The 1,143,927-nt window shown below is 41.8% G+C and overlaps 9 protein-coding genes, 3 long non-coding RNA genes and 2 other non-coding genes across 38 annotated transcripts in view; 7 read left to right on the top strand and 7 right to left on the bottom strand.

Annotated features, from left to right (window-relative positions):
- Positions 1-78,533: 78,533 nt before the first annotated feature.
- On the bottom strand, positions 78,534-78,638 carry LOC112428801 (U6 spliceosomal RNA). The gene has a single exon (XR_003020851.1). It is a non-coding gene; the product is annotated as a U6 spliceosomal RNA (small nuclear RNA).
- An 8,321-nt stretch (positions 78,639-86,959) lies between these two features.
- Positions 86,960-100,733, bottom strand: MGAR (mitochondria localized glutamic acid rich protein). Its single transcript, XM_011760786.3, has 4 exons — positions 100,331-100,733; positions 95,527-95,630; positions 89,874-89,967; positions 86,960-87,837 (listed from the first exon to the last, which is right to left on the bottom strand). The coding sequence occupies exons 1-4, from the start codon at positions 100,410-100,412 to the stop codon at positions 87,395-87,397; spliced, it is 723 nt and encodes a 240-aa protein (XP_011759088.1). The 5' UTR covers positions 100,413-100,733; the 3' UTR covers positions 86,960-87,394.
- Positions 100,734-112,300: 11,567 nt separating this feature from the next.
- Positions 112,301-125,333, bottom strand: LOC105493267 (NADH:ubiquinone oxidoreductase subunit C1). The gene is made up of 5 exons (XM_011760791.2): positions 125,196-125,333; positions 118,139-118,367; positions 117,436-117,539; positions 114,827-114,906; positions 112,301-112,456 (listed from the first exon to the last, which is right to left on the bottom strand). Exons 2-4 carry the CDS (start codon positions 118,203-118,205, stop codon positions 114,847-114,849), a joined length of 231 nt encoding a protein of 76 aa, XP_011759093.1. The 5' UTR covers positions 118,206-118,367; positions 125,196-125,333; the 3' UTR covers positions 112,301-112,456; positions 114,827-114,846.
- Positions 124,265-216,178, top strand: LOC105493266 (N-alpha-acetyltransferase 15, NatA auxiliary subunit). 3 transcript variants are annotated; one of them, XM_071093016.1, is made up of 21 exons: positions 124,266-124,615; positions 149,821-149,964; positions 159,634-159,718; positions 162,342-162,446; positions 166,415-166,572; positions 168,328-168,462; positions 169,686-169,839; positions 174,996-175,115; positions 176,740-176,835; positions 177,054-177,160; positions 179,430-179,502; positions 182,544-182,713; positions 185,224-185,376; positions 185,919-186,047; positions 187,181-187,394; positions 195,625-195,818; positions 201,350-201,458; positions 204,351-204,449; positions 210,390-210,536; positions 211,692-211,789; positions 213,428-216,178. In XM_071093016.1, exons 4-21 carry the CDS (start codon positions 162,353-162,355, stop codon positions 213,626-213,628), a joined length of 2,451 nt encoding a protein of 816 aa, XP_070949117.1. In that variant the 5' UTR covers positions 124,266-124,615; positions 149,821-149,964; positions 159,634-159,718; positions 162,342-162,352; the 3' UTR covers positions 213,629-216,178. The 3 variants fall into 3 exon arrangements, with proteins under 3 accessions (XP_011759091.1, XP_011759090.1, XP_070949117.1); XM_011760789.2 differs by lacking the exon at positions 149,821-149,964 and having other exon boundaries at positions 124,265-124,615; positions 210,393-210,536; XM_011760788.3 differs by lacking the exon at positions 149,821-149,964 and having other exon boundaries at positions 124,265-124,615.
- LOC112428799 (U6 spliceosomal RNA) lies at positions 142,204-142,312 on the top strand. Its single transcript, XR_003020850.1, has one exon. It is a non-coding gene; the product is annotated as a U6 spliceosomal RNA (small nuclear RNA).
- Positions 216,179-242,215: 26,037 nt separating the features above from the next.
- LOC139362322 (uncharacterized) lies at positions 242,216-281,279 on the bottom strand. The gene is made up of 2 exons (XR_011620961.1): positions 281,150-281,279; positions 242,216-244,287 (listed from the first exon to the last, which is right to left on the bottom strand). It is a non-coding gene; the product is annotated as an uncharacterized lncRNA (long non-coding RNA).
- A 1-nt stretch (position 281,280) lies between these two features.
- Positions 281,281-305,657, top strand: LOC105493263 (RAB33B, member RAS oncogene family). 2 transcript variants are annotated; one of them, XM_071093017.1, is made up of 3 exons: positions 281,281-281,413; positions 281,656-281,923; positions 302,405-305,657. In XM_071093017.1, exons 2-3 carry the CDS (start codon positions 281,675-281,677, stop codon positions 302,843-302,845), a joined length of 690 nt encoding a protein of 229 aa, XP_070949118.1. In that variant the 5' UTR covers positions 281,281-281,413; positions 281,656-281,674; the 3' UTR covers positions 302,846-305,657. The 2 variants fall into 2 exon arrangements, with proteins under 2 accessions (XP_070949118.1, XP_011759089.1); XM_011760787.3 differs by lacking the exon at positions 281,281-281,413 and having other exon boundaries at positions 281,545-281,923.
- A 31,008-nt stretch (positions 305,658-336,665) lies between these two features.
- LOC105493270 (SET domain containing 7, histone lysine methyltransferase) lies at positions 336,666-389,061 on the bottom strand. Of its 3 annotated transcripts, XR_011620959.1 has the most exons (10): positions 388,635-389,061; positions 379,040-379,169; positions 365,467-365,668; positions 360,998-361,187; positions 354,748-354,829; positions 351,684-351,801; positions 348,398-348,555; positions 344,754-345,081; positions 342,880-342,976; positions 342,330-342,464 (listed from the first exon to the last, which is right to left on the bottom strand). XR_011620959.1 is itself a non-coding variant. In XM_011760792.3 (8 exons), the coding sequence occupies exons 1-8, from the start codon at positions 388,672-388,674 to the stop codon at positions 342,284-342,286; spliced, it is 1,101 nt and encodes a 366-aa protein (XP_011759094.1). In that variant the 5' UTR covers positions 388,675-389,061; the 3' UTR covers positions 336,666-342,283. The 3 variants fall into 3 exon arrangements, 1 of the variants encoding a protein (XP_011759094.1); XR_011620960.1 differs by lacking the exon at positions 342,880-342,976 and having other exon boundaries at positions 342,329-342,464; XM_011760792.3 differs by lacking the exons at positions 342,880-342,976; positions 344,754-345,081 and having other exon boundaries at positions 336,666-342,464.
- A 102,116-nt stretch (positions 389,062-491,177) lies between these two features.
- Positions 491,178-545,674, top strand: LOC105493275 (microsomal glutathione S-transferase 2). 7 transcript variants are annotated; one of them, XR_011620956.1, is made up of 7 exons: positions 491,203-491,484; positions 499,405-499,504; positions 517,989-518,059; positions 524,609-524,690; positions 525,169-525,349; positions 526,786-526,876; positions 545,533-545,674. XR_011620956.1 is itself a non-coding variant. In XM_011760801.3 (6 exons), the coding sequence occupies exons 1-5, from the start codon at positions 491,427-491,429 to the stop codon at positions 525,299-525,301; spliced, it is 444 nt and encodes a 147-aa protein (XP_011759103.1). In that variant the 5' UTR covers positions 491,203-491,426; the 3' UTR covers positions 525,302-525,349; positions 526,786-531,478. The 7 variants fall into 7 exon arrangements, 5 of the variants coding, with proteins under 5 accessions (XP_011759107.1, XP_011759103.1, XP_011759102.1 ...); XR_011620955.1 differs by having other exon boundaries at positions 526,780-526,876; XM_011760801.3 differs by lacking the exon at positions 545,533-545,674 and having other exon boundaries at positions 526,786-531,478.
- Positions 532,442-968,769, bottom strand: LOC105493274 (mastermind like transcriptional coactivator 3). 4 transcript variants are annotated; one of them, XM_011760794.2, is made up of 5 exons: positions 967,160-968,769; positions 706,591-708,192; positions 545,670-545,918; positions 541,004-541,088; positions 532,442-535,388 (listed from the first exon to the last, which is right to left on the bottom strand). In XM_011760794.2, the coding sequence occupies exons 1-5, from the start codon at positions 967,625-967,627 to the stop codon at positions 534,388-534,390; spliced, it is 3,405 nt and encodes a 1,134-aa protein (XP_011759096.2). In that variant the 5' UTR covers positions 967,628-968,769; the 3' UTR covers positions 532,442-534,387. The 4 variants fall into 4 exon arrangements, with proteins under 4 accessions (XP_011759096.2, XP_011759099.2, XP_070949114.1 ...); XM_011760797.3 differs by lacking the exon at positions 967,160-968,769 and adding an exon at positions 885,990-886,986; XM_071093013.1 differs by lacking the exon at positions 967,160-968,769 and adding an exon at positions 834,948-858,714.
- On the top strand, positions 550,140-556,205 carry LOC105493273 (uncharacterized). Its single transcript, XR_011620958.1, has 3 exons — positions 550,140-550,638; positions 552,343-552,489; positions 555,616-556,205. It is a non-coding gene; the product is annotated as an uncharacterized lncRNA (long non-coding RNA).
- Positions 746,496-748,162, top strand: LOC105493272 (uncharacterized). Its single transcript, XR_011620957.1, has 3 exons — positions 746,496-746,609; positions 746,776-746,997; positions 748,025-748,162. It is a non-coding gene; the product is annotated as an uncharacterized lncRNA (long non-coding RNA).
- A 112,374-nt stretch (positions 968,770-1,081,143) lies between the features above and the next one.
- LOC105493279 (uncharacterized) overlaps positions 1,081,144-1,143,927 on the bottom strand; it is a 96,032-nt gene continuing 33,248 nt past the window's right edge. The window contains exons 3-6 of one of the 11 annotated variants that reach the window (XR_011620948.1): positions 1,120,242-1,120,489; positions 1,110,080-1,110,142; positions 1,106,620-1,106,867; positions 1,098,649-1,099,354 (exon numbers count right to left, since the gene is read on the bottom strand). Coding sequence is in view for 1 of the 11 variants with exons in the window: in XM_071093011.1 (XP_070949112.1) it covers positions 1,089,112-1,089,215; positions 1,090,939-1,091,101 (267 nt within the window). In the remaining 10 variants the exon portion in view is untranslated. Of the gene's footprint in view, positions 1,082,698-1,089,075; positions 1,089,216-1,090,938; positions 1,091,102-1,098,648; positions 1,099,355-1,106,379; positions 1,106,545-1,106,619; positions 1,106,868-1,110,079; positions 1,110,143-1,112,335; positions 1,115,439-1,116,002; positions 1,116,203-1,120,241; positions 1,120,490-1,123,137; positions 1,123,327-1,128,140; positions 1,128,515-1,143,927 lie in introns of those variants that run through there. The other 10 variants (XR_011620949.1, XM_071093011.1, XR_011620946.1 and 7 more) reach the window with 10 other exon arrangements.
- LOC105493277 (short coiled-coil protein) overlaps positions 1,141,804-1,143,927 on the top strand; it is a 44,729-nt gene continuing 42,605 nt past the window's right edge. The window contains exon 1 of the mRNA XM_011760806.3: positions 1,141,804-1,142,051. Coding sequence (XP_011759108.1) covers positions 1,141,982-1,142,051 — 70 coding nt within the window. The 5' untranslated portion in view covers positions 1,141,804-1,141,981. The remainder of the gene's footprint in view (positions 1,142,052-1,143,927) is intronic.

The raw sequence follows: 1,143,927 nt of genomic DNA, 5'->3' as shown, positions 1-1,143,927 counted from the left end.
AAGGCTTTCCCATTATTTATTTGCTTTCTTTTCTGGCAGTTTTTCCTGTTTGTCAGCTAACTACTGTAGGTAGCATTATTTTAATAATAGTAAATAATAATGACAACAACAACAATATTGACCTCTATTCATATACTGCTAGGTTTTCTGTGTTTATTCATCTTATGAGTATTATCACCATTTCATAGTTGATGCTGAAACTAAGAGAGGTTAAGTCACTTGTTCAGAGTTATACAGTAGGTGGCAGGGTTGGATATTGAATCCATCTCCAGAGCCTGTACTCTTAAGCACTAGTACAGCATATTATTAAAATGCTGTTTTCATTTTATTTTCTTTTTGTTTTGTTTTGTTTTTGTTTTTGTTTTTGTTTTGAGATAGGGCCTCTCTCTGTTGCCCATGCTGGAGTGCACTGGCTTCACTCTCCAGAGTGGCTGAGACTACAGGTCATCATGCCCAGCTAATTTTTATTTATTTATTTATTTATTTTAGAAAGAGGATCTTGCCACATTGCCCAGGCTGGTAGTCAAACTCATGGCTTCAAAACATCTTCCTGCCTCATCCTCCCAAAGTGCTGGGATTACAGGTGTGAAGCATGGCACCCAGACTAAAATGTTTTTTTGACATGTAAGGCAGTCCTACTCCAACTGTTCATGTCCAAATGTAGAGAATGAAAAGCATTGCTCTCTATTTCACCTCTTGTCCTATTCCTCCAAATTCACAGGGGGCTGCTGTCGCCTTGTATTCTGACTCACCTGTTTGGCTTTTTTTTGTTTGTTTTTTCTTGAGACAGGGTCTGTCTGTCACCCAGGCTACAGTGCAGTGGTGCAATCACAGCTCACTGCACCCTCGGCTTCCCGGCTTCAGGTGATCCTCTCATTTCAACCTCCCAAGTAGCTGGGACCACAGGTGTCTGCCACCATACCCAGCTAATTTTTGTATTTTTTGTAGAGACAGGGTTTTGTCATGTTGCCCAGGCTGGTCCTGAACTCCTGGGCCCAAGTGATCTTCCCACTTTGGCCTCCCAAAGTACAGGCATGAGCCACCATGCCAGGTGTGTTTGGCCTTTATGTTCTGCCTAACATGCCAGGCATTGCCAAAGTGCTTGGGTGCTTCTGACCATGTTCCTTATATCCTACTCTCCAGACATTCCCTTCAGAATTAGATGCCAACTAATTCTCTCTACTCCAGCCTGTGGCTTCTGTATCCTGCTCTCCCTGTTTCCCTTCTTGTCTGCCACATTAAGTTTGAGCAGACTTTCCATATCTGCTGGTGACACTGACTACTAAGCAGAAGAGATAGAGAGAGAAATTTAAAGCCAGGACAAGAAGCCAATCAATATGGAAGGTAAAAGGGTCATAGAAGGACCATGATTAAAATGTGAATACCAGCCAGGCGGTGGAGGCCCACCTGTAGTCTTAGCTACTCAGGAGACTGAGGCAGTGGGATCCCTTATGCCCAGGAGTTCTGGGCTGTAATGTGCTATGCCCATCAGGTGTCTGCACTAAATTCAGCATCAATATGGTGACCTCCCAGGAGCAGGGGACCACCAGGTTACCTAAAGAGGAGTGAACCAATCTAGGTCAGAAACAGAGCAGGTCAAAACTTCCATGCTGATCAGTAGTGAGATCACACCCGTGAATGACCAGTGTTAAAGTGCTCTGCAGTCTGGGCAACATAGTGAGACAACCCCCCATAAATAATTTTTTGTTTGTTTTTTTCAGACAGAGTCTCGCTTTGTCGCCCAGGCTACCTCTTGAGTAGCTGGGATTACAGGCTCATGCCACCACACCCAACTTTTTTTTTTTTTTTTTTTAAGTAGAAGCGGGGTTTTGCTATATTGGCCAGGTTGGTCTCAAACTCCTGACCTCAAGTGATCTGCCCACCTCTGCCTCCCAAAGTGCTGGAATTACAGAAGTAAGCCACATCACCTGGCCTCCCATAAACAAATATTTTAAAATGTGAACACCAGAAAGTAGAGGATGGAAGGCTGGGCATGGTGGTTCACACCTATAATCCCAGTACTTTGGGAGGTTGAGGTGGGCAGATTGCTTGACTCGAAAGTTCGAGACCAGCCTGGGCAACATGGCGAAACCCCTCTCTACAAAAAATACAAAAATTAGCCAGTGTGGTGGCATGCACCTGTAGTCACAGCTACTCGGAAGGCTGAGAAGAGAGAATCACCTGAGCCAAGAAGTAGAGGCTGCAGTGAGCCGTGATCATGCCACTGCATTCCAGTGTGGGCAACAGAGCAAGACCCTGTATCCAAAAAAAATTTCTAATCAAAATGGAAAAGGAGGCCGGGTGCAGTGGCTCACACCTGTAATCTCAACACTTTGGGAGGCTGAGGTGGATGAATCATTTGATGTCAGGAGTTCAAGACCAGCCTGGTCAACATGGTGAAACCCTGTCTCTACTAAAAATACAAAAATTAGGCCAGGCACAGTGGCTCACGCCTATAATCCCAGCACTTTGGGAGGCCAAGGCAAGTGGATCACGAGGTCAGGAGATGGAGATCATCCTGGCCAACATGGTGAAACCCCATCTCTACTAAAAATACAAAAATTTGCTGGGTGTGGTGCAGGCGCCTGTAATTCCAGCTACTTGGGAGGCTGAGGCAGCAGAATCACTTGAACCCAGGAGGCAGAGGTTCCAGTGAGCCAAAATCGCACCACTGCACTCCAGCCTGGAGACAGAGTGAGACTCCATCTCAAAAAAAAAAAAAAAAAAAAAAAAAATATATATATATATACACACACACACACACACACACAGTATATATATCTACAAAAATTAGCCAGGCAGTAGTGGCACGCACCTGTAATCCCAGCTACTCGGGAGGCTGAGGCAGGAGAATTGTTTGAGCCTGGGAGGTGGAGGTTACCCTGAGCCAAGATCACGCCACTGCACTTCAGTCTAGGTGACAGAGTGAGACCCTGTCTCAAAAAGAAAAAAAAGAAAGAAAGGAAAGGGGCCAGGCACAGTGGTTCATGCCTGTAATTCCGGCACTTTGGAAGGCCGAGGAAGGTAGATCACCTGAGGTCAGGAGTCCGAGATCAGCCTGGCCAACGTGGTGAAACCTCCTCTCTACTAAAAATAAAAAATTAGCCAGGCACGGTGGCGGACGCCTATAATCCTAGCTACTCGGGAGGCTGAGGCAGGGGAATTGCTCAAACTGGGAGGTGGAGGCTGCAGTGAGCGGAGCTTGCATCATGCACTCCAGCCTGGGTGACAAGAGCAAAACTCCATCTCAAAAAAAGAAAAAAAGAAAGAAAAGGATGGCATAAATGGGAAGAGGAGAGGAGATGAGAGTTTAAAAATGCTGTGAAGCCACATAAAAGACTGAAAACTCCCATAATAGAAAGGAACATGGGAAATGAAAATAGGTTTATGGTTAAATTTATTTATTTATTTATTTATTTATTTTTTTTTTTTTTTGAGGCTGAGTCTTGCTCTATAGCCCAGGCTGGAGGGCAGTGACGCAGTCTCTGCTCACTGCAAGCTCCGCCTCCCGGGTTCACGCAGTCTCTACTAAAAATTCTCCTGCCTCAGCCTCCTGAGTAGCTAGGACTACAGGCACCCACCACCGCGCCTGGCTAATTTTTTGTATTTTTAGTAGAGACGGGGTTTCACCGTGGTCTCGATATCCTGACCTTGTGATCTGCCCGCCTCGGCCTCCCAAAATGCTGGGATTACAGGCGTGAGCCACCGCGCCCGGCCCCTATGGTTAAATTTAATATCCAAGAGCTCATGAGTAGGTATAGGTCGGGTGCGGTGGCTCACACCTGAAATCCCAGCACTTTGGGAGGCCGAGTCAGGTGGATCACCTGAGGTCAGGAGTTTGAGACCAGCCTGACTAACATGGTGAAACCCCATCTCTACTAAAAGTACAAAAATTAGCTGGGCATGATATCTCTTACCCGTAATCCCAGCTACTCGGGAGGGCGAGGCAGGAGAATCGCTTGAACCCAGGAGGCGGAGGTTGCAGTGAGACCAGAGATCAAGCTATAGCACTACAGCCTGGGCAACAAATAACAAAAGTCTGTCTCAAAAAAATAAATAAAATAAAAATAAAAAATGGGCCGGGCGCGGTGGCTCACGCCTGTAATCCCAACACTTTGGGAGGCCAAGGTGGGCAGGTGACGAGGTCAGGAGATCAAGACCATCCTGGCTAACATGGTGAAACCCCGTCTCTACTAAAAATACAAAAAATTAGCCAGGTGTGGTGGCGGGCGCCTGTAGTCCCAACCACTCGGGAGGCTGAGGCAGGAGAATGGCGTGAACGTGGGAAGTGGAGTTTGCGGTGAGCCAAGATTGCGCCACTGCACTCCAGCCTGGGCGACAGAGCAAAAACTCCGTCTCGGAAAAATAAAATAAAATAAAATAAGATGAGATAAAATCAAATAAAATAGTATAGTAATTGATAATATCTGTACTTATATGTGGTCAGAGACCTAAATATCAATGAAATACTTTTGAAATGTAACATCTCCTTAATAGGTGCACTTTCTTTCTTTTTTTTTTTTGAGACAGAGTTTTGCTCTTGTTGCCCAGGCTGGAGTGCAGTGGTGTGATCTCGGCTCACTGCAACTTCCGCCTCCCGGGTTGAAGCAATGCTCCTGTCTCAGCCTCCTGAGTCGCTGGGATTACAGGCATGCGGCACCATGCCCGGCTAATTTTGTATTTTTTAGTAGAGACGGGGTTTCTCCATGTTGGTCAGGCTGGTCTTGAACTGCCAACGTCAGGTGATCCTCCTGCTTCGGCCTCCCAAAGTGCTGGGATTACAGGCATGAGCCACTGAGCCCAGTGGTGCACTTTCTTTTAATCCTCACAATCACCCAATTAGGAAGATATTATAGTATTATCATATTTTAGATTATGAAACTGACCTGGCTGGGCACGGTGGCTCTTGCCTGTAATCCTAGCACTTTGGGAGGCTGAGGTAGGCAGATCACTTGAGGTCAGGAGTTCAAGACCAGCCTGGCCAGCATGTTGAAACCTTGTCTTAACTAAAAATAGAAAAATTTGCCAGGTGTGGTGGCACAGGCCTGTAATTCCAGCTGTTCATGATGCTGAGGCAGGAGGATCGCTTGAACCTGTGAGAAGGAGGTTGTAGTGAGCCGAGATCGCACCACTACACTCCAGCCTGGGCAAAAGAGCGAGACTCCATCTCAAAAAAAAAGAAAAAAAGAAAAAAAGAAAAAAGAAAAAAGAAACTGACGTTTCCCAGAACCACCAGTAAATGAGCAGGGGAAACTAGCTGACTCCAGGCTCCAAGTTCTTAACACTCTGCTCAGCCTCCTTGTCCTCTTCCTCATCATCATCCCCAGCGTGTCAGGCCAGCCTCTCCCTGTAGTGTGCTCTCCTATGGATAGATAATACCTCTGTCTAATACAACTGAGCAGAAATGGAATTTGAATCTAGTTTTTCTTATTTTCACAAGCTCCCTTTTTGAGGTCACTGAAGTGACCTCAAAAGTGGGAAAGAGGAAGGTCTTAGGTGATGCCCTTGAGCCTAGAGGAAGGGATTTAGCAATAACAGGCTCTCTTTAATTAACTTGCTGAGTCAGGGCAGGAGGCAAGCTAACTGGTGAAGCTGAGGGGAAGGGAGGAAGTCAAGTATAGATTGACAGAGGCAGGCTTGGATCTAGTGAGGCAGGGAGATATTAGGGAAATTAGGAAGCTAAGGAAAATAGGAAAGAGCTAAAATTCATTAGCCAACAGTGGACTTGAATGTGGACAGTTATCTACTTTATAACTTGGGGGTTTTTTGGTTTGGTTTGGTGTGGTTTGGTGTGGTTTTGTTGATAGAGTCTCACTCTGCCACCCAGGCTGGAGTTCAGTGGTACGATCATGGCTCACTGCAGCCTGGATCTCCTGTGCTCAAGCAATCCTCCCACCTCAGCCTTCCAAGTAGCTGGAACTGCAGGTGCATGCCACCATCCCTGGCTAATTTTTTATTTTTTGTAGAGATAGGGGTCTCACTATGTTGCCCAGACTGGTCTTGAACTCGGAGACTCAAGCGATCCTCCTGCCTTGGATTCCCAAAGTGCTGGGATTACAGGCATGAGACACCACGCCCAGCCTACTTTATAATTTTTACTATAGCTAGCTGTGTTTGTATGTTCAAAATTATTTTGCTTTTCAGGTTTTCCTCAGGATGTCTTGTGTATTTTTATATGGTAGTTGACACTTACTATTAACCAATTTTGGTATTTTTCCAATATTTATGTGATAGAAAATTTAATTATTTTTATATTGTTTATTAAAAATTTCAGTCTTTAATATTTTTTATTTATCATTAGCCCAAAGAGCCCTTAAATCATTAATGTAATACTTGTTAAATTAGGCAAGAACTAAATATTAGGTTGTGCCTATAACATCAGTCCCAAGTATCCAGATTAGATAAACTATTTAGTGCCTCTCAGGCCCTAATATACTGAACTCCCAAATGCCAGCATGCTGAGAACAGCAACGGAAAAAGTTTTACAGAAGATGTACATGTGGTTATCAGCACCAAGTGAATAGCACTGAGCTTTTTTTTTTTTTTTTTTTTTTTGAGACAGAGTCTCGCTCTATCCCCAGGCTGGAGTGCAGTGGCACTAAGGGAAACCACCCCTCATATTGTCTTATGCCCAATTTCTGCCTCCAAAGAAAGAAAAAGTAAAAACTCAAAGGCAGAAATGAAATCCACAAGCAGACAGCCCGGCCCCACACCCTGGGCCTGGTAGTTAAAGATGGACCCCTGACATAATTGGTTATGTTATCTATAGATTACAGACATTGTATAGAAAAGCACTGTGAAAATCCCTATCCTGTTTTGTTCCGATCTAATTACTGGTGCATGCAGCCCCCAGTCACATACCCTCTGCTTGCTCAATTGATCACAACCCTCTCGCGCTCACCCCCTTAGAGTTGTGAGCCCTTAAAAGGGCAGGAATTGCTCACTCGGGGAGCTCGGCTCTTGAGACAGGAGTCTTGCCAATGCCCCTAGCCAAATAAACCCCTTCTTTCTTTAACTCGGTGTCTGAGGAGTTTTGTCTGCTTCTCGTCCTGCTACAGCATAATCTCTGCTCACTGCAACCTCTGCCTCCCAGGTTCAAGCGATTCTCGTGCCTCAGCCTCCCAAGTAGCTGGGACTACAGGCATGCACCACCACGCCCAGCTAATTTTTGTATTTAGTAGAGACAGGTTTCACCATGTTGGCCAGGATGGTCTCCATCTCTTGACCTCGTGCTCCGCCCGCCTCGGCCTCCCAAAGTGCTGGGGTTAGAGGCATGAGCCACCGCGCCCAGCCAGGACTGAGCTTTTTGAGTGTAGAGTTTTCAGACGACACAGAAGGTTTTGGTCTAAATGGTCTAGATACCTTGAAATGAGATTAAGAAGTAGTATCACGGACTGTGATATAAGTGACTGACTTTGTGGAATTCTCTTCCCACCGCAACATCTTTACAGGGATCCTGTTTTCTAGAATCAGATTTTTGGGATGAAATTAATGGAGTGAAAGGATGAAAAAGTAAGACAAAAAAGCAAGATTTTTTATATATTCCAGGTATTCTACCTGTTTTTATTTTTGTAGGATAAACATTGCAAAGATGTGATTAGAGGAAAAAAAGAAAAGACAGATTACAATAAACATACATATGTTTACCAGGGCTTAAGGCCATTTGGTCTACCAGGTAACAAACATTTTTTTTTAAGCTTTAGAATTTACAAAGTTAACATCAGTCTGAAACAAACATTTTATTTCTTTTAAGCTTTAGAAATTACAAAGTTAACATCAGTCTGAAATGATAGCATTATAAGGGTAGCATATGAAAAATCTCCTTGATAAAATTGTATTTATTTTTTATAGAGATGTTGAGATCTCACTAAGTTACCCATGGTGGTCTCAAACTTGTGAGCTCAAGCCATTCTCCCTTCTCAGCCTCCCAAAGTGCTGGGATTACAGACATAAGCCACTATGCCAGGTCTGAAAAATCTTCTTAACCAGCTATAAAGAGGTAAAACATCTCTTTAAAAACATCTTAAAAGACAACAAATGAGCTTGAAATGCTATAAGAGAATATAGCCTCACTTAATAAATATAACTCAAAGCCTCCAAGGATTAACCCAAGAAAGCAAATTTCAAGTAACTGATATACCTACTACCACTGTGACCCTCACTTTGATTATCACTTCTACCCCCATACTGGGCCATAAAAGGGTTCTCCTCCTGTATAACATTCTTGCTTTACTCCCTAGTCTAATCTCATGAGTTGTGAGGCTCCCTACCAATTCCTTCGGTTCTCACACGCTTTCATTTCAGCCTCTTTCTCTGACCACCAGGCCCTGGTTCTGCCCCAGCAGCCATACTTCTGCCATGTGACATTGCTCTCTTTGGCTATAGCTGAATGATTGAATCAACAAGGTGTACCTCATCTAAACTGGGTCTATCATACCTCTTCTTTCCAGAATTTAGAACTGGGACTAACAGGCCATCTACAATCTCTTAATGTGTCTGGAATTTTGTATGCTGGTAGTCGTGAGAGAATCACAGTCTGCCATATGGAAACTGAGAAGCAGGAAAAGCCCTTCTGCTGTGGCTTTGCCCCAAGGAGACTCAGACATTAGAGAGCAGAGAGAAGTGTGTAGGTTCCTGGAAGCTTTCTGGATCCAGATCATTCTAATGGCTGGGGCAGTTCACCTCTTATAAGGCCTGAAACTTAATACAATTTGAGGGAGGCCCTCTTTTTTAAATAAATAGAAAATTATGAATACAAAATTAGGTACAAGTAGAATATTTATTTAGAATGGGAAATAAATCACCAAAAATAACAGTTTTTTGTGTGGTTTTTTTTTTTGAGATAGAGTCACGCTGTGTCACCCAGACTGGAGTGCAGTAGTGCCATGGTTCACTTCAGCCTCAACTTCCTGGGCTCAAGTGATCCTCCCACCTCAGCCTCCCAAGAAGCTAGGACTACAAGCGCCCACCACCACACCCAGCTAAGTTTCATATTTTTTGCAGAGACAGGGTTTCGCCATATTGCCCAGAGTGGTCTCGAACTCATGAACTCAAGCAGTCCTCCTGCCTTTGCCTTCCAAAGTGCTGAGATTACGGGCATGAGCCACTGTATCCAGCCCATCATTTCTCTTTCTTTTTGTTTTTTTTGAGATGGGGTCTCACTCTGTTGACCAGACTGGAGTGCAGTGGTGTGATCTCAGCTCACTGCAACCTCTGCCTCCTGCGTTCAAGAGATTCTCCTGCCTCAGCCTCCCAAGAAGCTGGGACTACAGGTGTGTACCTGTAATCTCACCACTGCACTGAAGCCTGGGCAACAGAGCGAGATCCTATCTCTAAATACATATATAAATAAAAAATTTATATATAATAAAATATATTCAAAACAATGAATAAATTTAGTAAATAAATTTTAAAATTACAAAAAGGTACCTTTCACATCCATCCAAATCAGGAGTCTTTAGTTCTTATTTGTTTTCTTGAAATGTCCCCAACTATCTTTTCAATTTGCAGTTAAAATGCACATTCAGGCCGGGCACAGTGGCTCACGCCTGTAATCTCAGCACTTTGGGATGCCAACGTGGGAGGACTGTTTGAGGTCAGGAGTTCGAGACCAGTCTGGGCAACAAAGCGAGACCTCATCTCTATTTCTGTACAGTTTTTTTTTTTTTTTAATGCACATTCAAGTTTAATTGTGATGTTTAATGGACATGTTTGAGGTTTAAGATGACATTTTTAAAATAAATTCTCAGGCCAGGTGTGGGATCACGCCTGTAATCCCAGCACTTTGGGAGGCCAAGGCAGGCAGATTGCCTAAGGTCAGGAGTTTGAGACCAGCCTGACCAACATGGAGAAACCCCGTCTCTACTAAAAATACAAAATTAGCCAGGCATGGTGGCACATGCCTGTAATCCCAGCTACTCAGGAGACTGAGGCGGGAGAATCTCTTGAACCCAGGAGGCAGAGGTTGCAGTGAGCTGAGATTGTGCCATTGCACTCCAGCCTGGGCAACAAGAGCGAAACTCCGTCTCAAAACAAATAACTAAATAAATTAAATTAAATTAATTCTCTCCTAATGATAACTTGAGCCCTGCCACTCAATGTGAGAATCACCAGAACCTATCAGATCTTATTTGGAATTGTCATTCTCTATTGTAATTTTGTTCCTGTTTATTTTAAATTTTATTTTTGTTTCACTGCAAAGGAAAGATAATGCTCAGTTTTAAACTTTAAAAATGCACTAGTTGCTTTGTTACAATAAAACTAAATGTGTACTGTATTAAGCTGTTTTGCATTGCTATAAAGAAATACCTGAGACCAGGCGCAGTGGCTCACGCCTGTAATCCCAGCACTTTGGGAGGCTGAGGTGGGTGGATCACCTGAGGTCGGGAGTTCGAGATCAGCCTGACCAACATGGAGAAACCCTATCTCTAGTAAAAATACAAAAAATTAGCTGGGCATGGTGGTGCATGACTGTAATTCCAGCTACTCAGGAGGCTGAGGCAGAAGAATCATTTGAACCTGGGAGGCAGAGGTTGCGGTAAACAGAGATTGTGCCTTTGCAGTCCAGCCTGGGCAACAAGAGCACAACAAGAAAGAAAGAAAGAAAAGAAAGAAAGAAAGAAAGAAAGAAAGAAAGAAAGAAAGAAAGAAAGAAAGAAAGAAAGAAAGAGAGAGAGAGAGAGAGAGAGAGAGAGAGAGAGAGAGAGAGAGAGAGAGGAGGGAGGGAGGGAAAGAAAAGAAAGAAAGAAAGAGAAAGCAGGGAAGGAGGGAGGAAAGGAAGGAAGGAGAAGGAAGGAAGGAAGGAAGGAGAAAGAAGGAAGGAAGGAGAGAGAGAGACAGAAAGAAAAAGAAAGAGAAAAAAGAAAGAAAGAAAGACAGAAAGAAAGAAAGAAAGAAAGAAAGAGACCTGAGACTCAGTAATTTATAAGAAAAAGGGACTTAATTGGCTCACAGTTCTGCAGGCTGTATAGGAAGCATAATGCAGGCATCTGCTTCTGGGAAGATCTCAGGAAGCTTACAATCATGGCAGAAGGCAAACGGGGAGCTGGCATCTCATATAGTGGGAGCAGGATCAAGAGAGAGGGAGAGTTGGGGGGAGGCGTGCAGTGCCACACACTTTTAAATGACCAGATCTTGTGTGAACTCAGAGTGAGATCTCATGTATCACCAAGAGGATGGCCCATGCCATTCATGCGGGATCCACCCCCATGATCCAGCTCCCACCAGTCCCCACCTCCACCACTGGGGATTACAATTCAACATGAAATTTGGGTGGGGACAACCATTCAAACTGTATCACGTACATACCCACAAAAAATGCACATTCAAGCTTTATCAACTTTTTGAATAAATGTTTCACATCTCGTTTGTATATAAATTTCTCTTCTGAATCTTCAAAAATATGTATCTTAGAATCCTCAAATTGTTATTGCACCATTGATGCAAGGCTTGAACAGTTTTACAATGGACAGACCATCTTGTATGTGTAACCCCAAAGAAAAATCCAAGTTGACATGTATGTTTAAATGCTCCACCTAAGGATTAGAAATTGTTCATCTAAAACGTCAGAAAAGAAAATATGTGGCTAGACGTGGTGGCTCACGCCTGTAATCCCAACACTTTGGGAAGCTGAGGTGGGCAGATCAAGAGGTCAGGAGATTGAGACCATCCTAGCTAATACGGTGAAACCCCATCTGTACTAAAAAAAATCCCAAAATTAGCTGGGCGTGGTGGTGGGCGCCTGTACTCCCACTACTCGGGAAGCTGAGGCAGGAGAATGGTGTGAATCGGGGAGGTGGAGCTTGCAGTGAGCCGAGATCGTGCCAATGCACTCCAGGCTGGGCAACAGAGCAAGGCTCCATCTCAAAAAAAAAAAAAAGAAAATATGTAGTTGTTTGTTGCAAAATTACTCCCAACCTCAAGTGTTGTAGAGGCAGTTTTCCTAACCTCCAACCCTCTGCCAAAAGAAAAAAGAGCCAGGGGTAGCTAGTACAAATTCTAGGAATGAGTGACTAAACAGACATCTTAACCAATTGTAGTTAAATGTCTTACTTTAACAATTTTACAGCAACACTTGACCATGTGAGCATGTTGCTAGGGCCAGTCCTAGGTCGTCTAATGTAGTTAGTTTAAGTAAGAGGCCCTGGCTGGGCACAGTGGCTCACACCTGTAATCCCAGCACTTTGGGAGGATCACCTCAGGTGAGTGGACCACCTGAGCACAGGAGCTTGAGACCTGCCTGGCCAACATGGTGAAACTCCATCTCTACTAAAAATACAAAATTAGCTGGGCATGATGGCGGGCACCTGTAACCCAGCTACTCGGGAGGCTGAGACAGGAGAATCGCTTGAACCTGGGAGATGGAGGTTGCAGTGAGCCAAGATCACGCCGCTGCACTCTAGCCTGGGTAACAAAAGCAAAACTCTGTCTCAAAAAAAAAAAAGAAAAGAAAAAAAAGTAAGAGACCCTGATGCTTATGGTTTTGTTTTTGTTTTTGTTTTTGTTTTGAGACGTAGTCTCACTCTGTCACCAGGCTGGAATGCAGTGGCATGATCTCCGCTCACTGCAACCTCCACCTTCCAGGTTCAAGCGATTCTCCTGCCTCAGACTCCTGAGTAGGTGGGACTACAGGCATACGCCACCATGCCCAGCTAATTTTTTTTGTATTTTTAGTAGAGACAGGGTTTCACAGGTTGGCCAGGACGGTCTCGATCTCTTGAACTCGTGCTCCTCCCATCTTGGCCTCCCAAAGTGCTGGGATTACAGGCGTGAGCCACTGTGTCCGGCCTACTCTCCCTTTTTAGCATAGGCTACATCAAGTTGGTTTCCATTTTTTGCAAACTAAAGTGTCTCAAACAAGGCTCTCTTATATTTTTCATAGATTACTGCATTAGCCCTGAAACTGGTAGGCTTAATTCTGTGTCCAATTCCAATGAGCTTTATACATCCTTTCCAGATTAATCTTCCTAAAGCATAGCAGTGATGATGTTATACTCAGAATCTCTGAGTACAGACTCCTCATCCTGTCATTGAAGGCCTCTGTACGACAGCCCCATGTCTATCTTTCCAGGCTTACTTCCCACCACTTTTCCTGGTGGAGTCTGGACACCAGTCACAAATGGCTACTCACAGATCATGCCTGAACTTTCCCACCCATATGCCTTTGCTCAGGATACTCCTTCTACACAAAAGTCCCTCTTTTGTTCTGTCAGAGCTGCATATTCTTCAGGGTTCATTTCAAATATTATCTCCACCATGAAGCTTTCATACATCCAAATGTATCTCCACCAGGAAGCTTTTCCTGATTTTCCAACACACCTTCCACCCTCCAAACTAAGTTTGATTTTTGCCCTCCTTTGATTCACCATAGCTTTTGGTTCTTACTTCACCCATGACACTGTAGTTTCTTTTTTTAAAGAGGGTCTCCTTCAAATTGTATTAGATTTCGAGCCTTTTAAAAGTTGCATAACCTGCCAGGCACGGTGGCTCACGCCTGTAATCCCAGCACTTTGGGAGGCCGAGGCAGGCAAATCACAAGGTCAGGAGATGGAGACCATCCTAGCTAACACGGTGAAAACCCATCTCTACTAAAATACAAAAAAATTAGCCCAGCGTGGTGGCGGGCACCTGTAGTCCCAGCTACTCAGGAGGCTGAGGCAGGAGAATGGCGTGAACCCAGGAGGCAGAGCTTGCAGTGAGTGAGATCGCGCCACTGCACCCCAGCTGAGCAACAGAGTGAGACTCCGTCTCAAAAAAAAAAAAAAAGAAAGTTGCATAACCTTGGCCAAGTTATTTAATCACATATTTTTTCTTTATCTCCATTTATGCTTACAAAAAGGAACAATAATAAGGCCAGACTAATAAGCTTGTAAAGATTAAATTAATCTGTAAAATAATATTCTTACCTTCTAGGTTTTTAATGAAAACTAAATAAGTTAATATTTATTTAATTTTATATATTTATTTATTTATTTGAGATGGATTTTCATTCTTGTTGCCCAGGCTGGAGTGCCTCAGCCTCCCGAGTAGCTGGGATTACAGGTGCCCATCACCACGACCGGCTAATTTTTTTATATTTTCACCATGTTGGCCAGGCTGGTCTCCAACTCCTGATCTTAGGTGATCCACCCACCTCAGCCTCCCAAAGTGCTGGGATTACAGGCGTGAGCCACTGTGCCTGGCCAAGTTAATATTTAAGAAGCACTAGAATAGTGTCCTGGCTTATATCGGTGCTCTATAAATATTAGCTATTATTACTTGTCCTATATCCTCATCTGTAAAATGGGGATAATAATAGTTCCTTTTTCATATACTTGTAAAGGATTGACTGAGAAGCACTTAGATCAGTTCCTATCACAAAGTAAAATGCTCTGTAAGGGTTGGTTATTATCATTAGGAAGGCCTCTATTGTGTCCTCTCTATCGCAACTTTCCTGGGGACAGCAGCATTACTTTTTACAACTTTGTGTCCAGCAGTGACTCAGATAATGTCTGGTACATAGGAGGAACTCAAAAATTTGTTGTAGGCCACATGGATAGCCTGACTCTGGGCTGGTGGTGACAGTGGAGGCTGGAAGAGCTGCAGGTCCCTAGGGACACGAAACAGGCATGCAGGAGATTAGAAGCCAGTAGGCACCAGCATGGCTGCCACCTAGTGAACACCTGTGCCCTGGCATCCTGGGGCTCAGAGGACCAGGAGCTTCCCCTTCCATCCTGCCCTTTACACTGAGGCCAGAGAGTGGCAAGGGGAGGACAAGTGCAGGGGTTCCTCGGAAAGGTGGAAAGAACTTGGCCCAGCCTTGTCCAAGATGTTTTTCAGGGGAATCTGGGCATTTTAACTATACTGAGACTCATTAGAAGATGCAAGCTGGAAAAACGAAGATTCCAATTTGTGTTTTGAACTCTCGGTGGTACAGCAAATGTAAATCTCTTACAGATGGATCTGGGCACCCACTTGTCCAAATAGCTGTCCACTGTTCCCTGCTAGAGGTTTGTGTGTCCTCTCATTCAGGTAATCCCACGATCTTCTGCGAGAAAGCCAGGAGAATCCACCTCACTTCAAAAGAGCCTCCAAATTATTGCTACTCACTACAGCCTCCTTTCAAATGTATCTTGCTTGAGAGAGGATCAACTGCATTATTTAAAAGTTAAAAAAATTTTGTAGCCGGGTGTGGTCATTCATACTTGTAGTCCCAGCTACTCAGGAGGCTGAGGTGGGAGGATAGCTTGAGCCCTGAAATTCGAGGCTGCAGTGAGCAATGATCACACCACTGCACTCTAGCCTGGTAACAGAGCAAGACCCTGTCTAAAAAAGAAAAAAAAAAAATTAGTAGCCAACCTATGAGGCTTGGGAACCTGTGGCTTATAGAATTATATCCAAATGCAGTCCCACTATTATACTTTTCTATTGTTTTGTGGATGTCTCCAGGGCTGCTTACTTATGCTTTTTTGTTTTTGTTTTTGTTTTTGAGACAGTGTCTCACTCTGTCACCCAGGCTGGAGTGCAGTGGCACGATCTGGGCTCTCTGCAACCTCCCCATCCCAGGTTCCAACAATTCTCCTGCCTCAGCCTCCCGAGTAGCTGGGATTACAGATGCATGCCACAATGCCCGGCTAATTTTTGTATTTTTAGTAGGGACAGTGTTTCACCATGTTCACCAGGCTGGTCTCAAACTCCTGATCTCAAGTGATTCACATGCCTTGGCCCCCCAAAGTGCTAGGATTACAGGGTGAGCCACCGCTCACCCAGCCCATACTCTTTTAAATTAAAAGACTTCTTTTTGGCCGGGCGCGGTGGCTCACACCTGTAATCCCAGCACTTTTGGGGGCTGAGGCGGGCAAATTATGAGGTCAGGAGATGGAGAACATCCTGGCTAACACGGTGAAACCCCGTATCTACCAAAAATACAAAAAATTAGCTGGGCATGGTGGCGGGCGCCTGTAGTCCTAGCTACTCAGAAGGCTGAGGTAGGAGAATGACGTGAACCCAGGAGGTAGAGCATGCAGCGAGCCAAGATTGCGCCACTGCACTCCAGCCTGGGCAACAGAGCAAGACTCTGTCTCAAAAAAAAAAAGACTTCTTTTCATATTAAAAAAAAAAAATTATTGTAAAATCACCTTTCTCCACCCAAATATTGAATTGCGTTGATTTTAACTTTTACAAGTTCATAGAGAAATAAAATGTATATTCATGAATACCTGAGTGACTTTTCTATCAATTTTTTTTTGGACACAGAATCTCCTTCTCTTCTCCAGGCTGGAGTATAGTGGTCCAATCATGGCTAACTGCAGCCTTGACCTCCCGGCCCCAAGTGATCCTCCCACTTCAGCCTCCTGAGTAGCTGGGACTATGGGTGAATGCTGTCACACCTGGCTAATTTTTGTAGTTTTTTTAGAAACAAGGTCTCACTATGTTGCCCAGGCTGGTCTCAGACTCCTGGGCTCTAGCAATCATCTTACCTCAGCATCCCAAAGTGCTGAGATTTTAGGCATGAGCCACCATGACAGGCCCCTTGTATCCTAATGTAAACCAAAAAGTGTCTGAGACAGATCTTAATTGATTTAGAGGTTTATTTTGCCAAGGTGGAGGATGTTCCTGGGAAGAAGAAACACAAGTTCAGTAGTATTTGTGGCCTGTGCTTTTTCCAAAGAGGGTTTTGAGAACTTCAGTATTTAATACGGAAAAAGTGAGCAGGAGGGGAAGAAGGGAAAAAAAGTGGAAAGGGCAGACAATGAGGTGACTCTTCATATTCTTGTAAGGCTTTGAATAGCGCTCACTGAATTCATGTTTTACATGTGAAAGGAAGGAGTAGAGGAACAGTCAATTATGCATTTGTCTCTCCTCAGTAAATATACATTTTACATAACATAAAGTAAACAGAGTAGAGGAAGAAGCCAAATATGCATTTGTCTCAGGGTAGGCAGTCTTGTCTTTGTCCTGTACCTGTGAAGATAAGCTGTTAATTTACATTGTCAGGGTGAGACTCAACAGAGCTCTGTTTTAGGGTTAGCTTGTAGGGGGATATGTATTCTGAAAGATTTGGGGGCCCACAAGGAATTTCCTTGTAAGCAGTTGGTGAGGGAGTCCACCTGGGGACATATGTGACCTTCTATCTGTGGTGGGAACCAAAAGGAAGGCAAGATTTTTGTTGTTGTTGTTGTTGTATTTGCTGTTGTTGTTTTGCATAACTAAGTTCTCAAGCTTAACATTCCTTTTGGCATAGTGAATTTGGGAGAACCAAGATTTTATTTCCCTTTCATACTATCTAAAATTTAAGGCTGTCAAACAAAAATACAAATTTTTTCCTCTCTTATCTGAAGATTTTTTTTTTTTTTAAATAAAGTTAGTCTTTTTTCTCATTATAAAAGTAACACATGGCGATATGGTCTGGCTGTGTCCTCACCCAAACCTCATCCTGAATTCCCACGTGTTGTGAGAGAGACCCAGTGGGAGGTAACTGAATCATGGGGGCAAGTCTTTCCCATGCTGTTCTCATGATAGTGAATAAGTTTCACGAGATCTGATGGTTTTAAAAAGAGGAATTCCCCTACACAAACTCTCTCTCTTTGCCTGCTGCCATCCATGTAAGATGTGACTTGCTCTTCCTTGCCTTCCACCATGATTGTGAGGCTTCCCCAGCAACGTGGAACTGTAAGTCCAATTAAACCTCTTTCTTTTGTAAATTGCCCAGTCTCAGGTATGTCTTTATCAGCAACATGAAAAAGAACTAATACCCATGTCCATTTTGAAAAAGTTTTTAAATGCAAAAGAATGAACTATGTCTTTTTTTTTTTTTTTTGAGACAGAGTTTTGCTCTTGTTGCCCAGGCTGGAGTGCAATAGTGTGATCTTGGCTCACTGCATCCTCCACTTCCCAGGTTCAAGTGATTCTCCTGCCTCAGCCTCCCAAGTAGCTGGGATTACAGGGGTGCACCACCACACCCAGCTAATTTTGTATTTTTAGTAGAGATGGGGTTTCTCCATGTTGGTCAGGCTGGTCTTGAACTCCTAACCTCAGGTAATCCATCTGCCTCGGCCTCCCAAAGTGCTGGGATTACAGGTGTGAGCCACTGCACCCGGTCAAACTATGTCTCTTAATATCATAAAGTAGACCAGCTTGGGCAACATGGAGAGACCCGTTTCTAATAAAAAAGAAACAATGAAAAATAAAATTATAAAGAAAATTAATCCCTAGCCTCTCTAATGCAGAGCTTACTCACCATAGTATCCCAGTGTGAATAGTGTATATTGAAAATTAGTGATGAAGGTAATAGAAGTGTGATTGTACCTTTGAAATCACCTTTGCAAAAATTATAACGGTGAAAAAGTGATGACAGTGAAAGAGATCTGACCTAACCAACTCCGTCTTGCCTTTAACAACTCCAGACTGCCCTTGTTCATTCCTGAGCATAGACTGAGCTAACTACAGGAGGAATTTACTTTATAGTCTAACTTTGAAACAAAATGATAATAACCCTTTCCCGTTCCAAACCCCCGTCTTGTCTGGGGACCAGAACACCTTTGTAAGACTAACAAGATTAGAAATTATGGTTTAGGAGTCACGCAGCCAGAAGCTACAAGATTCCTAACCTCCCCAGTTGCTTCTACGGATTGCCTAACTGTTGAAAGAACTAAGATTTGTGTTTGAGATATTTTTCAAACTCTGCATCATCTAATGCACCAGCTGGTGCCACCCAGACCAGTAATCTGACTCAACCAGTTCTGTGATCCCACCCAGGAACGGAAGACAGCAAGAACGCACTTTGACCCCCTATGATTTCATACCCAACCCACCCAATCAGCACTTCCCACTCCCTAACCCCCTACCCACCAAATTATTCTTTAAAAACCCAGTCTCCAAAGTTTTCAGGAGACTGATCGGAGTAATAAAACTCTGGTTTCCAGTTTAGTGGGTGCTGCATACGTGAAACTCTTTCTCTATTAAAATTTCCCTGTCTTAATAAATTGGCTCAGCCAGGAGCAGTGGCTCACACCTATAATCCCAGCATTTTGGGAAGCCAAGGTGGGCGGATCACGAGGTTAGGAGTTTGAGACTAGCCTGGTCAATATGGTGAAACCCCGTCTCTACTAAAAATACAAAAAAAAAAAAAAATTAGCTGGGCATGGTGGCAGGCACCTGTAATCCCAGCTACTCAGGAGGCTGAGGCAGGAGAATTGTTTGAACCTGGGAGGCAGAGATTGCAGTGAGCCGAGATCATGCCATTGAACTCCAACTTGGGTGACAAGGCAAGACTCCGTCTCAAAATAAATAAATAAATAAATAAATAGGCTCTATCTGGGCAGCAGGCAAGGAGAACCTGTTGAGCAGTTATACTTTTAGGGGGAAAAAGAAAAAAGGAGGAAGAATTTTTCACTTTACCCATTGAATTATCAGGATTCTTACGGGCATGTGACAAAAATTAGCTTGAGCCAGCTTAGTCAAAGATGTAAATTTGTTGACTCACATAACCTGACAAAGATTATTTACTTGACCAGTCCTCAAACTCCTGGACCTTCTCCTAGGCTCATCTGTGTACTTCCTTATGAAATCCAGTTTTAGCTGGAACTGTGCTAAGTCTGTTTAGCAAGAACCCCCCCACCCTGGGTATCTGATACTTCTATATCATATTGGGTTTCTCATCTTTCAGCATCCTACAGGGGATGTCTGATCACCCTGGTCTGTCTTCAGCAAGAATCCTGTTAGGTCAGTTTAGTCAAAATCTCCCTTGCCCTTGATGTTTCCTCTTAGTAATTTTCAACCCACCGACCCCCACCCTTCTCCTTGGCTATAAATTTCTACTTGCCCATGCTGTTCTGGGAGTTGAATTCAATCTCTGTACCCTACTGAAAAATCGCATTGCAGTAGTCCCTACACCTAGGGTGATGGTCTGAATAAAGTCTGCCTGACCATCTTCAACAAGTATCACTGAATTTTTTTACTTTAAAGAACCAAACGGGCCAGGCACGGTGGCTCATGCCTGTAATCCCAACACTGGGAGGCCAAGGCGGGCAGATCACGAGGTCAGGAGATCGAGACCATCCTGGCTAACATGGTGAAACCCCATGTCTACTAAAAATACAAAAAATTAGCCAGGCGTGGTGGCACCTGCCTGTAGTCCCAGCTACTCAGGAGGCTGAGGCATGAGAATCACTTGAACTCAGGAGGTAGAGGTTGCAGTGAGCCGAGATTGCGCCACTGCACTCCAGCCTAGGCAACAAACTGAGACTCCATCTCAAAAAAAAAAAAAAAGAAAAAAGAACCAAACTTACAGTAAGCTGTTATTATGTCACTGTAATCCAGCCTGAGTGACAGAGTTGAAACCTAGTCTCTAAAAAGAAAAAAAAAAAACCAAACCATGGGACAGGCAAGGACAACTGTAAGAATTGTCCTTCCCCATTGTTCTCTGTTTCTCCTGGTAGCTTTGGTTTCTTCTCTCAACCTAGCTTGCTACATAAGAGATGTTAAGCCTTGGCTGGTCCAAAGGTAGTGAGTTATTAATATCTCAACTGATTGTTCAGAGGCAGTTATAGATCTAACTTCTTGTTCTACTCTCTCCCTCCTTCTCACTACTACACTTGACTAGTATTGAAGTTTAAAAAGAGATGTTACAGTTCTCAGACCCACATCCTCACAGTGTCCATGGACCTTGTGGATAGAGTGAGAGTGGATCAATTCTCACCAAAAACAGGAGTGCTATTTCTAGAAGAAAATAAAAATGTTGAGAGGGAAAAAAAAAGTTCAATAAAGTTTATTACTTGGCTGCATGCCCCCCTCTGCCATCACCCACACTCATAGACATACGTTTTATCCCATACATACAGTTTCAAAACTTCCTTGTCTAGCCACTATGTGGCCACCCATATTCTTGTCCCAGCTCCAGAATCTTTATGTCATGTCAATTCATGGTCAGGATGGATGAATTTCCTTACTTCCTTACAACCTACAAATAAACAGTAAATCTGAATATTCTCAATGCACCAACATATACAATGGTGAAGAAAAAATAAGCATTACTTCAAAAGAAATGTCCAAAAGGGGAAAATGGAAAGCTACACTGAGAGCATAGACCACTTCTTTCTGGAGAGGGATAGCATGTATTTTGTAGACTCACTTAGACCATTCAGCCTTGGAGAGAGTTTTGTAGAGGGTATGATTAAGGTTCTAAATGTCTACAAATATCCTAGTTCAATGGGAAGAATCACAAATTTATTATTAAGTTACAGCTGCCGCAGTTTCCGTGTGGTGACTTTTTGAGCCCCAAATTTTTCAGAGGCTGCTTGGACATTACTGAAACCAGTGGCATTTAAATTAAATGGAGATTAGAAAAGCAAAGGAAAAAAGTGAAGGAAAGAAAGAAGAAAGGAAGAAGAGACAGACCCAAAAACGGAAACAATGACTTGTTATCTTTTACAATGGGCATCTTAACTTGACTTTTTTAACAACACATTATTTTATTATATGCAAGATTTTAGGCAGATTTAAGTGCAGGGCAAAGAAACTTCTATTTTATTTATTTATTTATTTATTGGCTTTGTTAAAATGGAGTCTCAATCTGTTGCCCAGGCTGCTCTGGAACTCCTAGGCCCAAACAATCCTCCCACCTCAGCCTGGCAAAGTGCTGGGATTACAAGCATGAGCCACTGCACCCGGCCTAAAGAAACTTCTAAAAGAAAAATAGAAAATCCTTCTTTTTATCAAGGAAATTCCTTCGTGTTCTTTCTTTGTTTTTATGAAGTAACAAATATAGAAAATTGTTGGTCAGTATGAATATTGACCAAAAAAAAGCGAATCCTTGAAATGGCCATTATCAGAAGAGCATCTTGAAAAAAAGGAGACATGTTCAGGTGGCAGCAAAGGCAAGCAGATGTACAGTACAGTCAATTATTTCTTTCTAGACTGACCCCTTTGGCTTTCAGATGTAAGTTCAGTGAGTTCATTTCAAGCCAGAGCAACCAGCTGAAGGGGTGCTGGACCATAGTTAACCCAGAGATTCCTGCTGTTAGAGAAGTATCTGTCCAAACTAAAGGATTAAGGTGGAGGGAGGGGACTGGAAACAAGCATGCTGAGTAATTTCTTATTTAGAATTCTAGGGTCAATGGATTAATAAATCATAGTAACCTGCACAGAGCATCATGAGATGGCAAAACTTATTACATAAAATGCAAAAATATTAAAATTTTATGAAGGTTACTTTATATGACTCAGAAGATATGTTGTTTTTCAAGTAAAGTTGAATACTACATTATTCACATATAATTCATTCAATTTGGCCAGGCACGTTGGCTCACACCTGTAATCCTACCACTGTGAGAAGCTGAGGTGGGCAGATCACCTGAGGTCAGGGGTTCGAGACCAGCCTGGCCAACGTGGCAAAACCCCGTCTCTACTAAAAACACAAATATTAGCTGGATGTGGTGGTGGGCACCTGTAGTCCCAGCTACTTGGGAGGCTGAGGCAGGAGAATGGCATGAACCCAGGAGGCGGAGCTTGTGGTGAGCCGAGATTGTGCCACTGCACTCCAGCCTGGGTGACAGAGCGAGACTCTGTCTCAAAAAAAAAATAAGAAGAAGAATAATTCATTCAATTCTAAGCATAAAATTGTAGTTAAAATTAAAAACAGGCCGGGCGCGGTGGCTCAAGCCTGTAATCCCAGCACTTTGGGAGGCCGAGACGGGCGGATCACGAGGTCAGGAGATCGAGACCATCCTGGCTAACACGGTGAAACCCCGTCTCTATTAAGAAATACAAAAAACTAGCCGGGCGAGGTGGCGGGCGCCTGTAGTCCCAGCTACTCGGGAGGCTGAGGCCGGAGAAGGGCGTAAACCCGGGAGGCGGAGCTTGCAGTGAGCTGAGATCCGGCCACTGCACTCCAGCCTGGGTGACAGAGCGAGACTCCGTCTCAAAAAAAAAAAAAAAAAAAAAAAAAAAAAAAAAAAAATTAAAAACAGAATTGGATTTATAAAAAAAAGTTTAACCATATTATTGGTACCAAATTTTAAAACTCTGACTATTGTAGCCTCATTTGTATTTATTTATTTAAGAAGAGAAGAATGTAACCAAATGCAAGTTGGTTGCTCACCACTTGTAAGTTAATACATGAGAAGTAAGATGTAGTGAAAGGAAAGCAGCTTTATTATCCAAATGCTAGCAGATGAGAAATGGTCGGGCTAATGCCTCCAAATGACCATTTCAAGTGTTAGGCTGAGGGAAGGGATTAAAAAGGCAAGTCTTTATATGGGAAACATTCGAGAGTAACACAGGATCCAGGTCTGCATATCTTGTTCTAATGGCTATCCTGAGTTGTGGTCTACCTGGAGCATGGGCTAGTGCCATCTCCACGTGGCCAGGATGCAGATTACCCATCTTGAGGCAGTCTTTAAGTGGGAGCAAATTCTGCAGCTGGGCCTCCACGCTGGGTTCATTTTAAAAGTAGCCCCTGGAATTTCTTAACAAGCATACAGTTAGAGAAGTGTACACAGTGCAAGGGAGTGTATGCTGGCAAAGGGAGAGACATGGAACGTCAAAGTACACTTAAAGTCTATACATATTTTATTTATTTATTTTTTGAGACAGAGTCTTGTTCTGTCGCCCAGGCTGGAATGCAGTGTTGTGATCTCCACTCAATACAACCTCTCCCTCCCGGGTTCAAATGATTCCCTTATCTCAGCTTCCTGAGTGGCTGGGACAGTGACACCATGAGTGTGACACCATGAGTGTGACACCATGCCTGGCTAATTTTTGTATTTTTAGTAGAGACAGGGTTTCATGTTGGCCAGGCTGGTCTTGAACTCCTGACCTCAAATGATGCTCCTGCCTTGACCTCCCAAAATGCTGGGATTACAGGCATGAGCCACTGCGCCTGGCTTTTTTCTTTCGTCTTTTTTGATATAGAGTCTTGCTCTGTCACCCAGGCTGGAGTGCAGTGGCATGATCTCAGCTTACTGCAACCTCAGCCTCCTAGGCTCAAGCAATTCTCATGCCTCAGCCTCCGGAGTAGCTGGGATTACAGGCGTGCACCACCACACCTGGCTAATTTTTGTATTTTTAGCAGAGATGGGGTTTCATCATATTGGCCAGGCTGGTCTCCAAGTCCTGGTGTCAAGTGATCCACCCACCTTGGCCTCCCAAAGTGCTGGGATTGCAGGCATGAGCCACTGTGCCCAGCCTTCATGGCTATATTTTAAGACTAAGGTAAAAAATTTCCATAGTTTGCTTCAAGGTTACATCTTGAGACTAGAGAGACAGGAAAAAGCAATTTTAAATGCATTTTGAAGCTATGCTACTAGGTTACTAGAATAGAGAAACTGTAGCAGTTAAAAGAAAAATTGCAACATTATGTTGATCTTTATGGAGAAATGTGCATAATAGCATTGTCACTATAAAATATAATTTCAATATTTACTAAAGTAATGTAAATCACTTAAAATTTTTTTCCTATACTTCTGTTTTTAGGCTATAAAACAACTGCTATTCCTCAGACACCAGCCTCTCAGATTTTTACCCTTACTGCTTTTGAATATTGTCTTTGCAATTATTAAAGACAGTGTGCAAATGACTTCCCTGATCCCCAAATACATATATCAAAAGTAGTTTAATGATTTTGTTGAAAATGAAAATAAAATTACTTTCACATTGAAACTTTCCTTTCTTATTCTTATATCCAAAGGCGGGTGGTGGGGGAAGGAATCTGTAAACATTCAGAGTGAAAAGGATACTCAGTAATTTTAGCAACTTTTTTTTTTTTGATTATTTAAAATTTTTTAATTTTAGTAACAATTATTTTAAAAGTTAACACAAAACTGGGCTTATTTAGATTAGATGACTGTGCATCTTAGACACATTGTTAAATTTGTCACTTAACTGATTGGTCGCATATTTTTCCATGACCAAAAAATTTGTTCTGGACCTGTGATGTCCACTAGCAACTTAGCCATATGTGGTTTTTGAGCACTTTTAATGTAGCATGTCCAAATTGAGATGTGCTATAAGAGTCAAATACTCCATATTTCAAAGAATTAGTACTAAAAAAAAAAGGTAAAATAGCTTATTAATAACTATTCATTGATGACTTGATATCAGGTAATATTTTGAATTACTGAGTAAAGTAAAATTTATTTTAAAAATTAATTTCATCTCTTTCCTTCTACTTTTTAAAAAATGTAGGCCGGGTGCGGTGACTCACAGCTGTAATCCCAGCACTTTGGGAGGCCAAGGTGGGCGGATCACGAGGTCAGGAGATCGAGACCAGCGTGGCCAACATAGTGAAACCCCCTCTCTACTAAAAATACAAAAAAGTTAGCTGGGCATGGTGGCACACACCTGTAATCGCAGCTATTTGGGAGGCTGAGGCAGAAGAATCACTTGAACCCAGGAGGCGGAGGTTGCAGTGAGCCGAGATCATGCCATTGCACTCCAGCCTGGGTGACTATGCAAGACTCTATCTCAAAAAATAATAATAATAATTTTTAAAAATAATTAATTAAAAATGTTACTACTAAAACATTAAAAATTACCCACAGAGTTGGCACTCTGTTTCTGCTGTACAGTGCTGCTTTGAACAGGCTTTCTTACAGCAGGAAGAGCTTAGCCCTTGTTCAAATGTCCTGCAGTGGGGAACAGTGTGGGCAGTTCTCTCAGAAAAGGAAAATCTCAGATGTAAAAATCAAGAAATTCTTACAATGGGATATTGAAATATTTGCTTTGAACAGTATGACCCTAAAATTTGTTCCATCATGTTATGAAGTTTTATTTTATAGATTTAACCAGAAAAACTAAATTCCCTGACCCTCCTCCCAATAATTTACCTACAATATTTGAAAAGTGATTTTCCAATGTAGAAAAAAAGCATAAGCTATCATATTTTTCCTTCTAGAATAGAATTTTATAAAATTTATTGAAAGACTTTCATGTTAAAAAAATTAAAGTGGAAGGAAATGTCAGTAAGACCAAAATTATTTGCTTCCTCATAGTCCAGCCTTTTTGTCCGTTTATTTAGAAAATGAAACACAGGGCTAGGTGCAGTGGCTCATGCCTGTAATCCGAGGCAGGTGGATCACTTGAGATCAGGAGTTCCAGACCAGCCTGGCCAACATGGTGAAACCCTGTCTCTACTAAAAACACAAAAATTAGCCGGAGGTGGTAGTGCACGCCTGTAATCCCAGCTACTGAGGAGGCTGAGGCAGGAGAATCGCTTGAACCCGGGAGGCAGAGGTTGTATTAAGCGGAGATCGCACCACTGCATTCCAACCTGGGCGACAGAGCAAGACTCTGTCTTAAAAAAAAAAAAAAAAGAAAGAAAAGGAACACCGAAAGGACCTTTTCTTTTTTTTTGAGACGGAGTCTCGCTCTGTCGCCCGGGCTGGAGTGCAGTGGCCGGATCTCAGCTCACTGCAAGCTCCGCCTCCCGGGTTCCCGCCATTCTCCTGCCTCAGCCTCCCGAGTAGCTGGGACTACAGGCGCCCGCCACCTGGCCCGGCTGGTTTTTTTGTATTTTTTTTTTTAGTAGAGACGGGGTTTCACCGTGTTAGCCAGGATGGTCTGGATCTCCTGACCTCGTGATCCGCCCGTCTCGGCCTCCCAAAGTGCTGGGATTACAGGCTTGAGCCACCGCGCCCGGCCAGGGCCTTTTCAATTACTTGTTTCCTTTGTTTACATTTGGCACGTATATTTAGTGCAGTCTACCTCTTTCAGTCCTCTCAAGTCGACATCTCCTTTGCAACATCATTCACAAATTCTACCTTATATACCAAATCCCAGTTGCTTTCCAGCATGGAAAGAGAAATCACACAAATATTAACTTCCTTCCTGACTTGGAGTTTTCCTTTACAAATTGCAATTGGGTTTAATTATAAATCCCCATCCACCAATCGTCCTTCCATCCTTCTGCTTCAGTTTTCTCCCTCTCCCTCCCCTTCATGCCATCTTCTCTCTCCCTCTTCCCTACCTCTGGTGAGCATGGTGTTTGAAGCTGTCTGACTTGGTGCTCTCTTCTGTTTAAATCTTTCAGCACACACCTAGGCAAGTTATTCTCAAGCAGCCTGAAAGAGCTTTAAACTGTTGGGAACAAACCTAGTAGAATTCAAAAGGACTTCATTTTTATTACCCTGACAACAGCATGTCTGAAAATTAGATTTGTCTCAGCCGGGCGTGGTGGCTCACGCCCGTAATCCTAGCACTTTGGGAGGCCAAGACGGGCAGATTACCTGAGCTCAGGAATTCAAGACCAGCCTGGGCAACACAGTGAAACCCTGTCTCTACTAAAATACAAATAATTAGCTGGGCATGGCAGTGTGCACCTGTAGTCCCAGCTACACGAGAGGCTGAGGCAGGAGAATTGCTTGAACCCAGGAGGCGGAGGTTGCAGTGAGCTAAGATCGCGCCACTGCACTCCAGCCTGAGTGACAGAATGAGACTCCATTTCAAAAAAAAAAAAAAAGATTTGTCTCATTTTCCTTTCCCTTTCCAATACCTTTTAAATCCCTAATATTTCTGATTTAGTGACCGTCAATACTCTTTTATAGGTCAACAAAACCAAGTTTGCTTGCTTTCTCATGAGACAGTGTATACTACCTATCTTGTTACGCCAACGTTGAAATTTTTTAAAGTTGTTCTGACAAGAAAGTGCTTGTTTAAATTTGTACCATGTCTTTTTGATGACAATCCAATTGCCTCCTCTCTTTATCTGCTGCAGTGGTGGAGGGGAACAGAGGAAAACATATTTCCTTCTAATCGGACTATAACTGGGTGGGAAGGGGTAAAAACGGTAGTTCAGAAGCATGTGGGGCAGAGAGACTCATAAAATAGAGAACGGAACTGCTGTCAAGGACACACTGTGAATGGCCACTTAGAGTTCCTTCCTCAGTGTGCCCTTGACTTCACTTCTGTCCTCCGTGACCCAAACTCAAATGGACAAAGCGGACTCCTAGAACTGACAATCTGCACTGTGAGAAGTGAAGGTAAATTAACCATCACTTCACAGGTTTCAGTTTGTAAAGTGTCCTTGACACTTGACCAAATTTAACTATGTTGTCAACAGTGGAACCAAGGTGTCTTGGTTATGTCTTATACCCAAAAAGTGGTAATTCTGATAGACAATGTCAACCTAAATAAACAGAGAGAGGCTCTCTAAAAGGAAATGATGTTTATTCAGGAATAGGACATTGCAGTGGGAATATGCATGCCATAGTAAACAATATGCATATTCATGGAAGTAAAGTGTATTAGGGTTCTCCAGAGGGGCAGAGCCAATAGAATATATGTATGTAAATCAGGAGTTTATTAGGGAGAATTGGCTCCCACAATTAAAAGGCAAAGTCCCACAATAGGCCACAATAGGCCCTCTGTAAGCTGGGGAAAGAGAAAAGCTCGTAGTGTGGCTCAGTCCAAGTCTGAAAGCCTCAAAACCAGGGAAGCCAAGAGTGCAGCTCTCAGTCTGAGGCCAAAGGCCCAAGAGCCCCTGCAACGCCACTGGTGCAAGTCCCAGAGTCTAAAGGCAAAGAACCTGGAGTCTGATATCCAAGGGCAGGAGGAAAGGAAGCAAGTATCTGGCATGCAAAAGGAGAACGAGAGAGAGAGAGAGAGAGAGAGAGAGAGAGAGAGAGAGAGAGAGAGCCCTGAGCAAGCAGAATATCCCTTCTCCCGCCTGCTTTGCTCTAGCCGCGCTGGCAGCGGATTGGATAGTGCCCACCCACACTGAGGGTGGGTGGGTGGGTGTGCACCACCCTCTCCCAGTCCACTGACTCACATGTCAATCTCCTTTGAAAACACCCTTACAGAAATAATGCTTCACCAGCCATCTAGGCATCTCTCAATCCAGTCAAGTTGACACCTAATATTAACCATCACATAAAGAAAGACAAAGGTTTTTAAAGAAAACATGAGAAGGATTACATAATTGTTTTGAGATAATTATCCTTGGCTAGAAAGATCAATAACAAGGGTGACGTCAATCCAAAGTTGGACAGGCAGTTGCTGAGCAGATGTCCTCACAGAACATCTGCATGATGGCCTTTGTGCAAGATTGTGGTTTTTGCAGAGTCTTTTGTAATAGTTTCTGTCATCCAGCATTTATTCATGAGAAAATAATGAATTTTTTAATGAATTCATGAATTCATAATTTACCTACAATATTTGAAAAGTAATTTTCCAATGTAGAAAAAAAGCATAAACTATGATATTTTTCCTTCATGGCCTTTCCCAGCCCTATTTGTCAGGGTTTGGTTTTTGGGTTTTGTTTTTTTTTTTTGGTTGTTGTTGTTTTCTTTCTTTCTTTTTTTTAACAAAAGTGACGCTGACTCCATTTTGATTCTGACAGTTTTCACAATAGGATTCTCATAAGTTTGCTTTCTTTTTTTTTTTGAAACAGAGTCTCACCTTGTCACCCAGTAGCATGATCAGGGCTCACTGCAGCTTGGCTTCCACTTTCGGGGCTCAAGCAATCCTCCATCCTCAGCCTCCCAAGTAGCTGGGACTACAGGGGTGCACCACCATACTTGGCTAATTTTTTTTTTTTTTTTTTTTTTGAGACAGAGTTTCGCTCTTTTTGCCCAGGCTGGAATGCAATGGCGCGATCTCGGCTCACCACAACCTCCGCCTCCCGGGTCCAAGCGATTCTCCTGCCTCAGCCTCCCGAGTAGCTGGGATTACAGGCATGTGCCACCATCCCAGCTAATTTTGTATTTTTAGTAGAGACGGGGTTTCTCCATGTTGGTCAGGCTGGTCTCGAACTCCCGACCTCAGGTGATCCACCTGCTTCGGCCTCCCAAAGTGCTGGGATTACAAGCATGAGCCACCGCGCCCAGCAGCTAATTTTTTTTTTTTTTTTTTTTTTTTGGTAGGGATGAGGTCCCACTATGTTGCCCAGGCTTGTCTTGAATTCCTGTCTTCAAGCAATCTTCCTGCTTCATCCTCCCAAAGTGTCGAGAGCTTTACCACTGTGAAAGTAATAAATATAGTACATCCTGGTTAACATCATTTTAGCAATCTTAAAGTGCATATTTTGGTAAAAGCCACAATTTCATAAGAAAGCAGTTAGGCATAGAGGCTCACACCTGTAAATCCCAACTTTTGGGAGGCTGAGGCAGGAAAATCACTTGAGCCCAGTAATTCAAGACCAGCCTGGGCAACACAGTGAGACTCTGTCTCTACAAACAAAATTTTTTTAATTAGCCAGGCAAGCCGGGAGTGGTGGCTCACGCCTGTAATCCCAGCACTTTGGGAGGCCGAGGCGGGCGGATCACCTGAGGTCGGGAGTTCGAGACCACCCTGACCAACATGGAGAAACCCTGTCTCTACTAAAAATACAAAACTAGCTGGGTGTGGTGGCACATAGCTGTAATCCTAGCTGCTCGGGAGGCTGAGGCAGGAGAATTGCTTGAACCCAGGAGGCAGAGGTTGCGGTGAGCTTGAGATCGCGCCATTGCACTCCAGCCTGGGCAACAAGAGCAAAACTCCGTCTTGAAAAAAAAAAAAAAAAATTAGCCTGGCACAGTGGCTTAAACTTGTGGTCCCAGCTACTTGGGAGGCTGAGGTGGAAGAATTGCTTGAGCTCAAGAGATCAAGGTTGCAGTGAGCCGTGATCATACCACTGCACTCCAGCCTGGGGAACAGAGCAAGACCCAGTCTCAAAAAATAAAAATAATTAAAAAAAAATAACAAATAATTTAAATGTTTTAAATTGTGGTTAAAAAAAAAGATAATGTAAAATTTACCATCCTAACCACTTTTAAGTGTTAATCAGTTCAGTAGGGCTAAGTAGATTCACACTGTCATACAACAGATATTCAGAACTTATTTAACTTACAAAACTGAAGCTCTGTACCCATTAAACAGTAACTCCCCATTCCCTCCTCCCCCTAGCCTCTGACAGCCACCCTCTACTTTCTACCTGTATGAATTTTACTACTCTAGATACCTCATATAAGTGCAATCATACAGCAATTGTCTTTTTGTGACTGGCTTATTTTACCTAGCACAGTGTCCTCAAGACTTATCCATGTTGTAACATGTGACATAATTTTCTTCCTTTCTAAGGCTGAATAATATTCCATTGTATGTATATACTACATTTTATTTATCCATTCATCCATTTATGCACATTTGCGTTGCTTTCACCTGGTCTATGTAAGATTTGTTTTTTGTTGTTTTGTTTTTTTTGTTGTTGTTGGTTTTTGAGACAGTGTCTTGCTCTGTCACCCAGGCTCAAGTGCAGTGGCATGATCATGGGTCACTGCAGCCTCAACCTCCCAGGCTCAAGTGATCCCTCTGCCTCAGCCCCTCAAGTAGCTGGGACTATAGGCTTGCGCCACCACACCCGGCTAGTTTTTGTATTTTTGCAAAGATGGGGTTTTACCATGTTTCCCAGATTGTCTCGAACTCATGAGCTCAAGCAATCTGCCCACCTCTGGCTTTCCAAAGTGCTGGGATTACAGGCATGAGGTACCACGCCTGCCTGGCTGTAAAATTTTTTGTTATAGCAATATTATTAGTATGCTCTGAATTAGCTAGCTTAAGATTGAAGGAACACAAATATGGGTTATTATCAATGACAGAGTGTATTGCAAGGATATAGAAGAATTTGGGGTTTCAAGAAAGGCAGGCAGCTCTGGAAATCGCCTCATCCAGCTGCATTATATTTCATGAGATTGTGCAAAAGTTACTACAGGAACCAAGATCTTTAATCATAACAGCAATCTTATCTAAAACTATTCATCTTCTTTTTGGTATATCTAGTATTTATATTTCCCAAAAGAGATGTTTTATTTGAGTGGACTCCTCATCATTTATTGCAGAGTATCATCCTTGGACAAGAGTGCTAGCCAGAGTGCTGCAAAGTCAGCTCGCCCTCATCATGCTTTATGCTACTGCCTTCAGCCTGTGCTTCAGTCCTTAATCCCATTTGCTATGACTAGCAGAGTGGGGATGGTTTTTCTTTTTTTCTTTTTCTTTTTTATTTTTATTTTTATTTTTATTTTTTTTTTTTTTTTGAGACGGAGTCTGGCTTTGTCGCCCAGGCTGGAGCGCAGTGGTGCGATCTCGGCTCACTGCAAGCTCCGCCTCCCGGGTTCAAGCGATTCTCCTGCCTCAGCCTCCCGAGTAGCTGGGACTATAGGCGCTGCCACCTCGCCCGGCTAGTTTTTTGTATTTTTAGTAGAGACGGGGTTTCACTGTGTTAGCCAGGATGGTCTCGATCTCCTGACCTCGTGATCCGCCCGTCTCGGCCTCCCAAAGTGCTGGGATTACAGGCGTGAGCCACCGCGCCCGGCCCTCTTTTTTTTTTTTTTTTTTTTTTTTTTTTTTTTTTTGAGACGGAGTCTCGCTCTGTCGCCCAGGCTGGAGTGCAGTGGCCGGGTCTCAGCTCACTGCAAGCTCCGCCTCCCGGGTTCACGCCATTCTCCTGCCTCAGCCTCCGGAGTAGCTGGGACTACAGGCGCCCGCCACCTCGCCCGGCTAGTTTTTTGTATTTTTAGTAGAGACGGGGTTTCACCATGTTAGCCAGGATGGTCTCGATCTCCTGACCTTGTGATCCGCCCGTCTCGGCCTCCCAAAGTGCTGGGATTACAGGCTTGAGCCACCGCGCCCGGCTCGGCCTTCTTTTTATTTTTTTTGAGACAGAATTTCACTCTGCTGCCCAGGCTGGAGTGCAATGGTGTGATCTCACTCACCACAACCTCTGTCTCCCGGGTTCAAGCAATTCTCCTGCCTCAGCCTCCCAAGTAGCTGGAATTATAGGCATGTGCCACCACGCCCAGCTAATTTTTTTTTTGTTGTTGTTGTTTTTGAGAGGGAGTCTCACTCTTGCCCAGGCTGGAGTGCAGTGGTGGGATCTTGGCTCACTGCAAGCTCCGCCTCCCGGGTTCAAGCCATTCTCCTGCCTCAGCCTCCTGAGTAGCTGGGGCTGCAGACGCCCGCCACCACGCCCAGCTAAGTTTTAATATTTTTAGTAGAGATGGGGTTTCACCGTGTTAGCCAGAATGGTCTCGATCTCCTGACCTCATGATCCGCCCGCCTCGGCCTCCCAAAGTGCTGGGATTACAAGCGTGAGCCATCGCGCATAGCCTAGGCCATGGCTTTTCTTAAAGTGCATACCATAAGCCAAAGTAGCTCAGATAGGAAGCAACCATTTAGTCTCTACTTTAGGATGGAGCACTAAATTTATATGCCTATACCTTATAGAACATATATATATACACACACACATATATAAATTTGAGTCTTATGTTTCCTCCATTTCTCCTTAGCATCTAACATTTATTTATTCATTTATTCACCCATTTTATTTGTACTGACATTGAACAAAAATATGTCAAGTCCTCTGGTGTTCAGTGCACTTCATTTACCTGCTCCCACCCATGCTCTCAGAGACCCTGGGAGACAGGTAGTATTGTTGTGAACCTAGTCAGGATGTTTTTCCACATCAAAAATCAGAGGTTTGGCCAGGCACGGTGGCTCACACCTGTAATCCCAGCACTTTGGGAGGCCAAGGTGGACGGATCACCTGAGGTCAGGAGTTCCAGACCAACCTGGCCACCACGGCGAAACCCTGTCTCTACCAAAAATACAAAAATTAGCCGGGCATGGTGGCACGTGCCTGTAATCCCAACTGCTCGGGAGGCTGAGGCAGGAGAATCGCTTAAACCCCGGGGGCGGAGGTTGCAGTGAGCCAGAAATGTACTCCAGCCTGGGAGGCATAAGACTCCATCTCACAGCACTTTGGGAGGCCGAGACGGGTGGATCACGAGGTCAGGAGATCGAGACCATCCTGGCTAACACAGTGAAACCTCCTCTCTACTAAAAAATACAAAAAACTAGCCGGACGAGGTGGTGGGCGCCTGTAGTCCCAACTACTTGGGAGGCCGAGGCAGGAGAATGGCGTGAACCCGGGAGGTGGAGCTTGCAGTGAGCTGAGATCTGGCCACTGCACTCCAGCCTGGGCGACAGAGCAAGACTCTGTCTCAAAAAAAAAAAAAAAAAAGACTCTATCTCAAAAAAAAAAAAAATCAAAAAAAAAAATCAGAGGTTCTATGCTTCAATCCTTCAGAGTGCTGATTTCTTAATTAACTAATTAACACATTAATTAATGTGATAAAATGCGAATGTGTTAATTGGTATATTATTAATACGGTATGTTTCCCAGGTAAATTATTTGCTTTTAAAGTAAGGCCCTTCTGGGCCGGGCGCGGTGGCTCAGGCCTGTAATCTCGGCACTTTGGGAGGCCAAGGCGGGTGGATCACCTGAGGTCAGGAGTTTCAGACCAGCCCGGCCAACATGGTGAAACTCCGTTTCTACTAAAAATACAAAAACATTGGCCAGATGTGGTGGCTCACGCCTGTAATCCCAGCTGCTCGGGAGGCTGAGGCAGGAGAATTGCTTGAACCCGGGAGGCGGAGGTTGTGGTGAGCCGAGATTGCACCATTACACTCCAGCCTGGGTAACAAGTTGAGGCTCTTTCTCAAAAAAAAAAAAAAAAAAAAAAAAAAAAGTCCCTTCTGAAGACAATGCTTTCACCCAAAAGACTGGCTACATAATTTATAGTGCCTAAGGCACAATGAAATACAGGGCCCCTTGTGTACTAACTCAAAAATTATTAAGAATTTTAAGATGGAGGCCGGGCGCAGTGGCTCAGGCCTGTAATCCCAGCACTTTGGGAAGCCGAGGCCGGCGGATCACGAGGTCAGGAGACCGAGACCATCCTGGGTAACACAGTGAAACTCCATGTCTACTAAAAATACAAAAAAAAAAAAAAAAAAAAAAAAAAAAATTCCCCGGGCGTGGTGGCACGCACCTGTAGTCCCAAATACTCGGGAGGCAGAGGCAGGAGAATGGCTTGAACCCGGGAGGCGGAGGTTGCAGTGAGCCGAGATCATGCCACTGTACTCCAGCCTGGGCAACAAAGCGAGACTCTGTCTCGAAACAAAAAACAAAAAACTTTAAGATGGCAACAGCAGAACACTAAACCAAGAACAGGGCCCTTCTAAGCATGGGGACATGTACAACCACACAGGTTGCACACCCAAGAGGCCAGTTCTGCAGAGGAGTGATGTCAAGTTGGAATGCCATGCAATAGAGCAGCTCATTACAAAAGTTGATTTGCATGGGTAGTTCTTTTGCCCTCTGTTAAATTGTATCACATAGGCAAGTCTCTGTTTAAACAACTTATAAAACTGTTTACCAGGGTAAAGAGTAAAGCTCTCTGGAGATCACTACAATGTAGGATGAAGGAAGAATCAAGCAATAATAGAACACAGAGAGGTTAACTTGCCCAAATTTACATATTCAATATGTATTTGAGCTAAGACTACAGAAACTCTGTTTACTTCTCTCCACCTCCTGACTGCCTCGAGCACTACAGTGTCCACAAGGCTTGGAAATACAAGGAAAATCGTATATTTATTTTAGTTTGTTCAGATTAACATTTGGACCCATTGCTTTAAATGTAGAGGTTCTTTACCTGAAATGGTATGGAGGTTGAAAAAATACATTGAGAATATTATTTGAAAATGTAAATTACCTGCTGTCTAAAAATAAGTTTATCTTAGTGGTGATGGTTGCACAACATTATGAATGTACTTAATGAACGGTTTACCCAAAAATGACTAAAATGGCAAACTTTAGGTTATGAATATTTTACCACAATTTTTAAAATAAAATAAATTTATCCCAGATTTCCCAACTTTTTAGACACCCAGTACACGTTTGACATTGAAAGACATCCAATATATGTTATATGTTCTCTTTTTTTTGAGACGGAGTTTCACTGTGTTGCCCAGGCTGGAGTGCAGTGGTGCGATCTCGGCTCACTGCAACCACCATGCCCCGGGTTCAAGCAATTCTCCTGCCACAGCCTCCTGAGTAGCTGGGATTATAGGCACCCACCACCATGCCTGGCTAATTTTTGCATTTTTAGTAGAGACGGTTTTTCACCATGTTGGCTGAACTGATCTCAAAGTGATCCAGACCTCAAGTGATCCATCCGCCTCGGCCTCCGAAAGTGCTGGGATTACAGGCGTGAGCCACTGCACCCAGCCAGGATGTATCATTTTTATGTAAGAATACTAAAACAGAGAGTAGACAGGAGCAGACAGTCTCTTTAGTTCACATACTTTTGGATTATTTTAATTGTTTATAGGGTGCATATATACTACTTTAAAAATCATTTTTGACAAGATATTTTCTATTTTGGGGGTGGAAAAAATGAAGAAACAAATACATTAGAAATAGTCCTCACAGTTACGAGTTAGAGAGAGCCTGGATCTGTGGGTGTCAGGCTGCCTCAAGGGCCGCTGTTGGCCACTCTGAGATCCGCTTCATTACTGTGAACACAGACCAAGGTCCTGCATTCAGAGCACGCTCTAACCAAAAAGCCGGGTTCTGGTGAAGGCTCTCTTACTGGCTTTTAGATGTCTGCCTGCTTGGTGTGTCCTCATATGGCCTTGCCTCTGGGTGCATGGGAAGAAGCAGAGCTCAGGTTTCTCTTCCTCTTCTCACAAGGACACCAGTCCCATCAGATTAGGGCCCCACCTTCTGACCTCATCTAGCCTTATTTACCTCTTTAAAGGCGGTGTCTCCAAATATAGTCACACTGGGGATTAGGGCTTCAACATATGAATTTGTGAGGGGTGGTAGGGGGACACAATTCATTTCATAGCAATACCTTTTATCAAACTGTCTTTCAGAAAGATTAGACAAATTTATACTCCCTTTAACAGTGTTTGAGAGTGGCTATCCTGCACTTTCAAGATTTTAACATTTTAAAAATCTAGATTATTTTGAAAATGGATTTTGAGGACCTCCAAGGACAAATGTTCATAACTGTACAAATAGGAGACTTAGCTAAGTGACCTGGGTCAGGATAAACATTTCAATATTAAATACCTCAGAGACTCTCAGATTCATTTCCCTGCCTGTGGGTTACATAACATTAAGAACCTTGGTTCGTCTTTGAGCCTGGGAGGTACCCATGCTTCATAACTCGGAAAAAGCTTACCCGTGCACGTACATACTTTGCTAAAACCTAATGGAAGCAGTGCCCTAGTGCAAGGTTTAGAAAAAGTGAAAATGAGTTGCTGAGAAAGAAACTAAAAAGTATTCTGGTAGACGAATTGAGTAGAATGTTGAAAAAACGTGAAGGGAGAAGTCATCTTGAGTACTGAGATTGAGAAGAATTCTTTGATATTGAGTTCCATAGCCTTTGGGTACTTATTTGATCACAGCTGCTTTTCTAATCCTTAGTGGTAGCTGAGCCCTAGGGAACCTTTTTTTTTTTTTACTCAAATCAACCAGGGAAATGATGACCCCATTCTGTGTATCTCCTTGTCAGGCGGGAATAGACCACATCTTCCAAACTACCAGACAAGAAGAAAACAATTCAATTTTTTGCGTGTATACTAAAGTCCTACTACAGACTGCAGAAGCTCAACTGCTTACGAAAGAGGAAAAAGTACAACCATACTCTCTGCTCTTTCCTTGCTTGCCCTTTGCTTCCAGGTGCAATGATTTCACAGACTTCTTTGCTAATGGATACAGCCCAGGGTGAAATAGAACAAAAAAAACTTGAACTTGTTTTTAGCATTTATATTTAAGCATAGCTTTAGTTTTTTTTTTTTTAAATGAAACATGCCCATTTAAACAATCTAAATACAGAAAAGTATAAAGTACAAAGTAAAAATCTCCTGGAATATTATTACCCGGAGACAACCATGGTCATAATCACAGATATAGTAAAATGATTTTATATAAAGAGCTCATATATGCATTCTATAACTATTTTAGTTAATCACAAGCATGAAATTTTTCTAAGTCAATAAATATGAAGGAATATCATTATTCAGGATTTCATAGAATAACTCTAAATATATATATCATAATTCACTTAGTCCTCAATTAGGTCATTTACAATTTGTGAAGCTACTATAAGCAATGCTGAGATAAACGTCTTTCTGAATATGTCTTTTACCACTTTTAGAAATATTTGTATAAGCATGTCTAACGTCTTTGGGACTAACAAGATATTAAAAATTATGAAGTCCGGCCGGGCACGGTGGCTCATGCCTGTAATCCCAGCACTTTGGGAGGCCGAGGCGGGCGGATCAAAAGGTAAGGAGATCAAGACGGTTCTGGCCAACATGGTGAAACCCCGTCTCTACTAAAAATACAAAAATTAGTGGGGTGTGGTTGCGCGCCTGTAGGCCCAACTACTCCAGAGCCTGAGGCGGGAGAATCGCTTTAACCTGGGAGGCGGAGCTTGCAGTGAGCCGAGATCGCACCACTGCACTCCAGCCTGGCCACAGAGTGAGACTCTGTCTCAAAAAAAAAAAAAAAAAGAAAAGAAAAGAAAAGTAAAAATTATGAAGTTGCACTTAGAAATTGAAAATATCTCAGACGAAAGCATGAAATTTAAAAAGAAAATATGTATAGCTTCTCTATTTCTGTCTATAAAAAATAGTTATCACTACCCCTTTTGCAGAATATAAGGCCTTGAAATTCATTAACTTGACCACCCCTTCATCCTGTCTCCTGTCTTATGTGATATTGTGTTCAGAATTTGAGGTTTATATTGTTGTCATTTTTGTTGCTGTTTTACTTTGATTTTTTTATTTGAAAATTTTCAAGCAAAGTAAAAGAATAGTTTAAAGAACACCTGTATACACGCCATTTAATTTTTCAATTGTTATTATTATTATTTTGAGACAGAGTCTCTCTCTGTTGCCCAGGCTGGAGTGCAGTGGCGTGATCTTAGCTCACTGCAAGCTCCGCCTCCCGGGTTCACACCACTCTCCTGCCTCAGCCTCCCGAGTAGCTGGGACCACAGGCACCCGCCACCATGCCTGGCTAAGTTTTTTGTATTTTTAGTAGAGACGGGGTTTCCCATGTTAGCCATGATGGTTTCAATCTCCTGACCTCGTGATCTGCCCACCTCAGCCTCCCAAAGCGCTGGTATTACAGGCGTGAGCCACCGCACCCAGCAATTTTTCAGTTATTATTAACAACTCAATTTGTTATTAATAACAATTTTCTTTTTCTTTTTTTGAGACAGAGTTTCACTCTTGTGGCCCAGGCTGGAGTGCAATGGCGCCATCTCGGCTCACCACAACCTCCACCTCCCGGGTTCAAGCGGTTCTCCTGCCTTAGCCTCCCCAGTAGCTAGGATTACAGGCAAGCACCACCACACCCGGCTAATTTTGTATTTCTTTCTTTCTTTTTTTTTTTTTTTGAGACGGAGTCTTGCTGTGTCACCAGGCTGGAGTGCAGTGGCACGATCTCAGCTCACTGCAACCTCCACCTCCTGTGTTCAAGGGATTCCCTGCTTCAGCCTCCCAAGTAGCTGGGATTACAGGCATGCGCCACCACACCCAGCTAATTTTTTGTGTTTTTTTAGTAGAGGTGGGGTTTCACCATGTTGGCCAAGATGTTCTCGATCTCCTGACCTCGTGATCCTCCCACCTGGGCCTCCCAAAGTGCTAGGATTACAGGCATGAGCCACTGTGCCCAGCCTAATTTTGTATGTCTAAGTAGAGACAGAGTTTCTTCATGTTGGTCAGGCTAGTGTTGAACTCACAACCTCAGGCAATCCACCTGCCTCGGCCTCCCAAAGTGTTGGGATTACAGGCATGAGCCACCACACCTGGCCAATAATAACAATTTTCAATTGTTACTATTCTCACTCTTCTTTCTCTTGCCACCTCCTTTCCCTTACAGATATTTCTTTCTTTTGCAAAAGTTCAGCTATACATTTAAAAGAACATTTGGCTGAATGCAGTGGTGCAAGCTTCTGTAATCCCAACACTTTGGGAGGCCAAGGAGGGAGGACTGCTTGATTCCAGGAGTTCAGGACCAACCTGGGCAACATGGCAAAACCCCATCTCTACAAAAAATTTAAAAACGTTAGTCAGATGTGGTGGCACATGTCTGGTCCCAGCTACTCAGGAGGCTGAGGAAAGAGGATCAGTTGAGCCTACTAGATTGAGGCTGCAGTCAGCCATGTTCATGCCACTGCACTCCAGCCTAGATGACAGAGCAAGACCTTCTCTCAAAAAACAAACAAGCAAGCAAACAAACCCAAAAAACTCCACCACATTTATTATATTTTCTAGATGTTTTATAGTAAAAAGTTTTTCAGGATATCCAGTTAGTTGTACTGCCAGATGAGAGTCCAATTTTATCAATTTGTGTTCTACTTTTTTTCACAGAATATTATGTATTAATGATTTTTTCATGGTTCCTGCTATGAACTGACTTGTGTCTCCTCCCAAATTCATATGTAGAAGCCTTAATCCTCATGGAACTGTATCTGGAAATAGCATTTTTGGGAGATAATTAAGGGTAAATGAGGTCATAACGGTAGGTTCCTAATCTGAAAAGAATGGCCTTCTAAGACGAAGAGATCTCTCTCTCTCTTTCTTGCTCTGTGCCATGTGAAGACATAGTGAAAAGGCAACCAACTGGAAGCCAGGAAGAAGTGCTTGCCAGAGCCTGACCATCATGCTGGCATCCTGGTCTCAGACTTCCAGGCTCTAGAACTGTGAGGAAAGATTTTTTTAACTTTTTCACTAAACAAGCTCACAAGGCAAATTTCTATTTTTATTTTTAATTTTTTTTTCGAGACAGAATCTTGCTCTGTCAACCAAGCTGGAGTGCAGTGGCGTGATCTTGGCTCACTGAAACTTCCACCTCCCAGGTTCAAGCAATTCTCCTGCCTCAGCTTCCCGAGCAGCTGGGATTACAGGCGCCCACCACCACATCCAGCTAATTTTTGTATTTTTAGTAGAGACGGGGTTTCACCATGTTGGCCAGGCTGGTCTTGAAACCCTGACCTCAAGTGATCCACCCACCTCGGCCTCCCAAAGTATTGGGATTACAGGAGTGAGCCACCGCACCCAGCCTCCAACTTTTTCTTTTCTTTTTTTTTTTTTTTGAGACGGAGTCTCGCTCTGTCGCCCAGGCTGGAGTGCAGTGGCCAGATCTCGGCTTACTGCAAGCTCCGCCTCCCGGGTTCACGCAGTCTCTACTAAAAATTCTCCTGCCTCAGCCTCCCGAGTAGCTGGGACTACAGGCGCCCGCCACCTCGCCCGGCTAGTTTTTTGTATTTTTTAGTAGAGATGGGGTTTCACCGTGTTAGCCAGGATGGTCTCGATCTCTTGACCTCATGATCCACCCGTCTCAGCCTCCCAAAGTGCTAGGATTACAGGCTTGAGCCACCGTGCCCGGCCTCCAACTTTTTCTACATGTGACTTGTATGATAATATTTTCCTTCAGTATTTTAGATGCCTATTTATACTCTGTATATGTTTTAAAAATTTTTTTTTTTTTTTTTTTTTTGAGACGGAGTCTCACGCTGTTGCCCAGGCTGGAGTGCAGTGGCGCGATCTCGGCTCACTGCAAGCTCCGCCTCCCGGGTTCCCGCCATTCTCCTGCCTCAGCCTCCTGAGTAGCTGGGACTACAGGCGCCTGCCACCGCGCCCGGCTAATTTTTTGTATTTTTAGTAGAGACGGGGTTTCACTGTGGTCTCGATCTCCTGACCTTGTGATCCGCCCGCCTCGGCCTCCCAAAGTGCTGGGATTACAGGCTTGAGCCACCGTGCCGGGCCTTAAATTTTTATTTTTTTATTTTTTATTTTTTTGAGACAGGGTCTCTCTCTGTCGCCAGGCTGGAGTGCAGTGGTGCGATCTCGACTTACTGCAACCTCCACCTTCCAGCTTCAAGCGATTCTCCTGACTCAGCCTCCCGAGTAGCTGGGATTACAGGTGCATGCCACACACCTGGCTAATTTTTTGTATTTTAGTAGAGACAGGGTTCCACCATGTTGGCCAGGATGGTCTAGATCTCCTGACCTCATGATCTGCCCGCCTCAGCCTCCCAAAGTGGTGGGATTACAGGCGTGAGCCACTGCACCCAGCCTAAAATTTTATTTTAATGAAAGGTCTGCTCTCTGATCTATATTTTGCCTAATTTTTTTTTTTTGAGACGGAGTCTCGCACTGTCACCTGGGCTGGAGTGCAGTGGTGCAATCTCAGCTCACTTTAACCTCTGCCTCCCAGGTTCAAGCAATTCTCCTTGCCTCCGCCTCCCAAATAGCTGGGATTACAGGTGCCTGCCACCACGCCTTGCTAATTTGTTTGTATTTTTAGTAAAGACGGGGTTTCACTATGTTGGCCAGGCTGGTCTCGAACTCCTGACCTTGTGATCTGCCTGCCTTGGTCTCCTAAAGTGCTGGGATTACAGGCATGAACCACTGCACTTGGCTATTTTGCTTAATTTTTAGAAAGAAGAATTGCATTAATTGATGGAAATTTAGACTATGTTAAATAAGGAAAAACAAGCAAAAACACACCAACTTGGGTCATGCAGAACTTCTCAGACATAGAATGGATTTGAGAAAGCCCCCAGTCCGGAGCAAATGCATGTACAAAACCCTGTGAACGGGAGAAACAAGTAACGTTTTCTAGGAAGACCACTGTGTTTGATCACAGTTGAGTGAAGGGAATGAACTTAGGCTGAAGAGGGAGATGGGAGTGATCCTCAGGATCTTCAGGACCTTGAAGATGATGTCAACAGCTTAGATGTGTATCTTTTTTTTGTTCTGAGTTGGAGTTTCATTCTGTCACTCAGGCTGTATCTGGACTCACTGCCATCTCTGCTTTCTGCATTCAAGTGATTTTTGTGCCTCAACCTCCTGAGTAGCTGGGTCTATAGGAACCCACTACCATGCCTGGCTAATTTTTGTGTTTTTAGTAGAGACAGGGTTTCTCCATGTTGGCCAGGCTGGTCTCAAACTCCTGAGCTCAGGTGATCTGCCTGCCTTGGCCTCTCAAAGTGCTGGGATTACAGATGTAAGCCACTGCACTTGGCCTCGGTGTGTATTTTAAGAGCGATGCTGGGTTCGGCGCAGTAGCTCGTGCCACTTAGGAGGCCTTGGGAGGCCGAGGCGGGAAGATCACTTGAAGTCAGGAGTTCAAGACCAGCCTCGGCAACATGGAGAAACCCTGTCACTACTAAAAATACAAAAATTATCCGGAAATAGTGGCACGTGCCTGTAATCTCAGCTATTCGGGAGGCTGAGGCAGCAGAATCGCTTGAACCTGGGGGGTGGGGATGGCAGTGGACCAAGATTGTGCCATTGCACTCCAGCCTGTGCAACAGAGGGAAACTCTGTGTCAAGGAAGGAAGGAAAGAAGGAAGGAAGGAAGGAGAGAGAGACAAAGAAGGAAGGAAGGAAGGAAGAAAGGAAGGAAGGAGAGAGAAGGAAGGAAGGGAGGGAGGAAGGAGAGAAAGAAAGAGATAGAGGAAAGAAAGAAAGAGAGAGAGAGAGAAGGAAGGAAGGAAGGAAAGAAAGAAAGAAAAGGGAGGGAGAGAGGAAGGAAGGAAGGAGAGAAGGAAGGAAGGAAGGGAGGGAGGGGAGAGAGGGAGGAAGGAAAGAAAAGAAAAGAAAAAAGAAAAGTGGCTGGTAAATAGGCACCTCTCTGTTCTGGAAGCCTTCGAAGCTCAATGCTTGGCTTTTCCTTTCAAGGAAAAATTGGTTGTTCAGCTGCAAGAAGCTTATTGACTGCAGCTTTCAATCTGAGGTCATGCTCTTCACGGGCAGCCCCAGACAATAATCGTGCATGGCAAGGGTAAGTAGAACTGGTCGTTTCTGCCCAAAACTGGCCTCTTCTAACAATCTTTGCTCTGGAGCTCCCTGCTGAACTGACTGAAACTTTGTCAAATCTACAATGGCCCAAGGCTCTCTCTGCCACATCCTGCTTACTACCTCTTTTATCTCTCACAGGCTAAATTTACCAATAAACCTCTTTCATTCCCATCTCATTTTCTGATTTCCATAGGCCTGTTTACACACCTGGTAAATAATGAGGTTAGAAATATCTGATCAAGGATATCTGATTGCTAATGACTGAAAGTTTGTGTCTCCCCAAAACTTATATGTTAAAACCCTAATCCCTCATGTGATGGCATTTGGAGATGGAAACTTCGGGAAGTAATTAGGTCACAAGGACGGGACCCTAATGAGTGGGATTAATCCCCTTATAGGAAGACACATGAAAGCATCCTCTTTCTCTGCTTTCCACCATGTGAGTATACAATAAGATAGCCATCTATGGCTAGGTGCTGGCTCACACCTGTAATCTCAGCATTTTGGGAGGCTGAGGTGGGAGGATCACTTGAGGTCAGGAGCTTGAGACCAGCCTGGGCAATATAGTGAGACCCCGTTTAAAAAAAAAATTGTTTATTTATTTATTTATTTTCTGAGATGGAGTCTCGCTCTGTTGCCTAGGCTGGAGTACAGTGGCACGATCTCGGCTCACTGCAGCCTCCGCCTCCCAGGTTCAAGCAATTCTTGTGCCTCAGCCTCCCAAGTAGCTGGCAGTACAGGTGCATGCCACCACACCAGGCTAATTTTTTGTATTTTTAGTAGAGATGGGGTTTCATCATGTTAGCCAGAATGGTGTCAATCTCCTGACCTCTTGATCCGCCTGCCTTGACTGGGATTTTGTGCTGGGATTACAGGCGTGAGCCACCGTGCCCAGCAAAAAAAAAAAAAAAAACACACTTTTTAAGAAAAATTAGCCAGGTGTGGTGGCATGTGCCTGTGGTCTCAGCTACTCAGGAGGCTGAGGCAGGAGGTTGAGGCTGCTATGAGCCATGATTGCACCACTGCACTCCAGCCCCGCTGAGAGAATAAGATCCTGTCTTTGGGCCGGGCACAGTGGCTCACGCCTGTAATCCCAACACTTTGGGAGGCCGAGGTGGGCAGATCACAAGGTCAGGAGATCGAGACCACGGTGAAACCCCGTCTCTACTAAAAATACAAAAAATTAGCCGGGCGCAGTAGTGGGTGCCTGTAGTCCCAGCTACTCAGGAGGCTGAGGCAGGAGAATGGCGTGAACCCGGGAGGTGAAGCTTGCAGTGAGCTGAGATTGTGCTGGGGGACACAGCAAGACTCCCTCTCAAAAAAAAAAAAAAGATCCTGTCTTTGAAAAAAAAAAAAAAAAAGGCCGGGTGTGGTGGCTCATGCCTGTAATCCCAGTACTTTGGGAGGCCAAGGCAGGCAGATCACCTGAGGTCAGGAGTTCAAGACCAGCCTGACCAATATGGTGAAACCCTGCCGCTACTAAAAATACAAAAATTATCCGGGTGTGGTGGCGGGCTCCTGTAATCCCAGCTGCTAGGGAGGCTGAGGCAGGAGAATTGCTTGAACCCAGGTGGTGGAGGTTGCAGTGAGCCGAGATCATGCTACTGCATTCCAGCCTGGGTGACAGAGTGAGACTCCGTCTTGGAAAAAAAAAAAAAACAAAACACACACACACACACACACACACACACTCTTAGGCCTAAAGTCTTCAAGCAGAAAGAAAGAAAAAGAAAGGAACTGGACGAGGCTTGATATAGTTCCCTGTGGATTGTTTATCAATTGGTTTTTCATACATGATGTTATTTAACATTACATAGCCCAGACTTTTGAAAAATGTACTTTCGCACTGCGTTGTAAGCTGAACCATAGGGCTGGGTGCAGTGGCTCATGCCTGTAATCTCGACAATTTAGGAGGCCGAGACAGGTAGATCACCTGAGGCCAGGAGGTCGAGACCAGCCTGGCCAACATGGTGAAACCCTGCCTCTACTAAAAATACAAAAACTAGCCAGGTGTGGTGGTGGGTGCCTGTAATCCCAGCTGCTTGGGAAGCTGAGACAGGAGAATCACTTGAACCTGAGAGGCGGAGGTTGCAGTGAGCCAAGATTGTGCTCCTGCCCTCCAGCCTGGGCAGGAGTTTTCACTCTTTTTTACTCATGTTTCAAAGAGTAAAATGTTTCAATGTGTGGCTCTGGAGCTATTCATGAATAGGTGTTTTATTTGCAGTGGTCGCAATGGCAGCTGAGAAACATTTTGCAATGAAAAAAACTCATTTTACTCTTATATATGAATATGTGTGAGTTATGTTCATTATCTAATGCTGCATGACAAAATCATCCTGTAACCTAGTGTCTTAAAACATCAATAATCATTTATCATCTCTCATCATTTCTGACCATCAGAAATTCAGGAGTCGTTTGGCTGCACTATTCTGGTTTTAGATGTCTCATGAGGTTGTATTCAGATGTCAACTAAGTCTATAGTTATCCGAAAGTTTGACTGAGGCTGGAAAATCTACTTCCAAAATGACTCACTGACATATCTGGCAAGTTGGTGCTGGCTGTTGGCAGGAAGCCTTAGTCTTCTCCATGTGTGCCTCTCTTCCTGAGCTGCTTGAATGTTCTCATTTCATGCTTGCCAGCTTCCCCCAAAGCAGGCAATCCCATATTAAGAGAGAAGCGTCAATGAATTCTATTGTCTTGATTTGGAAGTCATGCAGCATCTTTTCCACCACATTCTATTGGTCATACAGAACAGCCCTGATTCAGTGTGGCAGTAGACCACACAATGGTATGAATACCAGGAGGCAAGGACAATTGGAAGCCATCTTAGAAGCTGGTGTATTAGTCAGGGTTCTCTAGAGGCACAGAACTAATAGGATAGATGTATATATGAAGGGGAGTTTATTAAGGAGTTACTATTGACTCACGATCACAAGATGAAGTCTTACAATAGGCTGCCTGCAAACTGAGCAGCAAGGAAGTCAGTCAGAGTCCCGAAACCTCAAAAGTAAGGAAGCCAACAATGCAGCCTTCAGTCTGCGGCTAAAGGCCCAAGAGACCCTGGAAAACCACTGGTGTAAGTCCAAGAGTCCAAAAGCTGAAGAACTTGGAGTCTGATGTTCAAGGGCAGGAAGCATCCAGCATGGGAGAAAGATGAAGGCCAGAAGACTCAGCAAGTCAAGTCCTTCCAACTTTTGCCTGCTTTATCCTAGCTGCGTTGGCAGCTGATTAGATGGTGCCCACCCAGACTGGGGCGGGGGGTCCGCCTCTCCCAGTCCACTGACTCAATGTTAATCTCCTTTGGCAACACCCTTACAGACACACCCAGAAACAATACTCTGCATCCTTCCATCCAATCAAGTTGACACTCAGTATTAACCATCATAGCTGGCTACCGTGTAGGTTTAGATACAACATTAACTATGACAACAATTAAAAAAAAATCTTTTTAGAGATGAGGTCTTACTATATTGCCCAGCCTGGAATGCAGTTGTTATTCACAAGTGTAATCATGCTGAACGCGGTGGCTCACGCCTGTAATCCCTGTCTCTAAATAAAATAATAAAAAATAATTGGCGATTTGCTGAAATAAACCTCATGAAATAAATATATAAAAATTTGTGAATTATTATTGTTTTATTATATCACTCATCAATAGAACACCCAGGCAATAACAATTAAATGGCAAATGTGCAATAGTAACTAAATTCAGTCATCTTTAGTAATTTGCCAATTTGGCCAGGTGCAGTGGCTCACACCTATAATCCCAGCACTTTGGGAGGCCGAGGCAGGCAGATCACCTGAGGTCAGGGGTTCAACACCAGCCTGGAGAAACCCCACCTCTACTAAACATGGACCCCACCTCTACTAAAAATACAAAATTAGCCTGACATGGTGGCATATGCCTGTAATCCCAACTACTCGGGAGGCTGAGGCAGGAGCATTGCTTGAACCCTGTAGGCAGAGGTTGCGGTGAGATGAGATCGTGCCATTGCACTCCAGCCTGGGCAACAAGAGCAAAACTCTGTCTCAAAAAAAAAAAATTGCCAATTTGTGCTCACATGAAAAACCACAGCTTTACATACATTTCAATTTTATTGCTCTGAAGGTATATTTTTCATGGAAAGAGGATAGAATAGATTTTATTAAACAGTCTGTTAGCTTGGTTTATAATTTACACATAGGTAGATAAATAGTATGTGGGCATATGTTTGAATTCTGTTTTTTTTTTTTTTGAGACAGAGTCTTGTTCTCTAACCCAGGCTGGAGTGCAGTGGCATGATCTCGGCTCGCTGCAACCTCCAGCTCCTGGGTTCAAGCGATTCTCCTGCCTCACCCTCCTGAGTAACTGGGACTACAGGCCCCCTCCACCACGTCTGGCTAATTTTTTTGTATTTTTAGTAGAGACGAGGTTTCACCATGTTGGTCAGGCTGGTCTCGAACTCCTGACCTCATTATCCACCTGCCTCAGCCTCCCAAAGTGCTGGGATTACAGGCGTGAGCCACCACGCCCGGCATGTTTGAATTATTGAGCTGCTTACCTGACTTGTAACCCTCTTGGGGTAAGGGATGGAGGATTAGAGCCTTTCCTGGTCAGTTTACCATGTATGAACACTTATGGAGGGGCAGGGCTAGGAGAGGAAATAGACCTATTACCTGTTTTTGTGGCAAAATAAAATCTGCACCATGGCATTTGCCCAATCGCATATGTCTAAATTGAGGGGGCATGAGCCCCGACAATACCCAAGGAATTCTAGTCTGGCAGGCAGGGTATATCAGCAGGCATCTCCTGGCAGGAAGATGTCATCCAGAGTTAGGAAAATGGCAGTATTGGATGGTCTGTCTAGCTCCAACAGGACCCAGATCAATTATACAGGATGAAGACTCAGTCCAACCCCAGGGAAAGAAAAGTGGCAAAGCTTAAGCACATAGTGAATATCCACATCCAATAAGTTTGTAGTCAGGAAAGATTCTACTTCCTGTAGAGGAACCTGGTGCCCAAAAGTAGACACTGCAGTGAAAGTCAAGGGACATACAACCTGTGCAAGCACAGAAGGTTATGAGAAGGATGAAACTTAGAGGGTGGGTACTAGGGTCCCAAAGCTAGCACAGGAATGTGGAAGTAGTGGAAGTACAGGGCTCCTAGTCGAATTAATCTCAGACACTACCTGTGGGTAAAAATAGGTTCTTGCTGAGGGCTGTCTCCAAAATTGGGGAGGCAGTGGTTACAGGGTTGGCTCTGGAAAAGCAGACTGTCAAGCTTCAATAGTTGCCTAGGAAGGAGCTATTTTTGAGTAGAAAGTCTTTCAGCACCCATCACACACAGCATCTGAATAACCCACTCACACAAAACATTAGTTTTTGTTTTTGTTTTTTGAGACAGGGTCTTGCTCTGTTGCCCAGGCTAGAGTGCAGTGGTGCCATCATGGCTCATTGCAGCCTCAAACTCCCAGGCTCAAGAAATCCTTCCACCTTAGCCTCCCATGTAGCTGAGACTAAAGGTATGTGCCACCATGTCAGGTTAATTTTTTTATTTTTTGTAGTGTGGTGATCTCACTACATGTCCAGGCTGGTCTTGAATTCCTGAGTTCAAGAGATTCTCCTACCTCAGCTACCCAAAGTGCTGGGATTACAGGCGTCAGCCACCACACCTGACAAAAACATTAGTTTTAAGCAGAAACAAATTCTGGTTCGTGTTTTTTTAATTTTTTTTTTTTTTTTTAAATACTCAGGTTGCTGAATGGACAGTATGCTATAGGGGTAGCAGTGGTACTGTTCTAGGAGTTCCATGTATCTTAAAGTATTTAAGGCTCACAACAACCCCATAAAACAGATATTATTATCATCCTCATCTTACAAAAGAAGAAGACACTTAAGGCTGGGCGCAGTGGTTCATGCGTATAATCCCAGCACTTTGGGACGCTGAGGCGGGAGGATCACAAGGTTAGGAGTTCGAGACCAGCCTGGCCAATATGGTGAAACACATCTCTACTAAAAATACAAAAATTAGCTGGACGTGGTGGTGGGCACCTGTAGTCCCAGCTACTTGGGAGGCTGAGGCAGGAGAATTGCTTGAACCCAGGAGGCAGAGCTTGCAGTGAGCCGAGATCGTGCCACTGCACTCCAGCCCTGGCAACAGAGCAAGACTCTGTCTCGGAAAAAAAAAAAAAAAAAGAAAAAAAAAGAGCAAGAAGAAAAAGACACTTACCTGCTGAGTAAGGTCCCATACTAGCAAGTAATATAATTAAGATTTGAATGTAGGCAATTTGGTACCATACCTTGAGCTCTTAACCACTATTCTAAATCCCTCTATATGGAGAGGCTGGTGGATACAGCAGTGGGAAGAATCACAGCGAATGAGTAATTGTGCCTCCCAAGAAATCTGCTTTATAAAAGGCCTCCAATAAACAGAAAGGAAATATCTTTCATATAGAAACACCAAGTGTAATGCCTCTCACTTAGCAGCACTTGAAGAATCTGGGATGTTTTCTAACAAACACAATATACAGTCCTCTTTTTGTCCTGGCCACTAGGGGGAAGAGTGGAATGTCAAAGAATTTAAATCTCTTCCACAGATTCACAATAGTTGATAACTGGTTTTAGTTTTTTCCCTATACCAGAATATAAAAGTTCTTTTGTATTTTTTACTTGTGAGAGATCATTTCAGATAAATTTATTAAGCATCCAGAAACATTTTTCTCTAGTTTCCTTTTAGAAATAAATGGATTATGCTGAGGGTAAGAAGGAGACAAGAAATCTATACTATATGATTCCATTTATATGAAATGTCCAGAAAAGACAAATCTATGAAGATAAAAAAAGATTAGTAATTGTCTAGGGTAGGGGCTCAAGAGAACAGGGGTTCACAGTAAATGTGTATGAGGGATCTTACTGAGTGACGAAAATATTCTAAACTGACATGGTGATGGCTGCACATGTAAAATAGAATAAATGTACTAAAAATTATTGAATTGTACACTTGAAACAGTGCATTATAAAATATGTAAAATAAGCCTCAACAAAGTTGTTAAAAAACAAGAAACATGGCCGGGCGTGGTGGCTCAAGCCTGTAATCCCAGCACTTTGGGAGACCGAGACGGGTGGATCACGAGGTCAGGAGATCGAGACCATCCTGGCTAACACAGTGAAACCCCGTATCTACTAAAAATTACAAAAAACTAGCTGGGTGAGGTGGCGGGCGCCTGTAGTCCCAGCTATTCGGGAGGCTGAGGCAGGAGAATGGCGTAAACGTGGGAGGCGGAGCTTGCAGTAAACTGAGATCTGGCCACTGCGCTCCAGCCTGGGCGACAGAGCGAGACTCCGTCTCAAAAAAAAAAAAAAAAAAGAAAAAGAAAATATGTTTAATAGATACATAAAACTGTCTAGAGGGATAACAGTGTTTCACTCAGAAATGCTGTTGTGGGGGAAATTGGGAAACTTTTTATACTATATACCTTTCCATATGATTATTTTGGTGATAATGAAAAATTAAAATGTAATAAAAAACTAATTTTTCATAGATGGGAAGTTAAGATGTGTAAAATGCAATGAGATTTATAAGTATTACCTTTGGATAGGTTTCTTTCTTTTCCAATTTTATGGGTTTTTTTTACTCTTAAAATTTTTAAATTGACACATAATATTTAACATACTTATGGGATACATAGTGATGTTGTGACACATATATGTGATCAGATCAGCAAGCATATCCATCATCTCAAACACTTATCATTTCTTTGTGTTGGAACATTCAATACCCTCCAGCTAGCTACTTGAAACTATAATATACAACTGTTAACTATAGTCATCCTACAGTGCTACAGCAAAATACGGAAGGCTTCACGAATTTGCATGCCATTCATGATAATCTTCTCTGCATCATTCCAATTTTAGTGTTTGTGCTGCTGAAGTGGATACATTTGCCAATTTAAAAATGATTATATATTACTTTTCCAACAAAAACTGAATGGGTTTAATTTAAAATAAAAGGCCAGGAAACATCTGAAAAGGTTTTTGTTTTGTTTTTTGATTGAAACATTCTCGCTCTGTCGCCCAAGCTGGAGTGCAGTGGCGCAATCATGTCTCACTCCAGCCTCGACTTTCCAGGCTCAAGCAATCCTCCCACCTTAGCCTCCCCAGTAGCTGGGATTACAGGTGCCCACCAAAAAGCCTAGTTAATTTTTGTATTTTTTGTAAAGACGGGTTTTCATCATGTTGCCCAGGCTGGTCTCGAACTCTTAGGCTTAAATGATCTGCCTACCTTGACCTCCCAAAGTATTGGGATTACAGGCACCCGACCTTGAATCTTTTTTTGTTTCGTTTTTTGAGACAGAGTCTTGCCTTGTATCATTTTTATTTATTTTTTATTCTTGAGATGGAGTCTCTCTCTGTTGCCAGGCTGGAGAGAAGTCGCATGATCTTGGCTCACTACAACCTCCGACTCCCTGGTTCAAGTGATTCTCCTGCCTCAGCCTCCTGAGTAGCTGGGATTACAGGCACGTGCCACCACACCCAGCTAATTTTTTTGTATTTTTACAAAATACAAAAACAGGATGAAACAGGGTTTCGCCATGTTGGCCAGGATGGTCTAGATCTCCTGACCTCGTGATCTGCCCACCTCGGCCTCCCAAAGTGCTAGGATTACAGGCGTGAGCCACCGCGCCCAGCATTGTATCATTTTTAAAAAGTCAACTTTAGCACAATATTTATGGTATTTCATAGATAACAGAATTTTTTTGTTTTTGTTTTTGAGGGAAAGTCTCAATCTGTCACCCAGGCTGGAGTGCAGTGGTACGATCTCGGCTCACTGCAACCTCCACCTCCGGGGTTCAAGCGATTCTTGTGCCTCAGCCTCCAGAGTAGCTGGGACTACAGGCATGCACCACCACACATGGCTAATTTTTGTATTTTCAGTAGAAACTGGGTTTCACCATGTTGCCCAGGCTGGTCTCGAATTCTTGAGCTCAAAGGGATCCCCCTGCCTCGGCCTCACAGGTGTGAGCCACCTCCCCAGCCAACAACAGGACCTTTTTTTTTTTTTTTTTTTTTTTTAATGAAGAAAAATCCGTGACTTAGACACTTAAACAAAAAGAAGTAACATCTACTGGCCGTTATTTATTTATTTTTTTCTTTTTTTCTTTTTTTGAGACGGAATCTTGCTCTTTTGCCCAGGCAGGAGTGCAGTGGCGTGATCTCGGCTCACTGCAAGCTCCGCCTCCTGGGTTCACGCCATTCTCCTGTCTCAGCCTCCCAAGTAGCTGGGACTACAGGTGCCCACCACCACGCCCAGCTAATTTTTTGCATTTTTTTTTTTTAGTAGAGACGGGGTTTCACCGTGTTAGCCAGGATGGTCTCGATCTCCTGACCTCATGATCCGCCCACCTCAGCCTCCCAAAGTGCTGGGATTACAGGCGTGAGCCACCGCGCCCAGCCTACTGGCCTTTAATCTTGAATGCTGTCTAGTGAAGTTGTAGGGTATTTCTTTCTTTCTTTTTCTGAGACAGGATCTCACTCTGTTGCCCAAGCTGGAGTGCAGTGGTCTGATCACAGCTCACTGTAGCCTCAACCTCCCGAGTGCAGTGCTCAAGCGATCCTCCCACCTCAGCTTCTGGAGTAGCTGAGACTACAGGTGAGTGCCAAAACGCCCGGTTAAGTTTTTGCATTTCTTGTAGAGATGGGGTTCCGCTATATTGCTCAGGCTGGTCTCGGACTCCTGGGCTCAAGTGATTCACCCACCTGGGCCTCTCAAAGTGCTGGGATTGCAGGTGTGAGCCACTGCACCCGACCAGGTATTTCTTTTCTCATTTTCATTTGCATCTACAAATTTATATAGGATGGGAGGGAAAAATCATAAGATTACAAATTGGGATCTTTCTTTTAAGATTCAAATTCATTAGCACATATCTGATGACAAATGTGACCATAAAGAGCCTGGTAAGAACAAGACAGTTAAAATGATAATGGGGGTGGAGTAGGGGTGAAATACCCAACAGGAAATTTACTATAAGGGAGGAGCTATCTGAATGGATGATCCAGACCTTTCTGCAGGACCTGAATCATTGAAGGCAGATGTTACCTTGAGGTGCAATGTGCAGCTGAACTAGAAATTTCTCCCTACTTAGATACTGTACAATGTCTTAAAGGAAATGTCTGTATTTGATGAGTTTGAAGTGCTTACTGAAAAAGCCACTTCTAAGAGTGACATTGGAGCAAGTACCTGGAGGAAACGCTGAGCCCCAGCTGCACTGGCAGAGACCTGTTTCAGTTGCCTTTGGAACAAAGAGCAGGGCACCAGTGTTAAGGAAGGAGAGTGTCCAGGTTCTTGGCATCTTGAACAAAGAAGTGGGCAAAATGCACAAAACAAGGAAGAAATGAAGGATTTATTGAAAATGAAAGTACACTACACAGTGTGGGAGGGCCCCATTACAGAATTTTTGGGAGTTGAAATATCCTCTACTTGGGGAACACCCTATGTAAATGGAGATGATGAAGTAAAGTTACAAAGTCATTTACTTGGCCTACGCCCTATGGAGAGGCTATTTCCTGTAATAGCTGAAGTTAGAATAGGCCTTATGTTCCCTGCCTCCAGACTCTGTTTTCCTGCCTCATCTCCCCACCAAGAGACGTGATCCTCATAAATCTTTATGTGAAGCAGAGGGACAGGGGTTCTTTTTTCTGTACATGCTTCATGCTGACTCAGGGCATAGTCCTTACCTATTGGGGATCACCGAACTCTCGCCCTGTTCTGTCTAGTGAAGGCAGGGTAGCTTCTTGATGACCAGGGGTGGTGTCTTCACCTGGAACTAGCTGGAACCTTTGTTGCATGATCATCTGGAGCTTGATGGTCTCTAGGCAAGAGGACATGAATTTGGTTAAAAGAGTTAGTGGGAACCTCAAAGGGTAGATACCCAAGCTGTCAAGAATGTTTGTTATAGAGATTTGCGGAAGAAAAAACAAAACGTGATCTGTTCTAGGATTCATGTGTTTCCTTAAAGTCTTAGCACAACCAACTTTATTTTGGTTTGGTTTGGTTTGGTCTGTTGGGGCCTAGTGCATGAGCTTAGTCCAAAACGATGGGCTCCCAGAATTTTGTTTACAAAAATTCCCCCTTCTCACCTAAGTGAAGAACGCAACCAAAAGTTAAGGCCTTAGTGCCACTCTCAGTTACCATCATTTTGTGTATCCGGTCGCAGCACATCATTTGTAGGTTACAGTGTCCTCATGGTTGCACATTTCTTTCAGCTCCAGTTATTCCAGTTGAAGAGAGACCATATGACATTCTAGAGACAGCTTCATGCAAGCATTAAAACCTTTGAGAGAAAACAGCACACCAGGGAGACTATGATTATGACTATTGGGAGGATAATAGCAAGAGTTTGGAGTATGCTCCTGACCCAAGGTCCCCCAAAAACCAAACCTCCTAAAATCAAATAGATCAAAGAATGAGCTAAAGAGTTTACTCATTTAACTAGGCAGTCTCTTTGTTAATCCCCTACCACTGAATTTTTATAGTCTTCATGTGATGTATTTCTCCATAGGCCAAAAGTGCCAGCAGCTGCAGATACTTCCTTGTTCAGCCAATTCTATCATAATTTTCACAAAAAAATTTAAAGTTGGTTGTATAACTGTAGCCTTTACAGTAGAGTTTGCTGCATAGCCTATCATGAGGGATACATTTCTTTTCTTTTCTTTTCTTTTCTTTTAAAGACAGAGTCTCACTCAGGCTGGAGTGCAGTGGCACAATAGTCTTGGCTCACTGCAACCTCTGCCTCCCCGGTTCAAGTGATTCTCCTGCCTCAGCCTCCTGAGTAGCTGGGATTACAGGCACCCACCACCACGCTCGGCTAATTTTTGTATTTTCAGTAGAGACAGGATTTCACCATATTGGCCAGACTGGTCTTTAACTCTGGACCTCAGGTGATTGGCCTTGCAAAGTGCTGGGATTACAGGCATGAGCCACCCCACCCGGCCTGAGGGATATATTTCTAATCGTTGCTTCTTTTACTTTAAACCACGGAAAAAGAACCTAACAAATGATGCCCTTTTAGAAGAGTGAAGGCCTCCTGGCAGTGTTTTCTTTAACCCATGATGTGGGTTAAGAGGAATGAACAAATGTTTTGTTTTTGACTGATTATGAGGCAACGTATGTACCACAAAATTTCTTACCTACATTGGGCCTTCATCTTTTATCTATCAAAGTACAAGGGTATCCATGTATAAGGCTGGCTGCAAACTCCTTCACAATAAAAATACACCACATTAATGCACACAACAGACCCCTTTTCCACTTCTATTGTTCCTAGGGGCATAAGAAAAAATATTCAAAGATAAGAGTTTCATGACAGTAGAAGTCTTAATCTGTGAATTAGGGAAAAACTGTTCTTATCAAGGATGCCATCTGCTTCTTGGGAGACATTTCCCTGATCGGCTTTACCTCAAGGGTTCCAATGGATGCACAGTTCCAATAGTGTGGAGGGACCCGGGACCCTTCTCAGTTGTGAAATCATAAACCCAAAGCCCAAGGTTCTGAAGTTTTGTTGTAGTTTGGATGACAAGGACAGTCTTTCTCTGATGTTTTCAGAAGATCCAAACCATAAAAAAGCTTTTTTTTTTTCACCTGGTGAAAATACACTGTAGCATAATAGTCTACTGTTATAACATCAGCCCTCTTGCATGGGAAAGCTTTTATACAACCAGAAAACATACATTGAAAATAACAATTGAATGAAATCCCTTTATAAAATGTTTAAATGGTCCACCAGGTGAACAAATGTATGTGAAACTTTGTCTTCTCAGGAATATAGAACCAAGCTTTGGTTGTAATGTTTTAAACAATTTCTTTTTTTTTTTTTTTTTTTTTTGAGACGGAGTCTTGCTCTGTTGCCCAGGCTGGACTGCAGTGGCCGGATCTCAGCTCACTGCAAGCTCCGCCTCCCGGGTTTACGCCATTCTCCTGCCTCAGCCTCCCGAGCAGCTGGGACTACAGGCGCCCGCCACCTCGCCCGGCTAGATTTTTGTATTTTTTAGTAGAGACGGGGTTTCACCGTGTTAGCCAGGATGGTCTCGATCTCCTGACCTCGTGATCCGCCCGTCTCGGCCTCCCAAAGTGCTGGGATTACAGGCTTGAGCCACCGCGCCCGGCCAACAATTTCAGTATCAGCTCTTTTTTGTTTTTTTCTTTTTTGAGATGGGCGCTGTGTCGCCCAGGCTGGAGTGCAATGACACAATCTTGCCTCATTTCAACCTCCACCTCCCAGGTTCAAGCAATTCTCCTGCCTCAGCCTCCCAAGTAGCTGGCACTATAGGCATGTGCCACCATGCCTGGCTAGTTTTTGTATTTTTAGTAGAGATGAGGTTTCACCATGTTGGTCAGGCTGGTCTCGAACTCCTGACCTTGTGATCCACCTGCCTCGGCCTCCCAAAGTGCTGGGATTATAGGCATGAGCCACCGTGCCCAGCCTATCAGCTGGTTTAATATGAAAATCTGGCAGTATTTTCTTGGTATTTAATTAATTTTTGTTCTACTCGGATTAGTAGCTTTATACAAGGAAATCTGGTTATTTCTGTGGTTTACAATAACAATTTAATAACTGTAATTATAATTGATAGCACATACTACTTTAGAAATCCCATACAATTTTGGGACATATATTAGTACTATTCACAAAAATATAACCTAAAGAAGACTGAACATCATTTGGCAATCCCATGTACCTAACATGTCAGAAAATCCTGTTTACCTCTTTTCTGAATGTTTTCAGGGCTCTCTCTTTTTTTTTTTTTTTTTGAGACAGAGTCTCGCTCTGTCACCCAGGCTGGAGTGCAGTGGCGCGATCTTAGCTCACTGCAAGCTCTGCCTCCCGGATTCACGCCATTCTCCTGCCTCAGCCTCCTGAGTAGCCTCCCGAGTAGCCTCCCGAGTAGGGACTACAGGCGCCCGCCACCATGCCCGGCTAATTTTTTTTTTGTATTTTTAGTAGAGACGGGGTTTCACCGTGTTAGCCAGGAAGGTCTCAATCTCCTGACCTTGTGATCCGCCCTCCTCGGCCTCCCAAAGTGCTGGGATTACAGGTGTGAGCCACCATGCCCGGCCTCAGGGCTCTCTTATCCATCCAAAACGTCAGGGATTAGGAAAGACAACTTTGAAACCAAAGTTTGATTTTAGAATTCCGGATTACCATAAATTATTTATTTTGCCAAAATGACTCAGAAATTTTAAACTAGTAAAAACTTTTTATCACCTTTTACAAAAAAATAAAAATAAAAAACACATTCAACTGTTCTTACACACCTTGCATGTAAAACTGTTTCTAGTAGGCCGGGCGCGGTGGCTCAAGCCTGTAATCCCAGCACTTTGGGAGGCCGAGACGGATGGATCACGAGGTCAGGAGATCGAGACCATCCTGGCTAACATGGTGAAACCCCGTCTCTACTAAAAATACAAAAAACTAGCTGGGCGAAGTGGCGGGCGCCTGTAGTCCCAGCTACTCAGGAGGCTGAGGCAGGAGAATGGCGTAAACCCGGGAGGCGGAGCTTGCAGGGAGCTGAGATCCGGCCACTGTGCTCCAGCCTGGGCGACAGAGCGAGACTCCGTCTCAAAAAAAAAAAAAAACAAACTGTTTCTAGTAGTCTTAATTGCATGTTACATTGGCAACTCTTAGCAATTTTAACTTTAATGTAAAACCTGGTAAGTTCTGTCCTGATAAGGTTTGACTATTTCCAGCAGAGCTAGGAGCATGGCCAACTCCACACATCCCCAGGCCTTACCTAGCTGGAAAGCAGGCAAATTAAACAATTTTCAAAAGCCAAAGAAGCAGTTTATGACCTTAAAGCATTTAGCAAACCTAATATTTGAACATAACTTAGACCACATGTTTACATTTTGAAGATACGGTATTTTACCAATCTTTAAAACCATCTTTATTTCCCAAAGATTGCTAAAGTCATGTGAACTAAAAGGCATTACACTTTCTAGTTTTCTGACAAAATATTTGATTTAAGCTCTTATTATTATTAAACCAATTAATTTAAAACTTTACACAGGAGATAAACAGTGACTTTCACTTTATATTTAACCAGTTTGCACAGAGAGAAAGAGACCAGAGACTGGTAAGAAATTCTTACCTTTTTGCCAGCATGCCAGGTTTCTGGGTTCTCTCGCCCTGAGCAGCCCTCACGACCCTGCTTCACCATATGCAAAGAGATGCATTGCTATGAATTAAGAATATTCATAGATAGTTTACAAATTTTGGAGAAACTAGGAAGAAAGAGAAATAAGACTCAAATTCTATTTGAAGAGTATACTCAACAACTTAAAGTATCAGGAAGCCTAAAATCCAAAAAGTTCGTTTAAGGATAGAAAGCTGGTGTGCTCGGCAGGGCGCGGTGGCTCACGCCTGTAATCCCAGCACTTTGGGAGGCCGAGGCGGGCGGATCACAAGGTCAGGAGATCGAGACCACGGTGAAACCCCGTCTCTACTAAAAATACAAAAAATTAGCCGGGCGTGGTGGCGGGCGCCTGTAGTCCCAGCTACTCAGGAGGCTGAGGCAGGAGAATGGCGTAAACCCAGGAGGCGGAGCTTGCAGTGAGCCGAGATCGCGCCACTGCACTCCAGCCTGGGTGACAGAGCGAGACTCCGTCTCAAAAAAAAAAAAAAAAAAAAAAAAAAAAAAAGAAAGCTGGTGTGCTCCATTAATTCCTGCAGGCCCGACAGAGGTAGCTTGGGAATTCCAGATGAATGCAACTAATGATGACTTGCTAGAAATGCATGGGAAACAAAATAACTCTTCACAGAACCAAATGAAAGCCTTCCACTGTAAACTAAAAAACATCACAGTTTTGTATATATTGATACACAATCAGTCAGAGGCAAATAAACAGCAAACAAATGAAAACTAGAAATAAGGCTGGGTGTGGTGACTCATGCCTGTAATCCCAGCACTTTGGGAGGCTGAGATGGGTGGATCACGAGGTCGGGAGTTTGGGACCAGCCTGGCCAACATGGTGAAACCCCATCTCTACTAAAAATACAAAAAATTAGGTGGGCACAGTGGCATGCAACTGTAATCCCAGCTACTCAGGAGGCTGAGGCAGGAGAATCACTTGAACCTGGGAGGCAGAGGTTGCAGTGAGCCGAGATAGCGCCACTGCATTCCAGCCTGGGTGACAGAGTGAAACTCGGTCTCAAAAAAAAAAAAAAAAAAAACTAGAAGTAAAAACAAACAGGCTGGGCACGGTGGCTCACGCCTGTAATCCTAGTACTTTGGGAGACTGAGGCGGGCAGATCATGAGGTCCGGAGTTTGAGACGAGCCTGGCCAACATAATGAAACCCCATCTTTACTGAAAATACAAAAAAAAAATTAACTGGGCATGGTGGCAGGCACCTGTAATCCCAGCTACTTGGGAGGCTGAGGCAGGAGAATCACTTGAACCTGGGAAGCAGAGTTTGCAATGAGCCAAGATCGTGCCACTGTACTCCAGCCCAGGCGACAGTGCAAGACTCCATCTCAAAAAAAAAAAAAAAAAAAAAAGAGGTAAAAACAAACAGGAAACCAACCCTAAATTCTCCTACTCAATTTACCTTAGAGGTTACAGTTACCCTAGGGCCCAAAAAAACCCACATAATCAATATTTTGTTCCTGATACACAAATCAATCTCCCTACGTTCACCAATATCATTATACATTCTGTGCAATCAAGAAATCCACTTTAGGCACATGACCAGTAAGTACTCTAGGCACTATCCACACAAAACAGTAAACATAGTGTGAAGCAATGCAAGCATGTATGTGAAATTTGGCTTTACACTAAATCCAGCTTCATGCTTAACTATGTTAAAAAAAGAATTGCCGGCTGGGCATGGTGGCTCACGCCTGTAATCCCAGCACTTTGAGAGGCAGAGACGGGCGAATCACCTTAGGTCAGGAGTTCGAGACCAGCCTGGCTAACATGGTGAAACCCTGTTTCTACTAAAAATACAAAAAATTAGCTGGGTGTGGTAGTGAGCACCTGTAATCCTAGCTCCTCGGGAGGCAGAGGCTGAGCCAGGGGAATCGCTTGAACCTGGGAGGCAGAGATTGCAGTGAGCTGAGATCGCGCCATTGCACTCCAGCTTGGGCAACGAGAACAGAACTCTGTCTCAAACAAAAGAAAAAAAAAACAAGAATTGCCAAACTGCCAATGCCAATGCATTTTTTACAATACTTCTTATTTTGCTTTAATAAAGACTAAGAGCTTTAACTATGAAAATGTTAATTAGCCAAATATCTCCAGTTCTTTATCAGGTTTTAAAGAATATTTTATTATTTGAACTTTTTCCACATCTTTCTCCCCTACTTAATGGCTCCTTACTACATTGTTGCATAAATAACCTTTGCAAATCTGTAATTTGAACTAACTTTTACATAACTTCTGAATTAGACAAAATTATTCTTTTTTCCACTAATAACCGATTCTGGCACATTTTGTATACAGAATTACATGTTAACGGTAATTTTTATCCTTATTAATCTAAAACTTTGGTGAAACCCTAAAAAGCAAGAAATCCTGAACTATCAGATATGGACATTTATAGATAAGAACAATTCCACAATTTCAGAAACATATTCCTATATTACAATCCGTTCTTAATTGGAAATGACTCAGATATTAAATGAGCATTGTTAGAAATACCAAATTTGTTAGAAATAGATAATCAGTGCCACAAAGAAAAGTCAGCATGGAGACAAAAGATCTCTCAGCAAGGCAATCTTTACTTTCTGCAGAAAGGGTGAGAACACACATGAACAAAGGAAAAGCAGACATATTTATCCCTTACGCATTTGGGTCAGCCTTACTGCTGTGCCCTGCATCCACTGGCTGGAGCGGGACCTCACACTCTTAAACTGATACCCGATTTGCTAATAGCTAAAACTTTTCTAAATAGGTAAGTGTAGGGAAGAACAAAGAAGTTGCTTATGAAAGGTTTAAGGAAGAAATAACATTTCCAAATAAGGAAGGGGCATAGGCTGTGAGCTGGAACGTGACTGTGAGCATGTCCAACAGTTACATAGGATAGAGCTTAACAAAGAGTTATTAGCACAAAGCAAGGAGGCTTGAAGAAAGTCTTTAAAAGAAACTATTATTTCTAACACTTAACGACTTATTACTTAACAAGAGGGGGAACTTTGAAGAGGAAACTTTTTACTTTCTACAAGCATTAAAAATAACTTTAAGATTTTAATTTATGGGCTGGGTGCAGTGGCTCACTCCTGTAATCCCAGCACCGTGGGAGGCCGAGGTGGGCCGATCACGAGGTCGGGAGATCGTGACCATCCTGGCCAACATGGTGAAATCCTGTCTCTACTAAAAATACAAAAATTAACCAGGCATAGGGGTGTGTGCCTGTAATCCCAGTTACTCGGGAGGCTGAGACAGGAGAATCGCTTGAACCAGGGAGTTGGAGTTTTCAGTGAGCGGAGATCATGACACTGCACTCCAGCCTGGCGACAGAGTGGGACTCCATCTCAAAAAAAAAGATTTTAATTTACACAAAAAGTCTACCTGAAACATTTATCCCATTCACTGTATGTTATTTTTTACTTTTAACAGGGGATACACGAGACATCAATCAACATACTTAAAATGAACCTTGGTTTGGAGGTGAGGAGGGAGCTTGGGGGCTTTCAGATCACAGGCAGGTGGGAGGCAAACAGTTGCATTCTTTTGATTTCCTGATTAGCCATTCCCAAGGAAGCAATCAGATATGCATTTATCTCAGTGAGACTTTGAATAGAATGGGAGGCAGGTTCGCCCCAAGCAGCTCCCAGCTTGAATTAACAATGACATTTAAAAATATCTAGCAAAGACAAACCAACGTAAAATTCAGACAAAATGTATGCTGACAATTCTGAAGGCATTTCTATCTTTACTCCACCAATAATTTTAAAGCTAGCTTGTTTATTAAAGTTATACTTTAAATAATGTGAACTTGAGAATTGCTTAGACCTATTTACTTAATTTATAAGTGCTTTTTTACTTATAAACTAATTTTGGTAGACACAACATATAACAATAAATGTACGTACAAATAAACACATCTAGACATGCATACACACACATAAATGAAGATCCGGTAGCTTGGAACCTTAGCTATGAGATAGCAATACAAGCTTGCCCCAATAGATACTCCAGTGAAGGCTGTGAACCAAAATTTCCGTTAAAGAAGTTTCCATGGCAGTTTGATTTTTAAAGACCAAATCTCCCCAGACTCCAAAGAGTACTGGGGCCAAACCGTACCAAAGGAGGGTGTCACACATTAACCAGGCTCCCTGCTTAGAACAGCAGCACAAAAGCCTAGATACATGCAATGCCATTCCACTTTCCCTTTAGACAGTAAACTCCAGATTCCAAACAATGTTGGGGCCAAGCAGCATTGCAATTGCAACAGAAAATTCTAAGGAGGGGGCCTGGGCGCGGTGGCTCACGCCTGTAATCCCAGCACTTTGGGAGGCTGAGGCAGGAGACTCGCTTGAAACCGGAAGGCGGAGGTTGCAGTGAGCCGAGATTGCGCCACTGCACTCTAGCCTGGGCATTAAGAGCAAAAACTCCGTCTCAAAAGAAAAGAAAAGAAAATTCTAAGGAGGATTTAGCACTAGACCTCAGAGCCTCTGCCAAGAGCGTCCCCTTTGGACAGGTTGAGGTCTACAGGACCCAGGGAGCATCCTCCTGTGGGGTCCAATCTTAGAGTGTTAGATGTCTTAGACCTTAGGTGGGCACCAGTACCACGTGCAGGTTTTCCCCTCCAAGGCCTACCTCCTCCTATGAGCCTTGTAAGAATAGCCATGAACTCTAATGAGACTAGGATTCCAGGTGGTCTTTCTGTACTTAGCCTGTAGAGTACCTAAGGGAAGAACTTAGCATAGGAAAAGAAAGTTTAAGTCTCCTGAAACACGTGGGAGTTTGCTCTGAGCTGCAGGGATCAGGGACCGCCTGAATCCCCTTCCCCCTTCTGGGCAGGGCAATTATAAACAGCTGCTGAAAGACTGAAAAGAAAGGAAAAAAGAAAGAAAAGTGAGAAAGAAACAGAGAAAGAGAGAGAGAGAGAGAGAGAGAGAGAGAGAGAAAGAGAGAAAAGAAAAGAAAGAAAGAGAAAGAAAGAAAGAAAGAAAGAAAGAAAGAAAGAAAGAAAGAAAGAAAGAAAGAAAGAAAGAAAGAAAGAAAGAAAGAAAGAAAGAAAGAAAGGAAAGACCCAGAATTCCTTAAGCAGCTGTGAAAAGACCCAGTTCCCTTAAGCCAATCATGCGATGGGCAGTTAGGCGCCTCAACATGGCAACCCCTCAGTTTCACCGACCACCGGAAACCTGCAGCTGTCTCCATGCTTAGGCGTGGCCCACCAAGCGTCCCCTAGTTGGAAAGGAAAAGAGAGAGCGCCCCTGTATGGAGCGGAAACGAAAGGGAGTAAAATGAATCCCAAGCTTTCGGCTTACCTCTTCCTCCTGCCTGATTCGCCAAAATGTTAATTGTGGAGGGTGTCCCAGTCCTTGGCTTCTTGAACAAAGAATTGGACAAAACGCACCAAGAAAGGAAGGAATGAAGGGTTTTATTGAAAATGAAAGTACACTCCATGGTGCCGGAGCGGGCCTGAGCATAGGGTCTCAAAGCCTGTTGCAGAATTTTTGAGAGTTGAAATACCCTCTACTTGGGGTACGCGCTATGTAAATGGAGAGGATGAAGTACAGTTACAAAGTCATTTACTTGGCCTAGGCCCTATGGAGAGGATATTTCCTGTCATAGGTGAAGTGAGAATGGGCTTTACATTCCCTGCCTCTAGACCCTATTTTCCTGCCTTACCAGGGCCAATGGAAATGTACCCTAGAATAGAAGAAGACTGTTGAAAACTAAGATTTTAGTCTATTTTGGTGTCTGCTTAGAATAGTGCCTGACATGTAGAAGGCACTCAATAAATACTTGTGGAATGATGAATGAGTGAGAGGATGAGCGTATGAGTGGGAACCCAGCCAAGCCCTTGACCTGTGGTTTTCTCTGGGTTTCAGCACCCCAGCAGCTCTCCTGGCAGGGAGGCAGAGACCCTGGGGGCCACAGGGCAGGGCAGGCAAGATCTGGAAGTCAGTGATCAATGAGACTAGAATGAGTTACCCATAAAAGGAAAACTTTTCACTAACTCATCTGGAAACTCAAGAGTGAGGGTGTTCTGTCACCCCACTGAACACCAGGAGTGACTTCACTGATCCTTCTGCTCCATGTGTGTCAATCTAGAGCCGTGACTCCTGTCCAAGAGAGCGACCTTTCCACATACAAATAGAGAGTGTTCTAGACGGACCACATGCTGAGTTTCAGAAACAGAAATAATCACTTTGTGTGGTCTAGAAACACAGCTGTAATCCTGCTTAGAGTTGCTTTTTTTCTTTGTTTGCTTGTTTTGTTTTTTGGGGAGACAGGTGTCAGGAAATAGCCTTTATAATAATGACATTAAAAATTTTCTTCTCTTAGGGCCAGGCTTGGTGGCTCATGCCTGTAATCTCAGCGCTTTGGGAGGCCAAGGTGGGCGGATCACAAAGTCAGACATTCAAGACATACTTTTCACATAGTGAAACCCCATCTCTACTAAAAGTAACAAAAATTAGCCAGGCATGGTGGTGTGTGCCTGTAATCCCAGCTACTCGGGAGGCTGAGGCAGGAGAATCACTTGAACCCGGGAGGCGGAGGTTGCAATGAGCCGAGATCGCACCACTGCATTCCAGCCTGGCGACAGAGAGAGAGTCCATCTCAAAAAAAAAAAAAAAAAGGGAACTTTCCATGATCAAAAAGTAGTACAATGCAATCCAGATGGGCTAGCTGAGGCTAAGAGTAGTCAATAAAATACTTGATTAATGGCATAAGAGTTGCCTCCAGGTACTGGTGTTCTGATTATATAATATCTACATTAAAAAAAAAAATCTAGTTCATGTGAAAGCGTGGACATGCTTTAGGCATTAGGCGACAGTAACTGTAATAGGACCAGTAAGGCAATGGCCCAGTCCAAACATGTCCATACGCTGTTATTCATTACAGTTATGTTCGAAAGGGCTAGAGCTCTAGGTAGCACTGAAACTTAACCAGCAGAAACTCTCCAGTAACCAGAAACTCTAATTTTTTATTTGTTTTTTTAGATATGGGTCTCACTCTCACCCAGGCTAGAACGCAGTGACTCACTGCAGCCTCAAATTCCAGGCAGTCCTCCAGGCTCTGGGCAATCCTCCTGCCTCAGCTTCTCAAACTGCTGGGATTACAGGTCTGAGCCACTGTCCTCAGCCATGCAACTCCGATTAAAATAGTAGGCCGGGCACAGTGGCTCATGGTTTTAATCCTAACACCTTGGGAGGTGAAGGCAGGAGGATTATTTGGGCCCAGGAGTTCAAGACCAGCCTGGGAAACATCACAAGACCCTGTCTCTACAAAAAGTAAAATTAGCTGGGTGAGGTGGCACTCACCTTCAGTCTTGTGAGGCTAAGGGTAGGAGGATCGCTTGAGCACAGGAGAGCAAGGCTGCGGTGAGCTGTGATTACGCCACTGCACTCCAGCCTGGGTGACAGAGTGAGGCTTTGTCTCAAATAAAATAAAATAAATAATTTTAGTAGTGTCCACAAGAATCACCTGCAGACCCCAAAGATCTTAGACTTTGAATGTTCACCCTGACTGATCCCTTTACCTAGAATGCCCACTGATCTTAGACCAGTCTAAGTACCCGCCTCTCCATTTGGCTACCCCTCCTCAGCCTTCAAAACTCAGGTAAGATTTTCTCCTTAGCAAGGAGCCCTCTTTGAGCATAATTCACTTCCCCACTTCTCCTATAAGCCCCCACAGCATCTTTCACATTTCTGTGTAGTTAACACGTTACATAGCATATTTTGTTTGTCTTTCCCTCTGCCCAGAAGGTAAGCTTCTCAGTCTATTCATGCACCTAGTAAAAGCAATTACCACAGTAGGCAGCTCAACAAATGCACACTAAGAAATGTTATTCAGCCTTGAAAAGTAGTGAATTGGCCAGGCACAGTGGCTCATGCCTGTAATCCCAGCCCTTTGGGAGGCTGAGGCAGGCAGATCACCTGAGGTCAGGAGTTTGAAATCAGCCTAACAAACACGGTGAAACCCCATCTCTACTAAAAATACAAGATTAGCTCGGTGTGGTGGCAGGCACCTGTAATCCCAGCTACTCGAGAGGCTGAGGCAGGAGAATCGCTTGAACCCAGGAAGCAGAGTTTGCAGTGAGCCTAGATCGCGCCATTGCACTCCAGCCTGGGCAACAAGAGTGAAACTCTGTCTCAAAAAGAAAAGAAAAATAGTGAATTAATTTGATCAAATAAAAGGTGCTTAGAGAGCTCTATCTACAATAAACTTTGATGCTACAAAATTTTCCAGTGATCTTTAAGAGGAAAAAACTGAGAAGCAGTGTTCCCTTTTCTTTCAGTTTCTTCTTTCCAGGAGGATACTAAGAAGTAATGATGCCTCTCTTTTTATGCTCAGAAAAATCTCAGATGAGGACAATCACCTTTATTTCTATTTTCAGCATGAGTTCTTGCTGTGAAAACGACTGAGAGAAATTATATCCAGGTACCTACTGCTCTGTACTTTTTCTTTCTCTTCCAGGTTCAGGATGGCACATTCCTAATTCCCTCTTGACCACAAAATGTGAGGATCTAGCCTCAAATCTGCAACGCTTGCATCTAAGAACCAAATTGTTTTTAAATTTCCATTTAACAGAAATACAGATGCAGAGCCATGTAATCATCAGTCTTTGATCGCTCCGCAAATCACAGAACAAGGAACAAATCCTAGAGGGGATGACAGGGAAGTTTTTGATCCTATAGTCCAGCAACCTCAACATGGAGCTGGAACTCTTTCCCACATTAATAGCAAGGCAAGCAAGTGACAGACTTTTGCTTTTTAGTCCAATCTTTTTTAATCAATTATGAAAGATGACAAACATACACCTCTCTTGGGATACTTTAGATAGGGCCTTATATAAGTATTATGTGTCCTAAAGTCAGGAAGATCTTTCTTTATCCCCATCACATATTTTACATTTCTGAAAGTAAAACAGGAAATTACTTGAAGAAAATGCCTGGAAGAAAATCAAATATTTTCAAACTATTCAGAAGAATGGAATTTTTCAAAAATTAAAACTTGCCAAAGGGAACCAGGATGGTGGGTCACACCTGGAACCTCAGTACTTTGAGAGGCTGAGACAGGAGGATCACTTGAGGCCAGCAGTTTGAGACCAGCCTGGGCAACACAGTGAGACCCTGTCTCTATAAAAAAAAAAAAAAATTAGCTAGGCCTGGTGGTACATGCCTGCCGTCACAGCCACTCCAAAGACTCAGGTGGGAGGATCACTTGAGCCCAGCAGTTTGAGGCTAAAGTGAGCTATAATCACACCACTGCACTCCAACCTGGGCAAGAGAGCAAGATCATCTCTTAAAAAAAGGGAAAATAAAATAAAATAAAATAACTTGCCAAAGGGGAAAAAAAGCAAGTAATGTCTAATTATTTAAAGACCAAAAAGAGAAAAAAAAAGCTGTTATCCCACTATTATGCTATCATATTTGGATGCGCCTTTCATTGGGTTATTATTATTGGTATCTGGGAACATACTCGGACCTTCTCTGATCTCCTGTGTCCCAACAGTCCAAAGGAGGGGGATAGCCAGCTGCTTCTCCTTGTCTCATTGTCTGGCCATGGGGAATGCTTTGGCTGTCACTTGCAGCTTGGCTTCTGAGTCTGTAGTGACGGGGGAAGTGCCTAGCTGGTTTTATCTTTTCTGGATGCAGAGGATGCAACAGGGAACCAGAAACGCCTTCCTGAAAATGTCATTTGTTTGTATTTTCTGAGTCTCTTACAGAATCTCTGGGACTCATGCAGAGGCAGAAAAGGATACTCTCTATCTTCCATGACTTTTATTAAATCCTGAGATTTTAAAATGTAGTAACTGGGACTCATTCTGATCTTAGTTGAATGAATTCTCATTACTGTGTTTCTTTTCCATGTTAAAGAAATATAATATTTGTGCTCCCTTAAAACTAAAATTACAACTGAAATCAGGGTAGTGAATGGTTCACTTAGAGTGGAAGGTTTAAAGCACCAGAAGAGTTTATATTTAATAAAATTACTCACTTGGCCCGGTGCAGTGGCTCATGCCTGTAATCCCAGCACTTTGGGAAGCCAAGGCAGGTGGATCACCTAAGGTCAGGAGTTCGAGACCAGCCTGGGCAACGTGGTGAAACCCTGTCTCTACCAAAAATACAAAAAAATTAGCCGGGCCTGGTGGCAGGTGCCTGTAATCCTAGCTACTCAGGAGGCTGAGGCAGGAGAATCACTTGAACCCAGGAGACAGAGGCTGCAGTGAGCTGAGATTGCACCATTGTACTTCAGCCTGGGTGACAGAGCAAGACTCCTTCTCCAGGAAAAAAAAAAAAAAAATTACTCACAAATCTGTAATTACCTCCTCCTTCTACTTGGTTTTACATTTTTCTATATCCATTTTCACAGAGTGTGAATGTGATTTATTGCAAGTTACTGCCAATACCTTTTGAAGTCCATATGGGTAAATATTACAAGTAAATAACTAATATAGAATTTTTTTTTTTTTAGAGATGGGGTTTCTCTCTGTTACCCAGGCTGGAGTACGTGTGATTACAGCTTATGGCAGCTTCAACCTCCTGGGCTCAAGCAATCTTCCTTCTTTAGGCTCCCAAGTAGCTGAGACCACAGGCACATTCCACCATGCCAGGCTAATTTTTTGTTTTCTTTTTTTTTTTTTAGAAACAGGGTCTCAGTATGTTGCCCAGGCTGGTCTCAAGCTCATGGGCTAAGTGATCTTCTTGCTTCAGCCTCCCAAAGTGCTGGGATTACATGCATGAGCCACAATGCCTGGCTTAAAACATTTTCTTAATCATCACTATGTGCTTATGTGTTCTGGCACTGTTCTGTATGCTATGGAGAAGGCCTAATAAGATATTTTGGGTCCTTTATTTATTTATTTTTTATGCGGAAGCCAGTTGTTCGGAATATTTTGGATCCTTACGTAGACTGTAACCCAGAGACTCAGATAAGGACTGATACCTTATTTGTACTATTTATCCACAAGTCAGGCATTACCTTTGAAATGTTTTTCTAGTAGTGCTAATGAGCTTGTGCTGCACCAACCGCTTACTCCTTAGTGGCCTCTTCTTTGACTCGTGCATACATTTTCTAGAAGTCTTATAGTAGGGACTGTAGGTTTTGTTCTTGAAACAAAACAGAGATAACTAGAACACACAGGTTTCTAATTCCCAAGCCTGGCCTGATTTCTATCATCCTCTAGCCTGCTAATCACATCTCCACAAAGAAAGGAGCCAAGTGCAGAGAAGAACATGTTTCCCAGTTTTAATTGCAACAATTATGTAACAGCATGTGACACCAAGCTCTAATAAACTGGCAAAGATCAAATCAACAAATACATAGCATGATATACGGTGATAAATGAGAAATATATAATGTAAGTTTATTTTATTTATCTTGGGATAATGCTGAAAGGAAGAACAGAGATAATTAAAGGGAGAAAGTAATTTGTTTGCAAATATTAGGAACATCTTCTGAAAAGGCCAAGAGGCAGAAAGGAAACGGAGACTGTGGAAATGATTTATGAAAAATAAGGAAACAAAAGTAACTGATGGACTTACAGACTGTATATCAGCAAACACATGATGGGTAATGAAGGCCATTGAGACAGAACTAACTGGTGGAAAATGCTGGAGCCTGCAGTCAATATCTTTAACTTTATTTAGAAGGGTGCTATAGAATTTTTGAGGCCTAATAGACCATAGAAGTGGCATTTGAGAGAAGGATTTTAAGATTCTTAAGAAAATAAACCATTTAGAATCAGCCAGATTGACAAGGAAGGGTAATGTTCTGTTTATAGCAGAAGAGCTATGAGAAGTTCAGAGAAAAAAAACAACAGTATAATTTAGTTATTAACTATAGGGGCAGGGGGCAGAAAATAAGACTCAGCATTCCTAAAAGATGAAGTTCATGATCTGCCTTACTCTTTGGTAGGATTTATAGGCATTGCAGGGTTACAGTTTTTACATCATAGGCAGTGTCTGCCTTCACGGCGAACATGGGTTTCCAAGTCTCCTGGCAGCCGTTTAGCCTCAGAATATGTCTGATAATGACAGCACAGATTCTTTCTTCCATCCATTCTCACAGGTACAGTGGTAATCTCAACTTTTTAGAGTCGGAAGGAAACTCAGCAGACATTCTAGTTCAACTTTCTCAGTTTACAGGTTAGAGAGGATATATGATTTGTTCAAGGTCACACAGTTAGTTTAGTGCTGAAGGAGAGTAAAACCCAGGCTTACAGGTTCTCAGTAGTGTTCCCAAATGTATTTGTTTCTATTTCAAATATGCCAAATGTATGTTTATTCTATTTTAAAAGGACCAGTTAGCCAATTATTCTTCTAGGTTTTGAAAAAATGATAAAGTACCATGATAAACATAAAACAGTGAAGTTATACCACTTTTTAAAAACAATTTTAAAAAATAGAGGTCAGGCATGGTGACTTATGCCTATAATCCCAGCACTTAGGGAGCACCAGGTGGGTGAATCATTTGAAGTCAGGAGTTTGCCACCAGCCAGGCCAACATGGTGAAACGCCATCTCTACTAAAAAATACAACATTTTTGTATTTTTTAGTAGAGATGGCATTTCACCATGTTGGGCGTGGTGGCAGGCACCTGTGATCCCAGCTACTTGGGAGGCTAAGGCAGGAGAATCACTTGAACCTGGGGAACAGAGGTTGCAGTGAGCCAAGATCACACCACTGCACTCCAGCCTGGGCAAGACAGTGGGACTAGGCTCAAAAAAAAAAAAAAAAAAAAAAATGGTGAGATGGGGCTCACTCTGTTGTCCAGGCTGGTCTTGAACTCCTGGGCTCAGGCTGTCCACCTGCCTCAGCCTCCCAAAATGCTGGGATTATAGGCGTGAGCCACTGCACTCCTGCCTTTTTCTTTTCTTTTCTTTTTTCTTTCTCTTTGTTTTTTTCTGAGACAGAGTCTCACTCCCTTGCCTAGGATGGAGTGTGGTGGCATGATTACAGGTGTGAACCATCATACCCAGCTTTATCTCACTTTTTTTTCTTTTTGAGACAAAGTTTCACTCTTGTCACCCAGGCTGGAGTGCAGTGGCGCATTCTCGACTCACTGCAACCTCCGCCTCTCGGGTTCAAGCAATTCTCCTGCCTCAGCCTCCTGAGTAGCTGGGATTACAGGCACCTGCCACCATGCCTGGTTAATTTTCTATTTTTAGTAGAGATAAAGTTTCCCCATGTTGGCCAGGCTGGTCTCAAACTCCTGACCTCAGGTGATCCACTTGCCTCGGCCTCCCAAAGTGCTGGGATTACAGGCATGAGCCATCACGCCCCTATCTTACTTTTATCTAACATTTTTATTACAAATATTTCAGACATACAGAAAAAGATATAGTATAATAAATACACATGTACATACCACCTTGCTTGAAAATATCCTAACATTTTGCCATTTTTTTGCTTCACGTCCTTCAAAATAAATAATACAATAAAAATACAGGTAAAGTTTCTCTGTATTCCTCCCCATCTCATTCCCCTCTCTCCCTTCCTCCTCAGAGGTAACCACTATCCTAAAATACATATCATCTCCCTTCATATTTTTACGCTTTTATAATACACGTAGGTATCTACAAACAACAGATAACATTTTTCTTATTTTTAAGTATATGGCATCATACTCTACATATCCTTTTACAATTTGCTTTTTCCATTCAACATTATATTTTTGAGATTTATCCATGTTGATACATGTAGTTCTATTTCTTCTGTTTTCACTGATATATAGTATTCCCATTCTTTCTTTTTTTCTATTGATTTTCTGCTTACAAAAATAAAAATATATAAACCTCCAATTTTTTGATTCATTATTATTATAATCAGTAAGTAGCAAACTAAGTCACTCTGACATGAAGAGTCAGGTTTAAATGCTTGGGAAATAAGGAGGTGGAGGTTGCAGTGAGCCGAGATCACGCCACTGTACTCCAGCCTGGGTCACAGAGGGAGACACCATCTCAAAAAAAAAAAAAAAGAAGAGATAAAAAAATAAATACCTGGGAAATAATTTTTCAGAAACAGTGAAGCTAAAGCAAAACTGAAATTGTAGGTCCTACATTTCAATGACACCATGAAAAATGTTAAGAAGCCATTGAAATGAAATTTTTAGAGAGTCAAACACAAGATTAACATTATCTTTTGTTTACAGAAAAGACAAGGCTGAATATTATATTTGCATAACAGTTACCACAAAATTTAAGTGAAATCTATATGGTTATTCTATCTCAGCAATAGAAAATGGCTTTTCTAAGCCTATTTATTAAAAACGGCAAAAAACAAATTTTCTATAACCTCAAAAATTTTATTTTAGTAGCTTCAACAAGAATATTTTTTTATTACAGGTAATTACATTGGTTATAATGATTGTTATAGAAAGTTTGTTGACTCTAAGTTTAAATTATAAACTATGTGTCAGCACTGTCATGGGTACAAGAAGGAAAAAAGGAAAAAAAAAATGTAGAAAAAAATTATAGACTATGTTTGATCTAGGAGGTTGATTTCTCTTAGTAATGTTAAAATTAAACCAAAAGTTTAGGGTAAAACATTAAACTTTTTCTTGTTAATTTATATGTATAACTAATATATAACACTTATATAATATATAAGGGTATTCTTTTTCAGTAAGTTGCCTTCCTAGAAAAATAAATAAATGATTTAAACAGATTAAAATCCATGTAGAATCTGACTTTTCCAGGACACAGTTGTAGCAACAAACCATAAGTTATTTCTCCATTTTCTATTAATATTAATTTAGGTCTTTTTTTTTTATTTTTTATTTTTTTGAGATGGAGTTTCACTCTTGTTGCCCAGGTTGGAGTGCAACGGTACGATATCGGCTCACCACAACCTCCGCCTCCTGGGTTCAAGCAGTTCTCCTGCCTCAGTCTCCCTAGTAGCTAGGATTACATGCGCCTGCCATCACGCCCAGCTAATTTTGTATTTTTAGTGGAGACGGGGTTTCTCCATGTTGGTCAGGCTGGTCTCGAACTCCCGATCTCAGGTGATCCGCTTGCCTCGGCCTCCCAAAGTGCTGAGATTACAGGCGTGAGCCACCGCGCCCGGTCTAATTTACGTCATTTCTAACTTTTTGCTATTACAATGTTTTTGGTACTGTTCTGGTACTCACCGTCTTGAGCACATGTCAGAGTTTCTATAGGGTACATACCTAAAAATGAAATGCTAGGTCATAGAGTATGTATGAGCATCTTCATCTTTACTAGATATTGTCAAATTCCTTTTCAAATCAGCTCTACCAATAAGCACTATATATACAAATGCATTGCTTGGCATTGTTAGATTTTTGAAATTTTTGTAAAGATGATGGGTATAAAATGTTTACATATTAATTGTTTTTTGTTTGCATTGCCCTGGTTACCAGTAAAGTTGAAGATCTTGTCTTATATATGTATTAGTTATTCAGCATTCTTCTTCTATGAATTCTTATTCTTTGTGAATTTCTATTTAGAGTGTTTCTCTTTTTCTTGTCCATTGGTAGAAATTGTTCAAATATTCTGAATCTTAGTCCTAGTCCTTCCTAGTTTTATGTCTTGCATATATCTTCTACCTATGGCTTATTTTTTCACTTTCATTATGGTGACTTTTGTTGTATAAAAATTGTTTACCTGTAATCCCAGCACTTTGGGAGGCCAAGGCAAGGGGATCACCTGAGATCGGGAGTTCGAGACCAGCCTGACCAACGTGGAGAAACCCTGTCTCTACTAAAAATACAAAATTAGCTGGGTGTGGTGGCATGTGCCTGTAATCTCAGCTACCCGGGAGACTGAGGCAGGAGAATCACTTGAACCCTGGAGGCGGAGGTTGCGGTGAGCCGAGATCACACCATTGCACTCCAGCCTGGGCAACAAGAGCGAAACTCAGTCTCAAAAAAAAAAAAAAAAATTGTTCATATTAGTATACTCCAATTTATCAATTGGTTCCTTCTGTTTTGTAATTTTATGCTTTGAGATATCCCTCCTTATCTGAAGTCACAAAAGTATTTTCTTTAAAAAATTTTGGAATTTTTCTTTTCATTTTTTGCTAATTCATTTGCAATTTTTTCTGCTTATATTATGAGGTAAGAGGCTAACTTTATTATATTTTTCCATATGGGTACCCAGTAGTTTCCACATCACTTACTGAGGAGCCCATCATTTCCTCTCTGGTTTGTAACCAGTCATATACTAATTTACATATATGTATGAGCATTTATCTCAGTTCCATATTCTTTTCTATTAGCTATTTGTCCTCTACCAACTATCTTAATTCTTAATAGCTTTGTAAGTCTTTATATTCAGTAGAGTAAGTCACCCCCTACACACACACCCTTTCCTTCAGTTTTTGTTGTTGTTGTTGTTGTTTGTTTGTTTTGAGAAGGAGTTTCGCTCTTGTGGCCCAGGCTGGAGTGCAATGGCACGACCTCAGCTCACCGCAACCTCCGCCTCCTGGGTTCAAGTGATTCTCCTGCCTCAGCCTCCCGAGTAACCGGGATTACAGGTACCTGCCACCACGCCCGGCTAATTTTGTATTTTTAGTAGAGACAGGGCTTCTCCATGTTGGTCAGGCTGGTCTTGAACTCCTGACCTCAGGTGATCCGCCCACCTCAGCCTCCCAAAGTTCTGGATTACGGGCATGAGCCATCATCCCCGGCTCCTTCATTTTTTAATGGTATATTTTTTAGCCCTGTATTTATATTAGACTTCAAACTATGGGAACTTGACTAGACAAAAAATTCATTCATGCGAAGAAATTTCAGACAGTCCAGATGATGGCCAACTGTGTGTGCTGACAAAAATATGAGAAACTCTGCCTCCAATTAGTACTGAGTTGTGAGGAAACAGGAAATTGAACTGTAGGGAGAAGCAGGAAATGTTACTGCAACCAAATAGCCAACAGGTAAAAGGGAGTTAAGATGGTCCTGGGACCCTGCTTCATTACTGTTGTTTTCCTGAATAAGTCTTTTGAAATGAGATATGATTGGATAAGAAAAGCCTTTGCAAGAACTTGTATTAGCTCTCGTATCAACTTTATTCATTTATTTTATTTTATTTTTATTATTTTAGAGAGAAAAATTTATTGCAAGATGGCTGAGCAAGGAGACAGAAGATGGGCTCAAATCTGCCTCCTCTCCTCAGCTCACAAGCAGTATATTTAAGGACAGTGGTTTTAGGAGCTCTCATATCAACTTTATTATACTGACTTGATTCCTGAGCAGGTTTAAAGGAATAATATGAGGATATTGAGTATTTGTCAACTTTCAGCTTAGGAGAAAGTTAGTCACTCTTACATGAAGAGTCAGGTTTGAATACTTGGGAAACAATCTCTTCAGGAACAATGAAGCTAAAATAATGTGAGGTGGCACATGTAATTGCACTGGAATCTGCCTGCAGCTACAGTTCTCATGTAAACTGATTAATGTGATGATGCTTGTTCCAAAGCTCAAAAGGCTCCCCAGAGCGCTGCTGAACCCCAGTCCTACATTTGGCCTCTTTAGTTTGTTAACAAAGATTTGAAGGACAACAGTCTAGATGGAAACATGAACAAGATATCAATAAATAGAATGCTCCTTCCTCACCTCCCTGCCAACATCCCCCAGCAAAAAAAAAAAAAAAGTACAAATGGAATGAGCATTCCATTCAGCATAACAACTGGGCTTTGTACTGAGAAAAGAAACAATAGGCATATATATGTGTATATATGTATATATATGCCTATTGTATGTATACATATATATGTATATATATGCCTATTGTGTGTATATATAGTATATGTATATATACATATATATGCCTATTTTGTGTGTGTATATGTGTGTGTGTGTATATATACACACACACATATATATACATACACATAATAGGCATATATATGTATATATACACACACACACACACACATACACTTGCTCTCTCACCCAGGCTGGAGTGCAGTGGTGTGATCTCAGCTTACTGCAACCTCTGCCTACCCAATTCAAGCAATTCTCCTGCCTCAGCCTCCCCAGTAGCCGGGATCACAGGCTCCCACCACCTTATATTTTTAGTAGAGACGTGGCTTCACCATGTTGGCCAGGCTGGTCTCAAACTCCTGACCTCAGGTAATCCACCCACCTTGGCTTCCCAAAGTGCTGGGATTACAGGCGTGAGCCGCCGCACCTGGCCAAGATTTACCTTTTGGAATATAGTTAGGTTGAACCCTATGAAATGGCTGTTTTGGTAGGTCAGAAATGGCCAAATACCAGCAGATTCACAGGGTTCAGCTCTATAAAACAGGCCACAGTTCCACAAGCCTCACGATTTCATTCAGCAAACATTTATTGAGGCCCTAATGTAGTCTTTGTTTTCAGGCAACTTTCATTCTAGTGAGGGATTCTAAAATATAAACAAATAATTGCAAATCAGAATCATGAATGCACTAGTAAAGGCACAGGGTAGCACAAAGGAAGGTGTCATCGGGTCAGCTCAGTCAGGCAAGGAAAGACTTTACAAAGCAGGTAATGTTTAGTTGAGTAGTTAGAAAGGAGTTGGGTTGGTTGAGGGATGGATAGTGTCTTTTTAGATGGAGTGAACTACCTGTGTAAGATCTTTGGGGCACAACACGGGATGGCAAGTTCAAGGAATAATGCAGTTAAATCATTTAGGATGTCTGGATCTATAGGGGAGGGAAGGTAGCTGAAGGCTGCAGGAAAATAGGAGTAAGGACAGAAAATAAGTGTGGAGAGAGACTAAACAGGTGTGGATTGTCGAATGAACAAGTATAGGTTGCCTTCAATGTCATAATATAAGAAGTTTGACTGTAAAGACACAACAAAATTTTTTTTTTTTAGACAGAGATTTGCTCTTGTTGCCCAGGCTAGAGTGCAATGGCACAAACTCGGCTCACTGCAACCTCCACCTCCCAGGTTCAAGCGATTCTCCTGCCTCAGCCTCCTGAGTAGCTGGGATTACAAGCATGAACCACCATGTCCGGCTAATTTTTGTATTTTTAGTAGAGACGGGATTTCACCACGTTGGGGCCAGGCTGGTCTCAAATTCCTGACCTCAGGTGATCTGCCTGCCTCGGCCTCCCAAAGTGCTGGAATGACAGGTGTGAGCCACCGTGCCCGGCAGAATATAACAAATTAAATGTCTGCAATCAGATTATGGTAGGCTAGTGAAGTTTTAGCTGGGAGTTAACACAATTGACTTACCATTTTAGAAGGTAAGTAATTCTGTGAACTTAACAGTAGGGATATTTGCTTAGAGTTTACAGGTATGAAGAAGTGAACTAAGGTAACAATCTGGAGATGCAGAGAATGGGAAGGAGTGAGAGATATGGTAGAAGTAAAATTGAAAGGGCTCAGAATACTTTGCTAGTCCTTGAGTTCTCTTGAAATATGTGACATATTTTCTTTATTGAAAGTTCTATATGACTAAAATATCTGCACTGTGACTTTATAACAACTGTTATTCTGGACATCTTAATAAAATCACTGCATAGTGAATTTAATTAATTACCATCTAATCTTAAAATGAATTTTAAAACTCGGGTTAATTTTTCATTCTATTTGTTTTCTATTTGAGACATTATAGATATAACCACAATCTTCATAGAATCTTCTACTGCAAAGGAACGTTCCTTTTCCTAGTTCTGAATGAAAGTATTTCTGATATGTGAGGAATTCTCATTCCTAAAGGGGAAGCAGTAATGCCCACAATCTTCTCATCATCATGCCACTTGATAAAGGAAAAAGCTAATTTAATTCTTTTTAAATTTATTTCAAAAAACAGAACTCTTCACGAATTTGTATGTCAGCCTCCTGCAGGGACCATGCTAATCTTCTTTTTATCATTCCAATATTAGTATATGTGCTGCTGAAGTGAGCTGCTGATATGCTCTTAATCCATTTTTTTCCCCTGGAAATCACTATCCATAAGAAATAATGTCAGAACATGAGTTTTTTATTAGTTTAATTATTAAATTGAGCAACAATTATTTGAAATTATATGTCCATGTGTGAAAATCAAATAACAATATCTAACTTTCATAATTCTTCCAACTTGTTCACTAAAATCTTACCCTAAAAGCTAAATAAAATAATTTTTTTCTAGAAATTTTTTTAGTGATTCTATTCAATGGGGAAAAACATTATATAATGTGTTTTATTATACTGGACAGTGTTGTTTCTAGTCAATGAATGCTATCTGACAGGACAAATAGTTGGCACCAAAACCACTAACACATTCAGAATCTAATCTCCCCTGAATCCAGCTTGAATTCTCAAAAACTGGCTGTGGCATATACTGTACTTTGTAATAGAAAATTCACACTTTAAAAAGTGGACAAAAATGGTTACCTCAGCTCTATTGTTAAAGACTGCTCAATACATTTTTTTCACAATTAAGATAATATTTATTTATTTATCTATGTATTTGAGACAGGGTCTTGCTCCATTGCCCAGGCCAGAGTAAAGTGGTGTGATCGACTCTCTGTAGACTTGAATCTCCAGGTTCAAGTGATCCTCCTAACTCAGACTCCTGAGTAGCTGGGACTACAGGCATGTGCCACCACACTTGGCAATTTTTTTTTTTTTTTTTTTTTTTGGTAAAGACAGGATTTTTCTTCGTTGCCCAAGCTGGTCTTGAACTTCTGGCCTCAAGCAATCCTCTCACCTCAGCCTTCCAAAGCACTGGTATTACAGGCACTAGCCATCATGCCCAGCCATTAATACATTAATATTTAAATTTTATGGTCATGTCAATGTTTGGAAAATGTGTTAGATTTTCTTTTTTTTTTTTTTTTTGAGACGGAGTCTTGCTCTGTCACCCAGGCTGGAGTGCTGTGGCCGGATCTCAGCTCACTGCAAGCTCTGCCTCCCGGGTTCCCACCATTCTCCTGCCTCAGCCTCCCGAGTAGCTGGGACTACAGGCGCCCGCCACCTCGCCCGGCTAGTTTTTTTTTTTTTTTTTGTATTTTTTAGTAGAGACGGGGTTTCACCGTGTTAGCCAGGATGGTCTCGATCTCCTGACCTTGTGATCCGCCCGTCTCGGCCTCCGAAAGTGCTGAGATTACAGGCTTGAGCCACCGCGCCCGGCCGGAAAATGTGTTAGATTTTCTAATTTAGGCTTCCTTTATATCTCTTGTCTACATCAAAGAGAAGTAACTGAACTATTTGATTCTGTGCCTATTTTTTAATCAATTAATTAATTTTTCATTTTTTAATTTTTTTGAGATGGAGTCTCACTCTGTTGCCTAGGCTGGAGTGCAGTGGCATAATCCTGGCTCACTGCAACCTCTGCCTCCTGGGTTCAAGCAATTCTCCTGTCTCAGCCTCCTGAGTAGCTGGGATTAGAGGCGTGCACCACCACACTGGGCTAATTTCTGAATTTTTAGTAGAGATGGGGTTTCACCGTGTTGGCCAGGCTGGTCTCTAACTCCTGACCTTAAGTGATTCACTCACCTCGGCTTCCCAAAATGCTGGGATTACAGGGGTGAGCCACTGCACCCAGCCTTCTGTGCCAATTTTTAGCTTTTGCAATCATTTCATATTCTATACCTCACACTCTATCTCACTTTGACTTCTTCAATATATAGTACATTTTTATTGTATTACGATCAGTCAGGCCGGGCACTGTGGCTCATGCCCGTAATCCCAGCACTTTGGGAGGCTTAGGCAAAAGAAATTACATTTTTACTGTTATACCATTGACTGATCTTTTTTTTTTTGAGATGGAGTCTGGTTCTGTCGCTCAGATTAGAGTGCAGCAGCATGATCTTGGCTCACTGCAACCTCCGCCTCTTTGGTTCAAGTGATTCTCCTACTTTAGCCTCCTGAGTAGCTGGGATTACAGGTGCCCACCACCACGCCCAGCTAATTTTTGTATTTTTAGTAGAGACAGGGTTTTGCCGTGTTGGCCAGGCTGGTCTCGAACTCTTGACCTCAGGTGATCCATCTGCCTCGGCCTCCTAAAGTGCTGGGATTACAGGTGTGAGCCACTGAGTCTGGCCTATTTCCTAAGTATTTTAACTACATATTGCTACTTAACAAACTACCCCAACTTCATGGCTTAGAACACAACCATCTTATTTGCTCACAATTTAGCGGGTCATCAATTTGGTCTGTGTTCAGCTGGGTTGTTCTTTTCTGGTCTCTCCTGGGGTCGTTCATATAACTGAAGTCATGCGGCATCGTGGCTGGAGCTGGATGATCTGGGATGGCCTCCTTTACACATCTGAGGTTACTGTTAGCTGTAGATGGAGCACCTCTCTCCCTGTGATCTCTCATTCTCATGGAGGGTAGCTCAGGCTTCTTTGCGTGGTAGTCTCAGGATTTCAAGAGGGTGAGAGCTCAGAAAGTCACTTCCATAGCATTCTGTTGGTCAAAACAAAGTACAAGTCCCGCCCAAATTCAAGGGAATGAAGAAACATTCTCTATCTTTTGATGGGAAAATACGTAAAACCACATTTCTTTTTTATTTAAAAAATTTTTTTAAGTAAAAAAAAAAAAAAAAAATTTAAGTAGAGACAGGGTCTTACTATATTGCCCAGCCTGGTCTCAGGTTCCTGGACTCAAGTGATTCTCCTGCCTTGGCCTCCCAAAGTGCAGTAACTACAGGTGTGAGCCACCATGCCTGGCCTAAAGTCACACTTAACAGGAGTGTATACAAAAAGGTGGGAAGAATTTGTGACTATATTTTTTCAATCTACTGTGTTAACATTGGCTCAAAATTCAGAAACAATACATAAAAATATTGAATTTGATTACACTGAAATAAAAAAATCTTATACTACAAAAATACCATAAGTAAAATAAAAAGTTAAATCACAAACTTGGAAGAATATTTGTAATTTATAGCACAGACTAAAGTTTAATGTCCCTAGCATATAAAGAGCTTCTAAAAAACAGAAGGAAGGACTGACACACTACAGGAAAATGCACTAGAGATATAAACAGACAGATTGCAGATAAAGAAATGCATAGAGTCCTTAACCATTAAAAAAAAAAATGTTTTTATGGTCCTTAACCATAAAAAAAAGTCCAGGTGTGGTAGTTCATGCCTGTAATCCCAGCACTTTGCAGGGCTGAGGCGAGAGAATCTCTTGAGGCCAGGAGTTTGAGACCAGTCTAGGGAACATAGTCACACCCTGTAGCTACAAAAAAAGTATATTAAAAAAATTTTTTTGGCGGGGTGCGGTGGCTCACACTTGTAATCCCAGCACTTTGGGGGGCCGAGGCAGGCGCATCACAAGGTCAGGAGATCAAGACCATTCTGGGTAACATGGTGAAACCCTGTCTCTACTAAAAATACAAAAAATTAGCTGAGTGTGGTGGCACACACCTGTAGTCCCAGCCGCTTGGGAGGCTGAGGCAGGAGAATCACTTGAACCTGGGGTTGCAGTGAGCCAAGATCACACCACTGCACTCTAGCCTGGGTGACAGAGCAAGACTCCGTCTCAAAAAAAAAAAATGTTTAATGTCCAACCTCACTCTTTTTTTTTTTTTTTTTTTTTTTTGAGACAAGGACTCACTCTGTCACTAAGGCTGGACTGCAGTGGTGTAATCATGACTCACTGAAGCCTTGACCTCCCAGGCTTAAGCAATCCTCCCACCTCAGCCTCCTGAGTAGCTGGGACTACAGGCGCACACCATCATACCCTGCTAATGTTTTGTAATTTTTGTAGAGACAGGGTTTCACCCATGTTGCCCAGGCTGGTCTCCAACTTCTGTGCTCAAGTGATCTGCAGCCTCAGCCTCCCAGAGTTCTGGGATTACAGGCGTGAGCCACTGGGCCCAGCCCGACCTCACTCTTAATAAGGGAAATGCAAATTTAAACTGCACTGAGATATTTTTCATCTGTCACGTGAGCAAAAACCCAAATGTTAGGGCACTCACATACATTGCTGTTTCTGCATGTAAAACAGGAAACAGGCGCTCACATACATTGTTGTTTTGGGGATGTAAAATGGTAGCCCTACTATGAAAGGACTTTTGTAATAGCAGCAAAATTACGTATGTATTTGACTTAGTAATCCCTCTTTCAGAAATCTATCCCAATGATACAGTGGCAAAAATACGTAGGCATGAAGTTTTACATTGCGGCACTATTTCTAATAGCAAATTCTAGAAATAAGCCAAATGTCCATCAGAAGGAGATTGGTTGAATAAACAATCCATGGTGCCCATACAACGTAGTTCTATGTAACCACGAAAAGCAATGAGAAATATTACTATCTACAATTTAGAGTAATCTCCAGGCATATAGTTGAATGCAAAAAGCAAGGTAGAAAAATGTATGTGTATAGTAAACTACCTCTTATCTAAGAAAAAATAATATATGTAATATATATAGGTTATGTATATTATATATATAAAGGATGGGAATAATTTGTGACTAAATTCTTACATATATAATTTCTTAAGCTCTCTCTATATAATTATATATATAATTATACATATATATGTATATTTATATATATAATTTCTTAAGCTCTCTGTGTATATATATATATAGCTAAGAAAGAAGGATTTTGGCTTATCCTTTCCATTTTTTCTTTGTATAAGCTATATATAACATATTTTATATGTTATATATATGCTATATGGTATATAGATACATATATATATAGCTTATATAAAAAAATGAGAAGAACGATAAGCCAAAATGATTCTACATTGGGAAGTGGAAGGAACAGATGGAAAGAATATAGAGAAAGGGTATCACTATTTAACAACTCCTAATAAAATAATGAATCAATGGCTTCTAACATCACGAAGAGAAAAGCACCAAATATGCACCTCCTTATGGATGTATGAACATGACCTACAGATAATTCCTGCCAAAGCCAGGCACAGTGGCTCACCTCTGTAATCTCAGTACTTTGAGAGGCTGAGGTGGGAGGATCACTTGAGACCAGGAGTTCAAGACCAGCCTGGGCAACATAGAGAGACCTTGTCTCTATAAAAAAAATATAAAAATTAGCATGTGCTTGTAGTCCCAACCACTTGGGAGGCTGAGGTTGGAGGATTGCTTGAGCCCAGGAGTAGGAGGCTGCAGTGAGCTATGATAGCACCACTGCACTCTGGCCTGGGCAACAGAGGGAGACCTTGTCCCTAAAATAAATAAATAAATAGGAATGATCGAACCTCTAAATCTAAATACCAATTTATAAGCAATATGGGGGAGAGGAACATGTTAAAACAAGACAAACACATATGGTTGCAATAAGCAAAATCCAGAGTGAAAAATTCTACAGATCAAATGAGTCACTTTATTGAAACCATAAATTGCAAAGAAAAGTAGAAGAGAGATGGAGGAGCAATCTATAGAAAAAGAGACTTAAAGATGTATTTACCATTTGTGGACTTTTTTTTCTTTTTTGAGATGGAGTCTCGCTCTGTCGCCCAGGCTGGAGTGCCATGGCGTGATTTTGGCTCACTGCAACCTCCGCCTCCCAGGTTCAAGCAATTCTCCCGCCTCAGCCTCCCAAGCACCTGGGATTACAGGCACCCGCCATCATATCTGGCTAATTTTTGTATTTTTGTAGAGATGGGGTTTCTCCATGTTGGCCAGGCTGGTTTTGAACTCCTGACCTCAGGTGATCTGCCTGCTTCAGCTTCCCAAAGTGTTGAGATTACAAATGTGAGCCGCCGCACCCGGCCACCCATTTGTGGACTTTAATTGGATTCTGACTTAAGAAACAAACTGAAGGGAGAGAGAAATCCTTTATGAAATAGTTGAGGAAAATTTGATCATTGATCATTGACTAGATAATTAACAATAGTAAACAATTATTATTATTTTACAGACATATATCCAGTATCATAGATTTGACTTTATAACCTTATTCACATGTCTCAAATTAGTGTTAGCTGTAGGTGGGCCCTCCATTGTGGTGGTCAAAGGCAATGGATAGGAATATGAATACAAGATTTGCCATGAGTTGATAATTGGTAAATCCGGGTGGAGTGCACATAAGGATTCATTATACTATTCTCTTTACTTGTGTTTGAAATTTTATACAATAAAACATTAGAATAAAAAAAGTATGAAGTTTTTTTAAGATGAGAAAACTCTTTTTTTTTGTTTTTGCTTTTTTGAGACGAGTCTCACTCTGTCGCCAGGCTGGAGTGCAGTGGTGCAATCTTGGCTCACTGCAATCTCTGCTTCCCAGGTTCAAGCGATTCCCCTGCCTCCGTCCCTTCCCGAGTAGCCGGGACTACAGGTGCGCATAACCACACGCAGTTAATTTTTTGTATTTTACTAGAGACGGGGTTTCACCATGTTGGTCAGATGGTCTTGATCTCCTGACCTCAGGTGATCTGCCCACCTTGGCCTCCCAAAGTGCTGGGATTACAGGTATGAGCCACCTTGCCTGGCCTGTTTTTTTTTTTTTTTTGAAACACTCCTGGTAGACTCTGTAAAATACCTAGAATTGTGGCGATTCATCCTATGATTACCAGAAGGATGAAGCCAAAACATTCTTTTTTTATTGACACAGAATCTTGCTCTGTCGCCTAGGCTGGAGTACAGTGGCATGAACATGACTCACTGCAACCTTGACTTCCTGGGATCAAGTGATCCTCCTGCCTCAGCTTCCTATGTAGCTGGGACCACAGGCATTCACCACCACACTTGGCTAATTTTTTGTTTTTTTTGTAGAGACAAGGCTGCTCAGGCTGGTCTCAAAGTCCTGGGTTCAAGTGATCCTCCCGCCTTGGCCTCTCAAAGTGCTGGGAATACAGGTGTGAGCCACTGTGCCTTGCCCAAAACATTCTTGATAGAGCAGGACAACAGATACAACCAGGGTCTTGATGACTGAGCCATGAAATAAGCCAACCCTGGATATCTAGTTATATAATAACAATCTATCTAGTTATGTAATAACAATCTCTGTCATTTAATCCCTCTTGAGTATGTTTCTGTTATTTTTAGTAGAAAATGGAGGAAAATGCATTTGTATGTGTGTGCAAGGTCTCATTGCCCTCTAGCTGAAGAGTGATACAACTCCAGAATCCTATTCTTAGAGCCTGCTTCCTAGGATCACTTCCAGTACCAATGATCTAAAGTGACGTTCCCTAGAAACAGGAATTCTTTGGCCGGTCTTTTATGAGAGGAGTATTCCCCAGAGAATGGAGGGACGAAAGCAGAAAAGGGCAGGGGGAAGAGCTAAGCAGGGAAGTCATCTCGCCGGAGATCAACTTCAATCTGCTCCTTGGGGTGGGCTGGAGCATGAACTATTCAATTGTACTGCAGAGTCGGTGTCACCTTTTGTAATACTATGGCAGTCAGTCATTGGTTGTGAACTGCCTATGGTGATGGTGGTGCGTGGGGTATAACACCCATAGCAGCTGGGGATAAATGTACCCAGTTAAGGAGCCCAATTAAGGGGATCTAGGCAGAGCGTCGGCAGTGTCCACTACAATTTCCCAACTTACTCCATAGCCAAAACCTTACATGACCCTGCATGATCTAGCCCACCTCACCTCCCCACTCCCTTTCTCTCTGAGACCATCTCTGGCTACTCTCCCTCTTTTTCACTCCACTTTAGCCACACTGGCCACCTCACAATTTCTCAAATTCCCAGCATGATCCTGTTTTAGATCCTTTGCCCTTTTCTGTTCCCTTACCTGGCAGATCCCCCTAACTCCTACCATTGGATGGTCCCTTATATATCTTGCAGGTTTCTACGCAAAAGATACCTTCCTAGTAAGGCCTCTTTTAGCCATCCTACCTAAAATTACAACTTCCACCTCGAACTAACACAATCCTTTTATTTTCATTACTTTTATCCTTAGCACTTATCAGTATCTAATATACTATATAATTTTCTCATTTGTCTTGTTACCTGGTTCCACTCTAGAATATAAACTGGGAACACTTAAAACAATGCCTATTATGTTGTAAGTGCTCAGCTAATATTTGTTGATCACGTGAATGAATGAATGATTCCTGGCACAAAGTGTTAATCCTCAATAAATATTGTTTGAACTGAACTGAAACAGAAAATATCTACATAGTTCCCTTTGTAAGTACTATAGATGGGAGAGGGCATACATATTGTTATATGCAGGGTTCTCCATAGACTATATGCTGTTTCTTCAATAATATTACGAAAGCTTGCATTTCTCATGTGATGTTATGTATGTGTATGTTAATATGTATTATTTGTACATGCAAATATTAGTGAAAAAAGTAGAAGCACCAAAGCTTTTCTAATTTTATTTGACTCAAACTATATTTTAGACCTACATACCATACAATAAAGTAAGCTAAAAGCATAGCAAAATTAAAGTAAATACAGGTTGTATGGATAGCTCAATTTCTCTCATATAAAATGTCAATTCAGAGATAGAGTGATAAAAGAAAAATGTTTAGGAAAAAAAAAGCCAAAGATGAAACTATTTAAGCTCTTTACTGCAATGTCATATTCTGATCTCAGACAGTAGAAGAGTAATAAGAAATGTACAATCTCAAGTCTCTCAGTCCTAAAATCTATCAGTGGATGCCAAAAATCTTCAAGACACATTAACATTTTCTAGAAAATGTCTTTTTTTTTTTGTAAACTAAGTGTACTAAAAACACAAAAGCACTTATCAGACACTCTATGGCATTTGTTGCTGAAATGTCTACCAGCTGGAGATTAGCCTTGAGCGGAAGCAGCCTCAGAGCCAACACTGGCTTCCTCCTGTAAATCATCTCCAGCAGAGGACTCTGACTCAGCTGGAGAATTTTCTTCTTCTAGTTCAGCATATTCATCAGAGCTTTCGTTCTCTGTTGTATCTTTATCATTATCGATGGTGACAGCTTCATCCAGGGCAGCATTTGTAACCTCTGGGGTTGTTTCAGGGTTTACTTCTGCGGTTTCCCTTGCTGCTGCATCTGTCACCTCTGGCCCAGTTTCAGCACTGACTGCTGTGGTCTCCGGAGCAGCCTCCACGTGACCTGGACAGGCAGATGCCTCTTTTATGACCACAACTGTAGCACCGGGACTTTCTTCAGCATCTACCACCTCGGCTTCCACTGCAAGTACTTCTGGGGCTTCTGAACTTGCTTTCTCAGTTTCCGCAACATTCTCCTTTTCACCTTTAAGAATGAGTCATTAAGCAAGGTATTAATTTAAAGATCGCGGGAAGGCAATGAAACACTGTGGTCATTTAAACACGTAAGACAGAGCTACATGCACCGATGTGTAACCGTCTTCAAGGTAGACTCTCAAGTGAAACAGCAAAAAAAGAACAACGTATACAGTCTGCTAGTATTGTTAGGGCAAAATGGGAGGGGAGCAGGAGGCGGGTAAGTTGTATGCCTACGTAATTGTATTTGCAAAAACTCTCCAGGAGGATTCAAATAAACTGGTTTTATTGGTTGCCTCTTGGAGGGAAAATGGGGGTTCTGCTTTTCTGTAAACTCTTTGAACTTAAAAAAATACACTTGAATATGTTACTTAGGCAAAGATGAAGAATACAAAAATAAGCAGCTACCCTATTCACCTTTCATGAGATAGCATGGAAGAGTAGCCAAGTTCCTAGCTGGTGACTCAGAAATCACTAATCCTCTCTCAACCTCATTTTTGTCATCTGTAAAATAGGGTATTCATAATATCTACTGCACAGGGCTATTGTAAAGATTAATTACAGGCCGGGCGCGGTGGCTCAAGCCTGTAATCCCAGCACTTTGGGAGGCCGAGACGGGCGGATCACGAGGTCAGGAGTTCGAGACCATCCTGGCTAACACGGTGAAACCCCGTCTCTACTAAAAAATACAAAAAACTAGCTGGGCGAGGTGGCGGGCGCCTGTAGTCCTGGCTACTCGGGAGGCTGAGGCAGGAGAATGGCGTAAAAACCCGGGAGGCAGAGCTTGCAGTGAGCTGAGATCCGGCCACTGCACTCCAGCCTGGGCGACACAGCGAGACTCCGTCTCAAAAAAAAAAAAAAAAAAAAAAAAAAGATTAATTACAATACTGTATATGAAAAGGGGATTAAAATAAAAAGTTCTATGCAAATGCTTATTTTATTAGTATTATAAATAACCACGTGATTATATTCAATAATATGTATTGATGATATTCTGTTTCTTCTTATTGTCATGACAGGTGAAAACTGGTTCATAAGCCCCTAATATCTCTATCCCTAAATAGTGATCATAGTAATTGATAATAATAGCTTGCAAAAAAGTATGGATTAAAGCAAGAAGGTGCTAGGCATAGTGGCTCATGCCTGTAATCCCAGCACTTTGGGAGGCTGAGGCAGGAGGGGATCATAGGAGTCCAGGAGATCAAGACGACCAGCCTGGGCAACATAGTGACACCCTGTCTCTGCAAAACATAAAAAATAAACTTGCTGGGCATAGCGGTGCATGCTTGTAGTTCTAGTTGCTTGAGAGGCTGTGATAGGAGGATTGCTGGAGCTCAGGAGTTCAAGGCTGCAGTAGGCTATGATTGCACCACTGCACTCTAGCCTGGTTGACAGAGGGAGAACCCATGGAGGGAAGTGGGAAGGGAAGGGGGAAGGGAAGGCAGGAAAGGAAGGAAAGGAGGGAGGGAGGGAGGAAAGGAAGGAAAGGAGGGAGGGAAGGAGGGAAGGAATGCAGGGAGGGAGGGAGGGAGAAAGAAGTGTAGGAAGCAAGGAACGAAAGAGTGAAAATATAAAGTTTCTGTTCCCATGGTCACCATTTTATCAAATGAAGGACTCAATATACACGACTGATCCTGTTGTGTCAAATGGACCTTGTTTGCACAAAGGCACACAGGTGATCTTAGCCCAAACTGAAAGATAATTAGTTATATTATTATTTTAAATAATGAGGAAAATGAAAGCTCATGCCTGCATGGGTGGATGCCTGAGCAGCGGAAAGTAATATTATCACAAGAAGTCAAAAGTCACTGGTCAGCAATATAACTGTAAAACGTTCATTTGTCAAATGCATGCATCCAAAAGGTGTAACAGTGTTCTTCAGGTTTCAGTTGAGCTTTTTCTTTCTAAATGAACTTATACCCAGAGTCATTCTGGATTAAGCTAGGAAAGAAGCCAAAAGCAAATAGTGTTCATTGCTAGACTAAACGGATGGAAATTAGTGCCTCAAAAAATAATTAAAAATAAAAAATTAAGAAATTCATTTACCTTGAAATGGATGTATCTCTGCTTTTGTTTTTTCTTTCAAATCTGTTATATGTTCTGTGTGTTTGGCTTGGTCTGATGTGACTGTCTTGTAAGCCTGAAAGTAAATGTATGCTTAGGTTTATATCTTGAACTTTAAGATTTGTCATGCCACATTACACATTACAAGGTACACTCAAGTCTCCTTGTAATCACCATTAGACGTTTAAACCATAATCCCAATGTAGCAAAGAAGAGAAACCAGTGCACACCACTTACTCTTTTACTTCCCTTTTGGAAACCTTTGTTATTAAATTGAATGCTTTAAAAAGGAAGAAAGGTGAGACAGGGGGTGAGGAGAGAAAAACTACCTATTGAGTATCATACTTACTACCTGGGTGATAAAACAATCTGTACATCAAACCCCCATGGCACACAATTTACCTATTAACAAACCTGCACATGTACCCCATAACCTAAAATAAAAATTTTTTTAAAAGGGAAGGAAATAAATGCACTATCTTAGCCAAAGATAACTAAAAAGGAAAAAAAGGAAATTATGCTACAACCAGAATATCCTGACAGGCATATACAAATATTCTCTAACATTTATCCTTGAGAAATGGAAATCTAGGTTCACATGAAAACCTGTACACAAATGTTCATGGTACCTTTATTTGTAATAGTCAAAAACTGGAATCAGGCCAGGCGCGGTGGCTCATGCCTGTAATCCCAGCACTTTGGGAGGCCAAGGCAGGTGGATCACCTGAGGTCAGGAGTTTGAGACCAGTCTGACCAAGATGGTGAAACCCCATCTCTACTAAAAATACAAAAACACCCAGGTGCGGTGGCACACACCTGTAGCCCTAGCTATTCAGAAGGCCGAGGTGAGAGAATCGCTTGAACCCAGGAGGTGGAGGTTGCAGTGAGCCGAGATAGCGCCATTGCACTCCAGCCTGGGCAACAGAGTAAGACTCCATCTAAGAAAGAAAGAAAGAGAGAAAGGAGAGAAAGGAGAGAAAAGAGAGAAAAGGGAGAAAGAAGGAAAAAAGGAAAGAAAGAGAGAGTATTCGGAAGCTATTTTAATCATAGACGAAATGTGCAGGCTTCCTTTCATTTTATATTTAAGTAGTCTTCTTTGGCCTGTGTTCATATTGGAAAATGATATTAAAAAATGAAAATCTCATTATTCAGTTACTATTGTTTATATTAATTTAGCTTTTTAAAAAATGTTGGTAGTGGTTTAACTTTTAATGGTAAGATGATAGATTTCTAAAATTTATTTATATATAGTGTCTTCTAAATTTTTAATAATCAGAAACCAAATACCTTATTTAAAAATTGTACTACTTAATTACAAACAATTTTACAGTATAAAAATTATGCTGTACATGTTCTCACTCATAGGTGGGAATTGAACAATGAGAACACTTGGACACAGGATGTGGAACATCACACACTGGGGCCTGTCGTGGGGTAGGGGGAGGGGGGAGGGATAGCTTTAGGAGATATACCTAATGTAAATGACGAGTTAATGGGTGCAGCACACCAACATGGCACATGTATACATATGTAACAAACCTGCACGTTGTGCATATGTACCCTAGAACTTAAAGTATAATAATAATAAATAAAAAATATGCTGTGAAAATAGTAAGTCTGTAATGTCGGGGCTAGGCACACTGGCCCACACCTATAATCCCAGCACTTTGGGAGGTTGCTGGCAGATCACCTGAGGTCCGGAGTTTGAGACCAGCCTGACCAACATGGAGAAATTCCGTCTCTACTAGAAATACAAAATTAGCCAGGTGTGGTGGTGCATGCCTGTAATCCCGGCTGTTTGGGAGGCTGAGGCAGGAGAATCACTTGAACCCTAGAGGCAGAGGTTGCGATGAGCCAAGATCGTGCCATTGCACTCCAGTCTGGGCAACAAGAGTGAAACTCCGTTTCAAAAGAAAAAAAAAAAGAAAAAGAAAAAGAAAAGAAAAGAAAAGAAAAAAGAAAAAAAAAATCTGGGTTGGGCACGATGGCTCAAGCCTGTAATCCCAGCACTTTAGGAGACCAAGGTGGGCGGATCACGAGGTCAGGAGATCGAGACCACGGTGAAACCCCGTCTCTACTAAAAGTACAAAAAATCAGCCGGGTGTGGTGGCGGGCGCCTGTAGTCTCAGCTACTCGGGAGGCTGAGGCCGGAGAATGGCGTGAACCCGGGAGGTGGAGCTTGCAGTGAGCTGAGAACGCGCCACTGCACTCCAGCCTGGGCGAGAGGGAGACTCCGTCTCAAAAATAAATAAATAAATAAATAAATTAAATAAATAAATAAATAAAATAAAATAAAAATAAGTTTCTGAGGATTAGAATATGTATTTTGGTTTGGTTTGGCCGTCTTACATAGTCTATGAAACTGCTTCTAGTTATGACTAAACATCCCTTTATTCATATTTCTTTTTTTTTTTTTTTTTTGAGACAGAGTCTCACTCTGTCACCCAGGCTGGAGTGCAGTGGTGCAGTCTTGGCTCGCTGCAACCTCCATCTCCCAGTTTGAAGCAAACCTCTGCCTCAGCCTCCAGAGTAGCTGGGATTACAGATGCCCGCCACCAAGCCCGGCTAATTTTTGTATTTTTAGTAAAAATGGGGTTTCACGGCCGGGCGCGGTGGCTCAAGCCTGTAATCCCAGCACTTTGGGAGGCCGAGACGGGCGGATCACGAGGTCAGGAGATCCAGACCATCCTGGCTAACACAATGAAACCCCGTCTCCACTAAAAATACAAAAAAATTAGCCGGGCGTGGTGGCAGTGCCTGTAGTCCCAGCTACTCGGGAGGCTGAGGCAGGAGAATGGCGGGAACCCGGGAGGCGGAGCTTGCAGTGAGCCGAGATCGCGCCACTGCACTCCAGCCTGGGCGACAGATCGAGACTCCGCCTCAAAAAAAAAAAAAAAAAAAAAAAAAAAAGGGGATTTCACCATTTCTTGGCCAGGCTGGTCTTGAACTCCTGACCTCGTGATCCTGCCTTGGCCTCCCAAAGTTCTAGGTTTACAGGTGTGAGCCACTGCGCCCGGCCTGCCTTTATTCATATTGTTGTAGGACCAAACCAAAATATAGTGACTGTGTACTCATAGTTTACAAAGAATTTCTGCTTATTCTACTTTTTTTTTTTTTTTTTTTGAGACGGAGTCTCGCTGTGTCGACCAGGCTGGAGTGCAGTGGCCGGATCTCAGCTCACTGCAAGCTCTGCCTCCCGGGTTTTTACGCCATTCTCCTGCCTCAGCCTCCCGAGTAGCCGGGACTACAGGCGCCCGCCACCTCGCCCGGCTAGTTTTTTGTATTTTTTAGTAGAGACGGGGTTTCACCGTGTTAGCCAGGATGGTCTCGAACTCCTGACCTCGTGATCCGCCCGTCTCGGCCTCCCAAAGTGCTGGGATTACAGGCTTGAGCCACCGCACCTGGCCTCTACTTTTATTCTTTCTTAACATTTTTTGTAGAGATGGGGTCTCGCTATGTTGGCCGGGCTGGTCTGAAACTCCTGACCTCAAGCAATTCTCCTGCCTTGGCCTCCAAAGTGCTGGAATTACAGGCATGAGCCACCACTCCAGGCTCTACTTTTATTCTTTTTCTTTTTTTCTTTTTTAAGACAGGGTCTTGTTCTGTTGCCCAGGCTTGAGTGCAGTAGTGCAATCTCGGCTCACTGCAACCTTAACTTCCCTTAACTTCCTAAGCGATCCTCCCATCACAGCCTCCTAAGTACCTAGGACCACAGGTGCACACCACCACGCTGGGCTAAGTTTTAAATTTTTTTGTAGAAATGAGGTCTCACTATGTTGCCCAGGCTAGACTCAAACTCCTGGACTCAAGCCTCCCAAAGTGCTGGGATTACAGGCATGAGCGACTGCACTACTTTTATTCTTTTTTTTTTTTTTTTTTTTTTGAGACAGAGTCTGGCTGTCTCGCCCAGGCTGGAGTGCAGTGGCACGATCTCAGCTCACTGCAAACTCTACCTACTGGGTTCAAGTGATCTCCTGCCTCAGCCTCCGGAGTAGCTGGGATTACAGGCACCTGCCACCACGCCTGGCTAATTTTTGTGTTTTAGTAGAGATGAGGTTTCACCATGTTGGCCAGGCTGGTCTTGAACTCCTGACCTCAGGTGATCCACCAACCTTGACCTCCCAAAGTGCTGAGATTACAGGTGTGAGCCACCATGCCTGGCCTACTTTTATTCTTAATAAAGATTATATTTTGATTTAGAAAGTTTATGACAAAATGGTGAATGACTCAACAGGCTTATCTTACTTACCTAAAAAATGTCTGTTATTTTAGTCCCAAAATCTCACTATTAAAACCTTTGTCTTACAGTGGTTACCTGGAGGGAATTAACATGGGGACTGGGAAGGAAAATATACTTTTTATTTTATATATATCTATGTTACATTTTTTAAAAACTTATGAACAAATATGAATTTTTCAAATAATAAAACTGTGTGAAAATTTAAAACTAACAAAATTATGGAGACAGTAAAAAGATTGGGAGGAGAGGGGGAGAAATGAGTAGGTGGAGTAGAGGGATTTTTAGGGTGATGAAACTACTCTGTATGATACTATAATTTATTCTGTATGATATTGTAATATATTTGTAAAAACAGAATATACAACGCAAAGAGTGGATCCTCATGTAAACCCTGGACTTTAGTTAACAATAATATATCAATATTGGCTTGTCAGTTTTAACAAATATTCCACATCAATGCAAGATTTTAATATGGGAAAGGAGGAGGGGGTGTGAGGGGGTATATGGACGTTTCTGTACTTTCTGCTCATTATTTTGTAAACCTAAAACTGCTCTAAAAAAGACTATTAATTTTTTAAATAGTTATATTAATTTTTTTTTTTTTTCTTTGGAAACAGAGTCTCACTCTGTCATCCAGGCTGGAATGCCATGGTGTGATCTCGGCTTACTGCAAACTCAGTCTCCTAAATTCAAGAGATTCTCCTGTCTCAGCCTCCTGAGTAGCTGGGATTACAGGATGCACCACCACACTGGCTAATTTTTGTATTTTTAGTAGAGATAGGGTTTCACCATGTTGGCCAGGCTGGCCTCAAACTCCTGATCTCAGGTAATCCACCTGCCTCAGCCTCCCAAAGTGCTGGGATTACAGGTGTGAGCCACTGCGCCCAGCTCCTATATTAATTTTTAAGTTAATCTTTCAAAATAGTTATTTTAAAATGTTAATAATAGTGCCTACCTTATAGAATTGTTCTAATCATTAAATGATCCAGGAGTCTGGCATATGATAAACACTCAAGTATCAGCTATCATTATTAGCATTTGTAATAACATTATTTTTACTGAAAATCATCCATATTAATGGTATTAAGAAATGCTGACTTTACACATACAAAAATCTTCATAATTTAGAAAGCTGAGGTTCAAATGAAATAAAATTTAAAAATAAACAAAAATGAAGAACCTTCATAATAGTCTAGTTAATACATTCTTAGGAAAACCCTGTATTTCTAATGATTGCAAGGTATTTTTCAGATGTATATGCTTAATGACACTTAAATCTATTGCTATGTTGTATATTTAATTAATCCCATGTCCTGATCTCGACATTGCTTTGAGCTTTACCATGAGTTGTAAAATACATGAATTCTTGAGCACTGTGGTTGTATAATCACTTACATAATATCCACCAGCACTGACTGTGACGCCTACAACCAGATAATAAATCATATTTGATCCAGATGATCCAGGGAATCTGTTAGATGAAATCCGGCGCAGAGATGCTAGGAAAACAACGTTTAAACACAGTTAGCTTTACTACTTGAGCAAAACTATTTTAAATAATTACATCTTTTAAAATTTTTCTCCTCAGTGAACCTAGAATCATTAACATCAAGTGATTTTAGCTTAAGGGAATACGGTATTACAAGGCTGGGTAATAATTCCACTTGACATTCTCCCAATCTAATTTGATAAACACTCATGAAACCTGTCATCTTGATGCTGACCATCATGCCTTCTTGGAAGGGGTGCAGGTGTGGGTAAGGAGAAATGACAAAAGCTCTAAACAATTTTAACAGCCAAATGAAGTGTACATTAGCAAAAGAAAGCCATGTACTATATGTACTCCACTACAGGATTCAATGAAAATGATAATTTTATAATGAATTCAGTATGTTTATACCTAAAATGTAATACAATTTGTATTTATATGTTAAATCAAGCATTTATGTTGAAATCATCATATTTCTATAAATCTGTAATACAAATGTAGATATAGAAAGAAATCTCAATTTTTCTCTTATAAAGCAAAGATGGGCATATAAAGGTTTTTAAGCCAAATGTTGCCACAAGGTTGTATCTGAAATAGAAGTATAATTCTGTATAAACTAACAGAAACAGATAAAAGTACTATATTATTATATTTAAACATATTTATTTTGTAGTACTAACATTTGCATATCCTATAATGCCCTGGAATTGAAATTTTTACAATAAACTCAAAGTTGGAAGGAGCTTAAAGTATATACAACTCAAATTCTTTATTTTAAAGATAAAGACATAAAGACATTTATGTATTCTTTCAACTAACACAACTGAGCATCTACTATGTATTTGGAACTGTTAGAAGCATTAAGAATACAACCGTGAACAAGACAGACAAGGTCCCTTGTCTCAAGTCATTCATAGTCTAGAAGGAGGATATGAACATACAGACAAATAATTGTGATGTTGTATGGCAAATGTAATAAGTGCTAAGTCAAGCTACATGCAGAGAAAAAATTCAGTTAGTTGGCCAAGGTAACTGTCATAATAGAAGAGACCTGAGTTTTGAAGGAAAATAAGAGTTTGTCAGATAAATAAGGGAAAGAAGAATGGCACTGGAGGCAGAAGGTGTAACGTGTATGAGCGTTTTGTGACCCAGAAGGTACAAAGTACAGGATGAATATCCTTCATCTAAAATGCTAGTGGTGGGTGGAGTGGCTCATGCCTGTAATCCCAACATTTTGGGAGGCAGGGGTGGGAGGATCACTTGAGCCCAGGATTTCAAGACCAGCCTGGGCAATGTGGTGAACCCCATCTCTACAAAAAAAATTTTATAATATTAGCTGAGAGTGGTGGTATGCGTCTGTAGTCCCAGCCCCTTCGGGAGGCTGAGGCAGGAAGATCGCTTGAGTCCTGCAGTGAGCTGTGATTGTACCACTGCACTCCAGCCTGGGCAACAGAGTAAGATTCTGTCCCAAAAAAATAATTAAAATAAAATAAAATGCTTGGGATCAGAATTGTTTTGGGTTTTGGATATTTTTTATTTTGAGATATATGCATACACATAATGAGATATCTTGGGGATGGGACTTAAGTCTAAACACAAAATTCATTTATGTTTCATATATACCTTACACACGTAGCCTGAAGGTAATTTTATACAATATTTTGAATAATTTTGTGCATGAAACAAAGTTTGTGTTAAGTACTTATATGTAAAATTTTCTACTTGTGGCATCATGTCAGTGCTCAGAAAGTTTCTAATTTTGGAGCATTTTGGGTTTTAGATTTTCAGATTAAGCATGTCCAACCTGCAATTTGATGTGGCCTAACATAAAGTATAGGGGTACAGGGACTAGTGGAAGACTATGATTTGCACAGGGCAAATCTTAAGACATTTGCACTGCTTACAAACCTTCATAGTAGCAAAATCACAATGATTTCCTGTTTATGTTCTTAGTTTGGATATAAATGGCCATTTCTTGGAAAAAAATTTTTTTCCTTCTAATGTGCCCCAAAGGCTATGAGAAGAGGTTATGGCTTTGACTTGTGGTGGGACTTCTGATGGCTTAAAAGTACATCTGTGATCAAACAGGGAATATACAGCCTTCATATTTCTCAAACAGACAAAAATATCAGAAATATTTTTTAAATAGAACTAAAATTATCAGAGATTTAAATAGACTTAAATACAAATATAATGATGGACAAGTTACTTAAAAAGACAATGAAATGAGAAATTTTCAATAAGGATTAATTAGACAAATTTAAGCACATTCATACAATGTGAAACAAATAGACATAACTTGCAGAACAATATTTACTTATGTGAGAAAATATTTACAATGTATTAGGTGAAAAGTCATAGCAAAATACTCTGTATGGGACTATCCCAGATTTGTGGAAATAATGTGCATAAGGAAGGAATGAGGCAAAAAAACGGTTTGGAAAACTAAATATACTAAAATGTAACTAGTTGTGTTCACTGAGTGGTGGGATTACAGGTGAATTCCATTTCCTATTTTACCTGTTTTTCCCCCAATTATCTATTATAAACTTATTTATTCATTAAAAATTACCCTTTTAAGGCTGGGCTCAGTAGCTCACACCTGTAATCCCAGAATTTTGGGAGGCCGAGGCAGGAGGATCACCTGAGGTCGGGAGTTCAAGACCAGCCTGACCAACATGGAGAAACCCCGTCTCTACTAAAAATACAAAATTAACTGGGCGTGGTGGTGCATGCCTGTAATCCCAGGTACTTGGGAGGCTGAGGCAGGAGAACCACTTGGACTTGGGAGGCGGAGGTTGTGGTGAGCGGAGGTTGTGGTGAGCCGAGATCAGGCCATTGCACTCCAGCCTGGGCAAAAAGAGTGAAACTCCGTCTCAAAAAAAAAAAAAAAAAAAATTACCCTTTTAAAAGCAAAAAGGAGAGAACAAAATGTGATGAGACACAGTTAAAAATTTTTCCTTCAATGAAACTGAAAAAAATTTATTTTTCATCAAAGTAGAAAGTATCAACAAAAGATTAATGTCCACGACAGAAGACAAATTTGTTTCCAGTCAATAATAGTTCTTACATTTTAAGTGCTGCAAAAATAGTATTTAGTTGAAAATTAGAGAAAGACCAGTACCTTTGCAAGCAGCATTGCTAGATACGTATTTAAAATTTTTAAACTACTTCTATTTTGCCGCAAATTGGGAAGAAAATTATTTGGAATTTCTGCAGCTACAAAAAATAGTGCGTGTGTGTGTGTTTGTGTGTGCGTGCAGGCGCGCACGTTGTCGGTGGGGAACGCAGACAGATAAAACGAAAGGCCACGGTCAGAGGACTAATCTTTCTCCCCATTCCCTACAGAGCAGTCCCGTTATATTACGAAGTTTAAAATCTCCCTACTTCATCAGGAGAGAGATATATATATATTTAAAAGCTCTATATTATTTGGTATAAAGGTCTAGAAAAATAAAGACAATAAAGATCTAGGAAAACGAAGACGTCTTGTTTCTGATACTTGAGGGGTAACTTCCTCCCACCAGCATTTTAAAAGAAAAATAAAGCGAGTTGGTTAGACCTCGTCCTTCTCTCCCACCACCACCAACAGAGGCCCAATCAACGTGAAAAAAATCGGCCCATGGAATTCTCCGCGCACGTCTTTTTCTCCGGCCGGATACTCTGGGCTAAAATTACCTCGGAAGCCTCAGAAAGCGAGGGGAAGCGAAGACAGCATTAAAAACGCTTCACGATGTTGTCTAAGAACCGTTCCCCAATCGGGAGTGGAAGAGAGAGGGGTGACGGATGGGGACTAGGGAAAGGCGGCTGGGGCTGAACCGCCCCGGAGCGCAAGCCTGGTCCCAGAGCCGCAGGCTGCTGGGAAGAAAAACAATCTTCCTTGCTCACACCTGCTAAGCACCTACTATGTTCCAGGCACTATACGAGGCGCTTTTCTATACGTCCATTTTTATTTAATAAGCTTCCAGTTCACACTGAAACTCCCCCTTTAGTTAATTTCTGAGTACCCTGCTTTTTCTCGCGCATCCCCAGATCCAAAGGTGTCGATATTTGGACAGAGCCAAGCAGCTGCAGGACGACCTGCAACCTCAAAGGAAAGTGCCCCGAAGGCCGCTTCCTTTTTGGGGGTTGTGGATCTCAGAGCCAGGCGCTCGCGGGGTTCAGGCTGCTGAGACCCTGCCGAGGGTTAGATTTATTTACCCCACGAACATTCGCCCAGTGTCCACTGAGCGGGCCCTGCTTCTCTGCCTCCCAATGCTTACAGGGCCGGCTCATTCCCACCCTTCCTCTGCTTCCTCAGGAGGTTGGAGAGCGAATAGTGCCTCTAACAATAAAAGTGGTATGCTACAACTTTGTCAGCCAGGCACGTTTCTAAGTGCTTTTAACCAAACATTAACTCATTAAAAAGCAAAACTATTATCGCCCTCATTTTATAGATGAGGAAACAGGTTAAGCCATTTGTCCAAGATCAGGATGCGAACCCAGCTAATCTGGACTCAGAGGCACACCGGAAAGTTCCCTACTTCCAAAGCCTGCAGAAGCTTCGGGACGTCTTCCCGGGAGTCTCCTCCGTTCTCCTCGACCTCCAATCCAGGCTTCTGCTGCTCTGGGTCGGGTTTGGCCAACTGGGTGCCGGCCGGTACCCGGGCGCGGGCGAAATCTGCACCCTAGGCGCCCGTCCTCCTCTCCGGGCTAGATCTCCTTACTCACCGTCCTTCCCGAGCGGTGCGGGGTTGGGGGGCGCCCTCAGCGGCAGCGCCAGGGTCTTGGAGACCGCCCTGCGGAGATACATCGCGCCCGCTGTCCGCCGCGCAGCAGGCTCCGTACCCAGGCGCAGGCTGCCCTTCCACAGTGAGGCTGAGAGCCTGGCAGCGCCCCGCCCGGAGAAGGCACGTCGACCTTCATCCAGCCCCGCCTCCGCGGCCCCCGGGAGGTGGGGAGACCTTTGTAGTCCTCACCATCCTCCCCTAACCCATCTCCAGCTCTGTTGCTTTCCCTGAAGTCTCGAGAGCTGACCGCGGCATCTCAGAAAAGGGATGGGGAACCTATAAGTCGCCGTCGCCTGCCTGACTCGTTCTGTACCACTGAATGTATCTCCTCACAGCACGCTGGAAATGTTTTGAGAATTGGACGAGATTAAGATAAGGACACAGTTTATCACGCTGGATGTAATCTGAACCCACTTTATCTCACGCATTCCATTAGCTTTCCTAGGAGAGGGGAGGATAGCGGGAAGTTTCTTACAAATGCAAGGAGCGCAGGGGTAGCCTCAGCCTTCCATTAGCGCACTGCGTGATGCTCAGAATCGTAAGAAAATCTCCAGACAATGATTGAATTTCTAGACAGTTCACCGTTACAATGACTTTAAAATATAAACTCCAAAAACACTGTATATTCCTCTATGGGATGTGAAATTAATATTTCCACATCAGCGGCCTGGCGCAGTGGCTCACGTCTATAATCCCAGCACTTTGGGAGGCCGAGGCAGGCGGATCACTTGAGGTGAGGAGTTGGAGACCAGCCTGGGCAACATGGCGAAACCCCGTTTCTACTAAAAATACAAAAAGTTAGCCAGGCGTGGTGGCGCGCGCCTGTAATCCCAGCTACGCGGAGACAGGAGAATCGCTTGAACCCAGGAGACGGAGGTTGCAGTGAGCCAGAGATCATGCCACTACATTCAAGCCTGGGTGACAGAGCAAGACCCTGTCTCAAAACCAAAACAAAACAAAACACCCCAAAACTAAAAAACAAAACAAAACACATCAACTAAAAATACTAAATTATTAGTTTCTTCCGTCTCACTGTGGCTACAGGAACTTGTCATGGTTTGAATATGGAAACCAATAATTTATTAAGTTTATAACATTGTCTAAATGATTACTCTTTGGAAGACACCATTTCCTACTACAATAATCCCTTATGTGTGTTTGCCACTTGAAACATTATAAAGCACTTTCACATCTATTATCTCTTTTAATTTTCACTGCAACCCTCTGAGGGAGGTGGCAATTATTCCCTTTAGCAAAGGTGGTGGGTGGGAATGTCCAAGGATTTACTGGTGGTCATGAATTAAAAAAACAAAAAGGACGTGAACATAATACTTCTAGCTTAAAGTTCTGTTGACATGTAACAGGCACAATATTTGTTCATTTGCTATGTAAATAAACATTTCTCAGAAGTTATAGTCTTGAACCCAATTATAATTATATTTAACATATTCTCATATGAAGAGTACAAGCCAGTGATCAGATTGGTTTTTTGATACTCAAAAAGACAGTTAACTAGTTTAATCACTAGGGTGACAGAGTGAGACTCCGTTTAAAAAAAAAAAGTTTACAACATAGATGAGTGTGGTGGTGCATGCCTGTAGTCCCAGCTACTCCGGAGGCTGAGGTGGGAGAACTGCTTGAGCCCAGGAGGTCAAGACTGCAGTGAGCTGAGATCTTGCCAGTGCACTCCAGCCTGGGTGACAGAGTGAGACCCTGTCTGAAAAACAAAAAACAAAACAAAACAAAAGCCACCCACAGTGGCTCACACCTGTAATCCCAGCACTTTGGGAGGCGGAGGCAGAAGGATTGCCTTGAGCTCAGGAGTTCAGGACCAGCCTGGCAAACATGGCAAAATCTTGTGTTTCTTTTTTAGAAAGAAAGAAAGAAAGAAAAAAAAAAGCACATTAGATATGAAATGTAAAAAATAAAGTAAAAAAAAAAGAAAAAGGATATAAAATGTGCTCAGCTAGTTGGAGGAAGCAGTGCTAGATTCTGACTTCCAGCCCAAGGTGAAGCTCAAGGCTCTCCTGCTGCCCTCTGCTGCCTTTCAGTGTGGCACATGGTGGGATTCATTGTATCCTACCATCTCTTATTAGATGGTAAGGTCCAGGGGGAGCTTATCACGCTCTCTAGGTTGAATGTGGCCATACCAGCTGGGATATAAAAGAACTGTGAGATAAATAGTGCCATTTCTCCAGATTATTTTCCTTAGTTAAAAGCTCATGCCTTTCAAGTTGAAGGGAATTTCTATCTACGCAACTGCTCCTGTGGCTTTCCATTTTGATGGCAAAATCTTTTCAAATCTTGATGAAATATTTTCCAAGAGAGGACATGCCCTCGAGTTGTCAAATTCACTCCATAGCAGACTATTTCTTCCAAACCCCAGATAAATTTAACATATTTTTGCTATGGAAGACTCTGTAAGGCTCAGCCAATAGTTTCCTAACATTAATCATACTGCTCATAATGCTGCCCTTGAGCACATCCTTGAAATTTTTCTTCGTTTGGTTGGAAAAACAAGAATTTAGGGTCAGAGATAACTCGGCTTACCTTAGATGACTTCCATCTAACTGTGATTATTGACAAAGATTATATTAGTCTTAAAAACATTATTATAAAGGTCCTCTACTGGCAACATTAATTATACTTTCAAGGCTTAAGTGCTATATAAATAAAATAAATTTTCAAAGATTGAGTGGTTTCCTGCATTTCACAGAAAAATCAGCTAAGTTTTTCTGAGCACTCAATTCTTAGGCTATTGCCTATACGTTTTAGGAGATAAATACTGACACACACTTAAACAATTTAGAGGAGCAACTAGGAGGACAAATTGGCAAGCAGTTAAGAAAGTCCTGATAAGCGTATGTTTCATGGTTTAAACTACTTAAAGTGAGGGAGAAAAGATAATCAAGGTGATCAATTCTCAGGCTATTCTTTTTTTGTTTTTTTGAGATGGAGTCTTGCTCTGTCTCCCAGGCTGGTGTGCAGTGGTACAATCTCGGCTCACTGCAACCTCCACCTCCCAGTTCAAGCAATTCTCCTGCCTCAGCCTCCCTAGTACTGGGACTACAGGTGTGTGCCACCACACCTGGATAATTTTTGTATTTTTAGTAGAGACGGGGTTTCACCATCGCCAGACTGGTCTCATACTCCTGACCTTGTGATCCGCCTGTCTCAGCCTCTTAAAGTGCTGGGATTACAGGCATGAGCCACTGTGCCCGGCCTGACTATTCTTGAATGTCACTCAGTACTATCCCCATCTATTAACTATCTCTTCTGTAACAAAATAAACATCAGATTTCCTAACACTTCTGTATTATTTTCCTAAGGATACAAACTTGGATAGTTTAAAACAATTTATTCTCTAATAGTTTTCTGGAGGATAGAAGTCCAAAATGAAGATGTTGGCAGGGCCATTCCCTCTCTGAAACCTATAGGGGATGTAAATTAAAATTAAATCCTGAGCTCCCTGCCAACTGAATAGACCTCCTCTTGGCCAAGGGGACCCCAGAAAAATCTTAAAAACCAAGTTTCTGGCCCTGAGGGGATGGGAGGTCAGACAACTCTCGTTATACCCGCTCCCTTTTGCACTTTAGATACAATAACTGGCCAGCATAAATGTTAAAATAGAGATCCTAAAACTGATGGATTAGAGTGGCAATAAGATACCAAATTATAAATGGGAGTTAAGGCCATGCTAGGCAAGGGTTAAGTCACTCACTCCTACACTTAAAGAATAAACGATTCCTAACTGCCACAGGTTTTTCTTTCTCTCTAGCAGCTAAACAAGCACTGGCATCCAGATAAGGAATATTAAAACAATTGTAGCTCATCAACAGACACTAACTGGCCCCGTTCCACAAGCTATAGCTAGAGCTTTGGATGAGAGACTGATTTCAGTAACTTTCTCCTGATAAGACCACCAGGCTGGTGTGGTGGCTCATGCTTGTAATCACAGCACTTTGGGAGGCCAAGGAAGGAGGATCACTTGAGCCCAAGAGTTCAAGCCCAGCCTGGGCAAGATGTTGAGACTCCGTTTCTATTAAAACAAAAAGAAAAGAAAAGAAAATTGGCTGGGCGTGGTAGCACCCACCTGTAGTGGGATACCTTGAATCCAGGAGTTCAAGGATGCAATGACCTGATTGTGCCACTGAACTGCAAGGCCATGTTTCTTTGGAGGAAAAAAAAAAAGGACCACCTACCAGGGACTGGCTCTGGCCTGTTTACAGATGCTGAGCACTTGAGTCCTTCATATCCTAAAAAGATCTTTTGATATACAGGGCCTAATTATAATACATTGAAATGTTAAGTCTCCACTCCAAAGCGAACACAAGTTGTATATTACCTGCATGTTTGGCCAATATGCATGCATCAGGACTACTGATATCATTTGGCTCTGTGTTCCCACCCAAATCTCATGTTGAATTGTAACTTCCAGCGTTGGGGAAGGGACCTGGTGGGAGGTGATCGGATCATGGGGGTGGGTTCCCCCCTCACTGTTCTCATGATAGTGAGTTCTCACAAGATCTGGATGTTTGAAAGTGTGTAGAATTTTTCCCTTCGCTCATCTTCTCTCTCTCTCCTGCTGGCCATGTGAATAAGTGCTTGCTTCCCCTTTGCCTTCCACCATAATTAAATTTTCTGAGGCCTCTCTGAAGTAGAAGCCTGTACAGCCTGCAAAACCATGAGCAGATTAAACCTCTTTCCTTTATAAATCACCGTCACAGGTAGCTCTTTCTTTTTTAAGATGGAATTTCACTCTTGTTGCCCAGGCTGAAGTGCAATGACATGATCTTGGCTCACTGCAACCTCTGCTTCCTGGGTTCAAGTGATTCTCCTGCCTTAGCCTCCCAAGTAGTTGGGATTACAGGCATGCTTCGCCACGACTGGCTGATTCTGTATTGTTAGCGGAGAAACTTGGTCTTGAACTCCCAACCTCAGGTGATCCACCCGCCTCGGCCTCCCAAAGTGCTGGGATTGTAGGTGTGAGCCACCATGCTTGACCAACAGGTAGCTCTTTACAGCAATGTGAGAACAGACTAAAACAAGTACCTCTGTGAATATTCATAGCTCCTCCTGTAACCTTTTGAATATGAATGCTTACCCAACCGTTCAGCATAAAGCTCCTACCCCAATCCCTTCTCCTCCAAAGTGCCTGTCTCTGGGCTCTGCTGGAGGTTATACTTTCCAGTCTGCAGGATGGCCACCTTGTAGGCTGTAACCCTTTACAAGAAATAAAGTTTCCATTTCCAAACTTGTAGATCTTGTGATTTTTAAGTTAATGGAGAATCCTTCTTTGACTTTTCTAGCTTCTGTTGTTTGCCGGCAATCCCTGGCTGTAGATTCATCCAATCTCTGCCTCTGTCATCACATGGCCATTTTCTCCTATGTGTCTCTTTTCTTAAATATACTAGTCATACTGGATTAGGGCCCACTCTACTCCAGTATGAACTCGTCTTTAATTACATCTGCAATGAGCCTGTTTTCAATTAAGTCCACTTTTTGACGTACTAGGGGTTGGGATCTTAACATACTTTTTTTGGGGAAACAATTCAACCCACAACGTCTTATATCAGAAACTTAGTTTACACAGCCTGTTTTTTCCAAGGCAGCTTAATAATTTCAAGTGTGACTACCTAAATCTTGAAGAAAGGTCTACCCGATTTTGATCTATTAAACTCCTTGACTATACTCGACATATGATTTTGTCTGCATCTTTCTTTATATGGAAACCTTTTTTTTTTTTTTTTTTGAGATGGAGTCTTGCTATGTCGCCCAGGCTGGAGTGCAATGGTGTGATCTTGGCTAACTGCAATCTCTGCCTCCGGGGTCAAGCGATTCTTCTGCCTCAGCCTCTTGAATAGCTGGGGTTACAGGTTGAGTATCACCATGCTTGGCTAACTTTTTGTATTTTTATTATAGATGGAGTTTCACCATGTTAGCCAGGATGGTCTTGATCTCCTGACCTCATGATCCACCCACATCGGCCTCCCAAAGTGCTGGGATTAGAGGTGTGAGCCATTGCGCCTGGCCAAGAGCAAGAATCTTAATGACATTTGGGTTCCAGGCTTCAATTATTCCTGGGCTCAGGTACACTCCTATTCTTGGGGTCTGTGAGTCACTCTATCCTCACAATTTTTTTTCTTTTTTTTTGAGATGGAGTCTCGCTCTGTCCCCCAGGGTGGAGTGTAATGGCTCGATCTCAGCTCACTGCCACCTCCACCTCCTGGGTTCAAGCTATTTTCATGTCTCAGCCTCCTGAGTAGCTGGCATTACAGGCGCCGGCCGGCACACCTGGCTAATTTTTGTATTTTCAGTAGAGATGGGGTTTTGTCATGTTGGTAAGGTTGGCCTCAAACTCCTGACCTCAGGTGATCCACCCGCTTCAGCTTCCCAAAGTGCTAGGATTACAGGTGTGAGCCACTGCACCTGGCCTATCTTCACAATTTTTTTTTTTAAAGCATAGTTTGAGTTAGGTTCCAATTATTTAATTTAGGAAGCATTTTTACCAGCGCCGCTATGTGGCACAACTCTAAATGGTGAGGTTCAGTACAGCAGCCACCAGCCCCATCTAGCTAAATTAATTAAAGTTAGGCTGGAGCGGCGGCTCAGGTCTGTTCATCCCAGCACTTTGGGAGGCCGAGGCGGGAGGACTGCTTGAGCCCAGGAGTGTGAGAACCAGCCTGGGCAAAACAATGAGACCTTGTCTCTACAAAACATTTTTTCTTAAATGTATTAACAAATATATATTGAAAATTAATTAAGGCCAGGCACAGTGGCTCACGCCTATAATCCCAGCACTTTCGGAGGCTGAGGCAGGCGGATTACCTGAGGTCAGGAGTTTGAGACTAGCCTGGCCAACGTGGTGAAACCCCATCTCTATTAAAAACGCAAAAATTGGCTGGGCATGGTGGTGGGTGCCTGTAATCCTAGCTACTCCGGAGGCTGAGGTAGAATTGCTTGAACCCAGGAGACGGAGGTTGCAGTGGGCTGAGATCGCACCACTACACTCTAGCCTGGGTGATAGAGCGAGACTCCATCTCCAGAAAAAAAAAAAAGAATTAGTTAAAATTAAATAATACTAAACATTCAGTCACACTAATCACATTCCAAATGCTTAACAGCCACAAGGGGCTAGTGGCTATTGTACTGGACAGCACAAACAGAACATTCCATCATTGGAAAGTTCTTTTGGACAGCCCTGGTTTTCCATGAATGGCTCCCTGGACTCAAAGGGGCATAATCAAGAGGTAGGTCCATCATCAGTTGTGCGAAGACAAGGAAAATTAAAAAAAAAAAAAAAGGGGGGAAAGTCCACACAACACAAGGTAGCTATATTCTCAAAGCCCAATGTACACTAAGTTCTGTTCATTAAAGGTGTACTTTATTTCCAAGGCTGTAAATTTCCAAAATTTCAAGGGTTTTAAAATTTTAACATTTATGCTGGCCAGTTATTGTATCCAAAGTGCAAAAGGGAGCGGGTATAATGAGAGTTGTCTGATCTCCCATTCCCTCATGGCCAGGAACTTGGTTTTCTTTTTTTTTGAGATGGAATCTCGCTTTGTCACCCAGGTTGGAGTGCAGTGGCACGATCTTGGCTCACTGCAAGCTCCGCCTCCCGGGTTCACGCCATTCTCCTGCCTCAGCCTCCCGAGTAGCTGGGACTACAGGCGCCGCCATCATGCCCGGCTAATTTTTTGTATTTTTAGTAGAGATGGGGTTTCACCGTGTTAGCTAGGATGGTCTCGATCTCCTGACCTCGTGATCCACCCACCTCAGCCTCCCAAAGTGCTGGGATTACAGGCTTGAGCCACTGCGCCCGACCAGGAACTTGGTTTTCTATTCCCTTTAGAGATGTGAAATTTTAAGTGTTTTAGTGAAAAGTGCCCTGAATTGGTAGTTGATACTTGAACTCTTACTCTGTTACTATGTGACAAATCATATTAGCTTCATATTGTTGCTCTAACACAACTATTGTAACAACACAAATGTATTATCTTACTGTTTTGTAGGTGAGAAATCTGACGCAGGTGGGCTAAAATCAAGGTGTTAGCAGGGCTGTGTTCCTTTTTGTAGGCTCTAGGGGGGAATTTGTTTTCTTGACATACCTTGGCTGTTAGCTTCATCTTCAAAGAAGCAATGGCAAAGAAGACTCTTTCTCACATCACATCACTCTGACACATTCTTGTGCCTCCCTCTCCCACTTATAGAGATCTTGAGATTACATTGGGCCCAACTACATAATTCAAGATAAATGTTTAAATTACAAATTAACGAAGTGACAACTGAAACAAATTTTAAGTGATTCACAATAAAGGGTTTTGCTGGTGGCTCACACCTATAACCCCAGAACTTTGGAAGGCAGAGGCAGGCAGATCGCTTGAGCCCAGGCATTTGAGACCTGCCTGGGCATCAAAGCAAGACCCCATATCTACAAAAACTTTTACAAATTGCTGGGCACAGTGGCTCACACCTGTAATCCCCACACTCTGGGAGGCCAAGGCGGGCAGATCAAGAGGTCAGGAGTTTGAAACCAGCCTGACCAACATGGTAAAACCCCGTTTCCACTAAAAATAAAAAAATTAGATGGGTGTGGTGGCATACGCCTGTAATCCCAGCTACTCAGGAGGCCAAAGCAGGAGAATCACTTGAACCCGGGAGGGGGAGATGGTAGTGAGCTGAGATTGCACCACTGCACTCCAGCTTGGGCAACAGGGTGAGACTCCATCTAAGAAAAAAAAAGGCTGGGCACGGTGGCTCACGCCTGTAATCCCAGCACTTTGGGAGGCCGATGTGGGCCGATCACGAGGTCAGGAGATCGAGACCATTCTGACTAACACGGTGAAACCCCATCTCTACTAAAAATACAAAAAATTGGCCAGGCACGATGGCGGGCGCCTATAGTCCCAGCTACTCAGGAGAGTGAGGCAGGAGAATGGCGTGAACCCAGGAGGCGGAGTTTGCAGTGAGCCGAGATCGAGCCACTGCACTCCAGCCTGGGTGACAGAACGAGACTCCGTCTCAAAAAAACAACAACTAGCCAGATCTGGATGGGCCTTGTAGTCCCAGCTACTTGGGAGGCTGAGATGAGAGGATCACTTGAGCCCAGGAGATCGAGGCAGCAGTGAGCTGGGATCGCATTACCACACTCAGCCTGGGCAAGAGGAGATCCAGTCTCAAAAAAAAGGAAATGGGCTTTCCTGAGGGTCAAATGAAGTACAGTTCACCCTTGAACAACATGACTTTGAACTACACAGGTTCTTATGCATAGATCCACTTATACAGAATTTTCTTCTCCCTCTTCCACCCAAGACAGAAAGACCAACTCTTCCTCTTCCTCCTCAGCCAACTCAGTGTGAAGACAATGAGGATGAAGACCTTTATGATGATCCACTTCCACTTAATAAATTACATGTTCTCTTCCTTAAGGAGTGCAGTGGTTTCCTGGCTCAATGCAACCTCTGCTTCCCAGGCTTAAGAGACTCTCTTGTCTCAGCCCCACAAGTAGCTGGGACTACAGGCATCATCCACCATGCCTGGCTAATTTTTGTATTTATTTTTTTGTAAAGACGGGATTTTGCCATGTTGCCCAGGCTGGTCTCGAACTGAGCAAGTGATCTGCCTGCCTCGGTGTCCCAAAGTGCTGTGATTACAGGATTCAGTCACCATGCCTGGCCCCTTCAAGTTGTTTTAAAAAACATTTTGTTTCCTCGAACTCACTTTATTGTAAGAATACAGTATATAGGCTGGGCGTGGTGGCTCACGCCTGTAATTCCAACACTTTGGGAGGCCAAGGTGGGCGGATCACAAGGTCAGGAGTTCGAGACCAGCCTGGTGAACATGGTGAAACCCCATCTCTACTGAAAATACAAAAATTAACTGGGCCTGCTGGTGCATGCCTGTAATCCCAGCTACTGGGGAGGCTGAGGCGGGAGAATGGCTTCAACCCAGGAGGCAGAGGTTGCAGTGAGCCGAGATTGTGCTGCTGTACTCCAGCCTGGGTGACAAAGCAAGACTCTGTCTCAAAAAAACAAAACAAAACAAAACAGTATATAATACATATAGCATACAAAATGTGTTAACTGTTATTGATAAGACTTCCAGTCAACAAAAGGCTATTAATAGTTTTTTTTTTTTTTTTTTTTTAAAGAGATGAGGTCTTGCTATGTTGCTAAGGCTGGAGTGCAGTGACTATTTATAGGCATGATCCCTCTACTGATTAGCATGGGAGTTTTGACCTGCTCCGTTTCTGACCTGGGCCGGTTCACCCCTCTTTAGGCAACCTGGTGGTCCCCCGTTCCTGGGAGGTCACCATATGGATGTCAAAATTAGTGAGGACATCCTATCAGCATAGTGCACTATATCCTGAGCTCAAGAGATCCTCCTGCCTCAGGTTCCTGAGTAGCTGGGATTATAGGCTCATACTACTGTACCTGGTAATAGTTAAGGTTTTGGGGAGTTGAAAGTTATGGTGCTCCTACTGTGGAAGTCAAATGTACATTTAAAATTGTCGGCCAGGCGCGCTGGCTCAAGCCTGTAATCCCAGCACTTTGGGAGGCCGAGACGGGAGGATCACGAGGTCAGGAGATCGAGACCATCCTGGCTAACACGATGAAACCCCGTCTCTACTAAAAAATACAAAAAACTAGCCGGGTGAGGTGGCAGGTGCCTATAGTCTCAGCTACTCGGGAGGCTGAGGCAGGAGAATGGTGTAAACCCGGGAGGTGGAGCTTGCAGTGAGCTGAGATCCGGCCACTGCACTCCAGCCTGGGCGACAGAGCGAGACTCCGTCTCAAAAAAAATAATAAAATAAAATTGTCTATTAACCCTTCATCCTTTTAAAAAAAAATCAATAGTTGCTGGGCGCGGCAGTTCACGCCTGTAATCCCAGCACTTTGGGAGGCTGAGGTGGGAAGATCACTCGAGTTTGAGAGTTGGAGACCAGCCTGGACAATATAGACAGACCTCCTCTCTACTAAAAATTAAAAAAAATTAGCTGGGCATGGTGGCACACACCTGTAGTCCCAGTTACTCAGGAGGCTGAGGTGAGAGAATCACTTGATCCTGGGAGTAAGCCTGTCTCAAAAATCTCCAAACAAAACCCTCCAAAACAAACAAACAAACAAACAGAAAACCAAGAGTCAGAGTTTGCAAAATCATAGGCTTAAAGTTGTATTAGCAACTTTAAGACAACAAATTTTGTGTTGCTATAACAGTGAGTACAAGTAGTCACCCAAATAAAAATCATTCAAATTCAAGGAGAGAGTCAGAAAAACTCTGGTAACAGGATTCATCCTTCCTTTCTAACCTACCAAAATGACTCCTCTAGAGAAAACAATCTTTGTGACCCTACGTTTTTTGAGTAACAAGGTAGTTCTGCTTTCCTGATATACTAAATAAATGTTCTGATCAGAAATTAAAAGGTGACAACAAGAGTAAATCCTTCAGCCCTGACTTTTTTTTTTTTAAGATGGAATTTCACTCTTGTTGTCCAAGCTGGAGTGCAATGGCACGATCTCAGCTCACCACAACCTCTGCCTCCCAGGTTCAAGCGATTCTCCTGCCTCAGCCTCCCGAGTAGCTGGGATTATAGGCATGTGCCACGATGCCCAGCTAATTTTTTTATTTTTAGTAGAGACGGGGTTTCTCTATGTTGATCAGGCTGATCTCAAACTCCCAACCTCAGGTGATCCGCCTGCCTCGGCCTCCCAAAGTGCTGGAATTACAGGCGTTGAGCCACCGTGCCCAGCTAGTCCTGACTTTTGAATCTATGTTCACAACAACTTTTCTTACCAATGTGTCCTTAATTACCACTGACCTTCTTATCAGGTGGTACCTTCCATATTGAAATACTTCTATTAATATACCTTAGAATTAACATTTTCTACAAGTTGTCACAATATGCTTCATCTGAAGAATACAGAAGTATTTTTATTTCTTTTTATTTAATGATGCAAAATACAAATGCTGACTTGATATATATTCACATATAACTTTTTCTCTCACATTTACAACTCAACAGATGGTGAATCCAGAGGAACAGCTAAAATCACTATACGGAGCATACCTATAATGAAGAAAAAAAAAAAACTGTAGCATTAACCAGCAGAAATAATATTAAAATTAAACTACTTTGAATAATTCACCTTAGAACATCAGAAAAGAAACCCACAAAGAGTACCAATACCTGATTTTATTTAATTTTAACAAAAAATATTTTGCCTTAACTATGAAAGAATAGCAAAAGCCATCTGGTTTGTATTTAAATGCCTATTTCATTTTTACCTCTTTTTTTTTTTTTTTGGTAAAGACGAAGTTGCTATGTTGCCCAAACTCCTGGGCATATGCTATCCCACTACCTTGACCTCCCAAAGTGCTGAGATTACAGGCATGAGCCACCAAGTCCAGCTCATTTTTATCTCTTGATTGGCTGATTAGAGTAGTGAAATGGGCAGGGTGCTAATAGAAAAAAGGCAAAATATTTCGATTATCAACTGTAAAGAGCTCAGTTTCAGAGTTATAAAATATGGAAAACAAAGGATAGTCTGTGATCACTACGTTTATTATACAGCAGATGTAAGTTACTTACTTTAATCAACCCAATCATGAAAGTTGAGATTTTTAAGTGACTTTTCACTTATAAAAGGATTAATATAGGATTTTTTAAAAAGGGTTTTCAGAAGTACACCATATATATATACACACACCGTATATGGTATACTTACATATATTTGATACATATCTATTAGATGTATATATTATTTATTTATTCATTCATTTATTTTTGAGACAGAGTCTCGTTCTGTTGCCCAGGCTGGCTGGAGTGCAGTAGCCCAATATTAGCTCACTGCAACCTCCCAGCCTCTACCTCCTGGGTTAAAGCATTCTTGTGCCTCAGCCTCCCAAGTAGCTGGGACTACAGGCACGCACCACCATACCTAGCTAGTTTTTGTGTATTTTTAGTATTGATGGGGTTTCGCCATGTTGGCCAGGCTGATCTGTAACTCCTTGCCTCAAGCGATCCACTCCCCTTGGCCTCTCAAAGCGTTAGGATTACAGGCGTGAGCCACTGCGCCCAGCCAGGTGTATATATTTTATATATAAAATAAACTTTCTCTTTTAAATCACGGACCATGCAGAATACGCTATCTTGTTCACAACTAGGTTTTTACCAGGAACTGTCCAATTGGATATTAGCTGAGTTGACAATCATAATGAAATAGTCACGCAGAAAAAAATTTAAAAATTGATTGCCCTGGCCAAACGCAGTGGCTCACACCTGTAATCCCAGCACTTTGGGAGGCCGAGGTGGGCAGATCATGAGGTCAAGAGATCGAGATCATCCTGGCCAACATGGCAAAATCCCGTCTCTACTGAAAATACAAAAATTAGCTGGGCATGTATCATGTTCACAACTAGGTTTTTACCACGAACTGTCCAATTGGATATTAGTTGACAATCATAACGAAATAGTCATACAGACAAAAATGTAAAAATTGATTGCCCTGGCCAGGTGCAGTGGCTTACGCCTATAATTCCAGCACTTTGGGAGGCCGAGGCGGGCAGATCACGAGGTCAAGAGATCGAGATCATCCTGGCCAACATGGTAAAACCCTGTCTCTACTAAAAATACAAAAATTAGCTGGGCGCGGTAGCGCGTGCCTGTAGTCCCGGCTACTCGAGAGGCTGAGGCAGGAGAATCGCTTGAACCCGGGAGGCGGAGGTTGCAGTGAGCCAAAATTGTGCCACTGCACTCCAGCCTGGTGACTCCGTCTCAAAAATAAAAAATAAAATAAATTGATTGCCCTTATACATTCATCATTTCTACAAATATTAAACTCCTAAATGGACCAGATGAGCAAGTTGCTGAATAAATGACAATAAAATAGGTTTCTGTTCTCATGGAATTCACACTCAAGTGTACAAGATACTGAACAGATATTAAGAAATACACACACAAAGAATAATAATTTGTCATAAGTGCTATGAAAGCAAAGTATAAAGCACTATTAGATTTAAGAAAATAATATGATTTTGGTTTCATTCTTAAACATACCTTTCTTTAAACAGAGTCAAAGAGTAGTGATTAAACATGATTATGCTAAAAGATTCTTGAGCCTAGCAAAGTGGCTCACCCCTACAATTCCAACACTTTGAGAAGCTGAAGCAAGAGTATCACCTGAGGCTAGAAGTTTGAGACCAGCCTGGCCAACAGGTCTACAAACAAACAACAGACCAAAAAACCCAAAACCCCCCAAAACAAAACCAGCTGCTTGAGGTAAGGTATTACAAATTTATAAATTTGTCTCAGACAGAAATGCGGGTGCTAAAATGTAAAAATCTAATACAAAACAAACAACAACTTGTTTTTCAGTATTTAAAAAAGAGGTCAAGTTAATTTGCATAATCCATTCATCCAATAAACTTGTATACTTACTGTGTTAGTATTTCAAAAGTTTATTCCAGCCCATTTCTTCTTTTGTACTCTAAAATATCTTCATTGTGTTGTTTGATGAGCTATAAAGAGTTAAACAGTTAAAATTAGAAATGTAATCTTCCTGGATACTTATATTTTGTAAGAGGAATAAGAATAGAAAAAATAAACAACTATTCTAGTTAGAAATAAAAGGCTAAGCAATCCAAAAGTTCAAAAATCAGGAAAGGTATACACTTGCTCACCACAATCTGACATACTAAATTTGAGAAGGGAGACCTTAAATATTTATTTATTTATTTATTTATTTTGAGATGGAATTTTGCTCGCCTCCCAGGCTGGAGTGCAATGGCACGATCTTGGCTCACTGCAACCTCCTTCTCCCGGGTTCAAGTGATTCTCTTGCCTCAATCTCCTGAATAGCTGGGATTACAGGCGCCTGCTACCACGCATGTCTAATTTTTGTATTTTTAGCAGAGATAGGGTTTCACCATGTTGGCCAGGCTGGTCTTGAACTCCCGAGCTCAGGTGATCCACCCACCCTGGCCTCCCAAAGTGTTGGGATTACAGGTGTGAGCCACTGTGCCCAGCCAAAAATTTGAATTCAACTACTGCCAAAAAATTTTACCTTATTTGGTGGGTAATAAATGTAATGAAATGGCTTATCACAAAGGGGTAAATCAATATGATATAGTAGAACTTGGTTATTAAATGGGATCCAGGCTGGTTGGTGGGTGCGTGTTATACTTCTAATCTTAGAAGTGTGATACCTTGAATTACCAACCCCACCACAAAACTGTATGTGTATTAATTAGATGTTATGGAGGACAGTCACATTTTTAGAACCACTGTCTGACAGAATATGCAACTGGAAAAACGGTTTATATACAATGACATTCATGGCAATCAAAGATCCAAGTTCAATCACTAGTGCTCTCAGCAGTAATCAAGCTTTTTGTTAGAGAAAACCTTAAATTAAGAATGTATAAAATTCATTATAAGCAACATCATTCAAAAAGATGAGTTACTATTAAGTTGTGAGTGACTCAATATCTCACCCCTTTCCAAGTCAACAATCTGAACCACTTTAACAAGAAAATTTAAAAAATCTAAGAGCTGGGGGACAGTGGAGGAAGCCCCAAACCCATCAGATAAAAAACAAAATTTTAAATATGAATATAGCAGATACTTTAACTTTAAAAACAAATTTTAGTCCTACAGAGGCAGTGTTTCACAGTGGTTTATAGGATAGTGTGGCCTCTGAAGTCAGGAGAACTGGGTTCAGCAAACTAGTTTCTCCAAGTGTGTTTCCTATCTGTAACGGGTCAACAGTATTAGGTACCACATAGTGTTGTTGAAATGATTAAACGCAAGTTTATGTGTAAAGCATACGGCGTGAATTTTTTTTTTTTTTTTGAGACAGTCTGGCTCTGTCGCCCAGGCTGGAGTGCAGTGGCGATATCTCCGCTCACTGCAAGCTCAGTCCCCCGGGTTCAAGCCATTCTCCCGCCTCCGCCTCCCGAGTAGCTGGGACTACAGGCGCTCGCCACTACACCAGCCTAATTTTTTTTTGTATTTTTGGTAGAGACGGGGTTTCACTGTATTAGCCAGGATGGTCTCGATCACTTGACCTCGTGATCTGCCCACCTCGGCCTCTCGCCACTACACCCGCCTAATTTTTTTGTATTTTTGGTAGAGACGGGGTTTCACTGTGTTAGCCAGAGTGGTCTGGATCTCCTGACCTCGTGATCCGCCCACCTCGGCCTCCCAAAGTGCGGGGATTACAGGCGTGAGCCACTGCGCCTGGCCTGAAAATTTTTTTTTTTTGAGACGGAGTCATGCTCTGTCGCCCAGGCTGGAGTGCAGTGGCCGGATCTCAGCTCACTGCAAGCTCCGCCTCCCGGGTTCACGCCATTCTCCTGCCTCAGCCTCCCAAGTAGCTGGGACTACAGGCGCCCGCCACTTCGCCCGGCTAGTTTTTTGTATTTTTTAGTAGAGACGGGGTTTCACCGTGTTAGCCAGGATGGTCTCGATTTCCTGACCTCGTGATCCGCCCGTCTCGGCCTCCCAAAGTGCTGGGATTACAGGCTTGAGCCACCGCGCCCGGCCTGGCCTGAAAATTTTTTTAAAAAGGTAGCTACACACTATATATAATTTCCAGCAATGTATTTATACAAACATTGATTAAAACCTAATGTTTTGAAAGTCTACTGGGATTCAATTTGTACAACTTGTACACTGCTGGTTTGACCCTACAGCATCTGAAAAAGGTACCTTTATAAAACTCCAATTAGCCTCAATTCTCATTAAGAAATAAAGTATAATTACTATTTAGTAAAACTGCCATTCCTTACAAAACCATGTTAAGGAACAATAACAGAAATTTCAGTCCCATCATACTTTCTCAATGTTGCTGAAATCTTAATTTCTTTTTAGTCCTGGAGATTTCCCTTTTGGAGAAATATGTATCAGCAATTATATAAATATCCTACTGTTGTGAGACTTTCACTGCCATACAACGTACACGTAACAGCACCATTCAATCTCGCAATGTTATCTCATTCCCCACCACGCTGGCGTAGTCTCACGACATCCGGGAGTAAAGTACTTACATAGACCCACAAGACGACGGTGGTGCCCAAGGTCAACCCAACTTTCAGCCAGTTAGGTTTGGCATTCAGCGGCTCTCGCACGTAGAACTTTGACCGCGCTGAAGCTGAAAGGGGCAGAGGGTCTGTAAATCTGTAACTTACTGCCTGGTAGGGAAAAAACCCTAACATTTACGTGCGTATTATCGCATTTAATTCTCCCTTTAACTCCCCCATCTCCCACTTAAACAGCCAAGGAAATAGCGGTTCAGAGAGGTCAAGTACTTCGCCCAGGGCCACTGGGAGAGTTAGACAGGTAGCACCTGTCCTGCCCGAGGCCTTCAAGGCCTCATTTAAGGGCTTGCGGACCCTCAGACGACTTGGGAGTGGTCATGTAGGAGGCGCCCGGGAAGGGTGTCTCCTCTCCCAGTCTACGGGACCGAACGTACAGAGGTGGGGAAGGCAGAGACCCAAAGCCCATTTACAAAGGCCAAGAGTGCTCAGGTTGCACTTGGATAAGTGCTGAAGGCGGGTGATGGGGAGCGGAGAGTCTTGCGTAGGGGACAGGCGCGGGCTGGGCCTTGAGTCGATGGCCGGCGAAGGTCACTACAGGACGAACCCGGGCCGCTGCCGCCTCCTGCACCCGTGGGCTGGGTCCGTGGGCTGGGTCCGCCTTAGGAGGGGTAATCTGAGGGTAGAGTCGGCCTGCAGGAGGATGGACACTCACAGCCGCTCGGGAGCCTGGCAGGGGCCAGCAGCCGAGAGAGGGGACGCAGCAACGCGGACGGCGCCATCTTGCGTGGCCAGGCTCAGTCTCTCCGAGTCGGCAACACAACCAGCGCCACCTGGCGGGCGGAAGTGCGGGACTCCAGGGCTCTGCAGCCGAGCTCCGTGGGGGCGTCAACGTGAGTTCCAGCACCGCAAGGTTCTCTACCACCCCGGCCTCAGCCTTCTGTCTATACAGTGGAATTAGGAAGAAAGTAATTAAAAGAAAAAAGAATTTCTATTCTCTGTCCTCTGGGGGTTTTTCACCCCATCTCTACGGCTATTCATCAAGAGGTTTATTAAAATTTTCCTACATGAGCCAGAAAAAAGAAAAGTGTCGTGCTCAATAATAACTAGCGCTTGGATTGAATTCTGTGGTCCAGGCACGGTGCATTAATGTATCATATGGTTTACATTCACTGCCTTATTTCATCTTCACAATGAGCACATATCATGCCGTGATTATAAGCCTCAATTTACAGATGAAGCTTAAAGACAGCTACTCACCCAAGGTGACATATTTTATAGTTGAAAAGATTTCTTAACACCATTTACACTCACGATCATACTGAAGCCTCACAAACCTGTGAAGTAGAATTAGTGCCTTGGATAGGCTCAAGGGCTCAAGATCACATAGATGGCAGAGGTGGGATACAGTTTGAGGTCTTCTGACCCCAGATCTAGTGATCCTCCTTAGCTCACCTAACAGACTTGGACCACCCTAGACCATAAGCTGTAGAATCAGCGTTCAAAGCCATTCTGCTCACCACTTTTTAGCTCTATGATTTCTTAACCTAGTAAGAGGCAAATTACCTAACCTCTCTATACCTAAGTTTTACATCTGTAACATACAACCTATAGGGTTGTTGAGAAGCTTAAACAACTCTCTGGTGGTAGTAAACAATTTATTTGGTTTTGCCTATTAAAGACATTGTTCTGAGGAATAGGTTTTATCTTGCACAATTGAGCCAGATCTTTGTACATTCAATTCAGTTCAATCTGATGTCTAAAGACTAGTAAAAATATTTATAGGTAACAGACAATACATTTTGACCCTTTAAAAGTAATCCGTTAAACCTTATGTCATTAATTTTAAAACCAAAATAAATGTTAGCAAATCTCCTATATTCTCTTTAGCAATGTTATTTTAACATCTTTTTTTAACCAAAAATTATTGACCAGAAAGTCAATTAATTGTACTATATTTTCTGGCTCATTTTAACATGCAAATGGTGGCTAAATGGATTGCTAAATTGTGAGTCACTTTAGTTTGTAATCTAGTTTGAGCCTCCTGGACTCATGCTCAAGTAAGTAAATTACCCAACGAATGTGCTGAGCCAGTTGTTGGTTCTCAACTTATTGGCTTCTTGTCCACTCAGCAGCCTGTCAGTTGTATATCCTTTCTACACCATCCTTTGGAAGCTTGTCCTGACGAAGCTTTTGCTAGTATCCAACAAGTTGAAACAGATGCTACCTTTAGTCAGAGTATACAGAACCAGTAAGCAAATTACTAATTTCGGTACTGCTGTTGGGAAAGACTGCTTTGTTCTTTTTCAGAGCTTTGGCCCTTGTAGCCTTTTACTAGTGTGTATTTTGGGAAAGTGATGAAGTATAAGCACATTTTTCTCAGCATATTAGAGCTTATGGGAACTGTACACTTGGAGTATGGAGTATGCAGCTGTATGTGAAACTCCATCTTGAAAAGAATCCTGATTAAGTAATTCCAGCTAGGAACTAATATCTATAATATTTTGTTAGAAGTTGCTTCATAACATTCATGTAAGCATCTTCAGAATTTGAACACTAAAATCTTATTTATGATCCAGGTGAAAAGATAGAGGATTTGAGTTAGCAGCCAGAAATGCAAAGTTTTAGTCCAAGATTTTTCCACTGGGAAAAAAAAATCACATCTCCGAAGGAAGGTTAAGAAAGAGCAAGAATTGAAAAACTGTATAAAATGCAAAACAACAACAACAACAACAAAAACAAACCAAACCAAACCGAAACAACAAAACCCCCCAAAAAACCACATATGTTTATTGATATAGCATGCATGAGAATACTATGAATCAAACTTAGGACTTGAGCCAGTCACAGTGGCTCAGGCCTCTAATCGTAGCACTTTGTGAGAACAAGGCAAATGGATTGCTTGAGTCCAGGAGGTCAAGACTGGCCTGTGCAACCTAGGTAGATAAACATCTCTACAAAATATATATTTTTTAAATTACCTGGGTGTGATGGTGCACGTCTGTGGTTCCAGCTACTCGGGAGGCTGAGGGAGGAAGATCGCTTGGACCTGGGAGGTTGAGGCTACAGTAGGCCAAGATTGTGTCACTGCACTCCAGCCTGGGTGACACGGTGAGACCCTGTCATAAAAACAAAAGAAAACAAAAGAAAAGAAAAAAACCAACAACCTCCCACCTCCCCACACACCAAGATGTATCTATAAGTTTTTATTTTTTAAGACTCAGCAGCAGGCCAGGTTTTGAGGCTCACACCTATAATCCCAGCACTTTGGGAGGCTGAGGTGGGTTGATTGCCTAAGCCCAGGAGTTCAAGAGTAGCTTGGGCAACATTGAGAAACCCTGTCTATACACACACAAAAACACCCAGAAGCAAAGGCAAATTGTTAACATTTGTTAAATCTAGGTGACAAATACATGAATTTCTTTTATGTTGTTTATTTTTTTTGGAACAAGGTCTCAACTCTGTTGCCCAGGCTGGAGAGCAAAGGTGTCATCACAGCTCACTGCAGTCTTGACCTCTGGGGCCGAAGGAATCTTCCCACCTAAGCCCACCAAGTAGCTGGGACTACAGGCTCACAGCACCACACCTGGCAAACTTTAAAATTGTTTTGCAGAGATGGGGTCTCAATATGTTGCCCAGGTTGGTCTCAAACTATCTTCCTGCCTCAGCCTCCCAAAGTGTCGGGATTATAGGCATGAGGCACTATGCCTGGCCTATTTTTTTTTTTTTTTTTTTTTGAGAGGGAGTCTTGCTCTGGAGTGCAGTGGTACGATCTTGGCTCACTGCAACCTCTGCCTCCCAGGTTCAAGCGATTCTCCTGCCTCATCCTCCTGAGTAGCTGGGATTACAGGCGCGCACCACCATACCTGGCTAATTTTTGTATTTTTAGTAGAGACGGGGTTTTACCATGGTGGTCAGGCTGGTCTTGAACTCCTGACCTTGTGATCCGCCCGCCTTAGCCTCCCAAAGTGCTGGGATTACAGGCGTGAGCCACCACTCCCAGCCTTTTTTTTTTTCTTTTAAAGTAAGACCCAAATACTTTTTTTTTTCTTTCCTTTTTTTTTTTTCGAGACGGAGTCTCGCTCTGTTGCCCAGGCTGGAGTGCAGTGGCCGGATCTCAGCTCACTGCAAGCTCCGCCTCCCGGGTTTACGCCATTCTCCTGCCTCAGCCTCCCAAGTAGCTGGGACTACAGGCGCCTGCCATCTCGCCTGGCTAGTTTTTTGTATTTTTTTAGTAGAGACAGGTTTCACTGGGTTAGCCAGGATGGTCTCGATCTCCTGACCTCGTGATCCGCCCGTCTCGGCCTCCCAAAGTGCTGGGATTACAGGCTTGAGCCACCGCGCCCGGCCCCAAATACTTAATAAGATGTAACAGTCTCAATAGAGAACATCTTACGTATATGGAGAAATTTCACCCTACATATCCCTTTTGTAGAATTAAAGTTTGCAAGGTAAATGATTTTATTTCTTTCTTTTTGGTTAATAGTTTTCAGAGTTGGCATTTTGAACATAGTGACATGCAAGCACATGGGGTAAGATGAATTAACTAGCAGCAGCAGCAGCAGCCACAGCATATAGCCTTGGATATGTTAACGTTCTGAAAGCATGGCTGTCAAAGTATAACTCAAATGGGATCTCTATTTGTGAAATTGTGGTAATCAGAGTAAATATATTTTTTTAATTCAGTTCAGGTTACTATGTGGTCAGACTGTTACCTGTAGGTGCATTTTAACTAGGAAATGAATCAGTTAAATGTTGAATCAGACTAGTATTTGCCGAGCCTTTAAAATTGCCATTTGTTTGTCATCACCCAAAAAGAATGTAACATTTGCCAAACTCTATTTCTGGCTCATCTAATCAGGTACTAAGGTTCTGGTGGAAACTACTGATTGTTTCAAAGACCAGACATTTTCTTCCTCTGAAGGAAAATAGAATATTCTTTACAGGAGAAATTTAGAGAACTATAGCAAATAGTATTGCTGTGGGGATTTTTGGATATGAAGCCAGAGTTGGAAATCCAAGCTAAAATTATCAACTACATTTAGACTATTTTTCTGTCTTTCAATAGTTCAGACAGTTGAAAGACCTCTTGGGGCAGTGACTTTTTGCAGGTTATTATTAAATAACAGCTTAAAAATGAATTATAAGCTTGCCCTTAGTTTTATAAAGTTAAGGTTAAAAGACTGGCCATATTTCAAACTGAAGCATAGTTTCCTGTACATATGATTTTCTCAAAATTTTGAAGAGAGATCACAGATTTTAAGGAAACTCCAGGATTTGACTGTTAAAAACCTTATTTATGACCCCGGTGAAGGGAGAGGACAATCAATATAGCAGCTAGAAAACCCAAGTTTATATTGGGAAACATATTTCTCAACTCACACCTTTCAGGGACAGTTAAGAGAAGTTTGAAAATTAAAATGTCTTTGTAAATAAATTTAAAAGAGTAAAAAACATGTACATAACATATTGTTTAATAATTCGTAATGCAAAGAATGCTACAGAGTGAAATCAGGATTTGGAAAGAGGTAATCAAAAACCAAAGGTTAAAAGTGGCTCATATAACTTGAAAATTTTTAGATCGGCCGGGCGCGGTGGCTCAAGCCTGTAATCCCAGCACTTTGGGAGGCCGAGACGGGTGGATCACGAGGTCAGGAGATCGAGACCATCCTGGCTAACACAGTGAAACCCCGTCTCTACTAAAAAATACAAAAAAACTAGCCGGGCGAGGTGGCGGGCGCCTGTAGTCCCAGCTACTCGGGAGGCTGAGGCAGGAGAATGGCCTGAACCCGGGAGGCGGAGCTTGCAGTGAGCTGAGATCCGGCCACTGCACTCCAGCAAGGGGGACAGAGTGAGACTCCGTCTCAAAAAAAAAAAAAAAAAAAAAAGAAAATTTTTAGATCAATGGAATGCCACTTTGAAAAAGTTTTATTGTCACCTGTTAATGAAATGACTTACATTTTTGGAAGGGGTCCTATTCAGTATCTAGTCTGACCTCGCCTACTCGAGTAGTTCTCTCTAGTATCCTTGCCAGTCTTTGGCTTCTAAGATCTGAGAATTTCTGGGGATGGGGAGTTCGAGTCACAATATTAAGCACTAGTTTGAAGTCAGCTCCAGGGTAAAGTCAGTGTCTTTAACTCTCCACCACTCCACTGCAAGGTGCCTCGTAAGGTTGGTCCGTCAACTCTGCATTATATGGCCTCAACAACGAAATTAAAACACATACTTTAACCTCCAGAGGCTCCCCTGGCAGTGCAAATATGTCACTTCGGATCTGGCTAACTACCTTTCCAGGCTGATCTTAAGCAACATTCACCAAATTACCGATACGACAGCCAGGCCCAGTTCATTGGTCAAGCTCTTTCACGCTTTTCAGACTCTATTAAGCCCCTTCCTCTCCAGGGCTGTTAATAAGTCTCCACTGCGGGGAAGCTTTTTTCATTTTCCACTCCGCCTCTGCTCCTTAAATTAGGCATTTCGTCCATAATCAACTACAGCGCTTCTCAAACACCTACACCTGTATTTTAGCGCTTTGGACTCAAACGATTATCACACAGTGTGCGAGACTCTTTCCGATGAATGAAAGGTCAATCTGGCAGGAAGGCGCCAGAGAGGCTATTTTTGATGAGGAGGCGGTCTGAATCGTATTTGCCTAGCCTCCCGTAGCTCAGCGGGCGCTTCGAGGGCACCACGCACTGAAAGGATGGGCGGGGCCTGCCCGGACCCTCCCGGCCTCCACAGGCGGGCCAGCCTCCAGGTTTCCCGGCAAGCTCCGAAACCCAGAGGAGGTGGGGAAAGGAGGTCACCGCGCCTGCGTGTTAGGAGGTGTGACCCGGGTGGGAAAGCCCTCTGCGTCCGCCATTTTGGCTGCCTCTGTCGGTCTGTTCAGTTACCACGTGAACCGCCGACGGAGACCCGTAGTGGGGGAGGCGGCGGCAGCGTTAAGTGAGAAAGGAAAAAAGACAACGAGGAAAAAGGAGGTGTCCGCGTAGGGCAACGCGGCGACACCCGAGGCCTGGTGGTGGCGGCGGATCGGTATATTCAAGGCTGAAGCAGCTAGGGAACGGCAGCGGCGACGGTCGGACAAACTGACTGACCGAGCCGGGTGGTGGCGGGAGCAGCAGGAGCAGCCGGAACGATGCCGGCCGTGAGCCTCCCGCCCAAGGAGAATGCGCTCTTCAAGCGGATCTTGGTAAGTGTGAGGCTCCGGGCAAGCAGTGGGGAGGATTTAGCCGGTAACCGGGCCTGTCACCCCTAACCTCGGCCCGGCGGGCACTGAGCCACTCCCGCCCGGGACCCCGCCTTCATAGTCCTCGTCAGGCCGAATGCATTGCTTTGCCCCCTCTCTGTGGTTCCTACTATGGCCCGCGCTCCAGGGACCACAGCCTTCTTCCTTCCATCCCCACGCTTGAGGCCCTGGTTCCGGACTAGGCCCCGATCTCCTGGGTCTAGACTGCCGGTTCTCGTTCTCCCCGATCTGGGGGAGGAGAGGCCCGGCCTTTGGCGGGCAAGTGGGCAACACCGGCAGGAGTCGCGGCCCGGTTGGTGTGGGAACCCTGCCGGCAGGCCGGGGTGGCACCCTTGGAAGGAACAGGTGGTGCGGATGCAGCAGGCTCATTCATTGCCTAAACGCGGTTCTCCCTCCATCATCTGTCCCTCCCTCTTCCTCCTCTCTTGGGATTCACCTGTCTCCGCCCGGCCCGGGGTCAAATGACCTGAGAGGAGGGAAAGAAAGAGTTCAGAGAAGGAAAGAAAGCTTTTCAAACGACTACCTCCTTGTAGTCAGTTGCATACTGGAGTCTTCGGTGCCTCTGCCTCCCTTGTTCTCTCGTTTCTGGAGTAGGGATGAGGCATTTATTTCTTAGTTTCCGAGCGGGAAACAGCCCCACCCCGTCACTCTTCTCGGGAGGTGGGGCCCATTGGCGAGGGGGCGGTTCGGTAGGAAGTAAAAAGTTGAGTCTTTAGTTGAAACGTTCCAGACCTAGACTTTTCTTATACACTAAAGTGTATTAACACATGCAAAAACTCACCAGAGAAAAGAGAATATAAGAACTTTTGAGAAGGATTTTGTTGACGCTAACTCAGACTTATTCCCTACATTTCAAATGTGTGCAGTTTGCATTTTTTAAAACTATAAATGCATTGATGTTTGTTGGGACTGTTTACATTTTAAAATATGTCCTGTAGCCTGGGAACTATAATTAACACATTGTAGTACATTTTTTGTTTGGCATTTAGTATGTGGGTTGCCCCTTTCACGCAAACTTTTCCTTATGATAGAATTAACTGTGTTTGCCAAATTTCAGACTTTTAAAATTTAGGATGTGTGTGTGAAAGTGTTAACCTTTTCCCCTGCAGTTATAATTTATTTCACCTGTTTGAAAAGTAGAACAACTCTAGGGATTCAGTTTTTCTTGAAATAAATAATCATCCATTTGAACTAACTTTGATTTTACAAAAGTGTCCATATGCCTTACAGATTTAGTGAATTCATGTTGAAAAATATTAGAACGTCACATCCAGTGTCGGAAAACTGTTGCCCTGAAATTCTTATTGGCATTTTGTTTTGTTTTCTTTTAAGACTAAGAGTGTAGGTGGAGCTGTAAAATAGTTTTAGGAAAAAAGTTACTTTTAAACCGTTAAAAAGACTAATTGGTGTGCAGGTAGAACTATAACATAAGTTTATAATAACAATGTATCTTTAATCTCTTCTTCACAATTCTTTATTTTGAAAAAAAAAAAAAGTTGAGAGAACAAGGAACACTCCTAAACCTTTACTTAAATTTAACACTTGATATTTTGCCATATATGTTTTCTCACTATGTATATGTTTATATACATTTGTATAAAAGTAAGTTGTAGACATAAAACTTATCTCTAGGCTGGGCACAGTGGCTCATACCTGTAATACCAGCACTTTGGGAGGCTCAGGCGGATGGATCACTTGAGGTCAGGAGTTCGAGACCAGGCTGGCCAACGTAGTGAAATCCTGTCTCTACTAAAAATACGAAAATTAGTCAGCCGTGGTGGTGTGCGCCTGTAGTCCCAGCTGCTAGAGAGGCTGAGGCACAAGAATCGCTTGAATCTGAGAGGTGGAGGTTGCAGTTCCAGCCTGGGCAACAGAGCGAGACTGTCTCAAAAACAAAAAATTTCATCTCTAAATACTTCAACAAGCATCTCCTAAGAATAAGGACATCGTCTTGTATACTTTTAACAGTCATTCTCTAATATTGTCTATTATCTGGTTCATATTAAGGTTTTCTCAAGTGTTAGCACTTTTTAAATAAATCAAACTTTTAATTTTGAGAAGATTGTATAATCACATAGTTTAAGGAATAATACAGTGCACTTTACTCAGTTTTCCCAACACTAACACCTTGCAGAACCATGGTTCATTATTAAACATTGATACAATCCACCAATCTTATTCACATATCCCCAGTTTACTTGTACATGCGTGTGAGTGCTCGCGCATGCGGGTGCAGTCATCGCTTGGTATCTGTCGGGGGTTGATTTCAGGATCCCGCGAGATTCCAAAATTTGCAGGTGTTTGAGTCCGTTATATAAAGTGGTGTAGTATTTGCGTATAACCTATGCATATCACCTGTACACTTTAAATATCTCTAGATTACTTATAATACCTAATGCAATATTAATGTTATATAGTTATGCTGTATTTTAAAAATTTGTATTTTTTATTGTGCTTTTTTAAAATAGTTTTTACCTATGGATGCAGATACCAAGGATAATGAGAGCTGACTGTATTTACTTCTGTGCAGTGTTATCCCATGTATAGATTGCACCACTACAATTAGGCTACAGAACAGTTCCCTCAGTCCAAAGTACCCCTCTGTTGCCCTTTTAGAACCACATCCAACATCTGTCCCACCCCACTCCCATCCCCTCTTGTTGCAGGCTCCAGCAATCAGTACATGTCCTGCATTTGTATAGTTTTGCCATTCCCAGTGTGTTTACTAAAAATAATCATACAGTATACAACTTTTTGGGTTTAGAGATAGAGTCTTCCTCTGTTGCCCAGGCTGGAGTGTAGTGACTGTTTATAGGCTCTATCAATAGGGCACTGTAACCTCAAACTACTGGGCTCAAGCACTTCTCCTTCTTCAGCCTCTGGAGTAGCTGGGATCACTACAGGGCTACCACATCCAGCTAATAGTTTATTCCTTTTTATTGCCGAGTAGTATTCCATGATATGGATGTACCACAGTGTGTTTAACCATCCATAGAATAGCAATTTTTGATTAAACATCTTAAATATTTTTTTGTGGTAGTGTTAGTGGGGCAAAAACCTGTAAGTTCATTGCTAAAATCACAGTGCTGTAGATCTGTTAATAAGTTACATGTGAGAGAAATGTGAAAATCACTAAATGAAAGAAAAGTAAAGGAGCTAAAATGTCCTTATTGTTCTCATACATTAGGAGTGAAGAAAGTATTACTGACCAAAAGGATAGTATTGATTTTTTGAAATTGCTTCAGTTTCTTGAGATTCAATAGTAAGTTAGTGCTTTTGATTTTAAGATTTTTTTTTTTGCCCTGATAAAGGAAACGTTGGACTTTTAATGTGATGTGTGTGCTGTATGTAATCAAGTGTTGCTAGGTTGGTAACTTCTTTTTTTTTTTTGAGACGGAGTTTCGCTCTTGTTGCCCAGGCTGGAGGGCAGTGGCATGATCTCGGCTCACCGAAGCCTCTGCCTCCCGGGTTCAAGCAATTCTGCCTCAGCCTCCCGAGTAGCTGGGATTGCAGGCATGTGCCACCACGCCTGGCTAATTTTGTATTTTTAGTAGAGATGGGGTTTCTCCATGTTGGTCAGGCTCGTCTCAAACTCCCAACCTCAAGTGATCCACCTGCCTCGGCCTCCCAAAATGCTGGGATTACAGGCCTGAGCCACTGTTCCTGGCCACTTGGTAACTTGTTAAATCATTCCTGCAGCATTCAACTTTTGAGCTGCTACTTTGTTAGTTGTACTGTACTTGTTATGATAAACTTATGTAGGAAATGCAGTTAGTTTGTATTTCAAAATAAACTTTTTTTTTCCTTAATTTTTTAATGGAAACCTGGTTTACACATAAGTTTGCAAAAATTTTAGAGTTTCTGCAGCAGATTTGCCTGGCTTGATCTAGTCTAGTTGATCTCTAAAATTCAGTTTTTTTGGTATATTTTTCCCTTCTTTTTTTTTTCCACTATTACTCTACTGTTTTCTGACTAAAGCATTGTCATAAGTTAGTCAAAATGCTTACATAGTGTTTCTTGCTGATAATTTGTCTAGAAAAAGGACAGAGTGAATTTAATGTGATATATACTATGTAAGGGTTTATTTTATTTTATTTGTTTGTTTTTTTGAGACAGAGTTTTGCTCTGTTGCCCAGGTTGGAGTGCAGTAGTGTGATTTTGGCTCACTGCAGCCTCTACCTCCTGGGTTCATGCCTCAGCCTCCCAAGTAGCTGGGATTACAGGCGTCTGCCACCACACTCGGCTAATATTTTTTTGTATTTTTAGTAGAGATGGGGTTTCACCATCTTGGCCAGGCTGGTCTTGAGCTAGTGACCTCAAGTGTTCTGCCCGTTTCGGCCTCCCAAAGTTCTGGAATTACAAGTATGAGCCACTGCGCCCGGCCCTATATAAGAGTTTAAGGAAGACTTGTGTTTGCCAGAAGCTGGGTTTTTTTTTTTTGTATTTACAAACTGTTTTAACTTATTTGGAAAATTAAGTCATTAGAAAATTGTGGCCTTTGCCTACTGTTGATGCTATTTGTTTATTTAAAAGTTTGAGGATGTTACCAGATTTTTACACCACTTTGTTAGGATCTAGGTTAAGGGTAGGAAAAATGAGGTTGCCAGGGTAGAACGAAATCCACACCTTATATTTTAACCCACTTGGAAAAAGTGGACATACCCTAATGCCTTTCAATCAAGTGTTAGTAGGTTGGTTGCTGTTGCTGCTGCTTCCTTCTCTCTTTTTTGCTCTCCAAATGTTAATGTCAGTTATAAGAAAAATTTAAATTGGGAATAGTTAAAATATTGTACATCAATAAATGTAGTTTTGGACCTTAGCCTGAATGATTTATATTGTTATAAGTGTTAAAGGATAGAATTTTATTTTAATTTTTTTATTATACTTTAAGTTCTAGGGTATGTGTGCACAACGTGCATGTTTGTTACATATGTGTATACATGTGCCATATTGGTGTTCTGCACCCATTAACTCGTCATTTAAATTAGGTATATCTCTTAATGCTATCCCTCCCTGCTCCCCGCATCCCAGGACAGGCCCCGGTGTGTGATGTTCCCCACCCTGTATCCAAGTGTTCTCAGTGTTCAGTTCCCACCTATGAGTGAGAACATGCAGTGTTTGGTTTTTAATGGACAGAATTTTTCTTTCCTAGAAAAGTGGTGAGAGAAGTTAAAATAGCATTATGATTATGTTTGTGATTTGTCACTATTTGCCAGGTAAAATGAGAAATCTACCATTTGCCAGGCTCTGCTCTAGGTGCTTTAGAATAGCATTGCACAGTAGAATTTTCTATGATGATGGAAATATTTGTTATCTGCTTTAATAGATAGCCATTGGCCATGTGTAGGTTTGTTTTTTGCTGTACTTGTTAAGACGGGGTCTAACTCTATCACACAGGCTGGAGTGCAGTGGTTTGATCATGGCTCACTGCAGCCTCCACCTCCTGGGTTCAAGCTATCTTCCCAGCTCAGTCTCCCAAGTAGCTGTGACTACAGGCGTGCCACCATGCCTGGCTAATTTTCGTATTTTTGGTAGAGACGGGGTTTCGCCATGTTGGCCAGGCTAGTCTTGAACTCCTGGGATCAAGCGGTCCTCCTGCCTCGGCCTCCCAAAGTGCTGAGATTACAAGTGTGAGCTACCGTGCCTGGCCTGGCCACATGTAATTATTGCACACTTGAAATATGGCTAGTGCAACTGAGGAAATGAATTTTTAATTAACCTTAATTTAAATTCAAATAGTCACATGTGGTGAATGGTTACCATTTTGGACACAGCATGCTTTATTTAGAGTCCTTTCTTAATTCTCAAAACTTTTCAAGGTGGGGACATTTTTATTAAGCAAACAGACTGAGATTAAGCTAGTGTGAGTTACAGTCTGGAATAAAACTTTTTTTTCTTTTCAGGGCACTTAACATCACACACCTGCCTAGTGTTTAACTATTTAGGGGAGGGGTATAGGAGAAGGGTGAGGGAATTCTTTGTTAGGCAAAAGAGTAGTAATACTTATTAGGTGGCTGCATATGTTGTATAAAAGGTAAATTATTATTATTTTTTTTTTGGGACAGAGGCTCCCTCTGTCACCCAGGCTGGAGTGCAATGGCGCGATCTTGGCTCACTGCAAGCTCCGCCTCTGCCTCATGCCATTCTCCTGCCTCAGCCTCCCAAGTAGGTGGGACTACAGGCGCCCGCCACCACGCCGGGCTAATTTTTTGTATTTTTAGTACAGTCGGGGTTTCACCATGTTAGCCAGGATGGTCTCAATCTCCTGACCGTGTGATCCCCCCGCCTTAGCCTCCCAAAGTGCTGGGATTATAGTCTTGAGCCACTGCACCCAGCCCATTGTATAATAGGTAAATTATTTTATGTGATTTATTTTCTTTGGGAAAGTTGCTGTTTCTGCTAGTTAATGATACTTAGTTTAGCTTTAGTTGCTGATGAAATTTAGATTAGGAATTGTTAGCAAGTAGGTGTCCATATGCACATGAAAGGTTAACTGATTAAATTTCTTTGTGACAGAATTCCAGTTTTGCAACTAAGAGTGGACAGTAACTTTGAAATTGGTTTTAATATACTTTTGCTTGTACTTTGTATATTTAGAATATAACAAAAAATCAAAAAATGGAAACAAAGTTTGGTCTGTTCTGAAATCCCCTTCTGAACATAGTAGTTAATCATAAGTTTATTTATTTTTTTGAGATGGAATCTCGCTCTTGTTGTCCAGGCTGGAGTACAGTGGTTCGATCTCGGCTCACTGCAGCCTCCGGCTCACTGCAACGTCTGGCTCCCAGGTTCAAGTGATTCTCCTGCCTCAGCTTCCCCAGTAGCTGGGATTACAGGTGTCTACCACCACGCCCGGCTAAGTTTTGTATTTTTAGTAGAGACGGGGTTTCTCCACGTTGGCCAGGCTGGTCTCAAACTGCTCACCTCGGGTGATCCACCCACCTCAGCCTCCCAAGTGCTGGGATTACAGGCATGAGCCACCACGCCCTGCTGCTAATCATAAGTTTAAACTAGGATAAATTATTCCTTAAAAGTATACCAGAAAACAAAATGCAGTTTTGCTGTTTTATATATGTATATATAATGTGTATATAATTATTATAAAAATTACAAAATAATTTTTCTGTAAAAATCTAGTGAGGGTCGGGCGTGGTAGCTCATGCTTGTAATCCCAGCACTTTGGGAGGCTGAGGCAGGTGGATGACCTGAGGTCAGGAGTTCGAGACCAGCCTGGCCAACATGGTGAAACGCTGACTCTACTAAAAGTACAAAAATTAGCCAGGCGTGGTGGCAGGCGCCTGTAATCCCAGCTACTTGGGAGACTGAGGCAGGAGAATCGCTTGAACCCAGGATGTGGAGGTTACAGTGAGCCAAGATCGCACCATTGCACTCCAGCCTGGGGAACGAGAGTGAAACTTTGTCTCAAAAAAAAAACAAAACAACTAGTGAGAAGTGAAAATCTTTTAATAATGTGGTAAATTTATTCTTTGCTTGCTTTTTAAATTTGTGTGTGTGTGTGCGCGCATGCGTGTGTGCGCATATGCGCGTGGGACCAGGATTTCACTATGTTGCCCAGGCTAGTCCTGAGCTCAAGTGATCCTCCTGCTTCAGCCTCCCAAGTAGCTGAGATTATGACATGCTACTGCGCCTGGCCTGTTTGCTTACTTTTTAATTTTTGTTTTTCTAGAATGAGATGTAGTATGAATGAAGAAATAAATACATGTTTTTGTTTTAAATTGACAGCATATAGTTTCAAAATTCTGTATTGTGTTAGAAACCTGAAATATTTTAAAAAATGATTCTTTTGTGGCCGGGTGCGGTGGCTCAAGCCTGTAATCCCAGCACTTTGGGAGGCCGAGACGGGCGGATCACGAGGTCAGGAGATCGAGACCATCCTGGCTAACACAGTGAAACCCCGTCTCTACTAAAAATACAAAAACTTAGCCGGGCGAGGTGGCAGGCGCCTGTAGTCCCAGCTACTCGGGAGGCTGAGGCAGGAGAATGGCGGGAACCCGGGAGGCGGAGCTTGCAGTGAGCTGAGATCCGGCCACTGCACTCCAGCCTGGGTGACAGAGCGAGACTCCGTCTCAAAAAAAAAAAAAAAATGATTCTTTTGCGTCAAGAGAGTGGGTTAAAAATACTTGCTTGTGCAGAGTGACCACAGTTCAGTTTTCAATAGTAGTAGATAGACAACACTATATTTTCGGAAAAACAGACTAAAGCTTAAAAGGGAACTGAATTTAATATTCCATTCTTTAGATGTGTCAAAGTGTTGAAGTCCTGGGTCATTACTGGGGCTCAAACTAGTTATTTGATGATAATAGAATTGCCATCAAAACTATTGAAGCACTGGTTAAAGAAGAGTTTCCAGAGAGGCAGGAATGGTGCTCTGTGTGATTAGGGGACTGGAGAGATACTGTCCAGCTGGCCTCAACTGAAGGGATCTCTCTCCTTAGTGTGCAGTCTTATATCTTTTAATATTTCTGCTTCTGACAATGCAGTTCTGACAGCATTGATTCAGTATATCTTCTTTCTTCATAAAGGCATTTTTGGACATAAAAAGCTAGGTCATATAAAGGGTCATATATGTGCAAAGGACTGTTTAGAATTTTCTCCCCCAGATACCTGCGTGACTCATTTTTCTTAGTTGTTTTAGGACTTCTGCTTACATGTCCTTTATTTATTCTTGATTTTAAATTTTATTTTTATTATTTTTTGAGACAGGGTTTCGCTCTGTCACCCAGCGTGGCATGCAGTGGCACAATTTTAGTTTACTGCAGCCTCCGCCTCCTGAGTTCAAGCGATTCTCCTGCCTCAGCTTCCCGAGTAGCTGGGATTCCAGGTGCTTGCCACCAGGCCTGGCTAATTTTTGTAGTTTTAGTACAGACTGGGTTTCACCATGTTGGCCAGGCTGATCTCAAACTCGAGACCTCAGGTGATCCACCTGCCTCGGCCTCTCAAAATGCTGGGATTACAGGTGTGAGCCACCGTGCCTGGCCTAATTTTTTTTTTTTAATTTTTTGAGACAGGGTCTCACTCTGTTGCCCAGGCTGGAGGTCTGGAGTGCAGTAGTGTGATCTCCGCCCACTGCAACCTCCGCCTCCTAGGTTGAAGCAATTCTCCCACCTTAACCTTCCGGGCAGCTGGGACTACAGGCACATGCCACCATGCCCAGCTAAACAGGTGTCCTTTTTTTTTTTTTTTTTTTTTTTTTTTTTTTTTGAGACGGAGTCTCACGCTGTTGCCCAGGCTGGAGTGCAGTGGCGCGATCTCGGCTCACTGCAAGCTCCGCCTCCCGGGTTCCCGCCATTCTCCTGCCTCAGCCTCCTGAGTAGCTGGGACTACAGGCGCCCGCCACCGCGCCCGGCTAATTTTTTGTATTTTTAGTAGAGACGGGGTTTCACTGTGGTCTCGATCTCCTGACCTTGTGATCCGCCCGCCTCGGCCTCCCAAAGTGCTGGGATTACAGGCTTGAGCCACCGCGCCCGGCCTAAACAGGTGTCCTTTAAATGTTATTTAGAGGCCTTCCTTGGCTAGCAGTCAGTCCTTCTCACCTTATTTTCTTATTTCTTACTTTATCTCATTTATCAGCTTCTTACATTTACTTGTATATTTATCACATATTTTCCACAATTAAAATGTAGGTTTTATGAAGATAAGGATGTCTGCTAATGGCTCTATTCATATTGGTTAAAATGATGTACCATAGTAGATGTTTAATAAATATTTGTTATGTGAAGTGAGTGTGAAAACAGTGATTACAGGGCAAGAGAGAAAGATCTTTGGACTGTGTGCTTGCATAAATATTTGGAAAACGGAGTTAAGCTGGGCTTTGGCATTACAGAGTACATTATTATATGGAGTAATTGTAGGATATTGGGCAGAGCCTGTATTATGTGGTAAGACTTTGAAGTTTAATTTATGAATGAATTATAGTATTTGTTTACATAGTCTTTCTTTCATCATAAAAGCATAATAAGAGGAAAATTTTATTAATGTTTCTTTGGTTTTGGCATTGGAGGATAAATGCTATCAGGATTAAATGAGTTGGTTGTGAGAAGCCTGCTGCTGTATTAGAATCTTCAGATAGTAGGACTCAGTCATACGTCATTTCATAGAGCTTTACAACCGATTCTGACACGAAGTCAGGGTTGACGACCGCTATATATGATATTAAGAAATGGACCTGTTATAAAATTTAAAATATAAAATGTTGAAGAGCTGGGCACAGGGGTGCATGCCAGTTACTCAGGAGTCTGAGGCAGCAAGATTTGGTTGAGCCCAGGAGTTCAAGGCTATAGTTTGTGATTATTGCCCCTGTGAATTGCTACTGCACTCCAGCCTGGGCACCATAGTGAAACTCCATCTCTTTAAAAAAAATTAGAAGGAAAATAATTGTAGTGTAGAGTTGCTTTGTGTTTTTCAGGAAATTTAAAAATCAACTTTAATTCTTGGTATGCTGAGAAGCTGGTGTGGAAGAGAGAACAAGTCACTTAACAGTGAGCTTAGCCAGCAATCAGCATTCATATCTAAATACAAGTTTGCTCTCTATTTACAGGCAATATACTGTTGAGGAGACAAACTTAAGATTCTTAGTGAAAAATGATTGTGAAAAGGATGTCCGTTGCTAATTCTGATAGTAAGAAGGATGAGTGAAGAGGCTTAAATTCAGTGATAGTTATCAGTGTAAATGTTAGGGCATGGAAGGAATTTTATGCTGTGGTTGTATTCTTTTCGAAATTTCCCTGAAATGTCAGCTGTAGGCTTAAACATCTAAGTTGTTTTATGATATGTGCTGTACAAACTTGTATTAAAGTTGTAACTTTAAGAACACTAGTCTAACTTGTTGCATGTGGTTTTTTTCCTCCTAGGTAAGATAGGAAATTATGTTGTTCACTACTTAATGTGGCATTAAAATAATCCCTTACACTTTTAATTTAATTAAAGCAATCTTTCCTTTCCTGGTTATTTAGAAGTAAAATAGCTTGTAATCCCAGTGCTTTGGGAGGCCAGTATGGAAGAGCTCTTGAAGCCAGGAGTTCGAGACCAGCCTGGGCAACATAGCAAGGCTCTGTCTCTGTAAAAAATAAAAAAGTTACCTGGGTGTGGTGGTGGTGCAAACCTGTAGTCCCAGCTACTTGGGAGGCTGAGGTGGAGGACTGCTTGAGCTCATTGCAGTTTGAGACTGCAATGAGCTATCATCATGCCAATGCACTCCAGCCTGGGTGACAGAATGAGACTTTGTCTAGGGGGGAAAAAAAGTAAAAGTTGCAGTGTAAGAATTAAATGATGGACAGGTTGATGTTTTTGTTATCTCATGGGCTCTACTGCATTTTCTTTGGTTAGTATAATATGAGCAAATCTTCAGTTGAAATAATATGAAATTTCTACTAAAACACCTTGGGGAAATAGTATTATTTGAAGCCAGTAATATTTTTAATCTTAAATATTCCATTTGATTTTATTACTGAGGAGATTGTGTAAACATTCCTGAATGGCATCTATAAGAGTTGTTTTATCTGATTACATAAAAGGAGAAGTGAAAGTTTGCTTTTAAAAACAATAGACCTAGGGAAAAAAAGCCTGACCTTGGTTGGTTGTCTGCTTTTACACATGGTTGCTGTTCAAATTCAAATACTTTTTTTTCCTCTCACAATAAAATGGCTTACACTTAAAATGGGACTCTATTTTTCAGAGAGAAGTCGTTGGGTAGTACAAGATTACCTTTAATTATCAATGCTTGAGGACCAAGTCAGAATTTTTAAGAAGGGGTACATTAAGCAAAGCAGTATTTATTTAGTATCTATTTTGAGCCAGATTTTATGCTAGACTTTTTACTTGTTAGCTGATACAAAGTTTGTGACACTCCTTTAAGGAAATTGTAGGTATAGCCAATACTTAATGACTACATTGTTACAGTATATTTCTTTCTTTCTTTTTTTTTTTTTTTTGAGATGGAGTTTCACTCTTGTCCAGGCTGGAGTGCAATGGTGGCGCTATCTTGGTTCACCGCAACCTCCGCCTCCCTGGTTCAAGTGATTCTCCTGCCTCAGCCTCCAGAATAGCTGGGATTACAGGCATGTGCCACCATGCCCGGCTAATTTTGTATTTTTAGTAGAGACAGGGTTTCTCCATGGGCTGGCCTCTAACTCCTGACCTCAGGTGATCTGCCCGCCTCGGCCTCCCAAAGTGCTGGCATTATAGGCATGAGCCACCGCGCCCGGCCTTTTACAGTATATTTCTAAATGCTTTATATACAGGTAATTCCACTGTATCGGAATATAGAGATTCCTAAAAGTCTCTGCGCTTTGCAAAGTCATGCAATAAAAACCACAGGGCTTATGGGAAAAATGAGGTTGGCCACAACATTAAAAAACGTTATTAGTGACAGATTAAAAACAAAGACAAGAACTTAAAATGGTAGTACTGTTTTACATATGTTAAATGGTTAACAAATACATAATACTATGATGTAAATATTGCACTTTACTTTGGATAAGACAGTGCTTGCTTGCAGAAGTGGGCATCTGAAGGATTACAGTTTGTGAATCATTGTGAGGTGGAGAAAGGCAGGTTGTCTGAAATCTGATGGAAAGTTGTAATATCACATGTGGATGGGTGTGGTTCATTGTGGCTCACAGCATACAAGGGGAACTGAGGTAGTTGAGGTGTGTGTCTGGGTGCTGCTGTGTATGCCTATGAGACTTGTTTTGGCTAGGTGCTGTTTTCTGTGTTCATCTAGATTTTCTAACAGATGAAAGTCACAGAAGCAAACATGAAATTTAAAATGCTCAAAATGCTCCCCATCAATTGTGTTGGAGCCAATGTGTGTTTTCAAGACAAGCATTATAACAGAATTTAACTGTACATGATTTCACTTAGAGTTGTAGAGATCATATATCCTGTGTTTGAGTAGTTCTTAACTCTGAAGTATGGCTGTTTACCAAGAGCCCTGGTCTTACGTCCAGTACCTGAGATAGTGCCACATTCTTTGCCATCTTAGGTTGCCACTGCCACTAAATGAAAACCAAGGAGACTTAAGCATCTTCCAACTTTTTGTTCGTTAGGGAAACTTTTTTGTTGAGATGGAGTCTCGCTCTGTTGCCAGACTGGAGTGCAGTCGCATGATCTTGGCTCACCTCAATCTCCGCCTTCCAGGTTCAAACAATTCTTGTGCCTCAGCCTCCCGAATAGCTGGGATTACAGGTGTGTGCCACCACGCCCAGCAGATTTTTGTATTTTTAGTAGAAACGGGGTTTCCCCATGTTAGCCACGATGGTCTCAATCTCTTGACCTTGTGACACTCCCTTAAGGAAATCATAAGTTAAGCCAATACTATAGAATCATCTAGTAGATTCCTCAGAAATGCTTGTGGAACAATTTCTTAAATTTTTACATGTTTAAGTTGTTTCCTATATCCTTGATATTTGAAGGACAGCTTGGCTGGATATAAAATATTTGATTCACATCCATCACCTGTCCTCTCTCTTCTATATGTATGACTTTTCTTTGATTCTTTGAAATATTTCTTGTGCTTCAGCCTCCCAAAGTGCTGGGAATACAGGCATGACCCCCCACACCCAGCCTAGGGAAGTTTTATTTTATTTTATTTCATTTTATTTTATTTTATTTTTTGAGACGGAGTCTTGCTCTGTCTCCCAGGCTGGAGTGCAGTGGTGCGATCTCGACTCACTGCAAGCTCTGCCTCAGCCTAGGGAAGCTTTTGATAGAGGCTAATTCATTTTAAAGATTTCTGTGGGGAGTCTAAGTGACATTTTAGAACCCAGGAAATAGGCCAGGGATGATGGCTCACGCCTGTAATCTCAGTGCTTTGAGAGGCAGAGGTGGGAGGATCACTTGAGCCCAGGAGTTCTAGGCCAGCCTGGGCAGCATGGCGAAACCCTGTCTGTACAAAAATTCAAAAATTAGCCAGGTGTGGTGGTGCGCGCGTGTAATCCCAGCTACTTGGCAGGCTGAGGTAGGGGATTGCTTGAGCCTGGCAGGTCCAGGCTTCAGTGAGCAGTGTTCATGCCACTGTACTCCAGCCAGAGTGACAGAGTGAGACTACGTCTCCTCAACAACACAGCAACAACAAAGGCTCGGCAAATCTGAGTAAAAGAGAAAAGCAGTACTTTTCTTAAACTACCTCACAGAGTAGGTAGTGAGATATGTATACAAGTACATGGCAAATGGTAAAGCATGTGTATTATTAGTACTTGCTCTTTTGTAGATGTAGTCTATTTTAAACCTTAGCTTTTTCACTGAATTGATCTCGTCTTTGGTTTATGTTATATTTACTGGGTCTTGTATTCTGTTTGATGTTTTTATTTGCTTTATTTTTTATTTTTATTTTTTACTTAAGAGAGTTTATATTTTTGTTATGTATACTTTTATGTATACCTTTAAAACTCCTTTTGTCTCCCCCCCTTTTTTTTAAATTTAGGTTTCTTCCATTTGGTTTATCAGCTTTAAATTAGAGCCATTTAGTTTCATTTTCTTATGTGTGAGGTCTTATTCCAGTTTTTTTTTTCTGTCTCTTTTCCTGTGATTTTTTGAAGTTATATTTACTTTGTGATAGTATGTCATTTTCCATACTGTTCTTCCTCATCAATACCTTTGTTTTAAATTTAGTACTACAATATTGTTAAAGATTTACAGATCTTTTCTTGAAGTTCTCAATCACTTCTTGGTTGGATAAAGCTCATCATCTAGTAGATTCCTCAGGAATGCTTGTGGAACAATTTCTTAAATTTTTACATGTTTAAATTGTTTCCTATATCCTTGATATTTGAAGGACAGCTTGGCTGGATGTAAAATATTTGATTCACATCCATCACCTGTCCTCTCTCTTCTATATGTATGACTTTTCTTTGATTCTTGAAATATTCCTTGAAAATATTATCCTGCTTGTATCTTGCTTGTGTTGCTAACGCCAGCCTGATTTTATTTCTTAATGTATGACTTGGTTTTTTTCCTTAGACATCCAATAAATTTTCTTGAGTTACAGTTTTGAGTATTGGTAGTTCTGTTCTATTTCATTCTTCAGTAATCTTTGACTATTGAATCTTATTTGCCTCTCTTCTTCCCCCCCCCCCCCCCAAGATGGAGTCTGGCTCTGTTGCCCAGGTTAGAGGGGAGTGGTGCCATCTCAGCTCCACCTCCCAGGTTCAAGCGATTATCCTGCCTCAGCTTCCCAAGTAGCTGGGGTTACAAGCATGCACCACCATGCCTGGCCAACTTTTGTATTTTTAGTAGAGACAGGGTTTCACCATGTTGGTCAGACTGGTCTCGAACTACTGACCTCAAGTGATCCACCTGCCTTGGCCTCCCAGAGTGCTGGGATTACAGGTGGGAGCTACCGCACCTGTCCTCTCTCTTCTATATGTATGACTTTTCTTTGATTGTCTTCACTTCTATTTCTTTTTCATTTATGTGAAAGCATTCCTGTCTCTTTCATTTCTGTCTCTTTAGATCATATCTGTTCTATCTGTTCCCTGTAGGGCATCTTTTGTAATTTAGTCTTCATTTAAGTTCAGTTTGTTCATGTTTTACAAGTTCCTGTTATTTGTCTACTCTTTAAAATTTTGAGTTTCTCATTTGAGGTGTTCTTTTATGTCTGCATTTGTTATTTAATTACTTTAAATTTGCGATGGATATAGTGTTGTTAATCTTTCCTCTGTAAGGGTTTTTGGTGTATTTTCATCTGCCCAAGTATTTTACTTTTTATTTCTTATAAGTAATTTGGTATGAATGCTGAGTTCTTTTTTCTGTTCAGGTTGTTTGTGCTGGATTTTACTGTACCAACAATATTGTTATCTTATTTTGTCTTATTTTGGTGATGGGGTTAGGGTGGCCTTCTCAGTCTCTTAGTTCAAGAGCACTCTGATTTGTTGCCACAGTGAAGTGTAGTTTTAAAAATAAATTAACACCTACCCCCCCAACAACCCCCGCCATAGTTCTGTCTTGTTTTAGTAGGCCATTTATGCTCTGGTCACTTCCTTTTTTCCCTTTATCATCAACCCTCCAAATGATACCTCCTTCTCTCCCAGAAACTGTGCCTTGCTAAAACTGTTGCCTTTGATCTTACATACTTTCTAAGTGTATTATTTTTGACTTCCCAGTAGCCATTGCTCTCACTGTCATGTCTCAGATGAGCCGTCAGTACTTTCTCTCAGATGGGGCCCTCTCCTGATGGTAAATCCTCGGTCATATTACATGTAATTCAGTTACCACTAGGACCCTGCTATACTGCTCTTCTGGACAGTTCCCATTGAAGCTTCTGGTCTTCGATGTTTATGCTCTTACATGTAAATTGGAGTTTTTAGTCATTTCATCCTTACAATGCTGTGGGGTCAGCTAAGGATGATTTTATTTGCTCTTATTCTTGGCCTATATGGTTTTTATGAGGATTTGTGGAGCGTGTGGAAATTGGAGGATAGTGGACCGGGCACAGTGGCTCACACCTGTAATCCCAGCACGTTGGGAGGCCGAGGCAGGCGGATCACGAGGTCAAGAGTTCGAGACCAGCCTGGCCAATATAGTGAAACCCGTCTCTACTAAGAATACAAAAATTAGCTGGGTGTGGTGGCACGTGCCTGCAATCCCAGCTACTCAGAAGGCTGAGGCAGGAGAATCGCTTGAACCCAGGAGGCGGAGGTTGGAGTGAGCCGAGATCATGCCACTGCACTCCAGCCTGGGTGACAGAGCAAGACACTGTCTCGGGAAAAAAAAAAAAAAAAAAAAGCAAACCCAAATTAGAGGATAGCCATTAACCTATAGGGGACTTAATCCGTGTTTTTTATGTGCTATACTGGAAAATATTTGTGTTTGCTTTAAAATAATTTGCAGTTTAGGTTTTATATAATTGGATAATTGGTTATACTTCTGTTTCTGTGTCCCACCGCATTGTTCTCTCTTCAAACTCTCTTGGAAGTATTTGTCGTGGAAATAACTATGAGGTTATATTTTATAGCTGTCTGTCAATCATGTGTATAATCCTTGTTTTGCAGATTTCTGCTCTTATGAAGCAGGAGTCCGAAATGCCCCTTTAATGTTCTTTCTTCAAGTAACATAATTTCATGCTACAAAACAAATGAAATATAAAATCTGGCACATTTTATGATACATTAACAAGAGTATAGTGTTCAGAAAGCGGATGGTGATTGTTACACTCAATTTTGCTTGCCATATATGTAATTTTCACTTCTGGGTTCCATATATGTAATTTTGGTAAGACCATATATGTAATTTTCACTTCTGGGTTCAAAACTTCCAAAGATACAGACCAGTGACACCCTAATGCTTGTACTCCACAAAAATATTGGTGTAAAGTTCCTACAGATCTTTCTTGTCTTTTTAATTCTGAGAGTACATATTTATTACCTTTATAATATTGAGATGCTTTTTTTGTGTGAAATACGCCAAAATTTTTTAATGGCTTATTTGGAAAAATAAAAATTTAGCAATTCCATTTCAGTTTCCCAGTTTGTTTTTTTTTTGGAACACTATTATACTATTTTTTAAAATATAGAGTGCTTCTTTGGCAGCACATATACTAAAACTGGAACAGTACAGAGAAGATTATTAACATGGCCCTTGCACAAGGATGGCATGCAAATTCATGAAACCTTCCATATTTTTAAAAATATACAAAAATTAAGTAAAATATAGAAACATGGTAACAATATTATATCAACTTCAAAGAGTGGTCTAAAATGTCAGTGGAGGCTGGGCACGGTGGCTCATGCCTGTAATCCCAGCACTTCTGGAGTCTGAGATGTGCTGATCACTTGAGGTCAGGAGTTCAAGACCAGCCTGGCCAACATAGCGAAACCCCGTCTCTATGAAAAATGCAAAAATTAGCCTGGTGTGGTGGCATGTGCCTGCAGTCCCAGCTACCTGGGAGGCCGAGGCAGCAGAATCGCTTAAACCCGGGAGGTGGAGGTTGCAGTGAGCCGAGATCGCACCAGTGTACTCCAGTCTAGGCAACAGACCGAGACTCCATCTCAAAAAACAAACAAACAAAAAACAACAACAACAAAAAAAACCTAAAACTTTCATATATGGAACAGCTAAAAGAACAAAGCTGTTTAGCTTGAATAAAAGAAAACAGAATTCTTACGGAGTTATAATCCTTTATCTAGTTACAGGGCAATAGTTTGGATCAGTATATCTAAAAACATTTTTGTAGGCTGGGTGCTGTGGTTTACGCCTGTCATCCCAGCACTTTGGGAGGCCGAGGCAGGTGGATCAGCTGAGGTCAGGAGTTTGAGACCAGGCTGGCCAACATGGTGAAACCCCATCTCTACTGAAAATACAAAAATTAACTGGGCATGGTGGTGCACGCCTGTAATCCCAGCTATTCAGGAGGCTGAGGCAGGAGAATCATTTAAACCCGAGAGGTGGGGGTTGCAGTGAGCTGAAATCACACCACTGCACTCTAGCGTGGCGAAATTTTGTATTTCTAGTAGAGATGGGGTTTCAGCACGTTGGCCAGGCTGGTCTCGAACTCCTGACCTTGTGATCCACCCACCTTGGCCTCCCAAAGTGCTGGGATTACAGGCGTGAGCCACCGTGCCTGGCCAAAAGTTGTATTTCTTTTATTTTTGCTTTATTTATTTATTTATTTATTTAGAGACAGGCGCTCACTGTTGCCCACACTGCACTGTAGTGACATGGTCATGGCTCACTGTAACTTCAATGTCCCAGGCCCAAGCAAACCTCCCACCTCAGTCTCGTGGGCGGCTGGGATTACAGGTGTGCACCACCATGCCTGGAGAATTCTGTATTTTTAGTAGAGATGGGGTTTTGCCGTGTTGCCAGGCTGGTCTTGAACTCCGGGGCTCAAGCAATCTGCCCATCGTGGCCTCCCAAAGTGCTGAGATTGCAGCTGTGAGCCACCACACCCAGCCAAGTTCTATTTCTTAATATTGTGGGTTTCAGTTGCCATGATCTCATGATATGGTGTTTCAGCTCAGCCGTGGTGCTGATGCACTGTGCCTAACCACTGAGAATGTCTCTTTCTGTAATTCCTGTTACAACAGGTTCCTAAAGCACTGTTTGTTTCTTTAAACATCTTTCTCTGTGTTTTTCAGATTGGATAAATTTTATTGCACACTGATACTTTCCTGTTACCTTCTTTCTGTTTTTGAGTCCATACAGTGAGATATTTTCTCCTTAAAAAAATTGCTTCAAAGTGTTCACTGTTGCTTCTTTGAGCATTTTTATGGCACTGAATAGAAAGTCTTAGATATCTCTTTCATCTTTGCCTTGGTATCTGTTTCTTTTCCCAGGCAAGTTGAGACTTTCCTCTTTGCGTACTGTTTTATTAGACCCTGGATCTTACTTCAATCCCGTGGAAAATGTTGATAACTTTGTTTTAGCGATTTGGTTAGGTTCAAGCTTCAAGTACCAACTCCTCTTTGGGATGTTGTTCTAATATCAGTTTATTTTTCAACATCTTTGCAGTCCTGGCCGGGCGCGGTGGTTCACACCTGTAATCTCAGCACTTTGGGAGGCTGAGGCGGGCGGATCACGAGTTCAGGAGATCGAGACCATCCTGGCTAACATGGTGAAACCCTGTCTCTACTAAAAAAATACAAAAAAATTAGCTTGGCGTGGTGGCGGGCGCCTGTAGTCCCAGCTACTCGGGAGGCTGAGGGAGAATGGCATGAACCTGGGAGGCGGAGCTTGCAGTGAGCCGAGATCGCGTCACTGCAGTCCAGCCTGGGCAACAGAGCGAGACTCCATCTCAAAAACAAAAAACAAAAAAACCAAAAAACAAAACCAACATCTTTGCATCCTTATTTGGGTCTGTTCCATATATGTGCCGCCTCATAGCCAGTCTGGTGCCTGGACAGAGTATATGTTAGTTCAGTTTTCAAAGTCTTTAATATTGTGAGTAGGGTCATATTCTTGCATGTATAGGTTAGCGGGCAAACCTAGGGATTCATAAACAACTTTGTGGTGTTGCTTTTCCCAGTTCTTTCTCTGATCTTTCTGAATGTTTCCCCAGGTTATTTATTTACTTGTTTTTTGTTTTGAGACAGAGTCTCACTCTGTCGCCCAGGCTGGAGTGCAGTGGTGCAATCTCGGCTCACTACAACCTCTGCCTCCTGGGTTCAAGCGATTCTCCTGCCTCAGTCTCCTGAGTAGCTGGGACTACAGGCGCACACCACCACACCTGGCTAATTTTTGTATTTTTAATAGAGATGGGATTTTACCATGTTGGGCAGGCTGGTCTCGAACTCCTCAGGTGATCCACCTGCCTTGACCACCCAAAGCGTTGGGATTATACGTGTGAGCCACCGCGCCGGGCCTCGCTGGTGTTTTTTGAGACTGGGTCTCATCGTGTTGCCCAGGCTGATCTTGAACTCCTAGCTTCAAGCAGTCCTCCTGCCTGGGCCTCCCAAAGTGTTGAGGTTACTGGTGGGAGCCACCTCACCCAGCCACCTCTTTTTATTCTCTGGCTAGAAAGCTGGGCCTTTAATAAGCTATTCTGTGACTGTGTCTGTCTAGAGATTTATTCATTGTTTTAATCTTCTCAAAGAACCAACTTTTGATTTCACAAATTTCTTCTGTTTGTCTTTTTTTTTTGTATTTTTTTTTTGCCAAAGCCAAGTATTTCTGAATTTTTTCTGTTTAATTGATTCTGTTTTTATCTTTATTATTTGCTTCCGCTTATGTTAGGTTTAATTTGCTCTTGTTTTTTCTAATTTCTTAAGGTGACGTCTATTAAAAATTTCCATTTTAAAAATAGTTTCCATTTCTTCATTGAGATTTTCTGTTTCTTCTTAAAAAAAAAATTCATAGCCTTTTACTTATTTTTTTGTAGAGATGGGTCTCACTGTGTTTCCCACACTAGTCTCAAACTCCTGGCCTCAAGTGATCCTCCTGCCTCAGCCTCCAGAAGTACTGGGATTACAAACTTGAGCCATAGTTCCTGGCCCTTATTTGTTTTTTTTTTTATGAGACGGAGTCTCACTTTGTTGCCCAGGCTGGAGTGCAGTGGCACAATCTCTGTTCACTGCAAGCTCTGCCTCTCGAGTTCATGCCATTCTCCTGCCTCACCCTCCTAAGTAGCTGGGACTACAGGCGCCCCCCACCACGCCCAGCTAATTTTTGTTTTTTGTATTTTTAGTAGAGATGGGGTTTCACCATGTTTACCAGGTTGGTCTCAATCTCCTGAGCTGGTGATGCGCCCGCCTCAACCTCCCAAAGTGCTGGGATTACAGGTGGGAGCCACCGCGCCCTGCCCCATTATTTGTTTTTTGTTGCATTTTTGTTTTACTTTAAATCCTTTAGTGTTAGATAATAGTAATTTGTTTTAAAGTCTCAGCTACTTCCGTCATTGTTATTAATATTTCTGACTTTTTTTAAAATTTCTTTCTCCTGTAGGTCATGGGTTAGTTTCCTGCTTGGAATTTATAGTAATTTTCCTCCCATAATTTTGCGTAGTATGGATCCTAGGATATTTAGTGTCTGGATCCTCTTGCCTTTCTTAATAGAGTTTTGTTTTGGCAGACAGTTAATTTGCTTGTTTATCAGCTTCTTCTTTTTGAGACTTGTTTTTAAGTTTTAATAAAGATGGGTTGATATGGTTTGTCTGTGTCCCCACCCAGATCTTATCTTTAATTCCCATGTGTTGTGGGAGGGACCTGGTAGGAGAGAATCGAATCATGGGGGCAGGTCTTTCCTGTGCTCTTCTCATGATAGTGAATGAGTCTCATGAGACCTGATGATTTTAAAAAGGGGAGTTTTCCTGCCCAAGTTCTCTTCTCTGGTCTGCTGCCATGTAAGACATGGCTTTCATCTTCTGCCATGATTGCGAGGCTTCTCCAGCCTCATGGAACTGTAAGTCCAGTAAACCTCTTTGTTTTGTAAATTGCCCAGTCTCATGTATGTCTTTATTAGCAGCACAAAAATGGACTAATACATGGGTCTGGATTAATCTTATCCTAAGGTGTGAGCTTTCTGGATCTCTGCTGAATTCTGCAGTCTTTAACGTAGTCTCTTAACTTGATACTTGGAATTCAAATGTCTGCCAGCCATGCATGAGCACCAATAGTTGTTACACTCATGCTACTTGGTAATTGTTCTTTGCCCAGCTTTCATAGACCTTTGCTGTGTACCTGTTCAGCTTACAGTGTGTGTGTATTTTATTTTATTTTTGAGATGGGGTCTTGCTCTGTTGCCCAGCCTGGAGTACAGTGGGGCAATTTTGGCTCACTGCAACCTCCATCTCCTGGGTTCAAGGGATTCTTGTGCCTTAGCCTCCTGAGTAGCTGGGATTACAGGCATGCACCACCACGCCTGGCTAATTTTCACATTTTTAGTAGAGATGGGTTTCACCGTGTTGGCCTGGTTATCTTGAACTCCTGACCTCAAGTGACCCGCCCACCTTGTCCTCCCAAAGCACTGGGATTGCCAGCATGAGCCACGGCTCCCAGCATGAGCCACGGCTCCCAGCCTCAGCTTAGTATTTGACGGAAGATTCCTGTGGCAGATTTGTTTTTCTTTTTTTCTTTTTAGATGAAATTTTGCTCTTTTTACCCAGGCTAGAGTACAGTGGTGTGATCTTGGCTCACTGTCACCTCCACCTCCTGGGTTCAAGCGGTTCTCCTGCCTTAGCCTCCTGAGGAGCTGGAATTATAGGTGCCCGCCACCACGCCTGACTAATTGTTGTATTTTTAGTAGAGATGTGGTTTCACCATGTTGGCCAGGCTGGTCTCGAACTCCCAAACTCAGGTGATCCACCTTGGCCTTGGCCTCGGCCTCCCAAAGTTCTTGGATTACAGGCACGTGCCACTACACCTGGCTAAGTTTTGTATTTTTAGTAGAGACGGGGTTTTGCCATGTTGGCCAGACTGGTTTTGAACTCCTGACCTCAAGTGATTTGCCTGCCTTAGCCTCCCTAAGTGCTGGGATTACAGGCATGAGCCACCGCGTCCAACTCCTGTGGCAGACTTCTGAAGCCTCTTCTGTATATAGTTCTCTCTAGCACCCTACCCCATAAATTCCAGGCGTCCCAGCAGTTTCTAATTCTCATATCTACTCAGGTCAGTGAGACTGCTAAGCTCTGTTTAGGTCCCCCACCCACACACCCACACCTCTTACACCTATTCTGTAGTCTGGAAGATGCTTCTAGACAGAAATAGGGATTTTCTTGGAATTTACCCTGCTTATCTTCTGAAACCATAGTCCTGTATTGGCTTTTGTCCAACAGCGGAAAACCAACTATTTTATGTTACTTTCCGGTTTTATAGTTGCCAGGAACTTCATCTAGTGTCAGTTATTCTTATACATTTGGGAGCAGAAGTCTCAGAGGGTATGGTGCCAGAATTTAGCACATGCGACTTGATTATCTGTTAGAACCATTCAGTCGCTTTTATTTTTTTGAGGAAGGTCTTACTGTGTTGCCCAGGCTATGGTGCAGCAGCCTTGTCCTCCCAGATTCGAGCAATCCTCCCACCTCAGCCTCCCCAGTAGCTGAGACTACAGGGGTGTGCCACCAGGCCCAGCTAAGTTTTGTATTTTTTGTAGAGACAGGGTTTCACTATGTTTCCCAGGTTTGTCTGGAACTCCTGCTCAAGCAATCTGCCCACCTTCACCTCCCAAAGTGCTGCAATTACAGGCATCAGCCCAGCCCAGTCTGTTTTAATTATATCCTGGTTTGCTTCTTTGCTTCATTGTTTCTATAGCACAGTGTTAATATTTTAAATGTTAATTCCTGGTGAAAAACAATAGCCTGTATTATTATTCTAGTATTTTTGAAACTATTACGTTAGATTTTGAACTAAAATATGCAGGTGTTATAGGTAGGAGGACAGATAGATAATCTGGCATTCCTTCCATAGCAAGGGAAATCCTTATTCACAGTTTTGAAATTTCAAGAACTCCCCAAACACAAGAGTTTCAGATGAGGGAATGTAGACCTGTATTCTGTTCAATGCAATGATTCTTCTGTGGAGAGCTGAAAATGTCTGTCTACTGTCATTTTATAAAACCTGTTTTAAGTGAATTGAATGTAAAACATATGTTGAAAGTATACCGTATGTAGTATTTTGCATTTCACTTTCCCTAAATAAAAGTAAAGTAAGTTCCCTAAAAAGTTAGTTTAGGGCTGGGCACAGTGGCTCACGCCTGTCATCCCAGCACTTTGGGAGGCCGAGGTAGGGGAGTTCAATATCACCAGAGGTTGGGAGTTCAAGACCAGCCTGGCCAACATCCAAATTGGATATTTTTTGTTACTTCTTCCTTTCTATATTCTCATTTGTATTAAGTGACCTATTATAGAATTAGTGCATTTGGTGAAAAAAATTGAGATCTATTTACTTAAATGCATGTTGGTTATTGTTGAGGAGAAATGAATTATTAGTTATTTGGAGGGGCATGCCATTCTGAATTATTTTTTTTTTTTTTGTAATTTTTTTAGTGGAGATGGGGTTTCACCGGGTTAGCCAGGATGGTCTCGATCTCCTGACCTCGTGACCCGCCCGTCTCGGCCTCCCAAAGTGCTGGGATTACAGGCTTGAGTCACCGCGCCCAGCCATTATTCTGAATTATTTTTACAGCTCACGTTGACAGGAGATAATTGAAATACAGCTCACGTTGACAGTAGATAATTGAAATAATGGCATTGAATATAATTTCAATAAGGACATAGCTGAATTTCATTAATTGAGAACATAATCGTTAGGGTCTAAAATTTAGCTACTATTCTAAGTATGATAAAGTAAAAAGCTAAGTGCTATAATATAAACATATCTCATTCAAAGAGAGGATCTTTAGTTTTTCATTTTCATATCAGTTATTTGGAGGGGATTATCTAGTTTAATTTTGTGTGTTCACTTCTCACTTTATTTTTGACATTTTTATTGTCCATTTGATTATAAGACTGAGTAAACAATGTAACAGTTGAATTTGTTGATTAGAAGATCTTTTAAAAGATAAAAATTTAGGCATTAATTACCTTTATGTTAACATTTAATGTAATTTCTGTATGTGATGGAAAGAGCTTTTAACCAGGAGTCAGAGAGCCTAAATTATAGTCTTAAATTTTGCCACTAGCTAGGTATGTAATGTGGGGTAAGTTACTTGTTTTCTAAATTTTACCTCTACAATAAGGATTAAACCTTTTGTGCTTATAGGATGATCATGCTGATTAAATGTTATCGAGAAGTCTCTGAAAAACATACCATAAACAAATAAAGATATTTCCAGTCACACCACCAAAAATACCAACTGGAATCCTGAATATTTAAAAAATCGGCTATGCAAAATAAAGTTACATTGTGCGTGTCAAGTAAGAATATCAATTTTATTTATTTTTTAAGAGACAGTGTATTGTTCTGTGGCTCAGGTTGGAGTGCAGTGTTGCCATCACGGCTCACTGCAGCCTTAGACTCCTGGGCTCAAACCGTCCTCCCACCTCAGCTTCACGAGTAGCGGGGACTACAGGCATGCCACCATGCCCAGTTAATTTTTTAATTTTTTTGTAGAGACAGTGGGTCTCAAACTCCCGCCTCAAATGATCCTCTCACCTCAGCCTCCCAAAGTATTGAGATTACAGGTGTGAGCCACCATGCCCAGCCATTGTCTGTTTTTATATGCTAGTTTGAATTATATTTGTATAGGTTCACATTTGTATTGTAGAATAGTAAACTATTCCATAAGTTTTGGGTGAAAACTTTCTTGTTAAAATCAGAATGTTTAATAGCAGTTGCAAGGAGATTATGGGTTGATTTTCTTTTTTCTTTTTTTTAAAGCTTTCTATAATGGCTGTTACTTGTGTTAGCAGTTTTACTTTTTTTGTAAAATGTTCTAGGCACTAGATTAGGGAAGTAGTTATAATGGTTAGGTGTTATGGTTGTATATCTATATTGTCTGGTTTCAGATTCTCTTTCTATCACTTAATAGCAGTGTGACCTTGGCCAAATTATATAACCTCCTGGACCTCAGTTATCTCATGTAAAATGAAGATAGTAAGACTACCCGCTTCATATCATTATTAAGATTAAATAAATTTTCCCTGTGAAACACTTAGCACAGTGCCTGGGACTCAGTAAATGCTCATTAAGTATTAGCTGTTATTATTGCTAAGTGTTTTACATGTCTTTTTCTCATGATTGCTCTCCATGATTTAAGGATTCTTTTTGATACTCAGCAAAGTACCAAATAAGATTATAGAATTAAAGTCTAGAGTCACTGTTTAAAACCAGAGCTATTTGATTCCAAAAGCAGCCCTTTTCACTACTTCGTTAATTCCTCAAAGTAAATTTTTCAGTTCATAATGTTTCTGTTATATAAACATTACCTTGGAATGTAATGCTAGGATTATGACACAGTGATGATACTTTATCAATTGTATACTTTTAATGGATGAGACCTAGATTTCCTTTTATATCATATTTACTGTATTAGTTTTGGTAATTTAAGCCTTTGGCATAAAGGCGATTAATACAAAGTCAATTAAAAGAGATTTTTACTTAGTCTCTTTTAGTTAAAAGAGACTATAAGTTAGTACTTTTAGTTTAGGTATGTCATTGATTTTGGGTGTCCTTTTTGTCGTTTTAATTTTTTTTATCAGTTACTAATAAATCTTTTTTCCTTTCTTTGAGACAGTGTCTCTCTCTGTCTTGCCCAGGCTGGGGTGCAGTGGTGTGACCATAGTTCACTGCAGCCTCAACCTCCTAGGCTCAAGGAATCCTCCTCCTGCCTCAGCCTCCTGAGTAGTTGGGCCTAAAGGCACACACCACCATGCCTAGCTAATTTTTTCATTTTTTTGTAGAGACAGGGTCTCACTATGTTATGCAGGCTGGTCTTGAACTCCTGGGCTCAAGCAATCCCCCGGCCTTGGCCTTCCAAAGTGTTGGGATGACAGATATGAGCCACTGTGCCAGGCCAGTAAATATTTATTTGTTTGTTTGTTTGTTTGAGACAGAGTCTTGCTCTGTCACCCAGGCTGAAGTACAGTGGTGCAGTTTCAGCTCACCATAACCTCTGCCTCCTGGGTTCAAGTGATTCTCATGCCTCAGCCTCCCAAATAGCTGGTAGTACAGGTGTGCGTCACCACGCCTAGCTAATTTAAAATATTTTTAGTAGAGACAGGGTTTCGCCATGTTGGCCAGGTTGGTCTTGAACTCTTGACCTCAGATGATCTGCCCACCTTGGCCTCCCAAAGTGCTGGAATTACAGACGTGAGCCACTGCACCCGGCCTGACCTGTAAATCTTATTCTCATTCTTTTTCATATCTTATGGCAAATATTTGTTTCTGTTTCTGTTGGATGTACACCTAGGTTGGAAGGATTGGATCAGATAATATGTGTATTTGTTTTTGTTTTGTTTTGTTTTGTTTGAGACAGAGTCTTGCTCTGTTGCTCAGGCTGGAGTACAGTGGTGTGAACACGGCTCACTGCAGCTTTACCTCCCTGGCTCAAGCAGTCCTCCTGCCCCACCCTCCTGAGTAGCTGGGACTATATACAGGTGCTTACTACCATGCCTGGCTGTTTTATTTTTTGTAGAGATGAGATCTCACTCTGTTGCCTGAGCTGGTCTGAAACTCCTCTGCTCAAGTGATCTACTACCTTGGCCTCCCAAAGTGCTAGGATTATAGGCATGGGAGAATAAACACCTGGCTGTTTACTAGTTTTGTTAGAAAACTGCTAAACAGTATTTTTTAAAATTTGGGCTTATTGAGTTAATACTGTTTATGCCATAAAAGTCCGTCTGCCATACTGTTTTGCAAAGTGGTCATACCAATTTTTTTAACCCTACCAGCGATGTATGAGTTCACAGTTGCTTTGCTATTTCTCCAACTGTTGATATTGTCTAATTTAATGACATAGCATTTTTTAAATGTAATTAAAACCTTTTAATGTGTTTATTGCCTATTAAGACATCCTTTCTTGGGTGTGTTTGTTTAAGACTCTTGCTAGTTGGGTTTTCTGCCTTACTGTAACTGATATTTATGAATTTTAAAGATATTTTCTGGATATAAGATGTTTGTTGGACATATATATTCATTGTAAATACATATTTCCTGACTTCTCTTTTTTCAGACTCTTTATGTTGGATGTTTAGAACTTTCCGTTTAAGGGATCTTACCTACTTCAACTAATGGAAGATATATTTCTGTGTTTTCTTCTAGAAGCTTTTTTTTTTTTTTTGAAACAGAATCTTGCTCTGTTGCCCAGACTAGAGTGCAGTGGCACAATCTCAGCTCACTGTAACCTCTGCCTCCCGGGTTTAAGAAATTCTCCTGCCTCAGCCTCCCTAGTAGCTAGAATTACAGGCGTGCACCACCACACCTCGCTAATTTTGTATTTTTAGTAGAGACACAGTTTCGCCATGTTGGCCAGGCTGGTCTTGAACTCCTGACCTCAGGTGATCCACCTGTCTCAGCTTCCCAAAGTTCTAGGATTACAGGTGTTCTAGAAGCTTTTTCATTTTAACCTACACATTTAGATCTGCAGTGTTTTTAGATTTTTTTTATTGTGAAGAAAGGTCACTGTAGTTCCACTAATTATCTTTTTCTACATTTTCTCTCTCTTTAATCGAGGTGGTTTCTGTTGCTATGTCTGTCTTCTACTGATTTTTTTTTCTTCCAAAGTGTCATAAACTCTGCTTTACTCTTATCTGGGAAAGGTTTCATTTTTAAAAAATTAAATTTAAAATTTTATTTTATTAGTTTTTTCAGGTAGTCTCGCTGTGTTGCCCATGCTGAGTACAGTGGCACAATCTTGGCTCACTGCAATCTCCACCTCCCGGGTTCAAGCAGTTCTCCTGCCTCAGCCTCCCAAGTAGCTGAGATTACAGGTGTTTGCCGCCACGCCTGGCTAACTTTTGTATTTTTAGTAGAGACGGAGGTTTCACCATGTTGGCCAGACTGTTCTCGAACTCCTCACCTCAAGTGATCTGCCTGCCATGGCCTCCCAAAGTGCTGGGATTATAGGCGTGAGCTACCACACCCGGCTGGTTTCATGTTAAATTCTGTATTTTCTTTTTTCCTTTTTTTTTTTTTTCTTTTTCTGTTTTTTGAGATGGAGTCTCGCTCTGTCGCCAGGCTGGAGTACAGTGGTGTGATCTCAGCTCACTGCAACCTCTGCCCCCTGGGTTCAAACAATTCTCCTGCCTCAGCCTCCCAAGTAGCTGGGACTACAGGCGTGTGCCACCAAGCCCAGCTAATTTTTGTATTTTTAGTAGAGATGGGGTTTCACCAGGTTGGCCAGGATGGTCTCGATCTCTTGACCTTGTGATCCACCTGCCTTAGCCTCCCAAAGTGAGCCACCGCGCCCAGCCTTCAACTTTTTTTTTTTTCCCCCCCTCAGACAGAGTCTTACACTGTTGCCCAGGCTGGGGTGTAGTGGTACAATCTTGACTCACTGAAACCTCCACCTCCCAGGTTCAAGCAATTATCCTGCCTCAGCCTCCCAAGTAGCTGGGATTATAGGTGCGTACCGCCCTGCCTGGCTAATTTTTTTTTTTTTTTTTGTATTTTTAGTAGAGAAGGGGTTTTGCCAATGTTGGCCAGGCTGGTCTCGAACTCCTGGTCTCAAGTGATCTGCCCGTCTTGGCCTTCTAAAGTGCTAGGATTACAGGCATGAGCCACTGTGCACAGCCTTAATACTGTATTTTCATCTTTTTAAATTCTATTTGTTTTTTAAAATATATTTTCCTCGCCGGGCGCGGTGGCTCACGCCTGTAATCCCAGCACTTTGGGAGGCCGAGGCGGGCGGATCACAAGGTCAGGAGATCGAGACCACGGTGAAACCCCGTCTCTACTAAAACTACAAAAAATTAGCCGGGCGCGGTTGTGGGCGCCTGTAGTCCCAGCTACTCGGGAGGCTGAGGCAGGAGAATGGCCTGAACCCGGGAGGCGGAGCTTGCAGTGAGCCGAGATCGTGCCACTGCACTCCAGCCTGGGCGACAGAGCGAGACTCCATCTCCAAAAAAAAAAAAAAAAAAAAAAAAAAAAAAAAAAAATAAATAAATAAATAAATAAAATATATTTTCCTCTTCATTTGTTTATCCATTGCTTAAATTTTGAGCACATTTATAATAGTTGTTTTAACTTCTTTATCATAATTCCATCACATTTTAATTTCTCCTGATTATGGATCATGTTTTCCTGCTCTTAGCTGTCTAGATATTTTCTATTAGATGTTATACATTATAGGTTTTATATTATTTTACTAAATTTAACTGTCTTTGAAGAGTGGTGTTGGACTTTGTTGTGGTGCACAGTAAAGATGCTTGTCTGTCAACCTGATTTTTTTGAGGGTTTGTTAGGGTGGGTCTAGAGTAATACTCTAGGGCTAGTGTTTGTCTACTCTTAAGGAATGACATTTTTGCAGTATTTGCTGAATTCTACAGCTGTTCGTTGACACTCCATTCTGGCAAGTTGGAACTCTCACTACCTTGTGGGCCATGAGAATTGTTAAACTTAATGAGTCCTGATCATTCTTTGTCTGGCCTTGTTATATTTCACCCTCCATATGCAAAACTTAGTGTACTCAACAGTTTTCAACAACAGACACATGGGGACCTTCTATGGATTTTTGGATCTCTTTCTCAGGTTAGTTCCATCTCTTGCAGAGTACCTCAGCCTCATTGAACATCAGTCTTTGTTTCTTAACTCTGTGGGCTCCTGTAGTTTGCTTAGGATCCTTCCTCCTGTGCTGTGATATAGAAAGTGCCTCCAGGTATAAAGTGATGGCATTTCTAGAGCTCATCATGTTTGTTTCCCTTTCTCTTGGTTCACAGTCTTCCGCCACCTGTTAGCACCACCTGTTGAACCTGTTATTTCATATATTTTGTCCCGTTTTGTTTATGATGAAAGAACAAGTTGAGCTTCACTTACTTCATCATGCCAAAAGTGAAAGTCACCTAACTACATTTTTATAAATGTAAAATTTCAGAAAGCTGATGGTTTTATGAGCAGTGACACTTAACCCTCTTCTTTATAGGTATATAGTTTTCATAAACAGCAAGAAGTTAATAACATTCCTTTTAATTATGTTAGTCTTTACATCATAGCTTCCTTTAGTGCTTTCTAATTGTAAGAAAAACAAGTTACTTTTAGGCTTTCTGCTAAGTAAATGGGAACACTAAATTTAGCTACTTAGTCTTACTATGTTTCTTTGGCTACATATGGTGAATGACAGCTCTCAAGTAACTGCTTCTGCTTTCTCCTCCTCTTGTCCCTAAAATCACTGTGCCTGCTGAATGCATAGTTGATTGTGGGAGACAAAGAAAAATATTCAACCAGTTAGGAAGCTATTGCTGAGAAACTGGGTCTGATGGGACCTACTAGAGGACAGAAGTATAAGGGAAGGAGAAGTACCAAAGATGATTAGTTTTTTTTTTGTTTTTTTTTTTTTGCATAATCATCTAGTTGATTGAGTTGAAGCGGGGGCATCAACTCTATCTTCAGTATGGTGAAGACTTGGTGCAGAATACATTTTGGGCAAGAAAATCAGTTGTATTTGGATATATTAGGTTTCAGATGCAAAACAACAGCATTGGAAGGCTGAGGCAGGAGGATTGCTTGAGCCTGTGATTGACCCACTGCACTCCAGTCTGGGCCAGAGTGAGATCCTGTCTCAAAGCAACAACAAAGTGGAGATGATGGGTATATAGGTGGTTGTAAAACAACTCTAGTTTGCCTTAGTATGAACTCAATTAATTGATTTCTTGATACTAAAATGTAAATTTTTACATTTTTATTTTTCTGTTTCTACACATTTTCTGCCATGATTTTTGCCATCACTTGCATTAATTTCCTTCCCAGATTTTAAATATATTGCCTCAAAAATTATGAGCAAAATTTTAAAAATTTACATCAATGTGTTCTGGCACGAATTGTATGTTTTAGATGCACATTTTTTTTCTGTAACAAATACAATGCTTTAAAAATAAATTTTCATGTGAAAGCATATGTTGATGTCTAAAAGTCAACTAGCACTAAAAGATATATGATGAAACAAATAATGTTCTCTATTTTCTCCCTTCCACTTGGTTTCCTACTCCAGAATCAAGCAACTTCAGTTCTTTATTTTGTCTGGTATTTGCCTTCTTGTTGCTTAGTAATACATCACTATTTCTTCTTGATACATAGCTTTTAAATATTTGTTGACCTCTAGTTTTTGAAAATGAGGACTCAGAACTTACTCATTCACACATTTGCCCACTTCCATTTTCCTCGTTCCTCAACATAATTATATCATGAGTTTTTTTTTTTTTCTTCTTCTTTTTTTTGTTTTGAGACAGAATCTGGCCCTGTTGCCCAGGCTGGAATGTGGTGGCATGATCTTGGCTCACCACCTGCAACCTCCGCCTCCCAGGTTCCAGTGATTCTCCTGCCTCAGCCTCCTGAGCAGCTGGGATTACAGGCGCCTGCATGCCATCATGCCTGGCTAATTTTTTTTTTTTTTTTTTTTGTATTTTTAGTAGAGATGGAGTTTCACCATGTTGGCCAGGCTGGTCTCGAACTCTTGACCTTAAGTGATCTGCTCGCCTCGGCCTCCCAAAGTGCTGGGATTACAAGCATGATCTTCTGCGCCCAGCCATATCACAAGTTTTTTATAAACTAGTTTGCATTTTTATAACTATGCATGTATTGTTCAGTATTGAGCCAAATTTATACTAAATCCAAGTCTTATACAAGCTTTTGTTTTTTGTGGAGTTAATACCTATTATTTAGGCAGTTGCCTGGTTTTCTGTAGACCTGTTGCTCATGTTCTGCAAGTGTGCCTGTATTTCTGTCATGAGCTTATGATTAACATTTTCCATATTAGCAAGCACACTAGTTCAATTTTTGCTCTTGCTGGAAACCTATTCCATAGCAGCTTTTGACTTCTGCTCCAGTCTGGAGTGGCTACTCTCTAGTTCTTTTTTCTGTATTAGATTCCCTACTTAATTACTAAGTCCTATAGTGCTTTTTTTTTTTGAAATATGGTCTCACACTATCATCTAGCCTGGAATGCAATAGCGTGATCTTAGCTCACTTACAACCTCTGCCTCCCGGGTTCAAATGATTCTCCTGCCTCAGCCTCCCGAGTAGCGAGGATTACAGGCACCCGCCACCATGCCCAGCTAATTTTTGTATTTTTAGTAGAGATGGGGTTTCTCCATATTGGCCTGGCTGGTCTCGAACTCCTGACCTCGTGATCTGCCCGCCTCGGCCTCTCAAAGTGCTGGGATTACATATGTGAGCCACCACGCCCGGCCCTCCGTAGTGCCTTTTTAAAAATTTATCTTCTTTTAATGGCTTCTAAAAGTTTAGCTTTTTGCAAAGCTTTGAAATGTCATTTTGCTCTTATACAGTCTTGGTATTTTGGTTTGTTTGGGTTTTTTTTTCTTTTTTTTTTTTTTTGAGACGGAGTCTCACTCTGTTGCCCAGGCTGGAGTGTGGTGGCACAATCTCCGCTCACTGCAACCTCTGCCTCCTGGGTTTAAATGATTTTCCTGCCTCAGTCTCCTGAGTAGCTGGGATTACAGGTAGCGCCACCAGGCCTGGCTAGTTTTTGTATTTTTAGTAGAGACAGGGTTTCACCATGTTGACCAGCCTGGTCTCGAACTCCTGACCTCATATGATCTGCCCCCCTCGGCCTCCCAAAGTGCTGGGATTACAGGTATGAGCCACCATGCCTAGCCTCTTATATAGTCTTCATGTATGGGAGCAAAATGACATTTTGCGAGGTTGGTTCCAGGATCTCCCTTGGGTACCAAAATCCAGGGATGCTCAAGTCCTTGATACACAGTGGGACAGTATTTGCATATAACCTATGCACATCCTCTTGTATACTGTAAATTATCTCTAGGTTATTCATAATACCTAATACAATGTAAATACTGTGTAAATAGTTGTTATACTGTATTGCTTAGACATTAATTACAAGAAAAAAGTGTACTTTTGTATAGACGCAGTTTTTTTTTGTTTTGTTTTGTTTTTTTCCCTGAATACTTTCTATCTGTAGTTAGCAGACTCCACAGATGTAGAACCCATGGATATGGGGACTGACTGTACTTGACTGATGACTTGGCTGGGTATAGAATTATAAGTTGAAACTTAATTTTCACTCTGAATTTTGAAGGCTGTATATTTGTCTTCTAGATTTCAACAGTATTTCATTTTTACTTTGGAATAAGAGTGCACTGCCATTCTGATTATAGATCTTTTTTATGTGACTTGTTTTTTTTCCCTCTCTGGAAGTTTTTAAGGCCCTTTTATTTTATTTTCAGGCTTTGAGATTTCACTGTGATATGTTACAGTCTGGGTATTTTTTCCATGTATTTTGCATGGACATTTTTGGCCCTTTCAGCTTGAAAGCTTCAGTAAAAAGAAAATATTCTTCAGTAAAAATAAAATGTTCTTTAGAAAACTAGCTGGGCATAGTGGCTCATGCCTATTATTCCAGCCCCTGGGGAGGCCGAGGCAGGAGGATTGCTTGAGTGAGTCCCAAAATCGCTTGAGAATCTTGGAGTTTGAGACCAGCCTAGGCAACATAGTGAGTCCCTGTCTCTACAAAAAATAAAAATATTAGCCAGGTGTGGTGGCGTGTGCCTGTAGTCCTAGCTACTTGGAAGGCTGAGATAGAAGTATTCCTTGAGCCCAGGTGGATAAGGCTGCTGTGAGCTATGATCACGCCACTGTGCCCTGCCTGGGTGACAGAGTGAGTCTTAGTCTTTAAAAAAAAAAAATTCTATACCATTTATTTTTCTGTTCTCTTTCTGAATTACTCAGTTGTTGGACTTTACTAATCTGTATTCTGTTCGTTTGTCTGTATTTTACTTCCTGTATTTGAACCTTTTGTATTTTTTATTGGCATTTTTCCGGGATTTAGAAGCATATGGAAATAACATTCTGTTTTTTTTAAACAGAGTAGAGAAATTTAGTGTTTAATTTAATGTTGTTTGCATTCCTTGCTAAACTTGAATTTTTTTTTGTTTGTTTTGACAGAGGTGTTATGAACACAAACAGTATAGAAATGGATTGAAATTCTGTAAACAAATACTTTCTAATCCCAAATTTGCAGAGCATGGAGGTAAGTGCAAGTAGATAAAGCTTTACTACATACCTGTCTGGCTTCTCTTAGTGGATTGTATTCTTCCCAGCTGCCTTAACTGTTTTCCAGAGAGAACAGACCCTCTCATCTTTGACTTCTGTGAGAAGGTGAAATTTAATACTGAATTTTGAATTTAATATCAAGAAAATGATAACACATTTTACTTGAGTTCTGATTTATTCTTAGTTTGAATATTAGCTCTGTAGGAAAAGAGAAATAACTTAATAGGATAGAATGCCAAAATTTACTTTAGAACTTTGGTTGAGCTGGATAAATTTTATGCTTTATAATAAGCTTATTCAGAAAGTGACCATTTGGTCCTTTGCTCATGAACTATCATATTTTTAATTTATGTTTTTCAGTTTTTCAAGACCTAGTTATGTTTAAGACATGATTTGTATATTGTAATGTTCTGAAAGTGTACAGGCTTTTGTTTGTGTGAAGGTAGATTGTTGGATGGTGAGATATTTGTAGAGCAAGGGGAGAGTGTGTGGCTAAACTTGAGAGGAGGCAAAGGAAAAATAAGGTTTCGCAGGTCTCATTTGTACAGTTAAGAAACATGGCTTTTCAGTAACTATTGATAATATACTCTTAGTATTGAAGATGAGGAGAGTAATAATTCTCCATTAGACTCCTTGCTTTTTTTTTGGCCTGTGTTTATAATAATTCTCACTTTCTTTCACTGCATTTCACTTGATACTTTCTTTTACTGTAGTTGTTTGGAGACGGAAAACAATGGAGATAAAAGTATCTAAATTTATCTCTCCGCTGGGTGCTGTGGCTCCCTCCTATGATCCCAACACTTTGGGAGACTGAGGCAAGAGGATTACTTGAGTCCAGAAGTTCAAGATCAGCCTGGGCAACATAGTGGGACCCTGTCTTTATTATGACAAAACATATATTTAAAAAAACACAAATAAATAGAAATAAATTTCTCTCTCTCTTTTTCCATATTAAAAATTATTTATTTTTGCTGACCAGCTGAGCATCACGTTGTTTGATATCATTTCTAAAGTAGGCATACTGATAATGTGTCAATATAGAAAAGTATCAGATTTCATTATTTCTGAAATGCAGTTTTCCCTACATTATTTCACTGTTTTTTTCTTCTTTTTTTTTTTTGAGATGGAGTTTCATTCTGCTGTCCGGGCTGGAGGGCAGTAGTGCAATCTCAGCTCACTGTAACCTCCACCTCCTGGGTTCAAGCAATTCCCCTACCTCAGCCTCTCAAGTCGCTGGGATTATAGGCGTGTGCCACCATGCCGGGCTGATTTTTGTATTTTTAGTAGAGATGAGATCTCACCATGTTGGCCAGGCTGGTCTCAAACTCCTGACCTCAGGTGATCCACCCACCTCGGCCTCCCAAAGTGCTGGAATTACAATGAGCCACTGCGCCCAGCCTGTTTTTCCGTTTCTGAAATGTGATTCTCCAACTCCCTACCCTGCCACTGTAACATATCTGAAATCAGGTTGCATATAAATTGTCATAATTTCATTGAAAGTTTTGTTGTTTGTTTTTGAGACGGAATCTCACTCTGTTGCCCAGGCTGGAGTGCAATGGGGCAATTTTGGCTCACTGCAACCTCTGCCTCCTGGGTTCAAGCAATTCTTGTGCCTCAGCCTCCCAACTAGCCGGGATAACAGGTGCCCGCCACCACACTTGGCTAATTTTTGTATTTTTAGTAGAGGTGGGGTTTCACCATGTTGGCCGGGCTGGTCTGGAACTCCTGACCTCAAGTGATCTGCCCACCTTGGCCTCCCAAAGTCTTGAGATTACAGGTGTGAGGCACTACGCCTGGCCGAAAGTATTTTTAAACAGTACATATTGATTCTTCCTCAGGATTATATCTTTAATCCTTATCCTTTATACCTAATGAATTTCTCTCTAAAGTCTAAATTTTAGTCTAAAAGTTAAGCAAATCAATCAAATAAATTAAAAAGTTAGGCAAATAATATTTTCACTCGCTTTAGGCTTCATAGGATACATATAGAATTAGAATTTATTTTTCCTCTTTTCTGAAAACTTAATATTTCTTTTAACTCTTTTAATCTTTTGGTTGCTAATGACAGATTTCTGACATCTTTTTCTTGTATATTTAATAGTAATCTCAATCATTTTAAAATAAATTTAGGAAAATAAAAAATGTAGGAAATTTATGTGTATTTTTTTAATCACTGAAGAATGAATTTAACCGGTATATAACCTAGGTTCACAGAAATAAAGTATGTTTTCAAGATAAAGTTTTTATATTTTAATGAAGTGGATATATAAGGTTATCCCATGGAATTCCCCTGAAGAATGAATTACTAGATCTTTCTAGTCAAATAGCATGTATTTTGTATCTTTTATCTAAAAAAAAAAAAAAAAAAAAAAAAAAAAAGGAGAGTCTCTTTCCGATTAGAGTCTGGAAATCGGTGTTTACTTGGATTGCCAATTTTTAAAAATGTTTTAAATCTGCAAGAAAGTGGAAAGTATCTTAGTAATCTTGAAATTTTTAGTTCTTAAGGCAATGTAGCATTTGTTTTTGAGATTATGTTTTGTTGTTATTTTAATATTTAATTTTTTTTAATGTTCCTTTTCTTTTTTGTTTTTAAAAAATAGAAACCCTGGCTATGAAAGGATTAACATTGAACTGTTTGGGGAAAAAGGAAGAAGCTTATGAATTGGTTCGTAGAGGTTTGAGAAATGACTTGAAGAGTCATGTGTGTATCCTTTTTGAGATATATTTAAGGTTTGAGTGGGGTGTTTTGAGCTAAGGCAGCAATTTGAGAGTCAAAGTTTTAGATCTCTCTTATTGTGCAATTACAGAGGAAATTATTCTTTTTTAAATAGGGTAACAGCAAGCAACTGCCTTCATTCAGGGAACATTTTTTATATACCTAACCATGTTTTAACATTCTGTTTTCTCACAGATAAATGGTATTTGCCTTAAAAATATCTATGAAAGCTTTTCTCTTAAAAAGGGGGCATTGCTAAGGTCTGAATATTTGTGTGGCACTCCCCTACCCCATTTGTTGAAAGCTCATCACCAATGTGATAGTGGTAAGTGGTGGGTCTCAAAAGGAAAAAGGATATAAAATAAGGAATATTAGAGTGGCATTATAATACCCTGGTTTAGAGCACAAGCTTTTGGAGTATAGGCTTAGAATGTGCCTCACTTACGTTCAGAACCCATTTCAGCTTCTTTCTGTGTGATCTTAGGGCTCAGTTTCTTCATGTGTAAAATGGGGTAATCATATTTACCTCACTGTGTTGGTTTAAAGATTTAATGATGAGATATATAACATAGCCACTGATAATGCTAAGTACCATATTGGATAAATATTTTATTAACGGAGAGTAAGAGCAAATAGAAATATCTGAAGGAGGATAGAGAAAATATTGTGGGTTGCTATTTTTAAGATAGACTTTAGCAAATATTTCTGTACCTATTTTGTGGGCTGACACAATTTTAAGTGCTGAAATATTTAGCAGTTTTTCAGATGTTTACCAGGCCCTTGGCTTGGTACAGACAAAGAAAAGATTTGCTCTCAAAGAACTTATAGTCTGGTGAAGGAAGATACTGATGAGAAACATTTACAGAACATTTGGGAGTATTACATAAAATGTTGTGGTTTATTCAAATAGTTGTCATTAATCCAGTAAAGTGGAAGTATGTGAATTGAGAGTGACTAGAGGACTAGAAAGATAAGTAAAGGCTTAACTGTTAAGACTGTCGTAGATAGATGTCTTTTCATAACTTTTAATGATTGTATAGTGTTCTGCCAATGTCTTTATTATGATTTATTTGAGTTCCTCTTGATGGACATAATTTTCTTTAAATTTTTGGCGGTATTAAACTCCGTGGGGATAGGATTTTTAGGAGGTGAAGATGAGAGTCAAGTTATGTGGCTGTTGTAATATTTAAGAGAAGTAAAGTCCTGAAATACAAGGTATTAGTGATAGAAATGGGAGGGAGTGGAAAGATAGGTAATGGGAGCTAGATTTTAATGGGTAGTGTTTCCTAGTTTATAAAACCATGATCCAAACAGTCGGGAGGATTTGATCCAGTTATACTTTGTCATTTATATTGCGGAAACCAAGATTATTTTTCAAATAAAATTTGTAATATTTTGACTTGCTTTAAAAACGCGTAATATTAAATATGTGTTTTTCATTCATGCCTGCCACCCTAAACATTCTGGGATTTTTTTTGTTTGTTTGTCTTTTTTTTTTTTTTTTTTTCAGATGGAGTTTTGATCTTGTTTTCCAGGCTGGAGTGCAATGGCACAATCTCAGCTCACTGCAACCTCCACATCCCAGGTTCAAGTGATTCTCCTGCTTCAGCCTCCCAAGTAGCTGGGATTACAGGTGCACACCACCAAGCTGGCTAATTTTTGTATTTTTTAAGTAGAGACAGGGTGTCATCATATTGGCCAGGCTGGTGTCTTAAAGTCCTGACCTCAAGCCACCCACCCATCTTGGCCTTCCAAAGTGCTGGGATTACAGGTATGAGCCACCATGCCCGGCCAACATTCTGTATTTTATTGACTCTGTTGAGGACCTCTGGCCTAAAAGTTGTTAGATTGAAGGTTGTTGTTTGTTTGTTTGTTTTTGAGACGGAGTTTCACTCTTGTCACCCAGTCTGAAGTACAGTGGTGTGATCTCAGCTCACTGCAACCTCCACCTCCCGGGTTCAGGTAATACTCCTGCCTCAGCCTCCCGAGTAGCTGGGAATACAGGTGCATGTGACCATGCCTTGGTGTTTTTTGTATTTTTAGTATAGACGAGATTTTGCAGTGTTGACCAGGCTGGTCTTGAACTTGTGACTTGAAGTGATCCGCCTACCACTGCCTCCCAAAGTGCTTGGATTACAGATGTGAGCCACCGCACCTGGCCAGATTGAAGTTTGAGCTTGATCTCAGAAAGAAACATTATAAATTTCTGGAAAGGAAAGACTTCCTTTTTTCTTTTGAGTGTGTTTTAGAAAGATTATTTTGGGCCAGCCACAGTGACTCATGCCCGTAATCCCAGCACTTTGGGAGGCTGAGGCAAGGGGATCAGTTGAGGGTAGGAGTTCAAGACTAGCCTGGGCATCATAGTGAGACCTCGTCTCTATAGAAAATAAAAAATTAACTGCATATGGTGGTGGCATGTGCCTGTGGTCCTAGCTGCTCTGGAGGCTGGGGTAGAAGGATTGTTTGAGCCCAGGAGTTTGAGGCTACAGTGAGCTATGAGCATGCCACTGCACTCCAACCTAGGTGATAGAGCAAGACCCTGTCTCTTTTAAAAAACATAATAATTGGGAGACCAGTGGATCACGAGATCAGGAGATTGAGACCATCTGGCCAACATGGTGAAACCCTGTCTCTACTAAAAATACAAAAATTAGCTGGGCGTGGTGGTACATGCTTGTAATCCCAGCTACTTGGGAGGCTGAGGCAGGAGAATTGCTTGAACCCGGGAGGCAGAGGTTGCAGTGAGCTGAGATCATGCCACTGCACTCCAGCCTGATGACAGAGCGAGACTCCATCTCAAAAACAAACAAAAAACAACAAAAAAAACTCACAACAAAACCCGGTTACTTTGGTAGGAGAATAAAAGAAGAGAGACTGAAGATAGGTGGATTGGGTAGCTGGTACAGTAATCAAGACCTAAAGTGAAAAAGGGCTGTATTTGGGAAGTGGAATATTTTCCTTCATTATAGCAGTTTTTACAGCCTACTTTAATTTTGCTTATTTATCTGTCCTTTACTAGACCTTAAGATCTTTGAATATAGGAGGCTGTTTTGATGACCTACATCTTAGTTGTTAAGAAGTTTTAGGCTGGGTGCGGGGGCTCATGCCTGTAATCCCAGCACTTTGGGAGGCCAAGGCAGGTATTGCTTGAGCTCAGGAGTTTGAGACCATCTTCGGCAACATGGCGAGGTCCCATCTCTACCAAAAATACAAAAAATATCTGGCATGCTGGTGTGCGCCTATAGTCGCAGCTACTCAGGAGGCTGAGGTGGGAGGATCACTTGAGCACAGGGAGTGGAGGTTGCAGTGAGCAAAGACCACACCACTACACTCCAGACTGGGTGACAGAGCAAGACCTGTCTCAAAAAAAGGAAAAGAAGTTTTAATAATTATGGTTAAGTGAACGAATGTTTTTATTTTGTATGTGGCTGAGTTTTAGAAACTTTGTATTACACTAAGGGTTGTCCTAAGGATCTTTTGGTTCAAGAAAATAAAATCTTCATGACTTTACATAATTATATTCCATGAAGACCCATTCCTTCTTTTTCCTTTTACTATTAATAATATAGTAACTGCTTACATATATATATTGACTTTGTGCCAGCCAGTGAGCAGTTTATATATGTTATCCCATTTAGTTGTCAGTAGTATGATTTGCTGCATAGACTATTTCTGTTTACATTTTAGTAATGAGGAAACTTAATGAGACTGATTTGTCCAAGGTTACAGAGCTGATAAGGCAGGCTAGACCTAATTTTCTCTGGCTCCAAAAGCTGTGCTCTTTTCCACTGTATTAAACTGCTTTATATCTTTGAAATCAATCTCCCCTTCTCCCTCCCCCTCCCTCTTTTTAAGCTTATAATTTTATAAATGGCTGTAGTTCTCCAAGTTTCTTGGGAAGTCATTTGGAATAGTAATTTTTGACTTGTAGGTTGTATCCTTAACTAAATTCTTTAGGTTGGCACGTTTATGGCCTTCTTCAGAGGTCAGACAAGAAGTATGATGAAGCCATTAAGTGTTACAGAAATGCACTAAAATGGGATAAAGACAATCTTCAAATCTTAAGGGACCTTTCCTTACTACAGATTCAGATGCGAGATCTTGAGGGTTATAGGGTAAGTAAAATGGACTTTTTAAAAAAAATTCTAAGGGGAAAATATGTACAACTTTGAGTACTTTCTGATACAGAAATTTTTTGTTTCATTTTGAAGATAATTTAATTGAACTTTTTTCCCTCCTACCATAGTGGTTGTGTTTATGATTGGAATAATCAGATCTTTAAAAATAAATTATTTTATGGTGAGGCAGATTTTGCCTACTGTGTAGGATTGACTTAATTTGATACAAATTAACATCAGGCCGGGCGCGGTGGCTCACGACTGTAATCCCAGCACTTTGGGAGGCCGAGGCAAGTGAATCACGAGGTCGAGAGATCGAGACCATCCTGGCTAACACGGTGAAACCCTGTCTCTACTAAAAATACAAAAAATTAGCCGGGTGTGGTGGCGGTCACCTGTAGTCCCAGCTACTCGGAAGGCTGAGGCAGGAGAATGGCATGGACCTAGGAGGCAGAGGTTGCAGTGAGCCGAGATCGTGCCACTGCACTCCAGCCTGGGTAACAGAGCGAAACTCTTGTCACAAAAAAAAAAAAAAAAAAACATCAGTACTCCTCAAATAAACAATGCTTTTGTCTGGTATTGACGTGTAACTCTTTAATATTTACTTGGCCCTCAATTTTTTTGTTTTGTTTTGAGACATTAGAGTCTTACTCTGTTGCCCAGGCTGGAGTGCACGATCTGTGCTCACTGCAGCTTCCACCTCCTGGGTTCAAGCGGTTCTCATGCCTCAGCCTCCTGAGTAGCTGAGACTACAGCCATGTGCCACCATGCCCAGCTCATTTTTTATATTCTAGTAGAGATGAGGTTTCACCATGTTGTTCAGGCTGGTCTCGAACTCCTGAGCACAGGCAGTCCGCCCTGCCTCAGTCTCCCAAAGTGCTAGGATTACGGGCATGAGCCACCACACCTGGCAAAAGCAAATGTTTTGTTTATTCTTTCTACCTGCTCTGAGTCTAATATATTTTTGTAGCTTCAGTTTTAACCCTTAAATTAGTGTTAGATCTATTTAGTTCCTCTTTCTTATTCTTTCCTTTTTATATGATAGTACCTGCTGAATTTTTCTCCAAATATATCTTAACTCTGTAGTTGGACACTTAATTTTTAAAAAAATTTTTGAATATTTTTCCTTTGTGCTGTTCTTTCCATCCTGTCTCTTTTCTTGGAGTAAGCAGATCAAGAAGAAGGATCTTAAGTTTGGTCTTAAGTTTTAAAAACTTAAATCTGGTCTTAAGTTTAAAAAATGTCTAAGATTAGCTTGGAGGCTTCATTATGTTCTTAACAAATATTTCTTTGCCTCCATAAAGCTACACAATATGGATGTTTGAAGTATTTTCTATTATTGTTCCCATCATTGTGTTGTAAAATGCTTAGGGTTGTGGGATAAATTAATATGATCTTTTTCTTTTTCTTTTGAGACGGAGTCTCACTCTGTCGCCAGGCTGGAGTGCAGTGGCGCATCTTGGCTCACTGCAGCCTCTGCCTCCTGGGTTCAAGTGATTCTCCTGCTTCAGCCTCCCGAGTAGCTGGGACCACAGGTGTGCGCCACTATGCCCAGCTAATCTTTGTATTTTTGATAGAGACGGGGTTTCACCATGTTGGCCAGGACGGTCTCGATCTCTTGACCTCGTGATCCGCCCTCCTTAGCCTCCCAAAGTGCTGGGATTACAGGCGTGAGCCACTGCGCCTGGCCTAATATTAAAGGAGCACTTGCTGTTACTGAAAACCTAAGAAAAAGTGTTTATTATTTTCCAGGAAACGAGATACCAATTACTTCAGCTTCGACCTGCACAGAGAGCATCATGGATTGGTTATGCTATTGCTTACCATTTATTAGAAGATTATGAAATGGCAGCAAAGATTTTAGAAGAATTTAGGAAAACACAACAGGTAATAATAACTAGAAGCCATTTTACTAAGTCTGATTCTAAGTGTAACTGAAAAAAAAAAGGGCATTGTCTGGCTTACTTTTAATTTTGAAATAGTTTCAAACTTAAAGAAAAGTTGCAAGAATAGCATGAAGAACTCTCCATAGGGGTTCATTTATACTAAACTAATTGTTAATATTTGGTGCATTTACTTCAAAAATCTGTGTATCTATTTATCTATTTTAATTCTCTTCCTTAAACGTTAGAGAGTAATTGAAGACATCATGCTCCTTTACCCCTAAATGCTTTAGTGTGTATTTTCTAAAAATAACTGTATAGTTGTCAGTTCTCTAGATAGTATTACATGGATAGATTATAAAAATTAGGAAATTTAACATTGATAGACTGTTATCCCCAGCCCATATTCAAAATTTACTAATTGTCCTAGTTATAGCCTTTCTAGCGATTTAATTTCATTGCAGGATCCAATTAAGAATCATACCTTACATTTAGTTATCATTTCTCTTCAGTCTCTTTTAATCTGAAACAGTTTTGAAAACTTCCTTTGTGTATTATGACATAGACATTTCTGAAGAAGGCTGTGCTTTTGTAGGATGTCCCTCAGTTTGGATTTTTCTGATGGTTCCTCATTGTTAGATAGAGTCTTGTAATTTTGGCAGGAAACCACATAAATGATGTTGGGTCCTTCTCAGTTTGTTACATCAAGAGGCACATGCCATCAGTTTGTTCCATTTGATTACATGGTGAAAGTTGTATTTGCAACTGTAAACTTATTTTTCTCTCTTTGTGTTTAATATGCAATTTGAGACTGAAGAGTCTGTTGCTCATCAAACTTTCGCCCTCTAGTTTTAGCATTCATTGATTATGATTCTTGTGTGAATCAACTATTACTATGATAGTTGCAAATGGTGATTCTCTTAACTCTTGTCATTCCTTGTAGGTTTATTATTTGGTATTCTACTGCTGAGTAAGAGCTTTCCCTTCTTCCCCATGTTTATTGTATGTAAGGACTTGTGGATTATTATTTTCTTCAACCTGTTATATCCTAATATTGTCATTATTTACTTAGTTGCTCCATAGACAGATACTTAAGAATATTTTTGAAATTAGTTTTTTCAACCAGATGTTATCCTTTGACTTCTTACATGTTTTTGAGTATTGTGAACAATTTTCTGATGTGAAAATAAAATTCTTACTGTCAGTATTCCTTATATCCATATGCAGACATCCCCTGATAAGGTGGATTATGAATATAGTGAACTACTCTTATATCAGAATCAAGTTCTTCGGGAAGCAGGTCTCTATAGAGAAGCTTTGGAACATCTTTGTACCTATGAAAAGCAGATTTGTGATAAACTTGCTGTAGAAGAAACCAAAGGTATTTTTAAAACATTGTCATTAATTCTAATATTGAAATACGACAGAGAGCAAGGCTGAAAAATCTAGTTGCTGCTGACAATTTCATATAATTCAGCTTTTTGATGATAGAAAATCTATTTCTTACTCATATACTTTGAATAATTTGTAATGTGGGAAAATGTACATTTAAACAATATTGTAGATAGAGGAGAAAGTTGATGGTGAACAATAAAAAGTAGTTGAATGAAATGACTGATAACATTCTTTAAAATATCTTTGTATGAAAAATATTATGGAATTTAATCAAAACATAAGAGACAATTAGTTTTATAAGACAGGATTACATTTCTTAGAAATAGTTTATTAATTACAGTGTATGTAGTGTGTGCCAGATGTATTGCTAATAATATATATTGATGAATCAGTCTTTACTAAAATACATATAGGATATTTCTGAGAGTCTTTATGGTTAATCTGAATGTCTTTGATGACATAAAAAGAATATGAATTCTGGAAGAAAGGGAGAGCAGAGATTTGGGTTCATAATGTGTAGATTGTGATAGAAGGGTTAGATTCCACTCAGCAGAGGGCTGAGAAAAACGAGTCTTAACAGTTTTAGAAGTTGAGGGTGTGATTATAGAAAATGAAAGAAGAATAACAAGTAATGAAAGGACAAGTGAGTTTTTAAAAAAATTACCTTCTGAAATGCTGCTTTGTCCTTGCTAGTCTAGGGAACTGAAGTTTGCTGGTTTCAAATTCTCTTGGTTCACCTTGAGGTTGAACACTGGAAAAGTTTAGTATACATCCATGTGCATAATAGGTATAGCCATTGTTTGCCAGATGAACTTTCATCAGAGGATATTGCTACTGACAAGAACAACTGGAAGTCTAAGGCTTCTGTAGGGAGCTCTCTTGTGAACTGCAGATCCAAGACAAACTTCTTTCATTTGAAGTAGTCATACTTTAGTAGTCTGTTAATCATAAAGGAGGGAAATTTCTTACTTACTGGAAAGATTACAAGTCTGGAAAAAACTTGCCTCATTGGCCACTAAGTAGCTCTGTGACCAGGGTCAAGGCTTGGGCCTCAAGTTTCTTTATGGAAATAAATGACAGATTGTTTCATTTGATCCCTTTGATAACTGTATTAATGAGGAAGAATGGCAGATAGATCAAATTAGATAAAGGACTCACCACTGACCAGTGGATTTTTAGCAATTTAGAAGGCATTGGTGACCTTAACAAAAGCACTTTCTGAGCCTCTAGAAGAAGGATGGTAAAAGCCCAAACATGAAGTCTATTTAAAAGAGATTGAGAGTAGAGGAACTGAAGATAGGAAGCATACATGACTCAGTTGAGGAGTTTTGCTGTAAAGGAAACAAATGGGGGTGCTGGTAGATGAAATGGGATGCAGGCTCAAAAGAAGTTTTTTTTTTGTTTGTTTTTGTTTTTTTCATAGTGTGTATTTGTGCTGACTGGGGAGTGATCCAATAGAGATAGAATATTTGGTACAGTAGAGAGGATGTCATGTGGTAGATTGATGTCATGTGAAGGATTAATCTTAGGTAAGAACATGAATAGTTCATCCACATCAACAAGTGGTGGTGGAGTATAAGTGGCGGGCAAGTAAATGTGTAGATGTAATGGGTATTTTGGAGTTCCTTCTAATTGCTTCCATTTTCTACATGACATGAGAAATAAGGCTATCAGCTCATTCCACAAAATATGTGTTGAATACCTACTTTGAGTTAGGTAATGGGACAGATTATATAAAGAGAATAGAAGGGAAGTGAGGGTAGACTCAATCTTTGGAAATTCTAGCGATCTTTAGAAATTCAAGGCAGTGTTGTTGGTAGGGATAGTTGGGGAGAAGATAAGATGGTCAAGATCACTCAGGAACTTCTTAGAGTGGATGAATGGGCACAGTTAGGCAAAAAAAAAAAAAATTTGTTTTTTTTGAGACGGAGTTTCACTCTTGTTTCCCAGGTTGGAGTGCAATGGCACGATCTCGGCTCACCGCAACCTCCGCCTCCCGGGTTTAAGTGATTCTCATGCCTCAGCTCCTGAGTCGCTGGGATTATAGGCGTGCGCCCCCATGCCTGGCTAATTTTGTATTTTCAGTAGAGATGGGGTTTCTCCATATTGGTCAGGCTGGTCTTGAACTTCCAACCTCAGATGATCTGCCCACCTCAGCCCCCCAAAGTGCTGGGATTACAGTTGTGAGCCACCGTGCCCAGCCAAGACAAAATTTTTTATTGTTTATTCTTTTTTTTTTTTTTTTTTGAGACGGAGTCTCGCTCTGTCGCCCAGGCTGGAGTGCAGTGGCCGGATCTCAGCTCACTGCAAGCTCCGCCTCCCGGGTTCACGCCATTCTCCTGCCTCAGCCTCCCGAGTAGCTGGGACTACAGGCGCCCACAACCGCGCCCGGCTAATTTTTTGTATTTTTAGTAGAGACGGGGTTTCACCGTGGTCTCGATCTCCTGACCTTGTGATCCGCCCGCCTCGGCCTCCCAAAGTGCTGGGATTACAGGCGTGAGCCACCGCGCCCGGCCTTATTGTTTATTCTTATACCACCAGTTCCTCCTGCTCAGAAAAGGTAGAAGACAGAGGGAAGGAAAAGAGGATGGGTGTAGTGTAGAGGGGAGTAAAGGTGCAGGTTATTTTTATTTTTTATTTTAGAGGTGAGGTCTTGCTGTGTTGCCCAGGCTGGACTTGAACAAGGCTCCAATGATCCTCCCCTCAAACCCCATCCCCAGCCTCCTACTGCAGGTGTAAGCCATCGTACTCAGCTGCAGGTTATTTTTAGTGTTTTTGATGAAGTTGACTTTTGGTTAGTATAGTGCAGGCTTTGTTAACCTCGGCAATGTTGACATTTTGGGCTTAAGTTGTTGAGGGTGAAGATCTCTTCTGTGCATTGTAGGATGTTTCGTAGCGCTCCTAGCTTATACCCGTTAGATGCCAGTAGTACTCAACACCCTTACTGAGACAAACAAAATGTCTTCAGACATTGCTAAATGTTGGTAAAACTGCCCCTGGTTGGGAACCACTGGTACAGATACTAAGCATATGGGTTTGTAAGGCATGGTGGCTCATGTCTGTAATCCCAGCACTTTGGGAGACTGAGACCAGAGGATCACATGAGCCCAGGAGTTCGAGACCAGCCTGGGCAACATAAGGAAGCCTCATCTCTACAAAAAATAAAAATAAAAAATTAGCTGGATGTGTTGGCATACATCTGTAGTCCCAGCTATTCAGGAGGCTGCGGTAGGTGGAAGGATTGCTTATGCCCAAGTGGTTGAGGCTGCAGTGAGCCAGGGTTGCACCACTGCACTCCAGTCTGGGTGACAGAATGAGATCCTGTCTTCAAAAAGAAAGAATGAATGTATATCTGTTCTTTCAGATAAATTGCTTGGATTCAAATCCTAACTCTATCACTATCTGCAAGACTCTTAGGAAGTTTACTTAAGTCCTCTAAGTTTTAAAGTGATGAAACTAATAGTAATCTATCTCATAGAGTTCTGAGGATTGAATTAGTTAATGCATGTGAAATGTTTAAAAGTCACTGGTGGCCGGGCACGGTGACTCACAACTATAATCCCAGCACTTTGGGAGGCCAAGGTGGGTGGATCACTTGAGTCTAGGAGCTCAAGACCAGCCTGGAAAACATGGCGAAAAACCGTCTCTAAAAAACATACAAAAATTAGCCAGGCATGGTGGCACATTCCTGTAGTTCCAGCTACTAGGGAGGCTGAGGTGGTAGGATTGCTTTAGGAGGCCAAGGCTGCAGTGAGCCATGATCGATCGCACCACTGCACTCCAGCTAGGGTGACAGAGCGAGACGGTGTCACAAAGAAAAAAAAGTCAGGCCGGGCGCGGTGGCTCAAGCCTGTAATCCCAGCACTTTGGGAGGCCGAGGCGGGCGGATCACAAGGTCAGGAGATCGAGACCACAGTGAAACCCCGTCTCTACTAAAAATACAAAAAATTAGCCGGGCGCGGTGGCGGGGGCCTGTAGTCCTAGCTACTCAGGAGGCTGAGGCAGGAGAATGGCGGGAACCCGGGAGGCGGAGCTTGCAGTGAGCCGAGATCGCGCCACTGCACTCCAGCCTGTGCAACAGCGTGAGACTCCGTCTCAAAAAAAAAAACAAAAAAACAAAAACAAAAAAAAACAAAGAAAAAAAAGTCATGGGCACATGGTAAGTACTCAATAAGTGTTCATTTTTATTATCAAATGAGAGCGAAAGATGCAACAGAGAGTGAAGGATGCAAGGGTGAAATAGTGGCTTAAAAATAATACCTTGGATGAAGGGAAGCACATTAAGGATAGAGAAAAGGAATCCTGAATAGTTGAAGCTTATATGGCTTTGGAGCTCATATATAATAGTGAAACCACTGTCTCTGTTCATCTGGTTTGTTTCCTTCCATGAGAATGTGTGGAGCAAGTAAACAGTTGGGATGATCTGGGCTTTAAAATTAGTAAACAAAAGAGCCTAGGTTTTAAGATTGATTTTTGATAATTGGGGCTGCTAATATCATTCAGGGATGTGATGGGTCATGCAGCCCAGGGAAGGCAAACAGTGAGTTGGCAAGTTGCTGTTAGGCTGATAGTTTTTTCTCTGAAGTTGAATAGTAGGATTAGTGAGACAAAAAGAAAGAAAAGCAATTAAGCTTAAAATAGGGTGCTTATTTGCTTCTTGGAAGACATTAAAAGGTAAAGTCTAGGTGGTTTTGAATGTGACCAGATTAAGGACTGCTACGGCAAAATTGTTTTGTAGCTGATTAAGGGATCATAAGGTTAGGATATTGGATTGAGTCATTAATTTGGATGCTGAAGTTGTTCCATATGGTATCAGGAATAATTGAGCAGTAGAAGATGGCTTGGTGACAGTGTGTTCAGTGAATGTGAGAAACTGGCCTGGCGTTGGACAGATTTTCTGAATAAATTGAGGATGTGAAGAGGATGGCATTTCTAAATAATGTGAACTTCAAAAAAGGAAGGAGACGATAAAATAACTTGGTAAATGATCTTAAGGGAACTGGGAACTCAGGAGGATACCAGGTCCATCTACTTAGCAGCATTGATTTATAATAAGATTTTAAGAGAACATTTGAGGAAAAGTTAAAATTCTAATTAGAAGGTTTTCTCAGATATTTAATTTTTTTTTCTATTTTTAATCAGGGGAACTTCTGTTGCAACTATGTCGTTTGGAAGATGCTGCAGATGTTTACAGAGGATTGCAAGAGAGAAATCCTGAAAACTGGGCCTATTACAAAGGCTTAGAAAAAGCACTTAAGCCAGGTAGTATTGTTTAAAACTTACAAAGTTTTATTGTTTCTTTTGTTAATATATATTTTATTTACTCATTGAAAAGTACAACTAGAATAATAGTGGTTAAGAATTGATTCAAAATCTGAATACAGGCCAGGTGCAGTGGCTCCTGCCTGTAATCCCAGCACTTTGGGAGGCCGAGGTGGATGGATTGCCTGAGCTCAGGAGTTCGAGACCAGCCTGGACAACATGGTGAAACCCCGTCTCTACTAAAATACAAAAAATTAGCCTGGCGTGGTGACATGTGCCTGTAGTCTCAGCTACTTGGGAGGCTGAGGCACGAGAACTGCTTGAACCCAGGAGGCGGAGGTTGCAGTGAGCCAACATAGTGCCACTGCATTCCAGCCTGGGCAACAGAGCGAGACTGTGTCTCAAAAAAAAAAAAAAAAAAGTCTGAATACAAAAGTACACTTGCAAACTTCTATTTAATATGACAGATTGAGCATGTTCCGAAACCTTTCTTCTACAGATTTATAGAATGGTTGAGAAAATAATTTAGCAGCAACTTTAGAAAAAAATTCACAAATGCATAGTAGCATCAAAAACATGAAAGGAGGCCAAGTGTAGGGGCTCACACTTATGATCACAGCACTTTGGGAGGCCGAGGTGGGAGGATTGCTTGAGCCCAGGAGTTTGAGCTCAGCATGGGCAACATGGTGTGAGACTCTGTCTCTTAAAGAAAATTTCCATGGACAGAAATGGAGATGTATTCTTAAAAGCAAGAATAAGCTCTGTGGTAAGCTGTGGCTGCATCAAAGTGACTTGCCAGGGTCACATAAATGTAGCCAGGCTGAATGAGCATCACTGTTCCTTTGTGGGAAGAGGGGTTAAATTTCTGTCAGTCAAACTTGGATTCAGACTCTCTGTGCTCCCCCAGTCACTCTGTCCCATAAATGGGATCCACTTTTGGGAACAGGCCCAGAAACAAATAGGCAGGATTCTCAGCAGAGGTGATCTGATTTGTTTCCTTCAAGGCTGGTTGTGAGCCATTGAAATATACAAGAGAAACCTCTTGTTGCAGATTACTTTGTAACAAAGATTCTCAGATTGTTTTAGGAACACCAGCAAGGAATGGTAATCACCACTGTCTGCAAAAGGAAGAGTAGAGATGATGGAGGAATCTAAGATAGAGGTAATTGCTGCCATGAAACATGAATAGTTAGGAGTAGTACCAATTAGGAATCTGAAATGAAAAACCTACTTACTGAAATAAAAATTTTAATAGAATGGAAGAGAAGCCACGACCAAAATCAGAGGAGAGGAGTTAGAGGGGAAAAGCTAAGGAGAATGGTAGGAGAAGCAGCAAAATATGGAAACATCATAACCGAGGCTTTTTCAGAACTAAAGAAGTTCTCAGGTTTTAAAAGCCTACCTAAAGCAGAACAGGATAAAGATAATTATGTACTTAAGATAAAAAAAATTGAAAAGAAATAGTCTAAAATAATTGTTGAAATAGTAGGTATAAGATTACGAATAATTCCAATTTTCTTTTAAATATTAAAATTTTAATATATTTTGAGAAGTTCGTAATTTTCCAGAAAAAAAAAATGCAGTTTATAATTACATATAACAAAGAATTTTTCTTTGTCTGCAGCTAATATGTTAGAAAGGCTGAAAATTTACGAGGAGGCCTGGACTAAGTATCCCAGGGGACTGGTGCCAAGAAGGCTGCCATTAAACTTTTTATCTGGTAAGTGAGAATAATTTCAAAGGAATAAAAATGCTTTTATGATTTAAAGTTTCTTTTCTTGGTTTTAAGTATGAGTATGCATATTAAGTTTAAGCTATACATTGTTAGAGTTGTCTAACAACTCTACTAAATGTAAGTTGGTAAATGTAAGTAAATACTTTGGTAAATGTAAGTAATTATTTGATAAATATAAGCCAAAAGGATTTTTCTCTTCCAAGGTGAGAAGTTTAAAGAATGTTTGGATAAGTTCCTAAGGATGAATTTCAGCAAGGGTTGCCCACCAGTCTTCAATACTTTAAGATCATTATACAAAGACAAAGAAAAGGTAAAGTGTAATATGATATTTTCTTTTGGCTACCATTTCTTTGCTCGGTATTTGGAATTATTGATTCTCGATTATCTGTGCACAGTAGTACATGTTTCGTGAATCTCGTGTCAGTCTTCCCAGTTTGCAATTTAAATGCTTCTGATTCCTCTTTTTTCCATTTCATCCTTTTTTTTTTTCTTTAGACAGTGACTTATTTCTTACTTGTTTTCTGTTTCCTTTCTGCTATAAACTTTTAATGAGTCACTGTAGGTTATGAAAAGTTGATAAGGTAATGATTTCTTCACCATTTTCTTTAGTCCTGTTCATAGTCAGAAGCCAGAGGTTTTTTTTTTTTTTTTTTTTTTTTTTTTAAGTTTTAGCTTAGTCATCTTTCTCCATTTTAAATTTGATAGACAAAAAGTTCTGTTCAGAAGAGTTTTTTTGATGTTCTAGTAAGTCAGCTTACTCTTTCAGCTACATGTTAATAATATTCAGAATGCTTATTTAGAGGTTATTTTAACTTTTTTCTGTTTTGAGACTGAGTCTTGCTCTGTCACCCAATCTGGAGTGCAGTGGCATGACCTCGGCCCACTGCAACCTCTGCCTCCTGGATTCAAGCAATTCTTGTGCCTCAGCCTCCCAACTAGCTGGAATCACAGGCGTGTACTACCATGCCTGGCTAATTTTTGTATTTTTAATGGAGACAGGGTTTCACCATGTTGGCCAGCTCCTGACCTCAGATGATCTGCCCACCTCGGCCTCCCAAAGTGCTGGGATTACGAGCGTGAGCCACCGTGCCCGGCCAAGGGTATTTTAATCTTAATTTAGACTATTTTGCTTATAAGTACAGTGTCATCAATACATATTGGTTGGATTCTAAAAAATCAGTTACATTGAAGAGTCAAAGATGGAACAAATGAGACATAAGAAACACTTTAACCAGAATTACATAATGTGCATTTATTTGCCAGTCTTTTGTTGGAGACTCAATGTATGGGCCTTTTTTATTGCTCTTTCACTTTTTTTTTCTTGCATAAATCACATCCATAAAATATCTTTTTTTTTTTTTTGAGACGGAGTTTTGCTCTTGTAGCCCAGGCTGGTGTGCAATGGCGTGATCTCGGCTCACTGCAACCTCCGCCTCCTGGGTTCAGGTGATTCTCCTGCCTCAACCTCCCGAGTAGCTGGGATTACAGGCACGTGCCACCATACCAGGCTAATTTTTGTATTTTTAGTAGAGATGGGGTTTGACCATGTTGGCCAGGCTGGTCTTGAACTCTTGACCTCAGGCAATCCACCCATCTTGGCCTCCCAAAGTGTTGGGATTACAGATGTGAGCCACCATGCGTGGCCAAGTAGGATCTTTTGTTTCCAGTTTTGAAAGAGTCAGACTTTGATGCTTATGAAGTGGTCTTATGTATAGAATCCTATATTTTTATGATTTTCTTCTACTTACGGTATTTTTATTTAGATCTAAACTGGTTAAAAATACCTAACTTATCTTTTTAGTCTTTCCTTGGTATTCAACTTAGGGAACAGTCGTTTTCATTCTCATATCTTAAGTTTACACAATACTGAATTCTGCCATTAGGATAATAAATGCAACTGATGCAAGGAGGTTTGAGAAAACAAAACAGTTTTAGTAGGCATGTAGCTCAAGTTGTAGTAGGGAACATGGGTGCACCAGAATAACCTAGCTGCAGTTGTGAGTAGTCCTCACAATTTACTGAGGTTTTGGGGAGAGGTGTTATTAGTCTGTTGAGTCAGTTAAGTTGAGGTCATTCAACTTAACTGTGGATGGCCACTCATTCTCCTGGACCTCACAAACTCTCAAAGTATTTTTTGAGTTTTGCTAATGTTTTACCCTGGATTGTGAAATTGAAAGTTGATTACTGTCATCTACTTAGACAATTTCTCTTTTCACAGAGCATTTAATTCTTAACTGCAAATGTTTATTGTGGGTGTTCATTTATACAAACTTTGATAAAAGAATCAAGATATAGATCATCCACAATATTGCCTGTCTTTGTCCAACTCTTTTTCTGATTTCTGGTTCAGCTGAAAAGGAGTAACCAATAAGCTTTTATAAAATTACATCTTAATGCACACCTGTGCAAAAGTATGATGTATTTTAAAATTTGTATCTAGAGGTTAAGATATTTAATAAAGGAGGGTGTGTGTGTTGGAGTGTTTATTTAGTGTTTTAGTAGAAAATAACACATTTTGCATAAGAATAGTAACTGTGTTATTTTTTCTATTAAAGTGTGTTTGTGTGTTTGTACTCTAGGTGGCAATCATAGAAGAGTTAGTAGTAGGTTATGAAACTTCTCTAAAAAGCTGCCGGTTATTTAACCCCAATGGTAAGTCCTCAAGTTTTATGTTTTAAAAACATCTTGAAAATTTTAATACATTGTGAAATTCTTAATCAGAAGGTCAGTATTATTACTTAGGCAGGAAGCATAGTGCATTAAATTTTTTTCCCTTTAAGAGGGACATCCATTAATTTGCACATTGTGTGATGATACTTGGTTAGAAGAGAATTACATTATCTTTGTTTTTTGTGTTTTGGGTTTTTTTTTGAGACGCGATCTTGCTCTGTTCCCCAGGTTGGAGTGCAGTGGTGTGAACACAGCTCACTGCAGTCTCGACCTCCTGGGCTCAGGCGATCCTCCTGCCTCTGCCCTCTGTGTAGCTGGGACCACAGGCATGCACCATCATGCCAGGCTAATTTTTAAATTCTTTGTAGACATAGGGTCTCACTTTGTTGCCCAGGCTGGTCTCAAACTCCTGGGCTCAAGTGATCTTCTTGCATTGGCCTCTTAAAGTGTTGAGATTATAGGCTTGGGCCACTGTGTCCCACCTCACATTAGTTTATTGAAAAGAATGTTATGTAAAAATTTAAAAACATCTACAAAATCAAATGCAACAGTATAATGATCCTCTCTTTACCCAGCACTCAGCTTCAATAATTTTTAATTCATGATTGAATTTATTTATAGCCTCTCCTACTTTTCTTGACTCTCATATTATTCTGAAGCAGATTCCAAACATCACATCATTTTATCTATGGATATTTCAGTATGTCTAAAGAGAAGGACTTAACCTAAAATGTAACCTAATACCATTCTCATACCTGAAAATTAATACTTTTTTTTTTTTTTGAAATGGAGTCTTGCTCTGTCGTACAGTGGCACGATCTCAGTTCACTGCAGCCTCCGCCTCCCAGGTGCAAGTGATTCTTCTGCCTCAGCCTCCCGAGTAGCTGGGACAGGTGCCCGCCACCACGCCTGGCTAATTTTTGTATTTTTGGTAGAGACGGGGTCTCACCGTATTGGCCAGGCCAGGCTGGTCTCGAACTCCTGACCTCAAGTGATCTGCCTGCTTTGGCCTCCCAAAGTGCCGCGATTATAGGCATGAGCCACTGTGCCTGACAAAAATTAATACTTTCTTAATCATACCTATTCAGTCCATGTTCACATATCCAGTTATGTTATAAATGTCAATTTTTTTTTGCCTTTCTGTTTTTGAAGTTTGTTTTAATGAAGATCCAGATAAGATGTGTACTTTGAATTTGGTTGATGTGTCTCTTAAACTCTTTTTATCTGTGGGTTTCTGCCCTATCCGTTTTCCTGCAATTTATTTGTTGAAGAAATTTTTTTTTTCAGTTTTCCCAGTCTAGAGTTTGCTGATTGTACCCCATGTGTTGCTTAACACATTATTCCTTGCCCTCTGAATTTCCTATAAACTGGTAGTTCGATGTAGAAGATTGTTGCTAGTATGGCAGCCAGTAGCACAGTGGCTAATTAAAATTTAAAAAAATTAAATAAAATAAATTCCATTCCTCATATTAGTAGGCATACAGTGTTTGTTTTATATGTTAGCAACTGTTAAGAATTACCGACTGGTGATACTCTATAATTTTTTATTATTTTAAAAGAGAAAATTTGCTTCCTCTATTATGTGCTTACACAATGTTTCAGTTTGCATAGGAAAGCATGATAAATGGATTTTTTCTCCCCGCTCCCTGCTTTTTAAAATTTCTTTACGAGTTTTCAAAATAATGAATTGTTGGTTCAATAGCATCCTTCAAAGACAGCAAATACATTTTTTAAAAGTATTATGAATTCATGGATTTAAGCATATTTGAATGTTGCATATTCAGCATGATATTAAAATATGTTAAGAATATAATTACCAAATTCTAAATAACCACATTACAAATCTCAAATGGTCCTATTCTTTACATACCATAGTAGTAGTTGATAACTTCTTGGGTGTTAATAAGACAAGATATTCCAGTTTATCGCTGCCACTGCAGATCTGGAATCAATTGTTTTTCCTAGGAGTTCTGGTTCCTGTAGTGGGAAAGCCCAGTATGGGACCCTGGGTGCATATTGCTATTGGGTTGGTCATTGTTTCTAGGTCTCAGATTAATTTAATAGTACTTTTTCCTATGATTTCATTGGTTAATCATCATAATGTTCCTTTGATTATCAGCATTTTCCTACATATTTTACAAATGTGGAAGAGGTTCAATGACATGCCCAAGAATATGCAGCACTTTTGTTGCAGATCTATCAGATGAGGAGTTGGTGAGTTCCACTCCTATTATTTGTCCACTGAGCCATCCTGCTTTCACTAGGAAAAATTTTAAAAAACAGCAATCTATTGCTTTCTTTGAAAGCACGTATCAGTTCTCAGATTTTAGAAATTTGTATTTAAAAAGAATTTTTTAATGTGTGGGTTGTATATTTAACTTACACATTTTCTTGTGAGTATATTAAAATTAAATCATGAACTAAAATATAAAAATTTTTTTGCTTGTCATCCCATTTTTGGGGTATAGTTTTTATTTGACTTAAATTATGCATCTTTGCATATTTAGCATATTAAAATATATTAAGAATATAATCACCAAATTCAAAATAACCACATTACAAGTAAATTTATATACAGTTTGGTGCATTAGCTAGAAACTCAATTAAACAGCCAGGGCTTTTTTTTTTTTTTAACCTCATATAAATGGAGAACATTTTTAATTTTTCCCATTTTGTAAATAACATCCTGATCAGTATGCTCTCATAGTTCTAGTACAGCTTGTCTCCCCTCTACCTGTTTCAGTTTTCTTTCTAGGTAGTTAGACCTTATTTATCTCCCATGTTTGTTCCGTGAAGTTATTATATGCAAGGGATTGTGCTAGGGGTTGTAAGGATACAGAAAAGAAAATACAGACTTTTCCAAAGATCTTATAAACTTAGGGGGAGTTTTATAGCTAGATACAAATAAACTCCTTTCATAGTACCTCCCTTATTAATAAACATAGGAACCATTTCGGGGGGTGCTCTTAATATATGTAATGCCTCACCTTGGTTTCTTTTCCCTCTCTCCCTCTTCTCCTAAGATGATGGAAAGGAGGAACCACCAACCACATTACTTTGGGTCCAGTACTACTTGGCACAACATTATGACAAAATTGGTCAGCCATCTATTGCTCTGGAGTACATAAATACTGCTATTGAAAGTACACCTACATTAATAGAACTGTTTCTCGTGAAAGCTAAAATCTATAAGGTAAAAATCTTTTGTTCTGTTTTCTTATGAGGTAATGGGACTTGTCATGAATTTTTTCTCTCTATTTTATACATTCTAAATGTAGGAAAAGTGACATTTGATAACTCAAAAAACACAAAATAACAAGTTTAGTACATTTCTCAGTCCAGTTACTTTGAGACTTGTCATGGTCATGCTAATTTGGTCATTTATCTATATCCGTATACACACGCATACTTACGTACATACATTAATGTATATGTATTCACATGTATCTGGTAATTCTCTTGGGTTTGGAGAGTAAGAGTATATAGGTAATCCAAAAGAAATTTTGTTTGCTGTGAAATGTATATTTGTATTAACATTTGAGTATGGTAACATATCAGTATCTGTCAATGTTAATGAGGTGAAACTGTGAAGATTCTATTGTGAATTCTACAAGTTATCTCTTTTGACTTCTCAACTCCTGGGCCTTGCTTGAGAATTTTTAGTCATATATTTTAGCACCATCTTAAAGTAATGTTGGCTTTTCTCTGTCTTACTGAAAATAAAATTTAGTAATGAAAGGTCTTGAGGGACTGACAATAAACCAGTAATTTATTTAGCAAGAAAATAATGAAATTAAGTAATACTTAAGAAGTTTTTTTTTTTTTTTTTTTTTTTGAGAGAGAGAGTCTTGCTGTATCACCCAGGCTAGAGTGCAGTAGCGCAATCTCAGCTCCCTGCAATGTCTGCCTCCCAGGTGAAGTGATTCTCATGCCTCAGCCTCCGGAGTGGTAGCTGGGATTATAGGCATGCACCACCATGCCCAGCTAATTTTTGTGTTATTTGTAGAGACGGAGTTTCGCCATGTTGGCTAGGCTGGTGTTGAACTCCCGGCCTAAAGTGATCCACCTGTTTGGGCCTCCCAAAGTGCTGAGATTATAGGCATGAGCCCCCGCATCTGGCTAAACAAGCACTTTTTATTTTTTATTTATTTATTCATTTATTATTATTAATTTTTTTATTTTTAGATTTTTAAAAAATTATACTTTAAGTTCTAGGGTACATGTGCACAACGTGCAGGTTTGTTACATAGGTATACATGTGCCAAGAAGCACTTTTTTTTTTTTTGAGACGGAGTCTCGCTGTGTCTCCCAGGCTGGAGTGCAGTGGCGTGATCTCGGCTCACTGCAAGCTCCGCCTCCCGGGTTCACGCCATTCTCCCGCCTCAGCCTCCCAAGTAGCTGAGACTACAGGCGCCCGCCACCACGCCCGGCTAGTTTTTTTTTTTTTTTTTGTATTTTTAGTAGAGACGGGGTTTCACCATGTTAGCCAGGATAGTCTCGATCTCCTGACCTCGTGATCCACCCGCCTCGGCCTCCCAAAGTGCTGGGATTACAGGCTTGAGCCACCGCGCCCGGCCGAAGCACTTTTTAAAATTAGATTATGGCTCATTAGTTTTGAGGCTTTGCCAGATGGACTAGTTAGGTAACTTAGAATGAGAAACATTGGGGAATGTCTACTAATGGTCCTAATCAGTAATGTTTCCATGGTCCCTTTAGCTTAGAGATTTGGCCATGCCTTTTATGACTTTCACATTTAATTATGTTTTGATTTAAAGATATATATTATTGGCTGGGAGCTATGGCTCATGTCTGTAATCCCAGCACTTTTGGAGGCCAAAGTGGGTGGATCACAAGGTCGGGAGTTCAAGACTAGCTTGGCCAAATATGGTGAAACCACGTCTCTACTAAAAATACAAAAATTAGCCGGGCGTGGTGGCGCATGCCTGTAATCCCAGCTACTTGGTAGGTTGAGGCAGGAGAATTGCTTGAATCCGGAGGCGGAGGTTGCAGTGAGCCAAGATTGCGCCACTGCACTCCGGTCTGGTTGACAGAGTGAGACTCCCATCTCAAAAAAAAAAAAAGGTTTCTATTATTATTTATTCTTTTTTATTGAGATGGAGTCTCACTGTCGCCCAGGCTAGAGTGCAGTGGCACAATATCGGCTCACTGCAACCTGCACCTCCTGGGTTCAAGTGATTCTCCTGCCTCAGCCTTCCAAGTAGCTGGGATTACAGGCATGCGCCACCACCCTTGGTTTACTTTTGTATTTTTAGTAGAGATGGGTTTTCACCATGTTGGCCAGGCTGGACTCGAATTCCTGATCTCAGATGATCCACCCGCCTCGACCTCCCAAAGTGCTGGGATTATAGGAGCAAGCTACGGCCCCCAGCCTTATTTATTCTTTAACAATTATTTTTGAGTATTTTTACTATGTGCCAGGCAGTTTTAGGCAATGGCGATATTAACAGTAGACAAAACTATTAAAATAAGTCTTAACTGTCAGCTTAAATTCTAGAAGGCTGGAAAAAGGAATCAGAACTTATATTATGGAAGAATGCATTATTTTATATTGATTAACATCTGAGAGTCACAAGAATGCCTTTACTTTCATTTGTTTTTAAATTATTTATCAACAGATAATGAATTACCTGCACAGTAAACTTAGCATATTAACCGGTTTATTTTGCTTTTGTACCTTGTAAGCACGCTGGAAATATTAAAGAAGCTGCAAGGTGGATGGATGAGGCCCAGGCCTTAGACACAGCAGACAGATTTATCAACTCCAAATGTGCAAAATACATGCTAAAAGCCAACCTAATTAAAGAAGCTGAAGAAATGTGCTCAAAGTTTACAAGGGTTTGTACAACTAGTGTTCTTAATTATGAATAAAGAAGACACGAGCCAGTTCATACTTGTGTACCATGCTTATTTTTCAAAGTTTATCTTTAATATTTTCGACACCAAAATAGCCAGGATTTTAATTAAATCGTTATATCAGAAGACACTGGAGTTGACATTGGTACAGAGGATTTTCCTTTTAGAGGATTGTACAGTGGACTTTTAAACTGGTTTATATTGATGTATGTTCAGATGAATTTTTTAGGGGTCAAGGGAACTAATATTTATTGAATACCTGCTATGTGGTGGTGTTCTTTTTCTTGTACTAATCGCTACCCTCAGTTATGTAGACCTTTTGTTTAATCACTCGTGAAACTACAAATTATTTTTAGTGGTTAGAGAATTTCAGTTGCTTTCCCATGTTAACTATTCTTTAAGAATGTTTAAAAATTTTTTTTTGAGAGTCCAAATCAGCGGAACATCTTTGTTTGTTTTTTAAAATTCTGTGGTAGAATGTCTTTGATAAAAAATGATCTTGAAAATACTTAATTTTTGTATAGGAAGGAACATCAGCGGTAGAGAATTTGAATGAAATGCAGTGCATGTGGTTCCAAACAGAATGTGCCCAGGCTTATAAAGCAATGAATAAATTTGGTGAAGCACTTAAGAAATGTCATGAGATTGAGAGAGTAAGTACCTTTTACATAAATGTTTTCTCGTTTTATTCTGTTGATGGTTTTGGACAGATTTCATAGTTTTTTTCTCTTCTACCTCTTTATAATTCATAGTAGGTGCTTTTTAAAATCAGTATTCACTTTTTTCAGTTTTCATAATGGAAATATAGACTACATTTTCAGCCAGGGTCTCTATTATCTTTCTGTAAGAATTCTTTTTTTTTTTTTTTTAAAAAAAAAAAAAGCTTTTTAAAAAAACTTGATAGAAATTTTGTATCTTGGCTATGTTTTTATTGATTTTTGAAACTTTCAAATTGCTGCTGCTGCTTTAGTAGTACATACACAGCTGATTAAATTACTCCTAGGATCCTGTTCATTGTAGAGTTTATTGATGATGCCGTATACCCTTGGTAAGATGTAAAAGTTGAAGACTTTTCACAGTATTTCTTCTATAGCATATGTAATTTCATGCTTTTTGATAAAATTGTTTTCTTAATCCTCTTCACTTCTGACTCATTTCCATGACTAGTGGTTGGTTTTTCTTTTTTGTGTTTTACAAAGATAAACATAGTTTATATAACTAATTTCACATTTGTAATATTGTCAAGTATAGAATACCAAAGCTTAGTTGAAATGCATCAGGTTCCTGATTGCTTGACTTACTTGCTAATTGATTTTTTCCCACATACCAGCATCACATTGCATAGGATTCAGATTTGTGTCCTCAAAAAAAATTACCAAATACATATTGTAATCCTTTGCAAATTATTCTAAATATAAAAACTCAATGTTTAACATGTGAATCTACTTTCTTGCACTACTATGTATGTTAATAAATTATGTTTGATGTTGTCACAGCAGCTTTAAGTATAATTAAGGAAGGGATAATGAATAAATATAGTTTTAAAGCTTCCTTTTTCAACAAATGATTCAATGCCTTCAGTATGCCATATCCTGTGCTAGACAATAGCTAACTGTATTTGCTTATTTGAAATGCAAAATATTCCTGTTGAATAATTGTAATTTTTTTTTTTTTAATTTTACTAGTTTTTTCATGCCAAAGTAACAAGTATTCCAAGCCTTCGATTTTAGAGTTTTCTTAGCCATTGCTGTACTTCGGTATAATAACAAAAAGATAATTTTGTTAGCATTTTATAGAAATCACTGATGACCAGTTTGACTTTCATACATACTGTATGAGGAAGATTACCCTTAGATCATATGTGGACTTATTAAAACTAGAAGATGTACTTCGACAGCATCCATTTTACTTCAAGGCAGCAAGAATTGCTATAGAAATCTATTTGAAGCTTCATGACAACCCCCTTACAGATGAGAATAAAGAACACGAAGCTGATACAGGTATAATATTCAGAGTTCTTCTTGTGCTCTGGTGTGTCTATGTGTATTTATGTTTTTCAGTAATATATATTTTTCTTGAGCACCACGTGGGAAGATATACAGGGTTGTCTAAACAACAAAAGAAAAATGTTTACTTTTATGCTTCCAAAGTTAAACAAGAATTTAATTTGCAGTTATTCATTAGCATTTAAGAAGTTTGCATATCATGAGTTTTACATTTAATATCTGGTTTACCCAAAATTATAAATTGCTAACTATTTTACAGGTACTAGATTGCTAATTGTATAATTAGTATTATAATTCTACATTAGTGTTGGCTATTAGTATTACTAGTTATTTTTTTGAAATGGAGTCTCGCTCTGTTTCCCATGCTGGAGTGCAGTGCATGATCTCGGCTCACTGCAACCTCCCACGTTCAAGCGATTCTCCTGCCTCAGCCTCCCGAGTAGCTGGGATTACAGGTGCCCACCACCACGCCTGGCTAAGTTTGTGTTTTTAGTGGAGACAGGGTTTCACCATGTTGTCCAGGCTAGTCTCGAACCCCTGACCTCAAGTGATCCGCCCACCTTGGCCCCACAGAGTGCTGGGATTGGCCTCTTAAGTGCTGGGATTACAGGCATGAGCCACTGTTCCCGGCCTATTCCTTTTTTAATAGTAATTTATAATTAACCTACTAAAAATGAATATTGCTTGAACATTAAAAACCAGCTTGGGATAAAGCTAGGAAAATTGCACAGTGACTTATCATTTGACCCATTTTTAATGTGCTATTTTTATAGCAGGGCATCAGAATGACGAGGGAGAAGTCTTCCTTAGACAGTTATTTGGGGAAGAACCTGAGAATGAGTGATCTCATATGTAGAAAAATATAAATTTTGTGACTTACTCATGGCAAAAATGTTGTATAAAAACTGTGCTAGATTTTTTTTTTCTTCTGAGCTTATTTTTTGAGGATATGATTGGCTAATTTCTGTATCCTTCTGCTAAAGAGCTTTTGAATTATTTTGCTAATTTGTCATTAATTTTTACTTCTTGTTGCCTACGGACAGTTCAGAAATTTCTAAGGTCACATACTGAGGCCTTTGTACAGATACCACTTGAATCTCTTTCTACCTGTTGGTGTTGCTTCAACTTAAAAGAAAACACCAGTAAGAAGAATCTGCTGGACAATTTACAGTTGAAGTTGAGAGCTATGACCCTCTGGCTTCTTTTGTTTTTCTTTCTTTTTATTCTTCTGCCTCCTTCCTTCTCTTCTTCAAATTATACAAATAATACACAATTAACTTTTCAAAGCTGAGACTATTAATACAGAAATATACTTAGCAAATATGAAGATCCCCTTTCACTTTTCTCCCACCCATTATTCATTCCAGCAATTATCCCTGTGAAAGGACCAGTTCCCTTTATGCACAGCTACAGTTTCCAGAGTTCTGTGTGTACATATACACATGCATTTCAGGATGGTTCTTTGCAGGGTTTCTTGTTTATTTTTCTTTAGTCTACAATTGGGTTTATATCATACTCAGTGTTCTGCAATTTGGACTTTTTACCCCATTTAATAGTATTGCTCCATGTCTGCATATCATAATTATTATTTTCACTGTTAACATTTTAATGACTATTTAGAAATCTATGTGAATTTTTTCACCATTATAGTACTATAGTAAATGTCCTTGTACATAATTATGTGCATATTTATTTAGCATGGATTATTAAAAGCGGAAATTGGTGGATTGAAAAGTATGAGAATTTGAGATAAAGGGTTCATCAGTTTTTATTACCACCAACATGGATATTGAGATTTTCTTTTATTTTACATTATTGCCAGCTCTGAAAATTACTGTTCCTTTACATTTTTGTATGTTGGGCAAAATATCTAGTTTACAATTTATATATTTTGTTTGTTTGTTTTGTTTTGTTTGAGACAGGATCTCATACTATTTCCCAGTCTGGAGTCCACTAATGTTATCATAGCTCACTGAAGCCTTGAGCTCCTGGGCTCAGGCAATCCTCCCACCTCAGCCTCCTGAGTAGCTGGGACTACAGGTGCATGCCACTGCACCCAGCTAATTTATTTTTGTAGAGACATGGTCTTGCCGTGTTGCCGAGGCTTGTCTTGAACCCCTTGGCTCAAGTGATTCTCCTGCCTTGGCCTCCCAAATTATTGGGATTATAGGCATAAGCCACTATGTTTGGCCAATTTCTAGATTTTTAATGGAGTGGATTATGTATTTTCTTTTTTTCACTTAGGTTTTATCCTTTAAGAATAGTATCTTTCATTATATATAATTTTTAATTTTTAATACTTAGTCTTTTTTGTGGCTTCTAGGTCTTGCTTAGAAAGGCTTTTTCTACTTAAAAATTTAAAATATATTTATGAATATCTTCTGTGTTTTTCTTCTAATACGTCTGCTTTGCAACTTTTAGATTTGGCTCTTTAAACATTTGGAGTTAATTTTTATATACTTTGTAAGGTGGAGGGTGGCTTTCCACCTCCCTTCTTCCCCAAAATAGACTGCTAACTTCTCAGTAATATTTATTGAATAGGTTTTTCTATTCCCCACTGATTTCAAATGCTACCTTTATCATAATAAATTTGGGAAAAATAATTTAGTAGGTCATAGGCATGGTTTCTTGGTCTAACATGATACGATTAAAACTACATGGTATTGACATCAGTACAGATAGGTTTCTGTTGTTATGATCCATTTTTCTCAATCTAACACTGTCTTTAGAATTTTCGTGTTTTTACATGCAGATTTTTGCTTATGCATACATGGTAGAATTAGCTTGTCTTCCAGAAGGTTTCTGATACTAGGTTGATTCATTTTTCAGTTGATTTTTGAAAATTTTCTATGTAGGCCATTATGTTAATCTGTAAATGGCAGTAGTTTTATTTCTTTCAGTATTTATACCTTTCCCCCTTATGTCTTCTGGTCTGGTTAGAGTTGCTAAAACAGTGGTGATTAGTAGGAACAAAAGTGTACTTGCTGCCTTTTTTTCTATGGAGGTAGTACTTCTAATGCTTCATGATAAAGTTTAATATTTATTTTTGAGATGGAGTTTCACTCTTTTCACCCAGGCTGGAGTGCAGTACAATCTTGGCTCACTGCAACCTCCGCCTCCTGGTTTCAAGCAATTCTCCTGCCTCAGCCTCCTGAGTAGCTGAGATTACAGTCATGCACCACCACTCCCGGCTAATTTTTGTATTTTTAGTAGAGACGGGGTTTCTCCATGTTGGTCGGGCTGGTCTCGAACTCCTGGTGATTCGCCCACCTCGGCCTCCCAAAGTGCTGGGATTACAGGTATGAGCCACCATGCCGACCTACATTTGGCTTTTTAATCATCTGGAGTTTAGTATAGCATAGAAGAAGCCTAGACTTTGGAGTCCAAGTAAAGTAGATTTACATCCTTGCTCTGCCTTTTACCATGACTGAGTTATTTTTCTCTGAAACCTCAGTTTTCTCATATGTAAAATAATATTATACTTTAATTCATGAGGTTGTTGAGGACATCAAATGAAATACAATGTATGGGGTATGGGCTGGGTGCAGTGGCACACACCTGTAATCCCAGCACTTTTGGAGGCCAAGGCAGGTGGATCATTTGAGTCTAGGAGTCCGAGACCAGCCTGGGCAACATGGTGAAACTCTGTCTCTACAAATACAAAAAAACCCCCAGCCAACCAACCAACCAAACAAACAAACAAAACAGGCATGGTGGTGAGCACCTGCAGTTCTAGCTGCTTAGGAGGCAGGAGTGGAAGGATCATTTGAGCCCTGGAAGTCAGAGCTGCAGTGAACTATGTTCGCCACTATACTCCAGGCTGGGTGACAGAGTGAGATCCTGTCTCAAAGAAAAAAAGAAAGAAAGAAAAAATTCAAGGTATGCATTGTATCTATCATGTAGCAAGGCTACAATTGGTAGCAATTATTTTACCAGTCGTTAAAAAGATCAATGCTTATGTTGCCATCCATTTATAGTTTTGTGTTTCCAGAATGTAATTTTTTGGTCTCTATTAGAATTTTTTTGTTTTTTGCTTTTTGTTTTTAGTATTAGGGATTCTTCGCTAGGAAAAAGATAAATAATGCATTTGTTTTCGTTGGCTATATGTTATCTATTGCTGCATCATAAATTAATCCCTAAATTTAGCAGCTTAAAATAACCGTTTTTTTGGGTCAGGAATTCAGAAGTGTCTATGTCACTGACTCAGGGTCTCTCATGAAGTTGTCGTTGAGATTTTGGATGGGCCTACCATCACTGGAAGGCTTGACTAGGACTGAAGGGATCCATTTACTAGATGACTTACTCAACCTGGCTGTTGGCATGAGACCTTAGTTCTTAGTCTCTCTGTAGAGTTTCTAGTTTCTGAAGACAAGGCAGCTAATGATGACAGAGAAAGGCAGAAGCTACAACACCTTTTTAATGTTCTGTTCACCTGATATCATGCCATTACTTCCTTCATATTCTAATTGGTCAGAAGAGAGTCACCAAGCACAACCTATTTGAGGGGAGTAGAATGGAAGAATTTGTAGACATAATTTTTAACTGTCGTCATCTGCATTTTGGTTACATTATTGTTTTGGGTTTTTTGTTTGTTTGTTTGTTTTTAATTTTTAGACAGGGTCTCACTCTGTCTTCCAGGCTAGAGTGCAGAGACTCAGTCATAGCTCATTCAGCCTCAAACTCCTGGGTTCAGCCAGTCCCCCAACCTCAGCCTCCACATAGGTAGGACTACAGGCACATGCCACCACACCCAACTAATTTAAAAATTCTTTGTAGAGGTGGGGTCTTGCTATGTTGCCCAGGCTGTTCTCAAACTCCTGAGCTCAAGTGATCCTCCTGCCTTGGCCTCCCAAAGTGCTGGGATTACAGGCATGAGCCACCACGCCCAGCTTACATTATTCTTATATGCAAAATATAGTTAGCCTTTTCAAGGCTTTCAGAAGTCTATCCCATTGTAACATTAGCTTAAAGTTCAGAATCTTGTCATGTAAATCAGGTACAGGTACTGAAGCAGCTCCTTGAGTATAAGTGTTTTATTTTTTATTTTTAACCTTAAGTGTGGCTTTTCAATTATAGTTCTTTTAATATGAAATCCTGTGAACTAAAATTACAAGTTATTTATCAACTACACACCCAATATAAAATGAGACAGGCATAGGACAACCACTGTAGACATTATTAGGAGGCACACAGGAGTTACTGCGTCCATCCTCAAGTCCAGTGGGGCATGGCTTAATAGTTCTTTGATGAGGACCCAAGACTGGAATAATTTTCCATGGCTCTTGGCCCTGCCCTCTGAGTTCCTGCTTCCACTTTCTGAATTATCCTTTTTTTCTTTCTGAAGTTAACATTTGTTTGCAACTGAGTAGTTTTTCAGTATTCTTCCAGCCAGTAAAATCTTGTGAGTCTAAAGACCTCTTTTCACTTTGTGCTGTCATTCTTTTCCATCCAGATTTACTATTTCTGCCCATAGAATAAACATCATGAATCTTTCGTGAGCCTTACTGGAATCCACATGTACCTTGAGCTTCTATGGAGGGGAGAACACCCTTAAGTTTCTTAGAAGTTTTATTGTTTGAGAGAATCTGTGAGTCATACTCTTAAAATTTTTAGAGAGCCTTTCTTCAGACTAACTAGTGAGGCACCACCATATTCTGAGTAACAAAAGATTGTAATGCCAAGCCCTTTGCCTTCCCTCTTGACGTATTTTCCTGACAATTCCCTGGGTTTGATCTTTGCCCAGCAAGCCATTTCTGGAGAGACTGAGAGTTTTCAAAACCATCAAGCCCCTGTCTCTTTTCTTTAGTTTCTTTTTCCTCTTGCATTTTTCCTGGGCACTTTGCCTAAAAATCCCTTCGGTTAGTTAGCTCACTGAGTTCATTTGACACATTTTTATAACACTTGCTAAACTTTCTGCTACTCTGTGGCTATAACATATCCTTCACTTCATTTTAAGGACTCACCTGCAGCCTCCCCCAAGTCTAGACTTCTATGAATAGTCCAAGGCTCTTCCAACTTCCACTAAAGCCCTACTCAAAGTGCCCACCTTTTGCAACTCCCTCACTCCAAAGTTACTCCATTTTAGGTTTTTGTTACAGCAGTATCTCATGTCCAGGTACCAAAATTTATATTGTTTATCTATTGCTGCAAAAGAAATTACTCAAAATCATAGCAGCTTTAAATAGCAATCATTTATTATCTGACTGTTACTGTGTGTCAGGAATCCAGAAGTCACTTAGCTGTATGTTTCGGAAGACTCTGGGTCTCTCAGGCTGTTGAAGTCAAGATGTTGGCTGGGCACGGTGGTTCATGCCTGTAGTCCTAATGCTTTGGGAAGCTGAGGTGGGTGGGTTGCTTGAGTCTAGGAGTTCGAGACCAGCTTTGTCAACATAGTGAGACCTTGTCTCTATTTATATTTTAAAAAAGAAAGTTGCCAGCTGGAGCATCTGAAGGATCGACTTGGCTTGGAGGATCTCCTTCCATGATGGCTTACTCGCATGGCCAGAGGCATCAGTTCTTGGCCACACATTGGTCTTTCCATAAGATTGATTGAGTTTCCTCATAAGCTGGCGTCCTCTGAATGATCCAAGAGAAAGCAAGGAGGAACCTATAGACCATTTATGTCCTAATATTAATGTTATATACCTTGGTGTCTAGTACATGTTATTCCTTACACATGAGTCACTAAATGTAGCCCATGTTTAAGGGAAGGGGAAATAGGGTCTGCCTTTTTAAAGGAAGAACTTGAGGGCATATTTTGAAATCACCACAGTGGTAGTGTATTTTGGAATGACTTTTTTCATTTATCAATATTAACAGGTATTATTCAAATAAATACTAGATGAGCCTGTAGCTTTCAAATTTGTTCCTTGAAATCAAAATAATATAAATTTTTCACTATATTGTAACATATTTGTCAGTGATTTCCAGTCTTTTGAGACATTCGATAGTTTATACTTCTAGGGATATTGTTAATTTTCAATATTAAATTTTTAATTTACTGTAGAGTTATTTATTCTGTTAACAAATATTTGAGTGTTGTTTGTATGTTTCAGCATGCTGCTAGGCCATGAAAATAAAAAGGTTACAAATGACACAGGAGCTCCTTTACCAGAGATCTCATAGCTTAAAAGAGAGACAACTGTATAAACAAACTATTGTGACAAGCAAAATATATTAGCCGTAGTGGCAGCACAGAGAGAATGAATAATTGTTTGGCCAGGTTAGAGAAGGCATAATAAGAGAGCATAGTCCTCTGAAGCCATAGAGATATGCAACAGCTTGTTATATTCATAGATTGCAAATACTTTGATATTGCTGTTTAACTTGTATGTTTTGCTGTGATCATTTGTTTACATGCATATCCCATGTGGTTTACATGCATACCCCATGTGGTTTCAAGAAAGTTTTCTGAAGTGGTTCCATTGTTTCCTATCTGATGTTGAACCATTAAAAGGCTACGTACTGCTGGGCGTGGTGGCTCGCGCCTGTAATCCCAGCACTTCGGGAGGCCGAGGCAGGCGGATCAGGGGGTCAGGAGTTTGAGACCAGCCTGACCAACATGGTGTATTTTGCTAAAAATACAAAATATTAAATACAAAATACAAAAATTAGCTGGGCGTGGTCGCGCGTGCCTGTTAATCCCATTTACTCGGGAGGCTCAGGCAGGAGAATTGCTTGAACCTGGGAGGCAGAGGTTGCAGTAAGCCAATATTACGCTACTGTACTCCAGCCTGGGTGACAGAGTGAGACTCTGTCTCAAAAATAAATAAATAAAAGGTCTATGTACATATAGGGACTTTTACGTCCATACCGTGCAATAAATTTTTAAATTTGTTTTTTGAGACAGAGTTTCGCTCTTGTTTCCCAGGCTGGAATGCAGTGGTGTGATCTTGGTTCACTGCAGCCTCTGCCTCCTGGGTTCAAGCAACTATGCTACTTCAGCCCCCTGAGTAGCAGGGATTACAGGCGCACACCACACCCTGCTAATTTTTGTATTTGTAGTAGAGACGGGGTTTCACCATGTTGACCAGGCTGGTCTTGAACTCTTGACCTCAGGTCATCTGCCCACCCCGGCCTCCCAAAGTGCTGGGATTACAGGCATGAGACGCCATGCCCAGCCTCATGCAATATTTTTTAATGGGAGTTTGGTAATATCAAATCATACTTAAAATTACTAATCTGATTAACATGCTTGTTAATTTTATTAACTTATTGCCTGCAGCAAACATGTCTGACAAAGAGCTAAAGAAGTTACGTAATAAACAAAGAAGAGCTCAAAAGAAAGCCCAGATAGAAGAAGAGAAAAAAAATGCAGAAAAAGAAAAGCAACAGAGAAATCAGAAAAAGAAGAAGGATGATGATGATGAGGAAATTGGAGGTCCAAAAGAAGAACTTATTCCAGAGAAACTGGCCAAGGTACTTAATAGTGTTTAGCACAATTGAGTGACATTTTGTGACCAGCTGTTGTCATTTTCATACTGTTTTATTTGACCAATGTGATTATAGATTTTAGAGCCAAAAATTATTTTATTTTTTAGTATTCTTTCTTTAATATTTTGTTTCTGATCGTGTTTCATGTTTAAAACTTGAGATAATGATCCTGTTCCAAAGTCATGTAGTATAGTATGGCGGAAAAAATTTTGGCTTTTGAGTCATTCTGATCTGGGTCCAGATGTTAGCTCTTATAGTTTCACTGTGTGCCCTTGGACACTTTGTCTAACCTCTCTGATGGTTTTTTCATCTATAAAATGAAACTAAGAAAATCCTTATTTAGGACTGGAGAAAAAATATATATGTAAAGCATCTAGTGTCTGTTACAGTGGTAACATGCAAGTTTTTATGTCTAGGCTAAATTGAGTTTGTTAAAAACTGAGGACTATACGTGTATCTCCCACTACCTATGTTGTCAGTTTACATTATTTCTTTTCTAGCCTAAGGCCGTAAATATTTTCCCCAGGCCAAAATCTGACCTGCTGGTTTTAACCATTAAGCTGAAACCAAGGTATTCATTGTCACATGAACCATTTTGATTAATAACATTCCTTTGTCCTTTCTTCTGACCCTAGACATCTTCCTGCTTTGTGTGAAAATAATTGCATAATTTGTTATGTTAAAGCAATATAGTAAGCAATCGCCCCAGACTTTAATTAAGGAAAATTATAATGCCAAACAAATTATAAATTATAATGCCACCAAGGAAAATTATAATGCCAAACAAATAGAGTTGGAGAATATGTTTAGAATTCTGTTCACCAGAGCAGGTGGACAGTAATATCACATAGACATAGTAATATTGCTATGTGAAATATAGCCATGTGCCTATAGTTCCAACTGTGTTGGAGGCTGAGGTGGGAGGATCACTTGAATCTAGGAGTTTGAGGCTGCAGTAACGCTGTGAGCTATGATCATGCCTGTGAATAGCCATTGCACTCCAGCCAGGGAGACACAGCAAGACTGTCTCTTAAAAAAATAAAAAGAAAAATAGCACACACACACACACACACACACACACACACACACACACGAAATATAGAAAAATCTAGTTGGATTCTACAAGGATTTATTGACATCTTTTTACAAATAATTGTATACCTGCTAGGAACAAACACAGTACCTTTTTATTCTTGGGAATTTATTGGAAGACTACACAGGGAAACAAGAAAGCAAAGAAAATGGACCTTCAGACCTCGGAGAATTTCAGTCATTCAGGGCATAGGACTTAAACTTTAGACCTTCCATCTTTATGCCCCCACTTTATTACTACTACTTTTACCACCTTCACTGCCTGCCTGCTGCTGTCATCACTTTGTCTACTTGCTTTTCCCTTTATCCCATGACTTTCCTTAATGACATTTTTCATTATACCTCTTCATGTTTTCATGTATTTCTTAAGGAGAGGATCTTTTTTGATTATTTAGTTACTGTTTAATAAAGAGTACACCTACAGAGCGGAATTCTTGTACTAGATTTCCTTAAAGACTGTTAGGTTATCCTTGTGTCCAGGGTGTCATAATTGCCTTCAAGCCAGATAACAACCTGTGGTCTAATTATTTGTAGCCATGATTGTAGAGTCTGAGAACAAAGTAATGGCTACAAACAGTGCTTCTGACTGCTTTGTTTGGAAGCAGCTTAGTGCAAGTTACCCTTTTTCATGAACTGCTCCTCAGTACATATTATTCTTACCTGTTAGGTACATAAGACCCTTTTCTTCTTCAGCTAACTTCCTCCAAGATGCCCCTGTCTAAAAGCATCTATACTTACCAAGATCTTTAATGTGGTAACAGTGTCAAATTTTACCAAGCCATCATAACTAGGAGTGGCTTTGTAGGTTATTTTAAGAGCTGTCTGCCAAGTCTGGCTCTACGGTATATAGTGTCTCCCCCGCCCCTCAACCCCTCCTTTTTTTGGTGATCCTGTATTTCAGCTTTCTTCTATGTGGTAAATAGCAAATTTAGTGTCACCAGTTCAGGTAATATTCAGTCATGCATCATTTAACAGGGATACATTCTGAGAAATGCATGCTTGGGTGATTTTGTTGCTTTCTTTTATTTTTTTTGAGACAGGGTCTCGCTTTGTCACCTAGGCCTCTTCCTTCTGGCCTCAACTGATCCTCTCACGTCAGCCTCCAGAGTAGCTGGCACTACAGGTGCTCACCACCATGCTTGGCTAATTTATTTTTATTTTTATGGAGATGGGATTCTACCATGTTGCCCAGGCTGGTCTCAAACTCTTGGGCTCAAGGGATCCACCCACCTCAGCCTCCCACAGTGCTGGGATTACAGGTGTGAGCTACCACACCCGCCTTGGGTCATTTTGTTGTTGTGCGAACATCATAGAGTGTATGTACACAAACCTCGATGGTAAAGTCTACTACACACTTAGGCTATATGGTATAGCTGATTGCTTCTAGGCTACAAACCTGTATAGCATGTTACTGTACTGAATACTGTAGGCAATTGTGATACATGGTAAGTAGGTGTGTTACTAAAATGCCCTAAAAATAGGGCATTATAATCTTATGGGACCACTTATGCAGTCCATTGTTGACCAAAACATCGTTATGTAGCACATGACTATATAAAATAAAATCAAAGCATTATTAAATTAGCAGTAGTTCCAGTAAAGAAGGAGAAAAGGAAAATGGGAATTAGTAAGGTCAGCATTCAGTCAACTGAGTATAAATCTCAGGTCTTGGCAGAAGCTGTATCACTTGTTTCTCCAACTTACCATGAGGCATTAGTTGGCATTTAAGAATTCCCTTTTGTAGTAGTCATCCTATGTTCCTCCTTGCCTTCACTCAGCTTTTTTTTTTTTTTTTTTTTTTTTGAGATGGAATCTCACTCTGTCGCCCAGGCCGGAGTGCAGTAGCGTGATCTCAGCTCACTGCAAGACTCCGCCTCCCAGGTTCAAGTGATTCTCCTGCCTCAGCTTCTCCAGTAGCTGGGATTACAGGCACATGCCACCACGCCCACTAATTGTTTTGTATTTTTTAGTAGAGACGGAGTTTCACCATGTTGGCCAGGCTGGTCTTGAACTCCTGACTTGAAGTGATATGCCCACCTCAGCCTCCCAAAGTGCTGGGATTGCAGGTGTGAGCCACCGTACCCAGCCTAGCATTTTTTTTCCCTGTTGTATATACACTTTTCCTTCCAAAGGCTATGATTCCTTAGTATAGTATTCTTTCTTTAAAAAGTTGAATCATTTTAAACTTTTTGTTGCTGTGCTGGGAGTTGCTATGCTAGAGAGATATACTCCTTTACAACATATCTTAATATGAGGATTAGATTTCAAGTCAGTTTATAAGTTTAAAAATTGCATATGATTAAAATTGCCCTTGGAAGTGTCTTAAATTGCCCATTAAGTGCGGTGCAGTCTTATCCTACATGCATTTAACCTAAGTGAATTCAACTCTTCGTGACTGGATGTAATTTTTTCTTTAAGGGAGACAAAGAATAGTATGCATAATGATGGTTAATTCTATCCAGTATTTCCTCAGTGAACGCTGGACCCCAGCTGACTGTGAGATGGGAGGCATGACTGCCACAGTCCATTTCAGTTCTTGTGTGCTTATCTTGGTGTGAACATCTTGCTATGATGATTGTTAATTTGGTATTGAAAACATGGTTTTCATACACGTAATACAAAGTATTTATATTTTTATATCTGCCTATCTTCAGCTTAAAGGATTTTCAAGGGATATTTTGACTTTTTTTTCCTGAAATACTGATTTTAGACTTGCATTTCTGATTACATGCTTCCATGTATATATAAAACCTTGTTCTGCACGATGTATGAGTAAATATAGAGTGTAGTTAGATTTCTTGTGGTTATCTACGTATATTTAAACACTTAGATTTACCCTGACAAAGTCTTATCTATGAGAGGTAAACAGAGACTGAGACTACATATCGCAATATCAAACCCAACCCAGATCTCCTTTGGGGGAATATGTTCTTGTTTATTAAAGTTGGAGACAGAATTAATTTATCTGTTTCCTCTCTCCAAGTTCAAGTACTTGATTTAACTAAATATAAATACTTGTATTGATTCACCTGCCCTATAGTCCTTGTTTCCCTTTGTAATAGCAGCCATATCTCTGTGTTAGTAAATTACCCTGGTCAATACGCTGACCCTCATTTCAATCTGTACCCTAGAGGCATGAAAGCATGATACAGCTAGGTGGCAGGTTTTGTTTCCAGTTCTCTGCCTTTATCTGATACAAATATTTCTCCCCTTGTACCAGAAATTCCTATATAGTAGAATATGGAGTCATGGGAGCAAGAAGTAAAATATGTGCAAATGTGTGGGGAAGTCATACCTATGAGGGCCTTTATTTTCTATCTCTTGGTTCCTGAATCCATAGTTATTAGAGTGACAGAGCCATATATTAATTTCTGGTTCTGGTTTAGAACATGTATCCTTCGAAAGAAAACATTCTGACACTGGAGCTGGGCTTTTAATGGGTTATTTTATTGTCATGTAAGGTCAGCTGCTTTACACACTAGGACATGGTGAATCCCATAGAATTCACTTTATTGCTTTTCTTTTTTTTTGTTTTTAATGCAGTGAAACAATTTTCTTGCCCAGAAGCTGTTTTGGTGAAACCACAATTACCGTACTGACAGAGGCACGTTGACCAGATTGCAAATTCATTTTCCATTAGGGTAAATTGTTACTGCCTCTGTGATGAGAGAAGGCAGATATAGAATCCAGATGTTCAGTGCCCTTCTGATAAATATGGTGGTGGTCTCCAGCCCTACCTGAGATAAGACAGGGAATAATCTTGTCTCAATATTCAGTCCAGGAGTTTCAGAATAGTAGCACAATTGCATTATACCTGCCTAGTAATGATTACAAGTATATAATTACTATGACATTTATATAATTAATAAAAAATTGGTAGGAACACAGTTCTATAAATATTAATATTTTAAAAGCCACCTCAATATTAATGTCATTTGAATAAATATGAATTCCTGTAGAATTTATAGAACAAAGCAAGACAGAATGGATAGTGTATGATTTTGAATAGCTTGATTATACTTTACTTTGTTTGAATTATAAAGAACATTCACTCATTCTGTCATGGTCTCTATAGTTTCCTTTGTACTTCTCCTATCCTAGTTCACATCTCTTCTTTTTTCCCCCTTGGCTATCTGACCTGTTTCTCTTTCTGTCTTTCTTTCTCTGGTTCTATTTTATCTACTTCCTTCTTTTTGGGTAGTTTCTATCCAGCAATAATATAGTATCTGGGGTTAAAAATCAGTTAAGAACTCTAGAATTCAAAATCCCCTTTGTTTAGGTTATGGGAGGTTAAAATATGACAGTATTTTTCTGGGTGACTGGTAAGTGGTTTTATTTTTTAAAAATAAGAATTTTTAGTAGAATAAAATCACATTCCCCAAGAACCTTACTTTCATTTGTATAATATCTTTTATTTTTGTTAGGTTGAAACTCCATTGGAAGAAGCTATTAAATTTTTAACACCGTTGAAGAACTTGGTGAAGAACAAGATAGAGACTCATCTTTTTGCCTTTGAGATTTACTTTAGGAAAGGTAGGCAATTAGGGTACAGTGGCCCTGATAAAACTGATCACTGTATTTCTTAGGTATAGTCACCCAACTGTGATAGCCTTACCACTGTACGATTATTTAGCAAATGCCAACACAGCTTTCTCAGAGAAATGCCTGCTATGAACAGAATGTGTAAGGAGATGTAGTGATACGATCACTTCTTTCAGGATATTAGAATCAATGATAGATGTACATACATAACTAGGATTCAGGTCAGATGTAATTACCGTGTATATGGTTCAAAGAACTGATAATTGTGTGGATAAAATTAGTTAATACACAGAGCTTAGACCTAGTACCTGGTGTATAGTAAGCATTAAATAAATGTTAGCTATTATTAGCTATTGTTATAAATAGAAGATAAAATGTTGGGTCTGGATCTTGAGGGATGGATTATATTTCTAAAGGAAAAGATACATAGAAGGCAAGAGTATCTGTTAAGAAAACATGTAAATAATGTTGAGGTTGTCTGAATTGCCTGGAGCAGGTAAAAGATAATGAAGGGTCTTGGTTTCCAGGTTTAGAATGCTTAGAATATATATATAGTAGATAATAAGATTTTAGAGTACTGAGTTAATATTATCCAAGTGGTTAATTGAAAAAAGAGTTCATCACAAAGGTGATGCATATTAAAGGAAAGGGAAACTGTTTAATAAGATCAAAGAGAAGGTGTTGCTCTAAACAATTTACCTACTAAAGGAAATTGAATAACATGGTACATCTCTATATGAGCATCCATTTAAAAAGTCATGTTTGGCTGGGCGCAGTGGCTCATGCCTGTAATCCCAGCACTTTGGGAGACTGAGGCAGGCGGATCACCTGAGGTCAGGAGTTTGACACCAGCCTGACCAACACGGAGAAACCCTGTCTCTACTAAAAATACAAAAAAATAGACGGGTGTGGTGGTGCATGCCTGTAATCCCAGCTACTCAGGAGGCTGAGGCAGCAGAATCGCTTGAACCTGGGAGGCAGAGGTTGTGGTGAGCCTAGATCATGCCATTGTACTCCAGCCTTGGCAACAAGAACGAAACTCCATCTCAAAAAAAAAAAAAAAAAGGTCATGTTGGCCAGGTGCGGTGGCTCAAGCCTGTAATCCCAGTGCTTTGGGAGGCTGAGATGGGCGGATCACGAGGTCAGGAGATCAAGACCATACTGGCTAACACGGTGAAACCCCGTCTCTACTAAAAAATACAAAAAACTAGCCGGACAAGGTGTTGGGCACCTGTAGTCCCAGCTACTCGGGAGGCTGAGGCAGGAGAATGGCGTAAACCCAGGAGGTAGAGCTTGCAGTGAGCTGAGATCCGGCCACTGCACCCCAGCTTGGACAACAGAGTGAGACTCTGTCTCAAAAAAAAATAAAAGGTCATGTTTATCAGAAGTAAATGATGTTGGGGAAAAGTTGCTATATTATTCCAAAATAGGATACAGAACTACCTATAAATTGAAATTTTATTAATATATTTACATAGGTGCTTAATATAGAAGTGGCTGGAAAGAAATAGATCAAAAGATAACAAATTGTCTCTTGATAGAATTTCGAGTGATTAAAATATTTACTGTATTTTTTACTTCCCACAATTACTATGTTATAATGTGGAAAATAAGTTTAATAAATAGTCCAATAATTTTCAAACTTTTAACAGTTAATACAACTCCCCCTTTAAAAAAATTCTTAAATGGAACCCCAAAGTACAAAATTCAAAAGCTGCTCTACTTAAAGTAGGGAAGGGCAATCTGAAGCCCCATTCAGTTGGCTTCTTGGCTGTGTCCTAAGCTCTAAAGGACCCCAGCATTGGGAACCCACTGCAGTTGTGTGAATTGGTAATGACAAAGGCATGACTGTATTTTTGGCTTTTTTAGTATTGGGGACAAGGGAAAGGGCATTAGGAGAAGAGACTGGGGTTTTGAACTTTGATATTGGGAAAATGGTACCAAATTAGGAAAGTTTTATCAAAGAGGTGGTTATAGATAAAACTCGGAAGTGGACTGGTATTCAAGTGCAAATTTCCATATAACAGGTGGAGATACTACTGAATCTTGGGAAATACAGGGAATGGGAGTGGGGATAGCATAGGGAAAGATCAGAGAATGACTATAAATACAACCTTGGTAACTATTCTACATTTAGAGGAGAAAGGAGGAGTCACGAATTGACAGGAGAGGAACAGTCAGACAGAAGGGAAGCTGTTTCACTTGTCACAAAATAAAAGAACACCTTCAAATATACACAATGAAATTTTCTAAGTAGTGGGAAAGGTTGCTTTATTTTGAAATTAAGGGCCGGGCACGGTGGCTCACGCCTGTAATCCCAGCACTTTGGGAGGCCGAGATGGGCGGATCACGAGATCAGAAGATCGAGACCATCCTGGCTAACACGGTGAAACCCCGTCTCTACTAAAAATACAAAAATTAGCCGGGCGCGGTGGCGGGCGCCTGTAGTCCCAGCCACACAGGAGGCTGAGGCAGGAGAATGGTGTGAACCCGGGAGGCGGAGCTTGCAGTGAGTGGAGATTGCGCCACCGCACTCCAGCCTGGGCAACAGAGCGAGACTCCGTCTCAAAAAAAAAAAAAAAAAAGAAATTAAGGAGGTTAGGAAATGAAGGCACTTCAAATTTTCTTTGCTTATATGTCATTAAATATTGCTAAATGCCACCTAAAGTTTCTACATTTCACAAAACCCTTTTTCTTAAAGAATGTTATGTGAAAAATATTAACTAATGTTGCTAAATTTGAGGAAAATCGTTTGCCTCAATCATGTTTGTGGTTCTGATGTGATTGACTCTAAATTTACTTTTTCTATTTGTGAAATCTTGGCCCTCCAAAGGAGGCCTCTTATCCAATGATCAAAATATATCTTACTTTCTCTTTTTATAGAAAAGTTTCTTTTGATGCTACAATCAGTAAAGAGGGCATTTGCTATTGATTCTAGTCATCCCTGGCTTCATGAGTGTATGATTCGTCTCTTTAGTACTGGTATGTTTTTGTTTTCCATTACTTAAGTATTTGATACAGTGGTTGATAGTGATGGTATAAGTGGTCTGTACAAGTTTATCATAAACCAAATGATTTTAAAGCTGTCGCATATTAAATTAGCTAAGGGAAAAGCAGAGCTGTTTTCTTTATGATGAATGTTTTTATTTTAAGGATACAAGTATTACCTGATTTTGACATAGAATTATTCAGTCCAGATATTTGAGAATCATCTTTGTTTCTGTTTCTAAAAAGTTACATGTAAGTTGAAATTTTGAACCATATTTCGTTATGTAAAACTTCTTAGTAAATTGTTTTAAAATTGAAGAATCTCTTTGAAATGGACTGTTTTCTCCTTATTTATCAGTATTGTAGATCTGAATTTGCATGAATTATATTTTCTTAGCACAATTCAAGTCATAAACTTTTTTGTTACTTTAAAACAATTATCTGTGTCTTCAAATATTTTGGCAATCAGATCAATTAGTTTTATATTAGTTTTACTGTAAAGTAGAACTACAGAATTTTAGACCCTGAATGGTAGAATGTTACAGTAATTGTCTCTCATTTCACAGTGGGAAAAATCTGAGACCTTAAAAGATGACTTATTCTAGGTGTCATAGATAGAAACTTAATAACACAACAGTGACTACAGCCCACATCTTCATATTGTTTTTTCTACTGTAAAAACTGTAAATTTATAATAAAGTACTCCTGTAGTCAGGTCGTATTGTTATTGTTTGGATTTTTAAGTGACTGGTGGGGGAGAAATAGAACCTTTAACAGAATAATCTATAGAATTTGGAAATAATATTAACTATCTCATTGCCAACTCCATACATTTAAAACTGAGGAAATTAAATCAGGCATCCCAATCACCAAAAAAATGCTAAATTATCCCAATTTAGAACATCATTTTGGCCAGGTGCAGTGGCTCACACCTGTAATCCCAGCATTTTGGGAGGTTGAGGTGGGCGGATCACTTGAGGTCAGGAGTTCGAGGCCAGTCTGGCCAACATAGCGAACCCCCATCTCTACCAAAAAATACAAAAATTAGCCGGCCATGGTGGCACATGCCTGTAGTCCCAGCTGTTCAGGAGGATGAGGCAGGAGAATCGCTTGAACCTGCGAGGCGGAGGTGGCAGTGAGCTGAGATCACGCTACTGCACTCCAGCCTGGGCAACAGAGTGAGACTCCGTCTCAAAAACAAAAAAAAAAAACAAAAAAAACCACATCGTTTTGACTTTCAAGAAAGATTAGACTTAAATTATACTTACACTTGTCCAAAAAATAATTTGTGTTACAAAAACTGAATTGTAGTATTTTTCCTCAATTTTTAAAAATTATGAAAGTAATAATATAACCATATTATAGAAAGTAAAAGAGAGAATTGCTGTATTTAGTAGTTTGTTTCTCTTTAGTTTTTTTTTGGGAGGGGAGTATAAAAAATAACTTTGCAATCATGGGTCAGAAAATTAAGGATATAAATAATAGTTTAAATTTATTCTCAGTTAAGATGGAGTATATGTAAAGTATTTTCAAAATGAAGCATTTTCAAAAATAACATACACATTGTTATATACTTTATACATGTTTTCCTGAAAGGTAGTAAAATAACCTAAATCCTTTTGAGTTAGATACTTTCTTTGTAAATACAAATGTAAAGTGACATATTTAAATGTATTTGCTTATAATCAGTATGTAGATTGATTAACATGAGTGTTTTCTTTCAACAGTTGGTTTCTGAAAATTAAAATACACATGGGCGTAGAATGATTAATAGTTAGAACTACTGAGTATCTATACTGGCTATTCCCATTGCTCTATGTGTTCAGCTGAAATCATCACTTTACAAAGTGATCTAATTTTGACTGACTTTAGGCAATGAAATTAGGTTGTGATTATTTGCAGTGGTAAAGAGCTGTCTCTTAAAGGCCTTTAAGAAGTTGGGTAGACCGCTTCATTGCCTTTTTCGAAAATAAAGGCATATGTGAAAATACAGATATCCAAATAGTAGCATATTTGTTATACCCCAAGGGTTTCTTTAACTAAAATATTTAGTACTTTAAAAAAATATTTAATTTAGAAGTAAATTTTCAGGAATACATTTGTCATGTTAAGATACACTGTTGTAACTGCTTCTTTACAAAGAAACCCTCACAGACACCTTTCTGGAGAGTATGGAGGAAAACAGTGCCTCCACACCTATTTCATCAGTTGTGGAAACTTTGCTGAATGAATGTGGATTTTAGCATGGTTACTGGCACCCTCCAAATCTCTAGAATATGTTGGTTTAAAACAATGTTATTACTAAATGCCACATGCAATTATTTACCATATAGGAGCACTGTCTTTGTCTTATTATGAGAATGATTTAATACCCTTTGAAAGTTTTTTTATGATTTTAAATTTTAAAGTTTTAGGACTTAAAACAATTAAATTATATTTCTGGTCAGTGCTAAGTAAAAGATAGGCGCTTATATATTCTATTTGTCTTATTATTTTCTTAAATGTTTATATTCTCCTAAGTGCTTTTAAAATTAGCACTGGCTGCCTTGATCTACAGTGAAACTTAGGTCTTAAACTCATTTTTCTTTTATCTGCAGAGATTTTTTTTTATACTTATGTATCTCTCCTCCAACCTTCTTTAATAATCTAATTTATTGTTTATTATTTAAACCTTGTTTAATACTTATTAAATTATTAATTAAATTTTTTATTTTTTTAAGCTTTGTTTAATTTTCTCATTTATTTTGCCATTTTGAGTTGTAATCACTTACTAGGTTGTGCTGTAACCTAGTAGTGAACAGTCATTACCTCACACAAAATAAGAACATTTTCTACCCAAATTATTGACAAGCTAGCTAGCCTGAGAACCCTGCACAGTCCCTTTTGCTAAGAATCAGCCACCTTTTCATTGTGTGTTTTAACCATTGGTGCTTACTTAATTTATTCGTTCTGTTAATAAGCTAATAGCATGAACCAAACATTCCAGTTTAAGATGTCAAAAGACCTAAATCAAAAGCGCCTTAGAAAAGGTTTTATTCCTCTTCTCGCCCATCAGTTATTTTCCTTGATTCCCAAGACTTATTACTCTTTCGTGGAAGGTAATTGAGTTAGTAGGGGATTTTATACTTTCCTGAGGCCTTGATGTTTTTTGTCAGTTTTATCACATTCAAAGGCTTTTTAGAGTTTTTCTCCCCTGTCCACTAGTCTTTAGCAGTAAATGGACATCTGATAATCTGTGACATTTTCTTAAAGGTACACGTAAAATTTCATTACACAGAATTCCATAGGACATTCTGGGTTTTACTGCAGTAGAATTTTTTTATCCTTTTTGTAATTGATATTTTCCTGGAAGTTACAATTCTAGTTGTCTGGAACTGTAATTTCCAGGAAAATATCCAGAAAAGTTTAGGAGAAAATTAGTAGGCCTCAAACTTTTTGGAATCAGCTATTAGTGAAGTTATTTGCTTCTAATTTTGCAGAGTTTTTTTTTCCCGCAGTTTTAATTTTTCTGGGAGATTGTTTAATCTGATTAAAACAAGTTAAAAAAGATAATGAAAACCATAAAAATCCCTTGCCTATCCCTGTCTTCATCAACTATGATACAAACTATGCAGATACTTTCTACATGTAAAGTATCCTGAAAGCTTTTCAGGCAAACCAACAAGGCCCATGTAAATAATTTTTATTGTACAGAAGATACATACTTTTTGAGATAATTAATGTTCATTGCAGTTGGCTGTAACCTATTTTAATAACTTTGCTTCCTGTTCTCTCTCTATTCCTGCTTCTCCACTGAAAAACAAGTATTGTTAAATTGTCAAAACCAAGTTGAAAGTACAGCCATAAGTTAAGCTAAAGTATTTCACTATAGCTCATTTACTTGAACCACCCAGTTTTATAGAATAATAGAAGAAATGCTATTTAACCAACAAAGAGCATGTCAGTGAATTATTCAACTAATAATTATGTATAGAATATTTCACTTAGAAGATGTTTCCTACTGAGTTCATTATATTTTTTAAACTTAGATTAATGATCCATTGGCAGGATAGTGGGTCATTACCAGCACTCAAAAACCCAAAATCGAAATAGAATAGTGTAGAAAAAATCAGCATATGTTACGCACAGTAAGTGTTCTGTGAAACTTTTGCTTCACATAAGGTATGGATATGGAATATGTATTTGTCTCAGTACAAATACCCGACTGAAGTGAAAATTTGAAAGCCATCACCATAGTTCCCAGCCATAAGGAAAATCTACTTAATGTTTTCACACTATGATAAAATAGTAACTATGATTTATTGACTACACCCCATTACATAATTAGCACTTTTACACAGTAGCTTTTCCTTACTGTAAACCTTTTAGATTAGATATCACCCCAGTTTTATAGAACAAGAAATAGGTTCAGAGAGGTTATGACTTATCCAAGCCTGGATCCATACCCAAGTCTACTAACTTCAAAGCTCCAGACTCTCTATACCAAAATGATAATGAAACAAAGCGTAACTTGGATTCAATCCAGAGGAATTAGGGTCTGCTTTCTATAAATCCCAAGGCCTGGGAATATGATGACAACAGTGCATTTATTTATTTATTTATTTAGAGACAGAGTCTCACTCTGTCACCCAGGCTGGAATGCAGTAGCATGAGCTTGGCTCACTGCAACCTCCACTTCCCAGGTTCAAGCTGTTCTCCTGCCTCAGCCTCCTGAGTAGCTGAGACCACAGGCGCACACCGCCATGCCAGGCTAATTTTTAAATTTTTAGTAGAGATGGGGTTTCGCCATGTTGGCCAGGCTGGTCTCAAACTCCTCATCTCAAGTGATCCACCCGCCTTGGCCTCCCAAAGTGTTGGGATTACAGGTGTGAGCCACCGTGCCCAGCCTATTTATTAACAGGAAAATGCTTTGGTGGTCGTTGGGAGTTTATTATATAGTGATAGCTCAATATACATAGTTTCTGAAATAAAGGTCAATAACATCAACCATATTTTGTTTTGTTTTTAATTGAAACACATGTGCTTTACTTGGGTATAGAGGAAGATAGAAAGGGTGAGGAAAATTTGTTGTCTTCAGCATTACATAGTTGCTGTGATACTATTTACCAGGTAGGTTGTTGCTTTGCAGACTTTAAGGTCGAGGAGGGCAGCTCTAGGGGTTTAGAAGGCTGTGAAACTACATGTTTTTTCATCTACTTTGCTTACAGTTCCTTTTTGGAAATGAATCTTGTGTTAATAAAATTCTTTGAATGCCTTTAGAACACTAGATTGTTCTGCTGACATATATTCTTTTAAATGTATATTGCTAGGCATGATGGCTCATGCCCAACAATCCCAACACTTGGGGAGGCCAAGGCAAACAGATCTCTTGAGCCCAGGAGTTTGAGACCAGCCTGGGCAACGTGGTGAAACCCCATCTCTACAAAAAAATAGAAAAGTTATCTGGACATGGTAGCTTGCACCTGTGGTTCCAGCTTCTCAGGAGGCTGAGGTGGGCAGATCACTGAAGCGTGGGAGGTTCAGGCTGCAGTGAGGCATGATTGTGCCACTGCACTCCAGCTTAGGTGGCAGTAAAACCTTGTCTGTCTCAATCAGTCAGTCGATTTATATAGGTAAGCTCTTTTTGCAAATGTTAAATTATCAGTAGATTGTTTTTGTATATAATTGCCGTGTTTCATTGGCTTCATCATTAAGTAATTTAACTCCTACAGGCCGGGCGTGGTGGTGCACACCTGAAGTCCAAGCTACTTGGGGGGCTGAAGTGGGAGGATTGCATGAGCCTGGAAGGTTGAGGCTACAGTGAGCCATGGTTGTGCCACTGTACTCCAGCCTGGGTGATAGAGCAAGACCCTGTCTCAAACATAAACAAAAACAAACTTTTGTAAACTTTATCAGAGTATTCAACTGCTAAGATTTTATTTTTAATTTATTCAGCAGTGTGTGAAAGTAAAGATTTACCGGATACAGTTAGAACAGTATTAAAACAAGAAATGAATCGTCTTTTTGGAGCAACGAATCCAAAGAATTTTAATGAAACTTTTCTGAAAAGGAATTCTGATTCATTGCCACACAGATTATCAGGTAATCACTTTATTTTATCCTTTCTTAGCCTTCTAAAACAACTTCAGTAATTTTAATGAATCAACAATAATATAAGGTACACATTTTTAGAATGGAAGTGGCAATGTGTATATGTTACATTGTGATCCTATGAAAACAGGCAGCTTAAATAAGCTTCCTAAGCTGGGTACAGTGGCACATACTGGTAGTCCCAGCTACTCAGGAGGCTGAGGCAGAAGGATCACTTGAGCCCAGGAGTTTGAGACCAGTCTGGGCAACATAATGAGACCCTGCTTCAAAGCAAAACAAACACACACACACACACACACACACACACACACACACACACACACACACACACACGCTTTCTATACATTTTTAAATTTCTTACGGCAAAATAATGACTACAGATCAAGGTCAGTAGCCTCTTCTGGTTCAGCATTGGCATTACAAAGAAGCAAGTGTAACTGAACTTGAATGTATATCATAAAATGAAGGTAGAGTTTTCTTTAATTTCTTCTTTCATCTTTGGGGTCTTAAAATTCACTCAGATAGGACCATCCTCTTCCATTTCTCATTCTTATGTAGGTATCAGACTTGACAATGCTAAACACCTGAAATTATCTTCACAGTTTGTGAGAAACCTAAGGCAAAGGTCTGTGCCAATGAGCCAAAATCTGACCTTTATGGGACCACATAGGTAGTACTTTTCAAATACCTGGCTTAAGCCCAGCAGCTTTGTATGTCTTTGTGGAATCCTGAATTCAGCATTTTGGCTCACACTGTCAAGACAGGATAGTCCCCCAACCTCCAAATTATTCTGCTTATTTCAGAAAGAAGACTATCATGGTCCCACCACAAAAAGACAAGTATTACTAGAATGCTTGTGTTTCTTCATAGTCTCCTTTACTGTGCATGTTTTGCATATACGTTCTATTTTATTGGGTAGATATACGTGGTATACCTCTATCATTCTCTTACTTTGAATGGTTAAGCTAATCCCCTTAGAATTATTATTTTTTGAATAACAGTGTCTCAAGTAGTTGTTCCCATTCTTCTAATAAAGTGCCACATCCTCTGTGCACATGTATCTTGTTTGCCTTTTATATTTAAATAAGTAGAGGATAAGATGTTGGTTTTACCTTGAAATAAATTTCCCATTTCCCTCTCATTTAGCTGCCAAAATGGTATATTATTTAGATCCTTCTAGTCAGAAGCGAGCTATAGAGTTGGCAACAACACTTGATGAATCTCTCACTAACAGAAACCTCCAGGTAAAGAGTTTTTCATAATCTCTCTGTAAGAATACTGAACTTTTTTCACCAATAGAAATAACTGGTTATTTATACACACTGTTCTTTAAATCATTATGAACCTGGATCAGAAACAACTTATCTTAAAATTTATTTAGGCTACTTGGTATTCAGTAACTAGTTTCACATCTGTAGCTTGGAATAACTTTTTAGGAAATATGTTTTAATAAAATCATATATATATTCCATAGTCATTTTTGGATTTCACCTCATATCTGCATTTCTGAGCAAGCAGTGGTCTCAGTGAAGATTCTAACATGTTTAAGATGTATTTCGGCTAGGCGTTGTTGTTCATGGCCTGTAATCCTAGCACTTTGGTAGGCCAAAGTGGGCAGATCACTTGAGCTCATGAGTTCAAGACAAGCCAGGGCAACATAATGAGACCCCATCTCTTAAAAAAAAAATCAGATGTGGTGGCACTGTATTGCCGGCTACTTGGGGGACTGAGATTTGAGGATCACTTGAACCTGAAAGGTTGGAGTTGCAGTGAGCTGTGATTGTGTCGCTGTACTCCAGTATGGACAACAGGGCAAGACCCTTTCTCAAAATAAAGATGTATTTACTAGGGGCTAAATAAAAATGCTTATTTTGTAACTTGTAATACAATATGAGATTAAGTTAAATAAAAGTTAATATGGGTATATTGTAAAATACTGTAGTTTAAACTAGAAACAAATGGATAGCTACCTCATGTTATAATTTGCCAGATAAACATGTATATGCTGAAAGACAGTTATTAATATATTCATATAATAGCAAATTGAAGGCAGTATCTTTAAGAAAGAAAAGTTAGACTTATTAGTTGTACCATTTAGATTAGAACCTGGATTTAAAGTTCTAACCTAGGTCCTTTGTAACCTGGATTTAAGTTGCTTTGTAACCTGGCAAAGTTTGTAGGGATTTTTGTATCTGGAAACTAAGTAGCATTTTCTAAGTGAAAATATTAAGAAAGCAAATATGAGAAATGCAAGTCAACATGAATCAACAAAAAAGATAAGAAGCAGACTTACTTAGGGGTTTGGTTGAAAGAATTACTCGTTTTCATGAATAATTTTTCTTGCAAATAATCATTTCATGTTTGAGACACTCTTTTCTGCTTAGTTATTGGATGTGCCTTAAGATGCTCTTTAATTTGAACACAAGGTTGAATACAGTGTTTGAGTTTGCTGGCTGGTTCTAAGCTTTCAAAAATATTAAAAGGCATACGTGCAGTAATTGATATTGGCATTGTAAATCTAGATGTTTATACCCAGGGCCAGGCTAGGCTGAGGTAACATTGCTGCCTAAGGTCATTCACATGCTGAGAGTGAGCGACTTTTTAAATATAGCACCCTGTATACCTTGCTTGCCTCACCATAGTCCCATTCCGGTTTCTACAGTCATCCCTGCTTAGCCTTTTGTATAAATCCTGCAATTCTGGAGAAATGGTTAAATTAGCCCTTGAAGAACATTCTAATAGAATGTATATCCAGGAGTAAATAGCTAAATATGTGTATTTATTTCTTATTTTAGAAATCTCTTGCTGTTGAAATGTCTAATAAATTCACAGTAAGAACCTTTTTTTGACCAGTTATAACATGACTTGTTTTCTTTCCTTAGACATGTATGGAGGTATTGGAAGCCTTGTGTGATGGTAGCCTAGGAGACTGTAAAGAAGCTGCTGAAGTTTATAGAGCAAATTGTCATAAGCTTTTTCCTTATGCTTTGGCTTTCATGCCTCCTGGATATGAAGAGGATATGAAGATCACAGTTAATGGAGATAGTTCTGCAGAAGCTGAAGAACTGGCCAATGAAATTTGAACATCACTAAACAAGCAAATGGAATGACTTTGGACCATATCTAGTATATAATATTTTTGTCACGCACCTGCTGCATTGCTCTAACTTACACAGAATGAGAGGAGTAAATGTTCTTGCCTTCAAATAGTGTTTTACGTTTTTTATCCTGCTGAAAAAGTATATATAAAATATCTAACATTACAGGATAGAGGTTCAGTTTCTTAAAAAATTAAAGCTGCTAAAATTGAGTGGTTAAAAAAGATACCTTATCCTATTCCTACCCACCCACCCATGTTTTTAAACTAATTTATATAAAATCTGGAGGCTGTTACAACTAACAAAGCAGGTGTGTGGCAGAAATATTACTTTAAATTTGTCTTGTGAGATTTTACTATATCTCAGACAGCATAAATGCTGTTTTAGCACTGGATTCTTTCACTGAGCACAAAGAGTTGTTGGGGCTTTAGCATCTGACTGATTTTGTTACGGGGTTGATTCTGACCATAGGAAGTATGCAATGTGAATCACTATTTACAGAGAAACCTACAACAGATGCTTGATGTTGTAGAAACTGGGACATATAGATACCAAGCAAAATTATAAGAAACCTATAAGGTGTTCAGTACGCTTGTGTTTCCAAAATTCACTGTACATGATCAGTTTGGTGTTCTTGTACCACAGTTTTTAACTGAAGGAACCAGTTGTAACAGTCTCAATTTTAACTAAAACTTGAAGAACTAAAACAACAATGCAAACCTTTCAGCATTGTTTGGCCAAACTTGTTAAAACTGTAATGCAAGAACCAAATGCACTGTGATGTGGCACCAACTAATTAGCAAGCATGAATTTTTCACCCAAGAGTGAAAAAAGGAAAATCTACCATGGCTTGAAGTTAAACAGCAGAACTCCTGACTACCATTCTATGACTGATCAAAAGACTAATAGTTAAAAACCTCAGCAGGCCTTGTTCACGATATGCAGAAAAAAAAGTGCTGCAGTTTAGATACCTCTGGAATTTTTCCACAGTGTCACAGGTTTGTAATACTTGAAGCCCTACATTTCTAAGAATATATTTCTTGCTCAGTCGTTTCAGGCAAGCCCAAGACTTTGTAATTTTTAAAGGGCCCAAGATTTTTTTTTTTTTTTTTTCAAATAACAGACCAGCTTCTTTTTCTTGCAGTTACAGATGTAATTTCCTTTTTGTTGTCAAACATAAGGTACCAAATATGATGCAATAAATTGTTTTGAAAAACAGTTGTGTGAATATTTCAACTAATCTGTGTTGGGCTTCTGTGAAATACACAGGTGGAAACAGAGGTGCAAGCCAGAGGCAATGTAATAATGCTGTAAGGCTAGTGCAGATGGGAACTTTTTAGAAGGGGCTAAGTGCTGGTGTCAGGGAAATTCTATAATGAAGTAGAATGCTGCTCCTGCATTAAGATTTCATTGAAGGCAAGGATGGTGGCAGGTACTATGAATGTAACTCATAATTTAAAAGGAAAACTAAAAACTATTTTGATTGGGAAAATGAGCCTTAATTTGTTAAACCTATACACTGAGAACTAGCCTCAGGCTTAATATTCTCATTGCATTTGCAGGATCTGAGCAAATAAGATTAAGTAAAATGAATCAATTGTATATATAATTGACCTTTTTGTGGAACATGTAGTTTATAGAAAGTATACTCTAAAGGGAATTTGCCGAAGACCTTTTACTGACTGAACAGTTGTGCTACAATCAACCTTTCATAGTACATAACCTGCATTCCACATCCCAGTCTAACAGTTCAGTAGTGATGTAAAGAGAAGTACAAACTGAACTCCAGTGCTTTGTTATGTTTTATTAACTGGCCCTGTCTCAGGAACATCTTAACAGATGGCAAAAAAACAAAAACTTTTTTTCAACTCCTATGAGTGGCAACTGAAGTTTTTATTGTTGGGAAAGAACACTAGTCCTACCTCTGCCACTAATGAGGTGTTTGGAGGAGGTACCAGCCATATAATAGGGGGTGTATGTGTGAATTTTGTTTAAACTCTACTGTATATTGAAATGAAATTCATCTATTTGTCTTGACAATGTTCAAATGATGTAGATTGTCTCAGAATGAATATTCATAAGTACTCAGAACTCTTAAGATGCAGATGCCACCCGTGAGGAGCTAAATTCCTAACATGTATATTGTATTCCAACCCAATTTTACTGGAACTATTGAATAAATCTTTTATTTTCTTTCAGGTTTACTTGATAGTGGATACATTGGTGTCAGAGGACCTTGACTGGGTTCATTTTATGTCCAGACATCACCCCTGAAACACTGTACTGTACTATCTTGCTCTGAGTAGTATCAACTGGATCGTCTCTCATTTGCCTCATTCATCCTATTAATTTCAAATGATACTGTGGGGGAAAAACAGGGTTAGAAAAACAAGTGGAAAAAATGGAGTGATGTTGTAATCTAAACAAGTGCCTTATGTTTATTGCTAAGAACTGGTGTTACCAACCCTTTTGAGAAGAAAGGGTCTCTTGACCTGTATTAACATAGGAAAGTAAAGTTCTTTTTGTTTTTCTTTATATTCAGCTACTCTTGTCATTTCTCGTTGAAAAACTAAAATCTAACTAGGTTAGTTTACTCAGCTTTAATTAGATAGTTGAGTCATATATTTTCAACATTTTTCTGTATCTTATTTATTATGCACAAAAATAAAGTGTGATCTCTAATAGCATGGCTAAAGGTAATGCCAATATTAGTGAATAGCTTTGTTGTGGGCTTTATCAGGCCCTTGTTTTTCACAGTGTTGTTTGTATTCCCATGTTGTATTGCTATTGGAGCTGTGAAATGAAAGCTGTGACTTTATGAAGAGATAAAAAAAAAAGTGTGGTCCAGATTCAGGTAGGTTGTGATAAGTTCAGGGAAGTCTTTTGTACAATTTCTAAGAATATTTCAGTTACCATGTATAGTATTTGCGAAAAGCTGTAACATCAAATATTGGACTTTGTTGCAAGATAGGTATATACTGGTGTCAGATAATTAAAGCCTTAAATTTTGAAATGAATCTTTGAGAATTCAAAGACTGACCTTTCAGATAGAAGGCAGTCTTTCTATTACAGCTCATGCCCCACTTCTTTAAATTATAGACAAAGTTTCAAGATACCATTCTGCTATCATCTAAACTTTGCTGAACTATACTACCAACCTACATTAAAAACAAAGTCCCATGAAATGGCTGTGTTAAACCATAGTGAGCAGAAACTTAAATTTTGTTCTAATTTTGATGGTTGAAAAATTTCAACCTGTAGCAATAAAACATTTTTGGAAAAGATTACTGAATTGTACTTTTACCTTTCAGTATGCAATCTGAGATGGATGTTGAAACTAAAATATTGGTAATGTGCAGGAGGTTCTGGAGAAAATAATGCTGGTATTTTTGTTTTGTTTTGTTTTTGAGACGGAGTTTCGCTCTTGCTGCCCAGGCTGGAGTGCAATGGCGCGATCTCGGCTCACCGCAACCTCTGCATCCCAGGTTCAAATGATTCTCCTGCCTCAGCCTCCAGAGTAGCTGGGGCTACAGGCATGCGTCACCATGCCCGGCTAATTTTGTATTTTAAGTAGAGACAAGGTTTCTCCCTGTTGGTCAGGCTGATCTCGAACTCCCGACTTCAGGTGATCTGCCCACCTCGGCTTCCCAAGGTGCTGGGATTACAGGTGTGAGCCATGGCACCCAGCCAATAATGCTGTTTTAATAAATCAGAAGAGTATCTTTTATGTGCCATCTTGGTTATATAGTATATTCAAACCAGCTGCCTCCATCAGGACACACCCCCTCTTTTGTTGTTGTTTTGTTATAGAGACGGGATCTCACTATGTTGGCCAGGCTTATTGATTGTGAACTCCTGGCTTCAAGCAATCCTCCCACCTCAGCCTCCTGAACAGCTGCGATTATAGGAACAAGCTACCATGCCCAGCTTAGGACACACCCCCTTTTATGAAGATATATTAAAAGTAGGGAGAGGGAGCAGCATATTATAGGAAAGATCTAAAAGTTTCTAGCGCCTCAGTTTATCCAGTTGCCTTTGAAACAATGCTGTCTTGGGATTGTAACCAGAAGAAAGAAAAAAACTGGTACTATATAAATTAGAACTTTTACTAACTTGTAGTCTTAAATTCTATGTGCCAAAACCAAAATATAGACTTTGATTCGAGGGTGCTTATACCAAAAGTAAAGTTGATACTTGGCAATCTAATAAAACTATACTGTGGTTCTTACATTTTAAAAATTAGGCCTTTGTCCCTAGTTTAAGGGTCTGCATTATCTAATAAAAGTGGTATAATTCTTCCTAACTGAAAAAAAGATCTTGGTGGTGAAGATGTGATGGAAAATTTTCTCTGTGATATAAAGGTTCCTGCTGTTGCTAAATCTTCAACTAGGTCTCAATAAGTACAAATTACCCTCTCAATTAGAAACAAGGTAGGAAGTGAAGGGATTTTTGGAGTGTGTTCTGGATCCCGAGGCTTGTTTTCTGCTAATAATTACATTTATCTTCTAATTTAGTTTCCGTGCATTGTCTAACAAAAACAAGAAGCGTCTCTTATTCTATGGCTGTCTTCCCAATCTACCATGGTTTCCCAGCTTTGGGCTTTTATAAGTACTGCTTGTTTACTTTGATCTGCAAGCTTACCAAGTTCATTGTCCCGTGCTTAATGCCTTATCACAAATGGGATAGGAACTGGTTTCTTTCTAAAGTGATCTTCCAAAGCTATCTGATATTTCTTTATCAGTAGTGAAAAATTAAATTGGCTGCCACTTCTCATCTCTTTTCGAACTACTTATTTGCCTTCAAGTAATCATGCTGTCACTTGATGTCTTTAAAAATGAAAAGGGAACCATTTAAAGAAGTAGATAATAAACCTGTCTCTTAGATTCTTCCCTTTCCTTTCAAGTTCTGAACTCTGGAGTACTAAATACTAATTCATTCCTTCAGTGACTTAATAATACATTTACTATGCATTAACAATAAAAGTATTTAGAAACGTATTTAACTAGCATTATTGGACAACTAACATTTGTTCGGGAGTTCATAGAAAAGGACCTAAGAATAAGCCAGTTACTTCACTTACACCTTTTTATAAACAGTTTTAGTTAAAAGCCTACTTGGTATTTCAAGCATTCCATTTCATGTCACATTTTTCATTCACCTGCCAGGATGCTTTTTATTTGAGAAAAATATCCATTTATGATATGAAATTAAATGTTTCAGACTCATCCATTTTTAATATGATGTATGAAATCTTAAGGGTTTATCCTGGGTACATTGTGGTATAAAAGTATAGCGACTACGACAGTATATACAGATTGTATAATAGCTGTAAAAGACTATTAACTTTTAGGTCACCTGCCAAGGCCACAATTTTTTATCCTTTATCTATTGATGTAGAATATTCCCGTTCATCTTCTTGTCCTTCTCTGTTGTTCTTAAGGAATTCCTTCAAAATACTATCAATCGATTATCGTGTATATATGCTAGGAATATATTTCTCACATCTAAATTTTGCTTTTTTCCTATAGTTTGTCAGAGGAATGGCTGTGAATGGATGCCTGGAAGGACCATCCTCTAAATTTCTCAGTTGCCTGTTCATTGTGGCATTGGTTGGCAGTGAATCTACTCATCTTTTATGTCTTTAGCAACCAGCCACCCAGGTAACATCATGCCACTGGAATTAAGTTACTACAAGGATTGTCTCAGTTTTTCATCTTTCAGACAGTATAAGAATACTGGTAACATACACACCTACTAGAAGGCTCTGTTTTTCGTAGCCCAGTATCTCCACTTTTAATCATTACAAGTAAGAAGACAAAAGGTAGGGATATGCTATGATTCTTTCTGGACACTTGGCTCACAGTGTCCATCACAACAAATAGCTGTGACCCACAGTTAATCTCTACTGAGGCTAGGCAATTGAATCCTTTAAGTCATAAATTTAACATTGGTTGTGTATTAGAATCTGAGTGAACTGTAGAAAATAAATCTTAATGCCCAGGCTTACCAGCAAAGATTCTGACTTAAATGATATGGAGTCAGGACTACGCATTGGTCCTCCTTTATTTTCTGTCCTCTCTTTTCCTCCCCTCCTCTACTTCCTTTCCTCCCTTCCCCAGTGATTCTAAGGTACATCTAAAATTGAGAACTATTGTCTGATGAAGAAGTAGTTAAAAAATGCTTTATACTATTGGTTTTTCTCCTCAAAAAGATCAGAGGACAGAGGGGCCAGGTGCAATGACTCACGCCTGTAATCCCAATACTTTGGGAGGCCAAGGCGGGTGGATCACCTGAGGTCAGGAGTTTGAGACCAGCCTGACCAACATGGAGAAACCCCGTCTCTACTAAAAGCGTGGTGGTGCATGCCCGTAATCCCAGCTACTGAGGAGGCTGAGGCAGGACCTGGGAGGTGGAGGTTGCAGTAAGCCGAGATCGCGCCAATGCACTCCAGCCTGGGCAACAGGAGTGAAACTGTCTGAAAAAATGATAATAATAATAGTTGTCATAGATAGATGCTTGGGTTTTTAAGTGAGTATCAGAGCAAGGCAACGAGTCAGCAGGCTTTTAAATAAGGATCAGTGGTAGATACTACTCTCTGAAAATACAGACATACCTAACCCCCAAATACGTCTTCTCTTGCTATCCCTACAAGACTGCATTTTCCATAAATGAATGAATTACTGTTACAAATCTTACATGTGAAAGGATCCATAATTCTGGGACAGACAGAATTCAAGCTGAACATGTTGGCCTGTAGTGTCAAACCTGGGAAGGAGATTTATTTGCTACAGAATCATATGTCAAGCTAAAATTTACCTTATGAGATTTGTTGAAATAACATTCTGGATAGAACTCCCAAATCTATCCAATCTAGTTTGTTTCTTACTCATTAAAGAATATTTGATAATGAGTCAGGCTATGTTGATACTGTTGATCGCCATTCTTGAGTTTATAGACATTGATGGTTTTCTATAATTTTATAAACTGGGAGGTCTACATGTTTTAGTCTGCACATAGGTGCCTTGCCTTATGCTTTAGTTACTTTTCTTTGATCCTTGTGACTTAGCTGCTAAATACCTGGTATAAATACTCAGTGCTTTGGTACAACAGTAGTATAATATAGTTAAAAATAAGCTTTTAGGTCAGACAGAGCTAGGTTTAAATCCTGGCTCAGGTCTCTTAGACAAGATACTAAGAATTTATAGGTCATACAGCTGTTGGAAGGATAATATACTGTATATAAAGTGATTACCACAACATCTGCACAATGTCATTATGTTTATAAAAGGTTCCTTTCTGTTTGTCAATGTGATATTTGATTATTCTTTTTTTTTTTTTTTTTTGAGATGGAGAGATGGAGTCTCGCTCTGTCACCCAGGCTGGAGTGCAGTGGTACGATCTCAGCTCACTGCAAGCTCCGCCTCCCGTGTTCACACCATTCTCCTGCCTCAGCCTTACCAGTAGCTGGGACTGCAGGCGCCCACCACCATGTCCGGCTAATTCTTTGTATTTTTAATAGAGACAGGGTTTTACCATGTTAGCCAGGATGGTCTTGATCTCCTGACCTTGTGATCCACCCACCTTGGCCTCCCAAAGTGCTGGGATTACAGGTGTGAGCCACCATGCCTGGCGTTCATTATTCTTATTTGTCTACAGCAGCACATTTGGCCAGTGTTTCAAGAAGGACTTTTTTTTTTTTTAAAGACGGGGTCTCGCTCTGTCACCCAGGCTGGAATGCCGCGGTGCAATCTCGGTTCACTGCAACCTCCACCTCCTGGGTTCAAGCAGTTCTCCGCCTCCCGGGTTCAAGAGATTCTCCTACCTCAGCCTTCCAAGTAGCTGGGACTACAGGTCCCTGCCACCACGCCCGGCTAATTTTTGTATTTTTAGTAGAGGCGGGGTTTTGCCATGTTGGCCAGGCTGGTCTCAAACTCCTGACATCAGGTGATCCACCTGCCTTGGCATCCCAAAGTGTTGGGATTATGGGTGTGAGCCACCATGCCCAGCCAGGAATACTTTATAATTCTTTCCTAGATACTAACAGGTCAAATTTGCCTTTTTTATTTTTTAGTAGTCATGCCTTGGGAGATATTGTGGGCTCAGTTCCAGACCACTACAATAAAGTAAATGTTTCAATAACATGAATATCACATTAAAGCAAGTCATACAATTTTTTTGGTTTCCCAATGCATATAAAAGTTATGGTTATAACTATATCATAATAGTCTGTTAATTGTGTGATCATATTATGTCTAATAAAACATTGTACATAGCTTAATTTTTTTTTTTTTTTTTTTGAGACGGAGTTTTGCTCTTGTTGCCCAGGCTGGAGTGCAATCGTGCGATCTCGGCTCGACACAACCCCTGCCTTCCGCCTTCTGGCTTCAAGCGATTCTCCCACCTCAGCCTGTTGATTACAGGCGTGCGCCACCACGCCCAGCTAATTTTGTATTTTTAGTGGAGACAGGGTTTCTCCATATTGGTCAGGCTGGTCTGGAACTCCTGACCTCAGGTGATCTGCCCACCTCGGCCTCCCAAAGTGTTGGGATTACAGGCGTGAGCCACCGCCCCCGGCCTTAAAAATATTTTATTGCTAAAAAATGCTGATGATTGTCTGAGCCTTCAGCAAGTCACCTTTTTGCTGGTGGAGGGTCTTGTCTCTAGGCTAATGACTGCTGACTGATCAGGGTGGTGGTTGCTAAAGGTTGCGGTGGCTGTAGCAATTAATATAAAACAATAAAGTTTGCTGCATTAATTGATTCCTTTTATGTAGGAATCTGTAGCATGTGGTGCTGTTTGATAGCTTTTTACCTGCAGTAGAACTTTCAAAATTAGAGTCAGTCCTCCCAAACGCTGCCACTACTTTATCAACTAAGTTTATGTAATATTCTAAATCCTTTATCATTTCAACAGTGTTCACAGCATCTTCACCAAGAGTAAATTTCATCTCAAGAAACCACTTTCTTTGTTCATCGTAAGAAGTAACTCTTTACTAAAGTTTCATCATGAGATTGCAGCAATTCAGTCGCATCTTTATGCTCCACTTCTTTTTTTTTTTGAGACAGAGTATTGCTCTGTCACCCTGGCTGGAGTGTAGTGGTGTGATCTTGGCTCACTCCAACCCTCCACCTCCCAGGTTCAAGCGATTCTCGTGCCTCAGCCTCCCAAGTAGCTGGGATTACAGGCTTGTACCACTATGCCTAGCTAATTTTTATAGTTTTAGTAGAGATAGGGTTTTGCCCTGTTGACCAGGTTGGTCTCAAACTCCTGGCTGCAAAGTAATCCGCCCACCTCGGCCTCCCAAAGTGCTGGGACTACAAGCGTGAGCCACCAGGCCTGTCCATGCTTCACTTCTAGTTCTAGTTTTCTTTCTTGTTTTTTTAACTAAGACAGGGTCTCGCTCTGTTGCCCAGGCTGGAGTGAGTGGCACGATCTTGGCTCAGTGCAACCTCCGCCTTCTGGGCTCAAGTGATTCTCCCACCTTAGCCTCTCAAGACTTAAGACTACAGGCACAGGCCACTACACCTGGCTAACTTTTGTATTTTTAGTAGAGACAAGATTTTGCCATGTCGCCCAGGCTGGTCTTGAACTTCTGAGCTCAAACGATCCTCCCACCTTGGCTTCCCAAAGTGCTGGAGTTACAGGCATGAGCCACCACGTCTGGCCTTTCTTTTTTCTTTTTGAGATAGGGTCTTGCTCTGCCCCCAGGCTGGAGTACAGTGGCACCATCACAGCTCACTGCAGCCTCTACCTCTTGGGCTTAAGTGATCCTCCCACTTTAGCCTCTCAAGTAGCTGGGACTCCAGGTATACACCACCAATCCTGGCTAATTCTTTGCATTTTTTGTAGAGACAGGGTTTCACTCCAGGCTGGTCTCAAACTCCTGGCCTCAAGCGATCTGCCCGCTTTAGCCTCCCAAAGTGCTGGGATTATAGGCTTGAGCTATCACACCCGGCCTAATTCTAGTTATCTTGTAATTTCTACCACATCTGCAGTTACTTCCTCCATTGAAGTCTTGAACCCTTAAAAGTCATCTATGGGGATTGGAAACAACTTCTAAACTCCAGTAAATGATATTTTGCCCTTCTCCCATGAATCATGGATGTTCTTAATGATATCTAGAATAGTGAATCCTTTCCAGAAAGTTGTCAATTTACTTTGCACAGATCCATCAGAGAAATCACTATTTATGGCAGCAATAGCCTTACCACATGCATTTCTTATATCATAAGACTTGAAAGTTAAAATTGCTCCATAGTCTATGGGCTATAGAATGGACATTGTGTTAGCACGCATGAAAACAGCATGTATCTCCTTGTACATCTCCGTCAGAGCTCTTGGGATACGAGATGATTGTTAATTAGCAGCAATATTTTGAAAGGAGTCTTTTTGCGCAGTAGATCTCAATGGTGGGCTTAAAATATTCAGTAAATCATGCGGTAAACAGATGTGCTGTCTTCCAGGCTTTGTCCCATTTATAGAGTACAGGCAGAGTAGATTTAGCATAATTCTTAAGGGCCCTAGGATTTTCAGAATGGCAAATACACATTGGCTTCAATATAAAGTTACCAGCAGCATTAGCTTCTAAGAAGTCAGCCTGTTCCTGGAAGCTTTGAAGCCATGCATTGACTTCTCTGTAGTGGTGAAAGTCTAAAAGGTGGCTTCTTCCAATAAAAGGCTTGTTACATCTACATTGAAAATCTGTCACTGAGTATAGCCACCTTTAACAATGGTCTTAGCTGGATCTGGATAAATTCCTGCAGCTTCTACATCAGTACTTTCTGCTTTACCTTGCACTTTTATTTATGGAGATGACTTCTTTCTTTAAACCTCATAAACCAACCTCTACTAGCTTCAAACTTCTGTAACTTCCTTACCTCTCAGACTTCATAGAATTGAAGGTAGAACCTTGCTCTAGATTAGGCTTTGGCCTAAGGGAATGTTGTGGCTGGTTTGTATTTTCTATCCAGACCACTAAAATTTTCTCCATATCAGCAGTAAGGTTTTCTTAGGTGTTCACTGGAATAACACTTCTAATTTCCTTCAAGAATTAATGGTTTGGCACAAGAGCCTAGCTTTTTTAGCCTGTCTTGGCTTTCGACATGCCTCTTCATTAAGCTTAACCATTTCTAGCTTTTGATTTACAATGAGAGATGTGCAAGTCTTCCTTTAACTTGAACACTGGGAGGCCATTGCAGGGTGATGAATTGGCCTGATTTCAGTATTGTGTCTCAGGGAATAGGGAGATTCGAGGAGAGGGAGAAAGATGGGCGGATGGCCGGTTGGTAGAGCGCACACACCATTTATTAAGTTCACTGATGTTATATGGGTACAGTTTGTGGTGCCCACAAATGGTCAAAATAGTAACATCGAAGATCACTGACCACAGATCACTATAACAGAAATAATAATAATAAAAATTTGAAATATTGCAGGAATTACCAAAGTGTGACACAGGGACACAAAATGAGCACATGACTTTGGGATGGCGTTAACGGACTTGTTTGATGGAGGGTTGCCATAAACCTTTAATTTGTAAAAAATGCAGTATCTGCAAAGTACAGTAAAGCAAAATGCAATAAAATGAGGTATGCCTGTGTTTATGCTTGCTAGTACTTTATACTATTTTACCTTTCCCACAGTTGAGAAAACCACCTATCTGCCACTCTTTTGACATTCATTGAAATCTTTAGTAGTGTTAACAAACTTGGCAAACTTCATAATGCCTCCATCCGTCCAGTAGTTACTGAATGCCTACTATCTCTAGGTGCTATGCTTCACACTGGGGGAACATGACATTGTCCTTGCTCCCACATTTTTCACAAGTTCCTAAAAGAGACAGACAAGAAGTGAATGCAACAGCAGTAGCTTAACTCCTGGGAGTCAGCACTCATTTCTGTTTGGATAGGTTAGGAAGAGCTTCAGAGAATGTTGAATTTAGGTATGTGAAACAGAACAGTGTATTCAGGGGCTTTATGTAGTCTAGTGTGAACAGAATCTGAGAAATGAGACTGGGGCTCAGATTAAAGATTTAGGTGATTTAGGGGCCAGGCGTGTTGGCTCATGCCTGTAATCCCAGCACTTTGGGAGGCCAGAGGCGGGCGGATCATGAGGTCATGAGATTGAGCCCATCCTGGCTAACACGGTGAAAGATACAAAAAATTAGCCGGGTGTGGTGGTGTCTGTAGTTCCAGCTACTGGGGAGGCTGAGGCAGGAAAATGGCGTGAACCCGGGAGGCGGAGCTTGCAATAAGCTGAGATCGCACCACTGCACTCCAGCCTGGGTGACAGAGCGAGACTCCATCTCAAAAAAAAAAAAAAAAAAAGTGACTTACTAAAAAGGTCGGATTTAGTTTTTTGTAAGCAAATGACAGTTACTGAATTAAAGGACTGTAAGGGCTGGATGCAATGGCTCACGCCTGTAATCCCAGCACTTTGGGAGGCCGAGGCAAGTTGATCACTTAAGCCCAGGAGTTCAGGACCAGCCTGGGCAACATGGTGAAACTCCATCTCCCATCTCTACTAAAAGGACAAAAAATTAGCCAGGTTTAGTGGTATGCGCCTGTAGTCCCAGCTATTCAAGAGGCTGAGGTTGGAGGATCGCCTGAGCCCAGGAAATTGAGGCTGCAGTGAGCTGTGGGTGCCCATGCACTCCAGCCTGGGTGACAGAAATGAAACACTGCCAACCAAAAAACAAACAAAAAACGTGTTTGAAATAATTCTGCTAGTAATGTGATGATGGGGGAAGGGGAGCAAGATTGGAGGCATCAAGACTAATCAACACTTAATAGTTGAGCTAATAAATAATAACTATCAGTATCATTCGCTGAGCTCTTACTATGTGCCAGGGAAACATTCTACATTTGTTAGCACATTTAATCCTTGAAAAAAAACCATATGAGGTAGGTATTGTTGCCCTTTAAAGGAAAACTGAGGGTCAAAGAAGTTAGGTTTGTAACTGCCAAAGGTCACACAGGTTATAAGTGACAAAATCTGGATTCAAACCTAGGTGTGTCTAACTCCAAAACTGCTTGCTTCTAAAAACTGGACAATCTAGGTAGCCTCAGGCAAGAAATGGTAAGGATAACAATAGTAAATACGGAGAGAAAAGCAAGAATACAAGGGATGTTAAGGTGGGACAGATCAGCTGACTCCGGGGGGGAAACGGTGGTGAATGGAGAAGGGATAGTTAACAATGATGTCCAGGGTTCTGACTTAAAATGTTTTGTTTTTGAACAGAGTAAGAACTGGGTAGAACAAATTGAGGGAAGAAGAGAGATCATTTCAGACATGAATTTTAGGAGCTTATAAAATCTCTAAGTGAAATTGTCTAGTAGGCAGCTAGGTGTGGGTAAAGAATGAGTTGTGTGTATTATGGCCTGAGCAAGACTACTCAGAAGGAACAAAGATGGTGACTAGCAAACACCAACAGTGGGTAGAGGAAGAAGCTAGCAAGAGATCAAGAGATTGTAGTAAAAAAGCTAAGAGAAGTAGAAGATAACAGTGTTGAGCAACCGAAGTGTTTCAAGCCTTCAAAATTAATTAACACCTATCAAGTTGTTAAGATTTTAAAAGTCTGAATATTAAATATTGATGAGGACGTTGTAAAACAACACAGCAATTCTCGGGCACTGTCTTCAGGAGTATACATTGGTGTAATTGTTATGAGGGCTATTGGCAATATTCATTTAGTAAAATGAAACTTGCATATCCTGTGAACCAGTAATTCCACTCAGGTATATGCCCTGTAAACATTCCCCACACATTTGCCAGAATGGCGTGTGCAAGAATGTTCAGTGCAGCATTGTTCATAATAAAATCTGGAAATAAAATGTCAGTGTAAGAATGGATACATTGTGCTATGTTCACCAAATGTGCAGTTAATAAGTTAGCATTAAGTGAATCAAGGATTACCTTCCAAAACAGTGGTACTGCCCAAAGGCAAGTTAAATGGCATTATATTATATATCCTTTATATAAATTTTTAAAAATGCAAAACAAAACTAAATATGGTTTATAAATATATTCACCTGACGTAAAACTTTAAAAACAGGCTTGGGAATTATAAACAAAATTCAGAGCAATGGTTCTCTTTAAAGGAGGGAGGGACACATTAGTGGCTTTACCTCTATAATCTTATTTCTTAAACATTTGAGGCAAGTGTGGCAAAATTTTAAGATTTGTTCTTTGTTAATTTGGGGTCTGTTTGGGATTTTTTTTAACTTAAATTTTGCACTCCCCAATGACAGTGTGGGTAAACAGTAATGGATAATACGAATTCACTCAGAAAGCAGGGAAGCTATCTATAATTGAACCAAATAATGGCTTGGTTTCTATACATTCCCAAAAGGTCAAGCGTACTTTTACTGATTTATCAAGAATGGCCAGAAAATGAAAAAAGAGTTTAAAAAAGTATTGGGGAGGGTTACTAGGATGTGTAACATAATTTGTCAGAAAGAAAAGAGGCTCAAATAATATCTAAAACGTTACTGCCCTTTGTAATTTCCAAGGTGGTCATATGTAGGTATTATTATTCTTTCCTTATAGATACCCGTCTCAGAAATGTTCAATAACTTGTTAAAGGGTGTGCAGATAGCAGTAGAGAGAGCCAGGTCAAAGGATCCATATATATATACACACACATATATATACATATATATATACACACACATACACACACACGTATACATATATATACACACACACTAGTTTTTCCCTGTTGCTCCTCCTGTTATCGGCTGGTTGTTCAAGGTCACTGAACTGTAAATGTTAGAGCAGGAACTTGAAACCCGTTGTTAGTTTTAAGGCAAAGTAAACTGCACTATGTTCCTGGATCCTATTATTTTGCCTAGGGAACTATAAGTGAAGTTAAATGTGCTTATGCTATTTAGGACTTCCTTAGAAGAAAAGAACGTTGAGATTTTAAATATCAGTATTTTAAAAATTATGTATTACACAGTGTTTATCCACTTTGATATATATATCATACTTTATGTTGGCACTGCTTTGTGTTTCAAACTTAACTTTTCTTCATAACCCCCTGTTAGAATGGCATTTAGATTTCCTCTTACATTAGGGAGGTAGTTCTTTAAAATGGTGAATATAAGTGCCTAAGATTACCTACCAAATCTATGAATTAGAAATTACAATCCCTGTATCTCTTAAGTGAAGTACAGTGTCCTGCAGAATAAACTATTCCAGTGAATAATATGCCAGTAGGTAAGTAACTAAGAGCTGTCTGTTATACATGTATTCATTATTAGAGATTGCTGGGTTGTCTTGCTAAAGTATAATTAGAAACCAAGAAAGTAGGATCTATCTGCATGTAAATTTACCCCAACTGCAATGTTATACTCGGGCCAAAGATCAACTCCTCAGTAAAATGAGGGAAAACACTATTGCAAACTATTATAAACTCACAAATTTTAATGTTTATTCAATTTTGCAATTAGCAAGTCCTTTGTCAAGTTAGCATAGTTTCCACAGAGTAGTGAGAATAGAAGCCAGGCATATGAGTTGAACAGTAAGTGAGAGGTGAAGATAGAGACAGCAAGAGAATACACTTTTCCAAAAAGCTTTAAATAAGACGGTAAGGAGAGGTGGAGGGGAGAAACCAGAAGGAGATATCATAAAAAGAGGGGTCATGATATTTGAGAGGTTTGAGGATGATTGTATTTTTTTTTTTTTTTTTTGAGACGGAGTCTCACTCTGTCGCCCAGGTTGGAGTGCAGTGGCGCGATCTTGGCTCACTGCAAGCTCCGCCTCCCGGGTTCCCGCCATTCTCCTGCCTCAGCCTCCCGAGTAGCTGGGACTACAGGCGCCCGCCACCGCGCCTGGCTAGTTTTTTGTATTTTTAGTAGAGACGGGGTTTCACCGTGGTCTCGATCTCCTGACCTTATGATCCGCCCGCCTCGGCCTCCCAAAGTGCTGGGATTACAGGCGTGAGCCACCGCGCCCGGCGGATGATTGTATTTGAATGAAAGAAACTAGTACAGAAGGAGGGAGAAAATCAGAGTCAGGTCCCAAAAGACACAGGAAAGGTGGTCCTTGAAAAACACACTTTAGGCCAGGCACAGTGGCTCACGCCTGTAATCCCAGCACTTTGGGAGGCTGAGGCAGGCGGATCACCTGAGGTCAGGAGTTCGAGACCAGCCTGACCAACATGGAGAAACCCCGTCTGTACTAAAAATACAGAATTAGCCGGGCATGGTGGTGGATGCCTGTAATCCCAGCCACTTGGGAGATTGAGGCAGGAGAATCCCTTGAAGCCAGGAGGCGGAGGTTGCAGTGAGCCAAGATCACACCATTGTACTCCAGCCTGGGCAACAAGAGCCAAACTCCATCTCAAAACACACACACACACACACACACACACACACACACACACACACACACACACACAAATTAGCCGGATGTGGTGGCAGGCGCCTGTAATCCCATCTACTTAGGAGGCTGAAGCAGGAGAATTGCTTGAGCCCAGGAGGTGGAGGCTGGAGTGAGCCGAGATCGTGCCACTGCACTCCAGCATGGGCAACAGAATGAGGCTCCATCTCAAAAAAAAAAAAAAGAAAGAAAAACACACCTTCACACCTTTTCTCAAAACTAGAAGGAAGTAAGGGAATAGTTATAAGTTTGTAGATGTGAACAGAGAGATTTATGTTAGATATTCTCCAAATTTTTTATGAAGTAGGAAGTGATAGGTGATATTATTTATGAAGTAGGAGGGGGAAAAAGGTTAGTTTGGAGGCTTGAAGAGAATAGAGATGGTTTGGAATAGAGCTGATGAAAGACAAAAACATTAATGAACAGGGTTAACCATGGAACTGAATTTGGAAATCATGAAAGTATGGTGATTTTGTGATTGTTTCTAGCATCTCATCTGAATGGCTTACAGGGCCAGGTAGATTACAGGACTGATCCAGAATTGTGATTTGGATAACGGATGTAGGAGAAAGACAAGGATAGAAATTGAGAGCATTTGTGCCAGGCAGGATACAGAAATGTGAGTTGGAAGAGATATACCAGGGATGGAAAAATATGGAGGGTAATTGAAAGCACTGACGAGGCCAGGCATGGTGGCTCATGCTGTAATCCCAACACTTTGGAAGGCTGAGGCAAGAGGACTGCTTGAGCTCAAGAGTTCGAGACAAGCCTGGGCAACATGGGGCTAAATAACACAAAAATTAGCCAAGTGTGGTGGTTAGTGCCTGTAGTCCCAGCTACTCAGGAGGCTGAGATGGGAGGATGGCTTGAACCCGGGAGGTGAATGTTGCAGTGAGCCGAGATTGGGCCACTGCACTCCAGCTTGGACGACAGAGCAAGACCCCTGTCTCGAAAAAAAAGAAAAGAAAAGCAAAGCACTGGAGCAGGTCATATGACCAATTTAAGAGATCCAGGTCAGATACAGAAGGAAGCAGGATCAAGAATAAACTGGAAGAGGCGACACTATAGGAATGGAGGTCTCAATGGGGTTAATGATCAGGCACGCTGTGGGTAATATGAATAGAAGCATAAGGGTATGAAAATCACCCAGAACCGCTCCATAACAAAGTGGGGGGTGTGACCAAGGGAATGAGGTTGAACTGGCATTGGAACCGTGAAGGTTGGATATTCAACCGACATTCCACACAAATGTTGAAATCCCCTAGGAAATGATTAAATGAATTTGGGGTTTAAAGGAATAACACGATGTAGGTATTAGGGACAAAGCAAGGTAAAGGGTGACAAAATTGAATGGAACGAACTTCAAAGGAATTAAAATTTTTAAAAGCGCTGAGAATAAAGGTGGGTTTATTTATAATAGAATAGGTTGTCAAAGCCCATACTTGAAAGGTTGGAGGGAGGGCATTGTGTGTTGGCGGGATGCTATCCAGTACAGTTTGGAGACAAGAAATGAGAGGGAACTGCCTTCTGAGCAGTGACCAAGCATAATCGGAATGAAAAGTTTAGATGGTACTAAAGTTTCTCAGCTTTTGGCCAAGTTATTTTGAGCAAAACTGAGAAGCTGAAGGTCGCAGGCAGTGTTTGGCCTATCTTTGTGAGGGTGTCTTAGATCCATGGTGTAGTGGTAATTGCTGGATCCTTGCAAGAGCTGCTGTGCAAAATGGTAACTGGTAGCATTTTGCTTAGTCTATATGAACTTCCTTATGGTTTAGGACGTGCAGCCATTTACTTGCTATACTTTCTGGCATATATGGCATGTAACTCCAGGAGACAGAACCCAAGGATTTTCTCTATAGGACTTTACCGTGTTTAGCATAAGAATCACTATCTGTGCCTTATATAAGATGCAATCCCTTTTTTCCTTTTTCGTTAAAGATAGATTTCATTCACCAGTCTGTCGTAGAGAGTATGATATAGGAGAAAAAAAGAGCATGGACTCATGCAGAACCAGGTCTGAATCCTGGAAGCTTCTTGAACAATTCACTTAAATTTTCTGAGTCTTAATATAGCCCAAGTATAATAGACCTTATATATAAAGTGCCTAGAACACAGAAAGTACTCAATGGATTTTTCCTATCATTAGTTATTCAATAAAAGTCTTAGGAAAGACTATCGGCCAAGCACTGTTGTAAGTCCTGGGAATCCAAATATGAGTATGACATGATCCTTGCCCTAAGAGCCTTACAGTTTAGTAGAAGGAGAGAGAAAGATAAGTATATTCAATGACATAACAAATGCCTTGGTAGATGCATAGATGGAAAACAGTGGGAGCCCAAGCGGCAACAGTAAGTTCTGCTTGCCAGCCTGAGGTGGAGTGAGAAGGTAGGGAGCCTCCTTAACTATTCCTTCTCAATTTTCTCTGCTCTTCTTCCTTCCACTCTGTGTGCATATCTATTTTAAGTCTAGGCACATTTCCTGAAATAGACTCAGTGTGCCTTATGTCTATCTCAGTGTGTCAGTGATAATGTATGTGCTGACGCGTCCAGATCTCTATAGTGAGCATCACACCATATATTCAGTTGTCAAGTAGATGTTTGTTCTTAGATACATCATGAGTGCCTCCAGCTCAACAGGAGTAAAAATGAATTTTATTATCTCAAAACCTGCTCCTCCACTTTTTGGACACCACCATGCACTCAGTTGTCAAGTCAGAAACATGGAAGTCATCTTTGGTGTTTCCGTCTTCCTAATTCTCCATAGTTGGCTTTTAGCAAGTCCCATTTATTATATCTGCAGAACATCTTTCAAACCCTCCAACTTCTCTCCATTTCCATGTTTATAATCCTAGCTTAGTACCATTATCTCTTGCTTAAATTACTCTAACAACCTCTCTCGATGCTCTAATCTTATCTCGTTTTAATCCATTCTCCATACTAAAACCAGAATATTATTTCTAACATACAAATCTAACTACTTCATTTCCTTGCTTAAGATCTTTCAAAAAGTCCAAAGCTTTCCATTGCTTCTAGAATAAAATAGCTTACAGGACACAGCAGAATCTCATCTCCTCTTACCCACTGTTTTCATTTTAGATAAACTTCCCACTAATTTTCTCTAAACCTTTAACTCCTGCTGGTGCTTGTTGGCGCTTACATATTTTCTGTACTTCTGCTCTCGTAGCACCCACTACCCAGTATTCAAATGCTTAGTTGTATGTTTCCCTGACTAGACTAATCTCTGTAGGGCAGGGATCAAGCAGATTGTTTTATTTTTGTTTTGCTTTTGAGTGTGAGAGAGAGTGTGTGTGTTTGTGTAATATGGAAGAGCCTTGAGCATGAGGTAGTCACAGGTTATATAATCACCTGCTTGGGTTGAGGCATATAATTACCAGGGGCAGCATGGACTGCATTATGGCAGTCACATTCACACTCCTATAAAGGAGATGTAATTGGTTAGGGGCTTCAGTGTGTTCCTTCTAAGTCTACAAAAAAGACAAATAGAACATTGTCAAGAATGTTTCAACAATATACTCAGTATTCAACAACTAGATGGCAATGTCATCTCTACAGTTTATATCTAAATGAACAAGTTGATTAGGTTTACTCTCAGTGGGTTGCCTGTTTTTACATTATTGCATGAGGTAGTGTATTAATCCATTCTCACACTGCTATAAAGAATATCTGACACTGGGTAATGTATAAGAAGAGGTTTAATTGGCTTACGTTCTGCAGGCTGGACAGAAAGTATGGCAGCATCTGCTTCTGGGGAGGCCTCAGAGAACTTTGAATCATGGTAGAAGGCAAAGGGGGAGCAAGGCATCTCACATGGTAGGAGCAGGAGCAAGACAGAAGGGGGAGGTGCCACACACTTTTAAAACAACCAGATCTCATGAGAATTCATCATCGCGACAACAGCACCAGGGGGCGATGGTGTTAAACCATGAGAAACCACCCCCATGATCCAATCATCTCCCACCAGGCCCCACCTCCAGCACTGAGGATTACATTTCAACATAAGATTTGGATAAGGACAGAGATCCAAACCATATCACGTAGCAGGATTGTTTGTTCTATTTTTTACTTATAATCTCAATTTAAATGTTCCCTAATTATAAAAATTGAATTATTTATTTTAGAGATAGGATCTCACTTTGTCACACAGGTTGAAGTGAAGCGTTGTGCATTTTGAACTCCAGGCCTCAGCCTCCTTAGCAGCTAGTACTACAGGTGAGTGCGTGCCACTACACTTGGATAAACATTTTATTTTAAAATTTTTTGTAGAGATGTGGTCTTGCTATGTTGCCCGAACTGATCTTCAACTCCTGGCCTTAAGGGATCCTCCTGCTTCAGCCTCCTAAAGCACTGGGCTTACAGGTATGAGCCAACATGCCCTCTAATCTATTATTCTCTAATAAAAGGTTGAGCAATTTCAATCTTAGGAATAAAATAATCATTTTGCCTTATGCAGGGTAGTCATTTAACTATGATAGTTTATAGGTAATCATATATGTACTTTTGTCTTAATCACCATGATTATCTTATATGTCCTGGAAATTAAGACACATGGGTCTCTGATCTTATTAAAACTTTATACTGATCTTTTAGATTCAACATAAGATGGTTTAAAAGACAAAGGTGATGTCTCTCAAAGAGAAGTGTTTTTTTTTTTTTTAAAAACAGCTTTATAGGGGCAGAATTTCCATAAAATAAGCGGTTCATATTTAAAATATATCACTGACACGTACAGAGTTGCGACTTCATCCTCACAATCAAAGTAGTAAACATATCTATCATCCCAAAAAGTTTCCTCATGCCTCTCTGTAATGCCTGCCTCCTACCCTTCCTAGTACCTGCCCTCAGTTTTCTGTATGTGTAGATTAGTTTGCATTTCCTAGAGTCTTATATAAATGAGATCATATAGAATTTACCTTTTTCTGGGTCTGGTTTCTCTCAGCACAATTACTTTGAGATTCATCTGTGTTGCTGCATGTATCAATGGTTAATTCCTTTTTTGATTTTTGAGTAGTATTCCTCTAGTGTTGTAGAAAAACCAATCCTGAGCTTCCTCCTGCTAGTGGAAGAAATTACAATTTGGGACTTCTGTCTCTTAAACATTTAAATGAGACTTTCTGACCAAAATAGGCTGATATTAATCTATATTAATATTGTGCCTGTGTGTGCTTTCATTGTTGCTAATGAAAATTTCAGGGTTAACTCTACAAATTATGTGGTCCAAAGGATCACACAGAGGCTGTTTGTTAAAAATACATTATTTGAAAGACAAAAGAAAGGGCTACTTTCATTGTTGTACAGTATTTTCCCAAGTGGAACATCGGCATTATCATAAAGACTGGAAATCGGCTTTCCATCCACCTGTAAACAAACAAGAACCGGGTTATTCCTAATCCTTTCCCATGCAAAGCCTTTTCTCGTATCTCTCACTCTGGCTGAAATATTATTTCCTCTCTTATCAACTGAGCAAATTCTGCCCATTCTTTAAGGATTTTTCTCAGCTGGATATAAGTTCTTTCTTCTCTGATCTTTCTTTTTTTTTTTTTTTGAGACAGAGTCTCGCTCTGTTGCCCAGGCTGGAGTGCAGTGGCTGGATCTCAGCTCACTGCAAGCTCCGCCTCCCAGGTTTACTCCATTCTCCTGCCTCAGCCTCCCAAGTAGCTGGGACTACAGGCGCCCACCACCTCGCCCGGCTAGTTTTTTTTTTATTTTTTAGTAGAGAACTTCTCTGATCTTTCATAACACATTCCATCTTTCTGTCAGTCATATGTAGTATTAAACTTTTTTGAGTATTTGTCTTATTTTTATATTATTATAAGCTCTTTAAGGGCAAAGTGTCTGCCAAATACATAGTAGGTACTCAAATATTTGCTGCATGAGTAAATAAACCTACCAATAAGAAGCAAGAAAGTTATAGTTCCATTTTTAGCCTACATGAGAACAGTGACAAGATTTCAAAAGGAGCATATCCATTGAACACTTGAATATATTTGGAGCCACAGGAGCTTTACATAAAGCCCCTAACCAACATTAAAAATAAGAGGATGAGAGAATTTTTACCTATACAAGGCTAGGTACAGGGATGGGAAGTAAATGATCATATTGTTATATTGCATACTGGCTGGATTCATTTTATATTGAATGATTTTCTTTTTTCATCTTAGATACCCCTGCCATATCTAAAGTACCTATTCTAGTACTTAGGCCACAAACGTGGAATGTGGTGGAGCACAGTATCATGGTAAAACCCAGGCCGAATTTGAGCCAGGTGAACAAGAGCACAAAGGAGTGAGGGTATTTATGAAAAGTTGGATCATGAAACCTGGATCATGCGTCTAGGCTGATTTAAGGAAGGAAGTGGCAGAGGAGGGCTTTTAGTAAGAAAATGGATGAGCTAAAGGAATGGAAGAGATTGAAATTTAGGATAAGGAAGTGGCAAAGGAGGGCTTTTAGCAAGAAAATGGACGAGCTAAAGGAATGGACGAGATTGAAATTTAGGATTTAAGAGGTGATAAACCACCTGGTTTGTAATAAACTTAGATTTAGCTATAGAATAGACCAAAGAACAGAATAAAGTTGTGACAAACCACCTAATAGTGGCAAACTTAGGTATAGCCATAGAACAGACCAAGTGGAATGTGTTAAAGGGTATCAAATTGAGAGGATTCAAGGAAATGGAGACTAGGGCTGTTCACATGGACAGTGAAGTCATCTCAGATGATGGGACCATAAACCAGAGAGAAGAATAACTAGTAGCTTAGTAGATGTCAGTAACAAGCAGTAGAGAGATGGATTGTTGAAAATAAAAGCTTGAGGCTGGGCGTGGTGGCTCACGCCTGTAATATCAGCACTTTAGGAGGCCAAGGTGGGCAGATCATCTGAGGTCAGGAGTTCGAGACCAGCCTGGCCAACACAGCGAAACCCTGTCTCTACTAAAAATACAAAAATTAGCTGGGTGTGGTGGCAGGGTGTCTGTAATCCCAGCTACTCAGGAGGCTGAGGCTGGAGAATAGCTTGAACCTAGGAGGCGGAGGTTGCAGTAAGCCAAGATCACGCCATTGCACTTCACCCTAGGCGACAAGAGCGAAACTGCATCTCAAATAAATAAATAAATAAAAATAAAAGCTTGAAAGGAGAGGGTTTTCTACAAGGGTGAGACAAATTAACAACTTCCACCCAAGATAGCAGTAGGAAGATAATTTTTCTAATGGAAAACAGGTTTCTATTTTAGGCCAGAGATGGAAAGAATATTCTGTTAAAAGGATGAAAATATGACTAGGCACAGTGGCTTATGCCTATAATCCCAGCACTTTGGGAGGCTGAGACAGGTGGATTGCTTAAGTTCAAGACCAACCTGGCCAACATGGTAAAACCCTGTTTCTACTGAAAATACAAAAATTAACCAGGTGTGGTGGTGCACACCTGTAGCCCCAGCTACTTGGGAAGCTGAGAATCACTTGAACCTGGGAGGCAGAAGTTGCAGTGAGCCGAGATGGTGCCATTGCACTCTAGTCTGGGTGACAGAGTGGGACTCTGTCTCCAAAAAAAATAAATAAATAAAAATAAAAATAAAAAGCAACAAAAAAAGGATGAAAATATAGGTGAGTTTGTTTTGAATAGGCTGGAGTTCCAGAAAGCCCAGGAAAAAGGAGAGCAGTAAGCAGAGGGTTTGGGAGAACTTGCAAAGCTCTCTGGGAGAGGAGAGCCACCTGGAGAGGCTTGTATTTGGAGAAGTGATGAATATGATAGGTAACTGAAGATTAACTGGCCTTAGAGATCTCATGGAATTCATATGAAAAGATGTTTCAGGACTGGTCCAGGCAGAGGCATCAGAATTGTGAGGAAGAGGACAGTTGGCAAGTAGGTCTGGGATGCATTTCTTTCTGCCCTAGCTGGTATAAGAGACATAATGCTATTAGCAACCTTTGTTTAAGGTTTTTTCATTTACTCAGCATACAGTGATTGAGCATCTCTTCTATGCCAGGCACTGTGCTAGATTCTGGGAATGGAGTTACAATGGTAATAGAGATACAGCCCTTCCCAAAGGAAACATATAGCGTGGGGTATAGACCAGTGAACAGATAACTATAATATTTTGTATTCTGATGGGGGAGTTCAGGGTGTAATGGGAATATGGGCAGTGAGGGTGGGACATATACCCAGACTTAGAAAGAGTGAGGAATGCTTCTTGGAGGAAGTATTGAATAAACGGGGGCCTAAAGTATTAGTATGAATTAGCCAGTTGAGGAGAGGGTCAAAGAGCAAGGGAAAAGAAAGTAGTGTTTCAGGCAGACAGCAGTGTGACCAGCATGTACAAAATCCTGGAGGTAAGAGAAAGAAAAGCTGAGACATTGAAAGAAACCTGTTTTCTACCTTACAAGGTTGTTGTGCGACAGCCCCTAGAATAGTGGCTGGCACAGAATCAATGCTGAGAAATATCAGAAATTATTACTATGCCTGGACCATAGAATTGAGGGTGAGTGGGGGCCAGGTGCGGTGCCTCACGCCTCTAATCCCAGCACTTTGGGAGGCTGAGGCAGGCGAATCACCTGAGGTCGGGAGTTTGAGACCAGCCTGACCAACATGGAGAAACCCCATTTCTACTAAAAATACAAAATTAGCCGGGAATGGTGTCAGGTGCCTGTAATCCCAGCTACTTGGGAGGCTGAGGCAGGAGAAGCGCTTGAACCCGGGAGGCGGAGGTTGTGGTGAGCCGAGATTGCACCATTGCACTCCAGCCTGGGCAACAAAAGCGAAACTCTGTCTCAAAAACAAGCAAAAAAACAAAACAAAACAAAAAACAAAAACAAAAAACAAAAACAAAAAAACAGAATTGAGGGTGAGTGGGAAAAGAAGGCTACACAAGTAGGCAGAAGGCAAATTATAAAGTCCCATAAACCATGATACTAGGCATTTAGACTTAATCCAAGTCACTGGCAAACCACTCACAGATTTTAAATAGTGGAATGAATTTCATGCATTTTAGAAAGATGGGCTGAGACTAGTAGCAGGGAGATGAGGCAGAAGATTACTGTAATCATGATCTGAACTAGTTAGAGGCAGTGATGGTAGGGAAACATAGATGGATTTCAGAGCTAAGAAAATTAATTTCCTGGGACTACCATAACAGATTACTACAAACTTCATGACTTAAAAAAGCAGAATTTATTCTCTTAGTTTTGGAGGCCAGAAGTCTGAAATCAGGGTGTCAGCAGGGTTGGCAATTCTTGGTGTTCTTTGGCCTGTAGCAGCGTCACTCTAATCTCTCCAGCCTTATAGGGATCTTCACATGGCATTCTCCCCTGTGTCTGTGTCTCACATCTCCCTCTCCTTTCATGTTTAAGGACACCAGTTATTGGATTTAGGGCCCTCCCTAATCCAGGATAATCACCTCTCAAGATCCTGAATTACATCTATAAAGATCCTAAGATCACATTCATAAGCAGTGGGGGCTGGGACTTTGACATATCTTTCTGGAGGGATACAATTTCTCTCACTGTAATAGAATTAATGGAAGCCAACGGTTGGCTAGATGGGGGAAGGGGGCTGAAGGCAAAGGATAAATCAGGACAATATCCATGTTTTCTACTTGAGCAACTGGATGATGCTACCACTCACTAAAATAAGTAACACTGGCAGAGAATCAAGTTTGGAGATGGAAGAGGGCATCTTTATTTTGAGGTGCTTGTGGAAACCAAGGTGGATATCAAGTAGACACTAGGTCAAATAAGTCACGAGCTTAGTACAGAGAAATGTGAGCTGGGCATCCAGGTTTGGGTGGTAACTAAAGCGATGGATGTGGTAAGATTGCCAAAGAAGAATCTGGAGAACATGAAGAACTTGTATCAATGCTGTGATACACAAAATTTGAGGGAGGGACAGGAAAAGTAGCAATCAGGGAAGTAAGATAAAAAAAAAACATGAGAGTAGTATCTTGGAAGAGCTCAGGAAAGAAACTGTTTAAAGCAGGAGTGAACAGTTTCTATGGGTTTGGAGAAACTAGAATAAAAGAGAAGTGAGGCAATGCAAAGAGTATAAATAAATATTTCAAAAATTTGTTAAGAGCAGGAGAGACAGAGACTGGCAGCTGGCAGGGGATGCCCAGAGAGAATTTTCTTTTTTAATTTAAAATGGGAGAGATGTGTGCTTGCCAGAAAACAGAAAATGTAGCTGGGGAGAATCGAACGTAGAAGATAGGCAATATTAAGGAATGCTGAGGAGGCAGGACACAGGGGAGACATTATAATCTGAGACAGGAAGAAAAACATCTCTTCTACTTAAAAGGAGCGGGGGGCAGGAAAGGATGGCTGTGGAAGCAGGTAAGTTTGCTCACTTACTTATTCAATGAATATTTTTGAATGCCTGGCAGATGTAAATGCTGATGATACAAAGTGAACAAAACAAAGTATTGAACCTGTATTTCAGGTGGGAAGCTTACATTTCAGGTGGGACTACATATAGAGTCAGGTGTGGTGGTGTGTGCCTATAGTCCCAGCTACTTGGGAGGCTAAGGTCGGAGGATCACTTAAGTCCAAGAGCCTGGGCAACATAGTGAGACTCCTATATGAGGGGAGGGGAGGGGAGGGGGAGGCGGAGGGGGAGGGGAGGGGGAGGGGAGGGGGAGGGGAGGGGGAGGGGAGGGGGAGGGGAGGGGGAGGGGAGGGGAGGGGGGAGGGGAAGGGGAGGGGAGGGGAGGGGGAGGGGAAGGGGAGGGGAGGGGAGGGAGAGGGGAGGGGAGGGGGAGGGGAGGGGGGAGGGGGGAAGGAAGGAAGGAGAGAAAGAAAGAAAAAAGAAAGAGAAAGGAAGGGAGGGAGGGAGGGAGGCAGGAAGGAAAAAAGAAAAGAAAGAAGTAGCTCAATATCAATGTGGGGTAAGTGCTATGAGGAAAATAAGCATAAGGAGAGAAAGAAAGCCTTGCAGGGGTATCTGTTTAAAATGAGGTACCTAGCGTCAGCCTCTCTGAGTTAGAAAATGAGAAAGCAAGGCATTAAAGATCTAGAAAGCGCATTCCAGGCAGAGGGAACAACAGATGTAAAGGCCCCGAGGCAGGAGTATTCTTGGCACCATCAAAGAACAGGAAGGAGGGCTGGGCACGGTGGCTCCCGCCTGTAATCCCAACACTTTGGGAGGCCGAGGCAGGCGGATCACCTGAGGTCAGGAGTTCAAAACCAGCCGGGCCAACATGGTGAAACCCCATCTCTGCTAAAAATACAAACAATTAGCCGGGTGTGGTGGCGGGTGCCTGTAATCCCAGTTACTTGGGTGGCTGAGGCATGAGAATTGCTTGAACCCGGAAGGCAGAGGTTGCAGTGAGCCAAGATCACACCATTGCACTCTAGCCTGGGCAACAAGAGCAAAACTCCATCTCAAAAAATAAATAAATAAAATAAAAATAAATAAATAAATAAATAACAGCAAGGAGGCCAGTGCTGCTGGAGCAGAGTAAGGTAGCAGGAGAGAGGTTTGAAGTCAGAATGATAGACTGGGGTCAAATCACATAGATCTACTAAGATTTGGTAAGGACTTCAGATATTTAGTCTAAAAGTGATAGGGAGCTCTTGGAAGGTTTTGAGCAGAGAAGTGACATGATCTAATTTATAAAAGAATAACTTTGGCTGCTATGTGAACAATAAATGGGAAGCAGCAAGAGTGGAAGTTGGGAGTCCAATTAGGAAGTGACTACAGTTGTATGAAAAATGATGGCCTGGACCAGGGAGGTGGTCCAGGGAGGAGCAGGAAATCACTGAGTTACGAATCTAGTCTGAAAGCAGAGCTCACAGTATGTATTGAGAGATCGAAAGTGGGGTATGAAAGAAAAAAGCAGACAGCCGCAAATACCTCAGATAGAACACTGGCTAAGATAGAAATGGTTCCTCCAAAGAAATCCTAGCCCATGTGGTTAAGTATATAACAAGGGAGAAGGGAAGGAAATGTGTATTTGCTAGATGCCTCTATGTCCTAGTTTTATGTGTCATCCCATTAAATCGTCTCCACCACCTTTGGTGATATTATTATCCTTAATTTTATATAATAAAATTAAGTAATTAAAATTTAATGTAAGTTTCCTCATTACAGCTAACATGTGAATTTTAACTCAAGACTGTCTAACAGTTAAGCTCTTTTTACTAACACTGTTCTCCAAAAAATGTAGCTGAAGAATAGGAAATAACACTTATAATACTAGTACAAATAAAAAGATTTATTTTGAAGCAAACTAATACTTGAATAGAAGCACCTTTAATTAGACAATGATACAATAGTACGTATTCATTTTGGGACCAGTTCTGAATGAGACTTTTGGGGTCTTCAAGGGTTTCACAGGCTAACTGCACTCGTTATTTCAGATTTCTAATTTCCCTTTCAAATGGCAGATTTATCCCTAGTACAACTTTTACACTTATTGACATTGATGCCATTTGTTTTTTCTTTTGTAAACTGAGGTAATATATAACATATCATCTTTACCATTTTAAGTGTACAGTTCAGTGGTAATAAATACATCCTTTTTCCCCCTTCGTCTCCTACTCCATCCCCTCCTTTCTGGCCTCTGGTAACCACCAATGTACTCTATGTCATCATGAAATCCACATTTTTAGCTGCCATGTATGACTGAAAACATGCAATATTTGTCTTTATGTACTTGGCTTATTTAACATAGTAGTCTCCAGTACCATCCATGTTGCTGCAAATGAGAAGGTTTCACTATTTTTTATGGCCGATTAACATTTCATTGTGCATATATACCACACTTTATCCATTCATCCATTGATGGGCACTTAGGTTGATTCTGTATCTTGGCTGTTGTGAACAATGCTGCAATAAACATGGGAGTGCGGGTATCTTTTTGATACATGGATTTTCTTTCTTTTGGATATATACTCAGTAGTGGAATTGCTGGATCATATGGTAATTCATTTTTAGTTTTTTGAAGAACCTCCACACTGTTCTTCGTAGTGGTTGTATTAGTTTACATTTCTACCAACAGTGTACGAGGGTTCTCTTTTCTCCACATCCTCACTAGCATCTGTTATTATCTGTTTTTCTAATACAAGTCATTTTAACTGGGGTGAAATAACATGTTGTTTTAATTTGAATTTCTCTAATGATTAGTGATATTGAGCATTTTTTCATATACCTGTTGGCCATTTTTATGTCGTCCTTTGAGAAAAGTATGTTCGGATCTTTTGTCCACTTTTTTTTTTTTCCTCATAAGATGGAGTCTCGCTCTGTCACCAGGCCAGAGTGCAGTGGCGCGATCTTGGCTTACTGCAACCTCTGCCTCCCGGGTTCAAGTGATTCTCCTGCCTCAGTTTCCCAAGTAGCTGGGACAACAGGTGCATGCCACCATGCCCAGCTAATTTTTTTTTGTATTTTTAGTAGAGATGGGGTTTCACCATGTTGGCCAGGATGGTCTTGATCTCTTGACCTTGTGATCTGCCTGCCTTGGCCTCCCAAAGTGCTGGGATTATAGGTGTGAGCCACCGCGCCCAGTCTGCCCACTTTTTAAATTATTTGGTTTTTGTTGTTTGTTTTTGGCTTAAATTGTTTAGTCTCTTTATTCTGGTCATTAATTCCTTGTCAGATGGATACTTTGAAAATGTTTTCTCCCATTCTGTGGGTTGTCTCCCTAACTCTGTCGAGTGTTTCCTTTGCTGTGCAGAAACTTTTTAGCTTAATGTAATCTCATTTGTCTGTTTTTGCTTTGTTGTCTGTGCTTTTGAGGTCTTATACAAAACAAAATCTTTTGCCCAGACCAAGGTCCTGGAGCACTTCCCCAGTGTGTTCTTCTAGTTTTGTAGTTTCAGGTCTTAGATTTAAGACTTTAATCCATTTTGATTTGATTTTTGTGTATGGTGAGAGAGAGGAATCTTGTTTCATTCTTCTGCATATAGTTATCTAGCTTTCCCCCACACCATTTATTGAAAAGACCATCCTTTCCTCATTGTATGTTCTTGGCACCTTTGTTAAAGATGAGTTGGTATATCCAGATTATCTATTCTGTTTCATTGGTCTATGTGCCTATTTTTTTTAATGCCAGTACCATGTTGTTTTAGGTATCAGAGCTTTGTAGTAAATTTTGAAGTCTGGTAGTATGATGCTTCCAGCTTTGTTCTTTCTGCTCAGGGTTTCTTTGGCTATTTGGGGCTTTTATGGTTCCATATATATTTTAGAATGATGCCCTTTGTGTTTGATCCACAAAAAGGGAGACATCCAGAGCCGAAGAGTTTTCCCTGAGAATTTTGTCAAGAGCTAGAAGAGAAAGGGGAAGAAGTACATGAACAACTGCATATGGTGATATACACTCTTAACTCTGCTATACAGATACTTAAGGGGTGGGAGGAGGGAGGGTTATAGTGTGGAGCCGGGAACCCAAGGAAGCCTATCCATAGTTCCACATCGCTGATGTAAGATTCTTAGTATATGGACACTTGAACAATTCAATATATTAATAAGTCTAAGTTTCTACCTGGACAAGGATCTTGGGGTAAGGAGCTGGGGGTATTTTCTTTCCTTTCATGTTGTGGGAAGTCAGGGACCCTGGAGAGAGGGACCGGCTGGAGCCGCGGCAGAGGAACATAAATTGTGAAGATTTCATGGGCATTTATCAGTTCCCAAATACTTTTATGATTTCTGACGCCTGTCTTACTTTAATATCTTAATTCTGTTATCTTCACAAGCTGAGGATGTACGTCACCTCAGGACCACTGTGATAACTGTGTTAACTGTACAAATTGATTATAAAACATGTGTGTTTGAACAATATGAAATCAGTGCACCTTGAAAAAGAACAGAATAACAGCAATTTTTAGGGAACAAGGTAAGACAACCACAAGGTCTGACTGCCTGTGGGGTTGGGCAAAAAGAGCCATATTTTTCTTCTTGCAGAGAGCCTATAAATGGACGTGCAAGTAGGAGAGATATCACTAATTATTTTCCTAGCAAGGAATATTAATATTAAGACCCTGGGAAAAGAATGCATTCCTGGGGTGAGGTCTATAAACGGCCACTCTGGGAGTGTCTGTCTTATGCGGTTGAGATAAGGATTGAAATATGCCCTGGTCTCCTGCAGTACCCTCAGGCTTACTGAGATTGGGAAACTCCATCCTAGTAAATTGTTGGTCAGACCACTTCTCTGCTCTCAAACCCGTTTTTTGTTAAGATGTTGATCAAGACAATACATGCACTGCTGAACACAGACCCTTATCAGGAGTTCTGCTTTGCCCTTGTCCTGTTTCCTCAGAAGCATGTGATCTTTGTTCTGCTTTTTGCCCTTTGAAGCATGTGATCTTTGTACCTACTCCCTGTTTGTACACCCCCTCCCCTTTTGAAATCCTTAACAAAAACTTGCCGGTTTTGAGGCTTGGGTGGGCATCATGGTCCTACCGATATGTGATGTCACACCTGGCGGCCCAGCTGTAAAATTCCTCTCTTTATATTCTTTCTCTTTATTTCTCAGCTGGCCAACAGTTATGGAAAATAGAACCTACACTGAAATATTGGGGGTGGGTTCCCTGATACTTATACTTCTCTCAGTAAATGTTTATACTGTCTTTACTGTCTTTTCCTTCCCTCCCTCCCTCTCCTTCCTTCCTTCCTTCCTTCCTTCCAGACAAGGGTCTTGGGGTATTTTGTTTCCTTATACTTCTCTCAGTAAATCAATCTTTCTTTCCTTCCTTCTTTTTTTTTTTTTTGAGACAGTCTCGCTCTATCCCCTGGCTCCCTGGCTGGAGTGCAGTGGTGCGATCTCGGCTCACTGCAACTTCCACCTCCTGGGTTCAAGTGATTCTCATGCCTCAGCCACTCAAGTAGCTGGGATTACTTTAGTGGAGATGGGGTTTTGCCAGGCTGGCCTTGAACTCCTGACCTCAGGTGATCCACCTGCCTTGGTCTCCCAAAGTGCTGGGATTACAGGCATAAGCCACCACACCTGGCCTATACTGTCTTTTCATCCATGAGAAACATAACACAAAGACTGGGCATATGCTTAGAGTTGCCACCAAAATACTGAAGAAAGGGACAAGGAAAGGGAAAGGGCACGTAGTGGAAGGGGCAGGGGCAATTAATGGACTAAGAAGGTATAGTACAGAAGGTTCAGGAGAGGGAGGTAAAACTCAGAATGACTGGCTGTATCCCAAGTATACAGCCTTGGGTAAGTTGCTTACTTTTTCTGAGCCTCAGGATCCTCATCTGGTAAGTAGGGATAAGTGAGAGTAAAAATAGGACCAACCTCATAGGCTCCTGTGACAATAAAATGATGTAATTCATTTGAAGTACTTAGCAAAACGGCTCTACAAATGTTTGCTACTATCATTAAGTTTCACTAACAGTGCAACTTTAGACAAGTGGCTTAAAGTCTTTCCCCTTTATTTCTTCAGCTACAAAATGATGGATACAACCAGGTGATACTGAAGATTTCTTTATAACTTTATATAATTATGATGCTATGTGCGTTGTACTCAAGGTGGTAGAAAAGAAATTAGAAACCTCCCTTGGTTGCCACCAGGTGGCAGTAATGAGGAGTTTAAGTACCATCCCATTTTGGGGAAAGCTTATCATTTTTTTCAGTGTACAGATGCAGAACTATTGTTAACATTTTGACATATCATCTCCCATCTAGGTTTTTTCTTCACAGGTATATGCCAATTTTTATTTTACAAAAATGTGGACACTATTAGACATCTGTTTTGTAAACAGCTTTTTAAAAAACATAATATATGGCAATCACCTTCCATATCAATTAATGTAGTTCTACAACATCATGCTTAAGAGCCCTGAGGTATTCCACAGGAATGTGTTTAAACCATACTTTGTTAAAACCATCCTCTACTTGTCAAACAATCAATGTTTTTAATTGGTTTGGCATTATAACATTATAGACAATGTTTCAATAAACATCTTTGCCATATACTATCTAGTTATTTCTCAGGGAAATGTTCCAGAAGTGGAATGTCTGGGCAGAAGGTATGTACTTAAAAAAAAAACTTTTAATATATACCACCCATTTGTCTTTTCCTATATAGGGTTTTGTGTCTAATAGAGCAAGGTCCCTTATCAATGCCTTTATTCAAAATATGAATTGACTATTCTGAAGCATTTATTCTTCATGGTGAAATTTACAATCATTTTGTCAAATTTTCCCCTTCCTTTCCTCCAAAAATTCCACTGGAATTTTTATTGATATTGTGTCCAATTTATAGATTAACTTGAAGAGAGTTTACATTATTACAATATTGTGTCTTTCCATCCAGCAGCATGGTACTCTCCTCCATTCATCCATTTCCTCTGTCGGTAAAATTTGGGTGTTATTTACCATTTAGTTTACTTCTGAATATTTTATATTTTTTATTACTATTACTGGGTTGGTTTTTGTTTTGTTTTGTTTTTTGTTTTGTTTTGTTTTGAGACAAGGTCTCACTCTGTAGCCCAGGCTGGAGTGCAGTGGCACAATGTCGACTCACTGCAACCTTTGCCACCCAAGTTCAAGTGATTCTCCTGCCTCAGCCTCCCAAGTAGCTGGGATTACAGGCGCATGCCACTACACCCAGCTAATTTTTGTATTTTTAGTAGAGACGGGGTTTCACCTTGATTGCCAGGCTGATCTTGAGCTCCTGACCTCAGATGTTCTGCCCGCCTCAGCCTCCCAAAGTGCTGGGATTACAGGCATGAGCCACCATGCCCAGCAGAATGACTGATTTTTTAATTGGTCACATTACTAGACTTGCTTAATGGTTCTAATATTCTTCAGTTTATCTATTCATCCTCTCTACAAATATTTATTGAGTGTGTACAATGTGCCAAATGCTATTCTGGGTCCTGGAAATAGCAGTAAAAAATCTGTTCTCCAGGTCTTTATATCCTACTGAGAGGAAATACTAAACAGAGAAATATATGAAAGGTGGTGATAAGTGCTAAGGAAGTGGTGGTGGGGAAAAGCATAGAAAGGAGGATGGAAAGTGACCAGGAAAGATACTCTTTCAGATAGTGTATTAAAATAAGCCCCCTCTGATGAATTGAAGTTTGAGGAGACACCTAAAGTGATGTTGCTTTTCTTGGGTTTTCCTGGTAGATATTTATTTATATCACTATGCTCTTTCCCAGTCACAGCAGGATTTCCAAGCTCCTGGAGATTGCCTGTCCCGTGGCAGCAATACCAAAGACTTAAGACTGTAAAGAAAGCCTCTAAAATTCCCAGTGTTCCTGGATTTAAATAACACATCCAGAGTTCCTCCCAGTCGTCACAACTCCAACTGGATTTTAGAGGCACACAGAGCTGAGTGTGATCCTGGTAAATCTACCCCCGACCCCATCACAATATCCACCTGCTTTATCAACTGCCTAAGAGAACAATTCCAAGAGATTATAATAACCACAAACTGCTTAAAAGAACAATCCCAAGAGGTATAACGAGACCTTCTTTTTTTAAAAAACAGAAATAACCCTGTCATACCTCATTTGCCTATTTGCATCTTTTAAAGTCCATTGTATAGAATTGTGACACCATCATGCTTTCCTCTAATCTAGCCTAATTTCCCATTCCTTTCTTTTTTTTTTTTTTTTTTTTTGAGAGAGAGTCTTGCTCTGTTGCCCACGCTGGAGTGCAGTGGTGCAATCTTGCCTCACTGCAACCTCTTCCTCCCGGGTTCAAGCAATTCTCCTGCCTCAGCCTCCCAAGTAGCTGGGATTACAGGCATGAGCCACCACACCCAGCTAATTTTTGTATTTTAGTAGAGATGGGGTTTCACCATGTTGGCCAGGCTGGTCTTGAACTCCTCACCTCAGGTGATCTGCCTGACTCGACCTCCCAAGGTTCTGGGATTATAGGCATGAGCCCCTGTGCCCAGCCTCCCCCTCCTCTTAATCTGTGTTGACCCTTCCATTGTATTGTCATCAGTCAAATTCCCCAATCCTTAATACCTTTTCTAAACATTCCTTTCATTTTCTTACTCTAACCAAAACCTAACCATCTCCTAATAATGTTGCTTTCCCTACAATACTCTCAAATTGTGTCTGCTTTTAAAAATTACTCAACCCACTTACCAAAGGAGCCTAGAGATGAGGTAGGTGTCCTGCTTATTTCCTGCTGTCAATTCCAGACCTTTTTTCTCCTTTGAAAATTCCAGTTTCCTTGACCATATCCATTCTCCTTTTTTTTGTACAGTCATCTATTGTCCTCCTGGTCTTTCACCCTCATCGCAGAAGGGCTTCTTAGCATGCAGTGTCTTGTTTTCCTTTCCACTGCTACTGCTGTCATTATTCTTTTTTTTTTTTTTTTTTTGAGATGGAGTCTCGCTCTGTCACACAGGCTGGAGTGCAGTGTTGCGGTCTCAACTCACTGCAAGCTCCGCCTCCTGGGCTCAAGCGATTCTCTTGCCTCAGTCTCCCAAGTAGCTGGGACTACAGGCACCTGCCACCACGCCCAGCTAATTTTTTGTATTTTTAGTGGAGACAGAGTTTCACCATTTTAGCCAGGGTGGTCTCGATCTCCTGACCTTGTGATCTGCCCGCCTTGGCCTCCTGAAGTGCTAGGATTACAGGCGTGAGCCACCGTGACTGGCCAGCTGTCATTATATTTAACTCTAACAATTCATCTATTACCTTAGCTATGGCTGGTTCTACGTGATTTGCCCTGCCTGCTTCTTCACCTTTACATCCTGCCGCTCTCCCGTTAAGTCAGAAACTGTGAAGTGTCTTAGATTTTGTCCCTCTTGCAAGCTAATAGGTTAGCTTGCCACAGTTTCATATACACATACTGCCAGAAGACACCAGACCACTGGGCCATAAAAGATTTGTTACTGAAAGCACAAAGCATTTGCAACACCTGGTGTCATTTCCCCATGCCCCATTTTCCATAAGGCAACAGATGTTTCCCGTGCAGTGGGTTGCATCACAGGAGAAGAATCTTAAATTCAGAAGACTCCAAGCTTTTATCAAAGTTGCTGTTGACCTATCCATTCCTCCCATTCAGGAGAGAAATTATTCATTATCTTGAAATGTAAGTGAATTTCCTTTGGGAGGAGGAAGAAGGCCCCTCTAGGTTTATTACCCAGGAATTTAATACACACTGGGGTTTGGGAGGTGGATATGAATATCATTATGCACTTTTTCACCTAGAGAAGACTAGTCTGAACTTGTGGCAGGAACCTACCCAGCTTGACTGCCTGCTAAAACAAAAATATCAACATTCTTAATAGGATTTAAATAAGATCCAGCATCTCAAAACAGAATATTCAAAATATCCATAATACAGTACAGTCCAAAATTACAAAGCATACAAAAAAAACAAAAAAAAAAAAACAGGAAAATCTCAATTCATATAGGGAAAAAAAGGACAATGCTGAGATAACACAGATAACACAGATTATAAAATTATCTGATGAAGGTTTTAAAGCAACTATTAATATTTGTTAGGAGACTATTCTTCATAGGTCTCTTACATTTCTACATGTGTTCTAGGCAAAGGCATTAACAACTTTTTCTCTGAACTATCTTTTTTAGCTGTTTGTATAGCAAACATCCTTGGAAGATAGAATGTCTTCCTTTGGGAACAAGGACAGATGTTTTTTCCTTCCAGGATTAAAAAGAAGATAATGTCTCTCTCCAGGACAAGGCTGGGCAGGTTTGCTGGCCCTTTATCAAAGACTGGTGTTTCCCACAGAGTTCTTCTATAACAAATCCCACAACATATACAGGTAGCAACAGGCCTAGGAACTGAGGCTCAGAAAACTGGGTTAAATGGTGATACTCTGCCTCCTGCTACTCGTGTGGGTAATAAACTGTCCTTTATCTCTGACCCAGAGTCTCGTGTCTTCTGTCACTATTCATGAAATTGTGGCAGCCTAACTTGTTAACTTGCAAGTAAGGTAAAATCTCAGACCCTCCGAAGTTCTTGACTTTGTTATAACAATTCTCCTACAAGCAATCACAAGCATTTTTTAAGCCAATATAAAAAACAAAGTATCAGCAAAGAAATAGAAGACATAAAGAAGAATCAAATGGGTATTTCAGAACTGAAAAATACAATAGCCAACATTTAAAAAAAAATTCACTAGATGGTTTCAATAGCAAGGTAAACATGACAGAGTCAATGAACTTGTAAATAGATCAATAAAAATTAACCAATCTTAACAGCAGAGAGAAAAAAGATTTGAAAAAACAATGAGTAGAATCTCAGAGACCTCTCGGATACTGACAAAATGCGCTGAAAAATTTAGAATAATGGAAGAAAAGGTCTCAAATTTGGCAAAAGACAAATCTACAGATTCAAGAAGTTCAACAAACCCCAAACAGGATGAACACATAAATTTATACCCAAACACATCATAATCAAAATGCTGAAAAATGAAGACACAGAAAAAAACCTTGGAAGCAGCTAGAGAAATTGAAAGTACTACCTACACACAAACAATGTGAATCACAGCAAATCTCTCAGCAGGATCCACGCAAACCACAGAAGTGATACAATAATTTTAAAGCTCTGAAAGTGTCAACACAGAATACCACATCTAGTGAAAATATTCTTCAGGAATTGAGATGAAATAATGGCATTCTCATATGAAGGCAAACTACAAGAATTCATTTCTAGCAGAGCTGTTCTAAAAGAATTGCTAAAGAAAATTCTTCAGACAAAGGGAAATGATACCAGAAGGAAACCTGAAACATCAGGAATGAATGAAGAGCACCAGAAATGGTAAATATCTGTGTAAAAACAGTAGTCTATTCTCCTATTCTCCTTTTTTTTAAAAACTTATACTTTAAGTTCTGGGATACATGTGCAGAACGTGCAGGTTTGTTACATAGGTATACACATGCCATGGTGGTTTGCTGCACCCATCAACCCGTCATCTACATTGTTTCTCCTAATGCTATCCCTCCCCTAGTCCCCCATCCCCCAACAGGCCCCGATGTGTGATGTTCCCCTTCCCGTGTCCATACATTCTCATTGTTCAGCTCCCACTTAGGAGTGAGAACATGTGGTGTTTGGTTTTCTGTTCCTGTGTTAGTTTGCTGAGAATGATGGTTTCCAGCTTCATCCATGTCCCTGCAAAGGACATGAACTCATCCTTTTTTATGGCTGCATAGCATTCCATGGTGTATATGTGCCACATTTTCTTTATCCAGTCTATCACTGACGGGTACTAAGTTCTTTAAAAATATATTTGATGGTTGAAAATAAAAACTGTACCATTGTCTGATGGGGTTTTCAACATATGTAGATGTAATTCATGACAACTCTAACGTAAGGGGTAGAGGATAAGTGGACCTGTATGGTAGTAAGGTTTCTACATTCTACTTAAAATTGGGGGAAAAGACATTCTAAGCAGATTCAAAAAGCTAAATATGTATATTTGCATTATGTGAAACTCATTTTTGCCTCAAGGTCTTTTCAGTTGCTTTTCCTTTTGTCTGAAAAAATGTTCCCCTCAACTAATGTCTCCCTCAACTAATTCATGTGTCCGCATAAATGGCACCTCTTCAAGGAAGCCTTCCCTTAACCACCCTCATAAAATAACCACCTCTTCCCATCAGATTCTACCTTTATATTTGATTTTATTTTCTTCATTCATTTATCATTATCCAAAACTTGACATTTTTGTTAATTTATCTTCCCACTAGCATGCAGGTGATGGTCTCCCTGTTCACTTCTGTATTCCCAGGTCCTAGACCAACGCACTGGTTTTTGTTTGCTTAACCTATCAAGAACTGAGAGAGCTGCATAGAAATTTGCCACCTCCTGTAGTTCTAAGATTTTTTGCTGTATATAGCTTAAGTCCATTTTATTAGTTACAAACCAGATTAGAATTATTCTGTTTTACTGGTGAATTTAACCTTTTATCAGTAGGTAATGACCTTTTTATTCTAATAATCTTTTTTGTCTTAAAATCTTTTTTCTGATATTAATATATGTATGTGAATTCTTTGTATTAAGATCTGCCTAGTATATGTTTTTCTATCTCTTCTACTGTTTTGCCTGTATGTTTTCAGATTCTTGTATATGTCATACAGCTAGATTTTTCTTTTCAGTCTGACAAACTCTGTCTTTTAATTGGTAAATGTCATACATTTATGTTTATTGTGATTCTTGATATTGTTGGATTTGTTTATACACCTTACTTGTTTGTTTATATTTGCCTTGCTTTCTCTGAGCTACTATTTTTATAGCCCCAATGTTTTTGTTTTTGTTTTTGTTTTTTTTGAGATGGAGTCTCGCTCTGTCGCCCAGGCTGGAGTGCAGTGGCGCGATCTCCACTCACTGCAAGCTCTGCCTCCCAGGTTCATGCCATTCTCCTGCCTCAGCCTCCCCAGTAGCTGGGACTACAGGCGCCCGCCACCACGCCTGGCTAATTTTTTGTATTTTTAGTAGAGACAGGGTTTCACCATGTTAGCCAGGATGGTCTCGATCTCCTGACCTCGTAATCTGCCTGCCTCGACCTCCCAAAGTGCTGGGATCACAGGCGTAAGCCACTGCGCCCGGCCTGTTTTTGCATTTTTAAAAAACTGATTTTATGGTTAGATTTTTAAAATTCCATTTATTCCTTTTTTTACAACTGTCCCTGCACTTTATAAGTGTCTAACTTAACCAAATGTAAAGGCAAACATATCTTAACCTTCCTTCCAAATGAAGCAATGATCTTAGAATAATTTTAATTACATTGACCCCTCCCCAAATGCCTACATGCTATTGTTATTGAAGGCATTAGTTCAAAACTTCACAAATCAGACCTCATTTTTCTAGACTGATTAATGTTTGTTTGGACTGACAAGCTTGTTCACCATTTTATTCACTCACCATTCTGTTTTGTACTTCAGACCATTCTTCTATGATAATTTCCTTTTTTAAAGCTCTGATTTAACAAAGCGCTTATATTCCAGGTTTGGTTCTAAGTGCTTTATTTTATATTAGTTCATTTAATCCTCATAACAATTCCATGAAGTAAATACAATTATTGTCAAAATTTTACAAGTGAGAAAAAACAAAAACAAAAACCTGAAGCACAGAGGTGTTAACTAACTTTTCCAGTGTTCCACAGCTAGCAAATGGTAGAACAGGGATTCACACCTATGGAGTCTCCAAAGTGCATATTCTTAACTCCTGTAAAATACTATCTCTCAACTACAGCCACACATCACTTAATGACGGGATACATTCTGAGAAAGGTGAAATGTGTCCTTAAGTGATTTCATCATTGTGCAAACCACAGAGTGTACTTACACAAACCTAGATGGTATAGCCTACTACACATGGCATAGCCTACTGCTTCTAGGCTACAAACCTGTATAGCATATTACTGTATTGAATAGGCAACTGTAATGCAAGAGTAAGTATTTATATCTAAACATAAAAAAGGTCCAGTAAAAATACGGTATTACAGGCTGAGTATCCCTAATCCTAAATGCTTAGGACAAGAAAACTTTGGTTTTGAATTTTTTTTTTATTTTGGAATATTTGCATGATACTTGGTGTTGAGCATCCCTAACCTGAAAATCCAAAGAAATGCTCCAAAGAACATTTCCTTTGAGTATCATGTTGGCACTCAAAAAGTTTCGAAGTATTTTGGATTTTGGATTGTTGGATTAGCAATACTCAGCCAATATAATCTTACGGGACCACCATTGTATACGTGGTCTATTATAGATCAAAACTTTGTCAGGCCGGGCGCGGTGGCTCAAGCCTGTAATCCCAGCACTTTGGGAGGCCGAGACGGGCGGATCACGAGGTCAGGAGATCCAGACCATCCTGGCTAACACGGTGAAACTCCGTCTCTACTAAAAAATACAAAAAACTAGCCGGGCGAGGTGGCAGGCGCCTGTAGTCCCAGCTACTCGGGAGGCTGAGGCAGGAGAATGGCGGGAACCCGGGAGGCGGAGCTTGCAGTGAGCTGAAATCCGGCCACAGCACTTCAGCCTGGGCGACAGAGCGAGACTCAGTCTCAAAAAAAAAAAAAAAAAAAAAAAAACTTTGTCATGCAGTGCATGACTATGTGTCATTTAGGAGTTTCATGCATATCTCTGAGCTAAACTCTCAATTATCACTTATCTTTAAATGTCTCTATTTCACTCTTGTTCTTAAAAGGTAATCTGGGCAAGTACATAATTCTAGTTGACCATTATCTTTCGGCACTTGAAAGATATTATTCCATTAACTTCTGGTTTCCATTGATGCTGATAATAAATTCACTGTTATTTTCACTGCTGTTCTTTTGCAAGTGATCTGCCCTTTCTAGCTGCTTGTAAGATCTTATGAGTTCTGCCATTTCTTTATACAATATGTCATATATTTCTGTTTATGTATCCTGCTTTCATTATGCTGTGATTCCTAGATCTGTTAATTAATTTTTTTCATCATTTTTGCAAAAATCACAGCACTATTTATCTAAATGATACCTCTCATTAGGACATTTCCTACCAGTGGGAGGTAAAGGGCAGGGATTGACTAGTAAGGGGCATCAGGGAACTTTCTGAAGAGCAGTATTTTTTTTTTTTTTTTGATAGTTTGTGTTACACAGGTGTATGCACTTGTAAAAACTGACCAAATGTTGCACTTAAGATCTGTGCATTTTATTATATGCACATTTTAAATACAAAAAAGCTATAAAACAATATTGAATACTAATGATGAACATAGTAAAATGTTTAGTGGTGATGTCTACAACTTACTCTGAAATGCATACAAAATAGGATTGATGGATGGATAAGTGGATACCTATATGATATAGTAAATATAACAAAATGTTCTAGAATTAATTGGTAAATGTAAAAGTTCACTCTATAATGCTTTCAACTTTTCTGTATGTTTGAACAATTTCACAAAATATTGGGGGGCAGGGAATATTGCCTCTTCTTTTTTCCTCCTTTTCTTTCTGAGATTTCAATTAGTCATATGTGTGACTTTCTTATCCAAGCTTCCATCTCTTAATATTGTTTTCATATTTTTACTTCCTTGTCTCTCCTTAGTATACTCTGGGTAATTTTAAAAGATATCTTCTCATTTATTTTTTAAGAGACAAGGTCTCACTCTGTCGCCCAAGCTGGAATAATCATAGCACTCTGGCATAATCATAGCACTCTGAAGCCTCAAACTCCTGGGTTCAAGTCATGCTCTGCTTTAGCCTTTTGATAAGCTAGGACTACAGGCATGCACTACCATGCCCAGCTAATTTTTAAATTTTTTTGGTAGAGACAGGGTCTCACCATGTTGTCCAGGTTGGTCTCGAACTCCTAGCCTCAAGTGATCGTCTTGCCTTGGCCTCCCAAAGTGCTGGGATTATAGGCATGAGCCACCGCAGTGGCTTCATTTATTAATTCTCTCTTCATCTGTATCAAATTTGCTCTTTAACCTTTCCATTGAGCTTTGTTATTCTAACAATTATATTTTATATTTCTAGAGCATCTCCCCATCTCCCACCTACCTTCCAACTTGTCTGTTCATTCCTGGTAATCTCTTGCTCATCTTTATAACATCCTTTACCTTTTAAAACATTTGGAACACAGAAATTCTATACTTTTCGTATCTGTCAATTCCACTACCTATAGTCCTTGGAGTTGTACATCTATTGAAGGTTATTTCTGCAGACACTCATAGCAGTTTGGCTTTTCAGTATATTTTTCTCTGTGTGCTACAGCTTGAATAGCTTCTATTGCTATGCTTCAAGGTCACCAATTTTTCTTCTACATTAAATTTGCTTTAAACTCCTACAGTGATTTAAATTTTTTTCAGATATTACATAAGTCTAAAAATTACATTTGTTTTTCATATCTTCAACTTTATGTTCATGTTTTCTTGTAAATTCTTAGTTATATTAGTAATAGCTGTTTTAATGGCTTTTTTTTCCCCGCTAATTCCATGATCGCTGTCATTTCTGATCCTGTTTCTATTGACTGATTTTTCTTCTGGTATGGATCACATTTTGTTGAATCTTCATGTGTCTAGTAATTTTTTATTGTATAGTGGTAACTGTTACATTGCTTAGTATCTTGATGTTGTGAGGTTGTTTCCTTCTTTTACACAGTGTTCAATCCTGTTTTGGCAGGCAGTTTTTTTTTTTTTTGGAAACAGAAGTCATTCCTGGTGACATGCTGGATGCCACAGATGGTGGCATTCTGCCTCATGTATGTCTTGAGCAGTGTGTGCACCTTCTCAGCTTTCCAGAAGGTCGGGTGGGTCAGTAGGTCCATAATGTAGGTCCCCATTGTGTCAGGTCCCTGCTGCCCATGAGCTCGTCACAGATCCAGCTATGGCTGGGGCTCAGCAGGCTACCTGAGTAGATGCAGGTGTCGCAGATCATCACCACTCCTGTGTAGTGCTTCGAAATTGGTTGGTTCACGTGCACACAAAGGCAGGCAGGAAATGCAGCACGTTCCCCACCAGGCTTATCAGCTGCAGGCAGTAGCACAAGGCCATCACCATCCAAAAGGCATCCACTGATGTTGCTGTGTTCTTGCAAACCACATTCTTCCCAATACCCTAATGGACTGTGTATTAGTCCATTCTCACACTGCTATAAAGAAATACCCGAGACTGGGTTATTTATTTTTTCAAGATGGAGTCTCGCTCTGTCGCCCAGGCTGGAGTGCAGTGGCATGATCTCGGCTCACTGCAACCTCTGCCTCCCTAGTTCAAGCGGTTCTCCTGCCTCAGCCTCCCAAGTAGCTGGGACTACAGGTGTGCGCCACCACGCCTGGCTAATTTTTGTATTTTTAGAAGAGATGGGGTTTCACTATTATTAGTGAGGCTGGTCTTGAACTCCTGACCTCGTGATCCACCCGCCTCGGCCTCCCAAAGTGCTGGGATTACAGGCATGAGCCACCGCACCTGGCCCAAGACTGGGTAATTTATAAAGGAAAGAAGTTTAATTGACTCACAGTTCCACGTGGCTGGGGAGGGCTCAGGAAACTTACAATCAGGGCCAGAAGGTGAAGGGGAAGCAAGGACCTTCTTCACTTGGTGGCAGGAGAGAGAAGTGCAAGCAGGGGAAATGCCAGAAGCTTATAAAACCATCAGATCTCATGAGAATTTACTATCATGAGAGCAGCATGGGAGAAACAGCCCCTATGATCCAATCACCTCCTACTGGGTCCCTCCTTCCACACATGTGGATTATGGGGATTATCATTCAAGGTGACATGTGGGTGGGGACAGGGACCCAAACCATATCATACCAAGATGGATTCTGTTCACACAGGCTCAGGAGGGGAACTCATCTGGCCAGCTTGCAGCAGAAACAATCGTAGACACAGACAATAAATCTAGAGCCTTGACATATATCTGCTGGGTGAGTGGAGGGGAGATGCTGATGCACACCAGATCCGTATCTTGGTGCAGCAAGATGTCATTGGTCCGGCTGACACAGAAGCAGCAAGCTGCTTTGCCTCCTCCTCAGTCTTTCCCCAAAGGGTCTCACCAGTGAACCCTTCTGCCCTCAGCAGCGAGAGCAGAACCAAGGGGGAGCTGCCAGTCCCAAACAGGCCCACTCCTGAAGGCATCTTCATCCTGGTCTCTCTCTTCACCAATTCATCTCTTCACAAGAACCTCCTGCATGGCTATGACCTTCCCAATGTTCTGGTCAAATATGGCTTCTGGCACACTGGCATCACCCACCCTGTATTGCACTGGAGACCATGGGTCCGGATGGGTCTCCATGGCCACCCATCTGCCTTCAGGGAGGCTGGTGGGGATGCGAGAGCCTGGAATCCAGCGTGCCACCACCGGGAATATGCAGCCTGGTTTCTAAAGAATGGGAAGCTGTGGAAAGGGTGCTACTTATTTTTGTATGTTGATTTGTATCCTGCAACTTTACGGGATTTATCAGTTCTAATACTTTTCTTGTGGCGTATTTAGGTTTTTCCAAACGTAAAATCATATTGTCAGCAAACAACAATAATTTGACTTCTTCCTTTCCAATTTGGATGCCTTTTCTTTCTCTTGTGTGATTGCTCTATCTAGGATATACAGTACTGTGCTGAATAACAGTGGTCACAGTGGGCATCCACGTTGTGTTCCAGATCTTAGAAGAAAGCCTTTCAGTTTTTCCCCATTCAATATGACACCAGCTATGGGTCTGTCATATATGGCATTTATTATGTTACAATCCTTCTATACCCAGTTATTTGAGGGTTTTTTATCATGAAGGGATGTTGAATTTTATAAAATGATTTTTCAGCATCAATCGAAATGACCATATGGTTTTGTCCTTCATTCTGTTGATGTGATGTTATCATATTATCACACTGGCTGATTTGCATTTGTTGAAACACCCTTGCATCCCAGGGATAAATCCCACTTGATCATGATAAATGATCTTTTTAATGTGTTGTTGAATATGGTTTGCTAGTATTTTATTGAGGACTTTTGCAAAAATGTTCATCAGGGATATTGGCCTGTAGTTTTCTTTTTTTGATTCATCTTTGTCTGATTCTGCTATCAGAGTAATACTGGCCTCATAGAATGAGTTTGGGAGTATTCCCTCCTCCTCTATTTTTTGGAATACTTTGAGAAGGATTGGTAATAGTTCTTCTTTAAATCTTTGGTAAAATTCGGCAGTGAAGCCATCAGGTCCCAGGTTTTTTTTTTTTTTTTTTTTTTTCTGAGGCAGTGTCTCTGTCGCCCAGGCTGGAGTGCAGGGCCTGATGTCAGCTCACTGCAACGTCCCCCTCCTGGGTTCAAGCAATTCTCCTGCCTCAGCCTCCCAAGTAGCTGGGATTACAGGTGTCCGCCACCACACCTCGCTAATTTTTTGTGTTTTTAGTAGAGATGGGGTTTCATCATGTTGGCCAGGCTGGTCTCGAACTCCTGACTTCAGGTGATCAACCCGCCTCCACCTCCCAAAGTGTTGGGATTACAGGCGTGAGCCACTGCACCCAGCTTGATCAATTCATTTTTATTGTTCTACTTAAGATATGAGTCATTTACACACCACAATTACAGTTATAATATTCTGTATTTTTCTGTGTATTTACTGTTACAGTGAGATTTTTACCTTCAGATGATTTCTTATTGCTTGTTTAACATCATTTTCTATCAAATTGAACTCCTTTTGGCATTTCTTGTAAGAAAGGTCTAGTGTTGATGAAATCCCTCAGCTTTTGTCTGTCTGGAAAAGTATTTCTCCTTCATGTTTGAAGGACATTTTTGCTAGATATACTATTTGAGGGTAAAAGTTTTTTCCTTCAGCATTTGAAATATGTCATGCCATTCTCTTCTGGCCTATAAGGTTTCCACTCAAAAGTCTGTTGCCAGACCTACTGGAGTTCCATTGTATGTGGTTGTTTGTTTTTCTTTGAGACAGTCTCACTCTGTCACCCAGACTGTGGTAGAGTGGCACGATCTTGGCTCACTGCAACCTTTGTTTCCCATGTTCAAATGATTCTCATGCCTCAGCCTCCTGAGTAGCTGGAATTACAGGCACACACCACCATGCCTGGCTAATTTTTGTATTTTTTAGGAGAGACAGGGTTTTGCCATGTTGGCCACGCTGGTCTTGAACTCCTGACCTCAAGCAATCCACTTGGTCTCAGCCTCCCAAAGTGCTCAATTACAGGTGTCAGCCACCATTCCTGGCCTCCATTGTATGTTGTTTCTTTTCTCTTGCTGCTTTTAGGATCCCTTTTTTATTCTTGACCTTTGGGAGTTTGATTATTAAATGCCATGAGGTAGTCTTCTTTGGGTTAAATGGGCTTAGTGTTCTATAACCATCTTGTACTTGAATATTGATTTTTTTTTTTTTTTTTGAGACAGAGTCTCACTCTGTCGCCCAGGCTGAAGTGCAGTGGCGTGAGCTCAGCTCACTGCAACCTCTGCCTCCCGGGTTTAAGCGATTCTCCTGCCTCAGCCTCCCAAATAGTTGGGATTACAGGTGCACGCCACCACACCTGGCTAATTTTTGTATTTTTAGTAGAGATGGGGTTTCACCATGTTGGCCAGGCTGGTCTTGAACTCCTGAGCTTGGGCAATCTGCCTGCCTTGGCCTCCCAAAGTGCTGGGATTACAGGCATGAACCACCACGCCCGGCCTGAATATTGGTATCTTTTTGAAGTTTGGGCTGGTGTCTCACTATGTCACATGTCCCCCAAATCCACTGGTTCCAAGCCCAGCACAGCATTAGAACTTTCTAGGCCGGGTGCAGTGGCTCACGCCTGTACTCCCAGCACTTTGGGAGGGCGAGGCAGGTAGATCACAAGGTCAGGAGTCCAACACCAGCCTGACCAAGATGGTGCAACCCCATCTCTACTAAAAATACAAAAATTAACTGGGTGTGGTGGTGGGCACTTGTTATCCCAGCTACTCTGGAGGCTGAGGCAGAGAACTGCTTGAACCCAGGAGGTGGAGGTTGCAGTGAGCCGAGATCGTGCCACTGCACTCCAGCCCGGGTGACAGAGCAAGACTCTATTTCAAAAATAAAAAATAGAAACAAACAAACAAACAAACTTTCTAGGAGGTGCAGTCCTTGTAGTCTAGACTGTCTTTCAGGTTTATTTAGAACTGTAGGGCATGTTAGCCCATGGTGGCAAAGCTTGCTGAAACTCATGTTCCGACCTCTGGGATGGGCAAATTCCTTCTGGCTAGGGCTGGTCTAAATGCTCCCTCTGGGGGTGCTGGCTGAGTTCTGCCCAGTGTTGTTCTCAACTGCAACAGGGGAGCACTAAATTCCAACACCGTCCCACAATCACCGCGCTCTCCCTCCTTCAAGTGCAGAGTCTCTCTGTGTGCCACGTGGCCACTGCCGGGGGCTGGAGGAGGGGAGGTGTTAGCAATTCAAGACTGTCTTTCCTACCCTCCTCAGTGCCTCTTTAAGTCACATGAAGTTAAAACCAGGTACTACGAGTGCTCACCTGACTTTTGGTTCTTATGAAGGTGCTTTTTAATATAGAAAGTGGTTAAATTTGGTGTCCCTGTCAGGAGACACCTCCACAACTGGAGGCTTCCATTTAGCTGTCTTGCTTTGCCTCCTCCATTTTTGTTGTTGTTTTTTTAGACAGACTCTCACCCCGGTTGGAGTGCAGTGGCACAAAAGTGGCTCACTGCAGTCTCGACCTCTGGGACTCAAGTGATTCTCCCACCTCAGCCTCCTGAGTAGTTGGGACTACATGCGTGCACCACCGTGCTCAACTCATTTGTGTTTTTAATTTTTTTGTAGAGATGATGTCTTACTATGTTGCCCAAGCTGGTCTCAATGTCCTGGGCTCAAGGGATCCTCTGGCCTCAGCCTCCCAAAAGTACTTGGATTACAGGCATGACCTGTTACTGTTTATGAACTGTGTGCTCTTTACAATTTTCTCTTTGCAAGAATTTATTCTTTAACCCACAATTACTACAACCACTGTCAGTCATAGATTTGCCAGAAATTAGGTAAATATTTTACTTGTTTTTATTAATCTTTCTTAAATGTACATGTAGCTTGCATTTATTTCAGTGTTTAAAGCTGGAGATGTTTTGGGTCTTTCTTTAGGACTTTGATGATGTTTTTGTGACCAAAAACATGCTGTAGGAACTTAATTCTTGTTTATAGAAATTAGTCTTTTTTTTTTTTTTTTTGAGACAGAGTCTTCCTCTGTTGGCCAGGCTAGAGCACAGTGGCTTAACCTCAGTTCACTGCAATCTCTACCTCCTGGGCTCAAGTGATCCTTCTACCTTCTACCTCAGCCTCCCAAGCAGCTAGGACTACAGGTTTGTTTGTTTTTTTTTTTTTTTTGGTAGAGGTGAGTCTCACTCTATTGCCCAGGCTGGTCTTGAGCTCCTGAGCTCAAGTGAACCTCCCATCTTATCCTCCCAAAGGGCTGGGATTACAGGTGTGAGGCAGTGTGCCTGGCAAGCCTATGGCAAAATTGGCTTCCTGATATACCATTTTACTTTTTTTTTTTTTTTTTTTTTTTTGAGACGGAGTCTCGGTCTGCCGCCCAGGCTGGAGTGCAGTGGCCGGATCTCAGCTCACTGCAAGCTCCGCCTCCCGGGTTCACGCCATTCTCCTGCCTCAGCCTCCGGAGTAGCTGGGACTTACAGGCGCCCGCCACCGCGCCCGGCTAGTTTTTTGTATTTTTTAGTAGAGACGGGGTTTCACCGTGTTAGCCAGGATGGTCTTGATCTCCTGACCTCGTGATCCGCCCATCTCGGCCTCCCAAAGTGCTGGGATTACAGGCTTGAGCCACCGCGCCCGGCCGTATACCATTTTACTTAAAGCGACAGTTTCCAAGTACCTATCAACATTAAGTGATGACTTAAACTCTATAATCCTTTAACTATACTGCTGAATTCCGTATGCAAGTACCTTTCAGAGGATTTTTGCATCAGTCTTCATAAGGGATATTGGTCGGTAGTTTTCCTGTAGTACCTTTACTAGCCTTGGTATTAGGTTAAGGCAGGCCTCATAGAATGTGTTAAGAGTATGCTCTCATCTTCAATTTTTGGGAAGTCTGAAATGATTGATGCAGTTCTTCTTTAAATGCTTGGGAGAATTCATCAGTGAAGCCATCAGGTTTAGGGCTTTTCTTTGACATGAGACGTTTGATTACTGATTGAATCTCTTTAGTAGTTACAAATCTACTCATATTTTTTATTTCTTCATGGTTTAGCTGGGTAAGTTTAGTGTTTCTAGGAATTTCTCCATTTCACTGGGGTTATCCAATTTGTTGGCACACAATTGCTGATTGTACTCCCCTATAACCCTTTTCATTTCTGTGGAAATGGTAGTAATGTCCTCATTTTCATTTCTGATTTGTCTCCTTTGTCATGAGTAGATCTAGCTAAAGATCTGCAAAGTTTTTTGATTTTTGAATAACCAACTTTTGGTTTCATTTTGATTTTTCTGTATTATTTTTCTAGTCTCTATTTCATTTATATCTATTCTAATCTTTACTACTTCCTTTCTACTGCTAGCTCTGGGTTTAGTTTGCTCTTCCTTTTCAGTTCCTTAAATTGGAAAGTCAGATTGGTGATTTGATATTTGTCTTATTTTTTAAAATTATTTTTAATTTTGCTTTCTTCAGAACACACTCTTATTTTTTAATGTAAGAATTTATAGCTAGAAACTTTCCTCTTGGCACTGCTTTTGCTGTGTCTCCTAAGTTTTGGTATGCTGTGTTTTCATTTTCACTTGTCTTTATACGTATTTTATTATTTGTCTTGTGGTTTCTTTTTTGATCTAATGGTTAAGAGTGTGTTAATTTCCACGATTTTTAAATTTTTCCAGTTTTCTTTTTGTTTTTGATTTCTAACTTCATCCCATTGCAGTCAAAGAAGATACTTTGCTGTCTTTTAAAATCAATTCAGACTTCATTTATGACCTCTCTTGGATTTATCCTATGTATACTTGAGAAGAATGTGTATTTCATTGTTGGGTGGACTGTTCTGTGTATGTTAGATCTATTTGGTTTATTGTGGTTTATTGTGGTTTATTGTGTTGTGAACGTCCTCTATTTCCTTGCTTAGATTTTGATGGTTCTATCCACTATTGAGATTGGGATATTAAAGTCTCCAACTATTAATATAGAACTGTACTTTTCCCTTCAATTCTGTCAATTTTTGTTTCATATATGTTGATGGTTTGTCATTAGGAGCATAAATGTTTACAACTGTTATACCTTCGTGCTGTATTGAACCTTTTATGTTTTTTATTTTTCTAAGACAGGATTGTGCTCTGTCACCCAGGCTGAAGTGCAGTGGTGTGATCACAGCTCACTGCAGCCTCCAATGCTTTGGCTCAAGCTATGCTTCTGCCTCAGCCTCCTAAGTAGCTGAGACTACAGCCACGTGCTTCCATGCTCAGCTAATTTTTAAATTTTCTGTAGAGACAGGGTTTCCTATGTTGCCCAGGCTGTCTCCAACTCCTGGTCTTAAGGCACCCTCATACCTTGGTCTCCCAAAGTGCTGAGATTACAAATGCATGAGCCAACGTACTCATCCTGAACCGTTTTTTAGTATATAATGTCCTTCTTTGTCATTAGTAACCTTTTTTGCTTTGAAGTGTATTTTGTTGGATACTAGTATCGCCATCCTTAATATTTGGTTATTAGTTTCATGGAATATCCTTTCCTGTCCTTTCACTTTCAACCTGTTTTTGTCTTTGGATCTTAAGTCTCTTACAGACAGCATATACAGTCATGTATCATTTATGTATGGGTACATATTCTTAGAAATGCATTGTTATGCAATTTCATCATCATGTAAATATCACAGAAACAAACCTAGATGGTATGGTATAGCCTATTGCTCCTAGGCTACAAAGCTGTATGGCATGTTACCATATTAAATACCATAGGCAGCTGTAACCCAATGGTGTTTGTATATCTAAACATAGAAAATACATAGTAAAAATATGGTATTATAATCTTACCATTATATTACCATCCTATGTGCATTCCATCATTGACTGAAATGTTATGTGGCACGGGAGTCTTGAATCATGGTTTTTTAAACCCATTCTTCTAATCTCTGTCTTTTCATTGAAGTTTAACCCATTTACATTTAAAATAATTACTGATGAGGGAATTCTGTCATTTTGCTATTTTCTATATATTGCAGCTTTATTTTGTTCCTCATTTCTCATCTGTCTTCTTTTGTGTTTAGTTGATTTTTGTAATGAAACTTAACTTCCTTTCTTATCTTCTTTTAGCTATTTTCTTTGCGTTATCATCGGATTACATTTAACATTCTAAATAAGGAAGCTTCTAACATAAATTTATAGCAGCTTAATTTGAAAAACATACAAAAACTGCTCCTTAACTGCCCTGTCCCCCACCCCTTTCAGCTGCTGATATCACATAATTACATCTCTATACAACGTGTGTCCACAACAAACTAAATATATTAGTCCTTTAAATTAAGTAGAAAATAAAATGTGGAGTTACCTGTTGCGAAAATGTTTTCTGGGTACATGACCACAAAGTGCATTGTAGGATGCAGTGACCTAAAAATGCATACCAGTGCTAAAATAACTGCTGCTGTCTGCAATATCCCTCCTCCCCTTAGGAATGTTGACCAGACTCTACAAAACCCAAACAGTTCCTGTAAGCGGAGAGTAAACAGATTAAGAAAACAACCAGATGGCTTAACACACCATCAGTGACTTCCCCCGGCCTCTCCATTCCCTCTTCATGATATAAAAGACTAGATAGGCATGCGCTATAAGCACTGAAATCTACGTTGTCTTGCTGCTGCCTGAGGCTGCCTTGTAAATTTCCCCTGAATAAATCTTTGACTACCTGCCAACCTGGAATCATCTGCCTCTTTCTTTGGTCTGATGGCAAATCAGTAATTTGCCTCCACTTGTAGAGGGCAGTTCTCAGTCCTGGCAGGGAGTTTTCCCAACAAAACTAAAGTTACAATAATACTAGCTTTTGGACTAATCATTGGTTTTTGTTAATGTATTGGTCTCAAGTCATGTTGTAAACAAAAAGTGGAGTTACATACCATTGTTACAATAATACTAGCTTTTATAATTTCCCATGTATTTACCTTTACTTATTTCTTTATACAGGTTCAGTTACTGTCTAGTGTCCTTTCAACTTGCAGGACTCCATTTAGCATTTCTTGTAGGGCAGGTCTTGTGGTAATGAACTCCCTCAACTTTTGTTTATCTGGAAAGTCTTACCTTCTACTTCAATTTCGAAGGACAGGTTTTGCCAGATATGCGATTTTTTTTTTTTTTTTTTTTTTTTGAGACAGAGTCTCGCTCTGTCGCCCAGGCTGGAGTGCAGTGGCAGGATCTCAGCTCACTGCAAGCTCCGCCTCCCGGGTTCACGCCATTCTCCTGCCTCAGCCTCCCGAGCAGCTGGGACTACAGGCAACTGCCACCTCGCCCGGCTAGTATTTTTGTATTTTTTAGTAGAGACGGTGTTTCACCAGGTTAGCCAGGATGGTCTCGATCTCCTAACCTTGTGATCCGCCCGTCTCGGCCTCCCAAAGTGCTGGGATTACAGGCTTGAGCCACCGCGCCTGGCTTTTTTTTTTTTTTTGACACGGAGTCTCACACTGTTGCCCAGGCTGGAGGGCAGTGGCACGATCTCAGCTCACTGCAAGCTCCACCTCCTGGATTCATGCCATTCTCCTGGAGTAGCTGGGACAACAGGTGCCCGCCACCATGCCCGACTAATTTTTTGTATTTTTAGTAGAGATGGGGTTTCACTGTACTAACCAGGATGGTCTGGATCTCCTGACCTTGTGATCCACCCGCCTCGGCCTCCCAAAATGCTGGGATTACAGGCATGAGCCACCGTGCCTTGCCAGATATGGGATTCTTGATTGACAGATTAATTTTTTCTTTTACCACTTTGACTATATTAGCTCATTGTCTTCTGGCCTCCAAAGTTTTTGATAAGAAATCTGCTGATAATCTTATTGAGGATCATTTGTATGTGAAGAGTCATTTATCTTTTGCTGCTTTCAAAATTCTCTTTTGATAGTTTGATTATAATGTATCTCAGTATGGGTTTCTTTGAGTTCATCCTACTTGAAGTTTATTGAACTTCTTAGATATTTATATTCATGTTTTTCATCAAATATGGGAAGTTGTTGGTCATCATTTCTTCAAATACTCTCACCAGACTTTTCTCTCTCTTCTCCTGTAATTATCACAATGTGTATGTTGATCTGCTTGAGGTATCCCACAAGTTCCTTAGGCTCCTTTCACATGTCTTCAATCTCTTTTCTTTCTGTTCCTCAGACTCAATAATTTCCGTTATCCTTTCTTCAAGTTTTCTGATTCTTTCTTCTAACTGTTTAATGTGCCTTTGAATCCCTCTTGTGAATTTTTCATTTCAGTTATTGTACTTTTTCACTCCAGAATTTCTTTTTGGTTTCTTTTAGGTTTTCTATCTGTTTTTGATATTTCCATTTTGTTCATACGTAATTTTCTTGACTTTAAATTCCTTTTGTTTTTTTGAGTCTCTTTAGTTTTCATTTGAATGGGTTACACTTTCCTGTTTCTTTGTATCCTTTGTGATATTTTTGTTGAAAACCAGACATTAGAATTTACTAATGTGTTAACTCTGGAAATCAGATTCTTCCTCTTCTCCAAGGTTTGCTGTTTTTGTTACTGTTTTTATTTTTCTTTTTTGATTGTTGTAAGCCCTCTTTGCCTAGGATGAGTCTGAAGTATAAATCTAAGGCCTTCTCAGGTCTTTTCTGAGCCTGCACCATCCCCTAGGCATGCGCCATGACTTTCTGATTTCTCTCATATATACAATTGTGTTTTTGTCTGGCTCCCAAAAGAGGAAAATGAGAAAAACGAATGGGAATGGAGAGGGAAGCACCAGCTCTTTAATTCTCCTGGAAGTCACTTCAACCAGGTGAAGGACTTGCAACAATAGAAGTGCAACAATGGCTAATGACTCTGCACCTCTGTGATCACAAGTAGCAGTTAGGAATCAGAGCTCAGATCTAATGTTTTGAGGACATTGTCCTTTTTGCCCCCCTAGCTCCTACAAGCTGTGTGCAAACCACTCTAGGAATATGTGCACAGCTGCCTGCCATGAGATTCAGTGGTAGAAGATGGTTAGCTGCTACTGTGCTAAGAGTGGAAATTGACCAATTTTTTTTTTTATTTTTTTGAGACAGTCTCTCGCTCTGTCACCCAGGCTGGAGTGCAGAGACATGATCTTGGCTCACTGCAACCTCTGCCTCCCAGATTCAAGTAGTTCTCTTGCCTCAGCCTCCAGAGTAGCTGGGACTACAGGAATTCACCATCACGCCTGGCTAATTTTATATTTTTAGTAGCGACGGATTTTGCCATGTTGGCCATGGTGGTCTTGAACTCCGGACCTCAGGTGATCCACCCACCTCGACTTCCCAAAGTGCTAGGATTACAAGCATGAGCCACTGAATCCCACCTCTTTTTCTTTCCTTTTTGTTTTTTTTTGTTTTTGGTCTTAAAACAACATGCATTTATTTGGGTCACAATGCTATAGATTGGCTATTTGGGCTGGGCTCCGCTGGGCAATTCTTCTGGTCTCTGCTGGACTCACTCACGCATTTTTTCCCCAATTGCTAGGTTGGCTAAGTGTTGGCTAGTCTAAGACAGATGGCTCACTGCTGCGCCACATAATCTCATCCCCCAGTAGGCTAGCCCAGGTTTATTCTATAGCAGCTGAGTAGGATCCCAAAAAAGCAACTGGAAGCATGCAAGACCTCTTAAAGGTTACACTTAAAACAACCACATGATCACTTTCAGTACATTCCATTGGGCAAAACTTCATAACAAGGCTAGCTCAGACTCAGGGTTGAGGAAACAGATTCCACTCCTTCATGAGAAGAGTTACAGAGACACACTGCAAATGAATGAATATAGGGAGAAACAAAGAACTGGAGACATTTCTGCAATCCTCTTCAAAGCATTAGCATGTACGTTTTGCCTTAGGCTTTATTTTTTAAGGGACTCAGGCAATGACAGTGTCTATTACACTAATTTTTTTTTAAAAGAAATTGACCAAAATGAACCACAATGTACTGTCCAAGTCTTCCTCTGGAAGCTGCAAGTTTCAATAAATTCTACAGTTCTAAAATACAGATGTTCCTTGACTTATGATGGAATTATATCCCAGATAAATCCATCACAAGTTGAAAATATCTTAAGTCAAAAACACACTTTCGACATATTATTTTTAACTTACAACGGGTTTATCTGGGACATAACCTCACTGTAAGTCGAGAAGCATACTAAAATCTGTAACATTTTTGGACTATTGTAAAGTTGAAAAATCGTAAGTGAAACCATCATTAAGTCAGGTATTGTCTGTACATAAAGACAGACTCTGCCAGTGTAATTTTTGTCTAGGTAAGGAGACAGATTTCTTGTGCTTCCTATTCTACCATTTTCCTAGAATCCTCTATTTGTTTCATTTTCATTCTTTCTATATTGATTAATATTAAACATCTAATATTGTGACTTTATATACTACTTTGGCTGAACTCTCATGTTTCTATTTTTTTGTTCTCATTGTGATTAATTTCTAAATAGTTTATAAATCTGCAATTGCAGTTGTGATTTTCTCCTTGACCCAGATTTAAGGCATTTTTCACTTTAGCTTCCAATTAGATGAATTTCCTTTTATCTTTTTATCTAAAAAATTATTTTTAGTGCTCTCTGTTAACAGAGTGGGTAACTTAAAATTGAGATTTTTTTGGTGTAAATCTTAAAAATCAATTTTTATAAATGTTTCCTGGTCACTAAAGGTAACTTCTCTATCTGCAAGTTATGAAGTTTAATATAGCTGTTAAATCTTGTATAGATACTTAGGTTCTTTTGAAAATTATTGTCTATTACTTCCCTGTTGAGGTTTCAAATACAAAGAATGGTATATAATCAAACAATCTAAAGGTGAGGAGAAAGAGAATGTGACGGTTAATACTGACTGTCAACTTGATTAGATTGAAGGACACAAAGTACTGATCCTGTGTGTATCTGTGAGGGTGTTGCCAAAGGAGTTTAACATTTGAATCAGTGGGCTGGGAAAGACAGACCCACCCTTAATCTAGGTGGGCACCATCTAGTCAGCTGCCAGCATGACCAGAATATAAAGCAGGCAGAAATATGTGAAAAGATTAGACTGGCTTAGCATCCCAGCCTATATATTTTTCCTGTGCTGGATGCTTTCTGTCCTCAAACATCAGATTCCAAGTTCTTCAGGAACTCAGACTGGTTTCCTTTCTTGCAGCTTGCAGATGGTCTATTGCGGGACCTTGTGATGGTGTGAGTTAAAACTACTTAATAAACTCCCCTTTATATATAAATATATGTATCTATTCCATTAGTTCTTTCTCTCTAGAGAACCCTAATACAGATTTTGGTATCAGAAGTGATTCTAGAAGAACAGAATATTAAAGATGGAGTTCTTTTGTTGGTTTTGGGGTTTCTGGAGTTGGCTGCTTAATATGATTAGACCCCAAAATGCTGAGGACTCTAATAGTATGGAGAACACTGATAGTCGTTGGCATGAACTTTTTAGAGAGTTATGAAAAATAAATGCATTTGACACTCCTGATTCATCATTTGTGAGAGGCAAGGAGTTTAGTGACTCTATACATAATACCTTGGACTGTATATGGAGAACCAAGGAACACAAATAAGTTGGTTGGTTGTTCCTAAGTTCACTGGACAAAGTGAATCCAAAGGGATTCTAACTCCTGGCTTCAGAAGCAGATACTGAGCCTCAAATCTGCTAAGATTGTCCTAAGTGAGAGTCTTTATCTCCTGTAGAGAAACAACTGAAATTGTGGAAAAACAGACACAAGCTCTTATCATGCAAGTGGCTGACCTGCAATGAAAGGTGCATGCACAGCCTCACCAGGTGTCTACTGTTGAAGTGACAGCATCGATTGGAAAAGAATGAGACACTGCAAGTTGGAATGGGGATGTGTGGGAGGACCCTGATGAAGTTGGGGACACTAAGCTTGTAAACACTGATGAACTTTTTTTGCCAAAAGAAACAGCTTCCCCATCCCCAGTAGTGGCAACATCCCCTCCCTGACCCACACTGCCATCAGCCTTTCTACATTTGTCGGAGGAGATAAACCCTATGCTGCCTAAGGCAACATTGATGACCTCCCCTGAGGCAGTTGCCAGGCAAGATAATGTTGATTCTCTTCAAGAGCCACCCCCAACACCCTTGTTTGCTTCCAGATCTATAACTAGACTAAAGTCCTGGCAGGCCCCTAAAGGTGAGGTTCAGACTGTGACCCATGAGGAGGTGCACTATACTTGAAAATAACTGCTTGAGGTTTTTAATTTATATAAGCAGAAATCTGGAGAACAGGCATGGGAATGGATATTAAGGGTGTGGGATAATGGTGGAAGAAACACAGAGTTGGATCAGGCTGAATTTATTGATTTGGGCCCTCTAAGTGGGGATTCTGCATTTAATGTTGCAACTCGGGGAGTTAAAAAAGGTTCTAATAGTTTATTTGCTTGGTTAGCTGAAATATGGATTAAAAGATGGCCCACTATGAGCAAGCTGGAAATGCCTGATCTCTCTTGGTTTAATGTAGAGGAACGGCTCCAAAGGCTTAAGGATATTGGGATGGTGGAGTGGATTAGTCACTTTAGATATACTCATCCCAGCTGGGAGGGTCCAGAAGATAGACCCAGAACCCCTTGAATGAAGGGGAGGCTGGTCCCCTTGAGGAAGGACCCCACTACATTACCAACAATTTAGGCTGTTAATCTTTCTCCCATTCTTCCCCAAGGAGACCTCCAGCCTTTTACCAGGGTAAAACTGTGCACTGGGGAAAGGGAAATGATCCAACATTTCAGGTACTACTGGACACTGGCTCTGAGCTGACGTTGATTCTAAGGGACCCAAAATGTCATTGTGCTCCTCCAGTTAACATAGGAGCTTATAAAATTCAGGTAATTAATGAAGTTTTAGCTCAGGTCCAGCTGACAGTGTGTCCGATGGGTCCCCAGACTCATCCTGTGGTCATTTTCCCAGTGCCAGAATGCATAATTGGCACAGGCATACTTAGCAGCTGGCAGAACCGCCCCCCATTGGCTCCCTGACTGGTAGAGTAAGGGCTATTATGGTGGAAAAGGCCAAATGGAAGCCATTAGAGCTGCCTCTACCTAGAAAAATAGTAAATCAAAAGCAGTATCACATCCCTGGAGGGGTTGCAGAGATTAGTGCCACCATCAAGGACTTGAAAGACGCAGGGGTGGTGATTCCCACCACATCCCTGTTCAACTCTCCCATTTGGCCTGTGCAAAAGACAGATAATCTTGGAGAATGACAGTGGATTATCGTAAGCTTAACCAAGTGGTGACTCCAATTGCGGCTGCTGTATCAGATGTGGTTTCATTGCTTGAGCAAATTAACACATCTCCTGGTACCTGGTATGCAGCCATTGACTTGGCAAACGCCTTTTTCTCCATTCCTGTCCATAAGGCCCACCAGAAGCAATCTGCCTTCATCTGGCAAACCCAGCAATATACTTTTACTGTACTACCTCAGAGGTATATCAACTCTCTGGCTATGTCATAATCTTATTTGGAGAAACCTTGATCTCTTTTTGCTTCCACAAGCTATCACACTGGTCCATTACATTGATGACATTATGCTGATCAGATCCAGTGAGCAAGAAGTAGCAAGTAGCAAACACACTGGACTTACTGGTGACACAGAAGATGGAAAATAAATCTGACTAAAATTCAGGGACTTTCTACCTCAGTAAAATTTCTAGGGGTCCAGTAGTGTGGGTCCTGTCAAGATGTTCCTTCTAAAGTGAAGGATAAATTGCTGCATTTGGCCCCTCCTACACCAAGAAAGAGGAACAATGCCTAGTGGGCCCATTTGGATTTTGGAGGCAACACATTCCTCATTTCGGTGTGTTACTCTGGCCCATTTACTGAGTGACCCGAAAGGCTGCCAGTTTTGAGTGGGGTCCAGGAGAAGGCTCTGCAACAGGTCCAGACTGCTGTGCAAGCTGCTCTGCCACTTGGGCCATATGACCCAGCAGATCCAATGGTGCTTGAGGTGTCAGTGACACCTCAAGGGATTGCTGTTTGCAGCCTTTGGCAGGCCCCCATAGGTGAATCACAGAAGAGGCCTCTAGGATTTTGGAGCAAGGCCCTGCCATATTCTGCAGATAACTACTCTCCTTTTGAGAGACAGCCCTTGGCCTGTCACTGGGCTTTGGTGGAAACTGAACGTTTGACTATGTGTCATCAAGTCACCATGCAACCTGAACTGACTCATGAACTGGGTGCTTTCTGACCCATCTAGCCATAAAGTGGGTCATGCACAGCAGCATTCCATCATCAAATAGAAGTGGTATATACATGATCGGGCTCAAGCAGGTCCCAAAGGCACAAGTAAGTTACATGAGGAAGTGGCTCAAATGCCCATGGTCTCCACTCCTGCCACCCTGACTTCTCTCTCTCAGCCTGCACCAATGGCCTCATGGGGAGTTCCCTATGATCAGCTGACAGAGGAAGAGACGACTAGGGCCTGGTTCACAGATGGTTCTGCACGATATGTAGGCACTACCCGAAAGTGGACAGCTGCAGCACTACAGCCCCTTTCTAGGACATCCCTGAAGGACAGCAGTGCAAGGAAATCTTCCCAGTGGGCAGAACTTTGAGAAGTGCACCTGACTGTGCACTTTGCATGGAAGGAGAAATGGCCAGATGTGCGATTATATACTGATTCACGGGCTGTAACTAATGGTTTGGCTGGATGGTCAGGGACATGGAAGAAGCATAATTGGAAAATTGGTGACAAAGAAATCTGAGAAAGAGGTATGTGGATGGATCTCTCTGAGTGGTCAAAAACTGTGAGGATATCTGTATCCCATGTGAGTGCTTACCAATGGGTGACCTCGGCAGAGGATTTTAATAATCAAGTGGATAGGATGAGCCCTTCTGTGCATAGTTCTCAGCCTCTTTCCCCAGTTACACCTGTCATTGCCCAATGGGCCCACGAACAAAGTGGCCATGGTGGCAGGGATGGAGGTTACATATGGGCTCAGGAACATGGACTTCCACTCACCAAGGCTAACCTGGCTACCGCCACTGCTGAGTGCCCAATTTGCCAGCAGCAGAGACCAATACTGAGCCCTCAATATGGCACCATTCCTTGGGGTGACCAGCCAGCTACCCGATGGCATGTTGATGATACTGGACCTCTTTCATCATGGAAAGGGCAGAGGTTTGTCCTCACTGGACTAAACACTTATTCCAGATATGGGTTTGCCTATCCTGCATGCAATGCTTCTTCCAAGACTACTATCATCTGTGGACTCACAGAATGTCTTATCCACTGTCATGGTATTCCACACAGCATTGCCTCTGACCAAGGTACTCATTTTATGGCTAAAGAAGTGTGGCAGTGGGTTCGGAATTCACTGGTCTTACCATGTCCCCCATCATCCTGAAGCAGCTGGACTGATAGAACAGAATGGCCTTTTAAAGTCACAACTACATCATCAACTAGGTGACAATACTTTGCAGGGCTGGGGCAAAGTTCTCCAGAAGGCCATGTATGCCCTGGATCAGTGTCCAATATATATTAATTCTCTCACAGCCAGGATTCACAGGTCCAGGAATCAAGGGGTGGAAGTGGCACCACTCATCATCACCCTTAGAGATCCACTAGCAAAATTTTTGCTTCCTGTTCCCACAACATTACATTCTGCTGGATTAGAGGTCTTAGTTTCAAAGGGAGGAATGCTGCCGCCAGGAAACACAACAGTGATTCCATTAAACAGGAAGATTGTCAACTGGACACTTGGGGCTCCTCCTACCTTTAAGTCAACAGTCTAAGAAGGGAGTTACAGTGTTGGCTGGGGTGACTGACCCAGACCATCAAGATGAAATCAGTCTACTACTCCACAACGGAGGTAAGGAAGCATATGCATGGAACACAGGAGATCTATTAGGGCATCTCTCAGTATTACCACGCCCTGTGGTTGAAGTCAATGGGAAACTATAAGAGCCCAGTCCAGGCAGGACTACAAATGGTCCAGACTCTTCAGGAAGGAAGGTTTGGGTCACTCCACCAGGAAAAAAACCACGACCTGCTGAGGTGCTTGCTGAAGGCAAAGGGAACAGAATGGGTAGTAGAAGGCTAGTCATCCATAGCAGCTACAACCAAGTGAACAGCTGCAGAAATGAAGATTGTAATTGTCCTGAGTATTTCCTTCTTCTTTTGTTAAAAACATGTTCGTGCATATATACACTCATACTAAGAAAATATCTTCATTTCCTTTTCTTGAGACAGAGCCTCACTTTTTTTTTTTTTTTTTTGAGACGGACTCTCGCTCCGTCGCCTAGGCTGGAGTACAGTGGCAAGATCTCGGCTCACTGCAACCTCTGCCTCCTGGGATCAAGCGATTCTCCTGCCTCAGCCTCCTGAGTAGCTGGGATTACAGGCTTGCGCCACCATGCCTGGCTAATTTTTGTATTTTTAGTAGAGACAGGGTTTTACCATGTTGGCCAGGCTGGTCCTGAACTCCTGACCTCAAGTGAGCCACCCAGCGGGGCCTCCCAAAGTGCTGGGATTGCAGGTGTGAGCCACCATGCCCGGCCGTAATATTATTTTTGTGAAAATGTGTTCTGAGGTCTAAACATTCAGCTTACAAATCCCTTTTGCATGAGTGTTTGTAGAGTATGTGAGTGTCGTGAATGTGTGCATGTGAGTATATGAACGTGAATGTGTAAGCGCACAAGTGTAAGTGCATGAGTGTGTGCATGCGTAGGAATGTGTGTAAATCTGGTTGTGAGTGTGTAAAAGTGTGACTGTGTGGGGAGGGCTGCAAGTGCTGAGAGCTGTCAAGAATGAGGATTTTTATTTCTCCTCACCAATCTCTAGATCCTGCTTTATTTTATCCTCGCCTAAGCCTTATGCAAACTTAAGACAACTCAGGTTGAGACCCTCTATTACTGTCAAAAGCCATTACTCGCCTCGGCCTCCCAAAGTGCTGGGATTGCAGGTGTGAGCCACCGCGCCCGGTCTCATTTTATCATGTGATGTAAGATTTACTTCATATCAGCATTTAAGTATTGTTAACTTTATGTAGTAGCATTTGGGTTGGGGACTGGTGTGTTTCCAGTTGTACAAAGGATAGCTGTATTAGATGTAATTATGACCTTATTATTGTCATTATTTGAAGATTATGAATGATCTCAGGAGATGTGTATGTGTTCAACTTGACAAGGGGTGGACTTGTGATGGTTAATACAGTCAACTTGATTGGATTAAAGGATGCAAAGTACTGATCCTGAGTGTGTCTGTGAGAGTGTTACCACAGGAGATGAACATTTGAGTCAGTAGGCTGGGAAAGGCAGACCCATCCTTAATCTGGGTGGGCACCATCTAATCAGCTGCCAGCACAACTAGAATATAAAGCACGCAGAAAAACATGAAAAGACTAGATTGGCTTAGCCTCCCAGCCTACAGCTTTCTCCCATGTTGGATGCTTCCTGTCCTCAAACATTGGACTCCAAGTTCTTCAGCTTTGAAACTCGACTGGCTTCCTTTCTCCTCAGCTTGCATATGGCCTATTCTGGGACCTTGTGATCATGTGAGTTAATACTACTTAATAAACTCCTATTATAGATATGTGTGTGTGTGTGTGTGTGTGTGTGTATCTCCTATTAGTTCTGTCCCTCTAGAGAACCTGGACTAATAAAGAGAACAAGATAGAGGAGGAAACAACAAGAGGCCATGACTGTACTTTTTACATATATCAAATATTTGCAAGTCTTGCTAATTCACAATTTGGGTTTATTAGCTAGAAGAATCCCACTACCACAGGCACACTCATCTTCAGTTTATTGTCCAATTTATTTGGACAATACCTGTTTATTGTCCAGGTCTGCCATCCTAGCTTCCTGTTGGCCTACAAGTGGGCAGAGTCATTTTTAACCTTTCTTACTGTGAACATACTTCAATTCATTTAGAATTCTTGAAGTCCAGGCCGAGCACCTCTAGGGAAAAATTTAACATTCTATTTTATCCAGGTGTTCACTAACGGTTCCATATTAACTTGCTTCTGCAGATACAGTATAAATTCCTCATGGGCTAAAATCACACCTTCTTTTGTATCTTCCCCTGCACCAACCACTAGCATAGTACTGAATACATAGTTCAAATGCTATTAACTCCACAATGATCTTAACTATGAAGATAGGACTTGAAAAATTCTGAAACTCAGCAAGCTAACCTATAAAAGGATACTAATTTGCTACTTATGTACTGAAATTAAAGCCCTAGGATGATGTTTGGGGTTACCAAACACAGTGATATGGTAATTCTGTGGAGTCCAGCAAGGCCAATGCCATACTTCTCAGGGTAACTGGAATTGTGTCTTCAAAGGAGAAGTAATTCCCACTATCAACTGGGATACACACACTTGTGAGAAGAGCCCTTTTTAGGCTCAAGGAATGCCAGTGGCATTCAAGGAGGAGGGAGGGAGGGAGGATTTTTGTCCCCAAGCGGCATCTGGCAACATTTTGAGACAGTTTTGGTTGGTAGTGGGGTGCTACTGGGATTTACCGGGTAGAAGCCAGGGATGCTGATAAAATAAACATCCCACAATGCACAGGACAACCTTCCACAACAAAGAATTATCTAGCTTAAAATGTCAATAGTACCAAGGTTGAGAACCCTTTCTTTCGTAGGCAATCAAGGGAATTCTTTGTCCCCTGTGCTCAGACCTGAACTTAGGAGCAAAATCATCTAAGAGCTGTTTCTAAGACAAGTTAGAAAACTGGCACCATCATCAGGAGGTGGCATCTCTAGTTAAAAAAAAAATGCTGAAATTGAGTAGTCTTATTTTGTATATAAGATTATCCTTATGCTATTCTGTTTTCTACTTTTTTTTTGAGACAGAGTCTTGCTCTTGTCGCCCAGGCTGGAGTGTAATGGCACAATCTTGGCTCACTACAACCTCTGTCTACGGGGTTCAAGCGATTCTCCTGCCTCAGCCTCCTGAACAGCTGGTTTAAAGGTGCCCAGCACCACGCCCAGCTAATTTTTGTATTTTTAGTAGAGATGGGGTTTTGCTATGTTGGCCAGGCTGGTCTCGAACTCCTGACCTCATGATCCACCCTCCCAAAGTGCTGGGATTACAGGCGTAAGCCATCGCGCCCAGCCTGTTTTTTACTTTTATGTTTTAGAGATGGGGGTCTCACTGTGTTACCCAGGCTGGAGTGCAGCGGTGCAACTATAGCTCACTGCAGACTTGAACTCCTGGGCTCCAGAGATCCTTCAGCCTCAGCCTCCTGAGTAGCAGCGAGTAGAGGTGTACACAACCACACCCACATTTTTTTTTTTTTTTTTTTTTTTTTTTCCGGAGACAGGAGGTCTCACTCTGTTGCCCAGACTGGAGTGCAGTTTTGCAATTTCGGCTCATTGCAAACTCTGCCTCCCTGGTTCAAGCAATTCTCCCACCTCAGCCTCCAGAGTATCTGGGATTACAGGCGTGGGCCATCACACCAGGCTAATTTTTGTATTTTTTGGTAGAGATGGGGTTTCACCATGTTGGCCAGGTTGGTCTCAAATTCCTGGCCTCAAGCAGTCCTTCTGCCTTGGCCTCCCAAAGCATTGGGATTATAGGCATGAGCCACCACACCCAGGTACTACTGTGTGATTTTAATAAACGATGTTTTTTCTTATATTACAAAAGTATCTTTACATACTTATCTTACCCTAAGCCATTGAAATTGTTCCATTTTAAGTTGTACTGACAAAGGATCCAAATTTACAGTTTCTGCTCAGCTGTGTAGCGAAGTATTCAGGAAAGGGTTACATGTTCACACTTTGAGGCCAAGTGGTAGTGACTCCAAGGACAAAATGAACTGTCAAAAAACAGGGCTGCATAATCCATCAATTTTTCCCAACAGCAGAATCTCCTCCAATTATCAATTCTGGAGATTCTGGGGTTATTCAATTAAGAAGAGTAGCACATATTTCAGTCACATGAGGACACTCTCAAAATACAAGCTGAAAATACAAAACTCTTCATAACGATATCAAGGGCCAACAATGATTTTTAAAATTTAAGTGGGGCTGAACTGTGTGTAATTGGTGAAATGTTCAAGTTAACAATCCTTACATACGAAATCTCTCACTTCACTGACTTAATTCATTATTTGCTGAATAAACAATAAACTTCCAGTCAGTAGTCAAGAGTTGGCAATCTAGCTGGTAGGACATAACATATAATCATGAAATAGCAAAAACAGTATTCAAAGACTAAATTAGCAATACCCCAAAAAGTGTGTTAGAGTTAGCATAAAGAATTCCTGCATAAAGAATTTGTGATGTAGCTTACCAAGATCTAAACTAAAAAGTCCACAATAAAAAAAAGAACAGGGGTGCAATGATGCTGAGTTTTTTTCACCATCCTTGAAATTCTCCCATTAACCACAGCTTTCAGTTTTCAACTGCTCTTCGTCCTTAAATCTTCAGAGTCCCTCCTTTGAATGGGATAGGTAGAGTAGATTAGAAGAAGTATATTCCGAGGCTCTCTAATAGTCTCTGGATGATTAATCTTCATGAAAATAACCTCACAGATAAGTAATTAGGATTTTTCACCCCATTTCTATAAACTTGGTAAGTAAACTTTTTCTCTAGCGAACATAACTTGGTATATTAGTGACTGTAGAAAGTCTTTCTACAGCAACAGAAATTACTCTATATCAAGGCTGTTGCAAATTCCTGGCAACTCCGGGCATGTTTAAGTTCTACCACTCATCTGTTCTGACTACATTTTCATCTCATCTGACGGAATAAGCAGCTCATCTCCTTTCCTAGGACTTTTAGTGCTCAATTGTCCCCCTCACTTTAGTTAAGGCCTGCCATGTCCTCCTCTCCGACAGTCCTTGACTTTGCCAATGGCATATTCATCTGCTCAAACAGATGTCACTGCAAAACAAAACAAACTTTTAACAAAAAGGAAATCTGTTTGCATATTTGGGACCTTTTGTATGACAATATAGGACGTGTCCTCAGAAGAATTCACGGAGATTCTTTAAGGTTGGGGGTTTAATCTATTGATATTTTCCTTAGGTAGACAAAGACAACCTCTAAGTGCGCTCAGTTAATCTTTAACCGCCACATCATCGTCACCCAGGCACTAAGACATAACTAGGGCATAATGAGTTTTATTTCCACCAGAGGCGCCTAGTAACTCCCAGGTTCAATGCTCCCAAGTGGCAGACATGTGATGTGCTCTACTTTTTGGGCTGGGGACATTAACCCAACAAACTGTGGTCACAAGGATCACGCGGATATTCTTGGGGACTTGGGGGATGCCTAGCGAAATGCGCTGTGCCTACGCCTCGAACTCTCGCCTGCTCTCCGGTGGGCGGCCTCGAACTCCAGCCTGCTCTCCGGCAGCCCACAGCAATGCGCCTGCGAAGACCTTAGGCTTCAAAACTCAGTGCGGCCCACAGCTCGCCTCCAAGTGCGCCCCGCACCGGGCAGGCTTTCGGCGATGACTCGCGTCCCACCCATCTAGCCCTGGCCGCCGTCCCAACTCCCGCAGTTCACAGAGGCGGCGGCGGTGGGGAGCGCAGCCGATGCCACATCCCCAGCGGCAAGCTGAGGGAACCTGCCTCTTCTCCGGGGCAACCAAACGATACATCGGTGCCGGAACCGACCTGACGCCGGAGCCCGGCGACATCCTTACCGTCGCTCTCCAGGCACACGCCCCAGTCAAAGGCGGCTCTGCGGCCCTCTCGCGAGAGAGCGCCCATGGCACCTCCTTCCTCTCAGCTGTCTATCTCTCCCCGCCCCCGGAGTGATTGCGCGGCTTCCTCCAGAGGGCGGGAACGTTGGACGTGGCGGGGCTGGGTCAGCCAGGCCGTTGGGCCTGGGGCGCTCGGCTCAGCCTCTCGGCAGGCTAGCTTTCCGCGCCGCCATAAAGCCCCCGACAGGCCCCACGCCTGCCCAGGTAGACCGGCGCCAGCCCGAGTGACGCGTGGCGTGTGGCCACGAGCAGGCGGCTCAGTGCGGCAGGGCGGGCGGGCGCCACACCTGTGCGCGCGAGGGTGGGGCGGGAAGGTGCGCAGGCGCGCTCGGGGCTGGTGGGCGGTGGCTCGTGGGAAGTTGCGCAGCTGAACTGGCCGGCTGGGCGCGCGCGCTCGAGGTGGCGTAATCTCTCAGCCTTCCTGTGTCTCCTTTCCTCCGCCTCAGTTTGGGGCGGGTCGGGGGAATGGCTGAGGAGATGGAGTCGTCGCTCGAGGCAAGCTTTTCGTCCAGCGGGGCGGTGTCAGGAGCCTCCGGGTTTTTGCCTCCTGCACGCTCCCGCATCTTCAAGATAATCGTGATCGGCGACTCCAATGTGGGCAAGACGTGCCTGACCTACCGCTTCTGCGCTGGCCGCTTCCCTGACCGCACCGAGGCCACGATAGGGGTGGATTTCCGAGAACGAGCGGTGGAGATTGATGGGGAGCGGATCAAGGTGAGCGGATGGGGAACTGTTGGGGAGGATGGGATGACAGGTGTCCCAGCCCCACCGTGGGCTGGTCGCTGGCCCTGTGCACGGTGTGTGTGTGCTCCATTTTTTTCTCATGCTGATGAGATTGGAGTTGGGGATTGGAAGGATTCATATACTGCAAACTTCTGAGACACTGTTTTTCAGACTTCAGTGTGCATGCGATTTCCCTGGGGATCTAGTTGTTGAAAATGCACGTTATGATTTGATAATCTCGCGGATGATGCAGGTGCAGCTAGTCCGTGGACCACACTTGAGTTCAAGAGTGTAGGGTTTATCTACCGACCCATTGACTGTGTGTCATGTGCTGGGAGTCAGTGAAATATGAACGAAGGAAAAACAGTGACAGTTCGCTAGCATGGAAAATTCATTTAATCTGTAATAGTTATTAAACATTCATTTGAGCAGTGCCTTAGGTGTTGTGGAAGTAAAGCTCATTGCCTTTGAGGAAGTGCTTAGGTATTCTCTTGCATACAGTTTTGCTATGGTAGTTTCTGTATGATACTGATTTTAGAAAAATCTGTTTTCCTGCAGAAACATTCTGTATGTGATAGTTCCTACTCAGGTTGCCAAAAGCATTTCTCACGATGCCACCTCAGACACACTCCTAATTCTTTATTCCCTTTAAGTCGTTATTGAGGGTCCCTGGTACTGGGAACACTGAGTGACAGTAATAGTGGAGAAGGTAGTATAGGCCCCAGGGCAGGTTTGAGGTTCTGAAGGGTTGGAATGCAACAGTGAAATGAGGATCAATGACAAGGCTTAGGCCTCTTGATGGTATAAACCTTAGACACACCTTCATAGCAAGCCACCACTAAATGCCACCTGTTGATGCCACTCCTTAAAACGTAGGTGGAACTACCCTGCCTTATACCACTGCTTTAAATCAGAGATCATCTTTACCTCAGTCTCTTGGTGGGGAGTGGTGGGAGAACAGGCTTGCTTCAGACATTCCTACCCTCATATCTTTGAGGCAAGAACAATTTATTTTTCAGTTCCCTAATCATCGACCCCCACCCCAATGGGTTATACTGCTAATGATGGTAGAGGTGAAGTAAGCAGAGTTAAAAGAAATTAACCTTTCTTTGGTGCTTTTGTCTTTTAATTTTTCACATTCGTATTTCATGTCCCATATGAGCCCTCAGTGGTGGTTTTGGGGGTGCTTTGGATTAGGGAGTTTAGAAAGATTTGTATACTTGCAGAAGAAAAGATAGAATAAAAGGCTAAATATTTTTCACCAGAATTAGGTTTGGCCCAGAAGCCTTTGGGGTGAAAAATAATGGAGCTTCTGAAGTTTGAAGGGAGTTCAGTTTGGGAGAAGCAGGGAATCTGGGAAGTACGTGGGCTTTGGAGCCCCACTAACCTGGATTCAAATCTGAACCTACGAAAGGGTAGGAATGGGCTGTGTGTCCTTACTAGGGTGACAAACTTTGCCCAAGACCGTCCAGGTTTTGAAACTGGGTCTCACATCCCGGGGACTCCCTGTATTGAGCACACCAAAATAGTTGGTCACCATGGACCTTAGGCAGATTCTTTAACCTCTCAGAGTCTGTTTTTTTCTTCTGAAAAACTGGGATCATAATACCTTATTAGGCTTCTGTGAGGATCAGATGAGGGCATATATGAAGCACCTGGTTCATAGTTGGTACCTTTAAAAAGATTCTTTGTCTTTCCTGGTGGCTTAACATTATTTTTCCTATTTGCCACCATTAGTTCTGCAGTTGTACACCCAAAGGTGAAAGCAGAGATAGTGGAGGGCATACGTAGACAGCTAAGGGGAGAAATATTTCAAAAACAAAACAAAAACAAAACGGAAGTAGGAAATTCTTTCAAAAGTGGAGAGAATGAGGGTGGGGGAGGAGTTGGGATTTGAGGGCCCTTTTTCTGTTCCTGGGTTGCTGTTTATACTTAAAGATCACAGACGAATCAGGTGCAAATTTAAGAGATAATAGTATTGAAAAAATACAAAGCATGTGCAGTGTATAAAGTCAATTACCTAACTACTGAGGTGAGTGCTGGCAGTGATAAATAAGACAGAACCACAGGTATGACAAATCTGGGAGCACAGAGTTGATAATTCTGATTGGGAAGAGCAAGGAGAAAATATTTTTGGGGGGATTACTTCTACCGAACTTTAGCCTAACCTGTTATATTAATGTGGACTTGGATACTGAGATTGTTTTTCTTCTAAAGCCCTAACCATTGATTTGTGCCACCAGTGGTGAGACTTGAGATTTTTATTGTGGTTAAAATGACTACAGACATGTTCTGAGGTTTCTATAGTAGGAAAAGATATAGCTGTGTTGGGCATTTTTTTTTAAACCACAGAGCTTAATTTTTTTTAGTGCCCTTTTTTTCTAAAACTGAAAAGTGATATAAAGAGCTTTATTCTGTGTGCTGCTTCTGCTGCTTTTCTGTTAACCTGTAATACATCTGAAGTGCTGCTGAAATGTTCGTATTATGTCTTTGGAAAATTGTAGCCTGATCTAAAATGACATTTTTCCTAGTTTTTCATCTTAAAGCTGGAAAGGTCTATGTTACTTTACTAGTAAAATGCCATTCTAGACATTATTTGTTTGATAAAAATGAGATATTGTGTTAAATGTTTTGATAATCGTGGACTAGAACATTTTCAGAAAGCATGACTTAACGACAGTGCCCTTTCAGAATCTGTTAAAATGTTTTATGAAACGTAAGAAAGCCTATATCTGCTAATCCGTTCCTAAGCAATATGTGTGTGTAATTGAAAGAGGAAAATCTTGTTTGCGAAATTTCGGAAGTCGAATAAAATTATAAAACTAAATTCCTGAAATAAAAATACATTAGGCTTTTAAATTGAGACTCCTAACTCTAATCCTTATGCTCCTTCCTCGTGTGTGTATCCCCTTCATGACTAATTGTATTCCTTTTGCACAGTCATTTTCCAGTAACAGACACACACCAACCTATTAAAGCCTGGTGTTGTATTTAATCCAGCCTCCCATTAGAGGTCAGCAGTTCCTACTTGAACATTTTAGTCACTTACTTTTTTGTAGCGGTGGAAATGAAATGTTCCCATGTTAAGTGCAATTTAGTTAATATTAACATATTAACTAAAGGAAAATAATCAGGACCTCTCCCCACACTGGTAAAACAAATATTTAATGAGTAATTGCTGGAAAGAAGACATTTTGATAAGCACAGAGAATTATGATACAGTACAAGGGTTAGCAAACTATGCTTGAGGGCCAAAAATGGTCTGTTGCCTGTTTTTACATGGCCACAATCTAAGAATGATTTTTTATATTTTTTAATGTTTAGGGAAAATATCATAAGATTTCATGACACATGAAAATCATATGAAATTCAAAATTCACCTAGGTTGTACTGCTGTAATCCTTCTTATCCTTGTAGTGTCACCCCTCTCCTTTGCTCTCTGAGTCCAATTGGTTTTCCACCTGCACACTTTCTGTTAACTGTCTTGTCTTCAACATTCTAGTTCAAGTCCTTTTTTTAACCTCTCTTTGAAATGTTGGAGCAGCTTAACAGTTACAGCAGCTCACCTGTTCTCCCAGTCCTCAATTAATCTATTTTGTACATTGTTGCCGAAATGCCAGATTAATGTTGTACTTCAAAGAGATTTATCTCCCCTGACTCAAGTGCCCTGGGTGGTTCCCCATTATATTATAAAATTCCAGCTGGGTGTTGTGGCTTGTGCCTGTAGTCCCAGCTACTCCAGAGGCTGAGGTGGGAACATTGCTTGAGGCCAGGAGTTCAAGGGTACAGAGCACTATGATCGAGCCACTCCAACAGAGCCAGATCCTGTCTCTGTCTAGCCCCCCCTACCTTAACACTTTTATTTTAGGTTCAGGGGGTACATGTGCAGGTTTGTTGTATAGTTAAATTCATGTTACGGGGCTTTGGTGTACAGATTATTTTGTCACCCACATATTAAGCATAGTACCAATAGGTATTTTTTCTGATCTTCCTCCTCCCACCTTCCACCCTTCAGGAGGCTCCAGTGTGTGTTGTTCCTGTCTTTGTGTCCATGCGGTATTTGGTTTTCTGTTCCTGCATTAGTTTGCTTAGGATAATAGCCTCCGGCTCCATGTTGCAACAGAAACAACCCCATTAAGAAGGGGGCAAAGGACACGATCTTGTTCTTTTCATGGTTGCATGAAAAGTGTTCATAGTGTTCCATGGTATGTATATACCACATTGTCTTTATCCCGTCTACTATTGATGGGCATTTAGGCTGATTCCATGTCTTTGCTATTGTAGATAGTACTGTAATGAACATACGTGTGTAGATGTCTTTATGGCAGAATGATTTATGTTCCTTTGAGTATATACCCAATAATGGGATTGCCGGGGCAAATGATAATTCTGTTTTTAGCTCTTTGAGGAATCACACCACTTTCCGCAGGGGATGAACTAATTTACACTCCCACCAGCAGTGTTGTCTTTTCTCTGCAACTTTGCCAGCATATGTTATTTTTTGACTTTTTAATAATAGCCATTCTGACTGGTGCGAGATAGTATCTCATTGTGGTTTTGATTTACATTTCTCTAATGATTAGTGATGTTGAGCATTTTTTCATATGCTTTTTGGCCACGGGTATGTCTTGTTTTGAAATGTATCTGTTCATGTCCTTTGCCCCCTTCTTAATGGGGTTGTTTCTATTAGGAACAGATCTCCTCTCAAAAAAAAAAAACAAAAAAAACAAAACTTGCAGCCAGCCGGATTCCAGTGGCTCACACCTGTAATCCCAGCACTTTGGGAGGCCAAAGATCACTTGAGCCCAGAAATTCAAGACCAGCCTGGGCAACTTAGTGAAGCCCCATCTTTACCAAAAATTTTAAAAAATTAGCCAAGTGCAGTGGCATGCACCTGTAGTCTGAGCTGCTCAGGAGGCTGAGACAGGAGGATTGCTTGAGCCCAGGAGTTGGAGGCTGCAGTAAGCCATGATCACACCATTGCACTCCAGCCTGGGCAAGAGAATGAGACACTGTCTCTTAAGAAAAAAAAAAAGTCTCCTCACACCTTCACTCTACTTCCTTCTATGAACTTTTTTAGCAACTTACCTGAACGTTTAGATGATCTCTATCTCATTTCGTACGTACCTGTCTTACCTCCCTTATTAAGTTTTATTCAGGGCAGAATCCATGTCTGGTAATTTCATAGACTTCTTCCAATGTCTAGTTCAGTTTTTTTTTTTCTTTTCTTTTTTTTTTTTTTTTTTTGAGACAGAGTCTCGCTCTGTCGCCCAGGCTGGAGTGCAGTGGCCGGATCTCAGCTCACTGCAAGCTCTGCCTCCCGGGTTCACGCCATTCTCCTGCCTCAGCCTCCCGAGTAGCTGGGACTACAGGCGCCTGCCACCTCGCCCGGCTAGTTTTTTGTATTTTTTAGTAGAGACGGAGTTTCACCATGTTAGCCAGGATGGTCTCGATCTCCTGACCTCGTGATCCACCCGTCTCGGCCTCCCAAAGCGCTGGGATTACAGGCTTGAGTCACCGCGCCCGGCCTTTTTTTTTCTTTTGAGACAAAGTCTTGCTCTGTTGCCCAGGCTGGAGTGCAGTGGCACAGTCTCAGCTCACTGCAACCTCCGCCTGCTGGGTTCAAGCAATTCTCCTGCCTCAGCCTCCCAAGTAGCTGGGATTACAGGCGCCTGCCACCACACCTGGTTAATTTTTTGTATTTTTAGTAGAGACAGAGTTTCACCATGTTGGCCAGTCTGGTCTCAAACTCCTGACCTCGTGATCCGCCTGCCTCGGCCTCCCAAAGTGCTGGGATTACAGGTGTGAGCCACCACGCCCAACCTAGTTCAGTTCTTAAACCACGTAGTAAGTATTCAGGGAAAAGTGTTGAATATATAGAGGCAGAGAGATCAGTTGATAGGGTGCTCTGGAAATCCAGAATTGAGGTGACAGGGGAAAATAAAGGAGTGATAAAAGAGGTGTTTTGAAGATAAAGCCAAAGGCTTCAGTGACTGGCTTTTGGTGATGAGAAAGAAGATGACTAGATGAGTGAGGTTGAGTCTGGGTGATGGGAGGTAGGTAGTGGAGCTACGGGGGACTACGTGAAACATCGAATTTGGACGGGCTCTGTAACATTGTGTTTTAGTCATGTGTTTATTGAGGTGGTCCTATTTCAAATGGAAATATCTGATTGGCAGCTACAAATACCGGATTGGCACACAGGAGAAATAATTATGCACATGAAGTTGAAGTTTGGAAGCACAGATAGAACAAAATGTAGCTAACATGCCTAGAGAGAAGAGTAGAAATTTTGTTAAATTTTTTTATAGCATGATGAAGATGACATTCAGTGAATGCTGTGTAAATATAAAATATCAATTAGGTTACTTATCCTAATTTTTGTTCTGTGTTGATCTTCATTAAAAGTAAATTAATGTTTATAAGTCAAAAAATATATTATATGAAATCACCTTGTACCCTATCTTAAAACAGAATCAAATTGATACTTTATTTCTTAAAATGTGGTGTTGGTGGTTGGAGAGATACCAAATTGATTCTCTTGATTTGATTTGATTTGCATTGAAATTCAGTGAATGAGAATATGAGCAATTAAGGTATCTTAAGAATGCTCAGGAATCTTGTGATCTCGTAGCTCAGAAACTTTTGGGCAGTTGGGTTTGGTCTGAAAAAGACTTTGAATTGCTAGGATTTGGTCCTGGGGCTGGCACAGCGTAAGTAATATACGTTATCACAGACCCAGGCCTTCCTACTATCTGAAGGATCCCAGGAACCAGGTTAGAATTCCTATTGTTCTTCCACCCTGATTTCAGAAGCCTATGATTCTCTTCTATCACTTCTTATGAAGATGGCAGCATTGGTGTGTACATTCAGAGGTGGTGAGAAGAGAGAGAATTACTTCTCTGGAGTCAGTGGTCAAGATCTCTTGCTTTGGATACTGTGTGAGGACTCTAAGAAAATTAGTTTAAGCAAAAAGGTAATTTATTGTTTCACGTAACTAAAAAGCCTAGAAGTAAATTTCTCTGTCTGTCAGTTCCAACTACAGTCCTACATGCCCATTTCTTTTTTTTTTTTTTTTTTTTTTTGAGGCGGAGTCTCGCTCTGTCGCCCAGGCTGGAGTGCAGTGGCGCGATCTTGGCTCACTGCAAGCTCCGCCTCCCGGGTTCCCGCCATTCTCCTGCCTCAGCCTCCCGAGTAGCTGGGACTACAGGCGCCGCCACCACGCCCGGCTAATTTTTTTGTATTTTTAGTGGAGACGGGGTTTCATTGTGTTAGCCAGGATGGTCTCGATCTCCTGACCTCGTGATCCGCCCGTCTCGGCCTCCCAAAGTGCTGGGATTACAGGCTTGAGCCACCGCGCCCGGCCCTACATGCCCATTTCCTAAACTATGGTAGTGACAGGGAGTGCGGGGGTGCGATGCTCTGATTGTTCAGACGTAGGTCACACGCCCTCTCTGGGAGCCAGTGGTTCATGTGAATGGAAAGCAGGGGAGGGCTGATTCCCAAGGAAAATAGGGTGCTATTAATAGAAGGGAGAATGAGGGTTAGGCTGGAGAAACAACATGCATTCTCTACAGAATCAGGTAGTCTAGGTTTAAATTCTGGCCTTAAGACTTACTCATTTTGTGGCCTTGGGTGAATTACTTAAACCTCAATTTCCTCATCTGAAGATTGGGTAATTATTACATAGGGTCGTATATATTAAAATAAGAGCATGTAAAGAATTTAGCAGAGTTCCTGGAGTGTACTTGGAATGTGCTAAGCCCCAAATCAATAATAATAGTTTAAGAGTAAATGCTTATTCCTTCAGGAGAGAGATGGTAATGGGAAAAAAACAAAACAAAACAAAACAAAAAAACAGTGAAAGAATAGGGAGAGAGGATGGATAACCAAGATTACTGTTCCAAATTGTGTGTATTTTTTTCCTCTAAGGCAATAACTAATTGAAAAAAAAAAAAGATGAGCCCATAATGTTGCAGAAGTTAGCCCAGGTTTTAAGATTAAAACAGCCTCTTGAAAGGCTGAGTGACTGGATCAAAGTTATACAAGTTGGTAACTGTACTGGGAATACAGGTCTTGCCTCTGTGTCCTTTCTCTCACCGCTTGCTCTCTTCCTTATCACCATTATTATTCTGTAATTAATCCTTCATTTAAAAAAACTTTTTGACCGGGCGTGGTGGCTCATGCCTGTCATCGCTTGAACCTGGGAGGCAGAGGTTGCAATGAGCTGACATCATGCTACTGCACTCCAGCCTGGGTGACAAAGTAAGACTCCATCTCAAAAAAAAAAAAAAAATTCATGCATATGTATACTTCCTTTATATAATACTTCATAAATCTCTAAATTCCAATATCAAGTTTTAACAAAAATGGCAACCTAGCTACTGCTAAATCCTAATAGTAGATTGTTGTTCATGACAGCTCTTTTGGTAGTTTTATTATCCAAAATGAGAAATGATCTGACTTTAAATTGATTTAATACTCTTTTTGCTTGACTTAAAATGTTAAAGGTTTTAATCCAAATTTTCCATCCCTAATTAGCGATCAAATTTCCTTCTCCCCTGTTTCTTCAAAGAACACATTTTTATTCTTTCACGTGAAAGATCATCTATATAAGAACAACATAAGAGCTTCTGTTAACATTTTAAGTTGTAAAACAACATCATAACTGGTATTAGTAACATCTCAAGAGAACTTTTTGCTTTTTGTATGTGGAGTAGAAATTTGTGCGTCTGGTGTACGGAATCAAATGGCAAATCTTTGAAATAAATTTTAGGTTTCTGGAATCTCTCTCAGCCTCTACTGGTTCTGAGTGCTGCCAATTCATGTATTGGTCTGTGTTCACTTAAACCCTGTTAAAATTTTAAAATAAATAAATTTTAGCTTCCTAAGAAGACAAGTAACAAAGTTTTGTGACTATTTGAAAGGAATCCTGCCTTTAAAATGAAGAATTTGGGCCAGGCGCCATGGCTCACGCATGTAACCTCAGCACTTTGGGAGGCCGATCAGATGAGCCCAGGAATTCAAGACCAGCCTGGGCAACATGGAGAAATCCCATCTCTACAAAAAACACAAAAATTAGCTGGGTGTGATGACACACTCCTGTAGTCCCAGCTGCTCAGGAGGCTGAGGTGGGAGGATTACTTGAGCACGGGAGGTGGAGGTTGCAGTGAGCCAAGATTGTGCCACTGTACTCCAGCCTGGGCGAGAGGGAGACCCTGTCATAAAAAATATTTTTTTTTGAGATGGAGTCTCTGTCGCCCAGGCTGGAGTACAGTGGCGCGATGTCGGCTCACCACAACCTTTGCCTCCCAGGTTCAAGCGATTCTCCTGCTTCATCCTCCCCAGTGGCTGGGATTAAAGGCGTGTGCCACCAAGCCTGGCTAATTTTTTTGTATTTTTAGTAGAAACAGGGTTTCACCATGTTGGCCAGGCTGGTCTTGAACTCCTGACCTCAAGTGATCCACCCACCTCAGCCTCCCAAAGTGCTGGGATGACAGGCGTGAGCCACCGCGCCTGGCCAAGTATATATTATGTTGTCTTTATAATGTTTAAAATGGGAATAAGATTGGTGTGAGCACATATTAGCCATTTTTCCTAAGATATTTAAGTATTAAATTGGGAAAAATTTCTCTGAAAATATTCCCTAATTTAACATTTACCAGATGAAAGCATCTCACTTCCTTGGGTCCAAAAGTGTCATTTTCTCTTCTTTTTTAAACATCATAAACCATTCCACTCATAGCTAAGCCTCAAGAGTTTTCTAGGCTTTGCTTTTTGCCTACTGTCTGTCTGTCTCCTTCAAAGTTTTCTCTAGCCTTTTATGGCCAACAGTTTTTAATCAGTTGTCCTGTCCTGTAATGGCTGGGTCTCTCGCTGCTCCTTTCCTGTCTTCTCATCTCAGTGTGCAGGCCTGGAAGGCAGCAGGCAGCAGTAGCCCTAAGCCTTCCCATCATTTAGTTATTCCGTAGGAGAAATTTTGAAGCTTCTTTTTAAATATTCCTTTGTAAATGCCTCATCAATTATTAGTTACTTTTATGGGTCTCCAGTAAAGTGTAAAGAGTTATGTCAGGCTGGGCATGATGGCTCATGACTATAATCCCAAAGCTTTGGAAGGCCAAGGCAGGAGGATCACTTGAGCCCAGGAGTTTGAGACCAGCCTGGGCAACCTAGTGAGACCCCCCGCCCCAGTCTTTACAAAACATTAAAAACATAGCTGGGCCTGGTGACACTCGCCTGTGGTCCCAGCTACTCGGGAGGCTGAGGCAGGAAGATTGAGCCTAGTAGGTGGAGGCTGCAATGATCCATGATTGTGCCACTGCATTCCAGCCTGGGGGAGCTGAGTGAGACCCCGTCTCAAAAAAATAAAAAGAAAAAAGGGGTAATTTCATACCTCTCTGTTCTGGAAGACTTGATATGATTAGAAAGCAGAATTTTGAACAGGATTGATGGGAAGAGGAATATTGTTTTTTTGTTTTTGTTTTAGTTATTATACTTTACGTTCTAGGGTACATGTGCACAATGTGCAGGTTTGTTACATATGTATACATGTGCCATGTTGGTGTGCTGCACCCATTAATTCGTCATTTACATTAGGTATTTCTCCTAATGCTATCCCTTCCCTCTCCCCCCACCCCACGACAGACCCCGGTGTTTGATGTTCCCCACCCTGTGTCCAAGTGTTCTCATTGTTCAGTTCCCATCTATGAGAACATGTGGTGTTGGTTTTCTGTCCTTGCAATAGTTTGCTCTGAATGATGGTTTCCAGCTTCATCCATGTCCCTACAAAGGACATGAACTCATCCTTTTTTATGGCTGCATAATTCCATGGTGTATATGTGCCACATTTTCTTAATCCAGTCTATCATTGATGGACATTTGGGTTGGTTCCAAGTCTTTGCTATTGTGAATAGTGCCGCAATAAACATATGTATGCATGTGTCTTTATAGTAGCATGATTTATAATCCTTTGAGGATATACCCGGTAATAGGATGGCTGGGTCAGATGGTATTTCTAGTTCTGGATCCTTGAGGAATGACCACACTGTCGTCCACAATGGTTGAACTAGTTTATAGTCCCACCAACAGTGTAAAAGTGTTCCTATTTCTTCACATCCTTTCCAGCATCTGTTGTTTCCTGACTTTTTAATGATCACCATTCTAACTGGTGTGAGATGGTATCTCATTGTGGTTTTGATTTGCATTTCTCTGATGGCCAGTGATGATGAGCATTTTTTCATGTGTCTGTTGGCTGCTTAAATGTCTTCTTTTGAGAAGTGTCTGTTCATATCCTTTGCCCGCTTTTTGATGGGATTGTTTGATTTTTTCTTGTAAATTTGTTTCTTTGTAGATTCTGGATATTAGCCCTTTGTCAGATGCGTAGATTGCAAAAATTTTCTCCCATTCTGTAAGTTGCCTTTTCACTCTGATGGTAGTTTCTTTTGCTGTGCAGAAGCTCTTTAGTTTAATTAGATCCCATTGGTCTATTTTGGCTTTTGCTTTTGGTGTTTTAGTAGTGAAGTCCTTGCCCATGCCTATGTCCTGAATGGTATTGCTTAGGTTTTCTTCTAGGGTTTTTATGGTTTTAGGTCTAACATTTTAAGTCTTTAATCCATCTTGAATTAACTTTTCTGTAAGGTGTAAGGAAGGGATCTAGTTTCAGCTTTCTACATATGGCTAGCCAGTTTTCCCAGCACCATTTATTAAATAGGGAATAGGAAGAGGAATATTGTTTAGTCAGTCTCATCTAAAAACAAAGGGTTTTCTTAAGGTTAAAACTTCTTTTTTTTTGGAGACAAGGTCTCACTCTGTCGCCCAGGCTAGAGTGCAGTGGCACGATTATGGCTTACTGCAGCCTTGATCTCCTGGGCTCAAGTGATCCTCCTACCTCAGCCTCCTAAGTAACTGGAAACACAGGTGCATGCCACCACTCCCAGCTCACTTTTTTTTTTTTTTTTTTTTTAAGAGACAGAGTCTTACTGGTAGAAACAAAGTAGAGACAAGGTCTCACTGTGTTGCCCAAGCTGGTAGAGACAGGATCTCACTGTGTTGCCCAAGCTGGTTTCAAACTCCTGAGCTCAAGTAATCCTCCCACCTCAGGCTCCCTAAGTGCTGGGATTACAGGTGTGAGTCATTGCACCCGGCCTGGGGTTAACATTTATCATTACCGCTTACATTTCTTGAGGACATCCACAGTTCTTTGAGGCAGGTCTAAATTCTGTGTAATCATTTTTTTTTTTTTTTTAGTTTGTTTTTATAAATGACATGCATGTCTGTTAAGGAAAATAGAAAAGTAGAAATAAAGGGAGAAGTCACCTTGGAAACAAGCATTGTTAATATTTTGGTATATTTCCTTTTTGTGTGCTTTTTATTTTTTATCTTGTGAATATAATTTGCTTAAAACATAAGTCATTTTTCATTAATGAAGTGATGCTTGAACATCTGAGTTACAGAAAATGTTATTAAAAGAGAAAAAAATCAGCTCTAGTTCCCTTGGATAGCTTTTATATAGGTCATCCAATTTATTACCAAAATATCTTTCTAAATGCTAAATATAGAATTTCAAGGGTCTTTTCCTTTTTTGTTTGTTTGTTTTTTGTTTTGTTTTTTGTTTTTGAGACATAGTCTTGTTCTGTCACCCAGGCTAGAGTGCAGTGACGCGATCTCAGCTCACTGCAACCTCCACCTCCCGGGTTCAAGCGAGTCTTGTGCCTCAGACTCCCAAGTAGCTGGGACTATAGGCACATGCACCATGCCCTGCTAATTTTTTGTATTGTTGGTAGAGACGGGGTTTCGCCCTGTTGACCAGGCTGGTCTTAAGGAACTCCTGAACTCAGACAGTCTGCCCGCCTCAGCCTCCCAAAGCGCTGGGATTACAGGCGTGAGCCATCATGTCTGGTCTCAGATATATTTTATTTGCAGATATTTTCTCCCATTCTGTGAGTTGTCTCTTCACTTTGATAGTGTCCTTAGAAGCACAAACCTTTTTTTTTTTTTTTTTGAGACAGGGTCTTGCTCTGTCGCCCAGACTGCAGTGCAGTGGCATGATCTCAGCTCACTGCAGCCTCTGTCTCCCAGGCTCGAGTGATTCTCCCACCTCAACCTCCCGAGTAGCTGGGACTACAGACACCTGCCACCACACCTGGCTGATTTTTGTATTATTAGTAGAGATGGGGTTTCACCATGTTGGCCAGGCTGGCCATGAACTCCTGGACTCATGTGATCCGCCTGCCTTGGCCTTCCAAAGTGCTGGAATTACAGGGACGAGCCACTGTGCCTGGCCCTCCACCCACCCCCGGCATTTTTTTTTTTTTTTTTTTTTTTTTTTTTTTTTTTGAGAGACAGGGTCTCCCTATGTTGTTCAGACTGGTTTTTTTTTTTGTTTTGTTTTTTGTTTTTTAATGGAATATTTTGATTTCATTTTTAAAAATTTTTTAAAAGTTTTTGTGGATACATAATAGGTGTATATATTTATCAGGTACATTATATGTTTTGATACAGGCATGCAATGTGAAATAAGCCCATCATGGAGAATGGGGTGTTCATTCCCTCAAGTATTTATCCTTTGAGTTACAAACAATTCAGGTCAGATGCAGTGGGTCATGCCTGTAATCCCAGCACTTTGGGAGGCTGAAGCAGGCAGGTCGCTTGAGCTGAGGAGTTTAGACCAGCTGGCCAACATGGCAAAAACCCATCTCTACAAAAAAATAAAAAAATTAGCCGGGTATATTGGCTCGCACCTGTAGTCCCAGCTACTCAGGTGACTGAGGCAGGAGGATTCCTTGAGCCCAGGAGGTCGAGGCAGCAGTGAGCTGAGATCGTGCTGCTGCACTCCAGCCTAGGCAATAGAGCAATGTCCTGTCTCAAAAAAAACCAAAAAACAATTACATTAAGTTATTAAAAAATATACAATTATTATTGACTATAGTCATCCTATTGCCTATCAAATAGTAGGTCTTATTCATACTTTCTATTTTTTTTGTACCCATTAACCATCCCCATCTCCCCTACCCTGAAACCCCACTACCTTTCCCAGCCTCTGGTAACCATCTTTCTACTCTCTATGTTCATAAAGTCAATTGATTTGATTTTTAGATCCCACAAATAAGTGAGAACATGTGATGTTTGTCTTTCTGTGTCTGGCTTATTTCATTTAACATAATGATCTCCAGTTCCATCTATGATGTTGGAAATGACTGGATCTCATTCTTTTTTTGTGGCTGAATAGTACTCCATTGTGCATATGTACCACATTTTCTTTATATATTCATCTGTTGTTGGACATTTAGGTTGCTTCCAGATCTTAGCTGTTATAAATAGTGCTGCAAAAAACGTAAGAGTCCAGATATCTCTTTGATATACTAATTTCCTTTCTTTGTGGTATATACCCAGCAGTGGGATTGCTGGATCATATGGTAGCTCCATTTTGAGTTTTTTGAGGGACTTCCAAACTGTTCTCCATAGTGGTTGTACTAATTTACATTCCCACCAACAGTGTAGGAGGGTTCCCTTTTCTCTACATCCTCCCCAGCATTTGTCATTGCCTGTCTTTTAGATACAAGCCATTGTAACTGGAATGAGATGATATCTCATGGTAGTTTTGATTTGTATCTCTCTGATGATTGTTGGTGTTGAGCACCTTCTCGTATACCTGTTTGCCATTTGTATGTCTTCTTTTGAGAAATGTCTGTTCAAATCTTTCGCGCATTTTTTATTAGATTATTAGATTTTTTGCTATAGAATTTGAGCTCCTAATATATTCTGGTTATTAATCCCTTATCAGAGGGGTAGTTTGCAAATATTTTCTTCCATTCTGTGGGTTGTCTCTTCACTTTTTTATTTACTTTGCTGCACAGCAGCTTTTTAACTTGATGTGATTCCACTGTCCATGTTTGCTTTGGTTGTCTGTGCTTGTGGGGTAATGCTTAAGAACTCTTTGCCCAGACCAGTGTCCTGAAGATTTTCCCCAATATTTTCTTGTAGTAGTTTCATAGTTTGAGGTCTTAGATTTAAGCCTTTAATGCATTTTGATTTGATTTTTGTATATGGCGACAGATAGGGGTCTAGTTTCATTCTTTTACATGTGAATACCCAGTTTTGCCAGCACCATTTATTGAAGAGACTGTCTTTTCCCCAGTGTGTTCTTGGCAACTTTGTCAAAAATTAGTTCACTGTAGGTGTGTGGATTTGTGTCTGCATTCTCTATTCTGTTGCATTGGTCTGCAGGTCTGTGTTTATGCCAGTATCGTGCTGTTTTGGTTACTACAGATCTGAAGTACAATTTGAAGGTAGGTAATGTGATTCCTCCAGTTTTGTTCTTTTTGCTTAGGAGAGTTTGAGTTATTCTGAGTCTTTTGTGGTTCCATATAAATTTTGAGATTGTTTTTTCTATTTCTGTGAAGAATGTCACTGGTATTTTAATAGAGATTGCATTGAGTCTGTAAATTAATCTGGTACTATGGACATTTTTTAACAATATTGATTTTTCCAATCCATTGACATGGAATATTTTTCCATTCTTGTGTGTGTACGCCTTAATTTCTTTCATCAATGTTTTATAGTTTTCATTGTAGAGATCTTTAACTTCTTTGGTTAATCCCTAGGTATTTTATTTTACTTCTGTTATTTTGTTATTTGTTTTCTGGTTGTTTTATAGTCTTCTCTTCCTTCCTTCTTTCTTTCCTTCCTGTCTTCCTCCAGTGAAGGTAATTTTCTCCAGTGATATGATTTAGTTTCTTGCTTTTTATTATTTGTGTATCCATTGTATATTTTTTGGCTTGAGGTTACCATGATGCTTGCAAATACTATCTTATAACCCATTATTTTAACCTGATGTATTAGTCCATTTTTTATGGTGCTAATAAAGACCTGAGACTGAGCAATTTAAAATAGAAACAAGTTTATTGGACTTACAGTTCCATGTGGCTGGGGAGGCCTTTACAATCAAGGCAAAAGGTGAAAAGCGTGTCTCACATGGCAGCAGACAAGAGAAGAGAGCTGGTGCAGGGAACTCCCCTTTTTAAAACCATCAGATCTCTTGGGACTTACTCGCTGTCATGACAACAGCACAGGAAATACTTGCCCCCATGATTCAGTTACCTCCCACAGGGTCCCTCCCACAACACATGGGAATTCAAGATGAGATTTGGGTGGGGACACAGTCAAACCATATCACCTGATAACAGGTTAACACTCTTTATATAAACAAACAAAAAACTAATAGAAACCGTATGCCTTAACATCATCCTTCCCACTTTTTAACTTTTTCTTGTTTCTGTTTATATCTTATTGTATTGATTATGTCTTGAAAAGTCATCATAGTTATTATTTTTGATTGGTTCATCATTTAGTCTTTCTACTTAGGATAAGAGTAGTTTACACGCCACAGTTACAGTGTTATAATATTCCGTGTTTTTCTGTGTACTTATTATTACCAGTGAATTTTGTATCTTTGAGTGATTATATATTGCTCATTAATGTCCTTTTCTTTCTGATTGAAGTGCTGCCTTTAGCATTTCTTGTAGCAGAGGTCTGGTATTGATCAAACCCCTCAGCTTTTGTTTGTCTGGGAAAGTATTTCTCCTTCATGTTTGAATGATATTTTTGCCAGATATACTATTCTAGGGTAAAAGGTTTTTTTCTTCAGCAGTTGGAAATATATCATGCCAGTCTGTCCTGGCCTGTAAGGTTTCCACTGAAACATCTGCTACCAGACCTATTGGAGCTCCATTGTATGTTATTTGTTTCTTTTCTCTTGCTGCTTTTAGGATCCTTTCTTTATTCTTGACCTTTGGGAGTTTGATTATTAAATGCCTTCAGGTAGTCTTCTTTGGGTTAAATCTGTTTGGCGTTCTATAACTTTCTTATACTTGAATTTTGATATCTTATTCTAGGTTTGGGAAGTTTTTTGTATTATCCCTTTGAATAAACTTTCTATCTCTGTCTCTTTCTCTACCTTCTCTTTAAGGCCAGTAGCTCTTAGATTTGCCCTTTTGAGGCTATTTTCTAGATCCTGTAGGCATGCTTCCTTGTTTTTTATTCTTTTTTCTTTTGTCTCTTCTGTGTATTTTCAATTAGCCTGTCTTCAAGCTTGCTTATTCTTTCTTCTGCTTGATCAGTTCTGCTGTTAAAGGACTCTGATGCATTCTTCAAGAATCTCTTCATTGAATTTATCTGGTAGTGTTCTGAATTCCTTCTCTGTGTTATCTTGAGTTTCTTCAAAACAGCTATTTTGAATCCTCTTCTGAAAGGTCACATATGTGTTTCTCCAGGATTGGTCCCTGGTGCCTTATTTAGTTTATTTGGTGAGGTCATGTTTTCCTGGATGGTGTCGATGCTAGTAGATATTCTTCTGTGTCTGGACAGTGAAGGGTTAGGTCTTCACTGTCTGGGCTTATTTGTAGCTGTCCTTCTTGGGAAGGCTTTTCAGACATTTGAAAGGACTTAAGTGTCATGATCTAAGCTGTATCTGCCTTAAGCGTTACCCTAAACCCAGTAACACTGTGGTTCTTGAAGACTTGTAGGGGTACCACCTTGATGGTCTTAGACAACATCCAGGAGAATTCTCAACCAGGCAGAGACGCTTGCTCCCTTCCCTTTCTTCCAAACATACAAAGTCTCTCTTTCTCTCTCTCTGTTCTGAGCCACCTAATACTGAGAGTGGAGTGACACAATCACCCCTGTGACCACCACCACTATGACTGCATTAGGTCAAAGTCTCCTTTACTTTTGCCTCTGCACTAGGTCTAGACTGTACTAGACCTGAAGCCAACATAGCAATGTGTCTCACCCAAGGCCTGCTGTAACCACTCCCTGGCTACTGCCTGTGTTTACTCAAGGCCCTAGGACTCTACAATCAGCAGGTGGCAAAGCCAGCCAGGCCTGTGTCCCATCTCTTCAGCGTGGCAAGTTTCTCGAAGTCTTGGATTGGTCCAGAAGTGCCTTCCAGAAGTCAGGGACTAGAGTTAAAAATGTTAGAAGTCTACTTGGTGTTCTGTTGTACTGTGGCTGAGCTGGCACTCAAACTGCATGACACAGTCCTTCCCACTCTTCCCTCCCCTTTCCAAAGAGAGGAGCTTCCCACCTGTAGCTACTGCCACCCCAGGCCATGAGGAGTACTGCCAGACTACCACCACTGTTCCCTTAAGGTCCAAGGGCTCTTAAGTCAGGTTGTCATGAATGCTGCCTGGTCTGGGCCTTACCCTTCAGAGTAGTGGGGTCCCCTCTGGCCCAGGGCAGGTCCAAAAATGCTGTCCAAGAGTCAAGTCCTGAAATCTGGGACCCCACAGGCCCCCCTGTGGCCATGCTGGTACTTAAGGTACAAGACAAAGTCCCCTTTACTTTTGCCTCTGCTTTTCTCAAGCAGGAGTTTTGCCCTATAGCCGCCACAGCTAATTACGTGCTGAGTCTCACTTGCAGCCAGCAAGTCTCAGAGGTTCACCCAAGGCTGTCAATGTAGTGCCTGGGTATGGCTGCTGGTTTTTCAGGGCCCAGGGGCTCTTCATTTAGCAGTGATGAATGCTGCCAGGATTGGGTTTTTTCCTTCAAGGCAGCAGGTTCCCTTCTGCCCAAGATGTATTTAGAAATGTCATCCAGGAGCTAAGGCCTGGAATGAGGACCTCACAACTGACCAGTGCCCTATCCTGCTATGGCTGAGCTGGTATCTAAGATCAAGACAGTGTCGTCCCCACTCTTCCCTCTCCTGTCCTGTCCTCTCATCTCTCCTCTCCTCCTCAAATGGAAGGAAGTGGTCTTTTTTGGAGCTGTGAGCTGTGCAGCCTGGGGTTAGGGAAGGGGTGATGGCAGCACTCCCTTGGCTGCCCCAGCTGGAGTCTTAGTGTGTCTCCTGCCTGCCTCAGTCCACTGTCTCTAGGCCTAGTTTAGCACTAAGACTTGCCTCAGAATTGCAATGCTTTTGGCCTAGACTGCCTTTCAAGTTTACTTGGAGACACAGAAGGCAAGGTTTGTGGGAACTCATGTTTGGACTGCTGGGATTGGTGGTTCCCCTTTGGCTGGGGCTGGGTTAAATGTTCCCTCTGTGGGTAGACATCAGCTGAGTTTGGCCGGTTTTCCTTTTTGCTCTAACAAGACAGAACTGAGTTCAGTACCTCACAGTTGCTGTGTTCTCTTTTTCCCAGTGCCCAGAGAAGCTCTCTGTACCACACCGCTGCTGCTGGGGGTGCGGGGAGTGGGTGTTGGCAATTCAGGACTGTTTTTTCTATCTCTTCAGTTCCTTTTTCAGCAGTATGAAGTTAAAACTAGGTACTATGAGTGCTCACCTGATTTTTGGTTCTAATGAAGTTGTTTTTTTTTTGTTGTTTTTTTTGTTTTTCCTGTGTAGATAGTTACTAACTTGGTGTCCTTGTCGGGGAGTTGGGGGCATGATAGGTGGAGCTTTCTATTCTGCCATCTTGCTCCACCCTCCAATTTTATTTGTTCAGGCTGGTCTTAAACTCCTGGGTTCAGGTGACCCTGATGCCTTGGACTCCCAAAGTGCTGAGCCACCATACTTGGCTGCACAAATATTTTTAATTTTGATGAAGTCCAGTTTATTTTTTTCTTTGGTTGCTTGTGCTTTAGATACCATATCTAAGAAACCATTGCCTAATTCAGGGTTACAAAGAGTTATAAAGTTTTAGCTCTTAAATTTAGGTCTTTGATCCATTTTGAGTTAAGTTTTTATATATGGTGTGAGGTAGGGATCCAGCCTCATTTTTTGCATGTTGTCCAGCACCATTTATTGAAATGACTAATCTTTCCTGCTGTTGCATTGTTTTGGTAATCTTGTTAAAAATCAGTTGACTATAGATACATGGGTTCATTTCTGGATCCACAGTTCTGTTCCATTGATTTATGTGTTTAATCTTAGGCCAGTTTCACAGTCTTGATTACTGTAGCTTTGTAGTAAGTTTTGACATCTATAGTTTTAAGCATTTTAATTGTATGTTGAGTGTTTTTATTCTTGCTTTTTTTCTAGCCTTCTTAAATTTTCAAGGGGGCCTGGATTTCATAGACATACACATACATGTATGTTTGTTTGGAGGCTGGATCTCATAACAACATCTTTCCTAGGTTTAATATTTTAAATTAGACTAGTGAAAGGTAAAGAGGAGTATATAGTAACCAAATTTACAGGAACTAAATGCTTAACATGTTAACACCTGATATATTTTTCTCAACATTTTAAAATAAAATTTTGAGGTATAATTTTATTTAAACAAATTGGACTTACAGAAATTTAGAAAATCCTGTATTGAAATATTTGTTCCGACACTTGTATTATAATTTAATTATGAGGTAACTGGTATCATGAAGTCTGGATCCCATAGGTAACACTGAAAAGACATTATGGAAGGGAGAAATCAAAATATTTTAAGTGACGAGATAATAAAGACAGTGCAAGATGATTACATTTCTTGATATGTATAATTTGAATGAGATTTTCAGTTTTCTTCTTTTTCTTCCCATTTTTAGATCCAGCTATGGGACACAGCAGGACAAGAACGATTCAGAAAGAGCATGGTTCAGCACTACTACAGAAATGTACATGCTGTTGTCTTCGTGTATGATATGACCAACATGGCTAGTTTTCATAGCCTACCATCTTGGATAGAAGAATGCAAGCAACATTTGCTAGCCAATGATATACCACGGATTCTTGTTGGAAATAAATGTGATTTGAGAAGTGCCATTCAGGTACCCACAGACTTGGCACAAAAATTTGCTGACACACACAGTATGCCTTTGTTTGAAACGTCTGCTAAAAACCCCAATGATAATGACCACGTGGAAGCTATATTTATGACCTTGGCTCATAAGCTTAAGAGCCACAAACCATTAATGCTTAGTCAACCCCCTGATAATGAAATTATCCTGAAGCCTGAACCAAAGCCTGCAGCGACGTGCTGGTGCTAAATAACAGTCTTTATTATATTACCTAATTTTGGCTAAAGAAATACTTTTCAAGTATGACAGTAATAAGTCATAAGATTTAATCTCAACTGTAATGGGTCATCTTGACACTTTGCTGTTTGTCATTGTCACACTTTTGTATTTTGTATCTACTTAAGTTTGTCACTGTGACAACACAGGAAAAGTTGGTTTTCAGGTGAGATTGAAAATGAAGCAAAGATAGGATGAATCTGAACATCTCTCCATCTAGAGCCCAATGAAGGAAGCTTCAAACGAGGACATGATGGAATAAAGAATCAGTAACCGTTCCATGTTGTGTTCCTAGGATTGGAATAAAATATTAAAGGTTTAGCACACACCTAATAGTATGTCCTTTAAATGGGAAGTGTTCTTAATAGGGTAAAAACTGGTATTTGCCTCTCCCCAGAGTACTTTTTTTGTTTTTTGGTAGAGACAGGGTCTTGCTATGTTTCCCAGGCTGACCTTGAGCTCCTGGGCTCAAGCAATCCTCCCACCTCAACCTCCCCAGTAACTGGGACTGTAGGTACTCACCACTGCATCTGGCCTTCCTTTGTTTTACTAACATATTTAGTTTTGTTATTATTGGTAGTTTTAGAGCTAACACTTTAGTTCCAGTGGGATAAGAAGGCACAGAATGTTTCCTGGTTCCCAGTCCATAAAGAATGACTTTTCCAAGAGTTCTAGATGTTTGATTTTCTAATTAATATTTATCAGATCTACAAAAATCATTGTTATTTTTAAAAGAGTTATTTGAGTTTCTTTCTTTCTTTTTTTTTTTTTTTTTTTGAGACGGAGTCTCGCTCTGTCTCCAGGCTGGAGTGCAGTGGCGTGATCTCGGCTCACTGCAACCTCCACCTCCCAGGTTCAAGTGATTCTCCTGCCTCAGCCTCCCGGGTAGCTGGGACTACAGGCGTGTGCTACCACGCCCAGCTAAATTTTGTATTTTTAGTATAGACAGGGTTTCACCATGTTGATCAGGATGTTCTCAATCTCTTGACCTCATGATCCACCCACCTCAGCTTCCCAAAGTGCTGGGATTACAGGTGTGAGCCACCATACCTGGTCAAATTGCTTTCTTACTAAATCCTATTAAAATATGCAAAAATAAGTCAGATTTTAAGGCAAATAAAGTGACATAGGTGCTTTATATTTTATTTTGGTATATTTAAACAGTGTAAAACTAACTGAAAGCATATGAAGAGTTGTAACTTGGGGGAAAATAGGTAAACATAGCTTCTAGCTAACACAGGAGACCTATTCTTACTTGGCCTTTAGTAATTTCAAGCGGTGTATCTGGTATGGTATCTCTTGCTCTCCCTTCAACTCCAATAAATTTAATTACAACTGCCAAGTTAACAAATGAACTTGCATTTGGATTGTAGCTGTGAAGGCACAACTCTAATTGCTATTAGTCTACATGTATTTCTGTAATAGTATTGTGTTGTATCAATTTTTAAGATATCTAAATTTTATGGTCACAAGAAGCTGTTCCTCCTCAGTATGAAAAATAAATTAGATATTGAAAAATGTCTGTCCTTCAGTGATGGAAATAATATTTCAAAAAGTTTTTTAACCTAAATACTTTTATTTTGAATTTAAATCTTTGCACATAAAATATAGCAAGCTTACATATTAAACTATTTACGTAAATGGAATGTAAGCCATGACTTTTAACCGAAGTGTTCACATTCACTAATTTTGATAGATTGCTGTCCTTAATAATTTTGGAGGAAATTAAGCCAAAAGATTATTGTACTTAAAATATTTTCAGAATGTGGGAAATCAATTAAAAATGTAATCTAATCTAGTTTAAGATTTTTGTTTAATCATCATGGTGGTCCTAACTGGATAATTTAAATATAAAGACAAGGTAATTCTATTAAATGAACTAACTGAAAATAATAATTATAGGAAGTGATTATTCCATTTTAAGTATTAGAACTCAAATTGGCTTTATTTGCATTTAGGGAGATCATTTTTGTTAATCATGCTGGAATTAAAAATTAAAAATTGTTTTACTTGTATCGAAATTAACCTTGATTTATAACTATTTTTGTAATAAAACAGTGACAGCTGTAGTAACTGTGATGGATGTAACAACTTTTTAAAGAAGGGAATCTGTTTATTGCTTTTCAAAATATTTTCTAAAGTTGGGGAAGAAAGTTTATAGACTTTCCAAGCACATTTATGGTTTTTTATTACTGTTATTATGGTTTTAAAAAGAGTAACTTTATTTCTTTTTGTAAGGAATTAGTAGTATCCTTCACAGTTCTGTGAAAGGACTTATTTTTTAACTTTAATATTTATTAGTTTTAAAATATTTGTATCTCATTTGTAACAATTTGTTTTAATTTTTTATATGTATGTTTTTATTTTTAAAAAGAACCTACCAGTTGAATGGGGATAAAGCTTTCAATATCTTAAAATATTTATAAAACAGTTCATTGCCTGTTGCAAATCACTTCCAAAATGATAGCTATCTAACAACTAATTATTAATTTTTAAGGAAAAAATCACACATTTTAAAAATCTGCAGAATTTATTTTAACTATGACCTTTAATTGAAAATAATTAAAATATCAGACATGTTTTGGAAAAGTCTTAATTTGAGAATACCAAAGGAAACTACCCCAGAATCTAATGTAGTTAGCTGTTAATAACAATGCATTATTGAAAGTATATTGCAAATACATGTTTCCTCATGAAATCTAAAGTTAAATAATTTTGTTGTGGAATAGTGTCACTGTTACATTTCCCCCATGAAGTTCAATAAACCAGCTTAGCCACAAAGAAATTGTGTTCTATTTCCTTTGTTTTGTTACTGGGTAGAGTATAAAATAAAACAATCTTTTTTTCCTCCTGGTTTCCAGATAATGTTATATATCTGATACACTTAAAAACAACAAAAAGCCTGCAACCCATTGGAAATTTATTTTCTTGTGTACATTTGAGGTTAAATGTATACAAGAACTTCAGGAAAAAAACTTAACAGAGTATTAAAATTAGCTGATAACATAGCTTTTGCATTTGTGTGGTTTAGTAATCCAACTTTTTTTTAGAATACTTCGGTGCAAAAAGCAAATGGTGCAAGTGGGGTTGATGTGTATTTAGAGGTAAAAGCATTTAACAGAATGAATAATATAAAAAGTATAAGAAAAGAGAACGAACAACATCTCAGGTATAAGATTGTAGTTACTGATTTAGACCCCATAGGATTAGGGATGTGGGGGGCTCTGATGTTGATTCTGCTTCCCCTGGTCAGTTTATTTTACGTATAAGTTACCCTTGTTGTGTTCAAACACAAAATTGACATTATTCATAAAAGACTGCTTTCTTAATCAGATATTAAGAAGTTGGTCATGTCTTTTGGGAGCACATTTGCTACAGCCCGTGTGGCAAGGGGGAATGCATTTGATTTGTTGGAATAACCTGATTTATCAAACATTTAAGAAGTATGGGTCATGTGTTCTCTATTTGTGTTAGTGGAGCTACATAGACACTGTCCTTGAAGAACTTAAAAAACAGTATATGAACAAATGGGAATTCTACAATATAATGTGATCAGTGTAATCAAAGAAGCATCTACAAAGGACAATGAACCACAGAAAATGGAGTGGTCTTTTGACTTGGATATGGGAGCAGTAGATAATCAAAAAGCTTCACAATGAGTGGAAGCATTTTTGCAGCATCTCAGGGTAAATGTGAGGCATTCTCCATGTAAAGGAGAAGGAAGAAAGTCATCCCAGGTGAATGCACTGCAGGGCTCAAGAGTGGAGTTGAATTTGAGGGGAATGACTGCTAGGTCAGTGTGAGTATGTGATAGAATGGAGGTGTGGTCAGAACACGGAAGTGAAGCTAGCAAGGTAGATTGTGGTTAAACTGCCAAGTTGCCATATGCAGTGGGATTAGGACTGACTTAGGTGCAGTATCTGAAACTCAGTCTGAACCAGCCTGTAACAGGGATTTTAATGTAAGGAGTCGGACTTGTCTCGCTGGACTTGAAGACAAGGATGTGACTGGACTCGAAGACCTGGGATTGAGCACACAATTTCCCAACTCTGGGTCCAGCTTCTCTGCACATCTTCATTTTCTCTTTCTTTTATAACTAGACTTTTCCAATTTTTAGGTTTAATTAGCAGAAAACATAGCCACTGAGTACTTCTGAACTTTTGGATGCTGCAGGCATCCAAAGAGAGATGAACTCTCAGTCCCAAAGTTGAAATTTCCAGCATAGACTGTTAATTGGCCTGGCAAGAGCCAGGTGTCCACCCAAGACCAATAGCCAAAAAAGATAAAATAAGCAATTTCCACATTTAGGAGAGAAGGTATTTTGGGGGAAGGGGAGCAAAAAAAGAAGACAGTCACACAAAAACATTTGAACTTCACTATTTAGGCAATGGGTAACTTATGAAAGCGTTTTGCAAGGTAGTGAGACCATTAGATTTATGCCATAAATTCCAGCGGCAATGGGAAAGATATGAGGGGATGAAGTCATGGTGACAGCTTACTGAAATAGCCTAGAAGAAAGAGCTTTAACTGGAACACTGGCAGAAAAAAATATGGATTTGAGGCACTTTAGAACTAAAATCCCCAGGAGTTAAAGACCAAGGTCAGGAATTTCATTGCATGAAACAGTCAGTATTCTTTTCTAGGGCTACTAGTTGCACTCATGTATGTGGCCAAATGTTTTTTTAAAAAGTCAGCCTTTGGTTTTATTCTTTAGATTATTACATTGCTTTAATTCGCCTTTATCAGAAGTTTGATTCCTGTGATGCTATTTTCATACATGTTTTTCAAAGTGTTTTGAGTCAGATGAAACTTGTCATTTGAAATTATTTAAGTTTTATATCCTAAGCTTTTTGATATTTTTCTTGTTCTGAGTAATTTAATTATAGAAGATTCTGTATATTTTTCTTTGAGTCCCAGAACATTCTTCAAATTATGAAAACAACTTTTGTTTTGGTTATTCATTCCATAGACTTAACAGAGTATATGGAGCCATTTTATTACTTCTCAACTCATTATTAATCTTGCTGGAAATGGAGAGTTCCATGTTTCAATAAAATGTGATCAGTAATGGGACTCCTTTTTTTAAGTTAAATTTTTGTATAGGAAATACATTCACATGGTTCAATATTTGGACCATTCACAAAAGAGTAAATGGTGAATTCTCCTTCCCATTCTTTCTCCCAGCTCCCCAGTTCTTATCACAAGGAACCAGTACCATAAAGTTTTGTTTGTTTGTTTTCATTTTTGTTTTGAGACAATCTCAATCTGTCACCTACGCTGGAGTGCAGTGGTGTGATCTCGGCTCACTGCAGCCTCCATCTCCCGTGCTAAAGCAATCCTCCCACCTCAGCCTACCAAGTAGCTGGGACTACGGGTGCGTGCCACAACACCCAGCTAATTTTTTGTACTTTTTGTAGAGACAGGGTTTTGCCATCTTACCCAGGCTGTTCTGGAACTCCTGGGCTCAAGTGATCCTTTCACCTTGGCCTCCTGCCCTGATTCCCACGCTGGGATTACAGGCACCAGCCACCACACCCAGCCCCTGAATTTGGTGTGTTTCTTCACATAACAATATACCCTGGAGATGAATTAATGTTAAAATATGTAAGCTTCATCATTCTCTTTTAGGCATCATGGAGTTCCTTTAGTTGGCCGTTATTTAGACAGCCCTCTATTGATGAACATTTAGGTTGTTTCAAATCTTGCTATTACAAGCATTACCAAAATGAATATCCTTTTACGTAAGTCATTTCTCAAATGTGTAAGTATATACAAAGGGAAAATTCCCAGAAGTGACATTGCTAGATGAAAGGTAAATGCATTTGCAATTTGGATTTCTAATCGCCCTCCTCCGAGGTTGCACTGCTAATAAAAAGCATGCCTGTTTCCTCACACACTCACAACACAGTCTATTATCAAAGGTTTTGACATTTGGAACATTAATAGGTGAAAAATGATATCTCACTGTGGTTTTAACTGGCATTTATCTTATGAATAGGGTTGAGCATCTTTATATTTAATGTTTATATTTCATTTTCTGTTGAATTGTCTTCATATTCTGTCAGGGTTTTTTTTTGTTTGTTTGTTTGTTTTCTTTTTGTAGGGATACTGAGTATTTTGGGAAAGTTAGTGATAAGAGTTTTATTATTTTTTTTCTAGTTTGTTTTTTGCCAAATGGCATTGCTCCTAATGGTTTTTGGCATGAAAATAATTTTAATGTAGTGAAACTTAGTAGTCTTTTCCATGATTATAGTTTTGTGTCATAACTATAAAGACTAACCTTGCCTGAGATAATACAAGAATTCTTGGCCAGATGCGGTGGCTCACGCCTGTAATCCTAGCACTTTGGGAGACCCACGCGGGCAGCTCACTTGAGGTTGGGAGTTCAAGACCAGCTTGGCCAACATGGTGAAACCTAGTCTCTACTAAAAATACAAAAATTAGCCAGGCGTGGTGGCAGGCGCCTATAATCCCAGCTACTTGGGTGGCTGAGGCAGGAAAATCACTTGAACCTGGGAGGCAGAGGTTGCAGTGAGCTGAGATTGTTCTACTGCACTCCAGCCTGTGGGACATAGTGAGACCCTGTCTCTCTGTCACACACACACACACACAAGTGAATGTTACCTATGGACTGGATAATTATGATGTCTCAATGTAGGTTTATCAAATGTAATAAATGTACATAGTGAGGGAGGCTGTGTGTGTGTGTGGATGGGCAGGGGCTCTGTGGGAACTCGATGGTTTCTGTTCCATTTTTCTGTGACCCTAAACCTGCTCTAAATATAAACCCTATTTATTATTATTATTCTTTAAGTTCTAGGGCATACGTGCACAACGTGCAGGTTTGTTACACATGTATACATGTGCCATGTTGGTGTGCTGCACCCATTAACTCGTCATTTACATTAGGTATATCTCCTAAGGCAATCCCTCCCCCGTCCCCTCACCCCACGACAGGCCCCAGTGTGTGATGTTCCCTACCCTGTGTCCAAGCGTTCTCATTGTTCAATTCCCACCTATGAGTGAGAACATGTGATGTTTGGTTTTCTGTCCTTGCAGTAGTTTGCTGAGAATGATTATAAACCCTATTTTTTTAAATAGATGTGTCAGAGACTGCAGGTTGCCTACCCAATTTTTGTCTTCCCTCTTGTATTAATTTCCTAGGCTACAGGAACAAAGTACCATAAATTGGGTGGCATAAAAAACAGAAACGTATTGTCTCACAGTTCTGGAGGCTGGAAGTATCAGCAGTGTTGATTTCTTGTGAGGACTGTGGAGAGAATCTGTTCCATTCCTCTCCTGGCTCACTGCAGCCTCGACCTCCTGGGCTCAAGTGATCCGCCAACCTCAGCCCCTCAAGTAGCTGGGACCACAGGTGCATGCCACCAGGCCCAGCTAATTTAAAAAAAAAAAAATTTGGTAGAGATGGAGTCTCCCTATGTTGCCCAGGCTCATCCCAAACTCCTGGGCTCAAGTGATCCTCCAGCCTCAGCCTCCCAAAGTGCTGTGACTACAGGGGTGAGCCACCACGCCTGGCCAGATTTTTTCCTCTTTTCTTTTGTTTGTGTGTGTGTGTGTGTGTGTGTGTGTGTGTGATGGAGTCTCACTCTGTTGCCCAGGCTGTAGTGCAGTGGCGTGATCTTGGCTAACTTCAACCTCTGCTTCCCGGGTTCAAGTGATTCTCCTGCCTCAGCCTCCCGAGTAGCTGGGACTACAGGCGTGCACCACCACGCCTGGCTAATTTTTGTATTTTTAGTAGAGACAGGTTTTCACCATGTTGGCCAGGCTGGTCTCAAACTCCTGACCTCAGGTGATCCGCCAGCCTCAGCCTCCTAAAGTGCTGGGATTATAGATGTGAACCACACCACCCAGCCCAGATTTCCTTTTCTCATAGGGACGCCAGTCATACTGGATTGGGGCCCATCCTGATGACCTCACTTAAGGCCCTATCTCCAAACAAAGTCACATTCTGAGGTACTAGGGATTAGAACTCCAATATCTTTTTTTGGGGGGGCAGGGGCATAATTCAGCTCGTAACACATCTTCCTCTTTTCTTACTAACAGAACCCTGGTTTCTTTTGGCCTGGCCACATATCCCACAGGAGAAAACCAGTTCCCAGCCTCCTTTGCAGCTAGGTATGGCCACATGTTACAGTTCTGGCCAAAGAGATATGAGCAGGTACTTACTAGGGATTTCCAGGGAAACTTTGCTTTCCTGTAAAAGGCCTGCCCTTTCCTCTGGTTGCTTCCTCCTCCTCTGTCCATGGCTGGCACGTGGGAGGGAGGCTATAGCGCTGGCGTGGATGCCTTGGCATTACAAAATGCTCTGGAGAACAGTGTCCTGCAGCTACCACACCAGCTCAGGCTACTTATCTCATGACTTCTGGTGAGAAAAATAATCCCCACTGTTTGGGGGATTTGGATACCTGTAGACGAATGCAATTCTAACTGGAAGAACAGTTGAGGTGAAATGTGGAAGAGACTTGGGGACACTGGGACTAAAACTTTTGGATGACGATTGCACTATCTCTGTTTAGGGACTGCCCGTGTGGTCAGGGAGCAATTTGGGGCCCACTCACTGCCCCAGTGCATCAGTCCTTCAAGGGTAGAAACTTGCTGGGAGAGCCTGAGTTAGTGCCTTTCTACCAGCCTTTAAACCTGCCCCAGGGGAAAACACCCTTTTAGGGACTTGGTGAAAAATGGGTGTGCCATGCAGATGTCATTCCTCGGCAACACCCTAGGAGTGGCAGAGCAACCAAAGAGAAGGAACTGGGGTCCCAGATGCTGTTCTGCTACCACCACAGCCCCAGACAGTTACGCTTGGAAGAGTAAGTGAGAGTCAAGCAGAAGACTTCCATCTGGTTTGAGCCAATGTTATTTGGACTTAACTAATACCTCATCTAAGTTATCCTAGAAAAGTATATCTAGCTTCAAATTGTTAAAATGTGTCAGTCTGTGATAAAATTGATGGTATACAGTTTTACTACTGTATGAAAATAAATATACGTGTAAAGTCTATTATGGAACTGGTATACGTTAGGGATCTCTTCTAGCTCATTTAAGAAAGGGACTGGCCGGGCACGGTGGCTCACACCTGTAATCCCAGCACTTTGGGAGGCTGAGGCGGGCGGATCACGAGGTCAGGAGTTCGAGACCAGCCTGGCCAATATGGGGAGACCCCATCTCTACTAAAAATACAAAAATTAGTTGGGCTAATTAGTGGTGGTACGTGCTTATAGTCCTAGCTACTCGGGAGGCTGAGACAGAAGAATCACTTGAACCTGGGAGGTGGAGATTGCAGTGAGCTGAGACCCCACCACTATACTCCAGCCTAGGCAACAGAGTGAGACTCTGTCTCAAAAAAAAAAAAAGAAAAAAAAGAAGAAGAAGAAGAAAGGGACTTAGAGAATTGGGGTAGCTTATATTATCTTTAGGAGAACCTGGGCCCAAAATTTGGTTGCTACAAAGACAAGAACAATAGTAGCCAAGAGAAATGCCCCGATGTTGTAGCAGGAAGTTCACTGCCACCACTCTCTCTCCTCAGCACCTATGGCACTCAGGACTGGCCACAAAATGTCCCAAAAGCTGTCCCAGAAGTACTGAAATCTTCCAACATTACACTGGCAAGAAAGGCCATTCTCCCTGTGACCCTCTCCCTGCTCACTTCCTAGAACTTAAGTTGCAAATACATCTTGGGAATGACAGGTTTTATCACCCCAGGCTCTGCAGCAGGAAAGCACACTAGAAGAGGATGGAGAGGCGTCGAGTAAGCCAGTCAGCATCTGCCGCAGAAAGTGATACTAGCTTACGCCTCTGAAGCTCTTCACTGGGAAACACAGCATACTGCTATTTTCATGCATTTCTGAAGTACTTCTAAAGTGTGAACTAAAAAATCCTTGCTAATTTGGTGATTTGTTATATTTTTGTAAACTCCTTATGCAAATGTAAGATTAGTAAATGTTGCCTGCTTCTGAGAGTGTATTCTTCCACTGTACATCCAAAGGCGCTATGGAGCACACATTTTTAAATTCTGAAAACATTGGGAACTTAATCACGTAAGATAAGGTGTATGACCAGCTAAACAAGGAGGCACTCCCTGAGCCTTTGTCCTCCATCCTCTTCTGGCTGAACATCCTTTCCTTTACGATCTCACCTTCAGAGGCACTTGATTCCTGAACCCATGTTTAGAGCCTCAACTTTACCTCTCAGTTCCTGAATTGACAGCTGCATGTGGGCCATCTTTCTTTTGCAGTATCTGTGGACCACTCAAACATGTAATTTAAAATGTATAAACAGTGGGGCACAGTGGCTCACACCTGTAATCCCAGCACTTTGGGAGGCTGAGGTGGGAGGATCACTTGAGCCCAGGAGTTTGAGACCATCCCAGGCAATAAAGAGAGACACCATCTCTACCAAAAATTTAAAACCTAGCTGACTGTGGTGGTCTGTACCTGTGGTCCCAGCTACTCAGGAGGCTGAGGTGGGAGGATCGCTTGAGCTCAGGAGATTGAGGCTGCAGTGAGCCGTGATCATACCACTGTACTCCAGCCTGGGCAACAGTGAGACTCAATCTCAAAAAATAAAAATAAAAAATAAGCCAGGCGCGGTGGCTCAAGCCTGTAATCCCAGCACTTTGGGAGGCCGAGACGGGCGGATCACGAGGTCAGGAGATCGAGACCATCCTGGCTAACACGGTGAAACCCCGTCTCTACTAAAAAATACAAAAAACTAGCTGAGCGAGGTGGCAGGCGCCTATAGTCCCAGCTACTCGGGAAGCTGAGGCAGGAGAATGGCGTCAACCCGGGAGGCGGAGCTTGCAGTGAGCTGAGATCCGGCCACTGCACTCCAGCCCCTAGCGACAGAGCAAGACTCCGTCTCAAAAAAATAAAAAATAAAAAATAAAAAAAAAATAAAAAAAAATAAAATAAAATGTATAAACTCAATCTTCCTCCTTAAATTTGTTTTTCTTCCTGTGTTTCCTCAAAACAACTGGAGAGGTTCTATCGCGGCTTCCCTTCCCCCAGCTCCCACATCTAGTCTCCCACCTGGATCTATCACTTCCGCTGCCTTTGACCCTTGCTTCTGTCCTCTTTTGCTGAGAGGCAGAGGACTCCACACTCTAACTGTGGAGTGAGACCACAAAGAAACTGAACCCTAGATGTTCTTTTTTTTTTTTTTTGAAACAGAGTTTTTCCCAGGCTGGAGTGCAGTGGCGCGATCTTGGCTCACTGCAACCTCCACCTCCTGGGTTCAAGTGATTCTCCTGCCTCAGCCTCCTGAGTAGCTGGGACCACAGGTATTGTGGTCAGATTACAGGCGTGTGCCACCACGTCCAGCTAATTTTTTGTATTTTTAGTAGAGATGGAGTTTCATCATGTTGGCCAGGCTTGTCCCGAACTGCCGACCTTAGGTGATCAGCCCTCCTCAGCCTCCCAAAGTGCAAGGATTACAGGCATGAGCCACCGAGCCTGACCCAGATGTTCTTTTATAAACAAATTATTTTATTTTTTAGTTTTTTAGAGACAGTCTTGCTCTGTCACCCAGGCTTGAGTGCAGTGACATGATCTTAGCTCACAGCAACCTCTGCCTCCCGGGTTCAAGCAATTCCTGTCTCAGCCTCCCAAGTAGCTGGGATTACGGGAGTGTGCCACCACACCTGGCTGAATTTTGTATTTTTAGTAGAGAAGGGTTTTTGCCATGTTGGCCAGGTTGGTCTCGAACTACTGACTTCATGTGATCCATCTCTCTCAGCCTCCCAAAATGCTGGGATTATAGGCATGAGTCACTGTGCCCAGCCTAAATCCTAGATGTTCTAACAGTCAAACCTCTCCATTCTTCAATTTCTTCATTTTTAAAAAGGGCTGACACTAACCCACGGGGTTATTGTGAGAATGAAATAATATATGTGTAGTATCTAGTGTTATATAACAAGCTTCCCCAAAACTGAGTAGATAAGACCACAGTTACTGGTTGTCTCACCACTGCGGCGAGGCAGGAGTGTGCAGGCAGCGCAGGCTGGAGGTCTCTCCTGAGGCTGCAGTCATCTGAAGGCCAGGTGAAGATGCAGCAGCTGGGGCAGAGCAGCGGGCACTCCTCCGGCATGTCTCTCTCTCTCTCTGTGCTGCTCTGTATGGCAGCCTCAATGTAGCAGGACTTCTTACATGGTGGCTGCAAGCACCCAGAGTAAGTGGCCGGAGATAAACCTGCAAAGCCCTGGGGCGTTTTCTAAGTTAGCTCGAAGGTCACTCTGATCCATGTAGAACAGCAATCGCAAAATCCTGCTTGGGTTTAAGGGGAGGAGATGCAAATTCTGTGAATGAGAAGCCTGTCCGAAAACCTGTGGACCTTTCTACAAACCATCACAGAGAGTGACTATGAAGATGTTTTGCACTATTTGGATGGTCCACTGTTTATCTCATGACAGAGTAATTAAAAGACTTATTAAACTGAAAAAATGTGCTACACATTTTTTTTCCCACAGATACCTGTTTCAAATTGTTGACCATTTATATATGTATGTATGTATGTATGTATGTATTTTGAGATGGAGTCTTGCTCTGTTGCCCAGGCTGGAGTGCAGTGGCGCAATCTCTGCTCACTGCAAGCTCTGCCTCCTGGGTTCACGCCATTCTCCTGTCTCAGCCTCCTGAGTAGCTGGGACTACAGGCGCCCGCCACCACGCCCGGCTGATTTTTTTGTATTTTTAGTAGAGATGGGGTTTCACCATGTTAGCCAGGATGGTCTCGACCTCCTGACCTCGTGATCCACCTGCCTCGGCCTCCCAAAGTGCTGGGATTACAGGCGTTAGTCACAGCGCCCGGCCATTGTTTACCATTTCTATAATGGCAGGTGAAATATATTTCATACTAAGGAATATGCTACCTTAATAGTTATTTTTAGATAAACAATCTATCTCTTCCTAGTAGATGTTTGGAAATGTTTCCATCTGATGCGTGTGTTTTTTCTATTTCTGTGTCACCTATAAAAATTCTCCTACTCAAGCATTTTAAGAGTTAGAATTTTCCATCCTGTTTAAAATTCTTCCAAACTAAGACTAGGCTTTGGATCTTTTTGTTAAAAATATAAATATAATGCTTAATTGGTTTGCAAGAACGATTTGGGGAGATGGCAATCTAGCAAGTTAATTCCAGTATAAACTTCTGCATAACTTTATACTGAAGTTAAACTTCAGTATAAACATACCACCTTCTGCATAGCTGGTAGGTGGAATTGAAAACTCTGGATCAGGGTTTAACAAGCCTGGCTGATGATGCTTTTCTTCATTTTGGATCTGAGGATCTTTGTAAGGTCATTTGTTTTCACCATTGATAGTTATTAAATGCAAGCATCAACGTAAACTGCATTTAGAAACAACCTTCACCTTATTTCATCATGAAGTAGTGAATCAAAACTTTCAAAATAATGAAGCATATTTAATTTCAAAAAATGACGTTGAAAAATATTGTTGGATGGGTGCAGGGGTACAGTGGCTCACACCTGTCAGCCTGTCATCCCAGCACTTTGGGAGGCCAAGGTGGACGGACCACCTGAGGTCTGGAGTTCAAGACCAGCCTGGCCAACATGGTGAAAACCCGTCTCTACTAAAAATACAAAAATTAGCCAGGCATGGTGGCGCACGCCTGTGATCCCAGCTACTCGGGAGGCTGAGGCAGGAGAATTGCTTGAACCCGGGAAACAGAGGTTGCAGTGAGCTGAGATAGTGCCACTGCACTCCAGCCCGGGCAATAGAGTGAGACTCTATCTCAAAAAAAGGAAAAGAAAAAGAAAAAGAAAATATTATCAACAATATAGGCTGGTGTATCTGCGAATAAACAGGTTTTTTTTTTTTTTTTTTTTTTTTTTTGAGACGGAGTCTCACGCTGTTGCCCAGGCTGGAGTGCAGTGGCGCGATCTCGGCTCACTGCAAGCTCCGCCTCCCGGGTTCCCGCCATTCTCCTGCCTCAGCCTCCTGAGTAGCTGGGACTACAGGCGCCCGCCACCGCGCCCGGCTAATTTTTTTTGTATTTTTAGTAGAGACGGGGTTTCACTGTGGTCTCGATCTCCTGACCTTGTGATCCGCCCGCCTCGGCCTCCCAAAGTGCTGGGATTACAGGCTTGAGCCACCGTGCCCGGCCTTTTTTTTTTTTTTTTTTGGACTGGTAAGTGAAAAATACAAATTATTTTAAAAATTATTTATTTCATCTTTTCATCCTTTTAAATTTCTATTTTGTAAATGTTTCTTAATCTACTAGCTAGTATGCTTTGTGATTATAATTTTAGGTGAACCAGTGAACATGCATTGGGAGTGCTTGCTGAAACACTTTTTCTGACAAGGGTGTGATCTAAAGAGTGTCAGTGGTCTGTACAACAGCCCTTTGCAGAGGGACAGTTGTGTCTTCTTCAGCTTTGTGACTCCATGGCTTCACGGCCTCTTTGCTGCGTGGGAAGAGGCAGAGACAGGAGCCACTGCTTGAGGATTTATATTATACTAAGCATCTTCCCTTTGTTCCAGTCCCCCTAGCGTATTTTTGTGGGGAAAAGGTGCACCTAGCCTTGTTAATTCTGCTTACATTAGCCTTCATTATGTTGAATAGTCTCCACATCTTTGTGGTCAGTATCTTGTAACTGAATGTCACTTGTTTCCTACACAATAATTCTCTTCCCCAAAGTGTTTGCCAGTTGAAAATCACTCATATCCTGAAGTGGTTCCTCTTGATTCTTTAACAATTTGGCTCTAAGAGCTTTACAAGAGGAAAATGTTCCTGACATGATGGTGAGTCATGGTTTGTGAAAATGAGCAATTTATGCCTAGCGTGGTGCTATGGCCAAATTGCACTAAGACTTTGCCTTTTTTTTTTTTTTTTTTCCTTTTTGTGGAGAACGGGGTCTTGCTATATTACCCAGGCAGGTCCCGAACTCCTGGGCTCAAGCTATCCTCCCGCCTCTGCCTCCCTGAGAGCTGGGATTACAGGCGTGAGCCACCGCGCCTGGCCTTTGCTTATTTTTTTTTTTTTTTTTGACTTTGCCTAGAATATGTGTCTTCTGAGAGTTTTGCTACATGACAGTAAAAATTAAAAGTCACTTTGCTTGTAATGTCTCTGCTAAGCTTAAGAAAACAAAGCTGCATTTGGGAGGCTGAGGTGGGCAGATCACAAGGTCAGGAGATTGAGACCATCCTGGCCAACATGGTGAAACCTCATCTCTACTAAAAATACAAAAATTAGCTGGGTGTGGTGGCGCGTGCCTGTAATCCCAGCTACTCAGGAGGCTGAGGCAGGAGAATAGCTTGAACCAGGGAGTCAGAGGTTGCAGTGAGCCGAGATCATGCCACTGCAAAAAAGAAAGAAAGAAAGAAAGAAAGAGAGAGAGAGAGAGAAAGAAAACAAATCTGCATTTCTGAATTTTAAAAATACAATGAACTTAAAATATCGAATTCCTCATCTCTTCTCTTGTATCGTGATAGCAAACAAGATCCAGTTCTGCCAGCCTCATCTCAGCCAAGACTCCTACAAACAGCTGCAACTCTCTCTCAGCCTCAGTTTTCCCACCTGCAAAGTGGGGATGATAACAATACCTGCCCCCTTTTAAGCCTTAAGACACTTACTTATTATCAGATTGACTTATACTAATTAAGTCCTCTTAGCAACATAAGGAGGACTTCATTCTTCTGCAACTGACAAACTGGTTTCTAACACAAACTTTTGTACTTCCTATTGTATTTTGTATTATCTCTCATTATCCCCAATTTACTACAGCCAGAACCTTATATGGCCTTGAATGATTTCTAATTAAATACCCTCCATTTCAGATATACTCCTTAGCAGAAACAAAACAAAACAAAAAAAGTCAGCAGATTCTCCAAACTATGTGCCTCAATCTGGAGTTTCTGACCAGTTTTGCTCAGAAGATGTCCTGTTACCTTCTCAAAGACGATTTCCACCATGGGTGACACAGGCAGAAAAGTGATGTCTCCCAGAAGCCGCTTTCACCTTTCTCTCTTTCTTCTCCTCTGAGCCTCAGGACGTCTCACTGCCATCCAGTTTTTAGAACTTAAACCACAGAAACTGCCTTAGTGGGGAGAAAGTGCTGGGCTTAAGTCAGTTTCTATTTCAAATGCCATTCACTGAAAGCTATCTCCCGCCCTCGGCAAGCCCTCTTTATCAAATAGGCAGCTTCTGTACCATGCCTAGGACCAAGGAGCTTTCAGATGGCCTATAAAAATTTTTGAGACCTGAAAAAAAAAAAGAATTGACCCCAAAATATGAAAATAAAAATGAATAAAACAGAATTAAAGAGCATTTAATTAAATGTCTGCAAACTAAAAATTAATGCTGACATCAGTAGTTGATAAAATGCTAGTATTCATAAAAATATAATAGTAATTACATTTGAAAACATTTAGTGGATCAGATTATTTTCCTTCAAAAGAGTTCCCAAGCATGTACTATGCTTGCTGAGAAACTATAACTGATTACAAATTAAGTGGTTTGATTGTAGCTAAATCATTTCAGAAGCAAAATTATCTTTTAAAATTTTTTTAGAAAAAACTCAGGGTACCATGGGTGCATTTCAGTATAACTGATATGATTATGACCTCTCAAAGAAGGAGTACTTGGAAATTTGAATACAGGCTGCGTGTTAGATGGTATTAGGGAATGATTGTCAATTGTCTTACTTGTGATAATAGTATTGAGGTTAAGTGGGAGAATCTTAGAAGATACATATGGAAGTATTTAGGGGTGAAGTGTCCTGATGTCAACAATCTGCTTTCAGAATGTTCTGCGAAATAACAACAACTATACTTTAAGGGGGAACTAATTTCCTTAATTCTGGTTACGGTAGCCTTGAATATTTATAATAATCTCCACCTCTTCACACTCAGTATGCTCTATTTGAATGTTATTTGTTTTCTACATAATCATCCTTTTCCCCAAAGTGTTTGCCATCTGAAAATCACTTAGTATGTCAGCTACCTACTTTCAAAAGGTTCTGCAAAATAATAACAAATGTGTGTGAATCCTTATACTATACTACACACACACACACACACACACATACAGAGAGAGAGAGAGAGAATAAATGTAGCAGAATGTTAACAAATGCTTTGAAAACTGTAACAAAGCAGGCAACAGGCTACAGAATGTTGGCAGCTGAAGGGCATTATTTGGATAATATGGTCAGAAAAATCCTCTCAGTAGGGTAACAACTGAACCAGATCTGAATGAAGTGAAGGAACAAGCTCCGTGAAGATTTGAAGGAAGAGTATCCCGCTCAGGGAGGCAGCACATGCAAAGGTCCTGAGGCAGGACTTCACAACACTTGATATTATCCAACTAAATGATGTTTTGTTAATCTGGTGAAAGTAAAATGGATTCTAATGATTTTAGTTTGTATTTTTCTGTTTACTAATGAGCAACTTTCATTTCTTTGTTAAATTCTGGTCATGTGTTGTTTTCTTGAAATTCTTGTCAGGTCTTTCATTTGTCTGTTGGGTTCTTTGTCTTTTTCTTACTGATCTGTAAAGTTCTATATGTTCTGGATATGATTCCTTTGCTGATCATATGTGAGGCAAATATCTTCTCTCTGTTTATAGATTGTCTCTTCACTCTTTTTACAGTGTCTTTCAAAGAACAGATTTTTTTTTTTTTTTTTTTTGAGATGGAGTCTCACTCTGTTGCCCAGGCTGGAGTGCAGTGGTGCAATCTTGGCTCACTGCAACCTCCACCTCCTGAATTCAAGCGATTCTCCTGCCTCAGCCTCCCAAGTAGCTGGGATTACAGGTGCCTGCCACCACACCTGGATAATTTTTGTATTTTTAGTAGAGATGGGGTTTCTGCATGTTGGCCAGGCTGGTGTCCAACTCCTGACCTCAGGTGATCCACCCGCCTCAGCCTCCCAATGTGCTGGGATTACAGGTGTGAGCCACTGCAGCTGGCCAGAACAGATGTTCTTAATTTTAATACAACTGAATTTATTGATAATTTTATTTATGGTGTGTGCTTTTGTGTCTTGTTTAATAACATTTTTCTTACTCTGAAGTAAAAAAAAACTGTTCCATCTATATGTTATTCTAAATGTTCTATGGCTGTATTTTTCACATTAGAAAAATGAAGTATTTAATCCACCTATAACTGATTTTTGTATAGTATGAATTGAAGATCTAATTCTGTATTTTTTATATGAATATCTAATTGTCCTGGCACCATTTATTAAATCACCGTCTCTTTCCCTATTGAACAATAGCGACCACTCTATCATCAATGAAGGCTCCATACATGCCTGGGTCTGTTTCTGGGCAATTTCATTTAATTGGCCTATTTGTCTGTTTCTGGCCAATACTACATGTCCCTTAATTCCTAAAGCTTTCTAACTTGATATTTGGTAGGTCAAGTCCCACATCTTGCTCTTCATCCACAGTTTTGGTAATTCTTGGGCCTTTGTTTTTTACCTAAATTTTAGATTCAACTCATCAAATAAAAAACAATGTTGGGATTTTAATTGGAATGCTTTGAATTTATCAGTCCACTTAAGAGAATCAATATCTTAACAATGTTGAGTTTTCCTGGCCAAGAATATGATAAATCTTTCCATTTATTTAGGTTTTCTTTAAGTCTTTCTTTCTTTTTGAGACAGGGTCTCACTCTGTCGAGTGCAGTGGCCTAATCATAGCTTATTGCAGACTTGAACTCCTGGGCTCAAGTAATCTTCCTGGCTTAGCATTCCAAGTAGCTGGGACTATCAGTGTACCCCACCATGACTGGCTAATTTTTTTTCTTTTACTTTTTGTAGAAACAGGGTCTTGCTATATTGCCCAGGCTGATTGCAAACTCCTGGGCTCAAACAATCCTCCCACCTCTGCCTCCCAAAGTGTTGGGGTTAGAGGTAAGAGCCACCATCCCCTGCTCTTTAATGTCTTTCAGTGAAGTTTTATAATTTTCTTCTTAAAGGGTTCGATTGATTGAATTCTTTTTTTTCTCGCTCTGTCACCCAGGCTGGAGTGCAGTGGCATGATCTTGTCTCGTCTCACTGCAACCTCTGCAGTGTTCAAGTGATTCTTGTGCCTCAGCCTCCCGAGTAGCTAAGATTACAGATGTGTGCCACCACGCCTGGCTAATTTTTGTGTTCTTAGTAGAGACAGCGTTTCACAATGTTGGCCAGGCTGGTCTGGAACTCCTGGCCTCAAGTGATTCTCTTGTCTTGGTCTCCCAAAGTGCTAGGATTACAAATGTGAGCCACTGTGCCTGGCCAATTTGTATATATTAATTTTGTATTGAAGAACCAAGTGAAACATTTATTAATTCTAATTATTGGAGATTCTTTTTGGTGTTCTACAAAAATTATATCACCTTCAAATAAAAATAGCTTTTTTCATTCTTTCCAACTCCTATACATTTTTTGCATTTCTCTTGTTTTATTGCAATGGGCAAGATGTTCAGCATATTATTGAACAAGAGAGGTGACAGCTGACATCCATGTCTTTTTCTTTATCTAAAGTAGAATGCTTTTGACATTTCACCATTAAATATGATGTCTGCTGTAGGTTTTTAACAAATACTGTGTTTTTTTTTCTTTTTCTTGTTAACCACCCCTCTCCTCCCCAGCCTCACCCTGCTTGTTTTGAAGTTATATAACTTTATTACTTGGCTCCGTACTGGGACAGGTGCTTAATATAGTATCTCATTTAATCTTCACAATAACCTTTATGAGACAGGTATTATTGCTTCTCTTAGAGAAGTTAACTTTACTAAAATAATATTGCTAGAAGGAATAGAGCAATGGAATACAGCAAGAATTTAAAGCCAGGATTGTCTGATTCTGCAGCCTCTGCTCTTCCCAGAAACCTTTGCTGCCTAATCCTTGGGTTAAAATTTATCCAATATAGGGAACCTTAAAGGAGATGAATCAGAGTAGCCGGAGGATAGAGAAGGTGGGTAAAGAAAGGAAGTGAAAAGAAACGGAAATTCATATGGACAGTGAGAGCCACCTCACCCCTGGCATGTGATTTTGAATTTGCAGGAAGCAGGCATGTCACCTTGACTAGGCTGCCTTCTCCTCCAAATGCCTTCTTCCAAGACCTCCTGAGGTGTCTGTAGCTGTGGCAATCCACCTAGCTATTGGTTGATAATGCAGACACAGCATTTTCCACTGCTTTCTGCTCCCACCCAATCACAATTGCCCCCTTCCCTCCCTCCCTCTTTCCCCTTCCTTCCTTCCTTCCTTCCTTTCCTTTTTCTTTCTTTTCCTTTTTCTTTCTTTCCTTTTTTACCACCAAATTGGCTCCTCTGATTGCTTTTTCCTGGAAATCATCCACCCATCATGCAAGTCCTGTGTTAACACTTGTTATTCCTATTTTGCACTCATGTTTAGCCTTGCATTTCCTTTGATGAAGAGGAATACATAGGAGATGGAGATTCATAGGGAAGTTTCATTCTTTTATTTTGTAAATATTAAACAAGCATCCCTTATGTTTCACACACTGTGTAAGGGACTAAGGATGTAGCAATAAACAAGACAGGCAAAGGTTGTTCCCCAGTGATGCTTATAACAGTGTCAGAAGACAGACAAATAACAAATACACAAAATAACTGTGGATTAGGGATAACAATGAAACACTCTGGTGGTAAGAGCGGGTAAGTCGAGGAGGCCTTCTGAGACATGAGGGTTGGGGAAGGCATCTCTGATGAGGGCAGTGTGAGTCAAGGGCTGAAGGGTGTGAGAGAGAAGCTGTGCAAAGAGCTAGGGGCAAACAGGCAGAGGAATCAGCAGGTATAAAGGCCTGGAGCCAGGAAAATGGTTGGCAAGTTTGAGGAACAGAAGGTCTGGCTGGAGTACAGTGGATCAGGGAGAACTGACTGAATGATACTGGAGAGGGAGCAGGAGCCAGTCCATTGTAAATAGTTTGGATTTTATTCTAGCTGCAATGGAAAGCCATTGAAGTGTTTCAGCAGGATGATGGCAAGATGTGCTTTACTATTTTTTTTTTTTTGAGACAGGGTCTCACTCTGTTGCCTAAGGCTGGAGTGCAGTAGCACAATCACAGCTCATTGCAGCCTTGGCTTCCTGTGCTTAAGTAATCCTCCCACCTCAGCCTCCCAAGTATCTGGGACTACAGGCAAGTGCCACCAGGCCTGGCTACTTTTTGTATTTTTTGTAGAGACGGGGTTTTGCTATGTTGTCCAGGCTGGTCTCGAACTCCTGGGCTCAAGTGATCCACCCACCTTGGCCTCCCGGAGTGCTGAAATTACAGGTGTAACCCACTGCGTCTGGTTGCTTTACTGTTTTACATTACTTTGGTTGCTTTGTGAAAAGTGGGTTGGAGGGTAAGCAATGAAGGCAGCATGCCAATGGACTCTATTTCTTGTACATAACTTTTCTGGAGGCTGACTCAGTGACTGCCTGCCTCCCTTGCTTAACCTACCGTTGGCCAAAACTGAATCTGGTGGCCAGCCTTAGCTGCAAGAGATCCTTGGAAGGTAACTATTTTAGGCACAGGAAGACAAGGGGAAAATGGCTTGTGAATGTCTTTTGGGTAGGCAATCCACAGTATCTGCCACTAGGGTCATCTGCCCTGTATCTGAAACAAGACTGTGAAATAGATGTGGCAATTCTTATTTGATTAATTTATAAAGCGGGAATGGCACTATAGCCAGAATATGATATTACAGATTGTAAGCAGTATTTAAAATAGACATATTTTTCTAGATTAATGCACAATCTCTTTCATTCATTCTTTTGTACTTTTTTCCTTTAACCAGTTTGGATGGAAATCTCTCCAAGTAATACCATTTCTACTATGAAAATTAAATGAATTAACAAATGAAAAGTACCCAGTTCAGTGCTTGCTGCAGAGTAAGCCATTCAATAAGTTACAGCTATTGTTTCTCCAGAAATTCAAGGAAAGCAACCGCAAGCTCATGGGGTATTTATTCACCTGGCTGTCTTCTTTTAGAGGTTACATCAGGACAGATTCATTACCTTCGAAAATTTTCCTCGGCAATCAGAGAATTGCTTAGTGAGTAGGAAATCAGAACCAGGGGCAATGTATCAGTCCATTTCCACACTGCCTTAAAAATACTACCGGAGACTGGGTAATTTATAAACGAAAGAGGTTTAATTGACTCACAGTTCTGCATGGCTGGGGAGGCCTCAGGAAACTTACAATCATGGCAAAAGGCAAAGAGGAAGCAGGCACCTTCTTCACAAGGCAGCAGGAGAGAGAGAGCAGGGGAAACTGTCACTTTTAAACCATCAGGTCTCATGAGAACTCCCTCACTATCATGAGAACAGCATGGGGGAAAACACTCCCATGATTCACTTACCTCCTATCAGATCCCTCCCACCACATGTGGGGATTACAATTCAAGATGAGATTTGGGTGGGGACACAGATCCAAACCATATCAGGGAGTTTTCAGTTATATAAATGTAATGTTTAATGATCTCTGATATATCCACTTTATAATAGGGATTAGTTGCCAGTAGGGCCAGAAAATTCAAGGAGCGTGATTGCTTGGGCAGAGTTAGGAAATATTTGCCTCTGTGACACTTTTTCTGTATGTTTATACCTAATAACCTGGGTTAAAATTGTTTTGTAATTTTTTATTGTGGAGATTTCAAAAACATATAAAAACACACATATAAGATCATGAACTCCTTGTACTCATCACCCAGCTGAAATCCTTATCCACATGTAGCCAATCTGGTTTTATTTACACCTACACTTCACTTCCCTTACCTCCCATATTAGACTGAAGAAAATTCCAAATATCCTGATTGTTTTAAAAGATATTTTATCTAATCAAGTCCTGCTGGTTTGAGGGTCTTTTTCCCCGCTCTGGTGACTTTATTTATTGATTTCTCTCTTATTGGGTATCTCTTTTCAGATCTTAAAATGGCTCCCAGAGTGTGATTTTGAGTTCCTGAGGGAAGCCTATGTTCTGACAATTGCCATTATCATTAGGCAGAGTACACTCCATTCGCTTTTATCTTCTCTTAATTACTCAGGAACATCATGATGAGCGTCAGCCCTCGGGCTGCACTGTAAGGAGGAATGCCAGCTTTTCTGGTTCTGCCCAGGGCGCCCGATCCAGATGTGGGATCTTTGGGAGTGGAGCCCAATCATCTGCATCTTTTACACATTCCCAGGTGTTTCTTCTGGCCACTGAAATTGGAGAAGCAACTGGCTGCTAACATTTTCAGAGATTATTAAGATACATAGATCTCAAGCCATGGTGTTGAAAAGCCAACAGGAGACTTTTAGAAACCCAACTGCATTTTTGTAAATCTTCTCCATCCTCTCTCTTTTGCTGGCTCTGACTTTTCACTGGGTCAGAGACTCTAAGGCTGGAACCTGATGTTCCACGGGGACTGTGTTATGGTTGTTCTTCTACAGAGTAAAGTGCATGAACTGAAATAGCTATTGACTGCTCAGAAGTCACTCAGTCTCAGGTTTCTGGCTGTGTTCCACATAGCTGTAGGTTCTGTAATCTTACCTAGATAAGTTGTGTTCATGTACACACACACACACACACACACACACACACACAGAGTCCAAGTGCTATAATAATTCTGATATGTAAAGAAATTTCAGAGGCCAAGCACAGTGGCTTACGCCTATAATGCCCAGCCAGTACTAATAATCTTATAACCCATGTTTTACAGATAACTGTGCTCTAGGCAGAGAGAGATTTTAAAGAGCTGTATGACACGGAAATGCTTCTGTTTGTTTTAAAAGATAAACCAGTTTTGTTCAACTTTGTTTACTGTAGGCTCCAGAAGTGCTATTAGCCCTCTTGAAATTTGGGCTTGTTTAAAAACAAAGCCCGGGTGCAGTGGCTCATCCCTGCAATTCCAGCACTTTGGGAGGCCAAGGTGGGCAAATCACCTGAGGTCGGGAGTTTGAGACCAGCCTGACCAACAGAGTGAAACCCCATCTCTACTAAAAACACAAAAATTAGCCGGGTGTGGTGGCAGGCGCCTGTAATCCCAGCTACTCGGGAGGCTGAGGCAGGAGAATCGTTTAAACATGGGAGGCGGAGGTTGCAGTGAGCCGAGATTGCGCCATTACTAAATTCTAGCCTGGGCAACAAGAGCGAAACTCCGTCTCAAAAAAATAAATAAATAAATAAAGCCCTGGAAGTGGTGTCTTAATTTAGCTAATCAAAGTTCAAATTGATGATAGGAAAGAATGTCAGCTGAGTTTTCATGTTTTTTTTTTTTTTAATTTTATTTTTCTTTTTTACAAAGTCTTGCTCTTGTACCCCAGCTGGAGTGCAATGGCATGATCTCAGCTCACTGTAACCTCCGCCTCCCAGGTTCAAGCGATTCTCCTGCCTCAGCCTCCTGAGTAGCTGGGATTACAGGCGCCTGCCACCATGCCTGGCTAATTTTTGTATTTTTAGTAGAGACAGGGTTTCACCATGTTGGCCAGGCTGGTCTTGAACTCCTGAGCTCAGGTGATCCACCCGCCTCAGCCTCCCAATGTGCTGGGATTTTTGTTTTGTTTTGTTTTGTTTTGTTTGAGATAGAGTTTCACTCTTGTTGCCCAGACTGGAGTGCAATGGCATGATCTCACTCACTGCAACCTCTGCCTCCCAGGTTCAAGCGATTTTCCTGCCTCAGCCTCCCAAGTTGCTGGGATTACAGGCGTGCACCACCACACCCAGCTAATTTTTGTATTTTTAGTAGAGACAGGGTTTCACCATGTTGGCCAGCCTGGTCTCGAACTCGCGACCTCAGGTGATCCGCCCACCTTGGCCTCCTAAAGTGCTGGGATTATAGGCGTGAGCCACCGAGCTTGGCCCTCTGCTGGGATTTTTTTTTTTTTTTTTTTTTTTGAGACAGAGTCTTGCCCTGTGACCCAGACTGGAGTACAATGGCACTGATCTTGGCTCACTGCAACCTCCACCTCCTGTGTTCAGATTTTAAAATGTGTTAAATCATCCTTTCCCTAGAGATGTTTGTTTTACAGCATGTCAGAAACAGTATGAGACTAAATCCTCACCACAAGAGGGAGCTGGACCATGAAGAAATTAATGGACTGTTTTGGAAATAGAAATAAAAACTGAGAAAGGGCAGGAGATTTACAGTAAGACCATCAGTATCATCAGTGGTGACCGTTATTTGCACTAAGTGATTACTTCATTCTTTCAGTTGCTCAGATCAAAAAATCCCTGATTCCTTACTTCCTATTATATTAAAGCATGTCTTTTAATGCTGACGCTTTGACATCTAGGGCCTTGCGGGCTCTGGAGGGACTGCCCCTACCAGGGCTAGCTGATTCCCAAACATAGCAAAGGGCTGGCGCCTTTCACATGCAATGCAACCAAATCAGCTTCTGTGCCTGCAAGCACTTCCTTCCCAGGCGTCTTCCACTCCATGCCACTATCACCCCAGGGACAGGTACCAGACAGCTAAAGACAGCCGGTATACCCCAGAATCTATTGAAGTTATTCAAGCTAGCCAATCCCAGGCCTGCTGACTGCCTCTCCATTTCTTCCCGCAGACACCACAATGCAGGCTCTTGCCCACATTTCCTCTTCACTCCATCTACCTCCTACTTGATCCTGGTGCTTCCCCATATGGCCCCTGTAACATGGTGTGCCTCCTCCTCTTGGGAACTGTGAATAACAAACTATTGTTGGGTTTCAGAAAACAATACCCGAAAATGAAGGCCTCAGGGGTAGCTTCAGGAGCAAAGGTTTTTCTCTGACTTTCTCCTGCCCTTCTGTCTCTGAGTCCCATCCTTCCCAGAGGCTGCCTATAGACCCCAAGGCAGATCCTGGCAACCAGACCATTTTTCCCCAAAGCCATAAAACCTAAAAATATCACTCGAACTTTCCCTCTGCCTTTCTGTGTAAAAACTGACCATAAAGAAATTATCTCACGCTTGTAATCCCAGCACTTTGGGAGGCCAAGGTGGGCAGATCTTTTGAGGTCAGGAGTTTGAGACCAGCCTGGCCAACACGGTGAAATCCTGTCTCTACTACAAATACAAAAATTAGGCACGAGAATTGTTTGAACCCGGGAGGCAGAGGTCGCAGGGAGGCAGAGGCTGCAGTGAGCCGAGATTGTACCACTGTACACCAGCCTGAGCAACAAAGCAAGACTGTCTCAAAAAGAAAAAGAAATTATCTGACCTACCTTGTTTGACTATAGTCAGAAGACCCCCATTCCAGAAAGGGCCCTAAAGTTGCCTTTGCAAAATTATAGTCAGGGAAATCTGACATAACTGACTATCTTGCTTCTACCAGGCTAACTTGCTTTTGCTCATTCTTGTGTGGAGGCCATAACAGTCCTTTCCTCGAACTGCTCCCCTCCTTGTTCAAAAATGGAAATTGAATTTGTAAAGACTAACAAGAGGACGCGAGGTTAGAACTATGGTAGAGGCTTGAACTTTGCTAAAGAAAGGGTTGAGTTAAACAATGACCTGCCATTGCCGAGCTTGTTTTTCTGTAAGTTGCTTACTGCCCCAGAGTCACAAGATTTATAACTTCCCCAACTACTCCTGTAGATAACATTACTACTGTGAAACCTGAAGAACCAGTCTTTGAGATATTTTTCAGATTTAGCATTCAGCAGACCAAGAGATGCCACCTGGTCCCAAGACCCCCTAGTCCCAGGAACTGATTCGGCTGCATGAAGACAATTTAGACACCCCTGTGATTTTATCCAAAGCCAATCAATCCTTTCAGTTCCCCAGCCCCCTTCCCACCAAAGTACCCTTAAAAACCCCAGCCTCGGCCGGGCGCGGTGGCTCACGCCTGTAATCCCTGCACTTTGGGAGGCCGAGGCGGGCGGATCACGAGGTCAGTAGATCGAGACCATCCTGGCTAACACGGTGAAACCCCGTCTCTACTAAAATACAAAAAATTAGCCGGGCGCGGTGGCGGGCGCCTGTAGTCCCAGCTACTCCGGAGGCTGAGGCAGGAGAATGGCGCGAACCCGGGAGGCAGAGCTTGCAGTGAGCCGAGATGGTGCCACTGCACTCCAGCCTGGGCGACAGAGTGAAGACTCCGCCTCAAAACAAACAAACAAACAAACAAAAAAAAACCCCAGCTTCTAAATTCTCGGGGAGGTAGATTTGAGAAATTTCTCCTGTCCTCCTGCTTGGCTGGCCTTGTGATCATTAAAATTATTCCTTTGCTGCAACATCTGCTGTTCTCGGTGCATTGTTTTTTTTTCAGGGCAGTGGGCAAGAAGAGCCCATTGGGTTGTGACAATCCTGCCCCATACCCAGAAGAAAGGAATGCATGCTCAGAGAGGCCAAGAAGAATCTAGACGGAGAGGTTTGGCTAGGTTTCCCCACTCAGCCTGTTAGCATTAGATCGTGCCCTTTTTGTCCAATCATATTTCATACTTCATTGAACCTAAGCATAAAAATGGCCAATTTCCCCTATATCTTTGGATCATCATTCTAAAGGCTCTTGTGTATTCACATTAAATAAATGTATGTGCTTTTTCTCCAATTAATCTGCCTTTTGATTTTGAGTTGATTTTTCAGCAAATTTCTGAGAGCGGGATTTGTCTCCTGATCTGTTGGCCTCACCATTCCTGAATAATCAGTGAAATGCCTAATGCCACATCTCAGCACATTCTACTGTTTCCTCCTATGATGTACCCCAATTCAACCACTTCTCCTCACCATGGCCCCTCTGTCCTGCCCACCATCATCATGAACCCCCTGCTTCCACCTGGGTCCCTACTCCCACTCCAACCTATTCTCAGTACAACAGCCTGAGTGATCCTTTTACATGCGGGAGGAAGATCTTGTCATTCTTCTGCTGAGATCCCTCCAGTGAAAGGGCTAACAGCAATTACGATTTCTAAAACATTTTCAGAACCCGCAGTAAACTAAGTTTAAGAAAGCTGGTGGTTTTTGTTTGTTTGTTTGTTTGTTTGTTTGTTTGAGACGGAGTCTCACTCTGTCATCCAGGCTGGAGTGCCGTGGCGCCATCTCAGCTCACTGCAACCTCCGCCTCCCAGGTGCAAGCGATTCTCCTGCCTCAGCCTCCTGAGTAGATGGGATTACAGGCACGTGCCACCACACCCGGCTAGTTTTTGTATTTTCAGTAGAGACGGGGTTTTGCCATGTTGGCCAGGCTGGTTTCAAACTCCTGACCTCAGGTGATCTGCCAGCCTTGGCCTCCCAAAGTGCTGGGATTACAGGTGTGAGCCACCGTGCCTGGCCAGTGTTCTTAAAAACAAACAAAAGTGTTTTTACTTCACTGGTTGGCTTCCCCTCGCACTCTGAGTTTAAAACAAAGTCTTTAAAATGGTTTTCGGGGCCCCTGTAGAATTTGATTCTCTTCTCTCCCCACTGGCCGGTCCCCTGGCCTCTTGAGCTTCCTCGAGCATTCCCACCTCAGCTCGTGGCTCTCTGTGGCCCCCTCAGCCTGAAATGTTTTCCCTGGAACCTCCATAATTTGTTCTCTCCCTCAGGAAATGAGATCTTCCCTGACCTTCACCCACAAAAAAATAGCACCCCTCTTGGCTCTGCACACCTCCTCACCCTCTTTATTGCCCTCTCTTTGTCCCATACCACTTACCTGGGCACATACAGTCACTTACTTGCTTCTTGTCAGTTTCCCTCACTAAGATGCAAGCTCCACAAAGGCAGGGATTTTGTTTTTATTCACTGCTGATTTGCTAATGGCCCAGAAGAGGAACTGCTATGTGGTAAAGCTTAAGAAATTCGTGCTGGACTTGGATGAAGCTGGAGGCCATTATTTTAAGTGAAGTAACTCAGGAGTGAAAAACCAAAACCCGTTATGTTTTCACTTATAAGTGGGAGCTAAGCTATGAGTACACAGAGGCATTCAGAGTGACATAATGGACTTCAGAGACTCAGATGGGGGAGGGTGGGAGGGAGCTAGGGGTAAAAATGTACATATTAGGTACAATGTATGTTACTCAAGTGATAGCTGCACTAACATTTCAGAATTCACCACTGTATAATTCATCCATGTAACAAAAAACCACTTGTACCCCAAAAGCTATTGAAATATATATTTTAAAAAGTATTCAAAAAAAAACCCCCCAAATAAATAAATAAATAAAGGTACTCTAGCTCAGTCATTCCCACATCACATGCCTAGAAAGTGCTTTGTGCACATTCAGGAAGATATGCCTAGTGATCCCCGCAGAGCCTGTCATCTAAGGGAGCCGCCAGCTAGATGCTTCACTCATTAAACAATCGAGAACACACAATAATGGTCTGGCAGTGTCCATCCGCATGTGACAGAGCAGCAGGGACAGGGCAGGTCCCGAAGAGTCAGGCCAGGCTTCCTGGGGGACTGCTTGGAAGGAGGCAGGTTGTGGCTATGCCTGGAAAGGTGGCATCCCATCCCAGAGCAGGTGGGACAAAGTTAGTGAGCTCACTCCATGGGTCAAAATTAAATCTTCCCCCCCCCCCCCCCAGTTATCATTATAGTTTAATTTTACAAATAGAAAAAAACAGGCACAAAGAAGTTATGTCATATAGCTAGAAATGGCAAGGCTGGGATTTCAACCTAAGACAGTTACCAAAATTCTCCTAATCATTACAATCTACTGACTCCCATTCATGCATTCACTCTACAAGTATTTATTGAGTGCTTACTGTGTATCAAATGTTAAGGATATGTTAGTGAATAAAATGAACTAAAATCCCTGTCTATGCTAGAGGGAGAAGAAAGACAATCAACAATCAACATAATATAACTAAATTCCTCGGTATGCTAGAAGGTAATGAGAAGCATGGTGAAAAATAAAGGAGGGTAAAGTGGCCTTGGAATGCTGGGGGAGGAGAATGTTGAAGTGGGGTGGTCAATGAAGTCCTCATGCAGCAAAGACTTGAAGGGCACAAGGGCAGAGCCTGTGGCTCTTTGGGAGAAAGACATGCCTGAGAGTGGGGCAAGCCTGGCTCTCCTGGACTGCAAGGGGGTGGGTGTGGGTGGAGCACAGGAAGGAAGAGAGAGAGAGAGGACATGCAAACAGTCTTCTGAACCCCAGAGCAAATCCATATTTGCCAGAGAGCAATCAAAAGCCCAACATCACACAGACAGTGGCAAAGCCAGGTGAAACCAGTCTGACTCCAGATCCCAAGTCCTTTCCACCACACAACCCTCCCTCTGCCACAGCAGAGAGGCAGGAAGAGAGCAGCAGAGGCGGGAAGAGGGAAACCCCATAACGGAAGATGCTTCACGTGTTGGAGGCAAAGGATGAGAAATAAGATGGGATGGAGAAGCTATGCTGGAAACCCAGGCAGAGGAGGTGGAAGTTGGGGATCAGGATAGAAATGGGCTGAATATAAAATTATAAGAAGCTGGTCTTGCGGGGAGCGGTGGCTCACGCCTGTAATCCTAACATTTTGGGAGACTGAGGCGGGCGGATTGCTTGAGCTCAGTTTGAGACCAGCCTGGGCAACACGGTGAAACCCCATCTCCACTAAAATACAAATAATCAGCCGGGCGTGGCGGCATGCTCCTCTAGTCCCAGCTACTCGGGAGCCTGAGGCAGGAGAGTTGCTTGAACTTGGGAGCCGGAGGTTGCAATGAGCTGAAATCGCACCACTGCACTCCAGTCTGGGCGAAAGAGTGAGAATCCGTCTCAGAAAAAAAGAAAAAAAAGAAGCTGGTCTGTGTGTTGCATGGATTGGATCAAAGAGGGACCCAGTCAGAAAGATCAGCTGATTGGTAGGCTAAGTGGATGATGATCAAGGGCAAGGAAGACCAGGATATTAAAGGTTGGCCTTAACCCATGGAGAGCAAGAATAGAGAAGGGTAGGAGAGAGAGCTCCCATAAGTATGGTTAGGAGAGCAGCCAGGAGCCCAGCTGCCCGGCTTCGGACTCTGCCTCTATGGCTTCCTAGTTCTGCGACCATGTACCTTAACATCTCTATGCCTCAGTTTTTCTTCCTGTAAAATGGTGTGGTAACGGTACCTATATCATATGGTTGTTGAAAAGATTAAATGAATAATCTAAAACACTTAAAACTGCCTGATAAACTCTAGATAAATATATCTTTGTATACACTCCTCCACAGCCCCTACTGATAAATTGATTTGAATTATTTTTTTAAATCCATTTATTTATTTGAAGAGACTAACCTCTCTTCTTCTCTGAGGAAAATAAGAAAACAAAACTCATGATGCAGATGAGGCAGACACTGTGAGTGGTTACCCCAACTATCATTTCCCTTTCCTACTTGCTGGGAGAGCCCCACACTGGTTCAGGCTACACAGCCATATGCTTCACTCAGATAATCATAGTGCCCCTGTAGCCATTGCCAGTGATCGGCTTAGGTTTTCTCAGTGAGAGAGGCCATAGAAGAGATTTTCCTTTTCATCTATTGGATGTTGCCAAATTGGCTGTGATGGCTGAAACCCGGGCAGCCATGTCGTGGCTGTGAGGTGAGCTAGCCCCTGAAGGCAAAGAAGACAAGCTGAGAATGGCAGAGTGGAAAGATGGGAAGAACTTGGTGGAGCTGCTGAATTAACTGTAGGAATACTCAGCACTTCTTGTTATGCGAATTAGTAAACCTTCTTTATTACGTAGGCCATACTGAGTTGGGCTTTGATGTTTCTTGAAGCTGGAAGCATTCTGATACTTACAGAAGTAAAAATTTGGTAGCAATCTAGATGGATCCATTAATCGTTTTCTATGTACCTTATAAGAAGTGAAGCTCTAAATTCAAAACCCTGGCTTTCGGTTTTTGTAAATAAATAAAACTTTAGGAAAAACACATTTACCGAGCATACCACTATGTTGTGAGGGAATTACCATGATCTATCTATATCTGTCTATCTATCTATCTCTATATCTATCATCTATCTCTGTCTCTATTTATATCTATCTCTATCTATCTCTATCTGTCTATATCTATCATCTATCTCTATCTATCTATATATATCATCTAACTCTATCTATATCTATCACCTATCTATATCTACCTATCTCTCTCTATCTATCTATATATAAACATCATCTATCTATATCTATCTATCTATATCATCTATCTATATCTATCTATCATCTATCTATATCTATCTATCTATCTGCAAGGTAACAGTCATTTTCTGAACTACTTTTGGAGCAGAACCCCCTTTTCTATTTTTTCTTTTTTTTCTGCTTCAAGAAGAGGAACAGAATTTCCTCTTCTTCCTCTTATTTTTCAACTACAGCCTTTTTACTGAACAACCCCAAATCAGTGAGATGCTGAGTTGAAACTAAATGAAACTATAGCATAGTCTTTCGATAGCTGTTACCTAGTTCTAGAGATGACTGCTGAAATAATTTCACATTTAATATAAACTAGCAGTCTGAATGATTCCAAACATTTAAAAAACCCAAAGGCAGATATTAGTAACCATCCCATCTATACTAACTATACTAACTATACTAACTATACTAACCATCCCATCTATACATCTATACTAGTATAGTAACCATCCCATTAGTATAGATGGGATGGTTACTAATTTGATCTAACATAATTTTGTCTTGATTTTCACATTGCCTCATTCTACAACCCTTGGGCCCAAATCAATCATCTTAATCCATGAAAGTTGCCGTATCTTTCACTTTCAAGGTTAGCTTCTTAAGCTTACCTCACTTTGTATTAAATTTTTAATCCTATATTCCTCGTTCCCACAAGGAGGAAGAATATTAATATTGCGATTTGACCCATGTGTGTTAGAGGGTGAAGCCCTGCCTGAAAGATCTAGCATGAGAATGTGTCTGTGCAGGTGGAAAAGCTGATCCAACATCAGTTTGGACTCAGTCATCTCACTCGTTTCTGTTTCCTTCCTTCTGTGGAAGGAAGTCTGATAAAATCAAGGATTGGGCAACTGAGGGAGGTAAAATAAAGCAGGAGATCTCATGGCCTAATTCAGTTTGAGGCCTAACTGTGCCTCGTGTAGCCCTGCCAAACTTCCTAGAATTAACTTCTTTGGGGTCCTGGGCAGAAGGCCCAGCTAATAATGAAGTAGTGTGTTGACTCCCTTTGTCACTGGCTTTTGTGCTTTAGAAATGTTGATTGGCCGGGCGCGGTGACTCATGCCTGTAACTCCAGCACTTTGGGAGGCTGAGGCAGGCGGATCACTTGAGGTCAGGAGTTCGAGACCAGACTGGCCAACATGGTGAAACCCTGTCTTTACTAAAAATACAAAAATGAGCTGGGTGTGGTGGTATGTGCCTGTAATCCCAGCTACTTGGGAGGCTGAGGCAGGAATATCCCTTGAATCCCAGAGGTGGAGGTTGCAGTGAGCCAAGATTGCACCACTGCACTCCAGCCTGGGTGAGAGTGAGACTTCATCTCAGATTACAAAAAAAAAAAAAAAAAAAAGAGGAAATGTTGACTGTGATTAGGGCCAGAATAAGGGATTGCCAGGGTTCTCAGCTCAGACTCATCCTCAGACTGCTAAAATCTACCACAACATCTAACAAAATTTTTATATTTTCTTTAAATCGTGAATTGAATTTCCTGTCTTTCAGCTATTTGCTCTGATCATCTCATTCGCATTCCAGACCCTTACCATGTATGTATTCAATCCGACACTTTCTGTTGGTGTGGCTAATCCTTCTGGATTTATGGGTGTATGTGGAATCATATCAAATACACAGCAAGCTCCAAACTTTTCCGACTCATCCTCAGCTCTTACTAGAATGCTCTGAAAATGATAAATGGCTAATAATATTTTAAAACAACTTAAAATGTAAAGTTCACTTAGTAATTTAAATATACAGGTAGACACATTATAAGAAAACCATTATTGCTTTTCTAACCTAGATGATCAAAGGAAGACAGCGACAGATGATTGTATATTTTGTTTAATACTTGCATTGTTTCTATAGCGCAATTATAGCAATCTTTAAATTTACTTTCATTACAAATATTTGTCAAGTTTTGTTTCAGAAACATTTTTCCTACTCTCTTGCATCATGCACCCAGACACACTACAAAAAACTCATTCATAACACAGTAAGGGCAAACATTACTCATGTAAACATCTTTCATTAATTTCCCATAATTAAAAAAAATCATAGAATTATAGATATTGAATAAGGCTCATAGATTTAGTTCAAATTCCACAAGAGACCAAAGATGCTCGTTAACTGTGATGGGGTTAACTTTTGGTTGCAATAAATGCCGAAAGCATACCCCCGGCTTCTACTCCTTAAACATACCTCACAACCTAATAAATGTATTTCAGGATAAAGAGAGAACATAGAAAACCCAGGAGGAAACTTTTGAAGAAGGGAGCTCAGAATTATGGACATAATTTTCCTATGTGATAAGCAGGCATTACGTAGTCCCTGTAGCTTCCCAATACATGAATCAAGGTTAATTATCGTAACCCAAAATGTAACCAAGTAGATATGTTGATACATTGGCATGTGTGTTCATATTGCTACTATACACAGTGAAAATTTATCCTAATATGTATCATTTCATTATATCCAGGACCAAAGTGGGAAAAAAAATACCCACTCAAGTTGAATATCATCATAAAGGAGTTTTTGTTTGTTTGTTTTTTCAATAACAAAAGAGTCAGGAGAGTTGGGAGGTATGTCCTAGGTATGTGATTGGTCTTGATATTTAACAACTTTGAACAACTGTGTGTAAAGTCACAGACAGAGGAAGCAAGGATTTTTGTTATCGGAGGACGTCTCTCTCTCTGGTTGGAAGTTTGGTGCTTGGGTGCATAGTCTTCCAGAGCTGAGACAGGAAATGTACTGTGCTGAGAAATGGGCCCCTTGCCAGATGCTCCCTTCTCCTTCCTCTCTGCGAGGCGGAAGTCAGAAGGTAGAGATTGCTGGCAAAACTGTGAAGTCCCACCCTGGGGTCTGAACCCCAACTCCACTGAGGGCAGCCTCCCTGACGTGTGTGACTAGGCAGTAAGGGTGACGGTTGATGGCGGCCGGGAAACCCAGTTTCGAGGTTCACATGGCCAAGTCTGGCTTCTGATTCTGCTGCCCTGCAAAGAAATTGTGCTCCAGATAACTGCACCGGTGTCTCTAATGCCTCTGATTCACTCTCAGGCCCCTCAAAGGCCTGCAGTGATATCACTAAAAGGTGAACACACCTCCATTAGCACCTAACTTCCACCAGGAAGCGGCTGAGGCACTGGGGAAGCCTACGAGCTCTCTCCACGTCAGGTGCAACAACGCCGAGGAAGTTGCTGAGAGTCAGAGTTATTGTAGGCTTTTGATTTTTAAAAATCAAAATTGATCTGCATTACATCTCAATAGACTCAGATAATTCTCACCAAAATTTTTGTAATGTGTTTAAGTAGCACTGGAATAATTCAACTTCATTTAAATATATTCATTCTATCATGAAAATATTTCATACAAACATCTATTTACATACAAACACATTAAAATTTGTGAAAAGGGTTCCCACCCCTGTGGTTGTATGGCTTGAAATAGTTTCATTGCTTTGAATATGTATGCACACATTTGGCAAAAGAAAACTATTACAATTTAGTATTTTTGAAATTAAAAAAAGTGACACCGAGGTTCCAAATTCCTGAAGGGAAAGATAAAAGAAAAATAGTAATAATCTATCAAGGTACCCCAAGTAGATGTAGATTTGATATACTTTGTGAACCTTTGATCTGTGGCAAATAAACATTACAACTGTCAGTCTTGCAACATAGTTTTGCTTGTTTTTCTAAAACAAAAGATGTCTGGATTCTAAGTCACTACTCTTAAGACAGAAGCTTGAGGCAACTGTTTTAAAACAAAACAAAAGGGAAAAAACGATACCTCTACCTTCTCGGAAGATTTTAAATGCATGTTGCAGTGAGTGATTTAAATTTTTATATATTAAACGAAATTTACTAAAAGTGCCACATACTGTCTCCCGGAGAAGACAACCCTTTAATTCACTGTTCACAATTAATGCAATTTTAATAGTTCTATTTAAATGTTAAAAATGGTTACATTTGGCCTCATTGGCCTTTCCGGGTGGGTTGTTGGTGATAAGGAAATAGTTTTTCAAGTGTGAAGAACCCCCATAGGGCAAATAGGTTTAACTACAGTCCTAGACAGGTTCAAAGAGCTCTTGGAAAACTAATTTCCTTCTTAGTGTCTCGGATAGATCAAGGATGAAGCAAGTTAAAATAAGAATAGGTACTACAAGACTCAAGAACTCCTCACTGCTTTCTTTTTGATCTCATCATTCCTTTGTGTCGGAAATTCAATCTTTCCAGTTGTTTTTGTTAGTCCATTCAAATGTCCATTTGGGGACATGCTCCTACAGGTTAGTTCCTATTCCTAACTCTAACACAAGATAATATTTCATCACAGAAAAGATGCTAAGGGAAGATCTGGTCATGCAGGAGTTGGACTGAGACAGCTCTGAGTGAATCTGCTTGAGATTACAGTGTCACACACACACAGGCTCCCGCTGCTTTTTAGGAGAGCATAAAGTCATTTCTTTATTCCCCACCACATGGAATCTTCCACGTCTGCTGTGATTCTAATGCTGATGAAATGACCAGATGCGGCGGCTTCCTGACATATTTCCTTCCCCAGCAGATGTAAAGTAGAAAAATACATTCTGAGTATTCTTTTCCACTTGCACTTAGGTTCAAACAAGAAACAAACCCTTCCGTCCTCAGCTGTTAATTCCTTATAGAACCTCCACTCTCTTGACTTCTTTCTCTACCTACAGAACTCAGTGAATCTCAAGCCCCACTCTGATTCCAACCTGTGACAGAGCCTTATATTTGGGAGTATGTGTGTGTGTGAGGGGAGGGGTGGGAGAGACAGAGCCAGAGACATAAGCAAACAGAGAGGGACACACAGAGGGAAAGCCAGACGGGGAAGGACCCGAGGACATGCACAGAGCCAGAGAGACTCAAGAGAGGACAGTGCAGAGGACTTGGAACAGGGAACAGGAGAGGGCAGATGGGGCTGCTGTTACACAGGACATCCAGGTGTTCTCACATATGCAGAGAGAAGAGGAAAGAGCAGGAGAAGGAAGAGCTGGAAGACACAGAGAGTATGAAGAGAGTTGGGAGGAAGACACAGTGAGGCTCAGCGAGGGCGCATTGCTTCCTCTGATTTGCGTGGAGGTCACAGACACACTGCTGAGTTTTAAGCTCAGAGTGTTACCATTCAATATCTCATCTGAAGAAATGATTAGCGGACTAATCACTACATTCAACTCTTCAATTCCTTTTATCCAATTTTGAAAAAAAATACCATTTGAATGGGATAGAGTAGCCCCTTAGGATGTAAATTGTACCCCACTGCAGCCAGGACCAGAATGCGATCACTCTCAGGAATGAAATCATTCAGAGCATGGCTGCATCGGGGGCATGACCAGCACTATCCTCTCCCTGACCTCATTCCCTGACCCGGCTGCACAACTCACCTGAGTGAGCTTAATGCAAACCATCTTTCTCCTGAAGACAGTCACTCCCTTTGGGACACATTTAAATTAAAGCACCTATCAGAATGCAAGTCCAGAGGCCCTGGCCCATCTGTCACAGTGTATAAAACGGTCTCTTTCTACAGAATAAAAGTGACCCTATCCTGGTGCCTTTAAATCTAAAAACTGTATTCAATTCCTTTGGTGGGCAATCTTTCTGGAAGCACCAACAACTTCCTCTCATGGGTGAACCATCGGCTTAAGCTTTCAAGCAGGGATCCAACTGGATCTCCCTGAAACCACTGCCCCCTAGCTGCAAAGTATGCAACTGGGTGCTCTAGGAAGCTTGGCCTTGCAAAGAAGGGAAGGGCAACTCTGTCAATGTGCCCAGGGGCCACCTGAACTGAAAGTCATGAGCAGCCTGGGATCAAGCACTTTTGTTGTAGTCTTCATAAAGCTATGTGCAACTGACAAGAAAGAGCAAACCTCCTTCTGCCTATGTCTTCACTCTTCTCCCACTGCAAGCCTTCTCTCATCAGCTGGAGCTCACTCTCCGCTATAGCTTGGAAGGCCTTAGCTTTCCAGACCAAACTGACTCAGGTGACAGGAACCACAGCTGACAGCTGCAGATCAGCACAACAGCTGCTCTCCAGTTCTTCCAGCCACCACATCGAGGTGTCTAAAAGAGACATAGCTATGGCATGTGGTAAGGGTGCGTATAAAAAACAAAACTCTCAGAATTCATTCAGAGCAATCCCAGTGAAGTTACAGATCTAATTAGCTAAACTAAAAAACAGGGGTTTTCTCCTTATTTCTGCTGTTGTGATTACACATGGCTGGCAAAATGGCTGAAATGCTATTGATAGTGTTGCTTTTAAACTATACAGGTGTTCAGTCTTAGTTTACAATGTTTTGAAGCAGGTAAGTGCTTTGAAATTACAATGATGAAGAGTTTTAGCATCAAGGTTTGATTTGTACCTAGTAATCAGTATGTCTGCCTTAGTAGTACTGACTAAAAAAATTGCTTTTTGAATTCTGTTAGAATTCAAATTTGCTATTTGACTTTTGAATTCAATGCACTGTGTCACAAGCCTGACTGCACTATGTTATGTACATTTAATGTGTACTCAAGGAGAAAAAACTTACTAGCACTATTGAAAATATTGCAAAATTGCCACAGTTACTGCTTAGAAATACTAATTTTCTTCTCTTCTTTCTTAAAGTATATATTACAACTCTTCCATAACTTAATGCAAACAAAGTAAATTCATTTCTTCTCACATCTTAAAGCAAAGATATCTTTGTTTACATGCGAGAATAATATTCTATAATAATACCCTGGCCCTATGAGCCAGTACTTTATATTAGGACATAATAATAAAATGATGATATAGAAAGAACCAGAGAGACCTACACACTGCTATTGATGCAAAAATCCATTTGGAAGTTTTCTCTTGTAAAGGATATCTAAGAAAGAGAATAGGACTGAGGGGTGAAATGACTTTAGAAGTGGGCTTCTATTCACTAGGAAAAAAACAAAGCCATTCTATTGCAAGATACAGATCAAAGGTTAAAAGGCAAATTATACTACATTTAGAGAATAAACATGTAGTAATTGTCAACCCTCAATATGGCACATATGCAAGTGTGGTAACACAATTTGCACTGGCCATAGGAAAAAAAGCACTATGGAAAAACCACTGACTAAAAATGACTGAAAAACCCCATTTCCCTGTTTCAGTCTAATCATTTGGCATCTCTGAATGTGGTACAGATTTAGACTTGAACCACCAAAGAACATCACGCTGTCTTATGTCAAATGCTTGACAATACCTCTCAGTAGGACGTTGTTGCAAGGCTAGCTAATTTTAAATCTGGTATGAGTAATACAGTCAAACCTAGTTAGTATGCGAGAAAGTCGTTGCTAACACATGGTGAGAGGATGTGACGTCACAGCATGAGCAGTCCCTGGTTGTCCCATTGTCGGATAAACGTAGTGCATAGATCCAAGTTTCTATTCCAGGTCTCTGAACCCCAAAGCCAGGCCTTTCACTTTTGCTGGGTGGCCTGGAAGGCCTTCAGCTCCACCTGGTACCACTCAGGGGCTTCAGGCCCACTCTTCCCGGGGGGGCTGTGGTCATAGCCATAGGCAACGGTGAGCTCTTCATCGGCCTCCACTGCTCTCAGGGTGCGGATGCATTTGATGGGCCCAAAACGGGGGTGGACAAACCTAAACATCAAGATGCACACAGTCATTCCCGGGCCAGACTAGGAGGTTGGAAGCAAAGACTAGGGAGGGGCTGATAGAGGAATCACCCCCAGGCACTCTTCCCTGGGCACGCCTGGTAGGTACCCAAAGTGTGGTCACCCAGCATCAGTTTCACCCGAGAGCTTATTAGACATGAAGCATCTCGGCCCCATCCCAGACCTGCTGGATTGGAATCTGTATTTTAGCGACACCCCCAGGTGATCCACTGGTATATTAAAGTCTGAAAAGCACTGCTCTGTTTTTTAAAGCATATTTGGCACCTTGCATTTATAAACCAACAATCATGATCAACAACAAAAATCTGTCACTAATGAGAAATCAGATCCAGTGCAGCCCGCCAGCATTTGAGCTTGTCTGGCCAGCAGCATCAGATTACCTGGCTGTATCTCAGGGAGAAGGCTTCACCAGAGTGCTTTTGGAGTTGTAAGAAAGAGCCCTGTGGATTTTCAAAGGCAAAAACTCTGTTTTCCACCCTATACATAGAGAGGAAATATTATTTTCTAGCATGAAAGTAGATGAAGATTTCTTCCCAAGAGGGAAGTCTAGACCTCCCTGCCAACCTGCTTATTTAGTATTTCCCTGTGGAGCATCCTATAAAGGGAGCAGTATCTCCTTCCTACAACAAGTCCTCTTGGGACCAGAAACGAGGTTAACACTATGGCTATGTTCATTTGCCAAAGGCTCCCAACCCTGTTCATCTGCACAGCTCCCTGCAGAACAGGCAGATAAATAAGCAATAAATAGACTTAGCTCACCTAACAGCTGCTGAAATGGATATATGTAAGGCATGACCAGGAAGAAATCAGCTTTATTTTTATATGCGTCTGGTCAAATCAATCTCATTCATTTATAGTCTTTTTTTTTTTTTTTTTTTTTTTGAGACAGAGTCTTGCTCTGTTGCCCAGGCTGGAGTACAGTGGCATGATCTCGGCTCACTGCAACCTCCACCTTCCAGGTTCCAGCAATTGTCATGTCTGAGCCTCCCGAGCAGCTGGGATTACAGGTGTGCGCTGCCATGCCCAGCTGATTTTTTGTATTTTTAGTACAGATAGGGTTTTGCCATGTTGGCCAGGCTGGTCTCAAACTCCTGGCCTCAAGCGATTGGCCCACCTTGGCCTCCTAAAATGCTGGGATTACAGGTGTGAGCACTGCGCCCAGTTTATTGTCGTATTTTGAACAAAGGGTTGGTGAGACAGCAAAGGAGAAGGTTCCAGGTCCTAAATTAGATTGGTGCTTGGCAGCCGGACGTGGTGGCTCAAGTCTGTAATCCCAGCACTTTGGGAGGCCGAGGTGGGTGAGTCACTTGAGGTCACGAGTTTGAGACCAGCCTGGTCAACACGGTGAAACCCTGTCTCTACTAAAAATACAAAAATTAGCTGAGTGTGGTGGCGCACACCTGTAACCCCAGCTACTCGGGAGGCTGAGGCACAAGAATCGCTTGGACCCAAGAGGTGGAGATTGCAGTGAGTTGAGATTGCTCTACTGTACTCCAGCCTGGGTGACAGAGTGAGACTTTGTCTCAAAAAAAAAGATTGGTGCTTGGGGCATGATAGTAAGTAGTTGGCTGGTTCCTTCTATCAATGGTGGAGGAATGGGCATGTCTGTAGCTTCGGGACTTCTTTTATGTGGAGTTAAAAAGGAACAACCTTTATCTCACATCAAAGGGGCCTCTATGTCCACCCTACTTGGGTATCATATCATGTTTCGTGGAAAGGACACTTGGTATCAGAAGACTTTGGTGTGAGTCCTGATTCAACACAGTTTTACTGCGTCCTCTTGGAAAGTCCACCTCATATCTCTGGATCTCACTTTCCTCATCTGTAAAATCATGATAATACTAGTAATAGTTATCCCATAGGGTCTTTGTCATGACAAAATGGGGTCACATATAGAAAGCACCTTATACAGTGCCTGGCACAAAGTAGGATTCAACTAATATTGGTTACTGCCTGTCTGTGAGCATGCATCTGTGAACACACATGTGAACAGAATTATCAGCCTGTACTCCACCCCAAAGGAGATGCCTAGACTGTGGATTCAGGAATTCCTTATGAAAAGCACGACTCTTTGCTTAAATTAAAATATTTCACTTGGCTGGGTGCAGTGACCCATGCCTGTAATCCCACTACTTTGGGAGGCTGAGGTGGGTAGATCACCTGAGCTCGGGAGTTCGAGACCAGCCTGGGCAACATGGCGAAACCCCACCTCTCCCAAAAATAAAAAAAACTAGCCAGGGGTGGTGGCACGCACCTGTTGGTACCAGCTACTTGGGAGGCTGAGGTAGGATGATCGCTTGAGCCTGGGAGGCAGAGGTTGCAGTGAGCTGACATTATGCCACTGCACTCCAACCTGGATGACAGAGACCCCGTCTCGGAAAAAAAAATTAAAGTAAATTAACATATTTTACTAAAAAAAAAGTTCCTGAAATACAGGTTGGTTAACCTCTGGTACACTGCAAAAAACCAAAAACAGACCCTGTGTTGAATTTCCAGGCCTAAAGCTTCTTTTATAATCCTCTTTTATTTTCATTTTCCTGCTCATTGTCATCATCATTTTCAGAGTGTAGATAACTGACAGACTGAAAAGAAAGAATTCAATTTCAGGTGTTGATTGTTGAAGACGACCCGAAGGCACAGTGGTTAAGAGCCTTAACTGCTCTGCCTTGGCGACCTGCTTTTCCTGTCTGTGATCTCGATGGTGATAGTAGTGGCCTCACTGAGTTACTAGGAGGACTGAATGAGACAATGCATGAAGAGCATCTAGCACAGCACCAGCCCGGAGTGAGTGGTCTATAAATGTGAGCTACACGATTAGCAGTCAAACCAAACCTTTGTGCCAAGTGGCTTAGCCACTTGTCTACAGTTTGTCTAGAAAAGCAGCTCTTATCTATTTGTCCATTTGGCATTTTGTACTAGACTGCAGTTAAAAAAGCTTATGAAAATGTTTTGTTTATGTTAAAATGTACATATCAGGGCCAGGCATGGTGGCTCACACCTGTAATCCCAGCACTTTGGGAGGCCAAGGCAGGTGAATCACCTGAGTTCAGGAGTTTGAGACCACCCTTACCAACATGGCAAAAACCTGTCTCTACTAAAAATACAAAAATTAGCCAGGTGTGGTGGTGCATGCCTGTAATCCCAGCTACTTGGTAGGCTGAGGCAGGATAACCACTTGAACCTGGGAGGTAGAGGTTACAGTGAGCTGAGATCGCACCATTGTACCTCCAACCTGGGCAACAAGAGTGAAACTCCATCTCAAAAAAAAAAAAAAAAAAAAAGGTACATATCAATACCAATGATTTTTGAAACAAATGAATACCATTAATTGGTATCTGAATTTCATATCTGGTTATTATTCAAGTAGTCTTCTCATTACCCCAAATAACTAAGATTTGATCACCCTGGGCTTGCAAACAAACAAACAAACAACAATAAACAAAATGAAAACTGGCAGAGTACAGGGACTTGGGTTTTGTACAAATGAAACCTTCTCGTCTCCTGTGCTCTCTTCCTTTTGGTGAGAAAAATCATGTCCTTGCAATGAAATAAAAAACCTGGTTTGTTTTAAAGGAGTAGTCTTAAGTAGCATTTATAATTGTTTGTTACCACCCCTTTAAAGGGTTGTTGTTAAGCTGTGTGCAGCTTGGAATGACGCTTTGGCCTAATTCACCCTGGCCACGAAAGCCTTGGAGTTAATCACAGTGTCAGTTTCATTTCACATGACACATGTCCTTTGCCATTTCTACCCGTCCTTTAAACAGAAGTAGTAGCTTCAGTGCTTGTTATGGGCTGCCAAAGAGAGCAAGTCATTGCCAGGAAAATTTTTAAGCCATTTCAAGGATGCAGGAAGGGACATTCTTGACGAACCTCCAAATCCTGGCAATTTTCCTACAGATTAAATGCACATGATCTGATTCTGCTTATGCTAACAAGCAAGATGACTGAGGGACTGCAAGTTATAACTGAAAAGAAAAGGTTGCAGGAAGCTCACCGGCTCCTAAGAATAACTGGCATTCTCACACCAAGCTAAGGAGAGCAATGATGATGGTACAAAGAATCCCAATTATATCCTCTAGAGAACAGTCAGAGATGTTTGGCTTCGGGAAGAACATGTTCAGGGGTCATATAAAAACTACTAAAGTGTATGTAGGGCTACCATGTAAAAGAGAGGCTGACATGGGACACAGGAAAAAAGGGAGACAATTAGGGCCAAGGGCTGAATATTACAGGGAAACTCATTTGGGCTCATTATAAAGAACTTTCTAGGCCAGGGGTGGTGGCTCACACCTGTAATCCTAGCACTTTGGGAGGCCAAGGCAGATCACCTGAGGTCAGGAGTTCAAGACCCGACTGGCCAACATGGTGAAACCCCATCTCTACAAAAATACAATTAGCCAGGCATGATGGCAGGTGCCTGTAATCCCAGCTATTTTGGGAAGCTGAGGTGGGAGAATTGCTTGAACCTGGGGGGCAGAGGTTGCAGTGAGCCAATATCTCGCCGTTGTACTCCAGCTTAGGAGACTGAGCGAGACTCCGTCTCAAAAAAAAAAAGAACTTTCTAGTCATCGGAGCCCAGAAGCTAATTTTGTAATGTCTATTTCATTTGTATATTTCTCTGAACCTTTGTGGATAATGTAAGCTCCACACCAATGGAGGTTTCCAAGAAGAGGTTCAATGAGCAGATGGAAGAGAAGGCTCAAACTCTAAGAGGATTATTTGTATTTTATACACAGAGTATAAATATATGTACTCATTTTATATATTTACCTTTTGAAGTAGATAATTCAGTGGCCTTTCAACAACTGAATATCACAAATACACACGAAATTCTGCAACCATCACCATCATCTAATTTTAGAACACCCACCTTAGAACATTTTAATCACCCCAAAATGAGACCACAATGAGATCCCATACCCATTAGCACACACTCCCCATCCCCCGTCCCCAGCCCTAGGGAACCACTAATCTACTATCTATCTCTATGGATTTCCTACATTTTGGACATTTCATATAAATGGAGTCATATATTCTTTCACTTAGCATAGTGTCTACAATTCTCATCCATGTTGTAGCATATGTCAGTACTTCATTCCTTTTTATTAGCAAATAATAGGGACTCTGATTTTATAGGTCTTTTCCAACACTGACACGTCATGCCCTAGGCTTAGGACTTTATTTTCCTTCTTCCTTTCACGTCATAAAAGGGCTCCTGGCCAGGCGCAGTGGCTCACACCTGTAATCCCAACACTTTGGGAGGCCGAGGCAGGTGGATCACCTGAGGTCAGAAGTTCAAGACCAGCCTGACTGACATGGTGAAACCCCACCTCTACTAAAAATACAAAAAAAATTAGCTGGGCGTGGTGGTGCATGCTTGTAATCCCAGCTACTTGGGAGGCTGAGGCAGGAGAATCGCTTGAACCCGGGAGGCGGAGGTTGCAGTGAGCCGAGATCTCGCCATTGCACTCCAGCCTGGGCATCAAGAGGGCAAATCCATCTAAAAAAAAAAAAGGGGGGCTTCCTCATCTTCTCCACTGTGCAGAGTAATTTCAATTTTTACTATTATTTCAAATAACACTATCTTTAATTGTCCAGAATGAGAAAACTGAAGGACAAAAAGAGCAGCTATAAAACAGCAGCCCCTCGGTATGGTACACTATTTCCATATCATTTCTCCTCTTCAAAGCACTTTCCATTTCTTAGATTGCAAAGCCACAGAGTGAGGCTGTTTATATTTTGAGTTTCAAGTCATAACCCTGAGGCCGATGGCGGAGGACCCATGGTCATTCGGATGAAGCAGCCTTTATCTGAGGCAGAATAACACCTTTTACTGTCCTCCTCAGTCTCAGGGCCCTGAGGCACAGATCCGCCCCAGCAGCTCGGAGTGATACTTACATGTCGTAGATGCAGTTTGGAGTGAAGGAGTGATTTGCCTTGTGTCCCAAGGAGGCACAGTACTTGGATACATGGTTATAGGGCTCAGGCACATCAATGACCGTTTCTTCATCAAGGGAGAGGGTGTTCCCATTAAGGGCCCAGTCCCTGCTGTCAACCTGCAGAAAACAAAAAAGCGAGCCTTAGAGAGGACCTTTCTCCCCACAGTTCAAAGGACATCAGAGATATTAACTCATTTATCTTATTATTTTTGTTTTTGAGACAGGGTCTCACTCCATCACCTAGGCTGGAGTGCAGTGGCATGATCTGGGCTAACCACAACCTCTGCCTCCCAGATTCAAGCGATTCTCATGCCTCAGCCTCCTGAGTAGCTGGAATTACAGGTGTGCACCACCACACCTAGCTAGTTTTTGTATTTTTTGTAGAGATGGGGTTTCACCATGTTGGCCAGGCTGGTCTCAAACTCCTGACCTCAGGTGATCTGCCCACCTCGGCCTCCCAAAGTGTTGGAATTACAGGTGTGAGCCACCACACTCAGCCAAAACTTCAAGATTTGAGCACTACAAAATGAAATAAAACAAAACAAAACAAGGCATCTCTCCACACACTGAGAGTGCAAATGACATGTGTGGTCAGTGCCATGCAGCTCGACTTACTGTTTGTTCATTTTTCCTTGTTCCATATGAAAAAAAAGGATTTAAAGTCCCTGATGAATATACATAAAATATAACTAGATAACTTGAATTGGATAAAGAAGAGGAGGCAAAAGAAAAAAACAAAGTAAGAACACAAATGGAACCAGAAATGTAAGGGATGCAAGAATGTACTCTAGGCAAGTCCTCTACCTTTGTTACAGGTGGGAAATCACTCTGACCAGCAGGCAGCCATCGATTACCAGCATGCCTTCTTATCTACAACAGGGGTTACTAACAGTGTAACCATCAGGCTTCTCTTCTCCAAACCACTCCTGACCAACTCACCCCAGGAGCTGGCGATGACAGCAGTCCAGCCTTTTGAAGCCAACACGACGACATTTTCATACAAAACTGTTAACTCTCAAGGTATACCATTTCCCCCACTGCTAAATTGTAATTGTGCTTTTGTTTATATGTGATAGTCCCTCAACTGATGTTTACTAAGCGGTACCATGTGCCAGGCACTGTTCTAGGTGCAGGGGATACAGCAGTGATCAAAAGCAGAAAAAAAGCCTCATGGATTTTTTTTTTTTTTAATACTTTAAGTTCTAGGGTACATGTGCACAATGTGCAGGTTTGTTACATATGTATACTTGTGCCATGTTGGTGTGCTGCACCCATCAACTCGTCAGCACCCATCAACTCGTCATTTACATCAGGTATAACTCCCAATGAAATCCCTCCCCCCTCCCCCCTCCCCATGATAGGCCCTGGTGTGTGATGTTCCCCTTCCCGAGTCCAAGTGATCTCATTGTTCAGTTCCCACCTATGAGTGAGAACATGCGGTGTTTGGTTTTCTGTTCTTGTGATAGTTTGCTAAGAATTATGGTTTCCAGCTGCATCCATGTCCCTACAAAGGACACAAACTCCTTTTTTATGGCTGCATAGTATTCCATGGTGTATATTTGCCACATTTTCTTAATCCAGTCTGTCACTGATGGACATTTGGGTTGATTCCAAGTCTTTGCTATTGTGAATAGTGCCGCAATAAACATACGTGTGCATGTGTCTTTATAGCAGCATGATTTATAATCCTTTGGGTATATACCCAGTAATGGGATGGCTGGGTCATATGGTACATCTAGTTCTAGATCCTTGAGGAATCGCCATACTGTTTTCCATAATGGTTGAACTAGTTTACAATCCTACCAACAGTGTAAAAGTGTTCCTATTTCTCCACATCCTCTCCAGCACCTGTTGTTTCCTGACTTTTTAATGATCGCCATTCTAACTGGTGTGAGATGGTATCTCATTGTGGTTTTGATTTGCATTTCTCTGATGGCCAGTGATGATGAGCATTTTTTCATGTGTCTGTTGGCTGTATGAATGTCTTCTTTTGAGAAATGTCTGTTCATATCCTTTGCCCACTTTTTGATGGGGTTGTTCGTTTTTTTCTTGTAAATTTGTTTGAGTTCTTTGTAGGTTCTGCCTCATGGATCTTAATAGTCCAAAACCAGTCATGTGATACCGATATATGGCACCTGGTACCATCTACCTTATGCTGCCATTAGTTGTGTATTTTTCTTATCTCCCCAACAGAATCTAAATTTCATTAGGGCAAGAAGGGTGTCACATTCATTTATACAATAGAACATAGTGAGGTTCAGCACAAAGCCAGATTCTGCAGTTTGAAATCCTACTTGAACTCTGCTATTTGCTGTATTTTTGACTTTAAGCAAGTTGTGTAATCTCTCTAGGCTTCAATTTCCCTACCTGTAAAATGAGTAAGTAAATAATATATCAATATCCCAACGTCACCTTTTGTATGCTGAATTTCTCTGGATTGCTGACAGAAGTCTGGCCTTCGCATGGAACATAGTCTGACAGACCACAGTGCAGTTTGAATACATCACCATCTTTTGTCTGTGCAACTGCTTTGAAAGTGTAATAACTTTATTATTTTACAGCATTTCCCTCTTACTGTTCCATAGGAATAAATGCAAAGGTGAACATAAATGTGGGATATTAGCCATAAGCTTAAGGTCCCCATACATGGGTATAAGTCAGATAAGGAAGGAGCGCATAAGCTGTGCTAAAAACATTGAACTTTTGCCCTTAGGCAGACACTTAGGGAAGTTAGTTGTAAAGTGAAGAAATAAAAACAGAAAACATACATGAAGCCTTTGAAATATATCAAAGATTATATCTTAAAGGCAAGAGGTGATTCAACTCTTTAACATTTTGTTTTTAATTTTTTTGACAAAAGAACTCCTGCTGACAAAATGTAGGATATAGTATGGCTTTTGCACAAGAAGATGTAGGGGGCCTTCCTATAAAGTACCCCACCCAACGTCGTAAGTTAGTTATTTACAGAGTCTGACTGGATCTCAATTTTTTTAGACATTGGTATAGTCCAATATACCAATTACTGTCTTATTGATGGCATCACCCCACTCTCTATAAAATAGCTGTGGAACTTTTTAAAAATCATATTAAGGCTTAAAATAAAGAGGAGGAGAATGTCCAATCAATTTTACAAAAAAGTCAATCTGTTTCTTTAACTTTCTAGTGAGTACTAAGGTAAAGAGATTTTGTTTGAAGCAAAGTCCTTTAACCAACAAAGTTGATTTTCCACTGTCACGCCCACTCACCTCTTGGTGTGTAATTCGAACTCCATTATAAAAAGACATAACAGTATTAGGTCCCACTGCTACCTTTGAAAAAAGTCCTTCTCCAGCACTGGAAATGAGAGATTCAGCAACATAAACCCTAAATTGAAAAAAGAGTTGAATAGTGACCTTTTCAGTTTAATATGTCATTCCTTACATCAAATGCCAAAATATCATTATGGCTACTGAATCCAAAATGTCAATTCATAACTCAACTAAGAAGGGAGGGAGGAAGAAAAAGTTAAACCACAATATTTTGGCATTGGAAATTAAACAAATGGTAGTTACGTCTCTTTTAAGAGTGGTGTTTAAAATTTGCTTTCTAATATAGAAATTATCATTATATTTTCATAAAGATGCTCAGTGCTTGATATGAGGTATTTTTTTGGAAGATTTATGTTTTTAGTTAATGACAATTTTCACTGTCTTACTGGACAAGTAAGCATTTTTTCAAAGTTAATTAAAGCGATATCTAAGTTTGTCAGTGTTAGATGGGAGGGAAAGGAGGCTGTTTTAGTTAAGCCTCAAGATGAATCTTTTATATGAAACAGTGACAATTAATAAGATATATCCAATAAGCATATCCCAACAAAAGGGTTCATGACAGGGGTCAGTTAACTATGGCCTGAGGGTCCAGTCTGCCTGCTGCTCATTTTTGTAAGTAAAGTTTTATTTGGACACAGCCACACCCATTTGTTTAGTATTGCCTATGACTGCTTTAGCTCTACAAAGGCAGAATTGAGTAGTTGCAACAGATATTATATGGCTTGCAAAGCCTAAAATATTTACTATGTGGCCCTTTACAGAAAAAGTTTGCCAACCACCGTTATAAGAAAACAGCTGGTCGGGTGTGGTGGCTCATGCCTGTAATACCAGCACTTTGGGAGGTTGAGGCGGGTGGATCACCTGAGGTCAGGAGTTCAAGACCACCCTGGTCAACATGGTGAAACCCCATCTCTACTAAAAATACAAAAATTAGCTGGGTATGGTGGCGGGTGCCTGTAATCCCAGTTACTCGGGAGGCTGAGGCAGGAGACTTGCTTGAACCCAGGCGGCGGAGATTGCAGTGAGCTGAAATTGCGTCATTGCACTCCAGCCTGGGCGACAAGAGCAAGACTCTGTCTTAAAAAAAAAAAAAAGAAAAGAAAAAAGCACTCATAATTATGGAACTGGATTTAATCAGACACTGGGATGGAATGACCCTACAGGAACTGATCATCTGTAATTTTAGTTACATGGCTCATGCTTATTCATGAACTGGAAGACTAATTTATTGCTTTCAACTCTTTACTTCTTCCCTGTGATAGAATTATATACATCCTGCCACTTTGCCACGTGACCTTGTAGTGCCTCCCTCAGGGTGGGTGGAGGATACTGACTTCTCACTTGGCCATCTGATCTGCTTTGCTGGTAGAACATGGGCAGAAGTGGCTGCAGGCAGGTCTCAGGTGTGAAGGGCTGGGGCAAATTTCTGATGGCCTCCTCCAGACTTTTCACTGTCACCACTAGAAGAATATGCCCTAGGGGGCTGTTGCTCCCTGTTTCTCTTGTAAAGAAAACATGTGAAACAGACTTGAACCCAACTTGAAACCTGGAGTCCAGCCTAAGCCAGCTGAGCTTAGCTGATTCCAGTCAAAAGTGGCTGAACCTCAGCCAACCTACAGAACTATGAGTGTAAAACAAAATGTTTGGTTCTGTAAACCACTGAGAGTTCTGAGGGCATCATTATGCAGCCTCATCACAACAATAATAACAGAAAAGACTAACACATATGGCTACGGTCTTGTGTTTCAGAGCTAACAAAAAAGCTAAACCCTTCCCTTTGTAACTGGGCCAGAGCCTCATGTCAAAAAAGAGTCCATTCGTCATTGTGACCTTGTGGGGTCAGCCCTATCAGTCGAATGGGGGAAGAGGCCTATTTCTCAGATGGGAACAGAAACTCAATGGGAGGTAAGCCATGATTACAAAAAGTGAGGCAAAGAGAAAACCAATTTCAGATAGTACGCTTACTCATAAACAGATCTGTTGCTAAGGAATAAGAACAATCCCAGAGAGGGTACCAGAGAAAGCCACACCAAGACTCAAGAGCTACAGTTTAGCCATCCTCATAAATAAGACATGAAGTGCGACAGGACGTGACCCTCTGGGGGTGGGCTTACAAACCAGAAACTTGTCATTTATAAGCTAGAATGTTTTTATGCCTCTCTCTTACACTTTCTTTGTTTCACTCTTGTCTTCTCTTAGTGAAAGAAAGAAACTGTCTTGTGTTCCAGAACACCTCAGCTGGACTAAGATGAAATGGAGGCATCCTGTGTGCACAGGCTAGAGCTTTAAAGAGCATGAAATGTTCCCCTAGAGGGCCAGCATGTGACTGTAGCACAGACTGTAAGAACGGGATGCTCGGCCAGGACATAGCTGGCTGCCTGGCTCAACTGCCTTTTTTTTTTTTTTTTTTTTTTTTTTTTTAATGGAGTCTCGCTCTGTTGCCTAGGCTGGAGTGCAATGGCATGATCTTGGCTCACCGTAACCTCTGCCTCCCAGGTTGAAGCAATTCTTGTGCCTCAGCCTCCTGAGTAGCTGGGATTACAGGCATACGCCATAACACCTGGCTAATTTTTGTATTTTTAGTGGAGATGGGGTTTCACCATGTTGGCCAGGATGATCTTGAACACATGACCTCAAGTGATCTGCCTGCCTTGGCCTCCCAAATTGCTGGGATTACAGGCATAAGCCACCATGCCCAGCCTCAACTGCTCTTTCTACCTGGAGGTTATACTTTAGGACAGACACACAAGCTGTTCTGTGATTTATGGGTGGGGAAACTCTCTTACAGGGTCAGATTCTACATAAGAATAAAAACACTGTTCCTCAGAATATAGAAATATTTATTTGAGGATTTGCAAAGGAAAAGGACACTTTAATGAGGAGCTTGGTCTGAGCTGGAACCTAGCCTGGGCAGAGAGTCACAGAGGTGCATAAGTTCCTACCACTAGGCTTCTTTAACCTCACATAAACAGTGCAATTAAAACCACAAGGAGGACATTACCTTTCTGATTCATAAGGATCTGGAAGAAGAGCATTGGTAGAAATGCAAGATGAAGTCGACTTATCAAAGTGGTACACTGAATCTGAAAAGCAAACAAAAATATCAGTACAGGTGCAGAGTTAGGGAAGAGCATTTATAACACTTCTCTCTATTCATGGGACAACGGAGAGTTAAAAAACCAAAAGTCTTGATCAAGTTATACCAACTAGAATGAAGTTCTTCAATTTAAGTGGATACATTTTAGATTTACTCTTCACTTTTATTTTTTTTTTTTATTTATTTTTTTTTTTGAGACGGAGTCTCGCTCTGCCGCCCAGGCTGGAGTGCAGTGGCCGGATCTCAGCTCACTGCAGGCTCCGCCTCCCGGGTTCACGCAATTCTCCTGCCTCAGCCTCCCCAGTAGCTGGGACTACAGGCGCCCGCCACCTCGCCCGGCTAGTTTTTTGTATTTTTTAGTAGAGACGGGGTTTCACCGTGTCAGCCAGGATGGTCTCGATCTCCTGACCTCGTGATCCGCCCGCCTCGGCCTCCCAAAGTGCTGGGATTACAGGCTTGAGCCACCGCGCCCGGCCTACTCTTCACTTTTATCTTCAGGACTTCATGAACAGTCATCAGATGCATCTCTTAACATCCCAATTCGCTCTTGAATTTTCCTTATTAAAATGACTTAAAGGATGCTTGGGAATCAATAAAACGCTTTGTCATGAAATTCTGAGATCTCTTGGCTCAGATCAAATTGGATGATGGTTTTAAATTTTTCTGGTGGTTTTCTTCATTACAGATACAGTCTACAGAATCCAACAACTGAACCCTGGCAGTTGTCTCCTTCACTAAGAATAAAGTTCTGCCTCACCAGAATTAAGGAGAACAGCACTGCTTTTGATAAAGCATTAACAAAGTAATCTCCTTTCTATTATGGTGGTTCAGAAGCCAGTTAGTAATTTAGTCTAGAAACCAAGGCACACAACCGCCCGAGAATGAACACTGGCTCTCTGTGAATGGTTAGCCTGAGAGAATCTTCACAGAGAGCACTGAAGATAGATGCTCTGAAGGTTGATAGGGAAAGAAACAAGATTTAGAATCAGAGGGCTTACTCCTGCAAAGCAAATGATTATACACACTAAGGGAAAACTCATAATCCCATTAAGTAGTTCTTCAGTAGTTACCAATGGTCACTAGGTCCTCTTTCTGTTTGTTTGTGAGTGGCTTTTTTTGTACCACCAAAACCCCAAGGAATACCTCAAACTAAAAGTCAGAAACCAATCCAAATCAGTCAGTGTCTGCAACAGAAACAGACCATTTGAGTGTTTCAAAGAGAATTCAGTTCAGGGAATTGGTCATACAGGGGATGGAATGCTGACAAGACAGATGGAGCCGTGAAGAGCCCAGACACTGGCAAGAGCGGGAAGCTGCCGCTGCAGGCGGGAGGGACAGAGCACACAGTGGTGCTTCTGGAGCTCTGGAGCTGGGTAGTTGGAACTAGCCTGGGCCTTCCTCAAGGGAGATGGAATCAGGAGGTGACGGGGCCACTGCTGGAGATGCTGGTTGACACAGAGAGGGCTTCTGCCTGCTGCCTTCTCCTGCTTTGTCCCCAGCCAGCCAGCGGCCTCCCTTTGGCCAAACTCAGACAGAAGTCAAACACACAGGAGCCTGAAAAACGCAGGCCACAAGGGGCAGCAGCCTCTTGCAATAATAGCAGGCAGTGAAAGAATGACGAATGGATTGGATCTGAGAGCAAAGTGGTAACAGACCACCAAGCAATCCATGAAAAGAATTTAAACCACCCTCCCCCACTTTTATTTTCTTTTCAGACAGTCTTACTCTGTCACTCAGGCTGGAGGGCAATGGTGTGATCTCAGCTCACTGCAACCTCCGCCTCCTGGGTTCAAGCAATTCTCCTGCCTCAGCCTCCCAAGCAGCTGGGATTACAGGTGCCTGTCACCATGCTTGGCTGGCTAATTTTTGTATTTTCAGTAGAGACGGGGTTCACCTTGTTGGCCAGGCTGGTCTGGAACTCCTGATCTCTAGTGATCCACCTGGCTCAGCCTCCCAAAGTGCGGGTATTATAGGCGTGAGCTGCTGTGCCCAGCCGCCACTTTTTAAAAAGAGCCAGAATTGTGCGTGGAATATATGTTCTATTGAGTGGAAATTCTCCTATGAACTTTCATCTAGCTCCTTAGACTAAAACTTTTATGACAAATGTACTGAGTGCCAACTACATGTACAACACTAGGGACTACGTAGATACAAAAAGGATTAACCTCTGTTGCTGCTTTCAGGGAGTGCATACTATCTCTTCCAATGCCTGCTGTCCCTTCTTCTGCTCCCTTAGACATGCACAGGCTGCAGGCACATCCTTTACTTTCCCTCCTTTCCTCTAGAGAATGTTATGCCATTTGACTAGAATTCATTTATTCAATTGACAAACATTCATTATAAAAGGTGAGTTAAGCTTAAAAGATGGAGCAGGAATTAGCCGAGGAAAGCAGTTACTATATGGAGGAGGGCTGACCAGGTAAGAAGAAATTCCAGCCAGTGGCATAGGTGAGAAACTCCACAGAAAGTACGTAGAGAACTAGAAGTAGTTTGTGGTGACAAAAGCACACAGAGAAAGGGAGAAGCTGGTGAGGCGACAGGCCAAGGAGTGTTTTACGTGAGATATTTGCATTAATTTCTCTCCTTCCCCAACCATTGGACCCTACAGTCACATAACCCTATACCCCCTAACCCACTGGCTAGTCAACAGGTCAATAATTATAACTGAAAGGGGCAGAGGAGAAACACAAACATGGCAGAACATTAGACTAAAGATCTGTCCATGGGATCTTCAGAGTGCCAGAGCAGCCATGGTTCCTGGCCCTTTTGAGGCTCAAACTATTTAACATTTCAAAATACCTGAGGTCTGCAAGAATCTTGCTGTTAAATTCCCCCTGTCTTTTTTGCCTTAAGTTAATTTGAAGTGAATGTTTATTTGCAACCAGAAGTGTTTTTTTTTTTTTTGAGACAGAATCTCTGTGTGTCACCCAGGCTGGAGTGCAGGGGTGCTATCTTGGTTCACTGCAACCTCCACTTCCTGGGTTCAAGCGGTTCTTGCGCCTCAGCCTCCTGAGTAGCTGGGACTACAGGCATGCACCACCACACCCAGCTAAAGCAACCAGAAATTCTAAAAAAAATAATAATTCCCTTGAGAATTCTCACTCTCAACTTTTTTTTTTTTTTTTTTTTAAGACAGGGTCTCACTCCTGTCGCCCAGGCTGGAGTGCAGTGCACTCGGCTCACTCCAGCCTTGACTTCCTGAGCTCAGATGATCCTCCCACCACTGTCTTCCAAGTAGCTGAGATTACGGGCACATGCCACCATGCCCAGCTAATATATATATATATATTTTTTTTAGTAGAGACAGGATCTTACCATGCTGCCCAGGCTGATCTTGAACTTCTGGGCTCAAATGATCCATCCGGCTCAGCCTCCCAAAGTGCTAGGATTACAGCTGCGAGCTACCAGGCCCAGCCTACTGTTTCTTATTTATAGCAAGAAGAATGTAGTAACAACAACTTTCATTACAGTGTTTTATGGTAGGTGCTAATATCCACATTTGGTAATAAGGAAACAGGTTCTGAAAAAATAAATAACTTGCCCAAGGATAATATAGTAAATGTTAGAGCTAGGTCTCAGATTAGGTGATTCTTAAATTCAGGCACCTGCCACTAAAAATGCTGCTACTTCTGAAGTTTTAAAATTGGCATCACCAATTGGGATCCTCCCTTGTTTCAAGTCTCCTCATTTCTAAATATTATAACAGTGTCTCCTTTTAGAACATAGATCAAGGGCATATATATCAGAGTTTGTAGTTCAAAGATTACTACCTCCTTTTTTTTTTAAATAAACTTTTCATTTTGGAGTAATTTCAAATACATGACATGCATCACTTAATGAAGGGGATACGTTCTGAGAAATGTGTCGTGAGGCGAGTTGGTCATTATGCAAACATCAGAGAGTGTACTCATACAAACCTAGATGGTATAGCCAACTACAAACCTAAGGTATTAATAAATGGTACAGCCTATTGCTCCTAGGCTCCAAACCTGTACAGCGTGTTACTATAGGGAATACTGTAGACAACAGTAACCTAATGGGAAGGATTTGTGTATCTAAACATATCTATATATAGAAAAGATGCAGTAAAAATATGGTATAATCTTAGCTGAGTGCAGTAGTTTATGCCTGTAATCCCAGCACTATGAGAGTCTGAGGCAGGAAGATCGCTTGAGGCCAGGATTTTGAGAGCAGCCTGAGCAATACAGCAATACCCTGTTTCTACAAAAAAATTAAAAATATTTAGCTGGGCGTTGTAGTGCATGCCTGTAGTCTTCGCTACTGGGGAGGCTGAGGCAGGAGAATTGCTTGAGCCCAGGAGCTCAAGGCTGCGGTGGGCTATGATAACACCAGTCCACTCCAGTCTGGGCAACAGAGTGAAATCCTGTCCCTTAAAAAATAAAATGAAAATAAAAACAAAAATATGGCATAATCTTATGGTACCACAGTTATTATGGGCCCATGACTGTATATAGAAAAGTTGCAAAGAAAGCACAGAGCATCCTCACTGTTCCTCCTAATGTTAACTTCTTACAGTACATGGTACATTTGTCAAAATTAAGAAACCAACACAGATACATTACTATGTACTAAACTCTAGACTTTATTTAGATTTCACCAGTTTTTCCACTAACGTCCTTTTTCTCTTCCAGGATCCAATCCAGAATCCCACATTGCATTTAGACTGTCTCCATTTTTAACTTAAAAAAACAAAAAAGACATTTAAAGCAACCCAAATTGGACCTAAATATAAATGCTAAATTTTTCACTTTTGGACAAGCTTCCTTTGGAGATTCTTCTTCAGATCCCAAATAACTAAATACTATTTAAGCCTATTAATGCCTAGATTTATTGTCTTTTCTATTTTTTTCTCCCTATAACCAAACCTGGATCAGAAATACATGCATATATTATTTTCAAGGAATCAGACCAATTCAATAGCTTTCTTAAGCTGTGCCACTCAAAATGCAAAATCTTGATTTTTCTTTGTATATTTTCCAGATTTTCTTTTTTTTGAGATGGAGTCTCGCTCTGTGGCCCAGGCTGGGGTGCAGTGGCCGGATCTCAGCTCACTGCAAGCTCCGCCTCCCAGGTTTATGCCATTCTCCTGCCTCAGCCTCCTGAGTAGCTGGGACTACAGGCGCCCGCCACCTCGCCTGGCTAGTTTTTTGTATTTTTTAGTAGACACGGGGTTTCACCATGTTAGCCAGGATGGTCTCGATCTCCTGACCTCGTGATCCGCCCGTCTCCGCCTCCCAAAGTGCTGGGATTACAGGCTTGAGCCACCGCGCCCGGCCCAGATTTTCTACACTTAGTAATTTTATGCTCAGAAAAAATGTTTAGTGTGACATGTGTACTTCTAAAAGGAAAATAATACTTTTTTCAAATATGGATTCCATTGGGTTCACTCATACACGTGCTCCATGCAAGATGTCGGGCTCGAGATGCCAATATGCATTTATATTTTCCAGTCACAGCTCAGGCTCAATCAACTTTACAGTTTAGAGATCTACTTGATTTGGTTCTTTATTATCATAGTGCAGTTTTTTGGAGAGAGAACCGTTTGAAATCAATTGAATTACTGCTGTCATTTCTTTATTCCCTCACTATATGAGAATTATATACCTAGGCCCTTTGTCACATGACTTTTCGGTATCTCCCACTAATGTGCATGGTGTAATTTCCCTGTCTCACCGATGTCTGGCTTGGCCATGTGACTTGATCAGTGAAAAGTGGGTGAAAGTGCCACCATGTCAGTTCCAAGGTGAGGTTTCAAAAGGCATCACAGGTATCTGCTTATGCTCTGACACTTCTGTGATCCACTGTGGGAAAATCTTGCCCCACATTGCCATTGTCCCTTCAGATTAGGTCCCAGAATTAAGACAGAGAGCTGACTCAAACCTGACCAGAAGCCTCAAGTCTGGCCTGGCCCCCTAAGCCCAGCCTCAGCCAGCTGGAGTACAGCTGCTCGGCAGAGCTGTGGTTGCTGTTGTAAGCCACTAGGGAGGTGCAGTGTCTGTTATACAATAAAACCTGACTAATACATGATTAAAGAGAACTACACAGAAAGGAAAAGAAAAGAAGCTTCTCTCAAATCAGCCCTAACAACCTGCTTTGGAATTGGAGCAACCCATCTGAAGCAGATTCAACTTACTTCCAGGCATCAGCTCAAAGTGAGGCCTCCCTTCTTCAGTGGACATAAGGGTGGCCAGTTTGCCTTCTATCATCTCTCCATCAATAAATTTCCCATACAGTGCGGTCCTCTCATCAGGGTACACATAGGCTATCTTCTCTCCAGTCATCTCCCCATCTTCATTTACTTCTCCTACAAGGCTTCCTCCATCCTGATGGGAGAAACCAAAAACCAGAAAATATTATATATAGTATGTCTAGGACATGAGTTCCAAGAAATTCCTCTTCTGCACTTCCATTATTAATATAGCACCAGTAGGGATAATAACAGTTTAGGAACCCGAGCTTTTCACCTGGGTAAGAAAAACATGATGCATAGCTCCTCATCCAGCTCCATACAAATAAACTGCTAGAAAGTCATGTGCATATGGGGCATGTATGCCTGATTTAGAGAGTGGTAGACTCTGTTGCCGTTTGTAATCCGGGACAAGTTACTGATACTCTATCTTGGTTTGCTATCTAAGAAACAAATAATGTTTCTTTGATATTTGTAACATCAATTACCAACATTTAAAGGAAATGTAACTAAGTGTTATTTTTGGCCAAAATCAAATATGATGATGATCTTTAGCAAGACACTCCTACCCACTATTCATATGATCTCCCTTCTCGATGTTAAATTTTGGATTTCTAGTGTGTTAGGAAAATCTTCAGTTCAAATGTACTTAAGAATTAATTTAGTGTACATGAGTAAAGAGAGCTGTCTGCTCGTTTTCAGCGACAAACAAAAGGATGTCTGGACACTGCCTTTCTGAGACTCCTATACCATCACCTTTTCTGGAATTAGAAGGAAAAGTGAAAAAAGATCAACTAAATCCCACTCCCATCTCAATTCTTTCTTCCCACTCGATTTCCTGCTCCCTCTCACCTCCTTTCAGCAGAGGAGCCCACTGAGCTTCGTGCTTAACTCTTTCATTTATTTCATGCCTAAGGGTCATTGAGTACTTTAGGGCAGAGGCTATCATATAATTCTGTATCTTGATAAGTGGTAGGGACACAGTAGGTGATTCATAAACGCTTTTAAATTGAACTGGGTTACCAAAAAGTAATGAATAATTTAAGCTAGGATGCCAGAGATGTTTCTTTCCTTTTTTTTTTTTCCCATCCAGAAGGTCCTCATGGTATAACTTTGAAAATTTAAGACCTTTGTGAGTTTGATATAACAATAGTAATGCCATGACATCTTTTAAAAGCATGGTTAATTTCTCCAACTTGAGGATCTAGGAACAGCTAGCTACTCAAAGTCAGTGATGTAGGATGACTTTTGAGTGATCCCAAATGCTGCTTTTTTTTTTTGCCTTCTAGGAAAAGAGCTGTAAATTAAAAAATGAATCGTGGCACTTACACAGAAAGAAAAATACTTAGAAGCATTTTTAATGGATAGAAAGTGCACTAGGGATAGTCATTGCTCTTTCTTCTCTTCAAGTTAATTCTTAATAATTGAGAATACATGGAGATGATACTTTCTGCAATGTCTGCCTTCAGGCTTTTAGTGATGATTATTGAATGGAAGGGTATAAGAGCCTTTGTGCTTCTTATACTCTATGCCTAACATAAGCCACCATTACTATTTATTTAAAACAGAAGTCTGTCTTTCCAGGGTCTCACACCTTTCCCCTTAAATGTGTTTGATTTTATTTTATTTTATTTATTTATTTAGTTATTTATTTATTTATTTATTTATTTTGAGACGGAGTCTCGCTCTGTCGCCCAGGCTGGAGTGCCGTGGCACAATCTTGGCTCACTGCAAGCTCCGCCTCCTGGGTTCACGCCATTCTCCTGCCTCAGCCTCCCGAGTAGCTGGGACTACAGGAGCCCGCCACCACGTCCGGCTAATTTTTTTGTATTTTTAGTAGAGACGGGGTTTCACCATGTTAGCCAGGATGGTCTCGATCTCCTGACCTCGGGATCCGCCCGCCTTGGTCTCCCAAAGTGCTGGGATTACAGGCGTGAGCCACCGCACCCGGCCCCTTAAATGTTTAAATTTCTGGTTTCAGAGGGAGTGAATTTATTTGTCCAGAATGATACAGTAGAAATTCTTCTTTCATTTCCAAAAGGAGTTATACATTTTTAATTAAACACCTCATATGAAAAACTTTTTCAAGGTACAGTTTTGAAAGAAATACACTGTTCTTAGAGTGAGCTGACAAATACGGACTGTAGAGAAAATCATCACATTTTCCTCCCCTTGTTCCTACTTTGGCCTGTTAAAAAAATTTCCTCCTCTGCTGTATCAGGTATCAGGGAGTGTGGGGGAAGAAAAGGCTGCTTTTCTCCTCTGCTCACTGGCTCCTCCTCATCGGGGGAGAAATCGTTCATTTGACTGGTGAGCAGCCAGGGTCTGACACTTACTGACACCCATTTCTCTACTGGGTGGGGGTTAAGAGGACAAAGGCTGCTTTTTTGCTCACCAATGCTCCTTCCTACGGCAGAGTCTTTGAGATTTAATAAGATAATTAAGGCTAAAGGTTAAAATGTAGCTATATATTTGGTTTTCAAAATGCAACCACACTGAGCGAGCCCAATTCATTCACCAATCTTGGCGCATCTTTGATCCCATCAGGGGACTTTAACTGACAATGTCACAAGTAAAATGACAGGTAGTAGAAGAATCTGGTAATCCAACACTTTGCCTCTTTCCTATCCTCATCTCTATGTCGAGAGTTCCACTTCTCCTGACTTCAAGATGCACTGTCACATCAGCAGTGCCCCAGCACTGGGCAGCAAGATGCATACCCTGGCTACTCACGAGGCCAGGTTTCAGTCCTCCTACACTAGGCAGCACCTCCACCACTTCTGATCTTTCTGCTTCTCTTCTCCTAAGCAGTCCATGTTACAACTTTTGATCTATCACAGATCCTACCAAGAGGATATTTAAATGCTTTAGCAATTCTTAGAAAATGTTTTACAACATTATTTTCTTATGCCCTATTCCTAGATTATAACTTATTTTTTAAGAACAATAATGTGTAAGTGGATTTAGCTGGGATTACTTTTCTTAACTATGTAACTAATCATTTCTTTGTATTAGAACTTTTTAGTCATAAGGTTTCAGAGTAAAAAACATATTTTCAGCTGGGCGTGGTGGCTCACGCCTGTAATCCTAGCACTTTGGGAGGCCGAGGCAAGGAAATCACCCGAGGTCAGGAGTTTGAGACCAGTGCCTGGCCAACATGGTGAAATCCCATCTTTACTAAAAATACAAAAAATTAGCTGGGCGTGGTGGCATGTGCCTGTAATCCCAGCTACCTGGGAGGCTGAGGCAGGAGAATTGCTTGAACCCAGGAGGTGGAGGTTGCAGTAAGCCGAGATGGCACCACTGCACTCCAGCCTGGGCAACAGAGTGAGACTCTGTCTCAAAACGAAAAAAGTATTTTGACTTAAGTTACGAACAAAATAAAATATTAAGTAAAATATTTTCTGGCCAGGTGTGGTGGCTCATGCCTATAATTTCAGCATTTCAGGAGGCCAAGGCAGGTGGATTGCTTGAGCCCAGGAGTTTGAGACTAGCCTGGGCAATATGGAGAAACCCTGTCCTTAAAAAAAAAAACAAAAATATTAGCCAGATGTGGTGGCACATGCTTGTAATCCCAGCTACTCAGGAGGCTGAGGTGGGAAGATGGCTTGAGTCTGGGAGGTGGAGGTTGTAGTGAGCCAAGATTGTGCCACTGCACTCCAGCCTGGGCAACAGAGCAAGACCCTGTCTCAATAAATATAAAATAAAATAAAATAAAAATAGTGTTTTCTAAGGTCTATTTTCTGAAACATTTTCTGGAAATTCACTAACAACAGATGGGACATTTGAAATGCAAACAAAAATTTGAGCATTAATTTCCAACCATGGGTTCTGCCATATCTTTTTACTTTAATAGACTCCAGAAATATAATAAAATGCTATCAAATACTCAAAGGTGAGTTATTTTTAATCACCTTAATTTAAACAATATAAACCATAAAACACCCTAAAAAGTAGTTAGTGGAATTATAAAATCAAGTAACAACAGTGCAGTAAGCTCCCCCAAATTAAAAATGGCTGGACTGGTTTTTACATATGAGAAACAGGGAATAAAACTAATAGCAACAATAAAATTTTCCACCATCTCCCTCTATGTGCCAAAAGAATTAAAAGCAATGTATTTTGCCTTTATTAGTGATACCATAAAACCAATTTGTCCCAATTTGTTTTAATCATGATTAATTACACCTTTCCAAAACAATGCTGAAAAATAATTAATAATGGATTCAAGGGCCAACAATCTAAGCCAATAGTGAGTAACAGTGAGAGGCCATGCCTCATAAACTCTTGGCGTCAGCTATGGTGACTCTCAGGTTTCACAGCTCCCAAGTTCTAACACAGAATACATTCTACTCTTCATTGTGAAGAGTCACAATATGTTACTTTCCAGCAGAGTGAACAGTCACACGGCTTACTGGGTAATATATCCAGCACACTCCATGCCGAATGTTATCTTTATACTGCCCCTTGAAGATCAGTCTCCCATCTGTGTCGTATTCCTGGGCTGGACCGTTCAGCTCTCCGTCTACATACGTGCCCTGGAGAACTCCCCCATCTTCATAAGTGTAAACTCCCTGGCCCTGCAAGGCATCATCCACATAATAACCCTCCAGGGTGCTGTGAGGAAAGGAAAAACAAAAAGGAATAGTCAGACCATGACTCGACTCTCTTAGAAGAAAGGATCATATCCAAGGAACTGCATGCCCAGTTGTGTCAGCCCTGACATGGATTCAGTGCAGCCTCCTAAATTATCATCGACTGCTAGGGAAAGATGCTTTAGGGACATGGGTAAGACTGAGAAGAAAGATGGAGATTTAATACCTAATCTCACAGTTCCTGGGAATCCTTTTACTCTGCTGGAGAAAATAGAGAAGAAAAAAGCTACTGATGGAAACTAAGAACAAGTTCACTTGAATATGTTTCCAGGCAATAGAAATTCTGATGTTACCTGTTCCACACACAAACCATTCATGTCTAATTTCCCTCAAGAGTGCTCCAGAATTCACTGGTAGTTCTCAAGGGTCTTTCAGATGGCTTGTATACAGTAATCTCTAATGATAAAACGTGGCTTAAAGTGTGTGAATGTCTACATATTTGTTTCAAGTCACTAATGTATTATTTATCAGTGATAGCCATAATTGGTAGTGATACAATACTTCCATCTCCTTGGAAGACATATGGGGATTTATTTAAGTATATCTATGTATGTATGTATATCTATGTATGTACATGTGTATGTGTGTGTGTATACATATACATACATCCATAATCATGGCCAGCAGGGGCAAGTAAGGAAGACTGCAGGCTCCACCCTGCTAATATCCTGATAGTTTGAGACCCATGGTCCTACACAAGAAGAAAGCTCACAGGGGTGCTCACGGTGACTTTACCAGTACTTCTCCATCTCTCTCCTTGTAATACACATTTGCAAGTTCAAGAACATGTTTTCATTCTTAGCCTCTGAAAGTCCCTATGAAATGAAACTAACTTTACCCAAAATTCCCTTTAAGTACTAAAATTTGGAATAAGGAAAGACCAACTCAAATTATCTTTAAAATTTTAAATGTAAGAAAATTTTGAAACAAAGACAGCTTGTTTATTTTAACAGAGGCAGGTAGCATTTATTCATTAATTCAACTAGTAAATTTTTTTTTTTCTTTTTGAGACAGGATCTTGCTCTATCGCCCAGGCTGGAGTGCAGTGGCATGATCAAGGCTCACTGCAGCCTTGAGCTCCTGGGGCTTAAGTCATCTTCCCACCTCAGCCTCCCAAGTAGCTGGGACCACAGGTATGCGCCACCACACCTGGCTAATTTTTGTATTTTTTGTAGAGATGAAGTTTTGTCTTGTTACATAGGCTGGTCTTGAACTCCTGGGCTCAAGGGATCCACCTACCTCGGCCTCCCAGCCACAACTAGTCAACATCTATAGTGTGCCTTCTCAGTAGCAAGCATTGTGTGAGGCTCTAGAGGAGACAAGGAACAAAACAAACACAATGGTATAGGAGAGACTGGCAAGACACACTGTGAACTGGAGCAGATGGGATGCAAAGAGGGCCATGAGGACTTAAGTGGCTGCACCTGACTCTGCCTGGTAAAGTCTTGACTTATTTCAATGAATAACTGAGAATGATCTATAATTATTAAATGAAAAGCACATTCTAAACAACGATAGCTTCTGGTTAAAAGGTAATTACACTATTTGTAGTCTCCCAAGGAGATAAATAGTTTTCTTTCAGTTTTATTTGTACTATCAATGACAAATAGGCTTCCTAAATTCATGAAGAGAATAAAGTACACTTTAGCATAGCTTTTGCATAAATAATCAAAATTCTAAAACAGTGAGGTTGGAAGTAATGAGATTCAACTGTCATTAGACTCCCACAATTAAAAAAAAATCCTTGGTGAAGGGTACTAATCAAGTGACATAATGATATAATTTATGTAGTGCAAGAAACTATTTATTCATTTATCTTCATTTTTAGGATTGCCAGTTATGATACAGGATTCCCAGCTAAGTCTGAATTTCAGATAAACAACAAATAATTTTTTAGTTTATGTATGTTCCAAATAGTGAATGGGATATAATTATACTTACATTTTTTTGTTGAGCAAATTCCAGTTTAACTGGGTGTCCTGGATTTAGCTAGATTTTTATTTGCTCATCCTGGCAACCCTATTGACTTTGGATTCTCAGCAGTATTCAAAATGTTCCTGTGTGAGTTTGGGTAGAATTACTTCCTGACAGACTAGTCTGCCAATATTTCTCAGGGTTATGATCAAATCTACAAGACATAAGTCTTGCAAATCAGACAAAAAATAATATGGCCTTGCAGACATTTCCCCCAACTGTATTCAGTGGCTTGTCCTAACCTCCCTTACCCGTGGAGCCCATCTTCATGTATCTATCAGAGTAAGAAGAACAAACTGCTATTTCCCTCTTAGCCCAACTGACTCAAGGTACACAAATGCAAATTCTTAAGGCATTGGAAAGCAAATCTTACTGCATTATTGTTTCAGCCATCTGCCTGAGGCCACAGCTTAGCTTGCTTGGCAACTTTTAATAGTAACTTGGATGAAATCTGATGACAAAAGGGGGCATATTAAACACATAAACTGGGTTCTTCAGGGTAAAAAAAAGTGATGTCTTTAAAATCCTCTGTCGTTGAGGAAATAAAATATACGTTTCTTAGACTGGCATTCAAGGCACTACCTTTCTCTCTAACTGCTCTTTCCAGAGGAGGCTGGCAAACTATGGTCTGCTGACTGTTTTTGTAAATAAAGTTTACTGGAACAAAGCCATGCATATTCCTTTCTACATCGTCTATGGCTGCTTTCATACTACAAGAGCAGTGTTGAATTGCTGCAGCAGAGACCGTATGTGGCCTACAGAGCCTCGATTTTACTCTCACCACATACAGAAAAAGTTTGCTTATCCCTGCTCTAAAAAGCTCTGCTCATATTGAAAGTTTACTCACTGACCTTTATATAGCTTAGCTTCCACACTATATTTTTCCTTGCTTTCCATAAAACATATGTGAGGAAACGTTTAAAATCCTTAAGGACAGCCAGGGGGAAAAAAAAGTTATGACTTTTTTTTCTTTTCTTTTTTCTTCATTGAAAACAAAAATAATTGTGGGCTAATAATGACTATTCTGAAATTTCTGGCATTTTTCTATCGAAAAAGAAAGAAGCCACTGGATGCAGTGGCTCACGCCTGTAATTCCAGCACTTTGGGAAGCCAAGGCAGGTGGATTGCTTGAGGCCAGGAGTTTAAGACTAGCCTGGCCAACATGGTAAAACCCCAGTTCTACTAAAAATACAAAAATTAGCCAGGGGTGGTAGCACATGCTTATAATCCCAGCTACTCAGAAGGGTGAGGCACAAGAATCATTTGAACCCAAGAGGGAGAGGTTGCAGTGAGCGGAGATCGTGCCACTGCACTCCAGCCTGGGTGACAGCGAGAATCTGTCTCAAAAAAAAAAAAAAAAAAAGACCGGGCATGGTGGTTCATGCCTGTAATCCTGGCACTTTGGAGGCTGAGGCAGGAGGATCACCTGAGGTCAGGAGTTTAAAACTAGCGTGGCCAACATGGTGAAACCCCCTCTCTACTAAAAATACAAAAATTAGCTGGGCATGGTGGCAGGCACCTGTAATCCCAGCTACTCCAAAGGCTGAGGCACGAGAATTGCTTGAGCCCAGGAGGCAGAGGTTGCAGTGAACCGAGATTTTGCTACTGCATTCTAACCTGGGCAACAGAGGGAGACTTCATCTCAAAAAAAAAAAAAAAAAAAAAGAAAGAAAGAAAAGAAAAAGAAAAAAGAAAGAAGCCATGGGAAAATGACATTATTTTGTATCCATTAAAATGTTAATATCTGGTCATATTTGAAAAGTAGGTACATAGAAATAGCCTTCTAATGTTTCTTGGTGAAACTGGATTGAGAGCTGGGTTTCAGAGCAAGTCTGCGGGTTACTGTCTTAAACAGAGCCTACTCATCATCCGCAGGGAGCCTCATTTTCCTACAAAGTAAATCTATCCTGATCTTGGCAGCCCCGCCGTGCACATTACTCATCGGAGCCTAGGCATGTACTATTACAGAACACTCCACGTCTTTATTGATGTTAAATTTACGTGTCCTATTTCTCTAACTAGATTGTAAGCCCTTTATGGGAACAAATTAGGAAATATGCATCCACGTATCCCTCTCCTAACATATAAACTTCATATTGATAATTCCTAAGCAAAAGAATAGAAATGGAAAGCAGGATCATTTTGCATTGAGAAGAGAAGATTGAGAAGGAACATGACAGTGTTATTCAAGTGCAGGGAGCATTCTTTATATGAATTCGATATGCCTATAGGCTGTACGTGAGCAAAGTTTCTTAAACTTCCTATGCTTCATTTCTTCATTTGTAAATTGGACTACTCAGAGCATTGTTATAAGGGTTAAATGGGTTAATACATATCAAATGCTTAGAATATGGTCTGGCACATAGTGATTGCTTAAATAAAGAACAGCTATTATTATTAAACATGCATATTCATGTGTATGATGGCAAGCTTCCTACTAAAAAACTGGGTTTAAAAAGCATCATCAAAGAAACAGTTATGAAACACTGAAATAGATAAAGAAATTTATAAAACTGCATTAAATCTATTTTTAAAGAATAAGCAAGAAAAATTCCTATCTGCAATAATTTATGAGTGATCCAATTGACTGGAAAAAAATAAGTGCCTCTAAAAAAAAGCAGTATGTGTTCACTGTAAAACAAACACATAAAAAGCAACTCAAGCAGTACTAAGAGGCAGAAAGTAGAAATTCTCAGTCCTCTTCCCCAATTTCACATATAATATTTAAGACTTTTTTCATTTCTTTTTTTAAGATGAAGTCTCGCTCTGTTGCCTAGGCTGGAATACAGTGGTACGATCTCGGCTCACTGCAATCTCTGCCTCCTGGGTTCAAGCAATTCTCTTGCCTCAGCCTCCTGAGTAGCTGGGATCACAGGTGTGTGCCACCACACCTGGTTAATTTTTGCATTTTTAGTAGAGATGGGTTTTCACAGTGTTGACTAACCTGGTCTTCAACTCCTGACCTCAAGTGATCCACCCGACTTAGCCTCCCAAAGTGCTGGGATTACAGGCGTGAGCCACCACACCCGGCCACTCTCCTCATTTCTATACCATGCATTTTCCTACCTTTTGTTTTTGTTATTTTAATAAAAATGGGATCATACTATACAGAATGTTCTTAACGTGCTTAACTTGTATTTAAAGTTCCTTTCAACATCTTGGCAGATTCTTTAGTATGTTAAGAAATTACAAAAATGGTCTTACAATTGTATGATTTTTCTGGTACCATCATCTGAATCAAACAACTGGAAAATGTTGAGGAAATTAAAACAAATTTTAATTAAATTTCTTTTTCTGCACATAGACTAATTTTGCCTGTTTTATCCAACCTCTTGTACTTAGCAGTTAAATTTCGAGAAATCAGTTGAATTAAGAAATCTGACTTACAAAGAAATGGAGAAATTCTATAGTTGTTTTCCTAGACTTACATATCTGTATTTCCTAGACTTACATATCTGTATTTTATTCAGATATTGCTGTATTTTCATTAAAAATTCCTGTTAGTATTTGAATATAGAAAACTGTTCTTGGAGATTTAACAGTGTTGGCTTTTCTTCATGGTTCTGGGGTCTAGAAGGTTTTGGACTTTCCGCCTCCTGGGGCCTAAATTCTGTTCCCTTCCTTCCACTGTGTTTCCTTCCTTTTGTCAGACCTAGCAATACAATAACCGAGAGGAAATTTAAAAAATGAATCATCACTCCTTAAACTCCCAGCTCTAACCAAATTGAATTGTGACCCTTAGAATGAAAACATTATTTTAGGAATTAGTTTATATAACAATATATATGATCTTTTGAAACACTGCAAACTAAGCAAAGAGCAGCAACAGGAGATCCAACCCATCTGCTAGAACTATTTCCAGTCAGAAACTTCAACTTCTTCCAACGTGTTACAGCAAGTTTGATGGAGAACTCTAATGCTTCCATATAATATAATGTACTGGCTATCTTTGAAGGTTTTCTTTTTTTTTTTTTAATCTTTTAAGAGAAGATCTACGAGTCTACTATAGATCTAATTATTATAAAGCCTCAAAATAACAGTAAAATATTTGAAGAGTAATGAAATTTAGTTTTGCTTTCTAAAAACAAACCTAAAGAAAACTTTCTGCTACGGACTAAATGTTTGTGTCTCCCCAAATTCCTGTGTTGAACTCCTAACACCCAATATAATGGTATTAAGAGGCAGGGCCTTTGGGAGGTGATTTGGTCCCAAGGGAAGAGCCCTCTTGAATGGGATTAATGCCCTTACAAAAAGACATCAGAAAGCTTGTTTTCTCTCCCTTTACTCTCCGCCATGTGAGGATATCGAGAAGATGGACATCTGAAAACTAGGAAGTGGGCCCTCGACAGATACAAAGTGTAGGTGCCCTGATTTTGGCCTTGGGAAGTACAGAACTGTGAAAGTCCAGCCTCCAGAACTGTGAGAAATAAATTTCTGTTGTCTAAGCCACCCAGTCTATGGAATTTGTTATAGCAGCCCAAACTGACTAAGACACTCTCCTAATAATTATTAATAATAATAGTAACAACAACAATGATAAAATAATAATCCATCCTTTCCCCTGAGCACCTTCTAAGTGTCCTACACTTTAAGGGTCTTTACAGGTTTTCTCATTCAATCACAACAATCCTGAAAAGCAGCTATAATTATCTACATTTTGCAAATTAAGAAAACAGAAGTTCAGGGGGGCCAAATAGCTAGAACAGAATTCTTCGGAATTGATTCCTCAGGAAAACTTTCTGTCAATCTTCCAAGCTCCTCCCAAGTTGTTAAGGCCCCCACAAGAACATAACTGAATTCACTCCAGGACTCTTTGTAACATTTCACAACTATGGCTGATGAGTAACTTCAAGGAAAATTAAAGAATGGAAGAAAGGCAGTCAGGCCCACAGCTATTTCCCTGCTTCAAGTTGGAAGATGGTAGCAGATATAGTGAAAGAGAGGGTTGGCTCTAGAACTGAATTCGCCTTGGTGTCAGTCTCAGCTCCAATCATTTTTAACTAGGTCACCTGGGGCAAGTTATTTAGCCACTCTGCACCTTAGTTTCTTCGTATGTCAAATGGGATTATAAAACCCGCCTCCTAGATTGTTATCAAGACCATGTGTCCAGTGTTGAAGAAATGGTAGTTATTCAATGTTATCCATTTCATTTGCACTCTTGTTGTTATTCAATGTTATCCATTTCATTTGCACTCTCTTCTTGCATGTCACAAAATTTTTTTTCCTCAATCAGAACTGTTTGTTGGAATACAGATGAATATATTCGCTGGGGCTGGTTCCAACAAAAGCTAGAGGATGGTCAGGAACACAAAAGAAACTTTTGCCTCGTGTGGGAGGTTGGAATGCATGACTTCAGAAGTCCGATCCAACTCTAATTTCTCTGAATTGTGATCAAGCACTTTCTGAAAACTAAACACAAGAAATCCTGCATAGACTTGACACCTGGAGAATGCCATCCTTTCTCAGTGGCTCATGAGATGGGTGACCTTGCTTAGGTTATTTGGCCAGTGATAAATTACAAGGAGCCCTCTTGGCAAATGTAGCCAAACAACATCAGAAAAGGACTTGGGCACAGGAGAAAGAAGCCATGGAGTAGTAAATCCTTTTAACATCTAATTGGCATGTGAAGGAGAGGCATCAACAACATAAACAAATAAACCTGAATGAATTACCTAATCTCCACTTCATAATTAGGCTAAAAACCACAGGACCCTAGTATTCCGCAGCCCCCGCAAAGCCAGTCTGAAGAAATATCTCTTTCTTGTTACCATTCTAGGATTGGGAAAAGTCTTGCCTTTAGGTTCATAAATCATGGTCAAAATAAGAACAATTAGGAAAGATACATGAAAATAAACATCCAGAGTCGAAGATTAGTATAAAAATTAGAGATGTGTGTATCAAAATATTTTGAACACTACACGTTTTCATCACATCCCATGGTACTCCAGCAAATCTACCAGTGCCAGACAGACTCCAGATCCACACCAACAAAGCCTCAAGATTCCTGTCACCACGCTGCATAAATTCCTTTATCTCAGGACCAGAGTGGATGTAAAGAAGTCCCAGTTACTGAATCTCAGGATAATTTTCTTCTTTCCTTTTAACAGAGGAGGTGGGAATGGACACAATAGCTGCTTAAAAAACAGTTTTAAAAACAAGGGTATGTTCTCATTCATTCCTTATTTGTAGGGCAAACCATTGGTAAAGCATGAGTATTCTGATTTTAGGTTTCTGACTTAATAAGCTGGTTGTAGTAACTTAGCTTTTCTGTTCCACATTTTGTCATATAACGAAGAGAAGAGTAAGTATTATGATCTCAAAACTAGCAAACATTCTGAATCTGAGACAGTTGTGAACAGGTAAACAATGTACATTTTGGCTATTTAAACTGATTTAGAAATAAATAGCTATTTCTTCTGTATGTTGAAGAGGTATCTGCACTTTCATGTTTATTGCACTGTTCACAACAGCCAAGATATGAAATCAACCCAAGTTTCCATTAATGGATGAATGGATAAAGAAAATGTGGTATACACGTACACAATGGTATACTATTCAGCATAAAAACAAAACAAAATCCTGTCGTTTGTGACAATGTGAATGATCCTAGAGGACATCATGTAAAGTGAAATAAGCCAAGCACAAAAGGACAAATACTGCATGATCTCACTTGTATGTGGGGAATCTGAAAAAGCTGATCTTACAGAAGTAGAGAATAGAACAGCGGTTAACAGAGGCTGGGGAAAAGAAGGCAGGAGGGAAGGACGGGGAGAGGTTGGTCAACAGGTACAAAGTTACAGTTAGATAGCAGGAATAAGTTCTGGTGTTCTATTACATAATAGGGTGACTACGGTCAATAATAATATATTGTATACTTCAAAATAGCTAGAAGAGGGGATTTTGAATGTTCTCACCACAAAGAAATGATGAATCTTTGAGGTGATAGATATGCTAATTGCCCTGATTGATCATTACACAATGTATTTATGTATCAAAACATCACACTTTACCCCAGAAAAATGGACAATTACATGTCAATTAAAATAAAACTTTAAAAATAGCTATTTCTATATTTTACCTTGAATATATTTAGTTAAGAAGCGCAAATTCTCTGCCAATAGTAATTACTTCTATGGCATAGGTTGGGGTTAAAAAAAGAGGGGGAGCACTTTCACTTTTTACATTTCTGAATTTGAAGTTTTTTTTATTCCACTAAGCATTTGTTATGTTTGCAATTTAAAAACAAAATAAAATATTCTGCTTCTATTTACAAATTTGGTTTTAAAATTTCACAGGGCCATTTTGCCTGGTTATCTGGATATCTGAAATTCTTATTCAGATTTATCTCATTCGATGTCAAGGGAAACACTGATTCTAGAATTTTCTGGATATGTTTATATTTGTTTGGATACTTCTCATAAATCATATACTGGGGTTCAGTTTTCATATAAGATTAGAATACTTAGGCCAAGTCTTCTGTTACTACACTGTGATTTTCCTTGTCTCTTTCCAAACATAGGTTCCCACAATTGCAGACAAACTCTTTGATGGGACATAAACCAGCATAACAGGTTTCAACAACTTTCTTCAATACAAAGCTTTTGTCTCCTCGCTTATTTCAAAACCTAATACCAGCCTCTTTTAAGGAATTTTTCCAGACCAAAGGTTGATGACTGACAATAAAGGCAAAGCATTCCCACTTAATTTTACCCAACACATCAGGCCCTAAAAGCCGGGGGTGGGAACAGGGAGAAAAACTAATAGACAAATATAATAATAACTACTTCATGTAGAAACAACTGACTTATCCATAATCAAATCCCACATCTGCCTTAGAAAACCCTGGTAGATTGTTGGCCTTTTTTTCAGTTGTAAGACTCTCTTACTAATTTTTACAGCAAATCCTTTTAGCAGATGTCTGGTAACGTGATCAGTATTTGGGTTTAAGAAGATGACGACAACCTTTTGAGATCCTGTCACCACATTGTTACATCATGTGTAATAAAACCAATAATACTGACATTTTCCCCTTAAGGTATTAACTCTCATCTACCTGAAGATAACCAAGATAATCTCTTGAGGTCCTCACTAACACTATTTTTCCTTGATTCTATTTAATCAACATCTTCACAGGTGTTTGAGTGGTAGATACAAAAATTAGTGAATTGGGCAGGCGCGGTGGCTCACGCCCGTAATCCCAGCACTTTGGGAGGCTGAGGCGGGTGGATCACGAGGTGAGGAGATCGAGATCGAGACCATCCTGGCTAACAAGGTGAAACCATCTCTACCAAAAAAAATACAAAAAAAAAAAGAAAAAAATTAGCTGGGCATGGTGGCGGGCACCTGTAGTCCCAGCTACTCAGGAGGCTGAGGCAGGAGAATGGCGAGAACCCAGGAGGCGGAGCTCGCAGTGAGCCGAGATCGCACCACTGTACTCCAGCCTGGGCAAGACAGCGAGACTCTGTCTCAAAAAAAAAAAAAATTAGTGAACTAGTTAGGCTGGGCGCAATGGCTCAGGCCTGTGACCCCAGCACTTGAGAGGCTGACGCGGGTGGATCACTTGAGCTCAGGAATTTGAGACTAGCTGGGCAACATGGCAAAACCCCATCTCTATAAAAAATACAAAACAAATTAGCCTGGCGTGGTGGCACGCACCTGCAGTCACAGCTACTCAGGAGGCTGAGGTGGGAGGATCACCTGAGTCCAGGGAGGTTGAGGCTGCAGTGAGCCATGATCATGGCACTGCACTCCAGCCTGGGTAACGGAGTGAGAACTGATCTCAAAAAAAAAAAAATAGTGAATTAGTGCCTCAAAAGGAAAAAAAAAATCATTTAATGTATTTCTAGCCTATAGATAGTAACTGGGCTAGTGCTGCAACTTGGCCTGGTGCTTCAGCTTGTTCATATCATGACACACTTGCAAATTAATGCATTTGTCTGACACACTAGGTTAAGCGGATGAAGCTGTTTGGGGCTAGAATTTACTAGCCGGACATGAGAAGACAGGTGCTCAGGAAGTCTCAGGCCCCACTTGGCTATCTTACCCTAGGGCTGAGGGGCTCAGCATCTTGAAGCTAACAAGTAGCTCATTCTCGGCACACTGGTTCAGAAGTTTAGTCTAGCCCATCAGTACTCTGAGTATTTGCCCCATAAAGCAAGCAGGTAACCAACACCAAATTCAGACAAATCTGCTGGACTGTTTTCCCAAAGAGTCAATCAGTTACTGGCGATCATCATCAAACTATCAGATTTAAAGTGTGTGTGTGTGTGTGTGTGTATGTTTGCATGGCGGGTGGGGGGTGTTCTGGGTGAATTCTACCCTCTCTTTCAGCTCCCACTCTCACTTAGGAAGGACTTCTCTTTAGCATCAAATTAAGAGAAAGTGCTATGAAGCATAAAAGATGTAATAGACACAGATTCTGCCCTCAAGGAAACCTCTGTCCTTGGAGATGAAAGAGACATTTACATAAATATGTACTTGTTGAATGAATAAAAAAATTTGCAGAATCAGGTTAAAAGTGACACTTTTCAGAAAAAAGAGGTATAAAAAATTGCCGTGGAAATGGGGCAGGAAAAGTTTCCCTCTGGATAGGTTAAAGAAGTCATAGGAGAGAAAAGCACTGATACCAACTTTTTTTTTGGAAACAGGGTCTTGCTCTGTCACCCAGGCTGGAGTGCTCAACAAATCTTCCTGCCTCAGCCTCCCCAGCAGCTGGGACCACAGGTCCCAGGGTCTCTACACCTGGTGGCAGAGACAGGGTCTCACTATGTTGTCCTGGTCAGTTCTCAAATTCCTGGGCTAAAACAATCCTCCTACCTCAGCCTCCCAAAGTGCTGGGATTAGAGACGTGAGCCAACATGCCCAGGCCCATACCAACATATTGAAAGGAGCCTCTATGGCACTCAAGTATCCACCCAAAAGAAAGGAAGTAAAATATCTGACCATTTAAAATTTACAGTTTGTAAGCAAAACCCTGCTTTACAAAAAGGTGGGGTTGGGGGCAATGGGAAAATGAAGGTTGGAATTATAATTAAAATGCAATTTTACAAAAGTTATGTAGAGGGGTTTTTTGCTTTTTTTACCCCTCATTGCATCAGATCATCGAAAGCCTAAGTAATGTTACCCCCTATAAAACAACCCACTTCGCCTACAGAAAAGCGATTCTGGATCACTTACCAGTTCCTGCCATCACCCTTCAGTTGTCAGCTTAGACATTTTCTTTCCCAAAGGAAGCTTTGGCCTATTACCAATGTCAGGAGTTTAGTAAGTGGTGTGGTATCCCACAGAATCCTATAACCTGCTTTGGTGAAGTCTGTTTCCATTTTACCCAATCAACGGGTCTGAAAATAGCTGGCCCTTTTGCGGCTCTGAATTCCACTAAATGCTTGAGAAATTCACATGGTCACTCTCTGCTCCTGAAGCTGACAGGGCCTAAAAGTCATTGTTGGGAAGCTGGGCCAGGGCAACCCCATCTCTTCTTGAAAGAAAAATGTCCTATAGTCATTCCTATCTGTCACCAGCGAGTAAGGAGCCTCTGCCTCTCAGCGTCCTCAGACAGGGGATGAGAGTAAAATAAAAGAAATCCTGCTCTGAAAAATACTTTAACTAGAGGTACACTGTGGAAAATCATAGTTCTGACAATAGTATTAAATTATCACACAAAAAGATCAATTATCCCAAAGACAGGCATTTAAAAAACCGAAGTCTAGAAAGTTGCCCTCCTGTGTGTACCTGTTTATGTCTTATTACTGGGACTGCAATGATGTGGCTTTGAAGAACTTTGCCAAGCATTTTTTCATCAATCTCATGAGGAGAGGCAACAAGCTGAGAAACCGATGAAGCAGAAGAACCAACAAGGTGGCAGAATCTTCCTTCAGGGTACTAAGATGCCAGACTGTGACATCTGGCAGAGTGTGCTGAACGCAATGGAGTGTGTGTGACCCTTGGAAAAAAGCAAGAATCTGACTCTACTGGAACTGTGCAAACTGGCCACTGACAAAAACGACCCCCACTTGTGTGACTTCAGGGAGATGCGCTGCTGGAATGATGAAGTGAAATCCATCAAAGAATTGGGTGACCATGTAACCTACTTATGCAAGATGGGGGCCCCTGAATCTGGTATCTTCTGGCCAAGCACAGTCTGGGAGACAGTGATGACAAGAGCTAAGCCTTAGGTTGGCTTCCCCATAACCACAGGGTGACATCCCCAGTCACCAAAGCAGTGCCTACAGGTAGGGGTTAATTTTACCCATTGTATAAATTGTAGAAAAACTTCCACTTGAATTCTTTCATTTGTATTATTCCTTAACATAAAATAATTCAGTACCCCCAAAGAACAAAATAAAACTGTGAGTGCTACCTGCCATCAAAGAAGAAGAACTTCCCCCGTCCGTTCTTTTCTCCATGAACAAAGTTTCCCTCAAATCTGTCTGTGGAGGAGTAGGTGACTGTGCAGAACCCGTGTGGTAATCCGTCGTCATCCAGGTGTCCTGGAGAAAGGGAACCACAAGGCAAACTTTAACATCGTCAGTGCTCCTCCCATCTGATGTCTAAGCATTCACATGCTGCAAGACAAGTCCCCTGCCCAACTCTCCTCCAGCTGCCAAAGGGTCTCCTCCCTGGCACGAAAGGACAGTCAGCGTGCAAAGGTTTCTCACCTCATCGGCACCAGCAGTACCAAACTGATTGTTACGTACACTTTGTGAACTGATAGGTCCAGAACAGACTTAGACACATTCCAGAATATGAATTTTAAATAAGCTTGCTTTTTACCTGGAACTGAGAGTCATTATCAGTAATATCCTCTGCAGGGCATGTCACAATTTACCAAGTACTCTCCAGAGAGTCCTCATATTTGGAATTGATACCTCCAATCTCTCATGCTTAACTGAAGTGTGGTTGAGATTCCACTGTTTTATAGTCAATTGCCACATACGCAGTCATTGGAATAAATTATCTAATTCTAGAACATTAAGTATGCAATATGATTTTATATATCATTCTATAATATGATGTGGAGGACTGCTAGCCAGTCTGAAAATCTCACTGTTATTGTTATATTCACACGAAGGACACAGTCATATCTTTAAAACTGCCCTAAGAGTTATACAGCTCATTGTACAAACACAGAAACCTGGAGTCCTTCTCACCTTAAACTTGAGCTTAACCTTAAACCTACTGCTTTACTTTACAAAATCTTCAGCTTTGAATGTTTAGTAATAACCTTATCATATACCTTCCACCATTGTGTGTCAGAGGGCTTGTATTTTAAATGGAGCCAGAGTATACACATGGTCATTTAAGCAATGATTGTGATTATCAGCAGAAGTTATTACATGGACCTTTAAGTCACTGGTTCTTCCTAGGTCAAAGATTGGTATAGTTTAATATTGACATTTACAGTCAATGTTTACACTTTTTATTACTATCTACATGTTTTACAAAACCCAGGAATCACCTTATTGGTATCTTCCCAATCATTCTGGTGAGCTGATTTTGCAGAGGTGGGTGAAAATGAAGGCAGTAGTTATTCTACTGGCTTTTTCTTGGGGTAACAACCTGGGCCATGGAGAGAAAAGGCATGAAAACATTAAACACTGTGTCTAATGCAGGGACATTAAACATTGAAATGTAGCTTCCAGATGGCTCACAGACATAAAAGGAAACACAAACCATACTACCACAATGAAATATTTAGTCTCCTAAAATAATTTATTCTAACATGATAAAGGAATATTAGCCCTTGGAAAAGATGGTAAGTACACACTCTCATAAAGAATAAATATGCGGCCGGCTGTGGTGGCTCACGCCTATAATCCCAGCACTTTGGGAGGCTGAGGCAGGTGGATTACCTGAGGTCCGGAGTTTGAGACCAGCCTGGCCAACACAGTGAAACCCCATCTCTACTAAAAATACAAAAAATCAGCCAGGCATGGTGGCAGTCATCTGTAATCCCAGCTACTCAGGAGGCTGAGGCAGGATAATCGCTTGAACCCAGGAAGCAGAGGTTGCAGTGAGCCAAGATTGTGCCACTGCACTCCAGCCTCGGCAACAAGAGCGAAACTCCATCTCAACAACAACAACAAAAAGAATAAATATGCTTTTTATTTGTATTATTAATTACATAAACAAAATAGCTGCAAACAAATACAGTGTTTTATTGCTACATCTGACTCTGTATATAATGGGTTACCAAGAACATCTTACAATAAGACACATCTACTTAAATAAATCATAATCAGTATGGATCCCTTCCTTTTAACACAAAAGAGGAAAGGACCAGGAAATTAATGGTCAGAATGGAACTAGGCCATAATTGCTTTCCTCTCGCTCAAAAACGAACTGTACATGACATAAATTCAATGACATTTGAGTCATATGAAATCACTTGGACAATTATTTTCTAAATATCTGATGCCATTTCTCTCATTGAAATAAAGTAAATTTACTTTTCTCTTTTCATTAAAAAAAGCCACTCAGTGTATTGCTAAGAGCTTTTTTTTAGTGAAATGTTGTTGCAATCAAGTTAAATTTAGGCATATAAATTCAGTGTCCTACTTTTGATTTAGGTATTAATATCCAAATAATCAGTTTAGCCTCATACTAGAGCATTTATTAACTTGTTGAAAATGCTTTCATCATAGAAAACAGTTCACATATTTCAGAGTTTTAAAAGCTTATGTTTGATAAAATTTGTTATTCCACTTTAGATTGAGAGAATTACCATAAATCTGAACACTAAGGAAAAAGTTTCCAATATAATTAATTTCTACCTTCCTTCAGCCCTGTCCTATTTCTGAATAAAACACTGAAGGTTCACCCTCAGCAATGGAATTTAGATATTAGGGAAAATTGAAAGTGTCATATAACATACTACAAGCCCTTGGAGGATAGTACTGATCCCAGTTGAGACGACAACAAAAATGTCAACTCCACTCCATGAAGAATCCTTCCTTCCTTCCTTCCTTCCTTCCTTCCTTCCTTCCTTCCTTCCTTCCTTCCTTCCTTCCTTCCTTCCTTCCTTCCTTCCCTCCCTCCCTCCCTCCCTCCCTCCCTCCCTCCTTCCTTCCTTCCTTCTTCCTTGCCTCCCTCCCTCCTTCCCTCCTTTTCTTCCTTTCTTACCTCACTCCCTCCTTCCCTCTTTCTCTTCCTCTTTCCTTTATTTTTCAGAGACAGGGTCTCACTCTGTTACTTAGGCTGGAGTGCAGTGATGAGACCATAGCTTACTGTAACCTCAAACTTGTAGGCTCAAGTGATCCTTCTGCCTCAGCCTTCCATGTAGCTGGGACTTTAGGTAGACATCACCACAACCGGCTAATTTTTTTTTTTTTTTTTGAGACAGAGTTTCACTCTTTTTGCCCAGGCTGGAGTGCAATGGTGCCATCTTGGCTCACTGCAACCTCCGCCTCCCAGGTGCTAGCAATTGTCCTGCCTCAGCCTCCCTAGTAGCTGGGATTACAGGCACCTGCCATCATGCCCAGCTAATTTTTTTGTATTTTTAGTAGAGACGAGGTTTCACTATGTTGGCCAGGCTGGTCTCAAACTTCTGACCTCAGGTGATCCACCCGCCTCAGCCTCGCAAATGGCTAATTAAAAAATTTTTTTATAGAGACAGGGTCTCACTGTGTTGCCCAGGCTGGTCTCAAACTCCTGAGCTCAAGTGATCCACCCACTTTGGGTGCTGGTATTACAGGCAAGAGCCACCACACCTGGCCTCAATGCCTTTCAACAGGCAAATGAAGAGGAGCCCTATCACCATCTTAATCTCTTGGGAGAGACAAGGACAGGGGAGAGCTACCAAATGATGGCCATTACTCTGGTGACCTTGCACATTAAGGAGGTGCTTGGACGTGCGACCTCTCCCTGTCATTCTAAAGGCTTTTAGATTGCTGGTTGTGAGACAGTTCTGAAATCTATTAGATGACAGCAGGAGCCCCTTCCTGGTTTGTTTTGTTTTCTTTACATCCTTAGGGTGTGATCAATTAAAGGAACTAGAGATTAAGGGTTGTGATCATTCAAGACTTCCACTCTGAATATTTAGCATCCTGGAGTAGTTTTCCTAGAAGTAGAACTTTATATCTAAAACAGCAGCCACAACCAAAACAATAACAGAGACTTTCCATGAGAAAGAGAAGAGACTGGGTTGCAGTGCTCTTACATCTTCTTTCAACATTAGTGCTAGAACAGAGTCTGACATAACTCTTTTTCAAATGCCAGTAAGATCACATAATATTTGGACAATATTTTGTCATGTCAGTAAGTCAATTTAAAATGCACAGGTTCTGATAAACAGAGGAGGATAAAAAGTGTATGAATCTACTATGATCTGGCATTGGGTAATACGCTTTCCTGTTATCAAATGCAAGCCTCAAAACAGTCTCCCATATTCTCATCTTACAGATAAAGACACCAATGCTTTATAAGACTTGCCCAAGTGCCGGGCGCGGTGGCTCAAGCCTGTAATCCCAGCACTTTGGGAGGCCAAGACGGGCGGATCGCAAGGTCAGGAGATCGAGACCATCCCGGCTAACACGGTGAAACCCCGTCTCTACTAAAAAATACAAAAAACTAGCCAGGTGAGGTGGCGGGCCTGTAGTCCCAGCTACTCGGGAGGCTGAGGCAGGAGAATGGCGTGAACCCAGGAGGCGGAGCTTGCAGTGAGCTGAGATCCCGCCACTGCACTCCAGCCTGGGCGACAGAGCAAGACTCCGTCTCAAAAAAAAAAAAAAAAAAAAAAAAAGACTTGCCCAAGAGACATCACCACTTTGAGTGTGCTGATGAATACTGAAAGCCCCTTCTCCAAATCCTTTAATTGCCATTCTAGACACTGGCAAACTAGTTGAACACACTCTTCCTTGGTGATGGTAAGAAGGTACCTCTGAAAAGGTAGGAACCCCCAGGTCCCCGGCAGGGAAGTGGAAGAAGGATTTGTGGTGAAGATCATTCAACCACCAGATTTCCAACAGCATATCCCGGTTGCAAAGTCTTATCTCTTCCAAGTGTTATCTAATTTGAAGGGAAACACTAGTCCTCCTTGCTCTGCATGAGGTCAATTTGTAAAATGCGCCAAGTCAGCCAACAGCCTTCCAGGCGAGTTCCCACTGAACGCAGGCTGAATACCAGTCCCAAGCAACAGGGAAAATTAACTTGAATGACTGCTCTGTGTTTATAAGGTTGCCCAAGCTAATGTTCTGTGTTATCTGTCTGTAGCATGATTTTAAATATTTACAGAAGTTAGAGAAAGGAAAAAAAGTATCAGTTCACAAGTCTACTTTTTCACTTTGTTCTATGATTATTATCTATTGAACAGATAGAAAGTTACAATTTTCCCCTCTAGTTACTTCTGAGGGAGCTTCTTCCTGAATCTGATAAGAGTCAGGCCTATATTCTAAGCAGCAATGTACATCTCAATCTCAGCAAAGTAAATTCCCTCTGGATCAGACACCCAGCTGCTTAATGTCTCAGGCTTACTCACAAGAGATCTGAGAGTGGTGTGCGAGTAATTCCTTTAGAACCAGAGACCCTACACACATACCGTTGGTTTTGTAGACTAGAACATTGCTTTAAAAAACCAACAATAATAGGCTGGGGCGCGGTGGTTCATGTCTGTAATCCTAGCACTTTGGGAAGCCAAGGTGGATCTCTTGAGCCCAGGAGACCAGTCTGGGCAATACAGTGAGACCCCATCTCATTAAATAAATACATACATAAATTGAAAAACAAAAAACAACAATAATAAAAGGCAAGCTTATTCTGTTTAATGCAAAGAACATGCCCTCCTTGTGATGCATTCAATCACTGACTCTTAAAAACATAGCTTGACGTTTTGGTCTTTTAAAATTTTTTTTATTTTTTTAGGTTTTTCAAAAAATTATTTCAACTTTTATTTTAGATTCGGGGTTATATATGCAAGTTTGGATAATTTTATTTTTAAGGGTAATTGTTGGCAAGAGTTCAACTATTAGTTGTGAGGGTCATAATTTTAATATGTGGCCCACACAGAAAGGGTGCTACAATACACTTCATATGCATTTTTTCCTAGATACAGGGCATGAGCTGTCTTAGTAGAGACACGCAGAATCTGATATTAGGGGGAGTGTTAATAAAAAACAATCTTAATATTTTGAGGGGGTTGTGGCAGTGGAACACTGAGCTGCTTGTTTTCATTCTGGTCCCTTGTTCTGATATTTCCCCCTTTTGATCATTCTTCCTCCATGTCTCCTACACATTTCCAGGCCCTTCTGTTTTTCCTGTCCTCATAACTGCGCATCTGGACCACTGCAAAGAGATTTCAAGGTACCCCACCTGCTGTGTCAGTCCCTCTGACTGTCCTGCTGGCCACTGCCTGTTAATCTTCCCGGAGTGGAGTCCTGATCCTGTCATTCCCTTTTTTAAAGAGCCCCCACGGCTTCCATGGCTTCCAGCACACAGTCCATGCTCTCAGCCTGTGATCCAGCCTCCCTTCCCTGTCTTCCCCTTCACTTTTCTCCTTGTAAGCTCCCTGTTGCAGTGAAACCGAATGACTGTTCTCTGGGTGCACCCGCAGAATTCCATGCCTCCGTGTCTTCACTCACAAAGTTCCCCTCGCAACCTGACTCAGCTCTTCGGCACCTCTTCTGGAAAATCTTTCCGCTTTGACTTCCCTAAGCTGAACTAATTTTTACTTCCTCTCAACCGTCACCATTCATCTGTATAGCTATTTTTCTTTGAAATTATATTAGAGACCACATCATATTCATCTTTGTATCTATGGGTAGACAAAGAAATAGATGCTATAATAAAATTCTGTTCCCAGATGCCCAGAGGAATAACACTGGAAAAACTAAACATCACTCTTCACTGAACCAGTGTGTCTCAAAGTGTTTTCCAAAAGCCACAGCAGAGCTCAGGTGGAGCTCTGAGGCCCTCTGAGGCTCTCTGAGGCCCAGGGCTTGCTGTCTTCTCACAAGAGCACAGCCAACACAGTACACAGAACACTCTCTTGACACAGCCTCCGCCACTCCCCTCACCTCAGGGATTTGTCCACCCTGAGTTCAGAACTTCCCCAGAGTTACAATCATATCCTGAAAGAGAACTAAATGCACATGATATATAAGACATTTAAACTCAAGTCCTGAAGAGACTAATTTCTTCCCCAGAGTAAATCTCTAATGAAGAAGGAAAAAGAGAGCCATTGCAGAGGACACAGGTTAAGTTCTTTTTCCCCAAATGCATTTTTCTGAAAGTCACTGAACTCTATCAGAAACAACCTCTACAGAGTTATAGTGACCAAAAAAAAAATGGCACTGACATAATATTTAACTGTCACTTCCAAACTCAGTTATCAAGTGTTTCATAAATTTGACTAACTCGTTAAAAATAAAAAATGTAGGAAGACAGTTTGGTCTGGTGGAGGGCCGTTTTGGAAGTCCAAGCCAGTCTCTCCACCTCACTGAGTGTTCTTGGATTAGTCCTTAACTTCTGTATGCCTCAGTTCCCGCCTCTGTAAAATTAGGATAATATTAGTACCCACCTCATAAGACTGAATAGGACTGAATGGATAATGTCTGTGAAACACTTAGCACACAGCCTGCACTTAATAAGAACTAAACAATTATAGCAACGATAATAATAGCTATGACATTGAAACTACTGAGAACAGAGGCTCTGTTTATGGAAAGAGGTAGATTAGTTGGTACTTAAACACTAAGATATTCAGACTAGCTTCTCTTTGGGAAAGAGCAGAAGCAGTTTATACCAGTCCCCTGTGTAAGTGTTAGATGTTATGTAAAGACTATTGCAAACAGCACTCACAAGGCCAAGAATGGCTGGACAAGAGTGCATGGCACAGGTACAGTTTACTGCATGTGCACATACACACTCCTGGCACTGTGCAAGTTAGAGCCTGAGATGCTTCTTGGGCTTTTAAAGATTCTGTGCTGCTCTAATTGTTTAGTTACCTACAACTGAGTGACCATGTGTCCCAGGTTGTCCCAGACATTCAAGGCTTAAGCTACTTGTCCCAGCATCATTATTAATAGCCCCTCATTCTCAAGGGGGCTCTGATTTTGGACAATAATGTGGATGATTACCCTATAAAACAAAACTATCCCTGTTTATGTAAACTTCCCTGTTTTCGAATCCAGTGGACAGTCTCACAGAAACAATACTGATACATTTCTAAAGCTCTTGGTCACAGTCTGCAAAGGAGCCTGAGGACTGTGGACAACTGGACATATGTTTGTAAACAGCTTCAAAGGGGAATGAATGTGGTTTAACACGGAGAACAGTACCAGCAATCAAGGGTTTGTATTTAATTTTTACAAGTAAAAGTAAATGTTGAAGAAAGAAAGCAAACCCTAACAATCCTGGGATCATTTTTCCTTTATCTTTCACAACATGGAGGCACAAGAAGTCAACAACTTTTAACTTCTGAGAAGGCTCCCTGTGGATCAACTCAATCAATGTATCTGGGCTCCAGTCAGCCCCAAGATGGGCTTTATTTATTAGAGAGATAAATAGCTCTGTGAGTTCACAACATGGTGAAAATGTTCTTAACAAAAACCACACACTCTTTACTTGGCTTCGAAGTTAGATGAAGAAATAAGTTTTAATATTGGCATTACATTGAATACTTTTCAAGAGTTCAGAAATGTTAGTCTGCTTAATCTCCCCTTAAGACCTCAGAAGCACTGCAAAGGGAATTATGTTTATGAAAACATTAAAACTGATTTTTCCCAATGTAACAACCACCATGTATCCTTATGCATTTGTAGTGTTGCCACTTTTTTCTTTATCTTTCGTCAGAACTTGTGTTTATACAAATCAGACAGAAACCAGATTCAACAAACAGCTAAAAATTATTTACTCACATGCTTGGTTTAAAACATTCTGGTATCATACCACACCACACTGAAAAACATCACGACGTACTGTATGTAGTGGAACCAAATAAATACACTAAAGAGTATTTTCCAGTATTCGCTGTTACAAAATCATAACATCCCATGATACAAACAACGAGATTGTATAACGTCCCCACATCGTTTTTTCAGAACTAGCAAAAAAAAAAAAAAAAGGTGGAGAAACTCAGCAAAACAAAGTGGCGAGAAAAGTCGGGGGAGGGGCGGTAGAAGAGAAGGGGCGGAGAAACACGACACCGAGGCGGTGATATCACCCACAGCCAACGGCATGGAATTCAGAAAGTTAAGTGTCACCCAGCAATTTCGGTGCGGGCTCGCGGCGCGCCTGCACAGCGTGGCGGCTGCACCCCGGCGAAGCAGGAAGGGGGAGGGGGAGGCCTGACTGAGTTCGCTCGGGGGCAGCGGAGGGGAGGGCCGCCCGCCTCCCGGACGGCGCGCGTTCGAGTCCCGGGTCGGGAGCCTTGTCAGTCGCCCGACAATGATTTCATCTTTTCGGAAGCGCTACCGCCTGGGCCGCGGCTGCCACGTGCCCGGTCTGGCCCCGTGCGCTGCGCCGGGGGACCTACCCGGACGCGGCCGCGGCCGCCGCCGGGCGCAGAGGCAGCAGAAGAAAAGGGCTGGCGGCCGGGAGGGAATCCGGGTGGCCAAAACTGGGCTAGGGGATTGCTCCGCGGAGTCCGCCGGCCTCAAGCGGCTGCCCTGAGGAGTGCACCCACCCTCCGCGCCCAAAGGAGGAAAGGCCAGAGCGCGGGGCAGGTTTCGCAACTCCGAGGGTGGATGCAGGCTGTGGCCGGGCGGGATGGCGCGGCCGTGCCTTTCCAGCGCCCCCGGCCTGGCAGAGCCCCATTCTCGGCCTGCGCCCCGCCGCGCAGTGCGCGCTCCCGGCGGCGTGACCGTGGCTGTCGGGCCCCCGCCCGAGCCGGGCAGCCGGCCACCCGTGTAAGGGACAGTGGCGGCCGCGGGGCCCGGCGCCGCGCCGTTTGCAGCCCGCCACTCCTTCCGCGCTCCGGGCCCTCTGCGCCTCCTCCCCCGGCCCTGGAGAAATGCTTGTACCTTCCACCGCCTCCTCCACCATCTCGTCGTCGCTATCCATGGCGGCTGGGGACCCTGCCCAGCTCGGGGCTGCGCGGCTGCCTCCCGTCCCTCCGGGTGCTCCTGGCTGCTGAGCGAGCTCTGGGGCTCGCGAGTTTGGAGGAGGAGGAGGAAGAGGAGGAGCAGTCGGGGCTGGCTCGCACTGCCTCCCCCTACAGCCCTTTCAATTCCTTGGCCTTCAGCTGCTGCGGCAGCAGCCGTCGTCCCCCCTCCCTTCGCCCACTTGCCCCTCGCCTCGGAGGCTCCGGTGTGTCGCCTTGGCCGCTGCAGCTGCTGCAACTTTCTCCTGTAATACCCCCTCTTTGTTATCGAGCAGCTGATCCGCTGACATCACCCAGCGCCGGTGCGCTCCCTCCCTCGCTGATTGACAGTTCCCTGTCCCTTTCCAGAAGTAAGGCTCCTTAAAACGAAAGGCGCTCCGGGGCCGAGCGTATTCCGCGTCCCAGCCAACCCGCCTCTGGCCCGTGAGCGTTTCTCCTTTGCTTAGGCGCGGCTTGGCGCGCCCCGAGCGCGCAACGCGGTCCCGGGCGCTGCAGGCTTCTTCCGGACACTTGGACGGCCCGTGGGGGCTCCGAGCTCCCGGCCTCCAGTTGTGCCGGGAGCAACTTGAAAGTCCGCCGTGCGCTGTCCGTGCCCCCTCGAGACAACCTCCAAAGCGCCAGGGAAGCTAAGGAAGCGTTTCTGACGCTCTGGCGCCTGGACTTCCTCTCACCCTCGCCCCCACATCACCCCGTTCGCCACCGGGAGCTGCACGAGTGCGACACGCACCGGAGCGCAGGTGTCCTCGCGGTCCCGCATCGCATCCGCAAGCCGATTTCCCGAGCTCGGGGGCTGTTATCTGGCCCGGATTCCGCAGGATGGCGGGTCCACCCCAGCGCCCCTACTCCCCGCCCTCCTTCGGGTCGCCAGGCCCTCGGGTGATTCAGAAATGCATCAAATCCAAATGGCAGCGGGTTGTCTGTCAGGCAGGAAACAAGCCGCACCGAAGGCTGGGCAGGTTCCTTCTCGCGGCTGTGGTAATTGAAAAGGAGCCGCCGAGTGGAGCTAACGAGGAAGGAAGGACCCTCCGTCTGGCGCGCCTCCCGCCCTGTAAGTGCGATGTCCCCAGCTGTCTCCCTGTTTCTCCAAGTGCCAACCACTTCACAGATTCAGGCGTCCTCAAGTGGAGAAAACCACTGGGCACCCGGCTTCCGGCCCAGCCACTTAGTGTCATTATGGCGCTGCCTCTTACAGGTGGCGGTAAAGGACGACTGTAAATAGCCGATTAAATAGATGCAAATGTACACAATGTACCGTGGAATTACCGGGTGCCACTCTGGGCACCTGCCAAGAACAGCTACTGCATGGAGGGGAGGAGGGAGCAAAAAAAAAAGTAGTTCCATTTTGCTTTCTGAACAATGAATGAGACTTTGGGGATTTCAAAATACTTCCAGCGCCCGGGAGACTACTCCTTGTTTTTGGCTCTGTGCTTAAATGGTAGATATTTTTGTCAAGTATTGCCGGCTTGTTTCTTAAAGGCAGTTTTTCCTCTGTGAAAAAGAGAACAATGCTAGGAACATTAGTACCACACACTTCCAGGAATTTCAGCCCCTTTGACTATTTTAGAAAGGGGAGGGCCCTGGACCAGAAGTTAGGAGACTTTGAGTCCTGGTGCTGCTCACCTGCAGAGGTGTCTTGGGAGCCCAGCCAGCCAGCCTGAATTCCTCCAGATTAGAGGCTTAGTCTACATTGACATAAGGTCCTTGGGGCTTAGGCTAGACCACTCAGGTTCTCTGGCTCAAGCAAGACACCCTCTAGCTTAGTCTACACCTCTCTGAAGTCTCTTGGCTTAGGTTTGACCTCCTTAAAGTCCTCCAGTGCAGATACTGGGAGTCCAAGGCTAAACAGAGAAGGTGTACCTGCAGTGGAAGATGAAAGAGCCGCTTTAGGTTACATCATTTTCAAACATGAACCACAGAAACAGGATTTTATATCTGATTTTTAAAAAGCTATCATTTACTGAGCTCGGTCACTCACTGGTTTTGAATTATATATTTTTTCTTATTTAACCTTTTTACATATCACCTCCTCCCTTGCATATTATACTGGGGAGGCTGGAAGAAATCTCCTCTCCAGACGCACAGAAGACACAGGTTCGTGGTGGGTGGGTACGTGTGGGAGTGAAGGAGAGGGGAGGAATCATGTTGCAAGTGTCCAACTGTCCCCTTGGTGCTGTGAGGTTTTCCCAGCCTAAGCACCCAAACTGTCAAGCGCTCCCTTTCTATCTACTACCTTGAGAACACCTGAAACCCTGCCTACGGCCCCCATGGGTGAAGCAGAGATTTCCTCCGGACCTGCAAGAGGCAGGGACAGAAAGGGAGCACGGTCCTTCTAGCAAAGTTAGTAGTGATGGGGGGGGGGAGGAACTACCAGAGGACCTTCACCAGATCTGCACATGACTCAGGCAGCAGCAGGGACACAGTTCCATCCCTCTTCCCCCACCATTCATTCCTGCTGGCTCTGGGCCCAAAGCTAGGGCAAAATGTTTTTATGACTCTCTTAAGATCCACTTGTACCTTTACAAATCATGTTGTGTATATTTCAAGTCTCCTTCTCTAGACGGACTGATTCTTATTTATGGTCCTAGAACACAACACAGTGCCTGGTACAGAATGTGGGTTAAGCATTGTCAGCAATGATTTTGCAGATAGGAATATTCTGTTTTATATAAACAGTGCTGAGTCTTTCTCACAGACTGGATTCTCCTCCTGTGTTTTGGCAAAGTGCTTTGTTTCAGTTCAAATCTGAAGAGCATTTTTGAGTTGTTCTACTTTCCCACATCGACTGGCCCCAAATCTGCTTCCATCGCATTCTTTCCCACAGTTTTCTTCATTGAGAGCTGATTTCATAAACTCTCTTTCTTATTGGCTTTCCACCAGTTTCCCCTGTCGTACTCTGTCCCCACCAATGTGGTCATGGGCTAGAAAATCAATAAAACTCTTCATCACAAACAATGTGCAGCAGCAGCGGCAGCAGCAGCGGCAGCAGCAGTGGTGTGGCTCAGCTCCTAACTTGGCAGCTCCCAGTGAGACAGAACGAGCTCTACTGGGGAGGAACAGGACTGCACAGGACATCCAACATCTAGGCTGGGTGAGAGTTGCTTTCGTGTTCACATCAAGAGTGACTTTTTTTTTTTTTTTTTCCTGTCTCTGGTCTTGAATCAGGAGGAGGGGTGACTTTTCTAAGCTGCTCTGGCTTAGTTTCCATTGCCTCCAAGGCTGGATTCCTTCTCTTCATACCCAGCTTGGGAAACATAAGTCCTTCTTCCACTGCAGCAAGCAGTCAAAATACTGAGTTAATTTTATTCATTCTACCACCCCTGTCTTTCCCTGGAGAAGGCTGGTGCTTACATACAAGACTGATATAACTTTTGCAATAAATATATTTTTACAAGCTTCTTGTATTTTATGCACCTTCCTACATTTAGGGGAAACAATTCTGTCAATTCGCTGCTATGCATGCTAAGCGAATTGTGAAACAACTAGTGAATGTGGAACTTGTGTGGGATTCACTACTGTTGGCTGTTACTGACTCTTCATCCTGCCCGCTGGCAGGGACTGGAGGGGCCCAAGCAGTCTTCTGGGTCTCCATGTATTTGGGAGGGAGAAGCCTCTGAGACCTCAGCGGTAGGAAGTCGCATCAGGGCCTCTCCAGGTGGCCTGGTGACTTTATGGTTGTTGACCTGGCTCTGGTTTCCACCACTTGCTTACACCACCAGCAGGAAGACAAGGATAGAACTAGTGAAAGAGCTTTTAAATAATCATCAAGTCTCGTTTTGGCACTACTCACTACTTCACAATATTTTTTCCCACCAAATTAGCCAGTTTGATTGAGTTTTTACTTTGTTTTGGTTCCACCAAGAACTAGCCAAGCAACTGGGCAATTCAGTTCTCAAGGCCTTCATTTTCCCATTTGTAAATGAGGAGTTGGGCTACATAAATTCGAAGCTCAAACTTTCTCTGTCACCTTTTCTGGAGGAAAGGTAAATAGAGCCTGAGGAGCCCCAGGAAAAGGCACATAAAAAGGAAACGGGAAGAAGCCAGGGCAACTCTAACAAACTGAATACTCAAGTCCTCTCACTTTAATGGCTCTATCTGGGCAGGCGGGTGAGGGGAGAACCTTTATCTTGACTCTAGGGAGGGAAGCATGGAAGTTTTAGGAGAACCAAGGTTCCTGGGTTCTGAATCACTGAGTCACTAATCAAGTGGCTAACTGTGTTAGTGACAACTGCAGAAACTGGAGGGAGGGGCTGGGAGAGGAGCAGTGAGGAGGAGACCGGTGGGGGAGGAGATGGGGATGAAAGGGAAGCGTTTGCAGCTTGTAGAGCACTGGGAAGAGCAGGGACATCAAGGGCACCAAATAAAGGTCCAGGGAGCAAAGAAAGAAATGGAGAAAATTCATTCTGCTGGAAATAGACATGACTGCAGTCAGGAAGAAGACTTACAGATTCAGGGTGACCTGATTTGATTACAGCAACAGGAAGTGCAGGAGAGAGAGAGGGCAGAATAACCTGACCTAAGGAAGTGAATTAAATAATAGAGAAGACATTACAGTTGCCATGGTATTAAAATACCTCATGCCACATTAAGCTTCCTCTTTCTCTTTTGCTTGATTCTTGTTTTTGCAACATGTTAATGTCATTGCAGTGTATCCAGTAAACTAAATTTAGACTTTCTGGGGCGGGTGGGGGGAAGGGAAGATGCAGCCCAGATCTCCCTGTTTGGGTCGACTCTGGGCCAATATTGTTCCTTCAGAGAGTTCTTGGGGTTTTTTGCATTATGGGATATGAAAACTTTTATGTCAGGCTTGGGCCTAGTGAAGCTGCTGAGTGAAATGATTAAAAAAAAAAAAAAAAAAATGAGGCCAGGCGTGGTGGCTCATGCCTGTAATTCCAGCGCTTTGGGAGACAGAGGCAGGTGGATTACCTGAGGTCAGGAGTTCAAGACCAGCCTGGCCAACATGAGGAAACCCTGTCTCTACTGAAAATACAAAAATTACAAAAATACAAAAATTGGTGGTGCATGCCTGTAGTCCCAGCTACTCGGGAGGCTGAGGAAGAAGAATCACTTGAACCTGGGAGGCGGAGGTTGGAATGAGCCGAGATGGCACCACTGCACTGCACTCTAGCCTGGGCCACAGAGTGAGACTCCGTCTCAAAAAGTAAAAAATAAAAACACACACACACACACACACACACACAAAAGAAACATTGGAAATAGTTTTCAAAGGGGCATCTGTTTTAGAAATTACTTCAGAAAAACAATAGGATTGCAGAAATTTGAAAAATAAAGACAGCCACCAACAAAACCAAATGTGTTTTCTTAGGTATTATTTTCTCTAACTGCTTTTGAAAAATTACTGGGCTAAAATTAAGATGATTGGGTCCTGCAATTGGTAGTCTGCAAAAGCAGACATTGCAGAGGGCAGGTACATGGTACACTCTTTTGACACTACCATACCCAGGAGGGGCAGAGGAGTATTTCCAGCTGACCTATTTACCACAAATGTCACAACATTCATCAAGGGTCAGCTCTTGACCTTCCTCGAGTGGACTCACATTAACTAGACACTGAGAGACAGAGATGTATACCTGAATGATGATGGACAGATCAGAATACTCACATCGTCAGGGCAAAAGGTCTCTCTATGTAAATAAATGCACTTGAGAAGACAAATTCCATCTGAAAGTTTGCTTAGTTATCTGGAGTAGAATGAATGACATTCGTTGTGTTGTCGACAAGACAAATACTCCTGATACAGTGTTCTGAAAGAATGAGGTTGCTCACCCATCCCACTCACCCCTGCTTAGATGGCCCTGTGGCTTCTGAGGCTTCAAGCTTCTTTCCCCGTGCTCTAGTTTCTTCAAACCTGTTTCTCCACACAGCATCCTGTACAGCCCACTAGGCAGATTTACACTAAGTCATAATAACATTCTCTATCTTCCTGGCATTATAGCCAAGTCACTTTAATGGGAATTTGAGGTAATCCTCAAACTTTTCAGTCACAAATTGAGTCACTCTCTTGGTTTATGCCCACTGAATTCTAGCCAAAACCATTGGGTGTGCAGATTTTGGTAGTCAAACTTTCTGAGAGCAACCTAGTTCTCAAGTTCTTGGGAAAGCACCTCATTTCTGTTTCACGAGCCATCAACAGTGGGCCAACCTTCTTAGGCTACCATGATTTCTGAGAAATAGACCAGACATATTAAGACCCATGTGGCCTGTTCTGTGATACAGTCATCCACGTTTTCCTGGGCACTCAGCTCAAAGATATTTCTATTCTGTGCAGGAGTGGAGAGGTTGGCTCTTTGCTATGATGACTTAGGCAACGGAATGCCACCTTGAGGATGCAGGTACCATCTACTATAACATAGATAGAAGTCAAAGTGTCCTCTTCATTGTCCAAATGGGACTCTCTGACTTTGAATCCAATATCCAGAAATGAAAATATACATGTGGTCCTCTTCACTCAGTCACAAACAAAGACAGGTTGATTAAAATGTTTCTGGGACCTGGCATTGAAATGACAACCCTTGATCTACAGGCAGCCCTCACCCGGAAGGGCTTGATGCTAAGCCATCCCTTCCTGTATGTATTTGCTGGAGACCTGTCTTGCAGACTCTTTGGATCTGGCATGTCCTTTCAGGTCATTTAAGGTCTTATTGATCCTCCTTGCTGAGTCCATAGATCAATTCCTAGGAAAAGATGCTGTAGCCAGCTTTTGGAATGTCTTTCAGACAAATTTAAAAAGCCCTGCTCAAATGCTCCTGTGCTCAAGATAGAGGACCAAAAAGAAAGCAGCCCTGTGGTAGGCCTTGTACTGTCTCCTTGGAGAAAAGTGACAGTTGAGAGTAGGTCTTCTGCAAGTTATAAGCATCACTTCCCAACCTGGCATCTGGGGAATGCCTTAAGTCTGAGACAGTGTGAGTTCTTCAGTAGAGCAGGGAGCTTGGTCATTACTCAGCTGTGAAGTCTTGGCACCTCCACCTCATCTGTGTCCCCTGCTCTGTGCTCTCCCCCAAGATGATGTGGCAAAGGTTGTGATTTGAACCAGGTCAGGTTCATTCTCAGTTGTAGACAAGATAAGAGAGAGGGGAAAATCAATGATCTCTCCCTTCTTGCCAATCCTATAGAATTTGGAGTATCTGCAACTAACTTTCCTTAATATTTCGTAATGATCCTTCTGAAAATGTGCATTGAGAATTGTGGGATTGGTTATATCCAAGTAGAGTCATCTTGTTTATAGGCTTATTTTCATCTAAGGGGCTATTTTTATTGCTGACATATACCTTTCAAGTATTTGGAAAGGTTTATCCCGAATGGAATGTAATTTGGCATCTCTGAGCTCATTTGCACCTCACAATAATTCATCCCCAAGACCAGAGATGTTTAAAGACTCGCCCAGGATCCCACAACTGAAATGTGGCCAAATGAGGCTCAAATCAAGGCCCATTGGGTCTTCAGCCATACCTCACACTTCATGCAGAGTGACAAGACTCCTCAGAGGGTGGGCATCAGAGGGCAGGGGTGAAGCAACAAGAGATGGCATTTAGAGACAGTCTGCTGTTTCCCAGGAGACTGAGTCACATCCTTTCATTTCATCCTGAAAATTACCTTACGGAATATGATCTCCATTTATAGATGAGGAAACCCGAGACTGTGAGTTCAAATAACATGTCCGGAGTCGCATAACTAGTGAGAGTGGGATTGGAACCACAGCTGTGCAAACCATGAAAAGGCACAGATAGAGGAAATGGGAGTAGCAGGACAGTTGTGGAGAAATAATTCTAGAAGATTATTTAGTAAAGGAAAAGTTCTTAAAGAAGCACTACATCAAGTTTATGGTGCCATACAAGATGGACTTATGGGGTGTATTAATCTGTTCTCACATTGCTGTAAAGAAATATCTGAGACCAGGTAATTTAGAAAGAAAAGAGATTTAATTGGCTCATGGCTCTGCGGGCTACACAATAAGCATGACGGCATCTGCTCAGCTTCTGGGGAGGCCTCAGCAAACTTACAATCATGGCAGAAGGTGAAGGGGGAGCAGGCAGTCACATGGAGAGAGCAGGAACAAGAGAGAGAGGCGGAAGGTGCTACACACTTAAACGACCACATCTCTTGAAAACTCACTCACTATCATGAGGACAGCACCAAGAGGATGGTGCTAAACCATTCATGAGAAATCCATCCCCATGATCCAGCCACCTCCCCACAGGCCCCACCTCCAATATGGGGGATTACATTTCAACATGAGATTTGGGAGGGGACAACATCCAAACTGCATCGTAGGGGAAATGACAAAATCACAATGGCTGGCCTCTCATGGCAAAGGAGAGATTTGACCTTGTCTCTGTGGGGTATGCTTTTGTGGAGGTGTCCCAAGTGACCCCCATCCCTTATTTGAGATGATATACTTCTTGGGTTCAAGTCGTTCAGTTTGTTTTTCTGGTTCTGGTGGCTGAGTGGAGGGCAGATATTCTCTCTGCAGCAGATGTGCCATCCTTCACAGTGCCTAGCATGCTACTGGACGTACAGGTGTCCAGGAGGTTGGCAAGCATATTGCCAGGAAAAACTGTTCTACCACTGAGGGCCCAATGCAGACAAGCCCACCATGAGCAGGCTGGCTGGCCATGGGTAAGGATGCCCATCTTAGGAGCAAGGTACAGCTGACAGATGACTTTTGAGCCGTGGAAATGGAAGACAGAAAAATGCTTTTTGAAGAACTTCATTAATTTTTATTTACTTATTTATTTTTGAGATGGAGTTTGCTTGTTGCCCGGGCTGGAGTGCAATGGCATGGTCTCAGCTCACTGCAACGTCTGCCTCCTGGGTTCAAGCGATTCTCCTGCCTCAGCCTCCCAAGAAGCTGGGATTACAGGTGCCTGCTACCATGCCTGACTAATTTTTTTGTATTTTTAGTGGAGATGGGGTTTCACATGTTGGCCAGGATGGTCTCGAACTCCTGAACTTAGGTGACCCACCCGCTCAGCCTCCCAAAGTGCTGGGATTACAGGCGTGAGCCACCGAACCCAGCCGAACTTCATTAATTTTTAAAAATCCAGTCTTAATCTATAATTTTAAATCACCATTTACTTTATTAATTTTAGAAGAAAAACATTCATTGGAGAGAGATTAAATAGAATATCAAAAATAAAATGTACAAATCACTCAAAATCCTAACAACCAACAGTAACTATGACAAACAATCTGGTATGCCCTTTCAGACACTTTATAAAAATATATAAGCATAGCTGGGTGCAGTGGCTCATGCCTGTAATCCCAGCACTTTGGGAGGCTGAGGCAGGCTGATCACGAGGTCAGGAGATCGGGACCAGCCTGGCCAACATGGTGAAACCCCTTATCTACTAAAAATACAAAAATTAGCTGGGTGTGGTGGTGTGCACCTGTAGTCCCAGCTACTTGGGAGGCTGAGGTAGAAGAATCACTTGAACCCAGGAGACAGAGATTGGAATGAGCTGAGATCGTGCCACTGCACTCCAGCCTGGGTGACACAGCGAAACTCCATTTCAATAAATAAATAAATAAATAAATAAATATATATATATACACACATACACACACACCTGTCCTATAAATGTGTTTATAGGACACATAATCTTGCATTTTTTAAAATTAACTCCATTCTTAAGTAATACATTAATTAACTGTCCAATGGTACATTTGATTCCGTGTATTACAGTTCAGCATTTTATTTATTTATGTATTTATTTATTCGAGATGGGGTCTTGCTCTGTCACCCGGAGTGCAGTGGCATTACCACTTCCCAGGCTCAGGTGATCCTCCCACCTCAGCCTCTCCAGTAGCTGGAACTACAGGTGTGCACCATTACACCTGGCTAATTTAAAAATTTTTTTTTTGTAGAGATGGGTTTTCGCCACGTTGCCCAGGCTGGCCTTGAAATTCTGAGCCCAAGCAATCCACCCACCTCAGCCTCCCAAAGTGCTAGGATTACAGGCGTGAACCACTGCACCCAACACCCAGCCACAGTTTGTTTTTGTTTTTGTTTTGAGATGGAGTCTTGCTCTGTCGCCCAGGTTGGAGTGCAGTGGCGTGATCTCAGCTCACTGCAACCTCCGCCTCCCATGTTCAAGCAATTCTCTGCCTCAGCCTCCCAAGTAGCTGGGATTATAAGTGACTGCCACTACGCCCAGCTAATTTTTGTATATTTTTAGTAGAGACGGGGTTCACCATCTTGGCCAGGCTGGTCTTGAACTCCTGACCTTGTGATCCACCCACTTAGGCCTCCCAAAGTGTTGGGATTACAGGCGTGAGCCACCGCACCTGGCTGCCACAGTTTTTTTTATAGTGTCATTCAAGATGAACTTGTAGGCCAGGAGTGGTGGCTCATGCCTATAATGCTAGCACTTTGGGAGGCCGAGGTGGGTGGATCACTTGAACCCAGGAGTTTGAGACCAGCCTGGGCAGCATGGTGAAATCCTGTCTCTACTTAAAAGAAAAAAAAAAGATGAACTTGTAGGCAGTGTTCTTAAAATTAATAATAAAATTGTAAACATTTGTAATCTAGAAATTATTTAATGTGTAGAAGCAAGCAATCATATGCTTTTGAGAACAATAGATAATATACTTGCATAGAACAACATCTAGTAAAAATAAACCAAAATGTTAATAGTAATTATCACAGAATGATGTGATCTCGAGTGATTTAGTTTCTCTTTTTGCTCATTTAAAAAATGTTTCTTATGATAACTATTATTGATTTAATCAATTTTGTAATTATAATTATAATAATAATAAAAAAAACTCTTACCAGTTGGAGGCACATTACTTTTCTAGACTTTATTTTCTGTATATGTAATATGGACATTCTAGAAATTACTCTATAGAGAGGTTGTGTGGATTAATGGATAATGCAGACAAAGGGCTTTAAGGAGCTCCAGGCACACGGTTAAGTGTACACTACATGGTGGCCACCAGCATCCCTGCTGTCATCTGATTCATTTGTGCTTCTGCCTCTACTCTTGCCTGTTCTTCATAGGTAGAAGAGTAGCCTTTCAAGTCAGATCACATAAGGCTTTGCCCTGTTTAAAGCCTTCCAGTGTAGCCAGGAGCGGTGACTCACGCCTGTAATCCTAGCACTCTGGGAGGCTGAGACTGTTTTTGTTCTATCCTACCTCAGGGCCTTTGCACTCGCCCTTCCTCCTTACCTTAGATTCCACTCCCCTCATCTTCTCTTAGGTGGTTTTTGGTCTCAGCATAAAAGTCACCTCCCCGCCGGGCGCGGTGGCTCACGCCTGTAATCCCAGCACTTTGGGAGGCCGAGGCGGGCGGATCACAAGGTCATAAGATCGAGACCACGGTGAAACCCCGTCTCTACTAAAAATACAAAAAATTAGCCGGGCGCGGTTGTGGGCGCCTGTAGTCCCAGCTACTCGGGAGGCTGAGGCAGGAGAATGGCGTGAACCCGGGAGGCGGAGCTTGCAGTGAGCCGAGATCGCGCCACTGCACTCCAGCCTGGGCGACAGAGCCAGACTCCGTCTCAAAAAAAAAAAAAAAAAAGTCACCTCCCCAAAGATGCCTTCCCAGGCCGGGCGCGGTGGCTCACGCCTGTAATCCCAGCACTTTGGGAGGCCGAGATGGGCAGATCATGAGGTCAGGAGATGGAGACCATCCTGGCTAACATGGTGAAACCCCGTCTCTACTAAAAAATACAAAAAACTAGTTGGGCGAGGTGGCGGGCGCCTGTAGTCCCAGCTACTTGGGAGGCTGAGGCAGGCGAATGGCGTAAACCGGGGAGGCGGAGCTTGTAGTGAGCTGAGATCCGACCACTGCACTCCAGCGTGGGCGACAGAGCGAGACTCCGTCTCAAAAAAAAAAAAAAAGATGCCTTCCCTGGCCACACAACCAAAGGTAGCTAACCAGCCACACTTCTATTGAATACTTCTCTGGTTTAATACTTCCCTTGGTTAATTTTCATCATAGCATTTGTCAGCACTTTACACGTTCTTGTTCATTCTGTTACCTAGTCTCCGTTTCTCCACAGACCTTGCTTGTCATGTCAGAGCTGTCATGGCATATCCAGAAGAGTGTCTAGCACATTGCAGATGCTCCAGACATGGGTGTTAAATCTTTTCATTAATTAATTAGATTATCTTTGTCAAGTGACTGAACGGTTTAATCACCTCCTTCTCAGAGGTCTGGTGTTTTCCTAAGGAGGCAGAGGGCAATTATTTCACTTTATTTCTACATCCCCCACCCTCCACCACTACCCCCAATTAGAAAGAGGATGATTTAAAAAAACAAAAAAGGGTGGGCACGGTGGCTCATGCCTGTAATCCCAGCACTTTGGGAGGCCGAGGCAGGTGGATTACCTGAGGTCAGGAGCTTGAGACCAGCCTGGCCAACGTGGTGAAACCTTGTCTCTACTAAAAATACAAAAATTAGCTGGCGTAGTGTCAGCCACCTGTAATCCCAGCTACTCGGGATGCTGAGGCAGGAGAATCGCTTGAACCCGGGAGGCGGAGGTGGTGAACCAAGATCGCACTGCTACACTCCAGCCTGGACAAGGGAGTGAGACTCCGTCTCAAAACGAACAAACAAACAAACAAAAAAAACATCTGTTTCTCATGTTCTTTCAGATATGGCTGGATTCCTACCTTTCCATCGCAGATTGGGTTTTGTTTTTTGTTTTTTTTAAAGCTGCCCAGATTTGAAAAGAGAACCTTTGCAGACTTTAATTCTGATACATGAGGCAGGACAGGCAGTCCTCACTCTACAAAGAGGTTGTGTTCCCAAAGTTTCTTTGTTTTGTTTGTTTCCAACACAGAATGCATTTTTCATTGGAAACAATGTTCCCAGACTAGCCCACAAAAGCCTATTTAACCCACTATGCTAAGTAGAAAACGAAGTGCGTTTAAATTCTAGGAAACACAACCGGGAAAATGAATAAGAAACACAATTTAAATGTTTATGTTGAATATTAGTGCTTGGGGAAAAGCAGCTTCCAACAAAGAAGAATGAAGCAGGAAGAGTCAGGGGTGTGGAAGATTCCGAGAAGGGAGTGGAAGCCGGGTTGTCATGGCCAGGCCACAGTCCAGCATCTGACAGGGCTGTGGACGAAAGCTGAGTCTGTCTAACAGCAGCTGGGCCTGGGCAGGTCTGAGCCCGTGTGAGGAACATTCCTGCAGATCCACAGCATGCAGAGGGCAGGCGGGGCTGACACAGACACTTCTCCCCAGTGAATTCTGGAGGCTGGAGTTAACCTATAGGAAGTCTTCCATGAGGCCGAAATTGGAGTATGTGACAGGTGTGGCTCCCGGGCCTCATGGAGTTCCTCCGAGAGCTTCTGCCTGGGTTATGTGAGCATAAACATGTTACTACATCTTAAAAAATAATGGGCTCAGTTTTAGTTTCATTGGTGTTTACCACAAGGTAATTTAAGGCATTTTCCCCCTATATTTGATCTTTGTGATGCTACTTTGAGGCAAAAGCTTTTTATCTCCTAAAACTCAGGCCCCAAAAGCAGGGGCCATCTCCTTATAGAGGAGGTCTTCTAAAATTTCTCATGTTTTTCCAGAATTTGAAATTTCTCCTATTTTGAATAAGGAAGTGTTCTATTTGGGAAAGAGCCATTATCCTGAAATCAACCCTAATTTTGGAAGCTTGCAGCAAGAGTACCCCAGTAGAACTGGTAAAGAAGGAAGCAAAGAAATTGAAGACACAGTTAGGAATTATTCCTGCAAAGAGTACTTCATAATTATTAAGTGTTTTATGTCAAGTAAATGAACTCCTAAAGATCACTTAAAGGCAATAGCAGTAAATAGTTATATTTTAGATGATGAATCTACATTTAGAGGACAAAGTACAAAATGGGGTAACATTTCCAACAAGAGTATCTTATATGGAATTTAGTTAAGTGCGTAGGCAGGAAAGAGTATGCTCTTGAAAATTATACAGGATGATTTTGAGAGGGGCTCTAGTGATGAAGACATTAGTGTCAAAGATGTATGTGAAGAGTTTGAATAAAAGTGTTTCACGAAATGTGGGATTGAAGATAGCTATACTTCTATGCATGTAGCAAAATTACACTTGTACCTCATAAGTTAATACAAATGTTTAAAAAGCTGTATTTCTTTTCTTTCTTTCTTTCTTTTTTTTTTTTTTTGATATAGTGCCTCACTGTGTCACCTAGGCTGGAGTGCAGTGGCACGATCTCAGCTCACTGCAACCTCCACCTCCTGGGTTCAAGTGATTCTCCTGCCTCAGCCTCCTGAGTAGCTGATATTACAGGCAGATGTCACCAAGTCCAGCTAATTTTTGTATTTTTAGTAGAGACGGAGTTTTGCCATGTTGGCCAGGCTGGTCTGGAACTCCTGACCTCGGGTGATCCACCCGCCTCATTCTCCCAAAGTGCTGGGATTACAGGCGTGAGCCACCGTGCCCGGCCTAAAAAGCTATATTTCTTAAGGTATTGTTTTATATAATGTGTGATTTAAATATATGTGCAACCACAGAAGGATAAAGATCGCATGCTCTCACTCCTATGTGGGAGCTAAAAACGTTGAACTCACAGAAGCAGAGAGTAGAATAGTGGTAACTAGAGGTTGGGAAGGGTACAGGGAGTGGGAGAATAGGGAGAGGTTGATTAACATACATACAATTAGAGGCTGGGCGCAGTGGCTTACACCTGTAATCCCAACACTTTGGAAGGCCAAGGTGGGTGGATCACTTAAGGTCAGGAGTTGAAGACTAGCCTGACTAACATGGTGAAACACCATCTCTACTAAAAATATGAAAATTAGCCAAGTGTGGTGGCACACACTTGTAATACCAGCTACTTGGGAGGCTGAGGCAGGAGGATCACCCCAACCCAGGAGGCAGAGGTTGCTGTGAACCGAGATCATGCCTCTGCACTCCAGCCTGAGTGACAGAGTAAGACCCTGTCTCAAAAAAAAAAAAAAAAAAAAAAAAAAAAAAAAATTACAGCTAGAGAGGAGGAGTAAGTTCTAGTTTTTTATAGCACTGTAGGATTGTAGTTAACAGTAATTTACTACATATTTTCAAATAACCATAAGAGAGATTTTGAATGTCACCAACACAAATAAATGACAAATGTTTGAGGTTATCATATGCTAATTACCCTGAGTTGATTATTACACATGTTATATGTGTATCAAAATATCATTCTGTCCCCCATAAATATATACATTATGTGTCAAAAAGTAATATATATGTGCAACCGAATTAATCTCTGAAATATTATAGACATTTGAATCTTGTCTACATCCTAGTAGTTTATATATCCAATTAGGCTAATTTTGGGGAGGGGGAATCTCATTGGAAAAATAAGAATTGTATTACATATGTTCTCTCTTTGCATTCAGGCATATGTGGAATACATCAGTACAAGTTTGCTTCTAAAAGAGGCAGAGCATACTGGACTAAGAGTATGATAAAGCCTGGCGCAGTGGCTCATGCCTGTAATCCCAGCACTTTGGGAGGCCGAGGCGGGCATATCACTTGAGGTCAGGAGTTCAAGACTGGGCTGGCCAAAATGGTGAAACCCCGAATCCACTACAAATACAGAAATTAGCTGGGCGACATGTCATGCGCCTGTAATCTCAGCTACTCAGGAGGCTGAGGCAGGAGAATCACTTGAACCCAGGAGGCAGAGGTTGCAGTAAGCCGAGACTGTGCCACTGCATTCCAGCCTGGGTGACAGAGGGAGACTCCATCTCAAAAAAAAAGAAAAGTATGATAAAAAGATCCAGGCTCTAGTTCTGGATTTATTATTGCAGCCACGTCCTCTGGACGAGTCAGTTGTCTCTCCGCATTTCAGTTTTATCAAATGGAAAAAATGAAAACAGTCACACTTCTTACATAACTTCTTTTATTATCTCTATTACAAATACAGAGACTCAATTATTGACTAATTTATACTAATAGTGGGAAGCAGGGTCTGGATAATCCCAGATGATTACTAATTTAAAACTACTTTACATTTTACTTAGTAATGTGTTTGGAGCACTTACATTTTGTAGCTAGTTACAATTTTACTTTAACTGAAATAATAAGACAAGGCCTTAAATACTGGCTTCCCTGGATAGGGAGTTGTGTGGGTTTCCTTTCCAGGCAGTTGGGGTTTTCCATGGAACCTGCTCTACAGTGTCAGCAGGAGTATAACATAGAAGGCTTCCAAGTCAGGTGGTCCAGAGTCAAATCAAAGCCCCATCCCTTTTTAGCAAATTTCTCAACCTTACTTAGCCGTGCCTGCCTGCCTCTTTCTAAAATGGGGAAAATAATAATACTCACTTCACTGGTTTATTGAGAAGATTAAACAAGGACACCATTATTGCTTCTGTTGTTGTTGTTATTATTTTAAAATCTAGGTTGGTGATTGTATCAGTTTCTTAGGGCTGCTCCAAAGAAAGTACCACAAGCTGAGTGACTTAAATAGCGGAAAAGTATTATCTTACAGGTCAAGAGGCTGGAAGTCTGAAATCAAGGTGTCAGCAGGGCCATGTTCCCACTGAAACCTGTAGTGGGGAATCCTTTGTTGCTTCTTCTAAGTTTCTAGTGTTTCCTCGGCTTGTAGATGCGTCACTCCAGTCACACGGCCATCTTCTTCTTCTTTTCTTTTTCTTTTTGAGACAGAGTCTCACTCTTTTGCCCAGGTCAGACTGCAGTGGTGCTATCTCAGCTCACTGCAAGCTCCGCCTCCCAGGTTCACGCCATTCTCCTGCCTCAGGCTCCCAAGTAGCTGGGACTGCAGGTATGCCACCAAGCCCAGCTAATTTTTGTATTTTTAATAGAGAGAGGGTTTCACCATGTTGGCCAGGCTGGCCTCAAACTCCTGACCTCAAGTGATCTGCCCGCCTTGGCCTCCCAAAGTGCTGGGATTACAGGCGTGAGCCACTGGCGGCACACAGCCACATTCTTCCTGTGTCTTTACATTGCTTTCCCTGTGTGCTCATCAATCTCTATGTCTAACTTTCCCCAATATGACACTAGTCATATTGGATTGGGAACCACCCTGATCACCTGATTTCAACTTGATTACCTCTCCCAAGCTCACTTGCTCGCTCTTTCTTTCTCTCTTTCTCTTTCTTTCTTTCTTTCTTTCTTTTCTTTCTTTCTTTCTTTCTTTCTTTCTTTCTTTCTTTCTTTCTTTCTTTCTTTCTTTCTTTCTTTCTTTCTTTTCTTTCTTTCTCTTTCTTTCTTTCTTTCACTTTCCTTCCTTCCTTCCTTCCTCTTTCTTTCTTTTTTTCTCTCTCATTTACTTTTTCTTTCTTTCTTTCTTTCTTTCTTTCATTCTCTCTCTCTCCCTTCCTTCCTTCCCTCCCTCCCTCCCTCCCTCCCTCCCTCCCTCCCTCCCTCCCTCCTTCCTTCCTTCCTTCCTTCCTTCCTTCCTTCCTTCCTTCCTTCCTTCCTTCCTTCCTTCCTTCCTTCCTTCTTTCTTTCCTTCTACAGTGGCACAATATTGGCCCACTGCAGCCTCAAACTCCTGGGCTCAAGCGATCCACCTCAGCCTCTCAAGTAGCTGGGACTAGGTGCTTGTGTCACCATGCCTGACTAATTTTTAATTCTTATTTTTTCCAGAGATGGGGTTTCACATATTGCCCAGGCCAGTCTCGAACTCCTAGCTTCAAGCAGTCCTCCCACCTGCGATTCCAGGCATGAGCCACTGTGCTTGGCCAAAGCCTGTATTTCTAAATGAGATCACATTTTGAGGTTCTGGGGGTTAGTGTTTGGACACAACTGAACCCATAACAGTAACAGTTCTTTCTCTCAAAAATTCTCCAAAGTAAGGAAAGTGTTTTACATTTTGCTATCTAAAGTCTCTTCCCTGCAAGATGTTATAATCAAAGGGTTTGCTGCTTATCAAGAAAGTTTGGATACAAAAACTTCAGTTGGTTCTGTTTGTGAGTAAACTTGAAAACAAATTATTTGTTTTGTTTAAAGAGGGAAACATTCTTTCAGGCGGGACTCTGTCAAAAACACGTTACAAACTGTCTCATTTCCAGTGAGCTGTTCTCTGCCTTCCACCCAGACAAACACGAGACAACACTCCTGTCTGCTCTTGCTGGCAGCAGAGCCTTTCACTGGGTCTTGATTTCAAATGGTCATCAGAATTTATCCTCATGGTCCCTGGTCTTCACTAGAGAGTCCCTGTTTTACTCATTGAAGTCAAGCAGACTTGGGCTCCGATTCGAGCTCTACCACCAACAGCCAGTTAGTATACTAATGTCTCAGCCTCAATTTTCTCATCTGTAACATGAGGGTGATAACATCTCGTGGGCTGGTGGTGAGATTTGGAGTCCCTAATGCCTGGTAGACAGTCTGCAAATCATGGTCATATTATCATGGAAGAATAATGTTTGGGAAACTTTGGAGGACCTTTTCTATGACTTATTTGAGGCCTTCTGCACATACCCTTCCAAGGGCAGAACAGTGGGCCTGTACCTTGCATCAGCAGAGGAAAAGGTAGAATCTGAATATGGCCTTTGGAGCTTGAACAGACAGAAATGTCACTTTGCTATCAAAGGTGGAGGTATTGTCTCTGGCCATCTACCCGCCTTTCTGATCTACCATAGGCAGATCTGAAATAGCAACACTTTTCTGTGCACAAATGAGATCAATGCAGAAGAGAAGCAACTTTCATCTGGGAGAGAAGGTTAAGTTTAGAGCCTGGGGTGCAAAGGCAGAGATGGGTCTGGAGAGGACCCTGGAGTCAGGCCAGGGGTGTTGGGGCCAGGGGGACACTGAGGTGTTAGGCAGGTATGTGGTTGAGAGACACAGCCTCTGTGAAGGAAGCAGGGCAAGTATGAGCAGAGGAAGCGGGAGATGCTAAAGACAGGACAGCCTCCTGCCTCTTAGAATTCTGCCCAGGCTCGCCCTGCTGGGTAGACTTCATTTTAAACTTTATTATTTTTATTTTTTGAGACAGAGTCTCACTCTGTTGCCCAGGCTGTAGTGCAGTGGTGCGATCTTGGCTCACCGCACCCTCTGCCTTCCGGGTTCTGATGATTCTCCTGCCTCAGCCTCCTGAGTAGCTGGGACTACAGGCACCAGCCACCATGCCCGGCTAATTTTTGTATTTTTAGTAGAGATGGAGTTTCACCATGTTGGCCAGGCAGGTCTCAAACTTTTGACCTCAGGTGATCTGCCCACCTCAGCCTCCCAAAATGCTGGGATTACAGGCGTGAGCCACCGTGCACTGCCCGGACCTTCATTTTGAACTTTGAGTTCTTTCCCTAATTATGATTCCTCTACTGGGGCAGACAGCTCCTCTCCAAGTGCCAGCTTCTTCAACACAAAGAGGCTTAAAACCCAAGGCCTCCCTCATAAACTGATTGGCACACGTAAGCAATAGATCAAGAGCAACTATAAAAGTCTTGGTTGTGTTCCTTGAGGGACATATTAAGAAACCCTTGAGGGCATATTGCCTCTCGCCTGGAGCTTTGGGAGGTCTATAATCCTGGAAAGGACTCAGGCAGGTCTGTGGGAGCCAAATTGCATCAGCCCTAGTTTCAAAAGTGTTACCTTTTGCTCTTTGTGATTGTAGCTGAATTAGTTGAGTTGTAGTAACAAAGGGGTAAGTGCCCAATTGTGTGTGAGTATGCTCCTCATCCCTCAAAGACAGTATCCAGATATCCTTTATATCCCAAATCCATTATTAGAATCTGAAGATTTCCAAGTTTTTGATATAGCAATTGTCACTCAATAACTTAATGCATTAACAGTGAATTTTCTAGACAAAGTATAAATCCAGGTCATTTCTTCTCTCCGAGCCTTGGTTTATCATGTGAAAGAAGGTTGTAGGAGCAACAACTAAGGCTTCTGATTGTGATCAAATCCTACATCTTGAGAAGCAATGGCTCCAGGCGTCTGTGGTGGGGATTAACACAGAGCAGTGTGCAGCCATCTGTAACAAGCAGGTGAAAGTGGGCTAAAATGTGCATCAAGTACTCCCTCAGAGGGGAAGAATCCATCCAGACACTCTTATCTTTCATTCTATAAACACGTATTGAGCACCTAGAATGCATGAAGGAACAGCAAAGAAAAGATTCGGTTCTGAAAGTGCTCCCAAGGCGAGGCAGGTGGAGGCAGATCACAAGACCCCTTGGAAGGGCGAGTGCTGGGAGATTTGTCCAGGAGGTGAGAGGATTGGAATCTATGCCCTTTGATTTTAAAAATCCTGCCTAGTTTCCTCGTAGGTAGCCTCCATTTGTTAGGCTATGTGTCCCTATTTTGGCCTCAAAAATTTTGATCAGAGTGAACATGGGGTAAGATAATCATGAAAATGCACTCTATACCTCCCTCATACCCCTGAGGTCAGAGAGACAAGCCAAGGGCTGCAGTGGCCCGATTTGTCTTGATGGTGAATTTGGTGCTGGGTTAACGGCTCATGTCATGCATGTGTGTGTTTGAGTGAGGGAGTCTTTAAATTACTAGCCCTTCCTAATCTTTCCCTGAGTTTGGGAGAAGGTGGGTAGAGACTAGATCAAGGGCCAGCTCTGCCCATGCCTCTTTTTAAAACCTGTTTTTCTAGATCATGTAATGAATCTAAATACTGGTCTGTGAAAAAGGAAAAAAGGGTTATTATCTCTCATATTTCACATCCAGGAATATTAAACAATTAAAAGCTTAACTAATGTTCCCAAGGTCATATGGTGAATTAGGAACAGAGACAGAGAAAAGATTCTGGTTTCTGGTCCTTCTAGTTTTATTGCCTCAGCTTTGGATCTTGCTGCCTCTTTAAATCCCACATTTAGCTAGAATTGGGAGTCGTAGCTGTGAATTGGCTCCATCACTTAAAAAAAGGGGTGCGGAATACTTGCTTTCCTATAAGGCAAAACTATCTTATAACTCTACTGAGCAAGGCCTAAGAGATTGTCAAATTTTCAGCACATGTGAATATCCTTCTTCTTTCAGCTATTGGTATTCTGCAGCAGCTGTCTCACAGAGCCTGGAGAGCTCCAGCAAGGATGGGCCGGAACTCCAGCTGCTGGTGAGCAAGTGTTCACTATTTATAGCGGGAGGGGGGCTGCAAAGGAATGGAATTTTTTCCTTCAGAGTAGGGTTGATGCAACCAACAGGAAGTGGGCTCTGATGGATACTAAAGGAGATCACATGAATATAGCTTATTACAGTACTTATACTCGAGCGTGCTTCAGAATCACCTGAGGGTGCTTGTTGAAAGACAGATTGCGGGGCTCCACCCCCAGAGTTCCTGATTCATCCTGTATCTTAGCCAGTTCGGGCTGCTATAAAAAAGTACCATAGACGGGGTGGCTTAAACAACAAACATTTATTTTGCACAGTTCTGGAGGGTGGGATGTCTAGGATCAAGGTGCTGGCAGATTTGGTGTCTGGTGAGGGCCTGTTTTCTGGTTTATAGACAATGCTTCTCACTATGTTTTCACATGAGAATTCTGCCCTCATGACCCAATCACCTCCCAAAGGCCCCACCTCCTAGTACCATCATCACCTTGAGGATTACGATTTTGTCATATGAATTTTGTGGGAGATACAGACATTCAGTCCACTAGAGTAGTGAATGGCCCAAAAATGTGCTGATGCTGCTTGTTCAGAGACCACACTTTGAGAACCACTGCTCTATATTTTATTTTTATTTTTTGAGACAGCATCTCACTGTCACCCAGGCTGGAGTGCAGTGGGGCGATCTCGGCTCACTGCAACCTCCACTTCCTGAGTTCAAGTGATTCTCCTGTCTCAGCCTCCCAAGTAGCTGGGATTACAGGCACGTGCCACCATGCCTGGCTAATGTTTTTGTATTTTTAGTAGAGATGGGGATTCACCATGTTGGGCAAGCTGTTCGCAAACTCCTGACCTCAAGTGATCCACCTGCCTCAGCCTCCCAAAGTGCTGGAATTACAGGCATGAGCCACCATGCCCAGCCCACTGCTCTGTTTTAACAAATGGATTGTACAGGGAAGAGTCATTGTATATAGTAGCAGATTAAACCAAAAGAATGCACTGACATGCACAAAAAGACTCTTTCTGGTGATCTTACTGACTGTCAAATCAAAATCAGTTGCTTCTGAGTCAGCATTTCTAAGGCAAAGGTATTATTTTATAAACAAAGAAAACTTCACAAAATGTAAAGGTTGGGACTCATAAGGACTACATATCTACATAATTTAATACAAATTATTTTTTATTTCTCTTTCTTCTTCCTCTAGTGGAAAAAATGCAATTAGTTTGGTCATATGATGACATCGTGTTTGGAGTCAAGACTGGCAAACTTGACCTCCACTTTCAACTCTGAGCACAGCCTAGCCTGGGCCTGGGGGCTGATGAGGCTGTCTCAATCTTTGATTAAGAGCCAGGGGAGGCCGGGCGCGGTGTCTCAAGCCTGTAATCCCAGCACTTTGGGAGGCCAAGACGGGCGGATCACGAGGTCAGAAGATCAAGACCATCCTGGCTAACACGGTGAAACCCCGTCTCTACTAAAAAATACAAAAAACTAGCCAGGCAAGGTGGCGGGCGCCTGTGGTCCCAGCTACTCCGGAGGCTGAGGCAGGAGAAGGGCGTAAACCCGGGAGGCGGAGCTTGCAGTGAGCTGAGATCCGGCCACTGCGCTCCAGCCTGGGCGACAGAGCGAGACTCCGTCTCAAAAAAAAAAAAAAAAAAAAAAAAAAAAAAAGAGCCAAGGGAAAGGGTGGGCCCTGGAAGAATGTGGCTTATCTGCTGAGTAGAGCAAGACCTTAGCTTTGGCCTCTCAGTTTATTGGATGAGATTGGCCTGTTCAGAGAAACCTTTGGTTCAGGTTTTTCTTTTTGATTGAATTTTGATATTTTATGTTTTCCTAAAAAATTATCCATTTCACTCTGATTTTTGCAAATAATTCTTTTATAAGAATTATAGTTTCCTATATATGTTTTAATCTATTTGTATTTTCCCCTAGTTTTCAAAATTAGACTGTAACCAGCCAACAGGTTCACCTTGCCCACTGCCTAGACAGAGTTGATTTATCAAGACAGGGGGATTGCAATAGAGAAAGAGTAATTAACACAGAGCCATCTGTGTGGGAGACCAGAGATGTTTTATTATTACTCAAATCAGTCTCCCCAAGTATTTGGAGATCAGAGTTTTTAAAGATAATTTGGTGGGTGGGGAGTGGGGAGTGCTGAGTGGTGAGGTCAGAGATGAAATCATAGGGAGTTGAAGCTGTCCTCTTGCACTGTTCAAGACCAGTTAATGGATTATTTATTATTGTTGCTGGTCATTTTTGTCCCCTCAGTGAACCAGCTCTTGGATTTCTTTATCCATATGAAGAACTGCAAAGGACCTGAAATTTTTTTTTCTCCTACATGCAAGCTAACAAGTTAGTCTGCCAGTGGTCTCCTAGGTGAGAGATTTGTGCCAATTCCCTAACCCCACTTCCACCTAACATCACAAAAGTCTCATGATGTCTGCACACATAGTGGATTACAGGAGAGGAACCTAAGTCCTAAATTTAGGGAACCGGAATCTTTTATAAGGACAGTAAGCTGGATGCTTGGCTCTGGGTAAAGACCCTCTCTGTCTTGCAAAGCTGTTTGCAATACAAACCTCCCTGAAGAGATAGTCCACAAGAAAGGCAGCCAGTGCCTCTGCCTCTGCTCCTGTCCTGAGGTATTCAGAAACCAAGAGATGCTGGAGAACTGTCTCCCAATAATCAATTAATCCCACTGATTTTGTCTTTCTTCCTTTATTTTTCTTTTTCTTTCATGCCCTTTCTTTCTTTCTTGCCTGCTCTTTCTTTCCTTATCATTATTTGCTGAATTATCTAGTTTTTCCCTGTTATTTATGGAAGTCAAATGTTTTGTTTATTTATTTATTTATTCAAGACAGAGTCGCTCACTGTCACCCAGGCTGGAGTGCAGTGGTGTGATCTCAGCTCACTGCAACCTCTGCCTCCTGGGTTCAAGCGATTCTTGTGTCTCAGCCTCCTGAGTAGCTGGGATCACAGGTGTGTGCCACTGCACCCGGCTAATTTTTGTATTTTTAGCAGCAGAGATGGGGCTTCACCATATTGGCCAGGCTGCTCTTGAACTCCTGACCTCAGTTGATCCACTCACCTCAGCCTCCCAAAGTGCTGGGATTACAGGGGCAAGCCACCAAGCCTGGCCAGCAGTCAAAGGTTTTAAACACAATTAATCAATCATCTTTAGGTTCCCTTGCTCCTTGGTTTGCTCTGGAAGCTAATTTCTTTTCCTCAGACGTTTGTAGATTAAAGCTATAGAGCCCTTTTAACAGGATCTCTGTGACTTGGTGTTAAATTGCACTTCATTGCAATTTAAGAGGAAATGGAATTTGGAAGATAAAAGTGTAAGTTCTGACTCTGCCACTTTGTACTGGTAACCAAATAAATAACCCACTTTGAGTCTCACTTTTGTTTACAAATATAGGCTTGAATTTCATTATCTCTGAAGTCCTTTTTAATTTATGACTCTAAGAGATTTTGAATTAATTTCAATTTAAGTGGTTTAATGATTTTTAGCCTGACTTGTTAGTTGAGGCAGCATGGCCATAGAAACTGGTGAAGCTGAGTTCAACCCATGCCTTGGTTGAGCAATTGCTTCCATTTCCTCACATTTTCTTCTGTGGACTCTCACAGAGGAGAGAAAATCCACATGGCACTGGGGCCTCATTTCCTCCCCTTTGGTGGCATCTTGCCTGGGTTAGCCAAAGAGACAAAGAGGCTGACACCAGAGACTGAGCTCTGCAGCCTACCCTTTCTACCAAAGCTGTTTCCTGGCTCGAGAAGCTCCAGCACTACAGTGTTATCTGGACGTTCCCCTGTGTGTTAGTCAGTTTTCACACTGCTAATGAAGACATACCCTAGACTGGGTAATTTATAAAGGCAAGAGGTTTAATTGACTCACAGTTCCACATAGCTAGGGAGACCTCACATCATGGCAGAAGATGAATAAGGAGCAAAGTCCTGTCTTACATGGTGGCAGGCTAGAGAGCTTGAGCAGGGGAGCTCCCATTTATAAAACCATCAGATCTTGTGAGACTTATTCACTATCACAAGAGCAATATGGGGGAAACTGCCCCCATGATTCAGTTATCTTCACCTGGCCTCGCCCATGACACATGGGGGTTATTACAATTCAAGGTGATTTGGGTGAGGACACAGCCAAACCGTATCACCCTGCTTTTTTTCTCTTTCTGTGTGTGCAGCATGATAGGACCCTGCCCCTCTTGTAACAGCCCAGGGGGTTCACCTTGCCTGCTGCCCAGACAGAGCTGATTTATCAAGGCAGGAATTGCAATGGAGAAAGAATAATTCATGAAGAGCCAGGCGTGTGGAAGACTGGAGTTTTATTATTACTCAAACCAGTCTCCCGAGCATTCCAGGATCAGAGTTTTTAAAGACAATTTGGCGGGTAGGGTCTCAGGAATGGGGAGTGTTGATTGGTCAGGTTGGAGATGGAATCATAGGGGGGTTTAAGTAAGGTTTTCTGTTTCTGCATGGGATCGCAGAACTGGTTGAGCCAGATTACCAGTCTGGGTGGTGTCAGCTGACCCATGGAGTAAAGTCTGCGAAATCTCTCAAGCAGTGATCTAAGGTTTACAATGGTGATGTTATCCCTAGGAACAATTGTGGGGAGGTTCAGACCCTTGCAGCCAGAAGCTGCTTGACCCCTAAACTGTAATTTGTAATCTTGTAGCTAATTTGTTAGTCCTACAAAGGCAGACGGGTCCCCAGGCAAGAAGGGAGTCTTGTGGGGAAAGGGCTATTAACAATTTTGTTTCAGAGTCAAACCATAAACTAAATTCCTTAAATGAACAAGGAAAGCTTAAAGGTTAGAAGCAAGATGGAGTTGGTTAAGTCTGGTCTCTTTTACTATCATAATTTCCTTAGATACAATTTTTGCAAAAGTGGTTTCCCTCTCTTGGGATCTTTCCATGGTGTGTCTGTCCCCTGTGCTGGAGGATCTCTCTAGGGATAATGGGACCTCAGAGCCTAATGAACACCCTGCTACTTCTCTGCCAATTTTCTCTATTTTTAATGTATATCATGAGCACGGCTAATGTGTGTGTTTCTGTCCTTTCTGCACAACCCATAGTATTTGATGAGCATAATGCTAAATGCTTTACATCATCTCATTTAATCCTGATTACAAGTTTGATAATTACATACATTATTCCCATTTTACCAATAGGGAAACCTGGGGCTCAGAAAACTTAAGCAATTTGCCCCAGGTCAGCTGCTGGAAGATGCAGAGCTAGAGGCTGAATCCAAATTGTTTGGTTTTGAAGCCACATGATTTTAACTCTAAGAGAGCCTTATTCTCATCTTAGATTTCACAGATGATTTTCCTGCAGATGGTGCTAAAGGGTCTTATTCAAACACAATCAGTATATTATGACAATTTTTCAACAGATGAAGGTAAAGTGTAAGGGCCACCTCTTCTAATTTGTCCGAAAGTCCCATGCGGATTGGCAGCAGCCCTGATGTAATATTCCTCCCTCAGAGGAGGTAACTAATACTGCTAAAAGAAAAACTTTGGCCAGGTGTGGTGGCTCACACCTGTAATCCCAGCACTTTGGGAGGCTGAGGCAGGTGGATCTTCTGAGGTAAGGAGTTTGTGACCAGCCCGGCCAACATGGCGAATCCCTGTCTCTACTAAGAATATAAAAGATTAGCCAGGTGTGGTGGTGGGCACCTGTAATCTAGCTATTTGGGAGGCTGAGGCAGGAAAATTTCTTGAATCTGGAAGGCAGAGGCTGCAGTGAGCTGAAATCACGCCATTGCACTCCAGCCTGGGCGACAAAGCGAAACTCTGTTTCCAAAAAAAAAAAAAAAAAAAAAAAAAAAAAAAAAAGAGACAGCGAGAGAGAGAGAGAGATTCAGCTGAATTAAATTTAAAGGGATTTAATTAAGCAATGAATGATTTGCTAATCAGGCAGCCCCCAGAATCACAGCAGATTCAGAGACTCCATTGCAGCCACATGGTGGAAGAAGATTTATAGACAGCAAAAGGAAAGTGAGGTATAGGAAACAGAAGTGAGGTACAGAAAGAGCTGGATTGGTTACAGCTCTGTGTTTGCCTTATTTGAACATGGTTCGAACAGTTGGCTACATTTGATTGGCCAAAACTCAGAGAGTGGCACAGGTGTGGGCTACAGTTGGTTTATACCTCCAATTGTTACAGTTCACGATGTACAGAAAAACATTTAGGCTGAACTTAAATATGTAAGGAGGAAGCTTTAGGCTAAACTTGATTTAACAATACATCATGAGGAAAGTGCATTTTTTAAAAATGAAATGTTAACTTTAAGATAATTCAGCACTCATGAGAAAGCAAAGCCCAATTCCAGAGGGGAAGAGGAGGCAGGTGCAGGGTCACAGGTGGTAGTTCAGAGAGGCCAACATATTGACCTTGGAGATCTTAGGGTGACCCTTGTTTTTCTTTTTTTTTTTCCTTTTTCTCTTTCTTTTCTTTTCTTTTTTTTTTGAGATGGAGTCTGGCTCTGTTGCCCAGGCTATCGTGCAGTGATATGATCTCAGCTCACTGCAATCTCTGCCTCCCAAGTTCAAGCGATTCTCCTGCCTCAGCCTCTTGAGTAGCTCGGATTACAGGTGCGTGCCACCATGCCCGGTTAATTTTTATAGTTTTAGTAGAGACCAGGTTTCACCATGTCGGTCAAGCTGGTCTCAAACTCCTGACCTCAAATGATCTGCCCCCTTTGGCCTCCCAAAGTGCTGCGATTACAGGTGTAAGCCACTGAGCCAGGCCTTCGGGTGGACCAGTTGAGACAACCACAACTTCTTGCTCTTTCCTTACTGCTCTGTTGATACTTGCTTCCCAGCTCTAGTGGGGGAAATTATAGGGAACTAGGTGTCCATAAGCATTCTACAGCACTGCTGCTTGAAGGAAATAATTTGTTGTTCTATTGTTGATATGGAAGTTGATGATTAGTAACGTCTTTTTTTTTTTTTTTTTAAGGCAGATGGGGGAAATCTTCATTTTTAAGAAATTAGGTTTATTATGTTTCGTGAGCTAAAGATGAACCTTCGGATCCAGAATGCATAGATCCAGATGGGGCTGTAGAGATCCCCTACCTTCCTAACAGCATTTTGTTACAAAATATCCTTTAATTCTTTTCCATACGGCTCAAATGTCCTACTTCCACATGCTATTTTCAGTTTTTGTGAGCAAAATACTCTTCTGAGATCTGCCAGTACTCACATTAACTCATTCTCTTCTTTTCTCCGTGCTCAGCAAATGATGGCTTCTCTGGAGTCCAACTGGAGCCCAGCCTTCTAGATTCTCTTTTGACTTGGCTTTCATTTGTTTTAAACAGATTATCACTTAAGGAGAGCCAGCAGCCTCCAAAGTGCCCTGGAGGACCTGTGATAGTGAATCCATGGATGCACACTTTCCACACCCTGACCGGGTGTACTGCAGGTATCCACCACTGGGCAGTTTGCCTCACAAGTGAGACTGATGCTCACGTGGGCTTGTGAAGTCAGGGGCAAAACATTGCGGTCAGACGCTAAACCCACACATTTAAATGCCCATTCACGCAGATGTTGAGAGAACCACACAGAAACACACACACACATCCATAGAGAAACAGATACATTACCCAGAGAAAGCAGATGGATGCATAGGGGTCTTCCTGTAAGAGGCTCATAAAAGCCCTCAAGGACCTTGAGTTAAAAGAACGCCGGGCCGGGTGCGGTGGCTCACGTCTGTAATCCCAGCTTTGAGAGGCCAAAGCGGGCAGACCACGAAGTCATGAGTTCGAGACCAGCCTGGCCAACATGGTGAAACCTGTCTCTAGTAAAAACACAAAAAATTAGCCAGACGTGGTGGCACACGCCTGTAATCCCAGCTATTCGGGAGGCTGAGGCAGGAGAATCGCTTGAACCCAGGAGGCGGAGGTTGCAGTGAGCAGAGATCGTAGCATTGCACTCCAGCCTGGATGACAGAGCAAGACTCCATCTCGAGAAAGAAAAAAAAAAAAGAGAGAATGCCAGGAACTAGGAGAAAGGTAAAATAGGCACAAGCTCAAGAAGGGGAAAACTGCCTTGCCCTGATGAGAATAAGTCATGGACAGTTAAAAGCAAAATAATAGGGCCCTGGCATTTCATATAAATGCAGTTCCTCACTTGTAAATCTAGGACAAGGTGATTCCCCAGCACAACCCAAAGACGGGAGAGCTGTGATGACTCAGGAATGCCCCGAAGTGCCCCGAGTGGGGAAGTGGTTTCATGTCAGTTGTATAAATGACTTGTATGAATATCTCTTTAATCTGTTTATTTACCATTTTACTAATTCCAAGTTCTTCTAAATTAGTGTTGTGATAATTAATTGGGCTCCCTGAGAGGTCTCTAAGTACTGCTCAACTCTTCAGAATTTCAGTAATACCAAAGATAGTTCCCCTTGGCATTTTGGGGAGGATATTCTCTAGGGAAATACTAAATCAGATATATCTTCCACTACAAAATAATAAATGTTTCCTATTGTATAAATTAGTCCTCTGAGAGTTTGGTTAATATAAATTTATCTAGTAGAATTTGAACTAAGAATTTTTTTTCTCTTTAACATCAGCCAAAATAACACTTCCTCAGGAATTCATCCCCGACCTCTCAGAAGTAATCTCACAGCTTTCATACATTTATTCATTCATTCATTCAACAAATACTTATTTAGCACTTAATATGTGTGAGGCCCCATTCTAGGTACATCACTGAACAAAATAAAGAAAACCACTGTGGTGCTTATATTCTCGTGGAGATGGCACCTTGGCCCTCCTTTCATGGAGCATCTCATACTGTGTAGTTGCTCCTTGGTGTGATCATTTGGTTGTCAGGTTTTTCCTCTTATGTAAGATCCGTGAGGACTGTGTCAGATTTGCTAACCACTGTAGAGTCACACAGTGCCGACTTGCAAAAGACACTCAAATATTCAACGAATGAATAAATTAGTAGATTCCTCAGCTTCATAATCGAACTCTGGACCTCAAGCAACTGTTCCTAAGCCCTCAGAACTTATAACATGTGTGCATGCTTGGAAATTACTAATGGGCATTTCTCTCCTGGTACAAGATCTCTGTCCCATTCAGTCTTTTACACAGCCATAGCGGAGTAAAGTAGTATGGTAAGGAGAAGGAAGGCCCTGAGTTAGGTTTCCTGAGCTGTCCTCAGTTTCCACATTGTGCAGAAGCTGAATCAAGAGCTGGTGGCCTTACCGTGGGGCCCTCTGTGAGCCCTGGATGAGTGGCCCCACAGTAGGGCTTAGAGTAAGCCAGCTGGCCAGATGGAGAAAGTGGTGAGAAGCCCAAGCTTCTGAAGCAAAAACTGAAATGAGGCAGGGTTGGTAAGAGAGGAATTCCCCATCCCCACCCTGCCATGTTTCTGCATTGCCTACCTTGGAGTTGCTGAACTAGCAGTTGCCAGTTTCAGCACTGGAAGCCAGTAGCACCAGAGGGAAGGGGAACATTGTCTAGAGACCAGCAGATTGCATCCAGAGACGAACCAAGCCAGGGTCACACCCTCCACCCAGCACCAGGAGAACAATCAAGCACAGGCACATACACCAATCAACACATCGGATGGATGCCAAACAAGTCTTTAAACTGGCTGGTCACCCTGCTGTGGTACAGGTAAAAATGGTCATCAATAAGGGAATGAATGATTACAAAGAAAGAACTGTGGACCACAACTACATTGGGACCCAGGGGAAAGGTGCCCTATTTTGCTACTTGGATCACACCAAGCTGGAAAACCCGACGCCTTTCCTCCTGGGAAGGCAGACACGGATCTCACCCATATCCTTGTCTTGCTGGATTCCTCATTCCTCTTCTGTTGGAGAACTGGCTAGACTCCCCATTCCAGACAAGCCAGGGACACAGGCCCACTTTCCCATACACCAGGAGCCATTTTAGAAGAGACACAGGGATGGAAAGGCTACCTGAAAGAGTGAGTTGGTTTTTTGGTTTTTATAGTCATATCACTGAGATATTTACATACAATAAAATCTCAGATTTTAAGTATACAGTTTGAATTTTGGCCAACATACTTGTGTAACCACCACCCCAATCAAGATGTAGAACATTTCCACCACTACAACAGTTGTCAGTCTGAAGGAGTGTGCATTTTTATCCAAGAAAGAGAAAATGACCCACATATGATTAGATTGAAACAGACTTAAACATGGTAGGATTCAAGTAAATTTTCTTCTGCCATATCCAGTGTCAGAGCCCAGGAAGAAGATCAAACTAATTATAGACAAAACAAAGTGGCTATATTTTGTCTGTATGTCCCAATTCAAGCTTGAGCTTCTCACCACTTTCTCCATCTGGCTAGCTGGTCTACTCCAAGCTCTACTGTGGGGCCACTCATCTAGGGCCCACCGAGTGCCTCATGGAAAGGCTACCAGCTCTTGATGGCTGTGAGCTAACTTTGTGTCCTTGCTGTATTTGAGAAGTTGAAGAGTTTGGTGAGGGAAATTAAGAGAATTGGGACAGAGACTGGAACTGGAGAGGACATTTAGGTAAAGAGGTAGGTAATTAAAAGGTCGATGGTCAGAGAAGTACTGTCTGACTCCAAAGCCAGTGCTTTTACTGTGATGCGTACAGCCTCCCACAGGCTAAAGGGGAACAGACACACTCTACCTTTTCCCAGTCGTAGGCAACAACAGAGCACCACAAGGCCTTTCTACTGGGCGTTTGTGTAGCATGCGAGCACCTGCTTATGCACTCATGTGGAACACACAGCTCTAACTTTCTCCTCAGTGCCACTCAAGGTGGTGACTTGGGTGGACTTGTGGCAGACAGCCAGACAATAAGCCCTGATTGTGCAATCTTTGTGATCCACACTAAACTGAGCTCAGTAGAAACCCTTCATACATTTGCACTCCTAGATTTGCCAAATGACTGCAATGCCTAAGATGTGGGGCTAGGAGTTGTGTACGTGTGTTTGTGGGGAGGGGGACAGGTGGTGGGACCGAAAGTGGAAGAGCCAGCTGATGCCTTTAAGAAGATTATGCTTTAGTAGGGAAGGTTAGACTTATATGTAAATAACTATAAGACCACGTTCAAGGTTATAAGTGCCAAAGCAGAGTCAAAGATAGAATGCTGGGGGTGGGGAACCCGGCAAGGGAAACTGATTTGTACTCATCCTTGCCCTGCAGGCAAGTTTACAGAAATAACTTCATGCAATTCTCCAAACAACTTTGAGATAGATATTTATAATAAAGGACACTGAAGTTTAGGGATAGCAAGTGACATCCCGTTCCAGATCACATAAGCAGGAAGTGACAGAGCCAGGATTCCAATCCAGTGTTTCTAACTCAAAAGCCAATGTTTTAGGCTGGGTGTGGTGGCTCACGCCTGTAATACCAGCACTTCGGGAAGTCAAGGTGGGTGGATCACCTGAGGTCAGGAGTTTGAGACCAGCCTGGCCAACATGGCAGAACTTCATCTCTACTAAAAATACAAAAAAAAAAAAAAAAAAAAATTAAAAAAAAATTAGCCAGGCGTGGTGGTGCATGCCTGTAATTCCAGCTACTCAGGAGGCTGAGGTAGGAGAATTGCTTAAACCTGGCAGGTGGAGGTTGCAGTGAGCCAAGACTGTGTCATCGCACTCCAGCCTGGGTGACAGAGTGAGACTCCATCTCAAAAAAAAAAAAAAAAGGCCAGGCACAGTGGCTCTTGCCTATAATCCCAGCACTTTGGGAGACCGAAGCTGGTAGATCACCTGAGGTCAGGAGTTTGAGACCAGACTAACCAACAGGGAGAAACCCTGTCTCTACTAAAAATACAAAATTAGCCAGGCGTGGTGGTACATGCCTGTAATCCCAGCTACTTGGAAGGATGAGGCAGAAGAATCGCTTGAACCAGGGAGGCGGATGTTGTGGTGAATCGAGATCGTGCTATTTCACTCTAGCCTGGGCAACAAGAGCAAGACTCCGTCTCAAAAAAAAAAAGAAGATATAATTTTGAGATCATCCCTGAGTTTAGAGTATATATCAAAGCAGCCTTATCATGGTAGTGAATTGAGACCTAACTATACACACAGGAGGACCAGTCTAAGAACTCCGTACATGTGGTCGAGAAGTTGGTAGTTTACCTCTCCCAACTCCGTTCTTTATTTAGTCTTTAAGTAGCTTTCCTTGAGCAAATACAAAATAATGAAAATAAGAAAGCAGAATTTATTTGATCAATAAAAAGTAGTACTTCCTTTAAAAAAAAAATCCAAAAACCTGAAAACCATTCTTAACCTGAGGGCTGCACGAAAGCAGGCTAGGCAGGATTTGATCAGCACAAACTGGCCTTAGTTTGCCAACCCCTGTCCTATATAATTAAAAAGGCAAACAACAACAACAGCAACAAAAACCCCAAACCAGCAAACAAATAAAGCAAAACCTCCAATGCAGCAACCAAAGGACAATTTGAAATAATGATGTTAATAGTGAAATATAGGATGACTCACATGTTTGGGTAACAGACCTTTTTGCCAGCCAGGTGGTTTCTAATTCTCTGCTTTCAACTGTATTAAAGGAGAATCTCATCAAGTTTTTAGCTGGTAGGTCTTTAAAAATAATTTTGGATGTCAGATCACTGTGATTATTGATGGAGAACTTGGAAGGCATTCAGAAAATGAAGTAAAATTGCAATTACAAAATTCATCTCCACTTACTTATGTCAACAATATTCCTCGCTTATGTCTATAAAAAATAAAAGTAGGAATAGAATTCATATAGAAACCTGTGTCATTCCAGTAATTAGTAATATTAACCAAAAAGCAAACAGACAAACAAACAAAAAAACACACCAAGAAATATTTGGAAGAAAAACTAGTCCTAACTTAATATATGTTTTCAATAAAATTTTACTTTTTAAAATAATAATTTCATAAAATGTATATATACTTATGTCAGTTTTGTAGGGAAAAGAAAGAGAGATCAGACTGTTACTGTGTCTATGTAGAAAGGAAAGACATAAGAAATTCCATTTTGACCTGTACGTTGAACAATTGGTTTGCTGAGATGCTGTTAATTTGCAACTTTGCCCCAGCCGCTTTGCCCCAACTTTGAGCTCACAAAAACATGTGTTGAATGGAATCAAGGTTTAAGGGATCTAGGGCTGTGCAGGATGTGCCTTGTTAACAAAATGTTTACAGGCAGTATGCTTGGTAAGTCATCGCCATTCTCTAGTCTCAATAAACCAGGGGCACAATGCACTGCGAAAAGCCACAGGGACCTCTGCCTTGGAAAGCCGGGTATTGTCCAAGGTTTCTCCCCATGTGATACTCTGAAATATGGCCTCATGGGATGAGAAAGACCTGACCATCCCCCAGCCCGACAGCTGTAAAGGGTCTGTGCTGAGGTGGATTAGTAAAAGAGGAAAGCCTCTTGCAGTTGAGATAGAGGAAGGCCACTGTCTCCTGCCTGCCCCTGGGAACTGAATGTCTCAGTATAAAACTGGATTGTACATTTGTTCAATTCTGAGATAGGAGAAAAGCCGCCCTATGGCGGGAGGCGAGACATGTTGGCAGCAATGCTGCTTTGTTATTCTTTACTCCGCTGAGATGTTTGGGCGGAGAAAAACATAAATCTGGCCTACATGCACATCCAGGCATAGTACCTCCACTTGAACTTAATTATCACACAGATCCTTTTGCTCACATGTTTTCTTGCTGACCTTCTCCCCACTATCACCCTGCTCTTCTGCCGCATTCCTCTTGCTGAGATAGTGAAAATAATAATCAATGAAAACTGAGGGAACTCAGAGACCGGTGCTGGTGCAGGTCCTTGGTATGCTGAGTGCCGGTCTCCTGGGCCCATTGTTGTTTCTCTATACTTTGTCTCTGTGTCTTATTTCTTTTCTCAGTCTCTCGTCCCACTTGACGAGATATACCCACAGGTGTGGAGGGGCAGGCCACCCTTTCAAGTTTTTCCAATGATCTACTACTACTAATTGTCATGGTAACTTAATCCAGAGTAAAATTTTTAAACACTCAGAGCCTAATAGTCACCAGAGATTTAAATAAATGTTTATTTCAATTTCTATACATATTTGTAGCAGAGATATGTGAGAGAGCAATCGATAAAATTGTGAGTAAAATATCTTATATTAGCATAAAATTTTGCTGGAGAAATAGAATAGAAATAAAAGTTCAAAAAGAAAAATAATATAAAATTTCCTATTGTCAAGAAGAGCTTATTTTAATTAATTAATTTATTTATTTATTTTGAGACGGCGTCTCTTATCACCCAGGCTGGAGTGCAGTGGCACAATCACGGCTCACTATAACCTCTGCCTCCCAGGTTCAAGTGATTCTCCTGCCTCAGCCTCCTGAGTAGCTGGGATTACAGGCGTGCTCCACCATGCCTGGCTAGTTTTTGTATTTTTAGTAGAGACGGGGTTTCACCATGTTGGCCAGGCTGGCTTCAAACTCCTGATCTCAGGTGATCTACCTACCAGCTTCGGTCTCCCAAAATGCTGGGATTATAGGCGTGAGCCACCGTGCCTGGCCAATTTTTGTATTATTAAAAATAAATCATGGTGGCTCTCAAATTCCTATGGTTTTTAGATTCCACTGGATACATTTAAAGAAGTGATATGATATTTTTAAAATGTTGATATTTACGATATACCAGACAAGCAGTTCTCAAAGTGTGGTCCCTGAGTCAGCAGCCTTGACATCATTTGAGAACTTTATAGAAATCCAACTTCTCAGGCCCTACCCAGACCCACTGAATCAGAAACTCTGAGAACTGGTGGACTTTAACAAACCCTTCAGGTGATTCTGATACATGTTGAAGTTTGAAAACTGCATCAAAAATTACATAATTTGCAGCTATTTAAACTGATAATGAAAATATTTTTATGTTAATTTAAAATGTGTAAGGAGACATATTTTGGTCTCCTTACACATTTCTGGTCTTACAACAAAATTATTTGAGGAATATACAAGCAAAAATGTTTGAGCACCACTACACCATATCCTGCACCTTTTTACATCTTTAGACTAAAGACAGGTTTTTTTCCCTTGGAGGAAAAAGTGGATGGGGATGCACATTAAAGATGGTGTCACATGGAAACTGGATAGGACTTGGTATACGCATGAGAGAGAAGAGCACTGCAGGCAGAGAGAACAGTGTGAAAAAGGCTCAGAGGTGGGAAAGCGCAGGTGTGAGTGAGGGAATAGTTGGGCTGGGCTGGAGCAGGAGTGTGGGTAGAGAATAGCTGGTACTAAATTTGCAAAGACAAGATTGCAGTGATGATGCCAGAACTGTATTTGGAGCAGGAGAGAGATGTGGTCAGTGTTGTGCTTTGTTGAAGCTGGCCTGGAATGGCTCAGGTGGGAGAGACTGGAGGCAGTGAAACTAGATGCCAGAGCCATGCCCTGGAGCCCATCTTCACTCTTGGAGGGTCGCCACCATCTCTGTTAGCTGAAGTGGTCCTTGCCCGCCATCACTGAAAAATGCAGGTAATGCCTCCACCCCAGAGAGACTGGCATACCCTAGGGACAGAGACAGTCATGTTGCTGTTCTGAGGCAGCTATGGCCCATCTGTCATTTTGGGCTTTCGCCTGTTGCCACGTCTTAAAGCCTTGCCATTCCCTAAATAGTGATCATGCTTACCTCCTGAGATCAATGAGATGACTGCAAAGTGCTAGGAGTTGCTCAGGCAGAAGGAATTCACAAACTCTTGGAGCACATTACTGTTATCTTTGTTTCTGTTTAACCAAGGACACACCAGGGAGAGAAGGCATGACATCACCAAAGCAATCTCCCATTGGCTGTCCATTTCCCAAGGGTTGGGTTTTCTTTCCGGTTGTTTACTTCTCCTAAGTATTACATGCAGCCCAGAGGCAAGTCCTGTCACTTCAGTTTCCAGATTCAGTGCCTCTGATGTCATTAGGTTATGGCAAGAGAGTGAGATAACACAACGGTGGTAAATGTTAGTTGACAGAATTGATGTACCTTAGAGTAAGATGCTCTGAGCTTCATGTTTACTCCTTTCAGGCTGATTTCAATTCTGCATTACTACATTAATTCATAATGCAGAATACATGAGGCAAAAGGATAATAAAATGATGACACTAGCTTTTCTACTTAGTATCCTATAAAATGCGATGCAAATGAATTGGTTCTGTCAGTGCATTTTATCACAAAGCCTCAACATACAGTTCCTGCAAGGATTCCCTTCCATGTGCTTATGAATCTCGGTTGCCATCCTAGTTTTTAACATTTGCCTCATTTCTTGAAGGTTAATAACTGAACTGATTTATTTAAAAAGTCTTATGCAATTATGTTGAAGAAAAGGAGGAAATTGTCACAATTGCTTTTCTCTAGACTTGAATTCGATGTTCCTTTTGGATGAGAAGCAGAGTTAAAAATGAATACCTCATTTTTTTGGCAGTTAAAAAGCAACAAAATTCAAAAGTGGAGTTTCACTTAATCCATCCAACAATCCCAATCATTTGATTGAAAAAATGTAAATAATAAAATTTCAAAGGGATTTTATTTTAAAATAGCCACTGGGCATGTGCAGTAATACAATTTTTAATGGCCATTTTATTTCTCATTTCTGAGTTCATTTTTAGTGAAATTACTTGGTGGTGAACAGAACCAGAGTGATAGCCTGAGAGACAAAACTCATTGGTTTCTGAAATAATAAAAAGCATCATTCTCTGGCGATATAGAACCTTACTCTCAGCAGCCTCACCCAATCTCCCACACATTCCCTCGGGGCGGGCGGTGGGAGCATTACCTCGCCTGCTGCCTCAGCCTGGTCTTCTAGCTATGGGGTGAGGAAGCCCTGGGAGGCACCAACACTTTTCTGAGGACACACAGCCACTGAATCAAGTAAAACTGGAGCCTCCGGACTTTTGGGAAGAGCTCTGCCCCATCCCTGGCTCTCCCTAGAGAGCTGTACACCGAGCAACTTCACGTTTTTCAGTCCTATGGAGGCTTCAGGGAAATGAGATCTCCTAAGGCCTCCTAGCATCACAACATGCAAGGATCTGCCTCAGGCTGTGCATTTTTCTCACTCACGCTAGTCTTCATGGAACACAGACCAAACTGCAATAATGTCCACAGGAACGCTCAATAAAATTGTGTTTTATGTATAGGCTCAGTGACATGTGCTTGCAATCTTCTGGGAGGCCAAGGTGGGAGGATCACTTAAGCCCGAGTTCGAGACCAGCCTGGGCAACATAGTGAGATCCTCTGTATCTCACTGTAAAAAAAAATTCTTTTTATAATAAAACAGTGTTTTGTGAAGGGCTTTTCTTGCTCCAGCCAGAGTTTGAATTGATATTTACATCTGAATGTCAAGAGCTAATGTGATATTGTGTTAAAAGCCCAGGCTTTGGAGTTCTACTGGGATGGACTTCTCAGTTCAACACTTATCAGCTGTGTGGTCTTGACGATGAAAATTCTCTGAACTTCAATTTACTTTCCTGCAAAATTGGGATAATAAATCTACTTCATAATCTTGGTGTGTGGATTAAATGAGAGAGATTTATGTGTGTGTGTGTGTGTGTGTGTGTGTGTGTGTGTGTGATGTTTAGCACAGTGCCTGGCACATAGTAAATATTCAAAGAAATTAAATTACTTCTTATTAACACTACTATTGTAGATTTGACCGATTATTGAAAAGCTCTGGATTGCTGAATCCTTTCCTCTCTGCAAAATAGCCCAAATAGTGTGTATCTGAGGGAGTTGGGGGTGAAAATAGAAATACTTCTGGTCTCCACTTAAGGAGTCCCTCTCTTTACTTGGGTTCTTGGAGACTGGGTGAAGGCTGGAATAATCCCTCTGGTGTCCCCAGCTCTGCTCTAAGCAAGCCATGGGTTTTCCCTCAGGTAGAGAGCATGGAGGCCTGCAGAGGAACAGGAACAGAGGATCTCTTCAAAAAGGGTTTGGCTGCGGCTCCTATTTCCCTACAATTTCTGTCTTTTGCTGGAATTGGAACTAGTCTACTGGGCTATCATTATAGACAGAACATTTTCAATCCTTAATACAATTTTTTCTTGCACAGTAGGATGGCTAGAATGAACAATAATGTATTGTATATTTCAAAATAGCTACAAGAGAGGGTTTTGAATGTTCTCATAACAGAAATAATGAATGTTTAAAGTTATGGATATGCTAAGTACCCTGATTTGGCCACTATGTAATTTATACATGTATTGAAACATCATGTTGTATCCCATAAATATGTACAATGATTACGTATCAATCAAGAATTTTCAAAAAGACAAAAGACTTTCTAAAAAAAGTATCCCAGCTGGAGACAGTGGAGACGCGGAGATTCTGGAAAGCAAAGTTAGGTGGTAGCCTCCTCCCATCAATCTATTCACAACTACTGATATATCCGAGAGGTAAGAAGCCTTCTGAGGAAGAGCAGAACCTGCTGGCAGTGAGGCAGACTCAAGTAGAAGGGCTGCAAGAGGGCTGTTTCCAGAACTGCTTCCCACCCAGGCAGCACGACTTCATGCCTGGGGGACCAAAAAAAGGGCTTTGTGCCTGAATTGAAAGAGCTTGTGACTAAGGCTTGTGACATTTGAGGCTCAAGAGACCTCTCCTTGTCAACCCTCCAACTGGGAGTAACCAGGGAGCGTTCTTACTTCACAAGGGAGATGAGGCTTGTCTCCTAGGTGGAGTTTCAGAGCAGTCCCAGCTCCACAGGCGTCAGGTGTGAGACATAGCCCTGTGGGCACCCGGGTGGACAAGTGGCTCCAGGTGGGCAGAGAGGCCACTAGAGGCCATCAGCTTGGACAGGCTTCTCTGGGGTCGGGGCTGAGTCCCTTATTGGCCAAGCATGCAAGTTTAGCGACACTATAAATACAGTACACACCCTGAGGATTCCCAAATACACTTAAGGGAGGGGGATTTTGAAGTCAAAATCCTAGTGGAGGCTGTGAGTCATAGAGATTTGGATATTACTATTGATGCGATCGCATTTGTGGTCACAGATGAGTGAAGCCTGAGATATTTTGGCTGCAGAGACACAAAAACAATTTCCACAAAATATATTTATTCTTCAGGATTTAGCACTCAGTTCTCTAATGTAACCATTCATTATCATTCACGAAAAACCTCCCAAACAGTTCAAGATTTAAGTTGTCTCTTCTGGATGTCCATTTGGTGGAAAACCCACCCAGTCATCTCATGCTGCTTCTCTCTCACTCAGTGACAAACTGCTGTGTTTGGATGTTTCAGCTAGATTGATCGATTTGTCAGATGTTTGTTTTTTGTAACAGACTTTCAGTCAAGCCAGTGTAATTTGGGGAGTTTTTCACTTGTCAAATTGTTGTCTTGGTTCCTGAAGTGATTATACTATGCTCTGATAATCATTTAAAACCTTTTAAAGCAGTTTCCCTGATTGATTTTCCTCACACAGCCACCACTGCTGTTAAGGACAACAAGACTTACTGCAGGAACTAAAAATTAGGAAAATGGCGTGACTCCAGGCAACAGTAGCTCAGGACTGTCTCTCCTGGCCCCGTGTGGGGCTGAGATGTGTGCCTTCTTTCCCTTCTGAGTTGTAGACATAGAACATGGAACCAAGGGGAAAGCTATGCTGATAAGAACAGTAACAACACGCTTTGAAAATATGCTTCATTGTAACATAAGGGTATTAGTGATGATTTTAAGCAGATGTCACTGCCTTTCCCACATCATAAGAGGGGAGTGACATGAAAAGTGCACAATCTTGTTACAGGAAACTGCAGAGGAAACTTCAGCTTTTACCTGAACACCCAAGTCTGAACATTTGCTACTGTGAGTTGATCACTCCTTCCTCCTTAAAGCAGTTCCCTCACTTACTTTCTAGGACCTCACACTCTCCTGTTTTGCCTCCTCTCTCCCGGGCTGCTCCTTCTCAGTCTGTTGGCCGGGTCCTGTGAACCCTGGTGTGCCCCAGGGCTCAGTCCCTGATGCTTTTCTCCTCTGTCCACACTCCTCCCCTGGTTGAGATCATGGGTCCATGGCTTTAGATGCTGTCCACATCTGGGAGCCTTCAGATTTCCATCTCCAACCCATACCTCTGCCCCAAGCTTCAGGCTTACTCACCCAGCTACCCACTCAACAGCTCCACTGGATGTCAGACAAGCATCTCAACCCTGACATGTCCAGCACTGAGCTCCTGGGCTCCTCTCCCAAACTGGCCTTCTTCTCCATCTCAGTTAATGGCAAGTTCATCTTTACAGTTGCTCGGATTAAAATAACTTAGAGTCATTGTAGTGAGTTGAATGGTGGCTCACAAAAAGATATGTACAGGCCCTGAGAATGTGACCTTATTTGGAAAAAGGGTTTTTTTTTTTTGAGATGGAGTGTCACTGTTACCCAGGCTGGAGTTCAATGGCGCGATCTCAGCTCACTGCAACCTCTGCCTCAGCCTCCCAAGTAGATGGGATTACAAGCAACAACCACCATATCTGGCTAATTTTTGTATTTTTAGTAGAGATGGGGTTTCGCCATGTTGGCCATGGCTGGTCTTGAACTCCTGATCTCAGGTGACTCGCTTGCCTCGGCCTCCCAAAGTGCTGGGATTTCAGGCATGAGCCACCGCTCCCAGCCTTTATTTTTAAATAAGCCCAGATTTCAAGAGGGCTAATAGCACTGCTAGCGCCTGCAGTAAACAAAGTTCAACAAAACTGGTTTATCTTTTAAAACAAACAGAAACATTTTTGTCAACTGGATCTTTTAAAACAAACAGAAACATGTTTGTCAACCAGAAAAAGGGTCTTTGCAGATATAATGAAGTTAAGGATTTTATGGTGAAATCATCCTGGATTATCTGGGTGGGTCCTAAATCCAATGACAGTTGTCTTTACAAGAGACAGAAGCCACAGAAAAGAGGAGAAGGCAGAGACTAGAGTCATGTAACCCCAAGCCAAGGAACGCCTGGATCCACCAGAAACTGGAAGAGACAAGGGATAGAATATCCTCTACAGCAGGGGTCTCCAACCTCTGGGCTGCCATGGTGCCGGTCCATGGCCTGTTGGGAACTGGGCTGCACAGCAGGAGGTGAGCGGCCCCATGAGCACTGCCACCTGAGCTCCACCTCCTGTCAGATCAGTGCCATTAGCTTCTCATGGGAACCCTAATGTGAACCCCACACGTGAGGGATCTAGGTTGCGTGCTCTTATGAGAATCTAACTAATGCTTGATGATCTGAGGTGGAACAGTTCCATCCCGAAACCAGCTACACACACCACACCCACCACTCTGCCTCTCTCCCCCAGCCCTCCTGCCTCTGTCCATGGAAACATTGTCTTTCACAAAACCGACCCCTGGAAGGATGAGGACTGCTGCTCTAGAGCCCCTGGAAGCAAGAACCCCTTAATCTCAGACTTCCTGGCCTTAGAACTGTGAGAGAATAAATTTCTGTTGTTTTAAGCAGCCAAGTTTGTGGTCATGTGTTACAGCAGCCCCAGGAAACCAACACGATCATCTTTAATGTTTCTCCTCTTTCTCTTTCTGTGGAGCCTTACCTCCAGTCTCTCAGTAAACCCTGTTGGCCCTGTCTTCAAAATATACCCAGAATCTGCCCACATCTTACCACCTCCACAGCTACCTGCTTGGGCTGAGCTCTCAGCATCTCTTGCCTGGAGTATTGCAGTCCTACTAGTCTTCCTGATTCTGCCCGTGACACCTCCGCCCCCAATCCCCAGTGATCCTTTTAACATGGAAGTTGGATCATATCATTCCTCTAGTTACTATCTCAGAGTAGGGGTCAAAGTCTTACAAACAATGGGGCCCGTCGCGGTGGCTCATGCCTGTAATCACAGCACTTTGGAAGGCTGAGGCCGGCGGATCACTTGAGGTTAGGAGATTGAGACCAGCCTGGCCAACATGGTGAAACTCTGTCTCTATTAAATTAATAATAATTTAAAAACCTAGCTGGGCATGGTGGCAGGCGCCTGTAGTCCCAGTTACTCGGGAGATGAAGCAGGAGAATCACTGGAACCCGGGAGGCAGAGGTTGCAGCAAATGGAGATTGTGCCACTGCACTCCAGCCTGGGTGACAGAGCGAGACTCTGTCTCAGCCTTCATGATCTGGGCTGCTTCTGTGATTTTTCTAACCTCATCTTAGACCATCTCCCTGCTGCTGCTTACATTTCCAGCCACAATGGCCCCTTTGCTCTTCCTTAAACACACCACTCATGTTTCTGCCTCAGGGCCTTTGCACTGACTTTTTATGTTGTCTGAAACACTCTTCCTGCAGACACCTACATAGCTAACTCCCTAATCTCATTCAAGTCTTACTCAGATACCATCCTCTTGTAGCAGGACGAGCCACGGACAAAACCCCTCAGACACAGAGATAGTGAAGGGAGTGGCTTTAATCAGCTGGGAGCATCGGCAGGCTAGCGTCTTAAAATCCGAGTTCTTTAGGTGCTCAACTTCTGTCCCTTCTAAGGGCTCACAGCTGTAAGGGGGTCCGTGTGAGAGGGTCGTGATCGATTGAGCAAGCCAGGGGGTACGTGACAGGGGCTGCAAGCACCAGTGGTCAGAGTGAAACAGAACAGAATGGGAGGTTTCACAATGTCTTTCCATACAATGTCTGGAATCTATAGATAACATCGATTGCAGGTCAGGGGTCTAATTTTAACTACCAGGCTTAGGTCAGGCAGGCCCAGGCCTGGTTTCGGGTCTGGTTCCTAGGCGCCAGGCTACCTGCCTTTAGTTTCTCGCTCTTTCGTTTTCTGAGTTTAAAACAATATAAAATGATATGGGAGGGTCTCTCTCTTCCCTCACTCTCAGTGAGGTCTCCCCCTGACCACTTTATTTAAAAATACAACCCTGAAACACTCTTCTTCTTCCTCCTTTGCTTTATTTTTCTCCATAGCTCTTATTGCCATATAAATACCATATATCTTACTTGCTTATTTATTTATTGTTTTTTCCCACCTGCTAGAAGGTAAGATCCCTGCAGCTAGGGAACTGGGGAGATCTTTTTCTGTTCACTGCTATAACTCCAGCCTCTAGAACAATGCGTGGTACACAGTAAGTACTCAACTCAGTAAATATTAGTTTAATGAATAATTGAAGGTCAGATAGCCTCAATGTACGGTCTACAGAAACAAATGCAATAAGATGACGCATCCTGTCTGCTGTCTCATGCTCCCTCTCATCTTCTGGAGACAAAGAAGAGGGAGAGATATGTGTGCCGTTAAAAGCTGCACTTTAAAAAATTAATTAACAATTGTGGAAAAATACACATAACGTTAAATTTACCATCCTAACTTTTCTTTTGGAGACAGAGTCTAGCTCTGTTGCCCAGGCTGGAGTGCAATGGCGTGATCTCAGCTCACTGTAACCTCTGCCTCCTGGGTTCAAGCGATTTTCGTGCCTCAGCCTCCTGTGTAACTGGGATTACAGGCATGTGACACCACGCCTGGCTAATTTTTTTGTATTTTTAGTGGAGATGGGTTTCACCATATTGGCCAGGCTGGTCTTGAACTCCTGACATCAAGTGATCTGCCCACCTTGGCCTCCCAAAGTGTTGGGATAGGTGTGAGCCACCACATCTGGCCCATCCTAACCATTTTTCAGTCTGCAACTCAGTAGTAAGTACATTCACATTGTTGTGCAACTAATCTCCAGAACTTTTTCATCTAGCAAAACTGAAATATACCCATTGCACACTAACTCCTCATTCCCTCTTTCCCCCAGCCCTTGGCAACCACCCTCCCTTCTACCTTCAGTTTCTGTAAATGTGACTAAGTACCTCATGTAAATGGAATCATACAATATTTGTCTTTTTGTGACTGGCTTATTTCACTTAGCATCATGCTCTCAATGTTCATCCATGTGGCATGTTTCAGAATTTCCTTTTTAAGTTGAAAACCACACTTTTGAGTAACACCTGTTGTTCCACCTGGGCTCCCCTGGAGTGATCCAGTTTCCTCATTATGTCCATGGCTGATCCAGTACAGCACAGGTACTAAACTTGACTTCAGGGGGAAGCAATGAGGTTGAAAACTTCGTGTCACAGGGTGTCCCATGAGCTGTTTCCTATGGTGTCAGTTGGCTTTGCTGGCCTTAATGAACTTGGGCCCCCTGTTAGGGGGTGCAGAGGGGACCTTGCAGGCCTCTAGGCTGGAGCAAGCCCTTTTCCTGCCACACAACCTTTCCAGTACCCACACAGTCTTTGGCATGATCTTTTGAAGGAGGCTTGCCCCCGTTTTAGTGGTTGCAAGTCAACTCATCATTCCATGAGATGATCTCGGTAAGCCTCAAGAATTCACTCCGATGTCAAGCAGTCTGTCAGACCAGAATTAAAGTCCTTTCATAGTGAATCCCTCTCCAGGAGAAGTGATTCTTCTGGCTTAGGCAGAAGGAGAGAAATGGGGTAAAGAAGAGCAATTCTCATGATTGATAGTCAGGTCCAGGGAAGGCTGTTTAGTAAGATTTTATATATACAATTTTTTTGAGACAGAGTCCTGCTCTGTCTCCCAGACTGGAGTGCAGTGGCACAATTTCAGCTCACTGCAACGTCTGCCTCCCAGGCTCAAGCGATTCTCGTGATTCAGCCTCCCTAGTAGTAGCTGGGGTCACAGGCATGCACCACCACGCCCGGCTTGTTTTTGTATTTTTAGTAGAGACAGAGTTTCACCATGTTGGCCAGACTGGTCTGGAACTCCTGACCTCAGATGATCCACCCGCCTCAGCCTCTCGAAGTGCTATGATTACAGGAATGAGCCACCGCACCAGCCCATATACATATTTACATATAATTTACATATACATATAAAATTATATATATTAAAATGTGATATATTGTATATAATTTTTATATGTATAAATTCATAATGTAAATATATACATTTTAGGTATATATTAATACATATATTTATAAACATAAATGTACATATATAATAAGTATATACACATACATATATGTTTATAAATATATACATATAAATATCTAAAATAAACATGTACATATAATTATATGTATATATTTATATATTATATTATATTATATATTTTATATATAATATTATGTGTGTGTATGTTTATATATTTATTATATATGTATATATTTATATGTATATATAATTTTATATGTAGTATATCTATATTTCTATGTGCCAGACACTATTCGAAGGTCTTTGCAACACTGAGTCACTAAATTCTCACAACAATTTTAAAAGATAGCTACTGTCTTTACCACCATTTTACAATTGAGGAATATGAGGTGCAAGGGCTTAAGTGACTTTCCTGAGGTCACAGAACTAGTAAGTATCTATGTTTGCTTTCAAACCCAGGCAGTCTAACTCTAGAAGCTATACTCAACTATTATACTGTATTCCCTCCCAAGTCTTTAAAATAATCACCTCACGTTCCCGCCCCACTCCAATATCTTTATTTCCTTAACCCATTTCTCTCTAGAAAAAATTTTAAAAGAAACCTGTAATATCTCACCAGCTGAAGGCTCGCCATGCATGCAGTTGCATTTTCCAGAAGCAGTTGCATCGTGAGGCCTGCATAACCCTGCCTCTTTGTAAGAAGCAGACTGGGGACATCAGTGTCTTGTGGGTAGGTACAGATGTATAAATAGGAAAGCGAAACTTGGAATATACAAACAAAGTGAGAGGGTGGTTGTTTACATTATATAAAGGATTCTTCAGTTTAGTAAGGAAACCAATGTTGAATTCCTGTATAGAGCAGCTTATTTATTTGACTAAGTGGTTGGGGTCAGAAAATCCTCAAACTGAAATATTTACAAACCCATTTGTCCCTTTGAAGCTCAATGAGAAATTATGATAAATTATTGCTAAGAGGATTATGTCATCTGTGAGGAAAGAAAATTGTGTTTACTCCCTCCTCTCAAATCGTCTTGAAATGACACATTGAGAAACACGTCTTTGGTGTGAAGCCGAGCACACTTGCGCGTGCAGTTGCCATGTGGAACAGTCTGGATCGCAACTCACAGAATTAAAATCAGAAGACTGTGGAGCTGTCAGCATTTGCACAAGCTCAGGAGATAAAGCAAGTCTGTTTTTGGACAGGCAGCCAGACCCATAACTTCTCATTTACAAACAGCACACACACAATCTTCTAACAACTTGCTTTTCAATCACAATGAAGGTTTAAAGGCATTGGAAAGCACTGTAAGCCTCCAGTGATTATAAGTAGCCACTTAACTACAATGTTGGTTTTCCAAATGATAGTTAAATTTGACATTAAAAACATAGCTATTTGAGGAGAAAAGTATGGTAACAAATGTAACCCGAAACATTGTATTTCACCAGAAAATCTTCATATTCAAAAGGAAGCACTGGAATGGGCATCTGTAAGGTCTTTAGAGGTTATGTGCTTTATGAAACTTTTACAGACTGGTTAATCACACAATTCTAGCAGATTTCTTGTAACTGTACAGACAAAATTCAATTTCTCCACAATGAGAAAATTCTATACAGCAACAGGTAACTAGGTTTGTGTCAATGTTGACAGATGTAGAACAGCAGACCAAGAGACAAGTAATTCCTGTCACCAGAGGGCACCAAAGCTCAAGTTGCTAGGAAAACTGAAAACCACAGGGTCACAGTATCAGGGACTAGAAAACTCCCTGAAAGGTGGTTCCTGTGGTTTGCAGACAAGACCTCACCTAATTATTTCACAGGACTGAGAATGTCTCCTACAGGAAAGAACTTTCCTAGCTTGTTTTCATAGGCTAGTCAGTTATTTACTCTCCCAGTCAAGAGTTTCTCAATATCAGCTCATGAATTCATCCATCTCACATATATTTATTGAGCACCTACTATGTACCAAGCCCTGGGGAAGCAGTGGTGTGCAAGAAAGGCAAAGTTCCTGTCCTCATGACTTTAAAGTCTAGAGGTCGAGACTGACTTGAAACATCGAGTGTGATGGGGATTATGGAAAGAACAGTACTGGGACCCTGGGAGCAGCTAGCAGGGGACCTAATCTTATCCATGAGGTCATGGAAGTATGTTGGCTTCCTGTGGTTTCTGTAACAAATTATCACAAACTGGAGGACTAAAAACAACAAAAAGTTACTCTCTCACGGTTCTGGAGTCCAGAAGTCTGAAGTAAGGTGTTGCTCTCCCCGGGAAGGCTCTAGGAGAGAATCGGTTCCCTTCCTTCTCCCCGACTGGGCAGCTCCAAGCATTCTCGCCTTGCGACTACATCATGCCAATCTCTGCCTCTCTGGCCACATCCCTGCCTCCTTTTCTCTGTGTGTCTTCTCCTCTGTGTGTCTACATGATAAGGATACATGGGATTGTATCTAGGACTTGTTGTGGACTGAATCGTGCCCCCCTCAAATCCATATGTTGAAGCCCTAACCCCCAGTGTGACTTAGTTGGAGACGGGGCCTTCGAGGAGGTAAATGTGGTCAAAAGGGCAGGGCCTTAATCCAATAGGACTGGTGCCCTTAGAGGAAGGCACCAGAGACCGCCCTCTTCCCCTGCACAAGCACCGAGGAAAGACCATGTGAGGACACAGAGAAAAGGCAAGCCAGGAAGCGGGACCTCGCCTGAAACCAGTCCCGGCAACTCCCTGATGTTGAACCTCCAGACTCCAGAAAAAAAAGAGGAAAAATATTTCCGTTGTTTAAGCCACACTATCTGTGGTATTTTGAACAGCAGCTTGAGCAGACTGAGACAGGGCCCACCCAGACACTCCAGAAAAAGCTTTTCCTCTCAAGATCTTTAGTTTAATCATGTCTTTTACCATATCAGATGATAGTCACAGGTTCCAGGGATTAGGATGTGGAATCGCTTTTTTTTTTTTTTTTTTGATAGAGTCTTGCTCTGTCACCTAGGTTGGAGTGCAGTGGCTCGATCTCAGCTCACTGCAACCTCTGCCTTGCAGGTTCAAACAATTCTCCTGTGTCATCGTCCCGAGTAGCTGGGACTACAGGAGCCCACCACCATGCCTGGCTAATTTTTGTATTTTAGTAGAGACAGGGTTTTACCATGTTGGCCAGGCTGGTCTCAAACTCTTGACATCAAGTGATCCACCTGTCTCGGCCTCCCAAACTGCTAGGATTACAGGTGTGAGCCACCACATCCGGCCTGGATGTGGAATAGCTTTTGTGGAGGGGAGGAGTAAGAGAGCATCATTCCACTCACTACAGAAGGCTTCATGTGGAAGTGACATTTAAGCTGAGACTTGAAGCCTGAGTAAGGGTTAGCCTAGTTGGGAGAAGGAGAGGAGTACTGGAGGACTGTCCAGAGAGAGCGGGGAGCACAACGAAGCCCCGGAGTGAGGTGTGGAGTGCAGCAGAGAGTGCAGAGGAGTGAGGCCGGTGCTTGGGTAAGAGGGCCCAGATTGTGCAGAGCCCTGGGAGTCTTCTGAGCCCTTTTTGGAAGGCTGCATTTTCCCTTAAGGGCCACAAGAAGTCTTAGAAGGTTTCAGATGAAGGCGAGGGAATGCAGGACACAACTGGATTAACATTTTATAAATTCAAAGCTGTGTGCAAGAGCCAGGCAGGAACCAGGCAGAACAGTTAGGAGGGTTTTGCTATACTTAAGCAAGAGCTGGTAGGGATTAGAAATAGCTAGCTGGATATCTAGAGCAGAGAACTGAAGACTTGATGGTTGATTGCATCTGAGGAGTCAAGAGAGGGAGGCTTTAAGAGGAACTCCTGACTTGAGCAACAGGGTAAACAGTGGCGTTATTACTAGGAGCAAGGGAACCTGCAGGGTGAGTTGGGAGAAAGGAAGGGCTAAGGATGATTTTGTTGGGGACAGGGTGAGTTGAGCGGTTTGAAGGAGCTGGCTCCAAGAAGAGGTGTCCAGTGGTTAGTTAGCTACATGGAGCTCTGGAGAAAAGTCTACCCTAGGGAAAAAGGACTGAAGGTTGTCACACATCAGATTGTAAATGAAGCCTCGAGAGGAAACAAGTGCAGCCGGTGAGAGCTGGAAGAGTGAGAAGAGAAAAGAATGCAGGACACAGCCCTAAGAAAAGACACAAAACACATTATTTGAGGGTGGAGACGTCTATGAGGGAGACTAAACATGAGACCTAGAGAGCACTTGGATTACAGAAAGGAAGAGAGCGGGGAGTAGTCTGTAGCAACAGATGTTGCCTGGAGGTAAAACAGATACAAACCCAAGAGTGTCCACTGCACTGAGCTTTATCTGGGTCAGCGGGTGGCTCTGGGGGCAGTGGAGAGATGAAGACCCAGCTGCTGTGGGACTTGGGAAGGCTGCGGAGGGAGAGAAGAGATGCTCTCCATGGAGAGGAAAAAGACAGTTTAGGATTTGGAGGGGGATATGACAAGGGGCTTTGATTTTACTTTTAAGATTGGGAAAAAATGAATGTGTTCACATGCTCCCTGGTTCCTGCCTTTCTGTAGAGAAAGGTAGAGACTAAAGATAACACGAGGAGCTAGCCTCTCCCTGAGCGGGGAGTTGAGAAGCAGTCCAGCGTCCAGGAGCGAGGATGGATGAGCGCCCTTCTCTATCCTAATGGAAGAGAAGGGAGAAGGCGAAAGCAGTGTAGAGAATGTGATGGCACATGTTCCATGTCTTCTCTTCTGGGAGCATTTGTTTTCTTCTGATGGGGTGGGGTGATCTGCTGAGAGGGTGAGGTGGGGGTGACAGAATTGAAGGGTGGAGATTTGAAGCAGATCAGGAGAGTTAACTCAAGAAACAAGGTGGGGCTGCAGGGGTCAAGGAGATGTTGTCTGGGAAGTAACTGAGTCGCCTGGTTGGAAGGGTAAGAAGTTCCAGTTTTCTGATTTCAGAGGAGGAGCGGATCTGGGATGACAAGGTCAAGGTGTGTCCATTGGATGCCCTTTTTTTTTTTTTTTTTTTTTTTCATTTTTCTTGCTGAACTCCCCTGGCTGGAACCTACAAGTACCACATTGAATAGAAGTGGCAAGAAGGGGGTAGTGCAGGCAGCAGGACAGGGTAGTGTGATGTGGTGAAGGGCAGCAGGGATTAACTGAGCGAGTCAGCACTATTTCTTTTTAAGCTATAAAAACAATAGTATTCCCAGAGGCTCCATTCAGCAGATTTGTGCTTTTAACTCATTGGTGGCTGAAGGGGAGAAGAAAGGCAAAGAAGTGAGGAACTCAGGTGTGATGGGTCGTTGAGGTAGGCTTCAGGTCAGCTAAGATGCTGATGGTACTTGAGGAGGAGAAAATTCAAAGCCAGAGCCCAAATCTTCACTGAAAGACAGGAGCCTGGATGGAGCGGTTTCTAGGTGAGTGGAGAAGTCCTGGTCCCAGGAGGCTGGGGTGAGTACAGGAATGTGCCCCTTGGCTGACTGTGGTCTGCAAGACCAATCTAAGAATGGGCTGTTTCTTTCTTTCTCCTTCTTCTTTTTTTTTTTAATCGTGATAAAACCTAATTAACCAGATGCCTTGGCATGAAAAATTACCAAGAATGATCTACTGAGTGATCTAATCAATTTCGCAATAAATGAATGCAACTGCAACAGGAAAAAAAAATTTCAAGACAATCAATATGGTTGTTTTCATAAAGACATTCCCTGAATAAATGTCAGTGACTTCACTTTAAGGCCAAACACAGTTTCACATTAAAAAATGGTCCTCATTATCCGTTCCTTGACTCCCTTTTCTAAGTGTGTATAATCCAGACTTGACTAAATCTCTACTTTAAATGCCACAGTTAAGCCTCATACTTCATCTCTGTTTTAGTGGAAATGGAACAGAACCGACCACTGGACTCTTCATAATAGGTTGTAATATCCTTATTGAAGACCATTATTAATTTCACATATCCTGCCTTCTTTCTTCCAAGCCATATCTTCCTCCTATTATCTCTTTCACAGAGTATCTGTTGCTCTACCCCTTAATAATTTTATACATAAGCAAAAAAATCCCCTTATTAAGAAACAAATTTGGGCCAGGCATGGAGGCTGACGCCTGTAATCCCAGCACTTTGGGAGGCGAAGGCAGGTGGATCACCAGGTCGGGAGATTGAGGCTAACATGGCTAACATGGTGAAACCCCATCTCTACTAAAAAGACAAAAATTAGCTGGGCGTGGCAGCATGTGCCTGTAATCCCAGCTACTTGGGAGGCTGAGACAGGAGAATCGTTTGAATCCGGGAGGCAGAGGTTGCAGTGAGCCGAGATCGCACCACTGCACTCCAGCCTGGGCAAAAAGAGCAGGACTCTGTCTAAAAACAAAAAAAGAAACTACAGATTTGATAGAACCATGTATTTACTAAGACCATCTAAAGACAGGTCAGTACTTTAACACTGGTGTATTATGTCTAGGAAAATTTCTACTGGAACAAGGAATTATTATTAATTATTCTTATTATTATTTACAGATATAATTCTTGCCATCCCATGGGTAAGCCAGGGTCTCTTCTCTTATCTTCAGCAGAATGAAACCAGTCCAGGATAAGTTTTTTGTTTTTTTTTTTGTTTTGTTTTTACAAACATCTCTGGTGGTTAGCAAGTTGCGGTAGTCATAGCTACTATACACCATTAGGTGAGAACACACAGTGTGCCAGGTTCTGGGCTAAACATCTTACATACATCAATTTAAACATCACAAAACCCCCATGAGGTAGGTATTTTTATTATCCCCTTTCTATGGACAAGGAAACAGCTTAGAGAGCTTAGTTACATGCCTCACGGACACAAGCAAACAAAAAGTGAAACTTGGATTCAAAGTTAGATCAGTCCAAATCCATATCCAGGCTTTCAATAAACTGTTTGCTGCTGTGATAAAAATTCAGTGTGTGCATGTGTGTGTGTGTGTGTGTGTGTGTGTAAAGCAGGGAAGGTAGAGGGCTGGGAGGCTATGGGGTAGGGGTTGGGATAGGCAGAGAGAGAGAGAGAGTAAAGGGAGTGGTGAGAATTTTGGAAACAAGTAAAGTAGAAACATTCTTTTGGATGCTATTGTTAATGGATTTGTTTTCATTTGGGAGTTATTTATTGTTAGTGTATAGAAATATAATTATTTTTATATATTCATATTATATCCTACAACCTTGCCAAATTCATTTATTAACTGTAATCAATTTTTTTTGCAGATTATTTAGGATTTTCTGTAGACAAGAGTATGTCATCTGCAAATAGAGATAACTATTTCTTCCTTTCCTTTTTTGTCTTTTGGTTTTTTTTTTTTTTTTTGAGACAGAGTTTTGCTCTTGTCACCCAGGTTGGAGTGCAATCGTGCTATCTCAGCTCACTGCAGCCTCCAACTCCCGGGTTCAAGTGATTCTCCTGCCTCAGCCTCCCAAGTAGCTGGGATTACTGGCGTGGGCCACCACACCCGGCTAGGTTTTGTATTTTTAGTAGAGACTGGGTTTCACCATGTTGGCCAGGCTGGTCTTGAACTCCTGACCTCAGGTGATCTGCCCACCTTGGCCTCCCAAAGTGCTGGGATTACAGGCATGAGCCACTGCACCCGGGCCAACTATTTCTTCCTTTCTAACTGAATGTCTTTTTTTTTTTTTTTTTTTCCATTTTTCTTGCTAAACTCCCCTGGCTGGAACCTACATACAACATTGAATAGAAGTGGCAAGAAGGGAGTAGTGCAGGCAGCAGGACAGGGTAGTGTGATGTGGTGAAGGGCAGCGGGGATTAACTGAGTGAGTCAGCACTATTTCTTTTTAAGCTATAAAAACAATAGTATTCCCAGAGGCTCCATTCAGCAGATTTCTGCTTTTAACTCATAGATCAAGTGAGTCACAGAGCCAGCTCTAGTTGTAAGCAAGGCTGGAGAGATGAATATTAACTGGGCATATTGCTACCTGGTTAAAAATTGAGGTTGCATTGATAAGAAAGAAGGGGAAAATGGATACTGATTAAGCTACTAGCTATGTCTGCCAATATTATTGAGAAGAAAAAAAAAATGTCTAAGTCAAGAAAAAGGGCACCATGTAGCCAAGAAAAGATCCTGATTATGTTTTGAAAATTTAGATTTTCTTCTAATGCTACATATGTTTTTGAGGTTTTTCATGGGTAATTACAGGTAAGTGTTTCCAATGAGGACTGGCTTAGAGGGGAGCTCTCCTGGGTTTACATGGCAGAGCAGTTCTTTCTACAGGCCATATGTTGCTGCTCTGATGCCTCAGCCCCAAGGTCTAAGGTAGGGGTCAGCAAACATTTTTGTAAGGAGCCAGATATAGTAAATGTTTTAGGCTTTGTGGGTTACATGGTATGGCAGGCTGAAAAATGGGCCCTCCAAAAAATGTTCCCATTCTAATCACTAGAACCTTAGAATGTATTACTTTATATGGCAAAAGAGAATTTGTAGATGTGAGTAAATTAGGGATCTTGAGATGAGAGTTTATCCTGGATTATTGGGGTGGCACAGCATAATTGCAAGGGTCCTTAAAAGAGGGACACAGAGGGATTAAAGAGACAAATTGTGCTACTTCCTTTGAAGATAGAGGATGGGGCCCAGAGTCAAGGAATGCAGGTGATTTCTAGATGCTATAATAGATAAGACAAAATGGATTTTCCCCTAGAGCCTCCAGGAGGGATGCAGCCCTGTCAACACCTTGATTTTTGGATATCTGACCGCCAGAACTTTAGGAGAATAAATTTGTATTATTTGAGCCACTAAGTTTGTTGTAATTTGTTATGGCAGCAATAGGAAACAAATAGATGTGATTTCTATTACAACTACTTAATTCAGCTATTGTACCGAAAGAAGCTATAGGCAATACATAAGTGAATGGACATGTCTGTATTCCAATAGAAGTTTATTTACAAAACCAGTAGGCAGGCTGGATTTGGTCCATGGGCTGTAGTTTTCTGACTCCTGATCTATGTAATCTCCAATTTTGCAACATCAGTTTGTCTCTTTTTTTTTTTTCAGACAGGGTCTCACTCCGTGGCCCAGGTTGGAGTGCAGTGTCATGATCTCGGCTTATTACAGCTTTGACCTCTCAGGCTCAAATGATCCTCCTGCCTCAGCCTCCTGAGTAGCTGGGACTACAGGTGGGCACCATCAGGCCCAGCTAATTTTTTATTTTTTGTAGAGATAGGGTTTTGCCATGTTACCTAGGCTGGTTTCAAACTCCTGGACTCAAGTGATCTGCCCACCTTGGCCTCCCAAGATGCTGGGATTACAGATGTGAGCCACTGCACCCAGCTGTCTCCATTTTTTAAGTTAAAATACATAATGTTCTAGCAAATATTCTTGTGGGCAATTCATTGGACCTATCTTAGATTACATGTCCAGAGTAAATTCTAGAAATGAAATTCCTGGTCTTCTCTGAAGAGGGAATTGAGTGGGGAAAAAAAAGAAAATGAAAAAAGAAATAAACACAAGATATTCTTGGTCAAAGTGTGTCTACCCTTTCTCCTCCAGTGAGCTCTGATGAAGCCACAGTAATCCACATTCCCAGGGCAACACAGGTGGTCTGCCTCTCCACGTGCTCAGAGTGCCAATTATTGGTAAGGAGATATAGGGACTGGAGTGAAACATCAGAATCATGACTCGTATTCATGTTTTATACACAAATTTAAAATATTGGAGCAGGTTATTTATCTGGAAACCCTAAGTTTGGTTGTTTAATGTGCTATTTTAAATATAGGCAACAGAAAACAAAATACAAAGTCTTATTTCTGACACTTTAAAATGTTGGCAAAGTGTCTCCCTCATTAGTATGGTGGTGAGTATCCCCACCTGTCATAAAATGTTGGCAAATAGGCTGGGTGTGGTGGCTCCTGCCTGTAATCCCAGCACTTTGGGAGGCCAAGTTGGGAGGATCACTTGAGGGCAGGAGTTTGAGATCAGCCTGGACAACATAGACAGACTATGTCTCTCCAAAAAAATTTTTTTAATTAGCCAGGTGTGGTGGCATGTGCCTGTAGTCCCAGCTACTTGGGAGACTGAAGTGGAGGGTGACTTGAGCCCAGGAGGTGGAGGCTGCAGTCAGTGAGTCAAGATCCCATCACTGTATTCTGGCCTGGGTGACAGAGTGAGACTCCCATATCAAAAAAAAAAAAAAAAAAAAAAAAAAAAAGTGGCAAATGATTACAGTTTTTCCATTTCACTCAGCCGCTACACTGAGCGTGTTCACAGTTGGGACAGTATTAGCATTTGGTTCTCTTAGTATTGGCCCATTGTCAATGGAAAATGGTTGGTTACATGTGATTTTCTTATCAATTGTCTAGAGTTGAAAGGACGATATTTCTGGAATGTGCTCTTGACCAACATAGTTTTACTATAAGATAACCTATCCTTGTATTCACAGCCTTATTCTTGCTGATCTCTACAGGAATTTCACTTTGGAGCCCCTGTTTGGGGAAGTTAGTATGTAGAAGAAATGATTGGTGAATTCATTCTTTGCTATTTGGAGGAAGGAAAAGTCAGTACTTCCTGCTTTATCATAAAATTCCATGTGATTCTAAGATCATTCTTTAATTATTCTGGTTTTACCAAGGATCCCCAAATTGGGGGTTCTATTCAGATCAGCCAAGAGTCCTTATGAAATTCTTCGGAGCACTCCACTAGCACAGTGTTGGGATCCTGCATTAAATAAGGTGTGTGAAGATACCAGGCACACACTTAATTACAGCTAACATTTGTTGAGAATTTAGTATGTGCTGCATCAGGAAAACTATTCTAATTAACTCTTACAACATCTTTGAGAGCTACATATCATTATTGTGCTTATTTTATTGTTAAGGAAACTGGGGCATTGGGGCATTATAATAAATAGAATTGCCGGGAGTTGAACACAAGCAGTTTGATTCCAAAGCCCTTACTTTGCACTGTGGATTATACTAGATAGTCAATAGATGAAGTCTTCTTTTATTTATTCAATCAATCAATCAATCAATCAATCAATCAGTAAACGTGTTCATTTATTGGGCTTGGTATACATCAATAAGTAAAACAGATAAACCTCCTGTTCTATTGGAGATTTACTTTCCAGTGGGGATGAAGTGGGGGGCCAAGACAATAAACAATCAACAATCAACACATTAATCATACTAACATAGGAAACATAATAACAAATACACATTTTAAGTTAATCATAAAGTACGTTAGAAGGTGTGAAGTACAATGGGAAAAAAAAGGAAGAGAGCAGGGGAACAGGAACTGGGAGTGGGTCTACGTAGACAGGCTTCATTGAGAGCCTGGCATTTGGACAACAATTGAAGGAAGAGAGGAAGCTTTTTGGACTCATATCCAATTCCTCTTTTTCTATGGTTGTAAAAATTTCTCAGTGAAATTTATACCAGTATAATATCTGCTACCTACTATTTATAGGGTGATGTTGTACTTACAGTACCATCTGTAGGCTCCTTGGAATTTTTATTAAGCAGAGGACCCAAACTTAAATTATCAAGTTACTGAAAACTGTAACCAATAATATACAGCTTGGTCTCAATTATTTGGACATTAGGTGAAAACAGAGATGTCCTCCCCACTGCCTCCAGTATGTCTGATTTATGTATGTATGTGGACTCAATCCAAAGGATATCTATAAAACTCAAGGACAAGATAAACAATCAGGGCTGAGCTTGGTGGCTTACACCTGTAATCTCAGTGCTTTGGGAGACTGAGGTGGAGGATCACTTGAGGCCAGGAGTTCAAGACCAGCCTGGGCAACATAGTGAGACCCCCATCTCTACCAAAAAAGAAAAAAAAAAAAAAAAGACAAACAGTCATAGGGTAACTGACCCAGGGAACTAGAAGAGAAGTTACTTTAAAGCCAAACATGAATTCTTCTCTGGTAGTGATTATTGTGCAAAACTCTTCCAGTGAAAAAGCATAATAATACATGATAAATACTGGGTTTTGTATTTGTTTTAACTTTAGGTGCCTGATGTCTTGACATAAAATATGTATTGAACTGCTTCATGTATATAATTTTTTTTTTTTTTTTTAGATGGAGTCTCACTCTGTCACCCAGGCTGGAGTGTGGTGGTACCATTTCAGCTCACTGCAACCTCTGCCTCCTGGGTTCAAGTGATTCTCCTGCTTCAGCCTCCCGAGTAGATTACAGGCGGCTGCCACCACGCCTGACTGATTTTTGTATTTTTAGTAGAGATGGGGTTTCACCATGTTGGCCCGGCTGGTCTCGAACTCCTGACCTCAAGTGATCTGCCTACTTCGGCCCCCCAGCATGCTGGGATTACAGGCGTGAGCCACCATGCCCGACCTCGAGATATTTTGATATGTCAATTATTATAACAAAGAGGGAATTAAACTGGCATCTACATCTAAATATCTAAAAAGCAAAATAAAATAAAGGCTGGGTGTGGTGGCTCATGCCTGTAATCCCAGCACTTTAGGAGGCCAAGGCGGGCGGATCACTTGAGGTCAGGAGTTCGAGACCAGCCTGGCCAACATGGTGAAACCCCATATCTGCTAAAAATACAAAAATTAGCCAGGTGTGGCAGTGCATGCCTGTAATCCCAGCTACCCAGGAGGCTGAGGCAGGAGAATCGCTTGAACCTGGGAGGCGGACATTGCAATGATCCAAGATTGCACCACTGCACTCCAGCCTGGGTGACAGAGTGAGACTGTGTCTCAAAACAAAAACAAAAACAAAATACATAAATATCTGAGCTAACTGCCTACTTTGTTTTATTCTTTCATTGGAATTGTAAGCACCATGTGGGCAGAGAATGTGCCTGTCTTGGTGATGCTCAATACTTATTTGTTGAATTCAAGGATGAAAAAAAAGAAAGAAAATTTATCTGTTATGGTTGCAGTGAAAAAAAAAGGAAAGAAGAAAGGAAAATAGAAAAAAAAAAGGGAAAAAAGAAGAAAAGAAATTTTAAAAGCCAAAAATAAAAGAAGAAAGAAGAAAGAAAAGAAAGCGGCCGGGCGTGGTGGCTCACGCCTGTAATCCCAGCACTTTGGGATGCTGAGGCAGGAGGATCATGAGGTCAGGAGATAGTGACCATCCTGGCCAAAATGGTGAAACCCTGTCTCTACTAAAATACAAAAAAAAAAAAAAAAATTAGCCAGGCGTGGTGGCGTGGGACTGTAGTCCCAGTTACTCAGGAGTCTGAGGCAGGCGAATCGTTTGAACCTGGGAGGAAGAGGTTGCAGTGAGCCGAGATCACACTACTACACTCCAGACTGGCGACGGAGCGAGACTCCGTCTCAAAAAAATAAAAAAATAAAAAAGTGAATTTCTTTTATTTAGCTACTTTACGTTAGATATATTGAGTGGCATTTGAATAGAGGACCGTAATGTGAGATTTTGCTGCAAGGACAGAACATTTAACTTTGGTGCTGTATGTATACTAATTGTTTTTTGACTATGACAATTGTGAAAGAGGCATTTGTGCTTGCAGAGACTGACATGAATTCACTATTTTGCTAGTATGCTAATGCCTATCTTGGGAGGTAGAAATCAAGCAATAGTGATAATTCTTATGAAAGTTTTTTTTTTCTTTCTGTACATCATGTCAATCAATGTTTGACCCCTATATCCATTTGGGGTGAGAAAAAAATCTTTAATAGGGATTTTCATATTGCAGAAATTAATTTAATTATTTGTGACAAGGTTGAAAAAAAAGGTGCAGAATAGGAAAGAATAGAAAATACTTGTGCATTGCATATTGTGAAGGTGAATATTGTATTGTGTATTTTGTGCACTGAATTATGAGGAAAATGCATGTCTTACTATTAAAATGTTTTAAAGATTGAAATTCAAGCTTTAAATCAATTGAATTAGGATTAGTGTGATCCCCAGATCATGAGTAAGCCATTGAAATCCTTCTGAATCTCAAATTGTATTGAGTTTAGTAGAGAAGCATTGAGTGACTATCTGTCCTGGTTCAAATCTAACCTCCGCCACTTCTTAACAATATGAGTTTGAGCCCTTCTTTCCTTACCTATAAGATGGTAGAGCCCACTTCATAAAGTTGTTTTGAGTATCAAAAAAGAGTTAATATACATAAAGTGCTTAGAAGAGTGCCTGGGACATAGTAAGGAGTACATGAGTGTTGGTGGTTATTACTGTTGTTGTTGTTATGTGATGATGTGCACTGTGAGAGATTTCATATGCGATGTCTCATTTAACCCAAGACTATGTGTGAGTTTTAGTGCACACCATACTTTCTACACATTATCTGAAATAGAGCCTGGCTAGTTGACTTTTAAGCAGAAATACCCAAGACCTTAAAAAGCAGCCATCTTCCAGCCCAGCAGTGATGCACACCTGTAGTCCCAGCTACTTGGAAGTCTGGGGTGGAAGGATCACTGAGCCCAGGAGTTTAAGGCTGCAATCTATGATGATTTATCTTGTGAATAACCCCTATACTCCAGACTGGGCAACATAATGAGACACACCATCTCTAATAAAAATAAACAACAAAAACCTCAACCATCTCCTAGCTGTTCTTTTACACTAGATCATGTTTAGTAACTTGATAATTTATAAAGAAAAGAAATTTATTTCTTACATTTCTGGGCCTGGGAAGTCCAAGATCAAGGTGCCAGCAGGTCTGGTGTTTGGTGAGGGCTTACTCTCTGCTTCCAAGATTATACTTTGTTGCTGCATCCTCACACTGTGGAAGGTGAAAGGGCAAAAGGCCTAGCTAGTTCCCTCAAGCCTTCTTAGCAGGGTACTAATCTCATTCACGAGGATGAGGCCCTCATGACTTAATCACCTGCTAAAGGCCCCACCTCTTTTTTTGTTGTTGTTGAGACAGAGTCTCGCTCTGTTTTTCAGGTTGGAGTGTAGTGGCAGGATCTCAGTTCACTACAACATTTCCTTCTGGGTTGAAGCAATTCTCCTGCCTTAGCCTCCTGAGTAGCTGGGACTACAAGCATGCGCCACCATGCCTGACTAATTTTTGCATTTTTAATAGAGATGGGGTTTCATCATGTTGGCCAGGCTGGTCTTGAACTCCTGACCTCAAATGTTCCGCCTGTCTTGGCCTCCCAATGTGCTGTGATTACAGGCGTGAGCCATCACGCCGGCCAAAGGCCTCCACCTCTTAACACTATCGCCTTAAGGTTTAAGCTCTAACAATTTTAAAGAGACACATACATTAAAACCATAGAAATTACATACACTGGATCTAATTCATCATCACATTATTCTTTTAGATGGGTGGTATATGACCTGGGGAGGTAGGTACCAAACGGCTGCTCACATTAAAAACATCTAAGCTTGGCTGGTCGCGGTGGCTCATGTCTATAATCCTAGCAGTTTGGGAGGCTGAGGTGGGTGGATCACCTGAGGTCAGGAGTTCAAGACCAGCCTGGCCAACATGATGAAACCCTGTCTCTACTGAAAATACAGAAAATTAGCCAGGTGTGGTGGCAGGCGCCTATAATCCCAGCTACTCAGGAGGCTGAAGCAGGAGAATCGCTTGAACTCAGGAGGCAGAGGTTGCAGTGAACCGAGATCGTGCCATTGCATTCCAGCCTGGGCAACAAGATCGAAACACCATCTCAAAAATAAATAAATAAATAAATAAATAAATAAATAAAATCTAAGGTTGTATAAATGGAAAAGGATGAGTGTCATCTACTTCCTGCTAAGAGCACAGAGGAGGTCTAGCTTTTCTAGTTAATATTATGGATATAGGTAGCCTAGAACCATACAATTTGGCCATCTCGTGGATAACATTTGCCATTTCACTCATTTCACTTAGGGTTGTATAGTCTTCCAATGTCTGCAATTCCCTTAATGGCCATTAGAGTCACAGACGAGAAAAAAAACCTCTTCAGAAAACAGTGTGAATAATGGGAGCAAGAGAAGAAGTTCCTGGTTATAGCCCACTCATATATTTTTGAAATATAGGTCAGATCTAGAGGAAATGAAAGAAACTTCCTGTTGAATTTTCATTTATAGTATGTGTCTGGAAATCTCTAAATGTAATTTCTTGGTGTAAAATAAACTGCAGAAATCTGGGATGTGTCAGTCTACTTTATGTTTATTGAAGCCATTCTATTTGAAGCTGAAATGTTGTAAAATTATATAGTGGAGTGAACAGCTACAATTAGTTTAACAGACATGACCGTACTCCTCAATTGAAAGGCTGTCAAGACCTCAACAATCGACACAAAAAAGACCCAGGAATCCCATAAATCCTGTCTCCTAGGAAGGATAACATTTCCCTTTGATTGCTGCACATCCCTTTGCATATGTTATTACCTTCCACCCTGTTTTCTGTGATTAACAAAAAGCCCTGCCCAAAGAGAAACAGCCACAAATAATGTTTTAAAATATTTTAACTGGTTAGGACAACTTGGAAGTTTCAGTGACCCCAACCAAGCACTAAAAATAAAAACCGGTTTGGGCAAAACTATGAAAGCCTCACCACTAGTGTGGCAAACATCACCGTTTACCTTATCTTCAGTCTACCTTGATTTTAGATTTGTCTTCTAAACTGAGATGAGGACCCTATTTTTAATATTTGTTAAAGTAATGCCACTTGATAGATGTAGCCTTGATGTCACTTGTAGCAGACACTGTCGACTGCCTCTGCAACCAGTGGTGGGAGCCCTGATTTTGTGCTTGTGTTTATGCTCCTTCACATGTCCATATGCTCTTTGAAGGTGACCCTGATTCCCATCCAGGGGTAAATCATGATTTTGCTGAGCCACTCATGGAATTCCATTTTCCTTTTTAGTGATTTGTTTAAGGAGGGGCTCTGATCTAATAAGCCATGAGTGAAGTTCCCCTGGGAGGCTTCTGGAGAAGTCTTCTCTTCTTTTGGGGTATTTTTTTTTTTTTTTTTTTTTGAGACGGAGTCTTGCTCTGTTGCCCAGGTTGGAATGCAGTGGCCGGATCTCAGCTCACTGCAAGCTCCACCTCCTGGGTTCATGCCATTCTCCTGCCTCAGCCTCCCGAGTAGCTGGGACTACAGGCGCCCGCCACCTTGCCCGGCTAGTTTTTTGTATCTTTGTAGTAGAGACGGGGTTTCACCGCGTTAGCCAGGATGGTCTCGATCTCCTGACCTCGTGATCCGCCCGTCTCGGCCTCCCAAAGTGCTGGGATTACAGGCTTGAGCCACCGCGCCCGGCCCAAGGGGTATGTTGTTATATCTGCATATAATGCCTGGAGGAGTGTAGCCATCTTGTGACTCTGGCACAAAGCTGACACGTTGAGGAATGCAGAGCAGAGAGACGCAATGAATCTGGGTCCTTCATGATGTCATTAAAGCATCAAACCTTGCAGCAACCTACATTGAGGCTTTGTAAAAATGTGAGATAATTAATTTTTCTTAATGTGTAAGTCAGGACTTTCTGTTACTTGCTTCCCTAGACACCCTAACTAATACTGCCAGAAGGAAAATATCTATATTAAGGCTCTTGGGGTTAGAGGCTTCTGCTTCACAGGCTGAGCTAAGACTCAGCCTCTAGAAGACTAAAAAGGCAGCATACTGTTGAATAAAGAGCCCTGGACTTAGGGTCAGAAAAACTAGCTCCGAATCACACCTGCCATTTATTATTTATGTGATCTCAGGCCGATAATTTAATCTGTCTGACCCAGCCAGATGTGGTGGCTCATGCCTGTAATCCCAGCACTTTGGGAGGCCGAAGTGGGTGGATCACCTGAGGTCAGGAGTTTGACAGCCTGACCAATCTGGTGAAACCATGTCTCTCCTAAAAGTACAAATAATAATAATGACGATGATAATAATAATAATAATAATTTAGTTGGGTATGGTGCCGCACGGCTGTAATCCCAGCCACTTGGGAGGTTGAGGCAGGAGAATAGCTTGAACTAGAGAGGCGGAGATTGCAGTGAGCCAAGATCGCGCCATTGCACTCCATCCTGGGCAACAAGAGCGAAACTCTGCCTCAAAAAAAGAAAAAAAAAAAATCTGTCTGAACCTCAGATTAACAATGTTAACTCACAGTCTGGCTGTGAAGGTTCAGTGAAGTAGTGTGTGTGAAAGGCCACCAGGTGGAGTCTCCTTGAGGGCAAAGTTTGCGTTGTGCTCGTCTTTGTATCCTTATCAGACACTAGCTAGCATATAACCACAAATACTTTTACGGCACCTACTCTGTGCCAGTATTTTCCACATTGTAAGCATTTAACATGTTTTGTTTTGTTTTTGAGACAGTCTCACTCTGTTGCCCAGGCTGGGCATGATCTTGGCTCACTGCAACCTCTGCTTCCTGGGTTCAAGCGATTCTTGTGCCTCAGCCTCCCGAACAACTGGGATTACAAGCATGCACCACCACATCTCGCTAATTTTTGTATTTTTAGTAGAGGTGGGGTTTCACCATGTTGGCCAGGCTGGTCTCAAACTCCTGACCTCAAGTGATCTGCCCGCCTCAGCCTCCCAAAGTGCTGGGATTACAGGCGTGAGCCACCACACTTGGCCTATTATGTACTTTAAAGTATTTGTTTTATGTATTAACTCATTTAAATCTCATAACAATGCTGTATTAATTATTTCCCCTCTTTACAGATGAAGAAAGGCTCAGAGAGATTAAGTAATTTTCCGTGGTCACCCAGATAGGAAATAGTAGAGTCAAAATTTGAATTCTGGACCTTTCAGAGTCTAGGGTCTCATTTACACTATATTCTACATACTAGGGGCTCAGTATTTGTTAAATGGATGAATGGCGCCCACTAGCAGTTCGATTACTGTTTATTGGGAAAATGGGACATAGTAGTTGAATAACAATTTTTTTTTCTTAAGAAGAAATATTTTATTTTATATTGTGCTTTTTTTTTTTCTGTTTGAAAACAAAGAGGTTCAACAGGTTTCCACCTGGGGGTCATTTTTCCATGGTAAAGAGAGTGGCCGCCAAGGCAGCCACCTGTGGAATTAGGCCTGAATACAGTTACTGTTCTCTCTCAGGTCCAGAGAGTCTCTGAGATGAATAATGTGCCTAGTTTATCTATTTCATCCTCTCCAAAATGGCCTCTAAGAGCACCTGCTGGGACTCTCCTAGCTACTAGAACATAATAGTCACACACCCTGACTAGTCCTCAGCTAAAGGTTGGTTGGGAAGATGAGTTTGTCTTCTGCTCTGCATGTCCTGTTTGCTGTTTCCTGTGGTGTTGTCGTCAGCATCAGTACTGCTCTGTTCAGCACACTACCACCCCCATCCACCTCATTAAAAGCCATGGGCAACAAACAGTCCTAAGGAAGGAATTCTAACAACAAAATCAAACACACAAATAATGAAAATAATAAATCCCACCCCAAAACAGATCATTGACTCACATCTCAGTGGATATGCTCTTTCTCCTAGGACAATTAATAGCAAGGCCTTCCTCAACTTCAAGAGACCAAGCTGACTGCCCAATGGGAAAGAGTTGGTTTGGGAAGGAAGTCCTCTTCAGAGTGACGAGACGTCTTAGAAGGAGGCCACCTCCTCTTCTTGCCAAGCCACACATTTAGTTTTTTTCAGTGATCCTATCACCTCTCAAGTATGTGGCCTTCTTCCTTTCCTTTCCAAGCCTCCTTTCCCTTCCTCCATACTTCACTCCCCCCTAGTCCCCATCTTCCTGGGGAAGTCACAATTTCCATTATTTGTCTAGAGTTATTATAGTATGCAAAAACCAACCCTAGAATTGGTCTGTGCAAAAATATTGCTTCCAAATCACTCCACATTCCACAACTCATATACATCATCAATACAAACGAAGCACGAAGTTTTGTGGTAATTTTGTAGAACAAAGGATCTAGTAAACATTAAACTCTAAACCAGCACCGTTCAATAGAAATACAATGCAAGCCACAAAGCAAGTCACCATATGTAATTTAAAATTTTCTGGTAACCGCATTAAAAAGTAGAAAGAAACAAGTGGAATTAACTCTAGTAATATATTTTATTTAATCCAATATATTTAAAAGATCATTTCAACATGTAGTCAAGATAAAAATTAATAATGAAATATTTTATATATATGTATTTTAATAGTACATCTTTGAAATCCAGTTTTGCACTTAAATCTCAATTCAGACTAACCACATTTCAAGCACTCAGTTAACCACATGTGGCTAGTGGCTACCATATTGGACAGCACAGTTCTATACTATTCGTATCTTTTCACATATTGTTCTTAATTCTTCTGAACAGTCTAATGTATTTTTGCATGAATCTAACCAGTGTGTTTAATCTCTCTTGGATTCCTTTCCTGTGAATTATTATATTATAAATATATGTCAGTTACATTTATATATTGCATGCTTGTGTATATTTAAATATATATTAAAATACTTATCTCTATTATTTGTATGTCCATTTACATAGGCTGCCATTTATAAAATTGATCTATTTATCTTCTGTTGCATTGCTATACTGATTGTCCATTTACCTATTGGGCATCTGGGTAATTTTCTTTCTTTTTTTGGCGGGGGGTGACAGAGTCTTGCTATGTTGCCCAGGCTGGAGTACAATGGCGCAATCTCAGCTCACTGCAACCTCCGCCTCCTGGGTTCAATCAATTCTCCTGCCTCAGCCTCCTGAGTAACTGGGATTATAGGCGCGCACCACCACTCCTGGCTGATTTTTGTATTTTTAGTAGAGACAGGATTTCACCACGTTGGCCAGGCTGGTCTTGAACCCTGACCTCGTGATCCACCCACCTCAGCCTCCCAAAGTGCTGGGATTACAGGTGTGAGCTACTGTGCCCGGCCAAGCATCTGGGTAGTTTTCCATTGTTCTCTGTTATAAGTATTATTGCTATGAATGCCTTTTTCTTTGGAGTTAATTTTTCTCTCTTTCTATCTCTCTCTCCTTTCCTCCTTTCCTATTCTACTGTTTCTTTTAGGATTACAGAAAGTGAAGTTGAGAAATCTTCCTTCCTCATTTGGTCCAGGAAGGGAGTTTGTGTCCATACTTTTTCACTATATAAGCCCTACCTAAAAACATCTACATTTTCCGTGACAAATTAAAGTTGGTTACCAAGGCTGGGCCCAAAGTAGTTAATCCATGAATGTATAGAGAAAAAACAAAGGATGTCAATGGGGAAGCTTGAAAGTGTTAAGCAAATACCTTCTTTCATAAAGGCTTTTGTAGAAGAAAAGAAAATCCCCCTTCATTTTGAAGTCTAAGGAAGAGGATGTAGTAGCAAAATAGAAAACACATGCATGAATATGGATATAGTTTTCCACACAGCCCCAGTGACTCAAAGATGACAATGAAAAGATGATTATGGCTCCTATTACAAAGGTGATGAGCTGGATGTAATTAGGGATTAAATTTGAAATTCCCAGTACATACCCAGCGACTCAGGAACTTGACAAGCTGCCATCGCTCTGAGATCCCTGGAGAAGCAGTGTGGCCAGCTCACGGGGGGAGAGGCATCTGGGGGACCTGCCCGTAGCAAGCCACTCATTGGAGTGATAACGAGCAGAGGGTCCTCTATGAGCAGACTGGAGTGGTGGTGTCCGCTCACTTTCCCTTTGTTGTGTGTGCATCAGCTGGCATCCTGGCAGGGTGGTGACTTGTCAGGAAGAAGACAAGTTGCTAGGTAACCAAGGAGGATGAGGGAAGCCCCCTCCGCCTTCCCCAGAGACAGAGTGCAAAGGGGCTCCAAGAAGGATGTGGATGTTAAAAAACAAAAACAAGTGCTACCCTAAGGAATAACAGGGGCCTTTTTTTTTTTTTTGGAACAGGCTGGTTGCAAGAGGGAAGAGAATTGCTGTGAGTTAGAGGTGGAAGGGGAGGAAAGCAAAGCAAAGGAAGGTGTATAGCCAGAGAGCAAAAGAGGAAAAAGTATGAAAAAGAGAGGAAGAAGATGGTGGGAAAGAAAGCTTCTTCATCAGCTATGGAAATGGCCCCACTGCAGGATGGTGTACTAGAGTCTCCATTAACTACAGGGAATTCAGGGAGTTAAGATTGTCTGCACAAAAAACAAGCTAACGTCGTTCTAAAGGTGTGGTTTCCAGACCGGCCACAATTCATCTGGAAACTTGTTGAAAATGTCATTCTCAAGCCCCATCCCAGGCCTCCTGCTTCAGAAACGTGTTTGTTTGTTTGTTTGTTTGTTTGTTGAGATGGAGTCTTGCTCTGTGGCCCAGGCTGGAGTGCAGTGGTGCGATCTTGGCTCACTGCAACCTCTGCCTCCTGGATTCAAGTGATTCTTCTGCTTAGCCTCCTGAGTAGCTGGGATTACAGGTGTGTGCCACCATGCCCGGCTAATTTTTGTATTTTTAATTGAGACAGGGTCTCACCATGTTGGCCAGACTGGTTTCAAACTCCTGACCTCAAGTGATCCGCCTGCCTCGGCCTCCCAAAGTGCTGGGATTACAGGTGTGAGCCACTGTGTCTAGCCTCAGAAATGTGTTTTAACTAGTGTTCCAGGTTATTAAAAGACATGCTTTTTGAAGTTTGAGGACCAATGCTACAAATAAATGAGACAGATTTTGGAGGTGTGAGGAGGGGGCATCAAAGCAAAAATTTTCTCATTAGTATTAGAAAAAAAATTACTTGCCTGGAAAAGTTAAACAGGCAAGGAAGTTTATCTGAAGTTATTGCAACAGGGGAGAGGGACTAGCACTCAGTGTGAACTCAGCGCTGCTGATGCAGAGGGTGTAAAGTTTTTACAGGCTTTTAAAGGCTAGTGCAACATACCAGAGGATGTTGTGGAGAGGTCGTAGGCTGTTCGTGTTTGCTAATAAACTTCTATCTTTTGACAGGGGATGGTTTTATGACTTGGAGGAAAGTGTCGCGCTGAAGTTAGACTCCCACAAAAACCCTCCACAAAGACTGGGAGACAGGGGTGCCATCTCCTTTGATAATTAAATTTCAAAGGGAGGGCTCCCAGGTCCTTGAGAAAGACATTCCTGTATTGTAAAACTGGCAGGAGGCTTTTGAAAAGATTGACATACATCTCAAAGGGGCGGAGAAAAAATGTACAATGCTCTAAGAAAAAAGGGAGGTTAGGAAGAACCCTGCCTAAAGTTCAGTTAAGCTGAGGGAACATGAAGGCCCTCTTGGTCAGGGGGACAAGGGGACCCTTGTCTTAGTCAACAGAATGTTGTTCTCTCTTTGCAAGAATCCTCCCCCTGCTTGTAATCTTAATCCAGCACCTCACCACATCTGACAGAACTATACTGGAGGTGACGAGGATAAATGACACCTTATTCCAGAAGGAGATTTCTTCAGGGTGACAGAGAGGAGGGGAAAGGAAGGAGTGGCAGGAGTGGAGAAACCAGTGAGTGTAGAACCTTCTCCATCTCAGCTGCTGCTGGTTTCATTTCCCAAATGGGAAAACAGAGCAGGATATACAGACAAGGAGGGCAGCTTGGATTTGACTTGAGTCTCTTGAAAGTTTCTTCCGAAAAGCTGATAACATTTTCTTGAGACACAGGCAACTACAGTTAAGATAACAAGCCCATCACTGGCCTGGCCAGCTTAAGCCCAATCTGTTGTGTTGCATGAACAGTTGCAACCCCCACAGGGCCCTGCTCCTGAGGGATTTGGCCAAGGTGAATTGCCCTCAAAGAGTAGGACCTTGGTCTTACTTGAAGGCTTCGTTCTTCCAACTGCAGAGCTGTTTGTTGGGGGCATGGCCACCATTGCATTTGATGTAAGACTTCCTGCCAGAAGTGCTGCTCTTTCCAGACCTGTTGTCTGCCATGGTTGTGCCTCTTCCACATAGTTGGTGACTGAGTATTCAGCACTGATCAGGGTTGAGTACTCCAAAGGACAAACAGGCATTTGCTTAGTGATCTTTTGGATCACGTGCCCTCCACTTTTGGGGCTCTGATGCCTAAGATTGGCTTGTCTGAGTGCCAATATCTGCTGCAGCCCATCAGGTATATGAGATGCTACTGAGTCAACCAAATGGTGATATTTAATAAATAAAAAAGCTACGAAAATGGCCATCATTATCACTTTATTTTGTAATCATTTGCTTATGTGTTTCCCTAGATTAAGGGTTTCTCATGGGAGAGCTGAGTCTACTCAATGAATGCTTGTGTGGTATATGAAAAAATGGTCAACATCACTGATCTTCAAGGAAATGCATATCAAAAACAATGAGATATTACTCACTCCAGTTAAAGCGGCTATTATCAAAAAGACAAAATATAACAGAGCTGGTGAGGATGTGGAGAAAGGGGAACACTCCTTGTACACTCTTGGTGAGAATGTGAATTAGTACAACCACTATGGAGAACAGTATGGAGATTCCTTAAAACACTGAAAATAGAACTGCCAGATGATCCAGCAATTCCACTATTGAGTATATACCCAAAAGAAAGGAAATCAGTATATTGAAGAGATAGCTGCACTCCCGTTTATTGCACCACTATTCACAATAGGCAGGACATGAAATCAACCTAAGTGTACATAATGGATAAATGGATAAAGAAAACATGGTGTAGATACACAATGGAATATTATTCAGCCATAAAAAGAATGAGATCCTGCCATTTGCAGCACTATGGATGAGCTTGGAGCACATTATAAGTAAAATAAGCCAGGCACAGAAAAATAAATATTGCATGTTCTTACTGACATATGGGAGCTTAAAAAGTTGATCTTAAGGAGGTAGAGAGAAGAATTACAATTACTAGAGTCTGAGAAGGGTACAGAGAGGGGAATGAAGAGAGTTTGGTAGCTTGGTTAATGGGTACAGTTAGGCCAGGCGCAGTGGCTCAGGCCTGTAATCTTATCACTTTGGGAGGCTGAGGCTGGAGGAGTGCTTAAGCTCAGGAGTTCGAGACCAGCCTGGGCAATGCAGTGAGACTCTGTCTCTATTAAAAAACAAAGGTCCCAAAATATGGTTAGATAGGATAAGTTCTAGTTGGCTGGGCGCCATGGCTCACGCCTGTAACCCCAGCACTTTGGGAGGCTGAGGCGGGCAGATCACCTGAGGTCACAAGTTCGAGACCAGCCTGGCCAACATGGTGAAACCCCGTCTCTACTAAAAATTCAAAAATTTAGCTGGGCGTGGTGGTGCACACCTGTAATCCCAGCTACTCTGGAGGCTGAGACAGGAGAATGGCTGGAACCTGGGAGGTGGAGGTTGCAGTGAGCCGAGATCGTGCCACTGCACTCCAGCCTGGGTGACAGAGTGAGACTCTGCCTCAAAAAAAAAAAAAGAGTAAGCTCCACCGTTTGATAGCAAAGTAGGGTGACTAGGGTTACCAATAATTTATTATATACTTCAAAATAACGAGAAGAGAATTTGGAATGTTCTCTATACAAAGAAACGCTAAGTGTTTGAGGTGATGAATATCCCAGTTACCCTGATGTAAGGATCACACATTGTATGTATGTATCAAAATATGACATGTACCCCATAACTATGTACAATTCTGTCTCAATAAAAAAACTTCCACAAACGTTTTCAAAAATGCTTGTGTCAATATACGAGTGAAAGAATTAATGAAATACCCCAGAATGCTTTTTATTTATTTATTTATTTTTTTGAGATGGAGTCTTGCTCTGTCACCCAGGCTGGAGTGCAGTGGCCGGATCTCCGCTCACTGCGAGCTCCGCCTCCCGGGTTCACGCCGTTCTCCTGCCTCAGCCTCCTGAGTAGCTGGGACTACAGGCGCCCGCCACCAGGCCCGGCTAATTTTTTTGTATTTTTAGTAGAAATGGGGTTTCACCGTGTTAGCCAGGATGGTCTGGATCTCCTGACCTCGTGATCCACCTGCCTCGGCCTCCCAAGGTACTGGGATTACAGGCGTGAGCCACCGCGCCCGGCCTGCCTTTTTTTTTTTTTTTTTTTTTGAGGAGTACACCTAAAAATATTACTAAGCTTGACACAAAAAACTGTGCCTCTTTCCCTGTACTTAGGAGTTTGAGAATCACTGCTGAAAGAACTATCATAAAGTTGACAATCTTAGTAATATGTAAGGGTATTAACTTAGTAATAACTTAAAATTAACCAGAGAACATAATCTAGTACATGGTAACACTTTTTGGTTGAACTTCTAACAAATGAATACAGGACAAATATCCATTTGTGACAAATATTTACAAAATGGCCAAACCAACACCTTAGGGTGTGAATTAAAGATAAAAAATTAATTCAATTGCACCATAAATAATTCACCAAAGGGGTTATTTAATGAGGGCTTACTGGGCTTGGCAGGCACCTGGCCAGACACAGAAATGCTAAGACTACTTTGGCCTCCCACCGGCTTCTGCAAGCAGGATGGCTTCAAGATGACCAAGAGCCCAAGAAGCCTGAAATTGGCCACACAAAAAGAACATTTTGAGGGCATACAGTTTTAAAAGGCCCATTTAAAAGACACTATTTTAAAAATCAAAACAAAACAAAAACAACATTAAATTATTCCCATTTTAAACTGTTCGCCTTGTAGAATAAAATGATTTTCCTTATATAAACTCTGAACCATCAAAGCCAAAGAATAATCTGAAGAAAGTGGTTTTAGCCATAAGAAGAAAACGTTGGAAACAAACCAAGCTACATCCCTCCTAAGTGTCTTTATTCCAGCTAATTCTGAGGAGCAATCGGGATGCTCTTGAAAGCATTTGCATTGCAAAGTAGGCTGGAAATTGGCCTTGTTTAAACAAGCACTCCCTGTAAGTGCTGCCCGCCCTTACCCCCGCTTGGCAGCAGCAACCTGTCCATATGAGAAGCAGCCACGTGAGCCATTGCTGCTGAAAAGAAGCCTTTGAGCTGCTCAACTGTTTAATTAATGCCTTGCTCCCCTAAGGTTAGAAAGAAAAGGAGGGGGAAGAATTTGTGAGTGATACACCACTTTGGGTCCATAATATACTTTCAAAGACAGACGCAAGCTGTACTCGCTGGGTGCTGTTCAAATCTCTTGTGGAATCTTCCCTAATCCCTGGCGTTTGGCGGATCACAGCGAGGCCTCTGGCTGCAGAGCCCATCTCACTGGGTCGATAACAACAGGAAAGACTCTAAAGCTTTTTTTGATCCTAGCATAAATCAGAAGGAAAAAAAAAAATCCCCAAGTCCCACCACGGAACCTTAGCTATCTAAGCAGGGATATTTTAAAACTAAGCAACCTTTGAGAGGACTATGAAGTGACCCAAAGTTAAGGCAGAGAGCTCCTGACTCCAACAGCTGTCCTTGTTTGAGGCAGAGTATTTGCCTCAGGCTGACCACCAGCCAAGTGGAGGACAGCGAATAGGGATGGGGTGGGAGGGTGTGGCCGGTGGGATCCAGTGTCCTGTGCTGTGACAGACTGACATGTGTCACATACTCCTCTTCTTGCTTTCCCTCTCAACTTATGCCATTAGAGCCAGACTTACCCAAAATTGTAAAGAAAACTACAAAGTACAAGTTCCCTCATTTATTATTACAGTTGACCCTTGAACTTTACAGTTCAACACAGGTTTGAACTTCAAGGGTCCACTTACACTTGGATTTTTTTTTCAACCAAAGTGAATAGATAATTCAGCATTCCCAGGATGCAAAACCTGAGGACCAGCTTTTCACATGGGTTCTGCAGGACTTGAGTATGGACTTGTGTATGCTCAGATTTTAATATCTGTGGGGGTCCTGGAACCAATGCCCTGTATATAACCAAGGATGACTGTAGGTTTGTTTGTGTGTTTGTTTTTCTTAACCATCCTATGTTAGTCTACTCAGGTTGCCATAACAAAATACCACAGACTGGGTGGCTTAAATAGCAGAATTTTATTTTCTCACAGTTCTGGAGGCTGGAAATCCAGGGTCAAGGTGCCAGCAGGCCTCTCTTCCTGACTTGAGATGGCTGCCTTCTTGCCATGTCCTCACATAGCCTTTCCTTTTGGTGTCTCTTCCTCTTCTTATAAGGACACCAGTCCTATTGGAGGAGGGCCCTCCTCTTCTGGCCTTATTTAACTCAAGTGATCCTTGAAGTTTCTTTAAGGAAATCACTTCCTAAGAGGCCCTAATTCCAAACACAGTCACAATGGGGATTAGGGCTTCAACATAGGGTTTTTGGGGAGGATACAGTCTAGTCCATAGCATACCTCCCCGCCTTTCTTTCCATGTTTGCAGGCCTGTCCCTTTTACTTGTCTCCCCAGCTACACTAAGCTTAACTCAGGAAATGGTCTGACATGGCCCAACACACTTGGGGAATGGAGAGCTGGATGCTGGAAAAGACCCTTTATTAGGGTCTTCTCTAGGAGACAGGATGAATGTGAAAAAACCAGACTTCAGAGGAGAGTGTGGATCATGGCATGGAGTGGTATGGCTGAAACTAAGTGGTTACTATGCTGTCTTTCTCCTTTTCACACTCAACTTCTAGGAAAACAAAAGCCATGCTGATTGCTCCATTTTCTCACTCCCATTCATTCTCCAACCTAGCCTGGCTTCCACGATGATTCTGAAACATTTTTCATTGGAATGGCTAAAACCTGCCTGCTTAAGTATCTCCTTGTGTTACACCCTATGCACACTTCATTCATTTATTTAAGCGTGCATTCAACTGAGCATTGCATTTAGCCACAGCCCAGTTTCTTCAAGTTTGCATGCCTGAGGACTTGCAGACCAATGGATCTTCAGTTTTTGGATCATCTTCTAACTAGACTAGGTTGTGGGATTGTATGTAATATTTCTCTCCTTTTATACTTGAATTACAAAAGTACCTTTCAGATTTCAGGCACTGTCACCTACGTGATGTCATTTTGTCTGAGTAAAAGCAACATTATGAAGTTCTTTATCAAAATAATTCTATGATTGTTGCAATTATGCGTTTCTGAGAAGGAGTAGAATTCATCATAAAGACTGATGACTCTTTTCTTTGGGAAATACCTTGAAAAGACTTTTAGAAATAAAAGCGAGACCCCACAGGGACAGGGATTGTGAAAAGAGGACTGCATGCTGCATGTAGATTCGCTGTACGTGAATTTAAGAGTATTTCCCTATAGGCTTGCAAGAGAGGGCTAGAGGATCATCTATGTTACAGGAACACTGGATTTGATTTCCCATTGTGTGGTAATAGACAAATACACCAAAACAGCAGGAGTTGTAGCAGAGAAAGGGTTTAATAATGGTAGGGCAGCCAAATTAGGAGACAAGAGGAAACCTCAAATCTACCTCCCTGAGAGGTTTGGGGATGAGGTTGTTAAGGGCTCTGTATGGGCGAAGGGCTAAAGTGTGGGGTTGTTGATTGGTCCAGAAGTGAAAAGTGAAGTCATGGGACAGGGAGATGAAGAAATCGCATTCCTGTGCTGAGTGAGTTTCTTGGTGGGAGTCTTTAAACTGATTGGTGGCAGTCATTCTGCAGGAATTCAGGTTCTGAAAAACACCTTAAGCTGTTCTTGGGTTAAAACGTCAAGTGTCACAGATTCCATTGATAGGAACAATAGAAGAGCTGGTGGTCAGCCTGCTCTGTGACTCCTGGTTAGTTAGCAGCTGCAGGGAAGTGTGTCAAAGTGCATGTGCACCTGCGCACCCTGGTCAACGCCTAACTACAGTTCTGCCTAAAGCCTGGCTTGTCATTCTCGTTAACCCTATGAGGGCGGTTTCAGATACCCTGGACAGGAGGAAAAGTGAAGAGTCTCAACAGAGGGAGGTGACCTGAACAAAACTGGCAGAGGTGAAGATTTAAGGGGGAAAATTGTCCTTGAGAAATTCCTGTCAAGGACTCTAGGACATTATGTGTAATGTTTAGTTTTAAATCATTTCTAGCTTCATGCTCTGCTGTGGTCTCCTCTTTTACCTGCAAACATTTGGTAAATGTCTATTATATACAACAGCTTTGTGCCACCGGAGCTTGTGGAATACACAAACAGCCATGGCCGTGTATGGAGGGTAATGGTTGAGAAAGAAGAGCAGATAGAGAAGAGAACAAACTGGGCCCCTATTCTCTAGGGTTTCAGTGAGAGATGAGAGACCCAAGTCTTTCAGAAATCTTAGAGTTTCACTGGTTCAATATCTCCATAAATAATCCATTCAACACTTTGGCTTTTCAGTTTCTTCATCTCATTTCCCTGAGCCTAGCCTCCAACCCTTCTAGCCACTCATTCCCACGGTCATACTATATATCTTATCATCACTAATTGTTGCATTCTTCCAAAATTTTGCTTTCGAGCATCCTAAAATCCTTGATTACCCTTATGGATTTTCTCTGCTCACTAGCTGCAGCACCCTTGCTCTAACAATGATCGCCCACACGTGGATTTTTAAGCCTCTGATGGTCTCATCTTCACACTGCCATTCAGCTTTCATAACCTTACTTCTCTCCTAACTTGGCCAAAAGCCATCCTTCACCTTCAACTTCCCCATTCCTTCAAATTTTCCTAGCCAAACTCTAGCCCTAGTTCATCCAACTCTGCCTACTCCATGTCTGCCCCTGAAGAAGAACTGAATGCCACTGGGAAAAGTCACATGCCATCTTGATGGGTCTCACTTTAAATTTATGAATGCAAATTTCAAGTGGGCTGTGTCAGCCTGGGTCCAGCCAGGCAAAAAGAAACTACTCTAAGTGTTTCAAACAGTGGGAATGTAATGCAGGGAACTGGTTATGTAGGCGACGGATGGACTGAGAAGTCAAACAAGGGCTGGTAAGATAACCCAAAGACGCAACAGCATGAAGCTGCTACCACCATTAAGTTGGAGAGACAAAGGAGGAGACCACATCACCAGCCCGGGACCAAAGTCACTGTCTGACAGGTGAAAGCATGGTGAGTATGTTGGGAAGAGCTGGAGACAGGCAAGAGTCGCAGATAGAGCCAGAGATGTTGTCCAAGACAGAATGCGAGGGAGAAACTCCTTGAGTTTTTCTCCCCACTACCCTCCTAGCTCCCAATACGGTTTCCTGGTGTATAAACCAAGCTGAAAGCCAGCTGAACAAGGAGCCTGGGAAACTCAGCCCATGTGGGTTAGGCCCCAACAATATGGAGCAGAGCGGGGCAAGAATAAGAAAAAGATATAAGAAAAAAGAGGCCAACCACTGGAACAGTCTTTCCCTTTTGTTACTTGGCATCCATTCTCACCCTTCCCCTCTGTGTTCAGAGTTCAGTGTGAGAAACAGAAACACACACACACACGTGCACATATTTACACACACATAAGGACGCCCGTGTACACACATATATTTACATAAAGAGATTTATTATAGGAGCTTGACCTTGTGCAATTGTGGGACTGATTATCCAGTCTGCCTGTAGCTGTTGCTTCAGTTGCTGGCTGAAGGCTATAGGGCAGGCAATTGGGCAGTTGGGAAAGGAAGACAGGTGTGAGAGGGGGAACGAAGGACACATGAACCTCCGTGGATACACCAGACTCCATGAGGACGGACTGAAACTCCTATCGGTCTCTCAACCCCTCCCACCTCCTACATTGATGATGCGAGTGATCTCCAGTGGAATCTGGTGCCCTTTATCATGGAATGCAATATGCACCTGCCCAGCATCAAAGCAGTTGAGGCAGGAGGTCAGCCGCAGCCGTGGAGCTGCAGCTGCCTGCTGCCTGCTGCCAACAAGCTGACTAGCACACAAGGGATGATGTGCCTGAGCTGCAACAGCATCTTGTGTTTTGCACTGACCTTCCAAGTATCAAAAGTCAATCATTGCTCCTGCACTTCTGCCCTCCAAATCTTACACATAATGTTTCTTTTGTGGCCCAGACTAATCCAGAGCTACTCAGGAAGGGAGTAGAACATGGAGAACCCAGTTCCAGCTTAGCTAAGTTAACATGCTACAAACGACCAGAGTTCATACCAGCATGGAATCTGTACACATTTTTAAATGATACTTAGATTTGCTTCTAAATAAAGAGCCCTTTCATCTATCATAATGCAACTGTCCATTATATAACCAAACCCATACTAACTCTTTCTCCAAAAGAGCATCCAAAGTCCCTTTATCCCTCTTTGGGCTATGATTATCTGTCTTCTAACAGAGTCACATTGTCTCCATGAGCTGTAAAGATGCATTTAGATGCAGGGGGATGAAAGAAAGGGAAAGAAAAAATAGTTTATATGTATATTTATTATCAAAATAAGAAAGAAATACTCATAACTATTACAGTTTTACTCTGAAAGCGGTCACATGGTTATACCTGGTATTTATTTATTATTATTGTTATTATTATTGAGACAGGGTCTCACCTTGTTGCACAGGCTGGAGTGCAGTGGTGCAATCATGGCTCACTGCAACGTCTGCCACCTGGGCTCAAGCCATCCTCTCACCTCAGCCTCATGAATAGCTGGGATACGTGTGCATTATTTTTTGTATTTTTTTGTTTTTTTGGTAGACATGAGATTTCATCATGTTGCACAGACTGGTCTCGAACTCCTGGGCTCAAGTGATCTGCCTGTCCCGGCCTCTCAAAGTGCTGGGATTATAGGCATAAGCCACTGCACCCGGCTCATAGCTGGTATTTATAACTACATTCTCCCATTATTTATTCCATAGTTCCTTTGCACTTAGCAAATTTGGCTGGACATGATCCCTTCCCTGGTGGATGACCTAAGGCATGATTGCTGAAAGGTCAGGCCATTAGCAGTCCTGATAATGCAGTTTTCTGTTGATTTTAATCCAGGGCATGAGTACTGACACTCTCCAGGGAAGCTCCTGCATTCCAGACATACCGCTCATACTCCCAATGTGTGGTTGCAATCCCAATCCCCTTGATAATCAGGGCCAATATCTTAACCAGTCAAGAACCCCCTTCTTTTTCTATTGATGCATTGGCATGAGGAACACAAAGCGGCCAGTTTAATGGAACCATTGCTGAGTCCCTGATAGAAGCAGTCCTTCCTTGGGAACCAACATATCTTGGCTAACCGAGCCTAAAGTGGCATGGATGGGAAGCAAAATGTTCCCTAGAGGATCATTAGGTGTAACAGCGAAACGATTCAAGCCTGTGAATCCTAATTATAGGAGAAAAAGAACCACACAGTTGCTGATTTAGAATATCATGCAACCTAGAGGACATTTCCCCAGTTCCACAAGGGGTTGCCACTGAGCTGGTACCATAAGTGGCCCACCAAAAGGCCATCCCCCTGCACAACTGTGTGCATATAGTTAACAATACTGTACACTTAAAGTGAGTAGATTTCATGTTAGGTGAAACCATCTCACCATTCTATCAGGCCAACTCTTTCAGATAATGGGAAACACGGCCAGTCACCTGGTAGCAGGTGACTGATTACAAAAGATCACTTTCCTAATGAAAGTGGCAGCACTTTGTTCTCACTGCAATAGACACTTATTCTGGATACTCATTTGCCTTCCAGGTCTGCAGCGTGTCTGCCTAAACCATGACCTGTGGACTTATTGAATGCCTCATTCATTGCCGTGGTATTGCACGTGCCACTACTTCAGACTTAAGTAGCCATTCATATTTCAGATAGTGCCCAGCCGATCTGGCAGAACCCTGTGTAAATCAGACCTGAATTTTGTCTTCCATAGTCAAGTGGTCATAGGGTACTCCTGATGAGGTCCTAGGTGCAGGGAGAGAGGACAGTAACTATGGCAAACAGGGATTTGAGGCATGCTGGGAATACAGGAGGATGGGAACTTGGTTTTCTCTTACAATCTGAAATACTTAGCTTAGCCACACGTGGCTCAGGGCTGGGATTCTTGCTGATAGTTGTTTTTGGGGAGATGCTCCCCTTGTCTCTCAGCATATGAATTCATCATCTTTCTTGCAAACTCATTTCTTCTGTATTTCTCATTTTAGTGAAAGGCACCACACGGTACCACTTAACCACACCAAATCCTACCATCTTTCAGCCCACATATTTGAACAGCCCTCAGTACATTTTTTTCCTAGAATGTACTCCAATGCCCTTTCTTTCCTCTCTGTTCCCATTGCTGCCACCCTAGCTCACGCCTGCTTTACTTCTCCGCTGGATTATGGCAACAAACTTCTCACCGGCTTCCCTGCTCACAGTCCCGCCACCTTCCTCAAACTCCTCCAAGCCCAGGGCCCTGCTGATCTTACCCATACTGCATTCATCACACTCCCTGGCTCCAGCCACAGCGAATTAGCTGCTGTTCCTCAAACGCAAAGAGTCATTTTATACCCCTGTGCTTTTGTATGTGCTATTCTTGCTAGCACCAATGTCCTCCTCGTCTTCTACAGGTTTCAAAACTCAGTTTGTGTCACCTGCTCTGCGTTGCCCTCCTTGAGCTCTCCTCTCTGGTATAGCTGCCTCTCCTTCTTCCACCTCAGCACCCTGTGCAACCAGCTTACATGACACTGAGCGGGGGCACCTCTGCCCACAGAGGTTGCTGTCTGTCTTCATCACCAAAGTGTAAGTTGCTCGACTCATTTGTCTTGTATTCCCAGTTCCCTGGACACATTGTGGTGCTCAATAAAAGTGGGTTGAATGCCTAGTTGAGTAAATTTCTCAATGGTGATACGCAGTAAATGCTTTGTCTGTTCTCATCTGTGGCACTTGACCCTGCTGACCATTTCCTCCTTGAAACTCCCCTCCTTCGGTTCCTTGGTGTCACACTCACCTGGTTTTTCTCCTACTGCTTGTGCCAGCCCCTCTCTGTCTTCTTCATTGAAATCTTCTTCTGGTCAATCTTTACTTATTAAAAATTTTTTGTATAAATGTATGGGGTACAGGTGTAATTTTGTTCTATGCACAGATTGCGTAGTGGTGAAGTCGGAGCTCTTAGGGTATCTGTCACCCAAAGAATGTACATTGTACCCAGTAAGTAATTTCTCACCCTCCACTCCCTTCCCATCCCCCACCCATCCAAGTCTCCATTGTCTGTCATTTCACTCTCTATGTCTGTGTGTACACATTATTTAGCTCTCCCTTACAGGTGAGAACATGCAGTATTTGTCTTTGTGTGTCTGACTTGTCTCACTTAATGTAATGGCCTCCAGTTCCATCCACGTGGCTGCAAAAGACATGATTTCATTCTTTTTATGGCTGAGTGGCATCCTAATGTGTATGTACATCACATTTTCTTTATCCAATCATCTGTTGATGGACACTTAGGTTGATTCCATATCTTTGCTATCATGAACAGTGATAGGATAAACATATGGGTACAGGTATCTTTTTGATATAATAATTTCTTTTCTTTTGGGCACATACCCAGTAGTGGCATTGCTGGATAGAATGGTAGTTCTATTTTTAGTTCTTTGAGAAATCTCCATTCAATCTTTTTTGTTTCTTTGTTTGTTTGTTTTTGAGACAGGATCTTGCTCTGTTGCCCAGGCTGGAGGGCAATAGCGCCATCTCGGCTCACTGCAACCTCCGCCTCCTTGGTTCAAGTGATTCTCATGCCTCAGCCTCCTGAGTACCTGGGATTACAGGCATGCACCACCATGCCCAGCTAATTTTTGTATTTTTAGGGTTTCACCATGTTAGCCAGGCTGGTTTTGAACTCATGACCTCAGGTGAGGTCTCGCCTGCCTTGGCCTCCCAAAGTGCTGGGATTACAGGTGTAAGCCACTGCGCCTGGTCTTCCATTCAATCTTTACATATGACACATAGCGTACAATTCACTCATTTAAAGTATACAATTCCATTGTTTTTTGTATACTGCATTAAGTTATTACATATTTATTATATTATTAATTTTTGAAAATTATGGTAAAATGTATATAACATAAAACCTATCATTAAGCATTTTTAAATGTGCAATTCAGTTCATCCGTGTTGTAGCATGTGTCAGAATTTCATTCCTTTTTATGGCTGAATGATATTTCACCGTATACATATAATACATTTTGTTTTTCCATTCATCTTTTTTTTTTTTTTTTTTTTTTTTTTTTTTTTGGAGATGGAGTCTTGTTGTCACTTAGGCTGGAGTGCAGTGGCACAATCTTGGCTCACTGCAACCTCGGCCTCCCAGGTTCAAGTGATTCTTGTGCCTCAGCCTCCTGAGTAGCTGGGACTACAGGTGAGTGCCACAACACCCAGCTAATTTTTGTTTTTGTTTTTTGTAGATATGGGGTTTCGTCATGTTGGCCAGGCTGGTCTTGAGCTCCTGACCTCAGGTGATCCACTCGCCTCAGCCTCCCAAAGAGCTGAGATTACAGGCGTGAGCCACTGCGCCCGGCCTGTTTTACCACTCATCTCTTGATGGAGACATAGATTGTTTCCACCTCTAGGCTTTTGTGAATCATGCAGTTATGAATGTTGGCATACAAGTATCTGAGTTCCTGCTTTCAATCCCTTTGTGTACCCACCTAGGAGTGGCATCACTGACTCATATCATAATTCTGTGTTTAGCTTTTTCAGGAACAACCAAACTGTTCTTCATAGCAGCTGCACCATTTACAGAAATAAACAGAAATAAACATTGCTGTTTATTCCTATCAGCAATGTATGATGGTTCCAATTTCTCCATATCCTCACCAACACCTATTTTCCATTTTTAATATTATAGCTATCCCAGCAAGTGTAAAATGGCATCTCATTGTGGCTTTGATTTGTATTTCCCTAATGACTAGTGATGTTGAGCATCTTTTCACGTTGCCATGTCTGACTGTTTGTGTCCCCCACCCCCTACATATTTATGTTGAAACCTAATTGCCAATTTGACAGCATTAAGAGGTTGGGCCTTTAGGAAGCAATTAGTCTTCTATGAACCAGAAGACAGCCCTCATCACACATCAAATCTGCCAGTCCTTGATCTGGGACTTCCCAGCCTCCAGAACTTGAGAAACAAATTGTTGTTCTTAAGAAACTGCTCAGTCTATGATATTTTGTTGCAGGAGTCCGAATAGACCGAGACAGCCATTTGTGTATCTTTGGAGAAAAGTCTATTTACATCCTTTGCCCATTTTTGAATTGGGATGTTCGCTTTTATATTGTTGCGTTGTAAGTGTTCATGATATAATCTGGATTTTTAATTTAATTTAATTTAATATTTTTTTAGATAGGGTGAAGCTGGAGTGCAGTGGTGCTATCACGGCTCACCACAGCCTCAAGCAATCCTCTTACCTCAGCATCCCAAGTAGCTGGGACTACAAGCATGGACTATCACACTCAGCTACGTTTTGTATTTTTTGTAGAAATGGGATTTTACCATGTTGCCCAGGCTGGTCTTGAACTTCTGGGCTCAAGTGATCCGCTTGCCTTGGCCTCCCAAAGTGCTGGGGTTACAGGTGTGAGCCACCACTGCACCTGGCCATATTCTGGATATTATTCCCTTATCAGACACATAATTTGCAAATATTTCCTCCCATCCTGTGGGCTGAGCCATTATGTTTTGTTGTCTCTCATAGTTCCAACCTCTGCTCTCTCTTCTCACTCACACTTTCTGGAATATTTTATCATCATAGGTGGTTTAAATGCTTATATGTTGATGATGCCTGCATCTCTTCTGCCAATCCTGATGTTTCCTCAAGCTCTAGACCACCCATATATTCAGAGGCCTATTGACATTTCCACTTGATTGGCAAACACAGCATGCTGAAGACAATTCCTCTCACCTTCTCATTCCAAATCAACTCCCTTCTAACATTCTCCACCTCTTGCACCACCATCCCAATCACTCTAGAAAAAAGTATGAAGTCGTATCTAAATCCCTCTCTCTGCCACACACACTAAACCCCTCCCAGATATTTAGTAAACGCATCCTCTCCTTTTCATGCTCATTGCCACTGGCCTTATGTGATCTCACTAGGACGACTGCAGTAGCCATCATCCTTCCTCCCCCAGGCTGTTCTCATATTTCCACCTGACTAGGCCACAAACCTGCTTCAAATCATATAAAGACTTTCAGAAGAATGTTCACATTCCTTGCATGAGCTTACCTGAGGCTCTTTTAGATGATCTGTCTCCTACCCCTCTCAGCTCATCCTACATTCCTCCTTCACACATATTTTCTGCTTCCACCTTACCAAAATGCTTGCAGTTCCGGAGACACACTGTCTCGCATCACTCTGCTTTTGTTCCACGCCTTGTGTGCTTTCTGGGTGGAGCTTTCTCTGTTCCACCCTTTTCTGTGTGGTGAACTCTTACTCATCCTTCAAATACCCTTGTCCATGGGTCACCTCCACTGTAAAGCCCACTCTGACCTTCCCATGAAGAATTAACTCTTTCCTCTTTTGGCTGGTTTTGCACCCTACACAAACTTTTATTATTGCACATGCCTTACTGTATTAAATTTAATTAGATGACCGGGCACAGTGACTCACGCCTGTAATCCCAGCACTTTGGGAGCCCGAGATGGGCAGATCACCAGAGGTCAGTAGTCTGAGACCAGCCAACATGGGGAAACCCTGTCTCTATTAAAAATATAAAAATTAGCCAGGCATGGTGGCACGTGCCTGTAATCCCAGCTACTCGGGAGGCTGAGGCAGGAGAATTGCTTGAATCAGGGAGGCGGGAGTTGCAGCTGGCCGAGATCACGCCATTGTACTCCAGTCTGGGCAACAGAGCAAGACTTAGTCTCAAATAAATAAATACATACATAAATAAATAAATTTAATTAGATCCCTGTCTCCTCCAGTAGACTATTACCTTTGTATTTCCAGCACCTAGCATGGGGCCCGATGTGAGGTAGTACTTCATTACTGGCATACTTTCGAGATATTATGGGATTGGTTCCAGATTACGTCAATAAAGCAAATATCATAAAAAGTGAGTGGGTTGAATCACAAAAATTTTTTGGTTTTCCAGTACATATAAAAGTAACTATATTGTAGTCTATTGTGTGCAATAGCATTGCATTGGAGAAACAATGTACATACCTTAATTTAAAAATACTTTATTGCTGAAAAATGCTGACACAGAGACCAAAAGTGTGCACACGCTGTTGGATAAATGAGACAGACAGACTTGCATAACACAGGGTTGCCACAAACCAATACAATATTTGCAAAGTGCAATGAGGCTAAGCACAATAAAACGAGGTCTTCCTGTGTATAAATTTTGAACTGTTTAATCAAAACTTCATGCAGGCCAGGCGTGGTGGCTCATGCCTGTAATCCCAGCACTTTGGGAAACCAAGGCAGGCAGATCACCTGAGATCAGGAGTTTGAGACCAGCTTGGCCAACATGGTGAAAGCCCATCTCAACTAAAAATACAAAAATTAGCCAGGCATGGTGGCGGGCGCCTGTAATCCAGCTACTTGGGAGGCCGAGGCAGGAGAATTGCTTGAACCCAGGAGGCAGAGGTTTCAGTGAGTTGAGATCACACCACTGCACTCCAGCCTGGGCAACATAGCAAGACTCCATCTCAAAAAAAAACAAAAACAAAGACCAACCAAAAAAACCCCTCACGGAGTAGAATTTCTAAACAGGTTGGACAAATTCCCACCACTAAAGAGAGCATTCAGGGAACTGGCCTCCGCTACTTGTCTCTCCCTGTCCCCAAAGCAGCGCAACTCTTAACTGTAGGAGGCTGGACTCACAACAATTGCCTGCACTCAGTTATGGCTGCATTTCAACCTCATGTAACTTTAACTTTATTCAAGTACAAAAATTGTATGTCTTAAAGAAGGCAAGCTGCCCCCTTGAGAGGGTCAAATGGGGAGTAGGTTGAGAATTACTAAGGTCAGCAGACAGTGCTAGTTTGCCCTCTGAGGGGATAGCAGAGTTGTTTTGGGAACAGCAGGTGGTGGAGGTCCACAGGTGTCAAAGTGACCTCATGATCACTGCCCAGCTTTGAGAAACCCCGATCCCAGACCCCAGGCCTTATTGGCCTCGTCAGGCAGAAGCTGCTTTATTTATTTCCCTTCTCTCTCTCTCTCCTTCTCTCTCTCTCTATATATATACACACACATATATATTATATATATACACACACATATATTATATATATACACACACACATATATATTTTTTATATATATACACACACACACACACACAGTATATATATAAAATTTTCCTTCTGGGAGGGGACAAATTCTTTGAAATTTCTTTTCTTTTAGAGAAAGGATCTGGCTCTGTTGCCCCTGCAAAGTACAGTGGCGCAATCACAGCTCGCTGCAGCCTCCAACTTCTGGGCTCAGGTGATCCTCCTGCCTCAACCCTCCCAAGTAGCTGGGGCTACAGTTGCCTGCCACAACATCTGGCTAGATACAAAAATTTTATTTTATTTTTTTGTAGAGACGTGGACTGTCTACGTTGGCCAGGCTGGTCACAAATTCCTGGCCTCAAGTGATCCTCATTCTTTGGAGTTTCTTAGTTTTATATGACTTTCTTCTAAACAAGGCACCACGTAGCCTGGCCTGGGATACTTCTGGGTTGAGCAGACCCTCTGCTGTAAACTTTCAACCTGAGGACAACTCTGCTACCCCTACAGCCACCCAGGTTATATTAGGGAGATCTAGGAAGGCTTCTCCCCACCATCTTCCAGGTTAGAAAAATCCCAGAGAATGAGGGAGTTCTATGACCTCCAGGAATGGTCTGCTTTGGAGGACATTCAAAGGAGAGTGAACAGAGAAATACTGCTTTTCACAAAGAAGTAGACACTGGTGATGTTCTGGTCATCAGTAGCGACCTCCAAACCAGATCTATCCAGGTAACCACGTGAGGCCCCGGGAGGATTCATCATACAATTACTTGGATCATTTCAGCCATATTTACCCTTAGTGTCACACAATTGATGAGCTTCATTTGTTAGTGAGCATGTCGTAACCTAGGGCTTCTCCTGTGACCTCTAGGGGTCAAACATCTTTATTAAGCACAAAGTTGTACCCACTACTCAGAATTTTAAAAAAATAAAATAAGTGATTTGGTCCTGTTATGGACTGAGTTGTGTCCTCCCACTTCCAAAGTCATATGTTGAAGCCCTAGCTCCCAGTACCTCAGAATATGACTGTATTTGGAGACAGACCACATGATAGGCCGGGTGATAGGCTGGATGCGGTGACTTATGCCTGAAATCCCAGCCCTTTGGGAGGCTGAGGGAGGATTGCTTGATTGCTCAAGGCCAAGAGTTTGAGGCCAGCCTGGGCAACATAGGGAGACCCTGTCTCTACAAAAAATTAAAAAATTAGGTGGGCGTGGTGGCACACACCTGTAGTCCCTGCAACTCTGGAGGCTGAGGTGAGAGGATCGCTTGAGCCTGGGAGGTTGAGGCTGCAGTGAGCCATGTTCACACCACTGCACTCCAGCCTGGGCAATAGAGCGATGCCCTGTCTTTAAAGTAAAAAAAAGAAAAGGTGGGGGTGGGGGGATGATGAGGTTGAAATGCAGTCTGACTGGTGTCCGAAAAGGAGATTAAGACACACAGAGAGACACCAGGGTGCACAAAGAAAAGACCCTGTGAGGACACAGTGAGAAGGCATCTATCTGCAAGCCCAGGAGAGAGGTATCAGAAGAAACAAAACCTGCCCACACCTTGATCTTGGACTTATAGCTTCCAGAACTGTGAGAAAATAGATTTCTGAGAAAATAGAAGGCTTCATTTTCCTAAATAGGACTGTTTTGACGTTCTCCCTGCAGCTGGTCTCCCTCAAGCCTGTTTAAGCCACATGGTGTGTGGTGCTTTATTACGGCAGCCACATCAGGCTAGGACAGGGCCCTTAGATTAGCACGTGTGTTGTGTGCATGTTCGTGTGTATGTGTATGTTATGATATGTGTATTTTATGGTGTTATGAGATGTGTGTATGTTATGATATGTGTGCGTTGTGTGTGTCTGTGTTATGGTGTGTGTGTGTGTTGGGTAAGCAGGCAGGAAGGGATATGTCTGGGAAATGCCCTTCCAGTTGCTACAGGGAACTGCAGGCCTTGATTGTCCCCACCACCCAGCTTGGCTGCTCCTCTCTCTCTTCAGGACACACTATTCTCTGATGTGGGTGGAACTAGTGCCCTTGTGTCAGGGAGAGAGAGAAAATAGAATCAGAGATGTGGGTTAGCAGTAGGATGGGGAAGGAAGAAAGAAGCGAATTCATTTATAGTCTGCCGAGAGCCATCCAAGGATCCCGGTGGGAGACGGGGCAGGCAGAAGGCTTCATTTTCCTAAATAGAACTCTGTTTTGACATTCTCCCTGCAGCTGGTCTCCCACACGCCTGTCTGTCTCGCCAAGTGCACTGATAAAAGGCAGCAGGATTTTAGCCTTCCACTGCGCCATCTGGTGGCGCTCAGGGAGAGGTACAGTGGTTCTTGTGCATACACAGCCATGTCTACCCCAAACTTAACGCCTTCCTTTCTGTAAGAGGAGTGGATACAATGACTCTTGGGAAGAAAGCAATAGTGCAAGGAGTACTGGACTGGAGTCAAAAGGGGACTCTATCTCTGCATCTTATTAGCTGTACGATCTTGGGCAAGTTAAGTAATAACTTCTTTGCGACTCTTAGCTGTAGAATCTTGGGCAAGTTAAGTAATAATCTCTTTGCGACCCAGTTTCTTTATGTAAGAAATATGGATCACTAATAACAACAGGATTTTGTGAGAATTCGTTGAGAAAAAAGCACCCAGAACAGTACAGTATCGGGGATATGGTGCCTTTGTTAGTGATTCACCCCTTTCCCTTCTTTCTCTCTTCTTGTATTTCTTTCTCTTCCCATGATTTTGTGACTGATCAAAAGTTTTAGTGCTATAGGCACTGCCTTTTATGAAATTAACTAGGGGAGGGCTGTTGGGAGAACCTGAGAGTTGGGAGGGCAGGAAGGTACAGGTCACGGGAGCCTCAGCTGGGACTGGGAGACCACCAGGCCCTGTCCCTCATTTGGTCATTTGTAGGAATCAAAGCTAGTGTCACAGGCCTGCCCCTGACTTCTTGCTGCAGAAGGCATCTCACCTACCTCTGATCAGAAACAGGAGGTGGTGAGCTCCCCATCACTCTAGACTTCCAGGCCTAGATGATTGTTTTACATTATCAATGTTAAGGCAGGCTTCAAGTCTGGGAATATTATGAGTCTATGAACTAAAGCAACACTTACAAGAACGTAAGTCAAAGGCACCAATTATCTAAATAACACAGAATAGACTAACATGATACACATGTAGAACATTTACAATTTTGGTTAAAGATGAGAGGGAGAAGAATGAGGAGAGTTACACATTGAGAAAGGGTTCTAACATATTAGAAAATAAAAAAATACTTTCCCCTCCTAGTTTTTTTTTTTTTTTTTAGACAGAGTCTTGGTCTGTCACTCATGATGGAGTGTAGTGGTATGCTCTCAGCTCACTACAACCTCCCCCTCCGGGGTTCAAGTGATTCTCACGCCTCAGCCTCCTGCGTAGCTGAGACTTCAGTTGCCTGCCACCACGCCTGGCTAATTTTTGTATTTTTAGTAGAGATGGGGTTTCACCATATTGGCCAGGCTGGTCTTGAACTCCTGACCTTGTGATCTACAAGCCTCAGTCTCCTAAAGTGCTGGGATTACAGGCCTGAGCCACTGCGCCCGGCCTTCCTCTCCCAGATTTTTAAAAAAATAAATCTGATGGGTCAAGAGAGATCATGTCACTGCACTCCAGTCTGGACAACAGAGCAAGACCCTGTCTCAAATAATAACTAACTAACCAACTCAATCAATCTGCTGCTATCTCTCCTGCCAGCATTGTAGGGCGTGTGTGTTTGTATATATGGCAGCTCTTGTGGAAGCCATGCTTTTTCCTGGGTCGCTTCTGTCTTCTTTAACACCCTGTTCCAGAAATACATGATTCAGCTGGTCAAGAGTCCCAGCCTGACACCTGCAAAATATTTCTCACACAGGAAACAAGAATCAGGGACAGACCCTTAAGCCTTCTTGGGGCCCTGTGGTCTCAAGATCAATGACGTTGACCATCTTTGGTGACCTAGGCTCCCACTTCTTGTCATTTCTAATGGACTCACAGGCACTTCAAACCTAGCCCCCTCCTTTGGTCTAAATTCTGTGGCAGTAAATTGCCCCATCATTAATGAATCTAGTTGTTGAGAAACCAGAAATGTGGAAATCCTTAACTCCCTTTTCCTCTCCGTCTATCCTTTATCAGGCACTTGCAGTGCAGTGTCCAATTTTCTTGAGCTCATCCTCTCTCCTGAATTCTCAGCCACACGCTCCACCTTGGCTCTGCTGTGGCCAGCTGACTTCCTGTGGGGCCTCTGCAATCCTGCCACCTAAGGGCCACCAGCCATACTCCTGGTGTCCCTGGCTCCTGTCTGAAGTGCCATACTTGCAGGGCATGGGGTGGTATCACTGGAGGCAAATGATGCACCCTGGGAGGCTGAGTTGTTACCTTGCAATGAGGTCATTCTCGAGACTACTCAGGTGTGACAAAGTACCCCAAGGTTTAGGGGTTTATAACAACCATTTAATTAGGCTTTAATGAATTATGTGGGTCAGTAGGGTACAGTAGGACTGGCATGTCTCTGCTCTTCAATGTCTGAGGCCTCAGCTGAGGAGACAATGGCTGGGAGTGCCCCCACAGCTGTGGGCTAGAATCATATGAACGCGTATCCATGCCGGTGGGGCTGCGTGCTGGGGCTGTAGCTGGAGCTGTCACCCAGAGCGCTTACATGTGGGCTGTCATGGTACCCTCTGGGTAGCTGACTTCTCCCATGGCAGCCGAGGGCTCCAAGCATGAGGGCCCCGGTGAACAAAGAAGCTGCGTGGCATCACTCCTGCTGCGTGTCCCCACCTCATGATGGGAGAAATGGCAAAGAATTCGCAGTTCTGTTTAAAAACTGCCGTGGGGGAAACTGCCCCAATGGGAGATGAGGTATAGAAGATAAATTCCTGAGAACACATGGAGGGAGCACACACACTAGGGCCTTTCGGAGGGTGGAGGGTGGGAGGAGGGAGAGGATCAGGAAGAATAACTAATGGGTACTAAGCTTAATACCTGGGTAATGAAATAATCTGCACAACCAACCCCTATGACACATGTTTACATAGGTAACAAACCTGCATATGTACACCGAACTTAAACTAAAAGTTAAAAAATATATATAATAAAAGAAGATAAGTTCCCTCTCCTTTCCTCCCTCCAGTGGATTGCGCTGAGGTGCGGTTTCTCTACTCCACCTGTCCGGAGACCCCCTCCCCGAGTGCTGCCTGGGGCGCCTGCGCAGTGACCGGCTGTGTCTCATCACAGCTCATCCGAAGCAGCGCCCCAGGAGGACATGCTCTGCTTCCGGCCGCTCTGCCGTACTTGGCTCTCCCATCACTTTTGCTGCCCTGATACTACTATACCTGCCAAATAAAGTCTCAGCATTCCAGCCTTGTCTAGAAAGCATGTGCTAAGGGACCCTCCACAACCCATCTGCCCTGAAATTCAATTGATTTGTTCTTTTAAATCTCTTTCTCCATCCACATTGACATTTCCCCAGGCCAGGCCAACATCTTCTCTTGCGTAGACCATCATATGCTTTCCCAACAGATCCATTCATATCTGCACGAGTGATACTGCCCCGTCAGTCCACCCTGGGGTCAGAGTGATCTTTTAGAAACAAATCTCATCACAAAACCTTCCAGCTTAAAACCCATGACAGGTTTCACATCCTCCTTGTAAACAGGGCCTCTCAACCTCAGCACTACCGACGCTGTGAGCGGGGCAGCTCTGCTGTGGGGGCTGCCCTGTGCAATGTGAGATATTTAGCAGCATCCCTGGACTCTCCCCACTAGGTGCCAGTAGCACCTCACTCCCCAGCTGTAACACGTAAAATGTCTACAGGCATCACCCAATGTCCCCTGAGGGACAAAATCATCCCAGGTTGAGAACAGCTAGTATGAAGTAAGCATACTTAACATGGCCCAATGTGGGCCAACCCTGGCACAGCAGACACTACTCTCTTCCAGGTCTCTAAGCAACAATCACACTGGACTTCATTCAGGATTCTTTGACCATGCCATAGCCTTTCCCTCTGCAAGCCTTTTACTGTTCTTTCTCAGCCTGGAATATTCCCTTTCTCCTTCCAGTCCATCCTCTGACACACACACACCTGTGCTCCATTCATCTAGCTAACACTTCAGGATCAGTCCTCAGCCAAAATGTCGCTTTGAAGGCTCCTCTTGCCTCCCAGACGTACACTTACATGGCAGCTGGGACCTCTCACAGCACTCCCCACATTGATCACGAATTAATTCGCTTTGGTTATGGTGTGTTAATGTGCGTCCTCCTCACTCTGCTGAAAATACTGTAAGAGCAGGGCTGGCTGTCTCGCTCATCCCCGCGTCTCAACAGTTAGTATGGAGCTTGGCATGTGGTGGGTACTCAATGCATTTGATGAATGAATTAATAAATGAATGGGCAAATACTACTTACGCACATTCTTTTTTTTTTCCTCGAGACGAATTCTTGCTCCGTCTCCCAGGCTGGAGTGCAGTGGGGCAATCTCGGCTCACTGCAACCTCCACCTCCCAGATTCAAGTGATTCTCCTGCCTCAGCCTCCCGAGTAGCTGGGACTACAGGCACGTGCCATCATACCCGGCTAATATTTTGTATTTTTAGTAGAGATGGGGTTTCGCCATGTTGGTCAGGCTGGTCTTGAACTCCTGACCTTAAGTGATCCACCCACCTCGGCATCCCAAAGTGCTGGGATTACAGGCATAAGCCACCGTGCCCGGCCTTATGTTCATTCCTATTTTCTGGTTTCTTCCTTCTTTCCTTTCTTTTTTTTCTTTTTTTTTTTTGAGATGGCAGCTCAGGCTGGAGTGCAGTGTTGTAGTCATAGCTCACGGCAGCCTAGAACTCCTGGGCTCAAGTGATCCTCCTGCCTCAGCTTCCTGAGTTACTGGGATTACAGGCATGAGCCGCTGCACCTGGCCCCCTTTCCTTGCTTTAGATTTTTCTCTTTCATTGCAAATCAGTTGAATAAAACCCAGTTCTCAGATGTTTTACCAACAAGTCTGCCTGATCTTGAGAAACTCTTCAGACACTGCCCAGCTCTCTGATCCACTCCTTTCCAAAGAATTTATGCAAAGGTTTTGTTTGTTTGTTTGTTTTTTAACCAAGCCACGTTAAGAGCTAGAGGTACATCAAGGGATCAAATCAAAGTCCAAGGTGTGGTATCCGATTCCTCAGAATATTGATTAAAAAACGGGCATCTCCTTGGCTAGGGATTTCCCCACCACCAGGTGGAAACCTTGTGTCTTTTCTTACCCCTCCTCTATCCCCTCGCAGTCTCCCACAGGGATGCCAAACGTAAAGTGTCCTTTTCTGACCTTTCTCCATGGAATGTACGTCTTTGGGGCAGCATCCGTGTTTGGCTTCTGTCTAGCTCTGAGCGGATCAGGACTAAGGGTTAAATTCTGGTATTTCACATTTGAGCACCTGTGGGTTTTGAGCAATTGACTGTGTTACAAGTTGCTTACTGGAAATGGTCAATGTGTTAAAATCTCTGAAAAACTGAATTTTTATAGGACGTCATTTAGACATGATTTTGACAGTTTGTGTTAACTGACTTGTTCTATTTTCGCTGATGTGCATCTGTAGGGACTTCTGGAAACCTGGAGGAGTAAGCTATCACAGGGACCTCAGAGTGTGGCTTGCCTGGAAGCTGAGCTGCCTCCGGTGGTGGTATCCCAGCAGGTCTGGCAGTCCTGGATTGGCTCCCCCTAGCGGTTTCACAAAATATGTCATTTTGATAGAACTGCTTAAACTGCAGCTCCCAGCTCTGAATGTGTGCTGTTAGAATCCTTCTACTGCAAATTAGGGATGAAATTAGATGACCAGCCAGTGGGACCTCTGAGAAAAGAATGAGAAATAGGCTCATGCAGGAGGGGGCGTGGAAAGGCGGATAAGCTGTTTTGTCTGGAATTCCTGTCCCAGACAGGTTTGTCTGGGAATGGCCAGAGACTGAAATTCCAAGGCTATCATCCTGCCCAAGTCCCAGAAGCAAAGGTGAGTACCAGGCACACTCTAAGGGCAAGCAGGAGGGAAGAGCAAGAAGAAAGAAGAAGAAGGAAGAGGAGGAAGAGGAGGAGGAAGAGGAGGAAGGAGGGAGGGGGAGGAAGAGGGAGGAGAAGGAGGGGAGGGGAAGGGGAGGGGGAGAAAGAAAAGGAAGAAGAAGAAAAAGAAGAAAGAAGAAGAAGGAGAAAAAGAAAGAAAGAAAGAACGAAAGAAAGAAAGAAGAAAGAAAGAAAGAAAGAAGAAAGAAAGAAAGAGGCACCCAGTTTTCAAAGTTCCTTATCATCTTGCTAAGGTAGCTGAAGGATGCAGTCACAGGTCTGCATGCCTAACAGTGGCACACTAGGGCTTTCCTGTTTGGGGCCAGTAGGTTTCTCATTTTGTTGTGTTTCATTTCTTTTTGTGTAGGACATGACTTGGCCTCTGATTGAGTCACGTCGGTGTTTTTGTGAGTCATGTTCTAACAGGCTTGTGCTGTGTTGAAATGACTGTTGTTTGGGGTGTCAGCCCAGATGCAGGTTTAGCACCACATTTCAAAGTGAAGAAGAGCTGCTTTTAACTGTTTGTTCTTAATCCATCAACCTTTCGTGTTTTCTCATCAAATGAGGAATAGCTTGTCCTTTTTCTTTTGCCTTAACAAGCCCCGGAGAGACAGCAAGTGAAGCCACAGTACCCCTTTTTTTCCTTAAGTAGCCCCATCACATGCTATGCTGTAGGTTTCAAGAGAGTAAACTCCCCTCTGGTGCATGGAAACTTCAGTAACTTCTCTGAGGCAGTAGTTGGTCATCCTGGAGATTTTTCAGTTAAATCAGTGTTTATTTCAAAAACACCCTTGGTGATTCTAATGTGAGAATCACCGGTCTCCATGCACATCGAAGCCAGTGGGCAGGGAAGTACTGGGCCCAATCAGCTGAGACTGGGCTCCAGCCACACTTCTCTGCTGGTGCCTTGGAGCCTGTTGTCCCATCTCAGATTCAGATTTCCCTCCCATGTCTATCTGTCCTTCCCTCTTCTACCCAGGCATCCTGTAAACTCCTCCAGTGGAAACCAGCATTTCTCCTGGGTTGCACCCCTGAGGCCTACAGGTCCCGTCTCTCCCAGCCTCACCTCTTCCCTTCTGCTACTGCAGAACCTTCCACACCCCTTTCTCCTCTATCCTGGCACCACTGATGCTCACTATGGGCACCTACCAGCTTATTCACCCCCTCAACAGCCCTGCCCCATCTTCCCTCTTTGGGATGCAGTGAAATGGAGTGATTAGTCAAGCTCCTGAAGCTTTATAGATCTCAGTTTCAGTTTCCTTATCTATATAATGGGAATAATTTACAGCCTCCTAGGAGTTTTGTGCAAGTTACATGAGACCACGTGTGCTTTGCTGGTGTGTCATAATGGATCCTGGATGAGCTCAGACATCTGTGTGTTTCTATCGCCTCCGGTGTGGTAGTAGTGGTATGGGCTATGCTGAGAAACATTGGTTAAGACAGTGGTTCTCCAGCTGGCTGTGCATTAGGATTATCTGGGAAGCTTTAAAAAGTTCAGGTGCCCAGGCTTAACCTGAGCTAATTAAATCTGAAGTTCTGTATTTTTTAGTGACCTCTCCCCACATGATTCCAACGTGCAGCCAAAGTTAAGAGTAAAGGCTCTGGGGCAGCAGGCCTGGGTTGTACTGACTCCAGGCCAGTCACTAACCTCTCAGCCTCAGTTTCTCCATCTGAAGAATGGGAATAATATATGCACTTTGCGGTTTGACTATGCAGATTAGTTGAGATAATTCTGTTCAGTGGTTGGCACAGGGCCTAGCACACTGCCCTCTGTTGACTGGATTTGGGAGCTGGTGGGGTGGGCATGAGCAGCCCTCATTAGAGTGAGGCCTTCTCAGCAGCCGTGGGCTCATCCGGAGCACCTCAGTCCTCTGGGCTCTAGGCTGTTCCGTCTCTTGCTGCTCTGTCTGAGCAAGTTCAACAGTCAAGCTCTGAGCATGGCCTATGGGAGCCAGGGCATGTTCATGCCAGTGACCCTGTTTTAAAGCATCTAATACAAAATGTTATTCAGTTTAAAAAAATTGTAATGATTCCATGAAAAAGGTAAACCAATAGTATTAGTTCTTTTTATTATTATTATTATTTTTGAGATGGAGTCTCACTCTGTCACCCAGGCTGGAATGCAGTAGCACAATCTTGGCTCACTGCAACCTCTGCCTCCCTGGTTCAAGCTATTCTCCTGCCTCAGCCTCCTGAGTAGCTGGGATGTCAGGCACATGTCACCACGCCCGGCTAATTTTTGTATTTTTAGTAGAGGTGGGGTTTCATCATGTAGGTCAGGCTGGTCTCGAACTCCTGACTTCGTGATCTGCCCGCCTCGGCCTCCCAAAGTGCTGGGATTACAGGTGTGAGCCACTGCGCTGGGCGTTCTTTTTGTTGTTGTTGCTTAATTGCCAATATGCAGTATGTTACCTAATTTATGGGTTCAAGTTTGGTTTAAAATACAAAAGCAGGCCGAGCGCAGTGGCTCACGCCTGTAATCCTAGCACTTTGGGAGGCCGAGGCGGGCAGATCACGAAGTCAGGAGTTCGAGACCATCCATGGCTAACACGGTGAAACCCCCTCTCTACTAAAAATACAAAATAATTAGCCGGGTGTGGTGGTGGGCACTTGTAGTCCCAGCTACTCCGGAGGCTGAGGCAGGAGAATGGCGTGAACCCGGGAGGCGGAGCTTGCAGTGAGCCGAGATCGCACCACTGCACTCCAGCCTGGGTGACAGAACAAGACTCCCGTCTCAAAAAAATAAATAAATAACAAATAAAAAGTTTTGTTTCATGTGTGGTAACCTGGAAATATGGCAACCATTTATAATATTATTATTGTTTTTGGAGACGGAGTCTGGCTCTGTCGTCCAGGCTGCAGTGCAGTGTCACAATCTCAGCTCACTGCATCCTCTGCCTCCTGGGTTCAAGCGATTCTCCTGACTCAGCCTCCTTAGTAGAGTAGTTGGGTCTACAGGCACGCAACACCATACCTGGTTAATTTTTGTATTTTTAGTAGAGACAGGGTTTCACCATGTTGGCCAGGCTGGTCCTAAACTCCTGACCTCAAGTGATCCGCCCACCTCGGCCTCCCAAAGTGCTGGGATTACAGGCATGAGCCACTGCTCCTGGCCATAATATTATTTTTGTGAAAATATGTTTTCTGAGGTCTAAATATTCAACTTACAAATCCCCTTTTGGAACATGAGTTTTTGTAGAGTATGTGAGTGTATGAGTGTGTGTTTTGAATGTGTGATGGGAGTACATGAATGTGAATGTGTGAGTTCACGAGTGTGTGTGTGTGTGTGTGTGTGTGGGTGTTTATGAGTGTGGGTGTGCGTGCATAGGAATGTGTGTGAATCTGGATGTGTGTGTGTGCGAGTGTGACTGTGTATGTGGGGAGGGCTGCATGAGCTGAGAGCTGTCAAGAATGGGGACTTCTATTTCTCCTCACCAATCTCTAGATCCTACTTTATTTTATCCTCTCCTAAGCCTTATGCAAACTTAAGACAACTCAGGTTGAGACCCTCTATTACTGTCAAAAGCCATTTTGAAGCAATTCAAATGCTCTGTTTCTATTCTTCTGGGAAATCTGTGCTGTCTCAGAAATTCTAATGGCATTCTAAGATCATCTGTTGCTTTGTAATATGGCCTTTTCAACAAATAGGCCTAGTCTCTTCTGCTTCCACCCAGGGTTGGAGGGCATCGGGATGGCAGAGAGAATGGGCAGGGTGGTGACACCTGTGGACAGCCGGCATCATGCCGGGTTCTGTGCTATTTGCTTCCCTCACATGACTTCATTTATTCATCAGAGGAACCCTGCAAGGTCAGTATTATTATTTCCCTTTGAAAACACATGTCCAGGAAGTTTAGCAACTTGTCCACCACGACACAGAGATAGGAGCTTAGATCACTAGCTCAAACCTTGTACTCTTTTTTTTCTACACTACATTGGTAACTGATCTTTATTTTCCTTGCCTTTCTTCTCTTTTTCTGTCTTTATCTTTGAGCCTTGATATGTCATTACTGGTGTTGGGTAGTGGGCAGTTTCTGCTGGAAGGTGGCTGGCATTCAATTGTAACCTTTTGCCCTGTCTGGTCCAGGGCAAAGTCTCCTCAATGGGAATAAAATGCCTTTGCCTTCTTTAGCTCAGTTCTTCACACTCAGGGCTACAGAGCAAAATGCTGCAGTTTCTGAAATGGGAGAACATATTCTGCAGGATGACTAAAATTTCCTAAATTTTTGCAACATGTAGCAAAATGGAGCATAATTTCAAATTGTGTTTATCTGAACTTTGCTTAAAAACTTACTGTGTTAAAGCCGCTATTAAATCCAGCTACTCAGGAGACTGAGGTGGGAGGGTGGCTTGAGCCCTGGAGGTTGAGGCTGCGGTGAGCCATGATCATGTCACTGCATTCCACCCAGGGTGACAGAGTAAGACCCTGTCTCCAAACAAAACAAAACCCAGAAAAACTGCTGCGTAGTTACAGGATTCTTCAATTAGTCAGTACTTCTAGCAAGATAATGTAATGAACTCTGGGTACATGGAGAGTTATGTGGTCATTGATAATCGTGATCACTCTGATAGTTCCTGGGAAAGAGGTGTATTTTCTGTCTCTTTCTGCTACCTGGCCTGATGGGACTGAGGACAGCACTGCTGTAGAGATCAGCAGAAACCTGTATGATGTGCTGTCTTTTTTGGAAGGGTAACAAGTGAACAGAGAGGGTGAGACCAGGGAATAATTTGGGGGGGTTGCAATTGGTTTGAGGAAAAACCATTTTTTGTTGTTGTTGTTTTGAGATGGAGTCTTGCTCTGTCATCCAGGCTGGAGTATAACAGCACATTCTCGGCTCACTGCAACCTCCACCTCTTGGGTTCAAGTGATTCTCATGTCTCAGCCTCCCGAGTAGCTGGGATTACAGATGTGCACCACTATGTCTGGCTAATTTTTGTATTTTTAGTAGAGATGGGGTTTCACCATGTTGGCTAGGCTGGTCTGGAACTCCTGACCTCAGGTGATCTGCCCTTGGCCTCCCAAAGTGCTGGCATTACAGGTGTAAGCCACCATGCCCGGCTGAGGAAAAACATTTCTATAGTTTAATATATCATTTCTTTTAATCTGTTACCAAAATTATACTGAAAGAGTTACATTTAGAGTTTACATTTCATGAAAGCAGTTCTTTCACATGGTTCAGGTTTGTTTTTGCGATCACATCTTGGCCTCTCTGTTTCACCTTACCTAGAGTATAATTTTGGTAACAGTGATTCAGTAATAACTGAAGTCCTCAGAAACTCTTTCAGGTTTCTTTTGAGTTTACATAGATAATAAAAATATTTTAAAAACATTTTACTATCATTGCTGTCTTATTCCATTTTGTTGCTATAACAGAATACCACACACTGGGTAACTTATAAATAAAAGAAATTTATTTCTCACAGTTCTGGAGGTTAGGAGACTCAATATCAAGGTGCTGGCATCTGGTGAGGACCTTTGTGCTATGTCATCCCAAAGGGTAAGAGAGGGAGGGGGCTAGAGAAGGCCAAGCTCACATTTATAACAATCCACTCCTATGATAACAACATTAATCTATTCATGGGAGCAGAGATCTCATGGCCTAATCACCTCTTATTGCCCTACCTCTTAATAACTACCATAATAATGGAAGTTAAATTTCAACATGAGTTTTGGAGGGGACAAACATTCAGACCGTAGCAATTACCAGTATGCTGTTTGTCCTTTTATTTTCCTTTTCATAGGAAAATGTAATAAATGGAACATACTAGAAGGATCTATGGGAACCACATACAGGGAAAATGCCATTCCTCTTCAACCAATCCAGGGAAAACATACAGAGAAACTCTAATTTTTGTGAGTTTTTGTTAATGCTATGGCAGTATTTCAGCTGTGGGCCACCTGGAAATTTTATCACTGCAGAAGGTGATATTTCATTATCCAATGCTCAATTCTTTTATACTTTCCTAGAGGCAATAACTACATATACTGACAATGAAGATGTTTTTAAATAGACGCATGGGGTTTTGAAGCACTTGAGGTTTTATTGATTAATTGATTTTTAATTTTTTTACTTTGTGTCAAACTTCTCTTAGAATCTGGATTTGGGGAACTGACTTAGATTGACTTGAAGAAGTCAGTAGGGAACCTCCGGATTTGTCCAGAAGCTGGGAAGTTGTTGTTTTTAAACCAGTTGACTAGTACAGGTGTACCCAAGAGTTTCTCAAAATAAGATTACCAACACCCAAAAGTTACAGTTATCAGCCAGGGCCACAATTCTCTGCTCAGCTCCTCCTGCTGCTGTTCCTCTCTTCCCGAGCAGTTCTCTGACTTTGAGAGCCTCTGCCTGCCCACAGGCCTAGTGTAGACCTCTCCTTCGAGATCTGTCATTGGGAGGTTATTATAGTAGATGGTGATACGGGTTCAGGGCAGCTAGTTTGCAGTTTAGAATCTCTGCCATATACTGAAGCCCAAAACTATTAAACTGAGCATACAAGACAATTTGGTGCTGCCCTTGCTTCTTGGCTCTGTCTTCTTATCTGATCTTAGTTGTCAATGATTTCAAGAGCAGACAGCCAAGGAAGTCTGAAGACCAACAAGAAACTTTAAGCAGACCTGGCTTGCAACTATTTATAAATTAATTTTGTTATTCCCTCTTTCCTATATATGTGTAGTTCCGTGAATTCTCCTTTGAATTGGTTATAACATCTTACTGGTTCCCTCATGAATGAGTTACATAAAAATTTTGATATGTTTTCATTTTATATTGTATGAAAGGCATGATTTTTACTTCTGAAAGTATCTTTTAACATTAGGTACACTATATGCTAAGTACTTGTCTAGATACTTTGTGTGTTTATTTTGCAAACACACAGAATACATTTTTTTTATGCCAGGTGCTGTTTTAAGTGCTCTATAAGTAGTAACTAATTCAATCCTTAGAATAGGACTATATCATTTAAACTTCACTTCAGCTCTTATTAGCCCCATCTTATCAAATGGAGGCTCAGAGAGGCCCAAGGTTATGTCATTAAACTGTAGGGTCTGTGTGAGGCTGAGGCAACTGCCCTCCCCAGCAGGCACTGGGACTAAATGTTTGTGTCCCCTCTGAAATTGATATGTTGAGACCCTAACCCCCAGTGTGATGGTATCAGGCATTTGGCAGATAATTAGCTATAGGTGAGGTTATGAGCATAGGCCCCCATAATGGGATCTGTGCTTTTATAAGGAGTGACCAGGAAGCTTGCTCTTTCTCTCTCTCCAACATGAAGGTGTCCTTCTGCAAACCAGGAAGAGGGTCCTCACCAGGAACTTGATTGGCCAGCACTGTCATCTTGGACTTCCCAGCCTTCAGGACTGTGATGAATAAATTGCTATTATAAGCCACTGGTCTATGGTATCTTTGTTATAGCAGCTTAAGCCAAGATATACCCTCTAATAGTGCTGTAGGATGGGGTGAGGAAAGCCCCCAGCTTTGGTTTTTGGGATGCTGCATCTTTATTTTTATTATTTTTTTGAGGCAGAGTCTCACTTTGTCACCCAGGCTGGAGTGCAGTGGAATGATCTTAGCTCACTGCAGTCTCAGGCTCCTGGGCTCAAGCAATCCCCTTCCCTCAGTCCCCCAAGTAGCTGGGACTACAGGCACGTGCCACCACGCCCTGCTAATTTTTGTATTTTTTTTAGAGATGGGGTTTTGCCATGTTACCCAGGCTGGTCTCAAACTCCTGAGCTCAAGCCATCTGCCCATCTCAGCATCCCAAAGTGTTGGGATTACAGGCATGAGCCACCATTCCGGCCAGAATCTGCATCTCTAAAGAGCAAAACGATTGTGTTGACAGAGGGGAGGGGGCTGTGATAAATGGATTCTGCAGAAGAAGCCCCCAGCTGTGGAGGCCTGTGCTCTGCCTGGGTGGCATGTGTCTTTGTCTGACAATGGCGAGGCCCTGGGCAGGTGTGGTGGCCATATGTGCAGTTTCCTACTAGGGGTTCCACTTAAATATTGGTCCATTTCTTTCCTCAGGGGTCCTCTTCCTCCTCAGAACATCTATCCTGGTTTATTTAATTTTTATTTTTATTTTATTTTTTTGAGGTTCGCAGAACATCTATCCTGGTTTTATTTTTATTTTTAATTTTTTTGAGGAGGTCTTAGAACATCTATCCTGGTTTATTTATTTATTTATTTTTGAGGTGGAGTCTCACTCTGTTGCCCAGGCTAGAATGCAGTGGCCTGATCTCAGCTCACTACAACCCCCGCCTCCTGGGTTCAAGTGATTCTCCCGCCTCAGCCTCCTGCGTAGCTGGGACTACAGGTGCGTGCCACAATGCCCGGCTGATTTTTTGTATTTTTAGTAGAGAAGGGGTTTTACCGTGTTAGCCAGGACAGTCTTGATCTCCTGACCTCATGATTCGCTCTCCTTGACCTCCCAAAGTGCTGGGATTACAGGCATGAGCCACCGCAGCTGGCCGGTTTATTTTTTAAAAAATGGCTGGGCACAGTGACTTGTGGCTGTAGTCCTAGCTACTTGGGAGGCTGAGGCAGGAGGATCACTTGAGCCCAAAAGTTGGAGGCTGCAGTGAGCTATGATCGTGCCACTACACTTCAGCCTGGGTGACAGATCAAGACCCTGTCTAAAAAAAAAAAAGTAAGATTATCATCAGAGTCTCAAGGTGACAGTGAGAGGAAGCCTGGTGCAGGGGATAGGGCACAATTGCAATCTGCTAGACTGGGTTTAAATCCAAAATCGGCCATTCACAGCGTGAATAAATTAGAACTGGTTTAAATTAGCATTTAAAATTTCATCAGGATTAAGTAAGTACTTCCTTCTCACTCTTTCCACAGGAGGTGAGAAAGGGCTCAGCAAGGCCCGGGGAGGGAAGGGCGTGGGTATGAAAGGGATCCAGAGAGTCTGTGCATTGGCAGAGAAGATAGTGTAACTGTGGCGCTGCGGCTGGAGGGCTGGTCCCACAGTGAGCTGTAGCCCTGCCCGCCGGCCATGGGAGAGGCTTAAAACAAACGCCGGAAGCAACTCCCAGCCCCAGAAAGATCTGTGACCGGCAGCGCCAGACCCGCCTGCCTTCCTGACTTCTGTTCCAGGGCAAAGGTCATTTAGCCGCTTGAATCAGCCTTTTTCCCCCCCCCCTTCCCCAACTTTGTTTACCAGATAAGGAAGGTCAGCATTCAAAGTCAAGAAGCGCCTCTTATCTTCCCCTGCGTTCTACAAATAGTTCCGTGAGAAAGATGGCCGGGAACTCGATCCTGCTGGCTGCTGTCTCTATTCTCTCGGCCTGTCAGCAAAGTAAGAGGCATGGGAAGTTCGTGTGTGTGTGTGTGTGTGCGCGCGCCTGTGTGAGAGACAGGGCTTGCGGGAGAGAGGATAGGGAGGGAGGGAGATAGGTCCGGTGTTTTGTTTCCTGCTTGCCCTTGCAGGTGGCTCTGGGTCCTCAGAGCACAGTCGCCTCAGGGTCACCCATGCTGCCTGCTCCCCTCCTTCCCAGGGGCAAGCAGAGACTGAGAACATTCCAGAGATTAGTTCTCCCAACTGGAACGCTGTGGGGCCTCAGAGCTCAGCCATTCTGCATCATCTGTGGTTACGACCCACAGTCCGTTCAAACGAGCATTAGTAGCCTGCTAACCTGCAGGAAGTGGTGTGAATATTAATTACAAGTGTTCCAAAGGAAACGTGCCTGCTTCTAAACTTGGTTGTGATTTCTTGAACGTTGTTTTAATTAATGTGTTTTCTTAAATAAACTGCCCATGGTGGTATGATTATCAGGCTGAAAAAAACTTCCTTCAGAAATACGAGCTTGAGATTAAGTAATTAGCTCTAAATTTTAAAACAGCTTCCCACTAGGATTATTCAATATCCCGACTGCCTGGTTAAATAGAGGGCTTTTACTCCGTGGGAGTCACATTTGCTCAATTCATATTATCTTACCTACAGTGTCAGCTGGGGAAAGGGGTCCCAGTGCAAGAGTGCAAGACTTCTTACCGAGCATGCATATTTCTTTATATTTCCAAGTGTGCCTGTACCTGGAAATAGGGCCAAGCTGTAGACGGCTCAGGCTACACAAACAGCCAGAAGCAGGAAGGCCTCACAGCTGAGGATCCAGTCCAGGCCTCCATGCACACTTAATGTCTTGCCTAGCCAGTCTGTTTTGAGATTGTATGAAGATCTTGAACCTTCAGACTTGCGTTTTGTGGTTTGATTCACACAATCTGTCGTGGAGAAGAGCAGGATATTTGTTTCTAATTAAAGAAACACTTAGATCTGTTAAAAGGAAAATCCTAGACAAATTACATTTAACTGAGTTTAATTGAGCAAAGAACGAGTCACAGTTGGGCATGGGGAACCGGAATAGGTTGAGAGAGACTCTGGGGCTGCCACGTGGTAGAAGAAGATTTATGGACAGAAAAAGGAAAGTGACTCCCAGAAAATGGAAGCGTACAGTTCACAATGTACGGAGGAACTTTAGGTTGAACTTAAAATATGTCAGAAGGCAACTTTAGGCTAAACCTAATTTAACAGGTGTAAGGCGACCCCTCCTGACTCACAGGTGCTACCAAACCTGCATGAGCCTTTATCCTAGGCCTGCAGAGGGCACAGGAGCAGGTCCACAGATGTCCCAAGTCTGACAGAGGTGCTCATCCTCCCTGTTTGCTGCTTGTGCAGGAGGCTGTGTGAACTGGGGCCAGAATGTCAGGGGGCTGGATGGAGGAGGGGGTAGAGGTGGGGAGAGAGGAGAGGAGACTGGGTGAATGATGATTAATGGTGGACAGGGAATGTTTAATAAGGCGTTAGGGCTGGGCACGGTGGCTCATGCCTGTAATCCCAGTACTTTGGGAGGCCAAGGCAGGTGGATCATGAGGTCAAGAGATCGAGACCATCCTGGTCAACATGGTGAAACCCCATCTCTACTAAAAATACTGAATCCTCTTTCTTGGGGCTGGGCTGGGAGTAGGTGGGATATCTCAGTACCTCTTCCATTTACTGAAGCTCATTCCTCACACTTGCTAGTGTCACAAACAGATGCCCACTGGGTGCAATTAGCATAGGAAAATATAGCATTTTTAAAGTTTGCTTACTACCAGCCTCATTTTGAAGCTCTAGTCTCTTGTGCATTACTAATTCATAAGTCTAGGAGCACATATCTTTCATTATTTCCATTTTATAGGTGGAAACAGGAAGACGCACCAAGTATTTTCTGCAAGGCTGTGAAGCATGTTAGAAGCAATGGTAACAGCAGGTGCAGGGTGGCCAAGTCCTTATTTCCCCCTCAAAGAACAAATCCCTTTAGCTGAGTCCATGAGTCATTGGCCTTTCCAGACTGATGCTGTCCTGGAGGGATGGAGCCCAGGGTTGGAGACAGTCAGGGCCCATCTGTACATTCCTTCTCCTCACTCTGCTCTCTCAGGCTGCAGTATGAATGAGAAAAACTCCAATCCCAAGCATTTACACACATTTTTTTTTTTTGACTCGGAGTGCAGTGGTGCGATCTCAGCTCACTTCAACCTCCGCCTCCTAGGTTTCAGCAAATCTCCTGCTTCAGTCTCCCGAGTAGCGGGGACTGCAGGTGTGCACCACCAAACCCAGCTAATTTTTGTATTTTTAGTAGAGATGATGTTTCACCATGTTGGCCGGGCTTGTCTCAAACTCCTGACCTCAAGTGATCCGCTCGCCTCAGCCTCCCAAAGTGTTGGGATTACAGGTGTCAGCTACTGGGCCGGCCAGCATTTACACACTTTAGATATTCAGTGGCAATGTTTAAATCCTAAACAACAGCTTTTTGTAGCAAAAGGGAATTAGTGGAAGGGAAGAGCCTGCTTTGAGAGCCCTTTCTACACCAGGATCAATATTGACTTCTTATGAGAGGGGAGGTCATATAGGAAACACATTGCCTCTAATACTCTAACACAGGGAGAGACCCAAACTACACACTTGGTGTGGAATTTTAAAAGGAAGCCATTTTTAAAACATTAGCACATGGGAAACATATTGAGGTACTAAAACAAGTCAGACAAGGGGATAGTGGGGGAGACAACTGGTAAGGACCTAAAACTGAAAGAAATAATGTGAAGGGAAGTAATAGGTGCTGTAACCCAACTGAACGTGGGCCCATTCACCCAGCACACAGAAACAAACACAGGCACCAGGATTTGCAGTGACAGAAAGGGAGGCATTGATTGCAGGGTGCCAAGCAAGGAGAACTGGGCAGCTAACGCTTAAGACCCTAACTCCCCAATTGCTTTCCGGCAAGGGTTTTACAATTTTATTTATTTTATTATTATTTGAAACAGGGTCTTGCTCTGTCACCCAGTCTGGAGTACAGCGATCCTGGCTCACCGCAGCCTTGTCCTCCCAGGCTCAAGCGATCCTGCTGACTCAGCCTCCTGAGTAGCTGGGACTACAGGCGTGTACCATCACCACACCTGTATTTTTGTATTTTTATTGTATAGACATGGGGTCTCACTATGTTATCCAGGCTGGTCTCAAACTCCTGGGCTTAAGCAGTCCTCCTGCCTCAGCATCCCAGAATGCTGGGATTACAGGTGTGAGCCACCACACCTAAATGGGTTTTTAAAATTTGTTTTATAGAGATAGGGTCACACTATGTTGCCCAGGTTGGTCTTGAACTCCTAGTCTCAAGGGATCCTCCTACCTCGGCCTCCTAACATTCTGGCTTACAGGAGTAAGCCACCAGATTTGGCCCAAGCAAGGGTTTTTAAAGGCAGGGGTACGTTTCAGGAAAGCAGAAGGTAATGGAAAAATAATAAATCAATCCTTGGAGGTTATACCTTGGTTTGGCCCCAAAAGGCAGGATATCTTGACACAAGGGCTTACAGGCCACAGGTGGATTCAGAGATTCTTTAGTTTGCAGTTGGTTAAGGGAGCAAGGCTTTGTCTAAAATCTTGGGGTCAGCAGAAAGAAATGTTAAGGTTCTAAACTAAAAAGTATCTGAGACAAGTCTCAATCAATTTAGAAATTTTATTTTGCCAGGGTTAAGGATGTGCCTGTGACACAGCCTCAGGGGGTCCTGACAATATGTGCCCAAGGTGGTCATGGCACAGCCTAGTTTTATACATTTTAGGGAGACATGAGACATCAATTCATCTATGTCAGATGTATGTTGGTTCAATCCGGAAAGGCGAGACAACTCAAAGTGTGTATCTAGGTCATAGGTAGATAGGAGACATTCTTTTGAGTTTCTGACTAGCCTTTTACTGAATCAAAGGAAGCAATCAAATATGTATTTAAGGCGGGTGGATCACTTGAGGTCAGGAGTTCAAGACCAGCCTGGCCAACATGGTGAAACCCCATCTCTACTAAATATACAAAAAACTAGCTGGGCGTGGTGGCACATACCTGTAATCCCAGCTACTCAGGAGGCTGAGGCAGGATAATTGCTTGAACCTGTGAGGTGGAGATTGCAGTGAGCTGAGATCACGCCACTGCACTCCAGCAGAATGAGACTATCTTATTTAGGAATAGAATGGGAGGCAGGTTTGTCCAATGCGTTCCCAGCTTGACTTTTCCCTTTGGCTTAGTGATTTGGGGGTCCCGAGATTTATTTTCCTTTCACAAGGTTTAACCTGTGTGTGTGATTCTCTGCAGGCCCCTCAGGAGGAGATTTAGAACAGGGAATGGTGGTCAGAATTCAGTCCTCAGTTCCCACTTAGCTGAGGTCTGTGTGACAGTGGTCAGCATTTTCCATCTGGTAGGGGTCCTGGTTTCTGAACCTGTGTTCAACTAAGAACCTGTGTTAAGATGTTGCCTTTAGTTTCTATAGGGAACCGAACATCTTGTAACTCTATCTTATTTGGGTGACTATTATTTAAACTATTATTACCTTCTCGCTTAGCGGGTCTGAAGGCTAGCAAGGTGCTTGGAACTTCCCTTGAAGGAACTCAAGAGTTTTTCTTTATTTCCATGCTTGAGGTGGCTGGCAGGTCCCTAAGAGTGTTCCTTGCCCAGTTTGAATGCCAGAAGTTTATTATGGGGTAAAAAGAGGAAGTTAAGGACAGGAGGCAAGACCTATTGAGGGCTCAAAAACTGACAGAGGAGGAAGTGTGGATGCAGAAGTGAAAGAAGTCCACAGAACTCATCACAAGATGAAGGTGGACCCAGGCATCAGAGTTGATTATCTAATGAAATGAAGGAGAAGAAAGTCATACTGTTTTATAACAGGGAAACTTCGGCAGGCAGGGAGCCATCATCCCCAAAGTTACCTTGTAAAGGGTATCAGAGCCCTGGCAATGGAAAGTGATTGGCCCACAGGGAGTAAGAATTTACCGACAACAGTATAGGTTTGAACAGGAAAGTTTTATTAGATTGAGAGAAAGCTGCAGAAGAATGCAACGGGCTGCCTCAGCGAGAGGACTGAGTGTGCTGGGGGTGGGGGGGGGGATTTTCCTTAGGGGTATTTATGGACCTTAAAGCAAGAGCTTAGGGGTAATTTGGTCCATATTAGCCATGAATGTCATGATGAATGATTACATTTGTAGACATTTTGGTGTCGTAATGTCAGCAAGGGTTGCACAATGAGTTTCGTCATGCATGCATTCCAGAGATGTATAGAGTTAGAGAAAGTCTAGTTACATATAAATTTTAGGGAAAGAAGCCTGAAACTGGCTTTAGATATAGGGAAGATCAATTACTTCTAAACTCCTCGGATGAGGAGTTCGGCCTCTGGATGGTCAGCTTCATGGGCACCAGGTGGTCTTTGCTCTCTTTAGTGGCCCCTCCCTCCTGGCCTCCTCATCTCCAGGCAATCTTTATGTCACTATAGATTCATTTGCATTTTGAGAATTTTATATAAATGAAATTATATGGTAGTACTCTTTTTAAAAAATCCTTCCTTTCATTCAGCATAATTATTTTGAGATTCACTCATTTTTGGGAGTTATCAATAGTTTATTCCTTTTTCTTATTGTTAAGTAGTATCCCATTGTATGGCTCTATCATGGTTTATTTATCTACTCAGTTGTTGATGGACACTCATATGAGTCAGGGTTCTCCAGAGAAACAGAATCAATACATATACTCACACATAGACACACACACACGGAGAATTATTTTAAGGAATTGGCTCACACAACTGTGGGGGCTGGCAAGTCTGAAATCTGCAGGAAAGGCTGGTAGGCAAAAGTTGATGTTACAATCTGGTGTTGAAGGCAGTCTGGAGGCAGAAGTCCTTTCTCTTTGGGGGACCTCAGTCTTACCTCCTAGGGCCTTCAACTGATTGGATGAGGCCCACCCACATTAAGGAGGGTAATCTGCTTTACTCCAAATCAATTGATTTCAATATTAATCACATCTAAAAAAATACCTTCACAGCAACATTTAGGCTGGTGTTTGACCAAACAGCTAGGCACCATATGCTGGCCAAGTTGATGCATAAAATTAGCCATCACAGAGTTGTTCCTGTTACAAACAAAGCTGCTGTGAATATTTGTGTACAATTCTTTGTACTGAAGGAAATAAAAATATTTTACCCAAGATAGATTTCTCTGACAGATTTTGAAATGGCCCTGCAAAGCTGTTTTTTTGTAGGGGAACTTTGCATTGTGGAGAATCTCCGTTAATGCAGCCAGGCCTTCCCTTGTCCAGATCTGGGAGAGATTAATGGAGTCTGACACCTGTAAAGATCTGGAAGGAACACTTACCATCTATTTTCTCTGAGGGGCTACCATCTGTGAGATTTCATCTGCATAACATGACCCCCTCGGCTAGCTGAGCCTCCTCTTCTTCCCCTCCCATATCCTGTCTTGCCACTAAAACCTGACTTACCACCATAATCTGTTCTTTTGGCCATGTTCTGAGCCTGCATTGTTTCTCTGAACCCAAAATATCTGATAAGTCTCAACCAATTTAGAAAGTTTATTTTGTCAAGGTTAAGGACATGCCCGTGACACAGCCTCAGGAGGTCCTGATGACATGTGCCCAAGGTGGTCAGGGTACAGCTTGCTTTTATACATTTCAGAGCGATATGAGACATCAATCAATATGTGCAACATGTACATTGGTTTGGTTCAGGTATGGCAGGAAAACTCAAAGCAGGGGCTTCCAGGTCATAGATAGATAAGAGATAAAGGTTACATTTTTTGAGTCCTTGATAAGCCTTTCACTGAATACACAATTTAGTCTGGCTCAGTGAATCTGCATTTTGTTTTTTTCTAAGATGGAGTTTCACTCTTGTTGCCCAGGCTGGAATGCAATGGCGTGATCTCGGCTCACCGCAACCTCTGCCTCCTGGGTTCAAGTGATTATCCTGCCTCAGCCTCCTGAGTAGTTGGAATTACAGGCATGCACCACCATGCCTGGCAAATTTTTTGTATTTTTAGTAGAGACAGGGTTTCTCCATGTTGGTCAGGCTGGTCTCGCTAACTCCCAACCTCAGGTGATCCACCCGCCTCAGCCTCCTAACGTGCTGGGATTACAAGCTGCTGGGATTACAAGCGTGAGCCACTGACCGGCGCATTTTTACTTAAGCAATCAGATATGCATTTGTCTCAGGTGAGCAGAGGGATGACTTTCACAGCACCTGTGAAGATAAGCGTTTCCTTGTGGGCAATTTGTATTTTGTAGCTATCTTATTTAGGAATTAAAATGGGAGGCTGGTTTGCCTGCTGGAGTTCTCAGCTTGACTTTTCCCTTGGCTTAGTGATTTTGGGGTCCTGAGATTTATTTTCCTATCACATTTCTGTAGCCTCAAGATGGCATATGAATTTCTGTACCTCACTGTGGGGCTGGGTCTTTGTTCTGAAGGCTGCTATGTATACATATGAAATAAATGTGTGTGATCTTTCTTTTAACTTCTGTTAATTAATCTGCCTCATGTCAGTGATTTTCAGTGAACCTCCAGGGGGCCAAGGGCTTTGGCCCCTAGAGTATGGACATACAATTTCGTTTCTCTTAGGGAGATACCTATGAGTGGAATGACTGGGTTATACATTGGAGGTACGTCTAACTAAAAGACTCCCTTCCAAACTGTTTTTCAAAGTGGTTGTACCATTTTACATTCCCACCAGCGTTGTATGAAAGTTTCAGTTGTTCTCATATCCTCTCCTGTCTGTCTTTTTTAATTGCTGTCATCTGTCTTTTTGATTTTAAACATTCTAATAAGTATGTAGTACTATCTAATTGTGATGTAAATTTGCATTTCGCTAATGACTAATGATGTGCCCCATCTTTAACGCAACATTTCCCTTTATTTGCAGGTTATTTTGCTTTGCAAGTTGGAAAGGCAAGATTAAAATACAAAGTTACACCCCCAGCAGTCACTGGGTCACCAGAGTTTGAGAGAGTATTTCGGGCACAGTAAGTAATGCTTCTTCCACCCTTCATGGATCTGTGCCTTTCATAGAGACACAATTCCTGACTAGGGGAAAGGGGTATGGAGAAGACCCTAAGTTCATGTGCAATATCTAGTTATAACAAGTCACTCTTCGCAGCCAAGACTGTTCTCAGAATCCATAAAGTTTGAAGGGTTCGGGACATGAAGTCTCTGCCCACATCTATTACCAGTTCAGCAGGGTGTATTTACAGAAAAGGCTGGGATCTCAGGAGGGACTGCTGTGTCTCCCAAGCAGGGTCACTGGGTCAAAGAGGCCCCCTGGAGCCTTGTGAGACCACAACAGTATGAAGTTGGATTAGTTATGCTACAATTTTCTATCTTATTTTTTCCTCCCTACTTCAAAACAGGGGTAGATCAGGATTAATCTTCTGCCAGTTTCTCTGTGAACCATTTCTTAAAATCAGAAACCTGTAAGAATGAGAAAGCTTGCCAGCTCACATGCATGCACCATGTTTTTGATCATCTTGTGCTCTTGTTTTTTCAGACCCACACAGAATGTTCCACCATAAACATCATGAACTTGCCTGCTGCAAGAATGCTAGGGCGTCCTTTATATTTCATCCCCCAAAATAAGTGCTTTAAGAAACATTTCATGCACCACTACTGATATATCATTGGGTTCTTTTGTTACAATCTTGGGGTTTTTCATTTATGTTTACTAGTGAGATTGGCCTGTACTTTGCCTTTCTTGTCTGGTTCTTGTCTCATTTTGATACAGATGAACCTAGTCTCAAATGAGTTGGAGGAAGCATCCTGTTCTGTTTTCTCAGATAACTTTTCTTTTTTTTTGAGATGGAGTCTTACTCTGTCATGCAGGCTGGAGTGCAGTGGCGCAATCTCGGCTCACTGCAAACTCCGCCTCCCGGGTTCACACCATTCTCCTGCCTCAGCCTCCCAAGCAGCTGGGACCACAGGCGACTGCCACCATGCCCGGCTAATTTTTTGTGTTTTTAGTAGAGACAGGGTTTCACCATGTTAGCCAGGGTGGTCTCGATCTCCTGACCTTGCGATCCGCCCACCTCAGCCTCCCAAATTGCTGGGATTACACTGTGCCCAGCCTCTTCTCAGAGAATTTTAATAAGGTTGGAAGAGTGTATTCCTTCAAGGTTGTATAGAACTTGCCTTAAAATAATCTGGGCCTGATGTTTTTCTTGTGGAAAATTTTTAAATTATGGGATTTGCATTGTTTAATGATTATTGGACTAGGCAGGCTTTTTATTACATCTTGAATCAATTTTGGCAGGCCTTGGTCCTTGAGATGATAACAGTGGTCTCTTGATTACCCACTTGCTCCAAGGTGGGTTTTACAGACTACTCCCTAGGCTTGAAAGTGTGGGGTGAATACCACCGGGAGTACACGAGATAATTGTAAGAGGTGTGTAGACTTGGTTTTAAATGACATTGAACTACATGATGAGGAGTCATTCTCATCTCAATTATCTTTGAATCCTTATGTTTATATCAAGTGGAAAGTATTGGTTTGGAGCCAGCATGTCCCACACCTCAAAATTAATGTTTATTTTTATCAAAGTTATACATGTACATGATCTGAAAATAAAGTGGAATTACAGGTTTTATGACAACAAATAACTCTTTCTTGTCCCTACCTCCCCTCACCCTCTATTCCTAGAGATAACCCCTTTTGACTACTACTTTGGGTATTTACTTCTGTATTTCTAAACATTATACTTTCACTGCTATTTATTGATTCACAAATTTTAGACATTGTCAATTGGCTTCTTTTCATGGAAGAAAGAATTTCATGCTCCTTTACTTCCTCTTTTCCTTACCTCATCCTTCCAGTAACATTATATCACTCTGTTGAGTTAAACCAATAGCCAATGTTTATATTATTGTGATTAAGAAAATAATGTTGAAAGCAGAGCCATATAGTATACCGTGGTTACATTTCCTTCTTGTGCAATTTTTTTTTCCCTAGGGTTAATAATTGTCTCTTTATTTCTTTGTTTGCTTAGTTTCATGCCCAAATCTTCTGCAGAACTGAAAATCTCCTTTCATTACATTCAAATGCATTAGATAATCTAGTAATACGTTTTTCTGTCTTGAAGTCATTTCTGCCTGAGTCCTCCACTTTTTGCTCCAAGCTGCGGGATGCTCTTGGTGCTTGCTGCACAGCTGCTGTCCTGGGACTCCTGTCACCATCCTAGAAATTTCCCTTATACTCTCCTGATTTGGATTTCCTGGACCTCCTGTTTTCCTGTTTATTGGCCTTCTCTCTTATTTTAGTGAAGTGTGCCCTTCAGAAGCTTCCTGAGAGAGGGTGAATGTTTGGTAAAGTTTTGAGACTTCACATATCTGAAAATGCACCTTTATCTTGCCTCACAGTTAAGGGATGGCTTGGTTACATACATTTCTGTATTAGAAATCCTTACCCTCAGAGTTTTTGAAAAAGTTTGCTTCATGACTTCCTAGTTTCCGTTGATATTATTGAAATGTTCTGTGCTATTCTGATTCTGGACCTTTTGTTTGGAAACTATGGAAGCTTCAGGATCTTGCCCGGCCTGCTGTCCCAAGATGTTAATAGCATTGTGCTTGTTGAGAGACTTTTTCTTCACTGTGCTCAACCCCAGGTGAGGCCTTTTCACAGCCTGAAAACTCCCGTCCTTCTGTTTTAGAATTTTTTTTAGTTTTAAGACAGGGTCTCACTCTGTCGCCTTGGCTGAAGTACAGTGGCATGATCTCAGCTCACTGCAGCCTTGACCTGCCAGGCTCAGGCAATCCGCCTACCTCTGCCTCCTTAGTATCTGGGACTACAGGTCCGTGCTACCATGCCCTGCTAATATTTATATTTTTTGGTAGAGATGAGGTTTCACCTTGTTGCCCAGGCTGGTCTCGAACTTCTGGGCTCAAGCAATCTGCCCACCTCAGCCTCCCAAAGTGCTGGGACTACAAGTGTGAGCCACTACTCTTGGCCCAGAATATTTTTAAATATTATTTTTTCCCCCAAATTTCCTCTCCTTCATTTTCTCTGTTCTTTCATTCTTAAAACACACACTAGTTGTGTGTTAACCTCCAGGACTGATCCTCTAGTTTTCTTTTATCTTCAGGTTTTCATATTTTTGAATTTTTGTTCTTTCAGAGGAATTTCTTCAACTTCTAACTTTTTATTGAAATTTCAGATATCATAATTTTAATTTCCAGTAACTTATTTTTATTCTTGGATTGTTTTTTAGTTGTTGGTACTGATGTTAAGCCATCATTTTTTAATTTCATTGATGCAGTTGATTCTCTCATATTTGAGGATTTTAGTTATTATTTAAAAAATTCTCTGTAACATTTCTGTTTCTTCCAAGTATCTTCTTGTATTTTTTTGCCTTTGTCTTTCATTTGTATTTATTATTTACCCATTAAATATTTATTGAGCACCTCTGTGTACTGGGCATTGTTGTCATAGCTTGGCCTAGATCCATGAACAAATCCGACAAAAATCCTTGCCCTCTTGGAGTTTGCTGAGGAAGCCAGAAAATAAACAATAAGCAGATGATATTATAAGAAAATAATATAAGCTGGGTATAGTAGCTCACACCTGTAATCCCAGGGACTCAGGAGGCCCAGATGGGAGGACTGCTTGAGACCAGAAGTTCAAGAGCAGCCTGGGCAACATAACAAGAGCCCGCTCTCTCTATTGAAAAAAAAATTAAAAAATTAGCCACGTGTGGGTGCATACCTGTAGTCCTAGCTACTTGGGAGGCTAAGGTGGGAGGACTGGTTGAGCCCAGGAGTTCAAGGCTTCAGTGAGCTTTGATCATGCCACTATACTCCAGCCTGGGCAACAGAGAAAGACTCCAACTCAAAATAAAAGAGAACATCATATATTATGTTAGAAGGTAATCGGTGCTAAAAAAAAGAAAACAAAAAAAGATAGCATTGTAAGAGGGTATGGGATGGGTTCCTGGGGGGTGAGTTGGTGGTTTGTGATGTCCAATAGGGCCATGGATGTAGGTCCTGCTGAGAAGATGGCATTTGTGAACATGTAGAGAAAGAGCTCTTGGGTCAGAGAGAATAGTCAGGGAAAAGCCCTTAACTGGGGATACACCTAGTGGGTTAGTCAGGAGGTCAGGGGGCTGCAGAGGAGGAGCCTGGCAGGGAGTGGGAGGAGGTCAAGTCAGAGAGGTCAGAGATGGCTGCGTCACACTGGGCCTTAAAGGCCACTGTAGGGGACTTTGGTTTTTCTCTGAGTGAAATGGAAAGTCATGACAGGGTTTTAAGCAAAGAGTGACATGATCTTATTTATTTATCTATTTATTTATTTATTTATTTATTTATTTATTTTTTTGAGACGGAGTCTTACTCTGTCGCCCAGGGCTGGAGTGCAGTGGCCGGATCTCAGCTCACTGCAAGCTCCGCCTCCCGGGTTTACGCCATTCTCCTGCCTCAGCCTCCCGAGTAGCTGGGACTACAGGCGCCCACCACCTCGCCCGGCTAGTTTTTTGTATTTTTTTAGTAGAGACGGGGTTTCACTGTGTTAGCCAGGATGGTCTCGATCTCCTGACCTCGTGATCCGCCCGTCTCGGCCTCCCAAAGTGCTGGGATTACAGGCTTGAGCCACCGCGCCCGGCGATCTTATATTTTAAAAGGAGAATTCTGTTTGCTTTGCTGAGAAGAGTCTGTATGGAGGCATTGGTAGAAGCACAAAATTCATTTAGAAAGCTATAGCAAAATTCATTTAGAAAGCTATATAGAGATGATGGTAGCTGTGTTGCAGAATTTTTGCTCCTTAGTTCAGCTAAAACTGGGTTCCTGTCACATGGCCAGGAAAGATTAGGCGTGCTGACACATTGAAGGATGAGTAGAGCAGAATTTATTGGATGTAAAGGAAAAAACAAAAGAAAAAGAAAGTCTCAGCAAAGCGAGAGGGGGTCCTACTCACAGGCCCCTGCCTCGCAGGTTGATTCCAGGTCACCATCCACAAGCTGGAGACCAGGCTCCTCCCCCTGCACAAGGTGTGAACTTCCTGTGGCTCCTCCCCGTTCCCCCAGTGAGCGTGCGGGCTTTATTCAGGAAGAATCAGTCTGGAAAGGGTGGGCGAACAGGGGCACTTCTCCCTCAGGGTGGCGAGTTTCATGCTGGATGAGCAGTCCCGCCTTTCAGCCTTCAGGCTTTTTTAGAGTTGAGGGTGGGGTTTCACCAGGGACCCTTGGCTGTCTCCTGTCTCTGTCAGCTACAGCCAGGGAGATAGCAGTGAAATGATGGCAAGTGGTCAGGTTCTGGATATATTTTGAGGGTAGACTCAATAGAATTTTCTGACATAATGAATGTGAAGTGTGAGAACAGTCAAGAATGGTTCTTGGATTATTGGCCTGAGCATCCATCCCAAAGGATGATGTTGTGATGATCTGAGACAGAGAAGGCTGCAGGAGAAGCGGTTTTGGGGAAGTATTAGGAGGTTCGGTCTTGACGTGTTGTGTTTGAGATGTGGCTTATGCTACCATCAAGGAGAGGCCTTAAGCATTATGATCTACTAAGCTATTTGGATTGTTTATGATTGCATCATAAACTGACAAATACATTGTTGGTTACACCTCCAAGCAGAGAGGCAGCTGGATAAAAAAATCTGCATTTTAAGACAGAGATCTGAGCTGGAAATATAAATTCAGGAGTCATTGGCACAGGAAGATGATTTACAGCCATGAGACTGGATAAAATCACTTAGGGGAGTGTGTGTAGGTGTATTATTCCGTTTTCACGCTGCTGATAAAGACGTACCGGGGCCTGAGCAATTTAAAAAACAAAGAGGTTTAATTATACTTACAGTTCCATGTGGCTGGGGAAGCCTCACAATCATGGAGAAAGGCAAGTCACATCTTACATGGATGGCGGCAGGCAAAAAAAGAGAGCTTGTGCAGGGGAAATGCCTCTTTTAAAAACTATCAGATTTTTTTTTGTTTTGTTTTGAGGTGGAGTTTCACTCTGTCGCTCAGGCTGGAGTACAGTGGCCGCAATCTTGGCTCGCTGCAACCTCCACCTCCCAAGTTCAAGCAATTCTTGTGCCTCAGCCTCCTGAGCACTGGAATTACAGGTGCCTGCCACCATGCCTAGCTCATTTTTTGTACTTTTAGTAGACACAGGGTTTCACCATGTTGACTGGGCTGGTCTCGAATACCTGAACTCAGGTGATCCGACTGTCTTGGCCTCCCAAAGTGTGGTGGGATTACAGGTATGAGCCACCGTATTCGGCCTAAAACCATCAGATCTTGTGAGACATATTCACTGTCAAAAGAATAGCATGGGGCCGGGCGCGGTGGCTCACGCCTGTAATCCCAGCACTTTGGGAGGCCGAGGCGGGTGGATCACAAGGTCAGGAGATCACGGTGAAACCCCGTCTCTACTAAAAATAGAAAAAATTAGCCGGGCGCCGTTGTGGGCGCCTGTAGTCCCAGCTACTCGGGAGGCTGAGGCAGGAGAATGGCGTGAACCCGGGAGGCGGAGCTTGCAGTGAGCCGAGATCGCGCCACTGCACTCCAGCCTGGGCGACAGAGCAAGACTCCGTCTCAAAAAAAAAAAAAAAAAAAAAAAAAAGAATAGCATGGGAAAGACTTGCCCCTATGATTCAATTACTCCTGCCAGGACCCTCCCACAACACATGGGAATTCAAGATGAGACTGGGGTGGGGACACAGCCAAACCATATCAGTAGGTAAAGAAGAAAAGAGGACTGAGCCCTGATGGCATTAGGAGGTCAAGATGATGACAAGGGTCCTGCAGAAAGATCTGAATAAAGGAGATCTTAGGGGTTTTACCCAAACATCAGGTATTAATAATTCTCAACTGGCTGTTAAGAAAGAGGCATTAGAGAGTGATGTGGAAGCTCCATGTGCATGGCTGGGGCTTACGATTGGTCAGGAGGCAGCTTTTTTCTGGAGAACCCCCAAAGTATCTGTAGGTAATCTTTCTGGTACCACTCGGTTTCTCTAGAGACAACTCTTTAAACCTCCTTCAGCAGTTGAAGGAAAGAGGGTTGGAGATAGGATAATAGGCCTGACTTTTGAGAGTGCAGTAGGTAAAGACATTTTCTTTTTTTTTTTTTTTTTTTTTTTGAGACGGAGTCTTGCTCTGTCGCCCAGGCTGGAGTGCAGTGGCCGGATCTCAGCTCACTGCAAGCTCCGCCTCCCGGGTTCACGCCATTCTCCTGCCTCAGCCTCCCAAGTAGCTGGGACTACAGGCGCCCGCCACCTCGCCCGGCTAGTGTTTTGTATTTTTTTTTAGTAGAGACGGGGTTTCACCAGGTTAGCCAGGATGGTCTCGATCTCCTGACCTTGTGATCCGCCCATCTCGGCCTCCCAAAGTGCTGGGATTACAGGCTTGAGCCACCGTGCCCGGCCTAGACAGGAAGGTTTTTCGACTGTGCAGTGTGCAGCATGCAGATTCTGACTGTTTTCAGGACAGAATTTTACCCCCACCCTCTATTGTTCCTGAAGTCCCCAATAGCCTCTGGTTCTGTTTCTCCAGGCAATAAGCCTCCCACCTCCTGTGATGGGGAGCAGGGTGGGGCTCAGGAGTGGGAAGCATAGGTGGAGGGCAGCTAAGCCCTCCTTATTCAGTCTTTCAACCACTCTTATGTTCCAGCCTTTGGCCTCTAAGGTACGTGGGGTGCCCAATTCCTGAGCTTCTTTTGATTCTGGGGTAAGGATGGTCTCAGTCTTCATTGCTTCTTCCTTCAGCAGGCACGTAGGTTTCGGCTTTCTGCACTCTACCAGTCCAGCCACTGTTCCTCCATATGCTGTCTTTCCTGCACAAATTTGCTAATGTCTCTCTTCCACTCTTGAGAGCTTGTTTGGAGGTTCTAGCAGGAGGGCGTAGCTACTCATATACCCTTGACTGAAAACTGGTCGTCCTGTATCGAGGATGGCCGTCCTCTTTGACTGAGCATGCAGCTTTGGGAGGGACACACATGGAGTGGGGAGGGAGGAAGGGAACACCCACCTAGCCAGCCAGATCAGCTGAATCAACCTGGCAATTGATGGGGTGACCGATGTTGCAGCCAGATCACCTTCACTTCCTCTCTCTTATTCTTGTGATCTGCTCTCATTCTCTTTGTTCTTGATTACTTATATCTATTTTTTTTTTCTTTTACCAGCATTTTAGTGAAGCTGCAGAAGTGAGGAGAAATGAATATGGGTTCTATCTGCCATGTTTAGCAGGAAGTCATCACCACATGTTTTTGACATCCTGTGCACACCCATTTTCCCTTGTCAACAAAAAGAGTCAAACGCTATAAAATACTTAAAGAGATTTATGTATGTATTTATTTATTTTTTAGACAGAATCTCACTCTGTCGCTGAGACTGGCATGGAATGGCACAATCTTGGCTCACTGCAACCTCCCCTTCCTGGGTTCAAGCAATTCTTTTGCCTTAGTCTCCCAAGTAGCTGGGACTACAGGCACGTGCCACCACACCCGGCTAATTGTTATATTTTTAGTAGAGACAGGTTTTCACCATGTTGGCCAGGCTGGTCTCAAAGTCCTGACCTCAAGTGATCCACCCTCCTCGGCCTCCCAAAGTGCTGGGATTACACGCATGAGCCACCACACCCAGCCTGAAGAGGTTTATTCTGAGTCAAATATCAGTGATCATAGCCCATGCCACAGCCCTCAGGAGGTCCTGAGAACACGTGCCCAGTTTGGTTGGGGTGCAACTTGGCTTTATACATTTTAGGGAGATATGAAACTTCAATAAAATACATTTAAGAAATACATTGGTTTTGTCCAGAAAAGTGGGACAATGTGAAGTGGGGTGGGGTGGGGGCAGGGGGCTTCCAGCTTAAAGGTAGATTTAAAATTTTTTCTGGTTGACAACTGGTTGAGTTTATCTAAAGACCTGGGATCAGCAGAAGGGAATGTCTGGGTTAAGATAAAGGATTATGGAGACCAAAGTTCTTATTTGCAGAGTAAGCCTTCAGATACTAGGCTTCAGAGAGAATAGCTTGTAAACTGTTTCTTATCAGACTTAAAGTCCGTGTTGCTGTTAATGCTGAAGAGGTATAAGGGGGTATGTCCGACTCTCACTTTCCATCATGACCTGAAACAGCCTCTCAGGTTAAATTTTAAAAGAGCCCCGGCTGGGGAGGAAGTCCATTCAGATGGCTGGGGGGCCTTTGAATTTAATTTTTGGTTTATACCCTATTCGACAGAGAAAGAGTCTCATGCTCAGAGCCTTCAGCAATCAATAGTGTCTAACTAGAATTTTAGTAACTTTTTGTTTTCATTGGGTTTATTTTTATACTTATCCTTTATTTAGAAAGTTATACTCTGTCCGCACTTGTAATAATATAAAATTTGTTTTTTCCTAATTTCAGCAAAAAGAAGCTGATTTGTAGAAAGATAGTGCTACATTAAAAGGCTAAAACTTTGACAGTGTTAGGTTAATGCTTGAAGTTTGGGAGACACTATGCTATTTATAAAAATCATCACAGGAAGAAATTCCAGATCTTCCCACTTTGTCTTTCATGATCTGAAAATTTCTTGTTGGAAACTACTGGGTATCCAGTAGGCTAAGTCCCTGGGCCACTTCTTGGTTCTATTTTTATTCTCATAGTTTCCACAAATTTGACTTTCTTTGAAGTTATTTTGCTCTCCCTCCTCTTCTATATCTGGAATCCTCTTGTCCCAGGAATAAAACTGAACACCACTTCCAAGTATTTCTCTCCAGTTACTATTTATAAAGTAAGTACTGTATACAAACCCAGTTTCCTTGTTAGAAATGTTTTGCTTTGTTGGATTAATCATGGTAGAACAGAGAGTGGTTAAAAAATGACGATCAATAATCAGGACAGATTTGGAGCCAGGAAATACCTTGAGCAACCACACAGCAGTTGTTCCCCTGGTTTCTCACTGAAGAATGATTGGGGATGGCTCCACTCCATACTTCGAATTTCTTTTTGAATTTTCCACAGCCGTAGCCCAATTTTTGCCTTAGATTCTTTTTTTTTTTTTTTTTTTTTTTTGAGACAGAGTCTAGCTCTGTTGCCCAGGCTGGAGTGCAATGGCCGGATCTCAGCTCACTGCAAGCCCCGCCTCCCGGGTTCACGCCATTCTCCTGCCTCAGCCTCCCGAGTAGCTGGGAGTACAGGTGCCCGCCACCTCGCCCGGCTAATTTTTTTTGTATTTTAGTAGAGACGGGGTTTCACCGTGTTAGCCAGGATGGTCTCGATCTCCTGAACTCGTGATCCGCCCGTCTCGGCCTCCCAAAGTGCTGGGATTACAGGCTTGAGCCACCGCGCCCGGCCAATTAGATTCTAAGGTGTAGGATGAATCAGGCCAAACCAGATCAGAGTCATTGCTTGCAAAGCCATTTAGACTTTCTCTGAAGTAGTTAGAGCAGAATTCCCTGGAATAACAGTTCAGTCCAAAGCCTACTTGGTTATCTGTTCTTTTTCCTGGAGGAGGAATGCACTGTCTTTTCTGGCCCTCCTGGACCAGAAGCGCTGGTTTCCCTTTGCCTCTTTGGAAGGACTTATGGCTTAGAGGTCTGGCCTTTTCCCTACTCTTTTCTCCTGCTGATTTTGCCCTCAGCATAGCCAAGAAGCCCAAAGTTATGACTAATTCTATCTTTAGGTGGACCTCGACATCTCATCAGCAGTCACTTCAAGGTTCACTGATCCTAAAGGACTGTTTCTTGTTCGAAGGTCATCTCAGGCTAGGTATCTATTTGTGAGCAGAGCTGATATGGAGTCCAGCCTTTCTGAGTTACTAGCCCTGGGCTCCTTAGAATCTCCACCCACTTCCTCTTCCCTTCCCTTCCTTACAGGAGACGACTTACAGATGACAGTCTCTAGAGTCTTGCTGTCTTTCACAATTTTTTAAAATTGTGAAAATAGTAACTATAATTTCACCAAGGACCGTTCCTTTATGTTATTGCTGAACTTAGAAAATTCTATCTTGTCTAATCTGAGCACCTTGATCCCTTTAGAGGAAAGTCATTTTATAAAATCTAAAAAGTAGATCCAAGTAATAAATCGATCTTCTTGCAATTTAAATACATTTCCTCTGATTCTGCCTTCACTGGAAGGGGAGAATAGCTGCTGACCTCACTCCTTTTCATGTGCTGAAAGACCATTATTAAGCATCTTTCATCTTTTGGATTTTGAGGCTAGGGAGCACTAATTCTTCACCTTTTTTTCTCCAACCATTTAGAAATTTTGGTTCTCTTTAGACAAAAATTTTTAATATTCTTTCTAAACCTGGAGTCTAGATGTGTATCTAGTATAATAATGCTTTCTTTGGTGCTGGTAAAGGCAGAAGAATTGCCTCTTAGTTCTTGCGAATGCACTCCTATTTGCTTAATGCTGAATTATTCAGTTCCTATTCCAAAATTAACCTGCCACAAGGCACAGGTAAGCCTAATCATCGTGGATCTTGGTACCCTTTAGAAATATTAGCCTCTTCTCACTCTACTGTGATTCTGGGTTTTTTTGGGTTTTTTTGTTTTACATTTTATTAACTTTTCAATGTCATTTTGAATTCTGATTCTGAAATTTGGAAATTAAAACGAGTGACCTTAATGCATGTCTAAAAACTATGGAGAAAGGAAAATTTACAAGAATAGTGATTTCTCAGATATTCTGCAACTATAAGATTACATTAATGTGGGCCACTGACTTTTGCAATGAGTGGAAAAAAGTAGAAGAAAAAGAGACAGTAAACATATTACTATTTTCTTACAAGCGTAACCATCATGGACAATAGCAGAAAGCACTAGATGCCCTTATCCCCTCACTTATCATAAAGGGCTAGGGGCTGGGTGCAGTGGCCAATGCCTGTAATCCCAGCACTTTTGGGAGGCCAAGGCGGGTGGATCACTTGAGGTCAGGAGTTCAGGACCAGCCTGGCCAACATGGTGAAACCTCATCTCTATTAAAAAATACAAAAATTAGCTGGGCGTGGTGGCACCTGCCTGTAATCCCAGCTACTCGGGAGGCTGAGGCAGGAGAATCATTTTAACCCAGGAGGCAGAGGTTGCAGTGAGCTGAGATCACGCCACTGCACTCCAGCCTGGGTGACAGAGTGAGACTCCATCTCAAAAAAAAAAAAAAGAAAAAAATAAAAAGGGATCTCCCAAAATGACGGAGTGACTCTGTGTGATGAGCTCCTCAAACTCCATTGTCCTTGCAGATACCAAGCAGCATCTGTCACATAAGCCGGGAGATTCTCCAAGTGATCAGGGGACAAGAAGGAGCTGGGATGCAGAGGAAATGCAAATCTCCCTTCCCTGCATGCTCTTCGTGTTCCCTACAAGCAGCAACACTGAAGGGCAGTGGTGGGACTCATGCCCTCCTGCCACCAGCCACCACCTACCTATTGTGTCCCCACTCAGAGTTACTTGACAAGGAGCAATTTAGACAGTTACACATCTCTATAAAAAGATTAACTCCAGCAACCTCTCATCCCAAGCCTTTTCTGAGCATATTAACCTGTTGCTCTGATCCCAGTCAGTGTAATCATCCAAAAGACCGCCCGGGGCCAAAGTCAGAAGACCAAGGCCAGGTCATCCATTCAGAGTGCAAGCGGCTCATGGCAGTGTGCAGCCCACTGCTTCAGTGAGTCACCTAAACAAGAGGAGAAAGAATCAGGAGCAAACAAAAAACCTGCAAGAAGCAAACCTCCTTTGAATTGCTTTGTCTGTTTTTATTTAGAAAAAGATCTACTATGAGCATGGCATTAGAAATGGCTCATGAGGTTTTCCCTTAGGAGAATGTTTCATATTTTCTGAACAAAGTTGTTGCAAGCAAAGTTGCATATTGTGTTCATTGGACACCGTCAAATAGAAAAATATTCATAAAAAGTTTTAGGCCACAGGTCTCCCAAGTGATGTGCCCACATTGAAGGAATACACTAAGTAATCCACTGGGAGGGTGAGGAAAATATTGGAGCATCTGTTTATACTGATTCTTAAAATCCTATCCTTTAATTAAAAAAAATTTTTTTTGAGACAGAGCCTTGCTCTGTTGCCCAGGCTGGAGTGCAGAGGTGTGATCTTGGCTCACTGCAATCTCCGCCTCCTGGGTTCAAGCGATTCTTCTGCCTCAGCCTCCTGAGTAGCTGGGACTACAGGCACGTGCCACCATGCTCGGCTAATTTTTGTATTTTTAATAGAGTCAAGGTCTCACCATATTGGCCAGGTTGGTCTTGAACTCCTGACGTCAAGTGATCCACCTGCCTCGACCTCCCAAAGTGCTAGGATTACAAGCATGAGCCACTGCTCCTGGCCCTAAATTTTTTTTTTTTTTTTTTTGAGACCGAGTCTCGCTCTGTCGCCCAGGCTGGAGTGCAGTGGCCGGATTTCACCTCACTGCAAGCTCCGCCTCCCGGGTTTACGCCATTCTCCTGCCTCAGCCTCCCGAGTAGTTGGGACTACAGGCGCCTGCCACCTCGCCCGGCTAGTTTTTTGTATTTTTTAGTAGAGACGGGGTTTCACCGTGTTAGCCAGGCTGGTCTCGATCTCCTGACCTCGTGATCCGCCCGTCTCGGCCTCCCAAAGTGCTGGGATTACAGGCTTGAGCCACCGCGCCCGGCCAGCCCTAAATTTTTAAAAAAATTTTTTATGTTTTTATAGAGATGAGGTCTCACTGTGTTGCCCAGGCTGGTCTCAAACTCCTGGCTCAAATGATCCTCCTGCCTCTGCCTCCCAAGGGCCCAGGATTATAGGCATGAACCAGCTTCCTGGCCCTCCATCCTTTAATTTTTATGTTTGTTTTATAATGAATATGATATTCTTTTCCAGTTGAATGTATTAGCTGTGCTAATAGATAAATCCCAGATTTTCCATGGTTTAACACAGTGGAAGTTCATGTCCTGCTCAAGTACGGTCCTGTAAGGGCCTCCTCTGCTACAGGAGGATGTGTGCATATTTTTATGGGGCTGTGCAACTGTTAGGGCTATGCAATCAGAAAAGTTTGGAGAGTAGTGTTGAAGGAACTGCCAGATTTGGAGCTGCCAGGCCACAATTTGATTCTTTTCCCCACCCCCAAATAACATAAACTTTGTAGTATACTTATTGACTGAGACAAGGCCCAAATAGCACTTAGTTTGGGGCCATCCTCACTGCTCCTGGCTACCAGATCCAGGTGGGAATGCACAGTAGTCCTGAGCCCCCAGGGCCCAGGCTCCATGGTATTGGGATGGACAACAAGGGGTCTCAGCAGCTTTAACTACTCAATCTCCACAGTGCCCACTGGACTGTCCCTTAGAGTGACCAACTCTTTCCAGTGCTTCTGGGTCTTACCCAGTTTTAGCACTTAAAGCTCCATGTCCCCCTGAATTCCTCAGTCCCAGACAAATGAAGATCGCTTTCATGGGAAGCTTCCATATCAAAGGAGCATGGGATTGTTCAAAGAGGGCTCTCACCAGGGAATGAGTAGACACAGCCTGTTTTCCCATGGACAGCCTGTTTCTCCAATATGGACATGCAGGAGAGGAGACAGTGGTCATAATCAACTATACCCCCTGTTCTCACAGGCAGGGAAATTGACAGATGCTGCAGGCTGTTTGCTGTTCCATTTGGGAAATTTTCCTGAGGATCCCCTGTAATAAGAGGATAGAATATATCTGCCTTCATGACTTAAAAGAGGCTATACATTATTTTCATGTTGGTTTTCATGTCAGTGAAACTGTAATTAGCCACTGACAGGATTGTCAGGAAGTAATTTTCAGAGTTTGGTCCCCTTGAGTTCAACATGCCTGCTGACAGCTTACTGAGGACGTGTTATTGTGGGCATACCATCCAGGCCTGGAGGGACCCAGAATCAGGCAGAAGGATGCGGTCACATGGCGGAGGGACTGGAGGAGGTGACAATTAGCAGGTAGAATGGGATTCCAGGTATTTCAAGGCCAAGCAATACTTGGTGCTTTCACCAGGCAGGCAGCAGGGAAGACTGTCGGCAACAAACAGGGCACCCAACTGGCGGTCACATAATTATTTTCAATCTCTGAGAGATGATAGGAAGAAATGGGCAAAGTCTTATTTCCGAGGGACTAAGGCTTGAGGCAGGTCAGCAAAAGAGGGACCAGGGTGAAAATACAATGAGCACAGCTGGAACGTGAGGTTGGGGTGAGCTCAGCAGTGACCAGCCACTTGTAGGGGACAAAGGGCCTATTTCTTGAGAAAGAAAGGTGCAGAGATATGGTGCTAAGCTGCTCCAGTACTCCAGGTGTTGCCATCTGTGAGCACAAATGCAGTTGCAATCACATCCTTGCCTAAATCTCAATGACTTCTAGCCACCTGCTGCTCACCCAGGATCCCAGCACCCCCGTTCCGCATCTTCCCAATTCCTTCTGGGAATACAGGGGATGTGCCCAGGAACACAGCTCCCACTGGCAAGCAATTGAAGGGAGGGGCTGTGCCACTGTCCTGCTCCCCAGTCCTCTGTGAGTACAGTACCCTCCCCAGGTTCTGGAGTGCCTTCCACCACCGCCAGGAGCTGCTCTGGGTCTGTGGCAGAGGGAGATTAAGAGTGTGACTCTCCCTGACTTTGTCTCTTCTGTCATCTGAGGCATGGCACCGCTTGTGTCTGGAATCTCACCAAGCTTTTCATGAGGACGATCCGTTAGCGTCTGTTCTGGTCTCTGGTTTCCCATTAGGTGTGAAACTAGTTCCCTAGCTTGTGGGGGCAGCAGGGGGAACTCCAAAACATCCCCTCTATTTTTATTTCCTTTCTCCTTGCTCAAAGGCCTTCTTCCTCTTTCAGATAAGAGACACAAAAGCACACATGCCTATCAACTAATGTGGACAGACACCCAAAGAGCTTCTGCCATCTGCAGTGTGGTTTCTACATAGTTAGGACATTCTTATACAATATTATCTCTTTGTTCCCAGATGCCAAGCCAAGGACACTAGAAAAACCTCTAAGTAATTAGACTTTTATGAAGGCTAACCTGGGCTATTTTTGAAGGTGCTTTTAAAACAATCTTATCACACCTAATTTTGAATAAAAATATGTTGTGGAAAAACTTGATGCTTACATTTGGAATAATTTAAGGTGTATTACAAAACAATAAATGATGGAACAGTTGTGTTATATTTCCAAAAAAGTTCATATAAAATTTCAGTGAGTGTGAAAGGACTAGAGCCTTCCTCTGCTGCTACTCCATTTACCTCGTGGGAAACAGGTCTATGGATTTAGCCAAGGAAAAAGAAACCTGGGAACGCTGTTTATTCTTTGCATAGTTGTAATATAAAGTACGAATTTTATCAAGTATGTTTTCACTGATGCTATCCTCGCCACCCAAAAAGACGTTAATGGAAAGACAACCATCAGAAGCAAAATCATGCCAAGAACGAGAAACAGCAGGAGGAAAAACTTTGTTTACTTCTGTGAGTTCTAGAAAGTTGTAGTTACGGTTTGTGAGATTATCAGTGTTAGGCTTTAGACAAGACATTCCTTGGGTCACTAGTGGCCTTTTGGGTGGTAATGACAACAGTCCAAAAAGGAAGAAGAAAGCAATTTTGCATTCATATTATCCATTTCCAATTTTTTTTTTTTTTGGAGACAGAGTCTCGCTCTGTCACCCAGGCTGGAGTGCTGTGGCCGGATCTCAGCTCACTGCAAGCTCCGCCTCCCAGGTTTACGCCATTCTCCTGCCTCAGCCTCCCGAGTAGGTGGGACTACAGTCGCCCGCCACCTCGCCTAGCTAATTTTTTGTATTTTTTAGTAGAGACGGGGTTTCACCGTGTTAGCCAGGATGGTCTCGATCTCCTGACCTCGTGATCCGCCCGTCTTGGCCTCCCAAAGTGCTGGGATTACAGGCTTGAGCCACCGCGCCCGGCCCCATTTCCAATTTTTTAGGGGACTGATGGTCACCCTCCTGGCTCTTAGAGATGTGTGTGGGTAACCGTGCTGTTGTCTTTGCTGGTGGGGTTAAAATTTTCCATATGTGCTTCAGGACTCTACCTCAGCCACGTCTTTCTGTGAGCACTGAACTTGTTTTTTTTTTTTTTTTTTTTTTTTTTTTTGAGACAGAGTCTCGCTCTGTCGCCCAGGCTGGAGTGCAGTGGCGCAATCTCGGCTCACTGCAAGCTCCGCCTCCCGGGTTCACGCCATTCTCCTGCCTCAGCCTCCTGAGTAGCTGGGACTACAGGCGCCTGCCACCGCGCCCGGCTAATTTTTTGTATTTTTAGTAGAAACGGGGTTTCACCATGGTCTCGATCTCCTGACCTTGTGATCCGCCTGCCTCGGCCTCCCAAAGTGCTGGGATTACAGGCGTGAGCCACCGCGCCCGGCTGAACTTGTTAATTATGCATGTTTCTTACCTAGCTTTAAAAGATGACTGAGTTATTATTGGGGAGTTTTTTCCCATGTAGTTGAGGCATAAGCTGATAAAGTTGAATTGATCTAGACACAATTTTCTGTGGGATTATGGAGAATGAGGGAAGAATTATGCTTCGTAATTATGCTTTTTTTTTTTTTTTTTTTTAAATTCAGAGAAAATAGATCACTTATGGTGACCCAGGCTAAAAGACCTAGGTCTTCAACAACCAGCATCATCTATTTCTAGATCAATTGCCTTGTAATACTAAGTATTCAAGCTTTGAGGCTTACTGAAGGAAAGATATGGGATCATTTACAATCCTGTAGACTATGACCTTCCACCAGGATCTACTCAAGACCTCATCACACATTATGTTAAAGTTCTTTCTGGTGGTGAAATTGTCAGCAAAGAGCTTGGCCAACCTAACCAAGATCACTTGGGAGGTATACCTTAGGAGGGAGGATGAATATAATTCATCTTTTTCCCTTTTGTTAGATGCAGATGAATTAATTATAGTTCCCAGAGAACTATTCCCTTTTGCTTAAATTAGTGTCAGATTTTCCATCCAAGTCTTCTATGAATAGAGGCAATATGACTTGACATTAGGACAGAGCTTTGGAATCTAGAGATGGATGCTGTCTATCTTTGGTTCTCTGCAATGCATGTTGGTCTGGGCTCTCAGGCCTTAGTTTATTCCTCCATAAAATGGGAATGAATATGCTCACTCATTTACTTCAGGAGATTTTTTTTTTTTTTTTTTAAGGGAATTATTTAAAGACCATTTTGTAATGTTCTGGGTAACTCAAGTGGAAGGCAATGGATGTGAGGGAATTTTTAAAATAAGAAATCTCTTGAATATGAATTGAGTAATCTCTTAAGTTCTTCAGATAAGATATGGAGTGATCTTTAGGCTCAGGAGGCCTGTCTTTTGGGAAAGTGCTATGACTCACTTCTACTACTGGCAACTTATATGTAGGAGAATGATTCTTGGCCCTGCTCTGAGGTTTAAACAATGTTTAACCTTGAAAGATTGATTTTAAATGTAAAGGTCACTTAAACTCTTTTGTAAGTTCTTATATTACTTTTGTTAAAATAGGCGAACATTTACCTCTAGATGAAAAATCAATGCTTCAGTGTAAAGTTTTCTCATAAAATAACCTATGTCTTTATTTTTTTCCACAGACAAAACTGTGTGGAGTTTTATCCTATATTCATAATTACATTGTGGATGGCTGGGTGGTATTTCAACCAAGGTAATGTTAAAATACAGTCAACTGTGTTCTAATGATGACTATGGTGCTTAAATGATTAAGGAGCGGATATATGGCCAGGCATGGTGGCTCATACCTATATTCCTAGCACTTTGGGAGGCCCAGGTGGGCGGATCACCTGAGGTCAGGAGTTCAAGACCAGCCTGGCCAACATGGTGAAACCCTGTCTCTACTAAAAATACAAAAATTAGCTGAGCGTAGTGGCGCATGCCTGTAATCCCAGCTACTCGGGAGGCCGAGGCAGGAGAATCACTTGAACCAGGAGGTGGAGGCTGCAGTGAGCTGAGATCGTGCCACTGCACTCCCGCCTGGGTGACAGAGACCATCTCAAAAAAACAAACAAAAAGAGGAGCAGATATGCAACTACATAGCTACCAATCCTGGAGACTAAACAAAATAAACAGTGTGTGCGTCAGAGTGCTATATTGCAGATATATGAACTTTGGCTTCATTCTAATTTAATTCAATAATGAAAAAAATATTGAGACAAACAATATGCTAGATATTCAAGGATGAAAATGACATGAGCTTTGTCTTCAAATCTAATAATCTACAGTTGACTCTTGAACAATGGAGGGGTTGGGGCGCTGACCCCCTGCCCCACACACACATAGTAGAAAATCTGCATATCACTTTTGATTCCCCAAAACTTAACTACTAATATCCTATTGGTCTGGAAGCCTTACTGAGTACAGTCTACTAATAAATATTTTCCATGTTTTATGTATCATATACTGTATTCTTACAATAAAGCATGCTAGAGAAAAGAAAATGTTATTAAAATCATAAGGAAGAGCAAATATTTACTATTTATTAAGTGGAAGTGGACCATCATAAAGTCTTCATCCTCATAATTTTCACGTTGAGTAACCTGAGGAAGAGGAAGAAGAGGGGTTGGTTTTGCTGCCTCAAGGGTGGCAGAATCAGAAAAGGTGAAGGAGGTAGAAGGGGAGACAGAATTGGCAGGCGCAGTAGGTATAAATTTATAGACCTATTTCTGACGTTTTTGCTTTTTTCTCTAAAAATGTTTCTATATAGTACCAATCCTTCTTCCACTGTTGCCTTTAGTTTCAGTGCTTGTATCATAGAAGGGTCCATGTCATAAAAGAAGTAAAAAAGCAGACTTGAATCATCAGAACCCTTCTGCCAGATTGTCTAATGTCAATTTGTTTTCTGGTACTGCCTCTTCTGTCTTCTTCCTTATCATCTGGCAGTGGTTCAGAGCACTCGTCTCTACCAGGTCATCTTCTGTTAATTCATCTGGCGTGGTGTCTATTAGCTCTTGAATTTCTCCAAGATTCATATCTTGAGACCCTTTATCCCCTCACATTCTTTGCCACAGCCACTATCTCTTTCATGATTTCCTTGATTGGCTCTGTTGTAAATCCTGTGAATGTCATGCACAACGTCTGTACGCAGTGTTCTTCAGCAGGAATTTATTGTTTCAGGTTTGATGGCTTTCACAACCTTCCTATAACAATGCTAGCATCTTCAATGGTGTAATCCTTCTAGGCATTCATAATGCTTTTTCTATCAGGGTTCTCTTCCATAACATTGACAATCATTCCCATAGAGTACCTTGTATCATGAGCCTTAAAGGTCCTGATAACCCCCTGATTTAGAGGCTGAATTAAAGATGTTGTATTTGGGGGCAAGTAGACTACTTTTATGCCTTCTGCGTTGAACTCACGGGTTTCTGGGTGGTCAGGGACATTGTCCAATATCAAAAGAATGTTAGAAGGTAATTCCATCCTGACTTCAGGGACAAAGCATTCATAGAACCAATCCAGAGAAGAGGTTCTTGTTGTCCAAGCTTTTTTTTTTTTTTTGTACAACCAAATGACTGGCAGGTGCTGTTTATCTTTTTCCTTCAAGGCTCAAGGGGTTAGCAACTTTATAGATAAGGACAATCCTGAGTATAAACCTGACTGCATTTACACAAAACAGTAGAGTTAGCCTATCCCTTCCTGTCTTAAATCCTGGAGCTTGCTTCTCTTCTTTACTAATAAATGTCCTTTGTGACTTTTTTTTTTTTTTTAAATCCCCAGGATAGGGCACTTTTGTTTGCATTAAAAACCTGTTCAGGCAGATATCCTTTCTCCTCAATGATTTTAATGGTGCCTGGGAACTCATGTATTGCTTCTTGGTTGGTAGAAGCTGCTTCTCCTGTTATCTTGATATTTTGAAAGCTAAACTTCTTTCTAAAATTATCAAACCATCCTTTGCTGGCATTAAATCCTTCAGCTTTAGATCCTTCATCTTCCTTTTGCTTAAAATTGTCATATAAGGATTTTGCTTTTTTGCAAATCCTATTAGAGTCTACAAGTATGTGTTTCTTATAGCAATCCTGCCCCCACATAAAAGCTGCATTTCAGTATGAGATAAAAAGATATTTTGGAAAAAGTGCAAGGTTTTTCCCCCTGCTGGTATAGCTGCAAGTGACAGCTTTACAAATCACCTTTTCTTTCTGTTTTCTTTTCTTATCTTTTCCTTTTTCTTTTCTTCATTTTGTTTTTTTCCACTGGTCCTTGCACTGAATTCATTTATCTTGCAGTGGTGGTCAACCATAGCTCACAGCTGCAGACCTCAATCTATGACACATATTAAGTCATTCAATTTTTTCTTGTAATATCATGACTTTTCTCTGCTTTTTGGGAGCACTTTCAGCACCACTAGTAGCAATCTGTATGAGTCTCATGGCATTATTCAAGGTTTATGGTATTGCACTAAACATTGATGAAAATAGGCAAAAACCCTGAGAGATCACTTTTTACTGAGATATGCAATTTGCTGGAGAGAAGAACTGCTCAGGTGGAGATGATTAGCATCACCTTTTAAGCAGATACTTGGCAACACTTGAGCTCACTGCAATAGCAACAGGAGGTGGCTACAAAATATTTATAGTAGCACAGTATTACTATAGTTAATTTTATGCAGTTATGATTTAATACTGCATCTTTACATTTGTTTACATTTCTCTCAACTACAAATGGCACCATGTATTATGGTCTGTGTTTGTAGGCTTTGATAAATTTTAACTTTGTACAAAATTCATATATATATCTATATAGGCTTTCTGCTGAATATTTTTAAAAACTTGTGTATATTTTATGATAGTAAATGATAAAATAGACCAGTATCTACATCTGTTTTATGCATTGGTGACCTACCTTTTTCCTAATTTTTCAGTATTTCTGGGCTATGTGGGTCATTTGTGAGTTTTGTCAAATTGTCACAAATCTCCAAAATGTTTTCCAATATATTTATGTGTTTATTTTTGTAAACCCACCTCCTGCACAATCCAATATATTTATTGGAAAATATCCGTGTATAAATGGACCTGTGCAGTTCAAACCCATGTTGTTCAAGGGTCATCTATAATTCTAATTAATTGAAGGAAGAGAACACAGAATGAAAAATTCACATTAATAATTATAGCTGGCCAGGCCCAGCAGCTTATGTCTGTAATCCCAGCAATTTGGGAGGCTAAAGTGGAGGGATTGCTTGAGGCCAGAAATTCAAGACCAGCCTGGGCAACAAAGGAGACCCTGTGTCTACAAAATTTTAATTAAAAAACTATCTGGGCACACATGTAGTCCCAGCTACTTGGGAGGCTGAGGTGGGAGGAGCTCTCAAGCCCAAGAGTTTCAGGCTGCAGTGAATCATGATAGCGCCACTGCATTCCAGCATGGGTGACAGAGTGAGACCCTGTCTCAAAAAGAAAATAATAATAATTGTCATTGTGGCTATTATTTATTGAGCCCTTATTATGTACCAGGTACTGGTTTATTTATTTATTTTTTTTGAGACGGAGTCTGGCTCTGTCGCCCAGGCTGGAGTGCAGTGGCGCCATCTCGGCTCATCGCAAGCTCCGCCTCCCGGGTTCACGCCATTCTCCTGCCTCAGCCTCCCAAGTAGCCAGGACTACAGGCACCTGCCACCATGCCCGGGTAACTTTTTGTATTTTTAGTAGAGACGGGGTTTCCCTGTGTTAGCTGGGATGGTCTCAATCTCCTGACCTCATGATCTGTCCGCCTCGGCCTCCCAAAGTGCTGGGATTACAGGCGTGAGCCACCGCTCCAGGCTGCCGGGTAGTGTTTTTAAGTGTTATGCATACATTGTCCCATGCGTCAGATTTACAGGATTTAAAGCCTTCATATGAGGGAGGGTCTATAATTAATTTCTACCTTACAGATGAGGAAGCTGAGGTACAGAGATGTTAATTAATTTTTCCAACTTGACATTCACCAATGTGGGGAAATTTTTCCTTTCAAGTGCAGAGCCGGGTCTGTAGGCATTTGTGCCGACAACCCATGCACCTTTTCTTAAAGGTCTCCAAGTATGTAGTGCTGCCGTTTGTATGTAGCGACTCTACAAACACCCACTTTCTGTTTGACTGGGATATCCTTGGTGAGCTGAGGGCTTTCTCTAAACTTGGCTTCTGCGTTTAACAGTGAGGCAGACCAGCCCCTGCTACCTTCGTTGGAGAAATTCAATCCCCTTTTTCTGGTAACTTTCACTGTCTCATTTTGGTCTATACTTGATTGCCAAGATTTAAATAAACCAAAATCCAGCTGCTTTCAAAGGCAACCCCATCACTGTCTTCCTTATAGTTTTTACTGTGAACTGAGGAATTTCAGGTACAATGTCCTTTAGAGAAAGACTTCTTCACTTTATTCCAACTCATATTTGTGTCGCTTAAGGGCATGAATGAAACCGCTGTTCCTTGTCACGTAAGAGCACATTAACAACTAATAAGAAAAGCGCCTTTTGGTAATGGGACTCTGTCTCTGCCATTTGACCCTTTGGATTTCTCTGTGATAGGCTGAATGAGGCAGAATGCCTGTCAGAAAGGATTTCTTGAATATCTTGTCAGAAATTTCTTTTCATTCTTTCTCATCCAAAGTCAGTCACCTACTAACTGTTGCTGAACTGTTCTCATTGGCTTTCTGGGAGTAACTCCCTAGACAGGGAGTCTCAAAACTGAGAACCATGTTCAGAACTCTTCGGCTTCCTCAGACCCTGGGAAGGGTCTACCAGCTCTTCCTTCCCAGATCTTTGCTTGGTCCCCTTGTTCCTGTTCTCTGGCCCCAAACAGATGTCATCCCCTCCAGAGGCCTTCCTTTACCCCATTTTGGCAGCCTCCTCCACTTCCTCTCTCTCCCATGTCTCTTCATTTCTTTCACAGCACTTTCAAGTTTACACTTTTCTTCTCATTTTTGTCTTTGTTGTCTGTCTTTGCTGAGAGAATGTGTGCTCTATGAAGTCAGGGAGCTTGTATCTTTTTCACTGCCAACCTCAATCCTTAAAGTAATACCTGGTTTATGGTAGATATGGGGCTGGGCATGGTGGCTCACACCTGTAATCCCAGCACTTTGGGAGGCCAAGACAGGAGGATGGCTTGAGCCCAGGAGTTCAAGACCAGCCTGGGCAGCATAGGGAGGCCTTTTCTCTACAAATAAAATTTAAAAATTGGCCAGGCCTGGTGGCATACACCTGTGGTCCCAGCTACTTAGGAGGCTGAGGTGGGAGGATTGCATGAGCCCAGGAGGTCAAGGCTGTACTGCGCCCTGATCATGCCACACATTCCTGCCTGGGTGACAGAGCAAGACCCTATCTCAAGAAAAAAAAAAAGTGCGGCCAAGTAAAATAATAAATTTAATCTAGCATATCACAGTCCCACACACAGACTCCAAATGTTTACAACAGGGCTCTGGCAACTTGCATCTGTGAGGTGCTGAGGAAGGGAATGGAGCCCTAACATAGAGAAGACAATGATATGTTTCACTGGATGCGATGATAGAACATCATAGTACTGTATTTCATGTTTCTTTTTCAGACAAATTTTATATGTAATAAAATGCATAAATCTTCAATGAATTTTAAGAAGTACACACACCTGTGTGGTTCAAATCTCTATAAAGATCTAGAACATGGCAACCACCCAGAAAGTGTCCTCCTGCTTCTCCCAGTCAGTCCGCATTCTCACTCCCAGATGCAAGCACTTCTGATTGTTTCATCGTTTAGTTTTGTCCATTCTAGAACTTCATATAATTGGAATCGTATAGTATGTAGCCTGTGTAATGCTTCATTCACTCAGCATTGTTGTGTTGCATAGATCTGTTTGTTTTCATTGCTGAGTAGCATTCCATTGAATAGACTCTATAACAGCTTGGTTATCCATTCTCCTGTTGATAGACTTCTGGGCTATTTCCAGTTTTTGGCTATTATGAATAAAGCTGCAATGAACATTCTTACACAAGTCCTTTTGTGAACACATGCTTTCATTTCTCTTGGATAAATACGTAGGGATGAGATTGCTGAGTCAAATGTTATGTTCGATTTTATAAGAAACTACCAGAACTTTTCCCAAAGTGGCTGTACTATTTTGTATTCCTGCCAGTGATGTATTCTGAATATAAGTATTTTGTCCGATATGTGTTTTGTGAATATTTTCTCGGTCTTCATACAACATCTTAAGAGACTGCTGTTGTCTTTTGTGCCTTTTCTTTTTTCCCACCCCCTCTATAGTTTTTGCTACTTGTCTGGGTCTGATGTACATATATGGCCGTCACCTATACTTCTGGGGATATTCAGAAGCTGCTAAAAAACGGTAAGGAGAACCCACTAATTTTGTATTTATGCAAAAAGTAGCAGGATAAGGTCTGGGTCAGTTTCCTTCTCTTGAGAGATATTAACAGCACTGCGAGTTGTGGTGGCAAAAGTAATACATACTGTGCGAGGCCAAGTCTTGCCAGGCCATACACAATTAGGCATGAGATAGGACAATGCAAGTATAAAACTGTGCACTGAATGTGGACTCTAGTTCCTTGCAAAAATTTTGCCTCGTCTCCAGAAATTTACCAAGGAAAAATCCTGCCTAGCCTTGATAATGCTTTGAATGTTCAAAGAAACCAAGTGATCTGTATGGTTAGGCATTCCCTTTAATTTATGTGATGAGCCAAAATTTTCAAATTGCAAAAATATAGATGTTCTGGACAGTGTCAATGATAGGACAGCCTATTTCAGGACTCTCAGCTTCCTTATTACAACCCAGTTTGTCACTTTTCTCTTTCATGTCCACCCTGCAGGATCACTGGTTTCCGACTGAGTCTGGGGATTTTGGCCTTGTTGACCCTCCTAGGTGCCCTGGGAATTGCAAACAGCTTTCTGGATGAATATCTGGACCTCAATATTGCCAAGAAACTGAGGCGGCAATTCTAACTTTTTCTCTTCCCTTTAATGCTTGCAGAAGCTGTTCCCAACATGAAGGTAATTTGGTATCATTTGTTAAATAAAAATAAATAAAGTCTTTATTCTGTTTTTCTTGAAATGGCTTTGTAGAAACACACCCTTTAGAGCATACATTTCCTGTTTAAGAATTGAAATTTGCTTGGGGTAGGTACATCCATATCATCAGTGGAAGTGTGTTGTGCCCTAGTTTTAGAAATGCATGCTGAAGTCATGACCGGTTGTGTGGGGACAGAGCAGCCTGACCCGTGTGCTGCCCTTTCTGAGGACTACTGACGTAACCTGCCACTCTGCTTCTCTCTTGATGGAAAGTTTCAGACAGAAGCTGATAAGGCAGCTGAGCCCTTTCATTGGTTATAGGAAAACAACAGATAGGAAGGCATGTAGGGGACATCAGGCAAACACATAGAGTAGCCAGAGAAGGGAGTCATCAACTGATAGCACAAAACAAAACAGGTTATAAAAGGCCGGGCGCGGTGGCTCACACCTGTAATCCCAACACTTTGAGAGGCCAAGGAGGGCGAATCATGAGGTGAGGAGATTGAGACCATCCTGGCTAACACGGTGAAACCCTGTCTCTACTAAAAATACAAAAAACTAGCTGGGCGTGGTGGTGGGTGCCTGTAGTCGCAGCTACTCGGGAGGCTGAGGCAGGAGAATGGCGTGAACTTGGGAGGCGGAGCTTGCAGTGAACCAAGATCGCCCTACTGCACTCCAGCCTGGGCGACACAGCAAGACTGTGTCTCAAACAAACAAACAAAAAAAAGGTTATCAAAATGTACTTTATAAAGTAAAAAGTGTTTCCAAGCCAAAAGAGCTTGCTGCCGGATGACCATACTGCAAAACCAGGTTTTTGAGAAAAGAAAAAAATTTAATTTTAAAAAAGAGATGGTCTTGCTGTCACCCAGGTTGGAGCCTCCAACACATGGGCTCAAGCAGGCCTCCTGCTTCAGCCTCCAGTGCTGGGATTCAGGTGTAAGCCACTCTGCCCAGCCAACAAAAGCTTTATATTGCAAGTCAACTCACAGGGAGATAGGAGTCAAGCTCAAATCTGTCTCCCTCTGCTGGCTTCCAAGCAGTATTTTTATTAGAAAATGTCAGGGGGTAAATTCTGAGATTAGTAGGTGATTGGTTGAAAGAAAGGGGAGGTCTGGAAAGTCTTTGGGCATGTCCAGTTATTTATTTATGCTGCCTCAGGGGTAGCATGTGCAGATTCCAGGGGAGTTAATATGAAATGTCGTGGAAATTCAAGCTGTGACATCAGCAAGCTTGTTCTGTGCAGACTCCAGTTAGCCATCTTGGTTCCAACGGATTTCAGCCATTTTTTTCTTTTTCTTTTAATCTCATAAGCTGAGAGAGTTTCAGTGTTTCCGTAAGTTATTTCTTTTCTTATCTGCCATCCTCCAAACTCAAGAATTTCCTTTAGTCATTGGTTTCTTTAACTCTTTGAGGCACAGTTTCAAGAGGAAGAAGAGAAAATGGATATCATTTCAAGGAATTGCCCAGGGACCAGTGCGAAGAGGATATTCTTTCTCTTGGCGGAGGAAGGTGGGTCATGCTCACGACTTTAGAACCTGGGTTGGGTTCTGCTGTACGCCCTGTGTCATGTGGGGTTTGGAGGGTGTTATGGAAAATACAGCAGAACCCCCAAAGCTGTTCTGACCCTGATGTGCAGTCATTGTCTGGCACAATGCAGATGACTTTTCCTCATTTTCTTCATCTGTAAAATGAGAACGATTCTACCTCACAGCTTTCAAAGAAAGGGTAAAATGAATTGTGAGCATATATAACACATTTTGACATCAGGAAAAGGGCCCTCTGTCAATTTTCCAAAGAAAATTGGACAGCCTTGAGTCTGGTGTGGGCATCTTCAAAAGTTGTTTATTGTACTTTTCTTTTTTTGTGGATGCAATAGAAGTTAAAAAGGCCAGGAATAATATTAACAGAAAAAGAAAGACAGACACTTAAATACAAGTGTTCCCATAATACATAACCTCCTGCATCCCAAATAGCAGTACAGTATTAAATACCCCAAAGCACACTGAGAATATACTGGTCTGGGTGTGGACATATTTGCATACTCAGGTTCCCCTACTCACTGGCCATTTGAATTTGGACAAGGCACCCCATCAGTAGGAGGTTGTGAAGCAAAGAAGTGAAGATTCCAGAACCAGACCACCCTATCTTGTCCTATCACTTGCTGGCTGTGCTACCCCAGCACTTTGTAGCTCTCTGCCTTGGTTTTCTTTTAGGTAAAATAGGGAAAATACGCTAAAAAGCTATGATTCTATGGCCTTTTTACTTAATATTCTGATAAATTATGGTTGTGACTTGGATTGTGACATTTTAATTGTTTTATACATTGAGACCAATGAAGGATGAGAATGCAAATTTTTGATACTAAGGCATAATTACTTCATAACCATGTCCTTTGCAAGTTGTAAAGAAACTTTCCAAATCTTACAATTGAAGATTTTTAAACAATTTCTGTTTTGCACTTAAATTGGCTCTGGGCAGGGTAAAACACACACACACACACACACACACACACACACACACACACACACACAGAATTTGGTTAAACATGTGGAAATAGACAATGGCTGTAGCAGACTATTAAGGCCTTGTCACTTTAAACATTCAAATGATAGATTTTCCTTTGTTCTAATTGCGCTGTCACCAGGCAACCTTTTGATTATTTTCATTCCTATTAGATTTGGCTACAGGGAGCAACCATTTCTGCTCACAGAGATGTGGGTTTCTGATCAGTTTGACAATTACATGTACATTTTTTGTATATTACTAAATTGATCAATTTTACTTTTAGAAATCAGATTCGTTGCCTTAAAAAGTCAATGTCAGGAAGTGGGGGATAGAGAAGAACTTTTCTGCATTGAGAGTCTTAAGGGGCATAAAAACCAAATGGCAATGTGAGATCCTTGTTCAAATTCTGGTTGGAAAAAAACAACTATGGGCCGGGCGTGGTGGCTCATGCCTGTAATCCCAGCACTTTGGGAGGCCGAAGCGGGTGGATCACCTGAGGTCAAGAGTTTGAGACCAGCCTGACCAACATGAAGAAACCCTAGCACTACTAAAAATACAAAATTAGCCGAGCGTGGTGGCGCGCACCTGTAATCCCAGCTACTCTGGAGGCTGAGGCAAGAGAATCGCTTGAACCCAGGAGGTGGATGTTGTGGTGAGCCGAGATCTCCCACTGCACTCCTCCAGCCTAGGCAACAAGAGCAAAACTGTCTTAAAAAAAAAAAAAAAAGAAAAAAAAAGAAAAAAACATCTATGGATGACCTTTGTGAGACAATGGAAACAATTTAAGCATAGAATATGGATAGATGATATTAGGGAATTAATGTTAATTGTTAGGTGTGATAATTATATTGTGGCTAGAGAAGAGAATACATACCCTCATTCTCTGGAGCTGTGTCCCGAGGCATTAAGGGGTAAAGTGGTTGGATGTACTTTGAAATGGTTCTGCAGAATATACACATGAAGCATTTATGGCAAAGTGTTAACAATTACATCTAGTTGATAAGTATATAGGTATTTGTTGTATTATTTTTTCTACTTTCTTGGTTGTTTAAAAATGTTTATAATAAAAAGTTAAAGAATCTGAAGAGAAGTTAAAACCTAAAATCATATTCTTGGTAGCCCTAAAGATTTTCTGTGTTGAGCATTGTTAAGAGATCCAGTGATGGATCCATGGTCATCCATGCTGGCCTAGCAGCTGTCCTAGGTGTGGCAGAGACACCTGGGCCCCACATGTGTGAGAGCTGCAGTAATTACCTCCCCCTGTTGCATGAAATGAGGCATGTGTCTGTGGCAACTACTCCAGAGGACACTAGTGGAGGAATTTAATGTCCTTAGTACTTAAAAGAGAATTGAGGAGAAAACCGAATTCACAAAAAGAGGAAAAAAATCAAAAAGAAAATAAAAATGTAAAGACTAGTGACCCAAAGCAGTAGCTCTGCTCCATTTTCAGGTAATTTTTCCTGTCCCATTTTTCTTTTAGGGGTTGGAGGTGGGTGGGGTATGGCCAAAAAAGTCATTAATAAAGAAAATCAGGTCATTTGATGTTCACCCTTTTTCTCCAGACACACTCTTCCTTGAAAAGAATGGTCAGAGGCAGAAACAGCTCATTGAATGCTGTGGAATGTTCCTTAATCACCAATAAAATACATCTTTCCTCACTGGGGGCAGATGTCTAGTGACTTTCTAGAAAAATGTTTATTCTCTCCTCTTTCTTCCCCCATCACCACACTTACTGCACTAGGATTTTATAAAGGTCAGTAAGAAAACATGTAAGAACTGATTTGAAAAGAGAAAGGTATTCCATTCATCCAGTGCCAAACGAGTATAAGTAAAAATATGTGGCTTGAAGTGATTGGAACTAGGAGTAATCAACTCTTCTCAGAGCTTCACGTTTTTACTTCTAGTGTCAGTGTCCCCGTGCCCTCCCTCCACCCCAGAATCAGTTCATTTTCTATCCCATGTTTTCTGGGAGAGTTGCAAGCCCATATCAAAAGAACAAAGCCCAGTGCCACACTGTTTCCTACATGGGGTTATTTGCCAACCCGTCTGGAACCATAACCCACTAAGGGGAGTGATGGCCTCTTCTTCCATAATTAAATTGTTTGTTTCTTTTGGTTTGTGTATAGTAAAACTTACCTTTGTTTTGTACCTATTTTTGATGATGACTTTATCCTGTGGCCTACTTTTCCTCTTAACCCAGTTTTGAAACATGTTGTGATACTAAGCTTTTTAAAGTTTGATGAGTCTTAGGTCATTTCCTCGAAGTGGAGAGGTGGATTCACATCTATGTGATTTATTAACAAAGGGCTCTCAAGAGGTGAAAAAGGGAGTGGGGGAAACAGGACAGAGAAGGGGGAAAAACCAAAATAGGGGGCTCCTTTATTTTTCCCTTTTTTTTTGGTTTTGTTTTGAGACAGGGTCTCTCTCTGTCACCCCGGCTGGAGTGCAGTGGCATGATCACAGCTCACTGCAGCCTCGACTTCCTGGTTCAGGTGATTCTCCACCTCAGCTTCCTGAGTAGCTGGGACTACAGGAACGCATCACCATGACCGGCTGTTTTGTATTTTTTTTTCCATAGAGATGGGGTTTTGCCATGTTGCCCAGGCTGGTCTCAGACTGTTACAGGACAGAAATAGGTTACAGGAAGGGGTCCCAATCCAGAGCCCAAGAGAGGGTTCTTGGATCTCATGCAAGAAAGAATTCAGGGTGAGTGCTCAGTGCAAAGTGAAAGTAAGTTTATTAAGAAAGCAAAGGAATAAAGGAATGACTACTCCATAGACAAAGCAGCCCCGAGGGCTGCTTGTTGCCCATTTTTATGGTTATTTCTTGATGATATGCTAAACAAGGGGTGGATTATTCATGCCTCCCCTTTTTAGACCACATAGGGTAACTTCCTTACCTTGCCATGGCATTTGTAAACTGTCATGGCACTGGTGGGAGTGTAGCAGTGAGGAAGACCAGAGGTCACCCTCGTCTCTATTTTGGTTTTGGTGGGCTTTGGCTGGCTCCTTTACTGCAACCTGTTATATCAGCAAGGTCTTTGTGCCCTGTATTTTGTGCTGAACGCCTATCTCATCCTGTGACTTAGAATGCCTTAACCGTCTGGGAATGCAGCCCAGTAGGTTTCAGTCTCATTTTACCCAGCTCCTATTTAACATGGAGTTGCTCTGGTTCACATGCCTCTGAAAACTCCTGGGCCCAAGTGATCCGCTTGCCTTGCCCTCCCAAAGTGTGCTGGTGGGATTACAGGTGTGAGCCATAGTGCCCGGCCTGCGGGGCACCTTTAAACCAAGTCCCAGCCTTTGCCTGATCTTGCAGTAGAGCTCTGGAGCAAAATTATATCTGACTTTGTTCAGACAAGTTAACTGGGCTTTTATACTCCTGCACCAGTGAGTCACTGGCTAAAGTCAATCCAGAGGGATATAAACTTCTAAGCACTTTCAATTCTGTGGGTGGGTGCAGGTGAAGCCAGGCCATGGCTTTGAGATGCAAAGTGGCCTGGTAGGAGTGGGGTGGTGCAGGCTGTTTACTGACAGTGCTCACTAAAGTAGAACGAGAACCTTTATTACTTCCCCTCAATCTATTCCGATTTTTCTTTTTTTGATAAAAATATTTATTTTTCCAGTGGAGCCTCCCTACCTCCAGATGAACCAGTTGGAAATGGAACTGTTGTGGTACTGAATCTACAAATGGATTGCACTATGTTCCATGCAAAGTTGACTTTCCTCCCTTCCCTTTGCCACATCCTTCAGAGTGCGACAGTAAATTTAGAAAGTATCAGTTGAGAAGTTGAATGCAAAGGCTGGGAATGATAGATCTCTCCCATTAAATAAATATTTAAAGAATGATATCAAAATTTTGAGAAAAGAACTGCAGTTAATCAATTAAAACCCAGGAATAATGTCTGCTTAATTAAGTTTGGAGATCCAGTGAGGATCTTAAAAAACTATACTTTGGATTGATTCAGATAATCTTTTATTTTCATTTTTGTTTTCTTTAAAAGTGGTATGTCAACATCACTTCATTTCTACATTTCAGAGTTCTGTACATTTCTTAAAAGGAAATAAGCAATGCTCAATGTACAAAGTAAAAACAGAAAACTAGAAAAATCTGAATAAAATGGAGCAAGTTCCCATAGGTCATACAGTACAAATTAGTCATTAGATGTCATCTGAAGTGCAATACCACTGCTGTGATGATGAGTTAAGGAATGAAATAAAAATACTCTATTTTAAACAAACAGTATATATATATTTATATGTATATTTTTTACAGATAGTAGACCCAGTGATATCTGCAGTATTGTAAAAACTTATGTACAAATAACTTTTTTTAGACATTACATATACATCAGCACCGTAGTAAAAACAAAACCAAAACAAAACCACCGTATTCAAATCTATCTCTCTATTAGTTGGTCCTAGTACTGAGCATTTGGAGGAAGCTTTTAAAAGATAATGGAGCCCCCACCCCTGTCCCACTTCCATTAGCCACCTCCAGTTTCTCATCATTGCTTATTTATTTCCTGTACCTTTCAGGAAAAGGTAATTATGTTTTCTGTGTCTTCTCATTTGTTTGTTTGTTTTTTTTGGTTTCATCTCTTTCCACTCAGTTTCCCCAGTGGCATGAGTCCCCATGTGGGGAGTTCAGGGTCACTCTGCTGCCACCTCTTCGGAGAGGGCGCCCAGCCCCTGCCTGGACTTCTCACCCACCAGGCACCTCTGGCCTTACATCCTGCCCCTTGCTGAGCAGATCTACAACGCGGGGTACACTGAGAGCAAGTCAAAGGCAATGTTGCTCGCCACCTCCTCTCCTAAACCTCTCTGCTCCCAGCTTTCCATGGCAACTCGCCTTCTCAGGACTGAGTGTGGCCAGTCCAACCCCACAGGCTGCGATTCCTCTGTGGTGAGCTGCCTGGGAGTGCACAGGAGGCAGCCAGTGTCTAGGACGCGGAGGGAGGAGGGGACAGGAGAAAAGTACACACCACTCTCACTTAGGACAACACTGAAGCCAAAGGGCCTCCAAAAGGGGGATTGGGAGGGGAGGCAAGGAGCCTTGTTGATTCCTTCTAACAGATTTCGCTTAGGGCAGATGTGCATCAATGACAAAGAACAACTGTACAGGACTTTGGAAGAGGACTACTTTGCTCATATGAAAGAAACTACATCTCCTTTATATCCAAATTTGTAAGGTGGAGCAATTGCTTTTTTAGCTCCTTCACCTCTCAGGGATTTTATATTTATCTTTCCGATGAGTAGGGATGATGGGAAAGGTGGATTTTAGAGCATCACTCCCGGGATTTCGCCCAAAGGGAGCCTGAACCACTGACCTCCAGGCCACTCCTTCCCGGGGATATCAGACATATCAGATGTGGCTCACAAAAACCAATGCCCAAACATCAGAGCAGCCCTCTCAGTTCCAGGCAGAGATATTCATTCAACTCTACACATGTTAGAGAAAGAAGACTCCAGTGTTGCCTTTGCATTTCAGGCATTGTCTTAAGTTCTTCCTGCATTTATGTGGACTCTGCCCAAGGCTCCCTAAAGACATAAGCTTCACTTCTTGGATAGTCTGTAAGGAGAAGCGAGGGGAGCTGGTGTGGAGGCAAGGAGGAATAAAGGCAGGGCTGGAGACAGGCTCCAGGCTGGCAGACACACAGCGTCCAGTAGGGGTTTCTCTGCCCTGCGCCCGCCAGAAGTAGATGTGACCCACCTGGATGTTTTGTATTGGGCGCCAGTGGGCTCCAGCCCTACCTGGAGGGACTGCCACCAGGGGCACCAGCAGAGGGCAGACGCCCCAGGACTGCCGGATGGACCGTGCTCCAAACCTAGCCTGCTCTCCTTGTGACAGCGGAGCCTCTGCAATTCCTGAGGGTCATCATGGGGCAGGAGACAGACAGGCCTGTAGGATCTGTTGTTGTCTCCCTGTGACTATCTCGCTGTTCTTCGTGCCTGCCCTCCAAATTCAGTAGCATGTCTCGAAGCCTTACATCTCTTGGCACCCAGAGTTCAGTGCATTTCCAACCTGTGCACCTGGCCTGTGCAACCACCCAGCCTCTTCTGGGGGACTCTCTCTGGCCGAGGCTCTGTCTCTTTTGTGTCTCCAAAGCTGCTGTCTCCCGACCTGGGGCAGGAGGGTCTGAGGATACCTCTCTTGGGTAACAGTCCCTCTTGGCTGAAGTAGCTCCTGCTGGGCCAGGCGATCACAGGGCACGCTGAGGCTGAGCAGAGGGGCTCTGGCTGGCTTTGTCTTCCCACCTGCTCCTCTGGGTGTCTCCCTCTTTCGCAGCAGGGATCTGCGTGGCGTCTCATCTCGATTGCTGTGTGAAAATCAGGTGAAATGAGGCCCGGCGGGGCTGTGGATTGGCACCTGGATCTTCCACTGTCAGCCAGCTGCAGTTTTGCTCAGTTTACGTGGGTCAAAAAAACAAAAAACAAGGATGGGTCAACATCCTGTTTCTTTTTCACTTTTTAAGCTTTAACCACTCAAGTCATGGCTCTTGGGGCCTCTCTTGACTAGGGGTTACCAAACAATTCATCAAGCTCCTGCATCCACTCGTCCCCTGGCCCACCTTTGATGATGGAGTCCACAAGATCTGCACCATCCGGGAGGCCAGGGAAGGAAGCCCCAGCTCCGTCGCCACTGTAATTGTATGACACGTCCTGAGGGGCATTCCGCTCATAGGCTTGGCTCTGGCTGCTTGGAGCAAAGCCGCCACTGGGTATCTGCTGCTGTGCTGGGGGCTGGCTGAATGCTGGCATGCCCGGGACTCCCTGGCTCAGGCCAGACATGACCATTGGCCTCCCCTGGCTGGTGCCTTGCTGCCCCGGGAGCGATGGCATCATCTGCCGACTCATGGCAGCTGGGTTGAGGGTCCTCACTGTGCCCGTGTTAGCATCCACGACTGACTGGCTCAGTCCCTGTGGGAAGTGCTGCTTGGTCAGTCTCGGCTGCCCAGCTTGAAGAGGGTAGCTGGCGCCATTGTTGAATGGTCCCAAGTCTCCACTAGTCCTCCCAGGCATGCCCTGCAAGCTCCTCTGTTGCCAGCTTTGTGCTCCTTGCTGGACTGTTCCCATAAGGCTCTGCAGCCTTGGAGGGGCTTGGGGCCTAGGCAAGGCCTGGCCTACTGGCCCTTTCATCTGCGGATGTTGCTGGGTAATGGCTGAGTTCACCAGCATGCTCTGACCAAAGCCACTCACCATTCCAACCCCCTGCCCAGAGGCAGGTTGCCTCGGTCCCTGGGCTTGATTATGTGTGATGCTCATGCCACTTTGGTTTGGGTGCTGCAACATTTGGGTCATGCCTGTGCTCATACTGTACATTCCTGGTTGGCTGGTAGGCGTGGTGCTGTAAGGGGCCAGTCCCATCTCTGACTGCGCAGCTGCAGTGGCCATCGTCCCAGGGTTCTGGGAGGGTCCTATTCCCATCATGCCTGCGTTCTGTGCCATCAGCCGTGACGTTCGCATGCTCTGGAGGGCTGCTTGGCTTCTTACGGCTGCTATATCCTGGGGAGAACCTGCAGTGAAAAAGAGGACACATACCACTCACTCTTTTCCATAAGCAATATACTGCAACAAGATGTTGGAATTTTCTTTGGGAATGACAAAATTCCTTTATATGAAAGGATCTAAAGAAAAACAAAAAACAAAAAAAGAAAAGATCTACTCTGATAATCTCTAATAAAAATGATTATTTTTCTGATTATAACATGCTGATTGTGAAAAATTTGGAAGTATTAAGAAACATAGAGCAAAAATTAAAGTTACCTGAAATCCCACTATTCAGAGATGATCATTCCTATTCTTTTATTTGTATATAAATAGACACCCACAAAAATTGGGATTGTACTGTGCATGTGTTTTTGTAGCTGACTTGTCCACTAAACAGATCCTGATGTTATTCTTGTTTGTACTTCAGAAGCAAATTATTTTGTACTCTTATAGGTATGACATCATCCTCAACCAATAAGATACTATTTTCTTTGGTGGTGAGAGAGAATTCACCTCTGGGGCTAAATTAGAAAGAAATGGCTGATCACTTTGTATTTTCTATTCGTACAGTGGAACATGGTTCAGTAGAGAATACTATCAATAAAGACCATTAGACTAATTTCCCTTAAGACTTGAGTAGGATTTGAGAGGTTAAAGGCCATTGCTTCTGCTAAGCAGCTATTTTGACAGATAGGACATTTTTTGGATCCACTCTGTAGATTTCAACATGCTCCAGATTCTCTGAATCATAACATGTCATTGCAAACTGGCCAGCTTCCTGAGCTAGAAAAAGAAATCATCCTGCTACGTGCGACTTGGCCATAAACTTTATGCATTTCTTTTTTTTTTTTTAATTTTTTTAAAAATTATACTTTAAGTTCTAGGGTACATGTGCACAACGTGCAGGTTTGTTACATATGTATACTTGTGCCATGTTGGTGTGCTGCACCCAACTTTATGCATTTCTACAGCAAAGTCCATTCCTTCAAATCGGCAACGACTATTTCTCTCAGCAAATTGCTAACACAGTTTTAATAATGCTGTTTAAAAGGTGGCCAGAGTGTCCACACCAAGTCATTCAACCTTAATTAGGCATTTGAGTGAGTCATTCTTTACATGTTACCAGGAAATTTCCAAACAGCCAAGAGAATGGAAATGTCACCGGTAGAACACCAGTCAATGTTGCAAAGGGCTAGGAGGTGCACAAAAATGGATTTTTCTATGTTCCTGCTAATGACTGAGTCTATAAGAAGAAGAAAAATAGTTTTTTTCCTGGACATTTGAAGAAGATGCAGCATGGGAGCCAATCAATATTCTAAGCAAATTTAATCCCACCTGGAACTGTGATGAGAAACCAGATGAGAATAGTCTAACCTTGTTAAACCTGGCACCCTGGCAGATAACTGAAGCATGTTTTTGTCTTCCTGATGTGGCTATTGATTTCTGGGCTGAAAATATGTCTCCATATTTTCTTCCTTTCTTTAAGAAAGAAAATTATGGGAATTTTGATTATGTCTCAAGTTTTTGTGGCTTGAGATCAATATCATACTGCATTGAAAAATGAAATGGTTTCTATCAGGAAACCTGAAAGATCTGGGGGAAATCCCCAGAAATGTTTTCATATTTTGTTTTAAGCTTCATTATATCTAAGTGATTTTTTGAAAAATCAAAAGTTCCTAGTAAAACACTCAAAGGTAGTATATACTGCAACGTGTAATCTTGTCATGAAGTTTTGAGACCTTAACGACTAAATTTTTATTGACTCCATGGCCAATAAGATCAACTGTGGTGAAATGGGTTATTGAGTTATGTATAAAAAAAATTTAAGGGAAAAATATTGCTGAGTCGGAGATTGACTGGGTAGACCCAAATTATATAAACAGTCTGATGGGCTGCTAGAAATAGATGAAAGGACATCTATAATTTGGCCATTTTGGGGTATGTTTATAATGGATATGTTAAAGGACTGGATACTGTCTGGAATAATTTTGTGAATGAGAAATAGGTTCCTTTCTTTAGAGAGCAGAAATGTTACAATACCTTTTAATAGGCAGTGATACATTAATCCAAGCCAGTCTTTATTTTTATTTAGTGTAAATGACTGCACTATCTTGATGTAATTCTTATTTTTAAAAGGCATTTTAAAATCAGCAATCACCACATTATTTTTCACTTAAGAGAAATAAAAAGACTTTTATTAATCTAGTTTTATGCCTTCCGTGATTTTAAATATACAAAGGAAAAAAATTCAGATGTGTCCAAGGAATTAGCTTGTCTTTACCTGATTACTACATGTGTTAAACCACAAATTATGTTTTCTTTTTCTTTTTTTGGTCTAAAACATATTATTGTGAGACACTGTAGTCTAAGTTTCTTGTCTGCTGGTTAACATCACAATGTCCAAGAAAAATCTTGTATATTCAAAGAGAGACGATAGTATCCAACTTTTTGCTTAAAAAGTCTATGTTCTGTTTTCACTCACAATAAGCCTGTATTTGTGAAAAAAATAAGCATTTCCCCATAGTCATGTAACATTGCTCAGAGGTCCAGAACCTAATGAGGGAAAGACAATCATTAAGGCCTTTGAAATGTATAATGGTGAGAGTATGGGATAGGTTCTCATGCAAGTTGTACCTAACAAAACTTCTCTCCAAGAATGATATTTCTTATTTTTCAGTTTGCTATTTTCCCAGATGCATAACATCATGCCATCTAGGGTGTCTGTAAACACATGAAAATACTGAAGATAGTAAAATAAATTATATATCTCAAACCAATCAGCTCAAGGACCCTAAAATGTCACACTGGCTCTATTGACAATATTCTCTACTGAACCATGTTCCACGTCACGAACAGAAAATGCAAAGTGATCAGCCATTTCTTTCTAATTTAGCCCCAAAGGTGAATTCTCTCTCACCTCCAAAGAAAATAGTATCTTATTGGTTGAGGATGACACATCGTCTCTATATGAGTGCAAAATAATTTGCTTCTGAAGTATAAACAAGAATAACATCAGGATCTGTTAAGTGGCAAAGTCAGCTACAAAAACACATGTACAGTACAATCCCAGTTTTTGCGGGTGTCTATTTATATAGAAATAAAATAATAGGATTGATCATCTCTGGAGGGTGGGATTTCAGGTGACTTTAATTTTTGTCTCTGTGGTTTTTTTTTGTTTCTTTTTTCTGAGACAGAGTTTTGCTCCTGTTGCCCAGGCTGGAGTGCAGTGGCACAATCTTGGCTCACCGCACCCTCTGCCTCCTGAGTTCAAGCAATTCTCCTGCCCCAGTCTCTGGAGTAGCTGGGATTACAGGCATGCACCACTACGCCCGGCTAATTTTTTGTGTTTTTAGTAGAGACAGGGTTTCTCCATGTTGGTCAGGCTGGTCTCGAACTCCTGACCTCAGGTGACCCGCCTGCCTCGGCCTCCCAAAGTGCTGGGATTACAGGCATGAGCCACCGTGCCCGCCTGGAATAGAACTTTTTAACTGGACCCAAAACATCCCGAATAGCTCATATAAGTATGTGTCTATGTTCTGCAACACAGGGAAATTATTAAATTGTGGTGGCCCCCTTTCCCCACAAATAATACATGAGTTATGAACCTGGAAAACTCAAGGGACGTTATGCTGGGTTTATCAGCTTTTATGTTTTTAATTCGTTCATAATATAATGCAGCAGCTCTCAAGCGTGGTTCCCTAGCTAGCAAAATCAGTGACTCCTGGGAACTTGTAAAAAATGCAGATTTTCAGGCCCTGCTCCAGATATACTGAATCAGAAACACTGTGTGTGTTTTAACAAGCTTTGTTGGTGCTTTCAGCGCAGGCTAAAGGTTGAGAACTATAGATATAAAGGAGGGCTCTGTATGTGCAACAACAACTATATGTAATGATGACTAGTCCCCACTCTTCCCTACCCATGGCAAAATTAGAAACATAATTCTTCAAAAACCCCTGGCACTGATTTAGGGCACAGAACACCTGTGGATAACTCAATTCCTTTTGTCCTTGCCTGTGTCAAGGCCAAATGTGTCAAGGCCAAAGGATCTAACATGATATAAGCATCCCAGAGGTGAAAGGGAGTGGTAGCTTCTCAAGCCCCAGTATTTTTACAGGTGATCTTCAATGTGGTCTGTCAGTAAATATCAATGGCTTTCAGACTGTAAACTACAACTCACAGTTCATGATCCAGGATATATACATGTGGGTTTAAAACAGAAAGAAAAGCTTCTGATATGCTCTGATAATTTCTGTTGTATTTCATTTAAAAAATGTTGGTTGTGACCCACTAAGTTGTTTTCAATAACCTTGTGTTTTGCAATCTGAAGACTTAAAAATGCTACCTTAGATCAGAAATTTTTCACTCAGTCTATTGATAAAGTTCAGGGATACTTGTGAAATTATATAAAAGTTTATATATATTTACATATTATACATTTTTGTGCAAGAGGCTTCATAGCTTTTTGCAGACTCTTAAAGGAATAGGTAACTTTTGAGAAGCTAGGACCCATTGATATGGATCCCACAAAATGGGCAGAGGATGGGATTAGGATTTCTGCTGCTAGGTGAACCCTGTAGCCCCCTGAAAACTCCTGTGGATAAGATTAGGAAGGCTCCTCAGGCTATTTTCTTCACCCCATATAAGACCCCCAAGTGTCTTTTTTTTTTTTGGAGACAGTCTTGCTGTGTTGCCCAGGCTGGAGTGAAGTGGTGCGATCTCGGCTCACTGCAACCTCCACCTCCCGGGTTCAAGCGATTCTTGTGCCTCAGTCTCCTGAGTAACTGGGATTACAGGCATGCACCACCACTCCCGGCTAATTTTTTGCATTTTTAGTAGAGACAGGGTTTTGCTATGTTGGCCAGGCTGGTCTTGAACTCCTGGTCTCAAGTGATCCATCTGCCTCAGCCTCCCAAAGTGCTAGGATTATAGACATGAGCCACCGCACACAGTCAAGGGATCTCTCTGTTGGAGATGGAAGGGTTTGATATTTGAGTGGGCCTTCCACATTTATAAAGGAGTGCAACACTAACATACAGTGCACCCGTTGCTACTGGGTCATCATTTAGGATTCCCACAAATGGCTACAGGGTCAGTTCAATCAGCCTCAAGGCCCTATTTGTCTTCTACATTCAGCAGAGACTAGTGGTTGTTGCAAGCCAGATTCTTCCATTTCAGCTATAGAGGTAAGGGCTTTGGTCAGGTGACCTGCTGGCATAGCAAAAAAGATGTGGCACAAGATTTTTGCCCCTGTAGTCACTAAGATGACGATCTAAACATAAACAAAGTTGATATGGAGCCAACAGGCACCAGTATATCTTTACTGGTTGTTAATCTATTGCAATACTGTGTACCTTTGGTAAAGAACAGCTGTTCTAGTCCCAACTCCCACAGCTACCCTGACCCTTCCCTGTGCTTTCTAGAACCCCTCTGTGACTCAGTGACCAAAAGGTTAATGCCTGGCACAACAGGAGGTCTCTAGGAATCCATTCTGATTGGTTATTACTCTTAACCTACCAGTAGTTAAATAGTTTAAGTATTTCCTGGACACAAATACAGCATGTAAGGCAATGACTCTGGCTACACATTCACTTATGCTTCACCTCTAGAAGGTATAAAATGAGAGAGGTTGCACTGGCCTCACCTTGAAACTGATTGACCTGCTGCACCGGGTATGGATTCCGCTGTGGCTGGAGGTGCTGCCGGGGTAGATGTGATTGCTGCAATTGCTAGAACGACAGAACACAAGAGGGGTGGAGAGGTGAGATAGGGAGCAAGCACACAATTCAATATCCTAGCAGTTCTGAGGAAGGTAGGGTTTTCCCCAAAACTAAACTTTGTGTTGAAGAATCATATGCCTATAGGCAAAAGCACAAAGCCTAAGGATACAATCAGGTAGGTTTTCACAAAATGAACACACTCAGGGCCACCAGACCCTCCATCAAGTAACAGAACGCTGCCAGGAGCCCCTCGTGCCCCTTCCAGTCATCGCCCTCCCTTGACCCATGGGCATCACTGTCCTAACGTTTAACAACATACAGCAGTTATGTCTGCTTTTGTACTTTGCAGAAAATTATTCACATGATGCTGCTTTTTTATCTGGCTTCTTGCATCCACCACAGTATTTGTGAGATTCATCCATGTGGATGTGAATTCTTGTTGCTTGTTCATTCTCACTGTTGGATAGTATTCCATTATATGAATATAATGGAATACTATGATTTATTTACCCATTCTACTAGTGATGTCACCTTTGGTGTTTCTAGTTTTTGTGTTTCGAATGTGATTGCTATGAACATTCCTGTACATGCCTTTCGTGAACATCTGCACGTATTTCTGATATGTGGACTTGCTGGCTCATGAAGAATGCGTGCTGAGGGAAGGGGTTTTGACGTGGACTGCTCAACATCAGCCTGCATGCTTTCCTTAGCGCTGTGGGGACTGAGCTCAAAGGGAGAAGCAACTGCTTTTTAATGACCTAAGTGGATGCTTTGGGCATAGGAAGATGAGATCCTCAGGGGTTATACAAAAAAGGCTAATCTTATTCCCATGAAGCCACACTGCCTGTAAAATACATCTCTACAAGTAAACTATTCAGCATTTACCGCTTTGAGGAAACCACGTGGGATTCCACATATACCAGCAAGCCAGGAGGCCTGCATTTTAGTCTTTCTTCTTCCACTCACGGGGATGCTGCACTGCTAGTGTTGCTACCAATATACTGGGAAGGCTATTACCATTATCACATTGTATGTGCAAAGGGAAAGAAAATAAGAGTGATGTAGAAAGAGCAGAGAAAGAGGTTTTAGTTCTAGGTCTGCCGTCAAGTAGCTTGCATGACCTTCGGGATGTTGTTTAACCTGCTCCCTGCAGCTGCTGAATATTCATTAAGTACCTTTCATCTGCAAGGGCTATAAAGAATATACAACAAGGTCCCTGTTCTTTAGTGTTCATTATAAAAATAACACACACTGACCACCTCTTAACGCATGTGTTTATTTCAGTTTTTTCTCTTGTGTTTGTTCCTGGGCTGCTCTATAATTTTCTTTTCTTTTCTTTTTCTCTTCTCTACAAAGCCAGCCAGTATTCTGGCAACCAAAGAAAAAAAACAGCCTCTGACTTGTTGACCCCATCCCGTGGTCCCTACCATAATGTTCTACAGAAAACTGTTGAAATTGATTGATTGTGTAGACCAATAATGTGTAGACAAGAAACCACGCAAATCTTTTAGGCAGCAACAGAAGGGCATTACTGAGTGTAAGCTGAGCATTTAACAGCTTCTCCTCAGTCAAACTTCCCATATTATATAAGAATTTAATTGTCCTACTTGCGACTAGGAATGAGCCCCTGGCAGCCTGTGGGGGACTAAGGGTGTATCCTGGAGTCAGGAATCAGGAGTCCTCAGTTCCATCCTGGCTCTGTCTCTCTCTAGCTCTGTGATCTCATATAAATCACATAAGCTCAGTTTCCTCACATAACCTCAGTTCCTCATTTGTAAAATGATGGGACTTCATGATCTAGAATGTTTCTAAGTTTTGTCTAAACTTTGTGAATGGATGAGAGGTGATGTGCTTTGCACTTTTTGAGAATATGGCATTAAATGTGAATTCATGCCTACTTTCAACCTGCTCTGCTCTGATTGCCAAGTCTACTGAGAATCATTTTAAAGTTTCCCAAAATATGTAAGATCCCAAATCCTTCTGTTTTCCCTCACATGTCCTTTCAGGAAACCCAAAATCTGTTTCCAAAATCCAAAGTGTGAGGACACTTTCAATGCTGCAGCAACTAAGATTGGTGTTGATCTGGCAATATTCACTCTCAGAACGAAAAACTGAGAGCTGGCCGGGTGCTGTGGCTCACACCTGTAAGCCCAGCACTTTGGGAGGCCGAGGCAGGCAGATTACTTGAGCCCAGGAGTTCGAGACCAGCCTGGCCAACATGGTGAAACCCCATCTCTACTAAAAATACAAAAGTTAGCCAGGTGTGATGGTGTTTGCCTGTGGTCCCAGCTACTCTGGAGGCTGAGGTGGGAAGATTGCTTGAGCTCACGAGGCAGAGGTTGCAGTGAGCCGAGATCACGCCACTGCACTCCAGCCTGGGTGACAAAGCAAGACTCTGTCTCAAAAAAAAAGAAAAAAAAAAAAAAGTTGAGCACTTACTCCTTGTAGACCTGCACTTGGACAATCTGCACTAAATCTGCATCCTCCTCAGGTGCAGACAAGATGCTCCACTGACCTGGCTGGGCCATGTGCTACAGCTCTCACATGACATTCCCTGACACCAGGGCCATGTGACAGGCCCCCACATACATGTGTGCAGCACACACAGCTTCCAAAACATTTTACACACATGATCTTATGTGATCCTTAGAGCAGATACATGAGGAAGGCTGGGAAATTATTAAAACCTAATCTGGCAGATGAAGAGGGAAGTTCAGTGTTTTTTCCAAAATCACATCACATGCAAAACAATGGGCAAATCCTGGCACTGAGGAAAGTGACCCTCCCCTCATCCCTCATCATCTTTTAGTACACACAGTTGCTACGGAATGATCCGCAGGTCACAGCCTCCCATTTCCCTTGTCTTTCCCAAGAAGCCCCAGCTCTCTCCGTGCTCTGGATTCTGAGGGGTCTCCCCTGACCTTTCACCTCCTTGTCTGGGGGCATCGTCTTGACGTGTCTCTTCTCACACTCTTCCCACGCCCTGTGCTCCCCAGGGTGGGGCTGGCCTCGCCGTGTGGGAACACCCCTGGGCCACACAGCTGAGCTCTGCCTGCTTGCCCTGGGCCCTCTTTGTGTCTTTGGTCACAGCACACATATCAAAAGCCATCACTCAAAACATCAGGCACACCTGAGATTTCCTGGGATTGGCTGAGGAGAGGATTTACAGAGCCCAGCTGCCCTCGGCAGCTCCATTTATCACTGCCTGAGAGATTAGCATGGCTCCTTGTCGCACACCTTATGTAGGTGAGAGGGATAGAGGTTTGTTTGTACAATAGCTGCCAGGCGGCGGACTGACCTTGGTAAAAAGGGAGATAATTACACAGCTGTTCAGGAACAAAAGCAAAGAAAAAAAAAAAGAACGTAAGTGAACTGTGCTCAGCAGTACAATTTTTCTCTTTGGGGGATGCCTGGTGTTACTTTGAACTGCTGTTCTTGGTTAGTAGGGACCTCAATGGGCCTGTGTCCTACACAGGATACACGGTGGTGGATGCTTAGTACATCTGCAAAATTCTGGCAGGGCACGGTGGCTCACGCCTGTAATCCTAGCACTTTGGGAGGCTGAGATGGGAGGATCACTTGAGGCCAGGAGTTCGAGACCAGCCTGGTCAACATAGTGAGATTCCCCCGTCTCTATTTCTTTAAGAAAAAATTTACAAAATTCTGACCCTATCAGGAACATTCTAGAAGGATAACTGTGAGGCAGACCTATGTTGAGCCTTCAGCTTTACATGACAACCTTACACCTCCTATAAGAAAGAGCCTGCTGTGCAAGATTCTCTGTGCAGACCCACAGAAGCCACCTGGGGATCTCTTGCGGACAGCCTCAGGCCTTTCCCTAGGATAATGCTAAGTCAGGTATGGGCATCTCTAAAAACAAAACAAATGGAAACCTACAGGATCAGTCTGCAGGGAAGGCTTTCTCTCAAAGCTGAGGAATTGTAGGGCGAGGGTGGACAAAGATGCCTAAGGTAAAGCTGTATTTGTGTTAGGCTTTCCTTTAACTCACAGATTTCCTGAGCTGTTTTAAAAGCTGTGGGGAGTTTTCTTAAGTTTGCACCCTGTCTGTGACCCAGAGTTCAGGTTTCCAGGTACTTCTGCAGGCCTTATTGTTCTGCTATTGTTCCCGATCCATTGTTCATGACCCATTCTATAGAATTCTCCTCAATCCTTCCTCCTGTCAATTTCCTCTAAGAAACAGAGTTCTCTGAATTATTATTTTTTCCTTCATGCTAGAAATAATACGGCTTATGGAGCATGTGAGACAGTCCCCGCCATGTGCTGATTACACAGACCCCTGTACCAGAAATCAGAAGAAAAGGGGCCAGGCTTGAATCAAAGAAATGTCTCTGACACACAGGCCTTCAAATTGATGGCTGGAGCCTGTCTTTTAAGAACAAATTAATTCATTATAGGAAAAACCCTAACTAATTGAAAGGTCTAAATTCTTCAGGTTCTCCTGTGATCCTGGGAAATGCTAGACCGTGAGCATCTTGACAGAGGATGTGAACTGCGACTTCCTCACAGGCAGCAGGCAGGTGCTGAATAAGTGCTTGCTGAATGAATGAATCACGCCAGGGCGCATGTTACCTGTTCCGCCAAAATCTGCTGCTGCTGCTGCTGCTGCTGCCTTTGCTCCCGCAGGAACTGTTGCTTCTGCTGCTCCATCAACTGGGCCCGCTGATCAATGAGCATCTGCTTCATGATGGCTGCTTGGGGCTGGCTGCCCAGGAAGCCAGGGCCTGCAGGACTGGCTCCTGAGACCATGCCACCTGAGCCTGGGGGCACGGAGGACTGCATGGGGCCTGTGGTTCGGGGAAGTCCAACTGGATGCTGCTCCTGGGAGGACAAGAGAGAGAGACATGAAGGGATTCTCCATGGAGACTCACTGCCATTTGAAGGGAAGCCCCTGGAAAAAGGGAATGGGGCGAAGTCCCAGCTTATGGACCGGAGGCATTTTGAGTGGCACGCATTGCATTTCCATAAAAGTAGCCTCAAACCCGACCTTACCTGAGTAGAATGAGAGAGGCCACAAGGGACAGTAAGAGAGCATGGCTCTGGGAAATCCAAGCCCAAGTCCAGTCTGTTTCGGATGGGACCGACTATTGCATATGGACAGGATTTTCAACTAACATCCTGTGTTCCTCCAAGGAAAGGGAATGAGCCCTCAGGCTGAGCTCACCTAAAGTCTGGAACACCAGAGACATCCTGACCTCACCTGTTAATCCTTATTTCTTACTGTTTACTTGGCCAAAATGGACGTCTTCTTCGCAAGTAGGAGGGACATTTGCAGAAAACTGCAGGAATTTGTTAATCAACAGATCTGATATTTGATGGAATTCTAACGAGTTGCAACATTTGAGAGCTATATATATGTCAAAAAGAAAAATCCTGCTGGCCAGAGTTGTTGATGGTGAGAACTGGGAATGTTTTACACTAACCAAAGCTATGTAATCTCCTAATATCTTTAAAAATAGAATTGAGTCGGCCAGGTGCCGTGGCTCGTGCCTGTAATCCCAGTACTTTGAGAGTCCCAGTACTTTGGGTGGATCATGAGATCAGTTCGAGACCAGCTTGGCCAAGATGGTGGAACCCTGTCTCTACTAAAAAAAAAAAAAAAAATTAGCTGGGCGTGGTGGTGGCCACCTGTAATCCCAGCTACTTGGGAAGCTAAGGCAGAGAATTGCTTGAACCCGGGAGGCGGAGGTTGCAGTGAGCCGAGATCGCACCACTGCATTCCAGCCTGGGCGACAGAATGAGACTCTGTCTCAAAAAAAAAAATAAATAAATAAATAAATAAAAAATAGAATTGAGTCTTCTATGTCTGGGATAATTTAAACGTGGGGTGTTGGATTGGGTCTCTTGATTCTATAATTATATGTCAGCCAGTCGAATGATGGCAACTTTTAAGGACTGGTCCTTAGGGAAGAGGAGGTCAAGCCCAGGTGACTACATGGAGAATGTGCTCAGAGGCGAAGTTTATGCACTAAGCTGGACAGTGTGGACTATTAGGGGAAAACAGTGAATGGGAAGAATAGGTGTGTGGCCCAAAGATTCAATTTCTAGACACTTCCTTTCCTATTTTTTCTACCAAGTCTGCCTAGCAGTGGCAAGTACTGTCTGAACATTCTGCAGAAATTCCTTCTACCTCATTAAAGTTTCAAGTAATTAATGTGAACATGGAGGAGTTGACACAGATCAAATGGGCACACATATAAGGACATTCACAGTCATTTTGTGAAGCACTATTATGAGACCTAAATAGTAAGAAGCAAATGTGAATAACTCTATCATTTAAAAATTTGTAAATCCAAACTGGATTTTAATATTTTTCTTCTTTTTACTTTATTGCCTTTCCAACGCAGATACCATTAAACATGTTGGCAGTTTTTTCTCAAAGCAAATAGGTGAAGTTTGTCTCTGTCTCTCCTAGAGAGACAGTCCTGGATTTGACTCCCTATGGCTTGGGCTTGCGTTCCTCCCTTCCTCCCGTGGTGTGCTGTAGAACCATGCAGGCTGCCCTCTCTACTATGACTGACCTCAACTGCCTCTTCAGTTGCTCTTCTTCCCTCCAAACAAAACAAAAAAGCAAAACAAACAAAAACCAAACCAAACCAAACCAAAACGCTACTCCTCTTACCCTAGAAACACTTGCCCAAGAAGCTCTGGTTTGTTCATGCAGTAGCCTAGGTCACACAATGAATGAATGGAAGACACAGAACTAGCAGAACTAGAACGCTATTTTTTTTTTTTTTTTTTTTAACAGATAGCTTGTCTTTACTTTTTAAAAAAATTAAACTTAAATTTTAAAAAATTATTTCATTAGTTATCGGGGCACATACAGGTGGTATTTGGTTACATCAGTAAGCAGAACGGTAATTTTGATTCTCAATTCAGTACTCTTACTAGCTCAGGCCTCTCCCAGGCAGTGTCTTCATGGTGTTAAGTGTGCACCTAAGAACAGCCTGTAGACCTATATAGTGTGTCTCTCATAAGTGTACTGTGTTCTATTTTTTATGTGTAAATGCTGTAGCTGAAATTAATAAAACGTTGTGTCTTTGTGTATTTTCTCTATAAATACACAAAGATAGCTAGGAAATATTTTTGATGTTAACAAAAAGATCTTACACTAAAAAATACCAGGAACCTTTGTGCTCCCAAAAAGTTTACTTCAGGACTAACTCTTGCAGGGGCCTAGATATTTCAGGATCTTCCCTTTCCCCCCAAGTATTTGCTACCTGTTTTCCAAGCCCTTCCTTGCAGTGAAATAAAGCTGTTTCTTGGCACCTTTAGGGACAAATGGCTGATTGGCTTTACACTTTAACAAATGAATTCACACTGACATATAAACAGTCAATCAGCAAAAATGCAGATATGTAGTTTGTTTTTTCTGTCTCAGTATATTTGATACTTTCCAGTTTTGATAAGAAGGAGAGAGTTGGAAAGAAAATGAGGCCCAAGGGAAGATAAAGTTTTCTTCAGCTTGAGTTTTTGGAAGGGTTGGTCTGGGATGACCCTGTTTATCTTTGTGCACTTTGAGATATGCTTGTCCTGTGTGACCAGCCCGCACAGCTGGGGAAGTGGTAAGGAGTGAAGAAGTGTTGCTTTCCCAGCCTCCTCTCCACTGGGAAAAGAAAGAGAGAGGCAAATGGGGTGATGATGATACATCAAACCGCTTTTTGCCCCTGTCTTCCTGGGCCAAAAAGAAATACTTCAAAAGCACAGTGTGGAAAAAAAACCCTCCCAAAGGGATAGTCATGTTATTACTTCCCAGGATTATGTATTTCCCCAAATAATTCCCTCCCAGAGGTTTTGCCTTCAGGCTTCTCACTGAAGACCTACAGGCAGAAAGGGCTGTATGTATTATATTATTATTATTTTTTAAGAGACAGGGTTTCACTCTGTTGCCTAGGCTAGGGTGCAGTGGTATGATCATAGCTCACTGCAACCTCCAACCCCTGGGCTCAAGCAATCTTCCTGCCTCAGCCTCCTGACTAGGTGGGGGGACTACAGGTGTATGCCACCATGCCCTGCTAATTTTTAAATTCTTTGTATAGATGGGGGTTTTACTGTGTGCCCAGGCTGGTCTTGAACTCCTGCCCTCAAACAATCCTCTTGCCTTGGCCTCCCAAAATGTTGGGATTACAAGCATGAGCCACTGCTCCCAGCCACTATGTACATTCTTAAAGGACTGCCTTCCCTATGAAACATCTTTAGTACTTTCCCAACAAGCTCTGCGGCATTCAACAGTGGATGAGAGACGCCTACAGCCCCAGACTCTGAGGTGTATTGCAAAGTGTGACGATGTACTCAGTGACTTGCCTTACACATTAAGCTGGCCGAGGCCACTAACTGTTTCATAATACATGGCTTCTTTTAACCTCCAGTCTAAGAGGGCTTAATGAGAAATAGTCTGTCAGATTTCAGGATTTCAAGCCACTGCTCTTGTTTCTAATAGAAGAAGGACACACACTGTGTTGTGCAATTAGAGAAAACCAGGCTGAGCTTTCGTCATGCGAAATGTAATGCCTTGAAGCCAAATGATGCTGTATTTTTAGTTGTAATTACTGGCTTGTTCTCCGATCCACTCCTTGCCCAACGACCTCCCTTACTTCTCCCAAGAATCTTAATACAGTTTCTTCCCCTCAAAAATCCAACTGGCTATATAGATCTTCATTACTCGCCTAACCCTCTCACTCTTCAGTAAAATAAAGGGAGGAGAAAGAAATCAAAACCAACGAACCTATTTTACATATCTTCCCCTCCAGGGAAAAGATCTTAGCAATATTCTAAAGGCTAGAGTGAGGTAGGAGGTGTCAAAAGCACCCTTACCTCCCCCAAACAGGCAGTTTTTGACTTCAAAAAACAGTTGTGGTAAAAATATCTCCCAAGAACAGCCAGTTGTTTATAAATCTGTGCGTAGGGAAGCTTTATTTTTCTGAAGTGTTTTCAAGAACATGCATAGTGTTTGGGTGAGAGGGGCCAGCGTTGCTGGCGGCGAACCAAAGACGGCCGGCGGCGAGGAGGCTGGGGTGACAGGGACCCAGTGGATAACGGGCTTCAGAACGCCCAGGGCTTCAGCCTTTTCCAGGCGTCCCTCGCCGGGGGAACGCGGAGCAGCTGCCGTTCTTACTGCGCCCCAGCAGATGGTGGTGTCAGCCCGGCCTCGCGCCCGGCCGCCGCTGCGCCCGCGCCCCTCCCCTCGCAGATGGCTTAATCAGGGCTCCCGCCCGCCCCTCCGCAGCCCCCGCCCCGCGCGTCTGGGCGAGCGCTGCGAACGTGGAGCCAGGCAGTCAAGTGTTACTGCGTACAGCAGGTAGCCTGGCAACTGAGAGCATAATACCGAGCAGATGGTGTTCGCACGGCGTGATGGACATCACACACGACAGCCTGAGACAATCCAGGAATTCCCTGGTGACTCTAGGCCCTCTTTACACAAAATGAGTTCTCTCTCCATTGCCGTGTATCTCTGGGGTTATCTTCCCCCCTCTTCCGACTGACACTGAACTGGTTTCTTATTACCGACTTTTCTTCCAGCCGGAGGGGAGGGAGAATTCAGGTGGGGGAGGGCGCGGGAAGGGGACGTGGAAGGAAACGGAAGGGCTGGGAGTGTGGTAGGGGGGCAGTGGCGACCTCAACGGGGCGGAAGGGTGGCGGACACCAGACCCCAGGGCCGACAGCCCGGGAGGGACCGGGTTCCAGGACCCCAGCTGCACAAAGCCGGCGCGGGGAGGGGGCGGTAAGGAGCGAGCCTTGGGTCGGCCCGGCACTGCTGCCTCGGCTCAGAGTCCTTGCAATCACTTGGCCTACGAACAACTTAAATGAAATTTAGGGTTTTATTGAAAAAGTCCCCTGGGGCCTAATTTAGCCTCTCGACTCGAGCCTATATGCTTACAAGTCCTTAGGGGACTCCGGCTAAGAAGTCAGGAGTGGGGCCCGTGCGCCCCCGGCAGGACCGAGACTGCCTCTCGGCGCAGGCGGCCCTAACAAAGAAGCCCACGAGGCGGTCCCGGGCGCTGGCAGGGGCGGCGCGGCGGCGCTCGGGAGACCCGCGAGGGGCCCTGGAGGTCCTCGGCCAGCGCGCGCCGCTCGGGAGCCCGCGAGGCTGCGGTGTGCTCCGGCGGGCGCATTTCTCAGGCCCCGTCACATCGTGTGTGTTAGTGGCTGGGGAGGACACGAGGACAGAGATGAGGATTGTTCGTGGCAGGAAAGAGTAAAAATAAATCAATGCATAAACAAAAAGGATGCCCCAGAAAACCTGTGCTGTTCACACACACACACACACACACACACACACACTCACACACACACACACTCACACACACACACACTCACACACACACACACACACACACACACACACACTCACACACACACACACACACACACACACACACACACACTCACACACACACACACACACACACACACACTCACACACACACACACACACACACACTCACTCACTCTGAATTGGGTCAAGTAAAAAAAAATTTTTTTAAAGGAAGGAATCTTTAGCCCAAGTGGGATTTCAACTAAATTTTATCTATCAAAAGATAGCTACATCCAACCTCTCACCAGAATCCAGAGGCTTTCTCCTGCAAAGATACTATTGAAAGTTTTATTAGTAAGTTTGAGAAGGCGAAAGTATATATCAGAGGTGAAAGCTAACGTGACAATTGCTTGGCCAAAGAGCGCAGCAGTTTTATGTTATTGAGCAGCACAGGATGAATCGAACACCCATGATGGCTAGACAGAGGCGCCTGGCTGTGATTCCCAGAGGTTCAGGCAAGCCATGTGACCTCTCTCAGTCCCCACCCTCTGAAATGAAAACCATACTCATAAGACTCCTGACAATGGAAATTTTGGAGGTGACATAGTTAATGAAGTGCCATAGAAAGGAAATAGCTACGAATACTCTAAAACCTCCCCATTCCAAGTATGGGCAATTTGGGAAAAATGAAGAACTAAATTAGGGGTTCTCATGTGGTTGCAGGATCAAATGCATTAGTCCCCACCTGGGAGCTTGTTAGAAATGCAAATTCCCAGGCTCCCCCCGGGCCTCCTGAGTTAGAACTTTTGGAGGTGTTTTAACAAGCTCGCCAGGTGATTACGATGTCCCATAGAGAATCACTGGGGCAAATAATCCTGTGCCCTGATTAGATTGCAATGCTGCATTTTCAAAAGCAAGTCAGGGTGCTGAGTTGCTTAGGTTTCTGTTGCGAAGTTTCCTGCTTTGGAACAAAATTCTCAAAATTTTCAGAGGGTTGCTCAGGCCAGTGATGTTTGCAATGCAAACCCAAGAATTCTGAAAGGAGCCCAGGGCCAAAAGGAGCCAATTCTTCCAGGAGGGACTGCTCCAGTTACAATTGTGCTGTGGAGGCTGAGGAACACCCATGACTGAGGAAGGGTGAGTCCCCCATAATGCCCTTGCTAAGGAAGCATCAGACATCCCTAGACCTACAAGTCCCTGGTGTAATAAGGTGAACTATGGAAAGCTATGATTTGAGGAAAGTTCCCTCTGATTGAAAGAATTCTTCAAATATGAAGAATGTAACACTTATGGGGCACCTACTCATTGCAAAACACTCTGCTAGGGGTTTTCACCTGTATGTTTAACTCATTTTGTTTTTTATTTTTTTTTAAAGCCCGAATTTCTGAGAGGTTAAGGAACTTGTCTGATGTCCCACAGCTGGAGGTGGCGTCTCTGGGATTCTGACTTTTCCACTGACCATAACATGCATCTGGTCTAAATTGAGCAGACCACCCAGGAGGATGTTGGAGTAAAAAGAAATGGGAAGGGGGTGGGGAGAGGAATGGGCATAGAATAAAAAGGTAGAAACCCTTGGGATCAAAGGATGCAACTGAAAGAGCACCAAAATATGCATCATTTTTTTTATATGTTGCCTGGTACCCAAAATTGGGGTGCCTCTGTGGTATCAACTTTGACATTTAAAGAAAGGGCATAAGATTAGATCATTCAACCATAAGTGGAAGGAAGAAACAAAATGAAATAAAACCTTAGAATTCCCTTTGAAGTTGATCAGGTGTCAAGGCAGAGATTTGGTTTTCTTTTACAAACTTTCTTTTTCCAGAACAATTTTTATTGTGGGTTTGGAGAGGTGTTTACAATAAATTCATAGCAGAGCTCCAAAAGGGCCCACCCCATCTAAACTCCTCTGTCTCAGCAGATTATTGAAGAAGATTGGATTAAAAGGATTGTTTTGTGATGTGTGATGGTTGTGTCCCAAGATGATTGCGTTTAAGGCAGAGTTCATCAATTTAGGAGGCTTATCACTGAAACAGCAGTAACTTGAGGCCCAATGCAAAGGCTTCTAAATGGGTTCAGTAAAGCTCTTTGTTCAGCTTCTAGAAAGGAACAGTGTACACTGGGGGAACCCCACAGGCCTGGGTAGAAACTCAGCTCCACCATGGGCCCAGTGACTGGCAATATATAACAAACAGCTTATGGTTGTTATTCTTACTGCCAAAACCTCTTGATCATGCAGGGCATCCTTCAGGATGAGGGAAGTGCTGTGTTTCTGGTTCTAGCTTTAGCTTCTAAAATAATGGGGAACAAGACTTGTCATGGCACGGTGGCTCATGCCTGTAATCCCTGCACTTTGAGAGGCCGAGGCAGTCGGATCACCTGAGGTCAAGAGATCAAGACCAGCCTGGCCAACATGGCAAAACCCCATCTCTACTAAAATACAAAAATTAGCTGGGCTTGGTGGCATGCACCTGTAGTCCCAGCTACTCAGGAGGTTGAGGCAGGAGAATTGCTTGAACCCAGGAGGTGGAGGTTGCAGTGAGCTGAGATTGCACCACTGCACTCCAGCCTGGGCACGATACAGCGACACTCTGTCTCAAACAAAAAAAAAAGGTCTTGGTCCCCATTATTTTAGGAGCTAACTGCTTAATTGATAGGGCAATTATTTAAAAATATACACTTTACTGATTCCTTCCTCTGCTTCCCAATTGCTGGGAATATTTGAAAAACAATGCAGAAAACTATAGATAGAAAAAAAAAGTACAAAGTAAAAAAAAATGCAGAAAAGTAGACAGAAAAAAGTATACAGAAAAAAGCTAACACTCATTTTTAACACTGAAAGGTAACCACTTTTAATATTTGATATGTTTTTATATTTCCTCCTAGTTTTTTCCCATATGCAATAACATATTTTTATGCTTATGATCATGGTATATACACAATTAAACACACCCTACTGATTCTTAATTAAGTAACATGGGAGAGGTAGAAAGTTCTAACTTTCCAAATGCTTCCAAGTGATAATTTCCTGGCAGGATGATATCCTTATGGCATCCTTCCTGGCAAGGCTTTTAGCTCCTTTGGGACCAAGACTATGAGTCTCCCCAGTATCCAGCACAGAGCTAGGGCCACAGCTGCAACAAAATACAGATTTACTGAACTCATCTGACTAATTGGCTGGGATGAATTCTAGCCTAAACCAGTATCAGGTATAACTGGAAAGGACAAAATGATGGCCCTATAATGGACTGCTTCTCCAAGCTCCTGAGCTGACCCTCTGCTGAATGTTAAAGAAAGGGTTAAAGTTGGCAGTCCAGTGCAAAATGTGAGGATGCCACCAGCCACAGGAAGGTCAGCCTTTCAAGGCCATTTTTTGGGGGGATAAAAGCAACAAAAATACCATTTGTCCTTATCAGTGCTTTGAACATAGTTACCATAGGTCCCGCCAATGGAAACACAACTTTGAGACTTATGCTTTTCTTCTGCCTTTGATGTAAATTATAAGAGTCCTTTTGATCCTTTCTTGTGATTAATTCCACCACCAATGCAATTCTAAATTGGTTAAAAGTTCATTAGTGTACAACAATAGAAGCTTGATTAAATAAATTATGGTATATCCATACCATGAATACTAGGCATCCAATAAAAATCATGCCTCCTTAGACTATCTAATCACATAGAAAAAAGCTTACCATATATAGTTAAGAAAGGCAGGGGAGGAAAGCAGTTTCTGTTTTTTTTTTCTTTATGTCCTCAGGTGTTAAAACTAAAAAAAAAAAAAAAAAAAAAAAAAAAGTTTCTAAAACACTTGACACTGGATAGTCTTGTTAGACAAGAATTGTAAGAGATTTTTATTTTTATGCTTTTTCAAATTTTCTGTTATGAATATATATTACTTATAGTATTATTTTTAAAAGCTTGTTAAGAATAATGCTAAACTGATATGGAATGAAATGTAGGGTGAGTTCAAGAGGGGCCCAGGTTATGTCTGGGACCTGGACTATTTCTCCCTGAGCCCACCTTATGCTCTAGAAGGTGTAACAGACATGCTTAAGTGGCAGGACCCCTTTCCAAACCTGTACGTGGCTTCAACAACTGGGCTTCGATACAGGTTCAGCAACTAGGTCAGCTTTCTATTGCTTCCACAAAGAGCTCCTAAGTGCCAGCGGAAGGGTACTGACCATCTTCCAAGAATTCTTGGGTCTACCTGGACAAGCCTGCTCTCTGTGGCACCACCCAGCTCTCTGTGGCTTTTCTCTGTCTTAGGCTTGAAGCCACAGTGCATGGCCAGAACCAGCCAGACCTTTGGAGTTCAAGAACTTGAGAGGTGGGTGAAAACTGCCATTGCCTCCACAGACTGTCTTCCCCGTGGAGCTGTAAGAAAACCTGAGTCACCAGGGCTGGGAAACCTGCACCACTGAGACGAGCACAGCCTCTGCGCCGGCATGCAAGTGGCCGCTGTCAGGACACATGGACTGAAAGTGGTTTGTCAGCTGCTCCATTAGGTTTTTTTAACCCATATGTTTGCTACCTTTCTTTCCTTGATTTAAAAATAGGGAGGGGAGCAGTCTCAGCTGTCTTCAGCTGCTAAGGAGATTTTTTTCTTTTCCCCTCCTGAGCTACTGTTTTCCCCAACCCGAGCCTTTCTCGCCTATTGTACCCACCCTTTCTGATGAAGTCATCAAAGCAAAGATTGCATAACTGATGCATAGGCCTATCTTGTGTTATACTGGGAGACAGGCCAATGTTTCCATTAATAGACAAGAGCACCACCACGCTGCCAAATGGAGCTCTCTGCTGCAACCACTACAAGACAGGAAGAAGGGAAGGGAAGCTGAGTGCTCAGGGCATGCTGTGGAGGGAAGGCGAGGGCACTTCTGCCATCATCTCCAGAACCTCCACAGCCTTGGGGGGGCGGGGCGCTGAGAGACATCAGTGCTGACTGCCTGAGAAGAGCCCTTCCACAAGCAGCCTTTCTGGTGTCCCCATATGCTTCCTTCCTTCCAGAGGCTGTGAGAGGGAGGGCCCATGTCGGCCTGCTCTGCCGGTTTCCCGACTGCTGAAACTGGTCTGTGGGAAGCCGGTTTTGACCATGTGATGCTAAGGCTCTGAGAGGAGGGCTACCCTTTTCCCCACCCTTGGTCCCCATTCCTATGAGTAGAAGCCTGCCCAGCTGCGGTGGTGGGGTTTGAGAAGGCTAGGACTTACAGCAGGGAAAAACACGAGGAAGCAGAAAGAAAAACAGAAACACTTAGAAATCTGGGATTGGTATTTCTCCTTATATAAAGATTGTGGCTGACAACCAGCTTCTTAGAGGAAGCAAGTGTAGGAGAAGGGCTCATACCTGGTCTGTGAGGGCCTATGGGGGATCAGGGCACCTGACCCTGGGCTTTGCATCCACAAGAACCTTGAGTTTAGATTTTTAGACATATTCTTCGAACTAGACTTTACATATACAGTCACTGAGAAATCCTGAGAGGATTGAAAAATAGCATCTATTTTATAGCTTTAAATTGTGCCCTGAGCTGAGTGTGGTGGCTCACGCCTGTAATCCCAACACTTTCGGAGGCTGAGGTGGGGAGATTGCTTGAGTTCAGTTCAGGACCAGCCTGGGCAATAGCAAGACCTCATCTCTACTAAAAATAAAAAAATTAGCTGGGCATGGTGGTGTGCACCTGTAGTCCCAGCTACTCAGGAGGCTGAGGTGGGAGGATTGCTTAAGCCTGGGAGGTTGAGGCTGCAGTGAGCTGTGATTGTGCCACTGTACTCCAGCCTGGGTGACAGAGTGAGACCCTGTCTCAAAAAAATTGTGCCCTGTTATTAGATCAGGCTGCTCTAAGTCCATTATCAATTAACATTTTTATACATCCTGCGATTATCCTGTGCACAGTATAATTGCCCTATGCTTTATTTTTAAAAATAAAAACATTGCATTTAAAAAAAGCTCTATTGTCATTTTTTCATTTTGTAAATATAACTGGGCACTCCAAAAAATAGAAATGGCTCAGGTATTTTCTTAACCTTGAGAAGATTTGGAGACACACAGACATAAAAATAAGTTTTAGAAAGAATATAGCACTTAAAGAGGTCTAACACAGCCCTTGACTCCACACCACACATACATATGGTAACTGGGATAAAGGAATCTGCAAACAATGAGAAATCATCCTCTCTACAGATCTTAAACTTTTCACTCTTTAATCAGAACTCTTCTTGGGAAGCATGATTCAGCAGTGCTTGGCTTATAGTAGGCGCTCATAAAGGTTTGCTCTCAGTATCGTCCCTATTAATAATGAGGAAATCAGAAACTTTAGGTGGGGCCTATATTTTCAGCTCAGATTTTTTTGGTTCTTAATGGTCACATCAGTTCCTCAGCCATGTGAGAGAAAACATCCCTGTTTACAGATGACCACTTTTACTTAGGATAAAAGTTAAGTTGGTAGCTAAATACGAAATGAGACTCTAGAATAAATATTCTTTATACGTCCTGTGTTTATCCTGTGCACAGTATAATTGCCCTTGGGAAGGTGATGGGAAACTTAGTGAGGAATAAATTCACCTTTTTGACTATAACAATAGAGGCCTTCTAAGATGGGGGTTATGCACCAAATATTTTTTGCCACTTATCCCTTCTAAAAGCCTAAACGCTTTTTGGGGTAATTTCTCCTCTAGCTAGTTGACTTCATACCCTCCTTCGCTCTGCTTCCCAGATCCAGGCGGGCTGCTTTACAGCATGACCATGATTCATACATACACATCTCCACCTAAAGTTACACGCCTCCTTTAAGAGCTGCTGCAACCACTACCACTTCTCTCCAAGGTGACTGCTTGTAGGAGGATAACATCAGAACAGGAGGGGCAGGGTGATTAATGCTGGAGTAGGACAGGGAGATCTGACCTGCTGTTCAGGAGACTTGTCAACCTGAGAAAGCTTCCTGGACATTAGGGATCCTGTTTCTGGTCTTCCTTCCCTTTGGACCATTTCTCTAATAGACATAGTTTCTTGTTCTTTGGCCCAACTAATTACTTTCCCCTTTGTGTTTCTGTTTCCCTTTATCCTCTCCCCCATTTTAAGAATACACAATTTCTCAATCGGCAATTATTAAACCCTTCTCAAGTCAACCAAACCTTTTCTGGAAGCTGACACTAAATATACACGGCTGTAAACTTGCTGAGGAGTGGAGGAGGGGTGAGTAGGGATGACAAACCTAGAAACTGAACTTGAAATCTTTCTCGGATCCCAAGGATACCACACAGGGGAAAAGCCAGCCAGAGTGAGATTCTCTTCTTTATTTTCCTTAGCTTCTCAGGGGATAATTTATACTGAAGGTTACTTTCTATAGAAGGCCTTGAGAACACTACCTCTTAATCATATTTAGAAGCATATAAAAAAGGTTGACAAGGCCAATCTTGATTCCTTTTTCCTTTGATGTAGTCACAGAGAATTTTGAAGGAAAGATGGGGTCTCTAAGTCCCCATTAATAAATAAACGTAAGTCCTCAGGAGTGAACATTCATGTACAGGGTGCTGAGAGCTCACATGTGGAGCTCTCAGCATGGCCATACAGTCCTGCCACAGTCATTGTCACTGAGAGAGTTGTCACTGCTGTAGTAGGGTCCCAGTCACTCTTAGTACCTCTCAGAGGTTTCCTGGGGACACAGCCCAAATATATCCTGCAGTCAGATGCACAAACACCCTGGGTAGGAACCTAGAGAGGTCTGGAATACTCTGATTCACTTCTGCTAAGAGACTTAGATAAGGAAGGCTGACTAGGTCAGTCAAATTGATTGCCAAGGTGGCTGGCCTAATAGAGGTTCAGGGATCTGGTTTGAGAACATGGAGCCTCAGACCCTTCCCTTCAAGCTGTGCAGCACTGCATATCCTTAGTGGCATTTTCAGTTTCAGCTTCCAGATCTTAGAGTTGATTTTTCTTAAAGAACACTCACAGCTAAGACAAACAAACAAAACAAATAAGCAAACAACCGACTTGCTTAATATGATATGCCACCCCCCAGGAGTATGGGTTGTGGTTATAGCTTTGCTTGGGATTTTATGTGGAGTAAGTAACTTCATGGTTAAAATGCAAATATTGCTCAGAAAACAAGTATACCTCCTCCTGAAGTCTGAGCACTAGAACACGACGTGTGGCATGTATATTTTGCTATTAAAGTTTTCTTTCAATTTGAATACACATCCCACTTTTTGAAAAACTTTGATTGCTCAAGGAGTCTGCACAGGCCCAGTACCCTAGCTCAATGGCAGGGGCTATGGTGGGGCTCTTAGACTCTCGGTGCAGTGCAGCCGTGGCCTCTGTCCTGGAGGGAGACTGAAATCCGAGTGCAGAGACAAGGTATACTTCATGGAAGAGCTCAAGGATGGCACCAGCTGGTCAAGAGGCAAGCTGTGTGGCAAGTGTTCTGTTTCCATTTGATTTCCATACAGCCAGGCCGAGCAGACCCGGGATGGGCAGAGCGTTGGTATGGCATAGAAAGAGGCCCAAATGTGGATACAAGGCACATGAGTTCTAGGCAGTGTTTGACCTGAGGCAAGTCACTGAACATTTCTAAGCTTCAGTATTCTCCTTTATAAAATGAGGAAGCCAGCCCAGGTAATCTCCAAGGCTTCTACTTGCCCTAACATTTCTCTGGTTCTACTTAGAAAGAGCTTCATGGATAAGCGGGGACTTGACTGGGAGCCTTGATGGAAGTGTAGATTTGGATTTGAGTGAGAAGAGAAGGAAGGAAGGAGAGCGGCCACCTGCAAGGAGGGAGGTGGCCACCCAAAGTTGGGGTGTTTGCTAGGATGAGTGAGAAGAAAGCTTTGCAGGGTGGGACTGGCCATGGACAGGTCTGCATGCAGGCAGAGCCAGCCGACTCGACCATCAGCCATCAGGAGCCACAGCAGGTTCTTAAAGGGAATAAATGCTAAATGCATTACTTTAAGGAGATTAAGCTGGTGTCAGGTAAAGCAGAGATTAGAATTGGGCTGGATCAGAAGAAAAGTGGGCAGGAAGGGTTGGGAGACAGCCATGGGGGTAATCCCATCAGGAGGTGAGGGGAAGCCGGCTGAGATTTGGCACTTGACTGTGGGAACTGAAAAACGCCAAATGCACCTGCCAGGCATATTCCTGCAAGAATAAGAATTCTCATGTGCAAATATCTGGGGTCACTTTCCGGTCTGGGGTCCCACCTCCTCCTACTCATTTCTCTTCTTTATTATTGTGCTCTGCCCAGCCCACATGGCTACCAGAAACCTGGCAGAGATACAGTGATCCCTGCTTTAAAATCAGGTAAAAATAAAGCTAGTTTTTCTGGTCTTCCCTATTATAAAAAAACTAAATTTATTTAAATGTGAATTTAGTATACAGGATTTTAAACATACCACCTGGTTTTTGACGGGGAGTAGAACAGCAGGTATATAACTGTGAATATTTTCAAAGCCCTAACAATACATCCTGGGGATGAAGGAAAGATGGCAGGCAGTAACAGGAAATGTGACCAAAACAACTTGGAGAAGAAGAAACCTTTTCGTTTTTGTGCTTCCTTAACTTGTTTCTCTAACTTTCTCTCCTGCTACTAAATGTTTCATTCAGTCAACTTTTTTCAAGAAGGCCTGACAAGTAATAAGGAAAGTTCTATGGTGGCCCAATTAAAGACTTTTCATGACAAGTAGACTTCATAACAAATGTGATAACTAAATATTTCCTAAGCATAAGCTCTCAGTTGGATTTTTTTATTAAAAAGTCAGAAAATCACTCTTGATCTTATTGCTAAATCTTGTTTGCAACAGAAATGGTATGTTATATTTTTATAAGATAATTAACATTGCATGTATTCTACCAACCTTTTAAATCTGAACTAGAGATGGTAATAAGAATAATTTCTAACAAAGTAATTCATCAGTACACAACCAGTTGGACCGTTGAAAATTTATGATTGAAGTTAAGAATACCTTGGTTTCAGGTAAAAATATGTTTTATATCACCAACTTGGAGACTGTCTTCTCTGAAAAAACGAAAAATCTTTCCTTTGAAAATTTTCCTATCCCTTATCGAGACAACAGAGGAGAAGCAGATACCCTGGTTCACAACACTCTGAAATTACCACTGGGCTCTGGAAAATGGATTGCTTCACCTATTTGTTCTGTCTTCTAATCCCAGGGAGGGGCTGCAAATCTTCCCATCTGTCTCTCTCGCTCTGTGGGCCCCTCGTTGCCATGGTCTTTCCCACAGTATCTAAAGGAACAAGATTCCGCAGACGTTTGACACTGGACCTCCGCAGGCAGCCAATTTGTTTTCCTTTCACCTCCCCCCTTCTCCTCCTCTCTCCCTTTCTAATATAGCATATTCTTTCTGTGCACCCACCAAAAGTAATGTGTCAAACTATGATTATGTTTTCTTTTATTAAACAAGTTGAAGAGAGACCGATTGCTTTCCTTCCTTTGATCAAGTCAAGGTAATAAAAAGCCTAGGGAGAGTCGGGGTGGGAGGGGGTTGCTGGCATCTGCTGTCCTGGTCTAGGCCAGCTTTTGTCGGGGGTTCATCTTAAGAAATTGTGGGCCACCGGCCGTGGCTTTCCTTCATGGCCCAAGGCTTGCAGCAATTGCTTCTCACTGTTCCTGTGTTTGGAACCAACTGAGTCTGTGCAGCTCTTAGTGGTTTTGTCTTGTGCTCTGGGAAAAGCAAAGGGGTTGAGGATGGAGGGAAGCCCTGTCCTCAGAACGTGCAGCGAAGTCAATCCTTAAATGATGGTTTCTGTAGGGTGGAAATACCAATCTATTTGAACCCTTAAAGCTTATACCAAATCCACACTCTCTGCATCACTGAGGGAGGAAATGTAACTTGAGAGTTTGTGGCGCTGGTGGGAGGAGGGAGAAGAGTGCAGAGCACGGGCAACTTTCCCTCACCTTTTAGATAGAAACCTTTCCTTCAAGCATCTGCATCTCTTTAGTTAGAAAATGAATTCTGTGGGGAAGAACTTTAAAAAAATCTTCCTTGCGGCCGGGCGCGGTGGCTCAAGCCTGTAATCCCAGCACTTTGGGAGGCCGAGACAGGTGGATCACGAGGTCAGGAGATCGAGACCATCCTGGCTAACCCGGTGAAACCCCGTCTCTACTAAAAAATACAAAAAAATAGCCGGGCAAGATGGCGGGTGCCTGTAGTCCCAGCTACGGGAGGCTGAGGCAGGAGAATGGCGTGGACCCGGGAGGCGGAGCTTGCAGTGAGCTGAGATCCAGCCACTGCACTCCAGCCTGGGCGACAGAGCGAGACTCCGTCTCAAAAAAAAAAAAAAAAAAAAAAAAAAAAAAATTCTTCCTTGCAAGTCAGGCGCGGTGGCTCATGCCTGTAATCCCAGCACTTTGGGAGGCCGAGGCAGGTGGATCACCTGAGGTCGGGAGTTCGAGACCAGCATGGCCAACATGGCGAAACCCTGTCTCTACTAAAAATACAAAAATTAGCTGGGTGTGATGGTGTGTGCTTGTAATCCCAACTACTTGGGAGGCTAACGCAGGAGAATTGCCTGAACCTGGAAGGTGGAGGTTGCAGTGAGCCGAGATCATGCCATTGCACTCCAGCCTGGGCGAGAGCGCGAGACTCCCTCTCAAAAAAGAAAAAAAAAATTCCTTGCACACATCATTTTATTACTGATACTTATTAAGAGTAACAAGAATGCCCATATAGGCCGGGCACAGTGGCTCATGCCTGTAATCCCAGGACTTTGGGAAGCTGAGGCAGCTGGATCACCTGAGGTCAGGAGTTTGAGACAAGCCTGATCAATACAGTGAAACCCGTCTCTACCAAAAATACAAAAATTAGCTGGGCACAAAAATTAGCTGGGCGTGGTAGTGGGTGCCTGTAATCCCAGCTACTTGGGAGGCTGAGGCAGGAGAATTGCTTGAACCCAGGAGGTGGAGGTTGCAGTGAGCCAAGATCATGCCACTGCACTCCAGCCTGGGTGGACAGAGCAAGACTGTCTGGAAAAAAAAAAAAAAAAGTAAAAGAATGCACATATAGAGGTGGTGGGACTTTGAAAGGGGGATGGGAAAACAAATTCACGGGAACACTGCCCATGGTACATTCAGCTTCCAGATACTCACAGGCTCTAAGAGGGCCTCCATCTCTTTACATTGTCCAGGAGCTAAACAGGAAGATGGAAATTGAGGTTTGGAGCACTTGGGCCATAAGAGAAGACACTCCCTAGGCTGGGGTTTCTAAGGCTGGTCACCAAGATGCCTATCTCTTTCCCTTCAGGGGCTTCAGAGAAACAGGCTTACACCCCAAAATAGAGGCGCTAAGGGACCTGAATACCAGGAGGAGGGTCTAGAAATGGAAAGAAGTGGAGCTCAGATTGAGAACCAACTGGAGAAAGGATCTCTGGTCCTGAACATCAAACCATACAACAACGGGAAGAGAAGAGGACAAAATGCATCAATGGAAATGAGTGAAACTGAAGGAGCAGGAGGCTGCTGGGGAAAGGTCAGGCTGAGAAGAGGCCAAGAACAGACCCTGGCTGGGAGGACACTTCCAGCTCAGTCCCCCTAATCAAGATGAGGTCCGGCTTGACCACAGCTGTGCTTTCTATAGTCTGTATCTTTCTGGGGTAAGGAGCAAAAGCACGATTGGGGTAAAATTTCTTTTTTTCTTTCAGTCTGAATGCAACTAGCTTTGGAAAGTTGAGCAATTTCAAGTAACTGCTCCTGAGGTTTTGAACCGTAGAAAGGCAGGGAAAAGTGAAAGAAGGTCTCAGCCTGACCAGGTATTTTGCCAGCTGCCATTTTCAAGGTCTGCAAATTCAACCTGGCTTTGCTTTGTTGGCCTCCAAAGACAGCCTCTCTTAGGGCTTCTCTTTGCATGCACACCATTTTGACCCTGCTTCTTTGGTGAACAGAGTGTGGGCATGATTGTGGCTGCACATGTCCTTGAAGTTCCAGAGGGCACCTCTTCCCTCCCATCTGGCCCCCCACAAACTGCCAAATAAAAACAATCTAAAAGCTCTAAACAGAGCTCAAATGGAAAAAAATATTTTCTTCCTCAGGAAAGACTGGAAATTTCTTCAAATTGAGAAAAGGCAAAGAATGGTTTATAAATGTACAGTTTCTATGTTCACAAAGATATACCCCAATTATGTAAAATTGTAGCCAAGTTCATATTTGACCTAATGCTTTTGCTTTCCAGGTTTCTTTGCATTAACACAGATTTCAAAAACATGAAACATACATTAAATGCAAAAAAAGTTTTCTCTAAGAGAACTGCTACACAAGCACCATGGGGCCAAGTTATAGGTTTGGTGGCATTAACATAGATATTTGCATATATCCCCTTCCTAATCTGCTTTCTTGCAGATCTAAGTGAAAATCTGATTGTTTTCTCAGGCAAAAACCCAGCCCTAGGAGCAGCTCATAAACCTCACCACAGACACAGTATTCATGGCAACAGGAACTATTTCCTTTGGCTTATGAGCTCTGGTAACTGTCAAGGGGGTGGGGGGTGCCGATCAGAGAAATCTGGAAAGACATGAGTCTGTCAGAACACGTGAAAGGACTTGACATGGAGGCCACATTTGTGTTGCACAATTTGCATGAGCACTTCTGGACAAATTCTATTTTCACATGCAATTCACAGACCCGCGGTGGCAGTGCTAATTGGTGAGGTTGCCACTCAAGTGTGGTACCAAACAGGAGCTCTCACTACATAGATGAATAATACAGAGTTTTGAGCAATGCAGTAATTATTTTACAGTTATTCTACATCACCATCATTCCATTATCTCTTTGTCCCCCTCTCAACTCTCATAGTGGAGATGAATAAGAACCCCCAACCCTATTCTGCCGAAAGTGGAATTCATGTTATTTGAAATCAACTTAAGAATAAGAAAAGAGATGGCAAGGAACAGCTATCATTTCATTAATATGGATGGATTATTCATGTCACTAGAGTGACAGTGAATTTGATTGTACCCTGAAGTGCCAATAGGATGCCAAACACAGCCGTGAAACACACAAGAAACTCTGAATGGCAGAGTGCTTTGGAATTCATCTGCAAGAATTCCAAACCCCCAAGATAAGGTAGCTTATTGCCCACATGATACTTCAATGCTAAGTGAAGGGGAAGGGAGGGTTCAGATCCCCTGGGTGCCTCCCATAGCTCCAAGTGACAGGGAAGAAGGGGTGATAATTCCCCAGTCCTTCCTAGGTGGCATTAGAAGCTTCAGAATCAACACAGCATCCCCTGCGGGTCACTCTCTAGCTTCAATAAAATCAACCCATCAGAGGGAGAGACAGGCCTCCTAGGCGGTGGGTCGTGAGTCCTCCTTCTGAGGATGGTTCAGCATTGGCTGCCTCTGCACTAAATGCAAACCAGGTGGACTCTAGAAATGGCCTTTCGTGCAGTTTTGGGCTTTCTTCTCTTTGTTCTTTGGAGATATTAAGCCTTAAGTCCTCTTTGAATTTGAGAGTTACTGATTGAGCTGTATCTGAACCATATTACGCCACGTGATGAAACTTGACACACTGGAATTCACTCCTCCGTTATTCACTCTGCCTGACCCCAGTGAAGAAGTCTACCCTCCTGCAGCTGATAAAAATAAAAATTTAAAGAGGTAGTTAGGCCCTCTTTAGGCTCAATTACTTTCTTTGTATATTTTACCTAAAAATGGCCTTCCTAAGGCACTCTATTTTGAATTTCAAAAGTCAGTGATAGATTTTCATCCTAGCATTTCTCATCTTCAGGTCTCATCAGTACCTCCTATCCTCTCCCCTTTTAAAAACTGGAATGGGAGGAGGTTTCAGAAGAAGGGTTTTTGTTTTGCTTTTACATTTCTGACTTAGGCCTCAGTTGAAAATGAGTATTCTTTTATGGGTAGTGGGAGTGGAGAGGTCTACTCCTATTTGGAACACCTGGCAAGTTGCCTTCTGTGATTCAATCACTCTTTTCCTCAACTTAGAGACCGTTAGACCTGAAGGTCAGTCGTCTGTCTTCAGGGTCTAACTCTGGATCTGGCCTGCAGAGTAGGCAAAGAAAGATGGGGTGGGTAGTTGCCCAGAGCTATTTGCCAAATAACAAAATGCCTCTGAAAAATCTCTCTCCCATGTCCCTGTCCAAATATAACATTTTCCCATTTGGGTTTAGATTTTCTAGGAGATTACTATGAAACTTAAAATATTACTTGGAGTAGTCTAACATATTCGGGTTGAGTATCCGTTATCCAAAATGCTTGGGATCAGAAGTATTATGAATTTCTTGGGATTTTGGAATATTTGCATATACTTCATGAGGTATCTTGGGGATGGGACCCAAGTCTAAACACAAAATTCATGTATGTTTCATATACACCTTATACACAGAGTGTGAAGGTAATTCCATACAATATTTTAAATAACTTGTGGATGAAACGAAGTTTTGACTGCATTTTGACTGTGACCCATCACATGAGGTCAGGTGTGAAATTTTCCACATGTGGTATCAAGTCAGTGCTCCAAAAATTTTGGATTTTGGAGCATTTTGGATTTCAGTTTTTCCAATTAGGGATGCTCAACCTGTATATATAACCCACAACAGCCCCTAACCCTAAATAGTGCTTAGGTTCTAAGGGGTGGTACACAGATGAGTGGGTTTGACGGACCCCAGGAAGCCAGTGGGTAGACCTTGTGCCTGGAGGGGAGAGGAAAGAGGATACTGGAATACACTCAGCCCAGGTCACAATTTTGCCCACAGCAAGCCATGGAGTTACAATGACATCGTTGACCTCTAATCCACAAAGTATCCATTCTTATTTCTTATAGTGTCTGCATGTAAGGTTATAATATAGCTCCTTTTGATAAAGAAAGGTACACATTTAAAGCAGAGACCTCCAAGGAGCCTCCATATAAAAAGAAGCCTGTATTGCATTTATTACTACTATGGTCTGAGCCCAGCAGCAGAAATCTGAAGCTTATCATTACTGCCTAACTCTGGAATAGCCTTATCTTTTCTCTTGACTGTGACTTTGGGATTCAAATTCTAACTTTCCTTGCAGGTAGATACTTCAGCAATTTCTACAAAATGTTACAGATGGCTATCTGTAGGTTCTCCCTAGTAATTCCTATTTCATTAGCTTTAAGACTCATAAATTTTAAGGCTCATGTTATGTACTACTAGAAAGAAAGAAAAAAGCACCCTACAGAACTATGGTATGCCATCAATTGTAAGATGCATCCTGACTTCACAGATGTAAAAATCAGGATCCTTAGGATCAATGAGATATGGTATTTAGGCCTGTGGTTGCATGGGCGCAGGCCTGGGACTAGGCTCCTAAACAACCACCAGGTCTAGCATGGCGGACCTAACTCCTCTTCCAGTGTGTGGAACCCACCCTGGACCTAGCCTGGCTCTCTCTGTGCTCACAACCCCACCTATGAAGAGGGGGTGAGTGATAACCACTCCCTACCCTCTTCTTTGGGGTCAAAAAGAAGATGGCTGGGAAAGTGGCTGGCAGGTCATGGGAAGCTTTGGAAGCCAGGACTTCTCTCTTATGTCTTCATTCAGTGAAGGCTTGGCATCAATACATTCTGTATTTTTCTAAATGATAATAAAAAAAATCTTTACCACATAGCATTTATACATATTTCTCCTGAGAGAGCATGCGTACAGATAAGAAGTAACGTGGCCACTCGAAGATCGCAGCAGTAACACCTAAATGATTTTAGCTCGATTCTAGAAGAAAAAAAAGCTAGAGGCAGGCAATAATTTTAAGGGGAAAAAATGTCCCTCTACATTGATAACCATAGTTCTTCAGGCTGTTAATGCTATGTCATTAGCCACTTCCTTGTGGTGACACTGGGAAGAGCTAACAGGGGGAAAGAAAATAGGATGGCGAGGTTTTTGCAGGCTGGGGTGATTTTTTTGAACCTATTTGCTAGGTCAAGATAATAGGATACAATACAAACCTGAAGAATTTATTCTTCCTGTCTTCAAAAAGACTTACGACCGTCTTGAATCCTGTTTCAGGAGAGGGCTCAGCTAGTGAAAAACAGATTTGTAGAAAGAGTGGGCTCCACACCACTCAATTCCTATTTTCCTTCCTTCCCTTTTCATTGGGGTAAAATATACACAACATAAAATTTATCATTTTATCTCCTTTTAAGTGTACAATTCAGTGGCATTAAGTACTTCACAATGTTGTGTGATCCATACCACGATCTATTCCCAGAACTTTTTCATCTTAAACAGAAACTCTGTACCCATTAAGCAGCCTGCCTTCCTTTGCTTTTTTCTTTTCTTATTTATTTATTTTTTGCTAGGAGCATTTTAACTATTATGGGTATTGATACAAATTTGGAAAGGAACGTGATAAATACACATGATGGAGAAAATTCTGACAGAAAAAAGTTAAAGATGAGTTTCAGAGGCTGGTAGGAGAACTATTATAAGCAGGCCTTTATAACCTCGAGTCTAAAACTATCATGAAAATAAAATATAATTTTACAAAACAAGTGAAGGGAAAAATATCTGTACTAGGGCAACTACAGATCTTTTATGCTCCTTCCCTACATACTTCCCTGAGGCTGAGGTGAGAATTAATAAGTTTACAAGGTTACTCAAGTCAAACAGATGTTAAACTATCAAAGCTTAGCCCCACTCATTTCTTCTGTCTGTCCATCTGTGGATCCATCTCTCCTTTCTCTCATGCATATGCCAGACACAGCGCTGGACACCATGGCTACCAAGACACACGGGTATAGCTGGCCCTCAAGTAACTCCTACATCAGAAGGGAGACAAATGGAAATGAGCAAAAGACAGATAAGGGAATGATTAACTCTGTCTGGAGACTGGGGTGGAGGGAGGGGTGAGAGTTAACGAAAACCCTCTTTGCCCAAGGAAGAATTAAGAATTAATACTACCTACTATGCACATGTACATTAATATGTTGTAATGTTATAAAGTTATGAATGTGATAATTATAGACTAACATATTAGTTGAATAGTAACATATAAACTGGCATATGGCCTATGACTGAAACAGCAAAACTTAAATAAGTGCATAAGGCAAACAATATAACTATGCAAAACAAAGGTGTATTAGGGAGGTCAATTATGGGTGATTTTTTAAATGTAAAAAATCACTAATTTTAATCACATGTTTATGTTCTTGTAGTTCTTTAAACATTGTTTTCTTCTTGATTATAAATTTATCCACTATGGAAAATGTGGACAACAGAAAAATATAAAATGGAAAAGCAAAATCACTGCTAATCATTACCACAAAATGATAAACACTCAACATATTGCCTACCAAAACATTCATTCAAACAAGACAAAGATCATAGTTGCATATTACTCCATTGTATAAAGCTGTTATCATTTATTTAACCAATTGCCTACTGTTGAACATTTAAATCATTTTCATTTTTCACTACTTTATGCTGAAATGAACATTCTTGTACATAAACTTTTATGTACATCTGATTGTTCCCTTCAAATAAATTCCTAAAAGTAGAAATTTTGTGTCAAAGAGCATGAATGTGTTTAAGGCTCCTGTTTTGGTACATATTATCAAATACCCTCTGGAAAGATGTGGTCTATTTACACTTCCATCAGGAATACACAAGGGTCTCTGGATTATACTTTAGGTTCAATTTTTAAAAAATGACCAGCCCAGTGCAATTGTGATTCTTCATGATTCTTTCCTAATAAACAAGACACTGTAAATAAAATTAATTTTTAAAATTATTTAAAGTTTATTTATAACATATAGTCATCTAAGCTTTCCCCTCAGTTTCTCTTCCTCTGCCCAAAGCCCCAGGAGCAGGCACGGTCGGCCTCTGTTCTCCTTAATCAGCAGGCTCACATCCTATGTCTGTTGCTTTGCCTCTTGGGGGTGGCGAATGCCTGAATGCCACAAACACCATTTCCCCGGGGTTGTCACCTGAGATTCTTCAGCTGTCTGCTCACAGCACGGCCCCCGTGTATCAGAGTGAAAAGGCACGTCTTTATTCCTGTAGCTGGCTTGGCCAGCTGGCCGGCACCAATCCTTATGAATGACAGCCGGTTTGCTGTTCCATATTTCAATAGCCGTAAGCCGGAATAGCACCTGTAGACTCTGGGAGTGAAACACACTGGGAACGACATTGGAGAAAGCCTGCTCCTTATTTGGCTTGGACCTCCCACTACCTCAGCAATGTGGATTTAAGAAAACTGTGCCAGCCAGGTGCGGTGGCTCACGCCTGTAATCCCAGCACTTTGGAAGGCCGAGGCGGGTGGATCACGAGGTCAGGAGATCAAGACCATTCTGGCTAACATGGTGAAATCCCGTTTCTACTAAATATACAAAAAATTAGCCGGGTGAGGTGGTGGGCGCCTGTAGTCCCAGCTACTCGGGAGGCTGAGGCAGGAGAATGGCGTGAACCCGGGAGGCGGAGCGTGCAGTGAGCTGAGATCCTGCCACTGCACTCCAGCCTGGGCGACAGAGCGAGACTCCGTCTCAAAAAAAAAAAAAAAAAAAAAAACCAAAGAGAAAAAGAAAACTGTGCCAGCAACGGTGGCAACCCAGTAAAGATCTACCGCTTTGTTACAATGGCAATTGATTTGATTCAGGATTTCCAATTAATTTTTGGTCCCTAGATATGGTTTACTACAATAGCAGAAAAAGAAAGAGTGAGCTTTTGCATGTCAGCATTAAGTAAACATTGACACATTTAACACAGGGGCCCTGGGCAGTCTGTTGAAGAAGCTACAACAGGCCAGCAACAGCCAGAAGAGAGTAGGAAGTTCTACCAAAATTTCTGGTTGTATGAATTTTAGGCAATGGATCAAGATATGGCAACAGTTTAAAAAAAAAAAACAAAACCTAACTCTGTAATTTCTAATTCATTTAATGAACTGTGGGGTCCAAAGTTGGTTGAAAATAGTTTTTGCAAATTTGAAGTCAAATTTCTAGCTCTGCAGGACTTATGTCAAAACACCCGCTATGGTCTGGGAAAGAATAAATCTAAGTGTGAAAGTTAACTCAAAAGTTATCTGTTCATCTACATAATTCATTAGGAAAGCAGCACATAGTAGAAGAAAAAAAGCAACTTTCCGCAGAGTATTCATGAACATACTGCGGGAGTATAAGAACAGCAAAGCATGTAGGTTGTCCAGGGAAGAATGCTACTTTGAACCTTCTAATCCCAATGTATTGGTTGTTTAGTATGCTTTGAAGGCCATACTCCCTCCACCCAATAAAAATGTTGATGATTTTGAAAAATATGATGTGCACTGATAAAACGTTATTCACTTTTAAAGTCCATGGTATTGAATAAAATGGATCTTTAATTTTGAGGAGATTTTTATTATGCTCCATCAAGACACAGAAACTAAAACCAGTAAGTATACTGGTCTATGTAACAGAATCACACATGGCTGAAGACAGAAAGTTGGCCTTAAAAAGTTGTCTGTCAGCATTCTCATGGAATATCCCAAGAATTATACCTGAGAGTCAAGGACTCCAAGTCTAAACCTTAAAGGAACCCTGAGGCACTAGCTAACTTCTACCTCACAGGGAAGATGCTTTGGAGAAGTTAGTGTGCAAATTGAAGCTCATAATAAAACGTTTCTGGAAATGACTTGGTTGTGGCTGTGCTTTAGGCTCCTACCAGCACGGACAGCTCTTTGCTCACTGCACATTCCCCCCACACCCTCTGCAACTTCTTGCTCTGGACTGAGTTAATGTCTGACAGTTTGGCACCCGTGAAATGGTTGTTACTGTGAATGGCAGCACACGATACTTTTGAGAACCAAAGTAAGAATGATTATCTGGGAAAACACCCAGGTTTTGCAAAGCCAAAACTCCTGCCCTTCTCCCTAACATTTTTAGGGAGGTTCTCTAACATTGCAGGACCTGATATGAATGCATGACTAAGTCTCCCGCCAGTACAGCAGCTTGGAAGCGCATTATCACAGCCAACAGATAATTCACTGTGGAACCAGAATGAAATCAGTGACCTTGCCCACTGCGCTCTGGTTTCAAACTCATGCCTCTGTGTTCCTGGCCTCTGAATATGCTGTTGCCATCTTGCTAGCCTGATGTCCGAGCCAGGGTGATCATCCTAGACTCTTCGTCTTCTGCCCCTCTCTCTTCATATCCAAGCTATGACAGAATCAGGGGGTTTTAGCTCCTCCACAGCACCCTACTTGGCATTTCATTGGTCCAGGCTGTCACCTTTCCATTGGCGCTCTCTGCTACTCTCTTGGGCGGTTGTCCATTTTGCACTCTGGTTTCTCTCCAATATACCCTCTAGCCACCAGGTCCTGAGCCTGCCAGTACTCCCCCTCACACTCACCCTCCAGCAGGGTAAGAATCCTATTCCTGGCCAGGTATGGTAGTTCACCCCTGTAATCCCAGCACTTTGGGATGCCAAGGCACACGGATCACCTGAGGTCAGGAATTTGAGACCAGCCTGACCAATGTGGTGAAACCCCGTCTCTACTAAAAATACAAAAATTAGCTGGGCGAGGTGGTGTGAGCCTGTAGTCCCAGCTACTGGGGAGGCTGAGACAGGAAGACAGGAGAACTGCTTGAACCTGGGAGTTGCAGTGAGCTGAGATTGCACCACTGCACTCCAGCATGGACAACATTAAAAAAAAAAAAGAATCCTGTTCCTTATCAGGGCACACTTCATGACCCACGTCTCCAGCCTCATCTGTTGAGGGCCACCATGCTAGCCCCCATGCTACCTCTGATCCTACCAGTCTACTTGTATTTGGCTGAATGTGTCTTGCTCTCCCCTGTCTCTGTTTTCTCTGCCTCCAGTCCCCCTACCTTCTTTACCTGGCTAACTCCTTCTACTCATCCTTGAACTCTGAGCTCTAGTAGATCACACCCAGGAAGCCCTCCCTGCCATCAGCATGGCTGGTCACTTCCTCTCTGAATAGCCAAAGCACCTTCTGCCTTTCCTCCACGGGCCTTCTCATTGCCTGTGTCACAACCATGCCAGCCTTTGTCTTTGCATTCACTCGCCTCTTACAGTGCCTATCATGCAGTTAGGACCTAATGATTGAGTGATGAACAAATGATGGAAAATAGGTCTGTGATTAGCTGCTTCCTGCAACCTTGCTACATTCCTACCTGACCCTCCACAGGTCAACTCAGGACAACTTTTAAAATTTGTTTTGGGAGAGAGCCATCTGCATTTCCTGAGGCTCCTGTGTAAATCACAGTTCTGGGCATCCAGGGAAGGAAGGCGTGCCTTCCTACTCAGCAGATGTGGCCTGAGTAGACATTGCTGTGTAAAGGAAGAAAACCAAGGAGTCACGGTAGAATCTGAATATATCTTTTAATGTTTTGTTGTTAATATTTTAAGATATGGCTACTACAGCTGATTGTTATTGATCTGTGTGTGCAGAAGTGGCCAGAAAGAGTGATGTATGCCCAGCTGTTCATTTGATACCAGACACACACTTTGATCTGGGTCTGAAACCTCCATTTGTATGACCTATTGTGGCCTTTTGGGGCCAAGCTCTTGACATGACAGTTACAGCAGATTTCCTGCTTCCCCTCCAGTCATGTTCGGCTGCAGGAGTATGCTCGGTATATTATCGAACACTTCTGGTCCTCTCCTGATGCCCCCGTTTATTTTCCAGCAACAACTGTCTCAGAATTGGCTTTTCCACCTTATCCATGTCATCTGATGACTAGCTTGTCTCTTCTCCAAATTCCTCTAAACTAGTCACATCTTCCTCCAGGCTTTTCCTGGACCAAACTAAAGTTTCCTGAAGATCGCCAGTCACTGACAAATACACCAAGTGATATCCCTGTTTCCAAAATATCAATCACACACTCAAAGAACCACTGAGCTGGAAGGGACCTCTGGGCATCGTGGCACCTGAACCTCTCTTGATGAAAATCTACAAGACATTTTGTTAGATGTTTGTCCATCCATCCATCTGTGAAAAATCACAGTGATTGGCTGAGACTGGTTCTAAAATGAACATCATGTACTTGGGAGACAGATGTCCAACAAATCACAGTCACCCAGAAAGAACCTTCTCGCCCATGTGATTTCTCCTCCGATCCCTGATGTTCAAACTGACGTTTGAGGGGAAGAGAGAAATGTGTCCAGATAAAACTCTCCAGCTGGATGGTACAGGGCACAGCAGTTATGACAGAAAGAGAAGAGCCACAGCAGAGGAGCAGTCCGGTGACTCCCCCAGGGAAACAACATCCAGAGGGATGGGGGACTCCAGTATACTGCCTTGAATATCAACATACTGAAGTATGCAGCAGAAACAGAATGAACCTGCTGAAACAGGCTGGAGCCTGTGGGGCTCACGTGGCAGGGAACTCCTGCTTCCTACCCCTCCATATCCATCCTGCCCTTGCCCCAGAGCCCGGCCTGACTCCTCACCTTGAACCAGCATCTCTCCCTTACAATTTTTCTAGCTGCTGTTAGGCTGTAGTCCCTGCTCTAGGTGTGGAAGACCAACTCTGGGTTTTGGCCATAAATTGTTTTAGCACCTAGGCAAATTGCTCTCAAGGTTATTAAAAGAACTGCAGATGTTAGAGGCTATCTCTAGGATTGTTAGACAACCTTGTTTTGTGCTTTCTTTACCTATTTTGATTTTTCTATAAGAAGTATGCATTGTTTTAAAATTTTTGGGAAAAGGAAAATGATTTAAGATAAAATTTTTTTTTTGCATCTGTGGTTATGGAAATACTGTTAATATTGAGAATGAATAAATAATGGAATACTGGAATGAACCATGAAGAGAAGCAAGGCAATAGCCCACTTTCACACAGGGGGTAAAGGTGAACATGATATTGATTTCTTGCAAAGTTTTAGGACAAAAGATTAAACAGGATTTCTGAAAATACATAAAACAAAGAGGCCACCTTTCCCACTATTCCTTACTGCTGTTAACTGATTATAGTAGGGGAATGCCACATATATGATACTTCTCAAACCAACACGGTATTTGGCAAACTGTCTCATGACGACTTTGGACAAGATGGAAAACAGTGCATAGAAGTCAAAAGTAGGTTCCATGGAAGCTGGCTGAAAGTCTGGTCCTACTGGTACCCAGATTGGTGTCAATCTAGAAAGAGTTCTCTAATGGGGAGTGATAAGGCACTGTCACTGACATAGATGAAGACAGCAGATACAATGATACAAACCTGAAAAGATGAGCTAAATTCTCCCTGTGGAGTTTCCAAGATGCTGAGAGTTGAGCAGAAACTCAGGTCAAACTTAACACAGGTAAATCTAGAATTCAGGTGAGCAAGAAACCACCTACAAAAGTTCAGGATGGGAGGCAGGGAAGCGGGATAGATAGAACGTGGGGTTTGGAATCGGTCTGCTGGGCTGTAATCCCAGCACTTTAGGAAAATTACTTAACCTCACTCAGCCTCAGTGTAGGTGGGAGAATTAAGTAAGGGACTGATGGCACCATGTTTAGCACAGCACCTGGCTCCTGGGCACAGGACGTGCTCAATAACTGGAAGCTGCTATTATAATTATTAAATGTGGCCAGACAAGAGTTCGTTGTATGCGGAACACCAAGGAGCTTCATTGCCCAAAGGAACAGTAAGAACTGACAAAGTGATGAGGCTGTAAAACATGTGAATTTGAACTTAAGCTACAGATTCAGGAAAGAAATTGTACTACTATATTCTATACCCATCAGAAGCCATCTGGAATATTGTTCAGCTCAGGACACCACATTTTGAAAGAGATACCAAGAGGCTAGAGTGTATCCAGAGTGGTGTGACATGAGAGTGAGAAATAGCTGGACAACTAGAATCATTTAGGAAAGAAAAATGAGTACAGGATGGTCGTGACAACTCTTGAAATACTTGAGGAATTGTTATATAGAAAAGAGAGTCAAATTGTTCTGTTGTTCTAGAGGACAGCTTTCTTTTCTTTTCTTTTCTTTTTTTTTGAGATGGAGTTTTGCTCTTGTTGCCCAGGTTGGAGTGCAATGACGCAATCTTGGCTCACTGCAACCTCTGCCTCCCGAGTTCAAGTGATTCTCCTGCTTCAGCCTCCTGAGTAGCTGGGATTACAGGCACGCACCATCACACCTGGCAAATTTTTGAATTTTTTAGTAGAGATGGGGTTTCACCATGTTGGCCAGGATGGTCTTGAACTCCTGACCTCAGGTGATCCACCTGCCTCAGCCTCCCAAAGTGCTGAGATTACAGGCATGAGCCACTACATCCGGCCCTAGAGGACAGCTTTCTAAAAGTCTTCAGCCAAGTTTGTTTAACAGAAGGTAAAACTTTTCTACAGAATGGACCATGGAAGAGGTTGATTCATTTCCCACCACTGCAAGTGATCAAAGAGAGTCTGGGGCGGGGCTGTTAGGGGAATTGGAGAGGTTTTCACAGTTGCTCCCCTTTTTCCTCCTCCCTGCTCCAACAGCTACAGCCTCTACTGCTGGACCTCACTAGGCTCCCTTTCATGCCATTCATGACGATTAGATAGGACAGAGAGTCCCCCAATTCCTAACCTTCTCCACTAGAGCACAGAAGGCACAGTCTCATGCACAGATGCATATTCAACCAGCAATATTCACTGATGGCACTCTGCAGGTGATGGCACTCTGCAGGTCAGGAAGTGTGCTACTTGACAGGGACTAAAAAGATGAATGAACTATATCCCCAGGGAGCACCTAGGCTAGTGAGAAACAGGCCCCTCAACACATGCCTGTGAAACGGTGAGGCAAGTGCAGTGATAGAGATTAGCACGGGGGACTCAGGAATCACAAAAGAAGTTTAACTAACCCAGCCTGGCTGGGTCAAGGGGAGCCAGGGAGAGTTTTCTCTGGGAGTAGATCCTGGAAGCTGTGTGGGAATTGGTTAAGTAATGCGTTAGAGGAAGAGGGACAACATTAGCAAAGTAATGAAGGTAAAAAACAGCCCTGTGGACAAGCAGTTCTATGTCGCTGGATTGTGAAGCACAGGGCATGAGACAGGAGGAAGTCAGGCTAGAGAGGCTGGACAGACCGAGAGCCCAGAGAGTCCAGTGTGAGTTTCTAGGGGCTTCTATGCCATGTGCACAAACTTGTAAGGATGAAGGACTCTTGTTCGAGCTGCAGAATCCTAACTAGTCCCTGGCCTCTAGAAATTATTTGTGCATTGTATGTTTCATTACCATGCATGTCCTGTGTTCCATGAGTGCAGGGCCTTGTCCATCTAATTCATCACTATATCCCCCGTGTCTAGCCCAGTGCCTGGGATACAATGGGTACCTAAGAAGGAAGAATGGGAACAGAAAGGATGCAACCTCACAGGGTTTTGTGAGGCTTCCTAAGTTGCTATATGTAACACGCTTAGAGCACTTGGCCCTAGCATGCATGAATAAGGGACAGTGATTGTGATTATCATTCATTTGTATTTCTTTTTCTCCTGTCTTGTTGATTTTTCAAGCCCACTGCTTATAATACCTTAGATTTTGTGGCTGGCCCTGATTAATACACTTTGATGAGTAATAGTGTTTGCCAAACAGTAACAGTCCCCAAAGAGGCCCCCAACCTACAAAGAGTTACAGAAATATTCAGCATCATAAACCAAAAAAAGGACATTCAAAGGAGAGAATCGAAGAACTGATTTCCTCAATGGGAATCCAAAACTTATCTTTGCAGGCAGGCCTCCTCGAGAAAGCATGCAGGTGTCACAGGAGGCTCCACTGCTACACTCATGGCCAAAACTTATAACCCCAGTGAATCCTGGATAAGAGGCAGGTAGAAAATGGGTGAGAATAAACTGTTCTCTGTAAACCTCGTTGACCCTAACAACCATCTGAGGGGGGTTTAATCTGGCGGGGTGTGGCCAGGCACAGCCCATGGTCTCTCTAAGGAGGGCTGCAGTGGAGGTGTGTGTGCAGATTTGGTTGTCTATATGCCAAAGTTAGGCTTCCTGACATTGCTTCCTCTGGCTTCTCCTGGCATAGTGTCTTCCTGGTCTATGAAGGCCTGCAATTGGCTGATCTTGGTTAGAGGGAAACTGACCAGTGATATTTGGTGGATACTGCTTGTCCTAAAGATTCAGGAGGAATAGAACTTTCTCTGGGAAACGTAGGGACTTATCCAGGGATGACAACCTAATTTTTTAGGGTCTGATTAAAAGGTCATGCATCCCTTGCGGACAAGAACTTAACTCTAGAGAGGAGATTCCTCCTGCCACAGGATTAAACCTGGAGAGATTTTAACATTCTTTTCCTTTGTCAAGTCCCCAAAGGATACATTCCTGATAGGGAATCCTAGAGTTTATTCTCCCTTGAATGGCTAAGGCCCTAGGCAAAGCTGAAGAGGAGTCTGGATTCTGTGAGAATGAACAGGACAGCTGCTCAGAGTCGGCTGCTGAGGGGGCCATCTGTTAAACCGACGAGAAGTACGGAGCTGAAGAGGCACACGGTATTCAAACATGTGAGTTCCCTGCACCAGGGCTTCTGGTCAGTTCTTGAATCAGGAGAGAAAATGATGCTTAGGTGTTAAAAGCTCAGGGAAAGCTGAAATGACTTCAATTGCCAAAATAAACAGAATTGCTTAATTAATCTAACTAAAAAAAAAAAAAACCTGTTCGGCATTGGATTAAAGAAATCATGTTGATGCTGCCCCTGTTTATTTGGCTGAGTCCTGGACTGAGAGGGTATATTTAGCCTCAGTGTGCTTGCAGGATTGCATCTTGCAGCTCAACAGGAAATATCTGGAGTCACAGCTAAAGATATCTCTGCATGTTCAGAAATTTACGAGCAGCTGTAAAAGTGGAGCTATGGTGGGCAGAGTGCTGGAACAGTCTCCCTTTCAAATGAGAGGCCGCTGAATTAAACACTTGAATATACCAAGTTCATGGCAGGCAGAGGGCACCTGACGCGCTAAAAATAGCCAAAGTGGAAGTGCTTCTGTTGCTAAAATAATACTGAACTGACATGCCTTTTCTAAACCCACAAGAAATGGGTGAAGGGGTAGAGGGTAGGCTCTGAGATTCCAAAAACTGTGTCAGAAGCCATGCCAAGTGAAGAAAGTCATTTCCTCACTTTGCCACTTTTCAAAAATAAATAGCTTTCTTAAGCCGAGCAAACTGAAGTAGCAGTAATCAATATTTATTTTTCAATAACACAAGACAGAAATGGTAGCACCGAAAAGACACTGCATACGTGAATCTGTAGTCCTGCTGACAAGCAGTCCTGCTGACGAGCAAACCTTTTCCATCGTGGGCAGGACTCATTTATTTTTAAACATCCTTTTGCTAGACTCCCTTATCAGCAGCTCCACGCCCCGCTCACCAATGCCCGGCTAGAAAGCTCCCTACTTATTCCTGTGCACATGCCTGGCAGGGCTGCTTGCTAAACAGCATGGACAAGGGGACATCTGTACCCCTACATGTTGCCGGGCAGAGGAGGCTATGACCCTTTCCCCAATGGCCAGTAGGTCCGAGAGCCACTGAACTTTCATTCTGTGACTGAGGACATTGTCTCATCCTTCCAAGTCTCACTTGCCCCTTTGCCTGATGTGGCGCTGATAGAGACCACCCTGGTGGCCTCCTGAAGTTGCTGTGCAGATCTAGTGAGCTGATGCATGCGAGAGCACTCTGTTGACTCCGAAAAGCCTGAAACCTGATGGAGGATGTGGTTGCTGTTGTTACTGGGCATTCTGCTGGAAACGCGGGGAAAGAATAGCAAATCTCCCAGTGATAAGGGAGTGCTGTGCACAGACACTGAGTGTGTTCTCTTTTGTGGGGTGGTGCCATCTTCCACAGGTAAAAGCACTGTCCGCAACCCACTGAGAGCAGCAGCTGCCACAGCAAGTCCGCTTGCTTTCAAGCTCGGCGTGGCTCACTGCCGGCATCGCGGCCACACTCCTGCTTCAGCGACTGCACCTACTCCGGGCAGCTCCCAATGCAGGGCTGGGCCTGGGTTCATGGGGAAGCAGGGGCTGAGGCTGAGGTGGGCCCAGCCTCGATGTGAATAGTTACGAAGTTATCACCAGTGCCTACCCTGGGACTCGTCCCCCAGGCTGGTCGGTACTCCTAGCTGGGAGGACAGAGATGCCTACCTTATCTTAGGCAGCCCTACTAACAGCTGCTGTTTGGGCTGCCATTCACTGAAGGGATTATTATTTATTTTCTTTGGTTCTCATCTCCCTCTCATCTGCCTTACATGTTATATCTGGTAAAAAATGGTAAGTTCCCCATGATGATCACTGCGGGGCACAGGGACAAAACTATGTATGCACATTGTCTAAAACTGGAAGGGAATATTAAAATGAAATTACTTGTTGTTTTAGGATGGTAGGATTATGAATGCTTCCCTTGCTTCTTTTCTGCACTGTCTAATGTTGTTAAGTAATCTTTAACATAATTTAAAAAAGGAACTGCAATTAGGGTTTTAGCATTTTATAAAATGACATTGGTTACCCTGATTTTGGCTTTACTGGGCCTGAAAGTGCAAAGTTAAAGAAATATTACCTAGGCTAAAGGATTTCAATGTAATAATCATATTTTCAGCCTCTGAAATATTTTAAGGGTGGCCTCCTTCATTTCAAGGTTATTTTGGAGAATGTAGTAAATGGCAAAGGACATGCAATGTTTAAAAGTTGGAAATCAAATGATAGCTTTTTTATTTGGAAAATGCTTAGAAGTCTACAATCTTTTCCATCAATGAAGAATGAAGTATTGGCCAGGTGTGGTGGCTCATGCTGGTAATCTCAGCACTTTGGGAGGCTGAGGCAGGAGGATCGCTCCAGGAGTTCGAGACCATCCTGGGCAACATAGCAAGATTTCGTCTCCATTAAAAATAATTTTTAAAAAATGAGCCAGGTGTGGTGGTGCGTGCCTGTAGTCCCAGCTACTCAGGTGGCTGAGGTGGGAGGATTGCTTGAGCCCAGGAGATCAGGGCTTCAGTGAGCTATGATCATACCACTGCATTCCAGCCTGGGCAATACAGTAAGACTCTGTCTCAAAAAATAAATAAATAAAATAAATAAATAAAAAGAATGAAGTGTCTCTCGAGCACCTATGTGCTGAACATTGGGCAAGGTGTTGTGTATTTCTTCTTAGTTCCTCCTTTTTCCTATTTCTCCTCCCACAAAGTGAGTCTCACTGGTTGTTTCATAAGGCACTACTCAATTAACTCCCTTCATGGTCTTTTTTTGTTTTTTGGGATGGAGTCTCACTTTCTCACCCAGGCTGGAGTGCAGTGGTATGATCTCGGCTCACTGCAGCCTCCGCCTCCTGGGTTCAAGCGATTCTCCTGCCTCAGCCTCCTGAGCAGCTGGGATTACAGGCACCCACCATCATGCCCGGCTAATTTTCATATTTTTAGTAGAGACGGGGTTTCACCATGTTGGCCAGGGTGGTCTCAAACTCCAGGCCTCAGGTGATCCACCTACCTTGGCCTCCCAAAGTGTTGGGATTACAGGCGTGAGCCACTGTACCTAGTCACGAGTGATTTTTTTTAAAGCTCTAGGTGCCAAGGTAGTGTCAATGAGAGAACGGCCGACAATTTCTGGTTCCTTCAATAAACAACCACAAACCATGACAGAATAGGGCTTGGCACCTATGGTAACCGGCCATACCCAGCTGCTTTCTCTGGAGTACAGCAATAGAATGGGCAACTGCTCAGATCTTCTCCTTCTCCTGACAACTCCAAGTCTGCCATTTCCTCTACCGTGATTTAGAAATCATCCCCTCTCTTTGATAAAGAGGTAAATTAAGTCAAGGGGAGGTAAAGGTTCTGGCATCTGGGCACTCAGCATATGAAGAGCAGAACTGAGAAAAGACCAAGGTTTGCCACTGTGCCATCTCCCTGCAGGCCAGCTCTGCAGGCACGGCCGTGGGAGCCAGTGAATGTCATGAGATGTTAAGTGCGAGGCTGAGCTAGTTGCCCTCTATATTTCGGTACCCACACATGAAAAATTGGGGGTAACAGTATGTGCTCCTTCTCACCTCACAAAAATACCTTGTGTACACACAACAAGTACACACATGACTATTATTGTGCACTTTATTATTATGTCCATGTGATTACTCTATAACCCAATTTATATTCCTTTGCCTCCCAAAGAAACAAACAGACAAAATAAAACATGAGCACCACAACAACTTTCCAGCGAGTACAGATGATTCATTCTAACCAAAAAAGCCCACACTGGGTCAGGCCTACCACTCAGCTATTCAGCTTGGCATGGAATCTCTTTTAGTGGCACCAAGGGACATGCTGATGGATATGTTTGTTAGGAAAGCACAGTTGTCTATGTTGATGTCAACCTCAAATTGTGAGGGCCACACACCAAACCACTGAGTTTTCGCTAACATCTCATCACAGATCTATCATCCATGAAATTGGTTTAAGCTGTCTTAAAAGCTACTTACAGTTCTGGTCTTACCACACCTTCCATTAATGAAATTCCTTACACCTATGAAACCAGCCATGTAAATGAGTGATGCTTCTTTTCTTCTTCTTCTTCTTGAATTTGGCTCTTTCAAACTCCACAATGGTCCTCCCGACTTTGTCTTCCTATACCAGGATTTGGTGAACATGTGTGTGATATATTACGTTAATCACATGCCTGGTGATTTTGGAGTCAAATTATAGCTCCTTTCAGTGTTTATGTATTCAGACAGAAAAATCCAAACTTTTAAATTTATTCTCACATAGTATTTCTTAAATGAAAGGTTATTAACTTTGGTCTGAGGACCCCAAGTTAGTCATAGATTAGCATGAAAGTGCATGCAAAACTGTGTGTGTGCACACATGCATTTCTCTGGAGTAAAGGGTTAGTTAGAGAGAATCTCAAAGGAGTCTATGACTCCAAAAAGGTTAAGAACCACCATCCTTGATCACTTCGTTCCTCCTTGAACCTTTTTTAGTTCTGGTTAGTTATTTCTTGAGATGTGATGGCCAGAATGGCATATTATATTCTAGATGAGGATATGTCAAAATTCTGAACAAGTTTATTTTATTTTCTTTGTAATTTTTCACCAGATGATGTCTCCTATTTGGTGGAATATCTTTGTGGGCCACTCGTATGTCTTCTTTTGAAATCTGTCTGTTTACGTCCTTTGCCCACTTTGTAATGAGTTTTTTTTTCTTGATGATTTAAGTTCCTTATAGATTTTGGATATTAGTCATTTGATGGATGCATAAGTCTGTAAATATTTTCTTCCATTCAGTAGGTTGTCTCTTTACTCTGCTGACAGTTTTTGTGTGTGTGTGTGTGTGTGTGTGTGTGTGTGTATGTGTATTTGTGTATGTGTGTGTTGCTGCTCTTTAATTAGGTCCTAATTGATAATTTTTGTTTTTGTTGCACTTGCTTTTGAGGATTTAGAACTTTGTCAAATATATTTTTGATAGTCTTATGCCACAAGTTTAAGCTATTTGCTTAAATACCAGGTTCTTGTAAAAAAAAAAAAACAACGTCTGATAAGTATTTTGATTCTCAGAAACAAGTTGCTTTATAATTCCCAAGTATTAGTATTTACTATTGCTCAGATTAATTTGGCTATAGCAATGTGACAACATGGGCTCAAGTATAAAGATGTATTATATTTTGGCTTATACTTGTAAATACCTCCTTATGAACAATATCAATGTAACACCAGATGTTTAAACTGTTCTACTAATGTTCAGGAAATAAAGCAAAACCAATGTGGATTCCTGCTGCTACTCTTAGTACTACGCTGATGTTGAAAAGGTAGCCTTGGTGGGCCAGGGCAGAGACCAGTCCTACTGCAGCATCCCATGGTGCTGGCTGATGTATGGGGTCTGGGTAGACAGAAGTCAAGGCCTGAGAGCTATCGTGGCTCTCTTGGGCCAACAGGAGTGCTGAGCATTCACTCTTCAACATCCTGCTTTCCCTCAGGTCAATTATATATTTCCCCCCCTTTTCTTTCAGATGATAACATAGGATGTGACTGTTTAAATTCACCTGGCTTCCATCGACATTGACACAAGGTGTACATGACTCTGCAGGAATGGGGAAATGGCAGCCCCAGGGGCTGATTGAGCCCTAGTCCTGACTGTGACTGCTTTGGTAACAACATGGTGTTTAGGAAGAACAGCCCCAGTCTCTTTCCAAAGGTCAACTCCTGGTGAATTTACTAAAGGAACTCCGAGTCTCAGCAGAAGCTGAAGCCCTACCATTAGCAAAGGCTCGCTGAACCCTTCAGGTTGGCAAAGAAGACTTGGGCTTCGATGACGCAGCCTGGAGCTGGGAACAGGCAGGCAGGGATAGAGTGGGTGATCTTCTACAGGAGGAGAGATGCATCCCTCATGCCCAGAGAGGCTCTGGGGTCCCCGAATACAGATGTGGTAGAAGAGTCAAAACACACTCTCCTGAGAACACATCTCAGGTGCATGGAACACAAGACACGCTGCTTTGATTAGGGTGCTCTCTTGTCCATTTTGTTCTATAATCCACAAGAGAAGGCCATCTGCACAGCAGTGACACGCTCTAGTTTACCAGGATGAGCCTTTCCTAGGGAAACTGTTTTGAGTGGTATATCTTACAGGAGACTGCAAGGCTCAATAGTACAGTCACCAGGAAAATCTACATGTAAATATGACCCTTATCAACCAGCAATAAAATACGGTGAGTCTAAAGACCTTCCAGGTCAAGGTTCTTTTTCTTTTTTTTTTTTTGAGACGGAGTTTCGCGCTTGTTGCCCAGGCTGAATTGCAATGGCATGATCTCGGCTCATCACATCCTCTGCCTCCTGGGTTCAAGCCATTCTCCTGCCTCAGTCTCCCGAGTAGCTGCGATTACAGGCATGTGCCACCATGCCCAGATAATTTTGTATTTTTAGTAAAGACGGGGTTTCTCCATGTTGGTCAGGCTGGTCTTGAACTCCTGACCTCAGGTGATCCACCCACCTTGGCCTCCCAAACTGTTGGGACTACAGGCGTGAGCCACCGCGCCCGGCCTCTTTTTCTTCTCTTTTCTCTCTCTCTCTCTTTTTTTTTTTTTTTCAAAAAGACACCAGTCTCCCTCTGTTGCCCAGGAGTGCAGTGGCACAATCAAGGTTCACTGCAGCCTCAAACTCCTGGGCTCAGGCGATCCTCCCACTTCAGCCTCCTGAGTAGCTGGGACCACAGGTGTATACCACTATGTCTCAGCTAGTTTTTTATTTTTTATTTTCATTTTTTTGTAGAGACAGGGTCTCACTATGTTGCCCAGGTTGGTCTCAACCTCCTGGGCTCAAGCGATCCTCTTGCCTTGGCCTCCCAAAGTACGGGCACTACAGGCATGAGCTACTGCACCCAGCCAAGTCTCCTTGTCTGTTAGGAGGATTCAGAGACATCTTGGAAATTGTCATTACCTTTGCCTATGAATTAAGTATATAATAGTATTGGCAAAAAATCTTCGGACACTTCTGGCTTAAATGGATGGAAGCTTTAAGAGTTCAATCATTGTTCCCATGGACAGGGCAAGGGTCGGGGAAGGAAAAGAGAAGTCTCCACTTTAGTTCTTCACTTATACTTTTTCTTTTAAAAAGACTATTCTGTTTGTGTCCCTGGCGACAAGCTCCTCCCAGGCTCCTAAGGGAGCTGGTGGATAGGGAGGAGGAGATTGGTGGTGGCTGAGCTGAAGCAGGACAGAATAGGATACTGATGTCAGAGGGCGAGGCAGGTGCTCAGTTGGAAAGTTGCTCTTTGTTCCTAAAAATAAAAGTTGACCCTGCTTTTTTGGAATCTTCCCTGGAATGAAGCCAGCCAACTGCTGATCTCTTTTTAGAATTAGCTCAGTAGCCCTCAGCCCAAAGGTGAACTCCAAAGACCCTCCAGATCTTCAGGCCCCCAATAAAATGTTACACAATAAAGTAAATGACATCAGAGAAAGTTTCTCTTGAAAGGATAGGATGGCCTGTATATTTGTAAAGCAAAATGTATCCAGCAGAAAGGATGAGTAGATAGGACTAGGGAGAGGAGGGGGATACTGAAGACAGAGAATACCAGGTTGGGAAGGCTGCCCAGAGGTTGTGAAAGGATTAACAACTGGATGTGGCTGTGTGCTTTAGAAAATTTTCTAGGAGGACCAAGTGTGGCAAGGAATCTCAAAGACCCTCCATGAAGGATCCACACCACACCCTCCTTCTGGAGAGCTCTCTACAGTACTCTGAATCTTAAGTTTTATCCATTCACGAAGTCTTTACCCAAAGTTACAGCTACAGTTTATAAAATGGCAGTGATGTATTATGCTGCACATCTAACAAGAAGCCCTTTTCCTTTGAAGAGGTTGTATTTTGGAGAGGGTTTTGGGCAGCCATTGTATAGACTGTACGTTGATCTGGTCCAAGAACCAAAGCCATTTCTTAGAACTCTCCTTAGATTGAGCCTCATGTTATGGGCTGATCGTCCTGCATATCCAGGGACCCTTTTTGCAGTGCCACTCCTAACTATTCCAGTGACCAGTCACCTTAAATGACTCAATGCATAAATAAAACCTTAGGTAGTGAAGAAGTTCTTTCCTTCCCTGGAAGAGGGATAAGATTCTGTGGCCATGGACACAAAAGCTCCTGTCTCTCATTAGCAAACACTGGGAAGAAATTCATTCAAACTTCAATCATTATTTTTTATGTAAGTATCTGGGACTATAGGATGTAAAATAAAGGGCAGAGTTCACTAGTGTAAACACTACTCCTCTAGAGTTTAGCTGTTGGAAATAATTTTCTGGTTGAGAAAACAGAAGATATAAAAGGTTTCTCAGGAAACCCTTAGTTTATTTAATTGCAAATTTCCCAGCCTAGGACAGTTTCTTAATTAGGTAATCCAGAGGGACCACCTGTATCAGAATCAGCTACAGGTGCTTTGAAGATGTAGCTTTCAGGGGTCCATCCCAGATTTGGATCTCTGGGGTGGGACCCCAGTATCTTCAATTGGAAGAAGTTTACCAGGTGATACACTGAAGTTTGGGAATCATTGCTATGTCTTGAAAGAGCCATCCCACACCAGGCTACCTCTACTTAAAGTAAACAAACAAACAAACAAACAAACAAAAGGTAAAAGGACCTACACTTCTTCAGGTGTAGCTCTTGCTTTCCTAGTTCACAGATATTTTTAAAGTTATCTTTTTGTTTGTTTGTTTTTTTGAGACAGAATTTTGGTCTTGTTGCCTAGGCTGGAGTGCAGTGGTGTGATCTCGGCTCACTGCAACCTCTGCCTCCCGGGTTCAAGTGATTCTCCTGCCTCAGCCTCCCAAGTAGTTGGGATTACAGGTGCCCACCACCATACCTGGCTAATTTTTTGTATTTTCAGCAGAGACACTGTTTCCCCATGTTGGCCAGGTTAGTCTCGAACTCCTGACTTCAGGTGATCCACCTGCCTCGGCCTCCCAAAGTGTAGGGATTACAGGCGTGAGCCACTGTGCCCGGCCAAAGTTATCTTAACATTATTGCCCCTCCATTAACTTGTATTATAGCAAGCATCAAGAGGGTGTATTATAGCAAGCATCAAGAGGATGACCTTCCCAAATGTAAAACGAGTCAGTGAATGTTCTGTCACTGGAGGTCTTCAAGCAGAGGCTGGAAAGCCACTTCTCACAAATACTATAGGAAAGAATAAAGTAGAGGGCCCTAACCCTGAAATAAAGAAGCACATTTCCTCTAGCTCTATGATCACAGGATAATATTATAACAAAATCGGCTTTAATATATCAAGTATTACATTTTAAAAAGTCTAAGCATATGCCCAAATTTTGTTGGTAGTTTTAAAAAGAAGCATGAAAGCCAATCTGTAAAACTGAAGTCCAGAAGCTGAGGATAGAACTAGCAACAGGCTTGGGGATTCTTAACTTTAATTCCAGCTCTGAAACGTATCGGCTCACCATATGCTCACGAAGACAAACAGAAAAAAGGCAGCAAGAGTTCATCATCTTCACATTGCCCTACCCAATCCCAAGCATCCTGATATCTGATGGCACTGTGATGACTGCTAAGCCTTGTCACCCTTCAGAGTGGTATTCATCAGATCAGAGACTTAAATCTCTCCCAATGCTTCAGGTTCTTCAACTGCAAAAGGATATCACTAAATGCCCGGGGAAATACAATTTTCAAGAGGATAAATGCTTGATTGTGTTGGTTGTTGGCACCTGTTTTCCACTGCCCTAGAGTTTCCTCTTCACTGGTCAAAAGTGTGTGTGTCCATGGATCTTTGCTACAACAGAAAAATAATTCCAATCCTAGGTGGTGCTGAGGATGGGGTAGCAGTGAGCACATGACCAAAAGGCTCAGTGTAAATGGGAACAGAAGATGAGCCTGTGCAAAACAAAATAAAAAAGGAGATTCTGAAGTTCCTCAATCAAACTAACAATTCAGATAAACAGGAGAGTGAACCTGTGGGGCCTGAATTATCTGGCAACTATTTCCATGTATCTTATTGACATAAAGGTTGCCAAATCACCCACTCTTCAATTCATGTTGTGTGGACTGTACTATAAGCACCTCGATGGCTTCTTGAGACAGACACTTGAAGATGATAACTGAGAAATGTTCAGTTTGATGAAAAGTTACAAACAACCGGACCACTGTGAAGCCATATGTATGGGTTATTTCTAATTGGGTGCTTTACTTCTGAAACAGTTTTCAAGTTTGGGATCTAAAGCACATGGTTAGGAGCTGAAGCAAGCCATAGCAGGCCATCCTTTGCAGCAGGCCATGTAAGCTTCATCTTTACAAACAAGGACAGGAGACGTGCCTGAGTCACAGAAAAGATCAGCAGGGCACCAGGACTTGGCTCAGCTCCAAGTCGGAATGCTGAGCTCCAGAGCTGAGCTTTGGCTGTTCCGCTCACTGCAGAAGCAGAAATAACGGTCAAAATGTTCCTGACCTTGACTGTCTCATGTGTACAAATCCTCCTTGGCAACTACTACACTTGGTAATTGTTTATTTAACTGGGCGATACTCTGTTACTGTCTCCTCCAAGTCTGTAAGCAACATGAGGGCAGGGATGACGTACGTCTATTTTGTTCACTGCTTTATCTGAAGTGGCCAGCACTGTGGGCTGGCACATAGTAGTTCAATCCATATTTGCCAAAAGGATGAAGGAACAAATGAACGCAAGAATGAATGAAGAGACAACAGACTCCAGAAGTAATTACAGCTCAATCCTATAGCCCACGTCTAAGAGTAGTAGCATTTTAGGAAGCCTCAGTATTTCAGCTTCAGAGATGGTCAAGTGTAATTGTGTGAAGTCTGAAAAGGATTTATTTATTTATTTATTTTATTTTATTTTTTTTTTTTGAGACGGAGTCTCGCTCTGCCACCCAGGCTGGAGTGCAGTGGCCGGATCTCAGCTCACTGCAAGCTCCGCCTCCTGGGTTCACGCCATTCTCCTGCCTCAGCCTCCCGAGTAGTTGGGACTACAGGCGCCCGCCACTGCGCCCGGCTAGTTTTTTGTATTTTTTTTTTTTTAGTAGAGACGGGGTTTCACCGTGTTAGCCAGGATGGTCTCGATCTCCTGACCTCGTGATCCGCCCGTCTCGGCCTCCCAAAGTGCTGGGATTACAGGCTTGAGCCACCGCGCCCGGCCTGAAAAGGATTTCAAGTCTGTCGCTCCATTAATGATCAAGACAGGAAGAGTCTTTAAGAATAGAAAAAAATTGAGGGAGGGGAGGATGGGAGAAGGAAAATCATGTTTAATAACTAACTGAAGATTTATGATAGTAATTTTTAAATCTTAGACATGAATTATTCTAAACCATGATAACAGAATTTACTACAAATGGCAGTTGTCGAATGGCTTGAACTGCTATATGATATCTTATTGAATCTCCACACTGCAAAATTGGTGGAAATTAAGCTGTTTGTAACTTACTTTGGAGGAAAGAGAAATAAATGTGTATGTAAATGCTAATGAGGCCAATGACCTGTCTTTTGGTGCAATGTGATAGCTATACCTGGGATATGGGCCAAACTGTCTTTGGGGAAAGACTTCCTTTTAGAATACCAGCAATCCCCAAATCCATAATGGTGAATTACACGGGTCTGAGAATCAGAGGAAAAGTCACCATGACTAGAATGAAAGGATAATACAAGGGTACTTGGGCTTCTCATGGCTGCATGGTATATGATTCTCTGGGTTTTATACTGCTCCTTCCTCAGCCCTCAGAACTCTTAATCCTATTTTCATTGCCCTAGGTAAACTGCGAAATATTTTCTCCTCCTAGACTGCAGTTACTCACACAATAAACAGGTAATAAACATTTTACTGCCCTAAGCAACCTCCTGCTAGGCAGGCAGTCAGAAGAGAAAAGGCTGTGCAAAGTAACCCCCTACAGGATACACTGCGGGGGACAAAGGACGTGAGTAACCCTTTAATAGAGCGCACCCTCTGTGGGTTCCAGGAGAGTGACTGGGAGCTGCTGGGACACATTAGCTGGCCCTCGTGGTCTAGATTCCTCTCTGCTTGAGGCTAGTAGGGAAGATTTGATTTCACCAAAAGGTAATTTAGTTGCCATTTCAAAGCTCTGTCTAGCTAAATTGAGGATGAGGAATGAAACTGGAGTTTACAATCTCCCAGGTTAAACCATGAGCTGTGGGCCCGGAAAAGAAAAGAGGGGGCAGTTTGCAGCAGAGAGGACTGGTTCAAGGGGCAGACTATTCCGTTTGATTTCAGGTTTGCATTTTATTTTCCAAGGCATCCTTGTTTCATTGTTACTGTTTCTATCTTTCCGGTATATCACGGTATATCACGTCGAACAGTTGCTATCATCTGCTGACAAGGTGAAAAGCACGCTGGACATCCTGTGCCATCCTATTTTTCTTTCCGCTACACTCAGGGTTCCCTCAAAAGCCTGTTACCTTCAGCTTAGTTTAAAGCATTTTATGGTTCCGACTGCTTAGGAAATATTTCTAAGGTACAACTTGCAACTGTTAGGCAACTCTGCATCTTCCCCCAACTCAGGGAAATAGGGCAAAGCCAAATAATAATACGATAAGCTCTGCTTCTACGGCTGCCATTTAACTTATTTATGGGAAATAAAAATCTTACATAAATATTTCCCCCCAAATAGCATGCCAAATCAGAATGTATTAGCTCAAGGCAAATGATAAATGCATCTGCACAGACAATTTTCCAATGCATGTAGGCTGAAAAAATGATTATTTTGTAAATCAACAGTTCTTTGATGTCAATTGCTGTTAATTTATGGTATTTTGCTCTAATTTTATTTTGGGATATTCATTTTTGTTGTATTCATTCATGGGATATTCATTTTTGTTGTATTTTGTTGCAGAAGTGTTGTGATGGTCTAGGAAGAGCTGTAACATGCTGATATGTCTAAATTAGAGAGATATTTGAGATCTGATTATGCCTGAAATGGCTCCTGTCATGATACAGGGCCCTGGAACCCCCCTGCATTCCCTTTCTGCTTTCTCTGGAACCCTTCTTGGGAGAGTTAAGGAAATGAGTCTGCAGATTAGGTGATAAGTGATTAGAAAGCACTCCGAGGACCACACTGATAGATAAGTGAAAAATAACAAAGCTCCTGGCAGCTTTAGGGAAAAGTGCTGAGCTGCAGCCACTGGCCATTGTGTCAAAGGCTCTCAGGTAGACTGAGGCTTTCCCTGAACTGTGTTTGGATGATCCCCACAAAAACAGGATGGAAACACACTCAAAGCAGATACGTGCAAAATGGTACATTTAAACCCCAAAACAAAAGGCACCAAAACTGGATGGCAAAGCCTGGGCATAGACAGAAGCCAGGGGCAGAGGTCACAGGGCCAAGGATCAGCCAGACAGGGCTTTCATGGGAAAAGGACACAATCCTGGGATGGCTTAGAAAGAGAGTGACATGTAAAGACCAGGAAGCACTCTTTGTTTTACTGGCATGACACTGTTATTTGACTTCTGTGTCCTACTTTGGCTCCAGCATCTACAAAATGACATGTAAAAAACTTATAGGGGCACAGAGGGCAGCAACAGCCATGATTAAAGGGATGGAAGAAAGGTTCTCCAAAGCAAGATGAAAGGAATTGCATTGTTTATCCTGGAGGAAAAAAGGTTAAGGGGTGACAGTGACTGTATTCAAATATAGGAAGGGTTTTGGAGGGACACTCATCCACTCCTCTCCAGGGCTTGGGGGAAGGAGAACTGACAAAAAACAACAGGTTTAAATGAAAAGCTGACGTGATACAGGGCCCTGGAAAAGCTGACGGTTTTCCAGATAGAAGGAAGAACTTATGGAAAGGCAGGGTAATCCAAACTATAGGCTGACTAACATGGATCTTGGACTTAATATGTCCAAAATAGAATTTCTGATTCTTTGTTCCCCACTCCTGAAAACAATACCGACATCTACTGTGTTGGCAAAGTAAACATTTCAAGGAATCATTCACATTTCCTTCCCTCCTCTACCTGCTCTCAACCAGTCCTTCAGCAGACCTCGCCACAAGAAGATCTGAATTTGATCAGTCTTCAGTCTCCACTGCCACTTCCTCAGTCCAAGCCATCATCATTGCTTGCTTGGACCCAGCCAGAAGGATCCTTGTATTCTCCTTCAATCCATTCTCCAGACATCTGCTTTAAAACATTTTTATTTATTTATTTGTTTATTATTTATTTATTAGAGATGTGGTTTTGCTCTGTTGCCCAGGCTGGAGTGCAGCGGCATCATCATGGCTCACGGAAGCCCTGACTCCCTGGGCTCAAGCAATCCTCCCGCCTCTGCCTCCCAAGTAGCTGGGACTCCAGGCATGCACCATGGTGCCCAGCCCAGGTGCTTTTTAGAGCATAAATCAGACCATGTTACTCCCCTGCTTAACACTATTCAAAGACTTCCCATCATGCTTAAATAAAACTTGCACTTTTGACCACGGTCTTCAAGGCCGTGCATCAGCTGGCTCCTGCCCTCTGCTGAACCCTCATCTTATCCACCCTTCTCTCCCTGCTACTCTCTTGAGCCACACTGACCTTCTTGCTGTTCCTGAAAAGCCAGCCTTGCTCTCTTTGTGCCAGCTGCTCCCTTGGCTGGAACACTTTTGCCCTAGCTCTTCCCTTGGCTGGCTCCTTTTGTCATTCTGTCTCAGCTCAAGTGTCACCTCCACGGGCCTTCTCTGGCTACTAGAAAGTGCACACCATGAGAGTGAGAACTTTATCCACTTTGTTCATGACGTATCCCCAAGCCTTGGACAGTCAACTGACATGCTGGGGTGATGCAATGAATATTGGTTGAATGAAAAAATAAAATGATGAATAAAAGAATAATGTGATAAAAGTAGGTTGTTACTTGCTATCCCAAGAAAGCTAGAGATAAGAAAAATAAACTGTTGTGCATGGTTTATACTGCCATGGACTAGATGATCTTTTGGACTTAGAGATTCACAGGGCTATGCACCTTTGAAGTGAAGTGAGGGCCTTGCCTCCTCCATTGAGGTCCCAGAGAAGAGTGAAACCCAGTGGGGCATCATCCTTATCAGGGTCAGAGAATTTTAGGGGAGTTTCTCTGAGCAAGAGAAAAAGCACAGAGGGCTGACCTTAAGTCTCAGAGGGCAGCCACAGTGGAAGGAGAAAAAGATGGGGATTTAAGATCTGCTATCTTACTTGAAAACCATTGAGTTAGATCACCTGTCAGGATGAATTGAAGTTTCTATTTTCCTTCTTCTTCATAAAGAATCATGAGAGACTGGGTACCTCCCTTACTCTTCCTGAGGGCGAATCTCTAGCACTACCTCCAGAACATTTATAAGACCCTAGCGGTTCCAAGTTCCCAAAGAAAACGCTGTGAGCTGGTCAGGCGTTGTGGCTCACGCCTGTAATCCCAGCACTTTGGGAGGCCAAGGTGGGTGGATCACAAGGTCAAGAGATGGAGACCATGCTGACCAACATGGTGAAACCCCATCTCTCCTAAAAATACAAAAATTAGCGGGGCATGGTGGCAGGCACCTGTAGTCCCAGCTACTCGGGAGGCTGAGGCAGGAGAATTGCTTGAACCCAGGAGATAGAGGTTGCAGTGAGCCGAGACCACTACACTGCACTCCAGCCTGGGAGAGAGAGCAAGAGCGAGACTCCATCTCAAAAAAAGAAAAAAAAAAAAAGAAAGAAAATGCTGTGAGCTATCCTAAATCTGCCTTTACATAGCCTACTTTGATTCAGAATTGGACATAAGAGGGTTGGAAGGACTCTTGGAAGAAGATATGACTGCAAGATTTCTGTAGGCGGCGCATACAATGGCTGACCATTGCCCCAGCCAGTTAGCCAAGGCCTTTTGAGCAAGGTTGATGTCATATATTTTATTTTTGCCCTAATTTCCCTAAAGAGCTGAGGAACAGTCTCTGTGTGTGTGTTGGGGGTGGGGTGGGGTGGGGGGTGCACTCTATAAATGCTAATGATTGATTCACACACCTCACAGAAGGCATAACTCTAGTAGGTTTTTAGTTGGCTTTGCTGCTCTTCAGTTCAAAATCCCAAAGTGTTATCATCAGGTGGCTGATGGAGTGGAAGATAATTGAAATAAATTTAGAAACTTAATTTAAAATAATTTATGAGCCCCGTCACCCCAAAAGTCCTAGTGGTCACAATTTTAATTATGTCTTTCAGGTTTATAGCCCTGATTTTTTATATTTAAGATTGTTTCTAAAATGTTTGAGAAAGGTCAGTAAAAATCTCCTTAAATTTAGAAATACAAGTTACTATTTACTGCCCATATTAAGAAGTATTTCTTAGACTGGATCTGTATCCTGGGATCTGCCAGCGATACACATGACCATAGGATAGGAGGACAGACTGGAACACGGACTAGATTCTTTATAAATCAATAATCAGCAGAGGGGTGAGGGGCTGTCACTTTGGTGATTTCATTTTCAGCCACAGCTGGCCAGATTGCTTTTTGGAAAATAAAAGTCATGGCAAATTGAGCTTGACAATAACCAGGCTTGACTATGGAGGCCCTTTCTCCACCCTGCAATCAGAATGAGTGGAGGAGGGGAGGCCGACAGGGAAAGATGTTTCCCCGACTCTGTCACAGATCAGTCTTCCTTATGTTGTAGGGCGCAAGCCATATGCTGCTACTGTAAGTGCTGTTCTCTCTCAGCTTGCGGACTCCGCTCTGTTCCCTCGCCCCTAGGCCAGCAGATGCACTGCCATTCCTGACTTCCAGTTGCTTATGAAGACCACGTAACCTAGAGCCATGCTGTCCAAGGCGGTACCCACTGTTTACATTTAAATTTAATAAAATTAAAAATTCATTTCTGCAGGCGTGTCAGCCACTTTTCAAGTGTTCATAGCCACACCTGGTTAGTGGCTACTGTATTGGGCTGTGCAGGTACAGAACATCTCTCCCATTCCAGAAAGTTCCATTGAATGGCTCTGACCCAGAAAACTCAGTTGGTGCCAGGAGGCCCTTCCTTCTTTGTTCATGGATTTTGAGGTCTTTACCTTTGCGGTAAAGAAGAGAATTGGGTCTACTGAATTTGAGAATTCTCTGGGTGCCACGCATCTACCTAGAAAGCAGATACCACAAATACTGTCACTCAGGACACAGTTCAAACAACCTCAAGCCAAGGATAGACTCTTAACCTGAAATGTGCATGTGCTTATTCTGCCAAACTCCAGAAGACAGGTGGAATGCTTTACCTTGTATTTTCCCCCTTGTCACTGTTTCTCCTGAGTAACCCTTGAAAAAACTGCTTTGTATTGTCTAGATGTGGCTGCACATGGGCCGCCCATTTCTTTCTTTTTTTTTTTTTTTTTGGAGACAGAGTCCCGCTCCTGCTCTGTCACCCAGGCTGGAGTGCAGTGGCGCCATCTCGGCTCACTGCAAACTCTGCCTCCTGGATTCAAGTGATTCCCATGCCTCAACCTCCTGAGTAGCTGGGATTACAAGTGCACGCCACCATAACCTGCTAATCTTATATTTTTAGTAGAGACGGGGTTTTACCATGTTGGCCAGGCTAGTCTCAAACTCCTGGCCTTGCGTGATCTGCTCACCTTGGCCGCCCAAGGTGCTGGGATTACAGGCGTGAGTCACTGTACCTGACATATGTTGTGCATTTCTGATGGCAAAGAATTACAGAGGCTCTAATAATTCCCTTTTGCTCACAGGAAATCATCAAAATCATCATTTTATCTTTGTTAGAATGCTCAGCACTCACATCCCTATGCCCAATTACCATAACCGGTTTCACTAGCTCCTTATCCAAAATGCATTACTCTCTGGATGTTGCTTGAATTGTGTATTATAAATTCTTAAACTCTTAATTTATTTACCACCCTCAAAGGTGTTGTACATCATCACTGAAAAATAGAGTTGCAGAGGAAAACCCAGAAACACTCTACAACATGAAGCAATATAACCCACCCACCTTTTCCTATTTGGATCATAATTTATGCTGCACAATTCAGTTGCCGCACTTTTGGGGCCTGAACAATGAAAGGGAAAGCCTTTTATATCTACAAATAGATATAAAGCCAGAGAGTTCTATAGTTTAAAAGGTCGAGGTATGCTGTTTAAATTTGGCAAACTTCATGCTATTTAAAAGTTTTGTAAATCTCAAAATCCTAATTCTATTACTAGATTGTTGTGGTAGGAGCTTCCTTCTAATGATCTCAGAGCATTTTCACACACATATATATATGTGTATATATATATACACACACACATATATATATATTCTGTACAGCACACCCATTACGGCTATTTTCTCTACTAGCCTCATTTGTTCTCCTGCATCAGGCAGGATTAACTATTAATATTATTCTAATTTCACAGGTGGGCAAATGGGGGAGAATGTGGTAAAGCACTCGGGCTTCACACGGGCAGTGAAGTGGGGTTTTACTTTCAGGGCATGGAGCCCAAGCCAAGCATGTTTCATGTCTGGGGCATGGCACTGGTTTCAACATCAGCTATCTATTCATGGTGATGCTGTTGCTCCTTAAAAACTTGAGATAATATCTGGCACCCTAAGGTCAAGGTGGTTTACTAAAATGAACAGCATAAAATGCTAAGGATGAGAAAATCCCCATGTGCAACCACCCATATGTGTTCTTTGAGAGGATAACAATATGACTATCTGTTTGGTCGAACAGAGGCTGATTTGGACTGGATGGAAGGGTTGCTGGATACCATGGGCAACTGCTCCATGGAGTGCAGCACTGAGGGAACTTGCTGAGGAGTGGAAGAAAGGGGGTGAAGAGATTTGAGTAATAAACCTAGATTTATATGCCCATCCCATAAATCATGACAAGTCAAATCAGTTTTTAGAAAAATCAGCCAAACATTTTTCAATACTTTCACTGATTTTTTAAATTAGTTTTTTAGAGATGGTCTCACTTTGCTACTCAGTCTGGAGTGTAGTGGCACAATGATAGCTCACTGCAGCCTCAAACTTCTGCACTCAAGCAGTCTTCCTGCCTCAGCCTGTCGAGTAGCTTGGACTATAGGAGCTCACTACCATGTCCAGCTATTTAAAAAAATTTTTTGGTAAAGATGGGGGTCTCACTATGTTGCCCAGGCTTGTCTTCAACTTCGGGCCTCAACCAATCCTCCCACCTCAGCCTCCCAAAGTGCTAGGATTACAGGTGTGAGCCACTGTGCTGGGACTGACTTTTTGACCAGACTGGCATAGTAAAACTAATATTAATAGTTCACATGGACACAGAGATGAAAGTGTTAGCTGATACATATATATATATATATATATATATATGTAGAAAAGACTTCCTCGGGTGGTTCTCCCCACTTTAACAGGGCTCTTACGAGGGCAATAGATACACTAAATGGAGGTGGGCCTTCCTGGTGCCCCTTTTGGTTGTCCTGTAATGAATGGCAAAGTTCAGCCAAGGAACAACTGCAAACTTGAAACTAGGCCTCATAAAACTTAGAAACTAGGCCTCATATAGAAAAAATTAACACCAGGTGGCTCTGGATAGGGTCCCACCCTGCCTCGATAGGGACCCACCCTGATAGGGTCCCACCCTGCCAATTCCGGGAAACAACCTCATGGGGTCCCACCCTGCCAATTCCGGGGGTCCCACCCTGCCTCGAAGTTCCCGGAATCAACAACTCCAGAAAAAAAACCTCATAAGGTCCTGCTCTAACCAATTAGCATAAGACACCTTGCTCAGGCCATAGCTAGACCCAATCATTTTGCGCCTTAAGCTTTGTTTGAATTTCGCGCCATAAGCTGTGTTTGAACTTGTGTTTGCCTATATAAACAGCCTGTAACAAGCAGTCGGGGTCCCAGGGCCAACTTAGAGCTTGGGACCCTAGCGCGCTAGTAATAAATAACTCTCTGCTGTGAATCTCGTGTCGGTGATCCTTCGCGGCGACCCCTGCCCAGGAGGGAATCGACAGTTCGGTTCCAACAAACTGAGCTTCTTTACTGCGCAGCAGCTGGCCAGAGCTAGTGGTGTGCGTACCCGGAACCTGCAGTGTCTATGGGTGAGGCTTCACTTAAGACAGGAGGCCTCCGATGTCAACCCCACAGCTCTGAGCTGCTGGAACATCTTTGGGGCTCAATTTGGGAATCACCTTTCACCTTTCATAGCTTTTCCCTCCATCTTTCAGATGGAGATTTGCAACATTCAAAGTAGAGCCTTATAATTTTATTTGCTGCCCTTTCCTATGCTCCAAATTTGACTTTAGGCTGCCTATTTTCAGTGTTGGGGAACCTCAAGAAAGGAGCAATGCATAAAACTTCCAGCTGATAGGAATCCTTCCCCAGGGCTTGTCTTTTAGCTGCAGCTCCAGCAGGCATTTTTAATGAAGGGAAGAAAAGGACTTGCAGCCTTGCTAAATACAGGGGCCTTAAAGAAAACATGGTCCTTAAAGCCCTTTTGTCCTCTATCTGTAGCACAGGACAATGAAAATGGATATGTGTTGCCTGTTGTTTCTATGTAAATGCTACCTCAAGGACGCAGTCTTCACCAGGCAGATGGCTAATTTCTCTGCTCTAACCTCATTTCTCCAGCGTTCCTGTGTTCCTGTGATGTCCTGCCCCTGGAGTCAGGTCCTAATTGCTGTCAAGCGCTCAGAGACAAAAGTGGTGTCTACACATCATTCATGTGAAGGCTGTTACTGGCTATGAACTGTAGTTGTGGTGGCAGCAGCAGCGACTGCAGTGGCTGCAACACAAACCTCATGGCAGGTAGTACCTGCTGGTGTGGGGCTGCTCAGAACCTGCGTTTCTGCTTCCAAGTGTCAAGCTGAACATTTTCCTTTGTTATCGCTTCCAGCCCCTGGACTCCAATATGCTGGATGCCCTGTGTCTTTCTGTTGGGATCAATACCCGCTTCTTTAACTGTTCCTCTCTGGTTCTGATTGTCTCTCGGCACCATTCTGACCATGCAAATCTGAGGATGCCCAAGAGAGGGCTCATTTGTCTTGTCACAGATTTGGGGGGTGCTGGTTAAGTTGTGGCCCCTTGGAAACCCCACTGCCACCGAGCAGACAGGTAATCCTAATAGCCAGGACCCTGCCAGTCAGCGATTGGCCGTCTGATTGGATGCACATTCATCTTCAAATTATGTTGTGTGACAGCCTGGGCTGCTGAACACCATTTTAACATGCAGATTGACTCCTCGGAGGCTCTTCATTATGCATTTAGCGGTCTGTTTTCAGACTAACCAGCATGTCAGAGAGGCCCGCTATCCTATTTCCACCTGGGTGGAGGAAATAGCTCACTGACTGTGGGGGAGCCACAGATATTAAAATGCATATGTTTACCTTCCTGAGCATCCGCACACAACAGCTTTCTCTGATGCAAGAGAAGAAAAGAAGAAAGGACCCTTGGTTCTGAAATGCAAGGAAAATGGCTATGCAAAACAAGCGAGCCTTTGTTGATGAGAGCAGTCAACAAGGCCAGGCCCGCCTGATGCCGCCCAGCTGCCCGCAAGCCGACCTGGGTGCGTCCACACAAGCACTCCTCTTATCGACACACAGACCCTCTCTTTCTCTCTCACACAGAGCCTGAAGCATTTTAAGCAGAACACTTCCAATTTCCTGTTTCTAAAACCATCGTGCCTCTCCAATGGCATTCCAAGCGATCCTGGCGAGGCACGGGATGAGGGAGAATGGTGTCGGTTTAGGTGGCTTACACCGCAGGGCTCTGGGCTCACTTGCGAGGCTCCTGGCCCCTTCTTTACCAACCTCTCTTCTCTCCCTGCTGTGATCGACTTCCACTTGCTAAAAATATTTCCCTATGGCCTCTCGTTGTTCCTGCATGCGTGCTGATGTTTTCTTGTGTGCGTGTGTGCGGCGCCTTTCTCAAGGATCTCTTTCCCTTCCTTAAAAAGAAACATTTGTATTGCTTTTAATACAATTCTCATCTCTTCCCACTTAGTCCCCCAAAGTGCTATTCGCTCCATTCTTCTGAAAGATCAATGAAACTGGAAGGGTACCCAGTCCTTTGGGCCTGTGCTATGGGCCACGCCTTTAACAAGTCTGCAGCCCCTTCCCTCATCTCCGATCACTCTCTTGCTTCATTTCTTTGTTGCCACCAGAGAAAGATGCTGGAAAGGTTTAGAAGGCTAGCTTGGTTCACACAAGTGGGAGCTAATGTGTGCCTGTGGACATGGAGTGTGGAATGATAGAGATTGGAGACGTGGAAGGGTGGGAGGGTGGAAGGAGGGTAGATGATGAGAAATCTCTGAATGGTACTATGTACATACATTATTAGGGTGATGTATACACTAAAAGCCCAGATTTTATTATCACACAACATAGCTGTATAACAAAATTACACTTGTACTCCTTACACGTATACGAAAGAAGAAGAAGGCTAGCTTGGATACAAACACTCATGAGACCAGGGTCGATACCTGGATTCCTGACAGCCACCCAGCCACATGGCTCCTGGGTGCCCAATGTCTAAACCACAGCCTGCCCCTCAGCTTCTGGGTCCTCCCACACGGTGCCGGATCCTGATACCAAGCCCGAGGACATGGATGGGGTTTTGCTGTTTACATGTTTAAAATATTAATAATCAGAGTTCACTTTCATAGGGCTCTGGGCAGAAAACAAAATGACAGCAGAGCTGTATTCCTAACTCCCCTGGAAGGGCTGTAAAGGAGGAATATAATGGTTCCCTATGCTTGCTCTGGGATCAGAGTGTTCTTGATGAGTGAATTGGGCAGTAAACACAGCTCTTTATTTTTGTACGGAATGTGGTGATCCCCACTGGCAGGAACAGGTTGCATGTGGTTGCTGGGCTGTTGCTCGGCCGGTGCTGCATTGCAGAGTATTGTTTGGAAAAATATCACCCAGCACGAACAATATGGCTCCCCAGCGCCTGGGGCACTGCATGGAGTGATCTGCCCCTTCATTCACATATCTCCGCACTAATTTTTTTTTTATTCTGTGACAAAACAAATAGATTTCTTTAATTTAAAATGCTACCGAGGGTTTTGGGTTGTGGAACTATTCTGTGTTTCAAGAAAAGTCCTTGATTGGCAAGTGAGCAGGGGGCAGCTTGTGGTTTGCAAGCTTCTCATACACAGAGAAGGGGGCCTGGGAATTCTAATGACAATTTAATAGTGGTCTGCCGCATGGTCTAGGGAAAGTAATTAAATCTTGAATTTTAAGTTCATGATGGTAAAATGGGGGTGTTAGGGACTGAATTGTGTTTCCCACCAAAATTCATGTGTCGAAGCCCCAACCCCCAGTATCTCAGAATGTGACTGTATTTGGAGACAGGGCCTTTAAGGAGATAATTGAGTGAGGTCGTTAGGGCAGGCACTAATCCGATATAGCTGGTATTCGTCTAAGAAGAGGAAATTTGGACACAGACATAGAAGGGTGCCCATGTAAGACTGGAAGAATATGGCCATCTGCAAACCAAGCAGAGACCTTCAGAAGAAACGAACCCCGGCCAACAGCTTCACCTCGGCCTTCCAGCCTCCAGAACTGTGAGGAAATAAATATCTGTTGTTTAAGCTACTCAGGCTGTGGGACTTTGTTATGGCAGCCCAAGCAGACTAAGACAAGGGGTATGAGTGCTAAGGTGCTTCAAGGATGTGAGAAACCATGGAAAGGGGAAAAGTGGAGTCTCACAGTATTGGGGGGATTGATTTCAGGCATCATTTTAGCTGATATATGGCTTATGAAGAGTGGCCAGTAAATCTCAGCCCAGATGCTAATTTCACAGGGACTAGGTGGAAATTGGGTTGTTTTCTGTTGGCTAAATACCTGTAAAAGTGTGGTTGCTCTTTAGCTTCCTGTGCGTAAGGCAGAAGTGGCATCTTGAACTGAGAAAATGCTGTGAAGGACCTATCTGGCCCTTCAAATAAATCTCTAGATTTTTGTTTGAGCCAATCAATCAGTTCTCCAAGGTGTCAGCTGGTAACAGACATATCTGTCAATACAACAGTACTGCCGTCACCGGGCAGGCTGTGTTCACAGCAGGAAGCACGGCTCAGTAGTTACTTATATTTGGAAAATGGATAACCCGGGATTATGGGTTTCAGGAGGTGAGGTTAAAGTGGGGTCAAGGGTCAGGTTAATGCTAGTACAGTTTCCACTGGAGAAAGACAGCACGATATATTGACTTTAGTGAAACATGTTTCTAGCCTTGCTCCCCACCCCTGCTTATTCCACCTGGGGACATCCCTTGTCAGAGCCTACACCACCCTGTGCCTCACAGACGCACCCCTGCCAATTGCTGCAGTGGGAAATGCTGAATCATGAGAGTACAGTTGGAGGAAAAATAAATATTCTGTATGTAATGGAAAAATTGAACATGCCTCAGTTGGGTTTGCCACTGAGCCTTTTTGTTCAGTTTTCCCTTCCCGGCTGCGAGCAGCACTCTACTGAACCTTCCTCGTTCTGCAGCACCGCTCCGTCCAGCGCCCCACAGGGGATTTCCTTACACTTCACTTACTCATTCTCAGCTGAACAGACATAAATGTTAATGTAGTTCTGTGCCCCTTAATCAAATACAGGTCCCCTCCTGGAACAGGGAAGTCTACAACTATGGAACACTGGTTAAAGACCATCTTATATCTTTGTTACATATTCTTTTTTGTTGAATTCACTAAGTGTTGCCTTTTCATACCATGGGACATTAGAATCAAGGAGGAAGTAGCCCTTTCTAAATTATTATTATTCCTGTTCTCTGTATCACACCTTCTTTTCCTTTTTCAAAAATGACATTTTCCAAGTCAGCAAGCTTATATAAATCCCAAGTCTCACTGCTTTTCTACACTATTTTCAAGTCTCTTTTCTGGGACTTAATATCTCCTATGATAACCCAAACTGGACACGGAATAGCACTAATGTTTTATATGCTATCTTAAATTTTCTGTATTATTTTTTTCTTTTAACCCCAAGCATCCTATTGGCTTTTTAAATTGCTGCTGCACACTAGACAGATATTTCCCCCAAGTTATCAACCATGACTCTTCAATTATTTTACTATGAGTTCAGAGCCTATCAGAGATTATGAGAAGTTTAGATTATTTTTCCCAAAGTGCATTATTTTATACTTAACCAAATTAAATTTCCTCTGCTTTCACACTACCCAATCCCCTAGTTTGTTTTGCTTTGCCTGAAGTGTCTCATAGCAATCCTTAATTTTTTATTAACCATGCCAATTCAAAGCTTTGTACTTAACTCTCTACTTTAGGGCTTTCGCCATCTATTCTTGTTACACTTTTGGAAACCAGTGGGTTTGAAAAGGTGTAGAAAGAAGCATTATTTGGTGAGATTCTATGCTAAGTGACATGTAAAAGATCCCAACAAGTTAATGAGGACAGTCCTGAAGATGAGGCACCAGAGTCCAGTACAACCTCAAGCAGCACCTTTATTTCTGTGCTGAGAATAAATGATCCTAAAATGTTTCCCGTTTCTTTTCGATATTACATTGAAAACTCAGTGAGAAATCCTAGCAGACTGCTCATTTTCCTGTACAGGCACCTTCTATCCTGGCTTCCTTTGCAACCTGTGGTGGCGACAGGGGACTTGTCAAATGGAGCCTTCTGTATTGCTTCCCATTTCTCTCTCTTCAAGGTGGCATTTTTTTAAACTAAATAGAAACTAGAATCAGTTAGTTCGCTAGATGTTTTTCATCATTATTTCCTGATTTCTTATCTTAGATACCAAGAGAAAGCTATGTCACACCCTGTCTCCAGTTCTTTGCTCCTTGCTGTCTCCAATCTCTTTCTCTATATATCCTGAAGAGAACCTCACATCTGACAGAATGAAACCCTCCCATTTTTAAAGTTACCAGTAAGAATGTGGCTAAAACTGCTAGGTGCCTCCCATTTTCCTTATTTTTACCTGGGCCCGTTGCTAGCAAGCTAAAAGACTATAATCTGTAACTTCTCTTGCAGATAGGGATGGTCAAGAAACTAAGTTTTGGTCTATGAGATACAGTGAAATTTTGAATAGGTTTTCTTAGAAATTTCTGTCAAAGATGACATGCTTCCTTTTTCTGTTCCTAGAACAGAAGTTCTGCCCAGAATTCATATGCGATGGCTGGAGCTCCAGAAGCCAATGACAGACCATGAGGGTCACAACCTAGGGATGGCAGAGTAGAGAGTAGGCTTGAATTCTTGATGAGTTTGTAGAGCTGCCAGAGTAGGCCTGGACCACTTTCTTTGTGAAAGAAAAATAAACTATGCTGTTTAAACCACTGTTGTGGGGAAGAAGAGGAGGAAAGAAAACCTCTGTTATTTGCAGCTGTATTTAATTTTTACTGATACAGAAAGACTTGACTTAGGTTTATTTCATAGAACCAAGGCCTTTTAATGCTAGAGTAGCCTTAGAGATCATCAAATACAATCTTTTCAAATATAGGCCAATTCATTTTATTTGTTGAATTCCTACCACATGAAAGGCAGTAGACTAGATGTCATAGGGTATACAAAATGCTATGAAATGTGGTTTTTCCCTTAAAGGAGATTTAATCACACAGCTGATAATAACACAGGCAGAATGTGTCAAGCATCTTAAAAGAGGAACTCACAGTGTACTACAGAAACATTGGGAGGATTAGAATTGATTAGGGGTGGGGTTGGGTAGTCTGGACCTAAGAAGTCTTCACAAAGGGTGTTGCAGCTGAGTCTGGAAGAAGAGTACTATTTCACAGCAGGGGTGGGTAGAGGGGAAACAGAGTCTAGAAAGCAGAATCTAGAAAGAGGGATCCTTATGAGCTAAGAGGAGCACAGAGAAGGTTGAGTCCATGTGTAGGAGCTGCTAGCAGACCAGTGTGACTAGGCACGGGTAGATGTGAAGGCATGGCAGGGGAGAGGCCTGGGTGGGGACACTGCAGGGTTTTGAATGGCATGTAAGCTGTTTTAAAAATTATTTGTAAGTACTGAGGAGCCACCAAAGTCTTCTGACCAAAGAAGTGATATATAATTTTTTTTTTTTTTGACCATGTCTTGGAACAGAGAGAGAAAGTATTGAAGATTAGAAAGAACAGTTAGAAAGTTAATTCAAAGTTTGTTTTTTTTTTTTTCAACCTCAACTGTGGCAATGTTGGTGAATTCAGAAAGGAGAAGGGTGATGAAACAGGTGTGGAGGGACTTGCACATGGGGGTCGAAGATGACTGAACTTGGGTGACCGAGAAGCTTGTGAACTTAACTAGATTTTGAATATGCTGAGCCTAAGGTGCCAGTGTAAGAATCCCAGGAGAAGTCTAGCTGACTGTGGGAATGTAGGACATTAAGACTTTGTTGGGAAGCTCAAATGGAAAACTGCAATTATTCAGGCACTTTTAACTAACAACTGTCTCAGGACCCAGGACCAGCAAATTTCTCTGAGGATGGTGTTCTCATCACTGGGGCAGATGGCTTGGGAGAAACAGATAGGGGCAATTCAAGGAGAGAAGGGGCCACCCACCTAGGCTGTGAGATGCGTCAACTCCACCCTAGTGACCTATATATATATACCTACTATATAAAATATATATATACCTACTATATATAAAATATATATACCTATATATGTAATATATATACCTTGCCAAATTTAAAAAAATTCCTGAGTAATCTTTTTTTTGCTGTATGTAGAGACCAAACCACTTTTTTTCATTGTAGAAAACATACATGACATATGTACTATTCTAACCATTTTTAAGTGTACAATTCAGTGGCATTAGTACATTCACAATGTTGTACGACATCACCACTATCCATTTCTGGGAATTTTTCATCACTCCAAATAGAAACTGTATCCATTAAACAATAACTTTCCATTACCTTTCCCTGCCTGCACCTGATAACCTCTATTCTGCTTTCTGTCTTATGAATTTACCATTTCAGGTATCTTATATACATGGAATTGTGTAATATGTGTTTTTTTGTGTGTCTGACTTATTTTACTTAACATAATGTCTCCAAGGTTCAGCCATGTTGTAGCACGTATCAGAAATTCATTCTTTTTTGAAGACTAAATAACATTCCGTCATATGTACATACCACATTTTGATTATCCACTCATCTATTGATGGACATTTGGATTGTTGCTACCTTTTGGCTATTGTGAATAATTCTGTACCTGAGTAACTTTATATTAAAATCTCCTTAGCCAACCAGCTCTTAACTCAATTCCCACAGAAACATACAGAAACCTGAAATTTTTTGTAGTGTCCTCTTTTTGTTCTGTGAGTTTTGCAGAGGAGATGATATCATTTAAAGAGACCAGATTAGCAACAAACAGAATTTTTGAATAGAAAACTAAACTGATATAATATTAAGTTAGGCTTAAAGATAACTTAGATAGATATTTTGTCTAAATATCTTTTAAACTCTTAATATGTACAGAACTTTAAAAGTTTTATAATAATGGAAACTTAACTTACAAATCTTCAAAATATATGAGGTACATTCTAATCCATTATCCTTACATTATCTCATCCACCGCTGGGCATGGTGGCTCATGCCTGTAATCCCAGCACTTTGGGAGGCTGAGGCAGGCGGATCACTTGAGGTCAGGAGTTTGAGACTAGTCTGGACAACATGGCGAAAGCCCATCTCTACTAAAAATACAAAAATTAGCCAGGCGTAGTAGCACGCGCCTGTAATCCCAGCTACTCTCGGGAGGCTGAAGCAGGGGAATCGCTCGAACCTGGGAGGCGGAGGTTGCAGTGAGTGAGCTGAGATCATGCCACTGCACTCCAGCATGGGAGACAGAGCCAGACTCCATCTCAAAATAACTAACTAACTAACTAACTAACTAAAGGTACCCATTATCTAAATAAACTGTCACTGACTTATAAGGCTATAAATATATTTCCTCTAAAATATAATATAACGAAGTTTCATAATATATGTAAGAATTCCCTTCAGTGCATTTATTTATCTTTTCAAGATGGTAGTCAAAGCAGCTTTACTCATAATACAGGGAAATGTTCCTCCTGAAAGTTAACCATTGAGCTATTTGGTCACAGAGCACATTATTCCAAAACGAATATTATTCCAGAACCCTGAGCATATTTTACAGTATTTCCAGCCCATTGTATTCTAGCCAGTTGTTCTGTATCGCTTCCTTACCAACACAAGCTATTGTTTAGCAGCCAGCTCCCCAGCATTGTTATTGTAGATGAATGTGTTCCTTCCCAGAACAGCCCACTGCAAACAGGTGGACGTGGTAATTATGGAGGCTCCATCTGTTAATGGCACTAGATATACTGGGATCTCTGTTTGAACTTAGATCCTTTGAGTATTTGGGCAGATGCATGTTGCAGGCTAGAGAAATTTTAATGCAGACAGTGCTACATACATTTTTGTTGCATTGAACAAATCAATTTAACTCAATTAACGTTTATTGAGTACTTGCTAAGACTCAGGCACTGTGCTGGATTCCAAGCATGCAATTCAGCTCATGGATATATATGGAGAGAGCAGAATGAAAACATTTTTATTGTCACACAAAAGGTTTGAGACTCAGACTCATAGTAGATTAAATCTAAGAGATCTGAGAAGTCATCTACTCCACTTCCTTCTGTAACAATGAGCAAACGATATCCTTTACAAATAGCATATTTAAAATAATATAGATGGTTTTGGAACAGAGATTTAAGCTGATGTCTTAATATCAACTTAGTTTAAAAATATTTAGGATAAAAATTTTGTTTAATATTAATTTATGATCTTCATAAGGATCTGAGTTACAAACATTCTATAATAATATATCTCACAATTAAACAAAGTGTATTAACCACCATGGCATAGCCATTCTGTTCCACTCTGTATTTTCAGATATACAGCATTAAAAATGTTATATACTTGCTGCTTATAAGCTACCCAGATAGCAACAAAACTAATGGAATGTATAAAGTGTGGAACTAAGCCAAAAGCCCTTCTTTTTCTCTGTTACATGATTTTTCGAAGCTATTGACACTATTAACATTGCAGTGGGGGCCGGGCGCGGTGGCTCACGCCTGTAATCCCAGCACTTTGGGAGGCCGAGGCGGGTGGATCACGAGGTCAGGAGATCGAGACCATCCTAGCTAACACGATGAAACCCCATCTCTACTAAAAATACAAAAAATTAGCTGGGTGAGGTGGCGGGCGCCTGTAGTCCCAGCTACTCAGGAGGCTGACGCAGGAGAATGGCGTGAACCCAGGAGGCGGAGCGTGCAGTGAGCCAAGATCACACCAGTGCACTCTAGCCTTGGCAACAGAGTGAGACTCCGACTCAAAAAAAAAAACAAAAACAAACAAAAAAAACCCAAAACAACCAAACAACAACAATATTGCATTGGATGGTAGAATTCTAGTTCTGGTAGCACTGGTTTTCTTTAAGAATGCTAATGAGGATGGGTGGGCATTACCTCACTGGTAGATCCATTCTTACTTATCCAAAGAAATGAAACACATTTATTCATATTAGAGCTACCTACTGTGCTATGCTCTTGAGCCACCTCTCCCTCCAGCCCATCTACCTTAAATTTAGAGTTACAGGTTCATTGGAAAGAGCATCAACCCAAACTGCTTACATCAGAGACCTGAACACTCAGTGTGACTGTGGGAACTCCCCATCCAGGACATTTATTAATGCTAGTATGCACTTTCTCCCTCTTAGTAACAACATTCCAGAGTTCTCTTGGAGAGTGGTCTCCACTGACTTTGTGGAACTGCAAGGCAAGGTGCCTAGTTCTCCAATCACCAAGATGTGTACATATGACCCACTGGCCAAGTGTACACTCTCTCCCAAATCTTTGAATCTCAAGGAGATGGATGCAAGAATGGAAAACAGCTGGAATTGACTCATTTCAGTGGTGGCATCTTAAAATCCTAAATACGAATTCCTGCCCAAAAAGCCCTAGAGTTTTCTTTATTCCTGTGGCTTTTCCAAGCCTGGTTCTTCATTATTCTGAAATCTGTGGGCTAACAGCTTTGTCTAGGTTCACCTGAGTTGATTTCCACTGCTTTCTACCAAAGAACCTAACTTGTACACTATCTGAGTTCAGAAATACCGTTCGGTAATTTATTCATGTTAGATCAGCAAACATCTATAGGTAGTTGTTTGAATATTCCAATGGTGTTCAATTGTGAGGCACAGCCCTAGGAGAATATTATTATGGTTGTACACTGAGAATACGTTACTTTCTAATTAGAAGGGAAAAGAAAAAACAAACAAACAAACAAACAAACAAACAACACTGTACACCTTGGCTACTCACCTTTTAACATTAGCCAGAACTCATTGTTAGGAAGTTCTCATGTACCTGAGGAGCTGTCCTACATGGGTACTCCATATTCATGGCTGTGATCCCCTGGCCTTGTTATGATCTTTAAGCAACTTATAAATCATTATCAGAAGAAGATTACATTGCACTTACTTCATTTTAATGTAATGTATTTTGCTTGAAAAATTACAATATTCATGTTCAGTATTCTAGTTACTTCAGTAAGATGAACCGGAACACCATATTCTCTTAGAATGCCAGATAACAGACAAAGTCATCACACACCTTTGGTCAAAGAACAATGCTCTATCTGGGAAGGCTCTCCTTCTCTCTGACTTGACATGCAGCCCCAGGAAGGACACATGTAGAAAGGTGAGGAGGGAGGTAGACACCTACTCAGCTGATTCGATCAGTAAAATCAACCCAGGCCATCAGTGGGGTGCCTGGTGTCCCAGTAGGATCATCTTCACTCTCAATCTGACTGTGCACTGGATACCACATACCTTACTGGCCTCACCCTGGTCCTGATCCTGCCTCTACATCAACTCCCAGGCTTTGCTTAAGCACACTGTTATTCTTAACTGCTTCCATCTCCACTTTAGCAATTCCTATGCTCTAGAATGTCAACTCTTTCTATGACTTACTGAGGCGGCCTGCAAATTTGGGCTTTTACTTGGTCTGAAGAGCTCTTGTTCAGTTTTCAAAATGATTTCCTACTGGGAAAATGCCAAGCTCTCTGCTCCTGTGTTGTGGCTAAAATGTAGCTTGAGGTGGCAAATCTGTGTCCCATGCTGGAAGAGCACATCTGGTTTTGGTTTAGGCAGATGACACTGCCAACAGTCTTTGCTCCTCTGTGGAGCTGGCCAAGATTGATTCTGTCTTCATACTGCTTAATAGACTAGGGTCAGGTGCCATTAGGTTGCCTGTCCTGAGGCTTCTTTTCTGAAAGAAGGTAAGGATTGGTAGCAATGACACCTAGAAACTCCCAAATAGCTGAAGTTTTCGAGGAAACAAGTATCACTGTGCCTTACCAATAGAGTTATCTCTGCTTAGACAGTGACTGAGACTGAAGTGATATTGCTTCTTCCCCAGAGATCAGAAAGGGCAGCCACAGAGTTAGGTGAGAAGGCACAGTTGAAGCAATGGAAGATTTGCATCATACCTGTCAGCATGTCAATAACCCATCCTGAAATTCAGGAAAGGCTGAAAAACTGTCTAACTCGAAATTTCATTAATAATTGTAATATAAAAAAAGACTCACTCGACAATAACCTAACATAATGTTGAATTTCACAGACATTTTATTGAAGAGGAAAACAAGCAAGTAACTTTGGAAGTCCCTTAAAGTGTAGACTTCTGGCTGTTGTTTTTTAAAAACAAAAGTATAAGGATGTCAACTACACTTGAATTCAATTGAGCGGGTCATGCTTTATGTGCCATGCATACTATACATGAAATGTTTCTGAATGCATTTTAGTGAGTGTTAAGGGTGAAATTAGAATGGTTTAAAATTCGGAGGCAATTTCCTATTAAACTGTCAAATCCATCTTGTTATAGGAGCTTCTGGGGAATGTTTGAGGCACCACAGTTCTTGTGTTCTTTTATGGGAGTGGAAGACATTTTCAAAAAGTCATAATTTCTGGTAAGGAACGGACTCCATTCTTTTCTCCATAACACTGGCAGACATTCTTGGCATCAGCTTGACAAATCTCCCTACCACAGAGGTGCAGTGTCTTGAAAGCTGCAAGCAGGAAACAAGCTGCTGTCTTTTTAGCCGACCTCCTGAATGAGGCTTCCAGCTGACCCCACTTGCAACATGCGGTAGTATTGTTGTGGAGATTACTCTAGGAGAGGGTGGTGTGTAACCACGCATGTATGTGCACACAAATGCACATGTAAATACACACATTCCCTCTTTCTGTCTCTCACAGACAGACTTTCCCATTTACCCCACTGTAACTGTGACTGTATCTTCTTTAGCACAGATATGTAATAATTGAGGGCATTTGGGTAGCACATGGCAACCTCTTTTTTGAGGCTGGAAAACTAGTTTTTCTTGGGCAGACAATTTGAGGTCAGGTTTCATCAGACATGGAAATGTGGGGGCTTCATGTTTTTTCTTCTAGAATGCCTTTTCTGTAATTTTTTATAAACAAAGGATAAGATCTGTCTCTGACATTGAATCAGATTCGTTAAGCTTTATAATCTCTGGCTTACAGAAATGATGACTATTATGAGGCTTTAGGAACTGCTGATATCTACTAGTGCTTTAGAGAGAGAAGAAACTTTGAAAAAAGAAGATATTTTACACTTCACATATCTGACATGGGTGTGTGGGGCCAATTTACAGCAGGGGCTTAATATATTTTTGATGAAAATTGCTGCAATGTGGCACACAGATTAAAGAGAAAATAGCTATTTTGTAATGACAGCAGTAGATTCTGAAATGAAGCCCAGCTGGTACAAAGATCGTACATGGATTTCAAGATACACTACCCTCTTCCCAGGCTTTACAACAGATCTTAAATGTCCTTGAGGCTAGAGTACCCTATCAGAGATTTCCATGGGTGTGAACCTTGTGGCTCCACCCTCTGAAGAAAGGGAATAATCTAGTGAGACGAATGTGTTGAAAAATCAACCAACTGATCAAGATGGATTTGGACAGGCCATGGTTTAGCTCACCCTGCCAGAACTTAGAGCAAATACTTAATATGATATAATGAGCCATGAGATAGAGGCTAGTTCTACCCCTCTACACCAGCAATTGCAAAAAGGTTACAATATATATGCTTTAAAATGATCGCAAATCAAAAGAGAAATGATTGTCACCAAAGTCAAGCATAGTGGCTGGAATACAGCAAGAATGAATGACTGAATGAATGAATGAATGATGACTACAATAAAGACCCAGAGTTAGGTTTTCCAGATCTTATTTTGTACCTGAGCACTGGGCTTGGACACAGAGAGCCATAAGTAGGTTATTTAATTTCCCTTAAACTCAATTTCCTCATCTTTAAAATGGTCCTGATAATTCACAGGACTGCTGTAAGGCCTAAAAGTGATGATGTCAACATGCCTGGCCAGAGCAGGTGCTCCCCCGACATGACACTGCTTACTGAGGCTGCAGCCTTCAATTTGTTCTTACAATTGAACAGAATATTATATATGTCATGTGAAACTTCAGTTTTACAGTTTATCTCAACCTAAGTTGGCATTATTTTAAAGTCATAAAAACATAATAAAAACACAAATATACATGTGCTGACATTTAACTAATAAGAGTCCAGTTATGGAGTGATCCTGACCATCTGAGCGAACATGTCAGCAGGTTCATGCTACAGGATGTGGGGTCAGAAGGGTAAGGTGAGAGGCCACAGTTAGGATCATGTACAAGCTAATAATGTCATATGGCTAAAGACACACATTCCCATGGACACTGGACAATGGGCCCAGTTTTTTCCCACAAGTCAAAGGCATATACTAAAAAGCAAAGAGTGTGTATGCTGTTCCAGAGTAAGAGGCTTAATCCAAACACCACATCTTTGGTGGGAAGGGGTGTTCTCCCATTCACAGCAAGGACACAGAGCAGCCAAGGCATCGCTGGCTGGATGTGAGCATAGAGAGGCAGAGACCAGACTGAGGGGTAGTTCACTTTTTCAGAAATACATACTCTGTATATAGAGGTAAATTGATACAATGTTTGGTTGGAACTTGCTTTAAAGATACTTCAACAAGGGGAAAAATGAATAAACAAAATAAACATGTCTATCCCCTGCACCCCCCAAAAAAGACTTGACAATGTAACACGCAGTGCAATGGTTTGAATCCTAACCAACAATAAAAAGCATTTTTGATGCAATGTATTTATAGAAGAAGCAATGACTATGAATTTTGATAAGAGTGATAATGGCATTGTGATTACCTAAGAAAATATCCATATTTTAGAATTGTATCTGTATACATAAAAAAAAGAAGGGGTGAAGGGACCTGAAGTGTAAGAGTTGCTTTAAAGTATTTCAGAAAAGAGAAAGGAAGGAAAGAAAGAAGAGAGAGAGCGAGAGAGAGAGAAAGAGAAGAAAGAAAGAAAGAAAGAAAGAAAGAAAGAAAAAAGATTGATCAAGAAGGCGTGACAATATCTTGATAATTGAATTTGGGTGGCAGGTATATTGGAGTTCACAGAAGCAGTCCCTCAACATTTCTTTTATTTAAATATTTTTCATAATACAATAAGAAAAAAATCACTTACTCTTTCTGAGCCTTGGTGCCAAGTGCTTAGAATGAATGGCAACTATTAGGTTGAGCCATATGAAACTGCCATTTTTGTAGATCAAAAACAGTTGAATATCACCATCTTTAAATGGTTGAACTCAACCCAAACCAAAGACCCTCAAAATGCCTTTCATCTCTGACATTCTGTCCATAATCTTAGACAGAGCTAAACTCTGCAAAAAGTTCAGTGTCCAAAGTTGTCAGGCAATACTCTGCAGGAATAGGTACCACACCTGCCCACCTTCAACAACGACTTCTATGGTAACTGTTTTGTCAAGTGCAAAAGAAAGACGAGGTCATCACAAAGGTCATAGATGTTGCCAGCCCTGATCACTGGTCATGATGTGCTCTCCCCATGCAATTTACCTGGGAATCTCCCTTAAGCGTGTGTCACATCATTCACAGTCTATGAGGTAAAACAGGTCAGGGCCAATTCCACAAAAACACTGCTTCCTCCTAGTGCAGAGGTAGAAACCCTCAGAGACTGACATTCTGCCAGTTTCTAAATTTAGTCCTACCCTTACCTCCAAAATTAAACAAAACAGCAAATACTTTTGGTATTGTACTTCAGAATAAGGAAAGTTGTCCAATTTAACAGGGATGTGTAAACATTTCCTTTCTCATCCTGATGTCCTACCAGGCCCTTTCATGGCCTTTTCCCATTAAATTTTGTAATTTTAAATATCTTATCTAATAAGTTTATCTGTTTACCTGAACTGAGCAGATTAAATGCAGCTGAATTTCTTGGTCTGTAAGTGATTAGTGTCAGCAGTTAAAGCAGCCTAAACTTATGGGCAAGGTTTTCAGTTTCTATCCCGAGCTTGCTTCTCCGTTCCATGGTTAATAAGAGCATTCCAACCCTAGCCAGCCTCATTGTAACCTCTGGTCCTCTATGTTCAAAGCTTGGGTGAGAACATTGAAAAGCATGACTTTTATTGTTTGTAGGTGAGTACTGCCATTTTTTTGTGAAGTGCTACACATAATTAAGTGACTTCTAAAGCAAATCACTTTTACGAGTGATAACTGTTTCTATTTGTTTGGGATCAACTGTCCTTGGAGTGATTCTTATAAAGAAAAATATCCTGACACTATACATCAACCTAATGCTATGAATTGGCTAATGATAAAGGTAGCTATTCTACTTTCAAGGTTGAAACGACTGAAGTCAAAACATAACTAGACAAATGCTCATAGCTAAAGTGTGTACTGTGCATGTGTGAATTAAGGAAAAATAGATGGATACTTTAAACCCTGGGCAGTGGAAAGAAAACTCAAAAATCCAAAGAAGGCAGTTAACTACATTCTCTTTCTGTCCTCATAAGACAGTACATTATCAGATTCATGTAAGGAAAACTGAAATGGAAGCTTATAAATTAGAAATAGGATGAGACTAAGGCAAGAGAAGGGAAGGAAGACAGGAAAGAGATGCATTCTTATCTTTCCCTCCGGGTCAAAGTGATTCACATCTTCTGTTCTGGGGAAACTCAAGACTGGACTTTTGAATCAACCAATTCCCTCCGACATCAAGCAAGGAGGGCAAGGCACAGCTGCAGGTGATTTCAATTCCAGTCCTTTACAATTTCAATTTTGGAGAAGGGGCTCTCAGTGAACCCCGTGACTCCTATTTAAACAGAAGCAAATGCACTTTAGTATTTACCCTCAGAACAAGTCAGGGAAAGAGGAGAAAAAAAGGAATATGAGACAAAGTATTTATAATATCAGGAAAAAGCTTAAATCTTTGCATGAAACAAAACTATACTGCAAGGGATTGTATTTATTCTTCCACAACACTAAAGAATATATAAATATATTATTAAACTTATGACAAACCGTATTTTCTTTTTTTTTTTTTTTTTTTTTGAGACGGAGTCTCGCTGTGTCGCCCGGGCTGGAGTGCAGTGGCCGGATCTCAGCTCACTGCAAGCTCCGCCTCCGGGGTTTACGCCATTCTCCTGCCTCATCCTCCAGAGTAGCTGGGACTACAGGCGCCCGCCATCTCGCCCGGCTAGTTTTTTGTATTTTTTTTTAGTAGAGACGGGGTTTCACCGTGTTAGCCAGGATGGTCTCGATCTCCTGACCTCGTGATCCGCCCGTCTCGGCCTCCCAAAGTGCTGGGATTACAGGCTTGAGCCACCGCGCCCGGCCACACAAACCGTATTTTCATTTCAGTAAAAAGCAGAATCAGGCTGTTGTTCTCAGACCTTAACAACTCATACTTTTAAAAAAATGTTACGTGCATCACCCAAAGTGAATATTCTTAAATGTTCCTTGGTAAATGTTGATGAGTACAGTGATTTAGGAGTGGTTGGACCAGGAAGAAGGCCATTTCTGTGTCTAGATTGTTTAATGATTACCTGTCCTGTCTTCCTTAAGGAGGCAGAGAGTGTTGCACAGAAGTCTACTTGTGTGGTCTCAGCAAAGGCAAATTTATAAAGATTTTGCCTTTCCAGGACATAAATTCCTGTGTATAGGGGCTGTCTCAAATACCTGTGCACTTAGTAATTGACCTGATGATGAGAATAAATGAAGATGAAAAAGAGAAATTCATCACTTACTGAAAAGTATAAAGTTTCTGTTTTAAAAGTTTTACAGAGCAGAGAGAGATTTTTCAAAAGAGACGGAGAACAGAAAGAGCTGCACCTCTTCAGCTGCTGCTCAGACGTTAGCCATGAAGGAGGCCTCCGTCACTGGAAGATTGTACACGCAAGACAAAACAATCAGAAAGGCCTCCGATTTGTTTTCATTTGAAAACTCAAAGTCAGCTTTAATTTCTGAAAGAAATGAGAGATAATGACTCAAAATATGGCATACTAGCTTTACAAGCAGCCATTTGCCCAAAATGAATAATAATTTTAGATGATGAGTTGTAAACAACACTGATTTCATTTATTTTGCAACCAGTAATCCTGTTGAGGAGAGACAAGGCTGGCAAATTGTTTGAGCTACCCGTGATGTTTTTGGCCCTTATCTGCAAAGTGGGAGGAAATCCTGGCAGAAAGAACATAAAATGACAAGTGGATGCTGAGAATGAGCTCTATGCAGGTAGGGAGATGTGTCAGGGATCTGGCCTGGTACATGCTGGGCTTCAGATGTCTGGATTGGACTGACAGATCCAGCTGGAATCTGCTTACTTCTTAGAAATAACCAGGCTTCTAAGGGTAGCTAGGAGTTCCCTATGGGATGTACCAGTTTCAATGGCAAAAGCCATTAGCACAGGGCTGTGACCATCTTAAGATCTCCTCTTGAGAGGACACTGAGTTGCCTGACATGGCCCCCAAAAGGGCTGCCAGTTAAAATATAGAACACCCAGTTAAATTTGCATTTCAGATGAACAACTTACACTAACATACACATATACTAAAGAATTATTTGTTGGTCATCTGAAATTCAAATTTAACTGGGTTTCCTTTTTCTGTTTGTTTGTTTTCTAAAACTGGCAACCCTTTTCCTAAGACAAGGAAACTTCCCACGGGGCAGGATTCAGTTGCACCACTGCTGAGGAGAGGGATGAAGCCTGCAGGCAGGAGGGGAGGGGAAGGGAGGAGCATAAAACATGGGCTGAGAAACAGTGGACTTTTTCCATTAAAAGGAAAGCCATAATGTATATCCTAGTGAAGATGGCAAAACCGAGAAGAGATTTCAGATTTGGGTCAGCATTCAAGGGAGACCTAAATTGACAAGAGCAGGAATAGGGTGTGTGTGTGTGAGTGCGTGCACGCGTGTGTGTGAGTGCGTGCACGCGTGTGTGCGTGTGGGCACATGTGTCTGTTCATGTTTGTGTCTTTGGAACTTCCGGGCAGCGGTGGTGCTTAAGATCAGCAGCAGACAGAATGACTAAGGTGGGAAAGTTGTTAAATGAGAAGAACAGGTGAGAAACAGGAGTACAGTCTTGTGAAGTTAATTCCTAAGTACAAGGCAGGCTGTTGTATAGGTCTAGGCTCCCCATGGGTGCCTGAGCTCCCCAGATGCCCAAGAAACCTGAGCAGAAAGGAGCCAGATGGACAGACAGACTGCCTACTTCAGAATGCCACTGCGCATATGATTCAGGGGGGGTTGTAATTATTTCTCAATACCAAGGGTTCTCTTCGACCCTTCGGCTCTGATCTGCAACAGACTACTTCTAAATCCCGGAGTCTAGCGAGGGGGAGAACTCTAACTCTCCAGCTCCACTGGGATCCAGTTGCTTACTGAATGGGGTAGACAGAGAGCAGGCTGGATAGCCTGGAGATATCCTATAACTGGGGACATCTGGGATGGCGCTGGTTGGTTCTTAAGTTGGCTAGAACTGCCTCCTGGAAGATCATATACATCTTCCAATGTGCACCTCTCCCCGGAGTGTCCGGCTGCAGCAGGGTTAGGATCTATTACTGTGTTCCTTTGTCTCTTTCCTTGGCTTCCTACGCTTCCTATCCAGTTGCATCTGTTCAATTTTTTCCCATGAGCTTGCTGCCATCACCTTACCTTTGGCTTACTGCTTTTCCCCTTGTTCACTTGATCTCTGAATTCTTCTCTATATTTTCCTCTATCCTAAATACTGGAATAATAAAATCACAAAGGTAACGAACAATCCCTATTTTTTAAAAAAACACAAATCAAAACGAGTACAATTGTTTGTTGTAGGAGCAGGCTTTCCCGAGTGCCCCTGCAGCGGCACAACCTTCCTGGCCAGGCTGCCTTGCAGCCTGTGAGAGATGGATGGATGGTAGAGCGGGGTCAAGTCCGGGCCGTGCTGACAGTTAAGTGTGGGCCTCCAGCCAGTTAACCTCCATTCCTTCATTTTAAAAATGAAGATAACCATGCCTTCTTAACAGGACTGTTGAGAGGATTAAATAAGATGTGTATTTACACATTAAATATGATATATTTAAAGTGCTTTGGAAACTGAGCAGCATGTTCCAAATGTAAGAGGTATTATTACCTAAAAGACAAAAATATCTTATACCTAATTTTATAGCAAACAGTGTTAAGTGATTATATATTATGGTGCTGAGAAATGGTATAACTATTTCTCTTTATAAATGTTACCCTCTCCAATATCTGGATTTGTGGCTCTTCCAAGATGCTTAATAACAGGAACTGGTGAACCCTCCATGAGGTTTTTGGGCTAATTTAAAATGCAGTGGCTGGGACACATGTAGTCCTATGAGACGGGAGACTCACTTGAGCCTGAGAGGCAGAGGCTGCAGTGAGCCAAGATCATGCCACTGTACGCCAGTCTGGGCAACAGCATGAGACCCTGTCTCCAAAATAAATAAATAAATAAATAAATAAAATATATATACACACACATATATATAATAAAATGAAATGCAGTGCTGCTGGATAGAAGATTTAAAAGAATTTTTTAAAAATCACAGTTTATCATAAACCTTCAAATGTTACAGATTACCATTTTTGGAAAAAAAGATTTTTATACAGCACAACAAAACAAAAACAGAGCCCCTATTATGAAGTTCTAAGAGTGCATGTTCTTTTTCTTGGTCATAGGATCATAGAGAACTTCTGTCAGCAGGTGTTTGGGAGATGTGTAAGTTAATGACCATGTTTGCTAGGAAAACAGGGGAGACGGCTAATTAGCACAGGGAGCCTGGCTCTGGTGAAGGATGAGATGTCTGGTGTATGCAGGGTGGCAGCTGAAAGTTACTAATGCTGCCACATACCCACACTGTGCTTCTGTTACCCCAATTCTCCCAGAGGCATTATGAAAATAATAACAACACACAGCGCTTTACAGTTTATAAAGTGACTGGCTATGTAGGCACTACACACATCACCTCATTATATCCTCTTTTAAAGCCTGTGAGATCAGTTTTACTCCTGCAACTCAATTTCATAGAAGAGGAAACTGAGGTCAGAGTTGAAGATCTTGCCCAAGGTCACACAACTGTTGAGTCCAGAGCTAAATCTCAATGTGGGGTCTTGGTTCCAAATTCCACACTAGTTCAATACATCCAGCTCACACCATGTAGGCACACTGGGGATGCAGGGATCTGATATGATCTTCACATGTAGTGTGCAGAGAGGTATTGCAGAAAAAGCTGGGGATCAGCAGACCCAATTTCCTGCCTTCGCTCTGCCCCTGAAGAGCTGTGTGCCCAAAGGTGTGTCTCCTCAGCACTTTGGACCTCAGTCTTCTCATCTGATGAGTGAGAAGGTTGCAGTAGTTCAGTCATTTTCAGTTCTTTTTAGGGTCTTAAATAGTTGGCAACCACTTGAAACTCAGCTATAGACTCTTCCTTCAGAAAAATGCACGTGTGATATACACATACACAAGGGATCTCACTAAGGATTTTTTTTTTTTTTTGAGACAGAGTTTTGCTCTCATCACCCAGGCTGGAGTGCAATGGTGTGATCTTGACTCACTGAAACCTCCGCCTCCCAGGTTCAAGCGATTCTCCTGCCTCAGCCTCCAGAGTAGCTGGGATTACAGGTACCTGCCACCACATCTGGCTAATTTTTGTATTTTCAGTAGAGACAGGGTTTCACCATGTTGGCCAGGCTGGTCTCAAACACCTGACCTCAAATGATCCACCCACTTTGGCCTCCCAAAGTGCTGGGATTACAGGTGTGAGCCACTGTGCCAAGCCTCACTAAGAATTTTAATACATTCATGGATCCCAGTAAGAACTAGATGCCTTGGGCTAGTTGATTTTTAAGGTCTGCTTATACTCTAAAATTCTATCATACATCCTCTTTCTACAAGCATATTAATTTATATCTGCTTATAGTCTCATATGTATGTGTACACTTAAGTAGTAGGACACTATTCACATTTGTAATGGAAAAATGTATGTTTTGGGAAATCTAAAGAAAAGTTTTACTGGGCTAAGGTCTGAAGTGTGGCTTTAGAAGTAGAGGATAGTGTGTCTAGAACAGTCCTGTTTAGTAGGGACAAATAGCAATTTATTTAAAAATGATGCTGGGCATGATGTCTCACGCCTGTAATCCCAGCACCTTGGGAGGCTGAGACAAGCAGATCACCTGAGGTCAGAAGTTCAAGACCAGCCTGGCCAACATGGCGAAACCCCATCTCTACTAAAAATATAAAAATTAGCCAGGTTTGGTGGCAGGGGCCTGTAATCCCAGCTACTCAGGAGGCTGAGGCAGGAGAATTGCTTGATTTATAACCGGAAGGCGGAGGTTGCGGTGAGCCGAGATGTAGTCATTGCACTCCAGCCTGGGCAACAAGAGCGAAACTCCATCTCAAAACAACTACAACAACAACAACAACAAAAAGAATTTATTATAGGCATGAATTTCATTTACCTCCTGTTTGTGCAATGACTAAAAGTGGTATATTATTAGGAATAGTCACTGATGGTGACACAGAAATAGAAGTTGGACATTTCTTGTCTGAGAAATAATACCTTAAAATGGGTTAATTTAATGCAATTAGTTTTCAGATAGAAATTATTTAATTACTAATGACTTCTAGCTTGTCAGGTTTTGCTGGGTTTTCTCATAGTCTAACCCCAATTTAGCTAATCAAGACCCTCTTTTTAAAAATGCCACTTTGCAATGATTTCAGAAACAGAAATAATTAAACACTTGAGTTACCCGAGAATAACCTTAATAGGAAATGAATAGAAACTACATGAAGAAAATTAGAGAATCTTTAAAAAAGACTTCAGTGAATGGAGATATATTTCTTATTCTTGAATGAAGAGACTGCATATTGTGAAGAAGTCAACTCTTCCCAGACCATTCTATAGATTTAATATAATTCAAATCAGCATTCCAGAGGGATTCATTTAGGAATTTAATAAAATTTTTTATAGTTATTCTGGAAAAATAAACTGGGAGGAGAAGCTAAGGAAGCTAAAGAAGGCAATATGAGATGTTAGAACCTACTGTAAAACCACAATTAATGGAATACTATGCGAGTGGTGGAAAAACCAATAGGTCAATGCAAGAGAATGACGGTCCAGAAGGAGATCTTAAGAATTCATTATCTGTTAAAAATATGGAGAAAGGAAGGATTATGAAATAAACAGACAAGAATAAGGGGGATAGCTGAAGTAAGATCTGCACCTCGCAACTATAACAAAATACATTTCTGAAGAGCATATAACTAAATGTAAAAAATGAACTCCAGAAACATTTTTAAAAGTCAGTATTTCATGATTTTGCTATAAAGTCTTTCTAAGTATAAAATAATTAGAAGTTACAAGGGAAGAGGTTAATAGTTTTCATTATATATATTTTTAAACTGCACATAAAAACCCTTAAAAACTAAGAAGCAGATTAAAAGCTATGACAAAATATTGGCATAAATGAAAATTTATAATATGTAAGTTTTTTAGAAAAAGAAATGTGCATCCTATTTTTGCAAAATGGGCAACAGGCATGAATAGAAGACAGTTTATGAATCAAAAATATTTTAGCCAATAATTCTAACAGATGTTCAGTCTCACTAATGATCATATAAATGCAAATTAAAAGAACAAAATATATTTTTTCACTATTATATTGCAAAAAAAAAATTAAAATAACAATTCCTAAAGCTGGAAAAGATGTGGTAAGAGAGCTCATTCAGTAGGTAAGTATAAACTGATAAGATCTTTCTGGAAACCAATTATACAACACACGTTAAGATCCTAGTTCATAACTTCCAACCCAGCAATTGCTCTTCTAAGAACCTACACTATGAAAACAATCAGAAACTCCACTGAAGATAGGTTTAAAAGGATGTTTGTAAACAACAAAAGGTAAACAACTAAAATGTTCAACAATAGTTGACAGATTAAATTTTAAATAATTTATGGGAAAAAATTATGTAGGCATTAAAAGTCAAGTTTTATAAAGAATGTTAAATGACCAAAAACCTCAATAATATAAGTGAAAAAAAGTAGGATACAAAACCAAATGCTTTTGGATTTAATGCTGTCTAAATCAAGACATTATATTTGTCTCATATGCATAGAAAATAACTAGTATGCATCACTTCCAAATGATACAGAGATCACCTTGAATGGCAGGATTATGCATGATTTTAAAAACACATCAGGTGCATATTTCTTTAAATTTCTACTAAACAGACTTTTTAGGCTTATGTAAAAAGGAATTTGTTAAAGTTCACCACAGTAATTTAAAGAGACAATATACATTCAGTGGCAAACTAAATTAGCTGTGTCATCACCTGGCTTCTATTCCGGTTTCTGCCACTTGTTGGCTCTATGACCCTAAATAAGCCGTTTATCGTTCTCTAAACTTTGGTTTCTTCAGCTTAAAAATAACAACTGACAACACTTGCCATTCGGAAAGCTGCTTTGCAAACTGTAAAGTATCATATGCATATACGCTATTATTACTTGTTTTTTTGTCTGAGTTTAGAACTCCAACCTAAGTGGACCTTATAGATTAAAGCAAAAATCCACTAACCCATATCTGAAAGCCTCTATTCGGAATTATCTTAAACCCTGCACTCGTTTAGCCATATGCAGGAGCCATCTTTGGTTCAGTACACCTACACATGCTGGCCTGTAACAATTGGCTTGGCAGCCAAAAGAGGAATGATAAATTACATCCAGCGCTATGGGTGGGGCAGATGGGAGAAAGATCCAACCAAGGATGGCCTGAGCTCAGACTCCATGGGATACCTCAAGGGAGCATACATGTACCCTAAAACACTCCGTGCCTCAGTGGCAGAAGAGCCTTGTGGTGGAAAGCACACTGCTTTTACACCTGAGCTACACTGTGAGGAACACAGTTCTTTGCCAACCCTAGTTTGCTCTCCTTTTGAAGTTAAATCATTGGTTTCAAATAAATTGGGAAAGAAATAAAGAAGGTTGACTTTATTATTAGCTTGACAAAGCTAATAGCCCATACACGATACACTCCAATTATTAGCTTGACAAAGCATATAGCCCATACATGATACACTCCAAATTTGATATATTTTCTTATCAAACAAAACAAAATGACAGTGCATTTTAGCTTAGCAAGTTGCATGTTCAACGGCAGCACTGATTCATAGCCAGGGCTGTTCAATAATCAGGATTGAAGAGTGGAGTGAGGAAAGGTACACTCCTCCATTCATATTTGGCTCTTCCTTTCCTTCACTTTCTCTTCTCTATCCACAGGCACAGTGCTGAGAACAGCTATAACTTGCAATGTATGGAGAGGGACCAGGCATTCATCTGTCAGAGAAGCTATCCAATTTTTCTGACTTTTCCAGCTATTTTCATAACACAACAGTGAGCTCAACTTATCCATCATTCATTCATCCATCTATCCATTCATGTATTCATTCATCCATCCATTCATTCTTCAAACAGCTGTGTGTGCCTGGGGGAGCCCCCCACCAACATCACTGGTGGCCTCAATATTTTCAATGAACACACATCAGCCTAAAAGTGAAGGGTGTATATCACCGGCCTGTGGCCAACCGCTGCAGGCACCATACCACTTCTAAGCCCTGTTATTTGATTATCACCAGCTTTATTGGCCACAGAGGGGAAGGGATATTATAGCTTTGTGGCTTTTCAGAGTTCGGTCCTTAGTGAACTGCCAAGCCTCAGCAGCAACTCCCAGATCACAGGATGGGGGATTTTTATGACCACATCTCAGTTCTCACCAGAAAAGGCAAAAAGGAGGAAGCAGGTGACACATTATAGGATACACAGCAATGGATAAGCCTAACAAAGCCAGTCACTGCCATTCCCCCTCTTACCTTTGTGTTCTCTTCCTCCCACGTTTCCTGTCAATTCTCCCAATATGCCCTCCCAAACTGTACTCAGAACAATTTACACAACCTCAATCTCAAAGAGAAGGAAACATAAGCTGTTTGTGATATTCCGTATTACGCTTTTGAAAAATATAAATGGCTCACTGAGCTTACCCCAGTGTGAGCAACTCCTCTCAGCGATCCCTGAGACGAGGGGTGTGCGTGTGCACGTGCGTGTGTGTACACGTGTGTGAGACCAGCTAGTGCCAGTGGCACAGGGTGTGTATGCGAGTGTGCATGTGTGTGTGTTTATGAGAGAGAGAATGTTGGTGTGTGACTCCCCCGCTCACTCTGCAGAGCCTGAGAGGCTCTCCTTTCTCAGAGCAATTACTACAAATGATTTATGTGACCAGTCAAAAGGGCCTGCCAGGGTTCTTATTTCATCTCCAGAAAAAGGAACACTGCTGGAATGTTATCAGGGAGCTTGGGATTAAACTGACAGCTGCCTTTTGTTTTCCCTGTGAAAGAGCTTCTCCTTTGGACTGTGGCATTTGGTTTCTACACAGACAGCCAGAACTTAATGTAGGCAAAGACTAGCTAGACAAGGGCCACGGGAGAAGGGAAACATTTTTAAACGGGGAAGGAGAGGTTTCTTTCTTTCTTTCCCTTCTGTATTTATCTTGAGAGGATGTGCTCTTAGCCGCTGATTTTAGGAGGCAGCCTGGCTTACACGGGATTGGAATATTGTTTATTTTTTCACCGTACAGAAGCAGCCACAGCACCAAATCTTTACCCTCTGTTACCCATGCTTATTTTGCTGGAGAGAAAACAAAGGCCCCTTCCAATGTAGCTTGTGGAGATGTGACCCTGGTCCCCACCCTCTGCTAGATTGTGCACCGGCACACGTCAGTCATGGGGCATGAGGCGGGAAACAAGGCAGGATGGGAAACAGTTCATCGTAGGTACCAGCAGGAAAACTCTGTGGACCAAAACCACGGAAACCGTATGTGTTCTCACCCTCTGAGACCCAAACTCTAACAGAGCATTGTTGTTTTCATAAACCCTCAGTTGCAGGCTTGGCTGGCCACAACCCGTCCCACATGTGAGCCTCCGCCTTCCTGACTCCCACCTGGTTTGCTGTGTGAAGAAAGCACAGGGACGGTCAGTGGCTGGGCTGATTAAAGAAATGCACATTTACACCTGCACGTACACACACACACACACACACACACACACGGATGCTCCAGTAACGGCATAATAAAGCTTTGTAGATGAATAATGGTAAATACAAATGGAGGAACCTCTCAAGGGATCAAGAGAAGAGTTTAGTAAAGAGAGGTTGGTGGGTGGATAGTTATAAAGGGAGGCAAAATAAAGACATGGACTGTAAAATCATCCTTATAGTCTTATATTCAGACATTCTAGCTAAAAATACATTTTTTTGACTTGTGATTTCCAAATTTCATTTTTACTGATGCTTTGCCAAGAGGTGTCATGCAAACCAAAATTGATTTTTTTTTTTTTTTTTAGAGACAGAGTCTGGCTCTGTCACCCAGGCTGGAGTGCAGTGGCCCCATCATAGCTTGCTGCAGCCTCAAACTCCTGGGCTCAAGTGATACTCTGGCCTCAGCCTCCTGAGTAGCTGGCACTATAGGCACACCACCACACCCAGCTACTTTTAAAATTTTTTTAGAGTTGGGGTCTAGCTATGTTGCCCAGGCTGATCTCAAATTTCTGGCCTCAAGTGATCCTCTCATCTCGGCCTCCCAAAGTGTTGGAATTACAGGCATGAAACATCATGCCTGGCCCAAAATTAATTTTTATCAAGTAACATATATCTGTACAGGTCTTCACAGCATATGATATTTTGGTGTGTTCAGAAATCAGACCACAGAGGGATCTGTGAGTGATCACAGAAGGATCCCAGAGAAGGAAACTAATATTTATGGAGGGCACATTATGTGTCAGGTACACATCTTCTAAATATTTTCCCCTTTATTCTCTACAACTCTATGAGATAGGTTTTTTACTCTCACTTTATAGTTAGGGTTATAAAAAACAAGTGAATTTAAATATTTTTTTGCCTAGTGTGGTAGACACCACTGGCTGCCTAGCTAATATTCCTTCTCTTCATTAGAATCCTGATTGTAATTGAGGAGGGATTTTCCTGCCTCCCTTGCAGCTAGGGGTGGCCATGTAGCACAGTTTTGGCCAATGAGATGTCTGTAGAAGTATGCTGGGAATTTGTGACTGGCCCTGCCCTTTTCTTCTGTTATTTTCTTCATTTTCCTCTGGCCTGGAGTGCAGATGTAAGGTCAGTAATGAAGATATCATTCTATAACCTTGAGATAACAAGCATGAGGATAAAAGCCATGCATTGGGTAGGAAGACAGAAGGAGATATGAAATAACTGACATTGCACATCAGTTACATTTCCTCTCATCTGCCTATATCTGGCTTCTTATTACATGAGGAAAATGAAACTTTTTAAAACTTACGCCACTGTTATGGAGTGCTTCTAACATATAGACAAAGCAATCTGAACTGATGCCCTATTACAGGGCAGAGCTGGAATTTGAACCTAAATTTAATTTACCTAAGGGCCTCCATCATCCTGTGTTTCCAGAGTGCACAAAGTCTAGAAAAGCCTTGGACAAGGGGCTGAGTGTGGGCTGGTCTCTTCAGCCCATGGCTTGGATAGTATTAATTACTTAGGCTGCTCTGGACTTAGGGTCTGGATCTCAGGTCAGAATCCAGGGAATTGGTTGGTTCTGATCTTCTGTGAATTTTAGACTACTTGCTGGTGAACCAGGGAAACCTGACTTAGGTTTCCTGGGATAGTTCTAGAATCACATTGCATTTCTTAATTCTGAAGCAGACCCACATTACTATGGAACTCCAAGTGGAAATACTCCAGAATGAAGGACTTGCCAAGTAACCTGACAATTTTATTTTGATGCACATAGACAGTGAAGGTATTTCTTAGAAATAAAGGGTCAGATCATAGATTGCAGTTAAACAGTGTGGACTGAATACATGATTATCTCCATTTCTTTTCTACTTTACCTCTCACACTCCACAAAAATGACAAAAGACAGAATTTTCTGAAAAGCAAAACTCTATATTAAGTGTCAGAGAGGAGACAAAAACATATACGAAGTGTTAACATAATTTTGGGAACTAGAAAGCAGATGAATGTGTGGTAACTAATTCAGTAGAGCAAGAAAAGCTGAAATTAAAATGTTCAGTGGAGGAAAGCCAAGGAGAAGTTAGCTAATGTATGTTAATAATCTTAAAGAGGTGCCAGGTGTGGTGGCTCACACCTATAATCCTAACACTTTGGGAGGTTGAGGAGGGAGGATCACCAGGAGTTAGAGACCAGCCTGGCAACAGAGCTAGACCCTGTCTCTAAAAAAGAACTACAAAACTAGCTGGGTGTGGTGGCATGCACCCGTAGTCCTAGCTACTCAGAAGGCTGAGGCAAGATCACTTGAACCCAGGTCAAGGCTGCAGTGAGCTATGGTTGTGTTACTGTACTCTACCCACCAGAGCAAGACTCTGTCTCAAAAAAAGAAAATCTTAAAGAGCCTAGGAATTGGAGGCACTAGGTACCTCTGATGATGAAGGTGCACATGGAGCTAACAAACAGGATGATTGGTTGAAATTCTGTACCAGAAGTTGTAGACTCTGAGACCTTCTCCCTTATCCCTCATTCTGTGCATAGTACATGGCCATCCTACTGTTCCCTCTCCACTCTAAAAGGGTTGGTGGTTTTACTCTTTGAAAAAGTAGAAACAGAGGGTTCTGGCACAGGGACACAAAGCGCAGTTGAAGTTGGGAGTGCTGTAACAGAAATGGGAATTGAGTGGAAATCTACAATTCAGTGGTGGGATAATCTTACCTCACTCCAAACCTGTCTGACACTTGGCTTCAAGAACACTGGCAGCCACTGGCAGCCAGTCTTACAACTTCTAGACAGAAGCCCAGTAGGCTCCTATCTAGGGAAATTAACCAGCCTATGAGGAATGACTAACAGATCTTGGATTCCCCACAGATGGGTTTCAGGTCAATCACCGCCACTTGAGAGTCCTTGTGAAAACACAGAGCTCTAAGATAGGTTGTTAGTATCATACTTTTCACAATGAATGTACAGGCAAGGATTACCACACATTTGAGGAAAGCCTCTAATAAAATGGAGACTGAATAAATAAATAAATGGAAGAGAGAAAGTAGAAAATAAAAGCAATAGAACATTGTTAAAAATCTTTAACATATTCTCAGAAAAGTAAAAAAAGGGAGAACCTATGAGTTAAGAATAGGATGGCATAAAAATAAACATTTAGAAAATTAAAATAAAACTCATAAATTAGAAATATAGTAATAGGAATAATATTAAGTTAAAGGGTGGGAAGGTTGGGTTAAAAACATCTTTCAAAAATAGAACAAAAGTAGGAACTATGAAAAATGGAAAAGAAAAAGATAAGAAAATAGGGATTCAGTCCAAAAGGTACAAGATCCAAATAACGGGAGTTACAGAAACAGAGAAGAAAAAAGAGAGTAGAGAACATCATAAAATTATCAATGAAATCATAAAAGAAACTTTCACAGAACTGAAGGACATGAACTTTCAGATAGAAAGGCCCAGAAAATTCCCTGAACAATGGGTGCAAAAAGGGCCACAGTAGGGAACATCGCTGTGAAATTTCAGAAAGCTAAAAATAAAGGAGATCCTAAACGTTTCCAAAAGTGGGAATTAGAATGGCAGTGAACTTTTTGGTGGCAACCTTGGAAGCAAGAAGAAATTGCATGAGGTGCTTCAAAATTCCTCCTGAAAGTTATTTACAGCCTAGAATCCTCTATCTGGTCAGACATGTGAGCAGAATAATGCTATTTTCATACATGCAAGGCCCCGAATTTTACTTCTCATGTATCCTTTCTCAGGCAGTGATCAGAGAATACATTCCATTGAAACAGGGACTACACCAAGCCAGAGAAGACTTGGAATCCATGAACCAGGTCCCCCCAGGATCAAAGTGAAGCAAAGGCTCAGGGTGCCAGCTCTGCAGCCATCCAGACAGGGACCAAAGGATGCAGGACTCCAGGAGGACAAATCCCAGGAAGAAAGATTACCTGATTACCTGATGTTTGCAAATGTATCGAGAGAAGAGTCACTGTTCTGATGAAGATTCTGTGAATGATTTCAGGACAGGACCACAAAAAACTGAGCAAGGAAACAAGGAAACAGAGCCAGTAACTGCACAAAAAGCAAAAGTGGCAACAGAAATGTCATCAAAGCCCAACATGTGGCTTGGATGTAAACACTATTTATCTAGCTATATTACACACACACACACACACACACACACACACACACACACACACACAGAATTATGATTTCACCAAAAGTTGTGATATATCAATAATTAGGAAGATAGAGGAAGAGGAGGCGTATCTGAGAGGCAGAAAGAGAACTGTGGGTAGGTCTCCCTTTTCCATGGTAGAAAGTAGATAGGTAGTATTTAAAACATAATAATCAAGAGATAACTGCAGAAACATGTTATTTAGAAGCACATATTCATACTAGAAGAAGTAGCTAAATATTCGTAAAACTTTGGAGAGCAGAAATCAGGATGGCAATGATGCTTTCTATAACATAAGGCCTATGCCTTACAGAACTCTGTGATCTCAAATTATGTAACTATTAGCTGGCTAAAGATACTGATTAAAAAACGAAAGAGCCAACTAGTTATCCCTGAACACCTCATCAGGCTGAAGGTGACTTGAGTGTGTTTAATTCCCTCAGGCTTTGGAAGCTATCCCGAGAGGGTTTCCTGTCACAGGAGACCATTTCAAAACTCCCAGCACTGCTTCCCACAGATCTGTGCCCAAGTTTCTCTTGATTTGTGGCTGCTGTGTAGATATGAACAAACTGCAATGAACTGTGCGGTTCAGATAATTTTTGGTACAGCTCTGATAGCTGAAAGGTGGGTAACACCCCCCTGCCCCACCAAGACTTGGTAGACAATGCTGATAATGTAGTTTCCGGGGCACATAGTGGCTGGGAGTTTTCTGGGGACCTTCCAAATCCTACCTGTATCTGAGCTTTGTGACCCTCCCTTTGGATTCTTGCCAAAATAGTCCAGCAACTGCTCTTCCTTCCCACACCCAGTAAAGAGCGTAGGGCTGGAGGAACCTGGGTGATGGAAGACAAAGGGAATTTTCTACAGAGAGTTTTATGTGCTATTTCCATGGCTGTGCTATAGAAATGAAAGAGTATCATTAGGGTTTAGAGTCTAATGAGGCAGCATTAGATAAGCCAAGGAAAAGTCACTCTATGTAAAATATAATTATCTGGAGAAGAAAAGTAAGTGTACTTGGATTTAGACCACATAAGAGCCAAAACCTAATTTTGATGAGAAACTAAAATTCTGGCTATGCAAAAGGCAGATGAGGAAGCTAGAAAGCTCGACTTATGAATGAAAGACAAATAGGTCTGTTCTGGAACTTGGTGTCCACTTAGTGTCCACAACATGGATGGTTTGTAAATTCAAGAATAAGGGGAGGTAAGATCCTGAAGTGTACTATGCTTGCTAAAAGAAACTGTTTTCAGGAATGAATCATTTCTCTTATAACAGGTAAATATGGCCTGCTGAATAATAATGGCCCACATTCATTGAGAGTTTATTATGTGCTAGACATTTTGAAGTGCTTTATAAATACTAGCTTACTTAATCCTTAAAACAATTGTATGAGATATGGACTATGATGTTTGCATGAGAGGTAAAAGTCTCTATTTTATAAAAGAAAAGACATAAAGAAATTAAGTAATTTTCTCAAGATTACAGATAATAACTGGCAGAAAGGACTTCAAATCTGGGCTCCAAAAGCCCAGGTTTAACAGATCTATTTCCATAAATTATAAAATTCATATAATGATCAGCATGCAGAGGCCTAGGCAGAATAAGATATTCTGCATTCATGGTGCATTTTTTAAAGGTACTACTACTACTACTTTGTGTTTAGTATATACTTTATATAGATTCCAGTTCAGGCTTCCAGAATTCAACTGGGACAAAGTTAAAAGTTTTAGTTCGCAACTGAAGTTTCCTCTGAAGACGAGTTTCGGAAATCAGATCCCGGCTCCCTGCCTTGCCTACAATTCATCTTAGACCTCAGGAGATAAACACCAGCTTGAGCAGTAACGCAGCAACAATACGGATGACGATGAGCATAATAAATAATACTTCTAACGCTTGAACCCTTGCGCTACCAAGAAAAAAAATAAAACACTCATTGTGTTGAATGGTAGAAATATCACAACTGTGCATATATTCACCCAGCTCCAATATAATTCTTTTAAGACTGCCAAGCTCTGAGACCTAGAAATGGTGAGTCAGTCAGAAGGGGAGGAGAGGGCGGGGGGTGGGGAGGGTGCAAAGATAAAAATAGACATGTTGATTGCATTGTTACTAATTCAGTTTAGCTCCAACAGCCCAGCCTGGTGAGTCAACAGCAGTGACAAGACACAAAAAAGAAAGAAGCAGGGTGCTCTGAGGGGCTGAGCAGAGGGGATGCAGACGGTCACATCAGTAACTTCACGCTAAAATGAGACCTGCAGCATCAAGGCTGTGGTGTGAGTTCAAAAACAAACAAGTGAAAGTGCCGAGGGATAAAATGGGCTGAAATCGATGAGCAGCAGTGCGGCCGACCCTCCGGTAAAAAGCTGCCTTTTGTAAGAATCCCCTGATTGTGGGGGATGGGGCCTGCAGATCGAGAGCTTAGAGGCCAACTTAGACCATTCAAACAGAGTATTGTTTTCTCTGGGGTATAAGGCTTACTGTGATTCCAGACATGTCGCCATGGCAGCGGTGGGGGAGGGAGAGAGGAAAGGAGGAACAGATGGGGGTCACCAAGGTCCTAATTCTCATGCAAGGCCCCCATGGCTCAGCCCTTTCTCCTTGAGAAGTCCAGTGTTGTGCTGCATCTTCTTTCAAGACACCACTGGTGTCAATCCAATTCAATTTAATAGATCTCGAGTGCCTACTAAGCGTAGGTCTTTCACTTCTAATTAACATTAGCATCTGTTAAAATACCTAACCCCTGCTTGGTTCTAGAAAACTAAAAGGGAGAAAAAGACCTAGATTCCACACTCTCAAAGTTTATCTTGTCCTATTCGCCTACTGTATGGCTATACAGGTTAAAGATACATAGCCACATGGAGGGAATATAATGAATGGATGTATGTGAATGTGCTAGTCGTTCCCAAATGCTAACTTTATATTACAATTAGAAAGAATGAGAGTCCTTTTGCATTCTTAGAGTCTACTGTGATGGTTTTCCTCCTTCTAGTTTCTAAGCCTGTGTACAACACTGCTAGATGACCCTTCTGAAACATACCTCTGCCGTGATGTTACTCTGACTACCTTCAATGGTGATCCAACACCATTAGCTTGGAAATCAAGATCTGCCATAGCTGGTTCTCATCCTATCTACCAATCTTCCTCCTCTGTTGTTCAAATGCTTCCATGTTCTTAGAAGGGTGTAATAGGTAGAATGGATGGATGGATAGATGGATGGACGATGAAACAGGCAAATAAACATCAAAAAACTCCCTTCCATCTCCATTTGTTGGCTCAGTGGTCACCCTATCTCCCCTTCGAGAATAATTTTTTTTCTGTGGCTTTCATCTGTGAAAATTCTGCCAGGGTCTAGGTTATACCTCAAAATCCATATGATCCAAATGAAACCCATGATCTCCACCTTCTGTATGTCAGTGACTGGGACCACTGCCGTCGATCTGGTTTCATAAGCCGGAAACCTAGGTTCCATCCCCATTTCCAAATATTGCCAAAGCCCTTTCGCTGTCACCCCCTCCATATATATGACTTCCCTCTGTTTTCATGTCCTATCCCTCCCTTCAATGATTTTTCAGATCAGAGGACTGAAGTCATCTCCAGATTAATCTCTTCACATCCACTCACCTCCATCAGTTTTCTATGCCGGGGTCAGGGGGATGCTTTAAAATGATCCTATCACACTCCTGCTTGAAACTCTTCAGTGACTTTCCACAGCTCTCAATACAGTGGGCAGAATCTTACCACCAACCCTGAAGCCGTCTGACCAGTATGTTTCCCAGCTTTGCCTCACCCCGCTTTCCTCTGGCTCTCTGCATTGGCCTCCTGGCAGCACACGTGCTCACTGTGTTCCTCCCAGCCTTGGGGACTCACTGTACTGCTTCTTGTAGTAATGACTTCTTGTAGCTGAAATGATCTGCCTCAGTCCCATCCCCAGCTCATCTCATCTGCTGGTATAGTGTTTTTCAAACTTGAGGGTCTATCACAGTTGCCTGGTGGGTTTGTTAAAATGCCACAATACTGGGCGCCACTCCTGAGAATTTCTGATACTGTAGGCCTGAGGTGGGACCTGATCATTTGCAATTCTAACAAGTCCCCAGGTGATGCTGATCCTGCTAGTCCTAGAACCATGCTTGGAGAATCACTGCCCTGACTACCGTCTATTGGTTTTCCGGATCTCTGAGAAATCTTCCTTGACTGGTGCCTCCCTCACTAGGCTAGCTTAGACATGCTCATGGCTGTCTATACATTTCCTTCACAGCACCTGCCCTCATCATGGGCTGTAATTATGTGTGTGTGTGATTATTTCATTAATGTCTGTTTTTGTGGTTAAACTCCTGTGCATGTGGTTAGGCAGCATCTCTGTTTTCTGTCCCCAGTGTTTACTAAGTACTTTGCCACATAGTGTGTGCTCATAAATATTTGCTAAAGCAGGACTAATCTCTTCCATGAGATTTTCTCTAATTGAGGTCCTATCACCATTCCTTCCCATGCATGACTATTTTACTTAGGAGAAGTCCATTCTCCTAAGAGTTGATACATTTTAGAGGTTCCCCAGGAATTGGAAAATCATCAAACACTACAGAATACCAATAAGAATTGGAGAAGAATTGTCAGAACAAAGGAAGTTGTTACAAAAGACACCAGTGCCTGCTATGAGGCCCACTTTCTTGTGTTGGGATGATCAAATGGGATATTATATGGAAAGAACTTAGTGTAATACCTAGAATGAAGCAAATACCCCAAAACGTTCGCTACTATTATGGATTACAGTAGCCTTCACAACCTGGGTCTTGTAGTATCAGTTCAATTTCAAATATTCTGTCCCAAGGTCATATTTCTTCACATATTTTGTCTGGAAAATCTGATACATATGGCCTGTATCAAACATTTTAATATTCATACAGCATATTATACTTGACTAAATGCAGCAAACACTTATTAAGTGCCTATTGTATGAACTCATTTGGCTGGCATCAGAGGTGCACGCAGATGAATAATGATCCGTTAGGGGAGAGAAACAAACAGCCAGCAAAAATGTAAGGCCGAATAAAATAAGCATGAAATGAAGGCAGGTATAAAACCTACAGGTATGGAAAGGATGGATAATTTCTGGCTGAAGTGGTATTTGATTGGGTCTGGAGCAGGGAGAGTGATCTTGACAAGCAAAGAAAAGAAGCAGAGCATTTCAGGCCAGTCCAGGAGGAGGGAACTTAATGGGCTGAGGCTCTGGCTCCCTGAAGTGTGTGGCTCACTCAAGAGAAAGAGAAAGAACAGTGTTCCTGCAGTGATGAGAGACATGGTGAGACAGAGAGGAAGCTGAAAGGTATTTGGAGTCAGATTATATATAATCTTGAATGTAATGCTAAGAGGCTAGTATTTTGTTCCATAGGTAGCATGGCTCCAATTGTATCCCCTGCGTGAAGCTGCTTCGATATCTTATTTTTTCTCAGGTTTGGCTTAGGGAAGACAGGTGTGATGTCTACAATCATTTGATTGGCTAGATTTGCAAGGCAGGCCTTCAGCTCACTTTTAACTTCTTCTGGGATATTTTATCCCAATTGGACTCTACTGCCACCCGATAAGTGGTCACATGTAGTTATCACTATTTTCTAAACACCCACGTGTTCTCAGAGATATGATTATGAAAACAAGATTAGCAAAAATAGCTAAGTATAAATTGGTAGTTTCTTCACAAATGCTTGACTCAGATTTCTCTCCAATCTAATCCTACCCAGATCTGAAGACTTTCTTTAACTGACCCTGAGTGTTGATATTTTACACTTTATGACAAAAGTCCTTCCAGGACATACATGGTTCTCATTTATAGCTGTTTTCCCATGTGTTGAAGAACACACTAATTTTCTTCCGCTCTGATTCCTGTAGTATTACGATAGTATTTTGATGACTCAGGCTTTCTCATTCAGGCAATGGTGCTATACTCAGCACTCCAATACCCCACCTCTCTCTCCAATTTCCACCCATAGTATAAAAAAGAAATTGCCTCCCTTATCCATATGACTGCCACTAAACAGAATGGTGAATATGAGACATCTTCTATGTTAGCTGTGCAAATCTCTAATATGCCATTTTTCTGATCAGGTAAAGGTCTGTCAATTGACTAACCTGTGTCAATATCATGGCAATGAAGCAACTGTGACCCGAATGTCATAGATATCTCTGCTTTTCCTTGAAAGAGACTGCTTTTAAAGAAACATGAAATTACAAAAACATCACCTTTTATCAGAATAGAACTTCTGGTTAAGTGTGTTTTAAGGTAAGGAAGAAAATTAAAGAGAAACATGAAGTATTTAATAGTTTCAAAGCTGATATTGAACTATCCTATAGCTCATTTCGCTGGGAACTTAGTCTGATGAGAGAAAGTGTTTCTTCAATTGCCAACATTTTCTCTAGGTTGTTTCCTAAAATCTTTAAGAAAGATTAGTTATAGAAACTAATCTTTAGTTTATGGGAACAAAGACTTATTCTTCATTTAGATTTAGACTTAGTTATGGGAACAAATACTTATTCTTCATTTCACTAAACCAAAAATCCAACCTCAAGTTATTTACATTCTCACTTTTTGAAAATATTGAGATCATATGTAGTTTTATATTCTATCTTTTTTCACTTATTACAGTGTGGACATTTCCCTATGTTATCAAACACTCTTCTAAAATACTTCAATAGCCATGAAATATTTTTTCAGTTGAATATACCATAATGTTCTTAACCAATTCTCTACTTTTGGTCATATAGGTCTTTTTTTCCAATTTTTCACCACTATAAATACTGCTATAGTGAACATCCTTATACATATATTTTTGATCACATCTCTAATTACATTTTTTTTTTTTTTTTTTGAGATGGAGTCTCACTCTGTTGCCAGGCTGGAGTGCAGTGGCATGATGTCAGCTCTCTGAAACCTCTGCCTCCCTGGTTCAAGCAATTCTCCTGCCTCAGCCTCCTGAGTAGCTGCGACTACAGGTGTGCACCACCATGCCCAGCTAATTTTTTGTATTTTTGGTAGAGATGGGGTTTTACCATATTGGCCAGGACGGTCTCGATCTCTTGACCTCATGATCTGCCTGCCTCGGCCTCCCAAAGTGCTGAGATTACAGGCGTGAGCCACCACACCTGGCCTCTAATTATGTACTCAGGAAAACATTTCTTTAGGTAGAATCATTAGGTCAAGGAGTTGGACTACCTTTGAGGAGCTCTCCACATATTACTAAATTATTCTATACCCATTTTTCATGTGTTCCATACTAATTTCTCAAATATCTGGTGACACAGTTTGAAATTTCCTATGAGAAAACCCATTGTCAAATTGGTTGGAAGCAGCAACTTCTATGATCTAAGTAAATCTATTGTTATCACAACAGGATGGATTATTTTTCTGCCTGTATGGAGCAGATCACCAAGTTTCCATTCATATTAATTAGATGAACTGTCTGTTACAAAGGTTGTGAAACATATGTATTAGGCCAGGGGTCCCCAGTCCCTGGGTCACGGACTGGTACCAGTCTGTGGCCTGTTAGGAACCACGTGGCACAGTAGGAGGTGAGTGGCAGGCGAGTGACCATTATCACCTGAGCTCCTCCTCCTGTCAGATCGGCAGTGGCATTAGATTCTCATAGCAGCACAAACCCTACTGTGAACTGTACATGTGAGGGATCTAGGTTGCATGCTCCTTATGAGAATCTAATGCCTGATGATCTGAGGTGGAAGAGTTTCATCCTGAAACCCTCCCCTTGGCCAACCCCTGGTCTGTGGAAAAATTGTCTTCTAGGAAACTGGTCGTTGGTGCCAAAAAGGTTGGGGACCACTGTATTAGGCAGCAAGCTAACCTAAGTAAGCAGGGCCCTGCTGCGAGGCACACCTTTCTACTATACACCACCTGAAGAACAGAAGAGGCTGAGAGCAGGAGAACACCAGGCAGGGAAGGTGGCCTGAGCATTGGTACTGGCCACTTCCGAGTTCAAAATCTGACTGTAGCATGGTAGCTGGGTAACTGATAACAACAAAATGTGCCAGGCTCATTTTTATCATTTATATAATGTGGACAATAGTGCCCATATTCAAAAGATGTGTGAGGGTTAAGTGAGATAAAATGCTTATCCCAGTGTAGGCATCCAGGAAGTACTTACTTTTTTAAATGATTAATTCCGTGCTCACAACTGCCTATGGAGTTCAGTATTTGGAGAGTTGATAAAACCAGAAACAAACCATCTATTTGGGACCAGTATTTAAATTTTGCACAGCTTTCTTAGCCCTTTCTTTTGGTAAAGCAATTGGAAGTCAGGATAAACATCATCACCATCATCATCACCATCACCATCATCACCATCATGAGCATCAGGATCAACATCATCACCATCATCTTCACAATCACCATCATCATCATCACCATCATCATCACAATCACCATCATCATCACCATAACCATCACCATCATCACCATCACCATTACCATCATCACCATCATGAGCATCAGGATAAACATCATCACCACCACCACCACCACCACCATCATCACAATCACCATCATCACCACCACCACCACCACCATCATCACAATCACCATCATCATCATCACCATCATCACAATCACCATCATCATCATCATCACAATCACCATCATCATTACCATCATCATCACAATCACTATCATCATCATCATCACCATCATCACAATCACCATCATCATCATCATCGCCACCATCATCAGGATCAACATCACCATCATCATCACAATCACCATCATCATCATCACCATCATCATCACAATCATCATCATCATCACTATTATCATCAGGATCATCATTAGCATTATCAGCGTCACCACCACCACCACCATCATCATCATCATCATCATCAACATTGCTATCATGTGGCAAATATGGGAGTAGAGGCCATGGAGACAATGGCTCAGTGACTGAGCTGCTGTCAAAGCTGTACCTCCTGTTCTGTGATTAGTGCTGAGTTTCTGGGGTAAGTTCTGGGCCTCAGGCCTCCTGAAATCCTCACTCTGCCCCTCTGGGCAACAGGTTTGCTAGAGGAAGAATCAGGCCTCATGCTTTTGAGTCTCAGGAGTCCCCTTATTAGCTCTAGACATATCAGCAGGGCTTCTATGCCAGGGTAAGTGTTCTCCACACTTAAGAACAGCATCTGCTCCATCAGAATTGGAGCTTTCTTTGAAACCATTCCTTCCTTTGAGTGACCACAAACAAAAAGAAAGCAGCTGCAGAGGTACACACAAACATCAAGATGTTAGTAGGATGGCTGCTTGCACTGGGCAGCACAGGCTCACTCCAGGAATCAGCTCTACATCTCAAACGCTAATCAGGGAGGAAGCCAGGAATCCCAATTTCAGTTCCAGTTAATGAATGGGAGAGAAGAATCAGAACTCTGTTTTGTTTTTCCACCAAACTGATGACATCATCTTTACTGTGCCACATGAAGCACAGCCCTGATTCTGAAGAGCAGAATAAATAGTTTGCGTAGTATGTCTCCTTAAAGTGCTCCAAAACCAGGCAGGGGCCTGGGGGTATTTACCTTGATCCTTCCTATTCAGCTGAAACTGTAGAACACATGACAGGAGGAAAAAAAACACATAGCTTTAAGATGAATGAAAAAGATCAAATATATTGGACATTGTGTGGCTTTGTCTTTGGAATCTCATTGAGTGTTAAAGAACTCATATTGCTGGCTTCTTCCTTCTTAGAAAATCAGTAAATGATTCCTCATTATGCAAGTCAGTCAAATTTTATTATTACTTGTACCTTAAGATTCTATGAATACGACCACTGTCAGGAATAGATAAGTTTCACACTGAAGGTTATGTGATGGACCACTGACAAAGGCAGAAAGAAACCCTGAACTCCAGCTGAGAACCCTGAACTGAATTGGGACTGCAGAGGCCAGCCCTCCACCTCAAAGGCAGGACCTACAACCATCCTTGCCCACCCTCCACCCCTGCGCTCTTTCATAAAGACACACAGACAGAGTACCACCGGCTGTGGCAGCCAGGACTGGAGCAACAAAGATCATGAACTGTAGCTGCTGCCTGTGTCACTTCTCTTGTGGGTCTGCAGCTTCTGTGTGTCTGCATGTGCGTATTGGCATTCTTGGTCCTTGGTGTTTGCATGTGGGCTCTGCTCTGGGAAGGAGGCAGTAGAACAAGGGTGGAATTGAAGGTATCAGCAGCTTCTAAGCCTAGTGCCCTGGATCATCACTCCACCTTCCTTCACTCCACTCTGCTGTTTCTTTGTTCCATAGCACTTACAACTGTCTAACATACTATGTGATTTACACTCATTCATGATGTTTAATGTCTGCTAGAACGTAAGCTGCACAAGGGCAGAATTTCTATTCTTTTTTATCCACTCACAGATTTAAGCACCTACAGCAGTGGCTGGCACAAAACAGGCACTCTATAAATATTTGTTTAATAAATGAATGTTTATCAGCCATTCTAATTTAGATTCTAGTTAAGCAATTGATAGGGCTGCAGGCCAAGACCTGTTCATGTGTTTGAAATATTTACCCTCACCCCCAGCCTTTAGGCTCAAAGCTGCTCCCAGTCTCCACAAAGCAGCTGGCTGTCCACAAAGCAATCACTGTCACTTGGTAAAATTGAGGAGGAAGTAAAATATTTACTGAAGCAGAAATATTGGGGGTTCAGTAGCCTGGGTTGTTTTCTCTTAACATCTGATGACCACTGACACCCCAACCCCACCTTGGAATTTATTTCAGAAGGACATAAGCCAGGGTATGATTCTGATCTATGATTCAAGAATATTCAAGGTTTTTGTTATACCTGCAAATTGCTCATATTGCCACTAACTGCAATCAGAAAAGATCCTACCTTAAATGCCTTTCTATCCTCAGAATGCCTCACACATTTGTTTTCAGTAAATGTTTGAGAATGATCTTGAAAGTATGCGAGAGAACAGAGAATAAAAATAGAATCAAGCCCAAGCTGGGGATCTCTCAGCTTCTCCCAGTTGCTGAGAGGTAATAATTAGGGTAACTATATAATTTTTCACCCAAGCCAGGACAACTGGCATAAACTGGGACTGTCTTGGGACGATTATACAGATGACTCTCTTAGGTATAATCAGCTTCCATCATATTAGAAGATGGGAAAGGACTAGCAAAGATTAGTGCCTCTGACATGTTAAGAGCTCTGTGGTTTGCATCCTACTCAGTTTGCATTCAAGGGTCACAGATGTTGATCAAAATATTCATATTGCCAATTTGCACTAATTTCACTAGTTTGTAAGTATCAAGCAAGACTGTTCAATAAATGACCTAGCAAATTAATCTATTTTCCCCCATTAGTTTCTGACTTTTTAGCATGACAATACCAGACACCCTGTTAAAGAAAAGGCCCTTCAAGCTGTGTAACTGACGTGTTCGGATTCCTCCTTGGAGACGCATCTGTCTACTTACCACCCCCGCCCCAGCCCACGTACCCCTTCCATCCCAACCAGGCCTCTATTTTTCAGTTCTTGCAGTACAATCAGAATAAGTGAAAAAGGACCCTGATTTTCCAGAGGGACCATGCAGTCTGAAAAGGTATATCTTCAACATCATTAGCAGTTCATCTTCTAAAACCTCAGGGCAGCCCCTAGGCAGCCCCTCCTGCAGCACCCCGCCCCCTTCCACCGCCACCCCTCTCTTTTGGTGTCGGCTTATCAAATTAATGAAGCCTATCTAGACGGGAGGAACTTGGGGTAGAAGACAGTGGCTTAAGAGCAATTCAATGCAAGCCCCTCCCTCTTAAAAAAAAAAGAATAATGGGAAAAAAATTAGAATTTCTTTCTCTTACAATAGGAAGAGGAAAGGGAAATGGTGTTGGGGGTGGGGTGAGGGGTAGCTGTGATTGTCTCCTAGTTCCCTGAAGGAAGAGATGTCTATTTACTTTTTCTGGCTGAACATTTGCATGTTAAAAAGGCACAGCTCCTTTGTGGGCAGGATTTATCAGGGCCACATTTTCTACTTGATAGGGCTGGGTAAGAGTGCTGGGTAAGGACTCCAGGTAAAGGATAAAGCAACTTCCTACGACCTTCCCTCTCACCTTTTTATAAGACAGTCCCCTCTATCACGCAGAGAATCTGGGAGGCCAGATTTCGTGGCCATGTGTGTTTGTGCAGCACGTTGGCGGGTGGCAGGAGGCAGAGCCCACCCTTGGCCGCAGGCAGCCATGGGCTGGGTGGTAGCTTCCTCCTGCAAGGCACAGAGCACAAGTCAGTGCCAGTAGAGCCTCCCCAGTCCCCTGTATCCGGAGAGGCAATTTGCAGCGCGAGGTACAAAACACATCAACATCTCTCATCACGTCACTGACCTAAATATAGACAATGACTTCAAGGAAGAGGAGGAAAAAAAAAGGTGCACATTCTTTTATACCTGCAAATGCTGCCGAGCTCTTCAAACAAGCACTGGCAATGAGGAACAATAGATAACCAGTCAGATGTGAAGGGAGAAGAGAGGAGGGATGGGTGTTCTAGGATGATTGCTGTGATAAGGCCATTATAGTTTCTCAGCGGAACATCAATCCTCATTTGTAACCCGGGGTCTGGATATCACTTTGGGAGCAGTTTTGTGTCCCTTGTCGGCTTTTCCATGGGAGCCCTGTGGGAGGAAGGGGGTATCTGTCGCAGATCTTCTGGCTAAACTGGGCTGGCCTCTTCACTGGCTGGGATGGGTCTCTAATTCAGAGAAGCTTTTTCCTTCCCACGTGAGAAGAGTGTGCTGTTGGTGTCTTTGTTACTGAGCAGCCTCCCCTGGCATCCACTTGAGCCATCCTGACACCGGCCCCCACCTCAGCATCCCAGGTCAATGTCCCTTCCACCCTGGAAAGCCGACATGGGCTGACTTGCTTGTGTATGCCACGAGGAGTATCAGGAAAGGGTAGTTTTCCCTCACAGTGTGAATTCAGAGTTGGGTCGAGACTTTTAAAGCTGTGTTCATAAGAGTGCTTACCTTCTTATTAACTTGGGGATTATTCACCTGCTGGGTGAACAGAGGGCCGTATTAGAAGCTCTTATGAACACGAATCGCATAACTAGGGACCTTGGGAAAGATACCTGAACAAAGCATTAAGTATGGATAGACCGGTGGCTCAGCAATTAGGACACAATTGCGGACAATCAATTGCTGAGGAATTGTCACATGGCTCTTACATATTTTGAATGCTCTTCCTGTTCCCTCAGACAACTATCTGCATAAGAACAGCCTGCACAGAGGCTCCCTGAGTGTAACATAATTGCCTGCTGTTAGGGAACCAGCAAGCCTCTTCAGATTTAAGCTGTCCAGAACTCCATCATTTAGGCTGAAACACAAACCCATGCTCTTTTGTGTTAGCAAAACATCCACAAATGTAGCCATCGGTTTGTTGCTTCAGAGAACACAGACTCGACCCTTGCAGACACATACTGCAGCATCACACAAAGATCCCTCTCCCTTTGGAAAAATAGAAAATAATCAAAAGAACGCCACTCTCATACAAGAGAGGGAAGCTAAAGGCACCACTGAAAATGAAATACAATAAAAAACAATGGAAGAATCCCAACAAGAGTTGAGGACAAAAAGAAAGTAAGCGAGAAGTTCTAGGTAGAAATGAGTAACAACAATTCAGAAAAGGATCTGGCTACAGCAGAGCTGTGAGTGCCCAAGGTTAATACAGAGTCTGATGTGCATGACAGGAACGTCTTGGTAGCTTCCCTGGCACAGTGACCTCTGGTACTTACTGTTCTTCTGGAAAGTGAGGAGAAATCAGAACATGGAAAATAGGGAGGTGTATGTATTCAGAAATAAAGACACCCAAAGAGTGAGAGAAAAAACGGCATTAGATTTCAAATACCAGTTTAAGACGACCACAACCAGAACAGGAATCTAGCTGCTCTATGACGTGTAATAGGAACGGTTCTCAACAATGCCATTCACCAACAAAGACTGACTGCTGAGGGTTTCTGAAAAGGAGCTGTGGACTGGCTTAAGGTGAAGATGCTAAAAGATCCTGACACAGTAACAGGAATGCCTTTTTAGAACCTGTGCTTCTATTGGATTTTGGCTTCTCTACGCAGATTCCTGGAAACAGAGTCTCTGGGATCGGTGAATGCAATTAAAAATTACAAAGGACTAGAGAGGGAAAAAAAAAAACAGAAAATAATTTGGTCAAGAAGAAATATGCCCAGAGTCATTTTTTTTCCAATCCAATATCTTTGTTAATTAAGCATTTTTCCAATCTATGATGAGAATACTAATAATAATCTAATACTATACTACTCATTACTAATAAAACATATTTATGAAGTGGAAATATAATGTGCCTATTTCCAAAATGTGGTTATAAATGACTTACTCTAAGCCACAATTTAAAATGGTTTGAGAAATGAGTCTTTAATAAAGAATTGATGAGGATGATGACTGCTGATAATAATTCTATTTGGTAAGATTATGTGGTTTGCTATGGCAATTTGAACTGAGGTGATTGCCTCAAAAATTACTGCAAGTAACTACTATAAGGAAATTTAATTGGTGATAAATACACTGATGGTGTGTCAACTCTTGAAAAAGCGAGCCTGTAACTGAAGAATCCAGCATCATTTCATCTATGGATTCTATTCATAGTCATTACGGTGCTGCCAAGATGTTATTTGTCTGGCACACTTGCACATAGTAGGGATTTAAAAGGTGAGTGCATAAGCACCTATAATTGGTCCTCTATGTAGGTTCCTACATAAAATTATAGTTAATCATAAACCCATTAACATTTAGAAAAAAACCAATTATAACATGGCTTAGGATGGAGCTGTAATAGCGTTTGTGATAGTCAGTGACGTGGATGCTCCACATGGTCAGAAAGCCTTGATGTTAGGACACCAGGATCTAGCCTGAGCTTTTTAAAAAGAATGAAACAAAGCAAAACAAATACAACCCAAACACACTACCAAAGTTCACTTTTCTTTTTAATGGTATTACTACACTAATAGGCCAGGGTGTGCTTGAGCAAAGCATTTGCTAGAACTTCTCTGTCCATCCCTTTAAACACAGAGAGCTAAGTGTCCTAGTGGACCTGTACAGATATCACATACACATTGAATCCTACTAAAAGACTAGGCATTGTCTGGAAAGTGGAACTCCACGGAATAAACAAAGCCCTGAGCATCATGGGGTTGAAAGTCTAGAGACGCCAAGCAAATTAACAAATACTTAAATACAACATAATAAATGATAAATGTTGCAATGAAAGTGTGGAGTAGGCACTTCATGGAGATGAAGGTTGAAAATGGGCAAGAGACGGCTTTGCAGAAGATGCACTTCTTTTTTTTTTTTTTTTTTTTAAAAAAAAAACCATAGTTTTATTGTCATGAATTATGGTTTTTACTCACAAAACAAAAATATACATGGAACATTGACTTCAAGGGTTGGTTAGGAAGTGGAAATCCGGTGGCCTCTCCCATTGTCATGGTCCTGACATAGGGCTAAGAATAGGTGATTCCATGCTTGAGCCCGGGAGGTGGAAGTTGTGGTGAGCCAAGATCATGCCACTGAACTCCAGCCTGGGTGAGAGTGAGACCCTGTTGAAAGAGGAAGGAAGGAAGGAAGGAAGGAGTAAGGGAGGGAGGGAGGAAGGAAAGAAGGAAGGAAGTGCTGGGCGCAGTGGCTCACGCCTGTAATCCCAGCACTTTGGGAGGCTGAGGCGGGTGGATCACAGGGTCAGGAGATCAAGACCATCCTAGCTAACACGGTGAAACTCCGTCTCTACTAAAAACTTAAAAATTAGCCGGGTGTGGTGGCGGGCGCCTACTTGGCGCCCAGCTACTTGGGAGGCTGAGGTGGGAGAATGGCGTGAACCCAGGAGGCAGAGGTTGCAGTGAGCCAAGATCATGCCACTGCACTCCAGCCTGGGCAACAGAGCAAGACTCTGTCTCAAAAAAAAAAAAAGGAAGGAAACAAGGAAGGAGGAAGGGGAAAAGGAAAGAAAGGAAGAAAGAGAAACGAAGGAAGGAAGGAAGGAAAGAGTAAGGGAGGGAGGGAAGAAGGAAAGAAGGAAGGAAAAAGGAAAGGAAGGAAGGAAGGAAGGAAGGAAGGAAGGAAGGAAAAAGAAAGGAAGAAAGAAAAGAAAAAAGGAAAGAAAAGGTGATTCCTGAGTTAAGCCTTAAAGGATTAAGGACTAGTAGAAGTTTATGAGTCAGATCAAGTGTGGCCAAAGCATTCCAAGTAGAGAAATAACCTGTGTGAAGCCATGAAGAGCCTGTGTTTGAGGAACTGGCATGGTAAATTGCAGAGGATGTTATGAGGAAGGGGAAAGAGATGAAGCCAGGAGGCAGATGAGGAAGCTGAACATACCAAGGGGTCTGGATTCCACTGTACAGTGACGGGCAACTCCACAGTAATTCTGCTCCTATTTATATTAGTGACTTGTATACTGGCAGAGTAAGCAGGAAGAATGACAATGACAAGAAAAATACAAATCTTACCAGGTCAGGAAAGTATTAACACCCAAATAGATTCACAAACGCTAACTGCTCTTATGCTATGCTAGGAAAATCTTGTCTATGTTATGTTATGTGAGGTTTATAACGGAGTCAAGCACCTTTAGGCTGCAAACAAGTTTTGCTAATTTTTATTGAAGTCTGCATTGGTCAAATGACATTTGGAATTTCATATACAGATCTGGGAATATAACTTTTAAGAAAGATATCAGTTATTATCAGCATGTCAGAAAGAGGATAGCCTTTGTGACCATGGGTCAGATAATCATGTTAACGTAAGGAATAGTGGAAGGAACTGGCCATGTCTGAGTTGGGAAAGAGAGCTAGAGAAAGCTTTTGTTAGCTCTCTAGAGGTTGCCTACGAAAAAGGGTAGATTTACTCCATGTCACAACGTAGGAACAAAGTGGAGGTTATATAGAGAGAGATTTCAGCTGAGTACAAGGAAGGACTTTCAATTCATTCTATATCCAAAAAATGAAAGTGGATGACAGGCAAGGACTCCACGGCCATCTCGTCAAAGAGTTTTGGAGGAGATTCCTCCTCTTGGCAAGAGGTTAAGCTGGAGGACCTTGACAGTCCTTTCTCCCCAAAGATTCTCTAAAATGTCAGTACATCCTGGCAATATCAGATATCTGTAATTTCAAAACAATCAATGATCCTATATAATTTATATCTCTGGAAATCTAGTTCATGTTAAAATAATCAACTATACCTTTGCACACTGTGCTAATTTTTAACGAGGATTAAAAAAAATAAGACATGATGCTATTATTTCTCCTTTCCTCAAGGAGGCATGCCACATGATCCCATGGACAATCACCGACCTCTTACGAAATTGGGGACTGATCCTAACTTGGCATTAATTAGGAAGCAGAAATCATTCAGACATAGTTATACTAGCAATGGAGGTTTATAATGTACTTTGAGGATACAAAGGATTCCTTTGAGTTATGAAACCCAAACAATTAAAGCAATATTGACAGAGTGCTTAGGGCATATTGGGTACTCCACATTCTGGCTATAAGGAGATTAGTAAAAAATGAGACATTTTCTCTTCCAAATTTGTACCAATGACACAATCATGGCCACCAAAACCCCTCAGAGAATAGAAGAGGTTTCAACTTTCCCATAATCAAAGGATAATCAATGAGGTCATGGTGAGGAGGTTTCCAATTACCTGTTGCTAAACCAGTATCAGTATCAATTTCATCCACCAGAGATCTATTTCCACCTATGATTTATCATAAAATCCTCAGGGTAAAAAATAACATTAGACTGCTGTTTTTAAACTTTCCATTATTTTTAAAAACCCAAATGAAGATCCTTGGATCTTTTTTGGGAAAAATAACACCTAAAATCTTAAAATAAAAAAATCTAAATTAAGAAAACATTTGAAGATTCACTGACACCAAGTGCCAAACTCAAACCCAAGATCCCAATAAGAGACTTTCATATTAGACTCTCTTATTGCAGTTAGTTTTCCCTTATGACAAATACAACACTCTCTGTTTATTGATAAAGGCCTAGCAATATTTTCTATCCCCGACCAAGAGGGTGTAGTCTTGCTGACTCCAGTGATCAAGTTCAGAACCAGAAGAATATTTCTCACCTGACAAAGGAACCAAATATATGCACACACTGGAGCTTAACCTTAGACCCGAGCATGGGATCACCTTCTCTGTGAGTACCCAAAGCCAAGATCCTAAGCATGTGGCCAGAAGAAAAAAAATCACTTAAACTGAACATGATATCCTGGGGAACAAAGGCCAGCACTATTCCAAGGAGTTGATCCTTCCCACTTTTTTTTTTTTTTTTTTTTTTTGAGACCGAGTCTTGCTCTGTCACCCAGGCTGGAGTGCAGTGCTGCGATCTCAGCTCACTGCAAGCTCCGCCTCCCAGGTTCAAGTAATTCTCCTGCCTCAGCCTCCTGAGTAGCTGGGACTACAGGCACCTGCCACCACGCCCAGCTAATTTTTTTGTATTTTTAGTAGAGATGGGGTTTCACCGTGTTAGCCAGGATGGTCTCGATCTCCTGACCTCATGATCCACCTGCCCCGGCCTCTCAAAGTGCTGGGATTAAGGTGTGAGCCATCATGTCCGGCCCCCCTTTTTTTGAGGCAGAATCTTTCTCTGTCACCGAGGCTGGAGTGCAGTGGGGCGATCTTGGCTCCCTACAACCTCCACCTCCTGTCAAGTGATTCTCATGCTGCAACCTGCTGAGTAGCTGGGATTACAGGCGTGTGCCACTATGCCCAACTATTTTTTAAATTATTATTATTTTTTATTTTTAGTAGAGACAGGGTTTTGCGGTGTTGCCTAGGCTGGTCTTGAAGTCCAGACCTCAGGTGATCTGCCTGCCTTGGCCTCCCAAAGTGCTGGAATTACAAACGTGAGTCACCGCACCCGGTCCCTCCCATATTTTAATAAGGATTGTTCTCCTCAAATGTGCAGGAGGCTTGAGGGAGGAGTTGGGTGTATTTACCATCCGTACCACTCATTCCTCTAGGGTGGGAAGAGAAGCTATAAAAAGTGAAGCACTGTTCATCTTTATTCACTGTTTCCTCCCAACTTCATTCTTCCCCTGTAGATGGACCTTGTGTTTCCCACACTTTCCTCTGGGATTGACCCACCAACAGGAATTGTGCCTGGTGCCTACTTACTAAATCCTCAGCCTCAAAAGTAAGGATGTACAGAAGTCATTACTTAAAAAGATTTTTTTTAAGGTGTGACCTTCATATTTAAAGTGAAATGTGCAGAAAGGCAGAGGTCCACACGATCATGTAATCTGTATAAACAAATGATCTCAATGGTTATTCGGCAGTCAGTTTAAGTATCTGATATTTGTCCACATTATCCTGCAGTGATCAGCCTGGATTATTCCTCTTAAATTTTAAAAAATAACCTTGGAAGAAGGGAGACGCATTTCCTTTATTTCTAGTTAAGAAAAACAACAGGCCAGAGAGCATAACAGTAATTTATGATTTTGCTGGTGTATTATCATCCAGTAATAAGTGCAACTTGAAACTACCAATTATCTCATGAGAGGGGTATCACCTTTTCTGTTGTGAATGACTACATCGATAAACGTAGGTTCAGCTCCCTCACTCTTCGTCACGTCACCAGCAGCTTCTCAGCAGCAGAAGTGAGCCAACCAGGGAAGCAGAGGAAAAACAAAAACAGTCAACACACAAACACGTAAGTTAGTCCAGCCTCTGGCCCGGGAACCCAGAGAGGGACAGAGAAAGATAGGGGGAGGGGCTGCGTGGAAGCGCCTGGAGCAGTCGGCAGGTCACACACACGCGGTGCTCGGCGGCAAACTCAGTTTACAAAGAGACATCTGTTCCATTACTCCAATGCATTGTGGCTAATTACATCCTGGCCCGTCTGTGAAATGACAGCCACTTATTCTCCAGTGAACCGTAAAATCTGTACATGTTCGATTTGGGGAGTGGGAGAGCAGAGGCGTGGAGGCTAGAGTGGGAGGAAGAAGGGGGGAAGCCAAGGGGAAAGAGAAAAGACAGGAGAAAACTGAGAAACAACACTTCTGGCAAGGCTATCACAACCCTAGTGGAAGAAATCTGATGAGAAATACAGTGCTTCGACTCTGAGTTCGAGGCCCTAAGTTTACCATGCAAGAATTTGTTCTCACAGCTGTTGCTTTTCCTTGTTATTCAAAGGCTTCAGCACCAAGGGGCGGCCACTTGAAGGTCTCCATCATCATTAGGCAGGGGTTGTGGCTTGGGGACAAACTGACTTGCCCATTTGCTTCAGTCCCCAGGGGCTACTGATGGTGTGGGGGTGGGGGCTCTCCACCAGCTCTTTAGAAGAATGAATCACAGTATCCCTTCTCACACGGGGACCTGAATTAGCAGAAAGTCTCTTTAATAGATTGTGCTTAGGCTGGGGGGTGGGGGAGTGGGAGGAAACTGGGATCTTTAGGAGGAAAACTCAGTGAAAGAAGTGGAAAAATCAGGTTGGGGGCAGGGGGATGCTCCCCCTGCTTTCAGTTGACATTAAAACTTTATCCTAACAAAAATCCAAAATCACTTATGTAACTTGGTGACAGGTACAAGGGAAATAGAAATGGCAAATAGAGAACACTGCCATTTTGAAATGAGACTCCAATCCAGCATAGGTTTTAATAGGAAACTTATCTTCATTCCTACACAAAAGCTTTCTGTTAGAGGACTCATACAGTTCTATTGGACTCTATACTAGACACAACTGATGATATAGTGGAGTACTACTGTGGTTAAACATTGATCTTTCTTCCTCTTGCAACGATACCATACTATATTTTGTGGATCACAACTGTGGGCCTGAAAGATCTGGCAGCTCTCTGGAGGGAATGGTTACCCGGTAGCTTCTCCTTGCACCGGCCACTGGGCAGTTTAGTGGCGGTAGCAAGTAGACTGGGCCACTTCTCTATGTGGCCTGGGGATCCCGTGGATGGCCAGTGCCCTCCGTAAGACCGCGCTTCTTGAAGGTGCATCGCAGTCACTGGGAGCTGGCAAACGCAGACTCCGATTCAGAGGTCTGGGCTAGGCCTGAGCTTTGCATTTCTAATAAGTTCCAAAGTGATGCTGATGCTGATGGCTCCCTGGAGAATACCCTCCCTCACAGACACCTGCCCAATCCTCATTAGGTTGGGCTAATGTGGGGGAAGGCTGGAATATAACACAGTTCCTCTGACATGAAGCGGTGCATTTAATTGCTCTAGGAATTTTACTAATTTTGAGTCAAAATAATTTTAACGACTCTGTATCAACCACGGAGATGTCATAAAATTGATCAAAGGGTGACCACCCCTTTCTGGGAGAAGGGGGAGGGAGGGTTAAATCTAGTTAGAGATGTGAAATCTAGTTAGAATGAAATGTGAAATAAGCCCTGATTTTATGTTTACTCCAAGAAGTGAATTTTGATCAGTGCCAAGGGAAAAGTAATCTTAAAAGAGTTCTGGACTTTTGTTCATGTTCTACTAATATGTTTCCCGTTGGCTGAGGAAACAAGCAGCTCTGGAAAAAATACCACTTATAGGGAGAGGAGAACAAGACAAGGGGGATCTCCCCTCTTCTGATGTGTGTTCTTGCATAGAGTTTTGGATTTAACTAGAATGAACTAAAGTTTAACTCAAGTAAATGTTTTCACTAAGAGCAGGGGCTGAAGAGAGGTGACCCCTTCATCCAGCTCAGGGATGGCCTTGTGTGTCAGCAGTGTGCATAAGCACGCTTGGTTGCATGTATGTTTATACTTCTGTCCTGAGTTAGTAGTGAATGAGTTTTAGTTTTTGCCTCAGGGCGCTTGATATTATGCGACAAATTCTAAGTGTTCAATGAACACTGTCGACTGACTAAAGACATGTGAGTTCAGCTTTCATTTATTATTTGAGGCGTCCTGAGGCTGATTTTGTTTCAGTTCTTGATATATTCCTTCCAGACTCTGAACCAATGGCTTTCTATGAACCAGAAAACAGACTAGTCCGTAACTGAGGTTAAAAGTCCATTCTGCAGTGGATCCTAATATACAGATACCCGTGATAATATTATACAGACTGGAAAAATAGTTTTAAGGCTGTAAGGAGACTAGAGAGGATCTAATTTGACTTCTCTAATTTATCAACAGGAACCTGCCCTATTTTTACTCAGTTGCCTGTGGTCATTGAGGTAGGGTGAGCTCTTTGACTTGAGAGTTTTTTATATTGCATCCTGCTGCATCTCCCCCAAAGTTTCATATAACTTTTCCAAAGAGGTCCTCAATTTTCTTCATACAATGACAGAAGAGTCAAATGTTATTTTCATGAAGGAACTGATTGTGGCTCAAAGGAAGTAAAGTTAAATGCAAAGATGATGGGAAAAATTCCACCTATATAATGGAAAAGAGAATAACATTATAATTCAGGGAGCTGAGATTCAGGAATACATTTTTGATGCTTACTCATGAAGGTGGCTGGGTGAGGGGTCTGGGGACTGCACCACAGGGGGCCAATGGGACTGTGCAGGAGACAGTGGATGACACAGAACCTTATCAGGGAAGCCAGTAAAGATGGTGGATCATGTGACCCTCGGCCCTCTAGGGCTGAAATGCCAGTAAGAAGATATTGAGCCTCACCATTCTGTCTCTTCACTTTCATGGCAGTTTCCATAGATAAACCACATCATAAAGTGAACCAAAATAACAGACACATAAATAAACAGGTAAATTCACATAGGACCCCAAAGGTGTTACAGAGACCAGACACACATCTACATTTCAGCTCCTCAATCAATTTGTCTGTTTCACCTGAGTATCATCTGCCAGCTCATCAGTAAATGAAAAAAAGCTAGAAAGGGCAGTTGGGAGAAAAACATCAATGCCATAAAAATCACAGACCTCGGCAGTATAGGATTGGGGGGCAGGAGGTAGGGTGATGACAGGAAATACCCTCAGAGGGTTGTTATGAGAACTATTTCCAATTCAAAACAACAATGATGATCCTCTTTATTCAACTATCAACTTCTGCTGTCTTAATGCCATGTTTAGGGGAGGTCAAATTACCAATTAAAAATGGCATACCACAGTTCCAGCAAGCCAGTCCCAGGAGGTTAGCCAAGTGCCGGAGCCCTCCTTTGACAGAATGGCGAGGGGCCTTTTCGGCTTCCTGGCTCTTGTGCCCTTCTCTAGAGATGCAGGAATGCTGGAGAGCACGAGCCTATGTTGTTCTTGGTGGAATACAGCATCATTCACACTTACTAAGTTGCTCCTGCAACTTGGCTATTTCTCTTAGACAGTATGAGAAACTTTCAGATCTTTAATTTGCTAAAGAATTACTAACTCCGGCCAGGTGCAGTGGCTCAAGACTGCAATCCCAGCACTGTGGGAGGCCAAGGAGGGCGGATCACCTGAGGTCGGGAGTTCGAGACCAGCCTGACCAACATGGTGAAGCCCCGTCTCTACTAAAAATACAAAAAAAAAAAAAAAAAAAAAAAATTAGCTGGGCATGGTGGCGGGCACCTGTAATCCCAGCTACTCGGGAGGCTGAGGTGGGAGAATTGCATGAACCTAGGAGGCAGAGCTTGTAGTGAGCCGATATTGCGCCACTGCACTCCAGCCTGAGCGACAGAGTCAGACTCTGTCTCCGAAACAAAACAAAACAAAACAAAATCACTTTTACTACAAGAGCACAGTTCGGTAATCAGATAAGGCAAAGAAAGGCACTTTCTCCTACGTCACAGGAATATTTTATAATACAATTATAAGGATAGGCCAGGCACTGTGGCTCATGCTTATAATCCCAGCACTGTGGGAGGCCAAGGCAGGTGGATCACCTGAGGTCAGGAGTTCGAGACCAGACTGGCCAACATGGTGAAGCCCCATCTCTACTAAAAATACAAAAATTAGCTGGGCGTGGTAGTGCACGCCTGTAATCCCAGCTACTCGGGAAGCCGAGGCAGGAGAATTGCTTGAACCTGGGAGGTGGAGGTTGCAGTGAGCCAAGATCACACCACTGCACTCCAGCCTGTGCTACACAGTGAGACTTGGTCTCAAAAAAAAAATAAAAATAAAAATAAAAAATATATATAGATAGATAATAAAAATCTTTTTGGCTGGGTAAATAAGAATCATTCTGTACTGTCTGCTTAGATGGAAAGGCTGGAGGATAAGCTGGCTGGGAGATCTGTTCATGTTAGATGAGGCTCCCAGCGAGGGTATGGGTACATCGGCCAAGCCTGGGTTGGGACATGTTTTCCCAGATCACCATTATAGGATGACACAAGGTAGCTGGAGGCCGCCTTGTGTGTGCTGCTCCAACAAGGCTCCCTCTGTTAATAAAGGAGATTTTTGTTTGGTCCCAAGGCTACTCTTAATTGTGATATTAGCATGTAAGTGGATCTACAGTTAATTTTTGACCAGGCACTAGATTTTTAGCTTTATTTTGGGGTTTATTTCTTTAAAAATACTGCATTTCAGCAGTATTGCCCTATCTTACAGATGATTCCCTACCCTTGAGATATTCCTTCTGTCTCGTACATTTGGAGTCTAATTTTGGGGAGGAGCATATCCATTAGATATTGCTCAATTCAACTTTTTCTTCACCCCGAGCCTCCCTGCTTTGTTTAGTTTGAGGAAAGCAAGCCACTTTTCTTAGAAAAAGGAATCTTAAGCTTAGTAAAATGCATTTCTGAGAACAAGAGATTCTGAAAGTGTTGCTGTTCAGGTCCCTGAATCAAAAATTTTTATTCCTGGTTCTTCTAAGATGCTTTTTCCATTCCTTCTCTGGTTAATTGGTTGCATTGTCCAAGTTTTCCATAGGAAAAATGGTGTTCTGCTATGTTTGGGACAAGATACTGTTCTGCATGTTCTATTTCCTTTCATCCTAGAACAGAACAACTTTTATTATTATTATTGCTACTATGAAACACGAACTGCCACTTTCAAAGTATCCCCACAGAATCAAGATGTGGTGTCTGCCTCCCTTCACTTGATTTGTAATGGTGAGGTTAACAATGGTGTCATGATTTGCTTGGCCCCTTGACATAGTGTCAGCAACATAGTTCTAAACAGATTTCTGAGATCTTCTCTTCTGACCCTCGGCTGAAGTCACTTGAAAACATTCATTCTACAAAATTCAGTGGGTTAAGTGCCAAGCCTTAGCCAAATCCTCAGTCAAGCTTAAATGTCTTAAGAGAACTGATTTCTTGAAGCCAGGTGGCTTGCACATCTGCAAGTCTGATTCATAGACACCACTTGCCATCAAGAACGCGCTGGCATCATTCCTCATCAGAGCAGCCTGTGATCCCCACACACGCCCCTCCCCACTCATCACAAGGAACAAGGTCTAGGTGAAAGATTCAGACAACAGCACCGGATCCTCTGTTGGCATCAAAAGTCCATTGCTGTCCACCATGACATAAGTCAGATCCTCTGGGAGCAAGGGGGTCGAGGGGCGAAAGTACTCCTGAAACACCACTACCAGAGTGGGGGGCTAAGGATCAATTGCTTTTGCCATGTTACCCACACCTTCTCAAATACAAATGGTCATGAACTAGCTCATCTTCTGCTATACAGCACCCCATCCAAGTCCAACAGATCTTTTTTTTTTTTTTTTTAAATGGAGGGTTCTTTCGTTGGCATTCCTTTCCATCCTTCCCCAAGAGGAATCAAGTTAGGGAGCAGATATGCAGCGTGTGTGTACACCCAGCATGTGTTTTCTTGTTCCCACCCTACATTGTTTGTTGAAATAAATATGGAAATAAGGCTGAGCAAGACAGCCAAGCCAGCCAAACTGAAATAAATTCATCACTCATGGGCTCTCAAGGGATGGAAACTGTGCATTTTTTTCCTAAATGATTATTTCTGAAGCACTGAAGGAATGGCTATATCACTAATGAGGCCTGTACGCCATGACTGCTGATTATATATGACCTGCAGAGAGACGAGGAGATAGTGGATATGAAGGGGAGATGGTGGCATGGAGGTGAGGGGAAGCAGCTGCTGTGGAGGTTGCAGCTGCTGGTGGCCAGCAGTGGGGATTACTATCCAAAAGCAACTCTCCCTGCACTTCTGACCCAGCAGTACACCCTCAGAAAAGCATATAATTATTCTGTGTGAATTCAAGTGAGTGGAAAGGAGTCAAAAGCCCCCCAAAGATAGAAAAACATCTTCTGTATAAGTCTGTATATCACCGTGACCATCTCTCTTTTCCTGTGCAAGGAAATTTTTGGCAGCATCCCAGGATCTGGAAAAGACCTGGGTGGATACTGCAATGACATATAAACCACACGAAGACACTACATGGTCCCCTGGCTTCTGGTCCCTGGGATCCTCCCTTCATAGCTATGTACTGGGCATACAGAAAAAGAAGGTGCAGATATAAGCGCAGTTCACAAGTGGGATGAGAGCTGTCCACAGAGCAGTTGGTAAATTCCAGGCCAGGTGGACAACACTGGACTTGCAAAGTAGGTATCCTAATGCTTGGACTGATCAAGCCATGACTAATCTTAACAAAACTACAAAACTTCTCAGAGCTTCGTGATTCGGTGGCACTCTTATTGCATATGATGGGCTTTAGGGAAATGCCAAATACCTCCTGGCATGCCCCAGCAAGAATCACCCAGACAGAAGCCCCCGTGCAGTGTGAGCAGCGGCTGGATGAAAAGGCCTGGCAAGGAGGATTCTCGACAAATGAAGGGATCCAGTTCCCAAGGGCAAGGGCAGGATAATGCAGTAGTTGCTTTTCAAAATGAGTGTATCATTTAACTTGAGAAAATGCACGAATTATCCTTACATCCTTATGAACAGGTGGAGGTGGGGAGGAGCTTTTGCAGCCTGTTGAACTAAGAAGCTGTGACAGGGCGTGAGATATGTCAGCAATGCTGGTGGTGCCAGAGGTTTCTGAAGGTAAGGAAGATACTGCTCTCTCTGCCATGGCGGCCAGCGAGCCTCACACATCATGAAAGGTATCCAGAAACTTTTCGATTGTTGCATGCATTGTCCTGCACATAGTTTCATGGACATAGAGTCACATGTGGCAAGAGTGAAGGCCTGGGCTCTGGCTCTTAATGCAACAAGCGCTCTGGCCATTCTAGGTTATCAGCAACTCATGTGGTCACAGTGACTGCAAAATGAACCAAGGCCTCTGGGCTATCACCCTCCATATCCTAAATGACTAAAGGGATAACAACATAGAACCAAAAGATATGTGGCTTCCAACATTATAAGAGAAGTATGGTCACCAAATTTATCAAGGCAATACTCATCCGTAGGGAGGCAAAAGGAGAAAGACATAAAGGACTAATTATAAAGGTTTACTTAGCTTACTTTCACGTTTTAGCCTTGGGGCTGTGCAAGAAAAACACATGCATTTAACTCCCTCTCTGCAGACCTTTTGGGCAACAAAGAGCCACACATCAGCAAAAAGAAAAGCAACAAACAGCAGGCCCCAGCATTCTCATTCTTCATCACTGGGGTGAATGCCATGCCCAGCTCTTTCTCTCTCATCTTCTTCATGTAGGGTCAAGGAACAAACAGGGTTCTCAAACAATCAAACAAAGAAAAGAATTAAAAATCACCCATTTCAAGATGCAAGCGCCTTGCCTTGTTGCTTCCAACAGGGGAGCAGAGAGAATCCCACCAGATGCTGCTTCACTATCGGCGCTGACGCTTTCTAATGAATCTGACCCCTGGCCGCAGCTCTAAAAGGGTGCAGCAGTGTGTCAATGTAAACAGCTAAACCTAGTGTCATGTCAAGTGGTAACAAGGCCACTGCTGGTGTTTTACAAGCGCTGTGCACTTAGCAGATAAAAATGAGCATCCTATCGCTGGCCCCCACAAGTCACACTTATCAACAGTGAGAAGAAACAATGCTTTGTTTGATAGGTGTTGCTTGGTGCCAGTGACAGCAGGTTACATTTCTTACAGGCTGCCCATTAGCATAATGAAAAGGCAAGTAACAGCTGCATTAACAAAATCTTTTTGCATGTGTCCACGGTGAGCCGCGCAGAGCTTCCTGATGTTCCCTCTAATAAAGAGAACTAATTACCCTCCACAGTGCCACCTGGGCTAGAGACAACCAATGTCAGGAAAGGGCTTTGACAAACACATTTATTTGTCCAGGACCAAGTCCAGGGCCAGCAACCCCCATTCTTCCTGGTATCAGAGTGGAGCCAGATGCACACAAGATCAATAAAAGGTCCAGAGTTCACTGCAGGCTGGGGGCAGTACCTGCAGACAAGGCATCCCCTGGGAAGACTAGGGCTTCCTGCCTCCGCAGGGGTGATGCTTTCAGAGCCCATACGGAGTACAGATCAACCTGGGCACCGTGACCTGACATTGGGTTGAAGTTCCCATCTGAAACAAGCTGAGAGGTTTGAGGATGCCAAACAAGGAGTTTAAAAGGAAGGGAAGGTTGTTTTATTCATGCGAACATACCTGCTTTTTAATAAAAGAATTTTAAGCAGGTAACTATTTGTCGACATTATTATCCCCTGATTTTACATACAAGGAAACTAATTATGGAATGGGTAAGTGACTGTATCACATATCTAAAAACGGGAAGAGAAAAGAACTCACGTTTACTGCATTCAATGAGCATCTACTCATTACCTAGTTTAATTCTTTCCACAGTCCTAGAAAGGAAGCGTTTTTATTTTTATTTTTCATTTGTTTTGAGACAGGATCTTGCTCTGCCACCCAGGCTGGAGTGCAGTGGTGCAGTCTTGGCTCACTGCAACCTCTGCCTCCTGGTTCAAGCGATTCTCATGCCTCAGCCTCCCAAGTAGCTGGAATTGTAGGTGTGCGCCACCACGCCTGGCTAATTTTTGTGTTTTTAGTAGAGATGAGGTTTCACCATGTTGGTCAGGCTCGAACTCTTGGCCTCAAGTTATCCACCTTCCTTTTTTTTTTTTTTTTTTTTTGAGACGGAGTCTCACTCTGTTGCCAGGCTGGAATGCAGTGGCGCCATCTTGGCTCACTGCAACCTCTGCCTCCTGGTTCAAGTGATTCTGTTGCCTCAGCCTCCCGAGTAGCTGGAATTACAGGTGCGTGCCACCACGCCTGGCTAATTTTTGTATTTCTAGTACAGACGGGGGTTTCACCATGATGGCCAGGCTGGTCTTGAACCCCTGACTTCAGGTGATCCACCTATCACAGCCGCTCAAAGTGCTGGGATTACAGGCCCAAGTCACCGTGCCCAGCCCAGATCAGCTCCTTTTGTTAGCTGCAGATGCTTTCTCCAACTTCTTTTCCCTCTAAAGAGAAGGTAAGACTAAACTGGTAACTTATGGCATCTGTTCCTCCCGAAAGCTCTACATGAACCCACCTGATAATGGGGCTTTGGCAATTACCTTATTTCTTCCAACCCAAGTCCTCAATCTACTGTGGAGCTCAGCATGCGAAGAAAGATGATGCCATCTATCTTTTGCCCAAAGGTGAGTACATACTAAGACGTGTCTACTCTCGGGTCCATGTGCTCAAATTTAAAAAAGACACCAGGCAATAACTTGATATGTCACAATTTTAGATGTACTACCCAGTCCCAATACAGGGAATTAGAATATTTCCAAAACTCTGAACTCAAATCCCAACTTACACTACTGACAGATCTTAATTACTTACATTTAAGGACAAGGCAAAAGTAAAACCCAAAATCTGGTGAGTTAACATTCATTCCCAGTTCACCAAATGTTTTGCCAGAAAATTTACAGGATTACTTATTCATAGATGTAGGTAATTATATACAGTTGAAGTTTCTCTAGAAATGACTCCTACGGTATCTTAATTCGGAGTCTTCTAATGAAATTGCTACTATCTCCAGTTTGTTTATTTTTATGTTTTTATTTTTATTTTTTAGACAGAGTCTTGCTCTGTTGCCCAGGATGGAGTGCAGTGGTGCAATCTCGGCTCACTGCAAGCTCTGCCTCCTGGGTTCAAGCTATTCTCCTGCCTCAGCCTCCTGAGTACCTGGGACTACAGGCATGCACCACCACGCCGGGTTAATTTTTGTATTTTTAGTAGAGACGGGGTTTCACCATGTTGTCCAGGATGGTCTCGATCTCCTGACTTTGTGATCCGCCTGCCTCGGCCTCCCAAAGTGCTGGGATTTCAGGCGTGAGCCACCGCGCTCAGCTACTATCTCCAGTTTAATAACCAAATTATTACTGTCCTGTTTGGTCTGATCGTGTCCTAGTCTGGACCCCAGCTTCTGTTTCAAAAAAATGAGCATTTCCTCGCTTCCTGAGACCTTACTGTTTGGGTCTGATGAAGCAACTTCCCATGGACGGCATTGTGGCCACTGAGAGAAACCCCACCCACCAAAGGAGAAAGCTTTGCCCACAGGGCCCCCGGGAGGTGCCATTTTCATCTTCTATTGCACTGCGCTGACATTTTTAAATTATAATGACTCCATATCCCAAATGAGTCCTAAGAACATTCTGAATCAGCTAATTAATAAATCAATTGCTCTTCAGGATGGCATTTATCAAATTCACAACTAATATGTGAGGTGCGAGTAGAGTGGAAGTCTGCAGCTGCTACACCTCTGGCTCTGGTAGGACCCAGCTAGTTCCAAAACCTCTGCTGTGCTCTGGCTGTAAGCAAAACACCTTCAAGTTTCTATGCATACTCTTTGAGTCCATTGGGATACACATTTTATCATCAGAGACAACATCTTATGCAATAATGAGTAGTTGCCTAAAGAATGAAGAACAGGAGCATCCCTACTAATCAGACACTCAGTGTCCCATATGGTGATGGTAATTGAAACATCCTTCTGGTCACACTGTTGAACTAAGATTAAAATCAATTAGATGCCACTGTTTAGATGTTGGTGGCATTCTGGTGTCTTTTTCTTGTTCGTCAGGCACAGAGATGAAGTGGGAGTTAACAATACCAAGCAAGGCATCCTACTTCACCAAGAGTGGACCACTGGTGAACTCTCAGTCCCTTAAAACCTGATGTTTTCTACAGGCTTCAGAATCACTGCCAGCATCCTGAAAATCAGTTGTGACAATTAGGCTGTCAGAGCAGTGTGCACTGCTCTTAATCATCTACTTAGTGTCTCTTTCTTGGTCATAGACTGTACCCTCCTTACCACTGCAGCCACACGGCTCCTCTTCACATGCTGTTATTGACAGTGTGGGTGGGATAGCGGGATGGTAGGCAGCTGCCCAAATTTTCTGTTCATCAGTAATGGGATGACATAAAATGAGACCACAGGACAAGACTGCAGAGAGCTTGGGGACAGGTTGAGTAAGAGGCAGAGAGCCGCTGTCCAGATGCCAGAGGGCTGAACAAAAGCCTGCCATTGGTTTAGTTCTATTCTGGCTCACACTATTCACCTTTCTTTCTTTTCGATATCATCAATATGGTTTTTCTCCTGAAGGGGACTGTCTCTCTCTCTCTCTCTGCCCCAACACAGCATCCCTTTTGATGAGATAATGGGTGTTGACTTGCAGTCAAATACTAAAGCCTGATGGCTCCACAAATTACTTAGACAGAATCTAATCCTGAGGGTAGGTATCAATGATGGGGTATGTGTGTGGGGAATCTCTCCTACAGAGAGGTCACACCGAAGAAGTAAGAAGATGGGAGAGAAGAAGTGAGGGTGGTGACAGAGACGGGGAAGGAACTAGACATGTGGCTGCATTAGACAGAGTACACAGAAGGGAGGCCTGATGTGGACATTGGAAAAGGTGTATCCATTAAGAATGAAAATAGAAAAGGGCTTTTTAATTTCAAGTTCTGGGTGTCTGAATCAGGTCAAATTGGCAGAGACACATAGGTAGAAACTGAAGTTAGAAAAATTAAGTAAGTGCAAGGATATCATATTTTGCTGTATAAGTTCATTTCTAAACATACAGACGTCAGAGAGTTTTGATAAATGCTCATATTCTTTTCATGATTGTACTAAGATCTCACACAGTAAATGACATCAGGTCTTAGAGTGGATTGAGACCAAGACAAAGCAGGAAGTTACTTTGAATAAAATTTTACTCATCTCAGTATTTTTGGATGTTTCCTTTATCTGAACTGAAGCACTTCATATGATGTCATCTCTTATTTTCTCTTTGGCAGTCTCCTTTATAAATCTATGGTGAATGGTATATAATAGTTTCATCGGTACCACCATCCCCTTATACTTGATATTATGATAATTCTGAAATACAAACTGAATAAATACATAGGTAGGTCATTTTCAAAATGATTTTTATTTGCTCAACAGATTGAATCTGTGCAGTAGTAAAATTACAGTTCGTTAAGTAAATCTTGAGTCAGAGTAAGGTTTAGCAGGGTAATGTTGATCTTTAACCCCTTTGTCTAGAATATGTTTTTAGGAGTGGGAGGAAATCCCAACATCTATATAAACAGAGAACTCAGAGTTTGAAATGCTCCAAGCAGACATTCTTATAGTTATTTGTGACAGCTTGACGGTGACAAAAATTTCAGGCGCTGAAATGCTTTCTCCTCGGCTTATGAATGGCTTTTTATGCAAGTCTTGATAGATCATTTTGTGCCTTCATTTTCCTACCTACAGATTGCCAGAAGCCTTGGTGACTGAACTATGGCTTATAAGAAGGTAGCACCGTACTTTATTTTTATTTTACTAGCCAGACTCCATCACCAAACTACACATTTTTGTCTGTAAGGGGAAGAGTTTAAGAAAGAAACGACCTACTAATAATAGGTTAAATATTATTTTATATTTAAAGATGTATTTTATTTTATTTTTTGAGACAGGGTCTCACTCTGTCACCCAGGCTGGAGTGCAGTGACACAATCATAGCTACTGCAGCCTCAACCTCCCTGGACTCAGGTGATCCTCCCACCTCAGCCTCCCAAGTAGCTGGGACTATAGGTGTGCACCACCACACCAGGCTAATTTTTGTATTTTTTGTAGAGACGGGGTTCTGCAATATTGCCCAGGTTGGTGTCAAACTCCTGGGCTCAAGCAGTCCACCCACCCTGGCCTCCCAAAGTACAGGGATTATAGACATGAGCCAACGTGCCCAGACTAAATATGTATTTTAAAATAGCCATTAGTTTACATGACTTTTGGTAGCAGACAGAACTTTTCTTTACAGGCACAGTCTTCAAAATATAGCTCCATTAAAACATTTTTGCTTCTGGCCTTCTCCAGTATACTTTAAATACCTATTGCATGGCTTTATTAGGCTATCCTTTAATTTAGAAAATCAAGGTGATTCATTTTAATTTTTTGGAGGAAAATTGTGTGTTTTTCCCTGTGAGACAGTGTCACAATTCTTTGATAGCACAAAGGTGGGGAAAACCCCAAAAGTGTAATGAGACTGGATGGATCTGCTTCTTCCCACATCATTCAGTAAGATTTTCACAGTTCACACTTAGGATTTTTCTGAATCTATGAGAAGACAGGCCAGAGACAGGGTAATGGGACTCAGCTCTGACTGATTTGCAAATGGTACAAATTTCACTACTTGGCAAATCTCCCTCCCTCCATTCTTTCCTCCTTTCCTTTCTTCTTCCTTTCTCAGCTTTCTTCCCCCTCCCTCTTTCCTCCATTATTCACATTGTGTATGTATATATATATATATACACATATATATATATACAGCATATATATATATATATATGGTGTAAAAAACAAAACAAAAACAAACAAACAAAAATATATATGTGGTTCTTTTATTCTGGGTTAGCCTAGACCCCTCTTCGTCCAGAATAGTGTGGGAAGTTGGGTGCAGAGGGCAGCATGGAGAATATAAGATCACTCAGATTCAATCCGTTGAGCAAATCATAAAAATATTGTTCAAGGAGTCCTGCAAGAGTCACACGGAATCCCACAGTGCTTGTTTTACACATGTTTCCATGCATACCTGATACTGTGTCTCTCCCTCAAACACTTGGGACAGCTCAGTTCATGGGGAGGTAACAGATAAACTGGAACACTGTTTTCTGGGCTTCTGTACAAAGCCTTTTAAATTTGATTTAGACAACTGAGAACTGATTAAGAAACAAAGTGCCACTGCTAGCACTAGGAAGTTGATTGCCCTGGTGAACAGGATCAATTAAGTACAGGAGGTAAAATCTTCAAAAATACTTTCTAGCTGTGCCCCATTGCTGATCACCAAACTCATGGTAATGGAAGAAAACATGCTTCACCTGATTATTGTGATAACTGAACACACTGCTGCTTCTATTGTTGTGAAAGGCTTGCTTGAAAAGGAAAGTTAATCTGGAGGGATGGATGACTGAGTGGCAAGCCTAGGTCACAAAGCACAGCTCTCTTCACCAGAAATCTACATGGGACTCAGGAAGAAACAGAATTCAGGATATTTTGTGTGTTTATTTGTTTATTTGGTAGTATGTTTGATCTGGGCAGGAGACTATTTTAGGGATCTCCAATCTCATCCATTTGATCTATTTTTCTTTTAAGCATGTGTGCTTAGTAAATTACATATTGTAAGCGACCCTGGGGTGTGCAATCTTATCTCTTTTAATACACTTTTCCATTCTGACAAGGAGCTTCAGTGGCTTGGAATAATCCTCTTCAATTGACAAAAGAAGCCCCCAATTTCTAAGTTTTTAAACCATTAGTGGCTGATCAGTTGCAACAAATATGCTGCCACTGCTGCTGCTGCACCTAATGATTGAATTTTAAATATTCATGATGGATGGATGTCTGTGTGTGTGCACAGAAATGACAGCATCGACGGCTGCTTCTCACCAGGGCACCGTTAAAGCTGAGGCAGAAGCTGCATATGTCAGATATTTTCTGGTTAAATATTCCAGTCATTAAAAAAATTATTCTCATATAGATCCAGAAGCATTAATGCGTGAGATATATGCATCTACAAACACAACAATGTTGAAATGAGCAGAGTCCTTTCCTCAAAAATAGCCCTTTAATGATTGAACAAAAAACAACATTGAACACACCAGCAATTCTGACAGTGGCTATTTTTGGGCATTGTGATTTTTGGTGATTTTAATTTTCTTATTTTTGTCTATCTGTACACATTATTTTTCTAAGAAGACAAAAGTTCATGAAAAATCCCAAGCAAAGCAAAATAATATCATAATAAAATGTTGACCACTAAAAAATTTTTGAGAGATATGCACTCACATCTTATATAAATAAACACAAAAGAAGAGAATAAAGTTTTGTCTAAGTTTTAGCTATGAAATAGGTGGGAAGTAAGATTGTTTTCCCTCTCAGACTAGAGAAAAGGCAAGTCAATTTCTAGAGGAAATTCAATATACAGGATATAGTGTATAGTGATCAGAAAAGGGACATGGTTTATACTATGAAATTACACCAAATGTATTCTTTGGTCATCATTTTGGGTTCAGATTATAAACAATTAAGACAAATTAGCTGAACTGAAAAATGCCCCTATTTTCAACCTGCTAGAATGAGCCCTTACGTCTTTTTGTTTCTTTCCTTTCTTGCTCTGCAATCTCTAGGTCCCCTTTTCACCGCTCTCCTTTTCTGGCAATGTTCTTCCTGACACATATATTCAAACACTATTAGATCTTACTGTTTCTTGCACTGTGCATTAACATCATCTTTTTTCAAATGGATTCCTATTTAATAGTATATATGACTATCCTGATCACAGAAAAGGAGAAAAATAATGAACAAACACAGGTATTATAGACAGCAAAACCAGACATACTTGAATTGCTCTGTAGGTGTGAATGCAAACTTAGGTTTGTGATTCTATAATAGGATTCTAGGGGTTCTCTGGACCAGAGACTAAGTGGTTAAAAGGAAAACTGTATGAACTGCTTGGCTATGATTGGTCCCTAGGAACTTCCTGTAGAAAAGGATTAGAGCAAATAACTGAAAGGAGGGTCCAGACGCTGTGTCTACAAGAAACACGGGGCAGAGACAAATGAGACAAGATCTGACCTCATAGCTGATAAACAGGTTAAACTGTGCTTCTGGGGTTGGCTCTCCCCAGTTAAGAGGTTATATCACGAGTTTGTTTACAGGAAGGAGGAATAGCAGGAATGGGTGATGATGAAGGTAAAAGGAGCCTCAGTAGGAAAGAAGAATTTTAAATGCTGAGTCTGAAAATTACTTGCATTGTAACAATATTGCAGGTGATGGCAATAGAACCCTGAAGTATACACTAGTTATTCCAAATGACATCCACTGTAACTTAACCACTCAGATTTTAATTTGTCATGTTTGCTCTATCCTATCAAAATATCCTTTTATGGTTCATTTGTGGATCAGCATGCTTCCTTGTAATGTTACATAAAATTCTCAAAGGAGATTTTTCTGTAACTGTTAACATTTTAAATAATATTTGATGCATTTATAGGAGTTACTTAGAAAATGATCTTATGAGGAAACATGGCTTGATATGCTAACCATAAATAAATATATACATAGACCTTTATACTATATAAAAAATGTGTTTCATGTCTTACATGAGATTTACAGACAAATAGCACAGGTATTGTCAGCCAACTTTTCAGTTTGCTTAAAATTCTTACTTGCCTGACACTAAATTTTATTCAATTCAGTGTATTTCCCCCCCTCTACACCCTATATATTTGTAGCCAGTTGTCTTGTACCTGATATCACAATTAAAAAAAGAAAAGCAAGCAGTGTTTTATAAAATCTAAATTTCTATATCATTTTGTGTAAAATAGATGTAAACATTTAAATAAAGCAAAACAACATCCTAAAGGATAGTTTCAAGTCATTATTACTGTCTCAGCACTCCTCGTTCATCCAGTTAATCTCACTCTGCGTGATTAAGGCGACCATACATCCTGATCTGCCAGCACCTTTCTGGCTTATAGCAGTTGTCCCGGTGACCTCTTTGGTTAGTGCCCCTTTTCACTCTCAAAAGTGCCCTGGTTTGGATAATAAATTAGATGGTCTTGTCCAAGGCTATTAGCCCATGAGATAAGCTAGGTTGTTATCAACATCTAGCACTGGTATAAACCTCAACCTTCTATATTCTTTTTTTTTTTTTTTTAGACAGGGTCTCACTGTGGTGCCCACGCTGGAGAGAAGTGGCACAATCTCGGCTCACTGCAACCTCTGCTTTCCGGGCTCAAATGATCCTCGATCCTCCCACCTCAGCCTCCCGAGTAGCTGGGACCACAGGCACATACCACCAAGCCCGGCTAATTTTTTTGTATTTGTGGTAAAGATGGGGGTTTCACCGTGTTACTGAGGCTGGTCTCAAACTCCTGAGCTCAAGTGATTTACCCACCTCAGCCTCCCAATGTATATCTTCTTTGCTTCCAAAAGGATTGTTGAGAGTAAAGCTTTTGATGTACACTTATACTCATGTTAAGACAGAAAGAGCATTATTTGCAAGATAAAAAAAAAAAGAGAGAGAGCACTCTACCAAAATGTAAGATATGGTTGACATGAGAAAATTACCCAAATTTTAAGAGAGTCCTTCCAGAAAAGTAGGAAATTATGGTACTTTTACATGAAATATCTTTGGAGTTTTAGCATTCACTACTCTGGCAACTTGGGTTCCAGAACTTCAAGTATGGTCTCCTTTCAAATACTGTCCCTCCAGGCACCTTCTCTCTGAAGGTAGCAATGGTTTTATAATCTTACAGCCTTCTTTCTGGGGTTCTTTTTTTTTTTTTTTTTTTTGAGACGGAGTCTCGCTCTGTCGCCCAGGCTGGAGTGCAGTGGCCGGATCTCAGCTCACTGCAAGCTCCGCCTCCCGGGTTTACGCCATTCTCCTGCCTCAGCCTCCCGAGTAGCTGGGACTACAGGCGCACACTGCCACGCCCGGCTAATTTTTTGTATTTTTAGTAGAGACGGGGTTTCACCGTGTTAGCCAGGATGGTCTCGATCTCCTGACCTTGTGATCCGTCCGCCTCGGCTTCCCAAAGTGCTGGGATTACAGGCGTGAGCCACTGCGCCCGGCCTCCAACTTCTTAAAGGTGTTGTTTATCTATGGTTTAGGTCAGCTACTAGTTTGCCCTGCATCTTTGACATCACAGATGTAACACGCCACCTGGACTACTTTCTTCTTCAGGGCTTTTTAAGACTCTTCAAAGGAAGGCCCAGCTCCTATTGGCTCTGAAAATCCACTTTATAGTACCAGCGCCCAAGGCTGTAAGCCCTGGAGCTTGGAGAGAAATTTGGAAGAAAAGCGAGAGAAATAGCAACCAAATTATCTTCGAATGTAGAATGTCTTTGGGTTGTTTTCTCTTTTCCAACAATGACAACCAACATACAGTTCATTATTTCTGTTTTCTAAACAGAGGACAATGTTCATACTTGGCAATACGGGGCTAACATAAAGAATAAGTGATAGGCTGGGTGGAGGCATTGGCTCAGGCCTTTAAGTGGAAAGTGGATTTTGTGTACATGGCTTTAGGACTACCCTTGAGATTACAAAAGAAATAGGAAAACATGGCTATCCTTGCAGGCTGTAATGATCCTGGCGCATAGGTATATGCGCTCACATTAAAATAATGGCCACTTGTGAACGGTTGATTGTTGGAAGAGGGTGAAGGGATGTTCCTGCCAGAAACTGACCTTAGAGATCTCTTGAATGAATAGCTGAGGGATCACTGAAAGGAAATGGAGAAGTGAAAGCTGCTCTTCTAAGTTTGTACCTGGTCTCTTTCCAAAACAAACCAATGGGTTCTAAGACCCTGAGTACCTTGGGACTTGCTGCTAATTGAAATTTGAGCAGGACTGGCACCTTAGCAATCTTCACTCTGGCTCTATGTCACCGGCTAGAGTAAACACACAGAATAATACAGATGTGTAGATTCACAAATTTGGAAGTACAAACTTTGGAATTATTGAACACTTGTTCTCAATTGCTAAAGATCTTTAATCAACTATATCCTCACCATGGTACTGAACAAAGCTGGATGAAAACTTTGCGGGGCATAGCAATTTGAGGGGTAAGTTTCTTGGTTCTTTATAACCTTTCTGCAAATCAACTTATGACCATGTCACAGTCACAGAGTAAAATGTAAAAGACATAGAAAGCACCATAGGTCCAAAGAAGTGTGAAATCAATTGTTGGTAACTTTCTGTATTTCCAGTGTTCACCAAAATTCAGAAGACCGTGGGTTTTTTTTTTTTTTTTTTTTTTTGAGACAGAGTCTCACTCTGTCACCCAGGCTAGAGGGCAGTGGTACAATCTTGGCTCACTGCAACCTCTGCTTCCTGGGTTCAAGCGATTCTTCTGCTTCAGCCTGCAGAGGAGCAGGGATTACAGGCACCTGCCATCATGTCTGGCTAATTGTTTTCGTATTTTTGTAGAGACGGGGTTTCACCATGTTGGCCAGGCTGATCTCAAACTCCTGGCATCAAGTGATCCGCCCACCTCAGCCTCCCAAAGTGCTGGGATTACAGGTGTGCGCCACCGTGCCTAGCCTGGACTGTGTGCTTTTAATTGCATGGTACTTTCCATGTTTCTAGACTGTTAGTAATCTATTCCAGGAACGTCACATTTGCCAAAATGCAGCATTCTGGTTAGGTCTCTGCCTTTCTCACTGACTCAGCCATTGTGAAATGGAAAGAATGCCTTAGGTTTATCTCCTTGCTTTGTTTCCCTTTACCAGTTGGGCAATCTTGGGCAAATCTTGTATTCTCTATGATGGGCCTCAGTTCTCTTATTTATTTTCTAATTGAAAAGAAGTAATGTATGTGAAAGTGATTTATAAATAGGAACACACAGTACACACTTTGCTACTATCCTCTTGTGTTACAGACAAGACCTGACATTACAGAATGACTAGGTGACCAGAACCAGAAAGTCATTCAGTTACAGAACCACAGTCAGCCCTAGTATTCCACACATTCCACGGAACTGCACACTTCTCATTTCTGCTTCCCTTATACATACAAACTAAGGACAGGTTTCTAATCTGTATTCAAAGTTCATCCATTTCAAATGGTACCATTTAAAAAGTTGTTCCTTTCCTCAAGATAATAGTATCTGTTTCCCTTTTGAAAATGGTAAAAATCAAACTAACCTTGCTGAGGATGCTTGTAAATACATTTTCCAGGTATGGAATAAATAATCCTCGTATTCTTGAATAAACAAAGAGACAGTAGGGCAGGTGGGGGGCCTGCAGGTGTGTTTGCTGAGTTTGGCGGGGGAGGGAAACAGGAAGGATGCTTTGAGGATTATGGAGATGGCCTGGAGGTACCTAGGGGACACTCTTTAGAGGCTGGGTGATAAGAACACAAAAGCCTCTTCAGGAGGAGGCAAATGATCACTGATCATCCCCAAGCTTTATCTCCCAGAGAAGCTGAAGAGAACAGCCAAGCTGATAATAACACCTCAGTGTTATTATCACTTGCTGAGGATTTTAGGCACTGCAGTCAGAAAATCACAGGATGTTAATGGGGGAGGAAACTTCATTACCTTCCAAGGTTGGGGGAGTGGGAGTGGAGAGGGGTGTTTAAATACCAGTTCTGCTTTTTACCAGCTATGAGACCTTGGATAAATTTTTTATCCTTTCTTTCTTTTTTTCTTTTTATTGAGACAGAGTCTTGCTCTGTCTCCTAGGCTGGAGTGGAGTGGCATGATCTCGGCTCACTGCAACCTCTGCCTCCTGGGTTCAAGTGATTCTCCCACCTCAGCCTCCCAAGTAGCTGGGATTACAGGCATGCGCCATCATGCCTAGCTAATTTTTTTGTAATTTTGTAGAGACGGGGTTTCACCATGTTGGCCAGCTGGTCTTGAACTCCTGACCTCAGGTGATCCTCCCGCCTCGTCCTCCCAAAATGCTGGGACTACAGGCATGAGCCACCGTGCCTGGACAAATTTTTTATCCTTTCTATGCCTCAGTTTCTTCACCTGAAAAACGGAGGAATATTGCCTCACAGGTCATTTGAGAATTAAGTCTGATGTCCACAAAGCTTTCAGTCCAGTGCCTGGCATGTAGAAGTGTTCAAGAAATGTTGGTTGTTTTATTACCTATACAGCTTCCTCAGTTCTCAATGAGAAAATGGAGGGCCAGAGAGGTGGAGTGACTTGCTCAAATCCACAAGGTTCAAATTAATGGCAAAATGTGGACTATAAACCTAATCTTTTGGCCACTATTACAGTCAATTTCCCCCCACATTCTACGCTAATTCTGATGTCTAGTGTGCCCAGGGACAGGCATATATTGAGGGGACTGGATGTGCTCTCAGGGCCCTTCTAGGTCTGCCTATCAGTGATGTTAAGTGACAGTGTTGTTCATAAAACCATCTTTCAGTGTTCTTTTTTAATGGTGAGGAACATTTTCTTGGATAGCCTCAAGCTGCAGATGTCCCACTCAATGCTGGTTTAGGCCTGGTGGCAACAGCAGAGATCACGACCACAGTCCCCAGTCCAGGAGACCTCTGTCCTGAGGGCAGTCCCACTCCGTGCCCAAGATCACTTACAGGGCTGAGTGCTAGTGTGGGAGGAAGGCCTGCTCTTTGTTGCAGAACATGGTGATGGGGACTCAGGTCATCTGGTGGCCTCTCCAGCAGCATGGTACAGCTGTGAGACACACTCCACTGCAAGGATATCCTGCTGTGCCGATGGCCCCAGCCTGGTTGTGGAATCTGAGCCTTAGACTCCTAAGGTTCATTGGGACCATTCTCAACTCCCCTCCACAGCCTCCTTCTATTTCCTAAATCAGCCATGTGCTCTCACCCAGGAGAGAGGGAAATCACGTTTGTTTAATCACTGACGTAGATCCACTTTCACTTCTAAATCAATGGATTTGAGCCTGGGGGTGGCTCTGCATCTTCGGCTCCATCTCTTACCACTAGAACTGAGCATGTTCAGATGTCTGCAGTTTCTAGAAGATTCACCAGAGGACGAATGGGGTATAGCTGGAGCAGGTGTTATATGTTAAGCAATTCTGTCCTCACTGTATTTGAATATGAACTTCATCCTATGCTACGTGCAGGTGTATAATAAATCTCAGGGTCTGACACGTTTGGAGGTCTGAGGGAATGAAGCTGCAGCAAGATGAAAAGCATTTCATGCAAAGAGATGAAACAACGTCAGAATAAAAAGTTTATCAATGTATATATTAGAGAAAAGAAATTTGTCCGAGTGAAATGGCTTCAGGGATGTTTTACAGTTAAGGTATTTTAGAAAGACCTTTCTCTATTTTTTCTCTGTTTTTCAACACATGTACTAGATTTATCATCCTAGTGGCATATCTGCATGCATTGCATAGTGTTCTTTGCTTCATATTTCCAAAGCATTTCAGTTTTTCAGGTTTAAAAATCACTGGGGAATTTATAAGGAGTGAAAAATATTCCTGAAAGGATGTTTGACTGTCCTAAAGTCTCACATTTGTATTGCTTCCTTTACCTTATGAAGTGCTTTGATATACATTATCTCATCTTCATCACGGGCATCAAAGGTTTGCTACCGTTTGGAGAGCAGGAGCCTGGTCCAGGCCTATGGAGATTACATTACAAACCCCTTCTTTCTAAGTTTTAATTTTCATATGGCAGCAAAAATTTTATGAGTCCACAGGAAAACAGAATAAAGTTATTATGAGGAAACCACTGTATGCTTCTTAAGAAAAATTCCTTATGAAAATTGTTCTATCCGAATGTAGGCTCTAGAAAACTCCCAGTCACTCTTCAAGACTGTTTGGATCCTACTCCTTCTGCTATACATGGACTCAGTCCCCTTTGTCCGGACCATCTCTCAGGACTCCAGATGCACCTGTGTTTACCAGGACCCTAGCTCATTCCACACTGCAGTGCAACTGTCTGCCTATCTCCGCAAGACACTACAAGCTCCTGGAGAGTCATGACAATGTCTTGTCTTTATCTCCCCTGTTCCTACCCAGCACAGTGCAAGGCACTTGGTAGCTGTCCAGTATATATGGAACAAACTGAGAGAAAAGCCCACTGGAAATGAGGATCTTATGCAAAGTGTGTAGCATAAATGGGTGCCTGTTAGTGTAGTCAAAAAATATTCTTAAGCAGTAAGATGAATTTAACTTGTCATTTAGGAAGTCAAATTCAAATGGGGACAGAGGAGAGAAGTCAGGAGAGGAATCCTCCCGTTGGAAAAAGGAAAACTACAAGGACCTGCCATGTAGAGACCTGGATGGACACAAGCAGCGACTGACTTTAACTCTCTCCTGTAGCATAAAGCAGTTTTCTGGATGGCGATACTGAGAAAGCAGAATGAGCAGGTAGCACTCAGAGAGTCAATTGCCAGTGATCAGAAAGCAAATGGTTGGCTTCATCCTGATACGTTGTACTCAGGCAGTTAAAGTTTGAAGTGAAGCCTCTTGTCCAAGTTCTGTGAAGTTGTAAAGTGCTGGAGTCGGAGCTGAAGCCACACAGAAGCCCTAAAAAGCTTCTACCTTTAAGAAAATCAGCAATCGTTCACCTCTAAATTTTGTGATTCTGTGAAGAGTACAGGAGAATTATGGTGTCCCATTCTATGCACCAAAAGAAAGTACATCAAGTATAATCTTTGCTATTATTGAATAATTTGTAACTCTTAGGAGACTACAACTAATAAACCATATCTGTATGCTATTTTGTAACATTAACAGACGCTTAAGGCAACAATAAATCTAAATACACAAAGGGGAAGGCAAAACTGTCTATGTGGTTCTGAATTTTAATTGTAGGAGTAAAAAAATGATGGAAATCCGAGAAAGAAAAAGTCATGAAAACAAAACATAAAAGAAGATAATTAATTAGCATAGACACAATGAAGTTTTTGTAATTTTAAACAATAAATTCCACCCAAAGCAAATAGGAAATACAAATATCAGTGACATTAAACACCAACAAGAAAGAGGAGTGGGGAGCCAGCTTAACCTCTGCAACTGGTTTACTGCTGGCTGAGGCAGGAAGAGGTTTAAAAGAGATTAAGAAAGATAAACAATAAGCTGTCTGTTGAGCCACTCTTTATTTGGCTGTGTGCACCCAGCCAAGCGGAAGGTCTGTTTTTGAGCTAGAGGGCTCACATACATCTGACAAGCCAAGAGACCGAGGATGAGAGGGTGCTGGCTCCAGAATATGATAGAGGTCCCCTACCCCACCCCCTTCAAACCTGAAAGGAAAGTTGCCATCGCCAGATTCTGATCTGGTGACTCTGGATTTTCTTCACTGGTATATAATAAATCAACATATTGATAATAAGTTTTCTTACCTATTGTCTTTACTAAAATAGCTCTGTTGATTCTCAGAATCACAGAATTTCAGAGGTTAGACATTTAAGGTCCCCAGGTCTCCCCATCAATTAATAAGTAGCTATTTGGCCTATGACCACCTCCAGTGACAAGGACTTCATTTCCTCCCGAGGAGGTTGTTACCATCCTTGAGCACCTCTGAGTATTAGCAAAGTCTCCTTTAGATTGAGCCAAAATTTGTCTTTCTGAAATATCCACCTTTGGCCCCAAGGTAGAAAATAAATCTAAGCCATCTACAATATGAGAACCTTTCAAATAGTAGAAAATGCTATTATGTACTACTGGAGTCTTCCCTACTTCAGGCAAAATAGACCCAGTTCTTTTAACCTTCCATCATATGATTTTAAGTTTTCTCACCATTGTAGCTACTTTTTTCTGAAAATCCAGTTTCTTTCTCTCTCTCAAGTATGGCATTCAATGGACATATGCCACCTAGCGTGGTCTGAAGAGTGCGGTCACAGTGGACCATCCCCACCTTACTCTGGGTTACCATATAATTCCACCAGGCAACTGCAGACTGAAAGGAGTACTCGCTTCATTTACTGAGTATCTACAATGTGACAGGCATGACAAGCACTTTAATGTGCTGATTTTCAAACTGAGAACAACCGTATGTGTAAGTGCTACCACTATTCCTATTTTGTACCTAAGGGCACAAAGACAAAGAGAGGTTAAGTAACTTGTCTAAAGTCACACAGTAACTGGTGTGCCTTACACTGATTGATTATGCACCTACTTTTGATAGATTTTGAAACTGTGAAGATCTTTTCAGATCTCCATTCCTTTCTTCAATGTACTGTATTCATTATTCCTCTCAGCCCTAGGTCATGTCCAACTTGATAAATGTGCCCTTTATAACTTTATCCAAGTCATTCATAACAATTTTGACCAGAACAGAACTATGGCTGGGTTGCCTGATGATTCTTGGCTCTGTTTTTTTTTTTTTTTTGCAATGCCAATGGAAATTATTCCATTCAGTCAAATTATGAGACTTCACTTAAAAAATGAATTCATTGTACGTTCCTTGAATGCTAAGACCATGTCACATGCTTCTGTGCATCCCACACAGCTAGTTAATACTCAGTAGAAATCACTGAAAGGAGTCCTGTGTTTGAAGCACAAAGCTATGGAGGAGAGTTGAGAGGGTGGCACTGCCTGAGGTCTTTGGGTCCCTCTCAAGTGGCGTCTCTGCTCCCACCCACTCTGTCATCACCCGGGCAGCTCTCTGTTCACATGTGCCAGTCTATGGCTTCTGCATGTCACTAACACTACAAACACATCCAGGATACAATGCCTTCAACACTGGGAATCTCAGTGGACACTCAGAAATTCAGAAAATGAACCACAGTTAAGACTGAAATTAATCACTACTCGATCTGAAGTTATCTACAATAAAGGGTTTCAAGATGAGCCGTATCTGTCTACTACGAACAAGACTGGAGTCTAGAAACCAGAGTAAAAACAGAAGTTTGAGGTATATCCCTCACCTCTGAGAATACCATCATGATTATGACTATACCAGCTCGCAGTTAATATCAAAAAGCAGCCCAAGTCCTTAAAACCACATTCAAAAGCACCTCAGGATACCAGGAGTTGCTAATATAGTCAGTCAAATCATGTCCCAGGCATGCACTTCCAGGAAAATAATGAAAAACATCTCTGATTTTACCCTATGACACCAACATTAGCAGAGGTTCTACTACTTTTTTTTTTTTTTTTTTAGACAGGGTCTGGGTCTGTTGCCCAGGCTGGAGTGCAGTGGCATGATCACGGCTCACTGCAACCTCCACCTCTGGGCTAAAGCAATCCTCTTGCTGGAGTAGCATAGGCCACTATGCCTGGCTAAATTTTTTTTTTTTTTTTTTTTTTTTGCAGAGATGGGGTTTCACTATATAGCTCAGGCTGGTCTAGAACTTCTGGGCTCAAGGGATCTACCCACCTCGACCTCCCAAAGTGCTGGGATTACAGGCGTGAGCCATGGTGCCCAGCCAAGTTCTACTATATTTTATGTAGAATACCTTGTATACCTCATATAGAATACCTATTACCATTGTAATAAACAACACTGTAATTAGCTGAGAACTAAAGCTTGAATCCTGCATTGTTAAACGCATCCTCTTAAATAGTGTGTTAGCTCAGGTCTTCCAAAAAATCGACATCGAGAAGGTTCTGAACGTGTAAAGATTTTTTTTGAGGGAAACCGTCTGTGCCAGAGCAAACGAGAGAAGAGAGGCCTGAGTGCCACAGGACAGAAGGCTGGAGTGACCCGGCGAAGGCGCGGGGGCTGGAGGGGCAGCCACCAGCCTCGAGTACCCGGGGGCAGGCGCAGGCCTGTTGCTATTAGAGAAACAAAATCTAAATGTTATCAGGAGGATTTTCATTGATCAGGAAAGCAACTCGAAAACCCACAGCCTGAGTTCCCGAAGCCCCTCGCTCCCTCCCAAGCCTCAGAGGCGTGGAAACTCCGTGGGGTCGGAGTCGCTTCCACGCGGATCCTGCGGTCCCCAGCGCCCGGGAGAGGAGGCCGCGGCTTCCCACGGCGCCCCAAAGAACGTTCTTTGGCAGATAGTCCTCTGGGTTCCCAGAAAGCCCTTGAGAAAGGGGCTTCTCCTGGCCATCTTCCAGGAAGTTCTCCATGAGGCATTTCCTGCGCCCTGGAGCCCATGGAAACAGGCAGGCAGGTGCAGGAGGGCGTCCTCGCTGAGCACGAAGCTGGGACACCTGCGGCTCATCTTCCCTCTCTGATATTTTCTCTCGTCCTAGTCAAGCCAACCTTTGTTTTCTCACAAAATAAAGACAAATACGACAACCGTTTCCTTGATTCTGTTCAAACCTCAGGAGAGGCGGGCTTTGTCCACCATCCCGCACCTACTTAGGCAGGGACTGGGCCAGGTGTGACGTCATTAATCTTCCGCGCTCTGGCTCCAGCTTAGGCTGTGTGCGCACTATTATGCACGCAAGAGCACTCAGTGGAGCCTTTGGAATACATCTATGTATACATACACCTATCTATACATATACCTACAGTATGAGGTACTGTAGCTACTCTGTAAAAACACTGAGTTTGTTCAGTGTTGTTCATGGTGGACGGATACTGCTCATTTTGAAACTCTTCATCATAGATGACTTTTGATCCGGTAATGATTCATTTCCTTCTTAACTGTGGTTCATTTTCTAAATTTCTCAGTGTCCACTTAGATCTCCAGTGTTGAGGTATTGTAGGTACTCAGTGTTTTTAAACTGAGGCAGTTTTATATACATAGATGTATATATGTATATACATAAAGATATATACATCTGTATATACAAAAAGATGAGACCTTCCTTTTCCCTGGCAGACCTGAAACCACAATGCAATCCGTGCATCATTTCCCAGCCCTTGACTCTTTTTTTTTGAGACAGAGTCTCGCTCTGTCGCCCAGGCTGGAGTGCAGTGGCGCGATCTAGGCTCACTGCAAGCTCCGCCTCCCGGGTTCACGCCATTCTCCTGCCTCAGCCTCCCCAGTAGCTGGGACTACAGGCACCCGCCACCACACCCGGCTAACTTTTTAGTAGAGAGGGGGTTTCACCGTGTTAGCCAGGATGGTCTCCATCTCTTGACCTCGTGATCCGCCTGCCTCGGCCTCCCAAAGTGCTAGGATTACAGGCATGAGCCACCACGCCCGGCCAGCCCTTGACTCTTGATCTTTCTGTGGTGGCCACCCTGAGACCTCGGGATCTCACTCCTGCCCAGCTGTCTTCATACCTCCTGGATCACTTCTGTCTTATTTCTCTTTCTCCTTGTTTTCTCTTTACTTGCCCTGTCTATAAATGTTGGTGTTCCCGAAGGCTCTATCCTCAACTCATTCTCTTCTCCCTGTGCACATTCTCACTGTATAATTTTATCCATCTCAGACATCCTTGGCCCCTGCTTCTTAATTTTTCTCTCTGCTCCTCCAAGCTTGTCTCACCATCTGAAATTCCAACTAGTCTACCCCAACATATCCTATCACTACTCCCTGTGTAAGGGTACTAAGATGTATGAATGTCTAACCAGCCTATGTGTGTGTATGTGTAGTCTCACAGGCCTTACAACAATTAAGCAAAATAGGTATTAGAAATTCTACATTACAGATAAGGAAATCAAACTCACAGAGGTTTAGTTAATAGCCTGAAATGGAAAGTTGGCAAAGGCGGACCTTTATTTTGAACTGAGGTCTGCTGAAATTCAAAGGCAGCCTCTCTGACTCCTGTCAGGCTCTTGCACAGCTGATTCTCCCACCTGCTGGTGGCTCCAGATACTCCTTGCTTGGTGTACCCTCCGTGGACCCAGTTACCTTTTCCAGAAACGAATCTGATTATGTCTCTCCTTTTCTATAAGCCCCTGTTGATTACACTCCAGGATTAAGACCTTACAAGCTAGTTTGGCCAGTGGTTACCAAACTCATCTGCACACTGGAATCACCTGGGGAGCCTTGAAAAATACCAATGCTGGCTGGGCACATTGGCTCACGCCTGTAATCTCAGGTATGATTACTTTGGGAAGCTGAGGGGGGTGCACCACCTGAGGTCAGGAGTTTGAGACCAGCGTGAGTAACGTGGTGAAACCCCATCTCTACTAAAAATACAAAAATTAGCTGGGCATGGTGGTGGGCACCTGTAATTCCAGCTACTGGGGATGTTGAGGCAGGGGAATCGCTTGAACCTGGGAGGCGGAGGTTGCAGTGAGCTGAGATAGCGCCACTGCACTCCAGCCTGGGCAACAAAACCGAAACTCTTGTCTCAAAAAAAAAAAAAAAAAAAAAAAAAAATTACTGATGCCTATATCCCAGCCCCAGATATTGTGAGTTCACTGGTCAGGGATGTGGCCTGTATTTTGACATTTTTTTAAAGACCCTAGGTTACTCTAGTGGGCAAACATGTTTGGAAACCACGGAGTTAGCCACAGATGCCCCTCACATTCTGTCTTTCTTATCTCTCCAGTAACTGTCTCCCCTACTCTAAACTGGGTTTGACCATCCAGCTCGCTGTCTCGGAATTCCCTTTTTCTTGGACAAACTTGCACATCCTTTGATATTCAGCTCAAATATCTCTTCTGACCATCCATGTTGCCCTTTGTTTTTGTGACAGGCCACTCGTGCTATGCTGTAATCTTGCTGTTGACCCATTGGTCTCCCCAGACATGTGCTGGGTGAGTGGATACTTCTCCTCTTCACTATCTCTGTAGCTGCCACCCAGAACACAATGCATGGCAAAGAGGAGGCGCTCTGTAATGAACAAGTGAATTAATAAGTCAACGAATACCCATATAAGAATTGGAAAGGGCACTGGATTAGAATAGAACTAGAATAGGACTCTGGAGACCCAAATGTAGGTAGCACTGTTGAGTGGAAAAGCTTGGAATATGGAGCAGTACAGACCGAATTTGAACCCTGGCTCCAGTTATTAGCTATGGGACCCTTCTCAGGCTGTCAAAACACATAGAGTTTCACTTGCCTCTTCTACAAAATGGGAATAATAATAGAGACCAGCCTGGCCAACATGGTGAAACCCTGTCTCTACTAAAAATACAAAAATTAGCCGGGCATGGTGGCAGGCATCTGTAATCCCAGCTACTCGGGTGGCTGAGGCAGGAGAATCGCTTGAACCCAGGAGGCAGACGTTTGCAGTGAGCCAAGGTTGTGCCACTGCACTCCAGCCTGGGTGACAGAGTGAGACTCTGTTTCCATTTGTTTGTTGTGAGATTTCTGATTTCTGGCACATTACACACTTTTTCCTGTGTCTTTTTTTGTTTTGTTTTGTTTTTTAGATGGAGTTTTGCTCTTGTTGACCAGGCTGGAGTGCAATGGTGCAGTCTTGGCTCACCACAACCTCTGCCTCCGGGGTTCAAGCAGTTCTCCTGCCTCAGCCTCCTGAGTAGCTGGGGTTACAGGCACGCACCATCACGCCTGGAAAATTTTGTATTTTTAGTAGAGACGGGGTTTCTCCATTTTGGTCAGGCTGGTCTCGAACTCCTGACCTCAGGTGATCCTCCCAAAGTGCTGGGATTAGAGGAGTGAGCCACTGTGCCCAGCCACCTTTTGTTATTTATAAAATGTGCAGAGTAACATTGTTTCTTCTTCTCTCAAAAGGAAGATGAAAGTGGTGATTGTCCAAACACTCAGAATATAAAATACTCTACAAATGTAACAAATTACAATTAGTGTGCTATATTTGTGTTTACTTCCTAATTTCTGTACTTTCACCTTTGGTGGTAATACCACAACTTTTTTTTGTTTGTTTGTTTGTACTAAAAACCCCTGACATGTGAGGGGAATATATCCAGAAACATTCTTGATGCCAAATTTGAACACACTGTTAAGAGCAGACAAGTTTCCTGACAAAACTCAGCAAATTGTAACAAAATATTTCATTAGCGGGCACATCTTCAGGTCCATAATGATGTGACAAATACAGGACTAAAGAAATTTATAGAAGCTTGTAAAATAATATCTGCCACAAAATATAATTTTTCACCATAGGTGTCAATGACATCACTATTGTAGCAATTTCAGACATGAACTTAGTAAAATTTGTAAAATGTAAATCGTGATGAAGGATAATAACAAATGATCATTTTATGAGAGCTACTTTGAGGTGGGTGACAGGCAAGGAAGCAGAGGTTGAAGGAAGTCACAGACTCTGGGCCACGGTGTGGCTCATTCACAAACTTCCTGATGGGTGTTCCTTGTACAGGCCTCAAATTCATACTCCAGTATAATTATTTATTACTCATACTATGACTTACTTGTTGGCTTCACTTGTGATGAATAAAAATCTTGAATGGACCAGGCGCGGTGGCTCACACCTGCAATCCCAGCACTTTGGGAGGTTGAGGTGGGTGGATCACGAGGTCAGGAGATTGAGATCATCCTGGCCAACACGGTGAAACTCTGTCTCTACTAAAAATACAAAAATTAGCTGGGTGTGGTGGTGTGCGCCTGTAATCCCAGCTACTCAGGAGGCTGAGGCAGGAGAATCGCTTGAACCCGGGAGGTGGAGGTTGCAGTGAGCCAAGATCATGTCACTGCACTCCAACCTGGTGACAGAGTGAGACTCTGTCTCAAAAAAAAACAAAAAAAACAAAATAAAACAAAAAAATCTTGAGTGATAAATTCCTGACTACTAAAAGTCAACTATGTTCACTTACTCACTTCCTATAATTGCCATCAACATGTTTGGGAGCAAGAGGGACAATGTTATGCAGAATTCTAGGACTCTCAAGGAATCTCAAATTCTCTGACTACTAAACTGATCAGGAAAAAAGTGAAATATGGATAAAAATACATTTAGGACAACAGTAATGCAAACTTGTATCTTGATTTTTTTTTTGCCACAAAGCTTTACTTGTTATGTTCTTTCCTCTTAAATCACTCAAATATTTTATTTATAAAATGAAGCATTTGTGAAATGGAGACAAATTATAATGTTGAAATATCATTAGAGTTTTCTTCAGTTCTACCAAGTACATTTGGGCAAAATTTAAAATATCCTTTCCTCTTTAATTCTGCACATAGTGCAATTTCAAATACAGCAACTATCTTCTCTGTCTAGCTAAAAATTCAATAAAATGCTTCAGTTTTACTTGTCTAAATAGTTATTTTTTTTTCTCCTTGGAGAATCAAAATTAACCTTCACTTGTGTTTTCTTTTAGGGGATACAATAAGGTGGAATGCTGCTTCTTGAATGGGTCAAGGGTCCAGTATCCATCAGGAAAGAGAGGAAGGTGCAGAAACAAGATGGATCCGGGTGACCGTGGGGAGAAATCATTCCTAGTCCCCACTTTTAGCTCCACAACCATCCTTCTTTCAGCTTTCATATCCCTTGTCCCTGAATTATAGAGCCCTTTGACCTCTGTAAAAGGTGTTTTTGTTTTTGTTTTTGTTTCATTCTCTAACTAAACACAATAATAAATTAAACACTTCTCTATCTTTGTAGAAGTGGTCCAGGTTCTGGGCTTCTCCCTTCTTTTCATCAGCCTCTTTTTCCTCTTGTTTAGCTCTTCCCAACTTGTCCTCTTCCCCACAAAATGAACTAGGCAGTCTTAATGACTCTGCCTTAATCTCCTCCCCAAGTTTTTCTTCTTTTCTGCAGTTACGCCTTAGACATGGGCACTGAGGGGCTCCTGAGCTGGCCCTAGCTTTAGAGGGTCTGCTTGGGTCCTCCTCTGACCACTTACCTCTCTACCACCACAAGTAGTCTTCAGAGGCAAGGTGAGAGCCTATGTTCCCACCTCTAGATCATTTGGATACCCAGAGCCCCAAATTCTCTGCTTAGAGAATTTCAAGTCTGTTTTCCCAGGTTCGATTTCTGGAAGGTGGCCACACAGCTGCGTGCACCTCTAGGCCCAAATAATGGCCAAAGGGCATGTAGGTGGACCTTGGAGGTATGGCCCAGAGTGTCCCACAAGTGTAGGAAGCTCCTGAGGTACAGCACAGAGCCAGGGATGGAAAGGGAATTGGGAGGTCCAGGGAACCCAACCTGCAGAACCCCCAGGAGGCAGGGATTCTACATCAAACCAGGCCTTCCCAGTGGCTACGAAGGTATACTTGTCAAGATCAGCTGATAGGACGTATTTTACGTAACTGTTTGTTAGCTTGATGTATAACAATTAATGACGAGGCCTATGGTACACCTGCACTCTTGCCTTGGGCTCCACAAATGTGAGGGAGGGACAGGCTTGTCTCTCCTCACTCAGTGATTTTCCTGCAGGTCTTCTCCAATGCTAAGTGCACATGGATTTAGGCAGTGAATACAGAACAAAGTTTGGACCTTCAATGTGGCTGAGTGCCTATTCCTGGTAGCCAGGCCTTCTTTGCACCATCCCTCTACCTCTTCAGACTCAGTCACTGACAGAAGGCCCAGCAGTTAATTTGTAAACAAGGAAGATAAGCTGCTGTGTGTCCCCCAGAGAGGTATTCATGGAGCTTGGGGGCTCCTGGGTCAGACTCCGCCCAAGATGGAATCTATTTGCGGCAGTAACCACAGACAGGTGAGCCCTTTTTTACTTTATCGATTCTTCTCTCTTCCTCACTGTCTTGTTTCACCCCTCTTTTCTAAAGTATGTTTCAGACACAGAGGGAGAGGCTGTGATGGAAGTCGGCCAAGCAAAGACGAGGGGTGGGGGAGCAGTCGGCAATTCCAGTTTGACACTAATGATTTGTGTACAATTCAAGGTCAGAGAATGATATGTGAGGGTTGTGCGCCCACCCACACAAGCATACACAATTTAGTACTTGATTATATCAGCATATAGCGCTAATACATCTCATGCTGCCTTGTTCACTTGCCTTTCCAATTACAAAGAAACACAGAGGGCAGGGACCACATGTTAAGCTTCTTTTGTTCCCCACAGCACCCACCACCTTATTAGGCACATAATGGGCATTTGATAAATATGTTTTGTTAAAAGAGGCTTGCTTTAATGAAATAAAATGTGTTCTTGAAATGTTCTAAATAAAGAGAGTTTTTGTAAATGGAATCCGATTTTAATGATACTGGGAAAGTTGCAATAGGAATACTACAATAAATCCTTTTACAAAACCGATAACCATTCCGTCTGGATTGTCATGTATTTTTTACCCTCTTGGACCTAAACCAGAAAATCTTAACCTGGGAATCAATGAATCCCCTGCAAATGTGTCCATGTTTGCTTTGGGAATGTGTATTTTTCTGGTGATATTGCTGTAGCTTTCATTGCATTCTCAAAGGGATGTGTTACTTCAAAAAGGAAAAAAAAAAAGTTAAAATCCATAGGCCTAGAGGGTGCCACAGAAATGAAGCTAAGCTTGTAGGAAAGTAATTTACCAGCTTTGTTAAGTAGAAAATGATAATCAGAGTTAACATTTGTTGAGCATCTGCTACATACCAAGCTCCTGACAGTCACCATATTTAATGTTCCCTGCGAGGTAGGCACTATCATCTCATTTGGCCAATGAGGAAACTGGAGAGATTGCCCCAGGCACATAGTTGCTAAACATCAAATGTGAGATCTGAACCAGAAGCTGTTGATTCCAAATTTGGAAGTTTCTCAATAAAATGGTTTCTGTCTCTCCGGTGCCCTACCTAAAACAATAATGATGACAATGATAATAACAATTTAACTTTGAGAATATTATTATCACTATTTCACAGATGAGAAAACTGAAGTTAAGAAATATGTATGAAATTCAAGGATAGCTGATAACGTACTGAAGACCCTGCAGCTGGTAAGTGAAGGTCCATCCCCTGGCTGAGGCCACAGCCCCACACTGTCTTCACAGCCCCTGTGGGATGGTCTAGCTGCCCCAGGACTCTTAAACAAAACTCAGTGAACTGGGTCTTTGCTTCAGCATACCATAATTATTCTTCTGGAATTGAGTTCTCTTCCTTCACATTTCTCTAGAGAGAAGTCAATCTGTCAAGCATTTATAAGGCACTTATTTTGTACCTAGGGTTGTGTTAGGCACTGTGGGAAATGGGGAAACACATCTGTGGGTGTGAGTGTGTGTGTATGCATACATGTAAAACAGTCACACTTTTTAACTAAAAACTAAATGGATATTGTTTCTGACCATCTGATTACACTTAGGAGCTATTTAGGAAAACGGTGACTGTGCAATCAACTGCAAGTTGTATAAGTAACACTCCCTGTTCAATCTGCAAGGCACACTACCTACAAATTTAGCAGGAATTTAGAGACCGTACTGTTGATATTGGATATATGTGGAAGTTTGGTCATGGGATCATTCAAGATTCATTTGACATTATGAATTCATTCCATTTAGCTACTCAGCTTGATACTATGAGAATAAATTAAAATGTGAAAGTGCTGTTAGCTCTTTGAAAGATCATAACATTAAAATTCAGGTTTAATATGTAACCTAAAAGGCAGTTTTGCACAGAAGTTAAGCAAAGCGTGGGCCCTAAACTCAAAGGGCTCTGAGTTCAAATCTCTGTTCTGCCATTTACTAGATACATGCTATTAGAAAAAATTCACTTGATGTTTCTAGGCCGTAGTCTTCTCATATATAAATGGAGGTAATAATACCTTTATGACAAGCCTTGTGAAGATTAAATGAGGAAATGTGTGCAGAGTATGTGGAACAATGCTTGAAACATTGTCTTCACTTAAAAATTGTGGCATTTTGTCTTTATAACTTTGTGTCAAAAGAAATAGAATGTGCAAAAAAAAAAAAAATGAACTGGTAAAATTTCTCTCTAAAAATCAAAACAGGATAAAGGAGACAAATAAATTCTCCTTCTCCACAAGTGACAACACTGGTATTGAAACACAATCCTTATAGTAAAAGCTCACAGGAAAAGAATTCTAAAATAAGTCTTTTCCTGTGCATAGGTTTATCCAAATTTCCTTTTCAATTTTATTTATTGCTGTTGACGTTTAATTGCTTAAAATAATCTTCAGGAATTCACAGAAATGGGTGGGGCACTCAAGAACTGTGCTATGGTCTTTCTGCATGTCAGCATTAGAACAAATTATTTCAATCCCATATTTGTGTGGAAAGTATGGCAAAGAGAAGATAGATTGACAAGCCTGATTGGTATGTTCCAATTCTTTTGCTTCCATAGCAATTTAGTATATGGAAGTCAAACTTCTTTAAAAATCCTAGTTTTCATAAAAGAAAGGGTGAGTGCTGGCAGCAGAAGCTACACGATACTGGGGAGCTCTACTCTTTCCTCCAGTTGACAAGCAAGCGATTAGATCCATCGAGCTGTGGATCTATGTCCTCAAGGACCCAAGGAAGTCAGCTTCCAGAAGGCAATAAAATTTTTGTTTTTAATATGCAGTGTCCTTCAGTGAAAATGACAAGGAGGTTGAAGTAACTTTAGGATGCTGCAGACAAGAATTCTTTATCCAGAGATAAAGGTGAAAAGACCCAAGAAGCTGGATAAGAGCTAAATAAAAATGTCTTGCCAAAATGATGCTAGGAAGTACTAATTCTCAGGCATTTGCAGAGTATTTCTCCATGATCAAAAGGCACGCAGACAAAAAATATACCAGCACCTATGTGCATGACCAACCAAATATCACCCCACCCCCGCAGCCAAGCTCCAACAAAACACACATAATATTCATTAAAAAATAAATATTTATCTGAAAGATGGGATGGAGGGAAGAGTGAGGGGGAAGAGACATAGAAAGGCACTGCAATTTGTTTTACCACCTATTACCTTCTAGGAGATTAAATATTCTGAAGCTAAGAGGCCACTGCCTTAGCAATAGTAGAAAACAAAATGAGATCAGAATATTGGCTGTGATCTTGAGATGGCTTTCTTGTGCCCATTTCATTCGGTGTCAACATGTAGGCAAAATCGCATAAGGTTTAATCGCTCAGGTTTGGATTCAAATAGGCTTTGCTTTGGTTTCTAGTTCTAGTGTTTATCGTATGACCTTGAACAGACTACCTAACTTTACATGCCTGAATTTCAAGATCGTTTGACGAATAAATGTTTCATGTCAAGGGCTTAGTACAGGTCTTGGCACATAAAGCATTCCATGAATGGTCACTATGAATATGTACCTTACTGTGGATCAGAGTTTCTCAGCTTCTGTACCATTGACACTTTTGGGCTAGATAATGCTTTGTTGTGTGGAGACTGTCCTGTACATTGCAGGATATTTAGCGCATCTCTGCTCTCTACCCACTAGGTGCCAGTAGCAGCCTCAATTCCCTGTTCCCCCAACACCATCCTACCCCGGCCCCCAAGTTGTGACAACCAAAACTATCTCCAGATGTTGCCAAATGTCCACTTGGTGACTGGGGAACAAAACATCCGAGGTTGAGAACCACTGCTTTAGATCAATCCAAGTTCTAGCAGATGAGTATAATTCCATTCTTCTTTTGATGTATATATTAATATTTTTAAGCCTTGAAATGAAAAAAAAATGCTTTTTAAGCATTAGAAAATGCATACTTTTCTTTTGAAAGCCTAGTAATAAATCCTATAACTATCAGGGTCTTCATTTCCTCATCTTGAGCCTTATTTCAAGGCTCCCTCTTGTTCTAAATTCTGACCTTGAAAACTCTATTCCTATCTCTTTCCTTTTTTTTTTTTGGACAGGGTCTCACTCTGTCGCCCAGGTTGGAGTTCAGTGGCACAATCACAGCTAACTGTACCCTCGACCTCCTGTACTCAAGAGATCCTCCCACTTCAGCCTCCTAAGTAGCTGGGACCACAGCTGGCTATTTTTGTATCTATATCTTTCATTTCACCAAAGATTTAAAACAATCTCTCACTATGAAGAAACTTATACAAGTAATATACATTCAACAGGAAAAATTAGGAAATTCACATAAGCAAAAAAAGAAAGGAAAAGAAGTATCAATTGTGTTTCCATTAGTTAGAACTACCTAGGGCTAACATGATGATGAGTGGGTTTTCAGATGTTTTTGGAATGCATGTTTGTGTGTACATACACAAATATACATGCACTCACACAATACACACATTTTATTTCTTATGTGCTTATCATTTTTTCATGGTCTATCATTTTTTCATGGTCATTAGTTCTAGCTAACTCCAGACTTGATGCTAGACTATACATTTTTTCTCATGTATGACATTCCTCAAGAAGTAGTTCAACTCATATGTCTTTACCTACCACCTAGATAAGCCCCAAATCCACACTGTTACTCCTTTATTTCTCCACAGAAAGATAACTTTCATTAAATGTACAAATGACAATTAAGCCAACTAGAGTAAACAACTTTTGGCCAATTCAGCTCTCACTTTGCCAGGAACCAATGGCCATCCTCAGTTTTTTTTAAGATGGAGGTTTGGAAGTCAACGTTGATGCCTCTCTTCCTTTCCTGTCCCCACCCCTGCCCACGGTCACTTCCACAATCTCTTGCATTTTCTTTGGACCTATTTCCAGGGTCACATGCAGTCAGGTCCTAATTGTTTTGTTCCAGGTATGCTGTTGCCTAGCATCTCTTTTGCCAATCACTTTGATCGAGATAGTACTCTCCTCTTTTCAGAAACCTACAATGACTACTCACTGCTTCTTGTATTACAAGCTGGATCTCTCTAATGAGCTTTGAGGGGCTTCCACACTCCCCTGGGTCCTCCTCCTTGAGCTGTGTCTTCCTCAGGTTGCACTTTTTGTTCTTTATTAACCCTTCGCAACCCAGTTTCCCTACTCCCCTTTCTGATCAACAGTCCATTAAAAAGAAGGTAAAACAATGCACAGTGCCGATGTCTTTTTAAAAAGAAGAAAACCCTAGGATACTAATACAATTATCCTTCTGCTTATGGTTCAGTTATCGGTTGTAACTACTTGTTACATTAATTGGATGTATCTTTGTTACAGAGGATTAATAAATGCTTTATTTATTTATTTTAGTTTCAAAAACATGCCTTGAAATTTCACCAGATTGGGTGAAACATGTTTACAATACTAGGAAGTCAACATTAGGTGCTAATTTTTTTGTAGCAGTATTTCTCATCAAGGCACATGCATTTACCTAATCCAAAAGACAGCCAGCTTTCTCAATTAAAAGGTATACAAAGAAATAACCCTTGCATTTGATCATTGTAACTTGGACAACTTGTCACTCTATTGAATATAAACGGGAATCTGTATGCTGTTTTTATTAAAAAAAATTTTTTTTAATCCAGCTTTTAGGAGAGGATAAACTTCTTAATGGCAAGGACCATGGCTTTTACTTCCTTTGTGAGGCTCACAGTAATGGAAACACAGCTTCATGTGCAATTGGTCTTCGATAAATGTTGCTAGGTGATTCATATTTGAAGGGGAAATGGAAAGAAAAGCCTGAAGGACTTAAAGGATTTGCGTGCATGCATCTTGCTGTGAATAATACAAATGTGGAGAGAGATGACTAAGTGGACAGCATAGGGCACAGAGAGCTTTGGCCCCTGAAATATGCAGTAACAGGAAGTTACAGTGTGACTAACCGTAACCAGGTTGTGAAATGGAAAGCAGAGGAACTGGAGGATGTACTGGAAGAACTCGGGGATGCACACAGAAGTGAACTGCAGCATCAAAGATGTAATGCCTTTCCAAGGGTGAGAACTTCAGAAGGAAGGACAGCACAGGGAACAAAGGAAGAGATAGTGCCTTGAAATGAAAAGGTGATGGAAAGAATTCTTAAAGCAGAAATAAAAATCCTATCAGTAACGAGGTTGGGTTTAGAGTTAAAAAAATAATCATGCAGCCGGGCACGGTGACTCATGCCTGTAATCCCAGTACTTTGGGAGGTTGAGGTGGGTGGATCACCTAAAGTCAGGAGTTTGAGACCAGTCTGGCCAACATGGAAACACCCCGTCTCTACTAAAAATACAAAAAAAAATTAGCCAGGCATGGTGGCGGGCACCTGTAATCCCAGCTACTCAGGAGGCTGAGGCAGGGAGAATTGCTTGAACCCAGAAGGCAGACGTTGCAGTGAGCTGAGATTGTGCCACTGCACTAAAGCCTGGGAGACAGAGCAAGACTCCATCTCAAAAATAAGTAAATAAATAAATAAATAAAATAAATAATAATAAAATAATCACGCAGATATTTTGTTTCCTACTTTAAATAAAAGCAAGACTTCACATTTGAACACAGAATGTTATATTGCTTCTCTGTTATGTGGCATAGCTTTGATATCAGGTCCAGGACTGCTAAGTGAAAGAAAAGAAATTTCTGGTATGTTTGGAGCCTATGATTTCATCCCTCCTCTCACTCCAGCACAACATCTGATCTACGTATCCTCACAAATGGAGCTAGCTGCTCACCTTTGCCAGCTCAGTTCTTCCCATCCTAAGCTTCCCTGAGCCAGTATCACTTAAGCATGTTATAAAATGTCAGCCACTCATGGTCATTATGGTGTCCACAAATATGTTCACAAATTGTTGACACTCCCTTCAGAAGGGAGAACCTAATCCCCCTTCTCCTGGAGTGTGGCTGGACTTAAATTATTTTGCTTCTAATGAATGAAACAATGAAGAAATGAAGGTATGTGACTTCAATAGTATGTCATGAAATGAACTGTGGCTTCCTCCTTGGTCTCTCTTGAAGCTGAGTTAGGGGAAGGCAGCTGCCATGTCATGAGAACACTTAAGCAGCACTGAGGGGAAGTCCATGTGGTAAGGAACTGAGGCCTCCAGTCAGCAGCCATGGGAGGAAGCCACCTAGGAAGGAGAGTCTCCAGCCCCAGTCAAGCCTTCAGATGACTGCAGCCCACTTGACAGTTTTGCTGTAGCATTATGGGAGAACCACCCAGCTAAGCTGCTCCTGCATTCCCTCGAAAACCATGTGAGATAATAAATGTTTGTTGTTTGAAGTGCTTATGTTTTGAGTATAAGTGGTTACACAGCAATAGATAACTAATATGGTAATTTTTCCAATAGAGCTTTTCTTTATTTTGGATTAGGTTTTAAAAGTTTTATTAAAAGGTCTTTTCATTATTTTGGAATATGTGTTTACCTGCGTTTAATATGTAAATGAATTAGATGTCATAAAATGTTCAGGCCAATTAAATCCCACCTTCTTTTTTAGCTTCTGATTTTAACAAAGAGAAATGATTTTTCTCATCTACTGAGGTACCAGAAACAATGAGGGCACTGTAAGGCCTCAAAGAGTCTAACAGGCCTCTAGGGTTAGGGGTGGGGAGTGGTTAGATTATGTCTTGAGATGTTTTCCTCATTTAAAGTCATTTAACATAAACAAAAAAGATGGCATTTTAATATTGTAGTTTAAAATATGACAAATAAGTGGTTTTTATTTTAAATAGAGGTAAATGCAGGAGGAACAATCTTGTCAGAGCCAAGATGGGTTTTTTAAAAATCACTAGTGAAACTTGCTAACAGTTGGCTTTTAAAAGAGAATAGTAATACACTTTTACCATTTTGTTTACAGTCCTTGTCTATAAAGTTTTCACATATATATGATAATATGTTTCTTCCAAAATCTTTCTATCTTTGTATGCTCAATGCCTAGACACCACAGGCACATAAAATATGTTGAATGAATGAATGAATGAAACTGGCTTAAAGGAAAACTGAAGAAACTTACACTCTCCTAGAGGATTAAAAAAGTACAAATCACATGATATGATTAATGTTTTTAATTTACAAAAACACATACAGTACATCCTATGGGTCTGATACTATTTTAAATGCTTAACATAAATTAATACACAGAATCATCCTAATAACTCTATTGATTATCATCCCCTATCTTTCTTTCCTTTTTTTTTTTTTTTGAGATGGAGTCTCGCTGTCACCCAAGCTGGAGTGCAGTGGCGCGATCTTAGCTCATTGCAAGCTCTGCCTCCTGGGTTCATGCCATTCTCCTGCCTCAGCCTCCCGAGTAGCTGGGATTACAGGCGCCTGCCACCACACCTGGCTAGTTTTTTGTATTTCTAGTAGAGACAGGGTTTCACCATGTTAGCCAGGATGGTCTCGATCTGCTGACCTCATGATCTGCCTGCCTTGGCCACCCAAAGTGCTGGGATTACAGGCATGAGCCATCATGCCCAGCTGATCATCCCCATCTTCTAGATGAAAACCTAAAGTACAAAGAGGTTATATAACCCACCCAGGGTCCTGCAAGTACTGAAGTGGTAAAATCAGGATCTGAAGATCTGTTCTGGTCTCAGAGCTGACTCCTGACCTCTACACTTTGCCACCTCCCTACCAAGGCAGCTCCTTAAATGATCCTACCTAATGTCATACCTAGGCAGTTCTCAAGTCAGGAGAAGGTGGAAGTGGTGGCAGCCCTGCAAAAACGGAGAGAACTGTGACTGCTTAGCAGTGTTTTGGGGAATCGTGTTTATTCACCAGTTTCTCTCACTAGACCGCCAATTTAACACTCTGCCAACTGTCCAATTATTCATGTTCATGTGGAGCTAAGTGGGTTCTTCTCCAGCTGCACACCTTTCTTTCTCAACATAATTAATGAGGCTCATCAAAACCCTAGAAAACAAGCCCAGCGCACCAGCCACTCTCATTGACATGTTAATAGGGGGTCAGGTGCTCCTGACCTCACCACAGGATGTTTATATGGCCCCAGGGCTGCTCACAAATGTTATATGTTGACTATAGGGTGTCATGAATAAGGGCATTCCTTTCCCAATAAGCAGCTGCACTACACACAAATGGCCATGGAAATCTCTGAAGGCGGTGAGCCACACAGATCAGGTGAATTCTAACAGCATGGGCACAAAGCTGGCTGGGTTGGCTTATCCAGAGCAGAGGGCTCCCTGGCCAGGTGGAGGGCACTGGGAAGCACTCACTCATTCCATCCAGTGTAGGATTACATGGTTTTTAAAAGGCAATGTAAAGAGTAAGAGGCTCACAAACAGAAAAAAAAAAAAAATCACCTCTGGTCTTGCTTATTACTTTTCTGATCACAGAGCTGATTTTTGTTATTCTAACTTGCGTTGTTCAACACAGTAGCCACTAGCCACATGTGGCTGTTGAGCACTTGAAATGTGGCTGGTCCAAATTGGGCTGTGTTGTAAGCATAACAGGCACATCAGATTTCAAACACTTGGTATGAAAAAGAAAATGTATGTAAAATATACCATTAGTAATCTTCATATTGATTACATGTTAACATATCATATTTTAAATACATTGGGTTAAATAAAAATATATTAAGATGAATGTCACCAGCTGCTTTTTACCTTTTGTAACATGGCCAACAGAAATTTAAAAATCACATGGTTTGCACTGGTGGCTTGCATTCTATTTTGATTGGACAGTGCTGCTCTAGAGTTTGGAACCTTTAAACCTGTCACTGCTTTGAGACGGAGGCAAGGGGCAAGTGTGTTTCCAAGTCTTGTCTCTGGGCTTTTTCTGCCACACTAATGAAACTCTTACTAATGGGCGATACTGAAACTAGCACTATCTACCACGAAGGCTGCAATACACTCAGATGTGAATTGCCTCATGTTCCAGGGCCTTCAATCACCCTTCTACTCGCAGGCTTTGCAGTACAGGCTCTGACTGGCCCCAGCAAGAGCACACTTTGGCACTCTGTGGCACATGTAACTCATTCTTATTGCACTGATCTAAAAGCTAGCTCTCACGCATAGTGGCTTTTAGGGAATGATCAAGTGGACCCAGGCTGCCACCAATGGCTGTGCGGTTGTGCCTGGCACAACAGTGTCCAGCAGAGGGTACCCAAGGGGTTGCTGTCACACTAGGGGTGCCTGTGGGCTAGGGCAGCAGTTCATTGGCTCAGAGGCATTGCCTGAAGTGGACCGCACTCTACATCCGAGGCAATCTTTTACTTGCACCCCTAACATCCACATGGCACTGAAAGTGCTCCTAGCCTAGCAAGACCATTAAAACATCCTTTGTATGAATTGGCCAGAGCCCAGGGCAGAAAAGCAGGCCAAATAAATTCCCAAACATCTCAGATCTAAGAAGAGCAATTAGAGAATGCAGATATGTTTATAAAACCTACTCTAGGAAATCATATTAATAAATGGGAGTTATTAGTTTGGATACAATTTGGGGTCACTATTCACTACTTGCTAAATAAAATGTGTAGGTAAATTGCATAATCTCATGTATCATATTAACTAATCATGACAATGTATTGGAAATCTAACCAACATGAAAGATATTTTGATTCTCTATGTACTAGATCCGCTGCAAACCATTTGTTGTCATAAAGAGGACGAATTCTAGAGAATCTTGCCCAGGAACCAAAATATAATAGAATATCTTTGTATAGGAAAGCAGCATTTTTGTTTTTGTTTTTTTCCCCAAAGAGTATTATAACCTCTAGAAGAGCCCAGAGTTGTATGAATAGTTAATGAACGATGACATAATATACTTTAAAGCTTGGAACTCTTTAAAGCATGCTCCATAAGACTATCTTTAGAAAGGGCTCTCTTCAAATAATTGCTAAGATATGACGATGTAAATCTTTATAATAAAAATATTAAGCAAAAGGAACATATGATAGTCTGTTATTACTCTAATAAAAACAACCACTTTCATAGTGATATGAATTTACTAAAAAATAAACACCTGTAAAAACAAAAAGCCCAACTATAAAACACAGAGAAGGTATTTGTGGCTCAATGTTGCACAAATTTTTAAAAAAATAGCCATGAGCTTTGGGAGGCTGAGGTGGGCGGATCATAAGGTCAGGAGATCGAGACCATCCTGGCTAACTCGGTGAAACCCTGTCTCTACTAAAAACACAAAAAATTAGCCAGGCGTGGTGGTGGGCGCCTGTAGTCCCAGCTACTCGGGAGGCTGAGGCAGGAGAATGGCGGGAACCCGGGAGGCGAAGTTTGCAGTGAGCTGAGATCGCACCACTGCACTCCAGCCTGGGCGACAAGGCGAGACTTCGTCTCAAAAAAAAAAAAAAATAGCCATGAGCTTGCTTCACACCTTTTGCAGATTGTGGGACAAGTAGTACCTCAGAAAACTGGAAATATAAAACAGAAGTATAAGGTAAATAATAGCAAAGTAAGGCCGGGCACGGTGGCTCACGCCTGTAATCCCAGCACTTTGGGAGGCCAAGGCGGGCGGATCACGAGGTCAGGAGATTGAGACTATCCTGGCTAACACGGTGAAACCCTGTCTCTACTAAAAATACCAAAAATTAGCCAGGTGTGGTGGTGGGCGCCTGTAGTCCCAGCTACTCAGGAGGCTGAGGCAGGAGAACGGTGTGAACCTGGGAGGCAGGGCTTGCAGTGAGCCGAGATCGCACCACTGCACTCAGGTGAGCGAGACTCCGTCTCAAAAAAATAATAATAATAATAATAGCAAAGTAAATTACAGGTGTTTAAATTGCTTTTAAATATACTGTAAATGAGATTTGATTATTTACACATATATATGTGATCATCATCTTTCAGGAACTATTATACCATCCCAATATTTTAACCTTATGATCATAAATATTTGATTCATTTCCCTTTTATCTTGTCATTTATTCAAGCACCAAGTTCTGTTACTTCTTCCCTCTAAATGCCACTGTGGCCATTGTTCCTTAAATTTTAACTGCTGTGTCCAGATAGACATTCTTACTGTCTCACACTTGAAATAGTAGAAAGTCCTCTAAGTGTTCTCCCATTCAAATTTCACCTTGCTATTCCCCACCCGAACGCTTCCCTCCAGCCTGGCTATAATCCAAGTTGGCCACGGAAGGAATAACGCTTTGCCGCTAGCAGAATGCCTCTCTACTCACCCTCTATCCCTCCAACTCCTACTCATTCTTGGTCTATCTTGAAGCTCAGTTGCCCTTTGGAGGCTGCTCTTGTCTTCTCCAGGCTGCACTGACCCTTGCTGTTTTCTCTGCCCCGAATCCTGAATGTAGAATTTAGTAAGATAGCACTGACTACTTGCTCCCTTGTATCACCCTTATCTCCCTGACCAGACTGCACATTACTGGACAGTCTAGATTATGCTGTTTTGGTATCTTGCTTTGGTCCATAACATCACGACTTTTAGGAGTGAATATACACAGGGAGGATATGATTGGCCATTCTACAATTTTCTACACCTGTGTCGAACCTTTAGTCTAGCAGGATCCTGTCGGGAAAAAATAAAGCTGGGCCTACTCTCTTACCTGTGAGTGCACTGGGCAAGGGCCTAGGGTGTAGCAGAATGCACCTTTAAAGGAAGGGAATCTAGGAGTCTGGAAATGGAATGAAGTTGGGCATCTGGCTGAGGAAATGCCTCGCCGAAGCTCAGGAGCACCTGGGAAAGTTGCCTGTCTGCCATCCTCGATGCAACCGAGCATCAGAACACGGAACACAGGGTTGTGGCCGACCCATGTGCCTGAGAGCAGTCTTGCTCCGAGGAGAACAGCTCAAAAGAGGCCCTACATAAGCCTTGTGTTGCCTTTAATTGTGTAGTATCCATTCCTTTGCAGTCTGTCTTTCTGTAGATCTTAAGGAAAGCAGCCTGGCACTATAAGACTGTGCCCTTAAATCCTGAGACAGAAAAATGAATAACAAACCCTCTCTTGGAGAGATGAAGAAAAATCCCACTCTTCACCACATTGGGAGTGGGGGGGAGGGAGTGCTGGAAGATGGACCACTTTGTTCTACTAAGAGAATCAACGGGACTATAACTGCCATATTGAAACATATACAAATATTTAGCAATGAAATAAACACAGGCTGCTTGAACTGCAGTGTTACCTTTTTTTTTTTTTTTTTTTTTTAAGACGTATTCTTGCTCTGTCGCCAGGCTGGAATGCAGTGGTGCGATCTTGGCTCACCGCAACCTCCACCTCCTGGGTTCAAGCGATTCTCCTGCTTCAGCCTCCCAAGTAGTTGGGACTACAGGCATGTGCCACCATGCCCAGCTAATTTTTTGTATTTTTAATAGAGACGGGGTTTCACCATGTTACCCAGGATGGTCTTGATCTCCTGGCCTGGTAATCTGCCTGCCTCAGCCTCCCAAAGTGCTGGGATTACAGGCGTGAGCCACTGAGCCCAGCCCTCAGTGTTATCTTACGTACTATTTCTCCATTAGAAAATGGTAGTGGTGGCCAGGTGCAGTGGCTCACGCCTGTAGTCCCAGCACTCTGGGAGGCTGAGGCAGGTGGGTCACTTGAGGTCAGAAGTTCGAGACCAGCCTGGCCAACATGGTTCGAGACCACCCCTTGTCTACTAAAAATACAAAAATTAGTTGGGCATGATGGTGTATGCCTTTAATCTCAGCTACTCAGGAGGATGAGGCTCAAGAATCGCTTGAGCCCAGGAGGCAGAGGTTGCAGTGAGCCAAGGTTTTGCCACTGTATGCCAGCCTGGGTGACAAAGTGAGGCTCTGACTCAAAAAAAAGTAAAAAAGAGAAAGAAAATGGTCGTGTTGGTGATAGTGGTTGGGAGAAAATGGTCGTGGTGGTGATAGTGGTTGGGAGAAAATGGTCGTGGTGGTGATAGTGGTTGGGAGATGTGGGCGGGGGAGATGTTCATTAAAATGCACATCCCCAGGCCTCATCCCAGATGTACAGATTCTGGGCCTCTGGCAGTGGAATCTGATTACCTGCATCTTGAATGCTTTCCTCAGGAGATTCTTAGGCCCATAAATGTTTCAGAACCACTGTTTGATGGGTTATCAGCTCTCTCAGTAAACAAGAATATTCTCGTTCCCTAAAACCTTTAAGGAATATTTTCATAGGAGTGCAATTAAAACCTCTTTCGGGCTGGGTGCAGTGGCTCACGCCTATAAGCCCAGTACTTTGGGAGGCCGAGGCAGGCGGATTGCCTGAGCTAAGGAGTTCGCGACCAGCCTGGGCAACACAGTGAAACCCCATCTCTACTAAAATACAAAAAACTGGCTGGGCGTGGCGGTGTGTGCCTGTAGTCCCAGATTCTCAGGAGGCTGAGGCAGGAAAATTGCTTGAACCCAGAAGGCGGAGGTTGCAGTGAGCCCAGATCGTGCCACTGCACCCCAGCCTGGGCAACAGAGTGAGACTCCATCTCAAAATTAAAACAAAAACAAAAACAAAAACAAAAAAGAAAAAACCTCTTTCTTCCAGAAAGCCCATTCCTTTCCTAAAATGTTTCCTTTTCTGCTGCTTTCTCTTAGTCTCATATTTCTAAAACTCTGACAGAATATCAATTTTCAAAATAAGACAGGATGTACCTGGAAATGAGGTATTTTACCCATACGCAGGGGCACTGCATTTAAGATCCGGATTTGGGGGCCCTTCTGCTTGCTGGTTTCCCCTCAGCTGGGAAGGCCTGGATTCAGTCAGTGAGGAGTGTTCTGTCCATATTCCACCTTGCACCTGAGTGGCTAGGTACTACTGTCTTAGTCAGACTCATGAACCTGAACTGTTTTTATAGTCCTTGAAGTAAGTCGGTATTTCAAGATTCTGAAAACTACTCAATAGTTATAATCACAAAATCTTCTTCCAAAATAGCATGATGATCATGTTGACATTGTTGTCTTTTTCAATACGTGTATTTGATATATGTAAATTTTGTGTTAAGAGAGCACTTTTGGTTTTTTGAAACCCACTCCATTGAAGCCAAAAGTGTTAGAAATAATAATGTGAATTCTGCTGTAAAATTATAAATTTCAATATTGGACAATATTTGATATTCAACAGAAAGGTGTTGAAAGTCACTGAAGGAGCCTCTGGTAGAATGAACACCCACATTAATCTTGGCTTCCTCCGATGCTCCAGTACAATCACAATACAGGAATAAAAATGACATAAACATTTAAGAACAAAGAAGATGGGAGATGGCAATAGGAATTGAGGGTTGTCAACAAAATTTTGGAAGATGAAAATCAGCTGGCTGAGTGGTAAACGACTTAGCAGCTTAGAGAAAGCTGAATCTAATCCTGCAGTAGAAGAAGCCAAAAATCAAGCAAGATGATTCAAGCTAAACAACGCTGTGAAGACTTAGGAATCAGAGGCACCTCTGAACGCCAGGGTAAATGGGAATGCAAAAAGGAAAACTGGCTGCAATCCTGTATAATTAAGAAGTGGACCAGATACCCTCCCCCAGACAAGAAGAAGGAGGGTGGATTACTCTGCAGAGATGAAACCACGGGACTCTGGAATCCTGGACCCCAGGCCTACCCACAGCAGGTTGAGGAGCCATATGAAAACAGGGAGATAAAGTGAAAGTCTACATAGAAGTTAGTAGGACGCCCCTCAGCATCACCACCACTTCTTACCTCCCTACTCTTATTCAGCTCCAGAAAGCCAGCATCCAAGTTTACAACCCTCAGCCACGAGATGGAAGTCTTTTCTGTCTAGCTTAAGGGAAAACAATCTACAAACATTGACTGACCCAGTGAAATGGGCAGGTTCTAGGCGAGTCACCCTGTAACAAAGCACCGCAATTGACAAGCCCCATCTAAGCACACAGAGCAACTAACTAGCTTTATTGTGCCTCTCTCTTAAACAGATATTTGAGAAAAGCTTCTTTTATGAAAGAAAGAAAAACAAGCATATCAAAAAATATGCTTAGGAGAAACAGAGACAAAGCAGGAAGCACAGGAAAGCTTAATTTCATTTATTTATTTATTTGTTTGTTTGTTTGTTTATTGAAACGGAGTCTCACTCTGTTGCCCAGACTGCAGTGCAGTGGTGCGATCTCGGCTCACTGCAACCTCTAACTCCTGGGTTCAAGCGATTCTCCTGCCTCAGCCTCCCGAGTAGCTACTGCCTGTGAACTACAGGCCTGGATCACCACACTCGGCTAATGTTTGTATTTTTAGTAGAGACGGGGTTTCACCATGTTGGCCAGGATGGTCTCAACTCAAGTGATCAGCACGCCTCAGTCTCCCAAAGTGCTGGGATTACAGGTGTGAGCCACTGCTCCTGGCCTGGAAAGCTTCATTTTAAAATGATAATTAATAGCCTTGGATTGAAAAGGATAAATTAGAGAAAAGAAAGAGCCTATGGAAATTAAAAATGTGATAAACAAAATGAAATATTTAATAATTGGGTTGGAAGATGAAGTTAAGGAAATGTCAGAGCATAGAGCAAAAGGACAAAGACATGAAAAATAGGAAAGACATGAAAATCAGAGACAATCCAGAAGGTTTAATACATAACAAACAGAAGTTCCAGAAAGTTAAAAAAGGAGAAAAAAGAAGAGAGAAATTACCAAAGAAATAAACTAAGATATATCCAAGATCTTAAGGACACACAATTCCAGATTAAAAAAAACACGCATAGTACTAGATACAGTGAATGAAAAAGAGCTACACTAAGGTGTGTCATCATGAAATTTCAGGGTAAAGAATATTAGAAAAGTTATCAGAGTGAAAAAACAGGTTACACACATACGGTGGGGAATCCAAATGGCCCTGAACTTAATAGTAGGAAAGTCAGAGGACCATGAAGAAATGCCTTTAAAATTCTAATTTAATGTGTTTTCTAAACTATAACTCTATAGGCTGGGCACAGTGGCTCACGCCTGTAATCCCAGCACTTTGGGAGGCCGAGGTGGGTGGATCACCTGAGGTCAGGACTTTCGGACCATCCTAGCCAATATGGTGAAACATTGTCTCTACTAAAAATACAAAAATTAGCTGGGTGTGATGGCATGCGCCTGTAATCCCAGCTACTCAGGAGCCTGAGGCAGAAGAATCGCTTGGAACTAGGAGGCAGAGGTGGTAGTGAGCCAAGATCGAGCCACTGCACTCCAGCCTGGGCAATGGAGCGAGACTCCATCTTAAAAACACAAACAAACAAATAAACAAACACCCTATAATTCTACATCAGGTGAACTCAATCAAATGTAAGGATACAGACAGTCTCAAAAATCGCTTCCATAGAAACAATCTCCCATTGAGCCTTTTGTAAGAAACTATGAGGACTTCCACCAATTTGAGGGAATAATTCAAGAAAGAGGTGGGATCAAGAAAACAGATGACGCAACACAGAATGGTGGTGAAACGTTCCAACAATGATGGTGAAGGGTGACTGCAAGACTTCCGTTAAGCAGCAGACCAAGAAAACTGCAGGACAGAAGTGGACAGAACCAAGAGGGCAGAGAACTTCAGGAGAGAAGGAAAGATGGAGGGAGGGAGAGAGGGAAAAGAAAAGAAAATATAAGAAAAACTACATTATCTGACGTGCTTGATCATATTGAATGTTTTACAGGGTCAGAAAAGTTTAAGGATGGATCGAAAGTAGGTACAGAGACAATACATGCCCCCCACCCCACCCAAAAGGGCAATCATAAATTCCAAGGAAAACAAAAAGTTATACAAGTAAGGAAACAAAATCATAGCATACTACATGGCTAAACTGTCAGGCACTATGCAAAAATCAGTCATGTAAACATGGACTACTTTTTAAAATCATGTTTTGTAATATAGCTAGTTACACTGAGAGGACGGGAAAGAGGAAAAGAGAAACTGTGTGTGTGTGGGGGGGTTGTGTGTGCTTGTGAGGAGGTAGTGTAAGTAGCTGAACCCCCCATCTTCTGTAGAATTGAGTAATTGAAAACTTGAGAAATGCAATGTATGGAGATAAATGAGAAGACAACTTACTGCATGGAAGTGGCTGTCTTTGGCAAGCAGAAACTAAGAATGGTGTGGGTGAAACGGGACTACTGTTTCTCATCAAAAGCCCCCTAGCAGTATTTGACTTTCTGAACTATGCATGTGTATTACTTGGATAAGGTAAACTATATATATATAAAGTAAACTGAAGAAAGGGGTTCCAGATTCTTTAAGGAAAATGTATCTTCCAAGAGATTTCCATGATAGCTGTGAATATTGAAGCTCTGTTCTTTCTCTGGAGATTTTATGACAAAAAAGCTTATAATAATATACCACACAGGGCACTCCACAAATTCTGGGAAAATAAAATTGAAAGGGAAAAACATTCTGTAAAATATGAGCATGTGTACTCATTATGATGCACACAGCCACATGTAGAAGACACACGTGTAAAGAATAAAGTAGCAGAGTCACCTATGATGTATCTAGTCCTAAGATTGCAAGTATGAAAAATGAACATCACATTTTGGACATGATTCCCTTTCTGCTCTTCCCCACAGGAATTGTTCTTGGGCTCTGGGCTGGCCTGTGAGCGTCCTTGACCAGCAAGTGGTCTCTGCTTTTGGTTTACTTCTTTCATAGTTGCTCCATTGTTTTTTGTTTGTCAGACACAGGGATTGTGGTTGCCTTCCCAGCAATCTCACTGTTGTTCTGCTGGTTCAAGATAATCACCTCCTATCAAAGGATTCTTTCTAGACTTGCCTTTTCAGCTCTTCTATTTTATCTCAAAAGCAGCTCTGCGTTATGTGAGCTAATGCTTTCTCCATTGGAGCTGATAATCAACTGTAATCATATTTTTGACCCAAACTTTGATAATCACCATCAAATGATTTATTGAACATCTTTATGTTTAAGACACAGTGCTAGGCACTATGCAAAAATCAGCTAAAGTGTGTGTGTCAGAGAGGAGAGAGAGAGATCCTGGCCCTTGAGAAATAACAGGATTAGGAAGGAAAAAAACCAGATGTGACCAAAGTTAAGTTCTATTTCATAACAAAAACACATATTTTAAAAATTGGAGAACATGTAGTGTATATTTCAAATAGCTAGAAGTGAGAACTTGAAATGTTCCCATCACATAGAAATAATAAATCCTCAGGCCGGGCACGGCGGCTCACACCTGTAATCCCAGTACTATGGGAAGCCAAGGCAGGAAGATCACTTCAGTTCAGGGGTTGGACACTAGACTGGGCAACACAGTGAGACCTTGTCTCTACTGAAAACTAAAAAAAAAAAAAAAAAAATTAGCCAGTTAGGGTGACCACCGCCTCTGGTCCCAGCTGCTTGGGGTATGAGGTGGGAGGATGGCTTGAACCCAGGAATTCAAAGCTGCAGTGAGCTATGACAGTGCCACTACACTCCAGTCTGGGCAACAAAGTGAGACCCTGTCTCAAAAAAAGAAAAAAAGAAAGAAAGAATAAATACAGTGATAGATGCCCTAAATACCCTGACTTGATCATTACATATTCTATGCCTGTAACAAAATATCACATGTACCCCATAAATATGTATAAATATTATGTATTAATTTTTAAAAAGTGAAGCTGGTAAGAAGAAAATTAGAGCCAATCTGGGAGTTTAGTCCATGATGAATAGAAGTTCCAGAACGTTTAAAAAAAAAAAAAAGTAGGCTGGGCGCAGTGGCTCACGCCTGTAATCCCAGCACTTTGGGAGGCTGAGGCGGGTGGATCACAAGGTCAGGAGATCGAGATCATCCTGGCTAACACGGTGAAACCCTGTCTCTACTAAAAATACAAAAAAAAAAAAAAAAAAAAGCCGGGCGTGATGGCGGTTTCCTGTAGTCCCAGCTACTTGGGAGGCTGAAGCAGGAGAATGGCGTGAACCTGGGAGGCGGAGCTTGTAGTGAGCTGAGATGTACCACTGCACTCCAGCCTGGGTGACAGAGTGAGACTCTGTCTCAAAAAAAAAGAAAAAAAAAGTAAAAAAAAAGCAAAGGGAATACAGAAATAATATAAGAACATATCTCTGAGAAGATTCAAAAACTTTTAATGGTAAAAATGTTATTGCTACTTTCACTGTCACTAATTTAGCTAAAATTTTCTAGGAATGAGAACATGGTAAAGGGATGAGGAGACAGAATGGAAAAGAGACTGAGTGTGGGAGGCAGGTTTTAGGACTACTCACTAAAGCAGGGATTCACAACTAATATATATCAATGAATAGCAAATAATGATATTGCCTCAATCCCACTGGCAAATCAATTCAACTAAGAATAAAAAAAAAAAAGAATTAACGAAGGGTAAACTCTTTTAAACAGGGAGTTTCCCTTCCTTAAAAAAGTATTTTCGCAGAGGGTAGAATTAACATACATGTACGATAGAAAGTTTACAAAATTCAGTTAAATATAAAGAGGAAAACAATAATCACTCATAATTTTTCCAGCCAGAAATAAATATCATTCCTAACATTTTAGGAATTCAGTATTTAGAATTCCTAAAATAACATTTCAGTTATTCAGTATTTTTCTACACATACTAAAAGTCACAATTTGGATTGTAACATATAAATTGTTTTACGGTCTATTTTATTCATATTATAAGGCATTTCCATATGATTAGTCATTTATTTATATCATGAATGTCATGTACATATTTATTTTTCCAAAATACTTATTTTTAGATCAAGTTTTTCACTATCATAAATAACACCATGAGCATAAACTTTCTTCAACCATCTGACCAAGAAGAATAACACGTAAATTCTGAGAAATGGAATTACTAGATAAAACACATTCAAAATTTTGAAATATCTTTTGTTTCTATTTTTGTTTCCCTCTTTTTTGAAATATACAGGAAGTAAGCACATTTCTATTCATTTCTGAGAGAGATGGAATTTTATACAAATGTTCCAAATAAGTAAACATCTGTAGAAGACAATTTTCTTGAAATAAATGTGCCTAAAAGGCTTTGCTGCTCAAGTCATTCATTAAAACGAAATGTTGATCATGGTCATTGTGATCAACAAAGAATAAAGTGAGTTTTCACTAGCAACAGCAGAAAACGAAACTGAACTAAACCTATGTATAATTATATTTTATATCGCACCTGCAATTCGTGCTCATATTTGTGGAATGTACCCGCATATAATGTAATGAACTATTCTGAGAACTATGTAAATACTGCTTCACAATCAGATAAAAACATGAAATAAATGATATGTTTGCAGAAAGATATTCACATGTTTATACATGTATTTTGAAGCTTGTTTCAAACAGTGGTGAGTTAATATTTCATTAAAAAGCACGCTTTTACCTGATGAGTTTTTATGAGGTTAAGAAGTGATTATTCTAATGAGGACTCACAAAGGAATATTCTGTCCACACTGAAAATACTTCGAGAGACGAGAGAAGAGAGGAGGAGCACACAGATTTAATCCAGAAAAACATCACTTTCCTTCTTCAGCTGACTGAGCTCTTTCAAAACATGACCTCTGCAGCTACCAGCTTCAGTGACTCACAGCTCGTCAGGCATAAGGACCTGAAAGAAGTACCCTTAAAATCCATGTTCCCACAAAGACAGGAACTTTGTCCCAAGTTGGCACATTTCGAAAGACATTTAGTGGGGGTGAGGGTGGGTGCATCACTGCACTCACATGTCTGCAGAGCCTGTGAACTGGGATTAATTATTCATCTTTGGTCTGGCTTGAAGGAAATACTCTACTGTAGCTAGTGTAAAAACAGCGAATGTAGAAGCACAATTTGTATTAACAACAGACCGACCATTCTGACAGCTTGTGATCTCATAAACCTTCTGACACACTGGGCTACCACAAACATCCATGTATACTGCCTGTATTTCTGCCTACTTCAGAACTTAATCTGGAAGTGTATAAAATGCTGTATTTCCCCAATGGTATATATTCTTAATGAAACTAAGATAATACATAAAAGCTCACATTTCAATGATATTTTTCTACCAGCTACTGATTGCAGTCAATGTAAACCAAGTTATACTTTTATTTATCCAGATGGAATCTTTAGAGCTGGCTGGCATGTGCAGACAACAAGCCACTGTGAGGTTTGGGGGTTGTAAGGCTGAGGACAAGAATGAAGCCACAGAGCTCAGGCCTGTCTCTGCAGGCCAGCACCACCTCCAGCCCTGCAGCTCCATCAAGCTTGGAGTTTCAGGGGTGGGGTGGGGCACTCCAGGAGCTACAAGATGCAAATAACCAAGTGAGGCAAGATCTGCCTGCGTTATTTCCCACTGCTTCTAAAGTACTCAATTGTGGACACCTATCCAAGCACTAGTTAGAACCTGTTTAGACATGAGGGCCTCTAAAGCAAAGACTTTTCTGCAAATTCTCCAAGTAAAATGACTGTGTCTGCATCCTGGAAGAATTGAGGCATAGCACAGCAACTGGCAGTAAGATGATCTCTCTTGAATTCATCCATGTGGGGCAGGGGGAGTCGCTCTAATGGGCATTTCCCCACTCTCTCCTTCAGGGTAGAAAAAATGTTATACTAAAGGAGCTGTGGCTGTTTGCCACTGGTCAGGATGAAGAGAGTGAAATGCTTGTCAGTGACTATTCACTTCCCGACTGGTTGCTGCTCATTTTTTACCATGCACACCGAGAGCCCAACCTCCCATGAAGAAGGCCAGTGAGAAAGTGGAGACTTTATTTTAACACAGCACTAAGATATAATCACCATCACATTTTCCGGAAATAGAGCTGAATGAATCAGAGAGGTTTCATTGCACTCCCAAGTAAGAAGATCAAACCAGCTTCCAACTGTTGCTGGTCTAGCAGCAAGTGTTTAAACATTATGAGGTCCTACAAAAATCTACTCTCCACTTCGCTTTGAAAATCCAGAAAGCTCTCCTATATTTGAACATCAACAAGCCAAATTTCCCATTATTCATAATTCAGTAAGACAGCTGAAGGCTGCTCAGGGCCTTATAAAACGGTTATAGATAGCCCTGAATGTCCCCCGCTTCCCACCACCCAGAGCCTAGGATCATGCGAGCTGGGAGAGAAGCTACAGAGGTAGTGCCATGTTTGGTGGAGTGACCTCTGCAGCCTCCCTCCCTCAGAGTGAGAATTTTATGTAATTCTTATCTGCAGTTGGGAATAAAAGAAGTTTGATTCCTAGACATTGAAATATAAGAAAGTTTATCATGCCACCCTTTTCCATCTCTTAGGAGAAATTGAAAAAGAACCCTCCAAAACTGGCCACTATCTGAGGATGTATAGAGAGGCTTTCTGCAGGCAATTAGACCCAACTACAGTGGAAGCTCGTAGAGCATCACACATTAACAGTCTGAAATGCACCACTCAAAGTGTCTCACTTTTACACTTACCTGACCGTGGGATGGAAGTGCAGCATAAGCCATGGGCTGATTCATCACTCCTTTCTGCTTCATGAGAAGCATGCGTTTCTGGTCTTCGCTCAGGTGTGCCCTGGGGGCCTGGAGCTGTGGAGGTGGTGGCTGCTGCTGCTGCTGCTGCTGCTGCTGCTGTTGCTGTTGCTGCTGCTGTTGCTGTTGCTGGATGTATGGCATCAAGGGGTTTTTGTTGGGGTTGGCCATTGGTGGTGTCATCCTCTGACTCAGGTCTGCATTGAAATGGGTCAGGGGTTTAGTGTTGCCATAAGTAAGAATATTGTGCTGTTTGCTTAAGGAGTTTGTACCCAAGTTATTTGGCTGCTGATTGATCATATTCATGTGATTCTGAGGGAGGTAGTTATTCATTGTTGTCTTCTGCAGGTTGTTTGCCATTGGAGGCACTATAGGGTTTTGGTTGTTAAAGGCTTGGGGGTACATCATTGGGCTATTTGGTTTTTCTGCAGTAAAAGCTGCTCCATATGGACTAGAGGGAGGTCCTAAGGGAGACCAATTTGAAGTCTGATTTGAGTGTTGCTGCTGCTGCTGCTGCTGTTGCTGCTGCTGCTGCTGCTGCTGTTGCTGCTGTTGCTGCTTCTGTTGCATGAGTTTGGCCCTTTGTTGCTGCTGTGCAGCCATCTGTTTGAGCTGTTCTGCTGGAGACATGTCAGAGCTGGGCACAGCCACAGGCCCTGATGCTGAACCGGCCACTGTCACTGCTGCTGGATTCAGGAGATAACCATTTCCAGGCCGAGGTGGAGCTTGGCCTGGAGTGTGGGCTTGGTTTGGAGTTTGAGGGGACTGGACAGCACAGTTTGCTGGTGAGCTTGCAGGGTTTGGAGCTGCAGGAGTGCTGGCAACAGAAGGTAAACTAGTGGCCGTGGAGACAGTAGAAAAGGGAGGACCAGAAGAAGAAGGCCTCGCCTGGGGAGATCCCATGGAGACATGTGCGAAGGGAGAGTGAGAGGGGTCGCTCTTCACGCTCGCACTCTCCTGGGAGAGAGGGGTCTCGGTTGCTGGCTGCGAGAATTCTGGATCCTTCTTCTCTTCAAAATCTTCGTTGAACAGGTCCTGTATGTCATCCTCAGGAACCGTGTTGGCTAATTCATCTATTAATTCTTGCCACTCCTGATCATTCAGATTAATGTCTGAGAACAGCTTGTTCTGATTTGAAAGAGATGTTTCTGATGTGTCTATGCAAGTAGGGTCATCGAGAGGTTCTTGTTTGAGGTCTTTGCTCTGCAAGATGGTGAAGCTATCCTCCAGGTCACTGCAACCGTTGACAGGAAGTTTAATCTCAGGGAGCCTACCATTCTTACTTAGATCTTCTAGAAGCCCAGGAGTGTGAGTTCCACTGTTCTGCAAGGGCAAAGAAGGCTTCAGGTCAAGTTGGTGAAGAGGAGAAGCTGAAGGCAGTGGCATGTTATTGGGCAAATTGTTGATGGCTTCCATCCCCGCAGAAATGTCCTTTCGAATTCGTTTGCTAGTTGGAGAAAAATTCCCATCACAAGCACCATTCTGCTGGTCTCCATTAAGTGGTGATCGAGTTCCTTCCAACTTCCTTTTCACAGTCTCTTGTAGCTGGAAAAGAAACAGGAAAGAGGATGACTAAAAGTCATATTTTACTCTTTAAGGATTGTGATGTGCATTGCTATGAACTAACTTTTAAGAGGTTTACGACACAAAGGAAATAAGTCATACTTATAATTTCAAAATCAGGCAACACTGCAATTCAAATTGTATGGGAAAAGGTTTTATCTAAAAGCAGAGCTCACAGGGCTAAGAGATAGAAAACAAACAAAAGATTGAAGGGTGGGAAACAAAAGAAAAGAGATAGTTAATAAGGGCAATACTCCTCTCAGCAAGGAAGAACAATCTGTTATTATTTTCTTTCCTTTTTTGTTTTTGAGACGGAGTCTTGCTGTGTTGCCCAGGCTGGAGTGCAGAGGTGCTATCTTGGTTCACTGAGACCCTCACCTCCCAGGTTCAAATGATTCTCTTGCCTCAGCCTCCACAGTAGCTAGGATTACAGGCACAGGCCACCATGCCTGGCTAATTTTTGTATTTTTAGTAGAGATGGGGTTTCACCCTGTTGGCCAGGCTGGTCTGGTACTCCTGGCCTCAAGTGATCAGCCTGCCTCAGCCTTCCTAAGTGCTGGGATTACAGGTGTGAGTCACCATGAATGCTAGACATGAGACTTGGACCAAAATGTAACATACTTGAAAAATACGTTAATACCTATCCTAAATTCTTGCCACAACTTAAATGAAAACATCAAGGAGTTAAATCAACATTTTAAAAAATGCTAAAATAAAAACTTCTAAGAATATGGAATTTAATACATGTACTAAATAGCACAGAATTGAAAATTAATGTTTAATGCAATCCCAAACTTCCTTTAAGTTCTTATGTGACCTCACCTTTCAACACCTTTTGATACAGTGGCTCACTCTTTTCTAAAAGCACGTTTCCATTGATTTCCACAACATCATACTCTTCTCAATTTCCTCCTTTCTCCACCAGCTCTTTCTCAATCTCTTATGTAGTCTTTCTTTCTCCTAAAGGATGGGATTCTTCAGTGTTTTGTCTTAAGCTTTCTTTCTCCTGCTGCTCACTCTGCGTTCTTGCTTAGACAACTTCTTCGATTACAACAGCTTCAAATATCTTCTCTAGGCTGACAGCCCCGAAAAATGCTCATCTTCCCAGGCTCACATAGCTGGACTGGGTACATTGTTTTGGGGTCGTCAGCCTAGAGAAGACAGCTGAAGCAGGCTCACCGGATTTAGTGCTCAGCTCCGCTAAATCCAATGTTCTCCTACTGGATATTTCATGGACATCTAAAACTCAACAGGTCTCAACACTGAGCTTATTATCCTTTGTTACCCAAACAAGATCCTCATCAGTGTTCCCTATCTCAGTATCTATCCATTTATCCAAGTCAGACACTTGAGCATTTTTCTTGAAACCTCCCACATCAACAATCACCAAGTCCTATGGATTCCACCTCCAAAATATAATTCTAATGTGCCCCCTCATCTCCTTCCTCCGTTACTGTTACTATCCTTGGCCAGGATACCATTATCTCTTACTAGATTGTTGCCGCCATCTTCTAACTGGTCTTTTATGCTTTGCCTCCATTCATTTGCTCTTTTGTCTATTTTTTTTACTGTTTTGTGTTCCCTTAATCTACTCCTTATAATGCCACATTTTCCAAAAAAAACAAAAACAAAAACAAAAAAAACCACTTCCTTTCTTGTGTATAACTCTGCAACGACTTCCACCGTCTTTAGGTTAAAGTCCAAACTGACTCTTGCCAAAACCACCTGGCTCCTGCTCATCTTTCCAGGCTCACTCTTTTGCCTCTCTCTTCAGCATCTCCTCCCCTCTTCTCCCTTATCCTACGTTTTCCATAAACTCTCTTGAAACTCTTTTAGTTCCTTACAGGTGCTGATATTCTGGTTTCTCTTCAGAGCCTAGAATTCTATCACCTTTAAGGTGCTAAGCTTCCTTCTGCCTCTAGGGCATTGTCCATGTTGTTTTGTTTTCTTGGAACATCCTCCCGCTCCCTCTCCTCTTCCCCTGGGTAACAGCTGCTTATTTTTCAGGTCAGATCTTAGATTTCACTTACTCTAGGAAGTCTTCTCTTATACCCTTCCCCAGCCCAGCTATGTCAGGTGCCTTCCTTGACCAACTATACTAGGTTGGATGTCCTGAAATGGGTCTTTCCAAGCAGTCTGTACTTTACTACCATAGCTTTTATCATGCTTTGGGGCAGCTGCTTAAGTGTCTGTTTGGTGAGCTCCAAGAAGGTAGCAACTGTGGCTGATGTGCTTACTGTGTATCCACAGGGCTGCACCCAGTCCTCGTGTTCATAGCAATGGTTAACAAACAATTGCAAACGGAATGAATCATTCTATTGCCTAATTCGTAGGGGCTACGAGAAGAGTTTAAATCCGAGCAGGAGGCAGCCCCATTGACCATAAGGAATGCCTGATTCCAGCCTCTACATTCCTGGTTTTGGAAGTGATAGATCTCTTACCCTAAAGAGTGTTATATCCACTTAACTGGACTCATTTTAAAAGTCCAGTTAAGAAAAGTCTTGCTAACTCTGTGGACTTATCAATTACAAACCTAACTCATCTGTCTGCTGCTTTCCCTTCTGCCAGAAAGGGCCAGTGCATGTGGGCATGGTAAAAGAGCTTGGCATAGAGTAGCTACTGGGGAGATGCTTGCTGAGTGACAGAGGGGTGACTGGGCTGGGTTAGAAGGGGTTTCAGTAACTTTACATAGTTGCAGGCAGAAGGCAGAATGACAGCGTAGGAGAGAGAAGGCTCAGTGGTCTTTCCACTCGGGTACTCTCTTATTCTTGGCAAGGTGCTGTGTATTACAGAACCAGTGCAAGAGAGGAGTAGGATTCCCTCTGCCCCTGACACCTGAACACTCACATGTGAAACTACCGGGCCTCTAGAGGAGCACCATGGGTAATAAAACCAATGTGGAGATGTGGTAAAGTTCAAGAAGTGTCATTTTACTGCTAGGTGCTTTCTCATAAGTAGATGATTATATTTGAAAAGTATGGCCGGGTGCAGTGGCTCACGCCTGTAATCGCAGCACTTTGGGAGGCCGAGGTGGGCAGATCACGAGGTCAGAGATTGAGACCATCCTGGCCAACATGGTGAAACCCCATCTCTACTAAAAATACAAAATTTTGCTGGGGTGGTGGCACATGCCTGTAGTCCCAGCTACTCGGGAGGCTGAGGCAGGAGAATCACTTGAACCTGGGAGGTAGAGGCTGCAGTGAGCTGAGATTGTGCCACTGCACTCCAGCCTGGTGACAGAGTGAGACTCTGTCTCAAAAAAAAAAAAAAAAAAAAGAAAAAGAAATAAAAGTAAACAGAGTAGAAAGGGTCCTTGAGTAAAAATCCAGTCTAACCCTTATTCCTAAATCTTATATTTTTACAACATCAGACACAGCCCATAGTCATTTGGTAGAGGCCCTCAAACTGCTGAACACAAGGCCCTAACAGGAACACATTGGAATTTGATGAAAAAAAAAAAAAAAAAAAAATACTGGCTCAACTCATTGTATTACATAGAAACTGCTAGAAAATGATCTTATTTATTGGACAAAGCAAGATACCATGGTTTTGATGAGAAGTATGGAAGATACTTGAACATAGCTCCAAACATAGCGGCATGGTCAAATACCACAGCTTCAGGACATAAAGGAAACGAGAGTTAGGGCTTTTAACACCTCCTGGAGTAATGTTAACCTTCAAAACATAAGCATTTGTCTTAACAATGAACTGACTCGATTTTAGAAAGTCTAAGTCCATGACTGTTCCAGGTCATGTAATGAATGGAGCAGGACAGAGAAGTAAACAAAGCTGGTCCATTTGTTTCTCTATAAAACGGTGGTGGCCAAGACCATAGAGCCAGGCAGGTCTGGCTGGGACCCCAAGTTTCACCTCCTATGGCTGAGTGGGCTGCTGGGTGAGGCAGTACAGTGAGAATTAGAGAAAGAGGAGCACTGGCTCTGGAGTTAGAATGCTTGAGTTCAAATCCAACATCACCTACCTAAGAGCTAATACATATCAATATTGTCTGGGTCTTGAGAAATGTTGGCTATGATACCTTCCATTAGAATATAAGTTACATGAAGGCAGGGATTCTTCCATTTTGTTTACTACTGGGTTTCCAGTAGCTCAGAGTAGACAATAAATACATGTTGAATAAATGAATCCTGGAAAACTTACTTAAACTCTCCTGAGCCTTGGTTTCCTTATCTGCAAAGTGGGTCAGTAATAACTAGCTCATAGAGTTACCGTGAGTCTGAGGTTAAATGAAATAATGTAGAAAGCATTTAGCCTCACACCTGATACCAGTAAACACCTACGAAGGCTTAGCTTTACCATTTTCAAAATTCAGTGATACAAATAGTTACAACTGCAGCTGAGAAGGAATGCTTACTGGATCTTCAAAACACAAATAGGTAGAATATTTCTGTTCTCTAGCCAGCAAAACCCTAATGTTTTCCAAGCATCTGGTGTAGCTTTTTAAATATGAACAACAAAAATTAAATTTGCAATTCAAGTCCAAGTCCAAGTGCTAATGCATTCATGTCCTAGATTGTAGAAGAGCAGAGGCTAGATCGTTGAGGTTTGAATCATTTTCAACATGCCACCTGATTGGAGCCTCCAAGTGTTCCCTTTCCTCCAGGGCCTAAAGTTCTCCACCGCAAGCCCCTTTAACCCAAATCTTGATTTATATATTTCATGTATCTGCAGTTTGGAATATAAGATAGACATTATTGAAGATGCTGCGCTGTGATTTTTATGTTTTGTTAAGTCCAAAATAGCAGAGCAATCTTAGCATCCCTTCTGTCTGCCTCATCATCCTTTGCTATATGGAAAGGTGGTCTGGGAGTCTAATTCTCTTTATGTTTCTCATGGGAGACAGAGGGAGGCGGAGAGGGAGACACAGAACCAGCTATGTGGCTGAGAAGGCTGATTCACAAGCTCCCTGCTCAGAGAACATGGGAATGCCTGGCTGTGCACAGAGAAATGTTCCTGTGACCCTCCTCTCCTCAGGACTCAGGGCAGTGTCTCATCCCACATAGCCTTATCTTAGGAAGTCCCTGGCCCTTCTGCCTTGCAAAGCCCGAAGCCTCTTAGTATGACTGCACCCTCGTGGAAGAATCACAGAAACTCTTTCCTGAGCATCAGCCTCCTTGCTCTTGTATTACTATTATTACACATAAATGTTTTCTCCCATTAGGTGAAGCTGTGGTGCCAGGAGCTGAAGTATGCTGTTCATCCAATGCCTACGACAATATGGGCTGCTATCATGTGTCAATTACTCTGAAGGAAACAATTCCTCTTCCATAATGGCTCCAGCGCAAGTCCCTCATTTACAGTGCGGCTTGATGGCTTGTGTTTCTGTGAAACTGGTGTGTGTGTGTGTGTGTGTGAGAGAGAGTGAGAGAGAGAGAGAGAGAGAGAGAGAAAGACAGACAGTAAAACTGAGAGGCAGAGAGAGACAGAATGGGGAGTGGGAGGGTTGTGCATTATGTCCAAACCAGTAGTAATAAGAATAGCTGTGCCTTTGGAATTACAAAGAACTTTCACACAGGATCACATTTTATCCTCACCACAAACATGTGGGGCAGGCCATGTGCTGGCCAGATGGTTCTATAGGGAAAGGGGCAGTGTTTTGGAGGGGGTGTGGTGGGCGAGGGTGCATGACACCCACAGCAAGGAGGAGCACGGCTAACATTACCAGGCCTCTGCTGACATAGGGGCCCCCAATACTAGCAGATTCTTGAGGTGTTCCATGGGCCAGAGTGTCCATGACAAAGAGGTCTTTTATTCTTTTTAGAGGTGCTGGCTTTTAGACTTTTTAGCGGTGCTGGCAAGTCAAAGAAACTCTTACTGTCCTGTCCCTGATTTTGCATGAAGTTGGGCAGGATCACAGAGCTTGGGAATAAAGATAGTGATGCTACTATTAATAATGAAGACTCTAAGATGGAAGACATTCAATGTCTAATGTCCAACTCCAGTAAACCACCATATTCCTTCTCTCTGCTCCCAGTGATTCTAAAAGATAGGTTTTATTACAACCATCTTGCAGAGGCATCGTGGGTTAAGTAGTGTGTCTGAAATTACAGAATGCAGGGGGCTGGGCAGAAGATGGCTAAACCCAGATTCAAATTCAAACTCAGGTCTGACTCCTCCATAAGGCATACTGCACCCTCATCCAGGACTGGACAAAACACAGTCCTGCCCCCATCAAAGGCATGGGTTTCTGATGCCACCTGTGATATGCTTTCTCAGACTGTGCTTTCAGGGATCTTCCTTTGTTCCAGCCTTTCCCCGCCACCCACACCCAATTAAACCTCAAGAACTATCCATTCTATGAATTTTAGTCTCATCTTCCGCCACCAATGCCACTACCTCGTTCAGAGTCTCATTTCTCTCATGAATTTCTGTAGCAGCTCCTGACCAGCGTGAGTCTCACCACCTCCAACCCATTCTCTGCATCGTGGCTGTGGTTTTCTCTATACATTGTGAATATGATCATGCCCGTCCTTCACTTTAAGCTTTTCTAAAGCTGTCCACCGTCTTCAGCATCATTCAGGTCTGGCACACAGGCCCTTCAACTGAATCCTCATCCCAGCTAAACTCTCCAGGCTTAGCCATTACCTCTAATCTTCCCCCACTTACTCCGCAACCCCACTCAACTCCAAACTCTCAGCTATACTTAATTATTTGCAGTGCCCAGGACATACCACAATTGTTTTCTCTCTTTCTGAGCCTCTGCATATTTTACACGTATCCAGCTTTTTCACCTGACCAATTCTATGTGTCCTTTACAATTCAGTTTAGACATTACCTACTCTGTAGTCTCTCTTGACAGCCATTTCCTACAACTCCTGATGTTGGTTAAGAGACCCTCCATGACATTCTAATTCATATCACAGTATAACTATTTTCCTTCATGGATGAATGAATGAATGCTAAAAAGGGCTCTCAAATAACCACAATGAGTTGGTGTAATTGATCCCCAAAGCAGGCTCTTGAAAACATTGGACTGCATAGTGTTCTCAGAATAAACGTACAATTTCTTTTGGTTAGTTTAAAATACTGAAAATGGACCATCTCCTTCTTAATATTTTTGAGGACTCTAAGGGTCCAGGGAATCCCTGATGAGAACCACTACAGAACATATGAAGTGATTTGTGGAAAAGAAAACTGAAGCTGAAATCCAGAGACTTTAAGCGACATTACCATGGCACATGTTTTCACATGTATGTAAACCCCAAACGCTGCTTATTTTCAGGCTTGAATTTTAAATTTCCATACAAAGGCTTCAAGTGGTTCTCACCCACTATAGCTTAACCCTCTTCAACCAAAAGTGTGAGTGAGCTTTCTTCACTAGCTGGTAGAGATACAACTCTTTCCCAAGGCTTGAAGATAAGAGAGAGTCTTAGCTTTCAGATGCTATAACTAATTTAGAGGCTCAAAGAGAACATTTTGGTCATTTTGATCTGTTCTGGTCAAACTAGAAGATGATTCACTGGAATCAATTATCACATGCTTATTCTCTTTCCATTCTACCAGCAGGTAATAAGCCTATGAACACATGGATGAATTTGACTTGCTTATTTAATGAATGACCCAGAATACTCATGTGTTAGATATTTTAATTAGTAGAATACGAAGAGCGCGCAAAACATTTCCAGAACTGTCTTCTAGATTTAAGTGCCCTTAGAAAGGATCTGGAGAGTTATTTTGAGGTTTGCTTTTCTTTAGTAATTTTCCAACTTTAATGTAACTAGTGACCTGAGAAGCTGTTAAAAATTTAGATTTCTTGGTCCCACCTTCATAGTTTCTAATTAAGTAGCCCCAGATTGGGACACAAGGTGGGGGCACAGGTATCTAAAGAAACTGAATAAAAACCTGATTCTTCTGCGGCTGCTGGTTTAGGATTCCCCAGCTTTTAGAAATTTTGATCTAGATTGATAATTCTGTTGGATTCCGACACTGTGAGGTTGATGGTGTGATTTTTTTTAAGTATGCATACATGTACAAACCCAATGTCACTACAAAATGTTCCTGAGTTGACTGGTGATACGACGGGGGCTCTCATAAACAGAACCAAGAAACAGTGCTCTAGTTGGGGCTTTTTGAAACCTCAGAGGATTCTGAATTCTGCAGAAGCTTGCTGGATTTCTAGAATATTTTTCATAAAAATGTATATTTTTAAAACATTTTAGGTTTCTCTGAATACAGTAATATCCCTGACCATTTCCCCCTCCACACTGTATACTTCCTTTCACTTTCATTCAGGGAACTGAGGAGTGCTCTGTGTCTGTGTGCTGGGCTCTGCGCCAGGTGCTGAAGGCTCAGCTCACTCCCCAGAGCGAAGCCCATGCCAGAAAGTGACCACATGCCAAACATACGTTGAAAAAAAGTTGGATACATTTGTTTTAGAGAGATCTGTGTGCAGTGCAGACTAACAGGAAAAGAAAAAGAAAAATCTTATTACAACTCCCGAAGCCTCCCTTGGCAACCTTATAGACTCCTAACATCACTTAGGGAGAAAACAACTTTATTCTCTATGAGTAAATGAATTTGAATATGAGTTTTAAAATTATGTATATAATCTGTACATATCACATATAATATTGCCATAAGAGCCAAGTGTTTGAAACCTCTGCTTTCGACCATCCCAGATGATGCAGCTTCCCTGCACCTGGTCAGTGGGAAATGCTGGATCTCTGGAGGGGATGTCAGCCTAAGCAGTTAAAAATCTCCATTCTGAAATCCTCCAGGAAGAAAAGGATCCTCTTTAAAGGGGCCTCACCCTCTTAGTGGGCATGTGAATTAACAGCTGCAGAGCCCCAAGGGACTACGGCGGCACTGCGGACCCCCCAGCCCAGGGGGACAGAACCACTCAAAACATTTTGAGGTACTTTGAGGTTATTTTTAGAAATGACCATGATCTTTTTTCTTTCTACTATGGGTCACATTTAAAACTCTATTCCCAAAAAGTCTTGAAAGTACATAAGGCTGATGGTGCCTCTTTTCAATGTTTGGAACATGAATGCCCATCCAATTCCAGTTGTAAGTGCTAAAGCAACATCCTGATTTACTTACTCTTTAAAAACATTTTAAATCTTTTTTGGGGGTGTAGCTGAATTTTTAGGTATGTTTTTATCCTTTAATTAGGCTTAAACATATAATAAGTACCAACTGAATGCACAACAATATCTTGGGAATGGATCATAAAACATCAGGAGCAGTGGCTGATGAAGTTCTCCACATTTAGAAACTCTAAGTTCCAAGATCCCCTCAAATCTCCAAATTTCCAAATACATAAATGTTTGTACAGGCTCCTGGCTTTCTCCCAATGGAATGAATAAATTATATTTTCATCACAAGTCACATGAATCCTGTATAGTCTTTGTATCTGAAGTTACAAAGTTTTTCACAAACTCTATACATGCAGTTTAAACTGGTGTTAACAAAATTATCAACTACTCATTAAAAGCAAGACTGTTATATTTGCAAATGCTAAGGCCATATGATTTTCAAATCTAACATAGTTTTCAGTAGAATGCTCTAAACTTCTAAGTTTTTATCAGAGAAGTTGACTCACTGCTTACTAAATGTTTCAATATATTATTGTCATACAATATTCTAATTGAGAGCTAACCAGCCAGGCATTGAGCTAAGTGCTTTACATATCTTACCTTGATTAATCCTCACAATAACCTAATTGACAGGAATGGGTTCAGAGAGGACAAGTAGTTTGTCCTAGGGCACATAGCACAGCCCTACTCAGTGGTGCCTGCCTCTCAAATGTATGCTCTCACCTAATCTGCTATTTCGCATCTGATGACTTCTGTCTCAATCAAACTGCAGCAAACATGCTTAGAAATTCTGGGAAAGTGTTTTAGACACCTGTGTCATGATGCTCTAAAGCGGATGTGTTCGTGTCTTTGAGTCAGATCTGGCTGATTCACAGAAAAGCCTTGTGCTTCCTCTACAAGGAAAGATGTCACTCTGCAAATTTAGCATGTGTTTGAGAAGTGATAATGGCTGCGGCCCTGAAAACTTCAGAAGAGAGCAAATGCGTGCATCCCAGTGGTAGCTTCCTTCACTCAGTAGCTTTCTGTAGGGAAAGCTCCACTGAGACTGGTAGTTGCCATCAGCATTCCACAATCTGAACCCTGTACTGCTCTGTTGTTTCATATACATAAATACACACACATATTACATTACATTTATTTTTAAGGACAAGAAGCAATATCCTTAGGAATATCTCCTGATAATCTCCTACTAGAAGTCATGAATACATTTTCTATTCAAACATGCTTGTATACATGACCTTACCTTACAATCTGAAATTCCTAATGGGTTTTTATTTAGAGCTGTAAAGAAATGCTGGTAAAGGAGGCTGGTGAGGAAAAAGGGAAGGCTTTCCTCCCCATAAGGGAGGAGGACAGCAAATGAAAAGATCAGATCTTATCTGCATCATTCACAGCTGGAGACTTACACCAACAACACAGACCAAAGAATAGGCATGTTAGAACTAAGCGTGAGGTTTCGATTTGTTTATTTTCTGGGAGGAGGGAGGCGGGAAGGAGCAATATGTCAGGGAGGCTGAGTACTTTCTCTCCCTTGGGAAAGATTCAACCATCTTTTTATTTCATTGTTTACTTAAAATGTCCTTTCTTTTCAATAAGAAATTCTCATTTTTGTTTTCAGCCCTTCCAGAAGACTGTTTTCCTCAACAGCACTGAAGTGGTGCACCAGCTTAGCAGGATGTGAACAGCCAGGGTGCCCAGACTTGACACTGCTTTTGAATAAAATCCCAGCACATGTTTATCTCCCTTTGGAAAACAAAAGTATTGAAATAAGATCTCTTACTCTATAAAAAGCCTCCTGTTTCCCTCAAAGAGGCCAGACATTGCTCTTCCTTTCTTGTGAGTTGCAGTTTGCATAAAGCAGTACTACCAGGTAGCTAAGAGCTACCTCCTGGAAGAGAATTTCCAGTTTCTCTCATTCTCTCCCTCTCTCCTTCCCCTGGAAACACACACACACACACGTCTCAGTAAGCGTGCAAACAGGACATAATTCTTGTTTCTAGACAGCATCTGATTCCCAGGCCACCATTCTCCATTTCACCACAGATTTTTACTCCAAACCTGAAGGGGCTTAGGGACTTGCCTTCTTTGACCAATTACGGAGCTGTCATTATTTGCATGTCTTTTGAGTAACTTTGTTAATAAACAGAAGCCAAGGCAGGAGGAGAGAATTTTTCTCTCCAGGATGAATCCCCCGTGGGTGAAGATACCCACAGACAGACAGGCACGTTCTCACATACAGGCAAACACGGGAGTCATTTGACCCGTTCTGAAAATGTTCAGCCAGGCGGAGGTACACACCACACATTCAGTCTGCACAGCAGAGCTCTGGCGCCTGGCGGCAGAGCTTTCATCTGTGGGGTGAAGCTGCTCGGCTTCATCCCACCAGCTGAAATTCATTTTTCAAAAGAAATTAGACCAAGGTACTGTTGTTATAGCAACAGTCAGAGTCATTTACACAGCCTCTTCCCTACAACCTCACTGACTTCTGTGGGCAGCGATTTCAATTGCGTACAGGCAGTGACCAAGGCTGAGCCCAGGTGGACCCTTTAGTGCCCCTTTAAGACGTGGCAGCCTAAAACCTCTGTGTCCAATCTGAAGCTAAAAGACAGCAAGACTTCATCGTGATCCACAGACCTCTTCCAGTCCTGAAAGTCCAGTGAGCAGTTAAGACAGGAAGAAAACCTTCCGATCCAATGTTTTCATCTCCTGGGTAGGAACTGGACACGTGACCACTGAATTTCCTGGGTCAACCAAGTACTGGCCATTTCAGAATAGGAATTTCCAGTGAAGACAGTAATGTTCACAGTGAATTCTTTAAAACATTTTTGTTTTTAGAGACCGGGTTTTGCTCTGTCACCCAGGCCTCGGCTCAAGGGATCCTCCCACCTAAGCTTCCCAAAGTGCTGAGATTAGAGATTTAAACCATGGTGCCCAGCCTCAGCAATGAATTCTGCAGTAATTTCATAATGTTAGTCCTCCAGGACTTTATTCTTGGGGCTGCAGAATTCCCAATATAATAGCCTACTCCAACCTCTGAAAACAACAAACTCCAAAACACCCCTTTCTTGACAAAAATGTACCTTATTACAGAATCTTTATGGCTAATAACCTTCCGGAGAAGTGCAGCAATGTAGCAGTCTACGTCCAGTCTAGGGATACACAAAGGTGGTAAATACCAGTGAAGCCAGTGCTCATGACTGATAATCAGAGACTGAATTCTGTGTCCACTTCATACGTTGAAGTTCTAACGCCCAGTATCTCAGAATGTGACTATATTTAGAGACAGAGTCTTCACAGAGGTTAAGTTAAAATGAGGTCATTAGAGTGGGTGCCAATCCGATATGACTGGTGTTCTTATAAGAAGATGACCATCCACCAGCCAAGGGGAGATGCCCATCTTAGTCTGTCTGTGCTGCTATAACAAAATAGCTGAGACTGGGCAATTTATACAGAAATTTACTTGTTCACAGCTCCGGACGTTGGAAAGTCCAAGATCAAGGCACTCGCAGTGTCAGTGTTGGTGAACATCCACTGCTCATTAGACGGCACCATCTAGGTATCCTCACATGGCAGAAGGGACAGAAAGGCAAAACGGAACACTGTGTCCTCCCATGGCAAAAACACAGAAAAGCAAAGGGAAAGGCCTAAGCTAGTTCCTTCCAGCCCTTTGGGAGGCAATAGTCCATTCATGGAGATGACGTCATCATAACTTCATCACTTCCCCAAAGGCCCCACCCTCTTACTACCACAGCAGAGATTATGTTTCAACACATGAATTCTGGAGGACAAACATTCAGACCATTGCAAGGCCTCAGAAGAAACCCTCCCATCACCTTGACTTTGGACTTCTAGCCTCCTTATGAGGGAATAAACTGCTCTTGTTGAAGCCATCCAGTGTGTGGTACTGGCAACCCTAGCAAACTAATGAAACTAATAATTTGGTTTGAACATGTCTCTGTCCTCTCAGTGTCTTAGGTGGGTTTGGCTCTCAATAGATATTTTAAAGGAATATTTTGCACAAATTTGCTCATGCTTAGATTTAACTAACTGACATCTACTGGGTGCTGGGTTCTGTATCAGCCAATAGGGACACACTACTGAACAAAAGCCAATCTCTTTCCTTCAGAATGGAGAGGAAAGAAATGCAGATGGGCAAAGACAGTGTCGTCTGCAGTAGGCATAGGCGACCACGCTGTGGGAGCACAAAGGGCCACATGCCACTCAGTCCAGATGAAGTAAGGCTTCCTGCTGGGGCTGATACACAACCCAAGAACTTAAGCATTCATAGTGAGGTGAAGAGAGCCCAGGCAGAGAGAGCACCACCTTGGGCCAGAGGAGAAGGAAGCATGGTTTTAAGTGAAAACTTGCTAAATGACAAAGATTCATTCTAAGAAATGTGTTAAGTGATTTTGTCATTGTGTGAACATCACAGAGTGTATTCACACAAACCTAATATCCTACTACACACTTGGGGTCTATTGCTGCTAGGCTACAAACCTGTACAGCACGTTACTGTACTGAATACTGTAGGCAGCTGTAACACAATGGTAATTTGTTGTGTATCTAAACATATCTAAACACAGAAAAGGTACAGTAAAAATATGAAAAATGTGGAGTTATAATCTTGTGGAACCGCCATCATATATGCGGCCTGTCATTGACGGAAATGTCGTTATGCAGCGCCTGACTGTGGTTGCGTCTGGCTTGAGCCAGGGTGTAGGGTGGAAGTGTGGAGAAACAAGCCTGCAGAAGAAAGAGCTGTATAGACCTTGTGTGCCACGGTAAGAAGTCTTGACTTTATACAGAAGGTTTCAGGAGACACTGGAGGAAAAATGGTCACTTCTGATGCTAACTTCTGATTTTGTAATGATAAAAATCAGTTATAGAGCTGGGCATGGTGGCTCATGCCTATAATCCCAGCACTTTGGGAGGCCGAGGCGGGTGGATCATGAAGTCAGGAGATCGAGACCATCCTGGCTAACACGGTGAAACCCTGTCTCTACTAAAAGTATAAAAAAATTAGCCAGGCGTGATAGCGGGCATCTGTAGTCAGAGCTACTCAGGAGGCTGAGGCAGGAGAGTGGTATGAACCCGGGAGGCGGAGCTTGCAATGAGCCGAGATAGTGCCACTGCACTCCAGCCTGGATGACAGAGCGAGACTGCATCTCAAAAAATAAAATAAAATCAGTTATAGCTGGTTACAAAAGGTAAAATATTCGAAGTGATCTGTATTAGTTTTCTAGGGCTGCCACAACAAAATACCACAGACTGGGTGGCTCAAACGATATACATTAATTTTCTTACAGTTCTGGAGGCTGGAAGTCCAAGATCAAGGTGTCTGCAGGGTTGGTTTCTCCTGTGCCTCTCTTCTTGGCTTACAGGTAGCCACTTTCTCACTGTGTCCTTGCACAGTCTTCCCTCTGTGAGCACTCATTCCTGGTGTCTTCCTGTGGTCCAAATTTCCTCTTCTTATATAGATAGTAGTCATCTTCGGTTAGGGTCTACCCTCATTTTAACTTAAAATGCTCCATCTCCAAATACTGTCACATTTTGAGAAACTGGGGAGTAGGACTTCAGCAAATGAATCTGAGAGGACACAACTCAGCCCATTACATGATCCAATATCATTCCTGCATGGCTGGTTAAGCAAATAGACAATGCTATCCTTAATGTACGTAACAATACAACTGAAACTTGGTCTTGAGGCAAGTAGCTCAACAACTGCTACTTGGTCCAGAGCTTAACAATATGTATATTCTTATTTTCACTAATGTATTTACTTATTTTGAGATGAGGGTCTCACTCTGTTGCCCAGGTTGGCCTCAAATTCCTGGGCTCAAGTGATCCTCCTGCCTCAGCTTCCTGAATAGCTGAGACTACGGGCGCATACCACCGTGCCCAGCATGTATATATTTTCAAAAGTGTTCATCTCCCAAATTCAGAATAAACTTCACATTCACTTCTTAACTATTAGCAAAGAAGTATAGTCAGAGATGACTCTAAGCAAAACCTCAGAGGAGGCAGAAGTTAACCTGCCATGACTTTAGGAGGCTCTGAATAGTAAGTGTTTGTTCCCTGCAGCTTAGTAAATGTCACTTTACAATGATAATCCATAATCCACCTGACTGCAGAGAGATGCACAGTGGGAAAATCGAGGCACAGAGACCAGGGCCATAATGTAACTCAGAGGAAGAACAAGGAATGATGGTCAGGATTCCTGTGCCAGCCCAGTGCCTCATGCGATAAATCACTTTGCCTAAAACAGGTTCAGAGTTTCTCAACTTTCTGTTCAAATTGTCGTGCATCGTAAATGTACTATAAAACTGTAGAGTAAAAAGTATGTATTTTAATGGTTTTATCTTTCTTACCTAGCCATCCAGATATTATTTATGCAGTTTCCATTACAATGCTATAGTTAAGTTTGCATAATATTTTCTGTAACTACCTGCTTTTGCATGGTTATAGCTCTCTAAAACTCCCCTGGGACAGAGTTTTTTTCACCTTGGTCTCAGTTGAGAAGCAATTTTTTTTTTTGGTAATAACAAATGATGAGTTTAGAGATATTTTTGAAGTTATGTGAATGTGACAGAAAGGAAGATTTTTACTGCATTGAATATTTTGTTACCTTTTGTCTAAACACCACACATCAAAAAGAGTTGAACAAAAAGGTATCAAGCAAGGCAATGTAATAGATTTCACTGAAGACTGCCCACACTGCCAGATTTGACTAAATGAGGTTTGCATTCACATGCTTATCAGTATTTAAAAATACAGTGAGTGTATACAACTGAAAATGTCAGGAACTTGAAAAGCAAAAATATGCATGTGGTGTTTTCCAGATCTCAGCAAAGCACAGTAACTAAATAAACTTAATTATGTGATCAGGTAGCAGTTCCTTAACCTCTCTAGACCTCTGTTTCCTCAATTATAAAATGAGAGGTTGGACTACATGATCTCTAAGGTTTGTTCCAGCTCTAAGAGTCCCTATTTGGACTCTGGATACAAATCAATAACTTACTTTCAAAATCACCCTGGAAGGCACTCTTAACTCTGATGGGCGGCTGAATTTGGCAGGTAGTTACTGAATAAGATCCTTATTTTACATCAGAGAGCAAGAATTCGTTACATTCTTCTGCAAAGGTTTTTTGACTTTGGTAAACATGAAAGAACAATTACACTTGAATTCTAATCACAATTATCTTTTATAAAAACGCCAGAAAACCAAGTGTTTAAATTACATGATTCATTCAAAAGAATTCGTTTCTTTTTGATGGCCCATTGGGTGTCAGGTGTTGAACTGAGTGCAGAGGATGCAAAAGATGCACAAGTCTCCTGATTTCAAAAGAATCTGCAGCCTGTTGCATGTTTTTATTTTGCTCCTAAGAGTCTACTAGAAAATGCTCCCCTTCGTGCATAACACTTGTCTGACACAGATAACAATGTTGTATCCCATTCTGGCAATCACAACTTGGCTAACTTATACAACTGTGCACTATTCTTCTTCCCTGTGAATGGTTTGGAGTAAATGGCCTTAAGTGACATCAAGGATCTGAACGTGTCAGTTTGGGTAATTAGATACTGGACCAAGTTACACATAGAAGCCGTCCACTTTTTCTGGGTGTCCACATTGCATGTATTACCTAGAATAAGCAGATGGATTGTGGACCTATTGTAAGCTTAGAGTCAGGGGCTCTGGGACCTAGAATCATGTCTCTCATGGCCAAGCTGTCTCCTCTCTGGAAGTCAGTTGACTATGCTCTGCTGCCATTTTTGCCCTGGACAGAAGCTCTAAAGTCCCCTATAGATCTAACAGCCCAGAATTTTATAATCTCTCTAGGTTTACTTGTGTATAGTTGGAAGATGAACAAACTGACATTTTAGATTTCCTTTTAACTTTATGTAAACCATATGTTTACATATTCTCTTCTAAAATATGTAACTAAGTCCTGATTTTGAAAAGAATAAGTTTGTCTATCACTATTTCTATACACTGTGTAGTAAAACCTGCTTAATTCAATTCCTGCTAATTTTGCATTTAGCTGTAACTTGGCTAAGGGCCAACTGAATATTTATCCTTATGTACAAAAAAAAGAGCTTACTGTGTAAAAGAATAGGTACAATAAAGGTTATAAGGGGAATGTTTAACCTACTTAATATAGAAATGAGTCTCAAAAACTCAAGAACTCAGACTCAAATTTAAATAAGCAATTGATACATGTATTATGAATTCTTCTCAGATATTTAAGTAGTTTCCCAAGGATGTTTATTTACTAACAGTTCAACAGTCTAGTTTGAATTACTGTTGTTACTTTTAAATATATCACATGCAGTATATATTTACTACCATACTTCAATTCACATTCTTCTCAATTCAGACAGCTGTTTGCCCAAATTAGTTTAAATTAGGGAGAGTCTATTGTATTCATAAACTTCATGTAAACAGCAGAAATGATGACTATAAAATTTGTCTTAGGTTTGTTGGAACTCTGAGCTTAACTTCGATCTGAGATTTGCAGAGAATGAACATGGATAATGGTCATTACTGATTTCTTGCAGCTGTAACTTAACAGAATATGTATACTCTAATACTGTACCCATGGTAATTATCTCATTACTATGAAGTGTCACAGAAATACATTATGTGTAGTACGCCCTGAATCACATTTAGCAATTTCTTTTTATGTTTTAAACCTGGAAGCTTACTGTTCTCTAGTAGTTGGAGGTTTGCATGGAGGTCTGGGGCTTAGCATGGGACTCCTGCACTCAAACTGGAGTTCCTTGGCAGATGTAGAACCAGCTTTGTGACCCTGATCACTCTTTTAAACTTTTCTGTACCTCAATTCCTAATTTGAAAATAGGCATATTCACATCTGACCTCTACTATACCTCATGGAAAGGATTAGTAAGATTAGGTCTATAAAACAGTTGGCCACCACGAGGAAAAGCATTAAGGAAATTACTCAGCCCTCTGCAGTGGTGACTTCTCTAACTGCATGAATGTTTAATGAACAGGTATATATAATACTCGACACGTCCATGGAGCTTTTGATGCACGTATCTCAACATCACTGAAAGAAATGCATAGCAACAATTATCAAAGACCTGGGAAGCATCAACTCACCAGCCAGAGAGGGCAGACACAGAACAGCTTAGTTTTTAACATCATACTGTTCAAGAGCAGGGGTATAGCCAAATATAGTTACCCCACAAACCCAAAGATAAGGCCTTAAACCAGGTGTGGTAATCCCAGCACTTTAGGAGGCCATGGTGGGTGGAGGTCAGGGGTTCAAAACCAGCCTGGCCAACATGGTGAAACCCATCTCTAATAAAAATACGAAAATTAGCTGGGCATGGTGGCGCATGTCTGTAATCCCAGGTGGCTGAGGAAGGAGAAATCACTTGAACCCAGGAAGTGGAGGTTGTGGTGAGCTGAGATCACCCCACTGCACTCCAGCCTAGGCCGCAGAGCGCAACACCGTCTCAAAAAAAAAAAAAAAAAAAAAAGATAAGGCCTTAGAAATGAGAGGCATCCAGCCATACATGTGAGTGTGCCTGAATAATATATAAGCACAAAAGTTCCCTAAGAAAGTAAATGCATAGTTGGAAATGAGTCCTGTTAATTAAATGAGAGGAGTCAGCAAAGAGATAAAAAAAATTGTCTCGGTGAGAGATCAACATAAAACATCATCAAGAAAGTAGGACAAAACAAAGAAGAATAATTGTGGTCAAATTTGTAGTATCAGTTGCAGCTTTGAAATGAGAACTAAGAGACCACTAGGTTGGTAACCAAGTAATTCACTGAGAAGCTGAGCGCGGGTTCATCTATGACACTCAGCAGCCTCAACATCACCTGGGAACTTGTTAGAAATGCAAATTATCGGTCAGTCCCCAGGCTTTCTGAATCAGAAACTCTGAGGGTGGGGCCCAGAACACTGTGGTTTAATAAGCCCTCCAGATGTCTGTGATGAGTAGAATTCTTGCACAAGAAGTGTTTTCCGTCCAACAGAGCCGAGAGGATAGAAATGTTCTGCATCTGCACTCTGCAGTACTCAGTCACTAGCGGCATGTGGCTACTGAGTACTTGATATGTGGCTAGTGCTACTGAGGTACTGGTTTTTAAATTAAATTCAAATTTATTTAAATACTGAGTTATTTATTTTTAAATAAATTCAAAATAGCTACATGCAACTAGTGGCTATTATATTGGACAGCACAGTTCTAGAATAGTACTGTAAATGAATGCCAGTTTTTGGTCAGGGAACTGAGGCAAATGGAGATATTAGGAAATGAAGAATGGAGATATTAGGTGTGACTCTTCAGTATATGAAATCTTGTTGCAAGAAAGAAAAAAGGTATCATAGGTTGTATATCATGGGGTGAAGTTAAAGGTTTTTTCAGGAGAAGTAAGTTCTGAGTGGGTGTGAAGGAGAAGGAACGTCAGGAAGCAGGATTCATTGACACTAAGGAAGGAAGGACAAGTGCAAATGTGTGTTGGAAAGTCTGAGAAGTATAATACAGGCATACAGATATATATAATTGTGGTTAAAATATTAGTAAGAGAAAATTTACCATCTTAGCCATTTTTAAGTATACAGTTCGGTGGCATTAAGTACATTCACACTGTTGTACAACCATCTCCCCACCATCCACCTCCAGAAATCTTCATCTCGCAATACTGAAACTCTGTATTCATGAAACGACTCGTCATCCTCTCCATTCCCCGGACTCTGGCAACCACGACTCCACTTTCTGTCTCTATGAATTTAACTACTCTTCGTACCTCACATAAGTGGAATCATACAATATTTATCTCTTAATGACTGGAATATTTCACTTAGCATCATGTCCTCAAGGTTCGCCTGTATTGCAGCATGTCAGAATTTCCTTTTTTTTTTTTGAGATGGAGTCTTGCTCTGTCACCCAGGCTGCAGTGCAGTGGCACGATCTTGGCTCACTGCAACCTCTGCCTTCCGGGTTCAGGTAATTCTCCTGCCTTAGCCTCCTGAGTAGCTGGGACTACAGGCGCACACCACCATGCCCAGCTAATTTTTTGTATTTTTGTAGAGACGGAGTTTCACTGTGTTGCCCAGGCTGGTTGTGAACTCCTGAGCTCAAGCAATCTGCCCGCCTTGGCCTCCAAAACTGCTGGAATTACAGGCATAAGCCACCACACCCAGTCCAGAATTTCCTTTTTAAGGCTGAAAAATATTTCATGGTATCTTGTTATGGTCTAAATGGTTGTCTCCTTGCTGAAATTCACATGCTGAAATCCTAACCCCCAAGGTGAGGGTATTAATACTAGGTAGGATGTACGGCCTTTGAAAGGTGATTAGGTCATGGCATGGATCCTTCATGAAAGGTAGTGCCCTTATCAGAGGCCCCAGAGAGCTCCCTCAATCCTTCCATCATGTGAAGACATAGTAAGAAGACAGTTGTCTATGATCCAGGCAGCAGGCCCTCTCCAGACAAGAATGTGCCAGCACCTTGATCTTGGACTTCCCAGCCCTCAGAACTGTAAGAAATAAGTTTCTGTTATTTATAAGCCATGTAATATTTGGTATTCTGTTACAGCAGCCTGGAAAGACTAAAACATATGTACATACCACACTTGGTTTATCCATTCATCCATTGCCTCCACATTTTGGCTATTGTGAATAATGCTGTAATGAATGTGGGTATACAAATATCTCTTGTAGACCTGTTTCAGTTCTGCTGGCTAACTATCCAGAAGCAGAAATATTGGATCTTATGGTAAATCTGTTTTTAATTTTTTGAGAAACTGACACACTGTTTTCCATAGTATCTGCATCATTTTACATTCCCATAGAGGTGTTTGTTTTTGAGACTATGAAGAAGGGCACATCAGTGCCATCAAAAGAATGATAAAAAAAAATGTGGGAGAGATATGTTGAGATGGAATGGGGAGAGGTGGAGACAAAGAAGTTTGGCTCTAATTGTCTTTCTTTTCTCAATGACCTTGACAAAAGGTTATCATCTCCAAGGAAGAACATTGCTAAGGAGGAAAAAATAAAGGCTTGAGGAGAGAAGTAAATGGTTTCGTGCAGCTAGTCCGTTAGAGGAAAACAGGAAACATTCTGAGCTCTGAAGCAGAAGTATAGGCACTGTTGTGGGTCAAATTGTGTCCTCCCCTGCAAAATGATATATTGAAGTCCTAAACTTCAGTATCTCGGAATGTGACTTCATTTGGAAGTAGGATCTTTGCAGATGAAATTCATTAAGATGAGGTCATACTGGAGTAGAACAGGCAAAACCCAACACAGCTGGTATCATCTTACAAGACGACAGCCATGTGAAGACATGAAAACACACAGGGAGAGTGCCGTTTGACGGTGGAGGCAGAGATTGGAGTTATGCAGCTGCAAGCTAAGGAATGCCAGAGACTGCTGACAAACTTCTTGAAACCAAGAAGAGGTAAGGAAGGATTTCTGCAGAGTCTCAGAGGAAGCATGGCCCTACTCACCCTGCTGACACCTTGATTTTTACCTTCGAGCATCCAGAACTGTGAGACAATCCATTTCTAGTGTATTAAGCCACCTAGTCTATGGTATTTCTTATGGCAGCTCTAGGAACTAATATAGCCACAGGGCATGAATCCGCAGTAGGCCAAGGTCATCCTCTGCCAAGGCCCAAATGAGTATTTCCAAATTACTGTGCATCCCACCTGTGAGCAGTATGCTTCCTGACACACAGTGATAACGTAGGTAATAAGTCAATGTAATACATATTTTGAATCACAGTCCTTACTAAAGGGTTTTCTTTCTGTCTTTTCCAGGCATAAATGAGGCATGCATATGAACACACTCAATTGTATGCTTCTAAGAACCAAGAGGGGAGAAAAAAAATCTCAGTATCCTGGGGCAGAAGTACGTGGAGTAGTTGTGTACAAGTAATGCCTTAGTGCTGTCATTATCTGGAAGTTCTGGATTTTATGTCACCTACATTTGCCCCTTAATTTTTTTTTATGGATTATAATCCTAAGTATGGCTCTTACTTCACCCATAAAAGTCAAAGACCTATCTAATTTTTAAAATTTCTAAATCTGTCTGCTTTTTCCTTTTTCTGACTTCGGTCTTTGTCCTAAGTGCCGATGATTTTTGGATAACAGTAATCCAATTATTTTCCTACTTTTACATTTGAGTTTCATGGGGGAAAACACAGCATTAATGGTCTGGTGATGACTGCAAACAGATGAAGCCATCTAAGAAAAAGCTGTCTGTTATGTGCTCCTGGGTGACTCTCTCAGAGGCAGGCATGCAATGGCTGTGAGAGCCAAAGAACCAAGGGGCTGTGGGGGTGTCAGAGTTGCCACTGATTTCAGTGCAAGATATGGGTTTAGGTCCCTCATAATGTCTCAACAGAAGACTATGGCGGACGCCCCTTGGAAGGGTCGCTCAGCTATTGCTGATATGGAAGCAGTGCGGATTATTTGGTTAGGCAGAATAACCTTGAACATCTGCCAAGTCAAAACACAAGTCATAAAACAAACACAAAGCTTTTCCTTGCTGCCCACTTGCTCTCTTCCTTTAAAATACTTCTTGTTTTGTTAAAATTCACCTTCATCCTAGTAAAAGAGGAGGAAATGGGTTGTGAACTGCAATTGTAAAGAAAAAACATCCAGTGATAACTACATTAAAATTTTTTTTTTTTACAAGAAAAGTATCCAGTAACAAATTGTTTCCCTCCTCCCTTCCTTCCACAGCTCCTCATATATATATTTTAAAAGCATTTAGACTTTGGCTTTTTATGAAAGGCATACAGTAAAAGTATCACAGTTCCAAAATTCCAAAGCGATTTCACAATCATAATGAAATGAGGGAGGAAATGGTTTTGCGAAGGTCTTAAAAACAATCACCCCATGTTACTATGTGAAGCATCTTTATAAATTATAAAGGGCTCAGCAAAAATTAGTTCATTCATTCAACAGACACTCACCGAGCATCATTTCTACACGAGGACCTATGTAAGAAGCTAGGGATGAATAAGACACAGTCTGCCTGGTAGAGCTCACAACAGAGGGAGACAGTTATTATTATTCATTATAATGTGGCTAGGCTTCTCCTGCCTTTTCCTATCCCCAGCCCCAGGAACCTTGATTTTAATTCACAAAGCACCATATTGTGGGGAGGAAAAAAAAAGAAAATGACCACAGTAAATCCTGTAAAGGTGGCAGGTCTCTCCAGAAATAGAGCTACACTGTGAGCTTAGACCTCCTTTAAACTAATGGCAAGGAAAGAAAAGAACACAGCAAAATGCCTAACCCAAATGTACCAAACCCGACTACAACAAATAGCTAGAACTAAATGAGAGAAATTCAAAGTTAATTGGGAGAGAAAATGATGGAGAGGACAAAAATCAATTAAAAAGGAAGATGAAACCAACTGGAATAAAGTCAAACACATCTTTCTCTTTTCCCCAGAATCGCCCCAGAGTGTCACCTGAAGAAAGACGTTACCTTCAGCTCCACTGGAGACTTTGAGGTTTCACAGACAAAGGGATCCAAGTCTGGAGTGGATAACCCAATTTCCACATATTTTGGTTTTAATTCAGATAAGCCAACTTGAATATCGAAAGTCAGGTTGTTTTTTTTGTTTTTTTGTTTTTTCTGATATGATTTTATGCCTGCTTAAAACCAGTGGCTAAGGAGAAAGGGCATATACAATACATCTAAAATCATTCAATTACCTTAAGTCAACTGGGAGGCTTATATTTACTGAAAATAGGTATTCAACTCCCATATTACAAAGACATGCAAATGACTCCCATGTTGCAAAATACTCTGGATAGTTTATTACTCTTCTCTCTTGTTGGAGGAGCAAGGGAAAAGGCTTGAGAGGCTGATCAGGAAAATACTACATTTGTCAGTTGGCAACAGCAGCAGGTTAACACAGCCTCTTGAATTAACAGCTCACAGGAAGGGAAAAAAACCAACTCCTCTTTGGAAGCAGATTCATGCTGCAAAATTATCCAAGTTAATTTCCTTCAGTTAATTATGTCAGTTTCCTTATTAGCAAAGGGAGATGACCAAGTCTAGTCTCCATCTAATGACTCAGAATGATGAGGTCAGCTGGCCCCATCTCTATGTTTAAACCTAACTTTCAGACAGAGTCTCACAGAACCTACATGGGTAGAACTTGCCCTAACCAGTATTTAGTTCTGCTGTTAGTACTGTTTAACCAAGGATTCTCTCAGAAATGTCCGCGTAGGTTATGATTGAGATCTATTAATGGCTAAGTTACCACACAGCTTCATCTCAGAAACCTGTGTGTATGAATCCAAGGTACGAAAGCATCTAGTATCCCTTGTAAGGCTGGTGGCTGAACAGCATTGGGCGGGGGCGGGGGCAAGAGGATTCCTCTGAACCCGCCATAACATGGCACCTTGTATGGAGGGGGGGTTCACAGTGAACATGCCCTGACCTCCTTGTTATCTTAAGCAAAATTTTGGGGTGACGAGGGGTAGGGATGGGGACAGGAATTCCTCCGGAATCCCTCTGGAATCCGGGTCCAAGCCAGAGTAAGCCTGCTAACACAGGTGAACCAAATTTACTGCTACTCAGACTGGCCCCAACCATTTATGCACTCCTTAAAGTTATCAGCAAACAGCAAGCTTTTCTTGTGTGTGCATCCACTAAATGCCAGGCAAATTCAAGATCTTTTCTCTTAATTCCCACATCAACCATGCAAGGTAGGTTAATAAACATCATTTATACAAATGAGGAAACTGGGGCTCAGGGAGATTAAATAAATTGCCCAAGGTCACATAGCTAGTGTGAGATTTGAATTCCAAAGCCTGTGCTTTTCCGTTACAAGCCTCACCACTTGTGAATAAAATGTGTTTCTCATTTCCAAACTATTCCACAGCCTGGCTCCTGAGATAGGAAAAAAAAGGAAGGCATCCTCAGAACTGCTTTCTCCCCTCCATGGTTGGCTGGCACATAAGAAGTTACTCTCTGAAACTGGATCTCCTATAAAGGCTGTTGTTCTTTCAGCCGTTCTCAGAACATTTCTGCTACTGAGATGCTGAGTTATAACTCTACATTGGCCACCAACCCAATGCCAGCCTGATTCGGAAGAGAATGGTGTTGGCAACAGCAGGCCACCTGTGTGGGGTTATGGTAATGGCCAGTCCTATTGGTGACCACTTTCCAGGGATATCACTACTGAAGCACCAATATAAGGACACATTTCCCAGGAAACCAATCCTGCTCATAAGCATGTATGCTGTGCTCCAGGTGGCCAGGGCCTCAGCACTTAAAAGTCGAGAGGGCCACCAACCACGGTTCTATTGCTACAGTTGTAAAAATTTGCACTCGGTAGCCACTGCCTTCACCCAGGTCTTTCTATTTTTCTTTATTAATAGCTTTACATTTCCTATTTTTCATAATATAAGGCTAATATTGCCTGGTTCAGAAGAGGGTTGTAGGGATTAAATAAGGTAACATAAGCAAATGTATCCACCAATGGTACTTGAAGACTTTTTGTAACTTTCCCTCCTGTTAACAATTTTATAGTGACTTGTAGGGATTTTCTAGTGAGTGTTCTTTAACCTCCTGTACAATACTATAATAAAATATAGAGATAATGCAGATATACATTTCTTAGATGACAGAACAAGGGTTCTGTGACATTGATAATGCTGACTTTTTAAACTGGAGGTTTACATAAAAACAGATTTCCAGAGTTCTGAGAACCCTAGAAAATTGTATGCAGAATTTTGTGGGTATGTGTCTTTTTCAGAAGAGAAGGTCCAAAGCTTTTCTCAGATTCTCAGTGCGGCCCATGACTCTCCAAAAGTTCAAGAACCACTTTCCTATAGGTTAGCAGTAGCAAGATTTGGTGGGTCTAGCTGTAAAGTCTTGTCTTTAAGGCAGGAAAACCTTTCTCATAAGCAGCTTTGGTTTCCTTGAAGTTTGAAGCCATGTGCTCTTGCAATTCTAGGTTGTATTAAATATATGTATGTTCTCCAAGTCCAGGGAGACATAGTTATACTCTGCACTGAAGCCATCTAGAGGGTTGAGTTCCATTCTGAAATTATCACTCTCATCAGGTGGCAGTGCAGCAAGAGGGCAACATCAGGGGAAAGAAGGTCCCAGAAACCATGTCAAGTGAAAAGGAGGCCAGGGAGCTGAGGACATTTTGCTAGAGAAAGAGGAGAGTTGAGGAGTGGGAACACCACAGCTCCTCTTGAAAAAGTTAATGGTTTGCTATGTAGGAAGAGAATTAGATTTGATCCATGTAGCTCCAGAACATGGAACTAAGATCAATGGATGCAAGTAATGGGGAGAAAGAATTCAGCCTCTATATAAGGAGAAACTTTTAAAAAACTATTAGAGAGATTCAAAATAGAAAGGGCTGCCTTGTGAGGCTAATGAGCTTCCTGTCCCTTGAAGTTTTCATACCGAGGCTACATGTTCATCTGTCAGGGATTTGCAAAGGGGATTCTTTATTGGGTGGAAAGTAGGAGAAAATGACCTCTACGATTCCTTCTAATTCCATGATCTGTCTATTAAGGTTTTATATGTCCTATTAAAATTTATAGTCAAAGACCCATACACATCTTCCTTTACTTTACAGAATAGATACTTGAGGTGAGTCCCTTTATAAAGGGAATAATCAGACTTTCTCTTTAAGTTTTGATTTTTATTTATTTTGTTTTCTTAAAATGGGGTGCACCTATGTTCAGACGCCGTGTCTGTGTGGCCAGCACACACACCTTCCATCTGTCACCTTTTCTGAGTCTCCCCTGCCTGCTCCCTGCCTGGACTCTTGCGCTATTCTTCCACTAGCCGTGCTTCCCATCTTAGCCTCTCCAGTCTACTCTCCACCAGCATCCAGAGTCACTGTTGAAACACATTCTTCAGAGTATGTCTTTCTGCCTCAAATCCTTCTACAGACTCCCATTTCTCTTAAAGTCAAAGTTGCCTAAGAGGCGCTGGATGGCCTGGTGTCTCCCAGCTCCTTCATACCCGTCTCCCCTCCACCACCACACTCCAGGCGGCCGTGCTGGCTTCTCTACGGGCTCTTTCCCTCCTCTGCATCTGCACCGGCGCTTCTCCCAGCTCCTTGCTGGGCTTATTGTCATCCTTCAGATTTCAGCTCACGTCTCTCCCCGGAAAGGCTGTTCTGGCCACCCTGGCTCAGTGAGCTGCACCTCCCACTTGTACTTTATCGCATCCTTCTGTTTTGTCTTCTTCACACCACTGATCACAATTTATAATCATTTTGTTTCTTTCTTTTTCCTTGGTATTGTCTTCTCCCATTTGAGTGTTGGCTCAAGGACCTAGTCTGTGTTGCTCACTAATGTGTCTGTCTCCAGTGTCTAGCAGAGAGATAAGCACACGACTGGTGGTCAGTACATGTATCTTTGGAATGAAAGAATGAAAGAATAAGTCATTACACGGACATGTCTGTCCAGCATAGTAGGTGGCTCTGGAGCTGAGTGTGACCTCATTCTTTAGAATGTAAGCAGGAATCCTTTCTGAATGCTGCCTCCATTTACCTAGCAGAGTACTGTGCATACCGCAGGCCTGCAAGAGAATTTTGGACTGACCCCCAAGAAGCACATAAATGTAACTTAAAGCCAAATATTAGAGAAAAAACATCTTTTTCACTGGAGAGAGAAGGCCATTATCCATGTCTCTTAGTTTCCTCTATGCACAGTGGGGTTAAATCCTAAAGAGAAATACTACAGGTCCCCAAATCTAGGATAGTGTGTCTTTTTTCCTCTGAGGGCTCTCAGAAAAAATATTCTGGCAGTGAGGAACAAGAGATGCTGGAATGAGTTACTGAGGAGGTGGTAGAATCTCCTTTTCTGGAGATCTTTAAAAATAGAACAGCCATCTGGGATGATTTAGATATGGTCTTCATTGAAGAAGGGGGAGGAAGGGGGATGAAGGATCTCTCTAAGTCCCATCTCATCCTTGATTTTCTGATATTTCACTTTAAAGTTTTATTCATGGCAAATGCCTGAAAGGAGCTAGGAATTCACATTTTCTTTTTAACTCAAAGTTAAATCCCATTTTATTTTGAACTGTAATTCTGCTGAATCACTATCCTTCTCTCTTCAAATGGGCAATTTGGATGTCATAAGTTTTTTATGTAGAAAGTTTTGGATGGAACTTAACTTTCCTTCTCTCTTTCTTAGAAAGGAAAGCAAAGGGATGTACGAAGGACAAGTTCAGAGGTTGGGAATGACAGGCAGAAGTGCGAATCTCTGCGTGGATTCTGCTCCTGCCACTGAGAAGAGCTGAGGGAGGCGAACAGTACATGGAAAAACAGGCCAAGACTTCATGGAATGTGGAACATCCCACAACAGGGACCTGGTGCAGCTGAACACAGGAGTTCAGCCCTAGAGGTCTAGTTTACTATTTATAACTATTGAGTCTTCATTTTTGTTTGTTCATTTGTTTTCATGGGATGAAGCTTGGTAAAGTCATGTAAATGACAAGAGGTAGACTTTTCTTCTATTTGGCTATGAAATTATGGCAGTTGAGCTGTTTCCTCCCTTTGTTTGATAAGTCAAACGAGAAGTTGCAGAGTCAAAAGAATAATAGATTTTAATACACATCAGGCTGAATCTTACTATTTTTGCTATAGAGGCCATGCTGTAAAAAAGCCTTGTTAAATTTGTTTCTCAGCACTATTTGTATGTCATAACTGTTTTTCTAACCTAAATAAACTGGTTGCGATTATCAAATACATTTATTTTTAAATGTTCATTACAAGCACTGTTGTTCATAACAAACTAACGACTAATGACTTCAGTTATTTTTTTTCCAAAGGGAACAGAGATTTCAATGACATTCACTTTTTTGCCTTTCTGTAAGTTAATGAATAATCCATATTTTAATGGAATATTGTGTTAAGTTGGAACAAAGTGTGACCAGAAGGGTCTTCACAAAACATGCTTGCAAACTGTGGCCTTGTCACTTTATATGATATTAACCAAGGACACATGCTTCTTTGTTTGCTTACTGAGCCCAGGACTGGCTGTGTATCCACACAAGCAACACTTCTGTGGATCTGTGCGGGTGTGTCTGTGCACTGGTGCTAGAAGTGGAAGCCAAATGCCAAAATCCACAGAAAGAATATTCTAAGGTAGAAATAAGAACTCCGCAAAACAAAAAGGCAGAAAAAGAATATTCTCTAAGAACTTTAGTATGAATTACATTAAGGGACGTTTATAATACAATATGCACACACCGTTGTGTTTTGGTACATCCTGTTACATAACTGTTCACTAAAGTGGCCATCAACCACCTTTCATTAGTGGAGGACACACATTTGTCCAGGGCAGACGGAGACATCTGATCCTTAATAGAGCAGAATTAAGTGTCTGCAGGGAGACTGTAATTTCTACAGAGCATGGCTCCAACTTTTCCTCCCAGGAGGCCCCAGTCCCAGTCCCGGAGTCCCCAGGATGACTGTCTGGGGTGAGTGAACTGCAGGAGTCCAGCTGGGGCCAGGGCTACACATAGGGAGATTTAATCTCTGGGATAAAGACTGGTTTGGGTTCAGCTACGTCAGACCTGAAGAACAGGCCCTTGCACACCACCTTCTCTCTGCTTTAGAATCTTCCCTTTGCTCCACTCACACCAACATGGGCAGGTGGGATCAGCTGAAAATGCCGTCTCACCAAATCCCACTGGCTGATTCCTTCTTTCTTCTGTTTTCTTTCCTCCTCATCTGCCCCCTTCTCCTGTCCACCTTACTTGCCCTGGTAGACTCCAGGGAGCCTCCAGGAGCCCTGGACAAACTCAGTGGGCCAGTGGCACATTCTCTGGAAAATCGAGGTCTGAATCTGGATCTAGCCTATCTACCGCCCCTGACACGACCTCCAACTCACATCCAGACTCCAGGTGGCTTGTGCTTAACTTCCACAATTTTCCTTTCCAGCTTCTGGTCAGTTTCCTTCCCTCTGCATGGCTGGCTGGCACATGTGAAAGCTGGTCACTTTGTTATTTACAAACTATAGTTTTCAGTCTCATACCCTCTCCTGAGCTGCTCACTATTGCTCCTGTGGGGTTTTCTCACAGTCTTCTTTCACAAATTCAACACCACCATTCCCTCAGTGCAAAACAAGCATAGGGAGCTTGCTGGGGCTTGCAGAAAGAGGGAGGGGGGCTGCTGCTTCCCAAAGCCCTTCCTCTGGCACTGCCAACGTTAACGCTGATCTGTGGGGAGACTGCAATTCTAACATAATGAGATATTAATGAGCTCTGCACATGTCCCTAGCCACAACACTTCTCTCTCCCCTCCCCACCAACCCCCCTTCAGCAAATCTAGAGAGAATCAGCTCCTTCTCTGACACTACAATTCCTCCACTTCTCCCGGAGCCTGCCCTCTCCCACTCCAGCACCTAGGCTGCCCCGCTCACCTTAGGCTGCCAGCACTACAGAGCACCAAATGGGCTGGCACTGCCTTGTTTCCTGGCCTAACGGATGCTTGTTTAAACACTGGAGCTGTTTGCATTGCTGCGGCTCACTGCATGTTAAACACAGTCCTCTGAAACCCTATGCCAATCCAATAAAGGTATCAGCAGTTCAGTGTGGGGAGGCAATTACTATATGGTCCCAAGTGTGCCTTCTAAGCTCTAGGAAGGAAAATTTGATCGAACAACTAAAAGGAAAATCTGATTCGGCTCAGCATCACGTGGAGGACACAAGGCTTAACTGCAGCCAGGTCTGTGGGGGCAGAGAGAAATCAATCCAGGAGCTAGGGAGAGCAAGTGCACATTGTTAAGAGGGCTTTAAGCCAGCCTGTTAGTAATACTGTCTCCTGAGTTTGGAGAGACACCCGCCTGTGCTCCCCCTTCTGCTCCCTTCAGCGTGCTTGCTTGCTTTTTAATTCCAAGGGGTATACTTATTTATTTTTTAATGACAAACTGCCATCCTTCTTAACACCCTCCACCTTCTCGCTCACCTTCAATTCCTTAAGCACTCATATTTAAAAAATGGCTTTTCTTGTGCTAGATCATTACCATATCAAAGGCAATGGAGAGAGAGAGCAAAAATGATAGAGGGATAACATACAGGCAGAGAGAAGAAGGCAGGCCTGCTTCAGAGAGAACGGTGGGTCCCTAACCTCAAGCTAATGATACCAGTCGATAATGCAATGGATTGGTTTTCTGCCTTAGCTAAGTCTGAAAAATCAGGGGAATTAGACACAAGATTTACAAGTATTTCTCACCCAAGAAGCAGAAGTTGGAAAAGTGAATCGTTCCCTCTGTTTTTAAGTTCTGGATATGAAAAGATATGGAGCCTAAGGTTTCTTTTACTTCTCCTTCTTTTTCATTTCAAAATCAGCTCCAAAATGGCCCATCTTTCCCGAGGAAGAGTGAGAAAGCAGCAATGTATGTGTCTGGCAACACAGAGAAATGCTACCCACAATGCTCACGTGGTGCCATCCATTCACCAGGAATTTTGCCAAATCCTTGTCTATTTCCCGAGGTTCCTGGCACAGGGAACACAGCCAAGATGGAGCGGAGGGCTGCTGTCAGCATTGGCCAGCAGTAGTGCCTATCTAATGCGTGTAAGGATAGAGCTGTTCCTTCAAAGGGTTTGAGACCAGAGTGCTTCCAGGGGTGCCGGGTAGATCCGAAATCTCATGGGATCCCCTGCACCCCAGTGCTGAGACGGGGAGGGAGCTCTGCTCATGATAGGGTGCCAGAGGGATAAGTAACACACTGAAAAGTATTCACTATAAAAGCACACTGACAGGGTCTCTAGACCAGCCCATTATGAGAGTCCCTGGAACAGTAGAGGGTCTGGCCTTGTACCCTAGACTTGACTTTGTATTTCTTACTGCACCAGCTTTAGAGAAACTCCAGCTCCCACACCCCTGGATCCAGACGATGGAAGCTCCACCAAGCAAACAGCAAGGCTCTACCCGCCCCACCCTGCAGTGGGGCACCGCACTCTGTCCACTTCCCTCTGTTACTGACTGGGACCAGTCACGAGAGCTTGTAGAGGACTGTCATCTTCAATGCCCATAACTGTTGACATCAGGTGAGGTATTATGATTTTACATATATTATACACACACAGTGTATTTGGTTCTTGTGTTCTCCTTAGTTTCTTGACTTAACATTTCATGGAACAGCCTCATTATCTCAGGCCTGGAAATATGGATAAATGCATTCTAAACCCCTTCTGAAAATTATGATAAATGCCTCGCTTGTCTTGCATATCGGGAAGCAAAGTGTTCTACTTAAGTTTTACATGTACATATTTTAAAGGGTAGTCTTTGCGTGTGTGTGTGTGTACACCTTTTAATAAAAATGTCAAAACAATTTTTAAAGATTTTAAACCTCTGTGATCAAAACCTTTCTAAAAATATTAGGGTGTTTCCTTGGCTTATTAGAAGGTAGATAATTAACTTTTTTTGATAACTCATAGTTACTGCCCTTATTAATTGGTTACAGGTCTGCTGGTTTGTCTAGGGGAAAAAAAACTACTTATTTGATTACTGGCTACCCTTATTATGAAGGAAGAGAACCTTGCAAAAAATGATAGACCAATACATTTACGAGACTCCCTATGACCCTGTTTTGATAGTACCCTGCTATATCTCCGACTGTAAAGTCTGTAGGAATGTTAGGTCTGTTCCTCAGTAAGGCATGAACTCACTCCCATCTCCACTCAGCAGAAATAGCACATTTTAATTTCTTTTCTCTTCCTAGTGTTTGACATATCACCATGGAATTAAAAAAGTGATACCAATGCCAAACTTCTTCAACCTATTATTCTCTTTTCCTCTCCCCAGACATAGAAACTCACAAAATCCCTGCGCTTCTATAATGTCATTCTAATCCAGAGATAGCGGCTAAATTATAATAAAATCACAGAAGGAAATTCTATTCCAGTGATGGAGAAATGTGGTAAAAGATACTATTTTGTTAACAGCAATTCTGAGATGATCGGAGTAGAGGCAATCACAAATGGACATGGTATTCTTCTTTTGATTGCTTCTTTGTGTGTATATTAAGAAGCTATTTTACCCTCATATATATAAAGAACTATCTCTGAAATCTTTACCTTTCATATTATTTACATAAAACTTTTCCTCCCTTTTTCTAATTTGTAATACACGAAATGTTTTCTCCATGTTATTCTGTTATCTTGAATTATGTTATCCTGGATCAAGAAATAGCATTCTATCCTTCTCACCAACATGAAACAGAAGTCATATCCTATTGTACAATTGTTAAATGATTATTAAAATCATTGGAGTCAGGTATACTACAGTGTACTTTCATCATCTGGCAGATTATGCTGAATAACAAACCAGATGTTCCATTACTTCACTCCCAACTACTACTTCTCTCCAAGAGGGGTGGGTTTGCACTTTGATATCCTACTTGCACACAGACGTAAAAATCTCTTTCTTCCCCTTAGGAAACTAGCATCTTATTATTCATTTACTACCTTCTCTGGGAAGAGCTTCCTTGATCTCATCTTAGTATTCATTTAGCTCATTACTTCCTGAGGACCAAAAATTACTAGAATGCTTTGTGAGACATAAAACCTGAGATTCCCAAATCTGCATTACTGATGATGGAAAAACCCAAATTAACAACGGAAGGAGCTGTGGTTCGGTGACCTTTCACTAAGCTTTTTTTTTTTTTTTCTTCAGTGTTTAGTAACACAGAGGCCTAATCAGCAAAACATGATTTCAGCTTCCTTTAGACAAATGAGACCTTTAGAGCAAAAGGTGATTTTGAGCAAAAACTAAATTTTGGACCCCTAAGCAAAACATTTAGAGAGGTTCCTTTTCCATTAACCATCCCCAGAAAGGACCTCAACCTGCAATGCGCAAGGGGTGGAGAGAGGATGAGTCCCTGTATTCTTTTTGTTTGTTTGTTTGTTTGTTGTGAGATGGAGTCTCACTCTGTCGAGCAGGCTTGAGTGCAGTGGTGCGATTTCATCTCACTGCAACCTCTGCCTCCTGGGTTCAGCTGTTTCTCCTGCCTCAGTCTCCTGAGTAGCTGGGATTACAGGCACCCCCTACCACACCCAGCTAATTTTTGTATTTTTAGTCGAGATGGGGTTTCGTCATGCTGGCCAGGCTAGTCTCGAACTCCTGATCTCAGGCAATCCACCTGCCTCGGCCTCCCAAAGTGCTGGGATTACAGGCATGAGCCACTGGATCCGGCCCAGTCCCTGTACTCTTGATAAGATAAAGTGGCCAAAAAAACAAGGTGTTGTCCAAAAACTGAGAGTATAAAAATAAGGATGAGAGAATGATAGAAACTGGGGCTAGTGCTCCACTTTCACCCTCACCATTGATGACATCTAATTTCAGGTAGTCACAATTGCCTTTCTTTGGAAAGGGTACCTGTCTGGTTAAGATCAAGCTGACAAGCACTTTGTTATAGTCTCTCTACTCTTCTGTATGTTTGAACATTTCTAAAATAAAAAGTTTTTTTATAAAAAGTATGTTGACTGGTTCACTGGAAAAGAAGAATGTATAGAAGGCAAAAGAAGTGAAGGATGTCAGTCCAGTCAACTTGGAACTGAAAATCTTGAGCAATCTGCCAAGTCACAATGCAAAAAGAAAGAGAAAGATGGAAAAATGCCAGATGCAAGGAGGGCAGCCCATGGTCCTGCTCAAAGAACTTTTTAGGGTGATGGGAAGGTCCAGAAAAAGGAGGACATGCTGCTGTCTGCATCTTGCCCTCAACAGAGGATTCAGACAGAGCTGCATCAGCTTCAAAAACCAAACACCCATATACTGAGAAGGCATATGCTCTGTTTATTTGACCCGAAGGAAAAAGGGTTTTGCTCACGCTGTCAGACCCATATATCTATAAACAAGTGGAAACAACAGATGTAAGGCATGGAAAGAAGTCGTGTATAGAAAGAATAAAAATAATATCTGACTGCTTGACTTTCTTTAAAGGTAGTTTAAGTCCTTTTCGGTTAAGGAAATGCCTACTATAGGGCCAGGCGCAGCGGTTCACGCCTGTAATACTAACACTTTGGGAGGCTGAGGTGGGTGGATCACCTGAGGTCAGGAGATCAAGACCATTCTGGTTAACATGATGAAACCCTGTCTCTACTAAAAATACAAAAAATTAGCCGGGCATGGTGGCAGGCACCTGTAGTCCTAGCTACTTGGGAGGCTGAGGCAGGAGAATTGCCTGAACCCGGGAGGCGGAGCTTGCAGCGAGCCGAGATCGCGCCACTGCACTCCAGCCTGGGCGACAGAGAAAGACTCGTCTCAAAAAAAAAAAAAAAAAAGAAATGCCTACCATATTAATGACTTAGTTTATGTAATTAATTAAAACCTGCAATTTTTTTTAAACTTTGAACTTTTTTGACTTGCAGAAAAGTTGCAGCATACAAAGCTTGTATCCTTTATACCACTTCCCTCTATGCTAACCATATGCTTACATAACCATAGCATAATTATCCAGAACAGGAGATTCATATTCATACAATACTATTAATTAAACTACAGGCCTCATTAGAACTTCACCATCTTTTCCACCACTGTCATTTTCTGTTTCAGAATCCTATTCAGGATGATTCCATATTGCATTTAGTTGTTACTTCTCCATAGAGAAGTATTGCCTTCCAGGCCATAACAATTCCTCAGTCTTTCCTTGCCTTTCTTGGGCTTGACGCTTTTGAGGAGAACTGATGAAAATGATTTTGCAGAATATCCTTCAGTTTGTGTTTGTTTAATGAGTTTTTTCTTCCTCCTTCCCTCCCTCTCTCCCTTCCTTTCCTTCCTTCCTTCCTTCCATCTCTCTCTCTCTCTTTCTTTTTGTACTTTTTGTAGAGACAGGGTTTCACTGTGTAGCCCACGTTGGTCTCAAACTCCTGACTTCAAGTGATCCGACCACCTTGGCCTCCCAAAGTGCTGGGATTACAGGCATGAGCCACCACACATGGTTTGTTTAATGGTTTTTCATGACTGGAATGAGGTTATGTATCTTTAGCAAGAATACTATAAAAAGGATGTTGTGTCTTTCTTTGTATATCATGTAAAGGGGTTCATGATGTCAATATGTCTTATTATGTGATGTTTCATTTGATCACTTGGTTAGGGTGGTATATGCTGGTTTTTCCACTGCAAAGTTACTTAATTTTTCCCTTGGTAGCAAATAAGCATTTTAAGTGAGATATGCTGAGACTACGCAAATTCCGTTTCTCCTCAAATCACTGCCCACTAATTTTAGCATCAATCTGTGAATCTTGTATGTAACAGTTATTACCATGGTATTTCCCCAATGGTGATTCTGTTTTCCACTTTCCTTTTATATGTATTCTTTGGAATTCTACTTAAAGAGTTGTCCCTTCTCTCCTATTTATTCTTAAAATTATTTATATAACTATGGACTTCTGGATATTATTTTATTCTATGGGTGAAAATCCAATGCTATCATTTTTTATCTAGCTGCTCAAATTCCTCTGTCTTTGGCCATTAGGAACACCATTTATGTGGACTCCTATGTCCTTTTGACAAGCCCATATCTTTTTTCTGTGCGTTTCCTTATTTACTGGCACTTTAAGATGTTTCAGGTTTATTTTGTGCTTGCCCTGCCTGAACCCTGGAATCAACTGCTTGCCAGGGTGGCTTTGTTCCTTTTACTGGACAATGATGTTTAGAAACAAGATACAGGTGCTGAGTGAGTTTATTGCTACTGGGCTGTTGGTTTTAGGCCTTATCGACAGAGCTCAGTAATACATGTGTGTATGCTAACCCATTTATATACATACAGCTATATTTCCGCATCTGTCTGTGTGTCTGTGTCTGTGTATGTGTGTGTGTATACGTACATTTCAAAACATATGAGTTACTGCTAGCCTGATTCCAATCCAACATCACAGCGTTCATGCTGGCCTTCTCCTTTCTGTATCCATAACTTTTCTCCATAAATGCGATACCTCTACTACCCTCCTTTAACTTAGAAGATAGTTATATTTAATGATAAGCTCTAAAGTCATCCATGGATTGATTTGGAAATGGATTTATTCATTTATAAAATATTAATTTGGCATGTACCATGCTGGAGGCTGTGGGCTCTGGGGTAGAACTCTGGGTGGAACACAAATGAATCTTAGCCCCTGCCCTCAGGTAGTTTATGGGCTACCAGAAAACATATCAAAAGAATACAGAGAGTAAGGACTGTTTGGAGAGACAAACAAATCGCTCTGGGAGTGTAGAGGAAGGAGAAATGTACTCCCATTGCAAAAATAAGGAAAGGCTTCATGGAGAAGCTGTGGATCTGTAAGGATGGGCAGGATATGGATCTGTAAAGATTAGGGGAAAGCACTCAAGGAAATGGGAATAGCTTGAATAAAAGCACAAAAAGGAACAGAAGTAAGGCAAGGCATGCCAAGGAAACAGAAAAGCTGTGTCTGGGGAGGAACTGGGTCCTGTGAGGGAAGCACGTGGGGGCAGCTGGGTCCCAGAGCTCAATGAACAGCTGGCTGCAGTGGAATGTGGCCTTGTCTGGTGGGCCTGGAGAGCCCCTGCAAGTTTGTGAGTAGAGAAGTGACCTGTCAGGAGTGACACAGTGGGACTCAGAGTGGAGCGGGATTTGGGGGATAGAGAAGATCTTTGGAGGAGATAAATATTTGCAAGCTACTGAAATAGTTTAGAGTATCCGACAGGGTCTGAATTGGGGCAAGGGCAAAAGGTGTGAAGAGGAGGGGATGTAAAGAGCATATGAGCATAATCAATTTTGACAACAAATTTTGTAAGAGCAAGAAGAGAGTCAAAGGTAACCTCTGGATTTCAAAAGGAGATATTAAAAACCAGAGCTAGAAACTAGGAGATAAGCAAGACGGTGGGAAAGTGTTCAATAGTCCCCCAAATGCAGAGTTGACATAGATCACTTTCCTGTGACTATTTCAGTGCTCTGTTGTGAGTGGACAAAAAAGGAGAGAAAAATCAGACTTTATATCAAACAATGCTGTTACTTTTTAGCAGCACTGGAAGTCTTCACCAGAGGAGAAAACCATACTAAGAAGCAAAACGAAATTTCTAGATGTTAATGAAATTGAATTTATCTGTGATTGTGGTTAGCCATTGGCATTGATAATCACCACAGACAGTATTTTCTTTGAAGGTAGATAGTTAGCACTCTCTAAACTAGAAATTGCCCCCATTTTATCCATTATGACTCTGGAGCTTTTACAACAGAACCATATAACTTCAGTCACCAGGGAGTTTTAGAACACTGAAGTTAGAATGGAACCATCACTGCTACTCCATTAATGTTGTATCACTATTCAGATGCAGTTTATCGCAGGGAACAGCTTAAACTCAAATATACTAGCATCTATCCGATCATGACAACACTTCTTAGTTGGTACATAACATATGGGCAGAGGCTGTGCTTGCCGGAGACTATCTGTCTTTCAGGCTTAAGAAGCAATGGCGAGTCAACTGCTGTCGTGCCACAGTCTCTGTTTATCATGTTCTTATTATCTTTCTTATTATGAAAGGAAAAGCTAAATGTGTTCATTTGTTTGCAGGGTGATAGACAACTTAATCACGTCATAGGGCAACAGGAAGGATAGAAGTGGAGGGAAAAAGAGCAAGCAACTTTTCTTCTATTCGATTGGGAAGGAGTTTGGAACTGCAGACCCATGGCTATAAGGAAGTCTGGTGTGGATGCCCAGCCTTGCCCCAAAGGGCAATAGGTCCTCGCTGAGTACTCCTGCATCCACTGCTCTCCCATCTTCCCGTTTGTAAAGGTGAGTGACTTCAAGCCTTATTTTAGGCAAAGTATCTCTCCTGCCCCAAAGGCTCTCACAGAACAAAGCTGCTACAATGGTTCCTGAAACAGACACGATTCCCACAGAATCAGAGATAATTTTCATTTCAGAAAAGAAGACAAAGACATTATTTAATTATCCTCTTCGGGACAAAAAAGTACCACGTGGAAGATGGAGGCCAACTATTTCTTCTTCAGGAGAGTCAAAAGAATCACACTCAAGAAGAGGTTCACTACAAAATCTAAGGATGCTCATGGCCAGAATGCATTTCCAGGCAGAGTTTGTGGACACTGAGTTCACAAAGGTGCGGATGAAGACTGTGCGCTGGGCTTCACTAGCACAAAGACGGGCTGATGGTGCAAAGACGAAGAGGAACAGTCCCAGCCATCAGGGAACTCAGCAGCTTAGAAGATACTAAACAGCTACTCCTCCAGGAATTAAGTTCCCTCACTACAAAGCTGCCATATTAAGAAACATCTTTATAAATTAAGGGAAGCAGGGTTGGCAGGATTGAAGGGTCAATGCAAGCACTGAAACACAGTAGCAAGGAATAGGTAGAGGCAGAAACTGTGACGTGGTAATCATCTTCTACCCGTGTGCACTGTCCCCATACCTCCCACAACACACTCTCCCCTCAGTTGCCACTTTCCCTGGTCTCTATGCTCTCAGGTACCCTCTTCTTAGTCCCTCTTTCTTACGTTTAAATGAGGAGTAACATGACACTAGACATCTGTACTTATTTATTAGTTACATGTTAGTATGTTGGTTCCTTTGGTTCTTATGTTACCAATTGATTTCATGATTCTTTTAAGTTTCTAGTTAGGAAATTGAAGGCTCTGTCACTGCTATAGGCATTTCAAGCTTGGCCATTAGGCTCTGTATATTGACAGAGATGAGAAAGACTGCTATAGGTACATTTTTAGTTCTCTTAAAAAAAACGGGTAAAAGACGTGGGGTAGAAGAATTAGAAGCAATGCAGAGTCCGTGTTTTTTTCTTTCTCCTAAGGTTATGGCTCGTGTCCCAAGTTGTTGGAAAGGAACCTCTGGTTGCAGCAGGACTGACGGTACAATTTGCAAGCCCAGTGTGAAATGAAAATGCAGGGCCCCTTGATCAAAAATTATAAAGAATCTCAAGACGGCGCCAGCAGAGCGTTAAAGCAAGCCCCAAGTCCCAGGCGCTGCACAGCCTCGCTCTTCTGCAGTTCAGCTCTTCCTTTTACGTTCCTCTTCTGGCTACCTCATTTATCCTTCCGTAAACCTTCACTGATGAGAGATGTGGTAGCCCAAGCAAGTCTATCATTCTTGCAACTAAAATGAACCGCACACTTAGGACACCACAGGTCTCCCACTGTCATTTCTTCCTCTTACCTTGTACCATCTAAAAATTGCAGGGATGTATTAAAATGCTTTCTACTCCATGTTATTTTAAGTAATATTTAATTAGGTTTTTATGCTTTAATATGATGTCTGATGTTCTGGATCGTATCTTCTGATTTTTTTTTCTACTATACTAAAGTTCCTGACACTAGCTTAGGAGGATGGACTGCATCCCCTTCATCAGAAGCCTTTGTCTTCCTTCTGCCTAAACTTCTGTCCCAGGCTCAACAATCCTCCCGTGCAGTCTCCTTCCGTAATCTCCCCTTCTGGAGAATAAAAAGAACTTTGTAAAAGTACTTTAGAAATAAGCCGGGCGCGGTGGCTCATGCCTGTAATCCCACCACTTTGGGAGGCCCAGACGGGTGGGTCACCTGAGGTCAGGAATTCGACACCAGCCTGGCCAACGTGGTGAAACGCCATCTCTACTAAAAAAAAAAAAACTACAAAAATTAGTTGGGCATGATAGCTGGTAATCCCAGCTACTCGGGAGGCTGAGGCAGGAGAATTGTTTGAACCCGGGAGGCGGAGGTTGCAGTGAGCCGAGATGGTGCCACTGTACTCCAGCCTGGGTAACAAGAGTAAAACTCCGTCTCAAAAGAAAAAAAGTACTTTAGAAATAATTTTCTTATTTGCATACTACTTTGAATAGTATTTTTGCCTGCTTTCTTTGCCCAAATTTTTGTAAGAAAAAACATCATGCAAATAAAAGGTACTCAATTCTTACTTTCACAACAGGGACAGTATCTTTCTCCTATTCTCAGATCTTCATTGCTTACCTTTTACATTAGTTCCTCGATGGTTTATAAGTTTTTGTTATCTTGATTTTTTTTTGATATCTTGTAATCTTTTTATATCACCTAATTTGAACTGGAATGGAAGGATGTCATCATGTGGGGAAAAATACTATAAAATACTTTCAAAGAAACTAAGTTTCATTGATCTCAAGATTATGCAGTACCTCAAACTAAGGTGAACAAAGTGTTGCTTCGTTAACAGGGACTTGGAGTCAGTTAAGTGCTTTAATAAGTAGATAAGGCTTATTTGCAATTAGCATATTGATTGTTTACATATAAATGAGAGCTTCTAAAGTGCTTGAGGGGAGCAGGAAAATAGCTTGTTAAGAGTTTTAAATGCCCCCCTTAGAGATCATTCATCTCTATACTAATAGACACTATCTTTGAACCACGTCTTTGCTAGTCCAAGGAGATATCAACCAAAAAGCTAAAATCACTATACATTTCAAATAAGTACAATTAATTAATGATCTTTATTTTTGGAACAATGTTACCAAAAGTCCCTTTAGAGTGGGTTCACCTGATGGACAAACAATTGAAAAGACAATCAGATACAGAACTAGTTTCACACCAGCCATGGTGATCTCTCGTATCTCCATTTTAAGGAAAACGACCAAATTTCACAAGTTTTGTTCACAGCTGACTGAACCAGGTAGAAGGACCCAACCCAAGGAAAGCCCGTGGTCTCTGTATGACACAGATGGGCTTGAAAAATGAGCTTGGTCTGTCAGCTTCTGACCCTCCCAAGTTTATCTTGAAACACAGAGAAACAGATACAGTTAGCTGTGGCAGCAGAACCTAAAAGACAGCAACACAGAAGACAGGCCAAGGGAGGGGATGAGCCACATTCGAAAGCCAAGAAACTAAGAAATTTCTATGAGGAGATAGAGATGTGGAGAGAAAGAAAGAGAAAAGAAGGAAGCAAGTAAGGAAGGAGGGAAAGAGTGGGGAAGGAAGGAAGAAAAGAAAGGGACACACACATAGCCACACAGGTAAGACAGATGATAGATGGAATCTGCGCCCCTTGGAGGGAGGGGTTCGCCCCTATATTTTCCCTGGTTGGCTCTTTCTACTCAGAGCCCGCCCATGAGCATCCTTAGAGCCAACTTCTTTGTCCTTTGAGGTAAACTGGGGCGCTGTTGTTCCTTACTCTGTAACTTGCTGTCAAGAGACTAAAACACCCAAACCATCTTCCAAATAGGAACAAGGGGTGGGGACAGGGCAGGATGGGGAGACATCCAACACGTAATGCATTTTACACTGAAAAGCCTCCTTCTCATGCACGTGAATTTGCTTAAATATTTCCAAATTTTCACCAAGACGGCACCACAAAAACGTCTTTTTCTGGGCTTCTCAAGGCCTATATCCTGAGAGTGAGTAAAGCTGGCGGGGCGGCTACGCTGTTTGGGCCTGATGCCAGCAACATGGTGGAGTCTGTCACACTCCTTTGATGTTCACAGTCAGGACAGCTTCTGCCTGCTAAATATTTATTTAATCCAATTTGGCCAATCAAACTTCAGGTGTAGTAAATGATTACAGTAACAGGCAGCTCGTAACCCAGAGAACCCTTCCGCTTCCTGAGGTCAGACTGGGGCTTTGTTTGAAAACCAGGAGTAGCCCAGCAGGAAAGAGGCATCCCAAAGTAAAAGGATAGGGTGTGGGAGTGTGTCTGAGTGCATGGGATTATGGGTGTGACTGTGTTATGGTGAACGTGTGTGAATGTGTATATCTGAGTGTATGTGATTCAGTGTGTGACTGTGCATGAATGTGTGTGAATGAGTGTGTGAGTGCATGGGATTGTGACTGTGTGTGTTATGTGTGAATGTGTATATCTGTGAGTGTATGTGATTATGAGTGTGTGACTATGTGAATGAGTGTGTGAATGTATATGAATGTGTGTGGGACTGTGACATTGTGTGAATTTGTGTGTCAATGTGTGAACATATGAATGTGTGAATGAGTGTGTGTCTATGTGTGTGAATATGTGTATGGGTGAATGTCATGTGTGAGTATGAATGTGTGAATGTGTTTATGAATATTTGTGAGTGCGTGTCTGAGTGTATGTGAATGTGTGTGTGTGATGTATTTATGAATATGTGAATGTATATGCACGTGTGAATGTAAAAGTGTGTGTGACTATGGGGGGGCGTGTGTGAGTGAACATGAATGTGCATACTTGTGAGTGTGTTGAGGAGGGAGAGAAAAGGGGGAAAAGGAGAAAAATAAAATGGAAATGAGAGGGTGTGTGAAAATGTGGCAATTCTCTTCTCAACTGGAAATAAAGATTAACATGTGCAAAAAACAACCCTGACCCGAGTTTTCAGCTGTGCATGCGGCGGTGATGTCATTCTCCATTAATCAGGAAGCAGATGCTCCTGGCTGCCTTCTCTCCCATCGCCCCCTCAGAAAGAGGGTGAGGATGTCCACGGGGCTCTTCAGATCTTATTTCTACCCCCATCGAAAGGCCAATATGAACCATGTGGCTGTCTCCACCCCTGACTTCAAAAGCATGTGTAGTTAAGGGACTTCAGCTTTCCAAAGGAGTACTCCTCAAGGGAGTAAGGAAAAAACCAAACTCGACCACTAAAGCATTCTTCCCTAAATGTCAAAGAAATCTGGTGGGTTGCTGATGTTGTTTTTCTAAACCTCTTTGCCCTAACAACACTTTATAACATACATGGAGTGCAAGATTCTCTTTTTGCAGAGAGAAAATAAACCCTAAGGCATAGAGTAATTTTCTGCTTGTTGAATCTTGTGCCTGGTTTGTTTCAACAAAGCCAGGTTTCCTTAGCATCACCTTGTCTAATCTACACAACAGGCACTTCCATGAGAGTATAACCATGTTTAGCAAAAGATATCAGTTTGCCAGCTACTTAATGTCTTGGGCAACGTACGGCTGCCAATATCCACTCAATTAGAAGGTATTAATCATCCATTTTACTGCTCTCCCCAACTGCCCATCACCCCCCTTCCTCAGCAAGGCACAGAGCACAGCCGACTTCTCATGTAATTCAGCCTTCCAGGCAGATGCAGTTACATGGCAACCATCAAGACACCTCTCTTTTTTTCCAGACTGATATTCTATTAATCCTTACAAGTTTATTAGTTCTGACTCATAACAATCCATCAGCCATAAGTGCAATAAATGATGCTTGGAAATTAATACCCACGTTTCAGCAGAGAAGGTTTTATATATTAAATTATCTTTAAAGTTATAAATAAATAACATACATGAAATAGATTTAAGCAATAAAAATATATTCAGCAAACAATACCCAGTAAGCTTAATATTCACCAAGCTGAAGCTACTTGGGCAGTATCTTAATAAGCCCTCAACTCCCTGCCCTCCTTCTCTTCCCTGGTAAAATCATAAATCCATCACATCAAATATTGGGTTTGTTTCTTTCTTGGAAGAAAAATAGGGCTTCCTTTATCTAACACTTATCCTCAGTGTTTCAAGTGTTTCAGCTGTTCTAGGGTTTTTTTGTTATTGTTGTTTTTGTGTTGTTTTGTTTTTTTTTGGTTTGGTTTGGTTTTTGCTTGTTGTGGGGTTTTAGATTTTAAATTTTTTATAATTTATTTTTGTGCTTTCTGCTATTTTTTTCCAGCTTCCTTAAAGCATAATCGGCATATAAAAATTGCATACATTTAAGGTGCACAATATGATGTTTTGATATATGTATACATTGCAAAATAATTATCACAAGCTCATTAACATATCCATCACCTCACATAGTTACCCTTTATTTTCTATGTGGTGAGAACTATTAAGGTCTACTCTCTTAGCAATTTCAAGTATACAATACAGTATTACTGATTGTCCTTACCATATTGTACATTAGATCCCTGGAACTTATCTATCCAGCATAACTAAAACTTTGTACCCTTCGACCAGCATCTCCTCATTTTCCCCACCTCCCAGCTTCTGATAACCATCATTCTACTCTATCTGAGTTCAACATTTTTAGATTCCACATATAAATAACATCATGCAGTATCTGTCTTTCTCTGCTTGGCTTATTACATTTAGCATAACGTCCTCCAGCTACCCCCATGTTGTCACAAATTGTGGGATTTCGTTCTCTTTAGAGGTTGAATAATATTCCATTGTTTATACACGTGTGTACACACACACCACATATACACACGACATTTTAAAATTCATTCATCAGTTGATGGATACTTAAGCTGATTTCATATCTTGGCTATTGTGAATAATGCTGCAATTAACACAGGAGTGCAAACATCTTTTTGACATACACATTTCCTTTAGACACATATCCAGAAGCAAAGTGGGATTGCTGGATCATATGGTAGTCCTATTTTTAATTTTTTTGAGGGACCTCTATATTGTTTTTCATAATAGCTGTACCAATTTACATACTCACCAATATTGTTCTAAAAGAATTCAGAAATTTTCTGAGATACCTTCTTTTTTTGTGTGCACACACTTGTAGTTCCACCTACTTGGAAGGCCGAGGCAGGAGGATCACCTGAAGCCAAGAGTTCAAGGCTGCAGTGTGCTATGATCGCACCTGTGAATAGCCATTGCACTCCAGCCTGGGTAACATGGTGAGACCCTGTCTCTAAAAAAAAAAAGTTGAAAAAAATACCTGAGATATATTTGTTTGCCCTTACCTCCTCCTCTTTATCTTTTCCCCAACTCCTCAACAAAGCCACCTAAATAGCATTTAAAAAGTGACCCCACTGAAAGAAAGTCCTGTTTAAATCACGGCTTCAGTAGAGCTTTTCAAGAACCAAAGCCATTAGAAATTCATCTTGCTCAGGGGAGGCAAGAGACTGAATTCAGGAGCCAGGAGTTTACTTTGCTACATAATGAAAACAAGGGAGAGTCAAGTTTCTACCCAGTGTCAAACAACTCTATGACATTCCATCAAAATAAGTCAGAAAACATCTGCTAATTTTTACTTTTGTTTTTCAAAAAAGAAAGGGCTCATAGTGCTATTTGCCCACCTGTCTTTCTTGCTAGCCAAATTTTCTAAAAGTTACACTCAAATTAAAAGTTTTATAGTGATACTTTTCTTTCAGTAATGAATTAAATCTGTATAATTTTATCGAATGTCACCCCTCATGGAAATGTGATTGTTGCATTGTTGTTACCTATAATGAAATCCTTTATTCTTAACCTCTTTCATAGATTCAATGCACAACAACAAAACACCACAAGATTTCATGTCACTGATGATGTAAAGTGAATTAAGGGTTAGTGGCAGAAGTCTGGTGTAGCCAATGATCTAGCAAAGGAGTTTTTTTTTTTTTTGAGATGGAGTCTTGCTCTGTCACCTGGGATAGACTGTGGTGGTGTGATCTCAGCTCACTGCAACCTCCGCCTCCCAGGTTCAAGGGATTCTCTTGCCTCAGCCTCCAGAGTAGCTGGGATTACAGGCACCTACCACCACACTTGGCTAATTTTTGTGTTTTTTGGTAGAGACAGAGTTTCACCACGTTGGCTAGGCTGGTCTTGAACTCCTGGCCTCAAGTGATCTGCCTGCCTCAGCCTCCCAAAGTGCTGGGATCGCAGGTATGAGCCACTGCGCCTGCCCAGCAAAGGGTATTTTTATTACCCTCAGAGGCAACGAAAGCAGAAACTCCACTTTTGGCTGTCCCTTCTCCAGTTCTGGTGGCCCTTCTCTAATGTGTGTCTTCTTCTTAGGCTTATCTGCACACAGACGTGCTTTCTGCTTATGAATTTAGGAGAGCTACATCCATAAATTACATCACACCTTTCCTGCCTACATGCGATTTCCCTAGACTTCAAAATTTTACAAACCAGACAGATCAAGATGCACAGGTTTACACTCGATGTCCTTTGCTGGATTCTGAGGCCAAAAAGACTAACACTGATTTAGTGGCTGTCTGCCAGGTGAAAGCATTGCTTTGATCCATATACCCAGTGCTCCTATTTTCCCTGCCTCCATGCCAATGTGTACATATTTACATTCCTACTAAGTCTGGGCACCAAGGGCTATGAGTGGCCCTCAAGGCAGAAAGATTTTAAAATATAAGCAATGATATATTCTGAAATTACAATAGCAAACGTTTTGAAGTGCTCTTAGTTCTTGGGTAGATGATCAATACTAGGGACTGGGAGAGAGGAAACAGCAATGCTAAGCCCTGGGCCTCAAGCGCACAGGGTATCCTACAAGTCGGGGAGACCCTACCGACCATCTAGCCTGACTCCACCAGTTCACAGAAAACGACACTAAGATCCAGAGTCATGAAGTGATTGGCTCAAGGTCACAAAGCCAGTATGAGGCAGGCTAAGGCCAGAACCTGGGCCTACTATCAGTTAGTAAGGCTTTTTACACTCATTCAAGCCACCTCTAGATCAGACAATCAGAAAACACAATGACATTCTAATACCCATACGACGTCAGCACATAACATATAATAGTGCCTGAGTGATGAGATCTGATAGGCTTGTGGGAGTGGAGTGGTGGTGGTTATGAAAGAGGGTGAACTCTTTTAATAGCCTGCTGCATTCTGAAAAAATGGCACAGTTTCATTTTGCCTCAAGGATTACATAATGGATCAAGATAAAACTCTAAATTAAAAAAAAATGGATAATTCAAGTCAATGGAGGCAATTTTTTCCTTGATACAGGTGTTTTAAAGATATGGATATTGGCCGGGTGTGGTGGCTCACGCCTGTAATCCCAGCACTTTGGGAGGCTGAGGCAGGTGGATCACGAGGTTAAGAGATCGAGACCATCCTGGCTAACACAGTGAAACCCCGTCTCTACTAAAAACACAAAAAAATTAGCCAGGTGTGGTGACGGGCGCCTGTAGTCCCAGCTACTCGGGAGGCTGAAGCAGGAGAATGGCGTGAACCCGGGAGGCAGAGCTTGCAGTGAGCCGAGATCGTGCCACTGCACTCCAGCCTGGGCGACAGAGCGAGACTCCATCTCAAAAAAAAAAAAAAAAAAAAAGAAGATATGGATATTATATGTATTGTAATTATAATAACGAGGCTAATTTTAATGTTCAACCAACAGTACTCATAGTGCCTACCCAGTGCACAATCACCTTTCAATATACACAAACCCAATTAATGCAATGTGTGGTAATCTATAGTCCTTCCCAGATGCAATTCTGCTAATAACCTTTTATAACTCTCGATGCATATATGTCTGAAGACAGCTCAGTGACCAGTCATCCTTCCCCACTCTGCGTATTGTGAAGACTGGCTTTTCATTTAAGTCTGCGGTCTACAAACAGCTTCATTTCTTCCCCTTCGTGAACACATGATACCTCTATTTGAGAAGACCTATAGCTGTATCACTGACTCTGCAGCTCTTCATTCTCTACATCTCATCTGAGGCTACCTCTTTAATGATTGTATGTACTTCTTCCTTTCACACTGCCACGGACCCTGATATTCCCATACCTCTTGTATAAACTATTATTACAAAAACCTTTTAATTATTCTCACTTCTCCTCATTCTTGACAGAGGCATCAGAATTATCACTCTAGAGTCCAACTCTAGATGTCATTAAGTTGCTCAGAAATCTTCCATGGCTCCCCACGGCTAATAGAGTCTAAGCTTCTTAGCATGATGTTCCAGGTTCTCCAAAACATGGCTCTGTCTGGTTTACTGCCTGAGGCCCAATCTTCTGGGCACTCCTTGGATTCCCGCCGTGTTTCTTTCTGCCTACTGATCTCGGTGCCTAGAATGCCCTTTCCGTTCATTCTCGTCCTCCACCTCCCCTGGTCAGCTCTCTCTGTTCTCCAAGATCCAAGCTCAAAACCCTATTCTCAACAAGGGGGTCTTTGCTGTTAAAATTTAATCTCTTCTCTCCTGTCCTTCCATAGCACCTTGTTAAATATCTCCAATGACAGCTCTCAATACATTGTTATTTGTGATTTTTCTCCATTCAACTATACATTCTGTGAGGGCCGGGATACCTCCTCTATCTCTGAACAAGGCATAGTACAGTGTTTTGTGCATAGGAGGTTCTCAATAGACACTTGTTGAAACCAGTTTTGTACCTCCACATGCCAAGTAATTTGTCAGTGCCCTAATTTTCCAGCTGCCATAGCTCTTTTGCATTGTTTCAAATTGTTTTTTAGGTGTATCCTTACAGTCTTCCTTTCTTCTCCTCTCCACTACCCCCACCACCAATACTGCTTTGTGGTTACTTCAGTTAACTCACTAGGAACAGTATTTATATTTATTATACACTTGTATTGGGGAAGCTTGTTTTCTCTACATGTATCCTACCCAATCTATGTCATATCTGTACACTATGTAAAGATTTAACAGGGCACCTAAAGATTGATTGGAATCTGAACTCACTTCCTGGTTATGTGACTTTAAACGAAGTGCTTAATTGCTTTGAGTCTTGGTTTCCTCACCAGTAGAAAGGGATAATAATAATTCCTCAATTCTGTGATGACTACTTTGGCAATAATATGAGAAAGTCATCTGGCACAGAGAAGACATTCAATAAACAGTATGTGGTACATTTTAGACCAGGCCAAAGAAAGCTGAGAAAGGAAGCAAATTGTTCCCAAAATCTGTGCTAGCTGCTTCATGAATGAGCCCTGACACTCATCTTCAAAACCTGGCTCCTTTCTTGGGACCCCACTTGGCTTCTCCCCAGCACACTGAATTCCTGAATAATTTGATGTCTATGCCATTACTTATCCCTCTTCACATACACAATATGACGCAATACCTGGCACATACCACCCTTCACTCTAAGAGCAGACTGCAACTCACACTGCATTTTTCCATGTCCCAGCACATGGAGACATTAACACCAGGGAGTTGTTGTTCATTAAGATTCACTTGTATAACTTAGGAGTTGGTTCAATTTTCAGATTTTGTTATTAATGATATTGTCCTATAATCTATGTTAAATATAGATCACAAGTGATGCTGATGAATGGGCTGGATCTCTCATTTATGTTCGTTCAATTTACAATCATAAATTAAAATGTTCAAATGTTCTCCACCCCTACAATGTAGATTTGGTCTAGGATTTCATTATGATGACTTAGTACTCTTAGTTTTCATAAGAACATGCTGCTTTTTAAAATTTGTTTTCTCTTTTTAGACTTAGCTGTACATTATTGGCAACACATACTGCCCAGATTATGGAATTTGGTAATAAATCATGTTTTTACTATCTTTGAAAATTATTTTCAGGGTGGAAGATTTTCTAGCCTTAGTTATATGTGTTTAATCCTGGTTTTCCTACAGTATTATACAAATTCTGCAAAATGATCCATGGACTCATTCGTTGACGTGTATCAATGTAAGTTTCTGAAACAAAGTCATCAATATGCGAGACAGGTTAATGCTTTAGTTACATAGCTTTCAAGAGTACTTATGTTTATTAAGAAGTTTTCTTTTTAAGGGTCATGTTGTAGCCTAATTCTGGTGTGCAAAACTAGGATACCAAGTTAATAATCCTAATTTGTTGTTGTTGGTGGTGTTGGTGGTATTGGGAGTGGTTTTTTTCAGGGTTGGGGGAAGATTCTGGGGACAGTAAGAATGATAGTAATGACTAGACATCAACTAAAATGTACATGTATGTGTTCAATCATGTGTTGAGTACGTATGTGTGTTTAGGGGGATGGATACATGCTAAACCTTGTTAGGAGCAAGACATACAGCGACGATCAGCCTTGGGCCTGATGGTCTAATATGCTCTTATATTTCAGCAGGATTACATATAACTGAAGGAATTACACAGTCTTCTCTTACTTCACATTAGAAACCTTTAATACCAAGCCAGGCACAAAGGCTCACACCTATAATCCCAACACTTTGGGAGGTCGAGGTGGGTGGATCACCTGAAGTCAGGAGTTCGAGACCAGCCTGGCCAACATAGTGAAACCTCATCTCTACTAAAAATACAAAACATTAGCCGGGCATGGTGGCAGGCGCCTGTGATCCCAGTTACCCCAGAGACTGAGGCAGGACAATCGCTTGAACCAGGAGGCGGAGGTTGCAGTGAACTGAGATCGCACCACTATACTCCAGCCTAGGCAACAAGAGAAAAACTCTATTTTAAAAAAAAAAAAAAAAAGCAAGCAAGAAAGAAACCTTTAATACCAGAACAAAGAGCCATAATATCGAGAACACAACCCAGAAGATTTTATTACATTAATAGCCCAGCTAAGAGATTTAGGAGTCCATGCCCACTTACAGCGTCATGTCATTAAAGCCGATGAACCCAGGGTAGACAGACACCTTGCTATTTTCTATCCTGTGCCCTGCTACAAACATGTGGCCTGGAACCACTTTGTGATTACTGCAGTAAGTTCTCTGTGATTAATGTAGACATAACACTGTCCAGAGAAACTGGAGCAGACACATCTTATCTGAGAGCCACTGCTCTATGACACGGCCAGGAGGTCACTGGGCCCCCTTTGTTTTAGGCTGTATATTACTTAAATCAGTCATCAGAAAGATGATTTAAATCAACCTTCAAGAAGATAAAATTTCATTACTATTTTTTTTTTTTTGCCAAACTATGTTCCTAGTGTCTATACTCCTAATATTAATTATAAACAACTCAGATTTATAGTTTTTCTATGATTAGGTACATTTTATATGTGTAAACTATGTAGAAACACATGTGTGAGCAGTTACATTAGAAAACTGAATTGCGATTTGGTCCTTTTATTCCCCAAAGCTAAATAAAGCCGATATCTGTGAAGTCACAAAGAGACAAACCATTTTCAGGTTGACAGGTTAATTTGGGCAACATTTTCTGCTCTGCTCTATTAGAACAGTCATCATAACTCAAAACAACTGATATCACATTTTTGCAGGATAAAATGTTTATAGAGATTATGTTTGTATTTTGAATGTTTTTCTTCAACAAAAGTCATATAATTTTAAACAAAAATGTACAATCAAAATTTATTTCATTTACATATGTGAAATGGGGGTGCTGACAAAAATTTAAAAGAATGTTTCACCTAAAATAAAAAGATTTCTCCAAAATAAAAAAACTTAAAATATAGGATTGTTTCGAACAGCGCCTCCCCCTTCTAATCATATAAGTTTGAAGATGAGAATGTTGCTTCTCATAGAAGAAATAAAGTTCATAATCTTTCCAGCATCCAGATGTAAAACAAGATATTGGTGAAGACAGCCACGATTGACAGGAAAAGAATAAAGAGGGCCCACAGTTGTTGGTGCCTGGAGACAGACTTGAGAGGGGTCACAAATGGCCAGAGGCTGGAAAAATAAAATGTCTATGATTTGAAAATAGAGAAAAGAAGTAGAGAAGAAACAGAGTATTAGAGAAGAATAAGAAGCCCACGTAATTGGAGCCCTAGGGTAGGAGGTGGGTTATGGGGGATGGACACACATGAGGTTGGTTTAGGCTTAAGAAGATAAGCTTACTGCAGCATTCCTGGAATTCCAGGGAATGGCCAGCTCTGGATCCAAGTGATTGCATACATAATCATTTTTGGCTAAAATGTGAATAGAAAGAACCAGGATGAAGAGTTTGCTTCTTGACCTGGATGTGTATCAACTTGAATTCAACGCCTACACTGAATGTACATGGATTTACCTGTTTGGAATATGTACAATGGAGATCCTCTTGCAGTAGCAGATTTTGTATGCTAAATACCACCTTCCTGATACCACGATCTGTTGATTATCCACTATAAAACATCTGGAATACAATATGGTAACTTAAGGTTAGGTTGTGTGCCCAAAGACAACTTTTTTTTTTTTTTTTTTTTTTTCCTGAGATGGAGTCCTGCTCTGTCGCCCAGGCTGGAGTGCAATGGCACAATCTCAGCTCACTGTAACCTCCGCCTCCCGGGTTCAAGTGGTTCTTCTGCCTCAGCCTCCCGGGTAGCTGGGACTATAGGCATGTGCCACCACACCCGACTAGTATTTTGTAATTTTAGCAGAGAGGGGATTTCACCATGTTAGCCAGGATGGTCTCAATCTCCTGACCTTGCGATCCACCCGCCTCAGCCTCCCAAAGTGCTGGGATTACAGGCAAAGCCACTGCGCCCAGCCTAAAGACAACATTTTAAAACGGAAAATTCCACCCCCTAAACCCTCCAAAGGCAATTTCCAAGAAGTTCTGATAGAAGGTCTGTTGACTCTCCCAGACTTCCCTTTCTCCTTATTTACTTGGCCTATTAAGGAAAAATGAGCTTCTCTTCTTTTTTAAATTATAGGTTCTCAATTAAGACTGAATTATTCCAAAGCAAACAACTCTTCCTATTTCTGCGGATTCTTTGAATTATCATTTTATGTGCTTCTGATGAATTCAGATGTTTAAATGACTTCCAGCAACACACTGCTGTGACTGTCTAAAACTTTAAGAAATTTTTTTTTTTTTTTAAAGATTTATCCTTATACCTGGAAGTTTCATATTTGGTATTAGGGAATAATTACTGCTGGATGCCAACATCTCTTTTAAAATAGCCAAACATTTATACTTAATATGAAAACCAAACCACAGACAAGCTGCCAGCATATTCCACAACACTGTATTCTTTCAGCTATAAAATCAAAGGTTTAATTGCATGAAAATATTCAAATATTAATAAATCATGTTAACTTTAAACTAGGTTCACAAACTTGGTTTCACTGATTTTAAGTAGCCTGACATAGGATAGATATTTAATACATTTGTCCAATGTGTATTTTTTCCCACGATTAATAAAACCAAATTAAAATTTTATTTAAATTGTTGAAATGTTTAATTCCTCCAGATCATGATTTTGCCAACGCAGTTTCATCTACCTATCCCTGTACATCATACTAAGGCATTTATTCAGGCAGTGGTTTTTAATAAGCCATTGTATGAAACAAACAAAAAAAAGGTGGAAGGTGTTGCCTGGGAACTAATAGCTGTAATAAGGAGCCAGTGGATTGCTCCTTAATAAGTGTATGCACCACACACCTTCTCAGTCCTGATTAACTACATTCTATTTTAGCACCAGACATCTAATGAGAAAATGTTAAGTTTCCCCAAATGGTACGATGGTAGGATCAGAATGGAAAATACCGACAAACTTTGTGAACGCTATCACCACAAAATGTGAGCTTGTACAAGAATTCATCTTAGTTCCACCTTGATTTCTTTTGAATTAATCATTCAAGATACGTAACATTGGAAAACTTACTGTGTGCAAGGTGTGATGAAATCTTATATTCAGAAGCTAAAGATAATATATGCATCAGCTTCATAATAGTTTTTGAAGGTGAGATGAAGTTTATTAATTATTTCTACAAACCATCTAGGGTGATTCTCTCAGATTCAGGGAATGTGGGCATGAGCAAATTTTCATGGTTGATATGAAGGACTTACAGCTAGAACCAAATACTGTTCAGTCTGTATAATGAGTCTGACAATGTAAATAATCTCAGTGCAATAATTTTTTTATTATTAAGCACACAGGTATGTACAAACACAAAAAGGTGACTCCTGAATAGTCAATAAATAACTATACCAAATGTATAACTGCTAATTATGGGAATAATATAATGAATAATTATAGATTTTTTTCTAAATGCAAGTTTTCATGCCAGAAAAAAAATCTTATCTCCAGAAGAATAATTTGTGCATTCCTTAAACAAAAATCAAAATGAAATCTTTCCAAACAGCCCAGGTGACATCCTTGGTTTTATTCAAGTAAATAATGATTATAAAATATAAAAGCTAAAACAGAAGAACAAAACATCCTTCCTGGCCTCAGGGAGGTCATCAGTTCATTGAGGGTCAAGAAATACTACATTTCTAAAACTACCTTATATCAACCCTTGATGTTTCAAAAGGAAAACAAAAATAGCACCCAAATTTCTTCAGGCAGAGTAAGCTACACTCCTCTCTCTCTCTCTCTCTCTCTCTCTCTCTTTAGAAAAGCAAAGTTTGCAACATGCTATAATTAAGCTCACATCCTGACAGTAAAAACACAAAGTTTTATTCTAAATATAGAGGAAGAATCTCCACATTGCACAACCTTTCCAATTGTTGTTTTTGAACATTAGTCATTGATGTCAGTGTGTCCTTTGCATAAAAAATTCCCTTTCTGAAAATACACATACAGTAGACATGAAAATTGTACTGCTTTCAATTTTTATTCGGGGTGGAGATTTTCTTAAAATCTTTGGTAGATTTTATCCTGGCCTTGTCCTTCCTGTAAGTCTAAATCACTATTTAAATGGCATTTTCCTTCTTGCTCTTAAAATAGCGAAGTGGTATTTGCTAAATGGACATGGACAGCTATTCACAGCCCAATTCCTAGGTCTTAGTCTTCTACACAGGCTGCCTTGATCGCCTCCAGAGATGAAACTTGTCCGTGGAAGAGAAGCTAGACACACATCTCTGCCATCAGGAACCTGGGAAATTCTGGTTTCATGTAACACTAACAATGCTGCTACAAAAATTACAATTTTCTAGCATGGCAGATTGGACTCCGTCCTACTTATTAAAAGAACTGTAGACCTGAGGGCAGCTCAATCCACACCTTGCAAAGCACCTACATGTCCCTAGCAGAAAGGAGGGCTGATTTTAATTTATGGGACTTAATTAACCTTTTAATTTAGGGGTTAGTGGTAAAGTGTTTGGGCTTTTGTATTCCTATATCTAGAATCCAGCTACCTGCTGTGATCCTGGAGCAAGTTAACCTCTCTATGCCCCAGTTTCGACAGCAGGATTCCGTCCAAAAAAATCAAAACAAAACAAAACAATAACTAGTATTATTCTCAATTAGGATCTCTAGAACACTAAAAGCTACCACTTGCTGGGCATGGTGACTCACGCCTGTAATCCCAGCACTTTGGGATGCTGGGGTGGGCAGATCACTTGAGGTCGGGAGTTCGAGACCAGCCTGACCGACATGGAGAAACCCCGTCTCTACTAAAAATACAAAATTAGCCAGGTGTGGTGGCACACGCCTGTAATCTCAGCTAGTCAGGAGGCTGAGGCAGGAGAATCGCTTGAACCCGGGAGGGGTAGGTTGTAGTGGGTCAAGATCACGCCACTGCATTCCAGTCTAGGCAACAAGAGTGAAATTCTGTCTCAAAAATAAATAATAAATAAATAAGTAAATAAAAGTTACCACTCTACACTAAAAAGTCAAACGTGGAAGTTTACAAAACAAAAGTCTATGTGGAAAAAACCAACAATTTACAAAGGTAAATTAGATTTACAGGAAGCAAACACACTCCTGAGCACTTTTGCTCTACCCAAATACTTCGTTTCACTGTTAAGAACAGCTGATGGGCCTTTAGGGAAAATATTTCAGCTTTCAAATAACTGCTTAGAAAAGGACTAAAAACTATATTTAACTACCTCTTGGGCAATTAGACCATGGCCATTGCCACATCTGGTATTTGCTCATCAGGAAACTGCTTCCAAGACATTTAACATTCATAGGTGTATTAGCTCATTATTAATACTCTGGAAATTCTCCACGACACTATTAACTACAGTGCAGAATTTGATGTAAGGAGGCTCCATCTTGGTTTCAATTCATGTAAGAGGATTATGAACCGAATTCCCTAAAGGATGACACTATAAATGGTCCAAACATGGATTGAATTATAGCAAAGCTCCAAAGTATAATCTATTTCTAAAAACTTCTCTTAAACCACTCAACCCTTTTCTCATACTTTATCTCTTCATATTCTCCATCCGTAATTGTTAAAATAGTAAACACTTACATGACACTATGTATAGACACATATATTAATACAATCAAACTTCACAAGATCCCTATGAGGTAGAAACTATCATCCCCATTGTACGTGTGAGAAGACCAAGGCACAGGTAGGATAGATAATACACTAGTAGTGCCAGAGTTGGGATGTGAACCCAGGCAGTCTCACTCCAGGGGTAAGCTCTTCCCTATGGCCATGCAGCATCTATGCCTTATTGACATGCTTCTAAAATACAGAAGTGGTAGTAGAAACTGATGTACACTCTGATTAATACACCCAGCACCTCCCTCCTATCACCTTTTTCAAAGTAGACCCTCAGTAGAGGGTCCTGTAGATCAAGCCTCCATCCTGATTGCCCATTATAGTTCTTGTAAGAAAAGATAAAGTTGGCCACTTTCCATTACAGCACACAAACTAGCAACCTTTCTGGAAATGGGTAACACATTCTCCCTGGTTTGACTGTGGTAGATTCTAACCCACATGCCTTCTGTGAACAGTTGTGGTTTGACAAGCTACAAAGACATCCAGCCTGGTCTGTGTAAGTCCCCAAGTAGGGGCCCCAGAGACTTGCGGCCACCCTGCTAAGAGTCCTCCAGCCAAGCTCTGCCCGAGGGAACAGCACCACCCACACCATCAAAGCTCTGCATGCAGCTCTGAGCCAGCCCGAAGGGCTTGAAGAGGCCATTTGGTTACTAAACAGCATTTTGGTCACCTTTTCTTTCCTCTCAAGATCATGAAGAACAACCTCATTGCCTTAATGACTCCCAACTGCTGTCTGCACGTGGGTTTCATTGTTACAATCACATTTTGCTTACTGCCAATCTCCCATTTCAGCTGTTCAAATTTTAGAAAACCAGTATTTATTTCCTTAAGAAAAGATCTCAACAAGCCAAGCCTCCTTCTCTTTTTCCCTCCCTCTTTCTTTCTCCCCATCCTACCCAAACCGCAAAACCCTGTTCTTTGTAAAGGGCCTGTGCCGGGAGCTAGGAATGTGTCACACCAGGAACATCCACCATTACCCAAAGCTGTTTTCCTTGTGGCTTCTTCAGTAGCAGGCACGCTGCCTTCAGTGTTGACAGTCAGCAATTTTGAATGTGCTGACATGGAGAACAGTGACCACAGAGTCAAGGCACACTAGCAAGGAAGAGAAAACAAATGCGGAAATGCCAAGGCAATGCGGGGCCTCTGTCTTGCCTTGCTTCCGGAGGCCCACCAGTGAGGTCACAGGTTGGCCTGTGAAAGCCTGGAGGGCAGGGAGCAGAGGCAGCCTCACCTCCTTCTGCTGATTCCCTGCCATCACAACTTGGTACCCGCATTTCTATTTTGGGGGCTGCCGCATGCAGAGCTGTGGAGGAGGGAGCCATTCCCTCTAGAGCCTTAGGTCTCCCTCCTTGCAGCTGGCTCCTACCCAGAGAGCGGAAAGGGTCAGCTGTGGCTTCTCAGCAGCTCCGTGAGCTGCTCTCTCCGACTCTGAACTCAACAAATGTTCTTTATATTGCTAATTTGTTTTTGTTCTTCTTCTTCTTCTTCTTTTTTTTTTGTCTCCAGTAGCAGGAAAGTTTGTTAAGCAAAAAAAAAAAAAGATCCCAGAAAATTTCTGGGTAGCAAGTCTAGTATTAAGGGGGGCCGGGGATGAAGAAGGATGAAGTCATTAAATTAAAGCTTACGAAGGGCTATTATAGGCTGTGCGCGGTGGCTCACGCCTGTAATCCTAACACTTTGGCAGGCTGAAGCGGGCAGATCACTTGAGGTCAGGAGTTTGAGACCAGCCTGGCCGCCATGGTGAAACTCCATCTCTACTAAAAATACAAAAAACTAGCCCGGTGTAGTGGCGGGTGCCTGTGATCCCAGCTACTCCAGAGGCTGAGGCAGGAGAATCGCTCAAACCCGGGAGGCGGAGGTTGCAGTGAGCTGAGATGGTGCCATTGCACTCCAGCCTGAGGGACAAGAGCGAAACTCCACCTCAAAAAACAAACACACAAAAAGAAGGGCCATTATAATATCACTATAATGCTTTATAGGCAGACTGTGAGTTGGGGATTCTGGAATCCCTTTTTCCAGGCTCTATCTGGGTTAGATAATAGGGAGGTTATTTAGTTTGAGGTGGTTCAACGTATGAAGTGATCAGGTAGGCAGGGGGTCTCTCTGTCCAGATATATGCAGTGGGGCAGTTCGGGGACCTGGGGTTACACACGAGCAGCGACAAAAGCTAAACTTAATGCTTGGCCTCCTGCGTAAAGTAGCGCTTCTCAAACTCTGCAGTTTACAGACCACACCTGGGGTGTAAAAATCCCTACCAATCTCGGACTGTCCTCACCTGTGCCAACAGGAAAACAAAATCCCATCCACTGCAGTTTAAAGAAAAACAAAACCAAGTACATTTGGGAATAAAAATTGCAGCAGAAATGGCTAGCGGCCCATCAAAGACGTCTGCACCCTTTCAACTGTATAAATTTGATGCTGGTGAGTGGATGCCCAGCCAAAGACTGCATTTCCCAGCTCCTCTTGCTCTAGAAGGGGATATATGACTTAGTTCTTGACAAAAGACTGTGGACAGAAATGATGTGTGCCATTTCTAGGCTTGGCCCATAAACACCTGGCTTGGCCCATAAAAGTCAGCACTCCCCCAAATCACCTAGGCTATCTCTCTTTTCTCACCAACCAGCTGGAAGCAAAAGATTCCAAGATCAGCAGAGGAGCTACAAGGTGGAAGGAGCTTGCTGCCTGTCCAAAGAATGCCTGCATTTGGACTGTTGCACGACAGAGAAAAAAAAATCTTATATTTGAAGTCACTGGGGATTTCAGGGTTTCTCTATCACAAAAGTTATTTTTACCACAAAAAATCACTAAGTGATGTCAGAGGGAAATTATCAATTAGGCACAATGGCATAGATGTTAAACGTGGTACGCTATCATTTGGGTTTTTAAAAAAGCATGTGCGTACATATACACTTCTATATGCTTGAGATGTCTCTGGAAGAAAATGCTAGAAAATGGTAACAGTGGATGCCTTTGGGGAAGGAAACTAGGAGACAGGAAGAAAGGGGTAGAAAGGAGATTTATCTTTCACCATATTTTGTTTTTAGTCTTTTGAATTTGTATCGTAGGCATATGTTAACCGCTCAAAAGTTACATTTAATAAAAGAACTTTGTGCGGTGGCTCGTGCCTGTAATCCTAACAATTTGGGAGGCTGAGGCAGGTGGATCACTTGAGGTCAGGAGTTTGAGACCAGACTGGCCAATATGGTGAAACTCCATCTCTACTAAAAATACAAAAATTAGCCCAGCATGGTGTCAGGTGCCTGTAATCCCAGCTAATCGGGAGGCTGAGACAGGAGGATTGCTTGAACCTGGGAGGCAGAGGCTGCAGTGAACTGAGATCACGCCACTGCACTCCGGCCTGGGCGATAGAGCGAGACTCCATCTCACAAAAAAGAAAACAAAACACAAGTTCTGAAAGCATCCAGTTTTTAGATCACCAGGAGAATGCTTATGCACACTACTATTAGTCCCCACGGCCTTTTTTGAAACCAGTGGTACAAAGTGTTGACATTTAAAAATAAATAAAAGTGTACTTTCCTTGAAAACTCAAGGGATGGGTAGCAGTAGCTGCTATTCCTACAGTGCATCAGAATTCTTGGGGTTAACTTTCTCATGCTCTTAGAGACTCTCCTTTCCTTCCAACGGCGACAGGAGGCTGATAGCAGAGAGGAGTCAGGGGTTGCTTCTTCTGTTAGATCGATTTATTCCTAAATGTAGGTACCACAAGTCAACCATGTACCTTCATAAAAAGGATTCTTGGGCATCTTTCCTGAAAATTCTAATGCAGTAGTTCTGAGGTGGGGCTAAGGAAACCAAATTGTTGGCAAGTGTCAGTTGACGCTTATGCTCAGGCACACTTGAGAAACCCTGTTCTCATTTGTCCATGTGTCCTCCCTGCCACCTTGGATAAGTTGCTTCACTTTCATATTTCATATCCTTAGAATACAGACAATGAGATTTATGACCTAGGAAACGCAAACATGTCTGCTGAGACTAGGTGATGCCTGTGAAAATGGCTGAACCCCCTGCAAAATGACATTATAGACAAGTGCCAATTATGATTATAATTACTATTGTTCGCTTGGGCTTTGGGGATTGCTATTTTATGTTTCAAAATTCACTTTATCGAAAATACTTCATTTTAAAAAGAAAAGGTGGGGTAGAAAACATGTCTGTGTTTCCATGGAACGCCATTGTCAGAATTTCTGCTGTGTTGCTAAGTGTTTAGCAGAGTTCGCGTCAGTGGATCTTCCACCCATGACAAGTCCAGCTGTTTCCAGAATGCACAGAGCAGGGAATAAGCCATAAGGGAAGCCCTGAATTAAGGTGAGTCCAGAGGCTGGAGCCGAGGCAGCTCAAACACAGGGAAATCCAGGCAGCAACTGGTCTATGGTAGACTGCTTTATGGAATGGGGGTGGATGCAAGAGATTCACTTTGCATAAGAAGTGTCTTTTTGTTTTTTCGAGACGGGGTCTCACTACGTTGCCCAGGCTAGTGTCAAAACTACTAGGCTCGAGGAATCCTCCCTTCTCAGCCTTTCGAGTATCTGGGATTACAGGCACATGTCATTACCCAAATACTCTGATGTGATCATGACATAGTTTACGCATGTAACCAAATATTACCTGTATACCATAAATATATACAAAAATAAAGTATTGATAAAAAATTTTAAAAATTAAATAACAATGATAATAAAAGAAGTGATAATGATAATAATGGGAAAGAAAGCTAACATCTACTATTTTTTTAAAAGAAGGAGAAATGTCTTAAGGAGTCTTAGGCTGGCCCTGGACTGTTCTATTTGCTGCTCAGCTTGCAGGTCTAGTCTTTATCTCTGAATATTCTAAGATCTTTGGGACCAAAAGGCCATCCAACTCCAACCCCTCACTGTTACTCAGAGTCCCTGATTGCAAATTTTCTCTCCATCAATCATCCAAACATAGAGGGGAAACTAAACAGATGCTTATTCCCTGGGAAATAAACTGAGTGGGTAATAAAACTTTGGGTTGATTTGCTAAATGTTTAAAATATCTTAGGAGCAAACCTGATGTTTTCTATGGAAAACTTTAGGTTTTTTTTTTTAACCTAAAAGTTTCTCTGTACAACAGATTAGGGAGAGAAGGGATAGAGCTATTCAATTTGAATCCTAAGTTTTCCAGTCATCTTTTGGAAGAAACCCCAATTTTTAAAAGGTCAGGTCCGAAAAGGATAAGGTTAACATGATCTATTGTGATTACAATTGTTTCTTTTTTCTTTTTAACAACTAACTCACATATCAAGTGCTACTTAAATTTTTCTGTTTTCATTGTTCTCAAAAAAATGAAACGCTCTGGCTGCAATTTTATTATGAAATGTGCTTAATTCCAAACGGGTCCCATGTATTGCACAGTCTCTGTAAATGGACCACCTAAAAGCCTGTGATGGGGATTTCGGGAGCTCATGCTGGCTGGTTCTCCTCCTTTTCTGAGTAGATAGGAAGACTTCCTAGGCTCTCAGGTAGTTAACTGGGAGCCATGTTACTAGTTTGGCCAATAGCCCATGAACAGAGAAAGAGCTGCTGTGAGTTCTCTGCATTCCCTTACCAGGCTGCACCAAACACGGAGGTCATGTAACATAGTGGAGCTTCTGTCAGCCTGGGCCCCTGAGTGCCTAGGTGGAGCACCACCTCCCCACTCTTCCCCTACGAACCTGAGTTGGAAATATGGAGGGAATAGTTGCTGTACTTAAGCCAGCGGAATCAAGAAGGGAGCTAGAGGAGGGTGGATTTGTCACTGTGGCATGACCTTACCTTTTCTAATACAAAGCAACTGGTTTGAAATCTCTGAATTCTACTCAGAATACTGGACTTGCTACTTATATAATTGCTGGACAAGTCACTTAATCTTTCTGAGCTTCAGTTTTTTTGACTGTAAAATGGGAACAATAATTTCTGGCATGTCTACCATTCAGGGATATGAGAGGATCAAATGAGTTTTTCTGGAAGTGTTTTGAAATCTGTAAATCAACTCTAGATGTAAAATGCTAGCATTATTGCTGTGGATGTAGCTGGAGAAAAGGGGCTAAATTTCACTGCTTCTTTGGGGTCAGTTATTAGAATTCATTGCTTCATCATTCTTAAAAAGTCAAGCAACAGATAGATAAGGATCTATCAGTGATAGATAAGGATCATGTGAAATCAAATTCTGATACCACTTAGAGAATAATTTGTAATCTTTAAAATGTCAGGGCTAGCTGAATACTTTCAGAAGCCTCACTTCCAACAAGCAAACTCAACTATTTGCCTTTGGCATAAAAAGAAAGGAAAAATAGAGTCCCCGAATGAAAGGTTTGGCACAAAGCCCTTTATTCCTCCCACAGCCTGTCAGAGTGGGAGAGGGAGGAAGGAACAGAGAGATTGGGCATTCCAGACTCCACCCCTGCACAAAGCGACGGGGAGCGATACACATTCAGGAGAGGTCGTACCAATCTATTCTTGTGTTTCTCTCACAGAGAAAACAGATTTCTCCATACAGGAAAGGAGAAAGAGCAGATCTAGGCCCCCACACAGATCTAGAAGTAGGGCAAGGGCCTGTGCTCCCTGCTGTCCCTGACAAAAGGTCGAGACACTCTGCTTCGAACCCAGGAGAAGGGCTTCCTGACCCTTAGAACAGATGACACCAATCCACACACACTGATTTGCTAGCGGTCCATTTTCACCCAGCTGCTTAGCTTGTTAGATACTAATAGTTGGCTTTTTTTGCACACTTACTAAATGTCAAGAAGTGACATTTTATATCTCAAGGAACTGATGCATAGCAAGGCTGAGCAACTTGTCCAAGGTCACACAGCTGGAATGTGACAGAAAAAGGAGTTAGGCCCAGTCTACTTTCAGATGCTGTGGACTTAACCACTCCATTTCTAAGGAAGAAACAGAAAAAGGGAAGGGGAAGGAAAATGGGAGCAATTCTGTCACTTACTAGATACCTTGTAATGGGCTTTAGCCACATTAACTCTCTTAATTCTGATGCCTATTCTAACACGATTGGCATTCTTACTCCATTTTACAGGTGAGGAAGCAGAGGCTCAAAGAGGTTGATTAATTTGCCCAAAGTCACAAAGCCAAAATGCAGCAAGTTAAGAATCAAATCCAACCAGACTCTGCTAGACAAAAGTGGAAAAGTTTGTGGCTGAAAATAAGCATGAGTTTGGGGAAGAAAACAAAATATATTAAGAAGGCAGAGGAAACAAAGACCACGGGAAGTAGTGAGAAGCTGGCACTTCTGGGTCCTGAGAGAAACAACCCATCTAAATACAGGATAATGCCTGTTGGTAGAGTTCCCTTTATCACAGAGCCTTAGTGTTTACAGTGTTATAAAGTTGGTGAATCCAGTGTTTGGACCAAACAAAGAGAGTCCTACACATCAAGCAAATCTTTTTATACTCAACAAACGGAGAGTTACTATGAAAGCAGTCAACTGCTTTTTCTTTGGCTGTCTTTACATCTTCTCACCCTAAATTATTATGATCATATACTTCCACATTTCCAAAACTTATGAATCACCAAATGATTATCAGTTGTTTCGTTGTTATTTTGCATCATTTGCTAGTCCACAGCTAAAATGTTCCCCCAACCTTAAGCTAGATAGGAGCAATGCAATTATGACACAGGAGCAAAAGAAGCTCATTAACATATCCGTGACTGACACGGAAGATCATTAATTAGGCATTCTGAGCATAAGTATATATGTATAAATTAGCATCTATTCACCATTTAAACTGTAAGAGATTTTTCATATCTGAATATTAACTATGTTGGAAAATTACTAAGTTTTCCTGAGTGAATTCCACAAACAATACCCATCCTTGATAACAAAAATAAAATGAAGATAAAGGATTCTATGAGCTGAACTGGACACAGTGGAGTCTAATGACGTTATCACTCTTTATTTATGAATGTCTTCATTTATCCATTTCCTCTTTTTGTGTTTCTGGCTACCCTCCTTGCTGGGTGTTTCATGTGGACCATCTTCTATGCAGAATGCTTACATGAGGTACTCCTGCTGACATTCCAGAGATGCTGTACCTCTCTTGGTATTCTGTCACCATTCATTCATTTATTCTTTCAATAAATATTTATTGGGTGTAACCTAAGTTCGAAATACAATGTGGAGGATACCTACATGAATATGGAGGATACCTACCTGAATATGGCAGAGTTTCTATTCTCCAGAATTCATAGTCTAGCAGGAAATATGAGACAGATAGTGCACTCATAAAGCTAAAAGGTTAGGAGTACAGTTACAACTGCCAGAGCCCAAACCCTACTCAGAGGAGGAATAGACTTCTTCCAGGGGAAGACTGGGAAATGCTCCACGAGAGAGGTGGCATTGAAGCAAGACATTAGTGATCGCTAGAAGAAGCAGATCTGGTAAATTTGGGGCATGTCAAGGGAGTCACTTACGCAAGAAACCAGAGCCAGATTGATGTCTGTCTTCACATTCAGGTCTTGAATTGTGAGCTACGTCTGTAGCCCATAGAACTCCACCCCCATTTTGTTTTAATGAGTCTGAAGTACTTATCCTTTTTCAGGCCTTTGGAAAACTAATATCAGGACCAAAATGATAATAATACTCTATTGTCCTTCACACATAGGACAATGATACTAATTACTTCGTAGAGCTTGTGCTTGCATTGTTATTCTTGCAATAGTCTTGGACTCTTGCCAGCACATCTATTGTTCTTTGTTGATTTTTCTTGCCACCAGTGGTGTACTTTTGTAAAATGGCTATCCTGGGTGAGGGCTGGGATTTGCAGTTCTGAGACCATTTTTTCTAGGTGGAGCTCACTAGTCTGTGTCGAGACTGAATCAAAGAGCTTGGTCTTTTGGTCACCAGACTATAACCACCTGCTCTCATCAACCACATTAGTTTAACTGATATATCTTTTCTGGAGAAAGAACTAAAGCATTTTAATGAAATCTCCTAGATGAAGAAAGGCCATTAACTGAGTAGCTTGTAAGTGGGGTAAAATCTCAGAGCTCCCACAGTTCTTGACGTCTACCTGTAGAAACCAGGTAGCCCATAGATCAGTGCGTTCAAGGAACAGGCAATGGAGCGTAGACCTTTCCCGACTGTCTTGATTCTGCATCCATGGATTTCAGACTATGGGGGCTTTCAGGCAGAAATCCTCATTCTGAGGCTTCCATAGCACATTAGTTCTTAAAACGCCTTGGAAAGGCTTCAGGACATATCTGCTTCATAATGGGTACTGCTCTATGGCAGGAAAGAAGGCTGCTATCAAGGTGAGATTTCAGGTGTGCTCATAGAATTAAAAAAAAAAAACACAAAACCAAAAACTGGCCAGCTGCAGTTTCAATGAGCGTGTGAGCCTTTTCCGCCTCAGTGATTGGCAGGTATTGAAGTTTCCAGGGCACTCTGGGTCCTGAAGGAAGTGAACAGCTTACCTATAGTGGACTAATCTGGGAAAACATTAACTGTATTGAGGAAAGAACTATCTAGGATCATGACTGCTGATTTCTTCCATGCTGCTAGTGAAATATAAATGTATCTTTTGTTTGAGGGGCAGATTTATGTATAACAAGTATAAATATTCAATTTTTCTAATGCAAGTAGAACTTTTTAAGGTCATTAGTACCCATGATTAAAAGGGTAAGGAAATTCTTGATTTTTAGATCATTATAGGAGATAACAATGAATTCATTAATTAAAAAACTATTCACTAGGATCATGTTCTATACTCTACCCTGTGCCTGGCATGTCATAGACGCAGACAAATTGAAAAGCAGAGACTATGATTTAGTTGGAGAGAACCACAGAGATCCAAGTACATGCTTGTCCTAGAAATTCAGAGGAAAGGAAAGCTTATGATGGTTTGAGGTCACTCCAAAAACCCTACACTGGGGGAGGAAGATATGGAGCTGGGTTTTACAGAAAACGAGGGAGTTACATGATCTTCGTGACAAAGGACATAGCTTGAATCTTGGAAGTACACAGAGAATAAGAATCTTGCTTTGATCATTTCAATAGAAAATTCTCAAATTTAATTGTGTCAAAGAAGGAATATGAACATTCTGTCCTGTGCACTCTGCTGAAATGTGTCTGTTTTAAAAGATAATTGGCTTTGGCGTTGCATTTGCCCCTTCTCCCTCACTACCTTTTAAAATTGGACAAAGATCTTCCCATGGTAGTCTTCAGACAAAAACAGAATCCTGGATTGTATGCTGGAGCTCCTCTGCTATACCAAGGGTAGCTTGGTAAAGCTTCACAGAAAGAGATGTTCTGAGCCCAACCTATGGAGACACGTTCCAATTTAGGCTGTGGAATGAAAATTACAGGGCAGCCACAGAGGCAAGTTTAAAATTAGGACAAACTTCTCTTTGGGTCTCTTAAGCCTCAAAGAGTTAGATGATGAGGCAAAGGAAAATGGGGGAAAAAAATTAACAGCAGGAACTTGAAAAGCAAAATCCCCAGACTTCTGTTCCTTCCCAGGGTCCTCCTGACATCCTCAGCTTTTCTGCACATCTGAAAATCAGCAGAAAGAGCGGAGTCCCACAGCTGCTTCCTAGATGCCACTGCTTTAGTTTGGACCTGTGAGGAAATCCTGGTGGTAAATAGGTCAGGATAATCCTGGCCAAGAAAGAAGGAAGAGAAAAAAAAAAAAATGAGAACATTCTTTAGCCCAAGTCCTTTCCCTCAAGTCTCTGTCCACCAGTAACCCAGATGACTTTATTTCAAAAGGAGCCACAGGTGTCAGTCAGCCTCAGGCCAGACACAGGAGATATCTCTGTTGGGCGCATGGAGTCTTCTCAGATGTGCTTACGTCCCTGGGTCCAGTCAAGCAACAGATCTGGGTTTGCAGGTAACGATCACCTCTCGACTGCACTACCAGCTAACAAGCACTAGCCATCCTCCCTGAAGAGGTGGCCTCTCTGGGGGAACAACGTGGGGCTCTAAGCTCCGTTTTCTTCTTGCCTCTGCAATTTTGCCTGTTTCTCAAAGCTACTAAAAACATCACCTGCAGTTATCTTCTTTTGAGACTATTTTGACTAGATGCTTTTGTTTGTTAAGAGTTTGAACTCCTTTGAGGAATTCAATGATCACGAAACAGAGAACACATTACTCCTACTTTTCCACAAAAAGGGGTGTTTTCACCTGAACACCAGATGTTTTCAAAAAGCTCAAGGGTATACACACTCGACTACCCACAAACACCTTCCATTAGATTATCCTGGAGTCGAAACAGAATGGGGGAGGACCCAGTCAATTCCATCATCCTCACAAGGTCCCACAATGAGCCTGTTGTGGACCCCCTCTTTTTGGAACTCATTTGTTAGATTCACTTCCTGGGGACAGACTGTTTTAGATGTGCCTGGATTTCTAGTTCCACATTCCTATGAGCCAGAAAGTAGAATACAATAAAATGTAGAAGAATGGCTGTTTTCACGTGTGACTTCCTTACAGATGATCTGAAGAGCATTTACAAAGTTTGTTAAAGGAAATGCCATATTTGGTTATGTCACTCTTTGGAAAAAAGTTTTCAATAAACAGGAAGTAAAATGAGTCTCCAAATAAAGTGTAAATACATTCCTAACTTAATGCATCATGAGAACTAAGACACAAAGTCTGGCACAGCGGCTCACACTTGTAATCCCAACACTTTGGGAGGTTGAGGCAGGTAGATCACTTGAGCTCAGGAGTTCGAGACCAGCCTGGGAAACATGGCGAAACTCTATCTCTATAAAAAATACAAAAAGTTAGGTGTGCGTGGCGGCACGTGCCTGTTGTCCCAGCTACTTGAGAGGCTGGAGGCTCAGGTGGGAGGATTGCTTGAGCCCAAGAGGTCAAGGCTGCAGTGAGCCAAGATCATGCCACTGCATTCCAGCCTGGGCAACAGGGTGAGACCCTGTTTAAAAAAAGAAAAAAGTCAGACACTTTAGAGGGTTATGGCTTATCTAAAGTGGTGATGTTAAACCTCAAACTTTCTCTGTCCGGAGAGTTAATAAATCAACTCATCACATCAGTGGGCCTTTCTCAATAGGTGTTGCCATTTAGCCTACAAAACACACTTTGTCAGAACTATTTCAGCTCAAGTTAGAGCATAACTAGTTAGACAACTTGATCTCATTGAAATATTTGGTGCCTGCTGATATGTTCACACAAATTCACCAGATCTTGATTATGTTCTGGCAATTAAAGCTATTAAGTCAGTAGATAGACAGCAGGTTATTTCATTGCTAGTAGAAAAAGCTAGCTTTCTTTTCTCCTCTTTTTATGTGACAGCACTGTAATTAGCCTTAATCAAATACTATTTGTGTTAGGTGCTGTAACTTTGCTTTCTTAGCCAGGAAACTCTGCCAATCTAGGAAAAGTAGAAATACAACTCTGGTCAAAAAGCAAGAAAGATAGGGATAGGGTATATGAGAACTCTCTGTGCTATCTTTGCAACTTCTCTGTAAATCTAAAACTGTTCTAAAATTCAAACTTTAATTTTTAAAAACCAAGAAAAAGAGAGGAAGAGAGGAATGAGAGAGAGAGAGCGGCTGTTGAAAGTGAGGCTTCAACTGCAGCAGCATACCATGTAAAAGCAAGCTTTTAGAAGTAGTCAGTTGCTTCAGAAAATATGGTTCCCTCTGGAAATTCCAGGTTAATTTCTCTTGCTACATGGGGGAATACCTTGGTGCTTCTTTTTTTCACCACTGCAAATAAGTTTGTAATGGAGACTACAGCTAGGTGAAGGGAACGGCAATAACCATGAATAAAACTGATTTTTTTTTTTTTTACAGTTCATCCAAACTTCAAGTTTATTTTTCTGTGTTTGAAACCCACCATTTCTTTTAACATCCCTGGAAGGAAGAGCTCTTCAAATCGTTTTGGGAATGAAGTTAGTGAAGAAGTGAGGCAGGGTTTCTCAAACTTTAATGTGCATACAAGTTGGGTGCAGTGGCTCATCTCTGTAGTCCCAGCTACTCAGGAGGCTAAGGCAGGAGGATAGCCTGAGGCCATGAGTTCAAGACTAGCCTGAGCAACACAGTGAGACCCCTTTGTCTTAACTAACAAAATAAATACACATACAGACAAATCTCCTAGGGATCTTGTGAAATAACACATTTTGATTTGGGAGGTCTAGAATGGTCCCCAAGATTGTGTTTGTAGAAATCTCCTATTTGATGCCAAAGCTACTGGTCCACAGACCAGTAGCGAGGGTACAAGAACTAGTAATTAAGTAAGTGCAATTGGCCAGAAGAAGAACCATGGTATCTTGTTTACATGGTCGACAATGAAACATTGGTATGAAGCAGTTGCCAATAAACAGATATTCACTTTCTATTTTCCTTGGCCAATAATCCCTTGTGTCAAATTTTCGAAATGCATTGGAAAAATGGCATTATACCTTGGGTCAGACTATTAGCTCAGAGAATCCCAATAATAGAAGTAACTATTCTTGTTCAAAGTGCCCCAGCCATGATGGGGAGGCATTGGAGACAATTATAAAAGCAGTGATCTGATCTTTATTTATTATTTGGACTCTATGTTTCCTCATACCTCAAATTCTGTATCTGTACAATATTAGCAACTAGAACTAGTAATATTTTGAGGTCAAGGAAGAAACGTCACGTAACTCTTAGAGCCTCCCGGAGGTAGTCTGTCATTTTAAGAGATGATGGCTACGTTCCACAGGAGACAACCCTGCCATATGGCTGACATTCACTTGACAACAATATGATTCATTTCACTCCATCCAAAATGGTAAGACTAGGTCATTCATGACTGAATAACTGAAAAACATATTTTTACAGGCATGAGCCACCGCACCCACTGAAAACCATATTTTTAAAAATGCCATTTGACCCAGCAATACCATTGCTGAGTATATACCCAAAGGAATATAAATCATTCTATGAAGACACATGCACACATATGTTTACTGCAGCACTATGTACAATAGCAAAGACATGGAACCAATCCAAATGCCCATCAATGATAGACGGGATAAAGAAAATGTGGTACATATACACCATGGGATACTATGCAATCATAAAAAGGAATGAGATCATGTCCTTTGCAGGGACATGGATGAAGCTGGAAGCCATCATCCTCAGCAAATCAACACAGAAACAGAAAACCAAACACCACATGTTCTCACTCGTAAGTGGGAGTTGAACAAGGAGAACACACAGACACAAAGAGGGGAACAACACACACCAGGGCCTGTTGGGGGGTGGCGGGTGAAGGGAGGAAACTTAGAGGACGGGTCCATAAGTGCAGCAAATCACCATGGCTCATGTATACCTATGTAATAAACCTGCACTTTCTGCACATGTGTCCATTTATTTTTAGAATAAAGATAAACAAAAATTTCTTTAAAAACCATAATTTTTACAATTTGTGGTAACTGCCACAAATGCCACGTCTAGTTCTCCACCAGGTTTTTTGCCGCTTTATACAATGTTTGAATTCCAAACAATGATTCTTTTACTTTATTTATTTTATTTATAATTTTATTTTATGTTTTATTGATACACGAGATGTACTTCTACTTATTTTAGATTTCGTCCATATCTTGATTAATGCAACTCAATTAGGCTTTAAATCCAGTGGTATGCTGGCAAATAGCTAACAACTAGCTCTCCAGGAAAAGTAAAAAAAGAAAGAGAAGTCTTGTTATGTACCTTTGGTCAATTTTGATGGTGTAAATACTCCCAGCATGGCCAATTTCAAGTACCAACTTGGCTTTACTGAATATAAAATTAGGAAGAAATGTACATAATCATAAGTCTGCTCCAGTACATAACAGCAAGTGACCCCAAAGACACAAAACATTGTTGTTTTAATAATTAAATTACAAAAATCTAGCAGGGGTAAAAGTATTCTACCATTCCAAGACAGCTTGTCTCTTAAATTGCTTTCACTTTGTTACTGAAAAGTAGAAGTCCGTGAGTGTTTTTATAAACCCAAAATAACTCCCTGTTAGTTTTTTTTTTTTTTTTAATGACAGTCTCATGATCTGTGTAATTACCACAGAATTTTATAAGCCATTTGGATTTTCATGACACAAACATACTGAAAGTTTGGAATTCTGTATGAACTTAAGAGCTGAACCGTTTCATTTTTGTTTTTTCCTGCTATTATAAGCTCTTCCTTCCATAAGTATAAAGCATGGCTCAGGCAGCCTCTGTGGCCATAACAATCTGCAGAAAAGACTAAAACATCACCATGTTTTACAACGTTCCCTGCAACTGCCTTTGAGAATAATGGCAGCTTAATATCTTCACGTCCTCTCCTATATCTGAACTGCTTTGCTTCAAAGCTGTCTTATGTTAAAAAAGACAACGGAATGAGAAAACTGCAGTTTTAGCCAAAACGTTCTAACAAAGGTGTGCTTTTTGCAACTTAACATATATAACTGTTTCTATCATTTCTTTATTTTATTTTTAATCTATCTGAGATTCTTTATTAAACTGTGTTTTTTATATTTTTAGTCACAAGTACACCTGCTTATTACCAGTGAGGTTCTTTTTTATTTTATTTTTAGAGAAAAGAGAGTCTTGCTATGTTGTCCCGGCTAGCCAAGAACCCCTGGGCTCAAGGGATCCTCCCGTGTAGCTGGGACTATAGGCACACACCACCACTGCCAGCTCCACTGAGGTTCTCATAAGAACACAAAAGCACAGAAGGCTACAGCTCACAGGACTGGGGGAAGGGAGGGCACTGGTGAAAAACTATCTGGCCAAGAAACATAATTAAGTTGAAGAAAAACATTTGCATCATAACTATACTTATGTCTTTTTCCATCAGCAAAAGCCAAAACCAAGCAAACAAAAAGCCACCACCACTCACCCACCACCTCGAACGCAAATGATTTTGGCAGTGCAGTCAACACGAAAAAATAACTGCTTGAAACAAACCAAGAAAAAATTGCTTCCAATCAAGTCTTCCTCCTTGCTTTCACCGTATTCACTTTCATACCATTTGAAATATGTATCATGTGTACCTGTTAACTCTTCGAAAATGAATCTTTTAAAGTCTTCCAATTTTTTGAACTTTTCTTCAAATTCATTTTAACCCAGCACCCCACTTAAGATGAACGCGTTAGGTTATAACACATGCAGAACACGGCGCGGTACACCCCCTGCCATTCTCCAGATGTTAGGAACTAGAAACATGCAAGGATTTTTCATGTTAGAAAAATGGTGGAGTCAGCTCATCAAAGGTAAAACAGGCAGAATATGTCCCTGCCTTTGCCTTTCCTAAGATGCATTTACATTCACTTGGTTTGTCTCTAGTTTGACAGGATTATTAATAGGATGGGCTTACCACTCATGTATATCAATCTGTTAGCCACAGAAAAGCCTTTTACTATCTTATGTGTTCCTGACCGATGCCTGATGACTACCAGCGGATCTTCACAGTAACCAGAGGTGTGGGCTAGTGATCAGTCACTCACAGAGTAAGAATGCTAACATTATTGTCACTAAATTGGAGTCCAGCATTATTTTAACAAGTTTTTTTACATCAATGAGAAGTCTTTGGTTAACAGGCTTTAAGAATGACAAAAATACCCATCATGAAAGGAAAAAGTGTTCACAACACTGCATCTTCTTGAATGACTATGATACAGCGCTCCTGACTTCCCACGAATCAAGTGCACTAGCCCTCCTGGATACAAGCTGAGGCTACATCAAGAATTTAAAAAGAGACATGAAGAATAAAGATCTATCTGAGGGATATAGACACGAACACGGATATACATGTAGACACAGATATATTCTGGTAAATAAAAGAATATTCATACCATTTTTAACAATTGTGAAGAAATTTAATTATACTTAAAGTGAGGATCAAAATCGAAAAAAGTCCTAATATTAGAAGCAACAACACAGCAACAATGGAAAAGAGAGGCTCTTTTTTTCTCTGAGGGGCACTTCATAAATATTTGGGAATTCCTCACTGCTAAGTAAAAAGAGGAGAAGCAGATGATGAAAAGGAGGAGTTATAGGTGTTCGATGAAGGCAGTCACCCCCTCAAAATTCACAGCTCTTCCCCGAGGCCACCTTTCTGTCTCTTCATTGGTGCCCTTCCTGAGGGTAGCATTTGGGAAACAGGGGAAGGAAGAGGGGTTGAGAATCAAGCTGGCATTAAAATACAATCTTACCCTATTTCCCTGCAGCCTGCAGTAGTCCCCTTTTGAAAAATAATGTGGAAAAAATATTGTTAGTTTTCTTTTTAAGGGGGACACACACACACACACACACACACACACACACACAAACACACACATTCTATTCTTCATCCCTGGCAGTTTCCCAAATGAGATCTGCCATCATGAGGCTGCGTACATAAGGTGGTGAGAGAGTGTGCCTCTCCTGCCAGGCCTGAAGAGTTCTTGAGGGCATCTAAAACTGAAAGCTTTTAGCAAAACACAGATGCAAGCAAATTACAAAATCACAGTGTCTGCAGGACTGGATTCTGGTTGGCACAGGTTTGGAACTGATTTTGTCAAATGCCCGGGCAAAGAGGAAACAGCCTCCCTGCCTCTCGGCCAGCCCTGTGCTGCATTCAGATCTCACTCTGTTGTTTTCTTGCCATACTTGTATTTAAAGTCAACTTCTATTTCCCAAAAAGACACCTCCACAGATACACACCCCAGGCTCCACATGACTTTCAAGTCACGTTAGGGCGTCTATCCTTCCTCAAGATTCTGTGAAAAGTGAGACCCTGTCTCCAAAAAAAAAAAAAAGAAAGAAAGAAAGAAAGAAAAAGAAAAGCCAGGCACAGTGGCTCATGCCTGTAATCCCAGCACTTTGGGAGGCCAAGGCGGGTGGATCACCTGAGGTCAGGAGTTCAAGACCAGCCTGGCCAACATGGTGAAACCCCGTCTCTATTAAAAATACAAAAATTAGCCTAGCGTGGGGGCACATGCCTATAGTCTCAGCTACTGGGGAGGCTGAGGCCTGAGAATCACTTGAATCTGGGAGACAGACATTGCAGTGAGCCAAGATTGTGCCACTACACTCCAGCCTGGGCAACAGAGTAAGGCTCTGTCTTAAAAAAAAAAAAAAAAAAAAAAAAAAAAAAAAAGAATCTGTGAAGTGTACACCAGAGCCCATACAAGGTTTATTTGCAATTGAAGTTAAACAACACTAGGGACTCAATTTGACCCCCATTACCCAGCTGCTTTATCTCATTGCCTCAGTTTCTCCTTGGGTCAAGAAGGTTACTAATAACCCTTGGCAAGTCAGCGGGCAGAACCATTCTTACAGTAGTAACAGTTTGATGATTACATAGTGCTTGTTATGGGCCAGACTTTCTCTCAGTGCTGTTTCTGTATTAATTTACTTAATCCTCACAAACGCCCTGAGGTGGGTTCTGTTAGCCCCATTTTACAGATGAGGACCCTAAGGAGGTCAAGTACTCTGCCACCTTGAGAGGAAGAATAGGCTTGAAATCCTGTAGTTCCACTCCAGAAGCCAGCTCATAACTACCATCTCTGAGTAAGAACTTTTTCAGCAGACATGACCATTTAAGTGCCCTCATTTGCACACACTTTAGTGGTTGCGGGAGTACAGAAAGCAAATCCCACCGCTGATGTCTGGAGGACAGAGGAGGCTGTATCCTACCAGCATTTTCCAGTCCCAGGGTAGCAAGCAGAGCAGCGTGCTACCCCAAACCTACCTGGAAGCACTCAAGTGACTATAGCCAGACCTGACAGAAAACAAAAGCAGAGCAAAAGAAACAGAAGTAGAGGGTGCCGGCCCTTCCATTCCAGCCAGGGTAGGAAGGGATGGAGATGGAGCAAAGCCAGCCAGCCAGTGAATTGGAGACCTCAGGTGAATGGTCCAGGAACCCAACACTGATCTTGATAACCTGTAGAGGAAGGAGCTTGCTGAGTGGAAGGGAGGACAGGTTTGCAGTCTCCTTCTCCCCTTTGCAGACCCTCCACTGCATACCAGATAATGATGGGCTGACCAGGATTTGTAACGCACTCCCACCATCCCCACCACAGAATAGGTAGGTAGGTAGGTAGACAGACAGAGAGGCACGGCGCGGGAAGAGAGAGAGATTGATTTAAAATACTCAAGATGGAACCAGTCACTCCTCACTTCACCCCTGCTCCCTTCTGCTTCCCCACATTTTTGCATCAGAAAATTATGCTTGGAGAAATGCACACACACCCTCTCTCTCTCTCTTTCTTCTTTCAGCACATTCTTTTGTCAAGGACCTTTATAAGCATGCAGAATTTCCACATTTGATCATTTACAGCAAACTTTCCATTTGGGTATTAAAATGTAGACATATGAAAAGCTCCCTGACACCACTTCTCCTGGCAATAGTAACATATTTATGTAAAAGAATTCACAATACAGATTTTATGTTAATATTCCTTAATCTTTACTTCTTGCATTTCAACTTAACCTCCCTCATAGGAAACAGCTTCCAGACTCCCCTTCAAATATTCACAGGGCCTATTGTAGATGAGAAAAGCAAGCTCTACATAAACACATCCCTCCTCGACCACCTCCTCAACCTCGCTGCCACCATAAACACTGGCAGCCCTGACTGTACCGGCGATTCCGCACCACCGACTCACAAAGAAGTGTTTCCAAGGTGAAGCACCTGATGGAGTAGACACATGTTAAGTAACATATTGGAGTTCCTAAAATTTTGATAGAAATATAAATAAACCAAGTTTTCAGACCTTGATTTGCCACTGACATCTCACCTTGGGCAATATTCAACAGCATTTGATGAAGATTTTTTATTAACTACTGGGTATGAGATCAGTGGGTTATGAAAGATACAGTCCCTGCCTTCCAGGGATTTGCCATCTAGTGAAAAAGATAGACATAGAAACATGAGCCGCAATCAAAACGAAGTACAACTACTGTCAGAGAAGTCTGCAAATGAGTGTTGTGGAAATGCAAGGAATCAATAATTAAATTGAACTGAGAGGATTACAGCAGGCTTCATGGACAAGGCAGCATTTGAGCAGAGCATTGGGTGAAATTAGTTAGATTTTGATAGGTGGAGAAGATGAGCAAGAAAACATGAGCAAAAGCTGGAAGTAGGAAATGCGTGGCAGCACACACAGGCAGGAGAGTATCCAGGGGAATTGAAGCACAGTCTGTGGGGGACTGTGGTGACAGGGAGGTAGATGGTGGCTCTGAAATCATGGTAGGGACTCTGGACTTACTGTGCAGGCAGTGCAGATCCACCCAGGGTCTTAAGAGGAAAATGGAGCATGGGTTTTAAAAATGGATCAGAGAATCAAGAGATTAGTAAGCAGAAGGTGGTTAGGAGGACACCCAAGCAGTTTAGGTAACAGATGATGAGGAAAGTCATTTAATTTCAGGGCCTTAGCATCATCTCCTTTTCTCCAAATGAGGGAACAAGGTCAGTTAGAGAATCAACAGGCCTAAGTATCTTGAGGCTGACTTAGGGGCTCACTCTCCTGAGGTTCTAATTGCATCTGGTACATGATCTTCATCACAGCAACTCCCACTGAATTTTCACCGTTCATTTTCATGTCTGTCTTTTTACCATTAAAAGTGCCTTGTAAGCAGGGCCTATGGCTTTTCATTGTTTCCAGAGGCCTAGAAGAGCACCCAGCATATGGCAGTCAGTCAAACATCCCAATCATGCTACTCTATTCATTTTGATTTCCAGATAAAGATATGGAATCACCCATAATCACAGATAAGAAAATAAAAATCCGAATTTCCTGTCTCTACTGTTAACTAGTTCTATCTTAGAACAAGAAAGCCTTAGAATTATGGTATGTGTCCACGTATTCAGGACTGAGGGGTTAGTTTCACAATCTCTTCATATCCCAGTTTTCCTTTCTAGCTCTCAAAAAGTGGAACAACCACCAGCTTCCAATCTCTTTGAGTTATCTCCTCTAATTACTAACTCTTCTCACTGTACCTTCTGAGCTACCTAAACTGCACTGCAACTACGACTCATCGCCAATCTCCCAGGCCCCTCTCAATCAACTCTCATTTGGTGATTGTGGACCAAACGACAGAAAGTGTCCAAAGGACTCTCTTTATCTCTAGCTCTACAGATTCTCTTTTTCAAATGTCAACTTCCCTCAAATTCTTGGCTGCATATCAGGTACAACTATATTTAATGATACTGGTATCTGAATGAACACAACAGAATCTAGAGAATAAACCCTCAGTATCCATGAACTCCCAAATTCAGAAATACAATAGCATACAATTTGCCTTGTGCTTCATAATATAAATATGACTGAAAATGTAAGGGATCTCTTCAACCCCTAATGACTTATTTCCCTCTTAAGGAGTGATTTTGCATTAGTCATATTTTTCTCTGAAATAATTTAAAAATTTTTTTCTTATTTTCGTATGGTAAATTCATTCATGGCCTTGACCTAACCACCCTTTAATCTGGTCAACACTTCCATTTTTCGGGTTAGGTAGAATTACTTTCTTAGTCATCTTCACTTCCATCTCTGACACTAGCACTTGACTTTCTTTGGGGAGCCATTTCTAAAGAAGTTGCCTTAAAAAAAAAAAATCACAGTGTGAGCATTCCCTGGTCCAGACTTGGAATGGACCTTTCTCAAGGTCCTCTGAAATTGGGAGCAGTGGGCGTGGCTCATTCACTAGCAGACCCACTTGCTCTCGGAACCCATTTTAGCTTGTAAATTCAAGATTCAATTTTATGCTTTGGCAAAACTACAGATTTCTTTCTATCTCACACTTGGGGTTCTTTTAAATACACAAAATGCTTTTCTTTTTTAAAAATTTCCAACTTTTATTTTAAGTTCAGGGGTACATATGCAGGATGTACAGGTTTGTTACATAGGTAAATGTGTGCCATGGTGGTTTGTTGCACAGATCATCCCGTCACCCAGGTATTAAGCCCAGTATCCATTAGCTATTCTTCCTAATCTTCTCCCTCCTTCTCCCACCACCCTCCACAAAATGTTAAATCTGCAAATACCAGGTGTCTATTAAGGAACCAAATAAATCTTGCCCTTCAAAGTGGTAGCCACATTGGGCAACATTTCTAAGGTTTATTATAAAAATATATCTAATCATTTGTTCAAAATATTTTTGAAGTTCAACTTTGAAATGACCATCATAACCAGTTTACAAGCCTTATCAAAAAACAGAGCCCATGACTTTATAGTCACATTTTGTTTTTGACTCAGAGATGCATCACTCCATGTGATCAACAACCGCCTTAGCCGCCAGACTTGGCTCCCTATGCTTTTTTCACTTCCTACAAAGTCAATCCACTGAAACAGTTGCCACCAAATAACAGTAATAGCAAAAGTGTGCTAAAATGAGAGAAGGTTTTGGGAAGATGGCAATGTTCCATATCATAATTGTGATGGTGATTATACAAATATATACATTTATCTAAACTCACAGAAGTATGCAGTGAAAATTAGTGAATTTTACTTTATGTAAATTATACCTCAACTAAAAATTTTTAATTGTGAATTCTAAAGACAATTTGCAAAGAAGAATTATCCATATCTTAAGAATGAAAATAAATGTGTGAAGCTTTTGATAATTCTAAAGGAGTAAAATTATAACAATCATTTGGATTAGCTAGAGAACTATACACTCATAAACAAAATATGACACAGAATACATTTCCTAGATTATGCACCAAAAATACCAGGTCTTTCATTTTCTCTTTCAGATAAATATACTACCTGGATTCTCTTTCAGTAAGATTGTGTTTCTGATGGGTTCATTGAGCCATTTACATTTTATCTTGGATTTGTGACCACTGATATTCAGCTGTTGGATGACTACTTAGAGTAAGAATCCAGTGTTTAGCCATAAATCAAGCTACTTGGCTCATTCAGGTGTTTCACCCTTCTTCTCAGCATTACTGTAATCATGCTATGATCAACTAAGTTAAGTGAGCTAGTCATAGGCCAGGCCATGGGTCACTAGTATTGGGCTTTAAAAGAGTTCTCTAAAACCAGCAGGATTTCTCCAAGTCATTTCAAACCTCAGGAGCTTTGTTTTGGCTGCAGTGCATGAATAGCAAGGGCAGGCTGAATTCGCTTTCTCTACTTCAGTCTGTTGTTTTGGTCACTTGCAGGCCAAATTCAAAACAGTGCTGAATTTATCGGCGAAGATTAAAACACTGGAAAGTCATTACTGATTTGTTTGGATGGGTCTACATCGTAAAGGTTAAGTGTAAAAAGTGTAGGTTCTGGACCACAGACTCTTGGAAACCTCCTTGTTTCATTGAGCAGTTATTACTGGAACAGAGCCTTGGCATCACCCCCACACGGAGCTATATATTCAAGTCAGGCCCCAGTCAGGATATTTCTTGGTCAAAGGATAAATTAGGTCTCCTGAAATAGTCCTGATAGGCCACCAACATCTGTGAATACCACAAGTTCACACTTGCAATCAAAATCACTAATTCTCAAAAAACAAAACAAAACAAACAAACAAACAAAAAACAGCTCAGAGGATGGGATGCTGCCACGATTGTCTCTCCCTTGTAGACAAAGAATGGTCAAAAACCATTTGCTTTCAATCCAAACTGCTTTGATAAATCTTGCTGAAGCAAGAAAAAGAGCCATGTTTTGCAGAGATGATAGAATTACCTTTCACCATTACATCAGAACAAAAACCTCCAAGAAAGGCAAAATTTCTCATTCTCCCATCTAACTACATTCACAGGCAAGTCCCTAAAATTCAAAGCCAAATTACATACAAGTATTTTACATAGCTTTTTTTGCATCTAGAACATCTATTAATTCAAAATGTGGTTGATCAATTAACGTCCTACAATGTTCCTTTAAAACCAAACCAACTAAAAATCAATTTATTCTTACATTTAATTGAACTTAATAAGTGTCTGTTACATGAGTACTATGTTAACCACTATTATAGATTTTGGAGAAATATGAGGCATGATATCATTCCTTAATGTACTTATAATTTCATTGAGAAAGGCAATGTACACATTAAACAGCTAGTTGAGTGAATCTGGCAATATCCTAAACATTGCCGGGCTTCCATTTCCTCACTTGTAAAATGAAGGAATCAAAAGAGATGATTCTTGAGACTCTTCTAGGTCTCAAGTTCTATAAACCTTTCAATGCCTACTTAGAAAACAATCCAATATAATATATGGTGAAGTCCAGATAATATATGGTCAAGTCCATATATTATATTGTATTTATTGATAAATAATCAATACAATAGGAGGTCAGAGGAGAGAGATCAATTTTGAGGTGGCAAAGGTTTTCGGGAAAAAGAAACTTCAGCTTGGACTTGAAGGATGGGTAGAATGTGAAGGGGGCAGGGAGGCAGTCACTGTTTACTGAGAGTGTAGAGGGCTTGTGCAGGGGGACTGGAAACATTCTTGATTAGGGGCAGGGAAGATGAGTTTGTATTTGTCTCCGTGGATAAAGGGATTATATGTTGTCAAGTGGTGGATTTAAGTAGGGGAAGTGATATGACGACTTGGTGACATGATCCTATTAACCTGAAAGTCAGATCACACCATTCTCTTCTCAGAACCATCCAGCAGCACCCATCTCTCTCAGATAAAAGCCAAAGTCCTTGCAAGGGCCTGCAAGGCTCTGTAGCGTCTGCCCCTTCCACCACTATCAACTGTCACCTTATCTCCTCCTCTCCCACACCAGCCTCCTCAGACTCTTCCTCATATACCGGGCATGCTTCAAGCATTTTCACATGTGTTTCCTCTGCCTAGACTGCTCTTCCCTCAAGTATCTCCATGTTTGGCTACTCCTTCATGTCATTGGTCAAATGTCACTTTCTCAGTGAAGCCTTCCCTATCACCATATCTAAAATTGCAGCTTACCCTTTCCATACACACAGGTCACACACATGAGCACGCATGTACACATGCAAACACACACACCCCATATACCTCCTTATCTCCCTTCCCTGTTCTACTTTTTTCATTACATCTACCATATTCTACCATGTGATATGATTTATTTACTTTGTAAAATGTCTCTATCCACTGCCCTCTTCCCTTGGGTAGTGTAAACTCCATGAGGAAAGGGGGTTTTGTCTGCTTTATTCACTGCCGTATTTCCCGAGCCTAGAACAGTGTCTGGCCTAGAATAGGGGCCCAGGAACTATTTGTCCGGTGAATGAAGGCATGAATATAATGAAAAAGGTGTGAGGTCATTAACCTCACAGATTGAACTGCAAAGTGGAGGGCCCAGAGGTTATGAAAACTCGGACTAAAGGAAGGCAATGGGAAGAAAAAAGGAGCTGACTAGGAAAGACTTCATCAAGAAATAACAACCAGGGGCTGTGAACTATCTCAGTATTCAGGCCTGGATTAAAGGAAACATATTCACCATGGCAATTAGAATGTTAGGGGCAAAAGAGGAACTGAAAGTGTACTGAAAATAAAATGATGCATAGTTTTATAAACAAATATCAGTCAGATTTAACTTCAGTTGTTTCCAAACATAATTGATTGCTATTTTCTTCCTGCTTACATTTCTGAGAATGGCTAAAAGGAAACTAAAAAAGAAGGAAGTGGGAAATGTATAACGTGCCATACTTTCCTTTTAAGGCAACTTCAGCCTGAATGCTGGGCAAAGCCTCCCATATTTCACAATTTGTTCTCTATCAGCTCTCAGGAACACAAAATACAGGAAAGACAGATCCTGTTCTTCTGGGGTTTTTTTCTTTTCTTCTTCTCTTCATTATTTTTTCTCCTCCCCCAAAACAGTAATCAGGGCAGATGACAAGAAATCTTTTTAACATCAGCCTTGGTGTAATAAGCATCTTGGAAATGGAAAAAGAAAGAGGGCATGTGATGAAGTCTTTACCAGTCTGTGCAGATGTTAAGGCTTTACTAGAGCCATAGCAAGAAAATACTATTTATGTGAGCTTAATATCTTATTCAGACATTTCTTTAGAAATTATGAAGGCATAGTACATTAACATCCAGTCATCCAATATTACTTAGAATTGTAGGTGATATCTTCAGGAAAGAAAAGGTGGAGGGTCTTATTTCCTGATCGAAGAAATCTCAAGTACAGTTGAGAAGTTATATGTGGTTACTATGTACGTAAGATATGAGCTTTAAAAGCAAGTCCTACATTTCCGCAACTTCAAATTTTACTATTACCTCTTTTAAAAAAAATTCAGTATGCTTTAGAGGCATTTGCTTAATTAAGTTTGATTCTATACTTATTTTTCTGCCTTTTAAAATACATACCCAATTAAAACTAAATCAGTGGTTCTCAACTAGGGTGATTTTCTTCCCTCCAGGGCACATCTGGCAATGTCTGGAGATATTTTAGTTTTCACAACTGTGGGGAGAAGACGGTGTCACATCCATTAAACAGAAGCCAGGTACTATGGTCTGAATGGCTGTATTCCCGCAAAATTCGTATGTTAAAACCTGATCATCAACGTACCATATTATAAGGTGGGGCTTTTAGGAAGGGAATTAGGCCATAAGGGCAGAACCCCATGAATGGGATTAGTGCCCTTATAAGAGTTCCTGGCGAGCTGCTTTGGCCCTTCCACCAGGAGAGATACAGCAAGAAGGCACCATCTAGGAAACCAGGAAACAGGCCCTCACCAGACACTGAATCTTGATCTTGGACCTCTCAGCCTCCAGAACTGTGAAATAAATTTCTGTTGTTTATAAACTACCTAGTTAATGGTATTTTGTCACAGCAGCCCAAATGGACTAGGGATGCTGCTGAACATCCCAGAGTGCGCAGGACAGCCCCCACCACAGAGAAGAATCTAATTTAAAATGCTGATAGTGCCACGGGTGAGAAACTCTGGCCTAAATCATCTCTGATAGAGATCCCCAAATTATGATAAAGCAATAACCATTTTAGTCCAAGTGTGTGCTTCACATAAGACTAAGGAGTAGAAGAGTGGAGCTCTGCAAATTGCATTGTTTAAAAATGCAGTCAGACCCTACTTTGGAACATTCTGCCCTTATTGGTAATACTGATTATGAACATATAGATTAAGTCTCCAGATAAGAATTAAAAGGATGTTCTGGCCGGGTGCGGTGGCTCACACCTGTAATCCCAGCACTTTGGGAGGCCAAGGCGGGTGGATCATCTGAGGTCAGGAGTTCCAGACCAGCCCAGCCAACACGGTGAAACTCTGTCTCTACTAAAAATACAAAACTCAGCTGGGTGTGGTGGCGGATGCCTGTAATCCCAGCTACTCAGGAGGCTGATGCAGGAGAATTGCTGGAACCCGGGAGGCGGAGACTGCGGTGAGCCAAGACCTCGCCACTGCACTCCAGCCTGGGTGACAGAGTGAAACTCCCTATCAAAAACAAAACGACAAAAAAAGGATCTTCTATGCTCTTTTCTGTTCCTACGCAGAAATTAAGGGAAATTCATCAGAGAATCAGTGAACACCAAAGCTGAAAGGGACTGCAGAAGGTAGCACAATGGATCCTCTCACTTCACTGACGGGAGGGGAAGTGGTGCAGACTGAGGTCCACAGTCTTGCTTCCAGGCCCCAGCTGGTCAGTTTCAGAGCTTGGATTAGGATTCACTCCACCCCTCAGGTCTGTGCTCCTTCTCCTTGACTTGGAAGCAGATGTGAAAAATGGAGTCCAAGAAGGTTACAAAAAAAAGTCTTTGGACCAAAGTCTCCCTCTTGATTTCAGCCTCAAAGGAAGTGAGCTAATGTGGAGATACATGGCACTCCTGGCTCCCCATCCTTGGGTGTGGTGAGCCTCCCAAGCACAGGAGGATTCTCTATCCCAAGGCCCAGATCGCATTAGCCAAGACCTCTCCAGGAGGCCTGTTGGAGTGAGCAGAGAAGAGCCTCAACAGGTGGCAAGTGGTCTCAAGTGCCACTTCTCTCTGAAAGGAAAGTCCTGCAAAAATGAAGATCTACAAATGCTTTAAAAATGAGTGGCAGAAGATGGCCTCTCTGCCCTTTCTCCACCTGGGTAAGGGGCAGTTGACCCTCACTATGTCTTCCAAATGCCTCCCATGACTTCCCAGCATTAACCACATAAAAAAAAAAAAAAAGAGGAGAGCACACAACTACGCTACGCATTCACAACATTCTCTTCCTCTGGGGGCTCCAATCTGGGCCCTGGCAGGTTATCAAAGAGCCTTGGGTCTCTTTGTCCCCCATCCCCAATCTGTCTTGGTGGCTCTCTTTGGCCCTCCCATGGATGACACTCCCCCCCACCAGTGACCTTGCCAGTCAGTCTGCCCACCTGGCCTCCCCACAGAACTGGCTATATAGTAGGAAACGGATTTGCCACTTCTCCATTTCCAGATGGCACTGAAACAAGTACACATCCTCCTTTCACTTTCAAAGAGCTCTATGACTAGTTACCTTAGAGAAACTGACAGAACAAAGCAACAAGCCTGCTCATGTGGCACTAATAAAATCATAATATCGGCCACTACTTATGAAGCATCTTGTGTGTGTCCAGCTCTGTATTAGGTGTTATACCTGCGTTATCTGCAAGCCTTTCATCAATCCTGCAAGGAAAGTATTATTTTTACTACCATTGTAAAGGTGAGAGAACTAAGGATTAGAATGATTTGAGACCACAGAACCTGTAAATAAAATTTTAAACGTTTTGGTCTAAGTTGCCTTTCTCTTCAACATGCTAGAAATGAGTCTAGACTTACCTGGCTCATAGCTCCCTCTTTAGCTCTTTTACATGGCCTTCATTTAAACATGACTTCTTACATGTTTCTGCTTGGAGGCAGAGCTTGTCCATCCACCCCTCAGTAGACACCACTGCCTCCCAGACCCATATGCCCCTGTCTGCTGAGGTCCTTCTATACTGTCCACATGTTCCCTAGTTGCTGCTTTAGCTCTATCCAGGCCCAGTCACTAACAGTTGGGTTAGTGGTTGCTACGGTCTGAATGTGTCCCCTGAAAAATTCAGGTGTTGCCAATGTGACAGTATTAAGAGGTAACGGGGCTTTTAAGAGGCCATGAAAGCTACTCCCTCATGAATAGCAGTAAGGCCCTTATAAAAGAGGCTTCCCACAGTGTTCAGTTAGCTTGATTGTCTACCTCTCTGCCATATGAGGACACAGTGTTCCTCCCCTTTAGAGGATGTGGCATCAAGGTACCATCTTGGAGGCAGAGAGTAGCCTTCCCCAGACATCTGAACCTGCTGGTGCCATCATCTTGGACTTCCCAGCCTCCAGAACTGTGAGAAAACAAATTTCTGTTCTTGATAAATTACCCAGTCCTGGGTATGTTGTTATAGAAGCACAAAATGCACTAAGGCAGTGGTTCCCTGGAACAACTGCCAATAGTAAGTAGGAATATCCCATTGTCCCACCCAGGGTCTGGGTGAGTATGGACAGTCTCAGGGCTTGACTGAGCACTGAGCCATTTTCTCTCTGGATTATCTTACTGTTTGGCTGGCCTGCTACAGAGCTTCTGGGATCTGGGCTCTCCCTTTATGCATTCAGCGTCTTCCAGAGGCCGAGTCCAGCCCTGACCCCAGCTACCTGTCTGGAGACCCTAGTTCAGACAAGCCTCTTTATCTTGGGGCTTGAGGCCTGGCTTCTGGGATCTCTTACCTCATCTGGAAGGATCCTTTGGGCTTTACAACAAAGCCTGGGTCCACTATGAGAATCAGTTGTCACCATCTACCCTGATCCCTGAGAGAAATTCCCTTCCCCCACCCTCTGCATACATACCTCCTTTGACCATTACTATGGCCTTATTTTGACTTGATTTTTTTCCCCAGTCTCTGAAGCTTTGTGAGAGCTCTGGCTAAGACATCATCTCCCTAGCCTCCATTCCTGGTTTAGACCCAGGCTTGATTTACTTATTTACGTGGAGTCCAAACATATCAAAAATCTAATGCCCTGGGCTACCCTGATTGTAGTCTGCTCACCCTCTAGATCCCGGTTAACTTAGAAAGACTCATAAAGGTGCTTTTAGTCTAATGATAGAGTTAAGTCATCCAAATCAAGAGTCCCTAGACTCCTGGGGGATTCATTGTCCATTCAACAAATACCACTGAGTGTCTACTATGTAGTCAGTACTGATGGTGGCATTTGGTGGATTCAGCAGTGAACATGACAGCCAAGGTTCTTCCTCTCAAGGAACTCATATTCTGCTGCAGGAAGACAGGCAATACATGAATAAACAAATAATAATAATAATAATAATAAAACTATTGGTGGTCAGCCTCACTCAGAGAAGTAAAATAGGATACTGCGGTAGAGAATTGCGTAGCCAGAGAATACTACTCTCTGTTGATTTTAAGCTAAAATCTGAATTACAAGAAGCGTTCCAGGCAAAATCTCTGGGTTGGGAACAGAAAGAATGCCAATGTTGTTTTTGAAAACAATCTTTTATTTTAGAAATAGTATATTAGTTTCCTAGAGCTGCCATAACAAAATACCACAGACTGGCTAGCTTAGACAACAGGCATTTATTTTCTCAGAGTTCTGGAGTCTGGAAGTCCAAGATCAAGGTCCTGGCAAGGTTGGGTTCTTCTGAGGGCTCTCTCCTTGGCTTGCAGACAGCTGCCTTCTTGCTGCCTCTTCACATGGCCATCTCTCTGTGCACAGGCACCCCGGTGTTTCTTTTCTTTTAAGGACACCAGTCACTTTGGCTTAGCGCCCTACCCTAATGGCTTCATTTTAACTTAATCACCTCTTTAAAGCCCTTATATGCAAATATGGTTCTATTCTGAGGTACTAGGGCTTTAGAATTCAACATATGAACATTGTGGGCAGGGGTGAGGAACAGTTCAGCCCATGATAATAGTTTTAGATGTAAAGAAAATTTGCAAAGATAGTACAGAAAGTTCCCATATATCCTGTACCTAGTTTTTCCTATTATTAACATCTTATATTAGCACGGTACATTTGTCACAGCTAATGAACCAATATTGACACATTATTATTAACTAAAATTCATACTTTACTTAGATTTTCTTCATTTTTACCTAATGTCACTTTTGTGTTTTAGGATCTCATCCAAGATACCAACATTACATTTAGTCATTATGTTTCATTAGGCTCCTCTTGGCAGGGACAGTTCCTCAGGCTTTCCTTGTTATAGATAACCAGTTTGGAGAGGATGGGCCAGCTATTTGGAGACTGACAAGCTTGTAGAATGTCTCAGCTGTGATTTGTCTGATGTTTTTCTCATGGCTAGACCCGTGTTATAGATTTTCAGGAAGAAGACCAGAGATAAAGTGCCATTCTCATCACGTCATATCAAGGATGCATGATATCAACATGATTTATCACGACTGATGTGAAGCTTCATCATCTGGCTCAGGGAGTATTTGCGATTTTCCTCATTGTAAAGTGACTCCTTCGCCCCCCCCCCCCTTTTTCTACTGTACTCTTCAAAAGGAAGTCACTATGTGCAGATCTATTCAAAGAGTGGGAAATTATGCTCCACTTCCTTGACGGTGGAGATTCTACACAAATTATTTGAAATTCTTCTGTGTGATAGATTTGTCTTTTTCCACATTGATTTTTTTCCATCATTTATTTATACCAGTGTAGATTCATGGATGTTTATTTTATACTTTTAGTTATAATCCCATGCTACTTTATTTATTTTGCTCAGATTGTCCCAGCTTTAACCTTAAGCACTTGTTCAGTTGGCTCCCGTGCCCTTTTGACATACCCCTATTATTATGGGAGCTTTTTTGAATACTTCCTTAACTCTTGCTGTTACAAGATTCTTCAGGCTCCTATATTTCCCACCCCAGCCCTACGATCAGCCATTTCTTCAAGAAGCTATGGTTGTTTTTACTGGAGAATGGTATTAGAAACCAAGGTCCGGGTCCCACATGTGTTCACTGTTCCTGTGGTGTAATTCCTAGGCCCTTTCAACTGACAGAGCAAGGGCATATATGTGTGAATGCTAACCTACGTATATATACATATCTATAATATTGATGTATATGCATACATCTGTATCTATATTAAGCTAAACATGAGTTCATACTGATGTTTTCAACTCTAATACATCACCACATAGACCACTCTAGTCTACTCTCCTTGCTTCACTGTAACCTCCACTTCAATAGTGAGAAACCTGCCTCCCACCATCTACTTATTTAATCATTCAATTCCAATATATCATATGTTGTTTCAGAAGTGTTTATCTGCACCTCCCCTAGGAAAAAAACTATCAATCAGAGCACAATGCTTACATACAACTGCTTTTGCCTTCAGTTTTGCAGTCTCTACGCATTTTCAAAGTTACTTAGGTCAGCATCTTTATTGCCCGATTCCTTCAGTGAGGTAATTTCACATATTCGTGATAGTTAGATTCTTTTGTCACAGTCTGCATTCCTTCTTGGGATCCTCTGACCTCCTAAATATTTTGTTTAAATTTCCACACATAAAGGTACATTCTTTGTGCTGTAAAACTCCATTGATTTTGACATATGTAGTGTCACGTGTTCACCTTTATGGTGTTATACAGAGTCTATCCACCACCCTAAAAAATCCCTGCGCTTCACCTATTCTACCCTCCTTTCCTCCCAAATCCCTGGTAACCACTGATCTGTTTACCATCTCCAAAGTTTTGCTTTTTACAGAATGTCCTAAAAATAGAATCATACCATATACAGCCTTTTCAGAACAGCTAGAATACCTATGTTACAAAAGAGAGGTAATCATCAACAGGTTAAATGTTGCTGAGTGGTAAATAAATACAGAAAAGTGACTTCAAGTTGATTATCTCCTATCCAAAAGGCTTGGGACCAGAAAGGCTTTGAATTTTTTTTTTTTTTTTTTTTTTGATTTTGGAATATTTGCCTTATACTTTGCTGGTTGAGCATCTGAAATCCAAAAAATATCCGAAACCCAAAATGTTCCAGTGAGCATTTCCTTTGAGCTTCATGTCAACACTCAAGAAATTTCAGATAGTGGAGCATTTCAGATTCCAGATTTTTGGATTTGGGGTGCTCGATCTGTGCTAGATTTGGTAACATGGAAAACAGTACTAGAGGAGGGTGAAGATGTAAAATATCATTTAGAAAGTGAAAAAGCAAACACACTAGGGAACGCAGAGTAAGTGTGCTGGGCAATGGAGTATCCACTTGAGAATCCATTGTCAAGAGTTTCAAGAGGGAATGGTCAGCACCCCCGTGTGTTTTACTCCAGTGATGTCCAGCTGCTGCGATGCAGGGACACAGTAGCTGGGTAGATGGATTTACGCAGGGCTTGGACTTTGCCAGTCAAGTTTAATGGAGGATAAGATGGGAGAGAATGTAATGAGTAGACATACAGATGCAATTATAATAATGGAGATCTGAGTTGGTTTAAGAGGGAAATAATGTATCAGGAAAACACGGTGGGGTTCGCAGATGGGAGGAGTTTTGATAAAGTCAAGAAGTGGGAACCAGAACAGGAGGTGGCAGTGGAGTAGTGGGCTATTTGAAGGTAAGATCAGTTATTGCTATTGACAGGTCAACAGTGTGGCCTTGAGAATAGATGGTTCACATGGGGTGGAGGAGAATATATTGCAAGTGAGGAGATCAAGAAGCCACAAAGCCATGAAAATAGATGGATGGTGATATCATCAAATATATTGACAGGGGCTGGGATGGAAAGAAAAGGATAGTAACCAAGGTTCTAAAATTAACTGTGAATGGGGAGGAGTAGCCAGAGGATTCATACATATTTTAACAAGCATGGATACCAATTTCTGTGTTCCTCTTGCTTTGTATGAAAAAGTCAACATACCTAATTTCCTGACACGATTAGGCATCCACTTATTACAGCATAACCTACACAAAAGAGGATCACAAGACAAGGTTAAATACTTCGCTTCTGCTCTTTCAAATATACTATTTAGATAGTGTATCAGAGTTCTCTAAAAAAAACAGAACCAACATGAGATTTATTTTAAGGAATTGGCTCATGCGACTGTGGGGGCTGGCAAGTCTGAAATTTGTAGGGCAGGAAAACTCAGGCAGGATTTTATGCTGCAATCTTGAGACAGAATTTCTTTAGTTTTTGCTCTTGAGGCCTTCAGCTGATTGGATCAGACCCACCCAGATATCCCTGGGTAATCTCCTTTATTTCAAGTGAACCGGTTAGTGATGTTAACCACATTACAAAATACCTTCACAGCAACACCTAGTTAGTGTTCGGTAAGTAACTGAGCAGTATAGCTCCATCAAGTTGACACATAAGGCTAACCATCACAGATGGTATAAATGGAACAGCAAACACAGAACAAGACAGCTGTTGCAGCTTTCTGCAATTTAATATGGCAAATATAGATTCTGGCAGTTTTTGATTAGAGGACATTCATTATGACATGGAAACACCACTAGATGATATTTTTCTATACACAAAAGTCAGCTTTTCTTTAGCATAGTAAGACATCCTCAAAGACTATCTCTGAAAGTTTTAAAAACAGGCCAAACTAACAAGAGTTTTCAAAGTTTCCTACAAGGTGACAGGTATTAGTACAGCACAAGCCAAGTCTAGAAGTAATAAAGTTGATCTTTCTTACAGGCAACTATTTTAGTTTTCAATGCCAATGACTCAAGAGTGAGGGCAGGAACATAACCCCAGACACAGAAGGGAAACCTGGTCATGACCATGGAGCATTGACCATGCTCAAATCTTAAAGATCTTCAAATCATAAAGTACCTCACATGTTGGCCAATAAGCAGAAGGATTATGACAACACTCTATGCAACAACTGAAGTCTCACTGCATACAACAAAAGGTCAGTGCCTTTAGGTGTCCATATTTATTTCCTTGAGCTAAAATAGATTGTGAGCAACACTGAAACATCCCCAACTAACCTGTGAATCACTTAAACCAGCTGTTTATGTCATTTAGCTAAGCAGCCTCAAACAAGGAATGCATATATACAAAGATTAAGATTCTGTGCTGTTTAGAGATTGCCCTGAGAAGGGAGCTGCCCATGGAAAGGCTCGTTCAGAGGCACTACACGCATGGCCATATTTGCCCTAGCCTGTGGGGAATTAGCTAGAGTTCTACCATGTGCTATAGACACCAGGAAGAGTTTAAGCAAACCACACTAAAAGAGGCAACAAAGATCTCCACTGAGACCCTAACAGCAATTTCATTAAACACATTTTGGAATGCAATCTCTTCAAGAGTGGCTATGGAAACAGACCAGATCTCTTTGCTGTCTCTGAGGCCATGCCTCATCCTTCTTTTCTCAACTTCATTCCTGCTGGCTTCCCAAGTTCATTAGGAGCATCCTCTTTTGCAAATATCTAGCCCTCATTATGTTTCTTCCAGCTCTGTGGAAAGCAGGGTCAGGATAAGCAGAAGAGCAGACCAGCACGTGCTTTCTGCCACCCATGGCTCTCATTGTTTCCTGTGGACTGATAAATACAAACTGGTTTTTTTCCAAGTTTCGTTGTGGACAGGGTCATCCCTTGTCATCAGAGTGCTGTCACACGCAGTAGTCATTTGTTTATTCTTCTCCTTTCAGCTGTCCTCTTCCTCCTTCTATTATGTTTTTGCTTGGGCTGAGTATAACACTTCCTTAGCATACATCAGGGACAGACATATTTGCCAAGATCCAAGGATAGAGCATTTTGGAAGAAAGCCGAGAAAATGGTGTAGCCACTGAATTTCTACTTCTTTTTATTTAAAAGAAATACTTTTAGTCATTATCAGGATTAAATACACACAAAACTGATTAGTTCAGGTTGTTATTCATTATTCTCCCACTTCTTGTTTCTAAAAAATCTGCATTACAAACAACCCTCCAGGATCTTATTCCAATCAACCTATCTCAAGTCTTTCAATTAATATTCCTAATATAACCACTACATCGTTCGACTTACTTTTTTTTTTTTTTTAAGCAATGAAAACCAATGCCAATGAATCATAAATCTCTACAAAAATAGAGGCCAAAGAAGTGAACCAGAGAGCAAACTTGACATTGGAAAGCAAGAGCCTCCCTTGCCTTCTCCTGTTCACTAAAGCCAGTGGCTCTGGTTAACGCAGGAAACACAGTAAATACACAGTAAATTGTACACACAAAGCAGCCATCGGCAATTTGCCTGGGGGGGTTGGATAGCATGTGGCTGATAGGTCTCAGGAGATGAGGAACAAACAGCCATGATGGATTAAGTGATTGCTATTGGCTGTGTGCTTGCCCTGAATATTTCACCATGGACAGTAATCAATTACCAGAGACCAGTAATGATACCACTCAAATGCACTTAGCACTTCTGCACTATCAACCTGAGGGCTGCCGACCTGCCACTTAGAAAAGGTTTGGGCTGTATGAGAAGCGATCTGTGAGCTAGCCACTGTTCCCACTGTAGACCAGGCAGAAAAGCAGGCTGCTTTTTCTTCATGTTAAAAAGATAAATGGATAAATTAGCCACTCACCTGCCCTACATTAAGGTTTATTTTAAAACAAGCAATATTCTCCCTCTCCCTCACTCCCAGAGAGAGGACAGTTTATAAATATTTTGGCATCATACGACGTCTCCTGGACAGCAGTTTTTTGAGAGCAAACAGCCTCAAAGAAAATGACTGGGCAGAGGCCATGGTAAGGCAGAAAAACAGGTGTCTATTGTTTCCAAATACTGCCAGTCACCATAGCGTTGGGTTGTTATGATGTCACGTCTCATCTTTTTGTTCTGTGGTGGGAACGTATGTCCAGAATGCCTCAATCTGTATGCCATTCTTTATGGTGTCCATGAGAAGTTGAAAAAGAAAAATCAGCCTGTGTTTCTAGCATGTCAAAATATAAATCTGTTTCATCTCTTCTTGGGGCGTGGCATCTTTGTTCTCCCTGCGGTCATCTCCATTTAGAAAGATGATACTGTGTGGGAGTTCTCGGCATGAATCACAGAGCTGTCAGTACGTGGAGTCTGGTGCACCTTCCCGCCTGGACACTTTGTTTAGCATAAGTCTTTTATGAAACAGTGGACTATGGCCGGGCCCCGTGGCTCACACCTGTACTCCCAGCACTTTGGGAGGCTGAGGCGGGTGGACCACCTGAGGTCAGGAGTTCGAGACCAGCCTGGCCAACATGATGAAACTTCATCTCTATTAAAAATACAAAAAAATTAGCCAAGCGTGGTGGCGGGTGCCTGTAATCCCAGCTACTTGGGAAGCTGAGGCAGGAGAATCGCTTGAACTCAGGAGGTGGAGGCTGCAGTGAGCTGAGATCATGCCACTGCACTCCAGCCTGGGTAACACAGCAAAACTCCATCGAAGCAAGGAAGAAAGGAAGGAAGGAAGGAAGAAAGGAAGGAGGGAAGGAGGGAAGGGGGGAGGGAGGGAGGGAGGGAGGGAGGGAGGGAAGGAAGGAAGGAAGGAAGGAAGGAAGGAAAGAAGGAAGGACAGTATAATCCTAGCACTTTGGGAGGCCAAGGCGGGTGGATCACCTGAGGTCAGGAGTTCGAGACCAGCCTGGCCAACATGGCGAAACCCCGTCTCTACTAAAAATACAAAAATTAGCTGGGCCTGGTGGCACGTGACTGTAATCCCAGCTACTCGGGAGGCTGAGGCAGGAGAATCACTGGAACCTGGGAGGCAGGGGCTGCAGTGAGCCGAGATCGCGCCACTGCACTCCAGCCTGGGCAACAGAGCGAGACTCAGTCTCAAAAAAAAAAAAAAAAAAAAAAAAAAAAAAAAAAAAAAACAGTGACCTGTCCTACCATTACGACTCTGAAGGACCTTTAGGCTTAACAATAATGGGAACTAATTGAAAAGGGGGAAACGCCTTAGAAGAGTTGTCCCACACTTAATCCTTGAGGTGTATTTTTTTGCTGGGTTTTAATAGTTTTTCCAGACAAGCAAAAATTCCCGTTTCATGAGCTGGAGAGCACAGAAAAGTCTAAGTTCATTAAAGGCTCCCATCCAACTGCCATTTACAGATCACTTCAGTTCTTTAGTTGTCCCATCATAAACTTATACAAAACAGGGACAGGAAGGGGCAAAAGAGAGCATTTAAGAGAGTAGAAATATTTGCATCTTGACTGGGGTGGTGGTTACAAGGGTGTATGCATTTGTCAAAACTCAAACTGTGTACTTAAAATTGGTGCGTTTGTTGTATGTAAACTTCATCTCAATAAAATTGAGGTAAAACACTCTAGACTAACAAGCAGCTCCCAACTGACAAGCAAGATCACTGGCTGAGGAAGTGAGATGGACGTGTCCTTATCTTACCCCTGTTAAACAGGGGGCAATCACTTTCAAATAGCACACATTCCTCAAGGAATCACCCTGCTCCACCCCTGCTCAGCATCGCTGATGGAAGTAACTGCTCACTGTTGAACCTGCTGCTTCTCTTGATTCCTCGCAGAGGCAGCTGCTGGCTACGGACTTACTAAATTGCAAGTCGCCTCAGTTGGCAGAACTGCCCCTCCTCGATGATTTATAAACTCTGTCCATCGAGAGCACACTCCAGAGACAGGGCTCTGGACGGGACAGAAGCAGGAATCTTGGCCAAGGATACAAAGCTCCCAGAACTACCACAGGCATTGTCCGCCAATAAAATACCACTGTGAATGGACTCATTCATGTCCCATTAACAAAAATGTTCCTAATAATAGGTGCCACCTTACTTATACCACAAGGGCACTGTGAGAATTAATGAAATAATGAGGTCTCTGGAGCACTTGCCCAGAGAGGCGGCCAGGAAAATCAGAACCATCGGCCTCCCCTGCGGCAGCATCTAAGGATGAAACACGCCCGACGGCTTCTGCTGCCGTCTGCCTGATCTCCCTCTTACCTGCATCATGCACATCTGGACGAAGTTTTTGTTGAACTTGTCACTAAATGTGTCTAACCCTTCGGCTCAGCCATCTTCAGTGTGGGATGCTATGATTCACGGTCCATGAGTCATGGAGCCCACAGGAATCACGGTGAAGCCCAGAAATGCTGCCTGCTTCCTATCCCACATGCATCACCAAGCCATTGGTGAAAAGCTTCCTCCTGTTTGTCTCACTACCTAGGTGTTTTTGTCAGGCTACCCTTCTTCACTGAAAGCCAAGGCCTTTAAAGGATTGGATAGCAGCAGGGAACACGTGAATATGTTCATGCCATAGCCAGTAATTTAACAATTTTATTCATCCAGTCTCTGCCCTTAGTACCACTGCTCACCCCTGCACCCCACCACACACACACACACACACACACACACACACACACACAGAGAGAGAGAGAGAGAGAGAGAGAGAGAGAGATTCACTTCCAGAATAATTTAAATATTTTAAATATTAAGTATCTTTAAAGTATATCGTCGGGTAAAAGAAAAAAAATCAGGACTGTAAGAAAAGAAATAGGATGGAATCAGAAGAAATTAATTGTTTTGTTTCAACAAAGTAATCTTGATTTTTTTCACTTTTCACACTTTTCAGAGTCTGAAGTATTGCTGACTACAACTTCTACAGAGTTATACAGACAACCTCACTATAGAGAAATCTTTATATTTACTTGAGAGGCTTAAAATAACATGTAAGAAAATAAACCCTGGTCAGCTGGGTGCGGTGGGTCACGCCTGTAATCCCTGCACCTTGGGAGGCCGAGGCAGGCGAATCACGAGGTCAGGAGATCGAGACCATCCTGGCTAACACGGTGAAACCCCGTCTCTACTAAAAATACAAAAAAATTAGCCAGGCATGGTGGCGGGCGCCTGGAGTCCCACCTACTTGGGAGGCTGCGGCAGGAGAATGGTGTGAACCTGAGAGGCAGAGCTTGCAATAAGCCGAGATCTGTGCCATTGCACTCCAGCCTGGGTGACACAGCCAGAATCCGTCTCAAAAAAAATAAGTAAAAAAAAATAAACCCTCATCACCACACTATTTCTAATAATCATGAATCAACATGTGCTGAAAAGATGTTTAATAAGAATAGTATTTACAAACTTTAAATGGTAATACTAATATCATTTAATACATATTTCCAACATAAATCTTGTTCTTGAAAACATTATTATTGAAGGTTAAAAAGTTATTTCTGTGCCAATAGACTTTCTTTTGAAATAAATTGTTTTACTGAGGTAAAATTTACATATAAAGTCCACCAGGTCAGGCGCAGTGGCTCACACCTATAATCCCAGAGCTTTGGGAGACTGAAGCAGGGGGATCATTGAGCCCAGGAGGTCAAGGCTGCAGTGAGCCATGATCACGCCACCATACTTCAGCCTGGGTGACCCTGTCTCAAAAAAACAACAGCAAACCACCTATTTTAAGTATATAATTCAAAAAAAATTTCAAGTGTACAATTCAACATATCTGAGAGCTTTGCAATCATCACCACAATCCAGTTTGAGGACACTTCCATCACTCCAAAAATGTCTCATCATGCCTGTTTGGATTAATTTCCACTCCCACAACCAATACAAAGCAGCCCCGGATCAACTTTGTGTCTCCACAAATCGGCCTTTTCTAGACATTTCACGTAATTGGAATCATATAAATGTAGTCTTTTGTATCTGTATTCTTTTTAACTAGCATAGTTTTGGGGGGTATCCATCTTGCAGCAGGCATCAAGTTCCTTATAACTGCTGTGAAGTACTCCATCGTATGGCTGTATCATATTTTATTTACTAGTTGATGGACAACTTGGCTTGTTTCCAGTTTTTAGCTAAGAATGATTCTGTTATGAACATTTGTGTATGTTTCTGTGTGGCTCTATTTTCATTTCTCCTGGGTAGATTCCTAAGAGTGTCATGGCCTCAGAGTAGCATGGCTGATCCACATGGTAAGTTTTTCTTAGAGTTTAAAGAAGTTGTCACATTTTTCTCCCAAAACGGCTGTGCCATTTTACACTCCCACCAGTAATGTATGAGAATTTCAGATTCCACACTTTTACCTATAATTGTTATTGTGTGTCTTTTTTTGTTTTTGTTTTTTGAGACGGAGTCTCACTCTGTTGCAAGGCTGGAGTGCAGTGGTACAATCTCAGCTCACTGCAGCCTACACCGCCTGGGTTCAAGTGATCCTCCTGCCTCAGCCTCCCAAGTAGCTAGGACTACAGGCGTGCACCACCATGCCCAGCTAATTTTTTGTATTTTTAGTAGAGGTGGGATTTCACCATGTTGGCCAGGATGGTCTTGATCTCTTGACCTTATGATCTCCCCACGTTGGCCTCCCAATGTGCTGGGATTACAGGCATGAGCCACCACACCTAGCCTATTTTGTGTCTTTTTAAATACAGCCATTCCAGTGGTGTGAAATGGTGTCCCCTTGGATTTTAATTCACATTCCCATAACTAGTAATACTGAGCACATACTTCACATTTATCTGTTTCGGTGAAATGTTATTTAAATCTTTTGCTCATTTCTAATTGAATTGTTTATATTCTAATATTTAGCTGCAAGAGTGTTTAAAATATAGACATATACAGTCGGGCACAGTGGCTCATGCCTGTAATCCTAGCACTTTGGGAGGCTGAGGCGGGCAGATCGCTTGAAGTCAGGAGTTTGAGACCAGCCTGGCCAACAGGATGAAACCCCGTCTCTATTAAAAATACAAAAATTAACCAGGTACGGCGGCACACCCTTGTAATCTCAGCTGCTCGGGAGGCTGAGGCAGGAGAATCGCTTGAACCCAAGAGGTGGAGGTAGCAGTGAGCCGAGATGGCACCCCTGCACTCCAGCCTGGGTGACAGAGTGAGACTCTGTCTCAAAAAAAAAAAAATAGGCATACATACATACACACAAATATTACATAGATACATTCTGGATAAAAGTCCTTTATCAGATATATAATTTGCAAACATTTTTCTCCCTGTATGATTCTTTTTTTCTTATCTTTTCCTTTTCTTAATCTTCTCTTCTGACCCTCAAAAGTTCTTAATTTTGGCCGGGTGCAGTGGCTCACGCCTGTAATCCCTGCACTTTGGGAGGCCAAGGAGGGTGGATTGCCTGAGGTTGGGAGTTTGAGACCAGTCTGGCCAACAGGATGAAACCCCATCTCTATCTAAAAATACAAAAAATTAGCTGGGTGTGGTGGCAGGCGCCTGTAATCCCAGCTACTCAGGAGGCTGAGGCAGGAGAATCGCTTGAATCTGGGAGGTGGAGGTTGCCGTGAGCTGAGATCATGCCACTGCACTCCAGCCTGGGAAATAAGAGCAAAATTCTGTCTCAAAAAAAAAAAAAAGTTTTTAATTTTGATAAAGTTCAACTTACCGATTTTTCTCGTATAGATTATACTTTTGGTGGTGTATCTAAGAATTCTTTGCTAAAACCCAGGTAACAAAGATTTTCTTCTATGATTTTAGATGTTTCATAGTTTTAACTTTTACACTGAGGCCAAATATACATTTTGAATTAATTTTTGTGTTTCGTGTGACATGGGGGTCTACCTCTTTGTAATGTGAATATCCAATTGTTCCAGGAACATCTGATGAAAGACAATAGTTTTCTCCATTGTATTGTCTTGGCGCCTTTGCTGAAAACCAACTGACCATAATATAAACATTTATTTCTGGACTCTCAAAATTCTGTTTCATTCATCTATATGATTATCCTTGCACCAATACCACAGTGCCTTCAATACTTTCACTTTATACTACATTTTAAAATATGACAGAGTAGAGCAACTCCTCCACTCTTGTTCAGATTTTGCACAACAGTTTTAACTATAGCTCCATTGCATTTCCACATAAATTTGAGGCCCAGCTTGTCAATTTCTACAAAAAATCTAGTTGGTATTTTACAGAAATTGTGTTGAATTTACAGATCAGTTTGGGGAAAATATCCATCTTGACAATATTGAATCTTCCAATCCATGAACTGGAATGTCTCCCCATTTACTAAGATCTTTTATTTCTCTCAGTCATATTTTATAGTTTTCAGTGTATAATATAGTTTTACACTTCTATTGCTAACTTAGTCTTAAGTCTTTCTTTTTCAATATTATTGGTAATGGAATTGGGTTCTTAATTTAACTTTCAGATTGCTTGTTCTTTATAATAGAAATGCAGCCAGGTGCAGTGGCTCGTGTCTGTAATCACAGTACTTTGAGAGGCTGAGGCAGGAGGATTGCTTGAGGCCAGGAATTTGAGACCATCCTGGGCAACATAGCAAGACCCCATCTCTAAAAAGAAAAAAGTAGTTGGGCATGGTGGTACGTGCCTGCAGTTCTAGCTACTTGGAAGACTGAGGTGGGAGAATCACTTGAGCTCAGGAGTTTGAGGTTACTGTGAACTATTATTGTGCCCCTGCACTCCAGCCTGGGCAACAGAGAGACACCCAGTCTCTAAAATGAATGAATGAATGAATGAATGAATGAATGGAAATGGAACGTTTTTGTATATTAATCTTGTATTTTGCAATTTTGTTAAATTCACTTATTAGTTTTAATTGTTGTTAGTGGTGCTGGTGGTGGGGTGTGTGTGTGTGTGTGTGTGTATGTGTATTCCTTACAATTTTATACATACAGGATCAAGTCACCTCTGAAGAAACTTTCCGTTTTGATTCCTTTATTTTTGCCTTATTGCATTGTCTAGAACTTCTAGTATAATGTTAAATTATAAGTGGCAAGAATAAAGACCCTTTCCTTTTTCCTTGCCTTAGTGGGAAACCATATCATCTTTCTTTTTTTTTTTTTTGAGACGGAATCTTGCTCTGTCGCCCAGGCTGGAGTGCAGTGGCCAGATCTCAGCTCACTGCAAGTTCCGCCTCCCGGATTCAGTCCATTCTCCTGCCTCAGCCTCCCGAGTAGCTGGGACTACAGGCGCCCGCCACCTCGTCCGGCTAGTTTTTTTGTATTTTTTAGTAGAGACAGGGTTTCACCGTGTTAGCCAGGATGGTCTCGATCTCCTGACCTCGTGATCCGCCCGTCTCGGCCTCCCAAAGTGCTGGGATTACAGGCTTGAGACACTGCGCCCGGCCAATCTTTCATCATTATATATGATGTTAACTGTGGGGTTTTTTATAGATGTCCTTTATCAGGTTGAGGAAGTTTTCTTCTATTCCTACTTGTTGAAGTTTTTATCACAGATGGGTGTTGGGTTTTGTCAAATGATTTTTCTTTGTCTATTGAAACGATAACGTGGTTTTTGCCCATTAGTCTATTAATACATTATGTTACATTGATTAATTTTCAGATGTTAACCAACTTTACATTAATGGGATGAATCCCACTTGATCATGTTGCATAATCTTTTTTACATTTCAGGATTCAATTTGCTAATATTTTGTTAAGGATTTGTGCATCTATGCTCATAAGGACATTCTTGTAATATCATTGTCTGGCATTAGTATCCTGAGTTCAGAAGTGTTCCCTTCTCTATTTTCAGAACAGCTTAATGAAGGATTTATATATATATGATGCAATCCACAAGTGAAGCCATCTGGGCCTGTGCTTTTTGGTGTGGGAAGATTTTTGAATACTAATTTAATTTCCTTACTTATTATAGTTCTATCCGTTCTATTTCTTCTTGAATCAGTTTTGGTGATGTGTATCTTTTAGGAATTTGTGATTTAATTTATCTGATTTGTTGGTGTGAGGTTGCTCACAATACTACCATATAGTTATTTTAAATTCTGTTGGATCAGTAGTGTGGCTCATTTTTCATTCGTGATTTGCTAAATTGTGTCTTTTGCTTTGTTTTGTTTTTGTCAGTCTAGCTATGACTTTCGGTTTCACTGATTTTCTCTGTTGTTTTTGTCTTTTCTATTTTATTGATTTCTGCTCTAATCTTTATTAATCATTTCCTTCTGCTTGCTTTGAGTTTCATTTGCTTTTGTTTTCTTTAGTTGCATATAGTGGAAACTTAAGTTATTTACTTGAGACCATTTTTCTTTCTTGAAATAGGCAATAAAAGCTATACATTTCCATCTAAGCACTGCGTTATCTGTATCCCACAATTTTTAATATGTTGTGTTTTCATTTCCATTGAGTTGAAAATATTATCAGATTTTTTCTTTGACTCATGGGTTATTCAGAAGTGTTGTCCAATTCCAAATATTTCTATTATTGATTTATTATTTAATTACATTGTAGTTGGAGAACATATTTCATATGATTTCTTTTAAATTCATTGACACTTGTTTAATGGCCTAGCACACAGTATTTTCTGGAGACTATTCCCTGTGCATTTGAAAAGAATGTATATTCTGCAATTGTTAAATGGATTGTTCTATGTATATCACTTAGGCTAAGTTGGTTAACAGTGTTGTTCCAGTGTTCTATAGCATTGGTGATTAGAGGAAGCCTGCTTTCTAGTTATCCTATCAACTAGTGAGAGCGGGGTATTGAAATATTTGACTAGTGTTATTGAATTATTGTCTATTTCTTCCTTCAGTTCTGTATGTTTCTGTTTCACATTTGAGGCTCTGTACTTAGTTGAATACATTAATAAATATATAGTTGGTGTATATTCTTGATTCATTGATCCTTTAATTATTATGAAATATTAATAATTATGAAATATCCCTCTGTCTCTAGTAATAGTTCTTAAAATATATTTTTGTAGATGTTAATGATTAGTATTTGCATAGCAAATCATTTTTTACTTTTATATTAATATGTTTTGAGTGAAAAGTAATGTTTCTATGGACAGTATACAGTTGTATCGTGTGTGTGTGTGTGTGTGTGTGTGTGTGTGTGTGTGTGTGTGTTTTAGTCCAGTCTGACAATGCCTGCCTTTTCATTGGCGTGGTTAGACCATTCACATTAAGTATATTATTGGGCCGGGCACGGTGGCTCATGCCTGTAATGCCAGCACTTTGGGAGGCCGAGGCAAGTGGATCACAACGCCACGAGATCGAGACCATCCTGACCGATATGGTGAAACCCCGTGTCTACTAAAAATACGAAAATTAGCCAGGTGTGGTGGCATGTGCCTGTAATCCCAGCTACTTGGGAGGCTGAGGCAGAAGAATCGCTTGAACCAGGAAGTCAGAGGTTGCAGTGAGCCGAGATCGCACCACTGCACTCCAGCCTGGTGACAGAGCAAGACCCCGTCTCAAAAAAAAAAAAAAAAAAAAATTTATATATATATATTTGATATAGTTGGGATTTTAAAAGGTCATTTTGGTATTTTTCTATGTAACATTTTTTTGTTGTTCCGCCTCTTTTACTGCTTTCTTTTGTGTTAAATACATATTTTCTGGTTATCAGTTTAATTCCTTTAATTCCATTTTACTAATTTTTGAGTTATTTTCTTCGTGGTTACTTTGAAAGTTATAATATGCACCTTAACTTATCATAATCTATTACAGATTAACACGAACTTAGTTTCAGTAAAATATAGAAAATGTGCTCCAATAGAGCTCCATTTCCTCCCACCTTCTTTGTGCTGTTACTGTGATATGTATGTCAGATACATCTACATTTGCTATCAACTCAATAGTAGAGTGTTAAAATTATTGCTTTATATCATTTCATGTCTTTTAAAGAAGGTATAAAAATAAGATAAATATAATTATATAGTCACTTATATTAACCCACATATTTACCATTTCCAGTGCTCTCCATTTCTTCCTGTGGATTCTAGTTATCTGGAGTCATCATTTTAGCTTTAAGGATTTCCTTTAGTATTTATTGTAAGAAAGGCATGTTAACAGCAATTTTTCTGTTTGTTTTGTTTTGTTTTTTAAATTGGGGGATGTCTTAATTTTTCCTTAAGTTTTGGCAGGATAGTTCGGTTAGGTACAGAAGGTACAGAACTCTTAGCTGATATCTTTTTCTTTTAGTATTCTGTCATTCTTTTTTTTCTTTAAATGAGAAGCCAGCCATTCATCAGACTGATGCTCCCTATATGTGATAAGCCATTTTTCTCTTGGTGTTGTCAATATCTTCTCTATGAACAATCCGACTATGATGTATCTCGATATTAATCCTACACAGAGTTAGTTCTGTTTGTTGGGTGTGTATATTAAGGAATTTGGGAAGTGTTTGACTATGTTTCTTCAAATATTTTCCTGCTCCTTCCTCTGTCTTCTCATTCTAGGATTCCCATTATATGTATGTTAGCATGCTTGATATTGTTTCACAAGTCTCTCAGGCTCTGCTTATTTTTCAATCCTTTACTCCTTTGTTCTTCAAATTTGATAATTTCTATTGATCTATCACGTTAGCTGATGGTTTCTTCTGTCTTGCTGAATATGCTCTTGGACCACCTAATGATGTTTAAAGTTTCAATTCTTGTACTTTTGACTCCAGAATTTGGTCCTTTTAAATTTTTTAAAAATAGATTTCTGTCTTATTAAGATTCTCTATTGATTCATATTTGATTGAGTCATTATTGTTACATTTTCCTTTAATGCTTTAAACATGGTTTCTTCTAGATCTTGTCCCAAGCTGGTCTGCCTTTCCTCAACCTTTCAAAGTCTTTTTATACTTGTTTTATAAATAATGTTGAACACATTTATAACAGTTTTGACGTCTTTGTCTGAAAGTGCAACATCTGGGGACACTCAGATTCTATTGACTTCCCTTATTTCTGAGTATGGGTTACACTCTTCTCTTTCTTTGCATAGCTCATAATGTTTTGTTGAAAATGGACATTAAAGATGATACAATGTAGCAATTCTGGATTCTGGTATATTTCCCCTGAAGGCTGTTGTTTCTGGTTTTGTTTATTTCTTTAGTAACTGGCCTGGATTGATTCTGTGAATTCTGTCTCCCTGGCAGTATGAGGTCACTGATGTCTCAGCCTTTAAAAAAAAAATTCTTGTTTTCATTTTTAATCCTGGCTTCCTATTTGTCATCCCTGTTTCTGCATGGCTTAATGGCTGGCCAATGATTGGACACAGATTGTGATCAAACACCTTGAGCCAGGAAGACTTCCATCCTCTGCCGATGGATCTATCTGTGGGTAGAGGTGCACACTCAAAGTTCAGGCCATTTTCAAGTGGATATCAGCCTATGCTTTCCACTAGACTCTTCCTCATCTCTTCTATGCATGTGCTCAGCCTCAAGACTGGATAGGAGTGTGTAGATTGCTTGGGCTTTCTTTGTTGTCTACTGCATATGTGGGCAGCCTCATCTGAGGATATGCTTACTCCCACCACAACTGCAACCTCAGGAAAATAGAGCCCACTGGCCAGCCCCAACCCACTGCCACCAAGATCATTATGGCCACTGACAATGCCACTAGTCATAAGCACTGTCCACCATTCCAAATTGAATGGGCCTTTGACAGCAGCAGCAACCTGCCAGTACTTACGGACTGTGGTCCTCTACTCCTAGAATCTCCATGATGACTGAACTGCATGAGGAATGGATGCAACCCTAGGCAACAATTCCACAGATTCCCACTGTTCTAACAAAAGTTCAGCAGTTTTTCTAGTATAAATGCTTTTATGATTGTCGTATGCCTTATTCAATTTCCAAAGCACTGACATGATTGTTTTTGTTCATTTTGTTCAGCCTTATATTTGCTTTCTTAAGGAGATTTGTTGACTTCCTTACTTGGCTATAGCTGGAAGTCCCACCCAACATTTATTTTTAAATGCTGGGGATACTACAGAGAGGCTTGGCACTCTAGATTATTGATATCCCATCCAATGTAACTTTTAGAGTGTTAAATGTCATGCAGTTCTTTGTAGGTCTGATAAAATGTTTGTCTTTTTGAGTGCATAAGAACCAACTTGAAATTATGGATTATTTTCTTATAAGGGAATAAAAATACAACCGATAAATTAAAGATTTAAGTTAAGCCATTTGGGGCCTCAGTTCTGGATATACATTAATAACTCAGTAAATGATCCACGATTCATAGATGTGGATTACCAGGTACATTTAGGGGAGAAATGTGCTTTTCCCCAGATTTCTATGATATTTCTGCCCACTATGTTTCACCAAACATGTATACCAAGTGTCACATGAAGAATATGATTAAGGACCATTTTTTTTTAAAGTCTCTCCCCCAAAACATCCAATTATAACTAATTTTACTTTTTGGAATGATCTTCCTTTTGAAAGTCACAATGGGTTTTTCAGTTAATCTCAGGAAAGCGTCTGGTTGAGATGTTGCTAAGGTTGAACAGCAATACCAATTAAAACTGTCATGGTCATCTTCATTTACCTCAGTAAAGACTTCATTACTTTCAATGGCTCTTTATTGCTATCTGACTAAAATTATGAGATAAAAAGAGCCAGCAAAGCAGTAGAAGATCCATAACCTCTATTCCCCTATCCGTGAAGAAAAAAAACAACACAGCACTTCCTATGGCATGATTCAACTTGGGAATAAAAAGAGCTTTGCCAACATCAACTAAAACTCACCACAGCTGGTGAAGTTAAAAATCAATACTAGCCCCTTAAAGGCACATAAACGTATTTGCCTGAGATGATGTAACGAATTGTTTCAACAACCAGAAAAATGGCTCAGAATGACCTTTAATCACCACAGCCCGGTCTCCCTTTACTTACATCAAAACCAAACTATAGGGCCAGTTACCCAAACCTTTATCTCAGCCCACTTCTCCTTGAGAATTTTCCTCCTAAAGGAGAATGGCGGTGGGGAAGGGGACAAAGATTGGCTCAATGATCTAGCTGTGTTAATAACACCCTCAACTGAAAAAGAACAAAAAAAGAGTTGGCCTTGGCTGGGTGCAGTGGCTCACACCTGTAATCCCAGCACTTTGGGAGGCCGAGGTGGGCAGATCACCTGAGGTTGGGAGTTCAAGACCAGCCTGACCCACATGGAGAAACCCCATCTCTACGAAAAATACAAAATTAGCCAGGCTGGGTGGCACATGCCTGTAATCCCAGCTACTCGGGAAGGCTGAAGCAGGAGAATTGCTTGAACCTGGGAGGCAGAGGTTGTGGTGAGCCAAAATCGCACCATTGCACTCCAGCCTGGGCAACAAGAGCAAAATGCTATCTCAAAAAAAAAAAAAAGAAAAAAAAAGAAGAGATTTGGCCTTTTTTGCCTTTAAATGCAATGCAAGTATGATCAAAGAACCAAATATCAAATAAACTATCAAAACATAGATTGATTTTGCTGTTTCAGCCTGGAATGGAATAGATGTGTGTTAAATTTGCAACATACTACTCCAATTTTCTCCATGAGCAGTTGCAGTTTTAGCCACCATCAGTTCTTGCCATGTTAAAACACATTTGCAGAGTTTCTTCTCTATAATGAAACCAGTTTGAAGGCTCCAAATTGCTTTCTTATGGGAGATGTTATCCTATATATCCTGATAACTGTTTTAATATTCATTTAAGGAAGGTAGGGAGCAGGTATTATAATTCCAGTAAAAGAAGAGCCAAGAGCTTAAAAGATACCCCCAAGAGGTCTCAGAGTTAGTAAGTCAGAGAGTGAGAAAAAGTCAAAGTTGTTGGAATCGGCACAGACCTGTGTTTAAGACACTGAGCTGGCCCTGTCCTAGGTCACCACTTATATAAGGAACAGCTCAAAATTAGAAGGAACAAAAGGCCAGAGAAATACTCTGCCTGTCTGCATGTCCATACACACAGGCATCCATCAAAGGTTTTATTTTGTGTATTAACTAACCCAATAATATTTCCCAATATATCCAGATGATTCTATAAAAACTGTAATGAGTCTATCCACAGGTACTGTAACTTGTTGTTTGGATAATGAAATCTATCTGTACTTCACAAAAGTTTATCACTATTTAATCATATCCTTGGCTTAACAAATACTGCCAGTCTATACTGGGAGGCTTTTTCCTTTTTCCTTTACAAAAAAACAAACCAGGTTCACACTGAGACTACTATGCCTTTTTCAAAGAAACATGGAAAGATGAAAATAATGATAATTATTGAAATGAAATGAAAATAATGATAAAGATAATGTTCAAATGAACACTATTATTTTAAAATTAATTTTTAATTCATAAATTAAAAGTGTGTTTATTTATGATGTGCACCATGTTTTGAAATATGTAAACACTATGCAATGGCTAAATGGAGCTAATTAACATATGCATTACCTCACATACTTATCTTTTTTTTGTGTAGAGAACACTTAAAATCTATTCTTAGCCATTTTCATGTATACAATACATTGTTAACTATAGTCACCACGTTGTACAATAGATCTCTTGAACTTATTCCTTTTGTCTAATTGAAAATTTTGTATCTTTTGACCAACATCTCCCACCCCCTCCCACCATACTCCCAGCTCCTGGTAACCATCATTCTACTCTTTGCTTCTAGGAGTTCAACTTTTTTAGATTCTCTATTTAAGAGATCATGCACATTTGTCTTCCTGTGTCTGGCTTCTTATTTTTTTCTCTACCTGATGTCTGCCCTGTTTAATTTATAATTACATTTTGAATAGATTTAAAGTCTGAAAGTTATTTCCATTGAGGTCTGAAGTGGAAGCAAAAGCAGAAAACACAAATATGATTTTTAATAAGTCACAATGGGAAAGAGTAAAACTGGTCAACTTTCTATCAAATTTATTTTCATGGTACATTTGTAAATGTTCAGAAGACAATAACGGCTTTAAATTCCACCATACTATAGGTTCTAAATACTAGCCTTATAATTGGAAGATCTAGGACTTGTCATCATTAATTACTTATTACGCAGCAACCCCCCACTGCCTAACACGGTATCATTTATGTGGCTGCCCTCAAGGATAATATGCCCTGGAGCAGAGTCACAATATTCTCATACCACAGAAAACAAAACAATATAGTGGCAAGTACCACTTGATTTGTTTACTAGGTATACCCAATCCAAGTTGGCAGAAAGGAAACTTGTGCATATTAAAATTCATTGTCCACTTACACAGCGATCCTTGTACTGCAGAATTTCCAAGGGACCTACTTTACCAGCAGCAGTGGTTCCCCAGATAGGTACTGGCAGGGTCTGTTGGAACCGTGTCCACTATGGTGGCAGGAAATTAATGGCAAGGACAAGCACCCAGCTCCAAAGTCAGACTATTTGGATGTCCAGAAGCCTGAGGCTTTTAAAACAATTCAACTTGGTGGATGTTTCAATTTACCACTTCTTTCTCAAAATTCTTCTCTGAAAATTTCTATGAAGATTTAGGGTTCTAGAGCTGGAAGGAATTTGGCGTGGGAGTTAATCAGTATCATGAACTGTTGATGGCACGAGGACTTGCCCTCCTGCCCCCAGGCCAGTTCTGCTTTTACTACACCACTGGGTTGGGGTACATTTGGAAGTGAGAGCAGCATTGCTTCTTTGTAAACATGGATTGGGTCTGGGTTACCTAGTGGAAAATTCTAGAGGGAGCTCTCAGACACCAGATATACTGGGAGAAAAGTACCTAGTTAAAGAGAAACACAAGACACTCCTTGGGCATAAGGAGAAAAGAAGTAAATAGTATTAAGGGGTAATAGGCTACGGGACAGTGCAGGAAAGACAAGCAGACATGAGAATCCTGGCATGTCAGGGGCCAAGGGTGATGTCCTTGAGGCCAATATGATTCAACTCAAATAGCTGAGAAGGACTGCAAGAAAGACAGTGTCCTAGCTCACTGGCTTTGTCACGAAGGGTTAACACTGGGCAATTTTCTTTTTCTGTGCTTTCATGTATCCCATTTTAAAGTAAGGAGAATAACATTTTGCCAGCAATATCTTCCCAAGGGAACCTAGATATTAACATGTAACCCTGAAAGAGTCTTGAAAGAGCGCCAGATTCAAGTCCTAGCTCAGCTAGAACTCTGTGTCCTAGGAAACATCCCAAAACATCCTCTAAGCTCAGTTTCCATATCTTTGACAATAAAGGATTGGGCTCCTTGAATTAAGTCTGCCCCAGGTATATGATTTCCATCCGTGAAGTGCTTTAAGTTCCCACAAGGAAAGTTTCTGTGTAAATTACAAATGGCTTTAAGAGCCCTATCAACTCAACCTTCCTCCCATTCCTGCTCTCCACACAAGCAAGAGAATCACTTAAAAAGCATTGTAAGCTATAGGTAATGGGAAGAAAAGGAGAGAGACTGCACACAGGCACTTTAGAGTAAAGCTCCACCAAGCCCTTAATGCTTTACTTTGCACAAGACAGAATGTGGATTAGCATGTTTATTTCAGAAGCCTTTCTGAACACCATACCTGGCTATTTAAATTCACAAGGCATTTGTTGTCACACTTTGTCTCTTATTAACAATGGCACAGAAGGCACTGGCAGTTCTCTCAAGATTCTCACCCCAGAATATTGGTGGATGGGTGTGCTACTGAACAGCACGGTTTCTTTACTTATGATGAATGTGCTAGGGAAGGACCATTTCCCCCCACACCCCTAGCACCCAGTATTTTTAACTAAAAACTGTTACTTCAAGAACGTAATTCCCAGATCCATACAGGGGCACTGTCAGTTTTAAAGGCATCGTATCTTGTTTCCTCACTTTGAAGCTCATAAGAAACCCTAACTTCTGAGCTTCTACTTCACCTAAATGATCTCAAATTCCTTGAATCACAAAACCAGTAAGAAAGGGAGGGGCTTCGGGAGTGGGCGGGGGAGAGTAGTGAGGACAGAAGGAAAGAAAGAAAATGGGATGAACAGTTGCTGAGTGCAACGGGCTGCGAGTGTGTGACACAAGCTACCCACCGCAGACAAAGAACGCCATGAGACTCGCAGGGAGACAATGAAGGCTCCGGGAAAAACGCAGTGCTCACAGAGCTGGTGAGGGAGCGGCGCAGCCCCCTTCACAGACCTGCTCTCCCTGCCAGCCCAGGGCTCCCAGCAGCTGCTCCCCAGTGGAGAGACACATGGTCATTTCCTAGCCGAAAGGAGGGCTACCGTTTTCCTTAGTTTTTTTTTTTTTTTTAAACATAAGAAATAACTCCTCCCTATCATCACATTCCCCAGATATAGCTGTATTTTCAACTATCAGAAGCCAAACAGAATGATTTTGGTTTCCTTAAGAGTTTAGAAATTCTTGTCAAACAAAATAATCAGGAGGAAAACAAAAGTTCAGCAAAGTACCTAAAATCTGTACTTCTTCAAAAACCCCGGTAGAAAACATTTTGGTTAAGTGTGCTGGGGTGCTGGTGAACGTGGAGGACAGGGGCTTTGAACAATGCAGTGGTTTAACTCAGTGGTGTTGCTACCCTTTGTCCTGGTTAGTTTAAATGGTTAAGACAATGCAGTGGGCTAGGATTTTTCCTGTTTCACCTCTCCTCTTTCCCAGAAACTATCTAGAGCAGGTTGATTCACTAGAGATTCCTAATCCTCCTTGGCAGAAAGAGAAATATGGATTTGACAAATAATACGCATAAAATATTTCTTAACCTGGAAACATTAGGGGGGAAATAATCGATTCAGAAGAACTGAAGTAAAAAACTAAAACATAGAAAAGTGCTGCTGCCAGGCAGCCGCCCTCCAGTGTTGGAAACATGATCGCCACAGGATTAGATCTGTTTAAAACCACTCTCTGTTTACAAACAAAGCACTTACTAAATAACGCCCCAGGTAATGGATGATGACAGAAATAGGGCTTGCTCTTTTAAATAACAACAGATTGGAAAAATATTTCAATACCAACAGACAACAAATTAAAATGAAACACCTTTTCTAACTGGAAAAATGCAGATCTAGCTGGGAAAATTGATTTCCACCCATCCTCCATCCTCCCAAAAGAAGATTAGAAAGAGAAAACTGAAAATCATACATCCTGGAGATAACTTTGCTAATGAGCGCCATAAATATTCACAGGGAGCTAGGCTCCTATTTCATAGGTTTTTGAAAAAAATATTCTAATATGCACACGTGAGTCAAACAGTCTGCAGTAAAATGCATTTAATGTTTAATTGTTTTAATACACTATAAGAGGGAGTAAAGCCTTGTCACTCACCAGATGAAATCTGATCTCTCTCAAATCATCTCACCCAACAATGTTAAAGACATTACTGCTGTGACATAATTCAACCTCAAGACATCTTATGGGAAACACAGGTCAGTTTTAAAGCACCAGGTGGATAAACAGACATTCATTATTCAGTCTCCTGACCTTGAATTTTGGGGGTTCTATAGTCATCTTTTGCTTGGAGGCTACCACTTGAGATATCGTGTGCCATGCAAGGGCTTTCCAGATTTAAGTGGACTTTATCGAGTAAGATGACTCTTCTTTTATGAGAACACCTAAGATGCCAAAAAATATGCTTCTGTCTTATTCCTAATTCTAGGGGGCCAATAGAAAAGGAGTGGAACAGGGAGGGGTCTATGGCACTCCCCTCTCCTGGTTGGTATTAGAGTGAGCAAGAAGTGAATTAGGAAACAGGCTGGGTGTGGTGGCTCACCCCTGCAATCCCGGCACTTTGGGAAGCCAAGAGGGGTGGATCACTTGAGGCTGAGCCTAATGAACACGGTGAAACCCTGACTCTACTAAAAATATAAAAACTAGCCAGGCATGGTAGTGGGTGCCTATAATCCCAGCTACTCTGAAGGCTGAGGCAGGAGAATCACTGGAACCTGGGAGACGGAGGTTGCAGTGAGCCAAGATGGGGCCACTGCACTCCAGCCTGGGTGACAGAGTGAGACTATCTTTAAAAAAAAAAAAAAAAAAAAAATTGAAAAAGTGAATTAGGAGACATTTGAAGACCCCTGGGCAGAGCAGAGAAAAAGGTGGTTAGCATATTTTCTCACTCAACTGAAATACGTCTGTTAACCTCTAAAGTTCAAACAATTGCAAGGCTAACTGCATACAGCCATAACTGGAGATGAATTGAAATTGATATTCTATATTCTTCTATCAAATAAAAATAATAAAAAATAACAACAATAATAGCAAAGACTTACATAGAGGTTACCCACTGCCAGGCACTAATCCAAGTACTTGGATATATTGACTTATTTAATCTTCCCATCAACCCCTTGACGTAGGTGCCATATACAAATGAATATAAACTTGGTTGTGTTTAAAGAACAAAAAGCTTCATAAGCTTTTTGGTAAAATAAGCTTTGGTGGTAAAATAGGATGGAGGTAGGTGATAGTTTTGAAAAGGAATCTGAGTCCACATATCCTATAACATAGGATGTTGCCCTATATATTGTTGGGGCAATATATGAAGAAAACATACAAGGATATCTTATCGGCATTTTTAAAAATAGCCTTGTTCATAAATTTCCACTGAAGAGAATACTAATCTTTGTAGAGAGAAAAGTAAGGATCTAAAAGAGATTAGAGAAAACAAGAGGATGCGTGATAAAAAGTGAAAAGACCTCACAGCGGCTAAAAATTTATCACCAACTTGAGGAAAATTGCATTCTAAGAGCCTAAAACCTAAAACGAAACAAAACACTGGGCTGGTCCCTTCTTGGAAATGATAATCTTTATTACAGCTTTTCCTTCCTGGGATTCTTCCTAATGTTAATTCCTAGTAGCTAAAATAATAATAAGGGAATGGAAAATGAGGCGAAAGGAGATGTTTCTGTATTCCATTATATTTCAGTAAAGGGAGGGCAACGGGGAGGGAATGCCTCAGAGATCTAGAAAGAAAGAGGAAAAAGAAATGGCAAAAACAGGTTTCTGTATCTGTTTCTTTTACCTTCTCACCCATTTGGAACAAAAGGGAGGTGGTCGGGGGAAGATCAGGTTATATTCCAAAGCCACCAGCCACTGGATGGCCTGTGAAAACCAAGCTGATCCCATTCTTCCCTCCACAGCTAACTGAGAGAGGCAGGGAAAGCGACCAGCCTTACCGGGCTCCAATTCTTGACCCTGTGCCTTCTCCCACACCATGCTGAAGAAGCCACTGACTTCCATACACCAGAACTGCATCTCTGCTCTTGCACGGAAACCTCCTGCCATTTTAAGGACACGGCCCTGTAGGTCACCTTAATCTAGTAACTCACAGTCATTTATTTGGCTCTACTGTCAAAGAGAATTTTTCATCAGTAAGAAATGGCATTGTTGGGCGGCGTTAAGTCAATTTATACTGCTGAGAAAAGAGATTCCAAACATCTAGGATTAATATTTGTGATATTTACCCTAGGCTAGTCCCAGAGTTAGAATATTTTTTAGGCCGGGCACAGTGGCTCATGCCTGTAATCCCAGCACTTTGGGAGGCCAAGGTGGGCAGACCACCTGAGGTCAGGAGTTCGAGACCAGCTTGGCCTACATGGTGAAACCCCGTCTCTACTAAAATATTAAAAAATTAGCTAGGCGTTGTGACGCAAGCCTGTAATCCCAGCTACTCGGGAGGCTGAGGCAGGAGAATCACTTGTACCCGGGAGGCGGAGGTTGCAGTGAGCCCAGATCGTGCCACTACACTCCAGTCTGGGCAAGAAGAGCGAAACTCAGTCTCAATTTAAAAAAAAAAAAAATTTTTTTTTAAAATATTTTTCCATGGTGTTTATAGATTTCTGACCTTTTAGAATCCTATCACATGGTGAGGATCAAGCATTTTCTGACCAAACACTTTTTCAAATAAAGTAGGTTTATCAGGAACACAGTTTACAGCCTATCATTCCCTTTTGACACTGGTCCCTGAAGGAACTACGAAGTAACTGTGAGCTGGTAAGCGATGAAAAAGCAAATGACCGGTCTTACTCTCTTTTTTTCTCTCACAAGTTAAAAGCCTGCCTTTATATTGATTTTCAGATGCTGAATATACATAGTTCATCTTCCAGATAATGTGTCTTACTCCAATAAACAAATAAAATTTATGAGAATGGAAAAAAAGAGATGAATTTCTATCTGTAAACAACCTTTATACACGCGCACACACAAACTAACCTGATCTGCAATTGACTCTTGCGATAAAAGACACTTCTGTCAGGCACTGACCTGGCAGCTCTCACAGGGATGTGGATCCATGTGTATTATTTCCCCACCACAAAAACTCTTCACCAATTAATTTGACAGAAAAGGGACCACAAAATTATTCATAAATTATAATTTGGATATTTGGCTTAATCTTAAAACCTTTGAATATCTAAAAGGGTCATCTTTCCCAAATTCCAGTACCTTTTAAACTGTGATTTAATGTTACAGTTAATCCCTGTGAGTTTGAGTTCTTAATATTATACCATGATAGATACCCAACATATAGTATGTATTTGCACTACTGTACACATGCTTAAATCTGACAATACCTGATGCTGAGACAAAACATCAGCCTGTGCCTGTTGTTACATGTAATGTGCATTTCGGTCCCTAGAATTTTGGTTTACTAAATGGGAATTGCCAGGAAGGCAGAGAGTGGTCAAATTTACAAACCAACAAGCCCCAGGCTCCCACGGGCCTCGTGTTGCACGTGAGGTGTCCGTTGTCTTTTAATTTTCTATGGGACAAGCTTTCCCGCTGCCCTCCCATTCACAGATGTTCCCAATCCTGACCCACTTTCCCTAGTCTGTACCACAGTCCAGTGGAGAATGCACTCTCTCAGCCTTTGTCCGTGGGCAATCTTATTCTTAGCAAGAGATCTTTTCCTGTAATTTTTTTTTGTCCTCCATTAACCATGCTGACCAATGTTTAAGAATCATTACATTAGTTGGTTCTTCTACTCAACTGGAACATGCTATAATAATATTTTAAACATCACTTCACTAAATTCTCCCTAAATCAAGGAAACTATTCTGAGCAACCCAGGCACAAGATTTAATTGTATTGATTTAATTCAACAAATACATAAAGAGTACCTGCTATGCACCAGGAACTATTCTAGGAGTCAAAGATACAGAAGTGAATAAAGAGACAAAAATCCCTGTCCTTAAGGAGCTGACATCTGAGATGCTTGCCTAGTTTCATAAGAATTTGGGAAGGTACTTAGATTCACAGGAATTTTATCAGTTCAAGCTAAACTCATTTGGGATAGAACGTATCTTCTCATAATATCATTAATTAGACATCCTAGGACTGGGCTTACCACTGGTTTAGCAAATGGCTGGATGGCATAGAAAATTAAGCGAATTTGGTTATCCACAGAAATTGTTTTCAACTTAGACTGTGTGGAAATAGGCATTGCTTTTGTTGGGTGCTTCCAAATCCTAAAAATTTTGTTTTCCCTTGCAAAGAGGTAATTTTACCCTTACATATATGAGAGTACCATCAAATCTATCACATAAAGTGAAGGAACAAAGAGAAACCTCATTCTTCATTCTCTACTATGCTTCACTTAAAAAAAATTAATGTGCACCACAAATATGAGGGCACTGGTTAGTTCTAGACTTTATTGAAATGGGCTCGTTTTACTTGATCCTAACCTGCATATCTGGCATTCAGCAGAAGGAACAAATTTATATCAGATGTTTAGACTGGGGTGATTGGAAATTTGTACCACTGTTAAGTACCCCTATACACACACACATATTTATGTTTGTGCCATATGGTGTTTTTTAAATGTCAGCATTCATTCAAAGTGAATATGTAACTATATGCATATTTGCTAGTATAGTCATATTTGCTTTTCAATTCCTTCTCTTCATCGGGGTAGATCAGTTTAAACAATTTAAAAATTAGAACCAAGAAGTTTTATTTAAAGAAATGCTATTTAAGTGCATTGCTAACTAGAACTAAGTCAATAAATGTTGCCCAAGAATAAGTTTTTAAGGTATTTACTTGAACTTACTTTGTTGAGTATGTTCACATACTTATAACAGTTTCATAAGATCTGCTCATGTTACGAAAAATCCTTTAAGATCAGTGAAAACAAAAGAAATGCCAAAATATTTGGAATGGGGGTACATTTGATAAAAATATCAAGCTATTTCTAACTTGAATTAAAGGAAATGAATGAAATAATGATCCCATTAAACAGTATATACGAGGCCAGGCGCAGTGGTTCAAGGCTGTAATCCCAGCACTTTGGGAGGCCGAGGTGGGCGGATCAGTTGAGGTCAGGAGTTCAAGACCAGCCTGGCCAACAAGGCAAAACCCCATCTCTATTCAAAAAGTAGCCAGGCATGGTGGCAAGTGCCTATAATCCCAGTTAACTTAGGAGACTGAGGCAGGAGAATCGCTTGAACCCGGGAGACGGAGGTAGCAGTAAGCCAAGATTGCACTATTGCACTCTAGCCTGGGTGACAGGGCTAGACTCTGTCTCCCCCCGCCAAAAAAAAAAAAAAAAAAAAAAAAAAAAAAATATATATATATATATATATATATATGAATGAGACAAATAGGCCTTAAAAACTTTACTTTGATGACTTTACCAAACAGAGAAAAGACATTGATCGGTTGTCTTGTTTTTATAGTAGGTTGAGGAGTGGCTCAGGTGAACTAATGGCCCTAATTATTTTTACTATTGCTTCAGGTTTGGCTAAATACATCTAACCTCTCTGCCTGTTTGTGCACTGTAGTTTCTGTATATACAGAGGACAGGTGTTTTAGTATACTAAGCACTTTTCTAAAGTGCAATTAATGATTCATTCTCATATTTAATCCACTTTAAACTTTCCACCACTGAAAAAAAGGAGAAAAGGGAGGAAAAACTTTTTTATGGAGAATTACAATGGAAATTTCTTCCTGCCTAAATTATTAAAAGTTCCACATCAGTAAGTCTAAGTTAATTTTTATCATACATTACAGAAGTGATCTAAATCTCAAAAAAAAGTCTATAGATGTTTTAGGCAATTACCTATTATGCAATGCCTCTTCAAATTAGCCATATTTTATTGCAAGGAAGGGGTCTTTAAAATAGAAAGTTTTGAAAATCAGAGAATTCTTGCAAGTTTGGCAACCCAAAAAATTTTATTTTGGAGCTATTCAATGAGGAAAAGAAAAGAATTAATATTGTGTAGAGTGAAAAACAAGTTTTGCTTGTGAAATTTAAGCTTTGGTTTGGTTTCTGTGAGGTAGAAAATAACCTGTTATATTTTATGTGTCAGAGGACGTAAATCATGAATGTTATAGGCTGTAGGTGACAGACATACCTGGAAGGTCAACGAGACTCAAGATCTCTGTTGTCTCAGCATGCTCCCTCTTCCCAGCCTCCTGCATGCAATCAGTCGTCCAGTCCATCAGTTCTTTCTTCCTCTTGTCTACAGTTCTCAGTTTCCTCCCATTCACTTTACTCCTGTCCAAGGCCAGCACTTAGGACTTCACACTTGTAAAGTGACCACCACATCAGCTTCCTGCTTTCATTCTCTCATGAACTTCACCACCAAATAAAATGTTTCTAAGTTCCATGTTGGGCACTTGTTTAACACTCTTTCTAGAGACTGCTTTGCTTAATAATTTAAAATCTGTACCTTTATATGCAGCCAGTCAAGTTTCCCCAGGATCTGGCCCTAACCACCTCTTGAGGTCTAGGTTCTACTCCTCTCCTTCATCCTGAGTCCAATTATGCAGATACCCAATGAGATAACTGCCCTGGTACCATCCCATAGGGGGCACTGAAACACCACTAATCAATTAGAAATATAGTGCCAGTTAACTCAGGTTTCTACCCTCAAACTCCTTACTCATTGGCAAAATGTAAACAAGAGCCATTCCCATAAAAGCACATGATATACCCTGAGCAAAGAGATCAAGTGCCGGCATCCACGGAAATGACCTCTATCTATGCTGAGTACGACTAATCGTATCCAATTATGAGTGCTTCTTTAAAAATTGTAAAAATGAAAGACAAGTCCAAATAGGTTAAAATGTCATGTTGCATTCACAGCATATAACAGACATCTTATTTTGAAGGTAAAGAAAGAACTATTTGGGTATACCTATTTTATTAATAGAAAACCATTCTTTCCTTTACTCTCCCACTAGAAAATGTCAAATTTTTAAGAAGTCAATTGATTAGCTCGCCAGGGGCACACATGCATCTCAGTCCGCCTTCACCCTTGCCGTCTTGTCTCCCTACAGTCCATGAACACAGCCTGCCATTCTTCCCCTTGCCTATGCATATGCCATTTCTTCCTCTGGAGTATCTTCCTTACTTGTCCCTCAGCCACCTGCAATCCTAACTGTTCTTTAAGATGCAAGTGATTTTCTACATTTTTCCATAACATCCTCCTCACTCTCACTAGCCGTAAGTAGTCGCTCTGTTACCGCAAATCCTATGTTATCTCTCGCATGATACCATACTGTCTTTTGTGCCTGTTTTTCTTTTTCAAGAAAAAATATACACCCACCTCATGCCAAACTTTTTTTCTGAGTCTTATTTGCATTTTTCCATGTATTCTTCAAAATAACCTTTGACACTATTTTCCCATTTTCTACATGAATAAACTGAGCTTTATGGAAATTAGATTACTTGCTTAAAGTCAAACCACCAAGAAAAAGCCTGATTCAGATCTAAGGGTGTCCATTTCTGCATCATGAGCTCCGACCATAATGCCACAGGGCTTCAGTCTTACTTGCCTATCCCCAGTGGGCAAGTTACTTGAGGACAAGCACTGTGTTTTGGGTATCTAGGTGCCTCTCCACAGTCCCCAACAGAGAACCCTTCTGGACCATAACAGATACTCAGCAAAGCTATATAAAGGATGGTGCTGAGATTCTTTGGACCTTCTGATAGGAATGTGGTAGGGATCCCACTATACTTTCAGTTGTTCTGAAAGTACTTGAGAATGGGATGAGGCTTCCTTCAGTGGTATGGGCAAAGCCAATCTTTGCAGGAGCAACATTACAGATGCTCCACAATGTGGGACCACCTTTCTGTGATCTCCTAAATTGGCCTTATATATTTCACAACTTTTACATCTTTTCTAGTCAACTTCTTTCTAAATTCTTCTAAAGGGCTCATCATCTAACACTGTTCTGACTTCCCAACACTAGAGTAAAGCAATAAAGCAATGCCATATGCTCATTTGTTAAGCAGCTTGACATAAATATCCAACCAACCAGAGAGTAGAGAAATTAAAATGACAAAGCACAATAAATGATGAAAAAATATGGATGTCCAAAAGTCGAATGTAGACATAATGTAAAATGAGACGACTCATCAAAGTAGGAGGGGCTGAAAAGATTAGTTACATGTTTATTATTGCAAAAACTAGGAACCGCCTAAATGCCCAAAAGAAAGAGGCTGCTTAACTAAACAACGGTGTGTCCAAACAATGGAATACCACAGACATCAGAAATTAGTCATTTGACAAATATTCACTGAATGCCTCAGGTACATGACATAAATAAAAAAGAAATGATGCCTGCCTTCATGATGCTTAGAGTCTAAATGATGATACAGAAGAATATATAATGACAAAAACAATTTTACATTGCTGAGTGATGTGGTAGGTTACAATAGAGTAAATCTGTGTGAATTAGTTTTTTGTTGTTGCTGTTGCTCATAACTTGAAGATATATTTGTTCTGTGTTCATACCTTGCCTTGAAGATGTTTAAGTTCAGTATTAATGTCATAGGAAGTGGTAAACTTCAATCACTCCCTTCCTTAGGGACACTAGAATACCAAAAAGTCTAAAATACTAAACGACCTAATTCTATGTGTAGAAGAAGAATGGAAAAGCTGGCATTATTTTATAAAAGTAGACATCCAAGTAAGTTGATCTGGCAATATTAAATTTTATAGAAGAAAGTAAAGTTGTACATTCAAATTAAAAGTGAAAAGTACTTCAAAATTCAAAAAATTTAAAAAGTAATTAAAAATGTAAAGTGAGAATGAGGCAAATACAAATCAAATAAAGATTAGTTTGAATCCCAATTGAAACCAATTTTCAGATAGCTCTTTGAAATATTTGTATATATTCCTTGTAAGCATACATTATTTTAAAGCATGAATTAAGTCTTCCACTGACCAATTACAACATTGAAGTACTGTCTACCAATGCACTTTTAAAAAGAAAAAAGTCAGAGAAAGAAAAGCAAAGTTAAGTACATAAAGAAAAAAGAGAACGAAATTTAAAATCATGAAACATCAATAAAAAGGAGGTCTATCACTCTGGGTTACCCTGGTCTTGCATAAGTCCTGAAGACTTAACTAACTAGCAAGAACAGAAGCTCTATAATTTCTTAAGCTAAACAATAATAACCTGTAAAATTTATAATATTCAAACTTCTTACTCTTCAAATTCTTAATTTTTAGAAATGGAGAGAAACTTCCTTAAATTGATGAAGAACATCTAAAAAAAACTATCATTAAAATAGTTATTGTTGAAAGACCAAATGCTTTCTCCCTAATACCAGGAACAAGGCAAGGATGTCGGTTCTCACTCCTGTTATTCAACAAAGTGTTGGAAGTGCTAGCCAGGGCAATAAGGCAGGAAAAGAAAATTAAAAGTATACACATGGGCCAGGTGTGGTGGCTCACACCTGTAATCCCAGCACTTTGGGAGGCCGAGGTGGGTGGATCACTCGGGGTTAGGAGTTTGAGACCAGCCTAGCCAACATGGTGAAACCCCATCTCAACTAAAATACAAAAATTAGCCACATGTGGTGGCACACGCCTGTAATCTCAGCTACTCAGGAAGCTGAGGCATGAGAATTGCTTTAACCCAGGAGGCAGCAATTGTAGTGAGCCCAGATTGTGCCACTGCACTCCAGCCTGGGCAACAGAGCAAGACTCCGCCTAAAAAAAAATACATAAAAATAAAAGTATACGGATGAAAAAGGATTGCTTCCTGTTTATGAATGACATGATTGTGTAAATGGAAAATCCCAAGAGAGCTTTAAAAAAAAAAGGACCTCCTAAAACTAGTGAGTCCAGCAAGATAACAGGATACAAGATTAGCATACAAAATATAACTTATATTTCTATGTCCTAGCAATAAATATGTGAGCACCAAAGTTGAGAATAGAATATCATTTATACTTACTAAAAGATGAAATATTTAGGTACAGGACTTATGTGCTGAAAAGTAAAAAATTCTGATGAAAAGATCAAAGAAGATCTAAATAAATGGAGAGGCATACTACATTAATGGACTGGAAGACAACATAGTAAAATGTGAATTTTCCTTAACTTGATACACAAGTTTGAAACAGTTCTTATCAAAATCCCAGCAATAGTTTTTGTAGATAAAGACAAATATTCTAAAATGTGTATGAAAATGCAAAGAGACTGAAATAATGGAAACAATTTTGAAAAAAAAGAATAAAGTAGAAAGCATCAGTATACCTGATTTCAAGACTTACTACTGTATATAGTTATGGTAATCAACACCGTGGGGTACTAGTGAAGAGACAAATACCAGATCAATGAAACAGAATAGAGAACCCAGAAATAGATCTACATAACACAAATATGTTCAATTTATTTTTGACAAAGTTGCAAAAGCAATTTCATGGAGGAAGGACAGACTTTTCAACAAATGGGCTAGAGCAACTAAACATTCATTGGCAAAACAAATGAAAAACAAAACCAAACCAAAAATACCCACCTTTACCTAAACCTCACACCTTATACAAAAACTATCTCAAAATGGATCACAAACTTAAATGTAAAATGTAAAACTATAAAGATTTTAGAAAAAAAAGTAAGAGAAAATCTTTGGGAGCTAGAGCTAGCAAAGAACTCTTAAAGTCAACACCAAAAGCGTAACGAGTCAAGGACAATTTGATACGTTTTGTTCTGTGAAAAATCTTTTGTTCTGTGACAGATTCTCTTAAGAGAATGAAAAAGCAATCACATGTTGGGAGAAAATATTTGCAAACCATGTATCTAACAAGGATTTCTATCTAGATTGTATGAAGAATTCTCAAAACACAGCAGTAAGAAAACATTCCAATTAGAATATGGGCAAAAGACTTGAACAGACATTTCATTGAAGATGACATACAGATGGCACATAAGCACACAAAAAGATGTTCAACATCATTAGCCACCAGGGAAATGCAAATTAAGGCCACAATGAGACATCACTATACACTTAGCAGAATGGCTAAAATAAAAAAACAGTGACACTACCAAATACTGGCAAAGATTTAGAGAAATGGACCATTCGTACATTTCTGGTAGAAAAGTAAAATAATACAGCCCCTATTGAAAATAAGCAGTTTCTTTAAAAACTAAACATGTAACTACCATATGACCAAGCAGTTGTACTCCTGGATGTTTATCCCCCAAAAATAAAAATTATATCCATAGAAAACCCTGTATATTATTGCTCATGTCAGCTTTATTCATAAATAACCAAAACCTATAAAAAAACCCAAATTATCTTTCAAAGGATGAATGCTTAAACAAAGTATTGTATATCTATATTACGGCATACTACTCAGCAATAAAAAAGAATGAACTATTGATACACACAACAGAGAATCATGCTGAGCAGGAAAAAAAGAAAAACCTATCCCAAAAGGTTACAGTATGTGATTCTGTTTATACAACCTTCTTGAAATGACAAAACTGTAAAAATGAGTATCTAGTGGTTAAGAAAGGGGGCTGGAGGAAAAATAGGTGTAGCTATAACAGGGCAATATGAGAGATTCTAGTGGTTAGGGAAATGTTCTGTATCTTGATTGTATCAATGTTAATACCTGGTTGTTATACTGTACTATAGTTTTTCAAAATATTACCATTGGGGGGAATTGGGCTAAGAATACATGAGATCTGTCTGTATCATGCCTTATAACTGCATGTGAATCTACAGTTATCTCAAAATAAAAAGGTGAATTTTAAAAATAAAAAAAAAGAGAAATGAATAAGCTAGATTATTAGTGCTCGTTAGAGTCAGGTTAATTTTCTACTAAGCCTAACTGGGCTTCTACAGACAACTGCTGGTGTAGGTATCTGCAATTCAAATAACCTAAAATTTTAATTTGAGAACTACTCAGATTCTAATTTAAACCTCTGGGTGCTCCCCTTTTTTATGTGGCAGCTTCTGCTGGTATATCTAACCGCACAAAGCCAAACAAATGTATAACACATAATAAAAAAAACAAAACCCTTTACACAACAGTGTCAAAGTGGAAAATAAATGTGCGAATATTAGAAGCAAATATACATGTATCGACTCATGGAAAGATCAAACAAAAGTATAAACTAGTATTTTTGTAGCAGTGAAAGAGCAAATGCTTTAAAGAAGAAAACAAACTTGTTTATCTTAATATATTAATAATGTCACTACATGGAAGGAATAGGAAAAAGCAAAGGACAGTTATTTGGTCCTGAGTTACAAACTCCAAGCAAATATTAATCAAAATATTCTGTCAACTTTTCTGCATTTCTTTGTGGAAGGTAAAGTCCAATAGGTGCTTGTAGCCATGCTTACTTTTTTTCCATTCATTCATTAATTCATCCACAAGAATTTGTGGAAGTCTATTATCAGGTACTTTGCACTTAGAGAGGCAAGAAGATAAAATAGAAATGGTTTCTGCTAATCATGTTTTTATGATTTTATGTTTTAAATAAATGGGCTTAGTTTAATGTTTCGTACATAATGTTTTGGGACACAGTGTTTTTAACTTATTATAACTTACGTAACTAATCCCTTAATGCGGGGGCACATATATGTTTTCTCAACTTTTCATGATTATAATTAACACAGAGCAGTCATAACTGACAATAAACTAGAAATTAAAAAGACAAGAAAAATGAAAAAATTACTTAAAATAAATGAAGTCTTACAAAACCTCTCAATTCAAATTGCTAATATGTGCAAAATTTGTAACTGAAGAATAATTTTTTTCTCTTTTCCAAATTGTTGTTTAAACCTCAACCTCTTGACGAACTTGGGTTCTAATTGTTTTCTGTTCACTAATCTTTTAGGTTGACTGTGCCCTCTGCCCACACTGAACTACTTTCAGTTCCTCTAACTGATCACACTCTTTTTTCAGGGATTTCAATATGTTTTTTCAGTTTAGAAAACTCTCTCCCTACCCAACACTGACAAAATCCTAACAAATCTTTGGGCTTCAAAGACACTTTTTATGTAAAACCTTTCAGGGCCCTCAGAAGCCTGAGTGAAATATACCTTAGTCACCCTGTAATTAATTATTTCACCGTATTACAATGATCTGTTTACTCGTCTGTCTTCCCCACTGGAACCAAAGCTCTTTGACAATGTTTTGTTCACTATTTATCCTCAGCACTGAGAAAACAGCCTGACCCATGGCAGATGCTACTCTATAAATACCTAATGAGTGAGGAATGAATGCTTGAACAAATAGACTCTGAAACCTCTGGCCTAGGAAAATGGGCAGTCCCTCATTCACCCAGATGACTGGGTCTTGCTTATGAACATGGCCAATAACATAAGGCAGCTCTCTGAAATATATGTTAGAGCCTCAATCTTTCCACTGCTATACAAGCTAGGAACTTAAGCACCTTTCCAGAAAACAACACCTCATCTGAGAGGTGTCTCCTGAGAGGAAGCACTGAAGTCCTTTTCAGCGAAGACTGCAAGGTCCTTGAAAAGATACATCGTGTAACTTCAGTGTACAACGAGCAGCTGGGAGTGTTTTGGGTGAAGTTGGCATAAAAGGGTGCCTTTAATACAATATTTAGGTAAGTTGATCTGGCTGCCTAATTTATCTGAAGAAATATTAAAGCCCTAGGTACTGTGAGAATTTCTTAGCACTAAAGTTGGTCCTTATGTTTCCATCTTTCTCAGTATTGAGATTACAAATCTTGGAACACCAGTTCAGAGGGAGCTTAGTAGTCTTCCCTTCAACAAAGGCCTTAAGACACAGGACGTATGCCTGTTTTCTCAAGTCTCATTTCAGAAGATTCTTCCCACTGCAAACACCAATGCTATTTTTTTTCCCTCCTGACCTTTGTCAACTGTGTTGCTGTACTGCGTTTGGAAGTATTACAATGGTCATTACCTGCCCTGTTTATTCAGTGTTAAGTATTAACAAGGCCTGTGCTATCTCAGCTGCTGTCATATTTCTCCAGGAAAGAAATGCCTATGTAAATGTCCTAATGCAAACAGAAGACTCTTTTTCTAGGTGGGGGTGGCAGAAGACTTGGAGACAACTGAAAGGATGGAAGAAAACAGTAGATATTTTAAAAGAACGGTTTTCAGAAACACATGAAATAATTGCACCATGAAATCTAATTTGAGGCTGATTTTTTTGTTTGTTTTTGGTTTGTGCATTTGGTCAGTTCTGGCCTGGTATTCGCTCATATTGAGGCTATAAAGCACATATTTCTGGATTTATTTATAATGACTTCAAATAGTTTGGTATTAAGCAAAAGTGTATAAATATATTACAGAATAAAGAGAAAAAATAACCCTTGGCATCAAACTCTCTTTGTTTAGGGTTTACATGTGTGGTTTCTTGTGTGGAACAGCTATGTCAGAGTGGGTGGGATCCTGTTTCTGAGGGAATGGCAGAGTGCTGACAATATTTTCTTGAGCACAAAGAAGGGTGAAGAGTCTTATTAAAACTCCTATCAGATACTGCTTGTTGGACAGTGAAATTGCAAAACTTGCAAAGAGGAGGGCCAAACACCATGCAGAACAGATCAAATACAAATTAAAAAATTGACTTGGGGAAGAAAAATCTTTCACTAGAGTCCGCTTTTCTGTAGAAATTGGCCTATTCTCATAAATTTACCTAAGTTTGTGCTTGGGTCAGATGACAAAGCAAAATTCCATCCTCTGATAGTTGCAAAAAACTGCCAGTGAAACAAACTGAAGCCAAATACATACTTCGTAGACGACAACCGATCCAGAGAAACACAGGTGTAGGTCACTTTCTCACTTTGAAAGTACCCAAGGAGTTACAGAGAGATGAAAACAGACAATATGTGGAGAAGAGAAGACTGCTTCTCTTCTGTAGGTACAGCCATGTGAAATAAAACAACTGTGCCTGCTGGGACTTACAAAAATGTGTGTTATTTAGGAGAACGGGCTTAGGAAGTTACACTTGCAAGCTCTGAATTCCAGTTTAACCATTCCATAACTGTGTGAGCTTAGATAAGTTACTTAACTATTTTTAATTTTCTACTTTTTAGAAGTGAGTATGGATTACTTAAGTAATAGAAATTAGGGTTGGAAAAAAAGAATAATTTGCTGGAAGTACTTTAGCAGCATAACCTTTATGTAAGAACAAATATCATCATTCATTTACACACCTAATGTGTGCCAGGCATTTTGAATACACTATTCCAATCTTTATACATCCCTGCAAGGTTAATACTATTATTCCCAATTTATAAGGTTCAAAGTAGCTAAGTAATTAGACCTACGTCTTGAAGCTGATAAGTGGCAAAAATATCTACCCCTATTCCTTACCTCATTTTTTTTTCTTATTTTTAAAACAATGACCCAAGAATTTCTCTTCCCTCTCTGATTCCTTTTTCTCCAATCCTACTCAGGTCATAACTGCATTGGGAATCTCATTTTCTCTTCTTTATCCAGTTTAACATTCCTGAATCTACTCACCAACTTCCCTTCTTCCCCCACTTCCTGGTGCCACTGATTCCAATCCTTCTTCCGGTTTTGTTTGGCTTGAGTCCTGTCCTGAATCCCACTGCCCCATCAGGTCCACCCCCACTCCATCAGCACTGTCATCAAAATGACAGTGAATACCTATTAGCACTTTTCTACGTGTCAGGTGCCTTATGAGATGGATATTATTATTATCCCCATTTTAGAGATGTGGGAACTGGGACACCAAAAGGTAACACAGCCTACCAGGAGCACAGAAGTAGCAGAGATGGAGTGCTAACCTCAACAGTCTGGCTCCAGAGTTCTTGGTCCAGCCCTACACTAGACTGTGCCACAGCCCTGGAGGGACCCAAAGGAAGTTCCAAATTCCAGCAAGTGAGTGTGAGCATGAGAGGGGAGGACCTGTTTCAAACAGGGGTAAATAAATTCTATGATGTTTGAAACCAAATTGCTTCCCTTTTATTGTAAATAAAATGTAAATGTATACTTTTAAAATCACTATGGGTAAAATTTTTTTTAGTGGGTTAGCCTAGGAACACTGTTTTTACGGGAACATAAATTCTGAGTTCCCCCCCAAAAAACTATTGGAACAGCCTGTTCATAAATTGAAGACTTCCTTTATTTCTGTTTGGGGTAAAGTTAAAGTGAGGGAAATCGGAAAAAGGAGGAAAGTCAAGGCTTCTCCTTCTCTGCAGATACAATTCCTGCACAGTAGAATGCAATCTGGATAATACGTCCCAACTTCCTAAGTGTGCTAAAAATAAATGTAAATGGTTCATTAGAGCTAATCTGGCAGCCAAAAGTGAATATTAATAACACAGAAGATCAATAAGATGCCCAGCAAAGAACAATGGATTAACTTGGTTCTAGAAATAGCAGAATGTGTGTAGGCCAGACAAGAAGCAATGGGACGGGAGGCACAGTCAGAAGAAAAATTCATCTCTTCTTTATAAGGTTCAAGAAATTGAGAATAGACAAAATATGCCCATCTCTTTTTCCCTCTGCCCACTAAATAAGCAGTTTAATCAATTTTTACCTTTCCTTCCTTGTCTTCATCTGTCACTACTAACTCAATAGAAGAATGTATAACCCTAGTTCAAATACAGGTCAAGATGGCTATTATAAATATTATGAGCTTATGCCGTGACTTTCTCTCTCAGTTCTTATGTTGTGTGCTCTATTCAAGTAAGGGATAGCACAGAGTAGTTTTTACCCAAAGCATATTCAGTGAAGAAAGAGGTTCCATGGTCAAATAAATCTGAGAAATGCTGCATGATAATCCCCCGTGTAAGATATTGAAGGCTCTGAGACATCTTGCAGGAAAGACACCTGTATAACATATGGAACTCAGGTTTTCCCAAGCCTTTTGACCATATAATCCTTTTTACTTAACCCCTATTCACATCTTTGTGCAGAATGATACCAAGAACTCTGGACCAGGAAGAGGGCAAATCAAGTTCCCATCTTATTTTCCTGTGTGATTTAAAGAAGTTGCCCAGCTTCTCTGGACTTCAATTTCCTGAGAGAGACGGACCACACAATAGCTAGAGGTTCTGTCCAGCCATGCAGCTCTGAGGGCATTTTCAACCTATGTGCTTCCACGGCCATCACCAATGCACATGGAAGCTGAGGTCTGTGGATGCACTCTTGGCGAGTGAGCATGTGCCCTCCTGCTAAGCCCACCTCAGAAGTGACTTCCATCACCCAGGAGCAGCCTAGACAATGGATCTTTTACACATCTTCACATTCAGTCCTTTATGCCCAAGCTAAGTACTCACATTGCAAAGGCTATTTGTCAGGGGGATATGTGGAGGGAGGGAATTTGCAGAGAATTGTTAAAACAAGCTTATATTTGTTCTTTCAAATATTTGCTGGCATTCAAACATGGCTTTTAAAAAAGTTTCTTGTGCTTTTTCATTTAAATATGCAAGTTTAATAAACATAATTCACCCAAAACAGAGAAATGAAGCAAATTCTTACAACTGATTCTTTAGGTCTACATTCTTAGGCCACATTCTAAGATGTTGTCACTTGAAATGCTGTTAATTCTGACATTTTAACTTTTTCTTTGGGAAAAATTATCATAAGCCAAAAGATTGTCCCTAATATTGAAAATATGTAACTTTCACACAGTTTCACAAAATTCTTCACCTTTTACTTTTATTTACTAATTACTCTCCTTTAAAACTGTAGAAAGTACTACCTCTCTACAAATTGAAACTGATTTTTTACTTTCTTGTTTTTATAGTAAGAACATCCTCTCTACAAGTTGAAACTGACTTTTTACTTTCTTGTTCTTATAGCAAGAGCATATTAATGATACAACAGCAATAGCTAACACTCATCTACATGCCTAGTATGTGACAGACATTATTCTAAGCAATGTATATGTGTGTGTATTAATCTTAACCTTATAGGTTAGATACTATTATTATCCAATTTTCAAGATGTGCAAACTGAGGCACAGACAGAATAAGTAACTTGCCAAGGTCACACACCAGTAGTAAGTAGCAGAGTCAAGATTGATTTATTGACTTTTTATTTAAATTTTTTCTTTAAGAGACAGAGTCTTGCTCCATCACCCAGGCTGGAGTGCAGTGGTGCTATCACAGCTCACTGCAGCCTCAAACTCCTAGGCTCAAACATCTCCCCTTCTCAGCCTCTGGAGTAGCTGGGACTATAGGTGCACGTCACTGTGCCTGGCTAATTTTTAAATTTTTAACAGAGATGAAGGCCTCACTTTGTTGCCCAGACTGGTCTTGAACACCTGGCTTCTGGCAATCTTCCCACCTTGACTCCCCAAATTGCTGGATTACAGGCGTGTGCTGGGATTACAGGTGTGTGTTGGGATTACGGGCATAAGCCACCAAGCTTGGCCCAGAGTCAAGATTTGATTCCAGCAATCTTTGCTCTTAATCACTATGCTATTCAACCTCTTGCTTAAATTTGTAAAACAATAGAACCACCACCAAAAAATATATATAAATAGCTGAGGGAGAGATACAATTTGGAGTTAATGAAGCCCATGATATAACTAAAGAAAAGGGAATACCTAACCTCTTGGTTCCACTTAGATCAAGGGTGAAAGGCCTGACTTACACCACGAAAAACACTGGTTAGAGACATGAAAACATGTCTTCTCTGTTCAATGCCATGAGATTGGCTCACCTGAGTAGGCTACAGAATCTTCTTCCCAAATGCTTAATAACAAAAGTGAGAGAACCATCCAAAATATTCTGAAAAAATCTCACAGAAGTTAGGATGGGCTAAATTAACCATCCTCAGCCCTGTTACTCTTTCCTAAGAGTACTCCATGACTATTTTTCCAAATTATTCAAAACATGTTTCCTAATGTGTTAATGGGGGAGCATGAGGAAGCAAAGACAGATTAAAAAGACTCAAGAGATATAACAACCACTGTGATGTATGGACTTTGTCGGGATCCTGATTGACACAAACCTACCTGGAAAAGGCTGTTTTGGGTCAAATGAGTTAATTTGATTATGGGTTAGGTATTAGATGATACTAATATTCTTAAGCTTGATAATAGCATCATCGTTATATGAGAACTCTCCATTTTTCTGAGAAATAATCTAAAGTAAATAAGGGTGAAATGACCTGCCTGAGATTTTTACTTTGACAAAAAAGAGGGAGATGATAAATGAAGTGAGTATGGCAAAATCTTGGTACTCACTGTATCTGAGTAATGATATATGAGGGGTCATTCTCTTTGTTTTTGCATATATTTGACAATTTTCATGATAGAGTATCTTGATAAAGAATATGGAAAGGTTTCTCTCCTGATGAAAATAATTATGATAGATAAAATTATTTTAAAAACTGCTAGAGAAATGCCAAATACACACCTGGGTACATAGTTCACTTCCCCTAAGACTGAGGCCAGGAAAAAGAATAAGAATTAAAGGGAAGAGCACAGGGCAACCTGCACCAGAGACAGGCAGGAAGAAAAGAGAAACACAGCCATGGTGCCAACATTGTTTCAGGGAGATTTTACAACACTAGCTGTCAGCTCTAGATATACTGTTGCTGCTTTCAACTTCATCTAGAAGTGTCCTTCTACCCAACGCTCTCAACCCCGATTGAAAAATACTAAATAAAATGAGTCTCGGATCTCTGCCCACCTTATGTGTTTTGGTGTTTCAAAACCTCTCCCACAGATTGGCTCTCAGTCCTTAGGGGTACATGGTTTCATTACTGAGGTGTGCCTGTGTGCATGAATGTGCGGGTTTGTGTGCATGGGCAGCTCCTCCCTGATCACTGTGGCTATAATGTCATAATGCACATCCTTGTCTTTTACTCATTGGGTTATACCTTAATAAAACTAACAGCAAAATTTGTTTGTTATTCCAGGTGTGCTTAACATACATCGATCTTCAAGACAACGAATATCCCTCAATGATTAGGAACCTCGATTTTTTTCCAAGAAAATAACCACATAACTAAATTATTATACTCTCCCTAAGTGCCTTTATAGAGACTCATCAAAACATGTGTGTGTGTGTGTGTGTGTGTGTATAAACACATATATACATTTTTAAATTTTTATTTTATTTACTTATCTATTTTTTTGAGACGGAGTCTCACTCTGTGGCCCAGGCTGGAGTGCAGTGGCATGATCTTGGCTCACTGCAACCTCCGCCTTCCAGATTCAAGTGATTCTCATGCCTCACCCTCCCAAGTAGCTGGGATTACAGGCATGGACCACCACACCTGGCTAAGTTTTGTATTTTAGTACAGACAGGATTTCACCATGTTGGCCAGGCTGGTCTCAAACTCCTGACCTCAAGTGATCCACCCGCCTCAGCCTCCCAAAGTGCCGGGATTACAGGCCTGAGCCACCACATCTGGCCAAAACATATATTAAAATGCAAATAAAAACCTTTATGACAGAAACAAACATTGAAAAAATTAGTTGCTTGGACTCAACAAATACTGTTTTCTAGCCTCCTCTTTCACCCTACACAAAGACAGCCACCGATATATTTTGTTGCTAAAAATGCACTAGCTTTTTGCTTTTGATTACACTCTATGTTAAATTTTGCATCCCAGTTTTCTCATCTAACATTAAAATATGGGCATTTTTTCCTGTTCTAATTCTGCATAACCACCCATTAGTGGCTGGAGAATATCCTGTCAAGTACAGACAGTAAAGTTTTGTAAATTTTCCTCTACTATTGAACATTAGATCGTTGCCATTTGTTTAATATTATAAAATAGATAATGCTTTATATGTGCAATACTTTCTTATATAATTATGTGTGTTTCCATAGTACCGATCCTTAGATCATAATTAAAAACTAAATTAAAAACAGTACCTAGTAGTTTACCTTAGCACAAGAAAGAAAAATAGCAGGAAAAAAAAAAAAAAGGTTCTGTTGAGCAGTGAGTTTGCACTGGCTGAGCCCAATGTCCCAACTCCATTATCTGTGACTCACATGGCGTGCTTGAAGAAAAATATCCCTGTCTTGTTGCTTCTTGGTAGCCCATGGCATTATCCTTTATCTAACCCTAGTTACATCTCTGGGATGTTTCTTGCTCCAGTTGTTTTACTCACGGTCTAACAATGTGAATTTGCAGTCCTGACTGTTCTCTTTAGAATTTCATCACTTCTTTGCTTCCGTTGCAGTTTGCTTGCACCTCTAATGCAGCATTTCCTTCACCTTCCCCCGTGGTATACTTAGTTGTTTGCACTCTGTCTGCCGAGATGCTTTAACTCGCCTTGTAATCGCCTATAGTGCCTGGGATTGTGCTCTGCACAGAAGAACACCATCAGGCCATTAGTGGATTTTCATCAAATTATTAACATCATTCTGTTCTTGAGCAGGTTAGTTCCCTTCATATTGTCCTCTGCCCTACCCAGTGCTTACAAACACCTCTCTCGTTCACGTCTACAAATTTAATGAATGTGTTATTTATATCCTTTCCCAGATAATTAATGAAGATGTTAAATAAGACCATGCTGAACATAGCTCCCCACCCTCGTCCAGATTCAATACATTGTCATTTATCATTACACTTTCAGTCCTTCAGGCAGTTTTCAATCAATTTGACACATTCAACTCAATTTGAATTCATTTTCTGAACTAGATTTCATGAGACCTGCTATCAATTCTTCCATTAACGTCTGGATGTATTTAGATATAATAATATATCTAGCGTATTCTTTTTGTCCACTGTTTTCCAATTTTCAAAACAAAAAATCGATTAAGTTGGTCTAACATGAAAAAGCTTTATAGATTTATGCTGTTTGTAGCTCCTGGCTCTAATACCTCATAGATGTTCATATATTTACCCTCTCAAATGTTCTAGTATTTGTTAGCAATGTAGTTTTCCTAATTCACTTATTTATCCAACAAATGTTTATGGAATACTTATTATGGGCAAGTATTATGTTTGGAATAGGTTTAAGACTAATTCTATTTAGAAATTAATTATTCAGGGGCTCTTGTTCTGTGAAGTGTACAGGACATTATCTCTCCTAAACTATTTTTCATTTTATTTTTACTATACATTAGCAACACTGGAGCATAGATGAAGTAGGAAGAAGACAGAAAGCATGTGTGGCTTCTAACTGGTAGCTCTGATAAAGAGGTTCCTAGGGTAAGAATTCTGAAAAAAAAAGTGGCTAAAATAAGACAAGAGAATGAATCTGAGATATCTCTGCCAACGATACTCTGAACAAGTGAGAACTGGATATGCAGTCTTTACTCCAGTGTCTGTCTGTCTGTTTCTCTCTCTGTCTCTTTCCTCCCCATCTCTCTCCTCTCTCTCTCTTTCTCATTATTCTTCATGATTCCAAAGGAGAGCTACCATATTTTGACGAATTCATTATTACTTCCATTAACACTGGCTAACACATCATCTAAGACCTTGCCTATTTACTTGTTTTCTTCTTTTTTTAATGAAACGGGTCTTCATTACTGTTTAATTATCCTTATTTATCTTCTTAAAGGCCAGTTTTAAAAAGCAGTTCCAAAGCTCAGCCATTTTGCCATCAATAGCTCAGTCATTTGAGCATAATCATTAAGCTTATCTCCCTATTCATTTAATGCTAGGCCTCTTTTATCTCTGGTATGCCTTCCTTTCTCTTCTTTATTATGTTTGTATTATTACCCTTTGCACCACTGATCGCCATAAATACTTCTTGGTTGTAACTCTGGAACCTCTTTGATGATTCATGCTCTTCTGTGAGAGTCCTATAGACAGACTTCATTTACTTTCAGCTTTCTCCTTTTTTTCCTTCTATTGTTGCACAGTTGTCATTGTCACTTTTAGACTGCGTCTGGTTTTTCCAATGATGTCCAGTCTTTGAGGTGAAACCGCTGACCCTAAGTAAAGCACCTGCCCCAATTTTGCAAGGTGAGAAGTGCTGCAGAACACAGGACCCAGCTAAATGGTCAGAGACTGCCCAGGTATACCTGCTCTCAGCCCAAGGGGACAGGTACCATCTTCTCAGTCATCAGTAAAACCAAACCCTGCTCAGCACAGGGTAGCAGCAACACCGATTACACTAGAGAAAGGGAAATGATCCTTACTGCTGAGATTCCCACCTCAAAATAGTACACTTGGCTACTTCCAGCAATGGTTCCTCCCTTGAACACTGCCACTGTGATTAGAAACCTGTTTTCCCACTTATCAGTTATGCCTCAAAGACCACAAACTAAGAGAAATGCTGAATTCTCTCTCTTTCTGGGTGATATCCATGCTCACATTTGGATTTAAATACATCCACTCCTTCTTTTTGTATTCCTTTCTTATTTGTGTGGTAACTGAATTTGTGACTGTTAACTGTTATTGCTGGATTACTTACCGACTAATTTTCACCTTGTATTGTAGCACAAAACTAAATTTTTTAAAGTAGGGAAAATTTTGAGAAAAATATTTCATTAGGGATAAACTATAGAAAAAGAGGGCTTATTACTATATTAGTAAGCATAATACTATTTGTAAATATTACATCTATCATTTCAATCTTATGTGTCTTCTAAAAAGACTGAAACAAGTCACCCATAATTATTACATAAATGCCACTTTTAATATCAGCTTAGGAAATATGTATATTTTTCTTTCAAAACTACCATAAGCAAAGATGCTAACTTATTTTGTTTTTTAAAATTCATACAAAATAAACCTATCCAAAGCTTTTGGCCACATACCCATATTTTAACCAATGATACTGTAGATAGTTGGAGGACGATTCTGCTTGGTCTGACAAAATAAGATGATGAAGATAAAATAAGTTGTTTTTTTTTCCCTCCTCTGTCTGAGTGACAGCCACTCACACATCCATACTATTTTCATTTGGGAGTGCATTTAACATTCTGTGAGTAGGAAGAAACGAAAAGGATGAGGTAAGGATCTTGTTTTTCCCCAATCACACATTTCTCTTTGCCCATCCTGGTTTCTCTGTGTCTTATTTCCCTTCCAATTAATTTCTACTCCTTCAGTTCTGGTGCTGATGCGGTCCATGGTTCATTTCACTCCTCCCCTCCCATTTTCAGGATTAACTGCATTCTTCATCTTTAAACGCCCCACCAACCACACATCAGTGCCATGACTTAATAGCAGCTTCCTTGGAGACAGGGGATTAGATTATTTTAAAATTACAATCACCTATTGATAAACTACCACATAAGGTACTGGACAACACACACTAGCTTTGGCAGGGGGCTTGCCCTAAATTGTTCAGCACTTACCAGGGGAAAGTCTTACCTGCCCAGGGTGAAGATCAATGCCACAGGAAGACAAAATTCAGTTTTATTTACTGGATAGAGGAAAACAAGGGCCAGGCTCCCAACAGCTATCTCAAGGCACGTCATCCTCACCTCCATCCACCTCCTCCCACCTTTTCCTTTTTGTCCCATGTTTTTGTTTTTCTTTTCTACCTGGTTTTGCTTCTGTATTTCCTGACAACTCGAGATTCCTTTACCTCATCTCACTTCTTTCCCTTCAACTCCCTAGGCATTTCACCTCCTCCCTCCCCTTTTGGCTCTCCATCCCAGTCTCCCAGCCTGCGGAGATATAAGCACACATTTCCAAATGCTGCCAACTAAGTGCTCCAGGGATAGGGAGTTCTGAGGCTACCCCCCACCACTGGGCAAGCCTCATAACAGAGGAGACATTTTAAACCCCAGGGATGGTAAAAATCATCATCATTATTACCTCTCCAGGCACTGCTGTGTTAAGCAGAGATGAGGCTCCCACCTTTGATAATGAGAAACTCAGAAATTACAGAGGTTGGTAACACAGCATCAGCATATAATACCATCTGAAAAACCTGGGCTCCAGTTATCTTGTGATAGGCAGCGACAGCAGAGATTAAAACCCACCAGCAAACAGCTGCAGACTGTACTGATGCTGTGCTCCCGCACTAAATTACCACAGTCACACCCCTGTCCTCCGATATTGCCACTAGTTAGGACTACTCTCCTTAGTCCCACTATATTAGAAAAAAATTTGAAGGGGCATTTAAAGCAAATTCAGGTACAAATAGATTAACAACAAAGAAAACGCCATCATTATTCTTCCAATGCTTACTCATTCTATGATTTAAATATTTATTCTTCAAATAACAGCCAGTGTATGTCCATACGAAATCATCAGAACATTGGACCTTCGGCTCTCCTCTGAGGGTCAAAGCTGAGATTTTGTGTGTATAATATTATTATAGAAAGAATAAATATTTAAAAATGGACTAAGTAATTTTTTCTTATAGACTGCTGTAGAGAACAAAAAGTTTCATATGGCTTCCAACTCAGAGGAAGTTTGTGACTGGATGTGAGGAGACTACAAAGTTATTAGAGGATAGACAACAAACCCTATGAGCCTGTCACATCTCCTTCACTGAAATTTTGCTATATTAAATTTTGATTCAAATAAGTAATCCATCAGCAAAGGTTTTGCAATATTGGTTATACAAAGATCTTCAATGACTGACATTTGTTGAAGTGGGATTTAAGTTAAATTTTATAATAACCCTGTAGTGGCATGGAAACTTTTATCCATACATTTTAAACTTTCATGGGGTTAGTCATCATGATATTTTGGGAATGACAAGATTACCTTCATCAAAAACTTCCTTCTACTATTTCTGCCTGCCAAGGTGCATCTGAAAAATGTCTTCTTTCACAGAGATTTTCCTTCTCTCCCAGCTGAGAGTGATCTCTCTGTACTCTGAGCTATGCTCAAATTCTCCTACGTTTCTATTTCCAGCCTTGCCTTCTCCCTCAGCCCCAACTCTTACTGGAAGCAACTTTTTCAGCAACTGGAACTAACCTGCAGTCTCTGTCTGCCTTGGCTGACTAGCCAACGGTCTTAATAAATAGCAGTCACTAAATAAATAAAAATTTTTCCAAAGAAAATATGAAACTTGGATCTGAACTCTACTTGGCCTCAAATTTACCTGTCTGTGCACATTTCATTTTCCCACCCACTAAACAGTATTCCTATAGCTCTGGTTGTATCCATGTAGATTTAGATTGATGGTTCTAGAATCGCAGAATTGGAAATGGTCGTAGATATAATTTAGTTCAACCCACTCATTTTCAAAGACAAGGCAAGGGAAGCTAAAAGAGGTTAAGTGCCCTTTTATCACAGTTAGTGATAAAATTCAGGCAAAATTGAAAGTGGCTGCTCCGGCCTATCTTTGTAGTGGATGACCTGTCTTAGAATTTGTTGAACCTCTAGCATTGAATGTAGACTGATTTTAACCTGAATGAAAACTTCAGACTTGAAAGTATTCTGCTTTCAAGGAATGAAATTATTAATTGGTTTTAGTAAACCAGATATTTAAAATCATTTTACTTCCATTGAGTTCCTCATCAAGTTTAAGCATTGGGTACTGTACTTCAACTATTAAAACTGTAAGTTATCTGAAAATAATTTTTATTACACATTATATAATACTGAAAGTGTTAGACTCACATCCACATCGATGGTACAAATGGGTAAATTGGTACAAACTTTCTGAAGGGCATTTGGCAGTATGTTACCAAAGACTTAATAGTTGAACCCTCTTCATCCTGTCAATGTCACTTCTAAAGATTTATTCTGAGGAAAACTTTTACTAGACATCTAGGAATATGGTCAATTTTTATTGTTCTGCCTTTACACTTTTTGATAAATTCCAAAGTTCCTTAAAATGAATTTATGTCATTTCTACCCTTGGAAAAACCTCTCATTGTTTGTTAAAAAAAAAAAAAAAAGTGAGAGAATGGAACTGGCTGCTTATCCTTCAATATCATTTTTGGCTCTTGTGCACTGGTTGATTTTTTTCTTTCTGGTCAAAAGTTTATAGAAAGGGAGAAACTGTGTTTCCTGGGGAAAGCCACCAGCTTCTAACCATGAATGCGTGTTCAGAGCATAAGTTTGTGTTGGAATTTCCAAAAAGCATACATGAATAAGGCTCTAGCTGAACATCCTCTTCCTATATGGATTGCACATAATCAATAGACCTAGAAGCACTTATTGAACATATTCTATGAACATCACTGCACTAAGAGCTATTAGAAACAAACAGCAGGGGCTTTTCCATGCCGTTTATAATGATGCCCTGTGGCAATGACATAAACACATGAAAAGATGATCATGAATAGAGGCTGTAATTAAGTTCCAAACACAAAATGTAGGTATCTAGAAAAGGAAGAAGCTCATGCAAAACCTGAGTGGTGAGGAAAGGCTTTGCAGAGAAGGGCTCAGCCTTGAACAAAGATGGAGCAAGAAGAGGTATGGTATGGGAAAGAATGGTTTTACTGGGTTTGAGTGGTAGAATACTGAAAAACAAAGATCAGAAGGAGAGGCTGGGCAGGCCCAGCCTGAGGAGCACCTCAACTCCTGAATGACATTTGATTTGCCTCACTGGATGTCTATTTTGTGTTAAATGCTCCACAAGGCCTTATGGCACAGTGGTTAAGAGCACTGAGTTCTAGAATCAGAGTACCTGGATTCAAACCAACTCTGATGCTTACTAGCTCTGTGATCTTGGATAAGTCACCTAAGCTTTCAGTTTCCACATATATAAAATGAGGATAACAACAGTAATCACCACACAGGGTTATCGGGAGGATTAAGTATGCATATGTAAAGATTGAATAAATGTTCAAATGTTGGCATGGCACTGGGCATACAATGGAATAATGTCTGCTTGCATTAAGCAGTGCTATGAGACTTTTTTAAAGTGTGAAATTCTTATTTTAAAATTTTTGTGAGGTCTATAAAAGAATGTGCCCGCCTTTGGAAATACAATGGCCTGAACATAAATGAGTTATTTTTTGATGACTTACCACCTTGCAGTGGGTCTCAGAGTCATCATTACATACACCTTTCTCACAGTGTGGACCAATAATAATAATAACAACTACAACAACAACAACAGCTTTGTATAGCACCCAAGGGTTTACAGAAGGCTTCTATCTCATTCACAAGAATTCCATGAGGTACGCCAGACAAGAATCAGGATAGAGGCAAGACGAGGACCCAGGGTTTCTGCGTTCTTGTCTAGGATTCTTTATAGCTTACAAAGTAGCCTATGGAAGAGACAGGCCAAATACAAACTGATCCTTAGACTCAACCTGGAAGTTAATTCCTCATAAATGAACATCTGATGTGAGATAGCCTGGTTGTGATTTGACTTAGACAGAAATGGAGTGGATTAAGAAATTTAAACTCTTAATAAACCATTGAAGCTACGATGTCCAATTTTCACAAATACCTTGAAAAGGAGATGGAGTGGGAAGAGGTATGGTATGAGAAAGAAAGGTTTTACTGGGTTCAAGTGGCAGAATACTGAAAAACAAGGATCAGAAGGAAAGGTTGGGCGGGCCCAACCTGAGGAGCACCTCAACTCCCAAATGACATCTGATCGCCTCACTGGATGTCTATTTTGTGCTAGATGCTCCACAAGGCCATATAGCACAGAGCTTAAGAGCACTGAGATCTGGAATCAGAGTACCTGGATTTAAACCAAGTCTGATGCTTACTAGCTCTATGAAGACATCTGTGATTTTCAGTATTCGACGATTCAGTAACTGAATTTTTGTCTTGCTTTGGATTTGAAGGGAAGGTAACAAAGAAGGTATTGCTATTATTTGCTTGTAGTTTGAATCCCTGCTTGTCTAATTCCAGGAAGTTCCATTTGATAATATACAACCAAATCAAATAACATATTATGGAGGTTATACATGGGTAGAGGCAGGCAAAGCAACATCTACAAACCCCACTGGGAAAGAGTTACCAGACACAAGCTAAAAATGTATTTAGTTGTCCAATAATATGAGCCAAGGAAGTTCGCTTTTTGAGATGAAGTCTTGCTCTGTTGCCCAGGCTGGAGTGCAGTGGCATGACCTCAGCTCACCACAACCTCCGCCTCCCAGGTTCAAGCAGTTCTACTGCCTTACCCTCCTGAGTAGCTGGGATTACAGGTGCCTGCCACCACGCCTGGCTCATTTTTTTGTATTTTTAGTAGAGACAGGGTTTCACCATGTTGGCAAGGCTAGTTTCGAACTCCCGACCTCGAGTGATACGCCCGCCTCGGTCTCCAAAAGTGCTGGGATTACAGGCGTGAGTCACCACGTCCGGCCAAGCCAAGGAAATTCTAATGTGAAACCCTGAAAAACACAATGTTCATGTTCCAAATATATGAAATCAACGGAGTCCTTTCCAAATCAAATATCCGAACACAGGACCCAGGTTTTCCTCCTTGTTTTATCCAATAGTATAATTACTGCAATCATCACTTAATAAAATATAGCTTTTAAGAGACAAACCATGTCCTTACCTTTAGGGAATATATGTAAAAATCTTTCCATTAAAATGCTAACATTGCCGGGCCCAGTGGTTCACGCCTGTAATCCCAACACTTTGGGAGGCTGAGGCGGGTGGATCACGAGGTCAGGAGATCGAGACCATCCTGGCTAACACAGTGAAACCCCATCTCTACTAAAAATACATAAAATTAGCTGGGCATGGTGGCACGCCAGCTACCCAGGAGGCTGAGACAGGAGAATCGCTTGAACCTGGGAGGCGGAGGTTGCAGTGAGCCAATATCGCACCACTGCACTCCCGCCTGGGCAACAGAGCGAGACTCCGTCTCAAAAAACAAAAAACAAAAAGCTAACATTAATAAAGTTTAGCACCAAATTGCTCTACCTGAGGTTGAAGGGTAATGTTTTAGTTTAATTCCCTTTAGAACACACTGTCTACTTTTTGGTTAGAGTTCTATCCTGATGTATTTCTTACTGGGGAGTTCATAGAAGAACAAACAGCATAGTTGAGAATGAATTGAGATGAATTCAAACTAGAAACAAAGCATATCCACAAAAGGGAACATATTATATAGAAAGTAAGGATTGGGACCGATTCCTTTTCTAAATGACTGGCCACTGTACTACAGCCTTTTTCCGTTGTCAACAGTACTTCTGCTGTTAACTGAGCTTATACACAGTGTCAGTCAAGGTTTTCATTGAATAACAAGTGTGTGTGACTTCTAATGCACGTGAGGCCCATTCTGACGCAGTATGTGGGAATGTCTACCAGTGGTCCCTGTCATTGCCTGCCTCACTGCTTTCCTGGATACATTTGCCTCAGGTGGACACAGCAGTTGGGGAGAGGGATGTAAAGCGAGACCTCCGTCACCCAACACGCAGGAACATGAGTATTTACTGGCTCCATCTTCACTGTCAGAGAATACTACAGGGAGGATGAAACAGCTACTGCGATTAAAAACCTGCTCCCTTGAAAACAGCCATGCCGCTGCTGTGTCATACAATGACCCTTTCAAGATGGGTGCTGAGCTACATCAGCACCTCTCCTGCAACTTCTTTGATGGCTCAGTGTAGACTGTACGATGTGCCAGAGAGTCCAAGCACGGCTCCAGCAGGAATCTCCTGGAGCAGAAGGCTCAGGAGAGGATGAGAAGAACAGCTGCCTATTTTCTACCTCAACCACAGCCAATTTTGTGCTCCAGCCCTCCTCCCATTCCAAGTGGCATATCCTTTCTTCCTCTGTCCCTCTATTTAACAGTCAGACAAGAATAATTTACTGAAAAATTGTTAAGTTTTGAAAATAACCATGCTTTCTTTCACTTCTTTTCCCAAAAGTTGGTCTCCTAGAGCCGATCTCTAGAATCAAACTCTTGGTGTGCATTTTAGAAAACACCTTGAAGATGACGATGGCTCAGAAGCACGCTATGGTACATGCTGCTGTTATGGTCAGTGCTCTGTGCTCTTCAGTCCCACTTTCCAATACTGAAACTTGCTTCAACACAAGAATTTATATCACACTGATATTGTCACAAGTTCCAAGGATCCCAGCTGACGTCGCTGTGGCCCTGCTTGGGGGAAATAGAAGTAAAAGACCTTATATTAATTCACTGGTATCTTTTAGTCCACTGACGATTGTGTAACACAATTCAATAGATTACTGGGAAAGTGAGGCACTAAGAACCCTGATGTTTTGGTTCCCAGAAAATCTGAAACTCAGGACTATGTATAGGGAAGCACTATAAATGACTCTGACCCTCTGCTTGAAAAAAAAAAAAAAAGCAACAAAACAAAACAAAACAAAAAACAAACTAAGAAGTGATCAAGAAGTTCCTTGAGTTAGGTTTTAACATGAATCCTTAACACATTATTATCTTTCCTCCCTAAAACTGGAGTTTGCAGTTTAAAGAGAGATTTCAATAAATTAATGCATTAGCTACAAAGAAACGGACTCAATTTAAATGACTAAGCAAGTGACCTGAATATTATTTCCTTTAAATAGCCTGAGCAACATGAAAAGAAAATACAAAAAGGAATCTGAGTAATGCCCTATGTCTACAAGATTCCATCTAAGTAGAGCATGTCTCCCACGATGTGACTCACAGGAGGCCTGCAGCTTCAGTTTTGAACAAACAAATGCACATCTTCACTCAGCACACAGCTAACTAGTGTTAGTTATACAGCTAACTAGTTATGCAGGCTATCCATATTTACATAATCAGAAACACATTGCTTTCAATAAGATAAGGCCCAGTGCGTTACGTGTGACCCTAAGGTACATGTATTTCAACGCATGTCAAACTGTACTTTTCAGAAAATCATTTTGTTTAACAAACTCTCAGCAGGCACCCTGATTAGACATAATCTATAAGGGCCCTTTGTTTCGAGCTGCACTGCTCTGCTGTATGGGGCTCTCTTTGTGGTGATAATTGGTCTGGCTGTCCATTCCACCCATCAGGTGATAGAAAACTATCAATCAGCCTAAATGCAATGTGAGAGAAGTCTCTTTAGCCAATTAGTCAGTAATGAGAACATTAGCCACGATATCTTCTGCAGAGGGCACCTTAGCCATTCCACTAGTCTGAGAAGATGACAGTCCCTGTGTGATTAATAAAGATCACAGGATACTTCAGAAATTCTACATGGGTGAAGAAGAGAGTCAGAAAGAAATGCACTTGGAAGAGCTGACTGTTTCTACTGCTGCCAAGTGCTTTACGCAAAAACATTCCAAAACCGCAGAACCACAGAACTTCAGAGCTGGAAGGGACCCTGAAGATAATTTGATCCCACACCCACATTTTACAGATAAGGCAGGGAGTGAAATGAATTGTCCAAGGTCACCCAGCTGGCTGGCAATGGCGCACTTCTTGTGGCTCCGAAGAAAAATATTTGGACTGATAAAAGCAAACAAAAAACGCAGCACATCAGTATGAAGAGATCCTCCACAGTTTCTGATATTTTTATAGGCGTGTCTTTTTTCTCTACTGGTGGTGAGCGTTATGTTTTCCTTCCCTGACTTCCTAGGGCCAAACATGATAACTGTATGTCCTGAGGAAGTATCACACATATTTAGAGCAATGGCTCCTAAGCCAGATTGCCTGGGTCCATAATGCCAGCTCTGCTACTTACTACATGTGTGACTTTAGACAAGTACTGAATACCTTGCACCTCAGTTTCCTCATCTGTAAAAGAGGATAATAGTCCCTACCTCCCAGGGTTATGACAACGATTAAGAGTTAGTCTACATAAGACATGGAACAGAGGCTAGCACTTGCAAGCTCGGCTATTATTATTCATGAAGGTGCTCGTGAAATGACAGCCGCAACGACAGGGCAACTTCTGCATATACAGGAATAATACTAAGATAAATTCAGGCCTGGGTGCGGTGGCTCATGCCTGTAATCCCAGCACTTTGGGAGGCTGAGGCAGGCGGATCACGAGGTCAGGAGATAGAGACCATCCTGGCTAACACGGTTAAAGCCTCATCTCTACTAAAAATACAAAAAATTAGCCAGGTGTGGTGGCATGCACCTGTAATCCCAGCTACTCAGGAGGCTGAGGCAGGAGAATCCCTTGAACCCAGGAGGTGGAGGTTGCAGTGAGCGGAGATCGCACCACCGCACTCCAACCTGGGTGACAGAGTAAGACTCCATCTCAAACAAAAAAAATAAATAAATTGAAATAAAATAAAATAAAGGCAAATTAAACAAAATGCCCTAACTTTCTTGGGATGAAGACTAAGGGAATCATGGAAAGAGGAGTAAATTCAAAGGGGAGAACCACGCCAGCCTCACAGAAATTTCAGGAAGCATCACTGAAGCTCTGGATGACAGTCCTATCATGTCCCAACCTGTCTGCTGGACTGCTCCCTGTTAGGGTCACCTGGGCACGTTCTAGTGGAAATCCATGGGCCCACTAACTCCCACAGCCCACAGCCCTGGAACCATGCTCCAGGTGACCACACTTGGTGATCTTTATCCTTGTGTCATGAGTGGCCTGAAAGCTAAACATGCCTTGATCAGAAGCATTACCATTCTCTGAGTCACCAGGCCCCTAACCTTGAAGGTGGTGTCCCCTCTCCCAGAGGCTTTCGTTATCTGCTCCTCTTCTTGACCCCCACAGCACTGTAGGCACAGCCCACCCACCCCAACTGTGCTGGTGATACGGCATTGCCACTGCTTGTCTCATTCTATCTCTATATTTCATATTGCCCTGCAGTGCTGCCTGAATGCAAGGCCAGGCATGCATTTGACAAAGAGGTCACTTCAGTGGATTGTCCAGAGTAACACACAGCAAACAACAAGAGCTACCCTGATATGGGTGCTAGTGCACTGCTGTAAAATGCCTGGGATTTTCCTTTTACCTTTTAGGAGCAAAGATACTCTATTATCACCACTATCAACCTCTTCTCTTATCCCCACCCCTCAAGAAATAAATGGAAACACACAGGAAGTTCAAAGGCCAACTCATTTGCTACTGCTGGAACGGGCAAACAACGCACACTCACAGAAACTAAACAAGTGAAGGAGAAAAATGGAGTGCACGAAGACACGGGGGCACAGACTGGTGAGACCAGAATGCAGTCAACAACAGAGGGGTTAGCATCGAAAAGGCCCAGGAAAGGAGTGGGGTGCTACCAACTTCTGACTTTTTTCCTTTATAGGTATTTACTTATATCTGGAATCACAGACACAGGGAGAAGTGGTAGAGATTACTTGTATCTGGAATCAGAGACACACAAGTGGGAGAGAGAGCATCTAACAAGATCCTCGAAGGCAGGAATGTTTTCCCATTTTCATTTCTATTCCATTGTAGTGTTGAGGGCAGCTCCAATCATCTGAAAGAGTGAATGGCTATTGGGTGGGACGCAAAGGGAAACAAAGAAATATACCATGAACTCCTTAAAACTTGCCTAAACTCCAGAGAGGGAGGTACTCACCAAGTGCAGTCTTCAAAAACTATGCGGGATTCACAAACAGAACTCATCTCTAGGTAGAGGACAAGGGTCCCTCCCACCTGAACATCCACAAGTAATGCAACTCTCCCTCTCCTACACAAGGCTTATATGGTTGATATCCACCAATCTGTCCATCCCTCCTTCCTCCAGCCCTTGGGTGCCACACTATAATATTATATTCAACAGAAATTAGAAATTTCAAAGCACACCCCTTCAAAAAATCAACAATACAGGGTACAGTGATGAACAAAAGGACATCATTATTTTGTGGAAAATGCAAATGTTAAATTACACACCCAGTAATTGCCATATTTATGTCTTTCTGACTGACCTTATCTTGCCAGAGTAGGAGAATCAGTGTCAAGAATAAACTCTTTGCCGATTTAAATAGGATGCAAATATATATATATTATGCATAATAATGGTCTCCTTTCACTTATTACATAAACATAAAATATTACCCTCCTTCTATTCTTGAGACGTTATGACAATCTGAGCTAATACATCTAATTCAGCTCAAGTCCCTGAAAGAACAGAACTACAATTACTATTTAGTGAGTGTCTGATCCATTCTGCTTGTCTCTGAAATACAGTCTATGAAGCTTTCACGGAGGACACCAAGGAATCATTTTGTCGTATGACACACTGTGAACATTTTTAAAACGCTTAGATTCCCAACATTTAAAATAAGATTTTATTTTTTTGTATGTAGATGGGAGTTATTTGATGTCCAATAATATGCATTTCTATACAAATGCATACAGAGGTATCCGAATTTTTGAGAGGTAAATTACACATTCTGTGAGTGGGTCTTGAAGCAACAACTTGAATGAGAATGGTTATATACATACCACTGGATAAATATGCCTTTGCTAGCTCAGGCTTCATGGAGTAGGCCAGAGATAGGAAGGTAAAGAAGGAAGAAAGAGAATAGAGAGTGGAAGAGAGGCCAGGCATGGCGGCTCACCTCTATAATACCAGCACTTTGAGAGGCAGAGGTGGGTGGATTGCTTGAGGTCAGGAGTTTGAGACCAGCCTGGCCAACAGGGCAAAACCCTGTCTCTACTAAAAATACAAAAATTAGCTGGGCTTGGTGGCGCACGCCTGTAATCTCAGCTGCTCAGGAGGCTGAGGCAGACGAGGTTGAACCTGTGAGGCAGAGATTGCAGTGAGCCGAGATCATGCCACGCCAGCCTGGGCAACCAAGTGAGACAGTGCCTCAAAAAAAAAGGGGGGTCGGTGCAGACAGAGTGGAAGAGAAGGGAAGAGAGGGCAAGGCAGGCAGGAGGATCAACTATTCCAAACTGAAGAACTGGAATTAAATCCTTCCAACAACTGGAGGAGTGATCTTACCTCTAGCACTGTTTAACATGGGGAAAATATTTTTTTAAATAGTCGAGACAATGATAAATACAAGGAAAAAACACACCTCTGGATTTAAATGGAAGGTGCGATTCCTTCATCCAGAGAGCCTATTTCATGCGAAACCTTTTAGTAGAAAAGTTCTTAGTAAGACTATATGGGTAGCAATCTCTTGTTCAAGAGATAAAAATAAAACAGCTAACCTTTACTAAGATCTTACTAGGTATAAGGTACTACTGGAAACACATTAACTCATTTAACCTTCACAAACCTCCTGTGAAGTAGGAAGTATTATTATCCACATTTTACTAATAAGAAGTAAGTAATGAACCCAAATTATACAGCCAGGAAATGGCAGAGCTGGGATTCAAACCCAAGTATCCAACTCCCGACCCAGTACTCAGCCATTTCGTTAGTGAATGAGTGGATGTATGAATAAGTGAATGAATGCAAAAGCTATGCTCGCTGTTTGTAACTTGTGGCTTTAAAGGCTGCTGGCAGAGCTTTTCTGTACCACAAAGGACAGCCTTATGAACAAACCACGGCTTAAAAAAACCATGCCTCACAGTTGTCCGTCCCCTAAACACACCCCACTCTGAGGGAGAGCCTCCCTTTCAAAAGTGGCAAAGTTGGCTGGGCACAGTGGCTCACGCCTGTAATCCCAGCACTTTGGGAGGCTGAGATGGGTGGATCACGAGGTCAGGAGATTGAGACCATCCTGGCTAACATGGTGAAACCCCCTCTCTACTAAAAATACAAAAAATTAGCCGGGCGTGGCGGCAGGTGCCTGTTGTCCCAGCTACTCGAGAGGCTGAGGCAGAAGAATCACTTGAACCCCAGAGGTGGAGGTTACAGTGAGCCACGATCACACCACTGCACTCCAGCCGGGGTGACAGAGAGAGATTCCGTCTCAGAAAAAAAAAAAAAAGTGGCAAAGTTAAAAGTAAGGTTGATGTCTCATTTATCTGATCCAGTCACGCAGAGACCATGTGACAAGACAGTGCGGCGGGGATTTGGCTACGGGATGAAAATGCGTAAAGGACTATGGAGCTTCCTGTGGGTCCCATGTTGCTTACTGTTGGAGGAGAGAGACCCGCCTTGGTGCCCTGGCGACATTCCAGTCCAGGCACAAACTTTACATGAAGTTTGAAGCTTCAGTTAGTGGCAGGGTCTCCAAGATGCTGGGTGAGTCTTATAATTCAAGTCTCAGAGGCATTTAGACTTGAGTGGTGGAATGCCCTTACAGACTCAGTGACCACACTGCCCAAGCCAGGAGCAAGGACCCAAATCCGATTTTTAAAAAAAAAAAACCAAAAAACAGGTCTACCTATAGGGACAAAGAGACAAGCCATTCAAATTCAGGACTGTTCCCAGATGCACTATAGCACTAAGGACATGACAAATGGAACATGACCTGCGTATTTTATGAATGTATCTCTCCCTTCCCCTCTGCTTCTCACCCGTCTTCTCTCTTTATTTCTCAAGTCTTCACTTATGGATGCAGAATAGGAGACACTTAGGTCTGCTCAATCTATCTAGACTCACTTACCTACGGCTCTATTCACCTCTTAGATCCCAAACCTAATTCCTTTCCTCATCCAGTTTCAATCTGTTTTCCTATATTTGAAGAAAGTGCTGTTTTGAAAGCCCTGATTTTTACTTTATAGGAATGCCGAGAAACAGGCTCCGGGAAAGCAATACTGTAGCATTTTCCAAGCAGTCATCATCTGGGGGATTCATGACCTTCCAAAAATTTCTGGTGGTTTCTGACATTCAACTTCTTCCCTTCCTCAAATTCTCCATATCCCCACATTCTGCCACATATTTTTAGGCAAGTATCTGAGCTACTAAAGAATTTAAAAATGAGAAAAGTGAAAGTGGCCAACAGCCACAATAAAATTTTTCTTTAAAAATGGCAGCACTGTCCCTGGAAGAGCTTACACGCGTACACGCAGTATATTTCAATCCTACCAACCGTGCCCGCCTAGATTCAGCTCTTGGGACTATTCTAACTAAGACAACACTCTCCATCAGTTTAAAACAGTCCATTGTGACAGAAAAGTACCTTGAAAATCAGTGAAGACTCATACATAGAATCAATTTCCCCTCTGGAGAAAATCAGCAAATATAAATTCATTAGGGTAGTTAATTTTTCCATGTAAATAGCAATTGACATCACTGTTAATACCAGGAAAAATCAGCAGTGTCTTTTAATGAAAAGATTATAAATCTAAAGCGATGAGAGTTGAGTTCTAACTGTGCTCCTGATAAAAAGGGAATAAATAATCCCCGTTCCTTTTTCATGGAGATGTTTTAAGAATAAACAAGACAAATAGGTAAAAATACTTTCAGTCCTCCTGAATAAGGCACTACGTTATCCCAAAACAGTTCTGTAAGAAAGAAAAAAAAAAGATTGGTGTGTTCTCAGCAGTTTCAATGAGGGCTTTGGGCCCTAGATGTTTTAAAAGCAGAAAACTGTTAACACTGGAGATATATTGTCAAAATACATTTCCCTTTGGTTAAGAAAAGGAGAGAGGGAGGGTTTAAAGGGTGGAGTGGAATGGAATTGTCATCAAAGCATTGTTAATATGAACTGAATGATATTACAATGGCAATGCTTCAACATGGGGAATGAAAATTGTTTTGTATTATTGTGGATTGACAATATGACAATCGTTCATTGAAAGTGGATGACAGCTGTAGCATTATAGCTCTGTGCACAACACAAGATGAATGAGTGTTACAAGTTCTTCCAGAATGGGCCCTTATTTCACAAGAGTCCATATCATCCCAAAATAAATACACGCCAGTTTTTCACTATCTCAGCAAATTTAGCATCTCTTTACAAACCAATGTGCTACCAGCGGCCTCAAAGTGCCTGTGTCATGTCCCTGCTTAGTGGATTTGCAGCAGCTGTGAAATGTCAAGTCAAAATGCCATGGAAGATCTATACAACGCCTCGGCAGAAGAAAGGGCAAGAAATGGTAACATGCTTATGCCTGGACATATGTGAACTGACGTCAAACTGTCTCCCGATCCACAGGAGCACTGTTTCTGAATTTCTCTCTTGGCACCAGGCTCATTCCACCACAGACATATGAGAGTCATTTGTGTGCCTCTTATATCAAACTACTCACCTAAAAGAAGTAACACCATGTAAGCTACTTGAAATTAACACACTTCAGAGGCCAGAGATATTTACATATCTCCTTATGTGCAACAAAAGTCATGCCTGCTTACTTAATCAAAAAAAAAAAAAAAAGAAAGAAAAATCAAAGAAAAAAGGCACAAAAACTACTCATCACCACAGAGAGAAAGAGATAAGCCTTGTTCACATTCACATATTAGTGTTTTTCTTCCCAGTTTTAATGTATTTCTAAAAAACAGAATCTGGGCCAGGCACAGTGGCTCACGCCTGTAATCCAGCACTTTGGGAGGCCAAGACAGGTGGATCACCTGAGGTCAGGAGTTCAAGACCAGCCTGGCCAACATGAGGAAATCCTGCCTCTACTAAGAATACAAAAATTAGATGAGAATAGTGGCAGGTGCCTGTAATCCCAGCTACTTGGGAGGCTGAGGCAGGAGAATTGCTTGAACCCAGGAGGTGGAGGCTGCAGTGAGCTGAAATCATGCCACTGCACTCCAGCCTAGGTGACAGAGCAAGACTCCATCTCAAAAAAAAAAAAAAAAGAATTTGCTGTATATTCTGTTCTGGTGCCTGTTTTTTGTTCTTTGTTTTTTTTTTTTTTGTAGCATTCAATGTATTGGGACATTTTTTTCAATCTAAAATATTCTTCTAAAATATAATTTTAAAGATTATATGTATTCCATTTTCTCTATATACCATAACTTACACAGCTAATCTCCTGTGGTTGGACATTTATGCTCCTTGCAGCTTTTCACTATAAAAAATAACTCAGCTACTATATAATGTTTCCACACTTTCTGACTAATGTCTTAGAAAAAAATTTATAAAACCTGTACTGATTTCCTATGATCCTGACTATGACAACACTCAAAGTAAACCTGGGGGCAGCCCTTGGAAAGGGGCCTCGAGCCTCACTGACCCATCAGAAGAGCCTCTGAAGTATTGGTAAGAGCAGTTGAAGAGCTATAAACAATGGGCAAGTTCTCCATCTTATACTTAGAGAAAATAGAACCACTTATCCCTTAATTGCTGTGGCCTAGTCTTCCAGGGTTAGGCAAAGTAACATGTTTTGGTGCATGAGAAAAAGAATAATATATGCAAGAGAGAGGAATTGCGTGAATATTCTCTATGCTTCCAAAGTCAATATGAAATATAAACGCCCTCTAAAAACCCTGAGTGAATAATAAAACACGAGAGTTATTCATGCTATTGTCTAAATATTTCTAAATATCTTTCAGGCACATAGTAGAGCTGTACTTCCTGGCTCTTGTGATGGTTAGATAGGATCATGTTACTAGTTCTGATAAGTAAGTTATGAGCAGAGTGATGGGGACCATTTCTGGGCAGGGACATTAAATTGCTGATGTTAGACCCTGTGGAGCTCTTTCTCCTTCAGCATAACCACTAGTGTGAGATCATGGCTGGTTTTGTGAGAACGGGTCCCTGTGTAGCAATGATAAGCAGAATCTCTTCTCCCCACCAACCCACAATAAACATGAGCAAGAACTATTTTTTGCTTTAAACCACTAAGATTTAGGGGTTCCTTGTTACTGTACCATCACCTAGGCTCTCTTGACTGATAAATAAGATTTAATTGAACTTCTTTGTGATCTCATTATCTAATTTAAAATATTCACAGAAAACTTCATTCTTCTCTACACATACGGTTTGAAAACCTGGTGAATTATAGACATAATCTTTCAGGTTTTCTGGGCTTCGTTATGTAACAATTCAACAGGTATTTCTTCAGTGCCTACTGGCTGCAAGACAGTTACATTAAGTGAGAAATACAAATACTGGGAAATACAAAGATGAGGAAGACACAGCTCTGGGCCTGAATCACTTATGATAAAGTAGGGAGAATCCGGTTTCACATTTTCTACAAAGGAGGAATTTAGGGTTGGCAACTGGGTTGCAAACGGCACGGGGTGGGGGGGACTGCATTGAAGCTGTGTTTGCATAGTAAATGCAATCTATATATATTATATATTTATTTGAGGCAATTTTGCAGAGAGGCTCGTGTGAAATATAGGAGAGTGGCTAAACACCTCCTCTGAGCTGCTGTTGGTTCTACCAAGGCAACAGTAAAGACAACTCTAAGTAGAAGATGGAAAGTTCTGAAGGAGAGGTCGGAAAAAAGTGGCCACGGTGTTTCGAAGGACTGGAAGATGCAGTCTGAGACTGGGAAAGGGTTTCAGTGAAGAAACTGCATTTGAGATGGGCTTTTGAGGCCAAGATTTCCACAGGGCGAGATTAGGGGAGAAGCAGTCTGGAAGCAGGGTGCAGTCTAAGCAAAGGCATAGGGGGACAAAGCAGAGGACTGATCAGGTATCCAGGGCGATGTCATAGCTAGTGCCTAGACAGACTGGTGGGCAAGTGCTGATTTGAGGGGAACGCACCAAGGGACTTAAAGGGATTTGTGCTTGGCTGGCTGAGTTAGGAAATTCAGGGCAGCGGAGGTGGGTGTGAAGCAGGGATTTCAAGGCAGAGAATTATACACCAGGAAGAAGAGAAGCAAGAGGAGCTGGTCCTGGCAGGTTTACTTGGCGGAATTGCAGCGCCCGTATCTGAATAATGAAGTTGGTGAAACCGAGAGGGCTGCAACCCAGAGATGAAGGCGCAGAGCCAGGACGTGGCTCACGCTGCGCTTCCAGCTCCAAACTCTCAGCACAGGGCTGAGCACAAAATAGAAGAGCGATGAATGAATAATACCTAATAATATCCCGACTGGCCGGCCAACTGCAGGACAAGTCAGTTTTTCAGGACTTGCCGGCCAGTCCTTTATTTTTAAACTTCTTTGCCCGCTCTTGGAGCTTGAGTTTGTTATTTACACCTTCCCCTCCAAAATGGGCACAGCAGAAGATGGAGGCGCTGCTCAGATCTGAGCATTTGGCTACCTGTAAATAGCTCTGGTTTAGCTTGGAGGAGACTGAAATTAAATGAAATGAAGTTTGAAGACTGTGTATGAATTTTAGCTTTTAATACTGTAAGTGAGCGCTGGCGGCACTGACCATCTTTAACTTCATGATACTAAGAAAAAGACTCTTCAACAAAAAGAAAAACATTCCAGTTCTCATCATTTGGTAAGGCTTTTCCCCAGGAATGCCCTTTTGCTTAATCTGACCCCACATACTTTCCTTTAAGAAGACATTTTAGGGCCGGGCGCGGTGGCTCAAGCCTGTAATCCCAGCACTTTGGGAGGCCGAGACGGGTGGATCACGAGGTCAGGAGATCGAGACCATCCTGGCTAACACCGTGAAACCCCGTCTCTACTAAAAATACAAAAAACTAGCCGGGCGAGGTGGCGGGCGCCTGTAGTCCCAGCTACTCCGGAGGCTGAGGCAGGAGAATGGCGTGAACCCGGGAGGCGGAGCTTGCAGTGAGCTGAGATCCGGCCACTGTACTCCAGCCCGGGCTACAGAGCAAGACTCCGTCTCAAAAAAAAAAAAAAAAAAAAAAAGAAGACATTTTAGTTTTGGTTCAAACAAACACAAAAGTTAGTGTAAATACTGGGAAAAAGCAGGTGGAGTGGGAGACTAATGATCACTTTTCTGTGTGATCCTGAGTGAGTGGACGGGATTTCTGGCCCAATAGTAGGGCAATATTTCAAGAATGAAAGGAAAATTTCTTGAGGGAAATGGACAGTTTAAGGATGAATATCATTCTTTTGATATCTTCCCAAAACATGTGCAAATTCAGCAAGAGGTTACAGGAAACCTCAATACCCTTGATTCAGAAATAAACACAGGTTATTTTTTCAAAAGGCATACAAGTGACCAAATAATAAAGCCATCTCCAAAAGGTCAGGAGAAATTTATTGGGAACCTACTGGCATAGAACTGAGGAAAGTCTCCTTGTAACTGGGCTTCACATAGTTGCAAAAACAGTAGGTGCCTTCACTATGTTTATTACCAAAGATAGCAAATGTTTTCCATGAAAACTTAACCGGAATCTGTTTTGTCCTAAGGTCAGATCTACAAAGCCATAATTACCCAGGTAACTTGGGTCTGATGTTGCCTAAAATATCCAGGTAATTACAGGAGAAAGGTCATTTCCTCTGTATAATCTCAACTATACCACTGGCTGTCTATTCTGGCAGTTATCCAGTTAAGAACAGCCTTTCACATTTCACTTTGTGCTTGCTTAGACCCTGCGAAGACCGAAAATCTTAACGAGTTTTTAAAAATCCCCTTTATAAATATTCCCCTTCCCTTGCCCCATTCCCTAGGATGATCTGATGACTTCCTCACAAGACGATATACGAAATCCTCTTTGCTAATTTTTACGTTCAAAGGAAATGCATTCTGGAAAGAATACTGTGAGACAGAAATGAAACAAGAAAGGTGAAGAGGAAGAATGAACAGGGGTGCCAAGATCTGCAAAACTGTGGGGATTAAAAGATTCATAGCGAGAGAGAAAGAAAAAGAGAGAGGAGCAAAGCAGATATGCAGGTCAACAGACGTCTTATTCAGAGTTTGAGCTTTGTCAACACAGGCAGTTTGGGGGCAGAAAGAAGCGCATCTGCTGGTCTGTGATTGCACAAGAGAAGCTACCACTCCTTTTCTTCACAAAGAAAAAAAAAATGGCATTTATCTCAAGTACAGCAAGGCATATTAGGATTCACCTCCCCCATTCTTTCTTCCCTCTTCCTCCTACCATCTCCCTCGCCGCCTCCCTTTCCTGTTGGAAGAGAAAAGGTGGGAGGGAGAGGAGGACCCACCGGTCACAGACAACGCGGTGGGATTCTCTTTCTTCAGCTTTTACCAGCCTATGGGGGTCAGGATGCTATTGGTTCAGCTTTATGTGTGATATGGTGCCTCTCACTTAGCAACAGCGAGCAGGAGAGGCAGGAAGCAACGCCACCTGGCTCAGCAAGTGTGCGGATGGTTTAAAACGAGCCACTCACTCACAGGGAGAACAGAGGAGGAGGGAAGAGAGAGCAGGCTGAGCTTAATATATTGTACTATTAAGAGCAAGGCTTAATCAGGGTGTTAACAACAACCAACAGGCAGGCTATGGGGGAAGAGCAAAGACCGGACAGGAGTTATTTTTAATGAGTATCTACGTATACATCATGCACGTTGCCTTCATTTTTTTTTAAAGGACAAACAACACTGTGCTGCCTGGATGGTGGGTGGGGAGAAAGACGGTTATCCAGGCAAAAAATAAGAGATAAGATGCATCTAAAACTCTACAGTGAGTTTACTCGGTTTTACTTTGTTTTCACACCAGGGTGTTACTAGAAAAGAAAAAGTAAAATTGGGTGTACTTGAAAAAGCAATTGGCTACGTAATCACAGGATTTTTTTTTAAATTAGTCAACACAGTAGCTATTTCTAAATCTTAAATTCCATTTTAGCATTTGAAAATTAACTTTCTGGAGTGGAAAGTGGCAAAAGAGAAGTACATCTCTGCTAGAAAGATATTTTTTTTTCCCTTTGCCTCCTTTGTGGTAAAAGGGAAATTTCTAAGAAGGATGCTGATAGAGTTCTGAAAGCTCACACTGCCTGAATATAACAGGGCTCAGTGCCAATAACAACAAGGAAATGTATTCTGCTATTGCATATTCTTTCATTTCTCTTAATAGAATTTTCCTTCCCCTCTATTCTAGGTCTTCCCACCAAACTTTAGAAGGATTATCTCACCTACTTATCCATCCCAACCCACCCCACTCCATAACATCTAAGAGTCTAGCCTTACACCCTAAAATATAAATGGGAAAGCATCCTTCTTTCGTTTGTGGAGAAAAAATGGGAGTCAACTTGGGTCTTTCATTGGAGTCAACTGTTGCCCTAAAGACAAAGCCCAACACTCTGGAGGGCACAGATGGGCCTCTGTCTGCCCTTCTAAACCAGACCCAATTAACCCCTTAAGCTCTGAGGAGTAAAAGCCACTGACTACAGTGACACCTACTGCTCGGGGTACAGCTGTACATCCTCGCACCACCTCCTAGGTTCTCCAAAGCAGCCATTTGTTCCACTGCCATGGGTTCCACTGAACACATTTCTCTCTGCTCTGGACTAACACCTGGAGAAAGAAATTTTCAGCCCCCTCATTCTAAGGATAGCCTCTGAACCTATAAATCAGGACCTTCTATAGGCAGGAGTCCTCACCTATGGGGATACAACACGCTCTCAATCTATAAAGTGACCAACTCTCGCAGTGAGTCTATACAAGAAAGGCAGAAAACAGAGTCTGAGAAGAGCCCACGCCTCCTTCAGAATCACTACCTTGAAATTACTTGTTAATCCTGTTTGATAACCACTGAAGTTATCCTGGAAAAAACGAAACTTTTACTCTGTATCCACTGAATTTTGCTCTACAGAGAAAAATATGATATGAAGCACTAGTACAATCTAGAAACTCCATTTCCAGTTTATACGATAGCATGTTAGTTAATCTATTCCTTCTACTCTATGCATTAAGTCAGATGCCAGAAATTCCCTCCCATTGAGAAGGAAATCCATTTAATTATGGAATTCAAAGTTATACTTCTCTGAAGTCATAGCAGAAATTCCTATATGTTGAGGACAATATCTGTAAGTCAAGGAAGGGCAAAAAATAAAATCATTAACGGAATCCTTGACTTACCCTAAAATAGACACTGAGTTTAAAACCATCTTAAAGGTGCCAAGAACAGAAACTCAGATGATTATAAAATTAATGGTTCAGGCCAGTCACAATGGCTCACACCTGTAATCCCAGCACTTTGGGAGGCTCAGGCGGGTGGATCACCTGAGGTCAGGAGTTCAAGACCAACCTGGCCAACATGGTGAAACTAAAAATACAAAATAATTAGCCAGGCATGGTGGCACATGCCTGTAATCCCAGCTAGTTGGGAGGCTGAGACAGGAGAATCGCCTGAACCCGCGAGGTGGAGGTTGCAGTGAGCCAAGATCGAGCCATTGCACTCCAGCCTGGGTGACAGAGACGAGACTCAATCTCAAAAAAAAAAAAAAAATTAAATTAAATTAATGGTTCAGGAGGTACAGCTTATTTCATTTTTGACAAAGAATATCTAACAAATCTTCACCAAGATAGGTACACATTGAACAGAACACAAGTAATGCTGAAAATTTAAATATCACCCTTCTTTCTGGATGCCTGAAGTGTTATGCAAATATTTTGCTTTTTATTCCCAAACATTCCACTTGAAATAACTGGATGTTACATTGTGCTATTCTCATTTTCCCAAGAGGAGCTCAGCAGTTCGTCCAACGTTGTCACAGAGCAAGCTGGTGGAGGGGCCGGGGTAAGAGTCAGACTTCCTAATTTAAAGCCCTTGACTTAGCTACTGGGCCACCAGAACCAGGCAATTCTCTCTGAAGCCCTGTAAGGACTATCTCCGACCTCTTACTGATACCTCACCCCTGTGTGTGAATTTGTGTTACTGTCTCAGAGTTGCAATAGCCCTATTTACATTCTTCTTTAAGTTTCTTACTTTGTGACCTCATTTATCAGTTGCTTTCATGAAATGGGTTAAGGAAAAAAAATGAGAATGTGGGAGGCTTAAGTAAAACCTACGAAATGCCCAGAAATGATTCACACATAAGTTAAATAAAAGGCTAAATTTACCCACCTATACCTACCTAACTCTAATGTTTTAGCACTAAAATGAGTATTAAGTGAAAGGATACTCAGAAAAGCAGCTGTACTGGCTCTCCACTGAGACACAGATCCACAAGGTGGAGCCACTGCGGGGTAGCCAGCTACATAATCAATTAATAGCACAACAGGGATATTTTCATTCTTTTCCATAGAATTTCCCACTGGCAGAACACACCTGAACACACATCTGTGTGGGGCGTGCAAAGTGTAGCTCTGTGGCTCTGCCATGGATCACCTAGACCCCAAGTAGGAATCTGTTCAGTGGGCTGTGGGTGTTCCAAATGGCATCCTTAAATGTCCCTCAAAAAACTCCTTCCTTCCTTCCTTCCTTCCTTCCTTCCTTCCTTCCTTCCTTCCTTTCTTTCTTTTTTGAGATGGAGTCTCACTTTATTATCCAGGCTGGAGTGCAGTGGTGTGATCTCGGCTCACTGTAAACTCTGCCTCCTACGTTCAAGTGATTCTCCTGCCTCAGCCTCCTGAGTAGCTGGGATTACAGGCATGCACCACCACATCCGGCTAATTTTTTATTTTTAGTAGAGATGGAGTTTCACCATGTTGCCTAGGCTGGTCTTGAACTCCTGACCTTAGGTGATCCACCTATCTTGCCCTCCCAAAGTCCTGGGATTACAGGCGTAAGCCACCATGCCTGGCCAAAAAAACCATATATTTCTATTTGATGAGAAGCTCGTTCCCTCAAAATATTCTTATATCTGCAACTATTTCCTCCTAACAGGGAAAGTAAGTGGTGATACATTTGTCTCCATGAATCAGTTCTTTTCCAGACACAGTTTTAACATAAAGTCCAATATCCAGTATCACCCTAACAGACAGCACTTATGAGGGATATAGAGCTGAAAGAGGCCCGCAGAACCCTCCTCATTCAAAACCTAAAAGTTGTATTAAGTCAATCATGAAGAGAGACAAATACACCATGGGCAGTTACACATTCCTCAGACGATAATATGAACGGCAGCCACCAACAACTGGTGCTCCTGGTTTCGTGTTGGATAGGCTGTTTGGAAACGTGTCTCTCCAAACAGCCCCTTCCAGTATTCTTCATGTCTTCCACAGCAGCAGCATTCTCTCAACACCCACCTGGAAATGGGGGGCGCTCTGACTACTCCCCTTCATCTTCTTCAGTGACTCAGCATGACCCTTGGACTATTACTTTGGAATGTCTCACATCTGGCTTTCCCATTCCCATCCGAATTAGGTAATTCTGTTTGGAAGCATACCACTTTACACCAGTATTACTGCAGGGGCCACATTCCCAGATCCTGGCTTTTCTCCTCTGGGCCATCTGGCTTGGAGATACCTTAACTTAATCATGTCAGATCTAAAGAACTTTGCCACAACGTGGTCCATGCAATTCTACTTTTATAAACAAAACCAAACATGGCAACATACACGCGTGCGCATATTTATTTTAAAATTTTTGACTGAATATATCAGGGGCCAGCAAATCTTTTTTTCTGTAAAGAGCCATTTAGTATATTTTAGGTTCTGAGGGCCAAAGGACAAAATCGAGGCTCTTATGTAGGGAGAAAACACGTTTCCACAAATTTTTGGTTGGCAAAATTCAAAACTTTATTTCTGGACACTAAAATTTGAATTTTGTTCAACTTTCACATGCCATGAAACACGACCATTATTTTGAAAATCTTTTCAACCATTTAAATATGCAAAAATCACTCTTAGCACATGGGCCATACAAAACAGGGGGCAGGCTGGGGTTCTGTCTCATGAGTCAGAATATACGTCAAGTGGTTAAAACTGTGGTTAGGTCTAAGAATAATAAGTAGAACAAAAGATAGGGTTTTTTCTACTTCACTTTTAAATTAAGACATGTCTGTATTTTATTACAGACATGTATTACTTTTATGTTCTGAAAAACAGTAACATGGCCGGGCGCAGTGGCTCACGCCTATAATCCCAGCACTTTGGGAGGACGAGACAGGCAGATCACCTGAGGTCAGGAATTCAAGACCAGCCTGGTCAACATGGTAAAACCCCATTTCTGCTAAAAATACAAAAATTAACCGGGCATGGGATGCATGCCTGTAATCCCAGCGACCCGGGAGGCTGAGGCAGGAGAATCACTGGAACACGGGAGGAAGAGGCTGCAGTGAGCCAAGATTGCACCACTGCACTCCAACCTGGGCAACAGAGGGAGACTCCGTCTCAAAAAAAAAAAAAAAAAAGAAAAGAAAAGAAAAAAGAAAAAAATTAACATAAGACTTGACTGACTGGTTTGTTGATTAAGATAAAGATCTCTTTAGAGCTTTCAGTTTCCTCCATATTCTTCCCATTTAACTTAGTTTCTATGAGGATAGCGGTCTCTTCATTATCTGCCTAAGATGCCTTGCACCTCTCCTGTTTTCACACGTTTGTTGCCTGGCAAAATCACACTCATATTTCAAGGCTTATTTCTTATTTCCTAACTTTCTCCTGCAAGACTTCCACATCTATGACAGTATGGGGAAATCTTCAGTCATCTGATCATCACTTGTCAGTTAATTTAGTGTGTTTAATCTCATCTCCTAATTAGTATATGAGCTCCCCACAGGCAGGGACCACCTTAGAATCTTCAGTGCCCTCCAAGGCACCAAGCACAACGATGAGTCCCCACCTCTGTCTTCCACAAATACTGGACAGCTATTGATTTGGTCAACCTATGCTAAAACACAACTGTAGAATATTTTTTAAAGTATACTAGAATCAGTAGATGAAAGAAAGAAATTTTGTCTTCATTTTTAAAAATATTTCTTAACTTTTAGAACTGTCCAACAATGAAATATGCTGCCTCTTGAAATAACAAATTTCCTGACACTAAAAAGTATTCAAAACACAAGTGTCTGACCATCTGTCAGGGATTCTGTAGAAGGAATTCCTGTATTATTTAGGTCAGACCACACGGCCTCTAAAGTCCCTTCTCACTCAAGAATCTGTTATTCTGATGAACTCTATTCCCCTACCCCAAATATCTCATTTATTTCTTAAAATTAGGTGATTCAAAGTAACAGGGGTGACAAGTTCACAACACAGATAATAATAATTTTAAAAACCTACTTTTTTGTCATTTTTTGAAATTCTATGGGTATATGGGTTAATTAGTTTGTTTTAAGCAGGCTTGGTATGTATGATAAACCACCAGCACTAACCTGAAGAAAAAAAATCCCAGAGCAGTGTGAATTTTTTTGCCCCTTATTTAGAAAGATCCCTGTAGATGGTTTGCTTATTGTTTTTGTTTATTTGTTTGCTTATTCTTTTTACCAGATTACTGGGTTGCTGTCACTAATCAGCTGCCTGGACAACATGTAAATCATAAATACATCTATATTTTGCTTATCTTGAATCTGGCTTTATAGAACCTTCAGAATTCTGCAAACACCCCAGATTGAAAAGGAGCTTAGAAACAGATATTTTACCACCTCTTGGGAGGTAAAAATATAGCTCCTTGAGCACTCAGCTACAAGTAAACATGACTACAAAAAGCCAAAGTACAAAATTACACATCATGAGTTATTTCATCAAGTATATCTACTCAGTACCTACCATGGGCAGTCAGGCAGTGCTCTAAGTACCAGAGACAGATGGTGACCAAAGACCCAGACCCTAACTCAAGGATTTACACTGGTCATCAAATGAAGGGTCAGTTAGTAGCTCTAGGTTTTTAATTCAAAAACCTAGAAATGGAGAACTGATGATAGGAGAGAAAACAGCAAAAAGAGAAGTACACGGAAAGAAGAGAAAGGGGAAAATGAGGCAAGATGAGAATCAGCTGCAGCAACAGGGGTGTGTGGCATTAGAAGTAAGGGCTGGGAGCCCCAGACACTGACAGAGAAGAAAGGATGGCTGAGATGTTCCCAGAGGCTAATACTGGGAAGCACTGGGGCGCCAGCTCCATGTGTGTATGCAGTCCTCCATGCGGCATGGCTCCTGCTGCAGGGGGAATTCGCTTTACCAAATTAACTGGTGTTCAGAGTAAGAAATAACCTCTCTACATCCCAGTTTCCCAAGTACTTTCTAAGGGTGTCATGACATATGTTCTAAAAAGCACCTATTTCAAGGCCTGGCACACAGCATGCCCTCAGCTAATCTTAGTTTTCTTTTCTTTTCTCTCTTTTTTTTTTTTTTTAAGACAGAGTCTTGCTCTTGTCGCCCAGGATGGAGTGCAATGGCGCGATCTTGGCTCACCGTAACCTCCGCCTCCCGGGTTCAAGCGATTCTCCTGCCTCAGCCTTAGTTTTCTTTTTGTATTTTCCTTGAGTCATTAAGGAAAGGTTCTGGCGGGGCGCGGTGACTCACGCCTATAATCCCAGCACTTAGGGAGGCTGAGAGGGGTGGATCACCTGAGGTCAGGAGTTCAAGACGAGCCTGGCCAACATAGTGAAACCCCATCTCTACTAAAAAATACCAAAAAATTAGCCAGGAGTGGTGGTGGGCGCCTGTAGTCTCAGCTCCTTGGGAGGCTAAGGCAGGAGAATCGCTTGAACCTGGAAGACAGAGGTCCCAACAAGCTGAGATGCGCCACTGCACTCCAGCCTCAGCAACAGAGCAAGACTGTCTCAAAAAAAAAAAAAAGGTTCTATCCCACCCTAAGTCTTCTGATCATAAAAACAAATCAGGAGTTACAATAATAGCTTATGATTATTGAGTGCTTACTGAGTGCAGGCACTAAGCCAGGAACATTAAATGAATTATCCTGACAGTCCTATTACATGGGGTCCATTTTGGGGCAAAAAAAAAAAATAAATAAAGATTAGAAAAGTTTACTAACTTCCCTAGATCAGAAGGATAATAAATAACAAAGTCAGGATTTAAACCCAACCAGTGCCTACCCTGAGCAATGAAACAAGACCCCTGTCTCTATGAAAAATTTAAAAATTAGCCAGGTGTGATGGCACACATCTGTAGTCTCAGCTATTTGGGCGGTTAATGTGGGAGGATCGCTTGAGCTCAGAAGTTCAAGGCTGCAATGAGCTATGACAGCATTCCAGCCTGGGCAACAGAATGAGACCTTGTCTCTATTATATATATATATAATGTGTATATATATATATATATTTCCCCAAAAGACTAATATGGACTCCAGGAGTATTTGCCAGAAGATTTTTTTTCTGAAATTACAGAAAGAAGACAAAACATTTTTGTCTTAAATCTTTTCTGTTTTACCAGCATTAAAACAGAAGAAACCTAAGAACAGACCCTTGGTCAGCAAAAGAATGTCCTAAGGTGATGGCTAAGATAATATTTTATCAATCTTTAAGAGAAACATAATATTCCGCATAGTTGACTATCCAGATAACTTGAAGTTTATCGCTGAAGTAAAAGGCACTTTTATGGTAATCTTTCTAAAACATTAGATATTTATATTCCTATATTCTTAAACAGAAAATACCATATTCTTGATGGTTTATTATGAGATCATCGTTATGAATATTAGTAGTAATAATGGGCTGCAATTCAATTATCTTTGGGTTGGGGAGGTATTAAACTCAATAGGGCTTTTGGATCTTGCATTCAAGGACCCCAAATACCATGTCTTCCAGGTCTCCATGTCTGCTTTTTGTATTTCTTTTTTTCCTATTCTCTGCTATTTTTGTCCTTGTTGCTTTCACCCTGCTTCCAGTCTTCTTCCTCATTTTACACATGGTTGGCTTATGGATGATCTCAAAGTGGCTCCATGCCTTGCCAGGGTTAAATGTGAAGGCCCCCCCCACCACCACCACCTTTCTCTGTGTTGTGGGGGTTTTTTTCAACTCACTTCCAGGTTCCAGATGACTGAGGTTGATGGAAGACCTCCGATTAAATGTACAGTTACTCTGTCTCTTTTTAAAAATGCTTTTTTTTAAAAAAAGGAATGTAGATTACTGAAGAAGTTTTATTTTATTCATTTGAGAAGTTAAAATGTACCATGCCCTCTCAAAATTAAATATTAACAAATAATGGAAACGGAAGGAAAAAAATTGCATGATTCTTTCAAAAAGTAAAATAGATCCATGTTTTCCCTTTAGAACACTTTGTCTTTGAAGCCCTTCAAGCTCAGAGTACTTTTTTTTTTTAGAGGTGGGGCTCACTATGTTGCCCAGGCTGGTCTCAAACTCCTGGGCTCAAGCAATCCTCCCACCTCAGCCTCCCAATGTGCTAGGATTACAGGCATGAGCCACCGTGCCCAGCCCCAAGTTTAGGGTATTTTTTAAAATGACTAATTTAAATTTCTTTGCTAAGAAAAGAGAACCTAACATTTGATGTAATTTTTTCATTATTCCTGCTAAATAGATATTAGCTATAAAATGAACAATCATATATATTATATATAATAAAATTATATTGTTAGATATATGTGTATATATATGGCATTATTGTTCATCTATATTTTCTTAGTATTTGTATCCTGCCTCAGTTATTTCATGTTCTCATGTTTCAAAATAGTGTCTAACTCACCATGTTCTAGCTTTCTGGTATTCCCATTATTTTAATCCACTACCATTTTGTTTCATTAGTCTCCTATTTGAGCATTTAGTTTGTTTTATAATTTTTTTCCTATTCTTCTGAATTAATCCTTTCGGTCGAAACAAGGACTTTCATGTTATTGGCCCAATAAGAAATCCAAACACAGAACAGAGAATAAAGGAAGAAAAAGAAAAAGAGAATCAATAGGAGACAAATGAAAGAAGAGTCTGGGACTATGTTTTCTCCTGAGAAGATGGCATCTTCTATATAAAACGCTGGTAATTGCATCTGTTCTTCTGCATACGCTGAACAACACTGTGATTCAGGTGAAGATTGTTTTTTTCGATGTAATTTCACTTATTGCCTAGATTATTTAAATGCAGAGCAGAATCAGAATGCAGTGCTTTCTAGAACAACTCTCATTATTTCTACTGGAGCGTTACTTTCCTTTTAAAAAATCTGTCTAAAAGAAGCAAAGAAACAGGTACCTTTCTATTACCAAAAGCTTTAGGGCAACTTTAAGCTTGAGGAAGAAAAGAAAACCCTGTTCTTACTCATTGTAATATCCCTAGCAGAGTCACAGGAGCATACCAGGCAAAATCAACACAGTCACAAGGCAAAGTGGGGATTCAGTGAACACTTCTGAGAGGAATGCCTGCTGGCAGGGAGGGTGTTCCTTTCCCAGAAGGAAATCACTTCTTTTTACTGTACACAGACTTATGGATGGAAAAGTTTCAAACATCTGATAACACCCAGTTCCTTAGGAATGTGCTCAGGAACAGCTGCTGACTGACGATGATTTAGGTCAAAGGTGAAAAGAAATGCTCTGACATTCTCATTATCTGATTATTAAGGAGATTTTAAAAATACTTATTATTTAAAAAACTCATAAAAGAAATGCATAAAGAAATGGCTGAATGTTCAAGAAAGGAATTACCACATCTAGGCCAGCAGATAGTCTGATATAGGTCAAATTTCATAAATTTGTATTAGCATATTCCTCACTGAAAGGAGGCTGGGGTGAAAACTGACCTATATAATTTTAAGTGTGTCTACAAGAGCTAAAGACCAAGATAAGATATAGGAAAAAATTAAAGGATTTGTTAGTTTTGCAGAAATTGTCAGAGTTTCTATAGCATTATAATGGCAAAATCAAATATGCATCTTTTTCAAAAAGAAAAGCAAAAGGCATCTAAAGCATTGGCAAAAATGTTTTCCACCAACAAAATAATTATTATATATGAAAGTCAAAAGACCCCAAATTTTTGATATGATGTGATATATATGATAGAATATCAATTTTTTATTTCTATTAATAAAGGTCTAGAAAAGTTTAGCTGGGGTTTGCAAGGACATCAAAACAAAGGAGCAATAGAGCCATTAGAAGTTACAAGCCTAGGCTGGGCGCAGTGGCTCACGCCTGTAATCCCAGCACTTTGGGAGGCCAAGGCGGGTGGATCACCTGAGGTCAGGAGTTCGGGACCAGCCTGGCCAACATGGTGAAACCCCATCTCTACTAAAAATACAAAAATTAGCCGAGTGTGGTGGCGGGCGCCTGTAATCCCAGCTACTTGGGAGGCTGAGGCAGGAGAATTGCTTGAACCCGGGAGGCGGAGGTTGCAGTGTGCTGAGATCATGCCATTGCACTCCAGCCTGGGCGACAGAGTAAGACTTCGTCTCAAAAAAAAAAAAAAGAAAAGAAAAGAAAAAAAAAGTCACAAGCCTGAAATCAAAGTCAGGCCTGTGAACCAAAATGAGCTAACTTCTCTTAATTTAACCCCCAGTACGCTTCCCCTGATACAGCTCAGTAACACAGATCTGAAAAACATTGTAAGAATTTCTTTGAACAGGGCATTAGCTCTTTGAACAGGGCATGGCCAGTCACAGTAAATGCATAGAATGCCATTTCAAAGACAGACACTAAATTAAAAGGAAACTTAACAGTCTTGCTTATTTTACGGATTTCTCCTACAAAGAGTGTCAGACCCTTTATTAATGTTATAAAACAGTGTTTGAATAACCATTGCCTAAGTAAAATGTCACTATTATAAATGATATTCTGATGCCCTCAAATATTCTAGAATTCATTTAAATACACGTATTGAATATTTTGTTATTCATATAAAAGTAAAATGTTTGACCTATTCCTAATTACAGTATTAATGCAACAATCAGCGTGACCACATATAAGTGGAAATCTACATACATACGCCATTGGCTGTCAGTCACAGGGCCCAGGTTCTAGCTGAAATTCAGCAGAGCATCATCTGTTCAGTTAAATAGGAAGGGAGAAGCAGCAACTGGGGCCCCAGAAATCTTTGTTTTCATTCCAAGTAACCACAAAGAAATATGATGGCTCAGGTTTTATATGGTCAGGAGTGACAAAAAGGCACGCACGTTTGATGTGGACTTCTACATGGTCCCCACAAGCAGAATTGGATTGTCAAGTCTCTACTCATCTTCTATGTTTCCTGTTCCCTCAGCCACCAGCAGCAAATCCTAGAGCCATATTTCATTTTTCAGTGAACACCCTGGGAACAGTCACTGCTTTTTACCGGAATTGGAATCAAAAGAAAACACAGTCCTTAAGTAAGTTAAACAGTTCAGTGCACCAAGGAGATTTATCATAGAGAGATATCTGCCTAATGAAAGTAACCCCCTACCTACGATATGGGAGACTGCATTCACTCTCTAGTCAAAAACCATACTGCCTCTGTTACAGGAAGAAGACAGCAATCTAGCACCTCTAAGACTGGCAGGAAACAAAATGCTGTTCTTAGAAGGTCTGGTATGAAAGAATTCTGAAGGATTTCTATAATCAAAACAATGATCAAAGTTCACCATGATGCAAGAGTTCCAGTACGTCAACTCAAGGCAAGTAACAAGACCAAGTTTACATGCAATTACTAAAATACAACCTTGGCCAGTAAAAATTTGTGTCAACCTAGATATAGCTTTCACCCATTTAATGAAAAATAAGAAAATATGATGTTCAGAATGGAAATGGTCTTCATGAGGAAGGCTGTTGCTTCTCTCAGAAGCGGTCACCTTAGTCCAAAGCTTGTTACTTAGACTTCATTTGGTGTTGGCAGAAATTACCACTAACTGGCAAGAGGAACCGAGAAGAGAATGACAATATGGTGCCTGTATATGCAACTGCCACAGAGCCCAGTGTTTTGACATTGTTACTGAAACAAACTCAACTATTTATGAGAGCTACATTGAATCAGACAGTTGGTGTGGCAGAAAAAAACATCTGTTTCTGAAGTCTTTTTGTCTAGAAAGTCACTAAGAAAGGAGGAGAAAGCACTGCAACCCCCAACACAAATACCTCCAAAAAAACCATAAACAGCATTGCCAAGTGGGAACAGATACCTCGCGCCCCCATCATAACAACACACAGCAGACTTGGTTACCCAGGAGCCTCAGATGACACATCACTGTGGACAGCAATCTCTCTTCTGGATAGTTCAAAGTTTCCCTCCTCACACACTGAAAAAGGTTTTTTTAAAACTTGTTTTTAATAACATACCTTCAGACCTGTTTGCCTTCTTAAGCTGAGAACATGGACAAAATTAAACTTTTTTCTGGATCTCTGGATCATGAAAATCAGAAAATTTAACAGGCAGTGGTGAACTGTCTCCCACACCATCACGGTTGCAGGACCAGCAGCACTGGCATCCCCTTGACAGAACTGCAAATAGTGTACTCAGACCCCTCCCCAGACCTATTAAATCAGATATCCTTGAGGCAGCGCCAAGCTATCTATGTTTAAGCAAGCTCACGAGATGATTGTGATGGAGGCTAAAGAACAAGTGTCATCTACTAAATGACTCTACATTGCTGTGCTCTGAGAGTTTTCTGTCTGCTTTCAATGGGTTTTCCATCTATTCGCTATTATTACTAATTTCCGCCCACCATGTAGCTGGCTTTGTCAGTCCTTCTCTCTTCTGATTTGCTGTATCTAATCTGCTATAAGCTTAGAAATCAGTTGTTAAAATCACGTATACAATACAAATAGGTAGGATGAAACGAGTAAAGAACTGCTTAGGAATGGGAAAAGCGCTGCTATGAGGAAAGTGCATAGTTCTAGGACATAGATTTTGAGTATCTATTATGGTTATGTAGAAGTCTTTTCCACTTATTTCCTCAACTGCACAGTACTTCCTTGAGTTTACTCATCAGAAGAGGTTGTTAGATACTGAATTCTGGTCGATAAACATGTTTCTGTAGTTTACAAGTGAGTAACTGCAACATTTATCTTAACATTTTTAATATAAAGTATTACCACTCATTAAATATTTGCTATGTGCCAGGCACCGTGCTAAACATTTTATATACATTATTTACTTAGCTCCTCACAACATGATGCGAGTATTATTAGCCCCATTCTAGATGAGAAAACAGAGGTAATTTGCTATTGAGTAACCCGCTTAAGATCATAGGGCTATTTAGAAGCATGGCCAGAACTCAAGTTTGCTGGATTTCAAAGCCAAACAATTTTACTTATTTTTATTAATATCTCTTGACCATGCAGGAAAGAGGCAGTGAGGCCTGAACTCAAAACTTAGAAGAGAGAGAGAGAAACAGAGACACAGAGAGAGGGGGAGTGAAAGCCACAGAGAGAGAAAACGAATCTCAAGAGGAGGATAGGGCTGTAATAAGTGATCAGTATTTAAAGAAGCATAGATAGATCCTTCCTAGGAAAAATCAGGAAGACAAGTGACTCAAGTCATGCCATTCTGTCTGGAAAGCCAAAGCCTGCCAGTGTCCCTGGTAAGAGAGGTCCCCTGTCCTCCTCTCACACACTCACTGTGGACCCCTATCAGCACTATCTCCGCTTCCTACCTGGTCCCCATTATGGGTAGCCTTAAAGGATTTCCCAATCTACTTCCCACAGGGGCCTATATTCCCTTTTATAGTTTGCTTTGGGGTCTTTACAGTTATTATTTAAGCTTGTTTAAAACATACATCATCTTCTTATTTGCAGACATCATGAAGTTAGAATCTTCCAGCAGAAGACTGAAATACTGTAACTGACAGTAACTGACCATCTGGAACACTATAAATGTCTTCTTTACTTCTTTCTTTGTTTATTTGTTTGCTTGCTTGCTTTTTAAAAAAAGTAAAAGGAAAGATTTCAAGTTGCTTTCTTTTAGCTCAAGATTTTGCTAAATATACAGTAGCACTATGAGGCATTGTGTGGTGCTCTCTAGAACACTGAATATACAAACAGATGCTACAGGTGGATATAAAATAAGTCACACTAGGCATGCTGAAAGAGGTTATTTAAGAATGTGCTCATCAAGCATCAAGACGGACCCTGTATCTTCTTAGGCCCCTTCTCCTCCTTAGAACTGCTGGGAAAACTCCATTTCTTACATCATCCCCATTTCTCACTAGGGAAAATCAGAAGCAAACTTTGTATTTTAATAATTTCATTCTAATCCATATTTAATCACATAAATGGGCCTCTGCTTTCTAAATTTCAAACAATCCCCTTTGATTTGGTTCTTTGAAGAATCTATGGTCACTGGGGAGGTATTTCAGGAAAAAAATGTATTCTATAAAGTACCTATAGCAATGACTGAATTGAGAGGTAAATCCAATTATTTCATAAGCGAGGTATCGTAGCATTCTGACATAACACTCATGCTGGGGAAATGTACGCAGGACACTTGAAGCCTTTTGTGTCTTGATAAGATGAAATGTAAAGGGAATACAAGTATCCACAGCCTTCTCAATTGGTGGCATATAAAAGTGCTTTACTAATTTGTAAATGTTTCTATTGTTTACGTAGTTGGGTTAGAGGGTGGCTTTCTGCTTTTCCACACTTCCAGAACTAGTTTTTTGGGCTGATTCCTCCATGAAAGGTAAAAGGTAACCATCCAACTTGGGCTTCTAGCTCCCAGCAGATCAATAAGGAACAAAACTTGAGTCCCTTTTGACTCTGCTGTGGCCTGGTCCTCTTTGGAAAACAATATTTAACAGTAGAATGTATTCATCAGCTCAGTCTGTCCCTCAAGGAGAACACACTTTCCTTCTCTGTCCACCTATCAGAAAATCACCACTTCTTCTCTCTCCTGACCTTCATCCCTCCTCGCCTTACTGAAAACAACAGAACAACAACTGTGCCCTGAAACTGAAGGGAGGCTTTTAAGTTTCGTTTCTTAAAGCTCTCTTCTAATGACTAAAAGGTCTTCTCAAGGCCCTTTTCAAATTGATGGAAGTCTCCAAAGATTCCAAACTTTCCATCTCCTGAAAATGAAGATTCTTTCACCCAAATTACCAAATCACTGTTTAACTCAAAAACAGAGATGACATTTTTCTAATCACCAACTGTCAGTCTGGATTGAGGTCACGTCTGCCTTTTCACGGACATGTAAAGTCACTTGTGGGGTAAAAGTCGTATCCATGAAGTTGTCTCTACCATTAAATGCCAAGACCTAGTAGCAAAACAGAAGTACAAACTTGCTTTTCTACAGAGTAAAACCCAAAAGCCACTGTGTGAAGTTATAGATAGTGAGAGATGTGAAAGTATACATTAAATTAACATTGAACACTCAGTTGTATTTGGACTTATGGTTTGCTTCTTTTTCCCCCAAGAAAAATTCCATCAAGGTAGAAGCCCATGTCTCTAGTATTAATTTTATAGAAGCGGAAGGAAAAGAAGTAATTATTGTACATATCAGCCGGCTCTACTGATGGTGCTGTCTCTCCTATAAAACACAGCCCATTCTTTCTGCTTTTGGAAACCAGGAGCAGCCTTTCACCCACAGAGCTGTAACTTTTCAAAATCAATGCTTCTTGGCTTTCCCATCTTCAAGACCTTCTGGATTAAACTCGATGCAGACAGTACCTGCTGACCTTCGCCACTTGTCAGACTAGCAAGGCTAGCAGAGTTTGTTGTGAGAATTTGGAGCCTGACTCATCCATATTAAGATTTTTGAACCCACTCTGGAACAGCCTTGCCTTATGTCTCTCCTAGGCTATCAAAAGTTACAAGTTGTATTCCCTCTTTAAAAAGTAACCTAACCCAAGAATATCAAAAGCTATAGACCAGTTGAATCCATGTGAGATTATCCTCATCATAAAAAGGGTTTTCCTCTGCCCAGTCCACCTCACTACCACAATTCCCAGCACCTCCATCAAACAGGAAGGTCCATGAGGAAACATACCACAGCACCGCGCCCGGCATGAAGCTGCTCAATAAATATCTGCTCCATGAATAAATGACATCCTAACTTTACAAAAAGATTTACTCAAGGTTTTCCTCATTTGTAAGAGCTTACACAGACTTCTGGTATGTGCAACTGGTGTGCACACTGTTACTGATGACTGAGCTACACACAATTTTCAGAAACACCTCCATGTGTTCACTAACCAGACACAAAAGATGCGTGAAAATAAGTGAATCAGACATATGAAACATCCCAGATAGATGTTCGCTTTTCAAAACTGGTGTGTGATAACTGGAATCTGAGACGTGAATGAATTTGAGCAGCAAACACACCTAAGTATGAATCACAACTTTGTTAACAAACAGGACTGATAACCACTCTGAGCCTTGGCTTTCTAACAGTGGGAGTGGGGATAATGCCTTTGAAGTTGCTGTCAGGAGTAAATACATCATTAAGTAGCTAACATAGTGCCTTATTGCATAGAAGACATGGAATAAAGGCTGATATGTGCAACAGGTTCCCTGGATAACATCGGCATCGCTCTACTTGCTGTTCTTGACAGAGGTTTTAGAAAGCACCATTCTGACACTTAAAACCCAGAGCGCTCTCTCAAGAAGTATAGACTTCTCAGGCCACACAGGCCAGCTTGCCCAATTTGACATGTATGTGGAAAGATGTGCCCTAGGAATTAATCTCAGAGCAAGGAGTTCCAACTTAGTTCAGAATACAAGGATATCCACAAAAATAGGAGCAGGAAAAAAAATCGTATTGCTGAAAAATGACTCTATTTCCTGCAAGGTCACCAGAGGCAGGGAATATACACAACACGGGAGGCCTGTGTGGACCTGGCCTAGAATAGCCAAACACTTGGCAGGCAGTGCCAGGACTGCCCCAGATCCACCCATCCCACCAACTGCTGCTTCCTTTCTGGGAGAACCCATCCAATTTAAGTCTCAATTAGTATCACTTTGAACCTAATATCTGCAGATCAGGGTTGAGAGATGAACTGCAAATCTTTTAGTGCCAATTTCAGATACAGAATGAAAGGGATTTTATACCACACAGACTACTTCTAATCTCAAAGGTTTCCAGTCTTTTATGTAAATGGGTTAGGGCCAGCGTCACTTATATGAGCAGCCTCAACAATAATGTTCATCTATGAATCCCTGAATAATACATTTTGGCATGCCTTTTTTCCAATGTTAAAGCTTTCTGGAATATTTTCACTAGTCTGGAAGCAGGAAGAACAACTCAGGATAGTAATCAATGAAGTCACTAAATGATTCAGCCCTCGTGTGCCATTAAGAACAAATTTTAGAGGTGTGTATGTGTGTGTGTGCATGTGTGTGTGTGTGAGAGAGAGAGAGAAAGAGAATAAGAAAGAAGAGACATAGAAAAACGTCTCATACTCTCAGAAAGGATTTAATTTCCTCTACTGCTCAGGGATATGACTTAAGCCCAGTTATCAAAATGGCCAAGAGTTTGCAAATCTGTCACACAGATTCTAAAGAAGTGCCTGGAATAGCCACAAAGTTAGGGAGGGAGACAGCATAAGTGCTATTTACAATAAAACTTATAATAATGTCTACATGTAATTAAATTGCCATGTCCTAGGATATAAACATAATTAAGGAGGAGAGGGTATGATTGATAGAATTAAGTTCCTAAAACAGCAGCATTTCTGTATTGTCTCAATATTTAAAAAGCATACTCAATGGCCATGATTAGGCAGTTAATTTTATTTGTGATAATGAATATAGCATAAGGCTGAATTTTTTCCGGCATTTAAAGCTTTCAAACATTTAAAATGTATACTTCAGCTAATACATAAATGTCAATCTTAACCTTTTTTTTTTTTTTTTTTTGAGATGGAACTCCTCTCTTGTTGCCCGGGCTAGAGCATAATAGCACGATCTCTGCTCACTGCAACCTCTGCCCTCCGGTTCCAGCACTTCTCCTGCCTCAGCTTCCCAAGTAGCTGGGATTATAGTCATACGCCACCGTGCCCACCTAATTTTGTACTTTTCATAGAGATGAGGTTTCACCATGTTTGCCTAGACTGGTCTTGAACTCCTGACCTCAGGTGATCCACCTGCCTCGGCCTCCCAAAGTGTTGGGATCATAGGCATGAGCCACCACACTTGGCAATCTTAACTTTCTTAATCTGCTTTTTGTGAACAGAAAGGCCTTTTCTGACTTAGCCTTGCGTTTCTGTCCCACAGGAGAAGGGGAAATGTGGAGTCTTTTGACTCGGTTCCACTATGCAGGGGCTGGCTCTTTCTCTAGTAGCCAAGATTGTGCCACTGCTCTCCAGCAAGGGCGACACAGCAAGATAGAAGAAGGAGGAGAAGGAGAAGGAGAAGGAGGAGAAGGAGAAGGAGAAGAAGAAGGAGAAGAGAAGGAGAAGAAGAAGGAGAAGGAGAGAGAAGGAGGAGAAGGAGAAGGAGGAGGAGGAGAAGAGGAGAAGGAGGAGAAGAAGAGGAGGAGGAGAGGAGAAGAGGAGAAGGAGGAGAGGGAGGAGAAGAGGAGAAGGAGGAGAAGGAGGAGGAGAAGGAGGAGGAGAAGGAGGAGGAGAAGGAGGAGGAGGAGGAGAAGGAGAAGGAGGAGGAGAAGGATGAGGAGGAGGAGGAGGAAGAGGAGGAGAGGAGAAGGAGGAGGAGGAGAAGGAAGAGGAGGAGGAGAAGAAGGAGGAGGAGGAGAAGGAAGAGGAGGAGGAGAAGAAGGAGGAGGAGGAGAAGGAAGAGGAGGAGAAGGAAGAGGAGGAGGAGAAGAAGGAGGAGGAGGAGAAGGAAGAGGAGGAGGAGAAGAAGGAGGAGGAGAAGGAAGAGGAGGAGGAGGAAGAGAGGGAGAAGGAGGAGGAGGAGGAGAAGGAGGAGGAGGAGAAGGGGGAAGAGGAGGAGGAGGAGAAGAAGGAGGAGGAGGAGAAGGAAGAGGAGGAGGAGAAGGAGGAGGAGGAGAAGGAAGAGGAGGAGGAGGAGAAGGAGAAGAAGGAGGAGGAGGAGGAGAAGGAAGAGGAGGAGGAGGAGAAGAAGGAGGAGGAGGAGAAGGAAGAGGAGGAGGAGGAGGAGAAGGAGGGGGAGAAGGAGGAAGAGGAGGAGGAGGAGGAGGAGGAGGAAGAGGAGGAGGAGGAGAAGGAAGGAAGAGGAGGAGGAGAAGAAGGAGGAGGAGGAGAAGGAAGAGGAGGAGGAGGAGGAGGAGAAGGAGGAGGAGAAGGAGGAAGAGGAGGAGGAGGAGAAGGAAGGAAGAGGAGGAGGAGAAGAAGGAGGAGGAGGAGAAGGAAGAGGAGGAGGAGGAGGAGAAGGAGGAGGAGGAAGAGGAGGAGGAGGAGAAGAAGGAGGAGGAGGAGAAGGAAGAGGAGGAGGAGAAGAAGGAGGAGGAGGAGAAGGAAGAGGAGGAGGAGGAGAAGGAAGAGGAGGAGGAGAAGAAGAGGAGGGGGAGAAGGAAGAGGAGGAGGAGAAGGAGGAGGAGGAGAAGGAAGAGGAGGAGGAGGAGAAGGAGGAGGAGGAGGAGAAGGAGGAGGAGGAGAAGGAAGAGGAGGAGGAGGAGAAGGAGGAGGAGGAGGAGAAGGAGGAGGAGGAGAAGGAGGAGGAGGAGGAGAAGAGAAGGAGGAAGAGGAGGAGGAGGAGAAGGAGGAGAAGTTAAGAGGAGGAGGAGAAGGAAGAGGAGGAGGAGAAGGAAGAGGAGGAGGAGGAGGAGAAGAAGGAGGAGGAGGAGAAGGAAGAGGAGGAGGAGGAGGAGAAGAAGGAGGAGGGGAGAAGGAAGAGGAGGAGGAGGAGGAGAAGAAGGAGGAGGAGGAGAAGGAAGAGGAGGAGGAGGAGGAGAAGAAGGAGGAGGAGGAGAAGGAAGAGGAGGAGGAGAAGGAAGAGGAGGAGGAGGAGGAGAAGAAGGAGGAGGAGGAGAAGGAAGAGGAGGAGGAGGAGGAGAAGAAGGAGGAGGAGGAGAAGGAAGAGGAGGAGGAGGAGGAGAAGGAGGAGGAAGAGGAGGAGGAGAAGGAGGAGGAGAAGGAGGAAGAGGAGGAGGAGGAGGAGGAGGAGAAGGAGGAGGAGAAGGAGGAGGAGGAAGAGGAGGAGGAGGAGGAAGAGGAGGAGGAGGAAGAGGAGGAGGAGGAGGAGGAGGAAGAGGAGAAGGAGGAAGAGAAGGAGGAGGAGGAGGAGGAGAAGGAGGAGGAGAAGGAGGAGGAGGAGAAGGAAGAGGAGAAGGAGGAGGAGAAGGAGGAGGAGGAGGAAGAGGAGGAGGAGAAGGAGGAGGAGGAGTAGGGATGCATTTAGAAGGACTACAGAATAGGATACATAGTAAAATCATACCATGGAGAAAGATCGCCGAATTGGAGTCTTTAAAAAAAAAATCTAAACTGCGCGTGGTGGCTCACGCCTGTAATCCCAGCACTTTGGGAGGCAGAGGATGGCAGATCACGTGAGGTCAGGAGTTTAAGACCAGCCTGACCAACATGGTGAAACCCCATCTCTACTAAAAATACAAAAATTAGCTGGGTGTGGTGGTACACACCTGTAATCCCAGCTACTCAGGAGGCTGAGGCAGGAGAATCGCTTGAACCTGGGAGGCAGAGGTCACAGAGAGCCAGGATCACGCCACTGCACTCCAGCCTGGGAGACAGAGACTCCATCTCAAAAAAAAAAAAAAAAAAAAAAAAGGAAAATCTAAAACAGTGCCAGACTCTAAGTTTTGTGAGGACAAGAACACTGTCTTGGTTACCATTGCATTTCTGATTCCAGCTTCAATATTTCCCACTTAGCAAGTGCTTCAGAAATATTTGTTGAATGAGTAGCATACATTCATGTTAAAATAAATAGTTGGGAAAAAAATCTCTTCATATTTTAGCCCAAGTACTTTGGCTTTGAGGCCTAGAGACAATCTCATTTTAATCTATAGTAAACCTGTTTTGCAATCATTAAAATGTTTCTCTTTGAAGGTAAGCTTACTTTTTCAGATCACTGATGAAGATATTCAGAATAAAGTAGAACACACTCTAGAAGGACAAAAAGAGACAAGCTTCAAAACTGAAAGCAGAACCCAAACACACACACAAAAGCAAACAAACTGCCTTGTAGCATCTTTGCAACTGACACCCAAGAACCAAAATGAAACTGGCTTTCCTCAGCAAAGTCCAAGTCAGAATCATAAAAACTCCTCGAAATACTACAAATGGCACCTATGTGACAAAGAACAGTTTTACAGCCTCAACACTCAGTGGACAAATGCCTTCAGATGAACCACTCCAGAAGGTAGGACTCCTACCTAAGGCAACTTCTTCATACTTTAGCTTGTTATCTTTGTGCGAACTTGATTGAGCCTTTCACACACACAAATGACTTTTCCCCTCTCCCTTTGGTTAAGACGGTCATCCGTTAAACATCATTAGGAAGTAGAAACCCCCCTTCCCTCTCCAGAGGGGGAACCTGCTCTGTGCTAATAACCACACAGCTAGGTCTGGCCTTGCAGCCGCCTTGCAATACAGCCCTGGGCTCTTCGTGGGCACTGCCAAACTTCCCACAGCAGATAATAATGTGCCACCTAAGGAGGATGGCGGCATTTTTCTGCCCTGAACTCCAGCTTCCAGGATCACTCGCCTAGGTCTCATCTTCCAAAGCCTCCTTTGTCTATCGAATGCATACTATGTACCTTGTCATTGTGGGGAGGACAAAAACAACTGGCGTTTCTCACAAGCTGTGTGAAAGAGCTGCTGCAGAGGACCCATGTGTGCACAGGCTCCGCTCACACTCTCTCTGTCTCTCCCTCTCTTCCCCTCAGAAACACCATCTGAGAGAGCTGCATGACTGCCCAGACCTTGTCCCATCCAGCTGACTCCACCAGCCTTTTCCTTCTTTAGGAAGGAAATGGATCCCCAGGAGACACATTCCTGCGGCTCCATGAAACCATCCAGGCACAGACACTCGACCAGCTTTTTTAATTTTACAGCTTTTACACGGAGGTGACACCCCTGTCCCCAGCCCTGCTATCGTGGATATTCCCATTACCCTTGTTAGTTTCAAATGTTAAAAACAGAGAACTCAAGACATTTACTTTTTTAATATCAAGAAATCCAAAGTGGCATATTATAATAAACATAAACACATACATAATAGCCCAAGACTTAAAAACAAATCCCTTTGTTTCTTAGACCCACAGCCACATAGACATCACAGTTAAAAAAAAAAAAAAAACCACAATGAAACGTATCAGCGGACATTCTCTTTCAGATCCAATACACAGAAAATCTTTACACTTATAATTTTACAGAGACCAGGATTAGAGAGAGAGAGAGAGAGAGAGAGAGAGAGAATGCGCGCATCTGCTTTATGTTCTCAGTGACCAGCTGGACAGATGGTCAAGAATATCATTAGTTAAGAAAGCTCTCATTCATGATCAGAAAGTCCCTTGGGCAGGCTGGTGTGGGGTGCAAGAATGTCCTAGAATGTCATACTTGAAGAATGTGTTCATGTCTGAGATATGAACCCATGTGGTGGACGTGGGGGAGGAAGGGGGAGAACAGACAGCCTGTTGTGATCCAAAAAGCAACCACAAGTACCTCAACATTGGTTTGTCACCCAGACACTTCCGGCTTTCATTCCACCCACTCCCTCGACAGTATCAAAAGTGAAGCAAACCATTGATAGGTCTCAGTAGCTGCCATAATCCTTCCTTCTCTAGACACAAGTGCAGTCAGCCCTCCGTATTCATGGGTTCTGCATCTGTGGATTCAACCAACAGATATTCCAAATATTTTCCAAATATTTGAAGGAAAAAACGTGTGACTGTACTGAACACATACAGACTTTTTTCTTGTCATTATTCTCTCAACAATACAATGTAACAACCATTCACATAGCACTTACATTGTGTTAGGTATTATAAGAAATCAAGGGATAACTTAAAGTATACAGGAGAGGCCAGGCGCGGTGGCTCACACCTGTCATCCCAGCACTTTGGAAGGCTGAGAAGGGCGGATCACCTGAGGTCAGGAGTTCGAGACCACCCTGACCAACATAGAGAAACCTCGTCTCTACTAAAAATTCAAAATTAGCCAGACGTGGTGGCGCATGCCTGTAATCCCAGCTACTCGGGAGGCTGAGGCAGGAGAATCGCTTGAACCCGGGAGGCAGAGATTTGCAGTGAGCCGATATTGTGCCATTGCACTCTAGCCTAGGCAACAAGAGCGAAACTCCGTCTCAAAAAAAAAAAAAGTATACAGGAGGATGTGCATAAGTTATATGCAAATACAACACCATTGTATATCAGGGACTTTAGCATCCCTGGATTTGGGTGTCTGTGGTGGGGGGGGGCAGGTCCTGTAGCCATCCCCCATGGACACCAAGGGACAGCTGTACCTCACAAGTGGAAAAAAATAAAGGGAGGCAGAAGAGGATACACTGGATGAAGTTGCCACTTCTTTGTCACTTCTTCTGGGCTAACACAGAAGATGTACAAATAAACAGGGGGTCCTATATGTTCATCCCAATATGAGCATTTCCTGGGTGAAATTTCTCTAAATTTAAGTCACCTCTCAACCTGACCAACAGAAAGCGTGTGTGCGTGTGTGTCTGGGGAGGGAGGAGGAAGGCCAGTCATAAGCACTACCAAATCTATGGGAGAACTGGAAATCAACAAATCTGCAACCATCTGGCTTTCCGTACCAATTTACATCCACGTTTTCTTTTTTTTGAGATACAGTCTCTCTCTGTCGCCCAGGCTGGAGCGCAGTGGCGTGATCTCGGCTCACTGCAATCTCCACCTCCTGGGTTCAAGCAATTCTCATGCCTCAACCTCCCAAGTAGCTGGGATTACAGGCGCCTGCCAACACGCCCAGCTAATTTTTGTATTTTTAGTAGAGATGGGGTTTCACCATGTCGGCCAGGCTCTTCTGAAACTCCTGGCCTCAAGTGATCCAACCACCTAGGCCTCCCAAAGTGCTGGGATTACAGGCGCGAACCACATCGCCCAACCCTTCACTTTTTCAACAAAATTTCTTATGGACTTCCATCAGAGGGACTCTGGTACTACAGATGAATTCCCTGGTGTTCTGATCTTTCTCCCCACCCTGCAGTGAGCACCTACTTACTGGCTGTGAGGTATTGTGCCAGGTGCCCACAGTATACAAGAGACATGAGATATGGGGATACCCCGCCTGCTGTTTTGGGGGCAGGGGGTGTATGTGAGTCAAGCAACATTCACAGCTTCTAAAGCTAGAAAAAGTAGTCTTCAAAATAATCCATATGTTGCTTTTGGCAACTCACTTCAGTGCCTTGATTGGAGAGTTCTGAGGATGATATTAGTGAGAAACTGGGGTCACCAAAATCAAACAGGAGGCCTGGTTTGGAGCAGGGAGCAAAGTAATCAGAAAGAGAACATGTGGCTGGGTGGGGTGGCTCACACCTGTAATCCCAGCACTTTGGGAGGCCTAGGCAGGCAGATCATGAGGTCAAGAGATCAAGACCATCCTGGCCAACATGGTGAAACCCTGCCTCTACTAAAAATACAAAAATTAACTGGGCATGGTAAAGTGCGCTGTAGTCCCATCTACTCGGGAGGCTGAGGCAGGAGAATAGCTTAAACGCGGGAGGCAGAGGTTGCTGTGAGCTGAGATTGTGCTACTGCACTCCAGCCTGGTGACAGAGTGAGACTTTGTGGAGAGGAGGGGAGGGGAGGGGAGGGGAGGGGAGGGGAGGGGTACTATGAAGGAGAGGGTCATTATTCATCCCCAGCTGTTCCCCAGCTTCTGCCTTTCTTGTACCTACCAGCAACCCCTGGTCCTTTGAAAACATATAAGGCAGAATCCTCAGCTGCCACCACAAATGACCTCGGAAGGGTCAGTTAACAACAACAGTCATATAGGTTGAACATCTCTAATTTAAAAATCTAAAATCTGAAATGCTCCAAAATCTGCAATTCTGTGAGCGCCAACATGATGCCCCAAGTGGAAAATTCCACACCTGACCTCATGACAGGTCACAGTTAAAACGCAGGCACACAATATGCAGTCTATTCCACATCCCCAGCTCTTCTGGTGATGCTACTGGGCTGCTTAGTTACCCTGAGCAAATTCGTTTTTCACTGTATTCACAGTATGTCATATTTTACTGTTAAGTACTTACGTGTGTAAGTGTAAGAAAATGATTGCTTCTAGGGGCCATATAAATGCAGAGTCAGCAATGATGGTGATGCCAACCAATCACAGAAGGCCCACATGGATGGCTGAGACAGTGACTCCTTTGCTTTCTGATTGTTCAATGTACACAAACTTTGTTTCATGCACAAAGTTATTAAGAATATGGTATAAAATTACCAGGCTATATGTATAAGGTGCATATGAAGCATAACTGAATTTCGTGTTTAGAATTGGGTCCCAGCCCTAAGATATCTCATTATATATATGCGAATATTCCCAAATCCAGAAGTATCCAAAATCTAAAACACTTCTGGTCCCAAGCATTTTGGATCAGAGATACTCAACCTGTAGTTTACTTTACTGAATGCGTACGATAGACTTAGCTAGGTTAAGTGCTTTAGATCTATGATCTCATTTAATGCTCATAACATTTCTGTGAGGCAGGTATTAGTGCCAGTTTATCCATAAGAAGGCTGAAGTTTGGGGAGTTTAAGCTATTTGACCAAGGTCACATTGCTAGCAAGTGGCAGAGACAGGAATTGGTTCCAGGTTATGTCTCCTTCCAGTGTCAAGGCACTTTTCACCTGCCTGAGATTTTCCAAAATTAACTGCATTAAAGAATTAAGAAAAAAGTAAAATATAAATATGTAGAAGAAAACAAGTTAACAAAATGTAAGTCTCTTGTGCTCTTAACATCAAATCTAGATGTTTAGCAATTAATGAGCTCACGAACCAATCTTCCTCATAGAGCGCTATGAAGAACATATATGTATGTGCACTTTATATATTTTAAAGCACAATGTGAAAGTTAAACATAGATATATATTATTTATTTTTAGAGATAGGATGTCACTCTGCCACCCAGGCAGGAGTGCAATGGTGCTATCATAACTCACTGCAGCCTGCAACTCCTGGGCTCAAGCAATCCTCCCACCTCAGCCTCCTAAGTAGCTGGGACCATAGGCGCACATCACCATGACTGGCCAAATTTTTTTGTAGAGACAACATCTCCCTATGTTGCCCAGGCTAGTCTTTTTTTTTTTTTTGGGAGGGGGTGGGGGGACAGGGTCTCTCTGTCACCCAGGTTGGAGTGCAGTGGCATGATCTTGGCTCACTGCAACCTCTGCCTCCCGGATTCAAGCGATTCTTCCACCTCAGCCTCGAGAGTAGCTGGGACTACAGGCATGCACCACATCACCCAGCTGATTTTTTATATTTTTAGTAGAGATGAGGTTGTACCATGTTGGCCAGGCTAGCCTCGAACTCCTGGCCTCAAGGGATCCACCCGCCTTGGCCTCCCAAAGTGCTGGGATTACAGGCATGAGCCACCACATCCAGCCTCCCTATGTTGCCCAGGCTGGTCTTAAACTCCTGGTCTCAAGAGATCCTCCTGCCTTGCCCTCCCAAAGCCCTGGTATTAAAGGCATGAGCGACCACACCTGGCCCATTATATATATTTTATGTAATATAAAAGTTATTATTTATTATTTCTAGGACTATTCCCTCTCTATCCCCCAACCAAGGTCTGTGAAGATCAAATAAGATATTATGGTGACTAAGGATGCTGCCTTAGATATTTTCTGTAATATATTTTTAAGTTACCATTTTAATTTTGTACCTTCAAAGTGAAAATATATTGTTTTTGTAAAACAATTAAGAGCAATAAAGCTCAGGCAAACTTCCTGGCTGGTGGAGATCTCAGGATAAGGTGTGAGCACAAAAATGAGACAAATGAGACTTTTGTAGTTGAAATGAGAAAACTCGCCTCCATCCTGTACTGACCTTGCAGTTTTCTCCTGTCTCTTCAAGGTCTTAGGCTCCAGGCCCCTGGAAGTCCTGCTTCATCTGTGCCTACTTCTCTTGCTGCCATTTGGTTTGCCTGACTTTGTTGAGGCTTCCAGAAAGTGCCTTTTCTTAGCTGCTTATTCTGAGCTAGTATTTGGCCTCCTTTACCCATGGGCCTTTGTGTGGACACCACCTTTCCCTAAAACCTGTCTGCATCTTTCCTGTCCCTTCTAACCATCCATTCAGTTTGTTCTTCCCCAAGGCGGGCTGCCACAAGTTGCCATTTCCTGACTGGCGCATGGCTCCAGAGAGCTGGCAGGCAGACACAGGGAAGGAATCTTATCTCGTTTTGTTTGTTTGTTTGTTTGTTTGAGACAGAGGCTCACTCTGTTGCCGAGGTTGGAGTGCAGTGGCACAATCTTGGCTCACTGCAACCTCCGCCTCCAAGGTTCAAGCAATTCACTTTGCCTCAGCCTCCCATGTAGATGGGATTATAGGCACCCACCACCATGCCTGGCTAATTTTTGTATTTTGGAGAGGTTTCGCCATGTTGGCCAGGCTGATCTTGAACTCCTGACCTCAGGTGATCCACCCACCTTGGCCTCCCAAAGTGCTGGGATTACAGGCATGAGCCACCGCACCCAGCAGGAATCCTATCTCTAATAACATTTTCAAGTTCTTTAACTTGAAATGCCATGGAGAATCATTCTTGATCTCTCCATGTCTAAGCAGGAATCTTCTCAATGTAACTTACAAAATCAATGTTCCTGATTCATACAAAACTTCCCCGCCAGTACTGCCACAAAAGGAAGCAGAGGGTTGTTCCCTCCTCAGCCAACAAAATCTTGCAGGCCCACATCAAAGGCAGCCCTGAAGCATCACTCCACTGGGAAGGCCAATGCTTCCTTCCATCATATTGCCCCCTTCTCAATGTAACATTGAATTTTGGAGCCAAACAGATTAGAATTCAAATTCCAACTATCATAAAGCTCTGTGACCACTAAACCACTCCAAGCCTCAGTTCACTTATCCTCAAAGTTGGGCTGATGATAGTAACTGTCTGACAGTTGCGGTGGGGTTTAAGAGGCAGAATGGATATCAAATCTTCACACAGAGAACACAGAAGTAGGCTAGTATTATTTACCAAGGTAGCCACTATCCCTTTCTGAGCAAAGCAGGGTTAAAAATAAAGACAGGGGCCGGGTATGGTGGCTCACGCCTGTACTCCCAGTACTTTGGAAGGCCGAGATGGGCAGATCATGAGGTCAGGATTTCAAGACCATCCCAGCCAACATGGTGAAACCCCGTCTCTACTAAAACTACACAAATTAGCCGGGTGTGGTGGTGGGCGCCTGTAGTCCCAGCAACTCGGGAGGCTGAGGCAGGAGAATCGCTTGAACCCGGGAGGCGGAGGTTGCAGTGAGCCGAGATTGTGCCACTGCACTCCAGCCTGGAGACAGAGTGAGACTCCGTCTCAAATAAATACATAAATAAATAAAGACAGGTTTTTCTGTTCCCAGACACTTCTGGAAATGAATCAGTTGCAACAATCTTTCCTAGAAGTTAAGTCCCTCCCTTCTTCAGGCCCTGTTTTCAGGGCCTGAAAACAACAGGGACAAAAAGTACAGGCAAAGGACAAGAAGGCACCATAGCTCTAGCACCAAGGAAAAGGCATCAGATGTTTTGGTTTTAAGAAAAAATATCACCCTCTCCCACACTAATAATTTCCAACTTTATCAAGCTACTAAACAGGAGCCATAGGACCCTTGCTTTCCTTTAGAAATGGGAGAACCCTAGAGAAAAATAGGACTCTTTTAATCATTACTATTTGCATGACACTTTATGCCTCCCACACAGAGCTTTGAGGAAAGCTACAAGAGCTCAGGGCTGTTCATGTGACACCAGCGATGTTGTGGTCATCGGAGAAGGCCACTCCAAGCTTCTCTGCTTTCAGGGATCTCACTTGCCACAGGATGGGGGAGGGTGGGGCTGGAGGAGGAAGCCTGGGTAGAAGAACCAGAACTCCCTGAAGGCTTGATGAGCAATTCGTGTCTTCAGAACAACAGTAAAATGATGGAAAGCTAAAGATGCCTGGAAAAGAGGGACTAGAGCAAGAACTGACAAGGAAGGCATAAAAGTGAAAAGAAAGCTAGAGAGTCAAAGAAATTAAGCTTTGTCTTCAGTTCCCCATTGCCAGGATGAAAGGAACTTCTCCATGCTAGGCTGCAAGAAAAGGAACCCTCCCACCTCAGCACAGACTCTCAGGGCCCACAGTGAGGTCTGGAAAGGAAAGGAAACAGAGGGGTGATTTCCAACCACCAGGCCCTAGAGACCATTGTCACAGGAGGAAAAAGAGGCAGGAGACAGACAGAGAAAGTCTGGGTGGGTGTTAAATTATAATTATGTCTACAGTGATATACGAAAAACTTCGCAGGTCTCTGCTGATCCAGATATGGGAAGTCCACCTTCTGAATCCCATGCTAGAGTTGATAAGAAGGCAGGCAAAACCAGGAATCAAGAGCTCAGTGCCTTCTTTAATACAGTGCCCACCACTGTTAAGGAGACCTCTGACTCAGTTTCCAGAAAGGAAGATAACCTCTTCAGCCATGATAGTCAACTGTCTTTTAAAAAAAGGAAGAAATTGGGGAAAATTAGATTTGTGAATGAACATCCTTCTGAAAGGAGGAAACACATGAAGCAAATTATAGTTTTATTGATTAATTAATTCTTTTTTTTTAGATGGAGTCTCGCTCAGTTGCCCAGGCTTAGAGTGCAGTGGTGCAATCTCGGCTCACTGCAACCTCCGCCTCCTGGGTTCAAGAGATTCTCCTGCCTCAACCTCGACAGTAGCTGGGATTACAGGCACCCGCCACCACACTCTGCTAATTTTTGTATTTTTAGTAGAGATGGAGTTTCACCGTGTTGGCCAGGATGGTCTCAAACTCCTGACCTCAAGTGATCTGCCCGCCTCAGCCTCCCAAAGTGCTGGGATTACAGGCGTGAGCCACCGTACCTGGCCACAGTTCTGCAGATTTATATTTTTCCTCCTTGCACTGGGAAACTAAAGAGTAAACAACTCCCATCCCCCAAAATATCCTAAGAATACTAAAAAGCGTTTAGTCAAGGTCTAGCCGTATATGAGAAAGTAGTTAATATTTCCCAAATGACCCCAGACCAAAGACTGAATTCTGCATTACAAATACCATGACCTTCTTATTTAGTGCCATTTATAGGCATTCAAAGCCAAAGAGAGGAAGTCAGCAATATATTAATTTTCTTAATTGTTACGTAAATGTCTCAGACCGACCTGTAAAACGTATGGACTCACAGAAGGTGTAATTCACTCTAAGATACAAACCTACCCTCTAAAATTGCAGTTGGTAAGCACTCAACATGGAGTTGAGAAAATGTTTACAAAAGGCAAGACAGGTGTTTGGATTTATTTCAAATGTATTAATAAAAAATACAATACTCCCTTGAACAATGAATACCAGAGTGTATGGCAGTTAATTCTGGGAAAAAGAAGTGCATGTAATCACTTACATTTTGGAAGTGAAGGTTAATCTGCAGGAAACGGGAAGTTAAGATGTGTAATTAACCCAAAGGTACACAAATAGAAAGAATGGGAGGCAAAGACTAAAGAGGGAGCTTGAAGGAGCTAGCACAGAAATGCCTGCAGAAAACGCAGACAGCTGAAATGTCTCTTCTTTAGGCTTTTTCACTCATTTAATCATCACAGACAGGAGCTCTACTCATGGGTCCGAATGTGCCCAAAGACAGTGTTACTCAAAGCATGGTGTCTGGACTCGGTGCTCATCCTTAAACGGTAATGTTCCACGCTCACAGGATAAGCACAGAAATTTAAAAGTGCACGATGAGAGGCCTACGGCAATTTGTAATAAAGGAAAATTCGAGCACATGATCATTTTTCTAGTAGTACATTTGTATTGTATTTTCTAAATGAAACAGTGAGAAATGGATTGGAAATAGAAGGAGAAGAAACTGGTCTTTCACCATAGGCAGTTTGCAGAGTACCTCTAAAAAAACCTACCCTCTAAAATTGCAGTTGGTAAGCACTCAACATGGAGGTAAGAAAATATATGAAAACTTCCCGTTGTTTGGTTTCTACTCCAACTTATGTTTTCTCAACGCAGAAGCCTGCCTGGTTAGTATAGTAACTGATGAAAAAAGCCAGCAATGATGGCTATTTTCGCTTGAAACACTGATTCCACTAAAACCAACACCTGGCCTTATACTGTTGTGTTATTCCACATAAGGCAAAACCCCGCTCAATCTTTTTGTTTGTTTGTATATAAAAAGAAATTCTGAATTGAGCAGCCTTCTATATAGAAAAATGGAATTCATAGTTTTAATCATTAAATATAGCCGAATATTTACACATCATTAAACACAAAATATATGAGCTGTTAGGTGGGTTCTTCCTCCTAGCCCTACCACGCCTTACTATAAAGGAATATGTTACAATGCATAGACCACATTGCATTCTCTCACATCTACTTTACTTTCTGTTTGAATATCTGTGGTTATAGCAACATCACTTTTTATCTACTAAAAATATCTTAGGCTTCCTCGGCCTAGATTTTTCCCCCTGGAATTCTGTTTGTAAGAGGTATAGGTATAAAAAAGAAAATAACTATGTCTTTGTCAGGAGATTAAACACATTTTTAAAAAAACAAATGTACATACACATTTGTATATGAACACAAATGTAAACACACATCTACAACCTACACCTGAAGTCCCACCAGCAAAATCTTCATTAACTCACTGTCTAATCACTGAGTAGAAAAATAGTATATCCAAGGACCATAAGACAATGGTCTCCTTATTTACCAATATCATGTTTACTGAAATAAAGCTTTTTAGGTACTGCCTTGGTTATATTAAGCAAGTTGGCTTCAAGTTCAATAACATAAATGCAAAATTCACTAAATATGCAGGCATTGGTTGGAGGAAGAAGAGACAGTACTGGGATTGGCTGAGCTGAGGGAGAAACAGATGAGGGAGGAATAAATCAAGAGTGACCCAAATTGAGAAATTCTGTGAGTAAATATTGAAGTCTTATTGGCATGATTTTATCTAATGGCTTTAATATGTAGCCGCTGCTACAAATGCTGGGGTCATCTAATGGGGAGGGTAGGAAACAGACCTCACACTGCACAACACCAGAGGATGTGAACTGTCTAGGCTGCCCCTACATCTCCATAAACAAGGCCTCTTCCCATCAAAGGCCACTATGGAATGTAGCTGGAGTTGTTTATGCTTCTTTCTTTTTCTATTAGGTTTACTTTCCTGATGTTAAACCCTGTCAACTTTACTGCCCAGAAACCTATCTTCAGAATAGGACCTTCTGCTTTGAAGACTCCTTTTAAGAAATGTCAAGGGGTAGTAAACATAAAATAGGATCCATAGCACCACCAATGACACAAAAACAGGGCCAAAGCTAATCAGTCCCTTCCATAAAACACACACTCAGTCTTTTCTCCCTCTCACACACAGTAGCAGACCAATAAGATCTGCAGAGTGAATGTAAGCAACAGAGTAGGAAGCAGCTGAAAAGAAAGAATTCCTGCTGCGTTCTCCCCTTGTGCCTCTTTCACAGTCAAAGGGTTCAAGGGAAGAATGTTTTATTGCACACTGCTGTTCACCACTAGCAGTGCAAGTTTATTCTGCCCGGGGGCTCAAGTGGGACGAATCTGGTCATCTCCGTATGTTCTCGGTGAAACTCTTCTCTTGTTTTCCTTTCATTTTTCAGGCCTGGTCTAATTTAAAACAAGCCACACAGAGACACACAGACACACTGGCCATGGCAGCGACTGCCTCTGAGAGAAAGGTGGGCCTGCAGTACTGGCTGGGACCACCTCTAATCTGAAGATGCTGTTTGCCTGTATTTGCTTCCCAGCGTCCTTCCTCCCTGCCTGTTGCCTGTTGGGCCTAACATGGAGCTCTGCCCACACCAGAGCATTACTATGGCCATGAGCCCGTACCAAGGCATGGCCTTTGCAGTCCCCAGCATACAGCTCCCAACCTCACAGGCAAGTCCATCTCTATTGCTGTCAGGAAGTAAAAGTTCAAATGGGGCAGGCACAAAGTCCTGCTCATCCCAAGGCACCAACGCACCCCCACCAGGCTTTTCCCAGAAGGCAACTCAACCACTCTGGGATTTTTTTTTTTTTTTCCTTTAAGAAACTGCATTAGGAACTTGTCAAAAATCCTGAAGTTGGAGACGAGTGTGAAACTCCTGGGTCCCACCAAGGCTGAGCTCGTACCAATAGCCCTAAAGTCAAAAAGAACCAGGAAAGGTTCTATTTACAAGTGAACCGGACTCATGAGGCTCCACCAAGGAGGTAATCCCTGAAAACAGGCAAAGTTAATCAGCAACTCTAACCGCTCAAGGCATGCTATTATTACTTTTGAAAACAATCATCTGATTATACAAACATGTATATGGTGCTTAACAGTTTACTCTGTATTCTTTCTATGAATAGTTTCATGTTCACAACAAATGTAGGAGGGAAAAGTATAGAAATTATTATCTCCATTTTATGGAAAAGAATCTAAGGGTCAGAACCTAGCTAGTAAGTAAAGAACTGCAAATAAAGCTCAGGTCTTGTCTGTCTCTTTCCACTATATCCCAGCTCACCTTCCAAAAGAAGCTTCATCTTTGTGGCATCTGTAGAACACTTCCCCTATCTTTCCCCATACTGCCCACTCCTCTTAGGTGCCGGAAGAAAATGCCCACTACTTTTACACACATAACTAATGCATGGTTGCTGCTCTGCAAATGATTTCTGAATAAATGAGCACTCCCATGCATGCCATTCCAAGGCACGGTCACCCTTCTTGCCCTGGGCCAGATTTAGGGAGGTCAGGAGCATCTAATATGGAATCTTAAGTAGTCAGAAAAACAGGAAGGAATACAGATGGGTATGTTCCTTGTTTGCACATAAATGCCATTTGGGCTTCTCAGACCTGACGCTTGAGCCTTTCCTGAACTGTGCTCTTCCTAACATGCAGGTCTGCCTGTCAAAGTTATGCCACCACGCTACCATCTACTTTTCTGGCAACTCCAGTTATTCTTTAGTTTTATCTCTCAGTTTAACCAGAAGGTTCCCCTAACTTTCCCCTGTTTTAACTAGGCCAACTGATGTTTTGCCAACGGCAGGGTCTGGGTTTTTTATTTTGTTTTAAATCCACTTGCCATTCTCTACCTCTCTCCCAGGCAATTAACAAGCATTTGGCCCACTCCACTCCTACTCCAGGCCTTAAGTTCGCCCCAACACACTGACTCCTGTAGGCCACAGAAAAGCCCAACAGCAAAAGAAACACCCTAGATTGAAAGACACACACACACACACACACACACAGAAACCTACTGATAATGAGACTCACCCTCCTGTCAGCAGAGAATGGCCAAACCCATCTCCCAGTTCTGGTTATTTCTAGAAATTTGAAATCTATAATATGTCACCATCACTCAACACTCAGTAAGTATTTACTGGATGAATGCATGAATGAATGATTACTATTATCTGATAATATGCACTTGAGAGAAACTTTATCAAATGCTTACTGAAAATCTAAATTACTAGACAAGCAAAGGGCCGATGACTACTCAGGGATTTACACTTTAGTGGCAAACACAACTTTACAGCCAGGCCTACTTGTCTTGTTACAATCACTTAAATGTTTTATTTGTTTACAAAACTCTTCTCAACTATTTTTGATGATTTGTTGCCACGTGCACAATCTAATGTGCATATATACACAGGGAATGAAAGTATGTAGCCTGGCACACTGCCACCCTAAATATCAGGCAGGCTCCTCAAAGACAATAGTAATGCTGTGTATTTCTTAATACATTTTCACTACTAGATCAGCCATTTGAAGGTTTATTTATTCCTAAATTCTTCAGCTTCCTGTATCTGAGTATTTATGTCTCAGATTTCCCCCATTACCTCCTTTCCCACCACTTTATTCCTAATATTCCACTTTTCACCTCATTACTATGAAGCATGACCTAACGCCAGCATTTATTTCCTGACCTCCAAAATGAAAAGACTCATAAACAAAACAAACAAAATGGAAAAAAAATTTAGCAACTATTTTTGGGCCCCAGAAACAAAACTTACTTTTCCAAAGAAAGAGAATCCTTTAACCTACTTTGAGGACTAACAAATGACTTGAACACATTTTGCTCAAGGTTTTATCAAACGATGGGAAATATACAAAGGTCTAATATTTAAAATACTAACTTTTGTCCCCCTACAATGCATCACCCTAGTCCAATGTTACCTTAAAAACGTGGGGGGCGGCGGGGAAGGATAGCTATACGGTTTACACTGGGTTATAGTCCTTGTTGTGGCTGCTGTTGCTATCATTTGGTGATAATTTGGAAATGGTCCCTCGAATGTCCCCTCTGATGCTTCTGGCATCGCAGTATCCGCCCCCAGACCACAGGGAAGCTGTTAGCAGGATGTGAACAGAGTTCACAAAATCAAGGGCTTGTTTACATACCAGCCACAGCACGAAGAAATAAAAAAGGTCTAAATGGCTGTTGTCTAACCTGTTTTTGTGTTTTCCTTGCGTATTTCTTCCCAGGCTCTTAACAAACAGGTAATGGGTAGTTAAACATTTGGGACCAGTTACTCATCTTGCTTTGCAGTCACAGAGCTGGTCCAAGTGGAGCAGCCAGTAACTTCAAAGGACACCCTAGTTTGGATGTTTCCCAGGGGACAGAGCCCAGGCCCCAGGGCACCCTCATAAAACCCGAGGAGGGAATTACCCCATTCCCTTCCCCTGGTTACCTGAATCACACTGTGCACATGTACAGAAGCTAAAAGGTTCTCTACTTTGCCCCATTTGACTCAGGAAAAGGAAAACAAATGATAGATAACTGCACTGGTTCCTCCCACTCGCTATGAACTCCACTCTCTGCGCCCTTACGCAAACCACTCAGAAGGGTCAGAGCAGCTGTTTCCAGAGCCGCTTGGCCAAAACGGGCGAACACAAGGCATGAAAAGAATTCTGAAAATACTTCCGATTGCTTTTCTTGTCTCTCACACAAGAGCATGCTTAACCCACGGGTACCTTTCAGTGTTCATGTATAATAAATACAGTTTTCAAAATAAAGAATAAGACACCCAAAATCCTACCTATTTGGTGTAGCTGCTGCCTTCGTTAGTCACATTTTCTCAGAGACCGTAGCTGCAGATGCACTGAAAACCATCATTTTTAATTATTTTATATCTATGGCCATTTGTCCTACAGACTTCTTCTTGGCCTCTTATCATTTTTGCCAGTGGAAAATTTATGCTTTCCCCTTTAACTACTACTGGTCTAAATTTACTTTAGTGAAGAAAATTTTGGCTCTAACTAAAACTCATGTAAACTTTCCATTTTACCGTGATGTTTTCTTTTCTTGGATTCAGCACAAGTCTTTCTAATCTAAGAAACGGCTCTTACAGGCCCTCCTCGAATGTTTGTTTTCCAATTTAAGAGCATCTCTCTGTACATATACATAAAACATTAAAAGTTTCAGTGATGTGTCCAAAGTTGCTCTAAGGCGGGAAGAGCTAATCCGACTCTCCACCATCCACACAAGGGCACTACCTCACAAATGTGTCTGAGTAAGACCCGGCCCCATGGGCGTCCCCTGCAACTTCTCTTCCTTGAATCCCACTTTGAGAAGCACACACGCTTGGACTCAAACAGGTCATCTCCAGTATCCATTTCTTTCATTTTCTTTTGTCCCACAATAGAGTTAAACAATACACTGTCTGGTCGTTCAAATGCTTCAAGTGGTTTTACATGCTTTATTCCAACTATCTTCTCAGTATCAATGTGAGAACAGAGAGGATGAAGAAATTTCAATCATTCTTCAAGGGGGAAAAAAGGCATTTAAAATATCAATTATTTTGCAATTGGCTCAAGATCTTACAGGTATGGCAGAATCAGAACTAAAGTACCAGTGTTCAGACCCTCACAAATATGGTGAATTCATCCTCCTACTCTCTCTCATAATATAGAGTAAACGTAAATGTAACCTGAACCACTTAAAGGTGGGGTGGGGAGAAGGAGAGAGAAGAGGGAGGGGAAGGGGACCATGAACATTAAACCATTTCACCAGAAATTTTCTTTCTTTCTAATCTGTCATAGGAGTAGAGAAAACAAAGAGAGATTTTAAAAAGAAACTGTCTTCCTTTTAAGCTATGTCCCTATTGCTCACTTAGAAAAAAGAATGAAAATAGGCCAGGCACGGTGGCTCACACCTGTAATCCCAGCACTTTGGGAAGGCGAGGCGGGTGGATCACCTGAGATCAGGAGTTCGAGACCAGCCTGGCCAACATGGTGAAACCCCGTCTCTACTAAAATTACAAAAATTAGCCGGGCATAGTGGTGCGTGCCTGTAACCCCAGCTACTAGGGGGTCTGAGGCAGAAGGATTGCTTGAACCTGGGAGGTGGAGGTTGCAGTGAGCTGAGATCGCACCACTGCACTCCAGCCTGGGCAACAAAGTGAGACTCCATCTCAAAAAAGGAAATACAAAATACTCTCCTACCAATCCTTGCTCATTATTGAAATTTTCTATTTTTTGTGTGACTCTTTTACTAGTGATGTTCTCTAGTTGTAATCAGAGGGTCCATGCTATCTTATATATCCCCTCAATGAATATGACTTCATATACTCATCCGTGTCATAGCATCCCATTCTAAAGACAAATAAATGTATTATTAAGCAATATTTGCCTTGACATTCTGTTATTTGGGAATTTGTACTGTGTTGATTTCACTGGAAATAGCGTTACCATGAGAAATTTTATTCTTCACAATGATTTGGAATTTCCTGTGGTTTCTAGGCTACAAACAATAAAGTTTTACCTCTTTTTAATTATTGTGAGATTCTTCCCTGGATATATTGTTCCCATTTACAGAAACATCACCAAAGTGTAAGTGAAAATGTTTTTCCACATTTTGATCAACGCTGGGTTTAAAACTCGTATTTATTTTTTTAAAGTGTCTTAGGCACATAACTTCACTTTAAAGTTGTCTTAATATATGTTCTTTCAGCTCCTAATGAGGGTGTGTACTTTTCAGGGTGATAACTTATCGTCTATATTTCATCCTGGGCAAACTGTGTCCTTCACCACTCACACTGCCTCTTTTTAAGCACTGAATCATGCCATAGGTGGAGGAAGGGGCCAAAAATAATTGTTTAATCATAACTATACAACCAACTCTTTACAATGAAACACAGAATTCTCTACTTTAGGAAAATGAGATTATATTTAGCCTTCTGAAAATGAGTAACAATCAAGCGTAAATACTTGTTAACAGGTTCAAACATAAGCACATGAAAACAAAACTGGCCAAGCTGAGGCAGGAGGATCATTTGAGACCAGGAGCTCGAGACCAGCTTTGGGCGACATAGCGAGACCTCGACTCCAGAAAAAACTTTTAAAATTAGCCGGGCATGGCGGTACACACCTATAGTCCCAGCTACACAGGGAGGATTGTTTGAACCCAGGAGTTCCAGGTTACAGAGAGCTACGATCTCACCACTGCACTCCAGCCTGGGCAAAAAAGTGTGATGGGAGGAAGGAAGAGAGGGAGGATGGGAGGGAGGGAAAGAAAGAAAAATAAGGAAGAAAGGAAGGGAGTAAGGAAAATTGACCTGGTCTAAGAGGGAGAGCCCTTTCCCTCCTCCCCTCCCTATCCACTTCTTTCAGACAAACCCCAATTTCTCCAACATCACAGCACTGTCCAAAAAGTCATCAAGGTGTAGTCTTATCCTTTGAATGGTTCTCTTTCTTATCTCAACATTTATCTCTGTCCAAAACTCCTCTTCCTTTCCATTCCCACTGCTCCATGGTTTGCACCTTCCTTGCTTCTGCCCAGACTAGCAAACTCACGTTCCAGCTTCTAGTCTTTGTCCTATTCTACGTGGTACTATCAGAGGAACTTCCTATAGTACAGCTCTGACCTTGTCTCTGCAGTGTACAAAATTCTGAGGTGCTTTATGCACCAACAAACCATGTCCCAACTGGCTCTCACCAAGAAAACGCATTGCCAGGAGCTCTTCACTGGTACCTCCTTTGGTATTTAAAAGCTTCTTGAGGAATGTGAGTGTGCCTTATCATAGTGCTTAGCAAGACTCTAAGAGTACTCAAAAGAACTAATTTAGCATTTTCTGCGTACTATTTCATAATACCCAGTCATCAGATGTAAGCTGAGTAAAATCAGTGTCTTAATTATATCTCCCACAGTTTAGTGCTTTCAGTGTGGAATTTCTACAAATCATCATTGAACAAATGAACTATGGAACCAATTGCTCTTTATTGAATCCACTGGTTGAGTGCTCTAGAATAAGCCACCTAGAAACATATTGGTATTTAAAACATCAATGACGAGGAAGATAGTAATACTCAAAATACTCTCATGAATTTGTTTTTGAAAAGAAATTATTGTAAACAAAATAAATGACAGGCCTTCAGGTGAAGCTCTATAATATCATACCTAAGACTGACAACAGCAAAGATATGGATGTGCCTCAGGAAGATATGTGTTACCAAGATACTAATCCATATATTCCTAAAGAAATTGCACGTCCTAAAAATCTAATCCTTCCAAAAATGTTATTATAAGTAAGGCAAGGCTTAGTTTGCTTGATCATATTTTGACCAATAATAATGAGAAAAAGAATGGAAATCCCCCCTTGACAATCATTTACACATTCTCTTTAATCCCAGCATGATGTAACAGACACTCTCTCAACTCATAGTTGGAATTCCAAGTTCATGTTCTTTCTTTCATTAGTTTCATGACCTTGGGCAAGTCACTTCACCCTCGGATGTCTCTGTTTCTTCACCTGGGAAATGAGAATGTTTGACTCTGATCTTTCAGATTTCATCTAGCTCCAGAATTCAGTGATTTATGAGTGTTTAAAATAAGCTTTTTACTGATATATGTAACAGCATGAATGAATCTCAAATGCACAATGCCAGATTCGAAAGGCTACCTATTCTATGATGATATTCACATGACATTCCAGAAAAAAACAGAACCATACGGATGGAGAGCAGATGAATGGTTGCTGGGGATTGGAGGTACAGGGGACTGCTTGACTACAAAGGGGTAGCATGAGGAAATGTTCTTTGAAGGTGGGGTAACAGAACTGTTCCACATCTTGATTGTGGCAGTGGTCTTGAACTCCTGGCCTCAAGTCATCCTCCTGCCTTGGCCTCCCAAAGCGCTGGGATTCCAGACATGAGCCACCACACCCTACCCTATGTGGCAGTGGTTAATCCAGGCATTTACCAAAATTCACAGAAAGGTACACCAAAAAGAGTACATTTTACTGTATGTGAATTAAAATTATTTAAGGTATTAGGAAATTTATTTCTCCAAATCCAATGCATCTTTGATGACATAATAACTGGACAACATCCCCGAAGAAATTAACACCAACCTTCTGGACTTATCACCGTCTTAAGGCTGATGAACCAGGTTTGCACCCAAATAATTTGCGGTGTGTTTTACAGTCCTGGTGTTGTTAATCTTTCAATGGACATTCTACAGAATGCTTCTGAGTAGCTCTGTTTTCCAGTGTGGAATATCTAACAATGAAACAGCGAAATGAACTCTAGCGGGAATGATTCTGGCGCTGCCCAGGACCTGTGTGGCCTTCATGGAATGTTAGAATGTTGTTGTTATCTTTGTGATTCATACTAAAGATATGAGGCACACAACACGAATGACAATAACAACACAGCAATAATAGCAACAGTTAACATTTAATCAGCACTTAGTAAGTTCCAGGCACTGTTCTAAATGCTTACCTACAGCTGAAGTGCTACAGTAGCTCATTTAGTTCTCAGAACAATCCTGTACTGGGTTATATTGTCATCTCATTTGACAGCTGAGAAGATTAAACAATGTTCTCAAGGTCAACAGACCAGTGGGTGGCAGAGTCAGAATGCAAACCTAGACAGTCTAACTCTTACCACAAAGCTAAAGCTGCCTAAAAAAGCTTCATTTAAAGAACAATTTATTCATCTTCCTGGAGAGTCCGTGGCTACTACTACATGCTTCCACAAATTCTTATCTAGGCTTTCTTCAGAAATTGGACAGGCCAGGCGCAGTGGCTCACTCCTATAATCCCAGCACTTTGGGAGGCTGACGCTGGCAGATAACTTAAGGTTGCGAGTTCGAGACCACTCTGGCAAACATGGTGAAACCTCATCTCTACTGAAACACAAAAATTAGTCGGGCATGGTGGCAAGCGCCTATAATTCCAGCTGCTTGGAAGGCTGAGGCAGGAGAATCGCTTGAATCCAGGAGGCGGAGGTTGCAGTGAGCCAAGGTTGTGCCACTGCACTCCAGCCTGGGCAACAGAGAGAGATTCTGTCTCAAAACCAAAACCAAAAACAACAACAATAACAAAACAAAACAAAACAAAAAAAAAAAAAGAGAGAGAGAGAGAGAAAGAAATTGGACAGAGAGCTTTTTCTAATTAGGACAAGCCAGCATCTCCCTCTCTGCCTGGTGATTTCATGAAGTCTGCATAGCAAAAAGCCCTACATACACTATTTTACACAATCAGGTACAACTGCTTTTTCCTATTCCTTTCTCCTTGCTCACAGCAAAGCTGGCTTTAGCTGACAGGTAAGATTTTTTTCCTAAGGCCTTCCAAAATAAGGCAAGAGAGGGGCTGAGCTTCTCCTACCAGCCACCAGTTAGGGTCTACTTTTTCTTTCAGTCATTTTCACTATTTTATGTAGGTTTAAGCCTTTGGGTAGAAATCTATCCCAAAGCAGGCAAGTTCCTGTTCCTGAAATGACTAACTCCTTGCACAAGGCAAAAGGCTTGTTAGAACCCTTTCAACTAGAGAGGATGATTAGTTTAAAACAAAACAAAACAAACAAACAAACAAAAAAACAGGACCAAGGACCAAGCTGCTGAGGCTGAAGGAAACCACACAAACAAAAACAATGCACCCATTAGACAGTACTTGTAAGGTATTCAGACCCTGAGAAATTAGTTTGAATGCAGCAGAAAGGCAGATTACAGGAGAGAAAGGGCTCCCAACTAGTTCAAGGGTTTGTTTAGTCTACTTATCAAGCCCAAACTAATCATCTTAATGGCTGTTTATGCCCAGAACAGGGTTCAAATGGCCTTTCAAAGAAAGCAGGGCAGACGCAGGCGGGCAACCTTCCTCTCTCCAAGGACTGCAACCTTCCTCTCTCTAAGGATCCCAGGATTCTCCTTACTGAAGATCCCCACTCTGAGCAGGTAAAACAGTCGGCCATAGTTCTATTTATTTCCTATCATCTTCAAACCAGACTATACGCTCCAAAAAGCAGTGGGGTATCATCTCTGTTGTCCGTTGCTCTATCTAGCTTATAGATCATTTTTGAGATAAAAACTTTATATATATATATATCTATCTCAGAGGGTTAATGAACTGTCTGGAGGGAAAGATGGGGACTCAGACTTAATTTAAGTCCTTGCTTTTCCCCGATGCAGACACCAAAACCTTGTGACTGAGCATCAACAGGTGTCTTCCTCCTGCAAGGAAACTTTCAGAAAATCTTCAAGGTAAGCCAACTATCATTCTACCAGAATCAAGGACACGGATTTCCAAAATTCTAATCCAAAAGGGGGAGTGTGGTGGGGGGAAGATAATCAACAAGGCAATCCTTCTCCAGGCCACCTACTCCTCCTCCTCAAAGCAGCATCAGATGAGAAGCCGGGTGAGGCATGTTAACCGAGAAGCCCTCCTCCAATTAATGTGCTATTGCTCCTTTAAAACCGAGAACAAACGGCACTCCTGATCCCGGAGGCTGCAGAGCAGTAATTGTCACTTAGCCACTTAACTCCCCGCCGCACTGCTCACTCACTCATCGTGGTTTATCTCTCAGCCAATTACTGCTGTCATTTGCGTTTCAATGTGTGCCATCAGGGGCCAGGCCCAGTCGACAGCAGAACAGAAAACACCGGGAGGAGAGCCGACTGGCTTCCAGAGGCGGGTGGAGCCCACACCTCATTCCCTGCTGCTCTGTGGGAGCTTCCAAGGTATTCTCCTATCACAGAGGCTCCCAAAACAGCTCCACAAGGGACCCAAAACGACCTGCCCATACTCCAGTTTTGTGCTGTGCCTGGCTGTACACCGAGGCAACCAAGAAGAAAAAATTTGAGCCCTAAGTACCAAGTCAATAATAATGATGGTGATATTAAAGCTACACAAATTTTAGCTGCTTAGCATGACAACAGACAAGAGACAAGTAGAGGAAGTGGCAAGGATTCCTGCACCTTATTATTGTGAAATCCACCCAGGGCTAGTCTACAAATGTGAAGACAGGAAAATCTTAGAGGTCTCACTGCTCTTCTATGCGAGCAGATTTCCAGGCACGATGTTGTTCACCCATCTATAACTTGGCCCCAAAGTGTGAGGAACATATGAATTTTCTTAGGCGGTCCTGAGTTGAAATATCTAAAAATTATATTTGCATTCTATTGTCATATTATAGACTGGTGATACATTCTATACTTGGTAACAAAATTTTGTTTTTAAAAAAATTCCTTAAAGGCTCAACCAGGTGTGACTTTTTATAACTAAATCAGAAAAAAGCTTGCCAGACCACGTGTCCAGATTTTTCAGTTCTGCAAAGATATCCTTTCTGGTTGCTCAGTGGATCCTAACCACAAAAGCTAAGACTCATGTTTTGTTTTTTTTGGTTGGTTGGTTGTTTTTTGAGACGGAGTCTGGCTCTATCGCCCAGGCTGGAGTGCAGTGGCGCGATCTCGGCTCACTGCAAGTTCCACCTCCCGGGTTCATGCCATTCTCCTGCCTCAGCCTCCCGAGTAGCTGGGACTACAGGCACCCGCCACCATGCCTGGCTTTTTTTTTTTTTTTTTTTTTTTTTTGTATTTTTAGTAGAGACGAGGTTTCACCGTGTTCGCCAGGATGGTCTCAATCTCCTGACCTTGTGATCCACCCGTCTCGGCCTCCCAAAGTGCTGGGATTACAGGCTTGAGCCACCGCACCCAGCCAAGACTCATGTTTTTAAATAGTTTGTTTACTCTTCCTTCCTGGATCAAATCTATACCATCATGCACTGCATCAGGGCTTTTCTCTCAGAAGGCTGAAACCTCCCGATTGTTAAGGCAGCACCTTGGCTGTATTACCCTAGCCTGAGACTTCCTTTGGAGTGCATTTGGTCTAGCCATCAGGTTGTCCTGCTCACTGTGCAGTAAGCACCATGATCCCCCTGACATTCCATCTTCTGGAGCCCCAGTAACCACAGGAGGAGGGCCAGCAGCTGAGGCTGAGCCGGAAGAGACCTGTTCTAGCTGGATCTGCACAGCCCAGTCTCTGGGTCTAAAATAAAACTCTTCTCTGCCAATGAGCTCTGCCAGGCCTGATGACGTAACAGGTCCCTTCAGTTCTATTTGCAGGCAAGGTCCATTTACATCAGGATTTCATCCAGGTAAGGGGGAATTTGGGAGGGGGAGGGAGTGAGGGACTCTCAGAGAATGGACCTGTCTTCCTATCGTGCATGGAAAAGGTCTGAAAGAGCTGGTGAAGTGCCAAAGTAATTGTACACGTCATCTTGAGCTGTGCAAAGAGGAGCTGGCCTAGCTATAGCTAATTGCTATCCTCCGGCTATATGCTCCCCACTGAATACCAGAGAGGGGAATCTGTTCGGTGCATAACAAAGAAAAATCACAAGTAAAATAAAGCTAAGCAGCAGCCAGCCAATGCTGTGATGCTGCGACCGCCAACCATGGCCAGCCACACGCAGGGAAACTCAGATTTGTCCTCACTCATCTTCTCTCAAGCCTTCTAATTAAGAAAACCTTAAACTTGGAACCAATTTACTCCTTTCTCGCTCTTTTTAAGTCATCACCCTGACCCATCTGATGAAGAGAGAGCACTTCAAACGACGGAGAGTAGTTCCTAAGATAGCCGGTGGCCAGCGTGAACTTCCTAATTAAGGACCCACACAAAAGTAACTTTCCCTTCTTCTGGGCTCTTTGTGTTTGTAAAAATGCGGCTTCAAGCTGAACAAACTATTTGATCATCTTCCTGCTTCCTTCCTCCTTTCCTCTGTCCGTCTGTCTGTATCGTTTCTCAGCTGATCAATAGCTGCCTCTCTGTGTCATGAAGTGTGCAATAAGCTGTTCTTTTTCTTTTGTCTCAAAGCCAGAAGACACTGTATGGAAAGACCAGTTCCTCTTCTCCCGCCCTTCTCGCTGTGCTTGGCAGCCCAGTGGAGGTCTGGACGCTTGCCACTGAGTGCCAAGAGCAAAACCCAGGCCAATCAGCAGGGCGGATCCAAGCCCCCGACTGCAGCAGAGGTGCCTCTCCGCAGCCAGGCTGCAGCCACCCACAGCCTCCGGGCTGCCCTGACCCTGCCTCAGGCAGGAGCCCCGCCTCCTTCTCAAAGGACGTCACAAAGTACCTGCCCTTGGGGTGCCATACATCTTTCTTTGCTCTCTTTTTTCAGATTCAATTTGCCTGAATAGGAAGAACCTCTCCTTCTTCCTGCCTAATCTATTCCCAGAAATCCCAGCTGCTCTCCCCAACTTTCACAGAGCAAATCGGTAGGCCCACCACTGCCCATGTTGGAGATCACACTGAGCCTCGTCTGGACCCCCCACTGCTTCTGGAGCATCTCCATAGACAGGTTAAATCTGCATATCCAAACCTGAATCTTTCATCTACCTTTCCCACTGGACCCCCAATTGGCAACACCACCCTGCGCTCCAGGCTGAGGGTCAGGTTTAACTGTCCCCTCTTCTCATCTCCTACATCCTCTGCAAGCTTTCTAATTTTTATTTCACACACATTTCTCAAATCCAGCCCCCAGAATCTAGAGATAAGACCACAGCCCTAGTTCAAGCCCAAATCCATCCTCCTCACTGCCCTTCTTGCCCCCTCTTCTTTCCAGGGGGCACCTAACACAGAAGTCTAACTCCATTGCCCTGTGTCCCTCTGCCCTACCCTCCAAGCTCCCCAATAACATCTGAGAACCCATGTTCCTCTCCACTGTCACCCACGCACTTCATGAGGCAGTGACCTGCACTGTTCCTACCCCTGCAGGAAGCTTCCTGCTTTCTGCTCAGGCTCCACTCTCTCCACTGAAAGGCCCCTCCTCCCCTTCACCCAGCTAATAACTCTGACTTTGTGCAGGGACTCCCGACCTCCAGACTGGGCTAAGTGCTTCATACACATTTCTGTCATTGGATCAAGCTCCTGAAGGACAAGGACTGGGTAATATTTCCCTGTGTAGTCTCAGCGCCCAGTTACACACTGTGGGCTCCTGTTACACACAGCAGGCTCTCAGCAATTGGGATATTGCATTTGTACTTTCAAATTACTAGCTGATGCTCTCTATTACCTACCACAGAGCAATCAATACCTTAGTCTGCCTTAGACCCATTCTGGTGCTACCTATTTAAAGAAGGCAGACTCCTAGATACCAAGGGTTATGTCTATGGAACATATTTTGTCTACAACTTACGCACTTTGGGGTACTTAATAATGCAGTGGAGTTGAAGATGATGACGGCGACAATGACGTCAACCAGGACAGGAAACGAGATGATTAGACATCCCTTATTCTCCAGGGCTGTGTAGCTGCTTAAAACAGTTCTCGATGAGTCACAGAATGACAGCTCATTTATCTTGAAACTTTAACTAACCAGAATACAGCATGGACCCTCAGTCAGACACACTTCTGAGAAGCCAAAATACATATCAGAAAGTCCACACGCTCGTCCACACACAAGTTAAAGAGGTAACTTGTGGAAGGGGTCACCTGGTCTGCATTCAGGGCCTATTTGTTCTTGCTTAACGTTCACCATGATAATCTGCGCGATCTCATTCCTCAGTCACAGCAAGTTATTTGACGTAAAATAGGAGAAGAGGCGAGGCGGCAAGAGGCTCCTGGGGACTGACGCAGTAGGAGCAGTGCAAAAGAGAACCCTGACAAACTTTAAAAGAACACAAAGTACACAGCAGTGTTGGGACGGCTCATGTTTAGGGACAAGTTCCACACATATTAACAAACCCTAATGACACCATCACACAATAAAGGTACATTATTTACCCTCATGATAATGAGCGAGACAGCAAGAGAGAGTTATATTCTGTGCAATATTTTCTACCTGCAGAGAAAAGGAAGTTGAGAGAATATTTTAAGATGATTTCTATCAAGGTGACTTTTTTTTTTTAAGGAGTTTTAGCATTTACTGGAGTAGATTGCGTTTATCTGGAAATTTTACTGCTGAGACACCTGACAAATGAGCCATTGCTTAACTTCATCCAGCAGGGAACTATTAGCTAACCGCAGCACAGGCCTTGCCCACCAAGAGTGCACAGCCTAAAACAGCCCAATACCCTGGAGAAAACATTTGTATATTTAGTTTTATTTTAAAACACAGTGAAACAGGAAATTGTATCTGCCAGAAAACTACCAAATATAGCATGTCCCACACCTCCCCATCCATGCAAAACACAAATGGACGAAGATTTCAATTTAGGGCAAGAGCACAAGAGATGAATCTATTGCAAGGCAGGTTCCACTTGGGAAACGATCATCTTCTTTTGGTCTTGATAACCCACTCTCCTCAGTCTCTCTCTCCTTTCCTCTCTCCCTCCATCTTTCGCTACCTCATCTCAGCTCCTTCAATGTATAGGAGCTGCTTAAACGAAGGAGAAGACGAAGCCGAGGTTTTGTTCGCTTTGTTACAGTCCCATGGTCATTTCCTTAGTAGGTAAGCAAGTACAACCTAAGTAAATCCAAAGAAGGGAAGGATGAGAGATACTTGGTTATTTTTCACAAAAGATGGGACTTGGAAATGGGATTTTTAAAAGTTGGGAAGTATTAAAGGGAAAATCTTCCCGAAACCAGATATTGAAGAAGGAATGTACTGAAGGAAGACAGAGAGTGAAGAGTGGCCAGAAAAAAAAAAAAAAAAAAAGGTTTATTTTATAAATAATACCAAAGAGTTGAGTGGAGAGAATAATGGGAAAGAAGCTAAAGTTTGGCCACTTAATCTGACCATACCTGCAAAACTGGAAATTTCACAACCTCGTCTTCAAGCTTACGTTCCTTCCTGGCGACAAGAGGGAAGTGAAGACTTTTAACCAGATGGGAAAAGTTACCACAATATTTCCAATACTACGTTTCCACCAAATATTTCCAAACTGGCATAGGACAGAGGGCATGAACCAGCTATCACTGACTGGCTTGACATTTTTGTCAACCTGCCTGTATTAAGAAACTTGTCTTGAAAATAGCATTTTTATTTAAAGCTAAAAGTCTTCAAGTCCTCCACATGTTTTTCTCCACTATGAAGTATTAGAATAGAGAGAATAAGCTATCATTCATTTATTCAATATTTACTGAACACCTATTAATTATGTGCTCAGTCCAGGGAGTTCTTAAGAGTTCTCACATTATCAAAAACTGGGAGAACTTCTATTTTGCATATGTGAAATGTGTTTATTTATACCCAAACAATATTGTGATACTGAACATTTGTAGTTCACCCAAAATATTTGCAGTACGCTCAAAAGGGCAAAGGTTTTTTGAATCCCAGCTCTATTACATACAAATTGCATGTCCTTGGGCAAATTATTTCTCTAGACCTTGTTTTCTTCATCTGTGTAATGGGGAACTAGGTTTCATCATTTTTTATGAAGATTAAGTGAAATATCAGCTGGCAAGCACTTAACAGAAGCTGGCACATGGCATTCAAGCAATCATGCATTTAGTAAATATTTACTGAGCACCTCATATATGCCAGGCTCTGTTGTAAACACAGAGCTTCAGCAACCAAATGGAGAAGCCAGATTCCCCCTTTCTTATCCTTCCCATATCATCACCAGGACTTCTCAAGGGCTCTGAAAACCTGTGAAAATGAAACCAAGTGGATGCCGCACCAATGCCAAACACCATTAATTTCAATATCTCATGGCGATCTGCATCAAGGATTGAATTTTCAAGTGAGATTCATGCTGCCCATGAGTCCTGGGCACAAAGGCCATGTGGCTACTGGTCTGCATCAGGCTATTCACCTGGGGACCCGAAAGCAGAGCCTTGGAGCCACCCACACCCTGGCCTCCAGGGTTTAGACAGAAATAGAATTTAAGAGACATAGATTGCTGTCTCTCTTGCCTTTTTGCTCTTAAAATGAGGTGACTTATTTAGAGGTCGGTGAGGGATGCAGCTCTATTCAGAGGAAGTTCCCACATGAACTGCTACATTGTTTCTCTGACTCATTTTTACTTTTCCTCCCCATTCCTTCCCAGCCCTCCCTTGATGTCTTGGTCTGTTCCATATGTGGTACAATAGGCTCTTTGTTTACAAGATTCTAATGTGCAATAAAATCAGTTATGAGGCCAAGAATAATTTATGCACAAAAAAATAAGGACAGTAAAATTGACATGAATTGTATGTTTTTACAGTACTTTTTGATCTGTTACATTCCTGTTGATAGAATTGATAGACACTAGCTAAAAACCTTAAGTGGAAGTATATCACATTGGAAGTATATCACACACACACAGACACAGACACACACACACACACACACACACGCAAACAACTCAGAAGCAAAACATTTTCAAAAGCCTCAAGCAAAATACTGAGTTCTTAATTTTGTTACTGGCACAAGCATTCACCCAGTCTCACAAGTAAGAAATCTGTAGCTATTTTCTTTTTTTCCTTTCTTTCTGTCTTTGTTTTTAGAGACAGGGACTCACTCTGCCACCCAGGCTGGAATACAGTGGCACCATCATAGCTCACTGTAGTCTCGAACTCCTGGGTTCCAGCAATCCTCCCACCTGGAGTTATTTTCAGTGGGTAAGGCAAGGTTTCATCAGAAATCATAGACAGTTTGTAGCCAAACAGGCTTGGCTCTGAATCTCAATCCTATTCAGGCTAGGAGGTTTTTAAACATCTCAAAGCCTCAGTTACTGCATATGAAAAATGGATTTTGGCAAAAATTACATAAAGGATAAGCAGAATATCTGAACACATTTGGCAACCAGAAAGTTATTTCTCCAACCTCCCTTCCCCAACACACCTCTCAAAACCTTTCTTTTCCATTCTAGCATTCAGTTTCAGCTTTCCTGGACTACTGCCCTCCAACAGGTTTTTCAGCCTTTTGTCTACTACTCCTTCAAACCATACCAAACCTGCTATTAGAAACAGCATTCAAAAATCAGAAATTTGATCATGGCACTCCCTGCCACAAATCGTCCTATGGCGATAACATTCAGAACAAATCTGCATTCAGAGTGAAGTCCGCATGTCCCCAACCCATCTGTTCAGCCTCACCTCCCTCACGACCACCCCACCCCTGCCCCTTGAGCGACCGCGGCCCCCACGTTCCAGGCACCCAGTCATTTGGGAGTGGAGCAGGCCATCTGCTCTGGTGCGTGGACTCTCACTGCCCCTCCTCCAGGATGCCAGCCCCACTCCACCAGCTCCCATCTGTAGAGATCGCTGTCTCCTTCAAGGCCTAGCCGCAGTGCCACTTCCTCTCTGCAATGTTTCCGGATTTCCTCTGCTGACTCAAGCCTCCACTCGTATGTCTATGCCTTTCTCAAGTTTATTATTTAAGCTTTTGTTTTCCAGTTATCCATATCTATGAGGGTCCACCCCCCTAGACTCAGTTCCTCCATGACAGAGACCAAATTATATTCATTTTTACAAACAGTCCTCAAGTTTTATCGTTCCTTGCAAGAAGAAAATAAAACCAAATACACAATTGATTGAACTGAAAGGACAGAATGAGGATAGAAGAAACTAAACAATGTGAATAGAGGCATTTCTTAGTGGAAAAACATATATATGTGTGTGTATGTTTGTATGATAAAAATGGAGCAAGCCATTCCCAAAGTACTTCAAATTCTGGCAAAACTAAGATGCACTTAAACTGAAGTCTTAGGTGTATTAAAAAAAAATTTTTCAAAAACCTCAGCAAACCACAGAGGTATACACCATATGTGGTAGATTAAAAATGACCACAAATTATTTGATCCTTCTTCCATGGACAGATGTGTCTATTCCACGCCCCCCACTTTCCCACTTTTAAAGGTGAGTTGCCCGTAACTGCTTGGACCAATCAAGTATGGGAGTGAGTTTGAATATGGGAGTGATATTATGCCATTTCCAAACCTAGCGCTTAATATGATTAACAGCTTTAGCTTTGGCCTCTTGGAACCCTGGGCTTCCTTATAAGAAATATGATTACCCTAATAGAGAAATGACATGGAGAGGCTCCGAGGCTCCATGGAGAGGCAGACAGGTCTAGCGGGGAGCTCAGTCTTCCAGACATCCTTGCCAAGGTGCCAGGAAGGCGAGTGAAGCCATATTGGATCCTCCAGACCAGAGCAGCCACTGACTGACTAACAGCGAGGGACCTACATGTACAGATGCTACATGGACTAGAAGAATCACCCAGCTAGCCCTGCTCAAACAAAATCACAGATATAATCAAATAATGGTTGTTTTAAGCCATCAAGTTTTGGTGTGGTTTGCTAGTTAGCAGTAGGTAACTGGAACACAATCTTAATCCCTTTTGGCTCAGCATCCCACCCTACCTAATAGAATACGTTTCCTCCAAAGGGAGGAAAGTGGCCTTGTATAGAATAGAGCTCCCAAGTCACTGATGGTCTAGTTGAGGGGATGAGAAACCCACCAGGCTCTTGGACAGTTGCAGTTGTAATGCACATGTATAATGCGTAATACACATTTCTTTAAGATAAGTTCAGTTCACCCACAGCTGTTCTGTCAATAGATATTGGGGCAAATATGGTTAATAACTTCAGAAACAATTTGGTAGAATACTACTCAGGAAGCCAGGAGACCCTCCATTCCAGTCTCTTACCATCCACATCTCTTGTGTATATGAGAAAGAAATGTTTGTGTCTTCATTTGCCTAGCTATCACATGAAGAGAAGCATATGTGATACCTCTTAGATCAGTGTAAATTAGAAATGAAATGAGGTTATGTATTGAAAACACCTTCAGTTCCTTGGCCAAAAAAATGCTAGCTAAACTCAAGTTACCATCATTATTTTGCAAATATGTTGTTCTACTATATAAAATACCCTAAATTAGTAAATGCAATTCCATGTGCTGGGTCAGCTGAGCTTTTTTTTTTTTTTTTTTTTTTACATTTGCCAGATTCCCCTTGTTTTGTGTTTCTAGTCCATAGAACAACACTAAAATATATGGAGAGTTTAACTAACTTTTGAAAAAGAAATAACACAAGTTGGAACCAGAAGAAGTCATCTGGGCCACAAGTTTGTGTCTTCTATGAGCCATCAGCCAGACAAATGCAGTGGGAAACTTGAAACTTAACATGTATAAATGATTTGTGTTGTTTTGTTTTAATGCTAAGTACTCAGCAAGAAGCTGAGTTATTAGAAAATGGACACTAGCCTGTGCTTGCTTGTGGGCATAAATTCTCCATCTATGAGAAGGCATGAATTGAGGCACTATATTGATTACATTATGTCGTTTATTCTCATCCAACTCTCTATTGTAGAAACATTTTCTAGCCGCATCTTCAAGATGGGAAAGGGAAGCCTAGAGAGACTTCATTATTCTCCTGTATTTGCATTTAGCAATTGCTATTGCTGACATAAGAAAACAACACAGGGTGGCTTGAACAACAGAAATTTATTTTCTCACAGTTCTGGAGGCTGGAAGTCCAACATCAAGGTGCCAGCAAGGCTGGTTTCTCCTGAGGCCTCTATCCTTGGCTTGCAGATGGCCGCCTCCTATCTGTGTCCTCACACGTGGCCTTTTCTCTGTGCATGCTTATGCCTGATGGCTCTTCCTCTTAAAATGACACCAGTTATACTGGATTAGGGCCCCACCCTTATGACCTCATTTAACCTTAATTATCTCCTTCAAGGCCTGCGCCCTCCAAATACAGTCACATTGAGGATTAGGGTTTCAACCTACGAATTTTGCAGGCACATGAGTCAGTCCCTAAGAACTCTCCAAATCACCAAGCCAGTCAGTCAGAGCCAGGGTACACACCCTGGCTCCCTGCCATTGCCTATGGTCTCCCTGATTACTATACGTGGTGCTTCACCATCCCATCACTGCCTCAGTCTCTGTCTGTAGAAAATGGCCTTGTGTGGTCATCATTACTCATCACCACCAAGTGAAGAGAATGAAGGCCACAGTAGGAAGTAAAGGAAAGAAGGGAAGCTGAAGCTATAGGAAGACAAATGTAAAATCCAGAAAAACTGACCCTTAGCAAGGCAGGAAGTGCGGCTGACACCCAAACCTATTCTATGGCCAAGACTCCTCTCGCCGTCCCCATGATGCGGGCTTTGTTGTAACTGCAGGAAACACCCCGACTCCACTCTCAACGGTGAGGAAGAACCACTGCTTGCTCTCCTATTAGAAGTCACTGGCAGGGCACAACTCAATCACATGCTTTTTGCAAAATTACAAGATAATATACAATTTAATTTTTTCATCATATTTTTGCAACCAAAAAGTTTCAAAGGCCTTGGAGTGCTATATAGCTAATAAATGCAATTAATAAAGATTTTGTGATCAGCTAAAACAGGTTAGATCCCAAAAAGCAAGACATGGTTTTTCTCCCTCTTTCAGATAATGCAGGGAAGCATCTCATATTTACAAAGCACAAGCTTTCAACTATATTGGATTTTCCTTTTAAAAAGAACAATAATTTAAAGTGGCTTCTAGCAGAGAAATGTTAGGTACATTTAAATGGGTATTTGTGTTCTGAAAATCCTAATTGGAACTCTTTTATTGTTGTTGTTTATGTGTGTGTGTGTTGTGCTTCTGAGACAGGGCTGAGGTTCTTTTGTGCATTAGAAAGCCTTTCATCTAAAATTCCAGTTTCATACAAAATTAAACCGGCATATTGGAGATAAAACTTTATAGAAAGCACTAAGACAAACTGAGGTATTGTTTTTAAAAGACAGGAAAAATCAAAATGGTTTTTCTATGTGAATCATTCTACAACAAATATGAGACACAGCAGGAAGGATATATCTTGGACCAAGATGACATCCATGTTGCCCATGACCTGCCGCTTATTACGTCAGCTTCCTGGGGACTGCAAGCTGGTGAAGCCTGACCAGCTAAGCCTAAGGCATTGCTAATGAGGTAAAAATGCTGCATCACCTTCATTTGTGTTGGCTACTACCACATTAAGATCAAAAATGCATTCTCAGCTTCACCAAAGCAGAGACCAAATTTTGGTTTACAAACCAGCCCATCCTATTGTTCAGGAAATGGCTCAAACAAGGGTATTTCTCCACTATTCTCTCAGTAAAGATACATTATGTGCACTGTTGTACACATCATATCACTCACTTCTGTTTTTAAATAGAGATGATCATCTGGTATTAAAAATAAATAATAAGGCTGAGTGTGGTGGCTCATGCTTGTAATCCAGCACTTTGGGAGGCCAAGGCGGGAGGATCACTTGAGCCCAGGAGTTCAAGATCAGCCTGGGCAACAAAGAGAAATCCAATGTCTACAAAAAATTTAAAAAATTAGCCAGGCATGGTGGCACATGACTGTGGTCCCAGCTATTCAGGAGGCTGAGGCAGGAGGATTGCCTAAGCTCAGGAGGTCGAGGCTGCAGTGAGCCCTGTCTCAAAAAAAAAAAAAAAAATCAATTATATATATATATAACATATGTATATACATGAATGTATATATACATATATATAAATGTTTGTGTGTGTGTGTGTGTATACATATATATAATTTTTTTTTTTGAGACAGGGTCTTGCTCTGTGACTCAGGCTGGAGTATAGTGGCCCAATCTCAGCTCACTGCAACCTTCACCTCCTGGGTTCAACCTCCATCTCCTGGGCTCAAGAGATCCTCTTACCTCAGCCTGATGAGCAGCTGGTATTACAGGCACACAACATCATGCCCAGTTCAGTTTTGTGTCTTTCTGTGGAGATGAGGTTTCGCCATACTGCCCAGGCTGCTCTCAAACTCCTGAACTCAAGCGATCCACCCGCCTTGGCCTTCCAAAGTGCTGGGATTACAGACATGAGCCACTGCATCTGGCCATAATATATACATTTTTTAAGTACCTTAAATAAAATAATAAAGGCATCATTATAAAACTTTTTTATTTTTTTTAAACCAAACCAAAGGGATTTAAAATTACATATTTTTAATGTGTATTTTAATAGACTATGAGTGGCACTGTCCTTCATTAATTCAAGGCCTTTTCAGCTTTTCTCCCTAAACTTTCTGACTGGGCACAGAGGATCCAGAGTGTTTATGTAAGGAGTAAAAGAAAAGTCCTGATATTTCCACCAGAATCCCCTGCTTAGCAGAAATATGTCCCAGCATCCTTATCCTGAAACTCCCTGACTTAGCTGCCACAAAAAGACCCTCCACGTTCCTCAAAGTCACCACCCCCATCACGTAAATCAGGCCTGAGAAAATTGTGTCCTATCAAAGAAAAGATGTGCAAAATAAAGTCCTTTTATGCTAGTGCACATTCTTGGATGAAACATCTTATTTGTAACTGCAGAAAAGACATTTTTAAATGGTGATCAAAACAATCATGATACCAGATTTACCCAGCGGTGAATCCAGAAGTTTCATGAGCAACTCGACTATCCTGGTCTTAGTCAGACACTTCATTTTAAGTTCTCATCAAGTCTCCTGCTCCTGCTCTACTTTTTCAGAGCTAAACTAAACCCAGGTAAGTATCAAGGACCCCCACAGACCCTCTTAGTACCTTATGGAATAAATAGTCGGAATTAAACATGAAAAAACCCAAAGGGTCAGCCCATGCTCTGTCTGACAAAACAGGATTATTCCCTACAGGGCATTTTCAAGTTAGATTGCACTCATTTTTCTTGTTTACAAAGCCTTGTATTGATAAAGTATAATAAACAGCTGCCTGTTTAAATAGTTTCACTGACAAATTAATAAGTGAGCATGTAACTCTGGGAAGCTGCCTGTGGGGGACATGGAGGAAAAAAACAAAATCCTCTTCCCCAGTCTGGTCAATATACCCATCACACATCAATCAAGTGATGGAGACACTGGCCCGGCCCAGGATAAGGATGCTGGAATCCTGGGATCCTGGTGTGCAATCACCCGATGAAATAACTAGGAGAAAACATTTCTATTCTTAAAAAAATTAGAGCTGAATATCAGTTGGCCATAGCTTTCCAAATTCAAAAGAGATTTGAAATGAGCCAGCCTGGTTTTTCTACCTCAGTGGCTCCTAATCCCAGGTTTAGGACTCCTCACTAATAATTCCATCACTCTGCATTATGCTATACACTAGGGGCAGTCATCCCAAAATGAAGGAATCACTCATCGTCTTTATTTCAGGAAATTTCTTGGTAAAACTGACTTCAAGGAAAAAAAAAAAAAAAAAAAAAAAGGAGCCCCTCCTGAGGCATCTAAAAAGATGTGGGGAGAGAAGGCTCAAATTAATTTTCCATTTCCTGTTTTTCCAAAAAACTTTCTCTTTGATTAGACATTCCCTGCTTGGAAGCAAAGGTAGATTGACTAATCCTTCTAATTAGCCCTGGTTGTCACAGAAATACTCTTTTCCTTCTAATAGCTCTCAACTTTCATAAGCCCCCATTCTGGTCAATGGATTTATAACTCTCCCAAGTAAATTTCCTTACATGATACACATGGTAAATTGCTATATGCTGCTAGTGTTAGAAGCACCAATCCAACAGAAGTATGCATTTGTGTGTGGGCATGTGTGTGCACACCCACAGAGAAGTGACCATAAAAGTCATGAAGAATCTTCCTTATGCAACTGTGACCTTAACTCTGCTTTCTTACTTAAAAAAAAAAAAAATCAGTATTTCCAAATACCTCTAAAGTACTAGGACTTAAAATTGTATGTGAATTTATTGCAGCGTGGAGACTGCTGCACACCAATACTCAATTTTATCACCTTTAATGGCTTTAATGTTTACCCTTTTTCTTAATCATTGGTGTTGCAACCACCTGGACTATTTGTAAAGCACTGGCAACCAATCACAGCTTGAAAGCAATTCACTGTTTTTCTTTTCTAGTCTAAAATATGAAGACTTAGCAAAATCCTGAGATTAATTCTGAAGTAAAACTTGTTAATAAACAAGTTAGGTTTAAGAAGAGTGGGGGTTTTTGTTTGTTTGTTTTTTGAGACGGAGTTTCGCTCGTCGCCCAGGCTGGAGTGCAATGGCATGATCTCAGCTCACTGCAACCTCTGCTTCCTGGGTTCAAGCGATTCTCCAGTCTCAGCCTCCTGAGTAGCTGGGATTACAGGCACCTGCTACCACACCTGGCTAATTTCTGTATTTTCAGTAGAGACAGGGTTTCACCATGTTAGTCAGGCTGGTCTCAAACTGCTGACCTCAGGTGATCTGCCCACCTTGGCCTCCCAAAGTGCTGGGATTACAGGCGTGAGCCACTGCACCCAGCCAAAGAGTGGTGTTTTTATAGAAACAAGAAAATTAAAATGCAGAGAATTTATAAACATTACTGAATGGAGGACCAATCTCCTTAATATATATAAACTACACAATGAAAACATATTGGTCAGCAGTTAACGCAGAGATTAAATTTAAGTCTAGTTTTCAATCAGTTACTTGGGTCTTACAGCTGAAGAACCATCACCATTGAGTCCTTTGAATGTACAAACCTTCCTCATTTTAATGATTTGGATTATTTGTCTAGCACTGATGGGTTACCAGTCTCTTCACCTGTTCTGTCTGATACATCCTCTTATTTAGGGTCTCACAGACTATGGATGAAAAAATGCCTTTTTTTTTTTTTTTTTGAGACAGACTCTTACTCTGTCACCCAGGCTGGAGTGCAGTGGTACGATCTCGTCTCACTGCAACCTCTGCCTCTTAAGTTCAAGTGATTCTCCTGCCTCACCCTCCCAAGTAGCTGGGATTACAGGCGCCCGCCACCACACATGGCTAATTTTTGTGTTTTTAGTAGAGACCGGGTTTCTCCATGTTGGCCAGGCTGATCTTGAACTCCTGACCTCAGATGACCTGCCAGCCTCGCCCTCCCAAAGTGCTGGGATTACTGACATGAGCTGCCGTACCCGGCCAAAAAAAATGCTTCTTTAAGTGAAAAGAACCCTCAGCCAGAGTGATTTAAAAAAAAAAAAAAAAAAAAGATGATGATGGGGTGAGCAAAAACATATTCTCAGAAAAGGCACTGAGAGAAAAAAAAAAAGAAATGGGGAAAAAAAATTGAGAGGGAACTACCATGCAAGTTAACAGCCTCTAGCCTGTAAAGACTTAAAAGGAAATAACCACAACCATAATCTTTGAATCCCCAATCACATATATGACAAAAGACATACTGGGCTTGTCTTGCAAACTCTAGAAGATCACTTTATATACCTTTCCCCATCCCCTATCCCTCCCAACCCAAGAGGTATGCACATGTGCATACACACACATGTGGGCCACAGTCTCACTGTTCTATGTCTCTACTCATGCTGCCCCTCAGCCTGAAATGCCCTTTCCTCTTCATCTACCTTCAAATTATCCTTTAATAACCTGCTCTACCATGGGCTACTCTTGGGAGCAGGCTGTCCCCTGCTTTGTGCTCCTCAGTTCATATGTCTATTATGGCATTTAAGCTGTCCTGTAGTCATTAAATGCTTCCCTGAGTCTCCAACAAAACTGTGAGCTCCCTGATGGCAAGGCTGGTCTGTACATTCCTTGAAACCACGAGATCAAAGAAAAACTACACAGTCTGAAGTCAGGCATACCACATTTGGACCTTGGTTTTGTCAAGGTTCTTATCTACGAAATGATCATGGTATATCTACTTTTCAAGATCATTGTGGAGATTAAAAGATTTAATGACCTAGCTAGCACATACTAGGTGCTCAACAAATGTTAGATTCTACTTCCTTCTGATTACCAAGACCAAGCAAAATTCCCCCCATTTAGTGTATGTTCAATCCATGTGTGTTGGATTAAACTGAATCTCTCATACTCTGATCGGTTATATCCCATGGGATGTAAGAGTCATCTTTTCACCTACTCTTGTTAAGCTAAATTGAATACTGAAGAATATGCCAAAGAAGATAACTCAAGTGAAATGTCAGAAGCTGGGGTCACACTGCCTGACTCAGGGGCCCTACCAGGAAACAACCACTGCCTCATCTGCTGTGCTTGGCTCTGGAAGGAACACACTGCCCAGCCCAGGAATACTTCTTTTTAAACTTCCTGGTCCCTCTTTTTTCTCAAATATAACATAGATATGGAAACATATTTTTCTTCTTATTTATAAGACTGCATGGCTAAATGAGAACTATAAAGCTAGTTTCAACTTGTTGAGACAAAGCACCACACAGTCACACATACAAGTTACACTTACTGTCTCAACATTTGAAGGTTTCAGTTGAAGGCATTTATCAATGTTTAAGAGGGAGGAGACTGAGAAAAGAGAAGAGAGAAGAAAAAAAGAGGAAAGAGGGGCGTATGACAACTATGCTTGACGAAAAGAAACCCCTCCACAGTTGAAGGTATCCTCCTACATTCAAGTAGACGTAGTCCAGTATGCATAACAGAGTACAACTCTATACTCTATGCAGAAGTTACAGTGCTCTACTGGAATTTTATGGTAATGATTTCTTACAGTTCTCACTAGCAAAAATTCAGTGGTGCTCTCTGGAAAAAGGAGGACTGAAACCTCTTTCAGAGTGCAGAACTAGTTCCCTAGCCCCCAAGCAAAGCTTCTAGACCACACGGTGTTTCCTTGCCTCCTCGGAAGCTACTGCATTATCACATTAGATCAAGGGGGAAGCAGAAAGGTATCGTGTTAACAATATGTACGCAGACAGCCATGGGACACCCAGAAACCATTTCTTCTTTTAATAGTCCACTTCCATCTTATTAATAAAAAGTAACTCCTACTTCTTCAGAATCTCCTAGAGCTTATAACGGAAAGCTTTCCTTCAACTAGGCTCGCTTTTCTCCAGCTGATCCTATAAACACTGCTGGCAATTTTTTCCCCAATGCCTCTAACATATTTTCACTTAGCACCAGTTTGATGTATAAGATCTGACAGCCCGGCAGTTATAGGCCACCTGCATCACTGTCGCCATGACAACAGTGAAAGACAATCCATGATCCCATGCCCTGGTCACACGTTTCAATACAGCTTATCTGTCCAAAGCCACTGAGTCTAATGGAAGAGAGTAATTACCATCTTCCACTCATTGTCAAAATTCCCACCATATAATGCTCTTCAAAATTATTTTATTCCTCTCACATGGCTGCTTTGCAAAAACTAAAAGAAATCTTAAGTGGAAAAGGGGGTGGGTGGGAGAAAGAGGAGGCTGTGACTGGTATAAATGGAGCCGCCTGTGCATGAACTGTCCCTTTGCAGCCAAGGAACGCACCAGCCAGCAAGAAGGATACATGAACAACTCTAGTTCACCAATGATCATCTCAAGATTTTTTAAAATTTGAGTAAGGAAATTAGACAGTACAATGTCCTAGTTTTTGGCCTATTCTAAAGGCACTTCATTACTACCAACAAAACACTTGCATAGGGGCGATGACCACATGCAGCGGGCACAGTGACACTGCACAGCGCAACAGTTCAGGCGAGTGGAAAGGGGGAAACGGCAGATGCCTTCCACACGAACACTTTTCCTATCATCGTTTTTCCAGCATTCTTCACACCTTTCCTTCACGCTCTAATAATAAGATGGATACCTGACTGTCCGGCATTTGCATTCAGTACTGCATATTCCTGGTGCTGGGTACAATCCCATCTTTGAGCAATGTCTCATTCATGCAGTATTAAAAAGTGAACTTTGACCAGCAAACACTTTCTGTGGAAAAAAGCCTTGTGGAGAAAAGTACTTACAGGAAAGAGTAATTAAATTTAAAGGCAACATTCAAAGTCACATGGACTTGAAAAGCAAACTACAAAGAGCAAAAAATGGACAAAAGGGCACAGAGAAAGATAACCCTCCCGGTGCAGGCAGCTCAAATCTTAGTAAGACTGCTCCACCCTTCTTGAATGTCAGTCATATCCACCGGAACAAAATCATGCCCATTATCCATTCCCTAACTACCAATAAAGTTACACGAAGTGGTACCTAGCTTTGTGGTTAGCATAAAATATCCTAGTAAGAAAAAATAAGCAATTTCATATGATGGAATATATACCAACCCATGAAAGGACAAGAGTGATGTAATTTTTTAGAAAGTATAAATAATGAATTCTTAGATTAGTATTTGCGCACCTGTCAGAATGGGCCTGAAATGTTTTATTTGTGGCTAAATCCTAAAAACCACAGCCATAAAACATTTAACCAGCTGTCAGCACATTATAGGCATGAACTGACACTACCCATGTTATGTATTAAACATGGCATAGCACAATAATTAAACAACACTACTGTACATTATACAACAAACAAGGAAAGCCTGATTAGCCTCTGTAACATAGCCACGTTAATTATTTGGTGGCTGCTGGACAGGCCTTTTTATCTTTTTCTTGATCACCTTGGGCCACCACCCTGTTCATTAGCAGTCCTCAGAGGAGGCTGGAAAAAGACAGTATGAGATGCAACTGAGGATTAGCCTACTAATGGAAAAATTCAATAGTTTGCATCATTTTCTACAGGATATCACAGATAGAGATGCATGCAAACACATGGATGTTCAGTAATCTTTGGTTAACATGGCCAACCCAGACATTCCAATCAATCCTGCCAATTTATAACACTTCAGTGAAGCATTTTCAAATAATCCTGTGTGGATTTCACTTAGTCATCCTAGCTTTGTCCCCCTCCCCTTATAGTGGAATTTGACAAACATCATTTAGATAACAAGGGCTAGATAAATAAAAATGATTTCATAGAATAGAGCTGGAAAACTCAAGTTGTCATTGGTAAAGGAATTTCCTGTTACTCACTCCCACTGTGGGAGAATACCCAACTTGTAACTTGTCTTCTGTAATCTTCATTTTAAAAGGATTATTTCTCCTATACCACCTCAAAGAGCAAACTTTGAAAACTAGCTCAGAAACCTCCTCTTAAAGAAGCCAAAGCTTCCACAATCAATAGAAAGAGTGGAAGTATTTGTTCTCCTCTTCCAGCTTGCCATGTCAGTGGCCCCAACCCTCACCCTTGCCCTCCTCAGTAGTTCTTTGTCTTCTTGATCTTGACATTTTTGAAGATTACAGGCTCATTCCTTTATAGACTGACCCTTGGTTCTGGTTCATCTGATGTTTCATCATCATTAGACTCCAGTAACTTTTCACATTAACACAGAAATAATGCTATGTCCTTTTCAGTGCATAATATCAAGAGGCACACAATGTTTGTTTGTCTCTATATGAGTGATATTAACTTGGATTATTTGGGTTAAGTGATATCTTCCAGATTTTTCTGCTATAAAGTTATTACATTTGCTTTTGTGATTAATTAATAAGCAATTTGTGGGGAGATACCTTGAGACTACATAAATATCCTGTTCTTATCAAACGTTCACCCACCAGTCTTAGCACATGTTGATGATTCTGTAACTTCATCATTTTTTTTTTCTCTTGAGACAGGGAGGGTCTCACTCTGTCACCCAGGGGGAGTGCAGTGGTGCAATCACAGTTCACTGCAGTCTCGACCTCCCCAGGCTCAAGCAATCCTCCTGCCTCAGCCTCCTGAGTAGCTTGAACTACAGGCATGTGCCACCATACTAGCTAATGTTTCTATTTTTTTGTAGAGACAGGATCTTGCTATATTGCCCAGGCTGGTCTTGAACTCCTGGGCTCAAGCGACATGCCCACCTCAGCCTCCCAAAGTGCTGGGATTACAGGCATGAGCCACTACACCCAGCCCATAATGCTTTTTATACTTACTAGCTGACTCTCTACGCAAGAGCTTTCACCTCTCCCCTCATTTGTTTATTTCATCAATTTCTGTATCAGTCTGGATTTATAAATTCGTATTTCATTTAATTGGTTATAATTCACTACCATATTTATTTTGATTGTCAAATTCTTCCAATCTGTCCAGTGGAAGCCCATCAAACTGGCCCCCGTGTCCTTTTGATTCTTTGACAATTCCCCCTACTTTCTGGCTCAACTAGATATTCAGGCCCATGTTGTACTTTCCCTGCCCCAGCCCAAGAACGTAGCCATTTCTCCAAGTCATCTTCCATAGTTTTAAAGGTAACATGTTGACTTGGTGGTTTCCAATATAAAAATAAGCGTCAATCTGTTCAATGCTGAATGGAAACATCACTGGTCAATCTACAGAAAGTAGCCAGCGAGTGCAGCTTTTTCCATGTGCTCACTCGCAGTCACACTGAAACTGGCTTTGCTTCTGGCCACACACAGCTGGGCTATGAAAGCCATAGGCAGCTGAAGGTCAGGGAGGAGAAAAGTGAGAACACAGAGATCAGAGTTCCAAAGCAATAATGCAAGACGGTGGCAACAAGGGCCAGCACATCAGCCAGTCTGCCCGCAGGGCCAAATGTAGCAAAGACTCTTTTCAGAACCAGTAGAGCTTGCCCAGGAGGTGTGGGTTCCTTCCCTTCTTGTGCCAGGACCAAATTATTTATCATATTCCACTTGTTCAGAAAATTGCATCTGGTTCCATTTTACATATATAATTGCATAGTAATCTGTGACTCGTCTATGAGAGAGAAAATATTGCTATTTGTTCTTTTCAGAAAGAAAAAATAAAGCATAAAGAAACTTGCCTGTGATGCTCAGAAGCAAGGGGAGTTTCGAGTTTTGTAGGGCCTGAAGTCTATAATATTTTATCCTTTAAGAACAAAATTACTGACCGGGCGCAGCGGCTCATGCCTGTAATCCCAGCACTTTGGGAGGCCAAGGCGGGTGGATCACAGGGTCAGGAAATCGAGACCATCCTGGTTAACACCGTGAAACCCCATCTCTACTAAAAAATCCAAAAAATTAGCTGGGCGCGGTGGCGGGCGCCTGTAGTCCCAGCTACTCAGGAAGCTGAGGCAGGAGAATGGCGTGAAGCCAGGAGGCGGAGCTTGCAGTGAGTCGAGATCACGCCACTGAACTCCAGCCTCGGCGACAGAGCGAGACTCCGTCTCAAAATAAAATAAAATAAAATTACTAATTAAAAAAAAGTAAAGCACGACTATATGAAATTTCTAGGGCCCCTTGCTGAACCTTGTAAAAGGCTGTGCAAGGGAAGGAACTTGAGGTCAAGTTTCATTAGTCTCATGGAAAAAGTCCTCCTCTGCCCAGAAGTAGTTCCAGCTTCTCGTCATGGAGCACAAGGTCCAGCACTGTAGTAGACTATTTCTTTAACGATGCCAGTCAGCCGTTCCACTGTTCTGGGAGAATCAGCTCTTCCAGGTTCTATTCCAGTAGACAGTACCAACTACCTTCCTACTCGGTGGCCTTCAAACTCCACCAATGCCTTTCAACATAAAACAGGAAAGCAACCAGAACTCCCACAAAAGCTGGGAAGCAACCTGTTTAGCCCTAGAAGAGTAGAGTCTTGTTGGGTGTTTGTTAGCTAACTTCACCTGTGCACAAATGCCTGTTTGTCTACCCAAGTGAACTGGCCCTGCAACTAGGATAACTAGAACTGCTCTCATCAAAGTCCATCCAAAGTCACAGGCGCAGTTTGGAACAGGACCTAGACACTCAGGCTGACAGGTGTAAGTAATGCTGCTCTCCAGGCAGGGAGAAACTCACATACTGAGTCTTACTTTCATGTTCTCAGTATCTGTTCCCACCCCGTTTTACTCCATCCCGTGCTTCACACTCAGTGAACCCAGTCACCATTCACTGAATTCATTTTCCCACCTTCATGCTACCGATCATGCTGTTTCCTATGCCTGTAAAGGCTTTCCCATCTTCTCTGGGTAGAAAAACCCTGCTAATTCCTCAAGGCAGATCAGATGCCAACTCCCTGTGCAGTCTTCCTTAATATGCCCCTTCCCTGCTCCCTCTGCCCTACAAAAGTAGAATAAAATCATTCCAACTTCTGTGTGCCCATCATACTTTTGTGTAAGTCTGTTATAGCTTTTTTTCACATGGCGCTGTGGAATGACATGGAGAAATCTCACCAGCTACTTTACCTGTATCTGTGCTGTTCCTTGAATTTCCCGCAATCTCAATAGTACTTGGCACAGAGGGGCTTGAAAAAATGTTTGCTGAATTAAAGACTGTAGCCAAAAGGCAAGTGTTCTTTTTCCTTTCACTTAAGTAGAAGCTTATCTTAATTAAAATAAAACTACAATATTATTAGGTTTTTAAATTACATAGCTGTATATAGCTGCATATAATTGCAGTGCAATCAAACCTCTGATATTTTTAGGCAACTCTTTCTCTTGAAACTCTCCTTATCTTTGACTAAGTATCAGTGTATTTCTCCTCAGTAAGCTGGGTGTATACATGCATGTGTCTTTTAAGAAACTTTGGATTGTTGAAAACTTCAAACATACAAATGTTGCCAGAATCTAATAAATTGCCAGCGACCAGTTTCAACTCATGGCCTGTCTTGTTTCATCCATACCCCAAACCCACATTCCCTGCCCATATTGTACAAAGCACATGCCAGACTTTGTATCTGTGAATACTGTGGAGTGTACCTTTAAAAGTTATGGCCTATTTTCAACAATATAGCCATAATACCATTATCACATCTAAAACATATTTAATCATAATCCCTAATATCATCAAATATTGAGTGTTAAAATTTACAGTTGCCCCAATTCTTTTGCACTAAGATCTTCAACAGTAAAAGTACACTATAACTTCATTCAGCTCATAAACAAATTGCCCTATTTAAATAAAAGCTCTGAATTCATATCCTATAGAACCATAACATTCCTCAGGACAAGACACATGAAGTCTCATTTTAATACAATGTACTAATTATGCTGCTGAAGTTTTATTAAACATTTGTCCTATGGAGATATGTAAAATAATTTGTTTTCAGCTCATTACCTTTCTACTCAAAGATTTTATCCCATAAAAACTTCCACATGAGTTAGCGCTACTTTTGAGTTATTCATAGCTCATAACAATACATTTTATTTTTAAGTCTTAAAGTACTTCTTTCTCTTCCTCCTGAAACTCAAGTGCTCACTCTCAATTAACACAAATGCTTTCACTCTCAATTTTCACTTCTAAAATAAAACTATGGCTAGAAAGAAACTGCTCTCAACGAGGAATTCATAAACAAATGAAATATGCAAAGCCACAAATATCCCTTATAATTTTTATGTGGTCATGCAAACTAATGCATAAGAGTAAATATTTTCATCCAAAATAACACGTATTAATGAGTGCAAGAGACTAACACCAAGATTAATCTGGGAGGGGATCAGTGCCTTCAGCAGACCCCAGGACTACAGATATTCAGAAGCAAGTGAGAGACTTAAGAGCAGGTACAAAAGTTCATTTTTTGGTGATTCTGGACACATACAAAACATTCCTTGATCTGGAATTTGAAATGGGTACATAAAGAGCAAAAAGCAAGTGTACTCAGTTTATCCAATTGAAATGTTTCTGCAAAACATTTGTAGGGCGAAATCTTGCCATTAGATGAATATTAAGGTCAAAATTTTGTGAAATTAAGACTTTTTTATAATGTAAAAATCATTCTTTTTCAATTAGGTTTGAATATAAAGTTTTCCCACCAAATATAAAGAAACTGAAAATGAAAATGTCTATTTAAATATAGAAAATATTTACTAATTCACACTAATTGAAGGTGACATGGAATAATAGAAAATTGGAATTACTTTTAAGTATATACAAATATATAGAGTACATATATTTGCCAAATAAATGTCCTTGAAGATCCTTTATTTGGTCATTTTATTTGCAATTATTTCATTGTTTCCCTTTTTTTAAAAAGATTATTCTAAATAAAAGCAGTTTATCTTACTGAATAGGTTAAATGTCCTTCCCATGCCTGCTTTATTTACTGTTAGTTTATAAGCACTCCTTCATGTAAGGTAAAAAGCCTTATGACAATACCACAAATTATTAACATCTGGGCTCAAATTAATCAAGTTATACTGTGTTCTTAAATTTCTGAATTCTTTACCTTTTTCCATGTGTTCAAAACAACTCTATTACATCCGGGGCCCCCAGGGAATCAGCTCCTATTCAGGAAGTTCCTTACTCAAAACTGGCCCTCCAGTGTTGCTCATGAGGTCTCCTGAAAATGACACCTACACAGAGAACATTTCTCTTGCATGTTCAGGGCTATATTGCCAGTCGCCAGAAACCAAGACAGTGTCTATTCTACTTCAATAAAAGGACAGGGAGGCTGACAAAGAAATATAAAAGAGAACACAAGTCACGTGGAGCCAACTGCCTGGATTCAATTCCTTCAGAAAGTCACGTTAGAGACTGCCACTCTAACCTCTAACCCCACTGCTTCAAAAGTTGCCATTCCCTCCATCCTCCAGAGCTCCGGCCACTTCCAGACGAAACCATTAAGGCTGGTGTATACCCTACAGGGCAGGAAGTGAATCATGCTTTACTCAACTGAAATGGCAGCAGGTTTTTAGGAAGCTAACCACAGTCAACCCAACTGAATGGTAACACTTATCTTGTAAACATGTGGCTAGGGATTGTTATTGATGACAAAAGATCAGCACTTGGGTTAACATCTCCCTTCACAGATGAGATTTTTTTTAAAGTATAGGGCACTTTACATACAGACACTGAGTATAGCTACGGAGATCACCTTCTGCAATACAAGCACTCAGAGTGTTCTCACTATTAACCCAGGACCTCCACTCACGTTAGGATCTCTAGCTTGCAGAACATGAATTCCAGACTTGGACTGTCTTTCCTCTTCCACAGCAGAATTTTAAAAGCTTTATTTCCTCTTCTTTAGAAAAATTTTAAAGTTCTCAAAATGGGGTTTTCTCTAGTCTCTCCTTTTATCCTTAGTGTGATCTGGGGTGATTTTTAGGGTCTTACTATAAGCAAAATCCTAATTACAGGGAAGGCCATTATCTGGCATCTTATTTACTATAACCCAAAGTAAATGTTTGGGGTTCCTAATTATACTGATCCAAATATCTCCCTCGTACTTTCTTACACACTTACTATTCTCTTTCAAGTAAGATTTTTTAAAGCTGTTAGTAAATTTACACTTTTACTTGGTGCTGCTGACCACATTAAAATCTAACTCCCAAAAATAAGTTAAACTTGAATGTGGTTTTATGTTTTTAAGCATACTCTAACTATAAAACTTTAAAAGTATGACTTTCAGAATATTTATTTCCTTAAGAAAATATACAAATGCTTCATCAGAGACAAAGCAAGGGATTCCAAATCAGTTTTTTAAATTTGCAAAATACTGCAGTAAGCCATGTTTGCACCACTGCATTTCAGCCTGGGTGACAGAGCAAGACCCTGTCTAAAATAACATATAAATATATATATGTGTGTATGTGCAAATAGGTGTATATATACACATATATGTGTGTATATATATAATCTCAAAATTATTAATAGAGAAAAGGAAAATTGATCTAATCTGATGCCACCTTCCAAGTACCCTAAAAATACAAACAAAATGTTTCTAAATTATAGGTATATCCTTAATAAAATTACAAAAACATGAGATTATCAAAGGAGCTCAAGAGTTTCTCTAAGCACATCAGACAATATCAGAAGTCAATAGTTCAGATTAAGAAGGAAAGATTTATCTAGTAATTCTAAGGGTAATTTGTGTATACATGTTTTTAAGGATTTTCATAGATAACCACGCATGGTAACATATACAAATACACAAAAGAAATAAAATCTTAAAAGAACACACTACATTTATTTTTTTTAAATTTTCTAAAATGAGAATCATGACACCCACAGCCAGCATTTCTTCAGAGCCTACAGCTAGACAACCACCACAAAAAATGTTCTCTCTGATATCAGCTACGACCAACCCACAGGTCAAAATACTTGTGGGTTTGTTTTCTTTTTTCCCTACCATGTTCAATTTTTTAAAAATAGTCCTGAGTGCAGTCTTCTGGAACCAGAATGCCTGGGTCCAAACCACAGCCCTACTATGTACTAGCTGTATGACTTTCATCCAGTCACTTAGCGTCTCTGCGCCTCTGTTTCTTCATCTGTATATACATACACCTATCTCATTAGGTTGAAGATTAAATGAGCTAATAAGCATAAAATGTTTAGTACAGTGTAATGCACAATAAGAAGCATATAAGAATTAGCTAATAATAATAATAAACAATGAAAATGAGGATCAGGTAGAAAAACCATAACCTTGACTCTTTGTGGAACCTCTATTCCAGGGTGATAATACAGATACCAAGAGTATATAACACTGAAAATATTTTGGGGCCAGGTGTGGTGGCTCACACCTGTAATCCCAGCACTTTGGGAGGCGAAGGCAGAAGGACTGCTTGAGCCTAGGAGTTCAAGACCATGTTGCCTGGGCAACATGGTGAGATCCTATCTCAAATTTTAAAAAAATAAAAAATATATTTTGGAAAGCCTCAATTCATTCCTCTGGTCAATATTTATACAGTATTATGGCCCATTGGAAACGATCATGCTATAGCAGGGGAAGAGAGCCTAACATTCTCTCTAATTGCAAAAATAGCATGTATAAGAGCCACTTCTGATCAAGTAACCCGAGTTGATTAGATTCTGTTCACCTCCCCCACACAAGGCCTCTGATGGCACACACAGGATGGATGCAGCATCCTACATTCTAAGTGTAATCATTCAAACCAACCTAATTATTTTTTTGACAAAGGATTTGGGAAATTAATGTAGGCTTGTTAGCCAGGGGAACGGTAGTAAGCAGCAGCTTCAGTCAAAGCTAACTTCAATACATATGTTAACAAGGCAAGGGGTATGGTGGCATTCCCCAGAGAATTCAAGGCAAAAGTCAGGTGTGGTATACAGGTGTTTTCAGAATTCACCCCGATAAGGTCAACCTCAAGATCTTATTCTCACCTCCAATCTCACACAATAGAAAAACCTATTCAGTTTCCACTACATAACCCTTCCTAGAGACCACTTTAAAAGATGTTACTGTAGTCCACAATTTTTAATAGGTGTGCTTGAAATGGCATTGTAACCATTTGCCCACTCACTTCAGGAGGCATGAAAGGAACCTAGATTCAGCCATTAAAGTCTTACATTAGACAGAAATCAACTTAATTTAACTAACCTGGTACCTTCCTAGATATACTTTTCTTACCTTTCTTTCTCACATCTCATGACTGATTTGCAGATATGCACTGCTGGGTTAGTGTACCTAAAAACAGTCATTACAGACTTCTTCTACAGTATCCTCTGGAGAGACATTTTGGGATACACAATTTGTTTTTCTTCCTTCCTTCCTGAGATACTTTGGGATACACAATTTTTTCCCCTTCCTTCCTTCCTTCCTTTCTTCCTTTCTTTCCTTCCCTTCCCTGCCCCTTCCTTCCTTCCTTCTTTCCTTCCTTTCTTCTTTCCTTCCTTCCTTCTTTCCTTCCTTCCTTTTTTTTTTGTTAGATGAGGTCTTGCTCTTTCACCCAGGCTATACAGCACAGTGGCACAATCATAGCTCACTGCAGCCTCCAAATGCTGGGCTCAAGGAATCCTCCCACCTTATCCTTCCTGGTAGCTGGGACCACAGGCGCAAACAAGATCCACAATATTTATGCATTTGAAGACAGGATCTCTTATGTGGTCAAACATCTCTCAATCCCTCTATTTAGTCAACTACCATTAGAGCTATTTTAAAGAGGAAAATTAGTAATTATTGTGGGCTTGAAAAGAGAGTTCCAATCACAATCAAGTTTGTCTCCTGAGGTTAAAAGCTAACCAAAGTGTGACACCTACAATGTGAATCTGAGTGCCTCCCCTAATGATAATGAGCAGTATTAAATTACAGGTTACTACCGATACCATATTACAAAAAGCTGCACATACAAGCTAGATGATGTCTTATAAAAGTAGTTATTAACCAAAGACAAATTAACAAAACCTTAGGTTAAAAGGCATCATATCCTTCTTGATATGATATCATTTGTTTCTCTATTTCCTTACTGGTACATGAAACTGCAAATGTGCCTGGTGTAGATTAATATTTTAAGGGTATCCAATCCTTAGGCATCATGCCTCCACATTAATCTTTTGCATTTTGTTGCAAATAATCCTTTTCCCACAGTTCTAATTTTAGATATAGTTCGTCCATCAGAATTAATCTTTTCCCATATAAAGACTGGTCACAGCTAAGATCGAATAGTTTCTCCTTAATCTTTTTTTTTCCTCATACAGAAACATATGGATTATGTTATTAACTGGTCTTTTTACTCTCTTTTCATTTTGAAATTACGAACAGATAGGGAAAAGGTGTCCTTCACTGCTTGTTCCCAGAGCTAAAGCGCTGCAGTAACATTCAGTTCACAACTCAATAGCATCCTTGGGAATGGGTTACATGTGGCAATCTTTAACCATTATTAAAAACACACACAGTGATTTTACAGAAAATGTACTTCGACTATCAACAAAAATCTTTTGGGCTAAACACCGAATCCAGACTGAGGGACAGACTTAACTTTAAGCTTCTAATATAGCCTGCACTTTTCTAAGTTTACAGAAGAGTTGTTTCACTGGAAATTCTGCAGGTGGATATGCTGCAGTGAGAAATAGCAAAAGGCAAAGTCACTTTCATTTGGACACATAAAACTATGATGAACTCAGGTTCAATTTCTTGGCTTCTTAAAGCTTTGGGGTTGTTTTAATCTTGCACAGTGGTATCCAAGGCAGAGACATTTAGCTATTCCTAATTGTGCCAAATAGGTACAAATATTAATATTTCACTGGCACTAACCATAGTCAAGGTGAAATTTAAAATGTTAAATACTACTTATTTTCCAATAAATAACGCACTCTTAGAAGCCTTAGAAGACTATCCCAGCAGCTTTACAACATAGCACGTCCTTCCCTTGATTCTAATAGTAAACAAGTTCCAAGGTTCCTCTACAATCAATTTCTACAATCAATCAGAAATGTTCTTTGGCTGGCAATCATGACTAAACCACCACTTTGAAAGGGAAAAAGAGGTGTTGGGCTGTGTAGACTCAAAGTAGAGAGAAAGCCTTCATTGTTATATACCAAACATTGATTTAGCTTATGCTGATACTCAATAAGGCAAAGCAAAAACTAGAGTTTTACAGACCTACTTTGTTAACTGGCTTTAATACCCTCAAAGTGATATCTAAGTCAAATTTTAAAGACCAAAACAAAATTTAAATATACTAGAGGTATTTATACTTAAAAGGTACTGAGGGGAACTATTTATCTAAAGAAAAAAGTTAAACCCCAATTTCACAGCACATGTTACCGCTCAATAGTGCATGATATGGTTTGGCTGTGTCCCAACCCAAATTTCATCTCGAACTGTAGTTCCCATGATCCCCACATGTCATGGGAGGGACCCAATGGGAGGTAACTGAATCATGGGGCAGTTACCTCCGTGCTGTTCTTGTGATAGTGAGCTCTCACAAGATCTGATGGTTTTAGAAGGGGCTTTTCCCCCACTTCACTCTGTACTTCTCCTTGCTGCCACCATGTGAAGAAGGCTGTGTTTGCTTCTCCTTCCACCATGATTGTAAGTTTCCTGAGGCCTCCCCAGCCATTCGGAACTGTGAGTCAATTAAATCTCTTTCCTTTATAAATTACCCAGTCTTGGGTATGTCTTTATTAGCAGCATGGTAACAGGCTAATACAGGGCAATTATGAGTAATTATTTTTAATACTTATTTTTAAAAGTAGGTGAGAAATTGATTCTTCTGACAGGAATAATCAAACGAGTCTTTTTTTTTTTTTTAAAAGAGTTTCCCTCTTGTCCCCTAGGCTGGAGTGCAATGGCACAATCTTGGCTCATTGCAACTTCTGCTTCCCGGTTCAAGAAATTCTCCTACCTCAACCTCCCGAGTAGCTGTGATTGCAGACCTGAACTACCATATCTGGCTAATTTTTTTATACCTTTAATAGAGATAGGGTTTCACCACGTTGGCCAGGCTGGTCTCGAACTCCTGACCTCAAGTGATCCGCCTGCCTTGGCCTCCCAAATGACTCCATTTTATAAAACCATTTCGAAAATCTAAAAGTGCCATCATTTCTTAAAATAAATCACACCAATAGCTAACTTGAAGTAAATATCTTTAAGGACTTCAAATACTTAAAGAGTTTTTAACCTGCTGGTAAGGTCTGAGCTTTCCTGAATACTTTTCTTACTATCTCATCCTACTCTCTACTCTCTACTCCAATCTCCTATTCTCTACTACACCAGTATGGTCACGATACTCAAAATCAGACAAAAATAGAAATTCTGAGCATTTCAAACTTCTTCTAGGTAAAGCTCTGCGGCTTTTTTTTTTTTTTTTTTTTGCTCTGCAGCTTTTTAAAGAGACAGCTACAATCAACAAAGGACTGGCACATTTCAGACCACAGCTCCTTTTCTCCTACAATGTGACTCCATATTTATTTAGTCCTATCTTGTCCCAAACAAGGTTTGTTAAGACAGCTTACAAAAATGCATACAAAATAAACCATAAAATTATTTATAAGGGATTGGCAATTTTGGAAAAAGGAAAAACGTACGTTTATGTTTATATTCACATAATTTAAAAAGGTCTAAAAAGTTAAACCCCAACTTCATAGTACATATCACTACTGAATAGTGTAATTGTGAGTACTTTTTTTAAAAAGACGTACTTTTACAAGTAGGTGAGAAATTGATTATTCTAAGATGTCAAGGTGGGTGAACTTCCTGAATATACTTTCCTATTTTCTCTTTCTCTCTCTCAAATGTAACTTTCATTAGGTCTTCTGTTTTCCGGTTCCTAAGTCTGATCCGTCCAGAGGGATGTCATTTGGAGCCACAGAAAAAAAGTACAAGCTACTCCATCAGATCAGAAGACTCACGTCTGAAGTCCATTATTGCTCCCCACCACTTAGATGTGAATAAGATGAAACATTTAAGGAGCAAAAATTTTTAAATTCTATTGTGAGGGGGGGCAACATCTTTAAAAGATGGTTGATTTCTTTTTGTGTAGGCAAGTGCTGCATAGACTCTGAATAATAAAATGAAGTTGGGGAGGTAAGAAAGAACTCATTCATAATAAAAAGGATAAAGGGACAGGGAAAAACCCTACACCTTTGTAAGGTTTCTGGGGTGGTGTAAGGTGAGACCTTTTCTTAGACAGTTTCATGACAAACAACACTGTCTTTGCATCATATTTTACAATGAACCCCAAAGCGACTAAGGCTTTAAATGAAAATCCCTGTTTTATTCCAGTTTTTAGGAAAAATTCAGAGTTCTCCCCTAGAATTTCCAAACATGCGTTAGTAATCACTCACTAGCTTTCTCTCTGCTCAGACTTCCATCTTGAGTAGTTAAAATGCCTTAACTAACTTTGCTCTTTTCTCTGAGGTTTTTAACAATCACACGTTCTGCCCTTCCTCTCCGGTTTCCTTGAGGCTTCTTGAACACCTAGTCTCAATCCACCACACTATGCGCACTGTCATGTCTATGTTAGAGCCTTGAAATCCGTGCATAGAAAGCTGAAAACGATGGCTACTCTGAAACAATGCCCAAGATATGATCTTCTTGATTAGCTCCTCAATATGCCCAAGACAGAGCCATACTGACTTATTTTGTAGCTCTTAGCTGGTGCCTAATGCAGTGAAAACTCCTCTTAAACAGCACTAACTAGGTATGGTCAGGAGCATTTCTAGGAGGGAAAAACGCTCAGACATCTCCAAATTTTCTCGTAATTTGGGCTAATATAACCATTAGGAAGTGCTCTCTTAAGTGCCTGGAGACCTTGCACAAGTTACCCCCAAAAGCACAATAAAATCAGGTGAAAGAATAGAAGAAATCAAAAGCTATCACAAAATAGAGGCCTAAGCACCTCTTTAAAAAGCAGGAACAGCTAGAAGTGGATTTAGCATTTGGATATTCAAGGCTTACCAGGCCTATTTGCAATACTAATTGGTCTTAAGTTGGCCCTCCTTTGCAGTCCTTTAGCCGGTAAACTGCTAGAAAACATGGATTACACCTTGTTAGGAATAGAGAAAAGCCATGGTGCAGGTGGCAGAGCCATGAGCATCCTGAATGCCATGATTGGGGCATGAGGAGAGCAATTCCAGTATCCGAAACTCACACAGAAGCAAGCCTCACCGGCAAATGCCCAGACGACAGAGGCCCTATAGCCAATGCCAAGAGTCAGACACTATAGCGCAGAAGCAGCAAATTCTTCCAACAGAAATGATTCATACAAATTAATTGTTTTCTAACGTTCTCTAATTATAATTAAAGAGTTTGAGCATCGACTTTGGTTTTTTAATTAAGCCCAACTTTAGCTTATTTTTCTATATTCTGAAGTTTAGACATTCAATTCATATATGTTCTATTAAAAGACATGTCAACTCATATCAGAATATAAATTAATATTAACACATATAAATGATACACCCTATTTTAAAGAAAATAAAAGCTACTCAAATGTGTATAATGTGAAACAATGAATAATTCACCACAAAAAGTAATTTATTGGAGCCAGGTGCAGTGGCACATGCCTGTAGTCCCAGCTACTTGGGAGGCTGAGGCAGGAGGATTGCTTGAGCCCAGGAGTTTGAGGCCAGCCTGGCAACACAGCAAGACACTGTCTGTAATTTTTTTTTTAAATGAGTTTTAATTTAAAAACTTTAAAAAAGTAATTTCAAAAAAACAAAGATGTTTAAAAATATGTTGGTAATCACATAGTTTATTCTTATTTGTCCTTTGCAAGAATCTAAATTATATTACACATATATACTTACTCATGCACAAGGCAAACTGACTGACCACATCACTCCTATGAAGAGAAGGTACAGGTTTTTCGTTTGTCTCTTTGTTTTATAGAGAGACAGGGTCTCTCTATGTAACCCAGGCTGGTCTCAAACTCCTGACCTCAAGTGATCCTCCAGCCTTGGCCTCCCAAAGTACTGGAATCATAGGCATGAGCCACAGTGTCCAACCATAAGGTACAATTGTTTTTGTTGTTGCTGTTGTTTTTGTTGTTGTTGTTGTTGCTGTTTTGAGACAGAGTCTTGCTCTGTCACCTAGGCTGGAGTACAGTGGTTCGATCTTGGCTCACTGCAACCTCCGCCTCCCAGGTTCAAGCGATTCTCCTGCCTCAACCTCCTGAGTAGCTGGGATTACAGGCGCCTGTCACCACACCCAGCTAATTTTTGTATTTTTAGTAGAGACGGGGTTTCACCATGTTGGTCAGGCTGGTCTCAAACTCCTGACCTCGTGATCCACCTGCCTCGGCTTCCCAAAGTGCTGGGATTACAGGCGTGAGCCACCGTGCCTGGCCAAGGTACAGGTTTTAAAGAGGCAATACCATTATTCCGTTTAATGGACCCTCTTTTAAAAGAATAATAATAATAAAGGACTGTAATAAGCATTGTTTAAAAACAAAATACAAGGAAGTCACACATATTCAAGGCATTCCAACTCCCAAAAGGTTTACCAACTACTTGAAAGGGGCCCCTCTCTTCCCTCATAGGCATGCTGTTTCTTCCTCAGTCAAGTCAGCTCCTCCTCTTCCATACGTTTCATCCACTGCCTCTACTTATACCATCCTATTGTAAACCCTCTAACAAAAAGCCAGGAGCTTCCAGTTGCCAAATCCCAGGAGACTGGTCCTTATCTTGCTGCATGTGATTATGCTGACTACATTCTCCTTAGTGTTCACTACACCACTCTCCTGGTGTTCCTCGCCAACTGGACTGTTCCTTCTTCATCTCCTTTGAAGGATCTCTTCCTTCAGAAATACACTGAATGTTGTGTTTCCCAAAGTTCCTGCCATTGTTCTTCTCTTTTCATGCTATATGTGCTTTGCCAGTTTCATCCACTCTCAAATTTCAGCCGTCTGCAATGTCTATACCCGCAACCCAGACCTCTGGCTAAACTCTAGTCCTATACATCCAAATGACTAGCGGACATCCCTTCAGAATGGACTGTAAATACACCCAAAAAACATCGCATGTCCAAAACCAAACATCTTCCCTCCAAAACCTAGGACTCTTCCTAAATTGGCTAATGACACCATTTTCCAAGCCAGAAAACTGGAAGTCATCCCTGATTTCTCTCAGTTCCCCCTGTCTACTCAATGGACTCCCTAATATATTTTGAAAATGGTCTCCTATCTCCATCTCTACCCACCACTCACATACTTGAAGCCCTTCAACATCTTCTGCTGAGTATTCTGTAACATATTCACCGACCTCCCTCTTGGTCTCAAACCTGTCTTTCATATGGTCATGATGACATCACACCCTCGTTTATAATCGTTTGATGGTTTCTTTTCTCCTATGTCATGGGGCTTATGCTTCTGAGCGTGGCAGATAAGGCCCTCCGCGTCCTAATGCCTTGCCTCTCTCACCAGCCTCTTCCCCCACCACTTGACATCCTGAGCTTTCTGTTTCGACAACACCAAAACACTCATGATTCCCTGCTCATGCCCGGTGTTTTGTACCTTCATCCTCCATCCATGGAGCCCTCAGGTTCTTGCAGGGGAGGGGCAGTAGCCCAGATGGTTGTCACTTCAATGCCAGCATCTGGCTCATAAGAGGTGCCATGTGACCAGTCAGTGATAAATGATGGGAGACAGTATATGGTATGTCCAAAGGAGTGACAGATAGAAAATGTGGAGAGAATTTGGACTCACATTGATAATCATTGCAATGGAGCGTAAACATGCTAAGCACTTTCCACATAAGAAGTACAGAGAGCCAGCAAAAGCTCGACTCTTCCATCTAACAGGCACCACAAACCTAGAGTCATGCTCTACTTTTTTGGAGAAAACATGTTGGCTTCCCACTGAGCCTGCCATCATGAGGCACAATAGTGGGCATCTTAGTGGTTTGCTAATAATAACAGTGGATATTTATAGAAGGCTCACTGTGGATCCAGAACTTTACTGAAAATTCTACAAGAGTTACATCTCTCAGTCCTCACATCAACACTATGAGGAAGGAACTACTGTTACCCCTGCTTTACAGGTGGGGAAATGAGGCCCAGATATCAAGTAACTGCACTAAAAGCACAGAGATTTAACCTCCTAGACCTTATTCACCAGAACACAAGCCAAACCTCCATATATATTTTACTTACTTCCCAAAATTGTATGCGTACATCGAGAGCTGATCATAAATACAAGGTCAAAGTGACCTACTGTGACATCAAACCTTGGAGCCACTTTAATGTGACTTCACTAAATTGCCTTCGTCCGGTGCCTCACAGACAGCATCCCAGCACATCATGGAGACCTAAATGACAGAACAGGCAGCTCCTCTTCTCCCTGGTGAGGCCTCTTCTGCTGTGCCCTGGCTCTCTTTTGCCCCTCATGTGTCCATATTCCTCTCTGGTTTGCTCCAAACTCCTCCTCCCACGTTCAATTAAGACGGGTGCTTTAGAACAATACGAGGTAAGATCTCTTCTTCATAAAAACACAGAACTCATCACACCTCAGGAGGTGCAGAAGCCAAAAATACTCATAAATTCCAGAAGAGTTTAGATAGAGTCACAGATGAGAGAAGATGAGGGCGGTATGGAGCTCAGAGAAGAACCATGTGCAGAGGAACAACCTGCAGGGCTAAAAATCAACTAAATCCATGGACACGTATGGGGCACCTGCAATATCCAAAGTACTATTTCAGACCCAGTAGCACCCCTGCCTTTAAGGAGTGCCAAGCTCTGACCACCACTTGGGTTCTGTTAGGGAATGTCAGCTCAGAGCTCCCGTGGGCAATGGGATCTGTGCAGCAGGAGTATCCTTCTAACACCAAGGACTTGGAGCTCTTGGAAAGCACTGTGTGTATCAAAAAAGGGTGCACCCACGCAGGCTCTCCCCACACAAAGGCAGCTGCTCTGGTCCTCTAGGTATGTGCTCAAGCCCAGAGAAGATTTTGACTGTGGCAATTTGGGAGGGGAATAAACTGATAAAGCAGAAAGTACATCTTCACAACAATCATTGCTAGTGGGCCACATGCAGGGCAAGGGAAAGAACTAACACCCCGGCAAGACAGAAGCATCTCCCCGTCCTTAAGGTCAGGTCAGAGTGGAGAGACCCAGGCAGGGAGTAAATGGAACAAGTAACAACTAGGTGTGAACCTTCAAGATTTCCCTTCCATCATGCTCCACCAGCACAGGCAGTCTTCCGAAGACCTAACTAAATCCATTGGTCTCTTCCTAGGACCGACATCGAGACGTCATCAGAGTCATAGTCACACAGCCTCAGGAGCAATAATATCCAGGTTTGAATCCCTGTTCTACCATTCATTAGCTGTGGCAAATCATCAAAACTCTGGGCGACTCAGTAGCCTCATCTTTTAAGTGGAAACAATAATTAGAAGAGCTTCAGAAGGTCGTTGTGAAAACTGAAAGAGGTGATAACATGCAAAGCATTCAAAAGCGTCTGGCACTCAGAAAATGTGAGCTGTCGGTATTATCACTTTTGTCCATCAGTGGGACCATGGAAGCCGCCTTCTAGGCCATGACAAATTCTGGACCCCACATAGACGCTATATACAGGAATAACTTAGAACACAAGTCGTCCCATTTGAAGGTCAAACCAAAATTCTACAAAGAAGGTGACTCTAAATCCCCCCACCCCCAATTCTTATGCATACCTTCTTTGAACGAGACACTTATTTTTGATCAAATTAAATCAAAACTGATTTCAGCTGCAGCACAGTTTTAAAAGGTAAAGCAGAAGAGCAGGTAGATTTTGCCTGTTTGATAATTTCCCCTGGTTCTCTGAAAAGACAGGCTGAGTCTCAGTCTGCCAGAGAGACCAAACATATAGAAAGGAAAAACAGAAGTTTTCAAGCTGATGCCCAATCCATACAGCAACGAAAAGACCCAAAGTCTAACTGGTGATTAAGAATTAAAACAAAACGGCTGGGCGCGGTGGCTCACGCCTGTAATCTCAGCAATTTGGGAGGCTGAGGCAGGTGGATCACGAGGTCAAGAAATCGAGACCAGCCTGGTCAACATGGTGAAACCCCGTCTCTACTAAAACTACAAAAATTAGCCAGGCGTGGTGGTGTGTGCCTATAGTCCCAGCTACTCGGGAGGCTGAGGCAGGAGAATCACCTGAACCCGGGAGGCAGAGGTTTCAGTGAGCCAAGACTGCACCACAGCACTCCAGCCTGGGCGACGGTGAAACTCCGTCTCAAAAAAAAAAAAGAATCAAAACAAAACAACCTAATATTTGTTACTGTTCTAATGAATCTGCAATGGTGGAAAAGGCAGCAATAATAAATCTAAGTGTTAGCAGAGGCACAGACATAATCGACAGATAAGAAAGTTAACTTGGAAAAAAACCTTCTGTTTCCAAACTTAAACCAAATAGGCACTCTTTCTGTTTTTTAATCGTGGCATAGGGCAAGCAGTTTATCCGTGCACCTCAGCAGAATCACTATGTAATCCCCAGGCCAAAAACAGACACAAACCCTTAGAACTGAAGGGACAATGTCTATGTTTACAGACTATTGTTTGAATACATCAGGAGTCCCATAGGTTGGCCCATTTTCTTACCCCCATAATTTTATCTGCCCAAACGCATATTTCTAAAATAAGTTCAACTAAAAGTGGTACAGTATTATGTTGCATGAGATAGTATACTAGGAAGAAATTAAGAGTCTAAAAAATTGTTCTCAGGGTCACCTATCTGCGACAAAGGCCTGAAAACCTCAGTTTATACAATGATTTTTTGAAAACTGATTAAAAACTTTTGGATATTATTTGACCTTGCTGAAAGAAGAGTTTTACTTAAAAATCATTTAGAAATTGCATTTTTAAAAATATGCCTTGGTTTCACCATTGGGTAGCAGATGGATAAGTGTAACTGAAAGACAAGAAAAGTGGCCCCAACTTACCAGAAGAAAAGCTTACAGGCCTAGCTTACAAGCCATATTACAAGACGCTACCCCTGAAATTCAGGACTAACGCTGTTATTAATAAGGATATGATGAAATAGTCAATATTATGCAGGTTCATTCAAGAAACTTTTATTGAGTTCCTCCTATGAGTCAGATCCAAATCTTGCTTTCAAGTTGCTCACCACCCAGCGCTGGCCACTCACCCATAAGCAACACAGGACAACCACCACGTCATGTATAAGGTGCTCGGAGAGCGTCGGAAAGGGAAGACCCAGGTTCTAAACAGAGACGACCTGCAGAATTAGGAACCATCCCTTCACATCTTGCTGACTAGCCCTAATTCTAGTCACCTTACTTCCAAGCAGGGCGCGTGCACATACACATTCAATTAATAAACTATTTCCTGCTGGCCAAAACCCTCCAGTCATTTCAGTGAAGGTCAAGCCCTCTTTTGCTTCTGTAGTGGTGGAGGCCTCTAGGTAGCCAGGAAGAAGGATGTAGATATTCCTAGGATTTAAGGTAGTACCAATATGGCTATGCAAAGTTACTAAACATTGGTATTTCCTAAATCTGTTTCCTTCCACTGCAACATGCCCTTAAAAGTCAAGTGAATCAAACCTTGAGTTGTGTGGTCCTAAAAGACGAAGTGACTTGCTCAAGGTCACAAAGTTCATTGTAGCAGTGCCTGAACTAAACCTGATTTCCTGGCTCCCCACATAATGTTCTTCCAGGTAGACCAACCTGCCCCTCAATTGTGGAGGTGAGAGCCAGAGACAGAAGTGACAGTGGGAGCGAGTGTTACATCTGATAATCAGAAATTCTGTCTGTGAAACAGATAACACAGCCATCCAGAGGCAGTTACTGACTCGGTGTTGATTTAGCCTGAGAAACCTATAGAGCAAGCCAGGAGAGAAACAGGGAAAACCTACAAAGCAGCAGACCTCCACTGAGACCAAAGGCTGGAGCGCACAGTCGCATAGAGCACCCACAGAGCACAAGGCAGAGCCACCATCAGAGCAAGGAGCGGTCTCCTAGGGAAGGGAGTAGAGGGAAGAGCTCCGCACAAGAGGTGGGCCCACTTCTCCTACAGACCCCCGTGCTACTTCTGCTGTAGAACTTAGTGCAGAGGCAAAGATATCTTGGAATTTGTACAGAACCACAAAGATGCTTTAGAAGGTAACAAGCCAGGGGCCGGGCGCGGTGGCTCAAGCCTGTAATCTCAGCACTTTGGGAGGCCGAGACGGGCGGATCACAAGGTCAGGAGATCGAGACCATCCTGGCTAACCCGGTGAAACCCCGTCTCTACTAAAAAATACAAAAAATAGCCGGGCGAGGTGGCGGGCGCCTGTAGTCCCAGCTACTCCGGAGGCTGAGGCAGGAGAATGGCGTGAACCCGGGAGGCGGAGCTTGCAGTGAGCCGAGATCGCGCCACTGCACTCCAGCCTGGGTGACAGAGCGAGACTCCGTCTCAAAAAAAAAAAAAAAAAAAAGAAGGTAACAAGCCAGGAAGGAAAAGTAGAATGGAATTTCTACAAGCTATCTCTAAGAAAAGTGGAGAAACTTTCCCTCTCACCATTTCAAAAACGAATTCTGGGTAATAGTCAACATCCAATGTCACCTACCATTCCTTACTCTTATTATTTCATTTTTTTTCCTCCCTCTTCCATCTAGCTCTCCCCTCCACGGCCCATCTCATCCACCTCTGCCATCTCTAGTTCCAAGTTCAGGGGCAGCAGTGGTATGTGATGTTGGCAGTGGTGCCCAGACATCAGCAATCAGCCTACTGCTGTCCCAGCACCAAGCTAGGGGCTGTGAAGGGTGAAGGAGAAGGCTCTTTGGGTCATCTGCCCCTGGCCTCCATTCATAATGAGACACCAGGGTGTTCCCCACCCACATACATTCAGGAATGCTGTCTCCAGTCTCTATTTGAGACATCAGAGATGTCATCATTTCCATATGCTTCTCTTAATAAAGTAACATCCATTTAAAGGTACTGCAGTGATGAGTGTGTATGTGCGGCAATTGGGTAAACAGGTCTTGTTCACCACACAGAGATGCCAGGATGGAGCCTACACCCATGCAATCACTGTCCTCAGGCCCGGCCCACACTCTGCAGCTTGTATGAATCTCTTACTGGTACACATGTTCCTGCAATGGCAAGCTGAAGAATACAGAAAAGGAGGAGAGGCAGGGTTCACAAATGCTCATGCTCCCTTGCCCTTCTCTCCTGTAAGAATAGAGTGAATCCACAAGGAGCTCAGTAAAAAACTGGAAAAAGGGAAGTTCTTATTAGTGTGTTGACACTCATTGCAAAGCTTGGCCTATCTCAACAAGTCACTTTACTTTCCCATATAACTGGTCCCTCATAGACAAAGAAAGGAAAAACAAAGACGACGCTCAGATACCTGTGCTTCTCACAGCTGTGCAGTCAAGACAAGGAAAAGAACACCCTTTCTAACTTCCTCTGGCACTAACTGGAAACTCTGGACTTTAGGGAGGCTATTAGAAAAAGGTTAAATATGAGACTAGATAATGATATACCAAGGGACCCATGTCAGGGCTGTTTGAACACTACTCAGAAGCAATTGCTGTTGAGAGTTGGCGACCGCTTTAAAAGAGCTCCGAAGAAGGCAATGTCTGCAAGCAAATGCCTTCATGGTGCCCTGGGAAGAGTAGGCTGAAGACTTCTTATTTTGCACGAACATCCCCGAAAACATTTGTTCACTGTTCTGTAATTCAAAGATTACTAGGTACACATATCTAGTAATTATTTCCTATATGCAGCATATTTTCTTGTATTGTTCTTGCTTTAATTTTAGTTTTACAAAGACATAGCTTTGCATACGCAACTGTACCCTCCGCCTTCCTTTCAATGAGAGCTGTAGAGGTTTATGGTCTACTTCTTGAAATTTCCTATTTCATTTATTCTGAACAAATCGGTCAGTCCACTATTTAATATTAGTGTGTTGATAAGAGTTTATTTCAAAATGTGAGTGCTGACTATAAGTACTATCAAAAATACGCTGAAGATTATTTTGATACCTGTATTTATTTTAAAAGGAGGGGAGAACAGAGATGGATTTCTATCAAAAGGAGCCACTATGCGCTGTTACATGCCATATACATGGTAAATATTTACAGTGTTTGATTAGGTTTAAATAAAACCAACAAAAAGAAAAAAAGAGAGTTTACTTTAAAAGTCCTCTTTGTGTAACTTAAAAATTAGTATGTAACTCTTTCCTGAACCTAAAACTACAGTGGTCCTGCCTTACAAAATTTGTAGCATTACCCAAAGCACCTTGTGGTATCAATTACAGGGTTATGAACATTCAGCCACTAAAGCTATCTGATTGGCTTAATGTCCCCTGGTGCTTTATAATGATAACTACATAGTATATAATTACACAGTCCCCAAAAGATACTTATAATTGAATCACAGGGCATTTTTTGAATGTTTGGGACAGCAATTAGAGGACCACAAAGTGATAGTATTGCAACTCTCACCAGCTAGAACGTAAATGAAGCACCCTAAAATTCAATTATAAGAGTCCTTCAGGTATTAAATAATTATAATACAAATCACATGGAGGGGTACTTTTTTTTTAATTGAACTGTCCCCATAACCGCCAAAGATTATATTTCCTAATAGTCTGTAAAACAATGTAGCTACATTTTCAGATTCCTATTTCTTCATCCAACTGGAAAACCTGTAACAAAGGTAGAACAGTCAAAAACCTGTTTCTTCTTTTACTTTGCCACCTACTTATTTGGTGACCTAGTAAGTGAGTTAGGTCTCATGTCGCTCCACTCATCCTATAAACATGCTGCATAATCAGAATGTTGTCTCATTCTGTAAATATAAAATGGCTATATGTACATGGATATTTACAAATTTCATTAAACGGGAACAAGGATACTTCATCTATTTGATTTTTTACCCATTCTTTACACCCAAGAATGTCTGATCAGTTTTACCCTAACCATTTTCCTCTTTCTCCAACTTTCTTATTCCACACTCATCCCTTCTGCCATCTCTCCCATCTCTCCCTCCAGGGAGGTTGTGACTGTTGTACTAAAACCTCCAGGACTGGCTATCTATGACTGGCTCTACAGTGCTCAGGGCAAGAAGAGTCAACTGCAGACCTTTTGTTGCTCATTATCTTCTTGCTTCCATTTCTTAAAGGGAGAATATGTAGATTGGTCCCCTAACTTTGGAAATACAGGGGAAGTAAAACCAGAAATACTTCCCCTAACTTTGACTTGTATAAACACATTAAGGAAAGGAAAGATTGAAAGGATGTTCCCACACTCAAGGAACTTGTACAACCAAGTCAAGAGAAGCAAGTCAGGAGGAAAACAGAACCCCAATCATTTCTCCAGATGCTCTGAATCACCTCCAGGGCACAGGCATAGATGGCCCCAAACCCTGAATGCTACAGCAAGTGCGTATCCACTTACAGCAGATTTGTAAACAGATCTATTCTCCACTTAAAAACATTTTTTCAAGACCAGTGATTAAAAATGTAAAAACTAAAGCCTGAAAAAATATCAGTTCCCCTTGCAGAGCCCAGTGTTAAAATATAAACTCCGATAAGTGATTAGAAAAACACCACAGAAATAAATATACATATACATACATGTGTATTTTTTTCCAGTAGATTTTGGCCTTTTAATGACATTTGTTCATGAGAAAAAGAAATTCACTCATCCCAGCACCATAACCCCACCAACCTTCACGGGTGTTCTGCAAAAAAAGGTCCCATAGAGACCAAGAATATGGTGACATTTGGTGCTCTTCGATCAGAGTGTGAATATCACCCGTTTTCTCCTTTTAGCTCTTGCAATAAAAATATTCTCAGGCACGAAGCACAATGGCACAGGCTACAGCCCCTCCTCATGGAGTGTGATTCTCTCTGAGCCTCGCCTTCTGCTGCGTTTGAAGGAACCTCTCCCAGGACCGAGTAGCCCTGCTGGATCATCCTTTGCACTTTGGAATCAAAAGAAAAGAAACCAGAATGGGTGTCCATAACTACAGAGGTGTTGAAGTCATAAAGGGCTCAGGAGGATGGTGCAACTCTGGCCACAGTGGAACACACTCACAGGGCAGCCAAGGAGACCTCTCTGGAGGAAAGTGGAGTTAATTAGCCTTTTTATGCATATACACATGCTGGCTTCACACATTTAAAAAATAGACCCATGCTCAGCAAAGGGCCTATTTTAACACTGTCTTGTAAAAACCACATAGACGGATACTCTATCTCCTTTCTAGCAGCAACCCTGGCTCTAGACACTTGCTGATTTTAGCTATTTAAGCCTTAAGAATAAAGACGTCATGTGCAAAGTGCTCTGAAAAGCATTAAAAACAAAACAACTTTCACTCCTACAAGAAGTACTGAGCACCAATGAATTAATGCATCTAATAATTAATTGGCATTCTTGGAGGAAATTGTCCCTCTGTAATGTAGCCACTGGGCTGCTGTGAAAAAAAGATTCCAATTTATATTTGTCAAACAAATGATTTGATTAGTGACCAAAGTAAGGAGGAGTGAATGTTTTCCAAGCATGAGCTTTTCCACATGGCCTGGGTCAGCCACCGTACAGCAAGGCTGGCATGGGGCCAAGGGCCCTCTTGCCAATGAGACTAGAAGTCTCTGAAGAGCCACCATACACCCAATGCTGAGAGAGTTCCCCAAACAAAAGCCAGCCACGGAGTTCAACAACTGGCTTGCCACGGCACCATATGCTCCACAATATTGTCCTGCTGCAACAGTGGGGCCTGTCTTCAGTGTCCCCATGTGCTGCACAGCTGTCAGCCCAGGAGCTGTTTTATCATTATTTTCACTGTTTTATTACTTTTCTGGGAATTCAAATCAGTGTAACCACGCTTGATGCACCGGTGAAAAATGGTATCTCCCTCCCCCTTCTCCTTCAACCTAATGAATTGCCTTTTTTCATATCAAAGAGTAATGAGCACCAAACCACATAATATTTATTCATGGAACAAAAGACCTAAGAATGGGGTGGCGGGAACAGGAGCAACTCCTGGGTGTGGACAGAAGAAAAGCTGGATATTACAACAGAGCTCCTCACATTGATCTCTGGTGACACTGGGTTCAATTTATAGGGAAATCCTTTTGGTTTTTGGCTCTCCCCACTCATTCCTGGGAGGGGCTTCCTTTAAGCAATTCCCTAGTTGATGCGTAGAGACCTCGATGCTAAGAGGTGGCAGGAGCCAAATGTAATTCATCCCATAGCCTTGATTGTGAAGTGTCTGCACATTTTGTTTTTCAGTGAAATTCCCCTAAAAAGCCTCCTGCTGCCTCTCTCATAAGCAATAAGCCCAGTATATCCCAGAATGTTCTAGATATATCCCTTTCCCCCCACTGCGTATGATCATGACCTCCACTGTGGATGAGGGCATAATTTAACCCAGGGAGAAAGGGCCACAGAAATAATAGCGATACTGGAGCCTTGTTTAATCTCAGATGACATGAATCTTACCCTCCCCACTTTGTGCCATAATCAACCTCTTACACTTTGTCAAGTTTTCTCATTAGTCCAGAAAATACAAAATAATATACAATAGTAGGAATAATTTAACCTAACCCATGGTTAATCTCCCTCTTTATAGACACTGGCAGTGTTTAATCATTCCCTTTGCAAAGGATCCCCAAATTGGGAGAGGCTGGATGGATGACTAAGTCAAGTTGGTGCAAAATGAGTCACATTTCTTTAAGGTCACTTCCCCAAATGTATGAGCCACCAAAGTGAAAGGAAAACTTTTTTTTTTTTTTTTTTTTTGAGACAGAGTCTCGTTCTGTTGCCCAGGCTGGAGTGCAGTGTCACAATCTCAGCTCACTGCAAGCTCCGCCTCCTGAGTTCACGCCATCTCCCGCCTCAGCCTCCCGAGCAGCTGGGATTACAGGCACCCACCACACGCCCGGCTAATTTTTTATATTTTCAGTAGAGACGGGGTTTCACCATGTTAGCCAGGATGGTCTCGATCTCCTGACCTCGTGATCCGCCCATCTCGGCCTCCCAAAGTGCTGGGATTACAGGCGTGAGCCACCGCGCCCGGCCAGGAAAACTATTTCTTAAGGTAAGCTAGCTATTAAACAAACGTTCTTCAAAAAATGATAAACAATGATTCTAAGAAAGTGGTTGAAGTTAAAGGGCTATGTGAACAACCTTAGGAAATTTAGCACCAGTGGCTGGGTTGCTTTTCTTCCTCCCATTTTATTGTTCAGTGTTTTGAATTTCTCCATTTAAAAATTCTATTTTGAAAATTTTAAAGGAGACTTTTTAAACTATAAACAAAGTTTAAATTTTTTCAAAAAGTCACAAAAGTAGTGACTTCTTCCTACAACCTGTGCTACCCATATGGCTGTGGGTTTTAACATTGAAAATTGTCCTTTTAGATAATTTTTCTCAAGCCCAGTAATCAAATATTTTTCTAAGCAATCCTCCTGCTTCTTCCTTACAGTCTCATTTCTGTAAGTCTGTCAAAGCTAATTATCTCGCTCCTCAAATTCATTGCTCTTTAGTGTATCGTAAACACATACATTACAAAAAGTTGAAGAAAACAAGTGTGTATTACACTTTGAAGGAAAAGATAGACATAAATATTCAAAGTATGCACTATCTTTGTTAATAGAGTAATGAAAATGGCATTAGAAAAAGTGGATGAGAATATCAAAGCCAGCCAATCCTCCTTTCTTCTTCCATATATGGTGGTCTCCACCCCCAGAAGTCAATACCAGAAACTCCTACACCATTACTTCAGAATAAAGAGGAAAGCAAAGTTCTCTAGTTTGCAATCCTTTGACATTCCAGACCACAGATAAACACAAACCCTACCAAACCAGTAACACAAACAACCTGAGCCTCCGCGAAGGGGACGAAGGCATGATTCTCACAGGCACACACTATCATTAAACTCCTTTACTTGAAACTACTGTTACATCTTTCTGAGCCTTCCAATTCCAATCTCAACCACAAACTGAAAGTTAATAAAAAGCCCCTGAATGATTCATATAAATCCTTTAAATCTAAGAACAGGAGCAAACACTAAAAAAGCAATAGCCCATTTAAATTTCAATAGCCTGAATGCCAGACATCCCTGATTGTCACATCTTGTCACCCTCCAAGTCACCATTCCATGTTCCTAGTTCACTGTGGGCTCCAGACATATTCCACTCTAACAAATACAACTTGCCAGAAGTATTTTTGAGTGTGGTTATTTACGGTTTTCACTAACAACTTTTTCAAACATTCCTTCAATAGGTTCTAAGAATTAAGCAGCGTGAAATCCAAATCTAAAATCATTGTCTCCATGCTTCATTGAAGAAAATGAACGTGAAAAATCCAATAGCAGCTGCAAACCATTTAAGAATTCCTAGTTAAACTGCAAAATACATTTTCAACCATTTAGCCATAACAACTTCTAAACGGAGAGAGCTGCTTCTTTATATAAACCACCTCTGTTTACCAAACATCAGAGAATCTCCGGGCAGAGGGCTACTGCAGGATGGGAATAGTAAGAGGATGTTACAACCCATGGGGTGCTGATCTGCACACACCACCGTGAGGAAATACGTTCAGTGATTAAAGACAAATGCCACCTGCATGCTTGGCCAAGGAGTCCACTGCTGTCGCCACACACTGTCCCCAGTGAGAGAGGGGAAAGGATGGACTGAAATCCCACAATGGATTAGAACTGGGGACAAAAGGAGCCAGGAACAGAAGATGGCAGCATAGGAAGGGAACGTTATGGTTTGCCCCAGTTGGAGACTCCGGCAGTATTACCACTAAGGCATCCTGAAGCCCAAATTCAAGACTAAACAATGAAAATTTCCTATCTTCTTTGACTTGGTATCCACAAAATTTGTTGAATTCTGACATATGTCAAATTTCTTTGTGTATATGTTAACAAGATATTCCTATTTATAAATTCATATGGCTATTTGGCTATTCTGTCAAAATTAGCCTTTAGGCCAGGCACTGTGGCCCATGCCTGTAATTCTAACACTTTGAGAGGCCAAGGCAGGAGGATCACTTGAGGTCAGGTGTTTGAGACCAGCCTGGGCAACATAGTGAGAAACCATCTCTACAAAAAATTTTAAAAATTAGCCAGGCATGGTGGCACACACCTGTAGTCCCAGCTACTCAGGAGGCTGAAGCAGGAGAATCCCTTGAGCCCAGGAGTTGGAGGCTGCAGTGAGCTAAGATGGTGCCACTGCACTCCAGCCTGAGTGACAGAGCAAGCCCCTGTGTTTTGTTTTGTTTTGTTTTGTTTGAGTCAGAGTCTTACTCTGTTGCCCAAGCTAGAATAGCCTTGAAACTGCCATATTTTTCTTTAAAGAAACGGTCTGAAACACTCACTTTTTGAGTTATATTAAAAACAAAAATCCAGCGGGGCACAGTGGCTCATGCCTATCATCCCAGCACTTTGGGCATCTAAGGCAGGTGGACAGTTTAAAGCAGGGGTTTGAGACCAGCCTGGGCAACAAAGTGAGACCCTATCTCTTAACAACAACAACAAAATGCATAATAAGGTTAAGATTTGATTTTAGTCATTTATTAACTATTACAAATCATCTCTGGACTCTTTCAAATAAAAATAAAATGTTTTCCAAAGGAATTAGAAATTAGATGTTTATTGCAACAGCTGTAATCTCAATAGTCTTTGGAAAAGAGTTTTTATCTAATAGTTTTTATAGTCAGATAGCTATGAAATAACTAACATTCAAAACATTTAGATAACCATTTATCTATAATCAATAAAAAGAGAAGTGTTGTACTTCGTGCAAAATGCACGATAGTTGTCTACCTTGCATATAGGTGAAAGTCATCCTTGAAAGAAAACATTCTAGTGCTAGAAATAAAAGAAATAGAACCATGAAATATTAGAAGCAAACACAAAAAATAAGATGGCACTCCTCAGAGGGACAGTAGAGTAGTTAAACTAAATAATTAAGGAAAAGTTACAGGTTGAAATTTTATTGCATGACCAGAGTAGCACCTTTAAGAATCTCTTTATTTGGGGCCGGGCACGGTGGCTCATGCCTGTAATCCCAGCACTTTGGGAGGCCAAGGCGAGTGGATCACGAGGTCAGGAGTTCGAGACCAGCCTGGCCAGTATGGTGAAACCCCGTCTCTACTAAAAATACAAAAAAATTAGCTGGGCATGGTGGCACGCACCTGTAGTCCCAGCTACTCAGAAGGCTGAGGCAGGAGAATTGCTTGAACCCAGGAGGCAGGAGGCAGAGGTTGTAGTGAGCGAAGATCGCTCCACTGCACTCTAGCCTGGGCGACAAGGTGAGACTCCATCTCAAAAAATAAAAAAAATTAAAAAAATTAAAAAATAGAATCTCTTAATTTATCATATTGGATGGCCTAGGTGCAAGATTAAGAGAGAAGGTTTTTATTGTATGTACATAACCAACTTTTGCTATTTAAGCCACTGAAACAGAAGGTACCTAGCTATCTTTGGAATGAGGAAGCCCCCTTCCCTAAAGCTTACAGTGAGCACATAGCTGCATTAACTTAGCTAGCCAAAGGTTCAGAATAAAGAAGGAAGCAATAAGATGCTATGGGCTCAGCTAAATGGCAAAAAAAATGCCTAAACCAAATCTATATTATAAATTGAAGCATAATACTTAGTTTATTGGAATCATTTGGTAGAGAATGACATATAAAGTTTAGGCCCCGGATCATGTACATTCCCACCCTTGGTTTATCTCTCTGGGTCAAATCATTGCCACATGCACCTTGTACAAGGTTCCGGGTCCTATTGTCACTGTCACAAAGGTAGAACATGACGTGGTGGGAAAGGAGATGGGGAGAGGAGAAACACTCAAGGCCAGAGGTACGTGAGGCCAGGAGACAGCAAAGTTGGGGACCTCATCATAAAACAGCAGGGCCTGGCAAGAACCAGCACTACCATGTCCCTGAATTGTGGCTCCTGTTCAGACCGATAAAGGAAAGTCAAATAGATGAGAACTGCTCTTTGGGAAAACATGGCTATTTAGAAAATGCAGTTGCTTAGACAACCTTTCCAAGAAGAAACACTGCAGTCAGGTGAAGGCAGAAAAATGTAGTAACCAAGAGCACAGATTCTGGAGCCAGGTTGCTCTGGCTATTGTAAAAATATAGATGATAATTATTATTATCTCAGTGTAGGGGAGCTGCTATGCCAAAGGGAAAGCAAAACAACTAAGAACTCTGATGAAGGGCAGTCGTCAGACCACTGCAGCACCTGTTTATAATGAAAACTGATAGGACTTCTCACTGTCTAAACAAATGCTATAAGGTGCCTGTCGAAGCAAGTCATTTTGATGCATTTTCTACAGTTGGCCAGGTCAGCAGGTTGTTATTACCGTGTTACACAGATGACTGGATTAGTCAGGGTAATTTAACCTGTAGGAAGTGGCAACTCACAGACCTGAGATTTTTATGACCACTCCAATCTGCACCCATGAACACCCCAGGTACTGTATCACCCACTGAAATACATTTTGCAAATAAAGCCATATAATCACGCCTATGAAACACAAAGCTCAGGAAAGGTAAAAAAGAACCACAAACTTGTTCAAGGAAGTGAATTTCCCACTTTCACAGAATGAGCAGGACCTGGTTGAGCAGGTTCCTCCTTCAGTAAAACCTCTTTAAGGGCCAGCTGAGAAAAAGGAACGTCACTCCTATAAGATGTGTTATTTGCCAAATACACAGCCTTTAAAAACTAGTAGTGTTCTGTGCAAAGAAAAACACCAGTTACTAGAGTTGATACTGCTTTAAGCCATATTGTTAAGGAGACATAATTATCATTTGCCCTAAAATGGGCTGTAATAAGATTCAGGTGCTATATTAAACCGTATTAGATTAAGAGATTTTTCCGCCAACTTTTTTCTCTTTATACATATTATATCTATAGAAAGAACCCTAAATCTGTGCTACAGAAATGCTCACATATGTATAAGGATATATGGATAAGGATGTTCATTACAGAAACATTTAATTGGCAAAAAATAAGAAACCACTAAAGTATCTATCAATAGAGAATCATTCAATAAATTATGAAACGGTCATAATATGGAATGCTATATAGCAGTTAAAAAGAATGAGTTGAGGATCTATATGTACCAACTTGGATGGCTCTCTAAAATATATGAAAGAGAAAAAAGTGTATTTCAGACAAGTATACATAATATGATTCCATTTATGTAGGAAAAAATGAATATGTGATTATGTACAATATGTACAATATATAATATATACGTAAGTGAACAGAAGAGGGTCTGGAGAAAGATTCCAGACTGTAGTTACTTCTGAGAAAGGAAATAACATTGAGGGGAGAAATTAAGTCACTTCTTAACCTATTTACTTTTATTTAGTAATTTATTCAACAAATTAAATTTAGAGTTCCTCCTATGTACAGGTAGGTCTTTTCAAGTCATAGGAATATAATAATGAATAGACAAAGTCCCGGTCCCTCTCCAATGTTCCAGCCAAATGAACAACTTTTGCTGGGACAGTTCTACTCAGCAAAGCAGCCTATTTCGTCTTTGAACAGCTTAAATTTTCATAAGATTGGCTTTTTAAATATATCTATTAAACCACAACCTGGATCCTAATAACTGTCAACCAAAGATCTTAAATTTATCCCCTTGAGGCCATACAGAGCACATCTAATCCCTTCTTCAGGTGACAGTCCTTCAAATATTTTAAAAAAGCAATCCTAGCACCCCCTAAATCAGACTAAACACCTCCAGGTCTTTCAACTGTTCTTCCTGTGACATCGTTTCAAGACTTTGCACCTTCCTGCATGCTTCTTTCTAAATGTTCTCCTCTTTGTCTAGTTTCCTCTGAAAGCTCAATGCCAAGCCATGATCATGGTGCTACAAGTGTCACCTAGTCCCAAAAACAAGGGGGGAAAGAAAGACAATCTGCCTCATTTTTAATAACTCTACCATACCTTAATTTTATTCTCCATCACACCAACTAATCCTCTCCTCTGCACAGTTTTATTTGAAATGAATTTTGTTACAGAAAGCAATGCTTGCAAGAAGATACAAAGCATCTAATGCCCTTAGGATTTTCCTAAATGTTAGTTTTTTTAAGTGTTTCCATTTACATGTCTAATAAGACAACAAATACCATTTCATAAAACTAATTTGAAATGTGAAACTATGTCCTGCTGCAGTCCCGTTGAGAACAAGGACATCTGTTCACCACTGCATCCCCAGTGGCTAAAACAGTGGCCAATGTGCAGCAGTTGTTCAGCACATGTTCAGGAGACGTTGGCTTGTGCACGAGTGAAATCAGCCTCAAATCACTCAACTTTAAGTCCGCATTTGGGCAGAAGGCAACAACTAAGTGAAATGAAAGTAATTCATTAAAATATGCCTAGCATTTGTGCAGCACCATAAGGTGTTCAGGACTTTTACATATACTAACTCGTTTGACCAATGACTCTGTGAGGTAAAAAGAATGATAACTGACCAGGCGTGGTGGCTCACACCTGTAATCCCAGCACTTTGGAAGGCCAAGGCAGGCAGATCATGAGGTGAGGAGTTCAAAACCAGCCTGACCAACATGGCGAAACTCCATCTCTACTAAAAATACAAATATTAGCCAGGCGTGGTAGCGCATGCCTATAATCCCAGCTACTCAGGAGGCTGAGGGAGGAGAATCGCTTCAACCCGGGAGGTGGAGGTTGCAGTGAGGTGAGATCACGCCACTGCATTCTAGCCTGGGTGACAGAGCAAGACTCCGTCTCAAAAGAAGACAACCATTCACCTTTCTGACAGGCAAGAAGAGATAACAATCATGAAGTAAACAGCCAGAACATCATACCACATGGCCAGCTAGGATGGCGCTGCCATGCAACACAGCAGTCCTCTAACTTCTTCCCAGGCATCCTTTACCTCATCGCTGCACCTCTGCCTCTCTCCACTCTTCAAGTAATGAGTGTTTTTAAAAAGCTGAGAGTAATGCCACATGTGTAAACCCATCTTCTTTCATATTTTCAAAACTCCAAGAGAGCTCTTTGTTTAAAGCAGGGCCCCTCATCAGCAGCAATATTTTGGATCAGGTAACTCTCTGTTATGGGTGTAATCTCTTGTAGGATATTAGTAGAATCCCTTCCTTCTACCCACCTCTACCCCTGCCTTCTAGACACCTGCAGCAGCCCTCCAGCTATGACAACCAAAAATGTCTCCCTGCATTGCCAAATATTCCTGGGGTAGGGCCAAACCTCTACCAGTTAATAATCAATGAATTAAAGCCAGGCTCAGTGGCTCATGCCTGTAATCCCAACACTTTGGAAGGCCAAGACAGGCGGATTGCCTGAGCTCAGGAGTTCGAGACCAGCCTGGGAAACACAGCAAAAACCCATCTCTACCAAAAATACAAAAAATTTGCTGGGAGCGGTGGTGAGCACCTGTAGTCCCAGCTACTCGGGAGGCTGAGGCAGGGGAATTGCCTGAACATGGGAGGTAGATCATGCCACTGCACTACAGCCTGGGTGACAGAGTGAGACCCTGTCTCCGAAAAAAAAGCAAAACCAAAAAGGAAATAATTTTTTATAAGGAATCCTATAGTAAATCCATTCACATGGCAGTAGTAATAATTTAAGAGAGCATGGAAATATTTCAGGAACGTGATTTGTTTTCCAGGTACAAACAATATAGCCATTAGCTCTTAAAAATATATATTCGAGTTTCAGTAAGTTCTCCAAGTTCAGAATAGGTTACTGAAAGCATGCTTTACTTCTGTAAACTCCCAAAGCACCAGCATATAGTCTGTTTATCCACACATGCTCTCACATGTCTCTCTACCCTGATATCCATTCTAGGTGATGCCTCCAAAATGCTCATCCCTTTTTGCCTCTCCTACCTTACCACTAGTTCAAGCCCTTTACTGGGTACCCAGCCTTTTAGATTCACTCTCAATCACTGAGCTACTTTCAGCATCTAACAAATAAAGAAAGAAAAATAACCAACCAGAGTGAGAATAAAGGGCACAAGCAGAGCATGTCTTTCAGAGCTGTGCAATCCTTTTGAGTCACAGTTGCAACCCAGGTTGAATCTACACAAACAGACTTAGAGCACTTCGGCCTTTTCCTTTGAAGGGATAGAAGCCCCCGTCCAGACGTACTCTGGAGGTGGAGAAAGATGTTGGGAAAGGGAAGAAGAGATACACAGCAATGTAACCTAATAACCTCCTTTACCCATGGAAGTAAACGCTGTTAACAGTTGAGGGGTGGAGGGTCCATAAACATGAAATGATACACAACCAGATTCTACTCAACAGGATGGAGATAAAAGGAGTTAGGAAAATTCTGAAAGTTCCTAGTTAAAAACTAAATATTTCACTTAAGTTTGCTACAGTTGTTAAGCCATTGCGAAAGGGGGATGAATATTAGTTATTAGCATTTTAAAAGGTTCTACTTCAGCATAAAGGTTATTTCCAACCAACGGGAAGTCCAATATAATCAAAAGGTGCCTAAATTATTCGTGCGGAGTCACTTTCTTTATGTCAGAGGAAGTACTGCAAGCCTTTTGAGATTTGTTTTGTTTTGTGTTTTTGAGACAGGATCTCGCTCTGTCACCAGGCTGGAGTTCAGTGACATGATCTCAGCTCACTGCAAACTCCACCACCCTGGTTCAAGCAATTCTCCTGCCTCAGCCTCCCAAGTAGCTGGGATTATAGACATGTGCCACCACACCCGGCTAATTTTTGTACTTTTAGTAGAGATGGGGTTTCACCCTGTTGGTCAGGCTCGCCTCGAACTCCCGACCTGGTGATCCGCCCTCTCGGCCTCCCAAAGTGCTGGGATTACAGGCGTGAGCCACTGCGCCCGGCTTTTTTTTTTTTTTTTTTTTTTTTTTTTTGAGGAGTTTCACTCTTGTTGCCCAGGCTGGAGTGCAAAGGCACAATCTCGGCTCACTGCAACCTCCACCTCCCATGTTCAAGCAATTCTCCTGCCTCAGCCTCTCACCTCTCAAGTAGCTGGGATTATAGGCGTGTGCCATCACGCCAGACTAATTTTTGTATTTTAGTAGAGATGGGGTTTCACCATGTTGGTCAGGCTGGTCTTGAACTCCTGACCTCAATTGATTCACCCATCTCAGTCTCCCATAGTGCTGGGATTACAGGCATGAGCCACCATGCCCAGTCACCTTTTGAGATTTTTTTATTAAATTCCTCCAAGAATAGTATGCACAGCTTGCCATAGTAGTAATTTCCTGCTCCTATCCATGTGTGCATGTGACCCTCAAAGAATGCTGAATGCTGTTCTTCTGTCCCAAATGGAGAAAGGAACTCAAAAACCCCTCCACTGTTTAACAGATGGAATTGCCAAGTAGACTTTTTAAAAAGTGTGCTCCTCTGATCCACGGAATGGAACCCCATGATCGTTAAGTACTTATTATACAGCAGGCCCTCAACTCCATTTTCTGAGTAATTTTATCTAACCCTATTTCTTTTGTTCTTTAAAATTTCTTAGATTTAAACAATAACAAAAAAATTAAACTAAATTAATCAGTTATTGGTGACAGCTGATTTTTCAGAAGCTACATTTGCAACTCACAAAACTGAATAGTGAATTTTTGGAATCTGGAAAGCAGACTGTATTTGTAATAAAAATTTAATTTGTGGGGGAACCTGTAATTTTGGAGCAGTCATCTGCAAATTAACTTATTTTGCAGATACAATGTCAAATTGGTTTGAAACAACAGGAAAGTAAAGCATATTAAGTTTTCCTTAAAAATCATGGAAAGGTGATATAACATCCTGAAGCCTGAAACTGCTGTCATTAGCACTAATGACTATATTGATTTTTAAAAATTTGGCCGGGTGTGGTGGCTCATGCCTGTAATCCCAGCACTTTGGGAGGCTGAGGCGGGTGGATCACGAGGTCGGGAGATCGACACCATCTTGGCCAACATAGTGAAACACCGTCTCTACTAAAATACAAAAAATTAGCAGGGCATGGGGGTACATGCCTGTAGTTCCATCTGCTCGGGGGAGGCTGAGGCAGGGGAATCAACTGAACACAGGAGGCGGAGTTTGCAGTGAGCCGAGATTGCACCACTTCACTCCAGCCTGACGACAGAGCAAGACTCCATCTCAAAAAAAAAAAAAAAAAAAAAATTGTTATCCCCTTGAATCTGGCTAGCATAATACTGAAAATCTACAGAGAATATACATTGTCAAAGTCTTGGATGCAAGAGCGTGATTTAGCATTTTAACTTCCATGAAGCACTACAGACAATGTACCAATGCTGCTGAATGAATGAATGAAATTAGAAACTCAGTCTTTATTATTTGTGCTAAGGAAGAATAAAGGCAAATCCATATTAAATCCAAAATGGTATTGTATCCGATTGTTTCATTAGTTCTGAGAGTCAGGAGCACCAAAATTAAATTTTTTCTCTTCTTATTGCTTCTTCCCACTCTTTGATAAAGGTGTTAAAGATCACTGAAAAGACCAAAAGGTTGGCAGCAGGTGGGGGAAGGAAAAACAAAGCAAGCAGCCAGAGGATCTGAAAACTCAATAATCAGCCTTTGAATAATAGAGTGAAAAATGTAAAGCTATTTGGGAGACTTAAAAGGTAGACACTATGAAAATCTTGACAGTGAGTTTTAAATATGTTCCTCTTTATAAGAGTCTGATGTCTGATTGATTGATTTCACAGTTCTCCAAGATGGGTAATGTGGAAAAAGACAACAGAATTTCGCCTTTTGAGCTCAAGAGTATAAGACAGGACTGTTACTTAACAAACAGGGAACAGTAATCACACAAGTACTTCAAATGTATCCAAGAATTACTATGTAACATGCAAAACAGGTTCTTACACTAGATCCCTTGACTGGCACCCTCACCAGGGTAAGTGAATGAGTGAACGTGTGTGTGTGTGTGTGTGCGCGTGCACACGTGCACGTGCATGCATGAGAGAGAGAAATACCTTATTCCTATCTCAACCAAATGGGCAGGAAAACCTCTTTACCAACAGTTGGCTATTAGTCTCACAGCAATATTCAGAAAATAACTCTATAAAACTCTATTTTAATGTTTAAATTCCTCATCTTTCTTCTTCCAGAGATGTCAGTAAACTATGTACCAGGACTGACCATTTTTCTCCTATCAGGTGGCAGAAAACCTGAAAAAGATTCTAAAGCTTGCCCTTATAATTCTAATGAGACAGGATAGAAAGTATCAAGCATACTAGCTTCCTGAAAACTTGGCTTTCCTCGGGAAGGAACCCAGCTTGAAGAGCATTTTGTAGATTATGATTAATGGTTAACTAACTCTGCTTCTACTTTTCTGACCACTGGCTACCCAGTACTAAATAAAATGTACCACAACCAAAGAACATAACAGAATTAAATATGTATTGGAGCTTAAAAAAATGCTTCTTGAGAATTAAAAGAAAAAAAATACATGTGAAGGACAGAAAAAATGAAATTTCAAAAAGTTTTCCACAAACTTAAGGCACACTGTGTTGGGTAATGGAAAGCTTTCCGAAAGTCTGTCCTGTTACCCATGCTAGCAGCAGAACAGGATAAGCTGAAGAAAAGGTTATCATAGGGAAGATGTAGAAATAGCCTGGTAATACGAGCTTGCCAAAAAAATTGATACAGAGCCAGTAATTTACCTTCAACAGGGTAAGAAATGGGAAGCCAGATTCATGTATAAGGAGATTTAGCAGTGGACTAATATGTTGACATTTCCTGAATCTATTCCAGGAATGGATGGAACATTTTGGACGGGCTGTAGGTGTCTCCAATACTCAGTAATAATGCATTTATTATCAAATGCATGTTATGAATTTTATGTGATAAGCTCTTCAGAACAGGGGTCACATAGATTTATGCAGTCTGTAAGCTGTATATAAATTAAGCACACTCTGAAAGTTACGATGGTGCTAATACAGTGAAGAGGTCATGAAAACAATATGGGTCTTATCTAGGTCAAGTAAGACTATCAGCATTTTGAAATTTTGAAAACTGTGCGCTGTCATGCTTTTTGATGTGCCTGCTCAGCTTGAAAATGAACTTGTCAATTGAAATTCACCTTAAAATTTTAACCAGGACCTCAGTTCCAAATACAGCAAATAAACAATGCCCCCTTTTGTTACCACAAATAATTAAAAGATATATTTTCAAATGAGGCTCTCTGACAGGTGAAGTCAATAGTTTTCACCAAGTCTTTTGAGAGGAAGAAAAAAACTTCTATGTTAATAAAGTGGTGGTGGTTGGGGTGGGATCATCTGACTAATGTTCAGAACAGACCTAATACCTGAGGTAGTGCAGCTTCAAACCCAGGCCTGCGCCACCTACTCTATCAACAGGGTTGGTGAGGTGAGAACCCAGCCCCTTCTGCAGCAGCCTGTAGCCAAGGACAAATTTTTACCCCTCACCCACTCTGCTTTTTGTTTGCTTTTTGTTTTTCATGCCCACTCTTGTAAATGTGTAAGACAGGAAAACAAATCAAAAGAGGCAAAGCCCTCATCAGACTGCCTTCTTAACCCAAGCAAGGCAGAAAGATAATCGCTATTTAGTACTTTGGACATACTGGTCCTTAGAAGGTAAACAATACCAATAAAACAGTAAAGAATCCTATTCATCTTTATTTTTATATCACCTTATTATTATTTTGCTGTGTGTGATCATTGTTTTTCTTTAGGGCTTTCCAAATAGAGCACCCAATCTGAGAACCATATTTAATTGTTCTGTGCCTCACTGGAGTACAACTATAATCCAGCAGTCAATTCAAGAAAATGAAGAGCAACATTTTCTTTACAATCTCTATTTCTGAGATTTTACCTCATATACAGACTGCTAAAATACTCTCATTTCAGAGGCCAAGGTTACTTTTTAAACTAATTATTTTAAAAGGAAATATAACTTGTAGAGCATGCGGGTTTTTTTTTTCTTTTTTTTTGGTACACAGAATTTACTTGCAACTCTGCTTAAGAGTTAAGGCTTACATTACATTCATTACACTCATCACACATACCAGTGAGAGATGCACATGTAACAGCTGAAGCTAAAATACACTCCTATTCCGTACATAGCCCTGGCATTTATTAATGCATAAGTCTAATCAACAGGCTAAATCATTGTCATAAAACTGATAGAAAATTTTGTTTTCAGGCAGTCATCTTTCAAGTCTATCTGTTGCTAATTTGCTAAACTGGGATTCACTATGAAATCTACAGCTGATGTCTCTATTCAAGCATTATCTTTTTATTTTCAAAAGTAAGCTGCGGCTTGCGTTTGCTGTCTTCTTCCCAGTAAGGTCAGGAGGCTGGGCTTGCTTCCACCTGCGAGTGTATCACAACCCAGGTGCGCGCACCCGAGCCCTCCCTCCACCCATCTCCCAGGGCGGAAACCAGAGAACAGAACCCAAACACCAAAACTTTCTGGTCGCAAACGCTACTCATCTTGCCGTGTCCAGAGACTCGGCACTGGAAATGGCACTGGCTTTTGTTCCAGGGTCGCCCAGCTGGCGAGGTAAACGTCACAGCAGTCCTTGATCCCCAAAGGTTGTGAGAGATTCTGTGGCACGGGAATTTTGGAGCCTCCCGAAAGGAGCCCACTTCTGCGCAACCTATGCGCGTGGGGTGTACAAACACACGAAAAGAGGACGCGGGGTGGGCAGGAATGAAACCTTCAGTTCCTCTTAAATTCTCAGACTCAGGTTCACAAAATGAATCTCCTCCTCCGTGGACGGGCGCGAGGGGGGCTGGGGCTGGGAGAGAAATAGGTTGGAGAAGGGACCGGAGCTACAGTCGAGATGCAGGACCGGCCCCGCCTCCGGCTACAATCAGAAAAGCTACAGTATGTCAGTGGTTTTCGGCTTCCTGTTTGTAAAGCGAGAACCTCCCCCGACTCCGGGACTGTCGTTCTTCCTCAAAACCAACCGAGACGGCCCCTTCTTCGCGCTCCGGGCAGCCTCAGCCGCAGGGGAAGAAAGAGGAGGGGAGCGGGGGCATGAGGGACGCGGCGGGGCGGGGACAGCCGCGATGGAGGGGGCAGGGCCACGGGGCGCAGCACCCCTCCCAGCCCGGCGGCCCCGGGGGCTGAGCTGGGCCGCGAGGCGGACAAAGCGCCTCCCGCTCCCTCCCCCACGGCCACGTTCCAAAAGGGAGGGAGAAGGCGGGCAAGAGGGGCTGGAGGAGGAGGAAGGGGAGGGGGAGGAGGAAGAGGAGGAGGGAAGGTGCTGCCGGCGGGACTGGGCAAGATCGCGCCGACCTGGGAGGGGAGGGAGGAGGGGTTGGGCGCCCTCGGAGAACTGGGAGGAGGGAAGGATTCTTGAGGCCCAAGATAAACAAATTGTTCCTCTTCACGTGCGGGGTGAGGGGAGGTGGGGAGCGAGCGCTGCGGCGTCGCCTCCCCTCCCCCTAGCCGACTCTTTGTCACCGAGCGCCGGCCCGAGCGCCCGGCGAAAGCCCGTGGCAGCACTGGCACCACCCCCGGCGCCGGGGACTCACAGACCGGGAACGTGTGCGATTTCTAAACCGCACGACGGGAGGGCCGCCCCTGCCGGGCTCTGCGCCGCCGATCGCGGGGCGGTCTGCACGGGAAACGGGCGAAGGTGCGCGGCCCCGGCACGCTCCAAGATTCCCGTCGCCCGGCCCACCCAGCACCCGGGCGGCGCGGTGGGGGAGGGGGCGCAGACACCTTTCCCAAGCTTCCGGCCTCCCCTCACCCAGAAAGGAAAGCAAAAGAACCGGAGAAGGGAGATAAGAGAAAGGATTCTAGCCTCCGGCTTGGGGGGTGGGAACTGCCCCTTCCTCCTGGAGAAGTTAAGCCATTGGCTGCTCATCCTACCTCGAACCCGCCCACCCAGCCATTTAAGCCTCTTTTACCTCCCTGCTACCTTCCACTGCTCTGGGCTTATTAGGCAGGCCCCCAAAGTTGGCGGGCAGTGGGGCGGCGGGGAGCCAAGCGGAGGACTCCGTGCAAGCAAGTTTAAAAGGAAAAAAGGAAAGAATCCCAAGCGAAGTTGTATGGCGGGGCCTCTTGGCGCAAACCTTGGGTGTTGCTTTCCCCTCCCGCCCCCTCCAGGCCGCTCCCCTCTTAACCCTCCCAGCCGCTCCACCTGCCGGGCTGGCCCCGAGTCTCCAGCAACCAGCGGAGCGCACCAGCGCCCCGCATCCGCGCGCGCTCCCGCGAGCACCCCCGCGCGCAACCACCCTCGCTTGTTTCTCACCCACTTCAAAGTTCATTCACAAAACTCTCAGACTTTCTCAGCCCAAAGTGGGTGAGCTGGGGAGAGGAGGCGAGAGGCTCTCCTTCCCCGCTTCCCCCTAGGGGTTGAGGGCCTGGTGCCCGCCCAGAATCTGCGACAGCATCAACATCTCCACGCACCCAGCGGATGTGCAGAGAGGTGGGCGTAGGGGGACGGGTCTGGGGAGGAGAGGCGGCGCGGCTAGAGGTGGGGTGGGAAGCGGCGAAGAGGAGGAGCAAGGTTTCAACTCAGGGTATCCAAGAAAGGGAAGGGGGTAAACTTTTCCAGCACCTCACTTCGACGCTCCTCTCGGCTCCCTCCGCCCCTCGCAGTCGTGACTGGCTTCTCCCCTCTCGCCCCCTCCTCCCCAAATCTGACAACCTTGACAGATTAACAGGTAGCGGCGACGGCAGCTTTTTCCCTAAGAAAAGTTGACGTTAACCCTTCGGCTTCAGCCCACCTCACCCACCGTGCAAATCAGACCCTTGTACCCCTATGTAAGAAGCTCCACGCGCCCCCCACTACCACCACCACCACAACCCCCAACGCGCGCCGCAAGCCCGCTGCCCGTGCGCCCTCACCATGATCAGCGTGTGGTTCCTCTGCTCCGCCGAGGCAGCCTCCGCATCTTGCTGGGGTTTGCTCGGGTGCTGCTGTTTGCCGGTGCCGGCGCTCGATTTCTTGGCCCTCTGCTCCAGGGTCCGCTGGTAGAGGCTCACGGTGTCCCGGCGCTCCAGCTCCAGCTGCTCCACCTGAGCCTGCTGGTACCTGTTCTCGCAGTTGACGTGGTGCCGCCGACAGCCCTCGATGCGCTGGCGGAGCCGCTCCACCACGGTGCTGTGCTTGGGAACGGCCGCCGAGCCGCCGCCGGGGCCCCCGGAGCCGCCGCAGCCACCGGCAGCCGGGTGATTGCTACTCGGAGCAGCGGGAGTACTATTGGGAGTATTATTCACACCGATCCCGGCCCCGCCGAGGCTGCTGTTCAGGCTACTGTTGATGCAAATACTACTGCCATTCGCGGCAGCAGCGGGGGCTGCGAAATCCCCCATCCTGCTCCCCGGGCACACTATTTTGGAAGAACTTTTTTTATCCACCCCCCTATCAGCCTCCTCCTTGGGTCCAAGGATTAAAATAGTTTAAGTGGAACGCGGGGGAGACGCAAGCACATGGATGGAAACGGCGATCCCGACGGGGCGAAAAAAAAAGGGGGGGGGGAGATTTTGGGGTGGTTTTTTGTTTCCTTTTTTTAAACTGTAAAAGCTCGAGGGGAAGAAAAGGGGGGAACGTTATCGGAATACCATCAGACACCTATCAACAAAAAGAATCACAACAAACTGAGCCAGCAGCAAATCGGGTTGCAACTCAAGGGGAGATCCGCTCCTCGCCTGCCTTCTTTTTATAATCCATTATTTTCTAATAAATTCCAGGAGATTTCCGGTGGTTGGCAAGCATTTTCTCCCTACGTACCGAAAAACACACCCCATGTACACACACAAGCATATGCCTCCAGTGCGGACACGCGCGACACACACTCACTCCACACCGCATCGGAAAACGGCAAGCTTGCTTATTGCATTTTCCTTCCACAAAAAAGTTTTGGTGTTTATGCCGCCCCGTGTTCTCAAAGTACTTTGGCTGTTCAGTTGCATTTCACAGGAACCTAGATATCGAATCCTCGGGCTGGGGGAAGTAAACACAGGGACAGTTCGAGGCGACTGCAAAAGTAGATCGGTGAAGTCCTTTGCAAAACGCCGCGCGGAGAGCAGCACCTAACGCTCGGCTGGGCTGCCGCTGCCGCCGCTGCTCCTGCCACCATCACAATGATCAACTGCTCGCCGCCGCCGCCGCCGCCGCCGCCTCCTCCTCCTCCTCTCGCTCCTCCACCTCCTCCTCCTCCTCCATGCCAGCGGAGTGATATCAGGACGCGCGAGCTCAGTAAACACGGCAGCGGCGGCGGCTGGAGGCCGTGAGACAAGCCCGCGGACACGGCGCAAAACCCGGCCCGGACTCTCACCCGGCAGGAGCGGGCGCGGCACGCTCCAGCACCCGGCTCCCGCCTCCGTCGCCTCGGCGCCCCGCGCCCCTCCCACGCCCCCAACCACACTACCGCCCTGCCGAGAAGCCCAGAGTCGCCGGCAACTGGGAGAAGAAAGATTCTGGGGGATCTCAGAAATAAATCAACTTTTGACCTGTGTGTGTGCGTGAGAGCGTGTGTGAGTGTGTGTGTCTGTGTACGCGCGCGCGCGTGCGCGGGGACGCGCCTGGTTTGGTTTCCTTATTCCAAGGGAGGTTATCAAGCGATCCCAAGTTGTTGTTACACATTTATGCATTATATTGCAGAAATGTGCATGACCAGGCAGAAACATTGAAGCTTTACAGCAGTTGTCTGTCATCCCTATCCATGTGGAAAGAAAAAGGCAAATGAGTGACTTGGTTTTAAAACCGAAGTAATAAGTCTGCGCTAGTAACAGCGCTACTTATGGACACTTGTTCTAAGTCTAGGCCAGTCTGAACACACAAGTACCAAATTCTAAATAAATGGAAATAGGCTTAAAAATGTGTAATATTATTTAATTCACTGTACATAATGATTGTTGTTACTAAGTCAATTATTGTTTTACTTACCCTTGGAAAAAAATAAAGCAAGCAGGGACTTGGAGGTGAGACTAACAGTACATTTAAACAGACTGTTTTGAACACTAGGTGCTAATGACAGCAGTAATTAAGGGTCCTTCGTAAATCAAGTGGAAAGATTGCAGATTTCATGGACTAGAACTATAGAAAAAACACAGCATTTCACAGTTTGTCATGACCAAAACAAAAACAAGCAAAAATAACAGGCCTACTTTATTGCTGGATATATTTCTTTCCATTTCAATGAATTCACAATAAGTACAATTAAAATGGACTAGCAAATGCAGAAATCAATCTAAACTTTCCATTTTATTAAAGCACATTATCTTTCCTGATATTATCTAAAAACAAAAATAACAACAACTAAGGATCAAATATTCTTGAATATGGACTTAAACCATTGCATATACATATTTTTCAAAATTAAGATGGGGAAATTATCATTTCTGGAATAATCAGTAAACTATAAATCTTGATTGTGAGATGTTAATTATAAGTCATTTTGTATTATTTCAATAAATCTTAAGAATTAGTTTTTAGGGTAAAAATACACCCCAGTTGTCTAAAATAGCCAGGAATAAAGAACTTTGGATCTTATGCATTAGTCATGAGATCTGATTTAAACCATCTTCATTTCTTGGCATTGCAGATTAGCATAGGATGCTATTTCTAACCTCATAATGTCAACGATAAGAGACTATATTTTTCTTCAATTAATCAGGTCTATATAGTGAACAATATTTTTAATATTCACTGGATATGGTAAAATGGGCAGCGAAATATTTAATATGGTGTGAGGCTACCTCCAAGTAGTAAAACCAACTTAAGAGAGTGTATATTTCATTGAAGTTGTCATACTTTTTCTGAAGGCTGTTTAGTTAATATACAAATTTCCGTATCAAACCGCCCCTCTTCAAGTCTCAGAAAATTTAACTGGACTAAGTCTGTAGCAAATGAGTCCATTCAGATTCTGAAAATATGTAGAGAATTACAAGAAATTTAAAAAAAGAGGTAGCAAAGTGGCCTTTGTCTTTTTCACATATTCACTAAATAATATCTCTATAACTCAGGAAACACATGGCTTCGCCACAGAGGGGAAGCTATGACTCTGCATTCGCTTTGCTCCCTCTTCACTGTAGTTTAATTCTTTTTTTTTTTTTAGACGGTGTCTTGTTGCTCTGTTGCCTAGGCTGAAGTGCAGTGGCGCCATCTTGGCTCACTGCAGCGTCTACCTCCCGGGTTCCAGTGATTCTCCTGGCTCATCCTCCTGAGTAGCTGGGATTACAGGTGCACGCCACCACACCTAACTAATTTTTGTAGTTTTCATAGAGACGGGGTTTCACCATGTTGGCCAGGCTGGTCTCAAACTCCGGACCTCAGATGATCCGCCTGCCTTGGCCTCCCAAAGTGCTGGGATTACAGGAGTGAGCCACCACGCCTGGCCACACTGTAGTTTAATTGTTATCCCTTCTCCTACTCCACTTGCCTCCATCACTCATACAAGACTGCAGCTTTATGTACAGAGGCAACAAATTTGAGGGTCTTAAGCACTGGGTCTTTAGTGTTTGAGAGTTGGGTTCTCATTTTAGCTTTTTCCTGTGACTCAGAATTTAATTATTCATTGAGAGTTTCTCATTCTGGGGAAAAAATGACAACAATAGCAGCATCATGTATTCCCATCAAGCTGTTTGCCTCTCCTACCATGAAGGGAAACCAAAAAGACACAAGAATTTGCATCCTTCCCTTTGGGGAACCAGCAGATGGGACAGCACACTTGTGGTTTTACCGCAGAGTTCCCCAATGACAAATGGAGCCCTTCTTGCACAACCATAGTATACTTTGCTGCCTGATTTCAGTGCATGAATGGGCTATAACCAAAAGAAAAACTGTTACATGTGTACACAGAAATAAGCGCACACACGGGCACCCATCTTTTATCTCTCCAAGATGGGAGTGGCAGCCACAAGCTCCAAGCCCCAGATGTGAGGAAAGAAAGAACTGGGAAACTGTGTGATGGCCAGAGGGGAAGAATCTTTGAGAAACCGACCTGTGCAGGACTCTACTGTGATATACCAGAGATCAGAAACCCCATTCTCATTGTGCAGGAAGATTAGAAGAAAGAAGCAAGAAGCAAACAAGGCTTGCATCTTGAGCAACATATGCCAGTCACCTTAAATTAGAGATGTTAATCTACTCCAGTGACCTTAGAAGCAACAGAGACCTTGATGCTGGCTATTTCTGGATCTCATGATATGGTCCTGCAAGGTTGCCAGCTTTGTTGGTCACCATCCTAAAGAACCCTTTGAAAGTCATAGAGAAATCCAAGTTCTGGAGAAGCAATTTTAGTCCCTTCTCACTGTGGAACACTGATAGCGTGACCATCTTTGTCTTTTCTGTGAGCCTGCTACAAGGCAAAACTTCAGGATGAAAGTGGTAGACACAGCATCAATGCTATTGTTCTTGAATGACAAAAAAAAAATTGAGATGCCATCGCAATGATGAGAAAGAAATTACTATGACTGCATCCCCAACTGTAATGATATCTCTCTGGATGCCAAGGAAAGATGGGCTTGATGAATAAGTACCTACACCAGGTTAACCTGCGGTCCTGGCTCTGAGCCAAAGTTGGCAGTTCTGAGGAGTTCAACCAGGTTCCATTTCCTTTACGCCAAGTCTGTGTCATCTTCCTATATTCACCTGATAGAGCCTAGTGTCCCAGTGACAAGAAAGAGAACTTTGTGTGGAAATTCCAGTCTATATGCCATCTCTGCTTCCCTCTCACTATGGATCAATAGATCTGCTTTCATCAAAGAGTATCTTGTGGCTAAGGAAGAATAGGAACCCTCTGCTGCCCACACAGGAGAAACCAAACCTTTATATCTTTCCAAAGTGGGGCCCAGGCACTCCTAAATTACCAGCAGCCTAAATTACTGTGCCCTCAGCTGTCTAGCAGTAGGTATCATTTCAATAATTCCATGAATATATTTATGGCCTTCTGTGTGCCACACACTGTGGTAGGCACCGGGTGAACAGCATAATAACAGTGTATAGAACACAGTCCCAACCTCAATGACGGCCAGCTAGAATCAGGGCAGTATGTGCCATAATGGATCTAATACAGAGTGGATGTAGGAACAAGCAAAAGAGTGCATGCTTGGAGGAGTTAAGAATCCATCTCCAAAAAAATCCACCAGTAGTTCCTTCTCATAGGATTGTGAGTGTGAAAGGGTGTGATGAGAAATGAAATGGAGGCTGGGGAGACAAGCAGGACCTGGATTGTTCAAGGCCATCCAGTTTAGACTATATCCTTGGGACAGTGGCTGCCATTAAAAGGATTTAAGCTGATTTACACTGTTTACTTTGGCAATGTAATGGATGTATTGTTACAGCGTTTTCAGAAGTGTGTCTGAAAAACTTTGTTCCATAAGATGCTTTATCAGAAAGGCTTCTGAGCTAAGTAACTTTAGGAGATGTTCTGTACTGCATCTCTCCAAAGAGTTATTACCACATTGAAGGTCACAAGAAATCTTGAAGCAAAGCATGTTTAACTTTGTTTAATCTAACATTGCCAAAATCCCGTTATGTCCCACAGAATAGAACACACTCTAGAAAGCTCTGTGGTGTAGGAGAGAGTGAAAACTGAAGGCAGTTCTAAATCTACTTAAACTTACAACAATTGCCTGCGCACGTAGCCTGAGTCAATGACCACACGGCCCTTGCCATCTGCTCTACCAGAATCACTAGTCCAGATCTCCTGGGCCTTCCTAACCTCAGCTGGGTGTGTGAATTCTGACCTTTAAATATTGAGGAAGTAGCAACACAAAGGCAAAATCCCAAAAGGGTGAATTTGACTAGCCTTTTTCAGCATTAGCGCTTTGAGTATGTTACATTAATATCTATCCCTATGTAATAAAACCTCCTTATTAGGAGAAAAGGTCGGCCTTATTTAACTGAAAATCTTGATTATGTAATATTTTTAAAGCTATAGATTTTCATTACATTTGAAGCATGCACTCTGTCTAGCCTAACAAAACTGGCCTCTTGGAGCTATTTTAATGATCTCCTTTTACCTAGTGAACCAATTGTATATAGGTGACATGCCTCATGAACTACGGGTGTTTCAAAAGTTTGCTTCCTTAAGTATTTTACCTCTCGCAAGATTCTGTGTACATTGTTAATTCTCATTTTTTATTAAGAAGGGGTTTACTAAGTCCTAGACCATTTCATAAATTTTGAGAGGAGTATGAATTAATAGGGTTTATTTTCTTATTCGTGTATTTTAGTATGTATATAATGGTTTCATGGTTATTAGGGGAAAGGTTATCTAAAGTCCATGGCAGAGAAATTTTTTAAAAGTCTTTCATTCTGTTTCATATATATTTCTACTCTCAAGGTTAAATAATTTAATATAATAAGGCATCTGACTTGAACAATGTCTGGCTTTCATATACGATGTTGAAGGCTTCTGAAAGAAAATATTTATGAGTTTTTAAATTTATTGAAGGCCCATAATCAGCTAAACTGTTAACCTTAGAAAGAATTAATTCTGATGGCCAACAGTCATTGAAAACTTTCTCTATTCCAGGTTCCACTGTTAACCTCTATTTTACTGATGTAGAAACTGAGGCACAGAAAACATAAGAAACTTTCCCCAAACCACACAGCTTAAAAATGGCAGAGCCCAAATTGGAACCCAGCTATGGAAGAAATATGTAACCAAGTTCCTAAGGTTCCTTCTCATTTTAAGATTCTACCTTTTTGCAAAACTAAAAGTACTGTGTTTTGGCTGGGGGTGATGGCTCACGCCTATAATCTCAGCACCTTGGGAGGCTGAGGTAGGCGGATCACTTGAGGTCAGGAGTTCCAGACCAGCCTGGCCAACATGGTGCAACCCCGTCTCTACTAAAAATATAAAAATTAGCCAGTCATGGTGATGCACGCCTGTAATCCCAGCTACTCGGGAGGCTGAGGCAGGAGAATCGCTTGAGCCTGGGAGGTGGAGGTTGCAGTGAGCCGAGATGGCGCCACTGCACTCCAACCTGGGTGACAGAATGAGACTCCGTCTCAAAAAAATAAAATAAAATAAAATTACTGTGTTTTACCCAGATTTCATTTTAACAGAAGTTTGTTGCTGTAGAAGGCTTATAGCTGAGGAGTCATTTTTGTAGAAAGCTGTCTCTGGCCATGCTTCCCTCAGCCCCCATTCTGAGCTAGCCACCCTCTCAGTGCTCTGAGAATCGTGGGCATTTTTCTGTCTTGGCACGTATATTATCACACTCTATTGTAACGGTTTATTTACCTCTCTGTGTCACACTTGTGTTTTATTGGTCTTGGGACCCAACACAGGGCTGTCCATGACAGAGCTCTGTAACTGTATGTGGGGGACAAGTAAATGAAAGAGGGAATAGTAGTACACAATTTACCAAAGTTACAGAAGCAGAAAGGGACTTGTGTGTGGCCAGTGCCAGGCAATAGCCCCCGAGGAGAGCAGCACTGCACTGCCCTCCTATAGAAACTGTTTGGATGCAATATAAGAAAATCATGGTATGATATGATTTATATTTCAAAATGCTGTGTCTCTGGGTTTGGGGTATTCTATAAATTGACTTGGAGAGGTGCAGAGGTTTAAGAGAGGCAGAGTAGAGCCAGCCTCTTAGGTCCCCTCACCCCAGCTGCACTCTGCTGTCTGTCAGGTGGGGAAGGGGCTCACGTTTGTTAGACATCACAGTCGGGTGTCGGCTACTGGCCAACATACTTTCCGTATATTAACCAATGTAATACTCCCAACAACCCTAGGATGTATGGAAGCCAGAGTTGGCCCAAATATGCTTTTAACACACATAAATTAAACTATGCCTTCTGGTTGTTAAATAAAAAAGAAAAAGAAACAAACATATGTGTATATATATACTTTATATATATATAAAGCCTTAAAATGATTTTATTTTACTGTATGTGTGTTTTCTCTTTTTTTTTTTTTTCTTTTACTTTAAGTTCTGGGATACATGTGCAGAACTATGCAGGTTTGTTATACATGTGCCATGGTGGTTTGCTGCACCTATCAACCCATCATCTAGGTTTTAAGCCCCACATGTATTAGGTATTTGTCTTAATGTTCTCCCTCCCTTACCTCCCACCCACCGACAGGCCATGGTGTGTGATGTTCCCCTCCTTGTGTCCATGTGTTCTCATTGTTCAACTCCCACTTATGAGTGAGAATGTATGATGTTTGGTTTTCTGTTCCTGTGTCGGTTTGCTGAGAACGATGGTTTTCAGCTTCATCCATGTCCCTGCAAAGGACATGAACTCATTCTTCTTTTGTGGCTGCATAGTATTCCATGGTGTATATGTGCCACATCTTCTTTATCCAGTCTATCATTGATGGGCATTTGGGTTGGTTCCAAGTCTTTGCTGTTGTAAATAGTGGTGCAATAAACATACGTTTATTTTTAATTCAATGGGTCCATCTACTTCATCCATACTCAGATAAACAATGAAGAGGCTGGAGGTGGTGACTGTAATCCCAGCACTTTGGGAGGCCAAGGTGGGAGGATCACTTGAGCCCACAAGTTTGAGACCAGACGGGACAATATAGTGAGACCCCATCTCTAGAACTATTTTTAAATTAGCCAGGCATGGTGGCAGGCCTGTGGTCCCAGCTATGTGTGGGGCCAAGGTGGGAGGATTGCTTGAGCCAGGGAGGTTGAGGCTGCAGTGAGCTGTGATCATGCCATTTCACTCCAGCCTGGGTGACAAGAGTGAGACCCTGTCTCAAGTAAATAAATAAATAGATAAATAAATAAATAAATAAATAAATAAATAAATAAATAATGGGATGAGGGCTATATATTTTGGGGTTGCTAAGAGTCTATAGAGGAATGTGCCAAACTGCATACCAGATTTACTTTACCTCATGGTTGATAGAAAGTACTATGGACTAAGTTTGTGTCCCCTGCCAAAATTTATACACTGAAACCCTAATCCCTAGCATGATAGTATTTAGATGTGGGACTTGGGAGAGGTGATTTGGTCATGAGGGTGGAGCCCTCATAATGAGATTAGCGCCCTTATAACAAAAGACAGGAAAGAGGTGGCTTCCACCCCCCTCCACCCCCTACCTTCTGCCATGTGAGGGCACAGCAAGAAGCTGTCCACTTGCAAACCAGAAAGAACCCTCACCAGGAACCAAATCAGCCTAACACCTTGATACTAGACTTCCCAGCCTTCAGAACTGTATGGGATAAATTTCTGTTGTTTAAGCCATCTAGTCTATGGTGTTTGGTTGGTTGATTCTGATACAGGGCCTCACTTTTTTGCCCAGGCTGGAGTGCAGTGGCACAATCAGAGCTCACCGCAGCTGTGACCTCCTGGGCACAAGCAATCCTCCCACCTCAGCCTCCTGAGTAGCTTGGACCACAGGTGCGCACCACCACACCCAGCTAAGAGTCTATGGTATTTTTGTTATAGCAGTTCAAGTTGAGGCATAGGGATTTTAAGGTAATTACAACTATAGGCCTGAGAAAGATGTAACTCCACCACGTTATTACTCCCATTTTATTGATGAGAAAACAAAGGCTTAAAGAATTTACATAGCTTGTATTCAAATCAGGTCCAAAGCCTCTTTCTTACCTACCACCACACTGTCTGAATTCCCATTTGTGGGGTGGTTGTTGTTGTAGGTGCCTCGTAGCCATTCTTTCTCTGCTAGTGCCATTTATTTAGCAAATATTTATAAACTATTGACAAGTCCTGTGTAGATGCAAGGGATACATACATGAAAACAAACATTTTCCTTCTTAAGGAAGCTTAACAATCTGGGTGAGAAGGAAATGTATGAAATACAATAGGCTAACAAGAGGGAAGTATAGTCAGCTCTTGATTGAGCAGAGTTTAAGGGAGGCTAGGAAAAGGTTTGTCACAGTTAAAACAAAACTAGAAAACACAGAATTTGAAAACAAAAAATTAACCTAAGCTTAGTGAGAATTACCCTCGATATTAACACTAAGGTTTCCCATCCTATACATGTTATTTAAACATAAAAATGAGATACAATGTTGAAGAACACAGAGCATCACTTTCATTGTCTGATACAAAATCGCCCTGAGGTATCTATCTGTTTAATGGTTTATATTGTCTGTTCCTTAGCTGTGCCCTCCCTTTCTAACATTGGAACAAAGCCTAGGCAACATCAGTTTGTCTCTGAACAAACTGCATTCTTCACTTTTACTCCAGTAGACAGTCTAGGTCAGCAGTTTTTAAGCCGTGTTGAGCCCTAAGAATTCCCTCCGAGGGGTTTCAGGGGCTGTTGTATGGGAAGGGGGAAATGGGCTGGGTCTTGGCTCCTCTTCAACTAAATGGGCTGGGTCTTGGCTCCTCTTCAACTCAGCTGCCTTCTTTTTCAAATTGGAGCAAGATATGCTCTGAATAAAGGGTTCCACAGCTAAAAAGAGTTTGAAAATAGTTCTGTGAGTCATCTTGTTTTTGCTGGCAAACTCTCTCTCCCTCCCTGGCCCAGCCCCCACTCTCTATCACACACATACGATTGCTTCTTCCACTTCTCCTCTCAATGTCACCAAACTGTGGCTCACATTGGCTCCAAATTGGTTAACTTTGGCTCCAAAGCTTACTTATCCACTTGTGCAGTGTCAGGGCCCTCAAATTTGTCATTCCTCTGAGCTGGAAAGGTTTAAGGATGGCCCAACTACCCGTGTGAGGAGATGGAAAAAACAATTTACTGCAACTGCAGAGGGTGGATCAAGGCGGGATGATACAGGAGAGGGCTGGCCCTGTTCAGAAGAAACACTAGGATGATCTGTCTGGTGCAGGGGTGGGGTAGGGTTTGAGAGGTCCTAGAACCATGCAAAGGGTTTTCGTCTTGCTGAGTGGGATATGCAAGTTTAAGGCTATGGAGAAGAGAGAGCCACCAGTGAGATAGGCTCTTCCACTATACTTAGTTTCTCCATTGTATTAATGCCAAAATGGTGTCAGGTTCACCAAATGGTTAACCTATCCAGGACATCCACATATTTTGGTCCCATCAGGTTTCTGATTACTCATTGGCTTTTGATGCCAGAAAATAATCTAGTGTGAAATATAACAATTTTAGAATTAGAGTATTATTAGCTCTCATGAGATTCAAAACAAAGGTCTCAGCTTTGGGCTGAATGGTCTTCATTTCTTCTGCATCCTTTCCTATTAATTATCTTTTAAAGAAAATCTTCAGGCCTGGCGTGGCAGCTCACGACTGTAGTCCCAGCTATGTGGGAGGCTGAGGTGGGAGGATAGCTTGAGCCCAGGAGTTCAAGGTTTCAGCAAGCTATGATCTTGTTCCAGTGTACTTCAGCCTGGATAACAGAGTGAACTTCTGTCTTTGACCAAAAAAAAAAGAGAGAGAGAGAGAAAAGAAACAGCCAGGCACAGTGGTTCATGCCTGTAATCCCAGCACTTTGGGAGGCCAAGGCGGGTGGATCACGAGGTCAGGAGATTGAGGATCGAGACTATCCTGGCTAACACAGTGAAAGCCTGTCTCTACTAAAAACACAAAAAATTAGCCGGGTGTGGTGGCACACACCTGTCCCAGCTACTTGGGAGGCTGAGGCAGAAGAATCACTTGAACCCGGGAGGCGGAGGTTGTAGTCAGCCGAGGTGGTGCCACTGTACTCCAGCCTGGGCGACAGAACAAGACTCCATCTCAAAAAAAAAACAAAAACAAAAAACAAAACAATAAATCTTCAGCATAGAAGAAATAAAAATCTATCATACCTCAGCTACCATTAAGGAACAGACCTGGTCCAGGGATGAAGTAATAGCTGCCCAGGACAGTGAAAGTTCATTGAACCAACTCTGTTCACCATCCATGGATAAGTGACAAACAGATGCAAAAAGGCAAGAAGATAAGTCTGATTGGCAAGGGGCAGGAATCTTCCCCAACTTAATGGAGAAGCAGTGTAACATATGTTGGCTAAAATGAGGTTCCAAATCATGAACAGCTTCTTACAGGTAGATGTTATAGATTTGTAATCACTAAAAACTTCCCCACAGAATAACTAGTGTTTTTCAAAAACAAACAAACAAACAACAACAAAAAAAACTACGTTAATCCATCCTCAGTATTGATGGTTTTGTCTTCACAATAAGCATGCCTATATCTTCTGGTAACAGAACACATTTATATGTTTTCAAAACCATCCTACTTACCTTCTCAGCCCATGAAATTTGCAGAAGGCTAGGGAAGCTGAACATTCCCTGGCCCCAGGGGCACATTGCTCACCCAGGCCATGTCTGTCTTTACCATAGTGATTGATTCAAAGGCAGTGACTCAGGTTGGTCCAATTAAAGCTCCCTCTGGGAATTTTGTTGGAATTACCAAAAAAAAAAAAAAAAAAAAAAAAAAAAAAAAAAAAAGAGGGCAGAGTTTCTTCCTCTAGGAATCCAGAAGTTAAGGATCACAGAAGCTTAAAGTTACCAGCTTTGATATAATATGAACAAAGTCTGCTTGAAAATAAAGCCAACCCACTAGAAAACAGAACTAAGAAATGGAGATAGTCCTCTTGGCATGGTTTCTGCCCTGGATCCAGCTGAGCCTAAAGCCAGGTGCCACAGAAGTTTCCTTATATAAACCAATAATTCTTCACTTTTCTACATTTTCCTTATTTCCTTCCTTCCATTCTTTTTTTTTTTTTTTTTGGGACAGAGTCTTGCTAGGTCACCCAGGCTACAGTAAAGTGGCGCAATCTCAGCTCACTGCAATCTCTGCCTCCGGGATTCAAGCTATTTTCCTGCCTCAGCCTCCCGAGTAGCTGGGATTACAGGCGCTGCCACTACGTCTGGCTAATTTTTGTATTTTTAGTAGAGATGGGGTTTCACCATGTTAGCCAGGATAGTCTCAAACTCCTGACCTCATGATCCACCCACCTCATCCTCCCAAAGTGCTCGGATTACAGGCATGAGCCACCGCTCCTGGCCCTTCCTTATATTCTTTTAGTGTGTGTGTGTGTGTGTGTGTGTGTGTGTGTGTGTGTGCATGTGCACACGCACAGTGTGATTGAGATAACCATCATTTAGGGATTGTTTAAATAAATGTATTATATCCAAATAATGAAATATATTAGGTATTGGTTAAAAAAAATTGTATTGTATCCAAATAATGAAATATGTTAGGGATTAGCTAAATAAATTGTATTATATCCAAATAATATATTAGAGATTGGCTAAATAAATTGTATTGTATCCAAATAATGAAATATATGCAACAATTTAAAAGACACACATAAGGCTGCATACGAATCATTGTATTACCTATCATAGTAAAACTAGTGAAAGCAACTGAATGTCATTATTGGAAGCCTGGATAAATAAAATATATTGTATATAAACATTTAAATAAGCAATTGTTAAGACATATTCGGTTATATCGATTGACATCAAAAGATCTCCATTTTATATCGTTAATATTAAAAAGCAAGTTATACACTGTTGGTAAGAATGTAAATTAGTACATCATTCTGGAAAACAATGTGGTGGTTCCTCAAAAAAATAAAAATAGAATTACCGTATGATCCAGCAATCTCACCACTAGGTATATAAGCAAAGGAAATGAAATCAGCTTGTCAAAGAAATATTTGCATTTCCATGTTCACTGCAGCATTACTCATATTAGCCAAGATATGGAAGCAACTTGTGTCCATGAACAGACGAATGAAGAAAATATCATATACAGTATATACACAATGGAATATCATTCATCAACCTGGAAGACATCATGTTAAGTGAAATAAGCCAGGTATGGAAAGACAAATACCACATGATCTCACTGATATGTGGAATCTCAAGAATCGAACTCACTGAAACAGACAGAAAAATGTAATTAACAGGGCCTGGTGGGGTGGGACAATAGAGAATATTGGTCAAAGGATACAAAATTTCAGTTAGAAGAAATGAACTCAAAAGTTCTCTTGGACAACACAGTGATTACAGTTAATAACAATGTATTGATACTTGAAAATTGCTACAAGAGTAGATTTTAAAAGTGTTCTCACCACAAAAAAAAATAGCATTGCATATGTTAATTAGCTTGATTGAATCATTCTATAATGTATACATATATTCAGGCATCAGGTTGCCGTAAACAACCTGTACCATAAATACATTCAATTTTTATCAATTTAAAAATAAATAAATAATTTTTTAAATAAAAAATTAAAAGCAGTTCGAAAACAAGTTACAAAAATACTCTCATTTTATGAAATCATGTAACTTTGTGTGTATGAATCTAATAAACCTCAGAAAGCTAGTTAAACTTCACCACTCTGGGATTTTACTGTCTTATTCTCTTCTGTATTGCTTTAATTGTATATGTGTATGTAATAAAGAGAGAAATTGAAAATTTTCTGCTTTTCTTTTTTTTTTTTTTTTTTTGACGGAGTCTCCCTCTGTCTCCCAGGCTGGAGTGCAGTGGCACAATCTCAGCTCACTGCAACCTCTGCCTCTAGGGCTTAAGCAATTCTCTGCCTCAACCTCCTAAGTAGCTGGGATTACAGGTGCCTGCCACCATGCCCGGCTAATTTTTTGTATTTTTAGTAGTGATGGCATTTCACCATCTTGGCCAGGCTGGGCTTGAACTCCTGACCTCATGATCCACCTGCCACGGCCTCCCAAAGTGCAGGATTACAGGTGTGAGCCACCATGCCAGGCCAGTTTTCTGCTTTTTACAAAGAAAGAAAAAGAGAGAAAGGAAGAAAGGAAAGAAGGGAGATTTTACAGAGAGGAAAGAATGGCCATGTCTGTAGTCTGAAATTTGCCTAAATTATTTAGGAAAAGATTCAAGGAGGGGATGGTGCCATCTCATGAATCTTAAATAGGTATTTTGCAGGGGGCACAGATGAGAAGAGGGCATCCAGAAAGAGGAAATAACAAAAGTGAAGATTCAGAAAAGTGAGAAGTCATAATGTCTTAAGAAATAAGTTATGTGATATAGTTAAATAAGTGTCACTAAATTAGCAATTTAATCTTAAGGACTAAGTCAGTCAGTTAAAGTCAATGTTAACACAAGGAACTTCACATCAGGATTAGATATGGGATGTCCAAGGGAAAAGAAAAATACCGTATCTCCAGGACACTGATCTCTACACCCAATTGCTTAGCCACAAGTCTCCTTTGAGGTCTAGTAAATAGAACCAATTTAACATGACCAAAGCAAAACTCTCAATTTCCTCTCCAAAATTCTTCTTTTTCTGTGATGGTTAATTTTATGTGTCAATGTGACTGGGCCACGGAGGGCCCAGATATTTGGTCAAACATTATGGGTGTTTCTGTGAGATGAACATTTTAATTCACAGAATGAGTAAAGCAAGTTGCCCTCCCTAGTATGAGTGAGCCTCATCCAATCAGTTGACAGCGTGATAAGAACAAAAAGGCTGACCTTCTCCTGAGTAAGAGGGAATTCCTCCTGCCTGACTGCCTTTAAACTGGGACACCAGTTTCTTTTCTTACCCCGGGCTTGAGCTGAAACATTGGCTCTTCCTGGGTCTTGAGGCTGCCAGCCTTAGGACTGAGACTACACCATTGGCTCTCCTGGGTCTCCAGCTTGCCAACTTACCCTGCAGATCTTGGGATTTACAGACTCCATAATCACCTAGCCAAGTCCTTATTACAAATTCTCTCTCTCTCTCTTTATGTGATTTGTTCTATTTTTCTGACTAACACATCCTTTTTCTCCAGTGACAACACTAGTCTACAATGCCTTGGTACAGAAACCCTGGGGTCACCTTTACTCTTCCTTCTCTCACATGTAAGATCCAATCAAAAACACATTGTGTCACTTTACCTTTAAAATGTTTCCAAAATCTGACCACCACTTATCTTGTCTTCTGCTACCGTCATGGCCTAAACTTACACCATTTCTCACGTGGACCAATGCAATGTGTCCTGACTGGTCTGCCTAATACTACCCCTGCCCCTATACAGTCAATTTTCAGTACAGCAGCCTCAGTGACTCTTCTCATACACGTCAGATCATGTCCGCCCTCTGCTCAAAGCCTACTAATGGTTCCCATCTCATTCAGGGTAAAATCCAAAGTCCTTACTATGGTGTACAAGTTCCTTCAGGATCTGGCTGTCCCTTCTCCCTCCCTCGCTCCATCCCCTATAATTCCTCCTTCACTCTTCTTTAAAAGGCAAGGGCCTTTAAAATGTTTTGTTGTTGTTGTTGTTGTTGTTGTTTTGCTTGTTTGTTTTTTGAGATGGAGTTTCGCTCTTGTTGCCCAAGCTGGAGTGCAAAGGAGCTATCTCGGTTCACTGCAACCTCTGCCTCCCGGGTTCACGCGATTCTCCTGCCTCAGCCTCCCAAGTAGCTGGGATTACAGTCATGTGCCACCACTCCCAGCCAATTTTTTTTTTTTTTTTTTTTTTTGTATTTTTAGTAGAGACAGGGTTTCTCCATGTTGGTCAGGCTGGTCTTGAACTCCTGACCTCAGGTGATCTGCCCACCTCGGCCTCCCAAAGTGCAGGGATTACAGGCCTGAGCCACCGTGCGCAGCCTAAAAAAATTTTAAATATGCCCAGAACTCCCGTTGAAATAATCTGTTCCCAGATGTCTGCAGGGCCTATGCCTCATTTCCTTCAGATGTGGCCCTCAGAGACCTTCCTGGTCACCGTCTCCTACATCCCCCTTACCCTTCTTTGAGCCCCTTTTCACTACCAGTCATAAGTGCATCTTATTTTATTTATCTTCCAACTCTCTTTCTAGAACCTGAACCCGTTAAAGTACACAATTGCCTTGTTTCTGAATTTCCTACACGCAGAGCAGAGGCTGGTGTAAGGGCTGGGGGCTGGGTAGGGGCACTTCATATCTGCTTGCTGATGAATAAATTAAGATTTTCTTTATACAATGAAGGAAGCAAAATCCTTTTGATGTAATAATGGTTAACATTGACTGATCATGTCCTATTTACTGGGCATAATGCCCACCTCGTACTTAACTTACCTCGCTTGGTTCCCACAACAACCTAGGGGGCACACAACATTTTCTGAATGAGGAAACTGAGGCAGAGATAATTTTACTAATGTCCCACAGATGACAAGAGTTGGAGCCTAGCTTCCAGCTCAGGCTGACTCCAGGTACCATGCATAACTGCTAGGTCTCCCAATTAGAATGCATTTCTCACATATTTATTAAGAGACACTAAAGAAGTACAAGAATTGAAAAGACTTATTCCCTAAATTTACTTTTCAGGGATAAAAATGTTTCCCACTATCAAGTATCTCTACCAGCGTTATAACTAAACAGTGCAGCAGAGAGTAAACAGGCAGTGGAAAGCTTGGTGGACTCTTGCACAGTTCACATTTTGACCTTCGAAGCAATTTAGTTGAGACCAACAAGGTAACAGCAAGTGCCTTCTTAGGTCATGCTTACGTTATAAATATGGTAGGAGCTTTATAAGCCCATTTGAAGATGCAGACAGTCCTTTTTACCTTTGTGAATTTATTTATTTAGGTATCCAACAAATTCTATGTACCCACAGGTGTCAGGCACAGTTTTGGACATTGGGGATATTGACATTTCCTTCTCTCCACCTGTAATGAAATGGGGCTTATATATCATAGTGATTTGGATCTAGACTCTGTGGTCAGTAACTAGGGTTCAAATCCCCAGCCCTCTTGATACTAGCTGCCTGACCTCAGGTAAGTTATATAACTGCCGTAAACCTCAGTTTCTTTGTTTATAACATGGAGGCGATATTGATTATAAGATCTACCACACCGGTTTATTTGGAGGATTATGTGAGCTTGTCTGATACATGAACAGATAGTAAGAATTCAGAAATAAACTGCCTGTGAGAAGGAGGTCAGGCTTATAAAATCTTTGTGATACTGAGTGTGGTTTTCTACATATGGTGAACTTAGTGCTTTGTAGGTTTCTTTTCCTCCAAATGTCAAGAGCTTATTCAAATTTTAGTGTTTTTTTTTAAAAAAATGCAAGTTTAGTCAACATTTTCAGCCAGCATGCTAAACCTTGTGATGAAGTCATAGGGTCTTATACTCACGATTAGATATTATAATAGAACTATTAAAAGAAGTCTGATTCATTAATTTGTTGATTCTTCCTTCTGGAGCTATCTGGGAAAGCTGCCTATTTGCAGACAGCTCCTTTGGCTATCTTTCTCTGCCTTTCAAACCCTCAAAACATAGTTTTTAAGTGCCTCGTAATGGGTCCATGAGACACGTCAGAGGTAACAATTTTTATACTCCTAATAGACTCATTATAAAATACAGGGGTATCTCAGGTGGTTTCTGAATGGACTTTGTATTCCTGTTTATTTATAGGCCCTTCTGCTTTCATGAACATTAGGGCAGGAGTTAGGAGACATACATTCTAAAATCCTAGGCCTGATACTAATTAATTGTTTTATCTTGACTTTTACTGGTGCTTTGTTATCTTAACTATCTATATCAGAAGGTTAATATCTATATCATTTTCCAGCTCCAGAATTCTGTTATTCCTCATAAATAAAGCTAATCAACAAGAAAGTTATTCCACTTGGTGTATTAAATTGAATTTGGGGATACAGGGACCTGTCAAGGAAGAGATAAGCAAAGGGACTCTCACGTTTCGAGTTGGAAACACTGCTACAGGCCTCTACAACGAGATAGTAACAAGGGTTAAAGTAATAACATACATACATCCTTTAAAAAAAAACAAAGGTATAAGGATATGTGATACACTCATCTCCTTAAAAATATTTGAACAACTTTCGGTATTCAATACCTATTGAAAATGCAGATGCTACTATATCTAATACCATTTACAACAAGATGAAAACTGAGGCTTTCCTTGCTGTTGTTCAGTGACTTTCACCAACTTCATGGCAGTTAAAATCAATATCAGATTTGAGATTCAGTCCAGACCAACACTTCAGAGGAGGCTCGTCTTCAGATGAGGACTTGTCATCTGGCACATAACTTTCTGAGGACTTGGGATTCTTTGAGATAAAAGGGATACTTTGAGTCTGAACCTCCTGATGAAACAGAATTAATCCAGGACAACTGGCTATATTTTTTCAGACTGAAAGGGACCATTGAGTAAGTGCTTTAGTGTCATCGTCCTTTTGATAAGGAAAATACATCCTAACATTTTTTCTACCCCTGCAACTTCGGCTCCCTTGCACAGAAGAATGAGTCTGAGGTGCTTTCTAAAGGGAAGATGGAGACAGGTTGTCAGAACTGTGGCAAGACCAGTAGTATTCTGATTCCAGGAGGCTCCCAGTTACTGTTCTCTATGAGCCATGAGAATTAATACGGGCCCATTGCACTGCCTGAGAAGAAATAAGGAATAAGTAAAATAAGTTACTATATTTTTGCATGGCTGCAACCTTTCATTTTGATATTCCGTGGAATGCGAGAACAGTCTGAATATGTTTGGTGCACATAGTTGATTCCCTGAGCGTAATGAAACAGGGAGCTAAACAAGATGAGATATTTTAAGAATCCTCATCACCACGATGGAGTGATTTTTACAGAAAATAGGCACTCAATTTCTGAATATTGTAACTACGTAAAATAGAATGAGTTTAAAGCATTACTCTCTCAAAAATTTAGTTAGTCGAAGTCCTAAATTTTCTTTACCTCAATATAGAAATATATATTTACACAATTGAGTACTTATTTATACAAATCAACTGAAAGTGAACATTCCTGAGAACAAGGACATACGGGGAGAAAAAAAAAAAAGCAGACTGGGCAACATAGTGAGAGCCCCATCTCTACAAAAAATTTGTTTAAATTGTCCAGGCATGATGGCATGTGTCTGTAGAGCCAGCTACTTGGGAGGCTGAGGCCAAAGGAGCTCTTGAGCCCAAGAGTTGGAGATTGCAGTAAGCTATGGTTGCACCACTGTACTCCAGCCTGAGTGACAGAGAGAGATCCTATTTCTGAAAAAGAAAAAAATAATTAGTCATTCTAATGGATGTGTAGCAATGGCTAATGAGGTTGCACATTTTTTATGTGCTTATTTCTCATTTGTCTGTCCTCTTTGATGAATATCTGTTCATGTCTTTTGCTCACTTTCTTATCTGATTGTTTGTAAATTTACTGTTGTGCTTTGAGAATTCTTTATGTATTTTAGGTACATGTCATTTGTCAGATATGTGTTTTGCAAATATCTTCTCCCAATTTATAATTTGTCTTTTCATCCTCGTAAGATAATTTTTCCCAGAGCAAAGGTTTTTAATGTTGATGAAGTCGAATCCATTTGTTTTTCATTTTATGGAATGCACTTTTGGCATCAAGTTTAAGAACTTCGGTAGGGTATGGTGGCTCACACCTGTAATCCTAGTACTTTGAGAGGCTGAGGTGGGAAGAGGGCTTGAAGTCAGTTCAACACCAGTCTGGGCAACAAATGAGACCCTATCTCCACAAAAAAAGACCAAAAAAACCCAAAAAAGATTTTAAGAACTTTGCCAGCCGGGCGCGGTGGCTCACGCCTGTAATCCCAGCACTTTGGGAGGCCGAGGCAGACGGATCATGAGGCCAAGAGATCAAGACCATCCCGGCCCACATGGTGAAACCCCGTCTCTACTAAAAATACGAAAAAGTTAACTGGAGGTGGTGGCGCATGCCTGTAGACCCAGCTACTCTGGAGGCTGAGGCAGGAGAATCACTTGAACCCAGGAGGCCGACGTTGCAGTGAGCTGAGATTGCACCACTGCACTCCAGCCTGGCAACACAGCGAGACTCCATCTCAAAAAAGAAAAAAAAAAAAAAAAAAAAGAAACTTTGCTTAGCTCTGAATTCCAATGATATTCTCAAAGTTTTACATTTTACATTTAAGCCTGTGATACATTTTGTGTTAATTTTTGTATAAGATGAATGAACTTTAGGTTGAGGCTCTATTTATTTATTTATTGGCCTATGGATATTAAATTGTTTCGGCCTTTTTTTTTTTTTTTTTGGAAAAGCTATCCTTCCTTTGCTGAATTGTTTTTGCACCTTTGTCAAAAATTAGTTGAGTATTTTTGTGTGGATCCATTTCTGGGTTCTCTATTCTGTTCCATTGATTAGTGCATCTATTCCTCCACTAATACTCCACAGTCTTGATTACTGAAGCTATCTAAGTCTTGAAATCAGGTAGACTGTTTCCTCCCAATTTATTCTTTTTCAAAATGTTTAGCTACTCAAGTTCCTTTGCCTTTTCATACATTTTTTTGGAATAATCTTAACTATATCTACAAAAAATCTTACTGATATTTTCATAGGAATTGCACTAAGCCTGTCTATCAATTTGGAAGAATTCACATCTTTATTATGTTGAGCCTTCTAATCCGTGAGCCCCTGATGTCTCTCCATTTATTCAGATCATGTTTAGTTTTCATTGGATCCTTGTAATTTTTACCATACTGATTCTGTACACATTTTGTTAGATTTACACATTGAGATTTATAGATTTACAGCCTCTCCAGGTAGTCCAGTAAAAGGAATTTAATACAGAAGAATCACTACAAAGGGAGAACCTCAAAGTGAAACAGAGAGTTATGAGGCAACCCTGAGATTAATAATGTCAGGAAGTTGTTAACACCCTTAGGACTGGAGGGACCAAGAGGGGAGTTGGCATTACTAGAGTGTAAGACCCAGGGTCACTGGTGGGAACCGGACTTATGGCAGAGGCTGAAAGGGAACTGGGACGACAGGGAAAAATGATCTAGTGGGGATCTGGAACCCTGGAAGAGACAGACAACGCTGGAGGCAGAAGAGAGGGCAGGGGAAAGAGCTTGGTTTCTCTCTTTCTACCACCCCACTAGTCTTCTAGTAGTGCCTACCATTGATCAAAACTAACTGATTGGATAGGGAGTCTTAGAAATCTAAATCGAATTTGCAGCAGGAAGACAGAGAAATCACCTGAGAGCAAATAGGAAACAAGTTTCAAAATTAAATCAAGGAGAAAAAAAAAACAAAAAACCCAACAACAGTAAACCTGTAACATTAAAGCAATGGAATCTACAGGTAAATATCTTCTGTAACCTTCCTAATCCCCTGCCCCAAAGCCCCTGGGGCCGGACAGTTCTATAAAATTAAACGGATAATCCTAGTGTTATACAAATTATTTTGTATAATAACTAGATAACTAGAAAAGCAGAAAATCTACCAATTTCATTTTATGGAGCTAGTATAACTTTGAAAGGAAGAGTAGAAGGGGATAGTACAAGAAAAGATAATCATAAAACAATCATATCTCATTTATGAATATCTTAAGCAAAATAAGAACAAATTGATAAGAACATATGTATTGCATATCTATATGCTATATCACTATTAAATAGGGCGTTCCCATGATGCAAGGATGTTTCAACATCATAAAACACACAAATGTAATCCAATATTATCAGAGTGAAAGAGAAAAACAATTCTCAATAGACACACACACAAATACATTAGGATAAAATTAAATAGTTTAGATTTTTTTAAAGTCTTAGTAAATTATGAATAGAAGGGAATTTCCTTAATCTTATTTCTAGACTCACTATCTAGTACTTTTACCTCAACCCAACTAAATCAGGGTAAAATCATCACCGTTTCACTGCCAAATTTATTGGGCAATTATTATTTTAGTCTCTTAGCAGCATTTGACATGGAAAATCTCTCCTTCTTTCTGTAATACTTTGTTCCCTGGGGTTTTGTGACTCTCCATGCCCTTAGTTTTTCCTCCTATATGAATAGTCATCCATTCTCATTCTTATTCTCTGGGGCCACAACATTTTCCTGATATTTAAATACCAAAGTTCCCTGGCATTCAGCCCTATATTTTCTTATATATGATCTTATACGACATAAAGAGCTCCTCTCTTTATATCAGCCATCCTTGTGATTGCATTCATTCCTGTGACTTCAAATACCATGTGTACACTGATGACATCCAAACCATATCCAGCTCCAACCTTGTAGTTAACATCTACCCTTTCCTCAGCCCTTTCCTCCCTAAGTCCTTTCTAACTCTGTAAAGGCAACTCCATTTTACCAATTGCTAAGCCCAGAAATGTAGGTTCATCCTTTACTGCTCTGTTTTCCCCAACCTTACATTCAATCCACCATTAAATCCTGTGGGTTTTATCTTCACATATATCCTTAATCCATCCCTTTCATGCTACCTTCATAGCTACCAACATGGTCCAAGCCAGCATAATCTCTTACACGAATGCAGTCGCTTCCCAACTGGTTTGTTAGCTTCCACTCGTGTTCCCCTACTGTTAATTCCACCAACAACAGCCAAAGAGAACTTCTTAAAACATAATTCAGTTTATTTTATTTTATTTTTGAGACAAAGTCTTGCTCTGTCCTGTCGCCCAGGCTGGAGTGCAATGGTACGATCTTGGCTCACTGCAACATCTGCCTCCTGGGTTCAAGTGATTCTCCTGCCTCAGTCTCCCGAGTAGCTGGGATTACAGGTGCATGCCACTATGCCCAGCTAATTGTTTGTATTTTTAGTAGAACGGGATTTCACCGTGTTAGCCAGTATGGTCTCGATCTCCTGACCTTGTGATCCGCCTGCCTCGGCCTCCCAAAGTGCTGGGATTACAGGCGTGAACGACTGTGCCTGGCCCATAATTCAGTTTATATAATTTTCCTTTTCATAATTCCCTAAAGTCTTCCCTCCCAAGGAAGTCTGAAGTTCTTGCTAGCATCTGTGTGGCCCGACCCTGGTCTACCTTAGTGACTCATCTCCTGCTAGTCTCCATGCTTGCTCCCTTCTAGTCACACTGCCCTTCATTCAGCTTCTTGGACATACCAGGCTCATGCCTGACTCAGTCATTTCTTTCATTGCCCCTTGCATAGAGATTATCACATGGCCTATGATGCACCAGCCAGATCCTTTTCAGAAGGTCTTCTTATCTGACCTGCTAGAATCTCAATGGACAGCCCTCAGTGGATGGCCTCTTCAGGGGATTGTCTTAATTGAAGAAAGCAACCTTGCCCACGGTCTTACTACTTTCTGGATGGCTCATGCTCAACGACTGATCATTGCAAGGCTATAAAGGCCAGTACCCTTGCTCCTACCTATTCTAACTCCTAAATGGGATCATTCTAGCTCTACGCTCCCTATCAGAACTGTGCAAGGCTGTGGTTGGACCTGCCATGCATTCAATTTCTCCTTCTACCCATTCTTCTTATCTTCCATTTGCTTCCACAGGTGTTGGTCCCAAGGGCACTTCCTGGATGACCTGCATACTGAATTCTGTCTCAGAGCCTGCAAAATACACCCCAACCAAGTTACTCAGTTCTCGGCTCACACTTTTATTTCTCAGAGAGATTGTCTCAAAACACTCTATCTACAATGCATTATCTGTCACTCTTTATTTCTCTTCATATCATGTATCCATACCCGAAAGTGTGTGTGTGTGTATATATAATATATATAATATTATATATTCTAATATATGTTACAGTATATATTACATATAAATATAATATAGAATGTCTTTTTTTTTGTTTACTATCTTGCAAGTTCCATGAAGGACTTTGTCACATTGACCATTCTATATGCAGCATTTATAAAAGTGCCTGGCAAAGAGTAAGCTCTGAATAAGAATGTGTGGAATTAAAGGCAGAATAAATCTGATAATGGGTGTGAAATATTTTAAAAATAGAAACCCTATTCTTTCTTTTTCTTCTTTCTTTCTTTCTCTCTTTCTTTCTTTCTTTCTTTCTTTCTTTCTTTCTTTCTTTCTTTCTTTCTTTCTTTCTTTCTTTCTTTCTTTCTTTCTTTCTTTCTTTCTTTCTTTCTTTCTTTCTTTCTTTCTTTCTTTCTTTCTTTCTGGGTCTCACTCTGTTTTCAGGCTGGAGTGCAGTAGCACAACCGTAGCTCACTGCAGCCTCGAACTCCTGGGGCCTTCCACCTCAGCCTCTTGAGTAGCTAGGGCCACAAGTGTGTGCCACCACACCCAGCTGCAACTCCTTTTCTTAATAGAACAATTTTAGAACTTTAAAGTAAGGAAAGATACAAGAATATCTGGTATTACTCTGCTGTTCAACAATGCAGTAAGATGAAAGCAATGATTTGAGGAATAAGAAGTGGAAATTGAGAGGCATTATTTTTATATGTAGACCATATGATTGTCTATGAAATGAGTGCAAAAAAAAGTGCTTGAACAACCTGTTAGAGCTAATAAGAGAATCTGACCTATTTCAAATATTTCAATACAAGATCAAAGTACAGATCTATAGCATTCTTATACATCAGTAATGATGAATTTGAAAATATAATAAGCAAAGGATAATTTACAAGAGTAATAAAAATGATAACTATTTATGAGTAAGTCCAACAAAGATGTGTAAGAAGTTTTTGCAAAAAATCACAAAAAAAATTGTTGAAGAATATGACAGAAGATTTGAAGAAAACGGAACGAAATACTATGTTCTTGGATAAAAACACTTAATATACTAAGAGTCAATTTCCTTCAATTATTGTAAAAAGTAAGTACAAATCCAACCAAAACTACAGTAGAGTTTTTCATAGAATTTGACAAGCTAATCCTAAAATTCATTTGGAATAGTAAGGAACAAAAACTAGCCAAGAAAATTCTGAAGCGGAACAAGTGTCACAATCTCAAACCAATATCAGCTAAGAATATTTAAGATAGTGTGATTTTAGGGCAAGAAGAGACAAATCAATGAGACAAAATGTAAAAGTTCAGAAATTGGCCTATGGAAAAGTTGGTATAGGAGAGCAGTTGCATCACAATTTAATATCAATATTTGATAAATGGTACTAAAACAATTTGTATGGAGAAGAAATAAGAGTCCTATGCAAAAAATTCCTGATGGATTAGAGCATTAAATTTGAAAAGCAAAATTTTTAAGGCAAGATTTGGGACTTCTATTCTAATAAATCAGTGTAGGGAAAAATTTGTTAGATAAGACATAAGCGCACAAGCCATAAAAAATGGACATGTGATAACATTATAATTTAAAACTTTAACATCAGATAAAGAACAACCACACAACAACAAAAGCCAAAATACGTAAAGAGACAAGCTATAGACTAAGAGAAATCATTTGCTATGTATTTAACTCACAAAGAATTAGTAAGACAAATAATAGATAAATGGGCAAAAGGCATAAACAGGCAATTTATAGAAGAAAACTGAATGGTTAATAAGCATATGTTAAGATGGTCAACCTTACTAACAATCAGGGATGTGCAAATAAAAATGAGATACCCTTTCACATCTATCATATTGGTAGAATTAAAAGTTTGACTCTAACAGGGGCTCATGTGCTATTACTGTTGGGAGTCCAAACTAGTAGAACAGCTTTGGAGAGCAAATTGAATAGAAAGTTGAGATGCTTGTACTTAACCATCCAGTAATTCAATTTCTAGAAAATATTCTCTAGTTGAGAGAAACTCTTACACAGGAATAATGTACCAGAATATTAATTACTGCATTATTTGTAGTAGCAAAATATCAGAAATCACTTTCAATATATACCTTGTTTTATTGCACTTCATTTTATTGCTCTTTACAGATACTGTTTTTTTGTTGTTTTTTATTGTTGTTGTTGTTGTTTGTTTGTTTTTTTACAAATTGAAGATTTGTGGCAACGCTGCATCAAACAGGTCTATCGGGGCCACTTTTTCCAACAGCCTGTGCTCACTTCATGTCTCTGCGTCACATTTTGATAATTCTCACAATATTTAAAACTTTTTAATTATTATTATACCTGTTTTATCTGTGATCAGTGATCTTTGATGTTACTATTGTAATTTCAGATGTGGTGAAAATAGCAAGAGAATTAGAAATAGAAGTGGAGCCTGAATACGTTACTGAATTGCTACAATCTTGTTATATAACTTGAATGAATGAGGAGCTGCTTCTTATGGATGAGTAAAGAAAGTGACTTCTTGAGATGGAATCTACTCCTGGTGAAGATGCTTTAAATATAGTTGAAATGACAAGAAATTATTTAGAGTATTATATCAACTTACTTGGCGAAACAGCGGCAGAGGTTGAGAGGATTGACTCTAATATTGACAGAAATGGGTAAAATGTTATCAAGTAGCATCACATGCTACAGAGAAATCTTTCTTGAAATTGAGGCAGCACCCAGCACTTTGGGATGCCGAGGCAGGTGGATCACCTGAGGTCAGGAGTTCGAGAGTAGCCTTGCCAACACAGCGAAATCCTGTCTCTACTAAAAATACAAAAATTAGCGTAGTGGCGCACACCTAGTCCCAGCTACTCAGGAAGCTGCGGCAGGACAATCGCTTGAACCTGGGAGGCAGAAGTTGCAGTGAGCTGAGATCGTGCCACTGGGTGACAGAGTGAGATTTTTTTCTCAAAAAAAAAAAAAAAAAAAAAGAAAGAAAGAAAGAAAGAAAGAAAGAAATTGACGCGACAAAATTCATTGTTGTTGTCTTATTGTAAGAAATTGCCACAGCCACTCCAGCCTCCAGCAACTACCATCCTGATCAGTCAGCAGCCATCAACGAGGAGGCAAGACCCTCCACCAGCAAAAAGATTATGACTTGCTGAAGGCTCAGGTGATTGTTAGCATATTTTAGCAATTAAGTATTTTAAATTAAGGTATTACATTGTTTTTATAGACATAATGCTATTTCATACACTAGACTACAATGTAGTGTAAACATACCTTTTATATGAACTGGGAAACCATAAAAATTGTGTGACTCACTTTATTGTGATATTCACTTTATTGCAGTGGTCTGGAACTGAACACACAATATCTTCAAGGTATGCCTGTAGAAGAATGACTATGTAAATTGTCAAATACAGTCATATACCAAAATACTGTGCAGCCGTGAAAATGAAGGACCTAAAGCTACATGTTTCAGTAGGGATAAATTTTAAAAGCAATATAATGCTGAGGGAAAAAATAAGTTGGAGAATATATGGAGCATAACAATATTAAAAGCTTAAGAACAAAAAACATGTTGTTTATGGATATACTATGTAGTTGTAGTTATAATTTACAATAAAACCAGCCATAGGAATGCAACCCAACAATTTATTTTGGGGGATAGAATAAAGAGAATGTGATTGGAAAGGATATACCTAAGAGGCTTTAACCATATTTATACTGTTTTATTTCTTTAAAAAGATTTTAGCTAACCATGGCAAAATGTTGGAATTTGTTGAAACTCAGAGATAGGCACAGAAATTTCATTACATTATTCTTTACACCCTTGTATAGATTTGAAATATTTTATTTAAAGCATTTAAATTTAAAAATATATTTTTAAAATCAAGACAAAGAAAAATCATCAAAATGTTGTTTCCTCAAAATCACCTAAATGCTAAGCAATAGGAATCAGGCTAAGAAAATGTTAGCACATAGCAAATATTAAAAATGATGCTTCAAATTTATATATCATATTATATAAATTCTATTATATAAATCATATTATACAAAGATGTACCAATATTTTGTTGAACAGAAAAGGTTATAAAATATGCACAGTATAATCTCATATCTATATAATATACATATGTATCAGAAGGGATAAATAAAAAAATTTAATGGTTACCTCTAGTTATAACAAGATAATAGATGTTCTCTGCAATTTTTCTATATTTTTTAATGATCATGTGTATTTTTATACAAATAACAAGAACTATTGAAATAGATATTCACAATTAGAAATGTCAATTAAAATTAAAAAACAATTTTTACTTATTTACATTTTCACTTAAAAGAATTTACAGTCGTGTAACATATAACAATGTTTTGGTCAATAATAGGCTACATATATAACAGTGCTCCCATAGATTATCACAGAGCTAAAAAAATTCTTACTGCCTAGTGACATCATAGCTGTCATAATATCATATGCAGTGCAACACAACTCATGTGTTTGTGATGATGCTGGTGTAAACAAACCTACTGTCAGTTACCTAAAAGTAGAGCACGTGCAATTTTGTATAGTACATAATACTTGATAATGATAATAAATAAATGACTCTGTTACTGATTTATGTATGTACTATACTATACTTTTAATTGTTATTTTGGAATATATTCCTTCTACTCATGAAAAAGTGTTAACTGCAAAACAGCCTGAGGCAGGCCCTTCAGGAGGTACTCAGAAGAAGGCATTGCTCTCACAGGAGATGACAGCTCCCTGTGTGTTATTGCCCCTGAAGACCTTCCAGTGGGACAGGATGTGGTGGTGGAAGACAGGGATATTGATGATTCTGACCTTGTGTAGGCCTGGGTTAAGGTGTGTGTTTGTGTGTTTCTGTCTTGGTTTCTAAAAAAAAGTTTAAAAAGTTAAAAAAAAAAAAATTTAAATTTAAAAGCAGAGAAAGCTTATAGGATAGAAATACAAAAAAAGAAAGCACTTTTGTACAGCTGCACAATGTGTTTGTGTTTTAAGCTGTGTTCTTACAAAAGAGTCAAAAAGTTAAAAAAAAGTTTAAAAGTTTCTGGTGAAACCTCATCTCTCCTAAAAATACAAAAATTAACCGGGCGTGGTGGCACGTGCCTGTAGTCCCAGATACTTAGGAGGCTGAGGCAGGAGAATCGCTTGAACCTGGCAAATGGAGGTTGCATGAATTGAGATGCACCATTGCACTCCAGCCTGGGAAACAGAGCAAGACTCTGTCTCCAGAAAAAAAAAAAAAAAAAAAAAATTATAAAGGGAAAAAGTTACAGTAAGCTAAGGTTAATTTATTATTGAAGAAAGAAAAATTTTTAGAGAAATTTAGTGTAGGCTAAACGTACAGGGTTTAAAGTCTACAGTATTGTACAGTAATGTCCTAGGCCTTCCCATTCACTCACCACTCACTGACTCATCCAGAGCGACTTCCAGTCCCGCAAGTTTCATTCATAGTAATTGTTTCATACAGATGTACCATTTTACAACTTTTCTATGGTATTTTTACTGTTTCTTTTCTATGGTGAGGTATGTTTAGATAGACAAAGGCCACTGTGTTACAATTGCCTACTGTATTCGGTGCAGTACATGCTGTATAGGTTTGCAGCTTGGGTGCAATAGGCTATTCCCTATAGCCTAGGTGTGTAGTAGGCTATACCATCTAAGAATGTGTAACTATATGCTGTGATAGTCCCACAACAATGGAATCACCTAATGACACATTTTTCAGAACGTATCCTTGTTATTAAGTGATATATGACTGTAAAATAATGAGTGCTGGTAACTTTGCGGTTAGGTTTTACCCTTGATCATGGATGTTAACCACATGAATCTGTATCATATTTTCTAAAAAGGAATCTGGCAAGATGTAACAAGAGCACATTTACCATAATAGGAAATTCACTCCAAGGAAGTAATCAAGATGCACATAAGAATGTACGTATTCTTGCAAAAAAGATGCGAGCATGTTTCTGCTGCAAAATTATTGGGAGCACAAAAGGACTGGAAACAACCTAGATGCCCAACATTGGGGGATGTCAATAAATGACAGTATATGCAATAAAATACTATGCAGCCAAAAAAAAAAACAAACAAAACGTCCCATACATTTGAGGAATACCTAATAAGATGGAAATATGCCCACAAATGAAACAGGATATAAGATATACATCAAATTGTTTCTTTTACATATATATTAAAATACCAGGAGGAAACACACAAAAATTTAACAATAATTATCTTTGAGAGGTTAAGGGATTGATGATTTTTACTTTTTAATCTTTCTGTATTTTCCAAATTATATAACAAACATAAATTTTATCATCTGAAAAAGCTCTCTTTCTATATATAAAAATATATACATATATATATATATATTTTTTTTTTTTTGAGACAGAGTCTCCCTCTGTTCCCTAGGCTGGAGTGCAGTGGCACAATCTCAGCTTACTGCAACCTCCATCTCCCTGGTTCAAGCAATTCTCCTGCCTCAGCCTCCCAAGTAGCTGGGATTACAGATGTGTACCACCATACCTGGCTAATTTTTTTGTATTTTTAGTAAAGACGGGGTTACGCCATGTTGGCCAGGCTGGTCTTGAACTCCTGATCTCAAGTGATCCACCCACCTTAGCCTCCCAAGGTGCTGGGTTTACAGGCATGAGCCACTGTGCCTGGCTTGAAAAAGCTATTTTTAAATAAAGAAAACAGCCTTCATCCTTGTGCCTTTCTTGTCTCGCTCTCTAGTCCAATTGGCACCAGGTCACAGAGCACATAGAGATCCCCGGGTTATAGTGCACTGCAGGTAATTACAAACCACCATTATAAATTGCCCACTTGTCCAGACTATCCTCAAAAATGTAAGCAGGGTTAGATGTCTGTGTGGGTCAACAAACAAGAAGAGCTTGTGAAGGATCAGCACTTTATTCTCCAATCTGGCTCAAGTATATAAATATTCCTTATTATGCATTGCCCTTGGTTTATTAGCCATTGCATCGTCCTGAACTGGTTTGTGACATGAACTGATAGCATTTGTTGCCCCAGGGGAAGGGGTAAACTATGAGAAAAGAGGGTGGATTAAACAAGGAAGAAAAACTATCAATATGTCATAAAATATACATACTATTTCTAATTCATTCCTGTCCATTTGAGGCAACATATCTAATGTGTTACGAACATTTCTGGTAATACAGTATCGTTGTTCCCTTTAATAATGCGTTAGTGTCTATAACTCTCATTTGGCCTTGGTGAATTACTGCTTTATTTAATGAAAAAAAGATAAATTGTACTTGATTTGTATTTATTAATTTCTATGAATTTGGTATATGGCATTTATGAAAGCTTAGGCACATAATTTTTCCTTTCTTTAATTTACAGCCAGGGAACTGTTTAAATATAATTTTAAATGATGCATAAAATGCTTCCTGACATATTTGTTTTCTGAATTTCCAACATGCACATTTGCCATTTCTATATGATGAACAAACGCTGTCTCAAATTGTGGAGAAAGAAAAATGTTACCTGTTTAGAATTCCTTTATTAAATTTTAGCTCTTGTATTTTGGTGGCAGCAGACGGAGTTTCCTGGAGGTTGATAGGTTTAGTTGCAACTGCGGTCTAGTTCATGCTAACTCAATTTGATAGGTAAGCCTTTGCAGGTGTAGGCATCATCCATTTGGTGCAAAGCCTTGAACAAAGTCTAAAAATAGATATCACTTTGATAGCATTTTTGGGGACTAGCAGTTAAATAATAGATGAAATACATTCCTTAAAGAAAACTATTACTTCTCTGATTATTTTCTAAGTATAAAATAGCTTTCATAATATTTATATTTAATTAATTTGAAATTATTCTATTTTTCCTCTTCTGTATTATAGTCATATCAATTCATAATTATTTTGAGAAAAATATGTAGCTATTGTTCAAACAGTGTTATTCTGAAATTTCAGTTTTGGAATTTTTAAATAAACACAAGCTTTCTACGGTGTGTTTTCTTCCAAATAAGAGTCAACGCTTTATTTTGCTTTATTTTAAATCTGAACATATTTGAAAGAAAATAATCACTAGCTCTTTTATGAACAATCTGTGAATAAAGAATGGAGATGCTCAAAGTGCTGCTCTTCTCCTGACTTCTGTCATTAAAACAGATGTTCTCTATAACCTTGACCAAACAGCTCCATTCTCTAATCAGAAAGAGCAGACTTGTTTGTGGATTTATGATAGATGTCTGTGCCAGACCCTGGAAGACTGTCTAGGACTATGGGCTCTTACAGATCATTTTTGTGCTGAAACTTGGCTTGTAATTCTGATTTTAACTTGTTTTCTATATTTTCACCCAAACATGGTTTTACTTGTTTTTAAAAAACAATTTTCTTATTAATTGGATATTCCTGATACATTTATCACAATTATGAGTAGCTATAGCTTTAAATATATGATGGACTTGCTGATGTCAGCCGCTGAAAACTAATGCTGCTGATATCAGCTGACAGGACTCTAATTACTAGTTATGTGGCTGTTGCCTGCTTAAGAAGCTATTCAGTGAGTTATGATTTAGAAAAGCTGGAGAGCACAGGGCTGATTTGTGAAGAGATATCTAATATGAAAACACCACAGAAGTTCTCAGATTGATCCTCACGACAGAGATCTGTCTAATTAGGAAGCGTCCATTTTAATACTAAACCACAAAAAAGCCCAGCTGGAAAAGAAGAATTTATAGGAAGACACGGAACCATCACTAGTTCGGCTGACAGCAAATGCAACCTAAGCATGTTTCTCAGCGTTTAATCAATAGTGGTGATAGGACAATTACTGCCTTACAGACAATCCATCTCATTCTATCAAGAGGGAGGGTCTTCACAGGTGATCTGGATGGAGAGTCCCTAGCCAACATCACTTCCCTTGCCTCCGGGGTTGAGGAATGCCTCGAAGCTAGACGCTTACTGGAGTATCACCGAAAAGACAGCAGAACCGGCAGTGCTTTCTCCTGGGGCAACTTAAGGCAGTCACCCTTGGGTCTGAGTTCCAGGTGAGGCAGAGCAACAGGGAGAGCAGGACCCTTCAGTCCAACTGGAGGATTTGATTGCTAAGTTCTGTGATTAGACCCTAAAGTTCTTGAGGATAAGAACCTGTTGTTAAGTTTATATTCTATGTAGGCTCAATAACTAACTAACCCTAGAGAGATCTTTGAGGAAAAAAGAAGACTAAAAACTGTAACTTTCCTGTGAGGTTAAAAAAAAAAAAAATCTGATTGTTTTCTTGCCAGATATGAGAAGACACTAACCCTTCACTGAGCTGTCTTTCTGAGTGGAGTTCAGGCAATGCGTCTACACAAAAGCACAGAAGCATTTTTGCAGGAGTCAAGCCAGGCACATCGGTGTGGGCATCCGCCTTCACGCCTCACCTGGTCTCCTTTCCTCGCCTCCGTGTCTGTGTCATCGGTGGGTATGTGGAGAGTTTCACAGTCCAGCCTGCCGAGCAGGCTGTTAGTGAGTCATGCCCGCTCCCTGCCTTAACTTTGGCACAGTCTCAATCTCTATGAGGAGAGACAGAACAGAGGAGGAAAAGGTGTTTTGAAAACACTTGCTTATGTTGATACATGTTTTATCTTTGCAGCTGTAGCCACAGAATAGGTAATAGGATGGCAAATCATCAGAGTTTATTCCAAAAACATCGACAGATTTATTCTACATGTATTTTTGCATCTCTATTACAGAGTATGAAACCCTGGCCTAGGCCACATGGGTAGGATGGAAACAGGATGGCCAGCAGGCCAAAGAGAATGGGTGAGTATTCAGCATCCAGCTTGACCACTGAGCTGCCAGGTGACCACAAGCAAGTTACACATCCTTCTGTGCTTCAGGTTTCACCTCTATAAAATAGCTTCTTTTATACCAAGGCTGTGGTGGGGACTCAAGAAGATTATATCTGTAGCAATGCCAGGCACGGTAGGCATTCTGAAACCACTATTTGCCTTCTTCCCTATTTCATTTTGGGTTTCAAGCACAGCAGACCCAGAGACAAGGATTCCAGGACACAAAGGATGCTGCAGGGGAGTGGGGAAGTGAAGCAGAGATTGGGAAGCTGCCAGTAAACGTATATTACTAGGTAGATACCAGTGCAGGTCCTGGAACCTAATCCTGCAGGGGAACAGTGCAACACAGAGCCTCGGAATTATTCCCCCCGAGGGAGGAGAGTGCTGGGGTATTTATACACCTATTCCCAAGAATCATTGGTTGAGGGCTACTGGGAGGGGAGTAGATTAATTGCCAGGCAATTTCAGCCCGCTGCATGGCTTCACCCTCTGCTGTTCTGGGGCAGGAAAGCCCTCAGCACAGAGATACAGATTCTGGTGGTAGGCAGTCAGCTGAAGCAGGTTGGCAGGTCCTAGGGACCTGGGCAGGGCAATGACAGGCACAGTGAGGAAAACCAAGGCATTGAAAACACTGTAGTTTCCATCAAGAAGCCACCACTCTAATAAGGGAGATAAGCCCATTGAAGTTTCAAAGGAAAAGGTTCATGATGACAAGATGTCTGCAGTTTTGAGGAGAGATCAGCACCTGGATCTCCCAGGGGTGGTACATGCTACATTCAGGCCTTTGGTTCTCAGCCCGGAATTTGATCTGTCAGCAGCTGGAGAGTGAATTCAGAGGAGCTGTTAGACTCACATTAACCGAAACCCACAGAGTCTGAGCAGAAAACCAGAATGCCCATGTGTTGATTGGCATTCTCCCTCTGCAGGTTAAGCTTCATGAGAGACCAAATTACAATGTTAAAGTGGGTTTATAAGTGGAGATTCAGTAAAATAGATGCATCCACTGAGGAACTCTTCTCCGGTGAAGAATGGCCTTGCCCGCAGGGTTGTTTAGAGGGAAACCCTTTATCTTCACATTCCTGTCTGGCTCTGCCAAGGGTAGACTCTGGCTCCCTTATCCATAGCTTCCAGAGATACAGGGTATGCAGTGGTTAAGAGTGAAGACTCTGGAGTCAGGATGCCCCTTGTTCAAACCTTGTCCCACCATTGCACTAGCCATGTGATGTTGGGCAGCTATTTAAATTTCTCTGCATCTGGTCTCTCATCCATAGTAGTACGTATTTTATAGAGTTGTTGTGTGGATTAAATATAATACATATGAAGAGCCTGGGATAGTATTTGATGCATAGTTAAGTGTTAGCTATCATTATTGCTGCTATTAAGAACCCCTTTTTAAGCTGACACAGTCATTTTTAGGTACGTTAATAGTCTTTAGCAAGTTTTATGCTGTTCTTGGAACCAGTTGGTCTCATTAAGGGGTCTTTGCAGATCTCTATAGCATAGTGCCTATAGCCTACAATCTGTTCTATATACTTAAAGTTTGCTAAGAGGGTACATCTTTTGTTAAATGTTCTTACCAAACTAAACCAAACTATAACAGGAATAATAATAACAATAAAGATGGTGGGAGGAAACTTTGGGAGATGATGGACATGGTCATGGCCTTGATGGTGGTAATAGTTTCATGGGCGTATACCTATCCCCAAACTCATCCCGGTATATATGTTACATATGTGCATGTTTTTATCTAACTTCAATAAAATGGTTTTAAAAAGAGGGGTCTTTGCTTATCATCATCCTAAGAGGTCTGTCATTTGTGTGTTGGGGAAGGGGGGATGCCTCATTTCACCTTCCATTGTCCTGACTATACAGATACATACAAAAACAACTCTATTGCAGAACAACTTGAACAGGACTCAGAGTGCCAGGAGGTGCAGAGGCCAGAAGACTCCTGGAAGCATGGAGCCGGAGCACTGCAACTGCATTTGACTGGTGGCTGAACAGGCAGCAAGCCTAGAATTTCATGTTAGCAGGGTATTTTCAAATGTTGCACGAGCAAGAATATCGTTAAGCGTTTGACTCCGGAATGCAGTCTGGGACTCTGGCAAGCATATCTCTCTTACAACTTGGAGGCAAAGCAGCAAATCAGAGCCACTGTCAGTTTTAGCCCTAGTAAGTGAAGTGTGTTCCTTGATAGAACCCAGAGTAGAACCCAGAGATCCCAACTCATTCAAGAGGACAATAGGACCCCTTGAAGAGTGAATGAAATGCATCAATACAGAATGTACACATTCAAAAATCTATCAGTTGACTTGGTGCAGTAGCTCATGCCTCTAATCCCAGCCCTTTGGGGCAACTGAGGCACGAGAATTGCTTTAGGCCAGGAGTTTGGGACTAGCATGGGCGCCACAGTGAGACCCCTATCTCTACAAAAAAATTAAAAAATTAGCCAGGTGTGGTGGCACACATCCATAGTCCCAGCTACTGAAGTTGAGGCAAGAGGATTACTTGAGCCCAGGAGTTTGAGGCTGCAGTGAGCTATGATTGCGCCACTGCACTCCAGTCTGGGCAACAGAACAAGATCCTGTCTCAAAAAAAAAAAAAAAAAAAGGAAAACCTATGAGCTGCAAGTGGAAGCCATGTTATTGTTAAAGACCCCACACAGTCCAGGGGAATAAAAGGATTCTTGAGAATGAATGAAAAGCATCACCACAGAATATAAATGTTGAGAGAATTGTAAGGGCGCTTAGCAGCAGCAAGTGTGATAGAAAGGACACAGAATGTGAAGTTCACGTTCCACTCTCAAATGGGCTATGAGGCTTTGGGAAGTCATTTAGCCTCTCTGGACTAATAGAGTCTTTCTCTCTCAAGTGAAAAGTTTGACTAGTTGTTCTGTAAGATATGTTCCAAGTCTGACACTATTCTGTGATTCCCACTATTAAGATGGATGGAAGAGTGGAGGAGCTGTTTCAGTTGGAAAATAAAAATTTCAATGTTCCTTAAAATTTTTCTCCTATCAATCCACCGTCCCTGGCAAGAAATCTTCATGTCCTAAAATGAAGCCAATTAACATTCCTTACTACTGCTCTGTCATAAATCATTGTTAACTCGGAGAAGGCAGATGGGTGAGTAGCTATAAGACATATTCTTATAGATTGGTTTGTTCATATCTCACAAATTTAATTTCATAAAACAAGAACCCTATTTCCATTCTTCAGAGGCACAGTTTACCACAGGCTCTCAGGTGTGCATAGGCAGAAAAAAATGCTGATAGCTCAGCGAGCTGAGGACTCAGTGCCGTCCACTGAGACTGAGCAACGTGGTCACTTGATAAGAGCAACTTTGGTGGAGCGGTGGCAGGAGAGCTTGATTGAAGAGGGCTTAAGGGAGAATGCGAGAAGAGAAATGGCAAACAGTGGGAATAGACAGGTCTTTTCCTAGGTTTTGCTATAAAGGGAAAGAGATATTAATAAATGCTGGGCAGTGGAGTCAAGAGGGTTTTTTTTTTTTTTTTTCCAAATGGAAAACTAACACCATGCCTGTTGCTAAGAATTATTTCGTATCGAGGGGATACTTGACCCAATAGGCTCAGTTGAAATTTAACTAAGGTTTTGGTTTAGCCAAGCCAGTTCCAGAGAGAGAGGGGAGCAAAGGAGTCAAGTCTGCTTGCAAGGGAATGGTTATAAAGACAGACCATGGAATGAAACTGGATAGGGAGGGGAGAGAGGATGCCAAGGGAGTTGAACAGGGAGAAGGAGATAGGATCGTTGCATTAAAGTCCTAGTGTTGTAGAAGGACTGGTTGTGTTGGGGTACAGAGACAACAAGCTGGAGAGATGACAGGTGGTGGTAAGAGAGTAGGATGTCTGAAATCAAGACTTTTGGAGGTGTTGAAATTATTAATAATGAAAAGATCAAAGATATAACCACAGAAGGGAGTCGCAGAGATTGAGGGGAGGACAAGGCCTTTAGAGAAAGGAGATTAAGGAACTGCCAGGCCAAGGCATGGGAAAGAATATTTGATTATTAAAATCACAGGAATAATAATTGGACTGGTTTCGAAGAGAGTGATAGTGAATTGGTTGCTACAGTTTTGAAGGCATGAGGGGTACTGGCATTGGGGTCAGTCGATGGCTGAAACCAGGGAGTGAGGAGGTGATAGCAGCTGATTAATGAGATTTAAAGCTGAGCAGTTTTAGGAAGAAGTGAAGGAGACCGGGCTTGAAGCAACAGTGTGGAATATGAAGAGTATCTATTCCACCTCTGTCTGCATCATACAAAGAATAAATAGCTATCAGACCACCCGACAGTGTTGCAGGGGAAGACACATCCTCAAGGAGGCCACCGAAAAAAGTCAAGGAATGTTCTTGGAAGAGGTTGAGAATACAGGGCAGATATCAACAAACTATAGCCTGTGGGCTGCCTATTTTTGTAAATAAAGTTTTTTTGCAGGCACCACAGCCATGCCCATTGATTTATGCACTGTCTATGGCTGTTCTGGGGCTGCAATGGCAGAGCTGAGACTGCAACAGAGATCATATGGCCCGCAAAGCCTAAAACATGTACTATTTGCTCCTTTACAGAAAAAGCTGCCAACCCTGGTGGAGTGGATTTTATTGATGATTATCAACCTTGAGTTTCAGAGACCACAGGCAACGGGTTGCAGGAGGCAAGGAGGAGTGAGAGATGGGGGTCATATAAAGCAACATGAGATACTGCAGATGAGAGTCTGGCACTGGGAGGCAATCTAGGAGTCTTGGGCTTGTGGGACTGACATGAACTGTGATTACGGGTATGAAGACCTTAAACCTGACAGTCCCAAGGTAGGTGGTGATAGAGAGGCTGTGAACAGGAAGGTCAAGGGCGCCTTCAGGAGCTAGAGGAGGTCGGAGGCTGGCATGTGAGTCCCGCAGGGAGGTGTGAAGCCCAGCAAGCAGGGCTCTCCCATGACCCCCGTTGCCCATCACTTGTGGAGTGGGGGGCTTACTCTGGGTACACGCTTTCTCTTCACTTGTACTGATAGGTCTCCAGGCCAGCAGAGGGGCCTGATAATCTTTGGTTAGAACATGTCATTACAGAATGTGGCCTTAGTTAGCCTTGCATTCATTCCTCTTCCTAGATTGGGCATTGCTTATCAGATCCTCCTAATACAAATTTATTCATTCCAATTTAATATTGATGCTTCATTAAACTGGAAGACCTTCAGCCTGACCTTCAGTAGATTAGCTTTATTCTGCTTTATGACAAATGGTGCTAAACATACCATCCATGGGCAATAACTTTAAGAATTAAGTTAAATATTCAAAGGCAGACAACTCACTAACACAGCTTATTTCACTTTTTAAATATTTTTTCCTGTACATCCAGAGACTAGCGATTCAACTCAGACCCTTGCACAACCAGTCAGACCCGAGAAGACATTGTGGCACACGAAGCTTTCTTTCTTCCTTGTTTTAATGACAAAGGAATAGAATAAAAGATCTTTCAAACGATAGCAAATCAGTATTGAAGCCGTATCTCTGCAAACATTTTGCAGTCTAGGTCATATCTCGCTCAAAAGACCTAAACTTGGGGATTGCAATATTGATCAGGCAGCACTTTTCTTTGATGTCAGAATCCCCTTTAGGGACTAGCTTAATATTTTTGCCTCTCTGTCAATCCCTTCTAATGCAGTGAGCTCTTTCATGGCTGCCTGTACATCATACCCAGAAGGATCATGGAACAGAGCTGATTTGTTGGCACGTGTTACCCAACATTGCATGTTTATTTGAATAATTTGACTTAAGCTGTCTAGACGATTTTGTTGGATGATAATCGGTCATTTTTCTTGTGGTCAGTTGTGCATTAAACATTTATTAAGCAACTACTTTCTATTTTTCAGAATAGTACTCAGCAAAGAGGATACAAAGTCCAACAGAACATGGCCTCTGTCCTTGTTTTCAAAAAGGAGTGAGGGCAAGGTGAGAATAGATTCTGGAAGTCAAGAGACTTACTGGTGATTTCAGACAAGGTTCTAGAAGAGATTATTAAGCAGATGTTTTGAGAGCGCTTAGACAAGACAGCAGTGATTACTGGGAGTCAGTATGAGTCCACTAGGGACAAGCATTGAGCCTAACATAATTTTCTCTTTTGATAAGGTTACTAGACTAGTGGATCAAGGAAATAATATAAGTCAGGTGGCTTAAGTAGCATTTGAGAGTCTTTCACATTATCCTTGTGGACTTACAGGAAGATGAATAATAAAATAGTGGGTGGATTCTCAGCTATTTAATTTCTTTCTCTTTTCTCTTTTTTTCTTTCAACAAATGTTTATAGTGCCAAATAAACAATATGTGTTAGGTGGTAAGGATGTTCGTCCCTGACTTCATGGACCCTACCATTACCATCTCTGGCAGAAATGGGTGATCTGTAGGGGACTCACCAAGAATATTGATTAATAGATTAGAATAAACCTCAAAGGAAGCTTTCAGTGGTTTGGGTGGTGGGCGTGGCTCTGGACTTTCCCACAGTTTTATCAGTAAGTTGGATGGTATAGAAACTATCATATTTGGGGGAAGAATTAATTTATGTCCATATGTTTAAAAACATGCAAACTCAGCCAGGCTGGTGGTTCACGCCTGTAATCCCAGCTCTTTGGGAGGCTGAGGCGGGTGGATCACGAGGTTAGGCGGTGGAGATCATCCTGGCTAATACGGTGAAACCCTGTCTCTACTAAAAATACAAAAAATTCGCCGGGCATGGTGGCGGGTGCCTGTAGTCCCAGCTACTTGGGACACTGAGGCAGGAGAATGGCGTGAACCCAGGAGGCGAGGCTTGCAGTGTGCCGAGATTGCGCCACTGCACTCCAGCCTGGGAGACAGAGTAAGACTCTGTCTCAAAACAAAAACAAAAACAAAACAAAACAAAACAAAAACATGCAAACTCATTGTCAAGTAACTAAAAATTATACAAAAGTCTGGTAGAAAATAGAATAAAGCAGACAGGGCATGGTGGCTCACACCTGTAATCCCAGCACTTTGGGGGCCGAGGTGGGTGGATCACTTGAAGCCGGGAGTTTGAGACCAGCCTGGGCAACATGGCAAAACCCTGTCTACTGAAAATACAAAATTTAGCCGGGAGTAGTGGTGCATACCTGTAGTCCCACTCAGGCAGCTGAGGCATGAGAATTGCTTGAACGAAGGAGGCAGAGGTTGCAGTGAGCTCAGATCATGCCACTGCACTCCAGCCTGGTCGACAAAGTGATACTCTGTCTCAAAAAAAAAAAAAAAGAAAGAAATAGAATAAAATATTTGTAGAGTTATAGAGGAATTTTAATATTCTCAGCTATAAAGAAACATAATCTAAACAGAAAAGACTGACAAATGACAGGTTTAAATATGTGAAATTTAAAAACTTCCATACAATGCAAAATAAGATCACTAATATTAAAAGGAAAAAAATCAGGCTGTGAAAAAGATTTTCATCAAACATGACAGAATAATATCTATAATATGTAAAAAACTAGGTTAAATTTTATAAGAAAAAACATGATGAATAGAAACAATAATTCACAGAAGAGGAAATACACTTCTTTAAAAGACACATTCACAGGAGGAGCAGTTCACACTGTGCAGAGCAGTGAGAGTCTCAGGGAGAGTCTGGGATCATCATCTGACTGAAGTTCTGTCTGTGAAATGGACAGAAGACTCTTAGCAGAGAATCTCCTCCACCAGAAGAGACAATCACCTCTCCCAGGATGACTTTCCTGACATCTATACCCAGCTCCGCCATTAGTACTTTCCTTTTGTGCTCCTGCGATATCCTTTCCGTATTTATCTCATTGTACTTATTATTTTGTATTCTAATTAGACGTTTATGTGCAATCTTCCCCATCAGACTGGAAGCTTCTTGAGTGGAAGAACCACGGCTTGCATCTTTTATTCCCAGAGTCCTAAACCTGATAGGGGCCCAACACTTGTTAGTTATGAAATAAGTAGCATGCATGTTCTTGGTAGAGGGACAGTGCGAGGCTGCAGGGCGATTTGAGCAAAACAAAGAAAGTAAAATTACAACCCGACCTCCACACTCCCATGGCGTGAGTCTAAGAATAGGCCTTAGAGCTGCTGAATTCAGCAAAATCCTGTCCTCCCCAGACATCTTCTCATCATTAAGAAGAGTGAAGAGGTGGCACCAGAACTTTGCATACTCTTGTCAAGACTCTCATGCTTCCCTCCACCCCCTCCAAATATTAGTGACAGCCTCAGCAGCATTATTTGCCTTGAGACAATGAAGAATCTCATCATGGCCTTCATTCCTGTTTACATCAGCTGTCACGAGAAGCTCAGGATGCCCAGGCCATCGTGAAACCCTGGTCAGTGATGCTGCCACTCTGTCCTTCAACTCAAGAATCCATTAAGAGGCTCTCTTGCCTTCTGGTGTGTGGTTGCAGTCAGCCAGTAAGAGGTATGGTGCTACATGAGGGGCAGGAGGAGGGTGAACTCAGGGAGTGTGCCTTCTCCTGAAGTCCTCCTGGCACGGTTGCCATTGTCTGCCTGTATCCCTCTTCCCAAGGCCACAGCTCCCGCCAGGAAGCTCTCTCCCTCAAGTTACTCTCTTCGGGCCCCTGTAACCACTCTCTGCTTGCGCTTTAGGTGGCAACAGGTCCTATTTGTTGCTAGCCGCCGGGTACTACATCATCCTTTGTTGGTTTCCCTAACTTCTGCCCATATTTGTAAATAATCCTTTTATTAAATTCTTCTCAGTGGCCCAGTTTGAGTGTGCCATCTGGTACCCACTGGGATTTTGATTGATACATTGCTGAATAATTAGTGTTGAATGAATGAATGAATGACTCTGAATTGCTAAGAAAACGGATTACCAGAAAGCACCCTTTGCAGCAAAACTAGTGGCTGTGGGGATGGCAGGAATTTTCCCCACTTCGGCAACCTGATCTGGAAGCGTAGAAGGGAGGAGTGGCTGCCTGTTGAACAAGGCAGAGGATATGCGGGAAGTCAGGGAAAGGGGGAAGGGCAGGAGGACCTCGGCTCTGAGGGTTGGAGCTGGCTTGGAAGCAGCCATTAATGGGAGCCACGGTGAAGAACACACCATGTGGTGGCCATTTGCAGGGACTGTTGAGACACTTCAGGAACCCCAAGCTTCAAAGAGCAGAGCAGCATGGAAGGCTGTGGTTTCACCATTGTAGATAGGGCTAAAGGCTGGGTCAGAGATACATTACCTCCCCTCTTACTTCTTCCTACAAGTCCGCTGCCTCGTTCCACTCTTTCCTTGTGGCCTCAATGAACATGGATAGCTGTAGTCGTCAAAGAAATGAGAATGACAGTGGCCTTGATCATACGACATCTGCAAAGTCAACAAAGTTATTTAAAAGTTATTCTGTAGTGAGACTAATATTCTCATGGACTGCAGTAACAGTATAAATCTGCAACCCTTTCAGAAAGCTCCATAGCAATGTGCATTGCATTTCAAATAAAACGTCATATCTTGTGACCTGCTTGTTTCATTCCTAAATGTTCATCCTAAAGAAAGTTTGTAAAGGCAAATTTATAATACAGCATTATCCCTAGTGTTGAACAATGTAGAAAACATAATATTCAGTAAAAATAATAAAATGTAAAAGTATATGTACAGTGGGCAGTGATATGAAAATAGTGATATAAAATCATAGGCCAAATTTGAAGAGAATAGGCAGGAATGAAAATAGGATCAATAGAATGGAATTTAAAATGATTTTTTCCTAAACTTCTTTAATGTGGCTATAACATTTTTTTTTTTTTTTTTTTTTGAGACGGAGTCTTGCTCTGTCGCCGGGGCTGGAGTACAGTGGCCGGATCTCAGCTCACTGCAAGCTCCGCCTCCCGGGTTTTCGCCATTCTCCTGCCTCAGCCTCCCAAGTAGCTGGGACTACAGGCGCCCGCCATCTCGCCCGGCTAGTTTTTTGTATTTTTTTAGTAGAGACGGGGTTTCACCGTGTTAGCCAGGATGGTCTCGATCTCCTGACCTCGTGATCCGCCCGTCTCGGCCTCCCAAAGTGCTGGGATTACAGGCTTGAGCCACCGCGCCCGGCCGTGGCTATAACATTTTAACAACCAAATATAAAAAAGAAAAAGTGCTTTAAAAATGTTAAGTGAAGGCCGGGCGCGGTGGCTCAAGCCTGTAATCCCAGCACTTTGGGAGGCCAAGACGGGCGGATCACGAGGTCAGGAGATCGAGACCATCCTGGCTAACATGGTGAAACGCCGTCTCTACTAAAACATACAAAAAACTAGCCGGGCGAGGTGGCGGGCGCCTGTAGTCCCAGCTACGCGGGAGGCTGAGCCAGGAGAATGGCGTGAACCTGGGAGGCGGAGCTTGCAGTGAGCTGAGATCCGGCCACTGCACTCTAGCCTGGGTGACAAAGCAAGACTCCATCTCAAAAAAAAAAAAAAAAAAAAAGTTAAGTGACACAATGTCAGGAAGGATCATATAACTTCCTTCTCTATAATCCTCCAATTCTCCAATATTTTCCCTGTTCAGTGAAAATAACATGAAGATGCCCTTCCATGGTCTTCAGGAGTCTGCATATCTGGTCTCTGCCACCTTTTGGATCCCAGTTGTTGACTCTCTTTCCCTTGTCCATTATGTTCCAACCAGCCAGGGACTTTCTCTCCCTTGAAAACTCCAAGCTGATTCCTGTTTTAGAGTCTTTGCTTCTGCTGCTCTCTTGGTCTAGAATGTGTTTGCTCCAGATCTTCACATGGCTGCCTTTACTCCTTATTCAAATGTCACTTCAAATGTCATTTTTTTAGAGAGGCAGTAGAGATATGGTTTATTACCTGCCCAACAAACATCCTTGGCTCCCACTATGGAAACTGCTAAGAGGCAGGTGTTCTCTTTCATTCCTTGTGGGAACTAAGACATGGGCTTGAGTGTAGCCAGTCAGTTCCTGACCATGGACTTCATGTCACAAGAGCATGATGCATTGGGGCAGGGGCAATTGTAGTTTCATGGCAGCTCTGGTGCCATGATAGTCTGGTGGTATGTTAGCGGACATGATGGTTGATGATCATCACAGTGATGGTTGTTGAGTGGTGGTTCTATTAGCAGTGGCTGTGGTTAGTTGGTGTTGAGCTAACACACAGACTACCCAGTGATTCTGGGTAGTCTGGTTGTGCTTTGCCTCCCTTGGGTCCTCCTGAACCTGGGTTCAATAGCCAATGTATCAATGTTATTGGCTTACCTGACACTTTTACACAAAACGTCTTCTCTGCTTAAGTTAAGCAGAATTGTCTTCTATTGTTTGCAACCAATAACTCTGACAAAGAAGTTCCCTGAAAATCTAAGCTAAAGTAGTCACTCCTCTGTCTTGGTTATTCTCTGTTACAGTATTTGGTTTTATTTTTTTCATAGGACTACTTGCTATATACTGAATATTGGTAGTGCCCCCTCAAATTTGTTTTTGTTTTTTTGGTTATTTTAGGGACAGGGCCTCCCTTGGCCACCCAAACTGGAGTTCACTGGCATGATCATAGCTCACTGCAGCCTCAAACTCCTGGGCTCAAGTGATTCTCTTGTCTCAGCCTCTCAAAGTATTGGAATTGCAGAAGTGAACAATTGTTCCCATTCCCACCCCCCAAATTTGTATGTTGAAATCCTAATCTGAAATAATGTACTTACGTTTCTGTTTTAATCTGTTTACTGTTTATTCCCCCACCCCCAGAATCAATTCCATGAGAACAAAAACTGTGTTTGTATGCCCCATATCATCTAGAATAGTTCCAGGCACATAACTGACATTGGTAAATATTCATTGCATAAATTGAATAGACAGTAGAATGCATGGCAGAAGCAATATTCAAAAAGACCTAAGGATCAAAATTAATATAAAAAAATTTAACAGAATAAATAAAAGATCTGAGTCCACGTGGATAAATCAATCATACAAGTACAAGATCAAGAGATTTTACCGATCGGGAATTTGAATGCTAAGAATGAAAAACCCATAGGTTGTGATAGATGGCAAGCAAAAACTTAGCTTTTAAAATGGGCAAAAGCAGTCTTACTTGTCACTAACAGGAATATATAAGGAATTTCTGCATCTGCCAAGAGGAATTAACAAGGATCAGATTTACCTTCTCTCCTTAAACAACAAAAACACTGGAAAGTAATACAAAACAGTGTTTTTCAGACATTGGGTAACAAGCAGCACAGGACAGTGATCACTGAGAGAGAAGCAAACAAGCTGATCTTTACAATTGATTCAATGTACTACCTGGATAAAGTTTTCAGGCCACAATACAGGGAGGGGAACCTGGGAAGAGACTGGCAATCTCCCTACATTGAAGAGAGAAAGTTGGGAGCTCAAGGAGGCTAAGGCACTTATGTTCATTGGGTGGGGTATCAGAAAAAATAGAGCTGCCTAGAGAAAAAATTCCAGATATCTCCAGAGTGTATTCCTTGGGTAATCAGCTAAATACCAATTGGTGCATGTCTGTGAGGAAATAACCCAGGTCTAGAGAAAGAACCACTCAGAGTAAAGGTAAAAATGTGTGGAAATTGAACAGGGCTGGGAATAGTTCCTGTTCCCACCAGCTGGAGTAGAAAAGCCTAACAGTACATGAGGCTTTGGGTAGAGTACTCAGAGGATGTTGCTTCAGTGGTGGAACAAAATTAGCCCTAGAATAAAGGCTGCTCTGGTTTTCTCAAACAAGCTTAAAAGCAAGCCTTGAAAGCACTAAACTGTTTTCAAACTTAATTATGTCCCAGAGCAATGCTCAAGAATATTTAAAATAATACAAGATATTCAGTACCCAGCAAGGTAAAATTCACTATGTCTAGCATCCAATCAAAACTTGGCAAACATACAAAGAAACAGAAAATGAAAATGAAACATGTGAAAAAAAATCAAAACCAATTGAGAAATGATACAGATGACATAATTAGTAGAAAAAGACATTAAAATAGTTCTTGTAACTATATCCCATATATTCAAGAAGGTAGATGAAATCATACTCATGTTAAAGAAAGACATGCAAGATGTGAAAAAGGCATACATTAAACTTTTAGAGATGAGAAAACAATGTCTGGAATGAAAAATATAGTGGATGATATTAAAAATGGATTAGACACTTCAGAAGAAAAGATTGGTATCTTAGTCTATTCAGACTGCTAAAACAAAATACTTTAGATTGGGCAATTTATAAACAACAGAAATGTATTGCTTATAGTTCTGAAAGCTGGGAAGTCCAAGATCAAGGTGCTAGCAGATTCAGTGTCTGGTGATAGCTTTCTTTCTCATAGATGGCAGCTTCTCACTGTGTTCTCACATGATGGAAGGGGTAAGGCAGTTCTCTGGGGCTTCTTTTACAAGGATACTAATCCCATTCATGAGGCTTCTACTCTCATGACCTAATCACCTCTCAAAGGCCCACCTCCTAATACCATCATGTTCGTGATTAGGTTTCAACATATAAATTTTGAGGGGACAAAACATACAGACTACAGTAAATGCTGAACTTAAGACATAGCAATAGACTATATTGAACCTGAAACAGAGAGAAAAATAATTGAGGGAAAAATAGAGTATCAGTGAACTGTAGGAGAATTTTAAGCAGCTTAATATAGATGTATTTGGAGTCTTTGAAGGAGAGGAATGGGAAGAGGGGATGGAAAAAAACCTATAAAGAAAGAATAAATGTTTTCCAAATTTGCTGAAAACTATAAATTCACAGATGAAAGCAGTTCAATGAAATAATAACAACATGAAGAAGGCACTTCACAATCAATTTGCTTAAAAGGAGTGATAAAAAGAACATTTTAAAAGGATGCAATGCTGAAAAGACACATTACATACAGAGATAAGAATTATTGCAAACTTTTGTGGGGAAAAATGCAAGCCAGAAGACAATGGAGAAGCATCTTTTAAGTACTAATTTTTTAAAAGTATAATCTATATTTTTATACACCATAAAATACCTATTGAAAGCAAGAGCAAAAAGACTTTTCAGATACAGAATAGTTGAAATAATTCGTCACCAACAGATCTGTACTATATTACATGTTAAAGCAGAAGGAAAATGACATCAGGTGGAAATACGTATCTGCATAGAAGAATAAAAGACACTAGAAATTGTAACTGCATCAGTCAATATAAAAAGCTCCATTTCTTATTTTTAAAAATGTCTTTAAAATGTAATTGTTAAAAGCAAAAAATAATAACAATGTATTGTGCATTTACAACAATTACACATAAAATGTAGGACAAAAGTATAAATGCCCAGAGGGGAAAATTGGAAGCACAATATTGCAAAGTTCTTATACTCTACATGAAATAATACAATATTACTTGAAGATAGATTACTTGAAGTTGGAAATGTATAAATTCCAAAGCAAACACTAAAAACAAAACAAAACAAACACAAAGAGATACAGCTAATAAGCTACCAAAAGAGATAAAATGATATGTAGTGAATTCAGAATATAAAATGTGAATAAAGGAGATATGGGACAAATAGAAAACAACTAGCAGCATACTATATTTAAATACAAAGTTATTAATAATCTCATTAAATGTAAATGGTCTAAACAGCTCCATTTAAAAGGCAGGTATTTTCAAATTGCATGAAAAAGTAAGACCCAACTCTCAGCTGCCTATAACAAACCTATTTTTGATATAAAGATAAAAATAGGCTTATAGTAAGAGAATAGAAAAATATATACCATACTAGCACTAATCAAAAGGAAGCTGGAGTTGCTACATTAACATCAGACAAAGTAGAGTTCTGAATAAAGAATATTACTAAGGTTAAACAGCATAGTGATAAAGGAGTCAATTTATCAAAAGAAGATAATAATTTTAAGCATGTAGGTACCTAATAACAGATCCTCAAAATATATTAAGCAAAATTTTGGTAGAGTCAAAAGGAGAAGTAGAAATCTATAATTATAATAATATGAGACTCCAAATAACTCTCTTAAGAATTATAAAACAAGAAGGCAGAAAATACAAAGGATGTTGTCAGACCACATGAAATTAAATTAAAAATCAATTTTTAAAAACTAGCTGGAAATTCCTCCACTATTTGAAAACTGAATAATACGTTTTTCTATAACCCATGGGTCAAAGAAGAAATAAAAAAGGTAATTAGAAAATATTTTGAACTGAAGTAAAGGAAAACATCAAAATTTGTGGAGTGCAACTAAAAAGGAAAATTTTAAATTAGAGGAAATTTTGTAGCATTAAATTGTAATACTTGAAAAGAAAGATCTCAAATCAACAACTTCAAGCTTTAAGAAAGAAGGGAAAAAAGAAAAAATGAAATCCAAATAGATTTAATAAAGAATATAGTAAAGATTAGAGCAGAAATTAATTAAAAATTCAAAAAGCACTACATAAAAAACAATGTCACCAAAGGATATTTTCAGCCAGATTGGTTGGGGAAAAAAAGAGAGAAGATACAAAACTGGAAATGAGAGGGAAGATGTCACAATTGTTCCTACAAAGATTAAGAAAACATTAGAGAGTAGAGTGAGCAGCTGCATCCCCATATATTTGTCAACTTAGCTGAAATGAACAAATTAATTGACAGATGCAAATTGTTATAGTTCATTAAAAAAGAAATAGTAATCTGACTAGCCTTATATCTATTAAAGAAATTGAATCGGCAGTTTGAAGTCTTCTAACAACAACAACAACAACAACAACAACAACAACAAAAAAAAAAACCCAAAAATCCAAACAACTGCAGGCACATGTGGCTTCACTTGTGAATCTACCAAATGTTTTTTAAAAATTAGCACCAATGCTAAACTTATTTTTCCAGAAAATAGAAGAGTTCTCAACTCATTTATGACTCCAGCATTACCCTGATATAAAAACCAGACAAATACATTACACGAAAGTAAAATTAGAGACTAATATTTCTCAGAGAAATAGACATAAAAATTCTCAACAAAATTTTAGCAAATCAAATCTCACAATATACAGAGGGGATATTGGTTATAATAATCCTTTCTTATTTTATGACATCATGACCAGGTGGGATTTTCCCCAAGAATGGAAAGTTGACTTAATATCAAAAAAGTAATGTAAGTCACCATATTAACAGACTAAAAAAACACCACCATATGATCATCTCAAAAGATGCAGTAAAAACATTTGACAAAATTCACTTTTCTTTAAGACAGGGCCTTCTTCTGTTGCCCACGCTGAAGTGTAGTGGTGCAGTCATATCTTACTGCAACCTCAAACTCTGGGGCTCAAGTGGGCCTCCCATCTCAGCCTCCCAAGTAGCTGGGACTACAGACACGTGCCACCACACCTGGCTAAATTTTTTTTTTTTTTTTTTTAATTTTTGGTAGAGACAAGGTCTTTCTGTGTTTCCCAGGCTGGTCTTGAACTTCTGAGCTCAAGTGATCCTCCCTCCTCAGCCTCCCAAAATGTTGGGAATACAGGCGTGAGCCACCAAATCCAGCCAAAATTCTTTTCTAAAAATAGTTCTCAACAAACTAGGCTTAGAAAGGAACATCTTCAACCTGATAAAAACCATTTACAAAGAACCATTGGGGAAGCATTTACAAAGAACCTACAAGCATACTATGATGCCTATAGTATGAACTGATAGGCAACATACTCAATGGTGACAAAATGAATATTTTCTAAGGTCAGGAACGAGACAAAAGTGTCTGCTTTCACCCCTTCTACTTAGCATTGTATTTGAGGTAATACACAGATTTAATGGGAAGAAGTAAAACCATCTTTATTTAGCCACACATGATCAACTATGTAGAACATTTTTAGAAATTAAAAAAAACTAGACTTAATAAGTTCAGCAAGTATTTAAGATACAATATTAATGAAAAAATAATTGCATTTCCATATATACTAGCAACAAATAATCAGGAATGGAAATTTTTAAAAATACAATTTACATGAGCATAAAGATATGAAATACTTTTAGGATACACTCAAATACATTTGCCAACAGATATGCAAGACCTGTACTTTGGAAACTATAAATATTGCTGAAAGAAAATAAAAAAAATAAAAGATATACCATGTTCATAAATTGGAAGGTGTAATACTATTAAGACATCAACTATCCTCATAAATTCAATGCAGTCCAAATTAAATCCTAGCAAGTTTTTTTTAAAAAGAAATTGCCAAGCTGATTCCAAAATTTATATGAAAATGCGAAGAACCTACAATCGCCAAAACAACTTTCATAAACAATAAGTATGAAAGATTTACATTAGGTGATTTTAAGCCTTATTCTAATACTATAGTAATCAAAGTAGTGTGATATTGGCATAAGAATAAACATATAGATCAATAGAAGAGAAGACTCCAGAAATAGACTCACAATGGGCAATTGATTTTTGGCAAATGTGCCAAGGCAATTCAATAGAAAGAAGCAATCTTTTCAATATATAGTGGTGGAACAACTGGATAACCACATGCAAACAAAAGAAACCTGACTATTACCCGACACAATGTCTAAAAGTTAGCTTAAAAGGGATCACAGACATAACTGTTAGAGCTATAACTATAAAACTTCTAGACAAAAAAATCCAGAAGAAAATTTTAATGACCTTTGGTTTGGCAAATATTTATTAAATAGGACACAAAAGGCATAACTAGAAAAGATAAAACAAATAAACAGGGTTTTATCAAAACTAAAAACTTGTTATTCAAAGGGCACTATTATGAAAGTGAGAAAGCAAGCCTCAGACTTAGAGAAAATATTTTCAAGACATATATTTAAGAAAAAACTTGTATTTAGAAAAAATAGTCATTTTAATTCAATCATAATAAAAAAGCAACCTTGTATTGGTAAAGATTTGAATGGATACTTCCCAAAGAAAGTATACAGGTGACAAATATACTCAACATCATTGTTCATTGGATAAATATAATATAAAACCATAATAAGATACCATAACATGCATGCTAAAATGGCTAAAATCAAAAGGACAGACCATACCATGTATTTGCAGTAATAATGAGCAACTCTAATTCTCATATACTGCTGGTGGCAATGTCAAATGGTACAACCACTTTGGAAACAGTTTGGCAGTTTCTTAAAAGGTTAAACATGTATCTATCACATAACTCATCCATTCTATTTTAGATACTTACTCAATAGAAGTGAGAGATATGTCTCCACAAAGATGTGTGCACAAATATTTATAGCAGCTTTATTTGTAATAGTCACAGGCTGGAAATAAACCAAAAGTCCATACACAGGTGAATAGATAAACAAAGTGTGCCAAATCCATATCAGGAAGACCATTCAGCAATGAAAGGGATAAGGGATTAATACATGCAACAACATGGATGAATCTCAAAGCAATTATACTGAGTGGAAAAAAAAACAGACAAAAGAGAGTATATACGTTTGATTTTATCAATATAAAATTCTAGAAGATGCAAACAAATCTATAGTGACAGAAAGCAGGTGAGTAGTTGGTTGCCTCAGGATGGACTGAAGGATGGGAGGAGAGGGAGAGAGGGCTTATAAAGTGGCAGGAGGAAACTTGGGGGGAGATGGAGATGTTCATTGTATTTATTGTGGTGAAGTTTTCCTGAATTTTTACATATGTAAAAGCTCATCAAATTGTACAATTAAAATCTGGCGTGTTGTGCATCAATTATACCTCAGAAGAACTGTAAAAAAGAAAGATAGCATACAAAGCAAGGTATTTGATGATATCCCTCACATAGAACTTTCACACGGTTTCTCACATGATTCATACGCACTTTAGCCTACGGTTCAGTAAAGCTCATATGCGGATGATTGAAAACCAGAGAGAATCACGAAGGAATTATTCTTGCATCAATATAAACTATTGTTGAACTCAAGTATGGATGAATGAATGAATATACTTCTCCACTGAAGCCTACATGATTCAAATTTGTGCCTCAGATTTGCATGTCATGAAACTTCACACAAATTCTCGAAACTGCAAGTTAAAAATTCTCACATGCCAAGGGTCCGCTGCATTAAATTCTGGATACCACAATCTCAGAGGCTGATGTCTATAAGAGAAAGAAAAATCGTGTCATTTAAAAAATTGGTGATGTTTAGCTGGAATAAAGTTTTAAAGAGTTGTGAACACTCTCTTCAACAGTTAGGAAGAGATAAAATTCTGAGTAGCTTCAGAAGCCATAACTAGAACCAGGGAGTTGATGACTGGGAGATGGATTTCAATCCAGAAGTCAACCGCAAAGGTGAGTTCATGAGCTCCTCTTCTCCTCTTTTCCACACACCCATAATACCCTCACATATGTTGCCTTCACACTGATTACACTCTACTGTGTTAACTAGTTTTAAAAATTGTGGGTTTTTTTTTTTTCGTTTGTGGCTAAACTATGTACTCCATCTTTTTTAATAACAAGAAAAAATAGTATCTAAATATCAATTCTCTCTAAATTCATCTGTAATCTAAATACAATCCCACTCAAAACGTAAGCAGTTTTTTCTTTCCAATCACAGGCTGGTCTTGAACTCCTGACCTCACAATCCACCCGCCTTGGACTCTCAAAGTGCTGAGATTACAGGCTTGAGCCACCGCACCCAGCCAACTTTTTTTTTTTTTAATAAGTAGAAGGAGTATACCCTCAAATAATAATAAAAAGTATAGTAAATACATAAACTAGTAACACATTTATTATCATTATCAAGTATTATGTACTGTACATAATTGTATGTGCAACATTTTTATATAACTGTCAGCTCAGTAGGTTTGTTTACACCAGCATCACCACAAACTCGTGAATAACATGTTGCCCTATGACATTATGATGGCTATGACACTAGGCGATAAGAATTTTTCTGCTCCATTATAATCTTATGGGACCGCTGTTGTATATGTGGTCTGTCATTGACCGAACCCTGAACTGTTATTATGCAGTGCATGACTGTGTGTATATAAGTGTGTGTATGTGCATGTGCGTGTGTGTGTTCCTTGGTATATAAAATATACCTCATTGAAGAAAAGTTTTAAGACTCTCCATGCTTCTGTAATAATACTATAATAAAGTCTTATTGATATAATAATTCTTTTTTTTCCTCTTAGTTGGTTGTTCACGGCTCAGTTTGGAGCATCAGTAAACTTCATGTAAGGCCGGCTTCCCTCTCCCTGTCTATGTCACACCCACAGTGGACTTTTCTGTTTCTCAGGTTTGCCCTGTGTCTCCTGTCTGTCTGAGGGTCTTTGTGCTTGTCCTTCCCTCTGCCTGAAGGTGCTCCCTCTCCAGTCTCATGTCCATTTTTTTTTTTTTTTTAATACAGAGTCTCGCTCTGTCATCCAGGCTGGAGTGCAGTGGCACAATCTCAGCTCACCGCAAATTCTACCTCCTGGGTTCAAGCGATTCTCCCACCTCAGCCTCCCCAGTAGTTGGGATTACAGGCACACGCCACCATGCTTGGCTAATTTTTGTATTATTAGTAGAGACAGGGTTTTGCCATGTTGGCCAGGATGGTCTCGAACTCCTGGCCTCAAGTGATCTGCCAGCCTTGGCCTCCCAAAGTGCTGGGATTACAGGTGTGAGCTACAGCACCCAGTCTCTCTTGTCCTTTAGATCTCAGTTTAAACACTTATTTTATGAAACCTTTCTGACTCTGACTGGGTTAGGTTTTCCTGCGACATGCTTCTAGCGTATCCTGCCTGTCTCTTCCCAATATTTTTCACGCTTGTAAATACCGTAGACCCTTGACCAATGCAGGGGTTAGGGACACCATCACCCTTGCACAGTTGAAAATCCATGTATAACTTTTGACTCCCCCAAAACTTAACTATTAATAGCTTACTGTTGACTAGAAGCCTTACTGATAACATAGTCAACTTACACATACCTTGTATGTTATGTGTATTATATACTGTATTCTTACAATAAAGTAAGCTAGAGAAAGAAAATCTTATTAGGAAATTATCAGGAAGAGAAAATATATTTACTATTCATTAAGCGGAAGTGGATCATCCTAAATGTCTTCTTCCTTGTCGTCTTCATGCCCAGTAGCCTGAAAAGGAGGAGGAGGAAGAGGAGGAGTTGGTTTTGCTGTCTCTGGGGTGGCAGAGGCAGAAGAAAGTCCATGTTTAAGTGGACCTGTGCAGATTCAAACCCATATTGTTCAGGAGTCAACTGTACTCAAACTCTGTCTTCCCAACTGCCTATAAGCCATTGGAGAGCAATGACCCTATTTTTCTGGTTTATTGCTGGATCACTAGTGCCCAGCTCAGGCATCTAGTGGGTGTGTGACAATATGTGTTGAATGAATGAATAAATGAAAGGCAAAGCCAGTAGATCCCCACTGGCAGGTGTGAATATGAAATTATAATATAAATTTTATCAGGAACAGTTTGGGCATTGTTTGATCTGTGCTTTTCTAAGTAATTGATGACCAATTAACACCAGCTCTAAACAATAGAACGTGTTGTCACTGAGATTTAGCTTTATTATATTTAATCTGGTCTGGCAATTGCTTCTTACTGATTGTAATAAATTGGGATTGGCATCATGATGTCATTTTAAATGCCTCTATAAGGTCTTTCTTTGACTGCTCGGTAAGAAAAAATAGCAGGTTCGTTTTTGAGAGTGGCACAGGATAATGCATTATTTGTTATCACTGTTCAATCAAAAAGTGCATGAAGGAGACACATAATTCATCTAGACAGCAATCACCATGGAGTTATGCAGGTCTCTTATGTAGGTGATGAAACAGCCAAATTCCCTGACAGTGGTGAATTATTCCTCATGTCACTATTAGCAATGCCAAAAGAAGCATCAAGGCCACAGACGTGGAGAATGGGGAGCTCTTCAAACTGTACTAGTAAAAATTTGATGTTTTATCGCTTTCTTTTAATCTCGATCATTGAGGTTTTAAAATAAAATTAAAGGAATGCTAAGCCTAGCTAATGGGTAGGATGATTAGGGTGATTAATTTCTAGTTGGCAATGGTGTTAGGGATGGTGGTTTCTGTCCAGGCCAAGCCTGGGTTGGTGCCCCGTGGCTCCCCATTCTAGCACCATCCGCATGGATCAGCTGCTGCCTCAAATCCTAACAAAGGGTGCATGACATATGGGATTTTTTTTTCCTTTTCATTTATAGTCACATAATTCAGCAAATATATATTCCCTTTTTTGTCACAGTTAAAGTATTGGCCAGATACAATAAATCTCTGAGTTTTAAAAGGCTTGTAGTATGAGAGACGGGCTAACATATGAATTTGAGATCTGGTGATTAGAAAGTGTTTTGAATGGCCTTGAAAACTGCAGGTAAAACATTAAATTGTACTAATATTCTTGTTTAGTTAAACTTTTTAATGTTTTAAAAAGCCCTTCATAATATTATGGATAAGTAAATTCTTGGGCCTGATTTCAATTTGAGTCAAATTCCAACTAATAATGTTACACCCATAAACCTTCTCCTTAACAGCCTATAACATTAAACTGAAAACAGAATTCTTAAAGGACACTTTTATGCTGCCTACCCATGAAATAAGCATTACAGACTTTCGACAGATGTCTTTAATAGACATTGTTATTAAAAAGAATATTATATAAAATAAATTTAGATTGTTAGTCTAGCACAATTACTAAAGGAATACATCTGCATCTTCATATAATCACATCTACACTTAATTGGAAGAAAAAAAAAACCTGTGGACATTATAATCTTCGGGTAGCAGTCATCTACTTATCTACCCATTCAGCTCATCATCCCAGATTAGGATTTGTTTGCGTCTTCTCTGCATTATAAGCCCCAATTTTCAGGAAATTAAAAGTTGGTCAGGATAAAGAACTGCAGTTAATAAGCATCAGCCTATGAGCAAAGCTCTTATAAAAATCTCGGCGGGGAGGGGGGAAAAGTCAGCTCTTTTTCAGTTATGGGCACTGAAAAAAGTTTTGTGGTTTCAGGCACTTTTAAGTTTTGTAAGTTGAAAATTGCTTAGACTTTAAGCAGAGAAAAGGAAAGTTCCAAGTCCATAATATGGGTTAATGCCTCTGGTATGTTATGAAGACAACACAAAGCTCGTACAAACAACTAAACTACTTGTGGGGAAATATGCTATATTGTGAATGAATATTTCAAAAAACACCACTGCTTATACCAGCACTGAATTTCAGTTTCTGCCTCCAGGCCTACAATATGAAAAATATTATTCATTACAGTTAATTAGGTAATAATGGGGGTTTACAGGTCATCTTTCATCATAAGCTATTAAACAAAGTCAGAGGGAAAGTTCTACTTTTCTGGTCAGTGGTCTGCCCTTTTGGTGGCCAGGTGTAATGGTGCTAAATCAGAGGCAAATAGCCAGTGAGATAGCCCTGATATTGCCATTCCCTGTCAGCAGAGGAAGAACATGAAGGAGAGCCTTACCCAAGACCATACGGCAAATCAAAGCTGGAAGGGAGGCTATGTTTGCAATGCGTCAGGCTGTGGCCTCATGCTATTTATTTACTCTGTGTTTGGGCAGGTCTGAGATAATGGGATGGATCAGCATTTAAAACAGCTTTGCCACTGGTTGAGGCTTCAAGGAAGAGCAGAGAAGAGTGTGTGCTCTAGATCAGACAAATCTTGACTTGATCCTTGTTCTGCAACTTACTGGCTAAATGACTTTGGAAGGTTACCTGAGCATTGGTTTATTAGTCTGCAAAATGAGGTTAAAAGAAATATATACCTCATAGGTAGTTTTAGGGGCTACATAAATGCTATTTGTTTGGATATTTGTCCCCTCCAAATCTCAACATAAATTTGATCCTCAATGTTGGAGGTGGGCCTAGTGAGAGGTGCTTGGGTCATGGGGGCAGATCCCTCATGAACGGCTTGGTGCGGTGCTTGGGTAATGAGTGAGTTCTCGCACTATTAGTTCCCAGGACAACTGATTGTTAAAAAGAGCCTGGCATCCTCCCACCCCTCTCTCCCACTTTTGCTCTCACATTGTGATCTCTGCACAAGCCAACTCCCCTATGCCTTCCACCATAAATGAGAGGAGCCTGAAGCCCTCATCAGAAGCTGAGCAGATACTGGTGCCATGCTTCTCATAGAGCCTGCAGAACTGTGAGCCAAACAAACCTCTTTTCTCTATAAATTACCCAGCCTTGGTATTCCTTTATAGCAACACAAATGGAAAGACAATAAGTAGAAAAATTGGCAAGTAGCTACCATCAGTACATATTTGCCATTCTCCTCCTCCTCCTCCTCCTCCTCCTCCTCCTTCTTCTTCTGGTTCCTAATCTTGCTTCCCAATTATTTGTAAGTTATATTTCAGGTGTAGTATCTAAAATGATAGATATACTACTTTTGTGTATGTAAGAAATAGCAGACTATGATCTTTTACTTTTATACATTTTACGAAATTTGGCCATGGAGTTTATAAAGGAGCAACAATGAAAAGAGGGCCAAGGTAGAATTCAAAAAACTTGGTTTTTGACCCTAGCTCCTCCATTTAGCTGAGCATCAGGGTGTGTGTGTGTGTGTGTGTGTGTGTGTGTGTGTGTGTGTGTGTGTGTACAAAGTTGAACACTAAATCTTCCTACCTCACACAATTCCTGTGAGGATTGAATGGAAAGATAGATAATGAACCTGTGTCAAAAACTGTAAAGCACTTAGCTTAAATACATTAGAGTATTTTATGATTTTTATTATGCTCAAAGTCACTTATGGAGACTGATTTCTAGATCCATATTTTTTTCCTAAAAGTTTATCCTAACTTGAAACAATTGTTATTTATTACTGTTTATTAACAGACATGACATTAGTTTTTATGACAACGCTTGCTAGCAATAAGCCAAAAATGGAACCCTGGTTTTATAGCACTGTTTAGCTTTTCTCCTTTTTTGAAAAGTTGAGCCCTCACAATTTGTTGCAGCAAGGAGAAGGGCTGTATTGCTTAATAATGGTTCTACTAAAGTTCACCAAATTGTACTTGATGTTCTGACATTTATTGCTTACAGAATATGTGTTTTCCACCTGGCCTTATTAAACACACACACACACACACACACACACACACACACACACACACACACACACAGTTTGCTTGGATATCGGAGTGGCCATACTAGTATGGTTAGAACAACCAGAGAAATTAGATTTTTCTGAAACCTTGAAATTCAGGGCTTCAAGAGCTAATCTCAAGTAACAGAGTTATTGAAAAATTTTGACCAAGAGAAGAACCTTACCTTAGAAAAGCACAAACATTTTGTGTAAATAAGCTGTCTCCTTCCTCTGGCAAGGTTGTTTATGCTTAGTCATTGGAAAGTTTCCGACGAACTTTGGTCAACATGGCTCAGTAATTACCAAGACATTGACTACCTACAGCCTGGATCGAAAAGGGAAAGCTTGACCTACTTGTAGCATAGACACCCAAAAGGATCACTCAGGGTGATGAGACGCTTTCCTTGGAACACCGTCTCTTTATTTCATGGCCACACCTAGTATAGCCCCTTTGATTTCAGGTCTGCTCTGCCCCAGGAAGGACCTTGACTTGGAAAGCAGCAGAGAAACATTATTGAGCTCTTCATGCATTATTCAATGCTGTACAAACTTCCATTTCTTTCTTTCTTTCTTTCTTTCTTTCTTTCTTTTTTTTTTTTTAAGTTAAGTTCCGGGATGCATGTGCAGAATGTGCGAGTTTGTTACATAGGTATACGTGTGCCATGGTGGTTTGCTGCACCTGTTAACCCGTCAACTAGGCTTCCTCCCCTCACCCAAAGGCCCTGGTATGTGTTGTTCCCCTCCTTGTGGCCATGTGTTTTCATTGTTCAACTCCCACTTATGAGTGAGAAAATGTGGTGTTTGGTTTTCTGTTCCTGTGTCAGTTTGCTGAGGATGATGGTTTTCAGCTTCATCCATGTCCCTGCAAAGGACATGATCTCATTCTTTTTTATGGCTGCATAGTATTCCATGGTGTATATGCAAACTTCCATTTCTTTAGCACACTTACTGTCTGCTAGTCTTTAAAGAAGTACCAAATGCACACTAAAGTGTGATCACCCGCCGTCCATGAAGATATTGTCTCTGGGTTCCACACCCACCCTCGTACACGTGGATTTATGATTCTGGGGTGGAGACTCTACAAACCACGTTTCTCCTCCATTAGCAGGTCTGTGGTAGGCTCTGAAAATAGAGGGTATTAGAGGAAGCCTGCAAGGTTGGAAGAGGCAAAGGGACCATCTCCTTCCTGTTTGCTTCCTCTTGGCTTGATGTGTGCTTGCCATGGCTGTGGGCAGCCCACAGCTACGCTCCTTCACTGAGAAGCAGCAGTTCTTTTTCACAGCAGTAAGTGAACCCAGTGTTAATTTTGTCCAACGCTTGCAGGACCAGCTGTGTTGTGTTCCCTTGGTCACTGGCATCTGTTGAGCAGTGCCTCTTCTCAGAGAGCTGAGTTTTAGGTCTGCAGGGCATCTCCTTCAAGCTTCTAGGTTTTAACGATTCCATCCTTTTCCCTTCTTCCCCAAGCCTAATAGTTAAAGCTGCTTCCTGTAGCTGTGACCTCTAGGGTATCTTAATATCTTCTTTTTATACTTTTAGGTACTATATTAGTCAGGGTTCTCCAGAGAAATAGAACCAATAGGGTTTATGTAGATATATAAAAAGAGATTTTTTATGGAGGATCAGCTCATGCAATCACAGAAGCTGAGAAGTCACACAAGTGGCCATCTCTAAGCTGGAGGCCCAGGAGAGTCAGTGGTCTAGTTCAGTCTGAGTCCAAAACCGCAAGAACCAGCAGCACCAATGTCCAAAGTCAGGAGAAGACGGATGTCCCAGCTCCAGCAGAGACAGTAAATTCGCCCTTTCTCCTCCTTTTTGTTCTATTCAGTCCCGTGAATGGATTGGATGCTGGTCGCTCACTTTGGTAAGGACAATCTTCTTTACTCAGTCTACTGATTCAAAGGCTAATCTCTTCTGGAAACACCTTCACAGACACACTCAGAAATAATGTTTTACCAGCTATCCGGGCATCCCTTAGCCTTGTCAAGTTGACACATAAAATTAGCCACTACAGTTGCTTAGTTAACAATGTTTTGCTTAGTTTTGAATCCCTTAGACCATATTTCTTTCTGTTAAAATAACAGGGTTATTTCTGCCTTTGGGTTGAACCCTGAGATACCAGCTGACAATCTGGATTCATGTGTTAACACTCCCACAACATTTTCTCCTCTATGAGTAGCTTACAGTCTGTATCTATTGCATTTGTATGTGCCGAAACCAATATTTTTATTTTTGCAAGCTACCCCATACTCACTCTTTGTCCACATAGTTTAGATAACACTGATTCTACCCCTTGCTCCAGGGGTAGGCTTGTGACTCAAGTCTAACCAATGAAATAATTGCGTGTCCCAACCACGGGGATTAGTTTAGTGGGTGAACATGTTTTCCAGATTACTTGAAGTCAGTGTCACTTTCTTACGCTTTCAAGTTACGTGAACTACTAAGATCCCCACTTCACAATCCCCCAACTTTTTTTTTAAGCTAGGTTTGAGTTGTGTGTTTGTCACTGACAAGCTCTTAAACGAAAGGAAAGCAGAGATTTGATGGAAGAGGGGTGGCAGCAGGCCATACTCTGTGGTCTTCAAATCACATCTAGAAAGGAGCTGATGGCGGCAGGTAGGTATGCACCTCACTGGGTCCTCCTCCAGCCTGGAGCCCGGCTGGGACTCTTGGTTGCCCAGTTTCCCACAAGATTGATTCCATGTGATGAACATTCAAAAGAGCCTTGGGGCTTGATGCTTTGACTTCCATATTCTGTGAGACCAATGGAACTTTCTAGATGCACATTCTATTTGACAATGTAGCTTAATTACCTTACAAGATGATGGGGACAAATCTAAAACACCTTCTCGTATTATCTTCTAAATATGGTTATCTGATACTGATATCTAAGGGAAGATAGAGATACGAAAAAAGTTGGCATTTATTGAATTCCATTATAGATAGGGATTGGGCTAAGCACCCTTAACTCACAATCCACCTAAGAAAAGCATATCATCACCCACTTTTAAAGATGAGGATAACAAGGCTGAGAAAGCTTGAGCAACTTGTTCAAGGTTATAAGCTAATAGATTCAAATCTAGTTCCTTCTGACATTGAAGTTCATTTTGTCTCTCCACGTTAAGAAGGATCAGGGAAGTAAACAGAAAGTTCAAAGAGAAAAGACAATTACAGAAAACACGTTGTCCTCTACCTTTCTCCTTGTTTTCCACACCCCAAATCCCCAAACAGAATGTGGCTGGAAAACTGTTCTAAAGTATCATTGCAGCAAGAATCTATCCTGTGCATTGAAGAAAATAAATCCAAAAGCAACAGTGCCCAGAATGTTCAAAAAGTCTTAGGCTATTTCTAGTCCAGCCACACAAATTTAGGCTTATATTTGTAGAATGATTTACTATCATTCATTAGTGAATTTTATACTTCGCTGAACTTAAATAGGCAAATTATATAAACATTTTATATATAAGCAAAACATGTCAAGTGTCAGGACTCAAAATATGTGTTTAATTAAAGAAATACATCTCTTAAAACCAAGGCCCTAAATACATGTTAAACAATACCCTAATCTGAAGGTAAATGAGATATGCCACCTAAGAGATACTCAGTGACCCACATACATGGTAATACCTCCGTTAATGAGGCAAATTCATTCTAGCAGCACACTTTAGTGTCAGAAACTCCACTGCCTGATGAAGCAAAAACTCCACTTCCACTTCCTTGGAAGCCATAAGGACCCATCCAAGGAAGACAGAAAAGAAGTGGGTACAGTATGACATTATTTAATATTAAATAAAATTACACCAAACAGGGCCAGAAAACAAGTATTTGGAAGTTCTAAGATAGGGACAGAGAATTAAAAAGAAACTGGAATCAAAGGGCTAACCTGTGACCCTCCGGGGAAGCAGAGAAAAGGTTGAAAAAGTGCGCTAGACTAGACTAGACTAGTCTGGATTACAGCAGAATAAACTCAGCCCTATTTGGTCACCCCCACAGCCCAGAACAGACTTCGAGAAGGGAGCTGGGCCTGGCCCAGACACATCTCTGCAATGACACAAACTATCTGGAGAGGAGAGATGGCACCTCTGAGTGCCCCCGCCCTTGCCCCCAGCACCTTTCACAAGAGGCCCCCAAACCCAACAAGGACAAAATCAGGGTAGGAGTTCCACATATGCAATCTCGTTGTGCTCCATATTGCCCCATCCATTAAGAGTCCTTTAGGCCCGGCGTGGTGGCTCAAGCCTGTAATCCCAGCACTTTGGGAGGCCGAGGTGGGGGGATCATGAGGTCAGGAGATTGGGACCATCCTGGCCAACATAGTGAAACCCCGTCTCTACTAAAAATACAAAAAAAAAAAAATTTTATCTGGGCATGATGGTATGCACCTGTAGTCCCAGCTACTTGGGAGGCTGAGGCAGGAGAATCACTTGAACCAGGGAGTCGGAGGTTGCGGTGAGCTGAGATCGCGCCACAGCACTCTAGCCTGGCAACAGAGCAAGACTCTGTCTTTAAAAAAAAAAAAAAAAAAAAAAAAAAGTCCTTTAATAAGGGGCCATCCTTCATTAGTCTGTAGAATTAAAGGACCAAGTACCTTTACCTGGCTGGGGTTCCATGTTGACTAAGTCTCATTGGGACTAAAGTGTAGGTCATTAATGAATGAGACAGTCAGTACATGAAGATGACCCTGATCAGATCCTTGGCTTTCTGGACAGAAGCAAGGATGCTGGGACATGGGTTGACACTGAGCAGCTGAAGGGACAGAGGAGGCAGCCAGGAATTATGAGACTCAGAAATGAGAGGCTGGGGAAACCCTAAATTTCACTGATTTCTTATTTATACCATAAACCATGCAGGACAAACATGCTCTATTCACCGAGGTATTTTTGTCCCATGCAGCTGTGTGGCTTAGCAGGAGCTTTGCTGTCGAGCCATATGACTCATGCCAACACTACTGCATATGATTTATGAAGACTTAAAGAAAAAAGAAAACAGCCAGCTTCATTATGAAGGGGCTTTGTTTTCAGAGGATTTGTTCATCAAGGATCATGGTACCATTTGGTCCTTTCTTGCTTACTCTCTGAGTGAAACAGTGAGCCTGCCTCGGCCAGCAGTCGGCCAGAGGGCACCGTCCTGCCTCCTTCCTCCTCATTTGCCCTATTTCCAGCATCAAGCAGGGAACCTCCAGTTTAAGAAGAGAACAGATAGTCATAAACAAAGATCTGTGGCTTTCACCTGCCACAGGAGGTTTAGTGACGATGAAACCTGACAAACTGACTATCAGAGCCATTGCTTGGGCCTGGAACTGCTTACTTCAAAGTTTGGTCTGCAGCCCGAGGCATGGGGAAAATGGTTAAAAAGAGGTGAAGTTTTATGGACACCCAGGCTAGTAGCTTCTGCCAGATTGTCTCCCTGGCTCACTGAGTAGGACAACATCTCCAGTTGTTTTTCTGAAATGGTCCACAGGGAACATTCAACAGCCCTTCCCACATCTTCATCCCAGTCTCCCCAGCAGGGGTCAGAAAAGAAGAGGCTGAGATCTTGAACTCTAAAGGTTGCTAACTCCTTCCCTAGGAACTTCACAAGCTGGACTTGACTGGTCCTGTCTCTTTTCTGCTCTTCCTCCCTGTTTCAGCCTCACTGTCTAACAAGGCCAAATTCACATTTATGCCTTGAAAATTGGGAAAATCAGGCCAGTTGATCGCCCAGGGTTGTGGCAGTAACATATAATGGGTGCTTTGTGATAAAGTAGCTTTGACTAAAAAAGCGACTTTGGCAATATCCTGTTTATGTGCTTCCATGAACGCACCGTTACCCACCAATACCCTCACCACAATAGAGTGGAATAAAAGTTCATAAGAATTTGTGAATAATAACATACTCATAGGGCCTGCACTTTGAACACTTTCATCTTAAATTAAATTGTGGGAGCCTCAGGATAAACTTTGTATTCATGTTGTCTAACTTGTTAATAAGATACATAGTTTATCTTATCACTAGGAAAGATGAGAACAAAGCAGAGTTGGAAGACTTGCAAAAGGAACTTGCAATGACAAATTTAAAAATATTAAAAGTACGTGCCATATGCGAACAAGGTTCTATTTTAAGCTCAAAAATAAAAAAAAAAAATAAAAATTTTGGTGCAGTTTATTTCCCAGCAAAAGTGTTAAATTAAATAGCCTATCTTTTGTTTCATTTTGTTGTAGTTAGTTTGGGTACAGTGCTCCCATGCAGTTTTTGGTTTATTTGTTTAATTTTTGTGTGGTCCAGCCCCTACCCCCACCAACACACACACAAAAGACCTGAACAATTGGTTACAGGTAGTTGTTTTAATCTTTCCCTCTGGAAGCTTTGAAGATGCTTCCAGCTGCATCAAAGTGCTTCATTGCTCTGCGCATCTCCGCCCAACTTCAAAGCCTCACTGCAGGAATTTGTAGTGCAGTGTGTACCGTTGTAGTTCTAAAGGAGCTATTACGTTCTATTTATTGTGCAAATTTTTATGGAGATACCCTGGTATCTTTCTTGACACACCACTTAGCCTCAGAGTGGCTCCTTCTAGCTATTATTAAGAATTATCTAGGAAAATTATCTAAAGAAATAGGTTAGGGTCAGACAGCCTGAAACTAGTTTAGCTGACTTTATGTCCTTTCAGTGTCTACTCTGCCACACCCTGCCAAACTAACTATTCTAGAAGATCTATCAGCAGAGTAGTTGGACAGCTTTCCCCTAGGAGCTGGGAGGAAGCTAATTAGTTTTGATTTAAGTTGTGATTTAAAACACAGTTTCACCTTTATATAAATTATAGCTAAAAGATTCTAAAAGGAACAGGAGTCCTGAGATAGAAGAGCAAATAGATGCTCTTGGTTGGGCTGTGTAGTTTGCAATGATGGACGTAGTCTCTAATTCTGTGCTGTCCAACACGGGAGCCACTGCCACAGGTGGCTACTGAGCAGTTGAAATGTGGCCAGTGTGACTGTAAGACTGAGTTTTACATTTTATTTAATTTTAATTCATTTAAATTCCCATAAGTGGCTACTGTATTGAACATCCCAGCTCTAGAAAACTAACAGTGTATGTGTACGTGTATATGTGTGTTTAGAAAATCTGGGGCCAGCCTGGGCAACAAGTGAGACCACACGTTTATTACAAAATTAACTGGGCTTGGTGGCATGTGCCTGTAGCCCTACATGCTTGGAAGGCTGAAATGGGAGGCTTGGAAGGCTGAAATGGGAGGCTCCCTTGAGTCCAGGAGTTCAAGGCTACAGTAGCTATGATCATGCCACTGCACTCCAGCATGTGCAGCAGAGACCCTGTCAAGAAAAAAACAAAAACAAAAACAAAACAAAACAAAAAAACTTCAAAAAAACTAGGACCAAAGTGGGAGGAAAGAGAAGGAAGGAAAAAGAAGAAAAAATAGTACCTACTCAGAACTTACTGGAAAAATCCTTCTAACCTGTCACCATAATCTCTTCACTCAGGCAATAAGGAGATCCTGCAATCAGTCCTAAAGACAATAGCATCATCATTTATTTTCTGTAATCATTAGGGCACAAAGCTGCCATGCCCACACACAAGCTGGGCACTTCCCTGCATTCATCCCTACTGATTGATAGCATTTCAAGTAATCTTGTGCTAGGCAATGGATGAGGGGAAAAGGTAATGAAATTGCCTCCTCATTTACCAACCCAAGCCAATAATGTGTCATTGTGCGTGGCTGTCAGTTTTATACATCAAGGGTGCCCAATAGCAGGTAGGACACCCGCCCTTTTAAAACAACATAAATCAGGAGTTGTACGAGTAGAGAGGGGTCACCAAGAGGCCACAGGACTCTCAGGCCTGTGCACTGTCTGATTTGGGGCCTTCAACTTATTCCGTGAGCTGGCAGAAACATGGGATTCTGCATACTTTCTTGGAAACTCCGAGCTGTGTGAATGCCATCAGCAAGCTCCCAGCTGAAAGGAGGAACGCACCACAGAAAGACTAAGTAGATGTGACTATCCATAAATATGTGATAGAAGATCCTTGCTGGTTTGAAGTTGGCGGTGGGCGGGGGACGGGGGTGCTCCAAGCACAGGCAGCAGGAAGAAAGCCCTCCGACCCCCGACAACTCACCGGTTTCCCTCTGTTCGTTTTCCTGCTACGTTCTAATTAGGAAACACTGAAGAAATCTTGGAAAGTATAAAGAACCAGACATTAATAAGCTTTTCTCCATCCAGGGGAAAAAAAAAAAAAAAACTTGTTAATTAACGCACATTTCACTTCTATAAAGTTGTCTTTTTTCTTCTTTTCCTCCTGATGTACGCATCTGGGCAGAGCATTTAGCAAGGTACTGAAATGTTTAACTGCTGCTACCACTGCTGCGGTACTTTCTCGTCAAGAGAGATTTGCCTTTTTCATCATGAATTCTTTTGTTTTTCCCTGTGGCCAGCTGCTACAAAGATGCAGTCAATTTAGATTAAACAGGCTGAGAAGTGCTATTCAATATGTCAGCCAGGCACACTTCTCTAAATACAGTGTGCAGCAGGTACAGCTTGAAAAGAAAAGTCAGGGGGCTGTTCACAGAGGGGCACGCACTTTGTTTTAAGTCTGGGAACAAGAGATGGATCCTTGGAGTGCAGATGTGGGTTTTTCCATATGCAGCGCTGGGAGCAGCTCTTGCCCTTTCTTTCTGCCTGTCTTCACCCTCATCCCGCTCCTCCCCTTCCCCTGCTGCCACTGGTTTCTATCTCCATTGTTCCCTTAAGCCCAGCAGCCAATGTGCAGCCAGGCCCAGCACACGCTCCGCAGCCAGCAACTTCCTCTGAAGCTGCAACGCATAATTACAACCAGCTGCTCTGGGCTGCTGGCTGGCCAGCTCTGCAAACAAGCGTCCCGATACCTCGAGTTCCAGGGAGGCAACAGCCTGATCTTGGCAGCAACAAATACTCTGAAGGAAGTGCCCACACCCTTGTAAGAAGAGGGAGCAGCCCTTCTGTCTCTCCTGTGGCTTCCAGAGGCCAGCGCTGGTTCGGGTCGGTTTCTCCTCTTGCAAGAGACTCTTCCATGTCAGAGAGAGTTGGTTCTATTGTTAGTGGGAAGGTGCCTGCTTTCACCTGCAGCTGCCGTCGTCTGACTGGCCTATTGTCTGACTGGTGTGACCACCAGCAGAATGGCATGTCTTAGGCAGTAGCATTAGGAGCCCTGGCTTCTGGTCAGCGTCTCAGCTGAGGCATTTTGTGAATGTGTACAGAAAGATAGGGGTAGGAAACGTGCACTGCCCTCAGCTAGCATGAGGCTAAAAGACAACTGATGTTGCTTAAAAAAATACCAGTGAAAATCCAAACAAGCCTAACTTAACTTCAGTTAGGAGAGTAGCATGTGGGCAAGAAAGCTGTGGGTTCGTCCAGGCCCCGCCTCAGAGCTGCGGGTTCATTTTGGGGCCTCAGTGATCTTTCAGGCTTGGCTACAAGGATGACTCTGATCCAAAATTAGGCTTTGAATGTGTAACACAAGGCTCTCGGCCCCACCCACCGCCTCTCTCTGCCCTATGCTGTTTCTTTAGAGCCTGGCTGTGGGCCAGAGCTGGCCCTTCTGGCTCTTGGGGGAAGGGCTGGCCACAGTGTTCTGTTTCCAGGCAGGGGTTTAGCGTGGGTGAAGGTGCATGGTGCAATTTGGGAAGAGGAGGGGAGATCAATACACTTGGAAAGGGCACCCAACCCTAGAATCACCAGCCCCGTCTATCTAAAGCTGGAGAGGGCCCTGCAAGGGGCAGGTGTGCCACCTGGGCTGCCGCATTGCCCCACCCACCTGTGCCTCCCAGCCTAGGCTCCTAATAGTCCTGCTGAGAGCGAGCCAGGCCAGGAGGACTGCCCTGTGATGCCCAATAGCAGCCTCTGAGGTGGGAAGCAGCTGGGAGTCTGCTGTTGAATAGGAGCTGCTCATTTTACAGGGCAATTTCCCAGGGATGCCTGCCCCGGCAGTAGTGGCTCAAGTGGGGCAGACAGGAGCATCTTTGAGAGGGTTCGTTCTTTCCGTCAGCTTGGGCAGCCATGCCATCCATGGCCAGCAGCCGCCAGCTGTCTATTGTATTGGGTTTCCCATTGGCAGCCCTCTTTGTTTCAGTATTTAAAAATCTCAGGAAACTTTTCTGGCTGATTGGTACTGGGCAGGTACTTGGGGGTACTTGCTGGGAAGGAATAATAGCAGACAGGGTTGGCAAATGGGATGCAGAGAATTAAGTCGTTGTCGGATATGTGTGAGCAATGGGGTTGGTACCTTGTCAGCTATAGCTTTTCTGTGTCTCTTCGTCAGTTTCTAATAAGCTTGCAATTTAATTCCTGACAGGAAAAAAGTATCAGTTTAAGGTGCTCTTTTGGTGTTCATCCCATGCTTTCCCTTCTGATTCTTAAGCCTGGCTACAGTTTAGAAGCTCATACAAAACAAGCTCATGTCCGTAATAGCATCACGACACAGCTATTTCAGCCTGCAGATGACTTGTGCAGCATGACTGGATCCTCCACTTAGAGCAGTCTGGAGGGCCCGGTTGCGCAGTAATATGATTTTCAGCAGGTTTTTCTTCGGGCTTACGAGGAACAAGCTTAACAAGCAAACAGTCGTATCTGAGCTCTCACTTTCCTGTAAACTTTTCTTGAGAACCTCAGAAATGAGTGTTGCTTTAGAAGCTTTCCTAGAGAAGAAATATGGAGAAGACACCTGTAGTCCTGTGAGATCAGTAAGTGGAGGGGAAAAAAAAGATGTACAAAAACAGAAAGAGAGAGAGAAAAAAGCCAGTCTTCAGGGTTATAGAAAATGAAGTTGAGAAGGATAAGCACTGGGTTTCAAAGGCTTACATTATTCTGACTGTCCGTAATTATCTGCATGGACTTGACAGTTTACTGGTTTCTTCTAGTTTAGGTTTTCTCATTTGTGAAATAGAGGAGATGATATTTCTCTGCCATTCTACCATGGGGAAGTGTGTGTGTGTGTGTGTGTGTGTGTGTGTGTGTGTGTGTGTGTGTGTAGTGAGGGCGAGAGAGGAAGCATGCTAAAAATGTTAAAAGCAGTGTAGAAATGCATTTCGCAGTAGCAAAGTTAACTATCGGTAATAATAGCATCTACTTGTGCACCTTCTACAGGTTATCTGTTTATATTTAAATGAATCATCAGGTCCAGCCATGGAAGTGGATTTAATGAAATACTGTTGACCAATGAATGAAGAAATATAAGTACTTTTTCATCTTCTTATAAAGTTAATGGAAAGATCACAGGACTAGGAATTAGGGCGCCAGGCTTCTAGTTCTGCACCAATTTGCAGAACTAGTTCTGCACCAATTTGCAGAGAAAAAAAATCATATTTTCTGTAATTTAAAAGCCATCAGATGAGGTTTTATTTTACCACATAAAGGAAACTATGAAGGCTTTCGGGCCTCTTCCAGCATCTCCTAGTGCTTTCCAAAGATGTTCCTGACAGTCTGAGAGCAAGGTATCATGTATCACCCTTTCCACCAACAGATGGAGAAACTGAAGCATGAAGAGGTGACATGAGGTCACCGAGGGAGCAGGTGATGGACTGGCTTCTGGTCTCTTGCTCCAAACCCTGCTCCAATTTGTCTGTCTTATAAACAGCCATCAATAACTTTATTTCCAGGCTGAACACTGCCAACCAGGACCCACAATGTGCTGAGCATTTGTATGCAAATGAGCTCTCCACCATCCTGAGGAGTACACGGGGTGCTGAACAGGAATGGAGGAAAGAGAAATAATTGTTACTACTGGAGTCTAAAATGCCATCCAAACCCAGTTTCACAGTGAAATTCCAGAAATGAGGAAGTAATGAGTGTTAAATGTAATATCATCAGTCAATCCACTACTAACAAATCACGATCCTATAAACCTAATGGCAGGATTTCCTAAACATTTACTTTATTTTTTTATATATATTTTTTGAGATGGAGTCTCACTCTTCCCCCCAGGCTGGAGTGCAATGGCGTGGTCTCGGCTCACTGCAACTTCTACCTCCTGGGTTCAAGCGATTCTCCTGCCTCAGACTCCCAAGTAGCTGGTACTACAGGCATATATCACCACACCTGGCTAATTTTTGTATTTTTCGTAGAGACGAGGTTTCATTATGTTGACCAGGCTGTTCTCAAACTCCTGACCATGTCATCCACCCACCTCAGCCTCCCAAAGTGCTGGGATTACAGGCATGAGCCACTGCACCACACCCAGCCACATTTGCTTTATTTAAAAATATATTTTTGACACTAAGAGATTTTCCTTCCCTAATATCAGAACTGAGCCAATAATTAGATGGATGGCAAAATAATTAAAATGTCATGTTAATGTTCATATGTTGTGGTAATGCATATCACCAAGTATAAGTCAACCAAATGCTTAGGTTGATGGAACATTCCTATTTAAAAATTAAAGTTGTGACCCATTTTCCTTCACTTATTGTCTGCTCAAATATGTACCTGTTCCCTTTAGGTTTTCAGCCCAACTCAGCCACTGGCTTTGTGACCTTCGGCAAAGGCCCTGAACCTCAGTCTCCTACTCTGCAAATGGGAGCAGTCAGGTTTGTCTCAGATTTTTTGCAAAGGCCAATTGACTTCATGTTTGTATAGGTATTGGAAACAACCCCTGGCAGGTAGACAGTGCTTAGTGAATACGATTTCCTTCCTCCCCACCTTTGAATATGTTTGTTACGAAATGCTTGAGTTTTTGGAGCCAAGGTAAACTTTCATATACCTTGCTCACAATTCCGTAAGGTAGCTAAGAAAGGTGCGATTATGCCTTTCACATATAGAAGGAAACTCCGTCTCTGAGAGGTAAAGTAATTTGCTCAGAGTCACGCTGCAAATTGGTGCAGAACTAGAAGCCTGGCGCCCTAATTCCTAGTCCTGTGATCTTTCCATTAACTTTTTATTGCCACCATTGCCTCCGCCTCAATGAAAGCTCCTGTTGTAGCCCACCCCAAACCAATTCCAGCTCCCAGGACGTGGCTCCTTGGTGCCTCTTTTCACCTCTCCCCTCGCTGTTGCCCCAGCTTAAATTCCATCCCATTCTTCAGTAACTTCCCTCTACCTCTACCTGGTTCTGGATGCTCAGAGACTAGTCTACATAGTGTATGAGTCCAAATGACTTTGGGAGGAATGTTCTTTTAAACAAAAGAGGTTGAATTAGATACCACCATACATATTGTGTTGTTAAATATCTACAGCATGATAAAATCATCCCAAATGTCACCAATCCCTGGGGAGCTTATTAATAATTAAGCATTTTTAGTTCACTTAGAAATGCAGATTCCATTTAACAACAGAATGTACACTAAATATGTCCATTATATTGCAGCTTGCAGCAGAATATGTTAGAGATCTCAGCTGGGTTTCTCCAGGACAGATGACAAAGTTAATGCAGGTATCAGTCTTTCCTAAGGCAGCAGAGGAGCCAAAAGCAGCATGCTGGATTGGTTTATAGGGTCTGCATTTATTAGGAGTGTTTATTAGGATGACTAATAATGGAAGAGACAACTTGGCAAGGGTAGGAGTGGATTGGAGGAGAGTCGGGAAAAGCCCAAAGGAAATGGGATGATCTCGAAAAACAAAAGGAAGGGCAGCAACCCAGGGTCTGTGGTGTGTGAATCATTTGTCCACACACTGATTTTTAAGCTTTTCAAGGAATAGTCAAACAAAACTATCATTTTATATGTTCCACTTGCTTGGAAGTCCATTTACTTTTTTTTTTTTTTTTTGGCTTATTCCAGAAAGATAAATAGTCGTGGTTACACACACACACACAACACACACTACACACATGTACTTTTCACACACATACACACACACTTCACACACATACACACACACACTCACATATACACACATGCACAAGTACTTTTCTTTAAAACGCAGTTTTATTTCCTGGGCAAAGACAGAACAGTGAATATCAAGAAAGGAAGAATGGGGAAGAAGGGAAGCGCAGGAAGGAAAGATTGGAGAGAGGAAGGCAGGCAAGAAAATAGGCTGGCAACCTTCTTTGTCTCTTCTAGAGATTTACTGTTTCTTCCTAGGCCCACTGAAAAACGTTCCTTTTGAAGGTGATAGAGAGGAGGGAGGAAAAGAGAGAGAAATTGAGATAAAGAGGAAGTGGGTCGCGGTTGTGGTGAGATGCAGGGAAATGAGTTGATCCAGGCATTAGTGTTGGAGCTCTCACTCACTGTGCAATGTGGGATCTTAGGCATGTTATTTAACTTCTCTGTCTAGGCCCCTTTCCTGCCAGCAGAAGTTTTCATGATCTTAGAGACTCCCTCTAGCCTTCGTGTTCCAGAAACCTAGGCTTGAAGCAGGGAGAAGGCCCCTTCTTAATGATACCTGAAAACTTTTGCAAGCTTTTAGCAGAAAATGACTGTGGATGAATACTCTATTTCCTCGTTTTCCAAACGGAAACTACATTGCAAGCTATGCCACTTCTTTCCTCCCTCACTTAAAGCACCTGCCACACTAATAAAAGAGTCATAAATTTAGTTGTAGGGGCTCCAACAAAGGAGCAAAATCCCCTCCTACTAGGGCAGCCAGGCTGTCACCAGGAAGTAAAGGCTGCAGGGGAGACTGCTCTTGTGTAGCGTGTAGCCAGTCTGGGTGCTGGAGGGGCAGCAGGGCCGAGAAGCAGCACAGAGTGAACATGGGCAGTGGGCTCCGCTAACACTGCAGTTTCTTAATTTCCTTCCTGAGATGATTGGGGTTCAGGGTCCAGTGAGTACCGCCTCAAAGGGACCTCCCGGTCTGAAAATGGTGTGTGCATGTCTGGGGAATCATTCCCCAGGTGTTCTCCAAAACCAACACTTTCTGTTGTTTGGGGAGAGGGCAAGGAGTGTTATTTATTGCACAGCTGCCTTGAGAGAATTAGAGAGGGAGCTGAGCTTCAAAACAACTTGTGAACTTAGAGACTATGAAATGGTGGACAAAGATGATTTAAAGCCAAATAGGTTAATAAACTCAATTATCTGGATGGTTTTCATTAGCCACTGGTTTTCCTTTTCTGAACATCACAGTTGTTTTTTCCTGCTATGAACCAGCACATCCCCAGTGAGAACAGTGTTCACTATATTTCAACATTCATAGAAGCAGGTGGTGAGCTTTCCCGTTTTGCCATAACACAGACACACACACATCACCACCACCACCAATAACAACCTGATAATGCAAAGAATTGCTTTGCTCTGTCTCTTTAAATAATCTAAAAATACTCCTTGGGTACCATCAAGGCTAATCATCACAATTATGCTTATAACCAAGCGGGTACCATCACCTATGGTCCATATGTTACTTCAGATAGGGACTGCGGGGTCATATTAGATAAGGCATGGCCTCACTCTTCAGTAGGATTAACAGAAAATGTGTGCACGTGTGTGTGTGTGTGTGGGAATTGTTACCAGGTTTAGCTCCTGTAATTTCTCACACTTTAGGTTTCTGGCAGAGAAAAGCATCTTTGAAATTTCTAGGGTTCTAAGCATAATCACAGATTTTTCAAGCTGGCAGGAATAGGGCCCAACCAACTCACCACATAGATGATTAAATTGTGGCTCCAAGAAGTTAGCAAGATGAAGGGTGGGTCACCCAGCTGGTTGGTCAGAGATCCAGGAATGGAATCTTGGCCTCCAGGTTCCTTATCCTCTGCTCTTTCTCCCCAGTGTGGATTTGAAATCTGTTTTGCAGAATTTCCTTTAGGTTTTGTACTCAGCTGGAGACAATACATCATGTTACGGGTTTATATATCCAAAGTCTTCACTAGTCAAATGTTCCCCAGTGCTCTCCGCGCTGGTCCACACTGTCGCAAGGCCACATCTCTGAAAAAGATATGGCAGGAGCACTCGGCTCCAACAGAACACATGTGTTTTTTCATCAATATCCCTTTCTTTGCTCTGAGGTTAATTTCTGTTTGGCCTCAATTTCTTTTTTATCTGTGCCTATTCATTTATATTAGTTTGTATATCAACACTTACATAACTCATCTTTAAATCTGGGAGACACTGAATATAGCTAAATGCAACTCATAGAACCTGAAAAACAATCTAAGTTTGTGTAGTATTTCTTGTGTAGTATTTCTTATCCTCTTCCCATAGTGATATAAGTGGGAACTTTGAAATCATGTCAGTATCAAACCTCCCTTCTGAAGATGAAGCTAAATGACCTGCCCAAGGATATTACACACAGCTGGGAATGGAATGCTCTCTCTAGACTCACTGCCTTTTCTTCTTTCGATTATGCCATAATACTTATGAACCTACCAAAATATACGTTTACACCCTCTGCTCTTTTCCAAACCCCTGTTATAGATACTAGAAGTCAATGAGATGTACATGACATGTGCATAGAAAGAATACGGAGACGACAGGATAAGGCCTGAGCATCCCAGTTTGTGCTGTTCAATGAATGAGCTACAAGCCACATGTGCATATTTAAGTTAAAATTAAACGTTTAGTTCCTTAGTGTACGAACCACCTTTCAAGTGTTCGGGAGCCAGAAGTGTGTAATATGGCGACCATACTACACAGCATAGATATGGAACACTGCTGTCATGGCAGAAACTTCTAGACCTTTGGGCATCAGGACCAAATAATAATAATTACCATATACCGAGCCCCAATAGTATACCACACCCTGTCACTTGTGTTTAATGCCTATTATCTAATTAATCTCTGTAAAAGCCATGATGTATTATTATTTGTATTTGCCAGAGGAAGAAACTGACCTGTAAAATTCTTAATAATTTGCCCTCAGTGTTTGATAGTAAATGGCAGAAATATGAACACAGGCCTGTCGATGGCAAACTATAATATGACCTCCATTTCTCTGTGAGGAGTCATAAAGACTGATAACAATCTGGCAAACATTTATTGAGCAGCTACTATGTGCCAGGCACTGTTCTAACAGGTAGCATACTTATTCATAGACTCCTCTATAAGGTAGGTATGATTATTATTCTAATTTTATAGGTGAAGAAATGAGCTTAGGGAAGTTGAGAACTCTTGTGATCATTCAGCTACTAAACAATAGAGTCAAGATTTGAACCCAGGCCATCTGACTCTATAACCTGAGTTCCAAACTGCCACACTCCACTGAGGAACAATTGGTGGTTGCATCTGGGTTGTATGAAAGTCAAGGACTGACCTGTGGCTTACGGTTCCAATCTTTGTTCACAGGGCCGGTTGCTCTTTCCAGGTGGGCTCCCTCGCGGGGCCAGTCCTCAAATGCCTCTGGTCAGAAGGATCTGCTTTGCTTCTCCCTGCAGCTGGCCAGCAAGGTCTGTTGCTCTCTCTGTAAAGCTGTTACTGCTAGAAGTCATCACAAAACGCAGCGTCTGAATTAAGTCTTAACATGGGTCCTTTTTCCTGCTCCTTCAAGTTGTCCCACCGCAGCTCACCACAGGGCAACTTTAAGAGCATCCTGTTGACATTCCTTCTTAACATCTGGCCAGCCCAGAAGACATCCCTTCAGTCCTGGCGGGCTGGCTGCATTCCAGGGCATGTTGGTGAATCTAGCATATCCTTTAATGGGAAGCAGTCTAATAGGCTCGTGCTTGGCTCAAAAAGTTGGCGGTGATGTTTGCGGCATTGGTCTGTGGATTTTTATTTAGTTTGGTCTAAAACCAGGAGGCATATGGACACCATATTCCATGTGCCAGGCTCATCAGGATATTCTGATTTTTTTTTCTCTATTTTTCCATTGCTTTGATATTTTTAGAGCATTACTTCTATCTAAGAATTGAAATGCTGTGGTGATTTTCAATTGTGTTTCAGTGGTGAAATTCTTTGGTTCCCAATAGGATTTCCTTGCATGGGTTCCTTGCACGGGTTCCTATTTTGTCTTGGTCAACGTTTTGACTTTTCACATTTTTTTTTTTTTGAGATGGAATCTTGCTCTGTCGCCAGACTGGAGTGCAGTGGTGCGATCTCAGCTCACTGCAACCTCCGCCTCCCAGGTTCAAGTGATTCCCCAAGTAGCTGGGATTACAGGCATGTGCCACCACATCCGGCAAGTTTTTGTATTTTAGTAAAGATGGGGTTTCACCGTATTGGCCAAGATGGTCTCCATCTCCTAACCTCATGATCCGCCTGCCTCGGCCTCCCAAAGTGCTGGGATTATAGGCGTGAGCCACTGCGCCTGGCCTTCACACACTTAGCCTGTCTGAAAGACAAGCCAAAATCCTTTGAAGGCTGCTTCAATGAGGCTGGGTCAACAGTCACCATATGAAAATTCATAGATGACTTTAAGAGAAGATGGTCTGTGAACTGTAAAGTTGGAAGTGCCTCTCCTAAGACCAGGAAACTTAAGTTTCTTTAGGTACTCTGGAAAAAATAAATACTCAAACCAGCCTCAAACTATTGGTGGTATGTGCTGGCTGTGGGCAATACCAGCAAATAACTGGCAGGATCTTCCTGGGTTCCTATAGAGCTTCTTTAGTGAGGTCAGTAACTGGCCATGTGGAAGCCAACTCATGCTATCAAAGGCTTTGTAAACTTGGAGGGTACAATGCACTTCCTCCATGTGACGTGCCACAAGGACCACAGGAAAGTCACTCCCACCTCCCCACTGCAGCCCAAATAACACGGCTGTCTTACAAGAGTGCAACTGACCTTATTGTGCAATCATTGGCTTGCCAGGATGCTGACCTGAATTTTGCTACAACAGAAAAGTGTAGAAAGCTTGTGAGAGCTGTCTTATCATTCTCAATTTTTTTTCTCCTTCAAAAAAGATGATGAACTTGAAATCTGGCTGCCTGTTCTTGGCACCCCATATAATAATGAGTCGGAGATATGGCTATCTAACTAGCGTCTTCCATTTCAACTAAAAAATTTTCTCAGGTGCAGGACTGGGACTTACAACTCATGATTCCAGTTCCAGCTTCCTTAAGGTGGAACACATTCATATTTTAAAACCAAATTGACATGGATACTTCAAGAGGTAGTACATTCCCTCTCATTGGAGAGACTTGAGCACAAACTGGTTGGCTATTTGTTTATTTTTATTTATTATTTTTCCATCTCCCTCTCCTAGTACTGGTTGGCTATTTAGAAGGCATTCTATGATGGGGATTTAAGAACTGGTCAGACGGCCAAATTAGATTACCCAATCAAACCCTGACAGGCTTTGATTCTAGCTTGTTCTCCAGTCTGCAAATGTCTGTATCCATAATGTTCTACTCTTTAAATAGACCATGCCTTTCCTTCTCAGGGTCTTTCCCTAGGCTGTGTGCATGTGTATGTGTTTTTAAATTTTCCTGGAACATCAATACATCTGAGCCCTGTACATGGCTAGTGTAGACTTTTTTTTAATTGTTCAAATGTTAATTTAAATGTTTTCTGCTTAGAGAGGCCATTTCTAATCTGTCTGTCTATATAGATACATTATGTTATTCTCTATCTCTGAATCTAATTGTCCCCCCAGATGTACGCAGTTTGTAAGTATACCTGTAACTGTTTGTCAGTTGGTTGGCTGTAGCCCGTAGGAGAGACCTGTGTCTATTTTATTCATTAATGTATATCTGTGTTTAGTATATAACAGGCACTTAAATAATTTTCAAATATCTGGCTGAATGAATATTAAAATCAGATTAAAGTCATTTATAGAAACTACGCTGCAGAATTTTTTAGCTGGAAGACATATTTAGAGACAATCTATTCCATTGTTTGCCAGTGAAGTATAAATACTTCAGTTTCTTCTTTCCTTACTCTGCAAGGTTGATGGTTGAGCTATATACATTTCTAAGTGCTAAGTACATTTCTAATAGCTATTTTTGATTAGGTCACCTGTTGGGACTTGTTTACTGCATCATCAGAAATCCCAGCGAGAGAAAAGAGAAGTTTTGTTTTGTTTTGTTTTGTTTGCTTTTCATACAATATCCAGGGCTTGGAAATGTATTTGTCATCTATCACTTTCTTTCCAGATCATTTGGAATAATTTATCTTCCTTCAGACTTCATACAGCCCCAGCTTGTCTGTGGGGAGTGGGTGGGGCCTGAGGTCTTCCTCTGGTCCCGTGGGTGGACAATGACCTTGCCTGTCTGGCTCTTGAGCACCACGGTGAACTCTCCAGGTGGGGGCTGGCCACACTGAGTGTGTGTGGGACCAAAGTAGTAGGCACCAATGACCAGATGCATCAGCAACAAAGAGGGAGGCGGGCAGGTTCCTGAAAATAGAAAGCACATCACAAAATAGATGATGAGTTGATAATGCCTTGAGGCCTTTGTTCAGGAACACTCCGGCACTATAAAGGGAAAAATGACAGTGCCATATTCTTCTGTGAAGTGTGAGTCGGTTTTTCTTCAAGAGTTCTTCCCAAAGAAGGCCTTGTGGGTTGTGGCTAACTCAGTTTTCCATTTTTATCTAGATTTGTTCTTTAACGCAAGTGTTATTCTTTTCCAAGGCTTGCTGTATCATCACATTAACAATAAGATAAACTTGACAAAAATTCACTGAAAACAATAAATGTGGTAATTGCATATTCTTGTCCTAGGTATTCCCTTTTTGTTCTCAATGAAAAAGCAGTTCCAGCAGTTGTGTATGCTGTATCATTTGTTCACCTTAAATAAATACTTTTGAATCTAAAAATATAGCAGAAATAAAACTTTCTGAAAAAAATAAAAAGCTGAAACAGTGTCACATCAAAAATAAGAAATGGATTTTAGGGGATCAGGATGGTTTTCAAGAGGTTGATGTTTTCTGACAAACCAACCCCATTACAGGCCGCTATCTAGGGGATCCAAAGTCCACACCAAATAACCAGCCTAGAACTCTAGCAGAATAGGATAAACACCCACTCAGATATCTTAGATTCGTTTATACTTAAAAATATGAGTTAACTATGCTCATTGGCAGATATTTCATCAAAGTACAGATTTCAAGTAGCATTTGGTCAGCCCAAGATTATTATCTAGTGATTTATTTTAATTAGCTTTGCTTGAATTAAAAACGTGACTCTTTTTTTTTTTTCCCAGATGAGTCTTGCTCTGTTGCCCAGGCTGGCATGCAATGGCACTATCTCAGCTCACTGCAACCTCTGCGTCCTGGGTTCAAGCGATTCTCCTGCCTTAGCCTTCCGAGTAGCTGGGATTACAGGCGCCCAGCTAATTTTTTGTATTTTTAGTAGAGACAGAGTTTCACCATGTTGGTCAGGCTGGTCTTGAACTCCTGACCTCAGGTGATCCACCTGTCTCAGCCTCCCAAAGTGCTGGGATTACAGGCGTGAGCCACTGTGCCCAGCCAAAAACATGATTCTTAAGTGTGAGCAATGGTGAAAATTTGGAAGACTTCTACTAGATAGTGGTGCACAAGAGTTTGCCACTGCTAGGGTCATGGACTCAGCCTCATGTCTCTATCTACAGGTAACCCGTCCTACAACTGACCCAGGAAGCTTCAGAAAGAAGCAAAGTGACCTGACCACTTTAGCATTCACACCTGATCCGTGGAGCAGCCTGGCTCTGTACCCTTCAGGTCATCATAACCTGTCTCCTCCCATTCACCTGCAGCCTTTTTAGAGGCAGGCTGCCAACACAAAGACAGATCTGACACAGCCTCCTCTTCTGTGCTCACACTTCCCCCATGACATGCCGGAACCAACACATCAGAGCAGACACACTCATAATAAGACCAAAAAGCAGTGACAGTGCTGACAATTTTACACCTAGGCCAGGTGCCAGAACCGACTGTGGGGAGGAGGTGCAGGGAGGGAGGGGACACCCTACTCTCAACACTTTTTTGAAAACACAGGTTAGGGTTACTATTAACTTGGTGCTACTAAGAGATTCTGGTTTGAGTTTTGTTTTGTTTTGTTTTTTGTTTTTTTCCCCCTAGATCCTTGGAAGGTGAGGTCAAAAAAAAAGTTTTTAGACCCCTGACATATATGAAACTAGCAGAGCTGATTAAGTGAGGGACAGAACCCTTATTAGCCCCGCATTGGCCAATGGAAGCCTGGGACTATGTTGCCGTTTTGTTCATCTATACAGCATCTATGCACCTCAAATAGGCTGAAATATTTTTATCTTACAGTTTTTTTGTGAGTCAGGAATTCAGGGATAGCTTAGCTGCATGATTTTGGCCCAGAGTCTCTTACCAGGCCAAGCTCTTGGCCAGGGCTGCTGTCATCTGAAGGTGTGATTAGCATTAGAGAATCCTCTTCCTAGATGGCTGACTCACATGGCTGGTGAATTGCTGCTGGCTGATGGTGGAGGCCTCAGTTCCTTGAAACATGGCCACTCCAAGCAACTACTTGAGTGTTCTCATGACATGGTGCCTAGCTTTCCTCAGAATGAGTGATACAAAAGACAGCAAGGTGGAAGCCACAATGCCTTTTATGGGCTTGAAAGTCACACTGTCATTTTGCAATATTCACTTGATCACACAGGTTAGCCCTGCTTCATAGGGGAGGAGAATATATAAGAACATAAATACCAGGAGGCAAGGGTCACTGGAGGGCATCTGGGAGGCTGGCAACCACAGCTGCCTGTTGGTCCTGTCACCGCCTCTGGGAATCAGTCTGCCCAATGCCTGGACTTCTAACAGCTATACAAATTCGATGCTCATGGAAATTTTCCAGTATCCTTTTAGAGAAGGGTCCACAGCTCCTGACCTACCTGCCTCAGGTGGATGCTGGCTCAGTCCCTTGCCCCAGCCACTACACCTCTGCTTGGGTGGCAGTGTGCATGCGGGGATGGCTAGGAAGGAGGCCCTGATGAGCCAGACACACAAATGGCTCAGAATGCGACTTTAAAGCCAGGCCCACCCCCAGAGACTCTTCCAGCTCTAAAATGGCCATCTAAACCTAAGTAAGTGTCTGAGTTACACCTGTGAGGCTCTGGGGAGAATGCGGCCTCACTGGATTTCTGCTCTTTTCCTGGAGGGAAATAACCTTGCTGACTCAGATGGGAGTAAGAAGTTGTTAGCAGTTGCTGGGTTCACCTTCGGTGGAAATCTGGAAATTCCAGTCAACCACCATCATTTTCTGCAAGATAATCTAACCTAATTTCAGCTGTAAAATTTAAATTTTCAAATTTACTGAAGAGACAGTACATGCCAGCAGTTATACACAGTATTTCCCTTAATCATCACAAAAAAAAACCTGTCTCCGTAGTAGGTATCAGGCCCACCATTTTATAGAGGAGTGAACTGAAGCCCCAGAGGTTAAATTCCCAGCTAGCAAATGGGGGAGCCGGGGTTCCACCCCGTGTGTCTGCCTCCCAAGCCCGGGTGATACAACTCTGTCAGAACTCTCCAAAAGAGAAGGGGCATAAATCACAGGTCTATCCAGGGAGCGGAGGGAGAGGGGGAGTGCCCCACACAGTCACAGCAGCAGGGCAGGAGGAGGATGGGGGTTGGGGACAGCGGAGAACAGATGGGAGCTCCTGTTAGGAGCCACGTTTCCTCGGCTGGGAACCCTTACTCCTGAGTCTCTGCAACAGCGATGCCAGGTCTGTCTCAAGGGCGGCAAACTGTGCCTCTCCCTCCTCCTACAAGGAGAGTCGGGTTGTTCATAATGATAGTTACTCTCTGCCAGGCTTCCTGCTAAGTTAAGAAGCACTTTTTAAAAATCCTCACAACATTCCTAGTAAGTATTATTCCCTGCATTTGATAGCTGGGGAGGTGCGGAGTTCGGAAGTTTAGGAACATCCTCAAGGTCACAGAGCCCCAAGGTGTCAATGCTCACGTTTCAATCCAGGCTTCTGACTTTAGGGCCAGCAGAACTCTTTAACATCATGTTCCACCAAGCAGAGGTTGGGGGGGTCAGGCGACCACATGGGCCGTTCATCTTTGCAGGAGCTGACAGCGTTAGCCCCGACACAGAGGGCATGGGCCCCGCGGCTCCTCCGGGAAGGGGGCTCGCCCGCCGGCCCAGACACCCCCTGGGGGAGCCTCCTGTTCTCGGGCGCAGCCAGAGCCCGCTGCTCAGAGGCCCGAGGTCAGGTCAAGGAATCCTCCTGCGGGCCTCGGCATTCCTCGAGAGGAGGGCGACTCCCGCCAGGCGGGCCTGCGCTCGGGCTGGGTCTGGGCTCCGCGGCCGGGATGGGTGAGCTGGGGAGGGAAGCGCCCAGGCTCGGACCGGCGTCAGGCGCCGCGGCGCGTGGGGCTGCGCACGCGGTCCCCATTTTCCTCCCGCTGGTCTGTGTGCCCCTCGGGCGGAAGCCGAGGCCGGCTGGCCGCAGCCCCGCGCCCAGGGAGAGAGGAGGAGGGGAAGAGGCCGGGGGCGCCCTGCTCCTGGGACGCCGAAGCCCCGGAGGCTTTGTGTATTCGGAACCGGATTCCCCACCTCCCTTCCCCGCCTCCCATTCCCGCTTTCTTTTTCCCTGACCGAAGTCCCAGTAGAGTATCCAGCAATTAGCACGCGAAGAGGGGGTGGAAGGCGGCGGCTGCGGCGGCGGCGGCAGGGGTGGGGGCGGCGAGACCCCCGCTCTGGGCTCGGCCCCGCGCTCCGCCTGCGCTGCCTTCGTGCGCCACCTACCGGCTGCTCGGGGCTGCTGTGGCGCCCGCCAGAGCTGTTCCTAGGCAGATCTTGATCTCCGTGGACAATAGACAATGGGATTTTTTTTTTTTGGAACAATGATTTATTTTGGGGGGTGGGGATAAGGAGGAAGGAGGGAGAGAGGGAGAGAGGGAGGAAGCAGCAGTGTGTTTGTCATCGCTTTAGAAAAAAAATCTCTGTTCTATCATTGTTTCTGCATATCCATTATATTGAGGACAAAAGAATCCCGTTCTGGAACAACAAAGCCAAGGGAAATGTTTTCTGTGGCTGACATTTAATTGTGTGCACAAGGTGCTACATTATCATGGGGAGAGATTGTAGAAAAGAATAGGGCCAGCCTCGGTTCAAAAGCCTGACTTTTCTGCTTTAAGATGTGAGCTTGCATGTGCCCCATTTTAGATTGTCTCATATATCTCCACTCATGTTATACACGACGCACAATTCTACATTTCCTTATAGTTTTCCAACCCACCGCAAGGAATCCTTGCGGATTATTTTTGCACCACCTCCAAGGTCTATTCTTTTTACAGATAACAGGGATCATCATGTTTTGCTTCACAACTTCCCTACATGTTTCTTTTTTAGAAGCTGTTAGGGACCTTGGAGAATACGTAGTCCAACCCTCTCATTTTACAGATGAAAAAGGTAGAATGCCTAGTCTAAAGTCACACAAATAATTAGAGAGGGAGGCAGGACCAGACCTCTTGTTTCCTAATCCCCGGTCCCTATGACCTGCTGTTTGATGTCCTAATGCCCAGCACTCCCGGACTTGCTCACTCCATGGCCTCCTTTCTGGCAGGAGAAAGCCCCTACACAGCGAGTTGTGTTCCACAAACATGGGTGCTAACTCAGGCCAAGGGGACAGAAGTGTAAGCTTCCTGGCTTGTTGGTAATCCCTTTCACCCCCCCCCCCCCACCCTTTTCACCCCACCACCTCTGTAGCGTGAAGAAGGGGAGTAGTGTGGATGTCATCTTCATTTATTTATTTCATTATTTTGCTGTGATAATATGTAAAACCTATTGCAGTTGTCCCCAACTCTCCAGAAAACATTCTCCCCTGGGATGCAGGGACTGACGCCACCTCTGATACTGGGCTAAACCAGAAGCATAACAAGAAATGTGTTCCATCTTTGGAAATTGTACTCAGTGGTCTCTTGGCAAAGGTGGTTTGCCCTTGGGAACTTAAATGATATGGATTTCTTTCCAAGGCTCATGAAGAATCCTTGGGAAGAGGCAGATAGCTGATTATGCTGTAGAACAGAGACATTTTTCTTATGCCACCTTCCAAAACACTACAACAGACGGCGCTCCCCTTTAAACTATTACTATGTCACACTGAGACAGAAGAATTTTCAAGTTTTAAATGAGAAGCTCAGTAAACATCTTTGCACATCCAAAATGAGTCAACCCATCATAACAGCCTGCTTGTTTTAAAAGTTGTTCAGTCTGTTTAAAGCAAATAGACCAATCTCACAGTCTGCAGACAACCAGACAACAAGCAAAGAAAATTTCAAAACAAAAGACCAGAGCATTCCCTAACTCTCTTTAAACTGTCTTCTAAAAGCATAGAAAAGAAGAAAACACACTTGGGTTGTAAACAATTTCTAAAGCTTTCTGCTAGGTTTTGGCACTTTAAGAGAACTGGTTTATACAGGGGCCATGTGACAGGGGCCTGTTAACAGGGAGCTTAGATCTCTAAACCTCCTAGTTTTCCTTTGTTTGTTCCTCTTTTTTTTTCCTACAGGGTAGTGATTCATCCTGTCTCCACAGAAAGATCCACAGTTCAATGATATTTTAATATGACAACCACACACTTACAAACACCTTGCCTCAAGGATTTTGTGAGAATCAAATGTGATCAAATGAGATAATGTAGGTGAAAGTACTTTTAAAAGCCTAAGGTACTCTTCAGATGTGAGGTCTTACTCCCTTGTATTCGAGTGTTTGAAGGCATTGAAATTATTAATTGGAGCACTGCTGTAACTGCTGTAGAGCTGTGATTTGGCCTTTTTTTTTTTTTTTTGACAGGGACTCACTGTGTTGCCCAGGCTGAAGTGCAGTGACACAATCTCAGTTCACTGCAACCTTCACCTCCCAGGCTCAAGCGATCCTCCCACTTGAGTCTCCCAAGGATGGCCCATTTTTCAGGTAGGAACTTAGGGTTACACTTCAAGGGTAAAGCTTAAGGTAGATTAGAGCGTATTCAAATCTCATCTTAAAGAATATCTTCACATCATGTTGGAATCTGGTAAATGCTAACATACTGGTGACTCATTGCTTCCCCAATGTCCTTATTTGGTAGCATGCAAATAAAAATGATCATTTTCAGATTTAGATTTTCTCAAACCGTGGTGCGAGCAGCTATTTTTACTTTTGCTTCAGTCACCATTCTCTGTAGTAGAAAGTGTATTTAGAGTTGTAAAAACTGTTTTTCCATTTGCAGCCTAAATTTAAATATAGGATACAGCCACTAAAGTACTCTCCTGGTCAGATACAGGAGTCACGATAGTGAAATCCAGGACTTCTGACATGTGGCCCTCATTTCCATCCATTTAAGGACTCCATATCACTAACTTCACAAGTGCTTCATGAGACCTTTTCCATAGCACTTCCCCTTAGGACACCTCAATTGACTTGTAGATGTTCTATTGCTAATTCTTTTAACATTTGTATTTGAGAGTAGTGGGTCCATTGGAAAGATATCCAACTTGCAGAAAGTGAAACCTCACCCAGTCGTCTGCCTTCTCTATTATAGGCCATGGGACATATACCCTGTACTTGGCTCCACAAGAAATGACCAATGACACCAAAAAATGGGCAAATCTTAGAACCCTAATTTCCCAATAGTTGTTGTCCTGTCCCACCAAAACCAAAAGTTGGACATGGTGGCTCACACCTGTAATCTTAGAGCGTGGGGAGGCCAAGGCAGGAGTATCCCTTGAGGCCAGGAGTTTGAGACCAGTCTGGGCAAAATAGTGAGACCCCATTTCTACAAATGAGTAAATTAATTAAAAGCCCCAGCCTGCTCTCGCGTTTCTCCAGGGATCAGAGCTGGGTTTACCTCCTGCTCAAGGCACTGGCTGCTGCTGGGCCAGGGGAGCTTTGGACACATCACCCGGTTTAACCCCAGGACTCTATGCGACCTGCATCCCAGCCCTGACTCAGCAGCCTGCGCTGTGACTAACTTCCTGTGACTGGGTTTTCAGATGTTGATGTTGATGATGTCCCTGCCAGGAAAACCGGTCCAGATTGGCCAGCTATGAGAATAATTTCAAGTGGGTTTCAGGTAAATTACTTTCTGCTCACCAATCCCTTTCTCTTTGATAAAATCTCCTGTGACTCTTGGGGCCAGGTTGGTAGCACTAATTCACTGGATGCTTATGTTTATGAGGTTTTTGGGGGTAGGTAGATGAACCTTGCCAGTTCTCCTGTCCTGGCTGCCCTCTCTTGTTTCAGATTTTGTGATGGACTGGAAGACTTAGACCCAGAATCTGATACCAAAGCCCTATGAAACATGGGGCAGTGCCTGGCCACCGAACCTGCCCCCAGAGCAGGTGGCCAGAGGCAGGAAATAAAGAGGATACTGGTAGGTGTTGCATCTTAGGCAATGGAGTATGCTGTCTCTGCCTAAAGCCACCTGCCCTATACCCATCCCAGATGGGGGCTTGGTCAGTGGGGCCTTCTCTACCCTCCTCCCCAGACTCTACCATCTTTACTGGGGACTTTGGTCCCTGTAAATTCTTGCAACATATGAAATGCCCAGTGGAAATGCAAAATAATCATGTCATCTTTCACACATTTATGGTATGTTAGCAGTGTTTCTAATAGCCACTAAGGGACAAGAGTTTATCTTTCTATCTTACATCTCATAAATCTCTTCCTTTTTTTCATCCCTAGTGTAAATTGTGCTTAGACCAATAACACATTTAAAATTATAGAGCTTTTCATCACTCTGAAGATGCTCTTGCCTGTGATAGAAACGATGGCTACATCTGAAGCTGAGCAAATTTATCTTTTCTGTTTGTCTGCATCAGGGTGACCTCTGGAAGGTAGGTGAAAGATTTTCACTTAGCTGGGCACAGGCTTTGTTCAAGGCATCTGCTTGTGAGAGCCAGTGTTTAAGGGAGAGTTTTTGGCCTAGGGGAGAGCCCAGCAATCTGTGTCTCTGTTCTTCTTCAGAGTTTCTTTCTCAGACTCCCAACTGAGGGCGAGTCATCTGAGCTCTCTCATGGCGGTGAGGAACCTGGGTTGTATAAATATAGGTCAGTTATTTAACCTGTCTGTGCCTCAGTCTTCTTAGGGGATAGTAATAGCTCTTGTAAGTTCACTGTGAAGATTGAAAGCATTAGAACATGTGAAGAGCTCAGCACAGTGCCTGGAGTATAATAAGCACTTTTCGGTGCCAGCCAGCATCAGAATCATGGCTGTTTCTATCCTCCCATTTCCATGTGGCAGCCTTTTGCCCTGCCAGGTCTGTAGAACTGCTAGGGGAATCCATGCACCATAGATGTCGCTGCACCTCTGGCTACAGTGCCATGAATCTTCGCATCAGTCTCTGCCTCTTGGGCAAGGACCAAAGCACAGGCAGAATTGGTGACAAGCTGGCAGAAACTTCAATCCCAGGCATGAACGGGGTCCTCAGACGGTTCTTGCCTCTTCTTTCCACTGCTGACTGCTGTTTCTCACATAGGTCGTCTGTCTGCTCCCACTCTCAGCCTGCCACACCTGCACAGCATAGTGGACTGTTGCCAAAGCAGTCTGCGGAGGTGCTCTTTCCACCCTCCGCCAAGCACTCAAGCTCCATTGAGTCTTTCTACCCACACAACTCTAGAGGGCCCAGACCCAGGGTGGGAATAACCCCCATTTTCTAGCTGTGATGAGATGTCTATTAGGCAGTTCTTTCTCCCCAGATTTTACCCATATCTAATTGGAGGATTCATCTTGTCCCCTTTTCCAGAAGTACAACCTCATCTACCACTTTCTGCAGTGTTCCTTCGTTCTCCTTGAAGCCAGCTCCTGTTTCCAAATGTGTAGGAGACATCTCTATTCCTATCTCCATCAAACATTGGATTTTTTGATTGAGATGTCTTAAGACATTTTCTACCCTCCTCCAGATAAGACACACTCCATATAATCAGGCCATCCTTAACCAAAGCACTTGCCCTTCTCTCTGGGATGGAAGGTGAATGCCATGCCAATCTCTCTCTCATCTGACCTCACTGCTTCAAGTTCCTTATTTGCAAACTTTACCAGAGATTCATTCATTGTAGAAGCTCAAGAAGTGCTTTAGATTGTGTCTGAGTTGGAGCACAGTGAATCTTCCTCCAGGGCTTCAGGGTCTGCTTTCTCTTCTCTTTCTGAGTTGTTGAGTAAGCCCCAAGAATAGCTTGCATTTTCTTCCCCTAGGAAACAAACCTAGTGTAGAAATTACAGTTCCGTTTTTTGAAATGATGGCATACCATATGTGCTAACATTTCTTCCTTATCATTGTTCTCCCACCATGTGTCTGTCAATGGAACTATCATCCATCAATGACTTCTTGCTGGCTACACACTTACATCTGAGCCAGAGTACTTTCACTAAAAAGCAGATGTGCCAAGATATGACTTACCTCTGAACAATGACCTGGTTTTCGCCAGTTTCTGTTTGCTCTCAACAAGTGGAATTGGACATCTCTTTCATAGCAGCATGCGATACAGAAATGCCTAGAAATGCACAGACAGGGTTATTACTGAAGTGGATATAAGTCAAGGGAAAAATGCATAGGCAAGGCTCAGAAACAGAGGAAACACCTTTGTCTACAAAAGGTTGGGTATGGCTAAGCGGTGATCAACACTTACGAGATGAAAAAGGATGCCCATCTTTGATTCCTCTCTCTTTTGCAACCCCATGTACAGTTGGTCACTGAGTTTCGTTGTCCTTTCTTCACTTCATAACATCTCTTGCATTTCTTTCTTGCTTTTCGTTCATACTGTGCTCCAACCCTGGTTAGAGTCTTTTTATCTCATATGTGGTCTATTGCAATAGCTTTCTAATTGTCTACCTACTGTACATATTTTCTCTTCAAAAATCACCCTACAACTGCCATTGGATTAATCTTGTAAAAGTACTACTTTTCGGCTGGGCATGGTGGCTTGCACCTGTAATCTCAGTGATTTGGGAGCGCAGTCAAGGCAGAAGTTCGAGACCAGCCTGGGAAACATAGTGATCCCATCTCTAAAAAGAAAACAAAAAGTTATCCAGGCATGGTAGTGTAGTCCCAGTTACTCAGGAGGCTGAGGTGGAAGGATGGCTTGAGCCTGGGAGTTCCAGGCTGCAATGAGCTATGATCGCACCACTGCATCCCAGCCTGGGTGACAGAGTGAGACCATGTCTCCAAAAACATTAAATAAGTAATGTTTTCTCAAAAGTTTTACTGGTAATCCTCTAATTTCCCTCTAAGAAGATGTCCACAATTCTCATTGTATAGCATTAGAACCCTCCATGAAGCAGCTCTCCAGTTTACTCATCTATTTCCCGCCATTCCTTATTAAACCTCCACTCGTGTCAAGTGGGTTTACTTCTCCTCATCTAAAATTTGCTCATGCCACTCCAGTTCCTGGATACACCCTTCCTTTTCCTTTCTGCCTTTCCAAATCCTCCCCCATTCCTTGAGGCTGGGTCAAATCAATACTCCCAGCTTGAAATGATCACCCTCCTCAGAATACCCCGAGACATTATTTTTAATATAATTAATTTTGAGCACTCAGCAAACACTGTCCCATGACATTTTCCCTAGTGTTTTGAGTTGCTACTTAACTTCCATATGCATACCTCTCATCATATGTCCTGAGTGGTGAGCTCCTCATGGATGGTTGATTCATATTCTAACTTCCTTCCAAAGCTTCTAGCATGAGGCTTGCACCAAGAAGGCATTCAATAATATTGGACTTCATTAACAGAAGAGAAAGCAACTGAAAAGGAAGACAAACTAGCAAAGCCATTTTCATCACCAGCAAAGAAATGACAGGTCCAGAGTTTCGTTCCTGTGCACATTGAACTTCCATGTGTTGAAATGATGGCGAGTGTGTTTTTCATAGCATTACATATCTAGAAAGAATCTTGTGAGGTCACCTTGACCAGTTTCCTGGCTCTAAGTCATCAGAGACAAAAAGAGATCTATCATATGCTCGAAGAACCTAGAGAGAAAATTCCTCAGGTATTTTGGATACTTGAGTCTCAGGGTGTATCAACTCTCCCCATAACAATTCTCTCACTGGTCACTCCAGGCCAATGTCCTGAAATTTTAGTGTACTCATTTGCTGAACTCCTACAGTATATGTTTAAAATGTAGGCTTCCAGGCCCACTCCAAAGAATAACATTCACTCATTCTGGAGTGGGGACACATGAATCTGAAACATGTATATTATCTTTATGTATAATATATCCCAGGTGATTCTGATGCAGGTCTGTAAAGCACACTGTGAGAGAGAAAAGAAATTGTTCTGATGTATTTTTTTTAAATTTTAGTTTAAGCATATTCATTCCAGGACCATTTGCCAGGAACATTAAAAAACAGCTGATTAATAGTTTTTCTTAATAATCACATTTCCTTACATACATATTTTTAGCCTCATATGTATTAAGATCTCTCTATGTTATGTTGAACTCGACGTTCAACACATATTCATTGAGCACCAATGTGCCAGGCATCATAGCTATCAAGATGAATGAGTTAAGTACTAAGGTAGATTGATCCTCATTCTTAGGAAGCTCATAGTTTAGTGGGAAAGTGGAAAACTGTAATAATGATGGTGATGACCTATTACCTTTCATCCAAAGTTTGTAGACCTTATATATGTTTGTGGCAGTCCGGCAGGAGCAGAGACTTTGGGTTTGTTGTCTGTGGCACTGGGCAGAAAGAGTATGCAACGTGCCCCCTTGCTCTGGCTCCTGACACTGTGCCTTTAGGGCTAATGAAAAGAAAGTGTCGTCACCCCACCATTCCACCAGCTTTCCAAGAGCAATGAGCATTGGTCAGTCAGTCAACTATGTCTTACTGAACATTTGGAATGACCAGCACTCTGTAAGGCATTTGCAGAGGATGTTGCTCCCTTCCCATACCCCAGACTTTGCCACAATAGTGCTCCAGTCCTTCCCCATTCATTTGGGTCCCTTTGATTTCCCTGCCAACAACAGAAAAGGCTGAATGCCCTCTGCATTCATGAAATATTTAGTGAGTACTCCAGTGTGCAAGGCACTTGCTGAATGATGTGATGAATACAAAAATGAATCCAACACAGATTTGACTATTAAGGAACTTATAGTCTAGTGCTGAGATGCATCATGTACCAGTCACAAAGTAGAATATAAGCAAACATACCATGGGGTTGCTTCCAGCCAGGAATGGGAAAGGGGGCTGAAGGTATGGAGGGATAAGGAGTGAGGAGCATTGTGCAAAGGGGAGATGAGTTCGGGCTGGAGGTGTTGAAGGACATCTGGTGAAGATGGCCAGCAAGGAGTTAGAGAACGTGTGACCAGAGCTTGGAAGAAGGGATAGGCAAGGGACACTGGTGTCATATGAAGCAGGACTGGATTTTATTGTCAAAAGAGTGCAGCTGGCAGGAGAAGGAGATTAAAACACAAGAGAGGTGACTCAGATATGCCATCTTTTCTTATTAGAGTTCAATTTAATCACTGAGAGGTTGAATTTACAGTGTTTGAAAGGTGAATTAAAACATTCTATTTCGTGATGTAACTCAGAAAATATATTTTCATTGTTCCCCTGCCTTTTCTTGGGTGATGGGCTTTGAATATTTCCAGGGTCTCTACTAGACCTATGAAAGAAAGGCTTTTTGTACTAGACTAGTGCCTCTGTATTTGTTTTATTCAGAAAAAATGGAAGGAACTACAGATGGAAGAAAGGAAAGAGGAGAAAGAGAACAAGGTCTCTGTTTATGGGCACCTCTGTTTGGTGAAGATTGAGGAGAAACATCGTGGATTCTGATTGTGACTTGATTGAGGTGAAATGCGTTCCTTATAAGGCTGGGCTTGCTCTCAGGGCTTTCAAGGACTCCTATCTTTGGTACATTGGATTAAAAATATAATCTCCAAAAAATTGCCCTACAGTCCTTTTGTGCTGTGGTTTCTCTCTTTGCTTGTCTTTCTATGTCATCTCTCCTTGTTTCTGCTATAGAGTGTTGGGCTCAATGATAGTGGCTCCTTGAATAGGAGCACAGGAAAGCGAGGTTGGTGAAGAAATAGCTATGAGTAAACCATTCTCACACAGCTATAAAGAACTACCTGAGACTGGCTTATTTATAAAGAAAAGAGGTTTAATTGACTCACAGTTCCACATGCTGTACAGGAGGCATGGCCGAGGAGGCCTCAGGAAACTTACAATTGTGGCGGAGGGGTGAAGGGGAAGCAAGAACCTCCTACATGGCAGCAGGAGAGAGAGAGAGAGAGTGAAGGGGGAGGTGCTTCAGACTTTCAAACAATCAGATCTTTTGAGACTTCTATCAGCAGACAGCACCGGGGAGATAGTGCTAAGCCATTAGAAACCACCCCATGATCCAATCACCTCCCGCCAGGCCCCTCCTCCAACACTGAGGATCACAACTTGAGATGAGATTTGGGTGGGGACACAGAGCCAAACCATATCAGAGAATAACACCAAAGTGTTGATTTGAAAATTTTCTTAGAGTAACTGTTTAGGCACAGGCAAATTAAAATCCTGTGCATAATCCTGTTTGGGTGCATTTGCGTCTCTTTAAACTATCTCATACAGCTGGATGTTATCCTTGGAGGAGAGCTAGTGGAGCTCATGGCCAGAGTACCTAGCAAATTTTCAAAGACCTTGTGACTTATGTTTACTTGCTTGACAATGATATTCCTGCAAGGAGCATGAGACCTTGTCTTCCACAGAGCAATTTAGGACCATCAGTGTTACAGAGGCTCCAACCAGCTTGCACAGGTAAGCCAACTAGAATTTGCTGCTGATGTACAGCTAAAAGAAGGGTGAGCATGAGGCCGGGGGTTCTGCATTCCAGATCTGTGCTCAGAGACTCTTCCTGAGCCATGCATAGAGCAGCTGTGGGTGAGAGGTGAGCTGCTCGCTGCTGAAACACCCCATTTGGTGAAGCAGACCTTTGTTTGAGATGACGCCGGGAGTGAAGGCAGGTTATCATCGCTGTACCCAGTGGTCTGACAGAGCGAACGGAAGAGCTCGGTGAGGTGAGGAGAGGTGAGAGAGGTGAGGAAAAGATTAGCGAGGCTCAAATGGGATGATTGGAAAAAGCAGGGGCAGGCAGTAAATTATGCCCCTTTTACTTGGCTTAGTTATCATATTACCCGAATGGGTGAAATAGGTCAGCAACCCATGGATGAAAGCAAACTCAGGAAGGGTCACAGAGGTGAGCTAAGAACCGAGCTCTGAGGACACTTTCCGGAGTCCGTGGACACGGTGTTGCTGGATTTTCATGCTTAGAAAGAGAAACAGGACAGAATAAATCAACAGAGTCTTCTGTGATTGTCTGGAGGTCTTTTTCATGTTGTCAGAACCTAGACCTATCAGTAGGAAACAGGTTGAAAAGTCTCACAAATGCAGAGGCAAACAAAGCAAGGGAGTGGTAATTGTTTTGTTTTTTAAGAGACAGGGTCTCTTGCTGTTGCCCAGGCTTGAGTGCAGTGGTACAATCACTGTTCACTGAAGCCTGGAACTCCTGGGCTCAGGCAATTCTCCTGCCTCAGCCTCATGAGCAGCTGGGGCTATAGGCATGCACCACCATGCCCAGCTAATTTTAAAAACATTTTTTTAGAGATGGGGTCTCGCCATGTTGCTCTGGCTGGTCTTGAACTTCCAGCTTCCAATGATCATCCCTTCTCAGTCTCCTGAGTTGTTGGGAATTGCAGGTGCCTGCCACCACGACTGGAAGGAAGTGGTGGTTAATGTGGGTTCTGGACTGCTTACTTTTGCCTCCCACCCCAACCTGCAACCTTGTTCTGTGACCTTAGGAAGTTACCTTGCCACTTTGTGCCTTGGTTTTCTTATGTGTGACAAGGAAATAATAATTGTACCTGGACCTTCATACATACAAAGCTCTTAGTTCCTAGCACTCTTAAGTTCCTCGCAGTTAGAATACATTCAAAAAGACTAGCTGAGAAACACTTGAGAGCATGGTTTCGATGCCTTTGAGGTAATTTTGGACATTTGCAGGGACTTCTTTTGGTTGTTACAAGGATAGGGGTACTACTATCATTTACTGGGTGGAGGCCAACAAAAACAACTCATCCTGTATCCCACATGACTTTTGAGTGTTCTCATCTGGGATGTACACATCCCAATAGGTGAAAAACCTAATATTATTGGAACTTAGAATCTAACTCAGTTTTTAAAAATTCCATGAGTTCTTTCTGCATTGTTTTCACATACACTGAATTTTGCATGATCATACCAATCAAGAAGAAGATTATACTCTGCTTTGTTTAGAGTGCTGTCAGGAGTGGTTCCCTATTTCAGAAAATCACCTCACTGATGACAAAAACAATGACCTGTCAGAGCTGCATTTGTAACTATTATGTTCCTAGGGCCTCTACGCAACTGTGAGGCCTCGTGACTTGATTGTGACTTCTAGCGTAGCTCTACCTGGGCATATATATATATATTGAAATGCGCATTATTTTATTATAAATATTGTTGTGTCTCTTTTATATCAGTTAGGGCATTGTGTTGATTTCTTTTTGAAATGTGTGAGGATGAGTTATGCATATTAATTTTATTGAGGATATTAAAAAGCCTTTATAAAAAGGAGGTGTTAGCTCTGATAGATTTTTGGAGCTAAGCTCAGCGTAATCATAATGGTTGTAGCTCCCAAAAGTTGGTCCCTGGGTCAAGGAAATCAGAACCCAAAGAAAGGGTATTTCACTTGCTCTCAGTTTGCCTCTGTTTTCTTTTAACTGGGTATTTAAATGCTTATGTGGTGGTCAGAGCATTTTGGTATATTGCTTGTATCTTCTGTTAAAAGAAAAACTTCAGCTGCACTAAAATTAGAAGAGTTTAATTGAACAATGAACAATTTGCAAATCGGGCAGCCTCCTGAGCCACAATAGGCTCTGAGACTTCAGCGCAGCCACGTGGTGGAAGAGGATTTATGGACAGAAAAGGGAAAGTGACTTACAGAAAATGGAAGCGAGGTCCAGAAACAGCTGCATTGGTTATAGCTCAGCATTTACCTTATTTGAACATGGTTTAAACGTTTGGCCACATTTGATTGATCAAAACTTGGTGATTGGCACAACAGTAGACTACGGTTTGTTTACACTTCCATGTAGGCTATAGTTCACGATGTACAGAGAAACCTTTAGCTTTAGGTTAAACTTGATTTAACACTACCCTCAATGATCTTGAAGTCTAGTTTCTGATTAAGATGTGGCCATCTGTCCCATTCTGATTAAGATGTGGCCATCTAGACACAAGTGTGCTAAGTGTCTCTGTAGCACACTTAACTTCAAGAGGAAAGACCATCTTTTGTGCATGTGAACTCTTCTCTCTCCCACTGTGGGAGCTAGATCACACCAGAAAAGCCTCTTTTCCAGGGCTTGGTGGAAAGACTGAGGCAGCCAGGGCTGGAGGACCTACTTTGGCAAAGGTGCCCTTTGCTCTGTCCAGGACTGTCTCCCGAGCTGAACCATGGTCTCAAGGGGTCCTGCTCTCTGCTGAGTAGGCCTGGTACAATTAATTCTGAGGCCCAATCTTTGATTTGATTCCTGTTAAGTCCTGTTGTTTGGGGAGGGAGAGCATCTGTTTACTCCCTGACATGGCCACACAGGGAAATGGAGAAGTTGCAGAAAAACTTTATGGGTAAGAATGTCATACCTAGAAGATGATTGTGTTGCCTGACAGCCATGGGGAAGATGGCAAGTAGAGTCAGCTTTCTTGAGGGTGTGAGTCAGTTTGGGCTGCTGTAGCAAAAATATCATAGACTGGGTGGCTTATAAACAACAGAAATTTATTTCTCACAGGCCTGGCGGCTGGAAGTAGCAGATCAGGGTGCTAGTATGGTCAGGTTCTGGTGAAGGCCCTTTTCTGTGTTGGTAGCTAAAAAGAGGGCTAAGAGCTCTCAGGAGTCTCCTTTATATAAGGGCACCCCAGAGAGTGAGGTGCTACACCTTTGTTACCTAATTATCTCCCAAAGGCTCCATTTCCTAATGCCATCACATTGGGGATTAGGCAGAACCTCAACATTAAATTCGAGAGGGCACAGTCAGTCTCTAACATGGGGATAGGGCCTGAGTTCAGTTTCCTTCTATTCGTATATTAGAATATATTAGTGGTAAAGGTGTTAGAGTCTAGACTGACAAAATCAAGACAAAATAAAGAGCTATTAAATCTTTTAAGATTTAATCTGTAATTAAGCTATATTCAGAAATGTGCTGGTTCCCAAAGATTAAGTTTTCCTGTACTTTTCTAGGTACTAAAAGAAAATAAAAAGGGAGGAAGGGAGAAAGAGAAAAAGTAAGGGAGGGAGGAAATCTTTGAGAAAAACTATTGATTAGTATTGAGGAGATCTATAAAGTCTCTGCATGGGACTGGTTGTATTTTCAAAGTTGTCCACAGCAATTTCTCTTACCCTTCAAGCTCTTCTGCAAAGAGGTGGAGTCTCCCTCCCTTCCCTCTTGAATGGGGCCTATCATGAGAGCCAAACACTATCTTCTGCTGGAAAAGAGAAAAGGATAGAATATTTCTGTGGTGAGAAAGAAGGTTATTTGATACCAAACCCAGACCACACCCACTAGAGCTGGAGTTCAGCTTACAGAAATTATCTAAGATCAAGTCAAATCCATAAAGACACTGGTGAGTCAGCGGGAACCACAGTGAGCTAAAGGTAGCACTGGGTGGGAGGCCGAAGGAGCGGGTTGACCGAGGCTGGAGATTTGATGGGAGTGGATCCTTCATGAGGAAGGCTGGTATCCCACAAGGCTGCATAGTCAGTGGCTTGAGACCTTTGAACCTGAGCTAGGGGTGGATGTGTGCAGGGGCTGGAGAGACTGCAGAGATCTGAGTGAGACCAGCTTTGCGGGGTTACTGGCAGTGCACATTCTGGCTTTGTTTTCCCGAGATCTGTTTCTTGCCCTTCCTCTACCCTGTTCTAAATCAAAGGGGCCTGACACTTGTAGGTTGCTTTTCTAAGATCAGAGGATGATAGGAAGCCCTGGATGGTGGAGGTAGAGAGGGAGAAACGAGGCCTTCTCCCCTCCTTCCCAGCTGCATACCTCTGCCACTCCATTGTTGCCAGACAGGTCCACTATGGTTCCAGCCTCCACTCAGTGACGCAGAGACTCCACAAGGCACCCTGAGCTCTGGGAACTCCGTCCTCCCTTTCCTCTGCCCTGCAGTGGTGTCAGCTTCCTGTCTTTGCAGTCTGGATTCCTCACCCCGCCCTGGCTGGCCTCTCAGCTCTTCCATCCCTTGTGTAATTGATCCCTGCATCAAAGTCCTGTTTGGAATTCTCTGGTGGTTTCTGTTTCCTGGTTAGATCCCGACTGATACACTGGCCTCGGTAGCTGGTCAGCTCTGATACCTGGAAGAGAGCTGCTGAGGACCGGCCTGGGGAAGCCTTGCTGAAAGAGGTTTGTAGGGAAACAAGCTGACTTCAGGACAGCTCAGTGTGTGGCTTACTTGACCCCATTCTCTCCAGAACTACATAAGCTGTTATCTTAAGGGAGGGACTTTAATGAAGGAATTGATTTGGGATGGGGTGAAGGATTCACTAAAACAGAGGCATCAGTGACACCAGAGAGCAGAGAAAGCTCATGTCCACTCAGTTTAGAAATAACCAAGTGTTCTGGTGGGGGCTCATGCGTCACTGAATTACTGTGGCATTCTTGGGCTCCATATAATGTTTGTATCTTGTGTCTGGTTCAAATAGAACAGAGAATAATGGAGTGAGTACCTCTAATTTAATATTCTTATATTTCCATCACATCAAATTCCCACTAGGACAAATGTATACAAATGAATCATTATGATTTTTTTCCCTTTTACCCTAGCTGAGCCACTTGGGCTTCTGCTAAGAAATGATGATAAAAGTGATGAAAACAAAGCATAACATTATAATGTCATTTTAAAAAATAAAAGATTTCCAGGAGATCCTTTGTTGTGCAGGAAGAGCACGAGCTGCATGTTTAAATGACTTTTTGTTTTCCCTTTTGGATAATCACAGAGAGTAATGTAACCAAAATAATCTTGGACTGCTGCTGAGGTCATCATTTAGTTCCTGCTGACATGTTGTGCTGGTCAGAGAGCACAGCATCTCAAAGGGAGTACAGCCCTGGAGACATGAGAGAAGGCGTCATTCAGACTGCTGGTGCTTCCCTTGGAGACAACAGGAGCATTGGATTTGTATCTGGCTGTTCAGGCTCCCATCCCAACACTGGAGACACGAATGAGGAGCACACCTGTATCCCAGGCATTGTAGATTACAGTGGGAGAGAGAAATGCCAACCGGGACTGTGTCCTTGGGGGATGCGATTTTTCATGCTGTATAATGAACCTGCAGTAGGGAAGAGCATTTCATTGTGGGTTTTACTGCACTAGGCAATTCTGACAGGTATATGGATACTCATTCCAACTTACAGTCATAAGATGAAGATGGTCATGGGGAAGCTGCCTGGTTTCCAATGAAATATTGGGGAAGAGGATTCAATATCAAAAGTTCAGAATGGAGAACAGCAGAGTACAAGTATAAAGCCCTAGGTCATTTGCTTATTTGTTTTATTCCCTTCACTAGACACAGTGCTGCAACCACACATTATGGGATAGTTTAGAAATGTGGCCCACAAATTCTTTGACACTCCTCCTGTGAAATGAGGGATTCGTATCTCCTGCTCTTGAATCTGGGGAGAGGATGGGGGAAGCTTGTGAGTGTTTTGACGACCAATAGCATACAGTGAAAGTGACCAAATGGGATTTCTGGGGCTGGATCATAAAAGGCCATGTAGCTTTCACCTTACTAACTGAAACACTCTTTCATAGAGCCCTAAGCTGCCATGTAAGGCATCTGACTACCTTGAAGCCACTACATTGGAAAGGTCAAGTGGAGGAGCTCCAGCTGACAGTGTCTCCATGGAGCCCAGCTTTGAGCCACCCCTGCAAAGTATCAGCCATATAAATGATTCAGCCCAGCTGCCAGTTGGGTATCTTTGCACGACTTCCATCAATGCCTTATGAAACGGAAGATTGATCAGGCAAGCCTTGCCCAAATTCCTGACTCACAAAATCATGAGATATAGTAAAATGGTTGTTATTTTAAGCCACTAAGCATTTGTTATGGTTATGCAGCAATGGCTAACTAGATCATATTCCTAACTAGACAAGTTCCTAGTCTATTCACAAAGATACCTTTTTTCTTTTTTTTAGAGACAGGGTCTTGCTCTCTCACCCAGGGTGGAGTGCAGTGGCACCATCATAACTCACTGTAACCTTGACCTCCTGGGCTCAAGCGAGTCTCCCACCTCAGCCTCCCAAGTAGCTAGGACTACAGGTGCATAACCACAACACCTGGCTAATTTTTAAATTTTTTTTGTAGAGACAAGGTCTTGCTAGCTTGCCCAGGCTGGTCCCCAACTCCTGGCCTCAATTTATCCTCCTGTCTTGGTCTCCCAAAGTTCTGGGATTACAGCCATGAACCACCATGCCTAGACTAGTCACAAACGTATCTTAATAGGTAGAGTTCACTATTTAATAAGCTTTAATGTCAAATAGCCTTCAGCATCTTGTATTGAGTGCCTGCTGCGAGCCTCTTTGATATGGGGGATACAAGGTATAAGGTTTAGTTTCTGACCTAAAGGAACTGATAAAATAATAATTATGGGATACCATTTATTGAAGGATTACTATGATTAGGCTAATGATTCCCAAAGTGTGGTACCTAAACAATACATCAGCATCACCTTGGAATTTGTTAGGGTTATTTATTTTCAATTTATGATTATTATATTTTTAGAGACAGGGTCTTGCTCTGTCACCCAGGCTAGAATGCAGTGACACAATCATAGCTCACTGCCGCCTCAACCTTCCAAGCTCAAGGGATCCTCCCACCTTAGCCTCCCTAGTAACTGGGACTGCAGGCACATGCCACCATGCCTGGCTAATTTTTTAATTTTTTTTTTTCTAGAGATGGGGGTCTCACTATGTTGTCCAGGTTGGTCTTGGGATTGGATAGTTTGAATAATTTTAGCAGGCTCTGAGGCATAGGGTCTACCCCTCATTGGCCTGCTACCTGGCCCTGGCAGTGACAAGGACACAGGACTAGTGACCCAAATGTGATGAGAGCCCAGAGAAAGGAGGTAATGTGTGGGTATGGGCTTTAGATTGGTTGGTTTGCATAGAAAGGCACATTCACAGATCAGTTGGTTGCTATCTCTAGGAATTGGCCAGTTTTGGGAGCAGCAATCTCTCCAGGGTCAGCAAGGTCCCACACATCAGAGAATTAGAATAAAAGACCTGTTTAATACAGGTAGATACACTTACCCTATATTTCAGATGGCAAAGCTGAAATCCCAAGTAGTAACCTGTTGTAAGTCATATCTTCACCAAGCGGAAGACCTAGATTTAAACCTGAGTCTGCTGGACCCCCCAAACCATGCTCTTACCAATGTGCTATTCTGCTTCTCATTGAGCTAATTAAGCATACATGTGGGCATCTATAATTGTATAAAAAGATAATTTACAGAGCAAATGAGGATGCTGAGTAATTTCTACAGAAAATAATTGCGCGAAGCAATGAGAAGGAGGAGGGATTGCTTGAAGTGGTCACAGAAGGCTCGTGGAAAAGGGTCATTCGGACTGCTGCTGTCCCCACTCAGAGACGATGGATGATGGGCATTGTGTTTGCTGGGTGGGTCTTGAAAGTTGGATAGAATGGGTCCGGGTAAAACCGGAGAGAAAGGACATTCTGAAAAGATGGGAAATGATGTGATCACAAGGCTTAAAGGCAGTAGTGTGCAAAGTCTGATGAAAACACCACGTGTTAATAGGCTGCCTTGGTTATTTGAAAGTAGATTAGGAGGAGAGAGATGGTGGATGCAGCTGGATGCCACCTACTTTAATGAGCTAAATGCATCAGAAGCAGTGCATGGATGTGCAAAAGTTTGGCATTGTGGTCTAAATATCAAAAAAGTATCTCCATCTAAAAGTAGTGCCATAATCTAGGTGCCTGAGCTGGATAAAATGTAGAGTAAGAATCTAGCTGGGAATTTCCAGTTCGACATCTTGTGAGATAATACCTTAGGCTGGGAATCTGTGACCAACAGGGAGCACACAGACAACGAAAGATCTTTCCATGTGGACTAAAAAGAGTGCCAAAGCTTTTAGGAAGTGAAATTGACAGCCATGCTTTTGTTTAGATGTTTCTGAGCACTCACACTGTCCCAGGCACTGTGCTAGGAGATAGGGAGTTATACATCATTAGTCATCCTAATCAAACAGGTTCTCTGCCACTGAGGGACTAACAAAGTAGTGAGCTCACAATCTCTGCACACTAGAGAGAGCAGAGGAGGCGTCTGTGCAGCCCAGCCTTGGAAAGGTGGAACGAACAGGCGCCTGTCCATGTGGTGAAATTCCAGGAGGCACCCACAAAGATCCTGGCAGCACAAGGTCAACCCTCCTATGGCTTAGCTTGCAAGTCTCCCACTTCTGTGGCAGGAGTTCACTTTCTATCATCACTTCTCTTTTTTTTTTTTTTTTTTTTTTTTGAGACAGGGTCTTGCTCTGTCGCCCAGGCTAAAGTGCAGTGGTGTGATCATGGCTCATTGCAACCTTGACCTTCTCCCACCTCAACCCCCACAAGTAACTGGGACTACAGGTGCTCACCACCATGCCCAGCTACCTTTAAATTTTTTTTTTTATAGACCAGGTCTTACTGTGCTACCTAGGGTGGTCCCAAACTCTTAACGCTCAAGGGATTCTTCCAATTTGGACTTTCAAACTGTTGGGATTACAGGCATGAGCCACTGCGCCTAGCCTGTGTCATCACTTTCATACTTTAGTAGGGTCCAGATCACCAAGGGAGTTTAATAATGCACATTACTGGGTCCTGCCCCTCACCAAAGATGCTGGTTCCCTGAATGATAAAAGAATACCACCTTAAATCCTCAATAACACCTTTAATACTTTTGTTATCAATTAATAACAGAGCAGCTGGCATTGATAAGAATTTAACTAGAATATAAGCTTCAGAAGGGCAGAAGTATTTGTCTGTTTTGTTCACCGGTATGTCCACAGTGCCTGGCATATTAGACACTTAGTAGCTCTTTGTTGAATGAAGCATATTGAAACATAGGTGTGGAGGGTGCAGGGGAGGGGAAAAAATTAAGTCAAAAAGATGTGTCAACAAGAAGAAAGGGGTACTTTTAGTATGGGAAGTGGAAAGATATTAAGTGCAAATTTGGCTTTTCCAAAGGTCTGCTATATTTGGGTGGGGGAGAAAGGGGCAGAGGGGAAGCCTCAGGTCTTCACTCCTCTGAACTAAAATTATAAGTTGAATGATGCATCCTAAACCATTGTTCTAAGAAATGTTCTGATTATGGAAAAACATCCATTCAGTGCCTTTCAGATCCTCCGAAGGCCCCTCTTTTCTTACTGTTTCTAACCTTCCGCCATGTTCAGAGAAAACAAACACCCAGCACTTCTGAGGTACAGGAATTCTCCGACGGGCCCACGTGCTCATTTTTATCGACGTTCCCCAGTTCACTGTTAATTCAGGCCCCAGCAACAGCACAGGAATGCCCTGGCATCCCCGTAGCTCCTTCCTGAGGAGATGAGCAGGTCGGCTGGAAAGCACAATAGAATACAAAGGGAACAGATCTTGGAAAAGATGAAGGAGAAAAATCAGGACCCCTCACCAAGTTAAACAAACATCTGGACTGAAGGGCTGTGTAATCAGGTTTTATAAAGTTATTTTCAATAGAAAATGATGTTTTACTCTATATCCATGAGGCATTTAGTTTTCAACACTCTTTTCCCCCTGCATTCATATCCTTAGTTCTAATTCATTTCTCTGTTTATACATCTTCTTTGGAAAGATATATTTTTTTTACACATCTTTTTTTTCTTTCTGATCATTTCTGTATTTGGCCTAATTTTCTCCTTTTGCTTTGGACCAGCAGTGTGTGGGCCGTAACAGGTAGACAGGAAAGCAGCTGGTCTCTTTAAAAGAACCAAGCAGATCACAAAATGTCTGTGAAATGAACATGTCTGCCTCAAGCTTCCCACTCTGACGGGGCTCAGTGCCGAGCTCTGATTTGCTCTGGTGAAAAAAAAAAAAAAATTCCCCTAATTTCACTGTCAAGATTTTGAGAAGCATTCTCATGGTTTTAAAGAGATTATTGCATAATTTGTTCATGTTTAAAGAATTATATTGTTAAATAAATTTAGCTCTCCAGATTCTAAATGACAAAAACAAGTGAAGTTACATCATTTGAATTATGAAGTGATAATGTCTTCCAATTCTGCCCCAATCAAAAGTGTAACAGTTTAAAGCTTATAATAATCATGTTCAAACATATTCAGATTATAATTACTTTTCTTCTGATAATGATAGCCCGTCTGATTGGATGATTACCTATTTGACTTTGATAAGTCTCAGAGGTCAAAAAAGGGATAATTGCAGACATCTGTTTTCTATGGAAAATATAATCTCAGAAAATAGTGTTTAAAGTGACATCTGCAAATATGTGTTTTAGAAAGAAACTCGTTGTACATTTAAAATCATAGGGAAAAGAAGCAATTCCTAAGCTACTATGTATCACACTGTCTTTGTAAATAGATGAACAAGTTTAACTTACTAGCATTCGTGTATGCATAAGTAATTACAAGCAGGCATGATTATATTTTGTACAGGTAGAATTAGAAATAGACATAGATTATGGAAAGGAATTTGAAAGTGTTTACAATATGGAACGATATGGAAGACTTTCTCTTTACTTTTGTTTTAGTTCAATCTAGCCATATATAGGTGCAACCATTTTCTAGGTGGTTTTTTATTTCGAAACTGGAGCTGGAAGGTCTTGTTTCTTTGATTTCTTCTTGGAGATGACCTTCTCCAATTATGAGGGGGCTCCTGATGAAGGCAAAAGGTTCACTCATGGCTGCCATGCTTCTCTATGTAGAAGAGGTGCCAGTTTCTCTCTTGGCAGGTGCATCAGCTTCCCAACCTCTGAGAGAGCCCAAGAACCTCTCCCTCCCTTCAGCCAGCAGCTGTGTTCTGCTGCAAAAGGGAGAACTGTATTTAATATTCCCTTCCATGCATGATAAAAATTCCTTGGCTTTAACTAATTAACTCAGAATCTTCTCTAATTCATGCAAGACCTGGGTTATCACTTTTTCCAGATTCAGCTTCCTAAAATACAACTTTCACCTTAGCACTTCCATTCTCAAAAGCCTTCAAGGTGTCTAAGGAAGGAATTCCAAGCTTCTCGGCAATTCATGATCTTTCACAATTTGACCTTAGCCTATTTTTTCTTATCTTTTTCTTCTACATAAAACTTTTCTCTTTTGTTAAATCTATCTACTGCTAAAGGGTGTTAATCTTTCTTGCTTCTAGTCTTGATCTTTGGTGATTCTGGTACATTCACATGGAATTTTATCTTCCCCATCTCTGCTAATTAATCTTTTGTTGGTGGTGGTTGGTTGGTTTTTGCACCTCAGATGCACTGGACTGTATATAACACAATTGTTGGTTCCTAACAAACTAGTATGATTGGTCCGTGCAAGTCTTCTTTTATATTTATCCATACATATTAAATTTTTACTCCAGTCTACCTTAAATCCTCTCATTTCAATAAGGTCTTTCCCTGTATACACCGATATAATGACCCTGTTAGGAGGGCTCTTTCTGTCTCTGAACTATTACAATGTTTATTGTGCAGTTTGTAGACGACCACTTGCATGAAGCGTATCACATGCTGCCTGGTACCATCACTGTCTTTGCACATAGCTGCAACCAGTTAGTCACATCCTGCTATGCTGTTTGTGCCTGGGACTTTGCCATAGATGTATGACAGCCTTTACCAAGTTGTATTGTATTATATATTATCTGTATCATCCATCTCCCCCTAAATCAGTAAGTTCCTTGCAGCCAAATTTGGTCTTTCATTTATGTTTGCATCCTAAGTGCCAACCACAGTGCCTGACAAGTAATGTTTAGTAAGCGGTCGTTGCATATTTTGAAAAATTAGATTATGAACTTCTGGGAAGCAATCAGGGAGTCACAGAATTTCAGACAAGGGATGGAGCTCATGAGTTATATACTCTTTTTATCTTTCACAGTGCCTAGCAGAGCACTGAGCAGACGTAAGTCCTTAATAAATACGTATTGAGGGATTGATGCCTAAATTCCTTCAGAAAATTAATGAACTGCATATATTAGGGAGGGTAACCAACTTATCTCAGTTTCCCCTGAACTCTCTCAGGTTTTTCTTTCTTTTTTTTTTTGAGAAGGAATCTTGTTCTGTCTCCCAGGCTGGAGTGCAGTGGCATGATCTCGGCTCACTGCAACCTATACCTCCCAGGTTCAGGCAATTCTTTTGCCTCAGCCTCCTGAGTAGTTGGGACTACAGGTGCCACCGTGCCTGGCTAATTTTTGTATTTTTTTGTTGTTGTTGAGACAGAGTCTCGCTCTGTTGCCCAAGGTGGAGTGCAGTGGTGCAATCTCAGCTCACTGCAAGCTCCGCCTCCTGGGTTCACCCCATTCTCCTGCCTCAGCCTCCTGAGTAGCTGGGACTACAGGCATCTACCACCACACCCATCTAATTTTTTGTATTTTTAGTAGAGATGGAGTTTCACCATGTTAGCCATCATGGTCTTGATCTCCTGACCTCGTGATCCGCCCGCCTCAGCCTCCCAAAGTGCTGGGATTATAGGTGTAAGCCACCTTGCCTGGCCTAATTTTTGTATCTTTTAGTAGAGACGGGGTTTCGCCATGTTGGCCAGGCTGGTCTCGAATTCCTGACCTCAAGTGATTCGCTCGCCTTGGCCTCCTAAAGTGCTGGGATTACAGGTGTGAGCCAGTCTACCTGGCCAAACTCTCCTAGGTTTTTGTTTGTTTGTTTTGTTTGTTTGAGACAGAGTCTCTGTTGCCCAGGCTCAGTGCTGTGGCACAGACTTGGCTCACTGCAACCCCTGCCTCCAGGGTTCAAGCAGTTCTCCCTACCTCAGCCCCCTGACTAGCTGGGATTACAGTTGCCCGCCACCACGCCCGGCTAATTTTTTGCGTTTTTAGTAGAGACGGGGTTTCAGCATGTTGGGGAGGCTGGTCTTGAACTCCTGGCCTCAGGTAATCCACCTGTCTCAGCCTCCCAAAGTGCTGGGATTACAGGCGTGAGCCACCTCGCCCAGCCACTTTCCTAGTTTTAAAGCAAAAAGAACCATGTCTGGGAGTCCCCTCAGTCCCAGGCAAACTAGGATAGTTGGTCAGCTTAGTTAGAAGTCTTACAGACATATGAGGAGGGGCCATAGCTCAGAGGCAGAGTATTGGACTGCAGATCAAGAAGTCTCATGCACATACCAACAATGTAAATGCTAATATTACCCTCTCTCCTCATGGAGGTCTTTTAAGGATCACTTTTGCAAACTTAAACTGAATTTCTGTATATTTGATAGGGACTAAAAGAAAGTTCTTGTGAATCAGTCTGAATTTTAGGCTCTTCAGAATTTAATTTCAAAAAAGTATATTGTTATTCCCCCTAGTAAAAATTAGTAAGAGTTTGAAATGCAACTGGATTTCACTTCTCAGAGTGGGATTTCTCTTTTGTGAGCTTAAAGAGACAGCTCAACAAAGACTCAAGCCTATGACCTACAGGCCAAGAGGGAATAGGGTAAGCCTATCACTTTCAGGTAGAGGCCACCCACAACTAGGCTGCAGAACCCCCTTCCCCCACTCTGTGAGTTGGGGGTAAGGGGAGCTGTTGTGAATCACCAAGTCTCTTTTGTGTAAAACCAGCTTCCTTGGGTCCTCTCAGAAATCTTTTATTAAAACTCTAAGAATTTTCCTATTCTCCATGCTATTCCATTTTTATTCCATTCCACGTCCATTGTTATGGAGGGAATATTTACTTGCTATTGAAGGAAGTCTTGTGGGATGTATAGTCAATAATTTCATCAAGGAGTAACTTATCTTTGTACTTTTGGTGGAAAAGGGAGGGAAAAAACGTTCTCTTAAGTAGCTTATAAGCTTTTGAAGAATATGTACAAAGATATTTTTAGACAGACAAAGAGAGTATTATTTTCCAATTTTTAGTAAAAAGCAGAATAAAAACAAACAAAGTCTGAAACAAAACAAAACAATAGGGGCATGCCCAGAGAATGTGATGGCCGTTGATTTCGTATTAGTCACTTAACAAATACACACACAGAGGATGCATGTTTGTGTCTAGGGAAAGGTCCAAATGGAAATTATCCTGGATGTAACTTATATGATTAGAGACTTGTTGGCTCTTTCACTACCAAGGAGAGGAAGAAGAAGAAGGTAAAACAAATGCAAAAATAGGAAAGCAAAGGTGGCAAAACTTCTAGCAAAAGCAAATCTTTGCCATAGTGGATTCTGGAAGCTTGAAACATTTGCAATTCACACAGTTCATATAATTCTATGTATATTTGCTGCTTCTGAGTTATCTAGGTGAACTAAGTATAGTTGGCTAAAGGTGTTGTCTTAGTCGCTCCTGTTGCTATAACAAAGTACCACAGACTGGATAATTTATAAACAACAGAAATTTATTTATCACAGTTCTGGAGGCTGGGAAACACAAGATCAAGGACTTGGATTCAAGATTTGGTGTCTAGTATAGGCTCACACTCCTCTTCCAAGATGATGCCTTCTTGCTGTGTCCTCTCAGTGGAAAAGTGGAAGAGGGAGGCAGCTCTCTGAAGCCATTTTTTTTTTTTTTTTTTTTTCCCCGAGACGGAGTCTCGCTCTGTCGCCTAGGCTGGAGTGCAGTGGCTGGATCTCAGCTCACTGCAAGCTCCGCCTCCCGGGTTCACATCATTCTCCTGCCTCAGCCTCCCGAGTAGCTGGGACTACAGGCGCCCGCCACCTCGCCCGGCTAGTTTTTTTGTACTTTTTAGTAGAGACAGGGTTTCACCGTGTTAGCCAGGATGGTCTCGATCTCCTGACCTCGTGATCCACCTGTCTCAGCCTCCTAAAGTGCTGGGATTACAGGCGTGAGCCACTGCGCCCGGCCTCTGAAGCCTTTTTTATAAGGGAATTTATCCTTCACAAGGGTGGAGCCTTCATGACTTAGTCACGTCCCAGAGGCCCTACCTTCTGATACTAGCACTGTGTTGATTAGGTTTCAATGTATACATTTTGGAGGGACACATATATTCAAATCATAGCAGGCGAGATTCCCTTTTATGCCAGGACATTGGCCTCCAGTTGACAACTATCTCCACTCCCTGCCATACTGTCGGTCCAAATGATCATGATGTTTTGCCTAGGCAGCTGCAATCACTCCCCCGTATTCACTTTGCACCCCCCACCCCATCTGTTCTTTGTAGTACAAACAGAACCAATCATGTCGTCCTCCCCTTTCCTCTCCTTCTCCTTCTCCAGGGGTGAAGTACTCTGAGGTTAAAGACCAAGATCCTTAATATGCTCCTCAAGATCCTGTGTAGTTTGGCCCTACTTACCTTTCCACCTCATCTTGCACCAATCTCTCCCTGTTCCTCTGCACTTCACCCAGCCTCATCCAGTTCCTTACACTTTTCATGCTGCTTCTCACCACAGGGCCTTTGCACATGCTGTTGTTGCCACCTGGAGAATATTCTCTCTCATTCTCCACTTTGTTTAGTTCTTTTATTCCTTTAGGGTGCAGTTCAAGCACATGAGCTCAGGAAAGCCTTTGCAGAGACCCATCCAGGTCAGATTCCTTTGTGACATATTCTCCTAAGTCCATGTTTGTTCCATCAAGAGAACTCGCATGGATATGTAATAGTATACTCATTTTTTTGTGATTAAGCAACCTCTATCACCAACTACAAGGGCCATGAAAGCAGGGACTTTGTTTCTGCTTTGTATTTCCTCCTCAGTGCTCATTGAAGTGATTGGCACATGGCAGCCACTAGTCAACTGCTTGGAATTTTTTAAAAGAATTTGTTTCAAGGACTATCCTTATATAGTGAACATGCTAAATAATAAGTACTAGACTTGGAGCATAAGAGGAAAATTTGAGCTTTGATTCTATTCTTGTGACTTTCTGGAAGATGTAACTTATTTGCCTTTGTTTCTATGTCTATAACCTAAGAATAAAAAGGTCTGCTGCCACCAGCCTCATTCCATCAAATATGCTGTTCTCCCGTGATTTCACAGTGTATTAGTTTAAACCTTAGGTGCTGTAACAAAGAGAACTAAAAATGCAGGGCTTAAACAAGACAGAACTTTATTTTTCTCTCTCTCCCATTTTTCTCTCTCCCAGGCCAGTATTCCAGGGTAGGTGTATTGACTCAGTGATGTCAGCAACCCAGGCTTCTTGTATCTTCTTGCTCTGCCATCCTCAATATGTGGCTTCTCTCATGGGCCCAAGACGGATGCTCTAGCTTTCAACATGGCAAATACATTTGAGTTATTGGGAAGGGAGAAAATGGAAGGGGAAGGTTGTTTATTTCCCTTTAAAGACATGAACTGGAAGTTGCACATACTACTTCCACTTTCACTCCATTGGCAAGAGCTGAATCATATGGCTACAGTGAGCTGCAAAGTACATTGTGTTGTGATTTTTTTGTTAGTTTGTTTTCAGACAGGGTCTAGCTTTGTTGCTTAGGCTGGAGTGCAGTGGCATGATCTCAGCTCACTGCAGCCTCAAACTCCTGGGTTCAAGTGATCCCCCCACCTCAGCCTCCCAAGTAGCTGGATTACAAGCATACGCTAGCATGCCCTGCTAATTTTTGTATTTGTATTTGCATTTTTTTTGTAGAGACAGGGTTTTACTATGTTGTCCCAGCTGGTCTTGAACTCCTGGGCTCGAGGGATTCACCCACCTTGGCCTCCCAAAGTGCTGGGGTTACAGATGGGAGCCACCGCGCCTGGTCATGTTGTGATTTTTTTTTACTGACCACTGTGTTTTCCCATTAGACTGGGTTTCTTGAGGTCAACAGTATTGTCTTGTTCCTCTTTATGCTTCTCTCTCCCTTTAGTGCCTACCTGAGAGCCTGCTACAGAGCAGTCCCTCAGTCACTGCTTATTTAATGAAGTAAATCAAACTTGGTGTGTGTCTAGAATAACTAAATGTTCATAAGGCAGATGTTTGTCAAATGCCTGTGTTTTCGTGAACTCCTAAAAAGAGCTAATTAAGTCTTTTTGACTTGCTCTCTATGTATCACCTTATAAAATTCATCATGAAAACACATCGGACGGATTTTAACTGAGATCCACATATGGGCTTTAGGAAATGTGTTTTTCTGAGGAGACGCTTCATGAGATTTTTCAAAGTAATTTGTGACCTGAAAATGTTTAAGAACCCCTGACATGGATGTGGAGATTTGAGGGCTCCCAATACATTTGCAGCAATTCAGAATGGACAAATAAGGCAAAAGACGGAGGCAGATGGAGGCCAAATTTCATCTATATTGCTACAAAAGTTGCTACTCAAGAAATGTGGCTTATATGTTTTGAGAAGTGGTCTTCCTGATATTGAATACTAGATTTATGCACATTTACTCACTCCACAGCACGCGGTCTGGGCATCCCGTCTCATCCTCTCTCTACAGGAGACAGAGTCTGTCCTGGATCAGGCAAGCAGAGCGTGTCCCTCTGGGCAACTTGTTCCCCACAGAAGAAAAGAAGAGGAGGAAGAGGCGAGGTGGCACTCACCCAGGTTTTCCCCCCAGAAGTCCCCATCGTATTAGGTTACTCTTTCTTCCCTTAAATGAGGGAGAGGTGTGGGGAGAGAGGCCAGGAGTTTTATGTTAATGAGACTCCTTCCACCTGGAGGGACACATCAGGTGTGGAGAAGAAGGGTTCTCCCTTAACAGTGAGGATGGAAAGACTGATTTCTGGTAATGAGTCCCTCATTTGTCCACAGAAAAATGAACAGGTTAGATGAAATAAGCTCCAAAGCCTTCCCCAGCCTCCACATATGGGAAACATTTCCAGTCCTAATACTCATGGCTTACAGTTTTGATAGTTTGGGTTATGTGGGAAGCATACTTAGGCAGTGCTGTATTTCCTGCTTTGTGGCTTCAGTCTTTGTCATCCTGGGTCCCAGCTGGGAGCAGGTGCTGGGGAGCAGGTGGCCTCCCCCATATCTCCAACTCAGGACCACCTGGGGCAGGGGGAGTGTGGAGTTTCACTTTAGCCTTCCCCCTGCTACCTCACCAGCTTACTTAGGAAAAGCAAGAGAAATGGGAAATGGGAGCTGGAAATGCAGCCAGTGAGCAACGGAAGAGCCTCTGGGGAACTCAAGGGGCAAAGGGGGACATTAGTATCTCAGTGAAAATGCATTTTCCTGTTCTGAGGGCTCTCTAGAATGCATCTCATGTAAAAAGTGAGGAAATTGGGTATCCTATATACATATAAATAACACCCTTAATCATCATCGACCAAATAGGCTACACTGCTCCCTTATGATGTTTCAGGAAAGCAACCCGGGCATTCCCATGGCCTTTGGAGGGATTTTCCATGATTCTGTAAATCCTTGAGTAATATTGAAGCTCTGTTATAACACCAAGCTACTTTTGCATTTATTTTAGTCTTAGGTTTGAACATTATTAGTTGTTTAAATTTTCATAGCATCCATGGTTCAGAAGAGTTCTGGGGAAGTCATTTAAATTCATCCTCCTGCAGGTCTCTTGGTAGGGCTGCAACTTGGCTAACAAAGACAAATGGCCTTCTATCTGATTCTGAAAGGTCTCCAGGGGAAGATTCCATAATGAACCACAGTAATCATGAATTGCTAACATGAATGTGCCCTACTTTAAGAAAACCTGACATGTGAAAGCCTATGTGGCAGGATAATTTATTGAGATACTAATCTGTGCTTTGTTCTCTGTAATTTACCTCCCCTGTCCCACCCCCATCCCCCATGAAGGTAGCCAGTTCTGTTTCCCTTCCCATGGAGGTGATAGAATTTACTTGTGCTATATTCCTATTGCTTTATTAGACAGATGCGCAGAGAAACAGAACATGCTTGCCCACGTGCTAATTCTAAAGTCAAAGTCTAACTCCTCAAGTAACAGTATAAGGAGGTGATGCTCCTTAGAGGATGCAGCTCCACCTGATTCTTCATCGTCAGCTGTGTATTCTTAGAAAATGGCTTTTATCTCTTTAACCTCTGTTTGATCATCTATAAAATGAAAGGTTGATTTAATGACATTCAGGTACCTCCCTGCTCTTGATTCTGTGGGATTATCAATCTCTTAAGCTCTGACTCCCAGGACAGCTGTGGAACATTTGCTTAAAGGCTTTGGAGTTGGGTGGCCAACTTCAGCAAAGGATATGCGATATTTGTGACATGCTTATACAAAAATAAAATTTGCTCTTTGAAGTCACATTTAACTGGGCATCTTATATTTTATCTAGCAACCCTACCTGGGGTCACCTGCATTTGGGAGATAGAAGGCTGAGGTAGAAGAAGTTTGTTTCTTTTTATTGCCATCAAGATTGGATCTAGCATTCAAGAAACAGGTTTATATATTTTCTTTCTCTGTAAGCATGTCCATCTTATTTTTAAGTTTAGAGAATGGATGTCTTGGAATGAAAACTATCCTAGCACAATTTTCATTGAAATCTTCAAAATAAATATTTAACATGAAAAAAATAAATGAGATCTGCCCATTTTACTAAAGGCCAAATTTTCTATACCTTATAAAAATTGGAGAGCAGACCAATGAACCCTAAAGCAAGAAGAGACCAACTGCTCAATTGATCAAAATGATAGAAGTTCTTCTACATCACCTCTCCCAGCGAGGGCATGACTGGTGTTACCGGTGGGAGTTATATTTTTCTCCTGTCCTCAACATTTCTATGACACAGGAAAGCAAATGGAGTCAAAGTTCTGATTACTTTTTCCTATAACACTACAAGCATTTTTTAAAAATGTCCTTCTGAACTCTCCATTTTAAATTTTGGAATTGCATTGAATGTCATCACACTACGATTTAAGGAAATCATCTGTGAATCAAAACAATCTTGATGATACAGGTTGGGCTCCCTGTGATTTCTTGACACAAAACAGGTCAGGATCTAAAACTGAATGTGGAAAGAAACATGATTTATATTTTGTCCAATTAGCCCGTATATGACCTTCATGTGAAAGGAACATGGCCTTGGATAAAAAGACTCTCTCACTGATTTATCCCATTTTTAATCAAAGTAAGGTACCAACACATGCAGGATGTAGTAATTCACAGTCTCAAGATTAAATGCTGATAAAAATTTGCAGCAGTTTTAGCATCAAATATATGCTCACCCATAACAAGGAGGTCACTCTATTAGTGAGCAGGTCTGGGCACAAAAGTCCATTGTCCATTTGTCCACTTTGAATAATGTAGTGGAATCTAAAGCTTTGTGGACAAGAATGACTGACCCTGTAATGTCCTCGGTGCATCTGTACTTGAAGTGAGATTAACATAAGCATGATCTGCAGGAAATAGGTACCCTTTAAAGATACCTTCAGCTGTGTGTATGAGAGAGAGAGCGGGGCCACGGGGTGTGGTGGGGTAGGGGGAAAGAAGAGAGAACCTAAGAGACTGAGTGAAGGCAATTTACTTATCAATGTTCAATTTTCCTAAATGTCAACTTGATCTCTCTCTTTTTGTACTTTACAGTTGAGAAATAGGTTTTGCATTTCACAGGAAAAAAAAATTGATCCCTCTTAATTTCCTTTGTCAAAAGGTTTTGCTTTACTTGCATTCATAGGAAGGGCAAGTGGGAAGTACTTTGGGGCTATGAAAGAATGCCAGTGTGATGAGGCTAGGAAGTTTGTGGGCATGGTTCAGAACTCCGCTTCTCAGATCCATTTCAAAACAACTTAATATGCTCAAGTATTTTCTGAGGGGCAAGACTGTCCTACAGTATAGATTAAGTGGTCCAATTTTTGCCTCTGGGGGAAGGAAAAAGATAATCCAAGTAGGTAGCCAACTATTCAAAAGAAACATTTTATAGATGCTTAGCTTTGGCAATGTTCTGATGTTAAGCAGGGGTGGAGAGGGTGGTGCAGAGCTGCACTCTGAAGCCTGGGGAAGCAGGGGCTGGGCTGAAAGCTGGGGAGAACTTAGATCAGATGTGATGCTGCCTAATCAAGGTTAAGACTTAGCCTGTTACCAGGGAGAAGAAGAAAGAGCCAGTGAACCTGACTACATAATTGCTATTTCTTTCAAAAAAAAAAAAAAAAAAAAAAAGATTGGGAAAAAGGGAGGAAGGAAAGGACAGCTTAGACTCTGTAGGTTATTTCTGAATAATGGAAATATTTTTAAATTCTTGTTATAATTAATCAAATCTATGTTCTTTGGGAGTAGAAAACTAAATGAATGCATCATTAATGGCTTACTGTAAAGTACAATCATGCAAATTTAAGTCTCCTATTCATTCCAATTGAAAACTCTAATGATAATAGTTAACGTCTTGCACTGTCACTGTGTGCCAGCCATTGTGTCAAGAGCTTTCCATGCATTATTTTCCTCACAACAGATGAGGAAACTGAGGCTCAGAGAATTGAGGCAAACTTATCACGTCTCAGTTTGTATATCAAGTAAACAGGAGTTGGGTCCCAAGGTCTTACTCCAAAATTGTGTTCAATAGCCAACATGTTGTATTTCTTCCTCTGCCTCCCTGCAATTGACATATCCTTGTAATCAGGAGCAGGTTTTTCTTAAGGAGCCAAAAGAGAGAAGAGATAATTTAGATGATAGGAGGAAAATTGTGGCAGAGCACATCTTTGTCACAAACAAACCTTTGAAAATATCAGATGACTGAACTAAAATAAATGGGAGAGAGTGTACTTATTTGATGTGGGGTATGATTTACTGCTATAGAAAACCAGCAATGGCCAAGGGACCAGTACCTCAAAGACAAAGACCAGTGACAAAGTTGGCAGGACAGGAGCTTTTGTTCACTGTATTCTAGGATGGGGTGGTAAAAAGCTAGGACACTTTGTAAGCATCTCTAGATTATAACTTTTGTCTTTTGGATTATGGAGATGCCAAGAGAAGCAGTACAGAAATAGGGCTTTTCACAATTTCAGGAGATACTTAAGTGAGAATGCAGCATTTCTCTTGTAATAAAGGTTAGGTAGGTTAGAAATCTCTTCCCCTTTTCAATGAACCAAGACATTGCTAAGCAGTTAGTACAGTGGCCATGTGTTTAACTGACACAGAGGGAAGAGCCGGACAGACTTGGTTTGCATCCATGCATCTCTCTGCAGGCATATCCTCCAGTCTCCCAGACTCAGTTTCCTTATCTGCAGCATGGTGTTAGAATGCTTACACTGCTGGGCTGGGCGTGGCGGCTTTCGTCTGTCATTCCAGCACTTTGGGTGGCCGAGGCTGCAGATCACCTGAGGTCAGCAGTTTGAGACCAGCCTGGTCAACAAGGCGAAACCCCATCTCTACTAAAAATACAAAAATTAGCCGAATGTGGTGGGCACCTGTAATTCCAGGTGCTCGGGGGCTGAGACAGGAGAACTGCTTGAACCTGGGAGGTGGAGGTTGCAGTGAGCCGAGATTGAGTCACTGCACTCCAGCCTGGGTGACAGAACGAGACTCTGTTTCCAAAAAAAAAAAAAAAAAAAAAAATGCTTACCTTGCTGGCTTGTTGTGAGGATCAGAGATCACATACAATTGTGGCTGGCATAGAGTAGGTACTTGATAAATGGTAGTTATTACCAGCCCACCGTTTTTACCGGGTAGGTGAAAGAAGGCTAAGCCAAGGAAGGGAAAAATGTTAAAGGCTGAAAAAAAAAAAAAAAAAGAAAAAAAAAAACAGAGGGAGGGATAGGGTGGTGGCATCTGGCCTGCGAGACCCACTGTTGCCCCTCCCAAACTCTGTCCTTTTAACAAGCCATATGCAGCTTCCAACAGATGAGATCTGGTGTCTGCAAAGACAAAGCAGAGCCAAAAGGCGATGTAACATGAAATTATAGACTGCTTTTCCCTCTAATGAGCCAGCTCGCTCATTTAGAATGCAGTGCTGTTTGGAGCCCAGACTGGGCGGCATGTGCAGCCGTGCGCCCGCGCCGTTCCTCACGTGCACACGGGTGGCTTGAGCGCGCGAGCATGACTGCCAATATCACGGTTGGTTAGCTTCTGGCGCAATACTGGGCGGTGTAGTGTGTGCAGGAGGCGGGGTGCTGGAGCCGCTGTCAAGGACGACTGTGGGAGTCATGCAGCCTCTAAGCTACTTGGGAAATGGACTCTCATCAGGCAATACTCTCAAGATCTTGCAGAGTACTGAGGTACTCTGGGACGGAAGTGAGAGAAAGAAGAGATACCAGCTTCCCCCAGAGGGCTTCCTGACTACCCAGCTGGAAGACCACACACACACCAGTAACACCTACTACATACACGCATCATGTGCACACGCCACACAGACCATGCATATACATATACCATATACCACACATATGTACACACACGCTACACACATACCATGTGCACCTGCCACACAGACCATGTACATATAGATACCATAGATCACACATATGTACACACATGCTACACAGACACATCGTGTGCACATGCCACACAGACCATGTACATACATCTACCATACCCACACATATGCACACACACTACATACACATCATGTGCACATGCCACACAGACCATGCACATGCATATACCATACACCACACATATGTACACATGCTACACACATGTGCACATACCACACAGGCTATGCACCTACATATACCACATATCACACATATGTACACACACACACCAAACACATGGACACACATGCACATTACACACAGGCCACACCATATGTACACCACACACCACACTCATGTGCATACACTATGTGTACCATGTGTGTAAACATACATACTCTATACATATACCACACACATAGACACACGTCATGCACATAACTGCCACACACAGACCACAGACATATGCATGCACACATACCACACACCACATATGCACAACATATGTGCACACACTACATGCACCACATACGTGTGTGCACATGCATATCACACAGAGGGCACACATACCACATGAACACATACTGCATGCACCACACTTGTACATACACCTCACGCTTTACACACATACCACACACATATGCCACATACAACACATATATACAGATCTATATTTATCACACACACGCACATATCAATCCCATGCTGTACTCATGCACCACACACATCACACACTTTTACGTATAGATACCACATAGATATACTACACATGCATACAAATGACCTACACTCCACATCACACATCACACCTGCACACCCCCATGTACATGCATGCGTCACACCCACAATTCTATACATACTATGTACATGTAGATAAACCCATCATATAAATACATACCTCCTACAGATCACATATATATGCATACATAAATATTACATGTCACACAAATATATATACCACACTTATAGTGCACACTTGTACACACATGCAAACACCATGCAAATACCCCACACAAAACACGCACTTACACCTCACACACATAAAAACATACTCCTATACACTACACGCATAAGTACACACCATACACACTACACACATACATAAATCCTCCTATGCACACACACATATTCATACCACAAACATATATACACATGTACCACCCATACCCCTGGCACATCACACATTACATACACACACATCATACACGTGCATACATAACACTAAGTATATACACACAAAACACCACACAGCACACATGTATGTATACCACATATACATACATGTGCCCCTACACCCTACACACACATATACAAGTTACACACATGTACACACACCACACACATCACCCTCATGCACATACCCCCTACACATACCACACATGTTCACACAGTACATGTAAATATACACATACTACACACATGTATCACACATGTCTATATACCCCCATACAAATCACACCCCCATACCACATACATACACAGCTCCACCACATACACATACCACACATACATCACATACATCACATACATACACATGCCACACACCACACACCTGATCACACAACACACGATGCACACACATGCAGAAATCTCTTCCACGTCCACACACATGACACACACACTCACTACTACACAACATACATGACCTCACACACAGCCCATAAACACAGATGCTAGCAGACACAAATGTGTCTTGCTGTGTCCCCTTGCAAAAGTGTACTCCTTTGGGGACCAGGACTCTAACATTGCAGAGCCTGGAGTTGTGGGGCAGGAAGTACCAATTGAACCAATAGTCATAGATTTAAGGAGGGTCCCTGCTGCTTCCATTCATTGATTCCTGGACCCATGTACTTTTCCCACTGGGACACAACACCACAAAGGGGCCTCTGACTTAATGCACACACTGCGTCCTAGAGAATGATGTCCCATCCCCTCTGAGTCAGCATATCAGCTGCCCTTTTCGAGTGAGTTTTCAGGATTCCAAGGCTGGCTGTTTTTGGATGGTGTGACAGGTGATAGAGTGAGTGTGTCCCATGGCTCCACCCCCTCATTTCCTTCACTGTGAAGTGGGTCCCCTGTTGGATGCTGTATTACTTGAGATGTTGAGACTGTGGATTAGGGATACTGTAAACCCTTGGAGAGTGGTGTCGGCTGAGACTCTGTGGGCAGACAGGGCAAATTCGTTTTGAGATTGGTACCCATACCTGTGGACTGCTGACTGTTCCAGGATGGCAGGGACCCAGTGTAAGTGACTTGTCATCACATGGTCCATTGGGCTCCTTAAGAACTACTGCCATTTCATGGGCACTAGTTCCAACTAGTGCCAACAGGTTGTGCATTCAAAGGCAGCAGTATCCTGATCAGCCTTGTCAAGTGGAAGCCCGCAGTTTTGGGTCCATACGCAGCCTCCATCTCTGTCCCTGTGGCGGTTCCATTCATGTGCTTCTCCTGCCAGCTCAGAGAAAGCTGATAGCAAAGACTGGCTAACAGCAGCTGGCTGCATCATTTTGTCTACTTGGTTGTTCAGTACCTCTTCTGTGAGGATTAAAAGTAACACCCATTACTTTCCGTGGGTATTAAAGTGTAGTGCAGCAATCTTGACACTTAATGCTCAATGCTATGTGTCCATTGACATGCTTCTCCCCCAGGACTCCCCACCAGTCTTTCTCCCAGGCTTCTGGCCAGCCCAGGAGTCTATATACAGTCGACCCCCTTATCTGTGGTTTTGCTTTCCATGGTTTCAGTGACCTGCAGTACTGTGCAATAAGATATTTTGAGAGACCATGTTCATATAACTTTTATTACAGTATATTGTGATAATTGCTCTATTTTATTATTGACTATAGTTGTTAATCTCTTACTATGCCTAATTTATAAATTCAACTTTATCATATATATATGTAAAGTTTGGTACTATCTGCCGTTTCAGGCATCTTCGGAGGTCTTGGAACACATCCCCCAAGGATAAAGGGGACTACCGTATTCTCAGCTCAGGTCACAAAGTGGATGGTCAGGTGCACTGCTCACTGCTCACTGCTCTACCCATTGAGAAGTTTCCAATCTCTACTGTCTTTCAAGGCAACCCCCTGAATATGGCTGTAATATGGACTGCGTTCGTTCCAGCCCCTCTTCTTCAGGAGGTTTGTATCGTAAACGGCATTGAAAGTTAGAGTTAGTGTCTCCCTCCAGAGCAAAGAGCAGGCATGCTTACTGCCCACTATAGAAGATTTGGGTTCCCCAAGCTCAGAGTCTTTTCTGTAATGTAGCCCACTGCATGTGCAGGTGTCACCTAGCATTTTTTTGCATTGCTGTATAGGAATGAGAGCTCAGGGAACTGGTGTAAGAAAATGCTGATACTCTGGCTGCTGTGATTGTGCTGAGTAATACAGTTCTTTGTCTCTGACCTTAAATCTTCTGCCAGCAGCCATACAACAGTGTCAGGATAACTTGTTAGCTTACAGGCAGGGTAAAATCTCAGACCCCTCACAGATCATAAACCAACCTTGGGCTTTCTCCTCTTTCTTTCTTCAGCTGGTCACGTGGGACACTACTTTGACAAGAGGTAAGAGCTGGGGATAGTGGATGGAATTGTGGAGGGTGACAGGAGGTCTGGGATCCCTGTTCATGCAACTTCCCCCATGCCTTTGGTTCCACTCATTTCCATCTTACAATAGACTGCTGCTGAGCCTATGTGACCTCAGGAATTGGCAGTTTCAAAAGAACCTGGATTGAGTAGGGCGCAGTGGCTCATGCCTGTATTCCCAGCACTTAGGGAAGCCGAGGTGGGCAGATCACCTGAGGTCAGGAGTTCGACACCAACCTGGCCAACATGGTGAAACCCCATCTCTACTAAAAATACAAAAATTAACCAGGCATGGTGGTACGTGCCTGTAGTCTTAGCTACTTGGGAGGCTGAGGTGGGAGAATCACTTGAACCCGGGAGGTGAAGGTTGCAGTGAGCTGAGATCGTGCTGCTATATTCCAGCCTGGGAAACAGAGTGAGTGAGACTCTGTCTCAAAAACAAATAAACAAACAAACAACCCCAGATCATAATGGACAGTCTGTATGCATGGTCACTTGATGTTCCATGGTCCAGCATTCCATTCTGAGCATTCCATGCTCAGAAACATGTGGGGGCTTTCTCAAAAAGCATATAATAATTTTGCTATAGATGGCATAACCTTGTTCCAGAGCCCCAGAGGCCTGCATTATTGTTTTCTCATTGGGACTTGCCATAAACTCCACGGTATATCTTTTTTCTAATATTGGCTGTCCCAACACAATAGGGCTTGCTGGACCTTATGGCCTGAGTGGCAGGGCAGCTTGCCCCACAGCCTGGATCTGCTGCAGAGCCCATTCTTGCTCCTGGGCTTTCTGAAAGCTGGCAGTCTTCTGTGTCACCCAATATTCTTGAGTGTGGTATTGGTAGGTATGAAATGTGCTATCTCCAAAAGAAGCCAACGAGGCCTATCAGGTGCTGTGCTTCCTTTTATTGTGATAGGGGATGCAAGACATTTGTCTTTTACTTTAAAGATTATATTCTGGAGTCCTAAAGACTTCACGTGGTGGCAGCCCCCTGATTCTTCATATACTTTACCTTCTGCAGGGCATGTGTCTTCCCAAGGCCTCTGGTCTATAGCAACCTCTTATCATCTTGCCCAGTCAGCATGATGCCATCTTTGTAATGGCTCCATATGCCATTCTGCAGGATGTCCACAAGGTCCAGGTCTCCTGGGACTATATTATGGCAGAGGGTGAGTGAATTTGAAAAGCACCAGAACAAAAACAAATTATAATCGATATCATTTCTTGGTCGCCAAATCAATGACCATGTACCATGTACCTGAGGCTTCTTAGTATGTTCTGGGAATAAAATCACATCAGGCACTGCAGCTTTGATCAGGATTACTGCTTGACTAAGCCTGCAGTAGGCAATGGTCATTCTTCAGGATCCATCTGATTTCTCAACTCTATTGAGGGGGCTGTGATAATACTGCAGGTCTCCAGGTATCAACGCCAGCTCAGACCTTGTGTCTGATCATCCTCAAAATATCTGATGAATTTCCTTTCCCCAGTGTGTGTAGTTTATTTAGGAAAGGACTAGAGAACTCATTATAGTTTATGCTTGCCACGGTGTTATAGTGTCATTCTACTTATGGATCCTGCCACCTCTTAGGTAAATGAGGCCCAGGTCTGAAAATCTTCTCAGACCTGGGAAATAGGTGAATGATGATGACTGTTTATTAGAAGGACCACCCTCCACCTCCTGCTCCTCTGTTCTTGCCTTCTTCTGATTGTGGCAGCATTCTCATTGACTGACCATCTCTGTCACCCCCCATCTTATGTTCAACCACCTTGATCTTCCAGGGGTACTCTTCTGGTTCTTTTTTTTTTTTTTTTTTTTTTGAGACAGGGTCTTGCTCTGTCACCTAGGCTGGAGTACAGTGGTGCAATCTTGACTCACCGCAAACTTTGCCTCCTGGATTCAAGTGATTCTTGTGCCTCAGCCTCCCAAGTGGCTGGGGCTACAGGCGCGTGCCACCATGCCCAGCTAATTTTTGTACATTTAGTAGAGACAGGGTTTTGCCATGTTAGCCAGGCTGGTCTCCAACTCCTGACATCAAGTGATCCATCCACCTCGGACTCCCAGAGTGTTGGGATTACAGGCATGAGCCACTGTGCCTGACTGGTACTCTTCTGGTTCTTGATGGCTTATGCTAGTTAATTCTCACAGCTCTGTTAGGATATAATCTCCTTTTTCCTTATGAAACCCAACATATTCCTGACTGGAGTATGCTGAAATTTCATCTTAGTTATTGACCTGGAAGCCAGAATAAGAGATGGGACAATTTCTGAGGGGAGCACCTGTTACCTTGCTGAGGAGGGGATGTTGCTGTATCTTTCTGAATTGGAAAAATCCTAGTTCTTATTCTGGGGGAGCCACCTCTGGAAGCTCTGAGGCTTCAGAGGAATCTAGAGCAACAAAGCCCTTGGGACCATCCACCCCGATATACCCATCCCAGTTTTTAGGGTCTCATGTTTCCCCAACTGGGACCCTGATTTCATAGGAGATCTGAATTAGTTTAAGCATCACTGGGGCTTTGAAACTGTAACTATCAGATTCCGAGTTGGCAGCTCAGCTGTGTCTGCTCTTCCAGTGCAGGAGAGAAGAGGTTTCCTATAAACTACCAGGAAGGTCCTCTGACTCCCACTCTTAGCTTTTATCTGTATGTCAACTGCTCTTGGTTTCTCACTATTCCCCTATAGGATACTTGTACTACTTAGTAGCAGCCAGCAAACTCCACTGTACGTGTAGCTTATGTGTTTCCCCCTATATCTTTCAGATGTCTGAATCATTGCACATGCAAAGCCATTCTCCCCCAGCAGAACGTTTTATCCCATGAAATCTTAAACAACTGTGCTGCCACTAGGTGCCAGGGAATTACCATACCCCGCATACCCCTCAAGATGGGCTCCTCCTTGTTGGGGAGGACCTGAGTAACCCAGTCGCAAAGCCTTATCTTTACGACCTGTTTCCTCACATCACTCCTGGTGTGTCCTGTGTCTTTTGAGCAGGGCATGCCAAGACAGGATTGGAGGTGTAAGCTATTTGTTGAGGTAGACTAAAAGAATAAGAGAGGAGCAGGAGTTGTCAGAGAGTCTTGAGATGGAAATGCCAGTCTGACACCTACTGAAGAAGAGACGGAAAGAAGTATTGGATAGGAAGAAAGGAAGGATTGCAATGGACCACAGTGCGGTTTTAGGTAAGTCTTGGCCAGGCCAATGGGAAGACCCAAAGCCATAGTTGCTGAGTAGAAAATTCCACATCAGTCAGGAATGGATGGTCCAGTACCCCTACTGTTCCCTGTCATTGGCTGGAAGCTCTCCAGAGAACCCCACAGTGTATCCAAAGGTGCAGCGGCTGAGGGCTGTCCATCAGCCATGTTCCTCACAGCAGACCCCCTTAAAAGGAGATCTGAGTGATCCACTTCCATGGCCACCGTGGTGATGGAACAATCCCATGTATAGGATTCATGGAGGCAGCCATCAGGGGGAGAGTAAAGCAGAGCCAGCGACTGGGGGCTCTTCAGAAAAGAAGGGGAAGATGTCCAGGCAGCAAAAGCTTAGGGTGAGGGTTCCCAGAAACCAACTTTTAACTTAGCTTTCCCCATTCAGCCATAACTTTTTACTGCTTTGCTAAATTGGAAACAAGTTAAAGAAGGCCCTTTGGGTCCAAAACACATTAAAAAACAAAACACAGAGACACTTGTAACCAGGGCCTAAACTCAACACTGGCAGGTGTGGCAACCACCATGGCATCCGAAGCACCAATCATGCTGAGAGTGGCAGCCTCGGGGATGTCCCAGGCATGTCAGCCCAGGCCACTCACTTGGAATGCCATTTCCCTCAAACTTCCAGTGAATCTCTCCAGTGATGGACAGGAATGTGTGGAGGCAGAATAAGGTAGTGTCACTACCAAGGAAAGATATTGAGGAGGGGGCAGTAACCTGCATAATAATTCTCAGCTTACTTCTCATGGAAGTACCAGATGCCACTGTGGAAATTAAGTGATTCCTGAGCTAAGACATTATTGCTTCAGGGTGTGCCTAAGCATGAAAGTCCCCTGCATGCATGAATGCAATTCTCTATCTAAATACCCAACTCACTGTCAGGAAAAAATGGGCCCTAGAGAATTTTCGTGGGTACAAACAATTGTACCCAGCTGACCAACCTACTAAATGCTCCTATTCAAAGACTGGGAGGAAATGAGTACAAATATTGACAGCAGAAAATTTTAGTGGCCTGTGCTCTGTTTCTTGGGCTAGTGGAGACCGTTAAGGATTATTCTCCTCTCTAGGCCCACATCTGACCACTATGTTTCAAGTTCTAGGTTCATGGGATTTCAAGGTTTGAAAGGACTAAGTAAACCATGCCACCCAATCCAGCATGAGCTGAAATGTTGATGACACTGTCATGGAGAGGTACAGACCTGGTGATGACATCACATTTGCTTCCCTTTCTGCTGACCTGAAAACAGCTAAAAGTAGCTACTGGTTCATGCCCTGGCTCTCATAACTATTTCTTGTCCAAGGTTTTCTATGTCCAAAAGCCTGTGATTTGAGGTTTTACACATTGTGCGTACGTGTAGTTATCGTAATAAATTTGAAATCAAACCCCATACCAGCAATCGGGTGGTATACAGCTTAGGAAGTAGCCACACAGCAGTTAAATAAAGCACAGTCAGGAAGCGTATCTTCTGTCAAGTAACCATGCAATTAATTTCAAAGTAAAAAAAAAAAACATTGGATTATCTGTGTCGTGGCTTTCTTCATTAGTGCAGATAATTGGGAGACTTTAGTAGTATATTTCCTTCCTTCTTGAAGAAAATGCTTATAATATAATGATGGGGATCCCTCCCCTTCAGGTTTACACTTGGTGGGAGTTTGTAGGAGCTTACATCTGATATCTTTAGTCTATAGGTAAGGGGTGAAATACCAGAAAAGGAACCATGGTTGCCTGGACCATGGGTTAAAAAAAGTCTCAGAAGGCCCATCAGCACACCCCACCACTCCACCTGAACGTGACCTCTGCTGTACTTGGTCATGTGGAGGTTAGAGCCACACAAGGGCGTGCTTTCTAGAAGCCAATTGTTAGGGTTGGGCTGGTCAAGTGAGATCTGACAGTGGAGTAACAGAATAAATCCAGGCAGGAAAGCGCCTGGGGGCAAGGGCTGAGAGTCAGAAAGAACAGCAAGGAGAGAGGTGAGACCGCGTTGCCCCGCCTGCTGGCTGGGCTTGGCTCAGGAGTTTCGTAAGTGGGGTCACAAGACCACCTGCGTAAAAATCACCTGGCGCTTATAAAACTGCAGGTGCCTGGGTCCCTGCCACAGACCTATTTACTCAAAATCTGTGGGAGCCAGGCCCAGGAATCTGCATTTTTAAAAGTTCCCTGGGTGATTCTTATGAGAATGAAGATTTCAGACTCACTGCTCCAGGCACATTGTTGCAGGGTCAATCTACAAGCCTAGCTGTGAATCATTATCTGGTTGTGACAGGCGCGTCACAGAGGGGTCTTCACAGCCCCCACTGGCATTAATATTCACAAAGATCAAATCCAAAATGGATTTAATGAACATGTTCTTAGTGAGAGATGCTGTTCGGAAACTCCAAACCAACAACGGGCAACATCTCTGAAGGCAGAAAGCCTGAAAATAAGCCACAGTTATGTTTTCAGAACTGGTAAGGGTGGAGCGGCTGTCTTTTCTAGCTGGATGTGCTGAATAAGAACCATGCAAAACAAATACAGTTCCCCAGGGGCGCTGTGCATGATTTATTTCCAGATTTAATGAATGGCCACGTGCCTGGGTTAGTGGAAAATAACCCACAGACTGACTCATCCCTGAAAAGTGCAGTGGAAAAGCCTCTCTCGCTGATGCCATTGAAGGACGCTGACCTGTTTCCACATCCTAATCTCCTGGTAAACCGGGTGACATAGTGGGTGAACGAGGTACGCAGGCTGCCTGCCTTGCCTCTGAGAACACAGTTTCTCGACATCCCCTGAAATGTCTATTGATCTGAGCATGTAGCTGATGTCAACACTGATTGTCTGAAGAGAGGTTACTCAATATCACAAGGTCACGACAAGAAAAAAAACCTAATAATTCACTATCCCTGAACACAAAAGACTGGGCATTGTTTTCTTCCATCTTAACAGTATCTTTCTGTGGCTGCTGAGTGACTCTCCTCCTGTCACTGCCCTTGCTGTGGGATTTAGGTCTCACATTCGCTTTTATTTACCTATTTCTCTCCTGGCTTAACTTTTCAGATTCATGTCACAGCGAACACCTGCTTTATATGCTCTGTCCCTGCTGCAGTCTCATCACACGAAAGGCTGATGTAAGTCCTCAACAGAAAGGCCTAATTTCACAAGCCCTGGGACTTCTCTGAATCATATTTTCTGCCCTAAGTTAGGAGCACCATTTCTCCCATGAAATAATGTTTATTGGTGCTTAATTGATTGAATCGGCACCTGCCTCGCAGGTGTACTGTTGGGCTTCATGAATTCGTTGCTGTTTGCAAGGTTCTTGGAGAGACCCGGAGGGAATGTGCCGGAGAGGAGAGCATTCTGGTGACTGGGGGGGGTGCGGGCACTGTTGTCAGTATCTGCTGCCGGAGCCCACGCAGCACTTAGAGATGAGTCACACAAAGCACTGCACCTCCCCGGGAAGGGCGGCCACCTCAAGGAGAAGCAGGTAGTTTTTCATAACATAGAGTCGGCTCTATCGTTATCTCTGGCTACTCAAAATTATAAGGTAGACAAAGTTTGTGTTCAGAGCTACCACTCTCTTCATTTTTTGCATAGTATTTGGTCCTCTGATTCATTCATTCTCTCCTGCCCTCCCACACCCCTCCTTCTCCATCCTCTTTCTCCCTCCTTCCCTTGTGTAGGAAAAACATTTCTTGCTTGCACCCTGCTGTCAAAAAGCATTGGATAAACTGATGTATTAATACATAAAGGAGTAAGTGACTAAGAAGGCGAACGTTCCTCAACAGTATGTGTATGATCAAAGGAAAATTTTATTTTATTTTATTTTATTTTATTTTATTTTATTTTATTTTATTTTATTTTTTGAGACGGAGTCTGCTCTGTTGCCCAGGCTGGAGTGCAGTGGCCTGATCTTGGCTCACTGCAAGCTCCGCCTCCCGGGTTCACACCATTCTCCTGCCTCAGCCTGCCGAGTAGCAGGGACTACAGGCATCCGCCACCATGCCCGGCTAATTTTTTGTATTTTTAGTAGAAACAGGGTTTCACCGTGTTAGCCAGGATGGTCTTGATCTCCTGACTTCGTGATCCGCCTGCCTCGGCCTCCCAAAGTGCTAGGATTACAGGCGTGAGCCACTACGCCTCGCTGGAAAATTTTAAATCAAAGGAAAAAAAACAATGTGATGCTGGAAATTCAAACACCAGCACAGAGGTGCAGGAGACAGTGGCGGGAAGGAGGCTCTCCATTGTTCCTGAAATTGCAAGACTCGTTAACTTCATTCTTGCCTTTTCTTTAAGGTTAATAGAAACCCTTGTTTCTTGGATCACATGTCACAGGTATCAATTTCATTCCACATATTCAGATGTGTCTGAAATATAATTCTTTGTTTCCCTTTCTTTCTTTTTAAGCCTGCATTCCTCTGGGGTTGTAGAAATTCAATTTAAATTAATTTGGCTTCTCTCCCCACCCTCTCCCAGCCCCTTTCCTTGGGGTTGCATTTACATTTGGAGGCTTAGGCAGTGCCAGGTATTGGGAAGGGGACATCTGGTTCCCGGAATCGTTCGCCATCCATGCTGGCCTCCCGGGAGGTGTCCACTTTGCCATCTGGTCTTCAGTTATTGATTCACCAGGTGGCTGCTGAGTCATCCCTGGTTCCTGACCACAGACTCTTCGCATCCAGCTCTCTCTCTCAGCTACTTCCAGGACTCTCCTGGGCACAAAGGTGTTATCTGTTTCTGCCACACAATTCTGGGCCTCAGAAATCTCCAAGAGACTGTCCAAAAGTCTTCCTCATTTCTTTGCCACTTGTATGAATCATACCAGTACCCCACACTAAGTCGGCACACAAGCATACCATTATTTTGTGGAATTGTGTTGCATTCCTGGGCTCCAGCTGGGAACCCAGGAAAGTTCCTTCCTTCTGAAGACAGAACCAACCAAGGTGGGTAAGGAGGGCATCTGTCACTTCTCCCCATGCCTGTGCCAGGCTAAGCTCCTGAAAGGAGTCTCTGGAATATTTCTTGGGGACCCACCAGCCTCTGAGTTCTTGGGGACCCATCAGCCTCTGAGTTCTTTCTTCTAGCTCCCTTCCTTCCTGTGGCCAACCAGTGACTCCTCTTTTCTCTAATTTTTTGCTGTGTTATCTTTCTTTAAGCCAAAAATGTGAAGTGACTGAACAGAGGGATGACCCAAGGGATGGAAGATAAAAGGTGGACAAGAACTGATTTTTAAAAATTTTAATTAATAAATTAATTCATTATTATTATTATTTTCTGAGACAGGGCTTTACTCTGTCACCCAGGCCGGAATGCAGTGGCACAATCATGGTTCACTGCAGCCTTGTCCTCCTGGGCCCAAGCGAGTTTCCCACTTCAGCCTCCTGAGTAGCTGAGACCACAAGTGCACACTGAAATGCCTGGCTAATTTTTTCTGTTTTTTTGTAGAGACAGGATCTCACTATGTTGCCCAGGCTGGTCTCAAACTCCTAGCCTTGGACAGTCCTCTCACCTCAGCCTCCCAAAGCTCTGGGATTGCAGGTGTAGGCCACCATGTCCAGCTTTTTTTTTTTAATTTTTATTTTTTGTGGGTACATAGTAGGTGTGTATATTTATGGGTTACATGAGAAATTTTAATGTAGGCATGCAATGCATAATAATCAAGCAATTGATTTTATTTAAAAAATCCAGCAAACTTAAGAACACTGTGCTAGTCATTGTGAGGGATATAAAGTGTGGTAAAGCATAGGCCCTGTCTATGAGAAACATGCACAGAAATGTAGTGCTAAATGCCAACTCAGAAGTCATATGAATTCATAAGGAAAGAAAAATCAGTTCAGAATTACCATCATACTTTACTATTCTTTTCTTTTTTCAGATTTTTTCTTTTAAAGAATTGGGACTGTTCAGCTGCCCCCTGGGAATTTCTTAAAGTGAGAAGCTAAATAGAACACTGGTCAGAGTCTGTATCAACAAATGTTACTGTAGCTCAAATCTGTGATTTAACTGGAAATATCAAAGCTTTCTCATGGAATTTACTTACTTTGAGCAGTACTGGATTCAAATGAATTCTAAGACAACTAAAGCATTTGTACACCCCTCCCCTCTTAGAATGGTAACGTCATTTGCCTTTTTATTATTTATGAGCCTTTATTTCTAATATTAAAAATTTAGAGCAGTAGTCACACAATTTGGGAACTGATGTGGAAGGCAATGGTTGTAGTAGTGAGGGTGGGCAGGGCTGGCGGCTGCTATCATAGTCCAGCATCTCAGTGCCTTAGCACGACGATGCTTATTTTCCACCCACTTCAGTCTTTTTTTCCCCCATAGTCACCTGGGGTCCACCCTCTGCCTTTAAAGCATGGCTGCCAGGTTCACCCTGGATATGAACACTAAGTCCACTAATGAGGGTAAGAGAGTGTGCAAAATTGCATCACAGTCTTATAGGCCCAGCTTTGAGGTAATACACATTGTTCCTTCTCATTTTCAGTGGCCAGAACTCGACTAGTCATATGGCTCTTCTAATTGAAGGGAGCTGGGAAATCTCATTGGCTGTGGGTCCTGGAGACAAAGGCCGCAGGTTTGATGAGCACATGGCATCATCTCCGCTTTATTTGTGAGCAAAATTCTCTAACTGCATAAGGCTTCCAGTGATTAAAGCTTTGCTAGCAAAGAACCAGAATTGTTTCATATCATAAAGACTGCTGGAGTGTCAGGGAGACATGGCGCTTCCCTCTGACCTCCCTCACTTCCTCCCTCACTTCCTCGCTCCCCTTCCTGATCTCAGTCTGCCCTCCTCAGGAGGATGGATCAGCAAGCCTAGAGCCTGCATCTGCACAGGCATGGCAGCCTTACAGGGTTCTTAGGAAAGCTGAGGCAATAGCAGTCACAGCCGGGCTTCTCCCCCAGGTACTCTCCAGTGCCCGACCTGTGCTGATGACAGCACGTGAGTCATCAGCACTAAAGAATGCCAGCTGCATCACTGGAAATCGGCAAATTCTCAGAACAGCACTGGAGAGAAAGCCGGGTGGCTCTGCTGGGCATGTGGGGTGAAGAAGGAACTAAAACCTTCCGAGCATGTGGACGGAGGGCTGTCTGTGCCAGCAAAGTGTTTTGGTCTCTCTTGTATTGTTCAAGCCAAGCCCAGGCCCAGGAAAGCACTCACTTTGTTGATTGAAAGGGAATCCTTCTGAGACAGAAAATGTCAACAGTGCTGGTGGGAATTCTGCATCTGTTCTTTCATGTCTAAGTGGTTTTAAGGAAATGGATTAACCTGATGGTTTCAGATGAAATATTATTTCCTGCCTTCAAGTACAACATGTGTATATGCAAGGCAGCCTTCTTCTGGAATGAGTCTCAGGACAGAGGGCCGGAACCTCCTCAGCGGCAGTGACATTGATATCCATGGATCAAGTGTGAGGAGCTGGTTGGTTTAGGCAGCCATCTTCTTACATAACATGCCTCAGAAAATGGGAGCCCAAGGAAGGGACCTTTGCCTCAACGAGCTAAACTTATAAAAAAGGAGCGAAGGTCATCAGCTCATGGTCCCGGGAGAAAGGCAGTGCTCACCCAAGAATGGGAGTGGTGGATGGAGAGTGACGGAAAGCTAACCTAGGATTTCAGATGGAGGCATGGTTGAAGTCCTAGGAGGGAAGGATGAGAATCTGAGGCGGAATGTACAAGTGAAGGAACTCTGTTGTGCTTTCGGTTTTACTTCTAGTAAGTTCTAAACCAGTAAGGTGTCAGATTTTCCATTCCAGGGTCTTTCAGCAAAAAAACATGATCTGTCTTCAGTTGATCTCTGTGGAGTTAGGGGGAATGGGGTATATGAAAATTGAAAGTCTCTTCCCTCTGACACTTATATTCGTAAGCTGTACAAATATTAATTCCAACACACTCTTCACTGCTACGTACAATTTCACAACCCTTTTATTCACCATAGAGGGTCAGGCTCTTAATTGCAGTATTCACCCCAGAGATGGCAGTGGCACCAGATGCTGGCTCCAGAGATTCATGCTGAGGTGTCTTCCAGAACACTGTAACCGACATTTCTGCTGGAGTCAGGCCAGAGTCCTGAAAACTTTCTTCTGGTAGGATTCTTGATCAGTCTTGCCTGGCTTAGAAAATCAGACAAGAGTCTGGGTCTCAGCTATGAAGTTACAAACAGTTACAGTTGAACATGCACATACTCAAAGTTTACATTTTCCACACACTGTTTCCCTGCCGTGGAATTATACAATCACTTTTTCTGAGGATTTATGTTTCTTTTTTAAAACTATGATTCTTTTTTTTTTTTTTTTTTTTTGAGACGGAGTCTCGCTCTGTAGCCCGGGCTGGAGTGCAGTGGCCGGATCTCAGCTCACGGCAAGCTCCGCCTCCCGGGTTTACGCCATTCTCCTGCCCCAGCCTCCCGAGTAGCTGGGACTACAGGCGCCCGCCACCGCGCCCGGCCAGTTTTTTGTATTTTTTAGTAGAGACGGGGTTTCACGGTGTTCGCCAGGATGGTCTCGATCTCCTGACCTCGTGATCCGCCCGTCTCGGCCTCCCAAAGTGCTGGGATTACAGGCTTGAGCCACCGCGCCCGGCTAAAACTATGATTCTTATTATTGTTTGTTTGTTTGTTTTTTGGAGACAAGTTCTTGCTCTGTCACCCTGGCTGGAGTACAGTGGTGCAATCTCGGCTCATTGCAGCCTTGCCCTCCCAGGCTCGGGCGATCCTCCCATCTTGGCCTCTCGAAAGTAGCTGGGACCACAGGTGCGTACCACCACATCCGACTAATTTTTATATTTTTTGCAGAGACAGGGTTTCGCCATGTTACCCAGGCTGGTCTCAAACTCCTGGGCTCAAGTGATTGGCCTGCCTGGGCCTCCCAAAGTGCTGGGATTACAGGCGTGAGCCCCAGTACCCAGCCAGGATTTATATTTCTAAAAAGAAGCCTAATTGCCAAAAGCACAAGAAACATGCGTTTGATTTCTCACGTAATGATTTGAGTCAGCTTTCTTTTTTTTCAGATGATAAAACTGTGAGATAAGGTTGTTGCATCTCCTGCCCACAGAAAGTCAAAGGGGTCTTTGTCTTTTCTTTTTATTTATTTATTTATTTGTTTATTATTATTATACTTTAAGTTGTAGGGTACATGTGCATAACGTGCAGGTTTGTTACATATGTATACTTGTGCCATGTTGGTGTGCTGCACCCATCAACTCATCATTTACATCAGGTATAACTCCCAATGCAAACCCTCTCCCCTCCCCCCTCCCCATGATAGGCCCCTGTGTGTGATGTTCCCCTTCCTGAGTCCAAGTGATCTCATTGTTCAGTTCCCACCTATGAGTGAGAACATGCGGTGTTTGGTTTTCTGTTCTTGTGATAGTTTGCTAAGAATGATGGTTTCCAGCTGCATCCATGTCCCTACAAAGGACGCAAACTCATCCTTTTTGATGGCTGCATAGTATTCCATGGTGTATATGTGCCACATTTTCTTAATCCAATCTGTCACTGATGGACCTTTGGGTTGATTCCAAGTCTTTGCTATTGTGAATAGTGCTGCAATAAACATACGTGTGCATGTGTCTTTATAGCAGCATAATTTATAATCCTTTGGGTATATACCCAGTAATGGGATGGCTGGGTCATATGGTACATCTAGTTCTAGATCCTTGAGGAATCGCCATACTGTTTTCCATAATGGTTGAACTAGTTTACAATCCCACCAACAGTGTAAAAGTGTTCCTATTTCTCCACATCCTCTCCAGCACCTGTTGTTTCCTGACTTTTTAATGATCGCCATTCTAACTGGTGTGAGATGGTATCTCATTGTGGTTTTGATTTGCATTTCTCTGATGGCCAGTGATGATGAGCATTTTTTCATGTGTCTGTTGGCTGTATGAATGTCTTCTTTTGAGAAATGTCTGTTCATATCCTTTGCCCACTTTTTGATGGGGTTGTTTGTTTTTTTCTTGTAAATTTGTTTGAGTTCTTTGTAGGTTCTGGATATTAGCCCTTTGTCAGATGAGTAGATTGCAAAAATTTTCTCCCATTCTGTAGGTTGCCTGTTCACTCTGATGGTAGTTTCTTTTGCTGTGCAGAAGCTCTTTAATTTAATGAGATCCCATTTGTCAATTTTGGCTTTTGCTGCCGTTCCTTTTGGTGTTTTAGACATGAAGTCTTTGCCCATGCCTATGTCCTGAATGGTACTACCTAGGTTTTCCTCTAGGATTTTTATGGTATTAGGTCTAACATTTAAGTCTCTAATCCATCTTGAATTAATTTTCGTATAAGGAGTAAGGAAAGGATCCAGTTTCAGCTTTCTACTTATGGCTAGCCAATTTTCCCAGCACCATTTATTAAATAGGGAATCCTTTCCCCATTTCTTGTTTCTCTCAGGTTTGTCAAAGATCAGATGGCTGTAGATGTGTGGTATTATTTCTGAGGACTCTGTTCTGTTCCATTGGTCTATATCTCTGTTTTGGTACCAGTACCATGCTGTTTTGGTTACTGTAGCCTTGTAGTATAGTTTGAAGTCAGGTAGCGTGATGCCTCCAGCTTTGTTCTTTTGACTTAGGATTGTCTTGGAGATGCGGGCTCTTTTTTGGTTCCATATGAACTTTAAAGCAGTTTTTTCCAATTCTGTGAAGAAACTCATTGGTAGCTTGATGGGGATGGCATTGAATCTATAAATTACCTTGGGCAGTATGGCCATTTTCACGATATTGATTCTTCCTATCCATGAGCATGGTATGTTCTTCCATTTGTTTGTGTCCTCTTTGATTTCACTGAGCAGTGGTTTGTAGTTCTCCTTGAAGAGGTCCTTTACATCCCTTGTAAGTTGGATTCCTAGGTATTTGATTCTCTTTGAAGCAATTGTGAATGGAAGTTCATTCCTGATTTGGCTCTCTGTTTGTCTGTTACTGGTGTATAAGAATGCTTGTGATTTTTGCACATTAATTTTGTATCCTGAGACTTTGCTGAAGTTGCTTATCAGCTTAAGGAGATTTTGGGCTGAGACAATGGGGTTTTCTAAATATACAATCATGTCATCTGCAAACAGGGACAATTTGACTTCTTCTTTTCCTAACTGAATACCCTTGATTTCTTTCTCTTGCCTAATTGCCCTAGCCAGAACTTCCAACACTATGTTGAATAGGAGTGGTGAGAGAGGGCATCCCTGTCTTGTGCCAGTTTTCAAAGGGAATTTTTCCAGTTTTTGCCCATTCAGTATGATATTGGCTGTGGGTTTGTCATAAAGAGCTGTTATTATTTTGAGGTACGTTCCATCAATTCCGAATTTATTGAGCGTTTTTAGCATGAAGGGCTGTTGAATTTTGTCAAAAGCCTTTTCTGCATCTATTGAGATAATCATGTGGTTCTTGTCTTTGGTTCTGTTTATATGCTGGATTATGTTTATTGATTTGCGAATGTTGAACCAGCCTTGCATCCCAGGGATGAAGCCCACTTGATCATGGTGGATAAGCTTTTTGATGTGTTGCTGAATCCGGTTTGCCAGTATTTTATTGAGGATTTTTGCATCGATGTTCATCAGGGATATTGGTCTAAAATTCTCTTTTTTTGTTGTGTCTCTGCCAGGCTTTGGTATCAGGATGATGTTGGCCTCATAAAATGAGTTAGGGAGGATTCCCTCTTTTTCTATTGATTGGAATAGTTTCAGAAGGAATGGTACCAACTCCTCCTTGTACCTCTGGTAGAATTCAGCTGTGAATCCATCTGGTCCTGGACTTTTTTTGGTTGGTAGGCTATTAATTATTGCCTCAATTTCAGAGCCTGCTATTGGTCTATTCAGGGATTCAACTTCTTCCTGGTTTAGCCTTGGAAGAGTGTAAGTGTCCAGGAAATTATCCATTTCTTCTAGATTTTCCAGTTTATTTGCGTAGAGGTGTTTATAGTATTCTCTGATGGTAGTTTGTATTTCTGTGGGGTCGGTGGTGATATCCCCTTTATCATTTTTAATTGCGTCGATTTGATTCTTCTCTCTTTTCTTCTTTATTAGTCTTGCTAGTGGTCTGTCAATTTTGTTGATCTTTTCAAAAAACCAACTCCTGGATTCATTGATTTTTTGGAGAGTTTTTTGTGTCTCTATCTCCTTCAGTTCTGCTCTGATCTTAGTTATTTCTAGCCTTCTGCTAGCTTTCGAATGTGTTTGCTCTTGCTTCTCTAGTTCTTTTAATTGTGATGTTAGAGTGTCAATTTTAGATCTTTCCTGCTTTCTCTTGTGGGCATTTAGTGCTATAAATTTCCCTCTACACACTGCTTTAAATGTGTCCCAGAGATTCTGGTATGTTGTATCTTTGTTCTCATTGGTTTCAAAGAACATCTTTATTTCTGCCTTCATTTCGTTATGTACCCAGTAGTCATTCAGGAGCAGGTTGTTCAGTTTCCATGTAGTTGAGCGGTTTTGATTTTCTTAGTCCTGAGTTCTAGTTTGATTGCACTGTGGTCTGAGAGACAGTTTGTTATAATTTCTGTTCTTGTACATTTCCTGAGGAGTGCTTTACTTCCAATTACGTGGTCGATTTTGGAGTAAGTACGATGTGGTGCTGAGAAGAATGTATATTCTGTTGATTTGGGGTGGAGAGTTCTATAGATGTCTATTAGGTCTGCTTGCTGCAGAGATGAGTTCAATTCCTGGATATCCTTGTTAACTTTCTGTCTCGTTGATCTGTCTAATGTTGACAGTGGAGTGTTGAAGTCTCCCATTATTATTGTATGGGAGGCTAAGTCTCTTTGTAAGTCTCTAAGGACTTGCTTTATGAATCTGGGTGCTCCTGTATTGGGTGCATATATATTTAGGATAGTTAGCTCTTCCTGTTGAATTGATCCCTTTACCATTATGTAATGGCCTTCTTTGTCTCTTTTGATCTTTGATGGTTTAAAGTCTGTTTTATCAGAGACTAGTATTGCAACCCCCGCTTTTTTTTGTTCTCCATTTGCTTGGTAAATCTTCCTCCATCCCTTTATTTTGAGCCTATGTATGTCTCTGCATGTGAGATGGGTCTCCTGAATACAGCAGACTGATGGGTCTTGACTCTTTATCCAGTTTGCCAGTCTGTGTCTTTTAATTGGAGCATTTAGTCCATTTACATTTAAGGTTAAGCTTGTTATGTGTGAACTTGATCCTGCCATTATGATATTAACTGGTTATTTTGCTCATTAGTTGATGCAGTTTCTTCCTAGCCTCGATGGTCTTTACATTTTGGCATGTTTTTGCAATGGCTGGAACTGGTTGTTCCTTTCCATGTTGAGTGCTTCCTTCAGGGTCTCTTGTAAGGCAGGCCTAGTGGTGACAAAATCTCTAAGCATTTGCTTATCTGTAAAGGATTTTATTTCTCCTTCACTTATGAAACTTAGTTTGGCTGGATATGAAATTCTGGGTTTAAAATTCTTTTCTTTAAGAATGTTGAATATTGGCCCCCACTCTCTTCTGGCTTGGAGAGTTTCTGCCGAGAGATCTGCTGTTAGTCTGATGGGCTTCCCTTTGTGGGTAACCCGACCTTTCTCTCTGGCTGCCCTTAAGATTTTTTCCTTCATTTCAACTTTGGTGAATCTGGCAATTATGTGTCTTGGAGTTGCTCTTCTCGAGGAGTATCTTTGTGGCGTTCTCTGTATTTTCTGGATTTGAATGTTGGCCTGCCCTACTAGGTTGGGGAAGTTCTCCTGGATGATATCCTGAAGAGTGTTTTCCAACTTGGTTCCATTTTCCCCCTCACTTTCAGGCACCCCAATCAGACGTAGATTTGGTCTTTTTACATAATCCCATACTTCTTGCAGGCTTTGTTCATTTCTTTTTCTTCTTTTTTCTTTTGGTTTCTCTTCTCACTTCATTTCATTCATTTGATCCTCAATCGCAGATACTCTTTCTTCCAGTTGATCGAGTCGGTTACTGAAGCTTGTGCTTTTGTCACGTATTTCTCGTGTCATGGTTTTCATCTCTTTCATTTCGTTTATGACCTTCTCTGCATTAATTACTCTAGCCATCAATTCTTCCACTTTTTTTTCAAGATTTTTAGTTTCTTTGCGCTGGGTACGTAATTCCTCCTTTAGCTCTGAGAAATTTGATGGACTGAAGCCTTCTTCTCTCATCTCGTCAAAGTCATTCTCCGTCCAGCTTTGATCCGTTGCTGGCGATGAGCTGCGCTCCTTTGCCGGGGGAGATGCGCTCTTATTTTTTGAATTTCCAGCTTTTCTGACCTGCTTTTTCCCCATCTTTGTGGTTTTATCTGCCTCTGGTCTTTGATGATGGTGATGTACTGATGGGGTTTTGGTGTAGGTGTCCTTCCTGTTTGGTAGTTTTCCTTCTAACAGTCAGGACCCTCAGCTGTAGGTCTGTTGGAGATTGCTTGAGGTCCACTCCAGACCCTGTTTGCCTGGGTATCAGCAGCAGAGGCTGCAGAAGATAGAATATTTCTGAACAGCGAGTGTACCTGTCTGATTCTTGCTTTGGAAGCTTCCTCTCAGGGGTGTACTCCACCCTGTGAGGTGTGGGGTGTCAGACTGCCCCTAGTGGGGGATGTCTCCCAGTTAGGCTACTCAGGGGTCAGGGACCCACTTGAGCAGGGAGTCTGTCCCTTCTCATATCTCAACCTCCGTGTTGGGAGATCCACTGCTCTCTTCAAAGCTGTCAGACAGAGTCATTTGCGTCTGCAGAGGTTTCGGCTGTGTTTGTTATTGCCCTGTCCCCAGAGGTGGAGTCTGCAGAGACAGGCAGGTTTCCTTGAGCTGCTGTGAGCTCCACCCAGTTCGAGCTTCCCAGCAGCTTTGTTTACCTACTTAAGCCTCAGCAATGGCGGGCGCCCCTCCCCCAGCCTCGCTGCTGCCTTGCCGGTAGATCACAGACTGCTGTGCTAGCAATGAGGGAGGCTCCGTGGGTGTGGGACCCTCCCGGCCAGGTGTGGGATATGATCTCCTGGTGTGCCTGTTTGCTTAAAGCACAGTATTGGGGTGGGAGTTACCCGATTTTCCAGGTGTTGTGTGTCTCAGTTCCCCTGGCTAGGAAAAGGGATTCCCTTCCCCCTTGCGCTTCCCAGGTGAGGCAATGCCTCGCCCTGCTTCAGCTCTCGCTGGTCGGGCTGCAGCAGCTGACCAGCACCGATCGTCCGGCACTCCCCAGTGAGATGAACCCAGTACCTCAGTTGAAAATGCAGAAATCACCGGTCTTCTGTGTCGCTCGCGCTGGGAGTTGGAGACTGGAGCTGTTCCTATTTGGCCATCTTGCTCCGCCCTGTCGGGTCTTTGTCATTTCATTCTGCCTACCCTCAACAATGATTTATTGTCGAAGACCTACTGTGGACCCTGGGATAAATTATACAGAGAAGGAGAGCCTTGTTGCCAAAAAGTATTAAAGATATAGTGATTTGAGATTCTTACCTTCAAAGAAGAGTTGAAGGAACTGAAGAAATGATCTGGAATTATGGATTTGATTTTTGGATGAACACTGAACTATTGTAAGACGTGGTAGAGTTAGTTGACAATCTGAGGCTTTCGTTCTCCCATTCATACATGGAACTTTAGGTAAAATGTACTAGAAATAAGCCAGATACTATTTCTAGTCCTGAAGTCATCCTGAATGGTGTCTTCAGAATGGATGTCATTCTCAATGATAATCAGGTGATTTGCTAAGATTAGAAGAGGAAATAAATCAGCTAAGCAAGGCTTATGTCATTCACAAGACACCAAAGTGAATATCAAGAACATTATCAAGGCAGGTGTTCCTATCTACGTATAGTGTTGTAAACCAGTAACAAAAGTAGACTGTATATGTAGTTACCCAGTTGAATATTTAAATGTATCCTTATTTGACTGTGCAGTCGCACAGCCAAATATATTCAAGGGCGGTTTCTTTTATAAGAAAAAAAAAGTAAATGAAATGCTCAATGATGACATTAGCTCAATTTTATGTTTGAAAATTTACTTGCACCCAAGTGAGAAAATACAAAATTAAAGTTCTCACTGCAACAACAATGGAACCTACTAACAAGGAGAGGCTGTGCCACACATGCTGGGACTACATGGGATGTGGGTCCTGAAACCTAGACCAGAGAATTGGCTGCAAATTTATTATTGCCCTTCACCTAGAGCTTAAAAACCAAAAAGCTTTCTCTAGGAGTTATGCAAGCAGCCTTTATCTTGAGAGTTATACCCAGCAGTACGTCTTGGATGGCACCAACTGAAAGGTTTACAGAAAAAAAAGGTACTATTTGTTGAGTGTCCTGGTACTGGCTAGACTCATGTATGAATGTTACCTATGAATAATTTTATCTTTCTTTATCTCCTACCTCTGGCCTACCATGACAACTCCATCAATTCAAAAAGATGAGACGATGCCTATGCAAGAGTGGGAAAGTGGGACCTCAGACCCTGTGGCCCTGCTGCTAACCTTGCTTGGTTATTGGAGCCCAGGGGTGACTAGAGAAGCCCCTGACCATGGTAACACTCAATACTTTTCAATGCCCATGGCTAGGATCCTGATCTATCTCTTTCCTTTATAGCTATCTAGAGCCTTGGGAATGCCTGGCATAGATTTTCCACATCCAAATCAGCCTAGAAAAACCCAGGTTCCTCTGTCCTTTCTATAGAAAGTTCTGAGTTCCTCAGTTCAGCTGGAGCTATGGGAACAATACTGGGAACTCTTACTTCCTTTGGGAAACGCCTGTGCAAATCCAGGTGTAGGAAAATGGAACTCCGTATAGTGGAACAGAGTTTGAGGGCTGTTCAGTTAGAATTGCCCTGCTGTGGCTTAGTCCCTTCCCACTATTTTCTGTTGCGCACTGTAGGGATATAGGTGATAAAGAAAACAAGCATTGCCAGTGCCACCTCTGTTACCTACATACGATTTACTCATTTAATCATTTATTCAACAAATTCTAATGGAAAGTCTATTATTGTGCTGTGCTAGCCTCTTTGGGACATTCAAAGATGATTAAGACATGCTCCATACCCTAAAGGGAGTCATTGTGTCATTTGAGAGATGACACACATACAACTATCCATCACATCAGCCAGAAGTGAAGAGTGGTGCTTAGGGAGAAACCTAAGCACCATGGGTTTCAGATTTGAGGGAGACTTCAGAAAGAGAGTGATAGTTGAACTAAGCCTGGAAAGGGAAGCAGATGACGCTGGGCACGGATAGCTACAAGACACTGGTGACAAGATGACAGTAGATCGAGAGCAAAAGCAGGGTTTTGTTGTTGTTGTTTTGTTTTGTTTTGCAGGTAGTGGGAGGGTGAGGTAGCAGGTAGGAGGTGGGGGAGAGATATGGAGATAATGCCACTGATTCTGGACACGTTGATTTTGAAATTGTAGTTAGGTATCCTGGTAGGACTTTCCTGCAAGCCAAAAAAACAAAACAAAACCACAAAAATAGAAGACACTAGAGTCTTGAGAAATTTTAAACTTGGGATCATACATCTGTACAAAGAGGCCTGTTGTGATATTGGATGTTGCCTAGGAACTGGGGCTAAGCACTACAGTGAAGCAATTAACACTCTAAGCAACAGATACTAATGTCTTCATTACTTGCAGGCAGCCCATATTCCAGTACACAGGGAGAAACTCAGCCTGTTCTCTGCAGAGCTGCTGGGAAAGTTCAGAACTTTGGGGAGACTCTTAGCTAGATTAGAGCAGGAAGGATGGTCTTTGGGAAGGGGATAATATTTGGGGCATTTTGGTGCAGTGCTCCTCATGACTAGAAACTGATTTGTCCCTTTAAACAAGCAAACCATCGAACCAACAAACCTAACCTGCCCTTTCTTCCTGATCCAGAACCATTTTGAGGTTGACATAAGTACCCCTTTTCTCTTTTTGCTATCTGGTGGACCCCATCTTCTCAGAATGATGTAGACACGTGTTCTAGCCCTTCTGTGATTTGTCCACTGCTGTGCTATTATAAGCATTATTGATCACACCATCCATTAGGGCACCATACACCGTAAATAATTTATCTCTTCAGGCATGAGCTCGTCTCTGCCACAGATGCCATCAGCAAGAATCCCCTTCAGGAGGTTTGTTCTGAAGGAAAAACAACCGCATTGCAGATATAGTTTGAGCACACAAGGCCCAGGAAGAAATGAAAATAATGACTGAGCAAACCCTGTGCCTGGAGACTGCATTCTACTGGGGATGTTCTGTCAGAGGCAGAACAGGTCTGAGGGTTTTCAGACCAGCATTCCTCCTACAGAAAGCATGCTGTCTTGACAAATAGGTATATGCCTAGTCTTTCTAGCTGAGGAAGTTTGTTTAGGCAGCATGTCAATATTTGTTGGACATACTAGAGCAGTTCTAGATGTTATAATTGATGGGAGCTGGAGGGACAGAGGAAGGGCAGGAACAGGCAGCAAAAGAAAGAGCAGACATTGTCTTATATCTGTATGGACCTTAAAATTCTATTGGCCAAACAGGAAAGCACATATAATCAAAACTGCAAGATCTCTAGCAAGAACAAACACATGAACAAAAGAAGGCAAGAGGATTTAAGTTCAGATTGCGCCTATAACTTGCTGACAGACTGTATAACAATAACAGTGCTCAGATTTTAGGCTTTAAGTTGGTTTGTCAAGGAGGAAGAGCCATATAGCTATATAGACAGAGAGGAAGGTAGGGAAGAGGTGGTCATAGGGGAGGAGGATGGGTATGCAAAAGGATGCATTTGGAAGCTCAAGAATCATGGATGCCAGCAAACAGATTTCAGCTGGGGCAGAGATTCCATGATGTAAAGCCAGAGGGTAACAAGTCAGCATTGTGGAAGGGGGCTGTTTTTTATGGCCTTCCCACACAACACTAGAGTCAGGGGAATCTTTCATAGGTAGAGAAGACCTGGGGAAAAATTCACCTTTTCTCCCTTTTTAAATCCTTCTTTCATGAGCTTCCTGGGACTTCCCTTCTACTGTAGGTTCTTGCAGAGAAAAAACAAACATTAAGCTCACTTATAATACATTTATATGCTAACAGTATTAGTCTGTACTCATGCTGCTAATAAAGACATACCTAAGAGTGGGTAGTTTATAAAGGAAAAAGGTTTAATTGACTCACAGTTCCACATGGCTGGGGAGGCCTCACAATGATGGTGGAAGGCGGATGAGGAGCATAGTCACGACTTTCATGGTGGCAGGCAAGAGAGCTTGTGCAGGGGAACTCCCCTTTATAAAACCATCAGATCTCGTGAGACATGTTCACTGTCATGAGAACAGCACAGGAAAGACCCACCCCTTGATTCAATTACCTCTCATCGGGTCCCTCCCACAACAAGTGGGAATTAGGGGAGCTACAATTCAAGATGAGATTTGGGTGGGGACACAGTCAAACCGTATCAGTACCCCTCTGAGTAAGTTAGGATGGAGACAAGAAAAGAGCCCAAGTCAGGTAGTTCAATAAAGAAAATGAATAGGAAAACTAGCTACAAATGGGTTGTGAGAGCTGAAAAGCAAACAGGAGATGTAGAGGCAAAGATTAGCAATGGCAAGAACTAGAGGCATCAAGGAGATGCACCTTGACCAGTCGGACAACACTGGAGGCCTTGTGTGACCACAGGGGAAATGTGGACACTGCCAGAGACCCCCAGACCGAGAGAGAGAGGGGTGGGAATACTACCACTTCTTTCTTTCCCCTGTCCTCTAATTCCTGCTAGGACTTCCCTTTGGCCTAACTCAACTGGAAGCCAGCTGGTCAGGACCCCTAGGAAGTGTGTTTGTAGGTATGAGCAGGAGAAGGTGGGGAATGATTGACATTCCCTTGCATAGTATTTGTTGATGATTCTCAAAGAGAAGCAATGTTTGTCTCCAGTAAATAGATTTATAATGGTGGAATTAGGCATGAATTGAGGCAATATTTGGGAGCAAGTTCTTTTTTTTTTTTTTTTTTTTTTTGAGACAGAGTCTCGCTGTGTCGCCCAGGCTGGAGTGCAGTGGCCGGATCTCAGCTCACTGCAAGCTCCGCCTCCCGGGTTTTTACGCCATTCTCCTGCCTCAGCCTCCCGAGTAGCCGGGACTACAGGCGCCCACCACCTCGCCCGGCTAGTTTTTTGTATTTTTTAGTACAGACGGGGTTTCACCGTGTTAGCCAGGATGGTCTCGAACTCCTGACCTCGTGATCCGCCCATCTCGGCCTCCCAAAGTGCTGGGATTACAGGCTTGAGCCACCGCGCCCGGCCGGGAGCAAGTTCTTAGTGACTGCTGTGGTCTGAATGTTTGTGTCCTCCCAAACACATATGTTGAAACCTAGTCTCCAACATGGTGCAATTAAGAGATGGGGCCTTGGGAGGTGATTAATGGGGTCTGTGCTCTTATACAAGAGGCCCAGGAGATATTGCTCATCTTTTCCACCAAACGAGGATGCAGCAAGAAGGGGCCATCTATGAAGCAAAGAGCAAGCCCTCACAGACACCAAATCTGCTGGTGCCTTGATCTTGGACTTCCCAGCTTCCAGAACGGTTGCTTATACACTTACCAAGTCTAAGGTATTTTATTACAGCAGCCTAGTACAGTAACTCTGCAATTAATACTACTCAGTCCTCTGCTGGTCTTCTGGTAGAGCATACTCTGCTAAAATCAGTGTGGTTCTGTAGGTAGGGAGTTGCCCAGATCTTCTCTGAGCAGTCTGAGGTTCCTTCCACCATGATTGCCTAAAGTTTAGCTCAGTGAAGAATCAGCAATCACTTGTCTTGACCCAATAATACAAGAGCTAGAGGCTCAGTTAAAGCTCAGGAGGTGCTGATCAAAGTCTATGGTTTCTGCTTCTCTAACTCAGTCCTAGAGATGAAGGCTTATGGTCTAGAAAAGTCTACAGCCTCCCTTTCCTTACAAAGATCCTCTACTGTTGTTTATGAGCCCCTCTTGTTCCTCAGGGATCTTGCACATCCCAGAGGAACAATCTTGGCCTGTCTGAGTCTCTTAGGTTTGATCTAAGTAACAGATTCAACCACATATGAGTTCTATCAAGGCCGGATGGACACTCATGGATACTGGGTCTCTCACAGAAATCCTGTCTCCAAGGAGATGCTATTTCATAACCTTTAGGGGTTGTATGCCTTTACATTAAATATTTCAAAATTATTTCAAGTGGTGGTCATGACAAGAGATGATAATAAGAGGACAGGGAGATTCTATTTTATTTTATCCCAAGAAGCTAATGTTGATGTATATTGCATTGATTTAATATAGTTCACTTAATATGACTGATCAACCACAAGGAAGATGGCCTTTATGAAGACATGGTTCTTACTCTTATGCCAATTTAGTCAGGGCTAAGAAGAGGATGTCAGGTATTTGCTGGTGGTAGAGGCTGTAATAAGTTCAGGACTGTGCAGGCAGATCATTGCTTTCAGAGAGTGGGATATGATGACTGTGCTATTCATCTGTTTAGTGCTATTGCCGCAATTTGCTGGTTCTTAAACAGAGCTTTACAAAATAGGCTTGTTGTTAGGCCAGGCTGCTAATTGTGCTAGTAATTAAAAATTGGCAGTGCTGAGATTGGCCCATATTCCCTACCTCAAAACCTTCCAAGTCAGCGTTTGCCTTTCACAATGAGCAAAACACCTGCTCTGTTTCCTCCACTCATTTTCTAGGACCTTCAAATGCCACTCAGTTGATGCTTTCACAGAGCCTGGAAAGATTTCTGGTGTTTCATTCAGAAAGACTGTATGTACACTGGAGAAAGCAGGACTATATATAGCCAGGGCCGAGCAGAGGGTGACCTCCGTGAATGCTCCAAGGAGCCAAGGGCATGACTGTGCTCATGGCCTCAGATCACCCTCCTGCCAAGATTCTTTGATGACACCAAGTTTTGCTAAGATTTTCTGGCTCTGGGAGCCCGTGTGTCGATTCTTGGAGGTTGAGAGCCACGTGGCAGCCTGCAGCTTGCCGGCTTGTCTGTGCATGCACACTCACGCACTCACATCCACTCAGAGTTGATGCGTCATCCTCCTATATTTATCCAGTTGCTGTTTCAGTGGCTCTGAGAAGTGTCTGGAGAAAAGCAAAGCTGCCTCCTCCTGCTATGCAAGCTGTCTGAGCTCCAGAGACAGGCTCTACTGTCTCGTTCTGTGTGTGTGGAGAAGGGGCATGCAGAGCATGGTTCCCAGAGTGCCTGGGTAACTAATGAGATGCCCTCTTTTCTCCCCCAGCCAATCTAGAACTTACAGTTCAGGAGCAGGCAGCTTTGGCACTCTAGCCACAGCCCCAGTGTTTTTGCTTACGCCCAGTTAGGTCTAATCGGGAGGGCCATGATGTGAGTAGAATAAACATCTGGGTGCGGAGTTGGCCAGGGCCCTGGGGTAAGAGAAAGTGGGAGCAATAGCTGCAGTAAGGAATGAGTATCTGGAAAGGTATCATTGAGCATAAGAGCTGAAAGGGATCATTGATACCATCTTCCCAAGACAGCTGCTTTACAGGTGAAGAAACTGAGGCCAAGTAGGTGAACAGTCACACAGCACCAGTGCTGATCCTGAAGTGATGCACTTTTAATTCCAGAGCAGTGACTTTCCATGACCCTGTGCCCAGCAGGTGGAGCCTCACCTCACAACTGGCCATTGTCCAGCAAACATCGTGCGGAATGGAAGACCCAAAGACAACGTGCTGAAGACCAACCATGAGTCTCTGTCAGGGGAGCCACTGACAGGTGACAGGAAGTGTGCTGGAGAAGTGACTGCACTCAGGTCTCTGGCTTCTGCTGGGTCCCCTTCCAGCATAGCCTTGCCACCACTCTGTTGCAGAGGCATTGTCACATTCTGCACTCTGGCCACCTCCCAGGCACATCCTTTTACAATCACCACTTTGTGGACAAGCACAGTACCCACAGAATGACTCACTCTAGAAAGATTCAAATAGATATATCCAAATAAATCTGGGCTTCTTTGCCATTTCTTAAAGCCTATTACCTCATGATAACATATGCAAGAGAAAAACAAATACCATTCCAAATTCTTGAAGAATGATTAATATTTTGAAGCTTTCCTTGAACAGGAGTAAAAGAGAGTTACTGAGAAGTGCCTATCCAAACTTGCAACAAATCCACTTTTCCATTTCTGTCTCCCCACAGCTCATGGCAGCTACTGAAATTTCTCCTCTTTTTCAAAATCTCCAGCCTAAGGTGCCTCTCTTGACATCCCTCTCTCTTGCTATCCTTGCCGAGTTCTAGATGTTTTCATTGCCTCCTTAGGAGGCTCCATGCCCTTTCCCATGTAGATCAAGTAAACCTCTCTTTACTTTCTCCCCATACTTTATCTTTCCTACCCATTTCTCTGACCAGCACACCAAAGGCATCCAAAGGCATAGAAATTGGGCCACTGAAACAATAATCTTCCCTAAAATATGGTGAAGGGGATGATTGTAAATTCTTATGCTTTGTATTTAAAACAAATCTTCGTCACATGAAAATCCAAATCTGATTGATCTTCAACCAGTTGTACTTGGTTGGGTTGCTCCATTATTGAATTCCTACAGTGCTGGAAGTGATACAATATTAATTAAGGACTCTTTAAAGATGATGCTTCCTTATTTCAAATAGGCTTCCACTGCCTCTCAGCCAGGGGAAGTACCAGCTTCTCCCCTGGAGAGCACTCTTCTTAGGATGTTATGGGTGCATTACCAGCTGCCTGTTGCCAGTGGAATTGGTGTCTCCTTTTTCACAAGGTTCCGGTCAAATCTTAAACAAATTCTGAAGAACAATAAACCCTTCGGGAACTTTCACTCTATGTGCAATGTGTCTGTAAACCAGGAACCAGTAGGCATAGAGCATTTGACATAATTTCTTGCATTGTAGGGAACCTTCTTTCTCCCTCATGCGTTCCTGCTTTGGACCATATGATAGGAGTTTTCATTCTTTTGAAAGCATTGGGAAAAGTAGCTTCAGCCCCTCTCAGCCCTGTTCACTTTTCCCTGAGGGACTAGTCATGATTTAGTTGTCTGGTGAAGTGGGGAGTTTCTCCAGGCTCATGGGAAACTCTGCTCTTCCTGTCCCTTCTTCTTCGGATCTCCCGCTGAGGGTAGGTGTGTTTTGCTCGCCTCCTGTCTTGTGGGTGGCAGTCATGATGGGGTTAGGACCCAGCTCTGCTTCCAGGGCCAGGTCTCAAATCCTAGCTCTCACTTTGTTCCAATGTAGGGACATAGCAGATGCAGATGATGCAGCTGTTTTGCTCTGTGTGTGTGCTCTGTAGAGCCAACCCTTCCTTTGGTGAGATGTACCGAGTTTTAGACCTAGGGAAAAACATTAGAGAGTCTGCCTGTGCCACAGTTAACTCCTACTCTTCAATCCAACTTATCCTTAATAAAACAGGTTTTTAGCCAGGCATGGTAGTGCACACCTGTAGTCCTAACTACTAACTACTTGGGAGGTTGAAGTGGGAGGATCACTTGAACCCAGGAGCTCAAGGCTGCAGTGAGCTATGATTGTGCTACTGCACTTTAGCCTGGGCAACAGAGTGAGACCCTTATCTCTTAAAATAAAAATCAGATTTTTTTAATCTTCACTTGTCTGATTTCTCCAATTGTTTCTCAGTAGTACTTGTGAAACCGTAGTATCTTCATTCAATTAACATAAAGTAATATTCAACTACCAATGCTGTAAATACCCCTAGGGAGGGAATACATTAACTCATAACCCCTTATGATGAGTGAACCTATGTCATGCAATTAGCATTATCCAGTCACCTACCATGAATGAGTTTAAAGCCAAGAAAAACAGCAGGATCATCCTAGATGAATTCTTAGGATGCTATCAAGGGTGGAGATGAAGACCCCACACCCCATGATACAACTTACAGTGTATTTTTATCTCAGTGCTTGGCAGACTGGGAAAATGCCCTCTTCCTCCTGGTGAGCCTGGATGTGTGTTGATACCAGCACAGTGGTGTGGAGAAGGGGGTGCCTTGGGGTCAGACTGCTTGAGTTCATCTTTTCTCTACCCCAACCATAGGACTTTGGGATGCTTACTTAAACTCTTTTGGTCTTCCATTTCTTACCTGGGAAATTGAGATAATACCTAGTAGGATCATTGTGAGGAATAAAATGAAAGAATTGTATGAAGATCTTTGAACAATGCCTGACAAGTAGTCAGTGCTCAGTAAATGTCAGTGATTATTATGAATAGTAAGAAAATATTTTTCTGCCACCTAAAAATTTTCCTTGAGGACACATCTTTAGAATGTGTCAGTGGGAAAGTATGCTGTCCTTTAAAAATAATTTTGTTTTGCAAACATTTTAGAACAAACACTTTTAGTGAGAAACAGCTATATTGCTTTCTGGCAAATATGAATTAGGATTTACTTGTTAAAAAATAGAAATACGACTTCTATTACTTTCTCCACTCATGCCATCTCCAGAAACATTTCTTAGCTACTTTAACCCAAAGACACACATCAGACCCAAGATCTAGTGACACCTGCCTCTGGAAGGTCTCCACCTGGGCCCCTCAGTGGAGGCATTTCTAATTTTGAAATGAGCTGTGTGGTTCAAAAGCTCTATGCTTTCCAACAAGTAGATGATTGATAAGACTTTCTTGTTCACTGATCAAGCTTGGTAAAAAGGAAAAACAGGAACTAAAAATACCCTTTGCGTTTGAACTGGGGGCACTGAAAGTACAAGGAGGCCAATATTTACATAATTATATATTTTATTTATTTATTTATTTATTTTTGAGACAGGTCTAGCTCTGCTGCTAAGACTGGAGTGCAGTGGTGCCATCATAGCTCATTGTGACCTCGATCTCCTGGGCTCAAGCAATTCTCCTACCTCAGTCTTGAGTAGATAGGACTATAGGTATGCACCACCATGCCCGGCTAATTAAAAAAATATGCTTTTGGAGAGCTGGGGTCTTGGCATGTTGCACAAGCTGGTCTCAAACTCCTGACCGCAAGTGATACTCCTGCCTCACTTGGCTGCTAAAGTCCTGGGATTACAGGTGTGAGCCATAGTGCCTTGTCCACATAATTATATATTTAATTGGTAGTTTGAAGTAAAATTATCCTGAAATCTAGGTATTTTTGTTGTCACGTGTCATAAACCTGTAAATTGTTGCTACAACAAGAATAGAATGCCTTTTTGTTGAATTTTTTTTAAAAAAACTCAACATTCTGGCCATTATACCATCTAGGAATTTTACAACCTATAGAACTATCAAGACAGAAATTAATTTGAAGGTCACATCAGCCTTCACATGAATTTTCTGTAAAATCGAGATGACATTTTACATGTTAACTAAGTAAAGGTGACATAATAAATGATGGTCATTTAGGTTCTGTTTCTCTTCTCCAGCTGGAAAGCCCATGTGAGAGGTACTTTAGGGAAACTCTCACTGAGTCAGTCCTCCACCTTTTCATGCCAGGGAATCCTGATGTTACTCAATGCATTTGTCATACATTGTACTTCTACTGAACAAATAAACTAAAAGTCACTAACCTGAAGCAAAAAGTTATCAGGCTGGGAATACGGATTTTTCTTTTTTTTTTTTTTGAAACGGAGTTTTGCTCTTGTTGTCCAGGCTGGAGTGCAATGGCGCAATCTCCGCTCACTGCAACCTCTGCCTCCCGGGTTCTAGCGATTCTTGATTCTCCTGTCTCAGCCTCCCGAGTAGCTGGGATTACAGGCCTGTGCCACCACACCCAGCTAATTTTTGTATTTTTAATAGAGATGGTGTTTCATCATATTGGTTACGCTGGTCTTGAACTCCTGACCTCAGGTGATCTGCCCGCCTTAGCCTCCCAAAGTGCTGGGATTACAGGTATGAGCCACTGCGCCCGGTGGAAATATAGATTTTAAACTTAGCATATGAACGAATGTGGAGAGTAATAATGGCAGAAAATTGGTATCTTTTATTGCAAATCTTCCATCTGCACCTAAGAGATAGAGGTCTCAGACCTGAGAGCCTAAGCTAGTGTCCTGGGTTAGACAGCTACTAAATTCAAGATCCTCTTGCTAATAGACAAAGTAAACCAAGAGTAAAAGCAATAAAGTCATCATTTCATGAAAGAATCCAGTCCTTTTTTTTTTTTTTTTAAATGATTAAGAGAATATTTATTTAAGTAAGAATACACACAGTTGGCCAGCTGTGGTGGCTCACACCTATAATCCCAGCACTTTGGGAGGCTGAGGCGGGTGGATCACTTGAGGTCAGGAGTTCCAGACCAGCCTGGCCAACATGGCAAAACCCTGTCTTTACTAAAAATACAGAAAACTAGCCAGGTGTGGTGGCACTCGCCTGTAGTCCCGGCTACCTGGGAGGCGGAGATGTGAGAATTTCTTGAACCAGGAGGCTAAGGCTGCAGTGGGCAGAGATCACGCCACTGTACCCCAGCCTGGGTGACAGACTAAGACCCTGTCTAAAAAAAAAAAAAAAAAGAAAGAATGCGTATAGTCATCATTGCCGTTGCCAGACTTGACATGAGATGTTAAATGTTCAACCCAATTTTCCTTCCTGGATAAGTTTTTCTTTTCTATCCCTGTCAGTTTTGAAAACATAATACTAGAAGAAGAGGGGCCCAATTCCACAGAGAGCTCCCAAGAGAGGGTTTTTGGGAGCGGGTCTGAAATCAAGATAGACACTTGCTGATCTTGCATAGGTCCAACAAATCAAGGCAGTATCTTGGATGAGCCCTTGGTGGTTAGGGTTGTTGTACTGAAGCAGTATTCCTGTGTAGGCCAGGCCCTTATGGCCAATCACTCAGCTTGTGCCCACTGGGTCTCCAGAGATATGTTATATTCAGCTGGGTCAAGGGTTGAGGGCAGAGTGGCCAGGCGCGATGGAGTATACTTTGGGAGCTACATCTTGGTGACCCAGCCCAGATCCTATTCTTTGTGTTCTTTTTGGGATTCCAGTGCTTTCATAAGTAAGCATTCTCCCCGATAACAGAATCTTATATATTGGAAAATAGCAAAATATCCCAGGCAGATTCTCTCTTTTGCATATAAATCCTAAGGGGAGAGTGAAGCAAGAGTGGTAGATGTGGAAGTTGGCAGAGCAGCTAGCGAGGTGCTCAGTGGAGACACTAGCTTGGGGAGCAATGAGAAGTTGGCCTCAGAAGGCAATGAGATGTCCAGGGCCAGGGGTGCCACTGGGATCTGAGAGCCTGAACAACTATGGACGCCTCCCCCACTCCCCAGTTCTCCACAAGGCGTGGTTGTGTGGCTGCTGAATGTTGCTTTCCATTTCCTCACTTTCTGGTGTATTCTTACAGTAACCCCCAACCACCAAATGGGTCTGTGTCCCTTGAACCCGAAAGAGTCTAACATTGGGTCACAGTTTCTATCAAGGATCTGAGGACTAGGGGCAATTTAGTGTCCCTATATGTTAGGACTCCCACTTAAAGAACTTGGTTTTTTGATCCCAACAAGTTCCCTGCAAAGAACTCTATATTCTCTCTCTTCAGTGAGTGAAATAATAAAAATGCAAATCTCTACTCGTCCCCTGTGTGTCAAAGACATTCCTTTTCAAGGAGGTTCATTCTGAAGTGACCTCTGAGTGACAGTACAAAGTAGTAGACAGTAGCTTAGGCATTTTCAAAGGAACGGGTATGCCTAACAGTATCTAACATTTACTGTGTGGTTCTTTAGGCTCTGCACTGAATATACATTACCTAATCTAATTCTCACCACAACCCTTTCAGATGGGTATTATCCTGTTCCCTGTTTATATTTTAGTAAGTGACTGGACATCACCCAATTAGTTAAGTGGTAGAATTGGGGTTCAAATTTGGTTTTAACTGTAGAGCCTGAATTCTTAACCAGTGCGCTATACTAGAAGCAAACTCTGAAAAACACATCTCATCCAATTTCTTGACAGGATATTTCTGTTCCCAGTAATTTATTCTATTAGCAGGTCCAAGTAGCTGAGCCTTTGGGCAACTCCCAGGCCTTTCTGCAGTGGCCTCCTGTGACCCCTGCACTGTCTGGTGGAACCAGGGTGTGTGTTTTGTGTTCCACTCAAAAATCACAAGGGATAACCTGCCTCTCTCAGCTTGCTCTTTGAACGCTTTAACCCAGATTTTTCGAAGTCTCTACTTTTACCTGGTTCTTGCTTTTTGCTGCAATTTCCAAGGGATCCCTGCCTTCAGGCCTTTTTTCCACCTGGGGAGAGATGATGTGCTATCATATGATTTTATTAGATAAGAGAAATACGCCCAACATGTGCTGTAGCTTTAAGATAGCAGGTTGCAGTGGCTTTTTCGGTGGTGAAACATTTCCAGAAATAAGAAAATAAGTCCCATCACCAGGTCTCTAGCTGTGTTTCTTCACACTGGCACCAGACAGAAGCTCTGGAAAATGGAACATATAATGTGTCATCCCCCAATGAGGCCTCATTGGCAGAAACACCAACAAAAAATACACAACTCTGTTATGATAATGTCAAGCATCTCTCATCAGTATGCCAGCTCCAGGGCCTCAGTCAACAGACGTGAATGGAAGGATAGTGGTAATTCTCTCAATTGTTCACTCTGGGGACATTTTCATTCAGATGCTTATGTGTGTTTCACTTGATCCTTCTTACAGCCTCAGTGGGAGGCTGGGTCAGAACGGGGACAGTTTCCCAAGCCGATAACGACTTCCTAGAAGGAAATCTAGGGATTTTTCTCTCTTAGCCACAGATTCACAAACATACCTATTCTTTAGTTGTCTGTAATGCCATTAACAGCAATTATTTCAATCTATGTGTATAGCATTACATGTTTGAACATAGATATATTTGCTTTATATGCACCTTTGTGAGAACACACTTCTTGCTTACAATAGTCAAACTGTGTCTTTGTTTTAGTGTCCTAATTGAAAAACATGCACATAGACCAAAAGAGGTGAACACAGATTCTCAGGGAAGGGGTGGAAAAAGGGAGTGAGTATGTGGAGGGAGTTTTTTTCAGAATCACCTGGGGATTTATTCAAAGTGCCTTTCCCTTGCTGCCCTGACCACCCCACTACACCCCAGGAGGAATCATTACAGTTGAGGGCATGCTGAATCCCTCAGACGCACTGGAGTGGAAAAATTCTTCACTTACTACAATATAAAATATTTTCAATGAAACTATGATAACTAGGTGCCTGGGAATGGATTACTTTTGTAGCAGGTATGATTCTCAGTCTACAAATTAAGTTATGCAAGCAATACTAAATCTCTTTATTTTCTAGAAATCAATTAAATAATCTCTCCAGGCTCATGAGAAAATATAATCTGAGTCATTCTCCAGGCCTCCCCTCCCTTCTCTAGGTCATGTCAGTGCCCAGCATATGCTGCAATGTGAAGGTGTCTATGGAGACTCGGTGTTTTCGTCTGTTCCACAGGTTTCCACTAAGACTTCCGTTGTCCATGATCTTAAGGGCTTTTCAGGACTGCTGACATTTTGATGCTTCCAAGCCATGCCTAAGACAGGGGACTCTCTTGTAAGGTGGCTTAGGGGTGTTGTTTGCCTAGATATTGCATGCAGCTCTTTCTCTATGGGTTCTTGCAAGGGAGGAGACCACCCCTCATACTGTCTTATGCCCAATTTCTGCTTCCAAAGAAAGAAGAAGTGAAAACTAAATGGCAGAAATGGAATCCACAGGCAGACAGCCTGGTACCGCACCTGGGGTCTGGTAGTTAAAAATCAGCCCCTGACCTAACTGCTTGTGTTATCTATAGATTTCAGACATTGTATGGAAAAGCATCATGAAAACCCCTGTCCTGTTCTGTTCCATTCTGATTACTGGTGCATACAGTCCCCAGTCACGTACCCACTACTTGCTCAATCGATTACGACCCTGTCATGCGGACCCCCTTAGAGTTGTAAACCCCTAAAAGAGACAGGAATTGCTCACTCGGGGAGCTCGGTTTTTGAGACGTAAGTCTTGCTGATGCTCCCAGCCGAATAAAGCCTTTCCTTCTTTAACTCCATATCTGAGGGGTTTTGTCTGCGGCTCATCCTGCTACACTTGCAGCATCTTTTCTTGTCTATTCCAAGGCCTCCCTTCATCTCCAGTTCTGGTGCAGGAACCTTTTTTCTACTCTAGGAAGCCTTCTATTCCTCCAGTTATCCTTTTTATTTCTTTTAACAAGTCTCCCATTTTTTTCTTCTTTATTGTAAACCCTCTAAGTTCTACTGTGAGCTCAGGCTTCTGAAAACAAAACCCAGAACTTCTATTTTGAGACAGAGTTTCACTCTTGTTGCCCAGGCTGGAGTGCAATAGTGCAACCTTGGCTCACTGCAACCTCCACCTCCCAGGTTCAATTGATTATCCTGCCTCAGCCTCCTGAGTAGCTGGGATTACAGGCATGTACTACCACACCCGGCTAATTTTATATTTTTAGTAGAGACAGGGTTTCCCCATGTTGGTCAGGCTGGTCTCAAACTCCCAACATCAGGTGATCCGCCAACCTTGGCCTCAAAGTGCTGGGATTACAGGTGTGAGCCACTGTGCCTGGCCTAAAACCCAGAACTCCATGGAGTTCTTTCTGCTTTCTGTCCCACCACATAATTTCCTTGAGCCCATATGAAACACAGAGCCAGTTCCAAGTTTGACTGAGGGAAAGATACAGAAAAGAAAAAAAAAAATTACAATTTAGTGACCCCAAATTTCATTTTTTTCTCATTTTTATATCATCTTTACTAGTGATCCTCAGTTCTAGTTTCCAAATATGCATAGAAAGATGGTTTGGGGCTGTTGCAAAAATTCTCTAAAACTTTCGAAATCAAGTTAATGCTGGAGAAATTTAAAATTCCAAAATAAATAATGGTTCTTGTAAAAGCTCAGAGATTTAAGAGGTTAGAAAAGTACTTCTCCCATTCTAACAATGAGAAAAAAAACTAGATAAACTACAAAATTAACAACGTTTTTGAACCTATGGCAGAACTGATGTTATAGGCAAACAACTGTCTTAAAACCAAGAGAAACACAAGGGCCTGCCGGGAGAAACAGTATTCAAGCATACACTTACCTAGAACAGATGCTGCCAAATGCCATAAAAACCTGGTAAGGAGATTATGCTAGAGATGTTTAAAGAATTGCTAAAGGCCAAGTGTGAGCTAGTGTTAGAGGCATTTGAACCAGAGCAACTCCAAGGGGCTGGGTAAAATAAGGCTGAGACCTACTGGGCTGTGTTCCCAGATGGTTAGGCATTCTATGTCACAGGATGAGATAGGAGATCTGCACAAGGTACGGGTCATAAAGACTTTGCTGATGAAACAGATTGCAGTAAAGAAGCCGGCTAAAACCCACCAAAACCAAGATGGCCACAAGAGTAACCTCTGGTCGTCCTCACTGACACACTTTCACCAGTGCCATGACAGTTTACAAATGCCATGGCAACCTCAGGAAGTTACCCTATATGGTCTAAAAAGGGGAGGCATGAATAACCCACCTCTTATTTAGCACATCATCAAGAAATAACCATAAAAATGGGCAATCGGCAGCCCTCCCTCGGGGCTGCTCTGTCTATGGAGTAGTCATTCTTTTATCCCTCTAATTTCTTAATAAGCTTGCTTTCACTTTACTGTATGGACTTGCCCTAAATTCTTTCTTGCGCAAGATCCAAGAACCCTCTCTTAGAGTGTGGATCAGGACCGGTTTCTGGTAACACTAGCATGGCAGTGTGAAGTCCCACAGGCTGCAGACATAGGAGGGTTCACACTCTCTTACAGTTTTTCCCTCCAAGAACAACAGGAGCTCACAGGGTAGATCAAGGAGAAGCCTCAGAAAATGTCCTCCAAGATGTTGGCTGGAGAAGGGGAACAGCAACCACTGCCCAAACATCACCCTGATACATTGCCTTCATCTTCCCTACCCAACAAAGCTTTAATCTGCAAAGGGAAGTCAGTCAAAACTGTACCCCTGGAAACTGACTGCAGCTAGGAGAGGAGAACATGAGGGAAAAGAAGCTTCACTTTGGGGGAGGGGCAGGAATATTTGCTACGCCAGCACTACAGCTGGAGAAGTTGCAGGAGCCCCTGAGACCCAGGTTTTCAGTTTCTGCTAAGACTGACGCTTCATAAGAACATAAGAGATTGCCCCTCTCCCTCTCTTGGCCACCAAGCTAACAAGAGTTGCAGGGAAATATAGTTTGGAGAACTACATACAGACTCTCTCCGGAGGATAGCGCAAAGGGGAGACTCAAAACCAAGAGAAGAGACAGAAACAATATATCACTAGTGGAGTTTAAAGCTTCTGGAGCCCTGAGGGTAACCATAGCAATAATAAACTTCCAGTCCAACTCTGGACTAAATTAACACAAATTCCCACATTAAAAGTCTAGCAGAAGGAAAGGCATGCTCAGTTCCAAGCATAAAAATATTTACATAGTATCTACTCTCCTATATAACACATTTACCTTTCATCAAAAAATTACATGGTACACAAAAGGCAAGAAAAAACACAGTTTGGAAAGGCAAAGTAATCATCAGAACCAGCCTCATAAACATGTTGGATTTATCAGGGAATTTTAAATAACTATGACAAATATGTTAAAGACTAATGGAAAAGGTGGACAACATGCAAGATCAGATAGAAATTTCAGCAGAGAGATAGAAACAACAAGAAAGAATCAACTGAAAATGCTGGACATCAGAAACACAGTAGCAGATATGAAGACTATCTTTGATGGGCTTACCAGTAGACTTGATATAGTCAAGGAAATAATTAATGAAGTGGAATATAGGTCAATAAAATTTACTCAAACTGAAACACAAGGAGAATGGAGTAGAAAAAAATAGAACAAAGTCTCCAAGAGCTATGGGACAATATTAGACAGTCTAACATATACATAATTTGAAATCCCAGAATGAGAAGAAAGAATAGGTAGAAGAAATGTTTAAGAAATAATTGCTGACAATTTTCTAATTACTGACAGACATTCTTATGTTCTGAATGTATCTCCCTCAGATTCATGTGTTAAAAACTCAATCCCTAATGCAACAATATTGGGAGATGGTTCCTAAAGGGAGGTGTTTAGATTACGAGGGCTCTGCCCTTGTGAAAGGATTAATGCTGCTATAAAAAAAGCTTGCAGGAGTAGGTTTGTCCCTTCCACCTCCTGCCATGTGAGGATGCAGCAAGGAGGCCCTCACCAGATACTAGCACCTTGATCTTGGACTTGCCAGCCTCCAGAACTGTGAGAAATAAATGTCTGTTTCTTTAAAATAAATTGTCTAGTCTGTGGTATTTTGTTACAGTAGCCTAAAAGAGACTATGACAGAAATTGGTATGAGAGAAGTGAGGTGTTGCTACAATAAATATCTAAAAATGTGGAAGTAACTTTGTAACCGGGTAATGGGTAGAGGCTGAAACAGTTTTGGAGTGAATGCTGGAAAAAGCCTGTATTGCCATGACAATACATTAAAAGCATTGAGGGCGATTCTGGTGAGGGCTCAGAAGAAGAGAGGTGTAGGAAAAGCTCCAGTCTTCTTGGAGATTACTCAAGTGGTCATGAACAGAATGCTGGTAGAAGTACAGACAGTAAAGGCCATTCTGATGAGATTGTACATGAAAATGAGGAACAAATATTGGAAACTGGAGGAAAGGCCACCTATGTTACAAAGTGGCAAAGAACTTAGCTGAATTATGTTCATGTCCTAGAATTTTACGGAAAAGGCAGAACTTAAATGCGATGAACTAGGATATTTGGCAGAAGAAATCTCGAAGCTGAGAAGTGTTTTAGGATGCTAAGTGACTTCTCTTAATTGCTTATAGTAAAATGTGAGAAGAGAGAAACAATTTAAAGATGGAATTTACAATTAAAGGAAAAGCAGAACAAACATTTGGAAAATCTCAGTCTGCCATGTAAAGAATAGGAAAACATGTTCAGGAAAGAAAATTACGGTTGTGGCCAAGTGACCATTTGATAAGGAAATTAGTAGGGATAGAAGGAATCCAGGTGCTACTCATCACAGCAACAGGAGAATGGCCCTGAAGGCATTCTGGAGATCTTCGGAGGCCGCCATGCCCACCACAGTCCCAGAGTGCTAGGCCTAGAAATATCATCAGAGTGATCAGATGAAAGGAAATAATATAGTACATAAAGAAATGCAATTGAAAATAGAAAAACAGTACATAAAATCAATGAAAGCAAAGCTGATTGATGTAGTTTGGCTGTTTGTCCCCTCCAAATCTCGTATTAAAATGTGATTTCCAGTGTGATTCCCAGGGTTAGAGGTGGGGCTTGGTGGGAGGTGTTTGGGTCATAGGACAGATCCCTCATGAATAGCTTGGTGCCCTCCCCACAGTAATGAGTTCGCACAAGATCTGGTTGGTTAGAAAGGAGCCTGGCACTTCCTCCTCTGTCTTTGCTCCTGCTCTCACTATGTGACATGTGTGCTCCGCCTTCACCTTCCACCATGAGTAAAAGCTTTCTCACCAGAAGCCAAGCAGATGCTGCTGCCATGCTTGCACAGCCTGCAGGATTGTGAGCCAAATAATCTGCTCTCTTTATAAATTACCCAGCCTCATGTATTCCTTTAGAGCAATTCAAATGGACTAATACATTGATACTTTGATAAAGTCATAAAATTGATAAGTCACTGGTCAAGCTGGCCAAGAAAAAGAGAGTGAAGACACAATTTCTCAATATCAGGAATGCAACAAGGGACATCACTACTGATCTCACGGATGTTAAAAAGATAATAAGAGAATAGTACAGACAACACTATGTCCATAGTTCAACAATTTAGGTAAAATGAACCAATTATTTCAAAGAGCCAATCCACCACAATTCACTTAAGAAAGATACCTAAGTTGGGGCTGAGCACCGTGGTTCACGCCTGTAACCCTAGCACTTTGGGAGGCTGAGGCGGGTGGATCATGAGGTCAGGAGATCGAGACCATCTTGGCTAACACGGTGAAACCCCGTCTCTACTAAAAATACAAAAAATTAGCTGGGCATGGTGGCGGGTGCCTGTAGTCGCAGCTACTTGGGAGACTGAGGCAGGAGAATGGCGTGAACCCAGGAGGTGGAGCTTGCAGTGAGCCAAGATTGCGCCACTGCACTCCAGCCTGGGCAACAGAGCAAGAATCTGTCTCTAAAAAAAAAAAAAAAAAAAAAAAAAAAGAAAGATACCTAACCTGAATATTCCAATACTTATTAAAGAAATTGAAACTATAGTTTTAAAACTTTTAAAAAGGAAACTCCTAGTGTAGATGGTTTCACTGGTAAAATCTACAAAACACTTAAGCAAGAAATAATCCCGATTTTACATAATATCTTCCAGAATATAGAACATTTATGAATTCATCTGGTGAGGTCAGCATTATTCCAGGACTCAAACCAGCTTGCACACGGCCAAGAAAAGAAAACTATAGCCCAAGATACCTCATGAAAATAAATGTAAAAAATGCTCAACAAAATATTAGCAAATCAAATCTTGCAATATATTAAAAGGATAGTATATAACCAATTGGGGTTTGTCTCAGATTCCAGGAAAGAAACTCTCGCTTAAATTTTAAAAAATCAATGTAATTCATTATATTATATACATTCATCTCAATAGAAACAAAAAAATCAATGAAATTCAACATCCATTCATGATAAAAGTCTCAGAAAACTAGGAATAGAAGAGAACTTTCTTAACTTTATATAGGAAAGCTATGAAAAACCTACAACTAACATCATACTTAAGAGTAAAATACTGAATGTTTTACCCTCCAAAACTGGGAATAAAGCAAGGATGTCCTCTCTGACTATCCCTAATCAACACCAGACTGGAAGTCATAGCCAGTGAAGTAAGCCAAGAAAAACAAATAAACAGCATACAGCTTTGAAAGGAAAAAGATAAGACTGTCTTTAATTGAAGACAACATGGTTATCAATGTAGACAATTCCAAAAATATACAAAACACTCCGAGAACTCATAAGTACATTTAAAAGGGTCAATATACAAAAACCAATCATATTCCTTATCACGCGCGTCCGTGTAGAGAGACTACCAACAGGCTTTGTGTGAGCGACAAAGCTGTTTATTTCACCTGGGTGCAAGTGGGCTGAGTCTGAAAAGAGAGTCAGCAAAGGGTGGTGGGATTATCATTAGTTCTTATAGGTTTTGGGATAGGCGGTGGAGTTAGGAGCAATGTTTTGCCGGCAGGGGATGGATCTCACAAAGTACATTCTCAAAGGTGGGGAGAATTACAAAGAAACTTCTTAAGGGTGGGGGAGATTACAAAGTACATTGATCAGTTAGGGTGGGGCAGAAACAAATCACAATGGTGGAATGTCATCAGTTAAGGCTATTTTCACTTCTTTTGTGGATCTTCAGTTGCTTCAGGCCATCTGGATGTATACGTGCAGGTCACAGGGGATCTGATGGGTTGGGCTCAGAGGCCTGACATTCCTATATTCCAGACGTGAATAATTGTCATTTGATATTAAGAAACAAGATCATTTACAATTGCACTGAAAAAGTTAAGTATTTAGGTATAAGCCTATTAAAACATGTGCATGGTCTGTATGTTGAAAACGACCCTGATGAAAGATATTAAAGAAAAATCTAAACACATTGACAGACATACTGTGTTCATGATTTGGAAGCATTAATATTGTTAAGAGGCCGGTTCTCCCAGTCTGATCTGTAGATTCCATGAAATCTCAATCAGAATCCAGTAAGCTTTTTATAGATGACGACAAGCTAATTTTTAAACTTATATAGAAAGGCAAAGGACCTAGAATAGCCAAAGCATGCTGAAAAAGAAAAAAAAAGTTGGAGGATTCACACTCTAGGATTTCAAGACTTATTCAAAAGCTATACTAATCAAGACAGTATTGAATTAGCTAAAGGACAGACACATGGAGCAGGGGAACGAAAAAGAGAATTCATAAATAGATCCACAGAAATATTGTCAGCTGATTTTTAACAAAGCTACCAAGACAATGCAATGGACATAGGATAGTTTAAAAAAAAAAATGATGCCAGAATAGTCCATTTGCAATAATGAATCTCCCTGTACCTTAAACAAAAATTAACTAAAAATAGATAATAAACCTAAATGCAAAACATAAAACTATAAAATGTCTAAAAGAAAACATAGAAAATTTGTGTGATCTTGGGTTTGGCAGTGGGTTGTTAGATACAACAATAAAAGCACAATCCATAAAAGAAAAAAACTGATACATTTGACTTTATCAAAATTTAAATCTTTGCTGTGCCAAAGATGCAGTTGAGAAAATAAAAAGACTGGCACGGAGACAAGGCACAGACTGGGAAAAAAGTTGCAAATCACATATTTGACAAAGACTTGTTTCCAGAGTGTATATATAATATGTCTATATATATATACACACACACACACATATATATATATATATACACACACAATGACATCTTAAAACTCAGCAATAATAAAGAAACAACCCAATCTTATAAATGGGCAAAATATCTGAACAGATATTTCTTTAAGAAGATATCAGTGGCAAATAAATATAAAAGAGGTGTTCAGCATCATTTGTTATCAGAAAATGTAAATGAAAACCATAATGTGATAGCACTACGTACCTATCTGAATTGCTAGAATAGAGAAAAACCTGGCAGTATGGTGAGATGCAAAGCAACAGGAACTCTCATTCACTGCTGTTGAGCATACTAAATAAATAGCACAACCAGGTTGGAAGACAATTTGGAAATTTCTTATAAAGTTAAACATATACTTCCCACGTGATCCAGAAATCCCAGTCCAAGGCATTTATCCAAATGAGTTGAAAACTTATGTTCATACAAAAACTCATATAAAAATGTGTATAACGACTTTATTCCCAGTCATTCTAAACCGGAGACAGCTGTGATGTCCTTCAGTAGGTAATGGAATAATGAACTGTGATATATCCATACAGTGGGCTATTACTCAACAATAAAAATGAATGCATTATCGATTTACACAACAACACGGACCTTAAATGTATTCTGTAAGTGAAACAAGCCAGACCCAAAAGGCTACATATTGTATGATTACATTTTTATGACATCATGTAAAAGGCACAACTATAGGGATAGAAAACAGGTCAGTGGTTCAGTGGTTAGCAGGGTTGAGGGAAAGGGGAGAGGTTTTCTACAAAGGGACTGGATGAGGAGTAATTTTTAGCGTGATGAAACTGTTCTATACATTACTTGGGCAGGTGCATACATGGCTCTATGCATTTTCAAACCCCATAGAACAGTAGTCTACAAAGAGTGAACTTTACTGTATGCAAATTGAAAAAAAAAAAATCAATGAGGATGTTTGGGGGAGATCCCAACAGGAAACACAGAAAAAAGTTATTTGTTGAGCAGTAACTTTTAAAGAGCGCCAAAGAGTTAAACAAAACAAAACAAAAAAACAAAACAGCAATAAATATAGTGTCTTGATTTCAAAGAAGTTCTTCACTTGTGTCCACTGCGGTGAATTCTGTCAGTGTGAGCTCCTGAAAAGCAAGGCCTGTGTTTGTCTCCCTCTGTAGGCCCACGCTTTACAGTACAGCATTTCTCAAGTGAGTTATATGCAGACCCCCTTACACTGTTAAGGAGAAAAAAACCTCCCATGGACTTCTAATGCCAAAGTCTTTTATCATCTTGTTTTAAGCATATGTTTAAACATACAAATATATAAATGCTTGTGTTTACAATTCTTATACACCTAGGAGACCATAACAAAATTATGAATTGGACACAAAGAACTGTAGCCCCAATAAAGCTCAATCTGATAACATTACATGGGTGAAACTCAATCACTGCTCACAGTGTGACTCTGCTCCTGAGGCCTGTGTCCATTCTTGGAAGTGGGCAGCCGTGATGACTGTTGGGACTCAAATGTTTCCGCCTTTATTCTCTCTTCTAATGATTACACAAGCATCATTTTCACAGCACACCCTGATATTGTATAGGATGGCTTGAAGAAGTTGAAAATCACTTCCCACATCAGCACCATCATAACTACTACTAGACCTTGTTATGATTTTCTTGTTCCCACCTGCATCTAACCTGCGGTAAACAAAATTTAGTTTATGTTAAATTTGGCCGTCTAAGGAGGGTTAAGTGTGAAGTCATCACAGTGTTGCTGATGAACAGAATTTACCTCTGTTCAAAGAGCAAAGACTCTGTGCTTATGTGGGAAGGCTCTGCTGTCTTTGTCCTCAGTCTTTGCCTGCTTTAGCAAATTCTGATAGGAAGAAGATGCAAACACCACTCTCAGGTGGGATTTCAAAATCCTGCACCACCACACTGATCTGTTTTGGACTATTTGGAGCTCTCTAAGGTTACAATAATTCTTTCTACTATGCTTTCGGTACTGAAAAATAAATCACTTATTAGTGGACAATTCAACCAGCAATTTAAATAGAAATATTTTGAAAAACATGCTTGACACATAGCCAGACATAGTGGCACATGCCTGTAGTCCTAGCTACTTCGGAGGTGGGGGCTTGATCCCAGGAGGTAAAGGGCAGCTTGGATAACATAGCAAGACAAAACATTTGTTTTGTTCGAAATGCTTGACAACTAATTATGTTGATTACCTATGATTTAGTGAAATTCATGCTGTAACAATGAACAGTCAAGTGTTCGCTCTGGAGTAATCCAATGCTTTGCTGTATTCCATACGAAAATAAAACATGCCTTTGAATTTTTACAAGGGTGCAGCCAGCTTTTGTTTGAATCTGTGAGATGGCAAGGTTGGGGCTGGACTAGGACCATGTCAGGGAAAGAAACTGCTTGGCATGTTTTTCTCTGTGGTGCTGAGCATTGCTGCTTGTTGGGCAGCTCAAAGGACAAGATATTCAAAGATCTCCCTGCCGGCAGGTGCCTCCAACGCCACACTTGAGAAGTGGACATGCATGAGCCAAGTCCTGGCAGCCACACTCACCAGCCACATAGTCCTTGGGGACATCACCAGACTCCTCGTGCCTCTGCTTCCTCACCAGTAATGGAAGAACAGTGGTGATGAGTTTTAAATGAGAAGATGCAGGGAACATGCTGAGAAGAAAGCTTAGCACACAGGACATGCTCTATCATGTTAGCTCTTCTTACTGACACACTTAACACATTGGATTACAGTCACCCATCTCCTATTTTTGCTTTAAACCTAGCTGGTCTATTAGTTCTTGAGGAGCAGGGACCACAACTTATTCCTCTCTGAATCCACAGTCCTGAGCATACAACATTCAATTGATGTGTTTTGAACTGAAGAAAGGGAATAGAATTGGAAAATTGTTCAAAAAAGAGCAAATTGATGAACACAACCAAGCAAGGGACAAAAATGAGTAATTTTCACTACAGAGTGTAGGATAGTAATATTTATGTGCCACCTTCGAGTCAACCTCTGTGCCCAACATTTTTTCATCTCAATGCGTTTAACAAATTATGCCTCACAGTTTCTTTGGGTACACTACTGGCAGCAATTCTGTAATTACAAGTTGTTTTTCTGCTGAAAAATTGACCTGAATGCTAATAAGCAACATCAACTAAAAAAATTATTACCCTGAAGTTCTGGAAATGGTTTTGATCTGGGTGTTGGATACATATTATGTATCTGTACTCTTATAATTTGCACACTTTATTGTTTGTATGTTATACCTCAATTAAACATTTTTAAAAGCCCTTTGCCTATCAAGAGTGATTCCATCTGACACATGTCTACAAGATTGTCACTGCCACCCTGGCTATCCCTTCCTTTGGCACCTCCCAACCTACTGCTCCCAAAAATGTCCTGTATCTACTTAGCTTGTAATCACAGGAAATCTCCTGTATGCACTTTGAATAGCAAAGCCCTCAAGGCTTCAAAAAGTTGAAGCTTTTACAGAACTAGGAAAAAATCCTAAAATTCATATGGAACCAAAAAGAGCCCACAGAGCCAAAGTAAGACTAATCAAAAAGAACTAATCTTAAGGCATCACATTACCTGACTTCAAACTATACTATAAGGCCACAGTCACCGGAACAGCATGGTATTGGTATAAAAATAGGCACATAGATGAGTGGAACAGAATAGAGAACCCAGAAATAAACCCAAATACTTACAGCCAACTGATCTTTGACAAAGCAAACAAAAACATAAATTGGGAAAAGGACACCCTATTCAACAAATCGTGCTGGGATAATTGGCATATGTTGGAGAATGAAACTGGATCCTCGTCTCTCACCTCATACAAAAATCAACTCAAGATGGCTCAAAGACTTAAATCTAAGACCTGAAACCATAAAGATTCTAGAAGATAACATTGTAGAAACCCTTTTAGATATTGGCTTAGAGAAAGACTTGATGACCAAGAACCCAAAAGCAAATGCAAAAAACACAAAAATAAATAGATGGGACTTAATTAAACTAAAAAACTTCTGCACAGCCAAAGAAATAAGCAGAAGAGTTAACAGACAACCCATAGAGTGGGAGAAAATATTTGCAAACTATACATCTGACAAAGGACTAATTCAAAATTGACAAAGAACTCAAACCAATCAGCAAGAAAAAAACAAACAATCCTATCAAAAAGTGGGCCAAGGACATGAATAGACTATTCTCAAAAGAAGATATATAAATGGCCAACAAGCATGTGGAAAAATGCTCAATATCACTAATCAGGGAAATGCAAATCAAAACCACAATGTGATACCACCTCACTCCTGCAAGAATGGCCGTAATCAAAAAATGAAAAAATAATAGATGTTGGCATGGATGTGGTGAGAAGGAAAACTTTTACACTGCTGGTGGGAATGTAGACTAGTACAGCCACTGTGGAAAACAGTGTGGAGTTTCCTTAAAGAGCTAAAAGTAGACCTACCATTTGATCCAGCAATCCCGGTACTACTACGTATCTACCCAGAGGAAAAGAAGTCATTATGCAAAAATGATACTTGCACATGCATGTTTATAGCAGAACAATTTGCAATTGCAAAAATATGGAACCAGCCCAAATGCCCATCAGTCAATGAGTGGATAAAGAAAGTGTGATACTTTCTTTTTACTCAGCCATAAAAAGAAATAATGGCATTTGCAGCAACCTGTATGGAATTGGAGAATACTATTCTAAGTGAAGTAACTCAGGAATGGAAAACCAAACATCCTATGTTCTCACTCATATGTAGGAGCTAAGCTATGAAGATACAAAGGCATAAGAATGATACGTTGGACTTTGCGGACTTGGGAGAAAGACTATACTTTGTGTACAGTGTACACTGCTGCGGTGCTGGGTGCACTAAAATCTCAGAAATCACCACCAAAGAACTTATTCATGTAATCAAACACCACTTGTTTCCCCAAAGACCTACTGAAATAAAAAAAAATTAAAAATTAAAAAGCAAAAACAAAATGCTGAAGCTTTTTGTTAAAGAGCACTTAAAATTAATGTTCCCATAATTTATCCACCAGAGGGAGCCAACAAAGCCACAATAATAGGAACATACTGACCTTAGTGAGCTACAAATCAAGATTTTCAGACAAGGGCTGCAGAGTTTAGACATAAGCAAGTATCAATTGCTTGGTTCAAGGAAGGCATGTGAAATTTTATTGAAGTCAGATTTAATTCATGGCTTTGTTTTCTCAATAGTAGACATGTTTCAATAGTAAGAGTCAAATGACTTTGAAAGTTTTAACACTAATAAATGCCTTGTAAGGATATAGACATGAGAGTAAGAATAGCTCACCTTTAAAAAACACTTTACAGATTCTGAATTATTTTCAGTTGGAAAGTTGAGTGCTGGCAGTTCTCCTCATTAACACAAGGATTTAATTGATAAATACAGTTTGTACCCGTTGGGATAAAAAAACAGCTTTTATTGCATCAATGCAGTGTATGGCTGGTATATATGCAAATTAGGAAAAGGCACACCTGGGAGGTTTAGGGCATGGTTTGGTGAGCAGAGCATGGGATGGATTTCAGACTCCACTTTCCCTTATCGGGCAGCTCTGTGCAAGGCTAATATCCATATGTGGCAGCCCTCAAGTCTGGGCAGTGGTGGCTCTAAGGGGATGTTTGGGAGAGTTTTTAATCCTTCCTCTCTCCAATTCTTTGATAAGGACAATAGCATTTTCTTAATTAATATAAAATGCATCTCCAAGACTAGTTGCCCACCTGTCCTCTTCCAATCAGAATGTTGACCCAGGTTCTTCCTGCAGAAAAATTCTGGATTCACCACTGAACTATGAAAATAAGCATTCTCCATCCTGTTCTCCTCTGCTTCCAATCCACCCTGCTGGAAAAGAGTTGCTCATAGTTCCCAAGTGGCCTTTTGCTTTAGAGTTTCCATTTCCTGATCACTCCCCACTTCCTTATTTTTGTAGCCACTATCTTCATCAGATTTTCTGGCTGGTTTAAACATCTTACATGGGATCATCCCTCGTCCTTACCTTGTTTGATCTGACCACTTAACACTGTTGATCACTCTGTCGTTTGGAGATAATTTCCTCATTTGGCTTTCAGAACATGGGTCTTGTGCTTGTCCCCCTTCCATATTGGCTGCTGCTTCTCAGTCTCCTGGTTTCATTCCTCCTCGTCTTTCTGATTTCTAAGTGTGGACAGCTACAAGGAAAAGGTGTCTACACCTTTGCCTAGATGATCTCATCTGTCCTGTGACTTTACACACCTTCACAGCTCTCAAGTTTATATCTCCCCTAGCTTCTGTCCTAAACTCCAGACTTATCTTCACCTGCTCACTGAACATTTCCATTTGGATGTTGTATTATCTCTTCTCACACTGCTTAAAGAAACATCTGAGACTGGGTAATTTCTAAAGAACAGAGGTTTAATTGGCTCACAGTTTCACAGGCTGTACAGGAAGCATGGCAGCATGTACTCTTGGGACGGCCTCAGGGAGCTTTTACTCATGGTGGAAGGCAAAGCTGGAGCAAGCATCTTACATGGCAGGAGCAGGAGGAAGAGAGAGATAGGAGAGGTGCCACACACTTTAAAATGACTAGATCTCATGAGAACAGCACTAGAGGGATGGTGCTAAACCATTAGAAACCACCCCCACGATCCAACCACCTCCTACCAGGCTCCACCTCCAGCACTGGGGATTACATTTCAACATGAGATTTGGGTGGGGACACAGATCCAAACCATATCAGGTGTTTAAAGGCATCTCATACTAGACATGCCCAAAATCAAACTCTTAAGTTTCTCCTTCCATGTGTTTTTCTCATAGTCTTTCTCACCTGAGCTAATGATACCTCCCTTTTTAGTTGCTCCTGCCAAAAACTCTGGAGTCATCTTTTTTTTTTTGAGAGGGAGTCTTGCTCTATCACCCAGGCTGGAGTGCAATGGCATGATCTCAGCTCGCTGCAACCTCTGCCTCCTGGGTTCAAGCTATTCTCCTGCCTCAGCCTCCCTAGTAGCTGGGACTACCGGCACGTGCCACCACACCTAGCTAATTTTTGTATTTTTAGTAGAGACAGGTTTTCACCATGTTGGCCAAGATGGTCTTGATCTCTTGACCTGTTGATCTGCCTGCCTCGGCCTCCCAAAGTGCTGGGATTACAGGCATAAGCCACCGTGCCTGGCCTGGAGTCATCTTTGACTGATCTTTGTCTTACTCTCCACATTGGCAAACGCCTTTGGATCCAGATTCGAAATATGTCCAGAATTTGACTACTTCATACCACCTCAACAGTGGCCACTCAGGTCCAGATCACAGCACCATCTCTTGCCTGGATTACTGCAATAGTCTTCTAACCTCACTTCCCTGACTCTGCCTTCCCCCACCCCTCACCCTTTAACCGGTGTCTATTTTCTTCACTACAGATCAGAGTGATCCTGCTATAACCAGAAGTCAGATCATGCCTCTCCTCTGCATAACGTATCCCATCTCACAGATTGAAACCCAAGGAACTTAAAAGGTCCTGTGAGGCTCTACATGGTCAGTCCCTGATATATTTCCAAACAGCACTCAATCCTCCCTATTATAACACCTTATTTGGGCATGCCAAGCCTGCTCATGCCACCTCAAGGTCTTTGCACTTGCTAATCTCTCTGCCAGTGTTCTTCCTTCAGACGTCCTCGGGCTGGCTCCTTCAACTCCTTTAGTCTCTGCTCCAATGTCATTTCATCAGCTAGGCCTTCCTGACACGGTATATAAAATAACACCCACACTCCTGTTACTCTCTGTGTGCCTTACCCTGCAATGTTTTTCTTCATAGCACTTCTCTCCTCTCCATTGGATGTGTGTGTGTTTAGGTATACATACATGTGGTATATATATTTGTATACAGATATAGTGTATATATTTGAATACAAATGTAGTATATATATTTGTGTATGTATGTCTATCTGTTTAATCATTGTCTGTCTTCTCTGCCAAAAATGTAAACTCTGTGATTAAAGTAGTTTCTTTCATTTATGTTATAACCTCAGTGCCTGGAACAATGCCTAGCACATAAATAATTGTTGAACAAATGTTGAATGAATCTAGGTAACTTACATACTGACTAAAAGTTACATACAATGTGTAAAATAAAATGTGTTAAGCTTTGCCTTAAAATTTTCTGTGTTGCCCAAGCAGAACTGGGCATCTTGGAAGGCATTTAAAGAAATACAGTGTTTACCCTGAAAGCACAGTGGATGCCACATGAATATTTGATGAATGGTGGAATGAAATCTGACATCTTGTTGCTGGAGTAGATGGCCTAAAGATAATTGGATAAAACAGGAAGCTACAAATCCACATCATTTAACCCCTTGTTGTTATGTTGAATTACAAAACATTATATATACTGCATTTTATTTTTACCAATTGCTGCCAAATTCACTTACTATTATTGTTAGTATTTTTAAGAGAAAGCGTTTTGCTCTGTCACCAATACTGGAGTGCAGTGGTCATAGCTCACTGCAGCCTTGAATTCCTGGGTTCAAGTGATCCCCCTGTGAGTAGCTGGGACTACAGGCATGCCACCATGCCCCGTTAATTAAAAAAATCTTTTGTGTAGAGATAGTGTGTCACTGTGTTTCCCAGACTGGTCTCCAACTCCTAGGCTTAAGCAATCCTCCTGCCTTGGTGTGTGCTACCATGCCCAGCCAAATTATATTATTAAACAGAATGTTTATGCATTATCTGCCTATCTAAATAAGCATATTATGAATGTCATGCTTCATTATTGCTGATGCTGAAGAATCCAGACTGATGTCTTATAAGAGAATATCCATCAGTAAAGTCAAGAATTGTGTTTCTATTTATCACTTTATTGCCAAAGCTAATTGCGTATGTAAAGGTTGTTATCTTGATGTGAGCTGTTAGCATATTAAAGTATATTTACTAAAATTGAATCCATAATTTAAATACACTTGTGAAAATAAAAAGGTAAATTCATTTAAAACAGAATATAATTAAGGGAAAATTTTAATTAAAAAAACACACTAATAGCGAAACTGTTTTTTTTTCCTAATTTTTATTTTATTGTGGTAGCAGCGCTTAACATGAAGTCTACCGTCTGAACAAATTTGTAAGTGTACAGTACCATATTGTTAACTACAGGCACAATTTTATGCAGCCGTTCTCTAGGACTTATTCATCTTGCATAACTATAACTTTTTACCACAAAGCTACAGTAATCAAAACAGTGTGGCACTGGCATAAAGGTAGATGTATAGCCCAATGGACTAGAAATGAGATTCCAGAAGTAAACATCTATGGCCAATTGACTTACAACAAGAATACTAAGACAATTAAATGTGATAAAAATACAAATTTTCTTCAACAAATAGATTTGGGGCAACTGGATATCCAAATGTAAAAGAATGAAGCTGCATCCCTACCTCTCACTCCTATATAAAAATTAATGCAAAAGAAATCAATAGCCTAAGTATAGGAGCTAAAACTATACAACTAGTAGAAGACAACAAAAGGGAAAATATTCACCATGGATAATTTAAATCCACAGATAATTCTCTACCTCAGTTAAAAGTGAGCCTCTTTTCCATTATAACTTTTGCTCAGTGAATATGGGGATGGCAGCAATGCTGACTAACTTTTCTTTTCTTTTTTTTTTAGATGGATAGTCTCGCTCTGTCGCCTAGGCTGGAGTGCAGTGGTGAGATCTCAGCTCACTGCAACCTCTGCCTCCTGGGTTCAAGCAATTCTCCTGCCTCAGCCTCCCGAGTAGCTGGGATTACAGGTGTGCGCCACTATGCCTGGCTAATTTTTTGTATTTTTTTTAGTAGAGACAGGGTTCCACCATGCTGGCCAGGCTGGTCTCGAACTCCTGACCTTGTGATCCACCCATCTCAGCTTCCCAAAGTGCTGGCATTACAGGCGTGAGCCACCACGCCGAGCCGAGTTTTCTTTCTTTTCATTCCCTCGTCCATTAGGATAGACACTTCATAAGAAATATCCTTGAAGAATATCAGAAAGAAGGTAAAGAATCAAGTGCTTAGTCAATCCTAACAAAACATAAAGTTGGCCATAAGTAATAAAAATAAAGCAAAATATATGCATTAAACCAAATATACCCTTTGGTTTATAAATTCTTTTACTAAGTCGATTAACTCTTCTCTTGCATCCTCTCCCTCATGTGATAATTTTATTATGAGTAGATAATGCAATGGTTAAGAGCAGACCCTACAGCTGTAGGGCATGAAGTCCAATCTTAGCTCCACTGCTTGCTTAGCTGCATGACATTTTGTCGCTTTTTAAACTCTCTACATGCCTCAGTTCCCTCATCTTTAAAATGGGAATAATATTAGTGCCTACCCATAGGACTGTCGTCTAGCACATAGTAGGCATTTTAAAAGTGTGTGCCATTATTTGTAGGACTGACAGAAAATGCATCAGCCACGAGAAGAATTTTTATGCTTCCTAAAATACTGGTCCATGATTATACACAGAGTTGCTAGAAAAAATAGCTCATTTGGTTGCCTTGAGTCTGTGCCTTGTAGACCTCCAACTACAGGGAGTGTAACTGATCAAGGACCTCAGCTACTGTGCGCTGAAATCTGTAACTACATTTGCACAGAGGTCTCACTTTCTGCCAGCTGCTCCCAGCCAGTAACTAAGTGCTGCATGAAAACTAAGGGAGGCCATTTCTGAGAGACATGGGACTCCTCTTATGGTCAACTTTGGCTCAAGTATTCTTTGACATTCTTGTCAAAATTTCTTTATTCTGAAGATCAAGCTGGACCTTCCATTCCACTTTGTTTTCACTCCAGGTCAGACATGCATCATGGTCTAATGTCCCTCCAACCTTTCTGCCTCCCTCCCTATTTTATCTCATCCTTTTAATCCCATCTTGGTGTCTGATTCTTAGAGGACTTGAACTAATACAATCTAGCATTCAAACCTCTCTTAGATATGACATCCTATTTTCCACTGTATCTCCCACCTCTTATTTACCTGTATCTTATACTCTTGGTTTCTGGATGTGCCCAAAGCCTTCCTGTCTCTGAGCTTTTGCCCACACTCCTTCACTGAGAAAGCACTCACTACCTGGCCATTTTTGCCTGTTGAATCCCACTTTTCATCGATCATGCATCTCAAATGTCCCCTTCTCTAAGCCTTTCAAGGTCCTGTCAGCTGCGTATATTTTTTCCCTTCTGTAAACCTCCAGCATTCTTGTTTTTGAACTCTTTTATAAGCTTATTAATAGCAAATAAATAAACCTCTGACTTTGAACCTCCAAAGTGCTCAGTTTATATAGAATAGGCACTCAGTATATGCAGAATATAATTGAAAAATTAAGGGGAAGTCTATTCTAGTGAACTTAATTTTTAACATTCAGGATTTCCAACAGCTCACATCCGTTCTGCTTGATATAGTAACAATGAACTTGCCTGAATTAAAAAAAAATTCTATGTATCAAAGCACTTAGTGAAGAATGTAGCATGTAGTAACAATTTTACTATCTGCTTAAAGTGCTTCATCAAATTTGGCTATTTTTTTACCCAAAGGATTGATTATTTGAAATTCTAAAATAGTGTTGCTTTGTGTCTGTATACGAATGTGAACTAGGTCACCTGGATAAATAGTTGTAAAGAAATACTTCCTCCTCGAATGGCGTAAACCCGGGAGGCGGAGCTTGCAGTGAGCTGAGATCCGGCCACTGCACTCCAGCCTGGGCGACAAAGCGAGACTCCGTCTCAAAAAAAAAAAAAAAAAAGAAATACTTCCTCCTCAAACAAAGGGTCCCTGCCTAAGGGCTAGAGAAGCCAACATCTCTCCTCTTGGGCTCAACTCCAGAAACACAAAAGGGAGACCTTGTTGTTTCAATGAACTTTTAGAGGACGAGGTGTCTGAACAGTAATATGAGAGAGTACTGATGAGCTCAATATATAATCTTATTTCTTCATATATGCCATATAGAGAATCTTATTTCTTTATGTATGTACCAGACAGTTTCCATTTAATCCTCACAACAGACTTATCCTCATATTACAGGTAGAACATTGAGGCTCTGAGGGGTTGTGACTTACTCCCAGGTCATGCTGTGGTCATTGATACATCCTTAAGAAATTTATCATGGGTATCCAAAAGATATGCTAATCATATAAAGTCAATTTCTTCCCTCAACCTTCTCTTTACGCTTTTTGGGCAATTTCCTTGCACAATTCAGCCTAAGGAAACTTGAAGGCAGGGTTTGGCATCTAGCCAGAGTACAGCAGCCGTGCCAGCACAGCAGCCTCCGGTCAAGGGTTGTAAGTCTTTAACTTGGGTCTCCTACCACTTCCGGTTAAGAATGCAACACTCAGATAAGAACTTCTCAGGTGGAAAGCAGGAAGAGGGTGGATAGTGCAAGGTTCAGATAGCACCTGCTTGGACGTTCACTGATTAATGATTTAACAAGGGCGGTCACATGAGACAACTGCTGCTTTTCTCGGCCCTCATTTTTCTTACTAACAGGTCTGAAAATTGAACAAGATGGACGGGTCCAGGAAAGAGGAGGAGGAAGACAGCACGTTCACCAACATTTCTCTTGCAGATGATATAGGTAAGGAAGAAATGGATAAATTCTCAAACACACAATTCTGCAACTACTCAGTTTTTTAAAAATATAACTTTTATTATTTTCAGTATAATGATAAAGCATACTCATTTTAGAAAACTTGAAAAATATAGTTACGAAAACAGGTTTTAATTAAGAGCTGTTTTCCTTTTCCTTTTAAATTAAGTGATAATTTTAAAGTTCCTGTCATCATATAACATGTACTTTTTAAAATAAATAAAAACATAAAATATTTATTTCCTAAAAGTTCAGGAAACATGACCTCAAAGTTGTTATGAAAACAACCTATAATATCGCCATGTTTTGTTCAATTATAGTCAGTTTCTTTTCTATCTTGTAAAATAATTGCATAATTTCTGAAAAATGAACTAGACTATACTACAATTAGCATTTGGGATTATTGCAGAAAATGTTTGATTTTTAAGGCTAAAGTTTGCTGAATTCAACAAGAGAGAAGGAACCACGTGGGAGAGCAGTTCTACAATGCTGATGGAAAGGATAACCATGGTTCATTCAACATCTTGGAAAAAATAGACAGTGCTGAATTGCACAATGTTAACTGGACGGAAACACTTCAAACCTATAAGCACCCAAGTCCTTGGGGGTGTGCGGTGGGGGTGTGTGTGTGTGTGATGGTGGTTGTTTTCTATCCAAGTTCCTTTAGCACAATCATAGTATGAAGCCAGCAAGACTGCGGCTAAGCAATGGGGGTTACTAATTTTGATTAACAGAGAGCAAGAGCATGAATATTTAACATCAATTGCTCTTTCATACAGCCATGCTTCTCCACTTTCTCCCTAAATGCTTCGATTCAAAAAGCGTCTTTCTAAAGTGCAGCCAGACAATTAACACAAACCACCAGCCGGAGCTAAGCTTCCCTCCTGGCACTGCATAAACATGCTGGGGTCTTTGGAAATCAAAGAGGAGTATTTTCAGTCTTTATAAGGGAAGGAAAGGTACAAGGTACTGGGCTGTTGAAGAAATGGGATACCGCTGTCCTTAACATGCTCCCACCAGGGTGTTTTAGAAAACAGACAGAGCTGCAGAAGGCAGTGAAGGAAACAAAGACAGGGGGAAACCCATGTTTCTTAGCTTTGGGAGGTGAGATGAGCATGTGCATGGGGAGCCCTATATGCTGTGGGAAGATGCGGTTCATGTAGAAAGCTTGCTTGCTTGGAATGTGACTCAGCCCAGAATTTTTTCTGGGTGTGCTGAGCCTGAAAGTGGGGACTGTTGGTGGTGCTGGGCCTTTTTACAGCGACTCTCTGACACACCCCATCACACCCCTTCAACTCTCCCCTCCATGTCTCATCTTCTGCCACTTTCACACTTCCAGTGGAGGAAAGAGCAAGAGGACAGGGAATTTAAGTTCAGGTGTCCAGTACACTGTTGGCACTGGTTTTTAGAGGGACTCCATAGGAGCTTATTGCTAATGGAGCATGGGTGTGTGGGCATGGGCACTGAAGAACTAGGAAAGAGTGAGCAATGCTGTCTGGTTGGTAGTGAGAGTGCCGGCAACCACACGAGAGGACCAATGTCTCCTTGCTCCCAATTGCCACTCCTTCTCCTTTGTTAGACCGAGTCAAAAAATCTCAGTGCACAAAAGGCCTTTGGAGCTGGTCCAGCATAATAACCAGTGGTGGACTCAGGAATTAGTGCTAATTTCTGCTGTTTCCGTATTTCAAAATGGTAAATGGAAATTGTTCATATATTTGTGACGAAAATGTGCCAGTTAATCAAAACACCATGTTTCTTTGGCTTTTGGAGATAATTTTATTCATTTGACATGGTAACACTGGTTCGCCCTTGTTAATAAAACGTTCTTGGGCTTTGATAACTAAAAATAGGAAAACAAATTATT

This window comes from Macaca nemestrina, chromosome 3 (genome assembly GCF_043159975.1).
Source record: "Macaca nemestrina isolate mMacNem1 chromosome 3, mMacNem.hap1, whole genome shotgun sequence".
Classification (NCBI taxonomy): Eukaryota; Metazoa; Chordata; class Mammalia; order Primates; family Cercopithecidae; genus Macaca; species Macaca nemestrina.
Note: the sequence above shows the minus strand (reverse complement) of the source record. Positions and strands in the feature narration are given on the sequence as shown.

Bases quoted from the DNA above. Each gene is read 5' to 3' on its own strand.
- MGAR (XM_011760786.3), bottom strand. From the start codon at position 100,412: ATGTATCTCCGCAGGGCGGTCTCCAAGACCCTGGCGCTGCCGCTGAGG. The intron at 95,631-100,330 runs GTGAGTAAGGAG...TTGTTTTCCTAG, and splicing joins CGCACCGCTCGGGAAGGACG to CATCTCTGCGCCGGATTTCA. The intron at 87,838-89,873 runs GTAAATGAATTT...TCATTCTTAAAG, and splicing joins AGAGATACATCCATTTCAAG to GTGAAAAGGAGAATGTTGCG.
- LOC105493267 (XM_011760791.2), bottom strand. From the start codon at position 118,205: ATGGCGCCGTCCGCGTTGCTGCGTCCCCTCTCTCGGCTGCTGGCCCCT. The intron at 117,540-118,138 runs GTGAGTGTCCAT...TGCCCCTTTCAG, and splicing joins TGCCAGGCTCCCGAGCGGCT to CTTCAGCGCGGTCAAAGTTC. The intron at 114,907-117,435 runs GTAAGTACTTTA...AACTCTTTATAG, and splicing joins CCGTCGTCTTGTGGGTCTAT to CTCATCAAACAACACAATGA.
- LOC105493266 (XM_011760788.3), top strand. From the start codon at position 124,562: ATGCCGGCCGTGAGCCTCCCGCCCAAGGAGAATGCGCTCTTCAAGCGG. The intron at 162,447-166,414 runs GTATCCTTTTTG...TAAATTCTTTAG, and splicing joins TGACTTGAAGAGTCATGTGT to GTTGGCACGTTTATGGCCTT. The intron at 166,573-168,327 runs GTAAGTAAAATG...ATTATTTTCCAG, and splicing joins GAGATCTTGAGGGTTATAGG to GAAACGAGATACCAATTACT.
- LOC105493263 (XM_071093017.1), top strand. From the start codon at position 281,675: ATGGCTGAGGAGATGGAGTCGTCGCTCGAGGCAAGCTTTTCGTCCAGC. The intron at 281,924-302,404 runs GTGAGCGGATGG...TCCCATTTTTAG, and splicing joins TTGATGGGGAGCGGATCAAG to ATCCAGCTATGGGACACAGC.
- LOC105493270 (XM_011760792.3), bottom strand. From the start codon at position 388,674: ATGGATAGCGACGACGAGATGGTGGAGGAGGCGGTGGAAG. The intron at 354,830-360,997 runs GTAAGTTGAATC...TTTGCTTTTCAG, and splicing joins CTTTGAGCTGATGCCTGGAA to ATTCAGTGTACCACTTTGAT. The intron at 351,802-354,747 runs GTAATGTCCTCC...TTTTCAATTTAG, and splicing joins GATCCTTATGAATCAGAAAG to GGTTTATGTTGCTGAATCTC.
- LOC105493275 (XM_011760801.3), top strand. From the start codon at position 491,427: ATGGCCGGGAACTCGATCCTGCTGGCTGCTGTCTCTATTCTCTCGGCC. The intron at 491,485-499,404 runs GTAAGAGGCATG...CTTTATTTGCAG, and splicing joins TCTCTCGGCCTGTCAGCAAA to GTTATTTTGCTTTGCAAGTT. The intron at 524,691-525,168 runs GTAAGGAGAACC...TCCACCCTGCAG, and splicing joins TCAGAAGCTGCTAAAAAACG to GATCACTGGTTTCCGACTGA.
- LOC105493274 (XM_011760794.2), bottom strand. From the start codon at position 967,627: ATGGGGGATTTCGCAGCCCCCGCTGCTGCCGCGAATGGCAGTAGTATT. The intron at 545,919-706,590 runs GTAAGTGTAAAA...TTGTCCTCCCAG, and splicing joins CACTTCCATCCCACGGTCAG to GAGCAGCATCCAGTTGGACT. The intron at 535,389-541,003 runs GTGAGGCCAGTG...TTTTCACTGCAG, and splicing joins GCAGGTCAATCAGTTTCAAG to GTTCTCCCCAGGATATAGCA.